Source organism: Panthera leo, chromosome A3 (genome assembly GCF_018350215.1).
Source record: "Panthera leo isolate Ple1 chromosome A3, P.leo_Ple1_pat1.1, whole genome shotgun sequence".
In the NCBI taxonomy this organism is placed as follows: domain Eukaryota; kingdom Metazoa; phylum Chordata; class Mammalia; order Carnivora; family Felidae; genus Panthera; species Panthera leo.
The window spans coordinates 17,325,812-18,479,244 of NC_056681.1; the positions used below are offsets into that span (position 1 = coordinate 17,325,812).

The window sequence follows — 1,153,433 nt, forward strand, 5'->3', positions numbered from 1 at the left end:
GAAGTGAGGAGAGGAGAGGCAGTGGCGGGGGGGGGGGGTCTAGGAGTGGGTAAGTCATCATTCATATGGAGTCTAGGGAGTTTGTAGATGTCTGAACATGGCTCAGGCTTGATCAGGGAGGGAGAACAGACCAGAAATGGTCCCTTGGTGGGTGCAGAGGCCACATCTAGGAAATAACAGGGTCTGAAGGAGATACATGGCCTGCTGGAAGTCTGGCTCACATGCTGGCTGGTTCTGCTTATGCTGCCCCAGGAGTCAGGGGGCCTCATTCTAGCCAGATTTCTTGTTCACCCACGCCCCCATGAGTCACCATGTGAAGAAATAGCCCACCTGAAAGACCTAGCTGGTGAGAGCTAGCCTTCTTCCAGGAAGCTTCTGAAAGAATACTAGAGTCAAGCAATTGAAGGTCTTCTATGAAGCTGGTGCTTTGGGACAACAGGATAGCCAATGCTGGGAATCTTCAAAGGGACTGTAGAAATTACAAGCACCTGGTAATCACATGCAGTTGACAGTCCCTCATAGATATTTGGGAGTATGGGGAATTAAGCCTTCCTTTCCTCAGCTGCTCTGCTTTCCTTAGGCTGGTGGTCTTCGACGTGTTCCTAGAGCAGTGACAACAGCATCACCTGGGAGCCTGTTAGAAATTCAGCTTCTCAGGCTCTGCCCCAAACCTGCTGAATCAGAAACCAAAGCAATCTGTATGATTGTGATTCACCCTGAAGTCTGAAAACCACTGCTTTAGGCTAGTGACATCCCAAATGTGGCATGTCACCACTGGTAGTTCATGAAACCTTTGGTGTTGTGTGGGCAGGGTATTCAAAAGCATTGAGTCACATAGAGAAAAGGCTTCCCTTTCCTTTACTGTCCCTCTGCAAGGGGAACTTCTCAGTTTTGGGGTATCTGTAGTGCTCTGCCTTTTAACACTACTGCCTTATTTATATCTGAGAGAAAGCAGGTCTCAGGATCAGAACCCTAGGTGAGAAACCCCATCTTGCCAGTATCTGCTTGCTTTTTGTTGGTGTTAATTTTGCTTTTAGCTTCATTATGTGTTTATGGCAAGTAAGACTAGGTTTCCAGTTTTGGTGGTGATACGGAATTTCCTTTTAAAGGAAGTCAAGAAATAGCCATTTAAAAAATATTCGTGTAAGTGGTATTAGGATTTATCAGTGCTTGTGCTGGAGGCCTGGGAGACTTTAAGAGCCACGGTTAGAAGCCAGCACTGCTGTGAGAAGTGGGCTTATGGACCTGAGAATGGCCACAGTGATTGTCTTGTTGTGGAACAAGGAACCATGTGCGTTGGAATCAATTGGGAGGTTCTGTAGAAGTACAGATGCTTAGGTCCCATCCCTGAACTACTGAATGAGTACAGCCTAGGAATCTGCATTTAACAGGCAACCGCCACCCTCCTCCCCAGGAGAGTCCTCTGACCAGTAGACTTTGGGAACCACAGGTGAGGTAACAACACGGGTTTGTGCATCTCCACTCAGCCTTGCTAGGTCAGCTAATCTCCCGGAATCCCATTTCCTTCTCTGTAAAGTGAGGTTGGCAGTGATGGTTTTCTGCTATGGGTCTGAGACTCTGACAGTTTGCCAGCTGTGATATTCTCTGCCTATTTGCCCCATTTTGTGTGAGCTCCACTTGCTTCACCTTGAGGATGTAATTCAAAGCTATTTCCCTGAAGCCCTCGTGGCACTGAGGTTAAGATGGAGTTTAGGATCCAGACAGAGGCCCTGAGCCAGGTTTCTATGGGGTTTAACACAAGTTGGGGCTCTCTTGGCAGTTCTGCTCCTTGTAAGGTGTACTTTTGCACACCGGGTATTTTTCTCCATGAGGCTTAACACGTGTGGCCTCAGGTGCTGGCAAACACTGCTCAGTCTGTGTATCAGACCGTGGCTGCTTCTGTTCCCAGAATGGAAGGCTGTTTTGCAGGCCATAGCCACGACCTTCCTCAGCTAGCTGCATGCTATTTTAACCCAGAGATCTTGCAGGGCTTTGCAGCACAGGCTGTCATGGGGAAAAAAAAAGGGGGGGGGGTTTGTTTAAAAGGTAGGTTTGAAGTGGTGTTTAGGGGGATTCTTGGGTGAGTTCATAGCCTGTATCTGAAAGCATTGTCCAGCTTGAAATGGGCCAGGTTTTGATGACATTAGACACTGCCAGCCCAAGGGAACCAGGGCCATCTCTCAGCCTGTGAAGCATCCTCAGGCCCAGCAAGACATGCAGGGACTGGGTGTTGGTGCCAGGGCCTCTCGTTCTTTTACATCCTCCTTGTGTGACCTTGTTAATCACCTCCTCTCTGCAGGCGTCAGTTTTCCCAGAGGCTAAATGGGGATAATAATGAATTTGCCTCCTGGGGCTATTATGAGGCAGGGACTAAAAAGAAATAACTGGAAAGTGTTTTGTCACCTAGATGGTGGTGTGTAGGTGTTGGCTGTCCATTTGTCACTGGGAGAGTTATGTGCAGGCCTTTTCTGTCTGAAAACTTTAATTCAGTTTTAATCCCCATGGTCCTGCACATTTAGGGATTTCGTATGTCATTTGGCTTAGAGGTGGCACATTCATGGACCATGAGCCCAGCTCAATGCACAGACGTGAATTATTCTGAGCACACAGTGTTGTTTAAAAATTGCTTCAGGACGCCTTTAGATGGCATCTGTATTCTTTGGTTTATTGAACGTTCTACTTCTCTGTATTGCCCAGTCTGTGGCTTTGCACATTTATATTACCTATGGACCCACAGATCCTTGGAAGTGGCCCCTAAACTTCTGGATTTTCAAGTGTAGTCCCCAGGTATAGTGGAAGAACATGCTCCATGTATGATCGGCCCTCCTGCAGTCATGATCTGGCATGAGTAGTCTGGTCATGGGGCCAGGGGAGGAGGAGTATTGAATGTCACCTGTCTTCCAACATCAGTTGTAGGTAGGGCCCTTCCCGGAATAGCCATGGGTGAAGTGTTGGGAACCATAAGGTGGGATGCCATCCCTGCTTGGGATGGGAGGGGTGGTCAGAGGGGGCTTCCCTGAGGAAGCCTTGATGCTTGAAGGACAATTCTAAGGGTGATGAGACAGCAAGGGAAGAGTGGTCTAGGCCTTAGCTGTTTGCCAAGAGAAGGACGTGAAGGCATTAAATGCTACCATGTATTTGAATGACCTCGGTGAAGCCACACTGAGATGTGGATCATGAGGTGGATGGGTGGCAGGGGAGGGCCTCTCCCTTGAAAGGCAGCCATTCTAAACGTATCTATCTGCCAATGGTCCTGCAGGAAAACACAATTCTACTTAGAAGTAACTGAAGAGACTTTCATGAAGCAAGTTCTAGAGGCACAAACATGGCTAAGGGAGTGAATCCACAGGGGTCCTGAGGCACCAAGAGGAGTCTCAGTGGAATAGGCTGAAGGAGGGTGGTCATGTAGGTTTGACCTACGTGTTGGATATCCATGTGGATATATCATTTAGGTAGTTAAATATACAAGTCGAAGAGTGTAGGGGACAAGTTTGGAATAAAGTTGTAAAATCGGGAGTAGTAACTGTATAGGTGCTGTTTATAGTTGCGGGCTTGGAGTGAAGTCCTCAGGGGAGCAGAGAGAAGAAGTTCACGGACTGAGGCCTGAGCATTCCAGCATCAAGAAGTCAAGAGGAGAATGGGGGTGGGGAAGTCTGGTCTGGAGGCCGAGAAGAATGAGGTATGTGGGGGGAGCAAGAAGACAGAGCTGTGTCTGAATCTGGGAGGAGGGAGCAACCAGTCATGCCCACACTGCTGATAGGGCCAGTGTGATGATGTCTTAGAAGTGACCTTGGGATTCAGCATGGAGGTCACAGGTGACCTTGGGGAGTGTGGTGGCACTGACAGCCTGATGGTAGTGGGTGCCGGGTACGGTGACCTGAGATTGAACAGTGGCTACAGAGGATTCTTTCCACTTCTGTTTCCTTCTAAGGTGAAGCAGAGAGACCGTGAACACGTATGCCTTTACATGCCTACAGTAGTTCTTTATTTTGAAGGGAAAAAAGTAATAAAAATTTAAAAATAGAGAGGATGAAAATGATACCCTAGACCCACCTCTCTTGTACCATGCCTAATAGAATATCTCTTAATTCTCAGCCCCCAACCTCCACCATGCTTATAATTTTTTTATCCACTTACAATGTTAATGGAGGATCAGCCCTTACATTTTCTCGCATAATGTTTCATCACAAGTGGTCTTGATGCCGTCTCTTTGCCACGATAACCTGGGTAGTTAAAACTTGCATGATCTCATTGGGACCTGTTCCCAATCTCCATATTTCCTGTGGAATCTGAAACTAATGAAGGGGATGAAGAAAATGTCTGTAAATATGTTGTTGTTTTGCAAACACAAGCACTCTTAAATCCAGCTTAATGATTGCTCAGTTTAATTAAACACTCTTGGTCTAACTCGTTACCCACTTCTCTGCACTGATTACTGCCCTGATATGAAAGAAGAGATCCAAATGTGCCTTTGAGGTTCTTTCCCCCACCCCTTTCTTTCCCTTCTTTTTTTCACAGATGTGAGAGGAAAAAGGTGAAGGGAGAAATCTGGTTCTGCTTAGTGTATTCTTCTGACCCATGTGCCTTAATATCCTTTTAATTGGGGTAAAGTTTTCTCATCTTTCTGTCTATAACTCTCCCCACCTCCCACCACCTCTTACAAATGTAGTAAGATGTTATTTGCAGACTACAAGTTAAGTGTGGAGTATAGTGGATTTTGGTCACTATACAATCATGTAGCCACCATTTCATCAAGACACAGAATCATTCTTCCCCTCCTTTTCCTTCCCCCTCTCTGCATATCACTCCTCCCTCCAACACCTTGTCACAGGCAACCACGTAACTGCTTTTTGACACTATAGTTTTTCCATCTTTACAGTTTTATATAAAAGGAATAGAATGGTATGTAATTGTTTGCACTTGACTCTCACTTAGTCTGCTGTTTGTGAGAATTGTCCATCTTTTTTGCATGTATTAATAGTTCATGCTGAGTGGTCTTCGATGATTAGGACCCGCACAATTTAATCTATTCACTTTTTTCCCCTGTCTCTGACTGAACTCACTCTCTTCATTCATCCTTAAATTGTAAGTGACAGAGACAGTCATAAAGCTTATTTAATGTTTTTGATCAGGACATTCAAAATGCTGACTGCTTTACCTGTGCTCACGGCCTTCCCTTTATGTGATGAGCATAAATTGTAACGCTACTGACTCAAATTCTGGGTGGGGATTGGTTTCTGAAATCAACAGATGAGTTGGGAATTGGATAGTGTCACAATTACCCTTGGAAAATTCCTTAAGGCACCCGTGATAAAGTATGTTTGGTTGAGTGATTCTTAAGCATACTGCAGTTTAACATCCATTGAACTAGACTGAAGGAAAGAAGAAGAACGACAGAGAACTATGCAGATGAGTGGACAAGGAAGGCATTCTTGCATTAATGGGTGGGAATTATGAGGTCTTTTTGCTCTATTTTAAGTCTCTGCAACTTTAATTCAAATGATTTTATTTATTCATCCATTTTTAGGTAGTGGGGATTTAATGAGATAATATTTTCAAAAACGAGCCCAGGGTTTGACATGCAGTGTGTGCTGTGAAATGTTTCATGGGTTGGAATTTACCTCTTGCCAAATCAGAATCACGTATAGAAACTGTTTTTTGAAATCTAGCTGCTGGTGTCTGGTGTGGCCCCACAGATCAGCCTTTGCTCTCATGCCATTGAACATTGGTCTCATAACTCCATTGTCCTATGTTTGTGGGTCAGTGTTCAGTCCTCAGAGGGATCTCAGATGGTGGGGTCCAGCCACCCCCAGACACAGAGTGGGGGGAAAAGCACATCTAGCTCTCCTGCTGCTCAAAGTCCCCAGCAGTTGGATATTTTAAGACATGCTTTTTAAATTCTTAGCTGCTTGGCCAAATCAGAAGGTGTCCTTGATGTCTTCTATGGGGGTACTCTAGCACTGAAGGGTGCCCCTGTGTATTTTCATAGGAGAGGCATCAGCTTCCATTTGTCTCCTGGTGTCAGCCCTCAGTCCCTGAGAAATGGGAGCAGCATCTCTTCTTTGCCTGGTGAAATCTGTTTTACTTTTAGGGAGTTATATAGGTGGTGTGTTGTTGGAGAGGAAACATTTTTCTATACCTTTCAAGATTCTTCTAGTTGGTCTAGTTGACATGATAAATTACTAGGAGAAAAACTAACAAAGTTTCACAACATGGATACTTCCTGTATACGTGGGAGAGACCTGGGAAGACCAAGGAATGGCCTGAAATGGCCGAAGCCATTTCCTTGAATATTGTCTTCAGCCAAAGACAAAAGATGTAGGGGAGGGGAGTCTGTTATGGGAGGAGAAACACAATGAACAAGGGTTAAGTTTGGTACATAGATTTAAATTACTGCCTTCTCTCTTGATAGTAGTTTCTAGAGATTTAGAGTCATCCCCTTCTTCCTGGTATAGTAGAAAGATACCCTTACAGGTGGAGATTTCCCTTTTACATGTAAATGTCTCTTTAAAAGGGTAACTTCTCCTTTTCAGAGCTGCTTCTGTGTTTGCAGTTTCTTAAAAATAACCAGCTTAAAATAGTATGCCAAAGAGGCATAGTTTTCAGTGGCAAATTTTGCTCTCCTAAAGTGGCATGAGCCAAGAGGGCCTCTTCTGGTGTTAACGAGGAAGAAGAATTGAAGAGGGAGTCAGGTGGAGTTCAGATATTTAGGGAACCCAGATGATGCTTGCTCAACTTTCCTTTGGAAGGCTAAACTGTTGAAGTACACACACCAAAACCTGGAAGCAAGTACCAGTACCAATCCTTTTAATCTGAGCAGATATTGTCTAATCACTGATTTGTAGCAATAAGTGAAAAGTTGGGTTTCATGTGTCCTTTCCCTTGAAGACCATTTTGAGGAAAACATAGCAAGCAGACAGTAGGAAGGAAAGTTTATCAGGGAGGTAATTGCAATGGGAGAGGAGAGCTGTGCTTTGGGGAGGCTGGTTGTGATGGGTGGGATAAGCAGGTGGTCTGATAAATTTGCTGAGCAAAAAGTAGTTTTTATGGAAGTTAGCCAGTCCTTGGAAGGGGCCTGTGGGGAGGAGAGATACCTTACTAACATTTGGTCAAGTTTGTTGATATTTTGTTGAGATTGGTTATTGGAGACAAATGTTTGGGCTGATCATTTCTGAGACAAAGAATTTGGGAGATCTGTATCTGGCCTTATCGTAGATAATTAAAGGGGACATCCTAGGTTTCATTAAAGCCTTATGGGAAAGAGTGGGTCTTTGCAGTAAGCTGATTCCTAAATACAGAAGGAGGGGCTTTCTTCACCCTCACTCTTAACCAGGAACACAGGGCTCAGGTAAGTTGGGCATTTTCACCAGCAAGCTCTGTCTTGACTTCCCACTAACCCTACTGCATGAATGGGCAGCAGAATGATGGTGCTGAGTATTGCTCAGGTGTACCTAACCTGGAAGAGGGAGGTCAAAGAGCAGGCCAGAGGACTTGGCACCTGAGCTCATGTGGGCAAAGAGGTTTTAGAAGCAAAGAGTTGTACCCCTGGGGCACTATGGTTCTGCTCCTTTGTAAGATGGGGCCCTAGGAATGGCAAGCTTGTGAGTTAGGTGAGTGGTTCCCCCACTCTGAGTGTGATGGAGGAGGTAACCATTGTTAAGCAGCCAACCTAACCAGTTTCAGACTTCAGTTCTATCCTTTGCTGGCTGCATGACTGCTGGAAGTGGTTTCCTTATTTAAAGTGGGAACAGTGGTACCTGCCTCACTTGGCAAGCTCCTAGGCATGTGAGAGTGACCTTCCATTCTGGATTGGTGGGAAGCAGTGTGATTTCACTGGCTCATTGTTCAACTTTTCTGAGATCTTCCTTTGGTAAAAAGTCAGTGCTAGTGAGGGAAACGGCTTTTAAAAACAACAGCAATTTATCTGTCTTCTGCATTAAAGCTGCAGACATACTGGGAGGGAGGAATATTCTTCAGGCAGGTACCTCTGCTACTAACCGTCACAGCAATCTAAAACACAACACCTCAACTGCATGGCATGGAGCATCACCTCGCTGGGCAGCCTGTCCAGACCAGGGAGCAGCCAGGCCTCAGACACAAAACCATTGTGCAGACCAGAAGGCAGCTTACAGGGTGCCTTCAAACTTAGAAGTCCATGAGCAGGGGAAGAAATCTGCAGGCCTTCCCTATAGTGGGCCAGGCCTGAGATGTGTGTTCCAAGGGGCTGAGAACCCTGCTGTGGGGGTCTCTCAGCTGTGCTGTAAACTTTTTAATAGAAGCTCAGACTTGGAAGCACATTGTACATAGCATTTGGACTCCCAGCAAAGCCCTAAAATGGCAAAGGCAGTAATCCTGGGAGCCGTTTTCTCTGCTTTGACCACAAGACATTAACAAAGACATTAGCACAGCCATTTCATTTGAAGGGGCCACAATTTCGGATGCCTCTGTTTCCTAATTGCATCTCTCATCTTCCCTCTTTATCTCTTGGCTTAAGTCATTGGATAGCATATTCCTGAACTAGGCCATTTTGGAAGGGTAGGAAAGAGTTGCCCAAGCTTGATTTCTGGGCCCTGGCCTCATACAAATTTGATGCTATGCATTTGGTTTTTAAACTATGTTTTCTAAGACCTTAAACATGTAGCAGAGAAGTACACAGAATAACATGATGAACCCTCATCATGTGGCTTCAAGAATGATCACATCGTGGCCAGTTTCCCTGCACCCATACTCCTATCCACTTTTCAGGTATTGTTAATACATTTTTCCACTGTAGTCAAATTCACTCATGCTTCCCCTTTGTTTTGTCAAACGCTTCGCTCACCCTCAATTCCTGGTGATCTATTTGCTCTTCCTATAGTTGTGACTTTTCCAGAAGGTCAGGTAGATGGAATCATGTAGCTTTTACGAACTTAGCTTCTTTCAGTTAACATAAAATATTTGATTTTTGTTGGTGTTGTAGTGTCTGTTGGTAGTTGGTTCCTTTTTATTGCTAAGTAGCATTCCATATTTGATTTCTGAACTGGGTTCTAAGAATCCAAGGGCTTGTGGAGACAACTGCCATTGCCTTTATGGGTGATTCATCCAGATGTGTGCAATGGGCCAGGCTTCTGAGGTGCATGGGTATTGGAGCACAGGTAGCTAAATAGTCTGTCTTCCTTGAAATGAATTGATGTGACAGAAGATTGTACCAAGCTAGGAACTAGAAAAGATGCCATCTTTCTGCCTCATAATCAGAGTAGTTTCTAGTTGGTTAGGTAATGGGATTAGATTGAAGACGTTCACCTAGGGTTGATCCACAAATCTCTTTCCCGAGAAGGCAAAAACAATCCTGGTTGTGAAATTTGTCAAGGGAGAGTATATAGGGCATTTTCACAAATGAAGATGGATGCAACCACCAAAATGAAACAACAAAACAAAAACTTGAAAATCCAGTAGTATGTTAAAGGAATAACACAGCACTCTACAACAGAATTTACCCTGGAAATGTAGGGAAAATTCAGCTTTAGGAAGTTAAATAATATTTGTCACATCAACAAATCAAAAGAGAGTCACCATATGATTAGTTCGATGGTCTCAAAAAGGAGTTTGATAAAATTCAACACTTACTCTGGTTTAAAAGTTAACAAGCAAGCCAACACACCAAATGCTTTGGTCAATAAGAAATTGAGAGAATAACCCTTGTAATACTAAAACAACAGCAACAATGAAAAAAACCCCAACACTTTTCTAAATTTAAAGCTAATGTAATCATTTGCTATGAAAATTTAGGAGCATTGACCTCAAAACTGATATTAAGACTAAATTGTTTAATACTTCCATCCATCAAAGTATAATAAATAATGGTGATTACAGGTTGAATTGTTTTTTCCAAAAGGATATATGTTGAAGTTCTAACCCTCAGCACCTCAGAATATCACTTATTTGGAAATAGGGTCTTTGAAGATTTAACCAAGTAAAGATGAGGTCATTAGGGTGGGCCCTAGTGCATTAAGACTGGTGTCCTTATAACAAGGGCAAATTCTGATACTAAGACACGTACAGAGAGGACCATGTAAAGAGACACAGGGAGAATGCCATGTGAACATGATGACAGAATGGACTAATACATTTGTAAGCCAAGGAACACCAATGATTTCCAGCAAACCATCAGCAGTTGGAGACACACATGGAACAGGTTCTCTCTCACAGCCCTCGGAAGGAACCAGCCTTACCTACCAACATGCTCGTTTCAGATTTCTGGCCTCCAGAACTGTGAGGTAGTACATTGTTTAGGCCACCTGATTTGTGGTTCTTTCTTATAACAGCCCTAGGACACTATGTAATAGCTACCATTGAGTGCTCACTATATGTCAGACATGGTTCAAAGTATTTCATATCCATGAACTTAATTTTCACCACAATTTTATGAGGAAGAGATGGTTTAAGTAGGGGGGCTACTAATGTGGGGCTTGAACTCACGACCCTGAGTTCAAGACTTGAGCTGAGATCAAGAGTTGGATGCTTAACTGACTTAGCCACCCAGGGGCCCCATAGGAAGAAATGATTATTAACTGATGTTTTGTTGATGAAGAAACTAAAGCTCCAAGATACTAACAAACTTGCCCTCGGCCATTTAATCTTGAGCATCACCACTAGTTATGCCATGCTCAGATCCATAATAATTACAGTATGTTGGTACTGATATATTTAGACACATAGATCAATGGAACAGCTAGAAACTCAGAAATAGACTTATGTATATGTAAGCATTTAATATATGGTGGATATTAAGGAGTTGATGGATTATTCATTGGTGCTGGAACAATAATGAAAATACTTTAAAAAGTAAAATAGAGTTAGATTCATATGCCACATTATACATTAAAATTATTTCTAGATGAATTAAAGATTTAAATGTATTCATAATTTAACAAGGGAATCAAAAGCCGATACAGGTGAATATTTATTTCTTGTTCAGTATCAAATACCAGAGCATCACATATTCTCTGTAGGCAATTCTGCCAGGATGGGGGATGATTTACAGAATTTATTTTATACTCAGCTCTGTCCATATGTCAGAAATGACTCAGTGGTGAAAAGAAACTAGAGAAATGTCTATAAGACTATAGAAAATAAGTTGGTCTTGATTATAGTAAGAGCACTTACACGTTAGAATAAACAGCGTGATCATAAAATGAGTGAAGTATATGAACAGGCAGTTTACAAATGAAGAAATGCCAGTGGCCAGTTAAGCTTATGAAAATCATATAACCTCACCGAGTTCAGTAACTTCAAATTAAAACAAGAGGTCTCTGTGTTTCATCAGTTAAATTGACAAATATTAAAAACAGCAATACTTAGTAGTGGGGATGCAGAGGAAATGAGCAATTTTACACATTGCGGATAGCAGTATTTATTGGAGCAGCTGTTTTGGAAGGTGATTTTACTACATAAAATTATGCATGCCCTTTGATCCCCAGAAATTCAACTTTCAGCAAATTTTCCTAAGGGAATAAATGTGGAGATGTCCTAAAGTTTATCTCCTTGCTTTATGAATAGTAAATTAAGGAAACAAGAAAAATAAGAAAAGGGGATTTAGTTGAGTAAATTATGGGCTTGCAGGATGGCAACCATTAAAATTAGGTTTTAAAAAATGTTTCATGAATAGCATTCCTGATGTAGTAATGTCTTTTTTTTTTAAATAATTTTTTGTCTATTTTTTGAGAGAGAAAGAGTGAGCGAGCAATCCAGGGAGGGCAGAGAGAGAGAGGGAGAGAGAAATCTCAATAGGCTCCCCACAGCCTGTTGTGGGGCTCAAACTCACAAACTGTGAGATCATGACCTGAGCCGAAGCCAGGACTAGGTGCTTAACTGACTGAGCCACCCAGGTGCCCCAGTAATGTACTTTAAAAGCAAGTTGCAGGGGCACCTGAGTGGCTCAGTTGGTTAATTGTCCAACTCTTGGTTTCCGTGTAGGTCTAACAATTTGTGAGATGAAGCCCTGTGTGGGGCTCTGTGCTGACAGTGCAGAGCCTGCTTGGGATTGTGTCTCTCTGCCACTCCCCGACTCGTGAGCTCGCTCTCTCAAAATAAACATTAAAAAAATAAATAAATAAAAGGTTGCAAAAAGCAAGTTGGTTTTGGTTCTGATTTTATTTTTTAGAAAATGTATATATCAGTGGGAAAAATTTTCAAAATCCATAGATCATGATATGAACAGTGGTGACTCTTGGAGAGGTAAGTGTAGAGGGTGTTAACTTTTTTCAAATTATTTGCATTAAAAATGTATTTTTGCAATTAGAATAAAGCTAATAAACCTGACAAATAGATGCATAGAGTTTCAGGTATAAATAAATGTGTATAGGATGCCCCTGTATAGTGTACAAACCTTTCAGATGTTAAAGACACCAAAAAAAGGCCATGTTGTCAAATGCACTGGTGCCAGCGGGAAGTTTGAATATATGTGACTTAAGGGTAAGCAGAATAGTCTCTAATACTGATCAATAGCTGTAACTTGTCAAAATGTGTGTTGTTAAAATATGAATACATTTTATAGGCATTCTACTCCTAATAATAAATAGCTAATATATATTTAGCTCTTAAAATGTGCCAGACTTTTTTCTAGGCTCTACATGTTTTCCTCTGCTAATTCCCGTAAGAAATCTTGTGAGGTGTGTGTATGTACACCAAGATTCACAAAGTGCATACGATGAATATGCTAGATTTCTTTCGAAGGGAGCACTATGATTTAAGAAAATGTTCTTCTGTGATTAATTTCAAAGAAGACTGTGTTCTATAATCCCCTCCACCTTAATAAATTTTTATTTATTTTGTGTGGTGGCCTCTTAAGATGCTCTTGTGGGTACCAAGGGAGTTCTCCAGGGGCTCAAAGCAGTGTGAAGACTGAGCATGTTGCTCTCAGTGATTGGTTGGGTTTGATCCTGAACCAATCTGTAGACTCCCTGGAGAGTGGATGGAATGAAGCGCCTTTAAGCCTACTCTCCGTCAACATCATTTCTGTAGTCTGTTTTCAGTAAGAAAGCCAACAGACTTTCCCTATCTTACCTTGTAACATTTATTATTTCCTGAATAACTAGGAAATGGCATAGGAGAATATGAAAATTGCCCCTGATTCTACTGTGGAATGCATTGCTCCCTCCCCATGAATTCCTGGTGTGCGTGTGTTGCTGACGAGGGCATAGCTCTATTTCTTTTGGTTTGCCTGGAGGGAGCCTTCCAGGACTGTGGAGAAACTGCAGAGAGAACTCTATGTAAAAGCTCATGGGTGGAGATGAAGGGTAATTGTAGGGAAATCTGAATCAAAGCCATTTCAGATTCCTAGGTGTGCAGCAGGACTTCTTGGTCTGGGGTGTGTCATGCGATGTGGCCTGGGGCTACTTGGGAGAGATACCTTCAACCAAAGGACCTACGGGGATTGAAGGGGATGATAAGGTAACCAGCTTTAGGTATCAGTATCTGCTGAAAGGTGCAAAGATGTGATTGAGGCATGCAGGGAGCTGCAAGGGAGAAAAGAAAGGGAAAGGGCTGGGAAAATTAACAGGAGTCTGCAATACCTGTTGACCTCAGCATCTTTTAGCAAACAAGACAAATGTCTGAATTACAGTGTTTTGCCAGAGCCATGGACAATAGCAGTGTTTTCTAGCACGGTTGTTGAATGTTTGACTCCCCAGGGTAAAAAATCCAAAAATGTATGAAAGTAACAGTGTTGGTGACCCCACCCTCCCCCCCGCCCTGGGCACTCCCCATCTCCTATCTGAGGTCTGCTGTTTTGAAGGTGAGATGCACAGCCATGCAGGTGCAGTAGAGGTTCGTAAGTGCTGGACACATCTCACATGCCTCCATCCGCCATGTGGCACGGCTGCACGTAAAGATATTGATGGCTTGGGGCGCCTGGGTGGCGCAGTCGGTTAAGCGTCCGACTTCAGCCAGGTCACGATCTCGCGGTCCGTGAGTTCGAGCCCCGCGTCAGGCTCTGGGCTGATGGCTCGGAGCCTGGAGCCTGTTTCCGATTCTGTGTCTCCCTCTCTCTCTGCCCCTCCCCCGTTCATGCTCTGTCTCTCTCTGTCCCAAAAATAAATAAAAAACGTTGAAAAAAAAAATTAAAACAAAACAAACAAACAAAAAAAAGATATTGATGGCTTGTGGGGCCAGGCACTGTGTCACACCCCCTTCACGCATCGTGTGAGCGAGTTTCAGGGTCCTCCACCTGGGAAGCCATGGAGGGTGTCTCACTGTCCCGTTACCTTTCCAAGGCCCTGGCAACAGGTTCAGATAGTCATATATTTTATCTAATTGTCAAAAGTAAGATAGTTTTTAAAAAAAGTTTTAATGACAGTGTTTAAAATTGTTTTTCCATTTTTCATTGCTTCACTATGCCTCTAGGTCTTAGTAATTCAGGTATGAGTCTCTCCAACTTTTCCTTCATCATACTTTGCTTCTGGAGGTTGGTGGTGGGGCTTTGGGAGTAGTCAGGGACATTTTAGGGATCTAGACAAGTGGAAGTTGAAATGTAGTTTGGGTTAATGGGGTATAATTCATATATAGTATTTACAGTGTACATATGCACATAAACATATGCAGTATTTATATACACACAGGTATATATAGTGTATAGTGTATACATATACACGCAAGTATATGTACAGTATTGTCTTTTTACAGATGAGGGAATAGAAACTGGGAGATTAACTGGCTTGTCCGAGGTCACGTGGTCATGGGCTGGGGTCTGAGATGCTTATCATCTGTGGGTTCTCAGCATGATTGGGATGTGGTTTTGCTTCTCTCTGTGTTAGTGGAGTTGCAGTTGCTAATGGCCAGCACCCTGGAGGATGTGGGAGGGCTCTCTGCCGCCAGCTCCAGATCGTTTTAGGTAGCCGCACTTCTGGGAAGTGTTCCTGCCTGTGCTGGTGGTACATGAACTTCTCTCACCTGGCTCCAGATGGGGAAAGTTGGGCAGTTCTCATAATTGCTTTGCTACAGTGACTGCTGCTGTTCCTCAATCTGGAAAATTGTTTTGCCATTTCTCATTGCTTTCACTCTGCCCCCAGTGCTTACCAATTCAGTTTTGAGGCTCTCCCAGGTGAGACAAGGTCCCAGGGCCTCTGCGGAGAATGGGTTGGAGGGGAGAAACCAAACATGACTGAGGCTTTGGATGCTGTTGCTGCAGGGGGGATTGGGCAGCAGGTGTTCAGGTCAGGTGTCCTGAATCTTTTCCACAGCCCCTGACGTTCCCCTGGCAGATAGTCCTGGGTTTTCTGGAATTTCAGCCACTTCCTCTCACGCCTGGGCCGTTTTCTCAAGAATGAGTTTTCTGGTATGTAAATTTTTTGCATTTTGTGTGGGCCCAAATTGTCTCCCATCCTCTAAGGTGGTGAGAAAAGACCATAGGACTGTAGGCTCCATGTTTACTGTTTCTTTGCTACTTTTGCATCCTTTAGTTCATTTCAGTTGAGATCCGAGGGATTGATAAATTCATGTTTATACCACCATCTTTTTCACCAATGCTGGTTTCCATTCTGCTTTTTGCATTTTCACTTTTTCTGAAATCCTTTCTTAACCCACAGATCTGTCATTCAGTCCTATTGTCTTTTCGTTATGTTGGTCTCTTTGTGGCTTTTTGTTGTCATTTCAAGGGCTGGGTCTCTCTGTATCCAATTGAGGATGCTAACATTTTCTGAAGTGTATTTCACGTTCCTGTAGCAGGTCATTTTTAGAGGTCTACTCTTTAAGTTTTCAAAATGATTTCTTTTGCTTTTTTTCTATTTTTATTTTATTTTATTTTATTTTTTTTGCTCATCATAACTTTTCTTTCCCCTGAAGATTTTATTTTCTGACTGCAGATAGGAGACAGCAAGGAACAGAAACTGCCAAGTGTCTAAAATAGGTCTTACTCAAGTAGGGGGCCAGGGCACCCTTTTCTACTTAGTAGATTGCGTGTATTTCTGATCTGGGGGTTGGCAGTGTGGGAGGAACACATGGTCTACCTCCTTAATTCCGGGTATATGAGGTTCAACTCCCCAATTCCCCTATCTCCACCCAGATTTTAATAAGAGTGATCTGCCATTTATGTTTCTAAATCCATTTCAGTATCCTCCATATGACATGTAATTGTTGTATTGTGAGCCCTTGTTTTCAGTTGTACAGGAAGTTTTCACCTTTTCCAGTGTTTTCGTAGGTGTTGCAGTGAGGTTCTGAGAGAGACCATCAGGGGCTTCTAGCCAGATGTATGTCAAACTGAATGTGACTCAGGCAAGGTCATGCAGCTAGCTGGTGGCAGAGCAAGTCTAATGCGGGGCTCCTTTCTTCTAGACAAACCCTCGGTCTTCAAGACCATCTACCACTCTTGGCCGTCAGAGCCTGAGCTATGATGTGATTTCGCAGGTGGTAGCTTTGTTAGAAGTTCATTTCTGTTCCAAAGAGTTTTAGCCTGAGGCAGAGTCTTGCTGTGAGGGGCTGTGCTCATAGGATGAACTGCTTTGGGCATTTACAGATTACAAAAAAAAAAAATGTGCATGGAGCTAGAAGTTGCTGAGTGCCCGATCTAAAGATGAGAAGAGTGGTTATATGTCCTGGCCATATAAACTCCCGGGCATTGGAGAAGCAGAGGTGAGGCAGCTTTGAGGTACTGGAGTCTAGTTGTTTTTTTTTGTTGTTGTTGTTTTGTTTTTTTTTGTGCTTAGGAATCTTCAAGACTGCCCTGCTATCTCCTTGGGAAATGGTCATCAAAGACCACCTCTTCCTTGACTACTAGGAAAGTTCCTGCTTCCTGTTTGTGGGTGCCTCTCTCTTGGGGGAGATTGACCTCTCCAGGGAATTTGAGTGTCACTATTTGAGAGAAAGAGTGCACAGGCTTAATGATTTACCAGGGTGGTCTGCCAGCATAGCTCTAACTGCTGTTACCCACGGCACCGTCCCTGGCCCTTGGACCTCAACACACTCCGGATCCACCACTGCTTTGGGACTGACCCAGTCGTGCCTTAAAGGTAGTTTGAACTTTAGTCCTTTGTGCTCTGTCCCTAAAACAAAACAAAACAAAAAACATTCCACATTTTAATGCACGTTTAACACATCGTGGTAGATACAGCCCAGCTGGCAACCACAAACCTATTTGCCAAAGCTGGGTTGTTTCGAGGGAACTCCCCATACCATCTATACTTATGATAACACTCAGGCTTCAATAAATATTTTATTTACACAATGACCAGTTTGGTGATTTATATAATGCTGGATGCTATTACTGAGTTAAATTGACTCTACGGAACCCTCGTTTTTACTCTTTGTAATTAAATGTTAATACACTTACAGAAACTGAGTATATAACCCAATATCTGCCAGCCAGCCCTAAATGTTTCTGAGGCTTTTGTATCCGTGGCATTGTGCAACAGAGAGATGATGGCCTTTTGGGAAAGGAAGCAGAGTCAGAACCCACAAATGTAGGGAACTTGGACTGGATTCTTAATGGATTCTCAGTTTCTTTATCTTTACAATGAGAATGAGTAATTCCTGGATCATAGGATGGTTGTTATGATTAAGTGAGATTGTGTGGGATGACTGGCCTGATGCCCGGCAAAGAACAGCTGCTCAGTGAGGATCGCTTTCTCTATGTACCTTACAGATAGGTTTACTGAGGGCCTGCCATGTTCAAGGCATTATATGTGAATAAACCAAGGTGGGTACCTACCTGCATTATTTCCCTCCCATGATTTCATTGAATGTGAACTCTGTGAAGGAGGGGCAAGTTGTGAATCCCTGTTCTGTCTCTGGTACTTAGAATGGTATCTGGGACACAGTGGATACTTGGTACAGAATTAATGAATGACATTCAAGTATGGGCTGAATTAATTCATGGAGGATAATAAGGAAGAGTAAGAGTTGCCAACTGGAGGTATTGAGTGTTTTTTTTCATGCAAGAGACATAATGATAGAGTTGAGAGGGCTGTGCTACGGGGCCAGATTGAAAGTCCTTCTATTCCTTATTCCTCCCTTTACCAGCTGTGTAGCCTTGAGGAAGTTTCTTAACTTCTCTAAGCCTCAGGTTCCAACTATGCAAGATTGGTACACTGAATCCCAAAGAGCAACTCATAGGGGTGCTCTAAGGGGAAATAAGGTCGTGCTTGTTTTTTGGTTTGTTTTTTTGTTTTTTGTTTTTTTGTTTTTTTTACCAAAGTGGAAAAAATTTAAAGCCCTGGGAAGTTTTAAATGACCCACAGATGATCATCTCAGGCATTCTTTATGTCTCAGGGGTGAATATATTACAAGGTGTGTTCCTCTCTGGGCCAGGTGGGAGCACCTAGCTGTGGTCTCTCTTGATGATCTGTAAGCCAGGTTACTAATGGAGCTGAGGTCTGGAGTGGGCTCGGAGAGAGCACCAGAGTCCCCAGGAGAGCCCTGTGTGCGCCAGGTGATGCTCCATAACCTTGAACACCAAGACAGTGAGTGGAGACTCAGCTGACTTTACCGGGTGAGGCTTGTCTACAGAGACTCAGAAGGTGTGACTCCTCTCTTTCCCCCCCCCCCCCCGGTGAAAAAGTCATATGTTAAAAATAAGTCGCTTGCAGAAGAGATTTTTAGAAATCCAGGTATTCTCACAGTGGTAGCAAAGTTAGTGATCACTTGGCTGGTGTGACCAAGGGCTAAGAATGTGTTTAGGGTAGGACTGTCTTGGTGTGAATCCCAGGCCTGTCATTTCCTACCTGTGAGATTTAGGGCAAGTTATCTAACTGGTTCTCAGTTTCATTGTGGATCAAGTGTGGGTAGTGATCGTACTGTCTCATGGGGCCCTTTGGGGATTCAGTGAGATATTTGTGGAAATGCCTTAGTGCACTGCACAGCGTATGGTAAACACTCCGTAAGTGCTAGCCACTGTCATTATCGTTCCTACTTTACATATGGGGAAATGGAAGCTCAGGTTTCTTGTGATTCACCGTAGGTCACAAGGAAAGTTCCAGAACCAAACTACAAATCATCTTCTGAAGCCAAGTCATACAATCCTGAGACTTGGCCATACTGAGCTTCATTCATTCATTTATTCAGTATTCACTCAAATGCTTTAACATCAAAGTGCTGGGCTATTTGAACAGTCCTGAAGATTGGCGAATGAAATGGGCACATGCTTCCCGCTTTGGTGGACTTATGTAGTGGGAAGGCAGAAAATGAATAAGCGAATAAGCAAATAATTTCAGAGTTACTAAGGGATGAATGAACCCTTAGTAACAACCCCATTGCACATAAGCAAGGTGGTATCATAGACAAGAACTGGAGATAAGAGGGGGCCGTTTCCCCCTGGAATGTTCACAGAGGTGGCATTTTGATGCATGAGATGCCCAACTGAGTCAGCCACATGAAGCACCGATGGTGAAAACATTTCAGGCAGGGGAGGAGGAAGTGCAAAGACCCCGAGGCCGCCGAGAGCTTGGCTTGGGTTTCAGAGGCAGTCGGAAGTTGGCACAGAGCCTGCCAGAAAGCCCTCTAAGCCTATGCTTCTGTGCAGAGGAAACCTTTATTCACCTTTTCCTGACAGATAAAAAAGTTTCCCAGACACGGGGTATGACCTGTGGCCATCTCTTTCTTTCCCTGCTCCCACAGAAATAAACATGAAAAAGGCATCGCGGTTGTGTGAGGAAAGATGAAAGATGCTATTCTGGTTTCTGAGTAGGCAGAGCTTTGGCCCCGGGCCAGGAGAGCGGGGTTCCATCCCAACACTGCACCCCTCTCTGCATCCTTGTGCTTTTCATGCCTGTTTCCCACCCTGTGAAATTAGGAGCTAGGCCAGATGATCTGTGTCCTCTGCCAGTGTGGGAGACTAGTGGAATCCCTGTATCTGCTCCCAGGCTGTTTTTGGGTGGCGGAGAGGGGGAGGAAGACTTTGCAGGCTGGTGGACTCTCCAGCTGGTCTCCAAATTGAGCCATTTTTCACTTTGAACTGAAGGTGACCGCTCTCTCCCCTGCTCCCTCATCCTCTCCTTGGCAGGTTGAAGCTGGAGGCTGAGCCCAAACATGGCCTTCTCCTTTGCTCTCTTTCCTCCCCGACACAGTGCACTGCAGTATTGCTGCGACCTTGCCTGGGGCAGAGATGTCTCCTTTCCTGCATGCTCTCTTGGGTCTGCTTGTAAACTGGAAGACTGGGGCACATGAGAAGACAGAAATGAACCTGCCACGTTCACTACTGTGTTCTCCTCTTGTACCACACACACATGTACCAGACCAAGGGCCATGGCAGACCACTCAGAGAAGCTGGTCTGAACAGAGGCTTCTGGTTCCAGGGGTTGCCTGACAGTCCTGTATCCCAGCAAATGGAGCCAGGTGGACGTGGTAGAACAGTCACTGTTTCATAGGGTATCAGAAATTCAAGTGTCATTTGAGAGAGTTTATTGTAATAGAAGGGGTTGTAATATTATACTGTATTATAATAGAAGGGATGCCTTCTATTACATGGGAAGAATCTCTGACCTGAGAGGTTAGGTGATTTGCCCAGGGTTACACAGCAGTAAGTAGAGAATGAATCTGGGACTGCCAGTACAGATCAGCATATCACAATAGGTGCTGCCGATCCATACAGCATATGATGGGCCATTTCAGATAGTTTCTTTTAAAGTACTGTTTGTTTATGAGATTGTGCAACCTGAATCTAACCTATAATGTAGTTATCTTCCCCATTCCTAATTCATACATGGGATTAAACATTAATTATTTATTTGGCACCCCTGTGCCAGTCTCTGTTCCAAGTCTTGTTTGGTAAACACTGAATTGACTCAGTCCTCATAACAACCCTAAGAGATGGGCACTATTATCATCCTCAATTTTTTTTTTTTTTTTACAGATGGGGAAATTGAGGCACATAGAAATTAAATAACTTGGCCAAGGTCACAAAGCTACCTCCCCCCAATAATGGAGCTGGGATGCTGGTTCCAGAGTTCACGCTTTTAACCCATACCTACGTATGTCTCACTGGACAAAGAAAATCATCGCCTGCCTAAAGTGGGCATGCCTCAGGGCCACCAAGCACATTGACCTGTCTAGTTTACAGGTGGGAGAGCTGGAGCCTGCAAAGGGCCTGGGAGGGCTGAATCAGGTTCTACAACACCACTGTTTCTGTTAGTCCTCTCTTTTCCTGCTTTTCTGAGCTGCCTTGGAAGTCTGAACACGTCTCTGGTCTAGAAGACCCAGCAGCAAGTTCATTGTTTTCCCTTGAAGTCCCTTTGCTAACTTGTACCTTTGTTGTTTTCATTCCTGGATTTATTATAATGGGCCCAATTAACCTGAGTTGCCTCATGGAGTCTGTGGGAGAAAGAACCAAATGAGCAGATCAGACACTTTCTCTGGTCCTTGGGGAATGCTCAAGCCATCAGAGAGACATCATCTTATTTATAATAAATTCACTGTTCAAAAAGCTTTAAAACATTTTTTTTCTATTAGGAGTATTGTTTCTATCTGTTGAGTCCATGAGTGTTTGACATTGGATGACTTTATAAAACATTCTACTAATTGGATTTATTAAAGCAAATAAATCAAACACTAATTGGAACGTGCCCTGCCATTATTTTTGCTTACTGAATTAGATATAATGGTGTGAAGGCCTTCTTATCATATTTGTGCACTTATTTAAACACCCCCCTGGCACACACTTCTGCAAATTCAATTAGGTATTCAAAAAAGGAATTCAATTTATGCAAGTCTGGTTTACATTCATTCTGGGGGCAAGGCTCTTCTACCCGCGATAGGCTGTTCGCAGTTATAAGCCCCACTTAGATACTGCCTTGCCTTTAAAGCATCTGGCAGCATGAGGGTGGGATCTTGATGGTTTGGGGGTTTGGGTACTTTAACGTGGGTGTCTGCAGAGCAGGGCCAGCTTCGTGGGTGTGTGTGTGTGTGACCTGAGCAGTCTCATGGAGACTGGCCCTTGCCCCATGCTTATTAGGCTCTACCATGGCCATCTTGAAATTAATTTTTAAGGAAGAGGCTCTGTATTTTAGGTTTGTATTGAGCCCCACAAGCTTTGTAGTTGTATCTATCCCAGAGCTTGCTCTGGTTCTCAGAACTTCTAAGGAGGAAGTCCTTGGTTTGAGTCTTAGCCCTCCCCCTCATTGACTATGTGGTGTTGAGAATGTCATGTGCTCTGGCCTTGTTTTCTTCATCTGTGAATCGGGGGTGTGTGCTAGTTTTGACTCATAAAGTACAAGTGCTGTGATGTGTGTGTGGGGGGTGCTTATTTAATCACAGACAGTTACTGTGCTGCTATCACCCTTAGCCCACAGGTCAGGAGTGTAGCTTTAGAAGACACTGGGAGACACATTGTCCCCAGAGGGAGGAAAAAACATTATACAGCTGGGAATTGGGCAAGAGTTGTTAAAAGCACATGACATTCAACAGACATCAAACACTCAAATGGTGAAACGTGGCCCCTTTCTGTGATTGTGTTAAAATTAGAAATTTTTACGGCATTAAAGCAAATGTTGGAATGGTATATAACTTGCAGACCAATTCTAGACCTTCACTAGTTTTCATATGGCCCACCATTGAGGAATGGTTTTTACATTCATTTAAAAGTTTTTTTAATGCTTATTTATTAATAAACAGAGAGAGACACAGGGTGTGAGCAAGGGAGGGGCAGAGAAGGAGCAGACTCCAGGCTCTGAGCTGTCAGCACAGAGCCTGATGTGGGGCTTGAACCCACAAACCATGAGATCATGACCTGAGCTGATGTCAGATGCTTAACCGACTTAGCCACCCAGGAGCCCTTGGTTTTTACGTTCTTAAATGGTTAGACAAATCAAAAGAATATATTTTGTGACATGTGAAAACCATATGCAATTCACAGTGCAATGTTAATATTTTTTTTATTGAATACAACTCTGCTCATTATTTATGGCTGCTTTTTTTTTTTTTAATTGTGTTTAAGTTTTTTAAATTTGTTGAGAGAGAGTGGGGGAAGGGCATAGAGGGAGAGAGAGAATCTCAACCAAGCAGGCTCTGCACTGCCAGTGGGGCTCTGTCCCCTGAGATTGTGAGATTGTGACCTGAGCTGAAGTCAAGAGTTGGATGCTTAACTGACTGAGCCACCCAGGTGCCCCTGCTTATGGTTGCTTCTATGTTGTGGTGTTGCTGCATTGTTGTGACCAAGACCTAGTGGTCCACTGAAGTGGGCAGAATTCTAGGAAAGCTTCCAAGATCCCTGGCCCGTGGCATGCGTGCCCTGTGGAATCCGCATCCCTTGGGTGGGACTACTGAGAATCATGGACTTCAATCCCATGATTAGGTCAGGTTAATGAGAAAAGTGAAGAAAATTTTCAGATGTAATTAAGGTCCTAAATCCCTCGACTTTAATCAAGAAGGAGATGGTCTTGGATGGGCCTACCTGAATCGGGCCAGCCCTGCCCTACCCAGAGCAGGAGATTTGGGGCATGAGAGGGCTTATGGGGAGGGGCCACAAGGACAGGAACTGTGGGCAGTTTCTAGGGGCTGAGAGTAGCCTGTGGATGACAGCCAGCCAGAGGGCACTGAATTCTGCCTAATACCATGTGAGCTCCAAAGAGCATTTGAGCCCCAGAAGAGTGACTTCAGCCTGGTGAGGCCCTGAGCAGAGAAGCCAGCCCAGCCTTGTCTAGACTCCTGACCTGCAGAACCCATGAGCTAATAAATGGGTGCTGTTTTAAGCCCCTAAGTTGTGTTAGTCTGTTGCAAGGCTATGAAAACCAATAAAATCAGAAAAGTGGAAATATTTATTATCTGGCTTTTTATGGAAAGTTTGCTAAATGCGGAGTTAAAAGAATAATAAAAAGTAGTCCTACCACATTGCCCTTTCCTGTGCCCCTAAGCATTTAGTCCTGCCACATCTTGAGTCTGAATAACTTCCAAGTGTGAACTTCCCACATATCAGGGATGACTGTGGGAGGCCTGAGCCTCCACCCCATACACCTTCTTGCCTGAGACCCCACCTCCATTTCTTGTTCTCCCCAGCACACCGTGGCCTCTATTGTGAGTTAAAAAGCATTCTGTCATGAATGCCTTGACTTCTGAGACTGTGGAGAGGCATCTTGAGCCGAGGCAGTGATTTGCAAAAAGGCACGAAGGCTGGCTTAGTGTACTTCTCACAGGGATTGGAGAAGAGCTTTACCGCCAGCCATTTCCCTCAACCAGAACTTCCTTTCAAGATCAAGGTTGCCTTCCAAGTTCATTGTCATGACAACCTGGTATAATTAGTAAGAATGTAGACTGAGTTAGTCGAGGTTCAAGGCCCTCCCTTTGTCTCTTGTGATTTCTGTGATCTTAGGCTAGTTTTTAAATATTTTTATGCCTCAGTTTCCTTATTGATGGGGGATAATGACCATACATATCTCATGGGGCACTTGGAGTAATTAAATGAGCTAACGTTGGTGAACCCTTAGAGTAGTGCCGGGCCTGTTGTAGTTCACCTGACAGGGAGTGTTGGTTGTCATTATTACCACTCACATCGACTTGAGATTTGTGTCTGCCTGGTAGCCTTGTGTCTACATCTCTTTGACCTTGCACCATGATTACCTGGCTCTTCTGGCATGGTGCCCACCACCCCTGCTCAAACCCTGCTCATAGTTTAACCCTGAGCATCTTGCTCTCTTTCTGGGTCTGCTGCCGGTACTCTTATGTCCCCTCTGATGCTCCTTGGCCTCCACGTGACTCACCTTTTTCCTTCGTTTGGTAGCTTCATGGTTTCTCCTGGCTTCATCCTTCGGCTTGCCTTCATTCTCTGGATTCAGACTTGCCCTCTGTCCTGAGCATTTGCAGACCCAAGGTAAATGCTTTCAAAGGGTCCAGCCTAAGGCTTAGCCCCAGAGCCCTTCTCTGCTCCAAGGCCTACACTGGGTTTATCCTGACCCCTGAGGCAAGCCAGTGGAAGATACACCAGAGCTCCCTGTTGGGGTCTCAGCCTGGCTTCTCTGCATGAGCGCAGATCTATTTTATTTTATTTAAAAAAAAAATTTTTTTTTTAACGTTTATTTATTTTTGAGACAGAGCATGAATGGGGGAGGGTCACAGAGAGAGGGAGACACAGAATCCGAAACAGGCACCAGGCTCTGAGCTGTCAGCACAGAGCCGGACGCGGGGCTCGAACCCACGGACCGTGAGATCATGACCTGAGCCGAAGTCGGACGCTTAACCGACCGAGCCACCCAGGCGCCCCCAGATCTATTTTAAATGCGTTCATCCATTCATTGAACAATCAAGTCAAACACAGACTATGGACCAGGTGCTGGTGAAGGGATATATGGCATGCCCCTGTTTTCGTGGAGCTCTGGGGCTTGGAGAGAGAGGGGCACAGTCCTGTGGTTTCATTTCCCCCTTTCCCCAGGTCCCCAGTGCTGGATGTATCCGCAGAGCACCCTGAGGGGGATATTTGAGTTTTAGCTGTATTCTTGCCAGGGGATGGGGTGTTTCATTGTTACCCTCCTCAGGGCGCATCACTGTGGTTGATCATGTTCACGTGTGTCAATCAAAGTTCGAGCTGTGCTGGAAGTGAACCTGGCCATGTAGAGCAAGCGAGGACAAATTTCTGCTTTTCTTGGATATATTTTTTTTTTCTAGATTTCTCTCTTCACTAGTTTCACCACTGGATGTTATAGGCACAGCTCCCCACCCAACCCTCCCCGCCCCTCCGGAAGCAGCAGGGTGAAACTTGGATTCTGTGCACACACACGGTGTCCTAAGAGGGGCAGGGTTAGAGCAATGGAAAGTACTCGGGCTTTGGTGCCATTACAACCTGAGACTAATGTCTTGATTCTACTGCTTCATGCAGGTTAGTTTACTTCTCTGTCTATAGAATGGGTACAATCAGAATGGCAGTGCCTGCAGTGACAGTTACACATTTAGTGGCCAATAAAAGGAGATGTTAGTATTGTTATTGCTTTATGCGAGGGCATTCTTTCTCCCTGAGATTCCTAGCTGGGCACATCCCTTAGTAACTTTGAGGACAAGTTTTCTTGTGTAAAACGGGGAAAGCAATGTTTCTTTCTTAGAGGAGGGGGTGTCAGACTGCAGCCCCTTGGTTAAGATCGGGCCCATCACCTGGCTTTGTGAATAAAGTTTTATTGGAACACAGCCAGCCACATCCGTTTGTTTTTGTATTGTCTACAGCGGCTTTTATATTGCAGTGGCAGAGTTGAGTAGTTGTGGCAGAGACTGTATGGCTGCAAAGTTGAAAATTTTTTGGTGTTGGGCCCTTTTCGGAGGAAGTTTGTCATCCCCTGTCTTAGTGGGGGTAATTGGACTTCCATTTGTATGCACACATCTATAAATACATACTTAACATAGCTCAAGTGCAGTGCCTGGCATATAACAGAAGCTCAGGAAATGTTTAGTTCCTCTTCTGAACTTAATTCTGTTCAAGAAAATACAGGATTCATATCTGAGAAATGCAGAGGCAGACACATATTTTTATTGAATTCTATTCCTTTCTCATTTTCAAAAGAAGAGCTCATGTTTAAAAAAAAATTCTGATTGGCACTATAAACTTTATTTATGCTTTAATGTATCCTAGAGTATGTATCCTGCACTATTTTGACTTCCCTTACAGATGCTGATCTGCTATACATTACGAAACCCAAATGGATTTCCAGAATCCAATTTCCTTGCTACAGTTTTCCATTTCTCTGTTGACTTTTTATGCTTGACTCTCGTCAGAGCATCTGGGGCCTTTGCCACATTTTGACCTCCACCTGTCCAGGGAAATAGCTCCTCTCTCTGGGTGCAGGAAGGTAGGGCTGTGTCCTTCGCCCTGTCCTCCCCTAGTTATGTGGGTCTTCTCCAAACCAGGATGTGTGCTCTGGACACATGTGCTGATTCCTATTCCTGGGGTGGTTTTTTTTGTTTTCCCCATAATGATTGTGGTCGGGTTGACATCAGTTAAATGGGTCTGCCTGTTCTTTAAAACTGAATGAGGGGTGCTTCCAGATGAGTCTTTTGGGAACCTCTCCACTCATTAGTCTTTCCTAAGTCGCCTGCCACCAACACCTGCAGAGGCGGCCGGGAGCCTTTTCTGTCAGGCGTTAGGGAACTAAGGAATTGCATCAAGAAAGTAAACATGATTTTTGAGATAGTAAGAGGAACAGCAGTGAGACTCAGGGTTATCAAGGGTTTGAATATTTCATGCTATGGGTCCAGAAGCGACTGGTCTTTGCTTTCTTCTCCTTCCCTTGGTGGCTTTCAGTAGCCAGTCCCTGGCTTGCAGTGTGGCTCTGCATCTTGGTGGCTCCTGAGAGTTCCCGGTTCTTTCTGCGTCGCTGGAATCCTTCTCTTTACCACGGCGGGGCTCCCTGGTGATCCGTCACATACACCACAAAACGAGGACCCAGAAACGAGGAAGAGATGTGAGCTAGAGTGGGGCTCTACCCCGCGGCAGCGTGGGTTGCTGTCAGGATGTGTAATCCTGCGCTCGTAACTACTCTCTCTCAATCTGTTGGTTGAGAGGAAGAAAATTCAGGGAGGATGGCTTAAAGGAAATACTTACTAAGTATGTTTTTCTCTCAAATAGCTTTTAACACTTGTGTCTGGGTCAGGCCAGACTAATGGGGAGCAGAACTCGAGATTGAATCCTATTGAGCCCCAATGAGTAGCTTTCCCCCTGTTGTGTTTTGGGTGATGGGGTCAGTTTATGTGGAGAACGAGAAATAGTCTCATGTAATTGGCCATGTGCTCCTTGTGTGGGTGTTTCTTCAGATACAGTTCATGATGGAGCATGGGGTTTCTGTTACCAGTGGTGCTGCGGAGACATTCTTGGGTGAGCCAAGCACCTGGAATGGGTGTAATTTTCCTGTGCAATTGGCTTTTGTTGTAGGAACACTGAGTGTCCGGTATCTGAACAGATTTCCCTTTTTCTAGTGGCTATTGGAAGCTCGGAGCCAAATACCAAACTCCCTTTCAGCAGGCAGGCATGTCGGAAACTGCTTTTCTTTCTTTCCTGTCCTCAGCTGTTTTTTTTTTTTTTTCCCCATCATGCCTAACATGCTGTATTTGCTCCTTCCACATTGATGAAGCCACAGTGGATTTGTGAGTGGTAGTGGTCAAGTTGGGAGAGGGTATATTGGACCGGTTAAGACAGCCTCCTTTGAATGGGGTCTTTGAGCTTGCTTCAGCCCTTCTCCATGAAGGTGTTTTTTGCATTTTTGCACCTTGAGTGTACATTTGTGAGGCTGTCTTTCCCTGCACTCTGCAAACTGAGTGTAAGAATTCTTTGTCGATTCTGTGCCCATGCACAGAATACATTAAAAAAAAAAAAAACTTATTTAACTTTGTTTCCAGAATAAGCAAAGAAATGCATTCTAATGGGAGAGATCCAACCACCTTGGAAGCCCTTTTTCTGATCCTCTCTCATAACCTTAGAAGTGAAAGGCTTCGTTCTTGGTTTTGGGGGAATACATTCTCTCTCTGGTCCATTAGAATGAGCATGGGTTATGTGGTTAGGTCACCGCAGAATTAATCTTGGCTCTAACATTCCCTTCTGTGTGAGCTGAGAAGGTCGCTTAGCCCCTCCGTGCGTTAATTACCTTGTACTTAAAATAAGAGATAAAAATCTGCCTCACCAAGTTGCAAGCATTAAGTGAAAGCAAATGAGCAAAAATAAGCAGTCAGTGTCTAGTATGTTGCCTGGCATGGAGCACATGCTTGAGAGAGCATGCGAAAGGTTCTGCTATGGTCCTAGTTAACCCCTACGATGTCAGTAACATAAGACAAGTTGGTATTTTGCTCTTGGAGAGTGAATGCTGGTATCACTGGTCATGTGACTGGTTGGCTCTCTTCCAGTGTCTCAGGGATCTAGACTCTTTCCCCCTGGATGCCACTGCTTTCACCTATAGTTTTGGAGTTCTTCACAGCAGGGGTAGGTGAGGGGGATTCGTTGTAAGAGGTCATTTTTATGGGCCAATCATGCACATGGTGGATATCCCTTTGTTACACATCTCTAGGGCTTACTATGTGGTCTTGCCCAGATGCAAGTGGCCTGGAGACACAGTGCTCTTGTGTGCACAAGAGAGAAGACCCAAACAGTTTGCTATGCCCATAGCATGGTCTTGGCCACTCTTTCCTTGTCTCACCCTGGAGGCTGATGTCTATTTAGGATGCTAAGTCAGGTTTCCAGCGGACTCTTGAGATGCGGCAGGTGTCCCTTGCTTATCAATTCAAACAGGTTAAGGATCTGTTGTCTACGGCATTGACCCGATTCATTTGTCTCCTGCAGGCTGGGCTCCCGGCAGGTGATGGCATGGTGATGGAGAAAAGGGGGATGGCCTACCTAAGAGCAATGGAACCACTGCCATCACTGCTTTTAAATTGTAAATATAGGGGCTCCTGGGTGGCTCAGTCAGATAAGAGTCTGTATCTGGGTTTTGGCTCAGGTCATGATCTCATGGTTGTGTGAGTTCGATCCCTACGTTGGGGTCTGTGCTGGCGGTGCAGAGCCTGCTTGGGATATATTCATTCTCTCTCTCTCTCCCTTCTCTCTGCCCCTCCCCAGCTTGTGCTCTCTCTTGCTCTTTCTCTCTCCCCCGCAAAGTAAAAAACAATTGTAAATGTAGTGTATTGTGTTCTCATGTCTGGAGCATTCACACTCTGTTCTGGTTTGGGAAGTTTATAGAAGAACTGATTTGGGGGCGCCTGGGTGGTGCAGTTGGTGAAGCATCTGACTCTTGATTTTGGCTCAGGTGATGCTCTCACAGTTTCTAGGATCGAGCCTGCTACGGTTCCTGCGCTGACAGTGCAGAAGATGCTTGGGACTCTGTCCCTCTCTCTCTCAAATAAACATTTTTAAAAAATTAAAAAGAAGCGATTCGGGAGGATCACTTGGAATTTGTTCAGGCGATGTGGGGAAGGAGCTTTCTAGGTAGAAGGGGCAAGTATGGGGCTTGGCAGAGCGGGTTGAGTGTGGGGGTACTCTGTGCTCACTGTTACTGGAACAGAGCTTTGTGTCAGGAGTCCTGTGTTAGCATTATTGGTTCATTCACTCAACAGATACTTAAGCCCCTACTATGTGCCAGAGCTGTTCCCAGCCTTTCTGAAGCTCACTGTCTAGTGCAAGCTGGTTGATTGCCTCCCTCCTTGCCTTTCAGAGGCCAGCTGAGTTCTCCGCTGTATCCAGAGTGAAGTGCCCTCTCCTAACCTTTCATCTCCTGGCCTCCTTTCCTTGCCTGTTGTCCCTTGTCAGTATGCACTGGTCATCGGCCTTCCTCAGTTACCTGAACTACGAGTGGCACATGGCTGCCATGTGTGGCCTGCTCTCCCTGAGGAGCTGGGTGTAGTGGAGGAGCATTATAGCACAGGACAGGGAACTATTTCCGGGACATGTGGGAAGGCTTCCTGAACCCCTGGTAGTCTGTCACCCACCTCACCTGCAGCCTTTGTGGCGCAATGCTAAAATGCATGTGGGTTATTCATTTACTTATTCACCATCATTCTGTCTTGTGGAAGAGTGACAGGACCCTTGTGTAAACCGCGGTACGGCCAGGGCCTGGGACTCTGTTGGACCTGCATTAACGGCTCAGTTCATGTTGAACTGAAGAATGAATGAATGGAATCAGATTTAGCTCCTACCAAGGCATCAGCCAGTTTCCATCACAGGAAATTTCTTACTGGCTGTCACCTTTTGTAGGTTTCTGCTTTCCATTGTTTCTTGAATCCCTTTCTTCCTCTCCTTTACTTTGTAATTGAGGTATCCACATTAGACATCCCAAATTGCTGTTACTTCTTAGTGCAAAGTTATGTAATACTCTTGACTCAAGCCCAAATGCCTGTATTACCAAAGTACATCCAGGCCTCCTTTGTTCAGCTGAGACTCCAGATTGGGGTGCTAAGGGTCAGTGCTTCTGGGTTATCATTTATCATTCACACAAGATCTGTCAACAGGACTTCTACCCCACTAAGAACATCCCAGGCCTGGGGTGCAGAGAAGGGCTTTTGTCCTTGGCAGCTGGTAGGGATGATGGGGAAATATTAGGGAAGGCTGCAGACCTGGGCTGGGGCCAGCAACGGATGGCTTCTGTACATGGATTGGAACCATGTTTGCATGTGTGATGGGGGAGGAGGGTGTGTAAGGGAGGCAGATGGTGATGTGATGACACCTGAGCATCAAGGAGAATGGGGGGGCAGTTGCAGAGCTGGCCGGGTGTGAAAGGGGGTTTGGGAGACCATCAGGAGGCTGCTGTAGAACGCTGTCCTGTGCCACCTCTGTGTCCTGCCGGCTCACCTGGATGCCCCCCCTCCTGCTCTTGGTCCGCAGATGTGCTGGGTACTCCAAAGCCCTGATCAGTCCTCCTTTGGGATGTCATGGCTCCTGTTGATCCAGACCAGAATTTCCTCCTTGGAGCCCTGGTTCTGTAGCCCACATCTTTGTTCACGTCCCCTGGAGGGGACCTACCGCTCATGGTGTATGCTCAGTAAATCCTTGCAGAGTTGAATTGTTAGAACTTACTGTAAAATGGTAGATGGCTTTAAACACTATCAGCACCAACTACGATTGTCTGATTCTTCACAAATTTGATTTTTATGCCATGAAACATGATTTTTCACAAACTGCTTTTATAGGGAAGGAGATAGATGTGGAGAATTTATTCCGTGCCAGTTACTTTTCATGTGTTACCCCATTTAGTCCTCATGGTTTTTCGGTCCGGTGGCTCCTCCCCTCCGTGCCACAGGTGGGGAAACTGGGCCGAAGATGGGGAAACTGAGCCGCAGATGGGGAAGCAGCTGGCCGGGGCTGGCCCAGGTTCACAAGGTGGAGCTGTGTGCAGCTGGTCTGGCCGGACTCTGGAGCTGGTGTTCTCTCTGCTGCCCCCAGTGTCTGTCCCTGTTGTAGGAAGCAGTCACAGAGGCATGCCCTGGCATTCATTTTTTCCTACTCAGAATGAGATGTTACTGTTTACTTTCTCGGGAAGGAAGATTAAAATCAATGTAACTAGCCTTATTAACTTTTTTAAATAGGAGGGGCCGGCAGATGCCAGCACCTTTCTGAGAGAACCAGAGCAAATATAAAAATCCAATTTGCTTGCCTTTTTTTTTTTTAAATCTTCTTCCAAGTTTAATATTCAAAGTTGTAAATGAGGAGCTGATGAGACAGGGGTAAGGAGCCAAGCTCAGACACCAGGAGGTATTTACCCGTATCTTTTTTGTCTGCAGGTGGCTGTTCCTTTGATGAACACTACAGCAACTGTGGTTATAGCGTGGCCCTGGGGACCAATGGGTTTACCTGGGAGCAGATTAACACATGGGAGAAACCAATGCTGGACCCCGCGGTGCCCACAGGTACGTGACCCACTGTGTTGGAGGCTGGGATGAGGGTCACTAACTTCTAGGATGACTTACGGGGACAAATGTATGGGTTGAGTGGAGAGGGCAGTAGACAATGTCCTTCGAGTAAGTTTCTCATCTCCAGGGGTAATCAAAACAAGGCTGAGTGCGTTCTTAAGGTATGTGGTAAGAATCACACGTCCCCTGGATTCAGGAACCTTTGGGATTTCTTTTAGCTTTAAGATTCTAAGCTTTAGCTATAAGTAGAGCATCCCTGGGTTTTGCTTGGGAACCCAAGAGTAGTTGGATTTGGGGTGGAGAGGAAAGAACTTGTGAAGAATGAGGTCTTTCCTTTTCTTCCAGGACACACAGATACATAACTTGTATATCTCGAGGGAAACTTCCGCAGTCAGAATATTACTCATAGTTAATGTCCTGACATCCTGAATGCCCAGCTTGTCATTAACCAGCAGGGCTAAAGGGCTAATGTGCTTTCTTGATAGATGGCCACTTGAGGCAGGCCTATGAGAGTGACATCTGGTATATTCTAGCAGAGGTACACCTGGAGGAGAATACTCAGGGAAAACACACTTAGGGTGGGCTATGCCTGGGTGACTTGAATCTTGAAAACGTTTACCTGGGGACATATGCCAGGAAGAGTTACAACTCTGGGAACATGAGGATCACCTCTTTGGATATGTGATCCCAGGTACAGCGGTAAAGACGGCTGGTTTGGGTGTTGGAGAGGGAACATCATATTTAATGGTTCCTCCCCATCTAAGGGCAGTCTGACCCACATACTATCTTGTTCTTTGTCCACACATCTTGTGGCACTCTTCCTCGCTCTGGCCATTAAATACTGGAGATCTCAGGCTTGTTCTATACTGCTTCCATGTGTATTAGGTTCTCCAGAGAAACAAAATCAATAGGGTTTATAGAGATACATTTAAGAGGAGTTTAGTATGGGAATTGGCTCACACTGTATGGAGGCCGAGAAGTCCCATCATCTGCTGTCTGCAGGTTGGAGAACCAGGAAAACCAGTGTGTAATTTGGTCCAAGTCTGAGGGCCCTAGCATACAGGGCTAATGATATAAACCCTGATCTGAGTTCAAAATCCCAAGAACCGGGAACACCAATGTGTGAGGGCAGGAAAAGGTGGATGCCTGTAGCTCAGGTAGAGAGAGTGAATTTACCCTTCCTTTCCCTTTTTTTTTTTTTTATTTGGGGCCACAAGGGAGTGGATGATGCCTCCCCCCGCCCCCCCTTGGTGAGTGCTATCTGCTTTATTCCATTCACCAACTCAAATGCTTGTCTATTCTGGAAATAGCCTTATAGACACATCTAGAAATGATGTTTTAGCAGCTATTTGGGCATCTTGTAGCCCAGTCAAGTTGACACACACGGTTAACCATCACACTACAGATGGCCTTCACCACTTCTGTGCCTTCGGTTGCCATCAGACATCTCATATGAACTCTAGACCACCCACTTCCTGGCTGCCATGTCTTTTTGGCTTCCTTTGGGGAGAAGAATTTAACAGGATGCACTAAGCTATAGACAGAGAAGACACTCAGACCTGTCCAGGTAAGGATGTGGCCTCTGTGGCCTCATGGACTTGGAGTTTGGCTCTAAAGCAGGAGGCTGCTGGATGGTTCTGTATACTTCCAATTAAAGGCATAAATGGTTAAGTAAGTTTTTCATGAGTGTAGATACCCGCCCCTGGTGTAATAAATCTGTCCTGTGGTACAAAATTGAACTTTGCAGATCTAGTAGGATCTTACTTTGTGTGAGCAGAGTCGACAGCAACTACACATGCCCATTAGTGAGGTGACCGTGGGACAGCCTGTATGTGGGTTGCCCCATCATAGTGTTTAACACTGCTGACTTAATTCTCAAAGGTGCCTTGGTTTAGATGATAGAATCACTCATTCTATTAGAGTCCAGAGTACTTTGCGGGAATACACCACATCTCCTCTGTTTTGCCTGACCATCTTTGACGTTGGCCAAATGTATCTGGATCTTCTAGTATGTCTATGTGTTTGTCTCCAAAAACATCTAGCCCTGCAGAGCCTTATAGGCTCTCCAAACTCAACATGGCTAAAACTGAACTCTTGATTCATCTTTGCCCCTCTCCCCATGTACTACTCTCTATGGAACCTTTTCCTCCACCTTACTGTCTTGTGCCTCCCCTTTGTAGCTCAGCTTAAACATCACTTCCTTAGGGTGGCACTTCTAGATACTTCAGCCTGGGTCAGTTATCTCTGTAAATGTTTCCCATTGCATCCTGTGCTTTTTCTCAATGATGCATGTCACATTGGATGTTGTTTGTTTGGTGTATGTTATACCCTCAGATGAGGAGTTCCACATGTGTAGGGACCATGACAATCTTGTTGATAGCTTTATCTCAGTGCTTAATACAGTGCATCATATGTAGTATGTACTAAATAACATTTTATTGGATAGACACATGGATGGATGGCCAGATAGTCTGCGCTAAGTGTATTTTATTTATTATTTAAAATTTTTGTTTGCTTTCTTTTTTTTTAAATCTTTATTTTTGAGAGAGAGACAGAGTGCGAGTTAGGGAGGGGCAGAGAGAGGGAGACACAGAATCAGAAGCAGGCTCCAGGCTCTGAGCTGTCAGCCCAGAGCCTGATGCAGGGCTCGAACCCACGAACTGCAAGATCATGACCTGAGCTGAAGTCGGATGCTTAACCGACTTCAGCCACCCAGGCACCCCTATGATTCTTTTTTTATTTTTATTTTATTTATTTATTTATTTTTAATTTTTTTTTTTAACGTTTATTTATTTTTGAGACAGGGAGAGACAGAGCATGAACGGGGGAGGGTCAGAGAGAGAGGGAGGCACAGAATCCAAAACAGGCTCCAGGCTCTGAGCGGTCAGCACAGAGCCCGACGCGGGGCTCGAACTCACAGACTGCGAGATTGTGACCTGAGCTGAAGTTGGACGCTTAACCGACTGAGCCACCCAGGCGCCCCTATGTTTCTTTTTTTAAATTGAAGCAGAGTTGACATACGATGTTATATTAGTTTCAGGTGTACTCCAGGTGATTCAACAAGTCTGTTATGCTGTGCTAAGTACAAGTGTAGCTACCATCTGTTGCCATACAATGCTATTGACTCTGTTCCCCATGCTGTACCTTCTCATGACCTATTCATTCCATAACTGGAAGCCTGTATCTCCCACTCTCCTTCACCGTTTGGCCCGTCCCTGTCTTCACCTTCCCTCTGGCAACCAACCACTAATTTGTTCTCTGTAGATATGGGTCTGATTCTGCCTTTTATCTGTTCATTTGTTTTTTAGATCCCGTATATAACTGAAATCATGATATTTGTCTTTCTCTGACTTCACTATCAAGTGTTTTTTAAATAAAGAAATGAAGGTCAACATCTTCAAATCCCTTTGGGCCCTCTATTTAAACTGACCACGGATTTTTAACCTTTCCTGTAATCCTTCCATTTTACAGATCAGGAAACCAAGTTTCCAAGAAACTGTGTGGCATGGCTCATTTGCCCACCGTGCCAGTCTCTCTTCCCAGAGGAATAACTCTTCTATTCTTAATTTTTCAGTCCCTCATTATGGGAGAGTGTCATTTCATAAATACCAGATTGTGCTAATACAATCCTCTGAGCTTTTCTTAATAGAGGCATTTGATAATGATCACTGAAATTATTCTGTCATGATGCGCCTGTGGATTTCAGTGGCTCCATGTGCTTCTTAGAGAGGCATGAAAGTGAATTTGGATTAGGCAAAATTGTTTGTTCTTCTCATGGGCCAAAACTGAAATCTTACTTTTCCTTCTGTAAAACCAGCACTTTGCATCCTTTGGAAGTCTAGTTTGAGTCTGTTTATTCAGATGTTCCACACCCTTTGACTGATCCCCTTCTTTGTGACAAGCTCTGTGCCGGACTGTAAGTGACACTGTGTCATTTTGGCACTTAGTCCCTCTGCTGGCTTCTCCTGGCCCATGGGAAGAAATTTGAACTCTTTGCTACAGCCTGCAACGTTCTGCATGATCTTGTGTCTTCTCCAAGCTCCTTTTCTTCTCAAAATGCTCCAGGCACACTGGCTCCTTTCAGTGCCTTGGAGACTGAAAGGCTGTCAAATTGTTGGCTGGCTCCAGACATTTGCACATGCTGTTCCTGCTCACTGGAATGGTTTTCTCCACTCCTTGTGTGGCCAGTTTCTTCAGGTGTCAGCTCAGATGACTGCTTCTCACGGACATTGCCCCTTATCAGTCTATGTAAATAAAGAGTCCCTCCTTGCTATTCCCATGGGATCCTGTTCTTGGCTTTCAGAGTTCTTAACGTAAACATGTTTCCAGGCCAACTCATTCCAATCCTATGCCATAGCTCAGTGACTTTGGGCCCTTAATCCCTCTGCCTCTGTTTCCCCATCTTTAGCATGGGAACCAGTGTGAGAGTTAAATGGAATGATGGCTGAGTGAGTGTGAAGTGTTTGCACATGGTAGAACTTAATCAGTACTGGTTCCTCTGTGCTCTTTTCTAGTTTTTTCCTTTTTTTTTTTTTAATGTTTATTTATTTATTTTTGAGAGAGCAAGTGAGCAGGGGAAGGGCAGAGGGAGAGGGAGCCAAAACTCTAAGCAGGCTCTGCACTGTCCGTGCAGAGCCCGATGTGGAGCTTGAACTCACGAGCTGTGAGATCATGACCTGAGCCAAAATCAGACGCTTAACTGACTGAGCCACCAGATGCCCAACTCGTTTCTGGTTCTTAACAATCTCTGGAGCTGTAAGTCTAAGTTCTTCTTAGAACCATGTCTCCTCCTTCAAGTTCTCCTGACCCATGATGCTTCTTTACCCAGGTGCTTGACTCAGTAGGTGGTCTGCGTGGGTCCCTGAGAGACCCAGAGAGGCTTTTCAATACCCAGGGTACTTGCTGCCCTGCGGGCTTGCACATCTCCTCTAGCCCCCAGCTCTGTCAATTCAGCACTCCACACCATTGCTTTCACGGTTTGTCCTCATCCTTTTCCATGGGAAAAGCCCTCGGGCTGGCATTCCAGGCTTCAGACCTCTGACCTCATCTTTGTTGGGGCTGTCACAGAGGAATGGGGATACTACACCCACAGACCCTCTTTCCAAGCCTCGATCTGGTCCGTAGAACTTTATGCAGTTTCCTTTGGTTTCTAGCTCTGCCTTTCCCAGCCTTGGCATAAGTGTCTTGGGGACTGAAGTCTCTCAGTGTCCTTTTCAAAGGGCTGAAGCCAGAGGCAGTGGGGCTTGGGAGGTGTCCTTTAATTTCTTTCTTGATTAAAATTTTTTTTTAACATTTATTCACTTTTGGGAGAGACAGAGTGTGAGTGAGGGAGGAGCAGAGAGAGAGGGAGACACAGAATCTGAAGCAGGCTCCAGGCTCTGAGCTGTCAGCACAAAGCCTGACACGGGGCCCAAACCCACGAACCATGAGATCATGACCTGAGCTGAAGTTGGAGGCTTAACCGACTGAGCCACCCAGATGCCCCTCATTTCTTTTTGATGCTTATTGTAAGCTATTATTTTAAGTGTTGGAACAAAGTAAGGTTGACTTGTAGGCTGGAAACCCAGGTGCATAGGAAATGCTGCATTTGCATGAACTTAAATCGGACCCCAACCTTCAGGGAGTTAGACCTAAATTTTTGTCATTTTGGGGGGGTCCCCCCTTCTAGAGGGGTTATAGATGTCATGGGGACTTAAACAGGCCAGGCTATTGTAGTTTCTTCTTAGAAGCCCACTGTCACATTCCTGTGGTCCCTTTGGGTCTAGTAATACTGATGCTTCTTCCCAGGCTTGGATCCCTTGTATGGAGTCCAGCCAGCCCAGGTGCATCACCCAGGATCCCTTCTGGGGCTACCACCACTGAGCTGTATGGGACCAGCAGACCCTCCCTTCCTTTTCCCACTGTGGAAGACTATCTGTCCTCACTTTCTACACCCCAAAGGCACACCCTTCTTGTCACAGCCCTTATTTGAAGTCATAATCTCTTGAGTAAAATTTTAAGCTTTACAACAACTAGAAGAAAGAAGGAACCTTTCACTTCAAGCAGCCTCTTCTCTGTGTCCTGCACCGATTTCTAGAGCAGATACAAAGACCCTAGTTACCTGATTGGAAGGGGCACATGTTAGGAAAAAATCCATGGAAAACACACACAGGGGTAGCTTTCAACCAGTTGGCTTGCCATGGAAGCAGATACAATCTCAATATTGTGGTGCTAGTTTTCCTTTCTGTCACTGTCATAGCAGGCCGTCACACAGTAGGATTGGTGGAGGAAGAGAGATACATAGACAAGGAAGTGGCCATGGGAACACAGACACAGATTGGAGCAATGCATCTATAGGCCACAGAGTGCCAAGGATTACTGGCAGATACCGGAAGCCTCCTTCCCTAGAGCCTTCAGAGAGAATATATCCCTGTCAGCAACCTGATTTCAGACTTGTACTCTGAAAGGTTCTGTTTCTGTTGTCTTAAGCCACCCAATTTGTGGTAATTTGTTACACCAGCCCTGGGACACTATGACTGGGTCATTCACATATCTGTATCCTGACCCCATCACCTTTCCTACGTTAGAACTAACACCAGGGTGCTGTAAGTATAGGAGCCTTTGCTTTCTTTTAAAAGAACTGACATTTCTGTGTTCACTCTAACCAGGAACTGGATAAAACATTTTCCTGTGAATTTCTATTTTTTAATGTTTATGTAAAAAAATTTTTTTGTTATGTTTGTTTATTTTTGAGAGACAGAGACAGAGTGTGAATGGGGGAGGGACAGAGAGAGAGAGGGAGACAGAATCTGAAGCAGGCTCCAGGCTCTGAGCTGTCAGCACAGAGCTGGATGAGGGGCTTGAACTGTGAGGTCATGACCTAAGCTGATGCCATATGCTTAACTGACTAAGCCACTCAGGTGCCCCTAGTGTTTATTCATTTTTGAGAGAGACCGAGGGAGAGAAAGTGTATGTGTGCACATGAGCAGGGGTGGGGCTCCACTCACAAATCATGAGATCATAACCTGAGCTGAAACCAAGAGTTGGGTGCTTAATGGACTGAGTCACCCAAGCGACCCACTATGCATTTCATCTAATGTGCCACCATCCCATGAATTCAGAGATCTTATCTCCTCTTGTTTTGAGAAAATCAAGCCCCAGAGAGAGAAAGTGATTTGTCCAACCTCATGCAAGTTAAATATGAAAGAGGAGCCAGTCTTCAAATCCAGGGTAGAGAAATCTGTGTTGTATACATGGCCCTGTCATCAACAAAGCATCTGTTAATATTATTTATATTTAAAGTCATGCTTTATGATTGCAAAAATGCACATTTGTGGTAAAGACTATGCATGGTAGAGGTAGCTATAAGAAACAAAATTAAAGTCATATGCTCACACAAACTTACATAAATACATATTTTTCTATATAATGCTATTTTTAAGTATTTTCCTATGTCATTAAATATTCCTCAAAAAGCACACTTTTTTTTCAATATATGAAATTTATTGTCAAATTGGTTTCCATACAACACCCAGTGCTCATCCCAAAAGGTGCCCTCTTCAATACCCATCACCCACCCTCCCCTCCCTCAAAAAGCACACTTTCTAAAAAGCTTCATAGTTTTCCATTAAAACGATTGTTCCATGATTTAACCACCCTGTTGTTGGATATTTAAGTTGTTTCCAGTTACTCACTCCTGAATCACATTGCAGTGAGTGTTCTTGTACATCTATCTTTGCTCCTCTCCAATAGACGTTCTTACATTTGCTTTCATATATAGATATATATATCTATATATGAAATATATATAGAAATATATGTAGAAACATATATAGATATATATATATATATATTTCTGTACTCCCTTCTGTATCAAACGTAGAGTAGTTGTACATTATTTTTGAGATCTGGCAGAATGTCCACATGTCAAACATGGAGTCCTGGATATTTGCCCACAAATTGATGTAGGGAAGATTCTTTGTGGACTCTGCAGCCCTAAACACAAGTCAAGAACTGGCTGGTGATGGCCCCCTGAGTGTAGCACGTTACAGCTCATAGTGTACTAGTTGGAGACCTTCTGAGGATTAGCAGGAATTCTGTTCAAGATAATAATCAACTAGAGAGCAGTCCGAGCACTAGTCCAGGCGGATATCAGCTGTAAAAAGCAGATTGGTCTCTCCAGTGCTGATTTGACGAATAGCAAGCCTCTTTGTAGTCTGTTTTTGAGCTAGCTTCTGTTCTCCTTGTAGGCAGGGGCAGTGAATGTTTGCCAAATGAATTACTCTTGTTAGTAATTGAACTTTCTTATGATACGATCCCAGCATCTATTTCCAGCCTGAGCCTCCATTTCGGCCTTCTTGGCTTCTCTTTCTATATAGTCATGTGAGAGAGGCTGTTAGACTTGAGTTTAGGGAGTCTAGCCTCCAATTCTGCTTCCTGAATTTGGGAATCTCCCACTGTGTGGAATCTTGGTGGACCGTGCAACTTGTCCAGAGGTGAAGGTGCCAGAAATTTACTCTTCCTCATGGCTTGGGTGTGGCTGGACATGGGGCCTGGATGCAGCCCATTGGAGGGAGGGTGGGCCAGAGGCCTGTACAGGGCGGTCCCGTGATAGGGGTGTTGTCTGGGCCACAAGAGATGCTACTAAATGAGGTTGCTGAATTGCTGCCGCCTTGGCTCCCCAGAACTGTCTAAATTTTTGTTCATTTTTCAAGGCTATTCTCTAGCTTTCTGTTCATGATGAGCCTCCCAGTATTCATGCAGAACATTTCTGAGTTTGAGAAGGATTGTCATAGTTGATTTTTCTTGTTTCTAACCCCAAACCTTGCAGGTTCCACAGTCTTGTCTTTGGCTAGAAGGCATCTCCTATCTCCCTTTGTCTTACGTCAAAACCCTGAACAGATTAGCCTCCTCCAGGAGGACCTCCCTGACTCTCCCTGTGCAGGATTGCCTCTTCTCTGTGCTCCTGTGGCTGAGTTTATTATATCTTGTCTTGGATTTCTCACTATGGCTGTGAGCTCCTTAAGGGCATGGGCTGCTGATCATTGTTCCTTCCCTCTGCCCTGCATTGGGCTTGGAACAGGGAAGGCGATCCATGTATGAAGACTAAATTATCATTAAGGTTATAAGCATTTGGAAAGTCAGGAGCAAGTTGATATCAGGGAGTTTTGGGGAGAACCCTGGAGAGCTGCTGCTTTCTTTGGCATTTTTATGGTACCTGGTGCACCTGCGGCTTTCCTACCTGGTCTGCCTCCTCTCAGCCTGATGAGGCTCAGTCTGGCTGGACCATTGCTCCCAGGTCCTGCCTTGTCAAGGCTCTTTTGCTCTATAATTGACCCTTGGGACAAATAAAGGGGCCCTGCAGATTCCCCCTGGCTTCACTCTGGGGCCTGGCACGTGTGTGTGGATCTGCTTGTGACCTATGTAAGACCCTCCCCATTGGAAAAATGTGATGTATCCAAAAACTGACCAACTGTTTCTTTAATGTAGTGCTTACATTAAAATGATTGGGAAGTATGGGCCTTTAACCATCCTTAATCACTCCTGATACTATTATTGATTGGCTTAAAGCTATAAGCTCTTAAGTTCCCATTTAGCCAGTATTGAATCAATAAGTTTTTCTTCCCTCTTTAATGATAAAATATTATATATTCATTTTTAAAGAGATGCTGAGTCTGTACATATAAGGTAACTCCAGGACCATCTCACTTCCCTCCGATGTCATGATTAACAGATGGATGGGTATCGAGAAAGAGGGAGGAGGAAGAAAGGGAGGAAGGGGCTGGGAGGGAAGAGAGAATATATGTATGTGGTAATAGTGACAATAATAGTAGGGAAGCAGTATTTAGGTAGTGCTCATTGTGTGGTAGGTACTATCCTGAGCACTTTAAATGTATGAACTTAATCTGCTCACAGCCCTCTGATACAGATGTCATGATCTGCGTTTTACAGATTAGGGAGCTGGTGGCACAAAAAAGCTTCTGTGACTTGCCCAAGGCCATAGTTAGCATGTGGTAGAGCCAGGATTTGCCTGCAGGAAGTCTGTGCCCGAGTCTGTACTCTAGACCGCCTCACTTTTGTGCCTCCTAAGAATGCAGATGATGAATCGGGTCATGGTTCCCAACAGCTGCCATTGCCCTCCTTTCACATCACCCATTCAGATCTAGCGTTCACCTTCCAGGGCTGGCACCATATTTCACTAGATGGATGCTCCGTGCTTTATTTAACACCCAAGAAATGGTAGTGAGAGAAGAAAAGATAAAAACCCAAATGTACCCCATATACCCCAATAAAAGGCAGGGTCTTTGTCTCCAAACAGCTCTTGAAAAAGTTCTTACAGGGCATTTTATATTATGGGATAGTCTCTTATGTCCTTTGAACCACAAAATTAATTAGGGAAACTACATTAGCCTGCAGTAACCCCAATCAGTGCTGGTTTGGGATGTTTACAGTGATAACAGAATTGATAGGGGGGAAAAGGCAATAAAATTGAAGACAGGTTTTATATTATTCTGGAGGATATGACTGGATAATGACAAGTGATAAGGATGGCTTGTAAAAAGCAACAGAGGATCTTTTTGGTGATCAAAATACACGTGTTACATAAATGGGAAAACAGGCCTGTTCTAATATCCACATGGATGCTTGCCTTGATGTTTATTTTCTGTGATAAAAAACCTCATTTCAAAAATCAACAAAACATAAAGGCAACCTATTGAATGGGAGGAGATATTTGCAAGTGACATTATCTGATAAGGGGTTAATAGCCAAAATATATAAGGAACTTAAACATCTCAACACTAAAAAGCCAAGTAATTCAAATAAAAAAATGGGCAGAGGATATGAATAGACTTTATTTTTCCAAAGAAGACAAACAGATGGCCAATAGACACATGAAAAAAATGCCCAAAATCACTAATCATCTGGGAAATGCAAATTCAAGCCACAGTGAGATATCACTTCATATCTATCAGAATGGCTGAAATAAAAAACAGAAGAAATAGTGTGTTGGCAAGGATGTGGAGAAAAGGGAAACTTTGGGCACTGTTGGTGGGAATTCAAATTGGCATAGCCCCTGTGGAAAACAGTGTGGAGGTTCCTCAGAAAGTTAAAAATAGAATTATCATGTGATCCAATAATTCTGAGTATTTACCCAAAGATAACAAAAGTGCTAATTCAAAAAGATACATGTACCTCTTTATTGTAGCATTATTTACAATAGCCAAGATATGGAAGCAACTCAAGTGTCCATCAGTACGTGAATGGTTAAAGAAAATGTATGCACATACAGAATGGAATATTGTTCAGCCATAAAAAAAATGAAATTTTGCCATTTGCAACAACATGGATGGAACTCCAGGGTATTATGCTAAGTGAATAAGAGAAAGAAAAATACCATATGACTTTACTCATATGTTGAATTTTTTTTTTAACGTTTTTATTTATTTTTGAGACAGAGAGAGACAGAGCATGAATGGGGGAGGGGCAGAGAGAGAGGGAGACACAGAATCGGAAGCAGGCTCCGGGCTCCGAGCCATCAGCCCAGAGCCCGACGCGGGGCTCGAACTCACAGACTGTGAGATCGTGACCTGAGCCGAAGTCGGACGCTTAACCGACTGAGCCACCCAGGCGCCCCTCATATGTGGAATTTAAGAAATAAAAAAAAAAAAGAAAAAAAAAACAGATTCTTAAATACACAGACAACAAACTAGCAGTTGCCAGCAGGGGCAGCTGTGCAAGTGGACGGGGTGATGGATGAAATAAAGGGGATTAAGAATACACTTACCATAATGAACACTGAGAAACATAGAATTGCTGAATACTTACATTGTACACCTGAAACCAGTAAACAGTAACATGGTATGTTGATTATACTTCAATAAGGAATTTTTAAAAAATATTCTTACATTTATAAACAAAATACCTTAATAAACTATTTCCTAGACTATTAAAAAGCAATGCATCCAAATGCTGTAATTGGATGCAAAGGTGGGGTAGACAGGTGTCAGTGAACTGAAGAAGTGCTTGCTCTAATGACAGACCCAGATGACAATGGCACAGAGGCCAAGTTCAAATGAAAGTTTCTGTAATATGTGGGAATGGACAATAAACCACTATTTTGTAACTTAACACGTGTGTGCCACTTACTGGACAGTGTTCTAGGGGCTTTACATGATTTTAAATCATTTAATACTGATGTGAACTGGGTACTATTAATTACCCGTATTTTACACATGAGGAAGTTGAGCCCCTGAATGTTAAGTACCTCACCCCAAAATTAGTAGCAAATGGAGGAGCTGAGGTTTGAACCCAGGCACTCTGGCTCTAAGAGTCTGTGCTGTGGACCATCGTCTATTTTTAACATAATGTGTTATCTTATGAAACATGATTTCAAGTATGTATATGTCATTAAATCATATCTTAGGCATCATAGGCAGACATTTAACTAATTCATGTGCGTGCTGAATATTTTATGTATTAACTAGCCTCAAAACTTTTTGTGGGGTCTTCTCCCTGGGAAATACCCTATTTCTAGGCACCAAGGGTTAACCATCCTGTAGCCACCTGAATGCAAATATAATAAGCTTGTGAATTGTTTTGAATAATCTGTCATAAGGGAACATTGAATAGAAGCAGTCTTGCCTCAGGAGACCTCTAACTGGACAGCAGAGATGACTTCCGTTATGACTCCTTAGTCTTCTGCTTCTACTTCGGTTACTCCCGGGACAGCCTGAGAGGAAGATACTGCCAAGAATCTTCATGATCCTAGTGATGCCATCCCAGTGTAGAGGGTGATGTTTCCATGGATCATTCATCTGGCCTGGCTGCTGTTGCAGGGGCTTGGGCGCCTCAAAGTGAACACCTTGTTTTTGAATACATGGATTGTCTTTTACTTAATGAGGAAACAGGTTTTTTGTTTTTTTTTTTAATGCTTTGAAAACCATAGTAATTTGAGGTGTAATTACATAGTGTAAGAGATTTGATAAGAAAATGATAGTTTAGTACAAATAGAGTTTATTAAATTTAATGAAAATTGATGTGGCTTTTTTGTGATTCCATAAAATAGGGTTCAGTAATTTGAAAAACCCCAAGAGCCCATTGTGGTCCCATTTGGGAATGTCATTTGAGCACTTAAAATGTGGCTAGTTCTGCACATGTAAAATTCACAAGAGATTTTGAAGACTTACCATGCATGAAAAAAATATATGGCATCCATTAATTTTTATATTGGTTACCTGTTGAAATGATTATATTATAGATCTACTGGGTTAGGTAAAATTATTAAAATTAAGCCCACCCTTTTTCTTAACTTTATAAATGTGGCTACTAGAAAATTTAACCTGTGTGGCTCACATTATATTTCTATTACCCATCACTGTCCTAGATTATCAGATTTTTAATTATTTTTTATTTCAGGAGTAGAATTTAGTGATTTATCATGTATAACATCCAGTGCTCATCCTAAAAAGTACCCTCGTTAATGCCTGTCAGTCATTTAGCCCATCCCCCCACCCAACTCCCAGCCAGGAACCCTCAGTTCTCTGTATTTGAGTCTCTTATGGTTTGCCTCCTTTTATCTTATTTTTCCTTCCATTCCCCTATGTTCATCTGTTTCTTAAATTTCACATGTGAGTGAAATAATATATTTATCTTTCTCTGACTTACTTCACTTATCATAATATGCTCTAGTTCCATTCATGTTGCTACAAATGGCAATATTTCATTCTTTGTTTTTGTTTATTTGTTTAGAGAGAGAGAGAGAGAGAAAGCAGGGGAAAGGCAGAGAGAGGGGAAGAGAGAGAATCCCAAACAGGCTCTGTGCTTTCAGTGTGGAGCCCGATGTGGGGCTCAAACCCACAAGATTATGACCTGAGCTGAAATTGAGTTGGATACTCAACTGACTAAGTCATTCAGGCTGCCCCAAGATTTCAGTCTTGTTGATCGTTGAGTAATATTCCATGGTGTATGTATATATACCAAATCTTTTTTTTTATCCCTTCGTCAGTCAATGGAAATTTTTATTGTGTCATTTGTACCAATAGGAATGCCTGTCTTTCATAATAATTAGCATTTATTGAGCACTTGCGAGGCACTTGAAATGTTTTCTCCTTTATGGTTCACAACAGCCCTATGTAGTGTAGGTACCATTGTCTTCCCTATTATACAGATGGGAAAATTGAGGCACAAAGGGATTCAGTAACTTGCCTGTAGTTGCAGAGATAGTAAGTGGTAGAGAGGGAATTTGAACCAAAGTAGCCCAGTTCAGTGACTTAACTGATGTCTCCCAGGCTGGCCACCTTTCAACACACTGACACGGGACTGTTGTTCCTGGCTTGCTGTGCTCTTTTGACCGTTTGAGCCTCAGTTTCCCTAGTGAGGAGTAGGCTGGAACATCCCTCGGGCCCTTCCAGTGCTGCTTTTCCTGTAGTTTCTTTGCGCTTCTTTGGGGGCCATGGGAACATGGTGGGGCTGGGGTAGGCGCTGTCTCTTCTACCAGGCCAGTTAGTCTGGTCCTTCTTACTTGGTGGGCAAGGAGACGGTCCTAAGTGCCTGTTCCAGCTCTGCCACTAATCTGGGCCGGTCAGCTACTTTTCTCTGTACTTCGCTGAATCCTTTTCCATGAAATAAGTCTGAAAGGGATTCCTGGAATTTAGTCCCAACTCGGACATTAACATGCTCTGTTAACTCAGGCCAAGCATCTTCCCTTTCTGGGTCTTACTTTATGTAAAATCAGGAGTCAATTTCTTCCAACTCTAGTGGTGTTTGATTTGCAACTTGTGACTCAAGAGGAAAAGGGTACATTTTTAAATGAAGGAATTAGGTGCCACATTTGTAAAGTAAAATGTCTGAAAAATCTTTTGGTCTTATCTCCTCATCTGTCTGTCTGTCATGGCAGCTGCAAGGAATCACCTTGATCGAGGAATTTGTCTTCATGAGTGTGTGCAGATGGGCACAGGAAGATAAACCTCCCTGTCAAACTTCCTTTGTTCTCAGAGCTGCAATGATTTTCCCTATCCCTTAGGATCATGTGTACATCTTCAGATTTTATTTTCCCAGAATTGTTGATCAGTGAGACATTGGGTCACTTAGAGAAATTTCCCTTTTTTCTAAAAAAGACTTCCTGCCCTCCTTCCTTAGTCCATACAGTTTTGCCCCTGTGCTCTATGCTGACGCAATGCAACTTCAGTTTTGGAAAGTCACAGTTGCTTTAGCAAACTGGTTTTTAAACTTTCCTAGAATCTGCCAATGTCTTTTAAAAATGCTTCTTAGGAGGATATTATGCTAAGCGAAATTAGAGAAGGACATATCATGTGACTTCAATCATGTGGAATTTAAGATCTAAAACAGATAACATGTACGTGTATTATATATCATTAAATGTATAAGACAAATTGTATATAATTATACATGTTATATAACATTGTAACATAAGCAAAAATAATATAAAAACAGGGAGGGGACAAAACATAAGAGACCCCTTTTTTTTTTTTTTTCAACGTTTTTTATTTATTTTTGGGACAGAGAGAGACAGAGCATGAACGGGGGAGGGGCAGAGAGAGAGGGAGACACAGAATCGGCTCCAGGCTCCGAGCCATCAGCCCAGAGCCTGACGCGGGGCTCGAACTCACAGACCGCGAGATCGTGACCTGAGCTGAAGTCGGAAGCTTAACCGACTGAGCCACCCAGGCGCCCCAAGAGACCCTTTTAAACAAAGAGAACAAACTGAGGGTTGCTAGAGGGGTTGTGGGTGGGGGGATGGACTAAATGGGCAAGGGGCATTGAGGATGACACTTGTTAAGATGAGCACTGGGTGTTACACATTGGGGATGAATTACTGGATTCTACTCCTGAAATCTTATTGCACTACATGCTAACTAACTTGGATATAAAATAATTAAAAAAAATACTTCCTAGGGCACCTGGGTGGCTTATTCAGTTGAGTGTCCAACTCCTGGTTTTGGCTCAGGTCATGATCTCATGGTTCGTGGGATTGAGCCCCATGTCAGGCTCTGTGCTGATAGTGTGGAGCCCGCTTGGGATTCTCTCTCTCTCCCTGTCTCTCTGACCCTCTCCCACTTGTGTGCTCATGCTTGCGCACGCGCTCTCTCTCGCACTCTCTCTCGCACTCTCTCTCGCACTCTCTCTCTCTCTCAAAAGAAACAAACATTTAAAAAAAATGCTTCCTTTCCCAGAGCACCTGGCTGGCTCAGTTGGTAGGGCCTGTAACTCTTGATCTCAGGGTTGTGAGTTCCAGCCCCACAGTAGGTGTGGAGCCTACTTAAAAAAAAAAAAGTTTCCTTTCCCAAGTATGTTCATCATCAAGAAAGCCAGGTTGTATTTTCTCAGAATTCTCAAAGCATTACTTGTCATTAGGGAAGTAATTATAAAAGTTACAAATAAGCAAAAGTCTCCAGTGTTCTTTAAGAGTCCTGAGAGTTTCTAAAGTTAAAATAAGACTTCTGGCTAAAAAGATACAAAAACCTTATAAATGAGAGCTGCTAAAACATACAAACACAATGAGTCTATCAGTTGGGGTTTAAGAAAGAACACAAAAACCACCCTATGTATTTCAATCAGGAAGGTATTTAACACAGGGTATTGGAGGCCTAAACCTTTGGAAACCCTCACATGGATGGTTAAATGACTTTCAACAAGGGTGACCTCATATTCATTAGGATGGCAGTAATAACAACGACAATAACAAAGAGAAAATAACAAACATTGGCAAACATTGGGGAGGATTCCAAGAAATAAGAACTCTTGTGAATTGTTGGAAGGGATGTGAAATGATACAATTCCTAAGGAAAACACTATGAAGTTTCCTCAAAAAAGTAAAAATAGAATTACTGTATGATCCAGCAATTCTACCAAAAGCAGGATCTCTGAGATATATTTGTACATCCATGTCTTTTGCAGCATTTATTCAAAATAGTGCAGAGTGGAAACAATTAAATGTCCATCAACCGATGAATGGAATAAGGAAAATTTGTTCTATACATACAGTGGAATATTATTGAGCCTTAAGGAAATCCTGTCATAGGCTATAATAGGAATGAAACTTGAGGACACTATGCTAAGTGAATAAGCCAGTCACAAAAGAGAAGTACTTGATGGTTTTATTTATAGGAGGTGTCTAAAATAGTCAAATTCCTAGAAACGGAGTAGAACAGTAGTTGCCGGGGGGAAGGGCAATGGGCAGTTGGGGTTGAATGGATATAGTTTGAGTTTTGCAAGACCGAGTTCTGGAGGTCTGTCGTACAATGGTGCAGATGCACTTAACGCTGCTGAACTGTACCCTTCAAAATGGTTAAGATAGTAGATTTTACGTCCCATGTTTTTATCCAGGTAGAAGGAAAAGGAGTTTCTAGGCTTGCAGCCGCAGTGATGTGTGAAAGAGCTTAGCAGGGTGGCAGGAATGCCGAGTACCCAGGCATGCTTTTGAGTAGGGCGCATCCTGAGTGACTCTGTGCTCTTCTTACGTGGAACAAGTAAGTGGGAGTGTGAAGTTGGAAATCAGTTGATTGGAGTTGGGATGCTGGTGACTAGCAATTTGACCTGGGGCTGACTTGGTAGCCACTAACTGGGACTCCCCAGGAGAGCAAGAAGAGCAGAGGGCAGAGGGCGGAACAGGAAATCCCCGTGCTTTGAGGCATGGCCAGAGGATTGGGCCTCACAAGGAGCTGGAGGAGCACATTCAGAAGGATGGGTGAGGAGCAAGTCTGCATTTCACCAGGAGCACCTGTCCTGTGTCTCCCTTCCCCATAGAGGCTGGGGACCCTGGGACATGCCTTCTTGGTGCTATGCCTTCCCTTCCTGTAGCCCCCAACTCTCCTTGCTTTACTTTTCTGTCTTCTGCCTTCTGCATTCTGCATCACTCCCATGTTCTTTGCCTTGGGGACTACAAACTAGGTCTCAGAATTCCCTTGTCCCGAGTCCTGCATCGGTAGGAGCGGCTATATGTGATCGTGCATTTAATACCCGTCATCCTCAATCAAATATATGTAGGAACAGGAATCAACTTACTCATTCATAGCTAGCTATGTGTCCTCAGTCCTTAGGACTGGCCTTGGCCCCCACTGTGCCCTCAGATAATGTTAACTGAGTTAGGAGACCACTGAAACGTTAAGCTACTTGGAAAAGAAACAAAATCAGAGATGGCCGAATCACAGTCTTGTGGTCCAGAGCACTGTGCCCGGGGGCCTTGGGAAGCCTGGGTTTTCGGCCTGCATGTTGCTGATCCACTGTGTGGCATGGAACATGTTGCTTAGCCTCTCTGGGCCCCAGTGTCCTTGCCCACTTAATGAAGGGCCCTGATTAAGTAACACCCCACAGTTCTTTCTAACATCACATAAGTTCCATGTGTCATTTCTGCAGAATTTTTTTCCATTACTGCAGACAGGGACCTCATGATTCAAGAGCAGGGACAGTCTGGAGTCCACGTGGGAGTGAGGCAGGCCAGGTGTGGGAGGCCGGAGTAGATGGGGTGTGGCCAGAGAGCCACCCTGAGTGTAGTTTCAACCTTCAAAAAATAAGTCTCCTACCCCCCCCCCCCCCCCCCCCCCCCCCCCCCCCCGGTAGTGGCCACAATTAGGAGAGAAACTGCATTTAACACCTATGCTGAATGTAATTGTTATCTGATTTTGACCATTTTAAGCAGTCAGCTTTATAATCCTGATTTTAAAACTACTAAATTTTTTGATTTTGCAATATGGAAAATAATAACAGAAAGGTCATTTGCTTGGATGGAAAGACTGTTTTCCTGTGTTTGACAGGAAACTTCCATAACCTGTGTCCTTGACTCTTTGTAGAGTTAACTTTTGGAAAGGCTGGCCGAAGTATACACATAGAGAGTTCATGGACACTGCAGCCAGAAGAACACGTGCAGAGGACCGTGAGCAAAGCTGTTTAGTTTTCCTATGGCTCAGGGTTTTCTTTAACCTATTCAGCGAAGGTAATGGGATGGGAGGATGTGGAGATTAAATGAGACAACATGTGAAAACACAGGACAAAATGCTTGCTGCGTGGGCACATGATAAGTCCTCTCCAGCACCCACATTTACTTCCTTCCTGTCCTATCTCAGCTGGGACCCACTGTGGGGGTACTGGGTTAACTTGTATCTACAAGGGAAGGGAAACCCCGAGGCCTGAACTGTGTGTGTGTGTGTGTGTGAGACAGATGGACATACTAGATAGTATGACTGTGACCCTAACTGGCCCCAGCTGGCTGCCTTTGCAGACCTTAGGCCATTTATAATAAGAGCAGTTGGTAGTGGTCTTTTGTCCTTTGTGCTTGTGGAAGGTCAGCAGGAGGTTCATTTTAGCTCGGGCCTGGGATGGGAAAGCCTGTACAATGTCAGGAGAACCAGACCCTACTTGGGAAGAGGGCTTGACTACAGGGGATGGCCAGGAACAGAGGTGAGGGGAGGTGTCTCCTGCAGACTGGAGCACTTTGGCCAGGTGGCTGGAGGGACTTTCTGAACCCGCTCAGCTCCCCTACCCTTTGGACTCTGCAGTGCTCCCTAGCCCATCTTCTCTGCCTTGGAGAGAGCTGGAGAGGTGCATCTGGACCCTAGCAGATGCCACACCATATGGAAGCAGTCACCTGTGACTCAGACCTGAGGTTTTACATCATCTTCCCTGCCACACTCTGATCTTTAGGCAAATCCAGCTCGTTTCATTTCTATGACTCGTAGGTTATAATCGGGGGATGGAAGAGGAGATGAGGATCTTGCCACCTGTGATATGTCCACTATTTTCATCATATTTAGGAAATGAGTTTAACACATCCGAAAGCTTGTAGGACTGGGTCCTGTTGATCGCTTATAAAAATTACTCATTAATTCATGAGCATTTGGGACCTAAAGTCAAACTCCTTGTGGGTTTTGCTTCTCAAGGGGAAGTAAACATTGCAGAGGGTGATCCCCAGACACACAGACTGTGCTTTCCCAGTCTGTCTAGATAACCGCCACCTGAGCTAACTATACTTGGATAGGGATGTACTGTTCAGTAGAGGTGTGAACCCTGAAAGTCAGCATTCTGCAGTGTAGACCCAAGGAATTTGATCTCCTCAGGAGTCCCAGGTACCATAAGCACTTAGGATTTGCAAAATTTTAGGATTGTGCCCACTTCTTTCCTGTCAATGCACCTGCAGGACCTCAGGCTTTGCCAGAGCCTAGGCTCTGCCATAAGGCAACATGGGCAGAAAAACGGGATTTCTAGCCCATGTATACACATTTGAGCCCTGGCTCTACTCTTCACCAGCCTGTCACCATGTATGACCGAGGACCTCTCTGAATCTTTCTTTTTGTATATAAAAGGGGCATGGGAACACATGTCTGCTTCACCCTACTATTATTGTAAAAAACAGTCAAGACAGTGGAGGTAAACCTACTTTGAGAACTCAGTGTAGTTGTATGGGTTAGTAGTTGTGACCTTGAATAGCTGGAACCAGGCTTCCTGTTGCAAACACACACAGTGTTCCCTGCTAAAGAGACCGCCCCCTACTTACCCACCAGGCCCATCTGAGGGCGGATTAGAACTGTTGTGGCTGTAAACCCAGCCAATACGGGTTGTAATATAGTAAATTATCACTTGTTTTGCAGTCTTGAAGAGAAAAATAAATGCAATTACACTCATGAATGTTGAAAAATGAAGCAAAGCAGCGTGGATCGGCACATTTGAGGTGCTTTTCCAAATGAAAAGCTGTGTACAATGAATGCTAATGGACTCTCTCCCTCCTACTCCCTAGCATATGGTGTAAAGCCATCTTTCTGGATTAAGGAAGTAGCTGTGCCAAGTGCCCCAGGCACAGGAGAGGGCCCTGAATGGCCCCCACTATAGGAGACCCAGCAAACAGACCCCGATTTCTTCTCTTAGCTGAGGACACAGAATAGACCCAGTTTCCTAAATCATGTACTTGAGTAATCTCGATGATGCCTTGCTGCCTATGGAACGGGCAGGTCGTCTGCAGGTCTTCTGACACTGTCCCCTGTGGACACTCGCTGAGTACCTACTGTGTGCCAGGCATGATGCTGGCATCTCATGCCCTGTCCCTCCTGATCAGTGTTCCCTGTCACCATGCCCTGATGGGCATGATGTAGCCCTGTGCCCACTGGGGCTTATTAAGTTCTCAGAATGTGGCCAGTGCAGTGCACACCACATCTCAAAAGCTTAGTACAAGAAATACATAAGATGTCTTGTTAATTTTTTATATTAAAGTGTTAAAAAGATAGTACTTTATTTTTTATTTTCTTAATTTTTAAAAATGTTTTTATTTATTTTTGAAAGAGAGAGACAGAGCATGAGCAGGGGAGGAGCAGAGAGAGAGAGGGAGACAGAATCTGAAGCAGGCTCCAGGCTCTGAGCGGTCCGCACAGAAGCCCGACGCGGGGCTCGAACTCACGAACCGTGAGATCATGACCCGGGCCGAAGTTGGTCGCTCAACCGACTGAGCCACCTGGGTGCCCCAAGAAGATAGTATTTTAGATATGTTGGGTTAAGTAAAATACACTAATAAATTTCTCCCTATTTTACTGTTTTAAACCCGGATACTAGGAAAAGGAGAACCAAAAACATGTGGTGTGCACTGTATTTCTATTGGACGGCACTGACGTAGCCCCTGCCTACCTCTTCTTGTTCTCTACCACACACTTTGCCCCCTTGCTGGTAGCGCCCCTTCCAGTTGTTCAGCCATAGTATGTTCTCCCATGCCTCAGGGCCTTTGCACTTGCTACCATCCTTTCTCAGAAGGCTCTTTGGCTTTTTCTCAAATGTAACCTTCTGTGAGAAATAGTCTCTGACCATCCTTTCTAAATACATCTTCTTTGTTACTTATCAAAATGCTTCTTCTTTCCTAATCATTATTTTAACATTTAGGTATTTAACTGTTTGTGTATCTGTTTCTTCTGAGAACATTAGGGTAGAGAACTCGTCTTTTTTTGTTTTTTCTGTACTAATCTCATTGCCTTCCACAGCAGTTAGCAGGAAGTAGGCACTCAATTTTTTTTCTTAATGAATGTTTAAATGTCACAAAGGATAAAATATTTTGATTATACTGAGATGTTGAAAGACATTTGGAAATACTTAATGGTGGATCCTAATTTATCAGTTAGTCTTTAAAGAAGGTCTGGGTGAGAAGCATATGGTATATGAAGGATTTAAATGGAGAGAGTCTGATGAAGTAGAGGTGGGATCATGATTGAGGGAATTAATAAGGGATGGGGAAACTCTCAAGGGCTGTCAACAGTGGGGAGCTGTTACTACCTCCTGGACTGAAGGGCAGTGGTAGTAAATGGTGTTCTAAGACTGCCTGACAGGATGTAGAGGAACACAACTCAATCCTTCCACCCTGGAGTATTCAGCTTGTACTTGCCACCAGTTAGACTCAGCCTGAGGCAGAGGGTACGGGAGGCTAGAAGATGCAGATCACAGAGGTCAGACTCTCAGGAGCAGGGTGGGGTGGGAATCAGTGTGGATTGTGAGTGGGGTGCACAGAGAATAACTGTCATCCTGAAAAGGCATGGGAAGCTATTTTCTGAATGGGCTAGAGCATGTCTGTTCCAGACCAACAACCTATATCTTCAAAATACAAGGATGCTCATGATCACTAAAATTCTTTAACATTCATGCAGAGATTTCTAGTTACAGAATTGGGAGGATAATTATGGCGAAGGAAGAGATAAGGTCATTATTTGCAGAGGATATTATCTACTAAAACCCCCGAGAGAAATAAGTGAAAAACTATCAGGACCTATTAAGAGTCTAGCAAGGGGACTAGTTAGCGAATAAATATACAAAACCAACAATTTTCTAAATCCTAGCAATAACCAATTAGAAAATATAATTTTAAAAGAGTTCATTCTGTAAAAGGAACAAAAATAGAAAAGGCTGGGGAATTAACTCAAGAGGCAGTATGAAGGAACTTTAGAAGGAAACTATAAACCAAAACTGAGCAAATAAGTAAACAGATATTATCTTATTCTTGGATGGCAAGATTGGATATTTTTAAAGTTTGTCAGTTTAATTTAAAATATATGATGTGAATTACAATAGAAATGTATAAGCAGTGTTAAAGAATTGTTTTAAAGTTTGTATGGAAAAATGGTCACAGATCATGAAACAGATAACAAAAGAGAATGATGGGGGAAGACTTCTAAGTTTTGCAAGTGTATCCTAGAATTATTACAATCCAAATAGCATATACCAATCCAAGAAGAGACAGGTAAATTCTGGGTCTGTGGCCTGTATCATGACACTTGACCTCCCTAGAGTATCCTTTTCTCCATCCTCAGCATGAGAAAATAAATAATCTTGCTTGGTAGTGTGGCTGTGAGGGTCATTTAGGAAGACTGGCCTGGAAAAGCCTTGAAGCTATGGAATCCTGGGAAGGTAGTGTGTACTCTTTTTTTTTTTTTTTTTTTTTTTTTTTAGTTTGTTTACTGGGGCACCTGGGTGGCTCAGTCAGTTAAGCGTTCAACTTCAGCTCAGATCATGATCCCACAGTTTGTGAGTTCAAGCTCCACATCGGGCTCTCTGCTGTCAGCATGGGGTCCACTTCAGATCCTCTGTCCACCCTCCCCCCTCCAGCCCCTCCCCTGCTCACATGCACGTGCTCGCGCTCTCTCGCTCTCTCTCGCTCTCTCTCGCTCTCTCTCGCTCTCTCTCGCTCTCTCTCGCTCTCTCTCTCTCTCTCTCTCTCTGTCTCTCAAAAACAAACAAACATTAAAACAGTTTATGTATTGTGATAGCATGTGTGTGAGGACACACACAGGGAAGGGGCAGAGAGGAGGAGAGAGAGAATCCCAGGCTGGCTCCAGGCTGTCAGCTCAGTCTCACAAATTGTGAGATCACAACCTGAGCTGAAATCAAGAGTCAGAGACTTAGCCGACTGAGCCATTCCAGCGCCCCTGTATGCTTGATTAATTAGGGGCCTGGGACACATTTCGTTGCCTTCTCCCCCAACCCTGCACCCCTTGGACACCATCTGTTGGGACAGTATGTGCTGCTGTTTCTGCTGAGGGAAGGGTGAAGAAGAGAGAGCTTTGAATCCTTGCTGAGGATGCAGCTTTTTGTTCAACAAACATTGAGTTGCTACAGCCACACCCAAGACGGAACTTATGCCACATGTTTGGGGTAACAAAGACCTTTTCTTGACCAAACTTCAGTTAGGTTCCTTTGGTCCCTCTTCTTGACTGGGCCTTGAGCTTACCCCCATATCCTAAAGCTCCTATCCCCCATCCTATTTTTGGCCTACTTATCCTACTTGTAGCGAGACTCCAACTCTTGCAATCTGATCACCCTGTCTGGCCTTCAGCAAGATTCCTATTAAGTCAGGTTAGCAAGAAAATCCCCTCTATCCTTGATGTCTTTTCTTAGTCTTATCCTTGCCTTAGTCCTATTTCTTGTCTTATCCTTGATGTCGCTGACACCCCTCACTCTGCTCCTTAGCTACAGATCCCCAACTGTCTTTGTGTATTCAGAATTGAGCCTTATCTCTCTCCCTGTTGCAATATCTCTATTACAATAGTCTCGATTAAATTCTTCCTTACTGTTGTAACAAGTGTCAGAGTAAAATTTTCTTTCACAGTGGTTACCATGGTGAGTAAATCCCAGCTTGCCCAAAGGGAGCTTTGGGTTTAATGGATAGACAGATAGGCGGACCCAAGATCAACTGCGTGTTAAGAGAAGCTCAGTCATTGATTAATTTAACGAACACGTATTGAGAACCTCTAATATACCAGACACTGAGGGTACAACTGTGAACAAGATATTCCATCTCCCACCTTAATGAGGCCCACAAGATGATGAAACAGATACATGACGAAAACAAACGTAAACAGAAGCAGCACAGAGGAGTTGGTCAGTCAGGTTCCTTTTCCATAGGGTTGTGGGGGAAGAGGAGGTTCAGGTAAACAGGAAAATCTTCCTGCAGAAGATGACATCTGAGCTGGCTGTTTGTTGAGTTCAACCGTTGCTTGTGTCCACAGGTTTAGAGCCTTTTAAGCACATTTATGAATAAGTATGAGTTGGGTGTCTCAGGAGCTAGCCTATGATGTGCAGACTGTGGGAAGGAAGACAGCTGAGGTTTCCAGAGGCGGCCCATCTGAGACATGGATGGAGATTATCCTAATAGGATTTCACAAAGACCACTTAGCAGTCGCTGAGCTTGAGGGAAAAATAGTTATGAGCTGAGGGTGGAGAAATAGCCAAGAATCTGGCAACTCGGCGAAAGCTTGTAGAGAAAAGCTGACAGCCAACAGACAGAACAAGATGATGCTTGCAAAAAGGTTAGAAGAAGAGACCAGAGGAAAAAAGTATACTGAGAGATATGAATGGAAATGGAAGCGCATTACTATAACTTGGGAACATGCATTAAGATAATTCCAGCTCTGAGAAGGAGAAGAGCCAGGATTTATTCATTGTAGCAGTTCACACTGTCGGGGAACTCCTGGAAGGTGATGTGGGCAGTGGAAGGTGAGAAGTGGCTGGGAAGAAAGCATGTATGGATATACAGCAACACAAGCAGAATTGGGATAGCTGGTCCTAACCCTTCCTCTTTAGATATAGGGGGAAACAGATGCAGAGAAATGCTACAACTTATCCACAGTCGCACAACATAGAAAGTGCTGGAGCTAAGAAGTTGGAACCTTGTACATTGCTAGTGGGAATGCATAGTTGTGCAGCTGCTGTGGAAAAAAGTTTGGTGGTGCCTGAGAACGTTGAACGTAAAGTAAGTATGTGACCCAGCAATTCCACTCCTAGGAATATACCTAAGAGCACAGACAACATACTCATTTTGTCACACCCAGCCGCTGCCTCTGTCTTACATTCTTTCTCTGTCTCTCTTCTCCCTCCCTTCCCATTCCTCCTCCTTTCCTATTTTTATATACTGAGGAGAGTTGGGATCTGAGTTGTAGCTCTGCCAGTTAGTAAATATAGGACCTTGGTTTCACTGTCCTGTTGCTGACTGGGACTAGATGAGGGTCCTTCCAGCCCTGATAGTGTGCATATTCCTCACACACTGTCCCCGCATATGTTCAGGAACTGCAGATCTGGTATTAGTGAGGGTACAATCCCCTGTTAAACATGTGCTTTCCCAGCCTTGAAAAGCCTTCATGTCCTCCGACTTCTTCATTGCTTGTCGAGGGAGTTCTTAGACTCTTCAATTTCCGTGGGATTACAAAACTGTTTTTCTGTTTCCTGGAGCACCTCTTCTTCAAGAGTGAGGTGTTTTGTTTTTGGTTTTTTTTTTGTTTTTAATTGTTTTGCATGCCAGACCTACATTGGGGTGACACAATATTCATTGAAGTCTTAGACTGTTTTTTTCTACTTGCCTCTCTCTCTCTCCCTCTCCCCCCCCTCCCTTTCTCTCTCTCTCTTTCTCTATATATATATATCTCAATATGTATATAATGTATATAAATATATATATCTAGATATAAATATATAATAATATATATATATAAATATATATGTAATATATAAAAATATACATATATCTATATATATTAAATATATAGATATATATAAATTGGGCCGGTTACGTGACAGTGTTACTTGATACAGATTGGGAACACCGAATTTTCTTTGGCTACTCTTCCTTTGTATTTGGACACAGTCTGGCTCTTTCCCTTATGGGAGAGGAAATCACTGGGGACTTAGGAGTCTTGTCTCTGGTCTCTGACTTTATCCAAAGTCTTACACTGGGTCCAGTCCTGCTGAATTGGTAATGGATCCAGTTTCTGGATGGAGAGCTTCCCCTAAAGCTGTTGCTTATGAGTCCTCCGCTTTCATGAAAGGTCATTCTGTTTCAGAGGCTTTTGTTTTTTATTTTTCTAGGCCTATTCACTGTCTTTTTTTTTTTCCCCATTTGAACCCTGATATGACATAACTGGTTTCCACCTGACAAGCTATTCTGGGGGTGGGATTTAAGGAAAGATGTAAATCCCTAGTGGGGAAAACAAACTCCACTCGGGATGGTTTACATTTATCCCATGGTTTGGCAATACTTTCCAGTTGATTCCCTTCAAATTGGGAGCTATCTCTGAGCTTTTCTGTTTATCCAGTGTTTATTCCCTCCAGCACTGTTACATTTGAAAAGGGAAGATGGGTCTGGATTCTTCTCCTTTCATTTGGGTTCAAGGTGACACTTAAAACTTATAATGTGAAGTTAGGGCTCTCTCTGTATTTCAGTATTAATAGTATATTTGCTCTTTTCACTACTTTTTGTTCACTTCAGTCAACTTTGGAGATGGAGTTTCTGTGAAATGGTACTCAAGCCACCATATTTTCTGAAAGATCTGGCATTCTTTCCACTCTGCCATGCTGGGTGATTATAAATACACTCTTGCACAGCCAGTATGACTTACTCTTATTAGAAAAGGTTTTCAATGACCATTTCACTGAAATGGCCCATTTATATGTCAAGTACATTATTGGATATGTGTTTCTATAAGAATAGAATAGCAACAAACAAAAGACTGAGTTCCAGGCTACCAAAAAGACACTGTGGGGCCTCCCCAAGCCTCCTTTCCCATGTGTTTATGTCAAGTTGCTGCAGTAGGTCTCAGTGGTGAGTGCCTAAACTAGGCAGTGGGATTAGGTTTTCAGAAGATAATGCTCTTGTTTTCAGTTCAAGATCTTAATTTTGTTGAAAGTGCCGCTGCTGTTGTTGGTGCTGGTATAAATGATCTAATTTAATTTAATTTGCTTCCTTGCAAAGAAGGTGATCCCTTGCCCAGCTGCTGCTCTGGGCAGAGAGGGAGCAAGCAGGCTTGGAGATAAGCTCTGAACTTTATCAGACCTCTCCTAGGTTTATGCTAATGAGCAATGCTTAGAGATTTAAGAAACCTTTTTCCTAGTGATTGCTTTAACTACCAGGCAGAATATCCTCATGAGTCTTCATCTAAGGGGCCATCAGGATGGGGAGGGGTGGAGTTGATGTGGGATTATCTTTTTTATCTGGTCTGTTGTTTTGCTTCCAGGTGTCATATCTGTGATGGGTGCAAGGCACATGTCTGGTGGAAGTTAGGAAGGGTCTTCTCTGTGTATTCTCTCACTGTGTGCCAAAGGAAGTTTTGTGATATGAATTCTGAGGGGTAGCAGGTATAGAAGAGTCAAGTGGTCCTTGATTAAGCCCTGGTTGTACCTTACCAGTTTGTTTCTATTCCTGAGTTCTTCAAACTTGCTGAGTCTTGGCTTCCTCCAACCATGTGTGAATTGGGTAAGTGCCTCAAAGATAGAGTGTCTCATTCCTGTCTATATTCTCAGTACCAAATAAGGTGTCTGCCAGATAGTAGGTTTGATAAGTGTTTCCCACATGAATGAATAAATTAATGCATGTATGAAGAAAGGAAATGGATGGATACTTCTGGAAAAGAAGATGGAATGTCACCATTGTGTCTCCAGGCAGACTCATTCGTCAGACAAATACTATTTGGGTATGAGGGGGTTCAAAGTCCTGCTATGACAAACAAATTGTGACTGGTGATGGCACAGCATGCCTCCCCAGTTCTTCTGTCTGTGGTCAGGTTGGGGGCATTGGAAATGATTTGCTGTCACTTATGCAGACATGTATGTACTTGAGAAAAGGGGGCACCAAACCATGCTATTTTTCCACCTAGTCTGCAGATTTACTCAGCCATGGTCTCTGTCTACTCAAGTATTTGACTCAGCTTAGTTGTGTTTTAGGAGCCCATCCTTCAAGGTGGTGGGGATTGAAATCAGCCTCCTAGTTCAATCCTGGCATACACTCATTCTGGGGTACCTGGACCCCAATTTGCTTTAACACAAAACTGTTTTATTCCAGTATTTATGTGAGGCTCTATATCTAGAGCATAAGTTTTTAGGTCACATTAGAAGTTATGTAACGTGGAGGAGGCATCTAGACAGGCCATGGAGGGGATAGAATCCCTGTGTGAAGGACATACTTCCGGAATGAGCCAATGGAGAAGAATCTTTACACCAATGAAAAATGCTGTGCTTCTTGAAAATCATACTACATAGTCTCTGAACAAGTGTGCTCTATGTACTTCTTGACATACGTAAATATGTCAGTTCTCCTCCACATTGATTGTGCATTTATGTTATTTCAATCAAAATCCTTAAGGAATTACTGTTTAGAACTTGACAAAATTTATTCTAAGGTTTATATAGAAGCTTAAACCCATAAGAATAGCAAAAAAAATATAATGTTTTAAAAATAAAAGGAGATTTACACAGTAAAAAGTTATAAAGGGTTATAAAAATAATTTAACACTACAAGCTATTTAGTGGCTAGTGAAATGAAATATAATTGGAACAGAACAGAAAAAAATATAATAAAAAGGTTTGAGTATATGTAAATATTTATTATGTGATAATGGTGGATTTCAGATCAGCAGGGGAAAGAATAGATTATTTAATTAATGCTGCTAGGAAAATTGGCTATTTAGGGAGAAAGTTAGATCATTAACTCAGTCCGTATATGAAAATAGATTGCTAACATGTTAAATGTAGAAGAGAAAAACATAATGCCTTTGAATTTTATGTGATGTTCAAGCGAGAATATTTTAAGGGACACCATCAAAGATGGAAATTACCCTGACTGGTTGATATCATATGTGAAAATGAATGTTAAAAGTCTCCTAAACAAACATAAAATACCCTAATTTTCTATTCCCTCTTTTTCAGCATGGCTCCCCCAGAGAACTTATTCTCCCCACCTCTCTGGGTTCGCTCTGCTTGGTCACTGCCAAAGCTGCTCCACTGTCCCTGTCACAACCGCTCACGTTCGGCCCTCCGGTGGTGTCGTATTGCCGAAAACTGTGCTGCTCATGTTGTTGGACCTGTTGGCAGCATTGATTCTAGTCGGTCTCTTCTTCTCTTTGAAACTTGCTTATCATTTGGCTTCTAATCCCAGTACGCTTAGTGGCCCTTCATCCATGCTGGTTTTCCCTGTTCTCCTTTGCTGGTTCCAGGCCTTCTTAGGGTGGAGTTGCTGCTGGGCCATTTTCTCCAGCTACACAAGCTCCTTTGATGGTTTCATTCAGGTCAGTGGCTTGAAGACCATCTCTTGGCTGATGATTTCCTTCTTCTTCTTCTTTTTTTTTTTTTTTTTAAATCTCCATCCAGGACCTCTTTCAAGCTCTAGCTTGGTGTATATCCATCTGCCAACATGGTATGGTCATTTGGTTGTCTGATTGGTTTCTCCAGTACAGCAAGTATACCACGAAACTTGTAATCTCCCCATATCCCCATTCCCAACTTGGACCGCCCCTGTTTATTATAAAGTGGGGAAAAATCTCATCATTAAATAACACAAATACAAATTAAATACCATCCTTTTCTATCTCCAGAGTTGGCAAACAGTGGGCTGTAGGCCAAATGTGGTTTGCATCCTGTGTTTGTAAGTAAGTTTGTTGAAGCACAGTGACACCCATTCATTTACATATTGTTGGTGGCTGATTTTTGGTTACGATGGCAGGACTAAGAAGTTGAAACAGTGACAGTGTGATCTATAAAACTGAAAATACTTTCTATCTGGCTCTTTCTAGGAAATGGTTGCTGCCCCCTGCTTTATCACATCTATAGCAAAAGCTTGAGGTGAAGCCATGGCAGATTAACAGAAAGCATCTTGTTCTCTGTTGTCGGGTAGCCGTGTGCATATACATATACATATATACATATACATATACATACACACACACACACACATATATATATATATATATATATATATATAGAGAGAGAGAGAGAGAGAGAGAGAGAGAGAGAGAGAGAGGGAGATCGAGAGATCGAGAGAGAGTGAGTGAGAGTGAGAGTGAGTCAGTCTCAATTGGGACACTTAGTGAAAGGGATGCTCCAGGCAGGCAGGGAGGTACTATAAGTATGGATACTTATAATAGATTTTTAAGAATTAGATTGAAAACGGGGAAATGCAAGACAGTGATGATAATTAGAGGTGAGTAACATTACAGTTAATGGTTAAGAATAATAGAAGTCGGATATTGGTAAAAGCACGAGGTCTAACAGCAGAGAAGAGTTTTAGGGCCTTAAGGTTATCTTTGGAAAATTTCAATAGAAAATTGTAGAGCAAGCAGTTATTCTCAATCTCATGTCAGACAGAATGCTATTTATTAGGTAACACAGTGGCAGAGACAAAAACTCAAGTACTCCTTAAGCTGTGTAGGGGACAGAATAGAAGATGTAAGACAAGAACAAAATGTTCAACGCTAATGAGTGCCTGAGAAGGACATGAGGAGACTAGTAACCTGGATGTTTGAAATCGTGGAGAATGGCCGACTGGAAGGAGCCGCTGTAATTAAGTGTGCATCTAGGGAAGTGGCAGGAACACAGTGCTTTGCAAGTTTGGTTTAGCAACGAGTCAGCTCCTGAGTGCTCTAACGAGGACCACAGAGTGAAGGTGTTTGTGGGGAATGAGACCTGGTCAACCAGCTTGTTCTCTTCCATCTGTGAGTTTTCCACGTGATGGAAAGAAAGGGAGTCGGGAGATAGGCTGGCCTCGGGCTGCGTGGTGAGGACTTCTAGTTCAAAATCATTTCTGCATGGTCAGTAGGGGTGCTCCAAGGTAGGCTCTGGAGGAACAACATCGTGGGTTGAATCCACAGCCCATGACCTCATGAAGGAATGTGTGTGGGTGCCCTCGGGGACACCACAGGACTGTAGGTATTTAGCAACTGAACATAAGGGACTTTGGCTTCCTATTGCCAGGCGTTACCAGAAGGTTTGTTTTGGGAAGATAGATTCACAGCACTGCATAATGGTATTCAGCCTTTTCATGGAAGCATAGTCCCTTTAACCTTGTGAGTCTATCCTTTGTCAAATGAATGCCAGGCTGGCTCTCATTAGCATGTGCCTTTTCAGGGTGTGCCTGATCTTCCTTAGTCGTTCCATCTGAGATCTCAGAAGGACAGAGGTGGAGACCTTCTTAGGAATCACCTAGTCCAGTGTTTTTCAACTTGAGGACCTGGGAACCTGACAAGAAGTGGTAATGCTTGAACTGCTTTTAGTATGTCAAGATGCTTGTGCGATGGTATGTCTGAGCTACACAGGTTCAAAGAAATTTCAGGTTTTTTGGGTTAGAGTTTGAGTGGAATCAACCTAGTGAACAAGGTTGGTGATCGCATGCTTCTCAAGAGCCCTGATGGGGAGCGGGTAGCAGTTGTGTTTTGCTTTGATTAAGAGAAGTTGGAGGGAGAGGTAATTTTTTTACTTTGGAAATTCTATTTCTGTAGTAGACAAGCCGTTGAAAATGTGAGGGTCCAGGGAGAAGTATACTCATAGCAGAGGTCAAGAACCACTTGTCTAGTCCTTTCAGTAACCTGCCCCACTCCATTTTATTGATGATGAAATGTGTGCCAAGAAAGAAATGAGACAAGGTGACATAACCCACGTTTTAGGAAACAGAAACAGCAGGATCTGGCAGCTCTGAGACTGATATTTCAAGGGAAGATGAAGGAAACACATATGGAGACCTGGAAGCCACTTTCATGGCTGAAGAGTGGACATTTATTGAGGACCTACTGTGTGCCAGGTGCTGTTCTAGGAGATTCACACACATCCTCTCATTTAATTCTCTGTGATCCTGTGAGTTAGGGATTAATACCCAAGAGATTCAGATGAGGAAAGCAGGGTCCAGGGACTTGAAGGGATTTGCCCAAGGTTATTTACCAAGCAAATAAAGGAGCCTGGGGTTCAGAGCGAGGGTATTGTGGCCCCGCAGTCGACTCCACCCTGCCTTGGAGAATGTGCTTCTTCCCATTTGGGCTAATTTAGGGACATGTGAAGAGGATGGTCTTCCTCAGAAAGAGAAACCACACACAGTGCTTTAAACGCCTCTGACTTGTTTCAGCATATCCCAGAAGCAGTACAGGCCTGGATCTCTGTAAATATTGGATTCATTGATTTGATGTATCGGATTGTCCAAGGAGCTCTCCTGTGGAAGAGAGACTTTTTCATTGTTCCACGGGGCTCTGAATTCACTTAGAGCAGGTGGGAAAGTCCTAGAAAGGAGGCTGGTGGTGATTTAAGAGGAGGTGGGACTTTCTGTTAATTAGAAGAATGGACTTCTTTCACTTAATAAGTTCCGCTGACTCAATAAAAGGTGGAGCCATCTTGGCTGTGACAAGCCCCTCTGTGTTCTGAACTGATGATGGGAACCTCCTTTGTCTCTTGCCCCAAGCCATTGCTTCCAAAGCCTACACATCCCTAAGGCGAACTTGGTAGGTCCAGGGAGGGGCTGGAGGGGCTGTGCCACCTGGATCTGGTCCTTCCAACATCTAGCAATTCACCCAGCAGTGGCTGCTAAGAGACACTGATAGCTATGGCATCTGGCTCTAAATCCCCATTCAGTGTTTGAGCGGCCAGGCCTGGACCCCGTTATCCTAGGACAACATCGTATGTGTACTGAATGCTGTGCTGGTATCTTCCACATGACCCTCTCAGTCCATGCTCTGCCCCTTCCACCCTGCTTACTGTCTTGGAAAGCTCACCTGGAGGGACCTCACCAGTGCCCTTTGACTTCTGTATGGCCCGAGATTGGAGGGAGGAGAGAAGACAGCGTGGTCTAGGTACTTATTCCCTGGACATCTCCCTGTGCCCTTGCTTGAGGCCAAGCCATGTCGTTGGACTGAAGGTCACTGCTCCTCTAGAAGGAGCCTCTCATCACTGTTTTCTGTTTGCTCTTGCTTGATTACAGTAACTGCTCCCTCCCTGTGATCTCTGCTGTCCTGAGGGGTGGAGACAGCCTGGCTCCACTTGCACATGTTCTTCCCTGTCTGCCCCTTTATAAATAGTCTCTTCGTTTGAGCTCTCATGTATTCTCCTTGTTGAACATGATTGATACCTGTGCATTCTTTAGTTTGATCTTCATAAAAACTGGAGGAGATAAACATATTATTATCGTCACCCTCCTTTAAAAAAAATTTTTTTTAACGTTTATTTATTTTTTGAGAGACAGAGACAGAGCATGAGCTGGGGAGGGGACGGGGGCGGGGGGCAGTCACAGATTCCAAAGCAGGCTCCAGGCTCCGAGCTGTCAGCACAAAGCCCAACACGGGGCTCGAACTCATGAACCATGAGATCATGATCTGAGCTGAAGTCGGATGCTTAACTGACTGAGCCACCCAGGTGCCCCCATCACCCTCCTTTTTAAGTGAGAAAGCTCAAGCATAGAATGACCCAGTCACTTTCCCTGGAGTCACGTTGTCTGTAAGGGTTAGACACAGAAGTGGCATCCAAGCAGTCCTTTTTTTTTTTTTTTTTTTTTTTTTTTTGCCATTACATAAGGATGCCCAGTTCCAGCAGTTCTTTTCCAAGCAGGCCTAAGACACAGGGGAAGAAGAGGAAAAAGCAGGTTATATAATGTTTTTGGAGTCTGTCCCCAGACCTGTGTCCTCATCTTCACTCTCCAGCGGTCACTGCTGCAGCAGGTAGGAAGAGTCCAGCCACAGGGCGCTCAGAGCTCCTAAGGGACATAGTAAGGGAGCCTTGCAGAGTGATTTCCCAGATCCCTGAGCTGTTAACCTCTTGAGTTAAATTAAAACTTGATTGCTTTTGAGTTTGAGCTCAATAAAATGTTTGTAGTTTTACCCTAGCTTTATACTAAACGAGAGTGGTACCTCTTGTACCCCCTAGAGGCTGAGAGATTGTACCCCCAGAGGCTGAGAGAGGTGGGGCAGTTACTGTGGTTATCTTGACTTTGCAGGGTTAGTTAGCACCACAGACTTGGGGACACCTGCTAAGGATGGGGAAAGCTCTAGTCCCTCCCTGTGTATGCCTTTTGCGCTTTGGAAGCATTTGCCCCAAGCCTGACATCTGCTTCTGCGATGCATTTTGCTGAGCTCTCCTCAGAGGGGGCGGTCACCACAAGGTGTTTCATTAGGTGTCTCAAAAAGCCTCCTAACTGCAGCCTGGCTCACCTCTCCCCTGTGGAGCTGCTTTCTGCATGAGGCAGGGGAGGGTGGATGGTTCAGACATAATTTGCATTGGCAGCAGGAATGTTATTTTTGCATTATAAAGCACGGTGGGTGACCTTATCAGAAATGGGAGAAGGGAGCAGGCAGCAAGCAGGTCTGTGGCTCCTTGTGACACGTGGGGGTTAGTGTGCCATGGGGGTGGTGGGAAGGTGTTAAATCCCTTAGCAGCCTGGCCCCATCTGCTCAGCTCCTGTGCCGACCCCAAATAGGTCTGTCTGTGTATAGATATCTCCTGCACGCAGCAGGCGTGGCTGTCTCATGACCAGGGGTGATGACTTTGGTCTTTATGAGCACCCCAGGATTGAACCTGAGCTCTGGCCCAGCTGGAGCTTTGGTTCTGCCTAGGTCTCCCCTGTCCTCATTTCCCAGAGGCTAGACTGGCCCTGATTTCCTGAGGGGTTGTGACATAACCTAGCTTGCCCTCGAGCACATGCTCTGTCTGGAGTTGTCCATTCCCCAGACTAGACCGCAGAGCTCTGTTTACACTTGCCGTGGGTTCCTGTAGCCAGCCCACAACCTGGAAGCATTCTGACGTGCTCTTCACTCAGGCTTTGGTCCATCCGTGTGCAGCAGGTGGACGTACACAGCACTCACTGCACAGGCTCTTGATTGTCAATAGGATAGTCTGGGATTATAGTTTTTAAAGTAATTTAGTGGTTATTCAGCAAGAAGCCAAAGTCAGACTTCTTACAGGCCACATCGTCTGTCTCTCTTGCTTACACACACACACACACACACGCTTCGGTTTATGATAGGGAATAGATTTATATAAAATCATGAACCATCAGACATCCTTGGACAAATAATACAGTCCCCCATTTTTCAGATGAAACAACTGAGATCCAGAGGAGGAGTAAACTTGGCCAATGCCACACAAGTTAGCTCTTTGTACTTTCCCCAGACTGAACCTCATTCTGCTAAAGTTATCATATGGGGAAAAGAAACCAAACAGAAACAACTCGTGACTTGGAATGAGGTACTTGTTTGACTGCTATGATGATCTTGAGAATCTTCACACGCTCAGGCAAGGGAGAGGGTGGGCTCCTTGTAGAGCAGTGTCCAGGCCCGTTGTCCTTAAAGGCAGCACCTCTCCTTTGTGGGGCCACTCCCCTCCTCACCTCACCTACATGGTAATGGGGGTTGGCAGTTTATTTATATATTTTTTATTTCTTAAGTTTTTATTTTAATTCCAGTTAACATACAGTATCATATTTCAGGTGCACAATATAGTGATTCAGCATCACTCAGTGCTCATCACAACAGGTGTACTCCTTTATCCCCATCACCTATTTAACCCATCTGGGGGTTGACAGTTGAATGTGATGGTCTAAGGTCAGGCAGAACACCAGCTTTTCTCAGAAGGCTGTATCTCAGAGACCCCAAGCTCAACACTTGGACGCATTACTAGCAAGTATGGAGAGAAAGTGCCTGGCCAGTGAGGCTGAATGGAGAGGCATCGGTGGGCAGGCAGGGAGTCGAGAGCTTGTCAAATCCCAGTAATCCTACCTCCTAATGCGGGTCTGAGCCCAAATAGGGGCTCATACGGATGGATGGATGGATGGATGGATGGATGGATGGATGCCAGAAAAGTATAAGAAGTCAGAGGAGTCATCTTGTTGAAAGAACCTCAAATTCAGGTGGTCAGGTGGGGGGACGCTGTGGTGGCAGGAGCACTGGCATCAGGCTGATCTCTGAAGATGAGTTTATAAGACTTGTCACTTCTCTTACTTTTTGAATTTTACAGACTTCCTACCAGGAACCTATGTTGTTTTTCATCACAAAAACATTTAAAAACACTATTGCTGCTAGTGTTTTCCCTATCGTTCCTGCTACTGTAGCTGCCAAAGATGTTTTGTAAGTTTTTTATGAAAGTGAAGTGAAATCATGAAGTTAAAGTGCCTAGCACAGTGCCTGGTACACAGTTGGCATTCAGAAAAAGCTCCCCGCCCCCTCAAGCTCATCTGCATAAATGCTGTTCCCAGCATGTATATTTAACTTGACTGTTGAGTTTTGAAGTTCAGTGTTTTTCCTCATTATCTTCTATTGTTCTGACAAACTTCATTCAGGTTCTTGATCTTGCAGTTTTCTTGGCTGGGTTTCTAAGATTTCATATGCACACACACTTGCTCACATTTATTTTTTCCTGGCCAATTACAGAATTTTCTTCCTAAGGAAGGAGATGTACTCTCTGAGGTCATCGTAATGTGATGATGTGTGGCCAAGTTTTCACCCCTTCCTTCACCCTGATAAGAATGTGGTGCAGAGGTGGCTTTAGTCCACTGCAGGAGCCCCACAGGCTTGCTCCCCTCCTGGCCACCATGAGTGTGGCCCCTTTTTCTGTACGTCTCAGGGAACTCTGTGCCCTCAGTCCATTCCTTTCCCCCAATAAGTACCTGTTACACCTGCCATGTTATTTATACTTCTGCTCTTTGGATTCTGGCCAGCAGAGGTTGTCACCCTTGCCAGTTTTCTTTGGAGAAGTGACAACTTTTGAGATGCTACCATCTGCCACATTCACCTGAATCACTTCCAATTCAGGAGTTTCTGCTTCCAAAAAGAAGTAATTCCTTGGGTTGATTTCTGACAGGTCCGTCTTGCGGCAGCTGCTTGAGCAGAGGCAGTGGTGGGAGCGGCCAGTCCGCGGGGGTAGGAAGAGTGGAGTTTCTGTGGTAGCTGCAGAGTCGTGCTAATATTGTGATTCCATCAGCACACGAAGGTGGTTTGTCGTGCTCATGATGTGCCCTGTGTAATTGCTTATTTACCTCCCGCCTGTGATTGCCTATTGGAAGCTATCAATAGCTGCAGCTTATTTCCCAGATCTTTTTAGGGAAGTAAAGTCCATCTCATACGGGGAGGAATCCTCTAACTGTGGAGTTTCTAAGCCGAAATTCCTTTGGAAGGAATGTAATCCACATGCTTACTTGGCAAGTGGAGAATTTGTGATCTAGGAAGTGAGTTAGCTTCTCCAAGGTCACACGAGGCCTGATGAGATGTGGCTTTCCTAACCTTGGCCTTGCAGAGTCTGGCTGCCCGGCTCTCTGCTAGGAGCAGCCCGTGTTTTGCAGGCACTGGACCCTTCTCTATTTATGTGTCTTCTGGAGTTTTGAAAACGTTCTCAGTGCTTTCGCTGCAGAAGGCAGTTCCAGCATGCGGGGGCACCTGTGCATCCGTGTCTGGCTGCCTCTCGTGAGACCAGGCTGCTGTCGCACAATACGGGAGTGTTCTGATGCAGGGGATTTTTCTAAGAGTGGGCCTTGTTGCAGCAGTGAGTGGTGCCAAATCTTAGATGTGGAACTGAGCTAGAATTAAAAAGTAAAACTCACCGTCTTAACAAACAAATGATTGCAACAAACGTGGCTTCTGTAACGTGCTGAGACCTCGGTGTGGTGCTGCTGGTGAAGTGGGGAACAGGGCGGGATGCGGGGCCACGTAGCCGCTTTGAATGCGGAGGTGGGAGGCCTTTGGGCCAAATTACGGTGTTTTAAAGAGGGTGGCAAATTTTGACTTGAGCCAGATTAAAGCTTTTAGTTTTTCTTTCCCAGAGTCCTAAGTATTTAATGAGCTCTGAACTAGACATACTTCAAGGTAGCTACACATACATGCTCTCTCATAATACTTACGCAAGCTTAGGAGCTAGATTCTCTTACACAGTCCAGAAAGTCGAGAAGCTGTTAAAATGGAAAGCGTTGTTTGTTTGTTGTTTTAAGTTGAGCACTAAGTTCTTTTGGCTGCCAGATCTGACCCAAACTGATGTTGAAGCTGTTTATAGTTTTTATTTATCTCCCCTTGTGTGAGTTTTCATGGGCTTCCTTGGGGAAATATTTATATGTTGAGCAAAGGATGTTGCTCCCAACCCCCAGATCCCACCAGGGATGTTACATGTGCCCATACTATCTTTCTAAAAATCTGAGCCATTCTGAATTCTGAAGTAGATCTTGTCCTGGAAGTTTTGGATCAGGGATGTGGGTATAGATGACATCTGCATTGTAAAGTTAGGGAAACAGAGCCTCGGGGAGGCTGAGTGACTTGATTGAGGACACTCAGCTCATGAATGGTGTACTAGGTACAGGCAGTATAGATTTTGAGGGGGCTGTGACTCACCAGAGGGGAGGTTGTCCTCTGATCAGGGGGCAGGCCCACAGATGGTGAGGTGAGATGTCTACTTTGTGGTAGGCTCCAGGTAGAAGTGGGATTTGGCGGGGGTGGGGGGGGGGGCAGGGTACAGTATACTTCCCACGGAAAGAGGACTTGTCGAGCTTAGCAGGCTGTTAGTAGCCTTGCCAAACAGCTTAAAGATCCAGAAGCCAAGGGCAAGCAGACCCAGGTCAAAAGGCTTGGAGTGAAGCAGCACAGATACCTCCATGGCCATTAATGAGAACGGCAGGAGCTCTGTGGACAGGAACATCTGGGGACCCCCCCCCCCCCGTCAAACGTTGGAGTACTGGGCTCCAATTAGCAACTCCTGCTGGGAGCATGCACTTTGAGCAGTGGATGGGCAGAGTCCACAGACCAGTGCTGACTGGGCAGCAAAAGCTGGGACTGAAACCCATGGTTAGATGTTGAATTGTCACCCCTCCCCCAGAAGAAAGAGAAACATGTTCAAGTCTTAGTCCCTGTACCTGAGGATGTGACCTTGTTGGAAATAGGGTCATTGCAGATGTAATTGGCTGAGTCATATTGGAGTAGGTGGACCTCTAATCCAGTATGATTGGTGTCCTTTTACAAAGGTGACCACGAGAAGCCACAGACACAGAGGGAGAATACAATGTGACCACGGAGGAGAGGAGTGGATTTCTGCAGCTGGGAGTCAGGGAGTGCCAAGGATTGCTGGCAAAATCCCCAGGAGCTTGGATGAGGGGAGGCACGATTGTCCCCTACAGGTTTCAGAGGGACCATGTCCTTGCTGACACTTTGATTTTAGACTTCAGCTCTTGAACTGTGAGACAATTAATCTCTGTCATTGCCAGCCACCCAGTGTGTGGTGCTTGGTTATGGCCGTCCTAGGAAACTGATAGGTCTGTCTACATCACCTGCCCTGGTGCTCCACCAGGGCTGACTTTTGGACTACCTGGTGCCCGACTGCATCCCAGTTTAACCTCATTTAAATCTATGGGGATGGGAGGAGTGCCTGGGTCGTTCAGTCGGTTAAGCGTCTGATTTCAGCTCAAGTCATGATCTCATGGTTTGTGGGTTTGAGCCCCACGTGGGGCTCTGAGCTGATAGCAAGGAGCCTGCTTCAGATCCTCTGTCTCCCTCTCTCTCTACCCCTCCCCCGCTTTCTCGTGTGTGTGTGTGTGTGTGTGTGTGTGTGTGTGTGTGTGTGTGTATGTGCTCTTTCCCAAAAATAGCATTAAAAATATAAGCCCTGTGAGGGCGGGACCCAGGCATTAGGGTTTTTAGAGCTTCCCAGTGGGCTTCAAAATGTAGCTGCATTTAAGAACCACAGCCTAAAGGGCCTCCTCCTTAAGGCTCCTGGGCGGAGTGTCCATGTCTCTGGAGTAATTGAGCACAAGGGTCTCTGAGCTGGGCTTCCCCCTGACCCTCAGGACAGTGTCACACCTGTCCCAGGATTTCCTGGGTCTGGGTCATTCTCCTTAATCCTGCCTTTTCTTATCTCTTCCCAGCTTTTCTGCCAGCAGGGTTCAGGGAAATAGCTACTTTCCTTTATAAGTAACACATTGAGAACAGTGGTTGGCTCACAGTAAGTCCTTTCTAAGAGTTTTCTGTTATGATTTCTCAAGCTGCCTTTATACAATCCTTTCTCTCTTAATCCTCACTTCCTAAAGGGTGACCCCAGGGTGGTAAGATTTTATTGTCCTGCCTCAAAGGACCTTGTTTCTCATTATGCTTTCTTTTAATTAGAGCCCCCCTTTCCCCCCCAATTTGCCTGAGAGCTAGATCATATGAAGGGCACCTTTTTTTTTTCTTTTCTTTCTTTCTTTCTTTCTTTCTTTCTTTTTTTTTTTTTAAGAGAATGAACACAGAGTAAGTATGGTTGAGCTTCAGAGTGACATTGAGTTGGCTTTTCACTCCCAAGATGAGGCAGAACCATGGAGAGATTCATGCCTGTAGCAGTAAGGGCTGATGGGGTCAGGGAGACTGTGTGGAACACAATCCCTCGGCCAGCATGCAGGAGGAGGCCACCTTCCAGTGCCCACTGGAGCCCAGGGGACAGTCACACCTCATCCTGGCCTCAGGAGGGAGAGACAGACGTTAAAGTCGCCAGTGCTGTGCAGTGTGACACAGGATAGGCTAGTCCAGTGACCTAGACCAATCTGGGGGCCAGAGATGCGGGAGCCACAAGTGCTGTCTGTTCAGCCCAAAGGATGTAGCTTTAGCTGCCCCAAAAGCAGGGCCTCCCCAAAGGAGCCTTGAAAGGATGAGAGGAAGCGGATGCCAGGTAGGCAGCTGACATTGGCCACTGTGTTGGGCACTGGTGAAGAAGTGGGAAAGAAACGTTGGCGCTCATTTGTGTCGGACCTTGAATTTCCTTGCCAGAGGGGTCAGTGTCCTGTGCAGAGCAGTGGGCAGTTACCACGTGTTCACAATCAGAGAAGGGATGTGATCAATTTTTGCCACTGGTTCCAGCCCAGCTCTTCACACGATGATGACAGGCTCATGGATCTTCAAGGTCATGTTGCAGACCCTTTGATCCAGCCACCCATACGATGCAGGAATCCTGAGCTGGGCCCCTGGTCTTCAGGGTGTTTGATCTCAGGGAAGATATTCATCCTCCTGTCATGGGCCCAGTCTCACAGACCTCCATCCCAGCCTGGCTAGCTCAGTCTGGGCTCCCTAATTAAAAGGATATGGAGAGGGGCAAGAACTCGTAACACCAGCAACCAACTGGCCTTTTATTTGTGGTCTCATTTCATCAAACACTTTAAAGTTTGTTTGCTTGTTTGTTTTTTTAGGGGGAGAGAGCATGAGCAAGGAAGGGGCAGAGAGAGAGGGAGAGAGATAATCTCAAGCAGGCTCTGTACTGTCAGTGTAGAGCCTGACGTGGGGCTCAAACTCACGAACCGCGAGATCATGACCTGAGCTGAAACCAAGAGTCGGACGCTTGACTGACTGAGCCACCCAGGTGCCCCTTTCGTCTGACACTTTATTTATTTTATTTTTTATTATTTTTAATATTTTATTTCTTTTTGAGAGCGAGAGAGACAGAGTGTGAGTGGGGGAGGGGCAGAGAGAGAGAGGGAGACACAGAATCTGAAGCAGGCTCCAGGTTCCGAGCTGTCAGCACAGAGCCCGATGCGGGGCTCGAACCCACAAACCGTGAGATCATGACCTGAGCCAAAGTCGGACGCTCAACCAACTGAGCCACCCAGGCGCCCCTTTCATCTAACACTTTAAATGAGAGCCTAGTACTCTCAAGTTGTTACCTCACTTGGAAAATGTTTTTATACTTCTCTGGGAAGGTAGACATATCATCTCTCCAGGTTACAAATGAGACCAAGAGTCACCCTTGACTCCTTCCGTCCCTCAGCCCTCAATTATGTCCAGTTTTCCTCTTAAATATTCCTTAAATCTGTTCTCTCTTTGGCCACCCGCATGCTGCTGTGTCTCTCTTTGGTATGCTTACTTCTTTCTGTACATGGCAACTGGAGAGAACCTTTTCTATTGCTCTAAAGTCCAGATTTCCTCAGCATGCTACAGATCCCCAGGTCCCCTCGACCCTGCCCCCGGCTCATCCTCAACTGGACATGCTCATCCTCAACCTCCATTGAGTCTTTCTTTCAGGGCTAGGTGTGTTCCGTTACCTCATTAGCTGATATTAGTTCTCCTCTTTCTGCCTGGTACTCCCATACCTGTCTCATTCTTTCACTCTCAACTCAAATGTTTCTTCCTTGGGGTCAGGCCCTGTCAGGTGATCCTACAGTCTTCCATCGTGGCACATGCAACAATTTGTAACTGTACATTTATTGCAATGGTTACTGATGAAGACTTAGGTCCTGTCCCCTCCCCCACCATGCCACTTTCCTGATGCTCATATTCTAGTGCATAGTACAGTGCCTGGTACACAGTTGGAATTGTAACTATTTGTTGACTACATTAACAGCTGGTGAAGGCAGTGAGGCTCTGTGATATTAAGTAACTTGCCCAAGCTCATGCAGCTCGCATGTGACAAAGCCGGGACTAAAATCCAGCCGGGTCTCTCCCAAGCCCCATGTCTTTTTTGCTACCCCACCTGCTGTGACTTCTGAGTGTGTCTTCGGTCTCAAATCCTGGCCTCGAAAGGGGTTAAATGTCACTTTCTCCAGAAGCCTGGGGTCTGCTGTGGTCGTGGTGACCTGGAGGCTTCCTCATTGAAGATCTTCATTCTGCTCTATCCTAACCTTTTAGCTGTTAGAGATTGATGTCGAGGATTTGCTGACTTATTGACAAGGATGTCAGTGTAAAGAGCCACATTACTCCAACTCCTTTAGAAAGTGATTTTTAAAAGACAGGATACTTGGGTCATTCAAGGGAAAATGTCTTCAACAAAGACATTTAGTCTGTTGTGTTCTGACCTGAGTTTGTCTTCTGGAGGCAATCCCTCCGAGTCAGGAGGCATGAAAGAGAATCGTCTGTCTCTCCAGATGAAGTGTGAAGATAGGGATGAAGGGTGGATCCTCACAGTTCTGTCGCTTAACATATTAATTGACCTCTTACTTGTTGCCAGGCACTGTGATAGGCTCTGAGGATCCAGCTGTGGATGACCTTATGGTCTCTGAATAAATAAATCATGCAAATTGAATGGTCATGTTATGAAGAAGATAAATCACTTGAGCTGATATGTATGAGCTGTCTGAACAGTCTAGACGGTCTAGACCCCAGTGGGGCTGGTGGAGCCGGGTCCTGGACTGTGTCTGTTCCCCAGTCTTGGTGGCAGCCAGGGGCTCTTGATCAGCATGGAGAAGGGAGTTGACAGCTCCAGACGGGTGGGTGAGGGCAGGTGTCATGATAGGATAGCAAGCCTTCAAGGTGTGGCTCAGGGTGGCAGGGCCCAGACACTTGCTTTGCCAACTGAATACAATGTGCATATCAGAACCAGGTATCAGAACCAGGTGAGGGAACTGCAGGTGTCCCAGATGGTAGGCAGGTGGTGGGCAGTCTGCAGCAACAGGGTGTTGGGCACACTCACAGCGGGGGCCTGGGAGAGGTCCTCTGGATGTGCCTCCGTGAGCTCCACTCTGTGACAGTCTGCAGAATGAAGGACCTGAATCCTGGCTGTCGCCTCACCCCTGTATGCCTGCTGTGTCCTGACATTGGGTCTTGGTCTCCTTCATCTGTGGTGTGGATGGCGGAGAAAGGGTGGTGACTGTTCACCCTCAAGAATGCCTGTCATTATAGAAGCTACAGGTGCTGTGGGTAATTCTGACTTCAGACTGCCTGGAGTCCCATCCCAACACTCATACTTCTGTGCTGAATGTCCTAGGGTGAGTTCCTTAGTCTTTCTATGCCTCTGTTTCTTTATTTTTTTCTTTATTTTCTTAATGGTTTTATTTATCTTTGAGAGAGAGAGAAAGAGAGAGAGATAGAGTACTAGTGAAGGATGGGCAAAGAGAGAGGGAGACACAGGATCTGAAGCAGGCCCCAAGCTCCAGGCTGTGCGATGACAACCTGACCCAATGTCGGACGCTTAACCGACTGAGCCACCCAGGCGCCCCTCTGTTTATTTTTAACATGAGGATGATAACACTTAATTCTCAATGCTTAATTCGTGAGGATTAAATAAGAATGTACATAAAATGCCTGGCACGGTGCCACCTGCATAGCCAGTGCTCAGTAAACAGTAGCCATTTTCATATAATTCTTTGCTAGATATTTTACTTACAAAGTAAGCCTATTAAAAATGAAAATTTAAAAATTGGCAAGAAGATTGTCCCAGTTTTATGGGTGAGAAGTCTATGAAAAAAGTGTCTAAATCAGTGCCAGGAGCTAAGTGGCCAATTAGGGATTCATACCTGGCTGTTGTGTTCAAAGCTCAGCTCATCACCTTACATTTTTTTTTTTTTTTTTTTTTTTTTTTTTTTTTTCTGACCTGCAAGCTCCAAAACCAGATTTTGGCCCTTGCCTAGGTCTTAGAGCTCAAGGACCTGGGTTTCCTGAAAGACATGGTCTTTGTTTTCATGTCTAAATGCTTTGCTTGGCTCTGCTTTTCTGTGTTGACAAGGAATCATGGGGAATAGTCTCTAATTTTAGAGGACTTTGCAGGAAATAGAAACGTCCAAGGGATTACCATTTATCCAGCAGCTCGGAGTGCACAAATCAGGTGGAGACACTGAAGTCCCAGCAGCCATTTATAATTGGTTTGGGGAACATGTCTCCTGGGAGATGGGCAATTGAGAGAGACCTAAATCTGCCAGAATATATTGGATGGGGTGTCTGGTGTAGGAATATGCTTGGCCCGACGTGGATGGTGGGCAGAAGAGGGCTCCTTGCCTCTAGGGCTGGGCATCAAGGGTGGCTTATTCCTGGCAGGTTTGTGGTGAAGGCTTCTTGGAGTCAAATGATAGAACCAGACAGAGGTGGATGACCCTGAGCTCCCATCATACATCACAGATGAGAAAATGAGGCTGGGATGGTGGGGGGCAAGTGGAGAGGCTCGTGTTGTCTGAACCTCTCTTGTGTGTCAGGCAGCAAGATCAGCTTTGCCAAATGCCATTTCATGGAAAACTTTACACCCTGAAATCTTGTCTAAAATGCAGGATTCCTCTCCTAAAACACGGATTTTCATTATGCTTTGCCTGATTAAGGAAGAGGGAGAAGTATTTTCTGCTCTTGAATCACCACACAAATATACTCTATCTCTCTCTGTTTCTGCTTCCTTCTTTGCTCCCTTCTGATTGTTAAGATAGGTTTCAGGGGTGCCAGGGTGACTTGGTTGGTTGAGTGATTGACTCATGATTTTGGCTCAGGTCATGATCCCAGGGTGGTGGGATTCAGCCCTGCATCAGGGTCTGTACTGAGTGTGGAGTCTGCTTATGATTTTCTGTTTCTCTCCCCTGCCTCCTGAGTGTGTTCTCTCGCCCCTCCTCTGTCTCGCCCCTCCTCTGTCTCGCCCCTCCTCTGTCTCGCCCCTCCTCTGTCTCGCCCCTCCTCTGTCTCGCCCCTCCTCTGTCTCGCCCCTCCTCTGTCTCGCCCCTCCTCTGTCTCGCCCCTCCTCTCTCTCTGAAAAGAAAAAAAAAAAAAGAAAGCTTGGGAAGTTTCAGGAAATGGTGAAGAAGAAAATGAAAATTACCTATAAAACTAATAACCAGAGACAAATATTGCTAGTAATTTGGTATCATTCCTAATTACCTGTTTGCTTTTTTCTTACTTTGTTATCAAAAACAGTATCCTTGTTTAGACCAGTTATAAAAGTAATGTATTCTACAAGGCTTATAGTGAAAAGCAGCAGCCCCTGTCCCCCTCATCCTCCACCTTGATTCTCTCCCCCAGGCAACCAGTTTCACCTCTCTTAGCTGTTGTTTTCTGCTGTGTTCAACACTGCATTTCTAAGTAACATACCAGTGCTGCTAGTCCTTGTTTATTTCATTTGCATATGATTTATTGATTTCTCTGTAAGCTTTCTTAAACTTCCTCTCCACCACATTCACACATCCCAGCATGCTTCCTCACTCCATCTTCCTAGTATGGCATTCATAATTAGGAGGGAAGTCAGTTTTCAGGGTTGGCCTCATTTTAGCCTTATTAATGTTATTTACATCTGGATAAATATTATATTTATATTCCTTTCCTCATTTCTCCTGTCAGTTTAATAACTGCCTTTTAAAATTGATCACTTTTCTTTTAACTCATCACCTGAGTTTTTCTAACTCTCCCCTGAGTTTTTCACTCATCTCATTACATTCAGACTCATTGGGTTATCTGTTGGTTTCATTCTCTCTTCCCTTGTACTTTTGTTCACAGAGCTCTCTAACTTCCTAGTTGAATCTGGCCTGCATAACCTCTGGACCCTGGCTGCAATGGTTGTCCTGGGGTTTCCTGTTCTCTTCTTTCCATAGGTCCTAAGAGTTTCTTTGTTTTTTGTTTTTGTTTTGTTTTTTGTCATTTACTTCCTTCTAGTAGTTTCTCAAGAAAGGTCATGAAAAGTAAAATTTGAAAAATATCTTGTGTGGTTGACAATAATTTTATTCTATATTTACCTTTGATAGTTTGGCTGGGTATAGAATTCTAGTAGCATATAATTTTCCTTTTTTGACATCAATAGAATTCACTAATTTTTGTATATAGTTCTTTTAAAATTTTTTTAAAGTTTATTTTGATAGAGAAAGAGAGCACGGGGGAGGGGCAGAGAGAGGGGGGGAGGGGAGGCGGGGAGAGAGAAAGAATCCCAAGCAGGTTCTGCACTAACAGCCTTGAGCCCAGTGCTGGGCTCAAACCCATGAACTGGAAAATTATGACCTGAGCCGAAACCAATAATTGGGCACTTAACCACTGAGCCACCCAGGTGCCCCCGTTTTGGTATATAGTTCTATGTGTTTTGACAAATGCATGGAATCATCTAGGTGTTACCCTGGTACATACAGAACAGACCCATACCTTTAAAAATTTTTTTATATTTATTTATTTATTTTTGAGAGACAGAGAGAGACTGCACAAGCAGGGGATGGGCAGAGAGAGAAGGAGACACAGAATCCGAAGCAGGCTCCAGGCTCCAAGCTGTCAGCACAGAGCCTGACACGGGCTCGAACTCATAAATCGCGAGATCATGACCTGAGCCGAAGTCTGACGCTCAACCAACTGAGCCACCCAGGCGCCCCCAGACCAATACCTTTAAAAAAGTGATGTCATATGGACCCTTTGTAGTCAACCCCTCCCTTCCCTACTTTCTGCTCCTGGCGAACACTGGTATGTTTTCTGTCACCATGGTTTTGCCTTGTGATACAGCATTCTGAAATGTTGTATCAGTGGAATCCTATAGTGTGTAGCCTTTTGAGTCTGATTTCTTTCACAAAATATAATGCATTTGAGAGTCATCCATATTGTGTATATTACTAGTTCATTCTTTTATTGCTGAATGGTATTCCATTTCACGGATTTACCATAATTCATCCATTCATTGCTTGAAGGATATTTGCATTGTTTCTAGGTTTTGGTGATTATGAATACAGCTATTATAAACAGTAGCACATGGATTTTTCTATCAGTGTAAGTTTTTATTTCCTTAAGGTAAACATTAGGAGTGGGGTTGCTGGGTTGTATGATAAATGTATATTGAACCTTATAAGACACTGTCAGTCTGTTTTCCAAAATGGCTGCCTCATTTTGCATACTCATGAGCATTGTGTGAGGGTTCAATTTCTCCATAGCTTCAGCAGCACTAAGTATTTTTTTTAAAGTTTAAGCATTCTAGTATGTGTACAGTGTCCTCTCACGATGGTTTTAATGTGCATTCCCCTAATGAGCAATGATGCTGAGCATCTTTTTATTTACTTTGCTTTTTATATAGCTTCTTTTGTGATGTATTTGTTCAAGTATTTAGCCCATTAAAAAAAATCGGGTTGTTTGGTTCTTATCATGGAGTTTTGAGAGTTTGTTTTTTAGAGAGCATGTGCGTGTGAGCAGGGGAGAAGGGGCAGAGAAGAGGGAGAGACAGAATCTTAAGCAATCTCCATGCTCAGTGCAGAGCCTAATGCGTGGCTCAGTCCTTCAACTGTAGAATCATGACCTGAGCCAAAATCAAGAGTCAGATGCTCAAACGTCTGAACCACCCAGGTACTCTTTGTTATTTTTTTTTAGAGAGAGGAATTTTTAAATATATTTTGAACATAAGTATTTTGTCAGATGTGTGATTTTTAAGTAATTTCATCTAATGGCTCATCTTTTCATTCTCTTACCAGTATCTTTCACACAGCAAAAGTTTTTAATTTTGATAATGTCTAATTTACCATTTTTTTTCTTTTATGGATGATGTTTTGGTATAATTTCTAGAATTCGTAGCTTAAATCAAGGTCATAAAGATTTTCTCATGTTTTATGGGTTTATGTTTTACATTTAGGCTTATGTTCCATTTTGAGTTAACTTTTGTATCTGGTGTAAGGTGTGGGTCCTGGGTCTCTTTAACTGAATGTCTGATTGTCCTATCACTGTTGATTGAAAAGACTCTCCTTTTTCCATTAATTATCTTTGTACTTTGTAAATCTCTCAGAATTTTTTCTTGCTGTAAACCTTTAAAATATCTGTCTTTCATCCCAGTGATTTGAGGGTTTCATAATGCTTCGGAGTAGATATTTTTTTATTAATGGTGCAGGGCTATTTGGTTACTATTTCAGTCTACAGTTTCATTATCTTAAATTCTGGGAATTTTTGTGATTTTTTTTTTTTTTTTTTTTTTTTTTTTTTTTTTTGACAAATCTGATTAGTTGGCTTTTGGACCTTATAGGCCAGTCCTCTAATTTTCTTGTTCTCTTGTTTCTTCTTTCCTCTTTTGTTCTATTTCCTGGACACTTTTCTCAACCTTATCTTCTAAGCCAACTTTTGTAATTTCAGTTTCAGCTTTCCATATTTTTAACATCTGAGAGTTCTCTTTTGGTTTTCTGAATGCTCCTTTTTTTGTGGTATTCTATTCTTGGGTGAAATATCTCCTCTTTAGGTTTCTTAAAAACGCTTTTTGAATTTTCTTTTGATTGCTGTTTGTCCCTTCCCTCCCAACCCTGTTTTGATCTCTTTCACTCTGTTAAAATTTCCTTAAATACTGGTAATCGCTGGTTGTCTATTCATATTTAAGAGAAGGGGGTTAAAATGTCAAGTGCTTGCTTTGGGTAGCAGGGGGCGTGTTCACTGATGGGCTTGACTATACAGAGAAAAGGCAATAAACTGTCTTTTTTGTTGCTGACCCTTGGGATGTCCACACCTAAGGTCTTGTCTTCCTTATCTGCTCAGTTTACCCAAAGATAAATCCTCCCTTCGTGTGAATGCAAAGCATGCAAAGCCTGGCTCCCAGTGCTCAGAGCTAAGTGAGGGATACTTTTTCCACCCTGTGTTGGTTTCCCAGGGTGATTCCTGGGTTTGTATGTCCTCTTAGACATCTTATGCAGGTCATGGAATCCTACAAGCTAGGTCATCTCTGTTTGATTAGTTACCATTTGTCCAACTGGTTTTCTTCTTCTAAAATACTGTTGATATCTCTCAGTTGATGTCTTTCTCCATTCTCTTGGTACTTGTGGGTTTATGTCTTTTTAATTCCTACGTTGTCATTTTAGTGAGACTTGGGTAGAAAGAAAATGGAGGTTAACGCATGTGTTTATTACATTAAATACAAGTTTTCGTGTCTCTTTTCTGTAACTATAGATTAATAACTACACACCTGCACACTCACATATTTGCTAGTTATACACAGCTCTTCCTTGACTTATGATGGGGTTATGTCCTGATAAACCCATTATAAGTGGAGAATATTTTAAGTCAAAAATGCATTTAATACACCTAACCTCTTGAACATCACAGCTTAGCCTAGCTTGCTTTAAACATACTCAAACACTTACATTAGCCTCTAGTTGGCCAAAATTATGTAGTACAAAGCTTATTTTATACTAAAGTGTTGAATATCCCATGTAATTTATTGGATACTGTAGTGAAAGCGAAAAAGATGATGGTTTTATGGGTGTAGAGTGGTGCAAGTGCATGGGTTGTTGTTGACCTTCAGGATGACGTGGCTCACCTGGGGTTGTGCTCTCTGTCACTGCACAGCATTAGGGGAGAGTATGAGAAGGTTTCACACCACATCAGTGCCCTGGGAAAAGATCAAAATTCAAAATTTTGTGGCTTCTAAACTTGTATATTTTACACCATCATAAAGTGGAAAAATCATAAATCGAACTGTCATGAGTCAGGGACCGTCTGTACATTTTAATTTACAAAATTGGGATAGCTTTTTTTCCTCATTTAAAATGATATCATTAGCATTTTTCTGTCTGAATATTAAATGAGTGAGCTTTTACGTGAGTTAAGTGATACCATATTGATGTATTATTACTTACTGAATCATGTTTTTGCTCTTGGGCATTGAAGTTGCTTCTGATTTTTCACTATTATAATACTACTGTTCTAACATTTTTTCATGTAAATCTTGGGATCTGTAATTATTTCCTCTAGATTGGGATTATCCATTTGGTGGTATGGGTATTTGAATGTGATATGGGATTTATATTGTGATATGTAATACATATTGTCAAATTACCCTTAAGAAATATTTTGCTAATATTAGGAATTAACACTGTTTCAAAATATTTTTATTTGATAAGAGGAAATGACACTGCACACATTTGGCTTGTCTTTATTGCTTGTGCAGCTGAATGCATTTTGTCCTCTGTGAATTATCTGCTCATGAACATTTTTATATTTGCCGTATATGTTTATGGGATTTTTATGGAATAAGTTTACCTACTACTTATATTAATATATGTTTTCCCATTTTTTTTCCTTTCAGGATTTTTGATGTTATGATGAATACTTTTATTTTTTATGTTGTCAGCCACAGAAAACTTTATATCTTCTTTGGCTTTTGGGGTTTAAAAATTATTTCCCCATCCTCAAATACGATAAATATTTTTTAAATACGTTTTTCAGATTTTTAATGGTTTGATGTTTTCTTCCTTTTCATGTTCACCTCTTTATGTATGTTTGTTCATATTGTAAATATACATATATATGTGGGTACAAATATGTGTATCTGGGGAGACACACACACATATACATATATACATATACATGTACATAGATATAATATGTATATTTATATTTATATTTATATTTATATTTATATTTATATTTATATTTATATTTATTCACTCATGATGTGGATAAGAATCTAAGTCTTTTGTTTTCTGAATAGTTCACCAGTGTCCCAGGACAATGAATTCATAGTCTGAACTTTCTCCATTGATTTGAAGTAGGAACTTTCTCATCAAACAAATGCTCTTACAGAGTTTGTTGATGTTCTTTCTCTTTGGTGCCATTAGTTTTCTGTCAGTATAACACTCTTGTAGTTATGGTAGCTTTATCAGGTTAGTTAATGCTTAATAAGACATCTCCTTGTCTTTACACTTTACTAACAAGGAAGTGTAGCCTTTCGTGTTTACTTTAAGGTGATCTTTAGAATTACTTGATCTCATTCCAAAAAAAAAAAAAAAAAAAAATTCCCCCCAAAACCCTTGGGTTTTATTAGAATTGCAAATATTGTACCAATTATTTTTTGTGAGAATTTCCATTTTTATTGAGTCTTCAGATTTGAAATCATTACATGTATCTTCACATTTTCACAGAATCTTTTATGTTCCTCAGTAAAGTTTTATGGGTTTCTTCATCTGGCCCTCACACATTTCTGTTTAAATTGATTCCTAGGTATTTGCTACTATTGTGATTTAATTTATTTCCTGTTAGAGTTTCCAAGTGGTTATTGCTGCTATATAAGAAAGCTGTTGTGTTTTATCTGTTTATTTTTTAACCATTCACCTTACTGAACCCTTTTATCAATCCTGCAGATTTTTGAGTTGGTGGTTTGGGTTTTCTAGGTGTTCAATCACATCACCTGTCAAATGATGGTCACTTTATCTCACTTTTTATCATATATTCCTTTTTTCTTCCCTTACTTTTAACTTCCCTCCCTCCTTTTTAAAATTTCATTGGGTAGAACTTGCAAATAAGTGTTTAATAATATTGGCATCACCCTGTTTCATTCTTAAATTTGGTAGAGAGGACTTCAGTGTTTCTTACATGGGATGCTGTCTTTTAGTTTCAAATGGGCACTGTGTTGTTCCCAGGAAGTGTTCTTCCTTGTCTAGAACACTAACTTTTTAAATTTTATTTGTTTTTTAATTTATTTCTGAGTGAGAGTGTGAACAGGGGAGGGGCAGAGAGGGAGGGGCAGAGAGAGAGGGAGGCAGAGGATCTGAAGCAGGCTCTGTGCTGACAGCAGAGAGCCCAGGGCAGGGCTCAAACCCATGAACTGTGAGATCATGACCTGAGCTGAAATCAAGAGTCGGATGCTTAACTGACTGAGTCACCCAGGCACCCCTAGAATACTGAATTTTTAAAAGACAAGAATGTTGAAGACTTTATCCAAAGTCTCTTGAGGAACAATAGATTGGAGATTGTTTTTTTTCACCTTTATTCTGCTAAAATAATGGCCTATAAATGGATTTTACACTTGCAAACAATCTTTGCTTTCTTGGAATAAGCCTATTGTCCCTGTATGCATATATTTCTTTTTCATATAATGATTAATTATGATTAATTCCGGAAGCATTTTTGTGTGTTTACATATTTATAAGTGAGACTGTTTTATAGTTTTAAGTTTAGTTTCCAAAAGAATTTTAAAATATTTGTTAAAGCAAAACAAACAAACAAACAAAAAACATGGTGACTATATCAAATAGCTCAGAGGGGTGCCTGACTGGCACAGTTGGTAGGGTGTGAGACTCTTGATCCCAGGGTCATGAGTTAAAGCCGTGTGTTGGGTATAGAGTCTGCTTTGAAAAAATAAAGTATTGAAAAAGGGGGGCTCGTATTGAAAAGCTAACATACGCTGTCGGGTCCTCTGCTTCCCGAGTCCCACTGTCCCAAGCATCCATGGCTGCTATTTTTGTTTCTGCTGTTGGTTATGTCTACATGTGTGAATACTTTGCTTAAAGTGCTTTTCTTGACTTACTAACATGGAGCATTGTTTACTGGCTTTCTATTGAGAGAAATAAGGACTTGCCCTCTTGAGTGACCTTCTGTTTCCTATTATAGTTAGATTTTACTTTGTGTCTTCCACTGGTAATCGTTGACAATCCAGATTTTCTTTTTTCTTTCTCTGTCTGTCCAAAGCCTGAAAGTTTATTTGCTTCTACACACATTTGAGGAGTTCACATAAAGCCTGGTACTAAAATAAAATGAAAGAGAACACAAAAATTAGTATTTTCAGTCCAAACAGTACTACATTCTCATATAACTCCTTAACAAAGAGTATATAAGACATGAAATTTTTGAAACGTTATAGGACTCAAATGTCTGGGTCAAATTTAATTAATAGTTTTGCCGGGTATATAATTTTTGGCTGAAAACCATTTTCCGTAAAAAAATTTTAAGCTATGGTGACACTTTTTTTCTAGGATCCCCAAGTGGTTGGTAAGATCTGTTGACTGATTCCCTCTTGTCCTTTTTTTTTTTCTTTTTAAATAAACTGGACTTTATTTAGGCAATCAGAATTAAGAAAAAGTTTGTTTTTTTTTTTTTTTTTTTTTTTAATGTTTTTGAGAGAGAGACCAACAGAGTGCAAGTAGGGGAGGGGCAGAGAGAGAGGGAGACACCGAATCTGAAGCGGGCTCTGAGCTCTTAGCACAGAGCCTGATGCGGGGCTCGAACCAATGAACCGTGAGATCATGACCTGAGCTGAAGTTGGACATCTATCCAGCTGAGCCACCCAGGTGCCCTGGGCAATCAGAATTTTAATTCAGGAAACATAGGTTCAGGTAGAAACCCGACTCCTATTCCTTGTCCCTATAGTTTTGAAACTTAAATACTTGGAAACAAAAAACAAAAACAAAATCACTTAACATTTCAAAGAGACCCCAGGAAATAACTATGAATGGTCAGCTTGCTGTATTTATTTAAGATTTGTGAACTCTTTTTTTTTATTTGGTTTTAGTATCAAGCTTGTTCAAATCTCCTAGAATGTCCTGGGAAGCAGACAACAACTCATAGATTCAGACTGGCAGAAAAATTCTTTCTTGTTGACCGAGGCAAGTGGTACAAATTTGGTTTGCTGCTTGCTTCCCTTTGATGTGTTTTAGAGTCTCTGATTTCCGTCATGGTATGGGCTTGGCTTCCACCTTGGTTGTTGCCCTCTGTCGGTCCCTTTAGTTACAGGTTAAAACTCCTCTCTCTACTCAGTCACTTGACAAACCTAAACCCCTGGGGCCAGCCCTCTAGCCCTCCCTCACCCCTCCCCAGGGCTGTGTTTCAACCTAGGAAGACCCTACTGACTGATGTATGTGATCCAGGAGATTCCCATCATTAGCTCTTGTAAGTGAACGTGTCTGCTTGTTCTCTACTCACATCTAAGTGCGTTCATGTTGCTTCTTCCACAGAACCTACTACAGAAACATCCGTGAGTAGTGTAGAATTTAGTAAATATGCTGTGTGTGAGATGAAGAAAGTATACACTTCAGAGCAAACAACTGAAAATATCCAACCTTTATTTTCCAGTGCCCATTCTCATCTGTACTTCCACTGGTTTGTTTGTTTTTGTTTTTGTTTTTTTTTTTTTAGCTCTTGGCTCTCTGTTTCTCAGCCTTGGGTCTAGTTTGATTTGTTTCTTTTCTTTCACTATATTTTTTCTCCCCTGAATTCTGGAAAGCAGTTAAGCTGTGCTCACAGCCTCTACCCACAAACTTGCATACCTAAGCCCATCTTAGTGTTAAGCAAGGCAAGGGGGCTTAGGAAGGATAAGACCTTCTTTTTCCCAAATACGAGGGTTATTCTCAAGAATTCTTGTGAATGACTTGTTTGCCATGAGATCAGTGACCCTTGAATTCTTGTGTTGCCACTTGATGGAGCATGGTATTACAGATAATAGGGTGGCATTTATTTCCTTCTGTATGAAATAAATGGGATGGGCTGTATGATGGCTAGGATTGTTTTCAGTACTAACATTTTATAATCCTGTGAATTAGATAACTAAGTTCACTTCCGTAGAGTAATAACCGCTCATTCATTCACAAATACACTTATTGAAAACTTACTCTTCATAGAAAATTTGAGAGCTTGCAAAGCAATTTACATATATTATCTAATTTAGTACTCCTAAAAAAAATCGATGGGTTCAGTATGATTATTACTGTCTAAACTTACATATGGAAAATGTGACTCAGATGTTCAGGTGAAGATCATGGGCAGATAGATTGTGTTACAGCATTCTGCCTGCCCAGTACCCACTGAATTGAGCAGACAAAAATTTTTAAGAGCAATAAATAAAATTCATGACAATATCTAACCAAGGTAAAGGGAGTCATCAAAGGCAGTAAACTTTAAACAGGGATAAATAAGGAGAGAAAGAGAAAATACTGTTGTGCTGTAGCGAGAAGTAATTGGATTTCTCTTTCCCCACCAGCAGAAAGCATGTCCTGAGATTTCTCACTAACACCCAGACATCTGGAGGAAAGCAAATTGAGTAATGGTAACCTCTCTGGTGTTTGACAAAGGAATAAGAAAAATGGCCTGGCGCAGGGGGTGGGCCGAGAGACAAGTTAAAGTGAAAAGCCATGGAGCTGGTTAGCCTTCCCTGATGGGAGCCAAAGCTGCAAGACTACATATTGGATTCGAGAAATAATAGATAATAATAGATAGTATCTCCTTAGAGGAAGAGTGAGTACCTGAAAGTAGGTGGGTTGTGATTATGCCTATTTCACCAAATCTGAGAAGAAGGAGCAGATCTCTAGCATCCTAACCATGACTGAACATGAACCCTGGACAGGCTCTCTCCTTCTGTCACTGGTCCATTAGGTTATAGAAATCAGGCAGCCCGAAGAATACTCCATCTTCAGACTTCAGCTTCAAGGGGAAAACAAACTGTTTGCTGCCATGTGACAAGAGAGTCAGCTGTCACCTCTGCTATATTTCATGGCAAATAGAATGTCAGGACAAAGCCACCCAAGTGGGGCAACAAAGAAACAGCATGGCAACTTTAGAGCATAGTGCAAAAAACAACAAAAAGGTAAATGAATCTAAAGGCACAGAAGAAGACAAACAAGCATGGGGCTATAGCATGCAAGAGCAATACTTTCAACCTAGAAAGAAATATTAATTAAGGAGCAGAGCTCCTTACCAGTTGCTTTTCTGTATAGAACACAATGTGATGGGAACTAGAAGTCAGTAAGGTAAGAGTTCAACGATGAGGTGGTAAATTAACAGAATGGGGTTGATAGGGACAAAAGGAAACAAGTGGAGACCCAAAATACCATTCATAGTGTTGAAGAGCCCATAGATAAATTAGAAACAGCAAAAAAGGAAACAGAAGCAAAATAGAATATATATTGCTGAAGTAGACATATGGAGGAAAGTCTTGACCAGCATATGAAGGCAGGTGAAAGTGATGGAAATAGTCAATGGAAGATGAATATAAAGACAGCTAAAAGGAAACAAAAGATTTGAAAAAGATTTATTTGAAGATAGTATGTAGGTATGTGTATGTATATAAAACATGATTTATTCACATATGTCACATAAATTAATTTAACATAAGAACAAATCCTTTTTGAATTGTGCACAAGACACTTCGTTTTAGAGGTTTACATGTCTTAATTTTTCACAAGAGTATGAGGTCAGTACTATTAGTATTCTCAAATTATGGATGAAGAAAGTAAGACATAACAAGTTAGGGATCTTGACTAAGTTCACAGTTAGTATATATAGCAGAACTGTGATTCAAAAGAGCAGAATTATGCTCTTCTGCCTCTGAATAGAAAAAATTCCCTGAAATGACTGTATAACTAAATTTGCACTTCAGAAGACAGTGTGTTGCAAGTGAGGGCACCATTTCCTCTTCCTGTCAGCAGTGTATGAGGGTTCTAATTTCCACATCTCCCTAACACTTGATTGTCTTTTTTTTTTTTTTTTGAGTTTATTTTCAGAGAGAGAGTGAGGGAATAGTGGAGGGGGAGAGAGAGAGAATGAGAGAATGAGAGAATGAGAGAATGAGAATGAAAATGAGAATGAATATGAATCCCAATCAGGCTCTGCACTGCCTGACGTGGGGCTTTAACTCACAAACCATGAGATCATGACCTGAGCTGAAGTCAAGAGTCAGATGCTCTACTGACTGAGCTGCCCACGTGCCCCTGGCTTTTTTGATCATAGGATTCCACTTACAAGATACATATAATGGGGTGTTGTTGCCTAGGTGTTACAGAATTTCTCTTTAGGGTTAAGAGAAAGTTTTGGAAATGGGTGGTAGTGGTGGCTGCACAGTATTGTGAGTGTAATGCCAATGAATTGTACACTTAAAAATGGGTCGAATGGCAAATTTTATGTTCTGTACAGTAGTTGCCACGGTAAAAACAATTAATTAAAAAAATGTATTCCAGGAAAATTCGGTACAGAATGTTGAACATTAAGGTATGTGCTAGTGAAGCTGTTAAACCTTAGGATAAAGAAGAAATTACCCAGTGTTAAGATGGAAAAACATCCTTCACAAGAAGATCAAGAAAATTAGGTTGGCCTCCTACTCTTAGGAAGCAGCATTTGGTTTTGGGAGACAATGGGATAATGTCTAATATAGACTTAATGGAAAGAAGACACAGCCCAAGAATATCACAGGATATTAAGCCTACAAACAATTGCCCTCAAGAATAAATGTACTCAGAATAAATATAACTTCCACGAGATCTTGAGAAAATACTGAATCAGAAAATCCAACTAATTAAGAGTGAATAAAAATAAAAGATGCATGAATGCAGAACTCACGGTATAAGGAGTGATGATGAGTAGTGACTCCATATAAATGTAGAATTAACAATAAATAACTCCGGCAATTACAGTTATAGATCAGGATGTGAAGGTCACAAACACGGGCAACGTAATGATAGCAGCCACTAACAAAGCTGAGAAATCGGGAGATGGGGAGAGGGAAGTTGAGAGGAAGTGAGCGAGAGCTAATGCCATCTTTCACAGCGCGGAGTCATTAAGTAGTGTTTAAAATTAAAATAAATAGTTAAAAAAACAACATGATTACTCCAGACTCTTACTGTTTTCTTCACAATCTGTGTTCTTAACCTCATAGGGATCTTTTGGCAAATACCTCCTGGTGAAGAAACATTTGAAGGTCTAGATTCCTTTCAATTTTGTTTTCCTTTTCTGTTAAATACAAGTAAAAATAAATGACATGTAGAAACTTAAAAATAGCATGTAATGTTTCCCCCTCCCACATTTGGTAGTATTTATTTCTATCTGTTCTTTTGTCTGTCCAGCCACCCATCATCCATCCTTTTCGTCTCTGTATAGATCCTAAGATATTTACTATGATGTTTGCCATATGGTAACGGTAGCTATTTCTGGGTGGTGAGACTTGGGTTTTTTTTTTTTTTTTTTTTTTTTTAACTTGCATTTTTGTAGGTTTCTGTAGTTTTTTCAGTTCTCCAAAATGTGTATCGTTTTCACAATAACAATAAAGTGATCTTTCTTTTTTTAAATAAAAGGGCAAAGCACGTATGTCAAGACATTAACAGTGGCTAATCCTGGATAGTGGAGCTATAGTATATTTTATTCTTTGTAGGTTTCTTTATTTTCTGACACTTTCATTAAAATTTAAAAGGCATTAAAGGAAAGGTGCAAAGGGGCTTGATGTGGGTTTCATAGTTAGAAAGTGGCAGAGCCGTGCGTTCAGCCTAGAGCCGGGAGAACTAGGAATTCTGAGACGGGGCAGGCTGCCACTCGGGCTTAAAGCAGGAAGCAACCCTGAAAACCCACTCTGGGTAGAACCTGATTTTCCCCTTGTGGGCGGGGGGGCAATATTGCAGTTGTTGAGTTAGTTTGTTGTCAGAAATCTAATGCCCAAACTTAAAAATTTTTTTAACGTGTATTTATTACTGAGAGACACAGAGTGTGAGCGGGGGAGGGGCAGAGAGAGAGGGAGGCACAGAATCTGACGGAGGCTCCAGGCTCTGACCTGTCGGCACAGAGCCCACTGTGGGGCTTGAACTCACAAACTGCGAGATGATGACCTCAGCTGAAGTCGGATGCTCAACCGACTGAGCCACCCCAGGTACCCCTAATGCCCAAACTTGTGTAGGAATCCTAAAACCATAGGCTGTGAGAGCTGTAAGGAATCTGGAAATCATTCCATCCAACCTACACATTTAACAGATGAAGAGCTACAGGCACCAGGTGCTGTTTCATACAGCGTAGGCTTTAGAACTGGAAAATTCTTCTAAGGCAATTGAGTACAATCGTGAATATGGATTGAGCTTAACACTTTGTGTTACCTGTGCATGAACAGAGTCTGTGTCCAAGTCCCAACCCATCCTAGGAAAATACTCTGTGGCCTTGGCATGGGTTCCTGTTTCAGATTCAACAGATTTAAAAAAAAAAAATTAAAAAAAAATTTAAATGTATTTATTTTTGAGAGAGAGAGAGAGAGACAGACAGACAGACTGAGCACGAGCAGAGGAGGGATAGAGAGAGAGGGAGACAGAGCATTCAAAGCAGGCTCCAGGCTCTGAGCTGTCAGCACACAGCCAGAAGCAGGGCTTGAACTCGCAAACTGCAAAATCGTAACCTGAGCCGAAGTCAGATGCTTAACCCACTGAGCCACCCAGGCACCCCCAGATTCAACAGATTTTTGATGTGTACTTTCCCTGAGCCCGTAACTGTGCCAGGTAGGTCTTCTCCTCCCAGTACCTATTTTATTGGTATAGAAATTGAGTCTTAGCCTGAGGGCAAGTGACATTCACAGAGTCACTCACTGTAGTTGGTACAGTGGGTTGATAATGACCCCCACACCAGATACGTCTGAGTTCTAACTCCCAGAACCTATGTATGTGATCTTACTTGGGGGGAAAAAGTTATTTGTAGATGTACTTAAGAATCTCAAGATGAGGTGATCCTGGATTTAGGGTGAGCTCTAAATCCAGTGATAGGTATTTCTCTAAGATGTAGAGGGAGTTTTGAAACACAGAGACAGAGGAGAAGGCCACAGGAAGTCAGGCAGAGGTGAGTGATGTAGCCAGCAGAAGCTGGAAGAGGCCAGGAAAGATTCTCCCCTAGAGGCTCCAGAGAGAATGCAGCCCTGCTTACATCTTCATTTCAGACTTTGGGCCTCCAGAACTTGTGTGAGAGAATAAATTGTTGTAGTCTGAAACTGCCAACGTTGTGGTAGTTTGTTAGGACGGCCCTGGGAAACTCCTCCATCTGTCTGGGATATGGTGGAAAGGGCTCTAAGCCAGGGTAGCTGACTCAAGATTGGTTCTCTCAGTCCATCTCAGAGCCCTTCTTGCCCAAAGGCCTGCAAGTAGGAAGCAGCTGCCTGGTCTGCAGCCTGTAATCACACCTGGCAGGAGATAGTGTGTCCCACATATATACCGTCCCGGTTCTCAGGCCTGTCCAGCTTCACAGTAGGTTTGGGGGCCCTGGAACAAGAGAGAGAAGTGGTCAGTGACAGGAACAGCAATATCTCTTGCCTGGGCTTTTACTTCAGCTTCTAAACTGACTGGAAGTACCTGCTTGCAACCACTTCCTGTCTAACCCAACTTAGATCCTGCTGGTCTCAGACACTACTTACTGATACACAGCCATCCAAGCAAGGATGCAAAAGCTGGAAACTTCATTTCCTACACTGCTTACCCTGGGTGTGGGTGTGGGTGTGGGGGTGGGGGGTCTCAGTTGGATTCCACCAGGGAGAGATCTTTTAAGGCATGAGATCTGGGAAGCCACAAGCCTCCAGCAACTCAGGATAGGTGTTGATAGAGGTGTCAGCCATTGGCAGGTATAGGGTTGTGCCTGGGTGCTCAACAAATGAGCACTCCCTATGGGGCCATTGGCAGCCAGAACTAGAGACACTATCCTTCCTGTGATCCCTATACTTAGGGATTTCCTGAAGAGAACTTTCCATTCCCCCAGCCTCCTAATGGTTGTGTAAAGGTCCAGTTGTACAAAAACTCTATTTGCTTGACATATCCAGCATGGACCCTCATTTTCTGTTGGAGCCTTGAAAAGAGGCATTGATCTTCTGGAGATGAATATTTTCTCGTGTCTCAGTTCTTCTTAAAAGCAGCACATAGCTGGGCACATAACTTAGCTGTTGGTGTAGGTGGTGAAGGAAACACTCCTGAAAAGTGGATAAAGAATTGGGAGGCACAAGTTTGAAATGAGACAGAGGGCTCCACTGAGAGTCCCAGGGCCTAGCAACACTACTCTGGATGCGCAAAGTCCCAGGGTGGAAATAAATGCTAAGATCCTTTGGGAATACGGCCTCTTGCACTTTCCCGTAAAACTTTCCATGAGGACCTCACCAAAGGCAAAGTCCATTGCAAGTAAGACAGGAGAATCCTCCCCCAACTCTAAGGCTAAATGAATGGTCAAGAAGCACATTAAATCGGGTACTTATGGCTGTGCTCCCAGCAAAAGTGAGATGGGGCTTTAATTCTTGCCTATCTAGTTAAAACCTACAGTAGGGGACAGACAGCCTTTTATAGCATGAACAGGACTTTCTCTGAAGCTCTGAGTTCTATTGTTTTCCTCCTATCCTTTCTTTTTACTTCTTGCTGGAGGCTGAAACTCACAAATACAACAAGGTGAAAATTAGGGAAGTGATCATGGCCAGTTGCACCTTGAAAGGTGTAGTTTTCCCCAGTGGAGTACTATAGGTGGGCTGGGATGCTCCTGTTGGTGGGATTTTCATGTACCGCATCTTTTCACAGGGTCGGACAACCAGACAGGGATCATAGAGATCAACCACTGTCTTTCTGAATCTAATCACAGTTCATGATAATAACCGCTAACATTTATTGAGAGCTTAGTATTTGCTGGGCATTCTTCCTAGGGGTCTACAAACTATAGCCCAAGGGCTGCCTCAGCCACCTGTTTTGTCAGGATTTATTGGAACACGGCGTCATTCATTTGTTTATCTATTGTCTGTGGCTGCTGTCATGCTCTCTGTAGAGTCGAGTCATTGTGACAAAGACTGGGCTATAAAGCCTAAAATATTGCTTGTCTGGTATGGAAAAAGTTGGTCAGCCTCTCTTCTGAGTCATTATGTATATATTAAAAATATTTTTGAGAGAGAGGCAGAGAGAGAAGGAGACAGAGAATCCCACGCAGGCTTTTTGCTGTCAGCGTAGAGCCCTACACGGGGTTCAAACCCACAAACTATGAGATCATGACCGGAGCCGAAATCAAGAGTCAGATGCTTAACCGACTGAGCCACCCAGGCACTCCTGAACCATTGCGTATATTACCTCAGTTAATATTGATGGTGATCTTGGGAGGCTGGTATTTTCATTATGCCCATTTTGCAGACTGGGAAACAGAGACATGGTGAGTCTAAGTAATTTGCCTAACGATGCAGGAAGTAGGAAGTGTCAGAGCTGGGGTTTGCCTGCATGCTGGGTCCAGGGCCTCCGTCTTTGTTGTCATATTATGCCCCAAGCACAAATCCACAGGACAAAAGATTTTTCCCAACCTTAGGAATCAGGGTGGTAAGTGTGTCAATCGACTTGCTTCCCAAGTAGGGGAGATCCAGGCCAGGGCCTTTGATAGACAAGGATCAGCCTACTCTCCTTGTTCCATTAGCAGAGAGTGAGAAGTAGGAGTCTTTGCTGTTCAGAAGGGAATTGGTTGAGACTCGGGAAATTTAGTGCAGCCTCGTGACCTACACTGTAAAAATGATGCAGTATCGGAAATGCATGGGCTCAGAAAATACACCATTCATAGGTTCTTCCTGGGGAAATAATCACTGAAAAGGTACTTCAGAGCATGGAAAGATGAGCTAAAAATCAGGAACTCAAAATGAGGAAATTACAGGATGAAAGGCTGGTGAGCATCCCTGGGGGGCCATCTACAGAAGTCCTATTCAACTTGCTCCAAGGCTCTCGAGGAGAATTTTCATCTCGACAAACTGTCTCTGATTAAGTACCTTGACTGTTGTGTTCACAGCTGTATTCCCAGGACCTACAACAGTGCCTGGCGCATAACCCGCTCGATATACATTTGTTGTAGAACAAACTGGCGACATCACTGCATAGGCAGCCCCACGGAAGGGAGGCTCCTGCTCTCCCAGTGGCCCTTAGGTGTAGCTTCAGAGCAGACAAGTTCACTATAAATTGTAATCCCTCATTAAAGCCTCTCCTTCAGGAGGAGTTTACCAGGCAAGGTCCCAAGCCCAATTAAATGCCACAACTACTTAGAAAGCAGCTAACCCATGCCAGGAAATGTGACTATAAGGAAACATCTCAAGGTCCTCCTGTGGTTGCCTCTCTGTGGTGGGTAATTTTTCCACTTCCTTCTACTTTTCTGGCTTTTGTTTTTGTTTTTTTTTCCCCTCCAGGTAGCATTTTATAATGAAAAACAATACTACAACACATTTCCAAATTTGATGTTTGGTTATTTCTGCAGAAATCCTCCCAAGTGATTGCCTTAGACAGCTCTTTGGGCAGTGAGCACAGTAAGGCTATGGAAAAGTGGTTCTCAGTTGAATTGTATCTGCCCTCTCCCATTCATATGTTGAAGTCCTAACCCCCTAGTAGCTCAGAATGTGACCTTATTTGGAAGTAGGGCCACTGCAGATGTTAAGTAGTTATAATGAGCCATACTGGAGTAGGTGGGCCCCTAACCTAATCTGGCAGGTGTCTTTATAAGGAGGAGATTTGGAGACAGACACATACAGGGAGAAGGCAGAAGTTGGGGTGATGCTTCTACAGGATAAGGAACACCAAAGATCACCAGCAAAGCACCAGAAATGGGGGGAGAGCCATGGCATGGATTCTCCTTCGCAGTCCTCAGAAGGAACCAGCCCTTTGAGCCAACATTTTGATCTCAGACTTTAGCTTTTAGGACTCTGAGACAGGAAATTTCTGTTGTTTGAACCACTCTGTTGGTGGTACTTTGTAACTGCAGCCCCCAGCGAAGGAATATAGAACTCATCACCCACTTGGCAGTTGTGATTCTTAGAGTCGCCTCTGCTTCATTATTTCAGCTTCTGCTTCTCTGTCTTTCCATCTGTGTTGGTGGAACTGAGCTGGGGTGGAGCTGACAAGGTTATTCTCATTGGCAGTGTGGAGTATAGATAGAATTCACTGGACTGGGGGGTTGCGCAGGATGGTAGGGAGGAGGGTAACTGGGGGAGAGGGCCGTTTGCGTTGTGGCCAGGGAGTCCAGAGTGGAGTCTGGCAGGGAAAGTGGGACCAGGGGAGGAGACTGGAGCTGGTACTGGGAGAAAGGTAAGACTGAAGTAGAGGGGTGCCTGGGTGGCTCAGTTGGTGGGGAGTCCGACTTCGGCTCAGGTCACGATCTTGCAGTTCATGAGTTTGAGCCCCTCGTTGGGCTCTGTGCTGACAGCTCAGAGCCTGGAGCCTGTTTCCGATTCGTTTTCTCTCTCTCAAAAATCAATAAACATTAAAAAAAAAAAAAAAAAAGACTGAAGTAGGAAAGCATACCTGCAGCTGACAGGCTTGGAAACGGGCTGAGAAGTGGAGAGGAGAGTGCACACAGTCAGGATGAAGGCTTCAGAGAGTTATTAGGAGGTTCTGGGGTTTGATTTCAAGATGCTCCAGTTGACAGCCACGGAGACATCCTGGTAGCTTCAAGGATTCAAGTAGGACTGAGAGACTCTACATGTGTGTTTGTACGAGATAGCATTTTCTCTCCAAGTATCCTCCTCCCACCTTGTGACCTGCATAGGCAGCCGTGTCCCCTCCCGTGGCAGTGAGTGCCCCTCCCGTGCTGGCCCACGAGGGCTAGTGCTCAGAGGCCGTCCCTGAAGGTGGGACTGGAAAGGCAATGTCATGCAGGTGGTTGAGGGCAGTGATCAAGAGCCCAGACTCTGGACCCACTTACGGTGTTGTGACTCCCACAGGTGCCCTGTCCCTTCATGGGAAATGGAGAGAACATGCAGTGGACAAGAGCTGGCATAAGTCTCCCCAAATAGGCTGATGCCCTGGGAACCTCTTTGAAGAAAACTACTTCCTTTTTTTTTTTTTTTTTTTTAAAGTTCATTATTTGAGAGAAAGAGAGAGATCGCATTTGTGCGTGTGAGCCAGGGAGGGGCAGAGAGAGAGAATCCCAAGCAGGCTCCATGCTGTCAGTGCAGAGGCCGTCGTGGGGCTGGATCCCATGAACTGTGAGATCATGACCTGAGCTGAAATTGAGAGTTGGACGCTAAACTGACTGAGCAGCCCAGGTGCCCGAAAAAGTACCTCTCAAATGCACGTGTATATCAGCATCACCTGGGGGCTTGTGAAACCGCCATAGCTTGGCTGGGTCCCACTCCAGAACTTATTCAGAGGGTCTCCGGTGGGGCCTGAGAATTTGCTTTTCTGTCAGGTTCCCAGGTGGTGCTGATGTAGCTAGTTCGGGAACCACATCTTGCAGAACCACTGGCAGCAAGAGATGCTCCTTGGGGTAAACTGCAAAGAGGCTTCCTGGTGCCTCTTGGAGTCACCCGTGTATGGAGAGTGACCCTGGGACCTCCCTTTTCCTGCAGGTTTGTAGGGCCACCTGTCTGCCTCTCTGTTGCAGTCAGACATTGACAAGAGGGCCCAGGGTGCTGCCACTGATGCGGGTCATGACGGTCGATGTTTACATAGATCTCACCGTGTGCCAGGCACCGTTCTAAGCACTTACCTTATGTAAGCTCCTTGGATTCTCATTACAAACCTGTGGGGCAGGTGCCATTATTACCATCACCACTTTCATTTTATGGCTCAGAGAGTTTAAGCAACTTTTCCAGGGTCACATAGCTGGTAGCTGAGAGAGCTGGGACTTGATAGGGCAATCAGAACCCAGAGTCTGTGTTCTTATCCTACAGTATTCCACTGTCCCTGCAGAAGAAAGGAGGCAAGAAATGACCCTAGTGGTGTTGGCCAAGTTACTTGGACTCTCTTTGCCCTCGTTGTTACCTCAGGAAAGGAAATAGCTTTTCCCATTTCAGATGAAAGAGATACCTTTACATTAAAGAAAAAAAAAAAGCTGTCAGGATTAATTGGATAACAGCTGTCAAGTTCTTGTATCTCCTTAGAGGATGGGGAAAGAGGAAGAATAATTATTGTGCTATTTCTATGCAGACCCTAGTACATTTGGGGGAGTCAGTAAGTGTCTAATGATATTGTCGGTAATTGGCAATGATTGAAGGGGGGGTTTCAGAGGAGAGACCTTGCTGAGGTTAGGCAGCAGAGAGAGCCTTCCTGTCTGATGGTCAGTGGCTAGAGCCTTCCTGCTTTTGAGAGAGGTGGGAGCCTGTGGCCCAGGGTAGGAGGGGACTCCTGCAGGCGGGTTGGCACCATTGCCTGCCCTGGAGGGGTGAGGGAGGCACTACTTGTCTGGACCAAGTTTATGGACCCCGGGCAGTCACAGACCCAGTAAGACCAGTGTGACCCATGAATCAGCTGTATCTGTTTCATTTAGAAACTTGTCAGAAGTGCACATTCTTAGCCACCCCAAACCTACTGGGGGTGGGATCCAGCAGGCTTTCAGTAGCTTTACTCCTAGTGCAGTCACCTTTTGGCTGTGTGACTTTGGGCAAGTCACTGTGAACCTCTCTGTATATCAAGTTCTTTGTCTATAAAACAAGGGTGAGAGGCTAGACAGGTGGTCTGTAAGGTACCTGGTCTGTATCTCCAATTCCTTCTCTTCTACAGGTTAGAGACTGTCTTTGTCTTGCTTCTTGGCTTTGAAACAAGCTATTGCTTCTGCAGGGAACGTTCTTGCCACTCCCTCTCTATGTGTCTGGCTCCTGAGTAATCCTGGGCCTCAGTGTAAACTTTATTTGCTCCAGAGAGTTGCTTGTTTTTTTTTTTTTATACCTCCTCCCCTTAAATGGAGTCTGAGTTAGTGATCTGTCCACGTATACACCCTGTCACCGAACTCCTCACCCCCCACCCCTGACACTGCCTCTTACATGTCTGTAATGTGCACAGGGGCAAAAACTCATGCTGACTGCTGTTTCTCTGGAGTGTCGGGACACATAGTGGGTGCATAAGTAATATCTGAGGGTAGAACCAATTTAATCCAATTTTTTATTTAAAAAATATTTTTTTATGTGTATTTACTTTTGAGAGAGAGAGAGAGAGGGCACAAGCAGGGGAGGAGCAGGGGGGGGGGGTGGAGGGAGAGAGCCACAGGATCCGAAGCAGGTTCCAGGCTCTGAGCTGTCAGCACAGAGTCCGTCGCAGGGCTTGAACTCATGAACCGCAAGATCATGATTTGAGGTGAAGTAGGATGCTTAACTGACTGAGCCACCCAGATGCCCCTCATTCAATTTCTAAAAATCTTGGTTCTAGCAGAGTTTGTGAGGAAACCAGTGGAGGGGTTAGCCTTCATGCATGGATCCAGGTAGGGGAAACTGAGGCTAGAGATAGGAGCAAGTTGACTTAGGGATACCCTGGCAGGGAGAACAAGTGGAGAAAGTAAGCTCCAGTGATGGAGGATTTGAGGGGAGGATGCTGTGGAATTGGGGTGTGGACAACGTCTGTGTACGTCTCTGTGGGACAGAAGGGCCTATCTGATACTGGCATTAGATAGCGTGATACCCTTACCACAGACAACCACGGTCTGGTCTTCCAGTAAAGAGCAAAATAACGTGATGGCGTCTAGCCAGCCCTCACGGCGAGGAATCTACCCTGGCATCACTGGGGCAGACATTTTGCAGGGCTCGTAGGAGCTCTTAACCTTCATTTATTGTATTTATTTATCACAGACAAGGTTAAGGACGACCTCTCTGAGAAGTAGGTGGACACTGTCTCCAGAAACAAAGCTCAAAACCATACACCTTCCCCACTGTTGACCTTGCCACTCAGTGGGCACGTGAGCAGGTTGCTGTCAGGGTTGGACCCAGTTGTGACAGGGGAGATAAAAGTGTCAGGTGAGGGGAAGGTGGGCTTGAATGCTTCGTGTTTCTTCAAGCCCTGGTATTTTAAAGCCTGGGAAATAATAGCAGTGACCCAATTTAGTAACGCGAAGCCAAGACAGCACTATTTTAACAGGCTTAGTCATCTCTTCGCTTTGCTTTTTTTTCCCCCCTCCATTTCCATTTGTGTCTTTTCCCATTGCAAATATACGAGGTAATAATCCCGTATTTTCCATGGAGCGTGGCAAACATACTATATATAAGACACAGTTGAACATTCTGTGAGTGTAATTGGAGCATAAATGTAACTAATCAAAATATTATCATGCCAATGGATGTGTGAAGACTTTGGAGATTTAAAAAAATATATATATATTTTAGTTCCATGTCATTTCAATTTAAGAGATTTAGAGCGGCAGAAGCAAAGGACTCAGCCCAATGAATGTCAGGAACAATTTGGGGTCTGACAGTGTTACAGGCAGCACTGTTGTTCTCTTTACTCTTAATATGGCAGCAGCCTGACAACTGATTTCCTTTTTGTTCTTTCCTCCCACTCTCTGCCCCTCTTTGTGCCTGTGCCTGCTCCTAGGGCAAGGCTGGCTAACCCTGGGGAGTGTGAGATCCCTCCTTGCACCAAACGTAACACACCTGCTTGTGTGGAGCCTAAGAGCTGAAGGATGGGTAGGGTTTCCTTTGTTTGAGTCTTGGCTCTGCTACTCACTGTGTGGCTTTAGAAAAGGTACCTGATCTCTCTGTGCCCCAGTGTTTTCATTTGTATGGAAAGGGTAACAGAAGCAACTACTGACAAGGCTGCAATTAGAGTTGAATGTGCACGAGTAAAATGGGAGAGTTTGTGTTTGCTGCTGTTGCTGTTTGGTAGCAGGTGTGTCTGAGGGAAGGGAATTGCTGTGGGAACAGAAAAATCACTGTGTTTCTTTATAGAAACAAGACCCGAGGAAAAGTGCCTTTCCTCCTTCAACCCCACTCTAGAAGGAGCCTAAAATCCAAGCCAGTCCTGGCTCCTTGCCCACCTACACCTAGCGACTGTAAAACTTGTGGGGGAGGGGAACAGACTCTGCCCGCACACCCCTGTTCCAGGTGAGGAAATGGAGAGAAAATTCTTGGCTCCCAGAGGCACCATGTGACTAAAACAGTTGCACAGGAAGGGGTGGGAATCTGAAGGGAGAATGGCGTTATATGCCCTTCAGTTCTGTCTTTACCTTGCTCAAAGAGTTGTGATACTTCCCACATCAAAAAGCAACGAGAACAGAGCCTGTGTCTCACCCTTCCTGTAAACAGAGTTCTCACTGGGTCATGGCATTGGGTTCCATTGTCTTCCCTACAGTAACGTTTATTTTTCCTGCCGCCATGTTGAGCTATGCTGAGATGTTGGGGGAGGAGAGATGTGAGGTTGTCAAAGGGGGTAGCCCGGGTCCTGGGGTGCCCCATAGTGTTTTACATAGGCCTGTCCTCATCACAAGATTATGGTAAGGTCTAGAAGGGGAATGTTGGGTGGGGGTTTTGTTTTTGTTTGGGGAGTGAAGGGATGAGAAGTAATTAAGGGGGTTGTGCATGGCTGGGATTTTATTCTGCTTTGTTGCCATGTCTTTGTCCTGTCCTCCCCTCTCTCCCTGCTCAGTGTTGTTTTCCCCACCTGTATTTCTCCTGCTTTACCACCTCTGTCTCCCACTCCTTGTGCCCCTCCTCCCTCATCTTCCTGGCTGTGTACTCACTACTCACGTGCTTCCTTCTTCCTTTCCTTCTGCCTCCTCTCCCTCCCTTCCTACTCTTTTCTCTCCCTCTTCCCCTCTGCTTTCATCATTTCCTCAGGAATGGGGAAGGAATGCAGGCAGCCCAGGTACCTGGTCTTTGGGGAGAGAGGCCCATGGATAGACCCCCTTCAGCAGTGCCTTCAAATCCACTCGACTGGGCCTAATTCTGTTTTTAAACGACATCATCCATACCTACATGGGTTATCAGATAGCTGTTTCTTGGAAAATTGCCTTAACAAATTTGCATATGAAATGCTTAAACCCTAACTTCTTGGTCTGAACGAATGATTGCAGAAATAGTTATTACTTGTTCACACAAATTGACTCTGGCAAAATGTTCACAATGCTCACTTCCTTTGAAACTTCAGGAGGTTATTTTCTTTGTTTTAAATAGATATTATGTATCCATTAAGCTGTAATTAATCCCTCCTCCCCATTTTCTGGTATATTAGAAAAGAAGCAAGTTTCTTTCCCCCTTTTTTTTTGACACCTGATAATTAGATTGCTTTCATTGATAATATGGATGATGTTGAATGCTATGTTTGCTATTTTGGCTATTTTAAATTGTTATGTTTATGATTGGCTTGATCATTAGTTTTCATGATACTGTTGGTAGAACTATACTTCTCTTCCATGTATCTTTCCTTACTTTATGGTGCATTTGTGTCTTTTGACATTTTGGTGCCCTCTGCCCATTATATTGTGACCAGATAGCTAAACTTGAACATTCTGGACTTCTAAATGAAGCCTTGTCCAGAAAGATGTGATAGAGCCAAGTATAGGGCCAACAATGCGGGAATAAACATCCTCTGGGCATTAGTGAAATCCACTGAGAGAAGGTGACATTTAAGTGGTTTAGTAAAGGACCATAGCTGGGCTGGGCTGCGTGCGTTTCAGGAACAACACCCCCTGAGCAAAAACCCAGAAGCAGGGAAGTCTGCAGTGTGTGTTAGTTTCTTACTGTTGCTGTAACAAATCACCTCAAATTTAGTGGCTATAAATAACACAGAGGTGGGTTTTTTTTGTTGTTTGTTTGTTTTTCTCTAGTTGAGGTGATCAGAAGTCCTAAGTGGGTTGCCCCTGGCTAAAGGTGTCTGTAGGGCTGTGTTCCTCCCTGGAGGCCCTAGGGGACAATATATTGTCTAGCTCTTGGGGGCGCGGCAGGGGGGCTTCTGCATTTCTTGGTTCCTGGCTCTTCCATCTTCAATGCCAACAGCATAGCACCTTCAAATCCCTCTCTGATTCTGCCTTTTCTGTCTCTCTTGTCCAGAATAATCTGCCCCTATCTTAGGGTCATCTGATTGGCAATCTTAATTTCATCTGAAATTTTAATTCCCCTTTGCTATGTAAGGTAACATTTTCACAGGTTCTGGAGACCAGAATATGGCTGCTGTTTTCCTCACCACGGAGTGGATGTGGGCTGTGTAGGCAAACGATTTTCTCTCTCTTCCTCAGTGTTCCTTGCTTTAAAACAGGGATAGCATGGTACCACTTCATTGGGATGCCCAAAGATGCTAAGAGAAGTGCCTGGGACATACTAAGTTCTCAATGAACATTTAGTAATGTTAAACATAAATTGCACTGGGCACACGGACATCTGCTACTGGCTGTCTATTATGAAATTAGCATTATTGAGTCAGGTCCAGTTTTTCTTTTCTTTTCTTTTCTTTTCTTTTTTCTTTTCTTTTCTTTTCTTTTCTTTTCTTTTCTTTTCTTTTCTTTTCTTTTCTTTCTTTTCTTTTTTTATAACATTTATTCACTTTTTAAGAGACCCAGAGAGACAGTGTGAGTGGGGGAAGGACAGAGAGAGAGAGAGAGAGAGGGAGACACAGAATCCAAAGCAGGCTCCAGGCTCTGAGCTGTCAGCGCAGAGCCCGACACAGGGCTCGAACTCATGAACTCTGAGATCATGACCTGAGCCTAAGGTGGATTTAGGAGCCGACCTGGAGCTCAGTTGGCTTAACCGACTGAGCCACCCAGGCGCCCCCAGTTTTGAAAAACTGTGTACTGAAAACAGACAAAAAAGTTTGACAGGGAGCTTTCATTTTCCCATTTTCTCGATGAGAACATTGAGGCCCAGTGAGTTTTCATGACTTGCTCAAAGTCACACGACTAAGAAACAGCAGAAGTGGGACTGAAACCCAGCACGTGCTTCATGTCACCACAGCTGCCTTGGCTCCGGGCAGCATTTGGGTCCCTGCTGCCATCCTCTCCCTTCACGTAGATGCTGGCGCTGGAAGCTGGCGGGGCCACCTGTCTGCAGGGACAGCTCTGAGCTTTCGGAGCCCCAGGCCCTCAGCTGCCAGTCGCCTGAGCACACTCATGTAATCTTAATGAACAATGTGCAAAGCCATTAAAAACTCAATTAGGGCTTTCTTTTTACTGCCGACGTGAGGAAATGCAATCCTGAGGTGCTCATGTGTAAACACAATAGCCGCCATCTGCTATGGAGAAGCCTTTTGCCTCCAAAAAGGGGATCTGTGTTGCAGACACATCAATAACGGGGCGCGTATCAAGGCATTATTATGCACGAAGGGGAAAAATGCAAAATTTATGGCCAGCCGGAGAGTACTTCCTGGTTTAATTCCACAATTTTCGGTGCTATGTATAATAACTATGAGGAAACTAATGCTGTTTTATGTTCCTTATCACGTCAGTAGATTTTTGGGGGGGGGGGGGGAAGGGAAAAGAATATATTTACAGTCTTCCCTTTCTTGTTTCTGACTGATCTTGGCGTAATGACTGGCTCATTTTTGATCTCCGGGAAACTGACAGCCCTGGGATGATATTAATTAAGCCAACCTGTTGATCAAAGGGGGCCCCCACTGAGCTGCTGGTAGAGGAGGGTTTTCAGTCCTTAACAGTCTCTAAAACGGCAGGCCTGGGCTCAACTCAGATATGGCTTCCTTCCTTTGTGGAGGATGTGGTCAGAGCTCTGTAAGGTGGGCTATGAGGTGTTTTTACGGCTCTTCCCAAAGACACTATGCTTGCATTGCTGAATATTCTGGCTTCCAGTCCCTGTGCCTTTGCACATGCTGTTCCCTCTCTTTGAAATGCCTTCCCCAATTACCATCAGGCACACATCCACGAAAGGGAAACTGACGGGGAAAGAGAAGAGGCCCATATAGACCTTATGTGGGGATGTAAGCTCTCTGCCTTCTGGGATCTCTTCACACATAATGTGGCTGAGGATATTCCTGGGGAAGGGGTGCCGGGAGAGAAGAAACTGAGCCTTGTGCCATGAGGATGTGAGAATACTCAGGTGCGTCCTGCGGACTGGAGGAAGCCTGTTGGCAGGGATTGACCGCAGGGCTGCTGTGGAGGAGAAAATCCATCCCAGGGGATGATGCCAAAGTGGAATTAAGGGGGTAGTGCTGCTGGGTGAGCCTCACCCTGTTTGTTGGAGGAGGGGGGGCGACCATGTAAGTTTGCAGAAGAAGCTATCTCTTGAACCTTACTGACTTTGGAGCTTAAGCATCTCTTTTGTGGGTCCCCCGAGAGTGTGCCTCAGCCGAGACACTGCAAGGACCTGCCCAATCCTTGAGCCGAGGACTATTCAAGAGAGCTGTGCCAGAAGTGCGGGGTGGTGGGGGGGGGGGGAGGACAAGGGGATTGGCATCATTAATTTAGTCAGCAGTGAGCACCTGCCTTGAGGACTTGGAGAAATACACGGGGGAGGATTGCAAGGAGCTGGGGTTTGTTCAGGTACATGCAGGGCGTAAAGCTGGCCAGATTCCACTACCAGGGTTCAGAGTGCACTCACGGGCTGACGAAGTTTCACATTCTTCACACTTGGGCTCTGCATAGCCCACAACTAGAAGACACCCCAGCTCCCCTCGCTGAGTTCATCACCCTTCTCTCTGCATTATTACCACGTCTCTGCCCTGCTCCAGAGCTGTCCTTCTAGATACGTGAGGCTAGGTTTCCTGGGAAAGAGGGCATCTGGTGTTTTCTGTTCCCGTAGAGGAAGGTAGGCTGTGTTTCAAAATGGGGTAGTTACCCAAATGTAGGAAGGGAGTTCAGATATTGGGTGGCCAAACCACAGGGAAAGTTTCTCCAGCTCATCAGTCTGATTAACCTGGAGGAGGTAACCATGCAGGGCTGGTATCTTAGGAGCAGTGTATGACCATGATGTTCATACTGGCCAGCAGCCCTGATGAGTCTCCACTGCTAAGGATGGACCTTCCCTGGTTATAGCCCCAAACCTTTTTCTTTTTTGTCCAAATTGGGAGCCAAATGATAAGACCTTATGTTTTACTTTTTACATCATACTTCCTTACTAATTGATGACAGGGTCCACTAGTGCAAGGAATCTTCTATACTCCACGAGAGAGCTCAGATTCCCCCCAGGATACCTGCCCATTACACAATGTACGCCGGCTGGCTCCAAATGGGTCTGTCGTCCTGTGTCTCTGGTTCACTGGCTTGGGAATACATATGTGTTCATGTTAATGTAAAATGATGACAAAAAAATGGTCCTCCAAAGATGACCATGTCCTAATCCCTGGAACCTGTGCCTGTGTTCCCTTTCTGGGCAAAAGAGATTTGCAGATGTGTTTAAGATACTTAAATGGAGAGATTATTCTGCGTTGTCTGGGTATACCCAGTGTGTGAGAGTTCTTATAAGAGGGAGGCGGGAGCATCAAAATCAGAAACAGGAGAGGTGACAGTGGAGCTTGAGGTTGGAGTGATGTCCTTTGGAGATGAAGGGGCCAGGAGCCAGGGAGTGTAGTCTAAACGTGGGACAAGACAAGGAAACAGATTATCATCTGAAGTTCCTAGAATGAAAGAAGCCTCCCTACACTTTGATTTTAGACTTCTGGCCTTCAGAACCATAAAAGAATAAATTTGTGTTCAATTAAGCTATGGAGTTTATGGTAATTAGTTACAGCAGCCATAGGACACTAAACCAGGATCTGAGTCTATTGTCCCCTGGTGTTCCACCTACTTGACCATTGGGCCTCTGTCCTCATAAGGCTGCCCCTGGTCATGAGTTTAAGATCAGTTGCACTGGGTTCTTCTGTTGCCAAGCTTCTTTCTGGGCTCCTCAGGGACACCCACTGTTGCGGCTGTGGGTGCCTCCCCCCCAAAGTGGTGCAGACTCCTTCCCTCCTGCTGGGTCTGCCACCTGCTGATGCTGACTTTTCACCATCCCCTTCTGTCACTTGGACCCCAGAGCAGCACTGCTCATTCCTCCAGTTTCACCAAGACCTTCATGAGCAGGACTCCATCCTGTTATACCTTACTGGTCTGTGTACCTTCCCTCCTTTGCCAATAGGCTGGGTGGGGTGTGGTGGGGTGGGCAGCCATCATTTTTTTTTTTTTTAATATATATTTTTCAATATGCTTGTCTGTTTCTGTGAGCCTTGCACCTTGCACACCTTTCTGTCTAGTCTAAAGGCTGGGGCATGCATATCAAGTCCTCAAAATAGACATGAGGGGCCAGGGTGGTAGTGGTACCGTGACCTTGACCAGACTCACATCCAGCTTACCTTAATGAAGATCCAGGATATTTCTTGCTTTTTTAAGAATTCGTTCTCAGAGTCGATTCTTTTTCTTTTCTTTTTTCTTTGTGCCTCTGTTGACACTAGGATACTGCTTTCTGTGATGTCCCTACTTTGTGTGTCATCCTATCCCCTTAAACAAAGGGACTTGTGGGAAGTAAGGGTTCTATGGAGGTGCCAAAACAATAATGCTAGCTGTGGAAATAAACTTCAAAATTTCGATGCCTTAATAACCCAATAACAGTTTATTCCTTGTTTTCTTAAAGCCAAAATGAGTGTTTCTAATAGGTGGGTAGCCTTCCTGATGGTCATGGTCATTCAGGGAACCAGGCTCCTTTTACTGTGTTCCATTTCTCGTGGAATTCTCTGAATCCTATGCTTTCAGCTAGCTGGTGGATGGGAGAGACAAGGGAGAGGGGATTCTCACACCTCATTGTGCATACAGATCACCTGTGGATCTTGATAAAAATGCAGATTTGGATTTAGAAGGCCTGGTGTGGGGCCCGAGATTCTGTATTTTTTTTAATGTTTATTTATTTTTGATAGCCACAGAGTGCGAGCAGGGGAGGGGCAAAGAGGGGGAGCGAGAGGGAGACACAGAATCTGAAGCAGATTCCAGGCTCTGAGCTGTCAGCACAGAGCCCAACACGTGAACCATGAGATCATGACCTGAGCTGAAGTTGGACACTTAACCTACTGAGCCACCCAGGTGGCCCAAGATTCTGCATTTCTTACAAACTCGCAGGTGATGGTGATGCTGTGGGTTGACGGACCATCCTTTGGGGGACAAGCTAATGGAGGGTGGGGCAGTGGAAGTAGGGTTGGGGGGAGGGAGGTGGCTTTTACGAACCAAGCCTCCATGTGCCAAGTGGCACACTTCCATACTTGGGCCCCATTGGCTAGAACCCAGTTGTGTGGCCCCACCAATCTCTAAAAAGGAGGCTGGGGGATGCAGTCCAGCTCTGTGCCCAGGACAAAGAGGACAGGTGTGTTAACGAACCAGGAATCTCTCCAAATGGAGGGTAGATAGAAGGCCAAACACTTTCAGCACCTCTGCCTTGTGGGAGGTGGAGCCTCGTCTGTCTGCAGTCACGGGGACAGCAGGATAGAGAGATGCTCTAGGGTCATGGAGGTGGATGTATGTTACGTGGCTCTGCCTCTTCCATGAGCTTGCTCACCACCGGAGCTGGGATGAAGAAGTAGAAGCCTGAGCTGGTGAAAGGGAAATGCTTCCGACTCTTTCTGCTGCGGATTATATGCATCCTGGTGTGGATTGGCAGGACAGGAGCTGAAATGCCCACAGGGGTGCTATGGGATTCTTAGTGGAGAGAGCCAGGCACTGCTTGCTTCATAGGCTGCCGTCCCTACACATAGCTGTGCCACAGCTCTGTGGCAGGTGCAGTCTGCTTCATGGGGCTTGTGAGGCATCACTCATCTATCCCTGGGAAACCTTCTGGAACCCTGTGGCATGTAGGTCAACAAATACAGGCATGTTTGCTAGCTCAGTCTTCTTTCTGTGCTCAGTTTCCCCCTTGCCATGGTTCTTTCTTTGCTGCCTCACTGGGGAGGTTGTGATAATTAGAGATAATACATCTGCCAAGGGACATCTCTCCACTTACCCTGTGTTAGCACCAGGCCGTAAACAAGGAGACTTGATTCTCTTGGAAACATGGAGGGGTTGGGGAGACGTGGCCTCTGTGCTACTTTCAGTGGCTCCTGTCCCAGGAGGCAGGGAGTTTTCTGATTGGTGGGATAGTGAAAGTCTGATAGCTCTAGGTTCCTGTTTCCCTGTCTTAGTCACCTTGCTTCTTGTTGGCTCATTTTCGGGATAGGCCTTCCCATTGACCCTAAGTGGCCATCTCTCCAGGATAGCTCCAGGCTTAGGGATCTGGGTGGAGTCAGAAGGAGGGAGCCCACGACCATCCACCTGCTTTGTGTGCTCGTGCAGAGAAGATAATGCAGAAGCCTGATTTGGCCTCAAGTCCAAGTTACTTTCTCTAATCCAGTTTTGTGAATAATAGGAATTTTGAACTCTATCTGTCCTGTGTGAAATTAAGTTTCTTTTTTGTTTTCTTTTGAGAGAGAGAGAGAGAGAGAGAGAGAGAGCAAGCGCAAGAGGGGGAAGGGCAGAGAGAGGGAGAGAGGGAGAATTCCAAGTATGCTCTGTGCCATCAGCACAGAGCCCAATGTGGGGCTTGAACTGACAAACGTGAGATCATGACCTGAGCCAAAATCAAGAGCCAGACGCCCAACCGACTGAGCCACCCAGGCATCCCTGTCCCGTGTCTATTTTTAAATTCATGCAGAATCCAAGGAGTATGGGCTTTGAATGCTTGGTACCCCCTAGAATCCCAATGAGCAACAGTGCCCAGTACTTATTAGCTGGCAGCTCCAATCTTCTGGGTTTTACGGTGCATGAATAAGGCTGCTTCCTAAAGTGGCTTACCTCAGTTGGGAATAAGCAGTCTTAAGGTTTCATTCTGAATTGAAGATTTTAGTGGTTAAAATGAGATTTCAAAGCAACAATGTTTTTCTAGGTAGGAGTCTTCGTCCCAGAATCCTGAGTTGATCTCCTGTGTTTTATGATGTAGTTTATTTCATAGCATCATGGGACTTTAAGTCACAGAGTTCAGCCCTAGCAGTTGATGGTGAAATTTCCTTAGACATCTCTTCACCTGTCCAGGCTCTGTTTAGCCACCTGTAGTGGCCAGGAACTATGTCTCCAGGGCCTTTGTTAGAAGGCCCTTTAAATGGAAATTTGCCTCCTGTGGTTTCTTTCATAGATCTGCCTCTCTAGCACCTTTATCAATTAGCAATTGCCACAGTAATGCTGCACAGCAAAAGAAGAGGAAACTCAGCGGCAAACAGCAGTGAGCATTTACTCTCACACTCGTGGGTCTGAGCATTGATTGTGGACTGGCAGATCTGGGTTAGGGTATTGACTGTGTGGCTGTGCTTCTAGCTACGGTGTGGGGATGGCTTGGTTCTTCAGTGCTGGCTGAGCTCAGTTCTTGACCCCACATGTCAGTTCTTAATCCTCAGCTAAAAGAGGCAGCAGCTAGCTGGGGCAGTCTTCTCCTGAAAGACGGTGATCGTGCAAGAGGGCGAGTGTAGCTAGGCATATGCACACTTCAAGCCTCTGCCTGATTCAGTGTGTTGACATCCTGTTGACCAAAGCAGGTGCGGCCCAAAGTCAAGGTTGGGGATATGGCCTCTGCCTCTTCTGGGAGGCCCGGGACATGAATCCACGGTGGGTTGAAGAACTATAGAAACAACCATTTAATCTGTCAAAGCAACTCCAAAGACGCTCCCTTCCTTTCTCTGGGCAGTCATCCTGCCTAATGCTTGAAAACAGTAGTTATGTCTTCTGCACAGAGTAAGAGTGTAAATGTGGAGTTGGAGAGAATCTGGGTCTCCTCCATCCTTCCCTGTCTGAGGGCCTGGGGCAAGTCATTCAGTCTTTAAATAGAATGAAAATCCTCTACTTCCCAGGCTCATTCTGAAAATTAAATTGAATAACATATTAAAAAGATACCAGGCATCACATTGGTTCTCCTGAAGTGCTTAGGAATTATTACTTACCCTCTATTCCAGGCCGGACATCTTCTAGTTGTCTCTCACTTTCTTTGGGGTCTTCCTTGCTTAACTGAATATATTCTATGTTTTATATGTCCTTCTGGGATACTTAGAATCATTCCTTGTGCTGAATGTAGTGTGAAGGGGTAGTTGTCAGTTATTCCTTGAACTGCATGCAAGGGTCCAAGCAGAATATGTTGGAAGGGCACTTCTTACATTGGAGACGTTTTGCATCCATTGAGACAGCCTGAGCTTGCATGAGGTTGCATTTCACATTTTGCACTTAGAGTTTGCACAGGTAGCTGTGTTCCTGGGGTTTTGTTCCATGTTTCCTTTGTGACCTGCTGCATGTGATGTTTCTTCTGTAAATTTATATAGACTGTCTACTTTGTAGAAATATTCATACGTGTTGCCATCTCTCGCTTTTTAAAAAAAATGTTTTTTGAGAGAGTGAGAGCGGCGAGCATGCATGCACGTGCAGGGGAGGAGCACAGAGAAAGGGAGAGGTAGAATCCCAGGCAGGCTCCATGCTGTCCGTGCAGAACCTGATGCGAGGCTCAGTCTCACAAACCCTGGGATTGTGATGCGAAACCAAGAGTTGGACACTCGACCAGCTGAGCCACGAGGTGCCCCCATGTTGCCATCTCTTAGTTTTTAAACTGCCTTGTTCAGTAGGTTTTCTAAATTCCCAGTTACAGAAGATGATACTCAGGTTGAAAGATAGGATATGGCTTCCTCAGGATCAATCAGAAGCTCCTAGAGTGACTTGATTTCTGGCCATTAGGTTTGTGGGTATGACTGATTATCAGAAGGATTTTCTTTTTCTCTCTTTGTCTCTACCTCCCACCCCCTTTGTGGGTCTCCAGGATCCTTCATGATGGTGAACAGCTCTGGGAGGGCCTCTGGCCAGAAGGCCCACCTTCTCCTGCCGACCCTGAAGGAGAATGACACCCACTGTATCGATTTCCATTACTACTTCTCCAGCCGTGATAGGTCCAGCCCAGGAGCCTTGAATGTCTATGTGAAGGTGAACGGCGGCCCCCAGGGGAACCCTGTCTGGAACGTGTCTGGGGTCGTCACCGAGGGCTGGGTGAAGGCAGAGCTTGCCATCAGCACCTTCTGGCCACATTTCTACCAGGTATGGCATTTCATGGTTTGAGTTTTTAAAAAGTAATCGTATATATCTCTTGCCCTACCTAGAGTTGTTAGGCCAAGAAAGGACTTGCTTTACTCATTTGTGCAACTTGTATTTACTGAGCCTCTTCTAGCAAGGCCCTGCAGGTGCAGAGGCGATCCAGCGTGGCCCCTGCCTCCCTGGAAATCATGCTCAGGAAGAGGAGACTAATACATAAATAAGCAGTTACTGTAGTGTGGGACACAGTGGGCTCTCCGGGATGCTGAGGGAACAGAGACAGTGAAGTCTTTTATAAAGTAACTGCTTAAAGAGACCTGATGAGGGACATTCTGTTATTATCCCTATTTTATGGATGAAAAAATTGAGGTTCTGAGAGATGAGATAACTAGTCAAAAGATCACCCCTGAGGAATAGAGCATTTGGGGGAAAAGCAATTAGGAAGGCTTTCAGGCGGAGGTGGCAGCTAGGCTAAGTCTTGAAGGATGAATCAATAATTATTGAAAAAGGAAGGGAAAGGCATTTGAGTTGTCAGGGATGGTGCATGCCAGGGGCTGGAGGAGCGAGTGAGAGAGTTTTGCAGAGTTTGGAAACTCTCCCTTGTTTCAGGGTAGGTCGCAAAGGAAATACACAGGGAGCTAAGCTTGCAGAAGAGAGTTGGTCGTGGATGGCTTTGAATGCCAGGCCAAGGAGATTAAGTGTAATCTCTAGAGCAGTGCCACTCAAACTGTTGCAAGAGACCTTTTTTTCTTCTCAATTCACTGTGGCCCCGTGCTTTCATGACTAGTAAAAATGTCACAGCAGTGCCACAGTGCTGCAATAGTTTCTAAACACCTCTCCCACTTGCCCTATTTACCTCACTGCGGGCCGAGAATGCATGGGGAGTAGGCTGGCATCAGTCTGCAGAGCGTGCCTGGGGGAGCACAGCTCTGGGTCCGCTTGGCCTGGGACTCTTGAAAGCTTTTCTTTTTTTAAAACAACTGTATGCATTTAGGTACAATTTACATATCCTAGAATTTACCCACTGAAGTGTGCAATCCAGTGATTTTTAGTAAATCTAAGTTGTGCAGTCATCACCATAAACCAGTTTTAGAACATTTTCATCACCCCCGTAAATCCCTTCTGCCTATTTGCAGTTATCCCCATGCCTACTCTTGAAAGGTTTTAAGTAAGAAAGTGACATAGTCAAATCAGCATTTTGGAGAAATTTCTGTAGAGTCTGAAGCAGAAAATGGCCCCGAGGCTGGCAAGGTTAGTGGCTGGGAGCTCCTCAGGCATCCTTCAGTTCAACATCTATGGTATGTAGTCCCTTCAGATAGACTGTGCAGGCAGCTGCAAACAATATGGAAATGAGTGGAAGGATGTAGCTGTGTTCCAGTAAAACTTTATGTCTAAAAACAAGTGGTGGGCCAGATTGGACCTCCAGGCCATGGTTTGCTGAACCTTGATGCAGGTGATAAAGCTGAGGTTTAGAGATGGATACTGAAGTCCAAGGGCACACAGCAGATCATTGGAAAAGTCGGGGCCTGAATCTTGATGCCCAGGCCCAAGACTACCCCCTGTATAACTGAGTATAAAGTAAGTGTGTCTGTAAGTCCACGGATACCCCCAGTGAGGCCTTAGGACTCCAACTGGAAAACCTCTACGTAGGGCCTGATGTTAAATGGATTATAGGGTAGGGCCACAGATGCAAGTATAATGAGCAGGAAAAGTGACCCAGGTGAGGACAGTGCCACTGTTTGGCGATGCTCTTCGATGGGATACAGAGAGGGAAAAGGACATTTCTTGGATACCCTCTTTGTCCCAGCCCTGTGGTAAGCATATTGCCTCTAATTTATCTGTGTAGTAACTCCCTGTGTTGGGAAGGAGCAAGACTTGTGTTCTAGAGTAGGGCATATTATTGGTAAACTGAGGTTCCTATAATCCTGCGTAGGTCCTCTGGCTCCAAGCTCAGTTTCTTGCTTTTGGGGGAAAAAGCCCATTATGAGAATCTTCCACTCCCTAGCTGTGTAATGTTGGATGTATCCTGTCATCATTCCGAATCACTTGCTTTCATTTGTAAACTGGAGAGGGAAATCGGTACAATGGAGGGTTCTTCTGTGCATTGAATGAGATTGCATATATATAAAATGACATGTCAGGCTTACAGTAGCCCTCAGTAATTATTGGAGGGAAGGGGGAAGAACAGAGGGGAGAACAGAAAAAGAGGAAGGGGGAACGATTTCTTCTTTGAAGAAATGGCCACTGTGGTTGAGTTCTGCTCTGTAAGCTCTGTACATCCCTGTGATAGGCAGCTTCATCTGGGAGAATTTTCTCATTTCCAACTTGTCGGCTACTACAGCATCATTACGTTACATTATATCCTCTGCTGTGAGCTTTGTGGTGAGAAGGCCACTAATGCACCAAAAGCAACAGTTTAGAACAGACACGTCTCCCCCACCACCTCAGACATGCATGCGCGCGCGCGCGCACACACACACACACACACACACACACAACCACTAATAGTCCCATGGCCATACACACACACACAGGGGCACACACAGGTGCACATACACCTGCATGCTCCCAGATTCAGCACCCACACATACATCCAGGGGAGAGAAGGGGAGATCTATCAAGAGATTCGAAGATACTTGCAAAGCGGATTTTAAAATTCATCGGACCCTAAGCTCCCGTCCTGCATGTATGATTCTGTGGACTAAATACAATTTTAGTTTTTAGCAGTGCTGGGACTCAGATCCTGATGGCTTGTGTATTCATTTATTAAAGTCATATTTCATAGTTGCAAAATTGACTTTTAGCTCTGTAATAAACACAGAAATTTCATCTTTCCTATTAGTGGGCTCTGTGGCACCAGCGTTTCAGCAGGGCCCGGGGTGAACTCCCCCCCCACCCCCCGCCTTCTAGCCCCACACCTGCCTCCTCTCAGGAGCTGGGGCTTATTAAAACTGCCTAAGCTACACTTTAAATCTCTGCCCCTTTGCAGGAGATATTAACTCTATTTTATGTTTTTAATGATTCTAAACTGTTCTATCCCAAGATTTAAAAAAAATGAGAACTTTTTATCAATTACCTGCTCACTGTGTTTTCTATCACCAGCCTAGGTGAAGTGGTCTTTTATTCATTGCTTATAATTGCTATGTAGACTCGTGAAATCTAGGACCTGCCTGGCTTGGATTCAACTGGACTTGAAGTCCAGTCTCTTTCTCAGGGATCTGTCACTCTCTAGGATTAGCAACTTCATGCACAGTTCAAGGGGGTGCGTCTCACAGAGGGGGCTGCTCTCACCCACCATTCACACTCTACCCCATCTCCTCTCTCCCACCTCCCCTTCTCTGCTGGACAGCAGATCCTACTCCTCATCTTAGCCAGGCCTCCTGGGGCTGGTGTGGGCGAGAGGCCCTCTTGATTTCGCCCTAAAGAATCCCTCTCCATGAAGATATATGTGGTCTTCTTCCTGTGAGGGGAGCTGGTAGCCAACATTTTTCTCTCTCATCTTTGGATAAAATGTTTGCAGCCCCTTGAAACTCTTGCTGTGCAGATTCTGTGCTCAAGGACCACCAAAAGGGAGGATAAAATGCCAGCTCTCTTAAACCATGTCCTGACATCTCCTCCCCCTCCCCTAACATGCACACAACCTGCGTTTTGGAGAGGTTGAGGATGATTCATCTCTGAGCCTCTCCTGGGAGATGATTTGCTGGCTTTTCCACAGCTTATGCATGGAGAGATGTTTATGCCTTTCCATATAAGCCCCAGGAGGTCTTTAAGGTTTTAGGGGCTGGGGCATGTGTAGTTGACCTTAGGTCCACATAGTGGCCTTAAGATTGAAGAATGTCCTGCAAAGAAGGTGGGTTTCCCGGCCTGAGCCTTGGGCTGCATCTCTGCCCCTCGGGGTCCCTGCTCCCTTACACTGACATGGAGTATTGCTAGGTGTTGGTAAGCCTCCTTCTGCCTGTCTTCCACCCCACTCTCCCTGCCTGCTATAAACAGACAGCACCAAAGTAGCCTTTACAATTCTTTACTCACCTTAGTGCCAGCCTCATCGAGAGTGTTCAGGGGACCTGCCTCAGCAGTTGAGTCCAGGTAGGCCTTGGAGGGTTCAGCATGGACCTTCTTCTCTTTCCTTTCCCTTCCAGCACTATTTCTGATATATCCAGTCTCGTATCTGTGTTGTTGACTCTTTAATCCCCAGACACCAAAGGTGTCTATCTCATGACAGCTTGCATGATTTTTATTAAAAAAAAATTTGTGATTCTGGAATGGCATGCTAAAGACGCATGCTCTGGGCTCCTTCATGTTTGTGAGCATTTTCCTCTGAGTGATTTGGCAGTGACAGAGAGAGGACTTTCCCAGTTCTTTCTTGGGAAGCGCTTTATTCTCAGCTGTATCCAGAGTCTGCCCTTTGGTATAAATACACTATGGACCTAGCTCTAATGTCTTGTGAGTCTGGAGCCTTTATCAATGAGTTGCTGGGCTGCCATGGTCCTTTTCTCTATGCTTCTGTGCTTTCTCCCGACCACCCTTCCCTAACTCCCTTGGTTCCTGCAGCCACATGTGCCTCTATTTCCATGTAACTCCACATGGACCCAAAGTCCAGCTTCCACCATTTTTTGCCAGTCATGACTTACACCAAAGAGTCTGTTGAGAGAATGAACTTAAGTGGAAACTTGGGGTCGTGGCTACAGGGGACAGTCACATCAGGGAGTCTATTAGCTTCCTCCTCTCCCCAAACCTGCCACCATTCCCTCACATTCCCTCTTTTCTTTCCATCCCTGTCTCAAGAGTAAGAACAACAATAGTAACATTTACCAATATCTTACCATGTATGTTGCAAGCAATTTATAATTATTAACTCATTTAATGGAAAACGAGAACGTTCTTTCCCTTGTTTATTATGGAATATTTTTCTTCTATTTTTGAGAAACCCAAATCTCATGCTTTACAAAAAAAAAAAAAATCTCAAGAATTCTGATGAATGAAAGATTCTCTCTTTCATTATAGAATTCTTATTTCTGCAGAAGAAGGGAGAGATAACACTGAACTAATTAATGTATGTTTCACTATCACACACCCATTCTCCCATGACTTGTATTCATTGTATTCATTGATGGAACATGTGTTAATAATTAGGATAGCCCAAGGTCACATGCTTAGTAAGTGGTGTAGCCAAAACTGCAACCCAGGCATTCTGATCTTCCTTCTTAAGCATTACACTGTCTTCCTTCTTAAGATAAAGATGGGACACTATCTATTGAATTTGGCAGCTATGAGGTTGTTGCTATTTGCCGTGAGAGCAGTTCTGGGGAAAGTGTTGGGGGGAAAAGTCCAGATTATAGTGGGAGGGGGGAGTTTTGCTGTGGGAAGTAAGGAAGTGTTGAGAGTGAGTGTTGATGAAACTACTGAGAATCCCAAATGTGATAGTAACACAGCTGGACTGTGCTAAAGCAGATCCTGCTGCCAGAGGGTAGCTTTTAAAGAATATGAGAAGCCCGAGCATTTATACCTATGGCTGAAGCTGATGGGAGATAAAGACCATTGGAATTAGGGAGGTCAAGGGCATTAATCGCAGTGTCCACATAGTCACATCTTCTAGGTGAAGTTAGTGGGTGACAAGGACAGCTGTTAACTGAGTTGTAAAATTTCCACTGAAATACACAGTTTGGGTGAGAGTCAGAATGGAGAATTCAAAGAACTTGTTGCCCTTGAATTCCTGGATACCAACAGTTGTGTATGGGGCTTATCTTCAAGAGGTATTATTAAGAAATTGAGATTGAGGAGAGAGACCAACCAAGAAACAGACTCTTAAGTGCAGAGAGCAAACTAATGGTGACCAGAGGGCAGGTGGGTGGGGGGAGGGGAGAAATAGGGGCTGAGGATTAAGGAGTGCACTTGTGATGAACACCAGGTATTGTGTGGAAGTGCTGAATTGCTATATTGGACACCTGAAACTGTATGTTAACTGTATTGGAATTAAAATTAAAAAAAAAAAAACTCAGATGGAATATATTCCTGGGGGATGTAGAATCAAATCAGGGTAAACCCTCCTTGGTTTATGGTAGCTTCTAAGGTAAGCTCCTGTCACAGTTCATAAGAAAGTTTGGGATATTAGGAAGTAATTCTCTGTGTTTCACTTGAAACAGCAATGAAAAAGGTGCAGATTGGGGTTTCAAGCCGTGTTTGGGTTGTTTTTCTGCATTCAAGCGTTATTTCTGAAATCCGTTAAAAAATATTCCGTGTGGCTGATTCTTCTTTGGCTGGTCATTAGAATGTGGCCTTTTTACCTTGTTTTGGAAATCCGAGGCAATTGGCAGGGTAGCGTGCTAGAGTAATGTAGTGCCTCTTTGAGAGGCTCTCATGGGAAGCTGAAAGAGAAGGTTTGGGGGCTGGGCGGCTTCCTATAATGCCTACAACCACTTCTGCAAAATTGACTCTTCCCCCATGTGTGTTGCAGGTGATATTTGAATCCGTCTCTTTGAAGGGTCATCCTGGCTACATCGCTGTGGACGAGGTCCGGGTCCTTGCTCATCCATGCAGTAAGTCTGTTCCCTCCTCCTCACAGCCTTGCTCCATGCCGGACTGGGGAGCTTGGAGGCTGTAGTCCCCGCACCGCCATTCATTCAGCTCACAACCATTTCTCACCCTCCTTTTTAATCCTTCAGAAATGCTTACATACTCAATGCAATCAGTCCTGAATAAATTCGTCATTTTGCTGGCCTGTTCAACAGGCAGTACCTACAGGAAATTTGCAGAGAGTGGCAAAACATCTTCGTTTGAATCTCTCCCCGTCATTAAGGGAGTCTAAAGTCCTGATTGTTTATTAGTGGGATTCAGACCACTGAAGTGGAAGAATTAGAAGGCTTTGGATGGAATCTTGTGCAATTGTCTTAAAAAAAAAAAACACCACCAAAACACTGGGCAAATTAGCCACTGCTCACTCACAGGGAAAAGTACCCCAAAGCTATTAATTCTTTAAAAGTAATTTTAGATACACTCATCAGCTCTGTGTAGACGTAGGGAGAGATTTCTCATGTGGTTAGTACTTCTGGTACAGTATCAGGAGTCCTCAAAGGCATACTGCTCCTTCTGTGCCCATCCACTTTCCCCTTGAAGCTCCTTTTGTTGTATTTAGGCTGAGATTTCTGGATGTGTTTGTGCAAAGAACTGTGGTTCCCAGTTTCAAAAAATCCCAGAGGCAGTTGGTGGCATCATATCTGGTGACATTTGGCTGGGGGGGACTGTAATCAGAGGGATACACATGGGGATTAGGGTACCTCTGAGGAGGGCTAGCTGGGGTAGCAGCCGTTCTGCATGTTGGAGATTCCCATTAATTTATTGGCGGCTGTCTGGTTCCAGGTATCTCCTGGAGGGCCCTCTCTACTCCCTCGTCTTTGCCCCTGGTTGTTACAGGGCCTTTCAGTCCTTTCATTTTGGGGCTGTTTTCAGTTCAGCCCCATCCATGTTGCTTTAATTGAAATGACACTTTCCACTTCTGCAATGAATTGTTAGCACCTTGAACATCACTTCCTTCCCCAGCACTAGAATGCCATTGTTGGACTCATTGCTTAGAGTACCTTCTTTGGAAGAATTTGGGACAAGTTCCAAAGGGTTTTGGCAAGACAGTCTTTGGGATAATTGTATTTTGTGTCTGTGCAAGAGAGCCCCTCTTCCCCTAAATCAGCCAGCCTCTCAGTGCTGAGATCCTACTGGGTTATTCATTGCTCTGGTCTAAACTTCCTATCCTTTGAGTTACTTCCTGGGTCTTTGGGATTTCAGTCATGCCTGCTGACCCAGACCTCACATGAAGAAGTCCCCCCAGCCACGCAGTGTTTATATAGTAGATACTCGGTTAATCCCCTCACCTGGATTAAGCCTTCCCCTCCCTGGCCTTCTGGGAATCAGCTGCCCATTAAAGAATGATCTTTGACCTCAGACTGGACAGCTGTGTCAGGAGATGCCTGCCCTCCCTGCGGTCTCCTTAATGCCACACACCCAGCTCTGCACAGCTCTCCCAGTTTTGAGGTAGTCTCTCTGTGAGACCAGGTTAGTTTCCCCAAGCCCTGTGCACATCCCATCATCGTCGGGGACCCTCACCTCTGCTGCAGCCTGCCACACCCCTGCTTCTTACTCAGCGCTTGATGTTTGCACTCTGTCTTTCTTTGGCTCTTCCCAGGAGAATCCAGTCTGGCTTTCTCATAAGGGATCCCAGATCTCTCCACTCGAGCTGGAGTTTTCCCCTCTGCTGTCACCCCACCTGATACCTGTCCCTTGTTCCAGTCTTAGCTCTGCCCCTTGATTCCAAGCGCTGTCCATGGTCTGCTATGAAAGCCAAATGCTCCCTTCTCTCTGAGAAATCTCTATGGGAGAGGGTTGTCTGGAGGGTGTTTGATGCTCCCCACCCTAAAGTCTCATGCCCCCCCCTTTGGAATTCTCCCCCTCCTTGGGGATGCTCCTGAATTTAGGATTCTCCTGACAGCCTCGTATTCCTCCTGCTGAGGAATGTGGATTGCGTTGTTACGGAATTGCTGAGAGCCAGTTACCCAGCAAATGGGCCATGGGATATAACTCAGAAAGACGTGACTCTGGCTGTGTTCCTTTGTAATGTGAGTGCAACACGGAATTCAGCCTTGATGCTTAGGCACCTTAAGCTTAAACTTCCCAGAAGTCAAAATGTGAGGACACTGCAATAGTGTCTGGAATTGGAAAAATTCCACTTAATTATATGTACAAATACTGGCAGTGCATATAGTCCTCAGGGGTCTATCCATAGCTCCTGAGTTGTGTGGAGGTGAACGGTACCTCGCAAAGGCCCCTGGTTAAGTTCTCTGCTCAGTCTACGTCTACTCCAGCTTTTTATTTATACTTCCTTTCAGTAAGTAAATTATTTGTGCATTAGCTATGTGTCAGGAGTTTGTGCTGGACACAGGGGATACTTAAATGATCAAGCTGGTTAGATCCTTGTCTCCGTGGTGTTAACTTAGCAGACTTGCATAGGGAGGAAAGCTACTAAATAAGTAATCTTAAATAGTAATGAATATAATTTCAGATAGTGATAGTGCTGGGAATATAATAAATGTGAGTGGCTGGCATGAGGGGGGAGTCCTTAGAGTCTAAGGGGCAGGGGAGGTGTCTATGCACATGTGGTCTGAGCTGAGACGGGAGTCCCCTGTGTAGTGATCTAGGGAGTGGGGGGCATGCCAGGCATTGGAAGCAGTAAGTGCACATGTCCTGCACTGGGAATCTGCAGGTGCTGGCAGAACACCGAGAGTGTAGGGAGCGTAGGTGTGGATGAAAGTGGGAGGGAGGCTGAGGCCTGACCACTCAAGCCCCTGAGAGTCCTGATGAGGTTAGGTTTTAATCTAAGAGCAAAAAAGGAGCCAGTGGAGGGATTTATCCTAGGGATTGATTTGATCTAAGTGTTACAAGATCACTTTGGCTGCTCTGTGGAGAACAAGTTGAAGGGGAGTAGAGAAGTGAGGAGACCTATCAGGGGGAAAGTTCTGGAATCACGGAAGACGTGGTAATGGCCCGGACCAGGCTGGTGGAGAGATGTCCATTCATCATGCAGCATATGCTTCCTGAGTGTATACTCCAGGACAGGCACTGCGCTGGGTGGATGGGAGTAACTCTCTGCCCTCATTCATTCTCTGCCCTTCCACTGGGACTGAAAACACTGGAAATGAAATCGGCAATTATGTGATCTACAACAGAGTGTAAATTAGTTTGCTAGGGCTCCCATACAAAACCCCACAGTCTAGGGGGGCTTAAAAAGCAGAAATTTATTTGCCCGCGGTTCTGAGATGGAGATGGCGGGGTTGGTTACTCCTGAGGCCTCTCTCCTTTGCTAGCTGTGTTCTCATATGGGCTTTCCTTTGTGCACACATGCTGGTGATACATCTCAGTGTGTCCAGATTTTCTCTGCTTATCAGGACACCGGATAGATTAGATTAAGGTCTGCCCTAGAAGCCCCATCTCCAAATACGGTCACAGTCTGAGGTGTTGAGCAGTAGGGCTTCAACATAGAATTTGAGGGAGGAGGGGCGCCTGGGTGGCTCAGTCAGTTGAGCATCTGGCTTCTGATTTCAGCTCGGGTCATCATCTCATGCTTTATGAGTTCAAGCCCCATTGTCTGTGCTGTTAGTGCAGACCTTACTTGGGATTCTCTCTCTCCCTGTTTCTCTGCCCCTCTCCGGCTCATGTGCGTGTTCTCTCATTCGTTCTCTCTCTCAAAATAAATAAATAAAGAAAGAATTTGGGAGGCGGAGGAGACACAATTTACCCCATAACAGATGGTCACCAGTGCTGTGAAGAAACAGGGAGAGAGGTGGACGGATCAGAGATACATTTAGGAGGTAGAGTCAGCTGGTCCCATTTGATAGATTAGTTCGGGAGGCAGAGGCATCAGAAACGGTGCACTCCTGGATTTCCAGCTTACGCAACTGGCTGGTGCAGGCTAGGCTGGGGTAGGTCTATCAAAGGTGGAGCCTGAGTGATGCCTTCCAGCGTTCCCACCATGCACGCGTCCTTGGGGGCTGCTCATGGGATCATGAGTCACGCAGACTGCTAGAGGCTTCTGAACTGTCCTTTGGGTTGACAGTGCTTCTTTCCCTCTGAAGCTTTCATATTAATGCATTTATGACTTTGCTTACGGTTGTTAAAATTTTAACTATATGGAGAAATATACATTCTCCCCAGGCCTTGTCATTCTCCACTTCTGTCCTCCAAAACATTTTTTCTATTAACATCAGGTCAGTGCTTATCAATAGGCGATTCCACGAAATACTCCAAAAGTTCCAAGGGGTTAGTGCCTGATTTGCAATTGTAGTCTCGATCGATCTGAGCTGAAGTTATGACTTTGAATGATTGCCTCGCCGCTTCCAAAACAGTGACCGACACAGAGGCGTAATACTCAAAGGAAATTATTTTCTCTTACAAACTGGAACCTCTCGTCTATATTTTATAGCCCATTTAACATTTTTGTGTTATTATAAAAGTGTTTTAGCCATAGTCCCTCTCTGCTGTCATTTCTCAGCGTTAGCCCTTAGCAGGGTGGCCACCGCACTGGCAACCACATATAATAAATATCAGCACAGTTTTCCACCGGGTTTCTAAGTTTCTTGCTCCCAAGTTGACTTCTGGAATTTTTTAGACTTTTTTTTCCTTCTCATCACAACCTTCTGGGGCCATGTCACTGAGCCCGTGGAGTGTCTGTACCACATTTCTAATGTGTGTACTGCTCTTTCTCCTCAATTGCGTGGCTTCCTACTGAGGACCGTCAGGCTTAAAGAGCGAGAGAAGGGGCACAATAATATGTCTTTGGATGTTGCACTGACATCTGCAGGAGTTTAAATGTCACCAGCATCAAGGCATTTTGCCCCAAATGCATAGCTAGTTTTCTGTTAACCCCATTCAGCAGGATCCCACTTTGGGGTTGCTGCGTCTCAGTGGGGAGTGAGGGTGGAGTGTTTAAAACCACAAGCTGGAGGCCGACCTGGGCCCCAAGGACAAATGTGTTTGGTAAGTTGAAGCTGGCAGGATAAATTCTTTCTCAGAGCTGTAGATGGTGGGGGGGGATAACAGTTGAGAGAGCATAGGCCTCAGAAGTGGACTGTGGTCAGGGGAGAGAGGAGGTGGAGAAGAGGGGTCAGAGAGGCCAGGAGCTCAGAGAAGTGGACTGAACAGGTCCCCAACATGAGGAGGATCCCTAGAGAGAGACTTTTGTTGTGAGGTGGGGATGAGGCCCCGGGCTCAGAGAGCAGACACCAGAGTAAGGGCATGTAGAGAGAGCGCTAAGAAGGGAGGAGGGTGTTCTCCATAAGCTCCTGTGTCAGGAACCTTGATTGGTGACTAGCAGTCATGTGATCTGCAGCATGCTGCCTGCATTCATGGGGCCAGACAAAGGCAGAACCGGCCAGTGGGAATGATTCTGGATGACTTAGCTGGAGCCTTATAACAGAGACCACACCCAGAGGAGCAGGCCTGCAGATGTGTTTTGTTAGGTCTGCAGGGTGTTTGAATGGAATTCATATATGTGTGTGTGTGTGTGTGTGTGTGTGTGTGTATGAATATACATATATATGAATATCTAATATATTACATTATATATATATTAGAGCATATATGTGTGTGTGTGTATATATGTGTGTGTGTGTGTATATGTATGTATGTATATATATATGTGTGTATATATATATATATATATACACACATATATATATATGTTTTAGAGAGAGCACAAGCTAGGGAGAAGGGGAGAGAGAGAGACAGAGAGAGAGAGAATATCTCAAGCAGGCTCCATGCTGAGTGTGGGTTGCCTTGCCATGGGGATTGATCTCACAACTGTGAGATCATGACCTGAGCTGAAATCAAGGGTCAGATGCTTAACTGATTGAGCCACCCAGGTGCCCCCAAAATTCAGTCAAGATTTTAGAATGAGAGAGGTCACATAACACCTGGATTTCTTACTTGGGTTGACAAACTGGACACTTGGCTGTTGTCAGCCAAGTACTCTGGAATGGCCTTCATCTGCTGGATTTAAGTAACAGCTGCCTCCTTTTAAGGGGTCGTGGAGCTTTATCCATTTTCCTTAGTCCCCTCCACTCCTTATTGCCTCCTTAGTGCTGAGGCTGGTGTCAGATACCCATTATTATTGTGTGTCTAACGTTGTTGTTCTTACGTAGCGAGAAATCTTTACTCAAGTCTCTGTCAAAAGTGGGGAAGTGAATGATGGGGCAAGGAGGTGGTGTTTTGTTTTTGTTTGGTTTTATGACTGAGCTACTTCATTCATTTATGTAAGTGGCTCCTGTAGGTGCATGGGTTCAACATCTGCCATAAACCGTCAGTGTTTCACCAGAATATTAACACTAGGGGCTATTAAGCCTCTGAACTCTCTACCATTAAACCTAGAAGGGAAGCAGGAAGAGGGATTGAAGACGAAGAAATCCAGACAAAAGGTCTTCTGCCGAGAAGCTGGGAGTCAGAAGCAAGCAGGGGACATTGATCCAGAGAAGATCCATTTCTGATTGCAGAAGTCCCAGACGTTAAACCATTTTCCCAATGTCCCCAAGGGCATGGAGAGACATCCCTTTGTAAAACCCAGCACAGAGCCTTCCAACATTGGAGTCAAGGCTCTTCTCCCTCCCTGCGCAGAGTGGATGTTCCTTTCCCTTTAAACCTGTGGCATAAATGGGCTTACCAGGTTTACTCTCAGTCCCACTTGAAGAATCGACTTGAACTGATAGTTCCAAAAATAACTTGACAAAATTATACAGGAAAGCAAAAAGGAAACAATTTCAGACAATCAAAGCAGCATGACATTTGTCAGGTTGACTAGATGCAGGAATCTTCAATTCTGAGAAGCCCACAAAGACAGGTCTTCCTGGGCCTTCAATTTTTGACACCGCTTTAGCAGTGGGGTCCTGAGGGTGGCCTGAGGGGGTCTCTGAGCTGTTGTCATTTGTTTAGAAGCCCGAGCAGAAGGTGTGTGTTTTCACACAGCAAGTCTGCCTCTTCATGCCGAGGGCTTTTGGTTTTGCTGAGCTCTATACCTGGTGACACAGGTTGGTGGAGCAGGTAGTGTGTAGCATGAAGGCTGTGGGGACAAATGGCAAGGAAGGGGGGTGGGAATCACTTGTGATAAGATATTCGGGAGCAGTGAGAGGAACCTGGAGAATCAGCACAGCCTGGCCTGCAAGCCCTGCCTCTGGTCTCTGGGGTCCGGGTGACACTGTGGACTTCTCATTGCCCAGGAAGCTGGACATCACGCTAGTTAAATGTTGACTTTGGGGCCAAAATTTGGACTTAATTCTGTTTCTGTCTCTTATTAACGCTACGTAGCTTTGGGCAAATTAAACTTGTTGGGCTTTGATTTCTGCCTCTGAGAGGGAAATAATAATGTCTACTTTATAGGAATGTTACAAAGTTAAATTAGATGAAACACGTAAAGCATTTATCACAGTGCCTGCCATTATAGGAGCTTTAGATAAGTGACATGATTGTTATTATTTGTCTCTCTGGGTATTTGACTCTCTCTGAAAAGATGGCCAAAGGCCCTTGTTGAACCTTCTTGATCCTCTTAACAACTGTTCATTTGGTCCCATTGTGGGGTAGTTGATGTCCAGTTCATCACTGATTTGGTTGATGTGTTAGGGGGTCCTTGGCACTTTTTTAAAAAGTTTGTTTTGAGGGAGAGAGAGAATATCAAGCGGGCTCCACGCAGCACAGAGCCCGACATGGGGCTCAATCCCATGAACTGTGAGATCACGACCTGAGCCAAAACCAAGAGTCGGACACTTGACCAACGGAGCCACCCAGGCCCCCCAATGGGATCCTTGGCACCTTTGTGCCTCAGTGACGAAATTATACTTCTAGACATTGGTTATCAGCCCACTCATCTTTGGAGAGTTCAAATAGGCAAGAACCTGACTCCTCAAACAAGGAAAGAGATGAATCCATTAGCACAACATAAAACTGCTTAATTCTGGAATTGATTGCTCACAGACCCTGTGAGTTTCATTTGAAAGTCCCTTTTCCTGTTATGCCGAGTCCCCAGAGTAAATGACCCACCTCCCTCCCATCCTTAGGAGACACTCTAGCTCAGAGTTAAGAGTGTAGACTCTGCTTGTTTCTCGAGTTCTTGGTGCCTCAGTTCACTCACTATAAGACGAAGATGATCCCCCACCAACTGCTTTCAGTTCAGTGAGTTACTATGTGTGCACATGACACACAGCACCGACCGCTTAGCAGTCGTGAATGATGACTACTGTTTTTCTCCTCCACCTGTGTCCCTCCTTTGCTCTGCCCTCCCTGTGATGTGCATCATCAATGCCATCACCGAGGCCAGGCACCTGGGTCTCAGGCTCAAAGTGCTTTGCTTAAGCTTTCTTCATTTTGCTCACTCAGGCTACAGGGAGGAATTATCTATGCTGAATCCTCTCCATGTGCCCGCCTCCATTTTCTTCTTCCAAACATGCCAGTATTGCCCAGAAGCTAATATTAAGGATTTTGAAGCTCTCAGAGACCTGGATTCATGTCTTAGCTCCCTCACTTTCTGGCTCTCTGTGCCAAACTATAACCCCTCAGAGCCTTAATTTTCTGATCTATGAAATGAGATACTACTCATCTCAGGGTATTGGTGAGGTTTAAGCGAGGTGATCCTGTAAAACTCTTAGAACAAACAGTAGCTGACTCATAGTAAGTGATCAAACAGCACTATCTCCTTATTGCACCAGGCCACTTTCTAGGTGCAGGTTCCACCCTGCTGAGCGCTCATCTTGCATGGCCATCCATGGATGGGGAAGTGGCGCAGGCTGTTGAATTGAGTCCTCATATGCTGTTTGGTTTCTCTCCTAGGAAAAGCACCTCACTTTCTGCGGCTCCAGAATGTCGAGGTGAATGTGGGGCAGAATGCCACGTTTCAGTGCATCGCTGGTGGGAAGTGGTCTCAGCATGACAAACTTTGGCTCCAGGTAAGAATGGGAGTGGCCCCCTGTGTACACCTGCCCATCCCTTGGTAAGGGAAGAAAGTGTGTGCTGTGATGAAGGGCTTGGTGGGTGAGAGGAGGGGATATTTTTTATTTACCTCTGCTCCTTAGATGATACTCTGCATCCATGATCTTGTTAGATCTTAACTCTAATTCTGTTTTGTGGGCACCAGGATACCCATTTTACAGAAGGAGAAGGCGATACCACAAACATAAAAGTGACAGAACTAGAATTTGCAACTATGACCTTTCTAAGCTGGCCTCTAACAGACTTTGTCCATTAAGCCCAGAGACACAGGGCTAAGACAAACTCAGTACTTTAGATTCTGGGTATGTGGAATCCTAAAATCTTGGGTGGAGGGAACCTAGCTGCTACTCAGTGGTCCACCAGATTCCTATTTGTTCCTCCACAGCCTTCTGGTGAAGTCTTACAAAATCACCCTTTACCAGAATATTTCACTAAATGAGCAAAGCCATCTCTTCTTTGGCTGAATGAGTCCATCAGGAACGTCTGCTGGAAATTTGTTCTGAGTTTGAATCTGTCCCACTCGTAGGTCTGCTCGTTAGCCTTACTTTCAAAGCAAGATAAAAGAGAATCTGTTTTAGTGGAGGTAGGGGAAAGGATGGGACCTAGAATTAGACACAGATTGTTACAGCATCAGAGATACTCCCACGGATGCTGATGTAGAAATACCAAGGGCTAAGGCAGCACAGAGAGTCAAACTACTGTTCAGTGAGTAGCCACCAGGCACATGCGGCTGTTGAACAGATTTTGGTTTTGTTTTTTATTTTCTATTTATTTGTTTTTAAATGTTTATTTTTGAGAGACCACGTGCCAGCAGGGGAGGAACAGAGAGACAGGGGCAGAGGATTCGAAGCAGGCTCCATGCTATCAGTGCAGAGCCCCACACAGGGCTCGAGCTCACAAACCATGGGATCATTACCTGAGCTGAAGTAGGATGCTCAACTGACTGAGGCACCCCGGTGCCCTTGTTTTATTTTTTATTTTAAACAGATTCATTGAGGTATAATGGAGATACAGAATTTAAAGTGTGTAATTTAATACATTTTCACATGTGTGTATATATGTGGAACTTTGATCACAATCAAGGTACTAGACATGGCCATCATGCTCAAAGTTTCCTCGTTCCCATTTGTAATCCCTGCTTTCTGCCTTCTTCACTCTTATCTGTCTCCAGGCAATCACTGATCCACGTTCTGTCACTAAACAGTTGATTCTGAAACTATATGGGTTTGAACTGGGTGGGTTCAATTATACATGGATTTTTTTCCGATAAATACAGTATAGTATTGTAAATGTATTTTCACCTCCTTATGATTTTCTTTTCTCTAGTTTCCTTTATTGTAGGAATGCAGTCTATAATATAGCATACAGAACATGTGTTTATTGGCTATTTTATCAGTGAAGTTTCTGGTCAACATAGGCTATTAGAAGTTTAGTTTTGGAGGAGACAAAAGTCATACATGGATTTTTGTATGTGTAGGGGTTCAATGCTACTAACCCACATTGTTGAAGGGTCAAGTGTATATTAATTTACATGTTCTAGAATTTTCTGTAAACGGAATCACACAGTATGTACTCTTTTTTCGCTCAACATAATTATTTTGAGATTCATCTCTGATATTGTGTATGTATATAGTTTATTTAAAAACTTTTCTTTGTGGAGTAAAATTCCATTGTGTGAGGATACCATAGTTGCTTTATATATTCATCTGCTGATGATATGTGGGTTGTTCAAATACTGGTTATTTAAAAATAAGTTGCTGTGAACATTCGTGACTTGAATGGACTTAGGGGCATATGCTTCCATTTCTCTTGGGTAGAAGTGGAATGGCTGGGTCATATGGTGGATGTGTAACTTCCTAAAGAACTGCTTAGCTCTTTTCTTACATGGTTGTGCCATTTTTCACTCCGATCAGCAGTGTATGGGAGCTATAGTTGCTTACCAATATCCTTACCACCACTTGGTATGATCAGTCTTTCTGGTTTTAGCCATTTGAATAAGTGTGTAGTGTTACTTCACTGTGATTCTAGTTTTCCTTTCCCTCATGACGAAGAATGTTGAACATCTCTTCATGTGCCCATTTGCTTCCATTTGTATGTCTTCTTTGGTGCAGTGCCCGTTTAAGTATTGTGCTCATTTATTATTGGTTTGTTTGCTTATTATTGCATTTTGGTAGTTCTTTCTATATTCAGAATACAAATTCTTTGTCAGATACATGGTTTGCAAATGTTTTCTATGTGTGGCTTGTCTTTCTATTGTCTTAACAGTAGCATTGGAGGAATAGTTTTTAAATTCAGATGAAATCAGGGGTGCCTGGGTGGCTCAGTCGGTTGAGTGTCTGACTTTGGCCTCAGGTCATGCTCTCACGGTTCGTGGGTTCGAGCCCCGTGTTGAGCTCTGTGCTGACATCTCAGAGCCTGGAGCCTTCTTCAGATTCTGTGTCTTCCTCTCTGTCTCTCCCTCCCCTGCTTGTGCTCTGTCTCTGTCAAAAAGAATAAATGTTTAAAAAACATTAAAAAAAATAAGTTCAGATGAAATCAAATTTATCATTTTTTTTCTTTTTTGGATCTTTTCTGGCATCATTTCTATGAAATATCTTTGCCTAACCCCAGGTCACAATGATTTTTTTTTGTTTTCTTCTAGAAATTTTATAGTTTTAGCTTTTACATTTAAGTCTGTGATCCAGTTTAATTTTGCATATGGTGTGAGGTATGCATCAAAGTTTGTGTGTGTGTGTACGCGCGCGCGCGCATTTGGATACCTCAGTTGTTGTGGCATCATTAGTTGAAAAGAACATTCTTTGCTGTACTGCTTTCATCCACATATGTGTGGGGCTCTTCCTGGGCTCTTCTGTTCCACTGATCTCTTTGTCTATACCACTGTCCCACTGACTTGGTTACTATAAGCTTTATAATGCGTTTTGAAACCAGGTATTGTTAGTCCTCCGGTTGTGTTTCATTTTCAGAGTGATTCTGGCTATTCCAGGTCTTTTGCATTACCATAGGACTTTTAGAATCACTTTGTCAACTTCTACAAAAAAAGCCTGTTGAGATTATGATGGGGATTGATTGCATTGAGTCTATAAATCACTTTTGGAGAGAACTGACATCTTAGCAATAATGACTTTTGTGAGTATGAACATGGTATATTTCTTCATTTATTGAAGATCTATAGTGATTTCACTCAGCAAGGTCTTGCAATTTTCAGTGTATAGGTCTTACACATTTTTTTTTGGTCAGACTTATCCTTTTTGGTCTAAAAAGATCTTAATTTCTGACTTTTCACTGCTAGTGTATAGAAATACAATTGACTTTCGTATATTGATCTTGTATGCTAGAACCCTGTTAAACTTAAAACAGCTATTTACATTTAAATTAATCAAAATAAATACAATTCAGAACTTAGAAGTCCAGTCAAACTAGTCACATTTCAAGTGCACAGTAGCCACATGCATCTGGTGGCCACCATGTTGGGCGAGCAGAGACAGAACATTTGCAACATTGCAGAAAGTGTTACTGGAGAGCACAGCTCAAGCTCCAAGGAAACAGGGATGTTGTTTAGAAGAAACTAACTCCAGTTACCTCCACCTTCATTTATTGAAAGATCTCCATCATGTTTTCAGGCTGACTTAGCGTGAATGTTGGTCCCTAGCCCATTCGGAATCATCTCTGCACACTTTGATGGGATTTGATAGCATTGCTTCTCTTCTTGGATTTGAACCTATATCCCACAGTTTGGAAAACCCCTGGGTGAAATTGCACCTCTAGGAGCTAACAGTTCTTTCTTGTTCCTTAGTGCAGTAGAATGAAAATAACAGTGGTGCCTGAACCTCCTGTTTCCTTGGGCTGCCTGCAGACCCCAAGAATCCTTATAAACTTCCATGTGTCACTTAAGTATTTAGTGCTATTTACTCTTTCAATTGTAATTTGTATTAAGGTGCATCAGGCTCTCAAGAAGCTTTGTCATTTCAATGGCATTGCCCCAGTTGGGTCAGGAGACTGATAAGGAACAATCACAGTATTCTCAGCACCTTTATTTAGCTTTTCCAATTATTTTATGATCATAATTGCTACATTTCTGAGTTGCACGTCCTAAATCTTGGGTTTGTCAGTGGAAGGGTGTTAGAATGTAATAGAAGTTTTGAAGAAAATAGAAACATATGGTGTGGAGCTCTTCCACACCTCATATACCTGCTTTTCAGTGTAAACCAAATCTTAAGTCACAGAATGTTTTTCAGGTGGCTTACAGTGGGACATAAAGCATGACAAGATATCATAAATTAAAAGTGAGGTGACACAAGATAGGAAAAGAAGACCTTGGAGCTGGTCATAATGTTAAAACTGCGTTTCTCCACATCTGTGGCTTACCGGTGGGTCACAATTGGAGGCCCCGGTACCACAGCCGCCAACGGAATAACTTGTCAGACATACAGTTCACGGTGTCCACAAGATAAACACAAACCAATTTCTCGGGAAAATTCTAACTTGTTCACACAGAAGCCGGATAGGAATTGTTCCCAGGAGTCCTCATAAAGAAAACAATGTGTGATATAAGGAACACCGTTCTCCACCACAGCCTTATTGAGGGCACACAAGTGACTTTCTCAGGCTTGTTTCCTATAATGGTGCTCTGTACAAGAGTAGTTTGGGGAGGTGGTCGAAGAGGGAGGGGTGGGCGTGGGCAGTGCAATATGACAAAGGTCCCCAATTCTCTGCTAAATCCATCTCCATCCTGGGATACTTTAAATATAGGTGGTGAGTGAATAGATTCAGTAGCTATTCCTTTAAGGAAACCACTAGAAATACTGTCTCCCTCATCTATATTTCAGGAAATATTGGGAGGTAGATGGTTTATCCTCTGCTCGCCGGCAAATGTCTACTTGGCTGGTTAAGTCCAGGCTTGTATTCAGCAGTGTAGCTGGAAGTAAGTTAATGTCTTTGTACAAAATATGAGGCCCCTGTCATAACACCTGTCACTCAGGATGCCACTGTGTCCTGATCTAAGACAGGCTAAGGCAGTAGTGAATTTCTCATGATTTGGCTGCTTTGGATCTCTTCCAGCGCCTAGAGGAGTAGCAGCCTGCAGACTGGCCGGAGTTCTGTTCCACATATCAAGGCTGTTGTGACTCAGCCTGAGAATCTCCGAAGCAAGAGAAACAGGCATGTTGTGGCCAACAGTCTGCCTTTCAACAATGCTGTTTCCTTCTGTAGCTTCCAAGATATGCTGAGGAATCACTAAGCCACCAAAGATGGAAACATTTTTATCCACCAGTTTTCGGTCTGGGAAATAAAGCCAGTGACTTTGTTTCCGGAATAGTATGTCGGTGCCCCCTCTCTCTGGCAATGTTTGGGGAGTGGTCAGTGGACTCCTAGTGTGAGATAAATCCCTATCATCTGTGTAGCAGAGAATGCTTGCCTTCCTTTCTGTCCAGTGGGGCTCTCTAGCTTGCTTATCCTTAAGTGCTTTCTGATCATAAATTAATCAGTTAAAAAGGAAGACCAGCCCATACCCCTGTTTTACTCTCCCCTAGAAACTTTATATGCTCTTTGGAAGCATATAATGCTTTTGGTGCGGGCTTTCATGGAATTACATTGCAAGCTCTACCTAAGAATCAATGGACAGGACCTATGCGAAGCGTGTATCCCCAGCCTAGAACAATGAGTCCCTCAGGGAAAAGGCTGATAAAGGCCGATCAAAGTTACAAACAAACTCATCTTGTTTGGGACAGATTTCTCCTTGAGGAGAAGAATATAATGGCATGGCCTCTGGTGGAAGGGGCCTCATTTATAACTTGCTAATTTCTTAGGTGGTACATTGGCCTGAGGAATCCAAACTTAGAATTTTTAAGCATTTTTTAAACAAGTAGATGGTTTGCATTCTGCGTGGAATGTCTAGTAACCAAAGCAGCCTACAGTTCGGGGAGCCCTTTAAAAAAACAGAACAATTGGGACGCCTGGGTGGCTCCATCCATTAAGCATCCAACTCTTGAGTTTGGTTCAGATCATGATCTCATGGTTTGTGGGATCGAGCTCCATGTCAGGCTCTGTGCTGACAGTGCGGAACTTGCTTGGGATAATCTCTCTCCCTCTCTCTGCTCCTCCCGTTTGCGCATGTGCTCACTGCCTCTCAAAATAAATGTTAAAAGAAATAAAGAACAGTGTTCAGGGTACAGCTAGGTGGAAGTGTGCTGACAGACTATCGGTGCATTGAAAATGTGCCTGGGTACATCTTTTCTGGAAACGAATTGGGCAATAGATAGCTAAAATCTTAAATGAACATACTCGTCCAAGAAGTAATTTTACTTTTGGGAATTTACCTAAGAAAATAACCAGAGGCAGAAAAAAATTGATGTATTCGCGAGTATGTTCAAAAGGAAGAAACCTGAGAAAAACCTGAATGTCCAGCAAAAGGGACTGATTAGGTAAATGCTGGAATGGGGTCATTAAATAACAGATTATAGAAGTACATTTAATGCCATTTCCACTGTATGTATTTAAGTGAAAGGAGCAAGTTATAAAACAATATGCTTGGTATATTTTTATCAAAAAGTAAACATGTATGAATGCATATTTATGCACACATCTACATACCTATGTAAATATGCACATATTAACACTATAAGGCAAGTTATCAGGACATTCAGTAATTGATTGTGATGGTAGATTATGTATGCTTTGTATTTCCATCTTTTCTGTTTCCTCCAAATACTTTGAAATGAATATAGGTAACTAATACAAACAGAAAAAAGGGTAGGCATAGCAGAGTTTAGAAGCAGCAGTGCATCTTCCCCCAAGGGTAAACTTAGCCTCAGCTTCCCCCCACACGCTCATCACCACTAGATATCCTTTATCCAAGAGGAGGTTGGAAATACCCCGTGTGTGTCAGCTGGTCTTTATGGAACGCTGTGCTCTACGGGACTCCGTGTGTGAACTTCTCGGGGCTCCACAGCAGGCCCTGTCAGCCCCACCACAGGGCTTGTTTCCAGGCCTCTCCACAAAGGATTTGCTTCCCCATGGGTTTGTACAACAAATAACATTTGACAAGTCCCAGAAATGAGGCCGTGAGTCCAAACGTTTGGAAGAGATCTCCGTAGGGGCAGCATGTGTATTTAGGCACATCACAGGCACTGGACCGGGAGCAGACCCTAATCTGGCAGGAAAAGGCTCTTGCCCTGTGAGCTCATCAGCTCGACAGCAGGCACGCCAGGGCTGATGAGATAAGCAGACATGTCAGTCCTTTCTGCAGCTGATTTTTCCAGTAAACTTGTTCCCCTGCTCCCTGAAGGGCTGCTGCTGGCCCAGGGCTGTGAGTGTGCTGGACCCAGCTCCTCCACGTCCTGCCCACACCTGCATCAGGTGTCCGTTCCATGTGGAACTGCTGTTGAAGACCTAGTGGCCACACAACAACTAGACAATGATGGAAAGTGAATGATAACACAACAGCTGACATGTGTAGCACAGTTGGTTACACGTATGATGGACTTAATTCTCATAGCCAGGCTTTCAGGGAGTTGCTTCTTTTAGCCCCGTTTTGTAGATGAGGAGGCTGTCTTTGAAGGGGGTCAGTGAAGTCCCGTAGGTCGTGAGCCGTGGAGGCAGGATGGGATTGTCAGTCTGTGTCACGATCTTTGGTCTTGAGCATCTTTTCCTGGTCACCTTGTAGACCCGACACTTATGTCACCATACCAGCCTTTCTTTCCATACAGGTGGCTTCCTATTAAAAAAAGATTCATTTATGTAGCACGTATTTACACACCTCTAATTGGTACTGTACTAGATACTTAAATAGGTCTGTGGTTCTCAAAATTACAAAAAAAAAATCAAAATGTAAGTCAAACCCTTAAGTCATACCCTTGGTTTTTTTGTTTTTTGTTTTTCAAATTGTTCCTGTTCATTCTTCTCCCCTTCGCTCTGTTTCCTCAGTATGATGTCTACACTTGTAGTGTGGCTTTCTTCAACTCCCACTTCTTCCCAGAAGTGGCCCTTGTGAAAGTCACCAGTGCTTTTCTTGTTGATGAAGCCAGTCGTGGTGATGATGATGGTGATGATGCCTTCAACTTTTCTTTCAGTGTTTGATGATGCTGACTGCCCCCCCTTCAAGTTCCCTCTTGGTTCCATGAAATCATTTGCTGACAACCACGAAGGGTCTGAGAGTTTACCTTAATTGCAGGCTAACGAGTTAGCCTACACAGCTTCATAGATGCTGGCAGAAGATGTGAGACTCATGGGTCAGAGATCAAGGACTTTATTAGTCACCGCACCACATCACACAGCATGACCTTCATGTTTGCCCCACAGTCTCCCCCAACCCCTGCCAAGTCCAGTGAGAATGACATGGGGGTGGGTCCGGCTCGGGTTTACATACAGTGGGTCTGTGCCACTTTTTATTGTTAGCTTTATTAAGATCTAATTTATAAACCATAAAGAATACTAGCAAGTCTAGAATTCAGTGTTTTTTAGTGTATTCGCAGTCATGGCATGGTCATCCCATGCTTTTCTTTTCACCTGCAGGTGCCCTAGATCAAAAAATAGCTCCTTTAGGGCAACTTGGGATGAAATTCTAGCTGGGCTTTGGATCTACAGAAGGTTGCATGCTCTCAAATTCCTCTGCACCCAGTGCACCGACCCCTCCTCCATCATCCTGTGCAACGCATCTCTGAGGATTGTAGCTAACTTGGACCTGGAAATCTCCCTTCATGCACTAACTCTGTCTTGTTCACTTCCTAATACCCTTTCCTCAGTGTCTTCCCTCAGCCTGTCCTCAGTTTATGCACTTGAGGATTTGGTCTCTGCTCATCCCGGCCCTAGCACGTGGGAGCTGAAGGAGGAGCCGGGAGCGAGCAGGACCTGCTTCGTAGAACTTAACCATCTGACAGACACACACATGAAGCAACTAACACAGAGTTAAATATTTCGGTGTAAATGTGGCCAGGCTGTTGGGGAAGAGTGGGTCTGCTGGGTAGGGAGTCGGGGGGATCATGAGTATCTAAGAAGTGGCCTTTGATCAGAGTTCTGAGAGGGGAACTCGAAATAGTCAAAGGGAGATAGAGGCACCCAGGGAGGAGGCACGTGGGCTAGCCCTTCACCACCTGCCCATCCTCTTTGCTCAGGGCTCAACACTCCCTATGGGGCTTATGCCAGGACGCTCCTGACTCTCCAGGAACTCTGGACCCAGAGATTCACCCCAAATGAGCAGTCAGCCATGCGTGCATCGGGCCCATGGGAGGGCTTCAGCATAGCTAATCACAAATGATTTATGTCCACTTCTATTTCTTCTAACTTTTAATAAAAAAATCAAAAGCTATTGTTTAGAGACTGCCAGAGAGGTACAAATATGTTCTTAAGAGAATCAATGAGTCAGATTTTAGTGAGTTTCCAAATGTCATGCCATTGAAGCAGTATGACTAGAAGTGAAAAGAATATTCATTACAAGTGAATTGTGAGAATTTCACTTAAATATTCCCTAGCCAGGAGATTTCTGGAACAATTAGAATAATTTTCAGCTGGAAATACTGGGCCTCATTTTCCGTGTCCGTGTGTGTGTGTGTGTGTGTGTGAGAGAGAGAGAGAGAGAGAGAGAGAGAGAGAGAAGCACAAAGCAGCTCAGAGAAGGCTTTCTGGACCCTGTATTAGAGTATCTTCTATAAAACAGCCATCACGTCTGTTGCACACAGCTCCCTTTTATTAAAGACCATACTGTGCCCACTTCCACCAATCACAAATCAATTACAAGCCTGCATGCTCTCTCTGAAATAATGACAGCCATTTTTGCAGGCTCTGTCTTATCTCTCTGTGAAGGGAATAATGCCATGACATAGGAGCAGAGGGGAGGGGGAATTGCAAAATGATGAGGCCATTAGAGATGCCTCAGTAGCTCATAGAGTAGTGTGAAAACAGCAGATCGTCCGTGGCATCCGGTGTTTCTGTGATTTCCTCTCTAGGTAGTTCCTGAGGATAGGTCTTGCCTGAGGGTGGAAGGATGCGTGCATGCTAGGGTCAGAAATACTAACGTGTGGGTATTTGCAACACCTGTTCTTGCAGAGAGTGTGACTCTCAAATAATGTAAACAAACAAAAAGCTAAGGAAAGGTGGAATTTGAGTTGTTGTAAAAGAGAGACCAGCAGATGAAAGTGAAGAAAGAAAAACGAGAGATTTCAAAGGAAGCTGTCGCCATGATGAGGGAGGCATGAGTATAAAATGGGATTAAGCAGGACGACAGCTTAGCTTAAACTATGCCTTTGTTCAATTAAGAAGATATGCACCCCCTGGATGGATGAATTGGGACTAAGGTTCACCTTCTGGAAAGCAGCATCTTTGTGGGCTTAGAGCTTGGCAAGCAGACAAAGCCTTTGGGCAAAGAAAACAGATAACCTTCCTCCAAGTGGACTCAGTGAGCTGGTGGTCTGGACTGGTCTGAGCAGTAAAGCATGAGCTGGATTTGAATGTCACACCAGTGGCTGGGCATCTTTGGTGCAGCGACCACTTGCTCAACCACAGGAAGTGGCCTGGATTTAAGGGATGTTTCCATTCCCGTATTATGAGGTATGGTTTGGCTTCTTCCTTTGCATTCAGGGACTTAAGAGGACCATAATCTTCAAGTCTTGGAGACCTAGGACAAAGTGAGCAGCATCAGCATCACTAGGGAACTTGTTAGAGATGCAGATTATCTAGCCTCACCCCTGACCTGCTGATTCACCCTGGAGGTAATTGCAATGCCTGCTAACTTTTGAGAACCACTGTTTTAGACTGATGAAGCTGGGTTAAGAAAACCTTACCTGAACCTAATAACATATCAGGTACGCCATTGCTTAATAACGTATTCAGAGAGTCTGTTAGCCAAGGATGTGGGACAATGCTTGGGCAAAGCATCTTCACATAGATATTTCTGGATTAGAGACCGCTGAGGTTTCCAGAAAGCTAGGCATCTGGGCTTCTGTTACAGCATTTCCCAAACTGTTTTCTCTGGAGCAATCGTTTCCTGCAAGATGGCAGTTGATGTTCTTTGAATAATCTGCGTACTCTACCCTCCTTTCTCAGAGTCATTGTGAACCATGTGTTGTCATATATGGATGGTGTTTTGGCAATGTGATTTTAAAGTCTCATTCTCTGGAATCAGATCACCTGGGTCCACTCTGTAACTTAGTCACTCAGCAAAGTCATATAAGGACGTGCTAGTACTCGTGTGGTTGGTTCATGGACTCTTCCCCAACAGACTCACTGAATTGGAATCTGCCTTTTTAATGAGATCCCCAGGGGATTTGTATGTACAGTAGTTTAAGAAGTACTATTCATAAAGCATGTTGCTTGACCTCTCTCTGCCTCGGTTTTCTCACTTGTAGCATTTTTTTAATGTTTATTTTTGAGGGGCGGGGGAGCCAGAACCTGAAGCAGGCTCTAGGCTCTGAGCTGTCAGTGCAGAGCCCAATGCAAGGCTTGACTTGCAAACCATGAGATCATGACCTAAGCCTCAGTAGGCTGCTTAACTGACTGAGCCACCCAGGTGCCCTGTAAAATAGCATTAATAGGGCTTATCTCATGCTTTGTCATGCATGAGAAGTACCTGGAGGGTTTGTTAAAACTGAACTGGGCACCTGGGTGGTTCACCTGGTTAAATGTCTGAGTCTTGATTTCGGCTTAGGTCATGATCTCTGCTCTGGTCATGATCTCGAGGTCATGGGATTGAGCCCTACGATGGGCTCCGTGTTGAGCCTGGAGCCTGCTTGGGATTCTCTCTGTCCCTCTCTACCCCTCTCCTGCTCACACTCTCTCTCTATTAAATAAATATACTTAAAAAAAAACAACAACCCAAAACCAAACTAGAATGGCTCCACCCCTAGAGTTCCTGACTTAACGTCTAGGGTGGGGCCAGAGAATTTGCATTTCTAACAACTTTGCAGGGGATGCTCATATAGTGGATGTGTAGACCACATTTTGAGAGCCAGTGTTCTGGATCATTCTAAGAACATAGCTTTTTCCATGCTGACCCTGTTGTCCTTCACGAAGCATGGTGTTTCAGTACTCAACTTTATGTGTATAGTTTACCCTTTTTGCTGTTTTGTTGGAATTAGTAACAGAGTATGTAAGGAGGAAAAAACTCAGATTGCCAACCCCAACAAACAATATCTAGAAACGGATATCAGCCCTGGGATTCTCTTTAAAATGTGCTTTTCCAGCAACTATTCAGGTGATGGTGATGGCCCAGGAACTTCACCCTTGGAGAAGTACTTTCACAGAGATTTTTAAAGGATTAAGTGAATTCTGTCATGTAAGCCAGTTAACACAGTGTCTAGCACAGATTGTACTTAGAAAACGTTAATGTGACTTTCACTTAATATATGCTCAGACAAATCCTGTTAGGTTAAATAAAATATTTATCAAACTCAGTCATGGAGCTCTTGATTCCTGGGAGATGTGTTGACTTTTGGGGGAAGTAGGGTGTGATTGCAGGGGTGCTCCAACTTTCCCACATAGGGAGTGTTCTCTGAAGTCAGTTCTCAGCCTGGTCCCCCCCACCCCACCCATTCTGGCTTTTTAAACATTGATTCTGGGGTAGACTGCCAGCAGATCTCAAGGCAGTGGCTTTTGGGACTTCAGGAGACCCCGCGTTTGAGTTACCATAGGAGGAGACAGAGATGGGAAAGTGCTGGGTTAGAGTGGATGCTATTGGTGTTTGTGATGGTGTCCTTTAAGAGCCAGCGCCCCCCAGTCCTAAGGCACTGGGCAGTTGGCTGCTATAGGCTCACAGCTACCCCTTCCCCAAAGAACTGCCCTGGGGCTAATGGGAACAATTTTCTCCTTTTCCCACCTGGCAGGTCCTGACCAGTGACTGACTGACATGGGCTACCAGTCCTGGCTCCTTGCCTCAAGCTAGGATCAACTCTGGTACATTTAAAGGCTCCCGAGGTCCCATGGAGTCAGGCTGAAGCTGGACTAAGTTTTGATAACATTCTTGCTAGGCTCCTTTTCTCACTGTGTCCTTTACCCACTTTGTCCTCGGGGCACTCGGTAGGTCACCATGTCTCAGACTCTGCTTCTGGGAAACCCAGCCCTGTCAGTGCTCACTGGGAAATTTATCCAATTTGCCACGGACACAGAGGGGCTGGAAATGACTCCATGTTAGAATAACGGACATAGGTCTGAAGGAAGAAAGGAAGTGTGCCTGAAATTTCAGAGGAAGGATATACTTACATGTGCAAAATACCATAGGAGTCGAAAGAAAGTTTCCAGCGTGTGGGAGTGGTGACCTGGGGGTCTGACAGATTCTTCCCCAGGCTTCCACCAGCATCATCCATGCCTTGCTTCTGTCTGGCTTTTCCCAGGACTTTGGCTTCTCTTCTCTGTCATCCTCTTTCCTAGCACCCTAGCATCTGTATGACTGTGCATTTACATGGCACCCGGCATCTTGGTTGGGAGGATGTACTCTCCCACCTTGTCCCTGGGCTGAGGTCCATTTCAGGTTCTTGGCATCGTGCCTCTCCATCCCTCCCTGTGCCTACTCAAACCTGCTCATTTGCTTGTGGGTCTGTTCCTGGTTTGATGAAACCTGCTCTTGTTTTCTCCCCTTGTGTTTTCTTTTCTGCCTGTGTCTGGGGCTGAGACAGTGACTGCAACCTGTGCTGCTTATGTATGCCCTCTGTGTCAGTCCCTTCTCCACGCTGCCACCGTGTTCTGGGCCCTGAGCTTGTCACAATGCCTGATCTTCTAGAATCTCTCCTGATCTCGGCTCCTGGGTTGCTGCTCATGTCTTGACGTCCAGCACCTCCTTGCCCTTCCATCTGGGCTCATCTCTCTGAACTTAACCTTCATTTCTCCTTGCCTGGGGTCCATCACCGTGCCATTTCCCATCATGGCTCTGGGCCCTCGTGCCCATTCCTGTCCTGCCATTGTCTGCTCCCAATATGATAAGTGTGATTATCAAAAGGCCTATTTTCCAGAGATTTTATAAGACAACCTGCAATTTCCTATCCTTCGATGGGAGAAAGCCTGGTAGTTCGGGAACTAAAGAGAAAAATGTGAATTATTCAGGGGATGCACTTCTTCTTCTCTGGTTCTGCTGGAAGCTGACATCATTAATAAGAAAAGTAAATAATCCTGGAGGTTACAGCAAAATAAAATTTGAACTAAATATGAAAAAGGAACGTTTTACACTCAATCAGCCCTTTGCTGTTTGTGTTAGTTTCTTATTGCTGTTGTCACAAATTAGGCAGACTTAGTGGCTAAAAACAACACAGGTTTATAACCTTGCAGTGGTGGAGATGAGAAGTCGGAAATGGCTCTTCCAGGGCTACAGGGAGGTATTGGTTGGGCTGCATTCAGTCTGGAGGTTCTAGAGGAAAATTCACTCCCTTACCTTCTGGAAGCTGCCTGCATTCTTTGGCTCATGGCTCCTTCCTCCATCATTAAGCCGTCAGTTAATGTCACTCTGTCAGGATATGGACATTTTAGGGAGCCATTATCCTGTGTAACCCACTTTTCATGGTTAATTTGGAGAGCTCTGCTCCCGCCAGAATACTCCTTTATGTGCTGTTTTGTACCCCTTCTCATTTATCCATCATGATAATGTCATAAAGGGGGCACCAATATCAAATCCATCGTAGGTATGAAGAAATCAAAGCTAAGAGAAATGAAATCACAACCCAAGGCTGCACATATTGGGCATTTGCTTGCATTTGTCTTATCATTTCCTATCCTGTCTTTCCCTACCTCCAGCTCTGCCCTCTCTCTGAAGTACCTAGCCTCATGGGAGCTCACCTGTGACCCCTGAGGGACCAGCCACATCCAGGAGAGAGTCTGCCTGGGCTTAGGGAACAATGGTGGCCCAGGAGTTTTATATCAGATTGGTTTGTTTGTTTATTTATCAGCACATTTTTTCCCTGGATTTTTAAAAAAAAATTTTTTTAATGTTTATTTTTGAGACAGAGAGAGACAGAGCATGAATGGGGGGAGGGTCAGAGAGAGAGGGAGACACGGAATCTGAAACAGGCTCCAGGCTCTGAGCTGTCAGCACAGAGCCTGATGCGGGGCTCGAACTCACGGACTGTGAGATCATGACCTGAGCCGAAGTTGGACACTTAACCGACTGAGCCACCCAGGGGCCCCTCCCTGGATGTTTATATACTTCTTTATCCTTAACATCCAATATTTTTATGAAGTAAAATGTGTACCTCAATTGTTGTGATCTTCATAAATTCTATCAAGTAGATAATAGGCCATTTCAGTCTGAAGATTTAGGTCTTATTTTCACCCAGGAAAGTGAGCTGATAGATGTTGGGGTATGATTTGATTTCCGTTCCCTCAGCTTCTGTCTTCAGGAGTACCAGTTATTCACCTGGTGCTTCCTGGTCTGGTGTCTGTTTTCTTTGTCAGTTTGCCTTCCTCCTGTCCTTTTATCTGTGCCTTTTTTTGTGATCCGCCTGTCCAACCTCCCTCCCCCCATCACTGTTTTTATACACTGTTGATTCTACTGTTCACTTCCTGTGCCCTTGTGAATCCTGCAAATGGCATCGTTTGTTTCCCATAATTCTTTTGAGGTTGATTTTCTTTCTTCATACTTTTCCTTCTCCACTCACCTCTTGAGTCATGGTCTGTAGAGTTCATGTGCCGGCCTTGCTCTCGGTGTCTCCCTTCTTATCCCCCCACATTACTTCACTGTTCAAAACATTGGAGGTCGGAGGAAAAGCTCTGTGTCTGATGAGCTGTCTTGTCGGGACCTATGCATTTTTGCTTGTTCCCCCTCACACAACATCCCTTTGTTTACCCTGTCTGTGCCTTTTTTTTTTTTTTTTTTTTTGTCCTCAGCTAAGAAATTGGTGGCAAATAGATGGATCTTGGCTATGCCCGTTACCCACCCTCTTCCACATTTGGAAATGAGGGGGTGAAGGGTGGGGAGTAGTCACCCCTCATCTGAACAACACATGGTATCTGTAGGCCATGCTCTGCCGCCAGGTGGCCTGCTTTCAGATCCCAGCTCTGCCACTTGCAAGCTGTGCCAGCCCAGGCAGGTAGGTGCTTCTCTGAGCCTCAGTTTCCTCCCATAAACAGTGGAGGTAATAGGTCATGATCTCACGAGCCCTGTGTCCGGCTCTGTGCTGACAGCTCAGAGCCTGGAGCCTGCCTCAGATTCTTCGTCTCCCTCTGCCCCTCCCCTGCTTGTGCATTGTCCTTCTCAAATATAAATAAACGTTAAAAATTTTTTTTAAAAAAGAAAAGAAGAGATCAAAGTGTTAATGATGATATAAGTCAGTTAGATTAGAAAATACCCAGAGCCTTGTCACTCCCTTTCCAGGTCTGAAGGGCCTGCTCAGTAGTGAGAAAAATGGGCTAAATTTTTTGGCGACTCATCTCTTCTGAGGCCTTTCCCTGGGTTCAGCCAACGTTTCCTCAAATGAGGACGCATTCCTGGCATTTGCCAGAATGCCCTCTACTTCCTCCCTGCACTGTTTTGGGAGAGGGAATTGTGTCTGGTGTCTGGTCAGTTCTCATGGTGTGAGCAGGTTGTTCCAACTCTTGCAAAAGCGTGTCAGAGCATGCGGCAGAAGGTGGGCAGACTCAGCCTTGATGAGTGCTCCCTTCGGTGGATGCCTTGTATCGTTCTTGTTCGGCCATGTTGCTTACTTTCTGGAATGGGAGGGGGTTATGGCTGCCCCTCACACTGCCATGCTTTTACAAAAAACCCACTTATTTTATTACTTTCAAGTATAAAAGCCATATTTGAGGCAGAAAGTCCAGAGAATGCCAAAAGGTAAAAAAGAAGAAAACCATCACCTGCAGTCTCCCTGTCCAGCCTGGAGCCGGTCAGATCGAGGCCTTGGTTTCTCTGTGTTTCTTGGCTTTTTGCTCACTGCCCTCCCCTGCCATCTCATTCCCTTGGGACAGCTGAGCACAGTAGCTCTACCCTCTCTCATATCCCAGTCCTGACATCACTGATGGGTCCGTGGATGGATGGAAGCAGGTCACACGTATGCTGGAAGCATTTACTTTGGACAGGAAGTGAAGATTGCTTCATGGAAGTTTCCGGGCATGGAGGATGCCATAAGTCCTAAGGTTTTCTGAAATCCAACTAGACAATTAAAGCACTCAATTTTACTTTGGGAAAAGAAAATTAAATAAAGGCAGTGAGGATGGGGTCTTGGTGAAAAGACGCTTGACCTGAAGCTGGAAAAGCTGGCTAAGGGACTTGCTGGCTCTGCCTGTTTACTCGGCCACACAGACATTTGGATTCTGCTAAGAAGAGCAGAAGTAATACACATGTCACACAAGGTTGGGAGGATTAAGAAGGAGATTCAGGGTCTGGCTCATAGTAGATGCTTAATAAATATTCACACAAGCTGCCTCCTCATGCACGAGCCTTACCAGTTATCTTAACTTGCTGCTGTTGAAGGGTCTCATTCAAACTCAAAATATCACACCTGAGATGTAGCATGGTGCAGACAGAAATGCTTGTGCATCCATCTTGATTCTAGAAACGGTTACCAAGTCTGGAGGTCGGGCACGGTGCTGTAGATGCAAGGGGCAAAGTCATGCCCTTGGGGAGCTCATAGTCTAGTCTCCAGTGGGAAACGTGTGTAGGCAAAAATGCATGGAAGGTTTGCACCATACAAAAGAGAGTGACTAGCTTCCAGAAGGTGGTATGACAGGGGAACTTGCTAGAGATGGTGATGGGCTGAGCATAGGTTTTTAAGGGTGAGGGAGTGTCCCCAGGCAGACAGAAGGTTCCAGGCAGGGGAAACAGCAAATGCCAAGGAGGAGACGTGCCAGGAAGCCCCCGTCCACACCATGCCTGGGGACACAGATAGCCTGTGTGTGGTTATCAGGGCACCAGCCAAGGAGCTGGGGGCCAGGCTGTTTGTCACTTGAGGGCCTATATTTTCAGGAACCTACCTGAATCTGTCTTTGGGGGAACCCTGTGGGCTCTGCTTAAGAGATGAAGGAAAATGGGAGGAAGGCAGGCAAGTGCCAACCTTAGACGCAGGCCAAGCAAGGAACCAAGGTGTTGAGAGAAGGCCTGTGCCCTGTATTGCCATTAGGCACCTGCATTCTTGAATCGGCTCCCTAACGAAGTTTATACCTGCATTAGATCACTTGCAAAAGCCAGCCACGGAGACCCCTCCTTATGGAAAGCCTTGGCCCCAGGGGTGTGGGGACAGTTGGGGCTTCCCAGCTGGAGGTCACCTGGTGCCCTGTGATGATATGGTTTCTGCTCTCCCCCCCTCCCTACCTCTGTCCTGCAGCAATGGAATGGCAGGGACACGGCCCTCATGGTCACCCGGGTGGTCAACCACAGACGCTTCTCAGCCACGGTCAGTGTGGCGGACACTGCCCAGCGGAGCGTGAGCAAGTACCGCTGTGTGATCCGTTCTGACGGCGGCTCTGGTGTGTCCAACTACGCTGAGCTGATTGTGAAAGGTGAGTGCCCCCAGCGTGTGCTTCTCCTGCAGGCCTGATTTCAGGGGCTGCTGTGGCCCCATCCTCAGAGGGTGCAAGGAACTGAGGTGCCTGTTCTCATCTCCTGCTGCTCCTTCCTGTTATTTGAAGGACACAAGATTTCCAGTCCCCCATTCCCACACTCTGCAAAGAAAGAAGTGAAGTTACTGTAAAATCATGGAATTTTGCATTATTCTTCCAAGTTGAGCCTTACTCATAAGGTCCACTTGTGCAAGCCTGTGGGTCTATAACATGGAAGACATCTCCAAATTTGGCTTTATTTTGCATTTAAAGTTAGAATGAGCCAATGTCCTTGTGTTTTGGTTGTGTTCTGTTGCCATGTTCAGAGAATAGAATTATTTCTGAGGGATTGTTTATTGAAAATTCGATGTAATGACAATATTTCAGAAGGACTTCTGAAATAACCCCCACCCTACTGGCCTTGATTCAATTCTTTTCAATTTTCTTGTTCTTGTTCACCTTGAGGTATTGTTGACATGCTTTACATTAAAATATGCACATTGCTTCCTTTTCTGATTCCTCCAAGGAGCCGGATATCACATTTATTTTTGAAAGCCTATATAATCTTTGTTTTAATGCTTAATGGTTGTATACTATTTCATCAAGTGAATCATCCCATTTCTTAAAACCTCCCTATTTGTAGTCATTTAGGTAATTCCAGGTGTTTTCGTTTTTGTTTTATCTTGCCTTTGTGCATCAATTAACACCTCAATGGAGTTCTTCCAAAAGAGAACATTTTTATTCCATTGAACCAGATTATTTCCTTGGATAAATGCCCTAGGGGTAGAGTTGGTAGGGCCAAAGAATATGAGCATCTTTATGGATTTTTCTTTGTGTCGTAATACTGCTTTTGCAAAAAGTGGTTTGACAGTTTACCCTGGAAAAAAGTAGCATATGGATGTACTCATTTTCCAGCATTATGTTCACCGATTAAAATTTTAATATAGCATAACTTACTGAATGAAATAATGAACCTATTCATCTTCTGCTAGCTGTAGAATGATACCCAGGGTGTATGAAAGTGAAAACCTGGATCGACTCCCTAGAAGTCTCCTGAGTTGGTTTTCTGGGACAAAGTATGGGTTCGGGTGAGGGCCTTGACCTCTATTTGCTGGACCCCATGTAACCGATAGCCTTGCCTGAACCTAGATTGGGGGTTATAGTCTGAGAGTTTCTCTCCTGGGCTGTCCTGACTCTAGATGGATATTCACACAGCTGACCAATTGTTATCATTCAGGTCTTAGCTTGAACATCCTCATGCCATCTTCTCTGAGAGAATGTCCCCAGCCCTTGTGCTGCTGGGTGCTCTCTATCGTGTCACCTTGTGTACGTGTGATTAAGTACTTATCACACTTCAAAATTTTATTTTTCCTTTATTCATGTTCTTGGTAGTTCTCCATCTTGCCCTTTAGAAGACGAGCTCTGTGAGAATCGAGGCATTTTTCATTTTGTTCATGGTTCATGAGGTCCCCAGACTTAGCCACGGGCATGGCCCAAGTGCTGAGTTTGCCCAAATACAAAACTGCCAGCGTTCAACTGTTTTGACCTGCGCGGTTGGTCATTTCGAAAGGCTCAACCTTAAAATACTTATTGAATGATGGATGCGTAAATGAGTTATTGGCCTCAGCAGGAACTCATTTCATCTCCATAATGCCATGTACACTTAAGCTGAAGATCAACAAATTAGGCAGTCATGAACAGAACAATCAACAGAGGGAAAAATCATCTTAAAATCATTGACATTGAGTGCCATTAATACATAAAAGAAAGCATCATTTCAATCACATTAGGCTCATATGTCTGCTGTTTTGGTAACATAAGATTGATTTTGGTAACACAGTGGCCTCTGCAGGCCTTTCAGGCACTAGGTGAATATGTAATTTCCTGAGCCGCCCCCTGCAGAAGTTCATTATATCCCTCCTGTGGCAGCCTCCTGCTCTGCGGTGGGGACCCACCAGAGAACAGACTGTGTTTGCTCATGCTTTCTCTCCACGGCCTGCCCACACCTTGCAGGTGCCTGGCACCAGGCCGGTAAGGAGGTAACAGGATGAGTGAGTGGGGCAGCTAGTGTAGCACTCTGATCTTTTTGCACAATTGGAATCAGAAAATGCTTGGTTTATTCTTCCTTTCCGTCCCAGTTGTGGAGGAGGAGATGTGGGTTACCAAGTCCCAAAGCCTTTGGGACTGAGGATGGCATCTCCATGGGGAAGCATCATTGCCTTGGTTTGAAAGGGTGGTCAGGGTTCATTGGGACAGTGATTGATCCTTTGTGGGCTGTGCATGGGCTGGGGTTAGGGCTTCTGTGGGAACAGTGCACTGGCCACGTTTCTCACTATGATCCGGGAGCCCTGCTGCCCCCAGTGCCTTTACCTACAGCGCTCGCTGTTCTCTTTTCAGGGACGTGCTGGGTGTCCTCCTTCAGAGGTCTCCTTCACAGTGCGCCTTCTCTGCAACCTGCTCCCCTCTTACTACATCTTGAGAAAGGCTTTTATGGCAGGTGCCTGGGTGGTTCAGTCAGTTGAGTGTCTGACTCTTGATCTTGGCTCGAGTCATGATCTCACAGTTCCTGAGTTCGAGCCCCACATCGGGCTCTGAGCTGACAGCACGGAGCCTGCTTGGGATTCTGTCTCTCCTTCTCTCTCCCCTTCCCCCAATAGCACAAGTGATCTCATGTGCACGTGCTCGCTCTCTCTCTCTCTCAAACTTTTGAAAAACAAAGAAAACCTTTTGGGATAGCACTTGTTTGTAGCGACCATTATTTTTCCTTTTTTTAGTTGGTGGCAAGCTAGAAGCTGAGCCCCTTGAATGTAGAAGTCATTTCACATACGTGATCTCATTTAGTCCTAACTATGGCACCATACCTTAGTTTTATTTTAATTCATTTTACAGCGGGGAGAACAACCACAGCCAGGTTGAGAGACTGTCCTAAGGGGCAGAGCTGGGGTTCCGCTGGGTGTTGGCTCATGCTATTTCAGCCGTCTTTGGACGGCCTCAGGGTTGTGACCTTGTTGGCACCTGGTGTCATGATGTCAAAAACAGTGTTGAAGGCAACCAGACTGCATGCAAACTCATGACAAGAGTCTCTGGAGCTGCTGTTAACTTGGCCTTTTAACTCCTGCTTTCTCCATCACTGCTCCCCTCCTCTCTGGAGTGGAGTACTTACTACCTTCCAGATTCCAGGGGAAATGGATTTATTTCTTTTTACCCACACACTCCTAAATAGCTAACGGTTGCCAAGCCAAGTAAAATGAAAAGCAGGGGACACCCAGAAGCAGCAGTGATGTCTGGCCAGGAACCCATGTGAAGGCAGCATCTGGGGGAAAGTGTCCTGTGACTCACTGGCCTCTTGGAGCCCCTGGCCATGACTGAGCAGGATGGCTAGATACTTTAGTACTGAAATATTTACACTTAAAGAAATATTTGCACTTAAAAAAAAGTAGGGGCACCTGGGTGGCTCGGTCGGTTACGTGTTCGACTTCGGCTCCGGTCATGATCTCGCGGTTTGTGGGTTTGAGCCCCGTGTTGGGCTCTGTGCTGACAGCTCAGAGCCTGGAGCCTCCTTCGGATTCTGTGTGTTCCCCTCTCTCTCTGCCCCTCCCCTACTCACACTCTGTGTCTCTCTCCTTCAGAAATAAATAAACGTTAAAAAAAAAAAAAGGAATAAACATAAATCTTCTTTCAGGAAATGGAGAAAATTTGAGAAGATGAAAGTATTTTCAAGGGCTAAGTCTTGTCTTAGGGGATGGCGCTCCCCAAATGTAACTTCCTGTTCCTGGTTTACACATCACACAGATGGTGTGTGCTGAGGGGGAGGCAGCTGACCCCTGCCATGCCACGTGTCCTAGAAGGAAAACCAGCCCTGGGCACATTTTCCCCCAGGTTTTCTTCATTTTATTCCAATTCAGACACAGGAAAGTGCCCTGATGCATGGGTTCAAATCCAGGCCTATCTTGTCCCAGCGCTATGACCTTGAACATCAGCCTCTTCCAATAAAGCTGGCTCATCTGGGAATAGAGATGTAGGATTACCTACCTCAGAGTGGTGTGTGTCCAGCCAGAGGATTCAATGAGACAATGGATGTAGAAGTTCTTAGAACAGTGCCTGGCTTGTTGCCCTTAGAAGTGTTTGTTAAATAAACAGTCGTGGTTCGTGTGATTTCCCAGGTAAGAGAGTAAGAGATGGTGAAGGACTGGGTGGGTGTGTGGGGATAGGACGCATGACCCAGTGGTGGTTTGATTGCTATCTCTGTGGCCTTGGAGAAGTCATGTAAGGCCTCCTCTGCAAAGGGAGACTGGTGGTCTCTCCCCATAGAGTCATGTGCTGATCATGGGGAAAGGGAGGGAGGAGATATAAAAGTGGGTGCTGACATGTGGGCTTGTTTGGGTTGACAAGTTTGGGTCATGGATCATGGGGTTTGGGTCATGGGGTCCATGCTAGGTCAGATGCCCCAGGTCCCCTCCTGTGTCCACCACTGGTGAGCTAGGAATCTTGGGAGAAAGGAAAAGTAGCTGTTCCTTCTTGCGCTCAACCATCTGACCACATGGCAGCACTCGTTCAGAACTCAGGCCATCCTGCATTTGGGAGGTCACAGGGTCCCTCGGTGCCCAAGGGTGCCCAGAGATGGGTGGAGCGCCCTCTGACAGTGTCCATAGCAGGTGTGTGCACCGTGCCAAGTAATGTCTCTGTCTAAATAGGTGTGTTTATGGCTGGCTGGCTTGTGCTTCATGTGCTATCCCAGGATTGTGAGCATCAGCGCTTCAGAAGATACCACCTAATTTGAGTGTAGGTAATATCAAATTCTCAGGGCAACACAGATCAAAATGAAAGCAAATTGGAATTACTTAATAATGAAGAGCTGTTTATTGAATTGTGATAATGTACCTGGGTATACATTAGATTACTCTATAATTGAGGTTTTGCACAATTGATAGTCCAGTCCCTCAACCTGCCTGTTCCGGACCAGTGCTCACAAATGCACTATTCTCTTCCCATTTCTGGATTTCCTCCTATCTTAGATTCCAAGATGTTTTTGCTTATCCCAAGGACATAGGTGTCTTCAGTCCACATTATGCAGGTATGCGACTGATGAAAATTTGCTAAGATAAAAATTTGTTGCTGGCAGTGATTTTTGAATCTGTTTTCCAACTCTATATAACAGAAGTAGAAGTCTGATACCAGCACTGAGTGCCTGATGTTCTGTTTTAAGTACTCATGTGACTTCCTACCAGGGCAGCTTGATGGGATCAAGAGTAGGGATTTTGGATGTGAACACACCTGAGCTTCAATTTCAGTCCTGCCCCCTCCTCCCCCCCGTATGGGTGACTCTGGGCAAATTATGTGTTCCCCCTAGGCCTCAGGTTCCTCATCTGTTCAATGGGATGAATGTATCTAATTGGATCCATTATGAGAGGGAGACAATACATGTATAGATCCTAGTACAAAGTGGATACCCACACAGTTATATCTGTAACCATCAGTAATCATATTTTACTATTATTTAAAAAGTTTTTTACTGCTTATTTTTGAGAGAGAGAGAGAGTACACAAGCAGGGGAGGGACAGAGAGCGAGCGAGAGAGACACAGAATCTAAAGTAGGCTCCAGGCTCCGCGCTGTTGACTCAGAGCCCAGCGTGGGGCTCAAACCCATGAACCATGAGATCATAGCCTGAGCCAAAGTTGGACACTTAACTGACTGAGCCATCCAGACGCTCCTATATTTTACTGTTGTTTTAAGGGATATTACTCGAGTACGTTGTCCATTTTTCCTTGTCCTACTTAAAGGAACAATAACCTGTAAGATAGAAATTTAAGATCTCTCTTGGAAATACGATGGAGATCACCAAAGGCAGCCTGTTATTCAAAGTCAGTTGCAGAAATGCTTTATTGGGTTGCACTGTCTTTTTTCCTAACATTTTGTTGGAGTATTTAAAGATCTCATGGAGTTGCATCAGGTCGGCCACACGGAGCCTGCGGTGGCGGCAGCGGTGAGTGTGGCCCCTTGGTTCTGGAGCACATGCTGCGTGGTTGACCACTGCCACTCACGTGGCCCATTTTGCTGACATCACTAGTCTGGTTTCTGTAGGCATTTGAGTTTACAGCCTCTGGTTTAGAGACTGCATGGCTGGAGTGGCAGACTTGGTCCTGCATTCATTTGTTTGAGAGCTGAATGAGCCCCAGCTCTGGGTCAGATGGTGTGGTAGGCCCGTGGTTTATTGGGAAGATCATGCAAGCCTATAATGCACGGCCATTTAGTTTGTGCTCAGCATCTACTGTCCTGTGTTACTAATCCTACTAATGACCCTATTCTGTAGGTGCTGTTAGCATCTCCCTTTTACAAATGAGGGCACAGAGGCTCAGAGGGGTTCAGTAGCTCTCCCAAGGTCACACAGCTTGTGCGTGATGGAGCCAGGATTTAAAGCCAGGCCTGCTGGTGCCTCAGACTGCGTTCTTTCTTGTATACATTTCTTAACAAAATTCAATATAGTAGCCCTGTAATTGGTGTAAGCTGAGGAAATCGTGGGTGGGACAGTTGATACAGTTTGAAAAAGCCCTAGAAGGTTTCTTCAAGTGCTCCCCTCTGAGCTGGCTCCTTGGCCTGGCAGGCTCTTGAGCAGAGACAGCCTGGGCCACTTTTCAGACATGAGTGGGTGACATGTTTGAGGTTGCTGATATAGGCTGGGGGATATATTCGGAGTCTTTGTGCCAGACAGAATTGAAGCTTTATTCCATAGGAGTCCGGGGGCTCTGATGGAACCCCCGCCCGTGCTCCGTGGACAGTAGTGCGCACACACTCGTGAAGCTGGGCCTCTGTATCCATCTGTTCTCCTCTTGCCTGGTCCCTTCCCATGGCCCCGTGCAAAGCCCTGGTCAGGCAGGTGGCTTTGGTAAAAGGCACAGCCTATTTGGAGGAGTGAAGATCAGGGGCATTCAGGACTGGGATCCCTAGAAGCAGACTCGGCAGGGATCTGAATGCAAGAGGTTTGTTTGGGATGTCAGGAGGTGAGGTGAAGAGGACAGGCATTTCCAAGCAGGTGACCATGTAGAGCTCATTCCTATTGGGGAAGCCTAGGATTCAGCATAGACTCCTACGATGTGAGAGAGTTGGGATATTTGTACCCTACCTCCCACCAGTCACTGGTCGAGGGCTGTTCCTGGGGTATTCATATCCTGGTACTTCAGACTTGTTGCACAGGACAGGAGGGGCCTTGGGGGCTTTGGAGAAAGCCCACAGCCATTTAGATTCAGATAGGACAGTTGGAAGTTGGCCCCCACTCACTGACAAAGTAAGGCCTGAGAGAGGGAAGCGTGGGATCCAACAGTTTCTGCTACCCAGACCCTGCAGCTTCTGCAGGCTTCCAAAGTGACCGAAGCTGTTGGCCTGTGCCTGGTCAGTGACCGCAGCTGTGAAGGGCCGCTGCATCATGCTAGGAGAAGAGGCAGAGCCAGTAACCACTCTGAGCATGTAGCTTGGGCAGCCACAGGAGCTCTTCCAAGGCCGATAATCAGAACTGGACTTGGGAGCATCCGTTCCTGTTCTCTGCCAGCCCTCAGAGGCCAGGGGGACCTGGGGGTGGGGGTGGGGGTACCGTTTTGCTCAGCAGTCAGAGAGTGGGCTTGAGGTAGAAGATCCTGGGCTGGAATCTGGTCTCTGCCCTGTAAACAACTCCCTAGGTCTACCTAGAACCCTGCCACACTCTCCTACCTCTGCTGTGGACACCTGAGTTCGGGTTGGTACACCTGTCCTATACAGAGCAGGATAGTCTATATTTTCAGCTTCGTAGGCCATACAGGCTCTGTTGCAGCCATTAAACTCTGCTGCTGTGGCAAAAGCAGCCATGGGAAATATGTTAATGAATGAATGTGGCTGTGTGCCAATAAAACTTTACTTATGAAAACAGGCAGCGGTCTGAATTTGGCTCCCAGGTCAGTTTGCCAGTTGGTACACAGGACCAAGCTCGGGGTCCCCCTCTTTCAGTTGGATGACTGTATCAGCTCTTTCCCTGTTCCACCCTTGTGCCACCTGAGGTCTAGTCTCCATGCAGCAGCCTGAGTGATAGTTTGAAAACAAGTTAAATTGTGGCATTTGCTTGCTCAAAACCCTCCAGTAGTTCCTGTCATACTCAGAATAGAATCTAAGCTTCTTAACATGGCTTCTAGATCTGGCCCCTCTGTCTCTCTGATTCCTGATCCCCCACCTCCCATATTTGTCCTTTTATTCTCTTCTCTAGCCACACTGGCCCATTTCCTCTTCCTTGAACCACACCGTGATAGTTCTGACCCTAGGACCTTTGTACTTCCTGTTTGTTCTCTCTTGACTTAAAATGCTTTTCTTCCAAAGAACTATGTGGCTCATTTGTTTAATTCCCTCTGGTCTCTGGTCAGACATCAGTGTCTCAGAGAGCCTCCCTACCCTGAGTACCTTATCTAAAATAGCACCCTTCCCTACCTCCTGTAAAGCTGTATCATTGTTCCAGTCTGGGGTTTTCTTCCCAGCTCGTATCAGGGTTTGCCATTGTCATTTACATCTCCGTATTACATAATCTCCTGAAGGCAGAAGCTCTGTAGGTTTTGCTTCCTGCTGCGTCCAGGATACCTGGTGTGTAGAAGGGGCTCGAACTTGCTATATCCGTCATCATCCTCAGTGCTCCCTACACAAGCCTGCAGTAGCATTGCAGGTGACTCCTCACCCCTTCCTGCTCCAAGGTTCTGTTGTTGTTGGAACCTTGGGCTTCCCTCCTGTCTCTGGATAGGTTCCGTCCCCTTCACGGGTACCACTTTTTATCTTTTCCTTTAAGTCTTGTTTTCCTTTCCTTCATTCTTTCCTTCATGGCTGTGGAAGCTTTAAACTTTACAGTTCCCTGCAGTACTGCTGTGGCCTTTGTCCTGCTCTGTTACAGTCTGGGGTCTCAGTTGACCTGCCATGGCCATGCTACTTATCCAGTCTGCCATGGGGCCATTCTGATGGTCATTTAAAAGAGACCTCTGGGTTGTCTTTTAGTGCCGGTCAAGGGAAGGCTGGTCTCAGGGTGAGCCCTCCCCCTTCCCCGCCGAGTCCTGCCCACTCGAGTGTACCTGCTTCAGCCCATGTCTCCAAGTTTAACACCTTTTCATGTCAGTCTTGGCCCATCTCCACCCCCGATCCCCTGTCTGACCTTGGCTTTCCAGAAAGATGCTATGCAAAGAAACTTGAGCACCTCCATCTTCTCTGCAGCTGTCATTCTCAGCAGGAAAATATCCTGATGCTCGGGTTCTTAGTTTCATCTTTCTTTAGTCATAACTTTTATTACTGGGTTGCTTTGTTTGTTAGTTTGTTTGCCATGGCTACTCTTGGCAAGAACACCTAGATTGCAAATCAGAGGTCTTGGGTTCAAATCTTGGAGTAACTATGTGAATTAGGAGTGTCACCTCTTGACTCCCTAATTCTAAAACGGAACAATTGTTCCAACCCCCCTAGACTTGAGAAAGGGGTCAAGGGTATGTTCATCCTGTGTCAACAAAGTGCTGCCCGTATGTTCATGCTTGTCTTCATCAATTGCCGTCAGCCCTGCATTTGTCAACTGCCCAGCCTTAGCCCCAACTCCCTCCTTCTTGCATAACGTCACTGCTAGCTCTTCATGGGAAGGGAAAAATGACAGATGGGAAGAAAGTGGGAAACTTAACTTGAGCATATGTGTGTAGGGGGGAGGCGAACCGGGAGAAATCTATGTATATTGTATTCTATATGGGCACAAAGACCAGCTTATTTTTAAGAAAGCGTAAATGTGGATAAATAAAACCTGACAAGTATTGGTTTCCTTGAATTATTTTGACTACTTTATCAGCTGCATGCTGATGTGTTGCGTTAACACTTTTAACGCTTTTGGAAATTAAATCAAATGGCAATTGCATTAAATCCTCATTCACTTGGAACATTATCCTCCTGTGTTCAAATGGAAGAATTATCTGGGGTGTGGAATGAGCTGTAAGGTCTGTCATTAGCTAACATTTGTGGACCATTTATTGCCTGCCAGACCCTGCCCTGGGTCTTACACGTGAGGTTCTGTTGAGTCCTCACCTGCTCCCATGTTTCAGATGGGAAGGCTGAAGCCTGATTCCCCAGCCTACTTAGAGTCTCACTGCCTAAAATCTGTCCTCTTCCTACCGTAATTGAGACTTTTTTTCTGGCTCTCCTAATGCTAATTTTCCATAATGTTCTATTCTGTGGCAGATACTCATGGCATATTGCTTCTGAGAACCCAAGTTTCAGGCCCAGTTAAACTCAATTAAACCATGGGCTCCAGATTCAGAAGGGATGCTGCAGGTCACGTTCTCTGTCCCTGCCCTGGAACCGAATTCCCCTCTGAACTGCTATGCATGGCCTCCATCCATGCCCCCTACACTTAGGGTTATTCTGTCCCCCTGGGGACATTTGGCAGTGTCTGAAGACCTTTTTAATGGTCATACCTGGGAGGGTGTGGAGGCCAAAGATGCCGTAAATGGCCTACAATGTACAGAACAGCCTCCACAGCAAACAGTTAGCCAGCCCCAAGGACCAGTTGTGAAACCATGACCCTGACCACTCCCCATGCGATGGTCTTTTTATCCCTGGTGCTCTACACTTCGTGTGCAATCCCATGGGCTTCTGGCCAGGGGTGGGGGGATGACATATGGGAGAAAGAAGGCAGAGGTAGTTACATGGCTGTGAAGAAGTGATTCAGCTTGTTTGAGCCCCAGTCTCTGAAGAATTGACATTTGACTTCTGGTTTGCTGCGATGTGCTCTTGTGCCCCCTCCTCCCATTTCTCCCCTAAATACCCATGGGGACCCAGTAAAAGGAAAATGCAGACTAACCACCCGCTGTTGGGAATATGAGAAACTCTGGCTGCCAGGTCAGTAAACTGCTGTGTGCACCAAACACATGAGCCTCCCCTTCCACTGAGTGGAGCTGTGATTCAGAGCAGATGCCTGACCAAGGACTACATTTCCCAACCTGCCTTGTTCTCAGTGGGACCGTGTGATTTGCTCCAGCCAGGGAAGGTGGATACAAGTACATTCAGAGCCACAGTGTTACTCTTCCCTCTTTAGTTGGCCATATATAGATGACCCCAAGCCCTTAGAAGGTGGAAGAGTCCAAATATCGAATAATTCTGGGTCCCTGAATCACCTTTTGGAGAAAAATTGCCTGCCAGACAGGCCCGTTATTTAAGCAACAATCAATTATTATCATGTTAAGCTTCTGTGCCCTGGGGTCTGTTTGTTATAGCAGCTAGCATTGTACTAATTGATACAAGTTTCATCAAGAAAAGTCATTAGCAGCCTCCCAGGCCTATCGTCTTGAACCAAAGCTTTATAGCCCACTTTTTTTTTAAGTTTATTTGTTTAATTTCAGAGAAGGCACGGGGGGGGGGGGGCAGAGAGGGGGAAAGAGAGAGTCCCAAGCAGGCTCTGCACTGTCAGCACAGAGCCTGATGCGGGGCTCGATCTCATGAACCATGAGATCATGACTCGAGCCGAAATCAAGAGTCGGACACTTAACCAGCTGAGCCATGCAGGTGTCCCTCCAGCCTGCTTCTGAAGAGATGAGATGATACTTCTTCCCTTTCCCACTGCTACTGGGCCCAAAAGTTGGCCTGATGGCTGGACAATTATCCTTTTTTTCATGGGTTGCTTTTTTTAAAGGTTAAAAAAAATGTCTCTCCCCAACCGTTACTTGATGTAGAGCCTACAGATTCCAGAATAACTATGAGGGCAGAAATTGTGTGTTTATGTTAAGGAAGGGGGGGTTGGGCATGGCCTGGGCTGTGGCCTAGGAAGCTCAGGAACAATGAAAGCTCGGGAACAAGTCTGCCACATGTGACAGCTTGGAAACCCCATCCAGAAGGCTGAGTCTTAAGTTAGAAAGGAGCTCAAAGACCAGTGATAGCCCTGTTGGGTAGTATAAGACCCCAGCCATATGTGAGGGAACATGAGAGCACAATGAGGGGACAGGGAGCGGGCTGGGGCTCTGGTCGCATAAGGTAGGCTGTTCCAGTGCGCAGTCTGAGTCAGCCCAGTGTGGCCACGGGAGCTGTCATTGTGCCCAGTCTCCCCCAGCACACCACCTCTCCAGCCACGTCACTTTACCTACCAGTGGAGCCCAGTGATTCCAGTTGGGGGTGGATGGGATGGAGGGTGGGGGAAGAACACAGCACTTTGCACCTCAAAGCAAGCACCACCAGTCGTTTAGAAGTGGTCCTCGCCACGGCAGCATGTTTAAATGTTAAAAAACAAAACAAAACAAAACTGGAGTAATTAGCAAGATGCAGATGCCAAAAAGCAGTATCATAACAGTTAGGGGGAGTAATCAGTGGGGCTCATTATGCCCACACTGTGTTGTTTGTAGACCACACAGTCCTGTCCCCTGCCCAGGATGTGCTGTCATCCCAATCCAGGGAACTCCAGACCAGTGCTTCCGTGAGGTTTAGTTTAGAAGTAAGGTAGCTTCCGTTTTACCGCTAATTAGCTTCCAATGACTATTTCTCTGTTCCTCAGTTTTCCTCTTTGTCATAAGAGAAGGCTGTATTATACAGGTGGGCTTCAAATGTATCCCCCCACCCCCACCCTGGAAACAATAGAATGCTTTGCAAAAACGGTGAGAAACAAATGACCTGGCTCTGTAGATGACGGGGCTCTTAGAAGGATAGAAAATTTCTGTTTCCCCACCACCTGGGCAGATGGATTTCTTTGCTTTTTTTTCTTTTTAATTTTTAATGTTTGTTTATTTTTGACAGAGTGCAAGAGAGAGAGGGAGAGAGAGAGCGAGAGAGCACACGCACATGAGTAGGGGAAGGACAGAGAGAGAGGGAGACAGAATCCAAAGCAGGCTCCAGGCTCCAGGCTCCAGGCTCCAGGCTCCGAGCTGGTAGCATAGAGCCCGATGGCAGGGCTTGAACTCAGGGACCTCGAGATCATGACCTGAGCCGAAGTCGGACGCTCAACCGACTCAGCCACCCAGGCGCCCCTTCTTTGCTTTTTTAAACGTGTTTGTTTGTTTGTATCGTTGTTTTTTGAAGCATATGATCCTTCTCTTCATACTTTTCTGGGCCCTGGTGGCAGTGGGGCTAGGGTTCGGCCTCTTCTCTTTTAAATGAAGTGTGCTTGTAGCACTTTCTCATTATTAATCCAAGTAGCAGGTCTCTTGTTTACGTATCTAGAAGCAGGTGTGACTCGTAATCCAGTCAGCGGAACTACCCCTTTCTGATGGAACTCAGCTTGGTGGTTTGCAACAGACGCTGACTAGCAGAGCCGCTTGTCCTCTGTTCTCAGGGAGGGACAGTCTCCTGTTGGAGATAATCAGCAGCAGAGTGTGCCCTGCGATCTGCTCTTCTAATCTCTCTCGCGCATGAGAGGGGAACCGCTGGGGCCCCGTGGGACAGGACTGTGATGTTGCTTGCTACCTCTTACGGGCTGTTGAAAGTGCCTTTCCTGAGGGCAGACAGGGAGGCTGCACTTCAGAAGCCAGCAGGGCTTGGTTTGACTCCTGGCTCTGTCTCCTTTTTGCTCCTGAATTAGACCACACAAGAGACGGAGCCTCAGTCTCTCCACCTATAAAAGGGAAAGAAGAATGTTTTTTGCTTTGAGTTTTCTGAGGCTCAGTGAAATAAAACATGGAAGTCAAGAGCGTGGGACTTACTTCATGCCAGCTGGGGAAGTTAAAGACTCAGGCGACAATATTATTTGTTCTCTGCATCATTTACTTTTTTTCTCCTGGAGAGGCAGGAAGGTTACATTTCCCAAACATCCAGGTGGCCAAAGGAATGTGTGCCAAAGTGATGTGTGTCCCTTCTAGGCCAGACCTATACAGAATCTCCCATGTGTTAGCTCCTTGCCCTTTCCCCTCCTGTTGTGACACTGGAGACGGTATGATGAGGCAGGTAGCATCTCCGGATAGAAGGCTGAGTCCCTGAGTGAGTGAGGTGTGGAGCCCTGTACCACCCCTCCCCACCCATAACCTCATCAGGCTGGGATGTGAATGAAGAGTAGCTGAACCGGCCTTGACTCATGTCCATTCCTCAGGCCCCTCCTGCCTTGATGGCTTACAGACCTCTTCTAAGGTTTCCACCTGTACAGTGGACAGGCACCCACGGCATCAGGGCAGTGCCGTATTTCACACTTGGAATTTTGTGGGAGCCCAACAGTGGTCGGAGAGGCCTTTGCTGCATTTGACCTCCTAGTGAGAGGAGTTTGCTGATTCTGTCTGCCTGATGCCACCTGGACTGACTCATCTCGAGCTGCCCCTGCTTTCTGAGCAGTGCTGCCACAGGAATTCTATACTCCTCCTTGTGACTTTTCTTTTGGGGAATTGAGCTGACTGTCCCTTTTCCCCCTCACCTTTCTTTCCCTGGCTAGGCTAATGCACTCCATTAAGTGACCAAGGAAGCTTGCAGACTTAGGGACAAGGGTGACTCCTCCAGATGTCTTGACCTGTCTCTGCTGAGTCCTAAGCTCTGTTGATTTGGTTCCTTGACTTCTGTGAGCAGCAGGGATGAAGGGAATTGGAGAATACCCACCTCCCAGGCTTTGGCCAGGTATGGACCTGGTCCTGTTGCCTATGCCTAGGTCCCCACCTTTCCCACCCCACCATATCAGCCATGGCAGCAGGACTCCTGATTAGCTCCTGGTCCCCAGTGTCATCAAGGGCTGCCCTGCCATTTCCAGAAGCCATGGAGAGGCAGCTCATAGATCTATTCTTCCTATCATTGACTTTGCATGAGAGCCCTTGCCAGGTGTTCCTAGGGTTGGATCTGAGAAGAGCTCTTGTAATCCCAAATTTGTCTGTATCCAGGATGCCAGCAGAGGTTACCATGCCTTTTGAGGTTTGGGTAGAATGAGATCTGTTTCAAATGTTTGTATATTTCTAGAGATTCTTATTATGGTTCCTTTTTGGTTTTCATGACTCTCTACTGAAAGCCCCCTGGGTTTCAATGTCAGTTACTTCTTCTTACATCTTCTCTCTGCTCTATACCCTCCGTATTTGGAACTCAGTCCCCTTTCCTTAATTTTCCTTCATTCTTTCCTTGACACATATACACATACTCTTTGTGGCATGGCTGACTTTGGAAGATTTAGCAAGGGAAGGGTGTTATAGTACAGCAAGGCAAGTGCGTCCAAATGGAATGTGGGATGTGTCTGCTCTGGCAAGTGCTCTGGCCACCCCATCAAGAAGTTCTTGGTGGCTACTGCCTCTTCTGAAGGCGTTGTCCTGGCTCCCCCTTAACTACCACCCCCACCCCCCCCCCCCCCCCCCCGCCTGTTGCGAAGCTCTGAGGCAGAGCAGTCTGGCAGCAGAAAGTGGCTTTGGGACTGTTTGCACAGCTCATTTCTGCCAGCCCCACTTGCCAGTTATTTCCCCACTGGTTTTGGTGAGGTGTATAATAATGTCTGGCAGATGCATGACTCTCCCCTTGCCTTTCTTGGGCATCTCAGAAGTAGGCCCCGTTTTGCCGGAGTAGATCCCACCCTTGCCTTGGTCCTTGACACTTCCATGGAAATCTCTGCAGGCCACAGCCCTGCCCACACCCTCGTGCTTGTCCTGCCAAAGTGTGTGGTTATTGACACGATTGAGAGTAGGAGGGCTCAGCAGCGGCTGCTGTGAGGTGAGAATTGAGAAGGGAGCCATTCTCAGTCTGGACCCTTTCGGTGCTGAGTGGCAGTGATCTACGTGTAACTGGATACAGGCCCAGAGGGAGGGTGTTGGTATGTGTCCCCAGGATGCCCAGGCATAGAGCTGCCTCTGTGCATGTTCACATGTCAGGGCTCGAGTGGTGGACTCAGGGCTCTGTCTTCTCTCTGTTTACGGTTTCCTGGTTCCTCCTTGATGTTATCCTCATACATGCTCATGGGGAATGGTGGGGGCAAGTCAGGGGGCCTACAGCTTCAGGCCCACACCTTCTAGTTTAACGGCCTCGAAGGCAAGAGAGTCTACTTCTCTCCATGTCTGAATGTCAATCCCAGGAAAGGATTCGGATCATCCCTGCCTGAGTGGATAACCAGTGCTGTACCAGGTCTCCTGCCCGGTAGCATGTAAAAGGGCCCTTTCAGAACCATATGCTCTGGTCTGCAGCCAGCAGGGCAGAATATGAGGAGTTGAGGTGCTCCAGGAAGATGCAATGGGGTGGGAACCTTCCCCTAACGAGGGGTTCTGGACAGACAGAAATTGGACAGGTGTGGGTGGGGCACCCCTGGTGTTTACACTGCTCTGCTATGGCTTTGTGGAGTGGTGAGGGGAGGGCCCAAGCACATGGAAGATGTAAGATTGACTAGTAGGTGTGGTCTACAATCTGGGTCCCTGGGTTTTAGGCTTAAATAACAATGATGCACTTTTGTTTCAGTGAGTGTTTGCAGTGCTGCATGGCCATTTCAGAACCAAAAACATACCTCTGTCTGTCCCTGTCTGAGTCCAGTCTGTCTTTATCTCGGTACCTCTGCTTTCTGACTTCCTTTCTGGCTCCCGCACCAGCCCTGTTCATTATTCTTCAGAAGGTCACAAATGGTAAATGGCTCTCTGTGCCTGCTTGCCAGTGCCCTCTGGTGGGATATTTCCTCCTGGGAAACATGGTTCCCCTTCCCTGCCCCCTGTCCTCCCTCCTTCCCTCCCCCCCCCCCCCCCGCCGAGCTTGCACTCTGTGTGTCACCCTTTCATTGCTTATTAGTGCCTTGTTGCACGCAAGCGTTTGGAGTGATCTTGGTCCTGTCCACACTGATGGAGTTGTTGACAGTGGCTTCCCTGGTTCTGATACCTTGGGTATGGGGTAGGGCTGCACAAATGGGTGACTTCAGCATCTTCCTGTGAGCCTTCTCTGGTCAAGGACATCAAGCAGTTAGCTCCATTTGCTCCTTAAACCAGTATAGAAATACATACCTGGGTGGTGCTTTCTCTAAATGCCCCTATTAAATGATGGGTCAATGAGGCAAAGGTTATTATACACCTACTACATCCCAGGAATCTTCTAGACACAAGGGATACACCAAGGGATCTGTGTGGGGACAGGGCTTCCATTATCTTGAAGCCTGCATCCCAGAGGAGGAGAAAAAAGGGAAATGAGCTAACAAGTGAGATCATTTCAGAGAGTGTTAAAAATGGGGTTCTTAATTCTGTAAATCACAAGTGCTTTGTGGACTGGGGCCACTCGTGTAGATGCCTGCAGCCCCTGAGGAAGCCACAAGATGACCTGTACTCACCCCCCAGCTCTGCCACTTGCGAACTCTGCGACCCCAGTATGCCCCTGAGCTGCTGCAAGCCTGTGGTCCCATCTGCAAAGTGAGCTCAGAGCGGCTCGCCTCTCAGGTTGGTTGGTAGGTGTGAGTAGACAGTGGGGTCAGGGCCATAGCTGCCAACTCGGGGCCCTAGTCCACAGGGTGGGGTGAAGGCAGTCATTGGGGTATTTCCGCATGCCACCCCCAAGGCTGCTGACTGGTATGGATTTAATCAACAGTTGTATTAGTTTCCTAGGGCTGACATAACAGGTGACCACAGACAGAGAAGCTCCACATAACAGGAACTAATTCTCTCAGCCTGTGCGGGCCAGAAGTCCAGCATCAGTGTGTCCGTGGGGTTGATCCTTCTGGTGGATCTGAGGGAGAATCGTTTCTGTGCTATTTGTTTTTCTTGGTGGCTGTAGGTGATCCTTGGTGTCGTTTGGCTTCTGGACACATCACTCCGGTCTCTGCCTCCATCATCACATGGCCTTCTCTGTAGGTCTCTGTGTCTAAATGTTCCTCCTCTTATTAGGACACAAGTCATTGGATGAGGACCCATGCTAATCCAGTATGGGCTGGATTATATCCACAAAGACCCTATTTCCAAACAAGAGCACACTCAGGTACCTGGGGGTTAGGACTTGAACCTATCTTCCTGGGGGACACAGTGGAACCCAGAACACCAGTCTAGTTTCATAGGTGTGACGTCTCCCCTCCAGCTCCTCCTGAACTATTCTTGTGCGTCTTGTTTTCTACAGAATTCAAGCACCCCCTTTGACGTTGAAAGAGAGCTGTGTGTCTTCCAGGTGAGCGGTGGCCACAGACTCCCCTGGGAGGGGAGAACAGATGATAAGCTGGGAGGCTGGAGCTGCTGCTTTACCTCCCTTTGTCCATGTCTCGGGGCTCTTCCCCTCTCCTTTTTCGCATCCTTTCCGTGTGCCACTGCCCCTCCCCCCTCCAGTGGCAGTGGCCCCACTGCCCCCAGAAGGAGCTGCCTCTGTAATTGGACCCTGTGCCTCTTCAGCCATAGCTCTCATGAGGCCCCTTCCCAGACACCATCACAGACTTTAGGCCCATTACCATTTAGTGGCATCACTGCTCACATGACCTTCTCACGTGTCTGGTTCCTGGTCTTCTGATTCTGCCTCGCCCGCCCTAGTCCTCTAACGTGACCTCTCTAAACTGCACATCTGTTAGCAAATGTGTCTGCTCCATTAGACTCTGGGCTCCATGATGACAGGCATGGGGTCTGTGCTTGCTCATCCTGTATCCCATGTGCTTGGCACATTGTAGGCATTCAGTGGGCATTTGTCGTATGGGTACCCCAGTTACAAGACCTCAACAGCTCTCTGTTACTTCCTGCTTGTACGCAAGGATGGGCAAAGCCCTTTGCAGTCTCTCTTCTTCCAGACATTTACACTGCACTCAGTCTGGAAAGCAGCCTAGATCAGAATAGTCAGCCTCTGCACTTTTGCATATGCTGTTCCCATTTCCTGGAATGTTCCCCACTTCGTTAACTCTTTCATCGCTCCGCCCAAACATTTCCCCTCCAGAGAAGCCTTCCCTGGCAGCCTTCCCCGCCACCGAAAATTGGGTTAAATGCCTCTAATTTATAATTAATCTATGGATTAATCTATATCCGCTTAGCAGGAACTCCTGCTAGAATGGAATGTCTTTGGAGGCAAGGGCTGTATTCAGTTTCTCCCTTTATTTCTGGCATTACTGTGTGTGGAAGGAGTTCAGTTCACGGCTGCTTATGTGAAAGCAAATAGTTCTTGAATGTGTGCAAAATGATGAGGATGTCCCAAATAACCTATGATTATTATTATTTCCGTTTTCTAGGTAAGATATCAGAGACTCAGAGGTTAAGTGGCCTGGTTAAGGACACACAGCCAGAGTGGCCTTGGTGGGTTGAGTTGGCTCAAGTTCTCCAGGGGGAAGCACATATTCAGACACACAGGAGGGCAAAGGATAGGGTGTGGGTGGCTCACAAGGAGACCCAGGACACTGAGGAAGGCCTGGCTCCTGGCCATGCCCTTGCAGAGACTGTGGGAACTTCAGCCACTGCCCTCCTCACGATTCTCTGGAAACTTCTGTTCTAACTGCTCTTTTTAAGTATCGCTCTTGCAGTTCAATGTGTGGGGGACACAGTTTGTTTGTAGCAACTGCTAATGACAGGGCTACTGAAAAAGACTGTCTATTTTTGGAGTTAAGCCTCAGCCTAAAAGAAATAAAAATAAACATTGAGAGGTTTGGGGTTTTTTTTCCCCTCTTAAGAAAAATCATATAGGAAAAAAAAAATCAATTCCATCTCCACATGCTCCTTCCTAGTGATGGTAGAGTGGGCATTTACTCCAGGGCTGGCAGTCAGGGGTCCTGGGGTTTGAATCTTGGTTGTGCCATGAGCTTACTTTTTCATGGGATGCTGTCTTCGGTTCCTACTGGTCCCAAGGACGGCCACGGGCTCAGACCTCAGCTGGCTGCAGCTTCCTTTCTCTCCTTCAGTCACAGCTGGCCCCACCGCAGATCTCCGTGCCAGTCTGGACCAAGCTCAGTCTGGACCTGAGCTTCCCCAGGGCCACTCCCAAGTAGCAGCCCCCCTAAATTCTGCCTCATCTACCTCAATTTTACTTGAACATCATTGAATCATCAGCAGAGTGCCATTGCTAATAGTGATACTAATACTGATCATATTGAACATATTCCGAGAGATTACTATGTGCCATGCCCTTGCCGAGCACCTCTGGAGCGTTGTGTTGTTCTACAAATACTTACTTTTCATGCTCCCACCCCCAAAGGCAGAATGCACTTCCTATTCAACTTCGACAGGACCCGGTTGACTTCGAGCTCAGCCATGTGGCTTGCTTTGACCAACAGAATGTGGGAGAAGGAACAGGGTGCCAGTGTCAAGATGAGGTCACGTGTTTCTACTGCTGGTCTCCCTCTCTGCAATCCATCATTAGAAGAACCGGATGCTGGTAGCTGCTCTTTCAGCCGCATTCCTGGAGTGAGGAGGATAAGGAACAGATTTGAACCCAAATTGGAGCCAAGCCGCACTGACCCACAGACCTGAGAAAGTGAAATAAGTGTCTGTATACATCTTGAAGATTCAGGGATGTTTGTTAACTGCAGCAAATGCTGACTAATAGCATCAGCACACTTAAAGAATGATCTTGAGTAGCTCACAGCAGATCCTCTGAAGTAGCTGTAGTCTTGCCTCATTTACATGTGCGATTGTACTAGATCTTTTTCTTTGAGGATGCCACCAAGCTGTGACCAGTAACCCCAACCCATGGGATCTGGCAGCATCAGCTCTCTATTCAGGTTGTAGTCGGTGGGCTTTGAAGAACAGTGTCACTGTAGTGGGTGTGGATACTAAAGATTGACTGAGAGACCATCTGAAGGCAAGAGGCGACACCATCTCTTGGGCTCCTGCTAGTGGAAGGAACTGAGAGCAGTCCTCTATGTTCCACAGAGAAATTGACTTCTAGAAGGCCACCTGCAAAGTCTGGAGTCAGTGGTATTCCACAGGACTTACTATCCCAGTGGCCCATAAAGATCCCAGTCTCACAGTCCTCTAGCTCAGCTGGAGTGATGGCCTGCCAGAGACGTGGGGCCTGTTGGGGCCGTTCGTAGCGCTGAGATTCTCCTGGGCCCTGGTGGCCATATGCAGGGCAGCTGGAAGGTGGGTTAGGCCACAAAAGAATCATGAAGGGAAACAGATCTCAGAGACAGCGTTTTCGAAGTTTCATGTCTGAGTAAGAGATGTGGCTTTGGGGTCTGGTTCCCAGTTGGGACTCCTGAGCCATCTATGGAACTGCCTGAGGTACCTCCCAACACAACACCTATTTTCACTAGGGCCTTCTATCCACACTGTCCTAGCACCTAGCACCCACTGGATCCCCACTTCTAGCTCCTCCCTGGAGTCCCTTCTCCCCAGATCTGGGCCCTTCTGTGTGAGGACCCCAGGGGACCAATGTGCGAAGAATGTGGTGCCGTTCCCTATGGGGTGAAGGCATGTGTGTTGATGAGCCTGAGCAGTTCGGCAGCCCGTAATGGCTGCAAGGGCAGCAGACGGAGCCGACTGGAAAAGCATTATATTGATTCCAAGAAGTATCTAAAGTGAGAGTTCAAAATACGTTCTGGAAGGCAGGCAGCCCTTGGCTCCGGTGAGGCACTAATGAGCTCCCCAGCCAGCTCCAGCTCGACCTGCATCTTCCCGGCAAAGACCCAGGGCTGGCATTGAAGAGGGCGCCAGCAAGGGCGGGTGACGAGGTGATTAATGTGGAGCAGCTTTGTGGGCTCATACCAGCAACTCTCTCTGAGTCTTTTGTTTCTTTTTTCCTTTTATCTCCACAAGGCAAAGAGCCTGGGAATTCCTATCGTATCGTGTTCTGATTTGTTTGCTTGTATAAATGAGCCAGTCTTTGAGAAGAGAGTGACTCTTTCTCTTTTAAAGGGGTGTAATGCCCAGTGATTTGCCTCGTTTCCTCCCCCCTGCTCCTCAACCCCCTCCTGGCTTCCTGAGGCTGAGTCACCCTGTTTCCAGGTGGATGTCTGGATGCACATGTCGCCCGCAGGGCAGGTGCCTAAGCCTTACATTTGGGGAGGGGGTTGAGGGATAGTAGGTGTGTGCCAGCCTATTGAATGGACACCTTTACTTATGAGGTTGCACCACTGTATTTTCATGCCCAGAAGCCTTCTCAAGAGGTCAGCTTTTCTGTTTATCCATCCCGATATTGGTACCTCGTCTCCTACGCAACCTGTTTATGCTAAAGTGTATCTTAAGCGTAGACGGCAACAAGAAGCAGGCCGGGAAGAGAATGTGGAATCTTTTGTAGCTTATTAAAATATGAGCATCTGTATTCCTTTTTTGTACCTTGGATTTTAAAAAAAATGCTATATTTCTCTTGCTTTTTAGACGGCATGCCTCTGTAGCACATGTTTAAATTCTGGGCCCTGAAGCAAATATCTCAGCCACGAGCCCCTGAACATCAGACTTAGAAGGAAAGGAAACCTGAGTGCCACCAATCGCAAATACGAGAAACTGGCCAAGTCCCTGAACAGGAAACGGCATGATCTTTCATCCTTCTGTGCCTTTTGCTCTGCCATTCTCTTTGCTCTGTGCCCCTTCACCTTCTTCTCACACTGTCCTCTTTCAAAGCTCAGTTTAAATGTCACCTTCTCTGTGAGGACTTCTTTCACTTTTTCAAGCAGATGTGAACATTCCCTCTTCTTATCTCTTTTGAATATACCTCTAATGTAAAATATTTGGCGTTTGTTAATTCAGTTAAATATGTAGGAGTTGCTACTATATGCCTAGGCACTATTATAGGCACTAGGGATGCGGGGGTTGATCAGACTCGCAAAGTGTTGTCTTGTAGACCAACACTGTCCAATGGAACTTGCTGTAATGATAGAAATCTGTATCTCTGCTGTCCATAACTCAGTAGCCACGTGTGGCTCTCGGACACTTAAGATGTGGTTGCTGTGACTGAGGAATTGAATTTTAAATTTTATTTAATTTCCATTAGTTTAGTCACAGATGGCTAGTGGCTACCATATTGGGCAGCACCATTCTACAAGAAGAGATGGACTTTGAAAGAGTTAATAGATCAATATATTACTACCAACTGTGATGGGGGCATGTTGGAATCGAGTAGAGTATAGTGGCAGAGAGTAAGTGGGAGGCCTGTTTCGGTAAATGAACAAGGAGAGTTTCTTGGAGGAGGTCACGTTTGGATCTGAGACCTGGAGGATGAGAAGGTGTCAGCTACTTAAAGAGCAGGAAGACTTTGTAGGTAAAGGGAACATTGAATAGGGAATGCTAGAGGTAGGAATGAATGTGGCATGCTGGAGGAATTGAAGGTGGTCAGAGTGGTTGGAACGGAGTGGGTGAGTACTGGGAGTGGAGGTTGGGGAGATGGTCAGGGGCCAGATCACCCAAGGCATTGGAGGCCATGGGGCACAGGTGAGGTCTTGTGGGAAGTCCTCCCATCAGGTGACAAAAGCAGGGCATCAAGTCCACGTCTCCTGGCTGTCATCTCAGTACTTCTGCTGTGCCATGCTGCCCAAGCAATGTGGGCTCCCAGCCTTTGTGGGATGCCAGTCTGGTGGTGAGCCTCATCTGCATTCTGTTTCCATCCCTGTCTCCAGCCTGACTTATTTAGGCCTGTCTAATTTATGTAGCTGCTGTACACGGGTAGTGCATGTTGGGCTCAGGGGCCTGCCCGTATTTGTCTCTGTGAAAAAGAAATACTACCATCTCCATTGGAGCCATCTTTTCTGATCATGATGCTGGGTAGTTAAGATTCTGGGAGCATTTAGCACAAGGAGGAATTGCTGTAGTGACAAGTGGATCCTTCTGTAACCTCCACTTAATTGGAAGAAGTGACAGCCCCAGTGAAGACTCAAATAAAATTTGGTGCAATTAGACTGTACTGAACGGCTGGTGCCAGGACCGGTGTGGAAATCTTGCAGCTGGGTCTTGGAACCATGGAGGAATCCATGGTTGGACAGCAAGAGCCTGTGCTTGAGATCCAGGTGGAGGTGTTCACTTCAACTGCTCATCTCCCCATAAATTCTGTGAGCCTTTTAGCCAGAAGTTTCCTTGAAGGAAGTGGTGGGAGGCACTGAGGCAGAGGGAATCTCTTCGATTGGGCTCCCTGGAGATAAAATCTGAGACAGTGAGTTGGATGCAGAAGGTTTATTCTGGAAAGTTCTATAGAGGTTCACCCATAGATCGGGGAGTGAGGAAGGCAGAACAGGGCAGAGGGAGCAGATCTACAATGTGGTTACAACTGGAGGTGTAGGACTTGGGCAGTTCTGAAGGGAGAACCCTGGAGCCTGGATGGCCCTTCAGCATTGTCCCAAATTCAGGATAGAGGACCAGGCTTTGCATTCACACATGAACCAGTCATTGGCCATGTCTTTTGACCTCCAGCAAACATAGCCTTGGATGAGGCAAGTTCCCAGAGAGGGATTAAAGTGAGCAGTCAGAAGTTGACACTCAGCTGCTGGGTGAGGAATACACCTGCCTCCTTGTAAGCAGAACACTACAATGTCCACTGCAAGGTCAGCTGGGACCCACAACCCATGGTTCCCTTGGATATTTCTGATCTTCCTCAGATGTTGACTCCAAGGAACCCCCATACCTTGAGCCCCCCCCCCCCCCCCCAGCTCTTCTCTTCCAGTCCATTTTACTCTGTCCTCTAAATGTTCTGGGTGAAATGGAGCAAGTCCTTTGACTACCTAGACTCTACTACCCCTCTCTCCCTCTCCTCTACTTGCCTCTAGTGCCTGCACTGGCCTCCAGGGCTCCTTTCCTACTGCTTTCTGCTTTTGTTCCCCAGGACTGGTCAACTGTATCTGAAGGCATCTTCCCAGTGTACTTCCCACTCCCACTGTGATCCTTCTCTTTTGGGGGTCCAGTTGCCAGCAGGGAGTCTAAGAAACCTAATATCCACCATCTGTCAGAACACCATGGTGGGCTCCAGGTCAGATACCAGAATGAGGATTCCCACTCTGCTGCTTTCCAGATAAGGTATACCAGGGACACATACTTTGTTTGTATCATACTTTGATCTTTTTGAACCTTGCTCATCTGTAAAATTGGGATGCATCTACCACACCACAGAGCTGTTGTGAGGACAAAGCAAGACACACCCACAGCACAGCACCCAGCACATGGTAAAGATGATCATTATTTTGTCTTCATTGAAAGCCATGATCAACTCAGCCAGGCCAAGGGCAGTCGAGGCCAAATCTCAGGGTCAAGTGGAGAACCCAGATACAGAAATGCAGTCCTGAGTGTAGCAGATAGTCTTAAATTATCCACGGTTTGATTGGGCCTCCAGCCAAGTCAAGGCCAATGCTCAAGAGATCTGAATTAATGGATGCCTCGAGGGCTACATCTAAGTGCAAAACCACATATCACGGCCAAGGGCCAAGCAGCATTCAGTCCTGGTTCACTCCCCTCCTCTACCTGTACCATCCTCCCACCCAGCTCTCTCCCTGTGCAACCACAGGCTCAGTTTCTGCTTGGGAGAAGGAGGCTCTGAGAGCTGTGTCTCCCCAGTCCTATAACTCAGGCTTAGTGTAGGCATCTTGCTGTCCTTGTGTGCAGTGGGGAGCTGACCTGGAATCCCACACTCCAGTCTTGTTCTTCTTCCATTGTTGGACACGCAGCAGGGCACCACAGGCAAATGGAAAAGAAAAAACCTTGATCGCTGTTTATTTTCCTTAATTTTCATTGTGCTGCTTTTATTTTTACCCTTGATTACAAGCAACAGAAAGTTCCTCTCTGTTTTTTTCCCCCTTTGCAGCTGTTAGTTTGAATAGCACCTGCTAGACTGACACCCCTGGTAGGCTCAGAAAAAAGAGAAATTAGCTAAAAGCGAAACAAGAGAAGCATTTTTAGGTGGGAGCTTCATTTTGCCAGACCTGCAGTCTGACTTCCAGAGCTGCCTTTGGATGCCAGCCCACAGCTTCTGGAGACCGTGTTTTTGTTGTTGCCATTATTTTTTTGTTCTTTATTTGAAGACAAATGGCCTCCTTGAAGCCCCTGTATGCATAGTTCTGTGGATCCAGTCATATCCTTTATTAGGGGGACAATCTACTTGTCAAGTGGTAAAGATTTCTGTTGTTTTCACGTCCTTTATTTACTCCTTCAGTCTTGTATATTTATTCATTCATCAGACACATTTATGTATCTGCAAATCGCTTGCATTTTGCCAGCTAGGAGGCAAGTTAAATCAGATGATTTCCCTGACCCTAGAGATACTCACAGTCTGGCTGGGGAGACTTGCATGTAAACCGATGATGGCAGTGAAGGATGAACAACGTCACCGACCGAAAGTGGTCATTGTTAATGTATGGGTGTGCTGTCATTGTCCCTTGGCCCAGTTCTCCATTTTAACACTTGCTGCCTGTGTGACCTTGGGTAAGTTACCCTTTTTGTGTCAGTTTCCTCATCATTTATAATGTGGGAGTGCTAGAATTAATCTCAGAAGGTTATGAGGATTATATGAGATGATATATAGGTGGTGCTTAGCGGAATGCTGGGGGTGGAGTGAAGTGTTCGTAAATGTCACCTGCTGTCCCTGCTGTTGTTGAGTAAGGGAGAGCTCAGGCTGTGGCTTCAGAGACTGGGGTTCAAAATTTGGCCTCATCGCTGAATAATTTAGCCTGTGGCAAGTCACTTAACGTCTCTTCCCTTGCAAACTGGTAATACAGTTTTACCTACAAGGAAGACAATGCTAGTCAAAGTGTTCTAGTCATGGACCGCAGTGTCAGCATTGCTGGAGCCTTTATTAGAAATGTAAAGTTTCCGGCACCACCCCAAACCTATTGAATCAGAATCCAGAGTAGGGTATATGTATCTGCATTTTAAAAGTCTGCCAGGAAAAATAAATAAAAATAAAAGTCTGCCCGGGGATTATGATGCGTGCTAAAACCTGAGAAGCCCTAGGATAGAGATAAGGTATGAAAGTTGTCCAGTACCCAACCTGTCCAGATACTGAAGATTCATAAAGGTTTTTACAGCTGTTGCTGCAGTGAGAGCAAATATAAGAGATGGTGAGTAAGGGAACGGCATACTTCACTAGAAGGTTTAATTTGAGCTGACTCTAGAAAGATGATAGATTTTTTGAGAACAAGATCACTTCTGGGTGGAGGCACAGTGTGAGCCAAGGCCCAGTGGTGTTTGGAGAATGGTGCAACATTTGGTGCTGCTTAGGCATAAAGCTCAAGGAGAAGGGTGGCTGGAGATGCAATAATAGAGACACAGCCTGATAGAGTCAAAGCACAAGGATCTGATTTGACCAGGACAAGGACTTTGAGCTTGATCTTGGGCACTGTTGATGGGCTTGAAACACAGAAGTGACCAGATCAGATTTGCTGTTGGTAAGATGAGTTGTGGTGGATGCAGAATGTTACCAGGAAGGCTCAGTGGGTCAGGGCAAACAGTGGTCCCCGGAGTCTCCAGAAGAAACTTGCTACTGAAATTGAACATTGACTGGTATACCAGTTGTCATTTTATGTTTGTTTGTTTATTTGTTTATTTTTTACTTGTTCTTCCTTCCAGCTTCCTGCAATATTCTCTGAATACCTCCGATGTTCCAGGCATTCAGGCATACATACATATGACAAGCAAAAGAATCCTTACTCGACCATGACGAGTGTGATTATTACATAGTGTGATAAGGAAAGGGGGCCAACCTCTATTGATACCTGGCACACGGTAGATGTTATTGTTGATGTAATCACTGCTAGTTAGTATCCCCCTACAGTGTTCTTGAGGCATGCCAAGGATAATCTCAAGAAGTTCTCACGGTGACCCATTTTACAGCTGAAGAAGCTTCACTGAGGGGTGTCACATGTATCAGGACATTAAAAGGAAAGTAATAGATATCGAAGGGAATAGGAGGTTTGCAGAAGTCTTCTGCCCCCACTTCTCCTGCCCCCCACTGAAACATGCAGGTGTTACAGGACAGAGCTGAGCTAGAAGGACAGTCAGGAGACAGGCTCGAGGCCATCTGAGGCTCTAGACAAAGGACGGTTGTTTTGTCCTGTCACCAGCAGGGCAGTCTTTAGAAGATGTTAAAAAGGCGGGTGACATGATGAGAGCCACTTTGGAGAGATGCCCTGACATCTCCGAGTATTTGCTGGCAAAAAGTGAGGTCTTGGGAGGTAGCATTTTGTGAGGGACGCTGACATTTATTCATAGCTTTTCTACTTCTTTGCTTAATTCTCTTAAAATCTGTGTCTATGTCAAAATCTCAGAAGGATGAGTGAGGCCCCGAAGCTCTTTTGTTCCTCACACCCCCACCCCACCCTGAACAATCCCATTAGTAACAGCTCGTCAGTCCCTGAAGCATAGTGATGGCAGCCACCGAGGGCTGAAAGTGGGCTGTGCATGTGTGTTCTCAGAATGGGAGGCAGAAGGAGGCCAAGAGGAGACATGGAGAGGGGGAGCCCTACCCTGTGCTGTGTTCTTGTCATGCACCAGCTCATGTAATCCTCTCTACATGGGGAATAGACACTGTTCCCATTTTACAAAGAGCAAAGTGAAGCTCAGAAAGGTTAAGTGTCTTACTCATGGTTGTACAGCAGCCGGTTGCCTGCCCTTTTGCCAAAGGCCACCTGGCCTCGGAAGGCTGGTTTTGTTTATTTCTCTGTGGAGGTGACATTACTGCTAGTAACACCTTAGCAGTAAGAATCGGTCTTTATGACAGACAAGTTTCTAGCCACTTCCAAGGCCTTTGGGTCCTGTATGTAGGCAGAACAATGCTTCCTCCCCTAAGATACCCAGATCTTCATCCCCAGAACCTATGAACCTGTTACCTTATGTGATTAAAGGGACTTTGCAGATGTGAATAAGTATTTTAAGATGGGGAGATGACACTGAATTATCTGAGCTCAATGTAGTCCTAAGGGTTTTTATAAGAGGGTGGCAGGGGAGTCAGACTCAGAAGGGAGGTAACAACAGAAGGAGGGAGAGAAGGAAGAAAAGAGAAAGAAAGATTGGAAAATGCTGAGCTAGTGGCTTGAGGGAGGAGGAAGGGGCCACAAACCAAGCAATGCAGGTGGCCTCTAGTATCTGAATAAAGCAAGGGAAACCCCTGTCCACTGGATGTTCCAGAAGAAATGCAGTGCTGCTGACACCTGGATTTTAGGACTGCTCACACGTGGAACTATAAGGCAATACCCTTGTTTTAAGCTGTTCGGTTTGGGGTCATTTATTACAGCAGCAAGAGGAAAGTAATAGAGGTTTCCAGGACAGGTAAGGCAGGTGTCCCTGTGCCTTGCTTTGTATGTACAGACAAGATTGAATTTGTATAGCCTCAGCCACCCTTCCCTTCACTGAGCCTCACTTTCCTCACGTGTAAGTTTGAGGGGGAGAGTGTTAATTGTCAGAATGCAAGTTTATAATTACCTCACACTCATGGTTCCAATCCCAACAGATTTTATTTCTCGGGAAAACTTCACTCCCTCTTCGGATGATGTCAGCCCCTGTGTTACACACTCTTCAGACACTGTATACCTCGCTTCCCGTGTTTGTCTTTTGTAAGAGTTTCATGAAGAGCTAATTTAGACATAGGAAGAGATAGGGACAGAGTTAAGAAAACAAAGAATAATAAGGCAGCCATAGCAGGAAGCTGGTATTCCCCAGGGCTTGGAGGGGCAGAGAAAGGGAGAGCTGGGGTGGGGGACATGGGTGGGCGCAGGGTAGCTCACATCCCAGAGGAAGCAGCTGTTGCCAAAGAAAAGGCATTGAGGAAGGGAGGAAATAGGTGCTTTCTTTTCACCTTTGATGATCTAGGATACCTTCTTATTGGCTGGGGCGAGAATCCCCACTGGGAGTTGAGGGCAAGGGAGCTGAGAGATACAGTCGATGGAGGTGGGTCTCCAGGTGCACGGGGCAGAGCAGAGACTGGATTCAGGGCTCAAACAGGATAATCTGCACAAGTATGCGGCTGATGTGAATTCATTTTCCACTGCTGTGTAATATTCTTTCACAAGATTTACCTCCGTGGTGATACAACACATGACATGTGAGATGATTATATTAAAAGTAAACTTTCTGAAGGCAAGGATTTTGTTGCTTTGGCCACCATCATCTCCCTACAGACAGAACACCTAGTAGGTGATCAATGAATGCTTTTTGAATGGATAAGTGAATTAGCAGCTATGAAAATACATTGAAAATCACAGATTGCTCTGCATAAGTTCATTTTTATTAATTAAGACCAGCTTCAAGATGCTAAGTAATTTTCCTAAGGTCAACAAGTACCAGAGGCAGGATTTGAATCCCAGTCTCCTGGGTCCAAGTCCAGTGGTATTCCCACCCCAGTCCAGTTGCTTAGGCCATCTGGTCTGCTTATCCTTTGTAGGCTCCTCGGGCGGCTCTTTTCCCATGACAGCATAGCCTCTGAGGTACTGCTGCCTAGACTGGATTACTTTTCCCAGGGAAGCACAGTGAGCATGTCTCAGGAGAAGCAGCTGTCCTCTTCCTGGGAACCACTCTGGATGTAGAAGCACACAGCTGCACTGAGTGGAAAGAGAAACGTGACCTTGTATGGTAGAGCTGAAGAGGGGGGTCACTTCAGGCTTGAAGATCTAGAAAACAGGGGTTGCAACTCCTTATCAGGTTCTTGGCAGTAGAGCATAGGCTATAACTGCACCAAAATGGCAGACCCCCCATTGCTATGTGTGGACCACTGACTGCATTAGGGGTATGGCGGTGAGCTGTGGGAGAGTTGTTCCCAGGACCCAGCCCCTATCCTTCCAGATTCTGTGGTTGCCACAGTCTATAGGAAAGGCTGTCCTGGGGAGTGGGCACTACAGCCTGTGATGGGCAGCCTGCCCACAGCTGGACTGCTGGCTGCTGTGGAGCTGGGCAGGACCGGGTTCAAATCCCAAGTTTCCGTGTGCTTCTAGAGTGACCCCTTTTCCTCTCTGCATGTCAGTGTTCATGTAATACAGAGACAGCAAGACAGTAATCCTTTCTTTGCAAGACTAGTGTGAGGATTTAATAATAAAAATAGTACAAGAAGATAACATTGATTGAGCACTTCTATACTAGGCATTGACCTAAATGTCTATGTGTATTTACTTATTTAATGCTCACACCAGTTCCCTGGGATCTGCTATTACCTTTGTTGTACATGTGAAGATACTGAAGCTCAGAGAAGTTGTGAGTTGCTAAAGTCACTCACTTAGCAAGTGGCAGGGTCAGGATTTGAACTCAGGTCATCTGAGTCTGATAGTCATGCTTTCCATCCACTGAAGTTTACCATCTCTTATGATACATTTGAAAAATTGTTAAAATTTGCCATAGGCCCAAGGAGCATCTGGTGTGTGATGGGAGTGTCTCTGAAGTATCCGTTCCTATAGAACTGTGCTGTCCAATATGGCAGCCACTGGGCATATATGGCCCTTTAAATTCAACTTTAATTAAAGTAAAAATTTCAGTTTCTCAGTCACATGGGCTGCATGTGCCTAGTAGCAACCCTATGGGACACTGTGGTTATAGAACATCTCTGTCATTCCAGAAAGTTCTGTTGGACAGTGCCTGCTATGGATGATGGCAGAGCCCTGAGTTTGGCCGGAGAATGGACAGACTGACCCAGCGTTCCCTTAGGGTCTTAGAAGGGACAGTGAAGGGGGATTCTGGCTCCCAGCTAGGATGGAAAAAATGGAAAGCACCAGCATTCCTTTTGAGGGGCAGTTCTTTGACCAGCTCATTTGGAGTAGAAACACCAGTTTCAAGGTGTCTCGATGTGGTGTCAAAGGGAAGGGAAGAGGCTGTTCCAAGGAGTAGAGGGTCAGATGCTAACATGCTGTGCCTTTAGCAACCTACAGGCCATTAGTGCACTGCACAAGCCGATCTGGTGGTGTGGTGGGCAGCAGAAGCCACGCCGGAGTGGGTACGAGGCAGTGGAGACAACAGATCTAGATGATTCTTATTTGAGACCAGCAGTATTGCTTCGCCTGGCCGCTTATTTGAAATGCAGAGTTTTGCCCCAAGCCCCAGACCTACTCAGTTGGAATCTGTATTTTTACAAGTCTATCAGGTGATTCACAGAGCCAGTAACCTTCAGGAAGCACTGCTCTAGTGCCTGGTTGGGTGTTTCCAGCCCAGTGACAAAGATGAAGGGAATTACAGGCTGGCGAGTGCCACTGGAAGGGTGGAGCACGGATCCCGAGGGGGATGAGCAGGCGTGTGCAGAGGCCGGTGATGACTTGGAGGAAGTGACGAGGCCAGTGGGCAGGGATCATGATGAAGCTGAACAGTGTCAGATGCTGCAAAGCAGGGGAGCGGGGAGATAAAGAGGAGAGCTGGGAATGCCAGGGCATTAGTGTTCTTTGGGAAAACTGGCCTAGTAGAGCATCAGGACAGACATAGAATGTGGGCCCCTTCAGGGGAGATTGAAGGGTCAGGCTTTGGATAGGTGTTCACCACATGTCTTACTGCCCAACCAAATGGGTTGGCCTGATGGGTGGAGGGAGGAAGGTATCTGTGAAATGAGGAGATGGAAGTGAGAAATGTACCCATGTGTGTATTATGGTGTAGGTGTGTGCACATGTGCCCATGGCACCAGGAGTGCTCTGGGAAGAAGCCAGGCCCCTGACCATAGGACTGAGGCGGGAACACTGCTGCTCTGATATCAGCCCCAGGACCCCAAAGAGCCCACAGATCCCATGGGCCTCCCGCCCTCACACTCCAAACTGAGCACACAGACCCTCTTCCCCCAGCCTGCTTCTTTGTGCCCGTCTCTCGGTGCTGCTGTCCACCCACTCGTTCAGCCAGAAGCCTGAGTGCCTGCCAGGTGCTTCCCAGCACCTGTGAAGGCCACTCAGCTGAGCGTACCAGCCCTGTTGCCCAAATGTTCCTTGCGCCAGCCCACACTTTCGCCCGCTCACTGCTGAGACCTTTGGAGCTGCCCTCCAGCTCTGTCTCCCGTTGACCCATCTCACCTCCAACTTCCCAGCGTCATCCTCTCCTCTCCACACACCCTTGTCCCCACCTCTTGGGGGCCCCCTGATGCCTCTAAGATGTATTTCAGATTCCTGAGCCCTACTTCAGCCATCCATTGTAGACACCTTTCCAAGTATCCCATCCCTGTCTAGGCCCAAATAACCTTTGTTCTTGAAATTGCCCTGAAGGTGCACAACTGCGTGTGTGCTGCTTAGACCCCACCGATCTGTCCTTGGACGGGTGCTGCCCATTGAGAGGTAGCACTGAGTTCTGTCCCTCAGTCTCTGAGTTCTCTCCCCCTTTCATTCTTCTCTAACTTGACACTTGTCACAGTTTGTCAGCTGTGTGTTTATGTGAGTGTCCTCTCACACAGACTGCGGGCTCCAGGCAGCAGGGCAGGCTGGACACAGAGAAGTCTCGCTCACTTCCTCCATTCATCAGGGTTACTGAGCCCCAGCCCCACTATGCAAGCATTATAAGTGCGCTAGGTAGAGAGAGTGATTCTCAAAGTGGTCTCTGGACCAGCAGCATCTGCACCACCTGGGAACTTGTTAGGGACTCAAATTCTTGACCCCTGACCCAGACCTACTGAATCAGAAAGTTTGGGGATGGACTGAGGAATCTGTATGTTGAATAAACTCTCCAGGAGATTTATTTTTTAATTTCTTAAAATATTTAAAAATCTTTTTTAATATTTATTTTTGAGAGAGAGGGAAGGAGGGATTGCCAGCAGGGGAGGGGCAGAGAGAGAGGGAGACACAGAATCTGAAGCAGGCTCTGGGCTCTGAACTGTCAGCATGGAGCCTGATGCAGGCCTCGAACCCACGAGACATGAGATCATGACCTGAGCCAAAGTCGGACGCTTAACCTACTGAGCCACCCAGGCGCCCCAGCCCTCCAGGAGATTCTGATACACAGTCACAGTGCAGACTCACTAACTTAGGGGAGTTGCCATGACAAATCTGACAATGTCTAGTGGTTAAAACAGGAAGAGTGGTTTATTCCTTACTTAGGAAACATCTAAGGTGGGGGACTCTTCTCCAAGTGGTGACTCAGGGACCATGGCTCTGTCTTCTGTCAGCCGTCTTGACCACGTGGCTTCTAAAGTCACCCTGCTCTTCTGCATCAGACGTTTGAAAGGAAAAGTTTATTTTCTGATGTTACTGTTGTTTTTGTTTTTTGGGATGGACCCAGCCTGAAAGTGGCACATGTTTTCACTCACTTGCCATCGGCGAGAACTGTATGGCCACACCTAACTGCAGGGGAGACTGGGAGCATCAGCCACCTTGTGCCAAGGAAGAAAGGGACACAGACCTGTGGGTAGTGAGACAGTCTCTGCCAAGTGAGATGCTCTTTATTTATGAAAGAACAACTGAGACCCTACCTGGCATGAGGCCCAGGGCTCATCTCTGGCAGGGTCACACTGGAGACCCACCAGTCACTGGGGTATCAGTTACTTTAGACTAACAGGGCTGCATAAGCCCTTACAAAGCAGGAACAGGAGCCAGAGAGATGAATGGGAGCTCACCACACATTTGAAGTGTTTGCAACTTATGGGCCATTTGTAGTGGGGTTATGGTGAGGGGGATCTCCTCCTTACTGTTGGTCTCTTTGTGCCAGACACAGTGCTATGGTACTTGAAAAAAAATTTTTTTTAACAGTTATTTATTTTTGAGAGATCGAGACAGCAGGAGCGGGGGGAGGGGCAAAGAGAGGGGGGCACGGAATCCGAAGCGGGCTCCAACCCATGGGCCATGAGATCATGACCTGAGCCAAAGTCGGACACTTAACAGACTGAGCCACCCATGTGTCCTGATGCTATGGTATTTTTAACATTAAATGAGAAAGACGATGAGGGAAGCAATGCTTAGGGAGGTTAAGTGGCTTGTCCAGGTCATATAGCTCGTTAGCTGCAGAGGAGGGAGTTGACTCTAAGCCTTATGACACTAAAGGCTGGGGTTTTCAACTACACTTTGATATCTGTATCAGAGTGCATCCTTCTAGAGGCTTCTCCAGATCAGCCTGAGGATCATAGAACTCAGAGCTGGAAGGAAGCCCTGAGGCCTTATGGCCCAAGCCTCTTATCCAAGGCTTGAGGCATTCTGTTTCCGAATTCTACTTCTACCTTCAGAGTTTCTGCTTTATGCAAGGAATCCAAATATTGGCATCCCTCTGGGTTCTCCTCCTGCCCAAGGAGATGCTCGCAGCTCTCAGCAGAGTGCCTGGCGTTCTCCACCTACTGCTCTGGCTCCAAGGCCCGCTCTCCCTGCTCTGCTCCGTGTGCCTGGGGCCTTAAACAGCCTGAGCTCAAGCCTGCACAAGCATCATCCAACCCCAGCTGTGCCCTACTCATCGGTCAGTTGCTGGGGATCCATGGAGGCCCCGAAGACACCAGGTTAAATCACCTGCAGGTGTTGTTCTGTCATTAACACACACCCCTGAGATCTCTAAATGCAAAGTCTATCTATCCTGATCAGAATTGCGTTAGGAGGAAGGCTTCATTTCGGTTAAAATTAGATTAAAGGGATTTTTTATAAGTTAGGCTAGATTTTATGAAGATACCCTTTTCCATGGAAAGCAGTTTTCTCCTAAATGGAAAAAAAAAATCAAAATAAATGAAATCTTTCCTTGATCATTTTTGTTAAAAAAAAATTGTCTTAAATATTTCTGCCATCTGTTCCCTATTATTCCTGAAACTTTGTGTTGAGTGTCTGGGGGATGGGAGAGACTCAAAGGGCCATCAAAATTGTTTTAAGTAATTAAAGCTGATAAAATTTGTAAGTTTTTATCTAATCTCTGGATGATTTGATTGGAGTCAACCAGATGTAAAAATGCCTGCGACAAATTATTCTGTGCCTAGATGATATGCAGTTTTGACAAAATATCTTGAAAACAGCTGCTAAGTATGAGATCTGGGGATTTGACAGTGCAGAAGGACAATTCTGTGTCCTCAGGAAAGCTTGGAGAAAATCCAAAGGAACTTGGGTCATAAGAATTAATTGTGCTCATGCAAGAAAAGCCACATTTTTGTAACGGGGAGGCATGCAGTGTCTATGGCTGAGTTCTTTCTCTGTGTGAGGAGCAGGCTATGGGCACATATGCTCTGGTAACATCTGAGGATTAGTCAACCTTTTATTTTTCTTGGCCCCTTTTCTTTGGGGAAAGCTCTTATTTCAAGATCAAACTCCTGTGTGCATTCTTCGTCGAACCACCTGTAACCATCCAACAGTTTGGATGTGTGTGGCACCCATCTCCCCATACTGCGCTATAATGACGGTCTCTTCCTCCACTATTGGCTCTGCTACTTGTATCCACATAACCTTGGACTAAGCACCTAACTTTTCAAGCCTTTGTATTCAGGTGTGTAAAATAGAGATAGTGAATCTTCCCTCCCAGTCCCGCTGAAAGATAAATAAGATATGGCACATTTTATCACTTGTGTAAAGCCCACGGTTTGGTACCTCGGAAATGGTCAGTGTGTGTAAACGTCCCTTTCCTTCCTTATTGGACTTCCAGAAAGAGTGTGATCTCCTCAAGAGGAAGAACTATTTCTTATTCCTGTATACGTCACACAGGAGGCATTTAGTATGTGTTTGTTAAATGTGAGTGACTGAATGAATGGGTGATAAGTGGATGAATGAGGCTTGTTGTTTTCGGCAGTATCTTTCATACCTGCATTGATTGTCCCAAAAATGGGGTCTTCCCCGAAGGCATGGGGTGTCTTGTGGAGGCTTTGGGAGGAGTGACCCCTTTCCCTGCAGCACCTGCTGCTACTTTGTGAGATGTATGTGTCTCGGTGTCTATTCTTTGCTTTTTCAGAGCAGTGGGAGTGCCCACCTACCTGTGGTAGTGGGGCCCGTTCTCCTTGATTACTCTTTGTGGTATCCAGGGACTTTCCCCTTCTGACTCTCTACTTGGCCTCTAAACTTGTCCCTGTTACTCCCACCCTGAGAAAGAACACCTTGCTTGATGGGCACATGCAAAGATCATGATGATTACAGGTAATGAACTCTCACTATTTACTAAATACTTGATAGGTGTTACCTCATTTGCTTCTCCCAATATCCTTTAATGCAGATACTACACTACTGCCCCATTAATACTGAAGAAACCAAGGCTCAGAAAGGAGAAGTAAATTTCCCAGGGACCACAGCTGCAGAGCTAAATCCTTGCCTTTTGGTCAAGGTTTTTGAGAGAACTGACCAGCTTCCCTGGCTACTCTTGTTTGCCTCACAGTTGGGACTGGGCTTCCATGACTGACGTTTCTTGGTTTTCTGCCTATTTCTCCAGCTTAAAATTTCTGTCCTGGTCATAGGTTTGTGTTTCTATACCTTTCCCTTCAATGTGGCGTTCCCCCAGAGTGCTGCTCACATACGCCTTCATGCTCCATGTTCTTTCTGTTATTCCATCCAGTCTCATTATTTTAATTATGACCAGGGAGGCTGATGACTGACTCCCACACCCATATCTCTTGCTCAGACATTTCCAGTGAACTCCCAATTAATTAGCTGCCAGAGATGTTCCTGTGGATTGCCACAGGCACCTCAAGCTCAAGATGTTCTTCCCAAATCTTTGATCTCCATTAATGGCGCACCATTCATTTCATCACCAACACCAGAAGGAAATCTGAGAGCCATCTTAGGCTACTACCTTTTCCTCAACCTTCCCTACTGTATCCCACATGTAACCCATCAAAATGGACCTGCCAGTTTATCACCTAAATGTTTCTTGATTATATCTCTTCCCTACCATTGTTATTATCACTGTATCCACTCCTGTCAGTTCTCAACTGGACTCTTGCAGTGCCTTTTTTGGCAGGGACATGGACTTACAGTTTGGAGTATAGCATAAATGCAGAAAGGTCAAAATAATACGAATAACACCATGATCAGGACGTAGACTATACCCAGCACCACAGAAACCTTTGTGTCCCCTCCAACTAATTAATTCACAAAGGTGTTCTTTTAGTTTTTTTCTGTTTTTGAATTTTATATAAAGAGAATCATAAAGCTATGTATTTTGTCTTAGTTCTTCCATTCAAAATTATATTTGTAAGTCTCATCCATAGTATTCTTTAATTCTTGATTTGAACAATGTTTTGTTATAATGAATATACCAAAATGTATTCATTCTACTGCTGACATACATCTGGGTTGTTTTCTATTTTAGCCATAATGGACCATGCTGCTATGAATGTTTTTGTTGTGTTTTGTTACTGTTTTGTTTTGTGTTTGTGTTATTGGGCGCCATTTCTCTTGGGTGTATAACTAGCAGTGGAATTGTTTTTTGGGTTAAATATATATTGCCAGACATTATTCTAATGTGACGTGTTAGTGTTGTCAGTCTGTTAATATTGGCCATTCTGGTAGGTATATGGTAATATATTTTCATGGTGATTTTTAAACTTGAATTTTACTGATGACTAATGAGGTTGAGCACTTTTACACATAATTTTTTTGGCAATTCAGATAATCTATTTTGTGAATTGCCTGTTCAAATATTTTGCCTTTAAAAAAATTGTGTGGTATCTTACTGATTTGCAGCAGTTCTTTGTATTTACTGGATATGAGTCTTTGTCGTGTGTGTGTGTGTGTGTGTGTGTGTGTGTGTGTGTGTGTATCCTAAGTTATCCTCTCCCATTCTGTGGCTTACCTTTTTACTTAATGGTGTGTGTTGGTGAATAAAAGATATTAAGTCCAATTATCTTTTTTTACTATGTTTAAAAAATACTTATGTTCTACAGTATCAAAAATCACACTCCTATATTAACTTTTAAGAGCACATATGTGAGCCTATGTGAGTTTTCTAAAATTGATTTTTTATAATATGCTTTATAAAGACCAGGGTTCATTTTATCCATATTATGTCAGTTGACCTAGTACCATTATTAGAAGTGTTGTTTTCCCTCAATTCACTGTTAAGTGAATACTGTTAAGCCTTTTTAATACACCAGGTGTCCATAAATATATGGGTCCATTTTTGGATTCTCTGTCTTTTTCTGTTGGTCTTTTCGTCTCGTCACTATTTTGATATCTCATTGTCTTGATTACTATAGCTTTATCAAAGCCTTAAAATCAATCCTACAGCTCTGCTTTTTATTTTATCAGCAACAACAACAAATAGGAGTTATTGCTCATGTGCCTGTGAGTTAGCTAGAGATCGGCTGATCCTACCTGGGTTCGTTGGTATAACTGTGCTCAAGCTGTGAGTCTGAGCAGCTCCAATCTCTGCTCTGTTTTCATTCTGGGACTCAGAATGGAGAAAGCAGCTACCTAAGTGGGGGTAATGACAGATGTGCAGGAAGGCAAACCCCACTCCACAGGCACTTAAAAAACAGAGTTTATTATTTATAGGAGTTTTAGGTTCATAGCAGAATTAAAGGGAAGTATAGAGAGTTCCTATATACCCCTGCTCGACACAGGTGATGTTATTTATTAAGATTGTTTTCACTATTCTAGGTTCTTTGCATTCCATATACATTTTAGCATCAATACATCAAGCTTTTAAAAATACTTTAGAGATGCTGACCAAAATATACATTGAGTCTCTAGAGCAATTTTTGGAGAATTTACTCCCTTTATAAAATGGAATATTTTAAGCTACGAATATGGAATATCTCTTGAATCATTTTTTAAAATTTTAAATCCTTTTCACCAAAGTTTTAAAGATATTTTTCTTTTGGTTTTCTTTTTTTTGTGTCACCGTTTCTTTAAATAGTTATTTATGCCAATTTTCTCAGCTCTGTCTCTCTGAGATGCCAAATATCCACATGTTAGACCACTTGGTATTCAACCACAGGTTACTGAGTCTCTTTATTTTTCAGTCATTTTTGCTGTGATGTTCAGATATCTACTTACCTGTTTTCACATTCAGTGACCCTTTCTTCTACAGTGTCTGAACTGTTGCTAAGCCCAGAGTAAACTTTTCCTTTTAGATGTGATACTTTTCAATCGTAGAACTATTATTATTTTTTAACTTTTTGTTCCTTTGCTATGATTCTCTGTCTGTCCTCTTGTTCTGTACAAATGTCTTTTAACACCCTCAGTGCATTTGCAGTGGTTACTTTCAAGTTCTCATCTACAGATTCTAACATCTGAATCATCCTGACGTCTGTTATTTTGACTGTGTGGGGTGTTTTCCTTCCTGAATCTTCATATAACAACTGTAGCTGATATGCTGTACGTAGTCTAGATTTTGTCAATTTGCTTTCAAGGTATTGAATTTTATTCTGTCAGACAGTTAAATTACTGGCCCATCCTTCTGAAACTCTCAGGATTCTTTGTTAGGATGGATCTCTTTTGGTTTAGTCAGTCATCTTTATGTGTGGTCCCTCCTTTCAGATGTGATGCTCACTACTGTAACTTGTTCTTTCTGGGGTCTTCACTGAATCGCCACTGCACCTGGCCCAGGATTCCAGTGTTTCTCAACCCTAGACAACCTCTGGTATTTCATTGTGGTTCTGAGTCCCGTATGTATTAAATACTCTCTTCCAGATATTCCAGAGTTTTGCCTTCCATATATGCTGGCCAGCAATCATCCAGAGATTGGTAGGGAATCTCCGCATGTGCTATGGTACCCTGCCTTACAAATTCCACTCTGGCAGCCCCCGAACTCCCAATTCTACCTCCTCAGTTCAGCAAGACCTCCACCCTCTGATTGGGCTCCATTTCCCAGTACTCTGGCATCCCAAACCACCCTTATCCCCACCAAGACCTCCGTTGGTCTATCTGAGATGTTTCCAGAGGACAGTTAGCAGAGTGAGAAACTAATGTCAGGTAACAGATCCAAAGCTCCTTCCAGGATATAGTCTTGCCTTTGCTGTATCCCATGTGATTAGAACACTATAACCTTAAAGCGGAGAGGAAGGTGACCTGAGGCATCTCCTATTCTATAGCCCTTGTTGAACCACTGGAGAAACTGAGGCCCTGAGAGGGCAAGAGGCTCATCCAACAGTCTCATGGGGAATTATAACTCTTTCTAGATCCTAGTTTTGCTTACCCCTTTCCATGGCTCCTTTCTCGTATACTTAAATACATTTTCAAAATTAAAAACATGTTAGAGAATCTAAGAGTTGCATTTTAGGTATATAATGAAATTCTGAAGAGGAGGGAATGAAAGGAAGGTAGAGAGCACAGTGCATATTAGGAAGAGGAAAGAGAGAGATTTTGTACATGAGAAGCCATTGGGTACTGGTCTCCAGGAAGAAGGTACTTGAGGTTTTCCATCTTGAGAACATATGCTCTCAAGAATTGTCTTGATTCTTACTTAACTACTGGCTGGCAGCAGTTAAAAATTTTTAAAAATTATTCCTGTGTTTTTTGTAGGTACTATATTTAACTGCTCCAAAAATCCAAAGACACAAAAGAATATACACTGAAAATTTGTCCTTTTACGTCTTATCTCAGCCACACATTTCTCTTCCCTAGAGATTATCAGTGTTACTGTTTTCTTGTGTATCTTTCCAAAGGTGTTTTATGTGTAGATTAATCAAATTCCCATTCTGTTGTCTTCTTTTTCTTACATAAATTGTAGCATATTACACAAGCTCTTTTGAGTTGTACTTTTTTTCTCATTTAATGTATCGTGGGTATCTTTCTGTATTTGGACATGAAGAGCTTCCTGTTCTAATAGCTCCAGGGTGTTCCATTGTATGGATGTACCATCATTTATTTAACTGGTTGCCATGGATGAGCATTTGGATTGCTTCCAGTCTTTTGCTATCAGACAGTACCACAATGAATAACCCTGTGCAAACGTCATTTTATTATGCAAGCATATCTTTAGTATAATTTCCTAGGCCTGGGGTTGCTGAACATTTTTAACTTTGATAGATACTGCCAAATTATTCTCCATAAGGGTTGTGCTGTTTTACACACCAATCAGTGATGTGTAAGAGTTGGCATTGGTTTTGACTGTGGTATTTTTCAAGCTGGAAACCACTTTATACATTACCTTTTCCATTCCTCTAGTGCTGTGGATAGAGAGTCAGAGGCTCAGACAGCTGGGGTCACTGGATAATCAGTTGTAGAGGTGGGCCTGAATCTGGTACTGTAACTGCTCCACCTGAGTGGTCTGTAGGACCCCAGGATGCCCAGATGTGGACTGTTCTTGGAAAAGTGTATTATCTCACTGTATGAGATAGGTGCAGAGAACGTGACTCTTAGTACTTAAAGCTCTCAGTAGGGCCCTCTTTGTTGGGCTGCAGTATGGTGTTTGCTTTTCTTAAAATAAAGGTTAATTTATCCACTCACAAATCCACTACAGACTAAGAAAAACTAAGCTGACATCCCAGTGAGGAAGAACTCACAATTAGATCCTGCAGGATTTGGTGAAAGGGGCCATCTTGGCCCCTGAGCAATGGAAACCTCTCCAGGGGAGAAGAGAGATGTCATTCAGAGACTTTGATGATATCCCTATTTCAGTCAAAATGCCCTTGCCTTGCACTTGGTGTCTCCTACATCATCTGTGACTCATTGGTCCAGGTAAAGAGAAGCACATTATTATGCTCCTCATTTTGAAGGGGAGACTCTTGTCAACATCCTGCCTCCACTTGAGTACGGTGTTGGATTATCCAGGCATCAAGGAGTAGAGGGACGTTTGCCCAGTGGATTTGAGTCATGGACTCTAGAGTCAGCCCTCCCTAAACTTGAATCTCCGTCCTGTCATTAGGACTTAGCAGATATGGGAACTTGAGCCAATTATTTCATCTCTCAGCTTCCTTTTACTCACTTGTAAAAGGGGGATCATAACATTACCCCTACAAGATAAGATGTGCTAGGTAGTGCTGTAGTAACAAATGGTCCCACACTTCAGAGGCTGCAGACTATAAGGTTTATGTTTTATTCACACGACTCGGCCATTGGAGGTTGATGGGGGCTCTCTTCTACAGTTGTCCATTCCTCTGAGACCTAAGATGGTAGAACAGCCACCATCTGGAACTTTGCTGGTGACTGTGACAGAGGAAAAGAGGATGTGGGGAGCCAGTGTACTGGCTCGTAAAGTTTTCCTCTGGACATTGTAGGTGAGGAAAGCGTGAAGTCTCCCAATCACCTTTCGTCCTTAACACAGATGGGATTTTAACCAAAAGGATGGATGTCTCTTTTACTTCCCATTTGGTGGGTGGTGAGTGATAACAGGGAAGGTTTATGTGGAATTTCCAGAGAAAAGAGTCATTTGTGACTCTTTGATGTTATATTAATCTAAGAAATTACCTGTATCTGATGGAATTTTATGAAATCTTGGCTCTTATGTGGCCCTCTATTTCAAGCAGCTTGAGCTTTTGGGAGACTGTGCTCGCTGTAAAACCTTATAGTGGTCTGTTTCACATGGTCTGGGGGCAGGAACAATCTTGTTCTTTCATAAGTTTTTAAATTCTTAAAACAATAAAAGAAGACTAAAGGCAGCTTTGAATCTCAATTTTGTCACCCTAGTGCATCCATGGTTTGTCTGTCTGTCTGTCTCTCTCTTTATCCACACGTATATGTTTGGCAGAGATGCCGTCAGATGAGAATACCATACCATGTGTATTTCACACAATTTTGGGTTAATGTTACATTACCCGTATTTTGTGTATTCCTTTATGGCCTTCGACATACTTACATTTAACAGTTGTAGACAGTGAGTATACCTGTCTGTATTGGTTTTCTGTTGCTGTATAACAGATTAGCACAGACCTGGCAGCTTAAGACAATGCATGATTATCTCAGAGTTCTGCAGGTCAGAAGCCTGAGCCTTGCCTGGGTTCTCTGTTCAGGGTATCACAAGGCTGAAATCAAGGTCCTCATAGGCTGAATTCTCATTTGGGGAAAAATCTGCTTGCCAACTCATTTATGCTGTTGGTTGAATTCTGTTCCTTGTGGTGGATATCAAGTCTGCATCTTTTTTGCTGAGTCTCTGCCAGGGGTTGCTCTCAACTTTTAGAGATCACCTGCCTTCGTTGTCATGTGACTTCTTCCATCTTCAAAGCCTATGGTGGAGAATTTCCTTGGCACCCAAACCCTCTTGCCCTTCAGATCTTCTTTACTAGGAAGAGCCCCATTTCTTTTTAGGGCTCATCTCATTAGGTGAAGTCTACTCATGAGAATTTCCCTTTCTTAAAGTCAGGACAGCCGTGTGACATACCCTGCTCACCACCCAAGAAATACAGGGCATTAACACCAGGGAGCCTGAGTGTAGAGATACACTCAGAATGTTGCCAACCCACCACCTCCTTTTACAGTTGTATTCACCTCTTACGGCTGCTGCAGCAAAGCCCTAAAGACAGGGTGTGGTAAAATGACAGATACATGCTCTCTCACAGTTCTGGAGGCTAGAAGTCTGAAGTCAAGGTGTTGGTGGGGCCGCACTCCTTCTGAAACCTGTACGAGAATCCTTCATTGCCTCTTCCCAGTATCTGGTGGTGTGCTGGCGATCTTTGCAATTCCCTGGCTTATAGACCTAACACTCCAGTCCTCCATCTTCAAATGGTGGTGTCCCTGTCTCACTACATCTTTAGGTTGCCATCTTCTTATAAGGACACCTATCATAGTGGATCAGGGCCCACTCTACTCCGGCATGACCATTCACCTTAACTACTTATACCTGCCAACAACCCTTTTCACAGTTAAGGCGAGGTACAGGGCACTAGGCCTTCAGAATAGCCTTTTTTTTTGGAGGGGGGGGATACAATTCAACTCATAACAATGTTCTTTAATTGTATTTTTATGTTGTTTCAAGATCCTGTATGATAGATAAACTTGTAATGGTCATTGTTGACTATGACATAGTTTCATTCTTCCTTGTTTCCTTATAGTATAGTTCTTGGAATGAGATCTCTGCACAGAATTCTTTTCCAATAGAGCAAGAAAGGACCCAGTTTCTTAAGATGACTATGTGCCAGGTACCGAGGTAGATCTGTGTCTGTATGTTTCATTATATCTTTCCAGATATTAGCAACATTTTATAAGTGAAGAAACTCTAGTGCAGAAAGCAACTTTGCTCAAGTGTGCATATATAGTGTATTTGTCAGTCAAGGACCAGCAAGGAAAATGCAAACTCTAGGTATTTGATACAGAAGGAATTTAATGTAGGGAATTGGTTATAGGGTGAGCCAGCTCAGAGATTAACAGTGACCAGAAGCTACTACCATTAGGGTGGATGGTCACAAGATGAAGATAGTGTTATTGGAGTTCAGGGTTCTGGGTTACTATAAAGAAGGTGGAATTCTTATAGAGACTCCAGCAGGAGCTACAGGAGCTCTTGCCTGAGTCAGCGGGAGGGGGAGAGAGAGAGAGAGATCCGTGAGTATGTATGGCCTGGAATATATGTATACATGCATTCCATATGTATGTATATATGTGCTCTGGACTCTCCTTTGCTTCTACCTCCAGTCTCCTCTGAGTGCGTCTAACTGGTCAAATCAGAAGCCAGGTGACAACAGGATCTTGGGAAACTTGTTCTTACCTTGTAGCCCTCCCCGCTGACCTCTCCCCTGTTACACAGAGCAGAGCCAGGTCACAGAATCTATCTATCTGAGAGTAAATGACCTAGGATCACCCTACTTAATAATAGTAAGAGTAGTGATAACAGCATGATCATATTAATAGCTACGATTTACTATATGTGTAGTATTACTATATGCCAGCCACTGTAGAAATTCTCAACTTACGTTTTCTCTTTTAATCCTCATGATAACTCTGTAAGTTAGGTACTACTAAACTTCTGTATTACTGTTGGGTAAACCAAGGCTCAGAGAGGTTAAACCCTTTGCCTAAAGTCATATGGGTAATAAGTGGAGTCTGAACTCCTGTCAAGTTCTGACTTCCCAATCATTGTTCAAATGCTGGTGGCATTGAATTAAAGCATTTGTATATTTAATGCATAACTAAAGGCAGGATAGGTATAAAGTGAGACTGTGAATATCAGGCTTGGTTCCCAGAAAACCCTTTGGCCGTGAACCCATGAGCTGACTGGGCCTCCAGTGAATTTGGAGCAACAACCACCTGTCACCCGCCATAGTTTATTCCCTGGTTGTGTCCCAGCCTTGAGTCTTCCAAGTGTCTGAGCAGGTTGGAAGAGTGAGTAGAGATAACAGAACCCCGGGTTACCATGAGGATTGCCTTGAATAAAGTAAGGTAATGAGAGAAGTGCTCTGTAAATCACAGAGTACCCTGCAAATGACAAGTGACACTATTATAACAGACCAAAGCCTTCGTTCTCACAGGGGCTTTGATTTGAACATTATCATTTTGGCTTTCATTTTGAATGTGATTTGAAATATGGCAGTCATTGAATAGGAAAGACATCTGGTTCAGTGCAGGAAAAAACTGACTAGCCAGTGTACAGACCTATTCTGTTCCAGCCTCTGTACTGGGCATTGCACACCTCTTCCCTTCAAAGAGCTTGCACCTAGTGTGGGAGGGTTACAAAGGGCAAACATGATTACAGTTCATCGTGACATGGGCCACGATCAGTGTATGTGCAGCATGGTCAAGTGATGGAGAGGAGGGAGGGTTTATTTACTCTATCCAGAGCCAGAGAAGGCTTCCTAAACTAGGCCTCGAGGAGGGAGGGGGAGAGGGGCTTTCCAGGTAACAGAGTCTGCACGTGGAAGGTACAAAGGCCTAGAATGGTATCTAGTGTGCCGTGGCGGAAGATAGATGGGGAAGTGGAGGTAGATTCAGCTGCAGAGCCTGATAATGGAGAGCATTCTGTATTGGGCCAAGGAAGCGGAGACTTTTTCCCCCCAGGTGTCAGTGCCCTCCATGTGCAGGATGCTATGTGAGTTACAGGAAACACCCTTGTGGTTGACTAGTTGAGTTTGTGACTCACTGTGGAGAGAGAATGCACACCATGAAGAGCCTTGGGGAGTCTCATTAAGAAGGTGTTAGAAGGACTTACTATAGGATTTGGGCTTTGGTTGGATAATTGGAGTGGAGGAGTGTCCAAGGGAGTGGGCATTTGCTCTAGACTGAAATCTGTCAGGAGGTGGGGATAGTTCTATCATCAGGCATTTGAATAAGTTTAATCCAGATGGAGGTAATACTATAGCAGGATGAAAGTGGTAATTGGTAGAGACGCCACCAGCCTTGCATGAGCCAGGAGAGGGTGCTGTGTGTTTTGTGGTTTGCATGGTGGCCTTGTTTTTGTCTTAGAAAAAATGATGAAGTGGTTTTGTTCTACCTCACTTCATCATGGTAGCAGAGAGCTGGTCTGTTTGGCTGTTGTGTGAGATTGTTTAGGCCAACCAGAGAACAAAAGGCCCTAGCTGGAAGTGTCGGGCAAACTTCCAGAAACCTGACGTCCTAGCTGATGGTAGCAGGCCAGTTCCCGGATATCAGGGACTGCCCCAGAGAGCAGGGCAGGTCGAGGTGTCATCTGCTTTTGCATAGCTCCTTCAGGAATGTGTGGTATCCCTAAGGTTGACTCTTGGATTCACTGGGGCCTTGGGTGAATTCTCTCCCCCTTTGAGATCATTATTCTCTCTAGTGAATGGAGGAATGATCTGTGAGCTTTCTCCCCTGAGAGCTGAGATCTCATGATTCTCTTTTTGAGAAATTGATGATTCCTGGGTCAGAGTGAGAAGAGCAGAGATAGGAGCATCACCTGGACCGTGAGGGCTCTGCATGGACCCACCGCACACAGCTCTGCCTGCACCCAAGACTACTCTTAGGTTGAGGTGGAGCAGTGGGTTTGGTGGTCATGTGTCATTTGTCTCTCAACTTGCATTCACCCCAGTCCTAGTAATAATTTTCCTCTTCCCTTCCCGTCCCTTCCCATCCCTTCCCATCCCTTCCCTTCCCTTCCTGTCCCTGCCCTCTGTTTCTGTTTTTGTTGTTTTCTTAATCAGTAAGGGAATTTATTGGTTTATGGAAATGAATGGTCAGAGAAGAGGTCTCACACACTTGCGGTGTGGGCTGATTAAAGGCTCAACCAGTGACTTCACGCATTCCAGCTTCTTGCTCTGTCTCTCCCTTTACTTTTATTTTTGGCTCGGCTTCCATCATGTACCCATTCTCTGGTCCCACATGGTTAGACAGCAGTGTTAATCCTACCTTTCTCTCTGGAAGGATGAACAGACTACTTCTGATGGTCGGTGGGCAGATTTGGGTCATGTGTCCATCCCCGAACCGTCCCTGAACTACAGAGGTGGACGCGTGGATAAGCTGATTGGTGTAAATTGCACTGAAAGATGAGTTCAGCTGGACTGAATCGGGGTCCACTCCTGGAGCTGATGGCGGGTCATATCACAAACTGTCTGGTCTGGCTGTGGGAAAGAGGTCTCCAAGAAAAATTCGGAGTAGTGCTTAACTGAAAGAATTGTGAATCCCAATTGAGAATCCAAAATAAAACTATAGGTTATCTTCCTCAGAGATGCCCAGGGAAGCATAAATTGTGGTTGAGATGCCATCAAGCTCCAGCACTGCCACTGTCTTTCCTAAGGGAGACTAAACTTCTTGTTGTCTCTTGGTCTCCATTCCCTGTGTTGTTTGATGGGGATAGAACGGTGCTCCCCCAGCTCTGTAGGGATGTGCATCGTTGTCTACTGTTAGAGGGCTGTGTGTTCATTGCAGGACACAGGGCAGTCATGCCAAGGGGAATGGAAGCCCTTTGCTCACCAAGACCCTGCGGACTGGATCTGTGGAGGGGCCACTGTGTTAGGGGGGCTCTTGTCAGATGAAAGGCCAAGAACACATTCAGGACTCTGGAAAAGATTGAGTGTTTACACCAGCCTCTTAAAGCTTCTCCAATGAGGTGTGACTTGCCTTCCTTGAGCCTTGGACTCTCTGCTTGTTCTTCATGGTTTGCGTTGATCCCTGGGGTTGGGAATGAGAACTACGCTCTGGGAAGATGAACAAACACCTTGTGAATCCAGCAACATGAATTCTCCCCAGACAGCTCAAGGAATAACTGCCAGAACAAGGCCACAAATAGTGGCAGGCATGGAAACTATGTTCAAGGTTCAGCAGCCCTCTAGAGGAGGGCAGGAGCGTCCTGGTCTGGGTGCGATGGGCTGTGACTGGTGGGTAAAGAATGGAAAGGGCAGATGTGGGAGGTTGGAGTTGGAGCACCTCTGGAAAGTGTGAGGTGGCTGACCAGGAAGTTCTGGGATTGGCGGAGGGGTTGTGGGGCTGCGGGGGAGGGTGGGTACCTCAGGGATGGGAAGCTGCACACACAGTTACATCCTTGCCACTTACTAGCTCAGTGGACCTGGGCATAGCTCTCTGAATCTCTACGTCCACATCTGTAACATGGGGAGAAAATACTCAGATGTTTCTGGCCTGGGCCCCTCATATCCTTTTCTGTGGACCCTGCATTCTCTGGTCTCTGCAGGGTTCTTCACTCCTATTCTGCCTTGATCTTTGTTCATACAGCTTCAGAGTCCGTGAATTCAACATGGCTGCCCCAGGGGTGACCGTGGCGCTTGCAGCTTTGTACCCCAAACCCCAGATCCACTTGTTCCTTCTGGGAAATCTCTTCTCCGCATTGGCTTTGTTCACTGAGCTCTGTGAGGGTGCTCAATGTTGTAGAGACTCAACCAATGAAGGGTAGTCTCGGAGCCTGGGATCTGGACTGAGTGGAGTCCTGCCATTACACACACCCCGACACTTTCCGAGTAACATCATTAAACATCCCACGGTAGCACCCATAGTGACTGACTAATCCAACATTGTGTGGGTTACTAATGCCTCCTGTTACAGCAGCAACCTTTCCTGCCTCATTCCTGTTCCGGTTTGGATAATTTACCTTGCAGCTCCAGGATTTTCTCCAGAATGGGCAGGGATGACTCACATTATTGCCCTAAAACCCCATGGAAATGTATCACCGCTCGCTTCCTTCCCAGTGTGATAAATCTGATTATAACTTGTAGACGGCCACTCGTGGCTGTGCAGCAGTTTAAAATGCACTGAAAGATTCATTCAGCTAAATCGAAGTTGTCAGGTGGATCGCCAGAGGGAATTCTTGTTGCAGACACAAGTTGTGTTACGTCTGCTGTAGCCTTGTGGCGGCTTTCAAATTGCTGTTAGGAAATAAATCCATTAATCAGTATGGACCGCCCCGACTCACTGTGCTAGGCTGTGGGCTCCTTGGAGGCACAGTGTATGTCTTAGTCCCTCACCTGCCTCTTAGCATCTGGTGTAATATGCCCTAGATAATTGATTCTTTTTTGTTTTTTCCATTATAACATTAAATTCTTAAAAACAAAAAATAGAATCCCCAGTTATCACAGATGAAAGTGGCCTCAGAGAGAACCTCTTCCAGTCCCTAGATGAGAGTCCTAAGGCCCAGAGAGGGAGAGTGGTATCTTCAAGGTCACACAGCAAGACTCCATGAGAGAGCTGGGCATGAACCCTGGCTCCCGATGCCCAGCCCAGGGCTCTGGTTCTCTTTTGTGCTTTTCTTGGCCACTCCTGTCGATGAAGGATGCTAGAAATTCCATTTGGACTTTATTCTACTGTTTTACAGTCTCTTCTGAGTAATAAGGTCGGCTTGTTTAATAAGTTCAGCTTCAAAGTAGGTCAGGGATTTTATTTCTGTGCATGGGCCATTAGCATTCTTAAGTGAGAACACATTTTTTTTTTTTTAACTGAGAAAATATCCTCTGTGTAGATGAGATGCTCCACGTCTGCCTATTTCCTAAGCTGTGTCAGATCCTTTTATACCACAAAACCTCTTTGAGGGGGGCCCCAGGCTTCTCAATGGAGGCTGAAGCCAGATGGGAGGGATGGGTAGGGGACCACGTGAAGTCTGAGCCAGAAGGGCAAGGTGATTGCCGAAGGCTTCTCAAGCTAGTAGTCACATTGAAGTGAGGTTTCTGGTTTGTTTTGTCAGAGTTAATTCTCTGAAGAACCCCAAATGCTAGTTGAGAGGATTGAGCACTATGTCCAGAAATCTCTCCAATCTCTTGTGACTCAAGTGCCTTCCCAGATCCGGTTACCCACTGGCCAAGCTGGTGGAAAGGAGTCGGGGCCTAGATGTTGCTGCTGCTGTTGCCAGGGAGAAGGATCGGGGCACGCCCAGGCGGGGTGCTGGGGAGTGGGGGGAAGGGTGACATGACACCTCCTCTATTTAGGGCTGCTCCTGAGGGTAATAGCAATTTTCTATTTCTAGCAATGACCTGAATTGTTTCATGAGCTCACTCCTTAGTCTGTTGCCTTTAACCTAAATGGGGCTGGTAACACAATAAAAGAAAAATGGTTTCTATTCAGAATTCCTGTTTGAGGCACCATTTTTGACACAGTGAAGGTTGTGGAAGCATGAGTGGCCATGTCCCTGCCTTGCAGTGACACGGTTGTAGGGAAGAAAGACACGGACATAAGCAGTGGGTAGTGTGGGCAATGGTGGGCTGCATAGGCCTCTGGCAGTGTTTTCCACACATCAGTCTATTCTGAGCCCCCTTCACACTGTTTTTTCCTTACCTATTCTCTTACTTAACACTTTTGCTTTTAAAAACGAGACACTTTCCTCGATCTTTCAAATGAGAATTCATAGCATGGTAGTCTCTATATTACTATAGAGAAAGGAAGTCTGTTAGGTTTCTAACACAAGCTAAAGTACATCTTCGCCTGTTAAACTAATTTATGGATCAGTGCCCACTGGTGTGCACCTGATTTAATCGCACGCATATCACTAGCATGTACTGCACTTTGGAACGTGTCAGGGAGGATTTCCAAAGCAAGTGAAGTGTCGGCAGGGCCTTGAAGGATGCAACTCTTTGAGCAAGTGCGTGATGACTGTGAATAATCATATATGTTTCTGTGTAAATACATGGGGTGTCTCAGTACACAAGTTTTTTGTGGGGGCATAGAGGAAGAGGTGATGTCTTGGTCCCTTGGGGTGGTGCTTTTTATTGCTCTTTAGGTAGTTTTCCAAGAAAACCTCGTGATACTGGCTTTTTCCACCGTCACTCCCTTTCATTGCTTGGATTATGTGCATTACCACTACATAATTGTGAGTCAGTTGTTGGCTTATTCTATGCAGGGCTCTCTGTAAGCATTAGAACTCCTCCCTGTGTCCCAAGCCAGGAAGAGACAGGTGAGGAAGGCCACTTACTCACCCGCCCATTCATTCATTCATTCATTCATTCATTCATTCATTCATTCATGTGTTTATTTACTGCTACCTCCAAGGCTAGGATTGGAGACATAGATACACATACATTACTAACTAAAGGGTAGGGTGGTTGAGGAATCATTCAGATGTTCTGCATATTATGATTGTTAAGGAAGGTATTGTGGTGAACAAAATGAATGATGTAGCCAATGGTTCTCAAACCTGGCTGCACATTGGAAAAGCTTGAGGTGTTAAAAAAAATGCCGATGCCTAAGTCTCACCCCAGAGATTCTGATTTGATTGGTAAAGGTTGGGAATTGGACATCAGGAGCTTTAGAAGTTGTCCACATGGTTCGAATACACAGCTGTGGGCGAGCCATGGGTGCAATCACAAAAGGTCATTTTTAAAGAATGGTACTTGGTGCTATGGAGGAAATGGGCATGGCAGAACCCAGGCTGTTTGACATTCAGGTATGAGTTCAGCCTAGCCCTCTCAAAGGGCTCCCCAGAGCTTCAAGCCCTGCAGAGTTTTAACAGTGGTCTTCCTGTTTCTTAGAGCGGCTCATTTCATGCTTCTTGTCTGCAAAGGAACTGGTTTCCTGTAGCTTTTGAATTGACTGTGAGACCCCCAAATATTCCCACATCAGCTTTCTGGGCAGAACCTCTGTGGTTTGGGGTCAATCTTGAGTACATCTTAACTGTTGGGAAACCTCATTGGGATTTCCAGTCAGGAACATATACAGTTACGTTTCCTTTCCTTGAGGGGAATCAAAACTACGAGAGGAAATTCATGGGCCAATTTTAAGAGGACATAAAGGCCTCCAAGCTGTGAAGTGTTCCATAGGAATGATGCCCTTTGAGATCAATTCTTTTTTAAAAAAATGTTAATACCTTGGGAGGATTGCTACATTAAACCTGTTTGTCCTTTAGTGTATGTGATTTTAATCAGATTGCTTTCCTGATTAAGATCTAGAAGAGGTTTTAGGCAAGACTTTTTTTAAAGCTTTGTTATTATATGTGTTTTTCTTCAATGAAAAATGATAGTAATTTCACTGGGACCATCAATGTGCCCCACTGAACAGGCCAAGGTATATCTTTGTAGCAGGGCAAGCTTTCAAATTCACTTCTCATTTTATTGCATGTATGAGTACAAAGGTGAGTTTAAAACATTTTCTTTCATTTTATATCACTACATTGAGAAATAAAGAGGCAGAGTTTAAGGCTAGGTTTTATTAGTAAATGGTTCTGTATGTGCTAGAACATTTGAATTTATGATACCTTGGTGTAGACCCCTCTGTCCTGCCCTGCAGTTGGAGCTGTGTTACACTGAGTCCCATCTATGCAAATATCCATCCCTATCTTGTGGACAGTTTCTTTACCAGGTATCTTTTTTCAAGTAATTAAAAATTAATGCCTTCATAGATATCACTATCATATAATACATGGAATAAATATACAAAGTGGCCATATGTTAATGCCCTTGTTTGCTTACCATTGCAAAGTAAAAAGCACTGGGCTTACCAAATGTTCAAACACGCCTTGAAGTGCATTAAAATGTCTCCTTTGAGGGCATTCTTTAGTAAAAGTAGGCTGTCCTTTTATTTTTATCTAAAGTAGATTCAGCCAAGTCTTCCCCAGTCTTCTGCCTGGTTTGTATGCTTTAATTTCAAAGGTGATTCTGAAACTGATCTTAAAGGAAGCTTGAAGCATGGTGTGTGTGCATTTGATTGTGCCTCTTTATATTAACTTGTTGCCAAGATGTTTCCCTTTTTAGTCACAAAAAATTCTTCGTCCAAATCTTTAATTGTTTATCTATGCTGGATTAGTCACATACTACTCCAAAGTGTAGTGGCTTAAACCAGCAAGGATTTATTGTCTCGCAGGCATGGGCTAGGGGATCATGGTGCAGTTTGATTGGGTGATTCTGGCTTGGGGGCTCTCACAGGCTGCAGTCATCCTAAGTCTAGTCTGAGGGAAGATCTCCCAAGTTCACTTATTCACTTGGCTGTTGGGCAGCCTTGAGAAGATCTTCTTAAAAGATCACTCACATGGCTGTTGGCCTCAGAGCCTCATTAGCTGTTGGCTGAAGATTTCATTTCTTTGGGAATGTGTGGCTCTCCGGAAAACAACTCAATAAGGTTGAGGGGGTGGGGAGGAAGAAAGGGAGAAAGGAGGAAGGAGAGGGAGGAAAGGGGAGGGAGGGGGAGGGAGGGGGGAGAGAAAGGAAATAGAGAGGGGAAGGGGAGAGAGGGGAGGAGAGGGAGGGAAGGGCAAGAGAGAAGGGGAGAAAGAGTGGAGAGATGGACAGGGAGAGAGGGAGAGGGAGAGGGCAAGGAAGGTGGTAGTCTTTTTGTAACCTAATCTCGGAAGTAACAGCGTCCCATCACTTTTGCTATCCTCCATTTGTTAGACGTGAACAAGAGGTCTAGCCCCATTTCAAAGGGTCAGGGTTAAACAAGAATGTAGATACCAGAAGAGTAAATCATTGGGGGCCATTTTAGAGACTGTCCACAGCAATTAGGGTCTCCAAACATCACCAAAAAGTGATGGGCATTTGCAGATACTGTCCAGGATTTTTCTGGCACAGGAAATACTGAGGTTTAGCTCTTTGTAGCTCTACAATAATAAAAGTAGCATATTAAGTGTCTAAGTATATCTTATACTTCCCAGATTGACAGCTGCTTAATAATGAATCACTGATTGAATTTGAGGTAATGCTACCATCTTCTTCTCTGTCAAGTCCAATAAAGGGATTCTGAAGGACAGCGCCATGCTGGATACATGCCTCTCAGGTTGTAGGCTCTGAATTTCACTGTCTTACATCTTTTTAATAGTTTTGAGCATATGCTTCCTGTTTCCCATTTTTAGGCAACTATCCATCATCCTGATTGAAAACATAATTTTAAAAGTATTATGCTTCTAAAAAATAAATGAAGAGTGCCACTAAAACTTGCAAAACAAAACACATTTTTTCAGTATTTCTGTGTTACTGAAAAATGCTCTATGGCAGGAAATAGAACCAAATATAGTTATGTGTTTGCCAACTGAATGTTTGATGGAACACAATTTTGTCAGCAACCTGAACTGATTTGTGAGTACTGATGAATTTGAGTAGAGTAAAAAGTAAAATATTAACACGGATTTGACACAGGAGGTGTGACTTACAACTGGGAAAATGGATAAATTGAACCTGGTCAAAATTAAAACTTTTGATCTGCGAAAGCCTGTGTGAAGAGAATGAAAAGACAAGCTACAGAGTGGGAGAAAATATCTGCAAACCACATACGTGACAAAAGACTAGTGTCTAGAATATACAAAGAGTTCTTAGAACTCAACAGCAGAACAGCAACAACAAGAAAACCAAACAGCAACCAACAGTTCAATTAGAAAATAGGTGAAAGTTAATGAGCAGACGTTTCACTGAAGAAGATATACAGACAGCAGATAAGCACATGAAAAGATGTTCAGTATCAGTAACCATTAGGGGAGTGCAAATCAAAACCACAATGATCTATCACAACATACCAGAATGGCTAAAACAAAATGGTAGCACCAAATTTTAGTGAGGATGCAGAGCCCAGACCACTCCTTCATTGATGGTGGGTGTGGTCATAAAGACCAACATGAGGGATCCCTGTGGTGGTGGAAACGTGCCATCTTCATTTTACCAGTGTCAGCATCCTGGTTGTGATATTGAATGATAGATTTTTTTTTCTTTTGATGAATGACAATTTTGTTTTACACTAAAGGCTGATGAAAAATCCTATTAAAGAAAATCCAACATCTCAATCAGAAAGGATAACTGTATTTATTAAATATCATTTAGGTCTTCTATAACACAACATGAAAACACCCAGCATGCATATTTAATATTGGTACAATGGATTCAAGACCAAGTGCACATGGTACAAGCATCAAGGCTAGATTACAAATTGTCATAGTCATAGTCGTCATCCCCATTCTCATTTTCTTTTCAATGCATTTGATGATTCCTTGGCAGCATTCTGTGATGGCCTCCATGTTAGTGGTTATAAGCATGTTTTTGGACCCAATTAATTATGGATTGATTAATCAGAACATTGTGAATCATGGACATTGCAGGAATTGATGCTTTTACAGTTGGGGGCTGTGAAGTGGGTGTATGTGCAGTAGACCTTTGCCCTGTGAGGGACATTGGAGTCCCTACTTTATTTGACACAGACGTGGTTTGTGGGGCTGGTGTGCCATGTGTGGGAGTACTTGGATTGCTATTATTCCCACAGAAGGAGATGCCTTTTTTTTTTTTTTTTTTTTTTTTTTGTAAACACTTAATTAAGTCTTTAGTTTGCAACAGTCAAGCAGAATATGTCAGATGGTAACCTAGGGCCTTGCTGTGGCTTGATTAATGGCAAAGGAGTTTGATTTCTTTGCCTTGCAATATCTAATAAAACATCTCTTGGGGGAGGATAGAGGTAAAAGCCTGATCAGCATTACACAGCATTGCCAATAGCGCATTATCTGCATCAACAGTAGCTTTCTTAGCATGGCTTGAATATAATTTTACATTGTCTAGAATTGTGGTCACCTAACAGAAGGCATACTCCAATGTCTGATTTCTAACTCTTGGCTCCTAGTCTGTAATCCCCACATCCTTCAGGATTTGTACCATCATCTGTGCATCCTTTGGCATCCTCTTGGGAAAAGCCATCTTGCCAGACTCCATGATAAGACTTCTTGAGCTAAATCACCCACATTAATGTATTTCAGTCCTGATCTGGATGCAAGTTCTTTGTCTGGCACGGGTTTTTCCAACCGCTGGTGTACCTGGGATTAGGATATTCGGAAGCAACATGGTCCTCACTCTTGCATGATAGTTTTGCACAAAGTTATCATTGGGGAAGTGGAGCAAAAGATACATAGGATCTATTATTTCTTAGAACTTGTGGAAATCTATAATTATCTCAAAATAGTTTTAATTAAAAAGAATTAACACTTATGTTCAAAGTGATAAGCTGAGTTCTCAGCCCGAACCAGTAGGGCCTTTCTGGGCAAGGATCAGCAGCCTTTCTTCTGAGGTAGAGTGCTCTGTTCAAGACCTCTTACACTGCTGGATTTCCTGATAATATCAAACTACCAATTCTTAAAGCCCCTCTCTACTCTCAAAATATTCTGCACTCCAAGCTTTAGTGAAACAAAACAAAATAGATTGCCTCAACTTTTGTGTTGACTCATTGATTCAGCGCATACTTAGGAAGCATTTATTGTGTGCTAAGGATCAAGGCAGTTGCTGTGAATAGGTAGAAATCTAGAAGTGGTCTCTGCCCTTGTGGTGTTTTCATTCTAGTGGAGAAGACCAGGAAGAACAGCCTCACAAATAAAACCAAAAGCATGTCTGAGAGCATGGGGGAAGTCAGGGAGGAAGTAAGTTTGAGCTGGGCTATGGAGAGTGAACTAGGTGAAGCACAGGGAAGAGGAGACAGTGTGGGCAAAGGCCCTGAGGTAGAAAGGATCACAACTCATTAGGCATATTTGAAAACAGATGTACGTGTCTCGAGCCTGTGCAGCGAGAGGGGCAGTGGCAGCAGACGAGGCTGAACAGACAGACGGGCCACTTCACTCATGGTGTTTGAGGCCACATAATGGAATGTAGTTGTTACCTTAGGAAGATAAGTTGGGCTACAGGGTGGAGAATAGATCTGAAAAGGGCAGAAGTAGAAGCAGGGTTAGAAAGGCTTATGCATATTGTACAAATGATTTAAAGCTCTTTCCTTTTTGTTGATTGAAACTTAGCATACGATATTGACTTTAATATATGAAAGTATGTTAAACTCGCTTTTGATTTTCATCATAATTTGAGATTCTTTGGGATTTTCTCCATACACAATCACATAGTCTATGAATAATGAAAGCTTTATTACTTCCTTTCCAATCCTTGTATCTCTTATGTCTTTTTCTTGCCCCATTGCAGTAGCTTGAACATCCAGTAAAATGGGGGAAATCAGGGGGAAAGCATTCAGTATTTTACTGTTGATTGTGATGTTTACTATGTTTTGATACTTGTTATCAGATTAAAGCACTTGCCCACTGTTCTTAGTTCGCTAAGAGTTTTATCGTGGATAGATGCTGACTTTCATCAGATGCTTCCTTGGCATCTCTTGAGATTCTTACTTGATTTTTATCTTTTAGTCTGTTAATACGATGAGTTATACTGATTAATTTTCTAATACTAAACTGATCTTGTAGTCTTGGAATAAACACAGTGTGGTCATGATCTATTACTCATTTTATGTATCACTGGATTTCGTTTGCTAATATAATGTATAGGATTCTTATCTCTGTTTATGAGAGATTGGACTGAAAGTTTCTTTTCTTGTGATATCCTTGTAAGGTCTTGGTGTGACTGTTATCATAGGCTCATAAAATGAGTTTGGAAGTATTCTGTGAAAGACTTTGTGTAAAGGTGGTATTCCTGTGGAACCATTTATGCATGTAAAAATTCAAGCTTATTTTACGTTCTGTCTTCAAGTTGAATTTTGTCCCAGGAAGGCATTCTATCTAAAAACTGTCACTTTGTAGATCCCCTCAGAGGTTGCTCTGTATTTCTTGGGGTTCCCTCTTGTCTGTGCTTAAGAAATACATGATTAAGATGTTCGAAATATCTAGAATAGTGCCTGAAATGTGATAACCAATAAATTTGCCCTCTTTCTCTCTGTGCATATTCTCTCCCTAACACAAAAATACCCACCTGTAGTGGCCTATGATGGGTCTCAACATGAAGCCACCAATTCTGTTATCAGAGCCCAGTGTCTGCCTGCCTGAGTCAGGATTGTGGCTTCTAGGGATGGTGATAGTGGCCCGTGGTCTAATGAGACCTTGCCATGTTCTGTTGCTCCAGAGTCCTTTCTCAAAGGGCTGCTGTTTAGGCCTGCTAATGCTAACTCTGTCTTTGCACTGGATATGGCAGAACATAGAAGTAGCCCTATGAGGGCCGGGGGTGGTGGGTTGGATGAAGCCACTTTTTCAGTTCCTTTCCATAAAGGGGGGCATTCACCTCTTCAACTCCCCCCACATGCTGAGCAGGCAGTTGTGGGTAAGTCTCTTCTTTTAATCCATCTGGATGCCTTTTCCTTGAGAGCAGTGAATGTTTGTAGTTACTTTAGCCATTTGGGTCACTTTGGTCATTTGGGCAGCTTAGAGAGGAATTGGGCATCTCCCCCTTCCCACCCTGCACACAGGGATGTTCGGAGGGGAGAAATTTGCAAAATAACAATATCTCTAAAGCCCCAGCTCCCTTCCTTTGCTCTCTCACTGTGGCTGGTAGCATAGCAACTGATGGAGCTGCCTGGACTCAGGTTGCCCTGATTTGCGTATTTCTTCCCTCCCTCCCTATCACCTCCTTTCCCTTTACTCCAGCTTTTCTCAGACGTGTTCTGTTAAGACGGCTGCCATGTTTTCCCCCTGGTGCTTGTTGAGTGTGGGTTGCCTGTCCCAGTGGGAGATTAGCAGCTCCCTCATGCATAAAGCTGAAATTGATTTCATCGCATGTGCTACATGAGCCCCAGATGCCCCAGTGCTGCTCAGATGCTCAGAGTGGAGATGGCAGGAGGCTTGAGAAATGGTGGAATGGCCTTATAATGGAGGGGGCTGTGGGATGGGGAGAAAGACAAGGTGGGAGGCCATAAGGGATGGGAGAGAGAGGGGAATAACTCACATTTATTCGGGGCCTGTCATGTTTCAGAGATTTGCATTTGGTATTCTCAAGGACCCAGTGATATATCTGTTACCCTGGTTTTACACATGAAGAAACTGAGGTTGAGGGGGAATTAATTAACTTGCCCAAAGTTGTAAAATTAAGAGAGAGGTTATAAGCCAAACTCTGTCTGTCTCACTGCCCATTGTAAGTGAAAATGAATACAAAAATGCAAAGGGATGGAGTCCAGAATATTGGGCCTTGTACACAGAAGCCATGTAGCGCTCTGGGATGCCGGGCAGGGAGCCTGAGGTAGATGGCACTAGTGTGGACCAGGCAGACATTATGGAGGTCAGAGCACGACTGTGGCTCCACAGGCATGCATGTGCCAGGACTCACCTGACCTGGTGAATCCTAGTCTTGTGCTAATACTGGTCCCATCCCCCTTGCTGCCTTTTTCAATCCAATCAGTGACCAAGTCCTGGCCAATCACCTAAATCTGTGTCTAGTCCTCTGCCTCTCCAGCCTCATGACCATTACCTAGGCCTAGACATCTATCATTTCTCTCTCAGCGATCGACATGATGTCCCCTGACTCTCATGTCTCTCCTTCAGACCCATTCTTCACCCTGCACTGAGGAGTTGTCCTGAAAGAACAGGTGCCCGTGTCACATCCCTGTTTACAAAGCCTCAGGATGAGGCCCAGGATCCTCAGGAAGACCCTTGCTTATCTGGTCCATGTTGACTTCTCCAGTTGCCTTTTTGCCATTCCCCCCCCCCCCCCCCCCCTATCTATGTTTCAGCAGGTGATGCTATTCTTCAACAACCCAGTCTCTCCTCATCTCAGTGAAGGCTCTTCCCTCCCAGGTGCCGATTAGTCTCTCTTCTTCTTTCATGACTTCATGATCTGATGTCTCCAGGAAGTGTTCCCTCATTTCCTTCATCTGATTCCCTCCTCCCAGTACTTCCCTAGGGCCACTGTAACTAATTACCACACACTCAATGGCATAAAACATGAAAATTCATTATCTTACAAATATGGAGCTCAGAAGTCAAATGGGTCAGCAGGGCTGCATTTCTTTGGGCTCCAGGGGAGAGACTGTTGCCTTGCTTTTTACAGTTTGTAGTGGCTACTTGGCATTCCTCGCTAGTGGCCCATTCCTCCGTGTTCAAAACTACCTGTTCAGCATCTTTCCACCCCTCTCTGACTCTGATTCTTCTGCCTTCCTCTTTCACCTATAAGGAGCCTTCTGATTACATTGGGCCCGCCTTGATATTCCAGGATACTCTCCCTGCTCAGGATCCTTAACATCATCACATCTTTGAAGATGTTTTTGCCCTGTAAAATTCTGGGGAGCAGGACGTGGACATCTTTATTTTTAATTTGTTTTTTTAATTTTTTAAGTTTATTTATTTTGAGAGACAGGGCAGAGGAGGGGCAGAGAGAGAGGGAGAGAGAGAGAATCTCAGGCAGGCTCTGTGCTGTCAGTGCAGAGCCCTATGTGGGGCTCGAACTCACAAACCATGAGATCATGCCTTGAGCTGAAACCAAGAGTCAGATGCTTAACCGACTGAGCCACCCAGCCCACCACCCTCCCCCCCCGCCCTGGACATGGACATCTTCTGAGGACCACTATGCTGTGTACCACACTCCTCTCTGTGTCATCAAGACCCTAGCCTGCCGCTGTCCAGCCTTTTTCACTTGATTCTGCAGTGTATTGATTCCTACATCTCTTTCCCTCCCTAGTCTCTTAGATTCCTCCAGGGTAGAGACAGTTGCTTTGACTCACTGTCTTCAGAACATAGAACCAGCCCTCAGTACTTGTTCACTGAACACAGAAAAAGCCTTATCTCCCTGGCTCTTATCTGCCCACCTCACTCTCCCCCTGGCTCTCATCTGCCCGCCCCACTCTCCAGCTGCCCTGGGTGTGGAGAACAGTGGGGCAGTTCAGTGCAAGTGTTAAACCCCCAGACCCGAGCGGGCCATCCCAGGTATCCCAGCGCTATCCCAGCTGCAGGACTTTGGGCAGCTTGCTCAACCTCTGTGCCTTTGTGTCCTCACATGCAGAGTGGAGATAATTATAATGTCTTCCTCTGTCAGTGAGGATCCGGGAGGGAAACCCCAAACCATGGTAGGTATTTCAGACAGACAGTTTTATTGAAGGGAATCACACACATGTTGGGAGATTGCCAGAGCAAATGTTGGGACACTAAGGTGGCCAGGAATTGCAGGAAGCATCTGTCACACCCGGGGCCATGGTAACACACGGGAATAGGAGTATGGAGCAAGGGCCCCACTGGGGAATGCTTGGTCCTCCGAGGAGGGAGGCCACAGACGGTACTGCATCTGTGGGGGCAGATGGGAGATTGCAGAGCATCTTCTTCCCTCTTCCACCTTCCTGGTCTCCACATACAGCCTCCCACTGGGAGCGCTGAGCCAAAGCTGGCAAGGGAATCCAAAATGCAGTTTGTAGAATCCCTGCCCCAGAATTGCAGAGCCAGTTACAATAGGGTGGCCTTGAAGCCAAAGGTCTGGGGGTAAGTAACTGGCACATACCTTTGGTTTCCTCATCTGTAAAATGGATACTATGATAGTACTTGCCTCAGAGTGTGATAGGAGGAATAAATGAGTTCATATGTGTAAATCCTGGGGTAGAGCTGGCACATGGTACTGAGAGAGCATTTGTCCCTTGTCCCATGGAATAATAATAGCTCTCTGCATCCCGCAGGTGTTACTGACTTGGATGTCTCTGGAACTCAGAGACCCAAACTGGCTAAGGCCCAAGTTTCTTCCACTCAATTCTCCATAGCCAGACTGCTGGGAAAGGGTGGGGCAGAGAGTCAAATGATGCCGGATCATGGACCTGTGCTGTTCTATGACAAAATGCTTCTGTGACATGGCCTCTAATTCTGAAGGTTTAGAATCTAGGCTCTCCTAGGCTCCTCCCTCGAGGAGATAGACTCTTGATTAGCAGTCAAGGAAAGAAAGGCTCTTCTGGAATGATTACTCTGTTCTTAATTTTGGGAAGTGGCCCAGCAAAGAGTAATCTCAAAAATATCAGTATGCTGGGGGAAAAAGAGGAGCAGGGCGCAGACAGAGTGTTACAGATCATGAAATCTCGCCTGGTGCTAAGTCGGTATTGAATTATGCATTTTTAAATGACTTCACTGGTTGCAACATGACTGTGTTAAGTAGACCGAGGCCAAGCTCTTAAATGTACTTGCTTGTGGAAATGTTGGCAGGAGTACATTCTGACATTACTGAGCCCCTCTTCATCCTGACACAAGAAAGGGAATGCATTTAATAGAATCTTTGTGTCTTTCTATGGGGGCCACAAAATGAGGGTACCAACTAAGTTTCCTCCCAACTTAGTGTCAACTAAGTGCACTTGCAATGTGCTGGGACTGTTTAAGACTACTGATTAGAATACCTGATGTTACCCTCATGGCAATCCACATGAGGGAGGTGTTGTTATCACCCCCATTTTACAGATGAGGAAACTGAGTCACAGAGAAGTAACTTGGCCTGGTTTTCATAATGCCTTACTTTGGATTTCTCCAAAACCAGACCCTGCAACAGCATTTTGCAAGTAGTTTATTTGGAAATGGAAGAGAACACTGGTAGAGGAGGAGAGTAAGTGAGGCAGGAAAGGAAGGAAGGCTTCCCCTAAAGGATGCATGAATGAGCTGGTAGTTCTGGGAGGTATTTGATGCTCATTCCCACTAGTGATCCCTTAAAAGACTGAAAAGGGGCACCTGGGTGGCTCAGTCAGTTGAGCATCTGACTTTGGCTCAGGTCACGGTCTCACAGTTCATGAGTTCAAGCCCCACATCGGGGTTGCTGCTGTGAGTACCGAGCCTGCTTGGGATTCATTCATATTCTCTCTCTCTCTCTCTCTCTCTCTCTCTCTCTCTCTCTCTCTCTCTCTCTCTCTCTCTCTCTCTCTCTCTCTCTCTCTCCTTCTTTCTCTGACCCCCCCCCCCACCTCCCAAAAATAAACAAACATCAAAAAAAAAAAAAAGACTGAGTAGAGCAGGCCCATTGTTCCACCAAGGATCAAAGAAACTGGGGTGTTTATCCACCTCCTCATATTCCTCATTGGGAAAGAGTTGTACCTGGGAGTGATAACACCCTGGCATGCCCAGTCTACCCTACAGTGGGGCCATCAAACTCTGGCAGCTGTAGAAAGCTACCAGCCAGGGAAATGCAGGTGCTGGAGGTAGGAAGTCATCAGCTCATGGTGGTATTATCCACCAAAACCACACGTGACCTCTAGATAAGTCAAGAGAACTTTGTCTGGGTGCCACCAGAATCAGCTGCATTTGGCTAAAAGGTAGCTGAGCCATAGAAAAAAGAATTGCCTAGAATCCTAAGAACTAGCAGTACTTTTGCCAGAAAAGGGAAGAGTAAATGTTCATGGATGGCCTTCCATGCTGGGGAGGTAAAACTGCTGGAGTATTGTGACTCCAGGATCAAGCCCACCATAGAGCAGGTGCTGTGATAGGATCTGGGGACATAGGCGAAAATGGCTTGGCCTGTGTCCTTGAGACAGATCCATCAGCGAATAGTCTGTGTGTGCTGTACAAATTTTGTGATGAATTTGTGCCCAGGGGCACTGAGGACCGTGTCAATTCCAGAGGATGCTGTTGGTGCCCGATCCCCAGGACGGTGCACCCTTCCCCTAGTGGCCATGGGTGCAGCTAAAGCCTCACAGTTGCCCCTTGTACTGGATTTAATATTGATTGTTCCCCCCAAATTCATGTTTTTCCTAGAGCCTCAGAACGTGTCCACATTTGGAAATAAGGAGGGTCTTTTCAGATGTAATTTATTAAGTTAAAATGAGGTCATACTAGAGTAGAGTGGGTGCTCATCCAGTAAGATTGGAGTCCATCAGAAAAGGGAAATCTGGACGTAGAGACACAGACACATGGAGAAGAAGGCCATGTGAAGACACAGACGGAAATTAGACTGACACATCTATAATCCAAGGAAGATTGAGGACTGCTAGCAAACACCAGAAGGTAGAAGAGGCAGGGAAGCATTCTGCCCTGGAGGCTTCAGAGGGAGCATGTCCCTGCTGGCACCTTGATTTCAGTCGTCTCACTTCTAGAACTATGAGAGCATAAATTTCTGTTGGTTTAAGCCACCCATTTTGTGGTACGTAGTTATAGAAGTCCTAGGAAATGACTGCACCCTTTGCAGGGTAACTGTTCTCAGCCACACAGGAGCTGCTTGGCTGACGTGCAGTGCCTGCACCCCCAGAGCAACCTGTATCTGGTTAATGACACAACGGTGCAAATGGCTGATGCCCTTGCCTCAGTGAGGGACAAGTGAGGTTGTGCACTTAATGCTCCAGAGCTCCAAACTACATCCATGTTTGGCTTCCTGACCTTTCCCATACCATGCCTCCTAAAAACTCCTCCAATCAATGACTTGCACAGAATCCTTGTCTCAAGCTTTGTTTCTTGGGACCCTGGGCTAACACAACCACAGAACACAGAGAACACAACTTTGAGGTGAGATCCAGGAAGGCATCCCAGAGGAGAGCTCTCTTGAAGGACAAGGGAAGGTGAGTCACCTGGAGAAGGGGGAAGAGCGAGAGACTATTTCAGAGAAATTCCATGTGTCCAAAAGATAAATCCTGTTAGTATCTGAATTCCCCCATCCTAAAGTTAGGATTTTGATTCATCCCAAGGTGGACTGAGGCCTTTCTTCAAGTGATCTTTTCTCTTAGGAAGGGCAAGCAGACATTGTATTTCTTGCATTTTTTAGGAAGAGTCTGAGAGTGTCTTTCTGTTGGCTGTGCAACTGTACCACAACGTAGCTGGCTCTAAAATTCTTGGGTCATGAAACATCCTCTTAAAACCCGTGTGCGTGTATTATGTTATGGTTGGGGACCTCTCCCTCTGCCCTCATCCTAAGGCTGCGTGGGCCCCAGTCCTGGCTTCTTGAATGACTAGGTGTTGGACATTGGGAAAGTTAATCTGCATCTCTTTCTTCTCTTAAGTAAAAAGTGAATCATACTAGTATCTACCCATAGAGTCACTATGAAGATTGTGAGTTATTCTAAGTCAGTAAGAAACAGTGACAGGTGCATAAAATTTTGTAGTTACATATTAGTTGCCACTGCAGTCATTTGGGATTATTACTACTATTTTCACCAGTTTCACCATTACATCACAGTATCTCGAATTGAAATGCTGAGGTCTGAGAACCAATTGTTTAGTCTTTTTTGTTTTGATGGAGATCTGTGTGTCTCTAGATGCTTGGGGGAACTTTTCTTTAGTCTTGTATTTCAACGTATTATCAGTTTGTGCTTAATTTTGAGTCTCATCATTGATTTTGCCAGGAGCCCACTATGTTCTTTATACTCTGTAAACTCAGTGCTCCATTTATTTCAAAGAAATTTTCTTTAGGTATGTCTTTGATTATTGTTCTGTTCCACATATTTGATGTCTTCTCCCCAGACACTTCCAATCCTTAGTGTGAATGTCCATCCACTATTTTCTGTGATATTCTCCTTCTTGTTCTTTTTTATCTCTTCATGGCAACTCCAAACTCTTATTTAGGGGAAACTTATAAAATGTTTTCTTTTGCATAAGACATCAAAAATTATTGACTGTATGTTAGGCTAGGGCACAGAGACTAATTCTGGTAGGCATGTTTTGGTAAATTAGTGCTATGTCTACTTGTGTCTTCTGCTCAGGGACCTCATGAGTCCATGCCATGGAAGGAGGAGGTGGGGTCTCTGGTTGACAAGACACAGGTTAGAGTCAGTGAACATATGCACATAGAATCCCTACAGTTCCTGGTGGAGACTTTAGATACTTTTCTAATTAGAACTGTAGAACCATCTTTCATTCTAAAGATGAAAACATTGAGAGTCTCAAAGATTGAGTGGTCTGTCCAGGGTCACAGAGCTGGTTAGTGGAAAGGCAGGTCAAAGAAGGATTTGGACCCTGATCTCCAGCTAGTCTCCCTTTTTCTTTTTGATCCTTAATTCATTATTGTATGAAACAGTGTTGCGTGCCAGTCAGTAGAATATCTAACAAGCATGATGCTTTGAGCATCCATTATGTGCCCTGTGGTCGTACAGCTGAGTAGTTATGAAGCAGAATTAAAAAGAAAAATGAGCCCGGTTTGATTAAAAGTAAAAGGAAAGATGTTCTAATCGGGAAAACTGGCATGTGCAAAAGTGTGGAGGTGGGAATAATAAAGTAGTATGAGGGTATGTGTGTATGTTGGTGGGTAGAATGGGGTGGGGGCATTCTTGCAGACTCTTCATGGGTCAGTCAATAGTGATGCAGTTAGGTGATCAGATAGGGGGCAGCGGGTGGTGGAAAGCATCAGAGGCCAGGTTATATCCACCTTAAATGTGTCGAGGGTCACTTTACGTCCTAGCAACATTCAGGTTTTCTCCAAAGGTTTGATTTCTGTCTGGAGCAGACAATGCATACGTACAAAGCTTGCTCTCTAGCTATTTGAAGTACTTTTGCTGTCTGTAGGAATTTCTGGGGAGCCAAATTGTTACAAGTGCTCACAGTGGGAAAAAGAAAGATAGAATTGGTCTAGAGATTGCTGCCTGAGGACAAGGCAGAATTATATTAAGGGGTCACCTCACCACCTACATGCTGAAGGAGAGCCTTGGCAGGTCCAGGGCAGTTGCTGCCCAGGACTTACATGTGGGTGGCTCACAGAGTCTTGTCCTTGAAGTGCTTTGATGCCTGGTTGGAAGGGGCCAGTTCAGTCTCCAAATTCAGCTCCCAGAAGGCCAGACTTTGTCCCTCTGGATTTGGTTCCAGACTTTGTCAGCAGAGAGTGTCACCAAATGTGAAAAACTTATTCCTAGCTATACAGTTGATGGTTCAGGATCAAGTAGATGGGGTTCATGGTTTCATATGTGAAAGCCTCATGGATGAGAACTGGTGTGTCCTGAAAAATAATAGGAATTCAAGCATCTGATGATGTTGATAGAATTATTTGCAGATAAACGATATGTGATTAGAGGCTCCTTCCTCCAGGTATTCTGGGGTTCATCTCTCGGTAAAATTTAGTGGCATTCTTCCCACCTGCTGGGCCACAGGCAAGCCATATTTTTGTTTCTTTATTTTCCTTAAACTTTTTAAAAACACATCATTGACATATAGCACAATACTGGAAGTGCAGTTTGATGAGTTATACAACCCTAGTCAAGATACAGAAATTTTTATTACCTTAGAAAGTTTTCTCAAGTTCCCTTCCAGGCAGTCACCTCAACCAGAGGGAACACTATTCTTATTATTTAATTACCCAAATCAGTCTGCAGTGCATTTCAACACTCCAGAAAGTTCTTTTATGCCTTATCCCAGTGAGTACCTGCTCCCACAGGTATGTAATTTGTTTATCACCATAGGTCAATGTTGCCTCTCCTTGAACTTTTCATATAAATGGAATCGTTATGCGTTCTTCTTTTCTCCTCCTTTTGCCTAACATAATTTTGGGATTCACTCATGCTGTGTGTCAGTAGTTCCTTTTTCCTTGCTGTACGGTATTCTGCTGTACGGATGCACATCATTTGGTTGATCCAGAAGCACGCACCTGGGCTCCTCCAGTTTCCTCCTCCTCAGCTTCTGAATTACCTTCTTATTACTTCTCTTTCTGGCAGTCCTCGAAGGAAAGCTAGAATTTGAGCTTCTGGCAGCCAGGATTGTGTCTGTTGTGTTTACCACTGAATCCTCAGCGCTCCGAACAGCATGTGACCGATAGCAGGTGTTCAGTGTTTGTAGGATGAGTGGATTAAGAGTGTTCTGAGCACCTAGTTTTAATTGCTTACCACTCTGAGCCTGTATGGTATCTTCCCAAACAACTCAGATCGACAGGACCCCTAAGACATTCTCTCTTTGCTTGCAAATATAACATGAATTTAAGGCCCAAGGGTTGTGAGCTTTGTCTCTGCAAGAGCTTCCCTCTGCACCAGGTTAGGTCCCTTCGTAGACCTCATTAACTGTCTCTACCACCCCCATCATGACCTTTCCCTTCCACTTTATTGGCATTGCTGCTTTAATTGACTGCCTTATGCTCTCGTTCCATGGGTCCAGAGAGCCTGCATTTCTCTCTACCGCTAAAGTCCCCATACCCAGCACTCTGTCTGGCACATGAGAAGCAGAGAGTACATACTGGTTGGGGTTTCTTTCACAGAGAGTTCTGTAAGGTTGTTCATCTCAAGACCATGACCTTGAGAAGAGAAGGATGCATTTGAAAACAAAGCCTCTGTTATATAATGCATGATTGTGTGCCCCCTGCCCTTTCCAAATTCACATGTTGAAGCCCTAACCCCTGATGTGATGGTATTAGGAAGGTGGAGGCCTTTGGGAGGTGATTAGGTTTAGATGAAGTCATGTAGGTAGAGCTCCCATTATGGGATTTGTGCCTTTGTAAGAGGAGGAAGAGACCAGCTCCTCTCCCTCTCCCTCTCCCTGTCCCTCTCACTCCACCATGGAAGGGCATAACAAGGAGATAATCTGCAAACCAAGAAGAGGGGTTCTCACCAGGAACTGAGTTATCTGGCACCTTGACCTTGGTCTTCGTAGCCTCCAGAGCTCTAAGAAATAAAGGCCTATTGTTTAAGCCACCCAGCCTTTGGTATTTTGTTATAGCAACACAAACTACTAAGGCAGCCTTCGTAGATTTCTAGTTAGGATATAGCATCTCATGGGTAAGGTCATGTCTTCATAAAATATTTTAGCCCAAATGTTGAATCTATTAATGTGTTAGGTGGGTCATGGCCATGAGGGACTTAGACATTTACTTCACATTATCCCATGGAAATCTTAGAATGTTTATTTTCACCCAGATGTTTGGGATGCTGGGAGCCTAGAAGCACTAGATCTGTGAAGTTTACACCAAGTTCCATTTCCTTACTGATTGTATTCCTGGCTTTAGCCCCTGCAACAAAGGGTGGCTTCAGGGTCTCAAAGAAGTGTAAAGTATTATGGGCATGTGGTGCATAAGCAGGATCTCTGTGCTTTTCCTTTATTCTCAGCATAGCCTCTTCAGGGGTTCATGTATAGGCTTCAGAAGTGTTCATGAATTCCTGAAATGGTGGGTATATGTGCATTTTCCTGGGAAAAGAGTCTGAAATTTCTCACCAGATCTTTGCAAGGGCCTATGTATCCTCAAAAGTTAAAAACTACTTGCATAGACTCCCTTGAAAGATCCTTCTGGTTAATTGCTTAAACATCTGAAGTACGAGAAGAAAAAGGGAGGAGCAGGAATTCTGCTAGGGCCCAAAGTTCTAATGTTCTGCCCCCACCTTCTAGTAAACAGACCCTCTCTGGCCTTGGTTCCCTTTCTGATGACTCCAGTTGTTGGATTAGATGGCCTCATATTTCTTGCATTGTGTACTTGAGCAGTTCGTCTCAGAGAGAACTGATAAACCTGATATTTCTGTTCATTTAAAAAAAGAGAGGTGCTTACAAAAAAAATAGTGTGTCTCATATCCCTACTTCTCTTTGAACCACTCATACATGTGACTTATAAAGAATCCAAAGTCTATAAAGAACTAATCAAACTCAACACTGAAAAATAATCCAGTGAAGAAATGGGCAGAAGACACCAACAGACACTTTTCCAAAGAAGATATCCAGATGGCCAACAGACATGAAAAGATTACTCACCATCACTCATCATCAGGGAAATACAAATCACAACCACAATGAGATACCACCTCACACCTGTCAGAATGACTAAAATTAACAACACAGGCAACAACAGATGTTGGTGAGGATGCAGAGAAAGGGGAACATTTTTGTACTGTTGGTGGGAATGCAAACTGGTGCAGCCACTCTGGAAAACAGTATGGAGGTTCCTCAAAAAATTAAAAGTAGAACTACCCTATGACCCTGCAATCCTACTACTAGTTATTTATCCAAAGAATACAAAAATGCTGATTCAAAGGGGCACATGCACCCCAATGTTTATAGCAGCACCATCGACAATAGCCAAAGTGTGGAAAGAGCCCAAATGTATACTGACTGATGAATGGATAAAGAAGATGTGGTGTGTACACACACACACACACACACACACACACACACACACACACACACAGTGGAATATTACTCAGTGGTCAAAAGAATGAAATCTTGCCATTTGCAACAACATGGATGGAACTAGAGTGTATTATGCTAAGTGAAATAAGTCAGAGAAGGATAGATAACATAGGACTTCACTCATATGTGGAATTTAAGAAGCAAAACATGAATATAAGAGACTCTTAAATACAGAGAACAAACTGAGGATTGCTGGAGGGGAGGTGGGTGGGGGGTGGGCTAAATGGGTGATGGACGTTAAGGAGGGCACTTGTTGGGATGAGCACTGGGTTTTATATGTAAGTGATGAATCACTAAATTCTACTCCTGAAACCATTACTACACTATATGTTAACTAACTTCCATTTAAATTTTTAAAAAGAACCCCAATTATAATTGGATTACTAACAAAAGAGGAAATAAAATAATAATCTGATGGCTGTTTTAGAACCAGGTACAGGAAGCACTGTGATGTACTTCAAGGGGACAGAGGGAGAGATAATTGTATTGGCTAGTCTGCAGAGGGACATGTGTACTAGTAAGTCATTTGAGATGGAGACATCTATTTACTCGAGGGAAAGTTTGTTACTATATTGTACCTACCACCAGAAATAAGTGAAAAGAGACTAAACATTTGGAAAGATTGATACTTTATTTTCTTTCTGGTGGTCAGCAATTTACTGCTAATGCCTGAAACAGAGCAAAGACCATGGAGGAAAGTCGATTGGCCCAAGCCCCAAAGTATTGAAGTCTGCTGCTCTTAATTCTGTCCAGGGCCAGTCTGTGAATAATTATATTAAGGAGTTGAGCAGAGTTATCACAGAGCTACAAAATAGCGCCCTTGGGGCCCCACTGTAGACTGATGGGGACTCTGGAGAGTTGACAATGATGATCAAAAGGTCTATATATTTAAAATACACAAAGGATGAGCTCAGAAATTATCTGCCTGCCAACTTAACTTCTCTACCTGGAACAAATTATCAAAAAATCAATTTGCAAACACCTTTGAGATAACAAGGCCTTGAGTAATAACCTTCATGGCTTTGTAAAGAAAAGCATCTAGCTTGACTAATCTGCTTAATTTCCTTCTCTGACCAAATGGCAGGCTATAATAGAGGCAATCTGAAGTTGTCCCTTAAGATTTGCTTCAAATCACACTGAGAAAATATTGTCCACCTCTGTTTCATAGCAATTATTCTGTCTCTGGAGAATCTTTGTGGGTAGGTGATTAATTAGAAAGCAAACACTGAATGAGTCTGATCTATCCCGAAGCTCTCACCTGAGTTCCAGATGGAAACCTGTACCTGCCTTACTCACCTGAATAGCCCAGAGGCCCTCCAAAAGTTTTGATCACATCTGCATTATACTCCACTCCCAGACGCTCCCCCACCCACTGACTCTTCACTTCCTAATTCTACTCCAAGAATCATTAATTTGTTCATATCCATTGACAGATCCCATTTCTGGCAATTGGTTCCAAGAAAATATGAGACCAGAAAAATTGGAGTCATTTGCACAAAGATGTTCATTGCAGCATTATTTACTGTAGCAAAACTTGGCACAACTCACGTGCCCAAGAATTGGAGATTAGTTAGTGTGATTGCCTGATAGATTGTTCTGTAGCTATTAAAGACTGTGATGGCAAGATCCATGTTGTCAGCAAAGTCTTTAGAATCTAAGAAGTGAGGGAAGAAAAACATTGGGTCTTTATGTTACTGTAGCTGTATGAACAAGGATTAAAAATATGAACAGAAATTGTAATGGAACATGGAGAAATAAAAATGGCTGTTATATTGAGTGGTAGATAAGGGGACTTATTTTCTCTTTATTGTTACTTTTTTTTACATTTTTTTCAGTGTTTGTTTGTTTTTGAGAGACAGAGACAGAGCATGAGTGGGGCAGGGGCAGAGAGAGAGAGAGACAGAATCCGAAACAGGCTCCAGGCTCTGAGCTGTCTACACAGAGCCCGAACCCACGAACCGTGAGATATGACCTGAGCTGAGGTTGGATGCTTAACCGACTGAGCCACCCAGGCGCCCCTATTGTTATTTTCTTTATTGCTTTGCCACTGCTATTTTTTTGCTCCAAATAAAAATAACAAACATAACCAGTTTGAGTTCTAGAAAATGGGTGTCTATAAGCAAACAGCTTTCCAAAGGAATAGCTGGTCTGGGAAGGCATAGAGAGTGGGTTCCATCCTACCTTACCTGCTTCATGATCTTGGTTAGGTGACCCAGTCACTTGGATTCTTTGTTTGTTTGTTTTTAATCCATCAAAATGGAGGTGATTGTGTCCCAAGATTTGCACAAAGTAGTGCATGTGATATTTCTTGGTAAATAAGAAATACAAAGTTAATGTTAATTTCAGCAGCTACGCCAATGGGCTAAGAATTGCCAGAAAGACCTACCATAAGTGCTTGTTGAAATTATAGTTTATTTAACCGAAGAAATAGAACTTAGTGGAAGAGGAACAACCCATACAGGATGCAAGATAACTCTGCATTGACTTTTCCCTTGACCCTTGATTCCTACAGAGGACACTGTGCCTGTGACATCCTCCTTACTGGAGGAAACCTGCTAGAGTTAAAAAGAAGCTGAATTTTTCCTTTGCCATCATCTTTTTGCTACTTTGGCTCATAGCACTATTTGGGGGAGAACTTCCACTAGGAATCCATGTGTTGCTATGAAAGAAATGGTTACAAACCTCAGACTCTCCTGGGTTTTGAACCAAATTCCACTTCAGTAAGGGCATGTTCTCATTTGAGGACGGAAAACAGAATATTAACCCAGGCAGCTTTGCTGTGTTCCAGAAAAACCATTTATTCACAATTACCTTCTTTCTTTATTTAAATGGAGATATGGTCGTGTGGTAGAAGAAATACCAATTCAGGTATTTACATTAAAAAAAATCATAGAAATTAAGGTAGGATGTGAATGGAGTCATGAAAGGGATTTGGGCTCCTGTAAGTGGCTCACTCTGGAATTCTGTTCTTGTCCTTATATGCTTGGATTCTTCTCCGTAAACCATTCGGGTCTGACATCCTTTGCTGATTGCTTGTCTTCCAGAGCCTCCCACACCCATCGCCCCCCCAGAGCTGCTGGCCGTAGGGGCCACATACCTGTGGATCAAACCGAATGCCAACTCTATCATCGGGGATGGCCCCATCATCCTGAAGGAGGTGGAGTACCGCACCACCACGGGCACCTGGGCCGAGACCCACATAGTTGACTCTCCCAACTATAAGCTATGGCATCTGGACCCTGATGTGGAGTATGAGATCCGGGTGCTGCTCACACGACCGGGGGAGGGAGGCACGGGACCACCAGGGCCTCCGCTCACCACCAGAACCAAGTGTGCAGGTAAGAGCTTCCTTCTTGACTCTGCTTCGAGAGGTCGGGCAGTTGCCCTGAGTGATCCTTCTATTGGCATTCTGCGACAGTCATTCCTAGACTTCTTTGATGTGACTGTGCTTCCTGTTGTGGAAAGCAACAGTCAGGGCTTTGGTCTTGCCTTCGAGGCCCTCCTGGCTCTGGTGATGACTGGGACCCATAGAGCCACCTGACTCCAGCCGTGTCCTGGAGCATTCCTGGTTCTGGCAGTGTTTCCGATGGGACACTGGTTATGTGCCTCCAGGGATTCCTGGTGCCACTGTAAGTCTGAGGCTTCCTAGTGCTCGAAGTGTCTCTCAGGGCTCCTGGCTCTGAGAGTGTGCCTTGTCACGGCCTCATTTGGACTACACCTCTGTGTGCTTCTGATTCTTGTTAGCTATCTCAGGTGCTTGTGATGTTAACTTTGTCCCTGAGGATTCCTTGCCTAGGCCTGTGACCCTAATGAGCTCTTGGTTTTGACACTTTGCCTGAGGGTTCCTGGTTCTATTTACGTCTCTGAAAGGTTCCTGATGCCAACTTTGTCTTGAGTACCTCCTGGCTCTGAAAGTGCCTCTCAGTGGATTCTGGAACTGCTTTAGTCCTTGAGAGCTTTCTGGCTCTGTATCCCTCAGGCCCTCCTGGTTCCAACCAAACAGTCTAGGTTGGGACTGTCCCTTCATGGGTCCTCTGGATTCTATATCCCTCCAAGCTCCTGGCTCAGTATACCCCAGGGGACTTGTGCCTCCCCCAGTTTCTCTGAGGTTTTTGGTTTGTCGCTTAAGAATTTGGTGGCTGGGACTGTGTCTGAGAAGGTTCTTTTGAACCAACTGTATCCTATCCCCAGGAACTCCAGGCTTCTATGGTGTTTCTAATAAGGGATATTGGCTAGGATTTTATCCCTGACTGTATTCCTGAGATGTTACAGCTCTGAATGTAACTCAAGAAGTTAAAAGAACTCAGTGTGGTTTTTTCCCCCTTTAACCATTTGATGTAAGTACTTTTATCTCACATATATATGAAGGAATAGAGACTCTATATTTTAAAACCTTTTGTCCAAAGTCGTAGAATTAACCAGTGGCACCGTCAGGATTTGCAGTCAGGTTCTTCTGACTCTAATGCCACTGATCATTGGTCACCCCAATGAAAAGATAGAGAAGTCTGTGCCATTGGCATGGAATACAGTGCCGGGGTTCTGCCAGGGGGGACCAGGGAAGCAGCAGCATGAGCCATTGGATTCCAAGGGAGGAAGAGTCACTGATGGGTTCCGGGTGGGGAGAGAAGGACCCATCGGCACAACGACCCCCATGGAAGAAAAAAACAAAATACAATTAGTTCTATAATGCGACATACGCGTCCCTGAAAATCACTGTAGTATGGAAAGTTATGCGATAAAGACTATCAGGGTTATGGGGGAAAATGGGATTAGGGTACTTCGCTCATTCTTCATCAATGACACATTAAAAAAAAAGAGGAAAATAGTAAAACTGGTCACACAGTTCACACCTGTCAGTGGCTTAGGATATGCATAAATACTGCAGTACATAGAGTGTGTTTCCTTGCAGAGAGACCCCGGGTTTGCTTTTGAAGCAGGTTGCAGCCTGTGAGCTGGGGTGGTGATGAAGAGGGCTTTCTGAACGTGATGGAAAGTCATGACACCAGCTGTGGGTGCCTGGGGCTCACAGCACGTGCTGTGAACAGAGGCAGCAGGTCAATGTTTGAGGGGGGTACGTTCTCTGTACTCGCGCGTGGCTCAGTGGAGCTGAGTGCAGTTTTCTGCTTCAATAGTGTTTCTATGTGCAGACTCACACATAACAAATGTGACATTCGTGCTATGCTCAGATTGTCCCCTAATAGGTCAATCATGTTGGAACACATGTGAGTTGTCAGAACAAGAGCTGTAGCAGAGCTGACTGTAATCACTCTTACGTACCTCAGTAGTGCGTCTGGGTGGTCTATAACCCAAGGTTAGTGAGGATGCCCATTGCTTGGGAGTATTCCTTTGGATGTTGTCGGACCATTATAATAAATAGAAATGCCATTTTCTTGATTATTTTCAAAAGTGGGCCTTTCGCAAAATTCCTTATTGAAACCTGATTACGAAACCTACTACTTTAAAAGGACATAAGATTATGTTATTAAACCAGGTAATACCTTATCTCAGCTTTGCAATTCAATATTCATCCATAAAAGTAATTGATTTGATCCTACCAATGAGACTTTTCTTTTTCCACAGGGTAAATCTAAGAGTTTCCAGGGTTTTTGATCTTTATAAATGATACTGAAAGTCCTTTAGCAGCCCCTCTGGACGTATTTGCTGATGATCATATAATACATTTTGAAATTCAATCGGAAGATGATCATCTCAATAAAAATTTACAATCTATTGCAAACTGTTGCCACGACTGTGTAATGGATTTTGCATGTTGAAAACACAATTGTCTGACTATCACTATAAAAATTATGAGTTGAAATGCTGTTTGTGGTTTTATATTTCAAAAAATGGTGGTGTTTAAGTAAGTTACAGCTAAAATCTTGAATAACCCACATTTTACAAAATGTGTCATCAAGAACATAATCTTCTTTCCCACATTGCCACTGATGGTAGAATATTCTTTGCCTCATAATTAATTTTTAAGAGGATTCCAGGGCTGGTATCCATTTGTGGAAGCTGTTTATTGGGGTTGGTAGTGTGGGTCCCCCCCCTTCCTTTTTCTATTATTAATCGCACTGGAAATGTACTCATTATTTTGCAAAACAGAAAATGAGAGAATGTGGAGTGTGGAAGGTATAATTTCTGCCCAGAGGAATTTACAGACTATGTTAAGATTCCAGCAAAACAGCAAAAAGGGTAAAACATAAACATAAAGTCGAATATTGAAATAGCATACTTCAGGGAGAAAAACCAGATCGGTGGGGAAAGGCAGTGCTCTTAAAATGGTCTGGCACACTGGTTCACAGAGTTTAGTCCCTGGACCATCAGCATCACCTGGGAACTTGTTAGAAATGCATATTCTCAGGCCTCAGCCCTGACCTAATGATGCAGAAATTCTGGGAGTGGAGCCCAGAAATCTATGCTTTAAGGAGCCCTCTGAGTGATGCTGAGGCATACTCACATTGAGGAATCACTGATACGCTGTGCCACACCTACGTGCCACTTTGGTGGTGTGCCCACTATGTTGCTTGATCCTTGAGGCAGCTCTGAGAGGTAAATGGGAGGAAGGCTAAGGTACAGCATCATCAGCCCAAGACTGCAAATCAATTCAGTGCTTAGAGCTAAGTCTCTTGGCTCAAGGAATTCCCCATCACATGCTTTGATGGGGTTTCCTGTCTACATGTCCTCTTGAGGGTGGGTTTGCATGGTAGGGAGACTGGCAACTATGGAGACCAGCTGCATGGTCTAGTCAGTCCACTGAGGCTGTAGGCCTTTTCTGCAAACATCTACTGAGCTCCTTCCCCGGGCCAAGCTCTGTTCTAGGCATTGGTGGCAAAGGCTTAAAGCAGGCGCTCAGGGGCGCCTGGGTGGCGCAGTCGGTTAAGCGTCCGACTTCAGCCAGGTCACGATCTTGCGGTCCGTGAGTCCGTGAGTTCGAGCCCCGCGTCAGGCTCTGGGCTGATGGCTCGGAGCCTGGAGCCTGTTTCCGATTCTGTGTCTCCCTCTCTCTCTGCCCCTCCCCCGCTCATGCTGTGTCTCTCTCTGTCCCAAAAATAAATAAAAAACGTTGAAAAAAAAAAATTAAAAAAAAAAAAAAGCAGGCGCTCAGGCTAAAGCATGGGTGTAGCTCAGGAAGATACCTGGGGGACAATTCAGCAAGGGCAGGTGTGGATGTATTCCGGGTCTGCTAGGTCTGACAGGCCACTTGCCGGGTATATCCTTGGTGCATCAGGAACGGGGTCACACCTTTACAGGTGGACATTTTCAAGAGTTTGGCTGCAAAGCACCATCCTAGCTCAATAGTCTCGAGTTCAGAGCAAGACTGTTAGCCAGTGATGCCAGAACCTGGACAGACTATCACACAGGGAATGTAGGGGTGAGAGAAGAGGGCCAAAGATGATACTCTATGGCTTCTGGTTTGGATGGCTGGGAGGTGAGTGGTGGAACTGTTGGGCGAGATGCAAGACACAATAGATGGGTTAGGGACGAGAGAATGAGTTGAGGTTTGCATATGTTGTGTTTGAGATAAAGATGCATAGCAGGTGATGGCATATGGAAGCCTGGAGCCCAGGAGGGACCAGCAGGGTACCCCTTCATCTTCCCTGAGAACTACCTGATTGCATCTGCATTTTAGAATCAAAGGGACTCCTTAGTACCAATGAAAGCAGTCTAATTTTCTTTCTTCATACTATTCCCTTGAGATGCCCCATTCATTTATTTTTTTCATTCATCGTTTTGTTCTTTTGCTCTCTTTAATCATCTGCCATCCTTCCTGAGATACAGGCGTGAGGTGCATATGTGATAATTTACATCAGAGTTCTTTGAAAAGCTCCAAATACTCTTTAGATGCCTGTAATAAAATGAATTATTACTTGTTGCTCTTGTGGTTGTGAATTGTTAAAGCAGGAAATCTGACATGTCCGTTTCTCTGGACTGACTAGCATGTGAATGGGTGTACCATTTTCTTTTGTTGTTCATCATCTCACAGGAAATCCTATTTCAGAACACGATGATCATAATCTAGACTCTCAGACGTTTTCTTATCTAGAACAGTGGGTGGTTTTCTCTGGCACATCCCCAACAGCAGACATCCATGGATACTAGTTGGGTCCTAGGAGCTTGTCTGGTGCCCACCCAGCCTCACCTTGAATGCTATCTCTGATGGGAAGATCATGCGCTCCCATAGCAGACCTTCTAACTGCTGGGGATCCTGGGTGGTTACTATTACTCTCTATCTAATATTGGTCTGGTTATCATAAAACTCTGGCTGGGGTCCTATGTGGAAACAGAATATCATGTAGGTTTAAAAGAGCAGAGGCTGCTAGCATCAACTATCTGGATTCCATGAGGAGAACCAAGGTCAACAGCATTGAGAATGGGGACCAGGGTCAGCAATAGGGGAAGGCCAGTGAGATGATGAGAGGTGTGGACACCACACTGGTCCAGTTCATCTTTTCTGCAGGTACCACTTTTAATGGGCCATGCACCTGCTTGTTGATGCCTTCAAGCTATCACCCAGCATTAGACAAAAGACATTCTCCCTCATTGTCACCCAGATCTGCCTCCATGCCACACCCACTCGTGTATGGATCTGGTTTTACTCTCAAGAGACCTATTCCTCCTTATCTCAGAAACAGGTCTTAAGCAACCCAAATTTAGCTCTCTTGTGCTCTGGAAATCTCCTCCCCTTATCCTTAAAGGTCCTGCTTGAGCCAGACTCTGGCAGTAACCATCACTTTGCAGTTGTGGAATCACAAATCCACAGTCTAGCATGCCAGGTGATCAGAAGTTCCCTGTGATTGCTTGCTCCCTGTAAATTAAAGGCCCCATTGCCTGGGTACCCACTTCATTGTGGTATTGCCGAATTTAGGTTTTCCAAATGAAAAGTGACTTTGTACAGCCAGAAATGTGCAATACTGCTGCTTTGGAGGGCTCACTTAGTATTCCCTCCACCTGAGGTTTGATTGCACATTATATTTTATTCACATATTTATGGATTCCTACTTGAAGTGATAGGTGTCTGTCTCTTTTCTCTAAGGAAATAGAAAGGAGAAATTCAAATTGCTGAGCTCAATGAAGTAAGAGTAGTCATTAGAATTTAGTGAGAAGAATAGGGGCTTTAGAGCCAAAAAGAATCTGGTTTTTATTTCAAGGTGGCACTTGTATCTGGATGACAGTGCATCTGTCTGTGTCTCTGTTTCGTTTCTTCCATTTACAGGAGATTATGATACACTGTTTTGTGGCGAAGCCTCAGTGAGATAAGTTATAAGCCTAGCAGAGAATCCAAAACATAGAAGCCCCTTAAGGAACATTATTTGGAAGAAAACAAAAAACAAAAAACGTCTCCGGCCTAGGAAGAGGGTGTCGGAATCTAAACTGATGGTGTGATGGACCCTGTTGTAAAAAGACTGCTCTAGTGCCATTGTCTTTACTTGCTCAGACAGTGGTGGATTAGTGCCGAAGCCCTAAGCTCCTGGGAAGATGGCGAACAATGGCTTTGCAGGTGTTCTGGGTTCATTGATGTGTGGCTACAGTGATACCTGATGATGAGGTCAGGGGCGGAGATAGGAGTTGCTCTTTTTCTAATTAATCTAAGTCCTACGTAGGAGAGAGAAGCATGTTATCCAGACCCCTTTCTTTCCTGGGAAGCCAAGGCTTATGAGCATGAGGACTTATGAACAGGGAGCGGAGGTGAGTCCTGTCTTCAGTGAGCATCCTTAGGCGGGCTCTATGTTTTCAGTCCAGCATCCAGTTCTAGGGCAGAGTGGAGGGACAGCAAGAGAGAAAGAGAAATTGAGAGTCTAGAAAACAGAACAAAGCTATGTAACTAGCATTGTAAGGCCTTTTTAAATTTTTTTTTTAATTTATTTTGAGAGAGAGAGAGAGACAGCGTGAGTGGGAGAGGGGCAGAGAGAGAGAGGGGTAGAGAGAGAATCCCAAGCAGGCTCTGTGTTAGCAGCCCAGAGCCTGACATGGGGCTTGAACTCACAAAACCATGAGATCATGACCTGAGTCAAAACCAAGAGTTGGACGCTTAACTGACTGAGCCAGCCAGGCACTCCAGGCCATTAAAAGAAAATTTTTGTAAGCCTCAGCTTCAATGCACAGGTAGCATAACCTAGTCTGAGATTAGATTAGAAGGGGTCTAGATTAAACGCAAATGGAACTTCCTTCTGAGCAGGATGGTGGTGTGAGCACAGACTTCTAACTCCTATCTCTGCCCTGTCATAATCCTGGTGAGATTACCCTTGAGTCTGAGGGAGGCACAGCAAGATCAGCCAATAGCAGGCAGATCACCATCCTACCTAGAACCAAAGCAGAATCTGAAGACCACCGGGGAAACCTCCAGCACTGTGACAGACTAGGGAAGGAGGGTCTTCTGTGCATGCCACACCATGCTCAAAGGGACATGGTTGCCAGAGTCGTGCAGGTGAGCCCAGACTGAAGGCACCCACAAAAGATGGTTACGACAACCACCTGTGCAAAATTATTTGGAGAAGGGGTGCTCATTGCTCTTCCACTTCCCTTTCCTTCCCTGCCTTTTTAGCTGCTTCTGTGCCTCCTTCCTCCCCTGGAGCATAGGACCATGGAGGAAAGAGGAGGGATTGAAGAGAGAGAAAACCTGCTCTCACCATACCTGGTTCAGGAGCTGCTACATGAGCCAGGGGGTGTCTGCACGTGAGCAGGCATCTGCTGGGACATGATATGTCCCCTTCCTCTTCTTGCAGACCCTCTCCCCTCCTTCCTTCTATGTACACAATGTCTACAGGTGGCTACCATGGAACTCCTCCCTTGGCTTCGGGAAGATGAGTTGGAAAGCTAAAGCCTTCTTCCCTACACCTGTTTACAGGTTCCAAGACTCTCTCCTCCCAATCCACCCAGCCTCCTTGCTGTGTGGGTTGAGCCTGGTGTTGAAGAGAGGAGGGAGGGTCCAGTTGGGTGCCTCTTCCAGCCCCTGAGGACCTGAGGAGGACATCTGGAAGTGCCTCAGGTTCTCTGCAGGAGGCAGCCATACTTACTCCTTACTCTTTCTGGTTCTGTAGCCTTGGGTGAAATTCCAAAGTAACAAGAAAAACCCTGTAAAACATTGTTAGGTTTAGATTTTTTTGCTCCCCCATGATCCCTAGAGAACTAGGGCTCAGAAGGTGAAGTATAGTAAGCCAACAGACCTTCCTGGGGAAATAAATACTCCTTGATTCCTCCTTACCTTGAAAGTTGAGATAAGAAAAAGCCACAGAGAGGTAGTGTTAATGATAATTAAATCTAATATCTTTGGTTTTTTTGTTTATCAGACTTTCTGGATTAAAAAAGTAACTCCCAAATATGTTACAGCTGGAGGTCACTCATTCCTATACCTGGGAAGACCTTGAGATAACAATACCAAGAAAGTGTGTTTCCTTTGTTTCATAGTAATGAAAACAACAGCTACCCAGTTTGAGTATCTATGATATACAAGGCCCATAGCATTGAGGTTGTTTGGAGGATTTTACTTGTAATTCTTGCAGCAGCCTAGTGGAGGGGCCATGATTTCCTCCATCATCTGGGAGGTAAGCGACTTACCCAAGGCCTTATACCTGACCAGGTGGCCTGGCTGGGAACTGAGTGTGTAAGTACATAGCTACAAAGCTCTATGACCGCCAGCATCATTATGAAAGCAGAAGGCACCATGACCAAGTTGGGTTTATTCTAGAAAGGCACTGATGAAAAATGTTGAATGCTGGAAAAGCTATTCATATAATACCTCATATCAATAAGTCAAAGGATACAAACCATATGATCTCCAGAGAGGCTGAAAAATAATTTGAAAGAAATCGGTCTTCATTACCGATCAGAATTCTTACTTAGTAAGCCAGGAATGGAAAGTCACTTTTTTAGAATTACTATTTCTAGGAGCAAATACTCTTACAGCATCAAAGCCTAAGAGAATAAACTAAACCAAGAAAAAAAAAGGTATTAGGATTATTAAGAGATTTCAGTATTATGGTCAGACACAAAGCAAATAAACAAAAAGCAATAGCCGTATGCTAGTAATAACCACATGAAAATATAATAAAACGTATCCTGTTCTCAAATGCAATTAAAACATAAATACTTAGGAGGAAACCAAGAAACATACTGCAACTACGTATGAAAACATAAACCCCTGCAAAACTTTTCTGAGGAAGATAAAGCAAGACTTGAATAAATGGAGAGGTATATCATGTAGTTGGATTAGCAAATTTAATATTGTGGGGATATCCGTTTTCCCCAAATTAATTTATGGGTTTAATGCAATTGCAATCAAAACCCTAATGGGAGTCCTTCTGGAACTTGACAGTGATTTCAAAATTGATCTGAAATAATATAGAGGAGAAAGTAATGGAGAACAGTTTAAAAAAGTGGTGTGGGGGGACATTTCATTGTGAAATATCAACATTTATTATAGCTATAATAATTGAAGCCCAGAGAATAATCCAGTATAGAGTGAAACTAGCTATTAAAATTTATATGAATGGAGAATTGCTTAACAAATAGTATATTTGTAATTGGTTAATAATTTGGAAAAAATAGAATGTGTTGCATGTATATTATGATACGCTAAATAAATCCTGGATCGATTAAGAACTTAAATTAAAATCAGAAAAAAGGAAGAACCAGAAGAAAATATTGTTCTTTTCTTCGGAAGGACTTTCAGCTCATTAAGAGCAAATAAATAAACCCGAGTCGAATCTTACTATGTAAAAAGAAAAGGAAAAGAACAGCTTCTCTACTGTATTAACAAAACTCAAAAAACAAATAGGTAAGCTGGATATGGGAAAAGACAACAGAATTTAGAAGAAAGGGATAATATTCTCACATAAAAAGAGCTCTAACAAGTTGATAAAAATGTCACGTGATAGAAAAAAAGGCTAAAAAATATTGACAGGTAATTGTCAAGCAAAATGTGAATGGTGAAGAACAAATTTAACATGTCCAGTGTCACAGATAATCTAATAAATGCACTTTTAACCTGTAAGATTACCAAAACATACCTATTTTTCACTGGTAAAAACCAGCGTTGGCAAGGAGCAGTGAAAGCAGTCTTTTACAGGCATTTCTGCAAGTGGGTTAAGTGGCACAGCGTATTTAGAAGACAATTCACTAATTTTTTTTCCTAACAAAATAATCAGAGCTTCACAGAAGGAGTTGTATACATGGAGGTCATCACTGCATTATTTACAAGGGCAAAACTTGGAAATCACTTCAGTGCCACAACAGTAAGAGCATAGGTAAATAAATTTGTGTGTGTGTGAACAGTGGAATTCTATGCTGGTATTCCAAACCATGTTTTTCATAGAGTATCTAATGGCATGGGTCAGTGTTCATGCTCTGATAAGTTAAAAACAACAACAACAAAAGTCAGCTTGCAGAATTGTGTATGTAATTACTGCCCCAGTTTTTTGAAATATAGATACATAGCCCCATGAGCTAGTGAGTTTATCAGCAGAGCTGTGAAGTATTGACCAGAATTCCCCATTCCAGATCCTGCCCCCTACATTTCCAGGGGGAGCGCATGTGGCCCCTGTTCACTGCCTGCCCTGAGTTCTAGAACATTGCTCTGTTTCTCCTGGCTGTCCCAACTGGACCCAGTGTGGAGCTGGCCCCTCTCCACCACTCTCCGAAAGCTGCAGGAACACAGGGTTGTTTCCTGCAGCAGCAGAACTGCTCTCAGTGTTCAGTGGGACACAGACAAGGGTTTGCATTGCTATGCTGCCAGCAAACAACTTGCAGTCCTTCTGCAGACTTAAAGGTCCTTACAGTTGGCAGGGATTTTTTACCTTCTCCTCTCTCTCCTGGATCACATAGGTAATGCAAAGTCTTCTCCCTCCAGAGCAGTTCCACTGTCCCCAGATTGATTCGGACTTCAGCTCCAGGCCTTTCTTTGCACATCTTTTGCATTGAGTTGAATACTCAAAAGGAGTGTGGGGAGGGCGACTGATGCTGAGATCAAATCCTTTCTTGTAATGAGAACAACATTCCCTTAAGAAGAAGGTATTTTAATTTATCTGTACTCCTATGCGTGCACGGACACACCATATATGTAGTATATATTTATATGTATGTGCCATATATATATATATATATATATATACACACACACACATATATTCATGTATATACATATAAATATATACCTTTAAAAAGATTGTGGGCCACTGTAAACATTTTCTCTTTGTTTTGCTATGTTGTATAAAATGTATATAACTGGAAAGTAGGTTTCCCTCTCAGAGTCAAGTGTGGATGTGAAAGATTGTTATAAATTGTAAAGTACTCTATATAAATGTGAGAGGTTATTTTTATCATAGTTAGTGCATCACTGACATTCTTGGAAGGTACAGGAACAGTTGCACGCCTGCTGAACCCTGGAATGTGAACACGGCTTTATGTTGTGTATAGATGGAACCAGGGACAAATTAGCCCCATCTGAGTTAGAATCCAGGTTCTGTCATTAGGATGCTGGGTAGCTTTGGGCAATTTGCTTAACTTCTCTGAGCCATTTTCCCTGTTAAATGGGGATAATATTGCTGACCTCACTGAATAGAAATTGGGGCCATTGGTATTAATGATGACTAATAACTCACTGAATCTGCTTGCAACCCACAAAGTACTTGACTGCAAGTCACAACAATTGGGAAGTGGCTAAGGATAGAGGCCCTGGATTCTGACTCTAATTCTTGCTCTTACCCACTTGGGTATATAACTGTAAGTGCTTGGCACAATGCCCAGAATGTAGTAGGTGTTTAGTAAATGTGAGCTTTTTCAATTTAACACCGAGAGACAGACTTTCTCTCTCCCTCTCCAGGCCCTCCTAGCCAGTAACTCCTAACACCTCCACTGCAGTGGGTTCAAGGGGGCGAAGTTAGCCTCTTGCTGTGCTCCCAAAGGGATTGACTACACGTCACAAGAGACAGAAGCCAGTGTCAGTCATGGTTTCTACATCACACACAGCATTGTCTTGACCTGCTGTCGTTCTGAGGTGCTTAAGGAGAGCTGTGACAGGAGCTGAGAGTGGAAGCTGGGGTGTCTTTGAGGACCCAGCAGGGAATTGTTGCCCATCCGCCATTGCCATATAGATTTCCCTAGTTGGGGATGCCTTGAATCACTAGAGCCATGTGCAGCTCTTCCTGTGAGCCCTTTTCCCAGCTGGGCCCAGGGCTGCTGTGGGGGTTACTGCTGTCCTTCCTTCATTGACCTTGATCTTCATCCTTGAAAAACATGAAGTAGTCTTGACACCAAAGCGAATTTTTGAAAATAGAACTTCTATCCCATATACCAATTAATATCTTTTTTTTTGCTAGTGCATATTCCCTTTCAATCACTGATCCCATTCTTACCATGTAATTATGCCCCATGTGCCATTTATAGCCCTCTCCTTTCACTCAGCACCATAAGTTAATATTTTACAGGTTCTTAAGGAGTTTTCAATATTGTTTTAATGGCTCATCGTGTTCCTCAGAGTCTAATTACAGTAGCTTGCTAAACGATGCCTGTATTGTTGGATATTTGGGTGTTTCCAAAGTATCGTCCTCTCCCGGCCTGTAGTCTTCTGCTTGAATTATTTTCTCAGACTACATTGTAAGGAGTTGAGGTATTAAAAGGTAGAGACATCCTTATGGCTTCTGCTACATTTCACAGATGGCTTTCAGTGAAGTAACTGTGCTCTTTCATAATGATATGAGCACTTTCAGTGTAACCTTGGCAGAATTGTGTTACCATGATTTTTTTTTTTTTAATTTGCCAATTTCACAGGCATGAAGTGGTATTTCAAGTCTGTCTACAATCTCTGCTTCTGCGTTCTCCTCAGCCTGCCTCATATGTGGCAGCCGCCACTCTGGGCTTTATTCTGTTCCTCAAAAGCACAGTGGCCAAGCTCTTGCCTGCCCCCAGCCTTTGCACAAGCTGCTCCCTCTCCCTGGAACTCACTCTCCACCTTTCCCTTGCCTGGCCCCCCCCACCCCCCACCATCCTCCTTTCCGGGTTCCTTTAAAGCTTACTTCACAGGGAGACCTTGCTTAATGTCCTGATCTCAGTTAGGCTCCTTTCTACTTGCCGTTATAACCATTTTTTATTAGAATTTTTTTTAATGTTTGTTTATTTTTGAGAGAGTGCAAGCGGGAAAGGGGCAGAGAGAGGGAGACACAGAATCCGAAGCAGGCTCCAGGCTCTGAGCTGTCAGCACAGAGCCGGACTCGGGGCTTGAACTCACCAACTGTGAGGTCATGACCCGAGCTGAAGTTGGACACTTAACTAACTGAGCCACCCAGGTGCCCCCCTTTCTAACCATTAATAACACTCTTCACAGAACTTACTCGATTTGTAATCATCTGATTGTTTGTGTGTCTTTGTTTATTGCATGTCCTTTCCATTAGACTGTGCATTCCCTGAGGACAGTACCCTCTTCTCTTCTGGTCATTACTGCCTTACACCCTGCCTGGCACATAGTAGGCACTCACTCAATAGGTGTTGAATGCATGTTGGGAAGATATACATGTGCACTGTGGAAACTTTGGAAAGTCAGAAAGATCGATAAAAATTTAAATGACCCAACATGGCATCATCACTCAGCAATAAAAAAGCTGTTACCAAGTTGGCATTTTTAATAGTCTCGTGTTCTACATTTAACTCATTAATCAGTTTATTTTGGTCTTTGCTACACGGTGAGTTTTCAGCTTGGTTTACATTTGTGTGACCTTTCATTCCAACACCACTGGTGGAAAAAGCTTAGGGTGTCCCACACAGTGAGGGACTGGGTAGACGGGATGAGGAATTCTTTAGAGAAAGAGAAGGAAGGGAAGCTGGGAGCCTGACCCAAAAAAATCACCAAAGAAAGCCTATCAGAGTGAGGGCCCTAACTTTGAATCCCCTGACCTGACCTAGTGGCTGAGCAGACGGCCAGACCACCATTAGGGAAGCTCATTTTGGGAGGAAAGCTTCCGCCCTGCCCAAGTGGCCAGCACCACCTCTGTTTGCAAGTCCATTAGAGTGCTGTCTTTCTAAAGCCTTTATAGCATCTCTGTAGGTCTTCACTGTGACTGAGACTAACCTGGATGATTGCCCCAGTTTACACTGGAGGACACGGAGGCTCTCAGGAGTTAGGTGACCTTCCTTAAATCTCAAATCTTGAGATGTCTGTGAAATCACATCTTCTGACCCCAAGCCCTCCAGACTCCTGCCCTCTGGCCACTACAGAAGGTTTCTAAGTGTTGTGAATATTGGATTAAACACATGGCTTGGCAGAAAGGTGGAGGGGATGGGCAGAGGAGGCCGGTTCTAATTAATTAAATGTTTTTTTTTTTTTTTATTTGAAGGTTAAGCAGCAAATCCATTTAAACTTGGTTCAGACTAGTTTATATGGGATGGTATATGAACTAAACACAATAAAATTGAGCCCAGAGGAATATCCCCAAGAAGAAAGAAGTCAATAATGTGACCCTTAATTGCCTTTTACAGTCAGTACGTGTCCTTGACTACTGTACCCACCCCAAAGCATTTGATCAAAGCCACGGCAGCTTAGACATTTAAAGGCCTCTCACAGACAGTAAAGGGCTACCTCCCTGTGCTGAGCTTTGCTAGACTGTAACCCCCTGAGGACAGAAGCTTAAGATTTCATCCCAGGATTTGGCTAGCATGTGCAGAAGTTTGAAGAATGGATGGGTGTGCATGCTCAGTTAGGTGTGGCTATCAAGGTAATGATGTTCCGTATTGTGGGGAAGTTAGGGTTCAGAATAAATGGGCATCAGGACACTTGTGGTATGCCACACAAAATATCGCAAGAGCATGATGCCTAATTCTGGCCACGTATTTTCAGAGACACCAGATGAAAGACAATGATGTAGGAGAGTGCTGGCCCTGAGGAGTGAGCTATGAAGCCTGTCACGTGAGCAGGCTGGAGATGCTGACCAGAACATGTGCTCCCCAGTTAGGGAGACTCTGATGCCTGTGCTTCCGGCTTCCACTGAACATGGTGAGAAAGTTAAAGCGGGTGGTCACTTTTTGATGGCATTTTGCAGTGATAATGAAAGAAATAGTTTTCATCATTTTAATTTTGGATAAAACCCTAAAAAAGAATAAATGCCAGCACTCAGAGATAACTACTACAAATTTTGGGATGATCCTTCAAATCGGGTTGTTGGGTTTTCTTTTTTCTTTTTATCTTTTTTTATTATATTTTTTAACGTTTGTGTTTTAGGGAGAGAGAGCGTGTGAGCAGGTGAGGGGCAGAGAGAGAGGGAGGCACAGAATCTGAAGTAGACTCCAAGCTCTGAGCTGTCAGCACAGAACTCAATGAGGGGCTCGAACCCACAAACCATGAGACCATGACCTGAGCTGAAGTCAGACGCTTAACCAACTGAACTACCCAGGCGCTTATTGTTTTTTTCTTTTTCAAATGTACAACTCCTTGGACAAACTTGAACCAATATGTATATATTTTGTCTATAACCTATTTCTTTATTTAACAGTGTGTAATGAATATTTTCTCGTGTATTTACTTTTTTTTTTTTTTTAGCTTAAGTTAGTATAAATACGTATGGAATAGCTTCATGCATCAAGTATGGAACTTGGTACTAAGAGTGTGGCATGATGAATAAAATAGATATGGTTTTTATGGATCCTGAAGACTGTTGGGAGGGACACACATTTAATATGGATACAGAAATAAAGTCCGTCTTCATTATTTGTGGATTCTGTATTTGCACATTCATTTACTCGCTAAACTGTATCTGTGACACCAGAATTACCGCTCGTGAGTTCCATGGTCATTCTCAGACATGCGTGGAGTTTTGGAAAATTTACATTCCAGACTGAGGTCAAACAAGGTGATGCTCTGCCTTCTTCTACACCCCCTCTGGTAAATAAATTACCTTTTTTTGTGGTCTATTTAGTGCCCTCATTTTCCCATTTTTGTGATTTTTGTGGGCGGTTTTGCTGTTTAAAATGGCCCCTGAGTGTCGTGCTAAAGTGCTGCCTGGTGATACTAAGAGCAAGAAGGCTATGATGTGCCTTATGGAGAAAATACGTGTGTTAGGTCAGCTTTGTTCAGGCATGAGTTCTAGTGCTGTTGGCTGTGAGTTCAATGCTAATGAATTAACTATAGTTATATTTATCTATAGTTCATATATAGTTTAGTTATATATAAATATATAACAGTTATGTATTATAGCTTATAAAACAAACAAATACATAAATAAATAACAGGGTTGTGTTTTCACTGGTTGATGGAAAGGTTGTATAAGAGGCTCCCCTAGGAACAATGGTCGAGCATTTGCTAATTCAGTGCAACTTTATAGAACTATTACAAACAGTGAGAACCAATTATACGTATACACAGATCAGTAAGGTGGGAAGGTGGTCAGGAATGGGAATATACATTTGGATTCTTTGGTTCTAGATATTCTTTAAAACTGTTAAAAGATAATTTTCAAGAAAAGGTAAAATCATAATTCTCATAGATCTATAAATAGGAACCTGGTTGTATTTAATTCATTTACAAGGAATTGGTAAGGTGTCACAATCAGTACAGGGGCAAATCCAAAACTCAGAACATTTATAGATTAGGAATATTGACACAACTATGCAAATAGGGGCAAAATTGGCTTTCTCCCTCCCCTTTGGGAGGAAGAGGAGGATTGTCCCTCCCTCTGACAGAACCATTTGCATGTGTATAGACAAATTATTCTGCATTGTGGTCAGTTAGCTACAATTTGCAGCCCTGTCAAATAGCTCCTTTAGAGTCTGAATCAGATAACAAGGAAGCTTGCCGCCATAGACAATACCTAGTTTTCCATGGAAGCACAGATTTTTCCCCACAAAGCGGTGGTATAAATGTGATCGACCTAGATAGTGTGTGTGGGTAGGACAGAAGTGAGCCCTGAGGATGGCCACCACGGTGAGGCTGGATCGCAGAGGCAGCTAGCTAGCGAAGCAGAATGTGAAGAAAACGTGGTGCTGTCGGGGAAGCAGCAGCAAAACTGTGGGTGGGGGAAGTTGTCCCCTGTCTGAAAGTCCAGTAAGCTGTACTCTAACAGGGTCCCCTTGGATTTGGTAACCTGGTGGTCACTGGTGACTTCACGGGAGCAGCTATTGAGGGGTATGAAGACGCAGAAGCCAGAGTGGCATAGGATATAGGCGAAACGGGTGAGAAGGTGGAACTGTTGCTTTGATTAATGTCTTAAGATGCTCTTATATGGATGCACCATCAATTGTATTTTATTTCTGGACATCTAGGTCTTTTCTAATTCTTTAAAAAATTTTTTTAACGTTTGTTTTTTGAGCGGGGAGAGAGAGAGAGAAAGAGAGACAGAGACAGAGTGCGAGCAGGGGAGGGGCAGACAGAGGTGGAGACACAGTATGAAACAGGCTCCAGGCTCCAGGCTCCAGGCTCCAGGCTCCAGGCTCCAGGCTCCAGGCTCCGAGCTGTCAGCACAGAACCTGATGTGGGGCTCAAACTCACAAATTATGAGATCATGACCTGAGCCGAAGTCCGACACATAACCGACTGAGCCACCCAGGTGCCCGGTCTTTTCTAATTTTTCAAAAATTACAGTTAATATCTTTGTAGACTATAATTTGTGCACACATCTAATATTTTTTCTAGAATATATAAATACATACATACGTACCTGGAAGGGTCGTTGCTGGATCAGTGAGCATTTTCAAGATTTTGAAATGGTTCTTCAAAAACTGGGTCAGTTTACACCCCGCCCTCAACAGCACAGGAGCAGCTTTGTTTACTTGGACATGCTCATCTGTGGCTATTACAAGTCTTCATTCCCTTTTTATTCTTCTCCATTTCCCTGAGACAATAACTCTGTAAACAAGTGGTTTGGTGTTTGCAGCTGATAATCAATGGCTTTTATTTCTTATCATTACTCACAAGTCACAGCCCTCTGTTTGGAGCAGAATCAATTCTCTCCCTCGTTGGCCTTAACACGTGTCAAATATTTGCGCATTCTTATCTTTCTTTAGGCTTAGCTTAGGCAGGCTCTGAATTTTTATCACCTGATGTTTTCCCCTCCATAGCCATTCCTCCATTTTCCTTAGGGCATTCCTATCTTACCTCACCTGTTTATCCTCTTAAGGCATGGCCCATGCCTTCATACCCTAGAAAACTCCCATCTTACCTGGGCCAGTAGAAAGGATTTGTATCTTTACCTCCTGAAGCCTGCACTGTGAGCTCTGTTTTTCAAATAAAAACTCTATCCAGCTCATGCACATTGAGGACCTGCTTATAGGATCATATGTCCATTGATTCTCATCTCCGATTTCTATATTTGGTGTTTCTTAGGGTTCTGTCCTTCTGACTGGTTCTCTTTTCATTACACAGTAGTCTCCCTAGATAGATTTACCTGTTCCCCTGGCTTCAATGAGCTACCCATTGCCATCTCTCTTCTGAGCTTCAGATCTATACACCTAACTTCTCTTCCTACCCGTCTTATGCCTACCTCAGTCCTACAGGTTGAACACCAGAAACAACCCATCTCTGTTTGATAAACAGCAGCCTGCCTACCCTGTTCCAGTACCCGGAGTCTTCCTGTCCCCACTCTGCTGTCCCATGCAATCAGCCACAAAACTGCATTTTCCCTATTTATCCCTTAGAGCTGCTCCCTCTTGAACTTTAGTCTCCCATCCACATACGTGACCTGACAGTCTGTGCTGCCTCAGTTCATTCAGGTATCACATTGGGTTTTATGCCTGTTACCAATCTTTGTCTTACTAGGTTTTGAATCCTGGTAAATTTCCAAGGCAGATTATTCTTTTCTTTTCTGTTCTTTTCTTTTCCTGGCACACTGTGTTGTATTTTTACATGTAATTTCATCTTGCTACTTCTGTGTCTTCCCATTTTTATTCCTTTTCAATAGACCCTGTCAGGGTGGGAGAGGCATGTATGGACCCCATTGCCACTAGGATCAAATACAAAATGACATCGTTGGATCCATTGGATTGTCATGCTGGAGTCACAGTCTCATGATGACTAAATGACTTTAAATGTATAGAGCATTAGTACCATTAGAGGTTGTCTATAAATCTTTCTTCAGTGTTAAGAATACTGATATTCTTGCCCTGATATTTGTGGATTTTGGATGCAAAAGGGCATTGTGGAGAAAGTATGATTTTCCCAGTTCAGACTCTGATCTCAGTACTTAACTAGCTGTGTGACTTTGAGCAAGTTACTAAACTACTCTGGACCTTCATTTCCTCATCTGAGAATTCATTTATAAATAGTAGCCTTCATCTTCTTGGGCCGTGGTGAGGCTTGAAAGAACATATATGTGTAAGGAGTCATTCCAAGAGCCCAGAACTTAATAGGTATCTGAGAAAGGTGGTGATTCTGGACAGCTGGTGTTGCCTGGGTATGTTGGACCGAGAGCAGTCTGTAAAGGTAACACTCTTTTGTGTGCCCATACCCCATCTCCATAGAAACCCTTTGATATGAATAGCCTCATGCTTTCTGGAATTACATCCCAAGGGAGATCACATCTCTCCTGGACCTATCTACCAGCCTTCTCTTTCCTGTCCCTGCTTATAGTCCTACTTCTCTCCACCGCACGCCCTCACCATCCTCTAAAGGACAGCCAGTGTGGCCATTTCGAAGCACATCAGGCCCTCTATCTTCTCTAATTCTCATGAACCCCTCTCACCCTTGGAGTAGCATCCATAGCCTCCCTGCCATTCAAGACCCTTCACTAGCTTTCTCAACCTCCTCTGTCTGCCCTCCCCCTCTCTAGGGTCTTTGTCTTTAGACACTGTGGCCAGGAGATTTCAGGGCTTACAGAAATGTTTGAACACATAGTAAAGCAATTTATTGACTCACAGATATGTAAGGCAAACTGTAAAAAAAAAAAAAAAAAAAGCTAATCAGCATTTCATGACATATGTAAGAAATATATCTTCATGTTTATTTTATATATACTTATATATAACATAAATATAATTTATAGTCAGATTTACTGTCCAAAAGTTTCATTATGCTTAAGGATAAACTATAGATTAGCTTTTCTCACAGATCAATTCCCAAAGGAACAAAGTAATTGGAGAAACCACAGGTGTTGATAAATTACTCAGTTGCTGGGAGTCAACTAATATGGAAAGCAAAATTATTTTTTTAAATATTTCAAGATAATTTTATGACAAAAATATTACCCTTAATGTTGGAGGTAGAATGTATGTGCATCTTAATATGATATGAGGGGACATTCCAAAACCAGACTGGCCTACGAAGATCACATATAGCCTTGGGCTTCCCTTCACTTCCCCTTGAGCCCCTCACTGCTTAGCTACCTTCTGTTCTGCCATGTGTTTGAACCTGCTGATGATAGGCTCATTCACTTTTTTCCCCTGCTGTGACTCAGTCCTGTGATATTTGATGATGTTCCCAGCGTGCTATAAGCCCCGTCAGACTGAGGATGTGTTAGCCTTATTACCCAGTGGGTTCCCAGCCCAGAGCACAGGACTTTATACACAGTGCAGACTCTTAATGCTTCATAGCATTGAGGGGAGGACTGGTTGGTCTTGGGGAGTTACCATGAAGAAAGGGAACGCTGGAGGAATTTGCCTCTTACGGGGTGCTCAAGACTATGCCCAAGTGTTGACAGACTCATTCAGAACCTATTGTTTAGACGCTTCCATCACATATCACCCATGTGAACAGGACACACTGCTCACGAAATCTGTACTAAGTGAAGTGACACAAAGATGAGTGAGGTGACCCACAGGTAGGGGATCACCCTTGGCAAGAGATCAAGCCCTTGACTTTTCCCATTGTCAGAGACTCCATGGGCACCGAAGTCCTCTGTAGTCTCTGTGGCAGAGAAGAAAGGTATATGGTGGGTAGAACTGGCAGTGTAGGTTTCTAGAGGTCCTAGTGTCATGAGTGGAGAGAGAGACTGACATTCCAAGAGGAAACTAGGAAATCAGCCCAATGGCAGGTGGGGGTGTGGCACGAATATGCCTGGGAGCCATGGTGGCCATCACCAAACACAGGCCAGGAATCACTGAGCACATGTATTCTGTGCACTGCCTCTCAGCAGACTCCTCAAGGGCAGGGACCACAGTGTCTTTGATGCTCTGCTCTGGTCCTTTTGAGGCCCTCGTGCCAGCACAGTGCTCAGGGAGGAGGTGATGGATTATTAAGGGATGAAGTGGATGAACCATGCAAACAGCAGTGTGCCTTCAGAGCAGATAATTCCTCCTGAAGGAGTCTCTCTAGGTATCTTGATTTTATAATGGGTGTTTCATGGGCCGTTTTGGTCGTTAGAGTGGAATAGAAACAGAATACATGGTAGACATTTTACCTAATTCTCTAATTAAACATGAATAGCAGTGGGAGAGGTAGTATCATGCTGTTTTTAAAGATGAGGAAAAAGCTCGGAAAAGGAAGTCATTTGTCCACTAATGAGCAATGAGTGGCAGACCCAAGCCTGAAGCATGGGTAAAACGTCTGGTGTGTCCTCTTCTGTAGTATTGCCTTGCTTGAATATCGTCGGTAATATTCTGGAAAGGAGACTCTCTTGGGAGCAGAGAAGCCTCACTGCACTTGTAGTTGCAGCAAGTGGATGCCAGACTGTTTGCTGTCTGTAGCCCTTAATGACTTGTGCTTCATGTCTCTGAGCCTCAACTTTCTCATCTGTAAAATGGGAATAAAATATGACTACATCATAGGCTTAGAACAAGGACTCAATGGATAACATTTGTGAAAACACCTAGCAGAGTTGTTGGCACATGGAGGATAAACAAATATTAATTGATTTTTTAAAACTGGTTTAATGTTTATTTTTGAGAGAGAGCGAGCAAGCATGCGGGGGAGGTGCAGAGAGAGAGGGAGACACAGAATCCGAAGCAAGCTCCAGGCTCTGAGCTGTCAGCATAGAGCCCGGTGAGGGGCTTGAACCCATGAGCTGCGAGATCATGACCTGAGCTGAAGTGGGACGCTTAACCGACTGAGCCACCCAGGTGCCCCTAAATGTTAATTGATTCTGATGTTAGAAATGAATTTATGGTATGCTCATGTTTTCTTACACCTGACTTTGGCAAGCACTGAGGTTTGGACTCGTTCATTAGTTCCTGTTTGATCCAGTGTGACATTTTTGTGTTGTTATGTGCAGTGCAGTCCCTCTCAGACTTCCTCTCTGTGAAGGCATTTCTCTGTACACTAGCAATGATATGTACCAAACCCACTTTCCTTCTCAAAATGCTTTTTGCTTGTAGAATTCTTTATGATCTAATCTCATTCAGATGTAAGACCCATTTAGTTCACACGTAAAAGGACCCATTTGAAAAGTAAGGGAATGAGGTAGCCTTCAGTTTGGTTTGCGGCCTTTCTGGGGAGCTTAACCAAAGAAATGGAGATCTGCACTCTTTCTCAGGAATTCAAGGGTCACTGGAGTATCTTAATTGTGTTTTTTTTTTTCTCACTGCATGTGAGGCAATTTGCTTTTTATCCTTGTCATTCTTTGCCACGGTGGCAGAGATAAAGATTTTCTTCACTGTAGTTGTTGTGCTAAGAAGCTAAGAATATTGGAAGGAAATTGTTTTTTCTCTTGTGCCTTATCTTTACGTAAGTATTCTCAGGGATCTCAGAGCAGCGTAGGAGATGACCTCTGCCTTATTGTCGCTGCAGAGGCAAGATAGAAATACAAGCAGCGGAGAATGAAAGCAACCCTGGCTTCTGTGACCGTGTCTCCTCAAACTGTCAAGGTGATGGTTGAAATGAATCCACTGGTCAATTCCAATTTAGTCCAACCCCTGCTTTGACACAGCTCCCACCCCTGCAGGCCATTGACCAATTGTTTTTCATGATTGATGGAGGTAACAGATTCATTTTTGAAACTGAGGCTGATTTTCATGATCCCAATGTGTCTGGGAAGATAGAGGTGGGGGATGGTGGTGGAGAATATTGCTTTGTTAATGGCAGTGACTTCTGTGAAAGCCTCAACAGTTCACAAGCTATGCTGCTAGGGAAGCATGTTGGATGTTGGCCGAGAAAACCTGGGTTCTCAGTCCTGGTTCTACTGTTTACTTGAACAAGTATCTTAACTCTTCTCTGCTTTATGACCTATAAAATTTGAGCCAGGTGGAAGAGATTGCTAGTCGTCTAACTCATATTGGTTCTCACCTTCTTCCTTAGTGAGATCTGATTTTATTCTAGCAGTGATGTGACCAGATAAAAGACTACATTTCCCAGCCTGCCTTGCAGCTGGGTGTGGCCATGTGACCACATTCTGACCAGTGAGATGTAAATGGAGTGGTGGCTGGGGCTTGAGGGAGAGAAGCTCTTTCTGAGGGGAGCAGAAATTGGTGAGGCCCCCTTCCTGCCCTCCTCTTATTCTCTCTGCTGATATAGACCTGGGATGATTAATCCTTGAAGGGATCCAGTTTCTAGGGTGAGGCTCTGACTGCCTCTCTGTTAGAGACTCTTGAGTGTTAATGTGGACACAAAGAGGCTCTCATGCAAACTGCAGCTGGATTATGTCTTCATGTTTCAAGGGACAGATATGTCTGCCCACAGGTGCAAACACTTTTGCAGTAAATGGAATTTGAACCTATGGGCTCTTCAAGGATCTTCACATAATCCCGAGGGAATTGGGAGTTATTACCTTAACCAGTAATGAGTGATGTCTTTTTGACTCAAAAAAATCCATGGATATTTCTATAGAGATGGACTTCCATCAGATAAGTGTGCATCAATGAACTCAGGTTGTAGATGCTATGAATTGAGTGTTTGTCCCCCCCTCCCCCAAGTCTTATGTTGAAATCCTGATGCCCGGTGTAATGGTGGTATTGGGAGGCGGGGCCTTTGGGAGATGATTAGGTCCTGAGGACAACCCTCATGAATGGTATTCGAGGCCCCAGAGAGCTCATTCACCCCTCCCACCGTGTGAAGACACAGCAAGGAGTTGGCAGTCTGCAAGCCAGAACAGGGCCTTCACCAGAAGCATGCCGGGACCATTATCTTGGATTTCCAGTCTCCAGAACTGTAATAAATTAATGGCTCTTGTTTATAAGCCACCAGTCTGTGGTATTTTGTTGTAGCAGCCCAATTGGACTAAGACTGTAGGGCATGAGTATCTACTGTGGATGATTCTGAAGTCTGATCACCCAGTCATAAGTGAACAGAAGGAGATGACTGTTGGTGTGGCCAGTGAGGCCTGTGCTTACGTGCAGGGCTGTGACCCTGCTCGGTTGCAGGAGGCACCACTTACACAGACTTCCATGTGAATGGTGTGCCTGGAGCGACAGGTTCAGTGGTCTTGACATGCAGGGACCTCTGCACAGGCGCCTCTGCTACGGGCTCCTTACAGGGAGGCTTTTCAGCCTCTGTCAGGGGTCCAGGGCAACCCTGGATAATGACATAATCTGCTGTCTGTCCTCCTCACCCACTGGCTGCCTCCCAGTTAAAGTAAGTAAATGGTTTAATAAGAGGAGATTGCTGAGGCTTCTCTCTCTGCCAGGCTGGGTCTGCTGGGAGGACAAAAGGAGTCACAGAGATCTGAGAGGGTGGTGGAGGGGAAAGACGAACCATCCACCACTCACTGTTCCATTAATGAAGGACCCCTGACTGAAACCACAGGGGTGTCTGCTCTCTCTGTGCCATCTTGTCCCTGGATGCCATCTGTCCTCAGTATGGTTGCCCACAACCCAGCACATGACACAACATGGCCCAGACCCGTGGGTTGGGCCCAGGGGCTTTGTAAGAGTGCTGTAAAAACCCCAGGGAACCTTAAGGTGAGCTCCTTCCCTGCAGCATCGGGGCAGAGTGTTGCCAGCTAGAATCTGAGAAGGGCCCTGATGAACGATCACATTCAAGCTCCCACGTGTTCCTAGATGCCGGCTTGAGTGGAGCCAGAAATTTCCTGTGAAGCTTATCTCAGAGGAGAACCTCCTATCTTTGTATTACTTAATGATTTATTTTCACCCTGACCACTCCACATGTGATTGGTAGCATCTTCTGATGAAACCAGAGGTCTAGATAGCCAGATTTTTCTCCTGATCCTGAAATCTGCGAGGAGCTGGTCACAAGAGCCTTATTTAATGAGCACTGGCTGGCTCTTGCAGACATTGTTCTTGTTAGCGAGTTCACAAAGTTGCAGACACAGCCTCCGTCCTTATGTGCTCTGTCCCTGCCTCTCAGAGGTGCCGAGGGTGGAATGTTCAAGTGCAGTGTCTGCAGAGATGGGGTCATGGGTTGAATGCTGAGATCCAGGTGTGGGGCATCCTGGAGATCTGACAGACTCTACAGCCTATACTCAGGGGAACTTGCAAATTGAAAGGTTTTTATCTATTAGCTCTCGCAGCTGGACTTCTGGGCAAGGCTGACTGGCTGAGAAGTTGAGCCTGAATTCTGCAAGTAGGAGTGCCTTAGGAGGAGCTCTGGGTTGCTGGCTGGACACCAGAGGAGCAGCATGGGAGGGGGCCACTTAATTTACCTGATTCGTTCATTCGTTTACTCCCTATTTATTGAATGACGTCTCTGTGACAGGCCCTGTGCTAGGGATTTAGGGGGGAACCTGACATTCTCCCATGTGACTTAGTAGCTCACAGCCTTTGTCACAACAGACACCAAGACATGGACTTCTGGGTTCAACAAAAGACACATATAACTGTCTTAGGTTGGGTTCCCTAGAAGCAGAGGTGCTGAAATAGGGGTGTAGGTACATGTGATTCACTGAAGGAAGAACATGGGAGGGAGGGACAAAGGGTGTATTAGTGGAAGGGGCAGAGTAAGAATGTGATCAGGGAACATCGAGCCTTGGCCTGATCCACAGGTAAAGGCCCCAGAGCAGCGCTGTTCAAAAGAACTTTCCGTGGTGATGGGAATATCCTAGATCTGTGCTGTCCTACAGCAGAGCCACCAGCCACATGTGGCTACTGTGGATGTGAAATGTGGCCAGTGTGGCTGAGAAACTGAAATACTGATTTTATTTCACTTAAATTCAAGTTCTCACATGTCACTAATGGCCACCTTGTTGGACAGTGCAGCTTTAGAGATGTGGTGGGCAGGCTTCTTTTATGAAGGCCCAGCGAGTAAATCCTTCAGGTTTTGTGGCCCACACAGCCTGTTTCAATTACTCAATGGCTGTTACAGCAGAAAAGCAGCCACAGGCAACATGTAAAGGACTGGGTGTGGCCGCGTGCCAATAAGTATTTATAATAACAACCGTCAGGCTGGAGGTGGCCCTTGGGTCACAAAGCAGACGGCACAGGTGCCCCCTCCACACACCCCAGCAAGACTCCAGCATTACGTGGCCTGTGCCAGTCCGCCATTGGTGTAGGTCACCCAGGGGAAGAATTGTACTTTCTGGGCAAGATGACACCTGTAGGTTGAGAGTGTTTCCCGGAGCAGGGGAGGGGTGGTGGTGCGGAGCTAGGATCCCTTAGTCGCAGGCAAGGAGAACCTAGAAGGTGCACTACAGTGTCTAATACGACAACAATTTTTATTGTGTGTTCACGGTGTGCTAAGCACAGTGCTGGGTCCTTCACATGGATTCTATCCATTCAGTTCTCAAAATATCCCAATGGGGAAAGTAGTGTAAGTGTCTCTAGTGCATTTCTGCAAAATTCCCTGGTTTTCATCATTTCAGTTTTGTTTTAGTGACCTTTTACCTGCATTATAGCCATATATTAATTCTCTCTCTCTCTCTCTCTCTCTCTCTCTCTCTCTCTCTCTCTCTCTGTTACACACACATATCTGAAATGCAGGTATGATGTCACCAAGTGTCAGTTGCATGCTTTTTTCTGTCACATAACTTTGTTCTCCCAGAAACCCCAGTGACCTGATCTTTCTTTGCATTAGCTATCTCTACTTACTCCATCTCTCTGGAGTGTTTTTTAGCCTACACTTTGTCATTTGGAGGAAATAGGAAGCCCCATCTCTCCATGTCTATTTTGGTTTCCCTTGGAAACCAAATAGTTTGGGTACAGGTAGTTTACTTGGGAGATGATCTCACAAAGCACAGTGAAGAGGTGGAGAAGGAGACAGGGAAGGGAATAAAGGCAGTAAAGAAGGTGTTAACAGATTGGTTATCATTGTGGCCAATTAAGGTTTAACTCCACTGGAGACCCTTCTGGACACATACCTTAGAAAGGGTGTTTATGCACCCATTACCACCTCACATCGGATGAGGGTCCTGGAGGGTTAACTCTCCAGCACGGTCCATGGCCCAGGGTCAAGCATATTCCCTCAGAGTGAACCTCTTTTCCCAGGCAAAGTCCAGTGAAGCAGGTTGCCTGTGACCACCAGGCTGTGCTTAGGGTCCTGGAAGCACCTGTCACACTCCCCTTTCTTGCTTTATTATTAGGTCTCCAATTATGGACTTTTTTGTTTTAAGGGGTTTGTTTCCAATTTCTATAGTGCAGTAGTCTGCTTGACAGTCTGCATGGTCAGGGAGAAGTGACAGACTTACTAATGTGGGGTTACTGATGGAAGCCTGCTGTATGAGTCTTGGGTCTTATTTCTGGTTGCCCTAGCAACAATCTGAACTTCTCTGGGTCTCAGTTTTCTCTTCTATGTAATGGGAGTGATAGCAAGGCTTTTGCTGTACCTCAAATGAGGTAATGCATGAGCACATAGTAATCTGTAAAGCACATAGGGATGTGAGTTACTGATTAAGGACTAAGTGCTGTGATTAAAGCAGTGTAAATGATCTAGTAATTATTTTCCTAAGTCTTTAACATCTATCAAGCTGGGCTCTGTATTTAGCCTGCCTCCCAGACTCCCCTGCTGCTCACAGAGCCAGACTCTGGGGGTACACACAAGACCACCTTGCAGAATCTCTGGACTCGGGGCTCATGGCCAGAGAGGAGGCAAGTCCCAGACCAGGGCTCTTCATGCATGGAGATGAAGAACACCATTTAGGCAGACAGAGGAGCATGAACACAGACATGAGGGAACCATTGCTCTCTGCTGAGAACAAGCAGATCAGTGCCTTAGGTCTGGGAGGATGTGCTGACAAGGGAGGGGACTTGAGTGCTGTATTCACCTCAGGAATAAAAAAGCAGTGTGACATATTCCAGATTCTCTGGTCTGAGATATTGGGTGATTAGAAAGTGTGAGTCTGGAGGACCCAAGAAGTTGTTGCCACAAAGGTTTGGGTGACAGAGATGATGAGGCCTGAGCAAAAACAGGGCTGTTCATATTTTTAACCTGCTTAGTCAGTTGAAGCCGTGGGAGTGAACTCTTGGAGCTCTATTGAGGAGGGGCAGGAGTGCAGGGGCAGGAACCTGTGGTTTCCTGTGGGTCTTCTCAAATTCTCACACAGCCAGGGTTTTAGGAGCACTGTGTTGTGAGTACCACCACTGCTCTCTACCACTCCACCCTGTAATCATTGGATCTCATGTGGATAGGAGGCTTCCTTTACTGAGCATCTTCCCTAATCCCAGGTACCTTCTTAGAAGATGGGATGGCACCATAAGCTGAGAGAGGAAGGCAGGCAGCCCCTGATTGACAATCCCTGACCTCCATAGGGAAGTCAGAAGAGGTATTGTGCCCAGGTAAGGGAAGTTTGCACGACTCCTATAGAGCGTTGTGATTTGAGGAGGCATCCTACAGTATACACGAGGCAGTGAGTATGTGGTGGCTCGGGTGAGAACTCTGAAGGCAAGCTGCCCTGCTTCAAATCTTATCTCCATATGTTATCTAACTGTGTGAGCCTGGACAAGGTATTTAAGTTCTTTTGCCTTATTATTATTATCTTACAGTGAAGGTACTAATAGCATATTCCCATGGGTTTTTGTGTACAGAATAAATGGTACTGTCCATGTGAAATGTTTGGCGAGAGCTTGTTCACTAGGTGTTATCAGCATATATCCAAGAGAACAATTTCCATGGGGTAATAGAACTGGTTGTATCAGTCAGCTATTGCCATAATAATGCTGCATAACAAAACCCACAAAACCTCAGTGGTACACAGCAAACATTTATTTTTGCTCATGGGTCCATGGGTTTTCTGGAAGATTCTACTGACTTGGGCCAGCCCTGGCTGATGGGCATATTGCATCAGCTGGCTAGTCAGCTGGGGCTGGATGGTCTAAGGTAGCCTCAGCCAGCAGGACTGTACTTTGCTCTACCTGGTCTGATGTCCTCCAGCAAGCTAGCCTGGGTTTGTTCTCATGGTGGGAGGAGCAGTCTATGAGAGGAAGCAGAAATACAGGAGTATTTTTCCAAGCCTCTTGCCCAAAGCTTGCTGTTGCGCCATTGGCCAAAACAAGTCACATGACCCAGCCCAGAGTCAGGGGGTAGGGTTGCACAGTGACAGGTCTAATAGTGATGCAGGGAGGCTACTAAGTGTAGTCATTAATGCAATCAGTACTACTTTGGTCTTTTAATAGGTGTTACAGGATAAGGCCAATCCTAATTGGGTTATTCCTCTTTATTCCTCTTTAGTAGAAAGGGCATAATACTAGTTACCATTCACTGCGCACCTCAGTGATGTCAGGTACTAAATGTTCCTACTTCAGGAGGATGCTTTGAGGATTAAATGAGATAATGTACGTAAAGCCTTTAGTTGAGCTCAGTGCCAGCATATCATATTAACTCATCAAGTGTTCACCATTATTATTTGTGTTGTTGTCATCATGACTTACCATTATCTTACCTTGCCCCTCCCTCAGTCTCCAGTGTAGGCATTTTAGCTCCATTTAGCAAAGGAATATTGAGACTCTGGGAGATTAATAACTCTCCCAAGGTCACACAGGTAATAAGGGACAGAGCTTTCTCTAGTTCAGAAAATAGTCTGAAGCCTAAGTGATGTCAAAGAAAGTATACTGACTTGAGTAGAAAGTTCTAATTCTGAGCTCAAATCTGAGGCCCTCCAGCTTTGGGCCCATGACCTTAATGATTCTTTGTAGTGCCTCCAGGAGTCTTTGGGTCCTCTTTTGAGGGGGAGCCTTGCAGAGACTTGGGTTGTTTAAAAGGCAGTTGTCTCTGTGGCTGATCTCCCTGGCATGTTTAGACATGGTTTGGCCAGAATCGCTACTGGTGGACACGCTCTGGTCTCATTCTACTCATTCTGCTGGTGAGCCCTTGGGTCTTCCAGGGAATCCTCAGCTGCTCAGTCCTCTCAGCCCCATACCACTGTGAGGCAGGTGTCTGGGTCCTCATGGATGGTACAGAGCTCCAAGAGGCTGAGGATTCCGTATGAGGCCATAAGGTAGGTCTGCAACCTGGGGCCCCTGAATCTGAATGTTGTTCCCTTTGTGGCTACCAGGTTTTTCCAGGGCCTGGAAGACCATCCTGCTGTACCTCTCTATCCAATGCCTTAACTCTTCTTACCACTTCTGGGCTCTCTGGCTGCTTTGGGTGGTTCTCAAGGAACCATCAGTCATGAATGACTCATCCAAGCAATCTGCAGATTCTCTGTCCACTGAAAAGAGTTGCCTTCTTTCTTCTTCCCGCTGAGGAAAAAGCATTTTCATACTGCTTGTGCTGGGCACAGACTTGGCAGGGGTGGGGGGAGTCTCTTCCCAAGGTCCTTGGCATTTTGGCTTATAGGAAAGCTGATACTCTGCGTGTAGCAGAGGGTTTCACTAGTAGTTCTTTAAATTGATTCCAGGCAGGGTCTGGTAAGGGAGAGAGAGGGGACTGGGGAGGATGTGTAAATTCTCCATCAAAGAGAACCCTGACAGACTTATAATCTATCAAAATATACTACGCCCTCAGCTCTAACTGCTGCCTATTCATCCAGGATTCTGTCGTATTCTGAGCTCACAGTTCATAAGTTCTCATGGGTACTTTAGGAAGGCCCCCTCACACATGGCTAGGGGTAGTACAAATGGGTATAGTCCTTTTGGAAGGAACTGGAAATGTGTATCAAAGGCCTTAAAAATGGTTTATACTGTTTACCCCAGTAATCTAATATGAGTGAAATTATAAGGAATCAATCCAGACCTAGGAGAAAGCTAAATGCAGGGCAATTTATGGTAACAAGAATTGGGAGCAACCTAAATGCCTAACAGTCTGATAATGGTTCAGCAAATCATGGTTCATTCACTTAGTGGAATATTATGCAGTCATAAAATGGTAATTATAGATGGTAACTTGGGAACTGCTTATGATAGGATTCCAAACAAACATGCCAAGAGATACCATTGAACACACACAGTGATTAAAATTGTGTAAAAATGTGTTTGTGTTGTCACAAATGGTGTACCCCAACAACAATCCACGTTCCAAGTTCCCAGCGGGAGAGAGGGCAGTTCTCCACTGGAAAGTGAGGCGGGACTAATGCAGAGGTGGCTGCAGGCCTCACAGAGAACCACAGCATTGTTTTCAGTTTCCCGCTCATTTTAAACACCTCTAACCATTCTTCCCAATTTGTGTTTTAAAACTTACATGGAATATAATTAAAGAAGCTTCTGTAAAGATTCTTCCAGATCTGATATCCTAATGTGCATTTTTATTGTTACCACACATGGGTTCAAAATGTCCATCATGCCCGTTTGATTTAGCACTTGAGAACAGGTGCAGTGGAGTGGTGTGGGCAGAAACTAGATTACCATGGGCCCAGGGGCTAATGGACAGTATGTTTAAACAACTCTTTCATAAGGTTTGGCTGTGGGAGGGAAGCATCATATAGGTTTATAGTTGCTGAGAGATAGCAGTTGAAAGTTCCAGCATCAATTTTTTTTTTTTTTTGAGATTTTCTGGTTACTTTATAAAACAGGTTTAAACTTGATAAAACTAGTTTAAACTTAAAGGTCATCTGTTGGAGACATTAACGGCTCAAAGAAACAATTGGGAAGGTAATTTAAAATTTTCATGTTTGAGTTACAAAAATCTATCTGAAACTTTATAATTAATGTGCTATGGCAGTCTTTGTTACAAGAGACTTTTTTCTGGCCTTTCTTTAATTATGTGGTATTTAAATCCACTCTGCCATTTAATTCCCTATTAATTTGTGGGTTTATCTTATACATCTTCTTTCTAGTGTTAAAGAAAACAGTTTATAAACAGAGTAGAACATTTAAAACCAACCTATATATTATCCCTTTTTTTAAGTTGAGAAGACACTGTGACTAAAATTTAAGCAAAAATGTTTAGCCCAAGAATGAACTCCTATAACCACCAGTAGTAAAATAATTTTTTACTGGTTCTCATTCCATTCTGTGACTTGTGGCCTTGAGTGTGTGTTTTATTTACTTGGACTCATACTTGGGCTCGTAGTTTTTATATCCTGCCTTAGACAAATCACTAAGTTGTAAATGAGAGAGAGAGAGAGGTGTGCTGACCTTTGTAACTGAAAATCCATTGGTGGGTCTGAATTTAGGGTGGATTAGCATGAACCTGAGTCATAAATTCCCCCCTAGACCAGGGTGGGATCTGTTTCCCCACAGTGGGTGTAGAACAGGAGGGAAGTGTGGATATCACACACAAAAAGCATGTGTCCCCCATGTTTTAGGTGTAGATTTTGCATGTAGGGCAGAATAGATGTTCATCCTCACTGGATAGCCATCCCAGGGCAGGATTTGGATGAATTCTTCCAATTTATCCCACTTGATTCTCTGTGATATCCCATTTTTTTCTTCTTCAGTTGGTAAACAGCTCATCTGACAACCAGTTTATAGGCTAGGTTATGTCAAACTGAGTATTGGAATGTACTGCTGTATGGGTAGGATCAGCAGTCTGCTGAGAAAGAGGCTCTTTGACAAAACTAAGCCTTGATCTGTAGTGTTTGCCAATGCTTTGGTGTAAATATTCACACCATGAGTGATCTCAAGCAATCAGTGTAAAGTAGCTGAATGTGGGGCTGGGAGGAGATCTGCACAGCTGATTCTCGTGAGTAGTTGCAATTCATCCTACCTTCTAACAACTTCTTTCATGCAATATGCTTTCTTATTTATGTGTTGTTTTCAGAGACCCAGGTTTCAAAACCTTAGGCCTATACCCCATTGGCTTTGTCAGCTCGGAGACGGGCTTATTTGTCATTTCTGTTGCTTCTCATGTATTCAATCAGTCATTCACCCTTCCATTTAACAAGTATGCACTGAGTGCCTACTATGTATTGAGTAATTTCCTCTGCGCTGAGAGTACAGCAGTGAACCAAACGAAGTCCGTGCTCTTTGGAGGAGATAGGCTGTTACAAAATAAGTACCGTTTTTTTCCAGGTGAACATGATGGGAAAAAATGAAGCCATGGAAGGGGTTAGAGAGTGATGAGAAGGGGGCTGTGGATGGAGAAGAAGCACTGTTAAATAGGGTGGTTTATGGAAGGCCTCTCTGAACAAAGAACTGAACGAAGTGAGGTAGGAAGCTATTTGAGGGTTTATGCGAAGAATATTCTGGGTCAAGGGGACTGTAATTGCAGTGGATGTGAGGTGGGAATAGGTTTGGCATGGTTGAGGGCAGCAGGACAAAGAGCCTGGAGCAGAGCCAGCGACGGGGACAGTGGCAGATGATGCCAGAAAGGTAGCCAGGGCCCAGATCATGGCTTCTCGGTAGAGAACCTAGACCAGTGATTCCCACAGTGTAGACTGCTGACCAGCATCATTGTCAGTATCTGGGACTTGAGAAGTGCAGATTCTTAGGCCCTGTCCTAAACCTACTGAGGAAGCTCTAGGGGCAGCATCCAGCAACCTGTGCTTTGACGAACCCTCTAGGTGGTGCTGTTGGCTGCTAGAGACCTGGACTCTGGCTAGGTGCCCTTTCTCTGTTTAATCCCTCCCCAGTCAGGGCCACCATCTTCTCAGCAAGTTCAAATGTTATTTTTCATCATGTATGTACGACACTGTTAGGTTCTTGAAAGATAAAGAGAGTACCCACGATGACACAGGCCATCAGATCTGCTCCTGCTGGGATGGGTCCTGGGACTTACACACCTTATCACAGTTCCCATTGTTAATCTCTATTTTTAAGTCTTACCTGTGTGTTCTTAAAGCCAGTGGTGATTGAATTGCTCTCTTTGCTACACGCTTGCTACTCGAACAGTTTGATCAGGTATACCCCTATGTTGGTAGTTTTTTTTCTGTAAGGTGATTCTGTTAGAATCTGTTAGAAGTGTAACAATAAGAACAGTTTGCAACACAGCATAAAGTTGATGTAATTTATATGTAACTGTTATGAATTGTTCCATGATACTAAATCTAAATCATATTGATTAGGGCTCAGTCCCTACCCACCTGAGACTTTTGCCCTCCCTTGAAATTAGAAAAGCCTTTGGCAACCTGTATGCAGCCACAATGAACTGAAGATGCACAGCCCTTCTCTGGGATTCCTGATTGCTTGTAGGGAGTTAATGTAGCCTAGTATTATTCAAATCATCAATCAACTGTGTTAATCTCACAAGTACCAATGGGAGGGTGTATATTCAACATTAATTCAAGAACTTCAAAACCTAAGGAAGGATCCTCATAGTCTAGTAGTTAGTAATTACTTTTTATAAGTTACATAGAACTGAATTGTGTATGCAAGTCCTTAACAAGCCAGTGTGGGTACCCAGCCGCAGAAATCTTGATGATAACCACAAGCTGATGATTCACAAGTGTTATCCAGCAGGTGTTTTGAACTCCCTTTGGAGCTTGTTCCAGCAGCTAGATCTGGAATTCAGCATCCATTGTCTGAACGTTGGATTTTTATCTGGTCTTAAAAGGAGACACGAAATAAAACGCAAGACTTCCAGAAGGAGAAGTTACTAATTCGGTGTGCAATTCCAGAATCCTAGCATTTCCTAAAATAAGAATTATTACAGTGATGTTTGTTCAGATGTAATCATCCAGGCATATTTCTAAACATATCTGTTATTCTTATTACAAGCAATTCTAGCAACAAAAATAATAATGATTTTTCAAGGATTATAAGTTCATATAATTAAACATCAGAGGAAAATATGGATATCAAAACCTCTCAAAATGTTGAGATGCAGCACATTTTTGCCTATTTTTCTGTTTCTCGTTCATGAATTTCAGCTTAAAATATATCCATTTTTTAAAAACCATTCCCTTTTATTCAACAGATTTAAAGAATAAAAGTATTTAGGAATTTAAAATATTCCTTGATATTGAAACTCTCTCTGCTATAATGTGGTTGTTTCAGATTTTATTTACATGGTTGTCATCACTCATGTGGGGGACACATGTATCTATCTGTCTGTTTTCAATCTACTTCTAAGTGTCTGTCTTCCAAAGTTTATTATCATCCCTTCAGCATACTGAAGATTTTTTCTTGTTCTGTAATAGCTCCTTGGGGGAGAGTCTCATTACTGTACCATGGCCATGTTAAGGAGGCCCCAGGGGAGAACGTCACTTCCTTGACACCACGTGCCATGGTCGGCAAAATTTCAGTTACTCGAAGGGTATCTGTGATGTTGAACACCACATGGGGTAGTCACCTGCTGTCATTGACACTGACCCATGAACAGCCCACTTGATAGCTGCCACATACATGTCATGTGGTCATTGTGAGCTCACTCAGGCCTGCCTGTTGTAAATGCTTTCTGACCTCAGATACTCTGTTTTCATGCCACCTGCCCAACACGTATTTCTATTTCTTCCGTGTGTGCACACATTTACATAAAGATTTGTGGGTAAATAATGTAGGTTTTCAAGGGAAAGTTCATTGAAAGGAATTAAGGTTTAGAAACTAAGGAATTCTTCAAATTATCTTTACACTTTAAATCAATCAACACCAGAGCTGAGAATTAGTGAATAAATTATTGGCATGCTGCCGTGGTACCCATTCAGTTGCTTGATTGGGGACCTGAAGTCATGCTTAACACCACCCAATGTGGGAGGGTGGTGCAAGGCTCTTTCCCCTCTCTTGTCCCTGGTCTTGGGTGAGGCATTAGTTTCTTATTGCTGCTGTAAAAAATTACCATAAACTTAGCTTAAAACAACATAAATTTATTATTTTTAATAAATAAAAATAAAATTTTTCATACATTTATTCCTATTGCCGTTACAAATTGATTATCTTCTGACTCTCTGGAAATCAGAAGCCTGAAATGAATTTCACAGGGCTAAAATCAAGGTATTGATCATGACATGCTCCTTCTAGAACTTCTAGGGAAGAATCCATTTCCTTGCCTTTCCCTGTTTCCAGAGGCCTCCTTCACTCCTTGGCTCATGGTCCCTTCCTCTGTCTTCAAAGCCAGCAGAGGAGTATCTTCAAATCTCTCTCAGACTCTACCTCTCTTGCCTGCCTCCTTCAATATTAAGGCCCCTTATGATTACATCGGGTCCCCCTAGCTACTCCAGAATAATCTTTCCATTGCAAGATCCTTATTACATCTGCTGAGGCCCTTTTGCAGGGACTTTACCAGGTGTAAGGTTCCTGTAAGCCATATTCATGGGTTCTGGGGATTAGGATGTGGAAATCTTTGTTTGGAGTGGGAGCGCTGTTAAGTCTATCACAGCTGGGACTCTGTGCTATTAAATCCAGTGCCAAAAACCATTGGTTTTTCTCCCTTACTGAGCAGTTGCTCAGGAATGACTGTTTTGAATCATACTTGTTTCTCCATATCTTTGGATTCTTGGTTTGCAGCCAGGACAGTTCCTTTCTCACTACTCCTTGTCCAGTTCTGGATTCTAGCCTCTCCCTGTGCTTTAGAACTACTTGGTCAGGCTTGACTCACTGCTTGCTTCTTAAGCTGCTTGCTTTGTACAGAGGGTATATTGGACCAAGTAAAACATCCTAGAGTCCCAGGTAAATCTACTCTACGAGTGTGAGAGCAACACCCAGAACATATCCCTCATACCAGGCAACATTAAAAAACACTTAAATAAGCAATTGGTAGGGAATCATGATAGCAAAAGCTGAAACTAAATCCCATGGTGAGGAAATTTCCATTCTGCCATGTTTTCCCTCATTTTTCCAAGGTGCTCAGTGGCACTCATCCACTGGGGTGTGCACCAGTTACTTTGTAGTAGTCTCTCTCCTGAGAATGTCATCATCACTTTAACTTCTATTCTCCCTAGCACACCATAAATGGAGTTAACTGATCTATGCATTCTTTGACAACTGTAGTTCCATTTGGTTTATTTAGAAACAAATGTAATTACTTAAACTGGAGAAGACAGAACTACTTTTGCAGGAAAGTCAAAACATGCATCAACACTTATCTCTATAATTATTTTACCAGAAAAAAAAGTCCTCAGTGGCTTCCCTCACTAATGAAGAGGGCCCTCCACAGTTGTTGGCTACTTGCTAAGTAATATGTCAGTTCTGCTCTTGTGACCATAAACTTAGCCTGGCCAGCCCACCTTAAGTGTCCAGGACTCATGCAGATGAAGCTCAAATACTTCTACTCCAGGACTTGTTGTTGAAGAATATAGCCTTTTGAGGCAGATGGAGCTGGTTTAAGCCTTTGATTCTGTCTTAACTGTTTTCTTGCTAAGTGTTATTGGGCAGGGGCAGGGGTGACAAACTTTTCTCTAAAGGGCCAGAGGAGTACATATTTTCGGCTTTGTGGACAACAGGGTCTCTGTTGTAACTACTCAACTTTAGTATAAGTAAAAAATGGACATTATTGTACTCCATTTAAACTTTATTTAGAAAAAATAGATTGAATTTGGCCCAGGGGTCATATTTTGCTGACTCTTGGGCAAGATATTCAGTCTCTAAAATTTTAATGATATTAATAATGAATATTAAGAGCTGGCTTTCATGGTATTGTTAAAGTTTAATGAGGTAATGTATGTTAAGTACTCGGAACAGTACCTGCCACAAAGTGGATGGGCAATATGTCTTTGAATAGACATATGCATTGGTGGGTGGGTGGATGGATGGATGAATGGATGGATAGAAAGATGGATGGGTGAGTAGATGGGTGGATGGATGGATGGATGAATAGATAGGTGAATGGTAAGGATGGAGGGATATGGAAGGAAGAAAGAAATAGATGGAGGGATTGGAACTAAATATATTGAACAATAATTTGCAATAACTGGGAGGCAGCTCTTCTTTGCTACAGGGATAATGGACTGCATGGAGTTAATTAGTTAACTCATGCTTTGTCACAGGGAACAGAGCAATAGTGCTAAACAGGTAAGCTACAGAAGCTTGTGCCACCACAATAAAAATGGTTTGTTCCTTTTCTACTGCCTTCTCTATCCCACCCAGGAGCCGTGTGTGTGTGTGTGTGTGTGTGTGTGAATTAGAGCCATCCCACCTTTCCTCACCATAACTTCCCGCAGTGAATCCAGGACAATCATTAAAATCCCAGAGGTGGAGGCTCCAGTGGTTGCCTGTATTCCCGTCTCATTACACTTATACCTGTTTGTGTTCTCTGTGCTGGGTGTCTTGCTGATGTCCAGATGGTTAGGGACCTGTGATGGCTCTTAGGTCTTAGGGCTGTGAGATCTGTTTCTGCAAATGACTGACCTGTTCTCTTGTGGACCCTCAGGCAGTCTGGATGGGTGGAACGTGGCTAATCCAGTGTACATGTGTCCAAAAAAAGACAACCCTTCACAATTTTTGAGAAAATAAGATGTCCCCCATTCATTATTAGTAACCCTTGAAAATAAATTGAAGAAGTTCAGACTGGAACTTCTGGCTTTAAATTTTTATTTCTGAAACAGACTGCCCCAGCTTGGAAGTAATAGATTAGTAAAGACATTAAACAGAGAGAGAGAAAGAGAGAGAGAGAGAAGCGCGTACCTGGGTGTCTCAGTTGGTTAGGCGACTGACTTCAGCTCGGGTCATGATCTCACAGTTTGTGAGTTCAAGCCCCCCGTTGGGCTCTGTGATGACAGCTCAGAGCCTGGAACCTGTTTCAGATTCTATCTGCCCCTCCCCTGCTAGCACTCTTTCTCTGTCTCTGTCTCTCTCAAAAATAAACAAACATAAATTTTTTTTTAAAAAGAGAGATAAAAAAACAAGACTACCCACAACACTGAACCCTAGCCCTCAAAATTGGGGCCTGAGCAGAGGTGGACCCCAATAGGTGTGAAAAGACCCTTTGCCTTACACTACAGTCTAATTCTTAATTTAGACACATATGGTCTATTCAAATGAGAAAACAGAGACTTTCTACCAGGTGAGTGAGACTTTTTATGATAAACATATGATTAAATACTATAAAAATGGATCCAGAGCTTTATGAGAATTTAAGCATGAACTGAAAGAAGATAAGACTATATTAAAAATTTGAGGCTTAATTTTACAGAATCTCATAGGTCATCCAGGGCTTTGGATCAAATAGTATGTTCATCATGTGGACAAAGAGAAGAAAAAAAGAAAAAGGAAAAAGATACAGAGATTGGTTAATGCAAGGATAGAGACGTGTGCTCATTCTAAGGGAGCACAAACAGAAGCTTCTCACTCAAGCTTGAAAGGAAGGAGAAACATTTGAAAAATGGTGATACTACCTGGCAAAGTAGCGTAATTCAGTGACCATGTGATCCAGAATTTCCAAGATGGCTCCAACTTTCCATGTTTTTTTCCTTACACTAGAAGATTCCCAAATTGTGTAAAAGTAATTTAATTTTTAGGGCACCTGGGCGGCTCAGTTGGTTGAGCATCCAACTCTTGATTTCGGCTCAGGTAATGATCCTCGGGTCATGGGATCAAACCCCACATTGGGCTGCACTCTGGGCATGGACCCTGGTTAAGATTCTCTCTCTGCCCTTCTACCCCCTCTCAAAAAAAAAAAAAAAATTAGACCATGGTTATTGATTGATTGATTGATTGGTTTGGTTTAGTCCCTGGGAACATGAAAGCTCAGTAGTTAGACTCATGCCATTAGCTGGAGTCTATGAAGATGTTTGGCATCAGGAGAGCCAATACTGCATTTCCTACAAGATAGAATTTTCACCAAGATCAGAATGGATGAGGGGCACCGGGGTGGCTCAGTCGGTTAAGTGTCTGACTTCAACTCAGGTCATGATCTCACAGTTTGTGGGTTCGAGCCCCATATCGGGTTCTGTGCTGATGGCTCAGAGCCTGGAGCCTGCTTCAGATTCTGTGTCTCCCTCTCTCTCTGCCCCTCCTCTTCTCATGTTCTGTCTGTCTCTCAAAAATAAACTTTAAAACAAAACAAAAGATCAGAATGGATTAAGTGGCCAGTATTTGTAAATGAGTGCCCCAGGTAGAAATATCTAGCAAAAATGGGAAGTTTTAGGATACAGTGGTTTTTCCTCATGAGTGTTGAGTGAGGGCCAGTCAGTAGTTATTTCTGGGCTGAGTCTTTCTCCCACATTGTGGTAGTTGAGCTTGTGCCCGTAATCACGTGCTGCTGCTAGTAGGGCCCTGACAGTTCTAGAGCCATCTACTTGGGCTTCTACACTTGTGTTCACTCTTGAGTGCCAAGATTGAGATGGGGCACAGCTCCACTGCCTGTGGGGGTGTGGGTCGGAAGGGAAGAGAGGCTGAAAAGAGCCACTCAGCTGAGTGGCTGCCCTCAGCTTACTACCAGCTGCCCTACTCTTTACTACCAGATTTAATCTCCCAGAAGGAACAAAAGGAAAAACAATTATTCTGGGAAAGGATGCAGCATGTTTCAAGTGCCAGGAACTGTGCTGGGCGCTTTGTGTGTTTTCTTTCGTGTCATACTCAATTACTTTATCATCCTGTGTTGTCCCGTTCTCTTTCTCTGACACATGACTTAGCAAATTAGGTATTTAAAAATCGCTAGTGTGTGAATAATGAGAATGTGCTGCAGAGAACGTAAGGATCTTCCCCGGGGCCACAGAGTGGTCAAGAGCTAAGCCAAGACCTTGCAGTAGAGACTTCCAGCTCCAGAACTCAGGTCTTTCCCGTACACACTGGCCCCCTCCGTCTTCTGTCATGGTTTAACAGAACTCTCGTTTCTGCCGTTATCTGTGAGGCCATGGTGTCAGTGTTTATCGTTTTACCCTGCTTTGAAAGAAAAACGCTTGACATTTCTCATTAGAGAGGATTCTCTAAGTTACTGTCCTTTTCTCTTGGGCTGCCAGGAAGCCTCAAGTCACATCGGAAACTTGCCAGTGGTCCCGGTGGAAACATCATAGCTGGCACCATGTGTCCTTCTCGCCGCAGCGGTCATTAGTCCTTGTGCGCTTACCCTGACATACATTTTGCCACTGTTGCAGTGTGTTCTTTTGTTGGAGGTCACGTCATCTCCTTCGTAGAACGAGGTGGTGAAATAAATGACCAAGCAGCGAACTGAACGCCAGACGTGTCTGCATGTGCCACTGACGACTGTTACTGAACTCTGACGGGCAGCTCCTGCCACGTTTCTCTCCCCTCTCACATCGGAGTTTCTCAACATCCCTTGATTTTCTCTTTCATCTACTTTCTTCCAGAACATTCAGAACTAAGTTAGCTGGGGATGAAGAGTCTAGCCCCCATTTTCATTTCGACTGAAGCGGTTCTGAATCGTTTTACCGCTTTCTGTGCATTTTACCCTGTTCTCTCAAAGTGCTGCTTGGTCCTGGCATTTTACTAGATGTGGCTTTTAACAATCATTAGTTTTTCCAACAGTCTGAGCACCTCGATGAATGCTTTGGGTTACTCGCAATATTAATAACTCATGCCATTTTAACCTTATGTTCCTGATAAAGGAATTTTCTACTGTTTAAAGCTCAGGGATGAATAATGGCTGAGTGTTTCTGTTGTCCTCTTAAAATGGAGATTACTATATGTTGAATCACAGTAGAACTACTTTTTTATAGGCTGTGAATAGCGTAAAGGCCCATCAGGTTATTCCAGGCAGTGCCAAGTGAATGGATAATGGCGAGCCAATTATTATAAATAATGCCTTGTTTCCTTTTGGCCCCCGTGCAAATTTCACATAGAAAGATTCTATTAAAGGCTGGGAGATTAAATTAAAGAAGACAGTATTAACACCAGCACCTAACACAGTGCCTGGCCCAAGTCAAGGCTTCATGCTGGCTCAATCAATCTGAGCTCAGCAGGGTTTTGTTTTGTTTTGTTTTGCTTTGTTTATTTTTCATTTTATTCTTCTTTTGCTCTGATAAGGGTTGCTATCGTTTCTCTTTCAGGTTCCTTCATTAGATTGGGTCAGGCCCAGCAGGAGCATGACTTCAGGGCACTTTGCAATGCTCCTAGCAGCCTAGATGGGCAAGCAGAATGCTGCTTGCTGAGGCTGGTTCCACTAGAACCCAAGGAGGGAAAAAAACCAGAAAGGAACATTCTAGCAGAGCAAATAGAGCTGAAGTTAGTCTGAAAGAAGAGGCAAAGCTGGGTGTGGGCACATGAGCGCAGCATTCAGAATCCAGGAGGATCAGGGGCCTGCTGAAGTGTGGGTGTGGAGTTGGCTAGGATGGGAGGTTCTGGAAGAAGCACATGGTTGAGGTGAATGTGGCCAAGGTGCTTCTGGGGAGGATGCTGATGCCCCCGAAACAAATTGTGATGTCTCCAAGGCCCTGGCAGAATGGAGTCCCATTTTCTGGGCCTCTCTTGCGCCGCTGGAATAAGCAACCTCTTCTTTCCCTGCTTCCTCCCATATTCCGTAGGGTTTCACCTTGAGGACGCTGAACCATTCTCCAATCTGGGCTTTAGTATCCTTGTTGGCAGAACAGCAGTGTTGGACTACCTGTTCTTTAAGATCCATGCCTTTGTGGTTTTTGTTTGCTTTGTTTTATTAATAATGATGTGAAACATTTTCACGTAAAAGGTTTTTTTTTTAGGCTAACATACATCTTTTTTTTTTTTTTTTTAAATTATTTATTTCGAAAGAGAGAGTGTGAGTCAGGGAGAGAAGCAGAGAGAGAATACCAACCAGGCTCCACGCCGTCAGCACAGAGCCTGATGTGAGGCTTGGACTCACAAAATGTGCGATCATAATCTGAGCTGAAACCAAGAGTCGGACGCTTAACTGACTGGGCCACACAGGCGGCCCCTAACATACATCTTAAAGCCGTGAACATTTATGTTTCTCATCTTGTTTTTGTTTTTGTTTTTGTTTTTGTTTTTTAATTTTGACATCTCTTGCTCTGCACGGATTTATGTTTAATTTCCAGCTACTAGCAATAGTAATTCCACACACCAGCAGAGTCAAGGACCAAGACGAGTGGGCAGTGGGAACTTAATTTAATATGGATGGCTCACTTAAAATTGTGTGAATGTATATAGGGAAAAAAAAGCAGTACCCATTCCAAAGCCAGAATTATGCAATTTGATGACATCTCCGTGATTTTCAGTGGACAGCTCCACAAGGCCAGAGCATTGGTGGAGGAAGAATACATTTTCTAAGGTGGAAGCATGTTCAAATTTAATTCCTGTTGAGGGGAGCCCTGTCCTTTAAGATACAGGTATGCAGAAGGGATGGCCAGGAATTAAGGAAATTTGGATTTGAGAATATTTTTTGAAGCAATAACAAGGTATTCAGCTGTCTCCTAGCTCTCCTTTCAGCACCGCTTTTCCTTACCTTGCCAGGTTCTTTGCCCCTCCTGCGTCCCCCATATGCTGCCCATTGGCTGTCCACCTTCATAACTGTCACTGGGTGTGTGTCACCTAAGGAGGGATATAACAGTAGGGAGGAATATGGACATCTGGAATTCAGGAGCAAGAAGTATTCTGGAATTATAGACTTGAGAGTCCTCAGGGTATAGGTAGCAATTTAATTCATAGCAATCAATGAGACCAGACAGGGAGGAGAGAGATCTAGAATACAATACCAAGCAATACCAAAATTGAGCATATGAATAGAAAATAGAGGGCCAGCAAAGTAAACCAAGAAGGACAGCCAGGGAACTCTAGGAGCACTCGGGAGCCAAGGGTTGTGTATTTAAGGGAGTGGTCCCTGGTGTTCTAAACTTGCTGAGTGGTCCCTTAAGAGAAGGATTAAAAGAAATCCTTAGTTTAGCATCAAGGGGTCCTTGGCAGGAGGATTTCCAACACACAGGTGAGGTCAAAAACCAGATGGAAAGAGTTGAGGACAAGAAAAGTAGAGATCATTTTATTTCACTCTTTCAATTAATTAGCCTGTGAGGTAAAGGGGAGGGTTTCGCCAATACCAGAGAGCGATGTAGAGACTAGAGATTTTGCTCATTACAGCAGAGAAGAGTTGGGGTTGTTTCAATTCCCAGCTGGGAATTTGGGAGGAGGCCTGTGGAGGGTGGGGGGTGATTGATGTGGCAAGGCCCCCAAGTGTTGCAGGATTTTTTACCTTAGTACCCGGGGTTGTTTTGTAGGAAAGCTCTTTTTTTTTTTTTTTTTTTTTTTTTTTTTTTGAAGCAACTGAAATTTTAATATGGACTGAGCCATTAGGTGATATTAAGGAAGTGCTGTTAATTTTGCTAAGAATGTTAGTGGAATGTTGGCTATGTTTAAAAGACTAAGTCATTATTGATGCATATTGCAGTGCTTATAAGGTGAAATGTTTTAAAACTTTAAAAAAGATGATACATGGCAAAATATTAATAACTGGTAAATCTGTGATGAGCATAAAGGTATTAATTATTTTTTAAATGTTTATTTTTTTTCAATTTTTTTTAAGTTTTAGTTTTTTAAATTTACATCCAAATTAGTTAGCGTATAGTGCAACAATAATTTCAGGAGTAGATTCCTTAGTGCCCCTTACCCATTTAGCCCATCCCCCCCCACAACCCCTCCAGTAACCCTCAGTTTGTTTGCCATATTTATGAGTCTGTTATGCTTTGCCCCCTCCCTGTATATTATTTTTGTTTCCCTTCCCTTATGTTCATCTGTTTTGTCTCTTAAAATTCTCATATGAGTGAAGTCATATGATATTTGTCTTTCTCTGACTAATTTTGCTTAGCATAATGCCCTCCAGTTCCATCCACGTAGTTGCAAATGGCAAGATTTCACTCTTTTTGATTGCCGAGTAATGCTCCGCTGTATATATATATACCACATCTTCTTTATCCATTCATCCATCAATGGACATTTGGGCTCTTTCCCTGCTTTGGCTATTGTTGATAGTGCTGCTATAAACATTGGGGTGCATGTGTCCCTTTGAAACAGCACACCTGTATCCCTTGGATAAATACCTAGTAGTGCAATTGCTGGATTATAGGGCAGTTCTATTTTTGGTTTTTTGAGGAACCTCTATACTGTTTTCCAGAGTGGCTGCACCAGCTTGCATTCCCATCATGGGAGAGCTCTTTACAGAGAGGAGACATTCAAAAGTGAAAGCCCTACATGACTGTAGGCAAGGGTCCTTGTTTTATAAGGTACTGGTCGACCCCCCCCCCCCACTTTCCCCCCCTGTTCCTTCTCAGGTCCTACCTAATGGCTTGATAGCTCTAGGTTCTGGGTTGTCCATTCCTAATTGGCTCATTTCCTTTTTATGAGGGGTGGTTTATGGCCATATCATTCCTTGTGGGTTATACATTTTATGGTCTACTACTTATTTATAGTCAGGTCTTTGGTCAAATTACTGAGGGATACCTGAGGGGGTGTAGGTGGTATCTGTTATGTTCATAAGAGGAACCTTATACTTATGGGGGGAGGGGGTTGCTGTGGTCAGACACTCCCAGCATTGTTCCAAAATACGTCTTTCCCCACCCAGGTACCTCTGGTCCTAATCTTTTCCTTCTCTGCCTATTTTATCCTATTTTTCCCTCTCATACAAGAAGACTACAGGGCAGGGGATCCAGGGCCCAGGAAAGAGGAATGCCCTTGCTTTATGACAGGGCAGAAGGAGGAAATGAGGGGTGCCAGGAAAGAAAGGGTGTCAGAACATTTCTTTGGGATGGCCTCTTATTGCTTCTGTGAGGTGAGAGGTAAGATCATGCCCTAATGTTGGGGTAAGGAAGTATTCAGGTGCATGGTGAAAACTTGTGAAAGCAGCAGCGGAGACTGGGAGGGGAGGTGCCAGGACGTGAGGAAGAATTAGCTCAGCTGATATTGGAAGGTTGCGGTCAGTCTGTGGATTGTGTGATTCTAGAGCAGAGCTCCGTGGCCTAGTTGGAGCATGGCCGGTTGAGTTGGTACAGGGTGTTATGGGTTGAATTGTGGCCCTCAGATTTATACATTGAAGTCCTAACCCCCAGATACCAGAATGTGACCTTATTTGGAAATAAGGTCCTTGAAGACATAATTAGGTTGAGGTCATTACGGCTCTAATCCATTGTGACTATGTCTCTACAAAGATGGGAAATTTAGGCACAGACATGGGCACACAGGGAGAAGGCCATGTGAAGATGAAGGCAGAAATCTGGGTGATGATTCTGTAAGCCACGGACTGCCAGAGATTACCAGTGAGCCAGCAACGGCTGGGACAGAGGCCATGGGACAGATTGTCCTTCACAGCCCTCAGAAGAAACCAGCCCTGTGGACATCTTGACCTTGGATTTTGGACCTCCAGAACTGTTGTAGATAGCCAGTCTGTAGTATTTTGTTATGGCAGCCCTAACAACCTGATACACAAGGGATAAGGTGATTTTTTTTGTTCTTTTCATTTCCCCCCTTTCAAGTGGTTGTGAAGGACTTAAGACAAACATTTTAAGAGTACATTCTGAAAGCATTATGAAAGAGATAGCTCAAGGAGTCCAGGGTGGGTAGGGAAAGAAGGTAAAATGAGAGAGGACATCTAGAAAAAGGAAAGACTAAGGTATCCGGTGCTGAAATGTTCTTCCAGCTCTTACAGTTGTAATTGTGAGTAGCTTATAGAATCTGTTTCTCTGAACAGTTCAGGCATCTTCAGTAGGTTCCTGCAAAGGTTAATCTTAGCCTCCAGGTTCTTGCTGAAGTTATCAACGTGTTACTCCTCAAATTAGAGCTGCCTCTTAGATCACAGCCAGGGTATTTGCAAATAATCGTATCTTGTTAGGCATTGGCTTACATTTACATATGATAGCCACAGATCTGAATCTGTTCTTAGAGGGACTTTCAAGTTGTCTGAGCTGTGGAGTCTTCAAAGGGCTGTCTGACTCGTGTGGATTTAATGGGCTATTTGCCCCGTGATTCAGCATTTCCTAGGCTCCAGCACTCAGAGAATTTGCTCATTAGCTTCTAGAGACAGCTTTTTAATGGAATAAAATAAGGGGGAAAGTGGGTTGTGGTTTCAAAAGCTACTGTGATTAAAATCCTATGGACAGCTGCTGTTCAGTGCGGTGTCACCCAGTGTGAATGAAAAAGTGCCCGCTGTCAGAAAGCCATTGGGCTGTAAATTCTGTTTACTGTACAACTGGCTGCTTTCTGCCGAGTTTAAAGTTTCTGGAAGAGTGCCTCAGTAGACCGCATTGGGCAAAACCAACTTTTTGAAGAAATAACTTTTTATCGAAGAAAATTTGGAAAATGTATGAAAATAATTATCTTTGTAAAAAGTAGATGATCTCTTGAGTTTATCATTGAGGGCGTCTACCCATCTGGTCTGTTATTTCCCCCATGCATACATATCCGTGCATACATTTACTGAATTGGAGTCCTACCATGATACAGTTTTGAAGCTCGCTTTAGTTAATGTTACATCCTCACCACACTCCCGTGCTGCGGAAACAGTACTTCTGTGGTGACCTGTGTTCCATTATCATCATTTATTTAATCCCTCTCTTTGGCAATTTAGGTTGATTCTAGATTTTTGCTATTGCACATGATCTAATGTACATCTTTCAATGTATAATTTTTTAAAAAGATTTGGGCCTCTGGGGATTGCATTAGAATCTCTTGAAGGTCAGCCAGGGGTGTAGAGGGCTTTTGACTACAGTCCCTCTGGCTAACTCCTTTGAGCGTTAAATGCAGGGTCCCTTGGGAGGGAGGGCACTGCCTGATTCTCCCTCACGCATCCCCTGGAGGGGTTTTATACATAGAGCTGCACTTGGGAGATGGATGCCCAGGGCTTGGGCTTAAGTGCAAATCGCGATTTGTGTAATACGGTGGGGGCCTCAGAAGCTGGATTGCCTCCTCTCTAATGAGTTAAGGCTGTGACTCACAGGAGGTGTGGGTTATAGCGGATGACTTTTCTTTTTATCCCCCCTCCCATCCTCTTGGATTCCTTATGATGGAAAATTCATAAACTGTTCTCGGTGACAGTTGTGCAAAATGAAAAGCTCTGTGAATGTGTGGAGAATAGATTATCCTGACTGCTGTTAAGCATTTGACAAATTGGGAGTTTTGTCATACATCAGAGAACAATGGAGGGAGAATAAGGAACGATGGGAATCATATAAATACAACACACCTGACGGCCCCCCGGCATCATTTGTCTTCCTGTGTGGTGGGGAGGGCAGGGAGAGTGGGGGGATGGGCAGGCGGTGGGCAGGCCACTGGCCTCCCTGGGGCTGTGTGGTGTGCCCCACCACCAAAGTCTGTCTTGGTAAGTGTTTTAGGAGATGCCAGGTGGTTTGGGGTCATGTTGATTAAAATTTCTTGAGCTAGTTGCACCTGGGTGGCTCAGTCAGCTAAGCATCTGACCTCTGCTCAGGTCATGATCTCATAGTTCATTAGTTCAAGCCCCACATCAGGCTCTGTGCTAACAGATCGGAGCCTGGAGCCTGCTTCCGATTCTGTGTCTCCCTCTCTCTGTCCCCCTCCCCCAGTCTGCTGTGTGTGTGTGTATGTGTTTGTCAAAAATAAATAAACATAAAAAGATTTTTAAAATTTTATTGTACTAAAGAAAGATTTCCTATGACTCTGACAAGGGATGGGGATTCCTGAAGCCACTAGTGGACCAGACAGGAGTCTCATGTATTTTAGTAGGAGGATGAAAAGGCCACTGAGTCCCCTGCAGCTTAGCGGAGCTGATTCTGGAAGTCTGCCTAAATGAGGTGGACTGAGCACCTGTGGGGGTTGGGGGAGGGTGGTAGAGAAGCACATTGGTTTTTTTCCTGGCCTCCTGGGCTCTTATCTACCTTCAACAGAAGGAATGCAGATAGGAGGGGATGGCCAGTCTCTGGACTTAAGTGAGGAAGGACAGTTTGGCTAGAATGTTTGGTTGCTTCTATCACTGAATATCTCAGCAATGAGGCAGATTTGGAGCACAAAGAGAAAGCTGCAGAGAGGGCTATGGGTGGTGGGGTGCATAGCTGGCCTGAGAGGGCTGTCTGGGGCTACAGGGCCATGGTGGGAGGAGCATTGGGTAGACCTGGAAGCACATTTTCACTTCCCCTTACCAGCAGTATGACAGGGACTGGGAAGTGAACTGGTCTCTGGGAGACTCAGTTTTGTGATCTGTACACAGGGATGGTGGTCCCTGCCCCGAGAGTAATGTCGTGAAGGTTAAGTGGGATAGCGTAAGGAGAGCGTCCACATGCACACTGATGGCTCTGATGAGAAAGACAGATACAAACGTGTTGGAGGAACTGGAGACCTCATATATACTGGCGGGACACATTTCAAATGGTGCAGCTACTTTGGAAAACAGTTTCCAAGTTCCTTGGAAGGTTAAATGTAGGGTTACCGTGTGACCCAGCAATTCTCCTATGTGTATACACAAAAGAAATGAAAACATGTCCACAGAAAAACTTGTACCTGAATGTTCATAACAGTATTAGTGACAGTAGCACCAAAACAAAAACAACCCCTATGTCCACCAGCTGATGAATAAGTAAAATAAATAAATAAATAAATGTATATATACATACGTATACGTATATATATGTGTGTATGTATATATATACACACAGAAATAACTGTTATTTAAAATGAATGAAATTCTGATACATGCAGCAACGTGGATGAACCTTGAAAACATGCTAAAGTGAAGATCAAGTCACAAAAGACCATCTATCATAAGATTCCATTCATTCGGAATGTCCAGAATACACAAATCTGTAGAGACACAAAGCGGACTCATGGTTGCTTAGGGCTGGGGGAGTTGGGGGGAACCAGAGAGGTGACTGCCAAAGTGTATGGGGGTTCTCTTTGGGTGACAAGGTTCTACAACTGATTGTGATTATGGGTGCCCAACTCTGAGAAAGTATGAAAAATCATTGAATTGTACACTTTGAATTGTAGAATATGTTAATTATATTTCAATAAATGTGTTCCCCCCACGCCCCTTCCCCACACACACACAAAAGAAGGAGCAGAAGAAAAATGCCTGGTGCACAGCAGGTAACTTAGGGGAACAATAGTTAGTAAGCCCTTTCCTGTCTCACAGACCAGTTTGGGAAAGTTGGCAGGGCCTCAGTTCTCCACTTTTCAAATTCAAGTCTTCGTGTTACACTAGTTAAAATCTCTGCCCTCCAAAAAGAGACACTGGGCCTTCATTTGAGTCAAAGGTGTCACTGGGGACCACTCTCTCTGTGGAATCAATGTGTTCCAGGAATTCTGGGGGTACAGGCTGAAATCCCAGTTTCTATCAGTTGGATCCCTTTTTGATGCCTCCAGAAAGCACTCTTACTTATCTAAATGCCTGCATTGAATCTGTATACCATGGTGCAAAAAAGCTGTTGAAAAAAAAAAAAAAAAGCTATTGTGCTAGAGAAAGAAAGAAGTTCTTCCCGCTGTCTAACTCAGGTCTTCCTGTTGTAATCGAAGTCCGCTTCCCACAGCCCATTGGAATCCTGGCATCTGTTGAGGCTTGGATGCCTGGAGTCAAATGGAATAAATGCCTCTTTGGAGAACAGCTCCTGGAGGCCACTGCACATTTGTCACATGTCAGTGGGATCTGCATGTGGATGTGAAATGTATATTTAAAAATGTGCACACACTCAGCTGCACACGCATCCTGCTCCAAATGTGTTTATCCAGTTGCCCATCAGAGACCTGCCCTGGGGGGCTGAGCCGACCCTCTCACCTTTGCCTGCCAACCCACAGCTCACCCCACCCTGCATCTGTAAGACCCCCTGGCCTCCCTTGCTCCTTTCCCTCTCCCTAGGGGGAGGGTGACTGGAAGGTTCTGCTTTGCAGTGGGTTACCCGTCTCTGAAGATGGATTTCTTACCTTGATAGAAACTGGTGGCTCCAGCCCCCATTGGCATCCGGCAGTTGAAGAGAACAGAGTGAGCACTGGATTTGGAGTCACTAGTCTCCTTTTTGAACACTGGCAGTGTCACTCAGTGGCCCCCTGGCACAGGTTATGTCAAGTGACCTCTCAGTCTCGGATTCCTCTTTGGTAAAATAAAGGCGCGGACCTGGGTTTCTCAAGGATCCTGTAATTTGGAGAACCTCTTTCTCTCACGCTTCAGGAGAGTAAGAACACCACTATTCAAGTACTGGAGTGTTCTAAATTACCTCCCCCATGGGGACTGGAGGCAGGCATCTGGTCTGGAACTGTGATACTCAATTCTCAGGTCTGGTACCAGACTCTGACATCTTTCCCTATGGTGGTTTTAAAACATGGCCCCAAGTTCTCTGGTGTTCCTCCCATTGGAACTAGTTTCTGTTCCCTTCCTTGGAATCTGGGTGTACCTGTGACTGCTCCTCCCCCTTGAGAAAAGCAGGGATGAGGTAACTTTTGAGGATGATCTCTTGGGACCCTCGTCCTTCTGGAGACACTCTTGCTCAGAACTTCCCCTTTCTGCAAAGAGAAGCCCAGATGACATAGTAAGGCTACAGGTCAGTGCTACTAGGTGACCTCTTCGGCTGAGCTTTCAGCTGGCTCAGCCCAGGCACCAGAGATGTGAGCGAAGAAGGTTGGAGACACATTCTTCCTGCTCCAACCCTCAGCCATTCAAGTCTCCTCTGGCTGTTCCAGACTAACCAGTTGATGATGTTCCAGACATTATAGAGCAGAGCAAGACATCCCTGCTGCACCCTGCCCCAATTCCTGACGGACAGAATCCATGAGCATAGTAAGCTGTTTGATGCTACTGTGCTTTAGAATGTTTACTCTTGCTAGGGACTGAGTGTAACCCCCAATATGATGATGTTCAGAGGTGGGGCTTTAACGAGGTAATCAGGTTTAGATGAGGTCATCAGGATGAGTCCCCAGGAAGGGATCAGTGCCCTTACAAGAAGAGGAAGAGAGATCTGTGCGTGCACTGAGGCAAGGCCATGTGGGCCCACAGTGAGCAGTTAGCTGTCTGAAAGCCGGGGAAAGAGTCCTCACCAGAGCCCGACCATGCTGGCACCCTGATCTGACTGCCAGCCTCAAAAATGATGACAAAATAAACGTCTGCTGTTTAAGCCACCTAGCCTGTGGTATTTTGTTCTAGCAGCCAGAATGGACCATGGCAGCTATGTAACAATAGGAAACTGGAATATACCATCTGAGCTCTGATGTTTGCCACCTGGTCCCTTGGTCACTTCGAGCATGGTCTACAACGTATGAACTGGTTATGCAGATACACTCCCAGGAGGAAAATCTTAGTTTCACACGAGAAGTCACTGTAAGGGTGTCCTTTCTAGGGCAAGGGTCAGACCAAGAGCGAGAGAGATGGAGTCTAGCGGGGATGGTGTAGAGAGACGTTCAGGAGCAAAGACACAGAGCTCTCTGGAAAGACTTAAGCCCCAGCCCCCATCTTCCTTCCCCAGCCTACACTGTGGGAAACAGCCCAGCATTGTGTATCCCCAGACGGAGTCTCCTTTCCTCCCACCCTGCACCAAATCAAAGCTATTATCCAAGGACAATGGGGGGACTATGGTCTTTTTCATCTGCAGTGGAGAGGAAAGCTGACAACATGGGTATTTATATCATGCTCTGGCTTTCCAGGGGCCTCATATTCGTTAATGAATTAATCCTTCTTAACAACAGTCCCTTTATTAGGTTGGCATCATGATGCATGTTCATCAGACAAGGGGACTGAGGCAGTGGCTAAGGCTGCTTATGATACATGGGGCTCTACAGCTGGGGCCATTGAGGACTCACTCATTCCAGAGGCACATGAGGCCATCAGGTGCCAAAAGCATAGTTTGGGACTTGGGAGTCCGGGATTTGGGTATGAGTCTACCTTCGGTATAGCCCTTGGATAGACAGCTTTACTGCCAAGTCTCAGTTTCTTCTTCTGTAAAATGAGTGGAGATAGTAATCCCACCAGGGTATAGGGTTTTCACCACGAGAGGGGGAGGCATGTGAAGATGCCCTGCCAGCTGTGGCACATCCCACACACATTCATTGTCATTGCTTCCAGGTACAAGTGAAGATGCTACAATTAGCATCAGCACCTGCACCAAGGGTGAGGGTCTGCAGGGCAGAGTGAGGACCGGCCCCTCCAATCCTCCAGGCTTGTGATGATGACGAGGACTCAGCAGCAAAAGCAAGCACTTACAGATCCCGCCGCCCAAGCTCAGGTCTCCCTACTTTCCCTGATCCACGTCACTTACCCCTTTCTCCACCTCCAGCACCCTCATGCTCTTCACCCTCATACACCCATAATCTCTCTCATTCGGGTTTTACTTATTTTATCTTATTTTTGTGTGTTCAGGAAGTGTTTTCTTGTTGCTCCAAGTGTAAGAGTTGTCATTAACGAGTGGTAAAAAATCCACGGTTCAAGGTGGCCTCTCTCAAAGTTCTGCTCAGATCGAGTCTCAGCATAGGCAGACAAAACAATATATGTCTGTCCAGTCTGGACATTCATCCCACCCATGGTTGGTGGCTCAGTTATAACCTTCAATTCCAAGATCTGACTTTTACATAAAGGCTGCTCAGAGCTACTTTTTTTTTTCCCCTTCCCATTTTTAAAAAAAATTTTGGGTAAAATACATATAACATAAAATTTACTGTATTCGCTGCTTTTAAATGTAGAGTTCAGCACCGTCAACTCCATTGATGTTGTTACTCCTCCATCTGCAGAACTCTTGTCATTTTGCAAAACTGAAACTCTGTAGTCTGTAAACAACAACTCCTCATTCTGCTTCCCTTCTACTGTCTGCTTCTGTGAATTTTCCTGTTCTGGGGACTTCACACAAGCAGCACACTGCACTGTTCATTCTTTTCTAACTAGCTTGTTTGACTTAATGCCCTCGTGGTTTCTCCATATCGTAGCCTGTGTCACAATTTTCTTTCCTTTTTTAAGGCCGAATAATATTCCACGGTATGGATATACCACATTTGCTTATCATTCATTATCAACACTCAGGTTCCTCTCTCCGGATGATGCTATGAACCTGGGTGTGCCCTGGGCCACTTTTAATTCAGAGTGACTGGCGCCATCTGATGGAAATGCGGTGCCAACCAAACACGGCTTCTCCACGGAGGACACTGCACGGGAGAAAAGGTGGAAACCACCCCCCGGGTCGTGTTCAGTGACCATGTGCAGCAGACAAGCTGATTACGTTGGGTGTGAGAGCAGAAAGCCTCTTTTTGTGCTGTGATGACACTTGGCTTTCACACTTTGGTGTTTCTCAATCTTTTTAAGAGCATTGACTCCCTTCTGCCAGGAGCCTTTAAAAATGTTTTTCCTTGATTCCCTATCAATATTAGTGTGCTGTTATATGTATCTGCACTTCACATATAGAAAGAGTAAGATTTTTTTCACCCCCAGGAGCCCATCTTTGCCCTTTTAGGGGCACTCATTCCCACTGGAAACACGGTCTGTTCAACTGACTGCCCTACTCGGGGGTTGGGAAGAGAAGCAGCCACCCTCGGGTTCCTCCAGAAGCTCTGCTACTCCCGTCAACTCCTTTTCTACACATTCCTGTTAATCCTTTTAGATGGAGTAGAACAAAAAGCGATAGCTTAGCGACCTGCCAGCTGTGGCATAGTGTTGTCCACTATGGTAGCCAGTGGCCACTCCAATTCAAATCAGCATGAAATAAAACTAAATCTTCAGTTCCCAGTCATAGGGGCACATTTCAAGGACTGAGTAGCTTTATGTGACGGGTGGTTACAGTATGGAGCAGCACAGGTCTACAAGATGCCCATCATTAACATGCAGTTCTGCTGGACAGATGGCTCATACACTTGGTGGCTGGACGGATCACAAGCTCATGAACATCCTGTGTGTTGGAGGGTTCTGGCACCCCTGGGGATCATCCTCTTCTGAGCTACTTGAACTTTCTCTGTGGCAAAATCAACATAGATCTATGAATGTTTGACATTCTCCCTTCTAACTGCCTTCCTGTGTCCAAGTGTCACTGTACTGACCCTGCATCTGAAATCAGGCAGACCTGGTGGGGATCCCAGCTCGAATTTCTTAACTTTGGGCAAGTTCCTTAGCTTTTTGGCTCCTCTTTTTCATCATTTGTAATTTGGGGGTCGTGCTTTCTATATCACAGATGTATCAACCAGAAGGCATAATGTGTATGGCTCCCTCATTTCCCCAGGGACTGGCACATAGCAGGTGCTCAGTAAATGTTGGCTGGGTAAATGATTATTGAATTGTTTGTTTCCTTTGCTGAAATACAGCAAGCCTGAAGCCTCCGTTTTTTTTCCATCCTGATTCTCTTGCTCTTCGATTGACTGTGCTGATGTCCCCACTCTGCAGGGACACATCCCAATCATGTCAGTGCTGGTAGTCTGAGATTGGATCTAGTGGGACAGCTGTATTTATCACTGGGTGGAAGGGGTCCCTCGGAGGTAGTGGTATGGTGGGGGAGGGTCACAGAGTCAGGGAAAATCAGGTCCCAGAGAAGAGCCAAGGTGACTCACATTGCGGTCTGAGTCAGCCCTTCTCAAACTTCAGTGTGCTCAGAGAACCCTGTGGAGCCTGTTCAGTGTAGACTGATTCTGTAGGTCTGGGGTGAGCCTGAACTCTGCATTCCTAATGCTAGTTGCTGCAGTTGTGGGTAGCCTACCAACCACACGTTGAATGACAGGCATCTGAGGACCCACTTACACTGGGGATCTGGGTCATGTGGAGATTCGTGACTCTTGGACCACATCTATAGAATCAGACTCCCGGGGGGCAGGGCCTCAGGACCTGGACAATGCACATGTTTTCCAGTTTATTCTCATTCATCCTGGAGCCTGAGAACTCCTGATCCCTGGACTGATACAGGAGGTGCTGAGCGCCTAGAGGAAGGGAGAGACCCCTTTCCTGGAGTCCATGCACCTCCCCAGAACAGCTCCTCCGTGGGTGCTTCCTGTACCGGGAAGTCGAAGTCAGTGTTTGCTCCACTCCTTTGTGCCAGTTTCTGAAAGCCTCAACCCTTTATGTCAATCTTCACAAACCTTACCTGGAACACTCTTTGCTCTAAGGTCTGAAGCATATTTGGATAAGACAGTGAGACATTTGCAAAAACGGAGGTTGAGAATCAATGGTTTGGGCTCAGGGTTTAGTGCAACCATGATTACTCATCTAGCCCTTGACCTTTCTGCAGAGATGTCTGAGAAGTGAGTAAATTAACACCAGTGTGTTTGGGCAGGGAGGGCGGGGGTTGGGGGGGAAGGGGGGGTGGCAGTGACAAGAGCCTGATGAGCAAAACTGGGCCTGGGAGGTCAGCTGTCCTTAGGTCTCACCTGGGCTTCGATTCTCTTTGCCTGCCCCCACTGCAGGCTGTGTCCTGAGGGTCAGCCTTGGCCTGAGGCGGAAAGTGGCTGGAACCCCACCCCAAGAACGGATTCAGCCCTGGGGCCTAGCTCTGACCACTGGCTCCAGAGCAGGTGGAAAGGGATTCTTTTTTTTTTTTTTTTTTTTCCAGCTTCATTGAGGTATAATTGACAAATAAATTATAATATATTTAAAGTGTTCATTATGATGTTTTGATATACGTACACTGTGAAAGGATTGTCTCTGCGATAATCTAATGTATCATCTCACATATTTACTTTAAAAAAATTTTTTTTAATGCTTTTATTTATTTTTGAAGGAGAGAGAGAGACAGAGCATGAGCTGGGGAGGAACAGAGAGAGAGAGAGACACACACAGAATCCGAAGCAGATTAACTGTGAGATCCATTAACTGTGAGATCATGACCTGAGCCGAAGTCAGAAGCTCAACCGACTGAGCCACCCAGGCACCCCTCACATATTTACTTTTTAAAATATTTTGGTGAGAGCGCTTAAATTTTACTCTCCAAGCAAATTTCAATCACACAATACAGCTTTACCAACAACAGTTACTGTGGTATGAGTTAGATCCTTAGGCTTTATTTTACAACTGAAAGTTTGTATCTTTTACCAACCTCTCCCTATTTTCCCCCAGCCCCTGACCATAACCATTTCTACTCTCTGTTTCTATGAGTTCAACTTTCTAATTAAAAACAAATTTTTTTTAAAGTCCCATTTATAAGTGAGTTCGCGTAGTAGTTGTTTTTCTTTGTCTGGCTTCTTTCACTTAGCATAATATCCTCCAGCTCCACCCACGTTGTTGCAAATGGCAGCATTTCCTTCTTTATTAAGGCTGAATAATATTCCATTATGTATCTCTCTCATATTTTCTTTATCCATTCTACCTGTCTACAGACACTTAGGTTGTTTCCATTTGTTGGCTGTTGTGAATACTGCAGTGAAATGAGAATACAGATATTTCTTTGAGACAATGATTTCATTTCCTTTGATGTATTTCCAGAAGTGGGATTTGTAGCTTGTATGGTAGTTCTTTTTTAACTTCTTAGAGAAACTCTATAATATTTTCCATAGTGGCTGTACCAATTTATAAACCTATCAATAGTGCAAGAGGGTTCCCTTTTCCCCATCCTTTGCTAAGTGTTGTCATTTTGATAATAGCCATTCTAGTAGGTGTGAGGTCATATCTCATTGTGGTTTTGATTTTCATTTCCTCGGTGATTAGTGATGTTGAATGCCTTTTCATGTACCTATTGGCCATTTGTATATCTTCTTTGGAAAAATGCCTGTTCAGATCCTGTGCCCATCCTTTAATTGGGTTATGTGGGTAATTTGCTACTGAGTTCCATGAGTTCATAACTGGATTCCTTTTTTGTTTTTTAACGTTTTATTTATTTTTGAGACAGAGAGAGACAGAGCATGAACGGGGGAGGGGCAGAGAGAGAGGGAGACACAGAATCGGAAGCAGGCTCCAGGCTCTGAGCCATCAGCCCAGAGCCCGACGCGGGGCTTGAACTCATGGACCACGAGATCGTGACCTGAGCTGAAGTCGGCCGCTTAACCGACTGAGCCACCCAGGCGCCCCAATAACTGGATTCTTAATGGACTCCTTAGGCCTCTGTCTAGACCTATGCCTTACATGAGCCTCGGTGCCAGGCGCTCTAAGATGCTCTTTCTTCCTTGACCTTGACTGTCTTCCAGCTGGCCAGGAGCCCCATAGCCGGTGTCCGACACTCCTGCTGAGAGGTTGCCTGTTATGAACAGCACAAACCCCTGGTCTAGGTTGCCTGAAGTGGCAGCTTCCTTCTCAGTGCTCGCTGACCCTCAGGAGGAGCCTAGGTGAACTGCCATGTCGTTCCCCCAGCCACAGCAGTGCAGGCATGGCAGGCAACTCATGATGCAGTTAGGGAGCTCAGTGACATGATGGTACTAAAGGAGGTTTAGTCACAGCCACTCAGCTAAGCATTCCTGGGAGAAAAAGAAGGGTGGAGCCCTCTTGTCCCTCCCAGCCTCTTCCTCACCTCCTTTTCCTTCTCACATGTGGAGAAGAGGAGCTGCTGTTTCCTGGAGGGCTTCATCTGGGAGACTGGACTTTGTGACCTTTATGTGTCCTTGTGACTCTGAGCATATGGGATCCTTTATAGCATGTGTGTACTGCAGACGTTTTTCCAAACCAGCTGCTGGAGTAGGGGTGCGGGCAGACCAGACCTTGCAGGTGGAAGAGGAGAAGGGGTGTGTTGTAAGACACCAGTTAAGGGAAAACACGGGCAGATGGGAGGTGGAGTTCAGTTTCTGTGTATTTGCTTGTCAGGGTTTTGTTTTTCACTCAGTGCATCTTAAATTTTCTGCAGCAACCTTGGTGTGTCGGTACCCTTCTACCCCTCTTTGGTGGCCGGGAAACTTTGGTGTTTGTGAGTCATATGAGGAGGAGAAATGGTCTGGCTTTCAGGACCTTAGGAGAGTTCACTGGCCCTGATGGGTGCCTTGACCCAGAGGACTGGGGGCTCGAACGTCTCCACCTTCCTCCTAGTGGATGTATGCATAAGACAAGCATGAGAATGAGAGAACCTCCTTCCAGCATGTTCTCCCAAGTCTTACCATTCCACCACTGTAACCACCCACATTGGTGGTGGCTTGAAAAGAACATTCTTGGGAGATGAAAGAGAAAGAAGCCTGCTACTAAGGCATTCTCCTGGAATATTATTGACTCATTTTTTATGAGATTTAAACCTAAGTCATACTATTTTGAGGATCCAGATGAACCAGATTCCCCATTTTTAGAAGGGTGGCTTAGCCTCTCCATTTCAGGCCCAACATTAATGATGTTCTCAAAATAACAGATGACTATCAAAATTGGGCATACCCTGCGTATTAACTGGGAGAAAGGGGAAGATACAATATTATAAAATGTGTGGGTTCTCACCAGATGACTGTTTAAAAGACCAGAAAATGCAGAGGCGGGAGGAGAATGGGGGAGACAGATCAACTAGAACGTTGTTGACTCATGGCCATCCAATTTCAGCAGGAAGTACTGACTCGGCCCCACGTGCACCTGAGGCCACCTGCAGCCCAGGCATCCCTTGTGTTGGATAGCTAAGCATTGCTTACACACACTTGGGTCCTGTTTCCTTACTTTTTGGTTTATTCATGTGGCAATCCCTTATTGTTTGATTTGCTTTTGCAAGTATGCTTTTACAGTTAGACGAAGGAAGAAGGAAGGAGATGTTGGTTCTGTGGCAGTTGTTGAGTCTGGACTCCCCTTAGGAGCTCTGGGCTGAGAATAGCTGGATTCCCGTGGAGGAGGGGGTCTGGAAGGTGGGTGGGGAGTGATTACTCACCATTGGCTCCGGTTTCCTCTCTCTAAGGCATCTTGGGAAACTCCTCCAGAAATGCCATTCTTCTCCACCTAGTGAGTAAAGGTTTGAAATCTAACAGTTACGTCAATCTCTAGGTTCTGCCTTTAAGTGTATCCTGCTCAACTCCCCTTTTATCCAGTCCCCGCATCTGATCCAGAACAAGCTCTGAAGCATAAACCAGATCATGTCACTCCCCTGCTTAAAATCCCATAGGAATTCTTACTGCATTAGGAGAAAATCCCAACCCCTCACCGATGGTGGCCCACAGGGCCTAGTATGATTTAGCTGCACCTGCCTCTCGAAACCCATCTCCTTGTCTTGTACTATGCTCCAGCTGGACTGGCCTTATTTCTTTTCCTCAGACTCTTCAAGGTGCTCCTGATTGCATTTGTGTTTCTCTGTGTAGAATGTTCTCCCCACTCCAGATCTTCAGTTGGCTGGCTGATGCATCCTCATTGTGGTCTCCGCTCAGGTATCATCTCCCAGGCCAGGCTAAAGCATTCTTCCCTCCGCCATTCCCCGTTACCATCTCTCTGGTGTATCCTGTTTATTTTCTTCATTGCACCGATCTCTTGAAACTGTGTATGTGTCATTTGTGGCCTTTACTTTTTAATCTTCTATAACACATCATTAGACAGTAAGCCCCATAAGAACAAGAACTTCTGCAGCGCCCCTTGCAACAGTGCCTGGCACGTGACCGGCCCTCAATAAAGAGTTGTCATGTAAATGTACAACAGACACAAGCGTGCTGTTCTCCAGCTCTGCCTTGGGTCCCTTCACATTCAGCGTGTGCAGGACATTTATTGTCTCTGAGGTCTTAAATGTTTGCCACGGTGCCAAGAAATAAGTATCCGTCCCATTTCACAAATGGAGAAGTTAAGGCTTTAAAGTTGTTGCTCCATCTGCCTATGATCACGTAATGAGTAATCTCAGGACAGCTGGGGATGGAGACCAGTTCTAGCCAATTTTAGAACTCCTTGCTCTGTCATCATCTAATAAGTGGTGGTGTTTAGGAGGTGGCCAGGAAGGCTGCCTGGAAGAGGAACATAAGTAACTCTAGGAGAAAGGAATAGCACAGTAGGAAAAATATGTACTCTGGGACCACCCTGGCTGGGTTCCAAGCCGTGCTGTACCAAATTTCTTAACCTCTCTGTGACTTGGTTCCTCTATCTGTAAAATGGGCATATGAATAGTAACTCCCTCCCAGTGTTGTCAAGAAGGTAAAATGAGGGGCGCCTGGGTGGCTCAGTCGGTTGAGCGTCCGACTTCGGCTCAGGTCATGATCTCACAGTCTGTGAGTTCGAGCCCCGCATCGGGCTCTGTGCTGATGGCTCAGAGCCTGGAGCCTGCTTCCGATTCTGTGTCTCCCTCTCTCTCTGCCCCTTCCCTGCTTATGCTCTGTCTCTCTCTGTCTCAAAAATAAATAAAAACGTTAAGAAAAAAAAAATTAAAAAAAAAAAAAAAGAAGGTAAAATGAAAGCCATTAGACCAGTGTCTGGCATGGGTAAGTGCTGTATCAGAAGAGTTGACTACTCTGATCGTAAATATCATCATTCCGCAGCTCGCCCAGCAGGTTGCAGAATCTTCCTGGGGATCCTTAAGAACAATCTGATAGCGCATAGGTCTCTTTGGAAACCCCACAGTCTGTCTGTCTGTCTCTGTCTCTGTCTGTCTGTCTCTCTCTCAAGACCTGTGGGGGCTTTGAGAAGCAATCTCTCCATTCTATGTGACTTTGGAGGAGAGTGGTAATGTGCAAGTGCGTCAAAGGAACATAAACTTTAAAAGCAGAGAAGAAAATGGATGAGTTAGTGACACAGAGTTGTGGGAAAAGCCACCCACTAAATTACATTTCTGCGCAAGAAAAGAGCTGCAGACAAAGCAGGAATGAATGACGCTGGGGTGGCAAAGACATCAAGAAGCAGAGCTGGTAAGGAGCTGGGAGCCCTCTATTATTTCTAGCATCAAGGAAAGTGTGCTTTTATTATTCTTTTCATAAGTGGTCTCAACTCATTTTTTTTTGTGTTGCTTCTTAGTCACAACTGGTACGGCTGATGTCCTTGCTCCCTGCACTGAATCCAGCGCATACATTGGCCCGACGACTGGTCTAGTTACAGAAAGGGTATTCTGGAGAGGTCCTTGGGAACTGTCTCACCTATACATGCTCATTCACAGATGAGAAAACTAAAGCCATGTTGAAAAGGGACATTTATTTATTCATTATTTCAGCAGTGATTTATGGAACAAGTTTGCAAGGGCCCAAACTAGATGCTGGAGAAAGTTGAGAGGGTTCTGTCTTTCTGAGTAAAGCATATGCAATTAACACCTACAAAAGTCTGTTTAATGGAGGTTAACTTGCAAGGAGCTGAGGCCTGAGAATTTCAAGGCTTGAGTTCCAGTCGAAACCGCCACTTTTCATCTGAACTGGGGTGATTGAGCTTCAGTTCCTCGCTGGGAAAATAGGGAAGATGGTGTCTGGCCTGTGAATTGCACTAGGATTTTACGAGCACCCACATAATCATGACACGTGCCGATGCTTGATGGCCTATAAAGCAATTTGTAGATGATGCTTTTGTACTGAAGGGATGATAATTTGCAAACAGAGAATTGCGGCCACTGGAATAATATAATGGGAAAATGAAAGGGACCGTTGTGGAGGGCAGGTTGCATGTTGGGGAATGAGCAGGGAAGAGCCAGAGGTGGTTCCCAGTCCTTTATTCTAAGGGGTGGTCCTTTGTGCTGTTTAGAGTAAGTAAGAAAAGAGTCCACTATGGGGAGCAGCTCGTTCAACTGGGCAGCAACTACCACTTGCTGGTATCTAACTTTGTGACACCTGTGATGATGGAAGACATGGAGACCTGGCACAGCCTTCTGTGAACCCAAAGTTTTGCAGGAGACGCAGAATTGTAAACGGAAAGGTACACTGTAGTGCCTTGCCAGAGGGACCCCAAACCCACCGTGTTAGAGATGGCTTCCCAGGAGAGATGATGACTCAGGGGGAGTCCTGAAGGCTATGGAGGCTTTGACCAGTTGGGTTACACTAGGAAGGGTGCTTGAGGCTGAGAAGACAACGCAAAGAATGATGTGGCAAGTTCCAGAAACAGGCTGTAGCCTCAACGAGAGTCCTGGACTACAGGTGGACCTGGTGGTGGCAGCCATTTTACAAATAAGTTGAGCACCAGGCAGAACTTGAGCTTGGCGAGGGGATGGTGTTTGTGGGAGCCATCTTGGGATGAATGCTTGGTGGCATCTGATTAGGATCCTTCAATGACAATTGTAATTTTTAGTCGGGATTGGTCGTCTCCTATCATAGCCTGTCTTGGAGGTCACGGACAGCTTTGTGAAGTGTGCAGCCAGTTCTGCATGGAAGGTTTCCAGGGTGGGAGTGCAGATAGCATGCACAATCCTGGGAGGCCAGGTGGAGAACATGCACACTGTGATGGGGAACCATGCAGGTGAGCATCCCCCTGGAAGCAGAAAAGCTGGCCCTTGCTTCCCAGGAAGTTACTCAGCTCATGGGGTGCCTCGTGTTGACCCAGCCCTTCTATCATGCCATTTTTTTCCTCCAGGTTCTGGGGAGTAATAGAATCCTGCGGGGGGTTGGGGGGGGGGCGGGACTTCATCTTTGAGCAGGGATAGATGGATTTTACGCATGAGGCCTGCATCTGTTAAGTTCCTGTGATTTGCAATGTCAGCCATGTGTATGTGACAGCTAGGAGAGTGACATAAGAGGCCCTTTGTGACAACTCCAGGAATGTCTCCACCTGGATGTCACTCATAGACCTCAAACCCAATGTGTCCAAACTTGAATTCATCATTGCTTTTCCCTCAAAAACGTTTGCTCCTTATTAAGGCTGATATCACCACCATGCCCAAGTCAGACCTTCAGAGTTAGTTGCCTTCGGTGCTTGCCTGCCTTGAACCCCCAGCCCCATATTCCCCCAATTCTGTCCGTTCTGCATCCTGTGTATCTGTCTTGCCATTGTCCTGGTGCTGGGTCCTCATGTCCCACACCCAACAGACTGCACAGCCTGGTACCCTTTGTGTGGCAGGTCCTGTGATGGGTACAGAGGTCACTGAGACAAGGTGCTGATGGAGGAGGCAGCCTTAGTAAAGGGCAGTGTTGAACCCCTAAAGGAATTTTGTGTTCTATGCTGTGGGGCTCGGAGGGTAGAGGCAAGCCCTGACCAGGACCAGCAGAAAAGTGAGAGAGGGTCTTTTGCCTTATTCTTTTCCCTGCCTATAGTTCCTTTCTCACACTTAAAAAACTACCAGGGATTCATTTGAAAAACTATGAAAATATTATTTGTTACATTGAAAATGCAGAAAACAGCTAAAATAGAAGCCTAAAGGTTTCCTATAGTCTCAACCTCTGTCCAGCTACTATTACGATTTTGTGTCTTCTGTAACAAGTTTTCTTCTTCACAGTTATAGCTTACAAAACTTGAGACGCCCTTGGCTATACTATTTTGTACACACTCTTTTTTTTTTTTTATGTTTATTTTAGTACTGAGAGAGAGCGTGAGCAGGGGAAGGGCAGAGAGAGAGGTAGACACACAGAATCTGAAGCAGGCTCCAGGCTCTGAGCTGTCAGCACAAAGCCTGACACGGGGCTCGAACCCACGAACCACAAGATCATGACCCAAGCTGAAGTTGGACGCTCAACCAACTGAGCCACCCAGGAGCCCCTGTACACAACTCTTTTTTACCGAAGGGTACCATAGCATTAGAAAGAACAACAGAACTGTTAAAAAAAAAAAAAAAAAAAAAAAAAAAAAAAGAAAAGAAAAAAACAGCTCTCTTGTTCTTTCTTGCTAAAAGGAATACATAGCTATTTCACGCAATTTTAAAAGATGAAAACCAGTGTAAAACAAAGACCACCTACTACTCCCATACCTGGAGATAGATGCCTTCTACTAACAGTTGTGTGTATGTTCTTTTAGAAGTTTATGTTCATATAGACAGTTAGATATAAGTATAAATATATGTGTGGTGTGTGTGGGGGTATTATACACCCCCCCCACATATATCTTTAACCTACTTTGCCCACTTAATACCTTATAGCTCTCTTTTTATTTAAATGTGTTTTGAATACTGTGTTATTTTTTAATATCTATAGGATATAACCGTGTATTATAACATCTATATGACCCTAAGTTAATCCAAAGGGAAGTTCCTTTGAGTGATATCCCACATAGATGCATACTAAATTATATGGCTAATCTCATATTTATGGATATTTTAACTTCAGCAGAATGATGAAAAGGTTTGTATGAGCATATATGTGCTACAGTCCACTTATTTCTTTGGTATAAGGTTCCAAAGTGACATTGCTATGACAAAAATTGTGAACATTTTACTTTTGGATCTGTATATGTGGTTGACAGAATTACCACATGATGACCTATGTCTCTATCTAATTAACTTCCCTTGAGTGTGGGTGGGACCTATGATCGCTTCTAACCAGTAGAGTGTGGCAAAGGTGATGATGGGGTTTCGTTCCTGTGATGTTACATTGTATGGCACAAGTGAGGGAATTTTGCAGCTATAATGAAGATATCTAATTAATTTACTTTAAGTTAATCAAAAGAGAGATTATTGAGTGACCTTGACCCAATCAGGTGAGACCTTTTATAGAGGGAGTAGAATTCAGAGGCTGTCTGTCCTGCTGGACTTAAAGAATTAAGCTACCTTGAGTCTATAGCTCCAATGAAATGAATTTTGTCAATAATCATATGAGCTTGTCAAGGACCCTTAGCCTCAGATGAGATCCCAGCCCTGGTATACACTTTCACTTGTAGCCTTGGGAGACCCTGAGCAGAGTAGAGAAACTAAGCCCTGCCTGAACTTCTAACCTACTGCATCTATAAGGTAATAAATGCCTGTTAATACGTGCTGTTTTAAGCTGATAAATTTTTGGTGACTAATTATGTTGCAGTAGAAAACTAATACAGTATAGGAAAAATGCCTCTGACAAATTGTAGGCAAACTTACCCTCCCAACCAGTATGAGATATCCCATTTCCAAGACTTTTTGCCAACACTGTGTATTCACAACCTTTTAAATCTTTGCTAATCTAAGATTTAAAAAAATAGTTTTATTTGTGACCCTCAGTTGCAAATAAGGTTTGCATATTTTCCATACTTTTATTTTAAAACTCATTTTTAATATATTGCCTCATTGTATCCTTTGCCTATTTTTGAAAACAATTTTATTGGTTTGTGAGAGTTCTTTACATATGCAGAGAAATACAGATCTTGTTTTATCTGTTACAAATGTTGCAAGTACATTTTATTTTTCCAGCTTGACAATTTTGTTTTTATTTCAGATGTTTATGGTATTTGGTGAGGAGTTTTGTCTTTTCTTTTTTCTTTTCTTTCCTTCTCTTCTCTTCTCTTCTCTTCTCTTCTCTTCTCTTCTCTTCTCTTCTCTTTATTTTTAGACAGGGAAAGAGAGTGTGGTGCACATGCAAATGTGGGGAGGGGCAGAGGGAGAAGGAGAGAGAGAATCCTATGCAGCTCTGCTCCCAGAGTGAAGCCCAATGTAGGGCTTGATTTCAGGACCCTGAGATCATGATCCAAGCTGAAATCAAGAGTCGGATGATGAACCAACTGAGCCACCTAGGCACCCTGGTGAGGAGGGATTTGAATGTTGTATCATTTTGAGTGTTAGAAAAGCTGTTCTAGTAGTCTGTGTGGAAGATGGATTGACGGAGAGAGAAAAGTGAGGAGGCAGTCACATTGGTTCAGGTGAGTTAATGAAGATGAAGCCTGAACTGCCTTAGGTATTGTAGAGATGAAAAAAAAAAGATCTCAGTTCAGAGACATTTTGGAAATGAAATTCATAAAGTTTGGTGTATTCAGAACTGACTTTTTTATGGATGGGGAATAGAGACTTCTAGATGAAGTAAGTGATGCATGGTCCTGCCTGCATCGGTGGATACAAAGTTCACTGAGGAAGTTTCTCCACCTCAAATCTATACCACCAGAGGCAAATCCCCTGAGACCAAGCAGCACATACCTCCTGTGATCACAGCCCTGCCTTTATTTCCAGTGGGTGGATGAATAAATCATTCCTGGAGGCTCTTCTTCCCTCCCTAAGAAATGAAAACTTCACTCTTTGGTGTGTTTTCTTTGAATCCCTGTCACCAGACAGACTTATGGTTTTGAAGCTAAGCAGATTGGCAGGGATGTTTGCTCAAACAAGGATCTCCTTGGACATGCCTGGCACAGGATAGATTTTGCCTTCAATACCTTGGGCAGCCTTGTCTCCAGGCAGGGGTGGGGGCAGGTGGGAGGAGAGTGTTCAGCCTTGCAGGGAACAAACTTCAGTGAGATGTTAGACATCACATGAAAATTTGCTGGCAGGAACAGAGAAGGTAGACTCATCTATTTCTAGACTCTAGAAGATTCCTCACACCATCCAAAATAAATTCTGTAATGGCAGAAATGAAGATCTGAGAGACGGTTGAAGCATGCTTGGGGTCTCCCAGTGGTGGGAGTAGAGGGGAGACACCAGGGTAACAAAGCTGAGGTCCTGAAAGCCTTCTGACACTACTGAGCTCAGATGTGGGTTATTCAAACCCTCAATTGGTCCCTCGGTTCATTTAATGCAGAGATTCTCCACCGAGGGCCATTTTGCCCCTGCCCACCCAGGGGATGTTTGACAGTATCTGGAGACATTGAAGTTGTCACAACTGCGAGGCTGCTATTGGCATCTAGTGGGTACAGGCCAGGGATGCTTCTAAACATCCACAATGCACAGGACAGTCCCCTACAACAAAGAATTATCTGGCCCCAAATGTCACTTGTGCTGAGGTTGAGAAACCCTGTGAACAGCTGACCTCCCCCAATCCTTTACATTTTTCCCTGGGGTCTCTTCTGGGTACTGCTTGACCTTGTTGGTGCTGAGGATGGGGTGAGAATGAGGACTCAACACCCCCAGGATCCTGGCCCCAGGCAATTCTGCTCATCCTGCAGCTGGAGAGGATAGATGAACAAGCAAATCCATTTGTGAAGAAAGCAGGATCTTTCCTCTCAAGCTCCAAGTCTGACATTTATAAACATTCACTACCATCTGGCAGGGTTCCCACGTCCTCTGCCAACCCACAGAAGTACTGACATCAACTTTGATTCTGGTGATCCATTCACTTTGCCCGATTGAAGCACTGCGTCTGTCAGACGAGGTCAGCTGTGGGAGGAGGGAGGAGGCTGGAGTTTTGAAATTCTGGAAGTAGATAAATATTCGATATATCTTTGCAGAAGCTGGACAGTCTATACATGAGTCAGAACAGACTGTTTGGATCCTCAAGTCTTGGGACGGTGTTCCTCTAAAGCAATCCAGAGACCAGGTGAAACCGAAATAAATTAGCATGAAGTGCTATCTGCATCTCAAGCCTGATATCACTTCCCTACATTTACATGTCAACAGGTGTGTACTCTATGTACATGTTAAGGATTTTTTTAAAAGAGATTCCTCATGGAACAAGGTGGTGGTGTTGTTTTTTAAATGTTGGCAGCATTTTTTTTTCTGTCCCAAGAGGTAAAGAACAAACATTACAAGGAATAAATATTGGCCCTAAACTGTCACTCACAAAGGATACCAATGCCTGCGTTCTGTTCCTGTGAGCCAATTTGACAGAAAAAAAGTGTTTCTTGTGTGTCTCGAATCTGTTTCTCAGAAACGGTGCCGGGGGGACAGAATCTGGACTGACAGCAGCAAATAGGATTTGCATGGAGGTACTGTCTCCAGCCCACAATCCCGAGAGGGTTCTCATCATCGTCATTCTTAATCCCCCTTGGCAGAAGCCACCTCCTGTCTCTCACTCCCCTCCCTTAACATCAGTCTCCTGATATTCCTGCTTTGGCCGATCTGTTTCTATGTTGGCTTGTTGTCTAGGACTCTTCCCGCACTCCGGTCAACTCCTGCCTGTTACGGCAATTTCATTAATACTCAAGGCCTCAGCCCACTGAGTCTACAGAGAGCTCCGGAACCTGTGTCTCTAGCCTCAGTCTCTCCCTGAGCCATAGACCTGCCGGCCAGTGAGATGAAAACACATCTCCTCCCAGTAACTGCTGCTTCCAACAAAACGCCACTCCCTGTCCATCCAGTGTCAAGAACCTGGACTGGTGTATGACTTCTCTCTCCCCCATAGCTTAGCAAACAGTCTCAGAGTAGCTTAAAATGTGCCCCTTCAATGTCCTGCTGAGGAGACTACCAGATCCTTCATGCAGTCACTACTGCCATTATGAGCAGCACGGTTGTCATCTTTGCACCTGTCACTCTCTGTTGTCACTTTCACCTTGACGTGAGTCTAAACAGCAACTTCCCACTCCTCACAAGAGCTTAAGTGTGTCAGCAAGTCCTCCAAATCTAGTTTTCACAGACTAGATAGACAAGCTCCCCGGCTCTCCTGAATGGCTCTCAGCCACACGGCATGACATAGGTGTGTGACCCCAGCGTGTAGCACAGGACCCAGGACAACTATGAAGGCAAAGTAGGGTGAGGTACTGGACAGTGACAGGGAGGGTGGACAGGGCAGGCTTCTCTGAGGAGGTGACACAGGAGTCTAAATGAAGAGCACAGCCTCCCTTCCTGATACTTTCAGAGTAGAGCTTCCAGCCCGGAGGTTGTCAGAGGCTGGAGGACCAGTAGGCGAGGAGGGTGGGCAGGGGATGTCTCCCTCCAGCAGTGGCAAGGTAAGCATGTCTCCAGGATCTCGCTCCTCTGGTGATTCTGAAATCCCATGGTCCTCCCGAGGCCCAGGCTGTGTAGAGACTCCTCAGCGGGGTACTGAGGCTCTGATTCTGCCCTGCCTTGCTATGCTTTCGCTGCCATGCTACTTAGTCCAAGACTCCCCCGCTGTTTGGTTCTATCCGTTAATGGCCTCATTGACCCTGTAATATTCCGGTGGCTGAGTTGTTCATATGCAGGAAATTCACTAACCATTTCACTCCACTGGAAATGGAAGAAACATTTGGGGTATTCCTCAATGTCATTTTCGTTTTCAAAGACACAGAGAACTCGAAGCTGCCTTTCAAATCCTTGATTTAAAGTGGCAGGGACTAAAGGCATGGTTAGGTGGAGTCCTCAGAAGCCTCAAGATGGAAACTAGGGAGCTGAGCTGAATGGTAGGAACCCCAGATGCTAGTGTCATAAGGTCAGCGCAAAGGGTAAACTCCCAGGAAATGGACAGGACCTTCAGAGTGGGTGGCTTTTTGTCTTCTGAGCAGGACGCACCTCCACACCTTGTTTTTTCCACCTTGTTCTTAAAATGCCTGCTTAAGGAATCCCCAGCTTTGCCAGATTAAGGGAGGAGCGAGACACAGAAGTACGGGCATTTAGTGGTTCTGTCGCTTGGCCTGAAATCACAGGAGTGTGGCCTGTGACTGAACGTCCTGAAGAGCGACTTGGTGTGCCTGCTTTTTGTTTCCATGCATCTGTGGTAATAGCTCCATCCATCTACGCAATGTGCTCTAAAGGTGGAAGCAAAGAGGAGGAAGAAAAGGCCTTTCCTTTGGGCAGAGACACGTGGGTGGAGATTGCTTACTAAGCCGGTCAGGACCTGGACAGCAGTTGGTCAGGGTGGAAGCCCTGGAAGTCCTGACAGCAATGGTTGCCTGCATATGCAGCTTGGCTTTTTTTTTTTTTTAATTTATTTAAATTTATTTTTGGGAGAACACAAGTCAGGGAGGGGCAGAGAAAGGGAGACAGAGGATCCAAAGCAGAGGCTCTGTGCTGACGGGGTGATGGCCCAGAGCCCGATGTGGTCCTCAAGCTCACGAACTGCAGGATCACGACCTAGGCCAAAGTTGGCCCCTCAACCCACTGACCGAGCCACCCAGGGGTCCCCTGTGCTTGGCTTTGCACGTGCGTCACTCCCACTGAAACCCACGTGCCGTCTGAAGCACGCTTCTGTTTTACCAACAAGAAAGCTGAGGTTCCGCACGATGCAGCTAGGTTCTGAATATTGGGAGAAGTGAGCCTAGATTCAATGGAACAGGATGAAATCCATAGAAGCGATACCATATTTTAGCTGTTTTCCTGATCTGTGGGCTTGTTTTCATGGTTTTGTGTGGCAATCTTGATGACCGTAGTGTCAGCGTACCTGGAAAATAGTGACAGGGTTTTCCAGGATCAGGTAGGGGGCAGTAGGGAAGCATTGGACTTCCCTGCTTCCCCCAACCCAAGAAACACACACACACACACACACAACACCTATTTGTTTGTGTCTTAGGTCACATAACTAGACTCAACAAGAACTTCCATTTTAATCCAGATCTCTGTAAACAGCACCATCCGACATGTCTTATTAAACATCTACTCTCTGCCAGGCCCTCTGATGGGTGGAGGAAGCTATACGTACCTTAGCTTTGCTGAGGAGACGCTGCAGTTCTCAGGTTAACATTGTATTCCTCTTATACTTGGATAGAACTCTGATTTTAGACTTAGCTTATTTAATACGCACACTCCAACTTTCCGTCCGTCTTTCTTTTGGCATTTCATAATTCTTTTGTTACATAGTTAGGTTTATTAATCTTTTGCTTAGTGTTTCTGGCTTTTGAGTAAAGAAATAAGGCTTTAGATGCCCTAAGTTTATGAAAGAATGTCCATGTATTTTCTTTTAGGGTTTCAATGGATTGATTTTTGCGTTTGAATTTTGATCAATTTGATCTTGGTATACAATATGCAATGTGATGCATTTCTAGAAAATCCTCCTTTGGGATTTTTATTATACTAAATCCTTGTGGCACTTGGACCTGCTTGTGGATTGTCTAATGTTCCATTGGTCAGTTGGTCTGCCGGTATGACAATTGATTATTGAGGCTTTATTTTTTCATTTTTTAAAATATTGATTTATTTTTGGGAGACTGCAAATGGGGGAGGGCATGAGAGAGGGGGACAGGGGATTGGAAGTGGGCTGTGTGCTGGCAGACTGACAGCAAAGAGCCTCATGTGGGCTCAAACTCAAAAACCTTGAGACCATGACCTGAGCTGAAGTTGGATGCTCAACCCACTGAGCCACCCAGGTGCCTGACTGTTGAGGATTTAATTATTGGCTTTTTGTATGCATTACTCCCATTTAAGGTATTAATTTAAAAAATTGGGAAGGTTTTCCCATAGCTTTTTTTTCTATCTATTCTTGCTACTCTCTTTTCCCAAAATGCCTTAAAATGAATAAAAAGCTGTCTTTTTATCTGATTGGCACAGATTCATTCTCTAGACTCAACTGGAAAAAAAAAAAAACAAACCTCCTCTGGGGAGCCTTCCCAGAGGCTCAGACTCAGACTGAGTCCTCAGACTTTGTTAGGTTCTCCCAACCCTGGTTTGTTTCCAGAGTACCCTGTGTGTCCCTCTGTCACCTGTTCATGTGGCACAGGCTTGTGATTGGCTACTTTTCTGTCTCCTCCACTGGGCTGTGCTCTCCTTGAGGGCGGCTCCTGGTCAGCCTCACTGTTGGATCTTTTTAGCAGAGAGCACAGTGCCTGTTACATGGTAGCTTTGATCCACTCGTCTACTGATACGTAATCAACTACCTGCAACTTGAAGACATAAGACAATAATGTTTATTTTTATTATCTCTTACTGTTTCTGTGAACTGTGATGGGGCTCAGCTAGGTGGCTCTACTTTTGGGGTCCCTTGTGTGGTTCCTCCAGACAGTGGCTCTTAGCCAGGAGCCATGGCTAAGGCTTCTTCACTCACAAGCCTGGTCGTTCATACTGGCTGTCCAGTGGGGGCCTCAGCTGGGGCTCTTGGCTGGAACACCTACTACCTATGGCCTCTTTGTGTGGTCTGTGCTTCCTCACAGCATGGTGGCTGTGCTTTTCAGGAGAAAGAAAGCCTGATGAAACCTGTATCACCTTTTATGACTTGGCTTCAGAAGTCACATTGAAGCATGCCCATCATACTTTCTTGATTGAGGCAGTCTCAAAGATCCATCCGATTTCAAGAGGAGAGGACATAAACCCCACTCATGGGGAGTGGCAAGGTCACATTGCTGAATATGTGGGATAAGTGATACGGTAATTGCCATCTTTGAAAAATATAATCTGTCACAGTGCTCAATTATTTGTAAATACATGATTTGAGGTCACTGGGATGGTTACATTCCAGGCCCAAATTTGAGCTAGGACTTCTGATTGATTAGCAAGAGAACAGGTGCCTGAGGTGAGTGTGCTCCCTGCTTCCACCTGGGTTGGGTACGCAGCCGAATCGCTGGGTGGTCTTCCCAGTCGGGGAGCAGTTTCAGGAGCTGCATGTGAATGTGTAGTCATGTTAGGTAAAACATTTTGAGTTCTTGATCATAAACTTCCTCTCCCCCATTCAAAGTACTGGGTTATTAGTTTGTTTTTCCTGCTCTACTTTCTGAAGTAAGAGCTTTGAAGAAGATGGGTGTAGGAGAAATGACACATTAAGTATTTCTGCTGAAATGTGGGGTTTCTGCTCAAATGGAAGGTTCTGTGTTTATGACTGGTACACAAATTGAAGAACTGAACTTGTGTGAACACTCAGGTTTATCGTTTTGCTCTCAGAGCCACCTGTCACTAATAGAGAACACTAAAAGGGTTTGAGGAAGCTGTTCCCCTTGGTTCTACCAGGTAAAGATAATTGAGCAGGTAGAGAAAGGCACAAGATGAGAGGAGAGAACTCCCCACTCCCCAGGGAGGATCCTGCTGGGTCTGTCTGATGGTCCCAGGTCCCTAGTATTGAGGGTGGACAGGAGCTGGGAGGAATGGGTGTCACTGCTATTTGTGTCTCAGTGACAGCATTTAACGATCCAGTACAACCTTCTGCCCTGTGAGATGACCCACCTGTAAGAAGGCCTCTGCTGAGACCACCTTTAATAAATGTGACGGTTGTCATAGAACGTAGGGTCTGGATTCAGATGTTGTGGGTTCAAGTCCTGGTTCTACCATTTACTAACACTGCAGTCTGGAGCAGGTGACTTGACTTCTCAGTGCCTTAATTGTCCCAGCTCAGTAACAGAGATAATAATGATACCTACATGTAGGTGTTATGAGGACTTAAGTAAGGTGTTTAGAACAGTGCCCAGTACATAACGAGCACTTAGTAAATGTTAGCTCTTATTTTCCCTGTTATTGTCATTCTTCTCATTGTCTTTGTTACTCATAAACTGCTCTCCCCAGATCTCTAGACCTGTAAACCATATATGTAATTTTAACTTTGCTAGTAGCCACATTAAAAAAAACGAAAAAGGTGAAGTTAGTTTTAGTATTTTATTTAACCCAATATACCCCAAATATTGTCATTGCGTTGTATAATCAATATAAAATTATTGATGTATTATGCATTCCTTTGTTCGGACTAAGTCTTTGGTCTCTCATACGATGTGTTCCTGTAGCACATCTCTGTTTTGACTGGTCACATTTCAGGGGCTCAGTGGCCCCATGTCCTTGGTGGCCACCATATTGGACAACAAAGATCTGAGGTTTACGGCATAAATTGAGCAGCAGCTGACAAAATGCCTACTAGGGCAATGAGTACTTACTATGCGCCAGGCACTTTACACGTACCATGTAATTGAATCATGACCATCTTGCCAGCAGATACTTTGTCCCCCATTTTATAGATAGGGTAAAATAGGATAACTAATTTACCCAAAGTGACCCAGCTAGACAGAAACGGTACTTGAAAGTAGGTCTGTGAGATGGAATCTCCTTCCTGGGGTGAGGTGGTAACTAGAGGCTTGACTTTCTGGTAGTGATACATGAGTGGCATCCAAAGCCAAGGCAGGGCTCTCACAGAAACATTTGTAATGTGTGCCGAGCCTTCTTTGTGACACATTTGAGGAGAGCCAGCTGGGCTTGGTCACAAACAGGCCGTGGACTGAGTGTGGGTCCCAGGTCAGTGCTCAGGATAAATCCAGATTTGGGGGCTGTGTCTGTGACCTAGGTCATGACTCTCTGTAAGGCTGGGATCTGGGTTTAGTCTGTGAACAAGAACTGAGTCTGTGACCAGGATCAGAACTTGATCTGGGCCAGGTCAAAGTTTGACCCAAGGCAGAGGTCAGGGCTCCACTTTGGGTCAAGGTCTAAGCTCATTTTCTGGCCAAGGGGCAGCGTGGTACATGCAGCAGACTCACAGGAGTTCAAACCTTTAAGGTCAATCCTGTACACCAGACACCTGGCCTGGCAGTGCCTTGGGAAAAGCCAGGCCGTTGTCTCTCAGCTGCCTAGTTGTAGGAGTAGAAAACTGGGGAGCGATGCAAATGCTAATTTGGGGACACAGCTGCAGTGAAGGTGAGGGTCTCAGGAGAAGCTGTAACTTCCCTGGGTAATGTTAAAGGCACACAGTGGCCTGCTGCCTCCACCATGTCTACGTTGGATGGGACCAGGATCTATGAAAGAAGATTCTAGTAGCTGTGTTGCATGGAGTGGTTGTGGTGAGGTGAGAAGCAGGAAGGGCAGGCGGATCTCACGGGGTGTCAGCCAGTGCAGCTGGTTTATGGGCTGAATCAGGGCACTGGGACAGCCCAGGGCTTGGCATGCCATTTGCTCCTAAGGACTGAGCTGAGTGGGCGGCACCACCAGCAGGGTCCCAGAAGGTTGTGTTTGTTAAAATGAGTCAAATACCAGACAGTGGGCCACAAGGGGTCACCTCTGGCACAGGTTAAATAAACGATGGTATAGCTATCCAGTGAAATATTATCCAGCTGGAGAAATGAATGGGGAGTAATTTTCAAATATATCGCGAGGACAAAAGCAAAGTGGAAACAGGGTGTATAGTATGTTCTCTTTGTGTAAGGAAACATGGAAATAAAAATGTAAATGCCCAAGGATGCATGTGATACTAATAAAAGTTACTACCCAGAGGTTGCCAAGGAGGGTCTTTTTAACAAGGAGCTGAGCTCAGTTCAGGGACCAAGCCACTCCAAAAACTGATGCTTCTCCTCACACTGGAGGGCTATGGGTCTTCATTCCTGCCACTTAGGTCTCAAGGGGCCACATGGTCATCTGAGTGTGGCTAGGAGTGGGGGAGGAAGGTCAGGTGAAGGAGCCCTACCTTTGAGAGCCAAGTAAATCCTCACCTACTGGTTGCTATCTCTTTGTGGTCTCCTCCCCACAGCAAGCTTTGTGGACCTGACCATTAAACTGCTTGCTTTTTATTAGTTTGAACTAAAATCGAAATGATTTTTCAAGAAACCCGAAGCAGTGAACAGTGATAGAACTAAACGTCCATTCACTGCACATAATTCCTCTGGGGTAGAAGAGGCTTGTGTGTGCTGTTGTTGTGTCTGCCAAAAGTCTAAAGCAAACTGTTTCTAAAAAGTATTGTGCATTTATAATGCAGTTTAGGAACGCTTATGTTTTTATTTGACAGATACATATTGCATGAGCGCAACATTGAATGTGTATTTAATCAGGATTTGTAAGGAATCACTGGTAATCCTTTTATGTTTCTTCTTTATATTTCTGTATTATAAACTTGCTTCGCTGCACATACCACAAAAATTACTGAACTAAAAAGATTGACAGTACAATTGAACTAAATACCAATAGACATTCTGTATGTGTGTGTGGTTGTATGTGTGCATGTGTGTTGTGTGTGTATGTATTGTAATATGTTACAGATTGAGTAAAAATATAATTTTGGGGACCCCTGAGTGGCTCAGTTGGTGAGTGTCTGACTCTTGATATTGGCTCAGGTCATGATCCCAGTGTTGTGGGATTGAGCCCCACATCAGGGTCCACACTGAGCATGCAGCCTGCTTGAGATTCTCTCTCTGTGTCCCTCTACTCTCCCCTGCCTGTTCTGTCTCTCTCACTCACTCTCTCTCAAATAAAATGAAGTTTGATTTTCTTTTGGTGGGGGAGGGATAAATTAGTCAATAAGCTGTGTTGGAGGACTTGGCGACTCTTTGGGGGAAAATTGATTATATCCTCACCTCACACCAAACTCCAAAAAAAAAAAAATTTCTCCAGGGGTTACTCTTAAATATTAAAACTGAAACCATAAAACAATTTGAATAATGTATGGGTACATATATAAAAAATCTCATATAGGAAGTTATTTATAATTCCTTGCCTTAGTTTATTCATCTATATAATGAAATAATAAGTATCTTTTTTAAAGGATTTCTGTGGGAATCAAATGAGTAATCTATGTAATGTAATGTGATATGAGTAATAGAAGTCTTTAGGACAGTGCCTGGAATGTGGTAAGTGCTATGTAAGTATTAACTATTGTATCTGTTTCTAAACATCTCAAATAAAGGAACTAAAATGATAGATATGACTCTAAAATTGTAGAATTTCCAAATGTCAAAAAATAGCATACACAAAACAAAATGCAAATGGCACATTAAAACTCAACCCAGATGACAGAAAAAAATGGGTAAATATTCTATATGTGTAGTTGTTCCAAATCAATGAGAATAAAACTTTCTCTATGTGTAGTTATTCCAATAAGAGAAAAGAAGTAGATTTCTCAAAGGACATAGGAACCAGGATTTCAATAGGCCAATCACAAAAGAAGACATTCATATGAATTCATTCTTTCAGCGAATATTTACCATGTTCCTGGTATCCACTGGCTCTCCAGGAAGTTGGGGTACAGTAGTGGGTGGAAATAAGCCCCTGCTCACAAGGAACGTACATTGTAAGAGTCAATAAATACATGAACAAGGAGTCCAGTTCAAAAAGAATCAAATGCAAAATTGAACAAAGAGTGAATCATTTTTTATGTACTCAGCAATATTTTTAAATTATTTTATCATATCAGTGATGATGCAAGGACATTAGCCCTCTTACACCTTCATAATGGGAGTAGAAACTAGTTCAGAGCAGTCTGTCAGGAATTTTGTCAATAAGTGCTAAAAAAATTTGTAAATGGGTGATTCCTGTAACTCAGCAGTTTAACTCATAGGAAGGTATTCTGAGGAATAATCAGAAATGCATAAAAAGATTTCTATACAAGGACATGTATTCATTGATTCATTCAGTTACAAGTATCTGTTGATAGGGCATGCCTACATGTGTATGTATGTGTGTCCATATACACACTTCTTGAAAAACTTTCAGGCTGGGGAGGGTCAATGTTCAGCCATGACAAGAGTCAGGTGTATCACTCTTTCAGTAGTGATCAAGGTGTCTATTACCCTCTTGCATGGGACAGAGTTCTCCTCAATGTGAGTCCCTTCGAAGTCTTTCCACTGACCATTAAACAGGAACTATGGATTACAGGAGGCAAGCAAGCCATTGCTCAAATGACTAAACAGACTGGATGCCATCGTCATGACCTTAAACCCAGGGTGTATTTGATTTTATAACCATTGTGTTTGAAACTCTATTAAGAGATGACTGGGTCTCTAAGGTAATGTTTCCATTGTCAAAATCCGACTCAAGATCATCTCTGTGGACCTGGTAGTCAGGGAACTCACAAATAGTCTTATCATCCATTCGTCCAGACCATCAGTGGTACCATATGACTGAAGGTGTCAGGGCAAGGTAGGGAGAGGTAAGCTCTATGTGCTAGATACTCTACTAAGCCCCAGGTTGTAGAGATGGATGAGGTAGGTTCTTTGTTCATAAAGAGTTTGCTATGGAACCAGCTCTGTCATCTCTGTTTTTCTGGCCTGGACCCAAGACCGGTATTTTGTGGTAACCCTATGAATACTTAGGTGAATAGATACCAGAACCATTTTGGTATGAATTTGGGAGGGTGGGGAATCAACTGTGTAGCTCAAATCAGGATTCTGAAAATGAAGTCTGGAAAGTTTCAAAAGCTTTTCATCTGTGTGTATGTCCAGCTCTTTGAGCAAGCTAGCAGTGCTAATTCTATACATTAAACCATCAAAGGGTAGTGGCAGACCATTAAACAAAGGGTAATCACAAACATCCACAGTTACCAGCATTTTTGCGGGGGGGGGGGGGGTCTCTCTGAAAACTTTAAAAGTCAACCCCTCTTGATGAATAAATTGCAAAAGATGCCTCTCTTTCCAGTCTAACCCATTCCATAGGAGGATAATGGGTCCCAGCCTAATTTAATTCTAGCCCCATTGGTCCCCTTGACCTATGGCTTTATGTACTGTACAATCATAGATGGCAGCCCAGGTGCCTTGGATCCTTCTAGGTCATTTGTGTAACCTGCTCTGATCCTGTGTCTGCCCATCTTTGCTCTGGGCAACGTGGTTCAGCCACTCCTTCCACCTGTAACCTCAGGGCTCCATTTGGCAGACGTGTGTTTGAGGTTCGTTTTCTGTTTTTATCCCTCAAAGTGTGCACCCCTGACCTTGCCTTCAGGTCCAGCCCTCCCCAAAAAATCTGAAAAAGGCTCTCCACACCCTGGCAAAGGGGAACTGCAGACAGGACCGAGACAGGTGCCTCCTCTCCTCCCTTCTCTCTGCAGAAGAGACCAGATTCAGATGCATCTATGGGGACTAGGGAGGGAGGGCTGAGCTGACACTCTCCCAGCAAAACCACCATTATTATTGTGCTCATCCCTTGGTACTTGGCAAGTAACCCCAAGTTCTGGGTCCACTTGGGAGAATCAAAGTCAGGATCCTGGCCCCTTTGTTCTGTGCTGTTGAACATGCATTTCAGTTATTCCTTTATAGCAGAATTTAAGCTGTTTATTGATTTGGGTGGTAAATTGACCAGTAATGCTCCAGGCAGGAGCCAGAGAGCAGTAAGAATTCTACCACGCCTAGCAGCAGCCCCTCAGCCTCTCAGTTACAGGGTAGTAGCAACTAGAGTGGTGATAAGCATCTTTGCTTTTAGATGTCACTTTCTTTTCCAGTTTTATTGAGAAAGAACTGACACACTTTACCATATAAGTTTAAGGTGTACAGCATGGTAGTTTGATTTACATATATTGTGAAATGATTACCACTATAGGTTCAGTAAACACTATCTTCTCATATAGATACAATAAAAAGATAAGAAGAAAGGGAAAAAACTTCTTTTTGTGATGAGAACTCTTAGGATCTCCTCTCTTAACTTTCCTGTGTATCATACAGCAGTGTTAGCCATAGTCCTCATGTTGTCCATTACATCCCTAGGTTTTATTTATCTTGTAACTGGAAGTTTGTACTCCCACCCCCACCTCTGGTATCTGTAAGTCTGATTTCTTTATGAGTTTGGTTTTTACAAAATTTTCTCATTTATTCATTCATTCATTCATTCATTCATTCATTCATTTTTAGATTCCACATATAAATGAGGTCACACAACATTTGTATTTGTCTGCCTTATTTCACTTAGCATAAACGCCTTCAAGGTTTATCATGTTGTCACAAATGGTAGGATTTCCTTTTTTTGTTGTTGTTACTTATTTTTTGGCTGAATAATATTCCTGTGTGTGTGTGTGTGTGTGTCACAACTTCTTTATCCATCATCCCTCGACAAATACTTAGGTTGTTTCCATGTCTTGGCTATTATAGATAATGTTGACATGAATATGGGTTGCATATGTCTTTTCGAGTCAGTGTTTTGTTATGTTTAGTTATATTTCCAGAAGTGGAATTTCTGGATCATATGGTAGTTCCATTTTTAATTTTTTGAGGGTCCTCCATACTGTTTTCTGTAGTGGCTGTACTAATTTACAGTCCCATCACCAGTGCACATAGGTTCCCTTTCTCCAGATCAGTACCAGTGTTCTTTTGTCTTTTGGTGATGGCCATTCTGATAGGTGTGAGGTGATATCTCATGGTGGTTTTAATTTGCATTTCCTTAAAGACAAATGACCTTGAGCATCTTTACCTGTACCTGTTAGCCTTTTGTATGTCTTCTTTGGAGAAATGTCTGTTCAGGTCCTTTGCCTATTTTTTAGTGAGGTTATTTGAATTTTTTGCTGTTGAATTGTATGAATTCTTTATATGTTTTGGATATATCAGTCCCTTACTAGATATGTGATTTGCACATTTTTTCCCATTCTATAGATTGTCTTTGCACTTTGTTGTTTGTTTCCTTTGCTGTGAAGAAGCTTGTCAGGTTGTTATAGTCCTGATTGTTTATTTTTTTTATTTTACTGATGGTGCTTTAGATGTCCTATCCAAACAAATGATTGCCAAGACCTATGTCAAGGAGTTTTGTTCCTGTGTTTTCTTCTAGGAATTTCATGGATTCAGGTCTTTCATTTAAGTATTTAATCCATTTCAAGTTAGTTTTTGTGAGTGGCGTAAGATATGGGTCCTGTTTCACTCTTTTACATGTGAATACCCAATTTTCCCAGCACCATTTATTGAAGAGACTATCTTTTCTCTTTTGAGTAGTCTTGGTTCCCTTGACAAATATTAGTTGACCATATATTCTTAGGTTTATTTCTGAGCTCTTGATTCTGTTCCATTGGTCTCTGTCCGTATGCTAGTACCATACTGTTTTGATGACTATAGCTTTATAGTATAGCTTGAAATCAAAGTGTGATACTTCCTGCTTTGTTTTTCTTTCTCAGGTTTGTCTTGTTTTGTTTTTTGTTTTGTTGTTGTTGGGTTGTTTTTTTTTTTTTTTTTTGGCTGTTTGAGGTCTTTTGTGGTTCCATATAAATTTTAGCAGTGTTTTTTCTACTTGTATAAAAATGCCATTGGAATCTTAGTAGGGATTTTACTGAATCTATAAATGGCTTTAGTTAACACATCTAAAAATATTCTTTCAATTCATGAATGTGGGATACCTATCCATTTATTTGTCTTCTATGTCTTTCAACATTGTTTTGTAGTTTTCAGCATAGAGATCTTTCACTTCCTTAGTTACATTTATTCCTAAGTATTTTATTGCTTTTGATGCTATTATAAATGAGATTTATTTCTTTGTTAGAAATTTCATTGTTAGCTCATCAGAAACATACTGATTTTTGTATGTTAATCTTGTATTTTGCAACTTTAGTGAATTTGTTGATTAGATCAGTTTTTGTTGTTGAGTCTTTAGGATTTTCTATATATAAAATCATGTCATGTGCAAATAGAGATAATTATACTTCTTCCTTTCCAATTCTAATACCTTTCTCTGTTTTCCTTGCCTCTTGCTCTAGATAGGATTTTCAGTATTAGCTGAATAGGAATGAGAGTGGACACACTTGTTCCTGATCTCAAAGGAAAAGCTTTCCACTTGTCACCATTGAATATGATGCTGGCTGTGGGGTTGTCATATATGACCTTTACTATGTTGAGATATGTTCCTTCTTTGCCTAATTTGTTCAGGGTTTTTATAATGAAGGAAAGCTGAATTTTGTTGAATGCTTTTTTCTGCCTCTATTGAGATGATCATCTGATTCTTTTATTATATTGATGTGATGTGTCACATTGATTGACTTGTGTATCTAGAACCATCCTTTCATCATAGGGATAAATCCCATGTGATCCTGGTGCATGAGCTTTTTAATGCGCTGCTGACTTTGTTTTGCTAGAATTACCTGAGAATTTTTCATCTTTATTTATCAGGGAATATTAGCCTGAATTTTTCTTTTCTAGTAGCATCCTTTTCTGGTTTTGGCATCAGGATAGCTGACCTTATAGAATGAATTTTGGAGTGTTCTGTCCTCTTTGATTTTTTAGAAGAGTTTAAAAAGAATTGGGGTTTATTTTTCTATAAATGTGTGGTGAAATTCACCAGTGAAGTCATCTGGTCCTGGGCTTTTCTTTATTGGGAGATTTTTGATTACTGATTCAATCTCCTTATTAGTAATTGGTATATTCAAATTTTCTATTTCTTCATGATTCAGTCTTGGTAAGTTGTATGTTTATATTAATTTCTCTGTTTCTTCAGGTTGAACGGTATTTTGGCATATAATTGTTCAGAGTAATCTCTTGTGAGCCTTTGAGTTTCTGTAGTATCCTTTGTAATGGCTTCTTTTTCAGTTACGATCTTGTTGGTTTGGATCCTTTTTCATTTTATCTTTGTTAGTATAGCTAAGAGTTTATCAGTTTTGCTCATCTTTTCAGAAAACCAACTCTCAGTTTGGTCAGTCATTTATTTCTATTGTTTTTTCTGTTCTCTGTATCATTTATCTTTGCTCTAATATTTATTATTCATTTTTCTTCTGCTAACTTTGGGCTCAGTTTATTCCTTTTCTAGTTCCTTAAGAGTTAGGTTGTTTCTTTGGGATATTTCTTCATAATACAGGTATTTATTGCTATGAATTTCCTTCTTAGAAGTGATTTTGCTGCATTCCATAAGTTCTGCTATGTTGTGCCTCCATTTTATCTCAAGAAATAATTTTAGGGGTGCCTGGGTGGTCAGTCAGTTGAGCATCCAACTTCAGCTCAGGTCATGGTCTAGCAGTTTGTGAGTTGAAGCTCCATATCGGGCTCATTGCTGTCAGCATAGAGCCTGCTTTGGCTCCTCTGCCCCCCTCTCCTTCCCCGCTTGTGCACTGGTGCTCTCAAAATAAACATTAAAAACTTTAAAAAACAGAAACAATTTTATTTCCTCTTTAATTTCTTCTTTGATCCATTAGTTATTCAGGAGAGTTTATATTTCCATGTGTTTGTGAATTTTCCAATATTATTAATTCCTAGTTTCATGTCATTGTGATCAGTGAAGATACTTGGTATGATTTCAGTTTTCTTGAATTTACTAAGATTTGTTTTGTGGCCTACCATATCATTTATCCAGAAACTGTCCCATGTGTGCTTGAGAAGAATGTTCTGTATGTGTCTGTAAAGTCCATTTAGTCTAGTGTTGTTCAACACTATGTGCTGTTGATTGATTCTCTAGATGATCCATCCATTATTGAGAGTAGGGTATTAAAGTCCCCAACTATTACTGTGTTACTGTTTATTTCTCCTTTATCTTTGTTTTTGCTTTATATATTAGGTCCTCTCATGTTGGGCACATAAATATTTACAGTTGTTATATCTTCTTGATATATTGACCCCTTTATCATACATAATGACCTTGTTTGTTTCTTTTTATCATTAAGTTTAAAGAAGTTTAAAGTCTATTTTGTCTTATATAAGTATACTTACCCCTCCTTGCCTTTTTTTTTTTTTTGTTAGTATTTTCTTGAAATGTCTTTTTCTATGCCTTCACTCTCAGTCTCTGTGTATATTTAAGACTAAAGTGAGTCTCTTGGAGGCAGCATATTGTTGGATCTTGTTTTATTATCAATTCAGCCATTCTGTGTCTTTTGATTGGAGAATATAATCCATTTACGTTTAAAGTAATTGTTAAGTCAGGACTCAACTGTTGTCATTTTGCTAATTGTTTTCTGGTCATTTTGTAGATTCACTGTTCCTTGTTTCTTATCCTCTTATCTTTTGTGTGTTTTGATTTCTTTTGGTTTCAGTAAGCCTTGACTTCTTACCAGGTTCTTTTGTGTACTTACTATAAGATTTTCTATTGTGAGGCTTACACAATAGGTTTTAAAATTATAACAACCTATTTGAAGCTGATAACAACTTAACTTCAATAGAATTCATATAGTTTACTCTTTTACTTTTTTTCCCTCTCACATATTAGGGTAAATTGCTGTTATAGTTTCACATATTATTAAATTTTTGATGTTTTATCCATTTAAAGGCAATACAATTGTCTCTACCCAAGAGCTCCTTTTATATTTTTTCTATTTTTTAATTTTTTAAATATTTATTTATTTATTTTGAGAGCGAGAAAGAAAGCACAAGCAGGAGAAGGGCTGAGAGAGAGAGAGACAGAGAATCTCTGCACTGACAGTGCAGAGCCTGATGTGGGGCTTGAACTCACAAACTGTAAGATCATGACCTGAGCTGAAATCAAGAGTCAGATGCTTAACCAACTGAGCCACCCAGGCACCCCTATATTCTCTTTTCAAATATGACTTCCTTCTCTATTCAAATTCCTTTGTTAAGGCTACATATTCAGCCCCTCGTGTTGAATTGGGGATGAGGTACTGATTAGATATGACTTTGTGATTTAACACATTTTCCCTTCCTGTGACTTTAGGCCTCTCTCTTCTTCAGTCACCAATTAGAAGGACCATTCAATTCTGTAAACATTTTTTGAGCACCTAGTAGATGTCTGCCACCATTCTAGGTGGTTGGAAATACATTGATAGACAGACAAATCCTTGCCTTCATGGTTCTTATATTTTGTAAGGGACACAGAAAACAACCAATAGGCGTAATCAATGAATAAATTTTATGATGTACTAGATGGCCTTAAGTACTTTAAGGAAGTGTGCAGCAAAATAAGGGAGATTGAGAATGCTTGTGGTAGAAGTGATTTATAATTTTAAAGAGAGTGGCTAATCTAGGCCTTATTGAAGGTGTCCTATATTGACAGACTTGAAGGAGATAAGAAAGATTTAGTCAAATGAATCTTTAAGGGTTGGGGAGAAGAGAGGAGAGAAGACTTTCCAGAATAGGGACAGCCACTGCAAAGACCCTGAGGCAAGAGTATGTTTTTTGTGTTCAAAGAACACAGGGGGACCAGGGGCCAAGTATGTGAGGGGCAGAGTGAGCAAGGAGATGAAGGCAGGGGGGTAACTGGAGACTGGATCGTGCAAGGCCTTGAAGGCCATTAAAAGGATTTAGGTTTTTGTTCTGCATGAAATGGGAGCAGTTGACTGGTGTTGAACAGAAGAAGAAGGTGGTTTGCTTGCAAAGTAAAAAGGATTGCTCTGGCTACAGATTTGTGAACAGACTGTAGAAGGTCACTGCAAATCCAGGATCGAGAGGATGGTAAACATCCAGCCAACAGATGGGTTGGTGGATCCGTGGCAGAAGGGAAAGAACAAGAGGAGAGTTAGGCCTGGGCTTCTGGAAGGCTGGAATTGTTGTCAACACAGATGGAGAAGAATGCAGACAGAGCAGGTTCATTGGGGGAAGACCATCAGTTTAGTTGTAGGCATGTGAAGTTTGGAATCTCCCCCAGATATCTACTAGACAACATGAAGCTGTGTAAAAGATACCTTCGGAGTCAAACAGGCCTTATTTGAAATCAGACTTCTGCCACTGGGTAGCTCTGTGACCTTCAGAAAAGTACTAATGTCTCTGAGTCTCAGATTTTATGCTCCTACAGTGGAGACAATTCTCTCTGTATATACTCTACTGGAGATTGAGATGAAGATACAGTAATGGAGTGGGTGTGTCATGGAAGCAAAGTTAGCTGTAGAGGTGAGTCCCTGCTTAGCATATTTCCAGAAACATCAGGGATTGAATCTACTCTTAGCTCATGGGCTCTCCAGGAACTCCCTTCTCCAACTCTGGCTTCAGGTTCCTCCTCTGTAAGATGAAAGTTGACAGGAATAACCTTTCGGGCTTGCCTTGGCACTAAGGTTGCATGAATGTGAGGACTTTGGGTTGGAGGGGCTCTGCCTTCCAACTTGCCAGTATCCTGCCTCACCCTGGGGGTTAACATGCATATGTGTGTGCATGTACACAGAGACACACACATATACTCAGCCTAGCCCAGAGCAGCCCTGCAGATTTTCTTCTGTTTGGACAGATCACGTCTCCCTGGGCATGTCAATGACTGCATCTGGCCAAGCCCTTTTTGATTGGAGGCACACAGATCTCTTTGCTATAGATCTCCTTCCTCTGTGGCCCATAGTCCGGCAGCCTGGTCCTTGCTGGTGGCCACACCAGACAGCCATTTGGCAGTCTATTTGGTATAACCACAGTCACTGCCAAGGGGATGAACCCGTCACCTCTTTTCAATGGTTCTAATAAAGAGAGGAGGTAAACATCACAAATCTGGAACACCGTCTTATTTATACTGAAAGGTGTTCAGGTCAGGAAACAAGTTTGTTTCCAGTGTCCTAAGATCTGCATGCTTGGCTATCCCTCCATGTGCCTTCTCTCCTCCCTTGGGGGTACCTACACCACCACCTAGGTTGTCCATCTAAGCTCCTTCCTTCCATGAATCCCATTAGACTTACTCATTCACCTCCTCCTGGGAGGTGGTGACCCCCTGATAGCTCTTGTATGGCTCTTTTTGGGGAGTCAATTATTTTAAAACTAGTTGATTTCCTTGCAAACTGCATTATGCTTCTGTGATCCAATTTTGAAAAAAGCCTGATGTTTCCTTTCTGTTATCACAACTGTTGGTGGTAAATTGACCTATCTAGCTTTTTTTTTTTTTTTTTTTTTTTTTTAACTCTCTCTATATTGGTCCTCTTTCTTGGTACTGGCCTGTTTTTCTTCACACTATTAAGTCTATTCATTTTGAAAATGCTACTTGAGCTGAACATTCTAGTATACTTTATTGTCAGTTTTATCCTTCCTCATTTTACTCCCTGGCATCATCCCTGACCATCCATTTATCATAGCATTTTACCACAGTCTATCAAAATGGCCTGCCTTCCCCCACTGGGCAGTGAAGCAGGAGTTGGGAATTGGCCATCTCTCTGGGTGCAGCAACCAGTTCAGGAATGGGAGCTCAGGGAATGATGAATGATTAGGTGAGGGAATTAATAAATTAATAGTCATCCACAGGAAAAGATGGTGGTAGATTTACTCCTACCAGTTGTTAAACAAGGGGGCCATCAGACTTCTGTGGATCTCTAATACTGTGGCGACCTACGTAAGCCCCCAAATCCCAGTCTATTAAATGCCTCAAGGTTACAAAATCAAAACCCTGAGGGTAGTCGGTCACAAACAGCCAACTAGGCTTTAAGCTATAGCCACTCAAATAATTTCCTTCCTTTGCTTCCGTCATTTCTACATGCAAGTCTTTCCCTGGCTCCTGTTCGCATGCACTCCTAACTTCTGGTTTGGTGCTGCCCGATTCAAATTGATTTATGCTCAGATAAACTTGAAAACTTTAACATGCCTCAGTTTATCTTTTAAGAGTTCTAAAATATGTAAACATGTTCATGCCTTTATGTCTCCCTGGACCCTCATCCATCTTACGAAGCACAGAGAGTTCTGGAAGTTAGGTTATTTTCCTGACCAGGAAAACTCCAGATCTGTAAGTTCCAGATCACACCAAGCTATAAAGCCATGGTGACCACAGCATGAAGGGCCACAGGACCCCAAGCACTTCATCTTCAGGTCCCTGGGGAATGGTGGGTGCCTGGATAGTCTCTGACTTCATCTTGCCATCCTGGGTTAGTTATTTGATTCACTGATAGACCCAGCTAATCAGAAGATGTTTCCTGAGCACTGGCTTTGGGATAGGTGTGCTGCAAGGCATGGCTGCAATGCACATAACTCCGTTCTGCATGCTCACAATTTAGCAGACAAGTAAACTGAGGGTCCAGAGCAGGCAGTCAGCACTAACTCAGGACATAGGGAGGACTGCCTAGAATAAGTGATGTGGGAGGTGTGGGATAAATCTAGTGAGGAGATAAAGGGGAATAGTGTGATGGAGACACAAAGTAGGTCCACGCTGGATGATCCAGGTGCAGAGGTCCAGAGGACAGAAATCAACTGATGCCCCAAGATGCATACCCCGACTGAATTATAGAGCATGAAGAGTGGAGGGGTGGATAGGAGCTGGTTTTTCAAGAGGCTTGTTGGCCAGCCAGAGTATAGATCTCATTGCAAAAGCATTGAGTTTTAAGCAGAGAGATAACATAATCAGAACTGCATTTTGGGATGCTTATTCTGGCTACTGGGTGGAAGGTTATAGGGGACAGAAGTGACATCAGAATGTCCAAGGAGGCAGCTTTGTGGTTGTTCAGGCAAGATAGGATTGTGGCTGGACCTATCTGCCTATCAGGCAGGTGACGGGACTGGAGAAAAGTGGGCAGATTGGAGAGATTTTTAGAAGGTAAAATTGATAGGTCTTGACAATTTGTTAGATCAGGGGTTCAAAAACAATAGCCTATAGACCAAATCTGGCCTAGGGCCTGGCTTTGTGACCTTTTATCAGCTCATGTTCACACTACAGCGGCAGAGTTGAGTAGTTGTGATAGAGACCCTGTGGCCTGCAAAGCCTAAAATGTTTACCATTTGGTCTTTTACAGAAAATATTTGTCAACCCTGGGTTAGACACAAGGCCCTGGGGGAGGTAGGGGAGGGGAGGGATTTGAGTATGCCTGCTGTTGAGACAGAAACCCAAGAGGTGGGGAAGGGACTGTCCTGGTGTCTCAGCCATGCATCAGCCTTGGTCCTTAACTGGATCCTGATATTTTGCCTGGCTCTCCCTAGCCTCCTCCCCAGGGAAACTGGCCCTGCCCTTCCTTCTCTGTCTAGCTGGAACTCTGCTGGGATTTGAATGTTCTTCCAAAGCGGTGACGTTGGATTCATCTGACCACAGGATACCTGCTGCCCCATCCAGCCTGCACAAAGGACTGAGCCTCCAGGCCAGTGCCCACCTTCCTGGGTCTTTCTTGTAACCCATCTAGGACCAGACTAGATCCAGTTGTTTTCCCATCCCTGGGCCACACAGTCCCTACCCCCTTGCCTCCCCCCACCACCTCCAGCTGTGTTGTTGCAGCCCCAGCAGCCTGTCAGTGCCCCTGAGCCTGTGCCTCAGGGAACCAAGAACCACGGGGGCTGCAGGTGCCATTTGGGCTCTGTCTCCTCCCCTCTGCTCCAGCACTGGTCACCTGCAGGGCCCTGGGCTGGGACTGTCTTTCTTTGAAACCAGGGAACAACCCCTGCTGTCTCTTTCTAAGCAGGTCACTTTTGGTGGGTGTGTAAATCCACTTTTCTGCTTGTCAAAGTGACATTTTCATGATGCCCAAAGTTATTAAGTGGCATCTTTGGGCGCCCACTTTTTAACTAAAGTGAAGCAAGCTGGAAAATGTCAATAGTGATAACGTACAGTTATGTCCCCAATATCCCCTGATTGAGTGCACGATGGAAACGCTACGAACTGCAGAGCCCTTTGCAGGGAATTGCCAGTTAAAGAATTTGTTCAGACTTACAGGTTTTTTAACTGTAAACCCTGAGTGTCTTAAATAGAATACCTGCTGCCACAGCCCTCTGACTGGCTGGGAGTGTCAGAGGCCCAGTCTGCAGTGTTCTGGAGGTTCCGTAGCCCCCGCCCACAGCTGCAGACTTGGAGCCTCCTGGCTTTGCAGCCTCCACCACCTGGTCAGAGGGGCGGGAGGAGCCCATCTGCTCTACAGTGAGACCATCATGCTGATCACGGGAGCCTTTGGTCCCCCAGCACCCCAAGCAGGAGTGATACCTCTGTAGATGGAAGTTCGAATGGAAGGGTGGAAGCAAGCGAGCAGGCAAGCAGGGTCTGGTGACATCAGAACTTGAATGGGGGTGAGGGTCATTGCCCCCAGCTCTGCCCCTGGGCTACAGGCCACAATTTCTCCCAGTCTGAGACTGACAGATGCTGGCTTAATTCCCACCACAGTGCTGCCACTCAGTTGAGACTCCTCTTTGAGGCCCAGAAGTTTGTGTCCTTCTTCTAGAAAAGCCTGTTCTTGCTAAGGGAAGATACTGCATGGAGACCATCATGGGCAGGGCCAGTGTGGGTGCTCCTGTCACCAGTGGCGAGGCCCTCCTAGCTGCCGCAGTGCCTGCCTGGCCCAGGGCAGGCCGGGCTTGTACTGCCCAGGTTGTTCCTTATGTTCCCACCCCTGCGTCCCTGCCAGCCACTCCTTAGCCAGACACTTGCTGTCCTCCTGAGAGGAGACATCCCACATCCAGATCCAGTGCAGCCTGGACGCCTCTGTCTCCTCCTTCTGAGGGGTGTCGTCCATCAGAACAACACCTCATTTCTCTTGTGTGCATTTTATTGTGGGCATCTTGCCAGGGTACCTCCTGCACCCTGTGTCTTACTGCCCAGATTCTGCAGCATTCGTGGCTAATTTTAAATAACATGTTCTTTAATGTGACAGACATTTGTCCAGCAGAGATGCTGAGTACTGGAGATGTGCTGGCAAATAAGACAGATGTGGGCCCTTCCCTCAAGGAGCTTAGATTCTAATGCAGGAGGCCAATATGAAAAATAATAACAGCAGAGGCGCCTGCATGGCTCAGTAGGTTAAGCGTCCGACTTCGGCTCAGGTCATGATCTCACAGTTTGTGAGTTTGAGCCCCACATCGGGCTCTGTGCTGACAGCTCAGAGCCTGGAGCCTGCTTCACATTCTGTGTCTCCCTCAGTCTCTCTGCCCTCCCTTGCTCACACTCTTTCTCTCTCTCAAAAATAAATAAACATTAAAAAAATATTAAAAATGTAATAACAGCAGATTTTGTTTATGTAAAAAAACTAATCTCTACCATTAGAGTCAAGGTAGACATTACCTTTGCGGGGAGGGTTAGTGACTGAAAGGGGCATGGGGAAGTGGTAGAAGGTAGAGAATGTTCTATTTCTTGACTTAGGTGCTGTTTGCATAGATGTGTTTAGTTTGTGAAAATTCGTAGGGATGATGTTATATGCACGTTTTTGTATGGATATTAAACTTTGATTAAAAGTTAAATAACTAATTAAAAAGTTAATTAATTGTAATCATGGTGACTGTTACGGAGAAGGAGAGCAGAGTATGAGAATGTATAAGTGGATCATCTGCCCAGATGTCAAGGCGGAGGACGGGAGGGGCGTTCCTGGGAAAGTGGCAGGTAGGCCACTTGATATCCGCTCTGTAGGACAAGAGGGAGTGATCTAGGCTCATAGGGGAAGGCAGAGAGCACATTCAGGCAGAAGAGCCAGCATGGGCAAAGGCCTTGAGGTAGGCAGGGGTATGGACTTTTAGCAGAACCTGAGGGAACACCTGTGTGGCTACAGCAGAAAAAACAAAGGGCAAGGGGTACCTTTGGGAAATGAAGTCCAAGGGTGGGCAGGCAGAGAGGCCGAACCTTGGGGCCTGAATAGGGCCTTTCTCTTTCTGTCAACAGCCTGCATGGGAAGTCATAGAAGGGTGCAAGTCAGGAGGGATGCTTTTTTTCTGATTCATGTGCTAATGGAATCTTCTTGGCTCCTGTGTGGGGGATGGGCTGTGGCTGGCAAGAAGGGCAGCAGGGAGACTAGCCAAGGGGTCGGGCATACTTCCAAGGGGAGGAGAGGGCAGCCTGGGCAAGGAGGGAAAGAAGATGTAAAGATGCATACAGCCTCCCAGGGCTTGGGGTCCTCTGTCTGGAGCATCTACCGACGATGCCCTGCAGTCCTCTCGGAAAGCAGTGTAGAGCTCTCACAATAGTGACACCCTTTGACCCAGTAATTCTAACTTTTAGAAATCTGTCCTAATAGAAAACGAAGCTTTATAAACAGTTTCATTTACAAGGAAGTTTTTATTGGTTTTCTATGGCTGCTGTAACAAATTACCACCCACTAAGTGGCTTAAAACAATGCACAGGTACTACCTTGCAGTTCTGGAGGTCAGAAGTCTGAAATGTGCCCTACAGGGCTAAAATCAGGATATCAGAAGGGATGCATTCCTTAGAGAGGCTCTAGGGGAGAATCCATTTCCTTGGTTTTTCCAGCTTCTGGAGGCCTCTTGTAATTGCTTGGTTTGCAGTCTCATTGTCTGTCTCCCAAGCCAGCTCGGTAGCATTTTCGACCTTCCCCCCTTCTTTCCTTCTCCTCTCCATCTCCTCCTGCCCTCCACTTGATTTCTCTCCCCTACCCCCTTCCCCCATCCTTCACTTATAAAGAGCTTCCTGATTACATTGAGTCCACTGGGATAATACAGCCTAATCTCCCCATTTCAAGATCCCTAATTAACTTAGTAACTTAATTAACTTAACTAGTTAACTTAATCTACAAAAACCCTTTGGCCAGGTAAGGTACCGTGTTCACAAATCCTGAGATTAGGATGTGGTTGTTGACATTTGGAGAGGGTGTTTTTCTATCCACCACATCGTCATCCCCATGTTGCTGTCGTGGAGGCAGGTTAGAAACACCTGAGGCATCCTTTAGAAGAAAATAGTTAAATAATCTCTTCCTCCTCCTCACCTCTGCCGCATTACAGTGTTTGTGAAGAACTGCTTATAACATGGCCCTGGCTGATGCCATCATATGTGGTAGGAAACTGTGCAGTTTGAAGAAGTGCTGTGCTTTGCATGATGTGCTAACATGTTGAACAATTGTGAACAAATAGGGTTGCAAGAGACTAGTGGTTCACATTTGTGCTACCTGGTAGTTGAATCGTGTGTGTGTTGGTTTCTAACTTTGTGCGTTTCCCTTATTTTCTATAGTAAATACATTGATTTTTAAAAAATGAATCTACCAGCATTGGCATGGAGGGAGAGAGGGGAAGCCAGCCAGCCTGGAATTAGCAGAGATTGGAAAGAACCAGGCCAAGATTCTAAAGACTCTCTGGACCGAAAATAGGCTGTTGACTCAGGGATCCAAAAGTTCTTAACTCCCCCTTCTCCTGTTGAGGTCAGTGAGGGGGATGGGGGTGAGTGTGATCATCGAAAGACATTGTTTAATTTTCTTCCCTCGTGGAGATGCTGGTGTTCCTTAGTTATGACGGTCCACTTGCTACCCAAGGCTACTCATGTTTCTGGAAGTGTGGTCTAAGACCCTGTAGTGGGAGCTTCCTGATGACAGCCTGTATATCCACCCAGAACATATAGCCTCGCTTAGTGGTTCCAAGCAAGGATGGGTACTAAGCAGTGGGTCCAAATGGACATCTTTAGGAATGTGCTGCACTGTTAGTGTAGCAAATACTATAGCAACTCAAGCCATGTCGCGCTTGCTTTGTACATGCAGTGAAAGCTACTCATTTGTAACCCACAAAATCGCTTGGTGTGTAAGGGAAATGAAACTTTGTGTTCTTGAACTAAAATTAGTTCATTAGGAGAGCTTTGAGGATCTACTTCGTTACTCTCCTAAAAGCCCTGGCTGTCTGCCATTGCCAATGCCTCGACAACTTAAAGAGGTACCAGCGAATCTGCACGCTTACAAGTAGTAGGAATCTCCACGATTTTTGGAAAGGGCGTTTTGTTATACATCCTAAGTGTGGTCGTGAACAACTGTAACTTGCAGTAGCTCTTTTTCTTGCATTAATGTATCTCCAAAATTACTGTTAAGTTTTACTTTCGTTCCTGTGATGTTGCTGCCTTGTTACGATTTTGATAATTCTGTCAGTCGTTACGGTTTTTATAATTCACTTTTAATAGAATCACCAAGTTCATTGTCAGAAAGTGGGACAGGGACGAGGGGATAGCTGCGGCCTCTTTCACTTGGCCTGTTCAAGTTAGCTGTGGGCAGAAAAGTTGGGGAGCCACTGAGATAGGTGACCCACTGATGAACACAGGGAGTAGGAGATACAGAGTAAGATGACAGATAATGTGAATTTCCTTGGAAAACCTTTGCCTGCATTTCCTGAAAACATCTAAATGTAGGAGTAAATGGTGTATTAATTACAAGCCTCTCACCTTGGTAATTAAGCAATAAAGTCCCATCAGGCAGTGCATTTGTGGGTGATTAGAGCTGTGTTTGGTGGAGTCAGAAACTTGCAGCTGAGGATTAAGTGGTTTTCACCACCTGAGAGATGCATTAATCACCTGGAGCTCCCCTACCTGGTGGATTTGGTTGCTTATTTGGGATGGCATTTACACATTACAGTGAGGAATATATATACGTGCTGAGAGAGCTCTGGAGTCCAGGGTAGTTACTCAGCAAGGACAAGCAGGGTTTCCAGGTGTAGTGTCCCGACTCATTTTGGCGTCTGCTCAGGGGTCACCTCTGTGCTACTTTTGGGAGGTACAGATGGGAGAGATGCCCCAGACACTGTTGACACACCTTGGATGTCCCACCAGATGTAAACAAGCCTTCCAAAGGATGAAGGAAGACAATGTGGGGTGGTAGGAGAAGCACATCAGTGTTTAGAGACAGAGAGCTCTAAATTTACATAGTAGCTTCCGCCCTTATTGCGCACCGTTACTTCATCTCGCTGATCCTCAGTTTCCTCTTCTGCAGCACCGGCATATTAGTCAGCTACTACTGTGCAAGAAATCAAGCGCAGAGTATCAGGGGCATACAACAGTGAGCATTTATTTAGCTCGTGTGTGCGGGTTGAATGATCCCAGCTGTCTGTTTACACATCTGCAGGTTGGGGGTCAGCTGGTCTAGGTGGCTAGGCTGGCTCTATTCTTTATGTAGTTCTGTTGATCTGCGTCTGTTCTTGAGTCTCCCTTTTCTTGGAACCAGTGAGCTAGTCAGGACTTGATCATCTCATGGCGGAGGCACAGAGGGTGAATGGAACACGAGAGTCCTCTGAGGACTAGTGTTAAAACCGGCACATCATCACTTCTGCCTCGTTCTGTCAGTCAAAGCAAGTCACAAGGCCAGGCCCAAAGACTGGGCCATTCCTTCAGTTAAAAGAACTGGAAAGTCACTGGGCAAAGGACCCTGATAAAGAGAGGGTAGCATTTGTGAACTAATAGTGTAACCTCTGCTTTTTGTGGGGGAGAAGGTCATGTTGTATAGAATTTCAAACAAGGCACCTTTGTGCAATTTAGAGCTCAGTGAGCCTGTCCAACATGAAGCAGATAACCCTGTATGTTGCACAAAAGTTAATTTTTGACAGTTGTAAATATCACAAAGGGAATGTAAAGGATGCTAATAGGGACTTCTAATAAGGGGCCCCAAGATACAGTCTGGAGCAGAGTACCTGGAACATGGTAGGCATTCGGTAAAACTGGGTCATTGTGGACGGCTACGAGTATGTGCATGGTATAAAACAGCCAAGGTGGGAGTTGGGCATGTGCTCTGCTCACCAAGCTTTGCATGCTGGTGTTCGGCGGTGAGGCAGCCCCACAGGAAAAGGCAGTGTCCTTCTTCCCCAGCCCCAAACAGCTCCCCGAGTTAATGGCATACCGTTTATAGAAAGTTCACAGTGGACAGGGTATCTTGTGTCCCACATGAGCCCAAACTGGAATTCAGAGTCTAAGCGTTCTGCTGAACTGGTCATCTTGTGTCCTGCCTTCCCAGGCATCTGGCAGCATGAATTGACGTGCATGTAGGACAAAGAGTCCTACAAGGGGGAGGAGAGGAGGATGTCTAGAGGAACACAGAAGAGATGGAGAAAAGAAGAGGGGCTCTGGGCAGTATCTTCTGGATCCTGGTAACTGTCTTCACAGGGGACTTTGTGACCTTGCATATAAGACATGTTAACTCAAGGGCAAGTGATAATGTGTGGAAGAACACTGTGGGGCCTGTAGAGAACTCACTACTGTTGGCCTCAGGAAGATCTACCCTTCTGGCTGCTCTAGGGGAGCAGAGTAGAGACAAGGCTGGGCAGGAGGAGCAGGCAGAAGTGGGTTGGTAGATAGGGTGCAAGTTTAGGCATTTGACTGATACTCATGTGATAGCATAAATCATTAGGTTTTCCATTTAGGGCCTCCCAAAGATGCTGTCATTCCCCAGATTTCCTGTGATCTTGATCATCCCGTGCCTTTATTCAGCAACTGTTTATTGAGCACCCATTGTGTGCAGGACAGTGATATGTATTTTAGATATAATGGTGAACCAGGCAGGGTCTGTCCGTGCCCTCTCATGGCTTGCAGTCCATTGGGAAAGGAAGCTGATTTGGATGGCTGATTTCATGGTGAATGATTTATTCACAGCAGTTGTATCTTACATAACTGAGGCTCAGTTTCCTCATCTCTGAAGTTGCCATAATAACAATGTCTCCTCCTAAGGTTGTTGTCAGGGTTCATTGAGTTATTTCTGTGTGAAGCGCCCAGCTACGTGTAGTAAGAGCTGAAATATCATCCTTATTCCCAGATGATTCCAGGACTGTTGAAGGATCCTGGATTTAGAGATTCAGACTGCTCTCTTGGGCTGGGTGGGGCCCTTCTGACCCCAAGCGCCAATTCCAACAACTGGACTTCCATTTATGGCGGTTGGTTTGAGTTCTGGTGTTCAGCTTTTATTTGAGGTTCAACCCAGAGAGGCATGGAAGAAATTGGATTTATTTTTATGACAGTTCTTAGTGGAGACTGGCAATCAATCATACGTCAAGATGCTGTTTTGAAAGGAAGCAGGTTATAGGCGGACTTTGGAGACCAGGCTCCGTTTACAAAGTGTGCTATGGTAAACGCATCACTTATTCTCCCTGCTCCTCAATTTTCTCACTCGTAATGTGGGGATAATGATACCAACCTCGGAGGGCTCTTCTGGAATTCAGGGAAATAATGGGAGTGAAATTCCCCGGCACATGCTTGCTGGCACCCAGTAGGCACTCCGTGAATGGAAGCTCCAACCTTTAATGTCTTCAGGTGTTCAATAGAAGACATTGCATTGATTATTCCAGCTATTTTGCTGCATCAATACTAATTAAGACAATCACAATAATGAGACCAAGTACCATCTATCAATGCAGACACTGTAGGCCACCAGAAAAATACATCACAACTGTAAAGCAGGCCTGGTGTTCAATAACTACTTTGCAACTGATTAATCATCCCCTACATCATGCAGTACTTCAGAGTTAATGAAGCAATTTTACAGTGGTTGGGGTAGTAAACGTTCATAACAAATAGGTGAGGTTGGCGTTAACTCATTGGACAGTCTTCTCTGAGCCCCATGCGGCCTGTTGTAGCCTTGACGGAGATGAGGCTCCTGACTCAAAGTGGAGGTTGGAAATGGGCAGGTGTCTTAGTTGCTGCTCTTGAGTGTGATAGAAGAAGAAAGTGTGCAGTGGAAGGGCATCTCACCCCACCAGGGGTCACAGAAAGCTTCTCGGTGGACAAGATGCCAACTCTGAGTCTCGGAATTGACTGGAGCTTCATAGATAAGAGGACTGCATTACTCAGGGAAGGCCAGACTATAGCACCAAATATACCCAAATATATAAAGGCTCAATGCACTCAAAATGTTTTTTAGTTATTTTTAATAAGCTTTAAATTTTGGAATATTTTAAATTTAGAGACAAGTTGCCAAGATGGTATAGAGAGTTCTCATCTACTCTCCACCCAATTTCCCCTAATGTTCACCATTCAAATTTCCACGGTACATTTGTCAAAAGTAAGACATTGGTAGGTTGATATTAAAAAAACACCAGATTTGGGGGCACCTGGGTAGCTCAGTCAGTGTCCAACTCTTGATTTCGGCTCAGGTCATGATCTCCCGGTTTGTGGGATTGAGCCCCGTGTTGGGCTCTGCAATGACAGCTCAGAGTCTGCTTGGGATTCTCTCTCCCTGTCTCTCCCCTGCACATGAGCACTCTCTCACGTATGCACGCGTGCGTGCTCTGTCTCCCCAAATAAGTAAACTTTAAAAAACAAACGAACAGATTTTATTTGGATTTCACCAGGGTTGTTTTTTTTTTCATTTATGTACTTTTTCCATTCCAGGATGTAGTCTAGGATCCCATAGTGCATTTACTGAAGTTTGCATTTTGCTCACTCTGGATGGATAGAATGAGCAGTCTTCTGACCACTCCATCACTCAGGGACCTGGGTGCACAGAGTCCCTGACATCCTCAGCATATGGCTTCTGAGGTTGTCCTGGTCATCTAGGCCCCAGCACACTGCCAGCAGGGAAGAGCATGGAGGGGTGCATGTGAGGCACTTGGGGGCAGAGGGAAGTCCTAGCTGTCACTTCTCATATTTCATAGGTGCGAGTCAGTCTTGAGGTTCTGTACCTTCTGCTCAATTTTGCCATAAACCTAAAATTGCTCTAGAAAATAAAGACTGTTAAAAAAAAAAAAACAACAACTAATCACAGGACCACCCATAGAACGTGGGTGGAAAATATATTCTCAGGCAGAATAGCTGTTTCCTAGCCACAGCTGTATATGCTGTGAAAGGGGAGAGAATGACTTTGGTGGAGTTAGGTGTCTGTGCCCAGGAAGATACAGGAGTGCATTGGAAGCAGAAGACATTGCATTAATTAAAGTAGAGAAAGGGCAAGTGTTGTCATGCACACTGTACCGGCCAGAAGGTTACAGGGCTCACCTGGGGCGCAGCTGGTGAGTGCCGCTGCAGGAACGCAACCCCAGGTCTGCCTTGGCACGGAACCAGCCTGTGCTCAGAAGGCCTTCAGGACAGCAGCCTGATGGGCCAGATGAGCCACAGGGATGTGTTTCTATCTCCTACATGTCTGTAAGGACGCTTTATCTCAAGTTTTACAATTGTTCGATGTAAGGACAAGGCTTTTCCCCAGATTCCTTCATTCTCCCCCAAAAGAGCAAGGGATGAGAGAGGCACCCAAAGAGCTCCAGACTGATTCACTTTTCCCACCAGGCTCCAGGCTGCATCTGTGCCCAGAGGCTCCATCATGGCTGGGCATGATGGGGATGGCGACACATTGGAGACAGTGTGTCTGCCTGTCATCTCACGTGTGATGCCAGTGTCTGTTTATTTCTGGCTGGATGAAATATAATTGCTCCCCAGGCTGACAGTGACAAATGGTGGTGTGGGGAGTCTACTCCTCTGAGTGACGGGCTGGGCTTGCACACCTAGACTGACAAAAACAGATCCCGTGATCAGGCACTGGGAGTTTGCCTCTCAGTGTGAGCCCCCGCCCCCGCCCTGCCCACGCGTGGGGCTCCAGACTGCTTAGGGTGCTGGTGTCTGTGGTTTGGGGGGCATGAGGGGAAGCAAGCAATGCTCTAGTGAACGGCCACATGCAGCCCTGACATGAGGGACCCAGGGCACCAGGACACAAGGTACAGCCTGAGTCACAGTGGAGGGCTCTGATTCCTCCATGTGGCCATCAGAGTGGCAATGCTTTATTGGGCTTTTTCTTCCTTACCTTAAAAATAATACAGGTCATTTGGGGAAGATTCAGACAATGCAGAAGAGTGAAAAGAGAAACCAGGGTGCCTGGGTGGCTCAGTTGGTTAAGCATCTGACTCAATTTCTGCTCAGGTCATGATCCCTGGGTTGTGGGATCAAGCCCTGCATCAAGCTCCATGCTGAGCCTGGAGCCTGTTTCAGATTCTCTCTCTCTCTCTCTCTCTCTCTCTCTCTCCCTCCCTCCCTCCCTCCCTCTCTCCCTCTCTCCCTCTCTCCCTCTCTCCCTCTCTCCCTCCCTCTCTCCCTCTCTCCCTCTCTCCCTCCCTCTCTCCCTCTCTCCCTCCCTCTCTCCCTCTCTCCCTCCCTCTCTCCCTCTCTCCCTCTCTCCCTCTCTCCCTCTCTCTTTCCGCCCCCCCATGCCCTCCTCCCACCTTGCACGTGCTCTCTCTCTTTCTCAAATTAAAAAAGAGAGAGAGAAACCAAAGTTGATTCTAAATGTTTCTAGCCAGACCTGACCACTTTGGGTTTTTGTTCTGTGTCTGTTTCCTTATGGGAAAGAGCCAGGCTGCCTCCTCAGCCCCCACCTTGCAGTTAGCGTGAGCAGTTGTGGCTGCATTGTGTTAGGAACATGTGAGCTGCGTCACCCCCACACCTGCCCTTTATAAGGCCCGCCCCAACTGTCCCTTCCCTCTAATGATGGCAAGATGCAGAGGACCAAGAGGAGGATGTCAGCACTCTGGGGTTCCTTCAGCCCCAGGAGGAACCTGGACTCCTCAGTGACCGAGCAAGGCCTCCCCGCACAGATCTATACTGGACCATGATAGGAAGAAAAGAAGTTCTTGTGTTGAGTCTCTGAGGGTACACATGTTAGCCTGGCCTGAATAAAATAGCTGCCAAACACTGAGTGTCTGTGCCTGAATATATACACCCACTTACACATACAATGATGGAGTCCTATCTTTAATTATTTTTTGCAACCTGCTTTAGCCTCTTAAAAGTGATGTGAACATCCAAGGTAAAGATACATTTACCCAAACACTTTATATAGACTTTATATTATATGGATGTGCAATAATTAATTGAACTACTCCTTTGTTCCTGGACATTTAGGTTGTTCCCAGTTTTTAAATTTTGTAAATACTTTATTATGAACTGGATGATATATGTCTTTGTGCACGTATCCAACCATTTGCTTAGGACACATTCCTAGACACTGAATTACCGGATTACATTTAAATCATTTTTTCTCATCATAGGAATATCTTTTTGGAAAAGAGGCACTCTGTTAGGAATATATGAGAGATCCAAAACCATCAACTATCTGAATACTAAGCTTATTTTTTTTAATTTTTTTAAATGTTTATTTATTTTTGAGAGAGACAGAGTGTGAGCGGGGGAGGGGCAGAGAGAGAGAGAGAGAGAAAGACACAGAATCTGAAGAGGCTCCAGGCTCTGAGCTGTCAGTACAGAGCCCGATGCAGGGCTCGAACTCACAAGCTGTGAGATCATGACCTGAGCCGAAGTCAGATGCTTAACCAACTGAGCCACCCAGGTGCCCCTAAGCTTATTTATAAGTGAAAAATAGTTTGTTTTAATATGTTGTTCTTTGTTTATTGATAATGTTGAGAAACTTTTTCTTGTTTATCAGACCTTATTATGAGTTGCCTCTTTTTTAAGCATTTTTTTCTGTTGGGGTTTCACACATTTATTATTATTTTGTAAGAGCTCTTTACATGTTAGACATAATGAATTACTAATATGTCTTTCAAGTTTATTTAGTTCTTGGCATATTTATGTTCTTTCTATTCCTTCTATAAAGAAGTTTTTAATTATTTTGGTTTTTCTTAATTGCTTTCAGCATTATTTTTAAATTTTTTTTAATGTTTATTTATTTTTGAGAGAGAGAGAGACTGAGCGTGAGCAGGGGAGGGGCAGAGAGAGAGGGAGATCAGAATGTGAAGCAGACTCCAGGCTCTGAGCTATCAGCCCAGAACCCCATGCAGGGCTCGAACTTGTGAACTGCGAGATCATGACCTGAGCCAAATTCAGATGCTCAACTGACTGAGCCACCTAGGCACCTTTCAGCATTATTATATTCCTGGGAAACTAAGGCCAGACTATGAAAATATTGTATAGATTTTCTAGCATTTTTATGATTTATCAAAGGCCTTTGTAAGCCTTTGATCTTTCTAAAATGTATTTTCATATCAAGTTGATGTTGTCATCTGGCTTTGACTTACTCTAAAGGCCAAGAAGGGAGATAGAACCAGACATGTTCAAAACACTAAAAGAAGTTTGGGATGGCTGGCCTGTAGCACTGGAAGAGGATGAGTCACACCAAGGCTGGTGGGATCGTTAAGGCAGTTGCTGAGGGCGATGGGCATCGTGTACAGCACGCTGACTCCAGGGGCCTATGGAACATCCAGATATGCTAGTGGGGACTTGGGTGTGGGTTGCAGTGCATCCTTAACTCTCTGGGGCTGGACCTTGGAGTGGACTCAAGTGGGATGAGTGCCTGTGTCCACATAATAATGTTTAGAATAGCTTTATAGCCCCAAACTGGAGACAGTCCAAATGGCCATGAACAGGGGAATGGTTACACATATTGGGATATTATGTCCATACAGTGGAATACTACTCAGCAATACAAAGGCAGAAGCTGTTGGCACGTTCAATAAAGCAATCTCAAAACCTTACGTTGAACAAAGAAATCTAAACAAAAGAATGCATACATTTATATGACTGCCAAGAATAGGCAAAACTGCCCTCATGCTGATTAAAGTCAGAATAGCAGTTCTCTCTGGGGGTGTGGAGGGCACTTCTGGGGTGATAGGAATAAATGTTCTCTGTATCAGTTTAGGTGGATGTGTATGTAGGAAAGGAGAAATTCTTCCTCTGCCCTTCTAGGTTTTCCAGCTGGACTAAGAATTAAGTTGACATGAGACAGAGTAACAGAGGGGGAGAAAAAAGCCCAGAGTTATATTACATGTGTGTGGAGACCCAATATTCAAATTGAGATCTAAGGAAATGACCAAGGCAAGTAGATTTTACACTTTTTAGATGAAGAGACAATAAATCTGTGAGGAATTGACAGGAAAAAGAAAACTTACCTTTGGGAGCTTCAATTAGTAAGGAATTCTATACAGAATTTGGGCTGGGGGACTAATATAGTAAAAAGGAGCCAGAGTTGTTTATTCAGCCTCCTTGGCTCTCTGGTACTAAGGGGACCAGGTCCAGGGAGGGTACTTTTCACGTGGGAGATGTATTTCCTGCCTTTGGGGCAGCAGAGGAGGGTCTGAATGTCCTTCTTATGCCGGCTGTCTCTTAAGTAACTTTTATTTAAAATAATCAATATGTCAAAGTGGTACGCATTTTAGGGTAGCCTGCCCTTGGCTTCTACATACACATACATAGAAATTTACCAGGCTGCATGCTTAAAATTTGTGTATGTTACTGAATGCAAATTGTATATTCAAAAGAAAAAAAAATTCTGGGAATGCATAAAAAAATGTTTGACTTCAATTTACAGATGAAGCAACTGAATCCCACAGAGGTGATGTGATTTGCTCTGAGTCGATGTTTCAGAACAGAGTTGCCTCATTTCAAGGCTGGAGCCAGGTGCTGATAGAATTGTGATTACTTTGATCAGTGGTAGAATGGAATGCATCCCAGGATCCGGCCCTGAGAGGTCCCCAGGGTGGGAGCCCACAGCCAGTGTTAGCATCAGAGCCCGTGAGGCTGCAGTCCCAACAGGAATCTGGCGTGTTAGGCGCGAGTCCCTGTCGCCATGAGCTGGAAGTCTATGCATATTGGGGTTCCTGGCTCCCTCACACATCTAGCTTGACAAAAGCAGGAAGCATGATGAAGTGTGGATACCAGCATTCTCAGCCCACCCCCATCCCCCACATCCAGAGAAACGAGTCTTTGCTGAGAGATAAGTAGAAGTATATATAGTTCCAGAACTGGAGAAGCCATAAAAGGGTCTAAATATACTCTGGAGGAACTTTACACCTAGCTTCACAGGTACATCCCGTGAGATCATTCATGCCAATTTTTGTCTTAAGATGTCCCCAAGGCATGCATGCAACGGTGACAACGCCACTGGGATAGCCCTGTAGTTATTAAATATTCACTGATGATACTTGCAGTCCAGAAACAAGTCAGACTGAGTGTACCTTCCTGCTGGGAGCTCAAGCTGTCCTGCAGCCCACCGCCTCAGCCGTCTGCAGGGACACAGGAGCACAGGCAGTGACTGCTTGCCTCTGCTTTCCTCTGGAGTTTGTAGAAGGAGGCCAGGACCTCCTCGTGGAACTCAAAGGAAACTAGCACACACGTTGACTGATTCAAGAGCAGTTCATCTCCAAGGTTGTATTTCTGAGGAAGAACAAGCAATTGTTACAGTCCTTAACCGAAGGCAAAGGCAGACCTGCCTTAGAGGTGACTGTCGCATCCTGAGGACCGGCCGCATTTGCTCCCAGCCATGGGTTAACCACAGGGCACTGGTGCCACCTCAGAAGCCTCCTAGACCTTTCAGTCCCTGGGAGAAAATTTCCCACAATCTTGAAGAGTCTTTATAAAAAGAAACTAGAGAGTGGGTGGAGCAGTGTGTCTGTGTTCTGATTCCACTGAGGAGGAAGCCAGGAGAGAGGCTTTCACAACAGACATTGGGTTCCAGTTAGATACCTGGGAACAGTCCTGGGTGGAGATGCCCTAAATGTGTGGGCTCTGGTCCCTGTCCTCCAGAAGATCACACGCTACTGAGGGACACAGCATACTCTCAGTGGCTTACAAGGAGAATCCAGATTGAGGTGTGCTTGTGCTGGTGTATGTACATGTCACAGGGTCCCAGCTGTGGGCAGATGGCATGCTCAGTGGGTTAGTAAAGGGAGTTCTATGAAGGGCTGGCCACCAAGATGAAGGCTGTGATCTCAAATGGGGGCAGTTTTGCCTCCCAGAGAATATTGGCTGTGTCTGCCGACATTTTTAGACACATTTTCATTACAACTTAGGAAAGGTGCTGCTGTCCTATATCACATAGAGGCCAGGCAAGCTGTGAAACAGCCAGCAATACACAAAACGACCCCTCACAATAAATATTTCAGCCCCAAATGCCAGTAGAACTGAGGTAAAGCAACCCTGCTATAAAAGAAGGTAGTCACTTCCCAAACCAGGAAGAGGCAGGGAGAGAATGTCCCTGCTTGTCCCTGTCCTGTCATCTCTTATCCAACCTTCCTGTTGGCTGAACTCAATCAGATGCCAGAGACTGGGAGAGCCCTGTGGGGCAATCCATAGGATTTAATTTCCTCAACACTGGTTGTTGATGCCGATATCCCCTGTAAGGCAAGAGTGCAAAGGGATAGACTCAACCCATAAGCACCCACAGATGCTCAGTGTCCCTGTACTGTCCTCTTTTCTGTCTTTACTTGTGCTGATATTCTTTTAATGTTTGCTGTCAGAATGAGGGCAGGCCTTGGGGGTGGGATTTTTCTGAAAATTCAGGGAAGAAAGAGTGTGCAGGATGCTGGAAGAGAGCTCTGAGATGCAGCTGAAATGTCTCATGTGGATTTTCATACAGTTCAAAAACTTCTCACCTCCTACCCGGCTTGGATGAGAAAGGAAGAATTAAGGAGCTGCAACATTTTTCTAGCACAATGAACTTTAAAAATGGAATTGCCGTGCAAAGCAATGACTGATATTTCAGTAAACAGGCTCAGTACAATTGCATTATGGTTATTTCAGCTTTGACATTTCCTTGCATTTAGAATAGCATCGGCAGGGATTTTTGGAGATCAAGTCGTTCTGTCTTCTCAGAGTCCAGCTTCTTCAAGTTAAGGGTCAAAGAGCATCAGTGGAAGGTGCTGTAAGGACAGGCCATGCCCTCCAGCCTTGGCATTCCGTTCTCTTCTTGGGCACATACTACCTCTCCCTTAATAATAGCTGCATGTCTTTAGACACCATGGGGCAGAAAATACGAGTAAGCTGGACATCTATTAAGTGAACTCCCTGGAAAAAAAGAATGACATATGGGGGCAAGAGAACGTAAGTTGGTTGTTCACCTACTGGGAGCCAGGCACTCTGCTGAGTGCTTTAATGAACTATCTCTGTTTCCAGAAACAGAGCTTCCATCACCCACCCTCACTTCGCTGTAGCTGTGGCCTCTGGGGTCACAAAAAGGAAAAGTGGTAAGGACAAGATGCAAGGTGGCTTTCCCAGGGGACTTAGATAGTTTGGAATTCCTTCACACATCACAAAGCAGGCAGTGTGGAACCAAAATTAAGCCCTGCTCAAAGAGAAGGATTTTGCAAAGATTGATATAGATCAGGTTCCTTTGTACATTCCAATAATTTCTCCCACCCCTCTGCATTTCTGTGCCATCAACATAGCAACCCACAGTTCAAGGTAAGCACTGAGGATACTCTGAGGACAGTGTAAGGACCATACATGAACATCTGACTTTTGTCCTCATTCTGGAGGTACTTGCCCTGATAGAGCTTACCCAGCAAACTCATGCATCCTTGATGTGGACCATCAGGCATCACTTGACATCCTCCATCTTAGCCATGGTGCTCCCAACTCATTCACACCTAAGATAATGCTCAGAGTCTTGGGGATGCTGAGCCTTAGTTGACATGAATCCCAAGGATCCTATTTGTGTCCAGTTAGCTTTGCATCAATCATAACTGGCACTAAATAATAGCCATAAAAGGATATGGCTAGGTTGCAGGTGGTTATATCAAGTCATAATTCATAAGGAGAGTCACTTCCATTAATTAGTGTTAAGAATGTCAGTAAATCCATGAAGATGAGGTGGGTTTGACATTAGCAGATGCCCAGCCCAATTTGGGAATCCAAAGTGTGTTAGTTACTACTGCCTGGAGTTGAACTTCTTGCCTGCCTTCCCAGAAGCTATAGAGTGGATCCCAGTCCCTCCCCTCTGTGCCATGGAGGTTTATTTCCCTCATGATGGGGTTGTCAAGACTGACAGCGACAGTACTAACCACCTTTACATTAAATACATGAATTATTTAACCAAATGAGTATTCCTACCTGTAACTGCTAAATGTGTTTGCTACAGGCAAGAACTTATGGGTCAGATGAATGACTGTTCCAGCTTTCCTAAGCACTCTTGTCTAGGCATTCTGGGATCAGAGCTGGTTCAATAGAAGAAACAAGGCGAAGCAGATGTTTCTGGTTCTTCACTATGGCAATTCAACCATTTTCCTTGTATGACTTTAAAAAAAAAAACAATTTTATACAACAAAAGTTGCTGTTTAAAATGATTCTCCTGTGCCTTAGCTATTTGACTGTCTGAACCCATCTACTCTTCCAGTAACAAAGAAACAGATTGGCCAGTGGTTTGACCTCTGGCATCAGGGTTGTCCAGGACTGGTGGTGTTATGTATTGACAGAGGGATGGAGACTCTAGGAGGATACTCTATCCCTGCCACCTCTCCTTGGCTTTGGGACTTCCTGTGATCTGGTGGATTATTTTGCTGGTATAGAGGCCCCCTTTGCAGAGCAAAGGGTAAGGGCAGAACTTGCATTCTGTGCGTTAAAAATGAGACAGTGATGAGCATTTATGGATGTTTGTTTGGAGAATAGGGACTCTCATCGCTTTTCGGCCTTTTGGCTAAGATCAAGTGAGAATAGGGACTCTCTATTTGTTCACTGCTGTATTCCCAAGGCCTAGCACATTAACTGGTATATAGTGGGCATTCCATATACAATTAAAATGAATGAAGGAACCCCTGGATGAGTGCTGAGATGAATACTTAAATCAAACCTTTGAAGCCATTGCTCACGACCATATAGCTTTTCCATGGAAGAAGAGCTGAGCTTCTAGCCCCAACTTTCCTGTCTCTATCACCCTGGGTTGCCTTTCATGTTGACAGGACACTAATAGTTCCCAATTGAGAAAAGTGCCCAGCAGGGCAGAAGTGCAGGAGAGAGACACACATTCCTTGTCATGTGGCTTCTGTGGTCTCAGGCCAGACCCTGGTGAGGAGTAGTCCTATCTGAATGGAGTTCAGCATAACATGGGGTTTCCTCATGCACATTGAGTCTGGCCTCTCCCTAGGCATCAGCAGCTGCTTTCTTGTCATCGACTGAGGGATGAATTGATGAAGTAGCAACATACATTGACTTTCTTTAACCACAATGTGCAGTGTGTTCGTAGCCAACAGCCAGAGTTCTATAGTTCATACACACCTATACAGGGGGCAAGCCTCCATGCCGCACACATATTCTGGGTGGGCGAAAAATCCTTGGTTTGGACCTTGTTCCTCTAAGTTGTGAGACCTTGGAGAGTTGCCTCACATCTCTGCATTTCAATTTCTTCACCTCTATAATAGGAATAACAAACAACCTCACTTCACTCTATGGAGGCTTGACCAATCAAATATGTACAAGTTGACACACACACACACACACACACACACACACACACACACACAAACCCAAACAAATAAAATATGCACAAGTTCTGGCAACGTAATGTCATTCCCAGATTCAGAAAAGCCAGGCACACATCATCAATGTTCATCTTCTGCATGATTTTCAGGAAGCTGCTCAGCTCTGAGCCTCAGACTTCTCATCTGTAAACAGGAGGTGATGATAATTATTGTCCTGCCTTGTGTCACAGGCTCACTGCAGGATTTGGGTGAGAGATAACTGATGAGGCGACGGAAAAATTCAGCTGCAGACTTGGTCACACTTGCCTTCAGTTGCAGGAGAGGAACCCACGCCCCAAGTAATTAGGGCTGGTTTGACTGTTGGGGACCTGTTGCTATCGGATCTTGTTCAGAGAGACAGGATGTGTGGCTGACCAGGATGGAGAGGCGTTGTGCCAGTGTGACTGTGGACCCGGGCAGGTCCCTGCCTGAGAGGCTGGTGTGAAGCAGCCCAGATAGAGGGCTTCCAAAATGGTATGGTTGATATCACCGCATAGATAAGTGGCTTAAGAGAGTGATATCACTTCTCTGGGCTCACTTTTATCTCCTCTCTTTCTGTTCTTCACTGGAATGTCACCTTCTCAGAAAGCCTTGTTGTATTCATTGGCTTTATTGTGATAACAAAAAATATATAGATGATTGGCTTACTGAAGAAACATTTTTTTTCCTTGCTCACAGGCTGTGGTTCTGCTCCATGTACTTTCTCATTCCAGAACCCAGACAGAAGGACCAGCCCTTGCCCAGACATTCAGTTTCCATGGTGGAAGGCAGAAACAAGAGACTGAGCTAAACACACAAAGTGCACTCAGAGCTTACTATTGGATATGGTACCTGTCACATCTGCTCACGTTCCACTGGCCAAAACAAGTCCTGTGACAAGGGTCTTGTCTCGAGGCAGGGAAGAAGTACAAGTCCCATGGCCGGGGCAGGATGTAGAATCTCCTTGGAGGAGAGGAAGTAATCAATTCTGAGCAGTAACACAACATGCCCCAACTTCCCTGACTACCCCGTTTGAAGTTGCAATTGCTTCTAACACCAGCATGCTTGCCCCAGTCTCACTTTATTTTATTTATCTTTTAAGTTTTGTTTATTTCTTTTTGAGAGAGAGAGAGAGTGTGTGCACATGCAAGTGGGGGAGAAGCAGAGAGAGAGAGGGGAGAGAGAGAATCTCATGCAGGCTCACCGTTGTCATTGCAGAGCCTGATGCGGGGCTCAAACCCACAAACTCTGAGATCACAACCTGAGCCAAAGTCGGATGCTTAACCAGCTGAGCCACCCAGGTGCCCCTGTCTTGTTTTATGTTTATGCTTTATCCTCCATTGTCATCTTTCTGTGTAATTTAGACAGTTTTTAAATTGTCCATCTCTCTGTGTCTGATCACTCTCTAATGTCAACTCCATGGGGACAGGCATTTTTGTCTGTGTTTTTAGTAAAAGGCACATATCCTCAGATCCTGGGACAGTAGCATAAATACCTTGAGCTGATTCATTACTCCCATCTGTTATTGGACAATAACATTGGATGATGTGTACCAATTGCTTCCCTGAGGGGCACCTGGGTAGCTCAGTTGGCTAAGAGTCCAACCCTTAATTTCAGCTCAGATTGTGATCTCATGGTTCGTGGGATCAAGCTCCGTGTCGGGTCTGTACTGATAGCGTGGAGTCTGCTTGGGATTCATATTCTCTCTCTCTCTCTCTCTCTCTCTCTCTCTCTCTCTCTCACCCCCCCCCTTTGCCCCTCATCCGCTCACGTGTGTGTATACGCACACACACACACACTGCCTCTCTCTCTTAAAATAAATAAAGATTGTTAAAAAAAAGAACATATTCCAAATGCCTCCCTGAGCATTGGGTCCTCTCTTCCAGGCCCAGTATATCTCAGACACAGAGAGGTGGACAATTTAAAAACTGTCTAAATTACACAGAACACCCAGTATACCCATTAGTTTGACATCTGGGCCTAGGTGCCCTAGTAGGAGTGCCTCGACGTATTCTGAAAGGTACTCTTGAGAAGGTGGCCTGTCATCGGGGTACCGCAGTCTAGTCTGCTGACAAGTACTCTCCTCCCTCTGTACATAACATACTAGGGTAAAGCTGTGGGGTCAAACATCTACCACTTGGTACTTCTCTGAAAACAAAATTAAAAGTCAGATGTCCAATATTAGAATAGTTAACATGTTTTTTTTCTTCTTGTATTTTTGGTAGGAGTGAGGAGCCTAAGAATAAGAATGATCCCCAAACTATCCTCACCTTTCACATAAAATCTTCAGTGCCTTATTTCCTGCGTTCTTTTGTGTTCTTTTCATTTGACTTTTTCTTTTCATTGACAAATAAACATAAATTTGATCAGTGTAAGACCAGTGAGCATCCAATTACAGCTAAAGATTTACCAAGTTCAATGATGCTTAATGATTTCCATCATTGCCTAGGGGCTAGAGAAGTACATTTCTCATCACAAATGTACATGCTTCCGTATTTTCATTTCAGTATTCTGTTTTCACAGAATAATAGCCAATGACAGCATCGATAGAATATTTAAAAAATTATTCCAAATCTATTTCCTGAGCACCTACTAACAGCCTGTTACACCAATAGGCAGTTGAGACCTGGTGGTGAGCAGAGAGCAATCTCCCTACCCTCAGGGGGTTTGCAGACCCTCTGGGTAGATCTTTGCATCAATAATATCCTGCAAAGACGTGATACAGCCAGCATTTAACTGGTGAATGGCAAAAGCTACTCTATTTTTTTCATCCGTTAGTGCACAAAGTTCAAGCTTTGCAGAGAAAATGTGTTTTAAGGATGTCCCTGAATAATACACAAAAGGGAGAATTGCTCAAAAATTGAACAAACAGGGGCACTTGCGTATCTCAGACAGCTAAGCGTCCGACTTCTGCTCAGGTCATGATCTTGCAGTTTGTGGGTTTGAGCCCCACATCAGGTTCTGTGCTGACGGCTCAGAGCCTAGAGCCTGCTTTGGATTCTGTCTCCCTCTGTCTCTGCCCCAAACCCCACTTGTGCTCTGTCTCTGTCTGTCTCTCTCAAATAATAAATAAACATTAGAAAACAGTTGAACAAATTTCAAGGAGTGACTGTGTGTAATTATGAATTACTTTCTCTCCTTCCAACAACTTTCTTTCCTGTCTGAAATGCCACAAGTATTTCTTTTAGATAAAGTGGCTCTAGGATCATGGGAAGCCCAGGCCTGCTGCTTCTATCAATTTTCATGGTTCTTGATGACCTATCCTGGTCAAGAACATATCCATGGTTCTTGATGACATATCTGGCCCCAGCCAGAAACCCTGGCCTCACCCTAGATTATGCCCTTGGTTCACCCCACATCCGAGCAGTTACTCAGGCCCATTCAGTTTATCCGTAATGCCTCCTGCACCCACCACTTCCCCCTGCGGCCGCTGAGTCCAGAGAACTCAGCTCTATCCTGGAGTATTGCAGCAGGCTTCCTGCCTGAGGTCTCAATCTGGTCCTGGCTTCACGTTGTTCTAGAATACCCTAATCTGGCCACTTCACTCTTTACTTAAAATTCTGTGGGTTAGAGAAGGAAAGTAAGTGGATGTCATTTGGGCCGGGGGCGGGGGGAGGGTGGGGAGAAAAGTGTGTAGCAAAGTAAAAGTGGAAGCGAGGGAGAGCAAGTGAGCGTGTGGGAGGGGAGAGAGAGCAAGCAGAAGTGGCGTGAGGAAGGAGAGAGAGTGTGGGGAATGAGAAAATAAAAGCGAGTGGAGAGGAGAAAGCGAAGTGTGGGCGGGAGAGAGAGGGAAAGGAAGGCCGGGTGGAGGGAGAGGGGAAAAAGTAAAAGTGAGTCAGGGAGGGAAAGAGAAAGTAAACATGAAAAGTTGAGAGAAATTGTGGAAAGAGGAGAGGAGGGAGGGGGGCGAGTGGGAGAGGGAGAAGGTGAGAGAGACAGATGGACGTGGTCTCCGGGATCACGTGGACCTGGTGCCCCTTGCCCCAGTGTCAGCAAGCCAGCAGGTCTCCTGTTCAGCCTGCTCTGGATCTCATCATTTCTCAGAAATAGGAGACCTGATTGGCACCGTGTCAGACACACCATCCCTGTGCACCTGGAGTGTGGTCTGCAGAGGCTCTGTTCAGACCGGTATCCTGGCAGGTGGAATCTCAAGCCACCACAGTTGATGATTTGGGGACTGGGGAGGGGAACGTTATTTTGAGATGAGTCCCTTCCGTGATACTAGTCCCCACCACTAGAACTAGTTAGTACCTTTCCCACTCTCATAGTTAAGGAAACGCAAGTTGTTGGAAGCTACCAAGACGAGTTTTCCTGTAGGAAAACAGAAGGATGACACCAGCCTAACCAAGTTTGACTCTTGGCCCCCGTTGCTTTGGCAGGAAACACCAGTTAGGTTTCTGTTTAACCCTTGTCCCAATTAAGCTTTGTGTTTAGACAGAACATCAGTTGAAGTATGGGCAGGAGTGCTTATAGACACTGACATCAGCAGAGATATGAAAATAAACACGTGAAGGGCTTCTCTACATGTTATCTTCAGTTTGTCTTGTGTTGCTTATACATCGGCTTCAGACTGGAGGTGGGATGTCAGGGCAAGTCATTCTTCTTCAGGGACAAGAGAGCAAATGCAAATGTCAAAGCAGAAGTGTGGTATTTAAACACAGGCCACAGAAAGAAACTCTATCAAACTGGACTTACTAATGAATGCCCAAATAGAATGCATTACATAAATCTAATGCACTATCATTTTTCTCAAGAAAAAGAATATTCAGTGTTTCAGGCCATGTCGATCCTTGAGACTGTATTTTTCAAGAAGAGCTGGATTGAATAAAAAAAGTTTTGTGGTCTTATGAGTAAGGTTTCTATAAGTAGAATAGAATGATTTGCGTGTGTGTGTGTGTGTGTGTGTGTGTGTGTGTGTGTGTGTGTGATTTATCCTTGATTTGTGCATGGTAATGTTCAAATAGTCCACTTCAAATCATTCCCAAGTCAAGTCAGGAGCTCTCCCACTGCGTCATTTATACCTTTGAGAGAAGTTTCTAAGGACTTTCCTGTAGGCTAGCTCAGTGCTGGGAATAAGGAAAACAGAATTACTACATGGCCCCTGCGTATATACACAGTGAGAGATTCTGGACTATCCCTGGAATATTGCCAAAGTACTTACACATCCCTTGGCTTTCTCCGAAAACCAAGCATTGTCCTACCTATTGTCCTACCTATTGTACCTATTGTAGTCTTAATTCCTGTTTGTTCAAAACACGACAGGCAGAGACATCTGACTGTAGACATGCCCTTTTGTTGGTTATATTCTCTTGGTTCCTTCTGGATCTGTCTTGGATTACTTTCATCTGTATCATCCCTTCCATCTTTTACAGCAACTACCCCCTTGTTCTTAGCATAGACACAGGCTCCTAACACACTCTACTCCCCCATGCTCACCACTTCTGACCCATCTTTTTTGTTCTTTAACCACAGTGTAATTTCTTCTGGGTTTATAAAAGGAAGACATTTTCTGTGGGATAATTGGCAAAGCTTTAACAAAGCAAAACAAATGAGCAGTTATCCCACTCAGGGTTAATCCTGATAATAATTCATTGTGTTTCCTACATGGTTTTCTACAATGTATGTATTTCCCTCCAAAATTGCGGACACTCTCAGTGCACTCTTTTTATAATTAAAATAGATCAAAATAGTTTTTCATATTGTGAATACTCTGGAACATCATATTTAGTTGGAATAGCATTCTCGTTTATGGATAGCATGTAATTGATCTAAATAATTCCCAAAGGTTTTGTTTTGGTTTTTTTTGGTTTTGTTACTTTTGTTGTTGTTGTTGTTGTTGTTGTTAGGTTTTTTTTTTTTTTTTTGGATTTTCCAAATTTTCACTACCATTAACTGTGTGAGGAGAGGCATCTACATCTTACATCAACTTCTTATTTAGGATAAAATACAATAAATTGGATTATTGAGTCAAATTATATGAAAGCCACCATTTTTTCTTTTTTTAAAAAATCTTGGCCAAGAACAAGAGCAAAATACATCTTTTGTTCATAGTTGTACTTTCTTAGCTAATAGTGATGGTGCGTATAGGCCATCAGTCATCTGAATGTCTTTTATAAATGTAAACAATCCATTTCTGTCCTTTGCCCACTTTTAAAAACTTCCCTGATTGTCTTTTACTTGTTGATTTGTAGAGATCTTTACATAAAGTAGAATCATGGTATTTCTTATGTTACAGATAGTGTTCTTACTTTCAATTTTCCTTTAATGTGGATTGTGTCTTAAATACGTAGAATTTGATCATAATGTTTATTACTAACTATTCTAATCACAAAAGGAAATGCATCTTCAAGCCAAAGAACTGAGAAAGAACTAGAAAAGCAGGAAAGGCAGAAAACCCAACCAGAGCTAAGCAATTTTGTCTTGTACTCAGTATTTTCTATCATATGAAAAATGTTATTATATAAGATACACATTTCTGTAGCTTTTTTCATATATATGTATGTCACAATTTTATTATGATAGCAAATCTTTTATGATAATTATTTTGTAACTGAACAGGGTAGTCCATATAGATCTGTATTTCACAAATATTAGAGTCCAGTAATCGCCAAGCGCTGGTGCTCACTACTGGGGATACAGCTATGAACAAAATCAGCCATATTCTGTCGTCTGGACAAGGAGTTTCTGGAAAGCTAGATGTTGGAAAGGAGACCTACAGCCTGTGGAGTGGATGTGTAAAAGGCCAATTGAAATGGTCTTGGGAGTCCAAGAAAGCTATGTGAAGGTGTATTAGGTTCTCCAGAGAAATGTAATAAAAACAGATACAGATATAAACACAGAGTAGATATAGATTTTTTTATTATAAGGAACTGACCCACATTTATGGAGACTGACAAATCTCAAGGTCTGCAGTTGACAAGTTGGAGATTCAGGAGAGGCGATGGTGTGGTTCCAGCCTGACCACGCACAGGCCCTAGTCTGGACCCAGGAAGAGCTGATGTTTAAGTTCCAGGCTGAAGGCAGGATAAAACCAGTTTATCATCTGGAAGGCAATCAGGCTGGAGGAACTTTCTCTCAGATCAAAATCAGGGTTTTTATTCTACCCAGGCCTTCAGCCGGTCATTGAGTCCTGCCTACAGTAGGGAGAGCCATCTGCTTTACTTGGTCTGTTCGTTTAAATGTTAAATGTTAATCCCATTCAAAGACATTGTCACACAAATGCCCAGTACCATGTTGGCTCGAGTGTCTGGGCACCCTGTGGCCCAGTCAGGTTGATATATAAATTTAACCATCATGGAAGTGATGAGTGTGTTACCTGGAGCCTGAAGAACAAGCACTGACCAGACTGGGGAGGTGCAAGTGTGCGCTAAGGTGGGGGGTAGGCTCTGTGCATCCAAGGGCCTGAAGGAAAACTGGGTGCCTCATCAGTGAGGAAGGAAAAGAAGGCATGAGATGAGGAGGGAGATACTGGCAGATGCTTGGTCCTGGAAAGGCTCCAGGCCATGGTGATGAGTTTGGATTTTTTCCAAATACAGTAGATAGTATTGGGAGTATTTGAAGCAGGGAAGTGATCTGATGGGGCTTTTGTGTTTGAGCAGTCACTCTGGCTGCTCTGGGGAGAACAGTTTGGTGGAGATGAGCAGAGCAGAAGTGGGGAGGCCAGTGAGGAAGCTTAAGCAGAGGAAGACGTGTGTGATGCATTCCAGGGGTTATCAGGAGCGGGCATTAGGCTGGCTGCCGCAAGACGGAATATAGAATCAGTGATGGCTCTCGAGTTTCTTCTGTGAGAAGCTGAGAGGTTGATGGTGTTCATGGCTGAGGTGTAAGTACCAGAGGTGTACAATTTGGTGAGAAGCTGGGGGGTCTATTCTGGGACATGCGTCTGTGGGACACTGAAGTAGAGACTATAGGCCAGCACTGAGGCTATAGATGAGGAACTCAAAGAAGAGGTCCAGTCTAATGACATCAACTTGTGAGTGAGGACAGCTTGTATTTAGTGGGCACTTTGTGCAAGGTACTAGTCCAGGACCTTGACATAGGATATCTCATTTTTATCCTCACAACAAGCTTAGGAGACGGTCATAGATACTCTCCCATTTTTTGAGTGAAGACACTGAGGCACAGACAGGTTAAATAATAAGTTGCAGGTCATGATAAGTGCAGAGAAGAGTATAGAACCCAGATGGTCTGTCTCCCATGCCCTTGCATGAGACTTCTGTGCTGTCCTGGCTCCTCTCACTAGCACAGGGTAATTTAATATAGTGGGTCTCAAACATTAATGTGCATATCGTAGTCTTCTGGAGGACTTGTTAGAATACAGACTGTTTGGCCCCACCCCCAGAGTTTTTGATTCAGTAGGTCTGGAGCAGGAGCCCAAGATTTTGCATTTTTAACAAGTTCCCAGATGCTGATGCTGCTGGTCTGGGGCCTTGCTGTAAGAAGCACCAGTATGGAAAAAGAACAGGAAAAGGCCTAAGGAATGCCAACATTAAATAAGAAGATAAAGGAGAAGTAGCAAGGAAAGGTCACTGGCAGTAATTGGCTTGGGAAACAGAGTGTTTCAGGAAAGAAGGGGCCATTTATGTAAAATGCTGCTGGGGTAGCAGGTGAACTAAGGATCAAAACACTTACTTGAATTTAGTGACTGAGGCCATTGGTGACTTTGTGAGTTCATTAGGACTTAGGGATCAGATGTAGATTTGAGGAAGTGGAAATGAGTTTAAGGAACTCTTTTGAGAAGAGATTCTCTTTTAAGCTAGGCTATCATTGAATTTTATGTTACTTCCAATTTTCTTCTTATACCATTTCAGAAAGCATTGTTACACATGCATCAGTGCAGACGCATATGATTCTTTCAGATAAATTACTAGAAATAGAGTTGCTGTGAAAAATTATTCACATTTTTGAGGTTCTAACTATGGATATAGACTGTAGATAGTCTGCCCTCTAAAACTGACTGTACTACTAGTAAAGGGAGTTCTTTACTGACCCGCCCCCTCACCAATGCCTGCTGATATTTTTCATTTTAATTCATAGCAGTATTATATGTCAAAAATCTTAGTGTTTTAATTTTTAATTCTCTGACACTTGAAGTGTAACAGTTTTTTCATGTTTGCTGGCTACTTATATTTTTTCTTTCCCAAGTTACAAATTCACCTCCCTTGAACATTTTTCTTTGGAGGCACCCATCTTTTTTCTTATTGATTTGTGAGAACTCTTTATGTATTAGCAGCATCAGCCTTGGCTGGTTCTGTGTCTGGAAAATATTTTACCATTTATACATGTACTTTTGAATGTGTTAGTAGTCTTTGATGAGAAAATACTATCTGTTATGTGATTAAGTTTATTCATTGTTAATGGTTTGTCTTTGCAAGCTTCTTGTGTAAACCTATTTCACAAATATCTAAATTGTGTCATTTTTTGCCGGCTTTGAGTTTTATTCCATCTGGCGTTTGTTTGGAAGCCAGGTAAGATATTTTTCTTATATTCAGCAAAATATGCCAACATTGTTTTGTTGCTTTGAAATGCCTCTAGATTCTGAATTTTTATTTATATTTGCGATTGTGTTTGCATGTTACATTCTACTCTATATATGCTTCTTCTGTAGCTATAACCATCACCCCTCTCAATGAGGGCTAAGGAAGGGGCGCTTGGGTGGCTCAGTCAGTTAAGCATCCAATTTTGGTGACGGTTGTGATCTCCTGGTTCGTGAGTTTGAGCCCCGTGTCTGATTGTGTGCTGATAGTTTGAAGCCTGGAGCCTGCTTCAGATTCTGTGTGTGTGTGTGTGTGTGTGTGTGTCTGTCTGTCTGTCTGTCTCTCTCTGCCCCTCCTCCACTCACACTCTGTCTCTCTCAAAAATAAATAAGCTTAAAATACATATATTTTTAAAAAATGAGGGCTAAGGAGGTATTGTTCTCCTATATCTGATTCCTAGGGCGTCTGAAATTTCTAAAGAAGCTCATTTGAAAGTTAAGTTCTTTTCCTTTCTTCTTTCATTATGGTCTTGTCTTAATGAATCCAGCAAAATGCCTTGAAGCTTTTATGATGTTGCAGGTTTCCCCATATTTATTTCCTTAATAACTTCCATGAGGAAGAGACACTGTTGGAAAGAATGGTCCAGAGACTGGAAAAAATCAGGCACAGCAATGCTGGAGTTATAGATGGATATCGATGTAGAAGGGGCATTCCCCTCATGTACATGTGGAAATGAAGGTTTGAGACCAGATTACCCAGGAATGGAGAGCTAATAAGTCATAGAAGAGAAATAAGAGTGGAACCTTGGGCAACCCAACAAGTAAGTGTCTGCAAGGCCCAGAAAAACAAGAAGTATTCAAGGTGTAGGGTATAGAAGTTGGAGCAGTGTTCATCTCAGAAAGCCAAGGCAGGAGAGGGTTTCCAGAGGGCAGACCTAAGGCTACCAGATCCCCAGTCAACAAGTAAGGCAATGGGAGCTTTTCCCAGTTTGAAGAACAGATCGTAGGTCAGCAAGTTAGAAATGGCCAATGCATAATTTGAACTCTGAGATTCAAACTTCTTTCTATCACAGATGCAGACAAGAACACCAAGCTAGCTTATTACACTAAATAAGCATTGACTAACACATTTTGCATAAGGGGAAAATGCACTTAGTCAAACAAACAAAAAAAAAGTCTCTGTTTAGCCATCCATTTCAAATTTTTATAGAAAATTGTGTAGGCAGCATCAATTATGCTTGGGCAAATTTAGACTAATTAATGGGTTGACTAAGATAATTATTGAAATTTGTCTATGGATGAAAAGAGGAAAGATGAACCATTTAAATTGCTTTTTGTGTGTGCCTGATGACTATTTCTAAAAGAATGAGACCACTGGGAAGTGTATGAAATGGGAGTGGCCCTGCTCTTTGCAGGGTATGATGATAGAGTAACAAGGCAGATGTTTTAATCAACACTTCAGGATTAATGCCTTAAAAAGTCTAATATGCATAAATACAAATAACATATACCTTATAGAGAAAGATATGTAATTTATTGAGGGTCAGCAACATACAAGAATTCTTCCAGATGCTTTATGTATGTGAATAGCTTTCATCTGTAGCCCAGTGAAGAAGGTATCATCCCCAATTTACAGACGAAGTTCCTGAAGCATAGAGAGGTCAAATAAGTGACCAACTGACATGCCCAACAGAGAGGAACTGAGTCTGATTCCAGTGCCCACACTCTGTGGGCTCTGTCTCTTCAAAGAAGCCTTCCTGGGTGGTAGATAACTTACTAGTTAGGAAGCCACTTCTCAAAGCAGATTGGACTCACCGAGAAGAGCTTTCAGAACCCAGGTGTTTGACCTACCCTGTGTCCTTCTTCTTTGTTCCAGTCCCACCAAAATTTTGAAAAAGAATATTTTCTGGATCTTCCTCTTTCATTCCATAAACCCACTCTTGGGTAATTTCTAAAAATGGAACCTATCTTAACGGATGAAACTTGGCTCCACATTAAAGCAGTTCCAAAGTGGAATGTCCAACATGCTGGGATCTGAGGTGGCCCCTTTGAACCAGTCTGAATTTGTGCCTAGGCAAGAGACCACATGGCTCTGTAGGAAGTGACATGGCTTTGTATCAGGAAAACAACTGGCTCTGCCATTTCCTGGCTGTGAGGTCTTGGGCAGGCCATCTGTTCCTTCAATTCACTGGATAGAAACCTTACTCAAAAAACCTTAACCAAAAGAGTAACTTGATGGCTAACTTGATCAAGTAACTTGATCCTACCCTAAAAAGATTAGGGTAGGATTTGCTGATGTCTCTCTTCTGTTTTCTCCTTCGCCCTCTCTTCCTTTTCCCTTCTCATTCATGTCATTGCTTTTCTCTTTGCTATTTTCATTTACCAGGGACTCCCTTCCAAAAGTTGGAAAGGTGCTCTGGAGATACCTGCAGTCTTTTATGACAGAGTCTTACTGCCCTTATTGAGGTCACAACAAAGTTGGGCAGGTATTTAGCAGCCTATTAGGGTAACACAGAGAAGGAGAGTGACAGTTCACAAAAGTGAGGGTATACAGAAGACAAAACAATAGATAATTATTCATTATGGAACCATCATTTCTTCATCCACAAAATGGGCTTACAAGTTTGGTTGTGAAGGTAATGGATAATAAACGGGGAGTGCTTGACACATAGTCAATAAATGCCTCCCATGATTTTTTATTTTGAACCAGCCTGTAGTTTCCCCAAAATTATACAATCTCACACTATTCACAGTTCTTTGCCATTTTTTAAAAAATTTTTAATATTTTTTATTTTTGAGAGAGAGGGACAGAGTGTGAGCAGGGGAGGGGCAGGGAGAGATTGGGGGACACAGAATGTGAAGCAGGCTCCAAGCTTTGAGCTGTCAGCACAGAGCCCAACATGGGGCTTGAACCTACAAACTGCGAGATCATGACCTGAGCTGAAGTCAGAAGCTTAACTGGTTGAGCCACCCAGGTGCTCCCATTTCATTCTCATTTTTAATTGGAAGTAGTTTAGTCTTTGTCTAAGTGATTTTGATTAAGTTCAAAATTATTCAAGAATTATTGAGATAGGTCCTTGAGATAGAAATGCATCAGGGAGGATCTCTGCCCTTGAGAACATCCTGACCTGGTATCACAGTTTTCCGCAGTACTGTTGAGATACCCTATGTATGTCTGATCAGTGGGAGAGAAGGCAGTGGGTCATAGCTAGCCACTAGAATTGTACATAATATAAATGACAACCTTCCCCTCCCGTTCTGCAGCTGTGGTGAGGGACTGTTACTGAAGGAAGTGTCTTATACAGGATTCTAGGCAAATGAATATGCAGATACTTCTTCACATGGATAATTTTACAATGTTTTTTTCAATTTTTATTGCATAGAGGTAAAATGAAACTGACTTCCCTTTTGACCTCTACTAAAGGTAGTTGAGTGAATGTTATGTCTTCATTTATGACATCTAATCACATTGTTCTTCCAAGGACCCCTCTCTGGTTTCATTTACTTAGTCATTCCTTATATTCCTGTTCCCATCTCCCATTTCCAACACCACTTCCTCTGTCTTCTTAATGCATTTAATCTACATTTCTTTGTGTTCTGGAAAGATGTACTTAATTGAGTTTTTTAAATTTACACAAATGAATCATTTATAACTCATTCTTTAACCCTTTTTTTCAATCCACTGTATGTTTTAAGTCCCATCTGGGTTAGTACATGTACATTTCACCCACGACTTCTAACCCGTGTTATTTTCTACACTTTCCTTATCCACTCTCCCAGAATGGGCCCAGATTGCCTTCAAGTCACACCCACTGCATCTGACCTCCTGATACATGTTCATTCACACAGTTCTGCAAGAAGTTCTCATAATATAACTCAGGGCCTGAAGTTCTGGATCATAGATTGTCCTGGGTGGTCTAAGAACCCAGACTGTTTTCCAACATGGCCAGTCTGAGTTGTGGTTTAGTGTTCCTACCTCTCACACCGCTCTGGCTTCACTTAGGATGAACTCTCTCTCCTACGTGTTTGCCAGTCTTATTAAGTTGAAATGCCAGTACATTGTTTTAATTTTCATTTCTCTGATTACTAATGAGTTTGAGCATTAACCCGATGCTTATTAACATTTTAGGTTTCCTCTTCTCTATTAATTGTCTATTCATAGAACTTCTGCCCATGTGTTCAGAAGAAGGATTCTTATCTTTTCTATTAAATTTTCATGAGTTGAATTTGTACTTCAGATATTATTCAGTTGTCGATTTTGCCAAGTATCTCATTCCAATATGTGTTCTGTCACCTTTACTGAACATAAATCCATAATTTTATATAATAAAATTCCTCATTTGTGTGTGTGTGTGTGTGTGTGTGTGTGTGTGTGCGTGTGTGCGCCTTTAAAGTTAGTAGAAGTCTTTCCATTCTTAAATCACAAAAATGGTCTGTATTTTGCTCTGTTAACTTTACTCTTTTACTTCTCATGTTTTGGTGTTTGATCCATTTGGAATCCATTTTTGTATGTTTTATTTTGTTTTCCATAAGGCGATCCCGTATTTTCAGCGCATCTATTAATTTGCCCCTTGTTTATTCATTGGTGTGCAATTTAACCTTTATTGTATCATACATTTTATGTTTTCAGTGGTGTGCCTTTGAGCTTGCTGTTCAGTTGCAATATAACTACACCTTTTGAATCTGTCTCAGGATTGGATAGGGCAAGTCCCCATGCCCCACCTCAGGTAGTCATGGACTTTGGTTCTTTCTTATAAATTTTAAACTAAGTTTGTCTGGTTCTCAGAAGAACCCAATTAGAGGCTTTATGAAATTGCATTGAGTTGATAGATTAATAAAAAGCTGGCAGGTTTGTTATATCATTTCATCCTATTCAAGAACTTGGAATGACTGGGTTTGTTCAGTTTTGCCATGTCTGTTAGATTTATTTTTTAATGTTTATTTTATTTATTTTTTTTTTTTTGAGAGAGAGAGACAGAGTGTGAGAGGGGGAGGGGCAGAGAGACAGAGGGAGACACAGAATCCAAAGCAGGCTCCTTTGGATATAGGGCTCGAACTCACAAACCTCAAGATCATGACCTGAGCCAAAGTCAGATGCTTAACCGACTGAGCCACCCAGGCGCCCAAATGTCTGTTACTAGATATTTAAAAATTGTCTTCATATCAGTCTTGTGAATTCTTGGTTAAGTTGATTCTTAAATATATTATGGCTTTCATTGCCATAGTGGATGATATCCTTTTTTATTCTGTTTTTTAGTTATTGATGGTGTTGAAAACTGCTAGTGATTTTTCTGAGTTGATGCTGTATCTGGCTACCTAGTAAAACTTTTATGGATTCTCATATTTGTTTATTGTGTTACATTTTCTGTGCTTATGATTTATGGTCTGCAAATAATGACAATTATATCTCTTCCTTTCTAATATTTGCCCCTCAGTCCATTCCTTTCTTTGTTCTTTGACAGAAAAATTGATAGTGGGTATCTTTTCTTGTTCCCAATCTTAAAAGGAATGTTACTCAACTCTCTCAAAGAGAGTTATCATAGGATTGGGTTGCATATATCTCTAGGTATATATTCTTAGTTTGCTTAGAGATTTTAATCACAAGTAGAAATTTAGTTTTATCAGTTTTTCTGTCTGCAATAATTTTGTGATTTTTCTCTTTTTATTTATTAATGATGTGATTTTCTTTCCTCCTGAGACTCTACCTGGTTTTCTGTTAGTTCAAATTACATACCTATTTCCTTATGTGTAAAATGAAAAGTCTTTTACCTGCTATGAATAGAAAGTCTTTAAGCATGTATTTTTAATTCTTTAATTCTACAGTGTTTCTTTACTTTTATTTTTTTTATGAAATTTATTGTCAAATTGGTTTCCATACAACACCCAGTGCTCATCCCAACAGGTGCCCTCCTCAATACCCATCACCCACCCTCCCCTCCCTCCCACCCCCCATCAACCCTCAGTTTGTTCTTAGTTTTTAAGACTCTCCTATGGTTTGGCTCCCTCCCTCTCTGATATATTTTTTTTCCTTCCCCTCCCCCATGGTCTTCTGTTAAGTTTCTCAGGATCCACATAGGAGTGAAAACATATGGTATCTGTCTTTCTCTGTATGACTTATTTCACTTAGCATAACACTTTCCAGTTCCATCCATGTTGCTACAAAAGGCCATATTTCATTCTTTCTCATTGCCACGTAGTATTCCGTTGTGTTTATAAACCACGATTTCTTTATCCATTCATCAGTTGATGGACATTTAGTCTCTTTCCATAATTTGGCTATTATTGAAAGTGCTGCTATAAATATTGGGGTACAAGTGCCCCTATGCATCAGCACTCCTGTATCCCTTGGGTAAATTCCTAGCAGTGCTACTGCTGGGTCATAGGGTAAATCTATTTTTAATCTTTTGAGGAACCTCCACACTGTTATCCTCCACAGTTTCCCTCCACACTGTTTTCCTCCACACTGTTTTCCAAAGGCAAGGGAAGTAAAAGCAAAAATGAACTATTGGGAGGGACCTCATGAAGATTAAAAGCTTCTGCACTGCAAAGGAAACAATCAACAAAACTAAAAGGCAACCAACGGAATGGGAAAAGATATTTGCAAATGACATATTGGACAAAGGGCTAGTATCCAAAATCTACAAAGAACTCACCAAACTCCACACCCGAAAGACAAATAATCCAGTGAAGAAATGGGCAGAAAACACGAATAGACACTTCTCTAAAGAAGACATCCAGATGGCCAGCAGGCACATGAAAAGATGCTCAATGTCACTCATCATCAGGGAAATACAAATCAAAGCCACACTGAGATACCACCTCACACCAGTCAGAGTGGCTACAATGAACAAATCAGGAGACTATAGATGCTAGCGAGGATGTGGAGAAACAGGAACCCTCTTGCACTGTTGGTGGGAATTCTACAGTGTTTCTACCACATGCACATGGCAAACTTACCTCACTGCCGTTGATTAAAGAAGGGTATAAAGTGTGAATATAAGTACATAGTATGAGTCAGAATTGATTTTATTGTTTGTTGGCATCCATATCAGGAAAACATTCAATGCTTTCCCAAACTTCATGCTTACTCTACGCATCTAACAGGACCTATATTAAAAAGTTTTAAGTTAATTTGGCACATTTGTAGTTTTTTTAAACTACATAATACATTTCTGAGGCTCAGAATTCACAAAGCACCAAACGGTAACAGTACAAAGTTACTCTCCTTCCAGTCTGTGTTCCTCCACTGCCCAGTTCCCCCCTTCCTGTGCTTAATAGGTGCACAGAATTGATAGGTATAGAAGTATTTATGCATGTATAAGCAAATATGTGTGTGTCACCTCTCAACACTTTTTTTTTTTTTGAACAAAGATGTTAATGGACCTACTGTTGGGCACATTGCTTTATTCACTTATCAGTATAGCTTGGCTATCGTTCAGTTACATAGCATTTTTAGTGGCTGTTTAGTATTTCATAATATAGATGTAACTTCATGGATTAGGAATGCCCTACTAATAGATATATAAGTAGTTTGTAGTCACTTGTTCTTATAAACATTGTTTCATGTATGTGTGAGTATATTAGTCGTAAAAATTCTTTGAAGTAGAATTGTTGATCCCAAGGTGGTTGCAGATGTAATTTTCATAGATTTGCCAAATTATCTTCTCCATAGAGATTGCATAATGTTTCAGTTATTACAGAAGTACTAAAGAGCGTGTGTTCTCTGTATGTTCTCACAGCCAAAGTATATTATACACATTTTTTTACTTCTCCAATATGATATGTGAAAATTGTACCTCAGTAAAATGTCATTTTCTTTGGTGGAATTATAAATTAATTTGAGCATCTTTTCAAATATATGAGTCATTTATATTTTTCTTCCCCAGGAACTTTCTCTTGTACTCATTTTTCTTTTGGGTTGTTGTTCCTTAATTTATTGATTTGTAGTAGTTCTTTCTGTATCAGGAAAGCTGAGTTATAATTTATTCCAACTTAAAGTATTTCACCTTTGCTTCCTAGTGGTTTTAGCCATGCTGATGATTTATGTTATTATTTTTTTAATGTCCTTATATCAGTCTTTCCTCTTCTGGCTTCTGGACTTTGTGTCATACCTGGCTATCTGCCACTCCAAGATTATCAATGAACAAAAGTCTCTTCTGTTACTTTCTTTTTTTTTTTTTTTTTAAAACGTTTATTTATTTTTGAGACAGAGAGAGACAGAGCATGAATGGGGGAGAGTCAGAGAGAGGGAGACACAGAATTGAAACAGGCTCCGGGCTCTGAGCTGCTAGCACAGGGGCCCGATGCGGGGCTCGAACTCACAGACCGCGAGATCGTGACCTGAGCCGAAGTCGGCGCTCAACCGACTGAGCCACCCAGGCGCCCCTCTTCTGTTACTTTCATACTTTGATCTTTTGCATTTCTGGGGGAGCCCATCTGAAGCTTACCTTTGTGTGAGGTATGGATCCAATTGCATTATTTCCCCTCAGTGGCCACCCAGCACTTTTTACTAGGTAATGTATAGCTTTTCCCACTGATATCTATTTCACCTTTATTATATGCTAGATCTATGCTGTATTTTATCTCCTTCTGTGTTTTTTATTTTTAAAAAAATTTTTTTTCAATGTTTTTATTTACTTTTGAAGGAGAGAGAGACAGAGAATGAGCGGGGGAGGAGCAGAGAGGGAGACATAGAATTTAAAGCAGGCTCCAGGCTCTAAGCTGTCAGCACAGAGCCCGATGCGGAGCTCGAACCCACGAACTATGAGATCATGACCTGAGCCGAAGTCAGACGCTCAACCAACCAAGCCACCCAGGCGCCCCTCCTTCTGTATTTTTCAGTGTATTTTTTTTTTTTTTTTTGCCCACTGTGTACCAACATCATGCAGCTTTATGTGCTGAAATTTAAAATATGCTTTAATGTCTTAGAGAGTGAATCGACCCCTCCCACCCCTCCCCCCCACATAATGTTCTTCTTTTTCAGAGTTGTTGGATAGTGTTGGTTATTAATTTTTCTTATGAAATTTGGTATCATTTTCTTGGTATTTTTATTGGGATAGCATTACATTTTCATTAATCTAGGGAGTGTTGATATCACATTGTGAAATTTTCTTTATATTATAAATTTTTTATACGCGTTCTATATGCACAGTCTTGTTCTTTAGTGTATGTTAAAAATAAATGTAGACCCCCATCTCCCCTCAACCAGTAGCCATCACTTTTCACCTGCTCATGATTATGTTGAATCCATACTTCTAAATTAGCCACTTCTATTGATATTTGTGATTTTTCCACTTTATCATAATCTACTCACTTCTCCTGAGGAAGATGATTTAGCTCTCCCTGCTTATCTGACCTAGTACACACATAGGCATCCTTCCCACCTACCTTCTCCATCCTTCCAGTAAACTTATATCCTCATTTTAGTTAGATTGGCATTCAGTGTTTACAGTATTTAGGCTATGTAAATACCATTCACAATGAGCCATGCAGTAAATTATGATTATTTTCCCTTCCTGCACAACTATTATATTTTCCCTGAAGCTAATATTTGCCTTGTTTATGGTTTGCTTGCTTCATTTTTATGTTTTTATTACTAATTCAGCCCAAACTCTTTGGCAATTATCTGAAGTTCTTCTTAAGATACTGAGATGCTTCAGTTACTTTTTCAACTTCATCCTCCTACAGAATGCTCTCCCAGAGCCTCTGACCAGTTCTGGTCTGGTGTTTCACTTTCTCTGTCTGGTGCTCAGCTGTTTTCCTGGGATCTTCCTTCCCTGTCTACCCCATGATTCTCTGTCCTGTACTCTCATTGTCTCAGGCTCCCTCTTTCTTACTTTACTGACTTATCTTGGAGGAACACTTCCTTCAACAGCTTCTTAAGGAGGTATATTCAGGAGATCAATATGTGAATGCCTTCCATAGTCAGCCCTTACACTAGGTTAGTACTTTGACTGTAAATAATTTCCTTCATGACTTTGAACACTTTATTCTGTTATGCTCCAGTGCCCCGTGTTGCTTTTGGGAAGGCGAAAACCATTCTGGTTACTGATTATGACCTGCTTCCCACCTCCTGCCCAGACTTGTAGGATGCTATCAGTGGCTCATCACTCTAAAATTCCACAATTATATGTCTGAATGCAGAGCAATTTTTATCCATTTATTTGGTTGGGCACATGGTGGGCTGTTTCATTCTGACAATATACATCTTTTACTTCTAGGAAAATATTCTTGAAGTCTTTCGCTGATTACGCCTTCCCTTCATTTTCTGTTCTTTCGTTTTCTGGAACCTTACTATTTGGATCTTGGAACTGCTGGGTTGGTCCTCTGCTGCGGCTGTTTGATGTTTTCTGAATCTTTGGGTTTTGGGTTTTTTGTTTTTATTTTGTTTCTAGTGGTTTTTGTTGTTTTGTTTGTTTGTTTGCTGTACTTTTCAAGAGACTTCTCAGCTCCATCTTAGAACCCTTCTACTGAGTTTTAATATGTAATACTATATTTTTAATTTTCAAGAGCTCTTCTGAAAGTTCCTTTCTCTTCTAACATTTTGGTCCCCATTTCACAATATGTTGTCTTACCGCTCTGGGAGTGTTAATAATAGTGTCGTTTTTATTTTTGTTTTAATTTGTCTTCACCTCCAAAGAGTCTATTTCGTCCAGATTTCTTTGTTTTGCTTGTTTGTTTTGATCTTTGTCTCTCTTTGCTGGATGCTTTCCCCATATATCTGAATTTGGTGAAAAATGTTGAGATTTAAGCTAAGGCAAGTCTGGTGGAGAAGGCGTCGATCAGACAGGAATTAAAGAAATAGGTATATTGAGGTTGATCACTGAGTTAAGCAGGGGAAGATAAGAAGGGGACCGTGACTCTCTCGTTTTTGGATTCACCAAGGTCAGAGACACATAGTAGGAATAATAGAGTTGGAGGAAGCTGTCTAGCGCGGGAGACCATAGGTTTGGGTTTCCTGTGGCATGTGGCTTTTTTTTTCACCTAGTAAAAATTTAATAAGTATAACCAATCTTGAGTATGTGTTATTTTCACATAGTTTCCTGGCAGTGCAATGTCTACATTCCCTAAATCCACAGCCTCGAGCCCAGAGCCACAGTAAGTGTGCACCCATCCCCAGGCCTCGTCTGGAGATCCAGAGGCAGTCAGCAAGTTCTGAGCCTTCCTGAATGCCAAGCCCTGTAATTAGGATCTGAGGATACAGCAGTGAGAATGGCACAGTACCTGATCCTGAGCTCCTGTTGCCAGTGGAGGAGACTGATTCATAGTGTGGGTAAAACAGAAGTTTGTACACATCACTGTGAAATACTAGAGGAGGAAGGTTAGAGAGAACTCCATGGATTGGCAACATTTAGACCATTTATTGGGAAGTGAATAGAGATTTACCAGACACAACAAGTAGGAGGAGATTTTCAGGAAAGCAAATGGCATAGATAATGGGATGGAAGTATGAAAAGGTCTGATGTAGGGGGTGGGCAGGAAGTGGCCCATGGCACTGGAAGTGACAGATTACTATCAGTGAAGCAGCCCAGATGAATAGTAGTAATATCTGTCTGTCTTTGTCTAATACACAGCATACTCACCACTCATGAGAGGGATAAATGAGAACATCACAATGTCCCTATGGAGGCCAATTGTCTTGCCCTCTCAGTACTGAGCAATAATGTTCCCGATAATGGCACAGGTTAGTCCCCATGTGGCTTGATGTGTAATATTTTTGAGTGGCCAATTAATTCTGCTAATCACATTAGTGACAATTAGCAGGATGCTTCTCTGATTAGGGGGCTGTAGTCAAGAGGCTCTTACATACTTGCATTTGCTGAAGAATAAGTCCCCTCTTTGCATAGCCTGTTAATTTCTGCCAACAGGGGACATGAGATTTAGCCCAAAAGAACCCACCCCTTCACCCTCTCTCTGACCGCCAATGGCTCTTAAAATAGGAGAGAGCATCTGATACTTACTTAATATTGCTTGAATTGCACAGAAGACTTGGAGAAGGAAACTTGGTACAGGTGTGTTTTGTTGGGTACCTTGGAGTGTTTCTCTGGGATTTCTGCGGAACATGGGGATATCAGGCTAGACAGCTTTGCGTTGAAACTGGCTCCAGAAGTTACTGGGTGTGTAATCTCAAGCAAGCTTTTATTTGTCTTACTGTTTTGTTTCATCTCTGTGCCTCACTTTACTCATCTGTAAGATAAATTGTAATGGTACTCAACTTCATAGGGATATTGTAAGAATTAAATGCGGATTTAATGCTGGAATGATGCCTGGCGGCTAGTTAGCGCTCACTCACCATCGTCATTATTACTGATTCAGGAATCTGTTGGGAGAAGTGAGAAACTTATATCAACAGGCCACGCTGGTGGTGAACTTAATGGCAGTGAGCCAGACCCAAATCTAGTTGTGCTCCCTGATTTGTCAGATGTCAGTAAAGAGCAAGTTTTCACCGGTGAATTTCGAGCATGGCACACTGTGCTGTAAATGCATGCGGATCTGTCCCCTTTTGTCACTGGACTGTGATGCAGTGAAAACAAACAGCACAACTGTCTTCTCCCCTGCTGCATTCCCAGGCCCTCACATGCCACCTGGGATGTAGGCAGGGCTCAGAAGTCATGTTGAATGAACGAAAAGATGGAAAGAAAAGTCAGTGTTCTTTTTTTTTTTTTTTTTTTTTTTTTTTTTTTTTTTCAACGTTTTTTATTTATTTTTGGGACAGAGAGAGACAGAGCATGAACGGGGGAGGGGCAGAGAGAGAGGGAGACACAGAATCGGAAACAGGCTCCAGGCTCCGAGCCATCAGCCCAGAGCCTGACGCGGGGCTCGAACTCACAGACCGCGAGATCGTGACCTGGCTGAAGTCGGACGCTTAACCGACTGCGCCACCCAGGCGCCCCGAGTGTTCTTTTTTAAAAAAATATTTATTTATTTATTATGAGAGAGTGTGTGTGTGTGTGTGCTTACACGTAGGCAAGGGGCAGACAGAGGGCGAGAGAAAGAATCTGCACAGAGCCCAACATAGGTCTCAAACCCATGAACCACGGGATCATGACATGTGTTGAAACCAAGAGTCAGACACTCAAATGGCTGAGCCACCTAGGTGCCCTAAACAGAAACAGTCGGTTTTCAATCCTGAAATTTCCCCTTACTTCCTGGGCGAGTTGCCTAAGCTGAACTTCACTTTCATGATTAGCAAAATGAAAATAATCATTCCTATTTCAGTTAAGAAGAAAAAAGATGGTATATAAAAGTTTACTAATTAGAGTGTGTGTGTGTGTGTGTATAAAAATACAAACTTATTAACTGATTTATTTTGGAAGAAAATGAATACTCAGACTTAACACCCAATATATTATCATTATAATAATAATTATTATTGTTATTATATTTGCCTTTGTAAGTAAGCACCCAAGTCATATGTGAACATGTATTCACCTTCTAAAAAATGAGAACAGATCAGATAACACCAAGTCCCTAGGCCTGTGGCCCTCCCTCACAGGCTTCCTAGGCACGAGGCTTATCCATGGAAGAGGCTTAATCCAATGCATTTCATACATACATATGTATCTTCAAAACTTATTGTCATGTTTGAGGGCATTTTTTTTAAAAACTCAAATGATATTTGCTTATAGTATAGAATTTTCCCCCCCACTTATCCCTACTTCTTGGAGAATATTCCACATAAGGATATAACATAGTTATTCAGTCATTAATCCATCAATAGACATTTAGGTTGGCTATACTTCATTCGCCATTACCAAAATAAATGCTTTCATGACTTCCACCATATCGTGTCTTGAGGCGCAGGGTGTTGCCTTTGGGCGGCTATACAGAAGTAGTGTTTTAGATTTTACTAAGTTTTGCCAAGTTGTCCTCCTAAGTGGCTCCATCCATTCACTCTGGTACTAGTGGAATAAGACTGTTTCTCCTCAACTTTGTCAATACTTGATATGATAGGAATAGTTTCATTTCTGCCAATCAAATTGCCCCGAAATGGTATCACATCACCCAACTAATTCAGAAGTTGAGCACTTTCTCATGTGTTGTGATAGATGCTCTGTGGGCATATTTATTTAACCTTGAGGTGATCCAGTGGGTGAACTCTTAGTGCCTTCATTATATAAATATGCAACAGGGGCGCCTGGGTGGCTCAGTCAGTTAAGCGTCCGACTTCAGCTCAGGTCATGATCTCGCAGTTCGTGAGTTCAAGCCCTGCGTCGGGCTCTGTGCTGACAGCTCAGAGCCTGGAACCTGTTTCAGATTCTATGTCTCCTTCTCTCTCTCTGACCCTTCCCCGTTCATGCTCTGTCTCTCTCTGTCTCAAAAATAAATAAACATTAAAAAAAAATAAATGTGCAACAAACGGTCACTCATAACATCCCTGTAGCCCACAACGTTAACAGTGGCACGTGTTCACACACAGGAGAGCAGATGTCTCCTGACAGGTGTCCTGAGACAGAGTAAAGGAGAGTTAGGAGCTGAGAGTGGAATAAAAATCATTGATAAGAATGTTGGAGCTACCAAGCTTTTGGTTCCAACCTGGGGTTCTCTGGTCAACAGCTGTGTGCCACAGGGTGAGCCATTTACCCGATTAGGAATATCGGCGTTAACTTCTGTAAAATCAGAATAATGTGAATCTCATATGATTGCTGTGAGGATTAAAGAGAACAGGTAGGGCATAGGTGGCTTTTGAGAAACAGTGGTTTCTCTTTCCATTTGAAAAAAAAAATTTTTTTTTTTTTTTTTTGGCCAGCACATGGGTTTATGGGCTTATGGAACAATTAAATGTTGACACTCTCCGATGCTGCTCCCACCAGAGCTTTTGGGCTTTGCCTTCCAGAGCAGTTGTTTTTGCCTTAAACCCCAAAAGCCATTCTTTCCTCTGTGAGAGATGGTAAGAAAGAAGCAGAATGGCTAATCTTAGCAAGATCCTGTAGCCTCCTGTTGCTAGACAGGGTACACATCAGCATGTCTGGTTTACAGATGGGATCACGGAGACCCAAGGTGATGAAGTGACTGCTGACAGCCCCTGCTGTCTGTGTGGGGTCCCTTCTCTGTGCCAGCTACTTCTGGTAGTGTTGGAGAGAGCACTGGGTCTCGTGTTCCCAGCCCTATCTGAATCAAGGCACTTCAAAACTTCCCCTGTCATGGGGACTTGAGACAGATGCCCTCAGTCACTTCAGGCAGGACATTGTCACTTGCAGGACCTTACCAGGAATGATTGCCTAGTCCCATCAGCCCCCCACTCTGATTTTGTACCTTCCTTAGGCTATGGACCACCTTCCCTGTCAAAGTGTAGCACTCACAGGAGCTGCCAGGACAGGTGCATTTTTATCATGTGCTTACTATGTGCCAGGGACTTTGTGAATAGCTCCTCATTCACAATAGCTGCATGACTTTTGGGTAAGTTCATTAGCCTCATTCCTCCTCTGTTTTCTGATCTGTACAGTGCAGATTGCTAGCAGGGCTGGCTTTGCATGGGTCATAGGAAGACTCAGTGAGACAGTGCACTTGAGGTATTGAGCACAGAACTGGTTGCATTGTGGGCTTTCATCAAACATTGACCGTTGTTGATACACGCCTTCTGTCTCCACATCCCCTTACATTGTAGGCCTGATGGTTAGCCCCATCTTACAGCAGAAGCAATTGAGGCAGAGCAATTACAGAGCAACCAGTAAGTAGAGAAATAGGCATCTACACGAGGTCTGGTGGCTGCAGAATGAGGACAAGCCTGGCTTCGGGCATCTAAGCCACTAGAAATAATGTTGCTTAAGAAGTGGACAGTGTTGTTTGGGTGTGGTGTCGAGCCCTGCAGCTGTGTGTCTTGTCCTTGATGTCTTTGTCATGCAAGATGCTGTCCTTGTGAAGATCCACACACAGCCTCTGCTGGTATCTGCCAAGAACTCACAACAACTCTCAAGGCTGGACATCAGTGTGGTGAAGGGGACAGGAAATACAGTGGCAGGCTCAAATATTGAGAAATTCAAGCAAACACAGCGTATTTGATTTCTTTCCCTGACCCTTAACATCACTGGCCTGAAGGGAGGGGATACAGACCCCTGTCTGCTCACCTTCTGTTTCCCAGTGGGGCTAGCCTCCCCTCTCCTGACCTGCATCCCAGCCCAGGTGCCCTTTTCTTCCCTCAGTGTTCTATGTGGGTCTCCATGGAAACTACAGATAAGGTCAGAGAGGGCAGCCAGCTAGATGGAGTATTCACAAGGTTGGCAGCTTCATGAGAAGGTGGCCAAGCTTCCAGCATTTGACCAGTAGGAGAGGAAGGTGGCTAACACTCAGGATAGCTCAGTGCCATACCCCATGCTCCCTGTTGGCCACACACTCACCATCCTCCTCAGAGAAGGGAGGTGAGTCTGAGGAAGACCATGTACCTGGCCACACGTAAGCAGAGAAGCTGGGGCAACGAAATCAGGCACAGAGCATTTTCTGTGACCCAGGTGCTCTTGAGGCACCTTCTATCTATCAAGGCATTTACCTGTCATAATGACCCCTTGAGCCAACACTATTATTTATAATCATCCTCATCTCATAGATGACAAAACCAAGGTACCAAGAGGTAACTTGCCCAAGGTTATATAGGTAGGAGTGATAGAGCTGGGACACCAACTGGAGTCCATTCTCTTCATTGTGATGCTCACTTATGTTCCAGGTGGATGCGCACCCCAGTCCAGCCATTCGTGTCCCAGATAGTGGATTGACTAAAAGTATCAGGTGCCTTGTCCCCAGATAGGTGATTGACTGAAAGTATCAGGTGCCTTGTCACCTCTCTCTGTGGCTTTCAGAAAGAAAAACAAGATCCTTGAGAGGGACACCCACTATGCATCCAGGAAGGACCTGGGGTTAAGAGCCAGTGGTGTGCCCAAGGGTTGAGTACCTAGCCCTGCAAAGGAACCCCACACTTGTGGAAAAGGCCAGTCCACATTCCACAGCTTGATTTTCTGGAATCAAATTAGGCCAGTGAATAGGCCAGTGGCGTTTTCATCAATTTCTCAGCCTTCCCTTGGAACTGAGCCTGATTTCCTTGGCCTCCCGCAACGCTGCCTGCTGTTTACTGAGCACACCAGCTCCTGAAACCAGGCCTGCTTTAGTCATGCAGCAGGGCAACGTGGTGGAGGGAAGATTACAGGTATTAGAGGCCTTTTAGGATCATTTAGAATCGAGCTGTTTTCCAAGCAGGCAATTAATCCAGCTGCATTAAAGAGAGCTACTGGGGCTCCCACACCTCTCCCAGCTTTAAGAAGGGTGTTTGGGAGGCTTCTGTTAAATGACTTTCATAGCCAGCTCTGGGGCTCAGTGGGACATCTTCCTTTTGCAGGAGGTGCTGGGAGCCTCCCCCCTCAGAGTTGGAGGTCTGCTCTGGGAAGGAGGAGAAGTGAGAGTAGAAAGGATTGGTGTCTGTACCTGGAGCCCATGGCTAGCCAACATTAGCACCTCCAAGGGCCTCAGAACAGAAACTAGAAGAGTGATCTCAGATCTGGAGAGATGGTCTGGGACCTAAAACAGCAAATACACTTTCTCAGGGCCTTCTCCATCATTTAAAATGGAGCGGGCCACAGTGGGTATACCCTTTCACAGAAGGGTATGAATGAGTCCCCAAAGGACTCTAGACTTATGCCGTCTACTGAGCACCTATGCATGGAGCACTTGTGTACCCATTATATTAGCCTCAAAAGCAATCCTATGAGGTAGAGACTACAGAAGGGAAGCTGAGGCTCAAAGAACTTAACACACTTGGGACTTGAACCTGTGAGCCCATAGTGGCTGACCCTGCACCCCGAGTTATACACTTCTCCATTGGTCAGTATCTAGGGGCCTCCATTCCCATCCCGAGCATGAGGCAGACAAAAGGTCACACAGCCCAGCCTCCTCTTTCCTGTAACCTTGCCTATCCCCAAACCAAGTTAGGTATTCTGCAACTCTATCACCACATACCACACCATTGTGAAATTGTTAGTTTGGGCATCTGTCCTGGATGTCTTGGAGGGGCCATGCTCCTCTTTCTAGCTCCAGCATCTGGCAGACAGACAAAAGCACTGCTGCTCTGAGAACCCACGCTTGGCCAAGTCTCCTTGTTCTGTGTTTCAGTTTCCCTTTCACTAAAACAAGAGGGTAAGACCATGTGAGGTCTGGGGTCCCCTCCATCTCTGATGTGCTATGAAGCAGTGCATTCATAGGGCTGTTATAAGATAGCATCTATCCAAAGTGAAGACTGTCTTCTTCGAGTGAGTGTCTGCTCACCCTGGGGTACTAGGAACTCTTGCCTCTGCACTTGGTCTCTTGCACGTGGCATGAGCTTCTCGCATGAGCTTCTACTCATAGTCTGGATTCTCTTGACAGCTTCTTCTTGTCATGGCTGGTTACACTCCAAAATGAAAGTGCTAGGATTAGGAATCAAGAGGGCCTGGTAGTCAAGAGGCATTCAGTACCTCTTTGCTGAATGATTGCCTAAGAATGGCTGTTGACTTTTTTTTTTTTAATTTAAATCCAAGCTAGTTAACATAGAGTGTAATAATGATTTCAGGAATCGAATTTAGTGATTCTTCACTTACATATAACACCAAGTGCTCATCCAAACAAGTGGCCTCCTTAATGCCCATTGCCCATTTAGCCCACCCCCACCCAACAGCCCTCCATCAACCCTCAGTTTGTTCTCTGTATTTAAAAATCTCTTATGGTTTATCTCTCTGTTTTTATATTATTTTTGCTTCCCTTCCCTTATGTACATCTGTGCTGCATATTAAATTCCACCTGTGAGTTACATATTAAATTCCACCTGTGTTGCAAATTAAATTCCAGATATTTGTCTCTCTCTGACTTATTTCACTTAGCATGATACACTCTAGTTCCATCCACGTTGTTGCAAATGGCAAGATTTCATTCTTTTTGATAGCTGAGTAATATTCCATTGTATATATATACTACATCTTTATCCATTCATTGGTCAATGGACATTTGGGCTCTTTCCATACTTTGGCTATTGTCGATAGTGCTGCCATAAACATTGGGATGTATGTGCCCCTTCGAATCAGCATGCCTGTATTCTTTGGATAAATACCTAGTAATGCAATTGCTGGGTCATAGCATAGTTCTATTTTTAATTTTTTGAGGAACCTCCATACTATTTTCCAGAGTGGCTGCACCAGTTTGCATTCCCACCAGCATTGTAAAAGGGTTCCTCTTTCTCTGCATCCTCGCCAACATTGGTTGTTTCCTGAGTTGTTAATTTTAGCCATTCTGACAGGTGTGAGGTGGTATCTCATTGTGGTTTTGATTTGTATTTCCCTGATGATAAGTTATGGTGAGCATCTTTTCATGTGTCTGTTAGCCATCTGGAAGTCTTCTTTGGAAAAGTCTCTATTCATGTGTTTTGTCTATTTCTTCCCTGTATTATTTGTTTTTTGGGTGTTGAGTTTGTTAAGTTCTTTTAGATTTTGGATAATACCCCTTTATCTGATATGTCATTTGCAAATACCTTCTCCCATTCCATCAGTTGCCTTTTAGTTTTGCTGATTGTTTCCTTTGCTGTACAGAAGATTTTTATCTTGATGAGGTCCCAGTAGTTCACTGTTGCCTCTGGAGACATGTGAAGTAAGAAGTTGCTGCAGCCAAGGTCAGAGACGTTGTTGCCTGTTTTCTCCTTTAGGATTTTGATGGCTTCCTGTCTTATGTTTAGGTCTTTCATCCACTTTGAGTTTATTTTTGTGTGTGGTGTAAGAAAGTGGTCCAGGTTCACATGCCCTGGTGAGTAGGGCACATCTACTGTCCCAAAGTAAACACTATAATAAATAAGATGGGAATCAATTTATAGAGGCTTCCCTTCTTTCCCAATTTTTGGTGATGCCCTTTTCACTAGTTATAACTCGTTTTAACAAAATATATAGACTGTTCTTTGTCTACCCCTGCTCTTAGGTAGATTTTCAATTTGCTATTATTTTTGTTCTGTTCTGAATACAAAGAAGATATGCTTATTGCAAAATACTAATAACATGTCAGAACATCACAGCTTAGCTTAAACAGAGAAAGTTTTACCCCTAAAGAAACCATTGTTGGTGCTTCAGCACATATTAATGCCTCCCTAACTTTCAGATTTGTTACCAACTTTCCTAGATTCCCAAAAATGTGCTTCCAAACCAAAGGTGGGTCAAAGCTATGTGCCACCAACAGTTGGCAAGGAGTTATGCTTGATCATTTTAATTGTAGTGATTAAGTTGTTTGCTCCTGTATATCACATACATTTCCTGTGTTTTGGGTTGAGTTTGAATGTGTGGGTCCCTGTGCTGAATACTGTGTCACGGGGATGATTCTAGGGCCATGTTTGTCTAAATGTGTTCCAGGGATCTGAGGTTTCACATTTAATTTGTGGTCTTGTTTAGAAAGCACTTACTTGGGCCCCACCCTAGCCCTACCATGTCAGACGCCTTGCTTGTGGATGAATGACTTGTGTTACTGCTAACTTGAATGCCTTAATCCCTCTGTTCCCTTTCTATCTGGCCTCAGTTAATAGCTTGGTATGATAATGGCACAGACCAGTGGGACAGAAAGAAGCCTTGGTCCACAGGGAAAGTGCAGACATTCTACATACATGAAGGCAAAGACCAGACCACGCTGTGCTCAAGGCATCTGTTTCTCTTTCCCAAATTGACCTGGTTAACTCCTCTTCTCCCTGTAACTCTGATCCCCAAAGTTGTCTCATCTTCAAAGCCTGCCCCCAGATCTCCAGGCTAAGCTAACTGCACCCTCTTCAAAGCTCACACAAGAGCTTATGCCTCCTTGAAGGGATATCATGTTGAGATGATCTGTGTCTGTCTCTCCTGTGAGGCTCTGTGCTCCTTATGGAGGGGAGCCATGGTGCACAGTGCCTGGCTTGCAGCAGGCACAAAGTGACAGGAATGCATGGCTGGGTGAGTTAGCAAGGGTTCATAAGAGAGCTTAGTTTGTCCGCACATTCTGTGAAAGAAGGTGATCCTAGAAAGTGTGGTCCCCCTCCAAAATTATTTATCTGGTCTTGTTACAGTGAACCATTTCTAATTTCTCCACAAATCTTTGGAAACTACCTCATCAGTCTATGTCCAAGCCCTTTTGTTTCTCAGGATAGATGAAATCAGTTAATAGCTAGAAGCAAACAGCACGTCCACAGCCTTATAAACTCATCCATATTAACATAGCTCAAGTTAATAAACAGGCTTAATTAGCTCATGGACTTTGAAGTCTTCTAGCAGCCTTTTCTACCCAACATTGGGTAAAGAAATAATGGAAGGACAAGAAAGTACAGAAAAGAGGCAGGGGTGAAGCTAACTAAGCCCATTTCATAGTAGCTCAGTTATTAATATTTAAATAAAAAATCCATTCCTTGTCCAAATGACAAACCCATTAAGTCATGTTTTGACCGTAACAAGTTGTTCACAAATAAATATGATTTCGTCAAGATTTTTAATGTACTTTTTATTAAATTTCATCCTAGAGGGTGTTTCTAAACCATCAACAGCTGGGTCTGCCCCCCATCCCACCAAACCCCATTCTTTACTCCAGAGTTGGGGCCATTCTTGTTTCCCAGGCATCAGACCATTCGTCAAGCAATGGCTGTCTCAGGCCCCTTTCATCCACATGATTAATTCACTAGGGTTCACCAACCTTAAGATGTCCTTCCTTAGCTTGACCAGACAGATCCTTTAATGAGCATCCTTCCTTCCCCTTCTCAGTTCAACAATGACATTCCTACAAAGTGGACCTACAAGGGCCATGAATACTGCTGGCCACTAAGTCCCCTTCATAGGTGAGAGAACTGGATCAAGTCTATGCATAGAAACTGGAGCAAGTAAATTTAGAATAAAAACGGTCATTTCTGATTCACATAGAGGGCTGCAAACTTATCTAACTTCTTTCCACAAGAGCAAAGCCTGGCAGGAAACATAAGAGGATTCAAAAAGACAGTTGTGACAAACCATTGAGTGACAGGACCATAAATGGATAGTGGCCAGGTTTTATGGAAAAGGAAATTAGGGCACAAAGCCGACAGGTGAGATGCACTGTCAAAGAGTAAGAGCCCAATTGTTAAAAAAAAAAAAAAAAAAAAAAAACGCGAGAGAGAGACTATCCCAGAAAATGTGCAGTTCTGTAATATTGAAGTGGAGACTTCTAGGGATATATAACCATTACATGCAATTGATTTTATATCATGTCTTTATGTTTTAGGTATTTAAAACTGTGATCCTATGTGGAATCAGATAATAAGCTATTTTTAACAACTTTTCAGAGTTTTCACATAATTGTAATAAGGACTGCTTATAGCATTGATCATCATAAGGATGAAACTTGGAGTTCTATGTAACATGCACATGATCCACTGAGGCCAATGACATAGGAAGTGGTTTAAGAGATAAAAAAAATGTCCTTGGCTCCAGGCAAGTGGGTTTGAGTCTAAGAGCGCTGTCTTTGACAGAAAACATGTAATCATTTGTTTATCTAACACTTGCTTATTGGAATATCACTGTGAAGAGTGCAGGGCATATAGTAGCAAACATAAAGACAACCAGATGCTATTAGAATGTATATAGAAGGGTGATTTGTCCCATTTCAAGATCTATGAAGGTTACCCAAATAAATGGAATTTGGGTTGAACTGTGTCTGAAGGGTGGAGTAGGCTGACCGGTAAGGAAAAGATATTCTAGGCAAAAGGAAGTAAATTTGCAAAGACTTCAGGGCTGGCAGAAGCAAGACACATTCCTTTAACAGTAAGAAGGCCAGTTTGAGTAATAGTTCAAAATCAGAGGGGCCAACAGAGTCAGATCATAGGCCTACCAGACCATGTTAAGAATGTTGTCTCTAGCCTAAGAATGATGAGAAACCACTGGGAGATTTTAAGCAAGAGAGTGACATAACTTTACATTTTAAAACATGCTATATTCTATTAGCTAGAACTTGGAATTCATTTTTCTATAGAATAACTTAATAGAGAGTAGTTCTGTGAAGCCGAAATAATGTTATTAGCACAATGTATCCAGCTAAACAGCCTATTGAAAAGCTGACCTTGGTTGCCAACTTGGTTTATAACTTGGTTTCTATTAAAAAAAAAAAAAAAAAAAAGATTCCAAATTCCAGGCAACCTATTTACAAATGACACTTTGGTGGGGAGGGCAGCCTATAACCTGTTTAGACTTGTGAAAAGCCTCCAACATGTTCCATATCAAAGGTTGGTAAGAAAGGTGAGTAACAGACATTTGGTTTTAAGATAGCAGAGTAAAGATCCTTCTGCCCCCTTCTTCTCTGAGAAATTACCCCTCCATAAAAAGAAAAATCAGAAGAAAAGGAGATGCAAGTGCTCTGGTAAAACTGGGAAGACTGTATCATGCTGGACAGTAACTATGAGGAAGGGCTACAGGATGTAGATCAAGCATGTGGCCAGGTGCTGAGAGAAGACACTTGTGCCTGCAGACATCAAACAATGTCAGTAGAACAGCTTGTGAGATTGGTAGTGTAACCTCAGAGACAAAACCAATAGTCCTTTTGGCATCTGTGTCAGGAATAGAGTACATAGGGGTGGGGCAGGGCAGTCCCCGGGTACAGTTTGGCACTACAGAGAAGCACTGAAGGAAGGACTGAATAAGAAACAAAGATACAGTCTGAGGCACCTGGGTGGCTCAGTCAGTTAAGTGTCCAACTTCAGCTCAGGTCATGATCTCGCAGTTTGTGAGTTCAAGCCCCATGTCAGTCTCTGTGTTGACAGCTCAGAGCCTGGTGCCTGCTTCAGATCCTGTGTCCCTCTCTCTCTCTCTCTCTCTCTCTGCCCCTCCCCTGCTTGCACTCTCTCATGCACTCTCTCTCTCTCTCTCTCAAAAATAAATGTTAAAAAATTAAAAAAAGAAAGAAAGAAAGAAGCAGTTTGTTTTAGGGCATCAGGGTAGCAGAGACATTGACCTTTTCCTGGGTAAAATAATCAATGAACATACCCAACACTGCACCATAAATAGTTTTTACTGTGAATTTGGTAGAATTCCTGCTCACTTAGAGGATGGCCCTGCCTCACTTCCAATGAAACCTTCTATAAAAAGCTAATGCAAGTAAAACTCAGAGATTGGTAATAATACTTGTGTCAAAAGGAACTAGTATGGGTTCTACAGAAAGACAATACGAGAAATTAAGGAAAGGAATGGAGTAAAAGGCAAGTAAACACACACATGCATGCACACACACTGGTGGAAAGTACTACCACAGATAAAATGAAATTGGGCCAAATATAGCATCAAAAACTTGAAAGAAAATTAGGTGATTACCTCTTCATATCAAAACACAGGAAAATCAAGCAGGGGACAAAGCACAATCTTGCTTTCATGAGAAATGAAGTGGTTCCACAAAAGAAAACCGTCATAGAAATGAAAGAGGCACACCCGAAGCATTAAAAAGGTGAATGAACAGCCCTAAAAATATTAAATGGCCTCACTAACAGTGGGGGAAAAAATGGAAATCAACAAAGCATTAAAAAGCATTAAAGACATAAGAGACTCTAAAAAACTGAGAACAGACTGAGGGTTGATGGGGGGTGGGAGGGAGGGGAGGGCACCTGTTGGGATGAGCACTGGGCATTGTATCGAAACCAATTTGACAATAAATTTCATATTAAAAAAATAAAAATAAAAAGCATTAAAGAGAAATAGTAAGCCTGGAAAGAGTTCCAATATACACATAACTAGGGGTGCCAAAGAAGAAAACTAAAGAAATATAATTGAAAAAAAAATCAAGGATAGAAAACAAGAATATGTTCCAGAAATTAAAGGAGACTTACATCTAAAGAATGGAAGGTCACACTAAATTCTCAGAAAACATTATTCACAATATCCAAACAAATACATATCATTGTGAAATTAATAGATTTACATTCTAAACAAGGAGTCATTTGTTGAAAAAGTGAACATATCAGGTGACCTATTTAAAAAAAAAAAAAGGTTTTCCATAGAAACATTAAAACTAGATGACAATAGGATAACATCTTTAGAAACTTCAGAGAAATAAAGTTTGGCCCTCAAAATCTGTAACTAGCCAAACTTCTATTTACATATAAATGCAAGAGACAGACATTATTGAAGACACCACAATTCCAGGAGCACAGTTCCCATTAACATTTCTTGTTAAATTATTAGAAGATAAACTTCAGCAAACAGATAAATGGATTCAGTGTTCTCTGCCTAGCCTTTTTTGCTGTAGCTTCTCCATTCAAAAAAACCACAACTCTTGGAATTAAAATTACAGAAATGGAAATGTGGAAATTACCCAACTGACTTCCATTATGACCAATATTGAAAATAAGGTATTCTCAAAATATCCTCCTATAGCAATTACCTATTTGTTGGAAAATCACAAGTGTGCTTTTACATGAGTAATTATGCTTTTGTAATTAAAGGAAATATTCAGGGACAAAAATGAAAAGAGAGCCAGGAACCAGAGTGATAAGTCAGTGGAAAGCACTGCTTGCCCTAGGTGAGTTTGTCAGTAGAAAGAACCCAGAGCCTAGATTTTAATAGCGATAGGGTGAGTTAGAAGTAAATCCCACTCTCAGTAAAGCTCGTGCACTTGAAATAGTGTACCCTCGGTGACGAGCCAAATATAGAGGAAAAAAAATATTTAAAGCATTTAAAGAAATGAAAGATGGGATAATGGATCAAAAAAGCACCAACTGTTGATGAGGCATATTATAAAAAGAATCAAATATAATTTAGATATGAAATTACAAACTCAATGGACATGTTAGGAAGGAAATGAGACATACATGAGAAGAGAAGTAATGACTTGGAAGATAGAAATAGCAAACTACCCAAAATGTACTCAGACGAAAAAGGCAAACAAGAAAGAGGCGTGAGGAGTCATGAGACCAGGATGAGAGAGTCCCACATACACGTTCTGTAAGTGGAGTTAGGGGGAGGGGGCGATATCAGAAGAGGGAGGGCTCAAGACATTTTAGAACGGATGAAAGACGATTCTCAGTTTCAGGAAGTCCAGGGAATCCTCAGCAGAATGATTTTTAAAAAATGATACAAGGATATCTAGACTTACTATTGAAAATTGTAGGGCACTAAAACAGGGGTCAGAGAAGGCTGGAAAAAAATAGGTAGATGACCTTACCAAGAAATGACTAACCAACAGCAGCAATGGAAGCCAGAAAACAATGAAACCTCTGTGGAGTGCTGACAGAGGGAGAAAAAATTCAACCTTGAATTGCATACTTAATTGAAAATACAGGTGAGAGAAAGATACTCTGATAAACAAAGACCAAGAATTGGCCACCCATGAAATCTCACTATAGGAAAGTCAAGAGGTTGGAGTTCTGGAAAGGGAAAATCAATCCACCCTGGAAGAAAGGCCTAAAATGTAAGAGAGAAAGATGAGCAAAGAAATTGGTAAACAGAGTGGGCAATTTAAATAAACATTGACTTTATGAAAAATAATAATGCTCAATTTGGTGTGTACCTGTGCAGAAAATACAACAGAACTAAACTATTGGGCAATAATAGTATATAAAGTGGGAAAGAGTTGATGGACATAAAGTGTTTTAACATCCTTGAGTTATTTTGAAAGTGGGGTACTGATAATATTGAGACTTTAAATGAAATATGCATAACAAAACTTTAAAAGGTATAGATTAATTTCCAAAACAGTAGAGAGAAAATTGAATTTAAAGAGGGTTAAAAAACCATTTAGAAATTTCCAAACAAAGCAAAAATGCAAAATAAGATGAATTAATGCCAAATTTATTACTAACCATAACATATGTCAATGTACTCAACTCACCTAATAAGAGAGACATTGTCAGATTAAGTTGTTGAAAAAGGACACAAAAACTACATGCTGGAAAATGACATTGGTGCCTTAGTTTTTGAATCTTCCCAAATTCCACCATATAAACAGACAAATTCAAAGAACAAAACAACAACCCATGGGTAATCCCTACAAAATACCTAGGTGACAAGCTATCCTCATGAATTACAAATTGTGAGTGAGGAGGGTCAAACCAGTGACAAGTGGCTTGGCCAACATCGAGATATATTCCAATAAAATTTCTGGACTTTAAAAGAAAAATGAGAGACTCTTAAAAACTGAGAATAAACTGAGGGTTGATGGGGGGTGGGAGGGAGGGGAGGGTGGGTGATGGGTATTGAGGAGGGCACCTTTTGGAATGAGCACTGGGTGTTGTATGGAAACCAATTTGACAATAAATTTCATATATTGAAAAAAAAATGAATTCTTGTGCTTGCAGGCAACAACAACAACAACAAAAAGACTAAATCACTTACATAAAGGAAAGAGTATCAGGTTATTATCAGACTGACAGTTACAAAACCTGCATGGTGTCAGGACTGTGCGGGGAGCAGGAGAGGAAAGCAGTGAGTCATTGTATGAACCTCAGGATCAAAACCAACCAACAGATAACCACTGGAAAGCTTGAAAATCAAAATGAGAATAGTTGCTGAATACTGTGTGCAATAGCAGATAAAAACATAGGGTCAGCAGGAAAGCATGAAGCATCTGGAACAGTCTGGACCCTGTGAACTCTCAAAAGTAGCCGACCAGAGCCCCCTCCCAGGAATAAAAAGTGGGATTAAAAAATCAAAATTGGGTACTGCAGAGACAATACTGACAGGAAATTGAAGGCCAGATAAAAGAAAGTGAGAAAAACAGAGTTGGGGCATCTCAGAAAGTCAACCAGCCTACCTTCTAACGTGTTACAAAAACAGGACAAGAGAGCTCTGTGGAGTTAGAAACTAAATGTTCAACTGCATTCTCTTCTGCATGTTTAGGAAAATTAACTTCACATAAAAAAGAGGACAGAAAATGCTTGGATTCAAAACACATGCAAAGTTAGTATCATGAAACAGAATCACCAGCCTCCAGATAATAAAAGCATGCCAGAGAAATGTGGCTCCAAGTCGCATGAAAATTATAATACACTGTTTCAAAGAAGCTAAAGACACTAAGAAAATGATAGAAGATATGATGGAACTATAAAAATCAGAATTAGAGGGGCACCCGGGTGACTCAGTCGGTCAAGTGTCTGACTTTGGCTCAGGTCACGATCTCAGGTTTGTGGGTTCAAGCCACGCATCGGGCTCTGTGCTTACAGCTCGGAGCCTACTTCAGATTCTGTGTCTCCTTCTCTCTCTGCCCCTCCCCTGCTCATGCTCTGTCTCTCTTTTTCTCAAACATAAATAAACATTAAAACAATTCTTAAAAATCAGAATTAGAAAAACCCAGAATGAGCTCACAGGACTCAGAAAATAATTAGAAATTTAAGAAAAAGTATTTTAGAAATAAAGACTAAATGAGTAACTGAAGAGTAAATCAACACAACAGATCATGCCTAAAGAAAAACAGGTTAAAGGAAGAAACTTACAAAAGAGATAAATGGATTGAAGAGAAAATGAGAAAGTTAGAAGACAGGATAAGATCATCATTGCTCTAGTAGAGTACCCAAAGAAGAAACCCAAAGCAAGGGTCCAAGTACCCAAAATTACAATTCAAGAAAAAACAGTTAAACAACAATTCAATAGAAACAACAAAAAATTACATACTGAAAGGGCCCACGTACTTAAGAAAATTGACTTGGAATGACCAACACTGAGACTTATTTTAGTAATTTGATTTTTACTTAAAAACAAAAAAATTTTGTGCTTCCAGGCAAAATGACTAAGTCATATGTAAAGGAAAGAAAATCAGGTTATTAGGACACTTTTTGACAGCAAAACTTTATGCCAGAAGAAAATGGAGCAACATATTTATATTTATGATACTCAAGAAAATGGAAGCCAATGAGCCAAGAACTTTATATACAGCCACACAGACTTTCAGCATAAAGATTACAGACCAATTGGCATCAACATGCAAGAAATAAGAAAATGTTCTCCTGGGTTCTTCCTGAAGAATCTTGTCAAGAAAAGCTTAACCAAGATGATTAGAGAGACAGCAACAAGAGGGCTGGTGGTGAACGTTAAATATTTTTAATGGAAAAAATATGACATTAAATGGCTGTGTCCTTTATGAATTCAGTACAATTATGAAGAATACAGAGATACAGGAAGAGGATCTGTGAGAAAATTTCACTATTTCAGTAATCAGTGCAGCTAGTAGGGATATCACACTGTTATCTTGAGACTGTCAAACTTACAATATGGAATAAAGCGCATGAGTGGTTATATGACACCCTAATTCTGTTTTACTTTTATCTTCTTAAGAACCAGGATTCTTGGAGAACAAAGGCAATACACACGTAAGGTGGGAGAGATAAAGTAAAAACCTGTAGTCCTGACTTCAAATCAGAAATGTTATTATGGGGTGCCTGGGTGGCTCAGTCACTTAAGTATCTGACTTTGGCTTAGGTCATGATCTTGCAGTTTGTGAGTTCGAGCCCCATGTCGGGCTCTGTGCTGACAGCTCAGAGCCTGGATCTTGTTTCAGATTCTGTGTCTCCCTCTCTATGCCCTCTCCTGCTTGTGTGTGCGCTCTCTCTCTCTCGCTCGCTCTCTCTCTCTCTCTCAAAATACAGAAATACTAAAAAGATTTTTGATTAAATTAAAAAAGCATTGTTATGAATCTAAGAGATATTTTATCTTGGTTTCATGTAAAATGGCCAGAATTTATAATACAAGAAAGAATACTGTTAGTTGGGGTCAGAGGTAACAGAATGAATTGACTTACAGACTAGATAGAAAGATAGACAGGCAGGTAGGTAGATAGGTAGATAGATGATGGATAAATGATAGATACATACATACATAAATGATAACAAGATTATAGTGATAGATAAATGATAGATACATAGATGATAAGATGATAGATGATAGATAAGATGATAGATAAGAAGCATGTATAGTTGTGTGTGTGCACATGGGTTCCAAGCACTGTCTACTGAGAAGACCTAAAAGCAGTGATAGATACCCCAGTAACAGCGAACTCAGCTAACACTCAGATCTTGGCTTCTAAATACCATCCTCCCATAAAAGGAGCCAGGCCTCCTTAAACAAGTAGTTGATTTCAGAGCTAGAGTAGAGAAAATGAAAGATGAAACCACAAGTCTGTAGATCCAATGACCCAGGATTTTAACAAATAAATTGCACTGGCAAAAAAAAAAAAAAAAAAAAAAAAGTAAGTGGGATGAAAAGGAACCTACAGACCAGAAAAAACTTTAAGGCATATCTTCTAGAACAAGCAAACAATCAAAAACGGGGGTGGGGGCTAAACTGTAGTGTTTGAGGATGAACATTTGGGACATAAAACTATAGAGGGATTATCATAGGAGTCAGGATACTGGTTGTTTTTCAGGAGAAGAAAGAGGGTTTGTAACTGGGACAGGGCTTCTGAGGTGGCTGGAAAATTTTTATTTGTTGACCTGAGACTTGATATCAAGGATATTTGCTTCATAAACATTTATTTTGCTCTATATTTGTTTTATTCAATTTTCTTTATTTGTACTACATTTTACAACAAAAATATTTATTCTGTTTGTTGAAGCTGCATGTGCTTTAAGAGACACATCCCAAACATAAGGATGCAAAGAGCCTGGAAGTAAAGAGATGAGAAAATGAACACATTATTTTTTTTTGTTGAAATAGAGTAAGACATAATGGGCAAAAACTATCCAAAAGACAGCCAGTGCAGCTATAGTAATATCAGACAAAAAAGACCTTACGGCAAAAAAATTATTGAGAAAAAAAAAAGGAAACTATGATGATGACAGGATAAATTCATTAGGCAGATATAATTCTAAACTTGTATGCACCAAATAAAGGAGGTTAAAACATATGCAAGAAGGCGGACTGTACTAGTGAGGAAAATGTTCAAATGTGCCCTCATAGGAGAAGATTTTACACATGTCTCAGCAACTGATACATTAAGCATATAAACCATTAATGGGGATTTAAAAGATTTGAGTAGGAAAATAAGATCACCCAGAAATATAAAGAATCTTACATTTAGAAATGGGAAGATGTATTCTTGTCAAGCAGACTTTGAAAGCTCATAAAATTGATCAAATAAGGACTCAACAAATTTTAAAGCCTGAATACAAACCCACATAAAGACGTCTGTCTCTCTTTCTATCCAGTGGTCTCCTGAGATCCATTGGGAGAGACAGGGAGGAGAGAGAAGTCAACAAAATAATCCTGTATACTTGTAGCTACATAAATATTTTTTGGAGTTCCAAATAATGATTCATGTATTAACAATGAAATTATATTAAATGAAGATATAGTCACCTACTATAAAACTATAAACATTTGTGTACAGGTTCTTGTGTAAACAGTGTTCATGCAGAAACTTGAATATGAATGAATGTTTATTACATCTTCACTTGTAACAACCAAACACTGGAAACATCCCAGATGCCCTTCAGAGAGTGAACAGTTAAAACACATTGTGGTACTTGCATACCCTGGAATACTGCTCAGCAATAAAAGAAAATGAACTGTGGATACATACAGCAACCTAAAGGAATCCCCAGGGAGTCAGGCTGAGTGAAAAAACCCAATCCCAGAAGGTTACCTACTGTATGATTCCATTTGTATAATGTTCTTGAAACAATCAAGTTTCTGAAATGGTGAGCAGATTAGTGGCTGCCAGTATTAAGAAGGGGGGGGTGCCTTGATGACTCAGTCAGTTGAGCATTTGACACTTGATTTTGGCTCAAGTCATGATCCCAGGATTGTAGGATCGAGCCCCACATCTGGCTCTGTGCTGAGCGTGGAGCCTGCTTAAGATTCATTCATTCATTCATTCATTCATTCCCCCCCTTCCCCTGCTTGCACTCTCTTTCTGTCTCTCAAAAAGTAAAAAAAAAAAAAATTAAGTTTAAAAAAAAGAGGATGAGTGTGGATGGAAAGTAGGTGTCACTGTAGAAGGGCAACATGAGTGATCCTTGTGGTGACAGAAATGTCCTGGGTTTGACAGTATCAATGTCAATAAACTGATTCTGATCTCCTATTGTAGTTGTGCAAGATGGTAAAATGGTGGGGGGGGGGGGCACGGATAAAGGGTACATAGGGTCTTTCTGTAACTGTTTCTTAGAACTGCATATAAATCTATAATTATCTCAAAATTTTAAAAATTAATAGAAAATCCATTTTAAACTGCAGATGAAAGCACGTGAATATGGCAAAAGCAAGATTTATAGCCTTTAATCCTTATCTTCAAAAAGGCTGAAAATTAGTAAACTAGTCTTTCAAACTAATAAGTGAAAAAATAAACTATTAAACGCAAAATAAAAGAATGGTGCTAATAACACAGGAATAGAAATTAATAAAATAGAAAAATATACCATAAAGAAGATGAACAAAGTCAAAAGGAAAAGCAGGAAGACACACCACACACACACAGTGAAGGGAAACAATGGTTAACCTGCAAATATGACAGAGTTTAAATATAAGATAAATATCCTGGATAAATTAGTGGAAAATGGTATGTCAGGACACACACAAAAACAAAAGCTTATGTTATGTACATGACCAGAGGTTATGTACATGACCAGAGGTAAATGTACCCATTATATACTGACAGATACTCCATTCATCTTGGAGGTATAACCCATTCTAAACTGAGTATGGCACTATTAACATAGCTTTCAACTGCAAAGCGGATGTTGTTAGGGCTTCAAGGACAATGTGGCAAATATACCATCATTGTGGGCAATGTCAACGTATCCTCTCTCAGTTAGTGCTATCTTAATCAGAATAAAAGCATTATTAGTAAGGATATTCGAGCAACACAATTACAAAGTACTCAGTAACTGAAAATGACATGGGTTTTTCAAGCATTCATAGGAATTTAATTAAAGTGTCCATGTATTAGACATGAATTGGTTCTCAAGACAATTTGTATCACACAGATACCACAAATACTGTGGTATTTAATTTGTGGATGGAGAAAAGAGAGCTAAACTTTTTTTTAAAAAAAGCATTTATTTGGGATCTCAGAATTGCAATTCACACAGCATGGATTTGGGTAGCAACCCAAATTGTGTCCCACTGTGGAACAAAAATCAGGGGTTCTGAAAGAGAAAAGGGAATGCTTACATATATTGTATACTAAGAATTTTGATTGGTGTTGGTGACAGAAAACTAATCTTGGCTAAACATAATCGGTCACTACAGCAATCACTAAGCAAGTCTGTTAACCTTAGAAAATTGCAGGTGTTTTCTGCGGAGTCCTTGGATGATTGGGGTTTGGCCTAATGTAGAAGTTTGTGGTTCTATCCAGTGGGCATAAAGCCTACCTCCTTAATGGCCTTCCAGCCCCTTCTTAAAACCCCTAGACATAACTGACTCCGTTTTATTTCACTTTGCACAGATTATAAAATAATTAACATAAAATCAATAAAAAGATAATTTTATAAAAATCTACATGGGAATTTAATCCCTCCTAAGTTACTCAGGGTTCAAAGAAGAAATCACAGTAAGAATTGGAAAATATTTAGAACTGTATAATAATGAAAATACTCTATATCAAAATGCATGAAATGCAGTTAAAGCAATATTTGGAGAGACACTTAGATAATACAGTGTTTATATTAGCAAAGACTTCAAGTTGGAATTTAATAGACTAAGCATCTGACTTCAAAGTTAGACTAAACAAAGACTATAGAAAAGAAGTAGAGTAAAAGCAGAACTTAATTAAATGGAGTACAAATGTACAATAGAAAAGATCAACAAAGTGAAAGTTCCTTAATAAAAGCTGAAATAATTGACAAACCTCTGCCAAGATTAAGGGAGGGGAAGATAGTACAAATAACCCATATTAAAGAAGAAAGTAATAAATGTATCAGTGATATAAAAGATAATATCATTTTCAGGCAAATTAATCTGAAAGATTAGGTGAAATGAACACATCTTAGAAAAATATAAAAACTGACTAAAGAAAAAATAGAAAATCTAAACAGTCCTGAAAAATCTGAAATTAAAGAATTTGCTTGATAATCAGTAGCTAATACCCCCACAAAGAAAATGTCAGGTTCAAATGGTTTAATAAGCAAGCTTTACCAAACATCAAAGGAATAGGAAATTCTAATCTTAAATAAAATCTTACAGAGAAGAGGAATATTGGAAACTTCCCCTGATTGATTTTACATGGCAAATATAAATTTTGTGCCCATAGATAAGATCAGCACGAGACAGGAAATTATAGCTTAATTCTGTCACGGACATTCAGAAACCAAAAATTTATTAGCAAAAACTTGTTAGAGCCAACCATATACAAAATAACTTGATGACTAAGGTGAGTTCATTTTTCAGAATGGTAGCTTACTATTCTGAAATGGTAATTTATATCATGTGAATAAAATATTTAAATTAATATGAGAGTTTACCACTGTTTCTATAAATAAGAAACATTACAACGTGAAGAACAGGTTGTATTCTGACTGGAATCCTTATGTACTGTAAGTGAATTGCTAAAACCACTTTGGAAAACAAAAATCACATGGCAAGATCTAACAAAGCTAAAGATATGCATAACCAGCAGTTCTACTCTTGGGAACAAATTAACAGAAATGAGAGCATAAGTACACAAAAAGACTTACTCAAAAACGTTCTTGGCAGCCATATCCCCTCAAACTGGAAGCTATTTAAATATCTACCAACATTAGGATGCATAAATTGTAGTCTGTTTACAAAATGTAAATCTATACAGCAAAGAGAATGAATAAACTATAACCACGCTCAACACAGATGCATCTTAAAAGCAGAATATGAGAAAAAAAAAGTTAGAAAAGAATACATTCTGTATGGTTCCATGAGTGTTACAAGATGTAGAACTGGTTTACGGTAAAAGAGGTCAGCATAGTGGTTACCTTTAAATGGGGCAGTCACTGGTTGGGGGATAGTTCTCATGTCATCGTAATGTTTGGATTCTTAGCCTGGGTGCCGGCTACATGTATGTGCTCTTTGAAAATTAATAAAGCTGTACTCCTTGGACTTGTGCACATTTCTGTATATTACACTTGAATAAAAATCTCCTAAAAATCAATTATATTTCTATACCCCAGCTGCAAACAGAAAATATATTTTTTAAAAATGATAAATACAATGAAAAAATACCTGTTTCAGATCGAACATTCATACGCTCTCCTTATGAAGAAAATTATAGCATTTCATTGAAAGTCATTGAACATGACCTAAATAAATATATTATTGGATAAAAACACTCAGTATGTTTAAGATGTTAGTTTTTCCCAAACTAATCTATAGATCCAGGGACAATTAAAATAAAAATCCTAATGCAGCTTGACAAGTGGATTGTCAAGTACATTGTCTGATATATAGATATGTGGAGATATATCTATATCTATATCTATATCTATATCTATATCTATATCTATATCTATATCTATATCTATATATATCTGTATATGTATCTGGTGTGTGTGTGTGAGAGAGAAAGAGAGAGACAGAGAGAAGAGAAGAGGGTGTCCAAAGAAGTAAATTGCCCTCCTGATAATGAAGATATTCTATAAGTTATAAAAATGAAGAAAGTGTGATATTAATACAGAGATAGATAAATGGAAAAGGAGTGAAAGTCCGTAGATGGGGACATACACATAGGGAACTGGTTTCTAAATTCGTAGCAAACAATCCAATATATAGCAGTGAGATAATTGATTATCCACATGGAAAAATTGATCTGGATACTATCTCTCACCATGCAGAGAATCAATTTCTGATGAATTAAGGATTCACATATCAAAAGGAAACTTTCACATTTTAAGAAAAATGTGCAGAAAAATACGACTGTGGGTTAGGAAATGATTTCCTAAATATTATGCAAATAGTAATGTTGATAAATTCAAATATACTAAAACCTTGAATTTTTGTTCCCGAAAAGCAGCCCAAATGAATTTAAAAGATGAGCCACGCACCAGGGGAAAATATTTGCAACATACAAAGCCAACTACAAATGAGCCTCTGAAATATATAATGGATCTCAGTGAATTAATACAATTAAGGCATTTACAAAGAAGAGAAAGAGTGAACAAAGAGAAGACATTTTATAAATTGGGAATGACCATGAAGAATTGATAAAGCACTCAATTCTGTTAACATCATGAAAATACATATTGAAAGCACCATGTGATACGATTACACATCCTACATGTAAAAAAAATTCAAAAGTCTGGCATTGTCAAACCTGAGCAGGGACGTGGAGCAGGAGTGACAGAGATGCTGGTTCACCTGCTGGAGGGAGATGTAAGTTGGTAAAACCACTTTCCATATGATTTGGCATTTTATTATCCAACTAAAGATGGATAGGTATCTCCTCCATCCTAGCAAGTTCATCCTGAGCTGGCTGACCTAGACAGACTCTCATTCACATATGTCATGGACCATGCAAGGAATATTTTTAGCAAATATGTATGTAAAACCTACAAATTGGAAATGACCCAATGGCCCATCAGTAGTAAAATGAATAAATTGTGGTATTTACACTCCGTGGGATATTATATGGTGGTGAAAACGAACAGACAATAGCTACAAATATCAAAATGGGTGAATTGCCAACACATTATTGAGAGAAAAATGCAGATTACAGTGAAAAGGGCATTTTCATCATGATGACTTCATTGGCATAAAGGTAAAAATCATCATTTTGCTTATTTATGCAGATAAACAGTCAAAAGATTAGCACAAAATTTATAATAATGTTTGCCTGTAGGAGTATAGAAGTATCAATTAGGGAAGGAAGGCAAAGAAGACTTCAGAGGCACTGATAATGTTCTGTTTCTTAAACTTTGGTTATGAGTGTCCTTTTTACTATTATTCTTAAAAAAAAATTGTGTATATGGTGTATGTCCTGGCACCTGGAAATTTAAAAGAAATGGCAGTAATAAAAGAATCTTCTCACAGATCTCTCAAGTAAAAGAAATCAATACTAAAATTACAAAATACCCAGAAAATGACAATGAAAACAGTGCACATCAGAACTGATAGGATACAGCTAATGTGGTACACTCATGGGCTTACTTTGTACTCTTTGATGTTTTGTTGTTTTTTCAAGCCCAGTATATACTCTTTCATGTTTAATGTGTGTAAAAATTAAGGAGCTAACTCAAGAGATTAGAATTTTTCAACAAAATAAGCCAAAGGAAATAAAGAAAATAAAGTATCCAGAAATTAATAAAACAGGAAAAATAAATGGTTTCTTCAAGAGCCTAAGGAGTAATTGGGGCAGTGATTGAGCTTGTTCCTAGAAAACACTGAACAATCAATGGAGGATGCAAGAAAAACACCATAGCAACAGCAACAATAACACAACAGCAAAATTAAAAGAATGGGATGGGGGTGCCTGGGTGGCTTGGTTGGTTGAGCATCCACCACTTGATCTTCATCACAATTTCACAGTTTGGGAGATCGAGCCCCATGTTGCACTCTGCGCTGACAGCACAGAGCCTGCTTAGGATTCTCTCTTCCTCTCTCTCTGCTCCTCCCCCGCTCACGCATGCATGCACTCTCAAAATAACTAAAACTTAAAAAAAAAAAAAAAAAAAAAAAAAAGGGATAGATCTAAGTATCCTGACATATCCAGAATGAACCATAGGATGCACTGGTAATGAAAAAAAATCAAAATGCTGAATTATGTGTATAGTCATTTCCATTTGGGTTAAAAAATAAAATATGTGAAAATAGTTTCTCAGTTATATGTCATTAAATTAGACATATGCCATCATATGACCCGTAACCCAACTACGTATTTATCCTAGAGAAATGAAAAGTTATGTTGACACAAAAACATGTACGTGGAAGTTTTTATCAGCTCTATTTGTAATTACCAAAAACTGATAACATCACCAGATTAATGGATAAACAAAATGTAATGTGACACACCCACATTGGAATATTGCTCAGCAATAACATGGAACAAACTAAATACAGTGGACGGGAAGTAAATCTGAAAGGCATTATGCTGACTGAAGAAGACAATCTCAGAGGGTTACAGTCATACAATCATATTGTATGATTCCAGCTATGTGATATTCCTGAAAAGACAACACTATGGTGATAGAGAAGAGACCAGTGGTTGCCAGGGGTTAAGAATGGGGGAGAGGATGGTAAAGACATTGAAACTATGAAGGGATGGTGTAAGTGAGTTTTGGGAGGATGGTGTAACTATTCTGGATCCTGATAGTGGTAGCAGATACACAAGATTGATATATCTATCTTAAAATTTATAGATCTGTAACCCACCAAAATAAACATTTTTGTATGATAATTTAAAGTGGTTACATGTATACATTTAGAGGCCTATGTACAGAATATCTCTGGAAGGTTGCACCCCCAGTGCTGAGACTAATCACTTCCGGGGAGAGAAACAGGACAGATGGCTCAGCTCAGGGAGAAGGGAGGAATAGAGCCTTTTCCTGTTTGCTCTTTGTACCTTCTAAAGTTTGTCTCATGTTCATGCATGATACTCAAACTTTGAATGGTCATGTAAATACTGTACAAAATTAAATTTTGTTCCAAATGGAAGACTGGAAGTTACTATGGAAAATGGAGGTGATTTTCTGTTATTGGTAGGACCTTGCCAAAGATTGAGAAAACAAGGGTCAGATCTCTGAAGGCACTAGGTAGACCTTGCTGAGACATTGGTCTCTAAAAATAAGCTCTATACCAGTGTCTGACCATTTTTGGTCTGACCACCAAAATCACAGCAGTAATCATCAAGTTAGAATTATCCAATCCTGATCTCCAAATATATATTTTTGTAGTCCCCTGTTAAGGGACATAACTGGAATAATGGTTTCAGATTCTCAACTGAGAACTAACACATTTCACTCTTCAACTTTTAGACCATAATTATCATGTCAACAAAACTACGAACAATGAGCTGTCTATACAAAGAAATTGGTGAAAACCTTTAGTCCTCTCCAAATAAGACAAAAGTCTCTGTCCTGGTACCATTCAAACTTCTCTTGCCCTTCAGTGTTTAAGTCCGGCTTCCCATAGACTTGTTCCTGTTCTTGCCTCATGCTGGTCTCTGCTAGGATGATTCTGCTGTATCAAGACCTTTCTTTTTTTTTTTTTTTTTTTTTTCTTTTAAAATTTATTTATTTATTTTGATACAGAGAGCATGTGCATATACGAGCTAAGGAGGGGCTGAGAGAGAGGGAGAGAGAGATAATCCCAAGCAGGCTCTGCACTCACGGTTCCTAAATTTGAGCCCTGCCTTTGGGACTTACAAACAGTGAGATCATGACCTGAGCTGAAATCAAGAGTCAGGTACTTAACCAACTGAGCCACCCAGCACCCTGTTACTTGTATTCTTAAAGTTGCTTGCCTTTTGTATTCTTTTTATTTATTTATTTATTTATTTATTTATTTATTTATTTATTTATTTATTTTTTAATATATGAAATTTACTGTCAAATTGGTTTCCATACAACACCCAGTGCTCATCCCAAAAGGTGCCCTCCTCAATACCCATCACCCACCCTGTCCTCCCTCCCACCCTGCCCTCCCTCCCACCCCCCATCAACCCTCAGTTTGTTCTCAGTTTTTTAACAGTCTCTAATGCTTTGGCTCTCTCCCACTCTAACCTCTTTTTTTTTTTTTTTTTCCTTCCCCTCCCCCATGGGTTTCTGTTATGTTTCTCAGGATCCACATAAGAGTGAAACCATATGGTATCTGTCTTTCTCTGTATGGCTTATTTCACTTAGCATCACACTCTCCAGTTCCATCCATGTTGCTACAAAAGGCCATATTTCATTTTTTCTCATTGCCACGTAGTATTCCATTGTGTATATAAACCACAGTTTCTTTATCCATTCATCAGTTGATGGACATTTAGGCTCTTTCCATAATTTGGCTATTGTTGAGAGTGCCGCTATAAACATTGGGGTACAGGTGCCCCTATGCATCAGTACTCCTGTATCCCTTGGATAAATTCCTAGCAGTGCTATTGCTGGGTCATAGGGTAGGTCTATTTTTAATTTTCTGAGGAACCTCCACACTGCTTTCCAGAGCGGCTGCACCAATTTGCATTCCCACCAACAGTGCAAGAGGGTTCCCGTTTCTCCACATCCTCGCCAGCATCTATAGTCTCCTGATTTCTTCATTTTGGCCACTCTGACTGGCGTGAGGTGATATCTGAGTGTGGTTTTGATTTGTATTTCCCTGATAAGGAGCGACGTTGAACATCTTTTCATGTGCCTGTTGGCCATCCGGATGTCTTCTTTAGAGAAGTGTCTATTCATGTTTTCTGCCCATTTCTTCACTGGGTTATTTGTTTTTCGGGTGTGGAGTTTGATGAGCTCTTTATAGATTTTGGATACTAGCCCTTTGTCCGATGTGTCATTTGCAAATATCTTTTCCCATTCCGTTGGTTGCCTTTTAGTTTTGTTGGTTGTTTCCTTTGCTGTGCAGAAGCTTTTTATCTTCATAAGGTCCCAGTAATTCACTTTTGCTTTTAATTCCCTTGCCTTTGGGGATGTGCCGAGTAAGAGATTGCTACGGCTGAGGTCAGAGAGGTCTTTTCCTGCTTTCTCCTCTAAGGTTTTGATAGTTTCCTGTCTCACATTCAGGTCCTTTATCCATTTTGAGTTTATTTTTGTGAATGGTGTGAGAAAGTGGTCTAGTTTCAACCTTCTGCATGTTGCTGTCCAGTTCTCCCAGCACCATTTGTTAAAGAGACTGTCTTTTTTCCATTGGATGTTCTTTCCTGCTTTGTCAAAGATTAGTTGGCCATACGTTTGTGGGTCTAGTTCTGGGGTTTCTATTCTATTCCATTGGTCTATGTGTCTGTTTTTATGCCAATACCATGCTGTCTTGATGATGACAGCTTTGTAGTAGAGGCTAAAGTCTGGGATTGTGATGCCTCCTGCTTTGGTCTTCTTCTTCAAAATGACTTTGGCTATTCGGGGCCTTTTGTGGTTCCATATGAATTTTAGGATTGCTTGTTCTAGTTTCGAGAAGAATGCTGGTGCAATTTTGATTGGGATTGCATTGAATGTGTAGATAGCTTTGGGTAGTATTGACATTTTGACAATATTTATTCTTCCAATCCATGAGCAGGGAATGTCTTTCCATTTCTTTATATCTTCTTCAATTACCTGCATAAGCTTTCTATAGTTTTCAGCATACAGATCTTTTACATCTTTGGTTAGATTTATTCCTAGGTATTTTATGCTTCTTGGTGCAATTGTGAATGGGATCAGTTTCTTCATTTGTCTTTCTGTTGCTTCATTGTTAGTGTATAAGAATGCAACTGATTTCTGCACATTGATTTTGTATCCTGCAACTTTGCTGAATTCATGTATCAGTTCTAGCAGACTTTTGGTGGAGTCTATCGGATTTTCCATGTATAATATCATGTCATCTGCAAAAAGCGAAAGCTTGACTTCATCTTTGCCAATTTTGATGCCTTTGATTTCCTTTTGTTGTCTGATTGCTGATGCTAGAACTTCCAGCACTATATTAAAGAGCAGCGGTGACAGTGGGCATCCCTGTCGTGTTCCTGATCTCAGGGAAAAAGCTCTCAGTTTTTCCCCGTTGAGGATGATGTTAGCTGTGGGCTTTTCATAAATGGCCTTTATGATCTTTAAGTATGTTCCTTCTATCCCGACTTTCTCTCAAGACCTTTCTTATTATTTGTGGAGCGGGCAAGGTCTTTATTAATGCTTTTGCTCAAGAATTATTTTAAATTCTGAATTTTTATCAGTGCTCCAGCTGAGGAATGGAAATGAATAGAGTAATGGCTTTCCCACGTGCCTGCAAGACCCACAGCTTTGTGACTTGCATTTGGAGGGATTTGTCTTCATTCTCTTGCCAGTTGCCCCTAGGTTCTGCCCCTTTGTCTTGGTTTCTTGCCAAGGAGATCATGGGGAAGGTTGTTGTACTTCATCCTTTTGGACTGGAAAAATAGCTTTTTGTGGATCTTTGCTCCTGTGTGTTCAACATAGCACTTCTTGGATAACCTGTAAACACCTTCCCTCCTACTGTGTATGTCTCTTTGCTCTAAGTTCTTGTTTTTGTTTTGTTTTGTTGTTAACACTTTATGAGTGTGAATTCATGCATGTGGAAGCTAAAACTTCAGGTGAATTTTAACTCAACAAAGTCTTGGGAATACATTTTAAGAGAAATGACCCAGATTACTCAAGAAGAATGTAGGCTACAAACTACCATTCTAAGTAGGGAAGGACCCCAGGAATGCACCATCCTGCAGACTTGTGGCACCGTTATGGTCATATGAACCACGTGAAGGGATGAGTACTGGAAACAATGTGGTCCCACGCTTATGCAAGGAATGGTGTTCTTCCACACAGCACATGCCATATATGCCTTTAAGGTCCTTGTCTCTTGTGCATAGAAACAGACAACCTCCCTCCTCGTTTCTTCTCTGTGCCCAGCACTTTCCTGTGTGTGTTCACATTCTTAAATTCTTTTTTTTAAGGGCAACCCTGATTTATAGATGTGGCTCAGAAAATGAGGTAACATGTCCTGCTATAGGTGGAGGGCCCTAGGACTGCTGTGTCAAGGTTAAAACTACCAAAACCCTTCCCCACCCAGGAAGGAGTAGTCAGAAGCCACAGTGGGGACAGTATTTGTTATCCTTGAAGAGCCAATCCTAAATGGATGCTCAACACATTTGCTAAATAAATGAGAGCTGATAGTATTTTCCAGTCCCTTCGGTTAATGAAACAGTAGGACAGCCTCATTTTATAGAGAGAGGAACTAAGTTTCAGAGTGATTCACCTTCAGCAATATAATTAGAGTCAGATTGTTTTTTTTAAAATATCCTGAACTATTTGGCGGAGTAAGATACAGTGAGTATAAATAAAGGTCAGTTCCGTATTGGGCACTGAGAAATGAATTTGTGTTACACCTTACACCAGAAGGCAGTTTGACTAGAAACATATATTAAGGCAAAGGATGTTAGGATAACATGTGAGAGGAAGTAAGTTGAACATACAGTAGCCTGTGTCTGGCCCAGAAGCCAGGTTTGTTAAGTCAGAATGGGCTTAGGGGACCCATAACAGGAGCAGTAACAGCTCGCTTGTTCAGATCACAGACCCTGGAGACAAGTGTCTAGCTTCTAATTCCAGCTCTGCCACTTACTTGCTGTGGAACCATGGTCAGGTTGCTTAACTTCTCTGTCCCTTAGTGCACTCAACTATTTTATAATAGGGACGTTCAAAGTACTTATGTTGGTAAGGTTGCATTGAGGATTAAATGAGTTAATATTTTAAATCACTTAGAATACCTCCCAGTGCATAGTAAAGGCAGTTTAAGTGCTTGTTAATAAAACTTATAAAGCATCTTTGTGTTTCTTCACATAGACTTTATGGGGAATACTTGTATGCCATTTTACAGATTGGGAAATTCACAGTGTGGTCATGTGACCAACCCTCCCTCAAACTGCTGGGATTCAAACCCAGGAGGCTTGGCATGAAGCCGGGATCCACCCCCATTCCCGGCTATGTCTACAAGAATCTTTCTTTAGAACCCACGCCTGGAATACCCTTCCCTTTGCTTGGCGGGCACTCAAACAAAATAAGCAAAAAGGGTATTTTGATGTTCCACCTTAGTCTTGTATTTTGACATACCTTAAAGCCAAAATTAAAAAGGAAACCAAAAGATAATACACACACACACACACACACACACACACACACACACGCACACACACACACACACACACACACGCACACACACAAGGGTAATTACTGATTTTATTAAAAACATCTATCACAGAACCACATAACCATTGTTATTTTGGGCCTGGGAATACAATGCACGCTATTAAGCCATGTGATGATTAAAGATAAAAGCGTGATTAAATATGTTAATGAAAGTGCCAGGCTGTATCAAGATGCACGTCCCACGTTGGCCTCGGAGAGGTTGGGCTATCTTTTTGATCCCTGTGTGAACTTTCTCTTCATCTGGGTTTTTTTAGAGGATTAGTTATTTTATACTAAAAAAAAAATCCTCTGGGTAATGAAATTCTATCTGAACACTGGGGCCTGGCTGACTACCCTGGCCTCCTGCCCCCTGGCTGCTCTGACAGCTCATTTTCATTCTTTTCTTAGTGGAATTGGATTCTCCTACCAATTTCCTCTACTCTCAGGTCTGGAGGGAAGAGGACAAGAGGCAGCCAGGAGGGACTAATATTTGTCTTGTCCAGGCATTGCATTGGTCACTTCCTGTATTGAGACACAGTTCTAATTTAGCTTATCTGTATCCTTATCGCTATCTTGTTTTAACAGAGCTTGGGGATGTTAAATAATTTGGTGTGGTAATCATTAGTGGACTTCTCAAATATTTTTTGTTCTCCTTCTGGATATATGACATGATTACCCTTCTCTGCCATCTTGGATTAGGTGTATTTATGTGAGTGTAGGTGACACGTATCTCATTTTGGTGGAAGCTTAAAGAGTTCACCATGTGCTTTCTCTGTCACCCACTTCATCGGTTTGGACCCACGTATAATTAGGATGAGCAGAGCTTACTTCTAACCCTGCTCATGAATATATACCGGGAATGAGAAATAAATATTTGTTGTTTTCATGCCACTAAGATTTGGGACTTGTTTTTACTACAACATAGTTTGGCCTGGGCCTAATACACCCCAGTGTCTCAAGGTCTCACAACTTGGGTGGATCTGGGAGCCAGGATTTGAATGCAGTCTGTCTTCTTTCCTGTTTTTACTTAATTATTTTTTAACATTTATTCATTTTGAGAGAGAGAGAGAGCATGAGTGGGGAAGGGACAGAGAGAGAGGGAGACACAGAACTTGAAGCGGGCTCCGCACTCAGCACTGTCAACACAGAGCCCCACACGGGGCTCAGACTCACGAACCGCGAGGTCATGACCTGAACCAGAGTTGGACACTCAACTGACTGAGCCACCCAGGCGCTCCCTGGTCTGTCTGCTTTCAAAGACGTTTTTCTTTCTACTGCCCCAAACTCCTTTGACAGTTGTCAAAGCAGAGCCTGATGCGGAGCTCGAACCCACAAGCTGTGAGATCAGGACCTGAGCCGAAATCCAGTGTTTAACCAGCTGAGCCACCTAGGCACTCCTTCCCCAAACTCTTTTAATGAGGCACAGCCCAATCCTAAGATCGAGGAAGACAGTATCCCATACTATCCTCACCATAGGAAGTACAAGGAAGAGGCACACACATAGCCCCTGGTTAGAGTCCTTCCACGGACCCACTGAGGATCCCAGCAAAGGAAAGTATAGGACTCAGAACCTCAAGGTCAGGTTAAAATGTATTGACTTGTTTTGTAACCTTACACTAAAATCATCTAATTTCAGTTTTCCACATATATATTGGGAACGATACCACCAAAGCATTAATATCCATGGCCTCTTTGGAGTCTGATACTAAAAGAGATCCATGTTTTTTCTCAAGTCAGAGATTTCACAAGATACTGTACAATGTTTACTGCTTTGAGTAGTAAAAAATTCCAGAAGTACCTGGAATTGAGTGGCAATAATCTGGGTCTTGGACAAAGAGTATAGGAAGGAAAAGAAGGTTAGGAGGAAAGGACTCTGAGAATAGATTCAATTGAAGGCATCGGTGTCTCCATAAGGAATTAAGTCAATAAGGAAAGCCCAAGATATTAGCTGAGATTGTATATGACTAATGGGTCTGTGGGGCTATCTGTTTGCAAAATAGTGTGGATGGACAATAAGGCTTCCAGATGTGTTTCACAAACCAGTGGACTCATTTTTTAAAATTGCAAAACATTATCAGTAAAATATTTCTGAGTACATTTTCTCATACATGCATATACTTACCAATCATGTACATGTACATTACTAGAGTAGTGTATTATGTACATTATATATACTTTCTGTGTACATTAAACACGTATTAAAGGGGAGATTTTAAAGGGATGAATAAACAGAAATGCATGATGTAATATGATCTTTCCACACCCTCCAACAGATGGTTGAGCATAGGTTGGGATATAGTGACCCACTACTGAGTCAGTAGCTTTGTATCTTTCTGCCTGGAAGTGACTTTGTTGCTACCAGTTACAGAACCCATGGGGAAGGAACATAGGGAAGCTTTTCAGTTGCTTATTTTGACTCAACCTTTCATTGAGCTGAATGTTTCACAAAGGACAGTGAACAAAGTAAAATATTCTTTAATCACATTCCAATGGAAAACAGTCAAAGGGCAAATATAACTCATATTCTTTTCTCTTTCCAATGTCACAGAGGGTTGTGAGCCATCTGTGTCCCTTGGAGACCAAGCAGAAAGTTGGGCACATCTTGTTGATATGCAGACAAGTGTTAATTTACATATTTAAAGCAATAGTTTCTGTTGCTCATATGAAACCCAGTCTCCACATAGGACCCTAAAAATCTGTCATCTCAGTAAATAACTAAAGAGTCGAGTGTCACATTGCTGTTTAAAATAATAAAGTAATGAACTCAACTAAACATATTTTTGAAACTTGAGAATCCCTTGATACAGACCAGCAGTATGCTTGGCGACCCAGTTGTTTGGATGTAAAATAAGGAGACAGGAAGAGAGGAATCACCTTCAGTAGGAACTTGAAGGTGACTTCCTTGATGGGGGCGAGGGGCATCAAGGTATTGAATTGATGAGATAGTATATTCATTTTGAATATACTGATACTAAAGTATAGGACTCAGAGTATTTGAATTTCATGAGATAGTATATTGCAAATACTCCCTGCCCAGCTTTCAGAATGTAGGACATGTTGAATGCATACTGTTTGAATGCATACATTTCAGAAACATGTCTGCATAATTTATTCCTGATGACTTGGAGAGTCTAGTAAAGTATTTGGAGGTTCAAAGCTAGACTTACAATAAAAAAAAATTAAAAACTCAATAAATTTGAAGGCAAAAAGGAAGAAAAAAGCATAGAAAAAGCAAGACAACATATGATAGTAAAATAATTTTTAATTGAACAGTATTCTCAACAAAAGTAAATGGACTAAACTCTAAACATAAAATTGTTTTATTTTATTAGAAAACAAAACCCAAATTATATAATTTTCAAAGAGACACACCTAAAAGATAAGGATACAGAGAGATTTAAAGTCAAATATGGGGAAAATATATCAGAAAAACAGTAATAGGAAAAATCTGGTTAAACCATATTAAAGAGATAAAATAGACTTAAAGTAAAATAATAAATTAGTATTGTATTAAAAAGAGAATTTGATGTACGTCTCAATTATGAAAGATACGTTTAGTCTCTGAGTTCCAATGACTCTAAATTTCTATGCACCTAATAACATGATCTCAAAATGTGTAAAGTCAAATTTGACAAAAATACAATGAGAAAATTTCAGATATACTAATGGGAGATATTTACCATTCATTCCTTCATTCATTCAACAAATGTTTGCTGAGCATCTATTTTATTTCAGGATTCCTTCTAACTGCTGAGAATGAATATGTCTAAATTTCTACTTTTTATGAAGTACACATTCTCCTGGATGGAAAAGATAATAAATATATTTAATATGTCAGCAGTTGATAAGTATTATAAGAAAAAAGTAAATGAGAGGGGACAGAAATAAGGGGACAGAAAATGGCAGAATAAGGGGGTTGTTGTATACATGGTGATGAAAATAGAACTTTTTCATAAGATAACCAGAATGAAGTGAAGGAGAAAGGGAGGTACCTAGATTGGATAAAAGCATTTCAAGTAGGGGAATCAACAAGTATAAAGGCTCTGAGGAGGAGTTCTTGAACTGTTCTAAGAACAACAAAGATGCTAGTGTGAACAGAGTGCATGAAAGAGTTCCTGGAGATGGTATCAGATGCACATCCTTCTATAACTGATAGACCAAGCAGGCAAATAATAAAGAAATAAAAGATTTGTGTGACATAATAAGACTGATCCAATTGAAAAATATAAAATGTTCATCTAAAAATTAGAGAATATACCTTCTTCTCTAGAACACATAATACAGTTATAAAAATTGATAATCAGCCAATAAAACAACAAAATCTTTTAGTCAGTATCACACAAATTACATCATCTGATCACAGTGAAATTAAGCTAGTAGTAAAAAAAAAACAAAAATAAAAATTACATTTCTAAAAATCTCTACATTTGGAAATTTAAAAGCATTCCTACAGAATATATAGGTCAATGAAGATATAATAAAGGAAATTATGTAAACTACTTAGAATTAAAAGATAATGAAAATAATACAAATAAAACTTGTGGAATTTGGCTAAACTCATATTGAGGGAAATTTATAGCTTTGAAGTGTATATAATAATAAATAATATCCAGGGGTGCCTGGGTGGCTTGGTGGGTTGAGCGTCTGACTTCGGCTCAGGTCATGATCTCACGGACCGTGAGCTCAAGCCCTGCGTCGGGCTCTGTGCTGACAGCTCAGAGCCTGGAGCCTGTTTCAGATTCTGTGTCTCCCTCTCTCTCTGCTCCTCCCCTGTTCATGCTCTGTCTCCCTCTGTCTCAAAAATAAATAAACGTTAAAATAAATAAATAAATAAATAAATAAATAAATAAATAAATAAAATCCAAAAATTTAATGACTTAAGCATCCATCTTAAAAGGGTAAGAAAAGGGCAATATATTAAAACTAAATCTAATAGAAAGTAAGAAATAATAAATATTAAAACAGGTAGTAGAAAAGAAACAAAAGCTACAACAAAGTATATCAACAAAGCTAAAACTCTTTTGACGTATATAAAAAATATACCAGCTTCCATCTTTTTTTCTTCAAGAAAAAACGTTGGCATAAACAAACAATATTAGGAATAAAAGAGGATATCCAAAACTACAGCTGATATTGAAAATAAGAAAACACTTATATGATTGGCAATATCAAACAGCCTGAAGTGGCAAGTATTGGTAACTAGAAGAACAGAAACTTTTTTTAAAATTTTTATTTGGGGAGGGGGTGCGCATGTGTGGGAGAAGGGGTGCACATGTGTGGGGAGGGGCAAAGAGAGAGAATCCCAAGCAGGCTCTGCACAGACAGTACAAATCTTTGCAAGGTTCAGTCTCACGAACCCTGAGATCATGATGTGAGCGACCTTAAATCAAGAGTTGGGTGCTTACCCAACTGAGCCACCTGGGCACCCTACAACAGCAACTTTTTTAACACTCCTGAGGAGAATGTCATTTGCCATTATCTATTAAATTAAAGATGTGCATAACATAATACCCAGTAATTTCACTGAAACACAGAGTCTGTAGAAGCTCTTACACACATATTCTCAGGAGATAAAGTACATGAACTTTCTAAGCAGCTTTGTTCACAAGAGCCAAAGAGTTGGGCACTAACTTAAATGTATATATCTGGAGAATTGATGAGTAAATTTTAGTTTCTACCCATTCATAAAATCTCATCTTCTAGGACAGTAAAAATGAGTGAACCAACACAAAGATGAGTTACCCAATATGGATGACTGTTACAAACATGATATTTCAGTGAAAAATGTAAGACAAAAAATAATACATACTCATATCCTTTTATATATACCACAAAAGCATGCAAAACCACACAGTATCTGGTTTGTGTATACATGTGTATATCTGTAAAAACTGAGAATAGTGGTCACCTCCCAGAGGCAAGAGGTAGAGGGAGGGGATACAATAGATTATATATATATTGATAATGTTTTCTTTCTTAATACATGTTGCATACATAGGGGTGAAGCTTATTTTTCTCCACATACACATTTTAAATGCTCTTTCTATAAATGATATATTTTTATTAAAATATTTGTGATGAAAAATACCATAAGTAACATTTTGTCAATAAGTGAAACTAAGTCAAAGCATATAATTTCCTTGAAAAAGAAAACTTTCAAGACTGACCCAAGAGGAAATCAAATTTAAAAACTATTCAATCAGGGGTGCGTGAGTGGCCCAGTCAGTTAAGTTTCTTTCTGACTTTGGCTTGGGTCATGATCTCACAGTTTGTGGGCTCGAGTCCTGCATTGTGCTCTATACTGACAGCTCAGAGCCTGGAGCCTGCTTCAGATTCTGTGTCTCCCTCTCTCTCTGCCCCTCCCCTGCTCATACTCTGTGTGTCTCTCTCTCAAAAAAAAAAACTTAAAAAAATAAAAATGAAAAATATTCAATCAGTAGTTTAACTCAATCATTCAAGGAAATAATATATACAATATAGTTAATACACACACACACACACACACACACACACACACACACACACACAAGCTCTCCCAGAGAATGGAAATTAAAGGAACATTCCCTATTTATTTCACAAGGCTAGGATACCTTGAGAACAAATCCACACTAGGACAAAAAAAATCAAAGGGAAATTATGTAGTATTAACCTGTAAATGGGACTACATTCAGTGAGGAATGTTAAAAAGTAGGTGTATAAATTGGTACAGCTACTTTAAAAAATTGAAAGTATGCAGAAGGAAACAGCAAACTTTCTCTCTTAAGAACCAGGTAATAAATATTTTAAATACTATAGGTCATACTATCTTTGTCACAACTATACAACTCTGCAGTTGCAAGGAAAGCCATAGACAATACATTTTTAAAAAAATGAATGTAGCTGTGCTCCAGTAAAACTTTACAAAAGCAGGTGATGGGCTGAATTTGGCTTATGGGCTATAGTTTGTAGATCCTTGGTATATATAGAAGCTACATGTATACTACCCTGTGCTCCAGAAGTTCACTTCTAGGTATATTCCCAACAGAAATACATATATATACTCACCAAAATATTTGTAAAGGAATGCTCTTAACACTATTCTTTTTTTTTTTTAATGTTTATTTTATTTTGAGAGAGAGAGGGAGGGGTGAGGGAGAGGGAGACACAGAAATCAAAGCAGGCTCCAGGCTCTGAGCTGTCAGCACAGAGCCTGACGTGGGGCTCGAACTCGTGAACCACAAGATCCTGACCTGAGCTGAAGTCAGACGCTCAATCGACTTAGCCACCCAGGTGCCCCTATTCTTTTTTTTTTTTTTTTTTTTTTAATTTGTGTTTTAATACCAGTAGAGTTAACATACAGTGTTATATTAGTTTCAGGTGTACAATATGGTGATTCAGCAGTTACATAGTTTACTCAGTACTCATCCAAATAAGGGTACACTTAATCCCCTTCACCTGTTTCACACTCCCCCCCCCCCCCCCCACCTCCCCTCTGGTACCCATCAGTTCTCTATAGTTGAGATTCTATTTCTTGTTTTTTCTTTCTTTCTTTTTTTGTTTTGGTTCTTAAGTTTCACATATTAGTGAAATCATATGGTATTTGTAATTTTTTTTACTTATTTCACTTAGCATTATACTCTCTAGCTTCATTCATGTTGTTGCAGATGACAAGATTTCATTCTTTTTTATGGCTGAGTAATATTCCATTGTGTATATATGCCATATTTTCTTTATCCATTCATCATTGATGGACACCTGGGCTGCTTCCATAATTTGGTTATTGTAGATAATGCTACTATGAACATGGGATGCATGTATCCCTTTGAATTAGTATTCTTGTACTCTTTGAGTAAATTCTCAGTACTGTGATTAGTGGATCATAGGGTAGTTGATATGTCATTTGCAAATATCATCTCCCATTCTGTATGTTGCCTTTTAGTTTTATTGATTGTTTCTTTTGCTGTGCAGAAAGCTTTTTATTTTGGTGTAGTCCCAATAGTTTATTTTTGCTTTTATTTCCCTTGCCTCAGTAGACATATCTAGAAAAATGGTTACAGCTACTGTCTGAGAAATTCCTGCCTGTGTTCTCTTCTGGAATTTTTATGGTTTCAGGTCTCACATTTAGGTCTTTAATCCACTTTGAGTTTTATTTATTTTTTGTGTGTGGTATAAGAAACTGGCCCGGTTATTTGGCGCCTGGGTGATTCGGTTGGACATCTGACTTTAGCTCAGGACATGATCTCATGGCTAGTGAGTTCAAGCCCCACACACAGCTCTGTGCTGACAGCTCAGAGCCTAGAGCCTGCTTCGGATTCTGTGTCTCTTTCTCTGCCCCTCCCCCACTCATACTCCATCTCTCTCAGAAGTAAACATTTAAAAAAAAATTTAAAAAGGAAAAAGAAAGTGGCCCAGTTTCATTCTTTTGCATGTTGTCCAGTGTTCCCAACGCCATTTATCGAAGTCTTTTTTCCCATTGCATATTCTTTCCTCCTTTGTCAAAGATCAATTTACCACCTAATTGTGGGATTTTATCTGGGTTTTTATTCTGCTCCATTGACATGTGTCTATTTTTGTGCCAGTACTATATAGTTTTGATTCTTATAGCTTTGTAATACAACTTGAATCTGAAATTGTGATGTCTCCAGCTTTGCTTTTTTTTTTTTTTTTTTTTTTAAGATTGTTTGGCTGTCTGAGGTCTTTTATGGATCCATGCCAGTTTTAGTATTGTTTGTTATAGTGCTGTGAAAACTGCTGTTGTTTTGATAGGGATTGCATTAAATGTGTAGATTGCTTTGAGTAGTATGGACGTTTTAATAATATTTGTTCTTCTAATCCATGAGCAGGAAATATCTTTCTATTTCTGTCATCTTCAATTTCTGTCATCAGTGTTTTAAAGTTTCAGAGTACAGGTCTCAGGCCTTTTACCTCCTTGGTTAAGTTTGTTCCTAGGTATTTTATTATTTTTGGTGCAATTGTAAGTGGGGTTGTTTTCTTGTAAGTTTATTTATTTTGAGAGAGAGAGAGAGACAACGTGCACATGAGCAAGGGAGGGGCAGAGAGAGGGGGAGAGAGAGAAAATCCAAGCAGGCTCCACCATGTCAGTGCAGAGCCCAATGTGGGGCTTGAACTCATGAACTGTGAGATCCTGACCTGAGCCAAAATCAAGATCAGATGCTTAACCATCTGAGCCAGCCTGGTGGTGCCCTACTGGAGTTGATTTCTTAATTTTTCTTTCTGCTGCTTCATTATTAGTATTTAGAAATACAACAGTACACTGTACATTGATTTTATATCCTGTGACCTTAGTGAATTCATTTATTAGTTCTAGTAGTTTTTTGGTGAATTCTTTAGGCTTTTCTATATACTGTATCATGTCACCTTCCCATAGCTTAAGTTTTTTTTTTTTTATTGCTTGCCAACTTGGATGCCTATTTTTTTTTCTTGTCTGATTACTGTGGCTAGGATTTCCAGTGCTATGGTGAATAAAAGTGGTGACAGTGGACATCTTGTCTTGTTCCTGATCTTAGGGGAAAAATTCTGTTTTTCACCATTGTGTATGATGTTAACATAACAGCACTATTCTTATAGCTAACTGCTTGGAAAAAACACAGTGCCTGTCAGTAATAGAATGAGTAAATTGTAGAATAGTCATACAGTAAAATATTATATAGCAATGAGAATAAATGAAATGATGTTACATGTACACACTATGGTAGAGTCTCACAAATGTAAGGATGAAAAAAATAGACACACTAGTACATATTTATGATTCTGTCCGTATAAAAGTTCAAAGACAAACACTGTCTAATATATTACCAGTTAGGATATTGTATATCCTTGGGCGGGGGGATAAGTGATTGGGAGGGAGCATAGTGGGGCTTCCAAAGTGCTAGCAATGTTTTGGTTTGTAAATGTTGGTGTTGATTACATGGAAACACTTGTTTGGTAGAAATTTACCAAGAGGCTTATTTTTTTTAATGTATTTTCCTGCATGTATATATCAGTTAAAAATTTAAATTTAAAAAGAAAGAAAGAGTATATAGGTGAAATCAAAGTTAGGTTCATTGAGAAAACGTCAGGACTATCTCACATTGGGAAATATGTTAATGTAATTACCACATTAATCAATCCAAATAGAAGACTCAAAGCTGAATAGATGAATTAAGTCATTTGCTAGAATTAAAAACCCACTGATAATAAACTAAAAAAAAAATCTCATAAATCTATGAATAGAAATTAACTTTCTTAATCTGATAAGGGGCATCTCCAAAAATCAGACAACAAGCATCAGAATAAATGATGAAATTTATAAATGTTACCTTTAATACCAGGAAAAACTGAGGAAGAAATGCACCAGTGCTGTTTCTATCTAGCATGGTGTTAGAGGCAGCCAGTATGGTCAGGGAATTCTTTTTAAAGAAAAAAAGTATAATTACTGGAAAGGAAGGGGAAAAAAATTGCCACTCGCATGTACCATGATTGTCTAGAGAGAAAATATTACAGTATAAATTTACAGGTCTGTAATTGTAGCAAATTATAAATAATAAAGTGTTACATCAATGTTGTTAGATATCAGACCAGTATAAAAGTCATTTACTAAAATGATAGAAGCTGCAAAAGGAGACATATGTAATACCATTAATATAGGGTAGGCTTTTTTTTTTTTTTAGCAATAATATAGTTTTTATTTTTTTAATATTCATTTTTTTAACGTTTTTATTTTTGAGAAACAGGGAGAGAGAGAGAGTGAGAGCACATGCATGCATGGGGGAGCGGCATAGAGAGGGAGGGAGACCCAGAATCTGAAGCAGGCTCCAGACTCTGAGCTGTCAGCATGGAGCCTGACGCGGGGCTCGATCTCCTGAATCGCGGGATCATGACCTGAGCTGAAGTGGGACGCTTAACCAACTGAGCCACCCAGGTGCCCCAGTGTTTATTCATTTTTAAGAGAGAGAGCATGAATGAGAGAGGGGCAGAAAAGGAAGGGAGGACAGAAGATTGGAAGTGGGCTCCAAGCTGACAGCGCAAGCACAATGCGGGGCTCTGCCTCTGGAACCAGGAGATCATGACCTGAGCTGAAGTCAGACAGTCGTCTGACTGAGCCCCTGGGTGCCCCAATCATATAGTCTTTAAGCCTGCAAATCGGTGCTCTGGAATTCTTAGATACATACGTGTGGAAAGGAAACATGAGTGGCTGCGTGTAGTGTCTAAGGTGCCAGGATTTGGGGTGTATATTGTATTTCAACTTACACTTCTCCACGTGTGGTAAATCCTTCATTCTACAATTCCTTTGGGAGCTGAGCTCCTCCTTCCTTACTGGAGCATTGTGACTGACAGCCAAGCTGAAAGAGGCTCAGCCCCTATTTATCAGAAGACCCTTTGTGAATGGTCTCCGTGTCTCCTGACAGCTGCCAGGGAATGGTTTTCTTCTCCCTTCTCCTTGTTGATTCGTTGGGCAGAAGGGGCAGGATGGCGCACGCAAGGATGTGCAAAATGAGGAGAGAAGGCGTAAGCTCCGTGCTTCCCCTTGCCTGTTCCTGCTCCTCCTTTCAGGAGCTGAGTCTCTGCCCTGAAACAGGAAATCAGAATGTGCAGATGCCAAAGGCATGGCCCTGTGACCTAGCAAATGGAGGCAATAGGTCTCGGTTCCCTGTGAAAGTGCTAGACCTGCTACAAAGTTACCCAATGACATAGAACAACTCGAACCAAGAAAACAGGACATGGAGAATGTAGCGTTTATTTATATTTTCTGGATTATCTTTTGCTTTTGAATTTGGATAGATCACGTTGCTGAGTGTCACTGCCCTCATCTCCAAGAGAGCAAGTTCACCCTTTGATCTTTAAAGATCTTTCCTGCTCTGACAGTTTATGAATCTAACACTCAGGATCCTCAGAATCCCTTGGGGGAAGACAGGAGATGGACAGAAATATTTAGAGTGTTAGTTAGGATGACAAAGCCAGGTATCCAGTGAGAGGTACGACACTCTTGGGAGATCAGAAGAGGAAGATCCACTCCTGTCTGAGGAAACAGGAGGTCTGTAGGAAGAGACGATGCTACATTTAACCTATTTTTTTTCTATTTTCTAATTTTTCTAATTAGAGAGGCAATTTTTGCTCGTTACAGGAAATTTAGAAATCACAGAAGGTTGAAAGCAAGGAAAAACATTTATTCCACATATGCATCCTGCCAGCCAGCCAGCCAGCCAGCCAGCCATCCATCCAACGATTTGACTACCTATTATGTGCAGATTGTCTTTCTAGGCACCGGAGAGATCGCAGAAAAACAAATACGCAAAGTTCTTTTTCTTGTGCGATTCATTTTTCAGGCCAGGTTGAGTGAAGTCAGGGAAGTAAAGAATTCCATAAATTCCATGAGATAATTTCTGCAGGTGACAAGTGCCAGGAAAGTAAACAAAATGGTTGTGGTAGCGACGTGGTGGTCGGGGAGGGGGTTGGGTTGCGGTCGTGGGAGGCCTTTTTGATGAGACCTCACTCACGAACCCACCGCTCAGCATTAGCCACTAATTCCTGGTGGGTTTCCTTTCTCTGCATATTCCCTTTCGTGGATGCTTTTTGCTCACCCACCACTCCTCACACCCCCCGCCTTTTGAAAAGATGCTTCTTCGCAGCCCCCACTTCATTACTCTTTATAACTGGGACCTCCCCATGCATTGTCATAACGTTTGCAGTGAGAAAACTTGTTTCCCTAATTTTGAAAGAGATCAATAAAAACAAATTAAAACAGAGGATTAGAGGTGCCTTTTTGCCACATTATTTTTCTGAGAACAAAAGATGTAGTGATCTCATCGTTATGTCTCCAGAGGTCTCTAACCATAATATAAAGCCATTTAGTGCCGCTTAACATGGTAATAACTCACTGCTTTTCTGCCCTTACTCCGGGGGACCACAGGGAGGGAGAAAAAGCAGGTACATAAAGGGGTAGGGATGAGTGAGAAAAGCCCACATCTCCTCATTAGAAGAAACTATAAATTCTATCTGGCTTGGCAGTCCATTTTAAGATGGGACTTTTCTGGGAGAAAGCAGGAGAGGATCAGCACCATGGGGGACTGTGTGCCTCCCTAGAAAATGGGGAAATGAGATGGGGGGAGGGCGGTGAAGAGGAGGAAAGAAGCTAATGTTTGAAGACCAGGTGCTGCCTTTAGGAGTGTTTGCACCTTGGAAGAATCAAGAAAGGCTGCCCTGCTTTAGATTCCAAGCAATTGAAAGGGATAATCCCGTTGAGTAAGAGAGTCTTCCTCCAGGAGTCCCCGAGTTAACCAGAGGACTGTTGGATAGATGAGTTCAGGAAGCACACTACTTCTCTCTCTCAAGACTCTTGTGGGCTACATGAAACATTGTATATAAAACCTCTAGTTCAGTGAGAAAGACCAGGGTCTAGCATTGCAATTAGAAACATAGGCCCCAGGGGCACCTGGGAGTCTCAATAGGGCTTAGGTTGACTTGGGCTTAGGTGGTGATGTTGGAGTTCGTGAGTTCGAGCCCCGCATCTGGCCCTGTGCTGACAGCTTGGAGCCTGGAGCCTGCTTCAGCCTGTGTCACCCTCTCTCTCTGCCCCTCCCCTGCTTGTGCTCTGTCTCCCTCTCCCCCTCTCCCTCCCTTCCCCCTCTCTCTCTCTCAAAAATAAACATTAAAATTTTTTTTTAATTAAGAACAAACAAACAAAAAAGAAAAACATAGGCCCTGGAGTCAACACCACTGATTTCATATCCTAGCTGAGAACCCTCTCTGAGCACTTGTCTCCTCATCTGTAACATTAGCATTTTAATACCTACCTTATAGGCGGCTGTGAGGATGAAATGAGATGATTCAGGTACAGTGCTTAGTACAGAACCTAGAGTTTACATGGCAACCCTAAAAATTCTAACCTCTTCCTTTTGCAAATGAGCCAACCAAGTCCTAGAATAGAGTCACTAAAAGCATAGACTTAGACAAATCTGCATTTAAATGTCAGCTCTGCCATTTTGCTGGGTACATGATGTGGTTACTGCTTCTAGGCTCTCGGTGCTTTCCTCTATACAAGGGGACATTGAGACTTGTAACTGTGAGAAGTAAATGTGATTTAAGCCAAGTGCTTTGTCAAGTGCCTGATATGCAGAATTTAAAACTTTATGGGAAATGGATGAGCATTCACAAATTATGGTTGTCATGGTGGCCGTGACCATCATTCTGGGTGGAAGCTAGTGAATTACCAAATTAGGAGATTCATCTATTTAAGCAGAATACTATTGGGGCTCCTGGTGGCTCAGTCAATTAAGTGTCCGACTTCAGCTCAGGTCCAGATCTCATGGTTCGTGAGTTCGAGCCCTGCATCAGGCTCTGTGCTGAGAGCTCAGAGCCTGGAGCCTACTTCGGAATTTGTGTCTCTCTCTCTGCCCCTCCCCTGCTCACGGTCTGTCTGTCTCTCTCCCTCCTAAAAATAAACAAACATTAAAAAAATTTAAGCAGAATGGCATCAAGTAGGCTAAAAGCAGAGATGGTGAAGATCTGAAAAATATAATTGATAAACTCCAAGCTTGTTGGCAAATTAATATTAAGTAATTTTAATGTGTAGAACTGTGCACCCAAAAACAGAAAACACATTTTTGAGTGCATGCAAAATAATTGTAAAAATAGATTGTATTAGGTCATAAAAGAAGCCCAGTTAAATTCTAAAGAATCTGTATCAATACAGACTATGTCCCCCGCCTGTTCTATAATAAAATCCAACATAATAACTAAAGAACAGCTTTAAAAACCATGTGAGTTTGACAACTAAGCAACATATTACTAAATAGTATGGGTTAAAAAGGAAATCGTGAAGAATCATGAAGTGAATAATAATGAAAGCAGGGCGTGTCTCTGTTCTAGAACAGAGCTAAAACAACACTTTTTTTTTAATGTTTGTTTATTTTTGAGAGAGAGAGACAGAGTGTGAGCAGGGGAGGGGCAGAGAGAAAGGGAGACACAGAATCCAAAACAGGCTCCAGGCTCTGAGCTGTGAGCCCAGAGCCCAACATGGGGCTCGAACCCACAAACACTGAGATCATGACCTGAGCTGAAGTCCAACACTCAACTGACTGAGCCACCCAGGCGCCCAGACCTAAAACAACACTTAATAGAAAGTCTGGAGCTTTCAGTTCATTTGCTGGAAAACCAAAGTTAAAAACAAATGAGCTGGATATACAGATGGCAAAAAAAAAAAAAAAAAAAAAAAAAAAAAAAAAATCCATGAAAAGATGTTCAGCATCATTAGCCACGAGGGAAATGCAAATGAAAACCATGAGACATCACCATACACCTTTCTGAATGGCTCATCTGAACAGTAGTGAGAGCACCAAAGGCTGGTGAGAAGGTGAAGAAGCCGGATCTCTCCTACGCGACTCGTGGGAATATGAAACCGTCTACCTGCTGTAGAAAATACTTTGTCCGTTTGTAAAACTATAGATGAGCTTACCGTATGATCTGGCAATTGCACTCATGGGCATTTATCCCAGAGAAGTGAAAACGTATCAGCACAGAAATTTGCCCGTGAATGCCCATAGCAGATTTGTTCCTAATAACCCCAAATTGGAAACTACCCACATGTCCTTCAGTGGATGAATAATTAAGCAAACCATGGGCCACCCAGACCACGAAATACCATCTGACAACAAAGAAGAACAAACTATTGAGAGAGGCGACAAATGGGATGTAGTCAAGGGAATTACACTGAGTGAAAAAGGAAATCACAAAATGTTACATACTGGATAGTTTCATTGATACACCAGTCTTGAAATCGTAAACTGGTAGAAACACATCGGTGGCTGCCGGGGGGTTTCGGGCGGTGGGGAGGAGAAGGCGATCTGTCGAGAAAGGGGTAGCAGGAGGGAGCCTTATGCTGGAACAGTTCCGTACCTTAATTGCAGTGGTTTTTACATGAAGCCACACACTTGATAAAATGGCATAAAATCACACACACTCACGGATGAGTGCATTTACAAGTCTGAATAAACTCTGGATTTTGCCAACATCCATTTCCTATTTACGATATTGTACTAGAGTCACATGAGTTGTTAATTGAGGAGTGGCGAGATGAAGGGTACATAGGACTTTCCAGGCATTTCTTTGCAAGTTCTTATGAGTCTCTAATTATTTTAAATGTTAAAAAATGAGCTAAACATTCAACTTAATATCAGGAAAAAAAATAAGAAGAAGAAAATTGATAAAATAAGGATCAATATTAATTGAATGGAGAGGAGTTTAAAAGAACGGATGATGATTCTTTGAAAGGAATACTGAAAAAACAAAGCAGACCAATAAGAAACATGCGATAAACACAAATATTTTTCTAGAAAAAGAATATAATGAACTGTGTGCTATTAAATTTGAAACTTTACATTGTGTAGATAAAATTGGAGAAAGACATAAAAGGACAAAATTGGCATGAGGCGAAAGAGGACGTTGATACCGACCGATAAGATGAAAGAAAATGGAATGCTAGTCAAGGCCTTCCTCCTCAAAAAAGCCAGGCCCGCATGGTTAAAGAGTGAGTTCTACCAGCCCTTTAAAGAATACTTTAATTTGTGCTGTTTATTTTTGAAGATAAAATAATGTGTGGCTCCTTTTGTGAAGTTACTGGACTCTGGACACCAAAATAAGGTAAGAATATAAGTAAAGAAAAATATCGGCTCATTTCATATATAAATATATAGAAATTGTCTCCTAACACATATTAGCTAATGAACCCAAGACTGTTTTACAGAAATAATAATCAGATTCATATGGGGCTTATCCCAGGAGTGAACTTATCCCAATATTAGTGTAATTTACTACATTAATATACTAAAGGATAAAAATCACATGATGGTTTCGGTCTGTGAGACACGGAATTTAATAAAGTTGCTACCAATTTGTGATGATTTTGTTTAAACTGAGCAAAGTAGGAAAGGGAGACATTTTTAAACTGCCAGAGTTTACAAGCCTAAATCCTACAGCAAACATTATATTTAATATGGTGCAGTCCTTTCCAGATCAGGAAGACAAAAATGTCCACTATCACAGCTGCTATTTAACATAATGCTGGAGTTGTTGGCCCACAGTTTAAGGAAAGAAAAAGAAATAAGACATGTAAGGATTGTAAAGGAAGGAATAAAACTCATGATTTGTAGTTGATATGGTAATCCTCCCAGAAATCAGTGTGTGTGTGTGTGTGTGTGTGTACAGTGAGAAATAAGAGATTTCACCAAGGTTGCTAGATAGACTTACAAAAATTTATAGCAAGACTCTATACCAGCATTAATGAATTAGAAAATCTAATTTGAAGCAGTTGTAATACAAATTATCAAATATTTAGGATTTAGCTAGCCCAAGAACTACAAAAATCCCAATGGAGAAAAATTGAAAACTAATAAAAGACCTGAAAGAAGATCTGAATAAATGGAGAAACAGTCCATGCTCATGGATGGGATGATGCTATTACACAAATGGAATTTCTTCCCAAATTTACCCATAAATTTAACGCAGTGTCAATAAAAATAACCTGTTGGATGTTTAAGGGACTTGATAAACTTTCTGTAAAATGTGTATAGAGGAATAAAAATCCACAGTTAGCAGTCAGCACTGAGGTATTAAAAGAGAGGACTTGCCCTATCAGGTATAAATACATGGTATATACTCTAAAGCCATTTTGTGAAAACACTGTGGTATCCGAGCTATAACAGGCACATGGGCCAATAAAACACAAGTGTGAGCTCAGGAATCAACCCGTGTGTGTACAGCAACTTCGGGTCTGATAAAGGCAGCGCTACAGATCAACTAAACAGACTATTTGGTAAATGCTTCGGAGAAGAATTTTTTCACTATGTGGCGGAAAATGAAACTGAATCTCAACCTAATACCTCACACCAAGATAGTGGAGCCCAGAAGACCAAAGATGTCCCTGCGAGAGAGAAATCTATAAAGTTAGAAGGTTGAAAAACACTTTGTAACCCAGCTTTGCGCAAGGACTTCTCCAGATCCTGACTTTCCCTGGGAAGGGAGTGGAGGACAGAGAGACCCGTGCTGCGCGCCGTGCCCCCCAGCAGCCAAGCAGAGTCACAGCCCATGCAGCAGCTGGGCGGTGCCTGAAAACCATGCTGGGTGAAGTACCACACACTGAGCTAACACAGTACCATGTATCTAAATGAAAGCGGCACAGGCAACCGTATACGTTTTCTAAGAAGACAAAGTAAACACATTAGACTGGCTGTGGTTGAGGAGTGGGGAATGGGGAGGAAAGGGAATAAGGAAACAAAGTCAGGATAGGCTGGCTAGGTGTGCTCAAGTAACAACCCAAAATTCTCAGTGGCTTAACCCCAAACAGAAGTGCATGCCCCTCTCTCTCTGTCTCCTTCCTTCCTCCCTCTCTTCCTCCTCTCCCTCACTCTCCTCTCCTTCCTCCTCCCCGCACCTCCTTCCTTCCTCCCTTCCTCTTCTCCCTACCCCCCTCCTTCTCTCCCTCTCCCCCTCCCTCTCCTCTTCTCCCTCTCTCTCCCTCTCCTCTTCTCCCTCTCTCCCTCTCCTCTTCTCCCTCTCTCCCTCTCCTCTTCTCCCTCTCTCCCTCTCCCTCTCCCCTTCTCCCCCTCCCCTTCTCCCCCTCCCCTTCTCCCCCTCCCCTTCTCCCCCTCCCCTTCTCCCCCTCCCCTTCTCCCCCTCCCCTTCTCCCCCTCCCCTTCTCCCCCTCCCCCCCTCTCTTTCTCCTCTTCTCCCTCCTTCCCTCTCTCTCCCTCTCTGACCATGGGGATGACCAGAGGGTGACTCCTCCCTCAAGATTTCAGGATCCCAGGTTGAAAGAGGCTTCACTGCAATAGGTGCTTTGATGTAGGAGAAAGTGAGACAGACCAATCACACGTGGGGTTTAAGGATACCCCGAAGGGGCGCCTGGGTGGCTCAGTCGGTTAAACTAAGCGTCTGACTTCAGCTCAGGTAACCATCTCGCAGTCTGTGAGTTCGAGCCCCGCGTTGGGCTCTGTGCTGACCGCTCAGAGCCTGGAGCCTGTTTCAGATTCTGTGTCTCCCTCTCTCTCTGCCCCTCCCCGTTCATGCTCTGTCTCTCTCTGTCTCAAAAATAAATACACGTTAAAAAAAAATTTAAAAAAAGGTTACCCTGAAAGTGACATTTTCTTCTCACGTATCCCTGGGCAAAGTAAGTCCTGTGGACACACCTAACTTGAAAGAAACTGAAAAGTGTAACCTGACTGTATGCCTGGGATGTGGGAGATATGGTAGATGCTGTGTCCTTCATTTGGGAGAAAATTTTTAAATAAAATTATTTAAAATTTTTGTTGATTTCAGTGCATCAAAAATAACGAGTTTTTATTTATCACAGATCACCATGAACAGAATTAACAGGGGAAACAACCCAAAATATAAAAAGTCCTCCAAATGAGTATATAATTGAGCAAAGGATATGAAAGGGAGTTTACAAAGGTGAAAACTAAGGCTAATGGCTATTTGAAGAAATGACCAAGCCCATTAGTATTAGAGAAATGTAAATTAAAATAGTAATGGAAAAAATACTTGGTACCCCTCATATTGGCAAACTTTTTTTTTTTTTTTAACGGGGTAAGGCTAAATGTTGCCATGGATGTGAGTCCACAGGAACCTTTCCACACAGCTAAATTTGGAGTAGCTATTCTGGAAGCAATGGGAGGGCTTTGTTGAATTAAGTTTACATATACCCTAGAAGTCAGTGCTCCTGTTCCTAACAATGTATTCCCTGAAGAAATGTAAACAGATCTGGAAGGGGATATGTCTGAGGAGGTCTGCTGTAGCACAGTCTCTGATCGGGATGAATTAGAAACCAACCGTGTGTCCGTCAGTGAGGAGTAAATGGATAGACTGTGAAGCATGGGCGCAGTGTATGGTTGAGACTAACAGACACAGCCACGTGAACGGGTCTGAAGCAGTGTACTGAGTGATGCAAAGGTAGAGATAGAACATGTTCCAGCATACATAACTGTTGTGCACGCGTATACAGCATCACATGCATTTTGTAAGAGTTCATTCAAGCAAAGGAACATGTGAAACCTGCAGTGTGTGCTTATGGAGAAAGGCACGGAGAGTGAGGAGTGTGGAGAACAAAATATAAAAATGAGCAGAACAGTAGTTGAGGGTTGTATTTCTTATTGCTGCTTTAACAGATCAACACAGAGTCAATTGCTTAAACCAACATGTATTTATTATCCCAGAGGTCAGAAGTCTGAACTAGGTCTAGAGGCACCTGGGTGGCTCAGTCACTTAGGCAGCTGACGCTTGGTTGGGCTCAGGTCATGATCTCAGGGTTCATGAGTTCGAGCTCTGCATCGGGCTCTGCACGGAGCCTGCCTGGGATTCTCTCTGTCTCTGTCTCTGTCTCTCTCTGTCTCTGTCTCTGTCTCTCTCTGTCTCTGTCTCTCTCTCTCTCTCTCTGTCTCTCTCTCTCTTCCTGTCTCCCTCTGCCCCTCCCTGGCTCACTCTCTCTCTCTCTCAAAATAAATGAAAAAAATATTTAAAGTAGCTCTGTAGGTCTGTGTTCCTTCTGTAGTTTTTGGAGGAGAAGCTGCTCCCTTCCCTTTTCTGATTTCTAGAGGCTTTCTGCATTCCTTGCCTTGTGAACCCTTCCTCTGTTTTCAAAGGCAGCAAGATAGCATTACCCGTCCTCCTCTCTGACCTGCTTCTCTCTTATATGTACTCTCGTGAGTTCATGGAGGCCACTCAGAAAATCCATGATAACCTTCCTTAATTTCAAAATCCTTAATTTAATTGCATCCACAACTGTTTCCTTTGCCATGAAAAATAATATATTCCCAGGTTCCAGGTATTAGGACATGGACATCTTTGGGGAGAAGGGAATTATCTTGCCTGTCACAGCAGTTTGGGCTTGGTGCATAGGAGAGCAGGGTGTGTGGAGGGCTGTGCTCTGAACCAACACTGGGCAGGTGAGGGCAGGAGTGACTCATCTGGCCAGAGTAGTTGTTAGATCAGAAAGTTCATATTGAGATTGAGAAGAACTTCAGATGAAGTCCCTGTGAGACTTCTGCCCCTCTTTCCCAGGGACACAGCATATAATAGCCCAAAACCAGGTAGAGCAGGCAAGTACCCACCCCTTGTGGTCTCAGCAGAATCGTCTGGCTGCCCTGAGACCTGACTCAAAATTAGACTGTCCTCCCATCAGGGGACCAGGCCTGTGTGATGTGAACAAGTGCTGACTGGTCCTCATGTGAATGGGAACATAAAGTGATACTGATCTGTGATACTGGGTTATCATTTCCCCCCACCCCCACTTTCCTACTGTAGGAGGACTGGAACACTGATCTTGGGCTTGCCCTACATGACTTGCTTTGGCCAATATAGAATTAGTGGATGTGACATGAGGGAGGCCTTACCAGCTCTTGCATGGCTTGTCTTGGCTCTGATGCATCCATCAGGGAAACAACATACCCTGAGCAGCTGCTGTCGCTTCATCTTGGGCCCTAGAATAAACACACAGGAGGCAGATCTGAGCACAAGGCACAGCCTGGAGCCAAGCCGCCTGGCTGAGCCCAGCCTGGATCAAACAGGCAGATGCATGAGGTCATGGATAAATGCTTGTTGTCAGCCAGTGACTCTGGGGGCCATTTGTTACACAGCAATACCCTATTAACATATGAGCACTGTAATTTTTTTTCAACCGCAGATGACTCCTAGGAGGTAGGTGTCCTGAGCTCCACTTTACATATTATAAAACCAGGTTCAGAAAGGGTTCAAATTATTTGTTTGAAGTCACACAGTTTGTAAACAAATTGTGGTGGTCAGGAGAGAGAAAGTGTGAAACATCAGGCCCGTGAGCAAAGCTCTTTGCAGTTGGAGGAGAGATGTGAAGTGGAGAGGGGCTGGTGACTGGTGACCCTGCCCATCACATTTTGCAGAGGGCAGCCTTGAAGGGTAAGTCAAAGTTGAAAGTCAAGGGGAGGGATAGTGACCTCCTCACAGTTCTGATGGGAAGGATAATCCTTTGCTGGCTGTGTGAGAGCCTGTGCTTGGAGTGTGGCTTACAGTGTCATGGCCACGGGCCACCGCTGTTACAGCGGTCAGCCAGGAAATACGGACTGTGCCCGGTAGGCCAGCATCTTTGCCGAGAGGTGCTCTCAGTGAGTGGGGGTGCTCCACCAGTGAGGGAGGCAGGCAGCCAGCCAGGTAAATGGGTCTTCCAGCTACTGCCCCGTCGTGCTCCCTCTTCTACTAGCGTTTTCTTGGTGGTGCTTTGCTCCAAAGTGATTGGAATAGACAGCTTTTGCTTTGTCGTATGCCCTTTCTCAATGCCTACGTAAGTCCCAAATGAGACCCGGCAGAGAATGAACCTCCTTCAACTGACAGTGGTTTTTGTTTGAAAATTTTCCTTCAATTTAATTCTCCTCTTGTACATTTCAAAGAATAAAGCCTTGGACATCATAAAAAAAGCTTGGTAGGCATTTCTGGGCCTGCTGACACAGCAGGCCTCTTCAAGGCCCAGCAGCCCTGAGTAGTGTCTATAGATTAATGCTATTCCGTAGGAGATCAAGAATGTCCTGGGGTGGGGGTTTCTCAGCTGGGAGCAGCCTTGGCTTTTTGAAAAGTCCCAAATCTGAATAGAAAAAGTCAACCTGTCCAACTGCAAAGGAAGGTGGTAGTTCTGGGAGAGAGGGACTAACAGTGCATTCAGGAGATACTGCTTTTGTTGATTTGTTTTACCTATCCTAGAAACAATTTGATTTACATGTATCAGCATCACGTGATGGCATATTAGCTGCAGGGAAGACTGTTTCCTAATTCCAGTGCCCATTTCATTCATAGCCGCGCTGCTCGCCAAGGAGAAAAGGAGACATGCAGTGTTCAGAATGTTGAATGCCTCACCTGGACCCATCACTCAGTGGCTTTTGACCCTCAGAGATGCTTCAGATTTCCATCTTTCTCCAGCTTTTCCTATTATTTCCTCCCTTATTTTTTTTTAATTTTATTTATTTATTTTTGGAAATAGACCAGGTAGACTTGCCATGAATTCAGTGTGAACTGAAGTGAAGCCCAGAAGACATTATAGGCTCACTGTCTCCTCCCTCCCACCCTGAAAATCTTTTCCTCTCTGGAAACCAAAACCATGTAATTTAGAAATTGCTTCTCTCTTTCCAACCCGATTTCCTCTGCCACAAAAGTAATTTTTAAACATTCTGAAGCTTTTATTTTCAGGCTGCAATCATGTGCCTGTGTCCATTTAATTCTTCCTGGTGCCTGAGCACCTGAGCGGTCACGGTGCAGCACCCTGCCCCCAGGTTTAGCCAGCAGTCCGGGTGGCTGCATCTGGATGGGGCCCCAAGGGACGGCCGGGCTCTGGGCCACTGCTGGGAAGTACAGTGCCACCAGCTAGGACATCAGGTTGTGGTCAGGCAGTACCCAGGCAGAATGGAGCACTGGGGCAGATGGGATGAGGACATGGAATGTTCATGAAGTGTAGGCAGTAGGGCCCTGCATCTGTCAAGGCCTAGTTAGCACATAAATCACACCGCTGATTTTAACAGAGAGGACTGGTTGTAAGGAATTGTTCTCTCTCATGGTTCTCAAACTGCACTGAGGGCAGCCTGGGACACCACAGTGAACTCAGAAAGGTATCACATGAGGACATTTAGATTTTAATCCTTTTTTTTTATGGGGGGGGGTTAAAATATATCGAATTTATTTACACCCACAAGTGCATAATGATGCTTTAAAATTTTAAACTAATTGGTCACTATTGGAAGATGTTAGAGAACTCAATTTACTCTTTCTGTTTTTAAAATGTATTTTTAAATTTTTTTCATTTTTATTTTATTTCTTTGAATTCGAGTTAATTAACATATAGTATAGAATTGGTTTCAGGAGTAGAGTTTAGTGAGTCATCACTTACATCTAACACCCAGTGCTCATCCCAACAAGTGCCCTCCTTAATGCCCATCACCCATCTAGCCCATGCACCCACCCATTACCCCTCCAGCAACCCTCAGTTTCTTCACGGTATTTAAGAGTCTCTTATGGTTTGCCTCCCTCTCTGTTTTTATCTTACTTTTCTTTCCATTCCCCTGTGTTCACCTGTTTTGTTTCTTAACTTCCACATATGAGTGAAATCATGGTATTTATCTTTCTCTGACTGACTTATTTCACATGAAACACAGCATCGTTTGTCTGACACTGTACAAACTACTAAGCAGAGATGGTCCAAAGTTTCAGCATTAGGCTGAGCTACAATCCTTTTGATGCTGTTGTATCTTTGCAAAGCTCGGCTTCCAGTAGCTGGTATGATGAGAAGCAAGTATTGCACAAAAGTCACCCTGGAGCAGGAAACAAGAGTGGCTTGTTCAGTGTTCAACAGATGCATGCATCCCATTAGTAAGTAATTGTGGTTATTTAAGAGTGACATTACAATATTTTGTCTTTTGATTTGTGTGTACTGTTTTCTCAAACCGCTATTAAGTTAGGATATAAATACTTATGAAGTTGCACGGACGAATAAATAAAACTGTGAGGTGTTTCTTTGGTGAGGAGCTCTTTGAAAAATTGTCAAAACCACAAGAGCACTGTGAACCGAGCAAGTTTAGAAACCTCTGGTTAACTGTATATGAAGAAGTGGCCAGAACACTGAAAAGGTACAAAGGGAACATGAAGGTATTATACCAGTGTAGGAGCAAAGGTGGGAAGTAGGCACTGCTAGGCTGGACAGAACCAAGAGAATGGGCTGGAATCATAACCATCTAAAAGACGGGAAGACAGAGCATTTTTTGGCACATGCTGGCATCTCTGAGGTATTGCAGTGAGGCTTGCTCTTTAATTGCTGGAGAAGCTGTAAACCACACCTAACCCCTGCAGCACACTTCACTCCCAGGAGGGTGGGGGTGGGGTGGGTGGGGTGAAGGAGCCAGCCTGCTCTCTCTTCCCCAGCCTCACCGTCTCCCTCTGTCGCCCCCTATGGGCTGGGACTAGCATGGAGCCAAATGGGGGACCAGAGATCCTATCCCCAGCAGCACCAAACAGTATAGGAGTGTTGGGAGCAAGGGACACTCGCTCAGGACACAGCCCAGTGTTCTGGGGTTGCAGCTGCCATGCTCACTCTGGGCCTGAGGTCCTCCTGGAAGCTCCGGTTCCCCATCCATGCCCCAAGCTGCTTAGCTGTAGGACTGACAGCATAGGGCCTTTGGAGGAGCCCTCGTCTCACCCTGTTTTCCATCCTGGTCTCGTTCACTGGGTCTTTCCGTGGGAGGACATGAAGCAGCACCCCTCATCCACCTGGGGGTGAGATAAGCGTTTGAGAGCAAGTCTTCCCAGAACAGTGAGGCCTGGACAATCTGTGGAAGCTGGGAGAACAGTATGAGTAGAGAGAGGAGGGAGGAGTGACAACCTTCAGTCACCCGTCAGCTCTTTAGAACCCTGCTTCCCTAACTGCCATTTTCACCAGGCTGCCCCTCCTCCGTTCCCTTTAAAACACTTAACTACGGGGGCGCCTGGGTGGCTCAGTTGGTTAAGCGGCCGACTTCGGCTCAGGTCATGATCTCGCGGTCTGTGAGTTCGAGCCCCGCGTCGGGCTCTGTGCTGACAGCTCAGAGCCTGGAGCCTGTTTCAATTCTGTGTCTCCCTCTCTCTGACCCTCCCCGGTTCATGCTCTGTCTCTCTCTGTGTCAAAAATAAATAAACGTTAAAAAAAAAAAATTAAAACACTTAACTACGGTGTGCACTTTTGTCAGCCCACACGTCTGACTGCCCGTGTGGTCGTATCCGTCTGTCTCTCCTAGTGATCTTAAGCTCAGGAGAGGCAGGGACTGTGTCTATTTTTGTCACGGCTGTGTCCCAGCACCTAGCTGCCACCCCATAGGTGCTCCATAAGTATTGTAAGCTAAATTGTGTCTACAAAGACTTTAGTGTAAATGGAGAGATCAAGGAGCGGCTAGCGGGACCCGAAATCAAAGTCACGTGTTAGGCACAAGTCTTCCTGCACCCCCCAGTCTCCCTTCCCCACTTGCTTTTCCTCTAGAGCACTTACTGCTAGCTGACATTCTGTATAATTTTATGATGATCTCATATGTTATATAACCCCCCCCCCCACTCCCCCGCACTAGAACATAATCCCCTTAAGGGCAGAGAGGATTTTTGTCTGTTTAGCTCACTCTTACATCATGTACAATGCCTTGTACATGGTAGGAGCTCAGAAATGTTTATTGAAAGAATGAGTTTGCCCATTGCTTTACTTTTGGCAAAGAATACTCCTATCACGCTGTTACAGCTGCCTCAGTTGTTACTCTCACTTCTTAGGAATGGTATGAGGGACTGTTACAATGCTTAACATCTAGACTGGCCTAACTCGTCACTGTGTAGGGGTGTGCATGTGTGCGGGATGGCAGGGGATCACTGTTCTCATCCTCATGACCGTTTTCTCCTTTGTTCTTGTCTCCTGAACTTTAAATGTGCTGCCTCCTTTGCCTGGGGTTTAATCTTCTCTCTCTGTAGCTCCCCTCCCCCATCCCCCCATACCTTGAACTTTTACCTGGTTAAATTGTCTTCCTCATTTGCCCAAGGCTCCCTCTTTCAAGACAACCTTTTTGGCTTCTAGACTGTACGTTACGTTGTTGGTGATTTAGTCTCAAATATCTAACAGTGGAATGTTGTGGGTGAGTTCTGCGTTAAGCTATAGTTACAAGTCAAACCCGGGGCTTCAGCCTTCCAGTCAGCGGGCCATGGAAGGTCTGCTGGTTTCCCTGTCAAGAAGCTGCTACTTCAGAGACCATGCTACATTGCCCAGGTGTTTCTGATACCATAGCTTGATCATCAACCCTCATTTTGTTAATGAGCCTATGAAATGTCAGAAATTGCTCGTTGTGGTTAAAATCAGAGACCTGTTGCCTAGCTTAATAATATCATGAGTGGACTCTAATTGCTGAAATTGAAGGTATTCAAAATATGTGAGTTGGCCAAAATATTTTTAAAGCTCTTTCCAGACATACATAATGAAGGAGCACCCAGTAAGACTTCTAGCCTTTAACCTTAGGGATGATTGATTCCTAACCAGTCCTGGTTACCCATTGGATAAGGAGGATTCCGGGTTTCCTAATGTGACTGTAATGGTAATTGATTTTGCCCCTGGAACAGAAGCAGGCATACTAGAGCTCTGGTGTTGGCTGTTTTTGCAAATAAACTTTTATTGAAACAGCCACGCCCATCTGTATGCCTATGGTCTATCTGCCTGAAAAATGTTTGCCAACTTCTGCAAGGACAGATTTCTGAGACTTCGTTGCACTTTACAGAATAGATGGTTTGACCTGTTCTGTGTCTGCTTGCTAATAAACATTTGTGTAATAAGTGGTCATTGACATAGTAGAATTTGGCCTGAGGCTTGCTTTTATTATAACCTAATAATGCAGTTGCAGGGGGAATCGTTAACCTTCACTCACCTCACATTTCTTTGGTGGCTTCTGGTGTCTATGAGAAAGGATGTAAGGGTTGTGCACGAATCATGATTAAATAGGCTCACATGAGTTTCTAGTATGAGGCTGTGTCTTTCTGCCTTGTGCTACCTGGAAAGCAGCACTTCCCCTGCAAGAAGGTGATCCAAGAGGTGCCTGGGTGGCTCAGTCGCTCAAGTGTCCACCTCTTGGTTTTGTCTCAGGTCATGATCTCAAGGTCAGGAGATTGAACCTCGCGTTGGGGTCTGTGCTGGGCATGGAAACTGCTTAAAGTCCCCACCCCCGCCCTTTCTCTCTCTCAAAAAAAGGGTGCTTCAGTCTTCGTCATTCCATTCCTCACACTTGGGTCTGCATCTCCTTTTAGAGCATGAGTCTCATGGGATAGTACCTGTCTTACTCTCATGCATCCCTCACACCTGTCCCATCGCAAAGGTCCCATATGTGTTGCAGAAATAAGGAACAGATACAGCAGCATCTGCACATGCATTAATGGGAGCTTGGCAGCTCCAAACCACAGTTGGTTAAAAGCATGAAGCCAATTACCAACTATGTTGGGAACTAGGCCAGTAACCTACAGAACTCCTATCTCCATGCCTCCTCTACCTGCCTCCCTTCTGGCAGTGGGAGCTGCCTTTGAGGGAATACAGCCGTGTCAAGTACCATCCAAGAGCTTGGTGGAGGCTGTCTCCTTAGTTCCCCTTCTCTGAAAGGCAGAGTATCACCCATGTTTTACGCATGAAAAACTGCAGCATGGATGCAGATAAGACAGTGATTTGCTTTAGGTCCAGGTGTTAGCAGAGCCAGTGTTGTTTTCATTATGCCGTAGAGTCTCCAGTGCTCGAGTAGTTTTTCATTAATTAATGAGCCAGTGAACACATAAATGAATTATCTTCTTTATTTCATCGCTACAAGAGGATAGCAACTGAACCACCTTCTCACTGGTAACCCCTTCCAGTGGTGCAGGATTCTATTTATCAGGATAGGTAAGACCCAGTGACCCTCGACTGTGAGGGCACCAGCGTTCTCCAGTGAAGCCTCTGGCTTCCTGTCCTTGCCTCCTTTTGCAAGATGTCTGTGGTAATAAGTCAACAAATTCTTGTCCACCAAACATCAGCAATAAATTAAAGGAAGTGATGGAAAGTAAGCAAGAGAGTGGGTTTGGATAATGCCGGAAGGAAGATGGATTTTAATTTTGTTCCTTTTACCTTTTTCTCCCTCTGTGTATCATTTCCATGCAGAAATTGCAAATTAATGGTCACATCGAAATATCTGTCAACGTATTACTGCTCTTCCAGCATCAAATTATGCCAGCAATAATGTTTCCAGCTGCCTAGGACTTCGTTGCAATTTAATTTGAAAGGAACTCGAATTGCATCTCCAAATGGATAAAAAATTAATTTTACATACAAGCTATCCACCTCCACATTTTCAGCCCCATGCCCCAAATTATCTCAATGTAGGTTCAACTTTGAACGGTACATATGTTACAGCCAACTCCACAGGCTAAGATGAATACATAGAAAATTCATGATTTGGAAATCTGCTTTGCTGCTCTTTTTTTAATAAGATGTTCTGCCTTGATTAAGGTCATTAGGAGAGTCTACAGCTATTGCCTTTGACAGCAGGAGTGGAAGCCAGGCCCGCCTAGAACAAAAAAAGCCTGAAATTCTGACTTACCCGCATGACTACCCTTCGCAAGTAGAGTGTAAAGAGAGCCCTGATTCACCCCTTCACCTCTTCCCCGCTCCCCCCCCCCCCACCCCGCAGTGTGGAGGTCTTCAGTCATCACTTCCTCTGTGTATTTACTCATTCCTTAATTTATTTATTAAGCAGCCGTGTGTCCCAGTTATGAAAATGAAGAGATCTCGGGGCTCACAAGGTTGCAGATGAGGTGAACATGAACCAAAGCTATAAACGACTCACCTGCTGTTTGATAAGGGTTATGGAGGACATGTGCTAATATGCTAAAGGAAACATGATGGGGGTATTCATTGTGCCTGGGCCAGGAGGGCTTTTGGAGGAAGTTACAAGGAAAGGCTGGTACTGGAGCTGGGCCTTGAGTGTATTGGCTAGGGATTTGCCAGTGGCCCCCCACGCAGAGGGAAGAGCATGGGCAAGAGCAGGGAGGGATGAGAGGATTCAGGATGTGGTACTCGCCTTTCCCAGTACAACGTAGGGAGTGAGCAGTGGGAAGTGAGGAGAGGAATTTGGAGGTGGGAGGGTACAGGTTGCAGCTCAGGCTCAGGTATTAGGGAGAAAATGATACTTGAGGAAGAAATAGTACTTGAGTAAGATCTAGCGTGCAAACGGGGAGAAGTGATCAGAGGTCAGGAGGACCAGCGTGCCTTCCAGAGGCAGCTGCAGGAGTGAGAAAGCTTCTGTAGGCATGAGTCAGTCAGTCACACACAGACGCACGCACACACATACACCCCGGCCCTAACCTATGCAAGAACACAAATGAGTCTGGAGCAAGAACAAATAGAACCTTGTGGTCCTCTTCTTCCCCTTTCCTCTTACTCTGTCCCTCCCCCAAAGAGCCTCATGCACCATGGATGGAGACTTTATTCCTCATGTCCAAGTTCTGTCCACTACCCTCCCCCAAACAGCCATTCTTTGGTTACCCGTTGGGCCTAGGGATGCACACACACGAGATATGGTCTGATTCTGAACCACCGGAGGTTCCCGCAGGCCCTGGAAGTGAGTTGGGGGCAGGGAATTCTGGGTTCCTGGAGCCTGGTCCAAAATAGGAAGCACAGGCACCAGGTGGATGCTTTGACCCCCCTGACTCCTGTGCCGGGGGAGGGCACACGCCAAAGACGGCCAGCGTGGCCTCCTTAATGCGCAGGGTTCAGGACAGGACTCCTGTTGCCAGGTCTAAAAGCAGAGAGACAGTGTACCCAGAGGCCAGGCCACTTTGATTTTTCATCAGAGGAAGATGTCTCAGCTTCCCAGACAAACCACATTCTCTCCCCACTATTTGTCTTCCCATAGGCCTGGAAGCTGTTACTTAAGAAGGTCATATGGGTGTGGTTTTTGGTGGCAGAAACCCTAGGCCTCTACGCTTGGACATATTTACACGGGGAATGTAAATTCAACAAAGCAATCTCCACTGCACACACAAGGCTTTCTCAGCAATTTCAATTTCCAACTTGTTTGCACCGAATTCAGTGTAAACCCAAGACTCTCCCTGCTACAGGCAATTATCAGAGCAGAAGCTGGGTTTGGAGGCTGAGGTTTGGCAGGGGAGGGGTCAGATTGAAGGCATGAATGCTTCTATCATACATTTTGAAAACTAGTTTTCCTTGTGTCGGATTTCAGGACATTCTTTTGCTTGAATGCAAAAATAAACATGTCCACCTTAAAGACTCAGGGACGTCGCAGAGGGGACGAAACTTGGACCGTGGAGTCAGTTCCCAAGAACTGGGTCCGAGTTCAGTTCCCAAGAACAGGTCACCATCTGTTCATCTCAGTTTAATAAACATGAACTGGCCCCTCGACAGCCCCTCTACCATGTGTTGGGGTTACTGGACAAACAGAATGTGGTCCCTGGCAGCCTGGGAGGAGTGACAGATAAATGAACAAGCAATTCCTAGAAAACATGGCAAATGCCGAATGGGCTGGACACCTGTGCGAAGTGCTGTACGAGCCCAGAGCTGGGGACTTGGCTGTGTGGCCCTGGGTAAGGGACATCCCTTCGTTGACCTGGATTTTCTATGCCAGAGAGTTGCAGGTACCTAGCCCAGAGTTACTATATGATCAGGAGCCACTGTCTTTCCCTTTCTAGAATGGTAGTTCTTACACTTACAAAACTCTTTCACCCACACGTCTGCCAGAGGTCTTCTTGCCTTGTGCACAGGAGCTGAGCTTTCCTTGAGATTTGTTATTTCCATGCTCTGGGGACCTCAGGGTACCAGTAACACATGTGGCCATATTTCCCAAGTCCCTTCTGTCTCTGCTCCCTGTGTTTGTTCCCAAGTGGTGTTTCATTGGACCAAGGGAGGCATGGAGATCTCAGCCCTTTCTTTGGATTTTGAGGACCTTGTTGAGCTAGGAGTCACACGGGGAACTGTCACACTGGGCTCCAGGCGTCATTCTGCCGTCTTGTTCGCCCACATCCTTTCTTGTTCAATGCCAGCAACAAGTGGAGTCATTTTTCTCTTCCTCTGAAGGCTGAGCCCAGCTGATCCCACGGCCCTGGGAATCCAGCTTCTGTTTCAAATACACTTCTTAAGGCATTTCTCCAAGAAAGGCCATTTTCTCTAAGAGGAATGCCCACTGTTAGAGGCAATTTTCTCTCTCCCTTTACAGCTCATTTTATACTCATTAACGGCCCTCTGAGATTCGCGCAATAATTTCCACTTTATAGAAGAGGAAACGGAGGCTCAGAGATGAAGTGCCCTTGCCCAAGGTCACACAGCTAGTGAGCACCAGAGTCTGGCTTCACGCCGTGCTCTGCCCGCTCCACTGTTCCCCGCGGCCTGTCTGGTGACAGTGGCATGTGCTTCAGAGGAGGCAAGTGACTTTCCCAGTGCCCTGACCTTCCCGCTCTGGAGGGAGTCTCTGCTGTGTGGCAGGCTCGCACCATCCCTTGCCCTCTTTGAAAAGGCGCCTCTGCCGGCTCCTTCCTTTAAGAGGAGCAGAAAGGTGCTTTGAGCGCCTACCTGCACAGGTGAGCTGTGGGGAGGATTCTGGAGAAGCTGGAGAGCAGAGGTGCAAAGACAGGCCAGTGGGCAACTCAGCTCTGAGTGTGATGGAGTCCCGCCCCACCCTCTCCAGCGGGTCCCCGGCTCCTGAGGGCCCAGCATTTCTGCCTTACAGTTCTTGGCCTCCTCCCAGCATCCTCCCCGGGTCCCTGCTGACTGCGGGGTGCCCACGTTGATGCCTTTCCCTGGTCTCAGTGCCCCGTGGTATCCCGGTGCAGCACACGTGGAGGCACTGGACCCTCAGGGGCTTCAAACCTCAGCTGTGCACTCGCTATGCGGCTTTTCAGTCATTTCCACTCACGGAGCTTGTTTTCCTCGCAGATGAGACTAGAGATGCTTTCCTCACTGATGGCCATGGGGTCTACAGAATGCAGCGTCCATTGGCCTGAGACTCCCTGGGGCCCTCCCGAGTGCGTCTCTGGGCGGGGCTTGGGCTGCAGGGGTCAGCAGACCGCACTGCTCTCACGGCACTTACCTTCTAGTGGGCAGGGCCAACTTTTAAAAAGCTGCCACAGTGGAAAATGATGAGTATGGAAGGGAACAGTTAATAGGAGGAGAAAGACGCAGGCACTGTACTCTGCCCAGGGACTCAGCAAGGACGTCTTCACAGAGGAGGCAAAGTGAACAGGGAGCGAAAGCAGGAGAGACTGTTGCCCAACTCCAGCAGGGAGGGGAAGACAACCCTCAGAGCCAGAGAGGTGGGAGAGGCAGGGTCCATTTCCCTCGGGGGCACACAAAGCACCTGCGCTCTCTTTCCAGACCCCCCTGGTCGTGCACGTCTTCTGACTTTGCACACTAGGCATGTGGTCAGATAGACAAGTTCACAACCCCACATTGCCACTTGCTGGTCTTGTTGCTGCTCTGCACACATTCCTAGACCTCTCTGGCCTCAGTTTATTCCACTGTAAAGTGGGGCCAGCAGTCAGCCCCTCCCTTCCAGAGTCACAAGATGATGCAGGTGATAGAACCCAGCACCATGGCTGCTGGCCATCAACTAGGTGTTTTGTTTTTATTGTCTCATTTGTGCTGCAGGGGCACATTGGAGATTCTAAAAAATATTTAACGTGGGCTGTGGTACATTTAAAGTTGTTTAACAAAATGGACGAGTCTTGGATTTAAAAGGGTCTTAATCCTGTACTCATTCTAAGATGAGGTGAGAGAGCTGTGAGAGCGATTACCTGACTGGGGTGTGGCATCCGTTTTGAAGGCACACCCAGAGGAGGAGTGTCTTGGGGTCCTAAGCAGGGTTGGGGGGGCCTCCCTGCCAGGAGAGTTCCAGGATCTGGACTTGCAGAAAGGCTCCGGCTGGGCCAGGCTGGTGGGAATACACAGACCTCCCGGCAAGTAGCTTTTTGCTCACCCTGTGCCTGTACATTTGTTCTCATGCCATCAGGACTTGTTAAACCAGGCGACCACACCAGATCATAACTGCCCCCCCCGCACTATGGGGACCACACTTTCACCTTCTATTCTGTGTGGGCTCAGCACAATGGACCCTCAGCAACAGCTTGTTCAATGTCACATTTTCAAAGTCACCCGTTTGCTTTTGGAACGCTGGCTCTCTTTTACACAAAGGACCTGTGAACATGAATAATTGGGCTGCATGAGTGACCATGAACTCTTCAGTCTTTCCAGAGCCAGGCTGCTCACTGTCCCCAGCAGTGCGTGAGCAGGTCCGGACCGGTTTTCCCGGCTCCCTGACATTTCTGGGCATCCTTTTTAAAAGAAGACTGCTTTGAAGTATGTTCCTTGGCAAGGCTCTGATACAAGTCACAGGACATTTTCCCCACAGGGACAGATCCAGGAAATCAGCTTTCATTGAGTCCTGCCTTCTTTCTTACTGCTACATTGGCACAGGGGCAACCTTACCCCTAAATGCTCTGAGAAGACCGGACGGATGATAGAATCCATCATTTTTGGAGAAGGGTGCTGCCCAGCACTACCACTTAGAAGACTTTCAGAGTAGAGACAGAATACGCGTCCTTATTATTTTTTCTTTTCCCACTGTTCCTATCGCTGCAAAAGAAAAACCACCATATTTTGAGTGGTTATTAAGTTCCAGGTACAATTCTAACTGCTCTGCAAGCAGCATTTCATTTAGCCCCCCGCTAGCCACCAGCAAGGGTGGCTACTTGTTACTATCACCATTTTATAAATGAAATAAAAAATGGACCCAAAGAAATTACAGAATTTGGTCAAGTCCTAAAGTAGTGTGGAGGGAAGATACTGAATAAATCTCTAGTCTGTGCTTAACTACTTCCAGCTAAGCTATTCAACACAAGAACTTATGGGGATGCTCATCACAAAAGAAGTTATGTTTCTGTTGTAAGAAATGCCTAAGCTTTATAGAATGAAATGAGCTGCACATGTGGGGATTTTTTTAAGTGTTTCATTTGTTATAAACCGTTTTTTACAAAAATGCCTGCATGAAGTGTAAACAGAATATTTGTAATAAAATATGACAGCGAATGTTATATATGGGGGTCTGGGACCATATGGGGAAGCATGGGGTGGGACACAACATTAGGGTGTGAAGTCATGACCGTATTTGCTTGCAGAATGATGTCTCTGGAGGGGCCTGTTTGGAAAGAAGTAGAGAGGAGAGAAAGGAGGTCGAGGGCTGTCATAGGAGCCTAGGAAATAATGAGTTGTGTTGTCAGTGGAAAGAGGGGAAATGGCAAGAAGTCAGCGGTACCTGTGACCATGTGGACAGATTGAGTGCTGCGTGCCGAGCATGTGGCTGGATCTCCAGCCTGTACATCTCAGTGCAGTTAACCGGAGAGAGGGGACTGATTTCCCAAGGGAAGAGGATGTGGCTGGATTAAATATAAGGCAGATCAGAACTCCAGCAACCGTCTAAATTAGTATATCCCTGGAGCGTTGTGTGTGCCGTTGATGGTACCCAGGGTGGTTTTCGGGAGTACCCCGATGAACCTTCAAGGATGTAACAATTTTGTGGTTTTTTTTTTTTGACGGTTAACGATTCTGTATGGCAAGTGTTATCTTTTAGATGCATGCATTTAAGTAAGAAAAAAAGAGTTTGATTGACAGAAAAATGTTAATTAAACTGCACGCTCTGTGGCAAAAATCATGCAGGCAGTGGCTGAGATAAGTTTAGAGGCTATTCCCCCGTTTTAGCACGACACCCACTGCCCGCTTCCTGACACTCTCAAAGTCCTTGTGTCTTGCATGCGTGTCTTGCAGACCCTGTGCACGGCCCGCAGAACGTGGAGATTGTGGACATCCGCGCCCGGCAGCTGACCCTGCAGTGGGAACCCTTTGGCTACGCGGTGACCCGCTGTCACAGCTACAACCTCACGGTGCAGTACCAGTACGTGTTCAACCAGCAGCAGTACGAGGCCGAAGAGGTCATCCAGACCTCGTCCCACTATACCCTGCGAGGCCTGCGCCCCTTCATGACCATCCGGCTGCGGCTCCTGCTGTCCAACCCCGAGGGTCGGGTGGAAAGTGAGGAGCTGGTGGTGCAAACAGAGGAGGACGGTGAGTGAGGGCGGCTGCCTCCTTGGGAGCGGGGTGTGCAGAACCTGTCACGGGGCCACGCCTATCAGTGATGAGGTGCTTGTTTTCCTGTTTGTTTTTCCTTTCATTTCTTCCTCTATGTCTGCCTCTTCTCCAAGGTCTTCCATGAAGACCCACATAATGTGCATTGCACAACTCCAGGGGGTGCTGTTTCCATAGACACAGCTGTGCACTCAGCTTTGACCCTTCAGCACCCCCATCCCTCTTCTCACTTTACGGCACCTTCTAGGTCCAGTGTTTAACCACACTGGTGCCTCCAGAGAGGAATTGTTGAGTTGTATTAAGTGCGTTGAATCTGGGAGTCAGACAACTCTAGAATCTCCAAGAGTTACAAAAAATAATAGTAATAATGCATATAAGTTACTTCGCACACACATTGAATCCACCCAGACCCAAGTACTCACCCGGATGTCCTACAGGCATCACAAATTCAAAGTATCCAAAAATGAACCAATCTCCCCTTCTGTATTGATTTCTCACTCTGTGTTCCTCATCTCAGTGAACTACATCCAGCAAGTCAAAATAAAGACCCGAAGTCAGCCTGGGAGCCTCCATTTCACCCCCCATCACCACCACCCCCCCCCCCCCCCCCCCCCCCGCCGCACACACACACAAGGTTCTAATGACTCTGTGTGATTTCTCTCCCCACATGCCTCTTACCTCAAGACTCCAGGAACACAGAGCCACATGTAACTCCTAGAACACAGCACTTTTCCCACCCTCTGTCGTTCCGTCCTGTCCTGTCCCATCCCTCCATGTCTGTGGGACAGGCTCTGTTCATCTTCAACATTCTCCTTCCTCCAGGAAGCTTTCCCTGACTGCCCCAAGTTGACTTGGGTGTTCCTTCCCTGACCCCCCCCCCCCCCTGCATTTTGCATGTAACTCCACTGCAACAGTTACCTTACTTAGGAGAGTACAGAACTTGCTGCTTCTAGGACTTCTCTAGAAAGCACTTTTCAACAGCTGTGTTTCAGTTTTCCTTCCAGCCAAGCTGTCTCTGGCCTTGTGGGGCATCTTTAGTTAGTTCCTTGGAATCACACTTGGTAGAGCTTTAAGCCACATCCAACAAAGGGGACTGTGACCTCGTCTGCAGGGCAGGTCATGCATCACTCTTGCCCCTGATCAGGGAAGGGAGCAGCCAGCATGGTTGGGGCTGGGATGCAGAGGGACGACTGGGAAGGAAATCTCGGGAAGTGTTGGCAGTCTTCACATGCAGACAGAAGGCCATGGGCACAAAGATGGTACAAAGGGGTCAGAAGGAGTGGGATCAGAGCCCTATCATTGTCAGCCACATGAGGCAGCTACCTCCACTTGACCCAGGTGGGCCTCAGGACCTCTAGGCAGAGCCTCTTGCATGCAGTCCCACTTGGCACTCTTGTTTCACATAAGCAAGGCCAAGGACCCAGAGTGGTGGCCCCTGCTGGGGTCCAGACTCACATCCTCAGCTGCAGTGTCCCCTAAAGACACAGAGGAAACTGCCAGCCTCTGCACATCTTGTTCCCCAATTCTCCTTTCCCCAAGTCCCATCTTACAACTGGACATTTTACACAGTCCACCCACTTGCAAACCCTTTGTGACCCCCCTTTTAAACTCATCATCGCAACGACTCTTTGCAACCCCAGCAGACTGCTTTTCTGGGTAGTAGCTGCAGCGGAGACCCAGCCTCTGTCGCCTTGCCCCCACCTTCCTGCCTTGCATTGAACCTCAGTCCACTGTGGACACAGTCTCCCCTGGACCAACCTTGTCCGGTGACCTGAGTGTATGCTTCCTGTGAACCCGTTCTCATGCAACCCCCAGTGGAGGGGTGGGCGTCTCCTCTGGGCTTCTGTCTGCAGCTCAGGATCTGCGGCCCTGGGTTGGGCTCCAGGTGAAGCTGCCGGCCCTTTCCTGGATGGCTCTGTTGTTTCAGAAACGCACAGCCCCTCCTCCAGCAGGTACAAGGATGAGCTGCAACAGAAGGTGAGCTCTGGAGACCACCCCTGGGATGAGCTGCTTACCCTCTCAGTGCCTTGGTTTCCTCACCTGTCAGATGGAGATAGAAGTAGTGGCCACCTGATGGCTTTTTATGCTCATTGAAAGGAATGGTACATAAAGAAACTGGAATAATGTCCAGCAGATTGTAGGTTTCCAGTGAATGTGGCTGCCACATTTGGATTAAGTCACAGAAAAAAAAAAATATGTCTGACAAAAGATCCCAAAGCACAAGCAACCGAGAGACCATTAATCTGCCCTAGGAATCCTCTCTAGAACTCTCGACACGCACTCCCAGTCGGTTGGTGAAAATATGACCTAGACTCTCAAGGAGTGGTGATCTGGTCAGTGCCTGATCTGAAAAGCAGAACCAGGGCAGGAAGAGAGGTTCAGGAGCAAGTTGTTGTTAAGGAGGAGCCACCACCATTGAAACTCAGCTTGAAAATTCAAGACTCAACCTGGATGAGAGGGTTTGGCCCAGGAGCAGCTCAGGGTGTGTTTTCCAGGATGCTCTTCATGCCTCAGGCTGCTTTCGGAGGATTACCTACATCTACAACAGGAAATCCCAAGTCCCATCTTTAAGCCATGCCTCAACCTCTCCCTTTCTCCTTCCTGTCACCAGGGGTGGGGGAAAATATCACAAATATCAAAATAACTCGAGAGCAGCAATGCTTTGAAATTAAACTTTAATTAAGCACCATTAATAAAACATCAATTCCTGTTCTACAGAGACGTGTGGACATTATCATATTAAAAACACCAACACCCAAGACTCGGTCCTCAGTCTTGGAGCCATCCTGAGGCCCCACCTCAGGAACCACTGTGCTGAAGGAAGACCTCAGAAGATCATAGGCCCCTCTATGTGCCAGAATCAGGTTCCCTTCCTCCTCAGGAGGAAAGAGGCACTCTTTCCGTTGCTGGGAGCTCATTCACCTCAAGGACAAACCGGATAGATCATGGCTCTGGCTGATTAAGTGAAACCCCTCTCACAGAAGCAAAGAGCAGCGTCTCGGATTGAGCTGACTGGATTCGTGCTGCTTTTGTCTGTGCTTCAAAATTGTCTTCCGGGGAACTTGCAAAATTTGTAATTTCAGCCCCCCAGTGCCTTTGAGGGCCTATGAAGTAATCTGCGGCTGTGAAAGAAGCCATGGCTGCCGAGCCCTGTTGCATCAGTTAGGAAGTAGGTAGGAGACCAAATGGGTTCTTTACTTTCCCTGTTTCCACAGATGACTCAGATAAAACCGTGGCTCGCTTGTTTAATGCTTGCTTCTCTGCCTTCCCCCAGACAGTAGTTGCAATTATGAAATGGAATATATGAGGCCTTTAAAGATAAAATCAGTTTGATGATGGCCTCAATTTGGTTACCATTTATTGAGTACCTACCCTGTGCTAGGCACTAATAGGTATATTGTGCGTGGTGACTTATACCTGAGATTTTATTTTGCAGTGTTTCAAGGCTATGGAAAAATTAAGAGTAGGACAAAGAAGACCTGTGAACCCTTTGCCTAGATCTAGTATTTGTTAACACTGTGCTACATTTTCTTATTTATATGTATGTATGGTATGTTTGACATGGAGATATCACACATAAAAATACATAATATTTTTAAGTATTTAAAAGTAAATTGCAGGGGTGTCTGGGTGGCTCAGCTGGTTGAGCATCCGACTTCAGCTTAGGTCATGATCTCATGTTTCGTGGGTTCAAACCCCTCATTGGGCTCACTGCTGTCAGTACAAAGCCCACTTTGGATCCTCTGTCTCCTCTCTCTCTCTCTCTCTCTGTCTCTGTCTCTGTCTCTGTCTCTCTGTACCTCCCCTGCTCATGAACTCTCAAAAATAAGTACATTTAAGTAATAATAAAAATAAAAAAATAAAAGTAAATTGCAGAAGTCCCAACATCTGATCTCTCAAGTCTTTGAGAGTATATATTACCTAAGGGTAAGGACATTCTCCTACATAGCCACAACACTATAGGACATCTTAGAAATTTAGCACTAATTTAAAAATAATCAAGTAAACAAATAATCCATATTCACATTTCCAATAATGCTAAGCATGAATTTATGTAACAAAGTCAGAAAATGAGACATTTTTGGCAAAAATGCCCCATGAGTTGGTGATGCATACTTTTCACTGTATCATATCAAGACTTACATAATGTCAGAAAGCCCCTGACATGCTGCATTTGCTCACATACATAGGTCCCTCTACTGTAAGTGTGGTCCTTGTCCCTTTGTAAATCAGCCAATCTGTGTAGTGGTCCTGTGAGGTCTGTTGACTACCCAGTTCCCCACACACTTTTCACCCAGCGGTCTTAGCCTCCCTGACAATCCTCGCCTGAATCAGTTACTACATTAGTATTTCCAAAAGAGTGAATTTTAAATCTGTCCTTCCCTCTACATGTATTAATTAGCATTCTTCGTTATAGAAGGGTTTTCTCTCCCCATCTCCTTCCCCATTTTTAGTATCCCTACTGACTCAGAAATCCCCTCCCCCCCCCCCATTTTTTTTTTTGACTCTGTATTAAAGTCCAGCACTACTTATAATTCTCTTTGGTGCTCACGTTGTCTCATCTGTGGCTAGTGGGAGTCCCTTCAGATTGGCTCCTAGGTTCTTTTGACATGTTCTCATTAGTCTTCCTTGCTTCTGGCATAACAAAATATTCTAGACCACCCTTGTAATATCTCTGCCCCAGACCTGAAGTCAACCACTTATCTAAGGATTTCTGGCTGCTTTCAGTGGGGAGTGGTATTTTGGCACTAAGATATACATCTTAGCTGTGATCGATGGGGTGTTACCGCCTCTAGACTTTTCAAGTAGGTAGAACTGAGGAATATAATTTATCTGTTTTAAATCACAAAGTCATACTGATTCATATCACCTCAGGATTCATTCCTCTGTGTTCACCCTCATTCTATACAGATCTCTCCTTCCTCCCACTGTGAGAACTCTGGTTCCCAACATCCACACATTTCTTCATTTGCTTCTTCATACAATACATATAAAACAGTTTCAGAAGTACAGTCCCAATCCCCCTAAAAACAAGAAAGCAACTTTATTAGGTTAAAGATTTTCTTTTCAGCTTTTCTCTCCTTCAGCAGCCAAAATGCAGTGTTCAAAGGCTTCGTCTTTTCTCTTTGTGGTTATATTATCAATTTGAGGCCCATTTAGGCTCATTTGTTTCCATTTTAAGGCTCGCTTCCCCCCATCCTTTTTATTTAATTTTATTTTTTAAAGTCAAAATAGTCACGTGGTTCAAAAGTCAAAACTGCAGAAGTGTATGCTCAGAGGTAGTGCCACCGTCTCTCTTTCACACTGTTCATGTCCACACCCCCAAGGCCACCATTTTTATTCATTTCAGATATAGTTTTCTTATAGTTCATTTTGCACAAAAGGTAAAAATTATTCCTCTCTTATTTTTATGTAAAAGATAGCAAAACAGATGCGCTCCACATCATGTGGCTTTGTTCACTTAGTATACTCTGGAAATCACTCCATATATGTTTGTACAGATTTGTGTTATTCTTTTTGATGGCTGTAGGAGACTCTTTTATGTGCATATGACATGGTTTGTTCAAGCAGCATCCTATGGACACTTAGGTTATTCCCATTACTTGCTATGAAAAGTAATACTACAGCAAATAGCCTTGCACTTACTTTGGTATTTGTGGAGTTGTATTTTCATGGTAAATTCCTGCAAGTGGGTTTGCTGGAGTCAAAGGGTAAAAAAACATGCAGTTTTGTTAGATGTTGATGGATACTCCTCCTCAGAAGTTGTGTTATTTTACATTTTCACTAGCAATGTAGATGCATTTCTCTTAACACCAAATGTGAGAAAGCAAGCAAACAGTATTATTTCTCCTACTTTGCAGTAAGGAATTGTAGGGTCCCATATAATTTATAATAAGTGTATAAAATATAGTTGATTATAATTAATACGTACATACTATATTAATATAATCTATATATAATATGATTAATCACATAATACATATATTATTTCATATAATATGGTAAATGTACTTGCATTATAGGAAGGACTGACATGTCTTGGGAATGAGTGCCTGTATTTTGTGTGCATTTGTAGACGTCTCATTATCTCATTCCTCAGGTCATCGGAAACTAGAAGGACGCTGTATGTTGCTAGGGACAGGTGCATGTATAGTAACAACATGCAGCACATGAAATCTAGAAGAGGGAAGTGACAAAAGGATAAAAGGCAATAACAGCAAGGCAATAAATAACAGTCCAGAGTCATTTAGTGGAAGGGTATAAAGCTATGCACATCTTAGCAAGTCTGAACACATCGTTTAATTAGAGCTCAGTACATTTTAGAGTTTTACAAAGATGGCCTTGAGATAGTATAAAAGTTAAGGAGAAGTGCAATTGTGGTTTTTGAATGCTCGTGTTGACCTAGGTGTTGTGCTGATATCCTTCATTCCTACAGTGAGTTGCCGAATCCTGTGATGAAGGTGTTTATTGATATGATCATGGTTCAGGGAGTTCAAGGAACCTGTCTGAGGTTGCCACACAACAAGTGGCAGAACAAATAAATGCATCCCAAAATCTTACCCATAATTTTTTCTCTGACCATCTATTAGATAATCCTGTAACCTAACCAAAACCTCCCCAACACTCTCTGTGCTTAATTTTTTTCTGTGCCATTCATCATCATCTGAAATACTGTGTGTCTTCACATATGTGTACACACACACACACACACACACACACACACACACACACATTTGTTGCCTGCCAAACAGCTAGTAAGTTGCTCATTGACTGTCTGGTGAGTGAATGAATATTTGACATCAAAGTCCATGCCTCTTCCCCATATCACAGGATCTTGTTTATATACACTGTTTAAGAAGGAGAGGATATATGTGACGTATTTTATCTGTATTCAAAACCCACTCATAGTGGCTTGCTAGAGCTAATCATTAGCCTCTGTCTCCACCTCCTAGTTCTGTGATATCATATTCATTGCTCCAAATTGGTCACGGTGGGGAATGTACACCATGGATATTGGCAGACCTGTTGGTGTTTTTGTTTTTCTTGGAAAGTTGGTTGTGAAACATTTACTAACATACCACTGTATAGTTCCATTAAAAAGATATATTTGACAACATGTAAACATTTACCCAGAAAAAAATATCTTTCCTTCACCAAGACTAGGAAATCTGTCTTGTCTCCATCAGATGCACTTAACAGATTCTGGTGGCCTTCAAACCATTTTCAAATTATTTTGATTTTTCTTAAGTTCTGAGTCTCTTTATGAACCAATTAACCAATAAATATGGCACCTGGAATGGAGAGCTCCGCCCACCCCCCCCACCCCCCCAAAAAACAAATAAAAGACCTAGATAAGGTGAACAGGACAGGAAACCTCTGTTGACTCTTCAGGGCTCGGAGCTCTTATAGGATTTGTTTACACGGCTACCCACAGAGTTCACAATTATCAGCCCCACTTTCCAGATAGAAAAATGGGGAGAAGAAAGGAGAAGAGGAAAGGAGGGTATAAAACTTTCCTTGATTACACTCTGTCCCCCTTTATGTTGAAATGAAAATTTCCTTTAAATTACCACCTGACTTTTAGGCACAAGAAAACATCTGGTTTAATTACAGTGAATTTACATGAACTTACTGACAAGAAGCACAGTTAAAATTAGCAATTTTAGTGTGTTTTTTTTAAGGGAATGAAATTATAAAGTAATTAACCTTTGTTGTAGAACTCTGTCAGAAGGATGGAAAGTTCTTTGCTGTTAGATACAAGAAGAAATGAAATTGTGGGAAAGGAATATGTGGACTCATTAAAGAATTATAAAGAAAAAAGAAGACTAAAGTAACACAGAATTAGAAGATAAGACGGAAAAAGAATCTTTCTCCAAGAAGTCTTTTCATGATGAGAGAGAGTGGTGGGGGCGGGAGGGGAGACCCAGCTGAATCCAAAGAAAGTAAGTCCGCTTCGTTGGAAGGACATCGTGACCTGTGGAGCAGTGGTGTGGTGTGGAAAAAAAAAAAAAAAAAAAGCTTTAGTGTGGGGCTGAGACGACCTGGCTTTGCTACTCACAGGCAGTGAGATTGCCTTGCAGCAGTTCTGAACCCACATCTACCGGAATAAGGAAAAAAGGGCTGATTCAGAAAATACTTTCCAGCCAGAAGGATCCAGGCTACATCCAGGCTCTGTTCACTACTTTGTTACCCAGCTCTGCTTAAATTCCTTTCATATCGGGCACTGCAGTGTCCCTGTCCGTGGATTGGGGGTGGTAATACCATCAATCCCTTTAGGGTGTTCTACGTGAAGGTCTGTATGTAAAGCACCAAACTTACTTTCTGCCGAGAGTACAGACTCGGTGGTGTGTGGCCAATATCAGACATGGCAGGCAGATTTTTAATCGAGGGAGTTAACTAGAAGAAAACCAAAGCGGGGATCTTTGCAAAATTTCTGTTAGTCATGGGCAGGGGGCCGTTTTAGAATCACCTATATTCCCTCTATAACCTCCATCTCAGATTTCTCACTCTGACAGTAGAGGTGGATATGTGTGCGCCAGTGTTCCAATAAAATTTTACTTATAAAACAAGCAGCTGGTTGCATTTGGCTATAGCCATAGTTTGTTGACCCTTGATCCCCACTGATTCCCCCCTGTTTTCTCTATTATCTTGACTTTACAATCCGACGACACACTGATTTCCCCCATCGGTATCTCCGGTACCTCTCCTCTGCCCTCCAGAGTCATTTAGCAACTGCCTGTTCAGCCTGTCCAGCTGGATTGCTAATCGGTCTCTGGAATTAAACACGTCTAGAGCTGACCCCCTGATCATCCCTCATCCACCCCCAAACTCATTCTTCCCACAGTCTTCTCCATCTCAGTTAATGGCAACTGCCTTTTATTAGTGGCTTGAGTCAAAAGCTTTGATTGTTCACTTTTGTCACACCCGAGGCCCTAAATACCTTTCAGCATGGATTCTCTGTGGTTGGCACCCCTTTGCTTTGTGCAAAGCAGCAGCCCTGCTTACTCCCCACATCTCATCTATCAGCACGTTCTCTTGGCTCATCCTTCAGTAAATAGCATGAACTTGACCATTGCTTACAGTCTCTACTGCTAGCTCTGTGTTCCAAGCCACTGTGATCTCCAACTTGGACTATTGCAATAGTCCTTCATTGATCTTTCAGCTTCCCCTCTAGCCCCTACACTCTTTTCTCAGCTTAGCAGACAGAACGGTCTTGTTAAACCACCAGGCAAATCATATCCTCACCCCTCTGCTCAGAACCCTCCATCGGTTTCTCACATCACTGGGATTAAAAGTCCACATCCTTGCAGTGGCTCACAGGGCCCCACGTGGCCACAACTTCTACTTCTGGCCGCCTCTCAGACCCCATCTCCTTCTACCTCGGCCTTATTACACAGATCCAGTCATTGTTCTCAAATATGCCAGCTGCGTCCCCCCCTCAGCACCTTTGTAGGTGCTGTTTCTTCTCGTTGGAATCATCTTCCCCTAAACAAACAGGGCTGCTTCCTTCACCTGTTTCCAGTCAATGTCTCTTTTCAGGGAGATCCTGCTTGACTATTCTATGAACAACTGGAAGCCTCCTGCACCACACTCTGTCCCTCTTCTCTGCTTCACATATCTCGTTAGCATTTATCATTTAACATACTACATATTTCACCATACACTTTAGTATCTGGCTTCTCTCACTAGAATGCACACTGAGGAGTCTGGGGTTTTTTGTTGTTGTTGTTGTTGTTGTTTTTCTGTTTACTGGGTATTTTCAAGCACCTAGAACAGTGCCAGGTAGAGAATAGGCATGCAATAAATAAGTTATTGGATGAATGAATCCCGAGTCCTCAGAGACAAGATAGATTTTAAAATTACCATAGAAATCAGAAGGTGCTTGTCGAAAGCTATTTAATATACTCAGTAAGTTATGGGAAGATATGGCTTTTATGACTAGCTGTGTAACACCATTTGGGAAGAATGGAGGCAAAAACACCAAGGAAAATAGTAATAATCCTGATTCTGCAGAAAAGTAAATTGGTGTTCTCCAGGATGTGAGGGACCAGGGGGAGGAGCAAACACAGAATAATACTACCTCTGTGCCAGCCCCTTTGCTCAGCACTTTACCTGTGTGAATATTTTCAAGCGCCACAACACCCATGAAGCAGGTGCTATTTTATCCCTACTTTAAAGTAAGGAAACTGAGCTGCAAAGAGGTTAAGCAACTTGCCCCAGGTTACACAGCCAGAAATGGCAAGAACAGGACACAAACCTGGGCAGTCTGCTTCAGCCTGCAGCCTTTGCCATGATGCAATGCTGTTTTTTGGGTCTACAGGACGAAAGTGAGAGTTTCCATTAAAGGTGGTGGTCTGATTCTTAAACTACCTTCCCAAAGAAATGAGAGAAGAACACCTTTATTTATTTTTTTTTTACAGTTGGTAAACTTTATTTTTTTTTCGATATATGAAGTTTATTGTCAAATTGGCTTCATTACAACACCCAGTGCTTATCCCAATAGGTGCCCTCCTCAATACCCATCACCCACCCTCCCCTCCCTCCCACCCCCCATCAACCCTCAGTTTGTTCTCAGTTTTTAAGAGTCTCTTATGCTTTGGCTCTCTTCCACTCTAACCTCTTTTTTCTTTTTTTTCTTCCCCTCCCCCATGGGTTTCTGTTAAGTTTCTCAGGATCCACATAAGAGTGAAACCATATGGTACCTGTCTTTCTCTGTATGGCTTATTTCACTTAGCATAACATTCTCCAGTTCCATCCACATTGCTACAAAGGGCCATATTTCATTCTTTCTCATTGCCACGTAGTACTCCATTGTGTATATAAACCACAATTTCTTTATCCATTCATCAGTTGATGGACATTTAGGCTCTTTCCACAATTTGGCTATTGTTGAGAGTGCTGCTATAAACATTGGGGTACAAGTGCCCCTGTGCATCAGTACTCCTGTATCCCTTGGATAAATTCCTAGCAGTGCTATTGCTGGGTCATAGGGTAGGTCTATTTTTAATTTTTTGAGGAACCTCCACACTGTTTTCCAGAGTGGCTGCACCAATTTGCATTCCCACCAACAGTGCAAGAGGGTTCCCGTTTCTCCACATCCTTACCAGCATCTATAGTCTCCTGATTTGTTCATTTTAGCCACTCTGACTGGCATGAGGTGATATCTGAGTGTGGTTTTGATTTGTATTTCCCTGATGAGGAGTGACGTTGAGCATCTTTTCATGTACCTGTTGGCCATCTGGATGTCTTCTTTAGAGAAATGCCTATTCATGTCTTCCGCCCATTTCTTCACTGGATTATGTTTTTGGGCGTGGAGTTTGGGGAGTTCTTTATAGATTTTGGATACTAGCCCTTTGTCCGATATGTCATTTGCAAATATCTTTTCCCATTCCGTCGGTTGCCTTTTAGTTTTGTTGATTGTTTCCTTTGCTGTGCAGAAGCTTTTTATCTTCATGAGGTCCCAATAGTTCATTTTTGCTTTTAATTCCCTTGCCTTTGGAGATGTGTCAAGTAAGAAATTGCTGCGGCTGAGGTCAGAGAGGTTTTTTTCCCTGCTTTCTCCTCTAGGGTTTTGATGGTTTCCTGTCTCATTCACGTCCTTCATCCATTTTGAGTTTATTTTTGTGAATGGTGTAAGAAAGTGGCCTAGTTTCACTCTTCTGCATGTTGCTGTCCAGTTCTCCCCACACCATTTGTTAAAGAGACTGTCTTTTTTCCATTGGATGTTCTTTCCTGCTTTGTCAAAGATTAGTTAGCCATACGTTTGTGGGTCTAGTTCTGGGGTTTCTGTTCTATTCCATTGGTCTATGTGTCTGTTTTTGTGCCAATACCATGCTGTCTTGATGATTACAGCTTTGTAGTAGAGGCTAAAGTCTGGGATTGTGATGCCTCCTGCTTTGGTCTTCTTCTTCAAAATTACTTTGGCTATTCGGGGCCTTTTGTGGTTCCACATGAATTTTAGGGTTGCTTGTTCTAGTTTCGAGAAGAATGCTGGTGCAATTTTGATTGGGATTGCATTGAATGTGTAGGTGATAGCTTTGGGTAGTATTGACATTTTGACAATATTTATTCTTCCAATCCATGAACACGGAATGTTTTTCCATTTCTTTATATCTTCTTCAATTTCCTTCATAAGCTTTCTATAGTTTTCAGCATACAGATCTTTTACATCTTTGGTTAGATTTATTCCTAGGTATTTTATGCTTCTTGGTGCAATTGTGAATGGGATCAGTTTCTTTATTTGTCTTTCTGTTGGAGAAGAACACCTTTAAACCTGCCCTGAGAACTAGAAGATGATGCCATACCCACGTTGGAAGGAAGGAATGAACGCACTGTTGGAAGAAGCGGGTGTAAATAGGGAAAAGATGACTGAGCTGTAACCATCGAAAGAAACCCCTTCCTCACCCTTGGGGGCCCAAGGGGATAGACTTACAGGTCCAACCTGCATTAATATCCTCAAACTCTGGCTGACCAGGCTGAAGGCAAGGCTGGGCTATGGAGCTGGTGGATGGAGTGAGGGATTGGAGAGCAGGAGATGGCCTCTTCATATGCCAGTCTACACTGCAGAGAATGAGAGCTCTCACTCCAAGCCTGCATGTGGTGAATAAGGAAAATAGGGGGATTTAATGAAAGGCTAGCTTTGGGAAGAGATGCTCCAGTGCAAGGAAGGGGCAGTGTCCTAGATGACTTAAAGCTGCCTTTAAAAATACCAAAAAAAGTTCTCTCTCTCTCTCTCTCTCTGAAAAGATGTTCTATGGCCTGGTTATTTTCCTTCTCAAACTTTCCCCTTCCCACCTTCAACCAGGTAGACCTCCTAGCTAGCCAAATGATAGATGGATGTATCTAAATTCCTCCCTTTCCCTCTGGGTTAGAAATATTTAAAACCAGTACTCATATAATCACTAGCAGAACACATTTTTTTTAATTTTTTTTTTTTAACGTTTACTTAGTTTTGAGACAGAGACAGAGCATGAACAGGGGAGGGTCAGAGAAAGAGGGAGACACAGAATCTGAAACAGGCTCCAGGCTCTGAGCTGTCAGGACAGAGCCCAACATGGGACTCGAACTCACGGACTGCGAGATCATGACCTGAGCCGAGGTCGGACGCTTAACCAACTGAGCCACTCAGACACCCCACTAGCAGAACATATCTTGACCCACCAAACCAAACCATCTCAATCCACCTCTTGTAAGGTTGCATAAAGAAAGATTATTGGACAGATGCTTTCATTCTTATTAAAAGGGACTGATCTGATAATTCAAAGCAAATATCCTCTGAGAATTATGGCAAGAAGAAAGATTTAAAAACAGAATAAAACACTAATCCACATTCTCGCCAGAATGTATAAATAAATGCTGGGCTAGAACATGCACATGGAATTGAATCAATAATGTAAAGAGGTTAGGTCTCTCAGACTGATTTTTGTAAAAGAGTTTAATACTATTTACTGTATTTAGTATTTTAATTTAATAATAAACCCTATAGTGCTTAGGGATACATGTTTAAGAAATAAAAATTATAATGAAAAACAAGATTCATTATTGTTATGAAGTTAAGAAGGTTACCTACTGAGGGTATGAAATTGATTATTAGTAAGTTAATGAGATGAATATTTGTTTTATACATTTGTGTAGTGGCTGTTTCACAAAAGGATAAAATGAGGATACTAAATATAAATACCCTTTTATACTGATAAATTTTACCATTTGTGGGATATGGAAAAATTCTTAACAAAATATGAACTTCAAATTTTGACTCAAGACACACACAAAACTTATATAATTTTATAGCAAATGGAGAAATAGAATCAATAGTTTAAACTTTTCCAGCAAAGAAAACACCAGTTCCAAATGGTCTTGCAATTGCAATCAAATACTCAAGGCACCGGTATCTCCAATCTTATATATACACTTTCAAAGAGCAAGAAAAAAAAAAAAGAAGTAACACTTTCCTCTTCTTTTTCTTGATACTAGTGTAACCTTGGTATCTAAACCACACAAGCTTATGAGAAAAAGGAAAATTAAGTGCACATACCCCAAACAGAATATTAGCAAACGATCCATTGCTGTATACGACTAGGAAAATATTAGTTTTATTTTAAGAAATCAATATTGGTTCAACATTTGTAGATCCATTAATGTAATTCACTACATTAACTAAGAGGTACAAAAAATGTGTCATTACTATAATAGATACAGAAAAGCATCAGTTAAAGCTCAGCAGGATATAAAAAGGAAATATCCTTGTATACCAGGAACGAAAAGGATCTTCTTACCCTGATAAAGGGAAACTAAGAAACCTACAAACACCATACTTGAGGATAAAATAATAAAACCATTCTCTTTAATGTTGGAAAGCACACAAATACTTACCAGTCTCTCCATTAAGTATTATATTGATGGCTCTGGCTGAAGACAAGAAAATTAAATAGAGTTAAAATATTGTAAAAGAACAAAACTATTATCGACTGCAATGCTATGATTATTTATGTAGATAACCCAAAGAAATTTGTACACAAATTATTAGAATTGAGAATGTAACATGTTTGACAAAGAAGTTGACATTAGAAAGTCAATTGTGTTTCTATTTACCCAATAAGTACGTGGTATGCTTTTAAAGATACTACTTATAATAGCAATAAAAATACAGGGTGTTTAGGAATAAACCTAATGTAAGATTTCAAGACATAGAGTATATATAAATGTATAAAGAACTGGAAGATATCAAAGAAGACCTAAATGAGAGAGATGGCATGTTCATAGATGGGAAAACCCATTATCAAGACATGACCTAGAAAGACATAATTTATTTCCCAATTGATCTATAATTCATGCAGTTCCACTACAGAAATAAGGCATTTTTCAAAAATGTACAAGGTCATCCTAAAATGTGTATGGCAGAGAAAAGCCAAGATTGACTAAGACAGTCCTGAACATGAAGTACAAAGTTGCAGGCCTTGCTCTACTAGGTATCAAGATACACAAATCTTTGCTTAATTGAGAAGATGTGGTATTGATACAGGTATAGTCTAAGAGAACAGCTGAACAAAACAGAACTTATATCTATGTGAAAATTTGATGGAAGGCAAAGGGAGTATGGCAGATCAGTTGAGTAAAAAAAAAAAAAATTCTTTTTCATTAAGTCATGGTAGAATAGGGAGAAGAATTGAAATTGGATCCCTGCCTCACACTATACATGAAAACACAATTACAAAGAGTTGAAGACATTTTACAAAAGGCCTAACTTTAAAATTATTTGAGGATAATTAAAAAAAAATACTGCTATGACCTAAGAGAAAGTATTTCTTAAAGAAGATTTCTTTTGTTAGAGTTTATTTTTTTGGTTCGGGTTTACCTGGCCTTAGGATAATGATTCAAATACAGTGTGTTCAGGACACACTGGTAACGAAGAGAGGAAGGGAAGGGAAGGAAGCTGGTATTGGTGTGTTATCAAGAAAAGTACCTTGTAAGTTCTTTATAGATTTTGGATACTAACCCTTTATCCAATATGTCATTTGCAAATATCTTTTCCCATTCTGTCTATTGCCTTTTAGTTTTGTTGATTGTTTCCTTTGCAGTGCAGAAGCTTTTTATCTTGATGATGTCCCAGTAGTTCATTTTTGCTTTTAATTTCCTTGCCTTTGGAGATGTGTCGAGCAAGAAATTGCTGCGGTTGAGGCCACAAAGGCTGTTGCCTTCTTTCTCCTCTAAAGTTTTGATGGTTTCCTGTCTCACATTTAGGTCTTTCATCCATTTTGAGTTTATTTTTGTGTATGGTCTAAGAAAGTGATGTAGTTTCATTCTGCATGTTGCTGTCCAGTTCTCCCAGCACCATTTGTTAAAGAGACTGTCTTTTTTCCATTGGATGCTCTTTCCTGCTTTGTTAAAGATTAGTTGGCCACTCAACACCTGAAAAACAAATAATCCAGTGAAGAGATGGACAGAAGACATGAATAGACACTTTTCCAAAGAAGAAATCCAGATGGCCAAGCAACACATGAAAAGATGCTCAATGTCACTCATTATCAGGAAAATACAAATCAAAGCCACACTGAGAAACCACCTCACATCGGTCAGAGTGGATAAAATGAACAAATCAGGACACTACAGATGCTGGTGAGGATGTGAAGAAATGGAAACACTCTTGCACTGTTGGTGGGAATCCAAACTGGTGTAGCCACTTTGGAAGACAGTGTGGAGGTTCCTCAAAAAATTAAAAATAGAAGTACCCTACGACTCAGCAATAGCACTACTAGGAATTTACCCAAGGGATACAGGAGTGCTGATGCATGTAGCCCAGTGTTTATAGCAGCACTTTCAACAATAGCCAAATTATGGAAAGAGTCTAAATGTCCATCAACTGATGAATGGATAAAGAAGATGTGGTTTTATATGCAATGGAATACTTCTTGTCAATGAGAAAGAATGAAATCCTGCCATTTGCAGCAATGTGGATGGAACTGGAAGGTATTGTGCTAAGTGAAATGAGTCAGTTAGAGAAGGACAGATATCATGTGTTTTCACTCATATGTGGATCTTGAGAAACTTAACAGAAGACCATGGAGGAAGGAAAGGGGGAAAAGTAGTTACAAACAGAGAGGGGGGGCAAACCACAAGAGACCTTAAATACAGAGAACAAACTGAAGGTGGATGGGGGCAGAGAGTGAGAGGGAAAATGGGTGATGGGCATTGAGGAGGGCACTTGTTGGGATGAGCACTGGGTGTCGTATGTAAGCCAATTTGACAATAAATTATATTAAAAAATAAACTTAAAAAAATTACCTTGTGAATAACTGGGTTTTAGAATAGTGCCACTCCAAGTGTGGTCCAGGGACCAGCAGTGAATTAGAAGCTCTTCCTGGTCTGTGACAAGATAATTACAGAAATAGAGGTTAAGTATTTTAAAAGGAGAGGCTTCCATTTTTCTGTTTTTAAATTTTACCTTTACTTTTTAATTTTGCTATTCTTTTGTGGTTTTGTATTTTATGGTAATATTGGTCCACCGTGGGTTGGAAACAACTACAACACAATAATAATCACTTTCATTGGAGGTAGTTTGGAAAGTATTAATAGAATATGTCTCAGAGTTAATCCAGTCAAGTAGTGAGGACACTACGATATTCATCTATGAATTTCGTATCTTCCATTGCTTGAAGATTGTTTTAGGGGCATTAACTCTCTGAGAGTTCTCGCTTGCCCTATGTGGAGACAAGTTTGCTTTCACAGCCTTCAAGTAGAGTAACAAACATTTTGCAGTAAGCATTCCTGTATGGGTGTGGCACCAACAGCATCTAAGTCTTTTTTTCCCAGCTTTATTGAGGTATATTTGATAAGTAAAATTGTATATATTCAAGATGTACAACAGCATGTATATATGTACACATTTTGAAATTATTGCTACAATTAAGTTACTAAGTCTTTCTCTTCTTCAGAAAAGATCTGATAAAATTGACTACATTAAAACTAAGAACTAATTTTTATCCAAGGGTAACATAAAGAGAATTGGAAAACAGACAAACCAAGAGAGGATTTTTATAACACATGTATCCAATAAAAGGATCAGTAACAAGAATATACAAAGAACCTCTACAAATCAATAAGAAAAGGACAGTAATGGTCAATAAGCATTAAAGGTGCTCAGCCTCTTTAGTAAATAGCTAAAAGCAAATAAATCCTCAATGAAGTATTATTTCATGTTTGCTAGATGGTCTAGAATTTTTAAATCTGGCATTACTAAGTGTTAGTAAGGATTTAGAGAAGGAGGGCCTTTCAAAACATTGCTGGAGAGACTATAAATCGCTACTGCCACTTTGGAAAACAATTTGACTTCACTCAGTAAAGCTGAAGACATTTATACCCTTAGTCTATCTATCCTACTCCTGGGTATACCTGAGTGAACTCTTAAAAATGTTCAACTGAACATACAAAAATATTCATAGGCACTATGTCATAAGATAGCTCTTCTGAGAAAAAGCCCTATCATCCATCTACAGGACATCTCACCATCTACAGAATGACAAAATAAATAAGACTATATTCATAAGATGAATGAAATACAACTACCTGTATCAACTGATATGAATATCAAAACAATATTGAGTGACAAATGCAAATCATTTATTACAAAGACTTACTTTCATATGTATGTCATGAAGCCAGAGGAAGCAAAATGATATCTTGGGATAGATGCATATATTTATAACTCCAAATAAAAATAGAATGATTAGCATAAAACCTGGCTAGTACCTGACTGGGTGTTTTTTGTTTGTTTGTTTGTTTGTTTGGATATTTTTTGTTTTGTTTTTGTTTTGATGGGGAGAGAGAAGTCAGCAGTATAGAACACACAGGGCACTTCAGTGATGCAGTGATGTTTTGTTTCTTAGAGGGGATAGTTAGTACATGTGTGTTCATTTCATAATTATTTTATAAACTATACGTTCATTACCTGTACTTTTGTCTGTGATAGATTTCATAAGAGATACTTTTTAATAGAGTCAAAAATAATATGAAGAAAAGCAATAAAGTCCTAGAAATGTAATTTGTAAGGAATTTTAAAAACATATTTCTGACTAAGGGACATAAAAAGAAGCATTAATAAATGATGATTTGTACAGCATTACTGGTGGGAGGGCTCATTATAAAAAGGTGTCATTTGTCCCTCAGAGAAGTGAAGAATACAACTGGAATAAAAATTCTGATGGAACGTTTTTGAAGTTTTTTAAACTTTTTCCAGTGTTCTGGAAAAACAACAGGGTAGTGAAAGCCCAGAAAACCTCGCAAAAGAAGAATAGTAAAAGAAAGGGACTTGTTCTCTCAACTATTAAAACATGTTACATGAACACAACAGAGAGATAGTGTCAGAATAAGAGGCTGTGACTCGGAAATAGAGTGGGGAGCCGCTCAGCATGTGCCAGGATATAAAATAATCGAACATGCTAGGAAAGTGATATTTTAAATCACTGGGGAAAGTTCTGACTGGTCAACTAATTGTTCTAAGAAAACCGTAAAGAACTACAGTGAGATTTCTATTTCGTGCAATATATAAAATACATTCCAGACGGATCAACAAATTAGGTTCGAAAAGAAAGTGGGAATAAATCAAGCAGAAGACAATACACATGACTCTTGTTCTGATCCAAGGTGAGAACGGGAATTTGCTCTAAACTGGAAATACTGGAGGAGACCAGGTGGCCTGAATGCCAGCTGCTTGATGCTCACAGTCTTAACCTCCCCTGGATAGACCCTTGCTAAGAGTAGCATCTCCATTTCTCCGTTCAGCTCACTTTGCAGCTCTTAAATCTTCTCCCAATCCCTGACTGTTGGTAGACGGTTTCACCCTCACTTCTCAAGAAAATGGAGCCACGAGGACACCTCAGCTCTCCATTCCAAAGCAGCTGCACATTTTCCCATCTTGTCTTCTCTCACGAGGGGAAAGGTGCTTCCTCTCCACCCACCCCCATTGCTGCCTTTCAGGACTGGACCCCACCGCTTACTTCAATTTTGGATTTTTCCCGGTTGCCTGTGATCCTGCCAAAACCTCTCCAGCCTTTGGAAGGGGGCGCTGCTGTGCTCCTTTTCCCATCCCTGCTCTTGCTGCATCAGTCCCCTCGAGGCCCAAATCACTGGCTTGTCTGGGCAGGGTCTCTCACCTTCTGTGCTCTCCTCTGCCCATGGCAGGAGGGCTGTGAGGCCAGCATTCCCCTCTAGATTACTCTTGCTTAGGTCACAGGTAACCTTGAAGACACTAAGTTCAGTGGGCAAATTTAAGTTTGTAGTTTCCTTGACTACTCAGTCATCTCTGTCGCTGTGAACCCAACCCTTCTGGATCCCCCTTTGGCTGCTCCCCTGACAGCCCACCTTCCTGGTTTGCCTCTTGCCTCTCTGAATGTAGCCTCCCAGTTTCTCAGTTTCTTTGTTTCCTCCTGATTGTTAACATGGTAGTTTTCCTCTTGGCTTAGTCCTGGACCTGTTTTGTTGGTTCCCTTATACACAGTTGCTTAATCTTTTATATCCAGCTGCTACTCAACGTTGCCGTTTGGGTGCTCTGCACACACCTCAAATGAAACATTGCAAAACTCACCAGCTCCCTTTCCTAAACTAGCCCTCCTGTAAGACTCTCTTTCTATGAACAGCACTGTGACCCACTCCAGGTGTCTAAAACAGACAAGCTGGGGTCTATCCTTGACACATTGCTTCCATGCTTCACCCTTAACCATCAAGCAAATCACATTTGCTCAGCAGCTGCAAATCTCCTGCACCATCAGCTTCTTTTCTATACCACCATAACCATCGTTTCTCCCCAGGAAGGCCTTGCTCCTTCCACTGTGGCCCTCACAGAGCCAACCCACCACACTCCCAACAGCTAACCACCCCCCCCCCCCACTTTTGTCCTAGGAACTTCTAATCCACCAACTTTTATTTTCCTCTTCATATCCTGACTTGCTAGACTAGATTTCTCTGCTTATAATTCTCCCAGTACTTTGTGCCCTTACCTCAAAGTCCTGATGTTTGTGGCAAGGATGAGTAGATAGGGAAAGCAATCAGAGATCTGATGATTTAGAAGCTTCTACTTACCTAAAAGATTCAAGAAGCAAATGAAAAACTGACAAAAATATTTGTAACTCATGCAAAAAGAAGCTTATATCCTTAAAAACAGGTTGTAATTACAAACCCATAAGACAACGATAGACAAAAATGAAGAGCCGTAGAGGAAAATGAGAACAGGTTATAAAGAGCGTGTTCATAAAAGAGTCAATGCAAATGGCCAATTAAACTGAAAAAAAAGAAAAAAACTACATTCTCCAGTTTTCTAAAAAGGATACACACACATACACTTAATTTTTTAAATAGTGTTGGCATGGATTGGGAATAGTCGTGTTCTTCTTTTGGGGGAACCCAGAATGGTACAAACTCTGTGGAAGGCATTCTGGCAATATGTGTCAAAAGCCTTAAAAATAAAATAGTTCAACCACTTTGGCCCAATAGATTAATTTCTAAGAATGTATCTTAGGGAGATCTGCAGAGTTTCATGAAAATACTTATTTATAAGAATTTTCATTGCAGTGTTACCTATAAAAAATTCAAACCAACTTTTTTTGTTTTTGACAAAGCACTCACACACCTACACGTGTATGCATGCACATGTGGTAAAGGGGCAAAGGGAGAGGGAGAGAGAATCTTAAACACATTCCACGTCCAGCTTGGAGCCTGACTCAGAGCTCGATCCTATGACCCTGGGATCATGACCTGAGCCGAAATACAGAGTTGGATGCTGAACAGACTGAGTCACCCCTGTACCCCTCAGACCAAGTTTAATACCCAATAATGTGACTCTAATGGGGCATTAAAATGCATGGCCCCAGAGAACATTTAAGGATTTTTTTTAAACCCATGATTTGTTTAGTGATAAAAGAAGGTCATAGCACAATATGCATGGTAGGAATTTAATTTTTAAAAATAACATATGTATTTGCATAGGCATAAAAATACGGGAAAAATATCTCCAGATAGGGGGATTATGAGTGATTTTGTTCCTTCTTTTTTTTACCCTTTTTGTATATTCTTAATATTCAACAAATTCTGTGTATCGTGTCCGTAATGAGAAAAACTAAATATATTTTAATTTAACAATAGGGAACTGATTGCAACATATGGCCAAGGCTATATCGAGAGAGGCGTACCATGATGATTAAGAGTATATGCTTTGAAGCTCATAGACAGGTGTTCAGTTCCCTCTTTACAACTTAAGAGCCGGATGACCTTGAGCAAGTTATTTAATTCTCTTAGCCTCAGTTCCCTTATCAGCACAACGGAGATAATACATCCTGGGCAGAGCTGTTTTGTGGCTTAAATGAAATAATGTATGTAAAATTCTGATCAAAGAGTAAGTGCTTAGTAAAAGTACCTGCTTTTATAATGCCAAAATATAAATAGATCCAGTAATGATTTACATGAAGTCATGATTCCCTGGGGAGTTATAACTGGAAGTTTGGAGAATCATTTATTTTATGGCTCAGCATCTTCTGGACCATCGTAATGATGCTGGAATCCAGCAGGAAGGTGCTGGCAGGAAGACTGAGCTGGGGTCAAAAGCCTCCCAGGAAAGGTTTTGCTCATTTGGGCAAAATGCTGGCATTGGTCATTGATTCACCTGCTTGACCCACCAACAAATGATTATTAAGCATCTACCATGTGCCAGGCATCAGAGACTCAGCAGTGAGACAAACTAGCTGCCTTCTGGGAGTGAAACAGACTTTTCTAATTGGTGTGGTTTCAAGACACATAGATCCTGTTGGGTTCAGCAATTCGGAAACTGAGGAATAGTTGGAGACTCTTTGGTAGGTCCAGGAAGATGGTAGTGATGCTCACTTTGCATTCCTCAGTTACCAATCCTAAGGCAAGAGTCTAATTCTAGAATCCTACCTGATGGCAGGGCTGGGGCCTCTTGATGTCCTCCCTACACTGCTCAGTTTTAATTCAAACACAGACTTGCTTAGTCTGCAGATAGAAAGCCATTTGGTCACCTGGGGGAGGGGGGATAGCAAACTATGGCCCAGGGGTCAACTCCAGCCTAGTGTCTTTTTCTTTCAAATAAAGTTGTATGGGAACACAGCCATGCCCATTTGTATATGGATTGTCTGTGGCTGTTTTGCGCTACAAGCACAAAGCTGATCTATTACAGCAGGTACTGTAAGGTCCACAAAGCCTAAAGTATCATCTGACCCTTTACAGGAAAGCTTGGCCAACTGCTGTTCTAATTCAGTGGGGCTGGGGAAATGAGATGGCAGGTGCCATCAAGTTCCTTTTCCCTTCTGTAGTTCCAGGAGCTGTTCCCCTAGAATCTATCCAAGGAGGGCCCTTTGAGGAGAAGATCTACATCCAGTGGAAACCTCCCAATGAGACCAACGGGGTCATCACACTGTATGAGGTAAGAAGACCCCTTTGCTATACCTCTTGGTTTGGCTTCATTCAATTGACTTCAGCCTGAAGTTGGAAAATTTCTACTGGGTGCAGGGCTCCCGTGAGGGCATGAAGGTGAGTAAGACACATCTTACCCAAAGGTTTCAGACAATACAGTGAGAAGACAACACAAGGTCATACAGATGAGCAGCTTGACAGCCCCAGTGACCCAGAAGACTGGACACACCACACATTGAAGTGGTTATTTATCTCTTTAGAAAGGAGTAGGCACTCAGGGAGGCAGACTGTCCCAGCAGAGCCCAGAAGACCCAGGCCTAGCACACAGTAGTTATAGTTCACTTCATATGGAAAACCACAACACCCAGATGATGCTCATCCTACACCTGTTAGTTTCTGGGCTTCCAGAAAAAAATCCCGAAGTCATTCTCTGCCCTGGGGGTGCATGATTCTTAACTTTTAATGTTGCTCTTTAGCCACAGCATATTTTATTGTTACTCAGGTGATGGTATCAGAAGCTCCCCTCCCAGCATTAGCAGGGCCTTATCCTATCAGAGATATGACATCATATCAGAGATGGAGCAGAACCTCCTCAGATAGTAAGGTACCCATCAAGCCAACACAATGTGGCTTCCTGAAAACTTTCAAACTTAGAACAAACTGTATAGAAGTCTATTGCAAAACAAAAACAGTGAAACTTCAGTGAGGCTGATACAGCTGAACTCAAGTACTGAGATGTGGTCAAGGTTGACTATCCTCCCACCCTGAATCTTCTGAGACGCTGGGAGAATGTGGTACGGGCTGCAGTAGAGACCACAGCAGTGCAGAAGGAAGGGTATGGAAGCCAAAGCTGCAGTGATGGAGCCCTGCATGCCAGGGTCTCGCATGATGAAGTCCCACATGCCAGAGTCTAGCGTGATGCAGCCCAGCATCCCAGTAGCCCTCCTGTGGTATTGCATGATGGCCCCCAGCATCCCAGTAGCACCGCTGTGGTCTCTCATGACCTTTTTCAGGGTCTTCCTCTCTCCAGGCCTGCTGCTCCCCTCTAAGATGAGAGTGGTAATGGCTGCATTAGGGTTCCTGTAGAGGGTTTGAGGTGGGAAAGGTTACAAGCATCCCCAGGCTGAAATGCACTGCAGCCCCTGAGAGCTCATGCAGAAAGGTACTGAGAGGTATTGAGGTATTGAGAGTGAGCTGTGAAAGAATATCCCCACGTAAGGGAGGGAAGTCAAAGAGTATTGGTGACGGAGAAATATTTAGGATGAATTGGATGGACACAGAAGCTCTCTAGAGAGACCTGGAAGGACCTCAGAGCTCTCTGAGGAAGGAGAAAACCATCCATCATGTACAAGGTGTAGCACCTTCAGAAAATGCCTTCACTCAGCAAATCACAGCTTCTTCAAAAGAAGAGCTGTATCATATTCCATTTTGGGCCCACATGGTTGGGAGAAGCTTCCTACCTGCGGGAAGCTGCTAGGGGCGGGGAGGTACCATATCGACCTTGCCCAGGACATGTTCAGAAGTGCCTCGTTGCGGGGGAGAGAGGGACCAAAAACTCAGCTGAAACAAAGCCTCGTCACTTCAGAGCTACCTGCCATTCTTTGTGAAGTGGAAGCTGCCATCACGTGCACATACACACACACACACACACGCACGCACACACTCACGCACTCACGCACTTGGTGCTGTTATGTAAATGGCTCTCTATGCCAGATGTTCAAGATTTTTGGAACTCACAGGCCAGTAACATTTCAAAAGGCTTGGAGGACCAACATCCAGTTCTTTACCATTTTTTATTAACATCATTTCGTAAAAGACATAACTTCAAAAATACAGAAAGGACATAATTTCAGAATAAAAGGCAGTCCTTCAAATTGAATAAATTTAGCTTTATGAATAACTCATGAGTCTCCTTATTTTTTCTTTTTGCCTTGAATTGAGGACAACTTTGTCCTGAAAAGGCCCTATAGTCTTTGTACCCAGCTGTACTTGGAAACCACTGGGCTGGGCCATGTTGCAGGGGACGTCATATCCCTGCACGGACCAATTTCTTACTTGGGAAGTATCCTGCCTCCTCTGATGTGTGCATGGAATGGGCTAGGAAACCCGCTCATGCTGTTGTGTGAGAAGAAGAGATGATGGGGTGGAGAGAGAGCAAGGGAGCGGTCCCAGCTGTGAGTGATACACCCTGTTCAAGCAGCAGCTCCATGAAGTTGAGGTCTCAGCATATGAGACCTCTGGAGCTCTGGGCTCGATGGTGGGCACAGATCGGTACAGGGCACCCTTCCCAGTTGTGTGTGAGTCCTGTACCTTGTCGATTTCCAAAGACCAGTCACCAGGGATGCTGGCATTTCTGTGATGGGCTCTCCTGGACACAGCTCTGGAGAGACACCTTCAGTTGGCTTCTCAGCTGCTTCCTGTGCTGTGATTACAGAGAGCGAGAGATGGAAGGCTGCAGCTGTCTGACTTTTCCGTGAGCTCTGGAGGTGACCTTTTGGGAATATGCTAAATATCTTAGATGATGCGATGAAGGGAGCCAAGGAGTTCATGGGCTGAGGTCATTGTATTTTGAGCATAAACGTGGCTGTGACCATGTGCATCACAGGCTAGTGGGACCTCCGAAGGTAAGAATGTTGGCTTTTGAGGTCAGACAGCTTCATTCTGAACTCTAGCTCTGCCATTGTAACCGTGGGTACAGCAAGGAGCTTCTCATTTATATTCATTTGTACACATACATATATGTTCAATGCTGTGTTTGGCATTTAGAAATAGCATCAATGAATGTTAGCTCTCACAGTACATAAAAATGAAGAAATTGAAACCCAGAGAGTTGAGGTGTGAAGACCAAGGTCATAGCTGAGATGGCAGATTCATGGGTCTTGAGTTCAAGTGCCAATGCCTTGCCCCTTAGTGTGGTCGGTGGACTGGCAGCACTGGCATAACCTGGGAGCTGGTGAGAAATGCAGCTTTCAGGCCCCAGCAGACCACCTTGGTCAGAGTCTCCTGGTAACAAGATTTTCTGGGTGATTCACGTGGGTGTGAGAGTTTGAGAAGCACTGCTCTAGACCACACTACTCTTGAGAAAATTTCAGCAATTGATGAGCGAGTATGTCCTCCTGAGCAGAGAGAGACAGGGAGGCCCTTCCACGCTGGGTTCAACCCATTCCCATCCCAGATAGTAAGCAGGAGACCTTGCTTTTCAAGACATTTATAATAGAGTATGTGTTTATGAGGCAATTTCCAAATTTAATTAGATGAAACCAATTTTATTTTTAAAATTAGGTTCTGGTTGTAATTTCTAGAGAGGAACCCATAAATTATAACTCACCCTCCTCTGGTCTCAAAAAGTGTATTTTGTGACAAAGGAAAATAGGATAACACAAATAGAAGTCTAGGATTCTCTGTATGTTCCTGTATACAACCTTGGACTTGACAAAGTCAAAAGCCAAAAAAAGGAGCAGTGGGTGTAGTAAAGGAGGGTTATGGCTATGTAAACACTGTAAATATTATTCAGTGTAGTAGGTTCAAGTAAGTTTAAATAATTAAATTTCTTTTCCCATGAGTCTGAGTCACAACCTCTGGGTCTATCCTTGGACAGTTCTGCGCCCCAAATCTGAATGGCTTTGATTATGTCTCATTCCGTCTCTGGGCTTAAGTCCCCTCTTATAATACGAAGGTGTCAGATTATTCTGGGCTTCAATGGGTAAGAATCAAGAGAAAAATAAATCTATGTCAAACCCACAAAATCAAAGGTTTATACCTCATTTTGGAGTTTCTCTCCAATATGAAACTGCCTATGACTGGAGTCTTTGAACATAATGCAGTGATGACACTTGAAGGAAAAATAGCTAGTGGAAAGGCCTTGGGGTAGGAATGACTTTGGGATGTTTAACAAATAGGAAGAAGGTCAGAGTGACTAAAGCTTCATGAGCAGGGGGATCATGATGATGAGAGCATATGGAAAGTGTGTGGGCAGGGTCGGGTTGTGCAGGGCTCCTAGAGTTCGTGCTTTATCCTGAGAGAAATAGAAAGCCCTGGGAGGATTTTAAGCAGAGGACTAAAAGAATCAGATTTACATTCTTTACAAAAGCACCTGGATTTTGTGTGACTAGTGGGCTGTAGGTACACAGGCATCTTGGAGACATCTGGAAAATGTGCCAGAGGCAAGGACATTTCCATCACCTATGATTTTTCAATGAGGACTCAGCTAGCCAGGTGGAAGATCGGAATGCTTTGTCACATCTGCCTCTCTGCTGCTGCTAACCTGGACTTTGACACCTTTCTTTCAGTCGGGAATTCATGTCTTGATGGGCTCCCTGAAGCCATGAACCTTGAGACCCTGTGCCTCCCCCAAGGAATGGGAGTCTAGCCCTTACCCTAATGCTATTCCAGGGCTATGGCACAGCCTGTTTTTCCAGCAGTCATGATCTGTCTCCCTGCCTGCTAAGTGGGGGCTCCCAGTGGTCATTGGAGCCCACTGAAGCCAGCCTCCCCTTCACTGTGGCAGGAGGTATTAGGATGAATTAGACCATGGCCTCATATGTTTGGGGATTTGTACTGTAGTGGGATGTACAGAGTATGCGTCTGTGATCAGTTTCCTAACAGAGTGACAGTGCCCAGAGTTAAGTAATGTCAAAGGCCTCACATCTACAAACCAGCAGATCAATATCAGACATGCAGAATCTCGGGCCCCAGCCCAGACCCACTAAATCACAGTCAGTGTTTGAACAAGATCTCTAGATGATTGGTGCCCATGTTAACATATGAGAAGCATTGTTCTGAGAGATACTTTACAAGTTCACAGCCTAGACCCAGGAAGCTCTCCTTGGAGGAAGAACATGGCCACTGACTGAACTGAGTAATATTCCTGCTCACATGGGACCTGAGGGCTGAATATTTTCACCAGGAATGTGGAGATCAAGACATTCCCATAGCCTCTTCCAGAGCCCTGCTTGGGTCTGACCAAGATATCAGGGTTCCCCAGTCCAGGGCCTGGACATGAGGGTTAATGTGGCCTCTCCCACTGTCACTGAACTCTCGTGAACAGCACAGCTCACCCAAAACAGACCATCACAGCTGCAGACAGGGACTTACAGCCAGAACGGGGTCATGGAGGAAACAATCCAGCCAGTTGTTTAAAAGCTCCTCAATAAAATCATTCAGAGACAAGCTGTTCAGAGTTCATGAAAAACAGTAATCAATACGTGTTTCAATTCAATTAATTGTTCTCGTCTCTGTCCAAAAATAAAAACTGCAGTGTGGGAATTGGGCCAGAAGATGTTACAGTAGCAACTGGGTTAACGAAGTGTGAAAATATTTAAAATTCAGACACGTGAAGCTTCCCAGTAAGAGCAGTCAGAATCACCAAGTTTCTAATTACAGTGTATAAATCTGAGAAGCTTAAAGAGAACGAGAGGACCCTAATGAGGCAGGAATGGGTGTCTTGATTATGCTAGAGTTGATTGACATTTATCTTGCAAGCTATTCTAGGCGCCTGGCGTTCAGAGTTAAATAAAACACAGACTTCGCCCCAATAAAACAAGGCGGCATTCCCATGCGGGAGCGCCTTTAAACGGTACAATAGGCCAGAGGGTCGTCAATATTTTTCCAGCATACAGATGGTTGGATTTGATCTGAGCAAAAAGCACGGGCCCCAGAAATCCACATTCCATCAGAGCACATTTCAGGAAGGCTGAGACTGGGGAAGTGTTCAGGCAATCAGAGTGGGTGCACGTGGATGGGGAGAGGGGGCCAGACGCTTGCATGGGCTCCTGAGTGGGCTGTCAGAGGGGGAGGCCCGTAGGAGGCTCAGTTCGGATGTGCAGGCACACCTTCTTCTGTCCTTTGGCTTGGCCACAGTGGCCTTTTAGGGTTCACTCTCCCCAGACAGTCCAGTGGCTCTGGTCCACAGAGAGGCAGTAGGGTGATGGAATGTGGTCCTGATGGGCAGGAGGTGGTATAGGAGGAAGTGACTAACACAGCCCAAAGCAAGAATTTGCATAATTCAGGCTGGAGCTACGTTAATTAGGATACTCAATTTGCATAATGCAGGCGGTTATTGGGTATAACTTGAGCCAGGCTCTAACTAGGAAAAAAAAAGCTCTTGTTTCTTTTGAATTGTTTAAGCCAGAAATGTGGGAATCATTCATTCTTCCCCACCTGCCACACATCCGATGCTCTAGAAAGTGTGATGGCTTCTCCTGTCAAAACAGACACAGGTTAGGGCACGTGGTCCCATCTCCACCAACACCCTGCTCTGAGCACTCATCTGATGCCTGGAACATTCCAGGACCTCCCTACCCACACTCTCACTATTCCATTGTATTCCACTGCCACACAGAACATCTCAACAGGTAAATCCAACTACGTACCTTTCTTGCTTTGGCTTCGTCTTAACTTTGGGGCCCTGAATGGTCTGGCCCCTCCCTGCCTCTAACTTCATCTCCTGCCCCTGTCTCCATTGCTTTCTGTGCACCAGCCCCTCTAGCCTTCTAGCATTTTCTCAAACCCACCCAGTTCTCTGTGGCTCATGTGGCTTTGTGGATGTCATTTCTTCTGCCTGTAGCATGTGTCACTTTATAGTTCTCATGACTATCTCCTTCCTATTATTCACCTCTAAGAGGCTTTTCCCTCCACCATCCACTTTATCCATCAGCCTGCTTGTTTCTTTCATACCATTTTCACAATGTGAACTTAAGTTGTTTGTGCTTTATCGTCACCCATGGGACTTGGAGGCTCATAAGGGCATGGGCCCTGTGATGGTTATTTAACGTGTCAACTTGGCTAAGCCATGGTGCCCAGATATCAGGTCAAACATGACTCTGGATAGTTTTATGAGAGTGTTTTTTGGATAAGGTTAACACTTAAGTCAGTGGAATTTGAATAAAGCAGATGCCTTCCATAGTGTGTTTGTGGGCCTCATCTAATCAGTCGAAGAGCTGAATGGAACAAAAAACTGAGCTCTCCTGAGCTAGATGGAATTTTGCTTGCATATAACCTTCAGAATTGAACTGTGTTGATGGCTCTTCCCTTGTTTCCAGGCTGACAGCCTTTGGTCTTGATCTGCTTTTGGTCATATTTGTTTTTGCTTTTCAGTGTGTATTCAGGACCTAAAAGAGACGTTTGCACATAGTATATGTTCAATAAATACTCCTTGGGTAGATGTGTGGCTTTGTGCTTTATCTTAACAAGGGGTAATGGTGAAAGTTTTTCCTAATAAGTTTAGTGGTTTTCAAGCTTAGCTGAAGATTAGAATCATGCCTTGAGAGCCCAAAAACATGGATAAATAAATAGGTAGGTAGCTGTATAAATGGATGGATGGTGGATGGATGGATGTCTGGGTCTCACTGCAGTCTAAATAAATCAGAGTCTCTGGGGAGGAGTCTTTATCCATGTGGATTTTTTTAAAGTTCCTTGGGAAATTCTAACATACATTCAGGGTTGGGGAAAAACACTGCATAAAATGAATCCAGTAAATTCACTCTGAGATGGTATCCTAGCCAAATACCAGCTAAATAAACACAGTCTCAACTCTGGCCTTCCCTGTCTTCATTCCTCTCTGCCAGAATCCAGCATTATCTGGTGTTATATTATAGCCAAGTCAATCATGCACAGGCTGGTGCCAGATAAGGCTCAAATTCAAGATGCATTGGCCTTTTTTCCTCAAGGTTGCTAAACAGTTTGTGGGGTAACTGAAGGTACACTGGGCTGTACCAGTCTGTCCATATTCCGTTGCATCTTACCAATGGCATCTTGCAACTCTGATGGCGCAGTCAAGCACAAACCTTACCCTATGAATATTTCCCCCTCCCCTATATGGGAGAAATTAGTTCTTTTGTTTATTTATGAGATTAATAAGAGACATGCACACACACAAAACTCAGCTTTGCCCATGGGGCTTCTTCTAAATCTTAAAAGTCAGGGCCCTGGGATTCTAGGAGCCATCTTTCCTAACCCTCAGCCCATCACTCACCCTCCATAGGGTGTTTCTCTTCCAGAGACTTGAATAATGCAGGCATCCCTGGGTAGATGCCATACACAGGTCTGCTGGGCTGACAGGCAGGTCGACAGGTGTCTCAACAGAAATGGCTGTGGGTTGAAAAGAATGATTTCTGGCACTCAGAGTCTGGAAGGAAAGGAAGTTGTGTTCTGACGTGAGTAAGTTACGTTTATGTAAGTGAGACCATTAGAGCTGCCTGTCATCTGCTCGTGGAATATCAGGAGTGCCTGTATAGTTGCCTCAGGGTCTTTCTTTTTTCTGTTACAACTTGGGTGTTTGTGATGGAGCCAGGTAACGTGACAGTGGGGAAATCGACAGATGCATAGTGCTTGTTACCTACCGAACGGCAAAGCATGTTCTCCTGGCAAACAGGAAGGCTTTTACAATAAACATTAATCATTCCGTTTAGCTCTAAGAAAACTGAAGTTTCTGCGGGGAAAATGTTCCCGCAGTGTGCATCTGGGGGTATATTTGTCTTGGTGTGTGTGCGTAGGAGCATGTATGTGTGTGTTTATGTGGTTATACGTTGGCACGTGTACTCACGTATATACTTAATGCATTTGTCTGCATGTCTCTGTGAGGCTCTACCCATATTCTCAGCTGCATTCTCGGAATTGCTCTGTCTCTTTGGAGAGTTAACTGTGGGAGACACCAGAGACACAGGGCTCGGTCTGTTTTCTCCCAGGTCACCTCATATCCACTCCATAGGAATGTCATGGGAGAAACTCCCTCTTATTTCAGTAGGCTCCCAGCCATTTCTCACACCGTTCTGCCATAATTCCTCTCTTAAGGAAAATTTTGAATTAAAAAATGATCCGCAGGTCAAACTTAATTTCTAGCACTTACTGTTGTCCTAGGAGAGTGGAAGGAAGGCAGTGACCAGGTAGCTCCACATTTGGCACAGCACACGCTCTCCTTCACGTTCCTTACCTGGCAGGGAAGCTGTGTTTTGACGCACTGTGTACCCACAGGACCTTGTAGAGAAACAGCTGCACACACAGCCACGCAGCTAGAGATGGAACCCTCTCTTTGGCTCCATGGTCCTTTCAGTAAGCTGTGCCCAGAGGTGGTGTCTAAGCTGCCAAGTGTCTCTTTAAACATCCTAAGCTGTTCTCTTTTCATCTCGCGTGTTTTACCTTGTTCTTCCTGTTGCAATTCCACCTGGACTGGGCAGCGCATCATGGGCTTGCTGCTTTTAACTGGCCGGCTCTTTCATTTCTGTTTTGGTCAGAGCAGCCCTGTGTTTGGAACGCAAATGAAGGGTGATTGCAAGTTCTCATCTATCATCAGGACATTGGAGCCTGCCTTCTGAAATCTCTGCAGGCTGGAATTCAGATCTGTGATGCAAAGACTATGCTTTTGTTGGCCTCAGGAGAGGGCCTCTGCTTTCCTCCCTTCACTCTGAGCTAAGGACCCCTTTTCTTTGACTACTTTCACTTCATTCTTCATTAGGAGAAAAGTACTTTCTTAAAATTTAACACCCAAGGACAGAGCCTTGGCCTACATCGTTATGGACTCCATACACGCAGGCACACGTACAGCACCCACACATACTTGCATGCAAGCAAGCCCACATGCACACATACATACACGGTCTCCTTCAGAGCCCTTCAAAATGTAGGTCGTAAAAATGGTCATTGCTTTCTTGGGCTTCTTTTTATTTTATGCGTAATTTTAGCATGTCTGTTTCATTTCAAGTCAAATAGTGAATCATGCAATTAGGAAATTTAAGATTGACTTTTAGTTTGCCATGGCCGAGTAAGGTATTTTAGTGAGCACCTTTCCCTACCTGGCCCTTGGCTTCTACATCTAAGACCTGGGAGAATTGGACCAGATAGATTCAAAGGATCCTTCCTGCTCTGACCTAACACTTGGGTGCCCAAAATTGAATTCTTCTTACTCGTAGTTTCATGAAACACTTTCCTCACTGGTCTCCATGTGACCCTCTTTTGTACTTATTCATGATTTCATTTTTGTAATAACCTACCAGCTACCAGGGCATCCCGAACTTTGACAGTATCTTATATCTACTTATGAGCTCCTCTCATTTCAGCCTCCTGACTCCCCTGGCTATCCTGAATCTTGTATATAATTCCTTTTTTATGTATGTAAATAGGCTCCACGTCCAGCATAGAGCCCAGTGCGGGGCTTGGACTCACAGCCCCGAGTTCAAGACCCGAGCTGAGGTCAAGAGTCAGATGCTCAATCGTCTGAGCAACCCAGGCGCCCCCATGATTCCTTTTTATATAGCCTTACTACTTCTATGCATTCCATAAAGGCACATTATTTTATTTTATTGGTGTCTTAACTTTAATAAAAGATTATAAGTTTTATATAATCTTTGGAAACATTTTAACTCCCTATTATGTTGCTAACAGTCATCTCTATTGTTGGGTTCAGCCATACCACTTTCATCTGGACTGCTGTCTAATATTACAGTGTGTGAAGATATTACAGTGCATTTATCCATTAGTCTCTGGTAGGCATTTGGGATTGCTTCCAGGATGTTGCCTTTGTCAACAGTGGTGATAAGCAGCCTTGTGCATATCTCCTATTGCAAATGTGCAAGGTTTTCTCTTGAGTTTATATCCAAACTAGTCTTACCAACTTATACTCATGTCAGCGAAGTATAGGGGTTCCTATATTCCAGATCCTCTCCAGTATTTGATATTGTCAGGATTATAAATTTTGGCCGGTTAAATAGATATAAAATGGCATCTCATTGCATTGCTTTGTATTCCCTCAATTATTAAAATAGTTGAATATATTTTTGTATATTTGTTATCATTTGTTTGTATTTCCTTTTCTATGGGATACCTATTCATGTCTTTGGCCCATTTTTTACTGGATTATCTTTTTTATTATTGGTATGTAGTAGTCCTTTATATGTTGTTGATGCAATTTTGTCAGTTACATGTGTAACCTGATGTTTTTTACTTCCTATAAAGTATCTTTTGATAACAGAAGCCCTTAATTATATAATAGAGTCAATTTTGTCAGTCTTTACATATTTAGTTAGCACATTCTGTGTCCTTCAGAAGCTCTTCCCTAAACAAAGGTGATAAAGATTATTCCCACACGATGTTCCTAATAACAGGAACCAAACAGGGTTTAGTTTTGCATTCTGAATTTAAGTCTTTGGTCTGTCTGTAGTTAATTCTTATGTATGGTGTGAGATGGGGTGCAAAGTTCATTTTTTTCTGTATAGATAAACACTTTTCCCAGGTCTTTTGAGAATAGCCCTGCCTCCTTCTTGATCCTCCCGGCCGTATCTAACATTGACCAGAATTTCTTACATGCATTAATTTTTTCCTGAGCTCTCTGTCCCATGGGCCACCATACATCTCAGCCACACACAATCATAATTATGATAGTTCACACTTAATCTTGATCTCTGACAGAACTGTCTCCTCCTCATCTCATTTCAGAAACATCTTGGTTATTCCTGCCCTTGGCTTTTTCATCTTAAAATCCACTTACCAAATTTGATGAAAACCTCTGTGATAGTTTTGATCAGAATTGCAGTGAACAATAGAACATCATGGGTGGTAATTGATATGTTTACAATATTAAATCTCTCCATATTTAAGTTTCCTTTAATGTCTCCCAAGGTTTTATTATTTTACCTACAGAGAATAATGTGTTCCACGTAAAATCTAAACTACCAGCTTAGGTCTCCAATACCTTGCATCTTGCATTTTCTTTCTCTCTCCCATCTCACTGGCTTTTATGTCCTCTGACATGCCGGGTTCCCTCCTGCTTCAGGCTCCGTGCATACGGAGTTCTCAGTCAGCAGAGAGCTCTTCCACCTCCTTTCCCATGGCTAACCCGTTCTCACATGATAGGAATCAACATGTGTGCTACGTCCTCAGAAAGGCTCTCCGTAACAGTCTTAAAGTAGGACTCCACCCACTCACCATTATTCTCTAGCACTGCTTTCCTGTTCTGAAAACATACATCCCAACTCAGAAGTGTTGTATATTTATTTATGAATGTGTCTTCCTGTATTGTAAGTGCCCCGAAGGCAGAAATCACATCTATATTACTCAGCACTGGAGAACTCAGTGCCTTATGCAGTGCTTGGAAAACAGTAGGTGCTCAAAACTTTTTTTTTTTTTTTTTAATGAGTGAAAATTGGAAAGGTTCCCTTCGAAGGCTAAGGTATAATGGTGCTAGAACTATCTCTTGACATCAGGTGACTCACAGATATAACCTAATATGACCATACAAAATCGTAAGATTATGTCCTAAGTCCTATAATAGCCTTTAATAGACTACATGAGGTTCCAGTGACCAGTGAGTTTACATTTAACATGTAGAACTCCACTTTCACTAGGTAAATTTGTCAAGGTTAGGGATCTAACCTGGCATTAAGTAGGCACTCTGTAAATATTTGTTGAATGAAAAAAAACTGTATTCCAAACTTGAATCAAAGTGAAGACAGCATCTGTAATAAATATTTAAATACTTTGTGATGGCTTGATTTTTTAAAAAGAGTTTATTCTTTGTTAATGTTAATTACATTATATATAACAACATTGCATGGTGTTAGGGAGACAGAGAGAGGCAAGTAACCCCATTCCCATGCCTTCACACACCAACCATTTCACATGGGCTTCTTTCTTTCTTTCTTCCTTTCTTTCTTCCTTCCTTCCTTCCTTCCTTTCTTTAAGTCTTTGTGCAATTACATCTTTTGGACAATTATGACAACACTGCAAAATTTGGGTTTTCACTATGTCAAATATTTTTCCAATTTCAATGTAATCTACTTAACTATCCCATTTAATGGCTTTCTGATCCCCTGAGTACAGAGACCATATTTTACAGTCTATTGTGGGGTGTGTTAACTGATCTCCCTAGAATGTAAGACAGAATTTGAGGCATATGCTAAAAATGACCTGGATCTCTTTAAACAGCTGGTTAGCAAAGTTTGAACTTCTGCTTCCTTTTCCTTCTCAGTAGATCTGTCCATAACAAGCAGAGCCATTCACATGCCTTCCATTGATTATAGAAATACTCTCAAAATGATAGCTGTCTTGGGGCGCCTGGGTGGCTCAGTCGGTTGAGCATCCGACTTCGGCTCAGGTCACGATCTCGCGGTCCGTGAGTTCGAGCCCCGCGTCAGGCTCTGGGCTGACAGCTCAGAGCCTGGAGCCTGCTTCGAATTTTGTGTCTCCCTCTCTCTCTGCCCCTCCCCCATTCATGCTCTGTCTCTCTCTGTCTCAAAAAAAATAAACGTTAAAAAAAATTAAAAAAAAATGATAGCTGTCTTCATTCAATAAGAATGAATCTAAGGGAGGAGGGTAGAACAATATGTACAAGTTGGGGTGGAAATCTGTAAACCTGAAGTTGGAAGGGGTAGTCCTATTTGCTTTCTTGTTTTCAAATTTAAGTCTCTGTTTGCTTATTTCCTAACAAATGGGGGTGAATATGGGGCATGTGTGTGCCCCCATGCCTCCCATGGCAGACATCAGTAATCAATCAGGCCACACTCTTCCCTTGAACCTTAACATGGCCTCAGGATCCCTCCCTCATAGTGCTCTAGGTGGTTGGCATCATGTCATCTGTGATGCTTAATGGTCCTCTTTGTCCTTTCCCACCCACTGTGTGAATGTACTGTCTGCAATTGTGGAAGGCAGTTCTTTTTAATGATGGCGCTGCTGCTTGGGATAAGGCACCTGTACTGTGACTTCCTTCCTGAGGAAGATGCCAGAGGGGAGAAACTCAACACTCAGTGACTCATCTGGAGTGTTTTCAAGATTCTCACTAAAACACAGGGCCACAGGAAGACAGGAGCATGCATGGTGGTTTCAAGACTATTTGGAACTTCCCTTAAGGACATTATGTGTATAACCTGCCCTTGGAAGTCCTCACCAACACATGTATTCCATAATCTTACCGTTCCCAGCCAGTTCTTTTAACAATATGACAGGAAGTTTGGGTATGAGAGAAAAATATCACATACAATCTCTTCCCCTAGCACAACAATTATTTTTCCTTGTATTTTATCTTTAATATGCATACATCTTTTACCTAACTATATAATTACATAAAATTCGCTATCATAATTTTTCATTAAGCATTTTATCACAATCATGATGCTTTTATAGCATCATAGAAACAGCTTATCTTTTTTAATGACTGCATAATTTCCCATTGAGTGTATACACCCTAATTTACTTACCCATTCCACTCCTGTCATCTGTATTTCTGATAACATGGTGATGAATCTCATGCACATGATGGTGTTGTATGATGGTAGAAAGAACATGGCCTTCAGATCAGATTGACCTGGATTCAAATCCTGGTTTGAATATAACCTGTTAGATTGAAGACTTTTGGGCAAGTTAACTTCTCTGAAATTGAGTTATGTTCTTAAAAAAAATGTAATGCATCTAGAAGAAGCGGTATTCAAGCCTACAATCAGGACTATTGTAAGAATTAGATATTTGTTGCTGTCATAGCTACCCAGTAACCATTCAGTGTCGTGGCTGGTTTTCTTCCTCCTCTATTCTGTGTATTTCTGTCTTAGACATTCCCCCACATGAAACTACAGGGTTGAATAGAATGAACACTTGTGTAATTCTTGATATGTCTTACCATATTGTTCTCCAAATGGATTGCACCATTGTGAGTGTGTGTTTTGAGTCTTGTGCTTTTATGCCAATCACTCTGTCTGAGAAGCAGGCCTTTGGCAGCCCACCAGAGATTTATGTCAGCTTTCATGATACCCTCAGAGCAGGCTGATGTGTGAAGAGCTCATCACACATGTTGGCAGATCCATTTGCACTCTCCAAGGACGTGACAGAAACACTCTTCCTTCATCGACTCATTGTTGGCTCCCTCTCCCCTTTGCCCTTGAGTAACAAGTAAAGTGCCTGGCCTCTGACAGTCTCCCAGAAGGTGCTGGGGGCCCCACAAGAACTCAAAACTGGAGGACTCAAAGCTAGATTGCTCTAGGCTCTGCCACCAACTTACTCTGTACACCACCAGTCACGCCCTCCCAGGGCCTCAATCAGCTAATCTGTAGAAGAGCACTTGGTTGGCCCCGAAGACTTCGCCACTCAAAGTGTGGCCTCTGTCATCAGCATCATATGGGAGCTCTTGGTCAATGTGTCATCTCAGGCTCCATCCCAGATCTGCGGAGTCAGGGTCTGCATTGTTATAAGACCCCAAGTGATTACAATGCACATTAAAGTTTGACAAGTACAGCACTGAATTATCTTCTGGCCAGGATTTTCTGTCATGCTAGGAACACTTGCTGGGAGCCTCATTTTTTAGAAACATGCTTTCCCTGCACCGTGCCTATACCATGTCTGGATTTCCCTACCATGCAGTGAGATTGCTCCCCTGCCCAGAAGCCACTCCTTATGGGTCTGGATCATCACAACCACTACTTTCTCCCCTGAAGTGACCAAAGGCATTTTTCTGAAAAACAGATCTTACTAGTCACTCTGTTGTTTAAAGTCTAGCTGTAAATCTCAGCGGCTCTCAAGATAGTTTCTGAACTCCTCTTTAACTTGACCAACAGGTTCCTCTATGAATGACACCCCTTGCTGGCCTCCCTGGCATCCTGTCCTGTTTCTGTACCCACTTTCCCAAATCCACAGGCTTTATTTAACTGCCACACCACACTCTCCATGTCCCCGCCTTCCCTGTATCTGGAGGCTCCTTCCCAAGCCTTCTTTCGCCCAGTTGAAGCCTGTGCATACTTCAGCACTCTCAAGGACTCAAGGATCCTTCTGGGGACACTTTGTTCCTCTGAACCACCTGAATGAGAGGTTCCTGCTTGTTTATGTTACTCTAGCACTTATTGCCCTGCACTGTGATTGTTTATTTCTGTATCTTTTTACAACCAGGCTCAGAATTCTTAGACTCCAAGGACACATTTTGTTCCCTTTTGAGCTCCCAGAACCTGGCATATGGTGGGTCTTGCTCCTGGTCTCTCCAGCCTTCTCTGCCTGCTCTCAGGAGATTGAATCTCAGACATCACTGAGCTGCCTTGTCTTCTTACCTTGTGTTCAACAAAGGAGTGCTCTGCAGCAGATAGAGGAAGGAGGGGAGAGGGGGAGGGATAGGTCATCTCTGTTCCATCTCCCTCGGGGAACGTCGCAACTCCTCTCCAGGTGACCTTCTGTGTTCTGGAAACTGCTCTCTCCTCTACCCCTCTTCCCTTGCTAAATTCCCCCTTCTGCACTATACCTGGTTTCCTTCACCCCACCTACAGTGTAAATCATTCCTTTATTAAACTGTCCTTGAATTACCTATCTGTTTCCTGCTGGGACCCCATTGAGACCCTTGTTACCAGTGCCCTGTACCACTCAGAGTGCTTCTCATCATGTTATTGACCTCAAGCCTTAAACCCTTCAAAGTGAGGATCATTATCTCCGTTTAATACTGAGGCTTAGAGAAGGGATGTAACTTGCCTAAGATCACACAACTGCTAAGCCAAGCCTAGATTCCTACCCTGCTGGATTACAAATCCATTCACCTAACTCATCAGTCGTGGTGCTTTCTCCCAAGGCACTCAATAAATAATCATGGGATTAATCCACATCTCCCAGTCATGATCAGTCCACCTCAGTGGGATGGCCATGTGCTTGCAGAAGGGGGGGGGGGTGGTTAAAGAGGCAGCCTTGGGACAAAATGGGAGACTGAGGTCTGGAACCATCATGGGCCTGAAACCATCTTCCAGCCTGCATTGTGACTTCCCATCTAGAACCATCAAATCCTTGAGGAGTGGCACTCAGTCAGGACAAGGACTGGCCCAGGGCAGTGGCTGGGAGAAAGCAGGTGCAGCCAGATTGGGAGCAGGAGGCTTCATGACCCTCAGCAGAGGGGACTTCACCATCAGGATCCTATTTGCAGATCCCATTCAGCCTGAACATTTTTGCAGCTGAACAGAGGTATGCAAAGGCCTGGCCCTCCCCTGTCATATGCATCTGAATGGTGTGCATGCCCCGATGGCTTTGGGAGGGTTCTGACATGAATTTCTGACACAAATATGCACTGTCTGGTATGTCAGTACCAAAGGAAAGTTGCAGAAAGCAGATTGGCATAATATTTCTCAATAGTGGAGAAAAGTTGCCCATTCCAAATCAGTTTTGAAAACAAAAACAAGATGAAACCTTTTCAAACGTCTGCAGAGCAGTGTCAAAATGGGCAGAGTTCCCCATGGCAGCTCCTGAAGTTTCACGCCTTCAAACCAATTATTGTCTTTAAGTAACAAGGGAAGCCTATCCGGGGCCATGAGATGACGCCTTCTCTAATCCATGCTGACAGGAGAGCCCAGTGACCATGTTCAATTTGCACTTTCTGTGGAGCAAGTCCAGCCCCGAAGCGATGGTTGTTGGCGCTCACAGCAGTGCTCCTCTAACTAGAGTCTCTGGGATCCCGCGGCATGGACTGTCTGCACATTGGTGCTTGGGGATGTACAGGTTTTTCTGTTCCAGAAGCATAACAGGATGAAAGGCCTTTTCCTTCAGTCCTCAGCTTCTGGGGTACTTTTTAACCTGAATACATTCTTGCTTTATAGTAAGTGGTTAATAGATAGTTCTAGAAAGGAAGGAAGGGGAAAGGAGAGACAGGAGAGAGAGCAGAACTGACCACCCAAATCAGCTGCTTTCAGACCTGGATGAGCTTTCAATCCCTAAAGTTTTGCAAAGACAGGGAGTTCTGGGTCCTCCTTAAAGCTATTGAATCAGGGCACCTGGGTGGCTCAGTCAGTTAAGCATCCAAATTTGGCTCACATTTCATGGGTTTGAGCCCCATATTGGGCTCTACACTGATTTGCAGAGCCTGCTTGGGATTCTGTCTCTCCCTCTCTCTCTGCCCCTCCCCGACTTGTACTTTCTTGCTCACAGAGAATGAACAAACTTGAAAAACAAAAAGCTACTGAATGAGAAATTTCAGGGGTGGAGCCAGACAGTACTTAGAACTGAAGCCCTTCCCCCAAAGGAGTCCCTTGTACAGCCAGGTTTGAGAGCTGTTGAACTCTTTCTGGACTGCCTCCCATCACCCCCACCTCAGCTCTGGCTGGGGCCTCAGCTTCTCCAAGACTCCTGCCTCCATCACCTGCTAGGTCTTCCTGTGCTTGGTCATCTTACCAAGATCCACCCTCCCCATGAACTCCACAGTAACCCATCAAACACACAGGCCAGCAAACATGGATAGCCTTTTACCAGCAGAACACAGTGTGAACTCTTTAATGTTCTCCTCGACCTTCACAGTCTCTTTAGTCTCCTGTCTAGATATCTCCTGCTTCTCTGTCTATATTCTAGCAGCATCTTTCAGAAGCTGTCCTTTGCTTCTGTACCTTTGTGGACGTTGAATACTTTGTCTTCAAGGCCCCTCTGCCTCACCCACTTCCCATTTGCTGGGGGTAATGCCTGCTTCTCAGTCATCTCAATCATTACCTCTTTTCAGGAAGATTGCCTCTTACCTCCTCTGACTGGTTTTTGTGCAACTCATGCAATATTCTGGGGTGTATTTGTCATTGCATTATAGTGGTGTGTGGGGGGGGGTCTATGTGGGTGTGTGTCACTAGATCTCAAGGCAAGGACTTTGTCTTATTCACCAAGGTTTCCCCAACATCTAGAACAGTGCTAAGCACACAGAGGATGCCCAAGGAATGTTTGACAAGTGCGTGACTTTATTTGGCCTCTCTTTTTCTCCCAAAATTGATCTATATAGTCTTAGCTGAAGCAGTAAGTTAATTAAGATCAGAAATATGGCAAAGAAAAAAAAATGCCTCACTAGTCCTTGTCTTCTAGTCCTTATCTATTTCTCTCTGCATGTATCACAGATACATACCTTTCTTTAGCTTAGGATTTTTACTAGAACCCTCTCCCTATACATCTTGATGCCATCCTAGATTCCCTCCTGCATTCATGTCTTGGGAAGAAGGATGTTGCCAAGGATTGTTTTATATTTGTGTTCTCACCTGAAAAAAGTATTCCTGTGGCTGCGCTGACAAAGTCTATTTTGCCCTGCCCAGGAGCACCGCAATTTGCTGTAATTGCTCTGCACTTGGCGTGGTCCAGTGGCTGCTACATCATCCCCATAGACCCTGAATCCAGTGACACCAGTTCATCATGCCAGAACTTCAATCACACGTGCAAATGAGAAAAGCATTCTCAGATTAGGCCTTCATCAGGTCATCTTGCTTGCTGTTTGAGGCTTTTGAGACACAGCATTCCCCTTCTACCATCCTGCAAATTCCATCAGACCACTATTGTTCAGGTGAAGAGAGCAGGAGATGTGAACTGTCAGTTACCAACCTTGGTGCTTTTTGCCAGGGGCTCAGGGATCCATTGATGGGAAACACATATCCTGACCTATGGGAGTCCTGGGGCAGCATTGCCTTTGGTGTAACCTTGAAAGCTGCAATCCTGGCTCTGTCTAGTCTCTATCAGTAAATTGAGAGTTTTTGTTTGCACAAGAGAAAGTATACCTGTGACATTGCATTCCGGCAGAGGAAAGCAGGGTTTTCTCTGTTGAGGTTTGGAAAAGCCTGAGTATCCAGAGCCACTGATTTGGCAGCAGCAAAAATGATTTTGGGGCAAAATACACACACACACACACACACACACACACGCACACCCTTTGAGATTGGTCCTTCCCACATCCAGATAACGTTTGGGTAGTTCAGCAGATGCCAAAGGAATAGAGATCCATAGGGACCTGTTAAGTTGGAGTTTAGCACAAACTTTATACTTGTTATACAAAGTTAGTTTGTATTTATAAAACGTGATAATAGTAATAGAAAAAGAAGATAATTTCAATTACTCAGAATCTCACATTTTTCTTTTTCCAGGTTTCCTGCTAGCCCGTCTATATGCATATGAATTTTTATACAGTTGTAATTATTGCACCTCTATGATTTTAAATGCTTTTATCTCACTTAAAAATATATCATAGTTACGACATTATTAGCATTTTAATGGCTGCATGATGTCCCATCAGGTTGTACTACCACAATTTATGTAACCACCCTATCTGACAGTCTCCAGTATTCCTCCTTTATAAATGAGGCCTCAGTGAACATCTTCATGCATTTGCTTTCTTCCCATCTTCAGATTATTTCCTTTAGATAACTTCCCAGAATTACGATTGTGATGTCAAAGAACATAGCCTCTTGACCTTTACCTTTCATGGTGCGTCGCATCAGCCCCCATCTGAGCTAAACGGCTGTGAGCACAGAGACTTAGCTGGATGGAGGCCGAGGCCAGTGAGGTGTGTGGCACAGGATGAGTTCCAAAGTTTAGGATGGACGGGGGTGTGATGGGAAAGGACGGGGGACTTCGAACCACATGAGAAAAGATAGATCCAGCCTGCCCCTGGGTGGTTGTTGTGTGGGCCGTTCTTGGGGCTTGATACCTTCATTGTGAGTGGGGAGAATAATGATGACTCCAGCCAGTTGGTAACCAAATCACTGACAGTGATGTGTGATGGGGAGAGAAGGACCCTGGTATGAAATAGGCTCACCCCTGATTGCTTTTTGTCCTGTGCTCCTCCCCTGCAAATACACGTACACAGCCTACTAGCAGTCTTTACAATGCTGCCTCCAACTTGTGCCTGACACCTACCCTCTTCTCTGCCTTTGCTCTTCCCACCCTAATTGTGACCACCAGCGTCTCTTGCCCCAACTGCAATAACAACCCAGCTGTTCTCCTTGCTTCCATGCTTGGCCCACATCCACCATAGTCCATTTGACATGGAGCAACCAGTGTTTTTAAAATACCAGGTTGTTCATGTCATTCTCATGCCTCCAACCCATCAGAGGAAATGATGGTAGCATCAGCACGCCATTACCCCCCCAAAGCCCTCCAACACACATGGGATTTGTTTGTAGTCTTGTTGAAAACACACCAACAACTTGACCAAACCCAGGGGAATCCAAGAGCTTCTGGCCCTTCTTCATGAATACAGTAGGGTAGAGATGTAATGTCCTACACAGTTGGATCAAGTTCTTGCATGCAGGGTATCTTCTGGACATTAAACATGATTCCTCTTAGGAAGGATGAAGGGACCAGAAAATGGTCTCTGTGACTGTGTCTTAATTTGCTAGGGCTGCCATAACAAACTGTCACAAGCGAGGTGTCTGAAAAAGAGAGAGATTTATTACCTTACAGTTCTGGAAGCCAGAAGTCCAAAATCAAGATGGTGGATGATGGCAGGGTTGGTTCCTTCTGGAGACTCTGAGGAAGAATCTATTGCCTCTCTCCTGGCTTCTGGTGGGTTGCCAGTAATGCTTGGCAGCCCTTGGTATTTGTGGGTTTGGGGCTACATACCTCCAGCTCTGCCTCAGTCTTCACATGGCCTTCTTCTCTTCATGTCTCAATTCTCCCTCTAACTTCCTCAAAAAGGACACCTACCATTGTATTTGGGGCCTACCCTACTCCAGAATGACCTCATCTTGAGATCCTTACTTAATTATATCTGCAAAGACCCTTTTTCCTAATAATGTTACAGTCACAGGTGCCAGATAGTCTTATCTTTTGGAGGCTCACTATTCAAACCACTACAGATGACAAATCCTCTGAGAAAGTGCAAGGTAGGAGGAACTTGAGAAAGTGCAAGGTAGGATGTCCCTAGAAGAGAAAGGCAGACTGCAGGTCAGTTTTCAGAAAAATAGGTTATAATCGGGGTGCCTGGGTGGCTCAGTCAGTTAAACAACCAACCTCGGCTTAGGTCATGATCTCACGGTTTGTTGAGTTCAAGCCCCACATCTGGCTGTCTGCTGTCAGTGCAGAGCCTGCTTTGGATCCTCTGTCTCCCTCTCTCTCTGCCCCTACTCCCCCTCTCTCACATGTGTACTCTCTGCCTCTCTCAAAAGTAAAAATTAAAAAAAAAAAAAACAGGATATAATCAGTCCCTTCACTTTTTGAGGATTTGTATGGGGTCTACCTGGCTCCAAGGAGAAGCAGAAAATAAAGAGCAATTCTGTATCCACCGGGAACAGATCCCTAGGCTGACTCTGACCCTACTTTGGGGGAGCTAGGTATGGCCTTGGGCAAGATTGAATGGTTCAAACTCAAAAAAAAAAAAAGCAACAGAGTAGTACTCCCTGAGGAAGGAATCACTTCCCTAATCAAGATCTAGAAACCGCCTTCTCAGGTCACCTCGGCCTTTTCCAGAGGCCTCCTCCACAGCTGCTCCCATTTGTTTCAGCAACCACCCGATCCCACTCCAGACAGCGTTTCCCCACATGGCCCCAAACGTCATAAGGCTAAGAGGTCCTAGACACTGCCAGACTGCTTTCAGTCTCCTGGGGAACATACTCTGGGGACAGACCAAGATAGACCAGAACCCCCTGAAAACAGATACCTCGGTGCCTTGGGCATCTTAATCAAGTCCACTGGCTCAGGTTCACGGGCAGGTGGCTGGACTGCAAGGCTAGCTGAAGCCCTTCATGAAATAAACCTAATGGGGAAAGAGGAAGAGAACATAACATCAACAGTGATTAGCCAAGGATGGGGAGAATAGAGAATAATTATTTTTCCATTCTGCTCTGTTTGCTCTCTTTCTCTCTGGGTTATCTGCTGTTTCTAACAAGCATGCATTTAGTTTGTAATCAGAAAAAAAACTGTATTTGCATGGAGCAGCAGAGTGGCAGGGCGGTGGGGGGGTGGATAGCGGGAACATGACAGAATAGTGCACAAGAGCTCAGACGTTTATCTAAGTGGAAACTAGCCCGCTTTCCATGGTCATAATAACTCCAAACTTGGGAGATGAAAGGGTTTGGACAGTCATGTTCAGACCCTCACATACATGTATTCATGTGATGGCTCACTTTTTCTCATCAAAATTATGCTTGTTGGTAACCAGTCACCTGTTATAGCTTGGACACACACACACACACACACCATACTAACCCACAACACCCCTTATTAATTTCCTGGGGCTGCCGTAGCAAAGTACCACAAACTAGGCAGTCTTAAACAACAGCAATTTATTTGCTCACAGTTCTAGAGACTCAAATTCCAAAATCAAGGCATTGGCAGGGCCGCACTGTCTCTGAAGGTTCAAGGGGAATTCTTAACTTCAGGTGTCATCAGCCCCACTTGGCATTCCTGGGCCTGCTGCTGAATTTCTCTGCTCTTCTCCCAGTGTGTCTGTGGTCTGTGTCTCTTCTCTTCTTCTTATACGGACACCAGTCACCCCGGATTAGGGCCCACCTTAATGATCTCATTTTAACTTGATTATACTTGCAAAGATCTTATTTCCAAATAAGGTCACAAATTCATATTCACAGGTAGAGGGTGTTTGGACTTCAACATTTCTTTTTGGGGATACACAGTTCCACCCACAACAAGCCAACTAAGCCTAGTTCTATCTTCCAGGCACCCACTGAGGCCTGCCTCACCAGACTATGTATACACTTCCTGGAGACAACTGTCTTTGCCTCAGACCCTCCTTCCTCCCACACACAGCCCATTACCAGCACACGGTAGTTCCAGCTTCTCCCTCAGTGACACCAGGAAGCGAGCCCCACCCACCAGCGACACGGTCATGATTACATTTTGCACAGCCACACTTGGATTTGCATGGCCAATTACCCTTCAAAACCGTGCACACTCCCCTTGTGTAGGCAGCAGGGGAACAGCCAGCATCTGGTTCTGTCCCAGGCAAAGCCGCCCCTTCCCCTTAGGAGGGCAGAGAGAAAGAAAGAATTCTTTACCAATCTGCCCAACTGCCCCAGTTTAGATCCCAGCCCACCTGCTCTGCCCGGTTGGTCCTCTCCTGACCCTCCACTTCCAGAAGAGGAGCCAGAACATGAAAAGATGCTCAACATCACTCCTCATCAGGGAAATACAAATCAAAACCACACTCAGATATCACCTCACTCCAGTCAGAGTGGCCAAAATGAACAAATCAGGAGACTATAGATGCTGGAGAGGATGTGGAGAAACAGGAACCCTCTTGCACTGTTGGTGGGAATGCAAACTGGTGCGGCCACTCTGAAAAACAGTGTGGAGGTTCCTCAAAAAATTAAAAATAGACCTACCCTATGACCCAGCAATAGCACTGCTGGGAATTTACCCAAGGGCTACAGGAGTGCTGATGCATAGGGGCACTTGTACCCCAATGTTTATAGCAGCACTTTCAACAATGGCCAAATTATGAAAAGAGCCTAAATGTCCATCAACCAATGAATGGGATAAAGAACTTGTGGTTTATATACACAATGGAGTACTACGTGGCAATGAGAAAGAATGAAATATGGCCCTTTGTAGCAACGTGGATGGAACTGGAGAGTGTGATGCTAAGTGAAATAAGCCATACAGAGAGAGACAGATACCATATGTGTTCCCTCTTCTGTGGATCCTGAGAAACTTAACAGGAACCCATGGGGGAGGGGAAGGAAAAAAAAAAGAGGTTAGAGTGGGAGAGAGCCAAAGCATAAGAGACTCTTAAAAACTGAGAACAAACTGAGGGCTGATGGGGGGTTGGAGGGGGTGGGTGGGTGATGGGTATTGAGGAGGGCACTTTTTGGGATGAGCACTGGGTGTTGTATGGAAACCATTTTGACAATAAATTTCATATATTTAAAAAAAAAAAAAAAAGAAGAGGAGTCAGAGAGTGAAGTGGCCAGATCTGGGCAGGAAGTGGGGGACCCGGAGGAGAGGAAGATGGCATAGAGAGGCATGGGGCAGAGGAGCTCAAGCCTCCAGCTCCAGGGTCCCCAGCATTAACATCCAAACCACGTGCCAGGGGCTGAGATGAGGGGCTGTCTTGGGGTGAGGCCAAGCTCTGTGAGGAGAGCGTCTAAAGCAGAGAGATGAGCCAACAGGAGAAGTCATAGACACACACTTTTACCCCCCAGATCTGACTCTTTCCTCTGTCCCTATACTCGTGGGCACCTCAGAGCTCCTGCCTACTCCAGTTATTTGCTGAGTGTCTCTTGTGCTCAGGTAAACCGTGTGCACATGCAACCAGACTTCGGGGGCCCAGGCTCAATCTCTGGCTGTGTTGCACACTGGATAGGATAGACCCACATGTACAGTTGTAACACGGAAACCTAGGAAGGCACGGCACCATACACAACATACACACTCACGTGTGCTCCCAGCAAAAACCGGTCTTGTTATAGCCATCACAGACTCTCCCTATAGGCCATGTACCATGGGAGTCAAATTCATTCACTGGCTCATTCATTTATTCAGTATTCATTGAGCACTTAACCGTGTGTCAGGAACTGTTCTAGATGGTTGGTATGATACATCAGTAGGCCAAATAGACACAAATCTTTCTCCTCCTGGAGCTGATGTTTTGGTTATAAGAGGGGGCAGCCTTTACAAAGACTTGGCAAGCCTTTGTCAAAAGCCAGAGGAGGCATATTAGGCCTTTTAATGGCCTCTGCTTACTCCAGGACCACAATGGAGGCCTCCTCCAGCCTGGAGGGCCTCTCTCCCATGGATGGGGCTGGGGTATGTGCTGTGGCAGGGACTTCCATGACTTGGCCTTGCCCAGTGACACCTGGCTGGCAGATTCCTCTCCCTGACCGAGCAGCAGATTCTCTCTCTCAACCCAGAACACTCCTGATAGTCTAGAAGTGCCTCTTCCATGTGCATGTAATTTGCATCTCTCTGTTCTGATCTGAGCTCGATGTTCACTCTGAGGGCAACCTGATGGCCACATTCTTCTTACCTTTCATTTATCAGCTACAAACCACACATGAAATATTGCTGGCTGAGCTTTTTCCCCTTCCCCATGTTAACCATTTGTACAATATGTCTAAAATATATTCTTTTAATTTTCTTTATTTTGAGAGAGAGAGAGAGTGAGTGCGAGCAGGGGAGGGGCAGAGAGAGAGAATCCCAAGCAGGCTCCACATTGTCAGTGCAGAGCCCAACACGGGGCTTGAACTCACGAACCGTGAGCTCATGACCTGAGCTGAAATCAAGAGTCAGATGCTTAACTGACTGAGCCACCCAGGCACCCCTAAAACAATTTTTTTTTCTAACTCGTGGTCTTCACTGCAGAGGCAAAGACCTAAGCACATGGTCTGTTTTGGAGTCCTACTCCTGGGTCTAATCCAGACTTTTGTACTGCTCAGTTCTGACACTATAGAACAACACCTTCCAATAGAAATATAATGTGAGCCATGGGTGTAATGTAAAATTTTCTAGTAGCTGCATTTAAAAAGCTAAAAAGAAACAGGAAAATATAGTTTAATTTTAATAACATGTTTACTTCACCCAGTGTATCCAAATTAGCATCATTGTAGCTTGTAATTAATGTAAAAGTATTGAGATATTTTACATTCTTTTCTTCATACTCAGACTTTCAGATACAGTGTATATTTTCCACTAACAGCATGTTTTGGTCCATTCTAACTACATTTCAAATGTTCAATAGCCAAATTCCAGTTTTGTCATTTGTACAGTGGTCATATGAATACCTGTTCGGTGTCACTCTGAGAACAAAATGGATTTCTGTGTGGGAACTCCTGGGACATTGTTGGGGATCAATAAATGTCCGGCTTTCCTCACCTTCATATTATTCATCCATTTTGAGTGTGTTGGGCAAGAGTTAATGTTTGCCTCAAAATATAAATGAACTTTTGAAATATAATAGATATTAATTTGTCCCTTATTTTGTGCTATTTTGTTACTTTTCTCCAACTGTTATTTTTCGTTTTGATTTTATCCCTAAAATTTCCAGGAAGATTACTCTCTGTTGGGGGTAAAATTGCATCCCCCCCCACCACCCTGACCCTGCCAAAAGATATGTTAAAGTCTTAATCCTCAGTACCTATGAATGTGACTTTATTTGGAAGTAGGGTCATTGGAAATGTCATTAAGATGAAATCATACTTGGGGCGCCTGGGTGGCTCAGTTGGTTAAGCGTCCGACTTCGGCTCAAGTAATGATCCTCGTGGTTTGTGAGTTCGAGCCTTGTGTCAGGCTCTGTGTTCACAGCGTGGAACCTGGAGCCTGCTTTGGATTCTGTGTCTTCCTCTCTCTCTGCCCCTCCCTCACTCGTGCTTTGACTCTCTCTCACAAATAAACAGTAAAAAAAAATTTTTTAAAAGATGAAATCATACTGGACAACAGTGGGCCTAATGCAATAACTACTGTTCTCATAAGAAGGAAATTTGGTATATGCTAACTAATTTGGATGTAAATTTGAACAAATAAACAATAAAATTTTTAAAAAGGAAGGAAATTTTGGCACAGAAGCACAGAGAGAAGACCATGTGGCAACAGAGGCAGAGATTGTGGAGTGATGTGTCTACAAGTCAAGGAATGTCAACCACCAGAAGCTAGGAAGAGGCACAGAAGGATCCTTCCCCAGGGCCTTCAGAGATAGCATGGCCCCACCCACATCTTGATTTCAGACTTCAGGAATCTAGAAATGTCAGAAAATAAATACCTGTTGTGGAAGCTGCCCACTTGAGGGTCATTTGTTATAGCAGCCCAAAGAAACTAATACACTTTCAATGAACTACTTCCTCTCCTTCCCATCCACTCCTTAGCCCACTCTGCTTCAACTTTATACTCTATCATGAATTTATACTGTGCTCTTGGAGTCTGCCCTGACCTTTATGTCCCCAAATGCAGTAGCCTGAAAGCCTGTCTGTCCTAAGGAGCTGTGCCCCTGGCCTGGATGTTAGAAATGAATGACCAGGGAAGCTGGTCAGTCTCCAAGACTCTGAGCTGCATGTGGCCTCCTGGGACTGGTGCATCCCTAGAACTCCAGGATTCCTTGTCCTCATCTGCACAAGCCAAAACAGGAATTGGCCTGACCAGGGAAATCCACAAAGACTCAAGAGCCTTGAAGAGGGACTAAATGGTTTGTTTGTTTGCAAATGGGAGAAGGGCACACCTTTTTCTGTGTGCATGCAGGCAAGAAAAAAATAAAAAACAGGGGATGCCCAAGAACTAAGGAGGACTCTTCAAAAGGAAGAACATAGGTGTTTGTGGTGGTTAAGATCCAAGAAGGCCAGATCACAGAAGGCCTGGAGAGTGGGGTTGTCTGTGTGTTGTGGCATACCCAGGGATAGGTAAGATTCACCTGGAGTTTGCCGTTTGGAATTTGAGTTTCATTCAGAAACACAAGACTCTATATTGTTGTATGAGATACCCAGTTCTCCTTCAGGACAAAGTTTGCTGGAGTATCTATTCCCGGCCCTTCAGTGGGTGATGTTTTACCACCCTTTCTCCCTCTGCAGCTTCTGTGATACCCTCACGTAAACTGTAGGCCTTGGCAACTTTTCTCCTTTACTCTAGCAGAAACTCCATTACATCCCTAAGACTCTAAATGAAGGGAAAAAGAAACACACCCACAATCGATCCCACAGACCCAAAACTGAAACTGTTTCAACTTCTTACCCACATCAGGAAGATATTTTTTTCATAGTTACTGTGATAGTGTAGATACAATAACATACTTTCTACCACTTAGTATTATGTCAAAAACCTTTTTTCCTCCATGTTGCTAGTCTTTGTCATTATCTTATTCGGTGACTATGTAATATTTCATCAAATTGATGGACTCTAATTTACTTATCCATTCCCCTGTTACTGGACACTGCTACTCTAATACAGATAATGTCATTATCTCTATAACCAGTGGATCAAAAGCTGACACAGCAGATACAGTCAGAGTCAGCCATGAATTATGCATAGGGTCAGGTTACAAGTGGTTTCCTCTCTTTAACTTGAGGGCAGCAAATAGGCTAGAGGGTCCTGGCGAGCGGGGAAGAAACGTATTCCCTCAGTTCCGGACCCAGAAGTCCAGAATCAAGGTCCTGACAGGGTCAGTTCCTTCTGGAGGCTCTGAGGGAGAATCTGCTCCATGCCTCTCTCCTAGCTTCCGGTAGCTTACCGGCAGTCACCAGGATCAGTCACCAGGTGACTGTCTCCATCCTCACATGGGCTCCTCCTTAGTGTGCTATCTACTGCTCTCTTCTTTTATAAGGACACTCATTGTTGCATTTAGGGCTCTCATCTTGAAATCCTTAACTTAATAACATCTGCAAAGATCCAATTTCCCAATCAGGTCAGAGTGCCATCTTCCCAGTGGACATACTTTTAAGGGGTCACCATTCAACCCACTATAGGCAGAGAAGGCATTTAGATTCATGAATACAGTTAGAATTTGCAGATTCCTGTTTCATACATGTCAGCCTATAATCTGCTTATCCTTACAATATATTAGAAACATCTTTCCCTACCCACATATAGAGGATCTCCTGGGTTCATTTTTATTGACTGCTGAGTACAGCATAGCTTGCGTTTCACTGTTACATACTCTTACCTCATTTTTTTAAATTCTGTGGATTAATAATGTTTCATCAGTATAAATAATGGCAGAGATGAATATCCTCATGCATAGATTACTACCGCGTGTGTACTTTTTCCAACATATCTAATTAGTCGTCTTAATAGAATTAATCAAGTATTTCTTTTCCATAAGCTTAATTATGTATGTATATACAGACATATAATACATATGTGTATATACTAATATTGAGTATTTACTAAATGTCAGATGTCAGGCCCTGTGGTGGCATTTCTATATATGATTTCATTTAACTATATCAAAAACATCTGACATAGTTACTGTTGTTATCCTAATTTTCCTCTTCTACATGGAAGAATGCTTTCCAGAGAGGTTAATCAGTTTGCCTGTGGTCCCACAGCTAAAAGAGGCATAGCTGAGATTAGAACCCAGTGCCCAGCCATTTAACCACTAATCTCTGCTGTCGACTTTTACACTGTATATATATGTGTGTGTGTATATGTGTGCGTGTGTGCGTGCGTATTATAGACACACATACATATACGCATATATATTTTCTGTTCTATTTTTAGACAATACCCTGTTGTAATTGATTGCCATATGGTTTTAACTTTGTTCTTTTATAACACATTGCTAATATTTGACAGGCTTATTCCCCACTTCCCATTTTTAAAAGTTTCTTACTTTCATCTATTTATTTTTCCAGATAAATGGTAGAGAATTTTATTAAGTTGCAATATAAACCCTATTGGATTTATATTGTACTTGCATTGAATTTATATTAATTTAGGAAGAATTGATACCTTTACAATATTGAATTTCTTATCCAACAGCTAGTATGACTCCATAAAATCTTTCATGTTTCTGAAAGGATTTTGTAGCTTTATTCATTTAAGTACTTCATTTCTAGTTAAGCTTGTTCCTAGATTTTTTTTTTTCTGACTTTCATGTGTAGAATTTTTCTTGCATTACATTTTCAAAACTGATTATTACTTTTGTTATATTTTCTGTTTGTTATACATTATGAAGCTATTAGCTTTTTTATATTAATTTTGCAACCAGCTACCTTTGTAAATTTTTCTAGTCCTTTCTAATATGTTTGTCAGCTGATTTGTCAAGGCTATACCTTTTATTTCAACCTCTTAATTGCTTTGGAAATTATATCTGGAACAGAGACATCGTCATTTGTTCTGAACCTAATGGAAATCCTTGGGTTATTTCAACATTAAACGTAAAGCAAGATTTGGATACGAGATACCTTCTAATTTTTATCACGTTAAAAAGTAGCCATTTATAGGGCGCCTGGGTGGCTAAGTTGGTTAAGCTTCCCACTCTTGATTTCTGCTCAGGTCATGATCTCACAGTTGATGGGTTCAAGCCCCACATCAGGCTCTGTGCTGCCAGTGAGGGGAGCCTGCTTGTAATTCTCTCTTTCCCTCTCTCTGCCCCTTCCTGTGCATGTGCAAAATAAATAAATAAACTTTTAAAAAATGCAGCCATTTATTTCTATTTCACCAACTCTTTTACCAGCGGTGGATGTTGAATTTCTTTAAAAGCCTTATAGGTAGCTATTGAGTTCCATGCAACAAGTATTTATTGAGTAGTGGCAGACAATGCTGTAGGCAGTAAGTAGTCTCTACCCTTATGGAGAGAGATGGTGCTGGGCTGGAGGGGAGGTTGGAATTTCAGAGAATTAGTCTGAGAAGGCAACTCTGAGGAGATATCATTTAAGCAGAGACCTGAATTCATTGGTGGGTGAGCTGTGTGAGATCTTCAGAAAGAAATCAAGCCGTGCAATCCAAAATGATCAGTGACCTCCTCTTTGACCTCTCAGTGTGTTGATGAATGAAAGCACATTTCTTAATGTTGAATCATCGGGTACAGCCAAAGTAGATCTCCTTTCATCACAGCATAGAGTTATTTTAATGGGCTGCTAGTTTGACAGTGTTTAATTTCAGATTTTTGCATTCATATTCATAAGTTTGTCCTGGGGATTTTTAAGTCATTCTTTGTCAAGTTTTGTTTTGTACATTAGACTGGCTTAAAAATAGGAATTCTTAAGTTCTCTTTCCTTTTCCTTTTGCTTAGTACCATTTCATTGATGCAGGAATTATTTGCTTCTTAAAGGACTGAAAGTATTCTCGCATAGAACTAGATGTCCCAAGGGCACCTTGGTGGCTCAGTTGATTAAGCATCCAGCTCTTGATTTCAACTCAGGTCATGATCCCCAGGTTGTGAGATTGAGCCCTGCATTGGGCTCTGTGCTTGGATGGAGCCTGCTAAAGGTTCTCTCTCTCTGCTCCTCCCCCACTCAAGCATGTGTATGCTCTCTCTCTCTGTCTTGCTCTCCCTCACTCTCTCTCAAAAAACAAAACAAAGACCCTAGATGAGACTTTGGGTGTAGGAAGGGAACACAACTCACCCAGACATTCTTATGTGGTTTAGTTTATTTTATGCTTATGGATTTATTTAGATTTTCCTTTTTTTCTTCTTCTTCTTTTTTTCAAATTTGTTAGTGTCCGATTGCTTGGAAATTTATCCAGGTTTTCAAATAGGATAGTGGTAGGGTTGGGAAAAATATTGTACCATATCATTTTAATTTTATCTTTGTCCATGATTATTTGCCTTTTCTCATAAGTAATTGTGTGTGTATTAATTTAATTAAGGTTTCTTCCAAGTGTTATTTACATTTAATAAAAAAATGCCCTATTAGCAGGACAATGTAATGAATTTTGACAAATGTCTGTAGTTGAGTAACTACTACCACTATCAAAATACAGAATATTTCTTTAACCCCACGGAGTTTCCCCATGCCCCTTGTGATCAATTTCTCCTTCTCCCCAGATTCTGAAACCAGTGGTCTGATTTTTGTCACTATAGAACTGTTTCATATAAATAGAGTATCATGTAAATAGAATCTCATGGGATGTAGCTTTTGAGTCTTACTTCTTTCATGAAGCACAGTGCTCTCAAGGTCCACCCACATTAATGCCTGTGTCAGTAGTTTGTTTCTTTTTGTTTCCATTTTTATTGGCATATAATTGACATATAACATTGTATTAGTTTAAGGTGTGCAGCGCAATGATTTGATATATGTACATACTGCACAGTGATTACCGCAATAAGTTTAGCTTACATCCATCAATTTCTTTCCCATTTGCTGAGTAATGCTTCATTGTATGAATATATCACCATTTATCCATTTGTGGATGGAAATTTAGGTTGCTCACAGCTTTGTCTACTCTGAATATTTGTGTACAAGTCTTTGCATAGACATATATTCTTATCTTTCTTGGGTAAGTCTTCAGGATTGGATTTGCTGGGTCATATATAAAGTATGTTTAACTTTATAGGAAACCACCATTATGTTTTCCAAAGTGGCTGTTCCATCCATTTTGCATTCCCAACAGTAGTATATAAAAGTCCTAGTCATTTTGTGACTCGCCAGTCATTGTCAGGACTTTCAGTCCTCTTTCCCCCTTTACTCTTTGGCCATATAAATAAGTAAGTGGGTAAGGGGTGAGATCTCATTGTGGTTTTAATTTGGGCTTCTCTAATAGTCTTGAACATTTTTCATGTGTTGCTGCTTTCTATAAATCTTCTTTGGTGAAGTCTTTGTTCAGATCACTTGCCCATTTAAAAAATTGGGAGTATCTCATATTTTTGAGCTTTAATAACTCTTTATTCAGGATAGAAGCCCTTTGTTAGATTTGTGTGTTATACATATTTTGGTTTTGTCTGGGACATCTCTTTTTATTTCCTTAACAGTGTCCTTTGAGGAGTAGACATTTTTTCTTCTTCTTCTTTTTTTTTTTTTTTAATGTTTATTTATTTTTGAAAGAGAGAGAAACAGAGTGCAAGCAGGGGAGGAACAGAGGGAGAGGGAGACACTGAATCCAAAGCAGACTCCAGGCTCTGAGTTAGCAGAGAGCCCGACACGAGGCTCAAACTCATGAACCACGAGTTCATGACCTGAGCCTAAGTCTGACCCTTAACTGACTGAGCCACCCATGTGGCCCGAAGAGTAGAAGTTTTTAGTTTTGGTGAACTCCAGCTAATTGGAGTGTTTTGGTTTCATGCTTCTTAGGTGATGTCTGAAAATGTAGACTTCGCCCAAGGTCACAAAATGTTTCTCCTATGTTTTGTTTTGATTATTGTACGTAGTGTGGAGGATGGTTGAAGATTCATTTTCTTCAACATGTGGTTGCCAGTTCTTGCACCATTTATCAAAAATACTACCCTTTCTCTAGTGTGATTTATTTCCTTAAAGTTTTAGTAGAATTCCCCAATGAAACTATGTGGGTTTGGATCTTTCTTATAAGAAAGGTCAATATATTACACCTTCAGCTTATTTAATAGATATGGGGATAATTGGGTAATCTAATTGAGCTTTGATAGTTTGTGTCTTTCATATAGTTTATTTAATATATGCTATCAAATTTTATTAGCATTAAGTTGCTCATCACATTCCCATTTTTCCTTTTAATATCTCAAGATGGGTAATGATGTCCCTGCTCTCATCCTTGATATTAATGATTTGTATGGTTTTCTTTCAGAATCTTTCTGGCCAGAATTTTGTCTATTTATTGATCTTTTCAAAGAATCAGCTTTTGATTTTATCATTTTTCTTCGTTGTTTTCCTGTTTTCAATTTCGCTGATTTCTACACTTTATTATTTCCTTTTCTCTGCTTCCTTTATATTTAATCTTCCCTTACTTTTCTGGTTTTTTAATATGCAACTGACATTATTGATATGAAAATGTTCTTATTTTCTAATGCAGGCCTTTTAATGCCATGAAGTTCTGTGTAAGTATGGCTTTAGCTGCCCCCCACGATTTCACTAGTTGAACATACTATGTTTACATTTTCAATCAATTTGAAATACTTTAGTTTCCCTCGTGATTTATTTTTTGACATATAGGTCATTTGATGTGTTTTGTGTGATTTTAACAAATATTGGGGGACCTTCCAGATATGGTTTTGGAATTGAATTTTAGTTTAAATCCACTGTGTTTGGAAAACACATTTTCTGTGATTGCACTTTCTTTTATATTTGCTGAGGTTTATTTTATAACCCAGTATATGGCTTATTGTGGTGAGTGTGCCAGATGAACATGAAAAGAATACGTATTTTGCTATCATTAGGTGTGGGGTGCTATAAATGCTAATTAGGTCAAGGTGGTTTATAGTTTTTCTCAGGCTTTCTCTAGGTGCAATGATTGTCTGTGTACTGTTCTGTCAGTTGCTGGGAGCAGTATTGAGGTTTCTAACTTAATTATGGATTTGTATATTTCTCTTTTCAGGTCTATCAGCTTTTGTTTCATGTATTTTTGTTGTTGGGTATATTTTTGTTTTGTTTCATGTAGCTCTAATGTTATTAGGCACATTTTAAATATTTTTATATTTCTATTTTTTTATTGATTTTATTAGCTGTTGGCTTATCTGTTATCTGTTTGCTTTCCAACCAATTCTGTTTTATTTTTTTAAGTTTATTTATTTGTTTTGAGAGAGAGAGAGAGAGAGAGAGGGAGAAAGAGAGAGAGAATCCTAAGCAGACTCTGCATTGTAGCCTGGAGTCCCACATGGGGCTTGAACTCACAAAGTAAGTGTCAGATCATGACGTGAGCCAAAATCAAGAGTCAGACGCTTAACCTACTGAGCCAGCCAGGTGCCCCCAACCATTCTTTATTGAATATAACTTTGAATCTACTTGTTTGTTACCTTTTTTTTTTCAGCTTATTTATTTATTTTGAGAGAGACAGAGACACCGAGTGGGGGAGGGGCAGAGAGAGAGGGAGAAAGAGAGAATCCCAAGCAGGCTTCGCACTGCCAGCAAAACCACGAAACTGAAATCATGACCTGAGCTGAAACCAAGAGTTGGACGCTTAATGGACTGAGCCACCCAGGCACCCCTACTTTTTTGTTACTTTTCATTTTATTAGTTCCTCCTTCTCTTTACCTTGGATTTTCATGAAAGTGTTTTTTTTTTTTTTTCATTTTCAATGTGTTTTTTTTCTTTTTGAATTAAAGACTGTCAATTTATTTTCACTCTTTTGTATGTAATAAAATAGGCAGTTTTGGCAGCATTCCCCAAGTTTTTATAGGAAGCATAATAAGTACTGCTCCTTTCTAAAATTTCTGGGACAAATTGTGCTTTTGACTTTTTTAAATTAAATCTGATTAGACTTTCTAAAATTCCCAAATGATTTGAGTTTTTGTTTCTTTGTTCCTACTTGTAATTTCTTTCCAAGTTGTCAGAGACTTAGTCATCTCTGCTTCTAAAGTTTTCTTTTAACCCAAGTAGGTAGGTTGTATGAAAGCAGTCACGACATGAGGTAACAAACCCGTGTGACTATTTTCCAGTAAAACTTTATTTACAGAAAGAGAGAGAAGGCAGGGTTTGGCCCATGGGCTGTGCCAAATGCTGTCCCGAAGGGACCAATAAAACATTAATTTGTGTTATGTTAGTTCTTATATTTCCTTTAACATTTCCTTCTGAACCTAAATCAGAAAACAAAATACAGTCACAAATTATTTGAGGATGCTTCATCTTTCAAACATTCTGCCTTCCAACCACCTATTGGTACTTTTATAACTTGAGAAATTAATTCATGAGTTTGTACAAATACTGCATTCATTTTGACATTACTCCTGATTTAGTTCCAATTTTAATACAGTATTATAGCTACATCTTAGAACAACTTAGATTTAGTAGATCTATCAATTATCATCTTTTTCTCTATAATTTCATCATTATATTACATGATAAATTATTCTGTTATCAGATCTAACTCTCTGGTTACCCATGTGTAGGCAGCAAATAATTTTCTCTTAATAAGAAAGAAATTAATACTAGGTTTAACACAAAGGGTACAGTTTCCTATTTAAGGAAGGGGTTAGTTCTTTTGCAGAGATCATTTTATATATGTATATATAATTTATTGTCAAATTGGTTTCCATACAACACCCAGTGCTCATCCCAACAAGTGCCCTCCTCAATGCCCATCACCCACTTTCCCCTCTCCCCCACCCTCCATCAGCCCTCAGCTGTCAGTATTTAAGAGTTTCTTAGGGTTTGCTTCCTTCCCTCTCTGTAACTTTTTCCCCCCCTTCCCCTCCCCCTAGTCTTCTGGTAAGTTTCTCAGGAGCCACATACTAGTGAAAACATATGATATCTGTCTTTCTCTGCCTGACTTATTTCACTTAGCATAATACTCTCCAGTTCTATCCACGTTGCCAAAAATGGACAGATTTCATTCTTTCTCATTGCCAAGTAGTATTCCATTGTATATATAAACCACATCTTCTTTATCCATTCATCAGTTGATGGACATTTAGGCTCTTTCCATAATTTAGCTATTGTTGAAAGTGCTGCTGTAAACATTGGGATACAAGTGCCCCTCTGTATCAGCACTCCTGTATCCCTTGGGTAAATTCCCAGCAGTGCTATTGCTGGGTCATAGAGTAGATCTATTTTTAATTTTTTGAGGAACCTCCACACTGTTTTCCAGAGTGGCTGCACCAGTTTGCATTCCCACCAACAGTGAAAGAGGGTTCCCATTTGGAGAGAGAATTTTTGATCTATCTTCCAGATTCTCTGAATGTATTTCCACAGTTTGTTGCCAGTAGAATACGTTTCCTTAAGTTTATCATGAGAAACATATCTTGCATGGTAACCAAACTCCTTCAAGGGAAATACATTTATGCCTCCCTGAATTAAAATTCAACCTTGGTCACTTATGTGCTCATATAAAGTTAGGTCCAACTCCGTTCTGTTCCACTGAATTATTATCTGTCTATGGGTAAATGATGTATTATTTATAGTGACTTTGTTGTAAGCTTAGTGAAAGGAAATGGTGGTTCCACTTTTTTTGTTATAGTGTTTTTTTTTTCTTTAGTGATACCATGCAGTACTTTTCTTTCTCTGTCTGGCTTATTTCACTTAACACAATGCCCTCCAGGTTCATCCGTGTTGTCACAATTGGAGTGATGTTGTCACAATTGGAGTGATTTTTTTTTTTCTTTTTAAAGACTGAGTAATATTCTACTATAGATAGGTAGATATAGATAGGTATAGATATAGGTATACACACACACACACACACACACACACACACACACACACACACACACACACACTTTCTTTATCCATCCATTTATCTGTGAACAGAAACCTAGGCTATTGCCATACCTTAGCTATTTCAGACAATGCTGTAATGAACATGGTAGTATGGATGGATATTTCTTCAAGATACTGATTTCATATTCTTTGAATGTATACCCAGAAGTGAGATTGCTGGATCATATGGTAGTAGTTCTATTTTTAATATCTTGAGAAACCACCATATTATTTTCCGTAGCAGCTCTACAAGTTTGCTTTCCTACCAACAGTGTGAAAGGGTTCCTTTGTCTCCACATCTTCACCAGCCTTCTTGATGAAAGACATCCTAACAGGTATGAGGTGATAGGTTTTGATTTGTCTTTCCCTGGTAATTAGTGATGTTGAGCACCTATACATGTACTTGTTGACCATCTGTATGTCTTCTTGGAAAAATGTTCAAGTTCTTTGCATTTTTTTTTTTTTTTTTTTTGCTATTGAGTTGTGTGAATTCCTTGTATATTTTGGATCTTAATCCCTTATCATATATATAGTTTGCAAATATTTTCTCCCATTTAACGGATTGCATTTTCATTTTGATGTTGGTTTCCTATACTGTATAAAAGATTTTCAGTTTGGTGTAGTCCCACTTAATTATTTTTGCTTTTGTCGCCTTTGCTTTTAGTGTCAAATTCAAAAAATCATTGTCAAGACCAATGTCAAGGAGATTACTTCTCATGTTTTCTTCTAGGACTTTTATACATTCAGGTTTGACATTTAATTCTTGAACCATTTTGACTTGATTTTTGTGTATGATAGAATTAGTATCCAGTTCATTCTTTTGAATGGAGATGTCCAGTTTTTTCTAATATTGTTTATTGAAGAGATTATTCTTTCCCCACGGTGTACTTTTGGAAGACTTGTCAAAAATTAATTGACTGTATATGCATGGGTTTACCGCTGGGCTCTCTGGTCTGTTCCATTGATGTATGTGTCTGGTTTTTATGCCAATACCACACTGCGTTGATTACCATAGCTTTGTAATATAATTTGAAATCAGAAGTATGATGCTTCGAGCTTTATTCTTCTTTCTCAGAATTGCATGAGCTATTTGGGGTCTTTTATGGCTCCATATGAATTTCATGATTGTGTTTTCTCTATCAGTGGCAAACACCATTGGGATTTTGCTAGAGATTGCATTGAATCTGTAGATAGCTTTGGTAGTATGGACATTTTAAACAATATTAATTCTTGTAATCCATGAACATGGAATATCTTTCCACTTCTCTGTGCCTTTGTCAGTTTTTTTTTTTGTTTGTTTCTTCTTACGTTTTTTTATCAACATTTTATATTTTCCAGTGTACAATTCTTTCATCTTCTTGGTTAAATTCATTCCTAAGTATTTGCTTTTGATGCTTATTATAAATGTTTTCTTAATTTCTCTTTCCAGTATTTTGTTCTTAGCATATAGAAATGCAACTGAGTTTTGTATATTTGATTTTGTATTTTACACCTTTACTGAAGTTTTCATTTATTAGTTCTGACTGTTTTGGTAGAGTCTTTAGGGTTTTGTATATATAAGTTCCTGTCATTTGCAAACAGAGATAATTTTACTTCTTCCTTTTGATTTGGATGCCTTTCCAGTATTTTTCTTGTCCAATAACTCTGGCTGGACTTCCAGTACTGTGTTAATTAAATGTGGTGAGTGTGAACATCCTTATCTTTTTCCTGATCTTAGAGGAAAAGCTTTTAGCTTTTTACTGTTGAATATGATGTTAGCTGTGAAGCTTGTCATACATGGTTTTTATTATGTTGAGGGACTCTATCTGCACCTAATTTGTTGAGAGTTTTTAATCATAAAAGGATGTTATTTGTCATGTTTTTTGTCAAACGTTTTTTCTGCATATATTAAGATGATTATATAATTTTTATTCTTCATTTTGTTAATGTGGTGTATCACTTTTATTGATTTGTGTATGTTGAACCATCCTTGCAGCCAAGAAGTAAATCCTACTTGGTCATGGTGTAATAATCCTTTTAAAGTTCGGTTGAATTCAGTTTGCTAATATTTTGTTGAGGATTTGTGCATTTGTATTCATGAGGTGTATTGGCCTATAAATTTATCTTATTGTAGTATCTTTGTCTGGCTTTGGAACCAGGGTAGTTCTAGCCTAGTAAAATAAGATTGGAAATGTTCTTTCCTCTTTAATTTTTTGGAAGAGTTTGAGAATGATTGGTATTAATTCTTCTTTACATGTTTAATAGAATTTTCTAGTGAAACCATCTGGTCCTGGGCTTTTCTTTGTTCAGAGGTTTTTGATTACTTACTTAATCTCCTTACTAGTAATTAGTCTGTTCAGATTCTTTATTTTTTCGTGATTCAGTCTGAGAAGTCTTGTATGTTTCTAGGAATGTATCCATTTCTTATAGCTTATCTAATTTGTTGGCATAAATTGTTCATAATTGTTTCTTATGATCCTCAGTATTTCTGTGCTGTCAGTTGTAATGTCTCCTCTTTCATTTCTTATTATATTTGAGTCTCCTCTGCTTTTTTTAGTTTGTCTAGCTAAAAAAGTTTGTCAATTTTATCTGTAAAAAACCAGTTCTCAGTTTCATTGATATTTTTCTTTTGCATTTCTAGTCTCTATTTCTTTGTTTCTTGGAATGCATTTTTCCATATAAATTTTAAAATAAATTGGAACTTAATTTTATGAATTAAAGTCATAAAGACTCCAAATGACATTAGGTTCTATTAACGTACTGGCTTTGGAAGGACTGACTAATTTAGTTATGGAGTTTTCTCATTTGTACATATGGTATCTCTCTTTGTTCAGGACATGTTTATGTCTTCAGTAAAGTTTATTGTTTATCTGTTCTTTTAAAACATAAGTCCAGAACCATTCTTGTCAAATGTATTCTTACTTGTCCCATATTATTCTGGTTTCCAATTATGAATGGGTTTTTTGTTTTTGATTTTTTGCGATTGCTTTGTATGTATTTAGGTTAATTCTAGCCAAATGAGCAACACCTGTATAAATTATAAGCTTTGAAAGTGGTCTCTCAAGGGGCGCCTGGGTGGCTCAGTTGGTTAAGCGACCGACTTCAGCTCAGGTCACAATCTCATAGTTTGTGAGTTCCAGCCCTGTGTCGGGCTCTGTGCTGACAGCTCAGAGCCTGGGGCCTACTTCAGATTCTATGTCTCCCCCTCTCTCTACCCCTCCCCTGCTCACGCTCTGTGTCTCTCTGTGTCTTAATAATAAATAAATGTTTAAAAAAATTTTTTTTAAATAGTCTCTCAAGTTTTCTAAGTTTACTATCTCATAATTTGCAAATAGATTGAGTTTTGTCACTTCGTTTTCAATATCTTTCCTGAGTATTTCATTTCTTGACTAAGTGCATTGGCTTAAGCCACCAAAACAATATTAAAGAGAAATGGAGTTGGTAAGTATGTGTGTCTTGTTCATGATTTTGAAGGAAAAAGATTCAGTATTTTACTCTTTAATGTGAGGTTTACTGGGGTGTTTTTTTTTAATTTTTTAATTTTTTTTAGTGTTTGTTTATTTTAGAGAGAGAGAGACAGAGTATGAGCAGGGGAGGGGCAAAGAGAGACACAGAATCTGAAGCAGGATCCAGGCTCTGAGCTGTCAGCACAGAGCCCAATGTGAGGCTTGAACCCACGAACTGTGATATCATAACCTGAGCTGAAGTGGAATGCTTAACTGAGCCACTCAGGTGCCCCAGCTCTTTTTTTTTTTTTTTTTTTCAATATATGAAATTTATTGTCAAATTGGTTTCCATACAACACCCAGTGCTCATCCCAAAAGGTGCCCTCCTCAATACCCATCACCCACCCTCCCCTCCCTCCCACCCCCCATCAACCCTCAGTTTGTTCTCAGTTTTTAAGAGTCTCTTATGCTTTGGCTCTCTCCCACTCTAACCTCTTTTTTTTCTTTTTCCTTCCCCTCCCCCATGGGTTTCTGTTAAGTTTCTCAGGATCCACATAAGAGTGAAAACATATAATATCTGTCTTTCTCTGTATGGCTTATTTCACTTAGCATCACACTCTCCAGTTCCATCCACGTTGCTACAAAGGGCCATATTTCATTCTTTCTCATTGCCATATAGTACTCCATTGTGTATATAAACCACAATTTCTTTATCCATTCATCAGTTGATGGACATTTAGGCTCTTTCCATAATTTGGCTATTGTTGAGAGTGCTGCTATAAACATTGGGGTACAAGTGCCCCTTTGCAACAGTACTCCTGTATCCCTTGGGTAAATTCCTAGCAGTGCTATTGCTGGGTCATAGGGTAGGTCTATTTTTAATTTTCTGAGGAACCTCCACACTGTTTTCCAGAGTGGCTGCACCAGTTTGCATTCCCACCAACAGTGCAAGAGGGTTCCTGTTTCTCCACATCCTCTCCAGCATCTATAGTCTCCTGATTTCTTCATTTTGGCCACTCTGACTGGCATGAGGTGATATCTGAGTGTGGTTTTGATTTGTATTTCCCTGATAAGGAGCGACATTGAGCATCTTTTCATGTGCCTGTTGGCCATCCGGATGTCTTCTTTAGAGAAGTGTCTATTCATGTTTTCTGCCCATTTCTTCACTGGGTTATTTGTTTTTCGGGTGTGGAGTTTGGTGAGCTCTTTATAGATTTTGGATACTAGCCCTTTGTCTGATATGTCATTTGCAAATATCTTTTCCCATTCCGTTGGTTGCCTTTTAGTTTTGTTGGTTGTTTCCTTTGCTGTGCAGAAGCTTTTAATCTTCATAAGGTCCCAGTAATTCATTTTTGCTTTTAATTCCCTTGCCTTTGGGGATGTGCCGAGTAAGAGATTGCTACGGCTGAGGTCAGAGAAGTCTTTTCCTGCTTTCTCCTCTAGGGTTTTGATGGTTTCCTGTCTCACATTCAGGTCCTTTATCCATTTTGAGTTTATTTTTGTGAATGGTGTGAGAAAGTGGTCTAGTTTCAACCTTCTGCATGTTGCTGTCCAGTTCTCCCAGCACCATTTGTTAAAGAGACTGTCTTTTTTCCATTGGATGTTCTTTCCTGCTTTGTCAAAGATTAGTTGGCCATACGTTTGTGGGTCTAGTTCTGGGGTTTCTGTTCTATTCCATTGGTCTATGTGTCTGTTTTTGTGCCAATACCATGCTGTCTTGATGATTACAGCTTTGTAGTAGAGGCTAAAGTCTGGGATTGTGATGCCTCCTGCTTTGGTCTTCTTCTTCAAAATTACTTTGGCTATCCAGGGCCTTTTGTGGTTCCACATGAATTTTAGGATTGCTTATTCTAGTTTCGAGAAGAATGCTGGTGCAATTTTGATCGGGATTGCATTGAATGTGTAGATAGCTTTGGGTAGTATTGACATTTTGACAATATTTATTCTTCCAATCCATGAGCAGGGAATGTCTTTCCATTTCTTTATATTTTCTTCAATTACCTTCATAAGCTTTCTATAGTTTTCAGCATACAGATCTGTTACATCTTTGGTTGGGTTTATTCCTAGGTGTTTTATGCTTCTTGGTGCAATTGTGAATGGGATCAGTTTCTTTATTTGTCTTTCTGTTGCTTCATTGTTACTGTATAAAAATGCAACTGATTTCTGTACATTGATTTTGTATCCTGCAACTTTGCTGAATTCATGTATCAGTTCTAGCAGACTTTTGGTGGAGTCTATCGGATTTTCCATGTATAGTATCATGTCATCCGCAAAAAGTGAAAGCTTGACTTCATCTTTGCCAATTTTGATGCCTTTGATTTCCTTTTGTTGTCTGATTGCTGATGCTAGAACTTCCAACACTATGTTAAACAACAGCGGTGAGAGTGGGCATCCCTGTCGTGTTCCTGATCTCAGGGAAAAAGCTCTCAGTTTTTCCCCATTGAGGATGATGTTAGCTGTGGGCTTTTCATAAATGGCTTTTATGATCTTTAAGTATGTTCCTTCTATCCCGACTTTCTCAAGGGTTTTTATTAAGAAAGGGTGCTGGATTTTTTTTTTTTTTTTTTTTTTTTTTAATATATGAAATTTACTGTCAAATTGGTTTCCATACAACACCCAGTGCTCATCCCAAAAGGTGCCCTCCTCAATACCCATCACCCACCCTGCCCTCCCTCCCACCCTGCCCTCCCTCCCACCCCCCATCAACCCTCAGTTTGTTCTCAGTTTTTAACAGTCTCTTATGCTTTGGCTCTCTCCCACTCTAACCTCTTTTTTTTTTTTTTTTTTTTCCTTCCCCTCCCCCATGGGTTTCTGTTATGTTTCTCAGGATCCACATAAGAGTGAAACCATATGGTATCTGTCTTTCTCTGTATGGCTTATTTCACTTAGCATCACACTCTCCAGTTCCATCCATGTTGCTACAAAAGGCCATATTTCATTTTTTCTCATTGCCACGTAGTACTCCATTGTGTATATAAACCACAATTTCTTTATCCATTCATCAGTTGATGGACATTTAGGCTCTTTCCATAATTTGGCTATTGTTGAGAGTGCCGCTATAAACATTGGGGTACAGGTGCCCCTATGCATCAGTACTCCTGTATCCCTTGGATAAATTCCTAGCAGTGCTATTGCTGGGTCATAGGGTAGGTCTATTTTTAATTTTCTGAGGAACCTCCACACTGCTTTCCAGAGCGGCTGCACCAATTTGCATTCCCACCAACAGTGCAAGAGGGTTCCTGTTTCTCCACATCCTCTCCAGCATCTATAGTCTCCTGATTTCTTCATTTTGGCCACTCTGACTGGCGTGAGGTGGTATCTGAGTGTGGTTTTGATTTGTATTTCCCTGATAAGGAGCGACGTTGAACATCTTTTCATGTGCCTGTTGGCCATCCGGATGTCTTCTTTAGAGAAGTGTCTATTCATGTTTTCTGCCCATTTCTTCACTGGGTTATTTGTTTTTCGGGTGTGGAGTTTGATGAGCTCTTTATAGATTTTGGATACTAGCCCTTTGTCCGATGTGTCATTTGCAAATATCTTTTCCCATTCCGTTGGTTGCCTTTTAGTTTTGTTGGTTGTTTCCTTTGCTGTGCAGAAGCTTTTTATCCTCATAAGGTCCCAGTAATTCACTTTTGCTTTTAATTCCCTTGCCTTTGGGGATGTGCCGAGTAAGAGATTGCTACGGCTGAGGTCAGAGAGGTCTTTTCCTGCTTTCTCCTCTAAGGTTTTGATGGTTTCCTGTCTCACATTCAGGTCCTTTATCCATTTTGAGTTTATTTTTGTGAATGGTGTGAGAAAGTGGTCTAGTTTCAACCTTCTGCATGTTGCTGTCCAGTTCTCCCAGCACCATTTGTTAAAGAGACTGTCTTTTTTCCATTGGATGTTCTTTCCTGCTTTGTCAAAGATGAGTTGGCCATACGTTTGTGGGTCTAGTTCTGGGGTTTCTATTCTATTCCATTGGTCTATGTGTCTGTTTTTATGCCAATACCATGCTGTCTTGATGATGACAGCTTTGTAGTAGAGGCTAAAGTCTGGGATTGTGATGCCTCCTGCTTTGGTCTTCTTCTTCAAAATTACTTTGGCTATTCGGGGCCTTTTGTGGTTCCATATGAATTTCAGGATTGCTTGTTCTAGTTTCGAGAAGAATGCTGGTGCAATTTTGATTGGGATTGCATTGAATGTGTAGATAGCTTTGGGTAGTATTGACATTTTGACAATATTTATTCTTCCAATCCATGAGCAAGGAATGTCTTTCCATTTCTTTATATTTTCTTCAATTACCTGCATAAGCTTTCTATAGTTTTCAGCATACAGATCTTTTACATCTTTGGTTAGATTTATTCCTAGGTATTTTATGCTTCTTGGTGCAATTGTGAATGGGATCAGTTTCTTCATTTGTCTTTCTGTTGCTTCATTGTTAGTGTATAAGAATGCAACTGATTTCTGCACATTGATTTTGTATCCTGCAACTTTGCTGAATTCATGTATTAGTTCTAGCAGACTTTTGGTGGAGTCTATCGGATTTTCCATGTATAATATCATGTCATCTGCAAAAAGCGAAAGCTTGACTTCATCTTTGCCAATTTTGATGCCTTTGATTTCCTTTTGTTGTCTGATTGCTGATGCTAGAACTTCCAGCACTATGTTAAACAAGAGCGGTGACAGTGGGCATCCCTGTCGTGTTCCTGATCTCAGGGAAAAAGCTCTCAGTTTTTCCCCGTTGAGGATGATGTTAGCTGTGGGCTTTTCATAAATGGCCTTTATGATCTTTAAGTATGTTCCTTCTATCCCGACTTTCTCAAGGGTTTTTATTAAGAAAGGGTGCTGGATTTTGTCAAAGGCCTTTTCTGCATCGATTGACAGGATCATATGGTTCTTCTCTTTTTTTTTGTTAATGTGATGTATCACGTTGATCGATTTGCGAATGTTGAACCAGCCCTGCATCCCAGGAATGAATCCCACTTGATCATGGTGAATAATTCTTTTTATATGCTGTTGAATTCGATTTGCTAGTATCTTATTAAGAATTTTTGCATCCATATTCATCAGGGATATTGGCCTGTAGTTCTCTTTTTTTACTGGGTCTCTGTCTGGTTTAGGAATCAAAGTAATACTGGCTTCATAGAATGAGTCTGGAAGTTTTCCTTCCCTTTCTATTTCTTGGAATAGCTTGAGAAGGATAGGTATTATCTCTGCTTTAAATGTCTGGTAGAACTCCCCTGGGAAGCCATCTGGTCCTGGACTCTTATTTGTTGGGAGATTTTTGATAACCGATTCAAGTTCTTCGCTGGTTATGGGTCTGTTCAAGCTTTCTATTTCCTCCTGATTGAGTTTTGGAAGAGTGTGGGTGTTTAGAAATTTGTCCATTTCTTCCAGGTTGTCCAATTTGCTGGCATATAATTTTTCATAGTATTCCCTGATAATTGTTTGTATCTCTGAGGGATTGGTTGTAATCATTCCATTTTCATTCATGATTTTATCTATTTGGGTCATCTCCCTTTTCTTTTTGAGAAGCCTGGCTAGAGGTTTGTCAATTTTGTTTATTTTTTCAAAAAACCAACTCTTGGTTTCGTTGATCTGCTCTACAGTTTTTTTAGATTCTATATTGTTTATTTCTGCCCTGATCTTTATTATTTCTCTTCTTCTGCTGGGTTTAGGCTGCCTTTGCTGTTCTGCTTCTATTTCCTTTAGGTGTGCTGTTAGATTTTGTATTTGGGATTTTTCTTGTTTCTTGAGATAGGCCTGGATTGCAATGTATTTTCCTCTCAGGACTGCCTTCGCTGCATCCCAAAGCGTTTGGATTGTTGTATTTTCATTTTCGTTTGTTTCCATATATGTTTTAATTTCTTCTCTAATTGCCTGGTTGACCCACTCATTCGTTAGTAGGGTGTTCTTTAACCTCCATGCTTTTGGAGGTTTTCCAGACTTTTTCCTGTGGTTGATTTCAAGCTTCATAGCATTGTGGTCTGAAAGTATGCATGGTATAATTTCAATTCTTGTAAACTTATGAAGGGCTGTTTTGTGACCCAGTATATGATCTATCTTGGAGAATGTTCCATGTGCACTCGAGAAGAAAGTATATTCTGTTGCTTTGGGATGCAGAGTTCTAAATATATCTGTCAAGTCCATCTGATCCAATGTATCATTCAGGGCCCTTGTTTCTTTATTGACTGTGTGTCTAGATGATCTATCCATTTCTGTAAGTGGGGTGTTAAAGTCCCCTGCAATGACCACATTCTTATCAATAAGGTTGCTTATGTTTATGAGTAATTGTTTTATATATCTGGGGGCTCGGGTATTTGGCGCATAGACATTTATAATAGTTAGCTCTTCCTGGTGGATAGACCCTGTGATTATTATATAATGCCCTTCTTCATCTCTTGTTACAGCCTTTAATTTAAAGTCTAGTTTGTCTGATATAAGTATGGCTACTCCAGCTTTCTTTTGGCTTCCAGGAGCATGATAAATAGTTCTCCATCCCCTCACTCTCAATCTAAAGGTGTCCTCAGATCTAAAATGAGTCTCTTGTAGACAGCAAATAGATGGGTCTTGTTTTTTTATCCATTCTGATACCCTATGTCTTTTGGTTGGCGCATTTAATCCATTTACATTCAGTGTTATTATAGAAAGATACGGGTTTAGAGTCATTGTGATGTCTGTATGTTTTATGCTTGTAGTGATGTCTCTGGTACTTTGTCTCACAGGATCCCCCTTAGGATCTCTTGTAGGGCTGGTTTAGTGGTGACAAATTCCTTCAGTTTTTGTTTGTTTGGGAAGACCTTTATCTCTCCTTCTATTCTAAATGACAGACTTGCTGGATAAAGGATTCTCGGCTGCATATTTTTCCTGTTTAGCACACTGTAGATATCGTGCCAAGCCTTTCTGGCCTGCCAAGTTTCAAAGGAGAGATCAGTTACGAGTCTTATAGGTCTCCCTTTATATGTGAGGGCACGTTTATCCCTTGCTGCTTTCAGAATTTTCTCTTTATCCTTGTATTTTGCCAGTTTCACTATGATATGTCGTGCAGAAGATCGATTCAAGTTACGTCTGAAGGGAGTTCTCTGTGCCTCTTGGATTTCAATGCCTTTTTCCTTCCCCAGTTCAGGGAAGTTCTCAGCTATAATTTGTTCAAGTACCCCTTCAGCACCCTTCCCTCTCTCTTCCTCCTCTGGGATACCAATTATGCGTATATTATTTTTTTTTAGTGTATCACTTAGTTCTCTAATTTTCCCCTCATACTCCTGGATTTTTTTATCTCTCTTTCTTTCAGCTTCCTCTTTCTCCATAACTTTATCTTCTAGTTCACCTATTCTCTCCTCTGCCTCTTCAAGCCGAGCCATCGTGGATTCCATTTTGTTTTGCAATTCGTTTAAAGCGTTTTTCAACTCCTCGTGACTGTTCCTTAGTCCCTCGATCTTTGTGGCAAGAGATTCTCTGCTGTCCTGTATACTGTTTTCAAGCCCAGCGATTAATTTTATGACTATTATTCTAAATTCACTTTTTGTTATATTATTTAAATCCTTTTTGATCAGTTCATTAGCTGTTGTTATTTCCTGGAGATTCTTCTGAGGGGAATTCTTCCGTTTGGTCATTTTGGAGAGTCCCTGGCGTGGTGAGGACCTGCAGGGCACTTCCCCTGTGCTGTGGTGTATAACTGGAGTTAGTGGGCGGGGCCGCAGTCCGACCCGACGTCTGCCCCCAGCCCACTGCTGGGGCCACAGTCAGACTGGTGTGTGCCTTCTCTTCCCCTCTCCTAGGGGCGGGATTCACTGTGGGGTGGCGTGTCCCGTCTGGGCTACTCGCACACTGCCAGGCTTGTGTTGCTGGGGATCTGGCGTATTAGCTGGGGTGGGTAGGCAAGGTGCACGGGGGCTGGAGGGGCAGGCTTAGCTCGCTTCTCCTTAGGTGATCCACTTCAGGAGGAGCCCTGTGGCAGCGGGAGGGAGTCAGATCCGCTGCCGGAGGTTTGGCTCCGCAGAAGCACAGAGTTGGGTGTTTGCGCGGAGCGAGCAAGTTCCCTGGCAGGAACTGGTTCCCTTTGGGATTTTGGCTGGGGGATGGGCGGGGGAGATGGCGCTGGCGCCTTTGTTCCCCACCAAGCTGAGCTCTGCCGTCCGGGGGCTCAGCAGCTCTCCCTCCCTTTGTCCTCCAGCCTTCCCGCTTTCCGAGCAGAGCTGTTAACTTCTGACCTCCCAGACGCTAAGTCGCGCTTGCTGTCGGAACACAGTCCGTCCGGCCCCTCCGCTTTTGCCAGCCAGACTCGGGGGCTCTGCTTGGCCGGCGAGCCGCCCCTCCGCCCCGGCTCCCTCCCGCCAGTCCGTGGAGCGCGCACCGCCTCGCCGCCCTTCCTACCCTCTTCCGTGGGCCTCTGGTCTGCGCTTGACTCCGGAGACTCCCTTCTGCTAATCCTCTGGCGGTTTTCTGTGTTCTTTAGGCAGGTGTAGGTGGAATCTAAGTGATCGGCAGGATGCGCTGTGAGCCCCGCGTCCTCCTACGCCGCCATCTTCCGCCCAACGGTTCAGGGTGCTGGATTTTGTAAAAGGCCTTTTATGCATCAATTGACAGGATCATATGGTTCTTTTCTTTTATTAATGTGATGTATCACGTTGATTGATTTGCGAATGTTGAACCAGCCCTGCATCCCAGGAATGAATCCCACTTGATCATGGTGAATAATTCTTTTTATATGCTGTTGAATTCGATTTGCTAGTATCTTATTGAGAATTTTTGCATCCATATTCATCAGGGATATTGGCCTGTAGTTCTCTTTTTTTACTGGGTCTCTGTCTGGTTTAGGAATCAAAGTAATACTGGCTTCATAGAATGAGTCTGGAAGTTTTCCTTCCCTTTCTATTTCTTGGAATAGCTTGAGAAGGATAGGTATTATCTCTACTTTAAACGTCTGGTGGAACTCCCCTGGGAAGCCATCTGGTCCTGGACTCTTATTTGTTGGGAGATTTTTGATAACCGATTCAAGTTCTTCGCTGATTATGGGTCTGTTCAAGCTTTCTATTTCCTCCTGATTGAGTTTTGGAAGAGTGTGGGTGTTTAGGAATTTGTCCATTTCTTCCAGGTTGTCCAATTTGTTGGCATATAATTTTTCATAGTATTCCCTGATAATTGTTTGTATCTCTGAGGGATTGGTTGTAATAATTCCATTTTCATTCATGATTTTATCTATTTGGGTCATCTCCCTTTTCTTTTTGAGAAGCCTGGCTAGAGGTTTGTCAGTTTTGTTTATTTTTTCAAAAAACCAACTCTTGGTTTCGTTGATCTGCTCTACAGTTTTTTTAGATTCTATATTGTTTATTTCTGCTCTGATCTTTATGATTTCTCTTCTTCTGCTGGGTTTAGGCTGCCTTTGCTGTTCTGCTTCTATTTCCTTTAGGTGTGCTGTTAGATTTTGTATTTGGGATTTTTCTTGTTTCTTGAGATAGGCCTGGATTGCAATGTATTTTCCTCTCAGGACTGTCTTCGCTGCATCCCAAAGCGTTTGGATTGCTGTATTTTCATTTTCGTTTGTTTCCATATACTTTTTAATTTCTTCTCTAATTGCCTGGTTGACCCACTCATTCTTTAGTAAGATGTTCTTTAACCTCCATGCTTTTGGAGGTTTTCCAGACTTTTTCCTGTGGTTGATTTCAAGCTTCATAGCATTGTGGTCTGGAAGTATGCATGGTATAATTTCAATTCTTGTTTACTTATGAAGGGCTGTTTTGTGACCCAGTATATGATCTATCTTGGAGAATGTTCCATGTGCACTCGAGAAGAAAGTATATTCTGTTGCTTTGGGATGCAGAGTTCTAAATATATCTGTCAAATCCATCTGATCCAATGTGTCATTCAGGGCCCTTGTTTCTTTATTGACCATGTGTCTAGATGATCTATCCATTTCTGTAAGTGGAGTGTTAAAGTCCCCTGCAATTACCACATTCTTATGAATAAGGTTTCTTATGTTTATGAGTAATTTTTTTATGTATTTGGGTGCTCCGGTTTCAGCACATAGACATTTATAATTGTTAGCTCTTCCTGATGGATAGACTCTGTAATTATTATATAATGCCCTTCTTCATCTCTTGTTACAGCCTTTAATTTAACGTCTAGTTTGTCTGATATAAGTATGGCTACTCCAGCTTTCTTTTGGCTTCCAGTAGCATGATAAATAGTTCTCCATCCCCTCACTCTCAATCTAAAGGTGTCCTCAGATCTAAAATGAGTCTCTTGTAGACAGCAAATAGATGGGTCTTGTTTTTTTATCCATTCTGATACCCTATGTCTTTTGGTTGGCGCATTTAATCCATTTACATTCAGTGTTATTATAGAAAGATACGGGTTTAGAGTCATTGTGATGTCTGTATGTTTTATGCTTGTAGTGATGTCTCTGGTACTTTGTCTCACAGGATCCCCCTTAGGATCTCTTGTAGGGCTGGTTTAGTGGTGACAAATTCCTTCAGTTTTTGTTTGTTTGGGAAGACCTTTATCTCTCCTTCTATTCTAAATGACAGACTTGCTGGATAAAGGATTCTCGGCTGCATATTTTTTCTGTTTAATACATTGAAGATCTCGTGCCAATCCTTTCTGGCCTGCCAAGTTTCAAAAGAGAGATCAGTCATGAGTCTTATAGGTCTCCCTTTATATGTGAGGGCACGTTTATCCCTTGCTGCTTTCAGAATTTTCTCTTTATCCTTGTATTTTGCCAGTTTCACTATGATATGTCGTGCAGAAGATCGATTCAAGTTACGTCTGAAGGGAGTTCTCTGTGCCTCTTGGATTTCAATGCCTTTTCTTTCCCCAGTTCAGGGAAGTTCTCAGCTATTATTTCTTCAAGTACACCTTCAGCACCTTTCCCTCTCTCTTCCTCCTCTGGGATACCAATTATGCGTATATTATTTCTTTTTAGTGTATCACTTAGTTCTCTAATTTTCCCCTCATACTCCCGGATTTTTTATCTCTTTTTCTCAGCTTCCTCTTTTTCCATATCTTTATCTTCTAGTTCACCTATTCTCTCCTCTGCCTCTTCAATCCGAGCCATCATCGTTTCCATTTTATTTTGCATGTCGTTTAAAGCATTTTTCAGCTCCTCCTGACTGTTCCTTAGTCCCTTGATCTCTGTAGCAAGAGATTCTCTGCTGTCCTCTATACTGTTTTCAAGCCCAGTGATTAATTTTATGACTATTATTCTAAATTCACTTTCTGTTATATTATTTAAATCCTTTTTGATCAGTTCATTGGCTCTTGTTAATTTCCTGGAGATTCTTTTGAGGGGAATTCTTCCGTTTGGTCATTTTGGATAGTCCCTGGAGTGGTGCGGACCTGCAGGGCACTTCCCCTGTGCTGTGATGTGTAACTGGAGTTGGTGGATGGAGTCGCAGTCAGACCTGACCTCTGCCCCCAGCCCACCGATGGGGCCACAGTCAGACTGGTGTGTGCCTTCTCTTCCCCTCTCCTAGGGGCGGGATTCACTGTGGGGTGGCTTGGCCCGTCTGGGCTACTTGCACACTGCCAGGCTTGTGGTGCTGGGGATCTGGCGTATTAGCTGGGTGGTAGGCAAGGTGCGCGGGGGCAGGAGGGGCAGGCTTAGCTCGTTTCTCCTTAGGTGATCCACTTCAGGAGGGGCCCTGTGGCAGCGGGAGGGAGTCAGACCCGCTGCCGGAGGGTTGGCTCCGCAGAAGCACAGTGTTGGGTGTTTGCACAGAGCAAGCAAGTTCCCTGGCAGGGACTGGTTCCCTTTGGGATTTTGGCTGGGGGATGGACGAGGGAGATGGCGCTGGCGAGCGCCTTTGTTCCCCGCCAAACTGAGCTCTGTCGTCCCGGGGCTCAGCAACTCTCCCTCCCTTTGTGCTCCAGTCTTCCCGCTTTCCGAGCAGAGCTGTTAACTTATAACCTCCCAGATGCTATGTCCGCTTGCTGTTGGAACATGGTCCATCCAGCCCCTCCGCTTTTGCCAGCCAGACTCGGGGGCTCTGCTTGGCCGGCAGGCTGCCCCTCCACCCAGGCTCCCTCCCGCCAGTCCGTGCAGCGCGCACCGCCTCTCCGCCCTTCCTACCCTCTTCCGTGGGCCTCTCGTCCGCACTTGGCTCCGGAGACTCCATTCTGCTAGTCTTCTGGTGGTTTTCTGGGTTAGTTAGGCAGATGTAGGTGGAATCTAAGTGATCAGCAGGATGCGCGGTGAGCCCAGCATCCTCCTAAGCTGCCATCTTCCCTACCTCCCTCAGCTCTTTTTTTTTTTTTTAAAGAGTCCTTACATTTAAGTACTGCCCATCAATTCCTATTTTAGTTAAAGTTTTCATTAGGACATTTATTGGATTTTATCGAATGTCTTTTGGCATGTATATAAATGAAGACTGCCTCTATGACACGTGCCAGGAAATCTTAACTCAAATTGGTTTAAGCAAAAAGTGAATGCATTGGCTTTAATAACTAAAAACATACAGATAAAGCTGACTTGAAACCAGCTTGACGTAAAGGCTCAAACTGTATCACCAGGATCTGGCATTCCTTACAGACTCTCCCCTTGTGGCCACTTGATATGCCGTAGCAACTCTAAAATCCATGCATTTAGCTCAAATGCAGTAATGGGGGGGAAGGGGAGTGATAGGTATTCCTGGAATTCCATAAGATGTCTTATTTCATCTCACTGGTTTTGGAAGGGCCTTAAGCTTCCCCTGAATCAGAGAATCATTATAACCAGGATAATGTGATATGTTCCTTTGCTTAGATGTAGAGCACAAGCTTCACCCTTGAACTGGGTAGAGACCCATCCAATACTCATCTGCTGAAAGGAGAGGAGTAAGTGCATCCCCAAGACAAAGCTTTGGTTTTACAGCATAAGAGAAAACAAGTACTACACAACACAATAACAGATGTCACTTTAGCATCTATTGACTCTACCATATGGCTTGCCCCATTAATTTCTGGTAGCAATACATTGTCTTGATATATTTGCTGATGATGAACCATCCTTAGAATAATCCTTATTGAGTCATGGTTTATGCTTTTGATGCACTGATTAGTTCCATTTGTTTATAATTTTCCATCTGCACTTTGTAAGTAAAACTGATCCCTGCTTTTATTTTTGGCCTTACTTGTATCATGTTTTGGTGCTAAGATTATGTTTGGTACCAAATATTAATGGGAAAGTTTTCTTCATTTTTATACGGACTGAAATAATTTAGGTGTCATTAGAATTATCTTTTATCAAGGCCAGATTAAAAAAAACATCTGGAAAAAGGATCTAGAGTTGATATGGTTTTTATAACAAATGTTTAAATAACTTCTTCAACCGTTCCATAATTTTTACTCCTTTATTGAATTTAATTTTTTCCCCAGAAATAGCATTAGTTTCTAGATTTTAAAATTTGTTGCCATAGAGTTATAGATAATAATTTCTTAAAATTTTAAATTCATCTAATCTCTTTCCTATTCATGGTTACATCACATTTCTCTTTTCTAGTACTTGATATTCTACTTCCTTTATCTTTATTTGCTTCAGCAAATGTGCATATGTTTTTCACAGGGCCAGCTTTAGGTTTTATTTACATACGTATTTTCCCTTTTTATATTATTATTTTCAGTTTCTCATAGTCTACTAATTTCCTTTGGTTTATTTTGTTATTTTTTTCTAGTTCATAAAGTTGAAATTCTTGGATCACTTTACTCAGAGTATAGCTTTAGCTGCTGCCACATCATTTCACATGAAACAGTCTCTATCTTTTTTCTTCATTATTTTTTAGATAGTTCATAATTTTCATTTGGATCTCATGCTTTATTTGAGGTTTGGGTATTGAGGATGAAATTTCTTAACGTCCAGAAAATTAGGTTTTTATTTTAATTTGATTAGGTTGTAGCTAGAAATATGATCTGTAAAAAATTGCACCTGTAATAGAATTTATTATGCTCTTCTTTTTAGCCAAGTATATACGTGTGTGTGTGTGTGTGTGTGTGTGTGTGTGTGTGTGTGTGTGTATACACTTATCAATTGATTTAAGGGATTGTATGTTTGGCTCCTATGTTGTTTATGACTATTATCCTTTTTATTTTTCAAAGTGTCAAATTCGGATTTTTTTTTAAACTTTTACATTAAAAGTTTTGTGTCACTTGTTATTTTTCAAATGAGTAAAATGTTAGCACTGAAAAATTCTTAGGTGTGTCATAGAATAGCCTCTAATAGGGAAGCCGAGATCAAGAAAGGAGAGAGGCCTTGTCTAAAGCCACATAGTAAATCTGGTGAATCTGAGCTCTTTGTACCATACTTCATCCTCCAAGTGTCCTATGACCAAATTGCTTCTGTATGAAACTACAAGATTAGATGATCTGATACAGGTGAAAATGGAAATGATGAGCAAACATAAATAGTTATTGGTCTTAGAAGGATTAGTTAATAAATGATGAGTGTGTGGGTGTGAGTTCTTCACTCAGTGACCCAGGTTCTTCTTATTTGGTGTCTCCATCATCCCCTAGGGCATTTTATTATCTTCAGGATCTGACTGGCAGACAAGGGAAAAGAGAGGGAGGGATGGATTCCACATGAGTTTTTATGAGCAGACCTAGAAGCAACATACATCACTTCCACCCTCTTTCCATTGCCAGAACCTGCATATGGCCCCAGCTAAGTGCATAGCTTTGTGTAGTAGCTGTGTGGCCAGGAAAAGAAGGGAGTTCGGTGGACATCGATTTAGTTCCTACCTCATCACATCCTTGGCTGGAGAAGAGCCCTGAATGTGGATGTGGGGAAAGAAGCTAGGTTGAGCCCAGGGCCTCTGGATCTGGGCATCAGGATGAGGTTCCAAACTGAGTCTGGAGGACAGGAGCTTTTGTTGGAAACTGGGGCAAAAGCCTAGAGGACCTAGAAGGGTCCAAGAAGATGGACTCCTATATGATGGAGACAAAAGATCCCAGTCTTCTTTTATGTATTTCCAAACACCATAAGTATTACATTTAGAATAAGGAAATATCTTTAAAATTGTGTCATGGTTGGAGCTTCCTGTTTTAGCTGTTCAGAGAGTCAAAGACTACTGTGCTCCTTGTTACACCCACACTTTTTGCACATGAGCACATGTAAGTGTGTGCACACTCTTGCACACACACCCTGCAGTCTTCCTGAGAGGGTCAGGACCCCAAGACAGCATGAGAAGCAGCAGATGTTCTTGCAAACCCTGCAAGTTCTTCAAGATTAAATGCCGTATAAAGCACACTGCATTATTATCTCTTCTACTTTTTTGGAAACCAGATTCTTGATTCCCCCTTTCTACTGTTCTCCTCTCTCTCTCTTTCTCTCTCTCTCTTTCTCTCTCTCTCCTCTTTCTCCTTCTCACTCCCCCTTCCCTTTCTTTCTCTCACCTGTTCACTCCCTCTCTCCCTCTCTCTTATAAAGGCTGCATATTATTGAATATAGGTCATGGGGTCAACCTGACACCCATTCAGAGCTGCCTCCACACTGTTGCCAACATTTCCCTTTTTCCTGCTCCATTCTCCATGAGCAAATAGGGCATCTTTCTGAGAATGAACATGTAAATTTCTTTGCATTTTTCACAAATATCTTGGTTGTGTGCTTGCCTCCAGTCTCTTGGGCTCAATTATCTGAAAATAGACCCTCATTTGTCTTAGCCCAGGCTTGGTTAGTTGCAAATAATAGAAACCTACTCCACCTGGCTTAATCATGAGAGGAAGATTTGCTGGAAAGGTACAGGGATAACTCACAAATCTCAAGTCAGCAAAGCTTTGGGGAACCAAAATCGTCAACAGAAACTGAGGCAGCAGCTGGCTCTGTCCTCATCTTTCTCTCTTCACCCGTCTGCTTTCTCTGTTAACCCATTCATTGTCTCCATTGATCACCTTTCTCTGCTCTCCCATAGTGGCTTCACATGGCAGAATATTCCATTCTAGCCCCTTATGACAGTTCTAAACTTGATTCGAATCAGAGTGACCTAATTCAAGATTCTCAGGACAAAGGGCCTGATGGATAGGCCAGGTGTCCACCAACTGTGACTGGTGAGGTAGATAGGAAGCTCTGGGTAGCAAAGACATCCCTACTGCCTAGCCAGTGAAGATCAGAAATCACAAAATATTTTAAATATCCTAAAACGTAGCACTAAGAGAGTCTATTCCAGTGGTTTTGGGCTTGTTTCTGTGACTGACTGTGACATTGATAATGACTGGGCTTTGAATGTCCTTTTGTTAAGCTGGGAAGATCCATTGTAGCAGGTGATCCTCACGATACGACTAACCCCATTTCATAGGGCAGGGCTTGGGACTTGCAGAGAATGGTGACACATCCAAGCCCCCACACATGCATCATCTGCAGAGATGGTGTTTGAATCCAGCTCTGACTCAGTCCAGTCTTCCTCCAATGCTCCAAGCCTGCCTTTGTGCTACTGTGTATGTATATATGGTATGTGTCATCTGAAAATGATGGTTAAAAAAAATAACACTAATATTTTTCTTATAAGCTTGTTATTACAGTAATATGGGTTGGGTAGAAGCATTTTGGAAACTACAGAATATGATATAAATATTATTATGATCTCTTTATCCACTTACCTAGCCACTTACCATTCTGTCAAGGTTTATATTAAGTGATGGCTTGATTCTGTATAACTTCCCTTGTATGTTGTTTTGTTAGGGGATGTTTATAAGGAATGATGGGCAGAGCAGGGGGAAAGGAGACTAAGACAATAATAAACTCCTGAGATATTAAGCCTGCAATGCATTAAGATGTCAACCCTGCTTGAGTTTTGTTAGGGTTTTTTTTTTAAAGGTTGGTGTGTGTGTGTGTGTGTGTGTGTGTGTGTGTGTGTGTGTGTGTGTGTTTAACCATGTTGACATTTTTAGCTATTCCAAATTGAAATCTGAATTATCAAAACTGCTTCTGCTCCTGTATTTCTGTCTTGGTAGAAAGTAGACCCACTACCCATAAGCCAGAGACCTGAGGGCATCTTGGACTCTACCCTCTTTCTCGAACCCCACATCCAACTGTCCACCAAAATACCTATTCCTTCAGTATAGTTTCTTCAGTTAAAAGCACTTAAAACCCCATTCATCCCCAAAGAGCTCCACTGTTTTGTTGTTTGTAGTTCATCCTCAGGATTGCTACCAGTTTTTTTTTTTTTTTTTTTTTTTTTTTTTTTTTAATTTTTTTTTCAACATTTTTTATTTATTTTTGGGACAGAGAGAGACAGAGCATGAACGGGGGAGGGGCAGAGAGAGAGGGAGACACAGAATCGGAAACAGGCTCCAGGCTCCGAGCCATCAGCCCAGAGCCTGACGCGGGGCTCGAACTCACGGACCGCGAGATCGTGACCTGGCTGAAGTCGGACGCTTAACCGACTGCGCCACCCAGGCGCCCCGCTACCAGTTTTCTAAGATGTACATTTGAGTGTGTCGCTTCACCTGCTCAGAGCCCCTCAGTGGTTCCCATTCTCTAAAGCCCAGGCACTTAGTTTGACTTACAGGGCCCTGCCTTTCTCTTCTCTTGCCTGAACACATCAGAGTGCTTGGCATACCCTGAATATACCATCACCTTCCAACTCCAGCCTTTACAGGGACAGTTCTTTCTGCAAAGATGCTCCTGCATCCTCTCTCTGCATTGTACAGTCTTCTTTATCCAGCAAGTTGTGACTTCTTGAAGGTATCTTTCCAGATGCAGTGAGAGAGGGGGATAGTCCTGTACTTATCTGGCCTGCTCTCAGCTCCCCCAGCTTTGCAAATATATTCACATTGTCACTTCTCATAACACACAGCAGCGATTTAAATACCACCTCCTCTCTAGACTTGAACTCGTTAAGGGCAGAAATTACAATAGCCTTGCTTATATCCCCAGGATCTAGCACAGGACCTGGCAAAAGATGACTCAATAAAAATTATTTGAATACATGAATCAATCAGCTGTGTCCATGTAAAGTCATGTTTCCTTAGAGGAAAAGAAACTGTATTGAAGCCAGCTCCCTGTGACCCTGTGATTCTAAGAGGGTCTGAATCAGGCACTGGAAGAGTTTTGCCTTCAAAGTCAACAATCAGTTTTATTGCACATTGCTGTCTCTTTAATAAAGCAAGAAAACATAATCTAACCTTGGAAATGTGCATGGCTCTGACATGGGTTAAAGACAACATGAGATATCTTAGGACCATGTCAAATGTTGACGTGGGCCGTGCTGACGGGTGCATTCCAAAGTGGACTGAGGCTATTTCTTGTCTTACTGGAATACCATCTGTATTCAAATGTTAATGTTCAATCCAATTTGTTGCTAAGGCAACCAAGTTAGAGGCCATCTTCAATTTAGAAAAGGTGATATTGCCAAAGTCATTTCATAAGTCAGATATGTGAAAAGCACACATTTTCCAGGGTGAAGAGTGATATAAATGGTAGCTGGAACCTACAGAATTGTATTTAATCTATATTGTTGCAGTGCTTATGCAAGATAAGTTGGTAAATCCCATGTCTTCTGGGTCACAGCAGGTCTCAGAGCAGTCTGGCTGTGCACCCATGAGCTTTCCACTATTCCCCAAAACTAACTCAGGATATAGTGTTTAGTCCAGAGGTTTCAAAACCTGGTTCAGCATCTGGATTACCTGGGAAGGATTAAAGATTCATTGGTTCAACTTTAGACCTGTCTCATTAAAATCAGAATCTCTAGTGGGCTCCAGGAAAATATACCTATTTTTAAAGCTCCCAGGTGATCCTGGTATTATTTGTGAATTGCTATCTAGGTTTCTTGGATAGCACTGCATTTTTTTTTTTTCTTCCCCTGCTTTGGTACTGGGAGGCGGCTTCTCATATTGCTGCCCAAGGTCAAGGTGGTAGTTATGTGGGTAATGACGTCTGAGGGTACCATAGTTCCTACTGACAAAAGATGAACTTGGATATCCTTTGAAAGCACTGACACTAAGCTCATCCTGGTGTCTGGACCAGCACTGCTGATGCTCACAGGGGCAAGCTCTTCCATCCTTGCTAAAGGGGATAACCAAGAGCCTGAACACAGACCATTGATGCTACAAAGACCAAAAACATTATCAGAATCATGGGATTCATTAAAAATAACTTATAGCTCCTTTTCTCCTGTATCCTTCATATCTTAGGACTCAGGCCTGAGTTCCTAGGACAATCTGATTATAAGACACTGTATGGGTAACTCCTCCCCAGACACTAACCCATGATCACTGGATATTACGTCATTGCTATGACTGTCTTTCTTATTATAATAAGCTACAGTGATGAGCCCACTATGCCTTTTGTGCATAACACAGCCCTCACCAGACTCAGCCAACCTAATCCAAAGATGAACCTAAATTGGGTTCAAGAGAGAATGCTGAGAAGGCCTGTTGAGTTGGGGGAAAAGTAAATAATTTGTTAGAGTTTATCTGTTAGATTTCTTAGAGTATTATAATGGTTCTCAATGAATCATACCTTCTTGTGCCTTCTTGTGTGACATTGTCACTCTTCCCAACAAGAGATGGGATCTAGTTTCTCTGCCTTTCCACATCTGTGCTGACCATGTAATTTTCTTTGATCAATAGAATGGGGCAGGAACAATGATGTGTAAGTATGGACACTAGGTCTTTAAAGGGTTTAACTTTAAATGTCCCATTCTCACCCCCTAAGGCTACCATTCTGTGGAGAAGTCCAATCTGGTCTTCTGGAAAATAAGAAATCAAATGAGAAGCATCAAAGTATTCTAATCCATAATCAACTAGACATATGAATGAGGCCATCTTGGAACCTCCAGCCCCAGTTTAGCCTTCAGATGAGGGACTACAGCTACATAAGTGATCCCAAGCAAGCTCAGCAGGAAAAACAGTCCAGAGTGCTAACATACAGAGTTATGGCAATAACAACTCATTGCTGTTTTAAGCCACTAAATGTTGAAATACCAATAAGTATCTGATTCAGTACTATGTCTTTATATAAAAAAAAAAAAAACATGCATGCAAAATTGAAAGCATCACATATGATCTATCTGTAGTAAAGCTTGCATTCTTCCAGAATTTTGATATTTAAATGGAGACATATACAGTGTTTTTATTCTATTTGATGCACAATTGAGATTCTACTGTACATGCTATTTGATAACCTGCATTTTTCATGTAATAATGCACTCATCATTTTTGTATCTCATAAATAATATCTTATATGATTTTAATGACTACATAATACACCATTGTTAAGATGTGCATAATTTATTTAGCCAGTTCCTGTTACTGGATATTTTTCTACTGTTGTAAATAATGCTGTGATGAAAGTCCTTGCACATCAGTCTTCCCACCCACAAATGATCATTTTTGTTAGCACATTTTAGAGATAGTATTGCTTAATTATTTTTGCCAATGTAATAAAAAAAGGAAGAATATTTCACTAATTTTCTTCCATTTTACTAATCATTTGCATTTACCTTCATGTGAGAATCTGTTGATTTTTACTTCCCTTTATGTATCTGGGAACTTGGGAATACGGTCAGTTCAGACCAAAAATGGCTTCTGCATTCCTAAAAATCATCATACTTTGCAAAATTGCACAGTAAAAACTGAAGGGATTAATGGGAAAATGGGATCAGCAACATAATAAAAATCTTTATCAGTAACAGCAACAACGACAAAAAGAACATAGGAACCTACTAAAAATGGTAGCACAAGTTTACATGTTAAATGGTTACAAATACAAGAATACTACCATAAATAGTCTTTTTTTAAGTTTTTGTTTTAGTGCCACAGTACTCATCACAAGTGCACTCCTTAATCGCCATCATCTATTTAACCCAACCCCACCCACCTCCCTTCTGGTAACCATCAGTTCTCTACAGTTAAGAGTCTGTACCTTGATTTGTCTCTCCCCTATTTTTTTCCTTTGCTTCTTTGCTCTGTTTCTTAAATTCCACATATGAGTGAAATAATATGGTATTCTATCTCTGACTGACTTATTTCACTTAGCACTATACTCTCTAGCTCCTCCATGTCATTGCAGATGGAAAGATTTCATTCTTTTTTGTGGCTAATATTCCACTGTTTGTGTATGTGTATATGTATACACACACACACCATGTCTTCTTTCTCCATTCATCAATTCACGGACACTCGGGCTGCTTCCGTATCTTGGTTATTGTAGATAATGCTGCTATAAACATAGGGGTGCATATATCCCTTTGAATAGCGCTTTTTATTCTTTGGGTAAATACCCAAAAGCACGATTGCTGGATCACAGGGTAGTTCTGTTTTCTACTTTTTGAGGAACCTCTATACTGTTTTCCAGAGTGGCTGTACAAGTTTGCCTCTCCACCAACAGTGCAAGAGGGTTCCCCTTTCTCCAGATCCTCACCAACATTTGTTGTTTCTTGTGTCATTGATTTTAGGCATTCTGACAAGTGTGAGATGATATAGTAGTTTTGATTTGCATTTCCCTGATGATAAGTTATGATCACCTTTTCATGTGTGTGTTGACATTTGGAGAAATGTCTGTTGATGTCTTCTGCCCGTTTTAATTGGATTATATGTCTTTAGGGTGTTGAGTTTTATAAGTTCTTTATATATTTGGATACTAAACCTTTATCAGATATATTATTTGTAAATATCTTCTCCCATTCCATAGGTTGCCTTTTAGTTTTACTAATTATTTCCTTCACCGTGCAGAAGCTTTTGATTTTGATCTATTCCCAATAGTTTATTTTTGCTTTTGTTTCCTTCACGTCAGGGGACCTATCTAGAAAAAGATAGGTCATGTCAGAGAAATTACTGTTTGTACTGTTTTCTAGGATTTTTATGGTTCCAGGTCTCATGTTTAGGTCTTTAATAACATGGTCTTTATTTTGAAAAAGACTTGAAGTTTGCATGTGGAAGAGAACATGAGGTTGAAGCTTATGAGTTATTATGAACGGATGGGAGGAAGTTAGTGTGAAATGGGAGGGAAAGTTGGAACACCAGATGTGGCTGATAACACATAGTGAACTGAGGGAGCAGGCAGATGTTTGAGGCGTGTGTGTGTGTGTGTGTTGTGTATTTTGTGTATTCCTGCATGATTCAGTGCAGTTGGGTGCAGTTTTCTGCATCACCTGTGTTTTTCCTGTATGAAATGACATGAAATCAAAACCTGTGTTATGTTCACATTATTCCCTAATAGACAAGCCTGCATTTTCAAAATAAATGTCATAGCAGAAGTGACTTTCCTGAGCTTGCCATCTTTGTCTCCTTCAGTCCTGCTCTGTCTGCATCCAACCTCATGGAAAATCTTCAAAGTTCTTGTACCCCTTTAAAAGTTTCCAGGGCCCATGCAGGCTTTTCCCATCATTGTATTGTGAAGCCCCAAATCTCTGGGGATATGGAGAGAACGCACCAGTTGCTTTTCTAGAATCCAGACTTAGTTCTGTCTGACTCTGTAGCCCCTCTCTTCTTCCTATGCCAAGCCAAGTGACTGTGGGTCACTGAAAATGTTTTGGTTTTTTTTAAGGTAAATATGTAGGTTGAGGTAAAAAAAAAAAAAAATGAAGTGGATTTTTTTTGAAAAAGCATCAGAAGAAAGATTAGTAAAGTAAATGCTCTCCACCAGAAGAAAATGTCAACCTCTGTTTTCTTAACAAAAACATATAATTTTACCTTTTTTCCTTTTGCTTGGTATATGCGAACAGCCCTCTTACCTTTCAGGTCCTTAGTTGACTCACAGCTAGAACAGAAGGAGGGAACAAACACATTTCATGCAAGGTCTGAGAAAAGGGTGGGGAAGAAATATCTGTGTTAGAACTGAATGACTTTAAGTAAGATCGCCTCCATTGGAATTAGCCAAAATAGAAGCGAGATGTGAGGGGAAACGGAGTGCCCTTTGGGAACAAATTAACCATGAGGGTGTAGAGGTGGCACCAGGTGTACGTGTGGGATAGAACCCTTTAAGAGCCACTGGGAAGCAGGAGAGGACATGGGCTAAGCAGGACGCAGAGAGGCGGTGAGGGCAGTGCGCCCTGCCCTGGCCATCGCGCAGTGTGGCAGCAAGTCAGAGCCCAGTGGAGCCCTTGGCAATCTTGTTGACACATGCAGGACATCAGACAGTGATAAACTCTTCTATTGGGAAGAGTGTCAGCTGTATCCACGATGATTAACATGCTTCTACACATTAAAATTAAGCACATTTAAATTCTGTTTTCAACATGTAGGACTTTGCTCAGTGATACTCAGGGGCAAGACACATCAGCTTTCTTCTGCTTTATGGATCAAATGAAACATCTCATCTTCCACTAGTGGGCCTGGCAGCTCATCCAAGCCCAATTATTGTCGCACCCCCTCCCCCTCGTATCCTTTGGGAACATAATAGAACTGCAGGCTGACCTACTCACTACAGGAAGGTCCAAGAAGGGCCTCTTAACTTTGGCTCTTTGGGTTGCCTCTGAGCTGTGAGTTGTCCAGGCCCAAGGTGCTCTGGAACCTTTGCTGGTGGTGGTCATTCCCATCTTATCAAGCTCAGCAAACAGGATATTGACCAGGGCTTGGTGCTCAGAATGTCTCCATTCTAACATGTCTGTATCTTTGCAAGTAAGATAATCCTGCTGCAGCCTTCCATACTGCTATGCTTGTATTTAGGGTCAAGCCATACCTCTCTCATGTTCTTGCTGCAACACAAAAGTCTCCTCCTCCCTCTGTGAGGTGGAGTTGAAGGGTATTAAATAGAAATTCCTCCCTGTGTCGAAGGAGCTCAGAACTCACACTTAAAAGGACAATTGCTTTTAATTATTATTTTGAAGAGTTCATAATAACCTCCTTTTCTTCTTCCTCCAAAAAATCTACATACCTCTTTAATTTATCCATCAGGCACTTACTACATATTATCAATTTGTTTCTAACTGAGGCCCTTAAAAGTGGGTGTTATTATTATTTTAAAAGCAAGGGAAAGAGCTAAGCAATTATTCAGGGTCAATTATATGCAGGAGTAAATCTAAATAAAAGAAGTTTCAACCTCAGGCCTGACTCCACAACCTAGTTTCTTACTCCTAAATGGTATCTTCCCTATCAGTACTTAAGAAGATAGCCCTTGCTGTCTGGTTCATTTTTTCCCCATGTAAAGCATCAAACATTTATTACCTTACACAGTTTATGAGGGTCAGGAATCTGAGAATGACTGAGCTGAGTGGTTTTAGCTCAGGGTCCAGTTGTTAGCTGAGGGTGTATCATCTGAAGGTTTGACTAGGGCGGGAGGATCTGCTTCCAGGATGGCACATTCACATGACTGTCAGCAGAAAGCCTCAGTTTCTCACAACATGGGCCGCTTTTATGACGTGCCAGATGGTTTCTGCCAAAATGTATGATACAAAAAAGGGAGAGAGAAATCACAGTATATTTTATGACCCAGCCTTGGAGGTGGAAGGGGACCACACATGGATGTTTTTACCAGGAGACAGGGATCACTGGGGACCAGCTTAGAAGCTGGCTTGCACAGGGCATTTACTTTAGTTGATTTTAGTACCATGTGTGTCCACAGTTCCAGGGTGAAAAATGATTTCCTGGTTTATACTTCTTTTAATGAATTAATCCATTTATATTTTCCATTAATTTTTCCAGCCAGAGATGGACGTTTTTCCAATTAGAAATATGGATAATTTCAGAGACACAACCCACCAATTAATTGTGTTCCATCTTTTGCTGGTTCATTCATTAACTCTTCATCGATCATCTACCACGTGCTGGGCATAGTACGAGTTGCCTGGATACAATGAGAGGGAAAATGAATGTTGTCCCTACCTTCCTAGAGTTGTCGATTGAGCAGGGGAGAAAATTATTAGATGAGTAATCACACACATTGATATATCACCACAAAATGTGATGAGTGCTTTGAAATGAGAGCTTATGTGCTATGAAAATGTGTATTATGGGGGGTCTAACTTAGTTTGAAAATCAGGGATAGTCCCATAGCAGGATGTCTTGACCTGAGAACAACTGGCATTCTTTGTTCTGGGCATTGTCCTGTGCATTGTAGGATATTGACAGCATCCTGGCCTCTATCTACTAGATGCCTTCATCCCTCCCTAAGTTGTGACAACCAGAAATGTCTCCAGGTATTTCCCCATATTCCCCAGGCACAAAATATCCCCCAATTAAGAACCACTGCTCTGTAGGAAATTTCCAAATGAAAAGTGTTAGGGGATGGGGCATTTCAGGAAGAGGAAAGACTATGTTAGTGAGATTTTCGTTGACAGATATTTTCAAATAATAAGGCCCAAACAAAAACAAAAACACAACCCAGTTACCTAATTCTGATTCTCAAGTTTAAATTCAGATCAGACTCTTGCCCAGATAACTTGTTGGCACCCCTTTAAACAGAAATTCACACTCTGTAGCCAGTCTGCTTGTGCTGAATAAGGTGTCTCCATATAATTGCTAAGGAAAAAACAGGTCTGGCCTGAAGCTCTCTTCCAAAACGTATTTTAACTTATTGAATCTCTGGGCTGGCTAAAGTTGTTTGGCCTTCAGCCTGCTGGTTTATATCACTGCCCGAAGCAGGGTATTATCACTGAGAAATACATGGCCTCACTTTTATTGGAAAGATATTTATAGGTGCTGCTTATATCCTATATGAATATATTTAATGTGGATAGAGTATATAACCAGGCCAGGTATAAAGCCAGATTACTTCCACCAAGACTTGCCTTATTTGAATTTTGAACAGACAAGAATTAGCTTGTGTGCTTAGAATCCTGAAATCTTGAGTGAAAAGAGAACTTAGAGAATCTTATGGGAAAAGCATGGCATTTGGAATGCAGACACTTCTGGGTCAGATTTTGCCTCGGCTCTATGATCTTGGACACATAAAATAGCTTTAATTTCCTCGTATGTAATGAAGATAATAATTCTTATTTCACAGCATTGTTATAAAGATATATAAGATCATAGCAATGTCTGACATAACAATAGATGTCCAGTAAATGAAATGTCCCTCTTTCCTCCAGATGATCCAGTTCATATTCCTCTTAAGCATCCTCAAGAGATGATCCCCTCAAAATCTGGGAGCTAGTCTGTCCTCAGCTCTTCCCTCACTCTCTACATCCAGAAGATTATCAAATTCCCTCAAGTTCACCTCTGTGTTTTATTTGGGCTGCCATGATTTGTTTTTTGGATACTTGCAATGGTTTTCCAATTTGACTGTAGCCACAGATTTTAAAATCTAACTATGTCAGCCCCTAAGTATTACCTCTCATTGTCCCACAGGGTCCAAAATTGATGATGTCTTACCTGTCCAGACTTAGCTCTTTTATGCACCTCACCTTTGATCCTGTGCTCTAGTAATGTCCTTTGTGATGGAGTCCTACAAGCTGTTTCATATTCTCAAGCCATTTCAGACATTTCTATGGATAGAGATTCATCCCTCTCTGACCCTTGTCCACCCACCAGATTAATCCTCAAGGACCAATCAACCACCAGAGCATCTTCTGACCTCCCACTGGCCTCCCTCCCCACTTCATCACCGGTTTGCTCTGATACAACCTTGTTCATATTCCCACACTGACATATTTCATGCCTTATTGACTTAAGTATTTATTTATGGTCTGTCTTCTCTACTTGAGAGTGAATTACTAGGATGCAAGAACTAGATCTTACTAAAGCTTTGTGTTCCCAGCTATTTACACTGACTCCATACTGGTCCATGTTTCGTAAGCATTTGACAAGTGAACCCAAATGCAGCTTGGATCCCCATAGGGATGTGAACTTGCAGCATTCAGGACAGCAACCTGATTTTGACCGTGTGTCCCATGTCAAACCCAGACTGATTCGTCTTGCATCTTTATTGTCATATCTACTTCTCAACTCCTCCTGCCCACTGATTCTACTTAGAAATAATATAGATAGTCCTGAATGTGGCTGCCATTTGACTCTTGGAATGCTGCTGACATCATGCAGCAACAAAATCTTCTCTTGTTGAAGAATTCTTCTACTTACTCCTCATGTAACGTGAAGTTCAGGTGCCTTAACACCTTATCTCCCTGATTGGGATCTGTTGTGGATCACCAGTACCATGGCTAGACCTAAACCCAGGATGCTGGACAGATTCTGACAGCATGGAGGGTCTTCGTCCTGAAAATGATACTGTGATAAGAAGAGGAGAAAATAAAACATGCTTGCATTTATTCCTATGTTTTTCTATAACACGAGTAATAGTAGCTAACATTGTTGAGTCCTTAGTGCATACCAAACACTGTAGGAGGAGCAGTCCCAAAACTAGTTACTCTCTCTGTAGTCCCCAAACTCCACTGCTGAACCATCTTCCTGACCTCCCACATACACCAGAAGCTCCCTGGTGAGACATTGCAGCATGGTTATCCACCAGGGTAGACCACACAAAAGGATTGTTTGTCGATCTCTGATCTCTGCTTAGACGCATCCTTCTGCCAACCTGGCAAGAACAAAGTTGCATGAGCCCATGGTGCTCATAGTCACTTGAGCCACAGTTTATAGCATCTTGTCAAGGTACCCAGGAAGCCAGATTGTACAACCTCAAAAATCACTGCTGAGGACATCATTCAAGGCTCTTTCAGATCAAAGACCCCATATTCCATTTCTGCACTATTTGGTTTTCAAAATGGTTCCAATTTCAGATGTTCCACCCTCTGTCCAAATTGCTAGGGTTTTATTTATTAAAATTTTTAATGTTTATTTATTTTTGAGAGAGAGAGTGAGAGAGAGAGAAACAGAGCATGAGCATGAGCGGGGAAGGGGCAGAGAGAGAGCGAAACCAGAATCTGAGGCAGGCCTCAGGCTCTGAGCTGATGGGGAACTAGAACTCACAGACTGTGAGATCATAACCTGGTCTGAAGTCAGACACTTAGCCAACTGAGCCACCCAGACGCTCCCAGTTTGCTAGGATTTTAAAGTACCCAAAGCTATTTAATTATACTTATAATCACTCTCATGTCTTGAACACATTTTAGATATCAGGAATTGCAGTTAACTTTTTACATTTATATCCTTGCTGAGTCTTTTCAACTAACCTAAATCAGACAGATTTTTCAATTGAGGAAATAGATGCAGAGAGCTTATCTGACTGGGCTCAAAACAAAGGACTATTATTTAGCAGCTAGGAGAGTTAGGATTTGAACCCAGACATAACTCCAGTGCCCTGACTCCTACACTCCATACCCTATGGCCTCCTGAATCAGTTTATTCTCATACCATAGGGCTAGGTGGGGATCCCATGGGCAATATGCATCTAGAAGCCTGGAGCAAGGAAAGCCTTCAAGAACATCTGTGGGTGAGACCATTTATGTATGGCACAAGTGGGGACAAAGACCACTGGAATAGCCATTGCTGTCCAGTAGGATACCATCTTGGTGCCCTGCCAGCACCCTCTGGCTCCCCTTATAGCCACCCTGATACTCCAGTTGTGAGGGTATCACAGTTCAACCACCAGACTTTTTTTTTTATGTATAATTGATTGCCATTGTGTGAGGATTCTTTTGTTCTGACTTCTCCCCCCTTTGTGTTTTCTTCCTAAGCACTACAAACATTTTATCCCCTTACCTTTGCCCCTAGGTGTGTTCAAATCCTGCCTCCCCTATTTTCCTGGACAGACTTGGCACCCACTTCCATGATACCCTCCACCTGCCCTGGAAATCTGTCCTTCTGAAATCCATTCTGTGTATCCAGTTCCAAGACTGCTCCATCTTGTCCACAAGGACCCATGAAAGATACTGCCTAGTGTTGTGCAGGGATCTGGAAATAGTCTGCCGATAGTGCACCCGGGCAGGAGGCAGTATGGACTTCTGGAGCAAGAAACATTCGAATGCTTTAGAACAAGCTCTACTCCAAGGAGACAGAAGAGCCATTTCTCCTAAGCGGAAAATCTCCCTGAACCCCAGCCCCACCCCCCAGCAAAGGCCATCTCAGTTCCAGAGTCCATCAAAACTTCAATTTTCTCAGAGTCTCCCCTGTGATGCCATTTTATGTGCTATTAAACAGAACAATGCAGCTCACCAGTAAAATAATCTGCAATAACAGCCCATTAAAAGCCTCCCTTAATATGGAACTTTCTAATTAATGTAAATGGGGTGCAAAGCTTGGAAAGCCAAGTTGATTCTAATGTTCAGGAAGTAGGTAAAATAGGAAAGGGTCTTATTTTTCATTAGCGATCTATTAGGGAATCGAATGAAATCTTTGTGGCTTGGATATATTACCCAAAAAGTTACAATTGCTTTGTTTTCTGCCTCATTTCTCTGCCACCTTTCTCTATAAATATTGCTATGTGGTGTTTTCCATGTGGAAAATAAAATTTTGCATGGATTTTGTGTCTGAGTCTCTCAGGTTCTGAGGATGTTTGGAGATGAAGGGGACACAGTAGATTAACCCTAGTTCTCACCTAAGTTGGCAGCTGAGCCCCAAAGAGAGTTGAAGACTAGTGTAGTCATTTCCTTCTTCCTCCCTTCCTCCCTTCCTCCCTTCCTCCCTTCCTCCCTTCTTTGTTCCTCCTGTCTTTCTCTTCCCCTCCCTCCTTCCTTTCTACCACTCTCTCGATCCTCTCTCCCTGAAATATTTATTGAGCCGTTGATCAGTCAGGTTAGGTTAGGTTACCTCTTCTAAATGCTAAAACATGAAAAGTTTATCTGTCATCTGTATTGCATGTTCACTGGGGGTCAGTAGGGCAGCAAAGTCACTCCAGGATCCAGGCTGACGGCACAGCCACCATGCTGAACATTGCCAGTCATCCTGTCAGAGGAAAAAGACAAAGTAGCAAAGTGGGATCTGGCTCTTCAAACATCTACCTGAAGGGTGCCTGGCTGATTCAGTTGGTAGAGCATGTGACTCTTGATCTCAGGGTCATGAGTTCAAGCCCCATCTTGGACATAGAACTTAGGAAAAAAAGAAGAGTGTCTACCTGAACACATGGGTCACTTCTACTCACATTTCGTTGCCCAAAGTCAGTCATTTGGCCATGCCTAACTTCAGGATCATGGAAGTATCATCATATAGTGATTCCAAAAGGCCCTTCCCATGAGCCAAGCAATGCAATAACAATCCATGGTATCACAGTGAATTAGAAACAGACCTTTCTCAGGGCACCTGGGTGGCTCAGTCAGTAAGTGTCTGACTTTGGCTCAGGTCATGATCTCACAGTTGGTGAGTTTGAGCCCCATGTCGGGCTCTGGGCTGACAGCCTGGAGCCTGCTTCGGATTCTGTGTCTCCTCCTCTCTCTGCCCCTCCCCTGCTCATGCTGTGTCTCTCTCTGTCTCTCAATAATAAGTAAACATTCAAAAACATTAAAAAAATAGAAACAGACCTTTCTCAAGGAGCTCAGAATCTAGTGGGAGAACCAGAAAGCCAGAGCTTGGTAAATGGGGTACAAGGCTGTACTGGGAGCCCTGGGGCCAAGTGGGCTCCAGCCTTCCCCTGGAGCTTTGCTGCAGCTGGTTGTATGACCATCTTCCTCTTTCTTATTGGGATCTTGTGTCCAGGAGGGAAACTCATCCTTTGACCCACTTCCCCAGGTACCTGTCTTCAGTGTCATAGACCCATGATCCAGGGGCTTATTAGAAAGGGAACTATCTGAGACCAGCCAGCCTAGACAGGCCTGAGGCTCAGGGAAGGCCCACGTTCAGGCAGTATGGCCTGAAGTCAGTCATTTGGCCATGTCTAACTTCAGGATCATGGAAGGTGGGTGTGGGTTAACCTGATTGCTTCATAACCTACTGGTGAGTGTCTGTTGAATCCTGGTGCCAGGAAGTCAGTCATTTCAAAGGATAGGACTCTTTCACCCGAAGGGGGCCGTAGAGCAACTTAGAGCAGGGATTCAGACCCCACAAGGGTAGTGGGAGAGTGGAGAGTGGGATGGGGAAACTGAGGCAAGAACTCAGCAGAGAGCAATACTGAAGCATAAGGTTTTCCTTAATCAGCTGGCAGGAGCAGTTGGGCTCCAAACCTATCTGCTAAAGTTGAATGTAAGTTCTTCGAGAACTTCCCCACCACACACACCATATAGGCCATGGGCAGGATTGGCTCTGAGGTTGGGGGAGCAAGGGATTAAACCTTAGGAAGTGAAGGGAGTCATTGGCTATGGTGGATGTACTGTAGATAGCCAGACATCATACACTTTATATTCCTGTGCAACATGCCTCTTTAGAGCCCAGAGAGAATGCCCTGGCTAACTTTGTAATCACGTTCCAATCAGCTTTACGGAATTGTGAAACTGATTATCCTGCCGGTCTCTCACAGACTTTGGAGCAAGGCAAAAGGGGCACCTTAATTCTTTGTTGAATTCCATACACTGATGCGAGGAGACTTTAGCTTTTCCGTCCATCCCCAAGAGGAAAGGAGCTCAAATTACCTTGAAATTACAATTTAGGGGCATCAAACCTTGGCCAGTCTGTTTCATTTCCCCAATCACCCAGCCAGGGCGGGTAGTACTTGACATATTAACTCTGCTTTAAGAACATGAAAAAGAGGTGAAGTGAGAGAGCAAGATCCAGGGGCCCCATGCAGGCTCAGACTCTCTAGGATTGGGAAAATGGGTGTGTGTGGGTGCTTTGAACTTGGGTCCAGGGGTTCTAGGCCTCCCCACAGGATGGTGTGATTGGGATATCCTAGTCAATTGATATACCAAGGTACTCCCACTGGTTTTTCTTTGCTTTCATTTTCTGTCTTGATGAAATATTGGGGAGTTTTGTATAGCTGCCGGGAAGTGAATACAACTTAGTCATGTGTTTCACCAGCCTAGAGATTCAGAGAAATCTTCCTGCAGTCAAGGAACCTGCCCAGGGTCTTAAACAGTGACCAGGGGCTACTCAGTTGGAGGAAAGTGGGAAGTCCATTACAGATAGGAGGGACTTCACATGCCAAGGCCCAGAGGCACTTGACTACAACAGGAAGAGGGAGGGAGCAAATGGTGGAGAGGAGACTAGGAGGGCCCAGCACAATGAAGAGATCAGAGTCTAAGGCAGAAGAAGACGCACGTGCATTAAAAATGAAATATGGGATCACAGGTGTAAAAATGGAGATGTGGATAGCACAGCAGAAGCACAAACTGTGGAGTGGTCCCCTTGGAGCCTTGCTAGAGCTACTTGACTTAATGTCACGTCTGTCAACTCATGTCTGGAATTCACAAGGAATTTCTTTTTCCTTTCAGTTACCTAGATCGTTATTAAGTCATGACAGTCCTATTATAATAGCTGGTAAGTGGTGAGTGCTTATTATATTTCAGGACCTTTCTAAGAATTTTGCACGGGTATCTTATTTAATCTTTTCACAATCCCATGAGGTGAATACCATTAGTATCCCCATCGTACAGATGAGGAAACTAAGCCTTAAGGAGTTTGTCACTTTGCAGAATGTCACAGAGCCAGTGGTAGAATGGAGGTCCTAACATAGGAGTCTGAACCTAGAGCCCATATCCTAATTGCTGTACCATGATGCCTCCAGTGATGAAAATAGAGCTTTTCTATTCCTTCCTTCATTCAGCAGATATTCACTGAATGAGATATGCAACAGGCATAGTTGTGCTGAGTATTGGGAAGACAGGGCTGAACAAGATGGCAAGCTGCATCTTCACATGGAGCCTCCAGTCTACTGGGGGGACAGAAAATCAGTAAACCAGTTAATGCAAAAGAGAATATCAGGTTGCAAAGAAAAAGTAAAATAGATCATGAGGAGAGAAAATAGCAGAGCTTGAAAGGATCTTCAGTGCCGGGCCAAAGAATCAAAACCACGAAAAGGAGAGTAATCTCGGTCATACAATAGATTGACAACAGGGTTGACAAAAGAATCCAAGACTCCTAATAGATTCAGTAGCTATTTATCCGGTGCCTACTCTGTTCTAGGCACCAGAACAAGACAGCCACGGCCCCTCCCCTCATGGATCTTACATTCTCTCCCCCACCATGTGCTGCCTGGGTACCTGACGTTTTGCAAGACATACTTTTTTTCCATCAGTTGTCGGTTCTACTAAAGATACCCTCCACCTTTGTCTTTCTCCTCTGCTCAGCTCATGGCTGGAAAATCCCAACAAGAGTATTTCCTTCTTTCAATAGCCCAGATTCCCCTGCCAAGAGCAGAACATTGGGGAAAATAAAGATAAAGGGTTTAGGCCTTTCTCCGACTTTCCAAGGAGGGAATCTATTAATGACTGTATAAAATACGATGGTTTCTACCCTGCTGCACACTATTGCTTTTAGGCAATCAACTCATACAGGGTTTATCTCTCTTGAATAAGGAAGCAGAGAAAGGGGAGACCCCAGAAAAGTGAAAAGATATTAGTTAATGCATCAAAGATTTGCCCTTGTATGTAATGGCTTTTCTTCTCTTCTGCTCAGCCGGGGCAAGGGGCAGTATGGGCTCTGGCTGAACCTGCAGCTTCCCAGATACCCTGCTGAGGTCTCAAACCCCGAGACTCCATAGGGCAGCCTGCCAAGGTGGACGAAAAAGGATTCCTCTAGATATAATTCCTACTGTCGGGTGTAGCAAGGCACCATAGACAGTTTAGAAGCCTTCTTTGGATCTAGATAATTCATATCCTATCTCTAAGCCTGACCTGTTCTCCTACACCCTGTCCTTGTAATCTTCAGATGTAGTGTGTAATCTTCATGCAATCTTCGCAACGAATCTAAAAGACAAGTGCCATTATACAGACAAAGAAGCTGAGACATGGAAACATGAAACAACTTTCCCAAGGTCACACAGTTAGCAAGTAAAAGACTGGGTGTTTAAATTCAGGCTGGAGTCTGGATTCTTAGGCGGTGGGATATACTGCATCTGCTACCCCTGTTCTGCCCCCAGCCCTGCTGCTGACACTATCCTTGTTGCTATGAGCAGGACCCCTTGTTCTACTGCTGTACTATTAATGATAATGATACTATTTTTTTTTTTCTGCTGCTTCTCTGACACTGCTGCGAGGTTTGTAATGCTATCACTATGCTTCTGTCTGTGGTGTCGTCATTGCAAATCACAGCACCCCCACTACCTACTGCCTTCCTCCCTGTCCTCCTCCATTTCTTCCTCCCTCTTCTCCAAACCCCCCCCCCCTTGTTTATTGCCCCAGTCCCAGATAGTCTGCCATGCCTTCCACAGACATTATTCACAGATGGGGAATTGAGGCTCCAAGCTAAGAAATGTCTCCTGTATGGGGGTGAGGTTGACCAGTGGCAGCACGGGATTTTAGTTCTCAGTCATTTATTTCAAGCCCCACGGAATTTTCAGATTGATACAAAGAACTTGCAGCTAAGAGCCGATTAGTACTTGGAACCTCTCTATGCCAAGAGATGTAGGTCCAAGGGTCACCGGGCAATGTTAGAAATGCAGAATCCCAGACCCCACCCCAGGCCTGCCGAATTGGAGTCTGGTCTGATTACATGTGAAAGTGGGCCAAGCACTGAAAATGCCCATAGATTCATCCTCACATTTAATCCTTAAAATCCAGTAAAGAAACAGAGCAGACGATGCTATTCCCACTTGAGTCACCCGAGTGGTTCAGAACCAGGAGTGAACGGCAAGCTAGTACAGTAACTCCCTTTCTGTGGGGGGTCAATAAAGATATGAGAGTCAGGAGACTGAAGGGACTTGAGGGCAGCCAGCCAGATGGGTGTCAGAGGTGAATCTGGATTCATTGCCTTTGCAGTTACCTTTGTACACGAACTTCTGGAAGAATATTTGTTGATGTTATAAATAACTTGGTAGGGGGTAGAATGAGTGCGTGTGTGTGTGTGTGTGTGTGTGTGTGTATGTGTGTGTGTGTGTGTTGGGGCGAAAAATGAGGGTCAGTTAGACCACCATCTAACCAGAAGGACTACAACCTGGGAACACTCCCCCCTGGGAACACTAGCCTGCAATTGCATGGGGGGCCCCCTGCTTGAGGACTTCTGGCATTGTGCCATGACTCCTGGGCTCACAGACAGGTCTCTGGCTTTCTACTCCTCCCCATGTAACTCTACCCTGTGCCTGACTGCTGTGGCCTGTGAGCATTTCCAGTGAAGGCTGATCAAGCAAAGGTGAGAGATGTTTAGTGCCCTGGAAGTCCTCCCTCCGTGGCCTCACACACAGTGAAATGGCTTTGTTGAAGGAAACACAGTAGTAAAAATGGCATTTGTCCAAGTTATCAAAGAAAGGCGGTAATTGCAAAACAAACTCAGAGACAAGCAGCTGACAGCCTCACTCCCTCTTGCTGTGTATCTTCTTTTTACACGGATTCAAACTATCACCCCTGTGTTCTTTCTTTAAAGAGGAAAATACGATAACATCACTCTGGTTTAATTCCAGAGTCGGCTTCCTACAGCTTTGTCAAAAGCCTGAACCCTTTATCATGCCTTTTAAGGCCTTTACTTCTCTGACCCCAGCTCACCCCTCTGGCTCATCTCCCCCACCAGATACTCCACTACACAGAATTTCTCACCATTCTTCAGACCCCCCCAGGCTTTTGTGACTTGGGATCTTTCCTCAGGCTCTTCCTTCTGTCTGAAATTCTTTGCCCCAATCTGCTCTGAAGCTTCTTACTCCCCATTTCATGCCATAAGCAGTGCCCGTGTCTGTCTAACAACAAAAATCTGGGTTCTTAAACCATTGTACCTCCTGAAACTTCCCTCACAGAAGGGGCTAGCAAAACAGGGTTCTCCGGGGTGAGGGTTAGGGTTTGGTGTGAACTTCTCCCAGAGAGGCCGCCATGATTTTGGACAGGAGCGCCCTGGCGTGTGTGTTCCAGACAGGCAGCTGGACTGTCTGGTGGACGAAATGGAGCAAAAAACAAATCTACATAATGGAGCCATTGATCACTGTCACAACGTGCAACCAGCTGTGGCCTGGAGAGGATGCATTTTTCAGGAGTTTTCCTGGGGAAAGAGTATTTGTTGATGTGAGGCTCTTACGAGTATGGTGAGAGTTAGTCAGTGTGAGGGAGATTCTTTCCCTGATGACATTTCAGAGACAGTTTTGCACTGAATCAACTTAAAAATGTCTCTCTTTCTGCTCTTGGAACTTGGGATTGTTGTTTCTCCCCTGCAGGGTGAGAGCATTTCCATCTTCTGTCTGGCGATCTCATATCTCTTCAGCCCTGCTCATGACAGCTTTCTAGCGTAATTGGGGATGCGGTTTTCCCCATCCATTGTGATAGTTTGCTGTTGGCAAAATCCAGTCTTTGGCTTCTGGAGATATTTTAATTTGTATAGCTTTCACACCCTTTTCTCCAAAGAGTTATACGATCTTTACACCCTCACACACTGCTCTATTTACAGCTGCTGTTGTTTGTTTGTTTAATTCCAAGTGCCTGCATTTTGATAGCAAACTTGAACCATCACAGTCTGACCAGGCTCCTCTTCCGCGTGTCTGACTTTTATGGGACTGTCCTGACTCTTTCTCCGCTAAATGTGAAGTTAACTGTTAATCATGCTCTTCCTGACTTTATAGCACCTGTCACTTGCTTGTTTTTTTTAAAAATGGTTTTATTTACCTGTTTACTTGGTTACCACCTGTCTCCCGCACCTAGAAGTAACCTCCAAGGGGCTGGGAGCTTGTCTTGTTCCCATTTAAGCTCCTGACATGGTGGTTACTCAGTCGATGAATGGGGATACAGTATGTGATCTTTCCCTCCCATGAAGAAAGCCTTCTTTCTTTCCTAGATTTACACATACATTGCCTTTGCTTCAGAAATTGATGGGAATTTTGTCAAATGCATTGACACATTTTGGGATGCACTTCAGCCTGTGGATAAGATTCATTATTTTAGGAGAGTCTTAATTGTAATAATCCTTTAGTTTCTCTAAATTTTTTTAATGCTTATTTTGTTTTTTTTATAAATTTTTAATGTTTATTTATTATTGAGAAACAGAGAAAGACAGAGCATGAACATGAGAGGGGCAGAGAGAGGGGGAGACCCAGAATTTGAAGCAGGCTCCAGGCTCTGAGCTGTTAGCACAGAGTCTGACGCAGGGTTCAAATTCACAAACCGTGAGATCATGACCTGAGCCAAAGTCAAATGCCTAACCGACTGAGCCACCCAGGCACCCCAATAATCCTTCAGTTTCCTGAAATAAATTCTTATTGGCAGTACTATATTATTTTTTAAAAATTGGTTATTTGGTTATGGTCCTCCTCTCTGCGTCAGGCTCTGGTGTTACTAACTTCTTGTGGGAGGCTTCTAGCCATGAGATTGGCCCCCAGAATGAGATGTCCCATCCTACCAGCAATGCATGAAACTGCCCTCTCTGGCAAAGCTCTGTTATTTTAAATTCACTTTACTATTTAGAAAAGCAAACCTAGATATATAACTTCAATTTGTATGTACTTGGATTCCAGTGAGATTGAGTCTCTTTTCTCCCCACTGACAAATGTGTGTATCTTTGTGAATTTCCTGTTCGTGGCATTCATCATTTTTTCTCCATTTGCATGTTTGTCTTTTTTTATTGACTTGCAAGAACTTATTTTATATTAAGGATTTGACTGTCCCTGCCATATGTATTTTTATATCTCTTGTTTCATTTTCCATTTTGTTTACTTTTTAGCAGCATTGATGGTAGATTTTGACAATTTTTTTAATGTTTATTTTTGAGAGAGAGAGACAGGCAGAATGTGAGTGGGCCAGGGGCAGAGAGAGACAGACACAGAATCTGAAGCAGGCTCCAGGCTCTGAGCTGTCAGCAGAGCCTGATGCGGGGCTCAAACCCAGGAACTACGAGATCATGACCTGAGCCAAAGTCAGACATTTAAAGGACTGAGCCACCCAGGCACCCCTAGATTTTGACATTTTTTAAAACTTGACTTTAAACGCTATCATTTTTTTAAGGTATACTTTCTTCATTTATTTGCGTGTGTAAAATGTCCAGGCCAGAGATCAAACAACTGGGCACCTTTATTTCTCTTACTTTACAATTTCATGTATTTTTACATTTGACCACTTAATGGAGGGAGGTTTCTCCCTGCTCACACCTGATGTTCTCCTTAAACCTTAGACGCAGCCTTGATAAGGTTTATGAAAGAAAATAAACCCGTGTTGAGTGAGACAGAGGGGGCGGGACTGCAGGGAGGCTCCCTCCTGAGGGAGGCTGAGGGATTTCCCTGAGGCAATGCAGAAATTGAATGTGGTCAGCCTTGAATAGGGTCACTACCTTCTTATGCAGATGTCAGGGACTGGGAAGGCTAGCAAGGCACCAGGGCACAGAGTTTAATTAAGGAGGCACTCCCTCTTGGATGCAGACTTACAAGAGCCGCATTGAGTTTGGCTCCTGGCTGTTGCTTGCTCATTTCCACACACCTCCCCCCCCCCCCAACCATGCCTCTGGGGTGGGGGAGGGCAGCTCCCCAAATAGGGCCCTTGGCTCCTCCCTACTCCTCTGGTACCAGAGTCCCCTGGTCCTGTGTAACTCATGCTGTGAGGTGGTCTCAGGGTCATCCCTGGCCTGCTGCTTCTGCTGTTATCATAGAAGTAGGGTTCTGCAGTGCAGGGAGCACAGAGCCTGCCATGGGGTGATGCGCTCAGACCCGATCTCTCATTTTCTGGTTGTGGCACACCCCTGGCTTTCTTCTCTTCCCCACACTCTGTAATATGGGGCCACACCTCTTCTGCCCACCACTCAGAGCTGTGGCCAGGGTCAAGTCGAGTCTGTACTTTGCAAATGGCAAAGCCCAACACATATGTCCGTGATTTTCATTACTGCCGCTACAAATTAATATTGGCATCAACGGGTTCGTTTCACATCAGGGCCTGCTGCCTCTGGCCGCCTTACATCAAGGCTGTTGGAAGCATTGATATAGCAGAAAGGTCATTTGGGGATGTGACCATCAAAAAGGAGTGAATTCTGTTCCCTCTGAGAGTTCTTGTCAATGGCAGAATCCTGTCAGTTTACAAATAAAAATCTAAATATTAAAAACCCTAAGCCCCTGCCTGAGAATAAGGATTAAAAATGAATATTTATGAACTGATAGTTCTGTAATTCTGTCTTCAAATGCTTCATCTGGTGACATGCACAAGCCTGTTGTCACCCTGTCTTTGGCTCGAAGTCAGAGCCCAGCTGGGCAGTGTACCTCACTATGTGTATGACCTAGATGAAGTCACTCACCCTCTCTGAGCCTGTCTCCTCAGCAGGAAATTGAAAGAGTTAATACTTAACTCATAGTGTTATTCGGCCAATCAAATAATACAGTGGATACTGGGGAGCCTAGCAAAGTGCCAGGCACACAGTAACTGCTCCATAATGGTGAGTGCCCTCCATGTGCCCTGCCTTGGCTGGCATCTCTGTCATTCTTTCTGGCCAGAATGTGACAGAAGTCTCAGGGCCTTGTTTTGTTTTTCGGTTTTGTTTTTATTGTGGTAAAATACACATGATATAAAATTTCCCATCTTAGCCATTTTTAAAGGTGCAGTTCAGTGGTTAAATACACTCACGATGTTCAACATCCATCCCCAGAATTCTTTTCATCTTGTGAAACTGGAACTCTGTACCCATTAAAGGGCAACTATGTGTTCCCCCCTGCACCCACCATTCTACTTTCCATCTCTGTGAGCTGGACTATTCCAGGAACCTCCTAGAAGTAGAATCGTACATACTTGCCTTTTTATGACTGGCTTACTTCACGGAGCATAGTGTCCTCAGAGTTCATTCATGTTGGAACCTGGGTCAGAATTGCCTTCCTCTTGGGGTGCCTGGGTGGCTCAGTCAGTTAAGCATCCAATTTCTGCTCAGGTCGTGATCTCACTGTTCATGGGTTTGAGCCCCATGTTGGTCTCTGTGCTGGCACAACTCAGAGCCTGGAACCTGCTTTGGATTCTTTGTCTCCCTCTCTCTGCCCATCCCGGCTCATGCTGTCTGTCTATCTGTGTCTGTCTGTCTGTCTCTCTCAAAAAAATCCAAAAAAGCAAAAAAAAAAAAAAAATCTCTTTCCTCTTTAAGGCTAGATGGTGTTCCATGATATGTATAGACCACATTTTGCTTATCTGCCTGTCGATGGATGCTTACATTGCTTCCACATGAGTCTCCATGTCTTCTTAATACTTTATTTGCATGTCCTCTGAATTGAATTAAGGACCCATTATCAAAATTGAGCAGACCTTGTCTTCTTTTTACCAAAATTCTAGAATTCCTATTTCCCTTCAATGCAGAATTCCTATTTCCTGACCCAACTCTCTTGCTAACCTGTCTTTAGTTGTCCTTCTTCAATTGGGAACATAGCCAAGGTCTGAAGGGGCTTCTCATCTTTGATGGGTGGACCCTCTGCTCCTGCACTACACCCTGGATTCTTAGGGAAGCAAAGGACCTTTGAAGCCCCTTGGTTCAAGGTGTCTCAGCCATCCTCCCTTCCACCAACAGTTGGAAGACAAACTGTATCAAAGTCCCAGGAGGAGGAGAGGCTTGGGAAAGTTGCTGGTACCCTGCCTGCATTCTCAACCTGCTTACTTGGAGCCTCAGCCTGGGACCACCCCCCTTATGATCCCTCTAAGTTGATCCCAGTCTTGCCCCCTGGGTTCACATAGGAAGAGGTAGGAAAACTCCAGCAGCTCATCTAGACACAACTGTCAATTCTTCCCTTAACAAAAGGACCGATTCTCGAACATACTAGTCCATGTGATTGAGGCTTCTAACTCTCTTGTCCTTGAACTGAGGACTGGGCTTGATAATTTTGGGCTAGAAGACAGCCCTGGGTATTGAAACTGAGGCTTATTCATTCATTCAACAAATATCGATTGAGGGTTTACCCTTTGCCCTAGCTGCTGGAGTGAGTACCGTGAATGCTCCAGATGTGGCCCTGTTCCCATGTTATTTAGTCTGATTGGAGTGGCAGGTATTAATCAGAGAGGCAAACAAATGCGAAATTGCATATGTAAGATGGGTGTGAGGATCCCCTTCCGTGATCACTGTAGCAGGGGATCTGAAGTGGGGTATCAGTTGGCTTTTCTTCATGTACTCTCTGAAAGTGGTACCTTGGCTGAAAGTGGAAAAGTGGTAGAGACTATAGTAGAAAAGCCACGTGAGACATAAGACTGAGCCATCAGTGCTCAGACCCTAAGTCACAAAGAAACTGTTGGCAAAGGCGGTGTCTTTTTGATGTCCTTATTCCTTTACCTTCCAATGGTGCAGCTCCCCCACGGACACCCCCATCAGCCCATCCCTGTCTCTAGCCCAACCCCCTACCCTGCTTGGGCTGCTGCTTTGTACAACTCTAGGGGCACCATCTACGTGGATACAATATGAGTAATGCTCCCTAGAGTTGTGCACAGTGATCCTGGCCCTTCAGAGGCAATCATGACACCCTGGACTTGGGCAGGGAAGGTTTGCCTGGGAGAATGACAGTAGAATGGAAACCTGAAGGAAGATGTTAACCAAACAAAGAGGGGATGGAAGAGTGTGCTGTGCAGAGGGAACAGTGTGGCCATAAGCCTTTGTGATGGGGGATGCAGGGCTAGTACAAGGTATAGAGAAAAGGCTAGTGTGTCCAAGTGTAAGATCAAGGGAACATACGTGGTCACTGAGATGGCATGCAAGTGACAGCAGGGGCCAGATCATTCAGGATCTGTGGGCCACAGTGTAGGTAGTGGTTTTATCTTACGAGCAATAAAGAACCATTAAAGGACTTCAGTGTTTTTGCAGTAATAATGGTAGGTGCATTTATTGAGGGCTTACTGTTTTCCCGGAGCTGTTCTAAGGTCTTTACCAGTATTCTCCCAATCATTTACTCACTCACATCTATAAGACAAGGACATCATTACCTCCATTTAGCAGGTGAGGAAATTGAGGTACTGGGAAGCTAAGCAGCTTGTCCAGAGACTCAGAGACTCACAGCTAGTTCTTAACCGGTACAGAAGGCTGCCTCCTGTTCTAAGGAGTGAGTAGAGACTCATGTTATTTTGTGGTATAGCAGGAGAACCCCAATCTGTCTCCTGAAGGAATACCCACCCCTCTGCCATGGATATGGCCAAGCAGGGTGGGGTGCTGTGTATACGTGTGGCCTAAGGAGACCACTTGATATCTGGGACAGGTGCTAGACCCCATCACTGGCCCTTATCCGGAGCTGGTGCTGAGGACTCTGACAAGGCAGAAAAGCCCTTATCAGCCCACACAGCTGCTTCCTGGGCTGTTTCCCCAGGGAGTTACATGGCAGCAAAATGAAGGCATCCACATTCAGTTCTGCTTGCTGCACAAACTGTGCAGCCATGGGGAGCACCAGGTGCCCACTTGAATTAATGTGGCTTGAAGTGTGCATTTTGGGTGAATCCATGGCTCATGGCAGGTGGGCGTGGGCCTTGGGATGGGGAAGAAAGGACTGTGGACACAGAGGAGGGGCCATGGAGGCAACTACAGAGCTAGGGGAGCCAGTGACTTTTGTCTGTCTGCTGAGGAAAAAGTAAGAATAGATTGACGATCCAAATGAGGTGATTATGTAGATGAGATGTTCTCATCAGGGAAATATACTTTTTAAGAAACCAGAGTTTCTCAAAATAGTTCAGATTGCTTTACAGACAATCCTGGGCAGTGGATGAAAAATGATTTGGTGTCATGGCCATACAATCGGAAAGTTGAATACCCAGGTTTCTCTCTTTCTCTTCTCTGTTGTCCTTACTTCCTGTTTCCTTTGGTCTGTCTGCCCCATCTTCCTTTCTGCACACTGACTTTATTCTTGTCCTGGTTGTTGATTTCTGTGCCACCTGCTTCAAAGAACGTTCATCTTCAGCCTGCAGTGGGATAACTCTGGCCTCCACTAATGCTGGGCCTTTGAGCTGCCCTTTGGGCTGAGCGCAGTCTCTGTCCTCAGAGCAATTGAAGACAAGTAGGCAAGTATGTCCATGGCACCGTGGATTCAATTGACTCAGAAAAGGCAACTATGGGGGCGCCTGGGTGGCTCAGTCGGTTAAGCATACAACTCTTGGTTTTGGCTCAGGTCATAATCTTTTGGTTCATGAGATAGAGCCCTGCATCAGGCTCAGGCTCTGGCTCTGTGCAGACAGTGTAGAGCCTGCTTGGGATTCTCTCTTTCCCTCTCTCTCTCTGCCCCTCTGCTGCTTGCGCTCTCTCTCTCTCTCTCTCTCTCTCTCTCTCTCTCTCTTATGTGTGTGTGTGTGTGTCTTTCTCCCAAAATAAGCTTAAGATAAGCTTTATTTTCAGTAAATAAGCTTAAAAAATATTTAAAAAGAAAGAAATGGCAATTGTGGTTCAGGGAATGGGGAAGGTAGCTTTCAACACACAGATTCAGGATGGAAAGGGTAGGAGATACAATTAAACCTCTTCGGGGATACCCAGATTTGAAGACAGATAGCACACCCCCTCCTGTGAAAGTCCCATTTGTTGTTGGAATACTCTTATAGCTCCTGAATTCTCTTTGGAGGCAAAATCTGGGCCCTAGGTTTGTCAATGAGGGAAAGAACCAGACCCAGAGAGGCAGTAACTGATGGAGGACTGCCCCCAACCCTACAGCAGGTTAGGCAGCCCAAGGCAGTGTGTGGCCACTCCATCACCATATCCAAGGCTGACAATGAACCCAGTAATATAGCGGTAAGATGAGAAGCCAGTCCAGACAGGTCTCCATGGGAGTACTTCTACATTTATATTCAGAGCAGTTCAAAGAACATTTCAATTGCTATTACTTTAGCAAACGTCTTTCATGCAAATTTTGATATTTTTCAACGAAGAAGCTCATCCGAATCAATGGAATGACTCCACCTCCCACATGAAGCACCCAGTGCCTTCCAGATGCGTACCTTGTACATGTTGCCTTCTTTGCATTTGAGGAATTTGTGAGTCCTGTGTCTTGATAAGAGGCTGGAATCCCAGGAGTGGACCCCAGGAAGACATTGTGTACTTTACATACTAGCCCATCAGTATACCTTGAATCTGAGGCTCTGCTGAGGCCCCAGCCCTAATTTCTCTACTTAAAGAGCAGTGAGTTTCAAGGTCTCAGGGTTCATGGGAGGCTAACACTAAAGGCCACACCAGCCAAAGCTCTGGGGTCTCCCACTTCAGAGAGCCCTGCTGTTAATAGACTTTGAATGGGGCACAGCCGGTGGCTCAGCCAGTTAAACATCTGACTTCGTATCAGGTCATGACTTCATGGTTTGTGGGTTTGACCCCCCACATTGGGCTGCACGCTGGCAGTGCGAGGCCTGCTGGGGATTCTCTCTGTCCCTCTCTCTCTACCTCTTGTTTGCATATGGTTGGTCTCTCTCTCAATCAATCAATCAATAAAATAATAGCCTTTGACCTCCTCAAATCAGCTGCTCCCCTTGAGGTCCAGCTTGGGGAGGCCATGCTGGGTGGTCATCTTCCTAGACATCTCCTCAACATCCTGATTTATGTTCACTTCTCCTGCCGGGGTCTAGACCATGTTCCTTGTTCACCCCTGACTCACCCAGCAGGGGCCCTCAAAGGAAACGGGGGGGATGTTGTTGCACAGGGCAGCTGGCAGGGACACAAGAGCCAAAAGCTGGTCTGCTTGGAGGGCATGGAAGTGGCCCAGTGTACCAGCCTGTCCTCCCAGTTACCCAGGTCCCAGGGCCTCGTTGGAGTTCCAGGAGCTCATGGGCCCCTATATCCCTGGCCTGAGTTGAAGCAGTCATTAATCACCTTTTAGGTCAAAGAGTTTCAGTCCTTCCAGTCAGTCCAGACACCAGGTCTGCCTCAGGGGCTGATTCTCAGTCTGATGCTACTCACGACTTTCAGGGGTCCCCATTCCATCCAGAGCAGAAGCCTAAACCTTACAGGGACCCCATTCACTCCTCTCACCCCATCTCCCCTCCTTTGTCCACTGGCCCCTTGCCACACAAGCTTCCTTGCTGTTTGTCCAGTCAACCAGACATCCCAGTTCAGGGATCGTGCTCTTCTCTCAAATACCCACTTAGCTGACTCTCCTCCCTGAAGTCCTCACTCACCTCACCTTCTCGATTCAGCCTGCACAACCCAGTTCCTCGTGTAGCCTGCATGGGTCTTTACTATGAGTCAAAAGGAAAAAAAAAAAAAAGGCAAAATCCCGAAGCCAATTTCCTTTCCAGTCTACAGCGTGGCTTCCCCCTACAGTGGGTGCCTAATGAGGCATGGCTCTGGAAGACCAGGCGGTCAGACTGTTCACTCCATGGGTTTTACTCTGCCTTCCCCAGCTCAGGACTCCGTCATTGCCTTTGCAGCAAGCCCCCTCACAGGCGCCATGTGGAGTCGATGGAAGTGCCGTGCATGGAAGCCAGCCAGCCTTGTCTGACCCCAGCACCCATGTTCTCACAGCGCTGCCCACAGGCAGAGCCACAGAGCAGGAGGAACCGAGGTCCCTGTCTCCAGAGGTGTTCTGCATGATTCCCCAATGATCCCCGGCATCGCCTCTGAGGGAGTCTCACTTAGGTGGGACAGAAGGAGGAACTGGATAGAGTCGGCAGAGTTGTTGATGATAAGTTAGAACTCCTTGGGGACCACAGGTGCGGAGATGGATCTCACTGGCCTCCATGAAGGATTGGGATGGGAAGAAGGTGCTAGAATCAACGAGGAGCTAGGGCATCGCATCTATATCTTCATCTCTAGAGGGCATGGGCTTTTTAGGGAGAAACCATGTTAGCCCACAGTTTGCACCCTCTGAATTCTGATATTCTGTAGGGGGAGAAGGTGTTGGATGGAACACCTGTCATGTGTCCCTGCAGAGATAATAAGCCTGGGGCCACCCCTCTGCCAGTGGGCACTTGGGGGAGGAAGAAGAGCTTGGTCCGGTATCAGGAGACCTGGGTTGCCCCTCAGTGGTGCCCCCTCGCCATCTGGCATCAATTCAGTGTCCAGCAGGAGACAGAAGGCATTGAAGCAGTGATGTACAAGGTTTTGGTGTTCTCTGCTGAGCTGTGGCCAGGCTGAAGGACAGCGACCCTGGTCCCTCCCTGTGATGGCCGAGTGAGGACATGGGCAGTTAGCACATGGCCCAGGAGTAGCCTGCAGATGGGGGAGGCGGTCCTAACTCCTGGCACCACCAGCGGTGTGGGAGGGAACCACATGCTGGAAACACCAGCCCCACCGGGTTGTAACAGCGGTGCCGTGCTTGGCACTGCCAGATGCTTCTCCAAAAAACTGTTCTGTCCACTCACGAGTCCTTGTTTTACAGATAAGAAAGCTCGAGACTGCCACTGCTTGTTCTAGACCGTATGTTCTTAACACAGTGTTACCACCCACAAGAGATGAAAATTGGCTCTTGCAGGGACCAGGATGCTCAAAAACCTTCCTCTTGTATTCAGATGCATAATAAAGCATACAGTACACAAGCAGCCATACAGATACGTAAAGAGTCCATATACAGCTATCCAGCGTACCTGTAGAGTTAAAACTTCATGAGGGAGATTGAGGGGGGAAATGACTAAATGGGCTTCTTAGGAGGTGATCATGGCAAGGGAAAAAGGGTTGAGAAACCCTGGTCTAGACCAGCACTGTCTAGCCACTAGTTATATGTGACTGTCGATCACCTGCAATGTGGCTAGTCTGGATGAAGATGCTGTGGGAAGTGTCAAATTACACGTACCAGATTTCAAACACTTAGGAGGAAAACCAGGATGTAAAATACCTCATTGATCATTTTGTGAGGATTATATGGTAAAACAATAACATTGTGAATATCGTGGGTGATCATTAAAAATTAATTCCATCAGTTTCTTTTATTTTTCACGTGGCTCCTAGAAAACCTAAAATTACAAATGTGGCTCACATTGTTTCTTTTTTTTTTAATTTTTTTTTAATTTTTTTAATTTTTTTATATTTATTTCCGAGACAGAGAGAGACAGAGCATGAGCAGGGGAGGGGCCAAGAGACGGGGAGACACAGAATGTGAGGCAGGCTCCAGGCTCCGAGCTGTCAGCACAGAGCCCGACTCGGGGCTCGAACTCACAGACCGCGAGATCGTGACCTGAGCCGAAGTCAGCCACTCAACCGACTGAGCCACCCAGGTGCCCCTCACATCCTGTTTCTAGTGCTGCTGCAGACAACTTTCTGCCAGGATTTGTACCTGAGTTTTCTGACTCCCTCCCAGGCTGTCTTGTTATCCCACAGCTGCCTCCTCAGAGAAGATCCGCCTACTGTGTGACTTTAGGCATTCCCCTTAGCCTGTCTGAGCCTTGGTTTCTCCCGGGTGCTTTGAAAATGAAAAAGTTCCCTCCAGCTGTGAGGTTCCACTGTGGACCCAGCTGAGGGCCTGGGGTCACCACAGGTAGGAGGGTGTGGGCTCCCTGATGACCTGTTTCACCAGAAATGACACCACCCTAAATAGCAGTGCTTCCTGCTGTGCGTCTGCTTCTGGGAAAAAACCACATGGGCAAGATTAGAAGAAGGGAAAGCTTCCAACCCAAGACCAGCAAAGAAAGGCTTAGAATAAATGACCATTTTACTCAAGAAGGGAGAACCAAAAAACAAAAGCTTCCATTTCTTGTGAGCAGGAGGAGACAGAACCAAAAAGGCTTTCACAAAACCTTCCCCTGCCAATAGGGACTTATAAAACATTTTACATACGTGCTCTCTTGGAGTGGATTGATGTTCAGGTCTCCAATATGCCCACCCTTGTATTCCTTTCCTAATGCCTAACTTGAGGGGGAGGGGGGAATAAAATCAATTCTATTTTAGTTTCATGAGGAAGATGCCCAATGAGAGGAAAATGCAGTAGCGTGAAACTTGAGCCTTCAGCCCCCTGCTGCCCCAGAATGTGTTATGTGATCAGTGAAGCTGTTCTCAGAAAGCCCTCTGGAATCTACCCCTGCCTCAGCCTTCTGAGGGGGAGGCAGGAAGCTCCAGATGGGAAGGAGAGACCCTCTGGGGCGCTCTGGAATTGCAGTCTGGCGGCAGGTCCCCTGTCACTCTGCCCCCCCCCCCGCCCCCCCCACCCCGTTCTCCAAATTCATTCCACCCCAGTCCTCCTGGACTTTGGTTTCCATAATTCCTAGCTCTCTAACCTGAACTCTCCCCATACCTCCACATTCCAGCCATGCCCTCTCACTTCAGCTAAACCTTCAGCAAACAGGTTCCCACAGTAGACTTTCTGGTGTCCCAGCGCCTGGAAACAAGACTGGCCCCTCTTCATGAGGACAGTAGAGCCCTGAGGCGAAGCAGCTGGAGTCTAGACCCACACTGCCTGGGTTCCAAGCCTGCTCTGCCTCTCACTAGCTTTGAGAACCCTGGAAAGCGACTTCTTCTCCTTAAACGTCAATTTCCTCATCTGTGAAATGGGGCTCATAATGGCACTGGCCCTCCTAAACTTGTGATGATTTAAGTGAGTAATGTGTGGAAAGTGGTTGGCATGGCTCCTGGCAGATGTTGAGTGGCAATAAATATTAACTCCTATCATTATTATTATTGTAATGAATTTCTACAAGAAATTTCTACAAATTTCTACAACCCTCTGGGAGGCAGAGGGTTGAGCCTTCTGACCTGTGGTTCCCACAATTCCAGATTAGCCAATCAATGTGTTGTGCACATTTTGGGCGAAAATACCACACTGGGGGTATGCCTTTGTCTATGTCGTCTTATCAGGAGGCATCCAACGTCCATATTTCTCATTACCAGAGTTGCTAACTTTGATCACGTGGTTAGGAAAGTAGCATGCATTTATTGTGTTTCCTTTTTCGGGATATAAAAGTGAATAAAATGTTACCCATGCTCCCAAGAAACTCTCAAGTCTGATGGACACATGGTGTCCTAGCTACTATTGGCTATAACACACCATGCCAGAATTTAGTGGCGGAGAGCAACAACTTTATTCTGCTCACAGATTCTGGGGGTCAGGAATTCAAAAGGGCATGACAGAGATGGCTTGTCTCAGCCCCATGATGTCTAGGGACTCGACCAAGACTCAAATGACAAGGGGTGACCAGACAGAGAAGTGGAATCCACTGAAGGCTTGCTCACTTACCAGTCTGGTGCCGAGATAGCCTGGATTCAGCATCTACACACAGCCCCTTTCTGTGCCCCACACGTCCTCACTGCTTGGCCACCTCTGATACGGCAGCTTAGATGCTATAGACCTAAGTGTCCTCCTGTGGACAGGTCAGAAGCTGCATTCATTGCCTTTATGACCCAGTTCTGGAGTCACACAGCATCCTTTCCCCTACATCCTATTTGTGAAATCATTCACAAGTGGTCCCAGACTCAAGAAGCGGGACATAAGCCCCATGTCTTGAGGGGATGAGTGTCAAAGCATGCTGGCCATTTTTAAAAATCCACCAAAACATGGGAAAGCACTGAAGGATCTTTCTACTTATACAGGTTTGGCAACTCAGGCCCAAGAGGGCAAGAGTTTCACCAACTTGGGCCTCTTAATTACCAAACATGTAATTTAATCGAGGGCCAACTATGTACCAGACAGGTATGGACCCAGCTGCCAGGGATGTTCACCAAGCCCCTCCATGGGGTGGCAGGCCCACACAGACCCACCACAAAGCCTTGTGGTCTCACCATTGCGCAGGCATTTCCCCCCTCTGGCAACTGGTCACACATGGACGTGCACAGAGGGCCCAAGACTCAAGGTGCAGGGCAGAGTGAAAAATGCTGGACTTTGGCATCACAATGACTTCAGTTCAAACTCAACTGTACCACATTCTGTGTTTGTTACATTTCCATCCTTAATCCTCATTTATTCAGTAAACCTCATTGACTCCTGTCCTGCGCCAAGCTGGGTGCTGGCCATCACAGTAGTAAACGAATAGAAACCAGACCTTGTCCTCCGTGAAGGATTCCCCCCGCCCCCCCAGGCTGTCTCTGCCAGCAAGGCCTGTGGGTGGCACTGTAAGCTTCCAGGGAGCAGGGTCAAGGGATTATTCAACTTCTCTCACATCTCTGCGCCCAAAGCCAACTGGAGAGGAATTGGTCACGCAATTTAGCAACTTAACCAGGTTAAACTCAGCAGAACGGAAATCAGCTGAGTGTGAAGTTGGAAGGCGAGCGGCTTACATTTAGAAACCCAAGAAGTATTGCAATGCAGACTAGAAGCAACTGGGAATATCACTAGACAGACTCATTAAGCAAGAAGGTTTCTGTGAAAATGACAAAATCATAGCACCCAGGGCACCCCAGCATGAGATTAAAAGCTGAAAGCAAGTTCAAGCTTCCTATTATTAAGCTGCATTATGACAGTTTAGGAAGAAAGATTTTAGAGCCATCAGAGTTTCTGGTGGCTCTGTTATGGGAATCTGACTGTGTCTTTGAAATTCAGAGCAGTTTGACAGAGTTGAAATGATCAGAATATCCCTCCCTTGTGAGGACCCTGAGGAGCGGAGAGGCAGACACTGAGAGTAGCCCAGGGATAAGGATTAGAGGGGCTATGGGGTGGGGGGCATGTATTGACAGGAACACACCCACCAACAGTCTGTCCAGGAGCTGAAGGGCAAGGTGTTGATTTAGGGAAGGGAGTGAGGTGCCCAAGGTAAGCACTCAATAAATGTTAGTTCCTGTTATTACCACCTGCTGACCAAACTTTGCAGGTTGGGTTGCTGGGTGGTGAATATTAATGACCCTGGGCCAACTGGATTCTGAGCTTGCTTTCTCCTAGTGTTTGATCCCAGAGCCACCAGGAAACCAGCCAAAGTCAGTGAACGGGATATTGATTGGAAATCAGCAAAAGCCATGTTGGGCAAACAAGCCAGCTTCCTTCTACAACACCTCTTTGATCCTTGGCAACCGAGGGTGTGCACACACGTCTGGAACGAGCTCCCTGCAGGGCGGCCGCAGGACTGACCGACCCGGCCATTGTAGGCACCGTGCCTTGTGCTGGCAGCTCCAGGGAAGGAGCTCAGCCCAGGCAGGTGCTGGCACAGCAGACCAAACCCACAGCCTGGGCCTCTGACCCTGGGAACCACAGAAGGCTGGCAAGCCCTGGCAAGTGTTAGCAGAGCGCTTTGGCAGGTGAGGTTACAAAATAGATCCTAGGCACTCAACTCTCAGTAAGTGGTGGTTTGGGGTTTCAGCATAGGTTCTGCGAGACAGAAATCCAGTGGTCTTCCCTCCCCCACTCTTCCCGTTCCTGAATGTCGGCAGCCTCAGAAGGACCAGGCCAGGGGACATTCACAGATCTTCCCATTGGTGTTCAGCCTTAGAAGTCTCATCACCTTCAGGCCTGGTGCCAGTGTTGGCTCCTCCTTACTCGCACATTTGTGGGGATCTTCACCAGCCAGACATTCTGATCAGTAGGTCTGGGATAGGCCCATGAATCTGCATCTCTAACAAGCTCCTAGGTGATGCTGATCTTATCTTGCCTATGGACCACAATTTCAGTAGCACTGTTCTTACACTAGGGTATGACCTTGTATCTCTCTTAATAGCCTACCATCTCCTTTAATGGCTCTCTGTTACCCTCAAGGTAAAATTGAAGCACTTAAGTATTCCCAAAAAGCCTTCCATGACCAACCTCAAAGCAGGACTGTCACGTTCTGTTGCATAGTTCGTGTACTGCACAAAGACACACCACCAAGAGGGTGAAATCCACTAAGCACCGAAAAGCACTGGGCTGTATTTGCCCGTAGGACTATGATTAGGCATTAAGAAAGGTATATCTTTTTCTTGTCACTGAGGCACCCTCAGCTCACTGATGTATGGGGTGGGGGTGGGGGGGAGGCTGGGATGGAGAGGGCCTACATCTGCCTGGAGAGGTGCCTTTTCCTAGTTTGCACAGAAGCACTGCACAGGCCGGCAGCCATCCTCCCAAGAGCATCTCTGCAGCTTCCACTTCCTCCACTGTCCTCTGTCTCCCAGCTTCTCTCACTCCTTTACCTGGTTAACACCTTCACACTCTGTGGGGAAGACTTTGTGGCCCCGGAAACCTTCTCTGTCACGAGAAGCACCGTCCCTTCCTTCAGAGCAGTATTCCTCCTGTGCCTTTGCCACTCCTTCCTGTGGGTGTGCCTATCTCCCTGACCGGACTGTAAGCTTCCGAAGGCTCCCCACGGCTCAGCATGGGCCCCAGGCAAGAGCTCAGTGAATATCTGTTGTAGATTCTATTCTGCAGCCACGAAGACCTCACCGGTGCCAAAACCCAGCCTGCCACTTTTTGTTGTTGTTCCTTAAACATTTTATTTTGAAATAATTCTAAATTTACAGAGAAGTTGCAAAAATAGTGCAGAAAAAAAATAGTGCACAACTTCCCTGAATGTTCATGTTTACGTAGTCATGGTACAGTTATCCACTCTGAGAATTCACATCAGTGCTTTACTGCTGACTAGCGTGCAGACTTTTTTCTCAGATTTCCCGAGTTTTTCCACAGGTGTCCTTTTTTCCCTTCTAGGTTCCCATATAGCATTTAGATGTCACGTCTCCTCCTCCTCCTCCTCCTCCTCCTCCTCCTCCTCCTCCTCCTCCTCCTCCTCCTCCTCCTCGTCCTTCTCCTCGTCCTTCTCCTCGTCCTTCTCCTCGTCCTTCTCCTCGTCCTCCTCCTCGTCCTTCTCCTCGTCCTCCTCCTCCTCCTCCTCCTCCTCCTCCTCCTCCTCCTCCTCCTCCTCCTCCTCCTCCTCCTCCTCCTCCTCCACTCTGTGATAGCATCTCAGTCTTTTCTTGTCTTGATGACCTTGACAGTTTTTAAGAATCCTGACCAGTATTGACTCTGGGTGTGTCTGGTCTTTTTTGTTGTGGTTGTTTTATTGATGGGCTGAGATTCTGGGGCAAAAGCCCACAGTGGGTGTGCACCCTTCTCATCACATCATATGAGGGGGCTCTTGAGCTCAAAATGACTTTTCATTGGTATTGTTGACCTTGATCACTTGGTTAAGGTGGTGTCAGCTGGGTCTCTCCTCTTTAAGCTAGTTTTTTTTCCCCTTTTATCCTAGGTCTATTTAAAGTGAGTCGCTAGGGGGAGGGCACCTGGGTGGCTGCGTCAGTTAAGCATCTGACTCTTGACTTCAACTCAGGTTATGATCTCACAGTTCATGGGTTCGAGCCCCACATTGGGCTCCGCAGTAACAGTGAGGAGCCTGCTTGGGGTTCTCTCCCTCCCTCTCTATCCCTCTCCACTCTCAAAAATAGATAAATATTTAAAAATAAGTAAAGTAAGTCACTAGGTCCATCCTCAACCAGAGAGGAATTAGGCTCCCCTTCCTAGGGGGGGAGAGGTGCCAAAGAATTTTTTCTGCTGCTGAAGCCACAACAGCAGCTAGTAACTCTGGGGGAGATGAAGCTGTGCAAACATTTTATTCCTCCTCAGCGTGGTCCACCAGCTCCAGCATTCACCCACAACCCTGCCTGCAGCCGTTACCACTGTAGTGCTCCCGTGGTCGGTTTCCTTCCTTCAAGCATGCCATGTGAGGGCACGTTTCCTTGGCACAGGCCACACAGTGTGTAATTCTTCTGCTTAATCCCCTCTATGGTGAAGGGTCCATTTCTGCCACTCTCATCCCTGGCTGCCCAATCAAATGTCCTGGAGAAATTGAAAACGGTACCAATGTCAAGGCCTTTGTACCCAGAGAGTTCGATTCGCTTAGTTCAGGGTAGGGTGCAGGCACTGATATACTGTTTAAAAGGTCTCCAGGGCATTCTGTGCTTTGGAGTCTGGGCTGAGGAACATGGGCCCAACCCAACACTGTGGCAGCTTCTCTGGATGACTGTCCTCACTCTCTATGGCAGAACTGGTCACTCCCAGATCTGTGCTCCTCCAGGACTCAGTTTCCTGCAATATCCATTAACGCCTCCACTTGTCCCCAAAGTCAGGAACTGGGTCTTCTTCACCGATGTTTTTTCCAGAGCCCATAGCACAGAGTAGGTTCTCGGTGAGCATTTGCTGATTGAGAAAATGACCCCGTTTCAACAGAGGCAAAAGCAGTAGCTGTCTGTGCACAAAAGTGGCAAACCCATGCGTTCTTTTGCTGGCTCAACAGTGTTAGAAACACCGGGAGCAGCAGTATTTGTGTCATTCGCTATCATTTCTCTGCTGTTGTTACAGTCCTCCGCTCTCAAGGAAAAACAAGGGCCCCATGGCCAAGAAGTCACTGGCATGTGCATTTCAGCCATCTGTGCATTCACGCTGTTGCAGAAGGAACATGTTTGCATTTTATTTTTTAATTTTCAGGAAACCAAGAGACAGCATTAGCACTTCTAACAAGAAGAGATTACCTTGAATAGATCTCTTTTTGTATGTTTACCTTGGAGGTCACCAAGATGGCTAAGACCATGCCTGTAACACTTTTATAGTGTCCAAAAAAGGACAAAATATTTTAACCATTGTTTTTTTTTTTTTTTTTAGTTTAAAGAAAAATAAAGTTAATGTAACTGTTTTTAAAATGAACTGACCGTGTTGGTAGCCTTGTTAAGACTTGACTAGGTTGAGACCTCCAGGGTATGGGCTGGAAGCCATTGGGGGAAAGTCGGGAGTAGATGGGATGCATAACTTCAGGGTGCTGACATCCCCCTCCCCCAAGGGGCTTAAGATGAAGACAGCATGGGCATAGCACGAAGGTGCTAAGCTATAGAGGATGCTTCTGGAGCATCAAGCTGTAGGAGGGCTGGTCTTGATGCAATTTATACTACCCCCCACTTCCAGCTGATGCTGTTAGGGGTTTCCTCCACTTGGGGTCATCTGTTGTTGAGTGAGCTCTTTGAACAGCCCTCTGGTCCTCCCAGGGTATCTCGAGGTATTCTAGTAGACTTATCCAAGTTCTTGCCGCATCATGGCACCCACATTCACACACGAGCTGAGAGATAAGACCAAGGTGAAGTAGAGGCAGCAGAGAATGCTTCATGGTTCCCATCTGTCCTTCCAGCATACCACCTGATGGCACACATCACTTCCCTCACGCCAGCTTTGACTTGACACCTCTCTTGGCCTCGGTTTCCACAGCTAAGAAATGGGAATGACCATAAAGAGCCCACATCTTCTTTTTGAGGATTAAATGAGCCGGTGTTTGTGTGAGGCCCCCTCACAGTGCCTGGCACAGAGTGAGTGCCCCCAAGTTGTGTTTTTGTCACAATTGCATCTTCTGATGCAATCCTCCCTCCCTCCTCGTTTCTGCATTCTGGCCACTTCCTTCATCCCTACTTTATCTCCTATCTTCCCTCAACCCTCATGTAGTATCTCATTCTCAGGACGAGAATCTTGTCAGCTCTGCCATCTGAACTCACCCCATGCTCAGCCAGTGCCCGGAGCTTGGCACAGCCCCGTCTCAGTGTGAGTAAGAAACAGGCCCTTCCTGATGGGGCTCTTTGAGGAAAATCTTTGCTTCTGTTCCTCCTGCCTCTCTTGCCCCATCCTCTGTAGCCCAGGGTAGAAGGGCTGCTTGTTCCTCTGGTGTGCTGCAGCCAGAGCCTTGATGCAAAGGCAAGAGAAGTCATTCGTGGACCCCCTGGAGCCTTACTTCTGAGCAGAGGGGCTGCTTTCCGGGAGTAAAGAAGCAGGGGTCGCTCTGCAATATAAAACAGAAACTGAAGTTAAGATTATGATTTAACCCTTGAAGAACCCCTAGCCTCAGGGAAGTTAAGCAAATTGCTCAAGCCACCCAGCTAGTTTGATCATTCATTCATGCGTGCAAGGGGAGGAAGTGTGGAACAAAATCTGCCTCAGATCCTTGCCATTTTGGAGCTTAGAATCTACTACAGGGTTCAGCAGACTCTTTCTATAAAGCACCAGAGAGTGAATATTTTAGAGAGTGTGAGCCATAGGCCCTCTGCCACAAAGACTCAAGTCCCACCCTGGTAGTGGATAAGCAGCTGGAGGTGATACATAAACGAGTGGTGTGGCTGTGCTCCGATCCACTTTTACTTACCGAAACTGATGATGAGACCCATTTGGCTTTCTGGCTTTACTTTTTCAACTCTTGGGCTAGTGAAACATTGAGTGAAACAATTGCATGGTTAAGTGTAAAATTAGTTCAAAGGAGAGAGATGTTATTTGGGGGAACATAAAGTAGGTGGACTGGAGAGTCAGAGGAGGCACTCATGAAAAGTGACATTTGTGGGGGGAGGGTGCCTTTTATTTATTTATTTTCTAATTTCAGTAGAGTTAACATGCAGTATTATATGTTATGGTATTATAGGTTCAGCTGTACAATGTAGTTATTCAGCAATTCTTTTTTTTTAATGTTTATTTATTTCAGAGAGGGAGAGAGACAGAGTACAAGCAGGAGTGGGGCAGAGAGCGAGGGAGACAGAATCCAAAGCAGGCTCTAGGCTCTGAGCTCTCAGCATAGAGCGCAATGTGGGGCTTGAACTCATGGACCATGAGATCATGACCTGAGCCGAAGTTATATACTTAACCAACTGAGCCACCCAGATGCCCCAGTTATTTAGCAGTTCTATACATTACTCAGTGCTTATCATGATAAATATACTCATAATCCCCTTCACCTGTTTCACCCATTCCCCCACCCTCACCCCTCTGGTAACCATGTTTGTTAAAACATCATTTTAAGTGTGATGTAAGGATAAGGAGTCATTAATTGGGTGAAAGGGAGGCATGGGAAGAGAAAAAGTGTTCTGAGCTGACAGAATAGCTGGTGCAAGGGTCCTGTGGCCAAAGAGACTGCAGCTCTTTTCAGATATTGAAATAGAGTCTTGGAATGCAGGAGGGAGGGGAGGGGAGGCGAGGCCAGCTCATGCAGAGAGCTGATGAAAACCACAGCATAAGGACTTGCTCTTAATCCCAAGAGGAATGGGGGACCACTGCTTTTCTGATACTAAGGGGTAATGTGACTGGATTCTCCTTACAAAGCCCTCATTCTGGCTTCTGGCCAGGAATCTCACTGACAGCAATCAAAAGAGACTCAGGTTGACAGACAGCTCAGCACCCTTTCCCCACAAACTTTTTATTTTATGTTTGCCGTTCTAACAAATCTTGCGCTTCCTCCGCTTCCAAAGATTCACGTTACGTTATACATTTTACGGCCACAAGCTCCATCCCATTCGATTTTTCTCACCTTCTGGCTTTCCTTACCCGGTCCATCCCCCCACTAACTTCGTAAAACTTGCAAGTTAAATTTTTCAGAGACTGTTTCTGACAAAGCAGTGGGAATTAGATTTGGTGAAGCCCTTCATAAAAAATTGAAGGCACGCTATATTAACATACATTGATTTATTCATAGTGTTTCATTACAAGTAAGTGAGGATCCTGTAATACCAGGAAAGGTTAGGAGAGCAGGGGAGCGCGGTATATTATATTGACAGCTCGGTGGAAATTGAGTCGCTTTTGGATTGAATTTGGAGTGCAGAAAAGGAATTGGCTAGTAAATAAGGCATGAGTTTTACCTCCCAGTGTCTGTATATCAGTGTGGTTGCCACCAGCCCAGGCAGGGGGACGGGGACAGAATTTCAAAAGGATGCGTGAGCACTGGTAACCTGGGCTTGTCTGCCACCCGTCAGAGCTCTCTGGGTGTCTCTGTTCTTGCGTCACCAGGAAACCTGAATCCAGCTGCACACGGGGGACTCAGCTCCCCCATTTGCTTGGCTCACCACTGCCGGTCACACTGGGTTTTCCTCAGTTCTCCCAAGACTGTTCCTATCCCGGGCCTTTGCCCCAGTGGTTCCGTCTGCCGAGACCCTAGAATGTTTCACTGCTGCTCTGACTCTGTGTTATCCTCTGCCATCAGCTCACTTCTCCCCTGAGATACATCCCTGAGCACACTGTCTTAGTTTGGTGACCCTGAGACACCGAGAGGTGGGAGTGGGGAAGGGAAAGGAAGGGACGGTAGCCAGTGATGGATGTGTTTCCCAGCCAGCTATGTTGGAGGCAGTCGGAGCGGAATCCCTCCAGGAAGTCCCCTGGGATGCTGCAGGAGTGTCACATGGGAGGAGCCCAGGGACCGTGTGCATCAACTACCATCATTCTAGCCGCTGGGGGCGCCAATTACCCAGCGCAGGCGAGTGCCCCCCCCACCCCCCAAGGACAGGCCCCAAGCACAGAGAGGCAGATGGTTGCCTTGTTTCTCTCTGAGAAGCGGAGCAGGTGGGGGTGACCAGAGGGAAAGCTGGGAACAGGTTCACTGAGGACCTGCAGGACAGGTATTCCTGCCCAGGCTTTGCTTGCAAGGTGCCCAAATCCTTCAGCTCAGTGTGGTTTTCCTCTGGGCCTTGCTCTGCTCCAAGGAGTCCGGTCTGTCTCCTCCTCGGCATGTGGCGTCAATTGCTACTCCTTGACAGAGAGAGAAGTTACCTCTTTCTCTAAAACGCGTGGCGCCCTTGTCAGAAAAAATAAGCAAACGGCTTGTTTTTGATGTAAAGTTGGTGTGTTCCTGTTTCTGTCTGGGTTTGGCCTTCCTGGCACATAGAAGACATTCTTGACTGAAGACAAAGTGATAGAAGGTGTGTGTGTAGTTGACCTACATTGCTCGGAAAGGAAGACACCTGGGCACGGGCTCAAGCTTGTGTTCACATCGGCTGTGTATGCACCAGTTGTGCAGTGCAGGCCCCAGGGTGCAGGTGTATGCAGGACACGTTTGTGAAGGAACAAGTGAATAAATGAATGAACGCATCCTTTAGTTAATGTGATGTTGTCTCCGGGCCGGGCAGCAACTTCTAGAGTGAGGAGCACAGCTTTTAGATCCAACAGACCTGGGTTTAGTCGTGTGTCAAGGGTAGAACCCTGAACAACCATGAGAATGCATGGCCTAGAGCTACACATGACAGCCCGCACGCCTCTCACAACCACAATGTGGAGCGAAAGAAGGCGGACATGGAATACGCCCTGTATGCTTCCACGGATAGAAAGTACAAGACCAGGCAACACTAGTCTGTGCTGCGTGTAAGTCAGGATAGAGGTTATCCTTGCTGAAGGGTGGTGGGGAGGGATTGGAAGGGGGCACGCAGGCTACATCTTGGTTCTGGTAATGTTCTTTCAGCCGGGTGCTGGTGATACGCGTGTGTCCGGTTAATAAAAATTCACTGAAGTGTTTAGTTTCTGTATGTATGTTCTACTCTAATTAAAGACATTTTTTTAATGTTTATTTTTCTTTTTGAGAGACAGTGTGCAAGCAGGGGAGGGGCAGAGGGAGAGGCAGACAGAATCCAAGTCAGGCTCCAGGCTCTGAGCTGTCAGCACAGAGCCCAATGCAGGGCTCGAACTCACAAACCGTGAGATCATGACCTGAGTCAAAGTCCGAGGCTTAACCGACTGAGCCACTCAGCGACCCCTAATAAGACATGTTTAATAGGACAAACTAGATGAAACAAATAAACATACAATCCTGTGTTTGTCACTTTAACAACTGTGTGACCTGCAAATGTGGCACTCAAAAGTGTGATCTATGGGGGCTGGTGCTGGGATGCCAACGGTTTTTGTTACTCTCACAGCAGGGTAAGTGCAGAAATAGAGAGTGAGCACTTAGAAGCTCTCATGGTCCCTTGACATTGCTACAGCCCCCCGTGTGGGAGGAGTGGGCGTGTCTGGTTACACAGAGTGCAGACCGGTGTGGCTATTACCAGACTCACATGATGAGTCCCACGCGATGGGGTCTGCAGATTATTATGGGTCAGCAGTGGATTGGGAAACACAAAACTGGGCCTTCCCCACAGAAAGTTTGGAAAGTGCTGACTTAATGCAGGTTACTTTCAGTTGAGTCTCCATTTCTCCAACATTTAAATGAGATAAATATCCTGAAGCCCCGAGGTTTAGGGAAGAGGAACAAGATACCGCGTGAGAAAGCAGCAGAGAGCACCATGGGGAGGAAGGGGCGAGGAAGCTGCATTCTTAAGTGGCCTTCCAAGCCATTCTTGTCAGACGTCACACGTAAACACTGCTCTACAGCTGTGCTGTCCAATGTGGCAGCCGCTGGCCACATGGGGCTACAGAGCTTTTGAAACTTGGCTAGTCCAAATGGAGATGTGCCATAAGGACAGACTACGTACTAGATTTCTAAGACTTGATATGCATAATAGAATCTAAAATATCACATTAAATGTTTATGTTGATTACAGGTTGAAATGCTAATACTCTGCATATATCGGGTTCAACAAAATGTGAAAATTAATTTTACTTTCTTTTTTTACTTTCTTTTCATGTGCCCACTAGATGATTGAAAAGCGTAGGTGTTAGGTGTGGCCCACATTCTATTTCTGTTGGGCAGCAGCACTCTGGCGCATGTCCACAGTGCTCTTGCGAGGCTGGGACCATCTGTAAGGTGGACGATCCCAGCAGAACTTGCTGTTCAAACTTACATGCCTCCTTCTCCTTTGCTCTCCTGACATTCCCCTGGATGAGCTCCATCTAGCTTCCCGCGCGAGGTATTTATTTGTTTGTTTGCTGGCGTGTTGTACAGATCAACTACAAGGCTGTTGGCTCGCTGGACCCGAGTGCCGACCTCTCCAGCCAGCGGGGGAAAGTGTTCAAGCTCCGGAATGAAACCCACCACCTCTTTGTGGGTCTGTACCCGGGGACCACCTACTCCTTCACCATCAAGGCCAGCACAGCAAAAGGCTTTGGGCCCCCTGTCACCACTAGGATTGCCACCAAAATTTCAGGTATGTGTCTTAGAAAGGGGAAAGGAAGAAGGGTGGTCTGTTTTTTCCCCATTCATAATTTTCCTGGGAGTGAAAAAGGGCAGAGCCAGCTGTCACCTCATGGTATTGGAGCAAGTAAGAGGATGCATCCCCTGGTGTGTATCACTGTAGTTCGTGAAGAAACCAAATCCACAAACCTCCTAAAGTGTAAAAAACATACTAATTAGACTAGACCAGAGGGAACACTAAGTGATTCACCAAATAATTTATCATACAATTGCATTAAATAGGACGTCTTCTTCCCATACAAATTCGTTTGTAAAAATATGATTTCTTTTCAAGAATATTCCTTTTGGCAGTACAGGGCACAGCCATAGGTTCTCATGAAATGTTGGATGGATGGATGGATGGATGGATGGATGTTACAATGCCATGGATGTCTGAGATTTCACCCGCCTGGTCACCAGTAGGGTCCCCTCCACCGCCAGACACATTCAACACGGAATTATCTCAGATCCCGTTTTACAATTTACAAGCTTTGCAAATACCTCTGGCATGCATGCATATGTATTTTGCATAGACACCCACAGTGGTTTTTGCAACTTAATGTTTTCACTTATCTTTATACCATAAGCATCTAACACGTTGGTACATTGCTTTCATGATAATGTTCTGTCAAGCGGATGGACGTAATTTAATTAAACATTCCCCTGTGGTTGCATGTTTTTAGAAAATAACTCTTCAGTAAACATGTTACAGAATGCAGTTTAATTCCTTGGTTTGGATTATAACTTTAGGATTAAATTCCAGAAATTGAAATACTGAATTAAAAGGGCTATGGGTTTTAATAGCTCATCATACAGATGGCTAGATTAGCTTCCCAAGGGATTAGATTACGTTGTCTTCCCATCAGTCGGGGATAAGAGAAGGGAGGGTCTCGTGAAAAAGAGAGAGAGAAAAGATAAGAGGAACTAGTTCATCACTGCTGTAATTTGCATTTCAGATGTGTTTAAGGAGGTCGACTCTGCTTTTACATCTTTGTTAAGTACTTACCCTTCCTGCATTCATCTGTTTATGGTGTGGAACTCTTTGATTGCTGAGGGCCAGTGGCCACATCACTGCCATCCTTCCCCTCTATCTTCTGCACCTTGAAGGGACCCACAGGCAGGTTGGAAGGAGAACTGTGCTGAAAACCTGGGATGCCATGTGACTCTCGCCCAGCCCTTTCCCAGTGTCCTCCTTCTGGCCATCCTGGGTGTCTTTAGGAATGGCAGCAGGGGAGGTAGTTAGCAGGAGTTCTGTGCTGAGTGCCCTCCTCTCTCTGTCCAGCTCCATCGATGCCGGAATATGACACAGACACCCCGCTGAATGAAACGGACACGACCATCACAGTGATGCTGAAGCCTGCTCAGTCACGGGGAGCCCCTGTCAGGTGAGGAGGGTTCTTCTCCTGGACTTCGTGCTTTTTCTTCTCTGCACCGTGCAGTGCCCATGAACAGGACTGGCTAGAAGTGAGGCTTCTGGAAAATGAGAATCAGCAGCCCCAAACTCAGTTCAGGGGGTGCCACTGGGCCAAGAGTCTCTCCCCCAGCAGTGAGGAATTAGGATGGGTTCAGAGGGAACATGCTGATGGGGACATGAGGAGGGCTGAGAGAGAACTTCCTGGAACACACCTATGGTCAGTTTATTTAGTGGGGTTGGAGGCCTGGAAACAGAATCTCCTGGAAGGATATCCTTTCCATATATGACTGCCATAACAGACACATGGACCGACTTGCTGAATTCTACAAACAAACTAATCATGTAAATGGGACAAGACCTCCGGGCTGGTCCAGTTAGGGCCTTGGGGTACTAGAGTCCCTCAGGAGGACTTGCAAGGTCATACTGCTGACTTTCACAAGAGGTTGTTGGAGTTGAGGAGCATACTTCTGGCCAAGGCAGTGCAAGTAGTTCAGTAGCTAAGCTGAGCCAGTGCAAGTCCCCAGGCTCACGGTTGCCAGGAAGGTGGGCATCTCTTGGAAACAACTGCACTCTGCACAAGGGCAGTGGCTTTCAAATTGGCTCAGTTCGGTTAAACAAGCATGCACTGAGTATCTTATCTACCAGGAATGGTGGGGCACAAGGGATCCAAATGATTCATTTATTCGTCCATTCCTTCAACAAACACCTGTTGAGCAAGTTGCTCAGGGCCAGGCACTGTTTAACCGCTTGGGAGATAGTAGCAAACTAGCTGTGAATAAGTCATTTCCTAAGGAAAGTTAAACTTCATTTGGGAAACAAGAAACATGAAAACATAATTGCAATACAGTGTATGCTTATAGAGAAGAAATTCCCAGCTGACATTCTCAGGTGACACCGAGCTGTCTCTTAAATGTGATATAAGATGTTGCCAAGGCAGTAAGAGGGTCGAGCATTAGGAAGGCATGAAGGAGAGAAGCAGCCTGATGCATGGGTAGTAGTTAATCCAAGGCTCTGGAATTTACTTTAGCATAAAGGTCAAGGCAGGAGTGGTCGGGTGAGAATGGGGGCCATGTTTGAGAATCTCCAGTTTGTTTGAGGGGTCACAGGAAGCCACTGGATAGCCACATGCAATATCACTCTTGTGACACCAGAGACTGGGAGACCAGCCAGGATGGAGGCAACTGAGATGGTCTAGTTATCTGTTTTCCAAACCGGATCCAGCTCTACCCAGAAATTGTAGGTGGCGGAGCAAATGAAATCAACTGCAGCAATTTGGAAGTTCTCATCTCTTCTAAAGATTTTGGACTGTGTTCTACCCTAAGTCAGGTGAATCCTTCAGGCCTTGCAGTGGGTGTGCGTGGTGTTTGTGGAGCACCTGGCTATAGAACTCTCGCCTTATGTTCTCCACATAGGAGAATTATGTTCTCCACATATGTTCCAGGACTGTCCTACCTGTGATGAGCCAAAACAGGTGGTGGCTCTTATGTCATATGAATAATTACTTGAGTTACTGCTTTTCTTCCTGTTACTCTCATGCAACATTTTCATTTGATTCTCTCTGTACATGGATTTCACTCTCTTACACATTCTCTAAGTGATGATCCTCATTTTCACATGAAGAAATTGAGGCTCAGAAGTGCCCAAGGGCACACAAAAAAGTAGGAAAGCTGAACTTGAGTGCAGGGCCTACAGGTGCCAAATCATGTGTTCCGTTCAGGTCACCAGTGCCTCGCTCCCTTTCCCAGCTCTTACCTCTCATACAGCAGCATCAGTCACCATTTCAAAATCTTAGAAAGCTTCTAAGATGATGAAAGTATGGTCCAGAAAAAAGCAACAGCTTGCCCCACTTTACACAGCAAGTTAGCTGCTGACCCAGGTGCATAGGTCAGATCTGACCAAAAGCCCACGACCTTTATATTGCAGACCCAGGTACCCCCTTTCATTACTTCAAGGATACAAATCAGCAAGGGGACTTCATCACTTGGAATCCCACTGTGGCTTCCCAGCAGGTACAGATTCCATGTAGCTCACTGTAGTGTGCTGGCTGCTGGGTGGGGCGATGGAGAGGACCTGACTTTGGTGGCAGCAGACCAGCAGTGGATTGAAATCCCGCTCTGACACTGCTGTGTGACTTTGGGCGAGTTACTTAATCCCCCCGACTCTCAGTTTTCCTTATCTGGAAAGCGTGGATGGTAGCTATTTTGCAGAGGCTTAGCACAAAATACGGAAGTACCCAAAGCAGAGCAGACCTTCGAGAATTATTTGTTAGCTTTGCTTCTTCTCTGTGGCACTTAGGAGGTTCTTTCAAAACAGTGTTTGAAAATCTACCCTCTCTGTAGGGTCACAGTGTTCTCCACTTCCTTCCTGTTCAAATTTCCAAAGCCTTTTGAGACCCTAATTCCATGATGGGGAAGGAAGGACTGTTGCTTTTTACTTAGGAGCCCCTAACTACTTTCCAGCACAAAGTCTCAGAAAAACTTCTTTTTAAAGAAAAAAATTTTACTAAGAAAGAAGCAATCTTGGTTTTGCCCAGTGGCAGGATAAAGTTAATTCTTCTACAGAGGATTCAGGGTCCCATCCTCAAGATGAATCAGATTATATGTCTGTGAACCCCTGAAAACTCTTCGAAGCCAGCTGAACACAGATGGGAGTAATTATCACCATGTTTTATTGGGCAACTGGCTGCTGGGTGGGATTGCAAGTAAGCAACTGTTACATTCCAAGAGTTTAACCTTGACTAACCTATTAGAATTATTACATCCCTGTTAGAAGTGAGGAAACTAAAGTTCATGCTCACATAGTCAGCAAGTGATAAAGATGAGATTTACATCCAGCCCTTCCCAAAAGGGGTCCTCTGAGCAGCCCAAACTATTTTTTTCTGGGGAAGCTTTCCCAGTTCCCCCAAAGAGGTGCCCCTTACACTTTCCCTCTGAGCCTACATGCTCTTAGTTTGCACATCTTTGTAATAAGCTCATACATCCTAAGACTGTAGTAAATTAGGAGGTGGGAATGGAAATGCCCCAGTAGCAGTGAGAAATGACAGTGAGTAGCAGCAGAAAAACAGGGCAGGTCTACAAAACAGGCACAAAGATTCAGCAAACAGGGAGGCGTACGTGCTGTAGCCCCTCACAGCCATGGGTGTTCATTAGCTGTTCTGGTTCAACTAAAAATGTAGCATTAGGTTCTATGTCTTCAAGTTAAAAGAGGCTGCTGGTTTCCATTTAACAAGTAAGCCCTTGCTGCATGTCTGTCCCTGTACATAAATTATCTGTATCCTCACAACATTGTGATAATCGTCTCCCCCATTTTGCAGATATGGAAACTGAGATAAATAGAAACCAAGTAAGTTGACTCAGGCCACAAAACAAGCAAGGGGTACAGACAGAACTTAAACTCAGTTCAGCTGACCCTAAGCCAACACTCATTTCTCACAACCTCCCGAGGAGAAAGTTGTGCGTGACATATTTTGGTGACATTTCCATTGGGGGAAAAAAAAAATTAAATGTCACTGCTCAAAGGGGCAGTGCTCGGTGTCTGTAAATGTCTGACTGCTTTTCTTCCCAAGGCTCTGGATCATTGAGAGTGGGTATAGGCTCAGTTTCTGGGATTATTTTAGGCTGTTGCTTGGGCATTTGCCAAGAAGGGAAGGAGATTAACCAGTGCCAGTTAGTATGACTTCCGGGTCAACTGCAGTGACAGCAGTGGCAATATCCCAGTAGATTTCAGTTACCTTAGCCCTTGTTCACCTTGAACTCTAGGCACTAGGATGCCCATCTGGGAGGCAGTGGACCATTAGATCATTCAACACATATTTATTGAGCCCTTGAGATGTCCCAGGAACTGAGCTAAGCAATGGGGATGTAGCAGGAAACAAGGTAGATATACATCTGTCCTCTTGAGCCTTAACTTTCGGCAAGTGTGCATGTGAACAGGAAGGGGGGTGGGGCATCAAGCAGGTGAGCAGACACAATACTGAGCTGAAAGTGGCAAAACAAGATGCTTTGAAGCCTGTGGGGACAGTATATTGATGGAAGAACTGCACTGTCCAGAGAGATGGGCACACCCCTGGCAAGCGGGCCAGTGAAGAGTCCCGCAGGTGGGGGACATGGGGGCATAGAGAAGACAGTGAAGGCTCCTCTCTAACCACAGGGCACAATGAGCTCACTAGATAGATTGGGTCACGGATGCCTGGACTCCTACTTTATAGTTGAATGCTCCTTTAATTTCACTGTATCATGTGATCATCACTCAGTGAGCTGGGTGGGACATACCATCTCTGTATCACAGGAGGGAGCTGAAGTCTAAGATACTGAGTGGTCCAAGGTCATGGAGCTCGTTCTGCACAAAGTCTGTGTGTGGACCTTGCTTCCTGCTTCTGAGTTCATTGCTCCCTCAAGAAGTTCTGGGTTCTCCGTGTCTGGGATGCCAAGTGATGACTCAGTAACTTTTCGGTGGGGCTGTTGTGGAATGAGTTTCCAGTAACTAGAGAATCCGGGGTAGGCAAGATGGCTTCCCAGGGGACTTCCAACCCTGGACTATGCAGGCCCAGCCCGTAACTTGGGACCCCACATCTCTGGGTGGAGCAGCCCATTCTCCAGCAGCCTCACCCCTGGGCCTCAGCTGCAGGCCCCACCCAGGTAGCTTTCTTCCTCCGTCTGCCAGCAACATTCTGGTCCTGGCTCCTGCTCGGCTGCTTGCTGCCCCTGGGGAGCCCCATGGGTCTAATCTACTCTGCCTGGTAGAACTGGGCACACAGGGAGGCGAGGGGGAGAAGGGCGGATTGTCGTGCGGGGCTCCTGCACCCCCATCCCTCCATCCAAACCACCTCGGAAGCTTGGCCTATTTTTCTCATACTCCACAATGGAGATTTATTGCTTTTGCATTGCTTTCCTCAGGCCTTCAAAGATTTATTGGTTTTTAAGTGACAGAATCCCAGAATTGCTTAAAAGATCAATCAAATAGTGACTAGAATCTAATATTCAGCTCCAACTCGAACCCGCCAAACCTTCTTCCCCCACGCCCCACCTGTCACGCTGATGTATCTGTGGTAACCTTCATAAGAAAGTAACTTGGCCGTGAATTTATCACCCAAAATGCAGTCCCTGAAGCAGAGCCCCAGATTCTGTAGCAGATCCTCCCCCAGAGCCCCAGTGGCTTCTTCAGGGACGTTCCCCTGTGTTCCTTCCCCTCCCAGCAGTCACAGGGACCTGTCCAGTGCAGTCTAGAATCCCTTCGGGATTAGCTGCTGCTTCTGCCCCTCTGCCACGCTTCACCTGTCCTGCCCAGGTGGTCTTGCTGGTTTGCCTCCCATCAATTTTTCTTCCTTCAGTCCACCCTCCACTGAGCTGCTGGAGTGTCCCTTAAAATTCTTCTTATATAATTTATATGTATAATTCATTGTCAGGTTAGATAACATACAGTGTATATACAGTGTGCTCTTGGTTTTGGGGGGGTAGATTCTCATGATTCCCTTAAAATTCTTAAATGGGTCATTCATTGGCTTTCCACTATGTTGAGTTCAAGCTTCTTAACATGGAACGCCAGGTCCATCAGAATCTGGCTGCAACCTTCGTTTCTAGTTTTATTCCCTTTCACTCTGCCCCGTTACCAGTTTTTACTCAACAGGGCCCAGGGGGCTTCCTTCATCATTCTTTCTTTAATTGTGTTATGTACTTGCCAGTATGTTTCCTTTGGTTTTGTTTCTTGCCCTCCCCTCCCTAGACTGTGAGCTCCAGGAAACCCGAGGCTTGACACTGATGGATTCCCTTTCCCTGGGACAGTGTCCGGCATGTAGTAGGTGCTCAAAACACAAGTAAGTAAGTGACTCCGCACGTCTGTTTTGCGCACCTGGTAGATGGCAGGTGCTGGGACTGGAGGTACCCTTCACAGGCCTTGCCTTCAGCTTCTAAATCTGGAAGTGTGCTACTGCCCCATTGACTTTCTGCCCTGATGGAAATGTCCAGTCTCTGTGCTGTCCAGTCATCACCACCAACCACATGTGGCTATCATTGAGCACTTGAAATATGACCACTGTAACTGAGGAACTGAATTTGTTTATTTCTTAAATTAATTTAAATTTAAAGAATTTCAGGGTCATTCATAGCTCGCGGCTACCATTTGGGACAATGCAGTTCTGTCGGGAAGATAATCAGAAAAACTGAAAAAAAAATGCTTGGTCAGAGGTTTCTATGAGGGTTCAGGGCAGAGGCACCCATCATTAGCCTGATGGGCTCAGGTGCAGAGAGGGCTTCCTGGAGACAGTGTTGCCTGACCTGAGACCTGCCAGCTTGCAGGGATTTTGCTTAGTGAAGGAGGGGGGAGCAGCATACACAGGAGCCAAGGCAGAGAAGGTGCACGGTGTGTTCAGAGGCGGCAGGGACCTCAGCACACTTGGGCAGAGGGGAGCAGGGAGGCAAAGGAACAGGCTGGGGTGCGGTAAAGAATCATCATTTTGGGTTTGGACTTTGTCCTGAGAGGTATGGGGAACATTTGGCAGCTCTTGGCTCTTCCGTAAGCATTCCAGCCCTTGTCTATGCCATTCTCTGTGCCGAGCATGGCATTCTCTACCTGTCCAATGTGCAGTTCAAATCTGCTACACCTGGGGCCATTCCCCACCGTGCAGCAGGATACATTGGCTCCCCTGGGGGCCCCCACTCTGCCCTGGCCAGTCCCCGGTCAGGGACTTGTCGTTTCAATCTCTATCAGCCCGTGACATCTTAGTGTCCTCCTGCCGTAGCTAACTTCCCAGTGGGATACGCCAGAAAAGCAAAGCCTTCTGCAATCATACCCAGCCTCTTGCAGTTGACTCATGAGTGGCCTTGAGCCAGTTACTTAACTCCTCTGATCTCAGAGCTGCTTGTTAGAAAAATGGGAAATACCCACGTCACAGATTGTTGTGAAGATCAAAGGAGGTAAAGTGTGTCAAATGCACCTGGTAGTTGTTCAACTTTCTCCTTGGGTTGGCCAAGCCGTTGAGACCGAGAGTGGCTCCCTCCCCTAGTAGCCATGGGAGAGGTGATTCTCTGAGCCCTGCTGTAAGCTGATGACTGTTCATCCTTTGCTGCTCTGACACCATGGAAGATCTGCATGCAGGGTGCTGGCAAGGGTGTGGCTCATAAGGAAACATGCAGTTATCTCCAAGAGTGTCACAAAATCCTCAAAACAATATGCCTTAAAAACAGATCCTCAAATTTCAGCACATTTTCAGAAATACTAAATGAAACAGGGTTAGGGTACCTCAACTGCTTAAAGGCCAGCAAATCAAGGGCTGAGAGCAGTGCCCTCGGCTTGGAGGAGATGCCCATATGTGTTGTGAAATCGAAGTAAATCAGATCCAAAGCATCACCAGGAATGATCATGGGGACCCACGTGAGCTTCCTGAAGTGAGATCTTATAAATATGGGGAACCAGAGTAGGTACCTGAAATCAAAACCGAGCAGGAAAGGTGGGAGCAGATCCCAGGAGGTGAGCCAGGTTTATCTGTTCACAATTCATTAAGTAAGTCAGTAAATGCCTAACTGGAATCGGAGCAAACAACCACGTGCCAGACATTGTGCAGCACTGGAGATCCGGAAATGAGCACACGGTCCCACGTGAGGCTGATATCCTAATGGCAGAGACAGCGCTGTTCACGTGGTGCCACAGACACTCATTGACAACACAGACTGTTAGCCGTGGCCGCCGGTTCTGACTAGGTTGGTGCTACCTCCCCACCCCACCTCTGATGTCAGCTGTGGCTGAGCTGGCCTGTTCCCTGTGTACTAAGTTACAGGATCCCTCCTCTAACACCAGCACCCCCTCCTTTTCTTGTCTCTGCTTTTGTGCTTTCTCCAAAACCCCACAGACCTTGTTTGGTCTGAGCAGGCAGGTACAGCTAGCTCAGACACACGGGATTTGGGACACCTGGGTCTGTTAAGTGTCTGACTCTTGGTTTGGGCTCAGGTCATGATCTCACAGTTCGTGAGTTTGAGCCCCACATGGGCTCCACGCTGACAGCATGGAGCCTGCCTAGGATTCTCTCTCTCTCTTTATCTCTGCCCCTCCTCTGTTCTGTCTCTCAAAATAAATAAACTTAAAAACAAACAAACAAACATGGAATTTAATGCCAACAGGAGACAGGAGTCCAGCAGTGCCCCGCCTCCTGTCCTTTGGAGGAGGTGTGTGTCACATGGTTCCCCACATACCTGCATTAGGATTGAGCCCTGCTTGCCCACAGTGGGAGCCATTTCAACAATGCAAACCTTACTGGTGTTTTTTTTTTTCCCCTAAAAGGGAATCAGACCAGGCAGGAGATGAAGTTAGAAAGACTAAAACGAGGCCAGGAGGACAGCAGTGGGCAGGAAATGTGAAGGAGAGTGACACCTGATGAGGCTTGATGGGAAAGGGCCAGAACATTGGTGTCCAGGTGAGAAAGGACATTCACCCAGGGTCTAATGGTGGTGGAGGTAGAGAGAGGGCCTTGAGCTGACTAGGCAGCAGCTTTGATGATGACTTCTCTCTAAGGAGCAGGCAGGTGGGTGGGGAGGAAAAGACATTGTCCAGGGTGACTCCCACATTTTGGCCTATTCGTGGATTGGAGGATGGAGCCCTTCTCTGAGCCAAGGAGCACTGAGGGAAGCAAGAGTCTGCAAGGACACATTATCCAGGAGAGACCATTGGTGGTGAACATGGCTTGGGCACCTAACTGGGGATTAGCAACCAGCTGTGCAAGGACAGGTTGTGTGGTCCAGGAGAGCTCCCTGGGGAGCTCTGAGGGATGTCCTTCAAAGTCAGGTAGGACTTGTGACCTGCTTTCATGGGATGCTTAAGGCCTAGTACCCAGGGGGTCAGCTCTGGTTTGGAAGGCCAACAGTATGACAGTCTGAGTACAGGGAGACAGAAGAACATGGTGAATGGTCTCTAACACAACTGCAAGTTCTTTTCACTCCTGATGAGGAACCCCAATCCTTTGCATTTGACAGGTGCAGATAGTTAAGACGGTGGCTTTGAAATACACAGTGACTAGCTGCAGTACAAATTGGAGAGGCAGTCAACTCTTTAAGTTTTTTTTTAATGTTTATTCATTTTTGAGAGACAGAGCATGAGTTGGGGAGGGGCAGAGAGCGAGGGACACCCAGAATCCAAAGCAGGCTCCAGGCCCCAAGCTGTCAGCACAGAGCCCAACGCAGGGCTCGAACCCGCAAACCATGAGATCATGACCTGAGCCGAAGTCCAGTACTTAACCAACTGAGCCACCCAGGCGCCCCAAAGATCCAGTCAACTCTTAAAGAAAGAAAAAACTTCATTGGAAAGAAAAGGAAAAATTGCCAAGTTTCTTCCAGGATTCCTTTAGTAACTGTGGAGCCCAGATGGGGAGTATGAGACACAATCACAGAAGGCTTTTGCTGGTCCCTTGGAGGTGCAGTGACCAAAATTGGCATCGTTACCATCTGATTCTAAGATAGGAGTGCAAAAGGTGTCCAGTTAAGAAGGAAAAATGAAAATTTTGAGGAGTTATTAGCAGGTAGCCTGAGGTGTTTCTGAGTCCATGTCCACTTTGGGAGGGATGAGAAATGACAGTTATACTGGATACTCTTTCTTGAAACATCATTTATTTCACTTAGCTCCCCACTCTCTGGGATACCTTTGCTGGGGCCTAAAGATGAGGAGTGCTATGTGTCCCACTTTGGTGGAGGGATGGGCAAGAGGCACTCCCACATAGACTGTGAGATTTAGCTCTGAAAGTAATACCATTTGTTGCCAAGTCTACACACTGGCTGGGATTTCATCACACCAACTGGGGAAGAGGAGGAGCCAGATACAAAAAGAAACAACCAGAAATGAGGCAGAGTGGGATAAATACTACTGCAGAGCTGTTCCCAGTGGGGCTGCCCCTTACTCTAAATATGGCGACTAAGGGCATGTGTAACTGTGATTAGAGGGACATGTAACCACCAGTGAAACTTCCCAAAGAGACAGAATCAGTCCGTTGAGTATGGCACAGAGTGCAATCAGGAAGACCACCCAGGAGAACAAAAGGGAGGAAAGGTGGGCCCCAGATAATGTAGGTGAGTTTGCATTCACTTCAGCTCACCCTAATTGTATTGCAGGTTTCCCTTTATCGACCCCCCAAAAAACCCAGTGACCCAACTTACCAAGAATTGGTTCTGGTGTTGATGGATTCTGGATTTTATTCCTTAGGTTCAAACCAAGGAGGAAAAACAGGTGTTTCAGAAAGAATATTTTAAATGGAGCAGGAGGAGCAGTTGCTGGAACATGAAGAACGAAAGAGTGTTCTATTTTGGACCGTCTGCCATCTGGAGAGATGGAAACAGACTGTCACTGGCATGAGGGAAAAGAGACAGTGTGGTTGTCATGTTCACCTCCTACCATAGGGACTATTTAAATTCCAGAAGGCTGGAGAGCTGTAGAGGCATGAGATCAGGGGTTTTGGATTTGAGAACCATTAACATTCAAGTGGTATTTGAAGCATGGGAGGAGCAGGTGACCTTATCCAGGGAGAGGATCTACAGGAAGAGACGAAGAAGACAGCTCTATGAAACTCTGTCAAGGAACAACACAGGAGATGGAGAAGGGCTGGCCATAGAAGTAGAAGAAAAACCAGGGCAGAGTTAAAACATGAAAACCAAAGAAGGTTGTTGTTAATTGTTTTTTGTTTCTGTTTTTGCTTTAAACAGGAGATGGTTGAAATTTTGTTGTTCAGAATTCTCTAAGAGCTCCCAGCAGCTCTTACAGTAGAAAAGAAGAGAGACTCATACCTTGATCAAGGACCATAGGAAAAGGAAGATGATGATACCAACAAAAGTGCTTAAAATGGGCCATATGGTCCAGGCTTGATTTGAAAAGCCCATGGAGCTAGCTGTGCAGATAACAGAGATATTGAGGGCCAGGTGACCCCAATGCTGTTGAGGAATCTGTGCAGAGGGTACAAGGTTGGGAGAGGCTGGACAGACAGAAAGTGGCATTCAGAGAATAAATGATCAAAGATAAGGTTTTAGTAATGGAACCCCGCAATGGAATAATGTGGCTCCAGGAGTTACCATGTTGGTAGTGGTAGTGGAAGAATGGTAATGGGTTGAAGGTAAACGTCATTGAAGCCAAGTATTTCAAGGACCAAAGAGGCCAGGCTATCATGGGCAGCCTGTCTAAGGAGATGTAATCCTTACCATGCTAATCCACCCAATCCCGGGGAGGTGGTGAAACCCTTTGCAAGAGCAACAGGGATTCTACAGGGTGCCTTCTCCTGAGTCTCAGTTTTACTCCAACTTTTATTCTGCTGACTTGTATTTCTCACAGTGTTCTGGGCCCCGTGACAGCTTGCATCACTGCTTTGTCTCAGATCTTGCACAGCTGATAACTGATGGTTCTTAGTCTTTCTGTCTGCAACTGCCCAAAGGTCAGACTTTCAAGTCAGCCTCCATCAAGTGCATTTCTATAGCCTAATCTATTGATGTTCTTCTGAGCTGGTACATGGATCTGTGCCATGTTAGATTCCAAGGAGGTTTACTCTCATCCAAAAAGCATTCTGCACAATGCTCACTCCAGCTGCCTGCGGCTGCTCAGAGAGTTGCCTCCTCTCAGCAGCCTTGAGGGAGGTGATCTTGAAAGCCCTGGCTTTTTGGTAGGACAAGCACAACTTAAAGGTTAGAGTCTCTGCCATGAGGCAGAAGAAATTTGTACTCACCCCCTTTCACAATGCAACCCATCATTTTCTTGCCTGGCTATAACTGCTTGCAATTTGCTGTTTAACTGGTGCATTTCCACTTGGATGTAGGTTCCCTAAGCAATTTCTAAAGATTATAAATGTATAAAATAAGTGTTCCTGGCCACGGCAGGAGGTATAGTAACACCGATAACACAAGGATTCATGGGCAAGATTTTAAACCTACTCTGTCCAGTACTGAAGCCACGACTCCATGGGGGCTATTTAAATTTAAATTAATATGAATTAAATTAAAACTTTATTTCATTAATTACATTGTCCCCATTTCAAGTACAACAACCATATGTGGCTAGTGACTACCATATTGAACGGCATTTCCATCATCACAGAAAATTGTGTTTTTACTGCAGGGCTCTAGGCCCTCAGGGGGCTGGTAAAAAGAGGTCAAGCTCTGTATATGGCTTCCAAGGGGCTGTTAATGGGGACTTAGACACAGGCATAATGTGTAAGACCCCAGAGCCAGAATGGGACCTGTGACTGGTCCCATTACTGCTAAGACCCTGACCTACTGAACTAGGCTCCTCAAGCTCCACTGCATCACTCTGCATCTGGGAAATGATTTAACCCCAGGGTTATCAAATCACAGTGGCTATTAGAATCCCCTAGGGGGCTAGTAAAAATGTAGATTTTTGCTCATCCCCAGGGATAATAGCACCAGACCTGAGAATCTGTATTTGCACAAGCTCCCAGATGATGGTCATGCTGGTCTTGAACCACAACTCCAGCACCACTGGGTTAGCTTACAGCTGGACTCCCGTATGGGGAGAGGAGCTCTTAGGGAAGTATTCTCTTCTGTGGCACCGATGCTTACTTGTTCTCCTGACGTGGGGAAGTAATTGTTTTATGTGTTACTGTGAGGTTGCCCCTGTTGGTTTTACAGCTTTTGGAACTTGTGTCTGTTTTGGTGTATGTTTCAGCATGAAGATAATGAATTTTAGTCAAACTAGGATCTCTGCCAGCTTACTTCTCTTTGTAAGGTCCATACGGGGGCCAAAAACACACCCCTGTTTTCCTGCGATGACAACAATGGCGTGTGAAAGAATTCATGTTGTGTTGTTACATGCTGATAGCACATCTGAAGATACCACTTCTGTGCAGATACGGGGCTTAGGTAGAAGACGGATGTTTGGTGAGATGGAGTGTCAGGATCTGAACAAATCTGTATTCTTTTGTGGAAGGCTCCAGCAGCCTGGGAGAAACAAATCCATTTCCAACTTTCACTCTATAAAAAGTTGCATATTTTCTTAGATCAGACAAAATATATTGAATGCCAAAATGTTACAGCAATATGGGCGCGTCACTCAGCTGGGTTGGAATCTGTATGCATTGTCCCCCCGGGCCAGTTTTGATTATGTTCTTTTTCCTTTTATTGCAGTCAGCAAATCTGAATTTGCTATTGTGGGGAGAGCAGGAAGAAGAGAAAAAAATGAACGTTTTTAACCTTCAGAAAGTTCAGAGGTTCAGTCTGAATAAGCACAAAAACTTTCAGTGTGCCTCTGAATTCCTTGAATTTGCAGAACTGCTCAGAATCCCAAGAGAACTACCTTGCACACAGGATTCAGGCCCTGCTTTGTAGCTAAAAGGCAGAGCAGAAATTATGAGAGGAGCAGAACTAGAGAAGTGGGAAGAGGAATCACTGTACAAAAAGGAGTTTGGTCCCAATCCAGGCTAAGTTTTAGCCTATTGTTCAGTTTCTTCAATTCTCAGCCATCTGCTTCCCACGGCTCTCAGATAACATCTCCCCTGCCAGGACACCCTGTTCCTGCTTAATTGAAATTACTTTCCAAGAATAGTTGTCCAAAGCAGTTTCCAATGGCGGGAATGTTTTGAAAGTCACAATAGGAGTTGTAGCTTTGGGATGCAGATGTCTACACATGAGCCAGATGTTCAAAGACATCACATGGTCCACAGCAGCCTTCACATTACCAAAGCCAAGAGTTCTCTCATTGGCCTCTGCAACTCAGAAATGGCTCCTTTGAAACTGGCATCATCTCTCCATTAGGGACCTGTAATACTGCAAGTGTGAAGGGAAACAATCACTTCTATTCAGGTTTAGAGCAATGTGTTTCCCAGGCTTAATTATACCACAGGTATATAAATTACAGAAACATGTTAATGCTCCCATGATTAAAATTATAGAGTGCCTAATTGAAAAAGCATAAACTGAATTGAAGAATTCCTAATTATAGTTTGCTTTGAGGTGTTAATTTCCTCCATAACGAATGCATAATTTCTTGGAACCTAAAAAGGTGGCCTCTTGCATCAGCATGTAGGCTGCAGGCAGATGGGATGGGGTTGTCATCTTTCAGTATAGGAAGTTGACAAGGGAGGTTTGGTTTGGTGGGAGAACCTTGGAAGGGAGCTTTGGAAGGAGGCGGAACTGGTAAAGATGCCGAATCAAGGTTCTACCTAGTGGGCATTAGGACAAAGGACAGGTTAGGAACCCATAGAAAAACTTGTTCCACCTGCCTTTTTCTTCTCTCTCCAAAGCCTCAACCTTTATCTCAGTTGGTTTGGGTAATTTTTGTGCTGTGTCCTGGACCAGTGCTATTATCTGGGAATCTGTTAGAAATGCAGATGTTCAGGCCCTGCCTCCTGACCTACTGAATCAGGAACTCTGGGAATAGAGCAGTCTGGGTTTTAACAAGGTCTCTGGGAGATTCTGGTGCATGCTAAAGTTTGAGAAGCCCCGTTCCAAAGAGCAAGTCACAGACTGCCAATGTCACATCTAGCTGAGCTTTGTTGAGCTCCTACTCTGGATCAGAACTGGTGATTAGTGACTTCCCAAGCAACATTTCACTTGATATTCAGAGCATCAGACTGAAGCAGGAAAAATTCACCCCGTTTCTCAGGTGAGAAAATAAAGATCCAGAAAGCTGGCTTGCCCAGCCTGTAGCATTTTTGAGAGCTATAGGCCTTGTCTCTAGGTTCAGATGGGGACTCACATGCACTGTGTTGTCCATCTTTTTCATTGTTGTCACCTAGTTTCATCAATAGTTTGCTAATAAATGGGTTTTCTGAACATTGTGGAGCTGGAGGCTGAGCCGCTACTGAGAATGAATTCCAGGTGAGTCATGACTTTGCTAATGCTGAGTCTGACTTTAGAATGAGGGAGGGGGCTCCTAAGTGTCTGTAATAATTGCTAGTAAGGGCGTCGATTGTTAGCATGCATCCCTGAATAGTGATGTGAATTCTAAGCATAAAAGGCGAGAGCTCACAAAGAAACTTTTTGAGGTTTGGAAGTAATTCCCCTTCTCTAGTGACCCAAGCAGCTGTTAAGTCCTAGATTAGAGACTCTAAGGACAGAGGAAGCTGCCCTAAGACATACCGCATCTCTGTCTCCTCTATTCAGACATCTTGGTTTTCTCAGGTTTCTGTTTCCTAGTCTAAACACATAAAAGAGAGAGTCTCTCTCTCTCTCTTTCTCTTTCCCTCTCTCTCTCTCTCTCTCTCTCTCTCTCTCTCTCTCTCTCCCCCCACCCCCCCCCCCCCCGACAATGTCTCTCTCTTTCAGTGTATTTGTGTGGGGGCAGGTTTTAGCCAGCCCATAGCCATATGAAACAATAAGCTTATGTTCTTGGCCTATAGCACTCTACCAAATTTTTGCATGATACTTAGCCATTCCCATATGGTTGAAAATTTAGGTCATTTCCAGTTATTTATTGTTATAAATAACCCAGGGGAAAAAAAGTACTTACGTTTTTCTTTTGGTATTGCATCTTTAAATAGGAAAAATTTCTCAGTTCAATTACTGACATGAATAAAATTGGACTAAAATGTATTGAATGCCTACACTTATATGCCAGGCACTGACAGCCAATTCATATATATTAACTTTTTTCATTCTTTAATTAAAAAGAATCTCAAAGTAACAAGTATACATAGTTAGGAAATCAGATAGTCGAAGACCATTCCCCTGAGCCACCTTTTCAAACCCACTCCTGTGTCCAGAGGCAACTGCATTGTCATTCTTTACTTCTTCTGGGAATTGGCATTGTCACTACATAATGTGCTGGGGCCTTTGTTTCTTTGTGTTTTCTATCAGCATGGAGCCCGATGTGGGGCCCAAACTCATGAACCATGAGATCATGACTTGAGCTGAAATCAAGAGTCAGAGGCTTAACCGACTGAGCCACCCAGGCGCCCCATATAATGTGCTGTTTTAAAATGATTGGTTGTAGACATTATCTGTTTACTTCCTATTATTATAAATGAGAATTTGGCTTTTTTAAATCATCTAGTACTTCCCCTCAAGCTTCCCAATGTAGTTATACCACTATTTTTAGTTAAATAAATACACAATGGCTAATTTTATAATTCTATAAAAGCAGGGCACTTCAGTGCCAAGTGGTATACTATTTTTGTTATAGTATTGTATAATTAGCTCAAAGCTTACTATGTACGAGATACTATTTTCAGTTCTTTACATACATTAACTCAGTTAATTCTCACCCAAACCCTTTAAGGTAAGAATAGCATGAACCCCATTTTAAAATGTGGAAACTGAAGCACTGAAAGATGAGATAACTTGCCCAAGTTCACACAGTTAATATGTTGTTGATCTAGGATTTGAACACAAGAGTCTGGCTTCACAGTCTGAACTCTTAACCACTATGCTATACCACCTGCCATTACTCTTCCTGTCTTGTACAGTTTTTTTCAAAATTCATCCTAGAATATGCAATTATTCCATTTGATTCAAGTAATATCTTTATTATGCTAGTCATACATTTTTCTTCTCACAGAGCCCCGTCATTTCAGGTTTACCCCTAATTTTTCTTTTTCTTTTCTTTTCTTTTCTTTTCTTTTCTTTTCTTTTCTTTTATATATGTCTTTCCGTTCTATTTTCTAGAAAAATAACCCTTGTATAGCAGTTGTTTAAAATTTCAGCAATTATAATTTTTTAAGAGCTATATATGGTTCTCTGAATTTATTTTTCTCATATCATCATCACTTATTGTTTCTAGAAGGAGTTGTTTCTCGGGGCGCCTGGGTGGCTCAGTAGGTTGAGCATCTGACTCTTGATTTCAGCTCAAGTCGTGATGCCAGTGTTGTGGGATCAAGCCCTGTGTAAGGCTCTGTGCTGAGGATGAGAGTGTGGTTGGTTTCTCTTTCCCTCTGCCCTTCTCACCAGCTCACGCTCTCTCTCTCTCTCTCTAAAAATAAAAAAATAAAAAAATAAGTAAATAAAAATATTTAAAAGAAAAAAGAAGCAATCATTTCTCAAATTTTCTGAAGATAGTATTTTGATTATGGGAGAGAGGCTTTGCTTACTGCTGTATCATCCCCATTTCCTCTTGAGTCATTTTATTTTCCATTTGAGTTGACTATTCTCTTTTATATTGGTGCGTTTCTCACCTAACCAACAAGACTTGTAGTCAGTATTTAAAAGTAAGCTATTGTGATCAGAAAGAGAAATGAAGAAGGCAATTTCATTTGCAGTTGCACCAAAAAGCATAAAATACCTAGGAATAAATTTAACCAAGGAGGTAAAATGCCTGTATACTGAAAACGATAGGACATTGATGGAAGAAATTGAAGAAGACACAAATAAATAGAAAGATATTCCATGCTCATGGATTGGAAGAATTAATATCATTAAAATGCCCATACTACTGGAAACAATTCACAGAGTCAGTCCAATCCCTTCAAACTTCCAATGGCATTTTTCACAGAAATAGAAGAAATAATATTAACATTTGTATGGAATCATAATAGACCCTGAATAGCCAAAGCAATCTTGAGAAAGAAAAACAAATATGGAGGTATCACACTCCCTGATTTTAAACCATATTACAAAGCGATAGTAATCAAAACAGTAAGATACTGACATAAACAGGCACATAGATCAAGAGAACAGAACAGAGATCCTAGAAATAAACCCACAATTATATGGTCAGTTAACTTATAATAAAGGAGGCAAAAATATACAATGAGGAGATGACCACCTTTTTAATAAATGGTGTTGGGAAAACTGGAAAGCCACATGCAAATGAATGGTACTAGACTGATGGCTTATACCATACACAAAAATTAACTCAAAATAGATTAAAGACTTGAATATAATACCTGACGCCATTAAACTCCTAGAAGAAAACATAGGTGACAAGCTTCTTGACATTGGTCTTGGAGATGATTTTTTGGCAAGAATAAAGGCAAAAATAAACAAGTGAGACTACATCAAACTAAAATGCTTCTGCATAGCAAAGGAAAACATCAGCAAAATAAAAAAGCATGCTACTGAATGGGAGAAAATATTTGCAAATCGTATACCCAATAAGGGGTTAATATGCAAAGTACATAAAGAACTCCTACAACTCAATAGCCAAGATTAAAAAGTGGGCAGAAGACCTGAGTAGAAATTTTTCCAAAGAAGACATACACATGGCCAACAGGCGCATGAAGAGATGCTCAGCATCATTAATTATCAGGAAAATGCAAATCAAAACCACAATGAGTTACCAATGGCTATTATCAAAAAAAAAAAAAAAAAAAAAAAAAAAGATAAGAAATAACAAGTATTGGCAAAGATAGGGAGAAATAAAAACTTTTGTGAACTTTTGGTGGGAATGTAAATTGGTGTAGTCACTTTGGAAAACAGTATGAAGATTCCTGAAAAAATTGAAAATGAACTACTGTCTGATCATCAATTCCACTATTTATCCAGAGAAAACAAAAATACTAATTTAAAAAGATATATCCACCCCTATGTTCATTGCAATATTATTTATAATAGCCAAAATATAGAAGCAGCCTAACTGTCTATCAATGAGTGAATGGATAAAGATGTGGTACTGTATATGTATGTAAAAAAGAATTAAATTTTGTCATTTGCATCAAGGATGGACCTTGAGGGAATTATGGTAAGTGAAATAAATCTAACAGAGAAACACATATATTGTATGATTTCACTTATCTAGAAAACAAAGCAAACAATACAAAACTCATAGATCCAGAGAACAGAACAATGGTTACTAGAGAGGAAGGGGGCAAAGTGAGTGAAGAGAATCAAGAAATAAAGATTTCCAATTATAAATAAGTCATGGATATGTAATGTACAGCATGGCGACTGTAGTCGATATTGTAGTGAAGTTAACCAAGAGAGTAAATCCTAAAACTTCCCATCACAAGGGAAAAAAATATATAACTTTGTATAGTGATGCATGGTAACTAGACTTATTGTGGTGATCATTTCACAGTGTGTGCAAATACTGAATCATTGTTGTACACCTGAAGCTAATAAAATGTGTGTTTATTATACCACAGTGAAAAAAAAATCCAGTCGCCATGTGTTGTGTGTGACAAGCAACCATTTTAAGACATACCATGTACATGGTTTCCTGCTGTGTTACCCCTTTTAGATGGTGCACAACTAAGTGTCTGTGCCAGGAGGCTTTCTTATGAATTCATTACTCTAATGACCATATAATAGTCCAAATTGGAGCACTTTGAGAATGAAGGGGATCAAATAAATACTGCAGGAGCATGGGCATAAACCTGGACTCTTGTGGGAAAACTGGAAAATATGGTTACCCTGTCTATAATCTGCTTGAGGTAATGCGATTTCTTTCAGTAACAATAAAAAATTAAATGACACATTATTAGTTATATCAATCTGTATTTGCCTTTTGTTTTCTCATTCATAGCTTAACAATAGTGTTCATTTTTATCCTTCTATTCTCAGTGCCTCTTCCATAGTTTTTCAGAAGTGAAAAAGTCCAAAATTTAATTATCTTTGGAAATTCAAATATCTCCAAATACTGTAGCATTCTTTTTTATTTTTTTTAAATATGTTTATTTATTTTTGAGAGGCAGAGACAGAGTGTGTGTGAGCAGGGGAGGAGCAGAGAGAGAGGGAGACACAGAATCCGATGTAGGCTCCAGGCTCTGAGCTGTTAGCACAAAGCCCAACACATGGCTCGAACTCCCCAACCATGAGATCATGACCTGAGCCGAAGTCAGGCACTTAACTGACTGAGCCACAAGGTGCCCCCCAATACTATAGGATTTGAAATAAAATCCTGGTAAAAAATAAAGAGTAAATTGTTTATGATATTTAGAATACTTTTTATTTTACAAAGTAAATGTTTAATTTATACAATAGGTCAGTTAATTTTCAAGGTGTTTTTCTTTTTTTTTTTGTAAGAAAAGTTGGAATGTTATATTTTGAAAAACTTTGGTTATTAGGAAACCTGTCGAATTTTCTTCTCTCCACTTTTATAGAAAAATAATTGCCATACATGACTGTTGTAGTTTAAGGTGTACAGTGTGGTGATTTGATTTACATATACTATATTGTGAAATGATTACCACGATAGGTTCAGCTAACATTCATCTTCTCATATATATAATAAAAGGAACAAAAAATCCTCCTTGTAATGAGATCTCTTAGGATTTACTCTCTTAACAACTTTCCTATATGTCACATAGCAGTGTTAGCTGGAGTCATTATGTTGTCCATTTCATCCCTGTATGTTTGTACTTTTTGACCACCTTTCTCCAATACCTCCTCTTCCGTACCTGCCTGCCTCTGCTAACCACAAATATGGTCTCTTTTTCTAGAAGTTTGGTGTCTGTTTGTTTGCTTATTAGATTCTACATATAAGTAAGATCATATGGTATTTTTCTTTCTCTGTCTGACTTAATTGAGCCTAAATGCCTTCCAGGACCATCCATTATCCATGGATAATATACATTATCCATGTATAATATTCCATTGTATGGACAGACCGCAGTTTCTTTATCCATTCACCCATCGATGGCCATTTAGGTTGTTTCCATGTCTTGGCCACTGTAAGTAATGCCATGAACATGGGGGTTGCAGATACTTTTTTGAGTTAGTGTTTTTGTTTTCTTTGAAAACCTATCAAAATTAACAAAGGATTATCTAGCTCCCAAGTTGAAAAGGCAGAAGGGAGAAGTTGTACCATTTTCCTCCTGGTTAAATGAGTAAAAGAAATGTTCACAACATAATGTTAATGAAAAAAGGTATCATGTAAAATTACATATAATACAGTTTTAATTCTGTATTTAAAGTGTATACAAATGATGGTTAAAAGTCTAGAAGAAAACTAAAAGACATAAAATAAAGAAGTAAAAGTAAAATGTAGAACTTGATTGGAAGTGCCATGTTTGGGGGAGTGAAGACGTTCAGATTCTCCAGAGGTGGAACTTCTCTCTCCTGCCTGAGGTGTGAGGATAGACAAGTAGAGGCCCAAGTTCAAGAGTTTTATGGATTTATCTACAGACTTTGGATCAGCATCCCTGTTTTCAGTTCCACATTTCACTTCCACACCCCTATACCTTTCCGCTTCAAGATCAGTCTTGCTTGAAATCCATTGGCAAATGAACTCCCTTTGTTCATTTCTCTTTACAGTTTGGCTTTCTTTATCTTCCCACACCAGACACCCCTTCTCTGGCCATGTTTAGTCTTCCAGAATTTTGTTGAAACTTCTCAACCATGAATGGCCCTTCTCTTCTTTATTTCCTTGTAGATTTATATGCTTTTTCATCTTTTCCTATCGTTTAATGGAATTTCAGGAAAAAGGAAAGATAAATGGAGTGCATTAAATCTTCCACTTGCAGCTAGAAGTTCACTTACATTATTATCTCATCCAGTTCTCACAATAATCATTTGCTGTCTTCGGATTTTCAAATATCTTTTAAATATTTAAAGGAAGTTCACATAGCTAGTAAGTTTCAGAGCCAAAATTCAAATTTAAGGCATAGTTTAGCATCTAGGCTCTTTGTACTCCTCAGTGATAAAAGTTGTTTGTGACTTTTGAAATTCATTGCCAAATTATTTCCCCAATTTGATGATTCAATTTACAGTGTTGCTGGAGTTCTGTAATCCTACCATTTCCAACACAACTGTGCTGAGATGGATGTTATGATTTACATTTACTTTGATAATAATGGCCTTTAAATGGGAGTATATTATCATCTTGATTTGCCTTTCTTGACTTAATGGCAAGGCAGAATTTTTTTCCCCATGTATTTTTATACTATTGACATTCCTTTTTGTAAATTGTCTTTTTAACATCTTTTTACCTATGGCAGTGGTTCTCAACTAGAGTTAATTTGTTCCACAGAGACGATGACTGAGACATTTTTGGTTGTTACAATTCGGGGGTGGGGACTGCTATTGGCACCTAGTTAGTCAGTAGAGACCAAGGATCCTACTGAATATCCCTCAGCGTACAGGACCGCCTCCACAACAAACATCATTTATTCAAAATGTCATTAGTGCCAACACTGAGAAACCCTGACCTCGGAGGATCTTGATAACCACCTTCTTTTTTTTTCCTTTCTTTTTTTTTTTTTTTTTTTTGAAAATTTATGAGTAGATCAAAGCTTCTCAATCTTCTTGGTCTCAACACCCCTTTACATTATTAAAAAAAAAAAAAAAAACAGGGGCGCCTGGGTGGCTCAGTCGGTTAAGCGGCCGACTTCAGCTCGGGTCATGATCTCGCGGTCCGTGAGTTCGAGCCCCGCGTCGGGCTCTGTGCTGACAGCTCAGAGCCTGGAGCCTGTTTCAGATTCTGTGTCTTCCTCTCTCTGACCCTCCCCTGTTCATTCTCTGTCTCTCTCTGTCTCAAAAATAAATAAACGTTAAAAAAAAATAATAATGAAGGGGCACCTGGGTGGTTCAGTCGGTTGGGCGACGGACTTTGCCTCAGGTCATGATCTTGCGGTTCGTGGGTTCGAGCCCCGCATTGGGCTCTGTGCTGACAGCTCAGAGCCTGGAACCTGCTTCAGATTCTGTGTCTCCTTCTTTCTCTGCCCCCCCACCCCCGCTCATGCTCTGTCCCTCAAAAATAAAATAAATGTTAAAAATAATAATAATAACAAAGGTCCCAAATACCTTTTGTTCATGTGGGTTTTGTCTATCAATATTTACTATATTAGAAATTAAAGCCACATTTTAAGAACACTATAAATCATTCAAAAATAGTAATAAAATCACTACCTCTTAATATAATAAATTAATATAATATAAATATATGTGTGTTATATATAATTTTATATAAATTGTTATGTATATATAAATTATTATGTATAAATATAATGAATGTTATATAAATATAAAGTTATATTTTCCAGAGCAATAAAATTAGGGAGAAGAGGTACAGTGTTTAACATTTTTACAAACATTTTTAATGTCTGGCTTAGTAGAAGATAATTAAATTATCCCATCTATTTCTGCACTTAATCTGTTGTCATGAATTGACTTGGTTGAAATATGTAAAGGAAATCCAGCCTCACATGGATGTGTAATTGGAAAAAGTGAGACTAGTTCAATAGCCTGTTAAGGTAATTGTGGATATTCTTTGATAATACACCAAAACTCAGAGAATGGTAGTTTCCTCAAGTTTAGTGCAATGAAACTGTATCAGTGAATTTTCATAGTCTGTTACATTAAAATATATCCCTTTACATTGCACTTTGAATGGATATTTTATCCTCATTGATATTTTCTCCTTGATTTTTGTAACATTATGCTTTGGTCCTTTGAAAAAATTTCACTGAATTATAAAAATCTTCCAAATGTTGACACATTTTATTATACAGTATCAAAATAATCACATTTGCTAATATCACCACTGATCTCATCATAAGTTTTTAAGTATTGGGAATCTGTCAAGTTCATAGTGACAGAAAACAAGTTTTCCAAATTGTTTTTTTTTTTGGAATATAGTGCAACAATGATTTCAGGAGTAGATTCCTTAGTGCCCCTTACCCATTTAGCCCATCCCCCCTCCCACAACCCCTCCCCAGTTTGTTCTCCATATTTATGAGTCTCTTCTGCTTTGTCCCCCTCCCTGTTTTTATATTCTTTTTGTTTCCCTTCCCTTATGTTCATCTGTTTTGTCTCTTAAAGTCCTCATATGAGTGAAGTCATATGATTTTTGTCTTTCTCTGACTCACTAAATTTACTTAGCATAATACCCTCCAGTTCTATCCATGTAGTTGCAAATGACAAGATTTCATTCTTTTGATTGCTGAGTAATACTCCACTGTATGTGTGTGTGTCTGTATATATATATATACAGACACACACACACACACACACACACACACACATATATATATATATATATATATATATATATATATATATATATATATATATATATATATATATATACATATACGAAATTTTCTTTATCCATTCATCCATCGATGGACATTTGGGCTCTTTCCATACTTTGGCTGTTGTTGATAGTGCTACTATAAACATGGGGGTGCATGTGTCCCTTCAAAACAGCACATCTGTATCCTTTGGATAAATGCCTAGTAGTGTAATTGCTGGGTTGTAGGGTAGTTCTATTTTTAATTTTTTGAGGAACCTCCATACTGTTTCCAGAGTGGCTGCACCAGCTTGCATTCCCACCAACAATGCAAAAGAGATCCTCTTTCTCCGCATCCTCGCCAACATCTGTTGTTGCCTGAGTTGTTAATATTAGCCATTCTGACAGGTGTAAGGTGGTATCTCATTGTGGTTTTGATTTGTATTTCCCTGATGGTGAGTGATGTGGAGTATTTTCTCATGTGCCGGTTGGCCATCTGGATGTCTTCCTTGGAGAAGTGTCTATTCATGTCTTCTGCCCATTTCTTCACTGGATTATTTGTTTTTTGGGTGTTGAGTTTGATAAGTTCTTTATAGATTTTGGATACTAACCTTTATCTGATATGTCATTTGCAAATATCTTCTCCCATTTTGTCAGTTGCCTTTTAGTTTTGCTAATTATTTCCTTCGCTGTGCAGAAGCTTTTTATTTTGGTGAGGCCCTCATTTTTGCTTTTGTTTCCCTTGCCTCTGGAGACGTGTTGAGTAAGCAGTTGCTGTGGGCAAGATCAAAGAGGTTTTTGCCTGCTTTCTCCTCGAGGATTTTGATGTCTTCCTGTATTACTTTGAAGTCTTTCATCCATTTTGAGTTTATTTTTGTGTATGGTGTAAGAAAGTGGTAAAGTTTTATTCTTCTGCATGTCTCTGTCCAGTTTTCCCAGCACCACTTGCTAAAGAGACTGTCTTTATTCCATTGGATATTCTTTCCTATTTTGTCAAAGATTAGTTGGCCATTCGTTTGTGGGTCCATTTCTGGGTTCTGTATTCTGTTCCATTGATCTGAGTGTCTGTTCTTGTGCCAGTACCATACTGTCTTGATGATTACAACTTTGTAGTATAGCTTGAAGTCTGGGATTGTTATGCCTCCTGCTTTGGTTTTCTTTTTCAAGATCGCTTTGGCTATTCAGGGTCTTTTCTGGTTCCATACAAATTTTAGGATTATTTGTTCTAGCTCTGTGAAGAATGATGGTGTTACTTTGATAGGGATTGGATTGAATATGTAGATTGCTTTGGGTAGTATCAACATTTTAACAATATTTGTTCTTCCTATCCAGGAGCACGGAATCTTTTTCCATTTTTTTGTGTCTTCTTCAATTTCTTTCATAAGCTTTCTATAGTCTTCAGTGTATAGATTTTTCACCTCTTTGGTTAGATTTATTCCTAGGTATTCTGTGGTCTTTTGTGCAACTATAAATGGGATCAATTCCTTGATTTCTCTTTCTGTCGCTTCACTGTTGGTGTATAGGAATGCAACCAATTTCTGTGTGTTGATTTTATATCCTGCAACTTTGCTGAATTCATGAATCAATTCTAGCAGTTTTTTGGTGGAATCTTTTGGGTTTTCCATATAGAGTATCATTTCATCGGCTAAGAGTGAAAATTTGACCTCCTCCTGGCCGATTGGATGCCTTTTATTTCTTTGTGTTGTCTGATTGCAGAGGCTAAGACTTCCAACACTGTGTTGAATAACAGTGGCGACAGTGGACATCCCTGTCTTGTTCCTGACCTTAGGGGGAAAGCTCTCAGTTTTTCCCCATTGAGGATGATATTAGCAGTGGGTCGTTCATATATGGCTTTTATGATCTCGAGGTATGCACCTTCTATCCCTACTTTCTTGAGTGTTTTTATCAAGAAAGGATGCTGTATTTTGTCAAATGCTTTCTCTGCATCTATTGAGAGGATCATATGGTTCTTGTCCTTTCTTTTATTGATGTGATGAATCACATTAATTGTTTTGCGGATATTGAACCAGCCCTGCATCCCAGGTATAAATCCTGGTTGGTCGTGTGAATAATTTTTTCAATGTATTGTTGGATCTGGTTGGCTAATATCTTGTTGAGGATTTTTTCATCCATGTTCATCAGGGTAATTAGTCTATAGTTTTCCTTTCTAGTGGGGTCTTTGTCTGGTTTTGGAATCAAAGTAATGCTGGCTTCATAGAAAGAGTTTGGAAGTTTTCCTTCCATTTCTATTTTTTTGGAACAGTTTCAAGAGAATAGGTGCTAACTCTTCCTTAAATGTTTGGTAGAATTCCCCTGGAAAGCCATCTGTCCCTGGACTCTTGTTTTTTGGCAGATTTTTGATTACTAATTTGATTTCCTTACTGGTTATGGGTCTGTTCAAATTTTCTATTTCTTCCTGTTTCAGTTTTGGTAGTGTATATGTTTCTAGGAATTTGTCCATTTCTTCCAGATTGCCCATTTTGTTGGCATATAATTGCTCATAATATCCTCTTATCATTGTTTTTATTTCTGTTGTGTTGGTTGTGATCTCTCCTCTTTCATTCTTGATTTTATTTATTTGGGTCCTTTTTGATCAAACTGGCCTGTGGTTTATCAATTTTGTTAATTCTTTCATAGAACGAGCTTCTGGTTTCATTGATCTGTTCTACTCTTTTTTTGGTTTCAATAGCATTAATTTCTTCTCTAATCTGTATTATTTCCTGTCTTCTGGTGGTTTTGGGTTTTATTTGCTATTCTTTTTCCAGCTCCATAAGGTGTAAGGTTAGGTTGAGTATCTGAGATCTTTCTTCCTTCTTTAGGAAGGCCTGAATTGCTATCTACTTTCCTCCTATGACTGCCTTTGCTGCGTCCCAGAGGTTTTGGGTTGTGGTGTTATCATTTTCATTGACTTTCATATACTTTCTAATTTCCTCTTTAACTGCTTGGTTAGCCCATTCATTCTTTTTTTTTTTTTTTTTTTTTTTTTTTTTTTTTTTTTTTTTCAACGTTTATTTTATTTTTGGGACAGAGAGAGACAGAGCATGAACGGGGGAGGGACAGAGAGAGAGGGAGACACAGAATCGGAAACAGGCTCCAGGCTCCGAGCCATCAGCCCAGAGCCCGACGCGGGGCTCGAACTCACGGACCGTGAGATCGTGACCTGGCTGAAGTCGGACGCTTAACCGACTGCGCCACCCAGGCGCCCTAGCCCATTCATTCTTGAGTAGGATGTTCTTCAGTCTCCAAGTATTTGTTACCTTTCCAAACTTTTTCTTATGGTTGATTTCGAGTTTCATAGCATTGTGGTCTGAAAATATGCACGGTATGATCTCGAGTTTTTTGTACTTACTTAGGGCTGATTTGTGTCCCAGTATATGGTCTATTCTGGAGAAAGTTCCATGTGCACTGGAGAAGAATGTATATTCTGCTGCTTTAGGATGAAATGTTCTGAATGTATCTGCTAAGTCCATCTGGTCCAGTGTGTCATTCAAAGCCATTGTTTCCTTGTTGATTTTTTGATAAGATGATCTGTCCATTGTTGTGAGTGGGGTCTTGAAGTCTCCTACTATTATGGTATTACTATCAATGAGTTTCTTTATGTTTGTGATTAATTGATTTATATATTTAGGTGCTTCACATTTGGTGCATAAATGTTTACAATTGTTAGGTCTTCTTGGTGGATAGACCCCTTGATTATGATATAATGCCCTTCTGAATCTCTTGATACAGTCTTTATTTTAAAGTCTAGATTGTCTGATATAAGTATGGCTACTCCAGCTTGCTTTTGTTGACCATTAGCATGATAGATAGTTCTCCATCCCCCTATTTTCAATTTGAAGGTGTCTTTAGGTCTAAAGTGGGTCTCTTGTAAACAGCATATAGATGGATCTTGTTTTCTTATCCATTCTGTTACCCTATGTCTTTTGATTGGAGCATTGAGTCCATTGACATCTAGAGTGAGTACTGAAAGATATGAATTTATTGCCATTATGATCTAGAGTTGGAGTTTCTGGTGGTGTTCCCTGGTCCTTTCTAATCTTTGTTGCTTTTGGTGTGTGTGTGTGTGTGTGTGTGTGTATTTTTTTTTTCATCTTTTCTCCCCTCAGAGAGTCCCCCTTAACATTTCTGGCAGGTCTGGTTTAGTGGTCACAAACTCCTTTAATTTTTGTCTGGGAAACTTTTTATCTCTCCTTCTATTTTGAATGACAGCCTTGCTGGATAAAGAATTCTTGGCTGCATATTTTTCTGATTCAGCACATTGAATATATCCTGCCATTCCTTTCTGGCCTGCCAAGTTTCTGTGGATAGGTCTGCTACAGACCTGATCTGTCTTCCCTTGTATGTTAGGGACATTTTTTCCCTTGCTGCTTTCATGATTCTCTCCTTGCCTGAGTATTTTGTGAATTTGACTATGATGTGCCTTGTTGATGATCTGTTTTTGTTGAATCTAATGGGGGTCCTTTGTGCTTCCTGGATTTTGATGTCTGTGTCTTTCTCCAGGTTAGGAACGTTTTCCCCTATGATTTGTTCACATAACCCTTCTACCCCTATTTCTCTCTCTTCCTCTTCTGGGACCCCTATGATTCTGATGTTATTCCTTTTTAATGAGTCACTGATTTCTCTAATTCTTAAATCGTGCTCTTTTGCCTTAATCTCCCTCTTTTTTTCTGCTTCATTATTCTCTATAAGTTTGTCTTCTGTATTGCTGATTCTCTGTTCTGCCTCATCCATCCTTGCTGCCACTGCATCCATCCGTGATTGCAGCTCAGTTATAACATTTTTAATTTCATTCTGGCTGTTTTTTACTTCTTTTATCTCTGCAGAAAGGGATTCCAATCTATTTTCGACTCCAGCTAGTATTCTTATTATCGTGATTCTGAATTCTGGTTCAGACATCTTGCCTGTATCTGTGTTGGTTAAATCCCTGGCTGTTGTTTCTTTGTGCTCTTTCTTTTGGGATGAATTCCTTCATTTTGTCATTTTTGAAGGCAGAAAAGGAAGTAATGAGGTAGAAAAATTGAAATTAAAAAAATTAAAATTAAAAAAATATTAAAATTAAAAATTAAAAACACTCACACACAAATCGAATAGATGATGCTAGATCCTAGGTGTGTTTTGGTCTGGGTGTTGAAAGTGGTTTGACAGATTAGAGAAAAAAAAGGGGGGTGGAAGGAAAAAAAAGGAAATCATTTGAGAATTAAAAAAAATGAATACACTGAGGTAGACTAAAATGAGATGATGGTAAAATAGAATTTGAAAAAATGTACACAAAAGTAAAGAATATAGTAGAAAAAATTAAAGAAAATATTTTTAATAAAAATTAAAAATAAATATGAATTTTTTTCTTTTTCTATATTCAAGAAAAAAGAAAAGAAATGAAAAAGAAAAAGAAAAAATATTTAAAAAGAAAGAAAAAATGAAATTGTTTGAAAATTTGAAAAAGTGAGTACACTGTAGTAGACTAAAATAAAATGATGGAAGTAAAATAGAATTTGAAAAAATTTACATAAAAGCAAAAGTATAGTAAAAAATTAAAAATATTTTAATAGAAATTGAAAGTAAAAATGAAGTTTTTCTCTTTCTGCATTCAAGAAAAAGAAAAGAAACTAAAAAGAGAAAAAAATACAGAAAAAATAAAAAGGAAATTGTTTGAAAATTTGAAAAGGTGAATACACTGAGGTAGACTAAAATAAAGTGATGGAAATAAAATAGAATTTGAAAAAATTTACACAAAAGTAAAAAATACAGTAATAAAATTTAAAGAAAAATATTTTTAATAAAAATTGAAAATAAAAATGATTTTTTTCTCTTTCTGTATTCAAAAGAAGTGTAAAAGAGAAAAAGAAAAAAAAAGAAGGAAATTGAATAGATGGACCTGCTAACAGATTGAAGTAGGACTGACATTGCTTCGTTTTCCCCTAGAAGTCAGTCTATGTAGCACTTTTTAGTCCATAAACTAAGCCAGTGGTGAGACTTGTGTTCCTGAAGAGGAAGGTTGGCCCAGTTTGGAGGGGCTTAGTGCAATGGCCCCGTTCTCCACTAGATGGCGCTGCTAGCCTACTGGGGTGGATATGTTGAGGTGCTGGTAGGTGCGTATGTGCATGTGCGGGAGCAGTGAAAATGGAGCCACCCAGCTGCCCAGTCTGTTCTCCCGGATCAGCAATCGTGCACCCAACCTCTGTCTTCAGCTTCTGTCCACTCCCTGCTTTTTCACTCTCCATGACCAGGCCCCAGGCAGTACCTGTCTCCTGAGTTTTGTCTCAGATGCAGCTGTTTTCCCCGGCCCCTTAGTTCTGAAGGACTGTGGCTTTGACCCGTTCTGCCCCTCTGCGGGAGGGTCTCACCCAGCAATGGCCAAATGTCGGCTGCACCCAGGAACGCTTGCTGGACCCTGCTGCTGCTGTGGCCCGAGACTGCGGCCAGGTGCCAGCCCGCCGCAGAAAAAGTTCACGAGACAGTGTAGCAGCAGCGTTTCGGGGATTATGGAAAATCACAAGCCACATCTGGCACCAGGCTTTACCCTTAACGACCTTTTCCGGCACCAGCAAATGTGGCCGTTCTCTGGGGTCTGCTGGTACCAGGTGGCTTCAACAGTCTACCAAATGTCCTTGCAGCAGTGGAGCCGCTTTTCCCCATGTGGCCCGAGAGCCTCCCGGCCCCCACTCTGCTGCTGGGGATTCACTTTTCCCACCAGAGCACCGCCAGGTATGGAGCTGCGGAGTTGCAGCCTTTGCGCTCCCCTTGTTTACAGTCTTAATGGAATTTAAACTCCTTTCTCCTTTCTCCCTTTTTTAGTTTAGTCCCCACAGCTGTTTCCAATTTTCCACTTTCTCTTCAGTTGCTTTTGGGGAGGGGTGCTTTTCCCATATTCTCCCCCACCCCCAGTCTCGGTCCTCTTTCCACCCACAAAAGCAGTGCCTATCCTCCGCGGCTTCTCGCTCCCCAAGTTCACTTCTGTCTGCCGCTTACTTGCTGAATTCTGTGGTTCAGGTTGTGCAGATTGTTGTGTTAATCCTCCAATCAGTTTTCTAGGTGTGTAGGATGGTTTAATGTTGGTCTGGCTGTATTTCATGGATGCAAAACACACAAAAAACTTCCATGCTGTTCCGCCATCTTGGCTCCTCCCAAGTTTTCCAAATTCTAACTTTCACATGAAAACTCAGTTATGAACAAATACTGTCAGTTTTCCTTAAGTGACAGATAAATTTCATTTATTTTGGAGAAAATGTATGCCAAATATCCAAATGTGAATAACCATAATTTGTTAGTCACTCTTTTAAGAAAACAATGGTGCTTCATTTAAAATATGCCTATGTTAGCATGCAACTCGATCACAGAAATACTTTTCCTTAAGAAACTGTAGAACTTCAATAAGCAGTAGAAGGGCGCCCCGGTGGCTCAGTCAGTTAAGCATCTGACTTCGGCTCAGGTCATGATCTTGCGGGTTGTGAGTTTGATCCCCACATGGGGCTTTGTGCTGACAGCTCAGAGCCTGGAGCCTGCTTGAGATTGTGTGTCTCCCTCTCTCCTGCCCCTCCCCCACTCACACTCTGTTTCTCTGTCTCTGTCTGTCTCCCTCAAAAATAAAGAAAAACATAAAGATTTAAAAAAGAACTTCAGTAAGCAGGAGAAATGATTGATAAAAAGCTTCCTCTTGGGTCACATGAATGTTAAAAAAGACATGTATTCGTGGGTTGGAATTAACACTTTTTACTGCTTCATCAAGGACATTCTTTTATTTCATTTTTCTTAATGTTTATTTATTTTTGAGAGAGAGAGACAGCATGAGTAGGGAGGGGCAGAGAGAGAAGGAGACACAGAATCTGAAGCAGGCTCCAGGCTCTGAGCTGTCAGCACAGAGCCCGACGCGGGGCTCGAACTCACGAGCCGTGAGATCATGACCTGAGCCGAAGTTGGATGTTTAACCGACTGAGCCATCCTGGTGCCCTTCATCAAGGACATTCTTAAGTAAAACTGGCATTTTTGTTTTTTTATAGTGAGTGGAGAATTCAGTGACAAGAACAGTTGGATACCATTGCATTTGTACTCAGTGCAAGTATCAACACACTGAGAAAAGGCAAATAGAGTCTTAGTATACTATTAAAATCATTTTGATGTTGCAGAATCACAGAAAGGATCTTGGTTGAGAGCTGCTAGATTAAGTGATTATACTATACCCATGGATCTCTTTGATTTACATCACAAAATCAGGGCAAGATTTCTGCCGGAGGGTCTCTGAAATTTGGTATATATGAGAATACTTCAGCAGGCTTGTTCAAAGTTCATATTTCCAAGCCCCACATCCGGAGATTGTAGTGGGGTCTGGAATTCACAGGCAATTCTATTGTTGGATGGAGAGCTGGCACCTACAGTTCTCTACACTTGGGTGATTTCCAGCTTACTGCACTCCTGCAAATAAGTTCACTGTGGGGTTACATTTCCCCATGGGAAAAGTGTTTTCATTAGTGTAATAATTCTTCCATAGCTTTTATTTGCTCTATCTGGCACTAATATGCCCATTATTATGATTAATTTAGTGGTTAATTAATAATCATTCCATCTACCTTTTTAGAGTGTGGAAGGGCTTTTTTGAGGATAATTGATTTCAGATAGTCTTATAAAAAAAGTGCACAGAGTATTTTCACGTGTCACTTTCCTTAAGCAAATGTCTTTGTTGGAGGTAGAGACATCCAAGGCACCCTATTGATTACTCTTAAAAACAGCCACTGTAGCATCTTCTTCTACAGAAGCATCACTATGGGTTTGAATCATGAAGTTTGGAGCCTGAATCCCTATTTAATCTAGCCTTGTTCAACTTTATTTATTTATTTTGTTCCTCTTACAACATAAAGGGACTCTAGAAAGAACAATGACATTTCAGCTGAGAACTTGGCAGGAGGGTAAAGGGGTTGCTTCCTAGGACATCTGAAGAAGACGACAATGCTAGGAAGCCTGGGGGGAGGTAAACAGGCTGGCTTTCCACTGGGGGACATAAAATGCTTCCAAATGTTTGTTAAAGAAACAAAACAAAACAGGAAGATTTCTCGTTCCCTAGAGTGTTCTATTTCTCTTTCTTGCTTTTCAGAGTTTAAAGTGTAGATGAATTACCTGCAATCTTTCAAAAACAGTTTCTGACTCAGTAGCTAGAGGATGGGGCCCAAGATTCTGTATTTTCAGAACCTTCCTAGATGATAAGGATACTGCTGGTTCAATGCCCTATGGCAAAGCCCTATGGCATACTGCTTCTCCTTGTCGATTGGCACTGTTTGCTGTAAGCACTCTTTATTACTTATGTTGACATAAACTGTTTTAAAGTTATTTTTTAAATAAGCTATTGTCGTTAGCTAACAGAGCTGTAGGTCAGTGGCCATTGTAAATGGAGTAAACTTTCCTTCATCCATTACTGGATCCTTGATTGACTGAAATGAGACTTTTCAACATGAGCTGGGAAGATAACACTTCCGAGGTACCTTAGGGGTGGGGTATATTGACTAAATATTCAAGAGTCAACATTACTCATCAAGCTAGAGGTGTATTGGGCGTGGATTATACCATGTCACCCAAGTACAGAAATCCATCCATCAGTTAAAAATATGAAACTACAGGGGTGCCTGATGACTCAGCCATTTGAGCATCTGACTTCATTCTAGGTCATGATCTTGCAGTTCATGGGTTCGAGTCCCACATTGGGCTCTGTGCTGACAGCTTGGAGCCTGGAGCCTGCTTCAGATTCTGTGTCTCCCTCTCTCTCTGTCCTTCCCCACCTCTCTCTCTCTCTCTCTCTCTCTCTCTCTCTCTCTCTCTCTCTCAAAAATAAAGATTATAAAACAATAATAAAAAAATAAAAATGATACTATAGCCAGTTGTAACATGTTACATTAAATAATCATTTTTAGAGTATTTTCACGTTCCTAATTTTGATTTTCATCACAACACTGAGGTCGTTTATATACCCTTATTTTGAATAAAGTTTAATTTAGATCACAAAAATTATATTTGCTTATATAGAAATTACAGAAAAATGAAAAGGAGAAAGCAGTCTCTTATCCATCATAAAATAATAACATTTTGGGTGGGCTTTTTTTTCATTTTTCTTTATCAAATTAAAAACTTAGTTTGTTCATAATTGCGATACTCCCTTACAATGTTGGATCCCCTTTTTTGCCACATACCATAACAGCAGTTACCATTTTAATGATATTTACTGGGTACTTATTCTTTTATCTTTCCTAGTAGTTAGCAGATTTCCTCCACAGTATTGACAGAATATTCCCTGTGGTACTGCTGACTTGTGATCTTGCCTGTGTGTGTGCACGCTTTGTGTGTGTGTGTGTGTGTGTGCACGCTTTGTGTGTGTGTGTGTGTGTGTGTGTGTGTGTGTGTGTGTGTGTGTTGCGGGTACGTGCACATCCCACTATGATGTTCTTGGTTTGCCTTCACTGTTCTGTTAGAACTGCCTCTTTTGAGCACTGTGCATATACCACCCATTTTAATTATAGCTTCCCCAACTATTTTAGTATCTAGTCTTCCTAATGATTCTTGTTGTTCCAACTGTCCTTCGCTGTTTTCACCCACTTACATTTCCCTATACATTTTAAAATCTTTTTATCATGTTGCCTAAATAGTCCCCAGTGGAATTGACCTAAATTGTATTAAGACTCTTACTTAATCTGAAATGGTTACATTATCATGAGACTTTGTACCCTGAAAGAGGGCAAACCTATCCATTTGAGGCTTTACTCTTGCTCAGGAAAATTAAGTAGATTCCTTCATGTAGATGACATCCACAGCTATTTTGTTAAAATTGTTTCTTGCTAATATTGTTTGTGGTATTTTTTTTGAGAGAGAGAGAGAGAGAGGGCGAACATGGGTGAGGCAGAGAGAGAGGGAGACGCAGAAAGTGAAGCAGGCTCCAGGCTCCGAGCTGTCAGCACAGAGCCCGACATGGGGCTCAAACCCACAAACCACGAGATCATGTCCTGAGCCAAAGTTGGTGGCTTAACCAACCGAGCCACCCAGCTGCCCCTGTTTGTGGTATTTTATGCTGTCTTTCTCCCATTACGTTTGCTAACTGGTTTCACTGGTATTTAGGGAAACCGTGTGTGACTGTGTGTGTGTGTTTTATCCATTCCATTTGCTGAAACCTCTTGTGAGTTTCTTTAATTAAATTTTATTATCTCGGTTTACCAGTCTAATAATCACATCACCTATGAATAATGACAATTTTAAGTCCCCCTTTCCAGTTATGATAGCTTTTCTTTTGGTTTTATACTTTGTTGCATTCGGTAGAGCTTTCTGGGGAATGTTGCCAAAGAGTGATGGTTGACCTTTTTTCGTTACCCCCAACCTCAAAGACTAGTCTTACAGGAAATTACCTCTATGTGTGATGTTAGTGGAAGGTTTAAAATAGATATTTTTAAAACATGATAAGAAAAATTACCTGTATTTTGCCACTTATCTTGGTGACTCTTTTTAAATGAGAAATGGATGTTAAATTTTATCTTGTCTTTTTGGTGTCTATTCATATGATCATATTGGTTTTATTTATGTGTTATTTCCCTAGACTTTTCTATTACTAAATCTATCTTGTGTACCTGAGCTAAATGACCTGTTTATAGGGAACCAGTTTAATAGTGTTCTAGAGGAATAATTTGCAACAATTTGAGATGCTTTCCCTCTGTTTCTGTCTTATGTAATTGTTTAGATAGCATGGGAATTATCAGTTGTTGAAAGATTGAAAAAAAAATCATTGGAAAAGCCATCTGGCTCCAGTGTTGTTTATTCTAATTTTCTTTTTATGGAATGCTTAATTAATTTATTGTCATTCTTTTTTGTTTAATAACAAAGGCTTTTCAGATTCTGAAAACAGGTTTGGTCCTATCCCATAGGCATTAGACATCATTGTTCTCAGCATAATAGTTTCTAAGGAGTGTGAAATTGTGGTTTTGATTTCCTATTTGATATTAGAGTTATTTAGGAAAGTTCTTATTTTCCCCAGCTGGAAGTTTTTATTTGCTTAGAATTTTGGTTTAGTAATTTCTAGTTCTATCTCATTATACAGAGAGAATATGGTATATACCTCTGTATACAGAGGTGTTATTGGTTTTTGTGTGTACCCTTATCATTTTTATCCTGCATATCAAATATGATCTCAAATATTAAAATATTGTTTCCTTGGGGCACCTGGGTGGCTTAGTCGTTTGGGCATCCAACTCTTGATTTCAGCTCAAGTCATGATCCCAGGATTGTGGGATCAAATCCCTCATTGGGCTCCATGCTGGACGTGCAGCCTGCTTGGGATTTTCTCTTTCTCTCTCTCTCTCTCTCTCATTCTCTCAAATTAAAAAAAAAAAATTAAATATTGTTTCCATCTCTGTCATAATTTCTGGGACTAGTTTTTCTGATTTTTTGTTTTATTTTTTATTCTTATAATCCGACATTTCACATTTACAATAGCTACATCTTGTTTCTTTTAACTTTTGTGAGTTCTATTGTTAATTCTTAAAAAGATTTTTTCCACTCAATATCTGGTTTTTTTTTTGTCAATTTCAAACTTACAGGATGTTGCAAGGATAGAACAGTAAACATCCATATATTCTTCCCCACCCCCCTAACCCACCAGTTGTAAACATTTTGTCGTATTTTTTTTACCTTTCAAATGGCTGGTGGGTATTTCCTAAGAAAAAGGTCAATCTTCTCTACAGCCACAATACAATTAGCACATTCAGGAAATTTAGAATTGATATAATAGTAGCATCTGATATGTAGCTCATATTCCAGTTTCCCCAGTTGTATCAATTAATTAATGATCCTTTAAGGCTTCTTAAAATCCAGTCATGAACCCATTACATTGCATTTGATTGCCAGGGCATCCTGAAAATTTTTAATAAATAAATTCTCTTTTGAGCCAGTGGAGCATACTGTGGTTTGTCATATAGGGTGAGGCCTTAAATTTGGTGTTTTTTTCCTCATAATTATGTAATTTTCCCCAGCACTATTTATTGATAAAATTTTCTCTTTCCCATTGATTTGTGTGGCTTCTGTTTCTGTATGTAAAATTCACACCACACATACACACACACACACACACACACACACACACACACACACACACAAATTTATCCCATTTTCTTTTAATCATACTCCAGTACCCATGATTTAATTGTTTTAACTTCATTATATGCTTTAATATCCAGTAGTGGTTTTGCACATTTATTTATTTATTTATTTATTTATTCATTCATTCATTCATTTAAAAAAAGTTCTTAACTATAATTCTTATTTTAAACAAACAAACCAAAAAAATAAAAAATAAAAAAAACCTCCCATTGAAATTATTAGAATTTTCAAATTAGGGTCATGCACATCTTCATGGCTCCCAGGGATCACCTAACTAGCCTCATGTTTTATAGAGTTTGCTTTTTCCCAAAGGAAAAGCCTCAGTTGGGCCAGAACTGACATCTTTACAGTGTGTGATGCTTTCATCCAGGACTTGAGCATTTCTGTCCCTTTATTTGTCTTCAGTTCTGCACAATTATTTAACACCGGCTCTGCTCAGCCCTGTGCTAGGGGCTGGAGATACTCTTTTATTTCACTCAATAGAGAGCTTTATTTTTCCTTGCCATGTCAGTCCTGTACATTTCTTATTTGTTGTGTGATCCTTAGTTGTTTTTAAAGGACTCTATTCTAAAAGGACTTTTTATTGCATCTTGTAGCTTGGTTTTCATGCTGTACAGTTTATTTATCTCTATCTTCTATCAAACCACTTTACTGAATTCTTTCATTAATTTTAGGAGCCTTTCAGTTGATTCTCTTCGATATATTAGGTCACCATCATATTATCTACAAATGATGATAAATTGCTTTCCTCTCTAAAATGTTTATCTCGTCTGTTTTGTGTCTTACTGCATTGGCCAGACTTATCCCATTTTAGATGCAAGTTCTAGAGGCAAAGTGACTTACTCAGCACGTCAGACAGAGCGGGGGAGTGGTAAAGCCAGCACTGAAACCCCTACCTTGCGTTTTAGTTCAGTGCTGCTTTAGAAAAGGTTACCAAATCAAGGTCATCTATCCAAATACCAGCTAACTGGCCTCGTATCTATCCAGTTGCTTTTTCCTGGAAAGAAGGTTGACATTTTCACTGCTTATCGTCCTCCCTTAAAATGACTTCACCTTTCAGGTGCATGGGTGTGCATGCACAAGCATGCATGCACAGATACACACGGGGTGCATGATGATGATAAATGACATGAAGAAAATATTTTAGGCAGAAGAATGTAACAGGGTTTGTTAGGATTGGGGTTGTATTTTATTTTTTATTTATTTTTTAATGTTTATTTATTTTTGAGAGACTGAGAGAGACAGAGCATGAGTGGGGGAGGGGCAGCGAGAGAGGGAGACACAGAATCCGAAGCAGGCTCCAGGCTCTGAGCTGTCAGCACAGAGCCTGACGTGGGGCTCGAACTCAGACTGCGAGATCATGACCTGAGTCGAAGTCAGATGCTCAACTGACTGAGCCACCCAGGTGCCCCTGAGCGGTTGTATTTTAAATAAAGTGGTCAGGTAAGACTTCACTGGCAGAGATGAAGAAGCAAGCCTTCCAAGGGTTGCATATATCTGAGGGAAAAGCATTCCAGGCATAGAAGGTGTCAAATGCAAAGGCCTTGAGATAGGAGCATGCTTAGGGTTTTTAAGGAGCAGCCAAAAGGCCACGTAACTAGAGAAGCATTAGAAGAGATGACATCCGAGAGTTTGTATGAGAGGGCCTTGTAGACGTTGCAAAGTTGTTGCCTTTTACTCTAAGTAGGAAGGCTTTTAGTGCAGGAGTGTCATAACCTGAGTCATGTTTTTAAAGGGTCACTCTGGCCACTGTTGTGTGAATAGATTGTAGGGAGCAAGAGTGAAAGGTGGGAGATCAGCTGAGAGGCTATTGTACTAATCCAGTCAAAACATCGTGGGGGTTTGGCCAAGGTGGTAGCTGTAGAGGTCCTAGAAGTGGTCAGATTCTGGATATTTATTAAAATTAGAACCATGGTAGTTCTTATGTATGGTATTATGAACAAGAGAGGACCCATGACTAAGAGAAAGGATGTAAGGGCCATCGCCAGATCTTCTGCATTTTGATTTAAAATCTATCTCAACGGAAGTAAGTGCATGCTCTGTGAAAGCTAGTTATGCTTCTTTGAAATGTTGGAGAAGAGGGTATGTTGGAGAAGAGGGTATGGCCCTAGCCATCATCTGATGGTTGTCTGGTTTTTCCTTATAAGCTTTCTTTTGCTTTCATCTGATAAGTAAAACTTAATTGGAACCCTTCAGTTGAATTGTTATGGCCCCTTTACACAACATATTTATATCTCTAAATTTCTACTCAGCATCCACTTTCGCTAAATTTACAAAATGCAGTTCAATCACAGAAGGGTCCAAATGGAAAACAAGGCAAATTTTTGTTGTCTAATTGATAACACTGTAATAATGATGCATGCAGCAATTGTGTTGGCTCCAGCCAACTTGTATAGAGCACTCTACTCTATGGAAAGCACTCTCTAGACACATTATTCCATTTGGTCCCCACACTATCCTGCATGTGCCTCTCTCCTCAGAATCCTTCCCTGTTGGAGCTCCTCGTTGTGCCCTTACCTCCCTGAATTATGCTGAACAGTTAATATCTGTCTCTGCATCTCGGGTCCCCATCAACCAGGGAGCATGTTATTTTCAAATTTGCACCTGCTGCACTGTAGTCACTTGATTAATATCAGATGAATAAATAAATAAGTACGTGGAAGACAGAGGGGGCAGTAGGTCACACAGCTAGTCAGAAGCCACGCGAAGATAACACGTGCACATGCCAGACTGTGAATGTCTACCTCATCCCATTTTCTTGCCTTCTCTAAGGGCTATTGTGCAAGGCAAACAGTGAGGGGAAGAAGGAAACCAGGAATTCCCAGAGCCTTGGATTAAAGGTTGGCTAACTAAGACATACCATTGTAAATTTCAGCTCCTTAGTTCTGAGTGACCTTTAATGTGGGGAATGTAATTGCAAAGCTAGATTCTATCGGGGATTATAAAGCTCGCATTTGTTTCTTAGCCCGACTTGTACAATAATGCCAAAGGTTTATCATAGCATTTTTGTATTAAAATGTGTGCATAGTTGAATGCTAAAGCACAGACTTTTGAGAGGAGGAAGAACATCCAAGATTATTCAGTCCATTTCCCTCGTTTCTTTAACAGCTTTATTGAGGTATAATTTACATACCATAAAATCCACCCATTTTAAGTGTACAATTCAATGATTTTCAGTAAATTTATAGGGTTGTGCAACCATCACCACAATCCCATTTTAGAACATTTCACCACACCATAAAATACCCTGTGCCCAAGTGAAGTTGATTCTTGTTCCCACCTCCAATCCCAGGCAATCACTAATCTGATTTCTATCTCTATAAATTTGCCTTTTCTTGACATTTCAGATGAATGGAATCATACAATGAATAGTCTTTTCCATCTGGCTTCTCTCATTTAATACAGTGTTTTTGAGCTTAATGCCTATTGTAGAACATATCAGTCATTTGTTTCTTTTATTGCTGAATTATATTTTATTATATGGATATACCACATACTGTTTATTTGTTCACCAGTTGATAGACATTTAGATTGTTTTAATATTTTGCCAATTATGAATAATACTGCTATTAGCATTTGTATACAAGTTTTTGTATACACATGTTTTCATTTTTTTGGCTAGGTGAATAGTAGTTTTACATTTACCTTTTTTTAAATTTTATTTATTTTGAGAGCAAGAACACACATAGGTGCGCACGAGTGTAGGAGGGGGTGAGAGAGAGAATCCCAAGCAGGCCTCATGCTGTCAGCATGGAGCCACTTTAAGGCTCAATTTCATGATCCATGAAATCTTGACCTTAGCCAAAATCGAGTTGAACACTCAACTGACTGAGCCACCCAGGCACCCCTATATTTACCTTTTTAAGGAACTTCCAAACTGTTTTCCAAAGTAGCTGCCCCATTTTTTTTTTAACCTTTCCAACAGCAGTGTATGCCAGTTCCAGTTTTCTCATGCCTGTGGCAACACTTGCTGTTGTCTGTTTAGTGATAGGCATTCTTGTGGGTGGCTGGGTTGGTGGGTGGGTAGTTTCTCATTCTGGTTTTAATTCACATTTGCCTAATGACTAATGAGCTTGACCATCTTTTCATGAGCTTATTAGGCACTTATATTTCATCTTTAGTGAAATGTCTAGTCAAATATTTTGCCAATTTTTAATTGAGTTGTTTGTCCTCTTGTTATTAAGTTGTAATGGGTCCTTATGTATGTTGCAGAGAAGTCTTACCATACATATGATTTTTCAAATATTTTGTCTCAACGTGTAGCTTGTCTTGTCATTTGCTTAATAGTGTCTTCTGAAATCCAATATAAATATATATAATATATATACTATATATTATATAGTATATATTCAACATATATAAATTTAATGTATATGAGCTGGATGTCATTATATGTATTATATATTACACGTGTGTGTGTGTGTGTGTAATTTTTCCCCCATTAATGGATATTTTTGATGTTGTATTTTACACTCTTTTCCTAATCCAACATCATGAAGATCTTCTCCTGTGTTTTTTCCTAGAAGTTCTATACTTTTAGCTCTAACAGTTAGGACTATGATCTATTTTCTGTTAGTTCTTGTGTATAGTATGAATTTAAATTTATATTTTTGCATGTGACTATTCAGGTGGCCTAGCATCACTTGCTGAAAAGATTATTCTTTGACCATCACATTTTCTTGGATTCTCAAGAATCAATTGATCACAAATGTGGGGGGTTATTTCTGTACCCTCATTTCTCCTCCCTCGATCTGTAAGTCTATCCTATGCCAGCACCACACTGTGTTGATTTTCATATTGTGTAATCAGGAACTTTGAATCCTCCTTTATTCTTATTTTGTAAAATTGTTCTATTATGGATATTTGCATTTCCATATATATTTTAGTATCAGCTTATTAATTTTTGTAGAAAGTCTCCTGGGATTCTGATAGAGATTGCATAGAATTGCCATATTAACAGTATTGACTGTTCCAATACATGCACGTGACTATGTCTCTGCATTTATTTAGGTCTTCAATTTTTTCATCGATGTTTTGTACTATTTAATGTACAAGTATTTCACTTCTTTTGTTCAGACTTATTTATAACTAAGTATTATTTTTGTTACTATTGTGAATGGAATTTTATTCTCTTAATTTCACTTTTAGATTGTCTTTTACTAATGATAAATATACAGTTGATTTTTATGTATTAGTTTTGTGTCCTGTGATCTTGTTGAAATTGTTTATTATAGTTGGGTATCTGTGTGTGTCTGTGTCAGTTTCTGTATCTATGTGTATTTCTTATGATTTTCTTTGTGTAGGATCATGTCATCTGCAAATGAAAGGTTTCACTCCTTTCCCTCCAATGCCTTTAATTAATTAACTAGGCTCACTGGCTAGAATCTCTAGCACAATGTTTTATTTCACTGCCTAGACTCTATAGTACAGTGATGAGTAGACATCTTTGTCTTGTTCCTGCTTTTAGAGGGAAAGCATTATCTTTTACTCTTGAGTGTTAACTTTAACATGTTTCATAGATGACCTTATCAAATTTAGAAAGCTTCTCTCTATTTCTAGCTTATCAGTACTTTTTATCATAAATATGCATTTGACTTTGTCACTTTTTTTTCTGAATCTGTTGGAATTATCATGTGATTTCTTCCATTTATTCTCAATAGATGCTAGATTGCATTAATTGATTTTTAGATAGTAAATCAACCTTGCATTCCTGGGATAAATCAGTTATGATGTATCATCTTTTTTATATGTTGGTAGATTTAGTTGGCTATTATTTGGTTAAATATTTTGGGGCCTATATTCATGAATGCTTAGGCTCTAGTTTTATTTTATTATAATGTATTTCTCTGGTTTTGATATCAGGGTTTCATAGAATGAGTCAGGGTGCATTACCTCCTCTGCTATTTTCTGGGCAAGTTTATGAAAAATCAGAATTATTTATTCCTTAAATATTTGGTAGACTTCACCAGTGAAGCCGTATGGGCTGGGCTTTTTTGAGGGAAGAATTTTAATTACTAATTCAATTACTTCTTATGAGTACATTGAAATCTTCTTTTTTTTCATGACTCAGTTTTGATAAATTATGTATTTGTAGGAATTTGCCCATTTCATCTAAGCTGTCTAAGTTTTTTTGGCATAAAGTTTTTTTTTAATTTTTAAATTTATAATTTTTAATTTATAATTTTTAAATTTTCTGTAGAGTCTGTAGTGGTGTTTCCTTTTTCATTCTTGATTTTGGTAATTTATGTTAGCTCTTTGCCTTTTGGCCAGTGGAGATATAGTTGCCAACTGTGTTGATCTTTTCAAAAAATCAACTTTTGTTTCATTGATTTTTCACTCTTACTTTTATGTTGTCTGTCACATTGATTTCTACTTTAATCTTTATTCTTCTTTCTGTTTGGAGTTTAATTTGCTTTCATTATTCTACTGCCTTAAAATGGAAACGTAGATTATTAATATGAGACTTTTTTTTCTTTTCTATTATAGATGTTGCATATACATGTTCGCAATTGTGAGTTTTCTCCACCCACTCCTGAAATCATTAGTGTGGACAGTATTGTTCAGTTTATTCATTGCTCTTTGGAGAGAGCTCTTTGTGCTGAGCTCCTCACAACACGACTTCAAGAAGGCCCACACCACAATTTTAAATGTGAGGAAGTTGAGGCATATAGAGGTTATTTTAGGTTGGGTTCTCTCAGAAACCGACTCATAGGCCAAGGATTTGGAGGCAAGTGATTTATTGAGGGGATGCTCCCAGTAAAAACTAGTTCAAGAGAAGGGGAAGCTGGAAAGAGAGGGTTAAGAAGCCAAACATGGGTGTGTTCTGTGGGGGGCTCTGGCGAGTGAATTTCACCTTGAATAAGTGCCCCTTGAGGCAAAGGAACAGGATTTTTTCACTACTGTTCAAGACAGTCACTGGAAATGCTAGTCTAAGGCCAAATATAGGTGAAGGTTGGGGAAGAGCAGGACTTAAATTTTCTAGCCCTCTTTACCATGAGAGGAAGTGCCAATAGTTTCAGAACAACTCTGAAGAGGTCCGCAGTGCCCTCATTAGCAACAGAGCACACAGAGGCTGGCTGGTGGACACAGAACCAGAAAGAATGACTAAGAAATGTAATAACTGTTCTCTCTTGTGAGATTAAATTACTTGCCCAAGGTCACACGGATGTGTATTGCACTAGAAACCAGGTTTATAAATGCTAATACTTTAATCAAAGTTATTAGAAATCCACTAAAGGTGTATTACACAGCCCTTGTTTTATTTACTAATGATAAACTTTTTTTGATGACTAAGGGCTTTACTGTCTATATATGAATCAACCCTGATGCCAGTTGCTGCTTTCTGGGACCTTTCCTCATAGTCATTCTGGCCATCAGAAGGCCCTCTGGTAACCTAGGAAAATAGAGAAACTAAGCACCTTCCTTAGTTATTTAATGAAATTGCATTAACCTAAGGAAGTACAGAGAATGCATAAGAGAGAACAAAGTTAACCTCAGTGAGGAGTGCATTTACAGTGTTCCTGTAGATTATTGTCAGGGCCATGAACATCCAACACCTACATGTTCCTATAGACCACTCAGTCAAGTGTCCTTTGGAAGAAAAGGTATTAGCAGACCATGTAAGTATTAGTCAGTATGTTTGAGTTAAGACCTTATGCCTTTAACTATTTTCATTGTGCCAATACTAAGAGCTTCTTAGTTGACAAGTTTCCTAAGTCACTAGACCTCCTGGAATAAAGATATTTGCTACTGGGGAGCCTTTTGTATATAATATTAAAACTATGTTTAAAACAATTGAGTTAGCTTGAAGATAAAATTTTTTTAAGAAGTACGTTATTTGGTGGGGTAAATTATAGATGATGGTTCAACTTAGGGTGTGCTAAAAAGCTGTTTAGCCTTATGGATAAGACTAAGGGCTCAGGAGTCAGACTGTCTGCATTCAAATATTAACCTCAGTGTTCAAATAGCAGTGTGGCTTTAAGTTTCTGAGCCTCTCTGTGCTCTATTTCTCTTATTCTGTCACAATAAGGTAATAGTATCTGTCTCTTAAGAGTTATTATGAAGGTCAAATTAAATAATGTGTTGAATGGGCGTAAGCATGATGTCTAGTAGGTAGTAAGTGCTCATTAAACATTTTCTATTGGGTGAGGTAATCATTGCAATGGGAGCTATGATAGAAATATGGACAGAGAGCTATGGGAACAGAGGAAGGAGAAACTAGCTCTGGATTGCAAGAGAGAGAAGTCTCTTCAGAAAGAGTAACATCTGATACAGGTCTAGATTGGATGAAGAATCCTCAAGATGCAGAAAAAGGAAAAAGGCATCTTGGGGAGGTGGAACAGCATCTAGAATAGCATTGAAGCATGTAGTAAGAACTGACATGAACATGCATCTAAAATTCATTTTCTAAATTTTGCCAATTTCGTTTATTTAATAAGTACTTAGTGAACAGCTGTTATGTGTTTAGCAGGATATTAGAAGCTGGGGGTGCAGCAGCAAACCAGGCAATAAGATCTCAGACAACAAACCAGGCAAGAGGTCTCAGACCTCATGAAGTTCATGGACTATTAGGGAGCAGGCAGAATAATCAGACAAGACCTATTTTACTTGTGATGAAAACTATAAAAGAAATAAATCAACAGATGTAATAGACAGTGACTCAAAAAAACTGATAATTATGAAGGAATGCTGAGGTGGATTGGAATGACCCAAACTAATGATTTTGTTTTTATGTATTTTTTTATTAAAAAAATTTTTTTTTCTACATGTACTTATTTTTGATAGAGACAGGGCATAAGTGGGGAAGGGGCAGAGAGAGAAGGAGACACAGAAGCAGAAGCAGGCTCCAGGCTCCGAGCTGTCAGCACAGAGCCCTATGTGGGGCTCGAACTCACAGACCGTGAGATCATGACCTGAGCTGAAGTTGGATGCTTAACCAACTGAGCCACTCAGGTGCCCCCAAAGTAATGATTTTAAACAAAGTAAGAATGTTTGAGGGGGATGTCCCTGCTAGGACAAAGGTATAAATATTAGAATCACCTAGGTTTGTGGTTTCATAGTCGCACATTAGGATCATCTGGAGACCCCCTAAAGATTACCCCTAGAGATTCTGATTTGGTTGGTCCAGGGTGGGGCCAAGGAATAGCATTTTTTTAAAAGTCTGCTGGACAATTAAAATGTACAGCCAGAGTTGGGAACCCCTGATCTTCAGCAGCATACTTCTGACTCTGAGATGACTATTATCTGCCCTCACCTGAAAAATCAGTGACAGTCTCAACAAAATATTAGCTGACTGAATTCATTAAAAGGATTATGATTGGTCAAGTAGAATTCATTTCTGGGGTGCAAGGATGGTTCAACGTACACAAATCAATAAATGTGATGCATCCATCACATTAATAGAAGGAATGGGGAAAATCATATGCTTATCTCAGTAGATACAGAAAAAGCATTGGACAAAATGCAGTAACCATTCATGATTTTAAAAAATGTCAGTGAACTGGCTATAGAAGGAACATACCTCAACATAATAATATGACAAGCCCACAGGTAGCATATTCAGTGGTGAAAAATTAAAAGGTTTTCTTCTAAAATCAGGAATAAAACAAAGGTGCCCACTCTCACACCTCCCATTCAACATAGTACTGGAAGTTCTGGGCAGAGCAGTCAGACAATAAAAAGAAATAAAAGGTATCCAAACTGGAAAGGAAGAAGCAAAATTATCTGTTGGCAGAAGACATGATCTCATACATAAGGTGTAATATCGTATGTAATATATGACTGATATAACATAACAATAACTTTATATATATATATTATGCAATATAATAACTTTATAATAAAAGTTAAAGGATAATTTGATAAAGCTACAAAAAACAACATATAAAAATTGTTGCATTTCTGTACACTAACAATTATCTGAGAAATAAAGAATACATCCCCATTTACAATAGTGTCAAAAGAATAAAATACTTAGGAATACATTTAAATAACGAGATGAAAGACCAGTACACTGAAAACTGTAAGGTACTAATGAAAAAAACTGAAGAAGATGCAAATAAATACAAAGATATCCTGTGTTTATGGATCAGAAGAATGAATATTGTTAAAATGTCCATACTACCCAAAGCCATCTAGATTCATTGTAATCCTTACCAAGATTCCAATGGCATTTTTACAGAAATAGAAAAAAACAATTCTAAAATTTACATGGAACCACAAAAGGTTTCAAGTAGCCAAAGAAATACTGAAAAAGAAGAACAAAGTTGGAAACATCACACGTCCTGTTTTAAAACTATATTACAAAGTTATAGTAATCAAAACAGTATGGCAGTGATACAAAAACAGACACATTGACCAATGGAACAGAATTGAGAGCTCAGAAATAAGTCCATGCATATATGGATATATATGTATATGCATATATTTCAAACTAATCTTTGACAAGGAAGCCAAGGATACTCAATGGGGAAAAGATCATCTTTTTAATAAATGGTATTGGGAAAACTGACTATTCACATGTAAGTGAGTGAAGCTGGACCCCTGTCTTGCATCACTCACAAAAATTAACTTGAAATGGATTAAAGACTTAATGTAAGACCTGAAACATAAACTCCTACACGAAAATGGGAAAAGTTTCTTGAATTTGGTGTTGGCAGTGATTTAATGGAAATGACATCAAAAACACAAGCAACAAAAGCAAAAATAAACAAGTAGTTCCATCCCAAACTAAAAAGCTTTTCACTGCAAAAGAAGCAATCAACAAAATGAAAAAGCAGACTGCAAAATGGGAAATAACATTTGTAAAACACATACCTGATAAGGGACTAATATTCAAAATACATAGGGAAATCCTACAACTCACCAGCAAAAAAAAAAAAAAAAAAAAAAGAGATAATCTAATTAAGAGTGGAAAAAGGACATGGATAGACAGTTTCCCAAAAAAGGTATTCATTTGGCCAACAGGTATATGAAAAGGTATTCAGCATCACTAGTCATCAGGGAAATGCAAATCAAAACCACAATGAGATATCACTTCATACCTATTAAAGCAACTATTATCAGAAACACAAAAGATACTGTGTTGGCAAGGATGTGAATAAACGAGGATTTTGTACACTGTTGGTAGAAATGTAAACTGATGCTGCCATTATGGAAAACAGTATGAAGGTTTCTCAAAAAAAATTTAAAAATACAGCTAACCTATGATCCAGCATTCTCACTTTTGGTTATATATCCAAAGGAAATGAAATAAGTACCTCGAAGAGATACCTACACTACCAACTTCATGTGTTTTTGAAGTCCTGTGGCTTTTTAAGAACTCCACAGTAGGATGGAACTGGAGAGTGTGATGCTAAGTGAAATAAGCCATAGAGAGAAAGACAGATACCATATGTGTTCACTCTTATGTGGATCCTGAGAAACTTAACAGGAACCCATGGGGGAGGGGAAGGGGAAAAAAAAAAAAGAGGTTAGAGTGGGAGAGAACCAAAGCATAAGAGACTCTTAAAAACTGAGAACAAACTGAGGGCTGATGGGGGTGGGAGGGAGGGGAGGGTGGGTGATGGGTATTGAAGAGGGCACCTGTTGGGATGAGCACTGGGTGTTGTATGGAAACCAATTTGACAATAAATTTCATATATTTAAAAAAACGTATTTTAAAACATAAAAAAAAAAAGAACTCCACAGTACACTTGTGAGACACCAAAAGTACAAAAGGCAAATAGTATCTTAATGGTATTCTGAAATATTTTTGATCTTGTAGATCACCTGAATGGCCTCGGGGACACTAAGTGGTTTCTGCTCCCCACACAGGGCCACCACGGCTTTCCCCATCGCATAAGGTTGCCTGCCTTGCTCTGCCCTGCCTAATGGCTTTAAGACTGAATTGTTCGGGAAGGAGCTGGAACAGGGCAGTAGAGAAACCTTGAATTTTACTTTTTAAGTATTGAGGCTGGTTTTGGTTGGTTGATGAGTTAATTCTGAAATGCTTTTGTGTGTATTGTGTGACAGGGTAAACGAGTAAAAAATAGTGATATTAAAAACCAGGGTTTTCACTGTAGGAAACAAATTCACAATGGGGAAGGTGAGGAAGAGTCTTGTGTTAATGGATGTGAATTGGCAGTGTCAGTATGAACTGATCATATAAATTTATGAAGCCTATTTATGGGAGAACATGGGTGTTAAATGTCCCCTTTTCTGATTCTTGGCAGTCTTCACCTGTGAACTACAGCATCCTGTTTGTCTGTCACCTGACTTAAGTATTCTGAATGGGTAATAGCACCTTGCTGGAGATCTCTTCCCCAGATATAAAAAGGGGGCCATAGGATGTGTTAGTGATTGATGGATGGCTCTGATAGGCCCTTGGTCCTTCATAGAGGAGCATGAGTTATCACCCAGACTGTCAACTCAGGAATCAGAGGGGCCATGAGGCCCCGATGGCAGGGTCCTCCTCTAATACCTGCAGAGGAATTCCCGCACCTCTTACTCTTCAAGGTTTCTGAAGCACCTGTCCTCTATGCGCTGAGGTCTTGGGACCTCAAATGTCCATCTTCTCACTGGAAGAAATAGAGGGGATGTCACAGGATGGGGAAATGTGGGGGTAAATGCTGTATGTGGTGAGGTGAGCATCTTGTTATTCTTCTCTAATACTATCAGGATTTTTCTACTAAAAAAAAAATCCTTTCTGTTCACAAACGCTCCGGAATATGTTTCAATCACTTCTTTTGCACTAGAGATATGACTTTGGAGGAGTTCTTCTCATTTAGGTATGATTTTATCATTACCAACAAGCCATAAAGAGCTTAGATAAATATGTTCCTAAGAGAAGGACAATGAGAATGAAGTTATCCCAAGAAACAAAAAGAAACTGTCTTGTCCCCCCACCCCACCCCTGCTTCCTAAAGTGTGCGTATCAGGGAAAGGACACTTACACAGCTTACACGTGCCATTCTCCTCCTTAATCAGAGTCCCCTGATCTTTAAGAGGGGCTGGGTCCACTGGAAAAAAGATTTATACTACCAAATGGTTTATGGCTTCCTGGCCATGGTTGCACATTTGCCTCTGAATGGAGAAGCTGCAGGCACAGTAGGCCTGAGGGTGTTGCTGGTTGCATCCAAGCACATTAATCCCAATTGTATGCGAACTGTATGTTGACAACACGGTTTAACCACCACCACCCCGCCCTTCCCCAGATATCCTTTGCCAGGCTTTATGATTTCAGAAGAAGCCGATAGAGCTAAGGAGTTCAGTCTGCCAAGTAAAAACTACTCCGAAGGTCCTTTGTCACATGTTGTTGGCTTATGGAAAAAGAAGGGAGATGGAGAAAGAAAAGGATACTGAACTGTGAATGAAAGTCTAGCTTTTTGCTTTTGCCACAGTTTGACACAGGGCACTCAGCCTGTCAGCCTCAGTGTCTTCACCTGTAATCTGGTTGCTGAGTTTGGTTGAATTGACAGGTGAGTCCTCAGTAGTGAGATTGATGGCGGGATCCTGGGCTGGCCCCTGGAGACATGTCTTGCCTCCCTCTGTAGCCTTTGGCAGCATTCACGCGTCAGAGCCCAGTGAAGACCCACTGCTTAGCTGTCCACGACCACAGAGTCTCATGCCAGTCATGTGCAGTACTCAGGCCAGCCTGGCGGCTCTGCGTGATCCATCCCATCATAGTAGGGCCAAGGACAACAGAAAGCGAGTCCGGGAATGGGATCCGGCCCCAATGAAGTTCCAAGGCTTTGGATTCTCAATTTAGAGTGAGAGGGTAACAAAAGGACTCAGGGGTGGCACAAGAGTTTTCAACTTAGAAACAAGGACAGAGGTCTTCTCATGTGGACAGGATTAACCCAAGAATAGTAAGGGATAGATTGGACATCAGAGGAAAGCAGGGACTCACAGGTCTTTGCAAACCCCATTCCTAGAGGTGGGGCCTGTTAGTGCCTCCCAACCCAGTCAGGAGGGCATGCAGGCTGGATAGGCTGAGTGCCTCCAAGCCCAGTTCAGTCTTTTAGATCCTACTGCAATTCTCCACACATGGACCCAAGAGACTGTTGCTCCTTCACTCTTCATTGCCTTTTGCCCTTTTCCTCATAGATTAGAGTTGCATGAGTCAGACCCGCAACAAGCAGTCCTGAGCACTCTAGCAAGATTCAGAGTTTTACTTGAGACTGCTGTTATATGTAAAGCAATGGAGGTCCTGAAAACTGTTATAGACACCACTCCTCTAGGTTTGGGTCTTGGGTCTTGGTGATGTCTTTCAGAGACTGTTTTGAGCTTAGCTGTCTTGATAAACATAGTGGTTATACTGTTGAGAAGGACCCCAGAGTTGAGGAGGGAATGTGCCCTGAAGTCATGATTTAATTTAGGCATTTATTGGCTTCAATTTTTTTTAATACATACTTTTAGTGTTATTTATTTATTTATTTATTTTGAGAGAGGGGAGCACAAGCAAGAGAGGGTCAGAGAGAGAAGGAGACAGAGAATCCCAAGCAGGCTCTGCACTGTCAGTGCAGATGTGGGGCTCGAACTCACAAACTGAGAGATCATGACCTGAGCCGAAATCAAGATTCGGAGGCTTAACTGACTGAGCCACCCAGGCACCCCAGACTTCAGTTTTATGAACACATATAGATGTCACACACACATATACTTTGGGATGTTAGACACACTCACATGTCATACACATTTAGGTGTCCACACACATTCATCTGAATGTCACACTCATTCAAAGAGTATATGTGTTCGCTCGGTTTTTAGACACCCAGGTCCTACAGATGCTCATTTGGACATTTTTCACACTCAGGTGTAGTCTGCCCTCCCAGAGAAGTGGCCGTATCCACTCACATGACACTCACCTGCACTCTGGGCTGCTGAGTTCTCATCCAGTTGTGCCCATCAGAGAGTACACATGCTCACTGAGCTATTGCTCTCCTCCACTCAAGGTATCACTGTCTTCCAAGTGTGGCAAACATTCACATGGTGTATTTTTTTTCCATCTGCATTGTTGACAATCCTCATGCTCAAGGAGATTCAGGGGAAGCCCTGCCATATCGTATCATGTTTCCTTGGGTTAGTCCCTCTATACCCTTTTATTTTAGTGAAATAGTCCTCTGCCTCTGTCTTTGTCCAAGTTATGTTTCTTAACCAAGTGTATTTAGATGGACGGCTTGACTGAAGGATTGGTAGCGCTCACCATGCTCCATTTTCATAAACCATGTGCTATCTCACTATTCCATCTTTAGAAGATTGGTTTGGGTGACTGCTGAAGTCACCTTTAATTCACAAAAATTTCCTGGGGGCACTCTTTGGGCAATTGATCTTTTGTCTTAGGTCATGAGTCCAGAGAGCTCTGCAAAAAAGATCTTCTAAAAGAAAAGTATTTACAGAGAGATACGAACTGTGGACATTCAAAGAGATAATAAAATGCCCTCCAGATCCACCAACGTTTAGGATAACTTTTATAAAAGGAGCCTACATATTTGGCCTATAGCTGGTGTTCAATAAAGGCTCAGTCATCTCTCTTCACAGACTGGTACCTTCTTACTTCCTTCCAAGTTGAAGGGAATGGTACACAATCACTAGACAGGAGCTCAGAGTATTCACTGTTTATTTTGATTAGGGATTCTGTATCCAGTCATATTTAGTTTCATGCCTACTTTCAATTTTAACTCAATTTAATTTGGTTTACTTGAACAAGCATTCAGTGATGACTTTAGGGGTATCAGGTAACCTAGTGGGCAATGTGGGGTTGGGGTAAATGATGCAGAAATAACTAAGCCACAACTCCCACTGTCCAAAAAGGTAACAGTCTAACCAGAGAAACAGTCCTGTGCTCATATTCTTACAATCCCAAGAAGATATCCATTAGTGAGTTGTAGGGGAACTAAGGTGGGGGGAAACTCATTCAGAGTGGGAGGGTCTAGACAGGCTTCATTGAGGAGATGAAAGATAGACTCAGCCTTTAGGGAAAGGCTTCCCCAGAGAGAAGTGGATAGAAGACATTGCATGTGTAGGAAGCATGAACTGATGGAGTGAAATCCCAAGGATGTTTGTCTGGATCCACTGGAATGAGGGGTCCAAACTAAGAGTTTCTGAAAGACAGACTGGAAGCCAGGCACAAGTGTCCCCAGTGCCAGGATGAGGAGTTTAGATTATATCATTAGGATAACAGCTTATGAAAGAGTTTGAAGAGAGACCATGTTTATATGTTTAGGAAGATCAATGAGTTGACTAGTTTATCAGGTAAGTTAGAGGTAAAGAGACCAGTTGAATCCGGGAAGAGGTAGGGAAGTGCCCAACCTAAGCATTATCAATGAAGGAAGAAAAAGAGGTGGGGCAGATGCAGATTGCTGATGTCAACTGGGCTTTTTGTTTATAGGGGCTGAGTGAGATCTAAGGAGGTAGGAATTGAAAATGAGCCCCAGACTCAATATCTGGTCACTTGATGGCCAATGCTACCCTTCACTAAGGAAAGAAAGGTAGAAGGAGGAAGAGGCAGGTTTGTAGGGGTTGGGACCAAGTTACATTTTGGATATATCCAGTGTGAGCTGGCCTTGGGACATCTAAATGGAGATCTATTTCTATACAGCAGTGGGTTTATAATTCTAAAACTCAGGAGGGAGGTTCAGTTTTAGACAGAAATGGTAATAACAAGTGCATCCCTCCAGATCATTGCTCATCTGCTTCTCTTTCCTGTTCAGTGTTTATCAGCTGGTTGTCAAGGAGGAGCGACTTCAAAAATCACGGAGGGCAGCTGATATCATTGAGTGCTTTTCGGTGCCTGTGAGCTATAGGAATGCCTCCAGCCTTGATTCTCTACACTACTTTGCTGCTGAATTGAAGCCTGCCAACCTGCCTGTCACCCAGCCATTTACAGTGGGTGACAACAAGACATACAATGGATACTGGAACCCTCCTCTTTCCCCTCTGAAAAGCTACAGCATCTATTTCCAGGCACTCAGCAAAGCCAATGGAGTAAGTATGGCCCCATGAAGGCCATTTCTTGCCTTGATTGTATTTTCCTATTCTCAAATGAGAAGTAGCATGGCTTTAGAGCAGAGGTTGCCAAACTAAGGCCTGTGGACCAAATCCAGCCCCATGACTGATACACACACACACACACACACACACACACACACACGCACACTTTTTTTTAAGTACAGCAGTGCCTTTCATTTACTTGGTCTAAGGCTGCTTTTGATGCTACACCAATACAGTTGAGTAGTTTAGACAGAGACTTTATGCCACATAAAGCCTAAAATATTTACTATATGACCCTTTACAGAAAAAATTTGCAAAGCTCAATATTAAAAGATAAAAAAGTTCTTTCAAATCACCTTTGGGAACATTGCATGCCCATCTAACGATTAATTTCCTCATCCATAAAATACCTATCTGTTATTTATGAATGCATTAAGCATGTTGTAGTTAATCAGTGAATACTAACTCTTTTATTATTAGCAATAGAAAATTTTCACATTAGAAAATATTCTCTTCTCCCAAAGACAAGGGAAACTTTTTTAGTGTCAGATATTTCTTTGGTCAAGATGGGATACCAGTCATAACATCACAAAATCACGGGGCTGAAAAGGATGGGAAAGGTCACCAAATATCTACCTCTCTCCCCCTACACATAAAACAATCAACATTGCAACATCACAGTTAACTGGTATTAGTGCTTATTCTTGAATATCTCTAATGACCAAGAACTCACTTCTTTATGTGGTAATTTTACCGATCTTTGGGGTGTCGGTGGCTCTAAGAAAGCCTTCTATTGTACTGCCTGAAATATGTTTATTTTTTTCATGTTTTTAATGTTTTTATTTATTTTTGAGACAGAGCATGAGTGGGGGAGGGCAGGGAGCGAGGGAGACAGAATCTGAAGCAGGCTCCAGGCTCTGAGCTGTCAGCACAGAGCCCAACACGGGGCTCGAACTCACAGACTGTGAGATCATGACATGAGCTGAAGTCGGACGCTTAACCAACTGAGCCACCTAGGTGCCCCAAAATATGTTTCTTATTATAGGTTCTACCCAATGCTCTTGGTCCATACCCTTAGGTCCCAAGAGAACCAATGCAATCACCTTCTTAGGTGGTATTCTTTCAGTTACATCAGATCTTTCCTACCATCCACTTCCCCTCTGTTCAGATACACCCAGGTGGTCTTATTTTCTGCAAACTAAATATCTTTAGTTCCTCTTATGACACAAGTATTTCCCATTTTGCTTTTGTGGATATATCTCAGGTTGCCATATTTCACTCAACAAATATACAACAAATACTGACATAAGCTAAGCCCTATAGTTCATATTAAGATTACATAGTATGTGCAACCCTCCTCTCCCCTGCAAGACCTTTTCTTAACATAAGGGAGTCTGGTGTGTGCCATGTTCCATGGTATATCTGGAGAAGTGAGAAACTCACTGGAGGAAGGAAAGCTGAAACAAAAGCAAGATTTGGTGAAGTGTGTGCTGAATAGCCTCTGTAGGCTCTGGTGGCCGAGATAGAGAGTTTAGTCTGTCAGTGGCAGTCATTACCTTATGAGAAACCTGGATTGAGGAACTAATTAACATTTTAAATGTCCACATACCCATTTAAATTCCACACTGGTATTTCAGTTCTGCATTTATTACTTGCCCAAGCAACATTCCTCAGAGTCTAAAACTACAAAGAGAAGCTGCCAGACTGCCTTCCATCTGTCCATCTGGTATTTCCTCTGCATGAAGCACTCTGACGTATTGAGGAAGAAGACATAAAGATGGGCAGAAAGCATCTGGGGGCCCATCTTGTCTCTTTTTCTCTGCATCCCAGACTGGCCAGTTTGTTGGTCGAGCACAATTCTGAGAAGGTGTGGCTTTCTCTGCTCTTGGCGACATGTCAAGAGGTGCTGTTTGGGTTTCCATGCTGTGAAGAAGAGTAGCAGCTGTACTCAGTTCACTCTATATCACATTCCTACCATGACTCTAATAGAAACCCAGCTGGGGACCAAGTCTATAGAGACAAATGGACCCCAGGAGGAATTCCCCAACCCAAGTGTGGTTGGCCTTGAGTGGAACAAGCAGGTGAGGCAAGAGAACCGTGGGAGGTTTGGCTTTACAAACTTCACACAGTAGGTTACTTCCTCAAGGAAGGAGGCTTGCCATTGGGAAAGAAGTCACCCCACTCTGAAGCTACCTCATCCAGGAAGTAGTTTCTACTACTGCTTCCGGATGAACAAGGCCATTTAATTACTTATGCCTTCCATCCCACACCATGTGTGCTCCCGTTTTGGAACTAAGATTTGCAGGAAAGGAATTGGATGGGTGCTTATGCCAGGTGTCTTGAGGGAAACATAGAGGGACAGAGGAACAGGAGGAAACAGAAAAAGGAGCAGAGGAAGAGCTGTGGGAGCTGGATGCTCAGCATGTTGTATTTTTCTGACAAGGAAAAAACTACACACTATTTCAAATTACTGTATTTAGTATTAAGTTATACTGAAAAGAGTTAAGTTAAAGAGTCATAGGAGCAGAAAAGCCATTCTCAGTCTAACAAATCTCTGCCGGCCCCTCTCAGATTTCTCCATCTCATAAAGGGCAGCAGACAATGCAGTTAAGCCTGGAGGATTTTTGAGGAGAAAATGTTATAACCCACAAATTCTTTATCAGCCCAGTTGTTGTTCTTGTGTAAATACATCAGAAAGACATTCTCAGTATCCAGGGGCTCCCGCATGCTCTGCCTCTAATAAATCATTCAAAGAGCAATTGACCAAGCAATGAATCAAAATAAAGAAATCAAGAACAGAGAAATGTAGAATGAAAAGACCAACACTGAACTTGGAAATTAACTAAACATAGTGTTAATGCTAAATAATTGCTATAAATATGTTACAAAAGAGAAGGTTAATATAAAAAAGTAATTAAAGAGAAGATGTAAGGAATTAACAATTCTAATCAAGGTCTGTAATCTGCTGTTATGTCAACACAAACTGAGAAAGAGTTGGAGGATTGATGAGTAAATAAAAATCTGCCAATTTCCCCAATTTAGACAGGATGGAACAAATAGCAACTACTTTATTTTTGATACTGAGAATTTTTGAAAAGTAAATTTTTTTAAACATAAAGGCAGATTTCCAATCTAACCTTTAAAAAAACAGGAAACAACAATCTACAAAGAAAATGGGGAGAAGCAAAGGAAACTGTAAGTGATGAAACTGTAAGTGATGAAAATCAGCAACTATAAAGCAAGCCAGAAGACAAAAGTACCAGGTTTGATTCTTTTAAGTGGTTCTTTGTTCCCCTCTTTAAAGAGGAAAAAATATCTTGGATCAAGCTATTTCCATATTACTAGAAGATTAAAACCAAACAAAGGATGAGGCCAAGTCACATTAAATTAAAACAAATTAAAGGAAAGCAAAAAATGGCCATTTGTTGCAGGATAGTCGTTGGCCAGATTGAATAACTCACTGTCAATCAGTTTTATTTCTCCCAACTCCACCTGCAAGTTTCATCAGAATGGGGTAAGAAAATTTTAGGGTCCAGGTATATTTATTCTATGGATATTAAATAGAGGTTTTTTTTTTCAGTTCATCAGACTGGATAAATATCCAGCCTGTGCAATCAGACTACCTACACACAAAACCCTAATAACTCTGATTTTAAGTAACCTATTAAAAATAGTTACATATGATTGATCAATTAATTAAGTAAACCTCTAGCAAGTGCATACCAAACGTCAAAAAAAGGCATTTCTTCACTCATTAAATGTTGACATAAGATCTGTGTTGAATATTAATGGGATGAGGATAAGGATATTCTGTAAATTCTACAGTAATCTACATAAATGTGGAAGTATTTTAATCCATCTCTGTAAACACAATGGAGAGCCCAAGTATGATGTACATCATGAGGCATGGTGCTCAGAGACCTTGCAGGTATTTTCCTGAAGTGTGGATTGTTGACAGGCACTTTTACTGGGAATTTTGATCAGATTAGTAATATCACATTTAGCCATTGATGCTTTCTTATGGAGAACAAGGGCAGTGTTGGCTGTTAGAGCACTGTCCTTGGTTCTGACTCCTCAGTGCCAGTCTTTCTTGTGAATCAAGCCATATTGTAACCATTTATTTTGGATATGGCTATATCATAGATCTATTATATCATTTTAGAACTGGGCAATTTTGCAGTGTCATCTAATGCAGACCAGCAGCCTACAAAGAAATCTCCAATAAGGTGTGCTTGGCAGGGCATTATAGAACCTCACCTTGATCACTGCAATTCTCTGGAGGGAAAGAGTTGATTCCTTTGTGGAGCAGGTAAAATTATTAGAACTTTCTTCCTTCTATAAAGCCAAATTTGGTCTTCTTAACTCTGTACTCTTGAGCACTTGTATTTGTTTGAACAAATCAAATCTTTCTTCCCATGTCAGCCTCTTGGAGAAAATAAGACAGTACCAATTACCAGCTTTGTTTGGTCACCCAGGCTATATCTTATTGATGTCTAACATGCAGTTACTTCTGTTTCTCACTTGGAATGATTTTCTCTATCTTCTTAATCCTATTTGTTCTGTACTTTCATAGACATACTCCTTTTTTCCAATGCCCTCCTTCAAAACGATACCTAGAACCTAGAATTGTACTTCAGAGATAGACCATGCCTGCTACATGTTCACTACCCCTCCTCTCCTTACCATTTTCTAAAACATTATTTCCCTAACATTCCAAGATATTTTTCTCACTTTGGAGCCCTTATGCAAGCTGTAATTCTACCTGTCTCTTCTCTTCATTCTTTGCAGAACTAGTACCTTCTCATTTTTCAGGCCTCCTTTTCGATGTCCCATCCTCTGAGAACTTTGCATTTATATTTTCTAAGAGCTGTCCATGCCAGTACTCACTCACATGTTAACCTGTTCTTTTTTTTTTTTTATAACACTGAGCACACTTTTAATTGCACTTATTTTTGTGTAGTGCATGCCTTCATCCTTAAACTGAGAGCTACCGGAGGTAGCAGCTCTGTTTTGTTTGCCTCTGTATTCTCCATACTAAATACAATATTTAACACATAGTAGATACTTGATGATTGTTGCATGAGTAGATGAATGAGAGTATGAACTGTTTCGAACTGTTTCTTGTTTGTGAGTCTGTTTTCTTGCTTATGAAATCGAAATGGTAATATAAAACTCACACAGTCATTTTGAAGATTAAATGAGAAAAGATCTTGAATTCTGAAAGATACCAAGTAAGTGTCAGTGCAGTCTGAATTTCCAGTCTGTGAGGCATGAGAGATGTGGTTCTGAGCTATTTTCACCATAGACAGATGAGCCCCTGGAGGACCTTCCTTCCATCATAGCAGTAAGACTTTTCCCCAGCTGTCTCATTTCCCAAGCTCCAGGCTCCTGGGCAGCCTTGATTTCCTCCACATCTTCCAAATGGTACCCAGAGTAACTGTCTCAGTTGTAAACAGCAGGTGGGTGCAGTTTTGCATTGTTTTCTCCCCCACTCCTCCCAGAATGAGGTCTGCTGAATCTACTGTTCTCTGCATCCCCACCACCATTAGCCATAATTGTGAAGTTGAAAGGACCATAATTAACGGTTGGATGCAAAACAAGTGTGGCAAATTCATGCAAATATCCACCAGAAGCCACCTTTTCTTGGGCAGGGTTGTTGTGCATGTTATATTTATGCAGAGAGAAAACTCTTTCCTTGCCATATCTTTTTCATCATGTAGGAGCACATTTAACCTGGATGATGCCTCTGCCAAATGGTGATCTAAATAAGAGAATTGGGAAGTACAGGGTGATTGTTCTCATTCTCTCGCTTTCTCTTCCAGCTCCTGAACTCAATTGCCTCTTGAGAGCAGTTGGAAGCCAGATGCTATTTTGAAGGGGTCCTCATGTTTGCAGTGTAATCACATTATAATAGTGAGGATTATCTAGGTAGAGTGTGGTTATGGAGAGTTCTGCGTCTCTGAATGTACTGGAAGGAGCTATATTTAGTTGTGTCCAAAAACTGTTAAAAGAATGTTTGTACGTGGATTGGTTTTCTGAGGCATGGTGGGGTGGAAAGAATTGAGAGGTAGTCATCAGACAGACTTGGCTTTGAATTTGGGCTATTTCCAATGATGTGAACTTGTGCTGCTGCTTAACATCTCAAGATGAATGACCTACCTCCCCCGCCCAAGTTCTTTTCCTTTTTGCTGCTTTCCTGAAGCTCCTCTCCTGAGGCAGGGGAAGGTTGGAGCATCCTTATCTAACCTCAGGAACTATGTCTATGTGGCAGCTGTTGACTGTCTTGACTCACCCATCACTTAATTGCTTCATAACCTCACTTCAGGCTTTATTTTTATTAGTTTAATGTTTCACACATGGTCCAAGTCTGACCTCTGTTCTTGTTGAATCTTGTGACATAATCGATTTTGCCTTTGGGGAGTGATCTTGCCCCTCCCAACCCCGTTTCCTGATTCTATTTCTCCTTTAGTGACTTCTCACTTGTCTCCTTTAGTGACTTCTCATTTGTCACGTGAGGAAAGCTCAGGTGGACCATGGAATGAGAAGATAGGGGAGGCCCAAGCTCAGATGGGTTAGGGTTAAGATCATACAGGGGTATGTCATGACTTGGGTTTTAGATATTCCAATCAGGGAATTTATAAGAAAACCCCTGTATTGGTTAGGACAAACTAATTTATGCTATAGTAGCAAACAACCATGAAATATCCATGTATTATCAGAAAAAGAAATATTGTTCATTCCTTCTGCATGTCCAGAATGGGTCGGCAGAAGGACTCTGTTCATCATAGTCACTCAGGGGGCTGAGGCTAAGGGAAAGTCCATTTTGACATATGCTTACACAATCACCAAGGCAGAGGAAGAGAAATGTGGCAAAAGGGCACTCATTCTAAAAAATTTCCACACAAAATGATACCCAGCACTTGGACATTTCATTGGCCAGGGCTATTTATGCGGCCATGCTTAACTTCAAAAACAATGAGGCAGCTGATTCCAGCCAAGTGCCAAGAATGTGAACTTAAGGTATTTGAGAACATCCTTAATGACCACCACACTTCCTTATTATTGCCCATAATGAAACTTGTCCATAAAATTCCCATGATACACTCAATCTTGAAGCACCTGTCCATTTCCTATTACAGATCCTGAGAACTTTCTATTATTGTGCTCCTACTGCATCCCAGACACTAAGAAGGTGCTATCACCTGTGCTACTTCCCAATTGGTCTCACAAAGTGACTCCATTTAAATCAGTGAATGAATAGACTGCCAGGAGCATCCAACAATCTCATAGAATCTCAGTTACTTCATACTGAAGAAGGGATTTTAGTAACAGCTTTCTCATTTTCTCTCCATCGATACATGGTAAAGAAATGTCTAATACTCCCTGTTGACACTGTTCCACTTTGAAAGGCAGTGGTTCTTCCAAGTCTACCATGAAGTATGGTTGAGAGGCCTCAGAAAACTTTAGATCTCTCCCACCCATCAATTGCTGCCAAAGTATCAGAAAACTGTGAACCGAAGACCTCCACGTATTATTTTACTGACTTGTTACCATAGTCCTACGTTAGGAACTTGTCTCTGGATTGTATCAGCTCTGCCGCAGCTGAGTGAAAGTAGAGAGGGAGACTGAAATGGACATTTGGAAGCCAGGGTTATCACCAAAACCTTTCTATAACCACTTTGGAAAACTTAGGCCTGGTCAGTGCCCCTCCAAGTCCTGCTTTGTCACCAGAGCCTGCTTTGCCTGCCGCATCAACCTGCCCAGTCCTCCTTCCCAGTCCTCAGATCCTGGGGATCACCCAGCCTCCTGAGCATACCTACCTCTAAGCTCCTTTCTACTATGTGAGCCTTAGCACCTGCTCTTAAAAGTTCTGAACTTCTATTGAAGCCCTGTTGGGGCTCAAACTTCTCTTACTAAGTGAGAGAGAAATTCCCTGAGTGTCACCTTGTACAAATACCAAAATGAGCTCTCCCAGGTTGCTAATTTATTTTTTCACTCACTCCTAGTTCCTACAGATTTTATTATCATGGTATGAGACCTGAGGGACCAAGAACATTTTCCTTTCAACACAAAGATACTTTAGACTCATTTGGAAAAGGAAATGGAGGTTACCCAAATGATGATAGCTGATAATCTTGTCAGTCCGGGTCTTGAGGCTCCAGCCCCCAGCCCTCAAAAGGCTCATGGAAATAGCAACCTAAGTTTCCACATAGCAGGGCTTTCTGCTTCCATCAGGCCCCTTGCAAACCAAGGGTCCTTATGAAGTTTGGCCCAATTGGCCTCCAAATGGTGAAAAAGTTGGGATACCACTGAATTTGGAAACTGGATCTATGACTTTAAAAACTGGCTCTGCTATTTTTCAGCTTCATGAAATGAATACCTGCCTACTAAACTTCAGTTTCCCCATCTGTCAAGTAGGGACAAGATATGCCCTCCCAAGCTCCCCGGAGTCTTTGTAAGGAATAAATAATAGATCGTGATAACTTTATTCATATTCCTAAGCACCTTTTGAATGAAGATATCACATATACGTGTATGTGTTTGTGCATGCACACATGTGCAAATTCAGCATATGTGTATGTATGCATAATACACATATTTTAGCATGTGTATATAATTATGTGTGTATATATGTGAATACGTATGCATACTGACTTAATATAAATTTAAAATTAGCTCAAGAATCTTAGCAGAAGAAACGTTGTCATTACACTAGAGGCCTAACATAGGTGGTTAGTGAAATAGAACATTAGCTGTACCTCCTGAGCTTCCTGGAAGCAAAGGCAAAAAGGAATGTATGGCAGATTTGCAAAGTTTGTCTTCATGAAAAGAAGCATACATACTTTCCATGGGAGACTCTAGAAGGGAGATTTATCATGTATATTCTTACATAAGGGGCCCTGAGGAGATACTGGCCAATATCATACTATCTCTACTCCAACACTCAACACTGTCTCTACTCCAATACCATACTGTCTCTGCTTCCCAATCAACATTGTGATACAATATTAAATTGAACTTTAATGGAGTCATTTACACTCAGTGATTTTGTTTCTTGTGCTGTATAATAGCATTAATGCCATCAATTAATTCCATTAAATAAATTAATGGATCTCAAAGTTTTTTTTCCCTAGGCATTATTGATGAACATACCTGGTACAGAGTCTGTTGCATAGGTTGGCACTGACCATCCATGTGACCTTAGGAAAGTGATTTAGACTCTATGAATCAAGTTCTCATTCGGAAAATTTTTATGCCCATAGTATCAACTTTATCAAAATGTAAATATTAAATAAGAAGATGCATTAAAAATGCTTATCATGGTGCTTGGCTTGCAATAAACACTGAGTTAGTGTCAGCTATCATTACTAGAATGTCACAGGTGATATATATGAGGCAGAGTATAGAGGTGTACTAAGGAAAGGACACGAAAAATCAGAGGGTGCACAGGCTTTTGAAATCCATCAATCAAATTTGAATAGATGGGGAATAGGGTTCAGGAGGAGGTAATTAAGGGAGGAGAAACAAAATCAGTGAAGTCCAAAGTGTGCAAAGACACCAGTTGGCACACTGGATACATCGAGGAGACAGGAAGAGTGAGATTTCAAAGGGAGGTTAGAAATGTACTTACAGAGAAACAAGTGGGCAGTTCTGCAAGCCCTTCCTGGAAACTGAATGTTGGTCATGTTCCAACCTTTACATCATGTCCCCCAGATTTGCCCATTAACTCAATTTATTGGGCTGCAGAGTTGATGAGAGTCACATAAACCAAACCTACATGAGACTGGTGGAGATAGTAAGCAATGACTTCTTAAAAACTGAATTGTTCATTCCTCCCCTCCAAAAAGATCCCTGGGTCTTTCCTATCTTAGAAGTCTGGGTTGCCCAAGACATCTCACTTGCTGTATCCAGTTGCTCACCAAATGCTAATGGTTCGACACTCAAGTTTTCTTCAATCCACATATTCTTCTCATTTCCAGTGTCACCATCCTCATCCTAAATATCATCATCTTGTGCCTGGGAAACCTCAACAGCCTCCCAACTGGTCTTCCCACATCCGCTCTTCCTTGCCTCAAGCAAGTGTAAATTGCACAATTACACAGCAAGTGTAAATTCATACTGGATGTATCTTCATTTAACAGAGGAGCAAGCCAAGACTGAGGATGTGCCGAAGCACATTCCAGGAGCAAGAGACCGAGCTGGGTTTGAACATGAACATGTAAACATGCCATTAGGCAGCCTTATACATTTAGTGCCTTGATGCTGATTCATTACCCCACAAAGTGGAATCTGACTAGACTGAAATCAGCAGGGTCTCTAAAAGACCTCAGATCCCCCACACATCACATTTATCTCTTTCTCTGCCCAGATATGGCCAGCCTCAATCCCCTGCTTAATCTTGAAACACCTGCTGGCCCTGCCGTTAACATCAACAAATAATGAGGAGCTGTACTAATAACAATTATCATAATAAATTGGCCCTTGATTACATCTGTCACCTGAGAATTTCAAAGGCTTTACAAACATCAATTAGTAATTACAGCTCAAAGGATCTCTCACAGAGAGCCGTGATCATTAAGGTCAGATAAGAGCTGTGCAGGGAGGCATGAAGGACGGCTCTAGCTTCTGTTGGTTTAGACCTGGGAGTTCCCAGTCCCTTGTGGAAGGTCTAACGCTCTCTCCATGAGGCCCAAGAACCACACTTTGGACATCCCAATTAGAGTATAATTCTGGTGTTGAGGAATGGGAAGCATGAAATGTAGTTTTAAAAGGGAGTGTATAGATTATACGGTGCCCTTCTTACAACAGAAAAAGAAACTGTTGTCCAGAGTGGGGAAGTGATTTGCCCAAGGTCAGAGCCATGACTTGAACCCGGTCTCCCCCATTTATCTGCATTTGTTTATTCTGCAAAACTGTGTCATCATTGGCCATTCTCTCCTCTGTAAGGAGATGCTGCTGCTGATGGTGGTGGTGGTGGCAGCAAAAATCCAACAGCCATTTATTAAGGGCTTGCTCTGATCTGGTGGGGAGATACACAGGTAAACAGGTAAATAAGGTACAGTTCCTGCCCTGGAGAACGCACAGTACAGTGGGAAAGACAGTCATGCAAACAAATGTGTACAATAGGTTTATGTGTACAATAAACCATATCAGGGGTCTCATTGGTGGAGTACCCACTGTACCCCTGGAAGCCTGGAGATGGAGGGGATGAGAAGGTACTTAGGAAAAGTTTCATAGAAAAAAAAATGACAATTTATTTGAATTTTGAAGGTAAGTGGGTATTTCTCATGCAGACAATAGGTCAGAGGACTGAGCGTGTCCTATAGAGGAAGCATCTGAGCAGAGGCCCAAATTGTATCATTCCATGATTTGGGAAGATTTGATAGGATTGATTCTGAGATATAGATAGAAGGCCAGAGAGAGAAAGACAGGAAGCAGATAATGAGGGGTGGGAGGACTTAGCAGGCTATAGTTAAAAGCTTAGAATTTATTCTCTTTTAGACAGGGAACATGATTTTGTCAATAATCCCAGTATCAATTCATTATAATAATAAAGCCATGCACGTCTACTTCTTTGCATCTCTCAGGCACATGTGCGTTCAAAATTTTGTTCAACCCAGTGAGATGTGCATTGGGTATTGCTACCATTCCATAGATGAGGACAGTGTGATTCAGAAAGATTAAGGAATTTGCCCAAGGGATTTGCCCAAGGGATTTACCCAAGTTCACTCAACCAGTGAAAAACAAAACTAGAATTTGAATGTCTAACATCCCCCATTTTTTATGGCATGATCCGTATGTGCCAGGTACTGTGCCATCAGTGAAAAGAATGAGCAAGTCTCTTGCCTTCATGGTCTTTCTTTATATCTGGTGGGAAGCATGGAAAGTTCATAAAAATTACAATTTCATGTAAGGATGGGTGAGAATAGAAAAGAATGATCTATGATAGAGGGTGAATGGAGAGTGTGGCAATTGAGTGGAACCATCAGGGAAGGCATCTTGAGGAAGTGACAGATACAAAACTCAAATGATCAGGACATGAAGATTATGAGATTCCAGGCAGAGGGAACAGCAAATGTAAAGGCCCTGAGGACGAAATGAATTGAGTAGGTTCAGGGATTGTAAACAAAAGCAATCTGCCTAGAGGGAGAAAGTAGTAAAAAGAAGAAATGGCAATGTTGGTTTATGCAGGGAAGTAACAATCAAGGGGAAGAGCTGGGGTTTTACCCTTAATCTACCAGGAATCCATTGGAGAGTTTAAATAGGGATTAGTGGGATCTGTCCTAGGCAGTTAAAAGATTACAGAGAGGCATGAATTATCAGGGTCAAGAAAGGCTGTAGGTAGAGTGGACAGAAAGCTATTGCAGCCATTTAGGAAAGAGATAATGGCTGTAGAGAAAGGTGGTGATAGCTGAGACAAAGAGAACACAATATATTCAGGATGTGGCAAAAAAAATATTCTCTCCCTTTAAGAAATTTGTTAATATGGAAAATTTCAAACTTGTACAAAAATAAAGAGTATCATAGACTCATTTCTGTATGCCCCTTATTTCAACAATGATCAACCCATTACCAGTCTTCTTTGATCTACCCCAATTCACTCCCTCTACTCTGGCAAATATTTTTGACTCCTTGTTTCAAAGTCATTTCAAACTTACAGAAAAGTGTCAAGAATAACATAAAGAGCTTTCATAGACCACCCTAGCTCCCTAATTGCTTACAGATTACCATATTTGCTTTACCATTCCATTCTCTCTCTCTGTCTCCCCAACTCTATCTATCAATCTGTCAGTCAGTGATCTGTCATCCCTTTACACCTAAATGCTTCAACATGCATTTCCAATACAGTACAATACAATTACCAGGAAATTAATGTTGATGTAATACCATTAGTCCCAGCTTTGCCACTTGACTCAATTATGTCCTTTATGTCAGATTTTTTTGTTTTTGTTTTTTTAATCTGGCCCAGGATCACTTGTTACATTTAGTTGTCATGTCTCTTTAGATTCGTTATATCTCAGCCTTTCCTTGTTTCTCTTGACCTTGAGTCTTGAAAATTACGATAGGCCAGTTATTTTGCGGAATGTCCCCGTGTTGGGTTTGCTTGGGATTAGATTAAAGTTATGCCTTTTTTGGCAGGAATACTACAAAAGTGATATTGAATTCTTCCCAGTGCATCATATCAGGAGGCACTTTATATCCATGTGTGCCATTACAGGTAATGTTAAAGTTGATCCTTAAAGTGTTCTCCACCAAGGTTTTCCTCACTGTAAAGTTACTGTTTCTTTTTAATGTATACATGTTTTGTGAGGATTTATTTCTACACTAGGTAAACATCCTGTTCTTCATTAAACTTTCTTCCCTTAGTTTTAGCATTTGTTGATGATTCTTGTCTGAATCAATTCTTGATAAGATGTTTGCCAAAGGATGTTTTTTCTCATTCCATGATAATTTATGCATTGGTTAACATCTATTGTGAGGATGGGCTCTCCTTTCTCCCTTGTTTTTAATGTATTATTTATTTCTATTAGTGAAAACTCACAGATTCTGATTGTACTGAGTCCATGATAACCTATTGCCATTATTATTTATTTTTATGCTCAGATTGTCCCAGTCTTAGTGGGAGCCCCTTCTAGTCAGTTCCTATATCCCTTTTTTTTTAAAGATATATTTTGCTGACTTATAGCCAGGTGAAAACTATGCATGTATCTTCTGATTTTTGTTTTTATGTACAGATGCATTTGCCAAAGTAGGATGGAACGAGTATATCTCATTTAACAGGTCATTAGTTTGATCTATTGATTTAAGCATTTAAGTAAGCAGTTTGTGGCTCTCATTTGTCTCTCTGTCCAGATCGTGCAAATATAAGAAGTATACCTTCAGAGAAGTACCTTTGTCCTTGTGATATGTCCCCATAAGTTCTTGGAAACTTTTTTTTATTTTTCTGGTACGATTTATTGTGCTTTTTGTGCACCAACTCCAATTCCTTTAATAGAGAATGGTACTTAGAAACCAAGATCTCAGAGCTGCTGAGTATTGTTGCTGATGGGTATTATTGCTTCTGGCTCTCACAGTGAAAACAAATACAAGATATACATGTACCTATATACTTTCCTATATCTATCTGCCTCTCTGACTGCCTAGCCAGTTAATAATAATCTCTGTATTAAAAACCAAGAGTTTATAATCATAGCCCTAATTCCAGTCTGACATCACAGGATTCATTTCAGTCTTCACCCCTCCCATATTTCAGCTCACTTCTCTGGCAGTGAGAAATTTTAATTATTCTCAACATGTTTCCTTATTCACTCAACCCTAGAATACCTAAAAATTATTTTCAGAATTACTAACCTATATCACTTTGTAAAACAAACCAATTAACTAGGATTTAACATAGACTTATAGATGGGCTGTACAAAATATTGTGTTCAGAGTTAGTTGGTTCTTTTTTCTTTCTCTAAGGTACGGTTGTTTATTGGGAATGTAGTTAGGTTTATTTGGTTATCTTTGTTACTAATTTTGGGTTCATTTTACCCATTTATTTTTTGAGATGGGGGGAGGAGCAGAGGGAGAGAGAGAATCTTGGGCAGGTTCCACGCCCAATGTGGGGCTTGATCTCACAAGTGTGAGATCATGACCTGAGCTGAAATCAAGAGTTGGCCACTTAACCAACTGAGCCACCCAGGTACCTGCCCCTTTCCCCATTCTTACTGCTTTTTTTTTTTTGGATATGTAAAACATTGCAACATGGTTCCAAAAGTGTAAGCTATACAAAAGAAGTGTATGCAGAAAGGTACATACCATTTCTTTCCCCCCCATTCCCACTATCCCCTGTGGGAAATCAGTGTCATTGGTTTCTTGTAAATTATTGGAAAAAATTAAGAAGTTCACATATATTTTATTTCCTCTTATAAAAAAGGTGACATACCATGGAGGCCTGAAAATCACTTTATATTATTTCATAGAGATCATTCTTTTTTGTAGCTTCATAGTATTTCATGATGTAGCTATATTAGTCTACTCAATTATTCTCCTATATGTACATATAGATTTTTCCCAGTATTTTTCAATTGCAAACACTACTGTAATAAAGGAATGTATGAATATATATTTCTGTATTTTGGGAGGTGTCTCCAAAGTTATACATAAGAAATTTTATCTTGGCTATTAAATAATGCTGCAACAAATGTAGGGGTGCATGTATCTTTTTGATTGAAACAACCTAAGTATTCATCAGTGGGTGAGTGGATAAAGAAGACGTGTCATGTATGTACATATATATGTTTATATGATGTGTATATACACGTGCACAGTGGAACACTACTCAGCCATTAAAAAAAAAAAAAGAATGAAATCTTGCCATTTGTGACAGCATGGCTAGCCAGACTTTGAGAATATGATTATGCTAAGGCAAGTAAGTCAGAGAAAGACAAATACTTCATGACTTTACTTATATGTGGAATCTAAAAAACAAAGCAAACAAATATAACAAGACTCATACTCATAAATACAGAGAACAAATTGTTGGTTACTAGAAGGGAGGGGCTTGGGGGAGAGCAAAATGATTGAAGGGGAACAAGAATGCCAATTTTAATAAAATAAATTGGTCAGGGGCAATGTATGCCATAGGGAATATAGTCAATAATATTGTATCAACTTTGTATGGTGACAGATGGTAACTAGACTTGTTGTGGTGATCATTTCACAATGTATAAAAATGTTGAGTCACTGTGTTGTCTACATGAAACTAATATAATATTGTATTTCAATTATACCTCAATTTTAAAAGAAGTTTTATCTCAATATGTTTTTAATCTCCTTTCTCTTATTATAAGTGAAGTCATACATTTTAAAATATATATTCATAATTAAATTATATATATATATAATTAAAATATATATATAATTAAAATATATTCATATATTTAGGAGACATTTTAATTTAATTTTTTAATTACTGCTTTATATGTATATTTTTAAGTAAACTTTGTTCCTATCGTGGAGCTCAGACTCATGATCCCGAGATCAAGAATTGCCTGTTCTACCGACAGAGCCAGCCGCTTTTCCTTATGTCTTTTGCCTGATTTTCTATCAGGCTTTTTACCTTTTCCCCTCAATTTCTAAGGTCTATTTATATATAAGGAAGGGATATTAGCTCTTCTCTTTTTAATTTTTTTAATGTTTATTTTTTAGAGAGAGACAAACAGAGTGTGAACGGGAAAATGGCAGAGAGGGAGACACAGAATCCAAAGCAGGTTCCAGGCTCTGAGATGTCAGCACAGAGCCCTGACGGAGGGCTCGAACTCACGAACTGTGAGATATGACCTGAACCGAAGTTGGACGCTTAACTGACTGAGCCACCCAGGCAGACCCTCTTTTCTTTTTACTTTAAAGTGTTGTTTTTTTAATTTATTTATTTTGAGAGACAGAGAAAGCACAAGTTGGGGAGGAACAGAGAGAGGGAGAGAGAAAGAATCCCAAGCAGGCTCTGCACTGTCATTGCAGGGCTTGATGGAGGGCTCAAACTCACGAACCCTGAGGTCATACCCCAAGCCAAAAATCAAAGAGTTGGGCGCTCAACTGATTGAGCCACCCAGGCACCCCAAAGGATATTAACTCTTTCTCTGTGCTATATGTTGCAATTTTTCCCAGTTTGTTGTCTTTTGACTCTGCTTATCAGTGTTTTTGCCACACCAAAAAAAAAAAAAAAGGTAGTGAAATGCATCAATTTTTTTTTATTGCATCTACACTTTGAGTCAGAGTGAAAAATCTTACACCAAGTTTATAAAGGAATTCACACATATTTGCTTCTTCTGCTTGTATAGTTTCATTTCTTTACATTTAAATTTCTGATGTTTGGTGTTTATTTTTGTGTATGGTGTGAAGTATGGATTTAATTTTGTCTTTTTTCCCCAAATGTCTGTTTGGTTGTCCTAGCAACATTTATTTATAAGTCCATCTTTGCCCCAGTAATTTGAGATGCCCCTTTTCTCATATTTTAGATTTTCATATGTTCTTGGGTCTTTCTCTGGATTTTGCATTCTGTTCCCCTGGCCCATTGGCCTCTTTATGCACTAATACCACACTGGTAAAATTACAGAGATTTTATGTTTTTAATATGTGTTAGGGCAAGTTGTCCTGCCTGGACTTTCTCTTTCAGTGATTTCCTACTTTTTGCATGTTCATTTTTTCATGCAAGTCTTAGTATCACTTGTCCAGCTCCATAAAAGTCCTATTAGTAATTTTACTGCTATTACCACTCATTTACACGTTAATTAGGGTGAACTGACATCTTTAAGATGTTATATTGTCCTAGCTGAGAACAGAGCATAACTTTTTTTTGTTCCAGTCTGCCATTATGTTTTTCAGGGGTGTTGTAAAATTTTCTTTATAAAGGTTTTGCACTTCTTGGTAAGTTTATTACCAAGTATTTAAACTTAGTTGTCATTGTAAATGGGATTTGCTGGCATCATATCCTCTGACTATCAGTTGTATATATGGATACTGTTCACTTTATATGTTAATTTTATATCCTGCTAATTTTTATCATTAATTCTCTAAGGATTTCTAGATATACCATGATGTCATTTGCAAACAGAAATATTTTAAAGTTTATTTTCCAATTTATATGCCTCTATTTGATTTCTTTTATACAAGTTGCACTGGCTGCTACTTCCAGTATTTTCTAAAGGGGTAGTGGAGACAGAGAATATTCTACTCTTGATCTTGATGTTAGTGGGAATGCCTTTACTAAATCCCCATTAAGTAGGATGCTGATTTTAGGACTAAAATATATTTTTTCATTATATTATGAAAGTATTCATCAATTCCTATTTTCTTGAGTGGCTTTTTAAATTAGAAATAAGTATTGAATTGCATCAAATGCTTTTTTTATGTTAGATATAATGATAGGATTTTCTTCTTTGATCTCTTAATACAGTGTGTGTGTATGTATCATATGAATGGATTTCTTCACATCAAACCAACCTTCCACTTCTAGAATACATTCCTCTTGGTCATAGCATTTAACTTTTCTCAATGCAAGTGTTGAATTCCGTTTACTAACATGTTAAGAGTTTTACACATTGGAACATAAAATTGATCTATAATTTCCCTTTTCTTTTTTTTTTTTTTTTTTTTTTTTTGGTATTATCTTTACTAAGTTTATGTGTCAGTGTTAGGCTGGTTTCATAATGAAATGAGCAAGCCTTCCTTCATTTTCCATGTTGTAGAATAATATATGTTAGTGCTATCTTGTCTTCAACAGTCTGGTTGCAGTTTCCCTGTGAAAACATCTGGGCACCGTTTGCATAGTCCTTGATATCTTCCTCTGTTTCTTCTGTGGAATGTGCTGTAAGTTTTTATTTCTATTAGGACCCATTTTTCCTAGGCATTTATCAATTTCATTTAGCTTTTCAGAATTTATTTCCAGACATCTAAGGAGCAGTGTCATTTTTACAGATTTCTTCTTTTTCAATAGTTATTTCCCCCTTGTCATTTCTTATTTGTATAATGGTGCTTCCTCTCTTTTTACCTTTTTTATTCCTTACTATTTTTTTCTTCAATAGTTTCTGCTTTTGCATTTATCATTCCCCCTTGTATGCCTTTTGGCCCATTTTTTGTTCCTTTTCTAGATTTTTGTGCTAGAAATTTGATTTTTTTTTCATTCTTTCACTTTATCACTGCTCTGTTTTTCATAGATTCTGATCTGTAGAATCTTCATTATATTTTAACTCCACATTCGCCCAGGAGTAAGTCAAAAGAAATTATTTTGGAACTTTCCAGGAGGAAGGGCCTGTTTGGTTTTTTAATATTCTTAATAATTTCTAATTTTATTACACTGTAATCATAGAATATTGATAATAATTCTACTTTATGGAACATAGTGATGCTTTCTTAATTAGCTAATGCATGCTCAGTTTTTGTAAATGTTTCATAAGCTCATAAGGGGAAGGTTTCTGTCTGTTAACAGGCTGTAGGGTTTGATGTACATCCACTGGAGCTGCCTAATTATTTTAGCTTTTCTAGGTCTGTACCTGTCTCTTCCCACTTGATCTGACTTATTCTGACAATAGTCTATTATTCTTGTATCTCTTCTAGTTTCTACTTCATAAAGGTGATTATTGTGGGTTTGGTGCGTAGATATTCATACCTGTTATATTTCCCATTAATTGTAGGTTTAAAAAGTGTCCTTTGCTGTGTTTAATGCTTTTTGAATTGTATTCTGGTGTGTCTGATATCAGGATTGCTATTTCTGCTGGGTTTTTTTTTTATGTATAATTTTCCCCATTCCTTTATTGTTGCCTTTCTGAATCACTTTGTTTTAGGTGTGACCTTTATACATAGCAGATAGTTGGGTCTTGCTTTATGAGGCAATTTGAAGTCTCTTTCATTTAATTGTGTGAGTTAAACCCATTCACAAGTGTTGACATGACTGACATGTTTGGTCTCAACTCTAGCACCCATTCTTTATATCCTAATTTAATATGTGTTTTCCTTATTCATTTGTGCTAAACTATCTTCTGATATTTAGAAAGGTTTGTACGTTTGTTCTGGTACTTCCCTTTGTAACTCTTTAATCCTCTTTTCATATCTAACCTTTTCTTGTCTGGTTGCTCAGCATTTTTCCCCAGAATTATTAAAGTATAATTAACAAGTAATAATTGTATATATTTAAGCTGTAATGTGATGTTTTGATGCACATGTACATTATGAAATGATTACCATAATCAGGCTGATTACCATACCTATCACCTCACATTGTGTGTGGTGAGAACACTTAAGGCCTACTCTCTTAGCAAGTTTCAAGTATAACATAGAGTGTTTTAGGGGCACCTGGGTGGCTCAGTCAGCAAGTGTGCGACTTTGGCTCAGCTCATGATCTCACAGTCTGTGAATTTGAACCCCGCATCAGGCTCTGTGCTGACAGCTCAGAACCTGGAGCCTGCTTCAGACTCTGTGTCTCCCTCTCTCTCTCTGCCCCTCCCCCCTCGCTCTCTCTCTCAAAAATAAACATTAAAAAAAAGATAACAATATTTTACAGATCTGCAGAATTTATGAATCCTGCATAACTCTTAGACCAGTATCTTCTCATTTCCCCTGCTCTCTAGCCCCTTAAAACCACCCGTTCCCCTCTCTGCTTTTATGATTTCAACTTTTTTAGATTCCACTTTGTGAGATCACACATATTTGTTTTTCTTTGTCTGGTTTATTTCATTTTGCATAATGTCCTCCAGGTTCATCCATGTTGTTAAAAATGGCAGGATGTCTTTCTTTCTTAAGACTCCACAGTAGTTCATAGTTCTGTATATACCACATTTTTCTTTTCCCTGCTCCAAACATCCCTCAGACTATTTAGCCATGCTGATCCCCTCAGTGTTCTAGTTGGGGCAACAAAGAAATGGGCCTCTTGGGCAGCATCTCGCCTGTCTGGGGAAGCCAGGCATTCACTGTGCTCTCACATTCCCCCAGGAGAGAAATCGTGGGCTGAGGGGTCTCTCTGGGCACTGGGCTGTGCCACTTTGGGGGACATGTGACACAAGTAAAATGAAATTGCTCTTCTTACCCTCTTGGATGCATTTGTTTTCAGATTTTTTGCTCCAGTGGGGTACTGCAACCTCTCTGCTGGACTTCTGAGCTCTCATAAAGGTACTCTCCTCTGTGGCTGGGAGGAGAAAATTACATTTCTGTGGGAGGATGAGTGCTGGAAACTCTTATTCTGCCATCTTGCAGACATCACTGGCTTGTCAATTTTTGATAGTATCCATCGACTTTCACCTAGTGCCTGTGAACAACCAATGAATTTGTCCTACTCTCCTTTTCCCCTGTTTATTCTCTTTCTCACTGTTTCTTGCATTACTCCTGCATTGTCAGAAAATATAACATTTCTGTGTTCTGCTCTCAATTATGTCCCTACCTTGTTTTAGTCTTATATTTACAATAAATATGTTAAATGCTTACCGTTAGTCTTTTTGCTGAAATTTTCTCGGTCCACTCTTTGTTGAATGAAATTTATCCTCTGATACATTCCTCAAGAAAGAGTCACAGGCGTGGTATTCATTGAGCTGTTGAATGTTGAAAGTTACTTTCCTATAGCTTTGATATTCAAAAGACACCTGGCTAGTTGTAAAACTCTTGGTTCATAATTTCATTCTTTGAGTTTCTTGAAAATGCTGCCCCTTATTTCATGGACTTTGATGTTGCTTTGGAGATATCTCATGACATCTCTTGCCCTTGTGATTTCTTTGCCTGGAGTCTTTGAGGACTTTTTTTTTTTTTAAGTTGAATTGTTTTATTAGAATCTTGGAATCAATCTTTTGAGTCTTTGGGTCCTTTCAATATATAGGCTCAGGGTGTCTTTTAATTCCAGAATTTTCCTTTGATTATTGTTCTAAATCTCTCCCTATCCAATTGTTCCATCTGTCTTCTCAGGAATTTCAAGTATACATATATTGGAACTTCTTTGTCTTCCCTCTCAGTCACCTTTCACTGACCCTTGCTATTTTATTCTTTATTTTATTTTCTTTTTCTTGGTTGTTTTTTCCTTTCTTCAGTGCCACTTATAAAAATTTTTCTTTGGACACCTTGTTATTTAAACATCATTTCTGAAGTGCTTTTGCCTTTCTTCTTATTTTCCTAAGTTCACTCAACTCTTTTTTTTTCTGCTGATTTTTTATACATATCAGTTTTTAATCTTTGCATTTATAATTCAGAGTTGTTTGAGGAAATTTAATTCAATTTGGAGTGGTGGTTACAATTTTCGTTTTGGTTTGTGATGGTTTTGTTTTGTTTTTCCCTTAATTTGAGGGGGGTTTATTTTTATCACTTGAGATGTTTTTATTTTTATTTTCTGTTTTCTTCGTAGAGTAGCTTTATTTGGCACTTTCCTTTTATTCATAGTGTAGATTGAAGGTGGCTTACAAGATTTTAGTTTAAAAACACAGTATTCTGATAGGGGAGTGAAATATGATTTTTTAATGGATGACTTAAGTCTTGTCTCTGATGGAGGATGGGTGGATGTGTGTTCTTGGACTCATGTTGCTGCTGTTTTCTCTCTCTCTCTCTTTTGACTCACAGGATCTTAAAATTCCTCTTGCCTCTTTTCCTTTTCCTCAATAAATCTCCCAAGGGCACATTTCCCTTCTTTTTACCTTATTTTCCCCTATAAGTGATCTATTTAAGGTTGCCACCTTGAATTATGTGTGCCTTCAAGTCCTTTCCACCTACTCAATGTCTTAATCTATCAGCATTTTCACACATTTTCAGATTTTTTATACATACAAACTTGGTCTTGCTAGAGATCGTTTTATTATTTTTATTATTATTATTATTTTATTATTATTATTTTTTAGAGAGCTGCACATAGGCAGGGGTGGTGGGCAGAGGAAGAGCGAGAGAGAATCCTAAGCAGGCTTCATGCCCAGTGTAGAGCCCAATATGGTACTTGATCCAGTGACCTGAGCCAAAGTCAAGAGTCAGATGCTCAACTGACTGAGCCACCCATGCTCCCCTAAAGATCATTTTAGATCAATCTTACACCCTCTACTGGCTCACCTCTCTTCTCTTTCATGTTGCTTTTCCATATGGCCCTTGCTGTCCACAAAAGCTTGTGCTGAAAACCTTTAAAATATTTCGTTCATTTGTGGTGTTTAATTTTTTTCCTAACAGTGATTATGAAGTTTTGAGCATTCTCTGTATTTTAATTATGCTAATGTTGTGTACTTTGTGGATTTTTGGAAGAGAGTCAAGGGGAATTGGGGTACAGAGAGGCTAGACTGAGGACCCAGTTGGTGTCCGTACCAGAAGCCAATACTGATTCATAAGCATGGGGTGGGGTGAGGTGTTGGAAGGTCTCTAGGGTCAGGCAGAGCCAAAATATGCCTTCCAAGGATGGGGGAGGTTGAAACAGGATCCCTGCAGTCACTGTCTTGGCCACCACCATCTCTTGGCTAGACTACACCACATTCTTCCTACTTACTAATTTTTCTTGTACCATAAGTCTGTTCTGTATATAACAGTCTCTACATTTTATTATTTTATTTTTGTAAATTTATTTATTTATTTTGAGAGAGGGAGAGAGAGAAACAGTGGGGTTGGGCAGAAAGAGAGGGAGAGAGAGCATCTCAAGAAGGCTCCTTGCTTTCAGCACCAAGCCTAATGCAGGGCCTGATCTCAGGAACTGTGAGATCGTGACCAGAGCTGAAATCTAGAGTCAGAAGCTTAACCAATTGAGCCACCCAAGCACCCCTAAATTCTTTACATTTAAAAAAAAATGTAAATCTGAAAACTTCATTGTTTCTGCAAATAAATCTTTAATGGCTTCCAGTTCTTCTTAAAATATAGGCCAAAACTGTACAGTCTAAAAGGCTCTACGAGGCTTCTGTCTCTAGCTTCACCTCATTATCATTCTCCAAGTCCTTCTTTATAATGTAACCATTCCAGACTTGTTTATATCTCCACTACACCATGCATTTTCTCACGTCCAAGTCTTTTCACATTTGTTCCTGAATCCAGGACACATTTTTTTTATACTTCATATATCTAACTCCTACTTATCTCCCAAGTCACAAGTTAAATGGTCTTTTCTCAAGGCAGTGTATCTTTTTCCTTCCCATCCACACTTCGTGTCTTCTTCTTACACATACTTAGCACCTAGTACTTCTTCCTCACAGTGTTTATTGCAACTTGTAATCAGATACTTACTTGTGAGAATAGGTATCTAATGTTAGTCACAAATATTGGAAAATAATGTGTACATGCTCCATGAGGACATGGACCCTGTCTGTTTTGCTCATCCTGTAACACTAGTACCCAGCACAATGCCTGGCACATAGTGATCATTCAGTAATCATCCATATAATCAATAATGATCACATCAATAAATAACTGTTGATTGGCTGACCAAATGAATAAATAAATAAAGGAATAAGTGGGCTGTTGGGGCCCTAGCCAAGTCTTAGAGGAATATTAAGGCAGGAGCCAAAGCAACTTGGCAAAGTAGACTATGGTGTCAGGGCTAATTCCCATTGTATTTACTAGGGTATCTCAATCTTAGAGAAGACAAAGGCATGAGTTATGGTAAGTGGGAAAATTATGTGAAAACTAGGGTGAGAACCAAATCCCCATCCTATACATAGGGCAGTCTAATGGGAGTAGAGTAAGAATTTTATGTACTACTCAGGTACCTAGGGCTTCTTGGTCAGGGTAGTGACACAACTTAACCTAAGTCTAACTGGATAATAATTAGCATCTACTAAAATACTTGATGCCTTGGGCACTATGCCTCTGAATTAAAGAGACATCCTATAATTTTAGCAGATGGTGAAAGGATGGATATATAGATGAGACAGACTTGATCTAGTCTTGAAATGGGGGCTATGAGTAGGTAAGTAGTTGTAGACATGAGGCATTTGGGTTTTTTTAGTGAGCTATGTGTTGTGGGGTGTGGTATGATATGGAGTGATGTCAAGAAAAAGAGTACTGAAAGAAAAGGCATACTGCCAGTAGCTGAAACCAGACTCAGCATTTTGAGAACTTGAAGCAACCTTAGAATACCCTGCCCACTCTACCAAATTGGCCTTTTCCAACCCTGTCTCTGTTATTTGATTCATGGGGAAATTGAGCCATAGAGAGCAGCAGTGACTTGCTTTATATTGCCCAGCACTGGCAGAGCTTGAGTAGAAGCAGGTCTCAACAGAATCACAACAGTTAGGATATTAAATTCTACTCTAAGGTGATATATACCTGTGTCCAGATTTGCCAGTCCGGAGTGGGGACTGGGCTGTGAGTGAAGTTAAAATGATAGGGAAAGGAAATTATATTGTACTGTCCCAGAATATATGACACATCTAGAAGTAGGATATAATTAATGGAGATAGAACAGAAAGTGTACCAAATGTTTCTCCTTTCCCCAAAGCTTTATATAATCTTGGCACAAAGAAAGTACTCATTTCCTGTTTATTGAATGGATTGGGGACTTTGGGTATGTGCACACTGGCCAGACTTCCCATATGTTGGGATGCAGAGCGTCTAGCATGTTCCCAACTTGCTTGCTAACAATTCAATCACGCAGAAGGGCAAGAGAGTGACTTAGGACTTTGTTATTCTGTATCTAATTCTAACCAACAAAGACAAATTGGTTATGGAATTAGAGGTGTCAGGAATTTGGGAGAAAGCAGACATGTCAACATCATGTTTGTGAGAGCCAGGGAGAGTCAAGTATAATGAGACATGTGCTCCAGATTATAGAAAACAGCTTTTAATAGATGTGGGGTGGAGGAGGTGGTGTCAGAAATGGCTCACTTTCACACATGCAACTGTGGAAGGGAAGAAGATTCTCAGAAAATTGTCACAAATGACCCAATGAAGGAAAGCAAGCAGCAGAAGAAACCATTGAAACTACCCAGATTCCCTTTAATATGACCCATTTTACAGAAAACATTCCCACAGAAGGCAGGTTAGTGTTTTCACTACTGCAGGCATGAAGTGACCCAGAGGGAGCATGATGTGCTGGTAATAGTTGGTGTTTTCATCTGGGGTGCTGGCCATAGGTGCGTATTTACTTTGTGCAAAACTTGGCAAACTTGGGTGCCTGGGTGGCTCCGTCAGTTAAGCATGTGACTCTTGGTTTTGGCTCAGATCATGATCTCATACTTGATGAGTTTGAGCCCTGCTGGGCTCCACACTGACAGCAAGGAGCCTGCTTGGGATTCTCTCTCTCCCTCTCTCTCTTCCCCTCCCCTGCTAACAGGCACATGCACTCAATCACACACTCTCCCTCTCTCAAAATAAATAAAACTTTTTTTTAAAAAGATTCTTTTTCTCCCTCTGCCCCTTTCTCCTATGTGTGTGTGCGCGCTCTCTCTCTCTCTTTCTCTCTCTCTCTCTCTCAAATAAAAACTTAAAGATAGAAAACTTGGAAAATTGTAGTTAAAGTTAGTATACTTGTCTCTATGTATGTTGTACTTCAAATGAACCAAGTAATGCTTCTTAAGTATATTTCTTTCACAAATTATTTTTAAATGTTTATATTTGCATGTTGTAGTAAAGATTGTACTTTGCTTTATTCCTTTAATATATTTTTACGTGTACTATGCCATGTTATTATATGGTACTCACAATTATTTTTGGTTAGCTTCATAATATTCCACTGTGTGGATAGACTACAATTTCTTTACCATGCCTGTAGGGTTAGACCGGTATGTGGAGCTTCACTTTAACTTTTATAAAGACCATTGGAACCGACATCTTAGGATATAAACCTTCTAACATTTCAGGTTATTCCCTGAGAATAGATTCTTAGATGTGAAAAGATTAGATTGACTCACTTTGAAGTTGAGATCCATATTTACCAATTACCCCCAGCAGTGAAACCTCATCAAACTCTTGCCCGTTGCTGTATGCAATAATCTTGCACAATTGGCAAGTTTCCTAATAATAGCACTTGTAAAAATCTTTTTTCATTGTATTAATACAAAGTTGGAGATTCTTCTTACCATTCCTAGTCTCTTGGTATGGCTCCCACCCTGCACAGTTTCTGGGTGATGGTCATTGTGGTGGTTGCACAGCCATGTGAAGAAAGCTTTCAGTCCTCAGGACCTTGTGCTTTCTGTAACCATCTCAGGCTTCAGCTCACTGACCCTTTAAACCAGAGAGCAGAAATGGAAGCCAGCAGGAGTTGAACATCTGCTCTTTCTCCAAGCTTGAAAACAAAAAATTAGTTGGCTCACTTTTATCATCATTTTCAAGTTTTACCTCATTTGTTACTGAAGCTTCTTTGGCATCACATTTAGAGAGTTTTACTTTATTTTCATATTTTTTATTCATAATTTTTCCTTCTTTCTGCCTTCTGGATGTACTTTTTAAAAAACATTTTTCTTGGGGCACCTGGGTGGCTCAGTTGGTTGAGCGTCCGACTTCAGCTCAGGTCACGATCTCGCGGTCCGTGAGTTTGAGCCCCGCGTTGGGCTCTGGGCTGATGGCTCAGAGCCTGGAGCCTGCTTCCGATTCTGTGTCTCCCTCTCTCTCTGCCCCTCCCCCGTTCATGCTCTCTCTCTGTCTCAAAAATAAATAAATGTTAAAAAAAATTAAAAAAAAACATTTTTCTTGAAATGTAGCATTCTTCAAATATCATATGAACATCTCAAATGAATACTTCATATATTTGCATCATTTCTGCATTTTCCAGTTTTTTAATAAAGCAATTGTTTATTTGAAAAAAGAGCACTTTTCGGCATTAAAGAATGTAAAGGAAACACTTGTCCCAAAGAACAAGTCATGTCAACCCAACCTTCTTTCTTTGAGAGAGTTCTTAGGCTGATAAATTGCAAGAGTGCAGTAGACAGAGCATGAGTATCTGAAGTGAATTTGACCCTATTCTCAAAATATTTTTGTGGAAAAACACAGCAGTAGGATCCAAGTGCATAAACAATTGAAGAGATGAGCAGTTAGATAACCACCACAAATTCTGATGAGCAATAAATGCCAGCCCGGAAGATGGATTCTGGTACATGTCATAGAGCTCTATCAGTGCCATTTTCTAGGTTATCACTTATACTAACGATCTGGATAAAAATATAGAAAAAAATATTTTCAAAAACTTGCATATGGTGAAGCATATGAGAACAAGCAATAGCAATCAGATCAAAGAAGATGGAAGTCAACAGTGGAAGTCAGTATATGACTCTGTACTTGGATTCCAGAAACACAACCACATTTATGTATGTAGGAGCAGGCAGGTATTTTTTTGTGGGGGTAAGGTTGATGGCACATTCATCATGATGACTGAAAAACTGGGATATTTGCTATGTTAACAGAAGCCCAATATAACTAAGGAAAATAGAATATAGTGATAATCTAGATAATCATATACTGACAAGACCACATGCAGACTGCTCCTTCATATTCTAGTCCCTTCTCATTAAGAGGGACAAACTGGAGGATGTCCTAGGATGAGTACCAGTATTGGTTCAAAGGACTTGAACTCTTATCATTGGAATTGTTGAGAAAGAAGAATGTTAGTGGATGTGAGAACTATCTTTCAGTATCCAGACATCTCTGCTACACAAACCAAGGGCAGACTTTCTGTGGTCTGAGGAACAGACTCAACACCACTAGGGAATCATACTTGAGTTTAATCAAAGTGACAGTCTCTAGCATTCAGAGGTATGCTTAGAGAAAATAGACTCTGCTGTAGACATTACCATTTCTTCCTTCACTTAAGTTAGGCATGGCCACATGACTGCTTCTAATCAATGAAACTTGAGTCAAGCAAGTGTAGTTTCTGATACAAAGCATTTAATTGCCAGTGCCCAACTCCAGCATTCTCTTCTCCTGCCTCAGTGAACACTGAAGCCTTGTGTTAAAATGGAGGTACCAGCCTTGGTCTCTGAGTGACAACAGTGGTTATAGTATCCCCCAACCACCACTACTACCCCACCTCAGACCGTCATGCACCTACATTGGACATGTTGGTTTGAGTGGGAAATATACCTTTACTGTTTTTTGCCCCTGCAATTCATGGGTTTTATATCTCTGCATAACCCTGATGCAATATTGTGATCTCTTATAAGAAATATATTTTTGGTCTTTCAGATGACCAAAATATATTTCTCATATGTACTTGGTCTTTCTTCATGGTTTCTGGTTCACAGCTTCCCAAACCTTAGGAATTTCCTAAGTGTCAATGGTGATAAAGGTGTCTTTTGTTACGTTAATGAAGGTGACTTTGGGACCCCACCCAAGGAGGATGCTAGTTGCCAGGAGGATCAACTTTTGATTAGAGGGTTGGAACTTCCAGTCCCACAGTCCCACCCCACCCCAATCTACTGGACCTCTGGAGAGAGGGGAGGGGCTGGAGGTTGAATCAGCCAATGGCCAGTGAGTTAGTCAATAATGACTATGCAGTGAAGCTTTCCATAAAAACCCAGAAGGACTGGGTTCAGAGACCTTCTGGGTAGGTGACCACATGGAGTTTGGGGAGAGTAGCACTTCTGGAAAAGGCATGAAGGTTCTGCGCCCCTCCCCACATACTTCACCCTATGCGTCTCTTGCATCGGACTATTCCTGGGTTATATCTTTTTACAACAAACTGGTGATTTAGTAACCTGTTTCTCTGAGTTCTGTGAGCTGCTCTAGCAAATTAATTGAACCTAAGGAGGAGGTCATTGGAATCTCCAAAATGTAGCTGGTAAGTCAGAAGCACAGATAACAGCCTGGGGCTTGAAACTGGCATCATTTGAAGTGGGGGATAGGGAGCAGTCTTGTGGAACTGAACCCTTAACCTGTAGAATCTGATGCTATCTCCAGGTAGATAGTCTCAAAATTGAGTTGAATTCTGTGACACCCTGTTGATATCTGAGGATTGCTTAATGTTGTGGAATGGGAGGAACCACCCTCCCAAAACAGAATTGGGTCCAGGAACCCTCAAAGACCTGACTAACACAAGTGCTTTCAAGATGCAGTAATTTCTTATGAGTGAGCATTAGCAAGACGCACGTTTGATTCTTGAGACCCATACACTTGCATTCCTTTTTGCCTTTTATTTTCATTGCTACACTATATTCAGACTGTTGCTGGGCGTATTACTTAGTCAACTGGAATTTTCAACTGATTCTAGGGCCTCCTTGGAGATGATCCTAAGAAAGCATGCTAAAATGATGATCTTTCTGAGCACACTCTTCTGTAACTCAACTGCAGGCCCAGTAATATCTCAAGTTTATGGGTCTTGTCCATTTGGGGAACAGCCAACAATAACTAGATAGTTTACCCACCAGAGATTCGATTGCCATGCAAACATACACACACACAACATTACCCATGAAAACTGTGAGGTTCACCAGAGATCTCAGGGCTAGTGTAACTTTTTGAACATGAACTTTGCAGTTTGATTCTTACACATTCATATTGCCTGGGATCTTGTCTAGTATCTGTTTCAGTCTGTGCAGATAGATGCATTTTTTACTTATTATTTACTTACCAACATAGTTTCCCAAAGATGCTCTTGGTGCCATCTACTAATATATGCCACAGTGTACCCATCTAGTGTTATTATTAAAGTTGTCCTGTGCTCGGGGCGCCTGAGTGGCTCAGTCGGTTGAGCGTCCGACTTCGGCTCAGGTCACGATCTCGTGGTCCGTGAGTTCGAGCCCCGCGTCGGGCTCTGTGCTGACAGCTCAGAGCCTGGAGCCCGTTTCAGATTCTGTGTCTCCCTCTCTCTCTGCCCCTCCCCTGCTCATGCTCTGTCTCTGTCTCAAAAATAAATAAACGTTAAAAAAAAAATTAAAAAAAAAAAAAAGTTGTCCTGTGCTGGGCAGTCATAGGATTTGATGTTTATAAGTGGTTCTGTCTGGGAGGCAGCTTATGAGGTGATGGGAGCCAGGAATTAAAAGGCACAAAATATGTACCTTGCCTGAAAATAAATGAAGAAATAGAATTAAAAAGTGATTCCTGGTGTGCCTGGATAACTCTGTTGGTACAGCATGTGGTTCTTGATCTGGGGGTTATAGGTTCAAGCCCTGCATTGAGGGTAGAGATTACTTAAAATCTTTAAAAAAAAAAAAAAAGGTGATTACGATGGGGGAAGAAATGGAAAGGACACATTTCAGGTTGTAATTAAAAATACATATACAGACATATATACAGGTATACATATGTACATCTTTTCTTTATATGACAAACCAAACCCACAACTAATTAACTGGAACCTCACTTTTGTTGTTCACAGGAGACCAAAATCAACTGTGTTCGCCTGGCTACAAAAGGTATGTTGGCATGTCCTTGTCTGTCTTCAACCATTTAAGGATTTCTCCATCTAGCCACACAGGGAAAGTTTAGGCAACAATTACTAAAAATAAAAGAAAGAATTGTTATTTTCATTGGAGTCATTATACCTACAGTATATGTTAATAAATACCTACAGTGTATATTAATAACACAATGCCAAAAACATAATAAGAGCTCAAAAAATACTTGTTGAATCAGTGGATGGATAGATGGATGGGGATCGTTGGGCAGACAGACAGACTGACAGACAGATGGACAGATGAATGGACTGGTAAATTAATCAGTAGAGTGATGAATATAAATTTTCTTAAATATTCTTCTATATATTTTCATTATATTTGGGTTTGTGCTTATATGGGTATTTTTTTAGCATGTCTGGTACACCTATCTTCTGAGTTTTGTGCTTTTTTCAGCTGGGTTTGGCTTTCACAAATGAGGTGATAGTGTCGGTGCCTTTAATAATGAGAAAACAAACACTGCATTGTTATGTAGTTGGCATTTTCAATACTTATCCCAAAAACTAAGGCAGCATTGTTCAGGCTCATCACTTTTTGTTTTCCTAATTATAATTGAATTGCCTGGCCCTTTCAATTGGTACATGTTTCTGTTTATTACTCTTTAAAAAAAAATCAATGAATGGTTTGTTATCATTTAACCTATTACAAGGTTGAATGGTTAGAAATCAGGTTTATCTTTTTGTTATAGGATGGATATTTTCAACAGCAATTCTCTCCATATAACCACATGAAAATTGGACAATTCTGTTGTCCCTTGCATTTATTGACAGTGTATATAGTTACATAGGATGCTTCCCCAGAGATGGCAATTATAAATATAAGTAGGCATATAATCATAGATATAAAACATAGACAAAGACGATGACCCAAGTGTGTATGTACATATGTGAGTATATACACGCATGCACAGTCATACAGAGGAAAACACATACATATGTGTGGGAAGAGGTAGAAATGAGGGAGGGGGAGAGAGAGAGAGGAGAAGGAGGAGAATGTCTATGGCTGTTTCACAAAATATGCACCAAGACCTATCACTCATGTCTTTCATAACTTTGAAGAAAACCAGCTCAATATGTAGGCTGAGAAGGAAAGATGATACAGGAGGAAGGAGAAGACAGAAGCACCAAGGACTCACTGTGATAAGAACCCCCTCTGATTTCACATAAGTCATGAGAGGCCGGCATGTCCCTAACTTGTTCTCTCTCAGGAACTCAGGCTACTGGACAGACAGAGATAAACTACTCTTTGTGAGGCAAGGAGAATTGATGGCCTGCAAACAAAAGTGACACAAATCACAGGCCTTAGAAGGCTTTCCCACTGAGGAAAACAGATAATCCAGGAGGAAGAGCATCATCAATTGGATAGCATTAGAGCTCCGGACAGCTCAGCGTCTGCTGCGTCCCGCTTAAAGGGGCAGCTGGGGGAAGGAAGGAAACGTACAGGGACACCTCCTTCACCCACCCCTCCAGCTTTGACCTCTAGACAAGGGAGAGGTTGATGTGGTTGCTCTGCCCTCCATGGCAGGGGTGGGGGATGTGGTATTCTAAGGATACCCTCTGGGACATAAGCCCCCCTAAAGGGTAGTTTGTTGGATCCTGTTTTCTAAACTGGGAATTGGGAACACATGGTTGGATAGACAAGAGATAGATATGGGAACTTTACAAGAGAATAATTAAAACTCTACTTCTGGGGCAACTTCAGGATCCACTGTCCTCATAGTCCTAGAGACCCAGCATGAAGCACTTCTCCCTGCAGTACAGCTGCACTGGTCCTGAAAGAACTAGAGAGGAAAACATGTACCTCTTCTAAGCATAAGGATTTGTCCTCACATTTGACTTGTAGGATACTGTCTTCCTTAGGGGGGTGTACACATGTAACGTGTGGATGTGTGGAGGGATGGGAACAAGTGAATGAATCTGGATTCTCAGATGGCCGAGCCCTGGCAGGGCAGGAAGGAGTCAGGAGTCAGAGGTAGATTCCCAGCACTGACACCTTCACTTTCCAGGTCTGCGAGGGCCAGCCCTTCAGCCCAGACAAGTGGAGCTTTAGGAGCACCTTGAATAGGACAGAGAACTGAACAGTGGAGAATGCCAGTCTCTCAGAGTCCCAGGGAGTTACCCCTCTCAGTGCCACCTCAGATAAGAGGATGCTTGGTGAGAAAAAAGCCAAGAAAAGACAAAGGAAAGCAGACCTGTGTTTGGTTGGTGTCTACTCTGTGCCTCACGTTAGCTTTGGAGCATCCGGGGTTGATTAAGGGTAAACCCTGTCTAATTCTGTGCTCTTTTCATGAGGACTCTGTAGCAAGGATCTAAGGCCAGGAATGAATATTTGGCCCATCTCTTTCTGGAATCAAATTTCCCCATTTTGTGGGTTTGCTGAAAACACTATTACTTTTAATAGAGAAAAATAAGATACTGGGAATCCCATAGGCTTTGGCAGTATCTAAAGTGCCAGTGACATATTGCACTGGCCATCTGGCTCCCTCCAAGTACTTGGCACTTCTCTGTCATCATGGTACCTTCCTCTTGGGGCTTCCAGTGGGCATCCAACCCCTGGAGTGTGATCACATGTGCAAACTCAAGGCCACTGCTCTGCTGATGTTTTATCCCTGACTCTGGTGACTCCTGATGGTGTCCGTGGTCACCTGTGTGAGTCCTGCAGAATAGAAGGGCTCCCAGGGAGAACGTAACAATCCCCAGCACTCAGGCAGGGTCATTCTGACCTGACCCCAAGCCCAGTGCCTCTTCTGTTAGATTCCACATCTGGCTCCAGCATGATGCTCTAACCCTTGAGTCTGCAGCGTTCCTGTTAGTCACTTGAACTCTGATGCAGCACTGCCCAGTTTGGAGGGTTGCAAAGCAAGGGACCTAGAATAGTTTTCTATGGCTGCTGTACCAGAGTACCAGCAGCTGAGTGGCTTAACAACAAAATTTCTTGTCTCACATTCTGGAGGCTGGAAGTCTGAGGTAAGGTGTCAGTAGGGTTGGCTCCTTTGAGGACTGTGAGGAGAGGATGTGATCCATGCCTCTCCCTAGCTTCTAGCAATCTTCATTGTTCCTTAGTTTGCATCTTCACATGGCATTCTCCCTGTGGGCATCTCATGTCCAAGTTTCCCCTTTTTCATAGGGACACTAGGTACTGTTAGATTAGGAGCCCACCCTGTTCCAGGTTGACCTCATCCTAAATTAACTAATTACATCTACAAGGACGCTATTACCAAATAAGGACACCTTCTGAGGCACTGGGTGTTGGGATTTCAACATATGAACTGGGGGATGGACGCATAGTTCAACGCATAACAGGACCCATGCATTTAGGGGCAGTGTCTATGTGGTTTCCACTGGAGCCTCTGATTGCTCACTATTCACAGTATAATCCCAGTGGCTTTTAAGGGTGTGCAAGGAGCAAGAACCAGCCCTGTCAGAGGGGGGCCCTGGCAGTGGACTGGGTCTAGATTGGACTTCTGTTCCCTTGGGAAGTTTAGTCAGGCTGCTTTGGGCAGAGGAATTGCAGGTTCTGTGGAGGGAGCCCTGGGCAGTGGGTAAATACAGTAGGTGGTCTGCACACACCCAATGGCTGGGTCTGTGACAGCAGGACCCTACTCAGACCCTACATGATGGTGGAGCATCAGGTCCTGATCTAGTCAGGTTTCAGGGCCCTGAGCAGAGCCTGCTTTCTGGGGCAGGCATCAGCACTGCTGACTTGGAAGGTCTCTGATGAGGTGATCCTTGGTCTTAACCACTAACTTCCTCATCACATTTTGCCATGGCAGAAGTTCCTGGCACATGCCTGGCAATCAAAAAATGCTCACTGAAATGAATAAATGCATTTGAAGCCGGCATCTTACTGCAGCAAGAGTCAGAGACTTTGAGAGTCTCAGTTGATCTCTCTCAAACTCCAAGTGCCATGTTTCAGGTTATCCCCATCTATCCATTCACAGAACATTTTTTAAACATCCCTACTGCCAGTGGTTTCATGATAAACCTGCTCTTTGTAAAAGAAAAGCCCTTATTTGTAGTCTTTGTTGATCTCCAAAGTATAAATATCCCCACCATGTCCAATATCAAGTTACCAATGGTTTAATAACTGGCTTGCAAAAAAGTCCAGAGTGTTTAACACCCGGGTCTAGCAAGCTAATACAAGCCAGCTCCGGCACACCAAGGCCTCTACCACCCAGTTTGTTAGAGGATCAGACGATATAATAAACATCTAAGTGTTGTATTTACTGCGAGGTGTTTTGGAAAAAAATATTGTCAATAAATGTTATTTCCTTTGTGTAGTCTGCTCAGTCAGCATCTGTGAGCTGGGTACCTTGAAAGGAACTAGGGTTTTGTGCTGAATCAGCAGGCATGATGCCTGTCCTCAAGGAGCTCACGATCCAGTGTGGAAACAGACCTTGCATGAGTGATTTTGACAGATAATCGTGGACTTATGATTATGATCAGTGCTTCCAAATGGAAGTGAAATGTACTGAATGGGGGCTAGAGTACCGTTGGGGCCAAAGCTCCAGGCAGTAATGGCATGTATGTTCCTGGGCCTTCATCTGGGGTTCTGTTTCTCTGGGACTGGTCCAGTATGGGAGATACAACCCTTCTATTACCTCCATCACTACCCCTTCTCACCTAAACACTGGGAATTGCACAATACCCAGACCAAGGGTAGGATTGGAAGGCCAGCTGACTCAGCAGCTCAGACTGTGAGAGGAGCCATACCCCTGGTCCAAAGTCCTTGTTAAGAGTCAAGACTGTATGTATTTAGAGGATTGAGAGGGTAGGGATTTGCATATCACCAGGGGGCAATATTTATTTACAGAGTGAGGGCAGAACCACAAATTGAAGGCCCAGCTAAGGGACTGTGGGGTGGGAGTTTGATATTTGCTAGTAGAAGGGTAATTCTAGCATCAGGACAGGCTCACCTCAAAAGCCTTGAAAACGGTCTTTTTCATTGATGGAAGGGTCTTGTTGGCATTGCCCCAGATTCACATTCTTTTTTATCTTGTTGATCAGCCAGGGGTTGCCTGTTATTAACTTTGGCTAGAGATTTAGAGGAATTAGAATGTGAGTTCAACCATAGTGGGGAAGTGGATTTCATCGATGAGTAGATAAAGGCAAATAGGAGCTGTCTTAAGACAGATTCCCTGGAAGCAGAGCCTGAAGCAGGGATTTTGGTGCATGTAATGTATTGATGGAGGGCACTTGGAAGAAATCTATAAATCAAAGAGGGAAGTGGGATGGTAAAAAGAAAATGTTAAAGCAAGAATCTGTTCTCAGATAAATGCAAGCCTAGGCTAGATGCAAGTGGAGTATAAATTTCTCCAAAGTTCTGCCTTGAAGCAAGAAGACCAGGTTTTCTGTGTCTCTCCCCCATAACAATTAGTCCTTGGTACTTTCCCCTTTCCTTACCCTTCTCCCTCCCCTCCATTTCTCAGGTGGCTCCAGGGGAAATGGTATCCCAGAGCCTTGGCCAAAGTCTCTGGAGAATGTCACAGGTGTGAGCCCTTAGTCTTAATACCAACAGCAGCAGGGGCATGGGGGTGTGGGGGGAAGGTTGGGTATGATACACTGACCTGCAAAGGGGATCTGGGAGTGGCACCAGTGGCCTCCACCGCACTGATCTTATTATAAAGAGGATGTGTTTCATCATCGGGTTGAGGGATAGCAAAAAGCTCATGGAATTGCCTCAATTTCAAGAGCTAAAAGAAAATCCTGAAAGCCCTGTGCTTGGCACACTCTACTCTGAGAATTTGTTCAGAGCTGCAGAGAGAAAACTTCAGCTAATGGGTAAAAAGCATTACATTTTTGGTTTAGAAACAGAGAATTATTATTACTCATTCTCTGAAGGGAGGGCAGTATGAAGATAACAGTGAGGCTTCATTTGTGTAGTTAAAACAGGAATTGTGAGATAGAGCAAGTAAGTGGGAGGTACATTTAGACCCATTAAGTAAGGTTTACCTCGTATTTGGAAGATGAGGGATGGGCTCAGTTTCAGAACCAGGTTGAAGATGGAATCTGAACATACTCAGAGACCACTCTTGGGAAGATAGAGCATGTAGAAATTTGCAATGAAAGTGCAACCTTAGACTTCCAAGGTTCTGAAGCTTAGGCTGGAGGGAGTATGGGGGCGGGGAACTGCCTTTCCTGTGGAAGATGATTATCCTCTGTGGTGGGAGGTGCCCCAGGCTATAGCTGCTGAAGGAGGGACCTGAGCATCTGTTTGTGCCTTTCTGACTCAGAGCAGGCCAAGGGGAAAATGGTATTGATGGAGGGCACTTGGATCTGCCAAGTTCTAGATCAGCCTCTCCCAAGCTTCTATCCTCATACTTGCAATATTCTTCTGACTTACCAAGTTCCTTCTAACTTCAGGGCCTTTACTCATCCTGCCCCCTCTGCCCGAAATTATCCAGCCACTGTATGTGCCTGTATAACAGATAAATATCTTTCTAACTGCAGCATAGACACACTTCCTCAGAAAGATCATCCTGACCTCCAATCTGATGTATATCCCCAACATTTTCCACCTGAAATCATACCCTGTACTTTTTTTCATAGCATTCATTTTGACTTGCAAATATGTACATTTTTTTTGGTTTGCTTACATGTTTAGTGTCTGTATCCCAGCCACATTCCAAGTGTAGTAAAAGCATTTTGCCTATTTTGAGCACTGTTGTGTCCCCAGGTTCTAGCATACTTTCGTGCTCAGTAAAATATATTGAATGAACAAAGGGATAAATCAATGGATGGTCAATTGATTAATGGATAGATGGATGGATGGATGGATGGATGGAGGAAAATAGGTTATTCTTTCATGGCCTCTTTTTTTTTTTTCAAATACAACCTATTTGTCAGCACTGTTCTCTTTCAATGTAGGAGTAAAAAGGAATGAGGTAGAGATCAACTATGTAATCTACAGTACCCACTCACAGAAAGGCCAGCCAGGCTCTGCTGGGGTATTTGCTATAACAGGGACCTCACTACTGGCCCAAAGAGTTCCTCCCACCATGGGAGGACACTTCATTTGGAGGGAGCCTCAATATCATGAGTCCATATTGGCTCCCTGTTATTTCTGCCAATGTGTCTTTGAGGCCACATAGATCCTGTCTGCCTTTCCTCCCTCCAGAAAATAAAATTTGTTTTCTCTGTGTCCCTCCGCCCCAATTAGGGTCAAGCAGGTACTTGCCTGTCTGCCCTCTCCCTGTTGGAACCTCTCTGGCCACCAGCAGACAATAGCACTCCCATCTCTGGCACCAGCCAGGGAGAGAACACAGCTGGTTCTGCAGACTCCCGCTGGGTGCGCCCGAGTGGCAGTTAGAAAAATCAGCTTTGATTTGATTTGCAAACTGAGCCTAGTCATTGAGACAAAATAAATCCGGAAATCCATAAAGCCATTTGCAGAGTTGCTTTGCAGAAGACAGCCACAGTTTTAATCTAGTAAACACTCTCTAACGATCCCATTAAAACAGCCCCCTCAGAGTAGGTGCTGAAAGCTGAACTCCAGAATAATGAAGCATGAGATAAGGGGCCAATGTCACCAGTAGATCCATGCTGCCCTGTGGTGGTGATGGACTAAAACCATTGTCCCAATGGCAATAGGAAAGAGACGTGGGCAATGGTCTTTTGTAAATGTGGTTTCTTTTTATAATGGCTAAGCCTGAGGTGGAGCATTTCATCCAGCATTTTCTCTTCTCTCTTCATAATGGATTCTCACCCCTGCAGAGAGTGGCAGGACAATAAATACCCATTCTCTAGTGAGATGCCCTCATTTTGCAGATGCTAAGACTGGAGCCAGGAAGGGGAATGATGTGTCCATAGATTCCTTATCTGTAAGGATAACATGCCACAGGTGGTGTGAGAAGCCAAGCAAGATGTAGGTATTGTCTCCTATCAGATAGGAAATTCCCATCACCTGCCCTCCCCTCTGTTGACCCAATTCTATGCAGAAGGTTCTATCTTTATGAAGCTTCTTTGAGAGGTTGCATGGAATAATGGGGAATCAGAGTCACCTGGCTTTAAATCCCACATCCTAAACTTAACTGTTTGACCTTGGGTAAGTCAACCTTTATGAGTCTATCACTTCACTTTTAGGCTGGAGATCATTCATTCTTTCTCATGATTATTTGAGGTAATGCACATAAAAGGTCAAGAATATAACAGATTATAAACATCTTTAGCTTCCCTCCTTCATTCTTCTGAACTTCTCTGATAGGAGACCTGGAGACCCACCTCTCTCTCTGCTGTTCTCTAAGGAAGAAAACCCAAAGCCCAGGCTCTAGTCATTTCTCATACAATTCCACAAATCACACATTTATCAGATGCACTCAGGCTAGATCCAAAGTGCAGAAACAGGCACAGGAATGATGCTGGCCTCACTTCTTGGTATTTAACCTCTTCATCAATAGGTTGTTATGTTTAAATGAGATTCTACATAGCAATCATGTATTTTTATTGACTATAGCATTTTGCTCATGCACCTGCTGCCCTTTGACTGTAGCACTTTTCCTTTCCTCCTGATCTACCTAACAATTTCAGGAGGGACTCAGGACCACAGGATGCCCAAATCTAGCTGTGGTAGCTGAAGTAGAGACCCCAGTGAGGGATCACTTATGAGAGGCAAACTATAGTGAGTCAGTCTATTGGAAAACTCTTGACTCTTGTTCAGTCTTTAGAAATCCTGCCAGAATTTCAGAGGGAGAAGTCCAGGGTGTGTGCTTGGGGGTTAGAGTAGGGTGGTACTGTTTCTCTCTAGCCAAACCCAATAAGGTGAATTTTCCATAATGAGGGTTCTCAGAATTGCTTGAGTATAACAGATCTCCTTGGCCCTTGGCCCCTCTTATTTTCACTCAGTGTCTTCTAGGCCCTAAAATTCCAAAGGAATAATTTGGCTTTTCCTGAAGGTTTTGTGACAAGATAGAAGAAAAAGATTATATTATAAGTAGACCAAAATAACCCAAAGATGACATTCACATTAATATTTTTCTTTCTACAACCACTGACACATCTCTCTAGTCTTCTTTTGTCCTTCTCCTATCCCTTCTCTCTAGACTGTTCATACTAATCTCTCTCTCTCTCTCTCTCTCTCTCTCTCTCTCTCTCACACACACACACACACACACACACACACACACACACACACACACCTTTTCCCCACCCCACTCAGGAAGACAAAGCTAGAGCAATAGAGTCCAGGAAAACAAAACCAACACCAACACTTGCCCTTCAAGCATGTCCTCGGGACATCCCTGTGAACTACAAATGAGAATTATCTACCCAAGACCTGAGACACCTGAGTTGACCTTAGCTCAAATCTGATGCTCCAGAGCAATTGTATCTCACAAAGGGATAGGAGGAATTTTAAAATCATGAGTCAGAGAAAGAGGAAAATGTTTCTGGAGACAGGGTTAGAAATAAAGAGAATAAAGCTCTATTAGAGCTTTTTCTGATGGGGTTTCAATGTAGTGTTGAAAGGGGGGGGAGGTGAAGAGGGCTAGCAAAAATTAACCATCTGTGATACCAGTCATGGTACTATGGTGCTGTGTACCAGTCATAAGGCTGTGTATGTTGACATGAGTTTATAATGAGATGATAGAATCAAAGCCTGGCATGTATTACACACTAAATAAATAGTGATCATCATTATTACCCTTACTCAAGAAATGAAACAGTATAATCCCAGAAGGGTTGAATAAAGAACCCAAGGTCCCACAGAATTGCAGCTGAGTTCTAACTCCAAAGCTCATGGCATTCCCATGACACCATTTTGAATCTTGTCAATGACATAGACGGGGTGAGATTCTGTGAGTCATAGTCCCCTATCTCCTATTTGTTAACCCCTTCCCATGACTCTATTCCAATAATAGTCGATAATAGAATATTTAGAGCATGATGGGTCTTTTGTTTCTCTTTGGCAGTGTCCAGGCTAAGTCCTGAGATCTGTAGCAGACCTGGTGCCTCAAGGAGCCCTCAGCTTTTTACACTAGTATAATATATTGAAGCTAATAAACCAAGAAATTAGTTTGCCTTCAAGGTTATCTATTCTAGTGTCATCTTTAGTCCATCAGCATCTCTTTCTATTCACCATTCTTTGCTTGAGAAGGAAATAGAAGTCAAAAATCAGAAAAGAAGTCTGAGGCACTTATAATTCTGATCTTCTTCTTCTTTGCACAATATTAATATTTTTATTAATATTTTTATTAATATTAATATATATGAATGGGGGCTGGAAACTATGGAGAGAGCAGGGTCATGAATCCTCTAACAGAAAATCCATATGATGTGGGAACCAGATGGCAGAAGAGAAAGCAAGGGACTACTACCTTTTCTTCTGCCGGATTAGTTAGGATAGGTCAGGCTTAGCTGCAATAACAAATTAATACCCAAGTATCAGTGGCTTAATATCAGAAAGTTTTCTTTGTTGTTATGCCATCTAGAATATATGTGGCCTCAAAAGATGCCATATTAGGGAAGAGAAAGTATGGGGATAGTAACCTGGATCTTGAATACCTCACTTGGAAATGACTCTAGTCACTTCTGCTTACATGGCTCTGATGAGGCTTGGATTCTTCTGTGTGACTAAGAAGGAGTGATAGACCAGGCACCAGTAAACGCTAGTCATCTCTACACAATATGTATGAGCTCTTTTCCTGTTTCCACTTCCCTTTGTGTCCTGCTGAGACCCATGATCCATCGCTCGTCTTCTGCTACTGTACCCACTAGAGAGACGTCTTCCCATCCCAACACCTATGCAGCTATACTTCTGTGTCTGCCCTTCATAGCTAAGCACTCCTACCCAGCAGAGTTGGAGCCCTAGGTGGTAGAGTGGGGAGGCTCCTCTGGGCCTGTCAACCAAACTAAGGCTTTAACTGTTTTTTTTAAATTTATTTAATCCTTAAAAGAACTTCATGAGATACTTATTAGTATTCCCATTTTATGGGTAGGGAATTGAAACTCATAAGTGTAATTTTCCAAATGACACAGCTAGTAGGTAAATACTAAACCAGAATTTCATTTCTTCATTTAATTTTCCATAAATATATATTGAGTGCAACTTAGTATTGACAGTGGCCTCCTGTCCCATAGAGGTTAAGAAATTTGTCTTTGGATTTGGACAGTCTTTGATTCTAGGCTGGAAAAGGCACTTAACTGCTCTATGTCTTGGTTTCCCCATCTGTAAAACCATGACAATAGCACCACTTACTTTATGGGACTAATGTAAGAATTCAATGGGCTAATGCATATAAAGTGCTTAGTGCAATGCCAAGCTTATAATAAGCACTCAACGGGTAGCTAGTGGAACAACAAAAAGATAAATTATATCAATATAGCATGATAAGCGCTGTGATGAAGGTAAATCCAGGATACTGTGGGAGCAGAGAAGGGAAACATAAATCACTTTAGGGTGTGCATTCTCAGGTACGTGGTTACTGAGACAAGTTTTAAAAGAGTGACGGTTATCATATTGAACAAGGCTGAAGAGTAAGGCAGGGAGGTCTTCTGAGTTGAGGAAGTAGCATGTGCAGATCATTGGAGGCAAGAAAGCATGCCACTGAACTTGAATAGGTCAAAGCAAACAGACAGATGCCAGTGTGACCAGAGGGCAGGAGTGAACAGAGGTGGAGGCTGAAATGGCAAGCAAGGCCAGGACACCAAGGACTCAGCATAGCCCCATAATATATGTGATATATATATCTATATATCTATATCTATCTATATATAGATATAGATATATGTATATATGTATATGTGTGTATGTATATGTATATATGTATATGTATGTATACATATACACATATATATATATATATATATATATATATATATATATATATATATATATAGACATAGTCCTGAGACTGTGGGCGCCCTTGGAGGTGCTTAAGCAAACTGCCTTTGTCCGAAGGCCACCCTAGTTATAGCTTAGAAGATGGATCAGAGATGGGGTTTCAGAGCACAGACAAGGTGGGAGCATGGGAGAACAGGTAGAAGCCACTGAAATGGGACAAGTGAGAACATTTGAGTCATGTCTTCTCAAGCTTTCTGTTTCTTTTTCTGACATGCATGCAAGCCATATCCTGCCTACCTCAAAGGTGGGGGAAAATTAATAAAAATAGCCACTTAGACTAGGGGTTGGCAGACTTTCTGTAAAGGGCCCGATAGTAGGTATTTTCAGTTTTGCAAGGCCTGTGGTGTCTGTCACACCTACGTAGCTTTGTCATTGCAGCACAGAAAGCAGTGAAATAAATATAAAATGAGAGTGTGACTATGTTCCAATAAAACTTTATTTCTGGACATTGAAATGTAGATTTTGTATAATTTTTGTACACCATAAAGTATTACTCTTCTTTTTGTTTCTTTGTCCCCCAACCATTTAAAAATATAAAAACCATTCCTAGCACATGGCCACACAGGGAACCGTGGGAAGCTGGATTTGACCCATGAGCCATAGTTTACTGACCTCTGACTTAGTATGTGCTTTGAAAATGGCACAGTTCTTCATACCTTAAAGGGAGGAATATTATGATGACAACTAAGTGGTAGTTACATTTTATAGTATTTCGTGACCTCGATCAAGCTTGGTATTTGTGTGAATTTTTGAAATTATGTATTTCCTATTTACCAGTTGGTCTGGAACACCCTACCTCTCTCTCCATTTGCATAAAGGCTTTATACAGTTTTGTTGATGAATCATTAGAGGAACATGCAGCCTTTTACCAAGCATAAGACACCTTACTGCCTTTTGTATCATTTTCTTTATAGAGACAAGTGGTTGGTTTCAGAGGACAGGAGTGTTAGTCATGCAAACCAGGGTTGGAATACTGCATCTGCCAGTTGCTAGTTGTGTGATCTTGAGCAAGTTACAGTAGTTCTCTGGTTCATGTATTCACTCGTCTATTTATCCAACAAATATTCACAGAGTACCTACTACATGCCGGGTACGAGATTGCCTAGTAAATGGAACGCTGTGACTACCTTCAAGGAATTTACAGAACCAAGGAGAAGTCAGCCATTAATAACACGGGAAGGTTATCACTGTATAAAGGGAAGACTAGGGTGTGATGGGAAAACAGAGCAGGCCATCTTCTCCATACATGGTGAGATGCTCAAGACTCCCAATAAAGGAATTCCAAACTGATTTCCTGAAGGATGAACAGTTGCCAGCCAGGTAAAGGGGCAGGAAGGGAGTGCATTCCACATGAGGTGATGAGGCTGGGTAAGGCCTACAGATAAGAAGGTAGGGGGCTGTTGATAACAGAGAAGATTTCATTGCCCTTTGGGCAGAGAGTGTGGACCAACAGGCAAGGATCTGTCATTGAGGGTCTGCGAGCTGGTGGAGGGGATTTGACATTTACCTTTCTCATGCCCTTCAGCTGAAGGGTGGAGAGTGGATTGATAGGGGGCAAGACCAGAGACAGGAAGACCAACAGGAGGCTGCTTAGGTAATCCCCAGTGAAATATGAGGGTGGCTTCAACCAAGAGGAAATGAAATTGGAGAGAAGGAGGAGGAGGCTTCCAGAACCTTCCTGGAATATAATGACTAAGGCATGCTGAGTAATTAGAAGTGGGAGGTCAGTAAAAAGGAGGGGTAAAGGATGACTCCCAGTTTGCTAGACCGAGGTGCTACGTGGGTGGGGCCACCATTTACTAAGAAAGCAGAGACTGGGAGAGAAGACACCAAGTGGAAAGATGATGCGTTCATTTGTAATAATACTGACCTTTCTGGGATGCTCTCAGTCTCAGAAACATTGTGTGTGAGGTACCTGGCATGTCGTGGGGCCTTGATAAATGCTGAATCTTATTCTCGTTTCATTTTTAAAAATCTTTTTCGGGCCTTATTGTGTTAGATCACGATGTTCTTTTGCTGTTTAGTGTGAGCTCTTCAGAGCCACAAGAACTATGGTTTTGTTCACCGTGCCACACGTTTTCATGTGTGTTTCTTTCTCTCCTTCTCTTCTGCATGCTGCCTGGGGACTGGCTTCCTTGTGGTCAGCACCAATGGGCAGCGCCCAGGTGACCCCGGGGACTCCACTCTGCCTCCTCACCACAGGTGACCATCAGAGCCCTGGGCGGGTGGGAAGGGATTGAGAGTGGCCCATGCTCAGGGCATCCTCCAGGCCAGGTGCCCCAGAGAGGAACTGGCAGTCCCTCCACCCCACCCATCCATCTGCCCACCTATTCTTCCAGCCACCCACCCATTCACCCATCCACCCAACTCTCCATCCCTCCTTTCATTCATGCATCTATCCACTCATCCATTCTAATGCTTACTACTAAGTACCTGCTGTGTGCCAGGCGCTGTTGCAGGCATTGAGGCATACAATGATGAGGAAAAAAAGACATGTTCCTGTGACTTTCTGGGAAGGGAAAGAGCCACACAAATCAATGTACAACTGTAACCATGAGTAGTGCCACAAACGAGAGGTATGTGGTGTTCAAAATAGACAAACACATATACCTGGAGCAAAGGGAAGCAAGCCCCAGGAAGTGACAGCTTAGCTGTGGTCTGAGGTTAGGGAAGAAGTTGACCTATTACGTCTGTGCTTAGGAAGTAAGTAGATCAGGCTGTGATCCCAAGCCTACCATTTGTCCCAGACAGGCCCTTTATTTTTTTTAACGTTTATTTATTTATTTTTGAGAGAGAGAGCGAGCGAGCAAGCACACATGCACACACACAAGTCGGGGAGGGTCAGAGAGAGAGGGAGACACAGAATCTGAAGTGGGGTCCAGGCTCCAGGCTCCAGGCTCCAGGCTCCAGGCTCCAAGCTCCGAGCTGTCAGCGTAGAACCCAATGCAGGGCTCAAATCCACAAACCGTGATATCATGACCTGATCCAAAGTTGGATGCTTAACTGACTGAGCCACCCAGGCACCCCTGGGACAACCCTTTTCAGTGTGATGATCTCAACTTCTCCTATGTGTGAAGCAGGAGTAATCATGGTTACCTCTTAGGGGGCGCCATTTTCTCGCAGTCTCTGCACAGGCAGCGTCTTCTGGAGGTGTACTCCAAAACCATACAAGATGACGAGTGTAAGAAGGGCTGGTATGGGAGTGCCCAGTCCAGAGTAGGTATATGTTTGAAGTAAATACCAGCCCCTTCCATCGAATACACTGCAGTTTGATCTAATGTTGCATAAACATCGATTGCTTTGCAGAGACTGGGCTGCAGAGCCCATCTGTGTCAGAGGCTAATGCCCATTTCAGGGCCTGATAGACAAGGGATGCTGCTGACCTAGAGATTCTACCTCAGGGGCTCATTCTTGTCATTACAGTCGTTGGCGATTTCAAATCTTTTACTGTCACCTCTCTCAGAGTTGTTGCTCAGACAATGGCCTCCTCTCTGCTGGTCCCTGACTGGCTAGTTTGTCATAGGGGGAAAGGGGGTGCGGCAGGCAGTCATGACAGGAGTCTGGCCATCCAGTACCTCACAATCCTCTACTGTCCACCCCCTTTCCCAAATTCAGAAATATCACTGCCGGGGCACCTGGGTGGCTCAGTTGGTTAAGCATCCAACTCTTGATTTTGACTTAGGTCGTGATCTCATGGTTCCTCAGTTCAAGCCCCATGTCAGGCTTTGTGCTGACAATGCAGAGCCTACTTAGGATTCTCTCTCTCCCTCTCTATCTCTCTGCCCCTCCCCTACTCATGTTCTCCCTCCTTCCCTCCCTCCCTCTCTCTCTCTCTCTCTCTCCACACACACACACACACACACACAAACACACGCGCGTGCACTCTCTCTCTCAAGATAAATAAATAAACATTAAAAAAAAAAGAAATAGCACTGCTAATGAATGTCTCTGGGTTCTCTAGACACAGAGCCTGAGATAGGCATTCTTGTGCAAATCATTCATGGAGGAGTATTCTCAGAAGAAAGTGAGGAAGACAGGGTAGGGCAGGGAAGAAACTAAGGGAGGATGTGGAGGCCTGTGTCAGCCTGAGCCCACAGGGGCCTCTGGAGTGTGGGAGCTGCCCCCACCTTGAAGTCAGGGGCCAGCAGTTGTGCCACTGTGTCAGCCAGCCATTGGCCACGGGCTCCCGTGCGAGTGCACAGCCTCCTGGAGAGGCAGCTCACCTCCGCCTTACAGCACTTCTGCTGAGAAGGAGGTATCTGTGAGCCTTTAGCAGCCAGCACGCTTGGCAGATAGAGATGAGGTGCACCAGCCCTGGAGAGGAGATCTGGGCAGACCCTCCATGTAGCATTCGCTACAGCCCAGCCCAGCTTTCCTCCATAGCTACCTCCACAGCTCAGCGTGTCACTGCCCACACCCCAGGAGTGTCCTCCTAGCCACTCATTACCTGTGTGACTTTAAGCAAGTTGCATAGGCTTTTTTCACCGGCAAATCTAATTGTCACACTTCACAGTCATTTTACCGATGACTATTAGGGGACCCTGGAGAGTGCCCTGCTCCACAGCAGCACATAGTAGGCCTTCAAGAAATGTCAGTCTCCTACTATCCCCCCATCATAGGCCCACCAGCCTCACCCTCACCCTCACCCCCAGGGCTGTGTGGTCAGAGTGAGGGGCCAGTGACTCCACCCCCGTGCCCATACCCACTTTACTGAGGAACCGTGCTTCTCCAGAGCAGGTGAGGGAGCTCCATTTCCACTGGGCCATTGTTCTCTGGGATCTATTCAAGTCGAGCAGTCTGATAATGTTTTCTTTAAACAGAGCCAATTCTGTATCAGGCACATTTGTTCTTACCTCTTGCCTCTGAGGTGTCTGAATGTTCCTCCTCTGACAGGTTTATTTCATCGTGTTCCATTGGTTTCTCGGCCTCATTTGATGGGTGAGGTGCCTGCGAGTGTTTCTCTTTGAGCAGAAGGTCCCTTTCAAAGGGTGTTTTTGTTAATGCTCTTCCCCTGGTAGCAATAAGGGCTGGTGTAAATAATAACTGTCAGATGTGAATGACGAGGAGTTCAGACCGTGAGCGCAGGCTGCCTCATTTCAGATCAGCAGCGCAGAGAACTGTGGAGCCACGTTGTGTGTCAGGGACAGGCTGGCATTTGGAGTCGAGGCTGTGTTCAGCTCTCGGCTCTGCCCCAGTTCTGGCCTGGTGATGGTGGGCAAGCTATTTCTTTTCTCTGGGCTCCCTTCTTTTCCGGACAAGTGGGGATAGCAGTGCACCCGGCCATAGTTAATGGGGAGAGCGAAGTATGATAGCCTTAACTTCCTTGCTCAGCTAACTCTGACTAGCTCTTCAGGTCTCTGACTTCCTGACCTCGCCTTCAGAGAATCTGTGTTCAGGGACAGGGCTTGTCACCCTCGGCACTAGGGACACTTGGGGATGGGTAATTCTCTATGGTGGGGGGCTGCCATGTGCGTGTTAGGATGGTCAGCGGCACCTCCGGCTTCTACCCACTAGATGCCAGTAGCACTTCATCCCTCAATTATGACAGCCAACTCTATTTCCAGACAGTCCCCCAGGTCCCCTGAGGGACAGTAGCTCCCCCTCTTGAAATCTTTCAGAGCTGCACTGTTCAATAAACATAGAACTTGAACCATGTCTGTAATTTTACATTTTTACAGAAGTGTTTATTTTTGAGAGAGAGAAAAAGAGAGAGAGCGAGCCCATGCAAGGGCAGGGGAGAGGCAGTTGGGGGGGGGGTTGGCGGGGACAGAGGATCCAAAGTAGGTTCTGTGCTGACAGCAGAGAGCCTGATATGGGGCTCGAACTCACAAACCATGGGATCATGACCTGAACCGAGGCACCCCTATAATTTTACATTTTTTTAGAGTCACATTAAAAAAGAAAAAAAATAACAGATGAAATTAATGTTACTAGGTATTATTTAACCCAATGCATATAAAACATCATTTTAACATGCAGTTATTATTTTAAAATTACTAGTGAAAGGTATTTTATGTTCTTTTTGCCCAAAGTCTTTGAAATCTGGTATACATTTTACACTTAGAACACTTCTCAATTCAGATGCTAGATTTCAAACAGTTAAAATGAAATATAACCCCAAAAAGATAAACATCGTGTTTAACAAGTAAACATATTTTAAACTAGTATAGTTTTAAAATTTAAATTAGTTAAAATAAGTAATAAAGTAAATTTAAAACCTCAGTTCCTCAGCCACACTAGCCACATTTCAGATGCTTGGTAACTACATGTGGCTTAGTGGCTACCATTCTGGACAGTGCAGATCTAGAGGTAAAAAAATGTCTTGATCATCTTTGTGCCTAGTCAGAGAACAGAAGTGTATATTCACAGAGTAGTGGCTCAGGAAATGTTCAATTACTTGATTCAGATTTCACACACACACACACACACACACACACACACACACACACACACATTTGACAATGTCTGGAAATGCATTTGGTTGTCACAAGTGGGTTTGAGGGTAGAGAACAGGGATGCTGGCCTTGAAAAAATAAGGTAAAATCTCTTGTGGCCAGTGTTGGATGTCTTTCTGTTGTTGACTTGAGGCTGCAGTGGACAGATGACTAGCTCACATTTCACCTGAAGGACTTGGGGTGTCACAGGTCCACCATGAGAGAAAGAATGCCCCTTCTCTGCCCCTGCAGTAACTGAGCCACGCCTCCAGTCTGAAACGCTGGGTCCATTTGGAGGCTGGAGTGATGCACTAACTGTCTGCCTGAGCTGAACCCCTGTCAGACTCCAATTCACTACCTTGGCTCTTCCCAGTGCCCACTGTCAGTCTGTCACAAGGAGAAGGGCTTTGAGACAAGCCCTCATATGGAGATTCTGTTCCTTAAAACTGGGGGAACTTGGGCAAATCATTCAGCCTTGCTGATCCCAGGTCCTCATCCATGAAATGATGTGGAAGAGTCCCACCCCTGGGACTCGTGGCGACGGTCATCAGAGAAAATGGATGCGTTTCTAGCATGGCTCCTGCTTAAGGGGGTGTCAGATACACCTCCCCTCTATTGTTCCTTTCTTTCCCGTTCACTTCATGTTGAAACCCTCTATTGTTGTTTTCCTGGCAGTTTTTAAAATCAGAGCCTTGCCGCAGTAACAGGATTCAGGCCATAAAACACTTCTCTGAGATTGCTTTGCAACTGCCTCTAAAGCCACTTTCCCAGGGCCAGCTTATAAATTCTGGACTAGGTAGACTTTGAGCCTTTGGGACAAAAGTGTGTGGGCCCAGAGCAGATGGGGAGGCAGCGCAGCAGCCTCCTGAGGGCTCCGCTCGGTGCCTGGTGGCTTAGGCAGACTGGGACACCCTGGGGCCTCAGGGACCCCCGCAGGGATGCTATGCCCCCTGGCAAGGATTGAGGGATGGTATGAGAACAGGAGCTGGAAGCATTAGGACCAGATGTAGTGCTCTGGAAAAGGCTGGAACCCAAGCACCCACAGTGACAGGCTGTGCTTGGTGGACCCACAGCTGAGACAGCCTGCCAGGTTGGCTGGAGAGAGGCAGCAGCTCTTGGGGGGGGCGGGGGGTGGGCAGGGGCTTCAGGGATGTCTAGCAAGATGAGGAAAAGAACAGTGAAACAAGCCAGGTGTGTTACAGACTTCCTTCATCCTGTGGCATGTGCAGAGGGCTTCACATCATTAATGCAGTTAAGCTTTCCACCAACTCTACCCCATAGGGAGCTATTAGCATCCTCATTTACAGGTGAGGAAACTGAGGCTCTGATGATTGAAAATCACACAGCTCAGAAATGATAAAGCCAGGAACTGAACTTAGATTTCTCTGGAGAGTCTGTACTCTTACCCACCATGCTGTGTGCCCATGGTCAACATTAGTGGATACCGATTATGTGCCAAGAACCAGGAAATACCATAGCAAAGGGGCTCAGGACTGTGCTTCAGAACCACATAATGACTAGCCCTGGGACTTTGAGCCGCAGAGAGGTTACAATTGTCCCATTTCCTTATAGGCAAAATGGGGATACTAATAATAACTATTGTTAAGAGGAATAAATGAGATAATACATTTTGAGTGCTTAAACTTGTGCTGTTGCTTTTATTATTATCATAAACCCATTTTACAGATGAGGAAATTGAGGTCCAAATAGGAGGAAGCAGCCAAGCTCACCAATGGTGAGATTCAGGCAGGTGGCTGGACCAGATCTGTGGTTCCTGAGAAACATGGAGGGTGGGGGTGAAAGGTGAGAGCCCATGAGAGCCTCAGCCTAAAGTGACAAGCAGAATTTACAAATAAGGGCTCATTAGGGAGTTGAAATATAAGGTGGGAGGCTGGACACAGTAGCATGATAACCCCAGCTGCTGTGATGGACCTAGGCAAGAGTTAGAGAGCTGAGATGACACAATGCTGAGGTCCCTGAGCCTTTGACCTGGGTGTCCTCTGGTCCCCTTGGCCAAAGCCTTTGGTGGTCCCAAAGCTCAGGCCAGGGCTGTGTCTGCAGATGAGGAGCAGGGACCAAACTGGAGGTCAGGGAGATGGGTGACATTCAGGATCCGGACAGCCACAGCTCTTCCATCTGGCTACTGGCATGGCTAGGCTGATGCAGCAGAGCACGGCAGGAGCCCAGTACTCGATCCAGGATGCGATCTTTGTCAGCAGTCTTCCAGTAGGTGCTCACAAGCCTGATGGACCTACGGCTATGGGCCCACCACTCTAGCTGCCAGCTTCTGTTACCAATCTCCCTGCTGAACCAGTAACCTTAACACAGGAGAGGAAGGCATTTTCTCGCATGTTGCTTCTCCAGTGGGGTGTTCTCCTATAGCAGGTGAATGTTTCTGCTGCCTGCAAACAAGCATCTAAGCAAGGAGCATATCTGACTGAGGCCTTCACTACATCTTTTTCTCTCTCAGGACATTCTCCTTAGACCAAAGTGAAACCTGTCTCCACGCTTCTGTGCAAACTGCCACTAAATTCAGATTCAGAATCCAAGGGCCATCCTTGCTCTTTCTTCCCAGCTTAGGTACCAGCTAGTCACCACGTGGGACCAGTACAGCCTCCAGAATGCCTCCTTTTCTCGCTGCTGCTTCTCATTCCCAAGACTCATTAAGTCCTGCTCAGATTAGTGTCACAGCTTCCAGGCTGACCTTCCTGTCGTCACAATGGTGCCCTTTTAGTGTATGCTCCACTGAAGCCTGAGTGATGGTCCAGCAATAAGAATCTGCTCCTGGGGCGCCTGGGTGGCGCAGTCGGTTAAGCGTCCGACTTCAGCCAGGTCACGATCTCACGGTCCGTGAGTTCGAGCCCCGCGTCAGGCTCTGGGCTGATGGCTCGGAGCCTGGAGCCTGTTTCCGATTCTGTGTCTCCCTCTCTCTCTGCCCCTCCCCCGTTCATGCTCTGTCTCTCTCTGTCCCAAAAATAAATAAAAAAACGTTGAAGAAAAAAAAAAAAAAGAATCTGCTCCTGATTGAAATGCCACCAGGCTCCCCTGTGCTTTGGGAGAGTTAGCCTGAATCAAAGACCCTCACTCTTCAACTTCCTTCCCTCTTTGGCATCCTGTGCCATGTTCACACTGATTACATCAGCAGGGCCTGCCTTCTCACAGCCCCTCCCTTCGCTGTGATGCTCTCCCTCTGTTGTCTACCTTACTCACCTGTTACGATCAAGTCTATACAAAACCTTCCCTGACCCCCAATGTCTCGGGCTACACTGAGCGATGATGCTCAACTGGCCAGGCCAGTGTATACAGAGGATCCCCTGAGTCAGCCCCGAGTGAGGGGGCCTCATCAACACGGCCACATTCACACCCCAAGCACACTTTTTTGGAGCTGTGTGGTTTCTGTCACCTCTTAGCCTGTGCCCAGACACATACAGTGGTCATTTACACGACCCCATGCATGAGCAGACTTATGGGTTGAGTGGATGATTGACAGTAATAGATCATGTGCCAAGCATTGGGTGCTCTCCCCACCACACCCTCTGCCTCACCTCACCTGACTCACCGTCTGCCATTTGGTTAGGCTCACTGTGAGTCACTGAGCACTGGTTTTCTATCCAGTATTTGAACTCTGTGCAGCCCCATCTGCCAAGCTTCCTAGAGGATGATTCTCTGGAGTTTCTGGATAGAGGTCCCCTAAATCTACTGGTTCAGCCCTGCATAGGCTGTCTTGGGCTCACCTGGTGCTGACCCAGGAGAGGTCAGACTTAGAGGCAGAATGCATAGGCACCTCAGGACAGACATCTCAGTCCTCTGAGCATGCCTCTGGAAGCAACAGCCATGGCTGCAAATGCTCTGGACCTCACTCCTAGCCTCTAACACAGAGCTGCTTTCCATCCATCCTTTGGGGAGGAGGGTAGATCAGCTTTTAGTACAGAACACAGTGATTCAGTGTTTCTGCTTCCAAGAGCCAAGGGGCAAAGGCTAGAAGAAAGAAAACATGTTCATGGTGGATTTGCCTGGAATCTCAACAATCGATGCTGTTCCCACTGCTGGTTTTATTACCCTTGCTCAGTTTCGTTGCACTAATCTGAATTCTGTGCTGCGTGTTTACCGGTCGTTCCCTCTGATCCCGCTCGTGCTTCCACTAATCCTTCCTATAGATTTCTTGTTCCATTCCGTGCCTCCCCTCCTTTCCAGGCTCTAAGGCTTGCTGTAGGCAGCATGTTCCAGAGGCAAGATCCGGGCAAAGCTACCCAGGCTGGGCAGATCTTAGCGTTTCCTACCCCTTACTCCCCCTTTGAGTCAGGTAATGTGGTCATCCCGTGAGAGATCAGCTTGGCCAGAGTCGGTTGGAAAGAACTGAATTCTGTTTCTGAGTAAGAGCCTTGGGGACACCTTGACCCAGCACACCCTGCTGTGCTGTTCAGACAAATAAAGCCAGACATAGTGGCCTTCCTGAAGCCTCCTGCGCTGCTCAGCCCATGACCAAGCAGGGGTGTCCTGTCCTCTTCCCATATCTGATTGGCCCTAACCCCTATTAGTGATTGCATTTTACTCAGCTAAATGCTAAGACCTCCCTCCTATTCCCAGCCCATTCCCAGACTGCTTAAAACATGCCCGAGCTTAGCCTGGTGTGGTGGATTCAATGTCTTCCCCCAAAAGATATGTGGAAGGCCTAACCCCAGTTCCTGTGAAAGTGATCTTATTCATAAAGAGGGTATTCACAAATGTACTTAGTTAAGATGGGTCATGAGGGCAGGCTCTAATTCAATGAGACTGATGTCCTTACAAGAAGGAAACATCATGTGAAGACAGACCCACACGGAGGATGCTGTGGTGACGGAGGTGGAGTGGGCTGCCGAGGAAATTGCCTAGCAAACCTGCAGTTCAGAGGAGGCAAGGGAGGATTCTACCCAGTCTCAGGGGCAGCCTGGACATCTTGATTTTAGACTTCTGCCCTCTAGAACTGTGAGAGAGTACATTTCTGTTGCTTTAAGCCACTCCAATTGTGGTAACTTCTCATGACAGCCCTATAGAACTAATACACTTGGAAACGCAGGAATCCAGAGCACTGGGCAACGGGCAGGAGTCCACCCTCAAGGCTGTTCCCTTACAGTGGACAGACCTCCATGAGACCAGGGCCAAGAGTTGCCATCCCAGAGAATTTATTTGGCCAACCTGTGGGGCCTCCATGTTGGCTGTATTCTGTGTTTGGCTCACAGCCAGCCTCTGCTCTGTGGCTCTGACCCTCTCCTTTTTGGTTCTTCCTCCTGCTTTTGAATAGTCCTAGCATTTGCTGCTGGTCACACCCTGGCCTTGACCTCTGCCTCACCATTCAGGCCGTGGTAACCTGTTCTCTGTGTCCTGACCTTGTTTGGCCTGTATACCATCCCAGTGGGCTTTTGTGCCCACCGCTACAGTGACTGCTCTGGAGAAGGCTTCCCTTGTTCCACAGCTGCCCCAGACTTCCCTGAACTCCACAGGAAGAACTACGATCTATTCAGGGTGACCATGCACTGTCTCACACTGGCTGCCTGGAACGTCTAACAGGACCATCTACTTGGCCACAGGGCACACCAATGAGTGTGTGTTCTCCTCTCTTACATCTGTGCTTCAGACTAAACCCTTAATCCCCAGTGCAAACTGTGGGTGCTCCTCTCTGCCACAGCTAAGCAGCTTTGAGCCCCCCAGGCTCAGGCTCAGGCTCAGTGCACAGATTTCTGCAAGCAGGGAGCCAGTCCTGCTGGCACTGAGCTGGCTCAGCATCTTCTTCCTTGTTGGCAGGGTGAGCCTCATCTGGACCGTAGGGAACCAGGGTGGGGAAGGGAGAGAGGAGGCCACTGGATGGTCTCAGGGATGCCCATGACATGTCCCATACCACTGATGACATGTGAAAACCAACTTTGTAATCTTGCTTTGGCTAAGCAGTCATGCATGCCCTTTGCTGTATACACCTGTAATAGCTTTGATTTTCAGCTTGGAGACTTCTCTCTCCTGCCAGGTAATGAGCTCCTAGACAGCAGGACTGTCTCTTAATTACCTCACATGCCCAGCACCTTGCTGTCCTCACTGTCAGCATTATAATCCTAACACCACTCATCAGGCAGTGTCCAGGACTTTTTCTCTGTGGCCAAGAGTTGAGTTGGTGCTAATGAGATCAGGGTAATGGGTTTAGTCCATTTGGAGGTCACTTGGCTCCATCCAGTCCCATTCCATGGGCTAAGTATCACTGCTGGCCAAAGTCCTTTCAGAACTCTAGGCATAGGCTGACCTCTCACTGTGGGTAGGTACAGGCAGAGCCCTAAACCCCACACAGGCTGGCTCCTGATGCCTCCTTTAGATATGATGCCTACCTCAGCCACATCTTGGTCTTTAACTTTAACTGTAGCAGTCTACAGAGTGCACCCAGCTCTAGCCATTGCTTGTGGCCCTTCTCTGGTCACGGGCTAGGGTCTTGGCACTCACACTGTGGGCTTCTGGGCACACGAAGCAACAGTTGAGGGTATAGGGAAGTATGAAGGGATTCTCAGCTCACCAGTGGTGAAGCCCTGGAACGCAGATACCTTACAAGGGATGTGTCAATAATGACAATGTCTGGCATCAATCAGGCATGACTCCTCTTAAATAAGTCTATAATGCAGAATTCTGAACACATAAAAAAAAATTCAGAAGACCAATTTTCCTGCACCCAGAAGACATTAACCATAAGGGTTTTACATAGCCAGCTTTTCTACTGTATGCAACATGACTGAATTAGAATTTGACCTACACAGAGCATTTGCTGTGTAAAGCAAGGTCCACCCAGAAAGAGATTCAGGAGATGCATAGGACCAAGCAGAATCAGCATTTGAGGAACAATTTATTTGAGTGGCCAGGGTGCTTTCAAACAATCAATTAAAGCTATTCCCATCTCACGAGGTGCTAACCTCCACTTAAAGCTGCAAAAGAGGGCAACCTCTGTCAGCAATATTTAGCAGTTTTAGTTGTATAGGCTGTGATGAAGTCAATTCCAACCTCTTAGAACCAGCTGGGTGATATTGAGGGAGGCTGGGATATTAGAAATCTGTATCTTCTTTACACTTAACTCAGTACTTATTAAATGGTTTTCCCCAACAAGGCTAAAGCTATCTTTGAAAAACCCGTGTCTCTGTAGTGTTTTCCAGCTCCTTGACATTGACTCAGAGTTAAATCTTGGCTAAAAGCAATTACTGTCATATGATGAATTGAAGCAATTTATTTATTACTTGAGAAACATCCTAGGTGATGTCACTTAGAAGAATGATGGAATAATCCTTCTCAAGTGCTCCATTATCAACCAGACCTAGTGAGGGAGGCACCGTTCCCAGGTGTGGGGAAGGTAGTCAGAAATTTTTAAAAATTATTATCTTGAGACCAGAGAAAGAATATTAGGAATAAAGTAGACAACAGTTACTTAAACTTGATCTAGGCTTGTCTCCCTGTATAATTATATGGGATGCTGTGGTGGCTAAATATCAAGAAAGGAATTATAGGGAAAGCCCAGAGATTAATAATAAAACTGAACTCAGTGTGTTAAGGGCTTAGAGATGGTGGTTGATATACAAGGAAAGTGAAAAGGATGAGTGAACTTAAGTTAAAAAGGTCAGGTTTAAATATCATTTGAGCAAAGTCTGTATAATTTGACCCATATAACAAGATTCACATGACATGTTCATCAATCCCTTCCATATTAGAATATGATATGTTGGCAAGAGGGCATGAGGGGAGAATTTCAAGAAAAGCTGGTATAAAATGGAGCTGCATGATACAGCAGGTGGCAAACTCAGCAGGGACAGGCATATATACAAAGGCGTCTTAATCTGGCTGATCAAGATAAGATTCTAGATCAAAATACCAGTAAGCAGTACCTGCTGAGCAACCTAGTTTAACACCTAGCTGTCCCGAAAGCCAGCCACAATTTCTCTAACTTGGCCTTGATTTTGCTGAAATTAACACATGGTCCTGGGCATTCCTCCTGGATTATAAACCCAGACACCTCTCCAAAGTGGCGATGAATATCATCACTTGTTCATAGGAAGCCCTTGGTGGCCCTTGGCCTATTTGGCCTCACATCTCTCCTTTGTTCTTCCCTTGCTGCCTGGGATGTACAGGTGACCCCTGCAGGCTGTGTTTCCTGGGCCGCATGTCAACTGGTATCTGGGTTTGGCCAGTAAAGAGACATTAATTACACAGGAAGAGGAAGGAGAAGCCTTTCCCTCTTGGCTTCAGGCGCCTTCTTTGGCGGTGACCATGTCCCCTCCATGACTCCACTTCTGGCGATCTTCCAGAATCCTAACTTCTTTTGGGTGACCCCAACCTCTGGGCTCTGATGATACCACCACCTCCTTTTGTCTCCGGTCTAGGTTGGGTAATGACTCCTGGTGTTGCTATTGTCTCGGTTGCCTCACCATCTTCTCCTGATCCCCGTGTGTCAATTCTCTAGTAAATATGTTCCATTTTAAATGTTTGGAGTCGTTTCCCTTTTCCTGGTTGGATACTGGTGGATGCAGAGCCTGTGCTGATTTCTAGTGATTCTTCCTTCCTGTAGTAAATGGTAAGGGAAAAAATGTGATTTAATCATCCAGTCTGTGTGTTTTTTTTCCTGTATCAACATCACACTTTACTCTTGTGAAATATCTGGAATCCACATTTTCCCATTAAAAAAAAAAGTCAACAACAGCATTTGTTTCTCCCCAGGCTTCTCGCACCCCTCCTGTTTGCTACAATTTCAATCCTCAAAGACTGCCAAAGTAGTTCATGATCACAATTACAAATGCTCTCAATGCCTTGGGATGCAATTTGTAAAGTCTGGAGGCTTGAATCTAATGAAGTATCCAGATGCTTTCCTACCAACTTTTTTCCTATCTTGGACTTAAATTCCATCTTAAAAATAGCCTACCATTCTGAGAATTCGCTTCCAGCAAAATCAAGAAGGGATATGGTACATACCTGACTTTAGAAGAGCCAGAAAGTTGCCCAGCTTTCTCACCTTTTCCCTGTTGCCTCCTCTTGGCAAACGCCCCATAATCAGAGATGTCTGCAATCCTTAAAACCTTCACTGGCATTGAGGTAGCAGCTCAGAGTCAGAGTTTGAAAGGTTTTCTCTCCTGGGTGCCAGATGCGTGCAAAGACAGAGTAAAGACAGAAAAGCTCTCCAACAAGAGAAGTCATTAAGTAGACAGGGGTGAACTGCCAGCACAGTAAGATTTGGGGATAATATGCCCTTAGATAGCTAGGAGGCGACTGTGTATTTTAAAGACTGCGGCTATTAGGAATTGTGTTCCCGAGAGCCAACTTCCTTTCTTTACCATCAGCAATGATCACCAGCATGGGTTATGCATCCACTGGGATTTACTTGGTTTTGTCAATTGCAATTAGACGTTCTTTATCTGAGACTTCTATTTTTGCTCCATATCTTTACAGGGAAGTTCTCTGAAATAAAGCTATAGAATTGGGCCTGTAGCCAGTGAGAGCACTTTGAGAATGAATCGTTAATCCCTTGTTGCCACATTTTGTTATTGCTGCCATTAAGTCACCCAGATGTAAGCCTGATACGGGCCTTGCCTATAGGAGGAGAGTTAAGTGAATCACTCTGGGGGTCTCTGCCTCCCTTCATCCTAAGGATTAGATGAACTCAGGCAGCAGGTTGCAAGGAAGCGTCACCCCAGTACCCATAGTGCACCCACAGTTTATAGACATAGAAAAGCCCGCCTACCAACCCTGGAACTAGTTCCAAGGCCATGCCATCATTTTGCCCCATGCATGAGCAGTTCCTCAGAGTTTGTCAAACTTTTTTACCTCTGTTATTACATTTGATTCTTTGAAAATCCCTGTGAACTTGGCATTTACTCCGTATTTTACAAATGAGGATATCAAATCACATGGTGGTTAACAGGTTTGGTCAAGGTCACACAACCAGTTAGGATGGAATCTGGATGCAAATTCATGTATTTCTGATCTGAAACCCATTGCTTTTGACTGATCTCATAAAACCATAGAATCTCAATCTCAGAAGGGTTATAAGAGGTTGTAGAGGCCCTCTACATGGTGGGAGAATACCAAGTTTCCAGATGGTGTCTTTCATTGTTGGTGACACATTCTCCTGCTTTTTTGGGTAACTTGGGGACTTGGGGGTTGACCCCATGGGAGTTTCATGTCTCTAAAGATGACAGGGAGAATGTCTCTCACCCAGGACATGGGTATCACTGGAATCAAAGGATGACGACTTGAGGTGGGAAGCAGGGTCAATAAGCAAAGAAAAAAGGTCACTGTCCCATGACAGTGAAGTGTTGAAGGCTTGGTTAAGCATTCCAGAAGCCCGGGAGGTGAGAACACGTAGAGACAAAGTAGGCAGATACAAAGGAGGGCCAACTCGGGAATAGGACTGGGGAACTATGACTGCTTTTATGCTCCTTTCTACATTATAGTGCTGTATCACAGGCTTGAGCCTCAGCTGGATAGTGATTCCACATAAAAACCTTTCTTTGTATTGGCCCCTAATTTACCCCCATCACTCTACCCAGTGATATTAGCTCCAATTTTTAAAATTAAAGGGATCGATCTATTCCATCACCCACAGTGGCTTTTCAACTTTTTGAAAGCAAGAACTAAGTCTCATGTGAATCTTCCACCCTCTAGGCCATGAAGTCCTATTCTGACTGCCATTCCTCCAAAGTCAATGATCTCTGATTTTAGTATGCACTGAATAACCTACATACCTTGTTAAAATGCAGGTGCTGATTGATTACATCTGGAATGGGGCCTGAGATTCTGCATTTGTAATAAGCTCCCAAGTGATACTGATGCTTCTGGTCTTTGGATCACACTTTGAATGGCAAGGCTCTTGACCTGTCTTTACCCTGGAGCCCCCTCTCCAAGGGTAGAGTCAACAACTGGATAAGCCTCACCAGAGTGACCTGACTAGTACAGTGTTAAGCAAAGCTAATTGCCCTTGGTGGATATCAGGAATCCTTGGGGAATATAAACTGGGATGGTTGTTTGGCAGCATGGGAGGAGATGGTAGGGAGATGGAGCATGGTGACTGGACTCTATGTATGGAGGAAATACTGAGGGAGAGGGGAAGACTTCAAGAGACCAAGAGCTATTCCTTGGGCACCAGGTTTCCATATGCAGCAGTGAGTAGGTAGTACACTGAAAGCCAGATGTGAACTCTGAGCTGGAGCTGGGAGGAATCTGGATTCTAAGACATCAGTGATTTCATGGACAGAGGACAGAGGGCAGCAGCAACATCTTTGAGAGGACAGGTTTGGCCTTTGGGAGTGTTCAGAGCTCAGAGGGCCCGGTTGGCTAAGGTATAAAGTTGGGCATGCAACCTCATGTAGAGACAGTAGTTTCCTGTCAGTGTGGGCTGAGTTCATAAGATTGTTTTTGATGATTACATCACACAAGGGACTTAGGTAGAGGCTTGAAGCTACTCCAGTTGGATAAATTTACTACCTGGTGCATAGCTGCCGGTTCTGATTTACATGGACTATTCTCAGGCTGCTCCCGGTGGATGGCAGAGATGAAGAGGACACATCCAAGTCCCTCCCCCTTCTCTCAGTTACCAGGCTTATCCCTGCTTAGTGGATAGAAAGTACCCAAGGCCAGAAAGAGGTCTTTTTAAGGGACTGGGAGACTGATACAATATGAAGTTTGACTCTCATGAAAAGGGTGGCTTAGAGCAAAAGTAACACACCTCCCATGTTGTTTCCAGTTCTTCCTCTGAAAAATTCCTCTGGATTTCTGGCCAATGAGTCAGATGGCCAAACTTCTTTGTGGACCCAGTCCTGGCATGTCCTTAACTACACCTCTGTCAAGGGCAGTTCATTATAGTGATAAGGGGGTGAGCCCTATACACAAAGTCCCATCTCTGAAACTCACTAGTTATATGGCCTTGGACAAGTCATTTAACCCTTCTGTGAAGTTTCTTAATCTATATAAAAGGGGAAACAAAACTAGTACCTCCTGAGTTTTTAGAAGTTTCAATGACTTCATGTATGAAAAGTGTTGGGCACATTACTTGGCACCCAGTAATAGATCAGTACATTTAAGCTAACATTTTATTTATTTATTTACTTATTTATTTATTTAGAGAGAGAGTGTGTGCAGGGGAGGGGCAAAGAGAAAGGGGGAGAGAGAGAATCTCAAGCAAGCTCCATGCTGTCTGCTCAAAGCCCGATGCGGGGCTTCATCTCACAAAGGTGTGAGATTATGATCTGAGCCAAAATCAAGAGTCAGATGCTTAACCGACTGAGTCACCCAGGTGCCCCTTAAGTTGATTTTTTTTAAGTAGTAGTAATTGAGCTTCTGTTTGATGATGAGCTCAGTGCCTGCCTGAGACAGCCCATCGTATTGCTAGGAGACCCCCCCCATGAGCCAACCCTTATGTGCTTCCCCATAAGTCTTATCATAGGGTCTCATCTGCTCTGTTGAGAACTTATATGTAAGGCCTCATGTAGATTCGTCTGACTCTGCACCAGGCGCAGGGCTAGCCCATGCTCTGTCTCTGTCCCTCTTTTCTTCCTCTCAGATGAAGGAGCCACATGGGAATGCTGTCTGGCCTTCAGTCCCAGAGACATTTCCTCTGTACCTGTACCACCCACCTTTAAGTGCTGTTGGCATGCTTACTTTTTCAACAGAGGCACAATTCCACAGTAACTCAAGCAAATGCCCTTGAAAGTGTGCTAAAGTGGACATTGGGTTGGCCATGTCCCAGGGCTTGTTCTTGTCCCTATACCTGGAGTCTGGTTGGGCCAGCCAAGTATAACTCCTCCTCATCACTTCCTGTATAGAGTTTGTGATTTCAGCCCTGATGCCTGTCAGCTGAGCTCACTGAATCTGTCTAAACCACTGGCTGGCCTTTCCAGATAGATTCCCTGGTTCAAGTATGTTCCATTGTTGGTTCATGGTCACCACTTAAATCTAGGGACGTCTTGGAACTTAGTTGGGAAAGGGTTTCTAACACATATCCAACACCTTCACTTTCCTTTGGCTGGAGCTTGATTCTATCCTAGGAGCAGTGTTTGACACAGCTGATTATTCCTTCCTTCTTGAAACACTCTTCTCTTGGCTCTAGGGCACTCTACACTCCTGGGTTGTTTTATTAACTGTCTGGCCACTCCTCCTCTGCCTCCTATGCAGGCATATCATTGTCTACCCACTCACTAAGTGCTGTAGACTCTCTACTCTCTCTCTAAGCCTCCTTCTCCTTTTACTCTTTATTCTTTCCCTGGGTGTCTCCATCAACCCCGAGCTGCAGATACCATCTATCTGTATGCATAAATCACACATTTTTACCTGCAGCTCAGACTTCTTTCCAGAGCTCCAGACCTGCACTTTTAACTGCCTCCTTTTCTAGAGTAGATCTCCAGCTCAGATTGCCCCAAACACACCCATTCTGTCTCTACAGCTATACTTTGCCCATTGTTTCTTGAGCTCATAAACAGCACCATCACCCACCTTGTTATGAAAACCAAAAAGTTGTGGTCATCCTCCACAGTTCTTTGCCCCTCACTCTCTGCATCCATCCCAGCAGCAGGTTTTATTTATATGCATTTCAGTAATTATCTCTTTTATTGCCATCACCATCTCCTAAATCCACACAGCTATCATCTCCCACATGGATGCCTGCAATGGTTTCAAAATTTGTCTCTCCAAGTCACTTTGGCTCCACACTGAAGCTGGAATGATCAGTCGGAAAAGTAAATCTGACCATATTATTGCTGCATGAACAACACTTAAATGGCTCCCTGCATTTCATGGGGTAAAGAACAAAAGCTTTCATTGTAGCTTCTGATGCCCTGTGTGGATGGGCCCCTGCTGCCTCTTCAGCTTCCCTCTCATCATGCGCTCCTTGCTTTCTTGCCCACGTTATTCTCTATTTCTTTCATTTCTCAAGTGCACCAGTCTCCTTGCCCCATCACACAGCCTCAGCCAGTGCTGTTCCTTCCACGGCTCCCACTTGCTCCTCTTGTGTTCTCTGCCCATGTCTTCCCAGGAATGATTCACTTCCCTATTGTGTGCTTCCCGAGTGCCATGTGCCTCTCTTTTCTCATTGTTAACAGATTTGCAAGCTTACTATTATTGATTCTCAGTTCATTAATTCCGTCTCCTGAGTCCCACCCATCACTCACAGTAGGCTCCTCGAGGGCAGGGACTGTGCCTGTTTCACTCACCACTGTGTCACTGAATGCCTGTGCTTGTGATCATTTACTGAAGGAATGAAGTATGAATCTCTTTAAGCCAAGCCAGTAACAGTATTCCTAGGGTAATAACATCCTCTCCAGGGCTCTTTTGCCTTTGTAGCCCCAGTCTCTAGAATAGGATCTCACAGCAGGTGCTAAATAAAGTTCAGCTATGCCAGTGAATGCTCCCGAGCCAACTTCCTTCCTTCAAATCCAAACAGAAAGACTGACACAATTGAAGAAATTGTCATCTGAGGTGTTCAGCTTCCTTTATGTTTGGTACACAGTGGACTAGCCTTATCTCAGAAAGCATGACTCCAAACTAGGAAATGGGGGCTATGTATGGTTCCTTGGAACCAGCCCCCATTCTGGAATATGAGACCAGCCCTGCCAAAGAGGTGGTTGGCTAACTCCCCCATGAACTCACTGAGGCAGAGATAGGCAGAGCTTGCTTAGGCAGCCCTGGGATTTGATGAGCTGGTCTTGCCTTTAGCTGATTAAGGGAACTGAATAAAATCTCTGACCCATAAGTCCATCCAAGAGAAGGATCTCTCATCCCATAGACAGCATTGTTTGGCACACAGTACGTGGGTGCTCAGTAGCAGATGAATGAAGCAAACAAACATCTTTATATCCTTCAGTCACGTGTAAGCCGACAGGAGGAGGGCAGCCTGTGTGAGACACTGACATTAGAGAGCTGAGAGCCACATTCCCTGTTCTTGAAGACTTGCCGTTCCCACGGGGGAGACTTGTCCCAGTTACAAGAGAGTTTGGGGAATGTGCTCTGATGGGGGAAACACTTGACACTCTTAAACAGGAAGAGGGGATGCATCCTTGTGCTGAAGGGCTGTTCTTAAACATCAGTGGGCTTGGGGAATCAGAATCGTAGCTTATGGGCATTAGCTTTCCTTCAGTTCAACTGAGTTCTGTGAGCACGTGGCTGAAAAAGGAGAAATTCAGTTTGGTTCCATGAGAACAATGTGTGTGGGCAGCAGTGTCTTCCCTTCAGCTAAACGTCGAACAACCGCAAACATTAAGAGAACACCTAGTACAAGCCAGGCTCGGTACTACCATGAGGAAACAAAGATAAAGGAGGCATAATCTCCCCCCCGCCCCAAGGTGCTGGCAGAGCACTGGAGGAGACAGATGGAGAAACAAATAGCTAATAATATCAGTATATTGAGGTATGTCCAAAGTGTTACAGAGAGTTAGGATTTAGTAGAGAGAGAGGCACTCTCCCAGGGGCACAGGCAACCAGAGGAGACGCAGATGGTGATGAAGAATGAGCTGGTGCTGAAGTGGCAGAAACTGGGAAGTAGGGATGTGCCAGGCAGAGGAGTCTTTGGACTTAACCTGCTGCACACAAATGTGGCGCTGGGGAATATGAACGGCAGCAGGAAGGAATTCACTCAGGGTGCTGGTAACCCGTGGACCACTCTCCAGAAGTGTTCCTGTAGGTGTCTACAGTGAGAAGTGGCCTCTGATCCCCGGTACATTGCCTGAAGAGGCCAGGCTGAGGTATTTTTTGGCTACCTGGAACCGAATCAGAGAGTTTGTACCTGGCAGAGCACATAACATTGGCATTAAATTCCAGAAATGGAGTTAGTCACATAGAAGTGTTTTCTGAACCCCAGGAAATTAGCTTTAATGCACCAAATTTCTGCCACACTGTTTGTTTCATAGAAGGTAAAACAAAAACTTTATGCTTTTACCTTTAAAATTTGAGTGATTTCAATCATGTTACCTTAACACAAAGCTCTTGTTTTCACCATTTACCAGAAAGAATAAAGTTGGGTTTGGGATGATTTCATGAACCCAAGAATAAAACTGTAAATAGATCCATGGTTTGATCCGAGGGACAAATCAGTGTGAGGGATGAAACGCTCCACTTGACCTCACCAGAGGATAGGGATTCCCTGTCACAGCAGTTGTGCAAACTTGGGACTTTCACTTCATTTCTCTGCACCTCAAAAAAGGGGGAGGTATAATCCAATATCACAAAGGATTGATCCTCAAAAAGGGTACAAGGGACAACATGTGTCATGCTCTTAGCACAGTGCCTGGCACATAGTCAGCGCTCAGTAAGTAGAACCTGTTGTCATTATAATTGTTTTCTGGTCGTATGTGTGAGCCTTTTCCACATCTTTCTTCTTCTTTCCCCTTGAAGGTGCCTCCACTCAGAATTCTAACACCGTGGAGCCAGAGAAGCAGGTAGACAACACCGTGAAGATGGCCGGTGTGATCGCTGGCCTCCTCATGTTCATCATCATTCTCCTGGGCGTCATGCTCACCATCAAAAGGAGGTGAGTGTCTGGTGCTGCCCTGCAGACTCTGCTGACCCCAGCTGGCCCAAAGCTGCCGTGTGGCCAGGTCTTTGCTCTGCTGATCTCTTCGGAGCAAGCACCTTCTTCTGTGAGTGTTCAAGTCCTGAAGTAATTGAGCTAATTGTGGCTCATTGTGTTGGCATCTGAAAGGTGTGTGCTGCCTGCTTGGCAAGTGGCCCTGAGATGGTCAGTTTCTTAGGGAACCATCGATCCCTATGGCTGGGCCACCCTGTTGTGCCATGGGGTTCCATGTCATGAATCTTCTCAGAGTTAGCTGCTCTGTTGTGATTGATCATGTCTCATCAAGGTTACTGGGGAGCCCCAGAAATACAGATGCAGGAAAGTAATGCTTTATTCTTTTTGCTTTCACTCACCCTGATTTCTCTTTGGTCCGCCAGCAGCATCCTACGCTGCCCCCTGCATGGCAAAGGCAAAGCCTCCCATGGGGTGATAGTCCCAAGGGAAGATTCCTTCCTACTCCATGTCCCATAAGGCCTTCCCAGCTGGATTGTTGCTACTTGTTCTTTCTGAACGGATGTCTTCCTGGGCGTCTCTGGTCCACTAACACAGTTATCACATGTTGCATGGCTCATGAAAGCCAGGTACAGGCTCCTCCTTATCTCCAAGATTCAACACACTGACATCTTCTGTTTTCAGACATTCGCAAGGCTTGAGGCTAACGCAAGGGAATTGCAGAGAGGGAAAGGAACCATTCATCCAGGAAAGCTGATGAATATCAGCTGTCACTGTCCCAGGATGCACTGTTATTCCTCCAAACCGGAAGTCCTGGGGCCCACCTCTCCTTAGCCCTTGGACTGCCCCCATGTATCCATGTCTACCGTGCACCCTCATGTCTTCTCAATTTCAACATCGTGGTCCCAACCTTGGTCTCCACCTTCCTGCTCCCCTCCTCTGCCAAAGCAAACAGAACCTTTATCTACATTACATTATGTGCTTCGGTGCGCCCTGCCACCAACTTGAAGATACTTTTACATCATTAAACAAGCCACAGCCTGAAGCTCTGATGTCTGGTTACTGACAGAGTTCAGAGCAAACCCAGTAACAAGGACCAGGGACTTACTTCCATCTGTGGAAGGAAAAGTGCTCGTGAAATTTGTGTCTCACCAGAAAACAAAGGGACAGAATGCCCTAAAGACAAAGTGCCGCTTCTATCTAAGGACTCTCATGAATATAAGGAAAGTTTTTTAAAAATCCCCTTTTCCAATTATCAGTGAGTCAGAAATACTGGGGTTCCCACTGTACATGGCAGTCAGCCTTCTCTTAGCCATTTCAGCTCAAGAATATCCCTGTGTCTTTCATGACTCTGTTCTGAATCAGCCAGTCCTCCCTCTGGCCAGGATATCTTACTGGTAGGACCTTGTCCTTTTCTTGACATCTTTTGTCTAACAGAACCACTCCTTTCCTCAGGCTCTCAGCAGAATAATTGGAGAGTTAAGGTTCTTATCCAGCTACTGATTTTCTGGTTGGAGAGGGGGAAGGGTAGGTACTACATTAATATTGGGGAGCAAGAGCTCCCAAAGCATTGAGGACAGCATTGCATTGTCATATCATCATCAACCGTATGACCATATTGCAGGTATCAGTGACAAGTCAGCTATTAGATGAAGTCAAACATGAAGTCTGGTTTCTCTGGGGGCGATGGGCACATGTAAGATTGCTGACATGTTTCTTAGAGTCACAGATGCATTAGAGGCAGAGGTGAGCTGGGGATTGTCTACCTGGAAAAAGTAACTGATTTAATAGAATCTCATTCCTCTTTGATAGACCTGAAATGTTCTCATTCTTTGCCACTGATTTGTAAGTCAGATAAGCTCTTCCAATTTTGCTCTTTCTAAAGCCTGGCTTAACCCACGTCACCACCGTCTGTGAGCTTGTGAAGAAATTTCACTTCCTTCTCCACAGCTATTTCTGCAATGTGTGACTTCTCAGGAGGGAGGAAAGGGCTTTCTGTTTCCAGGGTGGGAACAAGTATAAAGAGAGCCCTTTGTGTGGCTTTAACCTCTACTGCGTGTCTTCATCATCTCTCACCTCTATCAAAACTGTCCATCAGACCCAACCAATAGGCATTACATGACCACCATTTGTCCCGAGAAGCAAAACACAGATGTTTTGGCAGTGAGGGGGGTGGGTGGAGGTGGAGGCTGATCAGTGTTTGCATATACAGTATCTTTTGGAGAAAAGAAGACCTTTTGCTGACCTACTTGATAGTGATAATTTACAGATAGGTGTAGGGCAAGGAAAGGAGAGGAGAGGAGAAAGAGAGCATAAAGGTAGGTCTACACACTTTCTAACCTACAGTGTCTTCTGATGTCTAGAGATTCCCCCAAAAGACAGTGGAGCATTTGGTGAGCTCCCTTAGATCTTCTTACTCCAGCCCTGTGTAGAAGTATGGGGAAAACTTCATTGTTCAATTGAGTCTGTCACTATCTTACTGCTGGCCAGAATGCTGCCCACAGCTACCTAAAAAGAAGCGATATTGCACAAAAAGAAACCCCCAAATAATAGGCAGATCATCACAACTCAGGACCCTGGTGTGTCAGCATCTCTTCAGTGTCCCGGTGTGACCTCGAGTTCCTTCCTGGTTGCAGGAACTCTCAGAAGTCAAATGCCTGCTATGTCCCCTCCACTGATTTGAGCTGGGTCTTCTTCCTCACCTCTACAGACATGGGAGTAGTGGTTTCCTGTTTTCTCTGCTACTAAGGGATTCAGCTGGCTTGAAAACTTCCCCAAAGCTTCAGACAAAAGGTTTCAGTACAAAGGAGATGTCCCTAGATTGTTCTGTAGAGTTCATCATCACTGGCCTTATAGGGCTTCCTTGTGACTCCCTAAAGAGAGTCTTTCTCTTGCTTTTAGGTGTTTTCTTTTGTGATACTGAAATAGAAAGCCAACTGAGAATGGGCTAGAGATACAGAGGACAAAGGGAAGGACTTAATGAAAGCAGCTAAACAATTTACATTCCAAAGGTGGGGGTGGGCAATAGAGGGGTAGAGACATAGCCTGAGGGATGTTTTGTTGCTTGGTTGTTTTGTAATGGATAGAGAGGATGTTGAGAAATGTAAGGTTGCAGAAAGGGGTCTGAAATGTTGGGGGGTGATTCAGTTTTTTTAACGTCTATTTATTTTTGAGAGAGAGAGACAAAGTAAGAACAGGGGAGGTACAGAGAGAGAGGGAGACACAGAAACCAAAGTGGGCTCCAGGCTCTGAGCTGTCAGCACAGAGCCTGATGCAGGGGGCTAAAACTCAGGGACCCATGAGATCATGACCTTAGGTGAAGTCACACACAACCAAATGAGCCACCCAGGAGCCCCTGTTGGGGGATGATTCAAACAGGTTTCCCTTACAGTTTGCAAAAGATACAAGTTAAAGTATTTTTCTTTTTTGTAGTACCTTTGGCTGTTTGGAGAGGATTTCTTTGAATGCAGACCAATGCAGAATCAGGGCTACATGGAGATATAAAGGTTTACATGAGCATTATAAGAAGGGAGCCTGAAGCCCCTCCCTGATATATCAAGTTACTTACCAGGATATTGGATATTGGCTGGATGATTGGCTCCATCCTTTACTCCTGGTTCCCTTGATCACATGTGGACCTCAGAATGGTCTAGAATGGGTTTCTGTATGCACCTAGGTAATAGAACATACCTCCTTTTCATGACCACCCTGTTGAGTTTTGAAATAGAGACTCATTACTACAGTCCTGGTCATCTTCTTCCCTGGCCTCCTCCCTTTAGAATTGCTAGACATCTGGGCTAGACATCAGTTGGGCGGCCAGCTACAGCTCAGGTCATGATCTCACGGTCTGTGGGTTTGAACCCTGTGTTGGGCTCTGTCCTGAGAGCTCAGAGCCTGGAGCCTGCTTCTGATTCTGTGTCTTCCTCTCTTTCTTCCCCTTCCCTGCTTGCTCTCTGTCTGTGTATGTGTGTGTGTCTCTCTCTCAAAAATAATAAACAATAAAAAAAGAATTGCTGGACATCCTCTCCCAAAGAAATGTTGCAGCCAAAGGGTTGCTAGGCCACCCCTGTGGTCCCTTGGCTTACTACCTTAGGGCTCTGGGAGCTTTCAATGAAAATTAAGGTGGCAAGCTCAAGCTTTAATGCCTTAACCTTGATGTTTGAAAGTATTTATTAGCCACTCACATATGGGAAGTTCTACATTTTAATGTTTGTTTGAGTGGATATGCTCATATGGGCTCATGCCCACAAGCTTGCCATAGTCCCAGTTTATTCCTTGGGACATACTTCCTAAAGTCTGAGCATGGTCCTCCAAGGCTTAAGGCATAACCATTTACTTTTGCATGGGGAAACAGTGAAGCCAGGTTAAGCAGGATTCTTTGGTATATTTGTTCCCCAAGCCTTGTCTGGATCCTCTATTAACTTTTCATTCCCTTTTTACTTTTCAAATGGAAACTGAGCAACTTTTAGGAGACGTTTTTGAAGTCAGTTCCCACACATGGTTCTAGCCACTTCCTTCCCCCCTCCTCTTCCCCCTGCCCAGCTCTTTCTGCTCTAGCCTCAATTTTCTCCCAACCAGGTCTGTCCAGATAGTAACTTTTCCAGGAATGAATTTGAAGTATCTTGAGTTTGAGATATGAGAGTCTACTTTGAGATAAATGTGCATCTCTTGGTGTACTTTGATTCTCTGTGACTTCAGTCTGCCCCAGAAGTTCCCAGTCTCATGGGTACATACATCTTGTTTTTGTGGACTGGGAAGCAGAAAAACTGGGTCCCATTTATGTGCTGTTTGCCTTGGAGATGCAACAAAGCTCAGCCTTTCCTTTCTCACCTGTGAGATGTGGCTAATCCTATGGGGTTGTTCTGAAGATCAAATGAGCTAATGGTCTGGACAGGCTTTATTTCCTATCCCTGCCTAAGTGGTCATAATGCAAAGTATTAACAGAGACATTCATCTCACACATGACCATCACCTGTACCAAGCCAGCTCCTATGCTAATATGCGAAGAGCAGTACTGCAATCAGTACACATCATCTAAGCTAATTTGTTTATTTTCCATTTAAACTGTCACCATATTGTGATTTTAATACTACAAATAATCATGGTAGGATAGGACATTGGTACACCTTTGTTTGTTTGAGAAGAGGAAACTGAAGTTCAAAAAGATTTATAAGTTGCCCAAGGTTTTGGGTACAGTTGAAATACAAAACCAGGCTCTGTGACTCCAGAGAGTTAACTGAATGCTGTTACCTTCTATTCTATTAGTCCACGCAGACTGGTAGAGAGTCAGTGAATCCTGAAATAGGAAGCCGGCAACCCAGGTTCAGGGGTCATTTTCTACTGCTCTCTGCTGTAATGCATATTGTGTCCCTGAATCAAATGTCAGGTGTTTGTGTTCACCTACAAGTTTCCTGTCACTCCCTAACCCTCAGCCCCAAGTTCTTCCAAGTAGGACTCCCAACTAATACCTCTAACATGAGTCTTCCCACAAGCCCCCAACCCCAGAAAGATGCATTGATACTCCCCTGCATGTAGCCACTGTACCACGTACACAGGTCTTCAGGTGTGAATTTAGCCACGTGGTGGTTGTCATTTTGCTGGCGTCAAGGTGAAAATGACCTGAGAGGGCAGGATCTTCTGCTTTAGCCTTTTCTCACCCTGTATCATCTGCCTCTGGACATCTGCCTTGAAAACCCCTCAAGGTTTTCATGGTCAAAGCCCAAATCATGACCTGTCCACTGACCTGCTCACAGTCCTGTGTCCCCATCTCAGTGGCAGGCACTCCCTCTCACTCCATCAGCCAAACTGATAGGGTTGCTTCGCCCTGATACTTCTGAACCCACATCTTTACCTTCTCTTGGTCACACCCTCTCCTCACTCCCTGCACTGCCCCTTCCCTGGTGGAGGCCCCCATAGCTCTATTGTATGAGTCTCCTCCCCAGCCCCACCCCTCCAACCCATCCTCCACAATGCAGCCAAAGTAACATTTCAGAAAGGAAACTTGTACTCCCAAACCTGCTGTCTAAAATCCCTTGATGGCTTCTCCTGCCTTATAACAATAGTTCCTGGGGTAGAGATGAGAAAAGGAGCACATGCTTTAGGACATCTGGAGAATTTTGTCAAGCTGCGCTGTCCCCCTGCTCACAGTAACTCTGGAACATTTCCTAAAGTCTTACTCTACTGTTATACCCTTGCTTGTGAAGCTTCCTCCTCGTTCAATACCTGTGTACCTTAGTTCCATGTGACCACATTCTACCCCTGTTTAAGATCTAATTCAAAAGCTGCCTTCTCCAGTAAACCCTTCCTGACCTCCAATCTAGACACAATCTCTTCACCATCTGGATCCGCTCTGTGAGGATCCATATTGTATCCTGTTATATTTGTCATTTGTATTCATGTCTTATCTTCTTTACTAAACCATCAGCTGTCTATTCTGATTCATCCTTATCACAAATGTGCCATGTGGATACTGGGGATTCCCTAAAAACATGTCGAATGGAGGAGTCTGGAGAAATTAGAACAGATGGGGCCCAGAATTAACACTCCATCCCTTGGGCAGGAAAGCTTCACTCAGGACATAGACCTAAATATCAACATGGAGCACCAAGAATAAGTCCAGTCCTGTGGTGAGGGTGTAAGACTAAAAGGGCAGCATAGGAAAGATATAGCATGATCTGAGTCTTCAGGGAACACACTGTCTATCAAGGGGGGAAAAAAAAAGAGTGAGTCAATAGGGAAAGGGAACTTGTGGGTCAGCCAAAGAGACTGTGCCACTGTGAGATTATAGTGTGCTGCAGATCACAAAGCTGAAATGTGGAATTGAAGGAAAGTGCCCCAAATCACATAGCTCATAAGTGGCAGAGCTGGGTCTCAAACTTAGCCCGTCTGATAATGGATATGACACTCTTAAACACCTGAATGTCTAGCCTGAATGAAATATAAAATAGGACTTGCTGAGATGCTGAACTGTAAGTCATGATTTTGAGTGGTTCGTTGCAGTGGGCGAACAGCCCAAATTAAGGATGTCATGCTGTTTTGTCCACCCCATTCTAAACAGCCCCTTGCTCCATCCACTGAAAAGTGAATCCTTCTGTTTGCACTCCCTACGTAGCCACTCAGGCCAGAAACTTGGAGGTCCTCTTCAGTATGCTCACATTTAATCACCTACTTTCACTTTCACATCTCCTTCCCCATGGCCATTACGAGATAGGCCCCCAACATCTCTTGCTTTGACCTCTGCAGCAGCATTCATGACCCCAGTCCCTCTCCCCTACAATTTTATTCTCACACTTCTGCCAGAATCATTCATCTAGAAAAATATTTGGTCACTGGTACTTCCTATGCCCAGTGGTGTTGAGACTGAGCTCCATAAGCTCTTTGGGAACTAAGACTTGCCAACATTTTGACATTCTCACCTTGCTAACTGACCTAACCATTCTATAAACAGTTCCATCTTCCTGGAAATACCCTTCCTCCTACTCCATCTAAATGCTCCTTGACTTTATAACTCAAGCATCATAGACTCTAGGCCACCTTATCTGTTCCCCTCCCCACCCTTTCCCCCTGAATATGGTCCCACTGCTCCCTGTGTTGCCACAATACCATTTATCACTCCAGAAGACACTAGAGCCTAGTGGTTATTAATGGAGGCTCCTAAAGTCAGACTGCTTGGATTCTCATCCCATACTCAACTATGTAAACTTGAGCAAGTTGTCTAAGCTTCACTTTCCTCATCCTCAAAACAAGGATAATAATGCTTCATAGTGAGGATTAAATAAAATAGTCCACATAATGTACTAGATCAATACCTGGCACATAAGTGACCTCCTGCTGTTTAAGTGGTAGCTCTTATTATTTGTTTTATAAGCTCCTTATCTGGCTCTCTCATCAGACATTTGGGCTGGATCAAGATCTCATTTGTCTTTCTATCTGTGGTACTTAGCAGGGACAGGCACACGTAGTAGGCCCTTGAGAAGTTTTTGCTGAGTTGATGATGGAAAGATGGACGAGTAGATGATAGATGGAGTGTTGGATTAAAGGGAAGATGAGTGGATGGATGAATAGATGAGTGTGTGGGTTTATGGGCTAGATGGATAAGTGGGTGGATAAATTGCTAAGTGGGTAGATGGATGGATGGTTAGACGGGTGGAGGGATGGGTGGTTGGATGCATGCATAGATGGATACATGGATAGGTAGAAGGCTGGATGGGTAGGTTTATGAGCTAGATGGATAGGTAGATGATCAAATGGATGGTTAAATGGACAGCTCAGTCCTGTTTAGTATGGAACAAAGGAAAGTTGTGCCTCGCATCAGTTTTGTCAGCCAGCTGAAAAGAAGATTGTGTAATATGTGATTTATTAAGTTTAGAGTTGTTTTTTTTTGTTTGTTTTTTTTTTTTTTTCCTAAGCACAGCTGTCTTCCTGCTCAGGATTTTTGGTCTCAGGCAATCTGTTACTTACAATATCACTGTATCCTTGTGAATTTAGACCTTCAGTAAAACTTCTTCAAGCCTCAGAGAAAACACACATGTATACTGTGTTTTGGCCACACAGAAAAGAACTATAATCCTTGCCCTGGAAGACTTTGCAATGTAATTGGGAAAAGATACTCAATTAATAGAAGTTTGTCAGTTGCTGTTAATCTGGAGTTGCCTTAAAGCTGGGTCAGGGATAGCACTGGCTTTTGATGACAACCAGGATAACTCAGAAAAGCTACTTTGAAGAGGTGGTTTGAAGATAGGGAAGTGTGTTGTCCTGAGGAGGTGGCCCAACCATAGGTAAATCCTGAAGGTTGGAAGCAGAGAAGCCCAGAAGGTCCAGAATATTGAGTGCAGCCTGGGGCCCAAGAGCACAGCCTGGGGCTGCTGATGGTGAGGAAATCTGGCTCAGGATGGAGGCCTTGCCATTGGCCCCAAACTGCACAACAGCAGTAGGATCCTCACTATGAGTGAGGAGTGACCCCTTAGAGCCTCAGATACCTCAACCAAAAATGAGAAACATAATGCCTGCTCCATGGGGTTATGGGGAGGATTAAAAGATTTAAGGCATGTGTCATATCAATGCCAGACCCACTGTGCTGCTCAATATACACCTGTTTCTTCCTTCATATAGACAGCATAGGCTGGTGGTCAAGTACGTGGGCTTAGACCCATGTTGTTGTCCAGCTTTAGAGCCTCATTGCTATCAAGTCCAGTTACTAGCTGCAAGATCTTAAGCATGTTACTTAACCTTCTCTGCCTCAGTTTCTTCATCTGTGGCTGATAATAATACCCACCTGTCAGGGTGGTTGTGAGGAATACATGAGTTAATATATGAGAGCCTAGAACAATGCCTGACACATAGTAAGTGCTACGTAAGTATTTTTTCTTCTTTTAATACTATTTTAAATATTCCTAAAGAGGTGAACACTTTGTTCCTGGTTACCGGAGTGAGAAGCAGCAAACCTTATATGTATGGATAAGGTGGGGGCATAAATTCCCCTTTACTGAGCACTCATAATGTCAGGTGTTTAGCTTAATATAATTTACTTAAAATACTTTATATATTATATATCATATATAATCTGAATATGATTTAGATTAATCTAATATTAATGCCCACTTTTGGGAATAGGTAATTATCACTCCCAACTTTGACATGGAAAAACTGAGACTCAGAGATACCTAAATAGTGACTTATCAAAGACATGCAGTTAGCAAGTGGTGGTGCTGGGATGCTAAGACATCACATTTCCACTCCGCAAAGATGTTTAGGCTGGCAGTCATCCATGCCATTCACCATGGTACATGGATCAGGAAACACAGGGCCAGGGGGAGGAACATTGCCCAGAATGTCACAGTGAGCAAGTGAAAGTTCTGGGATCAGAACCCTGCGCTCTCGATTCTCAGCCTGCTTGTTCTTGACAGAATGGGGAACATACATGTCTAGAAGTCTTCATCAAATGGATCCTGCACTTTCTTCCCCAAGGAATCAAATTTCCAGTCACGGGACCACAGAGCCAGCAATGAAGGAGAGGAATGATCTCCTTACAGCATGAACCTGTATGGTTGATGAGAGGGATTTGGTGACTTACATGGGCTCTTCCACTCCCACCCATTACGGCAGGGAATTCTTCAACCCTTTCATCATCTAGGGTCCCTGTTCATCTGACCCAAGACACTGAACAGTTTTATGAGTGAACAGATCTTGCTGCACTGTGGCTCATTTTCCCCAGCCCAGCTTCACAAGTAGGCATGGAGCTGCTTTTCTGCCATGACTTCTTAGCTCTCAGAGTCACTTATCTTCTGTAGCTGGAGTTGGGCTCTCCTGATAAATAAGAGAAAGCCTAGAGGTCGCCTGCCTAGAAGTCACCCTGCTTAGAGGCTTTGGCCACTTCGAACTTGAGAGGGAGAAATTTGAGGCTTTGAGGACATGTTCCCACCCTGCAGATATAAAACTGTATCTTCCTGTGCCAAGCAAACTGGATAACACTTGCAATTAACCAAATAACTCAAGAGGGAAGGGAACTTTTCTTGCCTATTCAGATGGATATTTGGGGACCTTAATTATCAGCAATTTTTCTCAATCCACAAATGTGTCAGTTATTGTCAGTGCAGCTAAGTCTGTAAGATAAAAGCATTCGTATTTATTTTCCTACAAAATACAAAAAGTTATAACAAAGGGAATATCGTGGACTTGTTTGAGATTTTTATTATTCAGAAGCCAAGAGCTAGAAGGGACATCAGAAAGAGATTGCAGGTAGTGATTTTTCAAACATTCTTTTGGAGAGTGGAATTCTTAGTCATGTAACATTTTAAATGAAACTCAATTTATAAAAGAGGTAAAAATGGAGAAGAAGTGCTTGCTGGCTTTCATGGATAAGCAATCCTACCTGCTCAGTTTCCCCCTATCCCATTTCAATGAGGCTACTGTACAGAGCCCCCAGGATCCTGCACACACAGTTTTTAAAACTAATGGTCTGGTTCAGCTCATCTGAGGATCAGATAAGGAAATAAAGGCACAGAGAATTTCTTAAGGTTGTAGTCTATTTAGATTGAAAGTTGGAATTCCTTTCTCTTCGTCCAATGCTTTTTAATGATGAAGTTTGAATTTTGTTCCGGTTATCTACTGATAGGTAACAAACCTGAATTTTAGTGACTTATATTTCTTATGAACCTATGGTCTGGTTAAGGCTTAAAAGGAATGACTTGTTTTGTTCCATGATACCAAGGGTCTCAATCGACATAATCCAACTGGTGAGGGCTAGCTGGATATCTCTCTTCATACAGTTTTAGGGTCTCTCCACATGATCTTTTCATCATGGCTACCTCAAGATACTTAGACTTCTTACATGGAGAGTCAGGGTTCCAACTCAGAGTTCAAAATACCCAGGCAGAGCTACAAGTCTTCTTCCTCATCTATCCTAGAAAGTCCCAGAATGTAATTCTTACCACATTCTTTTGGTCACATAGGGCCATTCCTGCTTCAGTGTAGGAAAGAACTACACATGGGCATGCATACTGGGAAGCGTGGATCATTGGGGAGCCATCTTTTTTTTTGGGGTGGGGGGGAGCCATCTTGAATGCTGCTACCTGATTACCTTGCTTTTGGCAAGACCTTACCTGACTTATTTAAATAGGTTCTGATGCAGTTTGACCTGAAACAGAGAACATAAAGTCATTATGGCTTTCCTTAGATCTTAAGGGAACTGTCATGTGAAGAGTGGTAGAGTAGTTCCATAAGGCCACAGAAATATGACCCAGGACCAAAAAGTCATAATTACAAGGAGGCTAGTTTTGACTGACTATAGAAAAGGACTTATAAACAAAACAGCCAACATTAGATGTGGCTTTCTCTGCATGAGTAGTGAGTTTCTCCATCATAAGAGAGGTCTCTCTCATTCCTTCTACCACTGGAAGTATTTGATTCTCAGCAAAGATGATTAGGAGAGAAACTTGCATCTCCTTGAACTTTGGGATGCTGAAATACTATGTGCATTTCGAAGAATCAAGATTTCATATAAATCTAATTCTTGTTTGTTTGTCTTTTCTTTTTCCCCTTTTTTGGACATTTCCTTCATCTGACTGCCCATCAATATATAGAAGAAATGCTTATTCCTACTCCTATTACTTGTAAGTATCGACCCGGGGAAACTTTGCTTCGTGCCCTGTAAGGGAACTTGTAGCATGCATTTCCTGCACCAACCAAGTGTCTGTTGGTTTCTCATACTCACTTCTGTCTAAGTCATCTGTAGCCCCAAAGTTTTTATTTCCCATAGATGTTTTCCATTTGAAAATGCACTGTCATTGTTGCATTGTTGATGTCTGTTATGTTTCTTCCATCTTGGATTCCTCCCTCCCCATCCCCCCGCCTTTGTTTGGAGCTGTGAAGGGCTGTTTCTCTTTTGGCAGTGTCGTTTTATAGTTAGAAATCCCCAAATTTCAGGAAGAGGTCAACCTAATCCCCCTGCAGGACTTGCAGACATAAAACAGAATCACGGATCTCAGCAACTTCAGAGCCCATTTATGTCTACTAGGGGAATGTGTTGCCTTAAGGGGCTCAAAGGTTAGAGAGAAATTCATTGGCTGTTTCCACTATTTCAGCAAGTCTACAGGGAAATGGGACTTTACCTAGAACCAGCTTCATAGGTGACAGAAACATCCGAGGTCTTTGGGCTGGAATTATCTCAGTCTGGTGTTTGGCAATAGTTATCTCCTGTTATCAATGCATTTTGTTGGTAGTTATGTCTGGGCTGTTGCCTGTCAATTTTTTTGCACTTTCTAAATAAAAATGATGATCTTTCTCATTATTAGACCAGACATTTTAAAAACATGAAGGTAAAGGGAAAGAAAAACTACACGAATAGATCCTTGGTATGAAAAGTTAAGAAAACCACTGAAGTAATCCCATATCCTTAATATGCATTTCCAGTGTTTGAACATTGAGGTCCAGAGAAGTGTGTGAAATCACACATCCAGTGGGATTAAAACTCGGAATGTCTGGCTTCTGGCAAAGTGTATTGTCCATCATTCCATGTCTAGCTCTACCCCGGCATACCCTGCCTTACAAGAGAGGCCATGCCTGTTAGTGACCATCTGCTGAAGCCTTCACAGACGCAGATTTTGCCAGCAAAAGGCTCTCCCACCCCCTCTGCTCAGTGTTTCGGTCTAAGGTCAACAGGCTAGGCACTGAGTAAATAACATTCTGTTGCCACCACCATCATGTTCTATAGGAACCGATGGACCCCACCATCAACACTGAAAGTACCGGAGAACCTGTTTTGTTTGTTCATTCACTCATCTGGCAAACATGCGTTGAACATGTTCATTATGTTCCAGACACTGTGGATGGAGAGATGGCCAGGACTTTGAGCCCTACCTTCCTAGTGTTCAAGCCTGTCTGGGGACTAGTGTAAAATGAAATGCTTGAAATGTTGGCTGAGACGCACCTATATGTACTGTCCTATAGAGGCATTTACTCAGGTGACTAATTTTTTAATGGGGCAGGGGATAGTTACCAGTGTTTGTAGGGATGGATTTGCCCACTCCTGAAGAAACAAGAATTCTAAACAGAGGGAACTGCATCTGCAAAGGCACAAGGGTTAAAATGATATGGGGTGTTGTTGCTGTGGTGAAGAGAATGAGCTTCAGGAATCATGCAGCTCTGGGTTCAAGCCACATCTTTGTCACACACCAGTTTTGAATCCTTGAGGAAATCCTCAGAACTCCTTGAGCCTTATTTCTCTTAACTCTAAAATGGGGGTAACAGTGCCTAACTCAGGGAATGAGGGATTTTATAAAGTGCCTCGCACAAAGTTGCACTAATGAAATGTTAGTTTTCTTTATTTCCTTTTGCAGAAACCATAAGGGGTCAGGAAAGTAGTGGTGGCCCCTGGGAGCTCCTCTGGCCTTCGAGAGGTTCTTCTGGCACCAGTGTTCCACAGTAGTTACAGGCATGCGATGACCCATCCCTGTCTCTGGGCACCTCACCTCCTCTGTCTGTTAGACAGTGTGCATAGCACTGTCTTTGGATGCCCACTTCATGCCAGGCACTGTGCTGGTAATGTGGCAGAATCCAAGATGCACAGTGCAAGAGTATAGGAGACAGACTAGCAAGTACTTGTAGTTCGAGGTGCAGTGATAAACAGTTGTGCAGTTGTGCAAACTTAGAGTTCTAAGTCACAGATTTATTTAATGTTTATTTCTGAGAGAGAGAGAGAGCAAGAGAGTGCACACAAGCAGGGGAGTGGCAGAGAGAGAGGGGGACAGAGGATCCCAAAGCGGGCTCCGCACTGACAGCAATGAGCCTGATGTGGGGCTCAAATCATGAACCATGAGATCATGACCTGAGTGCAGTCAGACACTCGACTGACTGAGCCACCCAGGTGCCCCCTAAGTTACAGATCTTAGCGTGTGAAGCTCATGCCAGCTGGGGAACTGAATGTGGTTGAAGATTCAGAGGAGGAGAACTGGAAAGGCAGACAGAGAAGTAGGAGCAAAGCTTTAAGAACCAAGTCCGTTGCAGAAGGAAGATTTGACAGTAGGGATGCAGAGAGATGGCAGTGGAGAACGTGAGCGTGTCCCAGACATCTGAGCATCAGCAGTCATTTGTGCAGGTTATGGGGTGGGTTGAGGGACAAAGCCAGCCTAGAGCCCATGAGGAGGAGGATACTTCTTTTTAACCACCAGACCCTAAAGCAGAGGAGAAACATGAGAGTGGCTACTTGAAGGGTGAGAAAGTCCTGGGCACTTATATACAACGAAGTAGAGGAGTCTGTACAGAGGAAGAGGCTGAAGATGCTGGTGGGGGGGTGGGTGGTTAGGGGGAGGGCACGTCTGGAAGGGAAGGTCTGGAGGCAAAGTGGGGATAGGGAGCAGCCTCAGGGGAGGCACGACAGGTTCTGTGAGACTGTAGGATGGAGAGATGAATGTAGGTGGAGAAAAGGGAACAAAAAGGAAATGCTGACCCCCGTGATTTCCAGATTCAGAACTCCATTCTTAGGTGTAGACCCCAAGTGGGTGCTTTCAACCTGCCTGGAGAACCTCAGTTCTGTTCATGGACATCAGTACCTTGCTAGGGGCAAGAAGTGGTAGCTATTCCTGGCTGACAAGGACACCCTTGAGGCACTTCTGTCTTTGCCATCCTGGGTATTTGCCAGCTGGTCAGAGCTGAGAGCACTGGGCTGCCAGATCAGAAGTAGCCAGGGGATTAGAGTGAAGAGGGACCAACAGAGTGCTAATAATGACCAGGATAAACAGAGCTGTAGACCAAAGGAACTGAGACCTAAGGACAGAGAAGAGTCTACAATGGGGCCCTTCATTGTCCAGCACATGCTAAAAAATAGGGAGATAATGTGAGTTTTGTTGTCAGACCTAGATCCCGATTCCATGTCAGACTGTTCAGACCTTCAACATACATGGAACCACTCTGAGCCTCAGTTTCTTCATCTGCAAAGTGGTGATAACAATGCTAACTCCCCAGGTTTTTGCGTTTTTGCGTTTTTGCGTTTTTGCGTTTTTGCCAGGGCTGGTGAGAGGGTATACGTAGAGTGGCTGCTACAAAGTAGCAGCTATGATTCCTTACATTCGGAGCTAACCGAAATGCCTCTCTAGAATGCCATTTGCTTTTCTCTATAGTAAAGAAGCTCCCAACCACTTCAGTGTCTGCTTTTTAAAAGGATATTAAGAGTTGGAATGTGTTCACGGATTAATTTGTCTCAAGGTGTGTGATGGGCACTGTAATTGTTTCAAACAGAGACATTTTAGTGTAGCAGTTCTTGAAAAAGCACTAAGTTGTTTACCAACTGTTCCAGCAGAGAGAGAGAGCACTTAACTGTTCCACTTAGCCTTAGGTAAATGCCTGTACACGTGTCATGGAGACAGAAAACAGTGACCTGGGCTGGGCCTTGTCTGCAGAGACTCTGGAACTCTTGAGTTCCCATATCCTTCCCATCTTTCCCCATTCCAGCATATTTGAATCCTACATCTACCCTTCAAGGTCCATATCTAACAGTGCTTCCTACAGGAAGTCTTCCCTGATTCTCTCCACCCACGGGAATGGTGCTTTTCTCTGAACTCTCACTGCAATTACTTGGTATCATGGGCAGGAAGGGGCAAATGTGTCTTAAGAATGTTTCTTGTTCTTTCTGGTTTTCCTCATGTGAATGAGAAGAGCAAGGTGATATTAAAAGCCATAACAGCTGAAGTCAACAGGGAGATGGTCTGTTCTCAAAAAGAAAAGAAATGGCAACGATTTTTAGCTACCTCCAGACCCTTTCCCTTCCTTGCTTCTCTATCTTTAAGGCAACCTTTGCTCCTGTGCAGCCTCTGGGTCTTAGTTGACTAAGATGTAAAGTGGGGACTAAAAATGGGTACCTCGCAGAGATCTTTCAAGGATTCAAGGACATAATAAAATGCTTATTATGTAGTAGATCTTCAACCAAAGTAAGAAATCACCTCCGTTGGTCAGTGTATACACTTTTTCACATCATAGGCTGTTGCAAATCAAGTATTGTTGCCTCAGTACATGTAAAGAGGAATTTAAAATGATTATATCAAGAGATACTCAAAAAGCTTTTTATGTAATTCATCAGCCACTTCAAATAAAAATGAAGAAAAGATAGGAATTGAAGGAAACCGTTTAGAGATAAGTATCAATTACCAAAAGCTGACAGCAGACATGTTGACAAGCGGAAGGGGAAGGTGTCACCATGAGGGCCAGGCAGAGATGGCAGCCATGTTGCTGTGCAGCCAAGGGGAGGACTGTGGTGAGAACTGATTCCTGCCCCCTCAACCCCCCCCCCCCCGGGAGCAGCTCCGTCCCTTTGAAAGTGCAGCCTGGGAATCTGCATCTTAGCACACACCTCAAGTTCTTATTTTGCATGCCTACTTTGAGAGCAGCTTTTCTCCTGACACCCTTACATCACCCCGATACAACTGTCCCTTTCTCAATATCACACCTTTGCACTTGGCCCTCTTCCTGGGATGCCTAGCCACCCTCTGTGCCTGGAAAATTCCAACTGAAGGGGGAAATTGCCATTCGTATTTAGGCAGACTGTATCCGTCTCCTCATCTTTGTTGTTACATCCAGCCTTCATTCCTTTGTCCCCTGACTCACTCATTCACGAACAATTCTTAGGTTATTCTGCCCATGGTGTATTTGCACGTCTGTCTCCTTGTTGACAAGGACTGTGTGTTACTCATCTTTCATTTCCTGATGACTAACTTGGAGCCCAGAACAAATCAGACATCATCAGACTGTGTCGATTACTTGAATGAGTGCACCCAGGTGGGTGTATGTGTGAGGTTGCTACCCCCATTTTGTTTTCTCTCCCATTGAATTATGCTTTTCCATTCTCCTGAAGATAGTACCCATCTTCATACATTTTTGGCGTATGGTGATGGGGGGGGGGTGTCTTTCGGATCAGACGTATTTTTGTAATTTTATATTGGTTTTAGGTTTAGAAATGTTGTACTTGCATTTCACAATTATAAATGCATAAAATTAATGAATACTGCCACAACAAGATAGATATAAATGCAGTGGGCTAGATCATGTGCACAGATAGATTTGGATAGGGATTACAACTGAATGGATGCTTTATTGTTCACTCTATTGAATTAGAGTCTAAACACATCAGTCATAAATACCAAACAGAGCAAATCTATAAGTCAGAGGCTCTGTCAACGTAATCAGAGAAGATACAAATGAGCATTTCTCCTCCAAAGAAGATAGAAGATGTGCATACTTCAGTTTTAAGTTTATACTTTAAGTTTTAAAACCCAACTAGGTTTTAGTGATGCCTTGAGGCTTGGAAAGGTCTGCCTGTGATTCTGCTTCTGTTCTGTAAATGCATTTGAACTTTGTAAAGCAGGTAAACAGGAGTATGGGGAATACTGCTGACAGAAAGCAGTGACATACCAAAATGTGGTTGGAAAGAGAAGTTCTCGTGGAGAAAGTTATGATGTGCTACTCACAGCTCCCTTCACGAATGAAGGACTTTGGGTGGATACCCCGTAGTGTGATTATAAGAGCAGAGGGCAGTTCTATTTTTTTATTTTTTGAGGCACCTCCATACTGTTTTCCACAGTGGCTGTACGAGTTCGCATTGCCACCAATAATACACGAGGGTTCCTTTTTCTCCACATCCTCACCAACACTTGTTGTTTCTTGTGTTTTTGATTTTAGCCATTCTGACAGGTGTAAAGTGATACCTTATTGTGGGTTTGATTTGCATTTCCCTGATGATGAATGATGTGGAGTATCTTTGTACGTGTCTGTGTGTCTTCTTTGGAAAAATGGATAAAGAGGTTGTGGAAGTGTATGTGTGTGTGTGGGGGGGTATAAAACATATATGTATATAAAATGGAATATTACTCAGCCATAAAAAAAGAATGAGATCTTGCCATTTGCAACAACATGGATAGATCTAGAAGGTGTAATGCTAAGTGAAATAAATTATCTGAAGAAAGACAAATACCATATGATTTCACTCATGTGGAACTTAAGAAACAAAACAGAAAAAAAGAGACCACCAACAAAAACACTTCCTGAATACAGAGAACAAACCACTGGTTACCAGAGACGAGGTGGTGGTGGGGATGGATGAAATAGATAAAGGGGATTAAGAGTACACTTATCTTGGTGAACAGTGAGAAATGTATAGAATTGTTGAATTATTATGTTGTATACCTGAAACTAATATAATACTATATACTTCAATTTTTAATTCAAAAAATTGTTTTTTAAAGAATGAAAGACTTACTCCCCTAGTGACCAGAATTACTGCTGGTAGACAACTCTTGGTTGACAGCCCCCTTTGGGATCATTTTTCCTTCAGAGCTGCTTCATCCAAGGTCATCCAGTAGCTATTCAATACGGGGGTGTGAGAGTCACCCCAGCTTCAGAGCTTCCCGTGGGGTTGCCTTAAGTCTTCATTTCCCATGCATCACCAAGTTCCCCTTCCACCCACTCTTTCCCTTCCCTTCCCTTCCCTCACCTGTCTTTTCCTTTCCCTCCCATAGATGTTGACCCCAGAAGCGCCTCCTAGTTCATCTCCTGCCTGTCAGTCTCTGTCTCAGAGTCCAATTCTCAAGGAATACAGTCTGCCACATTTCCATTGGCTTGTCTTCCATTTGTCCACTGGAGACAAGTGGATTTGAGTATGTGGCATGCCCCTCCCCTGCACGTGCACGTATCATTGCCTGTGGACCCTCTGTGTACCAACTAATTGGGGTCACCACTTGTTGCCTGCTGATGATAAGTAAACTCTAAAAACTTCATCCTTGGGCACTCATTCATTCATAGGCATTTGCTCTTCTTTGGGCTGTGGGCATCACCATGCATAGCTCTCTCCTGGGGGAGCTCACTGTGCATCACAAAAGTGACTGTAGCTTTTGCTGGACCAGCCAGAGGAGAGAGCGAGGGTCAGAAGTGCCCACCACCATGCTCCTCAAGGTCCTCCAGGGCAGGATGGGTTTAATTCTGAAAGCCCTTGCCTTTAGCAAGCATCCCCAGAGTGGGAACGACGCTTTCAGCTAGGGCTGTAGCAAAGATAGGATCCTGAGGGGCTCAAACTGGAAAATGCCTTTCTAAATGTTTCAGTGTAGTGCTTTTAATGGAAGGAAGTGCTTTAGTTAAGCTCTGCAGTGTTGATAATGATGATAATGATTTCGTCGTATTTGTATATACAGCTTTACCTCTTCCAAAGTGCTTTCCCACTTAGTACCTAGGTGTCTGGTTGGGCTTGGAGGCACTTAGCAAGGTATTATTGGATGGATGCCTATGCCGTGCAGGAAAGAGCCCCAGCATCCTGGCTCTGCACCTTCAGGAACTTGACTGAGTCCCACCTTCAGTGTCTTGTCTGTAAAATGGGGGTAATAACACCTACATTGCTGTTTCTGTGACATATTCTTTCATTCATGAGCATTTACTGAGCAGTTGTTCTTTTGTGCTAAGTACCGAGCCAGGTGTTAAGTATTTAGAAAGAAATACTCTTCTTTCAGGAAGCTCACAGCTTAAAAGGCAACTTTCACATATTAAAAAGTTATAAAATAATGTTATATATACTTGGAAGAGGAGAATGAAGACATGGCAGAGGGAAGAAGTCACTGAATCTGCTTTGAGGAAAGACACCCCTGGACCAACTTAAGAGGGTGCCTCACCAAAGAAATGATACCCACATTTCTCTTTGGCCTCACTGTCTAGAAATACACACATACACACACACACACACACACGCATGCACACATTGTATAACTAAATAGATTACATGCTGGGAAATGAGTTGGGAACAAAGAAATAGAGCAGAGAGGGAAAGAAAAGAGGAAGGAGAAAGTGTGAATCCCAGTGCCACTACTTAGCAGCTGTGAATCCTGAGCGTTCTGAGTTTGTTTCTTATCTGTATAATGGGAATTTTAGTGCTCACTTCATGAGATTATCTTAAGAAATTAAATGATATAATGTCTGTGCCAGGGGAATGGTTGTCTTTTATTAAATGGCAGAGCTGAGCTGGGACATAGCCGTGGTGGGTGGTGTCGGGGGTTGGGGGAAGATAGAAGTTGTAACTTCCAAATGTAAGTTAAATGGAAGAAGAATTTGCCCAATAGAATGAAGAGGGTCTATTGTAGATAGTGGTTCTTAAACTCACAAAATGTCTCCCTGAGTAATCGGATAAGACATGCCTCCTCCTGGCGTCTATCTGTGCGGATATCGGTGAGAGAGGTCAGAGTCAGTTAATGATTCTGGCCAGCGTCACGAGGGTGGACAAAATCATTTCAACACAAGAACACTTTGTAGACCAGTGGTCAGAATAAAGGCTGGGGTTTTTAGAAGGTCTACCCGTGGTTATTTCTAAAATAAGAGCTGGAGAGTGACAGGTCTGTCACTACCAAAACCTGCCTTAAAAGTGGAAAGGGTCTCAGAATGCAGAAGGGCCACTCTGTTGTGAACAGTCCCATTGCCACATTAGGAATGTCGCCTCCTTCCTGACCACAGAGTTCAGAGTGTATGTTTGAGGAGGGCAGCGAGGTAGGGAGAGTACCATAAGTCACAACTCATAAAGACTGGAGAACTGATTTCATTGGTCTCAAGGGTTGGCTAGACATTTTAAAGTTCACCAGGTTACCCTAGTCTGAAACCATGGCTAAGAACCATCCAACTGAGAGACCTTGAGAATCCAGGGTCATGGAATATAATCATTTGGAAGATAAGCACGAGGGCTTGTTCTGGCCACTTAACCTAGAACCTCAGTTGGGAATTTGTTCCCACTGTATCATCAAATAGACACAGCTTTGGTTATGCTAATGGAAATCGAGTTTGGAAGGCAGAGTCCAAAGAAGACAGAGCCCTATTTGCCAACACTGTTTCCTTCCTTTAGATATTGAGGTAGACAATCTGTATGCTATTCATGAATGTGTAGACGCCATTTAACAAATGGCAAAAATGACCCAGGCACATTTTAAAATATTGTTTAATTTATCGTAACAATCATTCCTCTTAGTGGTGTTGGTACCACTGTGAGGAGTAAAGACCCCTCAGCCATCATCTGTCTCCTGGGAAATAGGTGTTCATGAGCCTTCTCTTCATCAGTGAAACCTCAAGGAGCCCAGTACTTCTGCTTGTGAAATCTGATTTTTATCAGAATAAACATTGTTTGAGCTTCTTTCTAGAGCAGTTTTTAATTCCAATGGCTTTGAACCACTGGGCAAAACATTCTAAAAGGGTGGGGATTGTTGGGTATATGGCAACCACACAGTTTTTGTTTTTGTTTTTGTTTTTTTTAAGTGGAAGTATTAAAAGACCCGGTTTTTAGAGGGAGGCTTGACTTTGTAACGAGTGAAAATGTGGTTTAATAAGGTTATAAACCCAATCGAGCCTTAAGATTAAAGAAGGCTTGTTTTGTTTTGGAAAATAGCGACAATAAACGTTTTTAGAAATGAAGAAAAGCTAAGATAGTCTGCATTTTACTTTATTCTGCCTTCCCACATCATTTATGACTTGGACATCTGATGAAGAGAGAACTTCTAGCGAAACCTCTAAATTCAGATACACTTAATAAGGGATCTCATTCTATTCTTTTGTGTTGTCTTTGCTTTCTACAGCAAAACTTGTGAAGATGTGGGATGTAAGGTTTTTCCAGGAGATCAGTGGCTGGCTCAAAGTGTATCCATCCACTGTATTACTATGCAGGTGTAGTAATCTAAGCTGGGAGCAATTTGCTCAATAAATTATACTTTTATAATCTCATCTCTCACCTTTTAAGGGTATTAAACAGTGCTTTTGCCTTAGCTCTCAATGGTGAGGAAAACCATACTCAGTACCTAGAAGCAATGTTGTAAAGAGAAGAGCATGGACTGAATTCGTGTTTGAATCCTGCACTTTGCCACTTTCTTTCATTTTTTTAAAAATGTTTATTTATTTTTTAGAGAGAGAGCGGGGGAGGGGCAGAGAGAGAGAGAAGGAGTCATAGGATCCAGCGCAGGCTCTGTGCTGACAGCGGCCAGCCTGGTGTGGGGCTCAAACTCAGGAACTGAACTGTTATATTATGACCTGAGTCGAAGTCGGACGCTCAACTGACTGAGCCACCCAGGTGACCCTGGACTCTGCCCCTTTCTAAGCTAACCTGAGCCTATGTTTCCTCATCTGTCAAAGGAGGACAGTGATACCAAAATTGGAGGGTTGTCTTGGGGATTTACCAAGGATTACATAAAATAATACAACACGTGTACAGCGTCTAATTTTGTATCTGGTACATGGTTGGTGCTTGGTACATTGCAGCTATTATTGTATTTTATGTTATATGTCTACTGGTGTTTTGCACTTTAGAAAGTACTTTTATACAGATCTCTCCTGTAACTTTCAAGGCACTCCAGTGAGGAAGTATCATTAAATGCCAGGAAATGAAGGCTCACCCAACTGAACAGGGTCACAGGCTACTTGAAGAAAGAAATCCATGGAACAGAGTTACCAGTGACTGGTACTGTGTTCTCATGATGGATTGAGAGGTGGTTGTGACAGGGAGCGGGCAGCAGAACTGGGAGGAACTATGCCCTCTGAGATCAGGTGGAGTATGCCATGAGCTAAGTCCAGTGTTGGTCACTGCCTGAAAGTATATAACCATTGTTCCAAATTGTAATTGGAGAAAAGAAAAGAAAAACACCTGTTCCCACCCCCTTATTCCATTAAGTACACTCACTGTCTAAATGGGACAAGACTCAAACAGGAAAAAGGTCATTCATCTTTTTCTAGCTGTAAGAAATTTTATAATCTGAATTGGAGGAATAAGGACAAAGATTAAAGGAAAGATAAGGTCGGGGGTGATTTTTGTTATTTCTTAAATGGGCTTTTTGAGTCCCACTTTTAATTTTTTAGAACAAACTTTTGTTTCTTAACATGTTTTTGTTTATAATGTCTTACGAATAAGGTTGTGCTATGGAGAGGATTTTATTCAAATTCAGCTATGCCAGACATAGAAGAATAACATTATATAAAAATGTACCCAGATGATTATGATATTTAGCATGACAACAGGTGTCTGGTTTCCTTTTCTGGACAGTTAAGGTTTGAAAGCTTCCTCCCCCGCTTCTTTCTTTAAAAATAAGTGTACGATGAGTTCGAGCCCCGCGTTGGGCTCTGGGCTGATGGCTCAGAGCCTGGAGCCTGCTTCCGATTCTGTGTCTCCCTCACTCTCTGCCCCTCCCCCGTTCATGCTCTGTCTCTCTCTGTCTCAAAAATAAATTAAAAAATAAAAATTAAAAAAAAAGTGTACGATGGCATTTTAGAATCAGATGTTGATACCTGAAAGAAATCTTGCTTGGTTTTGATTGGGCTTGTGTTGAATCTATAGATCAGTTTGGTGAAAATCAACATCATAACAGTATTGAGTCTTTTGGCCCAGGAATATGGGGTTGTCTCTCTGTCTGTATGGGTCTACTTTCATTTGTTTTATCATCCACGTGTTGTTCTCAGTATGCAGGATCCCTGCATCTTTTGGTGGATTTATACCTGAATGTTTCATTTTTCCATGCTATTTAAATGGCACCATTTTTTAAATTTCATATTCTAATTGTTCATTGTTCATATATGGAAATATAACTAACTCTCATATGTTAAAAATTATTGCACTTGGTAACACAAAAAACAAAGACAAAAAGATCTCAGTTGGATAAAATAGTAACTTATTTCAAGCACAGGGCTATTGCGTGAAAGAGGGATTAGACAAAACAAATGGATAAGAAAGGACAAACATGTGTGTGTGTGTGCACACAGACACACTGCAACATTGCACAGCCATAAAAAAGGATGAGATCTTGCCATTTGCAACAACATGGGTAGACCTAGACAGTAGTACTACGCTAAGTGAAGTAAGTCAGACTGAGAAAGATAAATACCATATGATTCCACTCACATGTCGATTTAAAAAAAAAAAACAGACTAATAAACAAAAAGAATAATCAGTCCTATAAATACAGAGAATAAACCAATGGCTACTAGAGAGAAGGGAGTGGAGGGAGGGACAAAATGAGTGGAGAGTGGGAGATATAGGCTTCCAGTTGTGGAATGAATAAGTCACGGGAATACAATAAAATAGAGATTATGGTCAATGATACTGTAATAGTGCCGTATGGTGACAGATGGTAGCTACACTTATGGTGAGCATAGTATATAATATATAGAGAAGCTGAATCACTGTGTTGTACACCTGAAACCAAAGTAACATTGTGTGTCAACTGTTCTCAAATTAAAAAAAGAAAAAAGTTGTATGGAAACCAATTTGACAATAAACTTCATATATTGGAAAAAAAAAAGAAAAGAAAAGAAAAAAGGTTGATTAGGCTCACCCAGGCCAAGTACTTAGCAAAGTACCCACTACATACCCAAAATGTTAGCTCCATCCGTGTTGCCTTCTCACATTCTGTGTTGCTCTGAAAGCCAGGCTCTATTCCATGAGTGGAGGTTATGGCAGTTAGAATTATGTGATGGTTAAGATGTTAAGACTTGGTTTTAGGCAGACCTGGGTTTGGATCCTGGCTCTACCATGCACTAGCCGTGTGCTCTTGAGTATCTCTCTCACCCTCTCTGCTCTTCAGTTTCCTACACTATAAAGTGGGGATGATTGATCCAAGATAGGGTGCTGACTTTACCAGAGTACAGTTCCTGGCACCTAGCAAATGCTCAGTGAGCATTAGCTACTCTCATTGTTGCTTTGTTGTTGTTGTTGTTGTTGTTGTTGTTGTTATGTTGCAAGGAGGAAGATGCTGGAGAAGCCTAAGTAAGAAAGGCCTTTCTAACAATGCTTGTCCAACAATAGACTAGGTTGAATGTGGGGTAGTGAGCCTCCCATCACAGAATAATGGACCACTGTTATCTAGGCTGTCCCAAGGGAAGTCAGGCTTCCCAGAGAGTTTCCCCTGTGTCAAAGTACTGATTCCCCCATGGCATCAGAAGCAAGTGGCAGTGGTGGTGCCAGTCTCCCTGGTCACCTAAGACATTTGACCCACAGACACCAAGAGCTTGGAGGAGTAGACAGAAATGGCATCCACGAAAAAATGAACACAGACCAGACTTATCTTTCCATCAGCTGCAGTTTATGATTGCACATTAAATTCAATTGCTTTCCTTAGGAGTCTGGTGTTGAGACCCATCCTCTCCAGCCCAGTGCCATCCATTCTGGCTTTCCCCAGGAGTGCAGACAGACCAGCCGCCTTCCTAGTGTACGCTAATTAATTTATCTCATGCTTGTGATTTTACGGTGCTTAAGTGCTGGAGCATTTCTGTTTGTTCTTCTCCCTGCAAAGCACCTCACGTTACATAAAGACCATGAATCTCCATTGCAAACGCCGTCTGTCTTGGGCTAGGGAACAGCCCGCCGGCAGCCTGTTGTCTTCCTGGCTCTGCCTCTTACAGCCAAAGTAACACATCCATTAATTTATCCTTAATGACATTTTGACATTCCAATCAGTTCATCAGATGTGCCTTATGCAAGCCTTCTCCCGCACGGCCGGGCCAGGGTGCCAGGCCACTCTTGATGCATAATGCATGAAACCAGTGCAGTGCACAGTACCCTCTGACAGACACATCGCGTGCTTCTCACAGCCCTGGCTCCCTGAGTGATCCACACTGATGCCTTCAGCAGTGTTTTCCTCTGTGCTTCCAGCTTGCTGTGCTTAGGGGAAGCGGGTCAGTTCAAAGAGAGATGTCCTGGCTCAGAAACATACATGCAACTGTGCTATCTGAGGAGAAGTGATAGCGTATCAAACCCCTGCCACACTCAAAGGATTAGAGAAGCTTTAGTTCCACCAGTTCGGGTGCAAGGAAGACCTATGACAAAACCTAACATCCTGAATTTCATTACCCTGCTGCTACTTAAAAATAATGATCGCAAAGACATTCTGATAACAATGGTATCAAAGAAGAAATGAAAATTATCCTTAATACCCTCCATATAACACGTTAGCATAGACACGCTTCCTCACAGTGGTAATCACAGGGTACACAGTTTCATTCTCTGGGTTTGTTTTTTTTTTTTTTTTTTTTTGAACTTAATGTAAGCCAGTTAGCATTCTTCAATGTTGTTACATAGTTTTCATTTTTAATGGCACTCTGTCATTTTAATAGCTGCATAATATTCCATCTGGGGGATGCACCATCATTTACTGAAGCAATCCCCTATTGGTAGACATTTATGAGGCTGTGACTGATGGTTTGCAATTGAAGAGAAGCTGCAGAACAGGCTAACGGGGAGAACAGGACTCTGCAGGCTAAAGAATCGGGGCTCCATTCCCTCCCGGTCCCTTTACCTGTTTTATGAGTTTGGGATTAACCTCTGGGCCTCCGACTCCTCACCTATAAAACAAAAGAAATAATCACTCCCTTGTCATGCTGCTGTGAGGGTTACAAGTGTTTTCAAGGTATTGAGCACATGCTGGTATTTCCTACATGTTACACTGTTATATTCACCTGTCTTTACCAGTGGTTGTAGATCAGGGGCAGTACTGCCCTCCCCAGCCTCCCTCCTGGGGACATTTGACAGTGCCTAAAGACATTTTTTTATTTGTCACACCTGGGAACGAGAGGCATTCCTGGAAGGTGGTGGGTACAAGCCACGGAACCAGATAAACATCCTGCCGCGCACAGGACAGCCCATGCGGCAACGAACTCTCCGGCCCCACATGTCAATCGTGCTGAGATCAAGAACCCCTGCCATACACACAGCTGTTTTCCAATGTCGTCCACGTAATACATGGATTTTTATTATTAGTTCATTAGGATAAAGCCCCAAGAAAATGGGAATGCTTGAGTAAAGAGTATATTGTGCTCACAGGCAGTTCTAGGAGAAATGAGCTGGGATTGGGGATGGGAATAAGGTTTGAGGTGACTGATGGAGAATAGACAGCAGGTAAGTAGTATGTGCTCCACAGTGGGGCCGGAGATGACATTCCATAGACCAGTTCTCCAAGTATAGTTCCAGCATCTCCTAGGAACTTGGAAATGCAGATTCTCAGATCCTAAACTCAGATTCACCAAATCAGAAACTCTGAGCGTGGAGCCTAATCATCCCTGTTTTCAACACGCTGTCTAGGTGATTCTGGCGCACCCTCAGGTTTGAGAATCTCCATCGTGCACCATCTGTAGAGAAAGGCCCCTCCTGTAGAATAATAAGAAGGACCTGTTCCAGTACAGACACTTGGTGCAGAAATAGATTAAAAGTGTCAGGTCTAAGTCATGGGGATGCTCAAATATGGGACAGAGCAACAATAAAGGAATTAAACGTGTTACTCATTCATTCATTCATTTAGTCAGTAAACATTTTTAAAGCTTTTACAACGTTGTGCCAAGTGCTGAACTAGGTGCTAGGGAAAAGTGAACTAATGGATGTTATGGAAGCCGTTATAATGAAGGATGGTGAGAACAGCAGGAAGATGACTAGGAGATGAAATGTAGGTAAAGTATGTCCCATCAGGGAGAGATCAGAAAAGGCCTCCTGGAAGACATAGTGCTCGAGACGGAACTTAAAGGGCTTGTGATCTGCTTATACGTTAATTCAGCAGGTGCTTATGCCAGCAACTGTGTGAGGCCCTGGGGAGTGGGAAGCGCCCGAGGCCAGCATGGCCCCTGCTGGTGTGGTCACAGTCTAGCAGGGGAGATGACCCTGGGGGCTGGCCATCCAGCAGGCCATCGTGGTTTCTGGAGGGAGCCAAAGGTCTGTAGTGGGGTGGGGGGAGGGGGAGAAAGAGAGAGCCCTGGGTCAAGGTCTGAGAAGAGGTGTGGGCACAGGGATGTGGAGTACAAAAGGTGGTTCAGTGAACTAGGGAAGGAATAGCTGCAGAGCCTCAGGAAGGAGGAGAGATGGTTTAGAAGAGTTTAGTAAAGTCTGAAGGCTTTGTGGTCATCCATCCATCCATCCATGTATAGGCTGGTTGGGTAGAACAGGCAGCCCAACCCAGGGCATCCAAGAGGGCATGGACAGGAGACATAGTTCAGCTCAGCCTCAGCTCAGAGGAGAACATCCCCATCTAGCGACCTGCCTCTCTGGGAAGAGGCTGCCTGGAGACATGACGAGTCCCTGTGACTGGAGTTGACAATCAGGACCTGCATGTCCACTTGTTGGGGGATGTTGCAAGGGACCTTCCAGCCATGGTGGGAGAGTGTCTGGAGAGCCCCAAAGGCCATTCCAGCCCAGAGAATCCAAGACTCTGTAACCTGTAATGAGGGTCAAAACAGGACCGGGAGCAAAACATCTGCCCGAATGTCTGGCTTGGTTTGTGGTTGTGTAAGCAAGGTATGAATGGAGTAGGGCAGGGTGCCGGGAGAAAAAGTAGTCATTTTGGTTCCCTGGAGTGTTCATCTCGGGGAGAAGATCAAACACAAAATTAAGGTAAAAATAAAGCAGGGGAAACGCATGCGGACTGCCAGTGTGAAGAAGGGAGAGAAAAAGAACTGGCATTTGCGGAGTGTTTGTTACATACCAAAGACCATGCCAGGAATGTACACTTACTATTTCTAATCATCGTAGTCACTCTCTGAACAAGGGCCTATCAAATACCATTTTACAGAGAAGGAAACTGAGTCTGATAGTCTCAGAGGCGGAGACGCAAGTAGGATTCAGCAGCTTGTTAGAATCAGGTTAGTCTGGAGCCACAGTCCATTTCCACAGAACCAACAGCAGAGGGCTGTTCGCTTTGCCCAGAGGTTCAGAGCTCAGTGGCCTGAAAGCTCTTCGGGAACTCAGCACTGTCTCAGCCAAAGAATCTGTCCTCACTTTCCTATGAGGCAGTTACTCCCTTCTCGTTGTTTATTATGTAACAAACACTTAACACAGAGCTTATCTGGTAGGTGACACATCCTGTCGTAAGTTCATTAGTATTTGTAAGTTAGTAGCTATTGCAAACAGTTGTCATAAGCATTCACTGTAAGTACCCCCTATTTTAAAGATAAGGAAACTGAGTTGTAAAGAAGCTAAGTAACTGTCCAAGGCCACATAGCTAGTAAATACTGGAGCTGGGACTTGAACCAAGGCACTCTTGGCTCTAGAGCCCATGCTGTTCCCTCTGGGTTCTGCTGCAGGGTCCAAGAGATAGTGTGGCCATGTGGGCAATGGGAGGAGGGCCTAGCATCTGTCTTAGGCCTTCTTCTGCACTGGTTCCCCTGCCAGCCCGCTAGACGATGGTTAGACTAAATCTGACTCTGTCCTTTGTGAAAAGAGCATAATACGTAGGAGAGCCACCTAGGCAAGAAAGGGAGAGGGGCAGCCACAAGGAAGAGAGAAGCAGAGGCAGACAGGTAGAGTCATACACATGGAGAGCAAGACAGCAGAGAGATGGAGGTGACGGGCAGTGGCTGGGATCCTTCAGTCTTTCAAATTGTGATGGCATCTGCTGCGGTTATTTCTATAACTTCGCCATTCCAGTGGAAACACATAGAAGCCCCAGGCTAGGGTGATGGGGGTGGAGGAGGAAGGACCCACCAGCTATGTTCTAGAATCGGTACCCGACAGAAGTAATGGGCTGACCCAATGTGCATTGCCTGCAGGATGTGAGCAGATGTGTGAGTTTTCTGCCTGCACGTGTGTGCATATGTATGTGAGTGCGTGTTTGCCTGGAAAGGAAGGGACCCAGCTGAGAAAGCTTTGGGACAAGGGAGGATACATATAGGTCCTTGGCTAAGCATGACACAGCAAGGAATCTTAGAGAACATTCAGAAGCCTGACTGCCTGAGTTTGAATCCCAGCTCTGTCTCCTAAAGCCTGGGTGACTTTCCATGAATTTCTTCCACTCTCTCTGCCTCTCCTTCTCGTCTGTGAAATGGGGATGTGTTTACCAATCTCCTACAGTATTTAGGAGAATTAAAGGAGCTAACACATTGTGTTTGTAATAGCCTTAATAGTGCCTAGCATGGCATAAGTGCTGTTTACATGTTTATTAAATAAATGAAATGGATTTGGGATTTACTATTTCATGGATCTTGTATTCATTTCCTAGAGCTCCATAACAAAATACCACCAACTGGATGGCTGGGGGGAAAAAAAGAAAACAAACGGACTTAGTCTCTCACAGTTCCAAAGGGTAGAAGTCTGAAATCCATATGTCACAGGGTCATTCTCCCTCTGGAACTCTGGGTAGAATCCTTCCTTGCTTCTTCCAAGTTTCTGGTGGCTGCTGGCAATCCTTGGCTTCTAGTTGCCTCACTCCGTTCTCTGCCTCTGTCATCACATGCCTTCTCCCTGTGTGTCTCCATCCAAATTTCCCTTTTCTTATAAGGATACCAGACCAGTTGGAGTAGAGCCCACTCTGATGACTTCATCTTAACTTGATTACATCTTTAAAGACCTCATTTCCAAGTAAGGTCATTCACAGATACCAAAGGTTAGGACTTTAACATATATTTTAGGGGGACACCCTGCAACCAGTAACAGTCATTTAAATAGCATCCGTTATTGCCTTGGTTCTAAGATGCCAACTACCCCTGTAGAGAAATCAATACCCAGTAAGGGGAAAGGGCATGTCTCTGGTAACAAGAAGATATTTGGACCCCTGAGGCTGGCAGCCAAGTCACCTGCTTCCTGCTCCTCCACTTCCACAGGTGAAGGATGATAGGGACTCCTCACTGATTCAGACCAGCTAAGGAGTGGGTTCTCAAACATCCGGGTCTTTAAACTCCAGCATGCGTTAGAACTGCCCGCAGAGATTATTAATCATCCAGAGTTTCTGATTCAGTAGGTCAGGGGTGGGGCCAGGGAAATTGCATTTCTAATTATGTTCCCAGGTGAAGCTGATGCTGCTGGTCCAGAGACAACCCTGTTCTACATCAGTGGTGCTCAAGCTCGGTGGCACATTTATAATCACCTGGAGAGCTTCTGAAAACCCACACGCCCAGGCTGCACCCCAGACCAATTAAACTAGAATCTCACCAATAATTTTTGAAGCTCCCCAAACGATTGGTGCAGCCAAGGTCGAGCAGCACTGCTCTAGAATACATCAAAGAACGTTTTTAGAGAAAAGGCATTCTTCAGAGCATCTGCTCTAAAGGATTCATGTTTCATAAACAATGAGGCCATTTAAATTAACATGGCTACTCCTTATCTTTAAAAGATTACCAGAGAGCATGTATTGAGTGCTTACTGTGTACGATTCTCTGGGAAAAATGCTTTGCTAGCCACATACCATTTAATTTTGCAGCCACTTTCTGGGAAAGTACTACTGTTACCTACTTTTCAGACAGGAGGAAACTGACATGCCGACGGATGAGTACTTGTAAGAGCTCACACAGCTAGTCTGAGATGGTGCCAGGTTTTGATGCCAGGCTGTCTGGCACCAAAGCCAGTGTGTTAACTGCTTTGCCATTCTGCCTCCTGATGTAAGAGAAAGTGGTGTGTTCTCCTTTGAATTCTGCACATACCCATATCCTCATTTATACTACCAACTCTAATGTGGTAAAGCCCAGCCTCTGCCTCAGTTATGGTAGTTCTGAGTTAGTGAGGTTTGGATTAATGAGGTTTTGCTGCATTCATAAGGGACTAAAATCATATGTGCCATGGACTGAATTTGCACTTCTAATTTCATTCTGAAAAGAGAGGTGGAGGAATGTTGGAACAGGTGCACTGGCAGGTAGAAAGCAGGGTTTGGGTCCTGTGGCTTCTGCCATTGTGCTGTGTGCCTTGGCTAAGCCCCTCACCTGTCCAGGCCTGCTTCTTCTTGAAGAAATTGAGAGGCTGGTACCGTTCCCTTACAGTTCTGATGCATCACTTTAATTAGAGATCTGATTATGTCAGCACAGAAGCATACTGGCTTCAAAGGGTACAGTGCTGCCTTTTAATAGGAGTAGAGTCTCAGCTCTGTATTTTCTTTGTCTACCTCCTATGGGCTGAGGATTTCTCTCTGGCTCCAGTGTTCTATCTAATCTTTGTGGCTTCCCAGGAAACTGTCTAGAGATACCAACAGAGGATGAGCCCTATGTGGAAAAGAAAGAGTGCCTTAACCATGCCTCGCCAGGAGCATGGGCATAGCTCTTCACATTTAGGGAAAAATCCTAGGTGGAGGCCCCAACACTCTCCCCCCATTGGCTGGAGCCTCCTGTTCCCAGCCCAGAAAAGATTCAAGGGTTTTTCAGGATCCAGATGGTCAATTCCCTACCACCTCTATTCCAAGTGGCTTCTCAGTCTCTACTGGAACTTTGCCAATGAGGGGCTATGCGTTACTTCCAAAAGCCCAAACAGGGCAAGGGTCATGCCTGGCTTTTTACATCATGATCTCTTTCTAACAGCCACTGGCACAAAGTAAGGGCTCATTAAATATTTTTCCAACAAATTAATGTGCACAGAGGAAGAAACTACTAACTTTGGGAAGGAGAAGAGTAGGGGACATTTGAGTTGGGACTTAAAAGGTGTAGAGAAGGTTACCAAAGAATTAAAAATGGGAAGGACAGTCAGGCATTAGGTGCTTCCAAAAGAGACCCAAGCAATTGTACTTTGTTCTTTCTTCCTTGTTTAAGCCAACCTGGTTCTAATTCTGCCCCTGGGGCCACAACAGAGCCAGACAGTCAGATGTGTGAAGAGGGCATTCCTGAATATTCCTTCTCCTTGAAAAATAATCCCCATTGTTTCAGACATTTCTTCTCTCAGAGCATGATTTCAGAACCCTTCACAGCCTCGCATTCCTCTCCCTTGAGTCATTCCACCTGCCACTACCCCTTATAAAGAGTGGTGCTCAGAATAAATCATAGGACTCACGGTCCATCATGGGCACATCCCCTGCCACCTACCCTCACTCAGCTAACAAGCAAAGGTCAGAAAGACCTCAGAGTGATCTGTTAGAAGAAAGAATGCCAAGAGCTATGGTCACATCACATTGTCCCCGCCTGTCAGAAACAGTAAACTTCGGATTGCTATGTCTTAAAATGTTCTTTGGCTCTAGAAATGTCCCTGCAGAGGAATAGATAGGCTTATGAGTGCTCTCTTTTTACCAGCTTCTGGTACCCCCTACTGGTGAAATTGTGTGACCCAGTTGGCAAGAATCTCAACAACTAGAGAAAAAAATTCCAAGTTTCATAAGTCACAAGTACTTGAATCTTGAAGGATCTGAAGATTCCATAAGTTATGTGACTCTCCCATGTATCATGTAACTATTTTATGTGATTAAAAAAAAACATTTTATAGCTATGGCTATACTGTGGGCTTTGAGGGGAAAAAATCTGACTTCTGTGAGCATTCCATTAATTCTGCAAACATCCCAAGAATTCTGTGACAACTACCGGAAGAAAATGCTAAGTTGTCAGCCAGAAATATTCATAAGTAGAAATATTTCAGGTCACAAACTAATTTTGTGCAAGTTTTTCTTCCTCTTTCCTTGTATGTATCTTTTTTTAAAGTGGTTATAATTTGCAGTCGGAGTAGGATGGCAATCTCTTCTGCACTTCAAATTGTAGACTTTTAAATATAAATTTGTACAACAAATTTATTGAGCACTGGCTGTGTGCCAGACACTCAGCAAGAAATCAGAGTAGGTGCGAGAAGTCGAAAACCCTTCACCCAAGAGGCTCTTGCCCTGGTGGGTGGGAGAGTTGGATCCCTGCAATTCAACTAGACAGGTGCTTAGCTGGCATGGCAATGAGGCCTTCCTTGATCTGAGAAGGTTCAGACCAACCACTGGTGTTTCTTAGCTCCATGCATTTCTTCTCCCTGGCTTTCATCACTTTCGTGATTTTATAGCTGTGTCTGTATTTATCTGTTTAGCACCTGTCTTTGCCGTTAGTCTCCGTGCTCTGTGAAGGTCAGGGTCATGTCTGGCTTTTGTCACTGTGATCTTACCTCTAGCAGAAGCCGGTACATGTAGGTGCTCAATAAATATTTGTTCAGTGAATGAGTCAACCAAGAAGAGAAAATCACAAATCTATGTAGAGGAGCAAGAGAAACCTTCAAGGAGATGTGACATTTGAATGACACTGAGCCTTGAAGGATGGAGAGGAGGGGCCAGTGGAGAAGAATGGGGACATATTAAGGAATGTATAGTATTGAGGAATGGTTGGGGGGTGAAGATGAGGTGGCTGGTGTTCCCTAAGAGAAGGTGTGTATGGAAGATAAGGCTGAGTTGAAGCCTAGAGCCATAGCCTACAGGTCTTTCATGCCCTACTCATAGGCTTGGATTTCCCCCCTTCTCTTAAGGAAAAACAGGGAGGGGGGGTCTGAGTTAACTCGATGGCTATAGGAATAAAATGATTTTTCCTGTTTTACCAAGATGGTTTTTTAATTCTTAAATTTTGAATTCTGATAGAATATAGATCCCAAAACTATAGTTTTATGTTTTCTTTCTTTCCACATCCCTTCCTTCTATTTCTACTTTGTAGCTGTGTTTTCCAGCTGCTAAAACACCTGTCTGTACATTTTTAAATTATTATATAGCCTCATCATCGTGAACACATAGTGTCAACCATGGGCTAAATACTAAGGATACCATACTCCTGAGTTTTTACAACTCAGTTGGTTGTCAAGTTTTTAAATACCTATGTTTCATAGAAGTTCAATTTTTCATTTTTCATCCAGGTTTTCAGAGCTACCCAAACATTTCTATAAAAGGCCATTTTTCACAGATGCAGCAAGGCCTTTTATTATTATTATTATTATTATTCCTTTGGAAATGAATGACTTGTGCCCAAGACAACTCTCTCCATATTATTTTACCCCTAATGGAATGGGATTGGTTGGGAGTTATGCCCCTACGGAAATATCAAAGCCTCTTATACACACTCACTTATAGTTTTAAAGTTAACTTTCTTATTGGATTTCCTTTTATTTCCTGCCAGGGCAATGTGAGCAGAGCTTAGATAGAGGCAAAGGATCTGCTGTATATCTTTTCAAATTTATGATTAAGAAGGTCACATATACATTTTTAAACACACTCCTTTTTGATAATAAATGAAGAATAAAATTTCAAAATGTCATCAGCAGTAGACCCACTCATTTTTCCTTCGTTGGCACTCCCCCTGGCCCCTGTCTGACTGCCAACACTGATCCAGTACTTCCTTTCTGGTTGTTTTTCTGTCTACCGGGAATAGTTTGACTCCTGGAACAGAATGCCTGTGGCTAGAGCATTATATACAAAAGACGCATTCCTATTCCTGAGAACCCCTCTTTTCTCAAGCCAATTGGGGAAAAACAGAAAAGAAAGGAAAAAAGGGAGGGAGGGAGAGAAGAAAGGAAGGAAGGAAAGAGGGAAAGAAAGGAAGGAAAATAAAGGGAAGGAAGGGAGGGAATGAAAGGGAAGGGAAGGAGAGGAGGAGAGGAGGGAAGGAGGAAAGATGGGAGGGAAGGAAGGGAGGGAGGGAGGGAAAGAGAGAAGGAGGGAGGGAGGGTACGTGGGTTCCATTTTAGGCTGCATTTGTCTTCAAATTGTGGCCAAAATGGGGGAGATAAAATTCTCTTCTTGGCGGGGGTTCCTGGATCCAGATTCCTTTGCCTCGTTCTCCACTGAGCTCTCTGCTTCCAGAGCTAGCGCTACCTGGACTCCATGCCTCTGGCTTCCAGTTGGGTTGAGCAAATGAGACCCACTGTTCATTGGTCAGGGGGAGAGAAGAGGATGTAGCCAGGGTGTTGATGCCTCTTGTTCCTGCCATGTGAGGATCAACTGAGTTCCTCGAGAGAAGGCTGCTGCTTCTGAGCTGGTGGTCTTATCTTCACAACTCTCTCCTTCAGGGTGCCAGTGACTGCTTCCTCTGCTTGTCCCTCTGGACACGTGGGTGGCCAACAACTCACCTGTCACTATGGTGGACCTTAGGTTCCCCTTCACCCTTCTTACTTTTGTCAGTAGTCCTTTTGCACATAAAGTCTCCCCAAATCATTCTCACTTGAGTATGCCATCTGTCATTCTTCCGTGCAGTCCACATCTAGATCCAGGGATCCATGGGAAGGGTGTTACTCCCCATACTGTCAAACTAGAATTCATCCTAGATGAACTCCCCTAAAATACTTCTGTGTCTAGGTTTTATCTTTTCATTTCATACCTCCTCTGATAGGGAGATCATTCCTCTTGAAATTGCATATTTCATGACCAGGCAGGCTCAATTTTGGAAAAATTTTTCCTGAATTTGACTCCTCTGGGAGATCTGTTGTTTCCATGTTGATATAGGAGTGATTAAGATTGAAGTTGAAACCAAGTCCTATGGAAAATGGAGCAAGAGACCTGGGATAATTTACCCCCAAGATATTTAATGTGTCCATCGCTTTCCTTATCACAGGAACATAATAGCTATATTTAGAATTGGAAATGTGGGGAAATCTCAGAGGGACTGCATTGGCTTTTTAGAAATGTTTGAAAAACTGTCATATGCAAGAGGGGTTAGTAATATTTTTGTACTTCTAATGATCTAAGAACAACCGGTTAAAATTTAAGAGAAGTAGGTTTCAAATCCATATGAAGGACTTTTTAAACCTTCAGCTGCCTGGGGAGGCGTCCAAATCTCTACCACTTGATATCCAGAGATTTCACAGTGGGTCTCTTGAAGGGGGATTTGGACATTAGAATGTGGTTGGACCAGCAGGGATGATATAAAAACAAGGATGCAGCTGTCATGTGTTGAATGTTCACTGTGTGCCAGGTGCTGTATTCCATGTGTTTCACATATGATCTCAGTTAATCATCACAGCCCTAGGAGCTTGGTCCCATTGTTGACTGATGTACTCAGAGGACGAGTTCAGAACTTAAAGAGGTTAAAGAACGGGCCCTGCATCATGCAGCTGGCAGGTGGCAGAGATAGTATATGAACCCAGGTCTTCCTGATGCCAAAACCAATGGTTTTAACATCCAGTAGATGGTGTCATAATGACCTTGGGAACTAGGTAGCCATGCACAGGCCTAACCCTGTCCTACCTCCATGAGCTGGGGCCTCTGCATGCTTTTATCCGCTCTCAAAATGATTCTAATTTCCATCACAGTTTGGAAATCACTGATTTAAACTAGTATTATTATAAATGCCCATCTGGTTCTGAAGGTCTTTCATTCCTATGAATGATCGTCAGGCATCAAGTTCAGCTTTAAATTTTCTCCTTTCGAGCTACAGGACTAACTAACCCTCACCCTCACCCTCACCCTTCACCAACCACAAGTCTCTACTTCAGTTGTCCATTGTTTGGCGTGTTATTTTATTACCTTAGTCCCTGAGAAAGGTCATACTCCATTTTGAATCTCATTCAGAGCCATGAGAACAGAAAGGGCCAATCAGCTTCTTCCCCACTTCAAAAGGAGAGCAAGGAATCATCATGTAAGTCTCATTGATTTCCGATTTTAAGCTCAAGTAAAGAACATACCTATTGTTGGAGATGATCCAGAATAAGCCTCATATTTCCGAGTAAATGAAAGCCATTAATGGTTTCAGGAGGATTTAGGCTTATTCCACCTTGACATTGGAGGACCCATCTTGACTCTCTCTGTTCCTGGAGAATGAACCAGGTTTGGGGGTTGAGGATGATGGGTAGGGTGGAAGAACAATCTGATCTTTCCAATGCTTTAATGCAGCTGGAACCATCTGACTGTGATTTTTTCCCCTTGCACATGTCCCAAAGGAAGCTGGCCAAGAAGCAGAAGGAGACACAGAGTGGAGCCCAGAGGGAGATGGGGCCTGTGGCCTCAGCCGACAAACCCACCACCAAGCTCAGCGCCAGTCACAACGATGAAGGCTTCTCCTCTAGCTCTCAGGATGTTAATGGATTCAGTAAGTTGACCCAGCTAAGGGGAAGGGAACATCCATGGTTCAGCTTGACCCTGGTACCTCTGCTGTGGACCCCTCACAGTAGTCAGATGCTGAAGGGTATGGGTTCGGGATGCTTCCTTGGATGTTCCAAGGATGAATGTTCTCCCTGGCAAGGACTTGGGGCAGCCCATCTTGAGGGAAAAGGAGGTTTTAAGAATATTCCCCCAAAGCAAATGGAAATGGGGCAAGCCATCTTAACTGCTTGTGGAAATAAATAGATACAGGTTAAAACTAATAGTAGTTTAAAAAAAAAAAAAAAGAGGACATAGTTATGCCCATAAGGAGAAAAACATGCCGCATTGAAATGAGTGTCTTACAGTTTTCAAAACAGTGTTTCATATAAACCATGTTAGGTAGGTGTGCCACTAATTGCCATCTCTGTTTTGAGTGCTTAGGAAACTGAGGCTCAGAAAAGCAACTTCTGCAATGTCCCAAGGCTGATGAGTATACCTATCCAAACCTGGAACCCATGTCTCCCAAGCCTGGCCAGGTCCAAATTATAGCCAGTGTTCCAAGGGGCCTTTAGTCAAGAGCACCTGAGCCCTCATGCAGAATTGATACAGGGTCCCAAGCCTATAGAAGTGGCTAAGATTTCAGAGTTAAATCTTATCCAAAGGAAAATCTCAAGACTGGTAACCTAAAACTAACTTTTGTTCTCATCTCTCTTTAAGACAATTACTTTTCCTAGATTTAATAGAAATGCTAGATTCCCCAGCCTCTGCTCCAGATTAGGGAATTCAGGAAATCTAAAGGAATGTGAGCGTAGACAAATGAATGTCCTCCACACAGTGTGTGGCAAATGGAAGAAACCATAATTTGTAAAAATCACTTAGATATGATCAGTTGGGGGGGGGGGTTCTATGAGAAAATGAAGAAAGAAAGGAAACAAATATTTATAGACCGTCTTTGTCCTCACCATGGCCCCGTGAGATACTGCATATGATTGTTCCCATTTTATAGGTAAGGTAGCCAAGGTTCAGTGCATGCGGCTGACCTTCTCAGAGTTACATAGCTAATTCCTGATGGATCCATGTTCTGAGGGTAACTTAGACCCATGATTGCTCATCTTAAGTATAGCACAGAACTCCTCTGAGAAAGTTTTCATAATACACATATGTAGGCCCTACACCTTACTGACTAAATCACAATCTCCTGAGGGAAGAGAGGTAGGGAGATGAGGGGAGGGGTAAGGCGGGATGTGGGTTTTGTAAAAGCCACTTAGATGGTTCTTATAGGCACGCTGATTAAGAACACTGAACTTTGAGGGAAGCAATAGCCATTTTCAAATATTGACATGCCGCCTTGGGAAGGAGATTAGTTTTAAACCTATAAAAAGGTTGAGAAAATAGTAAAATGAATATTCCTTTACCTTGTACCTAGACTCACCAATTATTCATATTTGCAATATTTGTACACACACACTCTCACCCCATACTATATATTATATATGTATACATATATAAAAATATCCTGTATATATATACTTATATAAGATTATATAAAAATTTTATAAAATTTTCGGAACCATTTAGAAGTAGGTTGCAGACATCATGACACTCTACTTCCAGAGAATTCCTAAGAACTAGGAAAACTCTTCAATGTAACCACTATAAAATTATCTGACCCAAGAAATGTAACCTTATTTCAGTATGGAATATACCAGCGTATAGTTAAATTTCCTCAGTGGTCCTAAAATATTTATTGTTGTTGTTGTTGTTGCTGCTGATTTAATCCAGGGTCCACTCAGGTACTCACATTATACTTGGTCATCATGTCTCTCCATCACTTTTCATCTAGAACAGCCAGCCCTCCCTCCTTTTTTTTTCTTTCAGGGCATCGACACATTTTAAGTCTAAGCCAGTTGTCTCCTAGAATGTGGCACAATCCAGATTTATCTGATTTTCTTCACCATGATTGCACTCAGGTTAACATGTTGCCAAAAATTCAACATAGGTGGCATCATGTCCTTCCCTTTGCATCATCTCAACAGACAAATGCTATCACTTTGCCCGTTATTGGCAATGCTAAGTCTGCACACTTCTTAAGATTGTGTAATGGCTTTAAAGACAAAGTCTAACAGTGCATACTGATTATTTCATGAGCAAATATTTAACTTGCATTTTCCTCAGAGAGCAGAGCAAGTGTGCAGTCTGCCTACCCACGAAGCCAGCTCTTTTTCCTTTCTCAACCCAGATGAATCGCTGGGATTCATACATTCCCTTGGGCCCAGAAAAAGGCGATAGTGACATAGGCAGCCAGGAGAGGCAGAAAAAGGGTTGACAAGGAAATGGACTTGGTGTGTCCTGAAAGAAAGGCCCATCTGAAGATCCCTGAGAATCTCTATCTATATTCATCTGTCACTGATTCTCCTGCTTTCCCTGGGAGAAAGGAAGTTCAATAACAAGTCTAGCTGATAGACAATCCTGGCCAAGTGATACCCATTCACCCCAAACCTTTCCTATATAGGCCAGATTCTTGTGCACACCTTTTTCCATGTGTAAAATGCCTGGGAAGGCTGAATGTCAAAATGGAAAGACTTCTGGGAAGTCTGAGTGCCAAAACTATTATAGTCAAAGATACATGACCTCGAAATTATAGGTATTTGATATTAAGTTTTCTGATCACAAGTGGAAACCTGGGTAACAGTGATTTCTTGGATTTCAAGGGAAAACATCACTGTATTCCCCAGAGCTAAAACTTAAACTCTTAAGAGGAAAGCATCCAAGACCAAGGTAGATTAGCCAGCCAAAAAGGAGGAGAAATCCTATCTAGTAGAATCTAATCAGACATTTTCAAGTCTAGAGACAATATTTCCAAATGATTGATATGTGTGTTTTATATGCATACACACACAGATACACACACACATACCTTTTAATGGCGTTGCTTTTAAAAAAAGACATTGAAATTGAAAAAAAGTTCAGTTGACAGTATACTCAAGTATTAAGAAATTTTGCATTTGTTTGAGTCACTGAATATTTTAGTACTCTATCTATGCATCTGGTGTCCTCAGGCTATAGCCACAAACACGCTCTGGGGATTCTTTTTAATACCCTGGAATGCATCAGGTACCTTTAAAATGCCCTGTGGAACCGCTGGGATGAGATTTGAGGGGAAAAAAATGTAAGTAATGCTTACACTAGAGATGTAGAAATTGCTTCTGAAATCACCCTGATGTATGTAAAATTGAATCTATTTTCTTGGCATTAGGGAAGTGACTGTCTGGCTTCTGCAGCGGCTTTAGGAGGCCCTGAGATTATTTGCAAATGTTAAGGAAGCAGGAGAAAGACAGAGTACAAGAATAGATGTCACATCAGAAAAGATTACAGAAGAATGTGCCCTGAGCAATTATTTCATTATTGAACAGGTGGGCTCCTGCCTGATTCAAATTCTGCATCTCCCTGCATAGGTTGATTTTCAGGGGTTTTCTATTCCAAATAACTGTTGCTGTTCCACAGCATCCATTCTATCAAGCTTCCAGATTTTGTATAGGAGCAATGACCTCTGGGAAGCAAGGGTGATGGGGCCCTTGCCATTGTCAGGTGTGGGCCTTTGCTTTGGGGTGCTTCAGCATTCTTGAAAAAGGAGTGCATGTCACATTTAAAGGACAAACAATGTGCATTGTTTTCAGTTTAAAGAAATGGCTGGCTTTTATTAAGTAATCTCATTTTGATCTTATTGCCCTGTGTAGCTGATTGTTATTTATTTACTTATTTTTTTTTTTAAGATCTTTCACTCACTGGGATAATTTTTCCAAGTCTTTCTTCTGGTGCTATCTTTTTACACCCATGCTTAAATCTTTTTCTTTATATCTGTTGTTCATGGTATCATCTTCTCTGTGTTCATTTTCAGTCCAAATCAAAGTGCTTCAAAACAAATCCCTGTTGAATTTCTGTGCTAGTGATGCCTGCTGGCAGGCCAGGTCCAAGGACCAGAGGGGTTCCTGCGGGACCAGCCAAGAAGGTCCCTGGCTGTGCGCAGGATAGAAATCAAACACGGGCCAGCAGGAGGACAGGCCAGCAGGAGGTGAAAGCAGAGTTTATCGAACATGTAAAGAAAGTGCCGAGTATCCGGGAGACTCAGCAAAGGAGTCTCATCTTTATTCGGGGCCTGGAGCTTTTTTATTGACAATTATAGTCTGGTGTATGTGTCCCCTTGGGCATCCAGGAACTGGTTGGAACAAAGCCAGGGGCCCAGCTGTTATTACTTGGAGGGGGTGGGTATTGGCATGGAGATGTCTAGTGCTGGTGGTCTGGTCATTCTCTGTTCTAAGGAAACCAATAACCCCTTGTCCCTTACAAGGAAGACATACACTGTTTGCATTGTGAGGCGTGTGTAGAGTGGGGTGCAGGTCCTAGCAAAGGGTAAAAACAGGTTTTTGTGGAGTCCTTCAGTCTCCCTGTCTCAGTGTGGAGCTCAGTTGTCTAGGCTTCCCATGCTGGCATCTGACAGACTCACTTGCCCACTGGGTGCTGTTGGTAAACTCTGTCTTCATTGTTTTGCTTCCATTGTACTGAAAGGCTGCATATCTGGTGGGTGTGAAGGCAGTTGGTTTCTAAGCAGCATCAGAGGCTGGGCCATCAAGCTCTCTGCTCTCTGCTAAGTAAGGATATAGGCATGGTTGAGGCCCTGGAGGTGAGATTCAGTGGCCACTTGCCCAGCACTTGGTACATGCCAGTCCCTGTGCCATGAGTCCTGAGCACAGTTTGGGGAGGGGAATAATTATACTGATGAATAAAAATGGGCATTGTCTTGCATATAATGTGTTTCTACTGAGTTTTTCATAGTTTACAAAAGTCCTTTTGCAGAATATTGGAGCCATAGATCCTTATTCCTGCACCAAAAGAAAGCTTGTATGTTTATTATCACTCCCATCCTACAGATGAGGAAACTGAGGTTCAGAGAGACCCTATGCCCCAAATCATACAACCATTTGCAGAGTTAAGGGTCTATTTCTTCTGACATCAGTTTGCTTCTATCCATCTAGCTCTGCATAGAATTTGGGAACATATTCAATAATAGTACCTACAGCAAAACAATAATAAGAGAAATAAATAATCAAGATGTCAGGAACACATAAATGAAGACAAGAAGGTCAAGACCAGGTTGTATTAGAATGTAATTTATTATATTAAAAAACAATCTAAATATGTAGACTGGTAACTTTCATATTCCAGTTTGGCTCTGAGCTTTCTAGTAGCAAAAGCCCAAATAGGAAGGTAACTTTCATTGGCACCCATTACATATTAGGCCACATGCTCTATATAAATCCCACTCTTAAGCCTCCTAGGAACCCAACAAATTAGATATTATTCCCACTTCATAAACGGGGGAACTGAATTTCAGAGAACCAAAATAAGTAAGCCCAACATCACATGCGCACAGAGTGGGGATGGGATTGGAAGCCAAATAGGGTTATCTGACCCCAGAACCAGTGTCCCTTGTCCTGTACCATGAATGGTAGCCCACACTCAGCAGCCTAAATGGTGGCCACTCATGGCCAGGAGAGAGGGAGAACACCACTCCTCTCCTGATGGCCAGCCAGCTCTTCTCCCATGTGGGCAGAAGCTGCTACTGTAGCCATTTCCCACATGGAGGCCTGTCCCAGGCCTGGGCACTGGCAGGGAGCCCATCAGATTCCCACAAGCTGCCAGGCTCTGTGATAAGCACACTCAGATACGCATCTTCATCGGTTCTCACAGAACCCTGTATAGTGGTATGTTTATTACTAAACCCATTTTACAGTTGAGGAACCTGGTGTTCTGAGATATTGCAAGATCTTCCTCAAGTCACGTGATGAGTAGATAGTGAGGTCTGGACTCCAAACCAGATGTTCTCCTTTCAGAACCGAACGTCTTTGTCTTTCCTGTAACCTTTAGCTTTCTGCCCACCACAAAGCTAGGTGAAGGAGAGAAAGGAGATTAAGGGGAATAGCCAATCCTGCTGGCAGGACAGTGCCTCCTCTTAGTTCTGTCTAACTTGACAGAATGAAGTCTGTCTGCTTGAGAGCCTGAAGCTCCTCCCGCAGGAAGACAGCTGTCCGGTCGATGCTCTAACAGGAGATGGGACTGTAGACCAGATGGCCCCATCTTCAGGCATCCCTGATCTGGACCAAGCCCTAGATAAAAGGGATGACCCCAGACACAGAGAGCTCACAGATGGGGAGGGGGACAAGTAGTCCAACAACAAGCATCTTTTCACAGCCCTATAGGGGCTACAGGAGCAGCCTGCCTGCAAAAAGAGCCACAAGATTCTTCCCCTGACTTTGTACCTCCAATGCAACCAAAAATATATTCAGTAGCCTCAGAGCTTGCGGTAGCCTCAGAGATGTTTGCTGCTGCTGAAGAGGGTTGGTCCTGAAACCTGATTCCTTTCTGATCTCCACCCCACAGAGCTCCTAAAAGGGTGTCCTCACAGGTATGTCAGGGAATGTCCAAGCTTGGTATCCTGCAGGATGGTTTGGCAGAGATGGGGCAGGCAGAGGGAACCACCAGGCAAAATTTTAAACTGATGATTTTAGGAACATATTATGTAAATTAAGAAATTCAAATGGGGAACACAGTGCTTGACTTTAAAAATTTAATGGCTGAGGTTGCTGTAAACTCCTTCAGGAAGATTCCCGCACCCTGTCAGGAGGATGTTGAGCCAGCTGGAGAAATGGGTCTCTGGGAAAATTGGTTGGGCTCTGTCATTCCCTGGGGAAACTATGCCCCTGATGATGTGTGATGTTAAGGATTGCTAATGATGCCTCGCCTTTGTTTGGTACCTGCTGGGGCAGTCATTTTGCTAGATGCTGTTCACATATTATCTCTAATTCTCAAAGCATTGCAACCAGGTAGGAATTATTATCCTGATGTCATAAATGAGGAAACCTAAACTCAATAAAATTAAATACATTTCTGCTGTCCTGTCTTTGCAGTATTCCAACTTGACCTTCCTTTCTTTTGCTTAAAACCCTTCAGTGGCTCCTTGTAGCCCATGAAGGAAAGGCTAAAATCCTAAGCTGACCAGAATGTACCCTGACCACTGCCCAGCTCTCTGGCCCATTTGATACCCACTGAGCATTTGTTTAAATGTATGAATGAAAGAACCAATGATGAGCTGGAATTCAATGAAGATCTGCTAGCTCCATGCCCATATCTGGTCCCAACTCCTCTGGTAGTGAATTCTCTCTCCTTTTGAGCTGCAGTCTGCTTTACGTAACTTCCATCCATTTATTCCAGTTTTTGCATACAAGTGTATTGGTCAAGTGTATTGATGGCCCTTGGCTGCCCTCTGATGTCACATAAAGTAGGAAAGTCGGTCTTTCTCTTCCTACAGTACCCACCCCCCCATCCCTTGCTGTTGGACTTCAGCCATGTGTGTGCCCTGAAGGTCGTTCCTTCAGGCTGAGCAGCGCACATCAGCCATCAGCCTTCTTCAGGATACATTTCTGTTTTCCAGTCAGCTCAAAGTCTCAGTTGGCACCTCTGTCTCCATTTGGTCCATGTTCATGGAGTGCATGGTCTCCAAGATGAATGTGACTCTGCATTAGGTTGAATCGCTGGAAGTTTAGAGAGCCACTATCACCCTCACTCTAGATTCTAATCCTGGGTTCAGAGTACACTGCTCATGTATGAATGAACCCCCAAATATCCATCACATATCTGCCTAATGCAGAGCTCAGGGTTCCAACTAAAACTTTCTCATTCAGCCCAAGTAAAGATGATTTGGGGGGCCCAAGTGAAGGACTTTATATATCATCTGTGCTGTCTTTGTGTTAGATTTGACCCTGTTATCTCAGCGTACTGAGATTATTTTTGATTTCTGTTGTGTCAGCCAATGAGCTCACTTAATCCTTCCAGTTTGGAGCCTCAAAATGTAATAATTACTAGATTATTACTATTCATAATACCAGCTATCCTCTGTTGCTCATTATGTGCCTATTTCCATCTGAAATTATATGCATTTATATGCATTATCTTATCTCATTGGTATGTTGGGAGGATTAAATAAGTGTTATAATTGTCCCTGGTGATTTACAAGTGAGGAAACTGAGGTTTAAACAGTAATGAACTTGCCTAAGGCTCATAGCGTTAAGTAGCAGAGCTGGAACTGAACCCTGGATCTGACACACCAAAGCCTTCAGCCAAGACAACTCCATTAAACCACGGGGGTTATTATTCCCATTTTATAAAGAAGGAAACTGAAGTCCACAGGTACTGAGTAGTGAGTCATTTGCTCAAAGCAGTGGTTTTCAGAGTGTGGTCCCGTAATAAGAAGCATCAGCATCACCTGGGAATTCTTTGGAAGGAATTTCTTGGGCCCCACCCCAGACCTAAGGAACCCAAAGTTCTCAAGGTTTCTAACAAAGGTTTCAGGTGATGCTGATGCATGTTTGAGTTTGAATCACTGGCTTCAGCTAAATCCCAGGACTGTCAGACTCCAAAGCCTTTGCTCTTTACATGCTAAGTTGTCTCTGATAATGGTAGAGTTACAGCACCCTGGGAGATAAAGGCTAATACCCCCTTTCTCGGGGTGGAGGCACCAAGAAGGCATTGCCCTTTGGAGGTACTGGACCTTAAGGTTGCTAAAACCCATTATAGCTTTGAGGATCCCCAAGCCTAGGATTCTTTCTCAACTATCTCCGGAGCTTTCGCTCCTTTTATCTGAATAGCAAACAACCTAACAGAATTGAAGGAGTGGAAATTTACAAGAAAAAGCAATCATGAGTCACACAGTGAAACCAAGACCTCAACAGAATATCATGAAGAGAAAAAAAAAATGCACAAAATTCTGTTTGCAGGGACAATTATATTTTCTCATTCCTCCAAGATTAAATTGAATCTAGAAGAAGAATTGAATGTTACAAGCTTGCCACCTCTAGTTTTATTGAATATTTTACAGAGATTATTGAATATTTTGTAATCATCCACTTGGCTGACAGATTAAAGGACACACTTGATTCCTGGCAATCCAAAGTTGAATGGAATTATTTATTCTCTGGAAGTGCAAAATAGAAATTTAAGTGGCCTTGAAAAAGTAGACAAACTGTCTATCACAAACACTGAGGTAAATTAACACAAGTTTCAGAGAAAGATATTAGACTCAAAAAGGGACATGATAGACCATCAAAACTAAACATTACCTTAGACACCACCTGATCCAACCTTCCCATCTTAAAGAAGAAGAGTTGAGTCCTAGAGAGTTTCCTCAAGGTCACTCATTGAGTCACTAGCAGAAGAATCCGGGCTAGTATTGGGGGCTGTAACCACTCTAGTTCTTGTCCCCCAGTCTCCTTCAGATGAATGAAATATGGTCAGTAATGATTTATCTTCTCTAGAACCCCAATCCAATTTCTGCACAAATAAAATCTTCTCAAATTGAATTATATTTTTCATCTCCTGGTTATGGGAGCCAAGGTTTTCCTTTAAATATTCATTGAATACCAACTATATGCCAAGCAGTGTAGGGGTTGTGAAGATAAATAAGGCATGGTCTTTGCCTTCAAGGATATTATTGTCCTCCAAGAAGAGACTTGTAAGTGGATTAGTTTCAATAAATGTGATAAGTGATGAAGAAAAGGTGTGTATAGTGCCCTAGGAACACTGATCATAGGATTGGCAAGTGATTGATTCTACATCAGATGATACTACATGAGAGAATGGATTTTGACTTGAAGGAGGTGCAAGAGGAGGATTGTCCCTGATGGAAGGGATGAAGACTTGGACAAGGGTCATGGTAGGCTTAGAAAAGGGGGCTTGGAGTACAAGGTGTTCTGTTGAAAGGATACGGCCAGAGATATGGCTGGAATAGTAGCTGGAGCCTGCCCGAGAAGAGTCACATTTGTAGCCTACTTAAATTCACTTTTCAGGAAAGGCTACCTGTTTGGAAAATAGAATGATCCTAGTTGAAGTTGCCTCTGCATGTTATTGGAACCTGGCCTCATATTCCCTTTGATTTGTATAGATTTCACTTTCCGTTGTAGTTAAGTAGGGATGGCATTGTATCAGCCACAGACTTTTACTTTCATTATGAGCTGGCCCAGCCATTCCTTCTCAAAGAGATCTCAGTAAAGCTACAAAGCTAAATTGCTTTGTACAATTTTTTGTACAATTTTTTGCTTTTGACAATTTATGCTAGGTCACTACATCTTGAGAAGAAAATAGATTCTGCTCTGTACCTCACAAGCAGTCCTGAATCACAACAGGGCACTTAGAAAGTGCTTGTTAAAGTAATCAGGGATAAAGAAGTGAAGTTGAACATGTAAATATGTAGTTGCTAGGTAGCAGAATAAACCAAACTTAGAGACCAGGTTTTTTGTTTTTTTGTTTTCCCTCAGCTCAGTGCTACAGCCTTGATGAGTTGAAAGCATAAATAGTAATTCTCCTCACTAAAATTTTATGTGTAATTACTGGACAAAGCACTTTACATGCATCATTTCATATTCTCAACAACTCTGTGAGGCATATTAGGGAAACTGAGACTCAGAATTTAGGTAACTTGCTCAAGGACACCCAGCTACCAAGAAATCAAATCTGGGTTTGAACCTGGGTTTATATGATTGACCTATCAGCAGCCCATCTTTCTTGAAACACTTTTCTTCACTTGACTTTTCCTTTTCTGGTTTTCCTCCTTCCTCCCCAGCCATTTCTTCTCATTCTTCATTATCCATCAATCCTCTTATCCCCAACCTCTAACCACTGAAGCATCCCAGGGCTTAGTCCAGAATCATCTCTTTTCTGCTCATACTCAGTATAAGTGGGTGGTGATGACATTAAATGAGATCATGAGCACAGGAAGAGGCCAGATTTGGAGCAGAAGAGGGGGAGTTTACACATCTTGACAGGTTAGGTTGGAGATATTATTGAGTCATTGAAGGGGTGTCAAGTAGGTAGTTGGATCTGTGGGCCTGGAGCTCAGCAAAGGAGCGCAGCCTGGAGATATAAATGTTTGCTACCTTGTGTACACAAGGTGATTGAAGACTTTGCCATGAATAAGGAAACTGAGGCCCATTGCCTTGGGTCACTTAGCAAGTTAATGGAAGAGCCAGAATGTTGAACCAGGACTTATACATCAGGAGTGCCTATAGAAAAGCAGTTAAAGCTGAGAGCAAAACACAGGACTCTAAAAGGGACTGTGTGAATGTGATCCAAGAACAGAACCTTCTGGTCATCCATCTGGGTTCTGAGATAGAACTCAAAGTGTGTGAAGAAGTTAATGTGTTAGGTGGTCTCATGACTGTCTACTCAGCCTGGATATGATAGAGTCTCAGTATTCAAAGCAAAATTTTCTGATTTGAAGTAGAAATTTTGAAGAACCTGAAGTCTGATTTATATGTTAATGGGTCAGGAGTGGATCTATATATCTTGGGAAGTCCATGAAGGAGTAGTCATAGGGTTGGCTCCATCACACAGTTTGAGGAGCCCATGTAAAATTTTTGCCCACAGAGGTGGGCAGCAGGTATGAGGTGAAGATAGGAAGTAGAGATTTGCCAAGAGGAGATCTTTAAGAGGTAGCATTTGAGGAAGTGGAAGAAAAGATCAGAAGGCCACAGACAGGCAAAATCCCTCTGTCCCCAGCATTACCACCCTCCTTATTCTCTGGGTCGTGCCCCACGTATTTCTGGAGGAGGGTGTCATGAGGTTTAGTTACTTAGGCTGCCTTTCACTGAGATGCTCTTGACTCAGCTGTGAGAACTATCCACACCACATCTAATACATCTGTAACCCGTACCTACATCTACAGCAGACAGATTTCAAATGAGGAGATCCCCCAATCAGAATATGAAGTGTTGGTGACATAAACAAGAAAAAGGCAATTCCTCCCTTAAAAAGCCTGTGATGTGATAGGGAACGCAGACAATGGTGATCTGGAATGATTCCTCCAGTAGAGATAGGTGTGGGAAGCTGCAAGGAGAGTGGTGTCTGGTGGAGAGAAGTTATCCTGGCCCATTAACCATGTGCTTCATTTCTCTTCAAGTGATTTATTTTTCACCTCACCAACCATGTGAGTTGACTTCCTAATTATGTGGAGGCTGGAAATGAAAATAAAATTTCATGTCCTTAGCACCACAGCAAGAGAAGATGCATTAGATGTAATCATAAAGATACATTCAGCAGAGATGCAGTGCAAATTAATCTTGGCATGTTCCTTTCCCTCACTTTCTACAAGTTCCACCTCACATTTTGATTATTCTTTGTCTTCCATATAACTAGAACCCGTTCACACCCACTACCTCCATCTTTGTCCAAGTAACTGCCATCTCTTGCCTCAGTAAGAATAATCGTCATATTCATCCTTGTGATTCTGTAGTCCACATTCTTCTTAACAACTAAGGAGATGTATTAAAGGCAAATTGGAACATGCTTATCCTTCCCTGGCTTGAAACAGTTCTATAGCTTCTCATTATTCTTAAGCTACAAACCAAAGTCCACACAGGTTTTTCCCTCTCCACCTTTCCCAAACTCTCTCACATCACTGCACCCTTCTCTGTGAGCTCCAGTCATACTACCTTCTTCTCTTAGTAGTTCACCTTTTCCACACTCCTTCTACCACAGGACCTTTCCCTACACTATTGCTCTCTCTCATGCAGAGTGCGCAAACTACAGCCCATAGGCCACATAGAGCCCACTCTTTGTTATGGTAAATAAAGTTTTATTGGAACACACCTATGTTTATTTGTTTACAAACTGTCTATATATAGCTGCCTTTGTGCTATATCAGTAGAGTTTAGTAATTGCTACAGAGACTGTCTATCCCACAAAGTCTAAATTATTTACTTTCTATCACTTAACAGAAATGTTTTCCAACTCCTCATCTGGTTATACCCACATTCCTCTCCTAACTGACTCCTTTAGATCTAAATTCACAGATTTCTAACATTCCTAACCCTTTTCTCCCCAGACCAGATTGGATTTCTTTGTTAGGTGCTTCATAGAATTTTGTTCCCCTTTTCTTCTCAGCACTGATTTCATCTCCCAAATGTGTTTGTTTAAGGCCCAACCCTTCTGACAGATGGCAGGTTCCAAGAGGAGAGGACCATTTATGTTTTGCATTCTACTGTATCCCCAGCATGTAGCATGGTGTATGGCACAGAACAGATACCCAAAAATGTTTGTTTTATTGAATGGATAAATGAATGGATATATGTATAGACAGACAGGACTCAGACAAAGAAATCCTATATACTAAGTCAGAATAAAAAGGACTATGCTTAGTACAGCTGACATTATATACTATTGTCCTTTTTTCTGCATCCAGAATTGAGTGTACACAGACCAAGAAATCAAAGAATGTTTTTTTTACCAATCAGTTGATATCCAGATTTTAGCATGTCTCCTACCTCCTGCCACTAATCGCTAGTCTTTCAGCACCAAAGGGAATTTTATAAGTTCCTTTTCATAGTTTTTGCAAAAGTGGGAACTGCTACTCAAAATATACTCAAGTGCTCTACTATTGGTTGGTTTGGGAATGTGATGCAATCATTCTTCCATTCATAGGAACAAGAAAGGAAAACAGTTCATAGTCTTTAGATCACAAATACATGCAAAAACTCAGGTGGGCTGCTATCTGGCTTTGCCAGTGGAAGAAGAAAAAAAAGTTAAATACAAGAAGCAGATATAACAACAGATTATGGTTCTCTGTTGGCTGGATAGCCTTACAACTGGCCATGGGAACATCAGTTGTCTGGGACTGTTCTGGGAGACAATGGGCACTCATTACATGGATCCAATTTCTATGCTCATAGAGAGTTGGCTTCCTCATACCACTTGTCTTGGAAGCTATTTCTTTGGCTATTGAAACTCACTTAGTAGGAAGGAAGTGAGTTGGTTCACTAGGTGAGAAGAAGCTAAGATGAGTTGATAGAGTATCAGTAGGAAATAGAACTAGGCTCCTCAGGCTTTGTCAAGTTGATCCAGGAAAACATGGAGGAGTTGAATTTTAAAGGATGAGTGTTACGAGTTTGTCAAGACAGAAAGAAAGAAATATGTCACTGTTCTTTGCCTTGTTATAATATACCATACCAACATTTAATGGCCTAAATCAACAGTCACTGTATTTTGTTTGTAATTCTGTGAGTCAGGAGTTTGGGCAAGGCACAGCAGGGATATCTTGTGTCTGCTTGAAAATGAAGAGACAGCTGGAATGACTTCAATGGCTGGAAATGACTGGGGCAGCTATTCAAGATCCATATGTCTGGGGCCTCAGTTCTTCCTTAAGTGGCATCTGCTAGGGATGGAATGCCCAAATGCTCCTTTATTTGCACATCTGACCCCTTGGTTGAAATTGCTAGAACAACCAGGGCTAGCTGGCATTGTTCTTTCTCTGTGCATCTAACTTAGGCTTCTTTGTAGCATGGCAGACTTATGGCAATCATACTTCTTGCATGATGGTTGGCTCCCCCCAGAGCAAGTGTTCCAAGAAGGCCAGGAGGAATGCCAGTCTTATTAAAAACCAGGCATCATCTCTGCTGGCCAGAACTGGCTAACATCATCTCTTTTGCTTATCATTATTAAAACCAGTGACCAGCCAGCCTAAGAGTGGAGAAGCAGGCTCCACCTCTCAATAAGAGAAATGGCATATGCCTACAGGAAGGGAAGGACTCAACTGTCATCCTCTTGGAGTTGAACTACCACACTGTTCTAAAGGAAGAGAAGAGTACATGTACAGAGGCATAGAGGTACGAGAAAGTCTACTTGCCTATAATCAAGAACAGGGGTGCCTGAGTGGCTCAGTTAGTTTAGCACCTGACTCTTGATTTGAGTTTGGGTCACAATCCAAGGGTCATCGGATTGAGCCCTGGGTCAGGCTATGCACTTAGTGTGGAGCCTGCTTAAGATTCTCTCTCTCTCTTTCCTTCTGTCCCTCTCCCCACTCATACTCTGTCTCTCTAAAATTAGAAAAGTGAATAAATAAATAGAAATACTTTCTAGAATTCCAGTTAGGTTGATAATTCTTCGACTACTAGCACAGTACAGCAGTGTCTCTAAAGATTTTCAGCATCTAGAAAGAGCCTTTGGTAACTCCTTGTAAGTTTAAGTGCATTGCCTAAAATACAGAGTCCAAAATATGTTAGTGATGTTAACTTCTCTGTAGGGCCTGAGAGAAAATGTGAAGAGCAGAGATAGAGCTTAGGGTCCTTGTCCAAGGTGCTGATTGTCCTTGAAGTCAAGCACCCTGACCCTTTTCTCAGAAAGTCCCTTCCTTTGGACTTGTAATTAGGAATATTCTGACCTTTTGGAGTGTTAGTTGCATGAGGTTGAGTGGTAGGAGATTAACTTGGAAAGATAATCAAGGACTATGTTTTAAAGGGTCTCAAAAACCTGTGAGTTGGAAATTTATTGTTTTCTGCAAGGAGCTAACACAGATCTTAAGAAGTGGATGGGCAGGGATGAGTCTAATTTTGGAAAGATCATCCTAGTGACAGTGAGGAGAATGTTATTGGAGTAAGGGTTAATAAGGCTAGTAAAATTCAGTATTGTCTCTGCATATATCAGATTCAGGGAAAGTGACTTAGCACAAAATAGTGGCGTCCATGGAAATTTTATTGTACACACATACCCACACCCACACATACACACATACCTGATTACAGCATTAACATTCACTAAAACCCAACTAGTGTGACCAACTATTTGTAATGAAGCAGGTGATAGAGAAAGGATACTCTGTGACATTCCATTCTTGGGACTGTTGTTAAATCCAGAAGTATTGATTAGATCTCCCTGCTTGCTCCATATTTTCTTGATCAGTCAATATTTTGATGCTTTGATGCCTGGAAATACTTGCACATGTTTTAAATGAGTGTCCTTATTCAGCTAATGTCTCATTGGGCCAGTTCAGTTTTTCCAAGGTGAAAGCCCCTTTCATCTTCAAGGTCTTTGATGTAGGTCAGATGAAATTCCCTCAGATCTATAGATGTGACAGAGACTCAGAAAGTAAGACAGTCATTCCAGACTAGCAGAGTCACTTCTGCTGCCGCTGCTGCAGTGAAGACCTGTGTGGTCCTCTACTGAGTCTTCAGCCAACTGTGCTCTAGCAAATGTATGCACTTGCAAATCTGGTCCCTGGGCTCCCTCTTATTAATAACCCTTCTTATTCTATCCATCACTCTCATGTCAAATTGATCATCAGCCAAGGTTTGCCTAATAATTCAATATCATTATTATGCTTTACTTATAAAATAACTACTTGACTAGCCTGTTCTGCAATTTAAAAATGCAAATTTTACCATGCCACTGCCCAGCCAAAAGCCTAACACAGGCTTCCCATTGTTCCCAGGATGAAGTTAAAATGCATCTCGTGGGCTACACAATTCAGAATGATCTGATTCCTGTCTATATCTTTGGTCTCATCTCTGGCCACTCTCTGGATTTCTCACTATAATCCAATTATATTAATTTTCTTTCTGTGCTTTGAAAACGCTAAGTATTTTCCAACATCATGACTTTCACAATTCTGTTCCCTCTTCCCAGAACATTCTTCCTGTCATTCATGGTTTAGCCCTTATTTATCCTTCAGATCTGTGATTAACTGTTACCTTTTGAGGGCTTCCCAATCACCAATCTAAATAAGTGACCATTTATTCCTACTAGCCCTGTGTTCTACTCCTTCTTAGCATGTATCACAAGTATCATGTATGCAAATGCTTATTCACTGAAGATTTATTTGGCTCATGTCTGCCTTCTTCACTAACTTATAAGTCCAAGTGCAGAGGCCACTCCTATTTTGGCTACCACTGTATACCTGGAGACTAGTATAGTGCTTGGTATATAACATATACTTGGTCATTATCTGTTGAATGAATTACTATGTTAATTTTGTGATCAAGATGGATCATAATGATTCGCTTTTAACTATTCTGTATTTGACCAGTTGTTGTTGTGTGCTACTGGAAAAGCAAGGGCCTTTAGGCATAGAGATGACTAATATAACTCAGGCTTTGATCCCATTGTGGGGGTAGGGAAACCAGAAAGGAGACCATTGTACTAGTCTGAGAAATATATATGGGGTACACTTTGTAATTCCATGTCTTAGGAAGTTCTAATCTTTGTATCTTTGTCCTCGTCATTAATGAAAAAGGTCTCATCACCAAATACTGGTTTCCTTGGACTCCACCATTCAGTGCAGGCCTGGAATACAGAAGGAGCACTCTTCAGAACTGCTGTGTGACCCCAGCTTGCCCCTACCTTCATGACCTTCTCTTTCTCTTCCAGAGGCCTTTATGCTTCTAAGTTATTTTTCTTTCCACACCCTCACCCCAATCACTGTTTACCCTCCTCCAACTTGATCCCCTTGTGGATCTTCCCAATGTCTGGGAAAATGGGAAAAGAATGTTCCTGATAAAGGTTCCAAAAGCCAGGTGCCTGATGCATTCAAGGAAAAGCAAGGAAACCAAGACCCCATTCCAGCTCAAGGGTCTAGATAACAAGGTTTTCATGATGAAAAGTCTGCATTATTCTTCATTGTATAGCATTTGCAAGTCCAAACCAGTGGACCCCAAGAGAAGCACAGACTTCTCTGATTCCAAATCCTTCCAGAAAGCACCAGTGTAAATGGGATTGCCCCAAGATGCTTCTAAAGGACAACAAATACCCTTATACCTTATGAGGGCTGAGTCCCACTGCCATGCTAGCTTTCTGAAGCTGAAGCCACTGCTTTCGGGATCTCTCCTTGGTGCTGATTCTGATCTTAGCCCCTTAGGTCCTTCCTCCTTCTGCTTGCCTATTACTGGGTTCTGCTATGACTCCAACCTAGCTATACTGGACCATTCCAAGTTCTCATTTAAGCTACTCACCACTCTATTCCCATAATGATTCCCTGCCTGCCCCCCAAATCTAGTACATCTACCCCATTCAGACTTACTCACTTAGTCCCTGCTTGGCATGGAGCCCAGTGTAATGCTGTCAAGGATGTTAGCTGGCACAGTCACTTCTGTCATTGTTTTCTAAAAGCATAGTTGCTTTTTCAACTGACCCTAGACATGGTGAGTGTTTAGTCACCATTCCAAGTCATTTATTTAGCATGAAAATTTATTAGTTAGGCCATTGTTTAGCAAATTCATCACATTGCACTTTTTACTTAGCAGAATCACTTAATTAGTGTTTTATTACTGGAATTGACTGTCAATTATGTGGCTAATTCATTTACTTAGGGAATGAATTTTTTATCTCGGTAAGGCAATTCAAAGTGCACTGTTAACTCTTTAATGATTAAAGACTGTTGTCAGTGGCAATTCATGTTGTAAGGAAAATTAAACCATTTATTTCCCTTGAATAATCAGATGTTGGGAAAATCTTTGGAAAAGTGTAGAGGGAGTAGTTTAGAACCTTGCAAGAATTAAAGAACCTTCATTAACCGAAAGACTCAGAACACTTGGCAAAGCTGAATAAAACTGGCTGGAGAGTTTTCATTGGACTCATTTCAATAAATTATTATACTCTTATATGTGTATATTGCTGTAAATGTCTGTAATGCTCTTTGATTTACATTATTTTGGGGGCCTCTCACAAAAACATTGTGGAGTGACACTAGAGTTTATGGTTGGTAGCCTCTAAGGCAGCCCCAGTGATTCTTGTGTCTTATTACACATTCCTATAAAATCCCTTCCCTTGGATCCCTTCCCTAGTGACTGGCTTCTAATGAATGAAATATGGCAAAGTATTAGGGTGTAACTTTCAATATTAGGTTATAAAAAATACTGTGGCTTCCATTTGATGCTTTCTCTCATTCTCACATTAACCTGCTCTGTGGGAAGCCAATTGCCACGTTGGGGGTTGCCCTATGAAGAGACCCACTGAGCAAGGAACTGAGGGAGGTCTCCAGGCAATATCCAGAAGGGACCTGAGTCCCTTAACTCAAATATCCCCTGAGAAAATCAGTCTTCCAAAATCATATGAGTGAACTTGGAAACAGATTCTCCCCCAGTTGAGTCTTCAGATGTGACCGTAGTCACAGCTGATAGCTGAATGCAACCTCATGAAAGAGCTTGAACCAGAAGTACCCGTTAAAGGCTACACTCAGAGTTCTGATCCCCAGAAATTCATGTTGTAAGGAATGATCCATTGTGAGGCAGTAGATGTTTGTTATTTTAGGTTGCTAACTTTGGGAATCATTTCTTATGTGGCATGGCTACATGCTACTACATGGTTTAGCATGTGCAATGTTACAATAATTTACCAAAAGCCTTTTGGTTAATCAGTAGTAAAGCCAGCATTTAACCTCAGCTCTTCTGATGCATTGCTGTAGACAAAAAAAGAACATGAACTACAGTGAAGACACCTCATTGCAAGTTTCAGGGGTCCTTAAAGTTTTTTTCTGTTAAGAGGCTGCTTCTCTAGAACAGTGGTTCCCTTGTGACCTGCACATCTCCATTACCTGGAGATGTCATTGGGATTCTGGAAAAGCTTGCTTGTGGAACTACTCTTCTTTGCCATGTTTCTGTCTGGAATTGAGTCAAAATTTCCCTTTCTGGCCCCCAATCACTGCCCTGCTCCCTCATTGTATGGTTATAACTGTAGTTCCTCAACATGACTGGCCCAAACTAAAGCTATTGAATTATTAGGTGCAGAATGTGAAGCTAAGGGATTTATATTTCATATGTTCACTGACTGACTCTTGTACAGTACCAGGATAGGGATCCACTATATCAAATAAAGAAGGTTGCCATTTCATGGATCAACTTGTATAATACAGCAGGGCTGTAGGCTAGGGCTGCTAGGCTAAACCGTGATGTGCTTTATTAGTTCACATGCTACTTATGCATTGTTTACTTCACATATTTGGTACACATTGCTTTGTTAGCTCTAACAAGAGAACTATTAGGCATGTGTTCTTCCCAAAACAAAGGTCATCAGCTTTGGGTGTTTGAAATTTTTTCCTTGGTTGGTTTTGAACAGTACTAAGCTGTAGTACCTCATTCATTCACTAAGAGTAGAAAGGACAGTGTTTGCTTCACTTATGAGCGACTCTAGGATTGTTAATGTACAAATTGTATTTAACTCAAAATTGCCTCGGAGAGATCATCTAATCCATTGCTATTCAAAGTACAGGTCCATGCACCAGGAGTATCAGTATCATCTGAGATCTCATTACAAATGCACTCTTGGGCCACATTCCAGACCCACTGAGCCAGAATCTGCATTTTAAACTATTTCCAAATGATGTGCATTAAAGTTTGAGAAGCACTGGTCTAATCCAACTCTGTAACTTTAAGGTTAAGATACACAAAGGTGAAAATAGTTGTGCAAGACAATTTAGTGGCAAAACCAGGATGAAAACTCAGGTCTTGTAACTCCAAAACTGTGTTATTCCCATTCTGTTAATGCTCTGTTGTCTTAGTGGTTTATTATATCCACAAACTGCTTACGTATCCAGGGCATAGTTTGAAATGGGGAAACCAGACTGTTATCCACTCAGTACAATGGTAAACTCATTTCAAACAGCTGTTGCACATTTAAATTTCATCTCTGAGACAAGTTTAGCCATTTCATTTTCTGTTTCTTACACATCAATGAAATACAAAGTCACCTGTCAGGCTGAAAATTGTAAAATCTGTCAAAAATTGAGTTTTTCTAGTTTAGCTAAGTATTACTTTGCAATTGTTTTGCATACCTTTGTCTTATTACGATTTTGATGAATGAGAGGGAGAAAATAAGATAAGCCATGTTTTCAGTGTCGCGCATTATTTAAGGTTTTTTCCTCTCATCACACATCTTCCTGTGAGGATGGGGGTCTTGGAGTGTAGCGATACATACGTAACAAATGCTGGGCTGGCCATTTTTAGTATGAGCACAACCCTAGAGACACTGATAATGTCTCATGTCCAGCCTAAGCTGACAACCTTCAGTATGAGAGAAGCACAATGCATCTGGTGATAACTAAAATCACCACAGGCCCATCTGGGGAAGAAACGCATTTGGAGTAAATGTGGCTTCTTGCTCCCTACACCCATCAAGGCTAATGGAACTGAGGCAGGAAATAAAGATCTTGCTACTCTCACCATAGAAATAAAAGGGTATGAGAGATGAACCTTGAAAACAGGTATCATGTCTATCAGCAAGATGGCATATGGGTTTCAGAGGGGCAGGTGTACTTACCAAATAAACAAGTATTTACCGAACAACCACTAGATCCTAGAGGTGTATTGGTAAACAAGAGAGATATGGCACCTGCCTTCATGGAGCCTACAGTTTAGAGAAGGACACTAGACATTAAATAACTTAACTATTAATTGTTCAACCACTATTGTGATTCATGGAGATGACATCTATGTCCAGGAAGATATATTGTGATTCACGAAGATGATATTGTTAGGCTCTAACATGATACTCTCAGATGGGGATAGGGGCAGATAGGAATGTTTTCCTTGATATCTTCAAATATTCATAAAAGTTAATAGATTTTTTAATAAATACCCATCCACTATTCATCACCTAAATTCTACTATTAACATTTTACCGCACTTATTTGATCACCTATTTCCCATCAATCCATCCCTCAATCCATCTTGGTATTTTGTGCATTGCAAAGGGAATTTCAGACATTAATATATTTCCCTTCCCCCAAATACTGCACTTGCATATCAATAATGCAAGCTCAATGTTCTGTTTTTTCTTTTGAGGTAAAATTTACAAAGAAAAGCATGGATCTTAAGCTTTTGATTCCATGTGTTCAACGGTTGCATACACTTGTACAACCCAAGCCCCTAACAATATACAGGCAAGCCAGGAAGACCTCTCATGCCCATGCCCAATCAAACCCTGCCCCCACTCCACCTAATAGGTGACCACAGTTCTGCTGTTTTTTCCTACCATGGATCTGTTTGTCTATTTCATAAGAGGTAGTGGCTTTTGAGCTGAGTTCTGAAGGATGAATAGGAATCCACGTGGCCTTGGAAGGTTCAGGAAGGTTAACCATTCCAGGAGAATAACACATCATGTACAGTTTCTCAGGTGGATAAGAACTTGCGTGGCTTCAGCCTAGTAAGCACAGGACAGACAGACACTAGATGAGGCAGACGCTAGACCAGAACCTTGAAACCATATTAATGATCAGGAATGTAGCTAAAGGGCAGTGAGCAGCCAATAAATGGCTTCAGCAGGGAGGTGACATGCTCAGCTTTGGACTTCTGAAAAATTATCATGCCTCATTGTAGAGAACAGAACATGGAGAAACAAGAAGGGATTCAGGGAGATGTGAAGACACTGTTCCAGCTCTTATGGAAAAAGAGAGAGGGGTAGCGTATATGAGGGTCCAGGCTATGTCCGTCCCTTCTTATATTGGACTGACCTCAGTTTGTTGCACTTCTAACAATTGAAAATCACAGTGTTTGGTTTTCCCTTTCTGTCTTCATTTTTCAGTGATAACATCCAGAAATCTTTTGTGGAAACTATGGTTCAAAGAGGTTAAGTAGCTTGCCCAAAGTCACACAGCCAGTGAGCGGTGGTATCACGGTTCTCCCTCAGGTGTATTAACGTTCAAAGCCTGTACACTTTTCACCACTTCTGTGTCTTCAGGGAGTGATGGGAGTTTCTCAGCCTTTCTAATTGGAATCATTCTTCCCTCATTATATTAGATTCCTCGTCCACTCCAGAATGTTCAGGGTAGAAGACTGTGCCAGCAATCCCAACCAACTTGTGTGTACTTTGAGGACAAGCTCATCATCTGTAGCCCAGATTTTTCTTTAAGCGACGGTTTTGGGATGGGGGCAGGTGATCCAACATGACTCTACCAATAGGTGGTTTTATTTATTTTTATTTATTCTGGTTGTCGCTCTGCCAAACACAGAACTGACATGTAAGAGCCACCTGAATTTTCTCATGCTTGCAGCTCAACCAATCCCTCTATGTCTGTCTTACATCCTTCCTCATACAATCTCAGTGTTTCCCTCTATTCAAACTCCTCCTCAAAGCCACCCCAATGTCACTCTTTTTTATGTTTGGAAGAATATCAAAACTACACAGTTCACTAGTCTTTATTATTTCTACTTCAAGTAACTGACCAAATATGTTCTTTGAAGTTCTTTTGAATATTCTGTTCACATTAACATGCATAGTCATATACTGATCTTTTGCTGATAGTATTAAAGAACTTCACAATAATATTAATCTTCCTAACATTAAGTGACCTCAAAGTTTCCTCTTACTTTTATAGACTTCATTCTCATCTTATAAGTAATACACTCCCTAGAAATCCATTTCTTCCCAGCCAGTTTTTCTATCACACTTTGTCATGAGTTTACAAATTTGTTTAGATACATATCTCAGTGTCTATTTATGGGGTATTTTTCTGTAAGTCAAAGTTCAGGTAGTCCATTAACCTTGAAACATCAGTGTCTCTGAAAGTACAAATAAATGGTGGGTATGGAATAATTAAGCATTAGACTTAGATATTGCAGGAAAGGACTTGTGTCTGCAGGAGCTAAAGCATTTTGAAAGTCCAGAATTGTATCCCTTCTCCTTTGTGCTTCAACAGTATGTTTCCAGGATCCCGCATACACCCCCTTACTTCCTAGTTTGATCACTAAATACACAGGACCCCAAGCACCCTGTTGTTGCTGTAGGTATGTTGCTCTGGCAACACCCAACGATCTGCATTTTTATTTCTATTGAATTCGGTTTATAAAACCTATGTGGTAGAATACTGGTATCAGCACATTAGCTGTCTTGTTCTCCCACAGATCTTCTTGAAATTGTGACCAAAAAAAAATGATTTTAAAAGTTTTTTTTTAAATAGCAAAATCCTTTTTTCAGAAACAGTCATACCCAGAAGTCTGTTTTATGAAAACAGATATAAAAGCATCTTGCTCTGATTAGAGAAAAGGTGAGGGAAAACCCATGGGCTTTCCAGGCCATGCTCGCACATGCACACACACATGTACATGCACAAAACTCGTCATGGATCCAATCCTCTGACCCACAGCAAACTCTGAACAGAGGTCTCCCTTCCTAACTCTGGCTCAGTGTGGACACCAAGGCCACAGACTAAGAATTCACTCATTCCCTCCCCTCTAGACCCCATAGGTGAAACTTTCCACTGTATGTTTTACAAAAAAATGAACGTAATGACCCCAGCCACTAGTCATTTGAACAGGAAAATACTGGTGGCTTTTAATTAACAGGACATGGGTCACAAGAGCAAGGCTATCACATGAATAACACTTTAACATTGAGCAGTGTATGGAATGCACAGCCATTGTGGCAGCCCTGTCGGCCCCTGGAACATAGGAGCATCAGGAAAGATGAGGCTCCAGCTGGTGGGGCTCTTCCAGACTTACGGTTTCACGGAGAGGCATTTCTTTTCATTATTGCTATAGTCACCCAGGGTCCAATAACCAGCTCTCAGCTTAGAGACAAGAGAGCAACTCAAAGGCTAGTGTTCTCTTGCGTGAAGGATCCTTATGCCGGAACTGCTTCTGCCTTTTGGCTGTGGTAGTGGCCACAGGAATATGTGATACAGTTGTATGAAACTAAACACATGAGCACACCCCCACACGAATACACACACACGCGCGCACACACACACACACACACACACACACACACACACACACACACACAAAAGTGCATGTAAACCTGGAAGAATCTGAATGCAGTCAGTGGAATGTGTCTTTGTCATTTTCCTGATTGTGATGTTGTGCTGTGGTTACGCAAGATGCTAACATTGGGGAAAACCACGTGAAGGGTATGAGGGACCTCTCTGCATTATTTCTCATGGCTGCACGTGAATCTATAATCCTCTCAAAATAAAACTTCTTGTTTAAAAAGAGCTGGTGCTCTGGTGATGGGCTGAGGTAGAACTTCTGGTTCTGGTCACATCCATCACCGTCTTCAGATGTCCTTCATGGTTTTCCCAGGCATCTACTCACTCGCCAATAATCGAGCATGTGATAATAGCATCCTGCCAATTTCTAACAGTTGTGAAGTCGCTTATTTGTGTCTTTTTTTCTTCATCATTTTTGGCAGAAGTTTGTCAGATTTATTGGTGTTTTCAGAGGAAACAGCCAGCTTTTGCTTTTCTTCAGCATCTCTGTTTATCTTTAACTTCTATTGTGCTCCATTAACATCTGTTCTTATATTTATTTACTTATTTTCTACTTCAAACGACTATATTTTTCATCTCTTGAAGTTTGTACTTCTCAAATTGACTCATCCTTTTTCCATGATGTGCTGCATTATTGTCGTGGTTCATAATCCACCCCCCCCCCCATTTTCTCTTTAATCAATCTGCATGTATTTATTTTATGGCCCCTTTGATTGTTTTATTCTTTTCAATTCTTGGGAGGCACATTTCTCTGTGTACCACGTCTGCCGACTCTCCCTCACAGGAATAAGCTTCTTCACACGGCTTGTCTTTCTTTATGTTTTGTTTTCCACTATGAATTTATCATTAGTGGAAGTAGTTTTGTTCTGGGGGAATTCACGTGTCTTGGATTATGAAAATACCTCCATAGGGTGGTTTCCCATTTGCCTGTCAGGACAGAGGGTTTTGTATGTTGCTCTCTATGTTTGCAGTTCATCACACAAGTAGCTCTGGACCCCAGACCCACGTGTGGTAGAAGTCCAGGGTTTCTTTTGTTCTGTTTTTGCTTCTATTTGAAAGTTATCCACCCTTGTTTTTATTCTACTAATTGATACCTTCAGCTCACAAGCGCTCACACACACACACACACACACACACACACACTTAGATATGCACACCCATGCTTGAAATTAGATCCTTGAACTAAGACCAAGATTGAAATAATATAGATTGACTATCCATTTATGAAGGATGAAGGAGTTGATATGCTTTTATTTCTGGTGATGCATCAGTCATCCACATCTTTTTGTTGGTAAAATTTCAGATTTTAGCCAAGAATTGTTATTTTAGATATTTTTACATACATTTTCTTTTCTTTTTTATTCATGTTTGTTTTGATTTTTATTCTCCTACCTATGTTTAACTGACTTTGGTGTTGAACAAATCAATTCTTTTATAACATGATTTCCTCCAGCGTCCTGGGGTTTTTACTTTTTATTTTTTCCCTTATTTCCCTACCTCCCCAAGCCTCTGGAAAAGAATCAGAGCCAGTATAATTTCTGAGTCTTTGTATAGCAGGTAATATCTTCCTGGAACCTCACAAGTGAAAAAACAACTTACATCATTGTATAATTTTGGGGTCACAGCCTTCTTCCCTCAAAAACTTTCTTCCATCACTTTCTGGCATTTAAATTTGGGCAAGGGAAAATAGAGTTAGCGTTGTTGCTCTTCCTTTATAGATAACCATTTATTCCAGCCTACATGTTTATCTAAGTGCTTTTTCATCAATAGTATTTAATAGTATTTAAGCAGTTATATCTGGAGACTTATTCTGTCTTTAAGTTGTACACAGAGAAGGGCACCTGGGTGGCTCAGTTGGTTAAGCGTCTGACTCTTGGTTTTAGCTCAGGTCATGATCTCACAGTTCGTGGGATTGAGCCACACATTGGGCTTTGTCCTGACAGTTTGGAACCTCTTGGGATTCTCATTCTCATTCTCTCTGTCTCTCCCTCTGTCTCTCCCTCTCCCTCTCCCTCTACCTCTCCCTCTCCCTCTCCCTCTGCCCCTTCCCTGCTCTCTCTCTCTCTTTCTCAAAATAAATAAATAAACATTTTAAAAATGTTTTAAACATAGGGGAAGGGAAAGAAAAATAAGATAAAATCAGAGAGGGAAGCAAACCATAAGAGACTCTTAAATACAGAGGACAAACTGAGGATTGCTAGAGGGGAGGCAGGTGGGGGATGGGCTAAATGGGTGACAGGCATTAAGGAAGGCACTTGTTGCGATGAGCACTGGATGTATATGTAAGTGATGACTCACTGGGTTCTACTCCTGAAACCAACACTACACTGGATGTTAACTAACTGGAATTTAAATTAAAAAAAAAAACACACATACAAAAAGAACACTCAAAAAATATTTTTTATTATTTTTTTTAATATATGAAATTTATTGTCAAATTGGTTCCCATACAACACCCAGTGCTTATCCCAAAACGTGCCCTCCTCAATACCCACCACCCACCCTCCCCTCCCTCCCACCCCCCATCAACCCTCAGTTTGTTCTGTTTTTAAGAGTCTCTTATGCTTTGGCTCTCTCCCACTCTAACCTCTTTTTTTTTTTGCTTCCCCTCCCCCATGGGTTTCTGTTAAGTTTCTCAGGATCCACATCAGAGTGAAATCATATGGTATCTGTCTTTCTCTGTATGGCTTATTTCACTTAGCATCACACTCTCCAGTTCCATCCACATTGCTACAAAGGGCCATATTTCGTTCTTTCTCATTGCCATGTAGTACTCCATTGTGTATATAAACCACAATTTCTTTATCCATTCATCAGTTGATGGACATTTAGGCTCTTTCCATAATTTGGCTATTGTTGAGAGTGCTGCTATAAACATTGGGGTACAAGTGCCCCTATGCATCAGTACTCCTGTATCCCTTGGGTAAATTCCTAGCAGTGCTATTGCTGGGTCATAGGGTAGGTCTATTTTTAATTTTCTGAGGAACCTCCACACTGTTTTCCAGAGCGGCTGCACCAGTTTGCATTCCCACCAACAGTGCAAGAGGGTTCCCATTTCTCTACATCCTCTCCAGCATCTGTAGTCTCCTGATTTGTTCATTTTGGCCACTCTGACTGGCGTGAGGTGATATCTGAGTGTGGTTTTGATTTGTATTTCCCTGATAAGGAGCGACGTTGAGCATCTTTTCATGTGCCTGTTGGCCATCTGGATGTCTTCTTTAGCGAAGTGTCTATTCATGTTTTCTGCCCATTTCTTCACTGGATTATTTGTTTTTCAGGTGTGGAGTTTGGTGAGCTCTTTATAGATTTTGGATACTAGCCCTTTGTCCGATATGTCATTTGCAAATATCTTTTCCCATTCCGTTGGTTGCCTTTTAGTTTTGTTGGTTGTTTCCTTTGCTGTGCAGAAGCTTTTTATCTTCATAGGGTCCCAGTAATTCATTTTTGCTTTTAGTTCCCTTGCCTTTGGGGATGTGTCGAGTAAGAGATTGCTACGGCTGAGATCAGAGAGGTCTTTTCCTGCTTTCTCCTCTAGGGTTTTGATGGTTTCCTGTCTCACATTCAGGTCCTTTATCCATTTTGAGTTTATTTTTGTGAATGGTGTGAGAAAGTGGTCTAGTTTCAACCTTCTGCATGTTGCTGTCCAGTTCTCCCAGCACCATTTGTTAAAGAGACTGTCTTTTTTCCATTGGATGTTCTTTCCTGCTTTGTCAAAGATTAGTTGGCCATACGTTTGTGGGTCTAGTTCTGGGGTTTCTATTCTATTCCATTGGTCTATGTGTCTGTTTTTGTGCCAATACCATGCTGTCTTGATGATGACAGCTTTGTAGTAGAGGCTAAAGTCTGGGATTGTGATGCCTCCTGCTTTGGTCTTCTTCTTCAAAATTACTTTGGCTATCCAGGGCCTTTTGTGGTTCCACATGAATTTTAGGATTGCTTATTCTAGTTTCGAGAAGAATGCTGGTGCAATTTTGATCGGGATTGCATTGAATGTGTAGATAGCTTTGGGTAGTATTGACATTTTGACAATATTTATTCTTCCAATCCATGAGCAGGGAATGTCTTTCCATTTCTTTATATTTTCTTCAATTACCTTCATAAGCTTTCTATAGTTTTCAGCATACAGATCTGTTACATCTTTGGTTGGGTTTATTCCTAGGTGTTTTATGCTTCTTGGTGCAATTGTGAATGGGATCAGTTTCTTTATTTGTCTTTCTGTTGCTTCATTGTTACTGTATAAAAATGCAACTGATTTCTGTACATTGATTTTGTATCCTGCAACTTTGCTGAATTCATGTATCAGTTCTAGCAGACTTTTGGTGGAGTCTATCGGATTTTCCATGTATAGTATCATGTCATCCGCAAAAAGTGAAAGCTTGACTTCATCTTTGCCAATTTGGATGCCTTTGATTTCCTTTTGTTGTCTGATTGCTGATGCTAGAACTTCCAACACTATGTTAAACAACAGCGGTGAGAGTGGGCATCCCTGTCGTGTTCCTGATCTCGGGGAAAAAGCTCTCAGTTTTTCCCCATTGAGGATGATGTTATCTGTGGGCTTTTCATAAATGGCTTTTATGATGTTTAAGTATGTTCCTTCTATCCCGACTTTCTCCAGGTTTTTATTAAGAAAGGGTGCTGGATTTTGTCAAAGGCCTTTTCTGCATCGATTGACAGGATCATATGGTTCTTATCTTTTCTTTTATTAATGTGATGTATCACATTGATTGATTTGCGAATGTTGAACCAGCCCTGCATCCCAGGAATGAATCCCACTTGATCATGGTGAATAATTCTTTTTATATGCTGTTGAATTCGATTTGCTAGTATCTTATTGAGAATTTTTGCATCCATATTCATCAGGGATATTGGCCTGTAGTTCTCTTTTTTTACTGGGTCTCTGTCTGGTTTAGGAATCAAAGTAATACTGGCTTCATAGAATGAGTCTGGAAGTTTTCCTTCCCTTTCTATTTCTTGGAATAGCTTGAGAAGGATAGGTATTATCTCTGCTTTAAACGTCTGGTAGAACTCCCCTGGGAAGCCATCTGGTCCTGGACTCTTATTTGTTGGGAGATTTTTGATAACCGATTCAAGTTCTTCGCTGATTATGGGTCTGTTCAAGCTTTCTATTTCCTCCTGATTGAGTTTTGGAAGAGTGTGGGTGTTTAGGAATTTGTCCATTTCTTCCAGGTTGTCCAATTTGTTGGCATATAATTTTTCATAGTATTCCCTGATAATTGTTTGTATCTCTGAGGGATTGGTTGTAATAATTCCATTTTCATTCATGATTTTATCTATTTGGGTCATCTCCCTTTTCTTTTTGAGAAGCCTGGCTAGAGGTTTGTCAATTTTGCTTATTTTTTCAAAAAACCAACTCTTGGTTTCGTTGATCTGTTCTACAGTTTTTTTAGATTCTATATTGTTTATTTCTGCTCTGATCTTTATGATTTCTCTTCTTCTGCTGGGTTTAGTCTGCCTTTGCTGTTCTGCTTCTATTTCCTTTAGGTGTGCTGTTAGATTTTGTATTTGGGATTTTTCTTGTTTCTTGAGATAGGCCTGGATTGCAATGTATTTTCCTCTCAGGACTGTCTTCGCTGCATCCCAAAGCGTTTGGATTGTTGTATTTTCATTTTTGTTTGTTTCCATATATTTTTAATTTCTTCTCTAATTGCCTGGTTGACCCACTCATTCTTTAGTAGGGTGTTCTTTAACCTGCATGCTTTTGGAGGTTTTCCAGACTTTTTCCTGTGGTTGATTTTAAGCTTCGTAGCATTGTGGTCTGAAAGTATGCATGGTATAATTTCAATTCTTGTAAACTTAATGAAGGGCTGTTTTGTGACCCAGTATATGATCTATCTTGGAGAATGTTCCATGTGCACTCAAGACACATACAAAAAAGAACACACAAAAAATATTTTTTAAAAAAAGTTGTACACGGAGAACTTTTTGCTTTTGAAGGTTGCAGTTTTTCTTCTGCGAAAGAGCTGTTTTTACAGATATCCTTTATTATTGCATCTGTGTCATTTATTCTCTTCTTTAGTAACACCACTATGTCTTTTCTGTGTCTGTTTTCTGTTCTCTGAAAATGTCTTTCTGGTGTCTGAGCACACGAACTCATGAGCACACATGAGCGGGTAGGGACAGAGGACCTAGAGTCCCCTGCAGGTTAGTTGTCCTCAAGTTTCTGCCTGTTGCTTATTCACATTCCAGACTCCAGTGTCCACGTTAATACTACTGTTGCATTTGGGTTTCCTTACAATCTCCCTTTTCCTCACCCAGCGAAGTTTTTTCCATTTGTTATTTTTTTTTAATGTTTATTCATTTCTGAGAGACAGAGCACAAGAAAGAGTGGGGCAGAGAAAGAGAGAGACAGAGAGACAGAATCCAAAGCAGGCTCCAGGCTCTGAGCTGCCAGCACAGAGCCTGACACAGGGCTCCAACTCACAAACCATGAGATCACGACCTGAGCAGAAGTCAGACACTTAACTGACTGAGCCACCCAGGCGTCCCTTGCCATTTGCTTCTTGACCCACAATTTGAAAAATTCTGTTCTCAGTAATCTTTCACTTCCTTTATTCTTCCGTGTTTTCTTGAATTTTGTTCCCAAGAAAATACATGCAATCTAGAATTCGTTTCCATTTCCCGTTGTTTAGGTTAACATGCCAGTAACAGGAGAAAAAAAGAAATCAAACTGGCTTAAACAGTATATTAACATGTCAGCTCACAGAACTGGAAGTCCAGAGTTTAGGGCAGGTCCCAGGGTTGGTTGAAGTATCATTAAGGACCCAAATTCTGGTAAGCTCTTCACTTTACCAGCTCATGTTGGCATTGCCTTCTGCTTGGTTCTCCTCATGGGTACAGGATTGCTTTAGCAGCTCCAAGCGTCAAACCCACAAATGGTATAATGCCCAATGGGAGGGAGAGGCCCCCGGAACAGCCTTCTTAGAGGTAGAGAAATCTTTCCCAGAAACCCCCTCCTATCTCACTAAAAACTTTTGAAAAATTGGCAAAGAAGATAAGAGCTCCTGATTGGCTTAAGGAAATCCCAATTTGACCCTATATCTAGGAATAGGGTCATCTACCTAAGTCACAAGGAAAATGTGTGGGCACCTAAACTAATTTGAGGGCTCTGCCAGAAAGGATAAAAGTAGGGGATGATGGTTGGGTAAAAAGTCAACACTGGCTGCTTTTTTACTTTTGAAAATTATATTTTTCTCTGCCTTCAGAGTATCATTTTCCTTGTTTTTAATATGGTAGATTTTTCTAAGACCATGTTGTTTTGTTTCTGTTTACTTACTATAAAGAAGGAGGAGAAAATTTCTCCAGGACTGGTGTTTGCTGTGAACAGAGCAGGAAGATTCTCACTGTTGTCCTTACTGCCCAACTGGCAGGAACCCTTTTCTTGTGGCTTAAGCGGAAGGAGGAAGGGATGTTGACAGCCCCCATCCCTCTGCAGAGTGTCTGATACCATCCCTCCATCTGATCTGAGTGCTATGGAGGGAAGAATTTATGTTCTGCCCACAAAGAGGAGGATTGATCTCTTTATCAGAGGGAGTAAGTCAATCCAGAAGTCACCTTCCCCATGACTACTCTGGTCCCCCCCCCCCTTTTTTTTTTCCTAATACTGAATCTGCTTCCTAGGGTATAAAGGTCTTTGTCTACCTTCTTTTGCCTTTGCCATGTCAGAAACCCCAGTGAAAGCAATTGAGGGGGAGAAAGGGCTTGGAAATACCCAGCCTCCCATATTTGGTCGCTTAATCTTTGATTATCAGAGCCCAGAGAAGGAAATAAGAAGGTGAAGCATTTTTTTTTTCTATCCTTCAGGCTAGTGTTACTTGAAGTAACAAAGAATCTCAGTGTCAGTTGCCAGTTATACAATGCCCATTTCAGCTCTGTAAAGTGTGGAGCAGCAGGGTGGCATTGTACTTACTACTAGTGTTACAAGTTCAACCCTACGCCATTTGGCCAGACTTCAGAAGGAGAAGGAGAAGAAAACATAGACAATATTTGTGGCCTTGAATTAGAGATTTCTTGCACAAGACAAAATAACCAACCATAAAGGAAGATAATTGATAAATTCAACCTGATCAAAATTAAAACTTCTGCTTCTCAAAAGATACTATTAAGAAAATAAAAGGGTAAGCCTCAGACTGGGAGTAAGTATTTCCAAAACATACATATGATAAAAGGCTTATATCCAGATTACAAGTCAATAATAAGATAACCCTCTAAAAAATGGGCCGAATATTTGAACAGACACCTCACCCAGAGAAGGAAAACAAATGTCATATAGGTACATAAGAATATGCAAATTAAAATTACAGTGAGATCCTACTGTACAACCACTAGAATGCCTAAAATTAATAAAACTTACCTAAAATTAATAGAACCGTGAAACAAGAGCTGGCGAGGATGTGTGCCAATGGGAACAAACTAGCTATAAGCAACAACATGGAAGAACCTCAAAAGCATCGTGCTAAGTGAAAACATAGGAGCACCTGGGTGGCTCACTGGGTTGGGCATCCAACTTCCGCTCAGGTCATGATCTCACAGTTCATGAGTTCGAGCCCCACATTGGGCTCTGTGCTGACAGCTCAGAGCCTGGAGCCTGTCTTTGGATTCTGTCTCTCCCTCTCTCTCTCTGCTCCTCCCTTGCTAGTGTTCTCTCTCTCTCTCTCTCTGTCTCTCTCTCTCTCTCTCTGTCTCTCTCTCTCTCTGTCTCTCTGTCTCTCTCTCTCTCTGTCTCTCTCTCTCTCTCTCTCAAAAGTAAATAAACATTTTTGTAAAAACCCAGCCACAAAACACTGTATGCAGTATGATTGCATATATATGACATTCCAGAGAAAGCAACTACTGCAACAGAAAGCAGGGTAATGGTTGCCATATGCCAGGGCCAGGAAGTATTGGGTACTGAATGCAAAGAAAAAGAGAGAGAGAAGGTTATTTCACCTGCCGTTACATTGAGAGACAGTATATCCCGAGTGGATATGAGATGGGGGGGGGGGGGGTGTGAATCTACTGTGTCTCAAGAAGTGCAAGTCAGTACACTTATACTAGCTGAAGTCCAGAATTTGGAAATGTGGAACACAATTTTCTTACAACATGGCTCCCGAACCCAAGCCAACTACTTCATCTATGCTTCACCAAAGAAATTGCAATCCTTTTCAACCCGAGAGGGAAAATTGCCCTATGTTGAATCAGGTGAAAGGTGATTTTATACAATTTTAGAGATTTTTTTAAAAACTGTGACAAAATGAAGTCTCCATCTTCATACACATATGTAGTGTGATACTGACATAATTAATGGGTATTCCTCCCAAATTCCGATGCTAGGTTAGTTCACCGACTTACATTTTAATGCTATTATAAGTTTATTTTCTTGAGGCTTTACTGATATTTGGTAGCAATGGTGGGGATCAGGCAGCGCCTGCTAGCAGCCAGGGGTCACCTTGAGACGTCTTCCAATGGATCCCATTTAAGGTTACAACGACCTTCTTCCATGATGATAATGGTCATCGCCATCTCTGATGCCAATTACAAATAAAGATCTTAGTAATCTGTCTGAAGTCCCATAGCTAGAAAGTTGTGAGGTTCGTATTTGAAGCCAGATTTTGTCTTCAGGTTCTGTACTCTGACCCTGACACCTGCTGTTGCCACAGCACCCCCGCTGTGTTTGTTCTAATCATGTCTCCACTCTGAGCAGGTGAGCCAGCCTCATCCCCACCTCAAACCTTCTCTCCGGTCCCAGACTCTCCCCTCTCAGCAAGCAGTCTCCAGATACTTACCCATCCACTCTTTGTGCTCTCCTGCCCTAAAGGGTACACAGATTGAGAGGAATTATTTTAGATGAAATAAGAAATAGAAACTATAGGAATTTGGTTGGCTAGTTAAGAAATTGTGTCTTGACTCTGTGGAGGCTTTTGCTCAGAAGAATGACTTGATCAAAGCTGTGTAAAAAGAACTGTGAAGGCAGAAAGACCCGTGGGGAACCTGATGGAATAGTCTTGTCATGGGGACTCAAACTAGGACAGTAACAGCAGGAATAGAGTAAAATATTTAGATGGCCATGGAGTGTGTCCTGAAGGAAAGAAGAGAGAAGCCCTAAAAGACTCCCCAGATGCTCTCGCCAGTCTGTGATTCTCATGTGCCAAACACATCTTGTACAACATCAGAACAGCAATGGTTTCTTCCCTGCTCACCCGAAACCAGGCACCTGCAGGCATTATTTCATCGAATCCTCACAACACCTGTCTTCCCTGTATTGTAGATGAAGATACTGAGCTCTGAAACTGTAGTCGCTTGGCCAAGATCATCGAGCCCATAACTGGGTGATTAAAAATACGAACCCCATTCTCTCTGATTCTGGGACCCAGACTCACAGCATTTCTCAGGGTCCTGCTCTTCTCATGGGACACGGTCAGGCCATTTCTTAAAAAGTTATATAAATGTTGTAGTGAGCATTAAAAGTAAATGGGCATGTTGCATCCATGGGCTAGAGCTGTCTTACACTAGATGAGTTGTCTCTGAAGTTCACTATAACTCTAAATCAGCTCTCTTTAGAACTTGACTTGGCTCTGGGTAAGCCTGTACACCTGCATTGCCCACTAATCACCTATGCTGTTGAGCCCTGGAAATATGGCTAGTCTGAACTGAAATAAGACTACACTGAAGCGGGGCACCTGGGTGGCTCCGTCAGTTAAGTGTCCGACTTTGGCTCAGGTCATGATCTCATGGTTCATGAATTTGAGCCCCACATCAGGCTATGTGCTGACAGCTCAGAGCCTGGAGCCTGCTTTGGATTCTGTGCCTCCTTCTCTCTCTGCTTCTTCCCCACTCTCACTCTGTGTCTCTCTCAAAAATAAATAAACATTGAAAGAAATTTTAAGCTTACACTGAAGCAAGTGAAAAATTTTGTACATTGGATTTCAAAGCCCTAGTACAAATAAAGAGTGTAAAATATATCATTAATGATTTTATACTGACTGTTGAAATATTATTTTGTGAATTGAGTCAAATAAAATTTATTTTTTAAAATAATTTAACTTAATTCACTTTGCCGTATTTAATGTTGCTACAAGAAAACTTTAAATTACTTATGTGGCTTGCATTACATTTCCTTGGACCTCTTTGCCCTATTATGTAACTCAAGTATTCTCCATTTCTGTTATTCTTTTTCTCTAGATCTGTGCTGCCCAATATAGTAGCCACAAGCCACCATGTAGATATTTAAACTGAAATTAATTAAAATTAAACAGAACTTAAACTTCAGTTCCTCGGTCACATTAGCCGCTTTCACATGCTCACGAGCCACACGTGGTTAGTGACTGCCATATTGCACAGCACAGATATAGACCATTTCCATCATCATGGGAGGTTCTATCAGAGCCGATATAGGCTGTACATACTTATAGCAAAAAACCACAGAGGTGGGGTGTGAGTGTCTGTAGCTTGAAAAACATTTCTGGAGTGCCCAGCTCCACAGCACATCCCCCTCCCATCTCCCAGGCACCTGTCCCTTCCCACCTTTGTCAGACTTGTTTATACACACCTTATCTCTTTTTCTTTCTTGCAAGGGCTGTGGCATGCTTATCTCCCTCTGAACATACTTTCCTCCACCCTCCTGTATGTATGTGGTATCTAACACCAAGCTTTATACAATATAGGTACTCAGTAAATATTTGTTAACCAGTCGGAGTGGCAATTCCTACCAAGTAATTGGAAATATGTGTCTGGAGCTACAGGGAGATCTATAAGGGGGATAAAAAAATAGAAAAGTCAAGGCCAGAAGGAAGGAGAACCAGTAGAGGGACAGAGGAAATAGAGGGACTGTGGTGACCCAGGATCTCCTATGCATCACCCAAAAGCCCCTGACAGGCAACCACAGAAGTTGTTGCAGGGGAACTCACAGGCTTAGGCAACAGCTATAGAAAAAGTGCAAAAGAAATCCAAAATATTATCATGTGATAAATAAACATGCAAAACCCATTAAGGAGAATTCAAAATCGCATGAAAATCAAGGGTCTGGTGAGGAGAAAAATGAGCAGCGTTCTCTCCCAGGGCCAGCTGGTTTGAGTTACATTTTATGAGCAGCATGTGAATTCCAGTGCCCTTGTTGAATTAGCCGCGGAATCGCAGGTTAGTTTTAAGGCTCCCACTCGAATAGGAACATCATAACGCTTTTTAATTGGGGCTGATAAAAACGTAGCATTACTTGTAGGTTCCTGAGAGAAGTGAGTTGTGAAATTGGGTTTTCATTAAACCTAATGATGGAAAATTAAGTATAGTGCGTCTGGTGAAATGGGCTGTGATAAAAGGCATCACTTCTGCATTATCGGAGGTTAATAAGGAAATAGGTGAGGTAAGATACATTGGAGAAGGGAGTCCAACTAGTTGAATTAATAAACCTTGAAAGCCCCTTGGTTCTGAGCCTTTACAGCATCATTAGCACCAGCGTTGACATTATTACGAATGTTACAGCAATACAAAGTTGTTAAATTTCAAATGCATTTACTTTCCATTCCAGTGTTGGTTTTGCTGACACCAAGTTTACAATCTGTCTAGCACTGTGTTTAGGGAAAATATCCATATTGGCTTGGGGAACATTTGGCATCTCACAAAATTTGCCAGGTGCCCATTCCTAAGAAGCCTGTCTCTGCCAGGCAGTCCGTCTTCCAGGCAGTCCGTGCCCCAGGTCCTTTGAAAGACCATGGATCTCTGAAGACACCTGTCCCCATGTGTGATGGCGGTTTAGGTGGGAGACACTCACAGGGCTCCAGGCGCTGACTCTGGCCCATGCTCTCCTGGGCATCATGAAGTGCAGCATCCAGAGAAGTAAACAGAAATGCCTCTTCTCCATTCCCAACCCCACCAAAGGGTGCCTCCTATCTGTGACAGCTGGGGCACCGGCAAGAACTAGTGTGTCCTTAAAGAAAGGAATTCTTAAAACCCTTCAACAGCTTCCCTCTGGCTGGGAGATTCTCACACGTTCACAGCCTTCTTGACCTGCCTCACACCATCTCTGAGAGCTTTGCCCCCATCACGTGCCCACCCATCTCCTCCGCTCCTTCTCGGCCTCCTTCTCTTCCCTCAATGTGGTTCCCTTCCCCGGCTTCTGTCCTTGTGCTTCAGGTGGTTCTTCTTGTCTGTCTGCCATACTGGACTGTCAAGTCTGGAGGGTGCGGTCTGTGTTGTGTGCATTGCCAATGCCTACCACAGTCCCTGGCACATTGACAGTGAATTCTCAGTAAATTGGCCTCCTGATCACAAGGGTGTGCTGGAGAGTGAAAGCAGCCCCCACATTTGCAAAGCTCTCCATTTAATCAATGCCATTGAAGATGTACTACATGTTACCTACAGTCCCAGGAGGGAAAGGAAGCAGGATTTTTCTTCTGTGCAGTCCAGAAAGCTGTGCTAACATCTCACGTAGGCCCTTCTTCCTTGTACATAAGCCTGTACGCTCTAGGTCTTTTTGTTGGCAATCCTTCCTTACTAGGAACAGTTTAGCTCTTGCTGTCACATAGGAGATTCCACTTCCACATACAGAAGCAATGTCTGAGAGATTATTATGACATGAGCGACAAACAAGCTAACAGGGAACACGGATTTTGAAAAGACAAGTTGCAGAAAGTCAGGAATATACACTGAAGCCTCCCTGGGAGTGACTGTGGCATAGGCTTAATGGGGTCTGTGTGGGTACCTTAATGTGCCTGAAAACACCAGGATCATCATCTATGGCAGTTCTGATCTCATACATGCCACAGCTGGAGGCTCTGGGGCATAGACAGTCCATGACTTTGGGAGGAGGTTGAGGAAACCAAGCCTAGATGGTTGTGAACTGGCCCTGAAAGATCAACAATGTATGCTTGGCAGGGAGTCCGTAGGGCAAGCATGTGGCTGTCCTGGCCAGAGGGGAACAGAGGAATTCAAATCTCCCCTCAGCATGCATCAGTTTCCGGGGGGGGGGGGGGGGGGGGGCGCGGGCGGGGGGGGGGGGGGGGTGGCGGTGAGCCAGCAGAGGGCAGTTAGCGTGACTCAGTGGGTATAGAGATTATTATCAAGGAGAGTACAGATCTTATATCAAGGAGAGATTCGATAAAGGAGATGGGGCATAGGACCCAGGCCTGGGAGAAGTAGCTGGCAGGACTGAAGGAAGAGGTTCAGCGACACTCCTGGATCAAGAGTGTGAACTGGTGGGGAAACTAGATAGTAGACAGAAGCCAAGCACGTTGCAGAGCCCAGAGCTGGAGAGAGCAGCTGAAGGGGTCAGAGTCCAAGACTGGCTTCAGTTCCTCCCAAGGATGTAGGCAGACGGAGCAGGAGCAGACACATGGCTCTGGTCTCCAGAGACCTGGGCTCTCCTCACTTGCAAGCAGGCACCAGAGATGATTTCCAGGCATCCTATTTCCTAAACTGCTGTCTGGCTTCTCACTGGCTCTGAGATTGGCCCTAATTGACCAAGACCACCCTCTCAAGCCTGGAGGAACGACTGAGACAGGCAGAGGATGGCAGCCAACCTGGAACTTGGTCACTGCTCCATCGATAAGCACCCTTGAAATAGAAACAAACCCAGGGTTATTGTGTTCATTGGTTCGTTTGTTGTTTTAATTTTTAAATCTGCCACCACAGCCATGCGAGGGAAGCAGTGTCCTCAGCTTCCTGATCACTTGAGTCTTGAGTTAGTTCCCCTGCCCTGGGGGGTGGTGGAGAGGACAGAGGACAGAACTCTCATAGGTGATATGTGCTTTGCCCCCTTCTCTTTGAAGCAGATGGCAGCCGTGGGGAGCTGTCCCAGCCCACCCTCACGATCCAGACTCACCCCTACCGGGCCTGCGACCCTGTGGAGATGAGCTATCCCCGGGACCAGTTCCAGCCTGCCATCCGGGTGGCGGACCTACTGCAGCACATCACCCAGATGAAGAGAGGCCAGGGCTATGGGTTCAAGGAGGAATATGAGGTAAGAGACCACCCTGTGGAGAAACTTCCTGATGGGCACAGAGGCTTCATGGGTGCTGAATCCTTGCGACTCAAAGGATGGTCCCCAGGCCAGCAACAACAGCATCGCTTGGGAGTGTGTTGGAAAGGCACCATCCCAGTCCCCACTCAGACCTACTGAATCAGTTTCGATTCCTGCCTTCCTTCAATAGGAAGATGGAAAGGATCAAGTCCCATATCCCACCTGTTGTAAAAAAAAAAAAAAAAAAAAAAAGCCAGCCAGTCTCCCCTGCCAGTGATTTCCGGGAGACTTGCTTGCTCGTAGTCCCCTCTGGGCCCATTACCTTGCTTCTGCTGTGTTCTCAACACCCACCGCCTGAGTCACTTTCACCTCTGGTATCTCCTTCTCTCTCTTTGTACCTTCTCCTCACCCTGGCTTTGGACATCCCTTCTCTCCCTCCCCAAGGCAACTCCAGTGCAGAGGACTTGTGAGTAGTGGCTGTTACTGAGGTTTGGGGAATAACAGAAGGATTGCAGCAAAGTACAGGAAGTGCCCGAATAAAAGTCCTTCTGAGGTTCCGGCCTCCTGACAGGTCTCTGTCCACTCTGTCCCCAAAGTTCTTTGTAGTATCCTCAAATTTTTCCTTTTTTTTTTTTTCAATTTTTCCCAGCATCCAGGAAAAGAATTCCCACGCTCCCCCCACACTCATTTGTTTATGCAAAACAGTTTAGCTTTCTCCGTCTCCCTTCTTTTGCTTCAGACCTTGCCCCTCAGGCCTCATCTTTTACAAAGAAGAAAATAAAATAGAAGGAAAAATTCATTAAGATATTTTCCTGAACTAAAGAGCACCACCTCACTCCCCAGGAAGAATTTTGCAAGCCTCCTTGTGCAGCCAGCTTTGAAAACAACATTTCTTTCTTTACTTTTCCTTTCCTCTCTCTCTCCCTCCCCCTCTCCTTCTTCCTTCCCAGAATATCTTTCGAGCATCTACTGTGTGCCAGGCTCTGAGTTATGTGTACTAGTTTTTGTAGGTTTCTTTTTTTCACATGCACCATGTTCCCCAAATATGCCAGGGTCGGTAACACTGTATGCAGTGCAAACGCATTGACTAAGACTCTACATATTTGGAATTCTTGATAGTGCAGACTAAGTTTATCTCTCAGACTATATTCTGAGAAAGAGCTTACAAAGCAGTATTTCAGAAGCTATGTGAGCTCATGAAATTGTGCTAAACTTGGGGGGAGGGGCGGGCTGCTGAGTCCAGACAGCCAGATTCCAGTACAATAAACTGTGTGATATTAACATACCATTTTGCTACCTGAGTTTTAAATTCTTTATTAGTTGAATGGAGAGTTTGGATAAGGTGATGTCTAAGGACCTCTCTGGTCCTAAAATTTTACGAGAGTATAAAACACGGTGGCAAGGGGCATGTTTGACACATTTATGAGAACAAAAACGTTTATGTCCATGGATGTGAGTAATTACCAGCTCAGGAGAACTTGTGCTTAATTTCAAATATGATCCCAGTAAAATAGCATTTTTTCATATCCTCAATCCACAAATTTGGGGAGGAAATCGGGGTAATATTTGGAGGAAATGGTCTCATCACTGCTCATCCCTGGGCCTTACTTCCTAGGAGGTTTGTTGAATGGTCCCAGTCCCGGAAAGTGTGGAGGCGTACATGGGTATGTGCTTATACACACCTGTGTACATATCTTTGGTGAGTGAATGACAGGAGATAGTGTGCTGTTGGTAAAGACATATTCAATGTCATGATGGTTTATAAGTCATTAGTCATACTATTTCATTTAAGGTTCCAATAGCATGAAGGGAGACTGGGGACTTATCAGAAAGGGGAAGAAATAGTCAAAGACTAAGAAACACTGTTCTAAGAAACTGAGGTCTAAAATTTGAAAACAAAAAAACAAATACATTTGACTACTTTAGTGCATTTCCTTCCAGGGTAATATCTTTTTGGAAGGTACATCCCTGTGTGGTATGATTTGGATTGATTTTTTTTAATTTATTTTTCTGCCTTTTTACATTTCCCAAACTTTCTGGAGTGGAAATGATGTGTTTTTATAATATAACAATACATTTTGCTCCACCATTTAGACCCCAAACAGAAATATCATTTAGTGGACTAGTCCTGCCTTCACTTCGTTCAAATTATATTAACCAGTTAACTTGAATGTTTAGCTTCCAGTTAACACATTTTCTGATTAGCAGGAGGTTAAGTGGGAAGCAGCCTTATTTAATGGGAATCTTCCCACAATCTGCCAGTCCCCTTTTCTAGACATTAGGTGGATATGGCTTTGATCATCAAAGTGCCCATGATGTCTGGAATCTACATAGTGGACCTACGAGCCACAGGTTTGCTTGAAGACCATGCCCTGTTGTAATCACAAGGATCCTGAGCCTCCACTCCTACTCTCAAACCAACATGTTTTGTGCTCTTTCTTGCCTATGACTCCTGCTCAGCCTTTTTCATACAAATGGGTGGGTTTGACAAGTTGACATATAAGGGACCTCTCAGCTATAGCAAACTGTGTCTTCTAAAATTCAGTTCAGCTGTACAGTCACATAAATTTGTTCAATAAATATTCACTGAGTATTTACCATTCCCAAGGAGCGTTCTACATACATATTTGGATACAGAGTTGAACAAATTGGACAAAGATTCATTCCCTCCTGAAACTTGTGTTCTAGCAAGAGAAACAAGAAATCAATTACAGACTTAAAAACAAGTTATTTTATTAAAAGCCTTGGAGAAGACATTTACTGCTCTTCAATCTAGACCTGAGCTAATGTTGGAACAGATGAAGTGTGTGTACCTTTGACACTTCAGTAATATTCTCTAGTTTTTCAACAAGAGGACAGAGAAATGTCTTACAAATGCATATTGATGTGAAAGGCTAGTTTCACCTTTCTTGATGCCTCACAAATAAGGGGAAATGGCTTGTGAATAGTGTAACTATAAAACAAAAATAATTATAATTGAGAATTCAGACAAAAAAGACAAGTCATTTCACAACAATTCACTTAATATGTTAGTAAATAATATGTTCAACAGTGAAACATACTATTTGCTGTGCTACACACTATCCCAAATCTTAGTGACGTGAAACAACCAATTTACTGTGCTCATTGATTCTGTGGGTCAGAAATTTGGACATAGCACAACAGAGTCTGCCTCTGCTCCTTGATGTGTGGAAACCTTGACGTGGAAGCCTCTAAGACTGGGGCTGTAATCATCAGAAAGTGTCTTCACTTTCATATCTAGTGATTGCTGCAGGCTGTCCCCTGGGGTCTCAGCTAGGATTGTCATCTGGAACACCTACACACGGCCTCTTCAGGTGGCCTGGACTTCCTCACAGCACGGGAGCCTGATGATGCTGGACGTCATGCATAGTAGCTCATCGGTCCAAAGGTGAGCCTCTTGGCTAACAGTAGAAAGTACATCATCCTTTGTGACCTAGACTCGGGCATCACACAGCATCGCTACTACCTCATTGTATTGGTTATAAGTAAGTAATAACTGCCTATATTCTAGGGAAGGGGAATTAAACTCCCTCTCTTGATAGATGGAGGGGCAATTGCAAGATTCTACAAGAGAATGCAGAACAGGAAATACTGGACAATACAATCTTTGGATGATACACACTGCCACAAGTACCATGGAAAAAGAAAGGATAGAGCAAGGCAGGGAGATAGTATATTCCAGGGACGTAGAGTAAACAGGGTTCCAGTATTAAATAGGGTACAAAGGTAGTCCTTAATTAAACGAAAAGTTTTGAGCAGATACATGGTGGAAGAAATCTAGAGGCAGAAAGGTCCAAATCAAGGGAGTACGAGGAGGCCAAGGGTGGTATGAGTAGAGTGAACAAGGAGTAAAAGTAATAAAAGACGACATTGGAGAAATAAAGGGGGAATCTGACCATGTAGTGCCTCATAAGCCATTTTAAGGACTTTGGCTTTTACTCTGTATGAAATGGAAAGCCACTGCAGAGGTTTGAGAAAACAAATAACTATTTCACATTACTTTGAAATGCTCATTCCAGCTACTGTGTTGAGAAGAGACATAAGTAGGCAAGAGTCAAAGCAGGGAGACCAGTTAAGAAGCCATGGCAGTAACCCAGGCAAGAGGCAATGGTGACACCACCAAGGCGTGGCAGTGGAGGTGGTGAGAAATGGTTGGATTCTGAACATAGCTTCCAGACAGAACCAACAGGGTTTCCTAATGCATTAGCATGGTGTGTGAAAGAGAGAGAGAGGATTCAAGGGTGACTCCGGGGCTATTACTTGAACCACTGGGAGGATGGAGTTGCCACTACCAGATATAGGGAAGCTGCAGGGAGAACAGACTTGGGGCCAATGGAACAATCGGGAGTTCAATTTTGAACTGAGTTTGAGGTGTCCATTAGACATGTTAGTGAAGATGGAAAGTAGGTAATTGGACATACGAGTCTGGAATTTGGGAAAGAAGCCTGAGCTAAGGAGAAAACTTTGGGAGTTACTGTCATATAGATGATATTAAAGCCACAAGCCCTTGCTTTGAGGTCACGAAGCAAGTGAGCATTGATTGACAGAGATGATAACCAAGGATGAGCCTTGTGGAATGTCAATTTAAAGATGTCTGAGGACTCTCCATAGGCCAGATGTTGTACTAGGCTCTAGGAACTGAGAGGAGACAGAGCTCTTGCCTTCTGGGAGAACTTAGAGCCTATTCTTAGACACAGACATATGAACTGATCACTTCAGTATCTTGAGAAAATGTCACAATAGAGTGCTGTGGGAACCCTTGTGGGTGGTGTGCATGAAACCTAGCCTGGGGATGGATGGCCGTTGGCTTTCTGGACCACATAAAGCCTAAACCAAAGCTTGAGAAATACAAATCACCAAATTCGAAAGCAGGGAAGGCTGTTCTGGGCAGAGGGACTAGAAGAGTCTGTGGCATGGAGGTATGCATAGCAGGTTGAATTATGAGAACCAGAAGCAGTTTGGTACAAAAACTATGTTTGGCATACAAAGCATGGAGGGAGATAGGGCTGGAACTATCAGTAGGAGTGGGCTGGGGTGGTGAAGCAAGGGGATATTTTTCAGGCTAAGTAAGGAGTTTGGATTCAATTCTAGAGGTCATGCAGAGCCATGGAACGGAGCAGCATTTTTTAAAGTTGAATTCACATTCTAGATGTAACTGTCTGGCATTGATCAGAGCAGGGAGACCAGAGGCAGGTAGGCGGCTGGGACAGTAATTGAAGGAAAAGATGGAATTGCTCAAACCAGGAGACTGGGCCCAGAGCCCAGACAAGCCCACACATGTTCTCTCCTGTAGAGACATAGAATCAGTTTGTGCTCTTTGGCATGTAAACGTGAGTCTCTCAATATGTATTTTAAGTTCAATGACTTGAAGTCATATATGAGTCGTTCTGAGTTAATAGTCAAAATGCCTGGATTCAAGTCCTATCTCTTTAATTAAGTATCTGGGTGACCTTGGGCAGGTCATTCTCCTGTTCTGGGCCTCCATTTCCATATTTATGCAATAAAGGAAAAAAGGGGTTGGTCTGAGTGATCCAAACAATCCTTATGTCCCGCATATTTTGTGAGCCTAAGGAGGAAGTGATTGTCCCGGACTGATAGTCCAGCTAGACCCCTTTCTGGGGCTGCCACCCCCATAGTTACATGTCAAGTCCCAGCAACTGTGGTTGACCAGGGGCCCTGGGTTCCTAGGAACTCAAGGAGACCTAAGGCTAATTAACCTCACCTGCCATACAAATAGGAAGTTTGGAGGTTTTCAGTCTTGGCCACACATTAGAATTACCTAAGGAAGTTTTAAAAATGCCAATGCCTAGGTTGTCCTTCAGATTAATTAGAATTCCTAGAGGTGGGATCCAGAGATCTATATTTTCTAAGCTGTCCGGATAACTATAATTACTTTCAAGGTTGAGGGATGCTGGCCTAAGGAGACTCCTTGGAGTCCCCAGAGCGTGCCCTGCCTGTGCCCCCAGACCTATCACCTCACTACTCTCCTTGCTGCTGGTCACATCTGATGCCATGGGGCATGTGATAGCCACTCACAGTGGTGATAGAGCACAGCCATGTTGAAACTAAGGGGCTTCTGCTCATGATCTTGGACTGCAGAGTCTTCTTCCCTCTTTCCTGTCCTGTTTTCCCAGCCCAGATTCTCCTACCCTCCCCAGCTACAAAACAAAAGTCTTAGCACACTAACAAATGCTAAGAGATGTTGGCTGGAGAGAAGAGTTGCCTAAAGCCCAGACATCATCGTGGTCAGAAGAGCAGCAGGCTCGAGGAAGATGAGGAACAACAGGAAGGGGTGACTTTGTCATGGGGAGAAGGGAAGCCTATTAATCCCAGTTCAATCCAGCCAGTCTGTCATCCTAATGAATGATGAGCCCATTAGGGTAACCAGAAGGTTATCTGGTTATTATAGCCCCATGAAGACTATTTAAGGCAACAAGGAACAGCTGTGAGGAATAGGATATAACCTAATGAAGAGCAAACATTTGTTCATTCTCCAGCTCTGGACAGACACGCTGTGTGCATGGCGTCTGTGGGGTGAAGCCAGTGTTGTCATGTGTCTGCTAGTCGTCTTGGGTGACACTGGCAGGCAGCCTTCGGATGGGGCATAACCATAAAGATGGATGCTTCAGGATGCTCCAGTGCCCTCTTGTCTGCTCGGAGCCACCTGAACAGAGGCAGAATAGACCTTCACAACTTTTCTCTCCTCGGTTGATGAGGTTAGTCACAGAGCATCCCACTACAGGTGATTCCTGAGAGATCTGGTCTACCTCCTCAATAGTTTATGAGTGAGAAGAGAGATTCTGGGGAAGGGCCTGGGGAGTTAGCAGATGCCCCAGGGCATGAAAGGGAAAACCATGGCTGTTCTCCAACTGTGGGAACTCATAATGACCAAAATAGGAAGACTTGGATTCCACCTGCTCATATCACTCCACTCCTCATGGGTTAAATCGAGGAGAAAACAGGCCATTTCCGGAGGGTGGCCCAAAGATACCAGTAACCCATGTGGGTTCAGACTTGAAAGATTTTCTAGCAGGAATAAAACTCATGTAGGAGAGACTATTAATGCAGTGTTTCCCTTTGAGCTTATTTTTATTTTTCTACTTAGAATTCTGTTTGGAACCCAAAAAACAGTATTTTCTGGGTTTGGTATGAGAGCCCTCCCCAACCAAGCAAGCAATTTTCAGATGGTACCAGAGAAAAATTCCCTTGACTAAGAGTCAAGACCTGGTTTTCAGTCTATTTCTGACATGCTGGGTGGTCTTGGACAAGATTGCTCCCTCCCTGGGTCCCCACTTATCTCCTGTGAGATGTTTGGCTGCATGGAGTGGACTCCTGAAGCTTCCACTTCATTTGGCCAGAAACACTTACTGAGTACCTACTTTGTACCTTACCTTACAGTGTTTGGAGACCTAGAGATCATTAGAAAGCTCAGCAAAGGAAATAAGAGACCCTACGTTAAAGGAAGATCGTGGTCTTAGTATTTTAACTCTAGTTAAAATGTTTTGTAGCACCTGGGGAAGGGCAGTCCAGGATGAGTGTGTGGGAGGGTGGTAGTATTGTTTATTTTTGCTTTTCGTCAGTTATTACTGTCAAGATCAATCAGAATCTTTACAAAAGATGAGACACTGCATTGAAGAAGAGTAGAAGAAGGCTGGGTAGAGGAAAAGGATGGGTGGCAGAGGGAATCTTGTGCTCAGGGTCTTGGAAAAAAATCATTGACGTGTTTCAAACCACTTCTTAGAAGGGAAACATAGTTGTTTGCCCATGAAAAAAGAGAAATAAAAATGAAGCCAGGTGGGGAATTCACACCCTTTGCCTAGTTTTCCTGGACAGAATTAACAAGGCAGTAGTTTAACAGCCCTCCCTCAACTCTGGCTGACTCTGTTTCAGGGAGAGCCGTTGGCCCAGAGACAGCCACGCAGAAGCTCGTGCATGAAGACAGAGACAGTATGTGGAGGGGTCCAACAGTCTGTAGCCTAGAATGGGATGCAGGGATCCCCCAGATCATGGTCTCAGAGCTGGGAGGAAAAGAGGGGCCCTAGTGTGAGCTTCTTTGTTAGACTATCGGCCTCATGAAGGCAGGGACCGGGTCTTACTCATCTCTCTTCTCTGAAGCATCTGCAAAATAGTATATAAATACTAAATATTAACTTAATGGAATTACAGAGTGCTGGCAGAAATATTTGTAATTAAGAATAGTTCCATCCGGGGCAGCGGGCAGGGGGTGGGAAGCAGTATTGCTTAAAGAAAGATACCAACGTAGAAAGACTCGCACATCTTTCGCTGTCTCTATAGGTACACTGAGTATCTGCCTTAAAATCTAAGTTGACTCTTCCCCAGGAATGTGTTGTTTCTGTTTACCTTACTGCCGAAGACAGTGGCTCTCAAACTGTGATGGGTGTCAGAATCACCTGGAGAGTTAGTAAAGAACATTAGGACACAATGATAGGACATAGGTCCCATCATTGACACGGGACAGGACCCAGCCCTCTGCATTTAACCAAATTCTGTAAGGAGATTTGAATCACTACCAGTTTGAGAAACACTGCCCTAAAATTTGTTTTTGAAAGAGACCTTGTAGCTTTTCAGGGGACTTTTTAAATGGTGCTTTGTGACTCTGCACACGGACACACGTGTACTCAGCTATTCTACCTTGATCAAAGTTCCTGTCACAGACAAATACCCCATCTTGCTGCCATCTGATTTTCTACTCAGCTTCCCCAGCAGAACTCATAAATTACCGTCTATTTAGTGACATGGTCGCAATAATATTTGCTCTCCTGATGCCACTCTGAGTAGATATCATCAGTCATCCTCTCCTGCCTTCTCTATCCACATTTATAATCCCTAAGGCATGTGGTTTTCAGCCCAGAAAGAAGCATTCATTGCGAGCTTAGCCTCTGCCAGGGCCACCACTAATTCATGCAGCTCCTTAGAGTGAAATAGCAAAAGGTTCACCTGTCTCAAGATGCCTGTTCATAATATATCCAGAAATTTACATGCCTACCAGATGTATCATGCTTCCTTAGATGTGATGCTCTTGCTTTGTGCACAACCAATACAGCGATCCACGGCGGCCCTTGCCATCTACCAGCTAACCGTGGACTTCAGTAAGTGTGGGTGTTTACCGAACTCATGGACCTCAGTTGAGATGAGACCTTGGGCTTCCTGAACAGCTCATACAACTCTTTCTCACTTCCTGAATACTCGCTCTTACCTGTTTCTAGGGTGAACGATTTGTCCTGGTTTGTCCAGGATGGCCCAAGGTGTTTTTTAATTTTTTTAAGTTTATTTATTTATTTTGAGACAGAAAGAGAGAGAACACAAATGCGGTAGAGAGAGAGGGAGAGAAAATCCCAAGCAGGCTCCACACTGACAGCCCAGAGCCCAACATGGAGCTTGAACTCACGAACTATGAGATCACGACCTCAGCCGAGATCAAGAATCAGATGCTTAACCGAATGAGCCACCCAGGTGCCCAGGATGGTCCCAGTTTTAAAACAAAAGTCATATATCTTGGGGAGCCCTGTGGTCCAAGGCAAACCAGGATGGATGTTGTAAGGAGCCCCCATGTTTGGTCTTGTGACAGTAAACTGGATGTTTCCGATCAAAGGGAGGCAGGGGGTAAATTCCAGAAGTCAGCCACAGGCACTCAAGAGCACATTCTTGGGCAAGACTGGGATGGAAGAGTCTCCCACACCTACTGTGTGCCAGGCACGGTGTTAGGAGCCCACCAGCTATTTTGGGTAGTTTCTAATCATCACAGAACTCCATGGGGTGTATTTGTTTTTCATTTTTTTAATTTGCATGCTATAAAATCCATTTTGTGGGGAAGGAGGGAGGTGTACCGCTCTATGAATTTTAACAAATGCACAGAGTCATGTAAACAACAGGATATATGAGAGTTCCATGGTCAAAAAAAAATAGTCAAACCTTTCCCCCACCCTAACCTGAAGGGTGTTTTTTTTTTTCCAGCTTGTTAGGCTACAAATCATTCTTAGTGGTCACTGTTCTGAGCACTGAGCATAGAAATAGCCACTTCCTCTTTGCCCCAGTGTCACAGGTGCAGCAAAGCAGAGCAGCTGTTCTCACCCACTGAGCCACCCAGCCTGGAGGCCAGGCTCAGAAACATGGCAGAGCTGTGAAGGGTGTACTATTGACTCAACTTTTAGAAAAGTTTATTGAGACTGGAAGTGATGGAATATTCATTCTAGTGTGTCTGCCTTTTGCAAAGCCCTGCCTTTCCCCTGACTCATATGCACAGTGGGTGGGCAACACGTATTCTTGACAAGATAAATGAATGAAAGACCCAGGTAAAATGGTGCATCCTTGGTAAAGACTCTCTGGAGTCTTCCCTCCACTGAGAGAATGCCATGGTGGGCAGGGATGCAGGGAAGTCCTGGCCAGCTGGACTGCTCAGGCAGGAAGGAAGCCCTCAGCTGTGCCCCGAGGCATCAGCCAGGAACTGCCTGGTCAGCATTCTCTGGGCCTGGTTTTGCTGTACCCCAGGGCGTATCATATCCAATTATCTCCAGGAATACAGTCAAGCCAAAGGGAGGAAGAGGGGAATCATAAGTGACAGAATCTGCTGAGGATAGTGAGTGAACAGGTAAATGAAATGGACCAGGACACTCTCAGCCTTGAATTGGAGGTGAGTTGCTCTTGGAAGCTCTGTGTTTTGACGTCTCACTATCTGGGCATAACTCAAAGAGGCGTAAGTACAACGAAGAGTGTCCAAAGAAGGATAGCAAGCTCTAGAAAGGACCCTCATATCTCAGGAGGGCCAAACCAATAGGTAGAAGGAACCAGCCAGGCATCAGGGGGCAATTCTTAGAGCAGGGACCAGAAGTAGTAAGTGGGGAAACTGAGGTAGGTTGAACAAGCCTATGAACTGATTCAGCACAGCAGAGCCTAAGAAGCCCGTGACCCCTACTGGGGTCTCGATAGGTACGATGAGTGTCTGACTTACTGAGTTCCATGGCTGGGAGCGAGGACGGATGGGTGGGCAGGTGGGTTGTAGCCACAGGGAGAGTTAGTCTGGAGTAGGCACCAGAAAATAATTTTATCCCAAAGTCTGTGAAGCCCGTGAACAACGATGAAGGGAAGGTTTGAGACACAAGAGCTCTTACCGCTTATCATGCTGCTGGTACTGGCTCAGCCTCCTCACCTTGAAAAATGTCCAAAGCATTTTCATCGACCTAGAAGAAAACATATTCTTGGTGTTGGTCCACTGACTGCCATTCCAAGCTATACCCTCCCCATCCACATTTTGCTTCACTCGCTTGCTCTCATCCTCCAGGCCCCGGAGAATGCCCCTTCAAGTTCTAGAACACACCAAGCTCATTCCATCTCAAGGCCTCTGCATTTGCTCTTCCCTCAGCCCTGGAACATTCTTCCCCCAGCTCTTGCCATGGTTGGCTGCTGCTCATCATTTAGTTTTCAACCCAAAGGTGTCCACAAGAGACAAGTAGGAATACACCTGGAGTTGAACAAGCCAGGTTTAAAACCTGCAGGACATCTCAGGAAGAGGATGTGAGAAAGGCCTCCCAGGCTATGGGCTATGTCGGGTGATTTGGGGCTTTGTTCTGGATTGGACGTTGTTAGGAAGTGGTAAGATTGGGTACCTTGATAGATCTTAACTCTAAGAAAGGGACGCCAGACAGAAGCTAAAGCTATAAGTGGCAGAGAAGCAGCCATAACTTATATTAGCCAGGATAGGGGGATGTTAGTTGTTTGTTTGTTTGTTTGTTTGTTTGTTTATTTATTTATTTATTTATTTATTTATTTATTTATGGTTTGGACAATGTTCATATGTTTCTGTGTTTAGATATGACTACACAGTGGTCATGTTTTTGCCTTGCCCCATCCTGGTCTCAGAGAAGCCTTGTCTGGTGTTGCAATTTTGCGAAATTGTTTATGTGCAACAGTAACACACCAAGGTCCAGCTTTGAGTGCCAGGCCAGCTGCTGGAAGTCATGGGCTGTTTCTTTCCTTCTCAAATGTCTCCGTTTTGAAAGGTCCTGCACAATCCACTCAATCTGAATAGTCTCTTCTTCCTAGTTGTTGTCTCTCCCGGCCCCTTATTTATCGCCTTTACAGCACTGGTTCTAAGCAGTTATTATCTTGTCTGTTTATTGTCCACACCTTCCCACAACTAAAGCAAAGTTCATGAGATCTTGTGTGCCGTGACCATTGCTGTTATTTCTGGGACCTAACATCCAGATGGTCACCGCGGAAAAGAGGAAGAGAGGGAGGGTGGGAAGGAGGCAGCAGGGGCAGATTCACTCAGCTTGCATTCCTAGTCAAGTCATTTCCTGTTTCTGGACCTTACTTGGCTGATCTCTAAAGTGAGGCAATAGTTTTCTCAAAAGAACCTTCCAGGTCTGACTTTTGAGGATTCTATGAATACCACAGCTCAGACCTCCAGGGATGAGGACATCCCCAAATGCATCCTTCGGGACCGAAAAAAAAAAAAAGAAAAAGGAAGGAAGGAAGGAAGGAAGGAAGGAAGGAAGGAAGGAAGGAAGGAAAGGGAGGGAGGGAAGGAAGGAAGGAAGGAAGGAAGGAAGGAAGAAAGAAAGAAAAAAAGAAAGAAAGAAAGAAAGAAAATGATTACCTTAGAACAGCAACACTGTTGAAGTGTAGGAAACATATCCACACACAGAGAAGAGTGTGAAATAGGGCCCACACCCTCAGGAGAAGAGGAGAAGAGGGAAGCCAAGAGTGATAATGGATGAATATAATGAGATGGCAATTTTGGTGTGAAAAGAATGTGATTAGCTCCTAATGACTGCCACCATTCCCCGGTCAATCTACTGTAACTAGCTGCTAATGTAAAAATAATGCCCCTTGGCTGGCTCCCTTTGAAGATGGAGAGAAGTCTCCCTCATACTTTTACCCCCTCTTATTTTTTTTCCTTCAGGAGATTATCCCCTATTACACCGCAGCTCCCTAAAAAGGGAAATGGATGTGTGATCAAAGTCAGCCAATAAGAGGGTCATTACAGCGCACTCCTGGGTGGCTCTGTTAGACCTTGCCTCCTCTGCCTAGGTCAACAGCATCACAGCCCCTGGGCTCACACCTTCCCCCAGCCCAGCCCCACCAAGGGACATAGGCTCCCAGAGCTGTGGCAGAGGGCCATGTGGTTTCCCACAGAGTAGGGCCACTCATCACGACTGCTTTTGTTTAGCTTAAGGTTTTCCAGATGGTATCTGAATGCTGGGTGCATCCTGAGGGCCATGGCAGATTTGAGACGACTCCCAAATTGCCATTTAAGGACGTTGCGGGTGGACAGGGATCTTTATCAGATCTCTGCAGTGTCACAGCACAGAAGGTGCATGCTTATGCTGTGGGGCCCCCGTGGAACAGGGCAAAGTACATGGAGGCAGAGGACACAAAACACTGTCCAAGCTGTCCAAAAGTGGGATCGGAAGCATTATGGGGAAGTGAGCTCTCTGTTGCTGAGGGTATCCAAGTAGCACATGCTATGCATCAGCTTATCAGCTGCCTAGAAGGCCACTAGGGGAGGGAACACAACCAGATGATTTTCAAAGTCACTTACGCCTCTGAGATTCCAGAGAATGTGCAGAAGCCATCTCACCCACTAATGTTTTCAGCCATCTGCCCAACCTATTCATTTATTCCAAAGGGGATTCAGGCACATATGAAGTACAAGGCCAGTATTCAGACATGAATAAGATGCTTTTTCTGGAATAGCCCATCAACAAGTTAAGAGACAAGATTTTCAAATTAATAGATATAAACGAGCCCATCTGATAATAGAAGTGATTTACTAGCTGGGATGAAGCAGAGTGGTGGGAGAGTGAGCAAGGAAGGTTTCACAGAACAGATTTTTGAGTTGGGTTTTGTAGGGTATGTAGGAGTTTACCAGACAGACTCAGGTGGAAGAGAATTTTAAGCAGAGGGAACAGCATATATAAATTCAGTCTCAGAAGTTTGAAACACCTGAAATTGTCTGTGGCATTACATTTGGTTCTTTATCTGTGGAATGTTAATATAAGGACAAGAAATGAGGCTGGAGGGGCATGTGAGGTGAAGTCATTAAGGACCCTGTATTAAAGACTTTGGAATGTATGCTGAAGATACTGGCAAGGGGAGTAACTGGGTCCTATCCGCATTTTAGAAAGATCTCTCTGATTATAGTGAAGAATGGATTGGAGGGGACAAAACCAAAGCAAGAGAAACCAGTGAGGAGACTCATGGGAAAGTGTCTCTCCAGGTAAATTTGCTATTTGCAAGAACCATGGCTGCTCATTAGAATCGCCTAGGGAGTTTAAACACTGCTGATACCTGTGTCCCATCCCCAGAGAGTCTGATTGAATTTAATAGGCTGTGGCTTTGGGAGTTTTTTTTTTTTTAAAGCTTCCCCAGATGGTTCTAATGTACAGCCATAACAAAACCTTAAGCTAACTGTAACCTAAATTGTAGCACAGAGTAGGTACTCAACAGATTTTTTCCAAAAACATCATTATGAAACTATTTGGAGTGTCCTATTCTTGGCTTCAGACCACTTTTAGGTGGATATAATTGAATGAACAATTGGCTTTTATCACAGAGGGTTTTGCATAGAAAATCCATGCCTAGGAGGCGCCAGGGTGGCTCAGCTGGTTAAGCGTCTGACTTCCACTCAGGTCATGATCTCCAGACTCCTGAGTTTGAGCCCCACATCAGGCTCTGTGCTGGTCTCCCCCACTCACTCTGTGTCTCTCTCAAAAAAAAAAAAAAAAAAACAAAACACTTAAAAAATTAGAAAATCCACCTCCAGATGGGCTTCTTGGTGGCTCACTCAGTTAAGCATCTTACTCTTGGTTTCAGCTCAGGTCATGATCTCATAATTCATGGGATCAAGCCCCAAGGGGATTCTCTCCCTCTCTCTCTGCCCCTCCCCTGCTTGCGCTCACTCTCTCTCTCAAAATAAACATTTTTTAAAAAAAGAAAGAGGGGCGCCTGGGTGGCTCAGTCGGCTAAGCGGCCGACTTCGGCTCAGGTCAGGATCTCACAGTCCGTGAATTCGAGCCCCGTGTCGGGCTCTGGGCTGACAGCTCGGAGCCTGGAGCCTGTTTCAGATTCTGTGTCTCCCTCTCTCTGACCCTCCCCCGTTCATGCTCTGACTCTCTCTGTCTCAAAAATAAATAAACATTAAAAAAAAATTTTTTTAAAGAAAGAAAGAAAATCCACCCCCAGAGTATCAGCTCAAACCTTGAGAAGCCCAACATTACCAGTGAGACAGCACAGCTCACCGTTGCAGAGTCAAGAATGTACAGGCTTGGCAGCTTGTCTGAAACAGCTGGCACTACCTGGCTGGGGGAGGAGGCCCAGGGCTGGAACCTTTGGTCCAGGAGTTAACATGCAAAAGCAAGAACCACATGAGGTCTAGAGATGTCCCGTGCTGGGGGGTGATGGTCATTTGTAGTGAGGAGTAAGAAGAGGAGGAGAGAGGAGAAAAAAGGAGAGACAGGCCCTCCATTTGTAAAATGAGCACTTTCTTACCTCCATAGTACTTTTGTCACACTCACGTTTAGGGCAGAGACTGGTGCCCAGAGCCTAGAACCTGCTTAGCTTCTCCTCCAGGGTGCCTGAGGGTTTAGGCCACACAAACAACAAAATGCTGATCAATTAATGGCTGGGAAGACACTCGAGAGCCCCGGTCTGAAACCCTGGGGCGAGCTAAGTCGGAGAACACAGCTTAGCCAGGCAGCCCCAGCAAGGGCCTCCCACCCCATCTGCATTCCACCTGGAATAGCCAGATAGCAGAATGAGCACCAGTTCTACCTACCCAGGCACCGCGTAGTTGAGGATCATGGTTATGCTTCTAGAAAAAAAAGGTCAGCAACATACAGCCACAGGCTACATCCAGTCCAACGCCCACCGTCACCGTTGTAAATACAGCTTCATCAGAACAAAGCCACGCCCATGTGTTTGCATTTTGTCTGTGACTGCATTTGCTCTGCAACAGTAGAGGATGAGTGGTTACAACAGAGAACGTGGCCTGCAAAGCCCAAGCTGCCCCCTCTCTGACATTACAGAAAGTCTGCCCGCCTCTTCTCTAGAAGACCCACCCAGATTGGCTTATTAACACATGGGAGCCTGGAAGCAAGAAAGGGGGTATCGTGCATGGGCTGGGCTTTGAACAGGCAGTGGTCCCGCTTGCCTATAAAACACAGCCCACTGATTGGTGGCATTTCTGACCACTCGGCTCACACACTGCTTGTCTTGGCTGAACATGGTAAGGGATGGATGAGCAAAGGCAAGGCCAGTGCAACAAGATGAGTGGACGCTCCGCTCCCCTGCACTGCAGACAGGGTGCTGTGTAGACGGAGGGCAATGCAAATCCAGCCTCAGAAGCAGTGTGGCGCCCATGAGCAGGGCATTCAGCCCACTCTACAGGGGGCAGGGTGGGAACAGAAATCAAAATGTAGCCTGGCCTTCGTGCTTCTGCAGACTTCCTAAAGTGGCTCCTGCTCCCTTAAATGCCCATCTTCCTTCCCTGTATGATAAGTGACTGCCCCCTCCCCTGTGTCTACGTGACGCTTGGCTCATAACTCTGTTGATTGCTCCACGTGGCGGTTGACTTGTCTGTCTCCTCTTGGACTGATGACTCCCATACCTTCCCTTCCCCTGTGACTGTGAACCTCTGCCTCTAGCCTCCTTCTCAGCATCTCAGCTTGGACATCAAGTAATCAGCCTCAACATGGCTGCTGTTGCCGGAACATCTCAAGAAGCACACTGTCCTCGACAAGGGCGAGCCACTGTTCTGAGCACTTTGTGTACCCAAAACACAGCACAGAATTCCCACCTCCCCACCTCTCTTTCTCCCCATCTGTTTCTTCTCCATCTCCACAAATGGCCTGACCCTCCACTCAGTTCTTCAGGCCAGCAGTCTGAGAGTCAGCCTTCACACCCCCTTCCCTCATAGTCCACACCTACAGCAGATGTGTTGGTGGCCTGCCCATGTCCCCTCTACTCTCAGTGTTCCCACTCATGCTCACTCAATGCCTGCCTTCCAGAAGCACCTGTGGCTTTTCGCCTAAGGACTTCCTTAACACAAAAGAATATGCACACCTTGCCTGCAGACTATAGCAGAAGTGCCAAGGGATTTCCTAAGAGTTGTCCTCAACCAATGGTGTATCGGAATTGATGGGTAAATACTCCAGCATGAGATGGGCCTGTGAGATCAAACCCTGGGTGGACACAGCGGTGACCTGCTCATTGAGGTACCCTGGACCAACTTCCTTCCCTTGATTGCCTCACTTCCCCCAGTCTCCCACCCATGGGCCTTAGGATTGCCTCCCAGATAAGATCTTATATTCAAATGCTTGTTTCCCAGTGTGTTTCTGAGGGAACCAAAATCTGCAATATTCAGTGGAACGTCCTGACAATGATCACTTCTAACCACGTCCACTGCCACCATCCTGGTAAAAGGTCCAAGGTACCATCATCTCTTACCTGGACTATTGCAACAACTTCCTAACTGATCTCCCTGCTTCCTCCCCCAGCCTCCTAGAGCCTGTATCCCATATGTGAGCCAGAGCATGCTTTGTAAAACATAAATCAGATCAGCCAACTGCACTACTCACATCTCTCAGTGGTCTTCCCATCGTACTTAGAGTAATACCCACCTCATTACTGGTGACCACAATGCCTTATATAACCTGAACTGTCCCAGCCTGTCCAGTTGCTTCCATCACCACCCTCCCTGCCTCATCCTTGAATATGGTCATTTGTTACCACCTTTGCACCTGCTATTCCCTCTGCCTGGAAGACACATTCTGCTTTTGGCACGACTGGATTTTTTGCATCATTAAGAAGTTAGTTACCTGTTACCTTCTCAGAGAAGCCTTCCAAGACTGTATCATCTGAAGACATTTACATCTTCCATCACTGTCCTTTTCCCTGCTTTTTTTCTTTTCTTGCCTCTTTCCAGTATCTAAAATCCCATATGTTTGCTCTTTCATTTGTGATGTCTTCCAGTTGACTGGAAGCTTGAGGGGGGACTTTGTCTATTTCTCTGTATCCTGAGTACCTAGAACAGTGCCAGATGCATATTAGGGACTCAATAAATCTGTCGAATGAACAAATGGGTTAATGAACAAATGACTCCCCTGCTGGGCCAGATTTGGGCCCACGACACACACAAGACATCAATGGCATTTGAGTCAATGAACATGTGATTAAGTCCATGGAGGGGCCAAGTCTGTGTTCCCTCCAGGTCACATCTGAGAACACAGAACCCTTTATACTGAGTCACCCATCCCAGTGGGTCTCTTTCTCCGCCTGGCTCAGCAGCACATGGGTAAAGTCCTTATTGCAGGCCATTCCAACCACTCTCTCCTTCTCTTTTAGGCCTTGCCAGAGGGGCAGACAGCTTCATGGGACACAGCCAAAGAGGATGAAAACCGCAATAAGAATCGATACGGAAACATCATATCCTGTAAGTGCCCTCAGGGTTTGGGGAGCAGCCAGCTCGGGGCCCAAAGGGGCCCCAGGCTACTCTGGTCACACAGGAAGCACGGTTTGAGGCATCATGACTTCGGCCAGACCCCACTTCTAGGGCTGCAGGTGTTATAAGGTGAGCACCTGCCAAGCAGGGCCCGTGTGGGCCAAAACCCTTAGTGGCACTGAGCCTGCAAGAGAGCATGTTTTGTGCAGAGGTAGGGAGGCATGCAAGGTCTTTGCCTTTTGCTCAACAATGAGCTTTAACATTTCTATAATCACGTCTGATGCATAGTTTGATGAAGGCAGTGGTGCAGAGCAGTTAGAGCCCCCCTGGAGTCAGACTGCCTGGGCTTCTACCCCAGCTGTGGTGCCCTGAACACATTACCTCACCTCTCGAAGCTTCGGTTTCTTCACCTTTGAGATGGTAAAAATAATAAAGATAGGGTTGTTTTAAAAAGTTACATAAACCCTTTCACGGTGCCTAGCACCATTACTCTTAGCCATAGAGTTAGTTTCTCAGGGTCACTGATGAGCAGCATAGATAAGTTATTCCACCTTCTTTTAACCGGAAATCACCGAATACCCATCTGGGGACATGGAGTAAGCCAGGTTGGTGGGGGATGGGCATGATCAGATGTCCATTTTGGAAAGATCATCAGGGTAGCTGATTGGGAGGGTGGATCTGACTAGGAGAGACTGGAGGCAGAGGGACCAGTCGAGAGGCTACTGCAGTGGTCCCAGCAAAGGATGATGAGGCCTGAACAAGAACAGTGACAGTACTTGTATGTGACTGTGCCTAATATTCAGTGCTAGAAGGTGAGGGAGGGAGATATTGTAATGGACCTTCACACCATGCACAGGTCACACACAGTATTATCCCTGCCAGATATCAGTCTGTGCAGCCTTCAAAGCAACATAAATACAGAGAGGACAAAGTTACCTCATACAAAATGTTGACCACATGGTCTGACTAGAACAAGAGTCTCTAACAGCCTTTGTCTGCCATGATGTAGTCAACCTGAATCTTTTAACATCTCACCAATTGTGTGTATAGCATTTCTGGTCTCAACTCTCAGGATAACCCAGCCTAGCCAAAAAAAAAAAAAAAAAAGGAGGGGAAAAAAGGACCCTGAATAACAAATTATTTCTAGCATAGTTCAGTGTTTTGTTTTGTTTAACTGTCTAGACATTGCCTAAGAAAAAAACTTGGAGGAAGAAGGCATAAGATACAGGCAGCTTGCAAAGGAAGAAAGAGGCAGAAGTTTTAGCTTAGCTGTTTCCTGTGCTGATTTAGGAATGGGCTATGAATGGTAGAACTAATCAGAAAACACTTATAATTTGTCTCTTGGAAGATAGTAATGCAGGCAGGAAGATTTCTTGCAAGTGAAGTGTTGGAAAGAGATGCTCAAACAATCAGGAAATGTATTATTAAGACCTGTGATGTGTGAGCTTCCTCTGAGCCAGCCCTGTGCTGGGCCCTCAATCTCTGCTCCCAGGGTCCCGTTCCAGGCACACGTAGCTTCTCACTCTGACCATCCTCTGCTTCAACACCGTGCAAACCGTGTCCTAAAATACCTGGTCCCTTGTCTGTTCCCCCTATGAGACTGTGAGTTTATGTAGGGTTCACTAAATTATAGGCTGTGAAACCTTAGGTGACCATGCCAAACCTTAGTCTTCTCTCTGTAAAATGGATACAACAATGTCTTCCTCCCAAGGTGTTGTGCAGACAAGAAAAGATAAATGACTAGAACATAGTGAAGAGACAGACCCTGCCTCCCTGAGAGGCAAGAATATCCAGACTGGGCCAGGCATCCAGGCGAAAGCCTGTGGGGGCCAAGGATGAGAAGCTGAGCCAAGCTGTGTATCTTCCAGACTTCCCTCCTCATCCTCAGCACCCAGTACCTTGGCTGTGCCATTGTCCTCTCTCAACTGAACTCTGCCCAAGCCTTCTTCCTGATGATGCACATCTAATCTGACCCCCACCTTCCACCTATCTGGTATCTGACAGAAGCCAGCAGGACCTCCTCAAAATGTGAATTGGATCCTGTCATTTTCCTACTGAAAACCCTTCAACTGCCTCTCCTTCATTTCTAATTTTTTTCCACTTGGCATTTTTTTAAATGTAACATTTATTTTTTGAGAGACAGAGTGTAAGCAGGGGAGGGGCAGAGAGAGAGGGAGACACAGAATCTGAAACAGGCTCCAGGCTCTGAGCTGTGAGCACAGAGCCCAACAGGGGGCTCAAACTGATGAGCTGTGAGATCATGACCTGAGCCGAAGTCGGATGCTTAACCGACTGAGCCACCCAGGCGCCCCTCTTTCCTTCCATTCTAAGCACTTCCTACCCAAAGGCCCTCAACCACCTCTCCACTCCCACTCCATACTGTGTGTTCTCCATCACAGTTTCCTCAGCTAAGCCATACTTCATTCAGTCCCTTGAGCTTTCTGTGCTCATTCATGCCATAGGGTCTTTGCACATTCTGTTCTGTCAAAGTGCCCTTCCCTCCTCTCTTTGCTCTGCTAAGTTCTACTTATTCTTCAGATCCTACTTGGTCACCACTTCCTCAGGGAATTCTTCTGACCCTTCACATTTGGTCAAAACCTCATTATTCATTATTCACTCCTTGAGCACAATGCATGTCTTATCATCACTGTGATTTGAGAGGCATTTGGATGACTGTCCGTTGACTGGCTGTTTTCCTCACTGAAAAATAGATGCTGTGTGACAGCAGGTGGATGACTGTCTTATACTTCTGTGTCCCCAAACCTGGCATATGACTGGAACTTAGTAAATAGGAACTTAATGTTGGCAAGCAGACACTCTGCAAAACCCCAAAGGGCTTGAGCCATGGCCCTCTCCCTTCTGGCTTCTCAAGTAAAATAGAAAATACGCAGCAAGGTTGGAGGGAGAAAGACTGGAATAGGACAACGTGGGGCATGGTGATATGCTGGTAAGGAAGACGGTCCTGAGCCTGGGTGGGGGCAGAGACACGGGACACAGGAAGGGGCAGAAAGAGAACAGCCCTGTCCTCTGTGAGAGCTGTACCTTGGACGCAGGATTCCAGGTAGCAAGGAAAAACAATGAAAGGGATTAAATTCCACCACTGGGGGTGCAGAAGATGCTATCAGCACGTGTCCCACCCACACCCCACAGCCTCACCAGCAGGCAGTCTGGCATCCTGGACCAAGACTAGGGTGAGCAGGCGAGGCACCCACAGTGCAACATTCAAGGAGATGCCACCCTCGGCTGCAGGACCCTGAGAGCGAGCGCCCCCTTGAGGTGTGTGCCCTGGATGCCTCACTCGGTTCCCCCTCGTGCTGCCCTGTCTGCCTTTCTTCACCTGAGGGCTTGCTGCAAAGCTGGGGCAGGACTCTCCGTGCACAAGGCAGTCTCTCCCTGGCCGGTGAAGTAGCCCAGCTCCTCACCATCCCATGGAGGCTGTGTTCTCCACCTTTTCCAGACCCCACAGGGACTGGGCAGCAGCTGTCCACTACAGGAACAAGCTTGAAAACTCCCCCTTATGGGGGCTACCTCCTCGGCCATCTCACTGTCCCTTCCTCACTGCTGCCCCTGCTCCTTTATAAACTATGTGCCCTGGAACCCTCTTCTCACATCTGCTTCTGGGCAAACCGAGAGGAGGCAGAGGGAATTCAGACACCTAACGATACCACCTTGACGGGCTGGAACAAGCCTGAATCTCAAGGGTCAGTAATTCTACAGTATACTGTGGCCGGAGTGGGTCTACGCTCAGTACAAAAGGAGACAGTATCAGGCAACCAGTGCGTTCAAAAGCCCTGGAAGACATACTGGGGAACCGAGCAAAGAAAGACTCCTGGAATTGAAACGAGAAAGGTAAAAAGAGAAACAGCCCGGAGGAACAGGAAGTGTTCCTGCCCTTGTATGTGTCCCTCCCTAAGGCAAAGTCTGCCGTGGTTTGATAAATAGAAATATTCTTGGCACAAGAAGAAAACTGGGTGTGATTAGCATCTTAAGGAACCCAGAGCTCCGGGAGGCTGGAGTGGAGGACAAAGGCCCAGGCCAAGAGGACAGAAAAGATTAAAGGGGGGAGAGAAGGAGGGAGGGCACCGCCTGCAAATGAAACAATGGAAGAGAATCCCTGGCTAAATAAGCCCTTTCTTCCAAATGAGGCTGTTCAGAATTTAGTAACAGAGACAGTGGGGCTTCCAAGGGGTGAAAGTGGCAAGGAAGCGAAAGGGAAGGAAATGAATGGGGAAACAGAACAAAGAATTCTTTGCTCTCAAGCAGCTCTGGGCAGAGACTGTGGACAAGGGGAAATTTCTAGAATACCAAAGCATTCCCATGCAGAAGTTCTGGTGGGGGCTTCCTGGACTGCTGGAAAGAAGTTACACTGAGGATAGGAAGTGAGCTCAGGGGTTGCCAATGTCATCAAATGAGGCTCCCCTTCTGGGATCCATCAGGGTCCCACCAGGAAACAGACGGGACCCTCAAGTAGGATGATTTGAACAGAATTTAATCAAGTGTTGTTTGTATAAAGGTGGGAGCTAGTTCTAAGGAGATGGCAAGGAACAGTGCAGTGCTTGAGGCTAAATACTCTCAAGGAGAAGCTGCCAGGACCCCCAGAAAGAGAGAGGACCTGGCCGGAGGCGTGGCCCTCAGGGGCATTGCAGCCAGCCCCAGGTGACCCCAGCAAGCAGGGCTGAGGAAATGAGCACCTTGATGGAGTTCTCTGCTCATCCGGTCTTCTGCAGGTGCTTTGCCTTTGACCACACCCAACCCAAAGCCAGAGAATAAGGGAATCTGCAGACCTCATCCGCTGGGCCCCCATGTACTGGAATATTGGACATGGCTCCAGGCAGAGGTGGGGTTCTGCTCTCAGTTCAGCCCTTGGCCTTCTGCATGTGACCTTCAGCGAGGTCATTTCATCTCTCTGCCCCTCAGTTTCTCCATGCACAGAGGGCAAATTAAGATGAATGAAAACCAAATCTAAATGTGGTATACAGAGACTTTTAAACCCCGCTGAGACTTAGTCCAGCCTCTTTGAATTCACAGGCAAGGAGCGGCGGTCCAGAGATATAGAGTCCCTGCCCAGGTCACACAGCAAGTGTACAGGACAGCCACAGCCAGCACTCTGGTCTCGTGCTGTCAGGGTCCCACATGGTCCCTGGCAAGGAGTCCTTCTGCATCAAAATACATCATGTTCTTGGTGCAGGTGGTGGGGGGCAGATGGGACATGCTAAGGGCTCTGACCTCAGAAAAAAGGCAGGCTGAGATGAGCAATTCAGAGAGGCCATTCTCACTTCCAGGGAGGAACCCAGATTCAGAATAAACCCAGAGGCTTTTCTCTGCTGATTCCTGGGGAGACAGCACTGGGATCACAAAATGGGTGCCTTTTTCAGTGCTCCCAACTCTTGGCCCCCTCTTCTCCTTTGCAAGTCTCTGACGGTGGCCCTTGCCTGGGTCCCACAAATGGGTGCTAGGGCAGAAGTCATCAGTGCCCTTGTTCATCACAGGACTTGTTCTGGCCGCTGGAGCCCCCTCTGCCGGCTTGCAGGGCAGGCCAGAAGTGCTGGGACGCGAACCATCCCCAGGAGCAGCCCCGAGCCACTGACAGGGAGCGGGTGCTCCCGCACTGGCCGCTGTCCCCTCAGACGGAAAGACTCACTGGAGCTTCCAGCAGGGCAGAGCCACAGCTATCTGCGGTGGCAGCTTGCTTAAAGACACATCCCTTACCAGATGCCTTCCTTTCTCCATGTCCTTCCCGTTCCCCTTCCCAGCGTCACCTCCCATACCAGCTACTTGCGCTCGAATCCTTGTCTCAGCTTCTGCTTCCAAAGGAACCTGAATGAGAAACCCTCCCCCTTCCCTCCAGAGAGTTCCCTCATTGACTGGGTGAAGGCTGGACAGCCTGCTTAGGATGAAGCAGTAAGTGCATCAGGTAGGCCACTGTGCCTGTGACTTCTCCAGGCGCTCTGCCCTGCCAGGCCTGACCCCTCTGCCTGCCAAAGGCTCCATCTAGGGCCCTGCAGAGGGGAGCCGCCCAACCCAGCCAGCGCGGAATGGGCAGAACAAGGAGGTATGGAGACCGTCGGGCTGTTTCCCTCCCCTTCCCCAGCCACCCTCTCTCTTGATAATGGTAATTCAATCAAGATTGAATGTGCAGACCTTTAGCTTCAATGAGGTACCCAGGCAGTCTCAGCAGAATTGTCTCCCTCCTCCCTACCCACTCGTGCAAGATGATGGCATTAACATTTCCAATCCTTCTAGGAAATGATTTTTCAGCTCCGCAGTTCATCGTAATGAGCCAAATCTCTTTTCTCTGAAAAATTACACCTTTTCTTTACCTTCCTCAGTGCCCGGAAGACAGGAAGAAAGAACATCATATATCCAAGTGATATTCTCTCCCCAGCCCCACCTCTCTCAAGCGATTCTCTCTTTAAGTGGATTCTACTCAAGAAGACCCATTTGTTGGGTTACTTTTGGTGGGGGAGGAGGGGAAGAGAGGTTGTAATTTGTCTGCAGAGTGAGAGCTGCATGCAGGAGGAAATAGCCCTCTCCTGTGGGGTGGGTGTGGCAACACAGTGGGATGGGCAGTGTTGGGACTGGAACTGAGATGGAAGGCGTAGATAGGGGCAGTGGGTCTTGGGGTTCCAGGAGGAGTAGGGATCCCACCACTCTATGAGAAATCTCTCGATCCTACACCTTCTCCTGAGTTGTTAAACTTCTTGGAGCCTTGAGTTTCTCATCCATCAAGTGGGGTGGTGATATTTAGAGAGACTTCACAGGGTTACTATGAGAATCAAGCGGCCGAGCCTCCATAAGCTTCTAAAATAGTACCTGGAAGAAACATCCTACTCATTGCACATGGGTAAGTTCCTCTGCCTCACCACTCAACACAGGCTGGGTCTCCAGTCTCAGGGCCCAATTCCAGTAAGATCATTTGGTCTTTCCCAAGACAGATTGAAGTGAATAACCAGGGCACTTCGATGCTACATAATTGGACACCGATCTGCACACCCAGACGTGAGGGTGCATCAGCATCTCCTAGGGGGCTTGTTAAACTATGTATTTCTGGGCCCCACACTGCAGTTTCTGGCTCAGCAGGTCTGGGCTGGGACTCAAGAATTTGCATTTCTAACAAGCTCCCAGGCATTGCTGAAGCTGTTGGTCAAGAGACTACATTTTGAGGACCGCTGATCTAGAATAATAATTAAACCGAATTTACATATTTGTTTTTGATTTCTTACAACACCCCAGGTGCTTTCATATCTTACCTCTTTTAATCCTTGCAATATATCTACAAAGGAAGATTTGATTTTGATGTTATAGTTGGATAAATGGAGGCTCAGGGAAGGTAAGGAACATGCCCCAGGTGATATGGTTGGTCTGTGACAGAGCTCCTGCCTGCCCCCAGAGTCTACCTGCTCCCTTAGTCTCTCCTGCAGAAGGCAGGGCTGGCCGCCAATCTGGGCACAGGGCAGAATGGATCTGCGGGTGGGTTAAAGGGTCAGCTCTGGGAGAGGCGGAAATTTGAGCCCAGGATCCAGGCACACTCTGCCAGTTCTGTGCAGAGGAAAGAGCCTTGCACCGGAGGCCAGGTTACCTAAAGTCAGCTGAATGGCTTTTGAGTAAGGGGCCCTGCCCCTTTCTGGTTCCCAGCCTCTTAGACACAATTATAATAATTATTGAGTACCTGCTGGGTGCCACACACTGTAGACGACTTCAGTAAATAGGGTGCCCTTCCCTAAATAGGATGTGAAGAGGGGAGCCACAGGTTAATCAGGTCGTCACAGAAATACAGCTGTTCTAAGAGCTCTGAAGATAAGTACAGGGAGCTCTCAGAGTCTGGAGTAAAGAGATCATAGGAAACTTCCTGAGTAAGGAACACTGCGCTGAGACCTGAAGAATGAGATGTTCCCAGACTTATGGAGGTAGGTTCGGGGTGTTCCTTTACATGTGCAAAGGCCCTGTGGTCAGAGTAGACATTGGCATTTGAGCAACAGAAAAGAGAGCATAGTTATCAGTTTAGCGTTTAGAGAGGGAGACTTGAGGCTGGACTGGGAAGTGGGTCCCAAAACATCAGATCATGCAAAGCAGCATGGGCTCTGGTAAGGCTTTGTTCCTTGTTAGTGGTGCCCTGAGCGGATTCATACCAGCTTGCAAGAACAGATTGTTAAATTTTCAGGAATCTTGTGAGCTAGTTGATGCCATGTTAGTAGCTTGAAATTAGTCGTGGTGGGAGTATTTATACCACAGAAATCAGAAGACTGTACCAATCAGGGTCTTTTTTTCCCTCCAGAGAGCTGTTTGTTAAACATTTAGCAGCATACCACTGGTCTTTGTCTTAAAATGACAAGGAACAGATTGATTCCAGAGGGACAGTGTTTCTGTTCCGCTGGCGTTGTGTTCGAGGGAGCTCTTTGGATCTCTATAGAGTCATTGCAGTTATGTCTCCCCTTCTCTGGCTGCCACCCGTTGTCTTCTCCCCACAAGCCCATCCTTGCGCATCCTTGCCCATCTCCCACCTCAGCTGAGAACCAGGTGGGGCCAGCCTCTGCTCACCTCACCACGGAGGGGTCTGCTTCTCCTCTGTATGACTCTTCTCAACTCCTCTCCTTGTCTGGAATATCAAACGAGGAGTACCAAATTAGCTGTTTCTCAGGCTTGCGAAATGTAGATAGAGCATAATGAACATTCTGGGCTGCCTGTAAATTACCTTGTATAAACTCCTTCCCATCGCCCGCTGCCCCATCTTTCTCCATGTGCCTGTGGATAAACACAATTTTTTATCCTTCTAATTATATAAAGTTAGAAGGAGAAGGGGATGCAGAATAATATTAGCATCTCCCAGAAGGAATAAATAAACCATGAGGACACTGCTACCCCTTGCAGTCCCTTTCTGGGGAGCCTATGGCTGAATTCTGCCCTTTAAAGTGTACATGCAGTAGTTCCTTGCCTCCACAGAAGATGAATTTTCATTTGGTACCGAAGGGCAAATGGGAACACTACATTTCTAAGCATCTCAGCCCTCTGCTCACAGCCTGCCTCACATCCAGCCCAGAGCCACCGTTTGTTTATTAATCATCTGCTTCATACCAGGCACTGTCCTAGCACTGTTTTTTTTAGAGCAGTCTTAGGTTTCAGAGGAAGGGAGCAGAACATACAAGAATTCCCATATACTGCCTCCCTCCCACTTACATTCAGGTTCCCCTATTATTAACACTGTGCATGAGTGTGATACATGTGTTACAATTGATGAGCCATTATTATTGGCTAAAGCCCGCAGTTTACATTAGAGTCTATTCTTTGTGTTATGTAGTTCAAAGGGATTTTGAAAATGTACAATGACAGGTATTGATCACAGTATCGTACAGAATAGTTTCACTGCCCTAAAACTCCCCTGTGCTCCACCTGTTCATCCCCCAACCTAGTCCCTGACAACCACTGATCTTTTTCCTGTGTCCATACTGGAACGTCCCAGAGTTGGAATCACACAGTCTGAAGCCTTTTCAGACTGGTTTGTTTCACTTAGCGGTATGCATTTAAGTTTCCTCCATGTCTTCTCATGGCTTGATAATTTATCTCTAAATATCACTGAATGATATTCCACTCTATGGATATACTACATTTGTTTACCCATTTATATATTGAAGGACATCTTGGTTGTTTTCTAAGTTTTGGCAGTTGTGAGTAAAGCTGCTATAAACATTTGTGTGCAGGTTTTTGTGTGGACATAAGTTTTCAACTCATTTGGGTGACTACCAGAGACAGCAATTGCTGGGATCTCATATGATAAGAATATTTTTAGTTTTGAAAGAAACTGCCAAACTGTCTCCCAAAGTGGCTGTACCATTTTGCATTCCCGCCATGAATGAACAAGAGTTCCTGTTGCTCCGCATCCTCACCAGCATTTGATGTTGTCCGTGTTCTGGATTTGGGCCATCGTAGTAGGCGTGTAGAGGTATCTCATTATGGTTTTCATTTGAAATTCCCTAATGACGTATGATGTTGAACACTTCTGATACACCTGCTTGCCATCTGTGTATCTTTTTTGCTGGGGTGTCTGTTCAGATCTTTTGCCCAACTTTTAACGCGTTATTTTCTTGTTGTTGAATTTGAGAGTTCTTTGTATATTGTGGATACGAATCCTTTATCTGATATGTCTTCTGCAAATATTTTCTCCCAGTCCATGGCTTGTCTTTTCATTCTCTTCATTCTGTCACACGTTTCATGCCTGCATTTTCTCATGTAATCCTCCCAGCACTCCATGAGCTATACAGTATTGATTCTACTTTGCTAAGGAACCCAAGCTAAGAGAGATCAATTGACTTACTAAGTGGTAGGGCTAAGATGTGAACCCAGATCTGACCCTCAGCTCCATACCTCACATCATCAGTGTATCCCACTTACCACAGGTTAGCACACGCGGGAACGAATTTTTGTCCTTTCATAATAAAATGGCCTTTTGTAGACTCAGAAAATAGAGCTACCCTGTATTTGGATGCCTTGCAGAGCCCAGCATGGGTACTTGTGTCTGAGTACCTTTATATGGCATGGAGAGCCCTCTGTAACCTAACCCCTGCCTGCCTCCTCTCTCTCTTCTCCTGTTGCTAGTCCCCTCACACTGTGTCCACAAGACAGGAAGCGGTTTTCAGGTTCCCTGAGTGCTTGCTTTTTCAAGAGTACTGCCTTCACTCTTGCTGTTCCCTCTGATGAAAAGATTCTTTCTCATTGTCCACTGGTCAAGGCTTGACCACTTCTCTTTTTTAATCTGAGAGAGAGAGAGAGAGAGAGAGAGAGAGAGAGTGTGTGTGTGTGTGCACGTGCATGAGCGGGGGAGGGGCAGAGAGGGAGAGAGAATCCCAAGCAGGCTCTGTACTGTCAGCATAGAGCCAGATGTTATAGTTGGATAACCGTGAGATCATGACCTGAGCTGAACTTAAGACTCAGACACTCAGCCGGCTGAGCCGCCCAGGCACCCCAAGCCTTACCCACTTTTAATTCACATAGTACTTCACAAAGCCCTCCTGTCTCCACTTTCTAGACTTTGAAGCTCTACTTCTGTGTACAGTCTGCTTCCCAAACCACACTGACAGATTTCTTAAGCATGTGTATCACTTTGGTGGCACTCCCTTAGGCCAGCCAGCCTGTACGTAGTAGGTTCTTCGTGAGTGAATGAAGAGAAGAAATTGACAAATACCGTCATCTGGTGCGTAGAGGCCCCTTTCACCTTTGAGAATATTTAACTTAAATTTTGTTTCTTTTTGATTTTTTAAATAGTTTTTGCCTTCAGATTTTAAGTTTCATTTTAGGTTAAGAAAATTCTTCTCAACATTTTAAACCAGAATTTCTGTTTCCAGTGCTATAGACCCCAGGGGCAGTCATAACTCAATAAATAAAGGAGATGTTTGAATCAATAAGTCAATTAGTGAGACCAATGAGTGAAAACACAATGTGCGTTTTTACTTTTTTAGGGCTTACAGTTTCTTTTTAAGTTTGTTTGTCTGTCCTGTCTGTTTGTTTAGAGAGGAAGAGAGAGAACCAGTGGGGGAGGGGCAGAGAGGTGGGGTGGGAGGGACAGATGAGCCAAAGCAGGCTCTGTGCTGACAGCAGCAAGCCCAATGTGAGGTTCAAACTCACAAATTGTGAGATCATGACCTGAGCTGAAGTCAGATGCTTAACTGACTGAGCCACCCGGGCGCCCCAAGGCTTACAGTTTCTGTAACCACTGGTAACAGGGGTTACCAGCCCCATCTGGGACTCGGGTGCTGGGCCTTTCCTGAGTCCTTGCCAGAGCAGGGGGTCCCCCTGGAAGCCCCACTTCCAGGGGCTAGAATGCTGAAGGAGCTGGGACCGGCCATTTGCACAGACTTCAGAAGCAGAAGTCCAGGGACAGCACCTTGTGTGGGTGGAGCTGGGATTCAGGGTGAGGGGGACCTGAGCTAGAATCCCAGCTTTGCCACTCACGGGCTGTATAACGTTGGCAACTTACTTAACCTCTTTGAGCCCCTGTTTCTTCATCCGTGAAGTGGGAAGGAAAAAAATACCATATCATTATGGCCTTACTGTAGTAATCTACAGAGCTACGTTGAGGAATTAAGGATTGAGTGAGATCACGTGTGTATAGTCTGATACCTGCATGAACTCCTTAAAGGTGCACTTCACACCCCACTCCCCCCAGCAAAGGGATGAGTTAGACCTCCCCCCCTGTTTCCTCTAGCTGCTTCCACCGAAACTCTTGCCCATGATGAGTAAGAAAAGTGGCATCTGGTATATCTCTGTGTCTATCATAGTGCCTGGCAAATGACACATGCTCAATGAATAATTTTTAATTATTTAATTAATGGATATGAAGTAGTGTCCTGTCCATTCCCGGGCCTGTTTGTCCATCCTAGGACCCATTCCTTGCCTTCTCCTGTTCAACCCCTGAAGGCTTCATTTCTCAGTCTCTTTGCCAGCTGGCCTCCAGCTGGGTTTGACCAAGGCCGTGCACTGGTGAGAGACTGGAAGGCAGGGAAAGGAAGGAGCCGGAGTACTTCTTCTCTGTCCCAATCGCAGACACCTCCTATAGCAGCGAGTGAGGCTCCTCTTTTTCTCCAGCTCCCTCCCCCACCAAGAGAGGCCCACGGGCTCTAGCTTCCATGGTGGGGCTGTAGCCCCCAGCTCGGATAACCTCACCTCCCCTCTCCGTGCCGCCATCCCTAGGAAGGCAGTGTCTCCTTGCTGGTGCCGATCTCTGAGTTACCACCGCCTCTATTTGCCCTGTCAGCTCTTCCATCACCAGGTGACCCCTTCTCTGGCATTAATTCTCTCTGCCATGTGCGCTTGAAGCAGTTTCCAAAACCCTGCTTAGACCTCCTCTTTGGAAGCAGGAGTGTCTGAGCTCAGAGTTAGGAGAACCCCACGCTCAAGTTCCACCGTCCATGGACCATGTGGCTAGTCAGTTGTCGTGAGCCTCAGTTTCCTCATTTGTAGTGAGGGCTACACTGCTTATCTCACAGGATCATGAAGTGATCCACTCGTATGCTCACCAAGGATTTGTGGAGCTCCTGCCTCACGAGAAGGCACAGAGGATGGAACAGGGAACAGAGCAGTAGTGTCCCTGTTCTCAGGGGCTTCCGGTTAGTAGCAGTAGATGTGCATGGAAACTGCGAAGTGCTTCATGAGTCTTAGCAGGACAAGCTGACCCCACTGCCTGACCCCGGGGACGCTTGTGGGGAGCACTCCAGCCCACTTGCTGGGAACCCTAGCCCTGGCCTAGACTGGACCGTGGATGCAGTGACTTACAGTGGTGGGCACACAGTCACCTGGACAGCAAGCTGAGCCCCTCCTCCAACCAGACCCAACCAGGGTGTTTCGTTTTTGTGTGTCTCTTAGCATGGCGGAGTGCACTTTAGTTAATTGTAAGGGATTAGCCTGATTCTTCCGTACAAGGGGTTTTTTCATAGTTTTTATTTGATGTTATTTGAAGTAAGCATGCCATTGACTAAACCTTGCAAATCTTGTTTATGCCTGGATTGGGTTTGAAAGGGTATTTTTTCTCTGTAACATGACTTTTGGTTATTGATGATCTCTTTTATAATGATGTAAGCCATCTTCACTTGAATGATTGTATTGGTAACAGTATGTGGCCAACAATCTACTTGCACCAATACCCCAAGAGGCAAAAGAACAGCATTTGTGCACATGTGGAAAATAGGTAAAGTTGCCATTTTTCAGCAAAGCAGGAAAGCGGAGCATGTTAGTCCGGATCCAACACTTCTCACTTCCTGAGTGTTTTGATCTCTCTTGCACTGTCCTATGAAGAAGGTATTTCTACCTCCCTATTAATGACAAAATCACTAAGACTTAAAGGAACAGGTGACTCACCCAGATAGGTAATGACAGAACCAGAAGGACAGGCGGAAACAAAGAGAAGGTGCACGCAGTGCTTTTTAAGGCACAGTGATCTCCCTGAGCCTCAACTGCCTCATCTGTAAATGGGTATAATAACTGCAGGTGGGACCAGAGGTCAAATGAGAGAGTAAGAAAGCAGTATGATGCCCCTATTGCTGATACATGGCAGCTCTTCAGGAGGGTAGTGCTGGCCCCTCACCGGCAGGCCTCTTACCACCCACCCCCTTGTTTTCTGCTCTCTCTCTCTCTCTCTCTCTCTGCAGATGACCATTCCCGAGTGAGGCTGCTGGTGCTGGATGGAGACCCGCATTCCGACTACATCAACGCCAACTACATTGATGTGAGAGTCTTCATGGGGCTGGGCGGCTGGGCTCTGGGGCCAGTTACAGCAGGCTCAAGATGGATGGCTGTCCCCCAGATGCTCCCCCACAAAGTGGCCCTCCCAGAACATGTCCAGATGCAATTAGCATAACCCAAGTTGATGATCCGTCTAAAATCGCATCCTCTTTCAGGCTGGCTGGAGTAGCCTACTCTGTGGGGTCCCAGGACAGCTGCCCATCTTGTTCATTCACCCATTAATTCATTTGTATGTGTGTCTGTTTGTCCATTCATTCATTCATCTGAAGGTATAGCCATTTATGCGCCACAAATTTAGAAGCGCCTGCTGTGTGCCAGATGCTCTGGGAACCATAAAGCTAAAAGTGCCATGGTCTCTACCCTTTAAAACCTGAGCAGGAAGATAAGCTATGCACATCAATAATTCCAGGGCAAACGGAAAGTGGTAAGTGTCATATGTTCAGATAAAATGCTGCAGGGATTCAGAGGACGGGGAAAAAATCTCTTCTTCCATCAGGAATGCAAGATGTGATGTGAACCAAACTTCAAGCATGGGAAGAATTTAAAATTAAAGAGGGAAAATGGGCCTCTGGTTAGAAAAGCACAAGCCAAAATGTCGCAGCTGGAAGCAGAGGGTGTGTGCAGCTGAGGCTGAGGGGAGCTGAGGCTACATCACGGGAATAGCGGACAGTAAGGCTGGAGCTAGCTAGATCATTGGTGGTTTACGATCAGACTTAGAAAGCCAGACTTGGTTCTATAGACAAGAGAGGGCTACTGAAACTTCTCTATCACGGAGGTGACCAGTTCAGAGCTGAGCCTAGGGATGATTTCTCTGTCACCAAGGGTAAGATAGCTCTGAGGGAGAAGAGTCTGGGATTCAAACACCGTTAGGAAAGGGGCTGCTTCACCATGGAAGTGAGAGACTTTGTGAAGGGGGAGCATGGCCACAAGGGCCAGACGGACATGCTGTTATAACCAGTGTAAGCCAGCCTGCTCAGGACCTCCGTCCGCTAGGAGCCCAAGAGCCTTGATGAATGGCTCAGAGATCCACCTCGGTGCCTCCGATGCCCAAGTGCTTTTACAGACAACCTGTGAAGTGCAGCGGTATGCTTTTAAACTCCCCATAATCTAGGCTCATCCAGATGATTCACTGATTCAACAAATATTTATTGAGCCTTATGGTAGTCATTTGTCTGTTTGTTCTCAGATCTCTTTCTTATCCTTCCCCATTCTCCTTTGCGTTGCTTATATGAGTGTGTGTGTGAGTGTGGGTGTATGTATGTGAGAATGTGGGTGTGTGAGTGCGAATGTGAAAGCATGTTGAGAGCGTGTGTGTATTTGAGTGTGTGTGTGACTGTATGTATATGAGAGTGTGTATGTGAAAGTGCGTGTGCATGTGTATATGAGTGTGTAGGTATGTGAGAGTGTGTATATGTATGTAAGACTGCATGTGAGTGCATATATGTATGTGAGAGTATGAGTGTGAGAGTGTGTGCATGTGAGTGTATATATATATACATATGAGAGTGTGTGTGAGTGTGTAGGTATGTGAGAGTGTGTGTATGTATGTGAGAGTGTTTGAGTATGTGTGTGTGTGTGTATATGTGAGTGTGTGTATATGAGAGTGTGTGCGTGTGTGTGAATGTGTGTATGTGTGAGTGTATATGTATGTGACTGTGTGTGAGTGTGTATGTGAGAATGTGTGGGAGTGTATGTATGTGAGAGTGTGTGTGCATGTATCTGTGTGTATGTGAGTGTGTGTGAGTGTGTATGTAAGAGTGTGTGAGACTGTATGTGAGTGTGTGTGTGTATATGAGAGTGTGTGTGTATGTATGTGAGACTGTGTGCATGTGAGTGCATATATGTATGTGAGAGTGTGTGTGAGTGTGTATATGAGAGTGTGTGAGACTGTATATGAGAGTGTGTGTGTGTGTGAGAGTATGTGCATGTGTGTATGAGTGTGTAGGTATGTGAGAGTGTGTGTGTATGTATGTGAGAGTGTGTGCATGTGAGTGCATATATATATGTGTGTGTGTGAGTGTGTATGTGAGAATGTGTGAGACTGTATGTGAGTGTGTGTGTGTATATGAGAGTGTGTATGTATGAGACTGTGCATGTGAGTGCATATATGTATGTGAGAGTATGAGTGTGAGAGTGTGTGCATGTGAGTGCGTGTATATATATATATATATATATATGTGAGAGTGTGTGTGTGTATGTGAGAGTGTGTGTGCATGTATCTGTGTGTATGTGAGTGTGAGTGTGTATGTGAGAGTGTGTGAGACTGTGAGTGTGTGTGTGTGTGTGTGTGTGTGTGTGTGTGTGTGTGAGAGTATGTGCATGTGTGTATGCGTGTGTGTGTGTGCGGCAGGAGGGAGAGCAAGCTGATGCCTACAAGGAAGGCATTGATGGGAGATTGGAAGGGGAAGGCTGGTGTAATTTTCCTCCTCTCTCACCTCCCTGGGTGCTGACTCTGGCAGTGGCCGCATCCCAGCTGTGGCGCCAGCTTCTCCCAGACAGACCCACTGGAGTTCCCGCCTCTGCCTGGCAACTCCTCTGCTCCAGGGTCCGGCTGCTTCTGTGTCTCCATCACCCACTAGTTCCAGGGGCTGTCACAGTCCCCCTCTGGGAGCCCCTCTGTCCCCTGGTTAGCATCCCAGCTCCTCTAACACTGATAGGTCCCCAGCTCCCCATACCGAATTCCCCGTGTCTGAAACACCCACAGTGGATTCTAGTCCCTGCCTGGACCCTGGCTTACAAAGGGCCTACACGTGGTCAGGAACAGGGGCTGGAGTTTCAGTGGAGGTCAAGGTAGACACAGCCTCTGTCCCCGTGGCCCTCCCAGGAAAGTTCACAAGGAGATGGCCAGTTCAGAGTAATCTGTCTTGAGCCTGGAGAAAGCACTCAGAGTATCCACCCATCACACCTCCGGCCTCTCCCTCATGCATCTAGTATTCATTTCACAAACACTGAGCAGGCCCTCCACTGTGTGCTAGAAACCCAGACCTGAAAAGAGACTCAGGTCTGGTGAGGGACTCAGGTAAGAAAAGAGACCCTCAGAGCAGGGCCTATGGGAACATAAAGGAAAACCAAAGCCTTGAGGTATAGAGGTGGGTAGTCGAGGAAGCCTTCCTGGAGGAGGTGACACAGTACTGCCTTAGCCAATGAGTAAGAGTCCAACAGGCAAGAAGGATTGGTAGTAACCTCACATCACCTCTTGTGTATCAGCATTACCTTAACTAGTACTACATCCTCCTGAAGTAAATGCCATTGCTACCCATTTCCAGATGGGTTAGCTGAGGCTGTCAATTAGTTATGTAACTTATCTAGGATCACACTGCTAGGATGTGGAGGGGGAGAGAGCAGGAGTCTGAATCTGGGGTGACTCCCCTACCATGTTATGCTGGCTTCAGTTATAACAGTTATAATGACAACAGCCAGTGACTCTAAATGAGTCTTCCCTGCACCCTGTGATGCCACGGTGGAGGGTTTTAAAGGAGTCGGTTTATGGAGACCCCTCAATGCCCCTCCAAGTAATCCTCCCCATTTTTCAGAAAGGGAAGCTGAGGTTTAAAGAGGTTGCGAAGCTTGACTAAGGCCATGCAGCTGGTCGGCAGCAGAGCCAAACTTAGGAACCAGACTGGAATAACTCCAAACCCAGGGCCTTTCCTCCTGTCCCTCCCCATCCACTCCCAGACAGCACCTCACATCCAGCACCCAGTAGGGATTCAGTTAGCATGTAGTTAACCAGACTGAACTAGTTCCTTCCAGTTTCCTTTTGACCTTGTCTCCAGCTGAGTGCTTGTGGCAACACTGATGGCCGTGGCCCACATGAGGTGTGCCAGCCTAAGTTGCCATATCTGGTGTTTGTCATCTAAGTGGTAGCCACCAGCAAAAATTACTTCCCTAGATAGACACTCAATCCAAAGTTGCACGAGCATCTTGCCACAGTCAGAGCCAAGATGCACTCCGGTGTGTTACAGGCAACAAATGAAATTGTTGACGATGCAGGTGGATCTCCAACATCGACACTGAGGACGCGCCCCCCCCCCCCCCCCCATGCCTACCAGCTTCCATCGTTACAATGCATTCTGCAAGCCTTTGAGGATAAGAAGCCAGGGATTGGGCTTAAGATCCTTGCTCAAGGTTGCATAGCTAGAATCCAGTTCTCTGCACACTAAGGACACCCCACCACCCTTTCCCTCCCTAGAAGTACTACATTGTGCACACAGGCCAAACAGCCTCTGCTAGATGCTGTCTTAATATATGACACTGGCCTCTGCTGGATCTCATTGGTTAGAGTCAGTCTCACTGGTTAGAGTCAAAGGTTCGTGAGACCGAAGTCATGAATTCAGCCCTTGTTGGGTTTATTCAGTCCTGCTTACCAGCCTTATGATCTTGGGTGAATTATTTACTTGTTCTCATATCTGCAAAGTGGGATAATAATGCTACCCCAGCAGGATGTGATAACTGATGTACCTCTCAGTCTCCCATTAGGAAACAGAGGCTCACTCAACTGAGGAGAGTTCAACAAGGGTGGGGGCAGGATTAAGGGAAACCAACAGGGTGGGGTGCAGTATTCCCGGGCTAGAAGCAGTAGCCTCTGACAGAGAGTCAGTGCTAACCTCAGTGGCCTGATGCGGGCGGACCTAGAACATACACCCAACCTCCCCACGGTCTCTGAGTCCCTGCTTCTGCCCCCCATTTGCTGAACACAACTGGAAGCTGGAGGCCACAGAAGCCCATGATGTGGTCCATATGTGTCAGCATCCCATGGCACATGGCAGAGCGTGGAAGGGAAAAGTAGAAACATGGAGGGACAGAGAAGACACCAAGCACAAGCCCCTCCTAGCACGCTGTCACCAATATAGGGTGGAGTGAGGGGTGGGGAAGCTCATTAATTGTGAACCTACTATGTACTGCAGCAAACTTAAACTGCCTTAGTCTCTTTGGAGATTCCCAGCCAGACACACCCTAGACAGCTCTCTAGGTCCTCACCCTTTTGCCCTGGTCTCCAGCCCAGTTGAAATCATCCTGGCTCTCAGAAGAGCTAACTGCCCATGCTAGAATCATTTATCCACAATTGGATCTTGACGATCCATTAAAACAACTCCATTTGGATAATGAGCTAGATGGGGCCAGCCCTGTCGGTGCCTCCAGAGGCCATGGTTCTGCTACCATCGGAACCATCCCGCCGGCGGGTTTGTTTGCACACCGGAGAATGTATTGGCCACTTGAATCTGTTATAAATTACCAGCCTGGAAATAAATATCGTATCTGGGTCCCCAGTAAGTAACAGATGCATGAGTCCAGAGTGAGATAAATGTGTTTTGGATGCAAGCCTCTTTCCCGTTGCTCACAGACGGATGGAGGCAGCCGGGGCCGGTCGGCAGTGGGTCTCTGCTGTGTAGGTGGGACTTTGGTGAACTCAGGGTTCATTTAAGGTTAGGAAGTTTCCTGTCCCAGTTCCTGGCAAATCTCCAGCAAAGACCCCAGTTAAGCAATACGGTTCCTTTTATCTCCATTGTTGAGGAGTCTCGTAGTTAGAATGTTTTCTCTTTGGGGACTGTCTAGGGTCTTAGAGACCAGAGGGCCTTTTACTCACCTGCAGTGTGCGTGAATTCGATACATGTGTATCAAGGCTGGTGGCCCAGGCAGACTTCTCTGTGCTGGGGACACAGCCATGAGCAAGCTGGATACAGCCCTGCCCTGCTGGCCCTCCCATTCCACTGGGGAAACAGTGAGCATGTACATAAACAAAGAACACTGTGCCATTTGGTGACAAGTGCAAAGGAAAGTAAACCACAGAAACTTGAAAGAGGCTGGCAGGGTGGTCAGGGGAGGCTCTCTGTAGAAGTGACTGGTAACAGAGCAGTAGCCCGGATGGAGGGAGAGAGCAAACCGCTGAGTTAACGGGGGACACATGTAGCAGGCACAGGGAATGGCCAGTGCAAAGGCCTCTGGATGGAAACACGACTGCTGTTTCTGAAGAAGAGAAAGACAGCCAGTAAGCCAGGGGAAGAGCAGTCGGAACAGGAAAGCTCCTGGAGGGATGGAGTGGAGATACCATTAAGGTGCCCCAACCTCACCCCAGTGACCTATTCATGCACGTATGTCACCAGCCAGCCTTTGCTGAAAATGGCACCCAGCTGAGTGTCACGTGCTGTGGCCCAGGAGGAGAAAAATACAAAGATCGTATTGCAGCTCACGCTGTGAGTATGCTCATTGGGCATCTGCAGAAGCCTGTGGGACTGCTCAGGAGGAGGGAGGTCTCATCTGAGGGGTAGCGTGGGGAGGCTGGGACTTAGGGAACACGAGAGGGGGTGCAGAGGGACAGCTGGCAGTGAGGCTGGAAATGGATCGGCAGTCCTGAGCTGAGGCGTTTGGACATTACTGTGCAGGCAGTGGGGGGCCACGGTAGGCTGTTTGGTGGGGGAAATAACATAATCAGATGTGCACTGGAGACTTTGTTCTGGCAGGAAGCAGATGAGCTATGGGACCAGACTGGACGCAGGGAGGCCAACAAGAGGCCGGAGCTATGGCCCAGGTCAGGGAGGACGAGGGCTGTAACTAGGAGGGATGATGGCAGGGTGTGGGGGAGTGGGCATGAGAAACCGCATCCTCCCACACTCTAGGGGACTGTTTTGTGTTCCCAGACCTACTCAAGAAAATTCCTAGAGCCTAGGAAACCTTGTCCATCTTGACTTGAAGGAAGAGTTACCTCCTAGTACCTCTCACCTCCCTTCCTGCTTCCCATGTGTCAGAGAAGAGCTCTGTTTTACATTAACAGGCAGAGCAATGAGGAGGGAAGGACTGCTGATCTCACCATCTCCCAAGTGGCCAACACAGACTCTTAGTCGTGGTAGGCACCCAATAAATGTTTGCCAGATAACCAATAAAATAATATAAAGTCCTATACGTTAAATCTTAGGATAGTGCCTGGGACATAGTAACTGTCATATAACCCTAACAGCAATCCTATGATGTACATAAAAGTACCTGCATTTAACAGCAAAAAATCAATTGAGGCACAGGGAGGTTAAGTACTTGCCCCAGACCACCACACAGCTCTTAAGGGTCAGGGCCGGGATTCAAAACCAGGCAACGGGGTCCAGAGTGTGCGCACATAACTTCTTCCTACCTTAAGGTATTTAGCTGACCTCTCAGCAACTTGTTCGTTGGACACTTGCTCCGAGTCTCACACTGTACTAGGCTCTATGGAAAATATTTTTAAAACTTAGGAGGCAGTGTTTGTCCTCAAGAAGCTGACAACTCACTAAGAAGACAGGACTGCTCAAACAGAGCTTAGGTGGGGCCATTGATTCCTAGTCACTGTGGTTAACCCAATAGTAGCTCAGGCCATGACAGTGCCCTGGGTTGGTGCTCACAGTGAACTCCGGCATCTCTAGAGTATGCCCAGCAGTTAAAAGGTACCTACTGAATATTTATGGAGCTGGTGGAAGATTGAGGTGGAGGAATATATAAGGGACCCAAAAACTAGTCTTCAAATCAGAAAGTGGATCCAGAACTTCAGAGATAGCACATCTGTTTCGCCATAAACCATACAGGTGGCAATTCTGGCTCATTTCCTGAGAAAGAGGAGGCAGCCCATCCACCCCGGCGGGGAAGAAAGACTGATCACCAACATTTAAGAGAAACTAGATATTCATCAAACTTTAGGGCTTGTTTTCTTTTGAGATAGTTAACCATAAAGGAAAGGGGATTTCAGGACTGTCAATAATAATGTCTCCACCAGCAGGCTCCATAATTGGCATCTGTATTTTGAAATTTTATCCATCCATCCATCCATCCATCCACTCATTCACTCATGTGTTCATTCACTAAATACTAATTACATTCAGTGTTATGGACTAAATGCAAATCTTTGTTCCCAAACTTAAACTCTACCCAGTAGGATATAATTCCTCTCTGGCACTAGAGAGGGGATCCTCCAGTATGGCCATATCCAGGCCAAAGAGAAGGTTATCTTCAACCTCTTCCCCAGTGATTAGGGTTATGGGGCACAGAGTAACCCCACACCAGAGTGTGCATGGCAAGGCCTATTGGGACACTCTGAGATGGACAAGAATATCAGGAACTAGACTCTGAAACAGAAAGTGGCTTTATCAGCCTCTGGGTCACACCTGCACGGGGCCCTCCCTGGTGAATGGGACTTCCAATCCCAAGCCCAGCCATGTGGCACAGAGACAGTCACATTGTGGCATTCTTACCAATTTTTTTTTCTAATTGTTACTAATTCAAGAGGCCAACAACTCAATGGCTTTCTTCTGGTGGGTGGCCTACAGGGACTCACGCAGTGTTCTGCACACAGTTATGGCTCAGGAAAGACTTTTTGGTGGTTTATGTCCCCCCAGAAACCCCGAAATTCCTTCTCCACCTCTTTCTGGGTGCACGGGCATAAGTAATGTCCACCCAGTTCTTGCTTCCAGGGCAAGCCTATATGGGCCCCTCACAAGTAACTATTATAAATTGAGTGATTTAATAAGCTCTTTACATGCGTTACCTGATTTAATCTTTGCCACTTCTCTGGGAAACGTCTAACGCTATTCCCACTTTGCCTATGAGGAAACCATGTCTTGGAAAGGAGAACTATTACTATTAGGGTGTTTGCAAGCTTTGACTGCAGGCCCTCACTGTGCTTCTGTCCTGTTGTCCAGGGATACCATCGACCTCGGCACTACATTGCAACTCAGGGTAAGTACTCTCCTCTTCCTTGAAAGGGTCCTCGCCCTTCACTGTAAGAGAGGGATGGGCGTCTGCCAGCAAAGAAGCTGCAGAGGAGTAGGGCTGGAGAGCCTCCAGGGGTCCCTGGGAGCGTCCATTTGTGTTTTTTGTGAAGGAAAGAGGTGCCAAGTTCAGCTCTAGGGGAGGGACATGAGCGAGAGATGAAGGAGATGTCACTAGGCAGCGGTCAGGCAGGGCAGACCAGAAGCGTCGGCTTCAAGATCCACCATCTGGAACTGGAGTTGATGCTGCCTTATCCCTTTGATGAGTATATGCCTAGAAGACGGAAGTAGAAAACAACGTGGCTGTACATCATCAGAGGCTTAAAAATGATCCTATCTCCCCAACGGTTGGGGGAGGAAATCCTGTAGATAATTACATATACGGACAGGGATATATATAAAGATACTCTTCACAGCATTATCTTCAATAGCAAAAAAGTGAAAAGTCTTAAATGCCCAACCGTTGGTAGATGAGTTAAATAAAGTGTGATACTTCAATATTCTAGAAAATTATGCAGTGAATGCATTTCATGCTTGGTCAGAATTTTTAAGAGCATGCAAAAATGCATATAATGATGCTTATTACAGCAAATACATACATAGAAATAGGGGTACATACACAGAAAAGTGTATACATATACAGAAAAATGCTATTCGGATTTTGATACAAAACACATGTGTTACTTTAGTAATTGTGAAAGCGATGAAGGCCCAGGACATTGAAAGAGAAATTTCCAAGGAAATTGCTTTGGACTCTCAGATGCTATCTCTCTTGCCTTATCTGTTTCTTTCCGTCCCTGCTGTTTGGGCTGCAGACGAATGCTCCCTGTGTTTGTCAAGCTCACAATCGGGCCTCTTCTGTTTGCGCCGTGAGCGTCTGGCTCCCAGCAGTTCTCTGTCTCTCCTCCCTTCCCTGCAACCCCAATTTCCTCCCTGTCTCTCACTGAGCTTCTAGAGCCCAATTCTGAGTGAGAAAATCATCACCAGGGAAGGGCAATGGGTGCAGGACACATGGGGGCTGTGGGAGAGCATAGGGAAGAGAAGAAGCTGTCGACGTGTCCAGCAGATGCTATAGTCCATGCTCTGCTTGGTTGGAAAGCTGCTTTTCTTTCCCATACTCTGGCCCTGGTCTCGATGACTTGGGTGTCCCAGCAAGGATCATCTGGCCTTGCTCTTGCTTACCTCTGCCGAGCCTTGACTGACCACACAGGAGGGACAGCCTCTTGGCTGCTTCCTTGACCCTGTCACCTTCTCTGTCGGCAGGTCCAATGCAGGAGACCGTCAAGGACTTTTGGAGAATGATCTGGCAGGAGAACTCGGCCAGCATCGTCATGGTCACAAACCTCGTGGAAGTGGGCCGGGTAAGCCCCTCCCGCAGCCACCTGGACAGAGGATGCTAGTGCTGCCCTCCAAACATTCCTCTGCTCTGGGCCTTGTGCCAAGTGCCCCCATTCAACAGTGTTCAACAGTTCGCCCCACAACAACCTGCATGGGAGACATCCTCACTCCTGCTTCCCATTCGAGGACTGGCCTTTCCCTTCAAATCATCCCTCTCTCCACCCTCACCCCGTTGATGATGTCATCTCATGCACTTTGAGGAAACTAAAGCCATCAGACGTGAACTCTCATCTTCACACCGCAAAGCCACAATCCTACCCGCATCTACAACCACCTTCTCATTCTTCCCCCTCTCTCATCAGGGGGAACCCATAAAAAATGGCCATTTTTGTTGACCCCAAATGGTAGAATATCTGCTGTTTCTAATGGTTCCGCCTCATATGACGGAGGAAGTGACTCTTGCCCTTTCAAAGGCAGTCCCAGTGCCTTAAATCACAGATTCTATTCAATATTTTTTTCATTTCTCCGCTCACTTGAAAAGTAGCTCTTTTTCTCATTGCTAGATCATTCCCCTGAACGTAAAACATCCTGAGTACCTTCCCCCTGAAAAATATAAAGCAGGCAAACAAAAAGGATTCTCTTGTCCGTACTTTTCTGCCAGACTCTAAAGACACACACAGACTCTGCTTCTCCACTGCCGTTCTCTTCTCCCCCATCCAGCGTAACTCCTCCCTCCATCCCACCCATAGTGACACCGTCAATATCACCAGCATCCTTCATGCGGACGAACAGCCACTTTCTTCTCATCGACCTCAGCCTCTCAGAGCATTCGACCCTTTGCTCCCTTACCTCTAAACCTGGATATTCCTCAGGGTTCAGGCCTCGGTCTCCCACTCTGCTCTATCTTGACTCTCTCCTATGTCATCCTTAGCTGCTCCTAGGGCTTGGAAATGGGACTGTTATTCCCCAGCTTGCTTTTGCCAACTTGGTAAACTGTGGCATGTGGGTGGGCGGGCTGCTGGGTTTAAAGGCGAGGTGCACAGACCCTAGAATGAAGAGGGCCTCTCCACTTACCATATGAAATAACTGAAGAGTGGGCAGGTAAGTTTTTGTTTCGACAAGAACCAGATAACCCATTAAAGTAGAGAGTCCTGGCCTCCAAGATAACGGGAAAGAGAGAATCTGGGCTGTTGTCGTAATCCAGGCTATGGACATCTCGTGGCCTCATTGGACTCTAGGGCCAGGAGGGACTTTATCCTGGAGCCCACTCTTACCTAGTACTTTCCCCAATTTTACAGATGAGGAAACAGGCCCAAAGGGGTGGAGTGACTACCCTGGAGTCCCCTAGCCAGAGCCCTGCCAGGACCACTGACTCTTGACTCTCATGCTAGTATCGCAGCCCCTCCACTCCTGACTGCTCCCCAGGGACCCAGGCCTGGGGGAGGAACTGCTGTGGACCAAAAAACAAAAAAACCCAAAAAACTAGGATTTAAGAATTCAGAGGTAAACTCCAGCCTGTTCTATAACATATCCCATATTGGAGACAGACTCCCTTGATGGACAGATCATGAGTCTAATTTGGATTTGGGGAGGGAACAGGGGAGTACTCTCTTGACAGAACTCCTAAGAGCCAAGCACCGTGCCAGTTGCTTACTGTGTATTACTTCATTTGGAGTCCCAACAACTGCCCCAGGTGGTGTTTCTGGTAATTATTCAGATGGCCTAGCTTTGCATCCTGGCTCCATCCATTACTGACATTGGACACTTTTTTAGCCTCTCAGTGCTTCTGATTCCTCATCTGTAAAATGGGGTAATAATAATATCTGTATGAGGTTGTAATGATAAGCTATTAAAATAACACATGGAAGGAATTCATAGAACACTTAGTAAGCAGTGAGAAACAGTAAGTTGTCAATAAGTGTTAGCTATCATTTTTTTAAGTTTATTTATTTATTTGGAGAGAGAAAGCATGAGTTGGGGAGGGGCAGAGAGAGAGAGAATCCCCAGCAAGCTGTGCGCTGACAGGGCAGAGCCTGACTCGGGACTCCAGCTCACGAACCGTGAGATCATGGCCTGAGCCGAAACCGAGAGTCAGACGCTTAACTCTCAGAGCCACCCTGGCGCCCCTAGCTGTCATTATTAATAAGAAGTTGAGCCTCAGAGATTTCGGCACTTTCTGGAAGCTACACAGCTACTGAACGTTAGCACCAAGCAACGCATCCATTTGCCTCCAAAGCCTGTTGCACTGTACCAGCATTTCCCTAAGTGGGTTCCACGGGATGCTAGCCTGCAGGATGTCTAGTGAGAAGAGGGTTCCATGGTTAAATACGTTTGGGAAATGCTGTGCACTCTTTGCCCCTCTCGGAGAGTCGAAAATACAGTAGCGTTAGCACATTCGATGAGCTGAGGAGTCTGGTAGCAGAGCGGCCTGTTTAACTTTGTTTAATCCAGCATTTCCCAAACTCATTTGACCACAAAACCTTTTTTTTGTTTGTTTTTTTGTTTCTTGTGTTTTACCTAACACCTATTAGCGCCCAGCGGAACACACTGTGGGAAATGCCACTGTAGGCCGCGCGGCGTCCCCCGGAATGGTAATGCTTTTGTTCTTTTTAGGGGAAAGCAATGATGATCTCTTCTTCCTCCCGCGGAGTGTGACGCAGAGTCAGGATGTGGGACTGGCTTGTCTGTAGCACCTGCACCCACCGCCCGGGCACAGAGCGGTCACAGAGTCTTCCCTCTGAGCCCAGCACCTTCCATACTTTTCCCAAATGAGAGCCTTTCTCCTTCCAGCCCCCAATTTCCACCTCTTAATAGTAATGTCCCTCTCCCAACCACTTCTGCTTCCACTCCCTTGCTGTTTCCCACCTTTTATTCTCATCTCTGCTCTGCTGACACTGCCCAGCTGCCCCAGCCTGACCTCGCACAGAGAGGGCTCAGCCAGAGCTAGGAAACTGGCCCAGTGACCCCAGAAGAGTCACCAGACCTCCATACTCGAGCGTTACTCTCATCTGTAAACGGGGTAACGCCACCTGCCTACCTCACCTTGGTCTATTCGATCACTTAGGGTGATGATGGACTTGGAGATTTTAAGGAGCTCTGCAAAAGAAGGTACCACCATTATCCCTAACGGCTCCAGTTCCTTGGGGAGAGAGCGTGGCCCTGTGCGGTTTGCCAGTCCCTGGCCAGCTGAGAACCCCTTCGACCGAAATTCCACCCAAATCGCCCTTGGGTTTATCTGAACAGGAAGGCCAGACGAGGCGGCTGCTCGTACTCAGCCACCCACTCATTCGTCCTTGTCTCTGTCTTTTCTCACAGGTGAAGTGTGTGCGATACTGGCCGGACGACACGGAGGTCTACGGAGACATTAAAGTCACCCTGATTGAAACAGAACCCCTGGCAGAATACGTCATACGTACCTTCACAGTCCAGAAGGTAAGCTTGTTTGTTCATTCTGGGCATGCACTGAGCGAGGGTCTGCTCTGTGCCCATCCTGTGTTTGGCACCAGGGATGAATCAGCAATCAGGTTGGATGTGAATCCCATTCCAGAAGATGCCCCCCTCTAGCAGGAGAGACAAACAGAATTCAACAGACAAATAAATGGAGTAATGCCATATGGTGATAAAAGCCATGGGAAAAAAAAAAAACATGCCATGAGGAAGATTATGTGGTCAGAGAGGGCTTCCTGGAGGAGGAGGTATTGAGGCAGATAATGAAGGATGAGAAGGAGCCAGCTGAGGGAAGAACAGGAGGAATACTCTGCCAGGCAGAGAGAAGGAAACATGCAGAGTTGAGGGGAAAGAAGATTTCAACATGTTCTAGGCCTGTGGTTCTCAACTGGTGGTGATTTTGTCCCACAGGGGACGTTTGACCATGTCTAGGGACATTTTTAGTTATCAAACCTGAGGAAGGAGGGGTGCTCCTGGCGTCTATGGGTGGAGGCCAAGGACGCTAACATCCTGCAATGCATAGGACACCCCAGCCCCCAACCACAAATGTCAGTGGTGTCAGGGTTGAGAGATGCTGGTCTAGGTATTGAAACGAGGCTAGGGTGCAAGTAAGCAAGAATGAGATTTCATTAAAAAAAATGAGAAAAGCTTAAAATGAAAAAAAAAAGAATGAGATTCCAAATAATTATTAGATTAGTAATTTAATTGGTCTCATACTGCTAGCTAACATTTATTGAGCAATTATTAAAGCAGGTGCTTTTCTCGGTGCTTTGCATACATGAACTCATTTAATCTTCCCAACAACCTCTTCATGGAGGTACTGTTATTACCCCCATTTTAGAGATGACAAAAATTAGGCACAGCGCACGTACATCAGCTGTCCAGAGTTGCCCGGCCGTAAGCAGGCCGAACCACGTTCCCACCTCAGCCCTTGACTGAGGCTCGCTGTGCCTCCACTACTCCAACACGCCATTTTCTTTTTTTTTTTTTAATGTTTATTTATTTTTGAGACAGAGAGAGACAGAGAATGAGCAGGGGAGGGGCAGAGAGAAAGGGAGACACAGAATCCGAAACAGGCTCCAGGCTCCGAGCCGTCAGCACAGAGCCTGACGCGGGGCTCGAACTCACGAACTGTGAGATCATGACCTGAGCCGAAGTCGGATGCTTAACGGACTGAGCCACCCAGGCACCCCCAACACGCCATTTTCTGAAAGTACCTGCACTACTGGACCAGGTGGCCCCAGACCCGAGGATGCAGAAGCATTGGGCATTCACTGCTGTGAAAGCTGTGCTGTTGAGGTTTGTGCAAGTACTTTTGAGGACTGAAGCAGGCACATGCACGGTATGGTGCCTGCACGCGTGGTTGAGTACAGGACACGCTCCTCCTGGCCGTTCCCTCTCCAAGCCCTGTGCTCCTGAAGGCCTACATCTGCAGGCTCAGGTGAAGAGCCAGGAGAGAAGGGCCCTTCTTGACGAGGAGGAAGACAACAGGTGCATTGATGTGGCCTTAGGTCAGGTTCCTTAAAAGCAGAGCCTGAGACAAGGATTCAGATGCATATAGTGCACCCTGGGACCACTCTCAAGAGAAACTTGTAATAGAGGGCAGGAAGCGGGAGAGGGAAAGAGAAGGACCTGGGCAAGAGAGTCTTCCGCAAAGTCTAGCCCAGGCCTGCTCCAGGGGGCTTCCAGAGCATGACCTGCACCAGAGAGTTTGCCCCCTTGCCTCAGTCTGCCCTCTGACTGTAGACCAGCCACTGAGAGGTCACCTCCAGCACAAGTTGGCTCTTGTTGGCTGAGGGCACCGCTCCAGAAAAGGGGAGTCACTCGCAGTCAGCACTCCTGCAGTGGGGAGTCCTGGGGACACAAGCCACAAAAAAGGTCCTTGGATGGGGTTCCCATCTCATCTGGCACATAAGCAGTTAGTGTGGAGAGTGAGATGAGCAGTGGGGACATAGTGGCCCATCCTGGGTCCCACACCTGAGCAGGGAGGCTTTGGAGAACCATATACAGGTGCTCAGCAAACTGCCTGGGTCATTAGCTCACAATTGATTCTTGAGCCGAGCCCAGGAGCCAGAAATAATAAACAGGAAGCAGCATCTGCCCTTGAAGAGAGCACAGTCCCAACGGGGAGAGAGGGCCCCTGATACATAACCGCAGTGGAGGTAGTGAGGTCTGGAACAAGGGCTTCCCCGGGCTGAGGTGACTCTGAGCATGAAATGAAAAACTGAGTATTCCTGAAGCTGTTTTCTCCTACTTGAGCTCGTCCATCAGGGCCCTCATCTGGGCCTGTGTTCACTCCCACCTGGACTCCTACCCCAGCCTCCTGGGGCCTCTCTGCTTCTAGTCTCACCCCATCTTAGTCTGGGTTTCTGGGAGCTGAGCCTGAGGCAGAGCTTTGGGTGCCCTTGTTCTGAGGAGAAGAGAAGAGAAGGAGGAGGCGGGATGGGGCAGGGGAAGGAGCCAAGCAAGGGAATGCTTTCAGCCTGAGACCAGCATCAGCCAGATCCCATGGGAGCTCTAGAGACAGTTAATCTGTCTCAAGGCAAAGGGATCTTCTGTTCCTCCATTAGGGTAACCCAATGTCCTGGTGTGCCCAGGGCCATCCTGGCTTTAGCACCAAAAGTCCCATGTCCCGGGAAACCACTCAGTCCTGGGCAGTCTCAGCAAGTCAGCTGCCCACTCTGCTGTCCTCCAGCCACTGAAGGCCAGCTGCCCACCCCCAGGGGAAGTGGCTCCTGGTTGGCTGAGCAATTCTCTGAAGGAGGAAGTGGCTGTGGGCATCAGCCAAGACTCATAGGGTTTCTGGCCCAGGAAAGGGGACCTGAAGGGCACTGTCAGCGCCCTCTGCACTGCCCCCCAACACACCCGCTCAGATCCCTGCTTCACATAGCAGCCTGCATAGTCCTCCTAAAAATGCAAGTCTGATGACGTGCTTCCCCTTCTGTGCACCCATCCCTGCAGCCTCCCCAGAGCTCCCCAGTAAAGACTCAGTGTGGGATACAAGGCCTCCCGGGATCCAGCACGTGCCCCGTCTTCTACTTTCCTCTGGGGGTGCCCCGTTTGTGATTCTGTGCACGAGCTGTGCTAAGTAAGCCCTGTCCCCACATGGATGCCCCGCTGCCGGTCTCCCACGGAATCCCGCCATCTGTTCCGCTGGGCAGTACTCGGACATCGGTGTCTTACAGTGATTAGGAGTGCAGATGTGGAGTCCATCAGCCAGGGTCCAGACTGGGTTACAACTTACTAGTTGTGTGACCTAGTTATGTTACGTAACCTTGCTTAGCCTCAATTTCCTCATCCACAAAACAGAGATAACAACATAAGGACTGGTCTGAGAATTAAATGAGTTAATACATTGAAATGTTCAGAAGAGTAACAGGCATGGAGTCTGTGTTTAATAAGTATTAGCTATAGGGGCACCTGGGTGGCTCAGTCGGTTGAGCGTCCACCTTCAGCTCAGGTCATGATCTTGTGGTTCATGAGTTCCATCTCCACGTCAGGCTTTGTGCTGATAGCATGGAGCCTGCTTTGGATTCTCTGCCTCTCTCTATGCCTCTCTCCCACTCACACACATACGCTTGCTTGCTCTCGCTCTCTCTCAAAAATAAACACTGAAAAAAATTTTAAATCTTTAAAAAAAACTTCTTTAAAAATAATAAAATAATAAAAATAAAATAAGAAAATAATAAATTAAAAAATAAATAATTAAAAAAATAATAAATGTTAGCTATTATTGTGTCTCAAGACTCAGGCCATGCATCACCTCCTTTAGGAAGCCCTCTCTGATTTCTCCTTCCCCAGATGGGGTTACCTGACACTCCTTTAAATACTTCAGTAGAATTTTCCACTTAGGGGTCTGCCTCCCCAGCTAGACCATGAGCTGTTCTAGGGACGGGGGCCATAGCTTTTATTTCTGCCTTCGCAGTGCCTAACATGAGGCACAGATAACCTCAGTGAATATTCTTTAACTGAAGGAATGAACACTCTTCCTAGTCAGTGTTCCCTGCACACCTGCGGGAGATTGCAAGGTAAGAAAGAGTGGGCAAGGACACTGCCTAAGCTCAGGCTCCAGGTGACACCTGACCAGAGACTGGTCAGAGCAGTGCCCTTAGCCCGGAGGGTGTCTCAGTCCTTAGTAAGGAGCGGTGTCCTTAGTAAGGAGCGGTGAGAGGGGAAGTGGAAGAAACTGGAGGCCCAGGCCCCCGTCCGTCAGAGGAGCTCTAGCTTTTATTTGTTTCCTATCTTACCATTCTAAATAAGAATCTCATAACTAAAGAAGTCTGGCACATTTTTTTAAACTTAAAAGCCATGGAGACAATGATAGGGCTGGAGAACTGAGGGACACAGACCCCAGTCACAGAAAAAGCCATATAGTGTACTGGCAAGGACTTGAACTTGTTGTTTAAGGCCAACCTTTCTCTGAGTCTGTTCTGCTGAATAGAAGTCCCATGACACTTTGTCAAAAGAGGGTCCCTTGGACAAACGCTGTGGGAGGCTGTAACACTCCCTTGGGGATGCAGAGTGTACATGAGCCCACGAAAGTCTCTGAGAAGTCCTGCAGCAAAGCCACCACCTCTAGGTTACCTACTTCCATGGCCCCCAGGCGCAACAGATGACAGAAGTCACTCTGTGTGGCAACCCCTGCTCACGCTGGTAGGGTCCTGTCCTCCCCGATGGCAGGGAGGCTGGTTCCTCGGTGCAGCAACCATGTTCCCCGCGGGTGCTTGGGGCAGGGGGGGCATGCGGGTGCAGCAGCTGGAGGAACAGAGGCGCGTTCTCTCCTCAGAAAGGCTACCACGAGATCCGGGAACTCCGCCTCTTCCACTTCACCAGCTGGCCTGACCACGGCGTCCCCTGCTATGCCACCGGCCTCCTGGGCTTTGTGCGCCAAGTGAAGTTCCTCAACCCCCCCGAGGCGGGGCCCATAGTGGTCCACTGCAGGTAAGTGAAGTCCTCCAGCTCTAAACAAGGCTGCTTCTGCTTCTGCAGCCTTGCTCTCGGGGAGAGAGACACTGTTTTTCCAGTGGCCTTTATTCTTCGCCTTCCAGACTGCCCTGCCCTGTGTCCCCAAGCCCAGCCCCAGCCCCAAGGGCTGATGACAACGACAATATTGATAACAAAGTAATAGTAGCAGTACCAGTTGGTATCATTACTGTTGCCCTGAAATAGTAAAGCTACCTGGGGACGTGGCCTTGCACCGACAGCCTCTACCCCATGTGCACTTTGCACAACTTCTCACGCGGCCTGGAGGGGTGGGCGTTATCGTCCATCCCATTTTACAGATGAGAAATACCGAGGTACTGAGAAGGTGGACACTTTGCTCGGGGCCCACAGGGGTGAAACGGCAGAGCCGGGAGTTCACAGCCATGGCCGCAGATGCTCGCCCTCAGCTCCTTGCCGTGGCGGCAGGGAGCCTCAGTGGAAGCCCGCTTCTCTTCAGTTCTTGTATTTTAAAACTCAATTGCTGGCCTGCAGGGTCCTTAATAGATAGTAAATGGACAGCGCCAGGCTTCACCTTATTATGGAGAAGAGATATTTTCAGCTCTGACCTAGAAAGTCCCCTGGGAATGACTGGCACATCTTCCAATCCTCCTAAATGGAGATGAAGTGTCATGTCAAGGGCGTTAAGAATTGGACCAGACCTGAAGGCCAGCTGGCCTGCACACTCCTTCCTCCCAGTGCCTCTGTTTTCCAATGTGACCCTGGGCCCAGCCCCACTTTTCAGACACTGCGTGTTCTTAGCTGCATGTTAAGTTATCTTACCCTTGCCCTGGTGGTGTCCACCTCAGTCAAGGTGCTGAGTCAAGCCAAGGAGGGTCTCCACAAACTGCAAGCATCAGGGAGCCAGCCCCTTCTCACTCAGCATCCATTTACCCTCCCCCACCACAAGCAGGTGTGAATTAGACAGCCCATTTCACAGATGAGGTCGCTGAGGGTTAGGAGAGAATACTCATCATCACCTCTGGGCTCTCCAAGCATTTTACATACATGGTCTGCTTTATACCACATGACAGTTCAAGGACAGGAGAATGTTCGCTCCCCGCCCAGTCCTATGCCCCAGAGAGCAGCCAGAGCAGGGATAGGGAGGAAGGGAAACAATGGCAAACATTCATCAGGCTCTCCTTACATGATGGCTCTATGTCTTACCCCCATAATAAGTCAGCCTTATGCGCCAGGCACAGTGGTCCCCACTCCTGGGTCTATTCTGAAGATTAAATGTGTTGGGTAACATAATGATGTGCCTAAGAGTAGTCCTGCCATGTAATAAGCACATATAAAATACCACCATTCTCTGCTTCTAATATCGGCCCCACTCCCAATCCCAGCACCTAGTGCATACAAGGTGCTCCATAAATATTTGTTGAATGTAAGTAGCAAGCAACCATTTACTGGGAAATTGCTAGGTACCCAGGCATAGGGCTGAGCAGTTTCCGTGCATTGTGCTTTTTCAGCATAATGTCATGCAACTCACACATACTGTGCTATTAATTAATGCTACATGGTGGGCTTATTTATTATTATCAGCCTCGTGTTATGGTTGAGGTTATGGAAGCCAGAGAGGTTAAGTCATTTACCCAACGTCACATGGCTCGTAAGTAGTTGAGCCAGGATTTGATTCCAGGGATCTGGCCCCAAACATCATGAGTTCAGTTGCTATGTGAGGCAGAAATAAATACAGCTCAGGTGCTCAGGAGAACACTGCAAGGAGGCACGTTGTACATGTGAGGCTCGCGGGCACCAGGCAGCTTGCTCACTGGTAGGGGATCCAAGGTGGATCCTGGTTGTGTCCCCTAAAGCAGGCTGAGGAGGAGATGTCAGGAAAACACGGATGAGTGCCTCTTCGTGCTGCCTCCTAGCCCCTGGTGGCCAGCCCACCGAGACCCTTCCGAGGGATCTGGACTGGAGGTGTAAGGGTACAAATACAAGTCAAACTTAACTCAGTTTAAACCATGCAATTTTACTAAGAACAAAGAGTGCTTCCCAGGGGTTTGTTTTCCAGATCATTGTGGGTGGCAGTCCCCTCGGGCCTGTCCTGCCTGGACTTACGGTCAGCCAGCATTGCTCTCCTTCCTGCCACAGCCCTGGTTTCCCCAGGGGAAGCAAGATGTGAAAACGCAGCCAACATGGGCCTCCTTGGTGGTCTGGCCTTCACTTCCTAAACTGCATGCATTCAAGGTCAATGTTCTGTTTGTCTCTGATTTGGTGCCCTGACCAGAACCAGTGCTGGTCTGGGACCCATGCCGTGGTCCATGGGGTCGTGCTGAGTTCTTCTGCTATTTTGTACTTGGTCTGAGATTTTCCCGAAGGAAACACCAGTGATCAGAATGGAGTATGAATCAGAATCAGAGCATATATACCAGACCAGGGTCTTGGAGCCATCGCCTGCTCCAGTTTAAGGATGCCCCTGGATCATGTTTCTGGCAAACAGGTGCAAGCGGAGCCAAGCCCCGGGCTTGTGACATGGGACTTGGGACTCACTCTTTGCCTTTGAGCCAGCTCAGAGGATCTGGTTTCTGCCCTCTCCCCTTTCCTCTGCTCCCTCGTCTCTCCGTCCTTGCTGCCATCTGTCAACCTGTTTGCTGACGAAGGGAAAAAGTGGAACAGAAGGGGGGCGGGGGGGTAGGGAAGTCACGTTTATTGGCATCTCCGGTGTGCCAGGCACCATGCCTTGCATGATACAGACGGATTGGCTGCACCCACCAGATGAGGCAACGACAGACATACGTGTTGTTGAAGCGTGCATTTTGTGCTGTTACTAAGAACGTATAAGAACACAGGCCCTGGAGCCAGATTGCTGGGATAAAAAGTCCCACCTCCACTGCACGCCAGCTGTGAGACCTTGAGTAAGGTCAGCCCTCCACGCCTTGCTTTTCTCACCTGTAAATGGGGTAAGAAAACAACCTCACAAGGGAGTTAATAGGTAACATTTGTAACACACTTCGAACAATTTCTGGCACTTTGTAAGCATGAAATAAGTGCTTGCTAATGAGTACAACAAATATAAGCAGGTTTTGATAAAACAGCCCCAAAGGCAAGCATTGCTCTCCCATTTTACAGAAGAGAGCTGAGACTCTAAGTTCACTTGCTTGCTCTGAGTCTCCCTGCAGTGCTGGGATTCAGGCTTTTATGTCTGACCTCTACAGCATGCCTCGGGACAGGGCTGAATGGGGGTGGGGGGCCTCCCCAGGGCTGGTCCTGTCCCAAAGTCCCTAACACAGACACTGTCCTCTCTGCCAGCGCTGGGGCTGGGAGGACCGGCTGCTTCATCGCTATCGACACCATGCTCGACATGGCCGAGAACGAAGGGGTAGTGGACATCTTCAACTGTGTGCGTGAGCTCCGGGCCCAGAGGGTCAACCTGGTGCAGACAGAGGTGAGTCCTGGGGCACCGAGCTGGCCAGCCAGCTGCAGCCCTGGCCAAGGAGAAGCAGGGTAGAACACTCACCCATGGGTGAAGGCATCCTAGAGAAAGAGACCCGGGGGCGGGAGAAATGGAGGAAGGGGATACATGGCTGACTGCGAGGAGACCACAGTAGAAGCCAGGACACCACTGCCCACCCTGAGGCCCCTCGGTGCAATGACACCCACCAATGAGGAAAGGTAAGGAGTTCCCCAGTGCTGAGGGCGTCTGAGCAGGGGCTTAATGGGAACTTCTAAGGATTCTTCGAATGGTTTACTTGCATTGGGGGAAGAAGAGAGAGAGGGAAGGATTGGCATTTGCGGAATGCCTGCTGTGTGCCAAGCATTGCTTCAGTCCCTGCAAGAATGGCTTAACCAACAAAATTATTGACTAATTGGGCTGGGTTCCAGGGATTCCAAAAGAGATAACATATAGTCCTTGCCTTCGGGGGGAAAGCAGACCTTCAAGCCCCCCTCTGTTCAGGTCAAGAGCCCAAGTCCCGTGGGAAATGAGAGGAGTCCATCTTTAGTGTTGAGCATCTATCTACCATGTGCCAAGCATCATGATGGGCCCTTTGTATTCAGGGTATTGTTCCTACTCACAACAAGCCTGCTGGGCAGCTCCTACTGGTATCCCCATTTCATAAAGAAAGAAACTGAGAAGCTGGGTCCATGTGACTCCAAGGCTCAAGCACTTTCCCCTGAACCATGCTCTCTTGTTAGGCAGTCTTTTCTGCCTACCGTACTCCTCAGAGCCATGGCTGGTTATTATAAAAGCCCATCATCTGATTCTAGGGAAGGCTGTGGGTGCCCAGGCAGTCAGCTAAGGCAGATAAGAAGCTATGCCCATCACCAATCTTGCAAAGGGAAGGTTTGGCTTTGGGCATGGCCAGTCACTGCTGGCCCTGCAGAGAATCCGGCACTTAAAAACATAGGCCCCTGCTGTGGGGTCTGAGCTAACTCCCACAGGCTAGTGTCTGGACTTCTTGGTGAGGCTGCAGTAAAGCCAAGAGGCTGCTTTATCTGTTCCCAGGTTTATGCTTGCGGAAGACAGCCTTGCTGGCTGGCATCAGGCACATGGCCCCTGCTGTCTGGTGGGGGACACAGACATTCAAATAGATCATCGTGATGCATCGGGATAAGTGTTTTATGTAGGGCCAAGTTCTGCAAGAGAACGCTCAATGTTTGTTAAGGGCCTGGGAGCAACAACAGCAACAGCTTCCACCTGGTGGGTGTGCAGAAGACTGTCCAGAGGGGATGAAGCATAGGGGCCATAGAAAAGGGGGAATGGGGTTCAGGGAGAAGAGAACAGCAGGTGCAAAGAACAGAGGTGGCCGAGGGGCACAGGGCACAGGAGCAGACCCTGAGACAGGGAGTTGAGGGCAAGTGATTTATTTGAGAGGTGATCCCAAGGCTCACCAGTTGGAAAGCAAAGAGAAGGAAAGGACACCAAGCTTTATGAAAGTGTTAAGGTCTTTTGTAAAGGTGTTTAATTAACCCTGTGAACAACTGGAGGCCAAGCCTACTGGGAGCTCTGAGGCCGTAGGAAATGTTCCCTTCCAAATCTCCTACCTGAGAGAGAAGGAAACTTAGGTATTTATGCCCCAGCTCTCCAGCTGGCACTGCTTGAGGGCTCCTTTCCAGAGCATTAGCTCTTCAGCCATGCTGGCTCACCCTGCACCCAGCCCAGGTGTGCTCCTGGGACTAGAGGAAATCCCTCGGCATGAATCTCACGTGCTTGCAGTACGTAGGCTTCAAAGTAAAGGTGAAAGCTGAGGGGACACAGGCAGGTACCAAGAGCCCTACTGCAGCACATTCAGAAGTTTCTTACTTTCCTCAGTGTCTACACAGCTCAGTCTTACGCTGGGGACAAAACTCACCATTGCTCAGGTGGTCACTGAGAAACATGGAGAGTTGGTCCTTCGGGTTTTCAGATAGGAAGCAGTGATTCTGCAGTCTGAATCCTGCCCCTACTTCACAGCCGTGGGATTCAGTTTGGACCACAAATTCCCAGGCCACTGTCCTCACCCGGCACCCTGTCTCTTCTCTTCTTGGCTGGGCAGGAGCAGTACGTGTTTGTGCACGATGCCATCCTGGAAGCATGCCTCTGCGGCAATACCGCCATCCCCGTGTGTGAGTTCCGCTCTCTCTACTACAACATCAGCAGGCTGGACCCCCAGACCAACTCCAGCCAAATCAAAGACGAATTTCAGGTATGAGCAAATCCCAGGCTCGGGGACCCAGCCAACTTCAGCAGCACTGAGCACGTTCATGGGGTTTTCCTCATGAGAACTGATGAGTCTGGTGTTTCCACTGTCTACAGCTCCAGACAGCTGCAGAATGAATTCTTGCACATACAATGCGCAGCCACGAGCAACTGTTAACCAGTCACTTGGTGACTGCTAACGCTTGTTTTAACTCTGCATATGTTTTTGAACTAACTTTGTTCTAGTCCAATCCTAGTTGTGGGTGGAGACAGGTTTATAAACACAGGTGTGAGTTTCATGCTCTGCCGTCCCTGGAGGGACTCGGGTTTTTCTTACCATTTCTGTGCAATTGGAGTGTGTCTGTCTTAGATCCTCACTACTCAGAGTTGGGTCTGGAGACCAGCACCATCAGCTTCACCCGGGAGTTCATCAGGAATGTGGAATCTTGGGTCCCACCCACAGCTACTGAACAAGAACGTAGAGTTTAACAAGATCTCTGGGTGACTTACCTGCATATTGAACTTTGGGAAGCACCATCCCAGAGCTCAGCTCAGACATAGCACATCTGTACCTTGTAACCCAGGTAGCCAGAATGGTGGCCACCTTGGTGTGGAGGCCTTGATGTGAGTCACTGAGTAGGCCAAGAGGCCAGCCCTTTGTCCTGAGGTCAGTGCCAGGGTCTTACCTAGGCAACAGGTGCTGAGAACCAGGTCGTGGGAAGCAAGGAAGCTCCAGGAATTGAGGGGCAAGTACCCAGCCCCTGGTTCCATGGGTAGATACCCCAGCCAGGCCAGTGCCCCCGTGCTCCCTCAAGCAGAAGCTTTACTGATTGGGAGGGGAGACCAAGTACTGACTAGGGGAAAGACAGAGGCCACAGCCCCCTCGTGGGCGCACAGAACATCTGGTCTCCTGGCTGGGCAATTCAGCTGTGGCCCCACACTTGCAAGACTCACTCTGCACGACACAACCCTGAAATTTTCCAGACTCCTAGAGCTTGATTCCTGGGGGTCTCTCACCTATCCTGGGAAGCTCATCCAGACACCCTTCCATTCTGAAAACAGCTTTCTCTAAGAGGAGCATTGGTGAAATCCTTTCCCTCCTTCCTTGGCACTTCAAGGGATGCATGGGGGATTCCCCACCCCCACCCCCACCCCCTGACCTCCTGGCTCGCCCACCCTTCACAGAGCTGAGCAGCTTAGCTCAAATGGTTGTCAGGTGTTGGCAGCCTGTGTCTGCTCTGTGTGTGGGCATGCAGTCTGTGCATACTTGGCATCATGGGGGTGTCTCACAGCCCTGGTAAGGGCTCTCAGCCTGCATGGAGCAGCTAACAGGAGATGGCAGAACATCACACAGGAGAGGAACAAGTCCTGGGGAGGGACTAGAGGGCCAAAATTTCAGGATGGAGATAGGGTGGGGTAGGCTGGCTTTGAACCTTGCTATCTCCTCTATTTGGGGCTACCACCTGAGTAATGCCTACCTATCTGTCTTTGCGCCTTACAGACCCTCAACATCGTGACTCCCCGCGTCCGGCCTGAGGACTGCAGCATCGGGCTCCTGCCCCGGAACCACGATAAGAACCGGAGCATGGATGTCCTGCCTCTGGACCGCTGCCTGCCCTTCCTTATCTCAGTGGATGGGGAACCCAGCAACTACGTCAATGCCGCACTGATGGACGTAAGCTGAGCCCTGGCTGGCACTCACTGGGAAATTTCTTCAAGGTGGAGATGGCTGGAGCCCAGGGCACTGACACCCCACACCACCACCCCCAACCAGCCTCTCTTTGCTTCTGCTCTTCCTGGCCACAAGGACCTTTGCTCCCCCTGAAGGCTCTGGTCCAAACCTATATACAAGCCATGTGCTTGGCTCTTTGCTCCCATAATCCTGGCAAGAATAGACCAAAAGCATAAAATCGGTCCATGACGGCACAGCACAAGCCTTCCCAGTACACCCTCCTGCTGCCCATAGAGCTAACTCTCAGCCTTAAGTTTAGTTCAGGAAACATTCTCTATGCCAGGCCCTGGCCTGACCTTTGGGAATGCAGGATGGTGCAGACATAGGTTCTGCCCTTGGGGAACTCCCAGGCAGGCTCCCGGAACTCATGTGCAGAGGCAAGAATGAGGCTGGCAGATGGTAGGTGCTCAGTAACTGGACAAGTGATGGGTTTAGCAAAGGGCATGGGCCATGTTTCTGACTGTTCTATCAGAGGCACTTTCTTCTGCTTTCTCGGCAGCAAATCTAAGAAGGGCACTCCTACCCTGACCTGGTTTAGGAGTCATGACCCTAATTAGAAGGTCATGTCCATGTTCCTGACTCATATGCTTTCCTCCTGGGTCCTTCAGCTACTTCCACTGATCATTCCTCCACCTCCTGGATGTAGAGATATTTGCAGAAGGAATGAGCCATGGATTATCTGGTCTCATCCTTGTACTTTTAAGCAAAGGACAGTGAGGCCAGAAAGAGGAAGAGACTTGCTCAAGGTCACCCAAAAGCTACTGGCAGAGCCAGAAGCCAGGACTCAGACCCTGGAATTCATTCCTTGGGCCTCCCCACAGTTTGTGCAATCCACTAGGACACAGACATCCCGAGGCTCAGGACCAAGAATACCATTGCCTGATTGGGGATAAGCCCTTCAGATTCCGCCCCCCACAACCCATGTCCATGGTTACATCCATCCAGCCCACGTGGACTTCCTGTCTCACCCGGAACAGGCAAGAATGTGGGGTGCTCTGTCCTCGGGTCAAAGCCAACTCCTCTTCTGGCCTCTGACCCTCCTAAAACTCTCCCCAAGGGCTGTCAGTGTTGGAGGCAGGTGATGGGAGGTCAATGCTTATCAGCTCTGTCAGGGCCTGCCCTGGCCTTGGCCCACAGGGTGCCCAAGTCCTCCATGAAGACCCTGGCTATGGGTCCAGATGCAGGGAGCATTGTCCTGGTCAGATCAAATAGCTAGAGATGGAGGGAGTACCTCTGGCCTTTACCTTAGAGCTCTCTAAGGTCAATGTGTGCACGTATGTGTATGTGTGCATGCATGTGTGTGCACACACGTGGCAAGAGAAGGGGCCTGCGGGTATACTCACACTTCCAGGTTCCCCATTGCTTTTCTCCCATTTGTCCCAACTCCCTCCCCCCTGGCTTCCTCATCTATGCAACGATCAAACATGCTTCTGGCCTCTACTTAGTAGGTTAGATGCTGCCTGGAGCCAAATGTCTTCTGCCAAGCTCTGATGCTGATTATGTTCTCTTTGTCCACAGGGCATTTCTCCTGTGAGCCATCACTGGGCCTTTGCCTTTCTTTAAAAAAAAAAAAGTCCTTATCTGTATTCCAGTTCAGTCTGTGCATTATCTGGTAACCATAGCAGCTTTGCTCCTAGCAGAAAAATATGAAGTCCTCTGGGTTAATTTTTAATGTTTCCCCTGGTAAAGGATGATGTTATCCATGAAATGGATTGCCGGCTGATCCCTGAAACCCAGCAGGAGCGCGGATCTTGAACATATTTTCAGATAAGGCTTTGTCAGGCATGCTGGCCTAATAGAGCATTTATCACAGAGACAGGGAAAAAGGAAAGAGAACTAACATTCACCGAGTGTTGGGCAGGTACCATGTCGGGCCCTGGACTTACCCTGACTCATTCTGTGTTTGGGTGTTATTGTCCCCATTTTCCAGATGAAATACTGAGGCTCAGAGTATTTGCATGACTATCTCCAGGTCAACTAGCTCAGAAGGGTGGAGTCCAGGGTCTGGATCTTGTCTTTTGACTTTTAAAACGTAGGATCTTTTCTGTGTCTAGAAATGGCTCAAAGACCTGCTCTCTGCAACTAGAGTTTCGCTTTTGGGGAAATTACATATTCTGCCCTCCCAGACTCCCCCCTTTGACCATTCCACTGACCAGGAGAAGGTCCTTGGAAGACAGGACCCTCGTGCCTATGTGACATCCACAGTTGCTAGGCATTTTTTTGCCCAGGGCATCAAGAGATAACAGAACGGACAGGTGCTTTATGTAATATGGTTGGCAGGGTCTTTTGCCTGGGTGTTCCCCTGGTTTGGACAGGCAAGCCCCTCTATCCCCCCACCATTTCCTGCTGACTGGACACTCTACTGAAAACAGCTGTGTCTGTCACAAGGCCTGTCTCTCAAGAAAGCTTATTAAGAACATAGGCTATGGGTAATCTCCAGTTTCACAGACCACTAAAGGAGAAGCTCTTCAATCTTTCCAAACCCCTCACGAGATACTGTAATAAATGAGGCCCAGTCAGAGCTTCCAATGTAGCCCAGACTATCACAAGCTAATTTCTGGGGGCCTGTTTCCCCATCTGTAACATGGGACTGAGTGTATACATTTGTTTGCTGGACCTGTACTGGGCGTCTCATGTGCCAGCCACAGCATTAGGGCCAAGGATGAAGAACCAAGTTGTGTTTCTGCCCTGCCAGTGGGCTCGCAGTCTGTTCTTGGGTGCTGGTCTTTTCAAGTGCAAATCTCATTCAATCCATATGACAGTATCCCTTTGGAGTTGTGATTCCCCTCTTCCCGATGAAGAACCTGACTTTGGAAAGATCTAATAACTGGCCAGGGCTTACCACCAAAAAGAAAAAAAAGGCACTCTACAAATGATGCCTGGATGAATGGATGGATGGATGGAAGGAAGGAAGGAAGGAAGGAAGGAAGGAAGGAAGGAGCAGATGGACAGATTGATACATGACTAATAACCTACAAGTAAGAATGGTGGATTTGAACCCCTGGCCTTCCTGACCCTAAAACCTGAGCACCTTCCACTGCCCATTGTCTCACAGCACACAGTGTCCATCTTCTGCCAGGCCTTGGGGCAGGAGTGAGCCTCCTGCAATAGAAGCCCCTTCAGGAGGCTCTCCGCCTTGGGCTGAGCCAGCCCCTCCCCCAGCATTGTGGGCACAGGACCACAGATATCCCTAATGTCCCAAGAGGTGCTTTGGCCAGCAGAGCAGCAAATCTGCAGCCAGAATCTTTCATTTCATATTGTAATGATGATTATTTGCTGAGCTCCAAAACATAAATAATTTATTTGAATAATCCCCAGCCGAGTGACACTTTCCTAATGAAATGTCTTAGTTTAGAGGAGAATGAGTTCATTATGAGAAGGCCCCCTTTGTCACCTGGGCACCCAGAGATAACAGAACAGGTAGGTGTTTTGTGCAATCTGTTTGGCAGGTTCGGGGGCCTCTGGCAGCCATCCAAGCCTCATCACCATCAGAACATCACTGATGGATGTGTATTTTACGAAGCCTATGTCGTTCCTTTGTCAGAGCCACAAGCAGCCCGCCGCCTTCGTGGTCACCCAACACCCTCTACCCAACACCGTGGCAGACTTCTGGAGGCTGGTGTTCGATTATAACTGCTCCTCCGTGGTGATGCTGAATGAGATGGACACTGCCCAGGTAGGAGGGGCCCAGCCACTGCCCGAGGTGCTCAGGTGCATTCGGGAAGCCATGCCCAAGAGCTGGAGGGAGAGCCTGAGAGCCAGCATGGTGTTTCCTCTGCCCGACCAAGCTGCTTGCTGATGGCCACTGTCTGGCTTCGAGCACCGATCCGGCCCATCCTGCTGCCAGTGGAGGCTGGAGGTCTCTTCCCAGGCCCTGCCACCCCTGAGCCCTCTCATTCCCAACAGTGACTCCCCGCTGCTTGTAGGCTTTGTCCAGCCCTCCCTCCCCATCCAGAGCCAGATTCTGCTCCATCCACCACACTGATTAGGGCCTTGCTCCAAATCACATGGAGCACACTGAGCTGAGAGGCTCACAGAGCCTCCCCACCGCTGAGCGTCTCCAACCCTGCGGAATATTCTGATGCCTTGCCACACCCACCCACCCAGCCTGCCCCCTGGGAGATGCACCCAGCACTGACAGAGCCTGGAGCTTGAACTGTAGACCCTCTGCCCACTAGCCACCCCGACGATCCCGGCTTCATCCCAGGTGACCCCGGTGTCCAGGCAGGCTTCATGCTTTAGCCCCCCGGGGTCTGATGGCTCCAAGAGTGCTAAAGCACCTGTCATGGGACAGCTTCTGGAGCCCAGGTCCCCATAGCAGGGGAGCCGTTCCTGGGTGGGAAAAGTGAGAATGTCCTTTCAGGTTTTTGAAAAGTGATCCTTTCACTGTCTTGAAAGAAACTCAGAGAAACTCAGTGCACTCCTGTGTGCGTGCTGGCCTTGTGTGGGAATAAAATAAAATGGATCTGAGCTGTGGTCTCAGCCCTGCAGGAGCTCACAGTCTTGCTACAGAGACGGATGAGCAAATTGTCCCAACCTCGTGTGGCAGCGCTATAATAGAGGTCAGACGCAAAGTGCTGTGCTGGCCGGGAACAGGGAGCAATTAATTCTGCCCAGAGGGTGAGGGAAGACTTCAAAAAGAAGGTGACTTTGGCCTTGAAGAAGGCAGAAGTTTGGGTGTGTGGGGCTGAGTGAGCTGGGAAAAGGCACTCGGAGCAGAGGGAACAGTGGGGCAAAGGCAAGGCAGTGTGAATGTGTGTGGCTTCTCTTCAGAGCAGCTGGGGTTGCAGTGGAGCTGGGGCTCAGGGTCTATCGGGAGCAGAAGAGGGTGGTCAGGCTGCAAAATGTAGCAGCATCCTGCTTGCAGAGGGCTGCCCATGTGGGCTTCAGATCTCAGCCTTGGCCTGCAGCATAGTGTCAGACCCTTACTTTGTAAGCAACAGAACCCTCTCTTCGAATAAAAGCTTTTGTGTAAGCGCTGTATTGCTCAAGCATGTGTGATCAAGAGATGTTCGTGGTGAAACCACCTGGGGTGGGAGTTGAGCTCCACCCAGACTGGTCTTCTGGTCCTCCCAGTGTCTCTTGGAGAGTCAGGACTCTGGGTGCCTTTGTGAAGCCTCGGGTTTCCAAGGAGCACCGTTAGACAATGTTTGCTATCCAGGGAGGAGGGATTCTGCAGATTTTAAGCCATGGTGTGGCTGGTTCCTGTTAGAAAGTTGAGTCTGGGGACCAGTGAGGAGAAAAAGTTAGAGGGAAACCTGGAAGCCAGGAGACTGGGAGGCGGATTCTGCAGATGTACAGAAAAGAAAGGTAGTGATCAGGAGGCGGGCTTGGATGTGAAAGTTGGTTCCCAGATGGAAATCTACAGGTTTGGGGAGCAGTTGGATGTGGGAGGTGAATGAGAAGGAGACGTTGTGGATGGTGGCAGGAGCTCAAGTCTAGGCAGTTAGACGTCTGGGGTCACACCGACCAAGATGAGGGAAGACAGGGGGAGGCGGGGAGAGGAGCAGATCATCAGGATGAAATTGAGCGCCTGGTGGGATGTGCACATAATACGTTCACGAGAGATTTGCTCATCATTCACCTATATTTGTGGAGTATCTGCTGTCTTCCAGAAGCTGTTCTAGGTGCTTAGAATGCATCGTGAACAAGACACAGAAAGCAAAACAACAAATTCCCATCTCTGGTGCAGCTTCTAAAGTGAAGGAGACAATATGTAACCAAGTCCCTATAATGTACTCGATTATATGTTAGAAGGTGACGAGTGTTTGGAAAAAATTAAGAGGAAGACTGGAAGGCAGGTGTGGGGCACTCTATTGATAGAGTGATCAAGGCAAGCTGTATTGAGAAGGTCACATAAAAGCATATTTTTGAAGGAGGTGGAGAAAATGAGCCATGTGACCATCTCTGGGAAGAGCATTGCAGGGAGAAAGGACAACCCACACCAACACCTTATGGTGCGCACATGCCTGGCACATTTGAGGAACAGCACAGAGGCCATTGTGACTGGAACAGAGTGAACATGGAGACAGCAGCAGCAGGTGACACAGACACACGGCAGGGCCAGGTCATGGAGGCCCTTAGGGGTCCTAGGAAGAACTTGAGTTTTACTCTGAGAGAAGAAGGGAGCCACTGACAGGTTTTGAGGAGAGGAGTGACATACTTTGACCTTTAAAAAAAACCAAAAACAAAACAAACAAAACATCCCTCTAGCTACTGTGTTGAGAACACACTAATGGTCTGGGAAGGAGAGTGTATTTGCTAAGGGATGTGATGGCAGCTTGAACCTAAGTGGTAGCCGTGGAGTGGATTCTGGATATCTCCTGAAGGGAGACCCAACAAAATATCCTGACAGACTGAATATGGTGTGTGAGTCCCCAAGGGGCTCAATCAGTAGATGTGGCTGGAATCCAAGATAACCATGAAATTAAATGGATTCCCATAAAACAAAGACTTCTGTGGAGTTCCAGACTCAGAAGGCATCACCACCCTATTCCTTTGCCTGAGAAATTAAAATGGTGAACTCTGCTCACTGAGTCCATGAATGAAGTAGAGCCTGTGAAAGCCTGTTTGCTGTTCCCCCTTTTCCAGAAGCCCTTTTTGCAAAACCAGAGCTTGGGCATGGAGGAGGAGTGTGAAAGAATCTCACTTTGGGACATGTAGAGAAGCAGGGGTCTAGGTCATTGACTATAACTGCCCCTTCCAGGGTGTGTCTCAGGTGAATGAAGATTTCTCAGCCCCAGATGTTGATACAGCCTTTAAGAATTGATTCTCTAACTGCAAAAACATCAGGCTTAGAAGGGCCATGAGGTTGGCTGCCATATGCAGCTGGCAAGCATCCCCTAAAATCGACAGATGAATAGAACACTTATTGATATAAATATCATCACCACAACAGCTGGGTGCCTTGCGAAAATAAACAATGACACAGCGTGAGCAGCAGAAAAGATGCCCTCAGCACCTGGAAGGGCGGTTCTTTGAAGCGGCATCAGCATTTGTCTGCCAGCATGCCCATGCCAGGACAGCTACAGCTTCCTGGCCAGCCCAGCAACACAGATGGGTCTGTCATAGGTCCTGAGCATCATCAGAGGACCAGTGAATGCCACATCCTCTGGTTTGACCACGGGCCAACCATAAGGGCTTGTGTGGAGGGTTGTGGCAGGACTACCTATACGTTGCAGCAAAATAAGGTTGAGGAGAGGAGGAAACATCTCTAGTGACTTATTTTCTTGCACTGCTGGCCAAATCTGCCTGCCTCTGCTCAGAATCCTATACTGCATCATTCAGTCAGCTATCCCCAACCACAGATATTTTCCCTTCTCCACAGTGGCTTCAGTTCAAAGATAATTACAAGCAGTGGGAGCTAAAGATAAAGACTCTGAAGGCAACTACATATTCAACCTTAGAGATTTTCTTTTTTAGCTCTTTGAGACTCCAAGGCCTATGATCAGATTAGTGGAGCAATATCCTAGAACCACAACATCCAGCAAATGACAGTGTGGTTTCCAGGGGGCACATCAGAAAGAATCTTTCCAGTCACACCCAACAGCATTGACCCAAGATCTCTTCCATCTTTGTGGGCTCTACAGATAGACCAGAGCTCATGGGGATCAGACCCAAAAAGAAGCCCTCGTCATGGTCATGCCACACCTGCCACATTGTTTAGACAACTCAGGAAATCCTCTGTGCCAGCCATGGGTTGGAACTGTGCAGTAGACAGAATCATGCCCCCGCCAAAAGATGTCCACATCCTGGTCTCTAAATCTATGAATGTTATCTCATACAAGGGACTTTGCAGATGTGGTAAATTTAAGGATGTTGAGGTATGTAAATTGTCCTGAGTTACCCAGCTGGGCCCCATATTAGGTTCCTAGTCAGAGGGGTGCAAGAAGATCAAAGTCAGTGGTGATGGAAGCAGACCATGGGATTATGGAAGCAGAAAGTGGAGTGATAGAGCCACAGGTCAAGGAATGCTGGCCGCCTCTAAAAACCTGGGGAGATGAGGAATAGTTTGGCCCCTACAGACTCCAGAAAGGAAGACAGACAGCTCTAGTGACACTTTTATTTTAATCCTTTAATACTCATTGCAGATTTCTGACCTCCAGATAATACATTTGTGTTGGGTTAAGCCACTACATCTCTGGTAGTTTGTTACATTAGCCATAGAAAACTGCAGGCAATACAACTGAAAACAGGAATTGAGACTCAGAGTTGTAGGGATCAGTGCAGGTTGTGACACTGAAATCATGGGAACGTCCAGAATCACCAGTGTTGAACTGGAAAGTGGCTTATTCTAGAGAAATCCATGCCTGAATCAGAGTCCATCAGGAAACATGAGAGAACAGGATGGGGAGAGCCAAGGAGAAGGCAGATGACCCGCCTCCACAGGACTCTTGCTGACCCAGAGGAGGTCTTTTAAAAGTTAAGGTGCATATTTTCTGGGTTGCATTCAGTCATCAACATGCATGGATTGAGAAACTACCCTGAACTAGGCACAGACCAGACATAGCAAAAGACAAAAGAGGCACCAAAAAAAATAAAAGCCACTCCCCATGGAGCAGACACTGTAGTGAAGTAATATCTACCTGCCAGACTCCCTTTGGCATCAAACAGGATGGAATCATCTTTAACTGGAACCATCTCAACCAAGACCCTCAAGTGGCAGGAAGGAGCTGACCAGGAAGCAGAAGGAATGGAAAAGCCAGTGTCCAGGCAGCATGTCACTCCTGAGCTCTGTGGTCAGCTATGGAAGAATCCAGCAGGAGATGGCCACCGTATATCACCCCACCGGCCTGTAATCAGGTTTGGGGTCATTGAGACCCAGGATCTCTTTGGTTGTCTCCACATAGTAAGTGCTAGGTCTTTAATATTCCTTCAATATTCTGCCCGTTTATTATATTGACCAGGCGTACAATGTCCCCTGAGTTTCTCAGTATTTCACTTGTCACTCTAGGGAGTATACTTTATCTGGCTTATATCTTAGCGATTTTATCATCTAAGTGATCTCCGAACACCTTTTGATATTTCCTAGGTCTTTCCTCCATAGACCTGCTATTTTGGAAGCTTTTGTTTCCCAAACTGTATTTAATAATTAATAATTTGTTAGTTTACTTGTATGTTTTTCCATGAATATAACTACCCCAATCAACTTCTGATCAGCAGACCATATACAGAGCTAACACACAATGGTCTAATTCCAGCCCAAAGCCAGAGATTTGGTGTCCTCCACTCCAGGACAACAACCTGATAGCATTTGGCTTTTGATCACTTTGGGGATATCTTATTGGCTTCTCCTGCCAAATTTACGGACACCACTTTGAAAACCACTGATCTGACCAGGGTCTATTTCCCCTCATTTTGCATGGCAGGAAGCTGAGGTCCAGGCAAGAAAAAAAAAAAAAAAGATTTAAAGGCACCTGGGTGGCTCAGTTGGTTAAGTGGCCGACTTCAGCTCATGATCTCATTGCTGGCTTGAAGGCTCGTGAGTTTGAGCCCTATATCCGTCTCTGGGCTGATAGCTCAGAGCCTGGAGCCTGCTTCCAATTCTGTGTCTCCCTCTCTGTCTGCCCCTCCCCTGCTTGAGCTCTCTCTCTCTGTCTCAAAAATAAACATAAAAACAATTTTTTACAAGATTTATCCAAAGCCCCACAACTCATCACTGACTTGGGCCGAAGGTCCCCTTCCAAGGGTTGTGAAGATTTTGGTAGCCATTTAAACAGTAGCGTTTCCAGGGCTCTGGTGCCTGATAATCACTGGCTGGTACCTGGGTATATGGAGCAGGAAGAAATATTTTCTGGTTTAAAACAAACAAGAGCTATATAAAAGCTGAGTCACCCAGTTCTGAGGCTCCCACCATGGAAAGTCTGAGAGTTCAGGTGATGCTAGGCCAGATAGAAAGGTGAGGGAGGGTGAGACCAAGAACAGTGCATTTCCACAGAGCTTCTAAAAGTTGACAGGCAAGCTCATCATTCTCCCAGGAGAAATGCAGCGTAATGTCTTTTTTTTGTCATTGTGCCTGCAGGGCAAATAGCAAGCACTGGTATCCCCATTTTTATCTCCGTTTGTGAAAACACAGCCTAACATGCTAGCAAAACCCACAGAACACCCAAGTCTATGTCTCCAAGAGCCTCAGGTCTGACTTTGCAAGGAGCCGTCCTTCTGTTCCAGAGAGGGTAACAGTAGAATAAGAAGTCTGGGGCCGTGAGACCAGAGTCAAGTTCTAGCCCTGCCACTTAACTTGGTGTGTTGCCGTAAGCTAGTTTCATAACTTCTCCAAGTCTTAACACAATCCTCTATTAAATTCATTTAACCCTGATGTCAGCCAAGTTCACTCTGTCTTTGAAGGTTTAATTGAAATGGGCTCTGCTTCCTATTCCCCAATCCTGTGGGCAAGTCTGTTATCCACCCCACAGATTTCTGGGAATTGCAAGGGAGTCCTGTTTGCATGGCCACTTCCTAGTTCATGCTCAGGCTTTACTTCCTGCTCCATATACCCAGGTGGAGTTTGAATCCCAGTAATGCCCATGACCAAAGGTTGAACATTGCACATCCTCATTCTTAAACCCCCCTGCCTCCTCATCCTCATGGTTTGGAGCACATCTCCCCCCAACACCCTGTTGCCCAAACAGCCCCTGCCTCGGCCTCTTCTCCCATACCTCCCCGAGCAATGCCACCTTCTACCCAAAAGTTGTTCCTTTCTTCATCTGTATAATTGAACTCTTTATTTTAACATATAGTGAACATATACTGCTGCATCAGTTTCAGGTGTATAATATAGCCATTCAACAATACCGTACCTTACAAAGCGCTCATCAATATAAGCGCACTCCCAATGCCCTTCACCTATTTTACCCAACCTCTCCTCACCTCCCCTCTGGTAACCATCACTTTGTTCTCTACAGTTAAGGGGTTTTTCCCCCCTCCATTGCTCCTTTGTTTTGTTCCTTTAAATTCACATATGAGTGAAATCATATGGTATTTGTCTTTTTCTGACTGCATTTCACGTAGTATTCTCTCTAGATCCATCCATGTTGTTGCAAATGGAAAAATGTCATTCTTTTTTAATGGCTAAATAATATTCCCTACATATACCACCTCTTTATCCATGCATCTACTGATAGACACTTGGGCTCTTTCCATAGTTTGGCTATTATTGGTAATACTTCTATAAACATCGGGGTGCCTATACCCCTTCAAATCTGTATATTTGTATCTTTTGAGTAAATACCTAGTAGTGTAATTGCTGGATCTTAGAGTAGTTCTATTTTTAACTTTCTGAGGAACCTCCATACTGCTTTCCAGAGTGACTTCACCAGTTTGCATATGCACCAACAATGCATGAGGGTTCCCCTTTGCCACATCCTCGCCAACACCCTGTTGTTTCTTTAGTTTTTGATTTTAGCTATTCTGACAGATGGTATCTCACTGTGCTTTTTATTTGCATTTCCCTGATAATGAGTGATGTTGAGCATCTTTTCATGTGTCTGTTGGCCAGCTGGATGTCTTCTTTGGGGAAATGTTGGTTCATGTCTTCTGCCCATTTTTTATTTGATTATTTGGTTTCTGGTATTGAGTTCTGTAAGTTCTAAATTTTGGATACTAACCCTTTATCAGATACAATATTTGCAAATATCTTCTTCCATTCAGATTGTCTTTTGGTTGTTTTGATATTGGTTGTTTCCCTCGCTGTGCAGCAGAAGCTTTTTATTTTGGTATAGTGCCAATAGTCTATTTTTGCTTTTGTTTACCTTGCCTCAAGAGACAGATCTAGAAAGATTTTGTTATGACCAATGTTAGGAAAATTATTTCCTATATTATTTTCTAGGATTTTTATGGTTTCCAGTATCAAATGTAGATATTTAATCCATTTTTAATTTATTTTTGTATATGGTGTAAGAGAGTGGTCTAGTTTCATTCTTCTGCATGTTACTGTCCAGTTTTCCCAACACCATTTGTTGAAGAGACTGCCTTTTTTGCCATTAAATATTCTTTCCTGCTTTGTTGAAGATCAATTATCCATATAATTGTGGGTTTGCTTCTAGATTTTCTATTGTTACATTGATCTATACATCTGTTTTTGAACCAGTACCACATTGTTTTGATTACTACAGCTTTATAATATAACTTGAAGTCCAGAGACAGGATATCTCCAGCTTTGCTTTGCTTTTTCAAGATGGCTTTGGCTATTCAGGCAGAGTCTTTTGTGGTTCCATACAAATTTTAGGATTATTCTACTTCTGTGAAAACTGCTTTGGTATTTTGATAGGGATTGCATTAAATGTGTAGTTTAACAATATTTGTTCTTCTTACATGCACATGGAATGTCTTTCTGTTTCTTTGGCTCATCATCAATTTCTTTCATGAGTGTTTTATGGTTTTTAGATGACAGGTCTTTCAGCTCTTTGGTTAGGTTCATTCCTAGGTATCTTATTTTTGGGTGCCATTGTAAATGGGATTGTTTTCTTAATTTCTCTTTCTCCTGCTTCACTACTAATGTTTGGTAATGCAATGGCTTTCTGTACATTGATTTTGTATCCTGCAACCATGTGGAATTGTTATCAGTTCTAGTAGGGGTTGTTTTTTTGTGTGTGTAATCTTTTAGGTTTTCTATATATAGTATCATGTCATCTGCAAATAGTGAAATTTTTACTTCTTCCTTACCAATTTGGATCCATTTTATTCCTTTCTCTTGTCTTATTGCTATGGCTAGGACTTCCAGTACTTTGTTGAATAAAAGTGGTGAGAACGGATAGCCTTGTCTTGTTCCTGATCTTAAGGGAAAAGCTCTCAGGTTTTCCCCATTGAGGATGATGTTAGCTGTGGGGTTTTCATATAAGACCTTTATTATTTTGAGGTATGTTCCCTCTAACCTTGTTGAGGGATTTTATCATGAATAAATGTTGTATTGTGTCAAATGTTTTCTCTGTGTGTACTGAAATTGTCATGTTTCTTCCTTTCACTTATTGGTATGATGTATCACATTGATTGATTTGCAAATATTGAATCACCTTTGCATCTCAGGAATAAATCCCACTTGATCTTTGTGAATGCTTTTTTTAAAGTCTATTTATTTTGAGAGAGAGAGAAAGAGCACAAGTGGGGTAGGGGCAGAGAGAGGGAGAGAGAATTCCAAGCAGGCTCCATTGTCAGCATAGAGCCCAACAGAGGGCTCAAACCCATGAACCGTGAGATCACGACCTGAGTGGAGATCAAGAGTCAGGTGCTTAACTGACTGAGCCACCCAGGCACCCCTGTGAATGATTTTTTAATGTATTGTTGAATTTGGTTTGCTAGCATTTTGTTAAGAATTTTTGCATCTATGTTAATCAGGGATATTGGCCTGTAATAGTCTTTTTGGTAGTGTCTTCATCTGGTTTTGGTATCAAGGTAATGCTGGCCTCATAGAGTGAATTTGGAAGTTTTCCTTCCTTTTCTATTTTTTGGAACAGTTTGAGAATAAACATTAACTCTGCTTTAAATGTTTGGTACAATTCACTAGTCCTGGGCTTTTGTTTGCTGGGAGGTTTTTGATTACTGATTCAATTTCCTGGCTGGTAACTGGTCTGTTCAAATTTTCTATTTCTTCCTGCTTCAGTTTTGGCAGTTTACATGTTTCTAGTAATTTATCCATTTCTTCTACATTGTTCAATTTGTTGGCATATAATTGTTCATTATATTCTCTAATAATCCTTTGTATTCCTGTGGTGTCATTTGTTATTTCTCCTCTTTCACTTCACTTCTGAGTTTGTTTGAGTCCTCTTTTTTCCTTTTCTTTAGAAGTCTGGCTAGAGGTTTATCAATTTTGTTGATCTTTTCAAAGAACCAGCTCTTGGTTTCTTTTTTTTTTAGTTTATTTTTTTTGATTATATGAAATTTATTGTCAAATTAGTTTCCATACAACACCCAGTGCTCATCCCAAAAGATGCCCTCTTCAATGCCCATCACCTCCCCTCCCCTCCCTCCCATCCCCCATACACCCTCAGTTCTCAGTTTTTAAGAGTCTCTTATGCTTTGGCTCTCTCTCCCACTCTAACCTCTTTTTTTTCTTATTTTTCCCTCCCCTCCCCCATGGGTTTCTGTTAAGTTTCTCAGGATCCACATAAGAGTGAAAACATATGGTATCTGTCTTTCTCTGTATGGCTTATTTCACTTAGCATCACACTCTCCAGTTCCATCCACGTTACTACAAAGGGCCATATTTCATTCTTTCTCATTGCCATGTAGTACTCCATTGTGTATATAAACCACAATTTCTTTATCCATTCATCAGTTGATGGACATTTAGGCTTTTTCCACAATTTGGCTATTGTTGAGAGTGCTGCTATAAACATTGGGGTACAAGTGCCCCTATGCATCAGTACTCCTGTATCCCTTGGGTAAATTCCTAGCAGTGCTACTGCTGGGTCATAGGGTAGGTCTATTTTTAATTTTTTGAGGAACCTCCACACTGTTTTCCAGAGTGGCTGCACCAGTTTGCATTCCCACCAACAGTGCAAGAGGGTTCCCATTTCTCCATATCCTTTCCAGCATCTATAGTCTCCTGATTTGTTCATTTTGGCCACTGACTGGCGTGAGGTGATATCTATCTGAGTGTGGTTTTGATTTGTATTTCCCTGATGAGGAGCGATGTTGAGCATCTTTTCATGTGCCTGTTGGCCATCTGGATGTCTTCTTTATAGAAGTGTCTATTCATGTTTTCTGCCCATTTCTTCACTGGATTATTTGTTTTTTAGGTGTGGAGTTTGGTGAGCTCTTTATAGATTTTGGATACTAGCACTTTGTCTGATATGTCATTTGCAAATATCTTTTCCCATTCCGTTGGTTGCCTTTTAGTTTTGTTGATTGTTTCCTTTGCTGTGCAGAAGCTTTTTACCTTCATGAGGTCCCAATAGTTCATTTTTGCTTTTAATTCCCTTGCCTTTGGGGATGTGTCAAGTAAGAAATTGCTGCGGCTGAGGTCAGAGAGGTCTTTTCCTGCCTTTTTTTTTTTTTTTTTTTTTTTAGTTTCTATATAATTTACTTCCACTAATCTTTATCATTTCCTTCCTTCTGCTAGTTTTTGGATTTGGGTTTTTTCCTTCTTTATCTAGCTCCTTGAGGTTATAAGATTGAGTTATTTGAGATTTCTCTAGCTTCCCTTTTAGAACAGCTTTTGCTAGATTCCAAGGGTTTTAGACTGTTTTCATTTTTATACGTTTCCATGTATTTTTTTATTTCTTCTTTGATTTCTCAGTTGACCCATTCATTGTTTAGTAGCATGTTATTTAACCTCCATGTACTTGTGGTCTTTCCAGATTTTTGCTTGTGGTTGATTTCTACTTTCATAGCGTGGTGGTCAGAAAACATGCATAGTGAGACTTAGATCATTTTGAATCTGTTGTGTATGTTTCTCTGGGCTAATATGTGATCTATTCTGGATAATGTTCCGTGTTCACTTGTATATTCTGTTTTAGAATTGAATATTCTGAATACATCTGTTAGATCCATCTGGTCTAGTGTGTCATTCAAGCCCATTTCCTTGTTGATGTTCATTTGGATGATCTGTCCATTGATGTAAGTAAGGTATTAAAGTCCCCTAGAGTTATTGTATTATCATCAATTAGTTCCTTTGTGTTTGTTACTGAATTATATATTTGGGTGCTTCCATATTTGGTGTATATACATATGTGTGTGTGCATACACACACACACACACACACATATATATATATATATATATATATATATATATATAATTGCTGTTATCTTCTTGGATTGTCCCCTTTATTATACAGTGTTCTTCTTTGTCTCTTTTCACAGACTCTGTTTTAAAGTCTATTTTGTCCAACATAAGTATTGCTATTCCAGCTTTATTTTGATATCCATTTGCATGATAGATATTTCTTCATCCCCTCACTTTCAATCTGCGGGTGTCTTTTAAATATATTTTTTAATGTTTATTTGTTTTTGAGAGAGAGAGAGACAAAATGCAAGTGGGGGAGGAGCACAGAGAGAGGGAGACAGAATCCAAATCAAGCTCCAGGCTCCGAGCTGTCAGCACAGAGCCCGACGTGGGGCTTAAACTCATGAATGGTGAGATCATGACCTGAGCCGAAGTTGGATGCCCAATGACTGAGCCACCCAAGGACCCCCAATCTGCAGGTGTCTTAAGACTAGAACAAGTCTCTTATAGGCAGCATATAAGTAGGTTTTTTATCCTTTCCACCACCCTGTGTCTTTTGAGTGTTTAGTCCATTTGCATTCAAAGTAATTATTGATATAGATGTATTTATTAACATTTCGTATTTGTTTTGTGGTTGGCTTTGTATATTTTCTCTGTTCTTTTCTTCCCTCGCTCTCTTCTCTCACTATAAATTGGCTTTCTTTCATAATGTATTTGACTTCCTGTTTTTTGCAGATTACTGACTTTTTATTTTTGATTTGTGGTTACCATTATGTATATAACATCTTCTACATATAGTAGTTATATTAAGTTGATGGTTGTTTAAATTTGAACCCATTCTTTACTCCTCTCGTCCCCATGTTTTAGGTATATGGTATCATACTTTACTTCCTTTTATTTTGTGAGTCCTTTGATTTTTACAATATACTTATTTTCACTGCTTTTGTGCTTCCTACTCACTCTTACTTATGGTCTCTCCTTTCTACATGAGTCCACTCTAACATTTTCTTGTAGGGCTGGTTTAGTGGTCATGAGCTCCTTTAGTTTTGGTTTGTCTGGGAAACTCTTTCTCTCTCTTTCTATTCTGATAGCCTTGTTGGTTAGAATATTCCAGGATGCAAATTTTTCCCATTCTGTATTTTGAATATATTATGCCACTCTATTCTGGCTTTCAGACTTCTGTTGAAAAATCTCCTGCCAGACTTATGGGTTTTCCCTTGTAAGTTACTGGCTACTTTTGTCTTGCTGCTTTAAAATTATTTTTCTTTATCAATACTTTTTGCCATTTTAATTACTATGTGTCTTGGTATAGTCCCCCTTGGGTTGATTTTGTTGGGGGATCACTGTGCCTCCTGGGTCTAGATATCTGTTTTCTCCTCAGATTAGGAAAATTTCAGCTATTATTTCTTCAAATAAATTTTCTGCCCTATTTTCTCCCTCTTCTGAGGTCCCTGTTATTATGCTTGATGGAGTAACTGAGTTCCTGAAGTCTTTTTTCATTTTGTGTAATTTTTTTTCTCTCACCTGCTTAGCTTGATTACTTTCCATGACTCTGCCCTCCAGGTCACTAATTCATTCTTCTTCCTGCATGCTATTTATTCCATCTAATGGGTTTTTTTTTAATTTCATTTATTGTGTTCATCACCTCTGGTTCTTTATCTCATTGTTAAAGTGTCTCTGATGTCCTCCACTCTTTTCTGAAGTTCAGTGCTTCAAATTTTCTATTTAGGCATATTACTTATCTCCATTTCACTTAGGTCTCTTGTTGTGGTTTTGCCCTGCTCTTTCATTTGGGACACATTCCTCTCATTTTTTCTAACTCTCTGTGTCTGTTTCTATGTGTTAGGAATGTTAGCTGTGTCTCCTGTTCTTGAAAGTAGTGCTGGGGCAAGCACTTTTAAAAAGGTGGCACTGTCCTTTGAGAGAGGAGATGTGCCTCCACTGCTGAGACCAGAGTGGCTGGGGCCACCCCACAAAGCATGCAGGGTGAGGCATGCAGTTTTAACAAGGTGCATGTGTCCTCTGTGAGAGGTTACCAGCTGCTGCCCTATCACTGCCAGGACTGAGTCCCTGCAAAGCGCACAGTCAGAAGATGTAATGTTGGCAAGCTTTGCAAGGTATTCTCAGGGAGCAGCCCAAGCATCAAGGCTCAGGCAAATATGACTGGAAAGGACAGATCCGCCAAAGCAAAGGAGAGCAGGGCTTGGTGTAAGCAAGGTAGGTAGTTAACGTGGGTGCTGTGCTGGTTCCCGCAGGTAGCCATGTGATTATGCTGGGGGGCAGGGGAGGAAATTGGCACCTGCCAGCTCTTTTGTTTCTGGAGGAGTCTCCCTGTGAATCCTCCCCTCTGGGACACCCTCTGAAATGAGTAAATAACTCTCCCACCCATATGCCCCTGGCATTTTTCAAACTGCTGCTTCTAGGCTGGATCTCTGTGGGCTGTTATGCTATCTCTTTAAGCATGGAGACTTTGCTTCCTAATGCTCTCCTTGACTCTCCCAGAGCCAAGCCTGCTGATTTTAAAATTCCAGGCTCTAAGTCCCCCTAGTTGTAAGAACTCACAAAATTCACCCCCTTTGGTTTCAAAGCCAAATGTTATGGGGCTTCACCTTCCCTGTGCAAGCTCTGTTGTGATAGTTTTTTTCCTCCCCTCCCCTCACCCACAACTCCCTCCCTCCCAAGGATGGCCCATGAGTTGGTTTAGCTCCCCACCACAGCTCCACCCTTCCTACCCTCTTTAATGTTGCCTCTTCTCTACATTTAGTTGTGGAATCTGTTCTTCCAGTCTTCAGGTTATTTTTTGCATTATTTGCACTGTTATCTAGTTGTATCCATGGGATGAAGTGAGCTTAGGGTCCTCCTACTCCAACATCTTCCCCATAAGTCCTGCCTGAGTGCTTTCTTTAATACCTCTTTCTCAAGCCTGCCCTGAGCCTTTGACATCCCCTGTACATATTCTCCTAAACTCCTACCCTGAGAACAGATTCCGATGCAACTGTCATAAGAAAGTTCCCCCACTGCATGGGGATTAAATTATTCACCCTTGGGGGCTGTTGAGAGGCAGAATTGAGAAAGATACGCTTTGGTCACCAACGATGTGCCTTTCTCTCTCCCTTGCTTTTTACCTGCCACCTCACCCTCTCTCTTCCTCACCTGGCCAATTATATGTTTTGGTTCTTAATAGAATCTCTTTAAAGGAATTTTATAATCACTGATCTGAATCTTATAACTAATTCAGGTGACTTTCATATTATTTCTTAGAAATACTAATTCAACTACATCTTCAAGTGGCCCAGGATTGATTTCCCCTACTATGAACCTTGATAAGCTTGATAAGTAGAATTTTTCATTTCTGAAGCTGTGTGATATTACTGGCCTTTCCATTTTATCAAAGTATTGTTTAATTAACAAAAGGCATAACTAAGGTGCACTACAATGTGCTTTTAAATTGTTTATTCCAAAAATAGGCCCATATGGTAGTTTTCATTCAACCTTTCTGATTCCATCAGCAAGAAAATGATGTCAAACCGTGAGGGTACCTCCACATTTGTTATATTTCACGTGTGAACTTGCACTCCCAAAGGACATCTTTTCATGGCCCAAAGAGCTATGGAGATCACTAGGTGGAATAATGTATGGCAGCTGCTCCAGGGCTGTCCACACATGCTTGGTTTAACTTGTTCTAACAATAAATAGCAAAAGTCCCTCTGCTTTTCTGGAAGAAGCATGGGCATTTCTAGATCATATGCTGCAACTGGACTGGCTTCCTGTTCCAGATGTGATAAGCAACACACTGTGCGTTTTTGCAGTAGTGAAGCCCTCCCCTCTAAACCATCCCTCCCCAGGCTGTTGGGTGAGAAAAGGAGGAGGGAGGGGCCAGGACATGATGTGGGAAAGGGCCATTGATCCAGACTCTAGGCTAGAGGATTGAAACCTATTCTTGGAAAAAGCCTCTTCAAAAGGTTTTCAACTAAATTTTAAAAAATGCCAAAGTTGCATTGAATGTTCATGCAGCCCCAGGTTAGCTGTGTTCTCATGTTCTTAGAGCTAAGTCGGCCTCCTTGAATCCCCCCATTTTCCAGGACCTCCTGGAATCTTTGGAAGAAACCACATATCTCCTTGGAGCTTGGGAAGATGAAAAAGTAGGAGGACCCTGACCTCACCCTATCCCACATTTCAATTAGATATCACTCACATCCCAAGTCAACAAACCAGAGAGTGATATGAAGACTGGCAGAACAAACTCCACAACTATAGATAAGAAGCTGCATCTGAAAGGTTAGAAAGGTCAGAAAGGTAAAGGGATGTGGCCCACAGGAGGGAATGAGCTATGTGTGCAGAGGAGAGAAATGAGCCCTTGAACCAGGCAGTTCACATGAGGAAGACTAATGTTTGGCTTTAAAAACCAGAGGGGCTAAATTCTGTGAGTTTATAAAAGCAATGGTTACCTGGAGCCTAGAGTTTTAAAAGTCAACTGACTCAGCACTGGGCAAAGCAGGACAGTGAATGAAAGCTGGGTCACCGCCCTTAAAGAAATAGCAGCCTACAGAGAAAAGCAACATAAAAGCAGCAGTTTATACAACACCAGGACAAACACCAGAAGACCTGTTCATACTGATTTAAGAGTGTATTGTTGGAATTCTCTGAAGGCAAGGGAGCTGGCAGTCACCATGTTCCTCCCCTGCCTCCCAGCATAAATACAGAGCCACCTGCAAGAGGCAGGGATGCACAGATACATCTGCCTGACCCTTTGGCAATGAAACACACCCATGAGTTCTCCTGAAGGCTCACCCACTCCAAGACTGCTAGCCTCTGCCTTGGGCTCAGGGCAAATTTTGTTAAAGCTGCACGTGTGCCCTAAGCAGCCAATGGGTGCACAGCTGCCTCAGTGTACCACGCACATCTGCCATGCCCCCAGCTGCCATTTCATGACACACCTGGCCACATACCCACAGCCACCATCATGCACCAGACCCAGCTGCTTCCAGCCTCGCACCCCTCACAGCCCTGACTCACAGCCCCTACCAGCCCCAGCATGCAGCCACAAGCCGACAGTGTTTCAGGGGATCTGGCATAGAACTGGTGGCCCAGAAAAAACTTTGATAATACCACTATCCTTCTCCCAATTTCCCCAGCAGCAAGCCCCCTTGGAGCTGGCCTTCCTGGGTCCCACAAACACCACAGAGAGCAAGCACAGCCCAAAACAGGCAGAGTCAATGCAGACAACTTCACTGAAAGGAAAAGTGACTCAGACACAACAGTAAGGTATAAGTAGTGCCTCGTTGCTGAAGTGTCAGTTTTTAGTGAACAGGGGACACTGTACTACAGGGTACTCCAGGACCTCCTCTTCATAAATTCACTACTTTCAAGAGCAGAAGACACAGTTGGCTTTAATACACAGAAACAGGCACAAAGTGGTAGAGAAAATAGAAATTTATCCCCAGTGAAATAACAGGACAAGGCCACAGGCAGAGATCTAAGTGAAACAGATATAAGTAACATGACTGATAGAAAATTTAACGCAATGAACAAAAGGATACTCACTTGATTTGAGAAAAGAGTGGAGGACATCAGTGAGACCCTTAACAAAGAGATAAGAAATAACTTGGCAAAGATAAAGGGCTAAATAAATGAAATGAGAAACACACCTGATAGAATGAACAACAGGATGGAAGAAGGAGAGCAACGTATTAAAGACTTAGAAGACAACTAGAAAGTAATCAGGCTGAACGAAAGAAAGAATTACACAAAACAGAAATAGACTTAGAGAGATGACTTCATCAAACATAATATTCATATTATGGGAGTCCCAGAAGAAGGAGAGAGAGAGAAGAGGGGCAGAGAGTTTATTTAAAGAAATAACAGTTGAAAACTTCCCTAATCTGGGAAGGAAACAGATATCCAGATCTAGGAGGCACAGAGAACTCCCATGAAAAATCAACAAAAGCATATCCACACCAAGTAATTAAACTTGCAAAATGTGATAAAGAAAAAATTTTTAAGCAACAAAGTCAGTAACTTACAAAGGAAAACCCATAAGGCTAGCAGGAGATTTTTCACAGAAACTTTGCAAGCCAGAAGGGAGTGACATAATATATTTGAAGTGTTAAATGGGAAAAAATCTGCAGCCAAGAATATTCTATCCAGCAAGGATATCATTCAGAATCTATCTCAGAAGGAGAGATAGAATTTCCCAGACAAACAAAAACTAAAGGTGTTTGAGACCACTAAAGCAGCCATGCAAAAAATATTACAGGGGACTCTTTGAGTGGAAAGGAGAGACCAAAAATGACAGTATAAACATAAGAAACACAAAGCCAGTGAAATGAATATTTCTGTAAAAAAAAAAGTCAAGTAACTCAAAAAAAGAATATAAAATATAATACCATATACCTGAAACGTGGGGAAGAAGGAAAAGAATGGATTCAAACTTAAATGACCATCAACTTAATACAGACTGCTATATGCAGAAGCTGTATACAAACCTAATTTAACTATATCAAAAACCACTAATAAACCTATAAAGAGTAGAGAAAGAAATCTAAATTGTCACTAATGAAAATAAGCAAAACACGAAGAGCAGAGAAAATTTTCAGAAAAAAACACAAAAGAAGTAATAAAATGGCAATAAATACATATCAGTAATTACTTTGAATGTAAATGGACTAAATGCTCCAATCAAAAGACACGGGTAACAGAGTGGATAAAAAGTGCCTGTAAGAGATTCATTTTAGAGCTAAAGACACCAGCAGATTCAAAGTGAGGGGATGGAGAAACATCTATCATGCAAGTGGATGTCAAAAGAAAGCCAGAGTAGCAATACTTACTTTGGACAATATGGACATTAACACAAAGACTATAACAAGAGACAAAGAAGAGACACTATATAATAATAAAAGAGACGATTTAACAAGAAGATATAGCAATTATAAATATACATGCTCAATGTGGGAGCACCCAGATACATAAAACAGTTAATAACAAATATAGAGGAAATAATTGATAATAATAAAATAATAGTAGGGGACTTTAACATCCCCCACTTACATCAGTGGACAGATCTAAACAAACATCAAGAAGGAAACAATAGCTTTGAATGACATACTGGAACAGATGGATTTAACAGATATATTCAGAACATTCCATTCTAAAACAGCAGAATACACATTCTTTTCAAATACATGTAGAACATTTCCAGAATAGATCACATATTAGCCCACAAAACCATACTCAAAAAAATTCAAGAAGGTAAAAGTCCTGCCATGCATCTTTTCTGACCACAATGCTATGAAACTACATCAACCACAAGTAAAAATCTGGAAATATCACAAATACATGGAGGTCAAATAACATACTAATAAAACAATGAATGAGTCAACCAACAAATCAAAGAAGAAATCAAAAAGTACACTGAAACAAAATGAAAACATAATGGTCCAAAACCTTTGGGATACTTCAAAAGCAGTTCTAAGAGGGAAGTTTATAGCAAGCTAGACTTATCTCAAGAAGCAAGAAAAATCTCAAAAAGTTAAACTCACACTTAAAGCAACTAGAAAAAGAGCAAATGAAACCTAAAACATCAGAAGGAAGGAAATAATAAAGATTACAGCAGAAATAAATGATACAGAAACTAAAAACAAAAAACCAAAAAAAAAAGCAATAGAACAGATCAATGAAACCAGGATCTAGTTCTTTGAAAAAAATCAATAAAATCAATAAACCTCTAGCCAGACTTATCAAGGGAAATAAAGGACCCAAATAAATAAAATCAGAAATGAGAGTAGAAATAACAAACATACATACGACAGACATACACTCAGAATATTATGAAAAACTATATGCCAACAAATTGGACAACCTAGAAGAAATGAATAAATTCCTAGAAACCCAAAACTGAAAGAAGAAGAAATAGAAAATTTGAACAGACCAGCAAAGAAATTGAATCAGTAATCAAAACATTACCAACAAACACAAGTCCAGAACCAGATGGCATTATAGGCAAATTCTACCAAATGTTTAAAGGAATGTACTTATTCTTCTTAAACTTTTCAGAAAAATAGGAAAGGAAGAAAGGAAAGGAAAACTTCCAAATTCATTCTATCAGGCCAGTATTAAACTGATACCAAAACCAGATAAAGACTCCACTAAAAAAGAGAACTACAGGCCAATATCCCTAATTAACATAGATGCCAAAATCCTCAACAAAATACTACTAGCAAACTGCGTCTGATAATACATTAAAAAATCATTTACCACGATCAAGCGAGATTTAATCCCGGGTTGCAAACATGGTATAATATTCACAAGTCAATTGATGTGATCAATAAGAGAAAGGATGAGAACCATATGACCATTTTTTTAATATGAAATTTATTGTCAAATTGATTTCCATACAACACCCAGTGCTCATCCCAACAGGTGCCCTCCTCATTGCCCATCACTGACTTTCCCCTCCCTCCCACCCCCCATCAACCCTCAGTTTATTTGAGCATTTCAATAGACACAGAAAAAGCATTTGATAAGTATCACATCCATTCATAATTAAAACCCTCAACAAAGTAGGTTTCAAGAGAACATACCTTAACATCATAAAGGCCTTATTTGAAAAACCCATAGATAACATCATCCTCAGTGGGAAAAACCTGAGAGCTTTTCCCCTAAGGCCAGGAACAACACAAGGAGGTCCACTCTCACCATTTTTATTCAGTGTAGGACTGTAAGTCCTGGCCACAGCAATCAGACAACAAAAGGAAATAAAAGGCATTCAGATCAGTAAGGAAGAAGGAAAACTTTCACTATTTGCAGATGACATGATAGGATATATAGAAAACCCAAAAGACCCCACCAAAAACTACTAGAACTGATTTAAAAATTCAGTAAAATCACAGGATACAAAATCAATGTACAGAAATCCCTTGCATTACTATACGCCAATAATGGAGCAGCAGAAAAAAATTAAGAAAACAATCCCATTTACAATTGCACCCAAAACAATAAGATACCTAGGAATGAATCTAACCAAAGAGCTGAAAGAGCTGTACTCCGAAAACTATAAAACAGTCATGAAAGAAACTGACACAAAGAAATGGAAAAACACTCCATGCTCATGGATTGGAAAAACAACTATTGTTAAAACATCTATATTATCCAAAGCAATGTACATATTTAATGCAATCCCTATCAAAATACCAACAGCAGTTTTCACAGAACTAGAGCAAACAATCCTAAAATTTGTATGGAGCCACAAAAGACTCCACCCAAATAGCCAAAGCAGTCTTGAAAAAGCAAAGCAAAGCTGGGGACATCACAACTCTGGACTTTAAGTTATAAACAAAGCTGTAATAATCAAAACAGTATGGAACTTATATAAAAATAGATACACAGACCAATGGAATAGAATAGACTATCCAGAAATAAACCCACAACTATATGGTCTGTTGATCTTCAACAAAGCAGGAAAGAATATCCAATGGGAAAAAGTCTCTTTGGCAAATGGTGTTGGGAAAACTGGACAGCAACATGCAGAAGAATGAAACTGGACCACTTTCTTACACCATACACAACAATAAATTCAAAATGGAGTAAATATCTAAATGTGAGGCAGGAAACCATAAAAATCTTAAGGGAGAACACAAGCAACTTATTTGACATCAACTGTAACTTCTTTCTAGATGTATCTCCTGAGGCAAGGCAAACAAAAGCAAAAATTAACTATTGGGGCTACATCAAAATAAAAGGCTTCTGCACAGGGAAGGAAACAATCAACGAAACTAAAAGGCAACCAATGGGATCAGAGAAGATACATGCAAATTACATACCCAATAAAGAATTAGTATCCAAAACATGTAAAGAATTTAGAAAACCTAACCCCCCAAAAACAATCCAATTTAAAAATGGGCAGAAGACATGAATAGACATATCTCCAAAGAAGACATCCAAATGGCCAACAGATACATGAAAAGACACTCATTGTCACTTATCATCAGAGAAATACCAACCAAACTACCATGAGCTACACCTCACACCTGTCAGAATGGAAAAAATCAAGAACTCAAGATACAACAGATGTGGCTGAGAATGTGGAGAAAGGAGAACCCTCTTGCACTGTTGGAATACATACTAGTGCAGCCACTGTGGGAAACAGTATGGATTTTCCTCAGAAACTTAAAAATAGAACTATCTTATGATCCAGCAATCGCACTACTGGGTATTTACCCAAAAACTATAAAAACACCCATTCAGAAGGATACATGCACCCCTATGTTTACAGCAGCATTATTTGCAGTAGCCAATAATGTTTCCATCGATTGAAGAATGGATAAGCATGTGGTGTGTGTACACACACACACACATACACACACAATGGAATATTATCCAGCCATAAAAAAGAAGGAAATCTTGCCATTTGCAACAACATGGATGGAGCTACAGAGTATTATGCTAAGTGAAATAAGTCAGAGAAAGACAATTGCCATATGACTTCACTCACATGTGGAATTTAAGAAGAAAAACACACCAGCAAAAGGAAAAAACGAAGAAAGACAAATCAAGAAGCAGACTCTTATCTACAGAGAACTGATGGTCACCAGAGGGCAGAAGGGTGAAGGGATGGTTGAAATAAGTGATGGGGATTAAGGAGTACACTCGTCATAATGAGCACTGGGTGATGGATAGAAGAGCAGAACCACCATACCGTACACCTGAAACTCACAGAACACTATGTTAACTAATGCTAATTAAAATAAAAAATTTTTAAATAATAAAATACTAATTGTTAGCTTAAGAAAAAAAAGAAACCATAAGTCTCCCTCCCCAAGAGTTCTGTAAATCACTGGTATTTACGTGCTCACGCTCAGGTTCCTCAGTTCACATATGTGGCCTCTGCTCCATTTCCATGTTTCCCAGGGAGCAAAGTTCAATTCTTCACTGGTTTCTACAAGAAATCCATGTGCATTGAGCACTGTACATGTTATCAATTTACTGAATATTTAGGAGTTTGGGGGTTACATGAAACAGTGATCCACCTTCCACCCTTTCACTGGCTCTCCTATGCTCCCAAACTTTGTCATCTCCCAGGTCCCTTTTAATAACAACCCACAGCTCTCTCTCCTTTGACATGTAGAGCAGTGTCCCCATGCCCAGGATACTGCCCACCCCACTGCTACCCCAAGCTGGCTGATCAGGAATTTTCACAAGGGCAGTCGTATGGCTATTATCCTAAGGAGAAATTTTCATAAAGGATACTAAGTAGAGGGGGGAAATAAAACCCTCAGTTTATCCCTCTTGTTTTGAATAACCACCCCCCCCCCACACACACACTGCCTGCTAACTATAGCTCACATTTATTGAATATTCACTAAATATCCCGTGATAAGTAACACATTATGATTCCCAGCCACTCATAACCCAGAGAAGCTAAAAGATTTGGCCAAGTTACTCAGCTGGAAGGCATCAGGGCTGGGATTTGAACTCAGAGCACTTCAAGTGGGAGCCCTACTACGTTTTGCTACACAGCGTACATAGACCTAAATGGCAGTACCAGTACTGAGGCACCATCCCACCACTTGGACACCAGGACAGCCTTGAGCTAAACAAAAGAGGACATTCTTGTTGGTAGAATCCTTTCCGAGCCCTAAAAGGTCACTGGGAACTGAACACTGGCTTCCTCTCTTCTTTCTCCTGCTTCCCATGGCTGGATTATGTGCGACATCCTGGGCTGTGGGGAGACCTGATGATGTTTGGCAGCTCAAACACCACATGTGCCCACACATCACCCAGCTGGATGTCACGGTGCTGCTGTGGTCTCACGAATTAAGGACCTTAAGTGACAGGATGGCTCCGATTTAGGATTAGAAGGACCCTGCAACCTTCCCCAGCCCTCTGGGCATTATGGGAAAGTGACCTGGAAAATCAAATGTAGAGAGGTGTCCCAAAATATAGGAGTCTTGTTTGAGGCACAGTAGAACCTATTAGCTTGAGAAATTGGTCTGGAAATCTTATTAAAAGAGACAAATCATTCCACCTTCTCTCTGGACTGAAAATATTGGGGGTAATAGACTTTCTCTGAAGCCTGGGACCCATGTACCTCATGTCAGGATCACAGCCAACCTCTGGCAAGACTCAATTCAATGCAAGTGATAAAGGTTATTATTTTTTTTAATGGGCAGTTCTGATTAATTCTGATTTCTTTGGCCAGCCACCGACTTATCTCTACTAGTCCCTCATTACTGTGAAGGTTGCAAGCCAGAAAAGCCAATGGCAAAGAGAAATGAAGTTCAAATTATGGATTTGTCATTATTGCACAGCTCAGCAGATAACTGTCCCACCCCCTCCACCACCGCCACACACACACACACACACACACACACACACACACTGAATATGCTCAATTAACCTGCAGTGGGGATGGGAAAGCAAGGCACCATTGCATTGTGAAACCTAGCCTTGCTAGTCTTGGCTATTTAAAGGAAATGATAAAAAGAGTACTTCAAACGTATAGGTTAGCTATTATTATGGTGGTTGTGTTTGCTGGATACTGATAGGTTCCGGAATAATGCAAATCACTGGAATTTAGCAGATGCTTATTCCACACCTGGCACGGTGCTGAGGGCTTTCTTCACATGTATCATCTCCTTTATCCTTAGAACAACAATGAAGGTCAAGAGTTGGCAAACTTTCTCTATAAAGGACAAAAAAGGAAATATTTGAGGTTTTGAAGTCTATTTTAGGTTATGCAGGGTATTCTCAACTACTCAAATCTGCCATTGTGGCTTGACAACAACCATAGACAATATGTAAATTAGTAATTATGGATGTGTTTCAATAAAACTGTATTTACAAATTCAGCCAACTGGCCAGGTTTAGCCTGTAGGCCATCATTTGAACATGTTATTCCCAATCTGGAGGTTGGGTTCTTTTCTCTCTCCTACATCCTCCTTCCTCCCTGCTCTTCCATTCTGGTTCTAGTTCTGGAGGAAGAATAGAATAAAAGATGTTTTTGCACATGACTGCCCAGGGAGAGTTGGCTGTTCTCTCTCAACAAAAGGGAGAAGGATTGTTTTCATGAAAATCCTGCATCCGTGGTGGCTGTAGGGGGCCATCAGAGTCCCATGGGTCACCTGTCAATCTAGCTCCTTGTCTACAAGCTCGATGTAGGCTGTGGCAGACCCCACTGATGAAAGACTTGATCCCAACCTGCTCTCAGAAGACATGGTGGGTCTTTATGAGCCTCGGGTACATTTTCCAATACCTTGCCAATGGTCTAACAAATGACCTCTTTGTCCACACTGGGGTGGTCCCCAACAAGCCTGCAGCTGCAATCTTAGCTTCCATCTGAGCCCCAACCATGGGCCTGTAGACCTGGACAGGGTCCATCTCCATGCCCCTTAGAAACTGGGGATTTGAGGAAGCTTTGTGCCTCTCTGAGCCACAATACCCGCCACCTACCTGAATATTCTTTTCCCAACTAAAGTCACGTAACAGCTCCACAGATACCAGGGAATAAATTATCTGTCTCTCCTTGATGGCACTATAAACATAGGGAACAATTTAGGATCTCAGACTAGGGTTTCTCAATCTCTGCTCTATTGATATGTGGGGCCAGATCGCACTCAGGAACAATCACGCACACCGTAGGATGGTTAGCAGCATCCTGGCCTCTATGCACTAAATGCCCATAGCAACCCCCAGGTGTGACCATCAAAAGTGTCTCCAGACACTGCCAAATGTCCCTTAGCTGACAAAACAACTTCTAGCTGAAAGCCACTGTCTGGTTAAAGGGCAACCATTGCATTGCCTTTTGCTCTCAGCTGTAGGTTCTAACTCAATTCCAGAAAAATAGGAAAGATCACAGGCAGGTTCACCATTTCCCACCTAATACTCTAATACTTCTAGCCAGTGTTTCCTGCAGGCAATAAGAAAGGCTTGGTGGTAAATGAGATCAGCACCCCCCACCCCTCCTTGACCTCTCCCTCTGATCTCTCCCTTGCCCCAGCTCTGTATGCAGTACTGGCCTGAGAAGACCTCTGGATGCTATGGGCCCATCCAGGTGGAGTTCGTGTCTGCAGACATTGATGAGGATATCATCCACAGAATATTCCGCATCTGTAACATGGCTCGGGTAAGTGGATGTCCACTATCACTTCCTGTGCTGCTCCCCCACCCCAAAACAGATGAGGGCTAGTGGGAGAAGATGACACACACCAGCCAGGAGTCTGTGCTGTACTCTCCTGATAATCCCAACTTTGGGGAAGCAGTGCCTCTGCCGATTCCGGCTCCAGACCCAACCATGGCTCCAGCACTCAGACATGCATGGGGAGACACCCAGCCTGCCATCTGCCTGTTTCCGACACACTTGCTGCCGTGTAGTCAAAACTTCTCAGGAATTAGTGCTTCCCCGCTGTGTCGCACTATGTTGGCATGAGTTGATGCAGCCTTTGATTGGATCCAGTAGGCTTTGGGCTAGACCTGAAGAACACCAAGATGAAAAATAATTAGTTGCTTCCATGGGGAAATTCACTGGCTAGGTAGAGAAGTATTGGGTGGGAAGGGCAGATCAGTAGTCTATGAAATGGGTAATGAAGACTTTGGTCTTTACTGGGGCCCTGGGGTGAACAGAACTGTCTCTTCCTCAGTTCACTGTCCAGTGGGAACATGAGATATGTTCTGGCACGTGAACCTCAGGGAGAGAGACAAATTCTGCCCAGTGGGGTGAGTCAGGGAAGGCTTTTCCTATAGAAAGGGACATTTGAATTGGGTTTTGGAAACTGAGTAGTTTTGCAGGTAGAGGGGCATGCAGGGAAGTCATGGCAGGAGAATTAGTGTGCACAAAGGTGTAAGGATGAGAATGGGGAGAGACAGACTGTGATGACATGGCATACAGCCCATTTAGTCTGTCTTCCACTGCAATGCTGCGGCCCCCAGGGTAACTGAAGGGTCTGCATCCCCAGAAGCACAGCCCTAACAGCTTCTCCACTTTCAGCCTCAGGATGGGTACCGCATAGTCCAGCACCTCCAGTACATTGGCTGGCCCGCCTACCGTGACACGCCCCCCTCCAAGCGCTCTCTGCTCAAAGTGGTCCGCCGGCTAGAGAAGTGGCAGGAGCAGTATGACGGGAGGGAGGGCCGCACCGTGGTCCACTGCCTGTGAGTACCGTGGTGGGGCCTCTGGGGCAGCAGGGTGGTGGTGACAGGGCGTCTATCCTTGAGGATGCCACTGCCCACAAGCACCAGCCACAGGCACGCCTGGCCATACCACCTCTCAACATCTCTCAAAGGCCAAGGGGCAGGTGTTCAAGGAAATATAACCTTTCATGGACTGGGGTTGCCAGTTTGTTGTCCTGAATTAAGATTATATGACACGTCATTGATACAGAACCTGGTAAACTTTCATAGACATAGGGAGTGGGCAGGCCACTCCATATCACTCTTTTTTAATTTTTTAATGTTTATTTATTATTGAGAGACAGAGACAGAGAGAGACAGCATAAGCATGGGAGGGACAGAGAGAGGAGGAGACACAGAATCTGAAGCAGGCTCCAGGCTCTGAGCTGTCAGCACAGAGCCCGATGTAGGGCTCCAACTCACAAACCGTGAGATCATGACCTGAGTTGAAGTCGGACACTGACTGAGCCACCCAGGTGCCCATCCATATCACTCTTAATGGGGAGAGAAGTCCCAATCCCCAACAAGAGGCATGATGTGTCCTCTTAGTCACCAGAAATCTAGGACAGAGGGGGTTCCACTGACTAGATCCTCCAATTATTTCCTAAAGGAGGAAAAGAAGAAAGGGAATGTGTTGATTGAGTTTGATGCCAAATATTTTAAATGAATTTTAAAATTAAAATACCATCTACAAGGTAGATATTACCATGCTATAGTGAAAAACTGAGGCACAGAAGGGGTGAGAGATTGGGTAGTTAAGTGAGGAGCTTTGATCTGAATCCACCGACATGCAAGTCAATATGCTGTTAACCCACACTGCCTCTGAGTAAACCAAAGGACTCATCAGCCATGTCCTCCTTCAGGGGCATCTCTTGCTATGCGCGTACTGGGAACACAGGGACACAGAGAGCCTGAAGGGAAGGCAATGCCCCTGAGGGGTTGATCGATGGGTGTGAAGGGCCCTGGAAACACTGTTTCCCATGGCACAGTGGGCTCACAGCTGTGCTGATATGTCCATTACTGGGGTACACTGTAACCTTTACCACCTATCTCAGAATGGGCAAAGCTGGGGCACAGAGTTTCCCAAATAGACCTTGATGTCATAATGCCAGGTGGAGGTCAGGACCCTTAGGGGACTGTGGCTGACAGGCTGTCATCAAGAAAGTTAGTTAACTGAGTGAGCTTCAGTTACCTCATCTGCCCAGTGCATATGTTAAAATAGGTCATCTTAAGACCCTATCGTGCTTTGTCATTAAATATTTAGAGAACAAACACAAATTATCTTCCAACATACAGATTCATGACATCATGGTAGCAAATATGCAAATGTTATAAAGACAGTTACTTCAGAGCCTGTGTTGGAGTCTACCCTAAGAATATAGAGTGACCTCTGAGAAGGATTCTGCAAAGATCTCGGACCCAGAGCACCTCTGTAGCTGTAACAGCCATGTGTGGAACATATGACTGGCAACTATTCCCTTTGCTGCTCAGAATGTGGAGGGTTGGGGGAAAGTGACTGAGAGGACTCAACTCTCTTAAAATGTGTCAGAGGAGATGGGAGCGAGCTCTTCCCTTTTTAGAGTAAATATGTCTGGAGCCCATTGAAAACACCTTACTGACTTCAGAATCAAGTTCAGTCTTTTCAAAACCAGCTATTGTTCATTGTTCCCCTCTTTCAAATAGGTGGTGTATGCACATGTCAGGAAAACCAGACACACACAAACACACACACACACACACAACACACACGACTTAAGGCCACCACCTATAACAATCCTTTTTTTCTCAAAGGATGCAAATCACAAACTGGGGTTCAGGAAGATGCTGTGAGGTGTCAGTGTCACGTTGATGGGTGACATCAGCCAAACCAAGCTAGTTCTACCCACATCCCAGAAACTGGCAGCTGGTTCCCTGCCAATTCACCCTTGCCCCTTCCACATCCCTCTCACACACTCAGGTGTTCTCACCTTTAGCACAGAGTCATTACCATCACATCAGAGTCTCACTCCATCAGACCCTTGGATTCCTGTGCCCACTTACCTCTTTCTCTTGGACTCTGTTGTTCTTGCTTCAGAAAGTACTGAACACTCCCTCTAGGGGAATCCCTTCCTACTCTTTGCCATGTGATTTTTTTCAGCCTGCTTTTTTGCAGGAGTACCTTTTTATCCATATCTCCCCTAGCCAAGGTGACCAGCAGTTTGAACTGAAGGAAAGCATAGGCATGTCCTCCTATCATCAGGGACCTTGGCATCCTTGGAGGCCAGAGATACCAAAGAGACATCGAAATGCAATGGCCAGTGAATGGAGGGCAACTGTCTGTACTTGAAACATCTGCTCATTGGGTGTCCTATACATAAAACATCTGGGAAATCAAGTGCCTTAGTTTCCATCCAGATGTTCTTTAGACACAGGCCATTACATGAAATCATTAGTTGCTCTTGGCAACGTGCCCAGGATTTCTGAATCAGGTAGTTTCCTAAAGGGACTTTCTGTAAATAGTTGGAGGGGCATTTTCATGAACATGAATTATGGAGCACCAGAAAGGAGGGACAGAGAGATGACCCTGCCGGGAGCCCTCTAGCTCAACTCTCCAGATTGACAGGGTCTTGCTTCAACCAGGATGTCCAGAGACCTATCATCTCAAAATAGAGCATTTCAGACCCACCCAGCCCCACCCCTAAACCTAGACTGGCTGACCTGAAGCTAACAGTGATGTCTCTGGAGTTTCTATCCTTAGTGGAGGGGAAGAACTAGGATTAAAACCACCTGGAACCTTCCCCTGTGTTCACTGGATGTGTAGGTGGACCCAGATCCTCCTTTTGAACAAGGATACAGGCACCACATCTACAGAGACACACTGTCTGTCACACTGTTTGGGTCAGTGTACCATGTATGACTTTCACATGCTCATAGAACCAAAGAAACGTCCAGTTAATTGAATTCTCAAAGAGCATCTAGTCCAGCCCCTCCATTATATGAACAGGGAACAGCTCGTTCAAGGTCAAACAAAGCAGGCTCATGGCACCAGTGGGACTGACACCGCTAAGGCTTTCACCATAGCCTGACCTTGCATTTGCTGGGGCAGCCACTCCCCCACTACTGCTGATGTGGCTTTAGGATGAACAGGTGCTAGGAGGGTGCCCAGGAATATAGCTCACCTCTTCACTCTGTGTGTAGAAATGGGGGCGGCCGCAGCGGAACCTTCTGTGCCATCTGCAGCGTGTGTGAGATGATCCAGCAGCAAAACATCATTGACGTGTTCCACATTGTGAAAACACTACGTAACAACAAGTCCAACATGGTGGAGACCCTGGTGAGTGTCTCAAGAACCTTCTTCCACAGTCTGGGGGCTGGCCCTAATTCCCCTGACCTAGAGAAAATAGCATCAGAGAGTAAAAACACCCAACAGCAGGGCGCTTAGTGAGCCCTTACAGTCTACAACCCTTTGCACAGTTATCTGCTCTGCTCACATCCCTTGCAACCACACAAACTTCCTTCTCCTGCAGGGCAGTCCAAATATTAATCCTGACACACTAATCCTCATATCGCTAATTCAGGCTTAGGGGAAGGGATTCTGGATTAGTGGAGTGTGAATTATATTTTCAATTCAGTCCAGTCCTATTCTAATTGACCTATGTGAATTGCACAGTGTAAGCATAGGGCTTGGACACTGTGGAGAAAGCGATGGAAAGTACGTGAGCAGGCAGAGCCCAGATCATAAGGCCTGGTGCAGTGATGGGAACAGACCATACACAGGGAACTTTGATAGAAGAGTCTTAACCTAATCAAAGCACGGTCCTACTTAGATTCTCATCCATAGACCAGCATTGTCAGCGTCATCTAGGTGCTTGTTAGAAACACAGAATCTAAAGCCACTCCAGATTTACCCAGAGTTTGCATTTTAGAAAGATTCTTGGGTGCTTCATATGCATCTTTCAGTCTGAGAAGCACTAGTGTCCAAAACAGGGAAAAGGAAGAGAATGATCCCGTTGGGCATCTGGGAAAGCGTGGGTGTGAACAGGCCCAGGGCACAACTTGGGGGGATGTCCAGATACAGATAATTACATGGATAATTTTGAGTCAACTGTTAGTATGGATGTAGATAAAGTGTCTTCCAAAATCTGTGTCTCTAACCTAAATGCATTTCTCCTTTCCTTTTTTTTTTCCTTCTCTTGCCTCCTCTGCTTCCTCTTTGCCTCTCCCCCTCTCAGGAACAGTATAAATTTGTATACGAGGTGGCACTGGAATATTTAAGCTCCTTTTAGCCCAATGGGATGGGGAATCTGCCGGAGCCCAGAGGCTGCTGCAGCCAAGCCCCCTTTTCTGTGAATGGCAGTGACTGGGCTCAGGGGCTAAGAGGCGGCCCCCTGCCCAACTCCAAGGAGAAGACTGGTGGTCCGTGTTCCGTGGTGGGCCCTGCACCTTCTGAGGGTCTCCTATAGCTGTGGGGATGCTGCTCTGAAAGGCCCAGACTTCCCTTCCACACCCAACCAGCCACAGCCATGGGCCCATGCACACGTGCACCCATGACGAGGCCCTGGATTTTTTGGTTCCCAGACCTCTTGCTTTTGTTCAAGTTTGTGAATCTCATGGCAAGCCGACTGTGCGAGCATTGGGGAGTGACAGCCTCAGCAGCACCTCCCTGCCTCACTTTTCCTTGAGAGTAGAGGAGATATCTGTTCTACTCCTTCATGCTGTCATGGAAATGATGGGGTTCTTGGAGGAGGGGGGGGCCTGCTCTGCTGCCTGCTGTAGGCTCCTTCAGGGATCTCTGGCATTGGACACCTGCCGGTCTGGATCAGTGTGACCTCGGGATGCTCCTGAGACCACAGCAGAGGTCCCCATTCTCAAACATAACCTGCATGGGGCTTGGCCCAATACCATTTTGAACCCCTCCCCCAGCCTAGGCCTTGACCTGTTGTTCACTGGCCAGTCCGCTGTGTCCACGCCCTTTGATAAAGGTTCTTTTTGCTTTTTTTGTAATCAGTGGGAGGGAGAGTGTGGAATGTTGCTGCTCTTCCATGTCTTTGTGAAAAGGAACCATCTCTTGGGGGGCAGGGCTGACCTTGTGTCTCTTGGGTGGTGGCCTCCTTTAGGAGAGAGAGAAGAGTTGGTTATTTTCTGAAGTATATAAGGAAAAAACTTTATTTGGGCATGTAAAATCTTCGTCTCTTATGTCAAAATAAAAGGGGGAGAGAAGTTTGGGTGTGTAACTATAAGACAAATCTCTTGGGCCTGTAATCTTTCCTGGCAATGTCCTTAAAAGATCCCACCCTAGGACAGCGATGCCATTGAGCAAGGGTGACAGGCTAGTCTGAAGATGGTCCCTTCAGATGGGGCAGATGATACTAGCTTTGTGCATAATCTTGGATCCCCAAATTTGAATTCCTTCCTAGAGAAATCCCTAGCTGACATCTTGAAAAAGGTCATCATGGGCCCAGTTATGCTTTAGTTTAAAATAGGCCAAGGAGATCATACCAAGGATCTAGGATCTTATTGAAAGTAAAGTATGGGTGACCCAGTGACAGGGAAGCAATATTTGCTAAGCATCTACTGTATGTCGGGCTTGGCACATTCCTTATGACATCTCACGCAGTCCTAGAACCCCCATGAGAGAACTACTAGCCTGTCATCTCTACTTTACAATTGAGGAAACTGAGGTATCTTCCTCACTGATGAAATCCTGGGTTCCAGAAAGGCAGATATTGGTGATAAGACCCGTTTGTACTGTTTCCTTCATCTTTCTCAGCAAAGCGCTTATTTTATGGAGGGAAAATAAGGCCAGAAACTTCTGAGCAGAGAACTCCACAATGGAGTTCTTTCTTTCTGATGTGAGTTCTTCTAGGAAGCCCAGTAGTTCAGATATATTTTAGTAAGTCATTCCCAGCTCCCCAGGAAAGCTAGTCCCATCTGATTTCTTGGCCAATGAAAACAGTTGCCTGTTTCCTCAGGCTGTGAGGTCTGCAAGCCAGGGACATGCTCTACTTTGGTCTCTACTAGGTGTTGAGGCACAGTATTTGGCAGCCTCAGGGCAGCCTGGGATCTAGGAAGCTCCACGTGGAGGCTGGTCTGGCCCCAGACAGGAGATAAGGAGCACAGAATTCAATAAGGCACAGTTTTTCTCCCCAAGAGCTCCCTGTATACTGGGGAGCTTGAACCCCAGTACAGGAGTGGTGCAGCATACGAGCATCATATGAAACTGGGAGCAAGAAACCCTCTGCCTGCCTACGACTTCCTAGAGGAAGTAGCGCCCATTCAAGCTGAGTCTCAACAGGTAGAAAAAAGAGGAAAAGGAAATCAGTCCAAGGGATCAGGATGTATAGTGGCAAAGAGGTGTGAAAACTCCTTGGGATGGGAGGCAGGCAGGTGAGAGGTCAGCCCAGCTGGAGCAAAGCACGACAGGAGGGGCGGCAGGAGATGAGCCAGGGTCAGGGAGAAGAGTGTTCCACCAAAAGCACAGACTTACCCCTACGGGCAACAGAGAGCGAGGAGAGCATCTGAGTGATGTGCTCAGCTCAGTGTTAGAGAAGACTCCCTCTGGGGCCAGTGAGGCTGCCTCCTTTCCTTTCATCAGACACTGTGAAAACATTCCCTTAAGCGTGTGCTTTTTACTATCACATCTATTTGTCTGTCTGCTCATTATTTTGTTGCTGGAACAAAATATGCAGTGGATCATGAGACTCCACTCTTGTGAGAAACTCAGGGTCTCTGCTCTACCGTGGAGCAGGGTGACCACTGCAGGCCCATGAGGATGGGACATGAAAGGAGCCCACAGAAACTGTTCCCATTGGCGTGGGCTCTGGAGCTGTCTGGAAGTCCAGGGACACCAGACATGATCACAGAAGGGCTGTCACTTTGCAGGTTCAAAAGGAAACATCTCAAAGGGAAGGAAGGCAAAGGAGCCCCCCAGTGAACTCACTCTTCTCCTTTGATGGGTCCTTTCCCCGGTGTACTTGAGCAGGTCCCCAGGCCCCAGCTCCCACTGGTCGTGGGAGCTGGCTTCCCCACGTCGTGCTGGTCGTGCTGGCTTCCCCTGGCTCCAGTCCACTGCTCCTGCCAGCCCTCACACAGCCTTCAAGGAGCCTGTAGCAGAGAAAATCAAATGCTCTTTGCCCAGACCCTGGCTCATCCATGCAGAATGGGGGAGGGGGGCTATCCAACACAAATCCTAGGATTTATTTTGCTCTGGAAGGGGTGAAAGAGCTGGCAGATAAAAATGACACTGGCTTCTATCATTTCAAATGGTAGGAATTTAAATTTTGACTTTAGGGATAAGGGAAGTTGTAAAAACTCAGGCCATGGTGGGGTAATCGACCCAACAAGGCCCAGCGATGGTTCCCCCAGTTCAGCACCCCCCTTTCCTGAAAATGCAGCTACTCTCCAAAGAAGGCATGGCAGTGAACAGGTCTTAGGCCAGTTTACAGAGGAAGAAATTAAGGCTCATGATGGGAATATCTTCCCTAAGATTGCACATGGCATGCATGTAGCAGGGCATGATGGATGGGATGGGGGCACTGATGCCCTGGAATTTGGACTTGATCCATTCCCTGGGAAATAAGAGAAAACACCACCTCCCCCAAGGTATCTTCCCACCCCACTCCACTTAGAGAATGGGCTACCTTTTACAATTCAGAGGAAAACCGTATCAGTAGTATCAATCTCCGGGTTTCCACATCAAAAACTAGCCTCTCGTCTCTGGGGAGCCAAGGGAAGTGCCCCCAAGTAGTACAGAGCCTCAGGGCCACCTCCTAGGTATGGACCCTCTTTGGAGATGTGCAGAAGAAGCCAGGAACTCTCCCCAAGCTGCATGCATTTGTGGCTTAGATGGCTTTAGGCAGTATCTTAGCTATGCCTCAACATTGTGTCCTTTCGCCCTTTCTGGGCCTCTAGATGACCACAGCAGGCCTCCCTTGGTGGGAACAGAGGGATCAGATTGCTTTTAGTGCTGGCTTTCTCTTTGGGTGCGGCCTGAGCAGTGGCCTGCCAACTGTGAGCCTTCACATGGAACCAGAAGACCGTGTGCTGGGGACTCTTAACAAGTGAGCTCACTGAATTCTCCCAACATCCCTAAGATGTGTTTGCAACTGTCACCATCTTACAGATGAGGAAACTGAGGCTCAGAGAGGAGAAATCACTTGTCCACAGTTCCCCAGTTAGTGAACAGGGGGGATCCAGGAATTAAACTGATTCTTCTGACTTCAAAGACAATATTTTTCCTCCATTGTGTCTCAGGTTTTCCCACGGGTCTACCCATAATAGCAAAGCCTGGGGTGGAACAGATAACCCAATGGATCTTGTAAAGCCCAAATCAGACAAGCTTAAAATTCCTCCACAGTTTCTTGTTTTACTTTAACAATTCATGCGATACTTGCCTTCTACTCTAATTTGCCTGATTTAATAGGACTGTATTTTTTAAATGATGTGCCCTGGTCCTTCATGTGGCTTTGGTCCCCTCAACTCCCTATGACAGACCCTAGGGAATCATCCCAGTCTGAGAGGCACCATGTCTGGCCATGCTGCTTCCTTCCTCCTGAGGCCAATTCCAGACTCAGGCTCAAGACCAGCTCAGCTTCCCCAGGCAGATCCTTTGGTGTGGGGGTACCGTGACCTCACTGTTCATGGGTTGATCTCAACTCATTTCTTCCAGTTAGATGCTGGAAAGAACCCACTGGTATATCCTAGAATGATGAGGATGTGTCCATCTGGCATAGTGAAGGGTGAGCCCATAATACTGTAAAGGGAAAGGATAAGATGCACACAGGCTTTCTCAGCAGATTCCTGAAGGCTGAGACTTGGAGAAGGTGTGATGTACTCTGTCCAGGTCGAGTCACATGGTTGCTAATGTGGGCAAATCTAAGGACATGCTTCACATGAGGGGCTGGGGGTCTGGAAGGCTTCTTACTTTACTTCAATCACACATACTTGGCTCCTGCCACATGCCAGGGCCCTGGAAGGGGTGCTGCCAGGAACAACACGTTATTATGGGACAGTTCATCCCGTGGTGAGGCATTGGGGTGGCAGTGGAAAGAGCTTAGTCTTTGGTTCAAATCACATCCTGACCATTTCTTAGCTGTAGAATGTTAGGCCAACAAATTAACGGGAAAAGATGTGAAAAGAGGAGCCTCGGCCAAGGTAGAAGGCACAGATTTGGAGAGCTTTGGGCATGAAAACAGGAAGGCAAGGCCAAGCAGTTGGGACCCAACGGAAACACTCAAGTATGCACATGAACTACAGGGAAAAGTGATCATTTCTGTGGCCCAGCAGGACAGGGGACAGGGAAGCCTGGCCAGGACCACTGGGAGCAAGGGTGTCACTTTAGAATAAGTTTCACTGTCTCAGAAAAAAGGCTGTAATTCTCCTTGTGTCCAACCAAATCATGTCTATCCATCATCTGCTCTCTGTTGCTAAACCAGCTCCTAATCTGTGTCCTCACCAGGGTCCACATTTCCTCAGCTCTGGCATGAATACTGCTGTGTGCATACAGGTGTCAGTCTACTTAGGCTGCTCAGACAGCAGAAGGGTGGCCCAGGGAAGGATAGCCATGCAGGCACCATGTCATCTCAGCAGGAGTACTGTCCAACCCCGACCCAGAAACACTGAAGGAGATGATAATTCCCCTCCACCTCACTGCCTTAGGAAAGAATGAAGACAGCCACCCTCCTTTTGCCTTCATCTGGTCACTGCTGGGCTAGACAGGCCATCAGCACACAGCTAAGTCAGGAGGAATGCTGTGAGAAACGTGAACAAGCCCAGGAGTAAGAGGAGCAGGGTGCTAACAGATTGTTCTGGGCCAGATCTCTGGGGTAATTAGCGCCCACAATGGTAGACCCTAGGCTTGGCATCCTAGCTATCTAAGTAAGAGCTTGGGGGTGGTCCACAGGGGCTCATACAAGGAATGTGAGAGGACTCCGGATGAAAAAGGCTATAGGTAAGACCCCTTTGGGGCTGGATCACCATGTAATCTCCTTCTGTATCCAAGAGCTTCTCTGGGTGTTGGGATTTGGACCCTGATTCTTGGTTGGCATGTTCAGAGAATGAGTGTCTGAGGGCAGTAGAGCATTAGACAGGAAGGTATTGGTGTGAAAGCCTGGAGCTCAGGGTAATTAATGTAATTCATGGTTCCTTGGTGACTCGAATTCTTAGATTTGGGGGAGGAAAGGGAATGTGAAGTAACCTGCCAGCAGTGCAAAACTGGGTAAGCACACTTCAGTGCATTTGAGCTTGTGAATACAAATCCGTAGGCCTCCTGTGAGATGGTCTCACAAACTCACCATACCCCCACCTCTCCCATGGAAGATTAACGATTGAAGATGTTCCTTGGGTCAAAGCACCAGGGCAGTCCAGAGGCTCTGAGAACCAAGTAGTGCCATCCCAGGTCAAATCAGACTTCCAAAGGGTCAGGCAGAATGCTAGTGCCCATATGCTCCATAGGTCTGTAGATCATTGGACAAATTCAAGCATGGTTCTCTAGTCCCAGGTCACTCCTGTGAGTGGAACTAGGACCACTAGGTAAAGCTTGATGACTGTAAGGAAGAATTTGCCATACGCCAGAGAGGATAAGCTGCCCATATGAGCAGTGGTCCTGCAGAGCCAGACATCTCTTTAAAGGGAAGAAAGAGAATTGCTGAGATGACCTTTAACTTTCTTCCACCCTAGATGAGTGATATTTAATGTAGGTGGGACCATATTTGAACTCCTTCATTCCTGCAGAGCACAAAACCAAAGCTGGGTTTGGTTTGTGCAGGTTGAAGTTCCCTGCTCTCCTGTCCAAGCCTTCCCACCATGCAGGCGAAGATGCTGCTCTGGCCCCATAGCCAGTGCTAATCCAGGCTGGTTATCACCAGAATGTCCAGAGAGAATAGCTGCTTTGCCACAGACCCAATGCCCACCAAGATCTGTGATGAGACCAACCATACTTCAGATCCACTGGCCAACAAAGCCTTCAGTGGTAGCCAGAACTAGTAAAGGTCCAAGCAGGACCCAGAGCAGGGCTTTGCTTACCACACACATGGTCCCCAGAGGTTACTTCTACCCCACTCCTCCCCACTCAAGGCCTGTTGGAGCAGACTGCATAAAGTAAAAGCACAGTGACTCTGTTGGCACATAATTGTAATCATCCCAGAGCATCCATTTCATTGCCAGGTGGATCCTGGGCTAGCCCAAGTTAATCCAGGCTAACCCATATTGGCAATCATACTCAGAAGCACTTTTTCACCCTAAATCAACTAGCCAATAAAAGGCAGAGTTGGGGCTTCTACCATTGCCTTGGCTACTGGACACCATCACAGCCCTCTTAGGGTCATCATGGGGTTCCCACACGACTTGAGGGAGACTGACATTTTCACATCCACTGGGCATATGATACTGCATGAGACCAAAGTCTCCACACTGTTTGCAGCCTCCTCCATGAATCCCAATGGCCTGCACTTGTACAGTTTGGGTGTTTGATAGATAAAGCACGTATGAGAAGAGAAAACAAAATAAATCAACTTTTTTAAAAAGCCAGCACTGTGCTGTCAATGTTCTTTTTTTTTTTTCCTTTTCCTTTCCAATTCTAGCTTAAAAAACCAGAAGGTAAATAATGTCAGGTCAATGAATATCAGATATATTTTTTGACTGTACATTACAGTGAAGTGTAATCTTTTTACACCCTGCAAGTCCATCTTATTTATTCTTGTAAATGTTCCCTGACAATGTTTGTAATATGGCTGTGTTGAAAATCTATACAATAAAGCTGTGATCCTGAGATTCATGTTTTCCTAAGATATTCGCACTGGTTTCTTCCTGGGGTTGGGTGGGAGTGAGGGGAAGACAAGTGGAAGAAGGAAGATGAGAAAAATCTATGACCTTCTAGGTTTCTTTATGTTCGTTTAATCCTCACATCTATAATGCAGGAAGGGTGTATTATCCCCTCTTTGCAGATGAGAAAGTTGAGGTTCATAAACACTAAGGGATTTTCCATGATTCTACACTGAGCTAGTGAAAGGGTAGAGTCTAAAACAGTCCCCCCCTCCGCCCAAGTGTGGTCCATAGAGACCTGGCACCAGAATTACTCAGGAAATTTGTTAATGGACAAATTTTTAAGCCCCTACAGAATCACAGTTTCAAGATCTGCATACTAACAAACTTCCTGGATATAGAAGTTAGCTACTGCCGCATAATATACCACCCCAAAACTCAGTGACTTAAACAGTAGTCCTTTCTGGTGGTCAGCTGGGGTCTGACTGATCTAGGCTGGGTCAGCTGGCCCACTCATGGGTTCTATTCCAGGCCAGGCTTGCCTGGGATGCCTTGGCTAGGGCATCTTTGTTCCCTGTAGCTGTTACCCTCCCCACTGGGGACAGCAGGCTAGCCTAGTCATGGTCTTCTTATGGTGATAGGAGCACGACAAAAAACGTCCAGTCACATCAGCTGCTTTGAAACAGGTCTGCAACATCCCATTGGGTAAGACTGGTTCCACGGCATCAAGATGCATAGAAGTCTACTTCTTGACACAGAACCTCCTTTTCAATGTTCTAATAAATGCTGACATTAGGCACTACACCAGTGATGCCAGATGCAGACTTTAACCCTCTCATCTCAGACCCATAGATCATCTACATCAGCTCACCTGAGAAACTTCTAAACATGCACAGTCTAATTCAATTGGTCCAGGATGGGTGCCCAGAATCTGCATGCTTAACAAGGTGCCCAAGGTGATTGTAATACATGCTGGAATTGTGCAAGCACTGTTCTAAATGCTGTTACTATTAGAGAGGGCCAAATCAGACAGGGAGATAAATCAGTTCCCAAACTAGTGTATGAGGCTGCCAGTCTCTGAGTTGGATGCACAAGCTCTCTCCAGGTAAGCAGAAGAAACAGCTGGAACTAATTATTTGGAGTTTACTGGTTCCCAAGTTTTCTGTACATATCCAGATAGAAGCATGAGCCATAGGGTCAGAACCCAGGGTACACTTGTTCTCATTCAGCTTTAGGAACCCTGGCAGGGTTCTTCAACCTAAGAGACCTATATTTATGACCCACCAGAACCCACCTGCACTCCCAAAAGCCACAGAGCCTGGAGAACCTATACCTCCCAGCTTGGGTCCTGAGTGGGGAACCTGGTGGCCAGCCAGCTAGTAGTAATCCTTGTCCCTCTGTCCTTGGTCATGTTAATCTCACTTACTCTGCCTGCTATATTTATTCGTTTCCCACAAATGTAATAGTTGACATTGGGAAAAATAAAATTAGAAAGAAGGAAAAAATCTCACATATCTCCTAATAACCAAAATACTTTGGGGCATATTGTTTTTCCCCAAAATGGAAATAACTTTTTAAGAGTTATTATAAAAGTAGCATATACTCATTTGAAAGAAGACACAACAGATGAACATAGGGGAAGGGAAGGAAAAATAAGATCAAAACACAGAGGGAGGCAAACCATAAGAGACTCTTAAATACAGACAACAAACTGGGGGGTTGCTGGAGGGGAGGGGAGGGGAGGGGGGATGGGCTGGATGGGGGATGGGTGTTGGGGAGGGCACTTTTTGGGATGAGCACTGGGTGTCATATGTAAGAGGTCACTGGGTTCTACTGAAGCCATGACAACACTGTATGTTAATAACTTGAATTTAAACTTAGAAAAAAGAAAGAACTCAATACAAAATTGCTTGAGACATAAGGTAAAAGTCACCACTTCTCAAACTCACTTGTTAATATTTTTATGCCATTCCAGACCTTTCTATGTGTATATAAACATATATACATATACATACATGCTGATAGGCTCCTTACCACTTAACATCATGCTGTGGTCATATTTCTATGGACATATGCTTAGATAGCTATTATCTTTCTTGACACGCTCCCAGTACTTCTGCAACCTGAGGGTAACCTTGTTTATGTCAAGACTCAGGTGCTCTCACAGTGATATCTTTGAACCATACCCCTGTGTGCTCCAAACCTGGAGACTGGGCAGAGAGGCACAATTCTCCTTACATACCTACTAGCTGCCCAGGTAGGTCCTAGCCTAGCCCTCCTTTCTGGCTGGACCTGAAGTGAGGGTCCACATCAAACCTTAAAGCACCTTGGTGAGACTCTGATGGGTACCTCTGGTTCAGCCTAAGATCTTCCTCCAGTCCAGGAGTTTAAGCTTTCCATGTGAACTCCAGTGGATCTAAAAGCCCTCAGACCCTTAAGGACATAGCACAAGGTTACCAACATGCCATGCAAGACGCGAGAGGGGGATTTGATTTCCTCTGGCAGGGTCTAGGATAGTAAGGAGAAAGGAACCAAGAGAAGTGCAGAAGCAGCTGATGGGATAAGGAGAAGAAACCATTCTTGGTTAATTTTAGAAAAATCTTGACTCCACAAGGATTTGGCCTAAGTAGCTTTCTCTTGAAAACTAGCAAAGGGACTGAACCTGAAATCTCCATCAGCATGCAGTAGAGATACAGCACCGACACAGAGACGACCCCCACAGACTGAGAACTAGAGGCTGGAGCATGGGAATAAAACCATGGAGATTGGAAGAAAACTAAGGAGGATTTCAGTTTCCACAGTCCACGGATTAGGCATTGAAATAAAGCTGAACTAATTGTTCAAGGAATCCAAAGTGCATGGAAAGAGAAACATACAGAGAAATACAGATGTACAGAGAACATAGACTGAATATACAAATGAATGACTGTATCAGTATATCCGTAGTGATTATCTCTCTTCACAGAGAATATGAGTGACTTTTGTTCTTTATATGTTCTCTATTTTCTAAATTTTATGTTACTCTCATGCCTTGAAAAACCATTTATAGGGGCGCCTGGGTGGCTCAGTCGGTTAAGCGGCCGACTTCTGCTGGGGTCATGATTTTGCAGTCTGTGAGTTCGAGCCCCGCGTCGGGCTCTGTGCTGAGAGCTCAGAGCCTGGAGCCTGCTTCGGATTCTGTGTCTCCCTCTCTCTGACCCTCCCCCGTTCATGCTCTGTCTCTGTCTCAAAAATAAATAAACGTTAAAAAAATTAAAAAAAAAAAAAAAAAGAAAAGAAAAACCACTTATATAAAAAGGTAGGGGGAGCAGCACATAGAAAAATGAAAGCAGGATAGACACGATGGTGCCAGGAATGGGATCAGACCCAAAAGACTTACCAACACCTGGGTCAAGAGGTTCAAAACCTTGGCACTGCCAAACCACCCAGGAAGGAGAACACAGTCAATTGGCTCGATGTCCAAAGGGGAAAATAAGCCAGTTGCTCAGCATAAATAGAAGTGTTCCAGCTACAAAAGCCAGAAGTAATCTTTTTCCATGATTCCCCTTAAGAAAAAGAATGGTTTCAACAACATCCTTAGCAGAAGGCAACATTTCCCTCCCTGAAAGCTGGTGGCCTCTTGCCATGGAACGATTCAGTGAAAGCTCCTTACTGGGGGACCAAATTGAAGGTGCCCGGCTACACAGTTCTCTGCAAGTCAACCTGAGCCAGGTATAGGTATTACCATCTCCTGAAGGATGAGGACCCAAACAACTGTATGTGCCCAAACAGAAAGTGGATTCACCCCTCTCTGGGGTGGGGTGGGGTCGGGCAGGACCAAGAAGCCATTCTCATCCTAGGTTCTGACCATGGCTGACTCCATCTGATCCTGCTTTCCTCTAAAATGCCTACACATTCATAAAAGCTGGACACTGGGCTACCAAGCTGCTAAGTGAACCTGGGAGGAATTTCCCCTGATTACAAGATACAACGGGCTGAAATAAGAATCATAATCAGTGGTTGGTGCTGATTCATGGTTTGCCCCCTAAATGATGTGAAGGAACCTCAAAGAAAATGAAGTGGTTCATCCCTCCAGATGGTCTGGTTTCACTCAGAAAATTGGCCATTGGTCCATTTCTATCCCCCCAGAGATGAAACGACATTAATAAAAACCTCTATGAGAGGGGGAATTATGGGGAGAAACTTGCAGAAATGCAAGTGCACTTTCATGCCCCCCCCCTACCTTCTGTTCAGAGCAGCCCAGAGGGAAGCAGGGAGAGGAAGGAGCATGCTGTCATGTGAATATACATGAGACAGGGTAAAGCACTTCAAATATCCTCAGCCTCACCTCTGATCTCCTCTGTGGCGGTGGTGACCAAGCAGCCTTCTGCAGATTCCATGGAGGGGCAGCCAATGCGCCTCCCCTCAGACCTTTTGCTTCCCACCCCTCAGCTTGATGCTGTTCTCTAGGCTGCCTAAAGGAACCTGCTTAGCAATCCCATGTGTGCCACCCAGAAAAGTGGGGGAGTTAGCCACCCTGCCCCTTATCACCATGGGGCAAACTTTGACCAACAGGAGACTGGAGCCTGTAAACAAATGCTTTCTCCTTTCTTGCCTCTGAAGGCAGTTCTGAGCTACATTTTATGTAACTTTTCAAATAGTTCCATCAAGCAAACAGATCCTTGTAGGAGCAGCCAACTCCATAACACAACCTTGTACTGCCTCTCCCTCCCCCCTTCTCTGATTTACACCTCCTCCCCTCATTGCTTCTTGGAGTCATATCTCCCAATAAAACATTGTCCCAGGCTTGGCTTTGAGGGAGGTACTAGCAGGGAAATTGGGCTAAGCTAGGCACAGCACCCCATCCTCCAACTGCTAATCTGAAATGGGATTCTGCCAATGTGCATAGAAGGCTTCCAGCTGTCCAGTAAAGCTTTTGATCCAGGGACAAAAATGGACTTGGTGTAAAGTGGTTCATATGGGAGAATCTATAGTCACATCCTAGGCTCATCCTATGTGTCATGTTAATTTGCTACTCAGATTTGGGAACAGGAGTCCTGCATTCCCATGTCTTTGCTGAAAATAGTAAGCCTGCCCAATAGACAGCAAGAAGGACTATAAGTGGCCCCATGGGAGCCCTACTGTGAGCACTAGCACATTGGGGTGGTTGGCCGGTGGAGCAGGAGAACCTCTGCCTACAGAACCAGGAGCCTGAAGCAACACTTACTCCCAGGCTGCCCTTGGCAGGACGTGGCTCCTGACAAATCGTGTAGGCGGCCAGCTCCTAATGGGGGAAAACTGTGCCAGGAAAAGGTGGGGAGGGGGGGTGTCCAGCCGACACTAAACATAGATACAAGCCTCTTCAGGGCTAATGAAGCTCCTGTACTGAGAGCCCCAGCTCTGGCTAAGCCCCTTGCCCTCACAGTCTGTCAGATTTCCGAATTGGCAGAGAAAAATAATCAAATCTCACTCCCTTCCCCTTCCCTCTTCTTCCCTTCCCGTGTTCTCTGGCAACTCCCAACTCTGAGCAAGCTCAGAACTCCACTTATAAGATGAACAAACAGGAAAACATCACCAGACACATGAAAAGATGCAGGAGTTCAAAGCTGAGGTTCGCTTTGAGAAATCAGAGAAAGTGCCTGCCCATGAAATCAAGTCCCTGCCAGGGAAAGGAAGACATTTTACAATGAATCCAAATGCAGAAAAACACCAGATTTCATAACTGAATCCAAGAACTCTTTTTGTTGTTGTATCCAGCAAAAGAAACTGCTGACAACTCTAACCAAAATCAAACACAAATATTCAAAATTAGGAAGCAGAAAAGGGATAGTATAGTGAAAGAGAAAATTATACAGAATTATATAAGGATATTATGAATAACCCTGGAGAGTAATTTTAAAATCTTGATCAAGTGGATCATTTTGGAAAAGTATGAATGTTACCAAATTGGCTCAAGAAACAGAAAACCTGAGTAGACCAATTATCAGAAAAAAAAATGTTTAAGTGGTTAATTTTCCCTAAAACATACAAGAACAAATAGTTTTATGAGGGTACTTGGTCAAACTTTCAAACAAAAATGTAATTCTTATGCTGTATGTACTATTCTAGAACAATGCAAAAAGGGAAATCTTCCCAATTTATATTATGAATATTATGAAGCTAAAACAGCATAGATACCAAATATTAAAGAGCACACGCACACACACACACACTTAAAGCTTTTAGACAAGTCACATTTATAAATGCAAACATTTTTACCAAATTATATTTAGATGCTTTTTAAAAATATATATATACCATTTTCAAGTAGCCTATATACCAGGACTCCAAGAATAATTCAGTATTAGGAAGTCTAAAGATAAAAGGAGAAAGACATATAATCAACTTAATAAATACTGAAAACACATTCAACAAAATTTAGTATCAATTTCTGATTAAATACAATAGTCTCCATAAACTGGTAATTATAAGATACTTTATTAGTTACTTTATTAGATACTTTATATAAGAAGTTAAGATTATGAGTGGAAGACATTATTAGAATTTACCTGTATCTACTTCTCCTTTCCATCCAGACACAAAAGGAAGATTACACCTTCCTACCCTCCTTGAAATTAGTGGGATTATGCGACAAGTCCTGGCCAATAAACTTGAGCAGAATTGATGTGTGTCAATTCTATGCCTAAGTATTTAATTGCTGGTAAGAGACTCTACAGCATTTCCTTTCCCTGCCCCATCTATCAAGGAGGTCCTGGGTTCCAGATGATGAAGCTGTAGGATGGAGGAGCCCCCATCAGCCTGGATTACTGAATCACCACAAGGAGGACAGTTTCTCCTGGGGGTAACCTGGATCCACAGAGATTTGTGGCACTTAGCCAATGAGCGTTTGGAGTTCTGTATGGCTACAAAATGCCTAATATAAATAGTCAATGTATTCAGTAATAGAGAAAAAGTATATTTCTATTAAAATCATGAATGCCTACATCATTGCTATTATCTAATATTTTTGGCTAATGCCAATGCAGTGAATGCCATTAGGCAAGAAAAAAGAGAGATTACTATTAATGTTACCATTACTATACAACCTTCCCCCCCCCACACACATTTTAATTTTTTTCATGATTTTCTGGGTCAGGAATTCAGGGAGGGATCATCTGGCCAGTTCTTGCTTAGGATTTCTTCTGTGGGTACAATCAGATGTCAGTTAGAGCTATAGTCATCTTTAAGCCTTGACTGGGTGGGATGTTCTGGATGGCTCACATACATGGCTACTGTTGATAGCAGCTACTGACTGGGAGGTCAGTTGGGTTATCAACTAAGGTGTATACATGTGGCCTCTCCAGCATGGTGGTCTCAGGGCAGTCAGACTTATTACCTGGCCCCTGCTTTCACACAAAGGAGCGTCCCAGGATTTCTGGTGGAAACTAAGTGACCTTTTTGGCCCTGGCCTTCAAAGTTATACCAAATCACTTCTGTTGGATTCTACTGGGTGTAAGGGATTCAGTGAAGTCAACCCCTGATTCAAAGGGAGAGGACATCATCTCCTTTATAAAGGGAGTCTCAATTAATCTGTATACATGTTTTTAATTTGACACAATTACTTTCTAAATGAAGGTTCAAAATCATCACAACCAATGATGTATGCCTAGTAACCCCAAACTTATTAAGAATAATAAGGATATTCAGTAAAGGTAGAGGTTATAAAATAAGTTTGCAGAGTAAATAGTTTCCCTATTCATACTTGCAGAATGAAATAATGAATTTATTCATTGATATAGCATAAATTATATGTTATGAAACATAATGAGAAAGAAATTATATTCACAATAGCAGCACAAAGTATTAGAAATCTAGGAATCAACTTTTAAATTTGGAGGATTCACATAAATAAAACTACAGAATCCTATTTCAAGACCTCAAAGAAGACAATAATAAATGAAGAGATGTAGGAGAGAGAAAGAATAATTATAGTTAAAATGCCAATTCTAACAAAATTAAAAGAAGAAATTAAAAAAAATTAATTCAATTTCAATCAAAATCCAAATGAGTCTTTTAGTAGGTAGGTAACTTGAAAAATTCATATTAAAGTTTATCTGAAAAAAAATTAACACACAAGAATAGCCAATTTTAAATGAGCTACAGTAATTAAAACTATGTATTACCAGTGCAGGAATAGATCTAATCAATTCCTTGGGACTTCTTATCACACTAGATATTAGGAAGACAAGTTTCACATCTGTTAAGATACAATTTGAATAAAACTGGTTTGATATTATCAAATATCCATTGATCAAAGGCAAGAGAAAATGAGAGGGAAAACTTTCTGAGAAAACACCAAAGCAGAGTTGTTGTATTTTGGGTTTAGTTCAACTCAATGCATTTTATTGTATCCAGGACATCCATTTATGTTAATGTATAAGACCTAAAATGTGCACATTATTACTTTGCTTAATTTTTAACTACGCAAATAAAACACAAATACATTCTCCCGGTAAAATAACCAGAACATTACCGATGAAGTTAGGCCCTCTTTGGCCACCATCCCCAATCCCTAACCCCTCCTCAATAGAAAAGGAAAAGCCTTTGGTCCATCTTACTCCTGTGGTGCAATATCTCCAGGAGACCATGATGGAAAATGGGCATCAAGACACTACTCCAAGGAAAAGAAATGGCTTTATCTGGTTGAGAACATCCACTTGAAAAAAGAAGCAGAGAGGGACCAATTTTAATATACTGACTCTTGGATAGGAATGATGGGCAAAGCTTCCCCCAGGGTTTATGCCATATTCCACAATTCAGCTCCAGCACGTTGTTTGCAAACTAAGTAGTTGGGTGAGGAATTTTCCTTGGAGGTGAATACATCTGCCTTTTTAAGATTGGCCTTGGAGAGCAATCAGCCATCACTAATGGCTCCAAGTAGGGCCCCAAGGGATACCCAGACACAGTTCTGGCATCCAGTTCCCCAGAGATAATGAATTTTGCCCTGGGGTTATGGAATAAGTGCAAGCTAAAAGATCCTCAGAGAGGCACCATATGTCCAAACAGACTGTGGGTGCCTTCAGAGGGGAAATGTGCTAAGGCAATTCATGTCCCGCTTGTCAGAACCAGAAAGACAGAATGTCCTGGTCACAAGAGCCAAAGAGAGCCACAAAATATATACAGAAAGGAAAATGTTGGCCAATTTTCCATTATCTATGCTACTGGAGAAATATAATATCTGAAACCATGAATGTGACCAGGTGAATATTCTAAATTCCAGGCCTCTTGGAAAAAGATAATTTTAAAACTTACATTTAAAGCCAAAGCATCAGGATGTATGCCTTTATAAATATGTCCAGAAGAAATGCCCTGTCTCTGAAGACCACATTCCAGATTGCTCACTGCATCTGAAGAAGCAGGCCTTGTTACCTATAAAAGTCCTAAGTCCCCAAGAAGCACTTCATCTAGACTCTTACAAGCCCAGCTAACTGGTCCAAAGTCATGCATTGCTTACCAGTTCCTGAAGCAGGTAAAGAAATTGTAGATTTTTACGGTGGAGAGAGGAGTACTGGACAATCAGCCAATCAGTCAACTAGAGAATATTCCCAGAAACAGTGGTGTAGGCACAGGCAAGAGGGTCTATGATTCTCTGTCAATAAAAGACAGGAGAGGAGGGTGAGGGGAAGATGGTGGCAGAGCAGGAAGGCCCTAGGCTCACCTCATCCTATGACTACAACTAGATTAACTATCAAATCATCCTAAATCCCCCAGAAATCGATCTGAAGATTAGCAGAAAAAATTCCACAACTAAAGGTAGAGAAGAGGTTACACTGAAGAAGGCAGGAAGTGTGGAGACACGGCTTGGGAGATAAATGGATTGTGGCCACTGTGGTGGGGAGGGAGCCACTGTCAAGAGTAGGGTGAGAGACAGACTAGCACACAGGGGAGCTCATTGGCAAAACAAATTCCCATAGCAGGTGGCTTGGAAAGCAAGAGGGCCTGAATTTCTTGAGTTCTTGCAACCAGTGGAGCTTAAAGCCTGGAGTTGTAAAGGTCAGTAGGCTTGGCTGGGATACAGCCTGGAGGCATTGTGCTGCTCTTGGACAGAAGGCAGACAAACAACCCACAACACACAGCATGGATACAGTGATCTGAAGAGCACGTGGGGCACACAGTGGGGAGATTAACTGTTCATCTCGGAGCATGTCCCAGAGAGAGAGCATTCACGGAGAGACCGCTCCAGGAATAAAGGAACTGGCCAGTGCCATTTCCCTCCCTGGCCCCTAAGCATAACCACAGGGCTACCTGTGGGAACCAGCACAGCACAGACATTCACTACCTAACTTGCTTACACCAAGACTCCACCATGCCCCCCCACCCTGTGGACCTACCCTTCCTAATCACACTTGCCTGTCGCAGTACAGCAGGCCCCCTCCCCTAAAAGACTGGTCCAAACCCCTGCCAAAACCACATATCCCTACCTGGGAGTTTTGCAAGGCCTTGGTTCTGGTGGTGACAGTGACAGACTTAATTTCACAAGTAAACCAGAGCATACCTAGTTGAAACATGCTACATTCAGGCCAGGCACCAAACACTGCAGACGACTAGCCTGAAGGATAAAACAGCCAAGACACAACAGCAGAGCACATACAGCACATAGTGGAGACACTCCCAGAAGTGCCAGGCTCTGGAGAATAGGGGACACTACACTGCAGGGCACTACAGGACCTCTTCTTCATAAGGCCATTACCCTCAGGAATATGAGAGATAGCTGACTTTCATTACACATAAAAACAGGCACAGAGACTTAGACAAGATGAGAAGACAGAGGAATTTGTCCCAAATGAAAGAACAGGACAAGGCCACAGCCAGAGATCCAAGTGAAGCAGATATAAGTAACATGCTTGATAGAGAATTTAAAGCAATGATCATAAGGATACTCACTAGACTTGAGAAAACAGTGGAGGACATCAGTGAGACCATTAACATAGAGATAAGGAGTAACAGCAGAGATAAAGGGCTAAATAAGTGAAATGAGAAACATGCCTAATGGAATGAACAGCAGGGTGGAAGAAGCAGAGGAACAAATCAGTGACCTAGAAGGCAAAGTCATGGAAAGTTATCAAGCTGAACAAAAGAGAATAAAAAGAATTATGCAAAATGGAATAGACTTAGGGAACCCAGTGACTTCATCAAACATAGTAACATTCATATCATAGGAGTACCAGAAGGAGAAGAGAGAGAAAAGTCAGCAGACATTTTTTTTTTTTGAAGAAATAATAGCTGAAAACTTCCTCATCCAGAGGTTCAGGGAACTCCCATCAAAATCAACAAAAGCAGAGGTGCCTGGGTGGCTCAGTCGGTTAAGCATCTGACTTCAGCTCAGGTCATGATCTCATGGTTCATGAGTTTGAGCCCAGTATCAGGCTCTGTGCTGACAGCTCAGAGCCTGGAGCTTTGGATTCTGTGTCTCCAACTCTCTCTGCCCCTCCCCCGCTCACATTCTGTGTCTCTCTCTCTCTCTCTCTTAAAAATAAATAAACATTAAAAAAAATTTTTTTAATCAACAAAAGCAGATCCACACCAAGACATACTGCAATTCAAATGACAAAATAGAGTGATGAAGAAAAAATATTAAAAGCAGCAAGATAAAAGATGACAGTTAGGTACAAAGGAAATCCTGTCAGGCTAGCAGATTTTTTTCAGCAGAAACTTTGCAAGCCAGAAAGGAGCAGCATGATATATTCAAAGTGCTAAATGGAAAGAGCCCACAGCCAAGAACACTTTATCCAACAAGGCCATCATTCAGAATAGAAGGAGAGATAAAGAGTTTCACAGACAAAAACTAAAGGAGATCATGATGACTAAACCAACCCTGCAAGAAATGTTAAAGGGGACACTTTGAGTGGAAAGGAGAGACCAAAAGTGACAGTATAAAGGTAGGAAACACAGAATCAGTGAAAATGAATATTTCTGTAAAATATCAGTCAAGGGACTCACAAAATAAAAGGATGTAAAAATATTACACCATATACCCAAAGGTGGGGAGGAATAAAGAATGGGTTCAAACTTGAATGACCATCAACTTAATATACACTGCTATATGCAGAAGAGGTTATATACAAATCTAATGGTGAACACAAATCAAAAAATCAGTAATATATATCCAAAAAATAAAGACAAAGCAATCCAAGTATACCACTAAAGAAAACTTTTTAACACATGAAAAAGAGTAAGACAAGAAAGGATCAGACAAAATCTTCAGAAACAACCACAAAACAAATAATTAAAAGGCAATAAATACATATCAATAATTACCTAGACTCCAAATGGACAAAACACTCAAAAGACACAGTGTGACAGAATGGATTAAAAACAAGACCCATCTGTATGCCACCTACAAGATACTCATTTTAAACCTGAAGACACCTGCAGATTGAAAGTGAGGGAATGGAGAAACATCTCTCATGCAAATGGATGTCAAAAGAAAGCCAGAATAGCAATACTTATACTGGACAAAATACACTTTAAAACAAAGACTGTGGGGCGCCTGGGTGGCTCAGTCGGTTGAGCGTCCGACTTCGCCTCAGGTCACGATCTCGCGGTCTGTGGGTTCGAGCCCCGCGTCGGGCTCTGTGCTGACAGCTCAGAGCCTGGAGCCTGCTTCCGATTCTGTGTCTCCCTCTCTCTCTGCCCCTCCCCTGCTCATGCTCTGTCTCTCTCTGTCTCAAAAATAAATAAAAACATTAAAAAATTAAAAAAAAAAACAGACTGTAACAAGAGACAAAGGACACTATATAATTATAAAAGGGACAATTTAACAACAAGATTACAATGTAACAACTGTAAATATTTATGCACCCAACATGAAAGCACCCACATACATAAAATAGTTAATAACAAATATAAAGGAACTGATTGATAATAGTACAATATTAGTAGGGGACCTTAACACCCCACTTCACCAATGGACAGATCATCTAAACAGAAAATCCACAAGGAAACAATGGCTTTGAATGACACACTGGAACAGATGGATTTAACAGATATATTCAGAACATTCCATCCTTGAGGTGCCTGAGTGGCTCAATCAGTTAAGTGTCCAACTTCATCTCAAGGCATGATCTTGCAGTTCATGAGTTTGAGCTCCCACATCAGGCTCTATGCTAACAGCTCAGAGCCTGGAGCCTGGTTTGGATTCTGTGTCTCCCTCTCTCCCTGTCCTCCTCTTCTCACACTCTCTCTTTCTCAAAAATAAATAAGCATTAAAAAAATTTTTTTAAAAAGAACATTCCATCCTAAGACAGCAGAATACACATTCTATTCAAGTGCACATGGAACATTCTCCAGAATATATCACATACTAGCCCATAAGCCTCAACAAATTCAAAAAGATCAAAGTCTTACCATGAATTTTTTAAGTTTATTCACTTGGGGGTGGGGGGAGAGAGAGGGAGAGAGAGAATTCCAAGCAGGCTCTGTGCTGATAGCCCAATGTGGGCTCTGTCTCATGAACCATGAGATCATGACCTGAGCCAAAATCAAGAGTTGGAAGCTTATCCAACTGAGCATTTGGTTAAATGCCTTCCATTTCTATACACCAACAATTAAACAGCAGAAACATTAAGAAAACATTATCCCATTTACAATTGCACCCAAAACAGTAAGATAACTAGGAATAAACCTAACCAAAGAGGCGAAAGACCTTCCTCTGAAAACTATAAAACACTCATGAAAGAAATTGAAGAAACATAAAGAAATGGAAAGAAATTCCATGCTTATCAATTGGAAGGACAAATATTATTAAAATGTCTATACTATCAAAAGCACTATACACATTTAATGCAATCTCTATCAAAATAGCAATAGCAGTTTTCACAGAACTAGAACAAACAATCCTAAAATTTGTATGGAAGCACAAAAGACCCTGGATAGCCAAAGCAACCTTGAAAAAGAATACAAAGCTGGAGGCATCACAATTTCAGATTCAAGTTATATTACAAAGCTCTATTAATCAAAACAGTATGATACTGGCACAAAAACAGACACACTGACCAATGGAACAATAGAGAAATAGACCCACCATTACATGGTGAATTAATCTTCAACAAAGCAGGAAAGACTATCCAATGGCAAAAAGGAAGTATCTTCAATAAATGGTGTCAGAAAAACTGGACAGCAACATGCAGAAGAATGAAACTGTACCAATTTCTTACACCATAAAAAAATAAATTCAAAATGGATTAAAGACCTAAACGTGATACCTGAAACCATAAAAATCTTAGAAAAGAGCACAGATGGTAATTTGTCTGACACTGGTCATAGCAACTTTTTTTTCTAGATAGGTGGCCCGAGGCAAGGGAAATAAAAGTAAAAATAAGCTATTGGGACTGCATCAAAATACAAAGCGTCTGCACAGTGAAGGAAAAACTCAACAAAACTAAAAAGAAACTTCTGAATGGGAGAAGATATTTGCAAATGATATATCTGATAAAGGGTAGTATCCAAAATACACAAATACTTACAAAACTCAATACCCCAAACCCAAATAATCCAACTTAAAAATGGGCAGAAGATGTGAATAGACTTTTCCCCAAAGAAGACATCCAGATGGCTAATAGACATACGAAAAGATGCTCATCATCACCTATCATTAGGGACAGGCAAATCAAAACTACAATGATGTATCACCTCACTCCTGTCAGAATGGCTGAAATAAAAAACACAAGAAACAACATGTGTTGGCGAGCATGTGGAAAAAAAGGAACCCTCCTGCACTGTTGGTAGGAAAGCAAACTGGTACAGCCACTATAGAAAACAGAATGGAGTTTCCTCAAAAAGGCAAAAATAGAACTATCCTATGATCCAATAATCATACTCCTAGGTATTTACCCAAAGAATACAAATACACTAAATGAAAGGGATACATGCACCCCTATGCATATAGCAGAATTATTTACAATAACCAAGATATGGAAGCAGCCCAGTGTCCATTGATTGGTGAGTGGATAAAGAAGATGTGGCATGCTGGGGCACCTGGGTGACTCAGTCAGTTGAGTGTACGACTTTGGCTCAGGTCATGATCTCGCAGTCCATGAGTTTGAGCCCCACGTCAGGCTATGTGCTAACAGCTCAGAGCCTGGAGCCTGCTTCAGATTCTTTGTCTCCCTCTCTCTCTGTCCCTCCCCAACTCATGTTCGCTTGCTCTCTCACTCTCTCTCTGTCAAAAATAAACATTAATTTAAAAAAAAAAAGAAGATGTAGCCTGCACGCACACACACACACACACACACACACACACACACACACACAGGAATATTATTCAACCATAAAAAAGAATGAAATCTTGCCATTTGCATCGACATGGATGAAGCTAAACAATATACTACTAAGTGAAATAAGTCAGTCAGAGCAAGACAAATACCACATGATTTCACTCATATGTGAGATTTAAGAAACAAAATGGGAAAAATCAAGAGAGTGAGACAGAGAGAAAGCATGACACAGACTCTTAATTATAGAGAACATCCTGATGGTTACCAGAGAGGAAGGAGTAGAGAGATGAGTGAAACAGGTGATAGGGATTAAGGAGAGCACTTGTGATAAAAATAAAAACTTCAAAACTAAAAAAAGAAAGAAAAGACAGGACAGAGACCTCTATCTCAGGCTGGGCAAGAGATCATGCAATTGTGGGATCAGAGGTCACATTTGTATGACAGAAATACCATTCTCAGAGTTCAGTGGAGATGGGGGAAGGAGGAGATCTGAATGATGCAGGGCATGCTGTCATTATGGTCTCTCTCTGCAAGCAGATAAAATCCCTCTGCAGAGACAACACCCCCCAAGCTTCCCAGAAAGACATATATCAACCTTTAGAAAGACAAATCTAGAGCAGAGAACCCAAACCTGATTTTTTTTCCTGATGCCCCAAGAGCTTTCCCAGGAGGACTCCAGGCCCCTAGTCTTCAGTGGAATAAGATTCCCTTCTTTTCAGATTCTAGAATTCTTAGCCAGCCGACATTGACTTATATGTTTCTGACAAATGCAGTTAACCTCCCAGCTGACTGCATTCAGAAAATCAGAATATGCCCCTCTTTGCAGGGCTTCTGCTTAACACTTCCCATAAAAGGAAGAGAGTTAGGGGCCCACACAGCAAAAGGTATCCTAACACCTGCTGCTGTGGGGAGTGGGTAACTCAGGAGGAAGTCTTAGGGGTTGGGTCGTGCCACCCACCTGCAGGTACCTGTAGGAAAGGTCGCCACCATCTGGCTCTTCACAGCCCTGGGCTGGGGTACCTCCCTGAACAGGACCTCTGTTAGCCATGTCCCCTGGGTTGTGGCTTACTACTGGCATGGCTTGTTTAACTCAAAAGGCAAAATTACAAGTGTCAGAGACTGGAGTTAAAACATACAATACCTTGCATCAGACCTAGAAGAAATGGCAGTGGTAATACCTTTCCAACAAGTGAGGTGTGCAGCTGCAGGGGAGAGCAAAGCCCTGGAGAGACTGAACTGTGGATCCCATAAACATCCCAGGGTGAGATTCTTGAAAAAATTACAAGACTTACTTATCCAAAGGGACCCAAGGAGGCAGCTACAGAAGTATCTGGAGTGAGAAGGTCGGTGGCCTCTAGATTTCCCAGGTGTTGGCAGGTTTCTCATTCTTCCTGTCCTTGCCAAACTACTTATTGGTTGTATAAAGATAAATCCAAATCAATGAACAACATAAAAGAACAAGAAGTGATAAAATTTTAAATTGAGAGTAAAGTAAGAAATAATCAACAGGAATAAAATACAATCTTCCAGTAAGATTAAACTATCAACACACATAAACATGAGACTTCTTTAAAAATAACATTTATTTCATATTTAGCAAAACTGATGTATTACTGGCAGAGACAGGGGTGGTCACCAAACAGTTCTTGCATTTCCCAGAATCCTTCAGAACTATATTTGAGCCCACACGACTAATTCCAACCAGTAGATGCTGAGGGGTGATAACAGGCATCGTTTTCAGTAGGACTATCTGAGAGGTTCTGGAAACCATGTGTGAAGATATTTCACAAAATGAAGGGAATCCAGATCACTAAATCGAACACGGAGGTCCCTGGAGGTTTACCCAACCCCCATCAGACTCCCTATGAGTGAAAATCAAACCTTTGTTGGATTAAGCCACTGAGTTTTGTAGGTTTGTTACTACAGCATATCTTGACTAATCTTGACTAATACAAGTGCTTATAATTTGCTCATTTAACCCTCCATATAATCTTATAGGCAACACCATTATCCCCATTAAGTGGGGAGAGGCAGAGAAAAGTGTAGTAACTTTTCTCAGGTCTCATATTTGTTAAGTGGCAGACCTGGGATTCAAACACAGGCAGCCTTTGTTCTTAACTACTATGCCAGGCTGGCTCTCACCAACAGAGGTATCTCAAAGGAAAATTCAAGAACTTGATGGCCACGGACCTTCTTCTACAGAAGATTTGAGGATGCTGAATCAGAGTAGGGGAGTAAGGAGGCAGGGCAGCCCTAGAAAGGTAAACTAAGGTAATCCCTTCTTCCCATCCCCATGGGATAAACCTGCCAATCCCTGTGTGACAAAGAAAAGGGAGCATAGACCCATGGAGACCAATTCTAAACACCAGCCTTTCAAATCAGGCCTTCTCTTTTTTGGTGCCCAGAAAGACCCTCACGCACAGGAGTCAGGAAACCTGAATTCTAGTTCCGAGTCTACAGTAAAATGTTGTACGATTTGAGCAGTTGCCTAACATCTTTCTGGGCCTCGGTTGCTACATCTGAAATTTAGGAATGATGATTTCCATCTCACCAGGTTGCGGAAAGTTCAGACCAAACAATACATGTCATGATGCTTTGGGAAGCTGTAAAATGCTTTGCAAATGTAAATAATCACTTTTATTAGTCCATCAGAACCAAGGAGACAGGAAGTCCCTCTGACATCATGTCCCACATTTCATTGGAGAAATCTGAAGTCTTAGCAAGTTGCCCAAGAATAAAAAAGAATTGCTGGAGTTATGGATGTTACCTAATAAATATAATAATAATGATAGTAACAAAGGGGCAGTGAGAGAACCAGGCACTAGGACCTCAGACCTTTAGCTACCTAGACATTACTTTTCTCACGGTTATGATCTGAAAGCTTCCAATTGCTTTCTTTCTGTGGGAGACTGCAGCTCTGAGGCTCTGAACCAGGCACACCTAAGTTCAGATCTGAGCCTGTAGCAGTCCCTGGGTCTCCTTTTTCTCATTACCTCTTCAGTGCTGCTGGAACTATGATGTCCCATCATATGCAACTGCCATTTCTGTAGGTCAAAAATGAATAGATGCCACAGTTTCATAGTAGAATATGGTGCTGCATGTCAGGAACTTCCAGTGCCTCTCCCCATCCTTGGGCCTGACCCTGGTGCTTGGACCACCTTCATACATCCCACACCTCTTCCCTTAGAGTGAACATTTCCCATGAAGTTCCTTGGTCTTTATGCAAAGAGACTCCTCCTGGCTCTTCTTCAAGCATGCTTACACACCACACAGCCAGGCACTCAGACCAAACACCTTTCCAACCCCCTTTTATTTTCCTGCATCCACACACAGCCGAGTAAAGAAGGCAGAGCAGGGAGCAATCCTGTGTTGTGGAAAGGGACAGCAAGTCAGGAAACCAGGGGCTGGCCTTTGCCTTGCTGTGTGGCCTGAGGCAACTTCATCTCCTTCTCTGGCCTTCAGGGTCCTCATCACCAGGAGACAAGGTTATGCGATGAGATCAGCAGCCCCTACTCCTCACTGTGCAGCAGAATTACTTGAGAAGCTTTTATAAAATGCAGGCGCTCAGACCCCCTCCAGTGGTTCATTTTTCATAGGTCTGATAACAGTATCTTTTAAACCCTCACCAGGTGATCACAGTGTGTCGCCAGGTTGAAAACCACTTGACTGGATGATCCAAAGGCCCCATGACTCTCACATTTACTAAATCTCTGAAGAAGTGTGTGAATCTGCTCGAGGTTCCAGGACTGGGAAAGCACAAAGGGACAGGCACTCCTAGAAATGGGTCCAAGGCCTCATTAGACTTTGGAGTAGGTCTGCTTGAGCTCCAGTTTCCCGCCCCCTGCCGTTAGAAGGATGTCTGGGCTCCATCAGGGCCCAGCTGGAAGGCCATTTCGTTTGGAGAAAGATTTCCTCTCACTGCCTCTCAGAGGCCTCCTTCGCTGATCCAGAGAACTGAGGCTTTTCATTTTAATTAGCAAATTCTTGTCGCTGCCGCTGGAAATGAGCCTCTGTTCTCATTTCCTTTACAGACTCTGTCAACTGAGATGGTGAGGGAGGCGGTGGGAAGGTGACTTGGGAGCTGTTATCTGATGCAATTTCTGTGCTGGTGGGGGGCTCAGAAGATGCGAGTGTGGCTGAGACGGCAGAGGAACCAATCATACACTTAAGGAAATGGCTTCCTGGCTTTGGGACACAGTGACTTGGGTTAGCGTCTGTCTGTGGATCTGTACACATTTGTGTTCTGGGGCCGAATGAGTGTTATTAGAGCCACCCTGGCTCCAGGGCCTCAGTGGATGGCTATGTCACATCTTGAGCTAAGAGAACCTTATTAGGAGAAACACACACACGTTTCCAAAATACCTGTGGATGGAGAGAAATGGAAGGAGGCATCTGTCTAATGCATATTTTATAAGCCCGTGAACTCTCCAAGCTAGCAAGAGTGCTCATTGGTCATCTAGTTAGTAGCTGACATGGGAGAGAGGCAGACTTCCTGAGGTACCAGAGATCACAGGAAACCCTGTCCTGGGGGTTCAGCAAGAGGGAGAGGCTGTCCGTGTGAACTCATTTCCAAAGTCGCCATCTTGTTTTCAGTCAGCCCTAGCATCTCTTATGGGTTTCTCTAGTTGATCGTCTTCTGCAAAACTGAGGGAAATCTTGATCCAGATGAGGAGTACAAAAAGGTAGAGGTAATTAGGAGAAATGTCCTTATACAATTAGCCAGATCAGTGAAAGGAGGACAAGGAAGGATTATCTGCAGATGCCTTAGAGTTCATTGACTCAAATTTCACTGAGGGAAAGGAAGGTGAGGTGGCCACAGACCAGGGTCTACAGTGTGCCCTCCCCATGGCCCTTCTCCACAATACCCCTAAACCCTGTGATGCAGCCACCCTGAGCTCGATTCACCTCCCACGCACACCATCCTGGCACCAAGGCTCTCCCCCACCCTGCCCTGGCTCTCCGCCCAAATACTATGCTTCCAGGGCCTGCCCTAGTCTTCCCCTTCTTTCCTCAGGTGCCCTGTCACCTGGCTAAGTAGGACAGCATTTCAAGGCTCAGACCACTCACTCTTTCAGTATTTACTGAACATCCATATATGACCAAGGAAACCATTAGGATGGTCCCATCTTCATGGTGTGAGGGAGGCAGATACACATTGGTTACACAAATGCATATACAGCCATCTCAGGGAGAAGTGCTTGGCAGGGGAGCTCCATGGGGCTAGGAGTATATATGAGGAAGATCTGGTGAGGTGGGGACAAGCCTGGAAAGTCTTCCCTGGGGAAGTATGATGGAGCTGGGACCTCAGTAACTGGAGACAGATAGGAATAGATGGGGAGAAGCCACTTGGAGGGTACAGAGGGAATTTTTCCAGGAAGTCCTCTGCTCTTCCCTGTACCAGGCATTATGTAAAGTGACCATATGTCTTGGTGTGCCTAGGACGGTCCCAGTCCATGCTTGTCCAGGGGTTAGCACTTGTTCCAAAGGTATCTGAATTTGGACTATGACAAATTGTATGATCACCCTATAAGTGATGCTCTTGTCACACTTCATCACAGACTCCATGTCACTGCCTGCCTGTCACACAAAGGCACACATGCACACAGACACCCACCACCATGTGTATGATGTCCTGCACATACACATATGGTCACTGTTTGGCAGATGTATTTTGATTAAGTAAACAAATCATGCAGAGATAAGGCTTCTAAAAATTCCCAGACCTCTGGTGTCCTCCACCTCACCTCAGCTGTCTTTTTCTCATGCTTCTGCAAGGCTCCAAAGCATATTTGGTGCACATTTTGAGTTTGTCCAGAGGCCAAGGGATCTGAAATATATTTTTTCCATGGCCTGACTTGGCCTCAGACATTGACAAAAGCGTCATCTCATTAGAGGCTATTTGAATAGAAATTATAGGCTTGTTCTCTGAGTGTGGACTTGAGAGTACTTCATAAGACAATTACCGCTAAATATCTGAAGAGAAACACCCTCATTGGTTTCTAAAAGCCCATCTCAGGTCAAACCAACCTAAATTCCTCTCAATACAATTAGAACTTCAATAAGAATGAGAGAAACAAGCTTCCAGGAACATCAGGACCTCGAAGGGACAATAAACAGCACTGTTGGAGGACTGGGAGGGGGACAGGGAAGGGTAGAATATTCTGGAAGGCAGCATAAAGCATGTGGAGCACAAATCCACCCACGTTTTGACCAAGAATCATCAGCTGGTCTACAGAGAAGAGTAAACATGGATGAACAGATCACTGGGCTCCTCAAATTCACTCACCCACTTCTCTGCCCTTTCTGGTTCCACAAAGGACCAAGAAAAGGTATGTGCTCCAGCCCAGCGTGAGCTGCCAGGCCTTCACAAAAGCAGTTCCTCCTGCTCCAAATGCTCTTTTCTTCTTTCTGCACCTCTTTCTCTCCTATACCTCTATGAGGTCTTCCATTTCCCCCAGCTCCCTATAGCCATTTCTTTCTGCAAGCCCTGGCACTATCTTCAGGAATCATGCAAGAAACCCAAATGTGGCCAGGGGAAGACCAGAGGGAGGGACAGTACTTGTGAGGGCAGGCTGCACTGCCTGCCTCCAGGGGGAGCCATTCACATGGTGGTTTATGTAAATGGCACCCGCCAGAGTTCAGGCATCCCAATTTGCTCTATTAGCCTACTGCCGAAGCTCTACAGCTCTTTTTTTTTCCCTCTCTCCCTCCCTTGCCTCCTCCCTCACCTCCCAGAACCTTAAAGACAAGACAGAAATCCAATCTTCCTAATATCCGTGCTTCTAGCCCTTAGCACAGTTAGCAAAAAATTAAAACATCAAAAGAATGAATACATTTAAAAACAAGAATGAGAAGAGTTGATAAACCAAGTTCTTTGTTCTACCTAAAGGAGGAGATAGCACAAAAATTGGAAGAAAATCCTTCAAAATTTTAAGTGCCATTTGGAAATGTTCTTTTACTTGTTTCATGGAAAAACAAAAGGTGGACAGAACATGTCAATGCTGGAGTCTCACCTATATATTCACTTTAAGCACACCTTCCCATTGAAATATTAGGGAAAAGCAATGTAACTCATGTGGACAGAACCTTCTTTAAAACAATTCCTTTCCCACAGTGTAGGTCTTTGGAAAATGAAAAGACCACACCGTTTCTCCAGGTGCCAGATCTCTGTCAGTCTATGTCCCTCATTGCCCAGTTGTCCATAAGAAAGATGCTACAGCCACTGCCTTGAAGGGCAGTGGAAGGGCACCTGTTCTGAATATCCTCTTATGCACCTGTCTCAAGTGAACACACCTGGACACCAGTGAAGAGTCCAGTTAGGTCTTCTCTGAATGGGCAGGAATGCTAAATCCAAGGGGGAGAGGGAATGAATCCAGGTGGAAGAGGGCTGGAGTGGAAGGTGGGGCAGGGGAGACAGAGTAGCATGCTCTTCTGACTACCCTGCTGTCAGATCATATAGAGACCCCTTCACACTCCAACCCCAGCATCTCCACAGGCACCGCCAGAGAAACAGATAAGTCCAGAGAGCACAATTTAAAGACAACTAACCAGAACAATCCTCCAGCTCTGACATTGTGGGTTTAACGCGGAAAAATATTCAGCTAAAATCACTGGCATGGTTAGGCAGTGGCTTAGCAATACCTTTTTATGAAATAAAATACTGTCTCTCGAAAGTGCAAAATAGCTTTCTGCTTTGGAATTATGATTCATCCTCAAGGTGGGCTGATCTTTAAATCTTACAATGGCTCTCATCCCAAAACTGGTTCTACAAACACAGTCTTTCTGACCAGACTGCTCCCCCACCTTCACCCCAATGAGTAGAGAATACTCTAATGAGAAGGTAAGAAGATACTCTGGTCCTACTAAGTCCCTTCCTCACCGTGTTCAAGATCATATGGCCCTGTTGCCTGTGAACAAATCTATCATGACTGAGATCAATGTTGCCGGCCATGAGAAAGACCACCCAGGATGTCCACCCATATCTAAGGCCTCTCTGTGCCAATGAAGCTCAAAGAAATGGACCTGTGTGTTCTATGACCTTCTCTGTTTCCTGACCAGAAACCGATCCCTGATCCTGGGCCCCAGAATGACTCCTGATGTAGCCCAGACCCCTGCCCCAAACTGATTCCTGATTCTAATAAAAGACTGACTCCCCTTCTCCCCAGCCACTCCTAAATGTATTCCCTTGGTCACATGAATCAGAGTGAAGTGAAGACAAAGACAATGTGTGACTCAGCTATACCTCCTGAATACCAGAACAAGAGCTGGCTCCAAATAGGTGCTAAATACATGCTAGCCAAATACATGAAGGAAAAATTCAATGAATAAATGAGTGAATGAGTTAAGTGGGTTCAGGTTTATGGCTCAGGTTGATTTTTCAAAGACATGGGGCCAAGGAGAGGGGTTTGCTTTCAAAGTCTCCATCTCTCATGTCCACTCTGGAAAGCTCCAAGCTCTTCTCCATGTGACTTATTAATAGTCTTGTCCCTAGGCTTAACTATGCAGTGGGCAGTTCGTCCCGAGCTAAATGGCAGGCAATTGAAAACTAATGAGCTGAGAAATGCTCCCATCATCTGAGCCCACTGATGCCCACAGCTGAGCTCATCACACCTCTGGTTTTCCAGGGAGGGTCCCCAGAAGTCCCTGGGGTAGAAGGTACTGGTACAAACATAAGGGATCCTGGTCTGGGAGGAAGACCAGAGCTTTGCTCTCAACTTTGCCACGGATCCAACTGTGCTGCTGTCATTGTCCCAGCAGAAAGAGATGAGCTGTACTGCGTTTCTAGCTGCGATGCACAATTATCCATGTAGTTTTCAAAAATACACATTCATGGGTCCCACCCCAGAACTACCAATGCAGAACCTCCGGATAAGGAACCTAGAATCTGGGCTTTTAGCACGCACTCAATAAATGATTGCAACCAGCGTAATTATTCTCAGAGCTTAAGCTCCAGTTCAGAAGTAGCAAAACTATTTATTTGCACATATGTACCAACGGCAGGCCTAGACGGACTCCAGAAGGTGATCTCAGTATTTAGTGTAACTTCATTGCTTGCTTCCCTCTTTCTTGCTCCCCAGCATTAGCAAAATATAATCGGCAAGCTAAATCCAGCCCCTTGCTTATTGTTGTAGATAATGTCTTACTGGAACACAGCCATGCCTTGTCATTTACATATCGCCTATGGCTGCTCTCACACTACATGGCAAAGTTGAGCAGTTGCAACAGACACTGTGTGACCCACAAAGCCTAAAGCATTTACTGTCTGGCCCTTTACAAAAGAAGTGCACCAAACGCTGCTGTAATTTGCAGGTGCTTCTGGTGGGTGACTAGGATGAGGTGTCGGACACCGGCCCACCGTGTTCACTAGAGAAGAGCACGTTATTTCTGACCACTGCACAAGGAGAAAGCAGGAGAGTGCCAAGCTGCAGGAGCCCGGAGGCTGACTTGCATGGGGAGCACCTTGGTATGTAGGCTGTCACTGCCAAGTGGGAGTGGAGGGCACCTCCAAGATGGGAACTGGGGGCTAAAGGTGAGCGCGAGGCCCACCTGAGAACCAAGCTCTGGGTCTCCTCAGCTTGAATCCTGGAGAGGTGAGTGTGGACAGTGTGCACAGAACTGAGTTTAGCTCCTTGGTTTTTTTTTTTTTTTTTTTTTTTTTTTTTTTAATTTTTTTTTTTTTCAACGTTTTTTTATTTATTTGTGGGACAGAGAGAGACAGAGCATGAACGGGGGAGGGACAGAGAGATAGGGAGACACAGAATCGGAAACAGGCTCCAGGCTCTGAGCCATCAGCCCAGAGCCTGACGCGGGGCCCGAACTCACGGACCGTGAGATCGTGACCTGGCTGAAGTCGGACGCTTAACCGACTGCGCCACCCAGGCGCCCCAACTCCTTGGTTTTAAATTCCCATAGCCAGGCTCTTTGGTTCAAGGCTTGCCTGATAGATGAAAGAAAGTGTGGGAGAGAGGAAAAAGGGAAGCAGTCTGGGGGCAGCTCTTCAAGGCTCTAAATTCTCCAAAACACAAAAAATAAGCAGGCAAAATAACTGAACTCAGAACAGCATGGGACCCACAGGATTTCTGAGGGGAAAGAGGCCAGCCAGGCCAACTGTTGCCCCAGCCACCTGCCTTATCAGGAACTCTCTGGAGCCCAGGAAAGCAGGTCTGAAGTAGACAGGGGCCAGCAGGGTCCACTCAGAGCACAAGGGTCCCCGGGCCCCATGGATACCAGAGCACCTGGCTGGGCATGCACGAGCCCAAGACTACTCCTACTGTAAGGCTTCTCCAGTGAAGCTGCCCATGCCAGGTCTGCCTTCCACTGTCCTTCTATGCCCACCCAGGCACACCATCCCAGAAGTCGGGAAACACACTGCTGTCAGTACTGGGAGTGTAGGCAGATTTGAGTTATTTAAAAATGACTTGAAACACACACATCAATCAATGTAATCTGTTCAGCTGGCAAATGGAACAAGGCCTTGGGGAAATTCCAGATCAAACAGATCCACCAGGAGCTAAACAATCAGAGAGTTGTATCTAGAAATAGCTGCTCGCACAAGAAAGGCTGGGAAACGTGGCCTCCCACCAGGTCCCTCAGACATGAAAACAATTCTCTGCAATTCTGCCCTAGTCCCAGGGAAAACTGTGACTTCATCATGATGTCAGTGTCAAGACCTATGTTCATTTGTTTGTGCATATGTGCCAATGGTGGGCGTAGATAGAACTCCAGAATGTGATCTGAATGCTTAGTGCACCTTCATATCTTGCCTACTTCTCCCCTGCTCTCAAGCATCAGAAGTGGGTTTATCCCCAGTTTCCATGAGATCTGACACCCATTCTGACTGCGAGTATCAGCCTATCCCTTGCCCCTCAAGCCACCCTCACTGAGGGACCCACCTGGCTTTTGCAGGTGTCCATTGTCACATTAATCCACTGCAAGAGGCTGGGGCAATGGTCGATGAAGACTAGACTCCTCAAAGCAAGATAGGAATGGATTCTCGTAATTATGTCCCTTTCCTGTCTCACTTCCCCATTTCCCCATAAGCCTTCTGGGGCCACTGCAATCAACCACTGCACCCATCCCTTGTCTGAGTCTACTCCCATGGAAGTCCAGCTGAGAGTGTGGGACCCTGTCCTCCTTCCACTCCTGGCCCCTAGTAAAGACCACCAAAATGAACCTGCTGGCACCATCCGCTTTTAGGGCTTGGGGAAGAATCCAGGCTGTGGCCATCTTTGGTACTCTGGCCAGAGTGAGAGGCAACGACTCAGACTACAGCCCAAGCCCATGCCCCAGTCTCTCTGTGGTGGTGCTGGGATATCGGTGCACCCCCCAGCATCTTGCAGATAATCTCTGAGCCTCTCCTGTGTAATGCATTTACAGCAGCTACTGAGCCATCTTCCTCCCATTTAGTTCTTGGTAGGTGGCATTGATGCTGGCTTTTCTCTTCCTAGTTGAGTTGATGCTTCTCAACAGGGAGTGCTATTTTCATAAATTCGTGTTTTGGGATCACCCACAGTTCCGGGCTCCACTTTTAACATGTCAGCAACAGCCAATCCCCCTGAGGAGCACAGTGACCCAGTCACAGGCACCGCAGCCCACACTGCTCCCCCTCCAAACAGGCCAAGAGAGCAGAGAACTTTGTCCCTCACTCTCCTCCATGACTCAGGACATGAGCATCTCCTCCTGCTCCAGCTGATGCTCCTGTGGCTGTACTCTAAAAGTTTCCCTGTAGAATTAAAGCCTTGCTGCTACTCACACCTTGAGGCACACATATTCCTTCACAAGGAATATCTCTTAGGCAGCAGTGTTGGGGATACAGAAAAGAGTTTGGCGAGGCAAATGTCCCTGGGATCACATGATCTGATGGGGGAGGCATCCCAACACACTGTGTGCTGGGCTCAGCACTCAGAGGGACAGGGTGGTTGAGAGCAGACTCAGGCCAGACTTCCTGAGTTCAAAGCCAGGCTCTGCCCCTTAAAAGCTTTGTGACCCTGGGCAAGGTACTTAACCTTTATGAGCCTCAGCACTTTAATCCAAATATGGGGGGTTTGTGTCAAGTGCTTAAAACAGGGCCTGGCCAATAATAATCATTAGTAAATGTCCCTCTCCTCTGAAGGAGGCCAAGCGACCAAGACAAAAAGAATGATATGAAGCAGCAACTCTGTTTATATGCAAGAAACCACATCCTCAAGAGACCAGGAAAGGGAACTGTCCATCCTGCTCAGAGGACAGTTGCTAAAGTTAGCAACTACAAATAGACATCACTGAGACTCACAGACTGGTAGTGAAAATATTCAGGCTGTGAGTACAAGCACCCCTGGAGTTCGCAGAAGGATTTCCAGAGGAACCAAATGCTTAGTCCATGTGCAGATGGGGGTTCAGAGCTGTGCCATGTGGAGGCTGCCCATCCTTAGACTGGAGAGACACCAGCTATCTGAGCTATGACAATGAAACTACACCAGAGCACCACATTGGAACACCAGCCAGACCCCACTCACATACCAGAGGGAGGGATCACGACCTCACCCCCTCTCAGAGCCAGCCAGCCCTCCTCTTCCTAAAGGTTCCCTTGAGCTCTGAAACCAAGGATGGAGAGTCTCAAAATTCAATGTGATAGAGGCATAAAGACTTCTTCAGGATGTTGCTTTCAATTCTTTTGGATACATACCCAAGAGGATTGCTGGATCATACGATGCTTCTATTCTTAATTTTTTTGAGGACCTTCCATACTGTTTCCCATTGTGGCTACACCATTTTACATTCATACAAATAATGTACAACTTATCTTTATTTTTTCAATAGTAGCCATTATTTTTCAAGAAATCTGTGAGATAATATCTGATTATGATTGATTTGCATTTCCCTGATTTAATGATGTTGGGCATCTTTTCATATACCCTTTGGTCATTAGTGTATCTTCTTTAGGTGTCTATTCAAGTACTTTGCCCTTTGTAAATTGGGTTGGTTTTTTTGTGTTTTGGGGTTTGTTTGGTTGTTTTGCTGTTGAATTGTAGGAGTCCCTTATATTCTTTGGCTATTAAGCTCTTATCAGATACATGGCTTGCAAACAGTTTCTCCCATTTCATAGGTTGCCTTTTCACTCTGTTGACTGTGTCCTTTGCTATGCAGCTCTTCAGTTTTATGTAATCATACTTGTCCAATTTTGCTTTTGTTACCTGTGCTTTTGGTGTCATAGTAATGAAATTACTGCCAAGACCAATGTCCTGGAGCTTTGCCCCTATCTTTTCTTCTGGGAGTTTTACAGTTTCAAGTCTTATATGTAAGTCTTCAATCCATTTTGAGTTGGGTTTTGTGTATTGTGTAAGATAAGGGTCAAACTTCATTCTTTTGCATCCAGTTTTCCCAACAGCATTTGTTGAAGAGACTGTCCATTCCCCATTGTGCATCCTTGGCATTCTTATCAAAAACTGGTTGTCCAGGGGCGCCTGGGTGGCTCAGTTGGTTAAACATCTGACATCAGCTCAGGTCATGATCTCACAGTTCATGAGTTCAGGCCCCACATCAGGCTCTATGCTGACAGCTCGGATTCTCTTTCTCTCCCCCATTCTCTCTCTTGCTCTCTCTCTCTCTCTGTCAAAAATAAACAAACATTTCGGATGCCTGGGTGTCTCAGTTGGTTGAGTGTCCAACTTCAGCTCAGGTCATGATCTCACAGTTTGTGAGTTCGAGCCCCACATCACGCTCAGGCTCTGTGCTGACAGCTCAGAGCCTGGAGTCTGCTTCAGATTCTGTGTTTCCCTCTCCCTCTGCCCCTCCCCTGCTCATGCTCTGTCTCTCAAAAATAAATAAATGTAAGAAAAAACTTTTTAAATAAACATTAAAAAAATAATTTAAAAAAAATGGTTATCCATAGGGGGTGCCTGGGTGGCTCAGTCAGCTAAGCGTCCATCTTTGGCTCAGGTCACAATCTCACAGTTCGTGGGTTCAAGCCCCACATCAGACTCTGCGCTGACAGCTCACCTGGAGACTGCTTCAGATTCTCTATCTCTCTCTCTCTGCCCCACCTGCTCACGTTCTCTCGCTCAAATACAAATAAATAAACATTTTTTAAAAATTGGTTGTCCATATATGCATGGGTTTATTTCTGGGACCTCTATTCTTGTCTGTTGATCCGTATGTCTGTCTTTATTCCAGTACCATGTTGATTTAATTACTGTGGTTTTGTAATATATTTTGAAATCAGGAAGTGTGATGTCTCCAGCTTTCATCTTTCTCAAGATTATTTGGCTATTCAAGGTCCACTGTGGTTCTATATAAATTGCACGATTGTTTTCTATCTCTGCAAAAATATTCCAGTAGGATTTTGATAGGGATTGCATTGTATCTGTAGATCACTTTGAGTAGTATGGACATTTCAACAATATTACATCTTCTGATCCATGAACATGGGATGTCACTTCATTTATTTATGTCTTATTAGTACTCCCATGTTCATTGCAGCATTATTCACAATACCAAGATGTGAAAACAACCCAAATGCCCATCAGCAGATGAATGAATAAAGTACAATACATAAATATAATGGAATATTATTTGGCCATTAAAAAAAAAGAAATCCTGCCATATGAAAAAACAAGGATGAACCTAGAGGACATTATACTATGTGAAATAAGCTAGTCACAGAGGACAACTACTGCAAGTATCTACTTTTATGAAGTATCTAAAATAGACAAGGCTGGGGAAGGGGGAAATGGGGAATTGCTGTTCAGTGGGTATAAAGGTTCTGTCATTTAAGATGAATAAGTTCTACAACGATATGCTGTATAAAAATATGCATATTGTTAGCAATACTGTATTTTATACTTCAAAATTTATTAAGAGGGTAGATCTCATGTTAAGTGTTTTTACAATAAAAAAAAGGAGGGGAGAGATATTTATTCCAAAAGGATAGGAAAATGGTCAACAAGCACATGAAAAGGTGCTCAACATCGTTAGCCATCAAGGAAATATAAATCAAAACCACCGTGAGATACCACCTCACACTCACCAGGATGACTGTAATTGAAAAGACAGATAATAACAAATATTGGCAAAAATGTTAAAAAGCTAGAACCCTCATACATTGTTGATATGGATATAAAATGGTGCAGCCGCTTTGTAAAATAGTCCAACAGTTATTCAAAGAATTGAACACAGAGTAACAGGAGAACTTAGCAATTCCAGTCCTAGAAATAGATTCCCAGGAGAAATGCAAACACACATTCACATAAAAATTTGTACGTGAATGAATGTTCATAGCAACATTATTCATAATAGCTAAAGAGTAGAAACAATCCAAATGACCATCAACTGATGAATGAATAAATAAAACATGGTATATTCATAAAATGGAATATTATTCAGCAATAAAAAGTAATGAAGTCCCAGTAATGCTACAATGTAGAATCACAAAGACATTATGCTAAGTGAAAGAAGTCTTTCAAAAGACCACCTATCATATGATTCCATTCATATGAAATGTCCAGAACAGGCAAATCTATAGCAGCACAAAGTGGAGTAGTGGTTGCTAAGGGTTGGGAGAGTTGGGGGGAATGGGGGAGGTGACTTCCAAAGTGTATGGGGGTTCTCTTTGGATGACAAGGCTCTCTAACTGATTGTGACAATCAGTGCCCAGCTCTGTGAATGAGCTAAATAAATGGGGGCACCTGGGTGGCTCAGTCAGTTATGTATCCAGCTTTTGATCTCAGCTCAGGTCTTGATCTCAGGGTTGTGAGTTCAAGCCCCGCATTGGGCTCTGCACTGGGTGTGAAGCCTACCTTAAAAAAAAAAATTGGATTTCTGGGCTACACAAAAATGCTTACTCTATGGGGCCCAGTATCTGCATATTCAGCCAGCTCCCCACAAGATTCCAACACACTTTGAGAGCCACCATCTCAGGAATGAGGGCACTTTGTTATTTTTTGTTTTTGTGGCTTAGGCCCTGAGGGTTGACTTTTTTTAAAGTTTTATTTTACAGAAGTAGCTTCAGATTCCCTTGAAGAAGTCTGTTTATGAAACTTGCCTTCAGCCTGGCAGAAGTTATTATGGTGCTAACAGAGGGTTTTTATGATTTTAATTAGAAACAGGCAGTGGAGCCCATGTAAAACTTTCCTTTTAACTTGACAATAAACGCTCCTATTTCCCAAAGGGGAGGCCAGGAGACATGGAAAGAGCTTTCTAGAAGGTTAGAGAACCACAATTTCCTGAGCACCTACTGCGCGCCAGCAGCTTCAATATACATACATTGTTGCATTCACACCACGTGGAATGGAGATCATTGTCCTGTGTTTGGTTCAAATAAGGGTTTAATTCCAAGCCACAGAACCAGTGACCATCGCAGTTCTATTTGCTGCATAAACAACTGCCCTAAAACTTAGTGAAATAAAGCAGCCATTGTATTATGCTCGTGTACTCTGGGGTCCGGAATTAGGCAGGGCAGTGGGAGGGTGGCTTGTATGTCCTCCACGTCTGGGGCTTCAGCTGGAAAGATTCCAAGGCTGGGGGTGACTCATGGCTAGGGGCTGGTATCATCTGGAGGCTCTTTCTCGCATATCTGGCGGTTGATGCTGGCTGCTGGTAGGGAGCTAAGCTGGGAAAGTCAGCCACAACACCTACATGTGGCCCCTACGGGTGTCCTAAGCTTCCTTATGGCAATGCAGCTTCAGTTCCATATTCTTATGGGATGGTCAGGGTCCCGAGAGAAGCAGGAGGAAGCAGTATCTCCTCTTATGACCTATGCTTAGAAGCCACACAGCATCACTTCCATCCTGCTTGACTGGTCATCTAGTCACTGAGGCGATACCAAATTCAAAGAGAGGGGACACAGACCCCACCTTTCCACAAGAGGACCATCGGTAAAATTCACAAATTCTGACTTTATATCTGTGCTCCTCTGCAGATTCAGGAAAAACTGACTTTTCCTTAAGAAAAAAACACCACATCTGAGTTTTATTATGAACCATAGGCGTCAGGGAATCCTCTTGGGCCTTTTCACACCTCCCTTCTTCTGGTATTCACACCTGAAGACACTCCTGGCCCTCCCCAGCCTCTGACATTCTCCTTGGAGAGAAAAACTAGGACTCAGTGAGCTTCAAAAGATGAAATCCAGTGAGCAGACCAGAGAGCCCAACTTCTGTTGTTTTCCTCTCCTGCACCAAACTGGGAGAGGTTTTTTTTTTAATGTTTATTTTATTTTTGAGAGAGAGAGAACAGGTGGAGGAGGGGCAGCCAGAGGGGGAGAGATGATCCAAAGCAGGCTCTGCATTGACAGCAGAGAGCCCAACGTGGGGCTCAAACTCACAAACTGTGAGATCATGAACTGAGCTGAAGTCGGACACTCAACCGACTGAGCCACCCAGGCACCCCAAACTGGGAGAGGGATAAAGGTCTCATCCCCACCTCTGTTTCCACCCAACTTCTCCAGGGTGGAACCCTAGCTACAGAAAGTCTGCACTAGGAGACCAAGATGAGGAAGGTGATGTTGGGAATCAAGAGAGAGCACTGAATACAGAGTCAGCAGATAGACTGTCAATTCCTGCTTCCCTCAATACTAAAAGTCAATGACCATGGGTTTTTAGATAGACTACAAGGACCCAGTGTCACCCAGAAAAGGTGGCATATTTTTCAAAAGAACTCACCAAGTATAGCTGTTTAGTTGTAGCTCCAAATTTCAGGATCTTGGCCTTGCCCTGAACTAAACAGTGCAGCCATCCCTTGGGGCTAGACTCACATTTACCAAGCTTATAAGAAGCTGATGTATACACCCAGATCCACCACGAGAAGTGCAATGGCTAAATCAACGGTTATATATCCACAGAGAATCTACACTGGAGGCCAATTCATCATGAGACAGTTGTCAGGTGACTGTGGGCTCAAAGCAAGGAAGCTATGTGATCAGGATGTTGACAAGCTGGATGGAGAGGGCCTGATGGTCTACCTCTCAAGAAAGTACTTTTCTCAGGAACATACAAGATCTCTGATAGCTTAGGCAGCAATACCCTGGAGGATTACACATCCTCAGCCAACTTAGCCTCCAGGGTTCCTTGTTTGTTAGTATTGGGACAGATCCTAGCCCCCTTCTCCTGCCCAGTTGATGACAGCTTTCTTCAGACACGACAGTATCCCCCATTGGGCTGTGCCAAAGATCTTTTCCCACTTTTGGTCTAAATGACATTACATATTTAAGGCGACCTCCCAAATAATTGTAGGGCTCCCTTGACCCTGGTAACTTATTTTTTCACACGAAGCCTCCGTGTTTCCATTGCAGACACTTGGTGGGGCTAATTCAAGAGTGAACTCACATGGCACAACACAGTATCTGGCTCACAGGAGGCACTCGGTAAACAGCAGTTGGCAATTCTATGTGATACATGAGTGATGGTATCAGATGTCCCAGCTCATCCTCAGAGAGGCTGGGCCCCAGCTGCCATGGAGGCCCCAGAAGAAAGGAGTCCCTTAGGCACACTTCTGTGGCTGCAGGAAGAGCCAGGTGTCCAGATGCACCACCACGACCTCCTCCCATCCCCAACACACCCACACACTTTATGTGACAACCTTTTCAATGTGTACACATAACCAGCAGTGTTCTTCCTTGGCCTAAGAAAACAAATTGATCAAGAGTCAATACAGGTCCTAATTACGAGCTCTGCACTGGAAGACTGATGGTGGGAGATGAAGAGGGCAGAACAGGCCCTTGATGGGTGCCTGTAATGAGGTGTCACTGGTCCCCACTGTAAGTCGTTTATAAACATGGTCGCACGTTGGCGGCTGTCAGCATCCCTGCCAGAGCTTAATGAGCTGCTCCTTCCTGCCCTGGGGTTAATGTCAGAAGCTGATCATGTTTTCTGCTGTGAGAGGCACTGCCTGATGGTTGGTGGGTTTCATCTACAAATGTCCCCATTCACTCAGGAAATGCATTATCCCAAAACTCCTGGCAGAGATACGCATTGATTTTCCCATCTGAGCCTCTCAACCTCCAGGAAGTGCTATTGCTGAATTCCCACTTGTGGCCTCTTCTCCTCACTTGGATGGATATGGGAGGGCGCCTGCCAGGTCTGGCACCGGGGTCCTGGAGTACAATGGGTAAGATGGGGGTCTTAGCATCCGACTGTTCAGGCTTACATCTTGGCATTACTATTCACGAGGATGTGACTTCTCCAAGCCAGAATTTCCTCCTTTGTAAACTGCGAAAATAGATTTTTTTTAAAAAAAGGCCTTTTCACTTGAAGCAACACTGAGTGCTGGGTTTCACCCACTGGCTCTTTTATTTATTAGCTGCAGCTAATAAATATCTACAGACTTGAGTGACCCAGGACAGGAGACCCTCCATAGACCTAACTGAAGACTCTTTCTTAACTAGTATACAGTGAGACTTCTTTTAACCAACCATATATGAACAAATGGACTCATTCCACCCAATCTAGAGGGAAAATGGCTATTCTTAATCAGCATAATCACAATGAAACTTCCTTTCCTAGCACATAAAATTTCCTGACATCCTCCCTTCAAGGAGTTCCCTGGTGAATTTCTTCCCCAGCACATCTCCCTTTGGTTGGTAAAGAAGTAAACTCAGTGCTCACTCTTCTAATCACCATGGTGGCCTTTGTCTTTCCATGAACAGCACATCCTTCATCAACAGTACTCTCTGGTAAACAGAATAATGCCCCCCATCCAAAGATGTCTAAGTCCTAACCCCCAGGATTCATGAACATGTCAGATTACCTAGCAAAGGAGAATTGTAGTTACAGATGCTAGCCAGCTGACCTGAAGATAAATAGATAGGTCTGGATGATCCAGTTGGACCCATTGTAACCATAAGCATCTTTAAAAGGGGAAGACAGAGGTAGGAGGAAAGCAGTGATGCAGCATCAAGAGAGCTCAGGCAACACTGAAGATGGAAAGGGCCATGAGCCAGGAAATGCAGGTGACCTCTAGGAAGCTGAAAAAGGCAAGGAAATGGATTCTCCCTGAAGCTTCCAGAAGGACTTCTGACCTCCAGAACTGTAGGATAATGAACTGTGTCATTTTTAAGCCACCATGTTCGTGGAGACTCATCACAGCAGCCATAGGAGATGAACACCAGTACCTCCCTCACTGGGATGTGAGCATTAGGTGAGTTCTACCAGGTGGAATGCTTAGACCGATGCCTGGAACATCATCGTAAGTATTCAGTTAATATCGTTATGATTATTATAATGTCATCAACTTCTTCATTATAGAGCTCCTTGCCTTCTCCCTCTCTTTGACCATTTCTACAACTCAAATCCAGCCAAGAGAGTTAGAGGAAGGAGAAGAACTGATCTTTCCTGAACATTTCCTATGATGGGGCCTCATGCCAGGCACCTTGGCCAGCACTTGGCACATGCCCTCCCCACTGGTGAGTGTCTGGAACCACCTCCCCTGGAAAACCAGACCCCTGGAAAACCAGACCAAGTCTGGGTCCACATTATTGTAAGATCCCAGTTGCAAATCATCACCACTTGGGGCGTCTGAACAAGTGTCCTCAGCTATGATCACCCATTCTCCAAACACAAGCACGAGGCACTGTTCTGCTTAGCATCTTCCACATCGTCATCTGCCAGGGAAGCTGAACTGCCCTCCCAGCTTTTGCCTCGTCTGGGTTCCCAGGCTCTTGGTGCATTCCCCGCCTCCCTGGGAGCCAACCACCCCATGTTGTCCCCAATCATCTGCCTTCTTATTTCACTATGACCTCCTTGAGGGCCAGACCAGTGCCTGACTCTGCAATGTGGTTCTCAGCACGTCTTTGTTGCATGATGGAGGGGCTGAGATTACAAATCATTTTTATTTTCTCCTTTAAAAAGCAGGAGCTCTCCACAGCTCTGCTTAGCTTAACAGGTTGGGCCTTTTCCATTGCCAGTGCCAGACCTCGGATGAGGCAAGTGAGGCACGTCAGGTGCAAAACTGAAGGAGATGCCCACTCTCTGGGGCTGACTTGAGAATGAGCACCTCCTTCAGTTTTATACCCGACATGCCTCACTGGTCACACCTCACCCCAGCCCCGTCCCCTGCAGATACTACTCCACCCCCAGCTATTACCAGAGTGGGAAGCAAGTCTCATTAAACTTCTTTTTTGTTTAATTTTTTTGATGTTTATTTATTTTTGAGAGAGAGAGAGAGAGAGAGCATGCACAGGCAGGGGAGGGGCAGAGAGAGAGGGAGACACAGAATCCAAAACAGGCTCCAGACTCTTAGCTGTCAGCACAGAGCCCGACATGGAGCTTGAACTCACGAACCATGAGATCATGACCTGAGCTGAAGTCAGACCTGAGCCACCCAGGCACCTCTCATTAAACTTCTCAATGATACATAAATCAATTGTCCAACATCACTGAAAGAGGTTGAGTTTACCTTGTATATAGGAAAGAATAATGCTAGGTGATGCTGTGATAAATTAATCCTGAAATATCAGTAGCTCAGCTATAGGGTTCTGCTCTACACAGCCACTCGGGGAGCCAGGAGGATGGGGGTCCTGCCATCTTGGAGCTGTACCAGCTGGAAAACCTGGCTTCCTGGGTCACCACAGAAAGAGAAGACAGGACCCTCCTGCTTTTCTATACTTTGGCCCAAAAGTAATAAAATTTATTTCTACTTATAGCCCATTAATTAGAAATGATTACATGTCTCACCTATTTGCAAGGGAATTAGAAGTCAGACTCTTTCTTTGTGTCCAGGAGGAGGAGGAGGGGAGCCAAGATTGTCTGCTTTAAGAATAAAATTGAGGTCCCTGCCTGAATGGAGCTCACAGTTTAGAGCAGTGATTCTCAAATTTGAGGATGCAGAAGCATTAGCAGGGCCTTTGTTAAAAACTCAGATTCTTCATCCATTCCTCCTGAAGCTCTGATTCGGCAGGTCTTAGGAAAGCCCAGGCATGTGTATTTGTTGCACACTAGCCAGGTAATTCAGACGCAGGTGGTTGATGAGCACATTCTGAAAAACAACGTCTCACAACTGGATCCAGACGTATATGCCATTTCCATCCAAATAGCTGGGCCCTGCCTGTGCCAGATATGGTCTTACCCCTGAGTACTCTCTGAGGTTATGCACTTTCACAGACGCTCTGAAGGCTGTGAGTTTTTGTAACCTTCCTGAAGGCACAGACTTGGATGGACTGGTCTTAAGGAGAGATAGCATGCTCTCACTGGGTCTTCCCATTGGGTAAAGATAGCCTATGGCATGGAAAACCTATTATAGAGCCAACTGCAGCCACGTGAAGCCACACAGCCCTAGGGAGGTGCCTGATACCACACTTCTGGCATTTCTGTAAGTCAGGAGAGCTACTGCATTGGAAGGAGCAAATTCTCCAGCACGTGCTTGTGTGGTTCAAAAAGAATAAATATTGTTAAAATGTCAATACTACCCAAAGCTATCTACACATTCAATGCAATCCCAATCAAAATTGTACCAGCATTCTTCTCAAAGCTAGAGCAAGCAATACTAAAATTTGTATGGAACCACAAAAGACCCCAAATAGCCAAAGTAATATTGAAGAAGACCAAAGCAGGAGGCATCACAATCCCAGACTTTAGCCTCTACTACATAATCATCTACTACTGTAATCATCAAGACAGCATGGTATTGGCACAAAAACAGGCACATAGACCAATGGAATAGAATAGAGACTCCAGAATTGGACCCACAAAAGTATGGCCAACTAATATTTGACAAAACAGGAAAGAATATCCAATGGAAAAAAGACAGTCTCTAACAAATGGTGCTAGGAGAACTGGACAGCAACATGCAGAAGAATGAAACTAGACCACTTTCTGACACCATTCACAAAAATAAACTCAAAATGGATAAAGGACCTGAATGTGAAACAGGAAACCACCAAAACCCTAGAAAAGAAATCAGGAAAAACCTCTCTGACCTCAGCCGGAGCAATTTCTTACTTGAAACATCTCCAAAGGCAAGGAATTTAAAAGAAAAAATGAACTATTGGGACCTCATCAAGATAAAAAGCTTCTGCACTGCAAAGGAAACAATCAACAAAACTAAAAGGCAACCAACGGAATGGGAGAATATATTTGCAAATGACACATCGGACAAAGGGCTGGTATCCAAAATCTATAAAGAACTCACCAAACTTCACACTCAAAAAACAAATAATCCAGTAAAGAAATGGGCAGAAAACATGAATAGACACTTTTCTAAAGAAGACATCCAGATGGCCAACAGGCACATGAAAAGATGCTCAATGTCACTCCTCACCAAGGAAATACAAATCAAAACCACACTGAGATATCACCTCACACCAGTCAGAGTGGCCAAAATGAACAAATCAGGGGACTATAGATGCTGGAGAGGATGTGGAGAAACGGGAACACTCTTGCACTGTTGGTGGAAATGCAAACTGGTGCAGCTGCTCTGGAAAACAGTATGGAGGTTCCTCAAAAAATTAAAAATAGATCTACTCTATGACCCAGCAATAGAACTGCTAGGAATTTACCCAAGGGATACAGGAGTGCTGATACACAGGGACACTGGTACCCCAATGTTTACAGCAGCACTTTCAACAATAGCCAAATTATGGAAAGAGCCTAAATGTCCATCAAATGATGAATGAATAAAGAAGTTGTGGTTTATATATACAATGGAGTACTACTTGGCAATGAGAAAGAATGAAATATGGCCTTTTGTAGCAATGTGGATGGAACTGGAGAGTGTTATGCTAAGTGAAATAAGTCATACAGAGAAAGACAGATACCTTATGTTTTCACTCTTATGTGGACCCTGAGAAACTTAACAGAAGACCGTGGGGTAGGGGAAGGGGAAAAAAAAGTTACATAGAGGGAAGGAGGCAAACCATAAGAGACTCTTAAAAACTGAGAATAAACTGAGGGTTGATGGGGGGGTGGGAGGGAGGGAAAGTGGGTGATGGGCATTGAGGAGAGCACCTGTTGAGATGAGCACTGGGTGTTGTATGGAAACCAATTTGATAATAAATTTCATATTAAAAAAAAGAGTCTGGAATTGAGTAGAAGTGAAAACACAAATTCACTGGAAGGCTGGTCAGTGAAGGTAGGTTATGACCCGAAGGAGTGGTAACCCTGTCTTGTGTGACATATGAAGAAACATTTACCTTCTCAACAGCTGGTGTGAGAGCTCATTCATAAGGAGAGGACTTCCACGCTAAAAAGTATCCCTGATCAGCACCTTGGGGGTTGAGGTGAGCAAGATGCCAGGGATCCAGCAAAAGATAGAAAAATTCAGACCACCAAAGAAAGGAGGAGGGAAGAGGGAGGAGGGTCCGGGGTAATGGGCAGAGGATCCTAGTAAGCTAGAAAAGTGTTCACTACGTGCTTTGCTGGATAGTGTGCAATGAAACTGGATAGTGTGCAACGACCTCCAGTAAAAGCTCCATCGCTCACTAATGTTTCAGAGTGGGTTTTCTCTGGGTTTGGACAGGGAGCTCAACCAGACAGGAGGGCTGAGTCCTATGTCAGGGGTGCAGATCAAAGGACAATGAGCCATTCTCCCTGTTTCACTCTGGGTCACTCTGCAGGAGAGGCTCTGGAACCTCCAAGTGGTCTTAGAAGCACTGCTGGACCCGCATTAGCCAAGGAAGAGGCAGTAACACCCAGGGAAGCCAGGAAGCAGTGCCAGGGTCAGAGTGAGAGTGACAGCAATGACCAGCAGAAGACTGTGCCTGTTAGCTTGCTACAGAGGAGGGGAGCTGGGTGCTAAAGGCAGGTGAGACAGCCAATACTTGGGAGCTCTCCAAATACTTGGGGCAAGGTGAACTCCCAGGGCTCAGACGGGGGAACTTGGATTATGCCACTAACCTACACAGGTGGCCAAGAGAGTAAACGTATTAACAATGATAACAACAACAACAGTAGCTAACACTTATGTAGACCTACTGCGTGCAGTAGTAGTATTTATCAACTTATCTATCCCCACAACTTATGATTTAGAGACGTGATTGCCCCGAATGGATGAGACAACAGAATCCGGGAAGAGCACATTGCTCGAGGTCACACAGCCTGCAGGAGCAGAGCCATGACTTGAATTCAGACAGCGAGGCTTCCACGTCTACGTTCTAAGCCAGTGCTCTCTAATAAATGTAAAAGTACTTTATTAAATAATGCTGAAAGTGCTGAGCGATGCAGTGTATCAGTAGGCTCCTGAATGTCTAGACAAAAGATATTAAAACAAAGGAAATCGAAAACCGACCCAAGAATCAAGGACTTCAACTGCAGGTTGGATATTCCCACGTAACCCGTGGCCCTCTCCCAGATGTGCGGCAACCACACCCACCACCTCAGCCCTGCTTCTCGGTAACAAATGTTCCAGGCACTTCTCTTTGGCAGATCAAAAATAAAAATAAAAGCCAGTCAATCCTTGGGAACGCTCTGGACCAGATGAGGCATCGTCCAAGCCCAGAAAGTCACAGACCTGGGCAGAGAAGACAAAAGAGGAGCCCAGAGGGTCAGTACTGGGTTGGGCCTTTTCAGTACCGGCAATCGGTGAGCAGCGGACAGTCTTGGTTACAGCCGGGAAGTTAGCACAGACCAGTACAGAGGTCACCAGGAGATGCGGAAAGGATGAAGGGGGGAGTGTCAGAATCTGGGGGATCTCTGTGAGCACAGCCAGGAACACAGGAACCAGCCCCAGACAGTCTGTCCACAGCTGCAGAGCCCCAGCCACTGCAACCACCACCCCCCCTCCCCAGTTTCAGGCACAAAGGCTTTGCCAGGCATTTAGAACATGGCACAGACGACCCCTCCTCCAAGTGACACTGGGCCCAAAGATCAGAGAGATTCAGGCTTTCTCCAGCAAGATAAGGCCCAGGACAGGTACAGGATGTGTCCCTGCATCTCTGCCAGGCAGCATCCCCCGCAGTGCGCAAGGCAGGCTTTCCCGACTTCCAGGTCTGCATTTCATCTTTGTTGATGTATTTATGTCAGATCTTGCTCATCACACTTTCCTACAATTTAGGCTGTTTTCCTTCCCAACACACTAAATACATGTTATTGCTAAGAGACTGAGTTCTCAATTTACACTGTTTTGCACTCATTTTCTTAAAATATCTTGGTGCCATCTCAACGTGAACCACGAAGCCAGCCCTGACTGCATTCCTACCCACAGGGAAACAAGCGGGCATTCCCGGAGCTCTCCGACAGACGGCAAGATCCCTGCAGCCATCCTGTAGACGGAGGGGCCTCCTTCGTTGGCAGGAAATGCTTGGGATCACAGAGAAAGCCAAGGGCGGGGGTGGGGGTGGGGGGTCTTTGCTCAATTTAAGCATATTCTCCTAAGCAGACCCCAAGCCGGCCGACAGATCCCACTCATCCTCTGTGTGTGGAACACGAAGACGTCCTATGGGATCTGCCAAGGCCGCCAGCAGGAGGAGGAACCCACTGGCACAGCCGGTCCATGACTAGTCTGAAGGCAGCTCTGTGGCAGCCTCTCTGGTAAGAATAAAGTGCTGTGAACTTGACCAGCAAAGAAGCTCCTGGAAGACTATCCTCTGAGAGGCAAAGGGAACCACCAGGTGACTGACCCCAGGCATACCACGTCTCAGCAGTCAGCCAACCCCCAAGAGTCCCCCCAGTTCCCCAAACAAGGCAGGACTTGATACCCAGGGGAGGGCAGGGGATGGGAAGGGTCAGGGAGGAGCAGCTCTGGAAAACCTGTCACATAGGGGGCTATGGAAGCGCCTTCCTAATTCCCACCCGTGGTTCCCGTACTACCATACTACCACTGTCGGCTGCTGCTGAATCAGGTCAGGGCTCCTCCCCTGGAACCCGAGGCTCTCCACATTTGCCCTAGCTTACTCACCCTTCTGCACCCACTTGCCCCACTCACCTGCCTCTGTGCATCTGCCCTCACGCAGATGCTCTTCCACCCCACCCCACCTTACCCATCCTTCCAGGCCTCACTCAAACCCCATCTCCTCCACAGTTCCCTCCCCCATCCCCCAAAGCTGGACATCACACCTGATACTCCTGTTGGGATTCCTAATGAACTGGAATATAACCTGGGCTGTTTTCTTCTCATGAACTTGTAAGAGCAACTTATATTCCAATCCAGGTTTCCCATACACGTGAGCTGTGTGGCCTTGGGAAAGCCAGTTTCCCTCTCTGAGCTTGTCTCTCTTGTTATAAAATGAGGACTATCATCTCTACTTTCCAAATTGCTGGGGAGAGGAAAGTATACAAGTCATTCAGTGAATGTTAGTGAAGCTCCATCCTCTAGGGTTTAAGAGACCGGCTCCGGAGCCAGATCATCTGAATTCAGTCCCTGGTTCAGTAACTTTCCAGTCGTGTGTCCTTGGACAAGCTACTCATCCTTTCCGTGCCTGAGTTTCCTGCTCTTAAAATGAGAACAAGAATAGAATCCACCTATGAGGTGTGGCAGTGATGCAGTTAGTTAACACATTCAGGGTGTTTAGAACAGTCACTCACTTCCTCCTGGAAGGAAGGGCCATGCCTCCCACACCTTAGAAATCTACACCTTGCCCAACCTCAAGCCTGTACAGCAGATGAGTGGAGTCAAACCACAAACAGCCATCTCACCCCTCCTCCAAGCCACACACCTCCAGCTTGCAGGGACACAGTCATAAAACACACATGCTTCCCATGTCCTTCCATCATCTATCTTCAAACCAGAACATTTACCCATCTCATTCAGCTGTGCACTTCACAGATGGGGATGGAGTGCACAGAGAGGCTAAAGAACTCCCCTGGAATCACACAGCAACTACATCTCCTCTCCCAGGAAAAGAAAAGGCAAGGAGGACAGGGGTCTGATGTGACAGGTTTCTGTCCTTGGTTGAAGTGCAGGTGGTATCAGGGTCCACTGTGGCCCTCCCACAGTGCTGGCTCCAGCTCTGAGCCCAGCATCCTCTGCAGACTGGGCTGGGCAGGGCTAGGGGGCACCACATGAACCTGCACCAGCCATGGGATGGGCGGGGAGTGCAGACTCACCTCTGTAACCTCCTGTGACCCTCACAGCCACATAGCGAGGCAGAATCTTGCTTCTCTCTACAGAAGGTGATGAGGCTTGGGTTGGGGTAATTGACTTGCCCCAGTTTGTAAGTTCACTCAGAGGCGCAAGGGTCAATTTGTAAATGGCAACGACTGATCCATGGGTGAGAACCGGGATGCCCAGCAGGTTCTGCTCTGTGGCCATGGGGGAGCCATTTCCCCTGGCCACTCTGTTTCCCCGTCAGAACAGTGAAGACCTGGCCAAATAATCTCCAAGGGAGGGTCCTTTGAGCTCTGGCATGTTGTCACAAAAGGGTGATCCCAGAGGTTTGGCAAACCAGAGCAACGCCCAAATGATTCATTCCAGCTGGAGATCTTGGGGTCCCACTGATTCTTTATTGCCTCTTCCATTTGATGCATTTTGTCAAAACCTCTTTCTGCTGATTTGCAAGGTGCTTTGGGGTGTAGCTGGAGCTGCAGTGTGTTCTCTGCCCTCCCTGAAACACGCTGCAGACTCCCCACGTCTCCGGACCCACAACGTCGTCTGGCTCTGCTGCTGCCCTTGACCTGGACCTGCCACCTGGAGCTTCTACTCTCCCCTTTCCTTGCTTTTTCTTTCTCACCCAGTCTGTGGCTAGCCCAGGCCTGCATCTTCTCATGCCGCACTTTTAAGTGATCTCTGGGATTCCTGCTTTTATTGACATTGAAACCCCTTCATCATCTTATTTGTAAAGCACCATCAGAGGTGCGATGGAGCAGGATGACCACCACCTGAGGAATCAGACATACCCACGGAGGACGCCAGACTCTGCCGCTCACCAACCTGGACAAGTTAGGTAGTTTCTCTGAACCTCAGTTTCCCCATCCATAAACTGGGGCTGATGCTGGTAATCCCATGGTTGTGAAAACTACATAAGATCATACACATGCTAGGTACATAGAAGTTCTCCATAAGCCTTGGCTAGGAGTGTCATTAAAGACCTTGCTGCTCCAACAAGGAGATGAGTAGATGCTCTTGGCATCCTGACTTGTGCCTTCCCATATCCTACCCCAGAGGGCATCTGTGCCAAGTTTCTGTGTGCGCCAGTGCCTGCAGGACAATCACTGAGGGATAGGAGTTGGTGGATGAATTTCCCAGCTCCCTCAGCCCAGCAGAACCATCCTGAGGTCTGTTCCACACCACCTCTTGGAAAGCTGCAGTGGGATTGAGCCCACAGCCTGCTCCTCCTTACTTGCCTCTGTCAACCACAGTTTGCTCTGCTATCCCCTCCCACAGAAACTACTCACACCCAAACCCTTGTTTCAAGATCTACTTTGGAAAGAACACAAACCACTGAGGGGAAAATGAGTGAACATTCCATTGCAAGCTGGTGCAGTCTGCACGAAGATAGAGAGAGCATGGAACTAAGGGCATTATTCCAGTTTAAGGGCTGCATAAAAATAACCAGCCCTGGGAGCTCCTGTTGGGAAATGGCTACAGTCATACCCGAGCACCATCAACTTTTACTGAGTGCCTATTTGCTACCAGGCACTCTGCCAGGTGCCAGCAATAGTACCCAGCTCCTATCCTCCAGAACTCACCGACCTGGGGAAAGCAGGAAATGCTTACAATTCAACATGCTGAAAGCTGCAGCAGGGACCTGTGCAGAGACTGTGATATGGACACTGTCATAAGATGAGACTGCCATGCTGAAGCCTGGGGGGTGGATAAGCTCTGGCTGGGCTGTGGGAGGAGAGGGTGCTAGGCTGGCGGGTCTCTGTTGCAAAGACCCTAGCGACTCCACGAAAGCCACTGCCAAGGATGACAAATGTCAATGCTGCCTCCCCCATGGGAAGGACTGCTCAGAAGTTCTGGCTTCCAGGGGCTGCTACTGAGCTGTATGTTGGAAACAGCCTGAAATTCGGGGTGTCACTGGCCTGAATTCCAGTCCTGGCTCAGTGTCTTGTCACCTAAGTCACTTCAACCATCTGGCCTCAGTTCCTTCATACTTAATAACTCGAAGTCAACAATATATATCTCTTCTGGCTGTCGTGCAGATGAGATGAAATAAATTCTGTCAACACACAGTGACCAGGACCTGAGAAAGCAGTGGGCACTGCAGGAAAATGCTGAATGAAAATCTGAGCATGGGCTTCTTGAGAGATGCATTCAAGAGGGATGCTGGATGTGGCATCTGGGTGGCAGGGATTCGACTTGCCCTCCAAAACCTGTTTTGGATTCCAAGGTCACAGCTTCTCAATGAACCCCTATCCATGAGTCCCTCAGTGAACTCCCATCCCTGAGCCAGCTCTGGAGAGACCCCCATCAAAGTCCTAAAGCTCTGATTGGGCTGTGGGAATCGAGGACCCAAGGCTGGGCTATGTGGGCCTGTGACCATAGATTCCAAACACAGAGAGTGATCAGCGTCAAAGCTCCAGAAGTGTCTAAGATCTTCAGTGACCCTCATGGCATTCACTCCACTGGTCCTGATATAATGGGTGGAAACCACCAGACAGAAGTAGCTTCATCAAATATTTAAACTTAAACTTCTCACAGAAGTTTTCAACAGAAGATCGCCCAGTACAAAACCATATCATCTGTCTGAAACAATCTTTCCTATTAACTCACACAGTGCACATGTAATCAGGCAGTGGTAGGAAGAGAGGGTGAGCATTGGAGTAGGAGGCCATGGTGCTTAACCCCCATGTGAGTGCTGAGATAATCCCCTCATGGCATCTCTCTCTAAGCCATCACTGTGGAGAGGACCCTACATAAAGACTCTGTCACATGAGGTCCAGAGCCTCTGAGTCTCTGCTCAGAGAGGAGAGAGACTAAGAGACAGCACGAGTTTCCACGAGGGGAATAAGAGAGAAACTTATTCAAGTATTAGGAAACTAAGAGAGAGCATGAGTTTCCACCAGGGGAACAAGTATCACAGGGCTGTGAACCTTTATCCCCCATAAATCCTAACAGGCTGGTATTAGTGTAGATGCCAACTTTACTCTTACCAGTCTGGCGGTATGTTTTACTTATGCAAATAGGATCCCCTTGGTGTGGTAGGCAGCTTCTGATGTGGCCCCAATTCTCTGGTATTTCCATCCTTGTGTAATCCCCTCCCATTAGTGTGGGCTGGATCTGGTAACTTGCAAAGTGATGGGATATTGATTCTGAGGTTAGGTTACAAAAGACTCTCCCCCTCCCTCCCTCCCTCCCTCCCTCTCTCTGGCACTCTTGCTCTGACTCTTGTGTACTTGCTCAATGAAGAAAACTGGAGACGCCCATGTGGCAAGGAACTGAGGGCGGCCTCCAGTAAAGGGCCAGCAGGGAACTGAAGCCATGAGTTCAACAGTCTTCAAAGGAATGAATACTGCCATCAGCCATGTGAGCTGGTTAAGAGGGTCCCTATGCAGTCAGTCCTTCAAATGAGACTGTGAGAGACCCAAAAGCAAAGGACCCAGTTGGGTTGGGCCCACATTCCTGACCCACAGGAATTATGAGATAACAAATGTGCACTGTTTTAAGCCGCTAAGTTTTGGGGTAAACTGTTACACAGCAATAGATAACTAACAAACCCAATATATTGATTCTGATAACTGATAACACACAAACGTAGATAGCTCTTATGGGTTGGTACCGACAAAGTGTTGGGACCATAATGAGGACTTAGGGTCATGGTTTATACGTGCAATCATTCCATAACAGCAACTGGGGAAATGTAAGACAGAGGACAGGAATCTGAATGGGAAACAGCACTTGAGGCATCACAAACAACAGCAAGCGATACTGCCAGTAAGTGCCTCCTGTGCATGCACACCCTGCAGGCCATCTCATTTAATCCACACCGCAGCCTGGGATGCTGGCACTGCTCCACTCCCTGCCTTACAGACTAATGCATCAAGACTCAGAGAGGCGGAGTCATTTATCCAAGCTCACACAGAGAGTGCTGGAAATCAGGATTTTAACGTGGGCCTCTCTGACTTCAGAACCTACCCTCTTACCCACTGCAGGGTAACCCTTACCCTAACCCTTACCAGGCTGCAGACAGGGCAAGGGTCACTACTGGCTGTGAGAATGAGGGCAAGGGCCCACCCCACACTCCAGTCTCCGCATCCACGCCAAAGGCAGCAGTTCCACAGGGACCCTTCCAGACCTGTGCCTGAGACTGGGGGGTGGAGCACAGTAAGTCTTCAGTGAGCCCCATAATCATGCAATAAGCTACATGCATTGCATTTTATTAGAACATTAATGACAATAAAGAATGATTAGAAGAAGAATAAAATAAAAACCCCTGAGGCGGAGAGAACTGTAGCCTTGAAATCAATTGCGGTGAAGACTGCTGAATTTATAGGCTTACAGGGTCCAATATTCCAAGGATTTTTCAGATTCTTGGCCTTCCTATACTTGTTCATTCAGATAACCCACAAAAATCCCTAGAGAGTGATTCTACAGGGGGAATCTGACTTTATAATCAAGCCTCCTTAGCCTAGTGTATACAGTTAGTATTTCTCTGGCCTCATCTCCCATTTCTGCCCCAACTCACACTCTGTGTTCCAGTTGGTCAAACATTGGCTATTTCCTCTGTCCTATCTGGTCCACTATTTAGAATATTCTTCCCTACTTGGTAAACATCTGTCATTTTAAATAGCAACTTAAAATAAATAAACATTTTTAAAAAATTAACAAGGGGGTGTCTGGGTGGCTCAGTTGGTTAAGCTTCTGACTTTGGCTCAGGTCATGATCTCACAGTTCATGGGTTCAAGCCCTGTGTCTGTCTCTGTGCTGACAACTCAGAGCCTGGAGCTTGCTTCAGATTCTGTGTCTCCCTCTTTCTCTGCCCCTCCCCTGCTCATGCTCTGTCTCTCTGTCTCTCTCAAAAATAAATAAACATTAAATTGCAACTTGACTCTATGTTCCTCTATAAAGCTATTCTGGAAAAGCTTTTGTACTGCCATGTATTAGTTATCTATTGTGTGTAACAAATTAACCCACAGATGGCAGATTAAAATAACAACTATTTATTATCTCACAGGTTCTGGAAAAGTGCTCTGGCAAAAGATCTTTCTTGAGGTTACAATCGAGGTGTCAGCAGGATCTACAGTTCTCTCAGGGCTCAACTAGAGCTGAACAATCCACTTCTAAGCCTACTCATGTGGCTGTTGACAGACTTCATTGCCTCACGGGCTGTGGTACAGAAGGCCTCACTTCCTCACTACTCCTCAGGGGTCTAGGACTGCTCACAACATGGCAGCTTGTCTCCTTCAATATAAGTGATATGAGAGAGAGAGAGAGATGTGTCACATGTGACATCCATCACTACCGCCATTTTCTATTCATGAGAAGTGAGTCTGTAAATCCAGTCCACACTGAAAAAGAGGGGATTACGCCAGGATATGAATACCAAGAGACAGGAATCCCTGGAAGTGGATCTCAGAGCTTGCCTAGCACATAATCACCTCTCATGAGGAAGACATTACACTTTTTCATTTCTCTCCCTCCCTTCCCCCAGGTACCAGACTACAAGTACCTTAAGGGGAAGACTGTGTCTGTTCATACAGTTTCCCAATTCCCAGTTTTAGGGAAAGCCAGAACCTTTTGTCCTTCAGGGTAGTGGTTACTACCATAGACTATGGAATCGGCTTGCTTAGGTTAGAATCCCAGGTTTGCCATTTACTAGATGTGTGACCTTAGGCAAGTTACTTAATTTCTCTGTTCCTCACTTTCCTCCTCTGTAAAATTGCAATGATGATAGCATACATATCTCATATAACACATCTCATGTTGTCGGAAAGATTTATTAAATACTTAGAACGGTGCCTGACATACAGTATTACAAAAGGGTGTGCCCAAGAAGTAAGTGACCCTGCCAAAGGATGTGCCGGGATAAAATTAATAATTACTATCTCTTATCCTTATATAGTGCTGAACTATTTACAAAATGCCTTCATATAGAGATTCACCCTTATTAGGAACAATATTGCAATGAAGCAGTATTTATTATTATCCAATTTTGCAGATAACTGAAGCATAAAGAGGTTAAATGTCCTGCCCAAGGTCACACAGAGACTTAGTGACAGAGCTGGGAGTAGACCCAGGTGTCTCAACCCCAATTACTCTGCACCATGCAGGAAAGCCGATACTCCTCCAAGCTAATGCCTGGCATCATTCTCAAGTCACTGCATATCTTATTCTCTTGTAAGGGTAAATCAACAATTAAATGAGCAGCATGAGGTCCCTGTTGATGGAGTCAGCTCACAGTAACATCTTTCTCAGTATGTTGATTAGTCACAGAAATCTTGAGCTGCCTGTGAGGGCTGGTATGCAGGTGATTCTATGCCATCATGAATTGGCTCAGACACAGGGCCCAGAAGGCACTATAAAGGTTCAGATTGGATCCACACCTGCCCATCTTGAAGAAATCCATTGCTGTCATTATATATTGACTTCCTGTATGTTCTTTTTCATAATGGCTCTGCTGAGATATGTTGCTAAATTGGTTTGTCATCTGTAAAATAAGGAACTAGAACTTGCTCCCACCTTGAAGGAAACAATTGTCTCTTATCCAACCCTGAATCCCCAGCACCTGACTAGTGCCTAGTGATTATATGCTCTGAAGAGCTCCTTATGAATGATCTTTGAAGTCTCTCCCAGCTTCAGTATTTTAAAAAGTTGATAGCAAACCAGTGACAGAAAACTAAAACTACCAAAAAACAGACACAGTAACTGAATGTGCAGCTATCTGGGGCCACTCACACGTGAATAAACAGGCTTAAATATCTCAGTAGATATCTGAGAGTATCAGTGGGTTCACTACTTGTTCAACAAATGTCCATGGTGATGCTACTGAGGTCCCCCAGAGTATAGTTCAGTCTAGGAGGCATTGGCTGGTGCTGTATGATTAGTCATGTTAACTATACAACCTCCATACTGAAGGGATGATCTGCCGAAGACCATGTCTGGTGACCAGTAAAACCCAAATAAATTCAACTCAACTGACACTTTTTAGTATCCATTGTGCAACAGATACTCTGCGAGCTTGGTTTGGGTTCTCTGAGGAGCAGACACAACATGGGATTAGATGTGCAAGATATTATTGGGGAAATTCGTCTGAAGGATAAAGGGAGGGTCCTCAGAAGGAGATGCAAGTCTGACACCTGTGGGAGAGGAAAGGAAGAATCAGGAAGGAAAAGTTCAGATCACATGCATTTCTGAGACAGTGCCATCCAGGTGAAGGAAGAATACCCAAGCAAAAGTTGTCCCCTGGAGGAACTCCATTTGGGGCAAGAATGATGTGGCTCTAGACTCTTGAAATGTTTGGTCTGGGGCAGGAAGCAGTCCAGGGGAAGCTTGACTGTGTCCTGGATGGCAGAGAGAGTCCAAAAGTACAACCAGGAGGCTTCCTGTTGCCCTACAACAGGCTCTCCTGGAGAGGGCAGCCACAGGTACTCCTAAATCCCAGAATCACAAACCTGCATAAGTTTCACTAATTCCCTTTGAAGAACCTTCTTTCTCTTAAAGGAAGGAGATCGTGAACAACGAAAACAATATGAGAAGGGGCACATGTAGCAGAGAGGAGTGAGTCATTAACTTACTTGGACAAATGATGGCACCTCAAAGAAGTCTCTGGAGAGGACATGACCCCCAGTTAAAGTGTTGAGGCATCATGGCTGGAATAAAGGGGCAGGAAGTGGGTGACTAGATGGAATGGTCTACAGGGAAGAACAGATTTCAGAAATAAAACTGCCTCAATCTGTGAGGAGGTCACCTAAAAGGAGTCTTAATCAAAGTGCACAAATTCATAAAGGGAGAGGGTGGAAATGAATTTGCTTATCAAATCGCACAAACCAAAGAGGGAGAAGAGAGTGTTTTACAGCAGATGAGAAAAGGCCTGCTTTACACCAAGGGTTGTCACCTTTTACGACTAATCAGAAGGAACTAAAGATGTTACGGCAACGCCCCAGTCATCTGACCCTACCAGGAGAGGAATTTTTCCATGCATATAAAATTTCCATATGACAAGATGTACTTCTTTGAAGGACAACTAGGGGAAAAAGCATGCTAGAGAGAAGTGTTTCTAAAATGAATTGGCCAATGCCCTGCCTTCTTAAGTACCATTTAAATTTTTCCGGGTGACTTGAACGAGCTTGCGATAAACATGAATGACTGTGCCCAGATACAGCAATACCCTCAAATCCAGTAAAGTGTGGAGAACTATTTCCTCCTGCACCAAACAGCTCCAAATATCCCACTCCTGCAATCTCCTTGTCGCCTTCTCACTCCACGATCAAGTATCAGTGGATCCTTTTTCTTGCCCTCAAAGAATCTGCTTATAGGAAATTTAGACCCACAATCACTTCTAACCAATTGCTTCTAATCTCTGGGATGGAAAACCTGATAACCCTTCTCATCAAAATTATATTAACATAAGACTAAATATGCTCTGAATGAAGAATTGAGGTTCTGTTCTATGAATAAGGTGACTGACCCATTAGGAGTCTGTGAATTTGATGGCATCGACTTTTGCCACAAATATGTTTGTATGCCTGTGTTGATGGTGGAACAGAGTGGATGCCATTTGCTTCTTTCTCGGTTCGGAGCTGTATTCTGGATAACTGAGGTTGCTGAACAAGTGACTCCTGGATAAGTGAAATTCTAGATGACCTCACCAGGATGGACAGTTAAGGGAAATGAGGACATTTCAAATTTTGCTGCCCTGCAAATACTCCTCAGCTCCCATCTTGCATGGAATAAATAGCATGTTAATATGAGGTCAGCTTTCCCAATGTCCATGTTCAGGGGTGTTTCTTCTGTAGGTGAAAAGTCTGTATATATAACTGATATTATTTTTTATGCCTCTTCTAAACACAGTCAATGCTTGAAAGGTAAAATCTGGCTTCATTTCCACTCATAGTCTGTGCTCAATCAAGCCCTTCCAGAAGAGTTCAGTACAACAGGAACAACCATAGCCTGGACCAGCACTCGTTTGTGTTTGTGTGTGTGTGTGTGTGTGTGTGTGTGTGTGTGTGTGTGTGTGTTACGAAAACCATGGAAACACTGCGGCCCCACCCCACACCATCCCCAAAGATATCAGTGTTTGAGAACAGATGAATGAGCAATGATTACTAGAGTTCCAACTGTGTGCCAAGCACTGGGGCTAGATGTCTTAACATTCATTAATTCATTTTTTAAAGATGAATAAACAGAAGCTCAGAGAAATTAGTGAAATCGCCCAAGGTCCTGTGGCTGGCAATGGACAGAGCTGAAGGTCAACTCTGCATTTCTTATTTCAAGTCTGATACCTTTTCCTTTACATGAAATATTGTAAGGAGCCTGAAAATCCCATCTCCCACATGCAGGCAGACTGGAGGGAGGGACAGCATTACACATTCCCCTTTACCTTCTTCCACACTAGACATTTGACCTCATCGCTTGGTGCATCCCCAGTGGTCAGCTCTGAGTCCTGCTCCCCATCAGCCTCCCTGCCTCCAACTTTCCACACTTGTTCTACTTGGAAGAGCATTATATGTCCACCTATAATTTAGCAACTCAAAACCAGACCCCTCTCTCTTGTTTCCCTATCATCTCCAGCTCACCCTTTCTGACGCAGCCAAGAAAACCTTTACACAACCCTCCAGATGGCATATAGTTCTGCTTCTTTCTACACCTTCGCTTTGGGTATGCATCTGTCTCAATAAAAATACCTGTCTCCCCTTCCTCTGTCCATCTGGGCTCCTCTCCTCCTTCAAATCCTCTCTCACACTCATCTTCCCTGGGAATAATAACTGGTTAAACTCAGCTAACTCTCTAGCTCCTTAGCACTTGGAAAAAAAAACATAAGACACTGAAGTCAGGAAGCTGGGTTCTAGTCCTAATGTGACCAGCACCTAGCTGTCTGATAGGCGAATGACTTTTTTAAATCTCTTTCCTTAGTTATAAAACAGAGACACAAACACCTACACCTTGCCGACCACAGCAGAGGCAATGCAGTAAGGGTTGCTTGGTCAAACTGCAAGAGGTGAATCCTGGTGATATCACCTTGAGCCAATCATTGAATTTCTCTGGGCCTCAATTTGCTCATCTGGAAAATGGGCTGACAGTTATAGCTATGTAGAGTTGTGAGGACTGCTAAATAAGATAATATACATAAAAACCATAGCAGAACATCTGCATGGGGTAACTGCTCCACAAATGTTAGTGGTTGTTGTTATCATTACATATTACCTACCTCAGCAGGTGAGTGTAAAAACAACAAAAATAAAAGACCTTGTGCCAGAGGTGTGCTGAAGCTGGCTTGTATCCACTCACGAGACTCCCAGACTCTGTTATTTAATGTTATTTAACGTTAGAAACTTTGTGAACAGATTGATGGCAAGTTAGTAGCTTGAAAACAACAGTGATGTGAATATTTCACTACAGAAATCAACAAAGCTACAAATCAAGGATGTTTGGTTTTTTTTTTCCTTTTTCATTTTCAGAGAAAAATATTTGCCAGTACACTATTGCCTAGAACTGTGCCTGGAACACAGTAAACATTCTGCGTGCGCACGCGCACACACACACGCAGAATACACATGCGTGCGCGCACGCACACACACATACACACACACACACACACACACATGCTGTCATTCGAATTATTCTAAGACTCCTCTTGGATCCCACCCTCCTAGGGTAATTCCTGGCATAATCCACTCTTGCCCAAATTCCCAAGTAAAGCCACCAACCATCCCTCCATTTCACCTCACTAATAGAAGGGCGCCATCTAGTGCCGGAAATAACAACACCGTCTCTTAAATGTCCACTACAACAGGGGTACAAATGACACCTGGAGGCCAAATCTGTCCCCTGCCTGCCTTTGTAAATAAAGTGTTATCATAACACAGCCCCACCCATTCATTTACAATTGTCTATGGCTGTTTTGTTGCTGCTGCTGCTGCTGTTGCTGTTTTTGTACTAAAAACAAAGGCAGAGTTGAGTAGTTGTGACTGTGACAGTACAGTTTGCACAGTCTAAAACATTTACCACCTGGCCCTTTACAGAAATTTGCTGACCCTGCCCCACTGTACAGTTGCGTAAGCTGCTTCCTTTATTTACATGTATCCATCTAACTTCACAGACCTCAATGCTCAGATTTACTGGCTCCATGGCATTTGATGCCCTATTATTGTACACATAGTTCATTTCCAATATCCCTATTATAAACAATATACAGTGAATCAGTTGTCATGCCATTGTAAAAACGTTGAGGTGTCCCTAAGGTAAAGAGCTCGCTGTCACCAGAAGAAAAACACAGGGTGTCTCTGCTATTCACTGCCTGTGGGATTTAAGGCAAAGCACTAATGCTTCCTGAACCTCAGCTCCTTCATCTGTTAAGTGGGACTAACAGTATTATTTGCCTCCCTAGGTTGTTGTAGGAGCAAATGAGATCATTTATTAGCTAGCCTTTTCACAAGCTACAAAAACAAGTTCAGTACTGTTGGTTTTATTACCTATATAGCCGAGGGAGGAGTATATGATTTTCCTCATTAATCACCTAAGATTCTGTAGAGAACACAAGTTCTTATTTTCAATGTTCTTCAGAAGGTGTTTCCAACATCCCTGGTCTGGTCCCTAAATCCCACCTATCCGCTTAGAATGGGATGCAAATGCCTGGCATGGGACATCTGTGGAATAGGATGTTTCAGCCCGATCTTGAGAAGAGCCCTCATTGCTAAAAGGAAACAGAGCTGGGGGCTCCCTCCTCAGCCTCACAGAGGAGAAGCCTCTGGTGCTCGACCTCAGCAGGAGAGCAGAGAAGCAAAGTCCACTCCAACGAAGGTGAAAATGTGACCCTCGGGGATATGGCCCGCTCCTCTGGCCTCAGCGAGCCCCTGAGCCAGCTGCTCCCCAATGCCATCTCTGGGGAGGGTGTCTGCCGAAGTGTGGGGATTTTCTTCTCCTTTCTGCCAATATCTGTGCCATTTCCTCCTTCCTTTGTCCTTGCTGTCCTCACCCCTCCCCCACATATGTGGTTTCTAGAAGAGATACTGGATGCCCACTGTAGCAGACACCATAAATGCCCTACCAATAGTGACTCAGCACTGCCAGCTCCTATGCACAAACTTGAACATTTCCAAATGAGAACACCCAAAACATTGCCTGCTCAGCCCTCAGGCAAGCTGGAAGTAAGAGTCCCCAGGAGCAGCCCTCAACCAGTGACTGATGACAGTTGGTGCATAAATACCCCAGCTCCTCTGCCCCTCAGTTAGAATAACTAACAATGTTGGAAACTGTGTGCTAGAAGTTTCCTGGGGAGCCCCACTTGCCCAAAGCAGTAACCTGTTCCATTGTTCCACGTTTTACTGTTATTGGTTCCTTTCTTCCCCCTTTTCCCCACTCATGTGCTGGTGCTTCCTGGGATCACGGCCCAAATAAACTGCCACCACTCACTTTCTTGTCTCAGGGTCTGCTTCTAGGGTATCCAATCTACGACATCCAGTTATGCCCATGTACTTTGTGCCAGATTCTTTGCCAAGCAACTAATAATACAAAGAAGGAATACAAATTCCAAATAGTGAGCCCACAAAGTCCAGCATGGTCTGGCTCCTGCCCACCTTTATCATATCACCTCCTATCACTCCCCTACTCACATTTTTTTCAGCCACATGTGCACTTCCACAGTTCCCCCAACAAGGCAAACTCTTTCTGGCCACAGGCTCTTTGCACATGCTATTTTCTCTGCTTGGAACACCCTATCCCATCCCTTTGCCCAGGTGACTTTTCAGCCTTCAGGTCTTAGCTTAAGTGTCACATCTTCAGAGAAGTCTTTTCTCATCATGTTACCTAGGTAGGGCCCTCCCTTTGTCCTCATTACTCCATCTCAATAATTTATTTATTTTCTGATTTAATAGCACTTATCAAAATTTGTGATTATGAGCTTCACTCTTGTTTGCTTCTCTAAACACTATGTTCCTTCCTAGACTAGACAGGGATGATATCTCCTTTATTTATTCTCATATAACCTGTGCTACTCAGAGTACCCAGAACATAGGAGGCATTTGATATATATTTGTTGGATCAATGAAAGGATGAAGCTAAGAGCTGATACACTTTGTCTTCCATTATCCCTACTTGTATACTCACCTACCTTGCCCTCACCAAAGACATGCATAATTGCAATCTTCTAGGTATACTAACATGTTTTTCCCTCCCTGTGCCCTCAAAGAACTTTAAATCAATTAATCAAAACCTACTTGTTGAGAGGACAAATGGAAGGAGAAAGATGGATAATCCAGAAGCTCTGCGTCTTTTGTTAGTGCCAGTCTATGACCATGGAATAGGAAATGTCTTCGGAGACTCAGTTTCATCATCTGTACGATGAGCACAATGATCTGGGCACAATACCACAGAGCAGATGGTGTGTGTGGAAGGAGTTCACCAACTGCAAAATACCATACCAAAATCTTAGTGACTTCCCTTGTGAAGTTTTATGAAATTGCCACATCAGCCTCTTGCTTCCAACATTGCACACAGCAAAATGTTGCAAGCCTTGAGAGTTTGCTTACAGTTGCTAACAGTTACCCACATATTTCATGTTCCCAAGTGTACCTGAGGCAGAAAGCCAGAACAGAAGCTTCCTAAACCAAATGAAGCCTGTGAAGCATGAGTCTTTAATTGCCTACAGCTGGATTCACTAAGCCAGGCGCACGGTGGGTTGTTTCAGGATGCTGGACAGCTCCAGGACCCCTCACAGAGCCTAGAAAGGGCACCAGGAAGGCATCACCATCCAGAATAGGATGCAATCCAGGGGGGACCTCACCTGATGAATCTGCCAGTTGAAGGTCAGTGGAGTGAGGGGCAGGGGTAGCAGAGGTGGTAAATGACTTTGGTTTTGCATGCAATGAGTTCAAGAAAGGCCCAAGTGTGAGTGAAGTGGAAAGGGTGGGAGATCTAAATAGGACATGAATCTTAGATTTTGTTCAACTTCTCACTCACCTGAGAGATGAATTCTAGGCCACAGGAGGACATGGATTGATGTCAGGGAGAGTTTCAGTGACCCCCTGAAGTTAGGATTCATAGAATTCTCTATAAGAATCAGAATCAAGAGGGAAAGCATGGCCTTTGTGCCCAATAATCCTGGACTTGAATCTCACTTCCATACTTTACTATCTGTGTGATAGATAGTTCAACCTCTCTGAACTCAAGATTCCCCATCCACACACTGAAGGTAATAATACTTGTATTATTGACTTGCTATCCTCAATTCAACACTCTTTCCTGCATCCACACCCTGGCCATAGCCTCATCATGGGTCGAGTATACTCCCCTGCCCTTTGCTTTTATATTGGCTATGTGATTTTCTTGGCCAATGATATATGAATGGACATGCTATCAACATGGGATGAACATAGTCTGGCTAGCTGATAATAGGACAAGAAGAGAGATATGTAGACCAGAGTCACATTAGCCAACCTACAGACTTGAAGTAAGAAGCAAGGCTATCCCAGCCAAGTTTGGCTTGAACAAGTCAAGCTCCAGCCAATCCAGAGACATGTAAGTGATAACAAACTATTGTTTACTGACGATGGGTTGTGGGGTGGCTTGTTACACAGTAATAGCTAACAGATGCAATAGCTAATAAAACCTACCTCTCAAGCTGGTCACACAAATTACATTAGACAATATTTAAGCTTCGAGTACAATGTCTGACATATATGAGAAGGCCAGAAAATGGAGACCCTTTCTTCCCTTACCCTGAATGTGAAGTTGGTCTGGTGGTTGCTGTCAGCTTCTACGTTATCCTGCTGTTCCCATCTGCTGCTTCTGAGATACCCACAACAACTTTAAGGAGATGCATGTTTTCCTTTCCTGTTTCATTTGCCTGATGCCAATTAAATCAAATTTATGGAATTTACTCTGGTTGGTAATTATCCTGGGAAATTTATCTTGGACTGCTTACAAAGCCATTTCAGCCCCCCCCCCCCTTCCCCACCTCCCTGAATTTGCTGGCTTGGAACAGAGTTATGACTGCAAAGTCTCAGTTGTGGGGGGGGGGGGGAAGCTACTGCATTATTTATTTCTTTGTATTTGTATTTATCAAGACAGGTAAGGGATTTCAGGCTATTCAAATCTCTTATTAGAGAGGAGGGAAGTTTCAAGGATTTGGTCTCTCAGGCTGCTATAACTTCACGATGACCAAGTTCAAACTGAAGTTAATTATATCACTAAGCCCTGAGTGGTTCTACAAGGCCATGTGACTCATGCATCTATTCTTTTATTTATTCATTCTTTCATTTCTTCTGCCATAGGAGATAGTGGTGACACACATGAGCTCTGGAAGTAGATTGCCTGGGTTCAAAACTGTCTCTGCTGATTGCCAGAGGTGTGATCCTTGGTAAATTACCTAATCCCTATGAGACTCAGTTTCCCTGTTTGTAAACAAGAATAATAATAGTGGCCACTTCATACAGTTATGAGGTCAAAATTATAGGATGCATAAAGATGTAAAGTGCTCAACACAGTGCCAGGCTTGATAGAGGTTTCCATTTTTCCTGTGGGCTCCCAGTGGGCTCTGCTCTGGGGACTGAACAGCAATGAAGGAGACATCACCCATGCCTAGGGGAAGGCACAGTCTTGTGACAGACACAGAAAACTGAGTCAGGCTAAGGATAGAGTGCTTCAGGGACAGAGAACCCACTCAACCCAGCCTGGGAAGTAAAAAGTCAAGGAGAGCTTCCTGAAGGAGGTGACATTTAAACCGAATCTCGGAGAATGGCCTGGGTTTTAGTTTCTTTTGTTTGCCCAGATTCTTGCCTAGAATACCACAAGTCCCCAGAGCCCAATGTAGTTCCACATGTTCCAGATGGAATGACAGAGGCACAGAAGGGTCTGGAAGGAAGGACAATTAACTCATACTCATTAAGCCCCTAGGATGAATCATATATTTTTGTATAACTTTTCTTACTTGATTCTCACAAGCCTGCAAAGTAGCAACCTTATGGATTTCATTCTACATAGGAGGAAATTAAGCCTCAGAGAGGCTGACTTGCCCAGAGTCACACAACTGAGAAACAGCTGATCAAAGGTTCACACCTGGATTTCTCAACTCTAAGGCCACTTCTGTCTTTGTTGTGCCCCCTAGAACATTCTGACAGGAAGACAGCACAAGTTATTGGGTTGCTAAAGAAGGAAGGGTCAGATCTGCTAACTGAACTCCTATTTCTGCAATGCAGTTAATATATAATCAATAATCAAAGTCTAAAATCACAGTCAGAATTAAAACTTCAACATTCCCGGAGGTTATAGGAAACCCCTTTATCACAGGTTCCCCTTCCCCCCACCCACCCTCCCCAAAAAAACCTTCAGGGATCTCATACAGAAAGCGTCTTAGTTTAGGGCTGGTGTTTGGGTTGTAATTTTCTCTGTCAGGCTGAGAAGAGGAAATACACACTCTGTTTCCTCTGCCTTTAAATTCAGAGCAGAAAGCACCAAATACTAAAAATACAGCAAGGATGTAAATGTAGTTAATTTTCCAATTATGACAAATTAAGATAGAGGAAAGGAAAGGAGTAAAACTGAAAGGCAAGTGTGCAAAGCAGACAACGTGAGGAAGAGTCTGAGAGAGGAGAGAAGAGACAGACGGACCGCCCTAGTTGAAAAAAGACAAGACCCAGAGAGAAAGGGAGAGAAACCACATCAAGAGGGAAAACGTGGGAGGGTCAGGAAGCAAGGAAAGGCAGTGAACCAGAAAGAGGGAGCTGGGAAACTAAATTCCCAGAGAGAGGCTCAAGTTGGCTGATGAAGTTGCACTTGGCTATGGCTTTCACCTGTTCCTCCTTTTCCCCTCCTGCCTGCCAAGTAGCCATTCTGTGTTCTTCCACCTCCCTGTTCCTTAAAGGACCATTACACAGCAGGACCTCTTACAAGGAAGAAAACTATTCCTGGGACGAGAGCTGGGTGAGATTAAATAGAGAGCCAGACTTTCCCCAGCTTACTAATTTGAGGTGTTATTAGAAAATCATTTCACTGCATATTCAAGATACTTCCTGGAAGGCCAGGTCAATGACCCATTGCTCTGGAGGCCCTTTTAAGCTCTAGGACCTCAAAAACAACTCCAACCAAGTCGGGTCTTAAGAAGTGATTGAAGTGAAACAGAGCAGAAACCAACTGATTTTTCTGAAATCCAGCAGGTTTTCCTGGGGAACAGAGATAACCAGACACACTAGCTGATAGATCTGCATCCTCCTCTGAATTTTTCCTTAAGCGTTTTTGTCTCCCCAAGCTCAGGCCCTTGCAGCCCTCTATGAAACGTAAGCAGAAAGAACTGCTGGGGACCAGGGAAGATAAATAAATCTGGCCTGACATCTCAGACTGTGGTCAGCGTGGCCACCAGCGTGCAACTGGCCAGAACCAGCTCTGGATCCACCAGGCTTAAAGGGCCATGGCATGAAAGCCTGAGAGTCGTCTCGTGCTCCCCAGTCCCTCAGACTCCTTCCCTAAGCCCTGAGGCAGTCTGTCAAGCCAGCCTGGGCCCCTGAGAAGAGACAGGAGTGGCAAACATCTGGGAGGCTCTTTACAGCCCGAGACCCTCCCTGACCTAAGATGTGCATGCACTCAATCCCCACTCTGAACCGCAGGGTATGGCTGAAGCTCAGAGAAACCTGAGGTCATGCCTCTGTATTCTGTTACCAAAATAACAAAAACAAAAAGGAACAAGTTAAATATTAATACAATATCACAAAAATTAAAGCATTGTCAAAATGTATAAAATAAAGATGGAAAGTCTGCTCAGTATCCATGACCCCATTGCTTTCTTCTCCCCAAAGTAACACTTTTTTCTTAATTTTTTTGAAATGTTTTACTTATTTTTGGGAGAGAGAGAGCGTGCAAGTGAGCAGAGGAGGGGCAGAATCTGAAGCAGGCTCCAGGTTCTGCTCTGTCAGCACAGAGCTGACCCGGGGCTCGAACCCATGAAGGTGAGATCATGACCTGAGCACCCACGGGGCTCAAACCCACAAGCCATGAGATTTTGACCTGAGCCAAGATCATGACCTGAGCCAAAGTCAGACGCTTAACCCACTGAGCCACCCAGGCACCCCCTAAAGTAACTATTAATAAAAGCCTTCTGTGCAGCCTTCCAGACTTTTTTTTTAATGCACTTTTTTATATGTCCGTACACCTGTGCAGAGTTTAAGGGCAACTTTATTTAAATAAATAGGATTGTGCTATATATACACAATCCCACCTCTTGCTTCTGGCATTCAACAATGTATCTTTCCATGTTTTCTCATCTATTTCCATGTCTGTATACAGAGCTTCCCCTCCATTGTCTTTATTTGTTACAATCATTTGATAGATAATTAGCTTGTTTCCAATTTTTCCCTCTCTGGAGCAATGTTGCAGTAAACACTGCTGGTCCCTCCAGCTCTGTACCAGCACCGCAGCATTTCTGCAGGATGAACACACATCTTGGAGGGGAACTGTGGAGGTGGTTTTCCATTTAGGGAAACTGAAGCCCAGAGAGGGAAAAAGTTTCTCTAGGTTACATAAAACACCAGAAGCAGAACTGAGAGCAGAAGTTAAGGGTCCCAAGTGCCAGGCCAGGCACCCCTGTGACACCACCCTCATGACTGGGCATGAATTTGGCCATGCCCAGTCTGCTCCCATGGGCTGCAAGATTTCAGGCTCTGTACTGAGCAGACAGGAATAAAGGTTCAGAGGCAAAGGAGAATGTGGCAATCCCGGCATGAGGAGGGAAAGGTTAGGGTGACCAGAAGGTACCCAACAGAGGACAGGGGAAGGAGCACTGAGCTTAGATTTTAAATCCTTCAACTCCCATCCTGGCTCTCCTACCCTCCACCAATGTCATTTCATAACTGAGCCTCTGTTTCCTCCACTGTAAAATGGACTCAATTTCCATCTGCCAAGTTTTAATGTGAGAGCTGAACAAAGTGGTCTACTGACACGATAATAGTTTGCATTGCCGTAGCTCTTAACTATGTGCCAGCGACCCTGCTAAGTACTTCTCCTGAATCATGATTTGACCTTTACAACTCTCTGAAGTCAGTCCCATTTTTGTCCCCATTTTACAGATGAGGAAACAGAAGCATGAAGAGTCAGCCCCTGCCCAAACTCACCCAGCTAGCAAATGACAGGCTCCGGAGCTGAAGCCAGGCAGCCTGGGCACAAGGTCCCCCAGAGAGGGCAGGGCATGGCTCTGGAGGTGCAAGGCCCCAGAGTAGGGGACGAGCCAAGGAGGCCCAGCTAGAATATGCTGGACCTGGGCCACTGCCAAGCCCTGCTGCCCAGCCCCGGAGGTTCTGCTGCCCAGCCCCACTGCTGTGGGCCCTTCCATTACTGCTCCACACCATAATTAGCCAGCCCCGCAGAGGGTCCGCAGTACCTGGGGCTGGTAAGGCCCTAATGGAAGCACGCTGGCCATAATTGCCTCCATCCATCACCCTGGCCCACGGAAGGGGACAGAGTCTGGCTAGAGATTTAAACAAGCCATTTCTCTGCAGAATCCAGGGCCAATGACACGACCTGCCTTGCTGGGAGTTTGAACAGGCTGTGTGGGCCAAAGGAACATGCAGCCTTTCTGGCCAGAAGGAGAGAGAGGAGCAGGTAGAGAAGGGAGGGAAGCATCAGAAGGGGAGGGAGACAAAGTCAATGAAAACAGAGATACAGAAAGATGGTTAGCATAGCAGAAAAGAGAGGGAGGTGATGTGCCAGGGAAGTGATTCTTAAACTAAACTCTCTGACTTCTTTGGGGAGTGAAAGAGAAAAAGAGAGACAGAAGACAGAGAGAAATGGAGAGGGAGGGAGGGAGAAAGAGATGGTGGGGGTAGGAAGGGAGAGAGATGTGTGTGTACATATTATATGTATATTGCATATATAAACATACACATACACACATAGATGTATATAGTCTCATCTTGATGATACCTTAAAAGGTCAATTTGATCATATTCTGGATTACTCAGCCCATGACTCCTGAGCAGAGTACCATCATCCTATTTAACTGTTCAGCCTGCTCCCCACCATTCTGTGAAAGGAGGATAACCCTCCCTTCTCCAGTGTGTGAACAAAGTAAGATGGCGTATATAAATAGTGCAGAGTACATGCTCATTAAAGAGGAGCTATCATTACTATTTCTGTTTGCAAAACACTCAAAGTGTGGTTATCTGTGCAGACTTGGGAAAGTGCGTTTAGAGGAAGGGTGGTATGATCTGGGCTCTGAAGAATGAAGAGTTCCCAAGGAAGGGAATCAGCTCTCCAGGTAGAGGGAGGAGGTCCTTTAAATGAGCAGCCAGCTAGGCTCGGGAGTGGCTGGAATGTTAGGAGTGAGAGGACTGCGGGAGGTGAGGCCACGGAGCTCCTCAGGAACCAGAACAAGGAGCTCTGGCCTTGTGTCATTGGTGTGGAGCCCTTCCCCGGGGCCCATGCTCCCAGCCCACAAAGTTCCCCAAGCTCATCATGTTAATAGGTGGGGGAATTTGCATGGCAGACCAGAAGACAGTCAGTAAGTACTTGTAGTTCTTTTTGACGTTTCTGCCACCCTAGACAGAAGCTAAGTTGTACAATTTTTATTATACCCAGAATGGGGGCATCTACCCTCCCTACCCCCATGAGGGAGGCACTGCTTCATTTCACCTGGATCCACATTTCTCTTCTTCCGGAGGAGACAGTCAGGTTGCACTTCCCAGGTCCCCTGGCCATTAAGTGTGGCCACATGCACTAGATGTTATCTGTGCTTTGCCCAATCCCCTTGGGTTCCATTTACTATTCCCGCACGTCCTCCTGTTTCAGAGTGCTCTCATTCCAAGCGCTTGCGCCTGCCACTTTCTCCTGAAGCTTGTCCTTGGCTAATGGAGTGCTGTACTTGTCAATCCAGAAATGCCTGGGAGCTCACGTGTCCCCGGGGTAGCCCTCAGCCAGTGTACGAAAGCCTGGACCCCTTGCCTTGAAATGGGAACCTACTCCAAGGGGTCATTTCCGCCCCATGACCTCCCTCCTCGATCATCCCAACTTTGGTGACTTTGTCTGAAATGACACCCATGTTTACCCTCTTCCCCTTTCGCAGTCCTGCCGGCCTCTCTACTGGCTTCTCCTGGGAAAGCTTCCTAAAGAAATCACCTGCACGTCAGTCCTCACTCAGGGCCTGCTTCTGGGGACCCCGCCCCTGCACCATGTGCCTGCATTCAAGCCAGCAGAAAGTGAGCACTTCCTGGCCTTGCACAAAAGCCCACCTATGCTCCTCCATGCGCTTTTCTCTCAGGCTGACGGGAACAGAAATGACCGAGAGGGTCGGTCACCTTGGAAGACGCTTATTGATGATGACAGAACCTACAACAGCCTGGATCTTTGAAGTACTGCATGGAAGAAAGATATGTGCCAACCCAGAACTCTACTTTGGACAAAGTGAGAAATAAACTTCCACCATGCTAAGTCACTGAAATATTTATATTTGTCATGGCGGCTAGCGTCACTCACACTAAAATAGAAAGTGACTTTATTCTAACCCTCAGTGAAGCCTAGACTGGGTGAAAGGCAGCTGAGGAAACCATTTACACCCCCCAGGTAGGGCCCTTAGGGATCCCACACAAACTGGGCCTGTGAGCTGGGGGTACCTGTGGCAAAGCAACAGGACTTAAGGCCTCTTCCACCAGAGGCAGAATTCCCAGAAGACAGCTCTGCATAAATTCCCAAGTGCCTGGGGTTCTGTTGAAAGATGACCCATCACAAAGCATTTCACATCGTGCCCATGTAATAAGGACAAAAAAAATATTATCATCATATAACTATACATCATTGTCTGTTCTCCCCCTAGATTCTAAGGAAAAATGATTCTTGCTTTCTGAGAATATCCCTAAGATGTCCTTTGTTGAGGGGAATCTGGATAAGAGGCCAGTGAGAGAACAAATTAATAGAAGTCAAAGCGGCTAAAACAACATACATAAAAAAGAATCAAGACAATACAGCTGGAAGGTCAGAAGAGAACCAGGAAATCCATGTGAGCTGGGTATTAGAAAGAGCTTAAGAGTTAGGAGTGAATGTTAGAGTAAGAAGGAAGGTTTGCAGGAGCGTCTGCTGTCTGGGTAGAAGGTGGGAGGGCATAAAGGCAGTCATCTATAGACAGCAACTTGGGTCATGTCTTCTCTGCAATAAGGATGTCCTCCGTCTTTGGTATTTCCTTAAGAAACTGAGTGTAGACTTTAAGTACTCATAATTAATTTTCGGTTCCTGGAGTGTTTCCGGGAATGTCACCATGAAGACTGGTCCATTTGGAACCCTGGGATATATTTAGGATTATCCTTCTAACTACTTTCAGGGGTCTCCAGGATTTTGTGGCAGAGTCCAGAACTTTCTGTCTCACCATTCCCACGATTCAAGGCACACTTCAAGTATCTTAGCCTCAACAAATTTCTTTTTTTATGAAATTTATTGTCAAATTGGTTTCCATACAACACCCAGTGCTCATCCCAACAGATGCCCTCCTCCACTCCCATCACCCACTTTCCCCTCCCTCCCACCCCCATCAACCCTCAGTTTATTCTCAGTTTTTAAGAGTCTCTTATGATTTTGGCTCCCTCCCTTTTTTTTCCTTCCCCTCCCCCATGGTCTCCTGTTAAGTTTCTCAGGATCCACATAAGAGTGAAAACATATGGTATCTGTCTTTCTCTGTATGACTCAACGAATTTCTTAAATCTCTACTATGAAAATTTACCACCACTTTCACCATCCTATTCCATACTCCCCTAGCTATCTGCCTGTGCCTCTAGTTCTTAGTCTTATCAGCTATGACCCAAGGTAACTGATACATTGTTTGATTTTTGAACCCCATTATCAAATCTTTGAGGATGGGTATTGTCTTTTTATCCTCACATCATCCGTCCTGCCCTCAATAAATGTAAAGATTTCTGTCTTGTTCCTCACCCTCTCTCTAGCACCTTTGAGATTACCTGACTCATGGTAGATGCTTAGAAAATGTTTGTTGAATGAATAATGGAAATAATCAATCATCTCCATCAAATCTGAGTTGTGAGCAAGTCATAACATTTGCCTCATTGCTACTTGGGTGTTTCCATGAACATTCACCTTTGCAGTCAGATTTGCCCTGCACTTAACAGATGGAACCTGTCTTAACACCCAGCCTGGCTCAGATGAGAAAGACAAAGACTTTTTAATTTGGAAATAAAACCAGAGCTCAATACACCTCACCTACTTCCTGGATTGCTAGAGAAGCCTCTGTTACAAATGTCCAACAGGGTACAAATACCCTTTTGGCCAAAGGAAAATCGTACCTGTATTTTGGGCTCCCAAATCACACTCTCCTTGCTTCATGTAAGGGGCAAAACACAGGCCCTACAGTCATACAAACCCACTCCTCTGCTGGCTTTGTGAAGTGATGTGACATCTCTAAACCTCAGTTCCCTCCTCAGCAAAACAGACATGGCCACACATACCTCCCAGAACTGTGAAGATTAACAGAATGATCCAGGTAAACTCCCAGCACAATGTGAGTACGCGCCACAGCAGGAGCTGCAAGATTACTTGCTTCCTCCCTGGATGATAGCACAGAGACAACAGAGATGGAAAAAAGAAAACCCATTCTGCTATTTTCTGGATGATCGTCTTTCACGTCCTTTACATTCATCTGAGGAAGAAAATTCTCCTCAGTTGCTCCCTCCATCATGAGTTAGTGTTCAACACAACAGTGGCAGAGGGAGGAGGCGGGAGACTGATCTCCTCATGCTGTAAACCTATCTCCTCAGACAAGGATGAAACGATAGCTTTGTCCATTTACCTCACTTGGACAATTTAGGACTGTGGCTCAATTTATAACAGAAGAAAAACACTCCACCTCTATTTTTTTTTTTATTTTTATTTTTTTAAGGAAATAGTGAGAGAAATTTACATAGCTAAATGTACAAGGGCCAAAAGTGAAACCTCCCTTGTGAGAACAGAGAAAAGACCAGACTTTGTTTTTGGTAATTTCCTTCCACTTGAGATGTCACTGACAAGGCTGGGCGACTTCCAGTTTTGAAATGACCACCTTCCAGGTGCTGCCTACTCCCCTACCAAATATGCCACAGCAACTAGCTCTTGAGAAATGGCCACGCGCACACTCTGGTGATCTTATGCCTGAGTGAAGAATATAATTGTTACTCTAAAAAATATTTGGGGTGTTAAAATTATATGGTATGTCAAAATAGAGCATTCTCTCAATGATATTTAAATTTTCATGGGTTTTTTACTCTCTTTCATAATATTGAAGTACTTTGACTATGAGACTAAAACATTTGCAAAGGCAAGTTTACTTACAGTATTTACGGCCCTTCAAACGGACCCACATTCAAAGGTCTAAATTCTCTTTTAAAATGTCTGATTTGTATCCGAAAAGAGGAGACAGGGCAACAGTGTAGATCATTTTAATTCAAAACCGCTCTTGAATTAAATCATCTGGATATTTCTGAGGGAAAATAACCCAAAGACCAGAATGATCCAGATAATTACCTTCATTATTTAAGTCAGTCTGCTAAATCTGGCCTAAATTACCAGCCTTGGAGAGCTTTTGAACGAGTTGTTTCAGAAAATCAAAACACAAGGAATATTTAACAATATTTTTTTCCAATGGATTCACAGGCCCATGTGATGGAAAAGGTCAATGACTTCGACAACCAAAAAAATCTTAGACTCCAAACAAACCATATGTTCAACATTTTGATAGAAACTTACAACTTATACAAAAAAAAAAAAAAAAATACTCGCAAGAACACTTTATCTTTTGATCCTAACAATCACTGTGTGAAAGACGGACCATAATCTCCACACTTACAGATGAGTAAACAGAGATTAAGAGAGGCACGTGTTTTGTTCAAGGTCACATGACAAAAAAGTGACAAACTGGGGCTGGGCCCCAGAATGTCTCACTCCACATCCAGAGCTATTTTCATTGTGCCATAGCTAAATCTAGATGGCTCCAAGGGCTGGGCTGAGAACCAGTGGTCCTAAGGAGGTAAAGTTCCCATGTGACTCTCCTGCTATCCTTGGCCTTGTCTGTCTCAACACGGACTAAATGCTAAACTCGATTCATGTCAATGCCTGTGCCTCCATCCAAATTCAATCTGAACCTCTAAGGATTGGGTCTAGAAATAAGTGTTTTTGAAGTTTCCCAAATGATTCTGACGCTCAGCATCAAAGAATCAATCATCAACAGCATCAAAACAATTTGAGGATCACTGTGCTAGATTGAGTTTTGGACAAATAGATCCCGGGTCTGGGTTTTAGCAATCACAGACAGTTTAACTACAATGTACCTGGTTTCAGAATCACATCTTTTCCAGGCCTACCACCTTGCAACCTTGTGACATTGTGGACTCATGTTGGGCCTGTAGTGACCACATTGAGCCTCAGCCCTTTTCTATGAGAGTAGATGCTAAATCAGTTCTCCGTTGACCTATGTTTATAAGGGGGGATTTTTGAACCCGAATTTTTTGTGGATTATGATAAAGGACTAACCTGAAAAACAGGACTGAGGCTCAAGCTAAAGAGTAAAGCTGAAAATGGGAAAATTGGCTCAAGATTGGAATCCATAAAGATGGAAAGCAAACAGGTGAGTTGGGGTCCTGAAAAATGATGGATGAAAATAATCTGACAGCTTTCAAGCTCACAACTCTCAGGAATTCTGGATAATAAAGTATTCCTAACTGAACACAGCAAGTTGCACATTCTGTTTTGGTTAAACAAACAAACACACTCTCTGTATCTGTATAGATATGCCTGTGTATGTTTTCTCACAAGGAGAACTGCAAGAAGGGATATTCACCAGGCTGGCAACACTGGTTATCTTGGCAGAGAGGAAATGCTTGGAGAATGGCAGGGATATAATTAGTGTTCCCTTTATATAGCCAACATGTGCTCTGTAATTTAAAAAAAAAAAAAACATATGTGATGCTGCGATTTATAAGAAGAACTATGTGTTTGGTCTTCATCCCCATTTCTCGCACAGAGCTCTTACAACTCCTGGAATTTCCTAAGTGGTGGGAGCTTTAAAGGTGTCTTTTGCCATATGAATGAGGTGACTTGGACTACACCTGAGGATGGGAACTGGTTGCCAGGAGAAGCAACCATGAGATTGATGAATGATCAATGATTTCATTAATCATGGCTAATGGAGCCTCCACAAAAACCCAAAGGACAGGGTTCAGAGAACTTCCTGGTTGGTGAACACCTGGAGGTGCTGAGTGGGGCCCCCAGAGAGGGCACAGAAGCTCCATGCCTCTTCCCCATACCTTGCCCGGCACATCCCTTCCATCTGGCTGTTCCTGAGTTCTACAATAAACCTTCTATCAACCAGTGATCTGGTAAGTAACATACTTCTCTGAGTTCTGTGGGCCCCTCTAGCAAATTCATCAACGCTAGGGAGGAGCTCATGGGTCCTCTGATTCATAGGCAGTCAGTCAGAAGTACAGGAAAAAACCTGAACTTCTAAGTGTCATCCTAAGCTGGAGAGGGGTCGCTGGAACCTCCAGTTTGTAGCCAGTGGGTCAGCACAAGGCAGCACAAGTAACAGCTGGGCTTATAACTGGCATCTGAAGCAGGGGCAGGGAACAGTCTTGTAGGACTGAGCCCTCAACCTGTGAAATTGATGCTATCTCTAAGTACATAGTATCTGAATTGAGTTGCACTGTAGGATACCCAGCTGGTGTGTGGAGAATTACTTGGAGGTAACCCCCCCACACACACACACACACGTGCATACACATACATGTGTACACACACACACACACACATACACACACACACAATTACTTGGAGGAAACTGCCCCCACTGCCCCCAACAGACTTGCATTGGAAATTGAGCCTCAGAACTATCTTAACATAAAATAAAGAAAATTGAATAAATCAATATATAAATTCACCAGCAAACTTTAGAAATTAAAAACTTAGTAATCTATAGTTTACATTTTATGGTGAAATGAATATTAGGTGGAAGTCGTTGATATGTTTTACACATGTGGAATGGAATTATCATTCTACACACATCTGTACTTCCTCCTTCTTTGGATGTAAGAGTCTAAAATCATATCAGTATCCCTAGAGCTGTCCTGCTGAGTCCATTAAACATCCCTCTCCTCCACCCATCCCGCACACACAAAAGAGGTGAGCTATAACTATTTTAAACATACAGCTGAGCTTAAAGGAAAGAAAAAGCAATTTTTAAGATGCCAGAACTGAAGGAGGAAATATGGACTAGTTGTAAGCGAGAGAGATGGTATTGAGCTACCAGGAAGGGCAGGAACTAGGAGGGAGAGGGGCTGCAGCACAGGTCCTATGCACTGGGGGCTCAGATTTAATGCTCATGCAGGGAATGGGACACTGAAGGAACTAGCAAAAAAAAATGCAATCAGGGAAAGAAATTATAACAAAGATAAAGAAAGGAAATGCAAGATGCCAAGAGTGAGAAAGGAAACTGCTAAAAACAGATCAGCAAAACAAAAGAACCAATGAATGTATAAAATAATTATAGTAGTGGTGATGATGATGATGGTGATGAATTTGAAGGTATGAAAAAGTGCAACATTTTAGACAATAATTACTTGCAACATGGGAGGGATGATCAAAGTAAAGCAGAAGGTAAAACTTTGATTACCTTTAGTCTTAATAAGTCAAGAATAAATATTAAAATATTAAGGGTAATAGCCACTAAATGGAGAAAAATTAAGGGGAACTACTAAGGTACAAAAGAGTAATGAAGACCAACCACTGTATTCTTGTGACAAAGGGGGGGGGGGGGGGAATAAAATGGAGAAGGAGCACAGTCAACTGTAGACACAAAGGGACAGAAAGAAATGCAAATGTATCAGTAAGGATAGGAAGTGTTCATAAGGAAAAAGGGATGGTTCAAATTCAGAGATTCTGAAATTGGATTTTAATACAAACCCTGTTATAAGATAATCACAAATGATACACTCAAAACACAATGACATAGAAAGGTTGAAAATAAAGGGATAGCAAAAGGTACCCCTAATAATTGCGAAGGAAAAGAAAACTGGTGTGGCTGTATGAATAGCTGATACATCATTTCTAAGGTAAAAATCATTAACAATAGAAAGAGTCCTTACAAAAATGGTAAAAAGAAAAATTCCTACCAAAAACAAAATTCTAAAACAAGATGTATAAAAGGCACCACAAAGCTAAAACCCTGGGTGGATGTATTCGCAACCCAGATAACTGAGAACTAGAATCCAGAATCAATAAACGAAAGACAAATGAATAACAAAACTAGACAAAGGGTATGAATAATCAAGTCACAGAAGCAGAAACGTAAGAGTCAATAAGTATATTAAAACATCTCCCGTGCTGGTAAAGAGAGGAATGCAAATTTGGAAAGGAAGAGTATATTTGCTATTCATTAGATTTGTAATTTTAAGATTGACGGTATAAATAACCAGTGAAGAAGGAGCAAATGTGAACTGTTTACAATTGCTGATGAGAGGGGCGCCTGGGTGGCTCAGTCGGTTGGGCGGCCGACTTCGGCTCAGGTCATGATCTCGCGGTCCGTGAGTTCGAGCCCCACATCAGGCTCTGTGCTGACAGCTCAGGGCCTGGAGCCTGTTTCAGATTCTGTGTCTCCCTCTCGCTGACCCTCCCCTGTTCATGCTCTGTCTCTCTCTGTCTCAAAAATAAATAAAACGTTAAAAAAAAATTTTTTTTTTAATAAAAATAAAAAAAAACAATTGCTGATGAGAGTGTAAACTGGCCCCATCCTTTGGAGATCAGAGTAGCAAGCTTAGTGCGCTCAGAGCTACACGTCAGAGCGTTTCTCCTTTTGGGTGTCTAGCCCAGGACTAAGGAACTACTCTCAACAGCTGCGCCCACGGAGATGCACTCAGTGTTCAATGCTGCCATTTATATCATAAGGTGGAAACCACCTAAATATTTCTCAGAGAAACTGGCTTATTCACACAACACTTAAAGTAAAGGGGCTAGCTTTTGGATAAATCTGAAGAACACAGTCCAGGGTGTGGGACGTGGGATGGGGGGCGTGGGGGAGGGGAGCAAGTCACAATTGATAGGTACAGTAGATACCAAATCTGTACATTTTGGAAATACCACCAACGGTTTATACTGTTAATGAATTCAAACATATGAACAGAAGTACAAACCCAAGGGAGGAAAGATACAGAGGAATTTCAGAGTTCTGGTTACCTCTGAGAAGAGACGATTAGGGAAGGAATGAGGAGGGTAACTATCTTGGCAATATCTTTTCTTAAAAAAAAAATTATGAAGCAAATATGGCAAAATACATAAGACTCTTATACCTCACCAAAAAAATAAAAAGACAAACAAACATGCTCTTATACCTGGATGTATATATTTTTAATTTGTGTGTATTTCAAATATTTCTTAAAAGTTAAAAATAATGCACTTGAAGCCCAGAGAGGCATCAAGGAAAGGAGGAAGAGGAAAGGGTGAGGAAATTGGCAAATCCTTAAGGGTGGTCAGTAAGGGCCTCCCTGGCAGGCAGATTCTGATAAAGAAGTCACGGGTTAAGCAAGAAGAAGTGTTACATAGTGCAAGCTATGGTTTCCAGAGGATGTGGAAGGATGAGAGTGTTGAGTGGCTTCAGAAGAAAAGCTGAGCAGGGTTTTCTGCCTGGGGAAAGACGGGGTCTGATTACCCGCATGCCTCTTCGGTTGCTACCACTTGGGCTGAACTCGACTGTTTTTATCGAGGTCTTTATTCCCAGCAAACATGCTAGCCAGGGTCTAAAACCAGTCAAGTTCAGCACTTCAGCATTGTCAGATTGCAGAACCTGCCACTTCATGGAACATTATTATTCTATACAGTACAATAACAACAGGAGATTAACAGCAGGCTCAGAGAGGTCAAGTGCCTTGCCCCAGGGCACACAGGAGGGCTTCTCTGGCATTCCCACTCTGATTCCAAAGGTTTCCCTTCCCGGACACTATACACTTCCTCTTAGGGTTCAAATGAGCCCTTTGTACGTTTCCTAAGTCCTGCAACAGATCCCAAGCAGTTTGCAAAGGGTTGTGGATAACTTTTTTTTTTAATTTTTTTTCCCCTGTTGCCAGAATTAGACATGATTTCGAAAATAAGGATAAGACATCATGAATGTCCAAGGTATTGGGCCTACAAGTCTGGGTGTAATTTGTAGGTCTAATATGGAAGTAATGATGGAGTCTTCAGGGCTTGGCAGCAATTGGTTTAAGCTGATCTCAGGGAGGGACTTCCTCTTGGTGGGGACAGATACCTTCTTGGTCCCCAGGTGAAGACCTCATACATCCCATCTAGCAAGAAGACTCAAGCACTGAACCCCCTCCATGGTAAGAGCCCTTTTTGGAGTTGATGCTGGATTTTACGGGCCTGGAGAGCAGCTCTCTGCATTCTGCGGAAGGACATCACCACTGGTTTGATTCAAGGGTGGGAGCTATTCCTCTTGGACAGCTCCAGTTCCAGGCCAGTGTCTCCTCTGCCTCCCTGATCCTTAGTCTGGTCTGACAAGATGGGATCCAGTTCCCACCTGAGCTTCAGTGATTGTAACTGCACCATTAGGAAGGAAATCAGAGATCCAGTTAGAAAGCTAAAGCTAAAAGAGAACCAGCAGCAGCAGCAGCCACCACAAAATTCTTCAGCGTCCTTTATCCTGTCAGCCAGCTCTAAAACTCAGCTGAGACAGAAATAATCCACCCCCTGGTGTGGGTTTTTACTGTGTCTTGCTATTTGGTGTCCAGGCATTGCAACGAGTCAAGAACATTGGACCACAAGTAAAGAACTTGGCTTCTAGTCATGTCTCTGCTCTGGGCAAGGAGCTGCGTGAACCTGGACCTCAGTTTCCTCATTTTATGAATTTGGTGATTTCTTTCTCTCTCTAACTTGATTTGCAAGATCCCTTTAAGTTCTGATTTTTAACACTTTGAGCATCTACTATGTGTTGTAGGTAATGTAAGTGAACAAAGGGATGTTTATTGTATGATCTAACAGCCTGTGACAGATAATAAAGCAAGGGGTAAACTGGGCACTGGAAAGCATGGCAGTGGAAAGAAAGGCAGATCTCTAAGGGCTGGAGGAGCAGGATGGGCAGGACTTGGTGAAGGGTGGGTATTCCAGGTAAGGGAAATGACATCAGCCCATACCTTCTCAACAGCCCATGTATTTGTTGGGCTCTTTCAGTGGTAAGTCCCAAGACCCCAACTCAAACCAGCTCAAGGGAAAAAGGGGTGGGGGAGATTTGCTGAAAGAACAGCTGCAGAGACACAGACTTGAAGACACAGGACAGAGCCAGAGACTTGGCCACCAGGACTCTGTCTCCACCTTCTTAGTTGTGCTCCATTCAGAGGGCCTGCATGTAACAAGGTGAGACAGGTGGTACAAGGTCCTGGCTGAACCACAGTCTTAAAACCTGCGATCCAAGGAAAAGAGAATGAACTTGCTCTCCAACTTAGAAAAATCTGGAGAGTAGTTCTGAGGGCGGGATTATCTGTATCTGCATTACACATCACCACTATGGGCACAGGAATGTGGGGGTTACTGGGATTCCCACAGAGCCACATGAGCTAAGACAGGAGGGTTCTCCAAAGCAAGCAGAAAGTGCTACATCAGGGGAAAAAAAGGGGGGGGGGGTGGGGACAGAATCTGGGCAAACACCAGTAACTAATATAGCACTTCATATCTGTGAACCCAATTTTACAGAGGAAAAAGCTGAGGCTCAGGTTAGGTAACCTGCCCACGGTCACATGTTAGAAACTGGCAAAGCCAAACCCTAACCCAGATCCATCTGGTCAAATCTACTGCCCAGATCTGTTGTTCTCTCTTCTGATTTAAAAAGCTATGCATGCACCTATTTTTTTTTTTTACTAAATGATATTTTATTTTTTTAAAAATGAAATTTATTGTCAAATTGGTTTCCATACAACACCCAGTGCTCATCCCAACAGGTGCCCTCCTCAATACCCATCACCCACCCTCACCTCCCTCCCACCCCCCATCAACCCTCAGTTTGTTCTCAGTTTTTAAGAGTCTCTTATGTTTTGGACCTATTTTTAGAATGTGGACAGCATGTTAAAGAATGAGAATGGTATTAAAGTTACCATCACTAGGCAATAATCATCACCAAAATGTTGTGTTTTCCTCTCGGCCGTTTTTCTTTGTATCTATGATAGATATTTGGCATGTGCCCTTTAATCACCTGAGGTCTTGAGGAATCCGCCAAGTACAGCCAAGGGCCATGGCTGCGGTAAGAGCAGCCCAGATCCCGACAGACCAGACCACCCATCCCCCACTTGCCGTGAGTGTTAGCTGATGGCTCACAGCTGCCCCCACCCAGATGCTTGGGAGGTTTCACCTGCTTCAGGACCCCACCAGCCAAAGACTGTCTACAGCTGAGTTATAAAAGCTCGGCATCCTCTCCCTCAAGGCAGAGAAAGCTTGTTATGCTCAAGCTTCCTATAAAAGCAGGTACACTTTAGTTGAAAGGGCATCTTTGACTTCCTTTCCTCCCCTGCCTTGCTTTTATCACATCCTTAGAGGTGTCCTTCCACTTCTTGCTGCTCAAGAAATCTCATCTAGAGTCTGCTTTGCAAGAAACCTACTGCAGGTTAATGACTGAGAACATTTTAACTGTGCTAAGACCTGGGTTCTAGTCACCTGCCTTTTGAAGATGGATGGGCCATTAAACAGCAGGCCAAACCAAGCCCCAGGGACCACCAGCATTCACCTCTCAACATGGCTTTGTGATTTTCTGTTCCTTTTTATCCTCAAAATAACTCTTATGAAGTGCTAAGAGCTCTGTTTCCTGGTTTAAAAAGCCAATTACTTTATACATTTCTATAGTCATGTATTTATAGAATCATTAAGGCTCTGAAGAAAAACATGCATTATTCAGTTAAATTTCACTGCAGTTTATGGGAGGAAAGTATATGCTGTAGTAGAAGTCTTAATTTAAGGATTCATGAAGATTTTGAATGGATTGATTATCATAGTCCCTCCATTCTGAGATATACAATTTAATGTTTTTCGAAGTCTTAGAATCAATGAATACATTTAGTGAATGTTTTTTTCCCCTCCCATCCCAATCCCTTGAAATCCTATTAAATATTTCCTGTGTATTCATCCACATGAATTCTAGAATTACTTCATTGGATTCCAAGACATTGCCCACCTACAGTGAATAAAATTTACAATAAAATTAACTCAAACCTATAAATTAATCTGGGTAAAAAAAAATGACATCTTTATAACATTGAGTGTTTGTAACCAGTACTATGGTATGCTTTCCCATTTATTCAAGTCTTCCTTTATTCTTCCCAATTGATCACTGTCAGTTTGTCCGTGTAAATCCTCTACAATTGTTATTAAAGTTAGTATTTTGTATTGGCATTGTTAATGGGAATCTGAGTTGTTTTCCCTCATATCTTCTACTTGGTAATGTTAGTCTATATAAAAGCTGTTTTTAATATTTCTTAAACATTTGGTTAACTTATAGATCTATCCTATTAGTACTATTAGTATTTCAGATGATTATTTGGGGTAAGCTGTACAAATAATTGCATCACTTGTAAATAATGTCTCCTTTTTTCCATTGTTACGCATTTTATTTCTGATCCATGACTCATTATATCAACTAGCACCTCTACAAAAATTTTAAATAGAAATAAAAGAAATCATTGGAAATGACTCTGGTATTTTACCACTAAGCATGAAATTGAGTGTTTAATATACATATTTTTCAACATGGTATATACAATGTGTCTCCCTTAAGTAACTGAAGAATTTCCATCAATGATGGGGTTGAGTACTATCAAATGCAACTTTAGGCATTTATTAAATCAGACTCAGGTTAATGTGTGAAACATACTTTACAATTTGGACTAAGTTGGACACGGGGTTAAATGTCCATTCTAGTGTTCACCTTGGCATTGACCAATTTATCTAACCTCTCCCTGCTTAGTTCCTTTAGCTATAAAATAACAACTCATAAGGTTCCACAATCACTAATTAATTAGTCTTGCTTGTATCACATGTCTAACACACTGATGATCCCACAATAGATGTTCAATTACCCACCATTTCCAAAGTGAATCCTACTTGGTCATGGCATATCATTCATTTAATATATGCATGGATCTAATTCACTGGCATTTGATTTAGAATTGTTGCCTTGATCTTCCTCACTGTGTGCCAAATGGAAACATCTTATTTTCTGTGTATCTGTATCACTTGGAAGAAAACTATGCCTTAAAAGTTGGAAAGGATACACTTATATTTTTATAATATATATGCAGAAAATTGCATGAAAGAGTGCATTCATAAATATGTTTGGATACAAAGTGTTTGAAGACTTATTTCCAATTTCTGTTCAATGTCAATGGCCATCATTTATTGGACAATTATGGGCCAGCACTGAGCTAAGTCTTTCACGTGCATCATTTAATATCATGGTCACAAAAAACACCATGAAAGGACAATTTCTCTTCCCACTTTATGGATATGGAAAACGAAGCCAGAAGAGGTTAAGTTGTGTGCCCAAGGTTACACAGTAAATGACAAAACAAGGTAAGTCTAAAACTAAAATAAATCCTCTTATATACTAAGCAATGATGTATTCATTGAAATGAAGAAAATCTCAACTGATCTAATCCTTTGTTCATTTTTGGCAATTCATATTTGCTCTCAAAAGCATGCATTTCTGACAAAATTTGAGATACATTAGAATTCAATTATCTCTCATATTTTCTTAGAATATATAATCTCCCCCACTGTCCACTTATTCCTCTTCTAGTATAGTCCTAATTTTATACATTTATGCTAGCTTTCTCTCATTTATAATTGCCAGAAGTTTATTAATTCTACTGTCATTTTGAAAAGACAGCTCTTGGACTTACTCGTCATTTTTATGTTTTTCCTGTTTTCTCATTAGTTTCTGATTTTATCTTTACTATTTTCTTTCCCTGGTTTATTTGAATTAGTTTTGAATTCTCTCTTATCTAAATTGAAAATATTAAAACAGGGGCACCTGGGTGGCTCAGTCGGTTAAGTGTCTGAGTTTAGCTCAGGTCATGATCTCAAGGTTGGTGAATTCGAGCCCCACTTGGGGCTCTCTGCTGTCAGGGCAGAGCCCACTTCAGATTCTCTGTCTCCCTCTCTCTCCCTGCCCCTCCCCTGCTTGCGCACACACTCTCTCTCTCAAAAATAATATAAACATTAAAAAAAAGAAAATATTGGGAATGCAAGCTGGTGCAGCCACTCTGGAAAAGAGTATGGAGGTTCCTCAAAAAACTAAAAATAGAACTACCCTAAGACCCAGCAGTTGCACTACTAGGTATTTATCCAAGGGATACAGGTGTGTGTGCTGTTTCGAAAGGACACATTACCCCCATGTCTACAGCAGCACTATCAACAATAGCCAAAGTATGGAAAGAGGCCAAATGTCCATCGATGGATGAATGGATAAAGAAGATGTGGTATATATATACAATGGAATATTACTCAGCAATCAAAAAGAATGAAATCTTGCCATTCGCAACTATGTAGATGAAACTGGAGGGTATTATGCTAAGCGAAATTAGAGAAAGACAAAAATCATATGATTTCACTCATATGAAGAAAATAAGAGACAAAACAGATGAACATAAGGGAAGGGAAACAAAAATAATATAAAAACAGGGAGGGGGACAAAACCAAAGTGACTCATAAATATGGAGAACAAACTGAGGGTTACTGGAGGGGTTTTGGGAGGGGCAGTGGGCTAAATGGGTAAGAGGCACTAAGGAATCTACTCCTGAAATCATTGTTGCACCATATGCTAACTAATTTGGATGTAAATTTTAAAAAATAAAAAAAAATTAAAAAAAGAAAATATTAAAAACATAACTTTCCTTCAAATACACCTTTAGCCACTTTCTTTTTTTTTTAAAGTTTATTTTGAGAGAGAGAGAGAGAGAGAGAGAGAGAGAGAAAGTGCATGTGCTAGCAGAGGCTGAGGAGCAGAGAGAATTCCAAGCAGCATCAGGGTATATTCAGCACAAAGCCAGACATGGGGCTCAAAGTCACATGAGACCATGATCTGAGCTGAAATCAAGAGTCAGATGCTTAAGTGACTGAGCCACCCAGACACCCCTGACCACTTTCTATGAGCTTTTAAATTTAGGACTATTCTTTTCCTGATTTTCAAATAATGCCTAATTGTCATTTTGATGTTTTCTTGGACCTAAAAGATATATGGAAGATACTTTTATGAAGGATTCAGAATTTTTCATTGACATTTTATACTAAGTTTAATTTTATTTCATTCTTATCAGAGAGTTTAATCATAACCATTTCTGATATTGATTGGCAGGTTCTTTTTTTTCATAAACTAGCATAGGTTGATTGTGGTAAATACTCCATGAACAATGACTATTTTTTTCTCTCCATTTTCAGAACACAAAATTTAATCCAAACCCATGAAACTGAAATCAATGTGATTAAATCACCTATATTTTTTTCTATTTTTTGCCAAAGACTATGTGATGGTTTTCCTATTTTGTTTGGATTAGGGGTTTGAGGTTTTGGTTTGGGGGAGTTTTTGGTCTGTTTATTGCCCCAACAGCTAAAGCATACAATATATGCCCATCAACGGTGATTCTGGATCATGTAGAAATGGGATCACTCTCTGAATATCAGGGGTGTGTGTGTGTGTGTGTGTGTGTGTGTGTGTGCGCGTGCGTGTGTGTTTTAAAAAGACTATGCAGAGACTCTAATACGATCTTTTAGATGTTTTATACCATTAGTGCTGAGAATCACTAAGCATAAATTAGTATCATAGTATTCTTGTGAATTCTACCTTTTACCAATATAAAATGACTTCCTGCATCTTAACAACTCCATTTGCCTTGCACTATATTTTTCTTTTCCTGGTATTAATATTGCCACTCCTATTCTCAGTTTCACTTTAATGGTTTTTTCCTCCTCTCCCTTTTAGGTGAAGCTTTGACAAATACTGTAATTGGCTTCTGGCGCGTTTTGAACCCAATGGGAGAGGAATTGTCTCTGAATAGGGGAATCTAATCTAGCGCCATTTGCTGTCACTGATGTTTGGCTCTCGCGTATGTAACTGATAGCTTTAACTTACATCAGTCAAATCAGCTTTTAACTTAATCAGCTTTTTGTGATAAAACGCTTCCTTCAAGTTTTATGGGCCAGTCCTATACCTGTTTGTCCTCGCGTCCATCCCTTGCCCTTGTCCTGACCCTGCAGGGCTGCATATTCCCGTGGCTCTCATAGGCTGGCTCCAGGCTACGTTTGGCCAGTGGGAGACATGGGCAGCAGAAGGAACAAGAAGTCAGCCTATCTCCCCCACCCCTCTCTCCACTCTGCCCTCTAGATCTCCTTCCCTTTTGTCACTGTCCCCTTTCTCTGGGCTTTTCCTCTGCATCCAGAAACAGCATCTTAACTTTGCCCTCCTTAACACTAATCCTATCTTCTGCAGTGTTATTTCTTTACTGCTTCTAATGCAAGTATTAGGCTATTGAGTTTCCATTTCTTAATTTTTATTTCAGATCATCTCTGCTTGCATCTAGCAACTCTTTTAATCTTACTGTCTCATCTGTCATTCCGTGAATCTCAGCATTCAAATTTACTGAGAGCACCAAGAAGCCTCATTGTAGTAAATGGTGTTAGTGACTTTTCCATTTTTTTTTTTCCAAAGGTTTGTTCTTCCTTTGAATCTAATATCCCCCATCTTATGTCCCAGAAAATCTTCAGAGATCTCTTGATTTTCTTACTGTTCGTGCTTAATAAAGGAAAGACCTACTCAGGTGTGTGCCAGCAGAGAGTCTGGATGGATCTTCTTTATCATTAGTATATGATAACGACCGGAATCCACATCCAGACCTTAAGCTAAGGGCTGCTTCATATGTACAGACTCTTAAATTCCTAAGAGTCTCTTGTGCATGCTGCACCAGAACAGATTCTCTGACTTCACAGCCTGGCCTTCTGAACATGGAGAAGGGAACTGATTCCAGGATAATTTTATGCAACCCTCTCCTCCTCAGAGAAAGCAGTACACAGATCTCTCCACTAACCAGTGATCTCTCTCTTCCTTTCGTCCTTTCAGCTTTACAGACTTCTGCCATGATCCCTTCCATCTTTTTAATTTCTCAGGAACTTTAGTCCCATGATGGGTAAATACACAGAGGGGATAATAAGGAGTGGTGGAGGTCAAATGGCCTCAGAACCAATCAACTTTTGGGTAAGAAGTAGAAGCTTCCCTCCTTTTTGTTCAGAGGAGACCCTGTGTCTTTGAGGTGGGAAGTAGACAGAAGCAATAATTGAACATCTCCTCTCATGTGTCTCCTACTCTTTTACCCAAGAGTATCATCCTTGCTTTACTAAAGCAAAAATTCCTCCCAAAGTCTAGAATCCTTGTCATTGAAAAGCAGTGGTGTTTTCCTGAGTAGTTTCAGAGGAAGATGGTGGAGGAAAAAGAGAAGCCAAGTGCCACACAGGTAGACGCCACCTCAATTTGGAAATCCCATCCATGTTCTTTGAAAAAACATCTCCTGGGGCACCTGAGTGGCTCAGTTAAGCGTCTGACTTCGGCTCAGGTCATGATGTCACGGTTTGTGAGTTCAGGTGTCGAGTCGGGCTCTGTGCTGACAGCTTGGAGCCTGGAGCCTGTTTTGGATTCTGTGTCTCCATCTGTCTCTGCACCTCTCCTGCTTGCTCTCTCTCTCTCCCTCTCTCTGTCTCTCAAAAGTAAACATTTAAAAAGAAAAACACATTTTCTTCCCCCTCTCCAGGTTTTCCTGCCTGGTCCATGGTGTCCCTATCCAAAGGGGACATCAAGACATTACCCTCTCTGTACTCTTGCCGCCTAACAGGTCAGTATCAGACTGCCCCAGGTCTGGAGGCCTCATGCCTCCTTTCCCCATGGCTCCTCTTCCAGCCCAGCCCTTCAGAGGATGGGGTCTGCCCAAGCCCACTTCCCATTTCTCTATGCTGCTGTTCCCACAACATATCATTAGTACTCAAGGGGACTGTTGTGGAGTTGCCTGCTAATTCAGCATCCTGTGATGTTGACCCAGATTTGGATAAAAAATAAACAGAAATATTAAAATAACACTCCCGTTTCAACTAATTACTATGTCAGGAACCAAGAGTTCATACAACAATAGGAACAAAGATTGGATGTGAGCAGAAATTTTGCAATTTATTATGACCTACAGAACACATTATTTTTTACTCCTCACCATACAGCCTCCTAAAATTCCCATTATGTGCTTTAACACGTACTTAATTTTGACTTATGTTTTTCGTGACTTGGGTGTGTATCCATCTTCTACTTAGGCTCCGTGTTCATGTAGGGCAAGAATGGTGTCTCGCTCATCACTACATCCACAGTACTGAGTGTTCAATTCTCCCCCAAAGGAAAAGCTAGGAGCTAAACTGATTCGTTGGGTCCCATAGAGTCAAAACTAGCATTTATTACATCTCTTAACCTGGAAACACAAGTGTCCCTAAATAGAACAGAAGCAAAATAAGAATTGGGTGAGTCAGGATAATGAGTAATATTAGAAGAGGAGCTAAGTGACTATAAACAATAGCCAAAGTATGGAAAGAGCCCAAATGTCCATCGATGGATGAATGGATAAAGAAGATGTGGTACAAATGTACAATGGAGTATTACTCGGCAATCAAAAAGAATGAAATCTTGCCATTTGCAACTACATGGATGGAACTAGAGGGTATTACGCTGAGTGAAATTAGTCAGAGAAAGGCAAAAATCATATGACTTCACTCATATGAGGACTTTAAGAGACAAAACAGATGAACATAAGGGAAGGGAAACAAAAATAATATAAAAACAGAAGGGAACAAAACAGAAGAGACTCATAAATATGGAGAACAAACTGAGGGTTGCTGGAGGGGTTATGGGAGGGGGGGATGGGCTAAATGGGTAAGGCAGTAAGGAATCTACTCTTGAAAGCATTGTTGCACTATATGCTAATTTGGATGTAAATTTTAAAAAATAAAAATAAGAGGAGCTAAGTGTAGTTTCTGAAACAAGAATGAAGATTTTAGCGCAGATATTGTGGACTACACTATAAGCCAGGGTATCTAAGAAAATGGAGCAGAAACTGGAAGACGGAGCTATTGTCCCTATTTAGCTTGAAATGTGAAATGTGGACAAACAAGCTATATTTAAAAAATTTTTTAATGCTTATTTATTTTTCAGAGAGAGGGAGAGAGCACGTGCACACACATGAGCGGGGGAGGGGCAGAGAGAGAGGGAGACACAAAGTCCAAGCAGGCTCCAGGCTCCAAGCTGTCAGCACAGAGCCTGACGCAGGGCTCAAACTCTGAGATCATGACCTGAAGTCCCACACTTAACCGACTGAGCCACCCAGGCACCCCTAAACAAGCTATATTTAAAAAGCAGCCAGAGTGAATGTGAAATAGACAACTGATGAATGTTTAAATGTGCACAACCAAAATAAATTACAGAAGGGAATATAACCTTCCATCCTCTCATTCCTCTGCCAGAAATTCCCTTTCCCTAAAAATGTTATATAAAAGTTATCCTGTACCTAGTAACTGCAAACGAAACAAAACAAAACAAAACAAAACAAAACAAAACAAAACAAAACAAGGCTTGGTGTGTAGGACTGAAATTGCCCATATGTGTCACGTCAAGACCCACCCCTCACTTCTGTCTGCCATCTTGGGTGACTCCCCTTTCTGAGCCCAGCTTCCCCAGCTGTAAAATGAGAATAACACTACCTATGTTACAGGGCTTTTTAGATTGCATCGCATATAAAGTATCTGGCACGCTGGAATCATTCAATAAGTGTTCGTTTGCGTCGTCTTTCATCAGAAGCCCTCGTGAGCCTAATGAGAGTAAAGGAGAGATGCTTACTTAACAATTTGGACCAAAGCGACTCTGGTGAGCTGACGTGCATTCTTGATTTCATTACGTGCCAGAGGATAAAAATGAACAGTCCTCTGATGGCACCCCAGCCCTCGCAGCTGCCTCTCTGCTGAGGGATTTACGTTCTGCGTGATTAGGCCTGAAATGGACAGAAAGCTTTATTGTGCTAGGCTGGCAGGGTATGGAGGAGCAAATTGATAAAGATGCCTGGGTCAGTGGCAAGCTGGGTGGTTCCTAATTTATAGAAACACATCGAGAACCATTACTCAGGCCCTTTCTTCCTGCTCCCATCTCCCCCACCCCTTCTACTAGACCCTTCTCTGCTCCTCTTTGCCAAATGGGGACTTATTTATGGGAGGAAAGAGGATTTACTGATAAGGATGAGGCATCAGCCAACCCACAGCCAGTAAATTCCCAGAGAAATAACATCTGGTAATTTGCCTTAATACAGCAAACATTTGTTGAACTCTCTCTGCCAGGTGCATGGACAGCAGTGATGTGGGGGACACACAGGTTAGATCTAGTCTCAGCTCCTTATGCATACAGCCTCTCTAAGCCTCAGTTACCTCCTTGGGAAAAAAATGGGGACGATGCTAGTTTTTCTCGCACAGAGAGTAAATGCTCAATGGAAATTAGCATTTATCAATATCTTCCACCCAGATTTCCAGACTCCAAACCTTGGCATCTTCCTTAAAAACTCTTCCCATTGACCAAACCAAGGCTACAGATGCCAGGTTTACAGAAAATATCCCACCCCTCTCAGGACAACTGTGCTAGTTCATCCTTTCTCTGGACTTCTGCTTCAGGCAAAGGGGAGGATATGGGAGGGGCAGGAAGGGCACTAACATTCATGGAGAAACTCCTTTGGGCCAAGGTGTAGTCATTTTAGACCAATCCTTTTAGTAGTCTCCTAGTGAGTCCCTCGCCTTCGGATCCACACTTTCCTTCAGTCCTCCAGATCAACCAAGATATATTTCTCAAACAAAGTTCTGATCCTACTGGGGCCTGATTAAAATCTTCAAGAGCTTCTCATTGGCTGTCATATGAAGGTCACAGTCTTTGGTCTGACAGCCAAGAGTCTTCATGATCTGCTCCCAAGTAAACCCAGGTCCCAGGTAAACATCTAACTACTCTTCACCACCAATTCCACAGTCTACCCAGATTGCTTACGTTCCAAGCATTCCACTCTCACATCATCTTTGCTTTTATTCATGCAGATTTTTACTGATATTGCATTGAATGTCCATATTAATCTGAGAAAGATTGACTTCTTTAAGCTATTGATTGACTCTTCCCATTCAAGAGCACAATACGTCTCTTCACTGATTCTGGCCATTCTTCATGGCCTTCAGTAAAGTTTTATAATTGCCTTCACATAAATCTGGCATATTTCTAAGTAATCCCAAAGAGTTTTATCTTTTTTGTCATTGTGCTATTATGAATGAGATCCTTTTATATATTACATTTTCTAATTACATGTCTCTGATCAATAGGAATGCTATTTTTTCTTCATGTTCATCCTGTATCCGGACCTTATCGAACTCTCTTATTAGCATCAACTGCTTTTAACTGAATCTCTTGAATTTTATAAGAAAGCCACATCATCTATTAATCATGACTTTGAGTTTAAACAAGCATGGTAAATTTATGACAGGGATATCGAGGCACCTCACAAAGCCCAGGAGCTCAGGAACAAGCAGAATCAGAGTCTCAAAACCATGAGAATTCTGTCCTTCCATCTGTCTCCAATGCTGAACTTAAAATCAGCATTTTTATGTTAATTTATTTTTGAGTGGATTAAAGTGTACAATCCTTTCCTTGTTGGTTTGCTTCAATTACTTTATGCATTAATTCAAAAAATCTTCATGTTATAAAAACACATATATACACATACTTAGCTACGGATTACTTTTTAAAGACATTTTTCAAAATAGCCTGAAAACTCAAACAATATAAAACAAATTTGTTTTTCCCCTAAACACTGCAAGATAAATAAGTGTTGCACATGTAGCTAGAGTCTATTTTTTATTGTATTTTTTTAAAATAACAATACAGGAAAATTGGATCTTTTTTGGTGCACAGTTCTAGGAGTTTCAACACATATATAGATTTGTATAACCAACACCACAGTCAGGCTACAGAGCAATTCCAAATAATTCTTTTGTACTGCCTCTTTTTAGTTAACACTTCCTCCCATCCCCAACTCCTGGCAACCTGTGACCTGTTCTCCATCATTGTAATTTTGCCTTTTCCAAAATGTCATATAAATTAACCCACACAGAAACGGGAACCCTCTTTCACTGTTGATGGGAATGCAAACTGGTGCAGCCACTCTGGAAAACAGTGCAGAGGTTCCTCAAAAAATTAAAAATAGAACTACCCTACGACCCAGCAATAGCACTGCTAGGAATCTGCCCAAAGGAGACAGGAGTGCTGAGGCATAGGGGCACTTGTACCCCAATGTTTATAGCAGCACTTTCAACAATAGCCAAATTATGGAAAGAGCCTAAATGCCCATCAACTGACAAGTGGACAAAGAAGATGTGGTTTATATATACAATGGAATACTACTTGGCAATGAGAAAGAATGAAATCTGGCCATTTGCAGCAACGTGGATGGAACTGGAGGATATTATGCCAAGTGAAATAAGCCAGGCAGAGAAAGACAGATACTGTATGTTTTCATTCATATGTGGATCTTGAAAAACTTAACAGAAGACCATGGGGGAGGGGAAGGGGGGGAAAAAGTTACAGAGATGGGGGAGGCAAACTATAAGAGACTCTTAAGGACAGAGAACAAACCAAGGGTAGATGGGGGTGGGGGAGAGGGGAAAGTGGGTGATGGGCATGGAGGAGGGCACTTGTTGGGATGAGCACTGGGTGTTGTATGGAAACCAATTTGACAATAAATATTTTTTAAAAAATTAATCTGTACAGATAATGACATTTTGAACCTTCCTAATATTTGTATGTTTCTTTTTTCTTGTCTTACTGCTTTGGCTAAGATGCCATTAGATTCTGTTGGTTTATTTGCACTTCCCCAACTAGACTTTGAGATTCTAAAGAGTGGGGATGGTGTCTCCTTGAGCACCTAGGCCAATTCTTAGCTAATGTATGAGTTCACTACATGTTTGTGGAATAACACATCAGGGCATAGTTGTCAATGGGTGGGCTTCCTATAGGGCCACCATTCAAGCTTCCCACAACACCAAAATTATTTTCCAGGAAAGGAGTACCTTCTAGTGCCTAGATGGGTCGTAGGCCTGGAAATAAGTCCCCAGGCCTATTTTTGTTAATTAACTCATCAAGACACAAAGGGAAAATCCCACTTATTACATGCTCACTGTGATACATGCAATTGTCAGCCTCTAGTTAGAATTAATTACCTAATGTGGGTTTCAAATTTGAAAGACAAAAAGCTCTACCTATGTGCTCATTTGGTGTTAATTATTATGGAAACCTGTTTCAACCCAGAGACTCACTCAAAGGGCTGAGGCTCTCCCTCCCATGTAGGATCTAGAAGATAACCAGTGTGATGCTGGCTGACTATCAACAGGGATCTCTTGTTATAGCAACATCTTGGGGAGAAGAGAACTCACACTCATGGTTCTCCAGGATTTTTATCAATGTTTCCCTCTTAAGAGAACTTCGGTGGAGAATTCAGGATATCTTAGCAATCCAAGACCAAGAGTTCCAAGTTCAACAGGCAAATGGAAATAAAATTAGGAGGGGCTGGGTCTGGAACCAGATGCCCCCATTCAGTGGGGCAGCAGGAAAATTACTCCCAACCACTATCTACGGAAGGGTCTCTATCCTTCCTTCGAGACTGTGCAGGATGATAGCTTCTTATACTTGCCAAAAAATGAATAGAACAACCTTCTTGTCTTGAGAGATATTTGTTACATTTCACACAGATATTCCACGGAAGCATATCATATTCTGATCTGGTACTGGCCTCCCATAATGTGTGGGTATTTTCCCCCTTTGTTCCATAGCCATTGATGGATCTGGATCCATCTACCTATCTAGACCACAGCCAGAGTGGGAATCAGAATTCACACTGGGGCCAGCTGGGCATCCAGCAGTTCTAATTTTCACAGCTGAAATAAGTCCTACTTTATCATTCCTGTAAAATTCTGCTGCCTCTTGCTCATTGTTTAGTCAGGGCTGGTAATACAGCTGGTCCCTTAACAAATGCACTGAGGATAGGTTAATGATTGATGGCAATAATTCCAGAATCAAAGATTTACTTCTACCCTAACCTCAGAACCATGAAAAAAGAGTAAGACATTTAAAAGATAAATTAAAAAGTTAAAATGATTTTCAAAATTCAGGTCCTCTATTGGCTAGACTCAGATAAAAGTCTAAGCTTTTATCTGGACAATAAAGCGGGAGAATGGGCTCATTTTTGCTTCTGTCTCTCAGCAAACCTATTTCCTTCCCTTGGGCTGGGTCCTACCAAATCTGGACTGATTTCAACCGGAGGTAAATCTGTAGGCAGGGACCCTGGGAAAAGATTACAGCATACATAGTAATATGCATTGAAATCACCTGGATTTGATATTGAACTGCAAATACTGATTGGTAGGTCTGAGGTTCTTTGTTTCTGAAGAGCTCCCAGGTGATGGTGATGCCATAGACCACACTTTGAGTGGTCATGTGTATTAGTTTCCTATTGCTGCTATAACAAATTACCATAAATTTAGTAGTACAACATAAATCTATCTCCTACAGTTAATAGTGGTCAAAAGTCTGAAAATCTATCTCCAACAGCAGTTAATGGATGTCAAAAGTCTTACAGGACTAAAATCAAGGTGTCAGCCAGACTCTGCTATTTCTGGAAGCTCCAGGAAAGTATCCTTCCTTTGCTTCTTCCAGCTTCTAGAGGCTGCTCACATTCCTTAGCTTGAGGCTCTGCCAACAATGCCAGCATTCCAACCTCTGCTCCCATTATCACATCACCTTCTCTGATTGTGATCCTCCTGCCTCCCTTTATAAAGACCCTTGTGATGACATTGGGCCTATCTGGATAATCCAGGATTATCTCCTGATCTCAAGATCCTTAATTTAATCACTCTATAAAGTCCCTTTTTGCCATGTTAGGTAACATGCATAGATTCCAGGGATTAGGCCATGGATGTCTTGAGGAGTGGGGGTATATCATATTCTCTGTCCACCAGGGATTAGTAAGCCTGAAGGAAATGGTTAAGGATATGGTGGTTAGGTGGTTGATGTTTGGAACTGGTCTGGGTTCTCACAATGACTATGGGCTGCAAAGAAGCAATATTGGGAGTTCCTATGATTTGAGCACATGGGTGGACAGGTTGTGATAGCTTTCAGGAAGTCTGAGAGCAGGTACTGTGGTTTGGCTGAAATTAAGACAGGACTTCAGGGACTGCAACAGAGCTCAGGCAGGGGCCAGTTCAGACCAGCTCTAGAAGTGACAGAAGCTTAACTTGCTTCACATCTCATTTAAGAACAGAGAATTGAAAAAGCTCTTGGCTTCTCTTTCTCACTATCCCACCTCCCAGGAGACCTGCTTCTCCAGCCCTAATTATTACCAGCAAAGAGGAACCAGTTGGCAAAGTGTAAGTGACAGGAGCCTTGAGGGAAAGTGACCATATCAGCTCAGAGTTCCTAATGGCCAAGAAAAGGTTGGACACATACCCTAAAAGTTAAAGAAGCTTTCAGAAAGTCCAGACAAAGATTGGCGTAGGCTGTGACAGAGAAGATGGGCAGTTCTCAGAGCCCCAGTCTGATCATTTGTGGCCCTGGAGAGAGAGGTAGAACATGTATAGATAGGGATCTCCCCAGGGGCTGTGGGTTTTTGAAGGTCAAGCAAAGATGAAAACTTGGCATATCACCAAAGGGTGGCTGGCATGAGGGTGATACTAACTGGTAAAAATGGATGGGGAATCTAAAGCCCCAAAGAGCTGGGGCTACAAAAAGTGTTCAAAAACAAGATAAGCTTTCATAGTTTGGTTTAGAAGACCAAGAAGATCAAGTAAGGGAAGAGGTCTGATCTTGGGTCTTGTGGGGGATATTCTTTGCTTACCCACCCCTGCCCCCAACTCTCTACTCTGCCATGAATCCCTAGAGAATGAATGATCTCTATGGACTCTATCACCAAACTCTCTCTCTAGTTTTGGCTGGGCTTGAACAATGGGAGACATAGGCAGGAGACAGAAGGGTAGAAGTAAAGAAAAGTCAAGGTACTCATTTTCCAGTTCCCTCCCTGCTGGACCAGAGTGGGCCATGGCTGTATTCTCTTACTCAAGGCCACGGCCCCTGGCAGATAGCCCTCTCCTAAAGCTACAGCTCTCTCTTGGGTACTGGCAACTGCTCCCACTAAAGACCTTCTGTGTTCCACCAGCTCCTGTTAGTTTCCACTCAATTGGCCTGCCCCTTCCTCAAAAATCTCTTCAATGAGCCCTCTGAGGGTCCCTCTGTACCTCAGCACAGCACTTGTAACCTGCCTTGTTCCCCACCCACCACACTTCCCTCTTTCTGCACTACTTCCCCCTCCCCTTCTCCTCCAAGGCGCTCAAGCTCCCTGTGTGCACCCCCCCCCCCACTCCGCACTCCATACACTTGCTTCTCCGGGTGCCTGTGTTCATGCACAATATGTCTACACTGGGACTCATTAAAAAGGAAACAAGTTATATTCAGAGCTTGAAATTTTTCCCCGGTTGGAGAAATTGGCAAAGTCTAACTTCTGGAAAACATGGAGAAGAGATTCTTCTAATTTTATAATTCCATTTTGCTTGGTCATATTCTGTTTGGGTCTCTGGGGCACAATTAGCTACAATTACCTATAAGGCAGAATTATCCTGAAATAGTCCTGAAACCCAACAGTCATGCCAACCACTGGAATGGAGGCTCTGGCTCTGTATATATAAGTCATCGTTTTCCCCCCAAAATAGCCCTTCCTCCTGTATCCATATTGATTGGCTCTATCTACCCAGTGACCTAAACCAGAAACCTGTGGATCACCTAGACTCTTAAGAGCCCTCACTCTCCTGCGACACCTGGGTGTGTGGCTCAGTCATTTAAGCATCTGACTTTGGCTCAGGTCATGATTTCTTGGTCCATGGGTTCGAGCCCCACATCAGGCTCTGTGCTGACAGCTCAGAGCCTGGAGCGTGTTTGGGATTCTGTGTCTCCCTCTCTCTCTGCCCCTCCCCCACTCACACTCTGTCTCTCTCTATATATATATTAAAAATAAACAAAATTTTTTTTAAAAAAAAGAGCCCTCAGCCTCCCTCATCCCCTGTAGCTGATGAATCATCAAGTCCTGTCCAGTCTAACTATACAAAAATCTCTAATGGTTCAACCTGCTTCTCCAGTTCATTTCTCCTGCCTGCTTCAGGACCCTATCAGTGCTCTCTTAGATTATTGGAACTGCTTCCTGTTTCCTGACTCTAGTTGTCATACATACCCCCTCCAGTTATGTATACCAGCTGCCACTTAAAACCCCCAAAATGCTCAACACCCGCTCTCTATTCAAGAACCTTTGGTGGTTCCCTACTGTCCAGAAAAAAATGACCTGAATTTGGAACATGCCCTTTGAGTCTCTTTGTGATCTGAAACCCTGCCTATGTGTCTGTCAGAGACTCAAAATGGATAATGATGATAATTCAACATTTAACTGCTGGCTTTTTTGCCATGCTCTGTGCAAGAACGTTACATGGAACCTCAAGTCTCAGCTCAGTTGGAGGTCTCCAAGGGATCCTTGACTTCCAAAAACTTGCAATAGGCTGAGTTCTGATGTGTCCTCTCAATTCCAGCATCCATGTACCCCAAAGCTCAAATTAGAAATGCTACTTAACTGTCAGAGAAAATCCAGGTCCCTTTTAAGAGGGCCATGAAAATGCAGAATAATGTGGGGGTAGATATCCTAAAGCAATTAGTAAAAACAAAGACAAACCATTATGTAAACACACAACTGTTTAGTTCCATGCAGATTGCAGTGAAGATACTGAGAACAAGCAGAAGGAATCGAATCCAAGTTTTTTTTCTGCCTCTTCTCCCAGTTCATTCTAATTCTCTTTGAAAATTAGGCTTCCATATGGTTAATACTAGGTCTCTGTAGCATTAAGAATCTGCAGTCTTAGCTCGTTAATACTCATTAACAGGAAAGGCTCATAATAATAACCCTTCGCGTCTGTGCGGCCCTTTATGGTTTTAAAGCCATGCCATATGCATTATCTCATTTAATCGTCTGTAATCCGTGGGATACAGGGTCCAGCTAGAGGAGTTCATTGATTGAGGAGGAGGATACCCCCACTCAGAAACCACAGGAAAGGATGGGAAGAAGACCAAGGGTGTCTAAGATGTAATGAGATGTGATGGCTAAATCAGTTCAGTGTAAGGCTCTGATTTACAAAATATTTTTAAAAAGAAATGCTCTCAGTGCTGCTTGCAAGAGAATAAAGGAACAGGAATGGATTTAACAGAGGACTGCCCAGAACAGACCCGGCTTTAATGAGCAGATAAAAGCTAATTTATAATGAGCACATCAGAGTGTGGCCCATCCAAGACTGAACTTGGCTTCTTTTGAAACAATGTACTTGAAAGACCACAACATTCTCAGGCTGGGTTAATATCATTCTTGCCCTTGGCCTTTATTTTCACCACAAACCAAGAGGGATGTTCCTGCTTGTGCAAGGTGGGCACCCACATTCACGCATAACACAGTACGATAGAAGAGGAGATTTAGAGTAGAGCTCTGGAATCCCAATGACTTGTGCTCAACTCCTTTGAAAACCCTTCTCCTTCCAAGATACACCAGCTCTTTCAAGCTTGGGTTTCCTCATTTGTTAAAAAAAAAAAAAAATACTCCTTATGTCATAATGTGGCTGTGAAAAATCGAATAATCCAAATGACAATTCAACAAGTTAGCAAATCCTCACCTAAGTTTTCCTATTAGTATTACTTGTATTTAAATACAGACTTCTGTGTGCTTGCTGGGTCTCCAGTGTAGCAGGATTCTCACACAGAGAGACGGACATGGAGACTCTTCTTTCCAGGAAGCAGCTTTATTCATGCCGGCAGGGACTCAGCAGGCTAAGACTCCAAAACTGCTGAGTCCTGAGCACAGCAGGGCGTAGCCTTTTATGCAATTTCTACTTCTTTGTCTCCCATATAGGGTGACACATATAGTCTGATTGGACACAGTCCAAGTTACAGAATCATGTCAGTTATGCATACGTGTATAGGAGGTGATTGGGCCATGTTGCACATTGCCTTCCTTTGTTCTAAGAAGGCCTCTACCACATTCCTTAGGGAGGGGCTCCACCACACCACCACTACACTTTGAAACCCAGAAGAGCAAGAACTGTAGCTGATCTCTCTATCCATCTAGTGAGCCAGCACAGGACAACCCAATAGCCCTGCTGCAAGGATTAGATGAGTCCCTCCAAGTCACATGATTTAACAGTGCCCGTCATGAGTACACGATCATTACTGGCTCTTATTGCTATAGTCTGTTAATATGTGTGGCCTTGAAAAACTTCTAAGTCCTTGAGAAATGTTGCTTTGTAAATATTTAGGGACCCCAAAGTCCACAGGGGTCCACAGGAGTTCATACAGCAGATAAGGGCCAGACCCCAAGTCAAGAAAAATGGCTCTCTGGCTGGCTCTACCTCCACTCCAAATGCAACTCCAGACAGCACACTTTTGCTCTCCAGACCTCTGTTGCTACCATCTGTTAACTGAAAATAGAGTGAGAAGTTCCTTGAGGGCCTCTCAACTGGAGATAGTACACCCTAGGGCTGGAGCTATATAGGTGATGAGGGAACATAAGGCAAGCTGACACCCCCTACACACCCCCTCCCCAGGTGGGTTATGTGTGACATTTCTCAGGCACTCCTGGCTGCCCAAAAACAAAGAAAAGGGAAAAACCAACACTTAACTGATAGAAATCACAATCATGTAGGACAGGAGTCTGCATCAGTTTGCAACTGCCTTAATGATTTACAAAACAAAAAAAAAGGCAATCTTATCAATAGCCTAACCACCAAAACCCATAGACTCAGTTTCCTGGAACCCTAACATCACCCTCCCCTCCACAGTGATGTGGGGGAACAAAGGCAAAAAGGAAATGGTAGGTAAAATTAAATTTCTTCATAACCTGCAGCCCATTGACAAATACTTGAGGCGAATACAGAGTATAACACTTCTCCAGGAACTCCCTACCTTCCTAATGCTAATACCCTACTCGTAGAAAACAACAACCTTAGTTTGATAACAGCTAGGCCTCCAGTATCTTCTGAGTCTCTTTAGCATATGAATGTCCTTTTGGAAACTTCCCTCCCCCAGCTCTACAGTATATAACCAGTCACTTCTCACAACCCCCTGTGCAGTCCCTTCTGCCCACAGGTCCTGTCCCCATGCTTTAATAAAATTACGTTTTTGCACCAAAGATGTCTCAAGAAGAATTCTTTCTTGGCCATTGGCTCTGGACCCCCACCACTCCAAACCCACATCACGTGGGCTTCAGTAGGCCTATCTTTTAGTGCAGGGAATGTGTTAATCCAGAAAATACAATGAATCTTGCATCCTTTGCAAAAGGGAAGTGATCTTGTCTATACTGGAAAGTTCTAAGGATTACATGAACTGAGATGTGCAGGCCAATGACAGGTAGCAAACAACAACTGTATATTCCCTTTCTCCCCATTCCCTAGCATGCTGTGGTTCTAGAGTCTATGGTCATAAGACAGGATTGGGCAAATCACAAATCCAGTGAAATATTACCAAGAAGATCCAATGTGTTACCATATTGGGGTTACCATATTTAACAACTTCTCCATTGAGATAGAAGTAGCCACACCAGATTCCCCTCTGAGAAATGGGGCAAAGACCTCAGGCCACCTGGGGAATGGCTGAACTCATACCCAAGGTCTTTGTAAGAAGTTCTGCCCCACTCTGGGCCTTGAATTACAAGGCATGATGCTCTTGGCTCTGGGTTGAGGCCTTGTTTCTGTATGTGACAGTGAATTTTATGTGCCAACTTAAAGGGGCTATATGGTACCCACATATTTTCTGAAACATTATTCTTTGTGTGTGTCTGTGAGGATGTTTTTGAATGAGATTGACATCTGAATCAAGTAGAATCAAGTAAAGCAAATTGGCCTCCCCAATGTGGGTGAGCCTCATCCAATCAGCCAAAAGTTTGAATAGAATAGTCTGATTCCCCTTCAAATAAGAATAAATACCTCCTGCCTGCCTACCTTGAGCTGGGACACTGGTCTTTTCTTGCCTTGAGACTCAAACTGAAACACTGCCTCTTCTTGACTATCCAGTCTGCTGGCCTTTGGACTGGATGATACCACCCCACCAACTCTCCCAATGTGCAGAGTGTAGACTTCAGGACTTCTCAGACTCCATAATCATGTGAGCCAATTCCTTATAATAAATCCATCTATCCCATTGGTGCTATTTCTCTAGGGAACTCTAACATGCTTGGTCATCACCCTGAGCTACAACTAGAGTGGAAATAATCATCCCATTAATGATGCCCACCTTGACTACTGGCTGCAGATATCACTGTTAAGAGAGAGCCTGCTGACCCAGCCCTAGGCCTTGGATCCGCTGCAAGGGAGTCTTGGATTAGTCCATGCAGCATGAAGGGAAGTTCTCTGGATCAGCAGTTCTCAAAGGGTGGCCCCCAGATGAGCAGCATCCGTATTACCTGGCAACTTGTTAGAAATGCAAATTCTCAGCCTCAGCCTGAGATCCTGTGAATCAGAAACCCCAGAGGGAAAGCCTAGCTATCTGGTTTTAACCAGGCCTCCAGATAATTCTGATGTACTCAAGTTTGAGAACATGGCTGTATAAAGTTTGGTGTTTAGGAGAGGGGCTATATCCATTGAACTGAGGCAGCTGGAACCATGCAGTTTAGAAGTCTGGGTTCAAGTCCTGACCCTACTATCCCTCCACTTATCCATGGGATCTTGAGCAAATGATTTAATCTCTGTAAGCCTCAGTTTCTCCCATGTTCAAATGGGTATAATAATGTCTTTCTAGATGCTCCTAGTTCTTCAAGGAATACAATACCTCTTAGGGTATGAGAAGTTAACATGCACAAAATAATGACCTGGACCTTGCACAGAGTTCTAGCTCTCAAATCTTTACTTTCCCTTCCCATATGGCTAAATAATTCTCTTCATATTTCCCTGAAAAGTCTCAGTTCTTTCTCATCCTGTTCACTTGATGTTGGTGCTTCTCAAATTTTAATAGGGCCTATGAATTACCTAGACATATTAATATGCATATTCTGATTCCTTAGATCTGAGGTGAGATCTGAGATTTGGCATTTCTAGTAAGCTCCCAAATGTTGGTAAAGCTTCTGGTCCATGGACCAAACATTATTTAATAAAAGTCTAACCAAAATAGCATCCAATTTCCACCAGATAAAGTTCTACTCACCTTTCACTGCCCAGTCCTAACAGGACAGCTTCCATCAAGACACTGAAAATAGATTAAAGTATGGGTTGGAGAACAGAAAGGCTGAGGGCAGAAAGAGGCTTTAGGAAAAAAAATATGGCAATATTATTGGCATGAGGGGGTCAGCCCTCTAACTAGGGAAGATCACTGGTGGAAGCAGTTAGGAGAGGACATGACTGAGAAATTTGAGCAAAGGTCGAGCTTATTGACCAATGAGTTGTAGAGAACCAACCAGAACAGGTGATATTTATTGAGTCAGAGAACAATTGAGAAGGAGCAGGTGAGAGAAAAGGAAGTATATAATCAGCTTGGGTATGGACCCTGGGTTGGGGTACCTATAGGTCATCCAATTGCAGATGCCCAGTAGGTATTTAGATATTTGGGTCTCAAATCAGCAGAGAGGTCTATGATAAATGCTGAAATTTAGAGGTCACTTGCATGCAGAAGTAGTCATAAATGTGGCTGAGATTGTCCAAAGGAGGATGGAGAAGCTACCAGAGCTATATGAGCAGTAGGGTGCATGCACATACCCATCCATGCCTGTCCTATCTCGACCCCTGTAATAGTCCGTTCTTTAGGTCCATCTCTCCCAAGCCAGGGCTTTGAGGGGCTGGAGATCTGGAGAGGAACTTAGATATCTCCTTGGTGGAAGAAACATGTGAGAATTTTGAAGGCAGTTAAATCCTGGTTAAACTTCAGCTCTGCCACTTACTAGCTGTGTGGCTTCAAGCACATTGACTCTGCTCTCAGAGTCTCTATTTTGTCATCTATAAAATGAGAGTAATAACATATCCCCAGCTGGATAGCTGCTTCTTGACACCCAGTAGGTGTTCAGAAAACATGAGGTCCCTTCTCCCTTTCATCCCCTTGCTGCCCAAAGGCCAAAAATTTAATGGTTCTCAGTGGTGACCTTCTTGGATAGTGGCCATTTCAAATCTGCCTCTTCGAACCTATACTCCATGGGGCTCAGGATGCTTCAACTGCCCAAAGCAGAGATTTCTTTCACCATCTTTCTGTGTCTTACCAAGAAGCATGGTTCCATGCACCTCTCTTCTGCTCCAACGCCATCTCCATACCTGACCCTTAAAACTACAGCTATCCACACCCCCAAACACTATTTCCCACCTTAAATATTTGTTGAATAAATACATCTACATATGAAAAATCCTAGGCCCAGAGATGTCAAGAAACTTGCCCAAGATCACATTTTTGCCTTAAATCCAAGGTCACACAGTTGAGTACAAAATCTGTGCAGTTTTCATGTTCCAATGATATCTGAACTTGTTTTCACTTGAGTAAGACTTCTGATGTATTTTTATTTTTAATTCTGCTTCTCCCAAGCCCAAATTTATGGTCTGCAAATGGACCCAAATGGCTTCTGCATTTGCCAAGGTCATTCTCTATCTGTCCAAGGGAGAGCTCTGCCCAGGGGTCACTGTGTATAGATGCTGCCCCAGTAATGCAGCTGTGAGGAAGTTTCCCCTGGGGCATAATGGACTTCAGGGGTCAATGCTGTTGTTCCTGGCTTTACACTGCCTCTTGTTAATGTGCTAACTGCCTCCCAAGGAGAAAGCCCTAGTCAAAGTGGTTGATATTACATTATGCTCTTGAGAACCAGAAAGCAATTCACAGTGACAGGGGAAAAAAAAGCAACAGATGATGTTAAGAAGCCAGGGAGCAGCTCCATCCCTCATGTTTTCAATTGGGCTTCCTAGCAGGGGGTAAACAACAGGTCTTTCTCTCTCCCCCACCCCTCTTGTTGTCACTACCCACTGTGGAGCTGAGCTGGGCCTCCACCCACCCCTCAGACCCCTGTCAGACACCACAACACCACCACTGCCAGCCAGCATCCTCCTAAGATCTGTGAGCTCTCTTGATTTCAGAAATAATTGCATGCCCCCTGGTAACAGGTCTCTATTTCCTAAAACCTTTCATTAAACAAGACGACAAAGCATCCCATTCAGGGCTCATGGTTCAAGCTTAACAGCATTTGACCCAAGCTGCAGTTCATAACTGGGAGGCAGGGACAGAGTGTTGGCTTATTAATAATGCACCAGCTAGAGTTACCAGACCAGAAGATCAACACATTCACTGGGGTCCTTTGCTCACTACCATACATTGCTTTTCACCCTGAAGCTGTACAGAAGAATTTTTAAAGTCCTAGGCCATCTTCCCAAAATGTTAAGAAGCAGGTAGTCTAAAGATTTCCATGCCAACTTAGTACAGAGTTTGTAATTACGAATGTGTGTGGTTATTTGACTGAAAGCTGTCTTCCCTCCTAGGCTGTGAACTCCATGAAGACAGGGCTGGCACCTGTTTTGTTTGTATTTCTTTCACCGGAGGTACTCAACATTTATAGCATGAGTAAATGAATGAAAGATATACACAGAAAGGGTAGAACTTTCTAACCTCCCTACTCTGTCACTATGCCCCAAGGCATGCTGGGAGCCAATGGGGAGGAAGCTGGAAGACTGAGTCTAGGGGAGCCCAACCAGCCCTAATGATCTGGCCCCACGAGGTCAGCAGCCAGAATCATATAGTCTGAAGGGGCTGTCAACTATCTCTTCCTAAGAGTCCATGTTGATGGTCCCAAAGGAGGTAGGAGATTGGTTTCAGAGTGGCAATGGCTAAGATCTAGTGGTTCAGTGGCCAGAGAGGGACGCCTGTGTGCACAGTGAACACACACCCACACGTTGGCGATCAGTGCGTGTTATCAATGTCTATCAACACACATACAACACGAGTTGCTCAGATGAGCGAACCCCATCCATTTCCCAGAAACTAGGGTTACACCCACATGAACAATCCTTTAGCCCAACCAAAATCTCATTCAACCCTGAGCTAATCATTCTTGACTCATCACATCTTTCCATGTCAAGGACTCTCCAGGGATTCCCAGGTAGCAACCTGTGCTACCATGGAGTACAATCAAAATCAGAGAAGGAGTTGGAGTTCCAAGCAGAAGGAAGCTTGAGCCCTCTTTGCTGGGTGCCCCTAATCCTTAACTACATCAGTGATAGACTTCCACCCACCAGCACCCTTGAAGTTCTTTGCCTGGGGGCTGTCTCCCACTACAAAAGCTTACTTTTGCCCATGAAAGTAGCCAGCCAGGAGGCATTAGGCATTCAATCTCCATACTCCCCCACTGATTTCATATGCCCAAGGTAGCCTTCAACCAACATTTGATGGGGGGTTAGTGTGTAAATACCCCAGTTCTCTCACCCTTCCTGTGAGATAGCTCTGAGGCATGTTCTGCACTGGCTCCTGGACCCTCCCCAGTGGGTTGAACCCCAGCCACTGCAGGTTGGATGACACCCCTTCTACCATTCACCTTTCCTTCCCAGTCTCTTCACCACTCCCTCTCCAGCACTTGGTGGGATCAGCTCTTAAACTACTTGCACTTGAAACTTTGCCTCAAGTTCTCCTTATGGGGGTGCCTACTTTAACACAGGACTGTTTGTGTGCAGGCAAGTGGCCAATTTGGGGAATGCCAGTGTTTGGTGGCAGTGGAACAGAATACAGATGAGAATGGGGGAGCTGAGGCAGGAGGGGGTGCCTGGGGGCACTCTTGAGGGGCTTCTTGTACCAGGCTGGGGAGTCTGGTTTTACCTGAAGGGCAATCACGGTCTGTTACCCAAGGGCCCATGTGGCAGACGTCCATGTGGGAACAGCTCTTGAACCACAAGGGACCTGACATCATCTAGTCCTGCCCCATCCAGTATCTGAATCCCTTCCCTCCTCAAATGCTCCCAGTAGATTGAGAGCTTCCGCTCTTGCCAGGCTGATTCAGGTCAGCCAGGTCTGACTACTATTAACTTTCAAAAAGTTCTAGAAGTAGACCCCTTGTTTCTTAAAGAGACCTAATTGTTCTCTCATATGAAAGTCTTTCAATATATAAACCATGTCTCCTCCCTGACTCTTCTCTTCTCTGGGTTCAATCTCTCCAGTTCCTTTCCATCCTCCTCTATGTGACAAGGTCATTTGTCCCTGTTCCACCCAGGCCTGTCTTCCTCATGGATGCTAGATTCTCAACTTTGGGAATGATATTCCAGTGTGATCCAACCAGCCCAGAGAAAAGGAGACTTCTAGTATCTGCTTCCTCTCTGGCCCATAGGAAACTGTTGACCAAAACCATTTTCATGCCCTCATTCGTTTATTCATTCAATATCTATTTATCGCTTACTTATCATGTGCTAAGCGCTCTTCTAGATGCTGGGTATAGGTCCATAGAATTTGTTTAAACCTTGCTCTTACAGAGCTTATCTTCTAGAGCAGGAGTCAGCAAGCTACTCCTAATCCGGCCTGCTTCCTGTTCTTATAAATAAAGTTTTATTGGAACAGAGCCATGCTCATTTGTTAGTTTACAAACGGTCTGTTCTCACATTACAACATCAGAATTGAGTGGCTGTGACTGAGATTGTATGGCCCACAAAGCTGAAAATGCTTACTATCTGTCTCTTTACAGAAAGTTCCTGACCAACCATCCCTTTGCAGAAAGTTCCTGACACCCATTCTAGAGCACCCACCAGAATGTTAACACCGAAGGTACAACAACAGAGATACAAAGTCCCTGCTCTCAGAGCTTGTGTTCTAGAAGCCCAACTATACACCAGGCAGTTTTTAGGACACTTGGGATTCTGCAAATGAGCAAAGAATCTTCCCTCATGGAATGTTCTAGAGGGCTCATGATGTGCCAAGCTCTGAACACACTAGTACAGAGGCAAACCAGACTGACAAAATCCTTATACCCATGGACTTCCCAGTCCAACTGGGGACAAAGCAATAAACACACAGATAAACAACAGCACAGCTTTCAATGGTAATGCATGCTATGGGGAAGTAAGCAGGAGCTGAGATGTCCTTGCATGGACTGTTACCGTGTGCTCCCCAATCTCCTCCTTGTACACTTGTTCAGAGTACAACTGGAGGTCCTGATGTGGAGTAATTATGTTAAACTCCATCTAGTTGGGCTGGGCTTTTGGTCCCAGACTGTTGAGATGCCAAAGGGAACAGAGCCAATGTTGTCAGTCCCCTAGGGCAACCAGCCTGACCCCAAGCCCACAGATGCACAACACACCCTGTGTATCTTCTCACCCCTTCCTCTCAAAAGGAGGACGGCTGGATGGGTGTGTGTCTAACACTGACAGCAATCTCTACTGCTTCGCTTAAGTATTTTTGCACACAAGTTCCCCTGCTGAAGCATTCCTTCTAATTACCATTTGCCTTTTACAATGCGTTGTGCAGAGCTCACAGGAGTGAGCTCGTGGTGAGCAAGGGCCCCTGGGGTGGCAGGGAAAATAAGGCCCAGCTATTAGGGGGCTCGGGGAAGTGACGGCTTCTGTATCTTCCAGGCAGGGGGGAGAAACGGCCCAGAAACTGCGCGGCACCAGGCCAGACGCAGCACCGTAGGACCTGGCTCTGAGACGGCTTTGTGAGGTTAAGAAGTACCACTGACTTTGGAGGGGATGCAGATGCTCTTGCTAGAAGCTTGGAATGTACTGGAAAGTTTCCATTGCCCTGTGGATTGAGGGACAACCAGCTGCTCCACCAGAATCTGATTTCCGTATGCATGCAATGCACTCATTCAACAAATACGCGGTGGGTGGGTACTATGAGGACCACAGGGTTAATCCCGGGCAGGCAGTTAAAACACTCCCTGAAACATACTATGCACGCAGTCAGTGCTCAGCTGTCACCATTATTATGATACCCAGGCACAGATCGTCATTCATTCATTCATTCAGTCTTCCAGCAAACATCAGCAGAAGGTCAGTAATGCACCAGGCTGCTGGAGGTAGAGACAGGAACCAGGTGACAACAGACATGACTTGTCAAGGAAGGAGATGCAGGGCAAGGGAGAGGGAGGGAGGAGGGCTGCTGGCTTGTGTTCTTAGGAGGATGGTAGTGGTGTTCATGGAGACAAGGAACCAAGGAAAAGGCCAGCAGCACTGGGCCAGGGGTGAGGGGTGAGGGGTGAGGGGTGGGGGGTGGGGGGTGTGACCAGTAGAGTTACCTGCGGATATTCCAGTAGAGATGTTCATTGGGTAGAAGGGATATAAGCCTGGGGCTCCACAGATCTTCCCAATACTCAGAGGAGACCAGAGAGAGGCTGCTGGGGTACTGGGGGTGTTGGCACAGGCTGGCTTTCAAAGTGACTTATTTAACTGAAAACCAAAGGCAGTGATTTCGCTTCAGTCCTCAGCCCAAGAAGCAGGTGAGACTTATCTCATAGACCACATTTATTTATTTACATACACACATTATATTTTTATATATAAATTTATGACATATATGCATTTATAACACACATACATGTATATCCCATATTTATATGTGTAATGTTTGGGGCATCACTCCACCAGTATTTACATATAATGTCTGGGGCATCCCTCTGCCAATGTCTGCTAGAAGACTGAATAAATGAATGAACAAATGAATGCATGAATTAGGGACAGCGCCTGGGTATCATAACAACCAAAGCATTGATTCAATGTATACTGTGTTCCAGGTACCATTCTTTTTTTATTTTTTAATTGTTAAATGTTTATTTTTGAGCGAGAGATAGAGTGCAAATGGGGGAGGGGCGGAGAGAGACAGAGACACAGAATCTGAATCAGAATCCAGGCTCCAAGCTGAGAGCACAGAGCCCAATGTGGGGCTTGAACCCACGAACCATGAGATCATGACCTGAGCCGAAGCTGGACACTTAACCGACTGAGCCACCCAGGCGCCCCATCCAGCCACCATTCTAACACACATTTCTAACATACATTAACTGACATACGTTCATTCTCTTTCTCCATATATACTATACACATACATACATATATTCATAGGTACTGTGCAGCCAGGCTCTGTTCCACGGGCTTTACAAATATGAACTCATGTTCACTACAACCCAATGATTAGCTAGTATTATTCAATTTCACAAACAAGGAAACACAGAGAGGATAAGTGACTTGCTTAAGGTCTCCCAGCTATTAAGAGCTGGAATTCAAACCCAGGCAGTCTGGCTCCAGGGTCTCTGCGCTTAGCTGCTGGGCTTTCGCTGCTTCCTAGCACCCGTGTAGCCCCCGTACAAGCCTGGAGAAATGCCCCTCCCCGCCCAAGTGCCATGCCCAGATCTTGTGGAGCTCACAGCAAGGGTGCCATGCTCCTCTGTCCCTTCCCTGGGGCCTCTGTCCACATGCCCCTCTCCTCAGACAAACCTGGCCCCCCTGCAGCCTTGGCTCCCTGCCTTCCTCCCCACAAGCTGGGGCCAAGGACAGTCCCAGGACCCCGGACTCAGCAGCCGGGACTGGAGTCTTGGTGGCAGGATGTCGGCTCAGTATCTCTGTATGGGCTGCCTCCTCCAGCTTTATTAGATGTCTTCTAAAATAGACTTTTCTATTTCAAACACCCCCACTTACCACTCGCTGCTCATCTTTCGGCACAGCCACTGTGTTTCCCTGTCATCATAATATGCTGCTTAGACTATCACAGACAGGCTGACTTTTTGTGAAACAGCAGCCTCTTGAGAGAGACTTCTTTCTCTCTTCTAATTATGCCATTTTCCAGCTGGCCCTTTTCTTTTTGAAAGGTGAGCCTCGGATTACTGGCTGTTCAACTATTAATTTCAACGTTTTGATCACACTTATCGGATGAAGGCAGGAAAAGCCTTTACATGATCATGCAGTTCTACTGTCCTACCTTGCAAAGGAAATAATTGTGTCTCAGAGAAGGAGCTTGGCTTGTCTGAGATCACCCAGCCAATTAGTGGTGGAACTGGGGCCAAAACTTGAGCCAGTTAATATAGCAGCAGGGGGGCGGGGATTTAATAATAGAGTAATAATTTTTTTATGCACAGCATTAAAGTATACAAACCATGATTTAGTTCTCAGGTCTCTGGACTCTGTCTTCTATTGACTTATATGCTGGATCATCTCATCTAAGGAGAGAGGACCCTCTTCTCCCAAAGCCAACTGTCCACTCTATCCACATTTCGAATTCCCAGTGCTCTCATCCCATAAGAATCAAGTGCCCACAAAGACATTTGAAGCTTATCGAAAGGCAAGGAGTACAAATTTGAGAGCCATGGGTCAATCCCAAAGTAACCCCAAGGCTAATTCTGCAGCCCCGACTCCTCCACAACTCCCCAGACACCTCCTCTCCCTCCTCTTACTGGTGTCTGTTTCCCATTGGGGTAGCAGGAAGGGACTGGGCTTCCGCCATCTAACAATGAAGTATCTTCCCTACAGAGTCTCAGCATCAATGAATGCCAACACTAGATGACCCACAGAAAGTATTTCATTCAGCCCTCCCACTTTATAGATTGGAAAGCTGAGGCCCAGAGAAGGAAAGTGGATTGCCCAAGATCACACTGCTTTGAGACAAGAAACGTGTGCCTGGACCAGATGTCTCTTGTTCTTTATTTTCTAAATACCCAACATCAGCCTCAAGCTAAATGCTGCCTTGAATAGGACCTGCCTTATTGTCTTGTTAAATACAAAATATTCCAAGTAGAACAGCAATAAAACTGTAGGGTAGTAACTAACAACTCACCCACTTCACCCCTCCACTGTCCAACTCAATCTTGGTGACACATCAGAATCCCCTGTGGCATTTGATAAACATTCAGATTCCCAGGCTCACAACAGACCGAATGGATAAAAAGCCCCAGGCAGTGGGGGCCCTGGCATCTGTGTTTGTTCAAAGTAGCACAGGTGATGGGAACAGGCAGTCAGGGACGGGCAAGACTGGTTCACCTGATGGCCAAGAATCACATCAGCAGGTGTGAATCATCATGGTTGAAATGGAATGTAACTAATTATATCTTTGAGATTTAAAAGCTTAATTCAAATACAATTAAAACATGAAGTTGACAGAGCAGGACAGATTGCTGACCAGAGGAGCACTTTAGGAGTCACGCCCAATTCTGGAGGGCAAGCTCGAAACGCCTCCACTCACCCCTGCTTGCAAAAAAGAACACATCAGACCACACACCCATGAAGTCATCATGTGCCTCACCAGTGAAAACTACAAGCCCTCGGTGCATGAAGGGCCATTCTCTTTTCATATTGCAAAGTAAGGAAAATAAGTGGTAAATAATAAAAGGTATAGATAAAAATCAATCTTAGCCCTCCCACACGGTCTTTCATCATCTCCAGCTGTTGCTCCCCATATCTGGTCTGTCCCCAGATCAAGTGTGAAGTCTAAGTCCCAAGTCAAAATCCTTTTGAAGGGCAAGGTACATAAGAAGGTAGAAGGACCCAAGAAAATTCATAAAATGAAACGGAGGTCCTTGTAGGAGTCAGAATAACCATACTTTGAGCCCAAGCTGAGGGGTGACAAGGCTGCAGGGAACCAGGGAGCATCCTTGAAAGTGACAACTGGACAAAAATGCACACCTGATGAGTGAGGAGACGGGATAGAGGTACATCATCCTCAAGCTGTAGAAGGATAATAAAAATCAAGAGGTTTTTCATGTGTTTTAAGAAACACAAGACAATAAATGTTCAGGTTTCCCCTGAAATGAAAAGGGGCACCTGCTCTGCTACAGGGAGAGGACAAAGAAGTAGAAATAAGCACAGGCTCAGGGTAGAATGCTTCTCTGGCTCTGTATTAGACCCATGTCTTCCACATTCACCTGCTCCTGATTCAATCATCAGCACTCCTGCATGAATGGATAATTATAATTACCCCCATAGTGAGAATGAGAGAAATGATGTTTGGAGTGGTCAAGACCCTTCGGAGATCCCACAGGCTAGAAGCCAATGCAGCCAAATTTCAATCCAAACAGAGAGTTAGAGGTCTTTCCATGGTGGAGACAAAGGTCTGCTGGGGCATGGGGGAAGGCTGGGAGGGAGATAAGGCAGAGCTTCCTTTATCGGTTTTAGTGGGAGCCATGGACATCAGGCCATTGGACCAGGATATTATGTTGGAACTTTCCTCTAGCTGAGAATATCAGAAATGTCAGCTTTTAGCACTTCTGGCTAATAAATAGAGGTGTATATGAAGACCAGCATTGCTTAACCCTCCCCTTGCTTGCTTTCTGCAATTATTCATGCTTCTCCATGTGTCACTGTTTCAAACCCTCAAATTGTCTCTTTTCCCTTCTCTCAGTCCCTCACCACATCTCCCTTCTCTGGGGAGCTAGGAGTTGTTTCTTTCCTCTCTGTAGCTCTACCTTCCAGGCCTCAGGACAGAACCAAAGCCAGCTGTCCAACAGAAGGACAAGAGGCTGAGCCCAACACAGAGTCAGAGCTCAAGAAAGGGAAAGACCAGGGGAGCCAATGTTTATATGTGCCAGACCCTGAGCGAAAGGCTTGATCTACATTGTGCTGTTTGATTTTCATAAAAAAAAAAAAACGGTGAAGTCATGTTGTCCCCCATTTCACAGCATGGGTAAGTTAAGTAACTTGCCTGAAGCCCTACAGTGAGTGTCAGTACCAGGCTTTGAATCCAACACGGACCGGAAAACTGTTGACCTGACCTGAAAAGCATTGTTTCCACAGTACAATGCATGCCCAAGAACAAGGAAGGCACACCAGAGTGAATGGTTAAGGTAGGAAGGCACACCAGAGTGAATGGTTAAGGTAGGAGTAGAGTCATGGGGTCTGCCCATAGCTGGTTAGCTAAAGATCAGAAATGGCTCGAACTGAAGCCCAGGGATATCAGTAAGTGTCCTGATGGGAATGAGATGGCAGGCTCCAACTGGATAATTTAAGGACACTTGAGTAAAGAGACATTTACAAAGGTGTGGGCAGGGTGTCGGGAAACCACAAAGAAGAGTGCAGAACCCTGGGGATAGGAACAGGCTGCTCGCACCCACCCTAGACTGGAAGGAACAAGGGGAGAGAGCAGTTACCAGAACCTGGAGGCCTGATGATGCAGTCCACACAGGTCAGCCTCCCAGGCACAGAGCTGGGTAGGAAGGGGTAGAGAGCACATATAGAGGAGCATACAGAAGAAATCCACCCTCTCAGTCCCAAGGAGAGGCAAAAGTCACAGAAAGATCCAGAGTGAAACAGATGCAGCAGTTGTAGGGTCCAGGTTTCAGAACCAGGCAGTCATGAGTCCCCTTAGATAAGACCTGCCTGCCAAGATCCCCTTCCAGGGGCTCAGGGCTCACTCTGTGGTTACAGGTTCAACTGTCTTCAAGATTCAGCTCCCTTCAAGATTCCTCCTCCCACCCTTGCTGCCTTCAGAGGACACAGTGGTTATAAGCAGAGGTTTTGACCTAGATTCAAATCCTGGCTCCATTTCCACCAGCTGTGTGATCCAGAACAAGTGACTGAACCTCTCCCTGCCTCAGTTTCCTCCTCAGCAGAATGGGTACAAGAATGGTGCATCCCTTAACGGAATGCTATGAGAAATGAATATAGTAAATGGTTCACACAGTGCCTGGTAGAGATCAAATATTATTAGTGATTAGCATCATTATTATTCTCCCTTGCACGTATTTAGTGAGCTTCAGGGCTCAATGAGCTAGGAGAATTGTTTGCAAGTAAATGCCCATGTGAGAATGTGCCAGTGACTCTGGCCAAATATACGTAGATGTGGTAATGAGCAAGTATGCGGTGCCTCTGATGAGGGACCTGGGGGCTCCAACCATAAATCAAAAGGAAACCAGAGTCTGAGAATAATAAGTCAAAGGCAGTAATTACAAAGTGTAACTCAAATGTATGTGAGCTTGAAGGAGTCAAATTGCAAAGGATGGATCCCAGCCTCCCTCAGCAGCTGCGGGTGAAGGATGTCGACTGAACACAAGCAGCAGCCGTGGAATTCAGCCAACACTCCACCTGGAAACTTTTTGGTTTTGTTCTGCACCCTGGAGCCAAGCAGTCCTTCCTGGAGCACTGAAAGACAGCGTTCCTGGGCAGCTCACAGAGGCATCTCTGCAAACAGTTTTAGCAGAGTCCATTTGCATAGAAGTAGCTGCATTTGCATGAATCACTACAGGAGCAAATGGGAACAGAATAAGCTAACACAATAAAAATAAGTTGGCGAAGACTTTTAAGAGGCTAGACTGTAAGAACTGTCATCATGCATGCTGACGTATCTCTGCAATGGGTGTATCCAAGGAAGCAGATTGCCAATATCCCTACCCGGCAAGCAAGGAGGGCATGAGACACTTTGCCCAGAGGCCCATGTCCTGGAGCCTGGCTGTGACAGAAGTGCTGTGCTCTGGGTTAGCTCTCAAGACAGCAGAACCAAAAGTGGAGGAGGGCCAGAAGGGAGCAAAGTCCAAATCAGATCACCAAGATGAAGTGATCCAGGTGTGGAACCAAACAAGACAGGGTTCAGAGGGGCAGACAGAGAGCAGGTACCAGACCCCAGGCGTGTCTAGGACGGGAACAATTTCTGAGTCAAAGAATGGGCCTCCTGATTAAGGTCTTCTAGTTCCTGCAACCATGGGCAAGGACATGCTAGGAGAAGATAAAGGGCCAAGGAGCAAACAGTGACCAGGCTGACCTGTTACAGCATAGGCCATTACATGAATTCATCCATCCATCCATCCATCCATCCAGCAAACATTCATTCATCACCTACCCTGTGCCAGCTACTATTTCAGGCAAAGGGTATACAGCCATGGAAAAATAAATCAGGTCACTGCCTTCATGTAGCTCACACTCTGGTAATGGGAAACAGAGACAAGCAAGTAAACCAACAAATACATAATTTCAGGTAAAGACAAGTACTAAAATAGGTGAATACAGTATGCTATAAAGAGAGGTGGGGACAGGGGAATAAATACACGAAAGCCTAGCCTTCCCCTTCCCTTCCCTGGCTTGGCTCACCCACAGGGGCTACGCTCTAGGACACTGCCTGGTGGGGGTGTCACCTCACTTTCCAATGGGTGTTGTATTTTCTCTTTTCTTTCTCTTCTACCCAGCAGCAGGAACAGCTAGCCATCCAGGAGCCATCTTTCAGAGCAGACCTGGCTGGCTGCCTCTTCTCTCTCTCTCTCTTTTTCATGCATCTTAAGCAGCAAGGTACTCTGCTCAGGCAGAGCTGGCTCTGCCAGAACATGTCTGACCGCCTCCTGGTCTCTTCCGGCCACTTTCCTACATGCAACCCTGCACACGGAGACCTAAGGCTCATATTTGGACACAGTGGGGACAAGGACAGCAGTGAGAGCCCACTTCAATCTGACATGGTCCAGCCCAGCTCATCAGCCTTTTCTCCTTTGGGTTTGGAGAGCCAAGAGTAGTCAATAATAACATGGTGATTCTTCACCACTTTCCAGTGTATCTATCAGCTATTGTCACTTAACAAACAACCACAAATCTCAGTAGCATTCAACAATAAGCAGTTATTTTTTTTGTGCACCTGTGGGTTGGCTGGGGTATCTGCTGATCTTGGCCTGGCTTGGCTGAGCTAGGAAAGGCATAGATGGGTAGCTCTAGGCTGAGGGTCAGGTGTAGTTCTGTTCTCACTGTTTCCATTGTCTTTCAGCCTCCTCTGACCAGCTGGCTAGCCAGATGTGTTCTTTCCATGATGATGACAGAGGCACAAGATAGCAAGCAAAACACCAAAGGCACCTTATAACCTAGGCTTAGAACTAGCACAATATGAAGTGGTCCGCTTCTGCCCACTTCTTCCCCTGAGTCACATGTCTGAGTCCCATATCAAAGGGCAGGGTCCTGCATCTGCCATTAGTTGAGCAGCCACAAAGTTGCCTGGCAAAGGGCATGGTTATAGGAAGGAATAAAGAATTAGTACCACACGTTCTCAGGTGCACACCTCTCTCAGGAACGGTTTAGGGAGAAAGGGAACTTATATGGACCGCCCACCTCAAATGTGAGCTCACCTTTGAGTAGAGATTGCCAATAAGGAAGCAGTTGACTTGTTAATAATTAATGAGCCCTTATTAATAATTTTTAAAACCAACATTCACTGTTTGTTTGTACTTACAGTGTTAAGTACAAACACCCTCTGTTAGGTAGGTAGCATTCTAAATGCTTTGTATGAATAAATCCTTTTTAATCCTCATAAAAATCGCCTTCATTTTGCAGGTGAAGGGGAAGTAGCTTGTTCAAGGTCACAGAGCTAGAGAACACCAGAGCCAGGATGGAGACCCAGGCATCAGGCTCCAGGACACATCCTCCCAAACGCATGTAATACTGCCTTTGTCAGAAAGCATGGCCCAACTCTGCATGTCCCTGGTCTGTTCTGTGCCTTTCCACAATTTCAGTAGATGTTCACAACCAGCAGAGACTTTAGACTGGGGATGAGGGACACTCAGGAGCTTGACCAGGACAGCAAGGAGAAGAACTAGAAAAGGAATGTCGGCTTCTTGGGAACCCAGGGAGGAGTCAGGTGGGCAGAAGAAAGGCTGGGTGGACTCCAGTGCCTACAAAGAGGCTCTCAGGACTAAAGAGAGACTTGACCTTAAGATTCTGCATGGCTGAATCTCTCAACATCCCTTGTCTCCCTAAATATGTGGGACCTGGGGATCCTCGCCAAAGCCCTGCTGAGTGAGGGCAAAGGACAGGATCTGAGGAGCCAGAAGCGGATGCCCTGGGGTCACGTCCAAGGCAGTTGTTAGCATTGAGTGGTGAATAAAGAGACAGGGAGACAAGGAATCCCTGAGGCATATTGCTAGTTTCTAGTCAACTTGTCCCTCACTTCAATCATTCCTTGTTTTCTGTGATGATAGGCAATGACAACAGCTTACTCAGGGAGTGTTTTATAAGAGACAAGGCATTTTCAGATACAGGGATTGCATGTGACACTCACAACAACGCCGTGTGGGAGCCAGCGTGTTTTAAAAAGAAGGACAGGGGGGCTCAGAGGGGTTAAGTGGCTTGTTGGGGATCACACAGCTCAGTAGAGGAACTGGAATCAGCACCTTCGCCCTCTCAGCCCTGCACCATCTTCACATCTTTCCCTGGAAGGAGGGGAAGCAGAATTACGTCAGGCTTTGCTCTCTTAGGAGAAGGAGGTGTTTTGTCTCTATCAATCATTCACACTTTAGTATGATGTATTTCCAGTCCTGTCCTGACAGTAAGAGGATTAGGTGCACTGGAAGGATGCTACAAGGGCTCCACCAAGAGGTAGAGGGGAAGCAGTGCAGTGAACATGAAAACACAATTTCACCCAGTCTCCATTTCTCCCTCCTGTGGGACTCAGCTGGAGCCACGCTGACAACATCTGACAACACAGATGTCAGATGAAGACATTCAACGAACACTAATATTATTATTGGGGAGCCTGGGTGGCTCAGTCGGTCAAGCGTCCGACTCTTGATTTCGGCTCCGATCACGATATCACGGTTTGTGGGATTGAGCCCTGGGTCCGGCTCTGAATTGTCAGCATGGAGCCTGCTTGGGATTCTCTCTCCCCACCCCCCTCTCTCAAATAAGTAAACTTTAAAAAAAAAAAAAAAAAGAATAATAGGATTATTACTGAGCCCCTTCCGGGTGCATGGTGCTGTGCCAAACACTTGGGAGACCATGGTAAGGAGGCACAGACGCTTCCACTCCAGGATGGGGGAGGCAGTATGAACAAGCACACAATCCAAAGGTAGAGTGCAGTGGGTGGTGTAGACAGAGCCATGTCATAATGGATAGACAGTTTTGAGAGTGGCAGAGTGAGGCTACTACTTTGGGTTTGGGGGGTCAGAGAGGACCTCTCTGAGAACACGACATTGGAGTAACACGTGAACAAGGAGGTGCCAGGCTCGCCAAGATCTAGTTCACTGGAAGAACAACGTCAGGACCCCGTGTCAAAGGTGACCATGGCGGCCACACTACCACGGTGGTGGAGTAGCAGTGGTTGCCAGTGCTGTTGTGACACTTGTGTGATGGGCACCTCTCCAGGTAGTCCGAACACTCACCACAATCTCGCGAGGCATGCATCACCGCCCTCCACGCTGAACAGCAGAGGAACACGAGGCACCCAGAGGTTGAGCGCTTTCTCCAAGAGCAAATAAGAACCGGAAGTAAAGAAAGTTGCTGGGTGGCCAGTGGGCCTGTGCCCAGGGTGCCAGCACTGAGTCCCAAGAGGCAAGATGATCAAAGAGCCCAGGGCTGAAATCAGGCAGCATTTTGCAGACTATGTGAAGGCCCCCCGTTTCCATCACCAACCTCGATGCCAAAGTCCACCGGAGCCACAGCACCAGAGTGATCACGTGAGCAGATGCATGGGTTTGGCAACAACCTCCCCACAGATTCCTCCACTCAGAGAACGTTTGCAGCACAGGACTGAGTGTGGGATGGGAGGGGGGCGGTCAGCTACATACCTTCCGCTGCCGATCTCATTTTGGCTACAGATAACATAGTTTAGAACAAGAAACCCACAGGGAGGGGTGCTTTTATTCTTAAACCCACTTTCCCGTCTGCTTGCACCACCAGAGTGATGGGTGACCTGAATCCAGCCTCAGACAGGGCAAACTTCAGTGTGTCAGGAAATCAAATGGTTTATATCAAAAGATCCAGGCAGAAGCCCTCGTCTCACCACAAGCAGGAAGGGGTGTTCGCTCTCTTGTGGACTCCACACTCCTCTTCCTGCAGGCCCTGACCTCAGCTAAAATTGCCATCATCCACCTGCCCCGTTCCCCTGTCCCTGTCTCTCATTGTTGTGGGTCTGGTCATTAATAGAGCACGTGTCACACTGTAGCATTACAGGACTTGCATAGATCTGTAGGAGGAAAGGAAAGTGAGAGGGAGGGAAGGTCCAGGCTGAAGGGTAAGGAGAAGGACATTGCAAAGCCTGCTCCTAAAGTGCTCCTAGCTAATGGGACATATGGGCACATAAATATGTGAGGACAACCCAGTATGGCACATGGTTTAGGAAAGATCTGACCAAAATGTGGCAGCAGAGCCAGCAACAACTTCTGCTACGGACGGCAGGAAAGTCCTTTGAGCTGAGCCTTGAAAGGTAAGTAGAGGTCTTCCAAGTGGAGAAGGGAAGGAGAGGGCAGCCCAGGCAGAAGAAAGAGCATATGTGAAAACAAGACACATAAAGGAGCCCACTGTGTGCCGGGAGACAACACTGGGGTATCCATCAAGGCTGTCGATGTCACCAAGCTTGATTCCTCCTCCAGAGTTGAAATCTGAGAGCACCCGATGACTCCTCACGGCCATCTGCTCCCCATATCCAGACACCAGGCCCAGCCATTTCTGCCTTATAACACTTCTTAGCTTTGCCCTTGACTCTGGTCCCCACTGCCACCACTGTTGTTGAGGGTCATTTATCCATGGCCTCTTTGCCAAGCCTTTCTTTCTACAAAGGCCTGCCTCCTGGTTCTCCTCACCCCAAACTGTCCACTCTCAATGACCTGTTTCTGAGCCAGTTTTGGAGAGCCTCCCTGGCTAACGGTGACCCAAGGAGGATGACTCTTGCTTCTGCTAGAACCCAGAGAGCCCACCAGAAGGCAAATTAGGAAAGAAAGCAACCTGCAAAAATCAGAGAACCAAGCAGCAGGACCGTAGCTGGGCTGAGGATACAGGCAGCATTGATTAATTAATTAATTCCACAATACTGCAGACTACTTACTCTGAGCCAGTCTCCACTCTAGGCACAAGGTACGAGATGGCACACAAAAGAAACCCAGTCCCTAATGTCCCTGCCCTCATGGAAACTGGAAGAGACAGCTATTAATCAAACAATTACACAAGTAAATGTAAAATTACAAATCGTGATAAGCACTAGAAAGAAAGCTTCAAGGGGGCTCTGTGTGCTGACAGTGGTGATGGAGGCAGTCAAGGAAGACTTCCAAGGATGGGATATTTGAGCTGAGATCTGAAAGGTGGATTATGAGGTGAATGGTGAGGAACAGCTTCGTGTATTAGTTAAAAGAGTCAGCCTAGGGGCGATCTCCTCTGGATTTGAATCCCGTCCTCACCAGCAGTTCATTTGGGCACATTATTTCACCCTTGCATGTCTTGGTTGCTTCATATGGAAAATGGGGATAGTAATTGTATTTACCTTAGAGATTTGTTACAAAGAGTTAATAAGACTGTAGCGAGTACAGTACAGAGCAAGGGCTCCATAAATGGTGGGAGTACCAGTAACAGTTGCCTTAGCCGTGTGATGCTGATTGGAGTGATGCTGCTGGGGATGATGATGATGAAGGGGGTGGTGGTGGTGATTATGGGGGTGATCTTGATGATCACGGTATTGATGGTGGTCATTATGAGAATGATGGTGGTAGTAATGACACTGATGAGGAGGAGGAAGAGGACAATGTTGACAATGAGGATGACTTTTGTGCCCACAGCAATAGGAACACCATATGCAAATGCCCTCAGGTTGCAAGTATGGCCAGCATGCAGGATAGGAAGCACTAAGGGGAGTTGCTAATCATGTCTCTTAAAGCAGACAGAGCCAGGCTCTGCAAATGCCAATTTATAGACTCTGGATCCTAAGCTTCTTCAAAATGTAATCAAAGAGCTCCAAAACAGATCCAAGAGTGTGCTGTTATAGTTGATCCTTAAACAAGGTAGGGGTTATGGGCACTGATTCCCCATGCAGTCAAATATTTGCATACAACTTCTGACTCTCCCAAAACTTAACTACAAATAGTCACTGTTGACCAGAACATAACATACCGATAACATAAACATGTGGTCAATTAACACATATTTTGTATGTTGTATTACTTACTACATTCTCACAACAAAGGAGCTAGAGAAAAGAAAATGTTAAGAAAAACCTTACGGAAGAGAAAATACATTTAGTATTGTATTTATTGAAAAAAAATCCACACATAAGTAGATCTTCTCAGTTCAAGCCTGTGTTGTTCAAGGGTCAACCATACAGTGATGACTCAGATTCAGTTAAAATTTATTGATTTCCCGGCCTTAAAAAGTCCTGCCCTCATGCCAACAGTAGTACCAGGGGAGCCAGTGTTAACTGAGCGCCTACTATGTCAGGGACAAGTATTGATGTGTTGCTCCATTCTATCCTCATGACACTTACCAGTTGGCGGACACCATACTGAGTCCTGCTAATATGTTTGTAAACAGGATACAGATATTATGCCCATTTCACAGAAAGGAAAATAAACAAGGCATAGAGTCTTTAAGTAATTACCCAAGTCACCTGGCTGATAAATAATAAAGACAAAGTTTCAACTCAGGCCCAAGTATCTCCTAGTTTAAGCCCCTTTTGCAATGTACCACAATGCCTTTTGGTGCTTAGGCAGAGGACTTCAGACTTACGGATGCAGGGCTATAGGACCCAGGGCCCAGTTGACAAAGGAGCTCTCTCTCTCCTGCGCTATCCCTAGAGTGGGGACAGCTCCCCAGATGCTAGCAGAGCTCACAGAAAGTCCTCAAGTTGGGCCATCTATAATTTGCAGTAACTGTTTATAAGAGATGACCAGAGGGGAAAAGGATATAAATGTTCACCGAGCCCCTCCAAGAAGGTAGGTGTTTTATATACATTACTTCATGGAAACCAATCCCATTCCTTACTCTTACTGTCCCCCATTTATACAAAGAAGACTCACAAGGGTTGCAAAACTCATCCAAGGTCACACAACGGGAGCATCATGTTTAATCCTGGACTGTCTGACTCCAAAGCCCAGCCTCATTAGCCCAACTATGTTCTTTCGTGGTGGAACACACACAAGCATGCATACACACACATACATACACACAGGCATACAGCCAAACACAGTGATGGACAATTAAACGGATTTCACTCCAACTCTGAATATTCATAATGCTTTGAAAGATGCCCCACCTTGGAGACCCAAGCAGGAAGAATGAAGTAGAGAGCTGCCTGCTTTCCTTATGTGTTCAGGCTGCAGCATGGCTTTTATAGATTTCCAAGCACCTGGCTGCTTGTTCCGTGCTCTGTGAAGGATAACAGATGATAACAGCTGAGGTTTCAAGGTTGAGGCTTTAGATACTGGAAAACAGGCTTTTGTTGGCTATTTATTTCATAGTGTCCTCAGCTCCTCCAGGAACTGAAGTTACTGCATATCTCCAAGCCAAGGGCTGAGCGGGGACCCTGGAAACACACGTGGGCCCATGAATAATGACTAGTGACTGTGCCTTTCTGGAGACAATGGTTAAAAGTGAGTTTCTAGGCAGACTCTGTCCCTTTCTAGCTATGATCTGAGCAATTCATTTAACTTCTCTATGCTTCAGTTTCACCATCTGGGAAATGGGAATAGCAGTGTTGCCCACCTGTCTTGTCTTAGCTGCCGCTGAGATAAATATGGAGTCAGGAGTATCTCAGAGGTTTGCCACAACGAGCATTTCATTCTCACTCACAGGCCTGTAGGCCAGCAGGGCAGCTCTGCTTCAGGCTTTAGGGTAAGTTTGGGTCTCTTTCATTTTAGGATAAAGGGAAGCAGGTATCTGGAACATGATCGTCCCATGGCCAGGCACAGGAGTGCAAGAGGGCTGGACAAATTATCTGAGCATGTTTAAGGCTTTTGGTCAAATGTGGAGTGCATTGCATCCACTCATTTCCCAATAGCTAAGATTAATCGTGTGACCAGGTCTAAAGTCAGTGAGGTAGGGAAGAATATTCCCCCCACAGGGAGGCATCAGAGTGGCATTCCAGTTGCTGTTGGCGTATAAAACGTACTCCAAAGCTTAGTACCCCAAACCAGCCACTTTATTTCACTCGTGACTATACTGGGCAGGATTTGGGGGAGGGCTCAGCTGGGCTCTCTGCTGTGGCTGCAGACAGGTGGCAGCAGGACCTGCCGTCATCTGAAAGCTCAACTGGGCTGGGCATGCAGGATGGCTCCCTCACGTGGCTGGCCCTTACCGCTGGCAGTCAGCTGGGCTGTGGACCAAAGTGCCCAGATGTGGCTTCCCCAGCACAGCCTTCTCGGGGGAACTGAACTTCTTCCCTGGTGCCTGGCTTTCAGGGAACACGTCCCAGACTAGCCTCCGAAGGAGCATCAATTCTATGGCATTCTACTGGTTACAAGTAAGTCACTAAGAACAGCTCACATTCAAGGGCAGAGGACATAGACAACCCCCCTCCTCAATAGGAGGAATATTAAAGAATGTGCAGGCATGGTTTCAAAGCATCACGGGAAGGACAAGAGGAAGGGGAAATGAATAAATATTGTCTGCCTACTCCCTCCCCATGGAGGTGGTAGAGAGAACGTGTGTATGACGAGGAGCAAGCACTTCACGAACGGTAACCCCGCGAATCACAGCTGGGCAGAGATGCCAGCTGACTCACCTGTCTTGCTTGGTAACTGGGTAGACTAACTGGACTACCTCACTAAGACCAGAGAACAACGGGACTACTGTTCGCAGCTCACTAGCAAGGTGCTAAGTGTGTGCTAGGAAGTTTCCAACCAGAGTCTCAGCTAACCTCAACACGCCTGTGAGGCAGCATGGTTACCGTTATCTGTATTATCTGCAAACTCTCACATCTACGTCACCTCTACAAGCTCTGTGAACACGCTCCCGTCAGTGAACTGGGGAGAGCAGCCAAGCATCCCCTCCCCACCCCCACCCCTGCTCCTGGTTTAATGATCCCAACAACTAAAAGTCCATGCAATCTGCTTATCCCCTGTCACGGCACCAATCCCACTGTGTGTCTCTCCTGTCCCACCGCCATGTCCCGGAGAGCTCCTTGGAAACGGGGACCGTGGCTGATCTAGCACCGGACCCTGGGTCCAGGGCAGGACCTAGCCCAGAGGAACATGGACATCTCCCATTTGTTCTTCCAGGTCCACTTACTACACTTCTCTACCTGTATGGACTAGATCGACAGGTTCCCTTGACCTCTGTTTCTGGAGTCCCAGTTTTAGTATACGTGCTGAAGCAAGAACTCCATTGAGGAGTCTTAGTAGGGGTCAGAGGAAAGGAGGAGAATATAGCCAGGGCATTTATGCCTCCAGGGCATTTATGCCTCCAGGCCTCTGCGAGGTTTCCTGGATCTGGCTGGCTCTCGCTGAGGGGTGCACCTCCTACCCCCCAGCTTTCTCTCATGCCTCCCTCCACCCAGGCTCCGATGCTTAGTGCTTCCTCCTGCCCCCTCCCTTTGGCTCTAAGGAGGGGACTAGTCCCAGAATGGCACTACCTGATCTGATTTCCCTACACCGTGCCCACTTCTTAATAAATAGCCCTTTTATTAACTCCTCCTTGAATTAACCGAATTGGACCATGCCATCTGCTTCCCACTGACCCTCACTGATATGGACACGTTTGGGGGACAGTTACCAGACATGTGTGTCCCCAGCTTTAAGACCTAGGACCACAGACTCTCCTGGATGCACTGGCCCAGCCAGAAGACCCAGGATGCCATGGAGGTCACGACCAGTTCCGTCTGCAGTGAGTGTTTAAACTGCCAGAGCACCTCCTACCTGGGCCATCAGGCTTCCATCCAGGACTTCATGTAGGGACAGAGCCAGCTCTCCCCTGACATATCAGTGACAGAGAGGATTTCAATTAGAGCCATGGGAGGCCTCGGATGCCTGACATATCTCACAAGTGACGGTGAAGCGAGCAGGTCCTGCCGTGCCCTGAGGCTTGCCAGGCTGCCTTCCGCCCTCTCCTCCCACGAGGCCAGACAAGCACGGTGAGCCTGCTCCAGGCCCACGGCCAGCCGAATGCTTCAGGCTCCCACCTGAGAAAATCTCCCAAAGCATCCCCCAGCAGGGAGTGTCACCACCATTTTATCTACTTACAGTCATGGCCAAAATCCCCACCCCTTGTTCGATCCCCCCAGTGCCCTCCATTTACCCTAAGGCCCAAATGCTACCGGAGCCCTAAATGAGGCTTCCTGTCCCCCCAGACCAAGTCAGGGTCTCCTGTCTTACACTCTCTAAACACCCTGGACTCTCATCATACTTGTGACTCATCAGTCATTTACATAGTCATCTACATTCCATTCTCCATCACTGCACACCTGTTAAAACCTAAGTAAGATCATGAGATCAGGTCACGTCATTCTTCAGCTCAAACTCTTGGCTGGCTTTCCTTTTCACTAAGTAAATGCCAGTCTTCACAGTGGCCATGAGGTTCTACCCAGTCAGGGCACTGTGACCTTCTGCCTCTCCTTCTCCTGAGCTCTGCCCCAGCCAGCCTAGCCTCCCTTCACTGCCCCCAAACAGGTCAAACATGCTCCTGCCTCAGGGCCTTTGCACATGCTCCTTTGTCTAGAATATCCCTGCTCACATAGCCCCAGGATTCCCACTTCCTACCTCCTTTTCATCTCTTTTGAAAGATTCACCATGTCCAGGGCATAGGCAAAGACACAGGATACATGAACATCCTCTTTTTCCCCAAAAGCAAATGTATATAGTCCCTTTATTGGCAGAAAATAGCAGGCTCAAGTCACTGCCATTGTGGGACCTGGTTTTCCAATGCCAGGTAACCCCTGGTGTGCTGCTCTTTTCCTGGTTCTTTCTTGGGTCACGTGACCACCATTCTGGAAGCAAGGAGGTCACAGTGAACGCCAGCTCCAGTCTATGAGGTTCCCTTTTATGCCTGATCACAAGTTACATGTTGCATTATCTGTTTCATTGTTTTTAAAAAAATAATTGAGGTAAAATTCATATAACATAAAATTAATCTTTTTAATTTTTTAAAGTTTATTTTGAGAGAGATGGAGACAGCAGGAATGAGGGGGGGGCAGAGAGAGAGAGAGAGAGAGAGAGAGAGAGAGAGAGAGAGAGCATCCCAAGCAGGCTCCACACTGTCAGCGCAGAGCCTGACGTGAGGTTCAAACCCACAAACCGTGAGATCCAGACCTGAGCCAAAATCAAGAGCTGGACACTTAACCCACTGAGCCACCCAGGTGCCCCCACTTTCTTTATAACGTCCTTTGATGTAAAAGTTTTTCATTCTGACAGAGTCCAGTTTATCTATTGTTTTTCTTTAGTTACTTGTGTTTTTGGTATCGTATCAAAAAGTCCATCGCTAAACCCAAGATCACAAAGATTTATCCCTATGTTTTCTTCTAAGAGTTTTACAGGTTTAATTTTTACATTTAGGTTGTTGACTCATTTTAAATTATTTTTTTTTCCTCTGATATGAGTTTGTGACCCAACCTCATTCTTCTGCGTGTGGTTATCAGTTGTCCCAGAATCATTTGTTAAAGATGAAGATTTCCTTCCCACTGAATGGACTTGGCAACCTTGCCAGAAATCAACCGGCTCTAGATATATGGGTTTATTTCTAAACTCTCCATTCTATTCCAATGGTCTATATGTCTATCTTTATGCCAGTGCCACACTGTTTTGATTTATCTTTATGGATAAGAAGTGTGAATCCTCCAACTTTGTTCTTTTCAAGATTGTTTTGGTTTTTGGGGGGGGCCTTGAAATTCTCTATGAGAATGAGGATTGGCTTTTCCATTCCTGAAAAAATTCCTTTGGAATTCTGATAGGGTTTGCACTGAATCTGATAATGTTTAGGTAATATTACATCGGCCAATTCATGAACACAGAATGTCTGTTGATTTATTTAGGTAGGCTTTTAGTTCTTTCAACAATATTTTGTATTTTTCAGTGTACCAATATTTCACCTCCTTGGTAAAATTTATTGCTAAGTATTTTATTCTTTTGGATGCAATTGCAAATGGAATTATTTTCCTAGTTTCCGTTTGGATTTACATAACCATTCTTGTATGCTGCAGCCAGAAGACAATCTGATACAAACTTTCTGAAGTTCAGCTTGGTTATTTATCTAAAAATACATGTATCTTAACGGGGGCGGGGGGGGGGGGGGCGGTGCCTGGGCGACTCAGTCCATTAAGCATCCAATTCTTGATTTCGGCTTCGGTCCTAATCTCATGGTTCATGGGTTTGAGCTCCAGGTTGGGCTCTGCACTGGCAGTTCAGAGCTTGCTTGGGATTCTCTCTTTCCCTCTCTCTCTGCTCCTCCTCTGCTCTTATGCATACTCTCTCAAAATAAATAAATAAAACTTAAAAATAAATAAAAGTAAACAAAAATAAAAATACATGCACCTTATGACCCAAACTTTCCAAATACAGGAATTTACTCTAAAAAGATAACAAGATATGAAGATATTTGTGCAAAAGTGTTCATTCTTGATTGTTTTATTAAAATTTTGAAACAAACTAAATGTCAACAAGGAACTCGTTAAATGATACATCCATACAAAGGAATACTACCACAGCCGTTTATAAAATGATGATGTAGAATTGTTTTACGAAAATGGAAAGATGCTCACAATATGTTATTGAGTTATTTTAGTTTATAAAACAGTGTGTGCACCTCATAAATATATATTTATGTCAATGTGTATGCTTTCAAAAATCTGATAAGGTACTGGGACAGATGTCAATAGTGTACGTCTTTGGATGGTCATATTTGAGGGGTTTTTTAAGAGACATTTTTTAAAACTTGCAAGGAAACCCATGGCATGCTTTGGAGTGAGAAAACCCAATATAATAAAGATTTATTCCTTTCTAAATCTGTAAATTTCAGGCACTCCAAATAACAAAATAAGACTTTTAAAGGTATTTGACAAAATAACTCTAATATTTATCTAGCACAAAAAATGCTTATAGATATTTTAAATGCATAGAAGATATTTTAAAGAATAAGTGAGAAGAGATTTGTCCTACCACATTTTAAGTGTATCACCAAGGTACAATGTGGTGCTAATGCTGGAGTATGTTCATTTTGCAAATAACATGGAGGTGGCCCTCAATAACTCTCTGTACAATGAAAAAATAAATGAAAAATAAATATCCCTGGTTATCAGAGAAATGCAGCTTTAAACCATGGCTACAAGTGGCAAAACACACGTAATAACAATACTTAGTGTTGAGGAGGGTGTGCGAAAGGCACTAAGCATTGCTATTGAACATTTAAATTGGTATAACCTTTGTAATCGAGCAAATTAGTTACATGTTCGCACGTAAATGCCAACTACAACACTGTTTACAATACACTGGAAAGCAACGTTTTGTCCAGCTATAGATCAGTTCAATTATGGTACCTCCTTACAATGGAAAACCACGATCCCATTAAAAATGACAATGTAAATATACATTTCTTGACAAGGAAAGATGCTCACAACATACTGTTAAGTGAATTTTTTTTAAAAACAGAATTTTAATCTTCTACTTCACAAATACTTATAACGAGCCCTCTGCTGGCCTGACACAGAGGGGAGTGGAAGACCCAAGCTCGTCAGAATCTATTCTCGTAAGTCTTACCACCTAGCAGCAGCACAAGACACTAAAAACAGCCTGAGTGTTCTGGCAGAAAAGTGCAGGCTACTGAGGGGTGTCTAACAGGCAACATAATTTTACATGAAGGCCCCCGAGTAAGGATGAGGGAGAGATGTCCAGGCACAGTGGGAGTGGGGCGCAGGGGGAGGATTAAGAGTGAGTGAAGTCCCACATTGGGCTCTGCCCTGGGCATAGAGCCTGCTTAAGATTCTCTTTCTCCTGGGGGACCTGGGTGGCTAGGTTGGTTCAGCATCCAACTTCGGCTCAGATCATGATCTCATGGTTTATGAGTTTGAGCCCTGTCGGGCTCTGTGCTGACAGCTTGGAGTCTGGAGCCTGTTTCGGATTCTGTGTCCCCCTCTCTCTGGTCCTCCCCTACTCGCGATCTGCCTCTGTCTCTCAGAAATAAATAAAAAACATTAAAAAAAATTTTTTCAAAGATTCTCTCTCCCTCTCTCTCTGCCCCTTCCCCATTGCGCACATGCATGCACTTGCTCTCTCACTCTCAAAAAAAAAAAAATTAAAATTAAAAAAAGGAGAAACTTAAAGACTGCTGGAGGTTGGAGTTCAAGCATCCCTTGGCTTGCCCAGGACACAGGCTCAGCCCTGCAACAGGACCCATCTCCTAGAGAGATCCCTGGGCTGCCTTGTGCCTCCAGACCCCTCCCCTGCAGGACTGTGTGGAGGGACCCCTGTGTTCTTAGAGGGAAGGTATTGTACTTGCAGCCTGGGTCCCCAGGAGACAGCACAACGCAGAGAGTCTCTGGAGTTAATTAAGGCACTGCAGGATCCCCAGCCTGCAGGGACAGCTGTGAGCCGTGGACACTAAGGTTCAAGTCACGAAATGCAAACCAGGAGCTCATGAGCCTCAAGTCTAGAAAACAGAACAGGAACCCCCATCCCTGTGCTCTCTGGAGGGCTGAGTTCTGGCTCTTGGGCTTACAAATGGAGCCAAGAGGGTCCCTGACAAGTCCAGAGTGAGAATGTAGCCCAGTGACAGCCCCAGTGTCTGTGGGTGCCTGGCAACCAGAAGCCCCAGGAAACAAAGGGATTCTGTCCAGGTCTAAGAAAAGCAGAATTTTATGTGCATATTTATTGCCCTCCTGGCAATTTCCAAATGCACTGTCAGTAGGAAACTGTTTCCCGGACACTAAGACTAATCAAAAGCCTGTTCAAAAACGCATTATGCAGGTACCTAACATAACCACATACATTAGTTTCTTATGGTTTTATATTCAATTCAACAAAAATTTATTGAGCACAAGCTCCATGTGAGACATCATGCCAGGTGCTGTGAGAGCCCATGGCAGATAATACACAATCCCTGCTTGCCCCCAGTCCTCAGCTGCTCACGTTCTGGGTGGGGGTAGGGAGCCACTAACACTGCAGGCCTCTAAGAGGAGGATTGCTGCCCTAAGTGCTGTAACACAAGTCCAGACAGCCAGATGGGAAAACTGAGGAAGTGATTGCCTCTGGCTGGGAATTGGGGATGGTTTAACGCAGATACTAATTTTTCCTGAGCACCACCTCTATTATCTTATTTCCTCCATATAGCAACCATATGGAATAAGTATTATTTTTACCCCCATTTTACAGATGAGAAAATTGAGGCTCAGAGAAGTTAAGCAGGTTTCCCAACAGCACACAGGTAGTCAAGTCTGTTTGAGTCCATCACTTGGACTCTACGGATGATATCAGTGGTACTTTCCTAGAGGTATATAGATCATCCTAAGTAAGGAAATTCTTCAGGATACACATGCCCACACCTCACAGCAGATACTCTTAATCAGTCTCTGGGGCAAGTCCCAAATATGCAGGTTTGGAAAAAACTCTGGTATGTATCTTGAGTTATGCCCTATTATAAGAGCTTGAATGGGACTTCAACAGGTGGGTTGGGGGAAATAAAGCAAACCAGGTGGATGGAACTGGATAAGCAAAAGTGCAGAGCTAGGAAAACGTAGGGCCTTTTTAGGAACCAATGAGTTGGCCCGAGTAGAGGATCACAGGAAGACAGAGGCAGTGTCTGCCAATGCGCTTGGGGGCCTATCATTTCACTAGTGCCCCTCCTGAATGCTCAGACCCACCCCCACCCCGCTCAGGGCTCAGCCGCACCCCCACATCTGTCCACACAGGCCAAAGCCGCCTATCAGCTGTCAATGAGTGAGATCTGCTTGCACCTTAACTGAAAGAAACCAGCCTCTGTTCAGAGTAAAGATGAAAGCCTGTCTGACATTATTGAGCACCTACTAATTGCCAAGCACTGCATTAAGCCCTTTGCATACATTATCTCATTGATTCTTTCTGACAACTCTGAAAGTTGTATATCGTTATCTACATTGTTTTAAAGATTAATGAGGTTCAGAGAGTAATTTGCCCAAGGTCATATAGTCAATAAGTGACCTAGCCAGGATTCAACCTCACATTTGTCTGACTTCAATGGTGTGCTCTTAGCTCTGGGATTAAGTGCTCCCGGAAGGTTGTCCAAAGGGGCTCGCAAAAGAGGAAGAGAAGGCTGGGTCATGTGAGGAAAAGGGAAACAATGGAAACTGTTCCTGAGTAAATGGAATATAGCTCTTTAGCCTGGGTTCCCATAAAAAGAAGAGCCTGAGACAAGGGTTTGGATGCAAGCAGTTTATTTGGGAGGTGACCTCAGGAAGCACCAGGAAAGTGAGACAGGGAAGAGAAGGAAGCCAATAAAAGGTACAGGCTACCACTGTGGGCAACTGGGGCTCAGTACCACTGGGGACCCTCTGGCAGATTGCGTGGACCATACATCAAAGCTGCACCACTGAAGAACAAGGAAGCTGCTGTCTTTGTGATTTCACTGTCAAGGGCTATTCCCAGAGCACTAACTCTCCAGCATTGCCAGCCTGCCCTAGTTGAGGGCTGAACATAATACCCTGGCGAGAAGAACACCTTCAGGCAAAGAAGTTACTGGAAGCCTTTGGTGTATAGGGGAACTGTCCACATGTTACCTCCAGGGCTGGCTGATGGGATATCTGTGGGACATCACTGGCATCTCCTGCAATGACTGTGTTCAATACTTAGGGACTAGAACAAACCATCCCTCAAGAAGGCCTCCTTATGTGAATCCAATCTAGCAAACTGGTAGGAACCAGATCAAAGAACTGAGCAGAATCACGTGAGACAAACAAGAAGGCCCCCAGGCCTGAGGGTCAGGGCTATAATCTGATCAGATTTATCAAGGTCTTTCAAGAAGCAGATGTGGAGTTGGAAGGGGACTGGTCAAACACAGAAGGACAGATCAAGCTGTCCCAGCAGCAGGGGTGATGGGGTCTGTCCCAGCCCTGTCCAAGGAAAGAGGCTCATGGTCAGTGGATTACAAGGACTTCTGGTCCCACTGGCCAGACAAGCCCTATTATAAGATGGACATATCTCAGCCTGGTACCCTTAAAAATCACAAGACCGTCTCCCCTCGTTGGCCCACTGGTCTGAGGGTGGACTCTTCTGGTACGTTCCCATGTGAATCTGGCCCTAGAGAAAAAACTCCTATAATGGTAGCTTTTACCACCAGGGTCATAGCTCAATATCATAACTCCAGTTAATGTGCATCTACCCAAAAGATGGTCCTGTTCCTCACAATGAAGTAGACAAGGGTCCCACTCTGCATGGCCAAAGCCCCAACCCCAAACTAACCTTATTCTGAGTGACCCCACACACCGCCCTCCTGCCTTCCCCAGGAAACACCCTAAATTCAAACAATCTGAGCAATGGCCTTTTCTTTCTATTTAAGTTTCTACAGTAAACAATGTGAGGAGGCTTCAAGGAGAAGGTGGCTAGGGACCCCGGCCATTGTTCTCACAATCATAAGCCTCAGAGTCATTCTTTGTGGGACATTCTCCTTGATTATGTATGTACGTGTATGTGTGTTTCTGTATCTGAATGTTTAGGTATCTGTGTGCATATGTATTTATGCACATGGATGTTTGTGTAAATATGTGTGTGGAAACAGCAAACGTGAGCTCTGTAGGTACTATTGTGAGTTCTGTGATCTTGGGCAAATCATTAATAACCCATCCAAGCTGTTTCCACACTTGTAAAATGGGTATAACAGTAGGGCCAACCTCACACAATGGTTTGGGGGACAAAATCGGGTAATACCTGTAAAGCAGTTTGGTTTAAGCCTGAGTGAATGCCCAGTTAATGCTAGCACTTAACATTTTGGGTTATCACTCAAGGTGATTCTGTGCGTATGCATGCACACTGTGGCCCCTTTAAGGTTCCACTGGTACTGATCTATTCATGACTTTTGCCCTGTGCCAAGTTATGGTCACCGATGGGGTCAGTCAAGGGAAAGTCTAACAAATAACCATAAAACCACATGAGAGAATGGTTGCCATACCAGTAGAAAGACAACCCAGGAGGATCCAAGAGCCAGAATGGTGGACACAGGGATAACCAGTCAGGGAGAAGTGTGTCTGTGGCTTCAGTGGACAGGACAGCACGAATCAGCACATGATGCCAAGCCTTCTTTCACTCAACCCCCCCAGATAGACCATCAGCCTCAGGCCAGTGGTATTCCTCAGCACAAAATCCCAGCCTATTTCTTGGGCGATTGATGGTTTTTGCTGGACTGTAGTTACAAAGTAACAAGTCCCCACCCACGCCTGCCCAAACACATCTAGGAAGACTGCAGAAAAACATCTCTCCTTCTTACCGCATAGTGGGGCTCTGGCTTTGGCTGTTTATCTCCAGTCTCAAGGCCTAAGATGATTATTCTGATAAACTGGAATGAATCTCGCAGCAGAAGGGGAGCTAGCAGTAGCCATGCTGATTTATCACCCTTTTCAACCCAGTTGGGTTCCAAGAGAATAAATCTTGCTTGCCTCTGGCTAGGTACCCGCAATCATGCCATGGACCATGACTTTCATATCCCATTAACTCTGAATTACTCAGTCTGGGGCTGAGCTGAGAGGTAATTTAAAATGGCAAAAGGGGAAAAATGTTCTGATTTAGATCTGATAGAGACTGGATTAAGTCCTCCTGTTTTTTAGGGCTTAAATGTGAGCTCCGTAGAGGGGAGCACCTGCGGGGTGGACTGGACTCCTGCAAAGGACCTGACTCAAACCCATGTTCCAAAGGTCTGGAGGCTCCAGCTCATACCCACTACGAGGCAGGGGCTGAGTTTCTCTGGACTCAGTCCATTAAAAATCACCATCCCCTGGAGCGTAAATTCCCACAACCCTTTCGGGTGGCAATTTGGCAGAGGACCCATCAAAATGAAAAAGACTTATGCCCTCTGACCCAGACATTTCACTACAGAAACACTTGGCCGTGCTCGAGGGGAGGTATACAAGGATGTTTGTTGTAGCCTTACTCACAATACCAGAAAATCAGAAACAAACCAACTAGCCCATCAATAGGGGAATGCCTTAGAAAAAAGTGGCACACCCTTCTGTAAGAGAATAAGCAGCCATTAAAGAGAATGAGGGGGAAGGAGGCCCATGATATGTTATACAGTAGAAAGGAAGGAAGGAAGGAAGGACAGATGGAAGGAAGACAGCCAAGTATGGCATAGCTGCATGTAAAGTGCACTATCTGTTTAAAAAAAAATATTTGGAGATTAAATTGAAACCACTTTGTTTTCCCCTCCATCCTCAGCACTGGCACAGTTCCTATAGTTTGAGCCACTTTCAAAGTCCCACAATAAATTTCACATCCAGTCCGGCCAGGTATCTTAGTCTCTCTGATCAGGCCTCCTGGCCAGGACAATGACTGGTGTCCAGCTAACATTCTTGCTCCACAGAGCCACAGAGACCACTGGTTGGTGGGGGCGGGGAGGGTGGGGGAGAAGACAAGGCTTTTCTCAGCAGGAATCTGCCTGGTTCTCATCTTTCAAATGAACATAGAGGCCAGGCCCTCTTGGCACTGAATCACCTGTAACAAGTGCAGAAGTGAGCACTCAGTCTTCCCCACACCCACAGCTCTACACTGCATGAGTATATGGGAGGCAACAGGCATGGGGCTTTAAGAGCCGAAAGCCCTGGGCCTGACATTCAAGGCCCATGGCAATCTGGTCCTGCATTAGCCAGAACAGAATAAAAGATGTTACAGTAACATACTCCCCCCAACTGCAGTGGCTTAATGTAACCAAGGTTTATCTGCCCCTCACAAAAAGTCTGGTGCCAGCCCCACCCAGTGACTCAGAGATCTAAGCTGTTACATCCTGTGGCTCTGCCGTCTTCACACGTGGCCTCCAGTGTCGCTGCAACAGAAGGGATAACAGGAGGAGGCATATGTGCTCTTAAGTGCCTCAGCCCACAGGTCACTCCCACTAGTCCACTGGTCAGAACGGGCACGTGGCCCCAACCTAACCCCAAGGGAGACTGGCAAATAGAGCTTTCTGTGTCCCATGACAAAGACACCATATACTTATCCCCTTTTCTTGACTCAAGATCCCAACATGCCCTTCTAATTTTATCTCACATACACTTCCTCCCTCGCCTGTGAGGCACAGCACCCTCTGCTCTGACATCCCCACCAGGGAAGGAAGACCCGACTCTAGCCTCCAGACAGATGGGATACGAGTTTCCTCACTCTAGGCTTTTGCTGACGCTATTCCATTCATTCATCCATTCATGCAACACACGCCGACTGTGTGCGAATAATCAGCCAAGCACTCTGCTAGTCCTGAGGAACCAGTAGCGAGCAAGAGAGATACAGTCTCCCCCCTCAGGAAGCTTACAGTCCAGGGACCCATTCCTTCCATCTCTGCCTCCTCAACCCTACCGGGCTCCTCAGCTCAGCTCTTCTCCTACCTCTTCCCACCTCCGGTGTGTCAGGGAGATTCACTCAGCTCGTGCGTGGGAGGATCATAACCCGGTGCCTGGCACAAGGCAAATACTCAAAAGAGGTGATCTGCCAGTAAGAGCAGCCACCGTAGTTCAACAGCAGCACCGACAGGTTGCCCTTGACGGTCCAGAGTCTGTTCAGCCTCTTCCACTGCACCTGTTCCCAAAGGCTGAATGCCCAACCGCTCTTCATCACTTAGAGGGCCCTGTCTATGAACAGAGCATAAGGAAACCAAAAGATTTAACAAGGGGCGAAGCTTCTCATGCAGTTCTTGAAATTGCTCCCTTTGGGCTTTGAGAGAGACCTGGTCTCTTCGAATATGAGGAGGTCTGAGGCTCCTTGAGGGAGTTCTGGGACCTTCTACCAGATACAGTGACACGACAAATCAAGAACTAAGAGAAGGGCTGTTAAGACGTTTGGACTCACTTCCTGCAGGTGTCTGCTCAGGTTTCACTCCCCAGAGAGGCCCTTCTAGACCTCTGTATATAAAAATACCATTTCCTTCATTCTCTATTCCTTTACTCTGCCTCATTTTTCCTCCAGCCATTTATCACAACAATAAACAATATGCCTGTTCAAGGTTTTGGAGCCCCAGCCTGGAGAGTGTGCTGTGGCCCTGTTGCCGAGGGCACGGACTAAATCTCTGTACTAGACGGCTGGAGGACACAGAATGGACAGAGCAGTCCTCCTGGGCACTCTTCCCAGGGCCTAGCACAGAGTCCAGAAGCATCCATGCTCCCTAAATATGCTTCCTAGACTGAACGAGTTTTTACAAAACAAGACAGGAGGGAGACCACAAGGAAGTATGCTTCTATACCTTAACTTTGTAAGTCATGTTAAAACTTCAGGATTTCTGCAGGCACTTGTTTACAAATAAAATTAGATTCATCCAAAATTGAGTTATTCTTCATGGTCGGTTAGTTATTACTGGGAATTTAAAAGCACTTATTTGGATAATATCCAGGTCATTTGGAGTCGGCATCTTCTAAAAGTTGGACCCATTACAGATAAACACCCATGCTGGGCTCCAGCATAAAAACTAGCAATATGGTTCATTTCCTAAAACATCTGATGAAAGGGCAACTCTTTCCTCCATCCCCTAAATATAGCCTCTCTCTAAACAAAATATCCAATACTTAGCATGGGATTGCATTTGTGTCCCAACATGGGTTTCTGTTAACATACCTCATGCTGCTTTTAAAAATCAGATAGATTGGTTAAATCCTTTTAAGAAAATTAGGCAAGCAAAGATGCCATTAGTTCTAGAAACCCATCACATACACAGCAGAAGCAGAGTAATTATTTTTAAGGCCATTCTTTTTTATAATGCTTGTCATTTCTGGGTATTAGCTCAAACAGCCAGAACTTGGAGCCTCTTTAGGAGATGTCCTTAGTATCAAAGATAATATAACTCATCACAGAATTTGCTGGTGGCTTTTTATCTTCCGTTCAATTCACTTGTCAGTTTTATACAGGACGGCCATATAATTTACTGCCCCCAAAAGACACTTAGGAGGGTGAAAAGGGTTCTGTTAATATGAATAATGATGTCAGCACAACAAACTGGGCATGCAGTTAGCCTAGCTTTATATCTGATAAAATATAGCTTCCCTTATGAGCCACAGACTGAGCCAGACTCCTCAGTAAATGTACTCAAGTGCTGGAAGGTAAGCAAGGAGAGAAACCCTGGAGCTAGATCAGGGATTAGCAAACTTTTTTTTTTTTAATGTTTATTTTTGAGAGAGAAGAGGCAGACAGAGGGAGACACAGAATCTGAAGCAGGCTTTAGGCTCTGAGCTGTCAGCCCACAGTCCAACGCGGGGCTCAAACTCACGAACTGCAAGATCATGACCTGAGCTGAAGTCAGACACTTAACCGACTGAGTCACCCAGGCACCCCAAATAAACTTTTTCTAAAAGAGCCAGATATGGGGTGCCTGGGGGGCGCAGTCGGTTGGGCGTCCGACTTCAGCCAGGTCACGATCTCGCGGTCCGTGAGTTCGAGCCCCGCGTCAGGCTCTGGGCTGATGGCTCAGAGCCTGGAGCCTGTTTGCGATTCTGTGTCTCCCTCTCTCTCTGCCCCTCCCCCATTCATGCTCTGTCTCTCTCTGTCCCAAAAATAAATAAACGTTGAAAAAAAAAATTTTTTTTTAAATAAAAAAAAACAAAAAAAATAAAATAAAAGAGCCAGATAGTACATATTTAAGCTCTGGGGACCAAGAGGTCATAAATATCCATAGACGATACTGTGCAGGTACTTCTATAACCATTTAAAATGTAACCATTTAAAAATGTAAAAGCTATTCTTAGCAGTTGGCTGGATTTGGCCTATGGGCCCAAGTTTGCCAACCTCTACGCTACAGCATTACAGGTATTAAATACTGAGCTAAGAAGTTTGGATTTAATTCTGTGGCCAGAAGTTTCCAGCAGTATCTTTATTTTAGGAATAGAAACATGTCCTCAAAGGAAAGCGTGTATGGAAGACCAATATATATGCAAAACAGATAAAAATGGGTCTGCTGTGTTTGAAATGGGAATGAGAAGCATCCAGCACATCTCTCACCCCCAGTGGGTCCCCCCTGAGGGGTCCTGCTGATCACAATTTATTCCTTTTCAAGGTTTTTTTTTTTTTTTTTATTTATTTTTGGGACAGAGAGAGACAGAGCATGAACGGGGGAGGGGCAGAGAGAGAGGGAGACACAGAATCGGAAACAGGCTCCAGGCTCCGAGCCATCAGCCCAGAGCCTGACGCGGGGCTCGAACTCACGGACCGCGAGATCGTGACCTGGCTGAAGTCGGACGCCTAACCGACTGCGCCACCCAGGCGCCCCTGCTGATCACAATTTAAAAACCACAGCCACAGTCGTGTGGGGGGAGGGGGGTGTATTAAGGACCTCTGAGCAGAGGGGTAAAGTGATCACAGCTGTGTTTTACAACAATCACTCTGGGCACAGTATGACCAGGAGGCAGAAGGCCCAGGGCAGAGAGACCAGCAGGGAGGGTTCTGCCTGGGAAAATAGGTGGCAGGGACACGGATGTGGGGGACTAAGGCATCCAGGCAGGGCCAGCTTCATGGACGTGTGGCCTATGCCACCCCCAGAGGGTCCCAGTCTTGCTTTAATGCTCTGCTGTCACCATCCTGAAAGTCTTAGCAATCTTCCCACCAGGGCCCTATAGGTTATACAGGTCCTGCACCCAGGGGTGACTCCGCATGTGTCTGCACCTTCCTCCCACAGTCCTCACCAGGGGCACTCTACATCATCCCTGGTGACAAACACTCTCTAGAAAAAGGCACTGGACAGCACTTCCTCCAAGCCTCAGCTCACCACCCCCCACACGCACTGCTGCCCCGGGCTTCATGGGAATCCTGCTGACCAGCAGCTACCTCCTGCTGACCAGCAATCCAGAGACATTAAGTTCTAAGGGTCCCTTTGGGTGGGACTCCACCAAGAGCAGACACCGAGAAAAGGATTCAGGCACAAGCATGCTCGGGAGGGGGTGAGGCAAGGAGACAGCCGGTAGGGGTGTAAGCAACCACCGTGCGCAGTCGGGAGACCCCCGGAGCCTCTGATTACACCCAAGGACTTCTCCCCAGACACGCCAGCAAGCTGAAGTATTCATCACCAACTCCACCCCTCCCCCAGAAATTAGGGCTGGCCCACAGGCAGGCCAAATATCCTCTGTGACCGGAGACTGCCCTCACGCAGAGACACAAAGCTGCCACCGTCTACCAGAACCGTCTGCGGGTGGCCTCTGGGTGGGCTGGGGACCTCTGTGCATGGCACCACCAGTGTCTGAGCCACCCTCAAAGCTGCTGTAAAGGAAAAACACCGATTTGGGTAACAACATGGACTTCAGGGCACTCCAAGTGTGGGAGCACTCCCGCCATGATTCCTTCAGCAGGTCCTTCAAAAGGTTCCTGGAACACCTGTTACCTGCAAACTTCTATTTGTGTGCACAGTGCTGTCCTACACACCAAATTTACAAGCAGCAGTTGTCAGACTGAATGCCAGGAAGAAAACAGATGTGCTCATCCACCAGAGGCCAGGACCACCTCCCCCTAATTTCTTAACACGTCCAAACCTCAGCTTTCCTTTTATACCTGAGAACATCCCAGACCACCTTGGAGCCTCGAGGGTAAGCAGAGGATGGGATCTGAACACATGGAGAAGGGAACTGTAACCATGAACTAGAACCTTCGTAAAGGCTTTCAAAGGGGCACAGATGGCATGTGTTTGAATATTATCATCTCCTGGTTAAGACTTTTTTTTATGTCTATTTCCTTTGAGAGAAAGCATGAATGGGAGAAGGGCAGAGAGAGAGAGAAAGAGAAAGAGAGAGAGAGAGAGAGAGAGAGAGAGAGAATCCCAAGCAGGATCTATAGTGTCAGTGCAGAGCCCAACGCAGGGTTTCGATCTCAGAAACCATGAGATCATGACCTGAGCTGAAATCAAGAGTCACTCAACCAACTGAGTGATCCAGGTGCCCCTAAATGAGATTTTTAACTTATTTAAAAAAAATTTTGATGTTTATTTTTGAGAGAGAGAGAGAGAGAGAGAGAGAGAGAGAGAGAGGGAGGAGAGAGACAAAGCATGAGCAGGGAAGGGGCAGAGAGAGAGACACACACACACACAGAATCTGAAGCAGGCTCCAGGCTTTGAGCTGCCAGCACAGGGCCCGATGCAAGGCACAAACTCACAAACCGTGAGATCAAGACCTGGGCTGAAGTCAGACGCTCAACCAACTAAGCCACCCAGGTGCCCCAAGAGATTTTTAGCTTTTAAAATACATAACATGACCCCCATAAAACTGCTGGTGGGATTATAAAATAGTAGAGCCATTTTGGAAAACAGTGTCACAAAGGTTAAGCATAGAATTACCACATGACCCAGCAATTCCACTCCTAAGTATATGCCCAAGAGAAATGAAAACCCAAGGCCACACAAAAATCCCGTATATGTTCATAAAAACAATACTTATAATAGCCTGAAAATGGAAACAACCAAAAGGCCTATCAACTAATACAAGAATAAATAACATATGGCATATCCGTGCAATAGACTATTACTTGGCAATAAAGAGGAATGAACCACTGACACATGCTACATCATGAATAAACTTCAAAAACATTAAGTACAAGAAGCCAATCACAAAGGAGCACATATTATAGGAGTCCATTTACGTGAAATTCCAGAATAGACCTATCAGAGTCAGAAAGTAAATTTGTGGTTGCCCCAGGGGCTGGGGGGAGAAGGAGGGGCAATGAACTGACAAAGCGTTTCCTTGGGTCGTGGTGAACACATTCTAAAACTGATCATGGCAATGGCTACACAGCTTTAAAAACATAAAGAAGAAGGGTGCCTGGGTGGCTCAGTCGGTTAAGCACCCAACTTCAGCTCGGGTCATGATCTTGCGGTTGGTAAGTTTGAGCCCCACATCCAGCTCTGTGTTGACAGCTCAGAGCCTGGAGCCTACTTTGGATTCTGTGTCTCCCTCTCTCTCTGCCCCTTCCCCACTCATGCTCGCTCGCTCTCTCTCTCTCTCTCTCTCTCTCAAAAATACATAAACATTAAAAAAAAAATTTTTTAAAGATGTGGTATATACAATGGAATATTACTCAGCTATGAAAAAAATGAAATCTTGCCATTTGCAATAATGTTGATGGAGGTAGAATGTATTATGCTAAGTGGAATAAATCAGAGAAAGATAAATATGATAATTTCACTCATATGTGGAATTTAAGAAACAAAACAGATGAACATAGAGGACAGGAGAAGAGCATAGAGGGAAACAAACCAAACCATGAGAGACTCTTAATGATAGAGAACAAACTGAGGGTTGGTGAAGGAAGGTGGATGAGGGATATACTACGGAGGGCACTTGTTGGGATGACCACCAGGTGTTGTACGTAAGTGATGAATCACTGAATTCCACTCCAGAAACCAATACTGCACTGTATATTAACTAAAACTTAAACTTGAACATGTTCATAAAAATAAATAAGTCCAGATATATATATATCCACAGAGACAGCAGAAATTACTGCAAGGTTTGTTCTAAACCTTGTTTCTGGCTAGAATATAGAATAACCTCATACAGTTCAAATATATGAAGATGTGTTGCATGATTAAAATGAGTATTAAAAAAAAAACATACTGGGGTTTCTGGGTGGCTCAGTCAGTTGAGTGTCCCACTCTTGATTTCAGCTCAGGTCATGATCCCACATTCCAGGGATTGAGCCCCATGTTGGGCTCCACACGGAGCGTGGATCCTACTTAAGATTCTCTTTCTCCCTCTGTCCCTCTCCCCCACTCACGCTTTCTGTCTCTTGTTCTAAAAAAATAAATAAAAATAGAAGATAAAAATAAACACAAAAAAAACACTGAATTGTACACTCTAAATAAGTAAACTGTGCAGTACGTGATTTATATCTCAATAAAGCTGTTATTTAAAGACGTCATATGAAGTTCTAATATCAACAAACTGACAATAGCACTGCCTCTTGGAGCATCCATCCTGGTGAGGAGAGAGGACAGTAAATGCTATAAATCAAATATATTGTCACGGAAGGTGACCAGTGCTGTGAACAAAGTGAGAAGGTATGGAATCTGGGGTGGCAGGGAGAGCCACCGTTTTAAATGTGGCAGTCAGGGGGTGCCTTGGTGGCTCAGTCTGCTCAACATTTGACTTTGGCTCAGGTCCCGATCTCATGGTTTGTGAGTTCAAGTCCCACATGGGGTGAGCTCCAGCCCCACTTGGGGTGAACACAAGCCCCGCTTCGAGTGAGTCCCACTTCTCTCTTTCTCTCTTTATCTCTCCTCTCTCCTCTCTCTCTCTCCCCCACTCGTGCCCTCTAAGAGTATAAATAAAACAAATAAATATGGCAGTCAGGGAAGGCATCATTGAGAAGGTGACCTTTGGGCAAAGGTTTGAAAGAGTTGGCCATAAGGACATCTGGGATCAAGCATTCTAGGCAGAGGGCACGGCTGGGACAAAAACCTGGAGGCCAAGGAGTGCCAGGATGTTGGACAAATAGCTCCAGTTCTGCTGGAGCAGCAAGAGGGGGGACGGAAGGAGAGGAAACGGGGGTTCCTGTGGGCCATGCCAGACTGCGGGAGCCTTGCCACTGCTCGGATCAGATGTGCAGCTTCAAAGGGAAGCCGTGTTACCCAGGGGGTAAGGGAGAGCTGGTCTCTTCCCCACAGTGGCTGGCCCAGCTGGAGACCAGGGCTCTGGCCACCATCATCCCTGCCCACCCCCACCCCCCAGCAGAGGAACCAGGTCACCCAAGCCCACCCAGGCAGAGGAGGGGGTATACTGTGGGATGTGCCAAGCTCGAGCCCTGAAAAGCAAAAATGAGAAGTCGGGAAGCAGCAGGCTGACAGGAAACTGCAATTTCACCATCTAATAACCCAGCATGTTTGTGATTTTCAGGTTCCAATTTTTGTATCGTCACGGTCAATTACAGGTCACAAGTGATTTCCAAAGTGGGCTGCCCAGGAAGATGGTTGTGCAAATCCATTTTCCACGCCGTCCCGTTTCAGGGCTGCTCAGAGCACGTGGAGCCAGGGTGAGGGGGAGAATGGAAGGAACCAGCCTGGGGCCCCAGGTGGTGTTCCCATCCCAGCTTTGCTGCATACCCGGCTGTGAGACCGTGACCCAGGCACCTCGCCCCTCTGGAACTCTCCTTACAGAGAAGGCTAGACCTGAATCACCTCACAGGGATGCTGTGAGACACCCCACTGCAAGGGACAGTGCGTTGAGACATAATTTACATCCCCCAAAATGCATTCATTCTAAATGTATGATTTAATTATTTTTAGTGAACTTATAGAATTGTGCAACCATTGCCACAATCTGATTTTAGAATATTTCCATCAACCTACAAAAGAGAACCCCAGAGCAGTCCTCTGAGTTTAGAGTTCCATACATAACATTAACGCCATATAAAAGCATAAGAGAAAAATGGCGACTTATTAGATTGAGTCACAAGAAACTGCCATTTCTATGTGTTAAAAATGTCCAAATATTGGCAACTTCATCTAGTTTAACCTTTTATAAAAGAGAACACTTACAAACACAGTACAGTAAAATTATACTTTGCATATTAACTCATATACAGTATGTGATTGCTTGTGAATTGCCTGTTATGAATTATACATTATTATACAGAAAACCATGCATGTTGGATTTTGTGGGTGATTTAAGGGATTTGGGATTCTTCAAGGGAGAGATTTTGACTGTACGGTTTTCACCTTAGGCACGGTCTTTGAGAACACACCTTCACGGGGATTGCTCACTTTTGAGCTAGCTCAAGCTAGCATCTTCAATTTGCAGTTGGAAAAAATAAGACTTAGAAAGCATTGCTGCACTGTCAGCTACCCCATACTGTTCCAAGAAATGGGAATAAAACTTTGTAAATGGAAACACCTTGCATTTGTAAAGCATAAGAGGATTATGGTTTGAACTGTATTTGTCATTATTTTGCATGCTTACTTCTTTTGGTGGGGGAGGGGTCTCTGTCCCCTTATGAGAGTCTAAGATCCATGAAGAGAGAAGCCAAGACTTCTCTCACCTCTATCTCCTCCTGCTTGGATGTATAGTTCTTGGCATTTACTACATGCTCAATAAACATTAAATAAATGAAATAAATTTGATAGAAAAGATGCTGATTCATAACTATCTCTCATTCATACACACACACACACACACACACACACACAGCCCATCACTGAAGACACCGGAAGAGAGTTTGTGAGGAAATGACTGCATACACGGGTCCAGAAGGCTTTGATGTGTCTAACAGATCCATTTTGAGTCAGTTCTGTATATCCTTCTTCAAGGTAAGATACTTTCGTTGGCAGAGAACATAGGACAGTCTGCCCTTTAGCACCAAAGTCAGGACTTTCCAGTGCCAAGCCTGGGGAAAAAAGGGGCATGAAGCGGCACTAAGAACACCACATCTCACCAGGCACCTGCTGTCTTCACAGGGCTAGAGGCCAGACCCCTGGCAGGGAAAGGTCTGTAGAGATAGTGCCCAGAGAAGCAGGGACACTAGATGCTAAAGCTGGTGCAGATGCACCCAGGTGGACTCTACGGGGCTTGCAGACTAGACAGCTATATAGATGGAGGGGGAGGGCTTGCGTGCAGGCGTGGGGGCCCTGTTACTGCTCGAAGACCAGGCTGCTTTCCGCAATCCCACAGGGAGAAGATGCTACAAGCCCTCCTCCCACCACCCTCTTCCCCAGCTTCCCTAAAGGGAAGAGGTGTCGCCAACCTAACTGAGCAAACCCTAAGACATGGATCGAATGTGGGCGCTAACAGACAGGGTCACGGTGTTAAAATATGTGTGTGTGTATGTGTGTGCATGCGTGCGTGTGTGTGGTGAAGGGGACAGGCCCAGCTTCAACTAGATTCTGCATCAGGAGAGATCACTCACCATCTCCACTTTTAACAAAGCAATTTTGCATCTCCCATTGGGTGTCTGCTTCTAGCACGTAACTCCCCCAGGAAGCCCATGTGGCAAGGGCACTAGGTGTATCACAGTATGCTCTGTGTCTAGGACATAGCACAGCTCTGCACACAGAAAGCACTCAGTGCTCATTTGTGGAATGAGCACTTATAATGGAAGCAGCCCTACTAGAGGGAGGCCATCCTCATTTTCATAGACTGGGAAACTGAGGCTCAACAAACTTCCCTGTTCCTATGGATTAAAGGAGAGAAGAGAAGGAAGGTTCGTGCGGACAAGAGAAGATAATGAAAAGAAGGAAGAAGCTCCCAGAATCCAAGGAATTAGGTTCCTATTTGAGTTAAGTTGCAGGAGGGGGGAAAAATGCCATTTTGGTAGATAGATGTGTGTGCTGCCTATTGTCAAGAAATAAGCATGACATACTTTTTGTTTCTTCATCTGCCATGGCAACCGGAAAGCTCAGAATCAGATTTATTTGCTTAAGAACCAGCTCTATAGTCTAGGAGTGCCTACCCCTGCCCCCCTCCCAGAGACGCTGTTTTCTGATTTATGTTTCTCTCTGCCCCATGGAAACACCCAGTCCCTGCCCTAAACCTGAAGCAGCCTGGAGGTGTTTTCACATATTGTATTAATTGGCCTGTTCTGTGATTCCTTATATTTCACTAGCTCCACACCGATCATGGGAGTAATATCAACCATAATTAGGCATCATAAGGATAATGATTTCATTACAGCTCCTTTAATAGGTTCGGACATGTGTGAGGAAAGGTGTTATACAACACAGTCAAATACTTTATCACCTTGTGATAATTGGAATCGCTGAATTACAGTAACAGAGCAACCAAAGATAATTTCCTATTTGGCCAAAGCCGTCTGGCCTCCCCCAGGCCTCCAATTATCATATTTCTTCTTGGAATCATGTCTCGCATCCACCCAGAAGCTGAAGCAAGCTCCAAGCTATTACAGTGGACTCTAAGCTTGCACGGGAGCTGTGAAGTTCTAATTTTCTCATTACACAACCTCATCTGTCAGCTTTACTGGTGAGCCAGCTCTGTTCTTGAGTTCAGGTGATAAATAGGCATAAACAGCTTAGGAAGCACAGAGGCAAATAAACATTTGAAGTGATCAGGCCCTGAGAATCTTCTATCAGATAGTGTTGTGGGTCAGAGATAACCAGAGCAAACCACAGAATGAAATACGGAGAAGAGGTGGACCAAATTTACCCTCTTTCACTCAGAACCGCAGTGACAGCAAGCATTTCTTCCGCTACTCAGAGGGTCTCAGACGGTTCCTGAGACAGTGCTGTCAAACTCCGCAAAGTAAGCTGGTATCAGGAGAATAGTTTACACTGTGCACAATCATGCATTCATGCATTCATTCATTCATTCTCATTTAATGAGATCACAATGTTAGCTACCAGCTTCTGTTCATTCACATGAATGACTTGGGGCTTACTTTGAGCTGAGTACCATAACAAACATCAAAGGTGCATTGTGAATTCGACAGACATCATCATTGCCTTCAAGTTACTTCCTGTTAGGGACTGAATGTTTGCGCCACTCCCTCCCCCGCCACTCAAATTCCTATGTGGACACTTGATCCCCAAATGTAATGGTATTTGGAGGTGGGGTCTCTGGGGTGATTAGGTCATGAAGGTGGAGCCCTCACGAATGGGTTTAGTGCCCTCCCCCTTTGCACCACATGAGGACACAGCAAGAACACAACGGGCTAAGAACCAGGCAGTGGACCCTCGCTGCACACCAAATCTGCCAGTACCCTGATCTCAGACTTTCTAGCCTCCAGACTATGAGAAAGAAACATGTGTTGTTTAAACCACCCAAGCTATGGCATTTTTGTTATAGCAGCCCAAATGGACTACGATGCTCCAGTCGGGTAGGGTAGAGATACTCTCTAATTGGTATTGTTGCCATTACGATGAATACGATGAAGAATAAGTACAGGTGCCATGAGAAACTATAACTAGGAACCTGACATAGTCTGGTGTTAGAAGGAGGGGTCAGCAGAGGTCTCCCTGAGGAGTGGTCTTTAGACAAAGATCAGAAATTAGCTAGGTAAAGTGGTAAGAGGAAGAATATTTTAGAAATAGGGAACAGCATGAATGAAGTCTCTATGAAGAAGGAGCTGGATGTCATAAACAAGGAAAGGGACAATCTGGTCGCAGCTTACTGAGCTCTGATGGGAGGTGACAGACACAGGTTGTATGTGCCTTGCAGCATATGATAAGAAGATGAATTTATTCTCCAAGCAATGGGCAGCCATTGAAGGACTTACCCAAGCACTGACTGACTGAGCAATCATGATCTGTATGACTTCCAGACATACTGACCAATCCATCCAGAAATATTTATTTACAAAGTCCTATATGAAAAATGGGGCATCTGGGTGGCTCAGTTGGTTAAGTGTCCGACTTTGGCTCAGGTCACGATCTCGCGGTTCATGGGTTCAAGCCCTGCGCTGGGCTCTGTGCTCACAGAGCTCGGAGCCTGGAGCCTGCTTCAGATTCTGTGTCTCCCTCTCTCTCTGCTCCTCCCCCTGCTTGCTCACTCGCTCTCTCTCTCTCTCTCAAAAATAACTTTTTTTAAAAAAATGGGGTGACTGGGTGGTTCAGTTTGGGTAAGTGTCTGACTCTTGATTTCGGCCCAAGTCATGATCTCATGGTTTGTGGGATCAAGCCCTGAGTTCAGCTCTGTGCTGGCAGTGCAGAACATGCTTAGGACTCTCTCTGCCTCTCCCCCACTTGCATTTTTGCTCACACGCTATCTCTCTCTCAAAATAAATAAAAAAACATTAAAAAACAAGAAACTCCTATATGAAAATTGCTTGTGCTGTGATGGGAAAAATCATAAGAAATCTCTCACCACTTGCAGAATTATTTAAAAAGAATAGTTTGGCCAAAGCATAAGGTTCAACAGAGAACTGGAGGAGGACGACGTTGGAAGACCTGTCAATTTAAAATTCTAAGACAAGGGACCTAGACTTTTTTCTTTTAGAGAGAAGAAAAGAGGGGCAGAGGGCAGGGAGAAACTAACCTTCACTGACTGTCTCTCATCTGCCAGGCACTGTGCAGGATATTTTATCTATAGATGATCTCATCTGATAATCAAAACTCTCAGAAATTAATTTAAGCTACTCTGCTCACCCTCATGTCATCAAACTTTTCAGTTTTGAACAGTGGGGCTTAGAGATATTCAAGTCACTGTCCAAGCTGAGCTCAAGATGCCCAGCATCATCTCCCCATCCTCACCTTCTTCTAGGACATTCTAGCCCTGCCCTCATTCTTGCTGCCACATAGAGAGCCCCATCCACATACCTCTCCGGACACAATCTGTCACCCCCAGGACCCTGCCATGAGGATCCAGTTCCACAGATCAGATGAGGTGATCAGGGCCGCTACTGAGAATCTGAACTAAATGAGCCAGAGATGAGAGGAGTTCAAAACCCAAGCTTGAGCCGTGCAGGTGAACACTGAAGTTGTGGGGAGAAGAGCCCATCTGCAGAGAAATGCAGGCAGCCAGGGCGCTTTGAGGTGCGGAGCAAAGGCAGTGCAGCCTCATTAGGACACTGGGGGTAAACTTTGGTTTTTTTATGGTGAATATTGTAAATGTCATGTAGATTTTACCACCATTAAAAGTGATTTTTTAAAGAGTAAGAGTCTTTATCTATGCATTCACTCATGGATTCTCAAGTGCCTAAAACAGTGCCTGGAACATAATAGACATTCAATAAATACGTGTTAAATGAATAAATACCAGAATCTCCCACAGAGTTTTTGTAAGTACCAAGCAGATACAAGCAGATTGAAGGCACAGAGTTTGGAATTCTCTCTCCCACCAAAGAGTGGTCCATGTGGGGACAGAGTGCATGAGATTCTGAAAACATTGTAGAAGACACCCTACTCCTGGCTCACTTTCAACAGTGGAACTTTTTCCTGACACAGGCAGGCAAAAATGTTGCAAGTCTGAGTAAGGAAAAAATAAACACTGCAATAAAATTTTTATTCATGAAGGAAAAAAAGATAAAATTTTTACCAAAAAAAAAATTCAATAATGCAGATTTAAAAAAAAAAATACTAGAAGCTTTCCTAGGACATAGGTCGAAAAAACAATAAAAATTTTAAGAAAGAAGATCATAGAAACGGAGGACAGAAAATGGCAATGCAACACACGGATAACTTATTTCCAAATCAGAGTGGGACAGAAGCAACAGTAAGAAAGAAGCACAGAATGCTTTCCCAAACTAGACAAATAATTAATCTGTAAGAACATTACAAGGATATCTACATTTCCTACATCTGACTTCAAAAGTCAGTTGAAAGAGATAACTATTTGGAAAATTTTGTGACCCAGGAATTTTAGACCCAGAAAAGCTGCCTTTCTTTAGAATAGAGGCAATAGGAAAACATTCCCAACCAAACACTGAGAAAATGTGCCACCATGTATCCTTCTGGCAGTAAAAACCAACTTGAGGGACGCCTGGGTGGCTCAGTCAGTTAAGCGTCTGACTTCGGCTCAGGTCATGATCTTATGGTTCGTGAGTTCAAGATCAGCTCTGTGCTGATCTCAGAGCCTGGAGCTTGCTTGACATTCTGTGTCTCCCTCTCTGACCCTCCCCTGCTTGCACTCTGTCTCTCTCTCTCTCTCTCTCTCTCTCTCTCAAAAATAAATAAACATTAAAAAAAAAAAAAGCAACTTGAAATGAACACTAACTAGTCAAGGTATGGTCTAAACAACTCAACTTTGGGGAAATCGAAGCATAAAAAGGACAATGGTGAGTTTTGCAACCAGTTAAAAAAGGAGAAATGTCTAAATGATACTTGCAAATCTGTTTATAAAACAATGTAAATGCCAAAAATTATTACTAAGTATGAACAAGCTGATACAAGACACTAGATGATGTTAATAAACTCCCCAAAAAAGTTAAGGGTAAGAGAAAACATGTTTATGCTGTATATTAAGTGGAAAACACTCAAGAATACATTTTCACATTTAGTTCTAAAAATTAGAAAACTGTTGGGGCGCCTGGGTGGCTCAGTCGGTTGAGCGTCCGACTTCCACTCAGGTCATGATCTCGCGGTCCGTGAGTTCGAGCCCCGCGTCGGGCTCTGGGCTGACGGCTCAGAGCCTGGAGCCTGCTTCGGATTCTGGGTCTCCCTCTCTCTCTGCCCCTCCCCCATTCATGCTCTGTCTCTCTCTGTCTCAAAAATAAATAAAACGTTAAAAAAAATTTTTTTTAAAAATAAATAAAAAATAAAAAAATAAAAATAAAAATTAGAAAACTGTCAATTAAAGACGACGTTTGAAAACTTAGGGGTGCCTGGGTGGCTCAACTGGTTAAGCCTCTGACTTCGGCTCAGGTCATGATCTCACAGTTCATAGGTTCGAGCTCCATGTTGGGCTTAGAGCCTGGAGCCTGCTTAGGATTCTGTCTCTCCCCCTCTCTGCCCCTCCTCTGCTCGCTGGCTCACTCGCTCTCTCTCTTTCTCAAAAATAAATACACATTAAAAAATTTTTTTAAAAACTTAAAACCACTACTCTAATTAATATACATCTTCCAAAATAACATTTAAAAATGTAAATAGAGTTCTGCACTAAAAAAAAACAATACAAAGACAAACGACATTGAGGTATAAAATTTAAAGGTATAAAATAAACTTAAAGAAGTAATACAAAATGGCTTGAACAGGAAATGTCAATGTGTTAAATTCCACTATTAAAAGACAAAAATTCTCAAATTAAGTCAAAGACAAAATCCAATTATAGTTTCCAAAAGACACAAATGCAACTGTCTTTTTATATTAAACATAAAAAGGGCAAGTGTGTATTAGGCAAATGCAAATTTCCAAAGCGTTTAAGTACAACATTCACATCAGATAAAGTAAATTCAAGGCACAGACACATATTAAACAAGATGGTAAAGATTGCCACATACTGATAAAGTCTAGGCTTCATAATGAAGATTCCATTGTCATGTCTTAGCCTCTATTTCTCCGGAAGAACATGGAACAAAGGCTTAAGTTCAAGGACACACATAGCATTGATTACAAAGACTGACCATATCCTGGACCAAAGCAAGAGTCAACAAATTTGAAAGGATTTAAACCATGCAAAGTTAAGGCATCTATCTACAGTACAATTAAGCTGAAAATCAAGAACAAATAATAACAAGAAATTCCCATATGTTTAGAAATACAAAAATATATATATGCTTTTAAACAACCCATGAGTCATAGAAAAAAATCACTAAGTAAATAAGAAAATATTTTTTTTTAAATCATAATGAAAATATATCAAAATTTGAGGGCTATCACTAAAGCCATGCATATACTAGGGGGAAAAAACACAGGCACAAAATCAATGACCAAAGAATTATATCTCAAAATTTGAGAAAAGAAGAGCAAATGGAACCTGAAAAAAAAAAATTAAGTACAAGGAAGAAAACAAGAAAGTTAAGAGTAAAAAGTAGTAAAAGTAAAAAGTAGACTATCATAGAGCGTCTTACAGTAGAAAAAGGTTTCCGAAACCACACATGGAAACGGCGACCCAAATAGAACAAAGCGTAGTAAGTTGCACTATGTTGTAATGAAGAATTGTCCTTATCAAAAAACATCATTAAGAAACTCATGAAAAGAGAAGTCCAGAGAAGAAGTTAGCAAAACATAAAACCAACAAAGAACTCATAACCAGAACATTTAAAGAACTCCTTTAAACCAATAAGTCAACCCAATTAAAAAATGGGCAGGAGACTTGAAAAGGTACTTTCCCAAAGAGACAATCCAAATGGGCCCCCATAGGAAGATAACTATCTCTGTCTTACTAGTCATCAGAGAAATGCAGATTAAAACTAGAACAAGATACCACTCATCAGAGTGACTAAAAATCAAAATTCTGACCATGCCAAACCAAGCTGTTGGCAAGGATAGGTACATTGAAAATCCTCCTACACCACTGGAAAAAATGCGTGTGGGTATTGCCCCTTTGAAACAGTTTGGCATTAAAGACACTCAGACCCCTTCACCCAGCAATTTTACTCCTAGCAATGCATGCTCACATACACCAAGAAACATACACAAGAATATTTATAACAGCACTATTCGTAAAAGGCAAAAACTGGAAACAAACCATTTAACCCCATTTCACGATTTATCCATTATCGACTCATTAACCCCAAAGCTGGAGAGACCCAGTAACCAAGACAACCCGTAGGTAGTCAGATGAATAAATGGTGGTATGTTCATGTACTAGAATAAACAAATAAATTGCAGTATATCCATATAATGAAATAAACAGCAATTAAATGAGTGAACTACAGCTACGCATCATAAAGTGAATCTCACAAAGATAATGTGAAGCCAAACAAGCCAGCGAGACAAGAATAAACTGCATTATTCTGTTTATATGAAGTTCAGAACACAGGAAAAACTATACTGTTGAGGTACCTGAGTAGGGGGTGGTAGTAAAAGAAAAGCAAGGAATTAATTAACATGAAAGTCAGGATAGTGGTTACCTTTATGGGGAAGGAGGTATAACAACTGAACTGAGGTACAAAGGCAACTTCTGGAATGCCAGCAATGATCTACTTCTTTATCTGGAAGGTAGATACTTAGGTTTGCTTTCCAATAAATCATCAAACTATAAAAATAAAAATTATAAATAAAAATAAATTAAAAAAAAATTTGTAGATGTGGCCAATGCTAGCCAATTTTCAAGGGAAAATTCATACAATTCAAGGTTTTACTTTCAAACAATAAGGAATATAAAATATTCACTAAACCGAAAATTCAAACCTTAACTATAAAATAGAAACTCTAGAAAATCTGAGATACCATGCAATAATTTGTTCAACACAAATCTCTTGAAGGCCTACTATCTGGTCAGCACATACCAATTTATAAAAATGTATATGATAAGTAACCATTTAGAAACGAAGTTTCATACACATACCCACATACCCTTCAGGGTGCATTCTGCATCAAAGAGGATGTAACCAGTTGATTGATGGAGACACCATTTGTTTTCCAATGTACAGTGCCACAATTTGCATTATGTGGTAGATTAGAAAAATGTCCAGAATTCTCCACCCCTCACTACAGCCCTGACCTTTGCAATGTGACCTTTTATCACTTGCCCTCTAGAGATGGAGTCTACTCAGCAATAGAATATGACCCTGTGTGGTTCCAACCATAGGCCTCCAGAAGCCTACACACTACCCCTTAACTCTCTCCTGCCATCATTATGTGGGCAAGCCCAGGCTGGCCTTCTGGAAAATGGGAGAACATGTGTAGAGATAAGCCATCCAAGCTAAGGTCACCCCTTGGTTAACCAGTCCCCAGGTGGCCTGGCAGCTGACCATTCATCTAAGACCAGAAGAATCTCCCAAGTGATCCCAGCCCAAACTGCCAACCACAAAATCATGTCGATTTTTTAAGGTACTGCATTTTGAAATGGTTGGTTATGCATAAAAGGCCGATGAATACACATTATGGGGATGACATTGGTTCAGAATTAGACAAGCTGAAGTCTGAAGATAGGAAAGCCAGCAGTCTTTTGTTTGAGTGGTTGAATATCATCATAGGAAGGTATGTGTTTATTTTACTTCTGACTCCTATAATTGTGCTACAAGCAAAAGTGTAAGGTCAAGTTCAAGGGTGAATCAAGGAGAATGGGAGTCTTCAGCTTGTGCGACTGTAAGGATAAATAAGGAGACATTTGGGTTTGTTTCTGTCAGTACTGATAAATCAATTTCTCATTTTTAGTTCGCAGTAACAAAATATGCCTGCAGAAATAAAAATAAGTAAACCTTTATTATGACATTTCTATAAGAAAAATTACTTATTGTGTGTCTAAAATTCTCTAACTTCTAACCCTCTTGTGTCACATTGAAACAAATTTTTTCATATATAATCTTTGAAATTCAGTGTTTCTAATAGTATGATTGTTTTCTACCAGAAAAGATAGTAAAAAGAAATCAGAAAATGTACATGGGATTTTTCACAATAACGGGCATATCCCTTTTTACTCATAAGAAAGTATTATGTATAATCCTGTGCTAATAAATTTGAAATCCTCAATAAAATAAATTTTGGTAACTCATATTTTCCTAAAAAATATTTGAGAAGTTGGAATACTCTAGCAAACCATTATTCAGGTAAAAAATATTTCTGAAAAAGAGAGAGAGCTTATACTCTAATGATCAGAAGTATCAGATATCCAATTCAAATTCATCTTGGCATAAAGGGATTTATTGGAAGGATAATGGGACATCTCATGTAACTGTAAAAGTGAGAGACAGCCCTTAGAGCTGAGTGTCAGAAACAGCTGGAACCAGATAATGGGGTCACCAGTACTCTCTCTCAATTTTTAATTTTTTTCTCGGAGTATTCAATTCATTCTGTCCTTTAATGTCAAGGATACAGTTGAGCTATAATTCCGGATTCTTCATCTTAAGGCTCTCACAATCAAAAGGGGAATCTCCCTACTCTCCTACTTCCAAATCAAAGATCCTAGAAAAGACCCAACTAGCTATGGCCGGGGCGGGGGGGGGGGGGGGGGGGGGGGGCAGGCTCCCAAAGAACATTTGCAGCCCCTGGGAGCCCACCCGTGTATACCGCTGTCACTTCTGGAAAGGGGAAAGCTATCAAACACCCAGAATGAATTACCTCCGTGAAAGGAGAAAATCCCAAGCTGTTTTGCAGGCAATTTTTTTTTAATGTTCATATAGCAGATAATTATCATCATAAACTCTTCCAGAGCAAAGAAAAAGCAAAGTAAGAGACCACCTCCTCTATTTTTCCAAGTTAGCAAAACTGAATACCAAAAGTGGAGGAAAAAATGAACACCTCAGGTCAACTTCACTTATGACTATAGCTACAAAATAACTAATGAAACATTATCAAATACAATTTAAGTTAAAAGGGTGAAAAGTATAAGAGACAGTTCTATTCAGGAACACAATAAGGAGGCTCATTATTATTTAAAATTATCCTAGAAGTGCTGGTAAGGGAAGGAAAAAGAGAAAGAACAAGGTGGGGGGAGGGGATAGAGAGCAAGAGAAAGAGAAAAGAATATTGAAAAATTCACAAAATTAATTATAGCTATAGCACATAATGCCAGTTTCTATTTGAAAACCCAAAAGAATCAACTTTAAATTATCAGAATTAACAAAATAGTTCATTAAATTTGGTGTTTACAAAAATAAATACAAAAAAACAAGTACCTTCCCATACCTAAGCCATGGACTGGTTAGAAAACAGAGAGGAAGTAATCTCATTCATAATTACAACAAAAATACAAAATAGCTAAAAATAAATTTAATTAGCAACATGTAAGACTTTTATGAAGAAAACATCCAAACTACAGAGGTCATAGAATAAGACGACTCCCCTCACAAGAGGGAGATGATGGAATATTTCTGATGCAAGATTCAATTATATAAAATATAAAGGATCCCAAATCAATTATAAATTTGAAGCAACTGATAAAATTCTAAGGACTACTCTAAAGTTTAACTGCCAGAATAAACATCTGGAAGGAGCCAAATTTTTTTTTTTTTTTTTTGAAAAATGGGAAAATACTGAAAGAATAGGAGACAGGAGCAATTGCCAAAAGGTAAAAACATTCTATAGAGTTTCAATTACAAAACCACTTGGGTGGAGTCCAAGATTAAACAGATCAGTGAACACAATAAAAAGCCTTAGTATAAATATTTAGTATATGATAATGACAGCATTTTCAATCAATAGAAAAAAGCTCCAATTATATAACTATTTGAAAAGGAAAAAAAAATGACTATTACCTGTACCATCCACATACCAAAACAAATCCCAGATGTATTAAACATTTTTAGGTGTAGGAAATGAAACTACTTCAGTGTTAAATAATATATGTGTAGAGATTTATAGAAGCTTGAGTTCTAAGCAAGCAACCAAAGGAAGGAAAACCATCAGTAAAAACCTGATTGATCTCAACTATATAAAAATGTACTATTTCAGTATGTCAAGAAATACTATGAAGAAAATTGGAAGCCAAATGACAAATGAGGAAAATAATTGCAAGGTACGTGCCAGACAAAGGGTTGACATCCTCAATACTTAAAGACCCCTTACAAATTAGTGAGAAAAAGAGGAAGGGGGCAGTACTAAATTGAATGCAATCTGTGGCTAGAAATTTCATGAAACAAAACAAATAACCACTAAATATATAGAAAAAGTGTTTACTTCCCTAGTAGTCAAATCAATGAAACTTCAAAAAATAATGTAACACCATTCCTCTTGCAGTGAATTGACAAAAAAAAAAAAAGTTGAAGTCCACTATGGTGCAGAATGTCCAGATACAGGCATTCTCAAACACCACTGACGGCACACAAATGGACACTTTGTGGAAGGCAACCGAAATACAGTAGAAGCTTCTTAAATCTCCACACCCTATTCGCTCTACTTCTGCAACATGTTTGAAATCTTTCACAAAAAATACTTTTTTCAAGTTCACATGCTTTTACCTAGTCCGTTTACCTCCAAAATTCAATCCCAAGAAAATAATAAAAGATGTGCCTAAGATTTATGAGGCTATAGCTGCTGGTGACGGTCATGATGATGGTAAAGATAATAAGGATTTGAAATGAGATACAACTTGTGTTTCAAAGTCAAGGAATTTCTTTGGCTTATAGTCCACATAATCTGTGACCCCAAGTAACTAGATGGAAAATGAAACACCCTGCCCAGTTAGCAGAGGCCCCCAAAGTTTCCAAAAATGAATGTGACGCCTAAGTTATATTTGCATAATAAAAATAAATATTTCACATATTCATCCTCCTGTAATATCTTGGAGATCTCTCCTCAAAGGTGGCATCAGGGAGAGATGAAAATCTGAATCTGTTTCTTGGAGATGATCTCGTGAAGCCTTCATTATCTCCATTCTTCTACCTGTGTCTTGCCCTTTCACAGCATTGGGAAAACAAACAAACAAACAAAAAACCATCTGGTGGGATAGGACCTTCTCCCTTCCAGGCAGGCTGGAGCCGAGTCCCAAACTCTGTGGTTCTGGTTCGACAGAAGCTGTCGGAGTTCATCTGGTCACATCTACCCAGGTTTCTTACTGAGAAAAAGATTTAAGATGAACAGCCCTGAGCACATGGCCTGCCACACAGCACAGAAACCTTGCATTTTCAAAATGGCAAATGAGGCCTCGGAAGCAGAATGAAGGTTCACCAACCATAAAATAAAACATGGTCAATTCAGCCAGACAGAGGCACAATGTGTCTTGGCCAAATAGAAATTCAAAAGTGTTAAATATCAGGAGATGGCAGGAGAAGGCTTCATTCTTCTAGGAAAAGGGAAGAATTAGCAAGAAGTGCTCATCTTCCAAGAATCCTTTATGGAAGAAAACCTGTCATGAAGGAATATTTCTTTCTTCTTCTGGGCTCTCTCCTCCTTTGCTCACGTCTAGGAGCTTGGACAGATGGTTCTGGGGTAGTCCAGACACTATGCAATGATACCCAGAAGGGCCAAACTTCTGGGTGTTTCTCAGAGTTTGCTCTGTAGCCACCCTGCACCTTTAAAGCAGGTGAGTTGTCTCCAATATCAACAACCGGAACTCGCTAAGCCTGCTAAAAGTAAACCCCACTGGCCTCCCACAAAGGTGGAGGTTAAAAAAAAAATAGGTTTTAAGCAGCCCCTGGAGGGGTGCCATACTGGGGTCATTTTGGATCTCTCCCAAGAATGTCTGGAGAGGGATGGGTCCCCAACAGAAGGGATGGAATTCCAGATGGCCAGAAGAAAGATCTGATCAAGGAGAGCCAGATTCAGCTTTGGGCAGCTGCCAAGTCAGCCCAACAGCCACACACCCCCTAGTCGTAACACCAGGTCACCACAGCACCAGCCAAGGAAGATAATTCCTGCACCATATGTCTTCTCTCTCCCCCAGTCCCAGCCCTAGAGAAGCCAGAGATGTGGGGTGAGGGACAGAAGAAGGGAAGAAGCCAACCACAGACCACCTCCCTGCCTGCTATACTTTTCTAGCCTGAAACAGGAATAAGCCGGGAGAAAAGAGAAGCTTGAACTTCTTTTTCCCCTTCCTGCAACTAGAATGCTGTATGTGACCTAGTATCAGCCAAGGAGATGCTCTAACTGGGATTCTAAACCCCGAGGGATTGCAAAGGTGCAGATACATTTGAGAATGCATTCACAGCAGCAGGGGTCTCATTAAGAACCCAGGGCAGCCACATCCTGACCAGAGTATTCTCACGGCCCCTGATGCCCAGCTGCCTACCTGGTTCTGAGCCCTTCCAAATTCTTTCTGTGAGCTACCCACTATCCCACCAACAATTTCCATTCTGCTTAAATTAGCCCTGTTTTCTCTTGCCTCTGGGACACACCCAACTGCACTATTTTTATCTCTTAGTGACTCCTACCTCCCAGGTACCACCATCTTCCTGCAGAAGCAGAGCAACTTAAGACTGGAAATGAGGCTTCTGACAAGCAACAGCAGGCATACTCATGCTGGGATAATCTGAGGAGGGTTCAATGAAAGGGCCATTTCCATAGGTGTGGGGAGGCTGTAGGGAAACTACAAAGGACAGAGCAGTACCCTGGAGTGAGTAAAACAGTGTGGTTGTTGCCCTTTTTCGGCTCAGAAGAGCAAGCGAGAGAGCAGATGCCAGAGGGCTTGAAGGAGCGTCATACAAAAGAGGCCACCTTGGGAGGAAGATTGACCTTCAGTTAGGAGGTACGACCAGGGAAACAAATGCCCTGACCACACTCTCTCCTCCGTCCCTACTTCTGATCTCCTGCTAGGGGTCCCCATGGGCAGGACTCACCTGGCTGAAGTCACAGGGCCAGAGGGCACAGACCCTGCCGACATGACCCTTAAGAGACAGTCTCCCAGGAAAAGAACACGATGGAGGAGGATTAAGAAGGCATCTAGGTGTGGGGAGGCACCTGGCGGGCATTAGACATAAACACCTAAGAAAAGATGAGCTTCAGGTATCCCCACAGGCCCACGTACTTATCTAACCTGGGTTCCTCCACCCCAGTCCCCTTCCAGACAACCCCAGGTCAAAACGCCATCAAGACACAAGAGCATACTTCCTAGGTACAGGGGTACTCTGCCTCAGCCTCCTTTATCTGTCCTGGGACTGCTTTTGCCAATGTACCTGCTTCTGCTTTGTTACCTCCCTGACTTCCTTCTCTTTCCCACCCATCACATTTTCATTACTTCTACTATAGCATGAAGCTGCCTACACAGACAGGCTGAGACTTTTTCAGCTGCGGACAGATCTAGAAGTTACTGTTTTTGCCAAAGCACCAGGGGACTCGGGGACAGTCGAGAGACAGAACAGCCTCAGATCACAGGGTGCTTAGACCCAAGAAACAAAACAGCAGTAAACGATGTGAGCCATTTGCCATTTCTGCAAACAACTGTCTGTAGGCATTTTGCTGAGAATATTGGAGGAACATGAGATCCTTTTAAAACACAGTTCAGAAAGAGTCTGTACTTGAAAATATTAAGACTGTAAGCAGCTGCAGATGGAGAGACCGAGAATTCTTTGAAACCACTGAGTATGAAGGGCTTTGATACAAGAAAACCCTTATCATGTAGACCGTCTTGAGATATAGAAGCAAAGCAGTGAAAAAAACTGACCCAAGATCCATTTATTCAACTTTCTGCGAATATTTATCAAGCATTTACTGTGTTCTAGGCACTGAGCTAGGATTATAAAAGGCCAAATGAGCTACAACAGAATGTTTGCCTTTATCTGTATCTAATTATGCCTTTCCCCCTTTCCCTGGGGAAGAGGGTTTGGAAAAACAGTCAACAATAGCTACCATTTATTGGGCATTTACAAGTGCCAGGTATTATACTAAGCATGTCTCATTCACACCTCTCTGCAGCCCTAACAGCCCTCTGTAGTACCTAATAGAGAGGTACTATTGTTACCCCCATCTTACAGATAGGGCACTGGAGTCCCGTAACTTGGAACAGGTCACACAGAGAAAGATGAGGCAGAAAAATAATACCAGAACTAAGACCATCGGGGACGGTATTTCACTAACTATGTAACACTTTACATAATAAAAAGTACGTATGGGATGCTATGGGGAAATGGCTGAGGCAGGGGGACAGAGGAATACATGCTACCCTTGGACACCTTTCCAAGAGGTTCAACTAAAATTTCAGTATAACTAATTCCCCTTCCTGTAGTTATTTTCTCCACTCACTGGTCCTCTGCCACAAGACAGTCCACGGACAATGTTTTGTCAGAAAATACTGACACCTGGACATTTAAATCAATTAATGCATCCATTTCAACCCGCTCATCTGTCAGGAACACCAAGTTCTCCTGCCAAAGTAAGTATAGAAGTGGGGGAGGTGGGGGAAAGGAGCACAGAGTGTATTTGGGAAAGGATGCACAATTATATGCAAGTATTTGTGGTTTGTTAAGACAAAACGACTGAGTATCTAGCCCTGCATTCAGACTGCCTGGGTCTGCAGGGCAATTCTAGCTTCAGGACTTCGAAAAGAACCCTCACCATCCTAAAACCACATGGCGGTAATAACATGCAGGGGGATAAGAGCTCCACTGTTTGCTATTGAACAGACATTCTCCACTCCCTGTAAGACATGATGACCTGGCCATGGCACTACAAGGTTCAGGGCTAGAAGGCTACTCTCTAGCACACCTGCACTTGTGCTTCTAACAGTTGGGCTGTTTACTTCTGTGTTGGTTCCAAGCAGGCTGATGCTAGGTAGACCTGATACCGTAATTACAGATATCGAATTAAATATCCTATATAAAAGCCAACGTGTCTATAAAAACTGAGTTGGAATACTTTGCACAAGGCAGATCACTTTTTAAAAATTCTACAGAATTAGGAGTTTGGGGAAGAAGTAAATACTAGAAGGATTCTGCTCTCAGATTGCTGCATACCTTAAATTCTTGACCACTTCAAAGAAAGCCAAACAAGATAGCACAAAATATAAAGAAATTTAAAGCAAGAAAGAAGGAAGATTGGTGCTCAAGGAAAAGGCACTGAGCCCCCACATCAAAAGATGGGTGTACATGCTTGGGTTAAAAATCAAATGTTTAATGTGAGTCTATTTTGTATGATTTCCTGCCTTAATTGGCTTTTTCAAGTATCCAGCCAGAGACTCATTCTGAAGAAGAGGCTATCTCCCAGACCTACCTCAAAGGTGCGGATCAAGTGGGAAAATTCAGGGACCCATGCCAAGCACATAGTAAGCCCTTCTGTAGAGCGTATGAACAGTGAGGCAATAGTACCTCCAAAGCAATGACCTTAGAAACCATGCAGTAAATGTTAGCTATTAACATGAGTAGGATTTAGAGCAATCTAGGTGTGTTACCAACTCGTGGGACATCCACCATGTCATTTTGCCTCCTGTCAACAGTAAATGGGGGCATTTGGACTCAATGACACTCAAACTTTGATGTGCACCTTGTTAAAATGCAGGTGCTGACTGAGTAGGTCTGGGTGTGGCCTCAGATGTTGCCTTTCCCAGCTGTTACTGCTGATCTGTGGTCCACACTTCAAGTATCAAGGGCCTAGAATAATTCTCAAACTACAGCATGCATCACAATCACCTGTTTCGAGTTTACTTTCTTGTTATTGTTGTTGTTTTTTGTTTTTTCTTACCTGTTCAAACATAAATTGTTGGGTTAAAACACAGAATGCCTTGTGATTCAATAGATCTGGGAGGGGACCAAGAATCTGTCTTTCTAACACATTCTCCGCTGATGCTGATGCTGCCGGTTTGGAGACCAGACTTTGAGTGTTACTGTCTTAGATGATCTCTAAGTGCTCTGACGATGTGAGGTAAAGACTAGAAATGGTACTTGACCATTTCAAGCTGCAAAAAGCACTGTGGTTGTGTTATATAGAAGGAGACCAGGCAGGCTTTTGACTTCCCTATCCCAGAGGTCGTATCTGGAATCAGAAAGATAAGACAACAAATCTGAGCTCCCACTGTCCCTATGCAACTCACATCACCTCTGAACTCTAATTTCCCCATTAGTCAATGGGGGAGGGGGTGTCTTTTTCCCCCTGCTTTCCTTTTACTTTTTCCCCTTCCTTTTCTTTGTCATCAAGAAGCCCACCAGAAAATCTTGTGAAGGGAGTGGGAACAGAACTTCAGCTCTAATCCTAGTGTCTTGACAAGCTCAAAGATGCAAACATCACTTAACGTGACAAGCAATACCATAACTGCACTGCGAAAACACTGTTAGTCAGGTAAGGAGATAATGTGCACAGAACATGCTGAGAAAATAACAGCCCTTTGTGAATCAGCATTAGCATAATTACTGAACATCAGTAATTGCTGAAATTATGTTCACTAGGATCATTTATAATTCTAAGTGAGAGGCTTCCTCCACATCTACTCCCAGCAGGGAGGTGAAGGTGGCTCGCCAGCTGGTGTCAGACACTCAAAAAGCACTCACCATCGTCCAAAGGACATCCCAAGCACGGACCCTGGATGACTTGTCCTCACTGGGCAGGACCCAAACTCCACCAGAAACTTCCTGCCTCCTCACCTTTGTTCCTGCTGTGCCTTTCCTCTGGAATTTTATCCCCTTTTAGTTCAGTGCGCCCAACATTGCTTGGCCAGCAAGACACCGGCATAGAGTAAGATGTAGACGTGCTTTGATTATGGCATACGGGAAGTGCCGTGGAAGCTGCATCATCTGTCCAGGTGGGACCTTCTGAAGATCAGATTCAACCAGGAAAGGGGCGCCTGGGTTGGCTTAGTCGGCTGCATATCTGATTCTCGATTTTGGCTCAGGTCATGATGTCACACTTCATGAAATCCAACCCCAAGTCAGTCTCTGTGCTGACAGCTCAGAGCCTGCTTGAGATTCTCTCTCTGCTCCTCCCCCCGCTCATCTTCTCATTCTCTCTCTCTCTCAAACATACATTAAAAAAAAATTCAACTAGGAAGCTGCCACATGCTACTAAGTGCAGGACAGGATGTAAGGCCTGCCATGGCTGCAAGAAAGCACGCAGGTAAACTGGTCGTGAACAGCACCTTGCAGCGTGTGACAACAAAGAAGGAAGCTCCTTAAACCCCAGTACCTTGCAGCCTGCAGTGTAGACGGAGACACACAGGCTGAGTGGACAGACCCTGTATTTGAAGAGCAAGCTTTTAAGCACACTAACACAGACTCTGAGAAGTCCCTCCCATTAGTACCATTGGCCCCCTGCACTAGGACGCAGCTGGTGGAACACAGAATGCACTAGACCTCCAGAAGAGGCTCCAGAGCCTTTCAGAGGAGAAGGGAAACTGGGGTCGTCAAGGCAGGCTGAGGCACCCCAGAAGCCTGTGACTAAGGGCCTCAAAATCACTTCACAAAGCAAATAGCAGCACACCATCCCTTCAGGCAGGAACCTGGAAACCATCCCTCCTTGTCCTTCCCCCACATTCCACCTCCCATCAATACTTCAGCTATATAAGCACATTTTTGCTTGTTTTGTGTGCTGCTATATCCCCAGAGCCTTGAACAGCTGAATTAATGAACTGATGAATAAACCAGCAAAAGTCCTGACAGCTCTACCTCCAAAAAGACCTCGCACCCGTCCGCTGCTCTCCATTGCCGCTGCTAACATCCCAGCTGGAGCCATCGCCGATTTCTGGCCAACTGCATAAGCCTTACCTTGTGTTCCTGCCCCCTCTGAGCCACACTCCTTGCAGAAACCAGGTCATCACTAACCCCCAGATTAAGTGACACACCTGCCTTTAATAATCCAGATTGTCTCCAAAGTGTAAAAAAAAAAAAAAAAAAAAAAAAAAAATGCCAGAATTCCCTTTTACTACATCGAGGCCTCTATTAATGCTGATAGCTGGGTTTGCAGTGAGTTAGGCCCAGGTGTGCCAGGCAGTCTTCCCTAGACTTTCCAAAGCCCCCACTCTCTTGCAAAGCCCAGTTCAATCCCACCCTTTTTGGCAGGTCCTTTAGGGACAATCCCTGCCCAAAGTGTCTCTCTTGATGCTGAACGTCTGTGTCCCACACATTTGGTGTTCAGCATTTACCATTCACTATCACAGAATGACCTTTTCATAGATCTCAAAAAATTACCAGCCCATGTGCTGTGCATTTCAAGTCTCAGGGTGGTTTTGTCACTAACACACATAATAAGCTTGCTTCTTAATCACTGTGATTTTATCCCCATTCTACAGGTGAAACGGAGTTCCAGGGACATTGCTCAGACTCATGGAGTTAATGAGGCAGAGCTGAGATTCTAATCTTCCCACATATCTATCAGTTTGCCTTGTGTACATCCTGCCTCCTCCAACTAGCCTTAAATAGGAGTCTCAATGCCTAGCAAAATGGCATATGTGAATAATAAACACTGGTTAATGTTCCACATGTGCTTATAGTATTCTCCACATTTTCTAAGTGGTTTACATGGGTTATTATGTAATTCTCACAGCCTGGGCTATATATCCTTTCATTATCCTAAGGTGCAAAATGAGATCTCTGAGGCTCAGAGAAGTTAAACAACTCTCCCAAGGTCACACAGCAATTAAACCATGGAACCAGGATGTAAACCCAGGCAGTCTGGCTCCTGGGCCTACACATTTAGCCACTGTGCTATGCCATCTCCCTTTCTAATAGGCCCCCAGAGAACCTCTGTGGCTTGGTTGACACCACAGACTGTCAGAGCCAGGAGAAGGGCCTTGGTGAGATCAAACATGTATGCCATCCATAAAATATCTGTCTTGGAGTGACAGCTGGCAGTTGATAAGGTTTGACATTTTCAAATCAATTTCTATTGATTTCTTTCTCCCAAAGAAAGGACACAGGCTTGATGGATAAAGCCAGCACTCGATGTGCTTGGAAAGGGTGGGGAAAGAAGGCCAAGGGTTAGCTCTGCTGAGGCCAGCAGGGAAGGCGGTCACAGCTGCACCGCAGTCTGTGAGAAAACCGTTTCTTGTCAGAGTCCCCCTCTGAGGGGTCCCAACACAGTGCCGGGCAAATAACAGGCTCCATTTTGTTGTCACGTGATGTTCCCTGCCGACAGAGTGGAGGGGAAGCAGAAGCAATGGTGTGTGCTTGGGCACCGCCATGAAGTTATGAATATTCATGCAGTCAACACATAATCCCATTTTCACAAATACCATTCTGATAGGTTTAACAAATTAATCTAAGCCACTTCCACATCCCGGTGGATGCCTGGAAGAGATAAACGGATGGCGTTGAGCAAGGTAACCTCTGAAACAGATGGTGTGTAAGCCCTTGCTCATTTGGTAAACATATTATTTTGTGTGTCACTGTTGCCAACATGCATTGAGCCTGCATTATGTGCCCAGCATTGTGCCACTGCTTTCTAGTGATGGACCCCCATGACCACACTAGGTGGTCTTATCCCTACTGGGTCATGCGGCTTTGGGTGACAGCCAGAGCTGGGACAGAGGGGGATGGGCACCTTGATGGGGCAGCCGACGATGGGGATTACGTGCGTGAGGCTACGTAATGGAGGGCCCCAGCCTGGCCTCAGATGGAGAACCCAACACCAGCCAGGCAGCCCAGACAGAGCAGACTCAGCGCCCCCACGTGCTGCTGCCATGGTCCCCTCTCACCTTATCTGCCTCACTGACCTCTAGGGACAGCTGCTCCTGTTAGCTTCTTCCCCAGATTTGGCTGCTCTGGACACAGGTCCCACATTTCAGCTGGCAAAGCCTTTTAACCTCCTTGACCACAATTGATCCTCTCGGTAAGCGATTGTACTTTTGCCTCCATTTCATGGTTAAGGCAAATGAGATTCAGAAGTTTCAGGGGTTGAATCACAAACATATAATTAAGAAATTCCAGTCTGATCAAGGATACAAATACAGATCTTGTCATTCCAAATCACGTACTGTGGCCCCTAAACCCGGTTCTTATCCGCAAGTCCTCTGCTCTGGGACCTACTCTGTGGAGTGTTTTATTCCCCAAATCGTTTCCACCTGAGGTAGGCTGGATTGCTGTCTCCGATTCTTCACTCTCTCCCTGTATTAGAATTGCATCCCCAGCCCTTCGTATTGGCCACCATGCAGAGGCAGAACGCATTTCTTCACCCCATTGATGTTGGGCTTGGCCACGTGATTGGCTTGGGCCACTGGGGTTGCAGCAATAACACAAACAGAAGCTACCCATACGCTTGTAGGGTCTGGCTTGGCCTCTGGTACTTCTGGGACCCTCCGTGAGATGAACATGCCCCAGATAACTACCAGCCCAAGGAGGGGGAGACACAAAGCAGAGTCCTGAACCAAACTGCATCCGTTTTCTGTGGCTAAGGTAACAAATTATAAATTTGTTGTCTTAGGACAACAGAAATGTATTCCTTCACAGTTCTGGAGATCTCAAGTCCAAAATGAAAGTTCAGGCAGGACTATGCGCCTTCCAAAGGCTCTTAGAGGTGTCCTTTCTTGTCTCATCTAGCCTCTAGTGTTCCTTGAAGGATAGACGGATCACTTCATTCTCACTCTCCATCTTCACATCAACTCATCCCTTGTGTGTCCCTCCTTTTTTTTAACATTTATTTATTTTTGAGAGACAGAGATAGAGTGTGAGTGGGGAAGAGCAGAGAGAGAGAGAGAGAGAGAGAGAGAGGGAGGGAGGGAGGGAGGGAGGGAGAGGGAGACACAGAATCGGAAGCAGGCTCCAGGCTCTGAGCTGTCAGCACAGAGCCCAACACAGGGCTCGAACCCATGGACTGTGAGATCATGACCTGAGCTGAAGTTGGACGCTCAACCAACTGAGGCACCCAGGCACCCCACTCAATTTTTTTTTTAAGTTTATTTATTTGAGAGAGAGAGAACAAATGAGCTGGAGAGGGGCAGGGAGAGAAGGAGAGAAAGGATCCCAAACAGGTCCTCACTGTCAGTGCAGAGCACAATGCAGGGTTCAAAGTCATGAACCGTGAGATCAGGACCTGAGACAAAATCAAGAGTCAGACACTTAACCAACTGAGCCTCCCAGCACCCCCCCCCCCCCGTCTCTTATAAGGATACTCTCTTTGGATTTAGGGCCCATCCTAAACCACTATGATCTCTTCTTGATCCCCACCCTTAACCACATATGCAAAGACCCTATTTTCAAATAAAGTCACGTTCGGAGGTTCTAGGTAGACGTGAATTTGGAGGGAACACTATTCAGTCCCACTACAGTGTTCCCTCTGGCCCCCCAAATTCACATCTACTCCATGTATAAAATACATTCATCCCATCCCAACATCCCCCAAGGTCTTAACTCATCCCAATATCAACTCAAAATCCCAAAGCCCATCTAATATCATCAATTCAAAAAGTCCCAAATCTCATCATCTAAATAAGGCATCTGTATGGTCCATCTTGGGGCAAAATTCCTCTCTATCTTTGGACCTGTGAGACCAAAAACAAGTCATCTGCTTCCCAAATACAATGGCGGAATGAACACAGGATAGACATTCCCATAGGGAGAAACTGGAAGGAACAAAGAAGTCATGGACACCTGGGTCCATGGCAATGCCTTCTATGCTACTGAATCCAAGACACCCGTTGGTTAGTCTGGAGCCAGGTTTAGCTGACCTGCAGACCTACAAACAATAAATGTCTGTTATAAGCCACTGAAATTTTGAGGTTAGCTGTTACACAGCAAAAACTGTCTGATACACTCCACAGCAGCGATGGAGAGGCCTTCTGAAAATGTGCTCAAGAATCCACTACAGAACAGATTCTCATCTCTTCTCCACCAACAGTTTTTTTGCCAATGAGCACTCTAAACCAAACTGCTCTAATATCCATCTTGCCTTATCAGGTAAGATTACTAGATTACTTTATACATAATTACTTTGACTCAACAAATATCAACTCCTTGCTTGGGCTGAACATGTATTAAACAAGAAACAAGACAGACCACCATGGAGACAGAAGAAATTGTCTGACTCAGTCTTCACCGGTTCATAGTCAATGGCAGAGACAGAACTTGAGGAATAGTAGCCAAGGCCTTGAAAAATAAATGCTGTAACGGGGGACAAAATGGCATCTGGTGGTGGGCCTTACGAAGTCAACATGGCAAAGAGGACACTTGAGATGGGGCCTTAAATGTCAGAAGGGATTTTCAAAGGCTAAGAAGGAATAATAGGAGAAAAAGACAAATCTGAGCAAGAACAATTAGACAAAGGCCAGAAAGCCAAGTTCAGGAATATCTTTTTGCACACAGGGTATCCAAAATGGAGTGCTAGGAGACAGAATATGTTGGTTCACAATCCTGGGAGCTCCCCAGGTGAAATCTGAAGCTGGCCCCATAAATGGAGGGTGGGGAGAGACAGCAGAAAGAGGCCACTCTAGATAAGTAGGTGGCAGGGTTAATAAGCAAGAGAACTTACATAGGAGGCTTGTCTTGGGCAGCTGCAAGATAAATAGATCTCTGCATCTGCCCACCAGAACGCTGACAGTTTATACAGAAGCTTTAAAGAGGCTCAGTCCTATGTACGGTCCAGATGGTCTCAACAACATGTTGCTCTCTCAAGATTGTGTCCTTGAAATAATTCTAGCTATGGAAATAGTGGCAGAATACATACTGCAACGACAGGGGTGGGGGTAAGGAGCCTCCGATTGCCTGAGTCCAGCTTGCAGGTCAACCAGCCATCATGTCCTCCTGATGACCTCCTCCAACAGAATGCTGTCATGGAAAGCCTCTGATGCTAGACCACAGGGTTTGCACAAGGCTCGAAGGACAGTAGGGAGACATGTAAAGTTTGAGAGTGAGGGAGCACAATGGGGTTTTGTGCCTTAGGAGATCATTACAGGTGAGTGCTGGATGGAGGGATCAGAGGATCTGGACCAGAGCCGAGGACACCAAGTAAGAGCCTACTGCAATTGTCCAGCTTAAGGCAGGGAGACAAGGACCAGACCACCAGGCACATTAGCAAGAACCTGGTGTCTGATGGAACACTGCAGGCAGGGCCCAGGAAGAATGTCCAGTTCACTCTGATTTACACCTGTGCCTTTCTCCCACTGAGCTCCTCTACATTCCTGAGCTATTCCTGTTCCTCTTTTTCTGGGGAGCCTGCAGGGTTATTCCTGCCACACATTCTATCACTCCAGCAAAGCATTAGCAAAAGCCATCCATCCATCTGCTGAGCCCACAGAAACCAGTGAGTTCCAGATCCAGGGACAGAGGAGGAGGGAGAGGGGAGGGGATACTGTCTTGATTACAATATTTTATCCTCAAGCGTTTGCCATGATCCATCAAATTTGCTAACACGGCAAAACTTCAGGAACTGAGTTGTGATGGGCGGAGAGGGGTTCTTGTCTCCCAAATGACCTAATAAAGCTTCCCCTGAAGGCTGGGGCTTGAGGGCAGGCTGGTCATCAGGATGACAGGGGCTGAAGCAGCCAGATTCTGGAGGTCTGGGTCTCTGGGGGGTAGTGGGTAGGAAGGGGGCTGGGACCCCAGCAGAGCCAGGAGGGGACGCCAGCTTCATTTGATAATCACTCAGAGAGGGGCACCTGGCTGGCTCAGACAGTAGAGTGTTTGACTCTTGATCTCCGGGTTGTGAGTTTGAACCCCATGTAGGGAATAGAGATTAAAAATAAAATATGTGAAAAAGTAATAATCACTCAATGATACAGTATATATTTTAGAGGGAGAGTTAGAACAAAAGGCACCCAGGCTTATAATTCCAATGGAGTCTCCTTCCTCATTCCAAGCAGAGGGGCAGCCTCTGACTGTGTGCCTCATCCAAGTCCCGCCATCTCTACCCGTCCCCTCCATGGTTCCCTCCCTCCTTTCCTCTCCCCATCCCTTTCCCTCACCCACCATGGCACCCCTAGCATATCAGTCCTAACATTTATTTTCTAGGAGCCAGGAGCCACAGCTGATTGGTCTCAACATCTTCAACAGCTCATACGGGGTCTACCACTGTGTAAACACTAATAAATGCTTTTCATCAATGGCCAACAGAGGCATGCACCACCAAGTTTCCTTCCCAGAGGCTGCCTTTTAAGCCAGCTGACCCAGCCTGCATAATTAGGAGAAGGTAGGTGCCAGCACCCCCATGACCATGGCCTTTCTCTGGGCCATGTCTCACCAGGCCTCCTGCTCTTTCCTGACCTTGCACTACTGGATTTGGAGCTTCCACGCAGCTCCTTGACCACAGACTTCAGCTCACATGAGTCCTTCAGGTCATTTCCTGCTCAAATGGCTCTCAGCAGCATCTGTCTTCACCCTCCATGGACCTTGGGACCCTGAGACATACACCACACACATGTATATATTCCATGTATACCGCATGCACACAAGTGTAGACGTGCCATGGGCACCCACACACAGCACGTATGTGTATCCACAAACTACACATGCCATTCACATATATACACACTTATACCACATGTCCACACACACACCGATGTTTACACACAGCACACATATGTATACGCACCATGTTTACTCCACACATACATACCACACATGTGTGCACATGTGTGTGTGCGTGCCGGTCACACATGTATATGTGCACCATGAATACTATGCACACATACCACACGGGTATACGTACATACCATGTACATGCTACACATCCATGCCACACATATGTTTACGCATCATATAGACATGCCCACAGAGGCCAACACATCACATACACCAGCTCATGCAGACACAGAGCATTCAGTGTGACCGTACTTCCTCCCGAGTGGGCAGCTCTGGTCTTGCCAAATCAGCGGAGGTTATTTCCTTCGAAGGCCTCTAGAAACGTAGTTTCTGTGCCCTTTTTAAAAATAAAACCCAGGGCACCTGGGTGGCTCAGTCAGTTAAGCGTCTGACTTGAGTTCAGGTCATGATCTCACCGTTCGTGGGTTCAAGCCCCACATCGGGCTCTGTGCTGACGGCTCGGAACCTGAGGCCTGCTTCAGATTCTGTGTCTCCCTCTCTCTGTCCCTCCCCTTCTTGTGCTCTCTCTCTCTCTCAAAAATAAGTATTAAAAATAATAACAATAAACAAAATAAAAATAAAATCTCACGGGCACCTGGATGGCTCAGTCAGTTAAGCATCCAACTCTTGATCTTGGCTCAGGTCATCATCTCCGTTCATGGGATCGAGCCCCACATCAGGCTCTGCACGGACAGCATGGCGCCTGCTTGGGATTCTCTCTCTCTCCCTCCCTCTCTCTCTGCCCCTCCCCAGCTCATGCTCTCTCTCTCTCAAAATAAATAAATAATTCATTAACATAAAAACTAAGCCTCTTCCCAGTTTTACTGGTGTATAATTGACAACTAAAATTATAATATGTTAAAACTGTACAACATGATGGTTTGATGTGTGTACACATTGTGACATGATACATATAATCCAGTTAATTAATATATTCGTCACCTCACATAGTTTACCTTTTTGAGAATACTTCAGATCCACTCTCTTAACAAATTTCAAGGATACGATACAGTATTACTAACTATAGTCACCATGCTGTATAGTAAGTAGATCCTCAGTACTTATTCATCTTATGACTGAAGGTATATACCCTCTAACCAACATCTTCCTATTTCTCCCACTTCCTGGCTCCTGGAAACCACTATTATACTCTGTTTCTATGGCTCTTACCTTCTGTTCTTTTTTAGATTATACATATAAGTGATACAATGCAGTATTTGTCTTTATCTAGTGTACTTCACATACATGAATATTCATACATATGAGCTCATATACATGAATATTCATATATATGAATTCACATATATTCATATATATGAATAATATGAATATTCATATTCTGCATTTTTTATCCATTCATTTGTCAACTCTTAGGTTGTTTCCGTATCTTGGCTATTATGAATAATGCTGCAATAAACATGGAGGTGCAAACAGCCCTTCAAGATAGTTATTTCACTCACTCTGGATAGATAATCAAAAGAGGGATTGCTAGATCATAGGGTAGCTCTATTTTTAATTTTTTGAAAAACCTCCAGATTATTTTCCCTAATAGCTGCACCAATTTACATTCCACCAACAGTGCACAAGGGTCCCCTTTTCTCCACATCCTCACAGATACTTGTTATTTGTCTTTTTGATGATAGTCATTCTGACAGGTGTGAGGTGATATCCCATAGTGGTTTTGATTTGCATTTCCCTGATGATGAGTGATGCTGAACATCTTTTCATGTACCTGTTGGCCATTTGTATGTCTCCCTTGGGAAAATGTCTATCTAGTCAGGTCTTTTGCCCATTTTTTTAATTGGGTTGGTTTTTGTTTGTTTGTTTTTGCTATTGAGTTGTAAGAGTTCCATACAGATTTTGGATATTAATGCCTAATTGGATATATGATTTGCAAATATTTTCTCCCGTTCCCTAGGTGGCTTCTTCCTTTTTGTTGATTATTTCCTTTGATGTGCAGAAACTTTTTGGTTTGGTATAGCCCCATTTGTTTATTTTTGCTTTTGTTGCCTTTGTTTTTGGTATCAGATTCAAAAAATAATTGTCAAGACCAACGTCAAGAAGCTTTTCCCCTATGTTTTCTTCTAGGAATTTTATGGTTTCAGGTCCTATGTTTAAGTGTTTAATCCATTTTGAGTTTATTTCTGTGTACTGTGTAAGATAAGGGTCCAGTTTCATTCTTTTGCATGTGGATATCCAACTTTCCCAGCACCATTTATTGAAGAGACTGTTTTCCTGTTGTACATTCTTGGCACAGTCTTCAAAAATTAATTGACCATATATGCGTGGATTTATTTCTAGGCTATTTTGTCCCATTGATCTATGTGTCTGTGTTTTACGCCAATATCCTACTCCGAAAGCCAAGACTTTTGTATAAATGGGGGACTTTTCAAGTCTCAGATAAAGAAGAGGGCCATATTGGGCCCTAGGGGAAAAGTAAGTCTGAGTCTGGCCCACTCTGACATCTTAAAGGTGGTGGTGGATGGCAGGTAGAGATGGAAGGTACACTGTGAAGAAGCAGTGAGGCCAGCCATGGCGAGAGGGTATGGTCCTCTTCTCACCGGGGCTGGGGCTGAACTAACCAGGGACCCACCATCGAACTAACAGAGGTACGAGTTTGGCACAGTGCTAATGCCAGAACTGGACCCAGGATAATGGTGAGCAATGGGAGCGGAGGAGTCCGCTAAGCCCACGCACACAGGCAAGCCAAGGTCTAGATACCAAGCAACACATACATCAAGCCCAGTATCTGGGGACAGAGTCAGGATCCAGGTCATTATCCTGGAGATGAACCGGAGCCCAAGAAGTTCTGGAGCAAAGAAAGTTAGGGAAGACGAGGTAAACAGAAACTAGGGCTCACTTTCCTGGACCAGCAAGGACATGGGATGGAGAATGGCAGACTGGCTTAAAGGGTTAGGGTAGAATAGACAGAAATCAGCTGTGAGAAGTAGAGGCAGAAGGTAGTTGAATACTTATCGAACTACTACTACATGCCAGACACTGATGACATAACAGCAATGAACGCGCTCCTGCCATTATGAAATTTACCAATTTATTACACTTAAAAACTGAGAGAAGAGCTGTACAAGAGTTTAATTCTGCTGTGCGGCCTCTCTGGCAAGAGTTAATTTCTGAACCTCAAGTCCTCTGACTTTAACTTTTAGCGGCACCAGATACACCCCCTCTCAAACTCGCTCTTTTTCCCACCAGCATGCCAATCTTGTTCCTAATTTAGCCCTCAGAATAAACCAGGTTGTCAGTTTGCTATTCCCTAATCCCTTCTCACCACGGCAATTGAAACTGATGATTGCAATATTGCCGAGTTCCTTGTTCCACAATCTATTGTGCTCAGAGTGTGGGTAATCACTGTCACAGACAGCTTATGGGAGCTCACAGAACCAACACCAAGTAAACAACACCTCCCTGTCCCTGCTCTGGTCTGGTCTGTTTCAACAAGCCCCTGTGAAGTCTTTATGACGGGAGAATAGCATCAGCCCCTGCACCCCAGGGACTCACAGCCCAGTGAGAAAGGCAGACCTTGGTGGGTTATTCAAACAGTACCAGGGAGGCCACCTGAAGTGGGTGGGGTGTGGAAAGCAAGCCAGGGGCATCTTCCTGGAAGGGAGGCTGCCTGAACTGAATCTTGGAGCAAGTGAACACCTAAATACGTGGAGAAAGAATTGGAGAATTAGCAGGGACAGTGGGAGGCCGAAAGAGCACAAGGAGCCAGATAATACACTGATCAGAGCTGCTGGGGTCCAGGCAAAGTGCAGCAGGAGGTGAGGCTATAAGGGAACCTGGGGCCAGCCCCTGGAGGACCTTGTCAGCCAGGCTAAAGAGCCTGAGTTGATTCAGAAGCTGATGGAAAGTCACTGAGGGACATTTTGCAGATGATGCCGGCTCTGTGGCTGTTACAATAGTTCCAGGAGGTCTGACTGAAGGGATGATTTAACCAGGTCACCCAGATGGAATGGTGGGGCTCCTAAGACACACTGAATCAGGATATCTGATGACATGCTCCACAAACTCCCTTTTTAATAAGGTGCCCCACTCTTAAAGTTTAAGAGCCACTGAAGATGATTAAACAAGTCTGATAAAGGTGCCAGCCAATGCACCACTTGGCTTATTAAGCAGTACCTGACCCATACCCAACTTATAGAATACTCTTAAGAAATCCCTTAAAAGGTTGAAATCTCAGGGATCACGGCAAAGAACATACCTTTGTAGCAAAAGTCTTCTGTTTCCTGTTAAACTGCATGACACTGATCACTGCAACTTCTTGGTATGCAATCCACTCACATTTACACATTTTGTCAGCCTAACTAGGGTGTAAGCAAAAAGGGATACAGTTAAGAACATGAGTGCTAGGGTAACTGACCCACGTTCTGAACTGATCCTGCTGCTGACCAGCCATGGAGCTTCAGGAAAGTTGCTCAACCTTCCGGGACTTGAGTTTGGGGTGACAGTTCATCTTGGTTTGCAGGGTTAAGTGCTCAAAGTCCTGTGTTTCAGGAAATCCCTCACTTTGGGCAAACCAGGATGAGCTGTCTCCTGCAAGCACCACTCTTTAGTTTCTTCATTTGTAACATAAGAGCGTTAATATCTGCCTACAGGGACATTGTGAGGATTTGAAGTTTTCTTCAGAATCAGAAACATACACAGTAAGTGGTCCAAAAATGCCAGTTTCCTGTTCCACTCCTATCCTGTCACTTGGTCTTGTTCCCCAGGTTGCAAATAAAAGCATCACATCCTATTTGATTGGTGGATGCAGTTCAGCTCACCAAGCACTTCTATGGATGGGATTTCATCAGACTCTCACAATTACTCTGCATGGGAAATAGGGCAGAAATTGTGTGCCCACTTGATAGATAGGGAAATGTAAAGTCAGACAAGCTAAATGACTCTGTGGGCAACAGCCTCTCCCACAGCCCTTCAAGTTTCTGCCCAGACCCTAAAGAAAGAAACTGGTACCCACACTCTCAGCTCCCTTGGGAGGAGCAATGGCTAACAGTATCAACTGGGGTGTGACTTTCATGGGGCCACATCTCACTGATGGGTGACATGCGATATGTCCTCCCTTCTGCCAAGTTGTTCATTTTCTCTATAGAATTACAGGTTTATCTGGTAAAACCAAAGTCAGATTTAAGCAAAAGTATCTAGCAGCATGGAAACCTATAGAAGCCTAGTAGCCAGAGCAAAGCTTCTCCCACAGGACTTTTGAGTTGGGATTTCGTGCACGGACTCAGTCACCTTTAAAGCTGGGACTTTGTTTCTCATCTAGCAATGGATCCTTTTCCAGGGGACCCAGAGGTGGAGGAAGGGGATGAATGGTGGCACTACAGGCCTAACAACGAGACTTCCAAAGCACTCACAACAGACCCGATGGCTCAGCCACTAAACAGGTCTTGAACCCATGGCAACTGCTTTTCCCTACACCATGTAGCTGCAACTCTGAAAACCACATCTCGTAGGAACTCAATCAATTCTTGTTAACGCTCTCACCTCAGACAAGCAGCTTTGAAAAAAGCTGTTTTAGGCAACACGATCAGCCTTTTGCTGTCGTTCATTAAGGGTTTAGCAGCTCGGTATTGATTTCCTTGCAGCTGCTTCTGAACTTTAATTCCTACAGCAGAAAAACAAGGCTCTGTCTGCGACATTTCCTGTCCAAGTGGCGGGTAACAACCATTCCTGGGATGCTGATTTCCCCAGTGGTGCTGTGAACTGCGGGATGCCTACAATGTGTCCTTTGTCTATTCCGAAGAGTGATTTCTATCACTGCAGGAGGGCCCTTCAAATGTGAGCCGCAGCCCCACCTCCATCCTCAACAGCAGTGCCTTCAAACTCCTGCTCTTGGAAATCCAGTGACCACTCCCTTCTCCTCACACTGACTTACAGCCACAGGCTTCAAGTCAGGCGCTGTCTTTATGTCATTTTTGTTGCATCCAGGTTTCTCTCAAATGTTAATTCCTAGCAATCTGAAAGGACCTTAACCATCTTCTCTAGAAAGCACCGCTCTGATATTTTATCCCCTCTACAACATCCCCACCAAGTGGCCATTCTGGCTTCACTTGAACACCTCTTGGGACAGGAAACTCACCCCCTCCCTAGGAAAGCTATTTCCTCTCAGGAAAGCTCTGGGAGGTTGGAAACTTCATTGTGTGGGATCAAACTCTGTTTGCCTAAAACAGCAGTCTTTCAGCTAGACCCTCAGAACATCCCAGCACCTAGAAAGGGCATGGATCTCTTTGCCCACCACTGAGTATCACCACATTTTCTGGCACAGAGTGGGTGCTCAATGTTTGCTAACTCATTAAGTCCACAGTGATGGAGTATCTAGCCAGGGCCATTCATCATCTAGAATAATGCTGTCCCCTCAGATGGGAAAAAGCCCTGTTGATATGGAATCCAGCAAGACAACAGCTTCCCTATGGTGCTTATTCTAACTTCCAGAACTCTCAGCCCTATAGAATGAATGGCCCCTTCCTGTCCAGGTAGGTCTGAAGGGACTGTTTAACTCTGGGTCCATAAAGACAGAAGAGGGATTTGAGGATCTAAACCCACGGGTGACAAGAGGTGAGTTCATGCTGTTGAGAGGTAGCATGTAATGATCAAAGTGGACTCCAGTGCTACTGAATGGTTGAGTGACTCTGAGTATGTTACTTAACCCTTCTGGGTTCCACAGTTTCCTTGTAAGGTGGGGTGACAATAATCATTTCTACCTCCTACGTCATTGTGAGAATTGAGTTCATACAAAAAAGGCCTGAAAGCAATTTCAGCTGTTATTAGCCATGCCATGTACTGCTCCAAAGACACCTGTGAAGAGTAGACAGTGGCTTTCCCGGCCAGATTCCTGCTACTCATCACTGAAGACCTGGACCATATCCACAACACCTGTGTGGGTCAAGAAACACCTCCATGGTGGGTCCTGCTGGCGTCCCCATGTGTGTTCTCTCTACCGTTCATCCCAATTTGGTTTGAGTCTCTACTGTGTAACAGGCATTATGCTGTGTGCATCTGTGCATATTTCCACATATTTATCTCATGAGATGAACCATGATATCCCCATTTTACAAACCAAGAAACTGAGACTCAGAGAGGTTAAGTAACTCCCTAAGGATACACAGCTAATCAGCGGTAGAGCTGGGATCCAGTCTTAGAGTTGCCTGCTCCCGAGCCTATGTTCTCTCTAGTGTTCTTCTGTGCTTTCTAAAAAAAATGGGGCAAATCCTTTAAACTGCAAATAACTGTATCTTGCAGGACATGTCCCAGCAAAGAAGCAAGTTTCTCGTAGCCACTAGGGAGGCTATGGGGGAACCCCACTCCCGGCACATCCTTCTGTCTCTGCAGTTAGAAAGCATGGAAGTGATGCCAATACCAATAGTTCATGAGGCTGGAGTGAATCACGTGGTCACTCAGTGGCCCCTGGCAGCCTGCCTGGAAGCAGTGCCCAGGGTGACAACTGGTGCCCAAACCTGGTTCCAAGGCATGGCCATATGAATGGCATTTTCAAAACAGAGCTATAGCCCCCCCCACACACACACACACACTTATCAGCCCAAACCCCTCATCTATCATTCAGCAGCCACATTCAGAGCCCTGCCTTCTGCTTCTAAACTGTAATCCAAGCCCTGTTTCAGGAACTAAGGTCCGTAGGCTCCTCACCAAAGCTTGGGCTCTCCTTGCTCCAGCCTGGCCCTCCCCCCCCCCCACCATCACTCTAGAACAAACCTCTGAGGCTCACTATTTACCTGGAATGCAAACACTCTGAAAATCGATCTGAGCCCCTCCTACCCTAAGGACAGGTCCAAAACTAGACACTGTCGGCCACACACCACCACCACCATTCTTGCCTCATTCACAAAGCCAGAAATATGACAAGGATGGGAGAAGGAAGGCAGAGGTAGGAAAACCAGCTGGGAGGCTTTTGCAACTGTCCAGGTGAAAGATAACAATGGACCAGGAAAGGGGCAGTAGAGCTGGATAGGAAGAGCCCAAGGTATTACAGCTGAGAGAATGGAATCCAGTGGCCAACAGCATGCAGATCAGAGTAATTGTCAGGATGTTGTAGCGGGCAGCTTCTAAGATGTTCACAGTGATCTTAGCTGTCTGGTATTTAGGCATTTGGTATTCATGCAATTCCCCCACTTGAAGGTGGGCTGGACATAATGATTCATTTCTTTTTTAAAAAAATTTTTTTAATGTTTATTTTTGAGAGAGAGAGAGAGAGCACGTGCAAGTGGGGAGGGGCAGAGAGAGAGGGAGACACAGAATCCAAGGCAGGCTCCAGGCTTCAAGCTGTCAGCACAGAGCCTGATGCAGGGCTCAAACCCACAAACCATGAGATCATGACCTGAGCTGAAGTCAGACGCCCAACCAACTGAGCCACCCAGGCGCCCCATCTAGTGACTCATTTCTAGTAAGTACACTACTGCAAAAATTATCGGATGTCACTTTTGAGATTAGGTTATAAAGACTCCATCTTCCGTCTTCCCTGTCTTCTCTTATGTTCTCACTCATTCTGAAGGCAGGCAGGTACCATGATATAAGCTGCCCTAATAGGCCCATAAGGCAAGGAAGTTAGAGAGACCTCCAGCCAATACCCAGCAAATGACTAAATCAAACCAACAACCACATGAGTGAACTTTGAAGTGGATTTCCTTCCAGTTGAGTCTAGAGATGTCAGCGGCTCCAGCTGACATGTTGACTGAAATGTCATGAGAGACACTGAGCCTGAGGACCCAGTACTCCTGGATCTTTCTCCACAGAAACTGACCCAATAAATGTTTGTTGTTTTAAGCTGCTTTGTTAAACAGCCATAGCTAACTGATACAGATAGAAAAATGAACAAGGAATGGTTTTACAATACATGAGTTCAGAGTGACCAATTGGATGTCCAAAGTGAAGGAGACAGACCCAAGTTCTATCACGAGAAACTAGATAGATGTCAATGCCATTGACTATATCTGGGAACCCAAATGGCAGAACAAGTTTTGAAGAAAAGAAACCAAAATGAGCTTTGGCTATGTTAAGTTTGAAAATGCCTTTGAGACATGTAAATGGATGTGTCCAGAAGACAGATTTACGACTCTGGTGTTCAGAAGAGAAATTTTGGCAGGAAATAACACCTTGGGAGTCATCAAGTCTCTCTCTCTCAGGTCATTTGCATTACAATTATTTCCTCACCCATATGACAGTTCTTGAAGTATTTCAGATGAGTTCTCCTGTCTCCCTCAAGCCTGGCATGGGTGTGTCCACTTTCTTCCACTTTTTCTCAGATTGGGTGGTCTGAGTGCCCACCTACCTGCCTTTGAACATCTCAGATAAGAACCTTATTTCACCTGCTCTGTTTATATTTAGATAACTGTGGGCAAGTTACCTAATTTTTTATTTCCTTAATTTTCTGTAAAACAGGGTTGTTTTGAAGTGTAAATAATCCATGGAAAACATTCTTCAATGTGCTAGCACATAGTAAGTATTCAATCCATGTTACTTACCTTGTGAAATTATGGCATCTAGAACAGGACAGTCCATATTATGCCAACAACACAGGTCACTTTTAATTTTTCAGTAGCCACATTTTAAAATGAAACTGGAGAGAAAGGAGCTTGGGAAGATGGGGGAGTAGGAGGAGCCTGAGCTTGCCCTGTCCCACGTTTACAACCACATATCATCTACATCTAAGTCAACAAACCAGAGAGCAATCTAAAGACTGGCAGAACAAACTCTACAACTAAATATAAAGAAGCTGCATCTGAAAGATTAGGAAGGTCAGAAATGCAGAGGGAGGCTGCTCACAGGAGGGAGGGAACTAGGTGCATGGAGAAGGCAGAGAAACGGGTCTGCACACCAGGGAGACCATTTCCATAATGTTTGGCTTTGAAAACTAGAGGGGCTAAATTTCAAAAGTTTGTAAAACCAATGGGATTTGGAGCCTGGAGCTTTAAAAGTCAGCTGACTCAGTACTGGGAAAGCCAGGAGGGCAAATGAAAGCTGGGTCACTGCCCTTGAAGAGACAGCAACCTGTCCAGAGACACCACATAAAAATGGCAGTTTATACAACATCGGGGCAAACGGGAGACAGATCTGTTCCTAATGATTTCAGTGAGTGTTAGAGTACTTCTCCAAAATTGAGGGAGCTGGCAGGCACCATTTTCCTCCCCATCCCCTAGCCTAAACACAGAGCTACCTGCAGGGGGTAGGACTGCACAGATACTTACTGCCTCACCAGCTAGCAGTACAGCACTCCCACAAGTTCTCCTCCAGATAAGCCCACTCCAAGCCTGCTGGTCTTGGGCCTTGGCTCAGGGCAAATTTTGTTAAAGCAGCAAACACACCCCACTCACCAGGTGTGCCAGGCACTGAGCCACCACCACCGCATCTCCCCACCCAGCCATGCCAGTGGACAGCCCCCAAACACCACAGTGCATCTGGGAGATCCAGCATAGGACTAATGGCCCAGCATAAATTTTCCTAACACCACTGCCCCACTCCCAAGTTACCATCAGGCACATTCACTCAGAGCTGGCCTCCCTGTATCCCACTAACACCACAGAGAACAGTCACAGCCCAATAGGCAAAGAGACAGTTAAGATGACTGCACTGAGGAAAGCGACTCAGTAACAATAGCAAGGCATAAGGAACACACATAAGATACTCTCCTGAAGTGCCAGGTTTTGGTGAACAGGGGACACTGCACTACAGAGCACTACAGGGCCTCTTCTCCGTGAAGTCACTACTTTCAAGAACAGAAGACATAGCTGAGTTTATTTTTTTATGATTTTATTGTTAGCGAGAGAGAACACATGGGTTGAGGAGGGTGGGGGGAGAGGAGGAAAGAGAGAGGGAGAAAGAAAGAGACTGACTGACTCTTAAGCAAGCTCCATACTCAGCACAGACCCTGACACGGGGCTCAATCCCATGACCCTAGGAATCAGACACTCAACCAACTGAGCCACCCAGGTGCCCCCATTGCTGACTTTCTTAACACAGAGAAAGAGACATGGAGAGGTAGACAAAATGAGAACACAGAGAAATTTATCCCAAGTGAAGAAAAGAACAAGGCCATGGCTAGAGATCTAAGAAAAGCAGATATAAATAACAGCCTGGTGAAGAATGTAAAGCAATTATCATAAGGATACTCACTGGACTTGAGAAAAGAGTGGAAGACATGAGTGAGACCATTAACACATCAATAAGGAATAACATGGCAGAGATAAAGCACTCCATAAATGAAATGAGTAACATGCTTGATAGAATGTACAGCAGGATGGAAGAAGCAGAGGAACAAATTAGTGACCTAGAAGACAGAGTAATGGAAAATAATCATGCTGAACAAAAGAGGAAAAAGAATTATGCAACAGAATATACTGAAGGAACTCAGTGACTCAAATCAAACATAGTAACATTAATACCATAGGAGTTGCAGAAGAAGGAGAAAGAGAAAAGGGGACAGAAAATTTATTCGAAGAAATAATAGCTGAAAGCTTCCTTAATCTGGGGAAGGAAACAGATATCCATATCCTGGAGGCATAGAGAACTCCCACCAAAATCAACAAAAGCAGACCCACATATATACATGTTGTAATTAAATTGGAAAAATATAGTGATAAAGAAAAAAAATTTATTAAATGTTTATTTGATTTTGAAAGAGAGAGAGAGAGAGAGAGAGAGAGAGCACAAGCATGAGAGGAGAATAGAGAAAGAGGATAGAGGATCCAAAGCAAGCTCTGTGCTGACAGCAGAGAGCCCATGCAGGGCTTGAACTCACCAACCATGAGATAATGGCCTGAGCCAAAGTTGGATGCTTAACCAACTGAGCCACCCAGGCACCCCAAGAAAAAATTTTCAAAGCAGCAAGACAAGGCTACAGTAATTTACAAGAGAAAACCCATAAGGCTAGCAGGAGACTTTTCAACAGAAACTTTGTAAGTCAGAAGGGAGTGGCATAATATATTCAAAAAGCTGAATGAGAAAAATCTGCAGCCAAGAACTCTATCCAGCAAGGCTATCATTCAGAATGGAAGAGATAAAGACTTTCTCAAACAAAAACTAAAGGAGTTCATGACCACTAAACCAGCCCTGCAAGACATACTAAAGGGGACTCTTTTAATTGAAAAGAGAGACCAAAAGTGACAGCATAAAGGTAGGAAATATAAAAGTAGTGAAAATGAATATTTCTGTAAAAAAAAAAAAAAAGTCAAGGAACTCAAAAGTAAAAGGATAGAAAATATAATAACATATACCTAAAATGTGTGGAGGAGTAAAGAATGGGTCCAAAATTAAACGACCATCAATTTAATATAGATCATTATATGCAGAAGAGCTTATACAAAGCTAATGTAACCATATATCAAAAACCACAAATAAACCTGCAAAGAATAAAGAGAAAGAAATCCAAATATATCACTAAAGAAAATTGGCAAAACATGAAAAAGAGAGACAAGAAAGGATCGGAGAAAATCTTCAGAAACAATCATAAAACAAATAATAAAATGACAATAAATACATATCTATCGAAAGTTACTTTGAGTGTAAATAGACTAAATGCTCCACTCAAAAGACACAGGGTGACAGAGCGGATAAAAAAAAAGAAGACACATCTATAGATTGCCTACAAAGGACTCATTTTAGACCTAAAGATACCTGAAGATTAAAAGTGAGGGGATGGATGGGAATGCAAACTGGTGCAGCTGCTCTGGAAAACAGTGTGGAGGTTCCTCAAAAAACTAAAAATAGAACTACCCTATGACCCAGCAATTGCACTACTAGGTACTTATCCAAGGGATACAGGCATACTGTTTCAAAGGGACACATGCACCCCTATGTTTATAGCAGCATTATCAACAATAGCCAAAGTATGGTAAGAGCCCAAATGTCCACTGATGGATGAATGGATAAAGAAGATATGGCATGTATGTATATATATACATATACAATGGAGTGTTACTCGGCAATCAAAAAGAATGAAATCTGGCCATTTGCAACTACGTGGATGGAACTGGAGGGTATTATGCTAAGTGAAATAAGTCAGAGAAAGACAAAAATCATATGACTTTACTCATATGAGGACTTTAAGAGACAAAACAGATGAACATAAGGGAAGGGAAACAAAAAATATAAAAACAGGGAGGGGGACAAAATAGAAGAGACTCATAAATATGGAGAACAAACTGAGGGTTACTGGAGGGGTTGTGGGAGTGGGGATGGGCTAAATGGGTAAGGGGCATTAAGGAATCTACTCCTAAAATCATTGTTGCACTATATGCTAATTTGGATGTAAATTTTAAAAAAATAAAAGATAAAATTTAAAAAACAGAAAAAAAATAGGAAAGAGAAAGTAAAACTTAAAAAAAAAAAAGAACTGCACAGGGATGCCTGGGTGGCTCAGTCAGTTAAGCGTCTGACTTCAGCTCAGGTCACGATCTCACAGTTTATGGGTTCAAGCCCCACATCGGGCCCTGTGCTGACAGCTCAGAGTCTGGAGCCTGCTTCAGATTCTGTGTCTCCCTCTCTTTCTGTTCCTCCCCTGCGCGCTCTCTCTCTCTCTCTCTTTCTCTCTCTCTCTCAAAAATAAAGATTAAAAAAATATTAAAAAAAAAGAAAATATCTATAAAGTGATAAACCTCTAGCCAAACATATCAAGAAAAAAAGAGAAAGGACTCAAATACAATCACAAATGAGAAAGGAGAAATAACAACCAACACCACAGAACTATAGTGGTAAGAGAATATCATAAAAAAGTATATGCCAACAACTTGCACAACCTAGAAAAAACAGATAAATTCCTAGAAACATATAAACTACCAAAACTGACACAGAAAGAAGTAAAAAAGTTGAACAGACCAATAACCAGCAAAGACATTGAATCAGTAATCAAAATACTTCCAACAAACAAGAGCCTAGGACCAGATGGCTTCACAGGTGAATTCTATCAAACATTTAAAGAAGAATTAACACCTACTCTTCACAAACTATTCCAAAAAATAGAAAAGGAAGGAAAACTTATAAATTCATTCTCTGAGGCTAGAATTACCCTGATACCAAAACCAGATAAAGACACCACAAAGAGAGAGAGAGAGAGAGAGAGAGAGAGAGAGAGAGAGAGAACACCACAGGTCAATATCACTGATTAACATAGATGCAAAAAACCTCAACAAAATACTAGTAAACTGAATCCACCAATACATTAATAAATGATTCACCGTGACCAAGTGGCATTTATTCCCAGGGTGCAAGGGTGGTTCAGTATTCAAATCAATCAACGTGATACATCACATCAATAAGAGAAAGGATAAGAACCATATGATCATTTCAATAGATGTGGAAAAAGCATTTGACAAAGTATAACATCATTCATGATTTAAAAAACTCAGCAAACTAGGTTTAGAGGGAACATACGTCGACATAATAAAGGCCATATTTAAAAAACCCACTGCTAACATCATCCTCAATGAAGAAAACCTGAGAGCTTTTCCCCTAAGGTCAGGAACAAGTATGTCTACTCTCACCACATTTATTCAACATAGCACTAGAAATCCTAGCTAAAGCAATCAGACAAGAAAAAATAAAAGGCATCCAAATCAGTAAGGAAGAAGTCAAACTGTCGCTTTCAGTATTTGCAAATGACATGATACTAAATATAGATATACTATATATATATATGATACTTACAGCCCAAAAGACTCCACCAAAAAATTTCTAGAACTGATAAAGTAATTGAATAAAGTCACAGGATACAAAATCAATATATAGAAATATGTTACATTTATATACACCAACACTGAAGTGGCAGGAAAAGAAATTAAGAAAACAACATCCCATTTAAAATTGCACCCAAAATAATAAGATACCTAGGAAAGAACTTAATGAAAGAGGTAAAAGACCTGCACTCTGACAACTATAAAACACTGATGAAAGAAACTGAAGAGGTCACCAAGAAATGAAAAGACATTACATGCTCATGGATTGGAAGAATATCATTAAAATGTTTATACTACCCAAAGAAATCTACACATTTAATGCAATCCCTATCAAACACCAGTATCAGTTTTCACAGAACTAGAACAAACAATCCTAAAATTTGTATGGAACCACAAAGACCCCAAATAGCCAAAGCAATCTTGGGGAAAAAAGAGCAAAGTTGGAGGCATCACAATTCTGGACTTCAAGTTATATTACAAAGCTGTAGTAATCAAAAAAGTATATAGTAGTGGCACAAAAACAGACACACAAATCAATGGAACAGAACAGAAAACCCCCAAATAAACCCCCAAATATATGGTCAATTAATCTTCAATAAAGCAGGAAAGAATATCCAATGGGAAAAGACAGTCTCTTCAACAAAAGGTGGTGGAAAAACTGGACAGCAATATGCAGAAGAATGAAACTGGATCACTTTCTTACACCATACAAAGAAATTAAAAATGGATTCAAGACCTAAATGTGAGACCTGAAACCATAAAAAATTGAGAAAAGAACACAGGCAGTAACCTCTTTGACATCAGCCATAGCAACTTCTTTCTAGATAGGTCTCCTGAGACAGGGAAACAAAAGAAAAGGAAACTATTGGGACTATATAAAAACAAAAAGCTTCTGCACAGCAAAGGAAAGGAAACAATCAATAATACTAAAATGCAACCTACAGAATGGGAGAAGATATTTGCAAATGACATATCTGATAAGGGGTTAGTGTACAAAAACTTGTAAAACTCAACTCCCAAAAAACAAATAATCCAATTCAAAAATAGGAACACATGAACAGATATTTCTCCAAAGATATCCAGATGGCAAAGAGATACATGAAAAGACGGTCAACATCACTCATCAGAGAAATGCAAATCAAAACTACAATGAGATATCACTTCACACCTGTCAGATGGATAAAATCAACAGCACAAGTAACAACAGGTGTTGGTGAGGATGCAGAGAAAAGATAATCCTCTTGAACTGTTGGTGGGAATGCAAACTGGTGCTACCACTGTGGAAAACTGCATGGAGATTCTTCATAAAGGTAAAAATAGAACTACCATAATCAGCAATCACACTACTGAGTATTTGTCCAAAGAATACAAAAGCACAAATTCAAAGGGATATATGCTCCCCAATGTTTATAAGCAGCATTATTTATAATAACCATATTATGGATACAGCCCAGGTGTCCATCAATGGATAAAGAAGGTGGGTGTGTGTGTGTGTGTGTGTGTGTGCGCGCGCGTGCACGTGTGTGTGTGTGTACACAGAATTTAAGCAACAAAACAAATAAAGGGGAAAAAGGGGAAAGAAACAAATCAAGAAACGGACTTAATTACAGAAAACAAAGTGATGGTTATGAGAAGGGAGGTGGTTGGAGGAATGGGTGAAACAGGTGATGGGGATTAAGGAGTGCATGTTTCTGATGAGCACGAGGCAATATATGGAATTGTTGAGTCATTATATTGTACACCTAAAACTAATATAACACTGTATGTTAACTAGAATTAAAATCAAAACTTTAAAAAAGGAAACTGGAGAAATTGATTTTCATAATACATTTAATTCACCAAGTATACCTAAAATATTTCAACATGTGAGCAACATAAAAAATTGCTAGTGAATTATCTTTACATCCTTTTTTCATTCTAAGTGTTTGAAATCCAGTGTGTATTTTACTCTTAGAAGACATCTCAATTTGAACACTAAATTTCAATAAAAATACTTGATCTGCACATAGTGGGTCACAAATCAGCCCTCGATAAGTACAAAAAGATTGAGATCATTCCATGCAGATTTTCAGACCACAACACTATGAAACTTGCAGTCAACCACAGGAAAAGTTTGGAAAGACCACAAATACATGAAGGTTAAACAACATTCTATGAAAGAATGAATGGGTTAACCTGGAAATTAAAGAAGAAATGAACACATACATACATGGAAGCCAATGAAAATGAAAACACAATAGCCCAAACCTGTTGGAAAGTAGCAAAGGCAATCTTAAGAGGGATGTATACTGCAATACAGGTCTACCTCAAGAAGCAAGAAAGGTCCCAAATGTACAACCTAACCTTACACCTAAAGGAGCTACAAAAGGAACAGCAAACAAAGCCTAAAGCCAGCAGAAGAAGGGAAATAATAAAGATAAGAGTGGAAATAAATGATACAGTTTCATTTATCTGTTTTGTTTGTATGTTTCTAAGAGTTGGTTCTTTCAAAGAATTAACAAAATTGATAAACCCCTAAGCAGACTTATAAAAGAGACAGAGAGAAAGAAAGAAAAAAAGCCCCAAATAAGTAAAATCACAACCAACACCACGGAAATACAAATGACCATAATATTATTAAAAAACATATGCCAACAAACTGGGAAATCTTCAAGAAATGGGAAAATTCCTAGAAACACAAACTACCAAAACTGATGCAGAAAGAAGTAGATTTGAACAGACCCATAACCAGCAAAGAAATTGAATCAGTAATCAAAAACCTCCAACACAAAAAAGTCCAGGTCCAGAGGGCTTCCCAGAGGAAGTCTACCAGACATTTAAATAAGAGCTGTGGTGCCTGGGTGGCTCAGTTGGTTAAATGCCCGACTCTTGGTTTCAGCTCAAGTCATGATCCCACAGTTCATAGGTCTGAACCCCACATCGGGCTCTGTGCTGATGGTGTAGAGCTGACTTGGGATTCTCTCTCTTCCTCGCTCTCTTTCTCTCTCTCTCTCCTTCTCTGCTCCTCCCCTGCTTCCTCTTTCTCAAAATAAATAAATAAACTTAAAAAATAAAAAAAAATTAAAGAGGAGTTAATACCTCTTCTCAAACTGTTCCAAAAAAAACAAATAGAAGGAAAGCTTCCAAACTCATACTATGAAGCCTGTATTACCTTGATTCCAAAACCAGACAAAGACCCCACTAAAAAGGAGAATTCCAGGCCAATATCTTTGATGAACCTGGGTGTAAAAATTCTCAACAAGTTACTAGCAAATCGAATTCAACAGTACATTAAAAGAATTATTCACCATGATCAAGTGGGATTTATTCCTGGGCTGCAGGGGAGGTTCAATATTTACAAATCAATCAATGTGAGACATCACATTAATAAAAGAAAGGATAAGAACCACATGATCCTGTCAATAGATGCAGAAAATGCATTTGACAAAATACAACATCCTTTCTTGAATAAAAACCCTCAAGAAAGTAGGGACAGATGGAACGTACTTCAACATCATAAAGGCCATATGCAAAAGACCCACAGCTAATATCATCCTTAATGACAGAAAACTGAGAGCTTTCCCCTTAAGTTCAGGGACACGACAGGGATGTCTACTCACTGTTGCTCAATATAGTATAGTACTGGAAGTCCTAGCCTCCACACTCAGACAACAAAAACAAATAAAAGGCATCCAAATCAGCAAGGAAGAAGTCAAACTTTCACTATTTGCAATCGACATGATGTTCTAGGTAGAAAACAGAAATCTGTTGTATTTCTATACATCAATAATGAAGCACAGAAAAAGAAATCAAGGACCCAACCCCATTTACAATTGCACCAAAAACCAGAAGATACCTAGGAATAAACCTAACCAAAAAGCTAAAAGATCTGTACTCTGAAAAATAGAGGGCATTTATTAAATAAATTAAAGAGGACACAAAGAAATGGAAAAACATTCCATGTTCATGGATTGCAAGAACAAACATTATTAAAATATCTATACTACAAAACAATCTACACATTCAATACAATCCCTATCAAAATACCATGAGCTTTTTTCACAGAGCTTAGAACAAACAATCCTAAAATTTGTATGGAATCATAGAAGACCCCAAATAACCAATAAATCCTGAAAAAGCAAAGCAAAGCTGCAGGCATCACGGTTCTGGACTTCAAGCTATACTACAAGTAGCTGTAGTTATCAAAAAAGTATGGTACTGGCACAAAAACAGACACCTAGGGCAATGGAATAGAAAACCCAGAAATGGACCCACAACTATATAGTCAACTAATCTCCAACAAAACAGGAAAGAATATCCAATGGAAAAAAGAATCTCTTCAACAAATGACGTTGGGAAAACTGGATGGTAACATGTAGAATGAAACTGGACCACTTTCTTACACTGTATACAAAAATAAATTCAAAATGGGTGAAAAACCTAAACATGAAATAGTAAACCATCAAAATCCTAGGAGAACACAGGCAGCAACCTCTTTGACCTCAGCCAGTGCAACTTCTTACTAGACATATTGCCAGAAGCAAGGGAAACAAAAGCAAATATGAACTATTGGGCCTTCATTAAGATAAAAAGCTTCTGGGGTACCTGGGTGGGTGGCTCAGTTAAGCATCTGACTCTTAATTTCAGCTCAGGCCATGATCTCATAATTCGTGAGTTCAAGCCCTACATCAGGCTCTGTGTTGACAGTTTAGAGCCTGCTTGGGATCCTCTCTCTCAAAAATAAACTTTAAAAAAATGATAAAAAGCTTCTCAACAGCAAAAGAAACTATCGACAAAACTAAAAGGCAGCCTATGGAATGGGAGAAGATATTTGCAAATGATGTATCGGATAAAGGGTTAGTACCCAAAATCTATAAGGAACTTACCAAACTCAACAACCCAAAAACAAATAATTCAGTTAAGAAATGGACACAAGACATGAATAGACATTTTTCAAAAGACGACCTCCAGATGGCTAACAGACACATGAAAAGATGCTCAACATCACTCATCATCGGGGAAATACAAATCAAACCCACAATGAGATATCACCTCACATCTGTCAGAATGGCTACAATTAACAGCTCAGGCAACAACAAATGTTGGCAAGGATGTGGAGAAAGGAGAACCCTCTTGCACTGTTGGTGGGAATGCAAACTAGTGCAGCCACTCAGGACAACTACCAGATATTTACCCAAAGGATACAAAACTACTGATTCAAAGGGGCACTGCACCCCGATGTTTATAGCAGCCTTATCAACAATAGCCAAACTATGGAAAAAGCCCAAATGTCCATCAACTCATGAATAAAGATGATGTGATAAATATATATATAAATATAAACACATAAAGCAAAATATTACTCAGCCATCAAAAAGAATGAAATGTTGGGGCACCTGGGTGGCTCATTTGGTTAGGTGTCTGACTTCAGCTCAGGTCATGATCTCATGGTTTGTGGGTTTGAGCCCCGCATCGGGCTCTGTGCTGAAAGCTTAGAGCCTGGAGCCTATTTCAGATTCTGTGCCTCCCTCTCTCTCTGCCCCTCCCCTGCTCACATTCTGTGTGTCTCTGTCTCTCAAAAATAAACGTTAAAAAAAATTTTAATGAAATATTGCCATTTGCAATGACATGGATGGAGCTAGAGTGCATTATGCTAAGTGAAATCTGTCAGTCACAGAAAAAAATACCATTTGATTTCACTCATGAGGAATTTAAGAAACAAAACAGATGAACATATAGGAAGGGGGGAGGAAAAAAGAGGGAAGCAAACCATAAGAGATTCCTAATGATAGAGAATAAACCCAAAGTTGATGAGGCAGGTGGGTGGGGGAGGGACTAGATGGGTGGTGAGTATTAAGGAGGGCACTTGTTATGATGAGCACTGGGTGTTGTATATAAGTGATGAACCACTAAATTATACTCCTGAAACCAGTAATTCACTTTATGTTAACCAGAATTTAAATAAAAATTATAAGAGAAAAAAAAAATACTTGATCTGTGTTTAGAGTTCACAAAATATACAATTAGAAAAAATAGAGTCCCACACCCGAAATCTTCCAAAGATAGTTGAAAGTTTTCCAATAACTGACTGGAGTATCCCTTTATTTTTTGTTTGGAACAAGCAAATGAATTCCTTTTTTTTTTTTTAAATATGAAATTTATTGTCAAATTGGTTTCCATACAACACCCAGTGCTCATCCAAACAGATGCCCCCCTCAATGCCCATCACCCACTTTCCCCTCCCTCCCACCCCCCATCAACCTTCAGTTTTTATTCTCAGTTTTTAAGAGTCTCTTATGGTTTGGCTCCCTCCCTAACTTTTTTTTTCCTTCCCCTCCCCCCATGGTCTTCTGTTAACTTTCTCAGGATCCACATAAGAGTGAAAACATATGGTATCTGTCTTTCTCTGTATGACTTATTTCACTTAGCATAACCCTCTTCAGTTCTATCCACGTTGCTACAAAAGGCCAGATTTCATTCTTTCTCATTGCCAAGTAATATTCCATTGTGTATATAAACCACAATTTCCTTAACCATTCATCAGTTGATGGACATTTAGGCTCTTTCCATAATTTGGCTATTGTTGAAAGCACTGCTATAAACATTGGGGTACAAGTGCCCCTATGCATCAGCATTCCTGTATCTCTTGGGTAAATTCCCAGCAGTGCTATTGCTGGGTCATAGGGGAGATCTATTTTTAATATTTTGAGAAACCTCCACACTGTTTTCCAGAGCGGCTGTACCAGTTTGCATTCCCACCAACAGTGCAAGAGGGTTCCCGTTTCTCCACATCCTCTCCAGCATCTATAGTCTCCTGATTTGTTCATTTTAGCCACTCTGACTGGTGTGAGGTGATACCTCAGTGTGGTTTTGATTTGTATTTCCCTGATGAGGAGCAACGTTGAGCATCTTTTCATGTGCCTGTTGGCCATCTGGATGTCTTCTCTAGAGAAGTGTCTATTCATGTTTTCTGCCCATTTCTTCACTGGATTATTTGTTTTTCAGGTGTGGAGTTTGGTGAGCTCTTTATAGATTTTGGATACTAGCCCTTTGTCTGATATGTCATTTGCAAATATCTTTTCCCATTGCGTTGGTTGCCTTTTAGTTTTGTTGATTGTTTCCTTTGCTGTGCAGAAGCTTTTTATCTTCATGAGGTCCCAATAGTTCATTTTTGCTTTTAATTCCCTTGCCTTTGGAGATGTGTCAAGTAAGAAATTGCTGCGGCTGAGGTCAGAGAGGTTTTTTTCCCTGCTTTCTCCTCTAGGGTTTTGATGGTTTCCTGCCTCACATTCAGGTCCTTCATCCATTTTGAGTTTATTTTTGTGAATGGTGTGAGAAAGTGGTCTAGTTTCATTCTTCTGCATGTCCAGTTCTCCCAGCACCATTTGTTAAAGAGACTGTCTTTTTTCCATTGGATATTCTTTCCTGCTTTGTCAAAGATTAGTTGGCCATACTTTTGTGGGTCCAATTCTGGAGTCTCTATTCTATTCCATTGGTTTATGTGTCTGGTTTTGTGCCTATACCATGCTGTCTTGATGATTACAGCTTTGTAGTAGAGGCTAAAGTCTGGGATTGTGATACCTCCCGCTTTGGTCTTCTTCTTCAATATTACTTTGGCTATTTGGGGTCTTTTGTGGTTCCATACAAATTTTAGGATTGCTTTTTCTAGCTTCGAGAAGAATGCTGGTGCAATTTTGATTAGGATTTCATTGAACGTGTAGATTGCTTTGTGTAGTATTGACATTTTAACAAGTATCCCTTTAAAGTTTAAGAATTTAAACCTCATGCCCCCATTTCAACAGCAAAAGATTGTTAGCAATGACAATATTGGACAGCAGAGATCTAGAACTCACTTTAAAACTTTATTGGGTCTTGATTACTTCAATTAGTTTGCATCTTCAGAGAAGGAGATGCTGAAAGGCATTAAACATGCAAGATATTTATTGGAGAAACAGGTAGGAGGAAAATGGGAAAGGAGCTGGAGGAGGAAGGGAGAGCTGGTCTGATGCCCCTAAGGAACAGAGAGAAGGAAAAAGGGGTGGGTGGGTAGGCAGGCAGGGTCTTAGACAGCAGTGTACTTCTAAGAGAGTTGTAGCAAAGCTGATGGGGAGCTGTATTAGTCTCTGTTGCTGCTATAACAAACCACCACAAGTGTAATATCTTAAAACAACATGAATCCATTACGTTACAACTCTTTAGGTCCCAGGCTGACATAGCTCTCACCAGGCTAAAATCAAGGTGTTGACAGGGCTACATTCCTTTCTGCATGCCCTAGAGGAGAATCTATTTCTTTCCTTTTCCTAATACTTGGAGCATTGACATTCCTCGGTTCTTGGTCCCTTCCTGCATCGCAAAGCCAGCCACAGAAGGTCAAGCCCTTTGCAGGCCCCATTCCACATACCATTTCTCTGGCTCTCTTTTCATCTCTGCATCTCTCTTTGATGACAACCGGCCAAGTTTCTCCACTTTTAAGGAGTCATGTGATTTCATTTTTTAAATTCTTTTAAATTTATTTTTGCTCTTTAATTCTTAATTTACATTTTTTATATTAAATATAATTTATTGTCAAATTGGTTTCCATGCAACACCCAGTGCTCATCCCAACAGGTGCCCTCCTCAATGCCCATCACCCACTTTCCCCTCTCCCCCACCCCCCATCAACCCTCAGTTTGTTCTCAGTATTTAAGAGTCTCTTATGGTGTCATGTGATTTCAATGGGTCCACCTGGATATCCCCACTTCTCCCCCATCCGGAGGTCAGCTGACTTGCAACCTTAATTCCCTTTTGTCGTGTAAATCGATATATTTCCATATTCCAGAGATGAGGATGGGGACATCTTTGGGAGTCTGTTATTCTGCCTGCCACAGGAGTCCTTGAGCCAAAGTTACTCATCACAGAAGCCCTACTTCTTGCAGAATGTGGCTGCCTTAGACCCCTGCTGTGCTCAGTCCTGGGCTGAGAGCAGCCCACAGGAAGAACAGCTGTAGTTGGCATGTACTCAGTGATGGGCACAGAATGCAGCAGTTGGAGCCTTAGATCAGTTTCACCCCCTGAGGCAGGGGATCTGAAAGGTGCATTCCCATAACAACTACACTCCTTTGATTTTTTTAATTAGCAAAACAATAATAATCCCTTCCTTTTGTAGCTTCTTCAGAAAGCTACAGAAATTTAAAAGAAAATTCTTAGAAAGCTGGTAAAAGGGAATAAGAAAATCCCATCAAAACTGACAAGCAGAGGAGCCCTGGGATCCCAGCCTGATTTCTGAAATGACTTAGACACCTCGCTAAATCTAAGCAGCTGTTACAGATAGCCTTTAACACGGGTAATCGCAGGTAATAAAGCCACCCCCCAAAACACAGGAATTAAGAGATTTTAGAGATCAATACAGTGCACATCAAGAGCTGGACCTGTTCTCCCAGTCACACTTTGGTATTGATGTTGGACATCTCGCTGGACAGGATTCCAGCCATGAGCAGATCGGGGACACTGTCTGTTCTCCCTTGCTATATTCTTACTGACCAGGCCTTAGTGGTTTCCAGGCAAGGGGGAATCAGCTTCACAACTCTTCCCCAGATGTCAGTTCTTAGTGCTTCCATGAGCTCACATGTTGGTAGGAGAGAATGAGCATCTGCCAAAAAGGTCCCCTGGTGTCACAGAAAGAACCAGATGTTACAGCCCCAGGCCTGAGTTTGCACCTCAAGTCTTAATCTAGCTTGCCATGTGATCTTATTTTGGCAAATGGACTTTGTCTCTCTGTGCTTCAGTTTTCCTCTCTGCAAGATGCAATATTCACCTGACCTTGGATGTTGTGAGGGCTAAATGGATCTGTGAAAGGAACTAGCCCAGTGCCTGACACATAGTGGGTACTTAAATGTCCAGTCAAGTCAGAGGGTAGTTAAAAATCAAGGCAGAATGTGACTAAGGAGTAAGAGAGGGAAAGAGAGACAGATGGTATAACAGTGATCCCACAATCCACTCCTGTGGCAGCCAGCCTCCACGATGCCCTCTGTCGATCCCCACCCTCCCACATTTACCAGGACTGAGCTATTGTGACCAACACAATGCAGAAGGAATGATGGTGTGTAACTTCTGAGATTAATTTACAAAAGGTTGTGTCTCCTGGGTGGGCCAGTCAGCTAAGCATCTGGCTCTTGATTTTGGCTCAGGTCATGATCTTGCAGTTTGTGGGTTCTAGCTCTGCGTCAGGCTCTGCACTGACAGTAGAGCCTGCTTGGGATTCTCTGTCTCCCTCTCTCTGCCCCTCCCCTGCTCTTTCTCTATCTCAAAATAAATAACCTCAAAGGTAAAAAAAAAAAAAATTGTTGTGTCTCCTGTCTCAGTCCCTCGTTCTCTCCCTTAAATCATTGCTTTGGAGGAAGCCAGCTGCCCTGTGCAGGGACACTCAGATAGCCTATGGATAGGTGTGCTTGGTGAGAAACTGAAGCCCCCTGCCAACAGCCATGTGAGTGAGTTTGCAAAGTGGTTCTCCAGCCTCACGATGATTGCAACCTCTTGATAGACTCCATGTCAGAACCACCCAGCTAAACCACTGCCAGATTCATGATCCACAGGAATCAAGAATGGGGTAATTCATTATGCAGTAGGTGGCCTCGTGAATTGTCTGAGTGAGAGGCAGCAAAACATAGTATATTCTGAGCACCGATCTTGATCCTAACACTTACCAGGCAAATAACCTGAAGGCTCAGAGTACCTCTGAGAGTACCTCTCAGCAAAATGAGGATAAGAAATCCATCAGGCACATGTAACAAGAACCATGAAAATATCTATTTCTATTTAAAAATGCTGATTCTGGAATTCCAAGGTAAGGAAATAATATGAAATGTGTTAAAACCATTATTCACAAAGATGCTCATCACAGCATGTCTAATGGTTTAAAAAATGAAATAACTTGGGCGCTTGGGTGGCTCAGTCAGTTGAGCATCCGACTTTGGCTCAGGTCATGATCTTGCGGTTCATATCATGAGTTCGAATGTCCCATCAGGCTTGCATTGTCCCCCTCTCTCTCCACCCACCCCACCACTCGCATTTTCTCTCAAAAATAAGCAAACATTTGAAAGGGAAATAACTTGATTCTCCCATAATAGAGAAAGAGCATCTTAACTGTAGGCATATTATATATATTATAACCTACTCAGTTGCCACAGCAGCTACTTTATCCCCATAGTAGATGAGGACTTGAGACTAGAAGTGAAGTCACTGCCCTAGATTATACAACTCTTAACAGTAAATCAAATAATTATTATTGCCAGACCTCACACTTACATAGTATTTATTATGTGCTAGGCACTGTTCTAAATGCTTTGCATAGAAGTCATTTAAATCCTATCTTGTGTGACTCTAGAGTGTTCAAAATTTCATTAAAAACCACTCTGTGGGCCAGACACAGTATTGTGGACTTTAACTGCTATACCTTATTTATTCCTAACAACCCTGTAAGGTGTGCTATTGCCAGATAGATTTTATGGATAAGGAAACTGGGATCATAGAGTAAATTAGCCATTATATTATTTGCCCTCACTGGAGTAAAGGAAACACTTGAGTAGAATCTACTCCTATGTCACAGGAGGAGGAGGTCATAAGAAAGAGCTGGCAAACAGGAAATATATATATTTACTCACCATGAACTAGTAGACCAGATACCACTTTATAAGTTCTATGGGCGCAGAGATCAAGCCCTTGATCTCCTGGCATAGGAGTTAGGAGAATGGTTAATAAACATATATGTGCACACATACACACACACACACACACACACGCACACACACACACACACACAGTCAACTGGTGATTAGCACAATAAAAGAAAGATAAATCAAGGATACAGCATGCCTGGCATGGGACAGAGTTGCTGTGGTACACAGAGTGATCAGAAATGACTTCTTTGGGGGTGCCCGGGTGGGTCAGTTGGTTAAGTGTCCAACTTCAGCTCAAGTCATGATCTCATGGTTCGTGAGTTTGAGCCCCAGGTCAGGCTCTGTGCTGACAGCTCAGAGCCTGGAGCCTGCTTTGGATTCTGTGTCTCCCTCTCTGCCCCACCACTGCCCACTCGCACTCACTTTCACTCTCTCTCAAAAACAAAACAAAACAAAAAAACAAGAATGTTCTAGTGTGTTTGAAGAACAACAGTGATGTTAGTGGCAGTATAATGAAGTGACCTAGAGGGAGAACAATAGGAGATGAGGTCAGTAGCCCAAATTGCATAGGCTCCTGGAGGCCACAGCAAAGTTTTGGCTCTTACCCTGAATGATATGAGAGCCAATGGAAGGTTTGGGGGAGAGGAATGACAAGATATGACTTGGGTTGCAAAAAAGGAAAGTAATCACTTGAGCTGCCATGTTGAAAATAGGCTGCAGAGAGGCAAGGTCTGAAGCAGCGAAATCAGTTAAGAGGCTACTACAGTGATCCAGTGACAGATGCTAGTGGCTTAGATTGGGATAAAAGCAGAAGTAGTGGGGAGTGGTTGGATTCAGGATATATTTTGAAGGAGAGACAACAGGATTTGTTGATGGATTAGATGTAGTATAGAGAAGACTGTCAAGACAACTCCAAGGATTGTAGCAAAAGTACTGGACAAACAGACATGTCTCTTACTAAAGTGGGAAACACTAAAGGAGGGACAAGTTGGAGGAGGAGGAAACCATGAGTTGAATTTTGGTCAAGCAATGTTTGAGATGCCTATTAGACATTCAAGTGGAAATGTTGACTAGTCAGTTGAATATATGAGTCTGTAGTTCAGAAAAGAGATCCAACTTGGATGATAAATTTGGGAGTCTTCAGCCTGTATTTAAAACCACTAGAATGGGTGAGTTCACCTAAGTAGTGAGTGGAGATAGAGAAATGTCTATAGGTTGAGTTCTGGGGCAGTCCAATCTTTAGAGGTCAAGGAGATGAAGAGGAACCAGCAAAGGGGAGGGAGAAGAAGCTACCAGGAGTGTAGTGTCCTAGCAGTTAAGTGAAGAAAGCACTTCAAGGAGGAAAAAATTATCAACTGTGTCAAATGTTGCTGATGAGTCAAGCAAGATGATGGCTAAGAACTGGGCATTCAACTTGGAAACATGGAGGTTGTTTAGGACCTTGACAAAGAACTGTATTGGTGATGTGATGGGCACGAAAGCCTGTAGTAGGATTGGCTTTAAGAGAGAATAAAAGGAGAGGAAATGGAGTGAGCATGGATATCCCTCAAACTCAGATATCTACTGCAGTCACAAACTGGTCCACCAATGTGACTTAGGTAGACAAAGAGTTCACTTTCCTCTTCACTATGGTGATAGAGCTCAGGACAAAGGAATGGCTTCTCATCAGCAAGAAGCCAAAGAGGAAAATGACATGCATATCAGGCACAGATCCATGCCTGAAGTGGCAGGAAGAGCATGGCAGGGACAGGGAACATATTTGGCCATTCTTCTAGGGGTGGGAGGAGGCAGGCAGTCCCAGAAACTCATAAGGAAGTAGGAGTATCGGGTTTGGGCTACAACTGAGCCAGGCTATGTCAACTCCCCCCACCATGGATGTGACCCTAGAAACTGAAAAAAATGTAGACAACTTAAAGAGAAAAATCAGTATCATGGTATATATAGCATTATTGCTATGTGGAAAAAGAAAATTCCAGGAAAAGACACTAATGAAAGTTATCAAAATGTAAAACAATGTCAGTGTTAAAGCAATGAATTGTGGGTGAGTTCTTATTTTCTCTATTTTGTAACTTGTAGTGCTTAGGCAGCTTTTATGATACAAAAAAAATAATAATAATAATTTCAGGGGATAATAATCCAAGCCTTTCTCCCAGAGTTGTTATAAAGATTATAATAATGACTAATATTTAAACAGCTCACAAAGTGCTTTTCACACATGTAATCTCATTTAATCTTCACAACCAACATGTCTTTCTTTGGCATTTTGCAAATGCCTTTATTACTGCACTTAGCAAACAGTGGTGCAATGATCTGCTTATATATCTATTTCCCACCCTAGACTGAAGTACCCCAAAGATAAGAATGTCTTTTCCTCCTTCTCCTTCACAAGTAATACAAGCCATGGCACATGACAGGAGCTCAATAAATGTTTGGCAATAGGTGGATAATGGCTGGAAAGATGGATGGATGGATGGATGGATGGATGGAAGGAAGGAAGGAAGGAAGGAAGGAAGGAAGGAAGGAAGGAAGGAAGGAAAAATGGATGGACAGATGCAGGGAGGGATGGACAGACAGACAGAGATCAGGGATCAATAGATTATGACTTCAGACATAAGCACTTAATTGTCCCCAAATCACATACGTATCCTTAATGCCTACAAACTGAGCCAACTACCACTCCCTCTCCCCCCAAACTAAGTATTTTTAAAACCCCATGGCTAGTTGACCTTCTCCATATCTCACATGTCTGGTGATTTTGGCCAGTCCCTCCTTTTAGCTGTCTTCTTGTATACTTGTATTCCCATGCTGCTCTCTGCTTCCTCTCTGCTGCCCTAAATCCCATTCCTCCCATCTCACCAAACCTTTCCACCCCATAAATTAGAGCCTTCTGAACCATAAAAAATGTTGCTACATCCTCCAACTCTCATGTTCTGCCTAACGTAAACCTGGCTCTCACCATGTGGCCCCACTTTACCTTCTCTAGGGAGCTTCTCATTTTTCCCCATCTCCGGGGAATTTTTCTAGAACATCTCTGGGTTAGATATTCTTCTATCTGCTAGCATAACAACATTGATTAGATTTGTCAGTGTATTAGCTCTTTATTTTAGCAGTTGCCTTCATGTTCTACGGAAGCTCTACACACAAAGCCAAATTTCTGTGTGCAGACAACTCAGGCTCATTCATATATCTGGGTAGCTTTTACAACTAGATATTTGCAAGAAACATGACATACTTAGCACAAGCATCAGGACAATTCCAATTGCAGGGGACAAAAATCTAGCTCTACCTGACCTACATTAAAATAAAGTGGGTGAATTGTCTCATGCAGCTCAGAAAGTCATTCTGGCATCCTATGTTCAAGACCATCAGGGCTTTGCCTTCTTTCTTCATGGTGGGAAAGATGACCACTGGAAACCTTGTCCCTACATGGCCCATAGTCTAACATGAAGATATCCTCTTTCCCCAGTATTCGTCTGTCAATCACCTACAAGAGCTCTGACTGGCCCTGAATTGGGTATCAGTTATGATGTCCAGAGGAATGCAGTACTGTGACTGAGAGCCCCAAAAGGAGCACAGGAATTCAGAATGGTGGTGGCAGGCATATGGATCCCTTGAGGTAAAACAACACGCACACTCCATTTAAGTAGGATCCATATCATCTCAAAACAGGTCAACAGTGGACTGGTTACACACACACCAAACCATTCATCCTTCAACTTTTATACCTGCAACACTTTCCAACTTGCTAAGAATTAGCAACATCTAAATGGAACAGGATAAGCAAGATGGAGGATATGCCCTTTGATTGGAAATTTACATATAAAATTATTAACCATGGTTTCTTCTATCAAGAAAAGTGAGGGAGGGGAGAAGTAGTGTTAGAAAGGAATTTGATTTGTTTTCCTGTGCTTATTTTTCTGTATTGTTTGGTGCTTTCACAAAAAGCATGAAGGAATGGAAACACCCCCCGTAAAGGAAAGGGAATGAAGATGCAGAAGTTTGGTTCAAAGAGAGACTGGAGATAAAAGGGGAGGAAATGGAGTTTGCTGGGAGGGATGCACAGAACTGCAGGGCCTCCCCCATGCCCTCGTTCTTATACAGCTAACCCAGACATGAGGCAACAAGTGGCAACATCTGTAGTCCCTTCACAAAGCTAAAGACAGGCATACAGCAGAGGGAAAATTGTTGTTCTTATTAGTGCTATATTTGCCCACTGTTTAAATTCACACTCCAGTGTATTAGGAATTAATTCAAATGTGGAAATTCATTTCCTTTGAACGGTATGTTGGTAAATTAAAAATTTAAATTGGGTCTAAAATCTATCCTATATTTAAAACAAAAAAAAATATTAAAGTCACAAATTAAAAAAAAAAACTGGCCAGCATTAAAATAAGAAAAGACCAAGTTGGGAATTAATATTTCATCCAAATTTGATAATTATTGAATTCCTGTGGATGTAAGTTCCAGTTGAATTATCAACCTTGTCTGGACAGAACAAGAATGATTTTTAAAAATAGGCTTTAAGTCAAGTTGCATGAATGATGGTATACAGTGTTGGTATATTTTGGAATGGGGGAAAAGTGAATGATATATTTGAGTGTCATTAAGGCTGTCGTGGATGAGAAATGAGGTCACTAAATCTGACAGTGTGCCATGATTTGGCTCCATGGAATGTAAAATTGAGAGAAGCACGGCATACCTAATCCTTGTGCAGGATCTGATCGGTTTCACCCAGAACACAATGGCATTTGCTGAGAACTACTACATTTAAAGATCATCAATATTGTCTATTTTAGAATCAGTTTCAGTTTGGAAAAGGGTATGGGTAAATTGAGAAAATACAGTTTTACTGAGACCACCTGACATTCAAGAATTTTACACTAATCTGAGTGGATTTAATTTCCTAAAGCAGAGTATCTGTTGTTGTCTCGATCCCCCATGGATGTGGGGAACAGAAAGACAGATAAACAAGTGTTTAACATTCCTGACTAGACCAAACCTCTGTGCATTATTCAGAATGCAGCTGCTAGGAGGGAAAATTACATACAACATCCTTCCACCCAAAAAGCAGGAACATGTGATCTTCCAACAGATACACTCAGAGATACCTCCCCTTTTTTGCTCAGTTAACAATAACTCTACCCAAAGGGATTTCTATACCAGATGTATCCAAGGGACCAAGGAGAGTGGGAGGTATTCCAGAATTAAAGGCAAAGAATAGTGACACGAAATTAGTGACTGCAAACCAGATGTTTAAAACAAGAACTATTATGGGACAGGGCAAGAGGGCCATTTTTCCCTGCCTCCTGCTATCTCCAAAAGGCCTCAAACAGACTTCTGTACTCTCTTCCACTGACTCTTGTACATCCAGTCACAGAGCAAACTGACAAATGTTCGTCATACAGCTTTAACCCTGTGTCTCATTATCAGACCCCACCCACCTGTAATGCACCATCAATTAATTCTGTAGTTAGGTTGTAAAGAACATAATTATATTCTATTCTTTGAGTGCTAAAGTGTTAATTTTTTTAATGTAATTCTCTTTTAAGATCTAGAAATGTGTAGCTCTGTTTTAACAAGTAGGCTTTTTTTTCTTTTTTTCTTTCTTTGAGCCTTAAAATATATGGCGGGGGGGGGGGGTGGTAAATAGTTCTGTTCTCTTTCATCCCTAAGAAGCCATTGTCACTGAGGAGGATGACTATGAAGACAGTTAATGTAACTGAAAGACATAGGGTGGTAGTGACCGTAGCAGACTAAAGAGCCTATGCCCAGATGCCCCACTGAGAAGAAACGGTACCTATTTAGCACCAGCTGATTGTTGCCATGTGGAAATTCAGGCCCAAGTTTACTAGACCTCCCCGTATTTTCAAGAGAAGCCATAAATCCAAATTTTTAATGAAGTATCTCACTTTTTAAAGGCTGGCTACATTTTTATTACACTCTGTATACCAAAACAGAATATATCTGCCATCCAGAGTTAGCCTGTGGATCATCAGTTTGGACTCATGACATACTTAAAGATAAAAGTCCAGTTGTAAGGCATTTAAAGGCTCATGGCAATGTGCTTGTCACACTAAGGACAAGACAGTCAGGACAACCATGTCCTGATTGGGTCCTTGTGCAAACAGCAGCCAAGGCCAGACTTGAGGAGATGACCCAAAGTCATTTCTTCAGTGCAGATGTAAAGTAAGTGTTCCTGGGATATGTATTCCATATATTAATTGGGGCTCATGCCATTTTAAACGTGTGAATGTTTCTGTTATAGTCACTCTGTATAAACCATAGAACATTGCCTTTTGGAAATCATAAACTTTTATCAAAAGAAAACCAGTAACAAGTGGATTCTGAATTATTTAACTATAGAAATTGTTCTTAATAAGTTGAGATTGAACTTAGGAAACACAGAAGTACAGACATGGGTTTCAAAGAAATAATAACAGATAAAACCATAAGATTTCAAGGAGTCGAATATATCCATTTACTTATTCAACAAAATATTTACTGTGCTACAAGGTATACATGCATATGTTCTTGCATCTTTATGACAACCTCCTGTCTTGGTTTGGGTTCCAGAAGAAGCAGAACCCGAGGCAAAAATTTGAGTGTTTGTGTTTAGCAAAAAGGTGATTTTAAGCAACACTGGTGGGGGTGGAGAAATGAGACAGAGAGAAAGTAAGTCAGAAAAGGGTGTGCTGTCACACGCAGTCACCACCATGGGGAATTGGATTTCATTACCACCATGAAGCTCCGGGATACTATGTAGATAAGGTGTTTCAGTTACCCATTCAAAGAGTGAAGGAGCTGGGATATTTGTACAATTAGTCCCTTTACTCGTTGGTTGAAAGCCGTTCACAAGGAACATTAACTCCTTGGCATTTCAAGCTGCCGTTCTAGCAAGCTGAATAGTCTTTGGCAAGAGAGAGCCCCCAGGAAAAGAAATGCAGGTGCTGGCAATGAAAAGTTAGGCCAACACGCACAGAAATGAGCCACAGAGATATGGGTGGAACACAATGAGTGTCTGCTACAGCCCAAAGGTCCATCCTACCCCTATCCCCACTTCACAAATGAAGAGACATGTGGAGTTCACTCTTCTAGTAGAAAAGTACTCCTCCCTTGCAAGCTTGCCTTGCCAGTCAGGAGCAAGCAGACAAGACTCCCTGGAGAAACAGGGACGTGGAGGGTACAACTAAGTTGTGAGCTGCAATGACAGCCATAGAAGAAGGTACTGGTAGTCTACACCTTGGTCCCCAGGTTTAAGCATCAACAAACATCAGCAGGCATCAGCAAGCAGGGCTCCGATGCCATGATGTGTATGATCTTTAGGCATCATCAGTGATGATGGGAAACATCACAGCGAGTGGAGACAGGAAAGGAGGAAAATGACAAATACTGTCATAAAACAGCCATTGTGAAGGACCATTGAGCTACCCCGAGACCTTTGATACTGTTTCATGAAAAAGTGAAGGTGCGTATACTTACCTAGACTATTTATGACAATTTAGAGTGACCTAATTTTTATCCGTAAGTGACAGAAATTAAACACCGAAGGTGCACTGGGCTTCCAGAAGTACTTTCTCTTTCTCCATTGAAGGTTGTACCAATTATTTAAGATGACATAGATCAATTACCAAACTATTAAATGTCAGTTAACATCTTTGGAAACTGAATACAAAATGAACCAACTAACACTGCCTTGTTATAGCCCCATTGTGTATAAGAATTAGGTTTAAATGCTTAATGAATGTATGAAAATATAATTACCAAGTTATTGCTCTTAGAGAGATGATTAATAATCATATCATTGACTTTTCCACTGTGCTCTTGAGTTGTTGAACTGGAATATTTCTGCCCTTTCAAGAAGGGGAAGAGACATGAGAGTGTTGCCTCTTTCTCTCTCTCTCTGCACACACTGAGGAAAGACCATGTGACCACATAGCGAGAAGGCAGCCATCTGCGAACTAGAAAGGGGGCCCTCAACAGAAACCAAACTTGCCAACACCTTGATATTGGACTTCCTACCTCCAGAACTGTGAGAAACTAATGTCTATTGTTTAAGCCACCCCAGTCTACAGTATTTTGTTATATAGCCTAAGACACACTCCTACTAGACTCTAATCTGCTTGGGAATTGGATACTGCTCCCATTCATTCTTTATTTCTAGTACCTAACGGAGAGACTGGCACATAGTAGGTGCTTATGAATGAAGGAGGAAACCTACCTTTGTGGTTGAATACAATTTTTGCCTTTATTTTGGGATACGACATAGAACTGAATGATCATATTTGAAAACATCTAGGAGTTTGAATCTTGAGTCTACCACTTAATAACTGAGCAACCAGGATCAAGCCTCTTGACCTCTCTGAATATCAATGTTCTTAATTGCAAAATGATGGTTATCTTAGCTTGGCTTCCTTGAAGTAGGCTATGAGACAAAGACTCAGAAGCAGATGATTCTGCAGAGGGTGAGAAAGTGAGATCGAGAAGAGAGAAAAGCCAACCGAGCATGTGTTCGTGAGCAGGTTACTGCCGTGGGCCACTAGCACTCAATCCCACAAAGAAGCTCTGAAAAAATGGTTTAAAATGTGCCCCCCAGAAACTTCACATACGTCAGAAGCTTAGACAAATTATCTGCTCGTTCCACTCTCTCACTGGTTCCGAACTACACACCCCCGCCCACTCTGGGATCTTTACTTCTACTTTCAGGCTTTTCTATGTGCAGTAGGGCAAGTCTCCATGATGCCAGATAAAGCCCTTGGGCACAGGAGGTAGGGAGCCGTTGTGCTGATAGGAATTACAGCCACAGGTGAATTCAGGTGAGCCAAGGGGAGGTAGGATGGGGCGTTACCAGTGTCTGCTACAAGAACCACCTCACAGAGAGGCTGGAAGCATTAACTGAGAAAATGTATACCAAGCACCAACCACAGTGCATCATCCATGAAAAATCACCTACAAATTTTTGTGGTGGTGGTTGCAGTGGTTGTTCTTGTTAAATACGGTGGTGAAAATTGCAACTCGTAAAGAGAATGCTTGAATTTACAAGTCAATTCCACAATGCTGCTGCCTGTTCTGAATCAAGGTCTTCTGCAGGTCCATGAATTATATAGCAGTGAAGAAAATATGATCACTGCTCCCACGGAGCTCACATTCTAGGAGACAGCCAGACTGCAACGTAAATGTTGATTCCCCGATCTGTCTGCCTTCATCTCTTTGGGTGGGCCTGCTCTTTCTTTATGGTATCAAGGAAAAAGAAAATCATCAATGCACACACATTTTATTACTAACTAAACTAAAATACCAAATACATCATCACTTCTACAAAACCTTGTGTCACATACATACATGCCTTATATGCAATGACCACATGCCTTAGACTGTAAATATATTCTAATGTGATTATTTTTCTTCCTAACCACTATGGCCCATCAACAGTATCTTAGTTTATGTTTTCTAAGAAGCAGATACTGAGAAGATTCAAAGGCAAGGAGTTTATTTGGGAGGTGATCTCAGAAAACTATAAGCAAGTGGGAAAGTGAGGCAGGGGTAAAAAGACAATGCTGGGTGTATTATCAACCTGTTTCATGGTGGACAACTGGATCTTAATCATACTAGGGAACTCTGTGCATCAATGTAGAACACATACCTTACAATAGTCCCACCTGGAGGATGAGGGATCCCAAGTATTTAATAATACCAGCTTCCGTTAGGCACCAGTTGAGGAGGGCTCCCAGAGGGGGTTAATTCTCTGGCTCTTCTGGGCTGCTGAGCTTTGTCAACAGATCAGGTGCTGGTGGCCAGAGGAAGCCTCGGCCAGTTGGAAGTGAAAACAGAGGGAGCTTAAATAAGAGCTCTTGAGTAGTCATATGTCAGAGCCACGGAGAGGAGATTTACTGCCCAACGTAAACTATATCAGGCCAGAGACTGGGTCTGTCTCCTTCACCATAGATCCCCAATTTCTAATACATTCCCTGGCACATAGTAGGCATTCAATGAATACTTTTTGATGGATGGATGGATGGATGGATGGGGGGATGGCAAGCAGGTAGGCAGGCAGGCATTTGCACTGAACCTTAAAGGATGAGCAGGAATTCACCAGGCACTCCAGGATAAAGAAACATCATAGTCAAAAGTACAGAGTTATGTAAAAACATGCCTCCATGTTAGGGAAGCTCTCAGGGCAACCCATTACTTTAAAATGTACAGCTGCTCAGAAAGTGTTTCCTTCTACAGAGACATCATATGCCTCCCTGTAAATTCCACTCTCTCCTCCTACTTTTGCCATTTGAAGCAGCAGCAGCAACAACAACAACAACAACAACAAAAACTAACTTCTCCTTCATATCACAGTCCCTCGGATACTTGATGACATGTCCCCTTTCCCCAAACTTAAAAATCTCTAGTTTCTGGTCAATGCCCCAGGAAGAAGATTTTCATCCAGGTATTGTTTTTGACCACATGACATTAGATTTTAGGTCCTCAGATTAAGAGTGTAGGATACAGCACTGTGTACTTAAGTGTCCTCCAAATGTGGGTTCCAATTTTGACACTTCCAATTGTATTATCTGGGGTAAGTAACTTATCTTCCCTGAACCACACTCTTCATCTGTAGAGTGGAGGTCATAACACTTATCTCACTGGAAGCTCTAGTGGGCATTTCATCAAGTTCATTCTCTTCCACTGAACTTACTGACCTTTTCTCCACTACGTTCCTACTAAGCCACATCTCTCTGACATACCTCCCTCCCCCGCAGGACTTGTGAGCTTACAGTGTAGAACAAGGATGAGACCAGATAAAGACCCATGTCACGCAGGCCACTGCACAGAGAATTTAGTCCATAAGAGGCTGCCCTGGTCCTCCCTCCCTCCTCTCCAGCAGCTCACAGTTAAGCAGCCATTCTTGCTCTACAAAAGTAGAAATAAGTACTGCTCACTTGTTCACCTGCTGAGCAAAGGGCCTGATTATCCAAGAAAGGGAAGTGTCACCTACAGGAATCAATACAGATGAGGCTTTGAAAAGGTTGGCTGGCTGCACAGGATTAGGTATTGATCTCGCTTGTTTTCCTAGTTATTGCTCTGTTCGCCACCTATGGAGGCCACTTCTAATCTCCTAATACCAAACAAGACAAGAGAGCTCAGCCCAGAGCAGACTGGGTAGATGATGATTGCGGAACATGAAGGAAATCCCAGTACCCCTATCTAGAAAACCATGAACATAGGGGAAGAGATCCCTCTAACACCGTATGACAAGTTGGGATTGACTGGAGGGTTAAAACAGAACTGGGCACACAGTTGGTGTGAAACCCAATCTTCAACTGCCCCATGGAACTCTGAGATGTTCAGAAAAAAATCAGGAAGATAGTAGGAGGGATCTACATAAATGTCTGTTGGTCCTCTGGGAAAACCTATTGGTGGAAAGTTAGTGCATAAAAATAAAAGAACATTGTTTTGCCTATCAAATTGGAAAAGGTTTTTTAATGATAACATTGAGTGATAGCAAGTGTTCAAGGAAATGAAAGGAGTAACTTTTCTGGAGGGCAGTTTGACAATACATTTCAAATGCTGTAAAAGTCATCATACACTTTGAATCAGTAATTCCACTTCCAGGAATTGAGCTGGAAAATGTAATTAAGAATGTGTACAAGCCTTTGCTCCAAGTTAAAAAGGCACATGCCCCTTCTTGGAATACAGACTGGGGTGGAGAAGGAAGGCTGATTATGAAGCCCAGGATGGAGTAGGAACTACAGTGAGCAGTTCCAAGATGTTATGTAATAGAGGGTCCAGATCTGATGCAGAGAAAACTCTATCCAGGAGATCCTTGACTAGTCGATAACCATGCGGGCATCACTGTGTTAGGAATATGGAGAGGACCGCATCCTTGCCTTAGAAACGTTCACTTTATAAAAGGGTGCATGGGCAATGAAATGGAAAAGTACACAATCTTTTAGTGGCAACTGGAAAATCAAGGTGGGTGGATGCATGGAACTAGAGGGTTAATTCTACATAACGGGTTAGTAAGGCTCCATCAGGGTATGACTCATGACCTGAGTCTTGAAAGTGAGTAACATTCAGCAAAGGAGACAAGTAGGGGAGGAACATTCTATGGTATAAGAAAACATTCATGAAGTGCATGTGTACAGAGAAGAGAAGGTCACTTGGAGAAGAAACAAGGTAAGATGTCAAGGGCCCCTAAGACCTACAGTGAGGAACATGGGTCACAGTGACCCAAGTTATGATTCCAATGCGAGGAGACATGAAAGCTGAAACAGTGGCTCATGTTTTTCTTTAAAAACAAAGTCAAGTGCCTTGAACTTTTGACCCAGGTCTTCTTTCTGTCTCCTCATGACATTCCTTCAAAAATAAAATTTATTACGTGGATGGAACTGGAGAGTGTTATGCTAAGTGAAATAAGTCATACAGAGAAAGACAGATACCGTATGTTTTCACTCTTATGTGGATCCTGAGAAACTTAACAGAAGACCAGGGGGTAGGGGAAGGAAAAAAAAAAAAAGAGAGGGAGGGAGCCAAACCATAAGAGACTCTTAAAAACTGAGAATAAACTGAGGGTTGAAATGGGTATTGAGGAGGGCACCTGTTGGGATGAGCACTGGGTGTTGTATGGAAACCAATTTGACAATAAATTTCATATTAAAAAACTCCTTTGTGGAAGCAACAGAAACTTCTCAAAAAATAAAAATTAAAAAAAATTTATTTGAAGGTTCAAACTCTGAAAAGTACTTGTGGAATATCTCTTACTTCCAGAACCATTTGAGACTGCTTTGGGTAGAAAATCTAACTCTCACCAATCTGCTTTCATTTTACCATCCTTGCAGGGAGGGGCCCCATTCATCTTTGCAGCCAATATTCTATGAGACGTAATCACTGAAAGCCCATTTATTCCACTATTGGTAAGCCAACGTCATACAGAAATCTGGTTAAAGAACATATGAATGGGGCACCTGGGTAGCTCAGTCGATTAAGTATCGGACTTCAGCTCAGGTCATGATTTCGAGGTTCATGGGTTCAAGCCCATGTCAGGCTCTGTGCTGACAGTTCAGAGCCTCAAGCCTGCTTTGGAATCTGTGTCTCCCTCTCTCTCTGCCTCTCTCTCAAAAATAAACATTAAAAAAAATTTTTTTAAAGAACACATAATTGTGGATCTCACTGCTTTTTTCTTCTGTAGACAGAAACTGGTCATGGGCTACATAAAATCAGTATTTATCTCTGGTTATTTAAGCTCATGTAGAATCAGTCCCTAATACCATGTGGGAGTCAGGGTCAATAGAAAGAGTCTTGACAGCTAAGATTATAATTTTCAGTGGGGAACAAAACAAGAAGTGTTCTAGCCATCTTTTTCTTTAACTTGTATTTGAGTAATTCAAATATGCCTTTGGGTAAGATAGACACATATCTACCAGCTACAGAGGGCAAAAGAAAGATAAACATCCACTTATAAATTGATAACATGGTTTTGTTGTCACACACTAAAAAAGTATTTATTGTAAAAACTGTCCCTGCTATGAAATCACTGACAGAAGAAATAACTTAAGATTATTCCCAAACCAAAGCCACTCTTCTGGTAGCTGCCTCCCGATATTACCTACTAATAGCCATAATCATTAAAGCAAATGACAATTATTTCCCACCCTGTGTCCATGTCCTTTTTCAATCTGACTTTCAAGCTCATCAAGAAGTAGAGTCCAGGGGCACCTGAGTGGCTCAGTTGGTTAAGCATCCGACTCTTGATTTCAGCTCAGGTCATGACCTCATGGTTTGTGAGATGGAGCCCCACTTCGGGACTCCGCACTGACACCATGGAGCCTACTTGGGAGTCTCTCTCTCTCCCTCTTTGCCTCTCCCCCACTCGCACGTGTGCACACTCTCTCCCTCTCTCTCAAAACAAATAAACATTTTTTAAAAAGAAGTAGAACCCATTCTGGGGTGCCTGAATGGCTCAGTTGGTTGAGCATCTGACTCTTGATTTTGGCTCAGGTCATGATCCCAGTGTCATGGGATTGAGCCCCACATCAGGCTCCATACTGGGCATGGAGCCTTCTTAAGATTCTCTCTCACGCGTGCTCTCTCTCGCTCTCTCTCTCTCTCTCTGCCTTTCTCCCCTGCTCTCTCTCTAAAAGGAGGAGGGGGGAAAAAGGAGGAGGGGGGGAGAAGGAGGAGGGGGGGAGAAGGAGGAGGGGGGGAGGAGGAGGAGGGGGGGGAGGAGGAGGAGGGGGGGAGGAGGAGGAGGAGGGGGGGAGGAGGAGGAGGGGGGGAGGAGGAGGAGGGGGGGAGGAGGAGGAGGAGGGGGAGGGGGAGGAGGAGGGGGAGGGGGAGGAGGAGGAGGGGGAGGAGGAGGAGGAGGAGGAGGGGGAGGAGGAGGAGGAGGGGGAGGAGGAGGAGGAGGGGGAGGAGGAGGAGGAGGAGGGGGGAGGAGGAGGAGGAGGGGGGGGAGGAGGAGGAGGAGGAGGAGGAGGAGTCGTCGTCCATTTTTTTACTCTTTGAATCTCTATCAGCTTTGTAACTTGCATGATTGAAAGAATGTGGGAGAAAAACTCAGGGGTCAACAAAGTCTAAGTGGAAACTTCGATGTCAACCCCACCTACTATTAATAAGGCAGCATGCCCCTTCCCCTTGATGGTATCAGAGAAATTCAGCTAAAACAGAGTTCAATAAGATCCAGTGTCTTATAATAACCAAAATGTCCCAGTTTTAATACAAAATAACATTATACCAAGAACCAGGACTCTAACTGAATGAAAAAAAAGATAATTGGTAGATGTCAATGATGAGATGAGAAAGCTATCCAATAAGAACTTCATTTTTTATTTTTTTTAATGTTTACTGATTTTTTTTTTTAGAGAGACTGAGCATGAGCAGGGGAGGGGTAGAGAGAGAGGGAGACAAATTTGAAGCAGGCTCCAGGCTCCAAGCTATCAGCACAGAGCCCAATGCAGGGCTCAAAATGACAAACCATGAGAACATGGCCTGAGCCGAAGTTGGACACTTAACCGACTGATCCACCCAGGTGCCCTAATCCACTAAGAATTTTAAAGCAACCACCTATGAGCAATTATGAAAAGATATGAAACAAGTGGAAAAATAGAAGCCTCAGCAAAAAATAAAAGAAATAAGGATGAACCAAATGGAGGATTTAGAACTGAAAAATACAATAACTGAAATTTTAAAACCTCATCAGATGGTCTCAATCACAGAATAAAAAGAATCAGTGAACTGAAAAACATAAAAGCAGAAATTACCCAATCTGGACAACAGAGAGACAAATAATCTGGGGAAAAAATGGAGGCTCCGAGACTTTGGGGGGCTTTAACACAAGATCTAACATTTGTGTTCATTGAGTCCAGGAAGGAGAGGGGAAAGAGCAGGGCTGAAAAAAGTACTAAAGAAATAAAAGTTGTAAATTTTCCAAATAACGGCAAAAGAGCTAAACCTGCAGTTTCAAGAAGTTGAGCAAATCCCAAACCACTTGAATGATGGCAGATTTCTCATTAGAAACAATGGAAGCCGGAAGGAAGGGGCATGTTTTTCAAGCACTGAAAGACTTTTATCCAGTGAAAACATACTTCAAGAATGAAGGAGAAATCAAGACTTCTCTGATGAAGGAAAACTAAGAATTTCTCACCAGCAGACCTACCCAAAAAGAACAGCTAAGGGAAGTTTTAGAAATAGAAGTGAAATGATAGAGGCACCTGGGTGGCTCAGTCGGTTAAGCATCCGACTTTGGCTCAGTTCATGATCTCATGGTTTGTGAGTTCAAGCCCTGCATCAGGCTAAGTGCTGACACCTCAGAGCCTGGAGCCTGCTTCGGATTCTGTGTCTTCCTCTCTGTATGCCCTTCCCCCTGCTCACGCTCGCTCACTCTCTCTCTCAAAAATAAACAAACATTAAAAAACGAAAAGAAATGAAATGATAAAAGAGGGAATCTTGGAACATCGGTAAGGAAGAACATAGGTAATTATGACAAACTTTCTCCTCTTGAGTTTTCTAATCATGTTTGATGGTTGAAGGAAAAATTATAACAAAACGTGTAACAGGACTTGTATGATAAAAACTACAAACCCCTGGTGAAGGAAATCAAAGAAGATCTAAATAAATGGAAAAACATCATATTGGGTTGGAAGACTCAACACTGTAAAACTAAATGCTCAATTTGATATACAGGTTAATGCAATTACTATCAAAAATCCCATCAAGACTTTGCATTACACATACATATATACATGTACATGTAGACATATACAAGATTTTGTATACATTCATATGTATACAATTCCAAAATTTATATTAAAATACAAAGGTATAATAACTAAAAATATTTTCTTGAAAAAGACTAAAGTGGGATGAATTCATGTACCCAATTTCAAGACATAGTATATAGTTACAGTCATCAATACAGTGGAGAATTGGCAGAGGGGTAGACAAAACAGATCAAATACTAGAAGAACCCCAAAAAAGACCCACATAAATATGCCCAACTTATTTTTGACAAAGTGCAAAATCAATTCAATGGAAACATAATTTTCAACAAATTATTTTGGAGCAACTGGGCATCCATAGGCAAAAGAGAAATCTTGACCTAATTCTCACAACTTAGATGAAAATGAACTTAAAATGGAGAACAGCCTATGTAATATAAAACTATCAAAGAAAATCTTCAGGATCCACAGGTAGGCAGGGTTCTTAGACTTGACATCAAAAGCACGATCCATAAAAAGAAATATTGATAGACTGGACTTCATCGAAATTAAAACCTTCTGCTCTGTGAAAGACCAAGTAAAGAGGATGAAAACACAAACTTTAAAATTTTTGAAAACCACATATCCAACGGGAGGACTAGTATCTAGAATATATATAAAGAATTCTTTCAAAATCAACAGTAACAAAAAGGCAATACCATTAGAAAATGGGCAGAGGACATGAAAAGACATTTCTCTTAGAGAATATATAGACGATTATAAGCCCATAAAAGATGTTTAACATTATTAGCCATTAGGAAAACACAAATTAAAATTGTAACATCACTGCACATCCACTGGAATGGCTCAATTTTTTTAAGGGACACCACCAAATTCTGGGAAGGATGTAAAGAAACAAGATCTTTCATACACTGCTGGTGGGAATGTAAAATGATCCGGCCACTTTGGAAAACAATATGGCAGTTTCTCTTAAAAAAAAAAAAAAAATCTAAACACGAAAGTGCCATACAAGTCAGAAATTATGCTCCTGGGCATTTATCCAAGAGAAACGAAAACTTACATTCACACAAACATCTACATACAAATGTTTATAGAGGTTTTACTCATTAACAGCCGAAAATTGGAAGCAACCCAAGTGTCTTTCCATGGGCCAATAGTCCCACGAACCGGGGTCTCTCCATACCACGGAATAGTACTCAAACAATAATGGGAAACTACTCATTCAGGCAACAACCCGGCTGAATCACCGGAGACTTATGCTGAGCAAGAAAAGTCAATCCCAGAGAGATACAAAATTTATTATCTCATTTATATAACATTCTTAAAGTGACAAAATGGTAGAAATCAAGAACAGATTCGTGGTTGTCAGGGGTCGAGGAGGGGATGAAGAAAGGAGGGAAGTGGATGTGGTTATAAAACGGATGGTCTTGCTGGTGATGGACACGTTCTACATCTTGACTAGATCAGTGTCAGTATCCTGGTTGTGGTGTTCCACAGTTTCATAAAATATCACCACCAGAGGAAACTGGGTAAAGGGTACATAGGATTTCTCCGTATTATTTCTTATAACTGCATGCGAATCTACAATGGTCTCAAAACAAACATTTTAATTTAAAAAGCAAATAAAAGGATGTTGCCAAAATCTTAAGAAACCTGCATAGTTCCTTTTTTTTGGAACCCTACTCAGACACTGTGTGAACACCCTAGGTTAGCCTGCTGGTAGATGAGAGACCCCATGAAACAAGACAGGCCATCCCAACTGAAGCCATTCTACCTCAGCCAGCTCCCTGCCAACCGAGGAATCCACCACATACACAGGACAGAGCCCAGCAGAGACCAGAAGAAATGCCCAACTGCGCCCTACACACCTGCACATTGTGAGCTAAGTAAATAGTGGTTGATCTGAGACACTAAAATATGGGGTGGTTTGTTACACAGCAAAATCAAACTGATGAAAGTCAACATATTTACATATTTTGAAACCAATTTATCTTAGAAGTTTCCCTACAAAGTTATTGTGTTTAAAGTTAGATGTTTTAAATATCTAATGTTTGATTTGGACATTTAGTAAGCCCCATTTTTAAATCACCTAGGCCAAAATGCCTACCAAGCTAGACCCTCCAAGTGGAGGACTGAATCTACATTTTTAGTGCACACTCCCCACCACCAGCACCACCACTAAGTGCTTCTGACAGTCCCTTAAGTGCATGAGCTATAGCCCCACCCAGGGGACTTAATGTCCCCAACAGCCCTTAACCTGACTGTTGGTTTGAAAACTCAGGAGCTTCCCAGAGGAAACCTAAAACTGGCCCCTAGAAGCAGAGAGCAGGGAGAGACAGAGAGGCCACTCCAGACATGGAGGTGGCAGGTTCAAAATAGGAAGCTTGTCTTGGGCAGCCTTAAGGCCAGCTCTGCCTTCCAGGATGTTAATAGTTTATAGAAAGGCCTTAACGGGGCTCAATCACGTATGCCATCCAACATAATGGGGCTCAACAACACATTGTCCCCTCAAGGCCACATCCTTGAAAACGGCTCCCACTGTGGGAAAGGTTGAGTGGAACATATATTCCAAGAATGGAGAGGGGACAAAGCCTCCGATCACCTGGGTCCAGCTCTGGCCTCCCACTCTCCCCCCCCCCCGTCCCCCCAGTGCTCACAACTTCTCGATGACCTCCAACATCAGTGGGTATTGAGAGAAGACCCTGGCTCCCCTGTTCCTTGGGTAGGGAAACAATGAGGCATGTTCTATGCCACCCCCCAGAGTTCTCATAATGCTAACCTTCTCAACCATGCATCTTTCACTGCCTTCCTTCCCCTGACTCACTCCCCCTCCCCTACTGGTGCTTCCTAGAGTCACCCCCTAAAAACACCACCTGCCCTGGAATCCTTGTCTACGGGTCTTCTCCTGGGAGGCAAAACAGACAAAAAGCCAAAGACATCCCTCAAAACAGACAAAAGCTAGAGACATTGAGATGATAAATATTGGTTAGATTTTAAATTTTTTTATGTTTTACTTTATATTTGAGAGAGAGAGAAACGGAGCACAAGCAGGGAAGGGGCAGAGAGATGGAGATAGAATCCAAAGCAGGCTCCAGTTTCCGAGCTGTCACCACAGAGCCAGACGTGGGGCTCAAACTCATGAACCACGAGATCATGACCTGAGCCAAAGTCGGATGCTTAACTGACTGAGACACCCAGGCCCCCGTTTATGGGTTGGATTTTAAAATGCTATATGTGTAAGTAATAATTATTGCATTCCTAGTAGGGATCAAGTTCTATGCTGGCCCAGAAAGTGCACAGGGCAGGAAAGCAGGATAGGATGAGACCCAGCTGCAGAAACATGTGAGATACGGTCCCCTCCTTGGATAGAGCTGAGAGTTTAGTTGGGGGCAGGGAAGCTGGCCCATGGTTACACAGTGAGATAGAGACAGGAACATGGGAATAAGAGAGGCATCAGGCCAGGCTTGGGTCTCCAGGTTAGGCATCTAGATACACAGCTGGGGTGGGGCCACCACTAACCAGGGTTTCCTAAAGTGGAGAGTCACCAAGCCTCCTAGGTCTGAAGGTGGCGAAGTTTATAAGGTATTTTCACCTCCTCAACAGCTTTATAGGCAAACAGGAATAGTACCATCATCATTCATGCCATTTTTCACAGAAGGGAAGTGGGGCACAGAGAGGTCAGAATTTGTACAAGTAATTCAAGTCCTTCTGTTGGTCTGTGTTGCCAGAGGCTTACTCGAGGGTGGAAGTCAGCCAGGACCCCATTCTGCTAGAAGTGCCCTTGGCTAAGTGGAACTGATGATTTCAGCTAAGGGAATACCAAGATATTGTTCTGAACCCCGGGGGGAGGAGTGTTTCCAGAAGGAAGAGTTCTTAGGGGCTCGGTTCTGATCCCAGCTAAGAATGGGGACCCAGTCCCCACCTGAGGAAGGGGGAATTTTCCCATCCTATTTCTTAACCTCACCTACCAAAACCCAGGTTTTCTGCCTCCATACCCATTCCCCTGTCTGGCTTGGCCCCTCTACTCCCAGGGGACACTTCCTTACTCCAGAGAGCCACAGGGAGAGCAGAACTCTGGTTCCCATAGCAACATGGCCAGGTTCACAAGGCAACAAGGTCTTGCCTTTGCAGTCAGCTCCATTATAACTGTCAGTGGCCAAGGCAATTTTAGGTCAGCCTACGAGGTTAATTTGCAGCTTTCTCAACACAGAAGCCCCCAGCATGGAAGAAAAGGTAAGTCATCAGCCCAAACCACATGGGTAATCCAGGATGAAATCCAGTGATCCTGAGTTTCCCCACTCAAACCTTGAGGAAGCCCGCCCAGTTAGATTGTGCATGGTCTGCTACTCAGCCCATGATCTCTGAAAATGTCATGGGCGGCATGCGAGGGTGCATAGAGACTTCCAGTATGGGCCAGCACATGCTGATACACACTACATCAGGGCTGGTGCTCACCTCTCTCTCAGCCCCACCCCCGGGTCAAGGGTCGAGGGCTAAACAGGAAGGAAAGACATAAGCAGCAGCTCCAAGGAGCTCCAAGCAGCAGCTCCACATGGGTGTGTGGCTGTCAAGAAACACTGTGTTCCTTGTATTCACCACTTCAGAGGGAGTTTTGACAACCTCTTTGGGACCTGCCAGAGCCTCGTCCTGCTGGGCAATGGTGGTCTGCCTAATTGGAAGGCTCTGCCCCAGCCCGAGCCCTCTCACGCTTCCTCAATGGTCTCCCTAATAATGAACCAGCACTGTGGACGGACAACAAGGGCCTCTTCATTGCCTGAGGCTCAGTTAGAAGACCCTTCATCACGGGCGCTGCGTGGAGCCCTAGCGACACCTGCTCCACTGCTCCACAGCTGAAGCCTATGATGCCGGCAGGCGTGATGTTGAGGAGGAAAGCCTGGTGCAGATCCTCACCGTGTTCAGGTGAGTGCATGCTCACGTGTACCAAGGGTGTGAACAGGTCATTTACTGCCAGCCAGGAATAGTTAGGGTAAGCCTTCCAGCGTAAGTTTCAATCCATTGCATTTGAACAACATATTAAAAGGCCTACTATGGGGGTGCCTGGGTGGCTCAGTAGGTTAAGCGTCCAACTTCGGCTCAGGTCATGATCTCGCGGTCCATGAGTTCGAGCCCCGCATCGGGCTCTGTGCTGACTGCTCAGAGCCTGGAGCCTGTTTCAGATTCTGTGTCTCCCTCTCTCTCTGACCCTCCCCCGTTCATGCTCTGTCTCTGTCTCAAAAATAAATAAACGTTAAAAAAATTTAAAAAAAAGGTCTACCATGAAGACAGCACATTGCAACATCCTTATTAGAACAAGTGGACTGAAGGAGAATAACAAGTGCTACCAGTTAACGTGTGCTCAGGGCCAAGCCCTGCACTGAGCACCCGACACGTACTATGCTCTCCACGCCTCACTACAACCTGATGAAGTAGGGCTGGGTTTTTTTTGTTTTGTTTTGTTTTGTTTTTACAGAAAAGGAAACAAAGTTCAGCAAAGTGAAGTTACTCACCCAAGGTCACACAGCCAGGAAGCAGGGCTGCTGGAATTTGAACCGAGAATTGACTCCAGATCCCACGTTAATACTCTTCCACTGAATCTGGAAGAGCAAATAAAAAGGCAGTTCAAGACAACAGTCCGTGTGCAACCACCCAACACAGGGGAGTCATCAGCTTAAGGAGTCAGGAGGGGAAAAGGTAGCAAGTTTGCAAGGAAAAGTGACAGGGGCCACCCTCAAACCTGTCTCACGGAGGCGAAGCGTCTCTCATCAGAATGATACTGTGCACAGGAGAGTTCAGGATGGGGAGGGAGATAGGAATGCTGTCGTTTTACCTGTTAGATCTAAGCTGCACGTGGAATCTGAAACCCGCGGGAACAGGGAGAGCAGGGAGAGGCCAAGGAAAGAGGCCGCTCCCCATCAGCAGGTGGCAGGTGGAATAAGCAAGGGAGCTTGCACACGAGGCTTGTCTTGGGCTCCGGAGGACAGCAGATCTCAGTGCCCACCCGCCAGAACCTTAACAGTTTACACACTGGCCTTAACTGACAGGGTTAATCCCATGCCTCTGGCCTCAGCAACACCTTGCTCTCTCAGAGCTACAGCCTTGAAAATGACTTCCACTGCGGGAATGGTGGGCGGAGCTATATTCCAAGAACAGGGGAGGGGGAGGGGCCTCCAATTGCCCTGAGGTCAAATGGCAAGTCACTTCCCTTGATGACCTCCTCCTACACACCAGAGAAAGCTTCACATACCCACGACTGTTACATGAGCAAAAAATGAACACCTAGTAGTAACAGCAATGGGGCCTGGAGTCCGGGAGGGTGCTCTCTTAGCCTGCACGGACACGGAGAAATTAGGGTCTGGGCTCACCACGCCTGAGGGGCTGTGGGCAGCTGTGGGGGGGCTGTCCAGTAAGGCCTCAAGGAAATGGGGGAGGATGTGGTCCTGAGATTGACAAGTGTGCGGGGGGGCGGGGCTGGGTCAAGGCAAGGAGCTGGTCTGCATAATCAGGAGATTGCCTACCAGCTGGCCTGGCTGGGCCATTGTAAGGCATTTGTAAAAGGCAAGGTTAGGTTGAGCACAAGAGGACCCAGGTTTCTCCTGTTGGAAAGGGAGGCACAACCGAGCAGGGGAGGCAGCAAGGAGTTAGATTGGAACTGGAGACACAGGGCCAGGGGTTTCAGTTGTCAATGGACACAGATGACTCTATCACTAGGATTTAATCATGAAGAAACCTCAAAGCCAAACTGAGAAACGTTCTAGAAAGTATCTGGTCCATACTTTTCAAAAATGCTAAAGTCACAGGATGGAAAAACTGAGGCACTATTCCAGATTGAAGAGCACTCAAGAGTTGTGGCAAGAAAGTGCAGTGTGGGATCCTGGAGGAATCCTGGAACAGAAAGCAAGGACCTGCTGATACAAGACATTTACTGAGGTAATCGGCAAGATATGAATGGCTCTGTAGATTGGATAGTATTCTTGTATCAGTGTTAATGTCCTCACTTATAGTCGTACTGAGGTTATGTAAAAGAGTGTCTCTGTTTGGGGAAAATATCTACTGAAGTATTTAGAGGAAATTAGCCATATCTGCAGCTTACTGTCAAATGGTTCAGAAAAAGCACAGGGAGACAGACACAGAAAAAATAATAAGACAAACATGGGAAAATGCCAATAAATGAAGAATTTGACTTACGAGTATACAGGAATACTTTGTTCGGTTTTTTCAAACTTTCTATAAATTTCGAATTATTTTACAAATTTTATTTTTTTAATTTTATTTTTTATTTTTTAAAATTTACATCCAAATTAGTTAGCATATAATGAAACAATGATTTCAGAAGTAGATTCCTTAATGCCCCTTACCCATTTAGCCCATCCCCCCTCCCACAACCCCTCCAGTAACCCTCAGTTTGTTCTCCATATTTATGAGTCTCTTCTGTTTTGTCCCCCTCCCTGTTTTTGTATTATTTTTGTTTCCCTTCCATTATGTTCATCTGTTTTGTCTCTTAAAGTCCTCATATGAGTGAAGTCACATGATTTTTGCCTTTCTCTGACTAATTTCACTCAGCATAATACCCTCCAGTTCCATCCACGTAGTTGTAAATGGCAAGATTTCATTCTTTTTGATTGCCGAGTAATACTCCATTGTGTGTGTGTGTGTGTGTGTGTGTGTGTGTGTGTGTGTGTGTGTGTGTGTGTATACCACATCTTCTTTATCCATTCATCCATCGATGGACATTTGGGCTCTTTCCATACTTCGGCTATTGTTGATAGTGCTGCTATAACATGGGGGTGCATGTGTCCCTTTGAAACAGCACACCTGTATCCCTTGGATAAATGCCTAGTAGTGCAATTGCTGGGTCGTAGGGTAGTTCTATTTTTAGTTTTTTGCGGAACCTCCATACTGTTTTCCAGAGTGGCTGCACCAGATTGCATTCCCACCAACAATGCAAAAGAGATCCTCTTTCTCCGCATCCTCGCCAACATCTGTTGTTGCCTGAGTTGTTAATATTAGCCATTCTGACAGGTGTAAGGTGGTATCTCATTGTGGTTTTGATTTGTATTTCCCTGATGGTGAGTGATGTGGAGCATTTTTTCATGTGTCGGTTGGCCATCTGGATGTCTTCCTTGGAGAAGTGTCTATTCATATCTTTTGCCCATTTCTTCACTGGATTATTTTTTTTGGGGGGGGTGTTTAGTTTGATAAATTATTTATAGATTTTGGATACTAACCCTTTATCTGATATGTCATTTACAAATATCTTCTCCCATTCTGTTGGTTGCCTTTTAGTTTTGCTGCTTTTTCCTTTGCTGTGCAGAAGCTTTTTATTTTGATGAGGTCCCAGTAGTTCATTTTTGCTTTTGTTTCCCTTGCCTCCGGAGACGTGTTGAATAAGTTGCTGTGGCCAAGATCAAAGAGGTTTTTGCCTGCTCTCTCCTCGAGGATTTTGATGGCTTCCTGTCTTACTTTGAGGTCATTCAGCCATTTTGAGTTTATTTTTGTGTCTGGTGTAAGAAAGTGATCCAGGTTCATTATTCTGCATGTCGCTGTCCAGTTTTCCCAGCACCACTTGCTGAAGAGACTGTCTTTATTCCACTGGATATTCTTTCCTGCTTTGTCAAAGATTAGTTGGCCATACGTTTGTGGGTCCATTTCTGGGTTCTGTATTCTGTTCCATTGATCTATGTGTCTGTCAGTGCCAGTACCATACTGCCTTGATGATTACAGCTTTGTAATACAGCTTCAAGTTGGGGACTGTGATGCCTCCAGTTTTGGTTTTCTTTTTCAGCATCCCTTTGGCTATTCTGGGTCTTTTCTGGTTGCATACAAATTTAGAATTGTTTGTTCTAGCTCTGTAAAGAATGCTGGTGTTACTTTGTCAGGGATTGCATTGAATATGTAGATTGCTTTGGGTAGTATTGACGTTTTAACAATATTTGTTCTTCCTATTCAGGAGCATGGAATCTTTTTCCATTTTTTCGTGTCTTCTTCAATTTCTTTCATAAGCTTTCTACAGTTTTCAGTGTATAGATTTTTCACCTCTTTGGTTAGAATTATTTCTAGGTATTTTATGGTCTTTAGTGCAACTATAAATGGGATCTATTCCTTGATTTCTCTTTCTGTCGCCTCATTGTTGGTGTATAGGAATGCAACCAATTTCTGTGCGTTGATTTTATACCCTGCAACTTTGCTGAATTCATGAATCAATTCTAGCAGTTTTTTGGTGGAAACTTTTGGGTTTTCCATGTAAAGTATCATATCATCTGCAAAGAGTGAAAGTTTGACCTCCTCCTGGCCGATTTGGATGCCTTTTATTTCTTTGTGTTGTCTGATTGCAGAGGCTAAGACTTCCAATACTGTGTTGAATAACAGTAGTAAGAGTGGACATCCCTGTCTTGTTCCTGACCTTAGGGGAAAAGCTCTCAGTTTTTCCCCATTGAGGATGATATTAGCATTGGGTCATTCATATATGGCTTTTATGATCTCGAGGTATGCTCCTTCTATCCCTACTTTCTTGAGGGTTTTCATCAAGAAAGGATGCTGTATTTTGTCAAATGCTTTCTCTGCATCTATTGAGAGGATCATATGGTTCTTGTCCTTTCTTTTATTGATGTGATGCATCACGTTAATTGTTTTGCGGATATTGAACCAGCCCTGAATCCCAGGTATAAATCCCAGTTGGTCGTGGTGAATAATTTTTTTAATGTATTGTTGGATCCGGTTGGCTAATATCTTGTTGAGGATTTTTGCATCCATGTTCATCAGGGAAATTGGTCTATAGTTCTCCTTTTTAGTGGGGTCTTTGTCTGGTTTTGGAATCAAGGTAATGCTGGCTTCATAGAAAGAGTTTGGAAGTTTTCTTTCCATTTCTATTTTTTAGAACAGTTTCAAGAGAATAGGTGTTAACTCTTCCTTAAATGTTTGGTAGAATTCCCCTGGAAAGCCATCTGTCCCTGGACTCTTGTTTTTTGGCAGATTTTTGATTACTAATTCGATTTCCTTACTGGTGATGGGTCTGTTCAAATTTTCTATTTCTTCCTGTTTCAGTTTCGGTAGTGTATATGTTTCTAGGAATTTGCCCATTTCTTCCAGATTGCCCATTTTATTGGCATATAATTGCTCATAATATTCTCTTATTGTTTTTATTTCTGCTGTGTTGGTTGTGATCTCTTGAATTATTTTAAAAATTTTAAAAGAGATTCTATTTGTGGCTGAAATCAAAAACACAAGAAACAACATGTGTTGGCCAGGATGTGGAGAAAAAGGAACATTGTTTCCCTGTGGATGGGAATGCAAACTGGTGCAGCCACTGTGGAAGACAGTATGGAGGTTCCTCAAAAAAATTAAAAATAGAACTACCCTATGATCCAGTAATCACACTACTGGATATTTATCCAAGGAATATGAAAACACTAATTCGAAGGGATATATGCACCCCAATGTTTATAGCAGCATTATGTACAATAGCCAAATTATGGAAGCAGCCCAAGTATCCATCAACTGATGAATGGATAAAAAGATGTAGTAAATATATAAAATATTTATACACAACAAATTACATATAATTATATGTAATACAAAATACATACAATTATATATAATACAAAATATGTATAATTATATATAATACAAAATATATATACAAAATTATATACAATAAATACACTTTATATATACAATAGTATTCAGCCATAAAAACTAATGAAATCTTGCCATTTGCAACGACATTGATGGAGCTATAGAGTATGATGCTGAGCAAAATAAGCCGGTCAGAGAAAGACAAATACTATATGATTTAACTCGTGTGGAATTTAAGAAACAAAACAAATGAACAAAGGGGGGAAAAAAGACAAACCAAAAACCAGACTTTTAACTATAGAGAACAAACAGATGGTTACCAGAGAGGGGAGGGGCGGGAGGGGGAGGGGGGGTGGTGAAACAGGTGAAGGGGATCAAGAGTACATTTATCATGAGGAACACTGAGTAATATATGAAATTGTTGAATCACTATATTATAAAACACAGTATGTTAACTACACTGGAATTAAAATAAAATTTGTTTTAAAAAGACATTCTAGGGGCACCTGGGTGGCTCAGTCAAGCATCTGGTTTCGGCTCAGGTCATGACCTCACAGTTCATGTGTTCGAGCCCCATGTCGGGCTCTGTGCTGACAGCTCAGAGCCTAGAGCCTGTTTCGGATTCTGTGTCTCCCTCTCTCTCTGCCCCTCCCCCGCTCATGCTCTGTCTCTCTCTCCCTCAGAAATAAAATAAACATTAAAAAAAATTTTTTTAATAAAAATACATTCTAGGGGTGCCTTTGTGGCTCAGTCAGTTAAGTCTCTGACTCTTGATTTCAGCTCAGGTCATGATCTCACGGTTGATGGGATGGAGCCCTCAGTTGGGCTCTGGGCGGACAGTGTGGAGCCTCCTTGGGACTCTCTCTCTCTCTCTACCCCTCCCTCGCTCATGCCCTCTCTCTTTCTCTCTCAAAATAAATAAACATTAAAAAAAGACATTCTATTGTGCTCCATGACATATTTGGCTGTTACTGTCGCTTCACCTACTCTCATTAATATGTAACTATTTTTTCCAGGAAGCTGTTAGAATGTATCATTAACATAAACCTTTATTGAGTGCCAACTGTGTGCCAGCCATTGTGCTAGCTTTATAGGACTGAAGAAGACTCAATGTGGTCTCTGCCCTCGGGGAACTCTCAGTAAGATATGGTAGGTAGTAAGAAAATTCTATGACTTTTAATCCCAATTATGGTTAATGCTAGGGGAAGCGTTTATTACAGGGTGATCTAATCTAATCTGGGGGTGTCATGGAAGGTCTCTTCAAAGAAATGGTGTTTAACAGTTCAAGAAAGTTATTCCAGGTAAAAGACAGATTACAGTCAAAATGGAAGTTCAATACGCTATCGTGTTCTTTTCAAGGTTTTGGACATCCCCTAGAGAAACTTTTATTTCCTTGTGAAAATGTTGAGAAACTAGTCAATGTGTATATGAGTCTGCCCAAGGATTGCCATTGATATTTGAATAATTTTAAACTTCTTGAAACTGCCCTTGCTACTTTATAACTTATTATTTACACTGCTACCAGGGGACGCTGTTGAAAACATTGATAAGACCATATCTCTTTCTGCTTCAAGCCCTCCATTACTTCCCATCTGTATCTATTATCTATTGCTGCAGAGATACTGCCTAGCAAACAACAAAACCACAGTAGCATGTAACCACAAATATGTGGGCTTCTGCTGGCTGGACTGGGCTCAGAGGCTCTGGGTTGGGCTCACTCTACATACCAGAAGGCCAGCTGCACATTGTTTGATCTAGGATGGCCTCAGCACTGTTCCACAGTTCCATCCTCCAGCAGACTAGCCCAGGCAAGTTCTCACGACCAAGGCAGAGGAACAAGAATAAGTAATTCCAACCATGCAAGTGTTTCTTGCGCCACCTCCACTTCAATCCTGTTTGCTAACGTGCCATTGGTCAAAGCAAGTAACATGGCCAAGCCCAGAATCAGATAGAAAGGCAGTGCTAAGTGACATGGCAACAATCATGGCCATAAGGAGGAGTGAAGAACTGGGGTCATTAACATGAACAGAATATCTCACATGGAATAAAATCCAAGTGCCTCACTACAGCCTACGTGATCTGGCCCTGTTGACCTTTCAAATGTCACCTTGCTTTACAGAGAGCTAATTTTCGGAGCTTAGTATAGGACCTGGCACATTAAGTGTGCAATAAATATTTCTTCCTTAAATGAATTAATGAATGAATGTAACATTGTCTTCTTCCTCTGATACATATGTGCTGCTTAATTGGGAGTTAATTTGTCTCTAAAAAATTCAATATGTTTTTTTTATTTCTTTTCAGCTTTAGCATATATCATAAATGCTTCTATTCCTCCTCCACAAAGTCTGGAAACCTAAAAAATGTTTAAGCCATTGTAACAGCAACAGATATCCTTATGAATTGGGCTTTATTTTAAGGTACTAATTGGATAGCTGCCCCATAAAGTTCCTGGAAAGATAATAGCATAGTGGTGTCTCCTTGCAGTAAATACTTCAGGATTAGAGAAGGAAGAAGACTCAGGCTGCAGACGAATCAGGAAAAGGAAGACGGAGTTTACCCAAACCACGGTTATTGCACTACCTCTGATAGAACGTCTGTTTTAGGAGCTGCTTCTCTCCTGGAATGTTCTGGGCCTATAGCATAAATCTGGAGACGCTTGCAGTTGAGCAGTTTGAGGAATCCTGTAGTCCAACGTGTTTCCTCTGGAAGCATGTTAAAGAGTTATTATGGATTGTGGAGTCCAAACTGTTACCTCCACATCTGTGTTTGTTCATTGTGTCCCCAGAACATAGCTCAGTGGGCTGGAAATCAGTTCTCTGTGGAATGAATGAATGATCCAGGTAAAATGAATTAAGATCACGAAAATGGAGAGAATATGAAAAATGACAAGGGAAATGCCAGCACCCGGTAACTGGTTTGATATTGGGACAAAGGTAGGTAATAAAGAAGCCAAAGAAGGCCTTTGGGGTCTTGGCATCTGAGGACTCAGGAGCAAAATTTGCAGGATTCTTCAGGATTTAGAAATGGTGTAGCCAATTCTCTTCAGTGCTCTGACTGTAATCCCCAGATGCCCTTACCATTTCTGTGCATGCCAACTCACTTCCAGTGGCCACACCTACATCTCTGTCAGAGGCCTGGCTTCAGGCTTTGCCATTGAGCCCATCTACCTGGTGTCTCAAAGTCAACATCCCCAAGATGGGTATTGGGGTATAACTATTCCAGCCGCCTCCCCCTTTGAGATAAATCTGAGGTATGGTTGTTTTTGTTTTTGTTTTGAGGTCTCTCAAAGTTTCCCCCAGGGGATTAATCTTCAGGTGCCCACTGTGGAAGCTGGATTAACAACCCATTCTTTATTTGCTGCCTTTCCTTCCTTAGATTACCTCCCTCTGCATCTATTCATATTCCTTACACCTCCCGATAAAGTACTTGTGCTCTAGTCCTTGGCTCAGAGTCTGCTCTGGGGGAACCCCATGCTAAGACAAATGGGCTGTGAGCAAAGCGATCCTAGAACAAGAACTATGCTCCAGCAAGATACATCTTGCAACCCACACCTAACTGGAGGAGGTCCCTGTGCACCCCGCCTACCTAACCCCGTATTTCCCTTTCCCCCCCATCGTGGGCCTCAGCTCTGAGGATTCCAAAGCGCCCTAAATGTGCAGCTTTGCTATTTATTTCACAGGATGTAGAATCCATTTTTGCTTTATCTCTTTCCAGACAGTTGGTTTGCTTTAATGGACTTCTCTTCCGCCTGTGCATAATTCTTCTCTAAATTAACTTCTCTTCTCAGCCCCACATAATACACACTGGGCTGTCAGCTCATTACTTTTACATCCTTCCTTCTTCTGTTTATGCAAAGGTTTAATTAACTATGAATTGCTGTGTAGGCAACAGGAAAAAGCCCACCCATCCTGCCATGTGGGGCTGTGGGGCTCAACCTTGATGAGGAATGAATCGACAGAGAGGTATCATGAGAAAAGGCCAGAAGGTGAGGCGAGAGCATAAAGATTTTAATCCTCTTGCCACCATTTTCAGGGATTCATTTATCCACTAAATATGAAGTTGCTGCTGTGTGCTTGGCATTGTCCCAGGTGTGAGGGTGAGTGAAGCAGAGAGACATGAGCCCTGCCCTCACAGAGTTTATCGTCTACCGGGAGAAAAAGGCAAATAGTGGCTTAGCTATCAATTGCCATATAATAAATTACCCATGACTTGCTTCAAATGACAATAAACACTCGTTATATCTCACATTTCAACTCCAATATCTCAAATGGGGTCACACGTGGGTCAGGACATTAGGTCAGGAACCACTTGACTGGGCAGTTCTGGTGGAAGGTCCCCTGTGAGATTGCAGTTAAAATCACCTAGGCTGCAGACAGCTGATGGCTTGACTGGGTTGATAGATCCATTTCCAAGGTGGCTTGTTCATGTGGCTGGCAAGTTGGTGTTGGCTGTTAGTAGGAGGCCCCAGTCATTGTTCTTGGGGGCCTCTCCATGGGATGCTTAAGCATCGCTATGGCAAGGCAGCTGGCTTCCCTAAGAGGGCAAAGCTGTGCCCTTTATGACCTTGAAAGTCATACATCATTTCTGCTAGACTCTAGCGATCACACAAACCAGGAAGATTCAGTGTGGGAGGAGATACACAATGACATAAATACTGGGAGGTGAGGATCATTGGGTGCCATCTCAGAGACTGTCTACCATGATAAGTAAACAAGTAAAGACAAAAAATACACATTGTGATCAGTGATGTTAAAAGAGAGTAATACTGATAGTGACTGGCAGGGCACAGCAGGTTACACAGTGAAGGAAGGTCTCTTTCTAGCTGTGTAAATCAACAAAATTTCCCTAGGCTTTTTTATCCCTCAGTGAACTCATCAATAAAAGGGAAACAGTAATCATTCCTCGCTCCCAGGGTGCTGTGAAGCTTAAATGGGATCAGAAGTATAGAAGTTCAATTGCTATTCTGGTTTCTGCATGTGAGTGGCTACATCTCTGCTTCCAAAGGACCAATAACCCTAACTGGGATAGGTAGGTGGCCCCGGTGCTGCCAGTTTCTGAAGGGAAGTCATAAGAACATTTGGGCAGAGACCAGAGCTATGAGGACCCAGCTGGGCTGCACATCAGCAAAAGAGAGACTTGATTGTTCTCCAGCTTCCAGCTAAGACAACGCACTTGGCTAAAGAGTATTTGTCAAGCTCTGTGACCTGGGCAAGCATAGATGTTAACAGTGGTAATTTGTTCCTCGGGAGAAGGACATCTTACAAAATTTCAGCCCAGTTGGTGCTAGACAGAGCAAAAGAATTTTAGAATTCACAATTCTGGATGTGAAAGAGAGGCACAGCTGGATCTTGTCTTTTTTCCACCCTCTGTCCTGAGCAGGAAATGAGAGTCAGGACCCACTCCTGGAGCTTTGTTTTGCCACCTGCTGGACATCTTCAAGTTTCTCTGTCCTCATGAGCAAAAGGATATGGTTTGACCATCAGCAAAGATAAAAATATGACACACAATGCTGAGATGGTGCAAGAAATGGGCACTGTTCCACAAGACTGAAGGGAGTAAAAGTTGATTTGGACCCTGTGAGGTGGGGGGTGGGGGGGTGCACTGACAATCATGGCAATCATTCATTTTTAAAGAAAATATCTTTGAAGGAGCAATGCATGCATAGAATTTACCTTAACAAAATAATTAAGGATGTGCACCAAGTCATACATATTTACATGGAAATATTTTTGTGAGACGTTATTACATTGTAAAAAGAAATTTGCAAGATAATACATGCAATATGATCCTACTCTTTTGGAAAAAGACACAGGGTTTTGATCAATATAGTGGTGAAAGTTCATGTTTTCACAAGGGAAATTTCAAAATATTTACAACTGAGAAGCGGTGAAAATACTGCATACCAATCTTACTGGGTAGAGCCAAAGCAGGACATCAAAGGAAATGTGAAGGCTTAATAAATTATCAAAGAAATGTGGTTTAGACTAGTAACTATACCTCAATATCTATTCTCCCTCTTTCCTATAATATAAACCTCTGGTTTCCAGGTTGGCACATGGCTACAGAATCTTCCCAAACATATTTCCCAGCCTCTCTTACAGTTAGAATGGCCAATGTTGAAGTTCTGGCCAATGGGCTATGGGAAAAAAAAGTAATATGTACAGTTTTCTGATGATGTCCTCAACCTGACTCCTTGATACTTTTCACCTTCCTGCTGACCAAAATATACATGTGGTAGCAGTAGGTTTGCTGTGACAGTAAATAATTTGTCTGGTTTTTGTCCAGGGTTTTCAGCACAGAGCTTCAAAAACCCTGGGAATGTCCTGAGTAATAGAGAGCATCTCTTTTATGCAAATGAGATGCTCTAGGTAAGACCCTAGATAACTTCAGGATGGGGGTGGGGCCCTGGTCACCAGAACGATAAAGCGTGTGATTAGTGGGCTGGGATTTTTAGCCACTTAACTTCTGGGGAGGGGAGGGGGATCTGGATATTGAGTTTAATCGTGTGGCCAATGATCCAATCAATCACACTTATGTCATCTAGACCCAATAAAAACCCTGGACGGAAAGCTCAGAGGAACTTCCAGACTGGTGTACACACTGATGTGCAGAGTGGGGGGTACACTCCAACTCCACAGGCAAAGGGCCTGGAAGTTCTGCATTCAGGATCCTCCCACTCCCTCCTGTGTTTATGCTTTAGGATAAAACTGTGATGGTAAGTATAGGACTTTCACTGAGTTCTGTGGATCATTACAGTGAATGATCACACCTGAGGGGTACTCTGGGACCCTCCTTGACTGATAGCCAATTAGTCAGAAACTCAGGTGGCCTGGGGACACTACCTGTAGTTTGAAGTAGAGGCAGTCTTGTGAAAGAAAGCCTTTTTTTTTTTTTTTTTTTTTTTTTTTAATTTTAGAGAGAGCTGGAGAGGGAGAGAAAGAGAGAGAAAATTTCAAGCAGGCTCCATGCTCAGTGCAGAGCCCAACACGGGGCTCAATCCCATGACAGTGGGATCGTGACCCGAGCCAAGATCAAGAGTCAGACGCTCAGCGAACTGAGCCACCTAGGTGCCCTGAAAGAATGAACCCATGAAGTTGTAAGATCTGATGCTAACTCTGGCTGGTTAGCCTCAGAATAGAACTGCAATATACCCAGCTGGAGTGGAAATAAGGTAGCATGACCAACTATACCAGTTTGTCCAGCATTGAGGAATTTCCCAGAACATGGGATTGCAGTGCTAACACCAGGAAAGTCCCAGGAAAACCAGGACAGATCACTCTCTGTTGTGGTGCTTCTACAGTTGTAAGGACAATGGCAACACCCTAATGACTGGTGGAGAAAAAGACAGAAAGATCCTGAGTCCCTAAGGATTTTATGGAGCAGAACCTCCTCCATGTAGGCCTCGACTGCCTACTTCTAGTGTTTTATATGAGAAATAAACATTTATCTTGTTAAAGTCACTATTTCTGGTAAACACAGATTCACCTAATTTTGGTACCTTTAAGTGGAGCACTGAATATAGCAGAAACAAATATGTATGTGGCTTTAGACTACTGGCTGGCTGATAGGCTTTGCTGACTCAGATATTACAGGTTGGAAAATTAGCAATCCTTGTTATGCGGTGATTAAATACTTGGCAAAATAGTAATGCTCTACTTTGGAAGACAGACCATGTGTTCACTGAGGCTATAGTGCTAGGGGAATATATACGTGATATAGAAGGAATGAGTCTGTGTTGCTGCTGCTTGTGGATTTCAGCGAAATCCTAATGAAGAGGTATATATCCAAGATAAAGCTAGCCAGTGTGCTAACAAAAATGGAAGAAAATACAGTGCTGAAGCACTCTCTGCCTGTGGTTTACAATCTACATTGACCAGGACTCTGGCCATTTGGGGCTTTTCAGGATTGAAAAGGCCAATCACCTTTATACCTCCAAACTGAAGCTATTAAGAATGATAGTTCTGTAGTGCCAGACTTAGCAGGAGATAATACCATAGCCCCAAAGTTTTATCAACACCTTCTTTTAAAAGATGTTTTTGCCATAAAATTGGAGCTGGCGTGGAGGAAGCTGTTAGATTAATGGAGTTGTCTTTCCCACCCAAGTCTTTGTTTTAGATGCAACTAGTTAGCTCCCACTCCGTCGAAGGATAGAGCAATGAGCAAGACACCTTTAAAAGAAAAGTTTTTAAAAGCAACCAAGAATTTTCAGGCTTAAAAATCTATTCCTAAATAAGAGAGTTGGCTGTAGATGTTTGTCAGGGAACTGACGTGACACGTACCAGCAAGAGGTGAGCTCCAAGAGCTTTTTAGTCCACAAGGAGAAAGTGTTCTGCAAAGCGCACTTCAGATGTGGCCAAGAAGAATAATGGACAAGGAAGAACATCCGAAAAGGCAACACCAGGAGATGTCAAGGATGATGAAATAAATTCCTCCAAGAGAGAGAGTCAGAGGCTGCTGGACGGGTGGCAGGGTTTAGTCATGGTTAGGGAACATACGCCATTGTGTGTTTCACCTTTTCCTCTGTCCAAATGGGATTTTTGTATTGTTTTCCTGATCCTACTTCATCATTGTATATTGGCCATGTGAAAGGCTGATAATTTATCTTGTACTTTTTAAGTCACTGCACCTGGAGGAGCCACATCTAGACCCGATAGAGAGGACTGTGCTTTACCTAGAGATCCTAGACTTTGAGTTGGATTCAGTAAGTGCAGAGAGCTTTAGAATTACCCCCTTTGGTGTAGGGATCATTGGGAAGATGGGCACACATGGATTTGGGGGTAACAAAGGGATGGACTGCCAGATGTTCCTAGTATCCATTATCTTTTTCTCCTGTAGTAATAAATCCCATGCTTTTTAGCTGGACATATGGCTTCTCAGAAAATGCAAATTTTCCAGCCTCTCTTGTGTGGCCATACGACTAAATTCTTGTCAATGGGGAATGAACAGAAGTGATGTATATAATTTCCAGGTAATTTCTTTTAGGGTGAAAGAAATAGAAAATCCTTTCTTAGCCCCTTCCTCCTTCCTGCTGGCTGGAAGATAGGCATAGAGATGAATTCTCTTGCATCAGATGGACACGAGCAATGGCCTACAAACAAGACAGAATGCTCCTGAGTCCCTAAGGCTTCTGCAAAGCAGTTACCATGCCAGCCCTGAATTCCCTACCTTCTAAATTTTCATGTGTGAGAAAAATAAACTATCATCTTATTTAAGCTACTGTTATTTGGGGTCTCTGCTGTTTGCAGCCAACACTATAATGATAACTAACATAGGAAATATTGAGAATAAATGAATTATGCATTCACTTTTACAGCTAGAAAGAAAAAGTACAAAGAAGGAAATAAAAATAAGAGCAAAAATTAATGAAATCGAAAAAAATAGAAGTTTTGACAAGAAGTTTTTGACAAACTTGACAAGAAGTTTTGACAAAGAAGAAGTAGGTTCTCTGAAAATATTAATTAGTAGGCAAACTTATTACAAGATTAATCAAGAAAAAAGATAAGGCACAAATAATAGTCTCATTAGACCATAATTAAAATATAGAAAAAGTTTGTTTTTTAATCATGAAATTGTCACAAACAGCTTTGTGTTGACACAAGACATAGATACAAGAGGAATTTTCTTTTTTTTTTTTAATTTTTTTTTCAACGTTTTTTTATTTATTTTTGGGACAGAGAGAGACAGAGCATGAACGGGGGAGGGGCAGAGAGAGAGGGAGACACAGAATCGGAAACAGGCTCCAGGCTCCGAGCCATCAGCCCAGAGCCCGACGCGGGGCTCGAACTCACGGACCGTGAGATCGTGACCTGGCTGAAGTCGGACGCTTAACCCACTGCGCCACCCAGGCACCCCACAAGAGGAATTTTCTATACAAAATTAAAAATACCAAAATTGACACAAAGAAAAAAATAGAAAACCTGAATACATCAATGACTATTTTTAAAACGGAATCATTTGTCAAAATTCTTCTACACCCCAAAAAATTTTTTTAAAAAATACCAGGCCCAGACAATTTTATAATCCAATTTTACCAGCAGTCAAGGAACAAGATATTTCTGTATTATACAAATTCTTTTTGAGAAGAGAAAAGAAAAGATACTAGCCTATTTTATGAGGCTAGATTAACCTTGATTCTAAAACCAGATATGTATGGATAATTAATTACCCAGTCAGTCAGCTCTACTGCAGAGACAATCCAAAACTCTCTGTGGCTTATGAAAACAAAGATTTATTCCTCATTCATATTACATGTGAACTATAGGTCATCTAAGGCCATGCCCCAGGCTGCAAGTCTGTTCCATGTATTTTCACATTCAAGGGCAAAGGCTAACGGGATGTCCTCTATGTGGAGCATACTCATTTGGGGAGAAGGTCTAGCAACAGGGAGGCAATACATGTCATATTGAAAATTTGTAATCTTCTTACAGCAAAGGTAGAGCCAAATAATGGTTAACAATAACACAATCCTCCACAGATAGTATAAGAAAATTATAGACCAATTTCACTTATAAATATTAATATGAATATTTCCATATATTAAAATAGTCAATTGAATCCAATTTTTAAAAATTTTTTTAATGTTTATTTTTGACAGAGAGAGAGAGAGAGAGAGCGAGCATGAGTGGGGGAGGGGCAGAGAGAGAGGGAGACACAGAATCTGAAGCAGGCTCCAGGCTCTGAGCTGTCAGTACAGAGCCCGATGCGGGGCTCGAACTCACAGACTGCGAGATCATGACCTGAGCCGAAGTCAGACGCTCAACCGACTGAGCCACCCAGATGCCCCGAATCCAATTTCTTTATTATAAAACATGGTCAAATAGAACTTATGCCAGATGTTTTACAGAAGGATGGTAACAAGTCAGAAAATTTGACAATGGGATGTACCACACTGGCATGTTAAGAGATAAAAATATATTATTATCTTAATAGTCTCAGAAAAAATATTCAATAAAACTCAACATGCCTACAATTTTAGCAAATGAGAAATGGGGGTAGGGTAACCTAAATATGTACCTAAAATAATAATAATAAAGGCCACAATAAAAATAATACCTCATAGTTAAATTTCAAGGAAATTTCCATTAAAATTAGAAACAACACACAAATGCCTGGTATTTCCCCTTCTGTCCTTCTCAAGGTTTTAGTCATTTCAGCAGGCAAATAAATACATAAGAGGAAGAGGAAGATGAAGAAGAAGAAGAAGAGGAGGAGGAGGAGGGTAGGGGAGGAGGGGGGGAGGAGGGAGAAGTTAAGATGGCAGAGAAGTAGGGGGACGCTGAACTTTCCTTGTCCCTCATACACAGCTGTATTAAGGTCAAATCACCTGGAACACCCAGGAAATCAATCTGTGGACTGCCAGAAGGATCTCCACAGTTGGAGGGAGACAGCATGGCAGGTGCAAGGTGCGTGAAAGTACATTGGGGGAGAGATAAAGGGCAGTGCCACAGGGAGAGGGAACCCTTTCTGTGGGGAGACAAAATGGAGAGAAAAAGAAAGAGGTGGAGAGACTGCAGCATTGGGTTCATACAAGAGGGCCCATGGACTGGGGAGCAAAAAGTACTGAGTGTCACAGGGTTTTTTTGCAAACAGGGTGTAGAATTCAAACTCTAGGGTTTTGGAAATGCATGACTTTCCACAGAGTGGAGCTATGGCCGGAGGTCTTGGGAGGAGGGAGCTGGCCCCAGAGTGCATAGGGTGGTGTAGGGATCTCCAGGGAGCACTGGGCGAGAACATTCCCCTTCCTGGAGTACTTTTGGAAGAGGGTATATTGCCTCCCCAAGGACAAAAGATCCTACAGGCACCAGCAAAAGGCCTCTCATCAGCAGGGGACAGAGGAACGCCCAAAGAGAATGTAACTTTTGCTGCCTTTAGTGGTACTACACCAGAGGTTCTGCCAACTACAGGCCTGGGACTGTTTCTCAGGGACCAAGGACATCAAACACAGTGTGGAGAAACTACTATGGAGGAAGGGGGTGGGTCCACGCAGTGCTGGGTCCTTTAAGACTTCGGGTTTTGAATCCCTGTCGTGCACCCGAGAAAAAACACAGGAGACTGTCACAGGATGAGCTGACTGCCCTAGCTACTCTGTGAGGGTCACCTGAACAGCGTGGGGGAGGGGGGGGGGGGTGCGGGGCTGAGATCCCCGATTGGGGTACGAGAGATTGGGGTGGCGCGATTTTCCCCCCAACGTCAACACAGCGACCCCCAGTGGAGGCAGGACCTGCTTACACCAAACCCCACTTCCCACCGCCCTCCCCACCGCCCCACCCCCACACCTGTGCCTGGAGCACGACTGACTCTGAGCCAGCATAGCCAGCTTCTCCTCCACATCAGCACAGCCAGCACCCTCCATGCACCAAGTGTACTAAAAATCAAGTGCTTCAAAACAATGTCTGCAGTTCTGGTAGAAATAGAACCAGGCTTACTTTTTTTTTCTTTTTTTTTCTTTCTTCTTTTTCGCTTTTGGAATCAGGCTCATAGTTGCCTGTTTGTTTTTTTCATTTCCTTTTCTCTCTCTCTCTCTTTCTCTCTCTCTCTCTCTCTCTCTCTGGATCAGACTTCTTTTCTCTTTTCTTTCTTTTTTCTTTTCTTCTTCTCTTTTTCCTTTCTTTTTCTTTGGGATCAGCCTTATAGTTTTTTTATTCTCCGTGGGGTTTTTTGGTTCCCTTTTCTTTTCTTTAATTTTCTTTTTTTTTTCTTGGTGGGCCAGTGCGGGTGGGGGGAATCGGGGTTTTTTCCCCCTTATTTCCAGACTTAGTTTAACAAGCAAAGCAAAGCACACCTAGTTAAAGTTCCAAACACTCCCCACTGCAAGCAAGGAGGAGCTCTGAGGAGGACAGACCAGTGGAGAAGAGTAGCCAAAACATAACAACAGAGTGCACACAGCATACACCAGAAACACTTCCTGAAGTGCCAGACGCTGGACAGTGTATGACCCCTTTTTAATATAGCATTACTCTCAGGTGCAGGAAACATACCAAGCTTTTAAAATATAGAAACTTAGCAAAAATGACAAGATGGAGGAATTCTCCCCAAAAGAAAGGTCAGGAAGAAATCACAACCAGGGACTTGTTCAAAACCAATATACACAATATATCTAAACAGGAATTTAGAACAACAGTCATAAAACTATTTGCTGCGCTTGACAAACGCATAGAAACTGCAGAGAAACACTTGCTGCAGAGACCAAAGACCTAAAAACTAGACAGGCTGAGATAAACATGCTATAACTGAGATGCAAAACTGGTCACAATCACAATGAGGATTGAAGAAGCAGAGGAGAGACTAGGTGACAAAGAAAAAATTATGAAAAATAATGAAACTGAAAAGGAAGAGAAAAGGAAACTATAAGATCATGAGGAGAGATTTAAATAACTTAGTCATTCCAGGGGCACCTGGGTGGCTCAGTCAGTTGAGTGTCCAACTTTGGCTCAGGTCATGATCTTACAGTTCATCAGTTCAACCCCCATGTCAGGTTCTGTGCTGACAGCTCAGACCATGGATCCTGCTTCAGATTCTGTGTCTCCCTTTCTCTCTGCCCCTTACCAGCTTTCTCTCTTTCTCTCTCTCTCTCTCTCTCTCTCTCTCTCTCTCTCTCAGAAATAAATAAACATTGGGGAAAAAAAAACAAAACTTAGTGATTCCATAAAAGAAAATCTATATCATAGGAGTCCCAAAAGAAGAAGAGCGGGGGAAAGGAGGTAGAAGTTTTATTTGAACAAATTATAGCTGAGAACTTCCCTAATCTGGGGAAAGAAACAGGAATTCAAGTCCAAAAGGATGGAGAAGTCCCCTCACAATCAACAAAAACAGGTCAACACCAAAACATATCATAGTGAAATTTGCAAATTACAAAGATAAAGAGAGAATTCTGAAAGCAGCTAGGGACAAAAGGTCCTCAAGCTACAAGAGTAGACACATAAGGATAGCAGCAGACCTGTGTACTGAAACTTGGCAGGCCAGAAGGGAGTGGCAGAAAATATTCAGTGTGCTGAATGGGAAAAATATGCAGCCAAGAATTCTTTATCCAGCAAGGCTGTCATTCAGAACAGAAGGAGAGATAAGGAGTTTTCCAGACAAACAAAAACAAAAAGATTTTGTGACCACTAAACCAGCCCTCCAAGAAATATTAAAGGGAACTCTCTGAATGAAGGGGGAAAAAAAGAAGATCAAAGCAACAAAGACTACAAAGGACTAGAAAATATCACCAGAAACACCAACTCTACAGGTAACACAAAGGCTCTAAATTCATATCTTTCAATAATCACTCTGAATATAAATGGACTAAATGTTCCAATCAAAAGACACAGGGTGTCAGAATGGATAAAAAAAATAAGATCCATCTATATGCTGCCTACAAGAAACTCATTTTAGACCTAAAGATACCTATAGATTGAAAGTGAAGGGATGGAAAACAATATATCATGCTAAGATGTCAAAAGAAAGCCAGAGCAGCCAAACTTATATCAGACAAACTAGATTTTAAAATAAAGACTGTAACAAAAGATGAAGAAGGATGTTATATCATAATTAAGGGGTCTACCCATCAAGGTCAAACAATTATAAATATTTAATGCCCTAGACTTGGAAGCACCCAAATATATAAATCAATAAACATACAGAAACTCATTAATAATAGTATAATAATAGTAGGAACTTTAATACCCCACTAACAGCAAAGGATGGATCATCTAAGCAGAAAATCAACAAGGAAATGATGGCTTTCAATGACATACTGGACTGAATGGGCTTAACAGACATATTCAGAACATTTACACATTCTTCTCGAGTGCACATGGAACATTCTCCAGAAAAGATCACATACTTGGTCACAAATCAGCTCTCAACAGTTTAAAAAAGATCCAAATAATACCATGCATATTTTCATATCACAATGCTATAAAACTTGAAGTCAACCACAAGAAAAGATTTAGAAAGCCCTCAAATACAGGGAGGTTAAAGAACATCCTACTAAAGAATGAATGGGTTGACCAGGAAATAAAAGAAGAAATTAAAAATACATGGAAGCCAATGAAAATAAAAACACAACACTCCAAACCCTTTGCGATGCAGCAAAGGCAGTCCTAGGAGCAAAGTATATTGCAATGTAGGTCTACCTCAAGGAGCAAGAAAGGTCCCAAATACATAATCTAACCTTACACCTAAAGGAGCAGGAAAAGGAACAGGAAATAAAGCCTAAATCCAGCAGAAGAGGGAAATGATAATTATTAGAGCAGAAATAAATGATATAGAAACAAACAGAAAAAAAAAAACCCACAGTAGAACAGATCAACAAAACTAAGAGCTGGTTCTTTGAAAGAATTAAAAAAAATTGATAAATCCCTAGCCAGACTTATTAAAAAGAGAAGAGAAAGGACCCAAATAGATAAAATCACAATGAAAGAGAAGCGATCACAACCAACAACACAGAAATACAAACAATTATAAGAGAATACTATGAAAAATTATATGCCAACAAACTGGGAAATCTACAAGAAATGAACAAATCCCTAGAAACATACAAACAACCAAAACCAAAACAGGAAAAAATAGAAAATCTGAGCAGACCTATAACGAGCAAAGAAATTGAATCAGTAATAAAAAATTTCCCTATAAACAAAGTCCAGGGCCAGATTGTTTCCCAGGGGAATTCTATAGGACATCTAAAGAAGAGTTAATACCTATTCTTCTCAAATTGTTCCACAAAATAAAAATGGAAGGAAAGCTTCCAAACTCATACTATGAAATCAGTATTAACTTGATTCCAAAACCAGACAAAGACCCCACTAAAAAGGAGAATTACAGGCCAATATCCTTGATGAACCTGGGTGCAAAAATTCTCAACAAGACATTAGCAAATCGAATTCAACAGTACATTAAAAGAATTATTCACCATGATCAAGTGGGATTTATTCCTGGGCTGCAGAAGTGGTTCAATATTTGCAAATCAACCAACATGCGATACCACATTAATAAAAGGAAGGATAAGTACCATATGATCCTGTCAATAGATGCAGAAAAAGCATTTGACAACATACCGCATCCTTTCTTGATAAAAACCCTCAAGAAAGTAGGAACAGATGGAATATATCTCAATATCATAAAGGCCATATGCAAAAGACGCACAGCTAATGTCATCATCAATGAGGGAAAACTGAGAGCTTTCCCCCTAAGGTTAGGAACACTATACAGATGTCCACTCACCATTGTTCAACATACTACTGGAAGTCCTAGCCTCAGAAATCAGACAGCAAAAACAAATAAGAGATCTATAAATTGGTAAGGAAGAAGTCAAACTTTCACTATTTGCGGATGACATGATACTCTATGTGGAAAACCCAAGATTCCACCAAAAAGCCACTAGAACATGAATTCAGCAGTCATAGGACATAAAATCAATGTACAGAAATCTATACACCAATAATGAAGCAGCATAAAGAGAAATCAATGAATTGATCCCATTTACAATTGCACCAAAAAACACAAGACACCTAGGAATAAACCTAACCAAAGAGGTAAAAGATCTGTATGCTGAAAACTATAGAAAGCTAATGAAAGAAACTGAAGAAAACACAAAGAAATGGAAAAACATTCTGTGCTTATGGATTAGAAGAACAAATATTGTTAAAATGTCCATACTACACAAAGCCATCTACACATTCAATACAATTCCTATCAAAGCAAAACCAGCATTCTTCACAGAGCTAGAACAAACAATTCTAAATTTGTATGGAACCAGAAAAGACCCAGAATAGCCAAAGGGATGCTGAAAAAGAAAACCAAAACTGGAGGCATCACAGTCCCCAACTTGAAGCTGTATTACAAAGCTGTAATCATCAAGGCGGTATGGTACTGGCACTGACAGACACACAGATCAATGGAACAGAATAGAGAACCCAAAAATGGACCCACAAATGTATGGACAACTAATTTTCGACGAAGCAGGAAAGAATATCCAGTGGAAAAAAGGCAGTCTCTTCAGCACATGGTGCTGAGAGAACTGGACAGTGACATGAAGAAGAATGAAACGGACCATTTACATTATACACAAAAATAAATTCAAAATGGATGAAAGGCCTAAATGTAAAACAGGAAGCCATCAGAATCCTAGAGGAGAAAACAGGCAGCAACCTCTTTGACCTCAGCCACAGCAGCTTCGTACTTGACATGTCTCTGGAGGCAAAGGAAACAAAAGCAAAAATGAACTATTGGGACCTCATCAAGGTAAAAAGCTTCTGCACAGTGAAGGAAACAATCAACAAAACTAACAGGCAACCAAAAGAATGGGAGAAGATATTTGCAAATGACATATCGGATAAAGCATTAGTATCCAAAATCCATAAGGAACTTAACAAACTCAACACCCTAAAACAAATAATTCAGTTAAGAAATAGACACAAGACATGAATAGACATTTTTCCAAAGAAGACACCCAGACAGCTAACAGACACGTGAAAAGATATTCAACATCACTCATCATCAGGGAAATACAAAGCAAAACCACAATGAGATACCACCTCACACCTGTCAGAATGGCTAAAATTAACAACTCAGGCAACAACAAATGTTGGCGAGGATGCAGAGAAATAGGAACCCTCTTGCACTGTTGGTGGGAATGCAAACTGGGTGCAGCCACTCTGGAAAACAGTGTGGAGATACCTCAAAAAATTAAAAATAGAACTATCCTACGACCTAGCAATTGCACTACTAGGTATTTATAAAAAGGATACAAAAATGCTGATATGAAGGGGCACATGCACCCCAACGTTTATAGCAGCACTATTAACAATAGCCAAAGTATGGAAAGAGCCCAAATGCTTACTGACTGATGAATGATAAAGAATATGTGGTATATATATGGTCATGTATACATACATATATATACATGTATATATAATGGATATATATATTGGAATATATATATAATGGAATATTATTCAATGATCAAAAAGAATGAAATCTTGCCATTTGCAACAATGTGGATGAAACTAGAGTGTATTATGCTAAGCAAGATAAGTCAGTCAGAGAAAGACAAATATCATATGATTTCACTCATATGTGCAGTTTAAGAAACAAAACGGATGAACATAGGGGAAGGGAAGCAAAAATAAGATATAAACAGAGATGGAGACAAACCATAAGAGATTCTTAAATACAGAGACAAACTGAGGGTTCCTGGAGAGGTGTTGGGTGGGGGGATGGGCTAAGTGGGCAATGGGCATTAAGGAGGGGACTTATTGGGGCGAGCACTGGGTGTTATATGTAAGTGATGAATCACTAAATTCTATTTCTGAAACCACTATTACACTATATGTTAACTAACTTGGATTTAAATTTTTAAAAAAGAAGGAAATCTTGCCATTTGCAATAACTTGGATGGAACTAGAGTATATTATGCTAAGAAAAATAAGTCAGTAAGAAAAAGAAAAATATCATATGGTTTCATTCATATGTGGAATTTAAGAAACAAAACAGGTGAACAAACTGAGAGTTGCATCAAGGGAGGTGGGAGGGGTCTGAGCTAAATGGGTAATGGGCATTAAGGAGGACATTTGTTGGGATGAGTACTGGATGTTACATATAAGTGATGAGTCACTGGGTTCTACTTCTGAAACCAATACTACCATGTATGTTAACTAACTTGAATTTGAATAAATAAATTTTAAAGATAATAAGATGAAGAAATATGTCATACAAGAACTGGAAAGTAAGGGGCGCCTGGGTGGCTCAGTTGGTTGAGTGTCCGACTTTGGCTCAGGTCATGATCTCATGGTCAGTGAGTCCGAGCGCCGCGTCAGGCTCTGTGCTGACAGCTCAGAGCCTGGAGCCTGCTTCGGATTCTGTGTCTCCCTCTCTCTCTGCCCCTCCCCTGATCACACCCTGTCTCTCTCTGTCTCAAAAATAAATAAACATTTTTAAAAAATTTTAAGAATTGGAAAGTAAAAGTTGTCATTATTTTCATTCTTGTCATTATTTGCCTACAATCTGATTGCTACTCTGAAAATCCCCAAGAATCTAAAAACTACTAAAACACATGAGGTATTTGAGTTCAGTTGCTTAATTTAAATTCAAAGTTTTTTAAATCCCAGCAGTTATTTTTATACACCAAATACAGCCAAATTAGAAAAGGTATATAGAATTAAAAAAACAACAGCATTCACATTAGTCAAAAATCATAAGGTAACTTGGAGTAAATCTAACCAGAAAAGTGTAAGACTTTATGAAGAAAATTACAAAACACTTTTTGAAGGTCTGACCAAATGACAAGTTCTATTATGAATAAGAAGGAAGACATGTCATAAGGATGCCAGTGTTCCACAAATTAGTTCATAAATTCCATACAATTCTAAGCAAAATCCAAATAGGGCTTTTCATGGAACATGTGCTAATTCCAAAATTCACATATAAGAGTAATAACCTAAGAATAGCCAAGGCAATTCTGAAAAGGAAGAAAGTGAGGCGAGGGGTTTATCTGGAAAGATAGGATGAACCTATCATAACTGGAGCAGTATGGTATTGGTGCAGGAATAAAACCATAGTCCCCTGGAACAGAACAGAGAGCATAAAAGCAGACCTACCTATGTATATGAATGAAGAATATGAGAACATTGCATATCAATATAGCCATTACCAGTTTGGGAACAATTTGACTTCTGCATGCAAAAACAAAACATTATACCTTTGCTTTCATGCCACATATAATTTTAAAAATTGCAAATGGTTTGGGGACCTACATGTGAAAAATTATTTTTAGAAGAAAATGTACACTTTCTTTGTGAACTCACGGTTGGGAAGAATTTCTTAAACAAGAGATTAAAAAAGCATAAACCATAAAGGAAAGATGGACAAATTAAAATTAAAGCCTTCGCTGTAGGGAAAAAAAGATACTATAAACAAAATGAAAATGAAAAGACTAGACAAAGTGAGGTCAGCTGTTTGTAATGCACACAGCCAACCAAGAATTAATACCCAGAGTATGTAAAGAACATCCACAAATCAATAAGAAAATACAGTGTTCAAGTATGATCCCTAAATCGAAAGTTACAATAGCAGGTGTCCCAAATTGCAGGTGCTAATTTTTGACCAAGCAATTTCTTACTGTGACACCTTTACACCCTATAGCACAATAAAGCTCAGTTTGCTGGAAGCTGATAAGTGCCTATGTCAATCAGAAGTGGACAGAGGTTTGTGATAATATCAAGATTTAAATGGAGTAATTTGGTGTTTCTGGAGGACAGGGCGAGATAGAACAACCAGATATGGGAAGTGAGAAAACAGTGAGAAAGTCATGGTTAAAATAAATAAACAAACAAGTAAACTCAGGCTCCAGGAAAAAATGAGACAGTAAGCTTATTGACAGAGGGATGTGAGGATCGATAAGTTTATCAAGGGTATCTGCCCAAACCCAGGATGGGGAAACTGTCTTAGCAGTAATGCCATAGGAAAAATTCCAGAGTTGGAGTCATCAGTAAGGTCCATGTGAACCAACAGTGGGATATCACTGCCAAACAGGCTACAGCCTTAGCCGCACCACTAGGAGTATCATGTCCATAGGAAAGAAGGTTGGAGCTATTATCTTCTCACTAATCAGACCACACTTGGAAATGGTGCTCTGTTTCAGGACTCCCACTATGAAGAGGACACCTAGGAAAATGTACTTTCCCATCAACAAAAGGTTAAAAGCCATTCCCATTGAGTAAATGTGTATGGTAAACCTACTGTTTGTTCATCAGAGTACTAGGTGCTGGGTTTAGGATGATGATCAAGACATGTACAGTCTCCACCCTTACATACTGGGTATGGAAGAAGGGGGCAAATGGGAGAAAGTTAAACAACACCTCGCCAGAAGGGTCCATTTTTAATTTAGAAGGTGCTAAGGGAGCAGAAGGAGAGGCATTGTATCAGTCAACTTCGACCACATTTAGCTGTAGTGACAATAATTCCCAGGTTCCAACTGCTTATAACCACAAATGCTTAGTTCTCGCTCTCACTGATGTCCATTGTGGGTCAAGATGGCTCTCTATTCTATCTGCTCTTCATTCTAGGACCCAAAATGGAAGATTAGCCTCTCTGCCAATCTCATATTAGAGGGAAAAGCACAATGGCAGAACCATGCGATTGTCCTTAAAGCTTCTAATCAGAAGTGGCATGCATTCTGTCACATTTCATTGGTCAGAGCAGGTCACAAGGCCAGCCGTTGTGACAGTAAGGTGGAAAATAAAATCCTCCTGCAAGAATGGGTCCAAAGAACGCCTGGGTGGCTCAGCCGATTGACCATCCGACTTCGGCTCAGGTCATGATCTTGCAGTCCGTGAGTTCGAGCCCCGTGTCGGGCTCTCTGCTGACAGCTCGGAGCCTGGAGCCTGCTTCTGATTCTGTGTCTTCCTCTCTCTCTCTCTGCCCCTCCCCCGCTCATGCTCTGTCTCTCTCTGTCTCAAAAATAAATAAACGTTATTAAAAAAAAAAAAAAAAAAAAAAGAATGGTTCCAAAGGGGAAAAGCTCAGAAAGAAGAGGCAACAAATATTTTAGAAAAACAAATAATAAATAAAATCTATCAATAAAAGGGGCGCCTGGGTGGCTCAGTCGGTTAAGCGTCCGACTTCAGCTCAGGTCACGATCTCGCGGTCCGTGAGTTCGAGCCCCGCGTCGGGCTCTGGGCTGATGGCTCAGAGCCTGGAGCCTGCTTTCGATTCTGTGTCTCCCTCTCTCTCTGCCCCTCCCCCGTTCATGCTCTGTCTCTCTCTGTCTCAAAAATAAATAAACGTTAAAAAAAATCTATCAATAAAAGAAAGAAATGTATAAGAATATATATTTACTTAGGAAATGGATAAGAATACATGTGATATAAAGAAAAAATGAATGTATATGTTCAGCAAGAGACACTAATGATGATGGCAGCAATATTCTTAATAAAAACTGGACACAACTGAAATGCCCATCAAGAGTAGGCTAGATCTGGGGCGCTGGGTGGCTCAGTCAGTTAAGTGTCCGACTTTGGCTCAGGTCATGATCCCATGGTTCGTGGGTTCAAGCCCTGTGTCAGGTTCTGAAGCCTGGAGTCTGCTTCAGATTCTGTGTCTCCCTTTCTCTCTCTCTGCCCTTCCCCCACTTGTGCTCTGTCTCTCTCTCTCAAAAATAAATAAACAGTTAAAATTTTTTTAAAAATAAAAATCAGTAGGCTAGATCCAAAACTGATGGCGTATTAATACAATGGGTCATACAGTGGAATAACACACAGAAAAAAATAAAAGAATGAGCTACCGCCACATTCAACAACACAGATGAGTGCAAGGAGCCACATACAAGAAGGGAACATAGCATGCTTCCATTTATACGAAATTTAAAAGAAAGCAACATTAATCTATGGTGATCAAGGTCAGAATAGCAGGTGCTTTTGAGAAGTATCGTCTAAGAAACATGAGGGTCTTCTTAGCCTTTGAGGTGCTAGGGACATTTTATATCTTTACTTGAATGACTATATACTTAAACTGAATTCACTGAAGTGTATGCAAGTTACTTTAATTAAAAAAAGAAAAAGTGTTTGCCATAGACCCCTAACCTGGAGAGAGGGTCCTCTCAGTGAAAGCTTGCCAGAGGAAGTTACTAATAAACTCAGACGTGAAAAATGAGCAGAAACCATCCAGGGGGATCAAAGGAACACATTGTAGGCAGAGCAATACATCTATGTGCATCCTGGGGGACCACAGAAGTCACGGCACAATCAAGATGCTAAAATACTTTCTAAATGACTAGTATGTTTGCTGCCAAAGGGAGCACTGAGAGAGAGCCATGACTGGAGAGGACCAACACTGCCAACCTTGAGAGGCAGGTTAAGGATTTGGGTCCTTTATGTGAAGAGCATGGGAATCCACTGACTGGTTTGAAACAGGGAAATGGCAGAGTACTGTTTCATTTTGGAAGAATAGCTCCACACACAGTAAAAATGAAGACGGAAGGGGCAAAAGGGAAGCTGGGAGGTCAGCTAGGACACTGCTGCATTTGTCCATGGCCAGAGAAGAAAGAGGTCCAAAACAGAATTAACTGAGGGGCGCCTGGATGGCTCAGTTTGTTAAGCGTCCGACTTCAGCTCAGGTCATAATCTCATGGTTTGTGGGTTCAAGCCCCGTGTTGGGCTCTCCACTGACAGTGCAGAGCCTGCTTGGGATTTTCTCTCTCCCTCTCTCTGCTCTCTATCTCTCAAAAATATTTTTTAAAAAATAGAGTAACTGATAGTAATGGCCACATAGCTTTTGTCTCATTATCTATGCTAATGAGCCATGGAAGTAAAGACAAGAAATCAGATTCAAGAGATATTTAGGAGGGAGAATTGATAGCACTGCAAGATGTCATGTGATAAAGAGCTAAAGAAACCAGGATTTACTCATTCTGAAGGGGAATACGCAAAGTGCCAGCCCAAATACGCAGGGTTGCTATGCAGAAGAAGCAGAAATACTTGGGGACAAACCAGACTGCATGGGCAAAGTCGCAGGAAAGTGCTTTCTCCTGTCTGTACTCCCCAGTCAGGGTGCAGACAGCACCAGATGTAGTGCTAGGAAGTGCCAAGCACAGGCTGGATGATTACCTTGCAAAGATTCTGCGCAAACGAGCCAAGCAAAGGTTAGACCAGTGACATCCGAGGTTCTATGATGCTCAAGTCCCGTGGACAACAGGCAGCTCATTTGTCTCCTGTGAGGCTGAATCTTTTAACACTGCAGGTCTGGTCTCTGATGATATTTGCCACCACTTACATACTGTGATCTGGGCTTTCTGCCCAAAATGTGCCCATCATCCCAACATGCCTTAATTCCTATATATCCTTGAACTTGTCAGGGTATATTTTAATTATCTTTTCCTGTGTTTATCAACCCCCAAGAGACTGTGAACTACACTCTCTGAGGCATAATGTCTGACTCATTTTTATTTCCCAGAGCCTATCACATGGCCAGATGCTATTGAGTGGATGAGCAGACTACCTATATTTTTAAGTTGCATAATATTCCATTGTATGGATGTACTAACATGGAACTGTATTCCCTGGTACAGATGTAGCAACATGAAACCCCAGCACTTCTGAAATCAGGTGGGCTGAGGGGGTGCAGCATGAGAAGAGTCTCATGAGAACATGCTATGTTTATCATTTTTATTTATCTTTGGCAAAAAGTGTCTATCAGGGCACCTGGGTGGCTCACTCAGTTAAGCATCCAACTTTGGCTCAGGTCGTGATCTCACGGCTCGTGAGTTCAAGCCCCGCATTGGGCTCTGTGCTGACAGCTCAGAGCCTGGAGCCTGCTTCAGATTCTGTGTCTCCCTCTCTCTCTGTCCTTTCCCACATCCCTCTCTCTCTCTCTCAAAAATAAATAAACATTAAAAAAAAATTTTAAGTGCCTATCAAAAATGGCCATCGCTTGCCTATTGAATGACTCCTAGAAATCAATACACACTTATGAACAGAAACTGAGAACCTTCTTCTTTAAAAAAAAATATGAAGTAGGACTGAACTGTTGGTAGAAAATGTAAGTTTTTAATATGCAACACCTCCATGGGAAATGCAGGTCTCCGTTCCTCTGGCTGACAGTTCCTAATGACAGCAATAAACCAAAGTGCCCCCATTGGACAAACAGATGTTCTGAGTTGACAAAAGGGAACCAAACACTGCCCCAGAAGTGCTATCACTTCTGTGTTTTCTAATTGGTGAACCCTGTTTAAAGGCCTAGGCTATAATAAATATGTGCTTTAGCACCAAAGAAATGGATGTACATACAACAGGAACATGTAGCCTGAAAAAAAAAACAGGAAGAGGATGTTATCAATGTGCCAGTGAAGGTAGATAGAGGAGTTCTGACTGCTTCACTAAGATACTTCAAAGCAAGTTCAGAATGAACTGGAGTGGAAGGAAGTGGTGAGCAAAAACAGAGAGATGTAGTAATTAAAGTTAATTATTCTTGTTACTATGGTAGCAACCCAGAACAAGCAAAATTAGACACACATTCAAGGTGAATTCTAAACAGGGCCCTGTGCTTTCCTGCACTAAGAAGCTAGGAGCAGACCGTTATTTAATGGAATTAAATTCCATCGTTAACCCACTTTACTCCAAAGACAATCTTCTTCCATCCATTCAGGGCTGCAACAGCAAAAGTGTTATCTGACTCCTAAGATCTCTTACCCATATTTGCAAAGGCCATTCTTTTCAGGATGGCCAATTTAGGTGATGTCTTGGTTGGAGTCCCCCAGAAGCTGATCCTGAAATAAGGATTCAAGTACAAGTAATTTGTTGGGGGTGGGGCAGAGTGAAGAAGTAAAACAGGAAAGGGGGCTAATAAAGGGTGTGTCTATTTGTTTGTTTGTTTGTTTTTAATGTTTATTTATTTATTTTGAGAGAAAGAGAGAGAGAAGGGGAGGGGCACAGAGAGAGAATCCCAAGCAGGCTGTCAGCATAGAGCCCGACATGGGGCTCAAACTCATCAACTGGGAGATCATGACCTGAGCCAAAACCAAGAGTCAGATGCTTAACTGACTGAACCACCCAGGTATCCCAAAGGGTGTGTCTTAAGGCAAGTTTCCATTCCAGGCAACTGGAACACAATCCCACTGGGGAACTCTGGAAGCCAACTTAGAACATGTGCAGATAACAGTTATCCTGCCCAAGGTTCAAAGGACTGGGATATTTATCTGGCGACCATGAGTCATGGCTGAAGGTGCTCCCGAAAGGTGTTAATCCCCTGGCACTTCCACATCTGCATTCTGGCCCATGAAATGGGAGCAAGAGGGATACGCATCATTTCCAGCTCAGCACATGAAATCCTCTCACTGACTCATCTCCTTCCGCTTTCCCCTCTGCAGATGGCTGGAATGGAAGTAACTGCAGGTGGTCACAGAAGCCACAAGTTGAAGAAGGAAGAACCCCGAGACGACAGGGACTTGAGCCCCTGAATGGTCAGCTGAAGAACTAGGAATGCCCATCTTGGACTTTGTGAAACCCAGAACTGAAACTAATCCTGAGCCATTAAGGATTTTTGGTGTGTTTGTTGCAGCAGGTAACGTTACTTTAATTAACACGTTATTCTCTTAATATTTACCAAACTGATAGGCAAACATCTCACTCTTGCTTTAACCTGAATTTCCCTGATTACTAGGGAGGTTATATATTACTTCATGTATAGTTCAAATGTCCTCCACTCCTCTACTTTTGGAGGGTATAAAGGTGGTCATTGTATCAGTGAAATCAGAATTCCACTGCCCTCCCTTGTACGAGATCAGGTCCCCATCCTCACCTTTATACGTATACACACACACTCTATGACATCCCTCTCTAACCCTCCCCAAGAAGTATCTCACAAAAGGTCCCATGTCATCCTACATCCCCACCTGCCCCTTCCCTCCCCTGGCTCTAATCCAGGCACTGACCTGAATGACCCTCAGGTCACATCTGCCCTGCTGCTGACACTACCCCAGATTTCCTTGATGTTTTGGCTTTCTTGTGTGCCCGCACTTCACCCTGCCAGCAGGGACACCCCTTCTTTTTCTTTATCCCCTCCTCTTGTAGGGGGATCCCACAGCAGAGATAGCTGGGGGTGTAGCATCCTTAGGTATTTTTTAACATGCATAGCCCTCTCCCCTTCCAGAAAACATACACACAGAATGATTGGGAGAGGACCGGAGTCACGTTGTGTCTGAGATCCCTAGTTCCCTGTCCTTTGGTAAAGATTAACACATTCGCTCTGTGCTTTCTCTTCCCACGACAAATTCTCTCCCAGGCATTCAGATGCCCCTGCCTAAAAAAATCAGCCTCTGTTGGGCCTGCCTCAAGACCATCAGATGTATTTGAACCCCAAGGATGAACCATGCTCAGTTTCTTTCACAGGAGACTCCTGACATCTATGAAATCAGTGGATGTGAGTACAAAAGAGTGAAAAGGAAGAATGCTCTCAGTTCCTGATTTCTGCAAGTCTGTTTCAGCCTCGGCTTTGATCCAGCTGGGGCCACAGTCACCCAAAATGTATGGATCACATGAGGTGGTTTTTCTTTAAATTGTTGCCTATCACATAAGAGTAGTTTTCTCCAGGGTAGAGTTTTTCTGACCAGACAGAAACCCCTACCTCCATCCTCCCACCCCAGATTCCTTTCTGGTCATAGGAAATGAGAGTCTTTCCTCTCTGGGTATCAAGTCCAGCATCTGATTGGATGACTGGCTCTGGCTTGGGCTTCTTGGTCTTAAACAAGAGTGAATCCCTAGAGCAATGCCTATAGCTTACTACCTGGAAGGGCCAGTCTTGGCCAAGCACAGGCCCCTGGGCCCCCCTGGGCACACCAGGCAGAAAAAAGACATCCAGGTGACTCAACTCTACTTCTAAGACTGAGATTGTTGAGACCTCATTGCCATGCTCAGGATGTACCCAGAACAAAGCACATAAAGAACGTTGCCAGAGACCCCGGCTGAAGGAGTAGAGGGTATGAGTCAGGGTCCCACCAGGACATGGATTCGTCCCAGATGGTTCAAATGAAGACTTTAGTAAAGAGAATACTTACAGCTATGGGGCTCATACTTGAAGTGTATCAGAATCACCTAGAGGGCTTACTAAGAACTAGATTGCTTATTTCCCCGATGGGGTGTAGCCCAAGAATTTGTGTTTCCAACAAGTTCCTAGGGGATGCTGATGCTGCCAGTCTGGAGACTACATTTTGAGAACCACCAGTTTACAAAGCTAAGAATTAGGGGATTGTGGTCTTTCCATACAATGGAATATTATTCAGCCGTAAAAATGAATCGAGTGCTGACCCATGCTACAATGTAGATGGATCCTGAAAACATTATGCTGAGGGAAAGAAATGACATAAAAGGTCACATACTGTAATATTCCTTTCATATGAAATATCCAATAGGAAAATCTATAGGCACCAAAAGCAGACTCATGGTTACCAGGAGCTGGGGAAAGAGACAATAGGGAGAGATCATTTAATGGATATTTTTCTGGTGATGAAAAGGTTTTGAAGCTAGAGAGAGGTGGTGTTTTCACAACACTGCAAATGCACTAAAAGCCACTGGCTTGTATACTTTAAAATGGTTAATTATATGTTATGTGAGTTTCATGTCAACAAAATGTTAAGGAGGGGGGAAAGGATAGAAAGACACTCAGAAACCAGCAACACAGCAACTCTCACTACCCTAGGCCTGAAGAAACAAGGGGAGGGTATAGGTATAGCAGTGGTGAAGCCCAGGAAGAAACAGAACCATGGTAGAGAGATCACTCAGTGAGCAGTAGACATGAAAGGGGCAGCTAAGGTCAGAGACATGGGACCTATGCAGAAAGGGAGAGATTAAAGACCTAGGTCTCTGTCTCACCACCCTCTGATCTCCTCTCATTGACCAAAGCCAAGCAGAAGCCAGGTAGCACAATCCATATAGAACAGCCCCACATGTCACGGAGCAGGATGGAAATGTGTGCAAAATGGATTGAGGGTGGGCATTGGGGGCAGAGAGCCAAACACGGGGTAACCAGCACATCCAGGCTGGCTGATAGAGCTAGGACAGTCTGACAAAATCTTAGCCAGTTTCTTTCAAAAGCTGAATAAATCCCCCTTTCGAAGTTCATAAAGGAAGATGTGCTTGGAAGGAAACATTCCTCAAACCCAGCCAAGACTGAGAGCCCTAACAAGCTACGTGACGGAATTCTTAGAAGCTGACCTCTTAGCCACTACAACGAAGCAGAAAGAGCTTTAATTAAAAGCAGTCCTTCCCAGGCTGCTGCCGACTTCAAACAGTCCTTTGGTCTCTCGCTGCCTCCCCAAGTCACAGAATACCTTCCACCCACAGAGTGGCAAAGCCACTGCCACCTGCTACCGGCAGGCCCCCTTGTTACCCACCCTCCCACCCCCTTGAGGGTAGAAACAGAAACATCCCGGAGCAACTTGAGGTTGTACACATCACCCTTTATTAATCCCCAGATGCACTGATCATTTTCCCAGTGCCTTGACCTTGTCTGGCTTCACCCAGATGCCAGGAGGCATCTTTAAAATAAAATAGGACCCTTTCCACACATGCTTACAAAAGCAGTGTCACTTTGACCCAAGACAATCTTGGTCTGTGTGGTCCACAACCCTGACTCCACACAGCCTCCCATGCTGTCAGAAGGCCAGGTGGAGGTGATATCAGGCCGCCGTGGCTGCTGCCGAGGCTGCTGTTAAAAGTGGCCTCCCTGGGTGCCAGCCACAATTAGTTGTTCTGTTCCACTGAGGCCCCTATCAAAAGGAGCTGCAGGGGGTATTTTCCCAGACCACTGCTTCCTATGGGTTCTGAGTTACCAAGAAAACACGGAAAATCACACGAACCAAGGAAAGGGAACTGTGGACTGAAGCGTTGCAGGAGTCACCACAAAGCGGCCCCAAGGAAAAGGCCCCCCTGCAAATGAGGTTGAACCACATGTAACCCAAAGCCAGAATGCTGTCCCTTTTGCTGGTTTTTCAATCCCAGGTTTAAGAGATTTGATTTATTAAAGTTTTTAAACTTTAACCTCATAGATGAATTTCTCAGCCAACATTGATGGATTTCTCCCATCCATCATCATGTTTTAATGTGACGTGACTCTTGCAAAACACTTATGCCTCCAATTTTGTTCAAAAATAAGTAGGAAGGAATGAAGGGGAAATCTCAGAATTCTGTTATCTCGGAGACTCAATACACACATACACACACACACCCAAAATCACCTAAGGCCCAGACTCCTGCTACGGGGGTTGGAGGGGAGAAAGACTATAACAAAATTATAGAAATAGCCTTGGTCTTTTCCTGCAAAGTTTCCTTTGCCCTCAGAAAACTCTTATTTATCCTTCAAAACCCAATTCATAAACCCCTTTTTCTTTGTGTTCTCCCGTAACCATCTGATCCCCTCTGGGTCTATTGCGCTTTTCACACTATTGTAGCTGTCATTCATATCTATCCCTTCTAAATTCTGCAGAGTCTCTGATTGTGTCACCCTAGACTCCCAGAACCTAGCATGGCACCTGGCACATAGTAGGCATTTCATAAATGCATGTTGAATTTAATTGAATCAGGGGGCTGAGGTTTCAGTTCTAGCTCTTTGCCCTTATATAGCTCCACCTCCTGACATCTCAGTTTTCTTGGGTGTAAGATGAGTTCAATCATTTCCTACTCGCTATCTTAGCTCAGGCTGCTATAACAAAATACCATAGACTAGGTGGCTCAAACATTCTTCCTCACAGTTCCAGAGGCTGGGAAGTCAAGATCATGGTGCTGGCAGATTCAGTTCCTGGCAAAAGCTCTCCTCCTAACTCGTAGATGGATGCCTTCTCATTGTGTGCTCACATGGCCTTACCTCAGCGCACACACATGGAGACAGGAAGATCTGCCTTCCTCTTCTTATAAGGTTACCACTCCCATTGTGAGGGCTGCACCCTGATGACCTCATCTAATTCCCAAAGGCCCCACTTCCAAATACCATAAAACTGGAAGTGAAGGCTTCAACATATGAATTTTGAGAAGACACATTTAGCCCTTAACACCTGCCTACTCCCTAAGGCTATTGTTAGGGTCATGGAAGATGAGCTGGAGTAAATGGCACTGAGAATCTTGGAGCTCTGCTCAGGTGTGAAGGATGATTTAAGGATGATTGCAAAGCAATGCCAAGACCAATGTGTAGCCTGCTGTTTCCCCAACCTTGCCTCCCCCTTGACCTCCAGAGCCGGAAATCAGTAACATCAGTCAAGTCAGACTGTGCCAGTTCATCTGTCATAAAATGCTATTCACAAAGTCAAGCGACCTTCATTTGATGGATGAAGAAAAGAGAACCTAATTTTTCTCCTAAAAAGTCTGCAGGGACTCATTCCCTAGAATTCCCTAGACTGATAAGCTTCTGATGGCGAAATCATCATTTTGCCATCAAGTGTTCCGTAGAATCTTATCCCAGAAAATGCTAACTGGTGATCTGTCACAAAACAATGCAGGATAGTTGGATTTGTGGTCCCAAAAGGTGGGGAAACACTGGGTTAAGCAAAGATCAATGAGTTTCTTTTCTGCAGGACTTCTCAGAGCCTTTATTATTCAGATAGGCATTGCTAATCCTCAAAAGTACAGCTGAAGCAGGTTTTCTTAAGAAATTAGCCAAGAATGTGGGGTTTGGGATCCTGGTTATGCCTGCTTCTATCAGTAAGAGACAAGAGTACGCAGTGAATTGGGGAATGAGTGAGGAATGGATTAACCCTATAGGTTAGAGAGCATTCCCTCCTGCACCCACCCCACCTCCCCTCCCCTCCCCTCCTTTCTGCCAGGCTGTTGCATCAAGCATGGCTTTGCCAATTATTTCTGTAGCACGGGAAACAAATTTTTTCTGCCTATGACTATCAGAAACTTTCTTAAAGAGTAGCAGTAGTAATGTCAGAAAAAACCGACGTAGTTTTAAATTCAAAAAGAGAGAACAGCGTGCCCTGGGATCATTGAAGCATTTGCTTCCAACCATAAGCGAAGAATCACACTGTTGTAACTCCTCAGCCTCTGTGAACCTTTTGAAGGTAGGATAAATATATTGGATTTATTACCATATATCATTCCATTACAAAACCAAGATGAACATCCTTGTTTTGCTGAATTGTCTACTGATATAATTTCCTATGATTATTTTCCTTACAGTTTGGTACAGACAAATGCACTTTCCTTAATCTCCTATGCAGTGTGAATAAATGAACCTTTAGAAAACTTTGGTGTTTTTATTTGAGCTGCATAAGTTTCCTATATAAGGAAACTTATCTGTGGTCCTGCAGAAAATAAACTCACTCATCTTTGCTTAACCTGGTGTTTTCCAACCTTTTGGGACCACAAATAAGTTTCCTCTCTAAGGAAACTTACACACTGTAAGTTTCTATAAGTTGTCTCTTATAGATAAAAAACTATAAGCTATATAGCTTCCTATATAAGGAAACTAAAGATGGAGAATTTACCATGTAAATGTAGCTCCAAGACAAGTCTACCAGCCCCTCTTGCCCTAGTTCCCAAAAGATTTCATCCCTGACTTACATAGAGATTCTGCAGCTCTGGATCTCCCATTAGCCCCCAAAAAACTGAGGTTATGCAGTTGGGCAGCTTACCCAGGGTCACACAATGAGCACATGGTAGAGTTCTTCTCTCTCCTTGTGTAGCTCTACTTCTCAGGAACAAGGCAGATGAACCATTATCAGGGCTTGAACGTAAGGTCAAGGCCAGCCTGGCCATGATAGGATTTGGAGCTGAAACTCTAAAAAATGGGACTCAAGCTGCCATTCTGCTGTCCCTGTCGGTCTCAGTGGCACCTTGTTGAAGGACTGCACCAAGGCTGAGCCTGCAGCTGGAATCCAGGGGACAGAAGGAGGTGCATGAAGTGCAAGAAACCAGAGGGGAACAAATGGATGATTCCCATCTTTACGGGCCAGGGTATTCCTAACCAGCGTCATAAGGTGCCAATCCCTCCCCTGCAGTAACCTCCTCTTACTCGAAATTCTGGCGTATATGGATGGACTTCTTTCTCTGGGCCTCTACTGCACCTGTGAGAATTTTGGATCAACTTTGCACATGACTTAGTAGTAGTTACTTGTGAGTCATGACTTAGATAGGGTGACTTAGTCCAAATCATAAAATCAGAAAGGCATTAAGCATTGAAATGGAGGATTGGACACTAAAAGAAAATGCCTCTGAATATGCTTATTATCTTCAATGGAGCAAAACAGATGTGCACGTATTCCGTTGAAACTATAGGGAAGGACGATACCAAAAACTTCCAGAGAGCCATAGTAAGTGGGAGTTAATGGTACAGTACCTATTGTCGCTCTTTCACCAATTCAAGATGTGGAAAATGTCATTGATGACACCTTTATTCAGGGTGCTATTATTGCCTTAATTTTTTGAGGGTAAAATGTATTCATAGGGGTTTACATAAGTTTGTCTCTGCCCTGGTCCCCGTCCCTATTTTTTCCATGAATTTCCCAATTGTACAGTCTCTTACCAGGAGGATGTTTGGAACCATTAGTCTAGCAGCTAGAGAGAAACTAGTTAAGTATTTCTTCGTGAATGGAACCACCATCAACCCAATCATCTACACCATAGACTAGGGTCATCCTACTAATTTCCCTGTAATTATCCTCCTTCCTCACCCCTGCATTAGATCAGAGCTGTAATTTTACCTCTTTGACATCTATTGACTTTATCCCCAAGCTGCCATTTGCACTGTCAAGGTATTAGTTCATGTCTTGCTTGAGTTTTTTCTCCAGGTTCCAGCTGGCCTCCTTGCCTCTAGAACAGATTTCTAAAAGGCCATCTAGACGTCCTGCTTCATCTCTTATCACTCCCACACACACCCTAATTTCTGCCCTATGGAAGTTCTTTTGGCTCTACTGCCTTGCTACCCCTGCTCTCAGTACCTCTTCTGGAACCCCATTACCCCCTAGGTGTGGTCTCCTTAAAGATCCATCTCATTATCATCTGGAAAGCCCTTCCCAGTCCCCTTCCTGCCTCAGAGTGAGTTAGGAACTCCCTAGTCTAGACCCTCCAAATAGAACCTCAGTCAGCTGTGTGGCTTTGGGTTCATCACCTGCCCTTCATTGGTAAATGGATATAACAACTATTTTATGGGAGCAAAAGGAGACACAATACCAGATGACTCACATTGCCTTTATAATATCCATGATTTCAGGCCCTATAGTCTCCCTTTACCAGAAACTGTTAGTTATGCCCCCAATTCCCATTGTCTCCTTTTTCTATAATAACAGAAACTGCAGACGCAGTTGGACATATCGTTGACCAACCAAAATAAATGTTGCCATTCTCAGCCTCTCTTGTAGCTAGATGCAGTCACAGGGTTAAGATGCTTAAGTTCCGACCAATAGGATTTGAGCAGAATGCAACTTCCAGTTCCTGTCCTTACATAGAAGTAAGAGGCACACTCTGCTCTGTCCCCTCTCTCCTCCCTCAGCTGACAGGGTGTGGTGATGGCACACCGCCTGGGACCATATGGAGACAGGCAATATCCTAGGAATGAGGGAGCAACAAGTGTTGAAGTAGCCTGAATCCCTGAGCACCTAGCAGAGGACAGAGCGGCCACGCCATCTTGGACTTTTGTGCGAGAGAGAAATAAACTTCTCATTTCTTAAGCCATTGCCATTTTGAGTTTCTCTTAGAGCAGCTGAAACTCTATCCCAACAAATACAATTTCAAATACATTTCCATTTGGCTTTTGACTCCACAATACTACCAATACCAGGAACAAGGAGGGTCATTTCTTCTCCATTCACCTCTCCCAAACTACTGCAGGTGAGTATCCAGATGAGGTAAGCCGTGGCTTTCAATCAGTAAAGCTAAAAATTATAAAAATGCCTGCAGAATTATATGCCAAAGGCTTCTATTATTACCATATCACTATGTCAAAATTGAAAGGCATGTAAGATTTCTCCAGAGAGGCCATCCATAATGCATTGCAGAACTGTGTAGGTGTTTTATGAAATGTGTTTTATTCAAGCTAGGATATACAACACTAACATTATTGAAAGAAATCGAGGGTCTGGTCGTCTCCTTTTAACACGTTCATTATTCATGTTATAGTCTTTTAACAAAAAAGTAAAGTCATATACATATTCAATTTAATTTAAAATTTTATTTTACCTGCTATTCATCTTGGGTGTCCAATGAAGAAGAAATATTCCCTTATTACCCTTATATTAGTTTCTGACAGTTCAATTTCTCTGACTGCTACGCCTCAGACAACCTCCACTGAAAAAGCATATAGGTAATTGCTTTGATCAAAATTTCATGCCAAATCTTTTAGATTCCATGTAGATCACAGCCTGTGAACAGAGACACGTGGTACCACACAGCCCACGGAGCCAAGCCTGAGAAAGTTCCCCCAGCGAAAACATGGCTGCACTTTGGGAATCACCCAGGAGCTTTAAAATCTACTGATGCCCAGTCCCACTCCAGAGCTTCTAAATGTAGCTGGCCAGGGGTGCTGGGCACCAGGATGTCAGTGAAGAGCCTGTGGTGAGAGCCACTGATTTAGTAGTTTGGTGGGGTGTGGCAGAAGGGTTATAGGACCTAGACAGGGAATGCCTGGTTTGGACCATTGACTCTACCACGTAGGTGGGGGGATTTTTTATGTTCATTTTTAAGAGACAGAGAAAGAAAGAGACAGAATGGGATCAGGGTAGGGGCTGAGAGAGAGAGAAGGACACAGAATCCGAAGCAGGCCCCAGGCTCCGAGCTGTCAGCACCGAGCCAGACGTGGGGCTCAAACTCGTGATATCATGACCTGAGCCGAAGTCAGATGCTGAACCGACCGAGCCACCCAAGCGCCCAAACACATAGGTGTTTTAATTTGCTTTGTTTGTTTGGCTTTAGTTTTATAGAGATATTTACTTGCCATGAAATTCACTCATTTAAAGTGTACAATTCAATGGCTTTTACTATGCAACCATCACCACAGTCAATTTTGGAACATTTCATTATCCAAACCCCCCCCCCAAAAAAACCCTACATCTCTTAGCTTTTACCCTCCCTCACTCTCCCCAATGCTCCTCAAGCCCTAGGCATCCACTAATCCAGTTTCTGTATCTATAAATTTGCCTACTATGGGCATTTCTTATAAATGGAATCACACAATATGTGATCAACCAATAGCGGTTGGCTTTCTTCATTCTTTCACAAAATGTTTTCAGGGTTCATCCATGTTGTCGCATAGATCAGTATTTTATTTTTTATGGCTGAATAACATTCTACTGCATGGATTTGCCAGATTGTTTAGCCACTCATCAGCTGGTGGGTATTTGGGTTGTTTCCATTTTTTGGCTACCATGAATAATCCTGCTATGAGCATTCACTTATAAGCGATTACATACACCTATGTTTCATTTTCTTGGGTATATACCTAGGACTGGAATCACTGGGTCATAAGATAACACTGTGCATAACCATGTGAGGAACCACCAGACTGTTTCCCAAAATGGTTGTGCCATTTTACATCCATACCAGCACAAGTGTTCTAATTTCTCCACAATCTCTCCAACACTTGTTATTATCTGTCCTTTTCATTACAGCTGTCCTGCTGGGCACTGCCCACACAGTTGCTATGAGATCTTCAGTAACTTCTTTCACTTCTGACAGCTCAGTTTCCTCATCTGTAAAATGGGGTATTAAAAGCGATGTCACAGGGTTTCTATGAAGATCAAATGAAATGAAACATGGAGAGTACTTAGTTTAACCCAAGCATTGTGGTCATGGATGAGATCATTAGCGAAATCTCAGTAGCAATAATCATGTGCAAAATTAAACAAACAAACCAACAAATCATGACCAGAACCCGGAAAAACTATTTGAGTCAGTTATTTTCTGCCCAGGGGAGAACTTTTTCAGGGTCGACCAGCCAGAACAATTATCTTCTCATTTAAGTATGATCTTTGGCAAGTTGCTTATTTTTTGAGCTTCACTTTTTTTCAAGTCTGTAAGAGGGGTGTGATGAGGTTTACCTTACACTATGGGAGGTGAGGCTTAGATGAGAGCACATAAACTAAGCACCTGGTACTTGACCCAAAGCAGGTAACCATCAAAGGTTTGTTTATTCTCCTTCACTTTCTCTTCATAAGAGCTAGAAAGGGTCAGCTTCATGGGTCTGGGAGAGCTTGATCAAGTCACCAACAACAAAGCAAGAACGAAGACAATGTCTCCAGATTTTAAGGTTGCTGTGACGGAGAACTGTCACAGGCTGTGGGGATTCCTGCCTTAATTACTGCTTCAAGAGACAGAATCCTGAGCTTAGTGGCATATGGATAGGACCCAAGGAAGGAATCTTTTACCTGTACATTCTAGAGGCTCAGTAAGGGGAAAGAAGTCAGAGGGAAAATGGTGGTCATCTAGGCCTACTGACACCATAGGACTGGTCATTGCTCCTGGTGGCAGGGAAGTATTTAGAACTGTAAAAACAAAAACAAAAAAAACTATAGGTAGACTCTTTAGTAAAAGGCAAAAAAGTTATACAATCAGAAGACAAACCAGAGTATAAGTAGACGTCTTAAGAGAGGCCCAAGAGAAGAATGTGTCCAGCTTAAAAACTTGTCCAGTAGTCTGTTACACCAGAACTTCTCAAACTTTAAAGTGTGTATAAATCCCTTGGGGAATTTTGTTACAGTGCAAATTCTGATTCGCTATCAGCTAAGTGGAGGTCAAGGTTCCATTTTTTGCACAAACTCCCTGGTGACACCCATGCTGCTAGTTCAAAAACCATGTTTTTGAAGAGCAAGATATTAGACCTTCCTTGTAATTTTTATTCTACTCAAACAAGAAAGGACCCAGCTGTGGGAGTGCTGGGAAGAGAAAAGGTGGGGACAGATTTAAAGAGATATAGGAATTGACTGGGGCCCTGGTATGTCCTTTAGGCCCAATAACTGTTTCCTTAACCTTAATAGTGGAAAACATACCCATCCCCTTCATATCCAGCCATGCCGTGAAATCTTAAATATCTGGTTGAAATTTTTCAATGCATTAGGACATGCCATTGTTGGGATGCCTGGGTGGATCAGTCAGTTAAGTGTCTGACTTCAGCTCTGGTCATGACCTCCCAGTTTGTGAGTTCAAGCCCTGCATCAGGCTCTGCGCTGACAGCACAGAGCTTGGAGCCTGCTTCAGATTCTGTCTCCCCCTCTCTCTGCCCCTCCCCTGCTCATGCTCGCTCTCTCCCTCTCTCTCTCTCTCTCTCTCTCTCTCTCTGTTCAAAAATAAATAAATATTTTTTAAAAAGGATACACCATTACCAGTATCTTTGTTAACATATTGTACTATAGTTTTGCAAAATGTCACCTCTGCATTGTTCCCACAACTCTGTATTTCTCTATATTATTTCTTACAAGTGAATGTGAATCTATAATCCTCTCAAAATAAAAGGTTCAATTTTAAAAACTCACAATAAAGCAAATGACTCTAATGTGATGGTAGCCAATCCTTGGGGAAGTCACAGTATCCAATTCTATACTTTCAACAAGATTGAAAAAGTACTTAATTGAGTTGTTGATCATTAAAAGTTCTTCGTGATTAAAAAAAAAAAAAAGCACTAGAGAGAAAAAGTGATTCAGAATTGTACTTAAATAAAAGTCAACCTTAGGTGTAGAAGAGGAAAGAAAGCCATGGGTTTGTGTTTGAAATATTTAGATTTAAAAACACGTCAATCTCATTTTATAATGAGAAACACAAAAGTCTGGTGTCTAATCATAGAAAATAAACCAGTTTCTAAATTTCCTAACATGGTCACTGAATGAAGGAGCTGAGGAGAAGGGGAAAAAATATGAAAGGAAAGGCAGAAAGAAGCAGAGAAGGACCTAACGTGAGAGAGACCCATTTTTCATTTCCAGACTCCCTTGCAGCTAGGGTGTGGCCATGTAGACCCTGTTGGAGGCAATAAGATGGAAACAGATTATTTTTCTAATGAAGAGAGACAGAATTCACTCACACACAGTTTTAGCTTTTCTCCATCCTCCTGACATCTTGCAACCCAGAGGATAAAAGTCTCATACCAGAGATGGTGGACCAAGAAGTTAGATGGTGTTTGGATTCCTGGCAACCTCATCAGCCAGCTTCCCAGCTCTGGACTTCTTGTCATATGAACAAAAGGAACCCCAGCTTGGTACACCACTGTGGCCAGCTATCTGTCACACATAACCAACTGCAATCCCAGCCACCAGACAACCCCTCTGTGGTCAGATGGACAGCAAGTTAGAAACATCTTCTGAGTTTTCTGGCTAAAACAAAGGTTTGTCTCCCTGTGGAATTTTATAGTTTTCGTATGTGTGTAAAGAAACGATTTACATTTTAGCAACGTGTTTTGGAACTTTAGAAACATCAGCTCCTTTGACAGTCAGCAGCTGTCTGATTGCCTTGCATTCATTCTTTGAAAGATGAGACCTACTATATTTACTCAGAATCAGTGTATTCCCTATCTTTTGCAAAAATAATTTTAAAAAATCAGATTCCAGTTTGGCAGATCCACGTAACTATGCTGTATATCAAGAGTCCAAAAACCGCCCAAACTGATACTATTGCAAATATAACCAGAAATCAGTACTACCTGTCTTGAGGAATACTGACCAAATATTTTGCTTTGTTTTAGAAAAGGTGAATCTTCAAGATAACTTTCCTCAAAACCCCCAGGATCCGGGGTCTAAAGTCTGAAATACTGATATCTCATTGCCAGTCACATCATGGGACCTGAATGACAGAAGGGATCTTCAGGCGTCAGTTTGTAAAGTCCCCACGGTCTTGTTTTATTTTAACGAAATAAACTTTACCAAAATGGCAGCCTAAAATGCTAAAGATATTCTAAAACAAAGTAAAAAATACATGTATTTATATATTTAAAGCAAGAATTTTAGGTTGAGCATTTAGTTCTGCTTCTCCTTCTTGAAATAGAAAATAGTACATTTAAACGACCTTTCTGAAGTGCAATTTGGCAACAAGCATCAAAAGTTCTGGAGCACCTGGGTGGCTCTGTTGGTTGAGTCTCCAACTCTTGATTTCAGCTCAGACCATGATCCCAGGGTCATGGAATCGAACCCTGCGTTGGGCTCCACACTGAGCACGGACCCTGCTTGGGATTCTCTCTCTTTCTCTCTCTCTCTCTCTCTCTCTCTCTCTCTCTCTCTCTCTCTCTCTCTCCCCCCCCCCCCACCCCTCTCCCACACTCAGGTGTTCTCTCTCTCTAAAAAATTAGTTAATTATTTAACTAACTAAATTAAAAATTTTGCCACCCATTGCCCCCAATGATTTTGTTTCTAGGAATTTATCCTGGACAAGTGCAAGAACCTAGCAGCACAGTTTCCAAGAAGGAAAAATTGTAAAACAACCTAAATGCCCAACGATAGAGGATTCATTAAAATGTAGTATACCCATGTAATGAGGGCATTAAAAAATGGTCTTGTAGGGACATCTGGGTGGTTCAGTCACTTAAGCCTCCAACTTCGGCTCAAGTCATGATCTCACTCATCATGAGTTTGCTCATGAGTTTGCTCATGAGTTTGAGCCCTGCATTTGGTTCTCTACTGTCAGCACAGAGCCTGCTTTGGATGCTGTCTCCTTTTCTCTCTATGCCCCTCCCCCCCACTTGTGAGCATGTGGGCACATGTGCTCTATCTCTCTCTCTCTCTCTCTCTCAAAAATAATAAACATTTTTAAAAAATTTTCTTGTAGAGGGTGCCTGCGTGGCTCAGTCAGTTAAGCATCCAACTTGATTTAGGCTCAGGTCACAATCTCATGGTTCATGAGATCAAGCCCTGTGTCGGACTCTTGAGCTGACAGCATGGAGCCTGCTTGGGATTCTGTCTCTTTCTCCCTGTGCCCCTACCCTACGTTCTCTCTCTCTTTCTCTCTCTCTCTCTCACACTCTCCCTCTCTCACTAAAACATATATATGTATATATATACATATATATGTTTATATATATATATACATATATGTAAACATATATATATATGTATATATATATAAAACATATATATGTATATATATATATATATATATATAGTCTTGTAGAAGATTGCTTAACAACATGGGAAAATAGTCATAATAAGTGAAAAAGCAAAAATATATATGAACCCACTGGATAAATGTGTTATGAAAGGACATGCACAAAAAATTGCTTTTTTATAGATAATTGTTATTTTCTTTGTGTTTATGTTTTAAATAAACACACAGGACTTTTAAAAGAAGGCTGTTGTTTTTTTTAATTGCTACAGCAGCTGCCACTCCCTCCCACTACCAAGTGAATTATTCTTAAGGGCCTTTCATATCTCATCAGAGAGACTGGCAGGAAGAAAGCTCATCAACTGTGAGGATGGCAAGTCGCTGAAGGGAATGGCAGGCATGTAGGGCAGCAGAGAATGATGACCAGAACAGACCAAATCAAATGTAATAGGTCTAAGGACAAAGTCCAGGCTGCCTGGGAGACCACGAAAGCCTGTCTGCACCGCTCCAGAATGGACAGGCTCAGTTTCAGAGCTTCATGGATCAGATAATCTCTCCCAAAGCCAGGCTACAGTTAGAGAAATTACATCAACTGCATTTTAAGGAGGACATGAACAAACTGGAATATGTCCTAAGAAAAAGGGCCAGGACTCAAAGACAGCTGGGAGATGTGTAGTGAGAGAGACAGGTGAAGGAACAGCGAGTGTTTAACCCAGAGAGGTGACACGTGAGGGGCAAACAGGGGACATGGGAATCACCCTCAAACATTTGAAGGACTATCATTTGGAAGACAGTTCGTTCAGAGTGCCGAACTAGATCTAATAGGTGGAAGCTTTGGGGAGACCAATTTTAATTAAAAATGAGGTGAAATTTTTTTAAATTAAAACTACCCAACAACATAACAGGCTGCCTTACGCTGTAGTGAGTTCTCCACCACTGAAGACATTCAAGCAAAAAATAGGTAACTATCAACGTATTCTGTAATGAAATCTCCCCCTTCTATGGGAAATGAGACCAGAAAAACCCTGATGTTTCCTTCCAGCTCAAAAATGATTGTAGAGTAGGAAATCCTATAAAGGATGGCATCAGTTCCCTGCTCACCAATTCTTGCCAAAAATTCCCTAATTAGAGATTAACTCCTTTGGTGTCATCTTCTTTTGATATTAAATTATCATTTGAGATAAAAAGCTATACTTGAAGCCGTTATCAGTTATGATCAGCTTCATGTGAATGAGTCTACAAGATCCTTTCCCAAGAATAGATTTCCATGGTGATTGGCAAGGGAGATAATATGGTCCTGAGCTATGAAAACTCCCGTATCTGGAAGCCACAGAACAGGAGAGAAAAAGGATGCTCCGAGGAGCAAGTTCACAATCTTGTATATCGACACTCCAACTTGGGTCTTGAAACTCCATCTTAACCTCCACCCCATGGTCCAGTGCATTTGCCAATTACTCTCACTATTTCTTTAATCCAAGGGTGGTTATTGAGCACCAGACCAGGCTCTCTCCAACGATATGTGAGTGTGCCCACTCCACAATTGCAAGCCAGCTGTGCCGCTGAAATTAACTTGTTCAGCTGGCCCTCCAAATAAAGCCATTTAAAGAGTGCAATGTACCATAGAAAGCAATTTGTTTCCTTAAGATTTAGTACCCCACGTGAAGATTGATTTTGATTTGAAAGACAGAAGCTACTGCAAGGTGAATAATTTTAAGTTTAACATATTCCTCCTCTCAAGGAGCCAAATGCATTAAAATTAGGTGCAAAGTGCTTCTAATTTGTCAATCACTCCTTGGATAATTCTGTTCCTGCATTACGGGGGAAATTGCCCAAGAGACCTGGCTTTTGGCTCCTTTCATCTCCACTATTCTTTTAACTTGATCATGGCTGCGGTATGCAAATGTGGCTCTACTTCTAGGAGGTGGGTGAGGGGGGATCCAGGATAAAGACAGTCCAAAATCTATGTTAAATTTGTCAGGAGGTCAGAGGTGTGACAAGCCTCCTAAGTTCCGTCACACGTCATGTTGTCGGACAGGGCACTCAATGAAACAGCTGACGCGGAAGGCATGCCTCCTCTGTCTGGGATCTCGAGACAGCTTGCTTGTTCCCTCCGTCCACTGGCAAGAACTCACCGAGGATCTGCTCTGGGTCACACTCTGTGCTTGGCCCCTTGGCACACAGATGACCAAGGACAGGCCCTGCCCTTGAGAGACTCAAACATCACAGAAACCAGAAAACCACAACTGCCCCAGTGGGATTCAGTACTGTGTCAGAAGTAAGCACAGGACACTCTGAGACCATTAAGGAGGGTACCTGTCCCAGCCTGAGGGGATCGCACAAGGCCTCGGCGGTGGGGGGGGGGGGGGGGGGATGAGTTTGAAGAACGAGCAGTGAGCGAGCCAGACTGTCCGGGTGGTCTAGGACACTTCCAGAAGGAAGAATGGGTATAGAGAGCATGTAGAGTCATACCCGGCATTTGTGCTAAGCACTTTGTAGTTTGGAGTCTCCTTCAGTCCTCACAAAGGCACTACGCAGTCAGCTCTATTACAAGGCAGGGACTATCATTACCCCTATCAAACAAATGAGGAAACTGAGGCACTGGAAGATTCAATAGCATGCACACGGTAACCCAGCTTCTAAGTGAAAAAGTCAGGATTCAGTACAAAGTCTATGTAAATGTATTGCTTTCCAAAAGACATGGATTGTTGGGAGAAGTCAGAGCCGGAGAGGGAAGCCATGCCATGTGGTGGTCAAGGCTCAGGCAGACCTACGGACGGGCATGTTCTTGGAATCCATGACACAATGTATGTGGAGCTCTCAGCACAGGACCCAACATGTCATAAGTGCTCCATAAACTTTATCAATGAGGAAAAATAGGAGTGCTTGTGAGATGATGGAGCCAGATGGAGTCAGATGCCTCAGCAACTCACGGAGGGTGTCAGGGGTCATGCAAGGTCTAGACATTACCCTGAAGGCAGCAAGGATTCATCCTGGCTGAGGAAGTGACATTCTTAAGGTCTGGGCATAGAAAGGTGACCAAATAAGAGGCAGATTTGCAAGAGAGGAAGCAGAAACTGAAGGATCTTGGAGGTTGTTTCGCCCCAGAGGAGAAACACTAGAACCGGCTGACACAGAGCAGGGAGGGCAGGAGACAGTTTTCAAAGGATATTTAGGTGGGAAAACAGACTTAGCAAGAGATGAAAAGAAGTAAGAAGTGACTATTAGGGGGTACACGTGGGGATGTCCAACAGATCTTTAAAAACAGGCAGAACTGGGGGCACCTGGGTGGCTCAGTGGGTTGAGCATCTGACTTCAGCTCAGGGCATGATCTCGTGGCTAATGAGTCCGAGCTCCACGTGGGGCTCTGTGCTGGCAGCTCAGAGCCTGGAGCCTGCTTCGGATTCTGTGTCTCCCTCTCTCTGTCCCTCCCCCACTCATTCTCTGTCTCAAAACTTAATAAACATTTTCAAAAAAAAATTTTTTTTAAGAAAGAAACAGGCAGAACCGAACCCAACTGATTGGCATGGAACAAAATGAAAGTGTCTATTCCTACATGGCTCCAATAACCATTCAGGCCAACCCAGACTCCCGCCCACAGAGCACAAAAGGAGGCCTCCAACACATCCATGCCCTCTTTGCCATTCTCAGTCCTGGCTTGCTTGTCCTGATGAGCTCTGCAAGCCACAGTGCAACCTGCCTTCAATTCTGCCAAATTCTGGTCACTTGATATGCACCCCATCTCTCAGCCACAGGCTTTCCTTCCTCTCTGTCTAACCTCCAGATTCTCTCTCTGGCCTCCCTGCTTCAGGACTCCCCAGAAAAAGTCCCACAGCCTTCCAACCCAGCACCAAGCACCTATGGTCAGTGCCTATGGGAGTCTTAACCTGTACTTCAATAGGAATGTGAAGAAGAATGGAGTAAGATGGAATGGAGTGGGGCGTGAGGCCAGCAGAGTGTGATTCCTTATGTGGAGTCAACAAGCCCCAAAATGTCCCATCCATGCCCACAGTGTGGTCCTGTGCCCCGTCTTCCATGATGCCAATCTCTTCAATCTCTTGAGATGAACTTGAGCTTTATTCTTCCTGGACTCAGATTTGGAGATTGTGGTTTCTGGAGGGAAGATGTGAACAGAGGAAAAGTGAACTGCTCTTGGCCAATCGGTCCACCTGCTGCCTTTGCTAGGAACAAGGGAGGCTGGAGCTACCAGGAGTGTGAGCCCTCCCCCTGCTCAAATCTCATGCCCCCCTCATGTTCTCAGGCATTCTCTCCTTCTCCTCTCCTAAAAATGCACAAACATGTCTATTTATGGACATGTCACAACTCCAGGAGGACTCCACAGGGACCACCTTCCTGTAATGGACAAGACATGACTATTTGTGTACTCATGTCAGTGAACCTGAGACGTGGTTGCAAACACAGTCAACATCCAATGAACAGAGGAATGAATGAGTTCCCATTTCATGTGTGATATTCAGACTTTTCGGCTATTGAATTAGGCTCTTCTCAAGAGGTAATAAGTGCTCCAGTCTCGGAAACATCCAAATAGATATAAAAGATGGACAAGCAAAGCTGAGGCAGAGGGGACAAGCCATAGCTGAGCCATTCCAACTCTATAAACATGTCTTTCTGTGACCTGTCTGAGGTTGAAAGGCTAGAAAATAGTCCCCTGGTTTCCTCCAGCCAGGCCCAGCACCCTGGTGTCTTGGTGGCAGATTACTGCCAGGATATAGGCACTCATTGGCCACCCCTCCCGCAAAGACAGCTATGCACAGGCGGTGCCCTGCAGCACAGAAATATAGGCATATTTCCTACTACCCTGCATAACTGATAACCATTCTGCTTTGGAATTTCATTCACCAGTATTAACTCCAGGGGAGCCCTCTGCTGCTTTTGTTCCAGAAATACTATAAATTATTGCAGGTTGGTGAAGGAATGGGAACTGGCCAAAGTGAACTGACTAATAAACTACTCCTTATTCTTTCCATATGAAAAGAAAAAGAAAAAGAAAACAAAGAAAAAGAGCAATTAGGCACAAGGAACCTGGGCCCACCCGCCCAGACACTGCTGGGCTGGCCCACAGACGGGTCCAGCTAGCACTCTATTAGACATCTGGCACACAGACACATTTGTTTCAGGAACAAAGCACCTGGCATTGCCTGCCCATAACCGTGGTTCCCTTTCCACCCACAGCCAAGGCTGAGCATGCTTTGCGCCCCCATGGAGCTCTCAGCCCCAAACTGCTGAATCATTTTTGAATTTTTATAGTAATGGGCTGTCAGTGGGGTCATCTTTCCAACTATCTGTTCCAGCAGCAGCTTTGCAAGAGGAGATTTGATCATTCCTGGCAGCAAAGCTGGTGCTCCAAGCAAGGCATGAAATGACAAACAGGCACATTTGCAGCAAAGACTCCCGGGTGGATTCACCCGCAACGATGAGGCTCAGGCACATCCCTCGATACAAATCTCATCTTCCTTTAGCCCCACAGGAAGTAGCACCACTAAAATCAGGAGGCTCATTAGAGGGGAAGTTAGAGGGGACATGAGTGGGACCATGTCAGCTCTCAGCGGTAATCAAGCTGACGCCTGTTGACTGGGACAGAAGCTCTGTGAAGCACCACACAGAGGTGTTTATGACCACTGAGAGGGGCACCCTGCAATGGTGTGTGCAGGGACTGGGCAGGGAGGGTCCAGAAGCAGGGGAAGGTGAAGAGCAGAGATGGTGGGAACAATTAGCTGGGTTGGCGACCCTCAGCAATGAAGCCAAGTGTCCTAGGTGTTCTGTGAAAGCTAATGGATTGATAAGAAACCCACTTCTTGGGCTGGAATCAGCAGCAAACCTCTCAAACAGAAGGAATATTCATGGTCGAACAAGAGCAAACAGGAAATCTATGAAGCATTGCCAAGAATCAAGCCCAGCAAATGACAGGAGGTATAGATTCATAGACACTCCCGAGGATGGAGGACTCGCAGAGGCTGAGTATCTGAGGCCAGTCATGTGACTGAAGTTCATAGAGACACTCAGATCCAGCAAGGAATTAGAATGCAGAAGAGAAACTGAGGCAGGTGTCCAGGGATGAGGGAAGACTGCAACTCAGGAGATGACCACAGCTCGGGAGTATCTGGCATAAATAATTAACAATGTTGCTCGAGTCAGAATCTGTCATGTATTATATTTCTGTTTACATTTTTACTAAGATACACATGAAGATGGGGCGCCTGGGTGGCTCAGTCAGTTAAGCGTCTGACTTCGGTTCAGGTCATGATCTCACGGTTTATGGGTGTGAGCCCTGCATCGGGCTCTGTGATGACAGCTCAGAGCCTAGAGCCTGTTTCAGATTCTGTGTCTCCCTCTCTCTGTGTCCCTCCCCTTCTCATGCTCTGTCTGTCTCTCTCTCTCTCAAAAATAAATAAACATTAAAAAAAAAAGATACACATGAAGAGCACAAGTCTTAAGGGTCAGTGAGTTTTCCCCGATGGGTACATACACATAACACCACTCAGATCAAAATATATAGTACATTTCTAGATGTAGTACACTACCCCAGAAGGTTTCTCATGCTCATTCCCTATCACAAAGGAGCCACTATACTGACTTCTACACCATAGATTAATATTCCCTCCTTGTTTTGAACATCATATAAATATGCTCAAAATTACTTTTTGGTATGTACTTTTGGTACTAGCTTTTTTCATCAACATAACAATCCAGTCATTGTGTGTAATGGTAATTCATTCTTTTTCATTGCTGTGTAGTATCCCATTGCATGAATACTCTACGGCCTATATATCCATTCAACGTTGGCAGACACTGTGTGTTTTTCTGTTTTCTAGCTGTTGTGAATAACGCCGTATGAACATACGCCCATTTGTCTTAGCCATTGGTGCATAGGGGACATATGCACTCACGTCTCTGACATCTGTATCCAGGACTGGAATTGCTGCCTCATGAGGCAGCCTATGTTTAGTCTTGCTGTTGTCCTTTATATATCTTTGTGGCCATGTCTACACAACATAACTGTGCCCTCTGCTATGTATTCTCCATGGATTGACCCTTTTATCATTCTGTAATGTTCCTCTCTGTCTCTGGTAATTTTCTTCATTCTGCAGTCTACTTTATCTATATTATTAATATAGCACTACTCAACCTGGAAAAAAAAAATTTCAATGGTGACAATTATTAGGAAAAGGCACATTGTGGGGGAGATACATGATGATAAAGCTTTTCAAATGACGGTTTTGTAAAAGTATCTACTGAAAAATGTACATACATGCCCACTGACCCGGTGATTTTAATTACAGCAATCTATCCCTCAAAAAAAAATAATTAGACACGTGCAAAAAAAAAAAAAAAAAGCTGAATGTACAGGATGCTGATTGCAGCATTGTTCATAACAGTAAAAAAAAAAAAAAAATAGAAACAACCTAAATGGCTATCAATAGGGAAATGGCTCAACAGACTATGTCGTGTTCATATTATAGAGAGGCTATGCAGCCAGTAAAAGAATGAGGCCAGTCTCTGTACATGACCATGAACAGCTGTCCAAGAACTTTAGAGAAAGTAAAGGTGGAAGAATGATAAGCATGGCGTGATACAATTTATATTTTTAAGCCACAAAACAGTAGTGCACTTCCAATCTTACCCATGTGTTTGTGTGTACAATGACCGCATACAGAAGCCTTGAAAGATGAATACCAGAGTTGCAGCAGAAATTGGGGTGAGGGTCCTGAGATTAGGATAGAAGATCAAAGAGAACTTTAACCTAACCTACACTGTTTTATTTTTACAGGGAGAAGGGTTTTTATGCATCACTGTGTAACTAAAAATTAATAAATGTTAGTAATGTTGGTATTGTAATAGTGTTGTGTGGTGACAGACGGTATCTATACTTGTGGTGAGAATAGTTTTAAGCATATAGTTGTGGAATCACTATGTTATACACCAGAAACTAATGTAACTTGTGTGTCAACTACACTTCAATTAAAAAAAAAAAATAGTTACCGGGGTGCCTGGGTGGCTTAGTTGGTTAGGCATCCGACTTTGGCTCAGGTCATGATCTCACAGTTGGTGGGTTCAAGACTCGTGTCAGGCTCTGAGCTGAGGATAGGCCGAGCACAGAGCCTGAAGCCTCCTTTGGATTCTGGGTCTCCCTCTCTCTCTGCCCCTTCCCCACTTCCGCTCTCTTAAAAATAAGTAAAAATGTGAAAAAAAATTTTTTTTAAGTGCCAATGTTGATTTCTTATTTTGACAAATATACCATGGTAATATAAGGTGTTAACCTTAGGAGAAACTGGGTGACAAATATACAGGTGGTCTCTGTATTATCCTCGCAACTTTTCTGTAAAACCCAAAATGATTCCAAAATAAAAAGCATATTTAAGAAAACTTCCAAAGATAATTGACTGAAATGCCAGAAAAGCAAGCACAAATAAATTGTAAGATATTTATATTATGGGTTATTATGTAGCCACAAAATATAAATCAATAACATGATATTCTGCCATGAAATTATCCCCAAGATATATAATCAAGAAAAAAAGTCAAGTATAATAACAATGCCTATGGTACAACTTCAATCATGTGCACAATTAGAGGCTATGAACACGCCCAGTATATACATCAATAGAAAAAGGCAAAGAGTCCATAATCTAAATCAGGAGTTGGCAAAATTCTGTAAGGACCAGATAGCAAATATGTTCAGCTTTGTAGACCATCCAGTCTTTGTCACAACTATTCAACTTCACCGTTGCAGCATGAAAGTTGCTATAGACAATATATAACTGGAAGGGTGTGGCTGTTTTCCAATAAAACTTTATTCACACATACAAAATTTGCAGGATAGATTTGGCCCATGGGTTGTAGTTTGCCAACCCTTGTCCTTCTTACTCTGTTAGCAGAGTGAAAAGTGAATTGCTTATTGCTAAAATCATTTACCAAAAAAAAAACTTTCAATGCATTATTTTTATTCAAAATAATATTAATAAATGGAGTGTCCTAATCCAGCATCCAGCATAAGACAGTGTTCAATAAATTTTGTGCCTTATCCCCTTTTCCACCAGTATCCTGCAGCTAAAATCCCAGAATGCCTTCATGGTTAGCCTGCCAAGTTGTTACAATTACTTGACCCACACAACCCAGGGCGCCATTCAGTTTTGAGATTACGAACCAGGTGCCCAGGGAGGGAACAAGAATACAGCAGGTGCCACAGCTCAGCACCAAAGTGAGCTCTGGCTCCCTTATCTGCTTCCCCTCCCACCAAGGCTTCATGGGAGGCTCCATGGGAGGCTCAGCCAGGTACAAGAATCTTCCAGAAATCTCTATGCCCTCTCAGAGAGAATGGCAGAGGACTGTGCTAATTGGCAACCAGGCTGAGTGACAGTTATATTTGGGAATGATTTGCAAATCGCATTCTCCTAGAGCTTATTAGGGGACTCATTAACAGTACAACAGTACATTACTTTCTGAAATTCTGATCTAGGCAGAAAATTAAAATTATTTGTTAAATGACCTAATAAAATTGAATAAAATGTGCTGAGAGAATGAAAACCGCAATAGATCATCCTGCAGATTTCGGCTAAAAATAATATCTATTCCCTGTCATTGAGAGGCAACATTGTGCCCTTCATGCAGCCCTGGGAGGACCTGGTGCAGGACTCAGAGCCTCGATGATCCCACTTGCAGAATGACTCATCAGGCAAGGAAGACCAGACTGGGTGCCAGCAGGAGGTTCATAACGTGAAGTGTGAATCCAGGCCGAAGGCCCTATTCGGCTTCCCACATATCCACCCCCTTACATGCACCTACTTGAGCCTCCCCCTTCATCTGTTGCTTCAACTACCTCGGCCACCACCTAACTGATCTTTTTGTCCTCTAACTACCTACTCCAACGTGGTCTCCACAATTTCCGCCAGAACGCTCCTTCCAAAATGCAAGTCTGATATTGTCACACCCCTTAGAACATTTTCAGAAGCATCCACTTACTCAAAGAGGCAAACTCGATAGCAGAATTTCTCAAAGTGCGGCCCCTAGGCCAACAGTATCACCCGGGCACATGTCAGAAATGCAAGTTTCCACAAAAGCAAAAATGAACTACTGGGACCTCATCAAGATAAAAAGCTTCTGCACAGCGAAGGAAACAATCAGCAAAACTAAAAGGCGACCGACGGAATGGGAAAAGATATTTGCAAATGACATATCAGATAAAGGGTTAGTATCCAAAATCTATAAAGAACTTATCAAGCTCAACACCCCAAAAAAAAAAATAACCCAGTGAAGAAATGGGCAAAAGACATGAAGAGACACTTCTCCAAAGAAGACATCCAGATGGCCAACCGACGCATGAAAAAATGCTCCACATCACTCATCATCAGGGAAATACAAATCAAACCCACAATGAGATACCACCTCACACTGTCAGAATGGCTAACATTAACAACTCAGGCAACAACAGATGTTGATGAGGATGTGGAGAAAGAGGATCTCTTTTGTGCTACTGGTGGGAATGCAAGCTGGTACAACCACTCCAGAAAACAGTATGGAGGTTCCTCAAAAAGTTGAAAATAGAACTACCCTATGACCCAGCAATTGCACTACTAGGTATTTATCCAAGGGATACAGGTGTGCTGTTTCGAAGGGGCGCATGCACCCCCATGTTTATAGCAGCACTATCAACAATAGCCAAAGTATGGAAAGAGCCCAAATGTCCATCAATGGATGAATGGATAAAGAAGATGTGGTATATATATATATATATATATATATATATATATATATATATATACAATGGAGTATTACCTGGCAATCAAAAAGAATGAAATCTTTCCATTTGCAACTATGTGGATGGAACTAGAGGGTATTATGCTAAGTGAAATCAGTCAGTCAAAGAAAGACAAATATCATATGACTTCACTCATATGAGGACTTTAAGATACAGAACAGATGAACATAAAGGAAGGGAAGCAAAAATAATATAAAAACAGGGAGGGGAACAAAACATATGAGACTCTTAAATATGGAAAATAAACAGAGCGTTACTAGAGGGGTGTGGGAGGGGGGGATGGGCTAAATGGGTAAGGGGAATTAAGGAATCCACTCCTGAAATCATTGTTGTACTATATGCTAACTAACTTGGATGTAAATTTTTAAAAAATTAAATTTAAATTTTTTAAATAAAAAAATAAAAGAAATGCAAGCTTTTAGGCCTCACCCAGACCTACAGAATCAGAAACTCTTGAGGATGGGCCCATCAATCTGCATGTCATCCTCTAGGTGATTCTGATGCACATTCAAGTTTGAGAACCACTGCTCTATAGCCTGGCACAAAAGAAATGTGGCGCTAGTCTTGACCTTCCAGACACCCAATCCCACTCCCACCTCCCCGCCTTCCATCTGTACCCAACTACATAGCCCTCTGACTCATCCAAAAGAGACTGTGAGTTTGCACATGCCATTCCCTTTGCTGGGGAAGTCTCCCCCTTTTGCTTGGTGAGCACCACCCCCTTCAAAGATGCAGCATTAAAGCACCGATTTATTTTGCCAACCGTCTACTTTGCTTGCACCATCCTCCAAGTTAGCTACTCAGCTGACCTGAAGAGCAGCCATTCCTGAGATCCCCAGCAGGGCCATGTTCTTCTTCATCAGTCCCCGCTTGGCCTTCTGTTTCCCTTAATGTCTGTTTGGAGACCAGCTGCCCTGCTCAACTGTGAGGAATGGCCGGGTGGGGTGAAGGAGGGGACAGGATCTTCTCAGGACCTCATGTGGAGCTTAGGCGGGAGTTAGTGCTTAGAAAACAGTCACACGAAGGGGCGCCTGGGCGGCTCAGTCGGTTGAGCATCAGACTCTTGACTTTGGCTTAGGTTGTGATCCCAGGGTGGTGGGATCCAGCAGTGTGGATCCAGCAGTGTGGAGCCCTGACGCATGGAGCTGCTTGAGATTTTCTTTCTCTCCCTCTGCTTCCCACTTGCTCACTCTCTCTCTCTCTTAAAAACAACAACAAAAAAAAAAAAAAAAAAACACAGTTGCACGAAAAAAATCTTATCAATTCGAGCATACGAGGAAAGCCTCAAAAAATCAGTCCAGTTCACAGACACATTTGGTCTCATGTGCTCCCAAGGAGAAAAAGATATTCAAAACAGCAAGCCCCCCTCTCCCCACCAACGGAGAGTAGCAGTTCTGCTTCACTCACTGCATGTAAATTATCAAGCTCACATGTGTTTGTAGCATAAGCTAACAGTTCACTTCGCTGGAAAAGATGTGGGTATGGAGGCGTCACCAAGTACCAGAGTCAGGGTTCGTGGCAGCCAGCAGAGGCCCGCATTTCAGCAGCCACCCCTTCTTGGGGTGTGAAGCACAGGTGATATACTTATCAACATAAGACACATCTGCACTCATTCAGATGAACAAGAATCTAAATCAACTCTAACAGGAAACTTCTAAACCCATTTAATTCTTTCATCTCTTTTGAAAACTAAAGGCTTTTTTGGAGAACATGCCTGGTTCATGAACCCCAAAAGTCTTTCCGTCAGTACCCGTCTCAAATTCTCATTGGGGGGCCCCAAAAGATGACCTGGGAGAGGTCATGGGGACCTAAAACCACAGCCTGGGAGCTGAGGAAGAGGTTTTCGAAGCCACTCGAACTTCCCCTTGATGCCTGAAAGCTACCAGCCATATCCTCAACCAGCCGTGGGCCAACAGCAGGAGCAAGGCTCACCACCCTCCCAAAAGGTAACTCAAGATTTGGCTTTGTGTTCCGAATATTCTGGAATGTCACATATTTGAGCTCTGAGGAGAAACTTTAAATGTCATTTAACTCAATGGTTATGGACACAGGTACCTGAGCTACTACTGTCTTTGGTCAAAAAGGCCCCCCCAAAATTAGATATTTGCAAAAAAACAAAAGGTTAGCCATGCTGTTATTTAATTACAGATTATATTTCTGGGGGGAAAACAATCTGTGAATATATAGTACCCACAAAAAGGAAAAGCTTATTGAAGGAGGTGCACTGTTGAAAAGGTGATGAAATGTCTCTTTTTCAGAGATGAGTAAAATGAGGCCCAGAGACAGTAGGCGATTTGCACAAAGATTCACAGAGTAGCAGGAACTCAGGTCTCCTGTCTCCTAGCCTGGGGCTTTTCAACAGTACACCAGCTTTCATTCAAATATTAGCGAACCCGCAGAACAGTAGTTCTCAAAGTATGGTCCCTGGACCAGCAGTATCAACATCCCAAGGAGCCTGTTACAAATTCACATTTGGGGATCCATATCAGAGTTGCTAAACCAGAAACTCTGGGGTCATGGTCCAACAATTTGTGTTTTAACAAGTCTTCTAGATGACTCTGATGCACTGAAGGGTTTGAAAACCACTGCCATAGGGAAATAATACTTTTACCACCTCATATTTTTCTCAATCCAGCTTGAACAGAGTACCTTGTCCCAGCATTAGATGAGGAAATCATACACCATAGTCTGCAAATCAGAAGCCATCTTGGAAACTTAGTCCAAACTGCCCCCTGCACTTAAGTCCCCTCTGTTGCATCCCTGATGGATGGCCATCCATCTTTGACTGGATGCCTCCAGGAATGGAAACTCACCACCCTCCAAGATGCCCTTGCTTTCATTGGAAAGCTCTGAGTTGAAGTTTCTTCCTTATGGGGGCACCTGGATGGCTCAGTGAGTTAAGCATCTAACTCTTCAATTTGGCGTGAGTGGTGATCTCAGAGTTTGTGGGTTCGAGCCCCATGTCAGTTCCACAACACAGAGCCTGCTTGGGATTCTCTCTCTCTCTCTCTGCTCCTCCACTTGTGCTTTCTCTCAAAATAATTTTTTTTTTAAAAAAAGGGAACTTCTTCCTGATGGTCAACAAAGATCTGTCCCCTTAACCTCCACCCTCCCCTATTTCAGCCCTGCACCCTCTGGGCAGCCACACCAGCCCTGCAAACATCACCTTCACTGAAGCCTCCAAGAAGCCTGTTCCATGACTGCCCCTGTCCCCTGGAAAAGCAATCACTGATAAGAGTTGTTGAGTCTGTACCCAAACAATCTCCCTTTCCGGGTCAAGGAGAAGGAAGGAGGAAGGAAAGGAAGAAAGAAAAGAGGAAGGAAGGAGAGGGAGGGAGGGAGGGAGGGAGGGAGGGAGGGAGGGAGGGAGGAAGGAAGGAAGGAAGGAAGCACAGAAAAGAAGATGGAAATGCTTTTCAACTGCTCAGTTTGGCATCTGATCCACAAAACAACTCTGGGAAGTAGATATTATTCTCCACCACTTTAAAGATTAGGAAGTACCTCACGCCAGTCAGAGTGGCTAAAATGAACAAATCAGGAGACTATAGATGCTGGAGAGGATGTGGAGAAATGGGAACCCTCTTGCACTGTTGGTGGAAATGCAAACTGGTGCAGCTGCTCTGGAAAACAGGGTGGAGGTTCCTCAAAAAATTAAAAATAGATCTACCCTATGACCCAGCAATAGCACTGCTGGGAATTTACCCAAGGGATACAGGAGTGCTGATGCATAGGGGCACTTGTACCCCAATGTTTATAGCAGCACTTTCAACAATAGCCAAATTATGGAAAAAGCCTAAATGTCCATCAATTGATGAATGGATAAAGAAGTTGTGGTTTATATACACAATGGAATACTACTTGGCAATGAGAAATGAAATATGGCCTTTTGTAGCAACGTGGATAGAACTGGAGAGTGTGATGCTAAGTGAAATAAGCCATACAGAGAAAGACAGATACCATATGTGTTCACTCTTATGTGGATCCTGAGAAACTTAACAGAAGACCATGGGGGAGGGGAAGGGGGAAAAAATGTTACAGAGAGGGAAGGAGGCAAACCATAAGAGATTCTTAAAAACTGAGAGTAAACTGAAGGTTGATGGGGGGTGGGAGGGAGGGGAAAGTGGGTGATGGGCATGGAGGAGGGCACCTGTTGGGATGAGCACTAGGTGTTGTATGGAAACCAATTTGACAATAAATTTCATGTTTAAAAAAATGATTAGGAAGCAAAAGTTCCACGAGGTAAAGTGAATTGACAATAGCCATCATCAGTGGCGCCTCCCCTCTCAGGAGATCCCTCCCTCGCCATGGTAAGACCACGTGCAGCCATTTCCTACCAGCAGCCTAAGTCCTTTAGGAGAACACACCGCTTGATCAGTCTCTTCGCAGAAGCCCTGGCAACAGTGCTCATTGGTCACATGCTCATCCTGGAACCAATCGCTATGGTCAGGACAGTGTAATGCTTTGATTGGCTAGGCCAGGAAAATGTGCTTGCCTGGTCCAGGGGGTGGGAAGCAGCTTCAGTTAAAATGAGGGAGTGGGGACGCCCGTGCTGCAGACACGGAAAAAATGATTCCCACTACCCTTGGGTTGTGGAGTAACGATCTGAACAGAAGGGATTCCCATAAACAGAGTGAATGTCTTCTTCTGCCGGGTTAAGCTCTTTCTATACACACACTCTGCACTGAATTATTAAAATATAATAATAATAGTTAAGAATGAGCCAGGAAGGGGGGCGCCCGGGTGGCTCAGTCGGTTGGGCGTCCGACTTCAGCTCAGGTCACGATCTCGCGGTCCGCGAGTTCGAGCCCCGCGTCGGGTTCTGGGCTGATGGCTCAGAGCCTGGAGCCTGCTTCGGATTCTGTGTCTCCCTCTCTCTCTGACCCTCCCCTGTTCATGCTCTGTCTCTCTCTGTCTCAAAAATAAATAAATGTTAAAAAAAAAAAAAAAAAAAAAAAAAAGAATGAGCCAGGAAGGGATGGTACTGAGCAGTGGGAAGTTCCAACCAGCAGAACACACAACCCTGGTGCCAGGTGCAACAGTTGTTCTGTTCCCTTCACATAGGTGAGTTAGGACACACGTCGTATCCCAGGAAGTAGATCAACCTTTGAGGCTCCTTCCTATTAATTCTTCCCATGTGTGTAATCACTCTTTGAAACCCATTCTTTTTAAATTTCTCAGATATGCTTCTCCAGGATGCTTCATTGGTTAGAGCTCATTGATGTCACTTGCTCCCAGAATGCTCAGCAGAGGCTCAGCTGTGGCCTCCAGCCCGGCTGGTACTTAACAGGAAATGTCAGTATTTCCCTTTACATCTCAACTGCGCAGCCTGAAATACATTTTACAGAAACTGCCAATCCCACCCCAGTACCAATTACTCATATCTAGTTACCATATATTTAAAAAGTAATTCACAACTTAGAACATTTAAAAGCGCACAATTCTTAGTATTATGAACACATTTTTACTAACTTTCCGGCTATAAACAATCACGCTTAATCTAATCTTAAAATTCCTTCTGGGTTTAAATACAAAACAATTTTCTAATTCTGGATTCACTCTTAGGTTTTAAAAAACATTGGCATATTTGAGCTCTGGGTCTAGCATTTTGGAGCTTCGTACCAGATTGACAATAAAATCCTTACAGGAAACTTCTATTTAATCTTTCCTTTCACTGAAATAGGAAGAATTAAAATTAAGTTCCTACTTAAAATGTAGACAAGAGAAGGCATTGAATACCTTCTGCTTACTCCCTCTTAACTCCCTTGTCTCAGAATTTTTTGGACAAGTTTAGAGAAGAGGAAACAAAGGACAATGAACCATATTCATTCATTCATTTATTCGATCATTCAACAGATTTTTTTTTTTTTTTTTTTTTTTTTTTTTTTTGCTGGCCACCATGTATCAGGCACTGTGCTGAATGCTGAGTGCATGATAGTGAACAAGAAAGATTCCCTTCGCCCTCCTGAAGTTTATGGTCTAGTACAGGGGTCAACAAACAACAGCTTACAGGCCAAATCTGGCCAGCCCTACCTGTTTTCTTACAGCCCACAAGGTAGGAATTTTGCATTTGCTGATGCTCCTGGTCCAATGGCCTCACTTTAAAAAAACATCGTTTAGAGGTGCCTGGGTGGCTCAGTTGGTTAAGCGTCTGACTCTTGATTTAGGCTCGGGTCATGATCTCACGGTCTGTGAGTTCAAGCCTTATGTTGGGCCCTGTGCTGCTGGTGCAGAGCCTGCTTGGGATTCTCTCTGTCCCTCTCTCTCTGCCCCTCCCCCATTTATGAGCACTCTCTCTTTCAAAATAAATAAATAAAACTTTTTAAAAAACACTATTTAAGATAATGTAGTCAAGAATATGGAGAGGGCACATTATGATTTCCTTGTAGAGAGATGATGGTGATAACGATGATGATGATGATGATGATGATGATGATAGTGATATGCACAATGTTCTAGAACTTAAATTTTACACCATATGCAAATTTTCTATCAAAACAGTTTCAAATTCATTCAGACATTGGGAAGATAGTATGCTTTCTGCATAACCACATGAAAAAAATTGATGTACTTAATTCTGTCACACGAGTCAGGAACAATTTTACTGGCAGAAAATATGACTATATTATATGCATGCAGGTTTCTGCATGTCAAAAAATAACAATACATAAAACACTCCTTTTAAAAACCACATTTTAAAATTTCTCATTAATATTTATTGTTCATTCATTTTGGGCTCGGTTTAAAGAAGATTCGTGGGAGAAAAACTTAAAATTGAGGAAGTTCTATCCTGAGACCTTGATGTTATTGACGAGTTTGGTAAAGACCACTGAGACGTGATTTTAGTGTTGAAAGAATGTAATAACTCAGGGTTCCCTGTGGGCATAGTTTGAGAACCACTGGTGCCATGTGGCTTTGCCGGGTCAGTATTACAGGTTGAATTTGGTGAGACCTAGCACCTTGGCAATCCCTCCATGCAGAGAGCTGAAGCTGACTGTGTTGTTTGGCTGAAGTTCATAGACCCTTTCAGGCAGTGCTTTCTCCCTCCTTCTTTCTCCTAACTGACCCCAAAATCTTCCCCCTAATACTAATCCCAAGATACTGCCTATTCCTTGTGATTTCTCCACATGCTGCCCACACCTTTGGAAAGAATTATTTTCTTAAACTCTCCTCAAATTACCCAGTTGGAGTGTGCCATTAGTTTCTCACAATGACCCGCCTGATTCTTTTTTTTTTTTTAATGTTTATTTATTTTTGAGAGAGAGAGAGAGCACAAGTAGGGGAAGGGCAGAAAGAGAGGGAGATACAGAATCTGAAGCAGGCTCCAGGCTCTGAGCTGTCAGCATAGAGCCCATCTCTGGGCTCAAACCCACAAACCGTGAGATCATGACCTGAGCCAAAGTCGGAAGCTTAACTGACTGAGCCACCCAGGCACCCCCCTGCCTGATTCTTAACATGCAAGTTCCCAAAGTTTTTATCTACAGAATCCTTAGTGTCTCTGCAATCTTTTCCATGAGAGTACCAGGCCAACAGAAATACCTAATAATTATGTTTGCTGAGTAGTTAGGTTTAAATAATTTAATAACTATTTGTATCCTAACATAACTACGTTAGTAGGTGATCTTTTTAATAATGCACATAAATTGAAAGAAAACATTTTTATTTCACTCTCAAATAACTACCATTACTTAGCAATGTTGAGCACTGCATGCCTTCTCAAACCTTGTAATTAGATTGGACACCACCACCCTCATTGTGTGCTCCACACTGATGTACCCACCAGACCTGATTCTTATCACAGCAATAACTGAAAACCCAGTTCTGCAAAGGTATGACATCATCAAAAGGAAGGTAGCACAATCTAATGTTGGAACTGTGACTCACCTCCAGCTGGTGGTTAGCACAATGTCCGGAGGAGGTGAAGTTTCCCTGAAAACATTAAAATATCCCGAGGCACCCCTCAGTTTGCTGTGGGACTCTGTGGCACATTGGCACACAGTTTGGGAACCACAGACATCCTCACTCTCTTGAATTCGGGTATGCCTTTTTGAGCAGTAAAAAAAGAGGAAGAGCTGTGGCCAACATGTTGGGAATGACCCTGGGGATCTATCTCAGCAGAGGGAAAAGGTGCAAACAGTTGATTGAGAGTTATCAGTATAAAGAGCTACCCCACGGCTGATGGACCCCATCCACTGAATTTGACTTCTCATACTCCTCCTGCATCTGACCATGGCTCCCAATCCTGGGAGTCACCCTCCCTCAGGTTTGGGGCCAGGAAGGTCCTCTCTTCTATCTGCAAAGAAGTCATGGCTGTATCCATGTCCTTCCTCTATATGCCTTCTGTCTGTGAGAAAAACCAAGCTACAATTTGGCTCTCCTGTTCACTGTTCTGAACTTTATTTTCCTCCTGGTCTCTTATCTTCTCTGCTCAAAGCCAATGTCTATTTCCTCTTTGCAGCCAACATGGCCAAAGATGAAAGATTCTGTCATTATTTCCCCTACATAACAAATCACAAAGCTGCTTTATCCCATTCCTTGATTGCCTCTGTTTCAAGACTCATTGTTTCTAACTATCAGAGGCACATATGAATTTCCTCTTTATGCCTTTTCTCTTCCATTCCCTGCAAACACTTAGCCATTTATTCATTTTTATCAGCACAAACATCGGTAACACTTCGGAATAATCGGCTTCGCTATGATAGCTCATTTATTATTCATTGCAATAACCTTCAACTCACTCCACATCAATAAAGTGGAGAGGGAACCAGCTCAGCCTTTCCACGTGTGGGCTGGGTGTACGCTCTCAGGGCCGCCATGGGAAGCCCTCTGCCCACAGCACAGGCAGGATGCCCAGACCCTGGCTTGGGTCTTTTGGAAAGCAGCTGAAATCAATCGGGTGATGGGGGGGGGGGGGGGGGGGTTTGTTCATGGCACACCTCCCCATGGATTCCCTGCTGGTTCCACGAACACGAGGCAGAGATGGGAGGGGACTTTTGAGTCAGAGAGCCTGAGTCTGAATCCCAGTTGTAGCCAGTCACCAGCATGTCAATAATGAGCAAGTGGCTTGTCCTCTCTGCGTTTTAGTTTCTTCCTCTGCAAAAATGAAGCAATTGCTACCTGCACCTTGTCAGCCTTTGTGAGCCTTGTTATAACCATTAAATGAACCGTGTGAACTGCATGATGTGGCACATAGTAGGTACGTTACTATCATTAGAGCCCCTGAGCCCACCCACACACTGAACCCAGCATGCAGGCTTCTAGTAACAGGTTCAGCTGGCAGTTACACACATGAACTTTCAAGACAGACATTGGTTTTATTGGGACACTTCCTCACTTCCTGGGTCAGTGACCTTGTACAAGTTGCTTAAACCTCTCAAAGCCGCTGTGAAAGGAGGCTGATAACAACTCTCCCCCAAAGCGTTGTTAGGATTAAATGTCTTAGTACCTCAGAAACATTAACGCATTGCCTGGGGCATGCTAAGTACAGAGCAAACACTCAAGGAGCTGCTTTTACAACCATTACTAATATTTGCCCAAATTCCAGGCCATGGCAATCTGGGAAAAAAAAATGGGTGACAATCTGACCACCTAGGATATTACACCAGTCATCTCAGCTACCTCCTGTCTCAGCTCTGTCTCTAGCTGCAGGGCGGGTCTGCTATAGAGACTTGCAAGGCTGGCAAACCACTGACACTGACCTCTGCCCTCCACCTAGAAGCCACACTGTGCCACAGCCAATGTGTATGGAAGGTGCTCCACGGGGCTAAAGTCACCAGCATAGCACTTTTCCACACACAGGGAAGACTGCTGTACCCTGACCACTGGCCACAGGCCAATACACAGGCCCCTGGGACACCCACCTCTTGCTCCCAGCATCTCCTGGGGTTTAGGTAAGGCTTCCCCTTCAGGGGGGCCCATGAAAGAAAAGCAAGGTTATACAGACAGAACATCTGAAGGGGTTTTTTGTGGGAAGCAGGAGTGACCTCTAGGACTTCTCAAAGTCCTGATGACATAGTCCCTGAGCAGCAGGACACAACACTGTGTTCACATACCAGCCTTGCCACTCCGGGGCTGTGTGCTCTTGGGCATGTTACTTGACCTCTCTGAGCTTTAATTTCCTCCTCCACAAAATGAGGCTCTATACAGAAACTGCTTCACTGGATTACTATTAGGATACAATAGACAATGCTCATGAAGAGATGGGCACAGTGCCCCGCACAGAGAATGCAGTTAATGAATGATTGCTACCTAGCTGTACAAGCAAGAAATTGCTGCTTTGCCTCCCAGATACTCTCCACCACAAGAGGGCATCTTGAGTGGTCTGGGTGTTCTGGCTATTGGAAAAATCTCTCCTGAACCAACACTTAATCCACTTAGCCCCTGCCTCCTAAGTGACCATCTCAGGAGACTGATTCATGCGGGCCCCCCATGTGCCCAAAAGGAAATGAACAAAAGGCAGGTGTATTCATCTGCTAGGGGTGCCATAGCAAAGTACCACAGACCGGGGGCTGGGGGGGGGGGGGGGGGGCGGTTGCTTAGCAGGAGTCTCAGATCAAGGTGTGGGCAGGTCTGACTTCTGGTTTCTCTCTGGCTTGCAGGTGTTTCCATACGGCCTTCCCTCTGTGCTGGGTCCCAATTGCCTCTTCTTATAAGGACACCAGTCACTAGATGAGGACCCATCCTCAAGAAGCATTTTTAATATCATCATCCCTTTAAAGGCCCTTTACTCCAGACAGCCACATTCTGAGGTCCTAGGGGTCAAGAGTTCAGCATATAAATTTGCGGGGGCACAGAGTTCAGCCTCTAACAGAGGGCAAAGCACTTCACGGTGTGGAAACCCTGGAGACCTGGAGCTCTCTGGAGACCCTGTGAAATGTTGGCACGCCCGATTCTGTCACTTCTGTCACGTGAAGGCAGCACGTGTTCTCTTGCCCCCGGGATCTCACCTCCTCCACCCAGGCCCCAGGAAGACCCCCACCCCCTGTCAGCAGCCCCATCTGCCTTTCACTCAGCACTTTTCAGGCAGCACTCATGTCAGGAACAGCAGGAGAAACGCCAAAAGAGCATCACAGAAGGACGCAAGAAAAACTGTCATCCCCCACCTGGTGTGACGCTGGTCCACGTTCCTCGGTGCAGGTCCACCAGGAGCAGACGGGGCTCCAGGGAGCAGTGCACTTGGGATTGGAGAGTCTAAATGTAAGAGACCTCTCTGAGGATGCGCGGCAAGGCCCCATGGCCACCACTGTCCCAGGGGGCACACTGTTCCCAGAGTGGTGAGGTCTGGGACAGAGTATTTGAATAAAGGAGGCACCTCCACGAGTGAGGACAAGGCCCCACGACCACTACCATATGGGGGGACGGATGGGGAGGGGACAGCCACGCAGTTCCCAGGGTGCTGCGGTGGGACAGACAGGCCTCTTAGGCCAGTGCCGATGCTCTCACGCTTCGGTGGGGGGCTAAGAAGTTGGACGTGATTGCAGTAGTGATTATAATTATGATGACTCTGGACAGAGAGCTGGAAAAGGATTTGATAATAAAGCGTTGATGAGGCTGAACAAGGAGTGAAGTCTCTGAGAGAGCCTTGGAGAGGGTGGGCAGAAGCACGGGGGTTGGGGGGAGGGGGACGGAGTTAGCAGACCTGCTTCTTGCCCAAGGACATCCTCCTGCAGAGCAAGCCCTTCAAAGAACAGAGACAGGAGCACTCACCAGAGACGTAGCCGGCAGCCACACAGTGCTCCCTGACAAGAAGCGGATGCTCAGTCTGGTTCCGTGTGCCCGACTGTCAGCCTCGCATCAGGGCCTCAGGCCAGCCAACTGGAGGGGAAAGAGGAAAACACTGATATCATACTTATTGGAGCAGGCACCATTGTGCCTTCACACACTCCGGCCCGGTGTGATCCTCGAAACAACCTAGGTATGAGCTCACTTTACAAGTGGGAAACTAAAGCACAGAGAGGTTCAGTCACTTGCCTAATGCTATATGGCTTGTAAGAGACAGTGCTGGAATTTGAACCTGGGCAGCAGGGCTTGAAGGCCCACAGTCTTAAGCTGTATCGCCTTGCCAGACGGAGAATTAAGAGTGAGTCAGCAATCACGGCATGTGGAAGTCAGGAAACTAATATCAGACCCCGTGCACAGTGAGACACCCACAAGGCCTCCAGGGCCACAAGGAGCGGCCTGGGGCAGGACTTCAAATTGCCAGAGGCAGTAGCTCCTGGAGAAGAGAGGCTCAGGAAGCTTGGAGGTTGAGCTAGTGAGGGCCTCAGGGAAGCCCCTCAGTCCCTCCCTCTGGCCCTTCAGCTTCCATCTTCAAGTATATCCCCCTCCCTCCACTCTGCTGCAGCCCTGGCTCAGCCAGTCCTGAGAGGTCAGTAGGAAATAGGCAAGTAGACAAGGCAGGGATCAGCATACCAAGGAAAGGGAACAGCATGTGCAAAGTCTCATCATAAAATGTGGGGTGAAAGCAGCAAGGGGGCTGATTTTGACAAAAGAGACTAATTCACCCAGGGCCCCAAGTGCCAGACTGGTCAGCTCAGACTCTGCCCTGTGGTGACTGGGAGGGAGTCTGGAAGCTTGGAGAGAGGTGTAGACGGCCTGAGCTAGGCAGGGATGTGGGGGCAAGAACTCCAGGTGTGGAACACTTCAACCTTGTAGATAAGGGAGAGGCCCCGGAAGATGGCTCAGACAGGGAAAGCAGGCTGGAAGGGCGGCCTTAGGGAGGATGCAGCTTGGTAGGGGGTGTGGGGGGAGGGGCGAATGGAGGATGAGAGCAAAGTGGCTGGGAGAGAGCCAGGGCAAGGGCTTCAGAGCAAAAGAGCATCTTGCATAGAATGGGAGAGCCTGGTTTGCAAGTGGCAGTGGGAAATGAGGACATCATTGCTGCTGCCTCCCTGTGACCGTGGAAAGCATGGGATGTGGGGGGAAGAGCACCCTCAGCTCAAGCTGAGCAGTAGGGCTGCAGCGCCCAAAAAGGGGGGTAGCCAGAGCCTCGAAGGGGAAGGGCTGCTGGGCCAGAGCCGGACGGAGCATCCTGCAAAGCAGAGAGGAAGCATTGGAAAGGGAAGAAAGAGAGCTGCTAGTGGGTCGGGGTAACGCACAGGAGGGTGGGGGGGGGGAAATGCAAATACCCATCACCCCTCACTCGACCCATTACTGAGGTCCTGGCCCAGTGCCAGGCAAGGGCTATGGACACAGGTGACAAAAAGCAGAAGGGCCCTTAAAGCTTTCCTAGTCAACACTGCTCTCTGTATAGACTGGGACTTCAGCTCTCACCTCCGCATACAAAGGGATGCTTATTTCAAACACATAATTCTCCCCAAAGGCTTTTTTTAAGGCTGCAAGAGATTCAAAATGCCCCCAGAAATAGCCCTCACCTAATGAAGGCCTGGGAGCTGGTACATAAACAGCCCAGCTTCCTCCTGCCTCTGGTGAGATAACTCTGGGGCGTATTCCCCCAACCCACCCACCAGATGTGTCTCTCAGCAGAACTAGGTCCCCGCTGCTCTGTGGGTAGCCTGCTTGATAACCATACACCTTACTGACTTCGTTTCTTCTCCTATCTTCCTTTCCCATCTTTACTGGGGCTTCCTGGGGCCACCTCCCAAATAAACCACTTGCACTCAAATCTTTGTCTCTGCCCTGCTTCTGAGGGTATCTAGCTAAGACAAGAACACTAAGGCCCAGAGAGGGAAGGAGATCTGCTTTTAGTCACACAGCTTCTCAGTGCTGAGCCACAACCCACACCCAGGTCTCTCAGCTCCAAATCCATGAAGTCAGAGATTAAAAGAACAGAACAAATACAAAGATCTGAGTTCAATCACCTGTGTAGATTACATGATTCTCTATTCTCTGCCTTCCTGTAAGAGAATTAAATACCACCCCCCCCCACTTCATTAAACAGCACCTCCCTGTGGGAGGACTAAACTTCCTTGCCCCATTGAAAGAAGGCTTGGCCATGTGACCTTCTTTAGCCAATGAAATGTGAGAAGTGATGTATCCCAATTCTGAGCAGAAGCTTTAACAGCCCTGGCTGGCTCCACCAATTTTCTTACTCTTGCTTCCTTCTACCGCAATCATAGCACATCCCAAATAGGAGCTACTCTTTCAGCCTGGATCCTGGAATAAAGACGGATAGAGTAGGGCATGTGATCCATGAGTGGCATAAGAGAAGAGTAAAAAAAAAAAAAAAAAAAAAAAAAAAAAATCCCGTTATTTTTAAACCACTGAGATTTCAGGTTCATTTGTTACACAACATAACAAAAGCTAACTAACACACTCAGCAGATACTGGCTACATTACCTAAAGCCTCTGCGAGCCTTAGTTCCTTCCATTATAAAAAATAGACAAATAATAGGATCTGCTTGGTAGGATTTTTGTAGGAATTACATGAGCTGATGCATGAGAAAACTTAAGCACAGTGTCTGGCAGAGAGTAAGCACCCAATAAATGTTAGCTGTTATTATTATGTTTTTCTCTACCCCACAAAGAAGAGACTTCCTCAGAAAGTGAGTTCTCCAGAGAAAATGTACTGCTCCCGCACGGCTCCCCCACCGCAGCTTGTTTGTTAAAGGTACTGATTACTCTCCCCTCCTAGTGGCCCTGCCCAGAAGTATGTTGCCCCCACCACAACATCGAGAGAAGTGCCAAGCGACGTGCCCACGTCCCAGCAGGTCTGCAAGCAGGAAACCCATAGCAGTTAATGAATCCCCATGGAGAGGTCCAGATTAGCCCTGGTTTAATACCCCGAAATGGCAGGGAGTCATTTATCCATACGCTACAGTCTCTCCCTGTTGCTTGTGCATTACGAGTTATTTATGAGGCAATTTGCACAGTTTCACACTGGCTGGCCATTATGCTGCTGTCTGCTAACCACTAGGAGGGTTGCTGAACCCAGAGACAAAATGGTCCTCCGACTGCCTAGGCTTTGCCCAGGACAATGAGCCGGCGGTTCTCCCCCAGTGCAGCACATGCGCTCTTTGGGAAAGAGAGCAGGACACAAAGCTGGGTGGAGAGAATGCCTCCTCCCTCTCCAGTCCAACAACTCAGAATGCTCCTCGGGGCTTGTGAGAAAGGCCAGAGGGAGAAAAGGCCCCTGAGAAAGCCACTGGGAACAGGGAGAGGTCATCTTAATATGCCCTATGGAAGGGAGGTGTGCAGGATGTCCTAGCAGAGACCCTTCCCTCCAACTGTTGGGAGAAGAAAAAAGTGGGGAAGCATTTTGCACACGACTGGGCACATGGAAAACTTTCAGTAAATGTTACCCATTGTTACCATGGTTATGACCCGCATCCCAGCTGTTTCCCATCATCCTGGACATCATCCCCTAGCACACTGGTCAGTTTGCTACAAGTTCATGGGTACAGAAGCTTTTGATTCAAGCTACATGGGCATCACCAACGGTACAGAAGACCTTACTACAAGCAAGCTAAGACCTGAAAGGTAGCTGAAGAGTTACATGTTCACAGTGGCCCCGAGCCACACTATACGTGCAATGCCACCTACTGCAGACAAGTTGTTATCTTTGTAGTTCAGTTTCATAGCTTTGAAGTTCTAGACTAAAATGACTTCTGTGTTCCAGTTGCTGCTGCAAATAATTCTGTCCCCAATCACTGCTGTGGCTCCATGCAACACAAGAGGTTGTGGAGGTGGGGTTCTGCAGTGAGACTCCACATCCCTATCAGCAGAAGGGGGTGTAGAGATCTCCAAATTTTAGGTAGAAGAAAGAATATATTTGAGCTGAATGTGGCCTGACTCCAACACCCTTTCTTCCATGGCTACTTCCTGTCCACCATTCTCAAAACAACCCACTTTCTGGCCACTTTAAGGACTGGTCCCTAGGGCTTTCCTTATTAATTATTTTATTCTACATCGCATAGCTCTTGGAAACTGCCTTGACTCTTCGCTCCTTGTCCCTTTTACCCCATAACATCTATGTCTGACTGTTCCCCGTTCAATTTTAGTAGACTAATTAATAATAATAGTTAAAAGCTCCTGAGTTTTTACCTTGTGCCAGGGGCCCTGTAAGTGTCTTGCATGGCTTCTCTCTTTTCATCTTCACCATCACCTACTAAATGAACATTTCTCATCTGGCAGATAAAGACTAGAGAGGTTAAGTAACTTGCCCAAGGTCACACAGCAAATAGGAAGAAGAACCTGAGGGCTGAACTCAGGCAGTCCGATTTCAGAGCCGGAGCCTGTAGCAGAATCTGTACATGCCCCCACCATATCCCCTTGAGCCATACCATCTCAGGGCATGCCAACCAACTTCTATCTGTGCGGTCTTCCAACAAAGGGAATTAATAATGTCAGACCTCAACTAGCGACCGATGGGAATTCGTCTGCAAATACCCAGCTCCCTCATCCTTTGAGAAGATAACTTGGAAGTGTGTTACTGCTCTGACTCTCAGAGCTCCCAGTGAAATTAATCTTCATTTGCCCGTGGTGGCAATCTGCTTGAGAACACATCCTGTATACACTTCCTTCCCTCCCCCGTCTCACCTCTCGGTGTTTCTTATGGTGTTTCCTGGAATCCGGTCCCAAATAGGGCCCTTGCGTTCCAATCCGTGTCTCAGAGTCTGCTTCCAGGGAAACCCAAACTAAGACAATGATCTTTCCCTCAATCAACTCAATTCCTTTCCCTTTTCCTAGAACCAAAATGCTTTCCTCAGTGAAGCCACAACATTACTGAGCAGTTCTCAGGAATTCTATTTATCCATCTCCAAGTGTGCACCTGGATAAGGAGCAGCAGGTGAATAGAGGTGGCTTTACCTGCCCTGTGAAGGTGGAGTGACTGTTCCACATCTCACACAACCAAGATAACCAGTGCCACAACTAGAAAGGTTTTCAAGCATGCAGTCTGGCTCGCATGTGGTTCAAACTCATTCAAATGGACCCAAAACTAAAAGCAATTCTCATAATTATGACTCCCAAGTGCTCACTTTCCTGAAGCAGCTAATCTCTGTTTTGCTGACGCGCATCAACAAGAAGATGATGGGTTTGCTGACAATCCCAGTCACTAGAAAATGCAGGGGGAAATAAAGAGGACAGAATAGAATCTGATTAAATTGCAGAATTTCCACCAAGGAGGCGAAGCTGAGAGGAACACAATCTTCCCTTCCCACAGTGGAGACCAGCCCCAAAGATCACGGGTCTTCTTGGCAGGAGAAACACCCTGTCCCCAGCATGACAACACTGCCCTTCATGACCCTTCCCACCTTGTGCCTGCCCTGAACCCAACAGCTTCTACTGTTACAGGCAGCCAAGGCCTGAGGAAGTTATGTCGCATCTCTGAGCCTCAGTTTCCTTATCTGAGAAGTGGGAATAAGAGTACCTCCCTTATCCCTTCAACAACTTCTTGTTATATGTCTACTATGTGCTGGACACTTGTAAGGATCAGAGAGATCATGCCTGTATGCACATACTTGGCACAGAGTAAGCACTCAGTAATCTTTAACTAAAATCATCAATTACCATTGTTACTTTATTTGATCTGCAAAATGAAACTATATTGTGGCTGTTCTTATCTCCATTTTATAGATGAATAAACCAAGGCTAGGAGAAGATCAAGACCTGGCTAGGGTTGCACAGCCAGAATGGTACCCAAGATCTTCTGATTTTAAGATCAGGTATCTTTCCACCCCCTCAGTGTCTTGGGGTTCTTGGATTATAGAAAGAACACTCCCTAAGGGAGTAGAGTGTAAACCAGGGGTTGACAATCTGTAATGGTCCAGATAGCAAATACTCCAGGCTTTATGAGTCATATGGTCGCAGTTGTACCCACTTATCTCTGCTGCTATAGCACACGGGCAGCCATAACATAGCATAATGGATAGGCATGGCTGTGTTCCAATAACACAGAATCTTACCTGTAGTTTGTCAGCCTCTAGTGTGGGTGAAAAAACCTGAGCTTTGGAACCGGGCAATCCCAGGTTCAAATCCCAGCTCAGACAATATTAATTACATCCTCAGGCCATCTAAACTTCCTAAGCCTCAGTTAGTCAGGGTTAATTAGTCATCCAATGGGAAATCATACTGATTTTGTAGGCTTTGTCAGGTGTTCAGGATAGGGTTTTGATGCTTAAACTCTACCACTCATTCCTCTTCTCCCTCTAGGTTTCTGCTGAGAAACCAGTCACTTGAGGATCCACAAACAGATAAGACACAGAATCCTGGCTGCGTGAAGAGGCAGGCATATGTACAATGACTGAGTGCAAAGGTCTCTAGGAAAGGCAGTACGGAAGAGCACAGACAAGTCAAGTCCGGAGTCCGAGGGAGGCCCCCTACCTCCTGCCCCCAGATTTGTATCTTGGGATGACCATGCTACCCCACGGAAGGAAAGATATGACCAGGTCTTCAGAACAGACCCCACCAGCCATGTGGGCCTTGATAGCCAGTCCCTACCTCCCAGTGGCAGGCAGAAGAGACACCTGGCTCACTGGCATGCAGTAACCTCACTCACTAGCAAGATGTAGCCCAGTGAATATTAAGCTCTGGCGAGTTGTGTCCCCCAAGCAGTAAATGGGTTCACAGAAGCCTGGAAGCCTGTGTCCAGGGGGCAGTGTGGGTCATTCCTTCCTCAAGGCTTGGTTGTGAGGACCGGCTGTGGCACCTGGCACTGAATAGATACCTGGGGGTGAGTGCCCCTGGAAGCAGAGCCTATGACAAGGATTCAGACAAATGGGAGGTATTGATGGGATGTGCTCAGGAGAAGCCTGTAAGGCAGGAGGGAAGGAGAAGACCCCAGTAAGGATGGGGTTTGGGGTCAAGTCTAGCCCTGCCCTGATCCATGGGGGACTCTGGAGCATAAATAACACCACAGTGTTGACCGGTCTTGTTGGCATTTTGTACACCTAGGACATTTTAGAACCAGAGTTCTCACCAAATAGGAGCTCTCTTCTCTTCCTCCCCACCTTCCTGCAACAGGTCCCCCAGGAAATGACAACAGGATGACCTTTATCTTAAACAGAAGAGAAGATTCCCCAAATATGGTTTTATCTTCACCCATGCATCTCTGGTCTCCAGTCTGACTAGAGTTTGAAGAGGGAACATCAAAGTCTAGGCCTTCACAGATGGAAATGCACCTCATCCTACCCCTACCCCCAAACCCTCATGCCCCCCTCATCAAGGAGCCAATGGACTGTTTTGTCAACCTGAGGAAGTGTTGTCAGGTTAACCAAGAACTAGAGAGGATGTGTTTTGCAACCAGAAAAAGAAAAGAAACAAGAAAACAAAGATTCTGACTTGTGTCTGAGAAATATGAGTATTTATGCACATACTAATTGAAATTGGCTCAGTCGCCATATGCACACAGTTAAAGGGGCTGGTGTTCTAGACACCGAGACTAAACAAAAGCCGCTTTCAAAACACAATGCATTATGCAGGCTCCTGACAGAACTAAATAATCATTTCTGGTGGTTTTATACTCAAATCAAACCCACAAACATTCAGTGAGCCCCCGCTGTGTGCCCAGCACTGTGCAATAGTCTAAAATACAAAGATGAATGAGCAAGAGGTCACAGGCTGCTGGGGAAATCGATGCATAAAAAAACAAATAGAATACAACACAGCTGGCTGCCGGAGAGGCGGGCACATGGATAGAAGGGAACTGTTGCTTCTGTCTAAGGATCCATCTCCTGGGGCAGGGTCTACAAGGAGAAGCAGTTCACAGGATGAGAAGACTGCTCGGTAGCATGGGGGCAGGGAAGTGCATGGTCTTAGAAGGGCAAGTAAAATGGTAGGGATGAAGCATCAATGATGCAGGAAGAAGGAAAGGAGATGATGACTGTCCCCAGCCAGGTCCCAGCTCACATGCCACCTCCTCAGAGAGAACTCTCCTAACCCTCCTACCAAAATATCACCATTTCCCGTCACCTCACCCTGTTTGGCTTTCTTGGTAGCCCTTAACATTTTCTAAAGTTACTTTCATCATCAGTTTACTTGTTTGCGTTCTCTCCAAACAGACTATAAATTCCTCATAAGAGCATGGCATGTGTCTGTCTTGCTCATTGTTGTCTGTCTTATTCATTGTAGTACTTCCAGCTCTCAGAACATGACCTTAGAACAGGTGCTCAATAAATATTTGCAGGGCCGCCTGGGTAGCTCAGTCGGTCAAGCGTCTGACTCTTGATTTCAGCTCAGGTCAAGGTTTCACGGTTCGTGAGTTTGAGCCCCACATCAGGCTCTGTGCTGGCAGCTCGGAGCCTGCTTGGGACTCTCTCTGTCTCTCCCTCACTCTCTGCCCCTCCCCCATGCACACGCGTGCGCACACACACACACACACACACACTCTAAATTAATAAATAAATATTTGCTTTTACAAATGGACAGATGAATAAATCAATGAATGGGGTATTTGCAGCCTGGATTTGTGGAGCACTTCAACCCAGTGCAACCACTTTACATATGATGGCCTTATTAGTTATAATAATACTGTCTCCTACAACAAACCCCACATTTTCACTCTCTTTACCCAATTGGAATATATTCCTCACTCACTTACAAGGCCAACACAAGTGTTCCTAGTTGACAGGTGGCTTTCCTCTACATGTTGAATAGGCACCTTCCGTTTTTGTGGTCCCGCCATCCCTCAGCACCTGGGAGTCCTTCGTTTCCTGCCAAGGGAAAGAGAAAGCCTCTGCTCAGAAGTGGCACACATCACTGCCACTCACATCCCTTTAGAGAGAGTCATATGGCTGCATTTCAACAAAGTACAGCCAGGACGAGGGATTTCTGGCTATACAGGCACCTCTCACCAGGGAAGGGCAGAAGGGAGAGAATGAGTCTGTGGTAGACAAAGAGCTGCCTCAGCCACAACCGCCCAGGCCTCAGAAAGCTAACACCATTTTACCAAGAACTCACCGCTCACAAGTGGAACAACTGTCCCTTCCATTTAAAAAGTGGCCAAGTCCCTCCCCTCACCTGTTCTCACTTATGCCAATTTCCAAGCACTGAGATAAGAAGGCAACCTTTCCTGATCTTGCCCCAAGATCCTGAGGAACTTTCCTATCAGAATCCTGTAGCCCCTGTAAGCACAGGCCCATTTGTTCTGTTCCTGGGGAAAATGCAAGCCAAGTTTTTAAACTGAAAGGCAAGAGAGAAATGAGCTCAAATTTTGCCATGAATGGAGGGAGGGAGCCAATCGGTACAGAAGACAGGATGCCAGAGGACAAGGGGGAGGAGACAGCAGCACAACCAGGGAGCACCGATAAGTTCGCTTCCACCCACAGCAAGCCTCCAATAACACCAACAACCATGACACGGGTTTGGCATTTGCTATAGGCCTGGTACTAAGCCAGTGCTTTATCAACACTCTCTCACATAATTTTTAGTAAAATTGATAGGATAGCCACCATTATCCCCATTTTTGTAGATAAAGAAACTGAGGCTCAAAGAGGCTAAGCAACTAGCCAATGGTGACCCAGCTAGTCAGTGGAAGAGGTGGGATTTGAAGAGCTTGCTGCCAGAGCATCACATCCAGCGGTCTCTGCAGCCAGTGGGGCTGGTGGCCAGGGCTGGAAGGTAGGCCACGGAAGAGGTGAGGTCCAGCCAAGGTTGACATCTTCAGCGATGGCCTAGCATCTTGTCTCCTGGAGGCCTTCACCTGGGCTCTTAGGGCTTGGTGCACCCTCTTTGTCCTACCAAGAGAATGATAGGTAGGACATGTCATCAGGATATGCCTCGGGGTACCTTTGGGATCACAGAAGGGTTTGCCCCACTTCCTGCTCTGCCTCTTACACATGAACATTTTTTTTCCTTTGCCCTTCTTGCAACAAACTGTGCTGCACTTCCAAGCCAAATAGTGTGACGTACATTCAAATTACCGTCCTCACTTATGATTACTGGGGCCTCTTAAGTAACCAATCATTGTGACTTTGAATGAGTTTAATTATCAGGGTACTTCAGTGCATAAATAACAATGCACACCCTGTTGGCCAGGCTGACAGCTCTAATTGAATCCAGCAGCCTGGTCTCATCTGGCAGAAAGCACTAGAATTTGGTCCTGACACTTTACACTGTGTCATCAGAAGGACTGGAAGGGTCAGCGAGCAGGGCTGCAAACTCCAAAGGCTGGACCCTTTTGGGTAGGACGCAAGGCTCTTCTCTTCAAAGAGCAACTTGACTAGGAACAAAAAGAAATGGACAATTTTGTTTAGGAACACTTCTTCAAGGAGAACATCCCTTTTCAGACAGAGTTTATTCAAAATTAGTTGAATGAATGGCAATTCATAGACGGGGAAACCAAGGCTCAGAAGTTCCACAGCTAGTCTAAGCTGATGCAGTGAGTCCAGGGTGAAGCCTGGCTCTGATCTCAGATCTGCCAACTCAATCATCAGTGGAGAATCTGGGACCAATGAGAGAGCCAGCATCCCCATCCCAGCTCATCCTCCCAGACCTAGGTCCACCAGTCTTGAACAACAGCCCCTGGGACCCAGCTCCTTCCAGCCCCATCTTCTGCCCCAGGGACCAGGATAGGCCTGAGGACCATCCAGGAACAGACTTCAGCAGTAACAGGTGGTAAAATGTGCAGACACGTGGGTCCCAGCACCTCTCAGAGTACCCTCTCACTTTTCTCCCTGACCAAAATCCCTTCCCCTAGGCTCAAGGGTAAGAGTGTCTCCAGCTATCGGCTCCCTTTCTGCACCATCTAACCCACTTTCTTGACCTTTTCTGTCCAAAGGCTACTTTGGCAATCTGTTGAAGTCTGCACACTATTTCTCAGAATAATATCTTTAAATGCATAAAATAAAACACAGTGAATAACAGAAGAAATCGAAGATGTTGAAATATAGTTATCAACATGTTTTTAAAATCAGATATAGGAACATATGTGCTTCTTTATTAATGCATTAAACAACGAAATCTATCAGAGGATCTACTAACTTCCATAATTTCCAACTAGTGATGAGCATGAATAATGTTTGAGATATCTGCAACAACTACAATGTGAAGTAAAATTAAAATATCAATGACTTTTGCTGGGAGCAAAGTCACAGATAGTGCTAACACTGTGAAACTTGTTGCCTACATTCAATAAATGAAGGAAATGGTAAATTTTAATTAGATGTTAGTGAAAATAAAAATATAATATTTTCCCTTATAAGTGCACAGACTCCCATAATTCTATCCAAGACTTCTTGGTGAACTCCAAGTTAAGAATCCTTACTAATGATGGGTATAAAGGGTATTAAGGAGGGCACTTGTTATCATGAACACTGGGTGTTGTATGTAAGTGATGAATCACTGAAGTCTACTCCTGAAACCAATACTGCACTGTATGTTAACTAAGGAGAACCTAAATAGAAATTTGAAAAGAAAATAAAGAACCCCTGCCCTAATCCCATATTGAACCAATACCTATCCTCCTTGGGTCCTGGAGAAGGAAGGAAAGAAGAGTGTTCTAAGTCAGCACCCTTGACCCAAGCTGCCCCTGTACCTATATCCACACGGGGTCCTTGAGCCCCATCATCCCCATACTCTACCCCCACTCATCCAAAGTAGGTTATCTTCTAGAACCTTGGTTTCCTACGTGCCTTTTGTTTTATTGTTCCTTTTATCATTTCCCTGCTTATCAACTTGTCTCTTTATTTGTACACAAACCACATCCCACATCTCCTCCCAGCCTCCAGCTCACATCACGCCTCTTTATAGCATCTTCTGGGGGACTCACAGTACATATTACACTTCACACAGCCACAACACACATTAGCAAGGAAATACCAACCCCATCCCCCCACCCCTCCCCCCCCACCCCCCCTCCACCCCACCCCCCCACCCCGCTCATTTACAACAGGCACCTCCAGTCCTGGGCTGGGGCAGCCTCTACTGCACCACATCCATTCCTGCCTCAACTGGGAGAGAGACACTTACTGTCTTGGAATTACCCTCTCACATACTACAAAGACTAGACACTTCTCCCTGAGCTGATCTTACACCATAGTAAGAAGCATGAACTCTGTCTTAACATCAGTGTGATATTAATATAGCATAGTGACAGATTCAGTTCTTTGAGGTGGGAAGTATGTGTTCATGCACCGACTAAGGGAACTTGAAAATGAAAGAAAGCCAGTAGGAAGTGTATTGGAGAGTTGATTATTAAACAATCAATAGGCCAAGTGTGTGCAAAAAAGGAAACATAGTCACCGCTAATCCCTCAGACACACCCCCGCCACTGCCACCCCTGTAGAAAGTATTTGCTCTCTTGCCAAAGTTCTGTCCCCTAGGATGCAGACTGAAAACAAACTTTGGAAATTATCTGAGCATATGCTTGAGGGTTTTCCAACCCAGTTCTTTTTGCAATTTGCATTTGGAATTGAGCAAGGAGTGGTGTTGATTGGATCTATTCATGAGTTCTCTTGGCTTTTGCAATTTATAGTCAAGGATACAGTGTAGACCCACATCTCTTGTTCTCAATATTTCCAGATGGGCACATGAAAGAGCCAGTGTCTACTGTTATTATTTTATTTTTATTTTTATTTTTATTATTTGTTTTGAGGCCATTCACGGTTGTACAAACAATTGTCGATTTTTAATTAGGGAACTCTTCAAACCATCAAAACCTCGTAGCAATGGACAGGAGAAAGATAAGATCTCCCACTGCTGTGGACACTGTATCCAGAGCCACATAATAAAAATAGCTAACACTTTGAACAGGCAATGTTCTAAGTGCCTTACATGTATGTAGTTCATAAGCCTCACAATGATACTATAGGTGCTATTTTACCCTCATTGGACAGATAAGGAAATGGGGCTCAAGAAACTGAAGTAACTTACTCAAATTCTCACAGCTAATAAGCAACAGAGTTGGAATATGAACTCAGGCACACTTGTTCTAGAATGTGTCCTCATAACATGGTAAATGTGTAAAATGATAGAAGAAACTCTCAATCTCAGCACTGAAGCACGTAAGTGTTAGCCCTCACTCTGGCAGGGATTTAAGCATCTAAGCTGTATCCCTGGCTCTGCCATACATTTGCTGAGTGACTGTGGCTAAGTCACTCCCTCTCTCTGGCTGTTACCCAGCCTCACTGTATTGAACAGTATAACACTCCCCTTATAGTCTGAGGCAGGGAGCGGGTATTAGGCCGTGCAAGCCTTGCTAGAGGTCAGGAAAGATGTGGGGGAAGGAGGTGATACTGAGATCTGTGGCATTGTGGAAGTCAGGGAAAAAATACTGCTATAAAAAGAAGCAAAAAAGCAAAGTGTTGACAAAACTCTCTGAAACTTACCCCTTGAAATACAAGGGCCCCCCAGTTCCATCTCATCTTGATGCAAGTGGAGATAAACCCAAGTGCCCTAGAGGGTTCGCCAAACCTTGGTGCGCCCTCCTTGATAACTTATGTTCATTGCCCAGCTAGGGACTGTGGACTTTTGGTGCATACAAATCTGCATCCAGGGTGGTTCCTCAGATCCCAGGAGGCAAGAAGGAGCAGACAGAAATGAGCTAAAGCTGCTACCATCACAGAACCAAGACATAGGAAAAGATAAAGGAAAACAGACTTGCTAAAATTCTCCCAACTGACTAGTCCTTTGGGGAAAAGAAAATTAAGCTGGATGCCAATCTCACTCCTTACACTGAAATAGAAACCAAATAAATCAAAGATGTAAACATTAAAAGGGTATGCAGAAGAATACCAGAAGAACATTTAAGTAAATAGTTTTATGACTCCAGGCCGGTGAGGACATTTTTTTTTAAAACATCAAGTCCAGAATAGAAACCAAACAGGAAAGACTGGCAGATTGTACTACATAAAAATGTAAACCTTCTGTTTGACCAATAAATAAACTTAGGAAAATATTTTCAACATATGTTACAGACAAAAGGTTACCATTACTCATAAAGACAGAAAACTCCTACCCAAAAGTAAGGAGAAAAATGAACACCACCAAAAGAAAAAGGAGTTACCACATGACCTAGCAATTCCATCCCTAGATACATATCCAAGAATATGAAAACATATGTCTACACAAAAACTTGTACAAATGCTCTTAGTTGGATCGTTTATAATAGCCAAAAAGTGGACACAACCCAAATGTCTATAAATAAAATGTGATATATGCATACAATGGAATATTGTTCAGCAATAAGTGAATAAAGTACTATTACTTCATGGATCCAACATGGAGTTACTAACCTTGAGAAGATCCTAAGTAAAATAAGCCAGTCACAAAAAGACCCTGTGTTGTATCATTCCATTTATATGAAGTGTGTAGAATGAGCAGATCTATAGAGACAGAAAACAGATTAGTGAGTATCTAAGGCTCAGAGGATTGGGGGAAATGAAGAGTGACTGCTAATTAGGCTACAGGTTTTCTTTTTGGGGTGATGAAAATATTCTAAAATTGATTGTGGTGATAATTACACAGCTCTCTAAATACACTAAACCCCATTAAACATACAACTGTATGATTTATGTGGGCAGATTGCATGGTATGTGAAGAATATCTTAGTGAAGCTGTGATATTAAAAAAAATCAACACTCTTGACAATAAGATCAAAATTTAATCCAACCTAAAAAGATATGAAATTGGAAGAATGGGGCCAAATATAATGGAAGTTTTATTCTGCAATGAAAATGGAGACATTTAAAATTTTTAAGTACTAAGTAGCATGTGTCATCAAAATAAGCAATGCAAAAATACATATATGTAGTGCAAAAACTGTTGTAAATACAAGGAGAACCTGGGGGGATAAAGGGGACACAGAGTGTTTATCTCAAGATAGATCAAGGAAACTCTGGTAAGTGGGACTATACAAGACCTGATTAATCAGATTGATAAGATGGATCCACAGGTAAGTTTCAAACTCTACACCCTCCAAAAAAGCATATTTTTTTAAAGTACCCATGGGACATTTATAGAATTCTAAAGAAAACCTCAGTAAATTCACAAAAATAGAAACTGCACATGGCACATTTTTCAAATACAACACAGTCAAACTTAATGATAAACACTAACACAAAAGTTGACACAAGCAAAAAGAAAAAAAAGAAAAAAGCCAAATCACTAGGAAATAAACTCTTTTTTTTCTTTTCCTTTCTTTTTTTTTTTTTTTTTTTTTGGAGAGAAAGAGCAAGAAAGAGTGAGCATGCAGGGGGTGGAGGGGTGGGGAGGGGTAGAGGGAGAGAGAGAATCCCACGCCGAGTGTGGAGCCCAATGCAGGACTCAATCCCATCCAAAATCGAGTCAGATGCTCAACCAACTGAGTCACCCAGGTACCCCAAAATAAACTCTCTCTTGAACAATCTTTGTCTCAAACAGAAATCAAAACTGAATTGTGCTAGACCATAAGCTCCACAAATTCTAAGACCTGGTTGTTCTTTTTAAGTGTTTTACAAACCATTTTTTTGCCCAAAAGCATAACTAGATAGATGCTGGATTTCTTTCTTGTTTGGTATTCTGGATCCAGTTGGTGTTGAGACTAACCTGGGTCCTTTTATTTGTCCTTATACATTCAATTGTACTTTCTTTATTATCTTTTACTTATGTCCATTTATTTCTAAACTTCAGTGAATCCTACTTTTATACATTATTTATTTATTTAGAAATTTGTTTTCATTCTTTCTGCTTAATGAGTCTAGTATTAAAGGCAATGAATTTTCCACTGATAATAGCTTTGGCTGTATCCCAGAAGACATACAAAGCTTTTTTCCTGATGATAAAAGTAACATATTATTTTTTGTAAATAAAAAAGTAAACATTCCGTAATGTACAACTTAGATGAGAAAGTCCTCTATTTGTATAATTCCACCCCACCACACCTCTCACTCTCATAACTAATGTTACTGTTTGAACATTCCTTCAACTTTTTTCTAGGCTATTAACATGAGTATATATGTATATAATAATCTTCTTTTAATTGAAATGGAATGATACGTTCATACTTGACATAAAATTCTTTGTTTTTACTTAACCATATAAATGACCATTTTCCATATTAGTGCATATAGGCTCCTCTCAGTGAGTCTATATGTTCAGGGTATAATCATATGTATTTAAGAAGTCAACTATTGGTTGATGTTTCAGTTGCTTCCAGTTTCAGATATTACAAACACTGTTGCAATGAATAGTTTTACTCATTCATCTTTGCAGCTTGTACAAGTTATTGCTACTCTATAGTCCTATACAAGTAGGATTTGTAGTTTTCTCATTATTATTCCACAGGTACCAAACAATGTTGCCTAGGACCACAAATAATGCTGTCTAGGACCTCAAACACCATTTTAAAAATAGTATGATAAGAGAAACAAGAAGTGTGTGCCTAATATGGTTTCAGGATAAGTGGCAATGGAAGATCCCTAACAGAGAAACAAATAGGGACCTGAATAGAGAAAAAAATAGGAGGATTTCAGGTTTTGTAAATGTGTGAAACCAAAGTTGTAGGATTCAGAACATTGGGGACACTACAGACTGACTTCCTCCCAGGCTTTCGATGGTCAATGCAATGTATATAAAAATTCACATACACACTGCCACGACTGTTCAACTGGGTGTTGTGGCTACATAGAATTAACTGTGCATGGGGGAGGCAAATTCTAAGATCAAAACAAGCAGGGAAGACTTCTTCTGGGATGCTCTTCCCACTCTCACTGTTGCCAAGGGAGACCAAGCCCACCTGAAGTGGGGAGCACAACGGGGAGCAGACACAGCCAAGAAATCCTAACTAGAGAGAACTGGAGGAATAACTAAAGATAACAGGAGTGAATTCATTTGAAAACAGAAAAAGAGCTCAACTAGTTATTTTTTAAAAGCTCTAAGAGCTCATATTTCAAAAGGCATTAATAATAAAATAGATAAACCAGTATGCTATCAGGCTGTGCAAAGTCTACCTTGGCGTATAGGATGAAGGACCAGCGGGCAGCCAGGCAAGGTGTGATGAGAGATAATGCTGGGAAGGTAGACAGGTGCCAGATCACGGAGAGTGTTGTGTGTCACACTAAAGAATATGGACTCTGTCCAGAGGCACATTTGGGACTGGTTTCTGTCTTTTCAAACAGTAGTAGCATGATTACTTTTTACTCTAGAGCAACTGCCTTGGGCAGTAGGATGGAGGGAGGGAAATTTGAAGTAGAAAGAACAGACTATATAAAACACTCCAAGTAAGAGACAAGGAGGACTGACCCAGCAGCAGCAAGGAGGGTAGAGAATGGTTCTCAGTGAGAGAAATTGAAGGGGGGTGGGGTGGATATACAAGATCATACCCAGTCTTATAGTTGGGTTAATGTTTTATTATGTATAAAATGAGGATAGGGGTGCCTGGGTGGCTCAGTTGGTTAAGCATCTGACTCTTGATTTGGGCTCAGGTCATGATCTCACAGTTTGTGAGTTTGAGCCCCTCATCAGGCTCTGCACTGACAGCATGGAGCCTGCCTGGGATTCTCCCTCCCTCTCTCTCTATCCATTTCCCTCACTCACGCACTCTCTCTCTCAAAATAAATATTTAAAAACATAAAATAAAATGAGGATAATATCAAATCCAGTTATTCTAAAGATTATGTATGTGGGCAGCTCTTCCTGCTCACGGGTCCTGTCCCTTGCTTTAATAAAATCACCTTTTCCGGATGCCTGGGTAGCTCAGTCATTAAGCATCTGACTTTGGCTCAGGTCATGATCTCACGGTTTGTGAGTTCAAGCCCCATATCAGATAAACACAAACCCTGCATGGGGTGAACCCCACTTCTCTCTCTCTCCCTCATTCTCTCTCTCTCCCTCTGCCTCTCCTGGGATTCTCTCTCTCTCTGCCCCCTCACTCACTTGCACCCTCTCTCTCAAAAAAATAAAAAATAAAAAGATTATATGAGTGGTTTTGCTTTAATGTTTATTTTTGAGACAGAGAGAGAGAGACAGAGCATGAGCGGGGGAGGGGCAGAGAGAAACACACACACACACACACACACACACACACACACACACACAATCCAAAGCAGGCTCCAGGCTCTGAGCTGTCAGCACAGAGCCCCATGTGGGGCTCAAACTCACCAACCGTGAGATCATGACCTGAGCAGAAGTCAGATGCTCTATCGACTGAGCCACACAAGCACCTCAAAGTGTGTTTGCTTTAAGGTTCATTTATACCCCATCTTTGTTCTAGAAAAGATTTAATGCCGCTTAAGTTAAAATCAAAGATGTGGAAACACTGTAAAGCAGTGTGAAATATTACCATTTATTGTTAGCACTGACACCTTCTCAAATACCTGTGAGTTTAGAGACGGAATTTGTGGTGCTATGCAGGGCAGGCCAGAGGGACAGCGAGGCTGACTCTGCCCAGCAGGCCAATGCAAGTGTGACCTTGGGGCCTGGAAGAAAGGCCGAGGTTTATGAAACAAATATGGGAGTTGTGAGCTCAGTGGGTCTGGAATCGGGGCACTCACCGTGAGCCAGACACTGTGCCAGACCTCTTAGAACTGTTTATCTCATTTAAACCTCAGAGCAAACTTGCAAGGAAATTGTTATTAAAAAAAAAAAGAAAGAAAAGGACTTTACAGACGAGAAAATTTGAGGCTCTCGGAGGTTAATTAGCCTCCTCAGTGGGAATCCAAGGGGCCCACGCTCTTCTGTCCTTTTCTGATGATGCGTAACATTCAGTGTCCGAAAGGGCAGAGCTGTGGTTCAAAAGAAATATGTCTACAGCGGCTCTGCCCAGCTGTAGGGGTCGCAGGCTGCCCAGTGGAAGTGGGCCTGGCTAGCAGGTGGCGCTTCCGGGGGGAACAGAGCACTATCCTTTCTCTCTGTGGGTATTCATTCTCTCTTTCACTAGCGGCAAGCAGCCCCTGGATCCCTCCCTTACCCTGGCAGGACCCTGATGGAAGTTCTCAAGCTCTTCTCATTGGTCATCCCTGGTCTCATCTCAAAGTGATGCTGCCCCCCACCAGGGGCCTCACTCAGCTGCACCTCAGAGCTCCGTCTTACAGCTACCGTGGGTCCTCTCCCCAGTGAGGCTCCAGCTCTCTCATTAGGCTCACACAACAAGGGCATCTATTAATTCCTTGCAGGTGGGTCAGGTAGGACTTTGGCATTGGCACCATCCATTGTCCCTCCAGCATCATGTCCAAGAGGAAAAGATGCTGTTGAACCAATAAGGCATTTAACAAAATTCCCCACACACACAGCGTGTCACTTTAACTAGTCACCTACTTTCACCTTTACAGATGGGCATTTCACTGCTTCTTAACTTGGCTAAATCCTAAACTTGGGAGTTTCTGACTGCCCTGGAGTGATCCTGTTGGGTAAATCTTGCTAGGACCTCCCCCTATCCCAGTCTTCCCCGGAATGACACTCAGAGATTAATGACAGCTTGGCTCTATGCCAGGACCCCTCATACTGACCTGACCCAGCCTCAGTTCTGCTTCTCCTAAGACCTATGGTGCCACCCAAATGCCCCTCACATCCACACACATACCTTACATGAGACCAGTTGTTCTGGGTGACCTCCAGCCACCAGGAATGGGGATCTTCCAGGACAGATCTTAAGCAGCAAGTTCTATCCAAGATAGCAGGAGGAATAAAAGAAGTCAGAATCTGGGGGTTCAAACTGGAGGTGGTTAATGTACACCCCTGGTCTGCACTCAAGTCAGGGTCATGGAAAGAAAGAGGAAGTGGAGGGAATGGAACGAGGTCAGAGCAGGGAAGGCATTGGGGAGACTAAGTACAAGCCATGAATCTCATGGGCCAGTGGGTATAGGATATATGAGACAGTCCTACCAGCTGTAAGAGCAGAGCCAGGGTTTGGTGCCAACAGTCAGGAAGCACCAGGAACTGGGCACAAGCCCTTGACTGTATCTGGAGTGTCTGGGTATCTGAGTGAGCCCCACCCCTCCCATGGCTGGGGCTGTCCTCCTCTCCACCGCAGTCTCCAGGCCTGACCCCAGGAGCATGTCCTGGAGCAGGAATCAGCATCAAAACTGTGGAAGAACAGGACTCAGAAGCAAGGGGGGTTCTAGAGTCTCAGGAGCAATGCTCAACAAGGCACATGCTCAGACCTCCCCCCATGTGGGGAAACTGCAGCCCAGGGAAGCAAGGGGCCTTCCCACAGTCCACTGGCTCTTTCCAGTGCTCTGATCTCTTCTCCCAGTCTAGTAGCTGGACGAGAAACCCTGGGTGGTAGGAGGAAAAGGAGGATGGGCTTGTCAGGGATATGGCCGAGGGTGACCAGTTCATCAGGATTTACCCAGGACTTTTCAGGTTTTTGCACTAGAAGTCCCACATCCCAGGAAGCCCATCAGTCCTTGTTTTAAAATGAAAGTTCTAGGGGCACTTGGGAGGCTCAGTTGGTCGAACGCCTGACTTTGGCTCAGGTCACGATCTCACAGCTTGTGAGTTCAAGCCCTGCATCAGGCTCTGTGCTGACAGCTTGGTGCCTGGAGCCTGCTTCAGATTCTGTGTCTCTGTTTCTCTCTGCCCTTCCCCTGATGGCATTCTGTCTCTCTCACTTTCTCTCAAAAATTGATAAACATTTAAAAAAAATTTTTTTAATGAAAGTTCTAAGGGCACCTTGGGTGGGTGGCTCAGTCAGTTGAGCGTCTGACTTGATTTTGGCTCAAGTCATGATCCCAGGATCATGAGATCAAGCTCCTCATTCGGCTCTGCGCTGGGCATGGAACCTGCTTGGGATTCTCGTTCTCTCTCTCTCTCTCTCTCTCTGCCCCTCCCCTGCTTGCATGCACATGCGCTCTCAATAAATAAATAAATAAATAAATAAAATGAAAGTTCTGCATCCTGGAACACGTACCCCCAGTCCCAAGCAAGTGGGTCACTTGGTCACCCTAACTCAGGTCAGCTTCCTCGTCCACCAGATGAGGTGCCTCAGGATGGGCAGGGTTCCTAGAGATTAGCTCAAGGGCAAGATTAAAGCTACCAAATGCAAGACAGCCATTTAGGCTCAGCAGGCCCCCCAGCTGGAAACTGGAGCAGAGGGAAAGGAGTCTCCACTATGAGCAAGGGCTGGCCACAATCAGGTTGAATCAAGGGGAACCTTCGGTCCAAATCCCTGTCTGGGATTTTTGCAGTCACAACTTGCAGCTGTGATTCCGGCGTCCAGCACGGTGCCTGGCACACGGCAAGAACTCAGTGCACGCTGAGTGAATGAACAGATGCTGACCGGCCGACTCCAGACAGCTAGAGCAGATACTCACACCGCCAGTGGGGCCCTGCTCCGTGTTACACCCCCTCACTTGCAACTTGGATCCGTGGCAGAAGATGCAAGGGACCGGGAGGGACAAACTCATCTGACACGGGTTGGGGCTGGAGAGAACAACCAGTGGGAGCTTTGATGCTAAAAGACTCACCACAGCTCCACATCTCCTCTTAGGAAAGACCCAGCCTTTAGCAAACAGCCAAGACAAGCTTTTCACTGAAGCCTCCTCCAAAAGTCTTCGTTGTGAGGAAGTCTCCATCACTAGTCAGAATTCCAGGCCAATCAAGCAGGGTTTCCATTAGGCAATCACTGCTTACTTTTTACAGTAATTATTGCAGCCGCTCCTCACTGGGGGCTCCATGGTCAGGCCTGGGAAGCAGCAGCAATGCCATCTTGTGGCTCTTTTGAGAACACGACTGGGCTGTTCCCACCCCTTCGCCTGTCTGGATGTGTAAAGCACATGGTCTCTAAGAATTCACAACTTTGGATATCTTCATAAGGACGTCTGCCCTGCTACTTAACAATCTGACCCGTTTGTCACCCTTTGTAAATATCAAAAAAAAAAAAAAAAAAAACGTAAAACCAATCTCCAATTCAGTGTGGATTCAATGACATGCAACCTTTGTGTTTTCAGAAAACTCAGAGCTTCCCACAGTAAATCCACATTCACTGAGCTAACTGGCATGCAATTCTCAGGTACAATTTACAGAAAGACTATACTTCTCAAGTCTTCCATTCTCTATCTATGGAGGTACACCTTTCTTGCTCATGAAAGGAAATATGGTAGTTGTCCACCATGATGTGTGTTGTCCAATAGGGATATCGGGCGGAAGTCAAGCAATTCCTGAAATAGTGCCTGGGACAGTGCTCTGAAGGAGGACACCAGTGCCATGAGCCAGTGTGATGAGGTGGGAGTGTGATGTAGTCTAGGGAGTCAAGTGAGACTTCCTCTACAACGCTCAAGCTGAGAACTGAAGTCTGCCTTGTCTTCCAGGAAACTCAGAGAAGACTTGAGCTTTCAAGCCATTATTTCAACAAGCCTGATGGGAGATGGCTGCGGGAACAATGGGACTTGAACTGCCTGCCTCCCCCCCGGTATTGGGGGTGTTTAGTCTGTCCCCTTTCACTCCCCACCACCACCACACAGCACACACACATGCACGTGCACTTGCACACACAATGCATGGCTGATTTATCATTTCCTTGTGTTGAAGAGGAATTATGTTATGTGCAGATGAGATCTGCAGTCAGGTGGAGTTGTGCTCAGGTGGAAGAACTGTAAGGCTCTTTGAAAGAAAACCTCATCTCTGAGGTTAAGACAAAGGGAGTCAGCAGAACTGAGGCTGCCCCAGGACAGTGAGTCTCCAGCCTGAGTCCCCTATGAAGAGAAGATGGGGTTATAGCTTAACACAGCTGGGAGACTTCCTAGGTGCATAAATCCAGGGACCTTCCGGTTCCCCTCCTTCAGATGTTTGCGGGAGGATGGTGGAATGGGTGTGTCTTGGGATCAGACAGACATGGATTCTAACCCTGGCTCCAGCATTATTTGCCAAATTAACTTGTCTGAGCCATTTCAAGATCTGTAAAATGAAATTGCAAATCTCTATGCTGCAAGGAGGCACAGGCTCTGTTCTGGCCCATAAGGCTGGACTCCTACCCACGAAAGCCACTGCTACTGCTCTCTCTCTTGCCCTGCATGATAGAGGATTGTTTTACCAAATATTATTGATTATTTCTTTCAGAAAAAAAATTCAAGATGTTAAATTTGTACTAATGTTGTAAAGAACAGATCTTTTTTATAAGTGAGGTCTGAGCCCAACGTGGGGCTTGAACTCATGTTTCCGAGATCAAGAGCCGCATGCTCTACTGACTAAGCCAGCCAAGCATCCCAAGAATTTATTTTCCACACTGCCATAAGTAAATCACTGAATAAATAAATTAGGGGAAAGACCTCTTCCTCATAGAAGAATACCAGTTAATAAATATAGAAGGAATGATGGAAATAGAAAATCACCAGTAGGCAAACTTCATGGTAATAATTGTCACAAGCAAGTACCATTGGAAAGTACAGTCAGAAAGAGTATATTTGCATAACTTCAAAGTATCTACCCTACAAGATAATTATTAAATACAAACAGGAAAACAGTAACTTTACAGTGAAGGAATCTGGCAGACCCAAGTTAATACCACACGTAATAAGACATATCAACATCAGTGATAGGATACCTTGAGAAGAGAGCACATCACTTGTGTGGTATTCTTGCCAGAAAAGCAGAACCTCAACTGAATCATGAGAGAACACCAGACAAACCCAAATTAAGGGTCTAGTCTACAAAATAACTGACCAGTACTCTTAAAAGTATCAAAGTTATAACAGACCAAAAAAACACCCTCTCACAGATTAAAGAAGATTAAGAAAACATGAGAACTAAATGCAGCACAGTGTCCTAGACTGGATTCTAAACCAAAAAAAGACATTGGTAGTTGTATAACATTGCATTAAAATGATAAAAAAATATATATTTAACCAAACCCAGATTTGTCTCCAATTTTCCCTATTATAAATGATACTTTTATAAAAACATGTGTGTTGTGTGTGACTATATTTATATAAATAATCACTTCTGCCATATTCTGCCATATATATTTTCTGTAATAGATAGATAGATAGATAGATAGATAGATAGATAGATAGATAGATATAAAATAGTCTTAGAAGGAGGACGGTTGAGTCAAAGGGTAAGAAAAGTTTAACTTTTGGGGCTCCTAGGTAGGTCAGTTGGTTAAGCATCTAACTCTTGATTTCAGCTTAAGTCATGATCCCATGTTTGTGGGATAGAACCCCGCTTTGGGATCCACACTGAGCCTGGAGACTGCTTAAGATTCTCTCTCCCTCTGCCCCTCCCCTCCTTGTGCACACATGTGCACTCTCTCTCTCTCTCTCTATCTCTCTCTCTCTCTCAAAAAAAAAAAAAAAAAGTTTAAGTTTTGATCATTTTTCCACCAAGAGTGAATGAAAGTGACCATTTCCCCATATTCTGACAAATAAGAACTACTAGCATTTTTCAACTTTTTCAGTAGAATGGGAAAAACATGAATTATTAAATCTTTAGCCTATCTGAATGTCACTCCAAGGCCTCTGTTCATACTGGAAAGAAACTTAGAATATCTTGAGTAACGTTCTGCCTCTTCACTCAATGGTCAAGTTACTTAAGCTCTCTATGGTAGCCAGTCTACAGAATGGTTCCCAATGATCCCAAGCTACTGGTATTCATGTCCCTGTAGAGTCCCCTTCCACACTGTATCTTGATTGGTCTGTGTGAGCAACAGAATATGCCACAAGTGATAATATGTGGTCTGAGACTATTTCAGAAAAAGGAATGCAGCTTCCTCTTGTTCTTCCTTGGATCATTAGCCCTGGTGGAAATCAACTGCCATTTTAAACCAATACTCAGGACCTCTGCAGAGCCTCCTTGACATTGCATGACAAGAAATTAAGGCTTCCTGCCAACAGCCATTTGATGAGCCATCTTGAAAGCAGATTATCCAGCCCCAGTCAAGCATTCAGATGACTTCAGTCCAAGCCAACATCTTGACTACAACCTCATGAGAGACCCTAAGTTGGAACCACCCAACTAAGCCACCACCAGATTCCTGATGCTCAGAAATTGCATGAGATAATAAATGTTTATTTTAAGTCACCAAGTTTTGGGATAATTTGTTACATAGCAATATATAACCAATACACTCTCTGAGCCTCACTTTCCTCATCTGTAAGATAGGAACGATAATAATAATGCCTCCTTCACAGAGACAAAAATAGATGAAAGCACTTAACACCTGCCTGACCCATGAGCACCAGTGTCTGCTCCCCTCTCGATGGGCTGCCCTTGTGACACAGACTGTCAGGCCTGACTAACCAGAGAGGAATATTTTGAGTTGCAGTGTCTTTGACCTTTTCTTTTAAAATCCATGTCAAATCAGCTTCTAATTCATTTCCAGACACATTATTCTAAGAATGAAGCAAAGAGTGAATTTTGTTGCAATGCATTTCCTGCCCTTTCATTTGATGAAATTACAGAAGCAAATAGTCTAGTTGCTCTGATCTTCGGAAAGCTGCCAAACCTTTCTCTGAGTGATCAGGGAGCAGCTAATTGGGACCCACAGTGATGAGCTAGTGTGGACGGCTGAGGAGGGACAGTCCAGCCTTAGGGTAGATGCCAGTACAGGAAGCCACATCATTGTTTCCAAGCAACATGGACACATTTATCTAAAAGATAAATTTCTCCTACTTTCTCACCTGATGGGGGTTCCTGATGAATGGACCGAGCCCAATGGTGGTGGGGGAGGGCAGTGGGCAGCCAGGAGCCACAAAATCTCCAGGGATGCTGGTCTCCCAGAATCCAACCCCGGAGTTCCAAGGCAAGTCCCTGATCTGAGGACCTAGGAACAAAGGAGTGCTCCTCTCCCCTTGAGAAACCCACACTCTTCCAGGCCAAGCCAGCTTGTAGCTTCCTCAGAGCGTCCCTGGAAGCCCAAGCACTTCCTCTTCCCTTCTACAGGTAAATTCCATCCAGAGTAGAACCAGCTCTGCTCTCAGCTCTGCTCTCCACGCTGCCATCTGGTGGCCGTAGCCAGCAATTGCAGCGTCCCCACAGAACAGCCACCTTCAAAGGGATGGAGGTGTCTCCCTCCAGGAACTGTCTGAGCAATTTTGTCTCTCCTTCCAAAGGAGTGAGCAGGTTCTTTCTGTTTAGTGGTCCATACCAAGGAACTTAGGTGGACTGCCAGGGAAGAAATCAAGATGTTTTAAACAGACATCATTCAGAGTCTTTTAGCAATTAGTCTTTAGTCCTGCTGACAGCCTGAGCCTAGTTTGGAGACTTTGTCTTGCCTCCAGCCAAGTTCCCTGCTCCCTGAGGACACTTCTCCAGGTAGGAGGAGTGGCCTCTGTCCCTGTATTTGTTCCGTTTTTAATAACTATGTCCAGAGCCAATAATCCCAACAATCTCTCCATCCAAACCCAAGAGGCTCTTGGCTAACATACTACGGGTGGGCATGAAGACTCAGCTAACCCAGGAAGCCTCGTTCCATCCACATGTAACAACAAACAGAACCAGGGCCCCGCTCCCCTTTCAGTCTGCGGTAATCAAGCCAAGCCACGGTGGAGAGAAAATAGATGGCCCAGCAAACATGACAGAAAGAAATGTGAATTACAGTGGTTACTCATCAGGTTGAGGAAGGACCAGAGCTGATGAGCTGATGAGCTCTGATACCATCTCCAAACGGTGCCTTTAGAGCAAAGATGGCACAAACAGGAAGAGCCAGAGGAGGGCACACCAATAACCTTTGAATACTGGCCCCCACCAGAGAGGCCACTGCAGGCTCTGGAAGAGAGAAGCCCAGACTTTGAATTGATTTTTCCCTGGGTAGACTTTGATTCTACCACTTATCTCGGTGACCTCACACAAGTCACTCCACTTCTCTGAGCCCGTTTCCTCCTTTAAGGAACGGGTATGGAAACCTCTGCCCCACTGTTGTAGGGAGGAGTAAATGAAGCTGGGTATGTAAATGCACCTAGCCAGGGGACCATGCCCCAGTAATACTCCATACATGCTGCCCTTCTTTGCCCCATCTGCATTTCGGGCAACACAGAAGACATCACCGGGGGGGATAAACTCTAAATTTCCTTCTCTCAGAACCAAGAAAAAAAATGCCTAATTGATTATATGTATCATTCTTCCAGAAGCTGGATCAATTCAATATGCCTTTATTGAGCGCCTACATAGTATAAGGTCCTGAGAGAGACAGAGGTGAGAGAGGCATTGTTCCTACCGCTAAGGAGCTCACAGCTCATCAGTGGAGGTAGAAGAAATTGCCATAGTCCAAACAGGTGGAAGTAATAAGGACAGGTAACATTTATATAGCACTTACTTTATTCCAGGATGTATATTTTATTAATCCCGAAAATAGTCTTTTCAGGTAGGTACCCTTATTATCCTCTTAACCTAACCTATGGGGAAGCTGTAAAATAGATTAAGAAATGTGCCTAAGATCAAGGGAAACAGAAGCAAAAATGAACTATTGGGACCTCACCAAAATAAAAAGCTTCTGCACAGCGAAGGAAACAATCAGCAAAACTAAAAGGCAACCGACAGAATTGGAAGAGATATTTGCAAACGACATATCAGATAAAGGGTTAGTATCTAAAATCTATAAAGAACTTATCAAACTCAACACCCAAAAAACAAATAATCCAGTGAAGAAATGGGCAAAAGCCACGAATAGACATTTCTCCAAGGAAGACAACCAGATAGCCAACCGACACATGCAAAAATGCTCAACATCACTCATCATCAGGGAAATACAAATCAAAACCACAATGAGATACCACCTCACACCTGTCAGAATGGCTAACATTAACAACTCAGGCAACAACAGATGTTGGTGAGGATGCGGAGAAAGAGGATCTCTTTTGCACTGCTGGTGGGAATGCAAACTGGTGCAGCCACTCTGGAAAACAGTATGGAGGTTCCTCAAAGAAGTAAAAATAGAACTACCCTATGACCCAGAAATTGCATTAGTAGGTATTTATCCAAGAGACACAGGTGTGCTGTTTTCAAGGGGCACATGCACCCCAATGGTTATAGCAGCGCTATCAGCAATAGCCAAAATATGGAAAGAGCCCAAATGTCCATCGATGGATGAAAGGATAAAGAAGATGTGGTATATATATACAACGGAGTATTACTTGGCAATCAGAAAGAATGAAATCTTGCCATTTGCAACTATGTGGATGGAACTAGAGGGTATCATGCTAAGCAAAATTAGAGAAAGACAAATATCATATGACTTCACTCATATGAGGACTTTAAGAGATAAAACAGATGAAGGGAAGGAAAACAAAAATAATATAAAAACAGGAAGGGGGACAACACATAAGAGACTCGAATATGGAAAACAAACAGAGGGTTACTGGAGGGGTTGTGGCGGGGGGGATGGGCTAAATGGGTCAGGGGCATTAAGGAACCTACTCTGGAAATCATTGTGGCACCATATGCTAACTAATTTGGATGCAAATTTAAAAAATTAAATTAAAAAAAAGGAGAAAAAAAAATGTGCCAAAGGTCACACAGGTAAGAAATAGCAGAAGTGAGGATAAAGGCCAGGTAGTAGGCACGTACAATCCACACGCTTAACCACTAAACCGTACAGCCACAGCAGCCCTAGTACGCTGTCCACGTTTCTCTAAATATGCATGGCCTTCCACATTGCTGAGCACCCACTCATACTGTTCCCTATGCCTAAAAATCCCCTATCTCTGACTGCCTGTCAAGTCTCTTGCTAGGGGCACCTGGGTGGCTCAGTGGGTTGATCCTCTGACTATTGATTCCAACTCGGGTCATGATCCCAGGGTTGTGGGATCAGGCTCCCTGCTGGGTATAGAGCCTGCTTAAGATTCTCTCTTCTCTTCTCTTCTCTCTCTCTTCCCCTCTGTCCCTCTCCCCCACTCATGTGTGCTCTCTCTCTAAAAAGAAAAAATTAAATTTTAAAAAATAACCAATAGTTACTTTTAAAAAAATATTCTCATTCTATTTTTAAGAAATAGAAAATACGTCCTTCGGCGTCAAGCCTCTGAGTTCCCTGACACAGCACACACCTTTCTTGGGGCACTCGTGACAGTATTGTAAGTATCAGGTTGGTTCCTGGCCCCTAAAATCACGGGGCACACCAGAGGACAGGAGTCTTCTCTTACTCAACCCTGGGTCCCAGTTCAGTAAACTTGCATGAACATGCAAGTTATTTCTGACTCAAGCCATCTGTGCTAGCCTGACAACTACCCTAGAGGTCGAGGGGACTGTGGCTTTCTGGTCCGTTCCACACACCCAAGGGGGATCCTGAAGTGACTAGGTCTTAAAGATTTTGAACACAGCCTTGCCCATCTCGAGTACTGTTTGAGCTGATGCAATAACAGATTAGGTTTTGATCTCACTTAATTTTTAATAGTGAATCACTAAAAATCTGAGTGGGACTTCATTTTGGAGAGATGGGTTAGAAGCTGGAACTCATGCCAGGGGGTCCCAGATCAGGCTTACATTATGATATTCATGGGCCTTAGGCACTTTTGCCTTCCTGGTCCCTTCTTCCATAAAATAGTATTTAAAAATGTATAACTGTGTTGCCATAAAGATGAAAAAATTCAGGCTGGATTTGTTGTTTTATATTTACTATTATATTTTTCTTATTTTTAAAATATATTCAAATTAAAATATTTTAGGGAGGCCCCCAAAATATTATGGGCCTAGACACGATGCCTAGTGGATAAGTCCACCCAACCCAGGTGCCAGATGCCAGAGGCCATCTCTCTGAGACCATTCAATTTTTCAACAAAAGAACATATTTTGTTGCTTGGCCTATGTGAGTCGGGGGAGAGGCATTGATGTTCCTATACACAAAACTTCTGTTTGATTCCTGTTTTCAGCCACATGCCTCCTTCTCGCCCTCTGCTGTAGCTGACATCTTCAGGGCTCATGGACTCAAGCAGCAGCTTCCACAGGCACCATCCACCATCTCCCTCCCATCTACTAGAACTTTCTTAAAATCTCTTACCCACCAATGAATGGCCTTTCTCCCATTCTTTGAATCATTGGACCTTTCTTCCTTTTTCATTTCTACAATGGGGCACCAGAAGGGAAAAGAGATGAATACGTATCAAGAATCCACCCTCTTTAGGGGTGCCTGGGTGGTTCAGTTGGTTGAGCGTCCGACTTCAGCTCAGGTCATGATCTTGCTCCTGAGTTCAAGCCCCGCGTCAGGCTCTGTGCTGACAGCTCAGAGCCTGGAGCCTGCTTCCGATTCTGTGTCTCCCTCTCTCTCTGCCCCTCCCCCGTTCATGCTCTGTCTCTCTCTGTCTCAAAAATAAATAAAAACCTTAAAAAAAAAAATTTAAATAAGGACATTCAGGAGCTCGTGTATAAGGGAGATGAGATGGGCTCCAGAGACAGCTTCATCTACTGCTTCGGCTGCATTCCTCCAAATCCCCTAGGCTAGGCCCATGTCTGTATGTTATTTTGAGGCTGTTGCCCTCATGGAGACAAAAGGCTATAGCAATTCCCAGCTACATGCCCACACTATAACCCAGATGGTAATTCCCAGTCATTGGAAAATGCCAAAGCCTCAGAGAAGCAGCCAAAGTGACAGCCCCCTCTACACAGGAAAGCAAAGATCAGAAGGGACAGGGGCTGGCCTCGCAACCTAAGTCAGAGTGAGGCGTGTGTTTTCTAGGCACCTGAAGAATGTCATTTAAAGATCTGCCTTTGGGGGGCGCCTGGGTGGTTCAGTTGGTTAAGCGTCTGACTTGGGCTCAGGTCGTGATCTCGCGGTCTGTGAGTTTGAGCCCCGTGTCAGGCTCTGCACAGACAGCTCAGAGGCTGGAGCCTGCTTTGGATTCTGTGTCTCCCTCTTTCTCTGCCCCTCTCCTACTTGCCCTCTCTCTCTCTCTCTCTCTCTCTCTCTCTCTGTCTCAAAAATAAATAAGAAAACATTAAAAAGTTTTTAAATATCTGCCTTTGGGGCACTTGGGCCATTTGGGTGGCCAGGGGGGCCAGAAGCAGGTCCCTAAAAGACCTCTGTCCACTCAACTAGATACAAGTGAGATTTGGTGAGATGAGTCGACTGCCAGGCATCCAGCTGATGGGGAAGGATGGCAGAGACCTGAAGAGGCATGCAGGACCCAAGGCCTCCTATAGTGGCCCCCACAAAGATGTCCACATCCTCATCCCCAGAACCTGCGAATGTTACCTTATATGGCATGAGGTGGATCCCACGGAATCCCTCATTTTACAGAAGATGAAACAGAAATCCAGAGTATAGGTAACTTGCCCATGGTCATACTGCTAGAAACTTCATCATTTGCTGAGAGCCATGCCTGGAAATGGCCCATCCTTGTCTGAAGAAGGAGAAAGCAGAGGTGGGGAGTCAGGGGAGGAAGAAAAAAAATTCCAATTTAAGGTGGAAAGAAATGGATCCTCATGTAGGGAACGTGAAGTCTGTGTTGGCTCTAGGGTCTGGGATTCTGCCTCTCACTCAACACAGGTGATGGCTTTCCTTTTCTGAGATTCAGTTTCTTTCACCGAAGCTCAGACAGACAGAACAGCATGCCTACGTGCACGTACCTTGTAAATGCTGGAATTAGAACCGAAATCCAAATCAACCAGCTTCCCAAGCTGGAGAACACTGACCCCCGTGGCCGGGGGGAAGGCAAAGCGTGAGGAGCCGCTGAAGGAAGTGGTACCTGTGGCTCGCACAGAGGCGAGAAGTCATGTCCTGGAGAAAAACAGAATGAGGCCAAGCCAAGCTTCAAGAAACTGACTGAAGCTTGAAAGAACTAGGTATGGAGCCAAAATGAGAACGTAGGGGGCCAGGGGCCCCTGAAGCTAAGGACCAGAAGATCGGGGAAATGGTTGCAGCCTAGAGGAACCTGGAGGAGGCAAAGATTGAGAACAGCTGCCATGTACAAGGCCCCAGCGCAGGCTGGCTGAGGGGAGCCGCCCTTTGCAGACCACACAGAACTTACCAGCCCTGCCAGTCCCTGCGCTCAGAAAGCCACATGCGACCCTAGTCTCTCTGGAGGTGAGGAAACTCTCCTCTGGCTCCAAGACCTGAGAAGCACTCATTTCTTCCTTTCTTCATTCCTGGATCCAATAGTCATGCAAAGGCCTTTTGATAGGACAGTGGGGCACCAGCAAGATGGCCACAGAACGCTCAGCTGCCACACCGCAAGACTGGCAAGGAGGAAAGAGTTGTGGGGCCTCCGGAGTGTGTGGCAATGCCCAGCTGCGGATTTCCTGAGCTGCCCGTTCACTACTGTCCTAGGAACAACCCAGCAGAGGCAGATTTGTGATGTGGGATGGAACAGCAGGCCCTAAGCTCATCCTGCTGAGGTTTTCGGAAACACACAATATGCTTGATTGAAAGGCTCTTTTAGAAGCTTAATTTTTTTTAACATTAAAGAATTAAATCAATAATGTCCCCATTTCAGCATCTCTGTGATTATGTCCTTTGTATCCTGTTTGCTATATAGTAACAAGCTCTCTAAAAATTACAATCTATGTCAGCTGTACCAAAGGAAATCAAGGGAAAAGGGAAAGAGGAAGAGAAAGAACATAACGTAAGGTGAACACCTACAATGCACCAGGCACTGTTCCAGGGGCATTACATCCATCATCTTAGGCTGTCCTCACCACAACCCCAAAAGGAAGATATGGTCATAATCCTCGTCGTATAAATTAGGAAACTGAAGCTCAAAGAAGTAAAGAAACTTCTCCAGGTTCATGCGCCAAAGAGCAGAGCCTGGATTGGATCTCTCTAGTCTGTTGGGTTCCAAATCCATCGTCCTCCACTGCTGTCTTTGTTAATCGTCCACTCACAGAGCCCCCACCCAATAACAGGCCCACTTGGTGCCATGGACCTTCCTCTGACAGGCAGCTCTATTCTTTGCAGAGATGGTTCACAGAACTGATGGGAAGGCTCTTTCCTGTCCCCTTGGCCCCTCAGGTTGTG

General features: G+C 43.6%; 1 protein-coding gene, 1 long non-coding RNA gene, 1 other non-coding gene and 1 pseudogene across 5 annotated transcripts; 1 reads left to right on the forward strand and 3 right to left on the reverse strand.

Annotated features, from left to right (window-relative positions):
• The first annotated feature begins 32,139 nt into the window (after positions 1-32,139).
• On the forward strand, positions 32,140-833,095 carry PTPRT (protein tyrosine phosphatase receptor type T). 3 transcript variants are annotated; one of them, XM_042930944.1, is made up of 30 exons: positions 65,381-65,462; positions 112,462-112,733; positions 119,182-119,263; positions 128,079-128,194; positions 146,465-146,639; positions 220,211-220,504; positions 416,050-416,346; positions 439,185-439,294; positions 540,154-540,355; positions 541,664-541,766; positions 595,399-595,672; positions 626,403-626,439; positions 661,116-661,251; positions 673,326-673,355; positions 699,275-699,423; positions 738,747-738,937; positions 757,322-757,409; positions 771,554-771,630; positions 780,305-780,341; positions 781,637-781,734; positions 785,027-785,143; positions 789,945-790,099; positions 793,397-793,532; positions 795,622-795,771; positions 797,266-797,439; positions 801,041-801,172; positions 827,150-827,275; positions 828,137-828,300; positions 831,496-831,631; positions 832,530-833,095. In XM_042930944.1, exons 2-30 carry the CDS (start codon positions 112,470-112,472, stop codon positions 832,581-832,583), a joined length of 4,104 nt encoding a protein of 1,367 aa, XP_042786878.1. In that variant the 5' UTR covers positions 65,381-65,462; positions 112,462-112,469; the 3' UTR covers positions 832,584-833,095. The 3 variants fall into 3 exon arrangements, with proteins under 3 accessions (XP_042786877.1, XP_042786878.1, XP_042786879.1); XM_042930945.1 differs by lacking the exon at positions 65,381-65,462 and adding an exon at positions 88,333-88,362; XM_042930943.1 differs by lacking the exons at positions 65,381-65,462; positions 673,326-673,355 and adding an exon at positions 32,140-32,259 and having other exon boundaries at positions 738,750-738,937.
• LOC122215527 lies at positions 202,333-203,109 on the reverse strand (annotated as a pseudogene).
• On the reverse strand, positions 414,371-417,391 carry LOC122215528. The gene is made up of 3 exons (XR_006200421.1): positions 417,286-417,391; positions 416,790-416,888; positions 414,371-414,861 (listed from the first exon to the last, which is right to left on the reverse strand). It is a non-coding gene; the product is annotated as an uncharacterized LOC122215528 (long non-coding RNA).
• LOC122216755 lies at positions 748,933-749,063 on the reverse strand. The gene has a single exon (XR_006201097.1). It is a non-coding gene; the product is annotated as a small nucleolar RNA SNORA43 (small nucleolar RNA).
• Positions 833,096-1,153,433: the final 320,338 nt, after the last annotated feature.

Coding starts and splice junctions, on each gene's coding strand:
- PTPRT (XM_042930943.1), top strand. CDS start 32,235: ATGCTGGACCCCGCGGTGCCCACAG. Junction 32,260..112,461: donor GGACCCCGCGGTGCCCACAG/GTACGTGACCCA, acceptor GTGGGTCTCCAG/GATCCTTCATGATGGTGAAC. Junction 771,631..780,304: donor TCAACGCCAACTACATTGAT/GTGAGAGTCTTC, acceptor CCTGTTGTCCAG/GGATACCATCGACCTCGGCA.